The sequence below is a fragment of the Temnothorax nylanderi genome, unplaced genomic scaffold (assembly GCF_030848795.1).
Source record: "Temnothorax nylanderi isolate EJ_2023f unplaced genomic scaffold, tnyl_v1.0 TNYL_tig0059_pilon, whole genome shotgun sequence".
Classification (NCBI taxonomy): Eukaryota; Metazoa; Arthropoda; class Insecta; order Hymenoptera; family Formicidae; genus Temnothorax; species Temnothorax nylanderi.
In genome coordinates, this window is record NW_027249121.1 from 112,296 (window position 1) to 1,156,880 (window position 1,044,585).

A 1,044,585-nucleotide genomic window follows, 5' to 3' on the forward strand; every position below is an offset into this window, starting at 1 on the left:
AAAATTTATTAGCGCACTTGAGTATTTGTTAGCGAGGAGCGATATAACGTCTGGAGACGTTTATTAGCTGTCTAACTACGTTCTCTTTGTCTTGTTGTCGAAACGAAAATAGAGCAGGCGAGATCCATTTGTCAGTACGTTCGAGAAATATACACGTGCTTCGTGGACGATTTTCGAAATCGCCGATTTCAAAAGTAACATGATATTGTAAAGTCAATGCGATTATAATCGCATAATCATAAAATCGCATTATTCTTAATAGCATTAATCGGTCTATCGGAAAAACGATCGCTTTCAACGCGAACTTTCACGCGGTTCGTTTGCTCGATACGATTTAATCGCTGAAAACTCTCGGCAGACGTGCTTCACTGGTAATTACGATGAGTTGCGCCGCACGCCATTTCGTCAGACGCATTCTGAACGGGGCTCGCGGTATATTAATGCTTCCGCGGCAAATTGCATGGAAAAAACAGACACGCGGCCAGAGGAAGGAAAACAGTAAGAACTCTCAGTGCAGCTGGCAACAACGACGCGACGAGCAGTATAATTCATCGAGCCCCGTTTGTTAAGTCGCCACTGGCCTTTTCGATTCTAGTGTTCTGAATATTATTTAATTTTCGAAAATAGACTATTTTCTATATTTAGAGTAAGAATTTTAAATGTTTGAAAATGTATCTAAAAGAGAAACGTAATTAAAATAAAAAAGAAATAAATGCTGTTATATAGTACTAGATATACAAAAAAGGATAAAGCATCCACCTTAGCACGAATCATTTTTCTTATTTAAAAAATACGAGATATATTGAATCTCTTGCCTTGCATCATCATTTTTTTCAATGGAATGCTAGATTTAGTTGAGCAACTTCGATAAGGTGTATCATTTAATAGTAGCTTTATCAAATATGTGTACGACGATAGCATCCTCGATTGATCACAATGCGTGTTATTGTGCTACTATCGCACCGCTTCCTATGTCTTTTTTTTTCCTTTACTTGCACGACATATTGCACAAGACAATCGCGTGCTCCACTTTCCTGTACGAGAAAAGCGATCGGCGAAACCCGGCAGTATTTTGAATATGCATAAGGACTATGCGCTAGAATTTCTTTTTTACGCTGAAAGTTACGGATGTTAAATTGTTCTCACTCGAGTCGAAAATCTAGATGCAATATAAGTGGTTAATTATTCGCAAATAAAATACACATATAACAGATCTGCTGTAAAGTACTATGTTATATATATTCGAATAATTTTTTCTTTTTTAAACATGACGTTGCGAAGCAGACTTGTTTGTAAATTCTCCGGTGGTTCTCGAAATGAGCCGCAACTTTCTGAGCGCATACGGAAAGATAATCCTGCGGTGAGATATCGGGATATCGCAACATCCGCGCCAGATATGTGTCACGAGAATGACGGAAGCGCGCCGCGGCTTTATCGAGAGAAACTACGTGTATCTTCCGCTCGTAAAATATTCCGACTCTCTCTCTCTCTCTCTCTCTTCTTTCTCTTTTCTTTCTCAATAGAGACTTATAACAGAACGAGTTAAAAAGCTACATCACGCCGAGTAGGGTCCCAAGCGATTTGAGATAATTCTTTTCGCGAATCACATTCTTCTGGCTGCGGGATACATAGCGATGCGTCGTTCATTCTCGTTAAGCCCTTCTATCAACCGGGGTCACGCGGGCTTCCTCGCGGTTTATTTTCGCGCCGATGACTCACGGCGAGTTCGTTACTCGCGAAACACCGCGTCTTTTTTATGCAGCGAAGACGTTGCGCGAGACAGGCCATATCCCGTGCACTCGAATACATCGATTCATGCCAGATCAGCATTGTAATAGTAGAACAAAGAGAGCATCGCCGCGAAAAACTTTCCTTCTCTTCTCGGGGTCGTCTCTTAATGAAAATGTCGGAATTCTCATCCCAATAGGCTTGAATCGTGGTACTTTGTCGAAGATAAAATTGTAATTGTTATTTAAGTCAATATTTGTGCGATAACAAATTACAGTAAAATGAAATTAGTCTCGAAAGTTCATTAAACTTTGTCAGTTTCGTTCGAAATAACACATCGTAAGATCTTATATGTACCTTCTTGGATGTGTTACTTTACCGCACACATCATCAACGAAGTTAACTCTCTAAGCAATAGTGTGCAATTTAATTAGCATCACAGTGCAATATTTCCCGTGTCTCTTATACGTCTATTCGGAGGCCATTGTATGCAATAGAATGCAATGAGTATTGTCTACAATGAGGGACCATTTTTAACGCATTGGTACGAATAGAACACAATAAAACATTTGCAAAAGGCAACGATTCGCAAAAAATTAAAAATGCGAATACGAGGTATAACAATGTAAAAAATACGAACGAGGCAGAAGACAGCAAACAAAAGTTTCGTTCGAGCACATGCTGCACATGAAATATTTTCAATGTAATAACTTTCTGCGAATATGAGCGTGCCCGCGCGCCAGTCACGTGTCATTTCGCTGCGTATTAGATTCCTGCTCGCTTCTCGTTCTTCGAACCTCGTTATTATGCGTCTTGAAGTCTCCGACCTTTCTTTCCAGGGAAAATCGACCGCGCCAAATTAGACGGCGAATCTGCGGTCGAAGGAACACTCGGCGATTGCGTGACACCGTCCATACACGACCGCGTTGGCCCTTGTAGCGCCAACGTACACGCCTCGTATTTCGGTTGTCGATTGTGGGAACGGACGCGCGCGCCGATGGCAACGTTCGCGCGCGTCGAGCGCGCGACTGCGTCTACAATTACAATTGTCGTGAAATTAACGCGGGCCGTTTCACGCGTTAATTATCGCGATCGCGCGCTCGAGCGCCGCGCCGGATGCGAGCGTGCGCGCGATGCGCGCGTCCCTTCGCGCGTATCCTCGCCGGCATCGCGCTGGAAATTCGACGCTCCCTCTGGGTCGACGGCCTTCCCCGCGTTCAGGTCCCTGTGGACAAAAGGATCTCTGTGTTCGGGAATTCTTGCCCACCCTACCCTCCCCCCCCGTCCCCCTCGCGTCCTTCGCTGCACCGTGCTGCCGAACACCGATGCCCGAGCTCTTTGACGTCTCCCTGACGGGTTCCGGCGGCGGCGGCGGCTCCTCGGCGACTCGCCGCGCCGAGAAGAAAATGAAAGTGCATCCGCGCGCGAACGCGCGCGTCCCTACGGCGCGGGAGCGAGATTATTCGTCTCTTATCTGCTAATTATCGGGGGAAGACCGCCAATTTGTTTCGAGCGCGACGCTCGTCGTTAATCTCGACGCGACTTTTGTCCCCGTCAAATGTGATTGAAAGTCTTAGCGAGACTTCTCCGTCCCGCCCGCTTCTCCCCGCCGGGGAACGTGCCTGTTTGCAAACAGCACGTATTATTCGCGCTTACACGAGAGAATCATCAACCGTCCGCGTGAATAAAGCTAAATAAATAATAAGGATAATAAATAAATATATTTGCGCTGGTGAGGAAAAACGAAAAATAGCTGGGGGCAAATCAATGATCGATCGATCGAACTCCTCGGAAGATCGCTGAAATATTATGATCGAAACGATAAAAGAATAAATTTCTCGAAGCAAAGAAATCTCTTCGCTGTTCGAATGAGAAGCAGTATATCCGACGAATATCCGACACACCACCGTGTTCGTGTCGTTCTAAATTTAAGACGAGACCAAAACATATCTCTTCCGGACGTGACGCGACGCGATGCGACGCGTTGATCAGAACCCGGAAAGGATTAAATCGTATTCAGAAAACGACGAGCCGGCTCTTCTCGCGGCGGAATGCAAATACGCGGGATTCCAGCCGGCTGGCTTGGAAATAGCGACACGACGCTATTTCAAGGATTCCGTATGCGGACCGGCACGGTTTCCGATCGGTCACGTTCGGCGACGGTGTCCCGGCGCGACGCGGGATCCTCGTAGGTATATCGGTATAGGTAGGCAAGAGACGGGAACTCTCTCGCAAAAGAGAGAAGCGCACGAGAGGCGAACCCGCGCGTGCATATATGCGATAGGACAGGACCGGACGATCGCCGTCCGTGTTGGCTTCGCCGAGAACGGGGCGCACGTTTTCAGCACGCGCAGTAACCGTAAGCGAATTTCACCGCGAGGTAAAGGGTCGCCGGCAAGGTCGGCACACGATGTGTGTGTGTGTATATATGTATATATTGAAAATAAGTGTGTACAATATAAATGTATAGAATATATATATACAATGATAAAATAACGCGCACGTATGATACGCAATAGGTACAGCGAGTCTCGAGAGATTTCTTAGATTTTATCTTTGAATGCGTAAGAGGATTTTCTGAGACTCTGAGGCCTTGCAGTATACTTTCTTCTTTACATTCTTCAAATACTTTCAATCGAACTTTTTTCCTTCTTTCGGATAATTTTTAAAGAAAAAACTTTAACAGGCTATCTTTCGATTTAAAATGATCGTCCTTCAGCTATTGAAGGTTTTGCAAAATTTATTGGGAAGAGAGTAAATCACAGTGTCAAGAATTAAAGCAACGTGTCTTATCAACAAGATGCAAAACAGTTGCGTGGCCGGCTCTTTTACGCGCAAACAAGTTCGTTAAATAAAACGAAGAAGAAAGTGAAAACGGTAACGATGAATCAATTTTCGTTGCTCGCTAGACGTTCGAGGGACGATCGACGCCGAAAAACCGGGCTTACACTCGCGTCGAATGTCGATGGAGGAACGGTGGGTCCCGGCGGGTCCAAGACGACCAGGGTAGATCGTTATTTGCGGCCGCCAGACGACCGTATGTAAATCACGTCCGCTGAAAGAAGTCTTCGAAGGCGATCCCTGATCGCATCGCAAGAGAAGCCGTACGTGAGTAACTGGGACGGTGATAAAGGTGACTCGCTTTCAACGAGGTCGCCGCTCATGCACGCGGCTTCGTGCGAGAGTTTCCGATCGATCGACCGTCGCGTCGCGTCGGAGGAAGCGAAAGGACACTAAATTCAGGACACGAATTTCTTCGGCGTCGCGGATCCTCTCCGCTCGAGAAAGGTGCACCTTTCTTCCGCGCGACTCCTCGCCGGAAAGCGCGACGCGCGCGCGTGCCGGATATACATCTCGATTGCCTTCACGAAAATAAAACTTGAATGACGCGTGGAAATGCGCAATATAAAAATATAGAGCCGATTGCGAATCGAGAAAAATTCCGTGATCGACCGCAATTCACGCGCAACAACCCGATAATCGACATTCCAGGATAAATCCCGGGATTTAAACGACTCGAGGATCGCGAGTGTCGCGTAGAAGATATGTAATTTCTCGGGAAAGACAAGTTACACCGGGTTACCGAGACATATTTTATTCAGCGAGATGAGGTAATTAAACGGATCTATAGGACTGGATCGGAGGACGATGATGCTGCGCAGCTCGACTGGTCCGAACCGGAGCAATGCGCGCGTACCCAAGCAGCGTGGAAAACGATGTGCGATAAAATGCGAAGACGTTGAACCGATAACGAGGAAAAATTGGCGATCACCGTGTCGTTTGTTACGGAAATCGATTTGTATACGTACTTCCGGTGGTGTGTACCGAGGCATATTCCATTATTTGTTGTCCGTTGCGATTGGCGCCCCGTTCACGCCCGTTATTTCAAGTCCACGATCGCTATCTTAATTGCAACGCATACGGGATAATATATTTACAATACTCCGCAGTGTACTGCGCAATTAAAAATTGAGATAGTATATCTCTTGCGTTAGGAACTCACGGTGCTTTAAAGTTGAACGCTCGCGTTCCGCGTAAGATTATTTAATCGATCTGGAGTCTTAGCGCGAAAGACATTATTATCAATAATAAATAAGTGAAATACGACCGTAAATGATACAATCAAATTAAGGAAAACGCCGTTAAGCGGCCAGGACTGGATCTTGCTTGCCTAATAATTATTCGCGTGAATTTTACGCGCAATTATTCTCAAACTTGGCAAACCACGCGCCGGACTTACTTTCGGACTTGAAACGCAATCTCAACTAAGGCCGGTATTCATAGTCGGTTCTTATATTTAAGACTGTCTTAAGTATACAATCTTAAGACGTCATGAACCAATCACAGAGCCGTATTAGCATCTTAAGACATTACTTAAGACGGTCTTGAAATAAGAACCGACTATGAATACCGGCCTAAGGCTGATAATTTACTTCGAAGGCTTCTCGATATTCGAACTTCGAAGCTTCGAAGACCTTATAAACTTCGAAGGTTCGAAGTTAACTTGGAAGCTGTCGGAGAGTAACGGCCCTAATCTCAATCGAAGCTAGAACAGCACAATCGCATAATTAAATTGATAATTAATTTAATCACTAACGCAAATCGTTAGCATATTAGAAAAGTTCGGGATATATGTATAGAATAAAATACAGGATACATAGAATATCCTGATATTCTTATCTTTCGACAGGATAGAGGCGTCTAACGGAATTTCCGAGCTGTGTTTCTCCACGAAATGTGTTTTCGTGTACAAGTACTCTCTGCACTGTTATAGCGCTATAAACAACCCGTGTATACCATGCCGGGACAGAAGAGAGAGAGAGAGAGCATTTGCTCTTGAGAGTTTCTACTCGTAATATCTCGCGCGCACTACCCGCGGCTAGTTTTTCATTCGCGCCCACTGTATTTACAAATAGTGCCATATTAATCATGCGGAATCCGCTTCGACAGCGTATGTACGCACGAGCCAATACTTCGTCCCGCTACCTCCTGTCACGCGCTGAATTTCGCCGTTCAGGCGAATCTCAGGGGAATTCACTCGCGAGTAATTAACGAGACTTTTTATTTTATCGTAATGTTTCGGCAAACTTTTGCCGCCGCTATTGGCGGTAAAACCGGCATAAAATCGAAAACCAAAACGCTGATAGTATTAATCAAAGTAAATAATCTTATTGTTGAAACTTAAGGTTAGGCTTCACCATATAATCCCTTATGCTCTCATTTTAATATTATTAATAACTGTAGTATTTTTAATTTATAGAGCAACTATGTATTAAAATGTTATAACAATCGATATCGGATACCGATATCGTGTAATAAACGTGCACGTGTTTTAAAGGGGATAAATACAAGTGGCGCATTATTGTGCAATTCAAAAGTTGAAACTGAAAGAACTGTATCCTCAGAACTGTGTGCGTAAATAACTCTGACAAAACACTTTCTTCGAGATTAAAGAGTACCTTCTGGCTTGTCATTCATTAAAGTGTCAGACGCGGCTGCTCGATTCTCCCTTCATGTGGGCATTTAACCCTTTAACTTTTATGGATGCGCACACACGCTCAATGAACGTCTAGAATATTACGGACACTTTTTCGCATCCGTCCGTTAAAGCCGCGCAGTCTTTTCGTGTGTCGAGTATACATTTTGTCAAAGTATTCGGCATTTTAAAGGATTAATATAATTTTTCTCTAGCAGACACCCAGCAAGCACCAAGTAACATGCAATTTACATGTTAGTAACAGCTTCCTGCTCAACAATGTAAACGCATCGTATAGCACATGTGTTATGATGTTTGCTGGGAACGAATCGAACTCGCGCGCGAGTTAAACGAAGGTCGAAATATGGGCGTGACAAATTTTTCCTCTCTCGAGAAGACACTCAACGCGAACTGCACCTTACTTCCTTTTAGGCAAATCGCTCTCCGAAAACCCGACACCCTCGTCCTTGGGTGTACCGTTGTTGGACACGCCGATTGGGTCGATAGTATTCGTCGGGCCCTACCGCGTCTCGCCCGCCCCGTCCCCCCCTCGCCGAGTGACACCTCGAAGGATATTTCAAGGAGAAGTCGGAGGAGTCTCGCGAATTCGCGTCGACCTCGAGATGGGAAAGAGATCGCGCGGGGGGAGAGACAGAGGAGAGGGACCCGAGGGACCCGCGGCATGCGAGCGGCCGCTGGAAGGGCGGAGGGCTCGTCGTTGTTGTCGGCAGCGACGGCGGCGGCGGCGGCGGCGGCGGCGGCGGCGGTGGAGGCGGCGGTGGAGGCGGCGGCGATGGCGGGGCACGAGGAAATCGATGCCGACGTCTGGGGCTACGCGAGAGGAGGTTTCCGCGCGCGAGGGCTCGGCGCGGCTGCGAGAAACGGGAGCAGATAAGCGAAGAACCTTGCGAGGCGACCTCGCGTCTTTTTTTAAAAAGGAGAGAAAGGGGTCAGATAGACCTGTATACATGTATAGGGTGTACTCACACACTCGGCCTTCGGAGTAGCTCACAACGATCGCCGCCTCGTCGTCGTCTTCGTCGTCGTCGTCGTCGTGGCGGTCCTTTCTTGCGTATCGTCGCTGCTGGTACCGGCGTCGATCGCGCGCGCCACACAGGGTTCGCGAGATTCGAGAATACGGCGCGTGCTGCGGGGGGGAAGGGTGTGTGACAACGAGAGCAACGTTATCCGGATGACACCGGCGAGGCCGCTCTCCCTCTCTTTCTCTCTCTCTCTCTCTCTGTCTCTCTTCCGCGCGTATATCCTATCCCGTACGACACTCCGCGCGACACTGCTCCGTGACAGGCCGGACGATTACTACCTCGCCTGAGTGGGTGTAGGGCGCCGGAGGAGGGGGGGTCGCGCGCATCCGCGAAGAACGCACGAAGAAGGGGAGGTTAAACCAGCCGAAAAAAAAACCACCACCTCGATCTTCTCCGCTCCGTTCGCGCGGGTGTCTCGAGCCTGACTGACACTCGGCTCCGAGCTCGGGACTCGGGACCCGCGGCACCGGTCGACCGACCCCTTCGCTCTCTCTATCTCACTCTTTCTCTCTCTCCCCTCTTTCCGTCCTCGTCCAGCTACGGTGTCGCGCCGTCGCTGCGTCTCCCTCGCACCGATCGCGATGGTGTTATCCACTGTCTGTCCGCCCCTCGCCCCACGCCGCTCCACCGACGCCCGTCGCACGTATCGGGTGGTTTTCCTTCGTCGACGGCCGTTCGTGCCCTTCGCTACGGACACCTCCTTGGCGGGAGCGACACCCCGTACGTGGCACGCGCGAAAGAACAAGCGATCTCTCGTTCTGGATCTAAACGGAAAATGCTCGAAGAGACTGACGATATCCCACCCCGCTTGATCCTGATATTCCTGATTCGAGATTTGGGGGCACAGGCGGGTTTAATTAACGAATAAAAATGAAGGCGGGGAAGAGCCGGTATTTTGAAACGACAGTTTTTCTCGAGGCCGATGTCACGCGACGAAAGTCGAGCTAACTTAGAAATAAACATTTTTTTCTTTATATTCTTTATTTTCTTTATATTCTTCACATTCTTTATATTCCTTATATTCTTTATGTTCTTTATATTCTTCATATTCATTATATTCTTCATATTCTTTATATTCTTTATATTTTTGATACTCTTTATTGATTTTATAAAGTATATTTATATGTATATTTATAAAGTATAATTATATATTTCGTAACCGTTCCGCAAGATCGTACAATTAAATTTAGGGATACATTTCGGGAGAGTTTGATGGATACTCTGACGCAAATATTTAATCACGGACTTCACGGGGATTAAAGAATTTAATTACATGCAGGTGCAGCTGGGTGCTCATTACAATTTCGCATTTATATCAAAACGATCAATTACACACGATCAATAGATTTTTTCTTGAATATAATTAACGCGGGATAGACCGCTTACATAAATAAACTACGTAGATTATATAAATAAACTAAACGTATTCTTCAAACATATCGACAGAATTAATTAATCCGACATTTTTTACATAATTCATATACAGAAAGTGACTTCGAATTAATTAGCGTCATATCAGTTGCGATATATTTATGATAAAAGATATCGATTCAACTGGCAATATCGTGATTCAGGTGAGTTCTAGAGGATATCTAAAAAAACGTCTAATACATTAAGACGTTTTTTTGGATGTCAGCACCGTCTTCGTGCCCGCTCGATATGCTAATCAGAAAGTCGGGCGCGAGAAACGATTGAAGCAAAGAGAGAGAAAGACTCGGGCGATGATCCCGCAGGATTGCTGAAATGTCGATCTAGAAACCGACTTTCTCGTCGGCCTTCTCTTGCGGGATGTCCTCGATCAGCACGCTGTCCGTCGGGACCAGTTTAACCCGGTCGGACGGCTTGGGTCTCATCAGAATGAACGGCAACTCGGCCGTCAGCTCGCCGCCCAGGGCGCCCAGGTAGAGCTTGACCTTGACGGCGTACGACACGATGATGCCGAAGGAGTCGCGCACGTCCGGCGAGGTCAGCAGGGTGCTGGACGCGAGCGAGCTCTCGTCCCGCTTCATCAGGCCGTCGAGGGCGACGCCGCGGCGGTTCTTGTTGCTCGTCAGGGTCGGCTTCAGGTAGAGCACCTTCTGCAGATTCGAGCCGGGATCGATCGGGCAGCCGTCCTGGGTCTCGATCGCGTCTATCACCGTCCGGAATTGACCGTTCTGGAAGATCACCACGTCGATGCCCTGCTGCACCATCGCCTTGATCTTCTTCACCATCTTGTTGCTGTTGTTGCGCACGCATACGTTGATGGCGATCGTCTCGCCGTAATTGTACAGCTGTTTGTCGAGGGTGACCTCGAGCTCGAGCTCGCCCGGACTCAGCATGAAGTCCTTGCGCACCACGGTGCACGGCTGACGACCCTCCTTCGTGGGCGCGTATTGGATCTTGCGGATGCCCATCATGACGGTGCTGCGCTTGTGGGTCACGTCGGTCTCCGTATCGCCGCAGTACACCTTCACGTAGTAACTCACGCCGCACGGCTCGCCGGTCTCGTCGGGCCCGGGCTGAAGAGTCACGCTGCACGGCGCGCTCTGCGGAAACGTGAAGGTAAAGGGTATCGCGTTCGAGCCCAGTTTCTTCAGCAACCTGTTCCAGACAGACATATTCCGATTGTTACAATCTATCCATAGTCGACAAGTCAATTTCGTTAAACATCAAAAAGATAACTTTATTTCCTATTTAGTATCCGGCAATTTTTGAGAATAATATAAAAGAAAGAACACTGAGAGAAATTAGTGACAACAAACATTTTGATTTGCTGCGGGTAGCAACCTTTTGTTGCAATAGCAAAAAGTTCGCTACCCGCAGCAAATCAAAATGTTTGTTGTCACTATAATGACAAATATTTGCTAATACAGCAAATCCTTTTTCTCAGTGAAAGTAAAGAACACTGTTAGTGTCAAATTATACCCAATTTGAGTCATTTTTAACCATTTCTATAAGTTGCCAATGCTCCTACTCAATATATCGTTAATTTAACTAAAACAATGTTAATTTAATTAAACCAATGAAGTTAAAATAATACTGTTTTGTGTTAAAATAATAAATTTCGACACACATGGTAGTTAAAAATGACAAAATATTATTTAACTCAGGGTATTGGTTTGAATTTAATTCTTTAATATTTAACAGTGAAACTAAAAGAAATTAAAATTAAAACTTAATTTTGACATATTAGATATTGTTTTGGATGCCATTAAATATTGATTGACTTTCACTTAATTTTTAACATATAATGCACACGTAGAATCATATTTCAGGCCTTCAGAGTCTGAGTATCGTTAATAGATATTTGTCCTGACCTGTCCTGTAGCTTGGTAGGATTAGATTCGGGCTTCTTAATCTGCGGGAAGATCTGCTCCGACGCCAAGAAGAGATCCTTTTGGAAGTTGAGTCCCATTACCTCGTCCTCCTCGCGGCCGTACCGGAAGCTGCACAACAGCTGGCACCATATCTTCCTGCCGCTGTCCACGTATTCCGGGCTGACCAGGACTACCCCGTCGATCGGCTCACTACCCGACAGGTAGTCGATGAAGTCGCGTTTGCCCAGGTAGACGGCGAGCTTGCCGTTGGGCGAGCATTTTTTGTAGACCTTGAAATTCGCCACCATGGTGAAAAATATACCTTTGTCTCTTCCGTTCGAAGAAGATGAGTGGATCGCTATGCAATGGATCGGGACTTATATACCGGGTATATACAGTGACGCATGATAGACTTCTAGGGCTTCCTAAGGCGTTTAGTGGCGCGGATGAGACGTAGGCGCTCACGCGACATTTGTCTACGTTTCCGAGATATTTACGTGGATTATTTATGACGCTTCGCAAATTTTATAAATAATTTAATTTTAGAATATCATCGCGTTCCGAGGAAAGGAGAAAGAGAGAGAGAGAAATAGAGAACGGGATGATTTCATCAGCGTTACATGTGCATGTTCTTGCATAATATTGTTTAAAGACAACGATAACGTAACTTCGTGACTTTGACTCACCTGATTGATCTTCGAGTTACTTGGGCTTCGCTTCGACGTTGAAGGCTATAATATCTTAAAGCAGTATATTCTCTCACCAAAACTTGTTTATTAAGAAATAATTTTTCGGCTCGATTGGAAGACAACGTCCTTTCCTTTGATTTTCACTCTGAAAAATAAAGAAAATTCTTGTGTTACTTACAAAATTAAACTTACACATAAAACTCAAAACAAAATGGCAAATATATATCACAGTTTTTTTTATATACTTTTTCTTCTTAGTAATAAATAATAAAAAGATATTTATCGTGTCTTAGAAAGTCTAGAAACCAGAATTTTTTAATTTTATTCATAAAATAAAACCGATCAATCAGACATTGACAAAAAAATAAGATAAATGCTTAATAGAATTAAATCTTCATATCAAATTGTACATAAATATATTTTTAGGTCCAGTTCCACACAAACGTCGGTTAACTTTTAACTTTAGGTTAACTTTAACTCACTCTTTGTCTCTTTCTAACTGTCCTCCTTATTTATAAATTTTTATTTAATTTTGTCTTTATTTTGCTTTATGTAAAACTTACAAACAATTGGAGAAATTTAATTGAAAATTTACTGACTTGAATAAAACTTCTGAATATGAATTATCTCAACTTGATAATGTAGAAAACTAATATTTCAACGATCGATTGTGATATCGACAAAGCAAGCCATATACTCTGTAGTTGCATCATTTTTCCGGACTGAGAGCTGAGAGCCATGCTCGGTCTTTCTAGAGTTTTCGGTTTTCGGACACAGTGAATGTTTTGCGGTCACATGTGAATGTTGATGCACGAAGATGTCGAAGAATTCGGATATTAATGACGATGCGGTGAGTTTATTGCAAACGTTATCAATATCTTGACATGTGTGAAATTTTACTTGATCATAAATAATATATCTTCTGCAGAAAAGTTGTATGAATGTCGAAATATAATTAATATAATAATCCGGTCTAATTAATCGATAAATAATTATTATGGCAATCCGATATATATGAAGATAATCTTCAAAACTTGAGTGTCTTCTCCATATCTTCTTTCAATCTAAGTGATATGTGAAAATGATGTTCAATATTTTAGTGTCTTCATATCTTTTAATTTAAATGTAAAATTAGATACTTCTGATTGTTAACAAATTATACAAGGACTAATTCTGTGTGTTACAGAACATGAAGTCAATGGCCCTGGCTATACCGCCAGATTCTCCGAAGAAACCCGTGAAATCGACCGCAGTGGTGAAATACTCTGCAGTCCAAACACCAGCGACGTACGCTCAATTACAATGTAACACGGACTTGAACCTTCCACCCAGCAACTGGCTCAGCAGCTCGGCGGAAAGTTACGGCCTGCAGAACGTTTGGTCCCAGAGCACAGGATTCTCCAGTTTTCGCATGGCGCACATGTTTCCCGATTGCGTCGGCGAAGTGGACGTGGTGTCGGATGCTGAGAATATAAAAAAGTTACTTCAACTACCTTACAATCATGATGTGATCTCAATGATGGTGCATCGTATCGAAAACACATTGCTGCTGGACGACTTTGACATACACAAGTATCTACTGAGACAAGCCGAGAGTGACTGGGAATGGCTGAAAGAGTTCTTCTACGAGCATATTTTTCAAAATCTCGGCGACAAGGAAAAGCGTCTTTTTCACAAGGCATACAGCAGAAATAGTTTACAGCAGAGGAACCTAGTATCGAAGTTTCTGTATCATTCTATAGTGTTGGCGGATAAAAACAAAGAGAGCGAAAAACCTCAGTTACCTGTGAAAACGTTAGAGCCATGTTTGCCTGAGCCGACGCAAGAGGAGAAAGTACCTGATCCAAATTACAATCATAATTTTGCAAGGAACGTTGTATGGACATTTGAGAACATACAAATGCTTATTGGAACAGACATGCCGATATTCGGCGGTCAGACACATCCGTGCATAAGTCTACGACTGAGAGATATGACGAAACCTATCAATGTCTTGACGGGAATAGACTATTGGCTAGACAATTTGATGTGCAATGTTCCGGAAGTCGTGATGTGTTACCATTTAAATGGTATCGTACAGAAATATGAACTGATCAAGACGGAAGATCTTCCAAATTTAGATAATTCAAAGTTTAGTCCTAAAGTGATTCGAGACGTTGCTCAGAACATTTTGAGTTTCCTAAAAAATAATGCGACAAAAGCTGGTCACACTTATTGGTTATTTAAGGGTACGTTTTAAACTTGATATAGAAAAAAATTAATCGAAATGTTTGTACTGGTTTACAAATATTTCATTCATGTGTAATATGTTTTTTTTTTTTTCATTTTTCAGGTAAGGATGATGATGTTGTGAAGCTATATGATTTGACATCATTGTGCAACGATGTTTCAGAAGAGAAGGGACAAAATCCCTTCACCGTACCTGTTGCAATGTTGTTATACAGAGTAGCTCGCAACATGAAATATTCTCCCGATTACCATCGCCATCAGGGTACGATCAGAATGCTGCTGAAAAATTGCGTTCAATTGCTGTCCAAAGAGAAATATCCGCAGATCGTTACGTCCGCGCATTTTATGCTTTCGGATTTATATATACCGTCGGATACAGATCCAGCCAGTCCAGGATTATCAGATCAAAGTGACGAGGAGGACAGTCAGAGTGAGTGTGGTACGAGTGGTCAAGAAAACGAAAAGGACGAGGAGGAGGAGGAGGAGGAAGAAACTTGCGCGATCAAATCTTTGACTCTAGCCAACAGTAAGTAAGTTTGACTTCGATTTCATCATTTTTAATTTTTTATGAAAGTTAATATCGGTCATTCTTGCAGTGAAAGAGCAAATGGAACGTGAGCAACCAAAGTATAAGGCACCTCCGATGTCCGGTACTATAGAAGAAAGATGTCTGGCTGGATTAGAACACGTTACGCACGGACTCGAGTGCCTTCAGTATTTTCCGACCGACGACAGCAACGACGAGGAGCAGAAGAAAGCGGAGGAATATGAAAAGGAGAAGCGAAAATACGAGGAGATGCATCCGAATTTAGCGAAACCTTTTCAAGCAATTCCCATGCCTTACGCCCCGTTAAATCAACAAGATAAAAGTGCCACGTCCGAAAAAAGCTCGGAAAATCTTAGTCCCGCGCATAAAAAGAAAAACAAACAGAGGAAGAAGAAAAATGAGAAGAATATTACGAAGGAAGTAGCGAACGTCAGCGCTTTGTTGTGTAAACCGAAGACGGAAACATTGCCAACGTGGCATGCGCCGAAAAAGAGTGACAATATCTGCTGGAGCGCTCATTTAAAAATATTATTATACGAGAAAGCGTCCTTGATATTCGCCGTGCTCGCCGAGAAAGAATACGTAAATAAAAATTACGGTGCCTCCTTGAGATATATGCTGGAAGTACTGTACTGCCAGAAGATATTGGAAATCTTTTGCGGTGTAAGAAACGACAAGTCGATCAGTTATCTATTAGGTCGCGCGGGGGACTGCTGCTTTATGACAGTGCAAGACTGGTGCAATGTCGAGAAGCATAGAAAAGATTACAATACGAAGAACGAAATGGAGGAGAAAATAGTTGAAGAACTGTTCAGTGTGGAGGATCTGGATATGAGTAAATATCGAAGTGCACCAAGACTTGCAATGAAAATAATATGTGATTGTTATCAATGTGTATTTTGTTACAGATGGTGCTGAATTATTACCGAAGGGATTAGAAAGTTTAGAATCTACTTTAGTTTCATCGTACAAATGTTACGAGAAAGCTCTGTCATTGGAGCCGATGGATAGGGATAAAAATAATTTGTTGAGACGACTAGGGAATATTCATAACGAGTTGGGGGTGCTTTACATGAATCAAGCAAAGTGTACGTAAGCTTCGCATATTTTAATTATTATAGGGGATAACAAGTACTCGTTCATTAATCAAGAAATTATAAATTTTTGTAGCTCGATATCAGCAAGAAAATCAAACGGACGAATTATCGAATTTATCAGACGTCACCACGCTTCTAACGCGGTCTTTGACTCACTTGGAAGCTGGCGTTAAGGCCTTCGAGACTGTCCACGACGAGGCGAACCTGGCGCTTTTGCACTCCAACACCGGCCGGCTTATGCGACTCTGCGCACATATGCATGTCAAACAGAACACGCAGGAGCGTCATTTTTACAACAAGGCATTCGCGAGCTATCAGAAGGCTCTGCAGGTTTTGGGCGATAGAAAAACGAATCCGGAGATATGGGACACGGTCATGTGGGATTTCTCAACGACATTATACACGAAAGCCACGCTATTGCAGGATTATCCTACGACTGAATATAAAGTACAGTAACTTAACTAACGTGTAACGTTTTTTTATCGTTGCATAAATAGATTTAATAGATTTTCCCGTTAAAAATTCAATGACAGGTTAATAAATAAATGCGTTAACGAATTCTTCCTTAATTTCCTATTGCAGAGAGAAGAGGAATTGGAGAGAGAAGTGGTAGATACTCTTCAGAAGGCACTCAAACATTGTGATATAGACACGCCGGGACCACGTCAGCCGGTTTATCAATTCCGCGCTGCGACTATTCAACATCGATTGGCTTCGTTATACCATCGTGTGTACAGAGAAATGGAGTCGGACGCGGATAATAGCAAGAAAAAGACGAGTTTGCAGTTGTGCAAATTGTATTACGATAAAGCGGCGAAACTGTTGCTCTCGTTAGAGCAGAGCACGGAATATTTGACGGTTCAAATGGAAAGAGTCGCCCTGGCGGAATACCAAGCGCGTAGTACGTTTTTCTTTTCAGAGAGTTATCATTCTACCCGTCGTTCGAATTTTTTTTTTGCCGTAACAAAAATTTTGATTTTTCAGATGGCACTACTTTCAATAGTAAGTTAAAAGCATACCAAAACGGTCTGGAGTTAATTTTACAATGTATACCTATTATGGAAATACTGTGCGAGCGAGGTAATGCGACGAGACAAAAGATACTCGATAACAAAACAGAGGACGATAACCCTGAACGCGAGAAAGTGGCCGAAGAACAAAAGTTAATGGATGATGAAGAAAACCTCGTAGTTCTGTTGGAACAAAGATTACAGTTTCTTCTACGATCATTAACCAAGCTATTCCTCAGCAAAAGTCCCGTGCACAACAAAAAAGAGTACGTTGCTTTTAAATTATAATTAATACTCCAGAGATTGAAGATCATATTCCGCTATTGTTCATTATTTTAATACATCTTTTTTTTTTAAATGAAATTTCAGACATGAGACGCTCGCAAACCTGTACAAGCAGTGTTACGTCCGAACGTTACGACCAGACACAATGTCAGGATTCACTTTAGTAAAGCACGTGGCAAAAGTTCTACAAGATATCGACAATACGTTAAAGCAAGCGGAATCTTAATTAAAGTATGAATAAACACCGTGTACAGCTAGTGACTTAAGAAAATGTATAAGATGTACAATATAAGAGTATTGTTTTTTAAGAAGATCAGCAGGTGTTTTTTAATCTTTTAAAATTATACAATGTGTGTATATAAAGGAAATAAAGAATAATGTTCATTGTTATATCAGATGGTGATAAAACTGTTGGAGATTGATCGATCCTTTTTATCCCATCAGTACAGTTATTGAGAAACACTTTTTACCCTAACATGTAAATTCAATCAACCTCTTACAAAATTGGGATATAGATGGGATTAGATAAAAGGAAAAAGAAAGAGAGGGGTCAGGATCGAACACAGAATCCGCCGATTGCAAGTCAATTACTCTCACACGTAGCCACGTGTTACCCCGAATTTAAAAATTCTTCCTCAGTAGTCTCCTGCCCTTCTGTTTTTCGTTTCAAGTCCAATTAGCATCTAATTTTGGTGAGGCGACAGATTGAAGAGATATCGGCGTGGCGTTTTTAATTAAAATAAAGGCAAGATCGCGAAAGGTAAAGTTAAAGTCTAAATCTATTACCAAGGTCGGGGATTTCGTACGTATTCTTCCCGTACATGCTTCGGTGTATCCTGTCCTTGGAAAGACGGATGGCGGTACGAGAGTTTGAATGAGTCTCCGATATATATAAGTTTCTGATATATACGAGCAGGTGAGGTTGCGCTCGATTCGGCTCGGCCCGGCTCGGTCGAGCGAAAACTCGATAAAAAACTCATTTATTAGGGAATCCGAGATGAACCATTGTTGCGTGGCCGATAACCATCCGGTCGAAGTCGAAGATTAAAGGCAGCGTACCCTGGGGCGAATCACTGCTGTGAACTCGATTGTGCGTATATCGGAAATGTTTCACATCAACGAGAACTTACTACAAGATCGCTTTCATTAAATATCGGATATATTGAAGAACCTTTCTAAAACATGTATGTAGATATACATATATCACACAGAGATTTTTCGTATCTTTGCAACTTATACGTATTTTTACATATATATGTACGTATTTTTTCGTTTAATTTGAGAGATGCCAGCTTTAAGATAAATGCGTGTGTACGTGTGGTCTGTAAGTATAAATAAAGCTAAATAAATAGTGAAATAATTAATTAATCGTATAAGGAATTCTGAAACGCATAATATAAACGGATTTGTATATATAACTTATGTATATTTTTTATATATAATTAAAAAGCGTATAATTTATATAATATATAAGTAGATAAAATATGTATAAAAGATCGCGGAATGAAAAGAGGAGACAGACAATTCTCGTTCAGCTCTAAAGTTTTCTCTGCGAGCGATTTTCTTCGAACACGAACATAATAAACTTCATTGTCCCAATATATCGACAAGTATACAAAACTCAACAAAAAATTTTTTAATTGAATATTTTGCATCATAATGCACATTCATATCTTTTCCACTATTTCATCACATACAATTATCTAGCTAAATACACACACGTTCACACAATTTTTAATCTTGGATTATAGGCTGACGAAGAGCGTGAGAAACGTACGTGACGCTATTCTAGACACAAAACATTTTTAATCCTAGTTTTATTAAGATTTTCATTTCATTGATACTGTTTTTATTAATTTTATTGATTTATATATTCTGCATCGTTTTTGTTTTATCAATCGAATCTCGATCTAATGGATTATAAATTCATCCACGTGATGAATTTCATAATTTCGCAATGACGGAGGCCACCTCATAGTACAGCTTCATTTCTTCATCAGGATCGATCGATCGCGAGTCCCAGCAGATTCCTGCCGAGGACATCCGGTCATCCGACGAATGCGCGTGCGGCATGCATATCCGAGTAATATACTGCGAATTGTTGCGGGCGGTAGGCAAAAGGCAATCGCGCCGGTGCGGTGCTTCGCTTGATTAATTTTAACGAAGGATAGGAACCAATCCATCGCACGCGGACGACAGCGGCGGCGGCGGCGGCCGGCGTCGACCGGTCGAAGATCGATGAACTACGAGCGGGTGTCCGTCTGGGCTCGCCGAGATATAACAATTCCAGCTGTCAGTCGCATCCCACACGCTCGAATAGATTCGACTCCGGAAGAGGAGAGGACGGTACCACCGGAGCGTATGTCAAAGACAAAACAAAAGGAGCGGGCGGAAGAGGGTCGGTCGATTCGCTGTCTCCTTTCTGTTTTCGTTCTCCGCCCCATCCGGATTTCGTACCCCCACGGAACCCCCCCGTAGCACAGACCGTCCGCAGTGGCGGATTCGCCCAATGTCCCTCCGGCTATCAAAAGGTCTCTAAATCGTTGCGTACAAATTTGTAATTCTCAATTCTCTATTTTTCAAAGCGTTGCAGCCGTTGTTGACTTTATCAAAAGCATGCAATAATTGGAAAATAAACTATTTGCCGCTTTACTCTTTTTCGATTAATAAAAACCAAATGGTACTAAAAAATATTTATTAAAAAACAATGAAATAATTGGATTATCTTGGAGCAAGAGGATCCTAAATGTTTCCTAACGGGTATGACTAATTCTGCGGGCTTTGAATGCGTTAAATACATCATTCGAACAAATTTCCTTGGAAATATCATCGGGATTTCGAGATCGCGACATTGCGATTTCGGTATCGATGTTGCGCGACGCGACGTTGCGGTTAAATATCTGCCAAGCGAAGACGCGACCCACCTAAATCTACCATTTTTAATGGAACGTACTTGACGCGGGGTGACAGGTGTCGCAGAAATGTGCGCTGCGGATAGTTCGGATATATCGCGATTTATTAAAAGATAAACTGTGATGTGTAACGATTCGATCGATCATTCCGCTTGACATAATGTCATCGATTTCTTCGCGTTGAACGGCGTTGATAGTCGTCGTCTTTTTGCGGCTGAGAATTGTGAGCGTTAATTCTCGAAGATCCGAGTAAGATCCAAGATAAATTCCGAGAAACACGTATATGTAGAAAATAGTAAAAAGAATAGAAGATTGTATATCTTGAAAATATATCATATACTTTATAAATAAAACGTAATTAAGACTTAGGACAAATCAGATAATTTTGAAAAACATCTATATATTATAAAAAAAAAAGTAATACTGCTTATCGGAACCCACTCCCTCCAACAAAGATTTTCGAATTTGTTGAAGGAGAATCCGAGGAAATTAAATTCTACAGATATATATATGAAACATAAAGATGTATATGCATATATATTGTAAAGTGACATTTTTATCGCGTCTTCCCGCATCATTTTGCACACCTACTACTCCCGAAAGATTATTCGAGGGAAATTCCTGTTCAGTCGCGACGAATAAAGTCGCGCTTTTGGTAAGAATACCGGTTCTTTTTTTATCTTTTCTTCAAGGTTCACCAAACGTTTTCGCGTCGAGGTATCATGTTACTCTGGTTAGTCCGGGGATGGATCCTTCCCATTTGTCCCCGACGTCGTTATTTGTTCCATCTCTTGGGTCGGGCGAGGAGATCTCCCTTTTCGCCTTGCAGGAAGCCGTCGCCCGCAGCCGACGCCGCAAATATTAATCCGCGAAGAAATTCGCCGCGGAGTGTGCCGACCCTGTCCTCTTCCTCATTCCTCCTACCCTCGGCACCCTCTCAACCCCACGCCCGCGTGCGCGTTTATCCTCCTACCCTCCTCTGGATTGAGCGCACGCAATTTATGGCCCTGGTACCTTATCTTCTGCACGCTTTCGGATAAAACGGTAGACGCAGTGGCGTAAACAGATGAGGGTGCACTCGGAACGCTCAGCATTTAATCCTCTTATCCGAACTACTTTTATTTCATGTTTAAAACCCGATGTGGATAGCCAACAATGTTCTTAGATGCCGCTAGATCTTCTTAATTCTCTGTTTTTTTTTTTTTGAGAAATATTTTATTTTATATAATACGTTAGGGACTAAAATATATATTCAGTTAAAATTATATTAAAACGCAGGCATTCATTTCAATTCAAATATGTCAAGCGTGTATGAGAAAGACAGCGGAGTTAATTCTTTCGAATGAAAAATATAAATATATCTCAATTGAAGTTTTTAAAATACTGTTTAGACATATTAATCGAGAATTCCAACCCATTGTTTCCTATGAATGCCGACTTGACGTCGTCGTTGAGCAGTCCAAGTCCACATCCAATAAAATTCTATGACATTCCCGGCGATGCCGAATGACGCACTCCGAAAAAATGACGGAATAGAATAGAAAGGCTCCGCCGACAAGAGAAATTGCCGCGAATGAGACGTGGAATTTCACGGGGAGTCTCGAATTCATGGCTCGTTTCCTATTCGGCGCGATCGTCAGCGCCTTATCTGCTGGTATCAATTAGGCTCTTCGATGGCGGTGCCCCTCTGGTCGGTGCATTCCAACGGCCCTTTCATCGCCGCCTTTGCCCATTCCCCCGAGACGGTTTCGCCATTGCCCTTCGACCTTCGGCTCCTCGGCTATCGGCTCGCTTCCGGCCGATTGGTTTTTCTAAGAGAGAATATTTTCGGCGAGCCTGGCGTTCCAGGCCGGCGCGGTTGGCACGCGACTACCCCCGCGCGCGATAGCGTTTACTGTTTACGGCGGTTCTCCACAACGTAGGGCACTTCCGACGATCGTCTTCTCGTTTCTGACGTGAGGTTCGATGTTCGGGAGACCGTGAAATATGGAATTCGACGGGGTTTTTTGTAGATCGCCGATAGAACGACGCGGGGAGCTTCATGTGGCAACGCGAAGTGAAGATATTTTAGATTAGAGTATTTGCGATGGATATTATAAAATAGTAGATATTGACTCGATATTGAAGCCTCTGACTTCTAGCAATAAATTTAAATCATATTGCACGTAACGTAACGTCAAGAATTATTTTTATCCTTATTTTTTTGAACAACGAGACTATATTATTGTTACATATTTAACTATTATTAGTCAGAAGCAAAATAGCACTGTCTTATAAAGAATTGAAGAATAATTAGGTGTTGAATAATCAATCGGGTAACATCTCCCCGATAATTCTCACCTGCGTCTCGCTCGTAAATCGTGAACATCCTTATTTCATCGCGTTTTCGATGACGGGACACAAGCGTAACGTCGTCGACAATATTCCGCACGTATCCTACGCTCGCCGTTAAGTTTGGAAAGTATCGGAATGGTACCTGGGGATGAATTATAGCCGCGACTAGACCGGATTATTCTATTACGGCCGGTCGGCGAAGACAAACGCGTTGTAAGGCGGCCAAGAGGTGCTTGTAACGTGCTGTAACATGCGGATTTTAAATGGCACGTTCGCTCCGCGAACACGTGCGGTTACGTCGACTTGGCGCGACACGGCCGGCAATCTCCTTGCAATTCCGAGGGGGTGCCTGCAACCACCTACCCACCCATCTGCACACCGGAGTGCGCCACCGTGAAATATTGGTTGGTGAACTGGCGCTGGTAGGTCGCGCGAACCTGGCGAAGAAGAAAAGGCCCGGGCGGTCGAGAGAGAGAGAGAGAGAGAGAAAGAGGAGGAAACGGGAGGCGAAAGTTTCACGTGCGTGTTGGAAATTTGAATAAACAGACGGTACGTGCCCGGTTTAAAAACGGCCTCGTTTCTCGCGAGAGAGGAACGGGGCACCGAGTTACGCGCGCCCCCGGGCCCCGGCGAGCGTTCTCGCGAACGTTACCTAATCTCCGTGATCCCGACATCGCGAGTATCCCGCAAACGATCTCATCGCGCCGAAGATAAATCTACATAACGATGTATGTACACCAATGATTGCGTTTGGCGAACGGAAAAACGTAATTCATATACTTCACAATCGAAAATCGAAAATTACTCTTCCTCTATTCTTCTAATAACTTCTCGTTCGATTTTTCAAGCTTCAACGTTAAATATTTCGATCATGCTTTTTATCGCGTTTCAGATTTATCTGAACTGAAAATTAAGTTGAAAATTATAGACAGCTCTCGATAGTTTTGCGAGGAAAAGATTACTTCGGTTCTCTAGGATAAAGATTGCGTTCGCGTCGAAAATCGGATTAAAGCACGTCGGAAGGTACGAGGAGCGAGCGGTTGGGCGCAACAAGTAACCGGACGATGCGCTCGTCCGCGCGCTCGTGTTGCATCGTGAAAAAAAATGCCAGACGTATTTATCGTCCGGTAGAAATGCTTTTTGATTTATATGACGTACGTCAAACGGAGCGCGAAATTTTCCGGTCTCGTTCTCCGCGCGCGCTCGCGCGCGCCCGTTTCACGAAGATTTACCCACCGCGTGCCCCGACAGACGGGACGATAAGTTCTTCTACGCCGGCTCCGTTTCTCAAACGTGACAATGACGAATAACGCCCGCGAAAATCGCGCCGTGCGAGATATTAAGTAAACGCGTGATGCCCATTGTACGTCGCGTACGAGTATCGTAAGTAACACGTTTCTCACCGTTTTTCGTGCGTCTCGACGCAGTTTATCGTTAAGTAACTCATTGGACTCATTTTGTTATTAACTTTATTATATAACGACATGTATCTTCCTCACTTGGACATCGAAGACATTTGTGCATTCCCATTTTATTATTTATTACATTTATTTCGTTATTTTATTTACGTTTCGTTTCATTGGTTATCGTTTCGATGTAAGACACGGCTATCGTTGTACCTTACAACGATACATCTTTCGTGAACGTACAGTTGTTGCCGTCTCGACATGAAATAAATTCTTATGCCGCGTCTACGGTCGTAAAAATTTTGTGTACGTTTTACGCCGATACACCGCGGCGCGAAACGTGGTTCGGGATAACCGAGAGGGATCAACGATTGAAGGGGAAAACAACGGGTTATTACGCCACGCGCGGATCATGTATGATACTTTCGCGGACGACGCGCTATATAGCGATATTCGACGCAGACATACAGATATAGCGGCGGTATTATTAGAGCGTTCTCGCGCCGTAAAACGAGAGACTTTCCGAAAAAATGCGATTCCCCTGGAATTTTCATCATTTTCGACGGTAAAGTCGCTAAAGTCTCTTGACCTGGAAGCTTCAGAACAGCGATTACCTACGATTCCATCTGCTCCGTTAGATAGCTATTAGAGAGCGGCTTTATTCTAGGAGAACGAGGGCTTTGCTTGCCGCGAAAAGCGCATGTCTCGCTCTTCGCGTGCAACGTTCTCATTATATATTTACTACTAAAAGTGGCCGTCTATTTCGCATTGGACATTTGCATCGGGACGTTCACGGTAAATAAATAATAGGGTCCGAGATTAGAGGCTGCCGCGCGTCGATGAGAGAGAAAGAGAATGGACGGAAGACAGAGAGAGAGAGAGAGAGAGAGACTGCGAGTTATCGGAAAGCGATACGTAATTAGATACGTTTGTGATCTAAAACTTTTAAACGCATTTTACTCAGCCTCCCGCGATCTTCGCATGGCTTAGCGCGAGGCGGGATGTGTGTAACGCGATGTTACGACGTTCCTTGAAACTCGTACGAACGCCAGCCCGAGCCTTCAACCTCGAGACTTTAACGTGTCGAACGTTCAGCTGACGATTTCGCACGGAACAATGCGATCGCCCGTGGCTATCAGGAGAGCCACACTAATTAATAATGCTTCGCACTGTGTTGCGCGCGCGGCGCGTCGCGCCAACAAAACACAGTGCCGCGCATTCCTCAACACGAGCATTACCGAAGAGCCCATGTTCACGTACACCACCATGCCACTTCTCCTCCCCCCTCCCCCTCACTCCGGTGGCGTCCCGGTGCAAATGTCCAATGCGGATTCTAATTCCAGCGTCCGGCCGACGTGAAATTCAAATGAATTAATTAATAACGCGGGCCACGGCCGGCGCGCCCATTTCCGTTTTTCACTTTATCTCTCTCTTCCCCTCTTCCTCTCCTCCCCGTCTCTCGTTTTCTGTGATTTTGAATCGGCCGTCCACCACTGTCGAACCATTTATCTGTACAGCTGGCTGTCGTTCGCGAGCGATTTTCCCGAAATGTACGTTCCCTCCCCGATCGAAAAATACTTCATAATTTTCTGTCGCCCATCGACGCTCGACGTTTCACACGCGCGACGCGCAGATTTTGCGAGATTTCGGCATCGCGCGAAAGAGCGGACGATACTAATTCGCGCTTCAATTGGCGAGCCGTCGGCAGAACGTTAAAATAGCGATAACGTTGAAATGATAAAAAGTTACCTCAAAATTCTCGAGTGTATGAGGGAAAGAGCTTCTATAAGCTTTTATTAGAAATAATATTGTATTTCTGATGAATAAATAAATTTATGTTGATTCAAATGAATATTCTGCACTTGTTACATTGAAAACACGTGAAACGTATACACGTTTCATCATAGCTTGCGCAACAAAAACATTTTAAATTGGCACAAGGAAATAAACCTTCATGCTATTGTAAGACACTCCTCCTCGACGTAAAACCGGGTAGTACGGGCTAAGAACGGATAAAAATTCAATTCAATTCTCAACGAATCCGATCCACAATTCTTTTTATCATCCTTTTCACCCGCCCGCGCCGTCGCATTACCGATGCAGTAACGCGCCCGTTTCCGCCGGCGAAACAAATGAATTTCAATTTATGATTCAATTTTCGAAGCATCCCAAACGTCCCAGTGGCTCTCAGTGGACTTCATACAAGCTGAAACGTCGATATAAATGAAAAGCCGACACGTCCGTTGAAAATTATAGAAAGAAATTCCTCTTCATACTTGAACGTTGTATACCAACACAATCAGAATACCTGATAATATACAAAACAATTTACTTTTTATACATTAGATGCATTATCCTGCATAAATATAACATATACAGAGTGTTCTAAAAGAGAGTTCCATCCTATTAACCACGCACGTTTTACAACACTAGATGTACTTTGAGAAGTCGAACAAGAAGACGAATAAGTGACGGAAATTGTCCGTGAAGAAAATTCTCCGTGGTTTAAGATCTCGTCGAATCGATCTTATCCCACAAACGCATCTGTGCCCCGAATTCCCGGAATTATTCTGAAAATCTAGATCCGCTCGGCTCACACGCCTCTATCCGCCCCGTCTGCCTCTATCGCGCCTTTCTTCCCTTGCCGTTCGTCTTTATTCCCTCGTCTGCCCCGCACAAGACCACTCTACTTGCCCCGTTCCTCGCTCCTCGCGAGACTCCAGAATTAAGCCGTTCGTTTCGTTTCCGAAGCAATCCGGCGGGAAGGCAAATTTTCGTTCAGAATTGCACCCGCTTTAATTACATTAAAAATTCCTCTTACAATTAATCAAGAATCCTTGCCCCGGGAGCGAGTCTAAAATAACATTCATATGCAACACGTTGAATTAATTGCCTCTCCCGTAAAAAAAATATACTCACAAAAAAATTGCGGCATAGTTTTTTATCTGCAAGATTCTCAATTTGGCTGAAATACTACAGTTGTAATATTTGTTTCCAATCCACGACTGTTTTCGTTCGATTGGCGCGCGCGATGCGTTTCAGTGAATCTTGCCAGCCCTTGATTTAATCGCGTTGCGTCGCGGAAATTTCGTTTCGCCGAAATATAAATTAGATCGTAAACCGTAGAATTGATTCGGCCAGATGTTTGACACGGCACATGCACAGCAGCCATTAGCGCCCCGCGGCGAGGCGGAATTGCGTTTTAATTCGTTCAACGCACGGCGTAACGCGCGTGCCGCGTTGACGATCGACACGGCTAATAAAGTTCAATTTCTGTCGCGAGGTCCCGGACACCCCTTCTTGCCGGAAACTGGGCCATCAAAGAGTGCAAATGGCGCGTTTTCCGCTCGACGAGGCGAAAAGGTTCAGTGAGCTACATGTACGCGAGAACGCTTTTATTTAATTCCACTCCATATTAATTTATCAAAAACTGTATCACTTGTGCGTTCTGCAATAAAGACAAAATTTTATTATGTAAGTCTCTTCACACAAAACAATCATTTAGATTTGACTTTTATTCAACAACGCTTTATATATCTCGAGCACTTTTTTCCTCTCTCTACTCGGAACCCATAATAATCTTCATTCTCCGCTTGTACTTAGTTTCTCATTCTCTATTAGGGTTCTCGGCAATCCGACCAGTTTTCGACCGGCGTATATCAACTGGCGGTTCCGCCGTATTTCATTCTCCGTATAAGCGAGAAAGATCTCTAACGAGGAGAGCGACGAGGAAACCCCGGCATTCGCCCTCGGCTCTCTCCTCGATCGAACACATTCGTCCCGCGGCGCCACGCCAGCGGGGCACAGATTGATGATGGTGAAGGAGGAAGAAACATGGACGGAATGTACCGGGGCTAATTAGCGGAGCGCGGGGGCACCGCATTTGTCCTCGTTACACGAGGATATTAAGTAATAAGAAAGAATAAGGATCCCCGGCGATATTGCCCGAGCGCGATACGTGACTTCGCCGACTGTTGGCGATATACGGCCGTCGCGCTTAAACGAGAAATAATTGCCGCGGGAAAACTCTCGCGCCAGGAATCTTCAAGGAGTATTCGCGTCACGCGATGACGCCACGTCGTTCTGACCTTTTGAAGCGAACCGCGAGGGTACATACCACGAAAACAGAACTTTAAGAAACTTTGTTGAAGTTCAAACTTCTGCATCAATGGCGCAGATTTTGAGGGAGGTAACAGAAAAAAGACGGAAAGAAAGAGAGTACCTTTTGGAACTTTAGATATAAATTATTCCATTTCCACACACATAAAATAACACACATGCTTCTAGGCTTGAAAAATCAAAATTTAATCGCGCTATTATATGAATATATACTTCACTAGCATTATTTAAAATACGAGAATTGCACTCGAGATAGACATCATCTATGTCAATATATATATATATATATATATCTATTTTCTTAATACGAAGAATTAATTTTTAATAAGAAATGTTATTATTCTTCGAAATATAGCGAGAAACAGTAGAATTTAATATAAAAACTTATAGTTAGTTTACGCTGAGGGATTAATACATGTTATACTGTTTTTCACTATGATGTATCTGTTCAACGTATCCATAGCTTCTGGCGTTTCGCAAATAGTGGTCGTGGAAAATGATGGGATTAATTTCACGGTAGTTCGGAGCTCGGACTTGAGGTAAAAGGCGGCACGGAACTCCGTCGCTATCGCGATTACATTCGACGCTGCCGGATCTAAAACCGGATCGCGCGCGGACGCGTATTTAATAAACAATAGAGCGCGCGCAGAAGGAGAGGTGCAATTGCGAGTGCAACTGCAACTGGAGCGGAAGCTGCGAAGCGCACGGCTTCGCTTTGCGAAAACGAGAACTCAGTCGTGAAGGGGAAAACGTGGCGGACTGGTCGGCCCGTTGCTCTCCGGTTGCGGTTGCCGACCGGTTCGTACGTATACGCACAATGTTGCGAGCGAGAGATCTAGGATAACCGAATTATTCCGCGAGAGTTGCGATTAAACGGATTTGCATTGGACCCGATACGTTGCGCTCGTCATAAGTAGATTATACACGGTACCTCGGATTTCAGGAGGCGGCAGGAACCTCTACCTTCCCGTTGCATCGATGTGGGCTTGCCGTGCGTGTGCGCTCGGGGGAAGCCGGGTGCATATTTTCCTGTCTAAATCTCCCCGCTTCTCCTCTTCTTCCTCTTTTCACCGAGAGTCCATGTCGTACTTCGTTAGACGTCATCGATATCCTTTTGTCCTCTGCGACAGGATTATCCAAAGGCGATCATCTCAATGAATTTATATGCGCGAATCGTCGAGGTTAATGGTACCTTTCCCTATTTCGTGGAAGAATATAAGTATTACTTGAAAATTGCTTTTGTCAGGTTAAAAGAGATTATTTAAATTAATTAATTATTAATTTATTTCACAATCAATAGAAACTACATATTATACGTTTCTTATATATGTAACAGTTCCAATTTCACTATCGTGATACAATAAATGTAAGCTGCAGACTCGTCTAGCATTAAAATAAAATATTAATTTATTGTATTAAAATATTAATAAATGTATTAAAATATTAATTTAATATTCATTATAATTTAGTCATATTATCATAAGAGTTAAATAAATGGAAAATGTGCCAATATACGGTCGAGCTGGATCTTTTATGCCTAATTATGTTATTGATTATGATTTAGATTGAAGCTATTAATTCTAGTTTGTATCTTATTAATGATTAAACGAAACTTATAAATGTCTTATCGTGAATACAGGTAGAAATAAACGTGATGTGAAATGAAAATGATGTTCATCGAGCTACTTCTTTAAAACATAGATGTGCAAGACTAATGTACAAGGTATATTGATATTAAATGTCATTACTATAGCACTTCCCAAGCTTTCATCGTGCGATGGCATTCTCATTAAATTAATGTACATGTATGAACAATAGGTTCGTAATAATATGCACTTAAGGTACATTCTCTCATTTTATAATCATCACATATTAAAAGCATCATGATCTCGTCAGGAATTTCTTTCCATCAAGAGTATTATTAAAAATTTTGATTATAGCGTGATAAAGACACAAGGTTTGCATATCATGTAAAATAATTATTTTTGTGACACGCACGTAACTGTACACGTTATATAACCGCCGAGTAAATACGCTTATTTACTCAAAGAAAACTTGATCGGGCTTCAGATTGGCATGCGCTTCGTTTCAGTTAATTCCCCGCCCCCTCTCTGCCGCCCCGGGCTTTCCGCAGATGTCAATTTAGACTGTCAACGACAGTTTTATCCCACGCGCGAAATACGAGCTTATGACGTCAGTTCAGATTCGACGAACGCGAAGTGGCGTGCATGACACCGTGATCGATAGAGCGACCTATCTTCCCGATGTGTGTAACCTACGCAAACTTTCTCTTTCAATTACAATGAAACCTTCGACCTTATCTGCGAACCACCGCGCTGCGATGGTAGCTGCGTCGACCAGCACACATCTCGATCCCGGTAGTTCTTTCGGATGACTCGGTCTTCTCGGTTAATGTTTAATCGGCCAACTGCCCATCGTGATTGAGAAACAGACGGACGAAGATGGAACGAGACACGATAAATAATGACGGAGATGTCGAAAGGATCGAAGGAGACCCCGAGAAGACAGGCTGAGGACACGGTTTTCACGGAGAGACATCCGAAAAAAACTTTCCGTCGACTCTGAAAATATTTGGCGCACCAGGATTCTTATTTTACGTGCGATTCCTTGTGATCTCAATATCCTCTTCCTCTGTTCAATAACAATGACGTGAATTTTCTATAAGATCGAACACAGAAGAAATTTCCGCCAATGTACTTTTTTTTGAAGATTTCCATTGGATATAATCAATGTGATATATCTTATGAATTACAAGATATGAATTATTTTCTCACGATCGATTTGACCTTTTTTCAACATAATAATTTTTTCACGACTTGCTTCTTTCATACCCACATGCTCTAATCCCTCGTGTCCTGCAATACCTTTAAAAAAACACATTGCCAACTTTTGGCTCCTTAGTGTCTCTCTCTCTCTCTCTCTCTCTCTCTCTCTCTCTCTCTCTCTCTCTCTCTCTCTCTCTCTCTCTCTCTCTCTCTCTCTCTCTCTCTCTCTCTCTGTTAACGGTTCCCGCACTCAAGGGATAATAGACTGTTTTCAACTCTCGTCCCTTTCGAGGCGGCTGCGTTCGCGAGACAATAAATTCTAAAATACGTATAGTCGCGGACAGAAAGGTTGTCCGAAAGGTTGTCCGACTTTGAGCCGTATTCATAGTATGAATACGGGTGTATAAGTCGGACAACCTTTCTGTCCACTACGTACACATTACTTTTGCTCCAACGGTTAGTCGTTCAATTGTTCATTATTCTTTCTGTCACTTTGTCACTCTGCTCTGCGAGAGGAGGGAAAACTAAAGTGCAACCGCTAATTTGTCGACCGCGTCAGCGTGTAGTTAATCTGATTTTCTAGAAAGCATTTTATATTCTGATTAACGACAAAATGATATTAATTAGCCTATATGATGTATGATTAATTTTAAACATCGTCCATTTCGAAATAATTAAGATAATTATAGAAAAATGTGTAACACATTTTTTTTTAATCTGTGACTTATCGTATATGGATTATTAAGAGAAGAGAAAATCTCGGAGAATCGTCTCGATATGCAACCGTCGCTTCTCTTCGGTGTGCTTCTGCGGACATTATGCAATTTAAATTTAAAAAAGCTGATCCTCCAAAGCGTCTGCATTAAAATTCGTTTAGCTTAAACGAGTCGATTGCGAATGCTACGTGCGTCTAACGCATCGTTGAAGATAAAACGATTACACGAGGGAGGAGTGTAAGCCGATGTACTCCTCTTCATTTTCGCGAATCGCTTAAAAGTGTGCAATCCGAAGAGATAAAAAAAGAACTGCAAAAGAAGTGACAGTGTTACGGTAAGCACGTTTCGATTTACACGTTATAGTAGCGCCATGAAAAATTGTGCAGATTTAATCACAGAATTTACATCGCCGTTACATAGATAAATTATCACTGTGTATCGCGGACGTGAAAGCTCTGTAAACAACAAAACGACATGTAACATAAAAATTTCTCTTCTTTTTTTTTTGCAAGAAGAGAGAGAGAAAAGAGGAAGAGAAAGTAACATTATGTTATACAATTGACTCCGATTGCATTTTCGTCCGACAGTTAGTTCAATCAAAACCGTATTGTATTCAGTTTTTGAAGCGTAGCATAAATTTTTTATCAGTAAAAATCACATTTAACAGGAATAAAAAATAGAGAAATATTTGCTGCACAGTACAGACCGCTTCACTTGTCATACATAATAAAAGTCCTGGATATTCTATACCGAATATTAGCTCGATGAAATCTGAAATTTAGTCGCGTTTATATTAACCACAATGATTCACCACTGGTGAATGTCACGTTACACTTCACTTGTACGTTATTGTGTTGATTATTTCCTCACTTTTCTATAGTGATAGCAACACTACAATTGCATAGAGTAACACAGGGAATATCATGAAAAGAAATAATAATATAACGGAATCTCTTTTTTCTCTTCCATTAACGGCATTTCGCGTCTATTATTTTTACAAAATCGTTCGCGACTCTTTATCTGGTAAAAGGCGCGGAATACTTTTCTATTGTGAAAAAGATCGCGATGAAATTCTCGTCCACTTTCGACGGAACGAATCTCACGAGCGCAATAATGTTTCTTCGGTCTTGCAATATGTTTCAATTTGTCATGCCACTTTATCCGATCGGACGAGCGCGTACCGGGGCGGGGGTATCCGGAAAATTATTTGGATGGGAAACGTACGGAGCGTACTCGAAAGACGTTCTTGCACACACCAAGAAAGGCCGACTCTTCCCGGGTCGCGACGAAGCAGCAGCACTTACGAGAATTATAATTTTCCTGATTCGGTGAAAGTCTCGTGACTAAGCTTCGAGGGAGCATGCACACGCCCCTTCATCCGCCAGTTTTCCTACTCGGGTTTATCTTATTAGGAAGACTCTTGCCCTAAGCAAATCACGATTTGATGGAGATGAGTTGACGAAAACGTCGGAGAGTAGCTGGTGAGTTTCTAATCGATTTTTTGAAGTCGACTGTGTCGAGCTACCGGCGAATCTCGTTTAAGAGCAGAAATTGGGATATCCGAGATTAATCACATTAGTCAGCGAAAACACGACGAAAATATTGCAAAATAGATACTGCTTCTCCCTACGGTACTTAAATTTATTATAGACGATACTGAGAAAAATAATAAATCCAAAGACAGATTTATATGTTTTCTAAATATTTTAAATTTGTCTCTTAAGTAAATTTAAGAAATAAGTACATTTCAAAAGTAACACAATAGGCTTCGCTTTGAAACACCAAAATTGGAACAAGTGCAACAAGAATAATTGCCTAATATATGTTTGCATATTTATTATTTACGCTTATTTTTAAAGAAATTAAAAAAGATAATAATCTTGAATTAAATGCAATAAATACAGACAGAAATATTAATAGTCCTTACAAAACTATTTATAGATACGCGGTAATCTCATTAATCTCATAATCTAGGATTCCCCTAATTATCTCTCTTATTGTTATCTATCTTTTAATTGTCTCTCGTGCTTCACATATTTCGTTCTCGCATCTCGCTGCTGCATTTATTCGTACATGTGCGAAATGGGCGAATACTCGCGAGATAATCTCACGAATGTTTTATCGCGCTGTTATTTACAAGAGACTGCAAATGTCGCGATACGTTGAAGCGGGATGAATTTTATTAAAGTCATCGGTGGCTAAAGCGCTTTGCTTTAATATTTTCGCGTTGGCGTGTCGGCGCAGAGTGTGTTCTCGGGGAAGGCAGTTTCAGGGAGTAAACCTCTTTTTTATGCGCGTAATAGCACCCCATCGCATCGTCGGCGTGCCGACGGTGGTTGTTTCTATACGCAGGTGCGAGGATGATATTCGTCTCTTACATAATACCGGTATCCTATAAAAATTCTAAGAACAGTTTCGCGTCCGGCGAAGAGACCATCCTCCGCGAGAAAAGAATCCCTTGAAGAAAATCTTGACCTCCGACTCGAACTTTTTATGTTTCTTTCTCTCGTTGTTCTCTCGTGTCGGATTTAAATTAGGGTGATAACATCAAACGAAACGCTTAGTACTTCCTATCTTTTAAGTATCCAGAGTCCCTCGAGATATCGGGGAGGAAAAAAAGAGAAACGGAACAAGGAAGATACATGATATTGGCGTAAGTTACAACACTACGCCAGTATCGAAATTGTAGAATAAGATATAAAGTTACGGCGAAAAGATAAATTGCGACGCGACAATTGCGGCGTGTATATTTAATCGACGAATATGAACCACGGTTGAAAATAACAAGCCGAGCACGAAACGCGATGATATTCCCACGGGAACATTTCGACCATGGCCGTTTGTCGACGCTAAAGTTATCCGCGTATTTACAGTCCTACCCCACGTAAGCTTGTAAACGGTGCGGAGGCTTTGTCGTTTACGAGACAACGTCGTCGTTTCCCACTGGTTATTCGCAAAGAGAGAGCGAGCCCTCTTCCCACTCGGATAAAAATAATGGAGAAACGCGCCGGGAGAGTCATGATCGGGCAAGGGAGCAGATATTTGAAAATATACAAGTGAAAGAAACTCAACGCAACGAGGGTACTTAAGTCATTCTTGGGGGAAGGGTGCCGTCGGGAAAGGGGCCGCAATAAGAAATCCCTCCCTTCTTCGGCACTGCAATAAGGGGGAATTTTTAATGTCGCACCTTCGTAGCACCACTTCGACGTCTTTCTCGTAATGTCGTGCCACCGGCACTGCCTGCATCGTCCGCCTGCGATCGCGCCGAAGCTTTTTGCCACGCGGTTTTTTATATTTTTCGACAAATTGGAATCGAGCACGAGAGACGGCAAAGACGGCGAGTATCCGCGATCGAAGACGATTTCGCTTCGTTTTTATTTCGGCGCGGCTCTCGCTCGTTTCCTCGCACGAATCGCGAACTTTGTTTCACGCGTCCAAGCTTTTCCCCACTTCCCACTACTTAATCCTTTTTATTCCCGCCTCTGCCTAACGCGCGTGTTCGACGGACGAGCTCGAACCCCGTTCCGCTATTTTTGCAAGGTAACTCGACTCGCGGCGAGGAGAGAGATTAGCCGCGCCAAGCCGATTTGCGCGGTTCCTACAAATCCCGCGTTTAAATACCGCGAGGATTCGCGGCCGGTAACGGTTGAAATATTCGTCAGAAATGTACGGAACGTCCGAAGGAAAATGTTTCACACGATAGAGTTTTACATACGTCCGGAAATTCGAAATCAATGTTGTCTTGGCGGGAGTATATAACGCGACGTTTATGTAGTCCGACTTTCTAGTAATCTTTATCTCTAAACGAACCAACATTTTGAGGCAGACCGTACACTTAACGATTCACACGAAAAACCAAGAGAATGATATCTAACCGAAGAAAATTACGACGCGATTTTACATTCAAGAAGAATCGTGACGGTTATTCATCTTATTTATATATCGAGGATCTCTTGATTACGCATCGCATCCTCCATTCGACGGTCGAGGTCACGAACACGCAAAATTGCTATTCATCTAATCTACATATCTCCATTTCCCGAAGATACCGCGTAGCAGCTATACAGCTCCGGAAGTAAGTCCGAGCACGTCGATACACTAAAATCTCAGTCTCATTGGCCACGAAGAGAGCACAGATACGTCAGTAGATGCGGAGGATATCGATTTTTTTCTACCGGATGTTCCCGATTGTGTGTTCCTCAAATAGTTTCGGGATTACAAGAGAGGACAGTCAGTGTTGCACTTTGACATGCAATTCTCTGATCGTTGAATGAATCAATCCGCATCATGTTGAAAAGACGATATATTATTCTTAGTTAATTAGTTATAGTTAATTCTGAGTTAAAGCACAAAATGTTTATAAATCGAGGTAAATACGGAAAACTGACAAGAATGCACGTAAAATTACTTATACAAAAAATCGTTATTAAATTATTATCGAAAACTACCGTTTTAAAGCAGTTACTGAAGGATAAGATATTTTTCATTCTATTAGTGAGGAAATAAAAAATAAATAATATACACGGAAGAGCCGTATAAAATCCGGTGATGCACCGCCGTCGGTGACGTAAACAACGTTCACGGAGTCGCGCCCGCAACGTGAGTAATGCACCGCTCGCCACGGTCGGTGTAGTTGGATTGATGCGGGCTGTCGAGGATCACAGTCTATACGGTGAATACAAAGTATCAGGCAATACACAAACGGAGAGTTTCAAAAAGAAAGAGCGAGGAGACCCCACTCGGAGTCCTCCCGCGGTGGAAAGAGATCGGGCGCGCGCGCGCGCGCGAGCGTCGAGAGGACGCAGAATGGAGTTTACTCCGACGAATTCAATCTCCGTGTGAGAAAAGACGAGATCGTCGGCCCGATCGTCTATGCATGCGCCACGCGGGAAGTATATCCCGGAAAATGCAGGGCATCGCTCGTCGTCGTCGCACCGAGCTCCTCGTTGCTGCCGGGGGAAGAATCGAGCTGCACTTAAGGACGATATCCTCGCGATTTGAAGGGACGTGGAATCTATTTCTCTCTCTCTCTCTCGCTCTTTCTCGATACTCGACAAGATCGTCGCGTCGGTTCTCCGCGATCCCTCCTGAAATATCTGCGTCCCGAGGGGCAGGCAACGATGAAATATAAAATAATCCTCTACGCTAGACAATTGGATTTGTGCGTGACAAACGCGATGGTAAATATTTAATTCGACGTTATGCGTCGTTGTTTAAAAGCCAATTTACATGCTTGTCAGTATTTCGTGAAAATTTGGAACTTGCAAAATTTAGAATTTCTGATTTCTATTTGGAATAGATTTGCAGTTTTAATACAATTTTGAAAAAAAAATAATAATACATTTGAATATCTAAAAAAATTTACAATTAAGTAAATTAAGTAAAATATACAATAACAAAATTAAAAAATTTTAAACATGCAATTATATGCATATTATTTATTTATATGTACCTATATTACGTATCGCTTCAGTATAAATATCATACATTTCACGTTTCTTACACCGAGCTTTCCCTATCCCGTTGTGCCTCGATTCTTGTCGATCGTCCCCAAAGTGCGTCCCATGATTTATAGCGTCCCCCTATCGTTGGAAAACGATACGCGGCGTAACTCACCCCGGCGACGGCCCGCACGAAGATGAACCGAACTCGCGCTATTCATTAATGTATTTATCCGCGCATAATCTCCGCTCGCTCTCGCGTCCGGTTAAGATGATATACAAGCGGCGTGTATTTTAAGTCGCAGGGGAATAACGGATGCCGCGCGTGTTGGCGCTGCGCTACGCGAGCTGCAAATGCATTTTGTTCGGTTTGTTTGCCGAAGTTTGAAATATCTCCAGCCCGGAGCTCTCAATCTAGAAAATTTCTCGTTTGTTTCCATTATTTTGCGCACTAGGCGGTTTATTTTCCTACTGTGTACTGTAAAAAAAAAATATTTTTTAACTACAGATTCTGTTGATCTTTCCTAATAATACAAATTTTACTTTCTTCGATCCAATTGCTATATAAATATTTCATTCGAAATGCAGAGAACACCTTTCTTTGTTATTCTATAATCCTTCCGATTTTTGTGAAATAATTGCCATTAGTTGATGAGATAAAATAAAATAAAATTTCATGCAAATTCTAACGTAACTGCTTAATTATTCGTCATTTGTTATAAAATAAAATTTGTAATTAGAAACGCTAGAATTTTCTACATTCAGATCAAAACAAGCATTGAGCAAATGCAAATGTTGCTCATTTCTTAAACAAGAGAGAGGATAGAAATATGGTAGATTTTTCTGCGTGATCCCTTTATACACTAAAAAGCTGCGCAATGGCGTTCAACACACGAATCGATAAAATGCAAACGCGGGACGTAGAAAAATAAAGCAACGTCGAGAGTAAAATACACTTCGATGCGCACGTTTTGCGTGATCCACGCTGGACGTGCTGTGTACTCTTTATTTACGTCCTCCGCGTATTACAAGTTTTTTTGCCGGACGTTGTTATTTGCGTTGTAATAAAAAAGGCGGTATCGCGTTATTAAGATTACATTACACTTGTGAAATGTATTATTTCGCGGCGCGCGTTTCCCGAAATTTACAACGCGAAGATCGTTTTTCAGCGTCCAGCTCGGTTTAACGTGATATATCCTCGATGCGCGAAATATTTTAATCGTATTTTTATACATTTGTATGAAATTTATAGCCAATCCCTGGCGGCGCGCGGCACGAGACGTGTGCGAAATAACGAATACAACGCTATATACCGATAATATGCTAATCGCGATAATGAGATCGCGCAAAATTACGGACGTAAAGGCGAAGGTAATTAGGCCACGCGACCGACAGAGAGAATTCTTCCTAACAATAAGCGAAGGAAGAAGTCAGACCGGGATGCGCGATCGTGGAGAAGCGCAGTGAAGAACTTTTATCTCTCTGCGAATGTGCGGCACGTTCCTTTCATAATGTGTCGCGGAATCATTTAAAGTTGCTGCTATTCGTGCAAGTAGAGAAGAACGGGGCTGGGGGAGGGAAGGGGAGGGGAGGGGAATAAAGAGAGAAAGAAGGACACGTCTCTCAGGACCGAGAATATCGCCTCGTTGAAGCTTTGTTCGTTGCGAGATACACTCGGCATTTACTTACCGTCGTACGTCGGCTATTGTTAATTCGCTGAACAAACTTTTTCAATTGCAGGAGCAGCGTCGGTGCAACATAGAGGGCCAGCCACTCGCAACGGAGAATTGGAGTCTCGGAAGAATTCTCGACCGGACTATCGGCGCATTGGGACATGAAGTTTGAACCGTTCCGCCTTCCTATTGCCCTGCTCGCCCGCCCGTCGTTCCGAACAATTGTGCAATTGATATTGATTCCCTTTCGTCCCGGAGAAAACGTCCGTCATTTACAAGCGATTTCCACCTGGGAAGAGCCGTGCGCTATACGGCTTTAATCAGTCAGAAAGTCCGAGTAATGTTAATCCCTCCCGAAACAATGAAGACTTTAGAAAACCGGTGCGTAATTTCGAGATTTTAACGTAAAGGACACTCCTTGGCCTTCGCTAAAACAGACAAAGAATAATCAAATTAAAAATATAAAACAAAAGCTAGAATAGATATTACAAATCCGAGGTATTTACAGCATTTGTATATATTGATTCATATTGTATCCGACTCGAGCAAAATCCGACGTTTTCGAATTATAAGTTTCGATACTTTATCTAAAATAGTATTAAAAAAAGTTTTTTTTAATTTAATCTATGTGTAAATTCGGCTCTACGAAGTCACTCGTAACAGTGGTGATGGGAAAGCGATTTTTGAAGCCATCCGGCCGCGAGAGTTACGGCTTGGCGAGGCGGAAAAACGCGTTCCTGAAAAATGCGAAATGCGTCTGACGGAAACCACCTTTGCGCTCGTCAGATTTTCGTCATAATCCCGGAATCTCGCGGAGAGGCGAAGAGACGACTATGACGGAACGGGCAGGCGAAAGGGGATCTGAAAGGCAGGGAGGAAAAACCGGAGGGTGAAGAAGCCATTGACATTGACTTTGTCCCGTTGGCGAAGTGAAAGAAGAAGAAGAAGAAGATAAGGAAGAATACGAAGAAAAAGAGGAGAATGAAAAATGTCATGGGGGAAAAGGACATCTTCGGAATAGATTGGAGAAGGGGAGAATTCATGAGGTGGTTAATTGCAACATGTTTTATAAGTATATATATATATATATAAAAATAATGTTTAATTTAATAAATCAACACGGTCAAGGTTATCCAATTTAATTAATCAGAAAGTACGTAGCAGAATTTTTTCTAGTAGTGCGTAAAATCCAACACACTCTTTAATTTTCTCGTAAAGTGTGAACTATAGATTTTGTAAACAATGGAGATTATTCATTGATTTCATGCTTTTAAGAGAATACATCGAAATTTCAGCGGAAGTGATATATCCGTCTACTTCGCCAATATCTCGTGTGAGGTTAAACCATTTTACCGAAAATGAAGATTACTTGAATATAAATCCACTTAAATAAAAATTGAAATCTCACGTTAAAAATAAAACACTAAATACGCGTAATATTCTTTTATGGTAAAGTCTTTTATGAAAACTCTTTAACGTAATGTCGAGTACATCGATAATTAATTACATCAGAGCGAATAAATCACTCAGCTATTCGCATCCAGCAATAACGTATGCCTTTTTCATTGTATCTCTCTCTGTACTGAATGAACTGCACTCTGTACCGGATCAACTTTACGACAATGCATACGATTTAAAGCGACGTACTTAAGCTTCAAAAATCGGAAGTACAAAAGGATAGCGAAAGTGCTCGCGTTTGGAGTTTTGTCGTGTGAACCAGTTTCGTCGAAAGTTCGTACATGTCTCGATATGAAGTGTAGTCCCCGTGAGAAAATATTTAGATGCCCCGACACGAAAGCCAATATATCGATCGGAGTACACTTGAGAGGAGTTGTCAGTGACATGCTGCAACAACGAATTTAGGTAACAACGAATTTTTGACATTTCGGAAGTATTCAACGATTCGGAATACCTAGCTTGTTGGCTCGGTACTTTGCTAGTCCGCTTTCCTGATATAAAAGTACATACTTTATAAGTATGTACTAAAAATGAAAACAATGTTAACTTAATACGGAATATTCGAGAATCTTCGGCATATATACCTCGCTACGTTTAATAAAATGAGATTTCGGAGAAATTTCGTGCGGCATATTACAAGGAATGAAGTAATATCGCGCGTTCGCGGAAGGACAAACATTGCATATTATCCCAGTTTATCAACAATGCAATCTCGCAGCATACATACCGGAACATCGATCATACGCGGGCATTGTATCGAGAATGTATTGCAAAATGCAGCCGAGCGTGTCTCAAAGTGTATCGATAATTCAGTGCCTATCCTGCAATACGCTCGAGATGAATTTGGCGACGTGACCGATGATCCATCATTCGTCGAGAATTCGATAAAGTGACCCATCATCCAGTCCGTGATAAACTTCGATGAAATTTATCTCGCGCCTAAATAACCCGTGTTCCAGTTCCTATGAGTGATTTCTTTGCGACCAACGTTAGAAATATATTAATACAGATGAAAGAGAGAAAGAGAGAGAGGGAGAGGGAGAAAGACAAACACAAATGTAGACTTGGAATAAGCTTCGTCTGTTATCATCATCTTTTAAGAAAGAATGTAAGATTATTATCTTATTATTATATTCGAAGATAAGCAATTGGCGTCACTTATTAAATTTTTATTTAATAGCCGATACATTGTATTTTAAAAATCATATTTTTGCGATTTTAATAATACTATGTTAATTAATAAAAAATTGGATATCAATCTTCTATATTCGTATGCAAAATGTTATTTTTCATATTTATGTGTTTGTATGTTCCCATATTAATTTGATTAAACGTAAGTATATGAATTAATCGGCAGATAAATGCAAGTTCGATGGTATTCATCTCAAAACCTTAATCGAACGGGAAGCTTTATTTTCGCCTTCCCCTCCAGCGCGATGTTCATTTTCTATAAATTACTTTCGGAGTTCGTGACGGAATGGCCTCTCCACCTTATCTTCCTCCTCTCCCGATTTACTTAAAACCCAGTCGCACAGCTTTCTGAACAATTACCCACGAAATCGGAGCGAGGGAGGAACGTCGAAGGGCAAATCGCTAAATGTCCCTTCTTTCGGGTGACAACGTAAAAGAGTGCTTTCGCAGAACGTAACCAGACGGCGGAGGGAAAGGGGGGGGGGGCACAGATATCGAATAGAAAATTCAATTTTCAGTAAACATACGTGTGGGAGCTTAAAACCTTCTTGCTGAAGTTTTGCGTACCGTTGCCTCCTGAATGTCTCGTTACCTTTCGCGTCGTACGTATAATCTCGAATCACGTACTTATTGATCGATCTTATCCGGGGGATGAAATGTTCGTTCGCGCGCATCACACACGAGAAATGCCGGTATTATTATCGCACAACTTCGCGATGATATTGAGAGAGCGAGTTAGCAGTCTAATTAGCCTAACGAGATATAGGTTTCGACGAAACTTGAGAGTTTACCTGTCCGCCTGTCTGTCTCGTTCCGCGGGATCGTTCCGAGGCATCGCGCGGTCTTCCACACCTGATTGTGAATAGAAACGCCCCGAAACGCTGCGAATGGAGAAAGAGATATCCGGTGATGCGGATTCGACGTGGGTTTGTCCGCATGGTCCACGTATATAAAATGGGACGCGCGCGCGTGTTTTCGGTCTAAGCGCGCCGTCGGTTATAAATACGGACCTAAGAGCAACGACATGCACTCACGGCATATGAAATATTCCGGTGGCCCGGCTACGTGATATTCGCAAATGCACGGCATATTCCTTTGTATCTTTGTCTACAGGTGACACGGCTAAAGTGCACTTTTCTCCAAGCGGCGGCGAATGAAAAATGAGGGGGGCAGGGAGGGGACAGGGAGAGGGAGAGAGAGAGAGAGAGAGAGATGTAGGCGGTGCAGTTCTGAAAGAGGGGTAAGAAACATCCGAGATACAACTTTCCCGGAAGACAGGAAAGAATTAATGAGACGGGACCGAATGACTGACTACCATCTTGCGAAAGACAGAGGGGGAAACGGAAGGAGAAAAGGGAGAAAAAAAGGAAGAAAAAGAACAGGAGAATTGGATCGCAAAGATGCAAAAGTTTTCCTCAAGCTGCTCAAGTGCGTCTCTCCGCCGCCGCGCCGCGCCCGGTCGGAAGTCACGCGAATCGTTGCTCGCGGAGGTGGCGTGTCCTCCTTTCTTTCCCGAGCAGCTGAGCGGCTTCTTCCTCCTCCTCTTTGTCGGCCGGCGAGCTAACTTCGTGTAATCTGAATTTTCCGCGGGGACGTCAAAATAAAGAATAGTTAGAAGCGGACGAAAGTAACGAGAGGTTTCTCCGCAGCTGGCCGGTATTACGGGTATTACGGAGTGGACGTTTAATTAAGAGGATATGCACTAATTCATCAAAGATGACGAATGAGTTATACTTACGGTGTATAAGCTTGACAACTGTTATCAGACATCACTCATAATACACGATCATAGATTCAAAAACTTCACATCAAATCGATAACTATTACATAAAACAAATCTGCATCACAGCCAAATTGAATTAATTAAAAAATTTTGTCAGGAATTAAAAGACTGCCATCCAAATTATAAAAAAATTAATAATTTTGTAATAAAACAAATCTAATTTGTATAATCTTAAATTATTATCGCAAATCCTTATTGCTAGTATTAGGTACGTGTTTTTAATCATTTATTCTATTAAAGTAGAGCAACGCTGTTGTGCTTTTATCGCGTGTTATCCTGATAATATTGGCAATCGATATCGTCGCTCGTGACGGAGATGGCGCGTATTTTTGTAAGCACATAGAAGAACTATTCTCTAATGTTCCGAAAATAAAAACGATATTCTGTTGACATTGTCAGGTCACGGCGGTTATTTAGTAGGGCATTTTTAGGAAAGATGGCCTCGTTCCATTAATTTAGCATGCATGAAACGTGCTGATGTTATTTGCGGCCGTCGTTAACTAGCGCGCAGTAAAGTACCATCTTTCATTTTGCTACACAAGATAGTTTAACGATCTTTTTTCGTAAGAGTGAGTATGATAATTAAAACTCTGATAAACGAGACGGCGTAATGATTTTCCGATAATGAAATTAAAAATTATATAATGCAACAGATTTAATTGCGTTTATTTAATAACTATCTTGAAAGCATTAAAATATTTATCCCAAAATTTGTATCGATCCTTACATTCCAAATTTTCTTCTCCAATTTAATTACAAGACTAGTTGGAAATAAATGAGTAAGTATAGTTTTAACCGTGTAAAAAATCGATTACCACCTTCAATCGTAAAACATGTTGACTTGCTTAATATTGCTCGAAATTGTCACTGTATAATATTAGATCCCACATTTATTTGTCTGTAAACCACTGCTCTTCGCCCCTGTGTGCTTTGACTAATATTAATTTAGTGCCGACGTGCTCGAAAATACGAAGAGATCGACTTTAATCTCGAGTATTCTCACCGTGCGTCGTGCGTCTCGACTAGCAGCACTATCCCGCAAACGCGGCGCATCCACAGATCAGTGGCATCAGTGCTGTGCCGTGTTTCACGCCGATCAAGTCCCGAGGATCAATCGCACAGCGATCTCGCTCACCGCCGTCGGATCAGATAATTTCGGTTAAGTGGCTCTCGGGGAAAACGATCGCATCGCGTCAGAGCGATGCAACGGCAGCGTCGTTTCCGTTGAGCGACGCTTTCCCTCCGTCCCCTTGTCGATTGTTCTTGTCTCACGCTATTCGACCTGCGGCATCGATCCTCATCCCGCCACTCGCGCCAGGAGAGGAACGAGCAGCTCCTCCGGGGTAAGAACAAACGTGCCGTAATGACGAAGCTTTGTCGAATTAGAGCTTTCCTTCCCAGCCATTTCGCGCTCTTCCCTTCTTCCCTTTCCTCATATAGCCACTCTGGCCCACCCTCGCTCACGGCAGCGTGGCGCGCACGTGTGTGTCGGCGTGTGTGCCAACCCTATCCCGGACACATGGGCCTCTGTGCGTCGGGGTTCCTTTTCCATCCCCATCTCCCCCCCCCCCACCCTGCCAGCTGTGTGTGTATCTACCGGCAGACATAATTAACAATTAGTTCCCCCTCTCATAAGTCGGGCGTTCCCTTGGTATGCGACGTGTGTCTATTGCCCCGTCGTAAATTGCGTTCCCTTCCTCGACGCAGAATCACGCGCGCAAGATCACGCTAGCGACTATCATTAATCAATTAATTGTTCGTAACGAGGAATGTCGAATTCGACCGGTCGAGCGATTGTCGAAGGCATCAAATTAAAAATAGTACACGGAGCACTCTCTGTCCCGATAAGAAAACTCGCTAGATTCGCTCTGTAAAAGTAAATTAATAGAGAAGTTTATCCTAAAGCAAAAAACAAGAGTCTTAAAAAGATTGGATTTTAACTTACTGGACACCTTTAATCACGATCACGGAAGCGATGATCAATCGTGAATTTTTTAGTACTGTTTTAATGCATATAACGAGGCTTCATTCTGTATCTAATTGCACGACTGTGTTCTTTAATTCACTTTTTAATACACTTTTGCCACTTCACACCAGATGAATTTGCGTGACGGAAAGGATTTTTTGTTTGTAAATGCAAATAGAGAAACTGCAAACTTGTATGTACATACGCGCATGTTTGAGGTGGATGCTCGCAGCGGAATTCATTTGTTCGGCAACGCCAGCGAATCTCCGCGGAAAAACGAGGCGCAAGTCGCGGCGCGTGAGAAAATAGTTTTGGAGTGAAAATCGGTTGTTTACGATTCGGGGAAGTTGTATTTTTCCGGCGGACGTCGCTGTGACAAGATACGACGACCAAGATACAAAATATTCCGATATTAGAAAAATGTGTTCCAGTCCAAAGCCGCGAAATTAAAACACGATAAGCGCGGTATCGGAAAAATTGCATTTATTATTTATAACAAATAGACTGTTAATAAAAAAAACATTATTCCCAAAGCTGTTTATATGCGTTACTTTGTGTCGTCGCAAAAAAGCCATTTCGAACGTTTTCATTGTCATTATTTTCATTTAACGATACTTGTTTCTTCTGCACTGTGCCAATGAAAGCATTAACGTGTCGCCAACTATCTAATGAACAAAAACCGAAACAATTTCAACGCGCTGACACATGCGGGAGCGAAGGTTACGCCACTCGGCGAGAAGAAAAATTGAGAGCGCCTTGCAACAATTGGCGAAATTAAACTCGATGTATCCTCGCGATGCTCGAGACGCGGCGTTTACATTCCGAAACATTTTACTCATTGACGATTTAATAATTCATGACTTCGCGATCCCGTCGATAATAAAAGAAAGCTTCGAGTTTACATCGCGAGTACGCAAATCAATCACTTTTTTTTCCCCATTGAAACTTCCTTCGCTCTCCTTCGGCAAACTTTATTCGCAGATATTTCGTCCGACAATATGGAGGGTTATTTGTGTGTAAAACTCTCCGAGACTCGGGGATAAGTACGGAAAATGGCGTTGCATTGCTGAAAAGTATTTCGTGCCTTTTTTTCACGACTTCGCTTTTACGTAAGCAAGAAGAAAAAGAACCGTACAAAGATAAAAACAGACATTCCGATACGCAATATAGCCGAAGGATTGTGTTACATATTCATCCGTGGCGACGCACTTAAATATCAAATGTTACGTCCGAGGTCGACCGTCGTTTTTGCTATCGCGGTTATCCACACTCGCGGAATAAAACAAAAGCTTCTATTACAGAAACGAACGTTTAATAACGAGTTTAACAACGCGCAATAAACTAATCGAATTTGTAATACGTTTGCGCAGTCGACCGCGACACGTCTATACAATTTGCGATCTGCGCGATTTATTAAATCCTCTTTTCTTCCCCACGTTAATTACTTTATTCGTAACTGTATATTATTTTACTCGTAACGAAATTATAATTTATTTATAATCCATTTATTCACACTCCGCTTATTTATCGATTGACTGCTTCATCCGATGATCGGAGTAATCGATCTTCGGCAAGATATATTTGAAGGAGAACAGCGATCACAAAGTCCTTTTTTGTCGAAATTGATCTGATCATGCTATAGTGTGGTATTTTCAAAGAACTTTCATAATTGTTATCTGTTTTCATCAAGAACTGTTGCAATTCATTGGAAATAAGGCCGAAAGATGTACCGTGCTGGGGAAAAACGATCATGGTCCACGTATTTGTGAGGAAGAACCATCAGAGTCCAACATACAATGTAAACACTAAGTAAACACTATGCATTCCGATATTCACTGCTAGTACCTTTTTCAATAGCTTCCTAAGATATCTGATGTCTTGAAACTTAAAATTGCGTTTTTCTCGAAATTACTTCGGATGGACATTGATCGTGTTTTTCCCCTGTACCCTTCCATTTGTGTCTATATCAAACAAGGGAACTGTCCTTCACCGATTTTGATGGGCTTTGGATATATTGTAGAATAGCGAAAAATCGAAGCATATTATTAGGGATTGAAACAACCCCTCGAGAGAAATTCCATATTGGATTACGAGTGAATATCTCTGAAACCGTGAGGTATATGAAAAAATGTTTTAGACAAGAAGATTACGGTATTTATAAGCAATCTCTGTAACCGTGTATTTAGATTTTTTGTAAGTCATATTTTTTTTACATACCCCCACCCTTCAATGGTATTTTCGCAAAAATATAACATTTAAAAATTGCTTCGAAACCGATAAAAAAATACGTGTGTTATTTTTCGCTACTCTACAATACATCCAAAACATATCATAATCGGGACAGTTCCAAACGTTCCCTTGTTAGTTATATAATGTCAGCGAGCCTATATTTTTTTTATATCTATGTAGCATTAAAACTTTTTGTAGGATAACCCTCCCTTTTTTCGTTGTCGATGATTCGACTGATCCTCGGTCAAACAATAAGCGGCGCTTCTCAGGGAAAATGGATCAGGTGGAATCGGGAGCGCGCGAGTTTGAAGCACCGACCGACATACAACGGGGTGAGGCGGCGCGTATCCGTGCGGATGCGCGCGCGAGGCTCGGCGCTCGGCGCTCGGCTCCTCCGCGAGCGCCCGCGTACGGGCCGCGCTCGTCGCTCGCAGTATCGCGGCGACCTTCGAGTCAGGAGTATCCGTCGGTTGCGCATCTCGTCGACGTCGCGCATCGGTCCCGTGCCCGGCGAAAAGGGGGATATTCGCGGTGGACGAGGAGGCCCGCCGCGCGCCGCGCCGTCGTGAAACGTGAGAACCTCTCCCGCTCTTCGTGACCAAATTCGTGCGCGTCGCCGTCGCCGTCGCTGTCGCCGTCGCGGCGCCTCCTCGGCCGAGAGGCCGATTCCACGAGTCCCGAGCGCGATCGGCCGGGAAAAAGGGGAGAAATTGAAAGGAAGTAACTTCGTGGCACCTGTGTCGCTCGATATTCCCCTCCCTTCCCCCCGCGCGTTTCGCGATTCGCCAGGACGAAATCTTGATCCTGCGATGTCTGTGTGATATATATACGTGTGCGAGGTGTTTTCACGAGTATTTCTGTCCACTTTACCGTCTCCCCGCGCCAGCCCGGAATCCGCAGAGAAAGGGGTTGCAGACGGAGGGTGGGAGCGAGACGTCGAAGGTGTCGGAAAGGTAAAACGGCTGAGAAGAGTTATATACGCGTTGCAAAACCTCGAATACGCAGATTTCTCGACTGCGTGAATGGCTTGATGCACGGTTTTTGTAAGACGTTTCCAAAAATATCGCCTGGTACGCGTATCAGGGTGCAATCCCCCTGCGACTTGTGATTTTTGGAACTTGATCGGTGATCACCGAAAGTACAAGTGCGGCTTTCGCGAGATTTGATCCTAACTTTTCGCACACCGTGTTTATTATGGAACAGGATCCCGCGTCTCGAGTCTAAAGCACGAAAAGCACGTTCCCTGTATATCGATCACTCTCCGAGCCGGAATTTTGTTAAGGGAGGCACTTTCGCAAGATGCCTTTGAGTTTTTGGATACATCGACGGACGGAAGTGATTTAGCTGAAGGCTAATTTGTTTTCGGGAATACTCGTGCTTTTTCTCCCCTTTACGCGAATAAGCTTCGAGTCCTTTGACCGATTGTTCACTCAACGTCGAGCTGGTAAACAGGAGGTCGAAGGCGCTCCTTTCACGGAAAAAGAATTTCGCGCGCCGGTGCATCGCTAGCGATCGCCACTGCGCTTCCGTGTCTGAGGTGTGCGTGCAGTTTCTACTTTTTCCCCCATCCGTCGAGCTGATAGAATGTCGCGCGCTCCGCGCTATTGCGTGATTTTCTTCAGTACCTTATATACCAATGATAAAAATGTCAATCACAGCCTCTTCTTTAACATTAATACATGAACATTACACATTAATTAACAGTCTACGATAGTAATTGTAAGTAGACGTTTGGAATCACCACATAGGGTAATATAAATTTTGACCCTATTTGCATTCTATTTATATCTTGATATCCTTTAGCGGCTATCCTTTTTCAAACTGTTTAAAAGATATATTGAGGATGTTTCAATATACCTATTGTCGTATGTATCAATTTTTATTGGCTGGTTCATTAACTGGCAATGACATTTGATACCTGCCGCGTCCGATGCGAGCTCCGGCATTGGGTAACTCCGGTTACATCCGTGAGTTAAGGTTATTATTACGCAGTAACTATTACGTATTCGCACGATGAGCAGCTCAGATTTTGGCGAGGGGAGATTCCATTAACCACGGTTTGGAACCCTAAATCCAAGCTCCGGCTCTCCACACTACACATACTAACGTGGCTCCGTCTCAGATTCCTCAGCGCGCGGCTATTAATTCTCCAAAGCTAATTAACCGAGATGTGTCGTACATGCAAACTTAGTTTCCGTAGAATTATATGAAATATCTAATAAATAATACGCTTATCAAGTTTCATTTCAACTACAAAGAAGTTAATTTGAGAAGCGTGACAAGGACGAATATATACGGAAATAACGAAAATACTGCGGTTGCGTTAAAATAAACGATTAATAAATGTCACTTTTCAATTTGCTCTCAAAGAGAGTCTTACGTTGCGAAAGATAATCTCTCTCACTGCGATATATTCCTCGGGAAAGATCGGCAGGAAAGCATTACGCGTCGCTCTTGCAAATTCATGCAAAGCTTTTCTTTTCGGACAAGATTCCCGGGCTTTTCATTATTTACGTGCCAGCAAGTAATCAGATTTGCGACAACTTGTTGCTTACCGGAAAGTGCGCGCGGAAAGGCGAAGTTCGAAGACACGGAGGCGGAGATTCGCGCTAACAGACCGACGAGATATAAGGGAACGTGAGCGAGAGAGCGAGAGAGAGAGAGAGAGAGAGAGAGAAAGAGGGAGAGAAATCAGCCCTCGCGGCCATTAAATTAATCAATCCGCCCGACCTAGGAAAACTAGGCGACGGGCCCCAAGCCCTGAAACTCTTTGTCATCCGCGATCGTTTGTACACCGCTGTCGCGTCTCCCTCCTCGGTCGCCGTCGCTTCTACTTCCCGGGGACGGCGACGATGACGACGGAATAGGGTCACCGGGGCTGAAAAACGAACGAACGACGGTAGATCCCGCGATACGACGACCGCGCGAGAACGCGCGGAGCCCGGGGTGTTGCAAGCGGGAAACATAACTCGCGCCCGGTATGAGTTACTCCGCCGGCCCGGTAATGAAACATAATGAATTGTAAAGCAAAAAGGAATTTTCAGTTTACCCGCTGCTGCTCGCGCGAGGGGTTGGCTTGCGGGGGAACTCGCGCGCTCCGCGGTTAAATAATGTGTTCCACGGCCCCGTATACTCTCGGTCTCGCAAGAACCCTCTCTCCGGCGAAACTACTCTCCAGCTCCGCGTTCCCCGAAGTGCGCTTCGTCGTCGTCGAGCCCGACTCTCTCGGAGTGAACTATAATTACAGATTTTTACGCAACGCGTGGCTGACGCGAGCCGCAAATTGAGGGCAGTCTCCAGTGACGTTTGCCGCACAATTTCACACATTTTCACGGTGCAAAAATAATGGAGGGAAAATCTCAGAGACTACATTTCTGCGCGATGCGTCTTAGAGAATAAAATGAAACTGGACAGACGTATATTATTCTTTGCGAGAGACGAAAGAAAATTTCAAGATATCTATTTTTCGTAAAAAAAAAATTAACGTGACAAACTTCTTTCCCGTAATTTAACAATTTTACATAGAAAATAAATGATTTCATATAATAAGTCGAGATTCTATTATTAAAACTTAGAAGATGGAGTATTTCTTACAATCAATAAAAAGTTAAACGTACTTGAGAATAAAATCACATGCGTTTTTACATTTTGCATCAAATATATAAAAGTTTCTGGTGGAAACTATTTATATCACAGCAAGACGGTGGATAATGCATGGCATTGAATCGTGTCTTCCTCGGATCCAGTTTCTCACAATCGCGCAGCGCATTGTGATCAATACCGAATCGGGAAGATACACTGAATAATGCTGAACATCGAAAGTTTTGTAGTTATCTCGCTGTACCGGCGCGGAGGGAAATGCTCGGCGATGGATTCGAAGTTCGCAAAGAGTTTCGCGCGGGGGATATAAATATTTTCCGTGTGCTTTTCATTAAGTGTTCGTTTACTTTTTAGTCCTTCGTCAGAAAGACCAGCGGCGGGATACAGAATGCTCGTCTTAAAAACGGAAATCTTCTGTTTACAGAGAGAAGCTTTTCCAAACGTTAACACCGTAAATAAGCAATATTTTCGAGCAATACTTCCGAGCGTAAGATTCTCAATATTTAGACATAGAGACACTTATGCAAATCTCATCTGTCATGACTTATAGTCAGAATGATTTAGTTATCGTGTTCAATGTATGAGTAGCAATCAAGGAATTTAACGATAAATATATCAAATATTTGTTTTAGAATTTTGTCATACAATTTTATTATCAAGAGCGAAAATAATCACTGTTTCACTTTAATACTTTTTATCCTTGTATGAATTCCTGTAATTATTTAATATCAAATATCTTGCACGTAAATATAATCAAATATTTTTATAAATATCATGGTATACTACCCTATGTATATATGTAGAATAATATGAGCCACTTTGCAAATTCGATTTGATAAGTAGAAATATTTTATAAAATATTTTTTATCGAGTAGCGAATTGATGGCCGTCAATTCGCACTCGATATCGCACTCGAACGGTTCTAGCGACGAGATTTTTCTTGGAGCCGCGAGTGGTCAGCCCAAAAAACCCGGCTCGAGATTTGGACGACTCGCGACACGAGTGACGTCGACCGATCGGAAGCGATTCGGATATGATTTGAATTTTGAACGTGCGCGGATCTGCATACGTAAACACGCGAGGATGTCACATTCACTTGCTCGCGGGATATGATTGCGTATCCGTGCAATTTCGCATAATCATCTGGGAAGAGGGACACAACCGATCGATTCCCGATCTTCGGTCGATAGATTACGGAGTTTTAAAGCGCCACGAGATTTATGCGACTCACGGGGAACATACGTATGCGGGAGCAAGTGGTGGCGATGGCGGCTTTTACGCCAAGCAGTTTTCTCGATCGTTTCCGTGGGGTAAGATGATAATTGAAGAACGTTCTACTTCTCTCTTTTCGCCATCAAGTATAATGGATTCACTTAGAGAAGAGAAATCGGCACGCGCTCCTATATACGCGCGATGGACGGAAGGGACGTAAGGGCGCGGGCGTTCACCGAGCGTCACCTTTCACGCGGCGTTTTATCCGCCCGCGCGATAATACCGCGTTATCCTTTTGATTGCGTCCATGTAAAAGAATCCCGGAATCAGCCCCCCATGCTGGGCTCTCGGCGCCACCTGAATTATTCAGCAGTTACGCGCGGCGCGTCTCCTCTCTTTCGGCGACACGCCTGCGGATCAATCTTGTTTACCGCTCCGAAACCGGGTTACCACCGCGGAGAGCTTGCTTAACAATACAATTCGCAAGCACCCGTTTCTGGGCTGTCGTCCTGAATTATCATATATGCCTCATTCATCGCACGCTCCAGGGCGACATGCATTCATTATCACAATGACTTGACTTTCAGAAGTTTGTTTTCGGCCCTAATGGCAGTCATGACTGGTCCTCCGATGAAGTTAGAGTCGATTTTGTGGAAGCTGTAAAATATGAAATTAAAATTTAAGAAAACTTAATTCGCAGCAATTCAAATGTTTTTCTCGAAAAATATCTATAGGGTAAGGAGGAGCTATTTCAGTCAGTTAAAAAAAAATTGAATAAAAGGTTTGCAAGACAGGGAGTTTTTCAGTTTTCAGGGTAAGGAGGGGAGCTTTTTGATTTTTTGGGGCTTTTTGTCTTGAAAATTTTTTATTCGATTTTTTTCTTTAACTGAAATAGCCTCTTCTTACTCTAGTGAATGAAGCTAAGTGAAGTCTTATATTTTACTCTTATTGTTCGCTGCATTCGAATGCTACGATTATGCGATAACGCGTGATTATGCAAGATGCGTGTAATGGCCTTGGTGCCTATAGGTCCTGACGTAAAAACGAGGCATTTTCCCACCGACGGAAATATCAGATGATTGCGCGGCCCCCGGAACATGATGAATTGTTACCTCACTTTATTCTATTTCAGTCCATTCCCCGATAAGAGATAAGCTTGATATTTTCCCCGGTATCGTGTAGTAGTAACCGTAGAAATTACTACTCCGGAGTAGCTGCACTTGTAGGTCGTTCTGCAACTTTATCTTTCCTTGACGTTTCCTTGTACCGAGCACTTTAGAGAAGTTTCACGTTTCTTTTAATATTTTGTTGGAAACACGCTCGGAAAACTGTCGAGAATAACGGCCCCGCACGCGCGCGCGCGCGCACTCGCGCGTCGAATTCCTCATCGCATGCGTTTCGAAGCATCCCAAGTATGCAGCGCGTACACGGACACGTTAACACGTGTCGCATACTTTAGCGCGCATCAGTCGTAGTTAATAGGCGCTCGACGACGATTTTTATCTCCTTCATTTCTTTTTTTTCTCTCTCTTTTCCCTCGCAGATGTCCCGCGGCACGTGGCACCGGTGGTCGGTGCTCTTGCTGCTCCTGCTCGCCACGAGATTCCTCGCCGTGCACGGCCAATGCGGATCGTACGCTCAGGACCGGCAGGAGAAGCAGGAGAAGCAGGACAAGCTGGCGCTCTACAAGGTCACCCTGAGGACCTACTGGTCGAGGGCGCGATTCCCGCGACACTATCCGGAGTGGAAGCCTCCGGCGCAGTTCGGCAAGCTGATCGGTGAGTAGTTCGTGTGCAGCGTCAGTTCGCGTTTTGCGGGAAACAGATACGACAATTTTGAGTGCGTTATTCACCATAGCACCCTGTCCGACACGATTATCGTGTGATTTTTATATCCGTTTTATCTCTCGATTATATTTTTGAAGCATATATATTGTCACTGAGTGATATGTTGTTTTATTTGCCTTCAAAAAATTGCATGGTACACGAGCAGCGGTAGAGCATAGTAAACAGCGATGAATAAAACATCGTAGAATACACGATTATTATTCTAGGATTAATATGCTGCAGTCTTGACTGCAGTGATGAGTAAAAGCTTGAAGTAATTCGTGTAACTGGCGTATGAAAGGAATCGAGCGATTTCACGTGGGCTGCTTTTTTGCAGAATAGTTATCGTCCAATTCAAAAGCTGATGTCTCATTTGCGACGCATTCAAATCCGGCTCGCATTTCGAGTGAAAATTGAAATGTAAAACGGCACGTCGAAAATACTTCGCTCTTTACATACGTATCAAATGCAGTTTTAATCGAACGCGGCGTCATGAAAATTAAATTGAATCGTTCCCCGGTGCAATCCGAATCTCGGTCGATAGGGAACGCGATAAAAGAGCGAGATTTTTCTGATTATTTCGAATCTGCGCGCGCGAGATCCGCGAGCAACGCGATCATCTCTCCGCAGGAGGAGCGGCGTCACCTTAATGAGATTTCTCGACGCTTTCCCTCTTTCTCACGCCGACTGTTCGCGTCCCCGGTGAACAGCGGTCTCTCAGCGGTCGCCCGGTGAACAGCGCGTCACCGCCGAAACTTTAATTCGATCAAATCCCTCCAGGTCTTGCGCGATTCCGATCACGGCGAATACTTATTTCTCTCCCGGCGCGGCGGCGGCGGCGGCGGTTTGCGGGCCGATCGTGCGTCCGATTCGGGCAACGTCAGCCCGAGTCTTATTCCCCGGGTTTATTCTCTTTCGACCTCCTTTCCCCGTCAGCACGAAGGCGACCGCGACGGGGAATGAAACGATAATTGGAGAAGTTGGGAATTATCGCATGACACCGCTGGCGTTTGCAGTCGTCTGTGATGCCGCGCCTGACGCGAATTTGAAATGTCGTCGCTCATGCACGGGTGCCCCTCGAGGTGGCTGCGGGATGTGTATATACACGAGGTGTCCCGGGAACAATCATTCGATTTTACATTTGAATAAATCATTCGACTAATTTGGGATATCTGTTATCTAAGACTTCACATCGAGACCGTAACACAATCGAGTATTGAACGGTAATTTTTATTCATTGTTACACCGATCGCCAGCTGATCAGGATATCTGATCGTCTGAGTCGCTTCTGGTTGGGCGACACCCTGTAGACACACGAACAGGTGTCGTAAGTCTTCGTCGGTCCATAAATCCCTCGCATCCCCTCTTGCTACCAGTTAGTCTCTATAGTTTCGCGCTTTCGGTTGGTGTCTGTGGTCTCGCGACCCCTTCATTCTCGCCTCGCCTCGTCTCGTCTCTGCCCGACTCACCCACCCACCCACCTCGGCTGGCACCAACCATCCCTTTCTTCCGTCGTGAAGTCGAATAAATCCCGCCGTTAGACCTGATCCGGCCGTTTCGCCGAATGTACGAGCGTTCCGCGAGAAACCTCAAATTCGAATTAGAAAGCCGCGCGCGCGCGCGCGCGCCGCCGAAATTCAATTTCCAGGCTCCAGCGGAGTCGAGAAACCGCGGTCGGCGGGCATGATATGAGGAGAATCCGGAGAGCTGCGGTTCCCGACCTCGGTCGCGTTTTGTTCTTCCGCCGAATCGTTTTCCTACGCCGACAGTAATGCTCCGCGACTCGAAATTACTTCGTGAAATATCTCATTCGAAAGTGAAGCTAAATAATAACGATTATACGAACGAATTGAATAATAAAAGATTTCATCGACAACAATTAATCACAAATAATTATATTTCTATAATTGGTTCTTAAGTAATCGATGGATTACTTTTCCCTTGAAAACTTAGGTTTCTCAAAGTTTTGTATATTCAATCACCTTTCTCCGTTTAATAAATAAACTACGTATTTATATTTACCTATTTTAATTGCGTTCGCGAAGTACATCAACGTTTACTTCAGCGATAAGTTTAATAACTACATTGCTGTCCAACTCGAAGTCAATTTCGCAAGAATGTAATTTTACAGGTAAGGAGGAACGCAATTCGAGAAATCGGAAAAAATTGTATAGGTTGGCTTCGGGAAAAGGATCGAATGCCGGTTAAATAAAGAATCGGAGGAGAGGCATGGGATATATATATATATATTTTTTTTTGCGTGATACGAAAGGGCCACGTGAAGTGGGCTCGAAACAGAACGGAGCGGAACAAAAGCGGCGACAAAACGTAATCGAAAATCCTTTACGCCGTCCCGGAGAGAGATCGCGGGGATGGAAAAACGAGGCCCGACGAGGGGTGGGTTTGGGTCAGAGGGAACAGAGGATGGTAGCAGGTTTCTCTCTGCATTCCGCAGGACCTCCACGAAAGACCTCTCCGTGGATATATCCTGCGTGCACACGGACGAGCGAACACGTTCGATCGTTAACGGCCGACTAATGGAATGGAATTCGCATCGCTTCGTTCTCTCGCCGTATATACACCCCCGTCGTTTCCGCCATTCCTTCAGCCGCGCGCCCAAAATCGTAAAACTGTTGCCGGCGCGCCGCCGTTGCTTTTTCCTTCGTGGCTCCGGTCGATTAAGTTCGATTTTTTTCTCCTTCTCCCGCTGCTCTTCTTCTTCGACCTCGGTATTTTCCTTCCCCCTCCTGCCCCTCTTTATCCCTTTGTTCCTGAATTCCAGATTTAAGTGTAGGCGCACGCAACCGTGCGCGGGCATGTTTTTTTAAGGCGTTATCGCCTTTAGATACACGATATACCGTACATAGGTACATTTTTTATACTTTACGGCGCGCAAGTATATAAAGATAAATCTCGCTTGGACAAAAATAGACGGATTCCTCAGTTGATATTATACTTATGGACTTTATACGACAAAGATAAAATAATAATAGCATTTTTTCGAGATCTTTCTCTTACACAAAAAAAGTCTACCAAAAGACACATTCTAGATATATTGAATAATTAATGACGAATCAAATAATTCTAATGCAAAAGGATAATGCTTCAGTGCCCCGCGCGTAATCGGCGTAATACCTTTGCGAAAAAATGGCACGTTTAACTAAATCGGGAATCGAGCATAAGCGCATTGAAACCAGTCATAAGTAAACTGGGTCGGAATAGATACGCACATTTTGCTCAGTTACGAGCTCGCAACTTGCCTGTGCAACATATTCACGAGGAACAAAGAGACGCGCTGTTACCGCGCGCGTATCTGCAAGGCAAACACGATAATAATAGCGTCGCTAATGCACGGCAGACGCTACGCTAATGGCGAGCAAATATCTTTTTTCAGTAGTAAAGCAAATTACATCAGTTAACAAGGAAAATCTTGTAAATGTCTTTGCGCGACTTGCGGAAACGTGAAATATTTTCTGGAAGGCATAAAACAATCTCGCGACACTTTCCGAACATTTCGATTATAGAACGAATCTAACTTTAAATTCAAAAAATATATTTAACAATGTTAAAATTATTGACATTCTACTTTGCTACAATATTAAAGAAAAGGTCAGCGCAAAGTACACATTTGATGTACTTTGATATATCACTAATTATTTGCAATAGCACGTGTGTAGATATAACGACTCTTTCATTATAAATTATAATAATACATAAAGTGTCGCACCGTATATATTGACGCAAATAATCCCGTTATGATGAATTATTCTCAATCGACAAAAAGTGCCGATCGATATTCAGATTTTTATTTCGTATGAACGGCGGGATTATTACGGCCATATGTTTTCCATAATGTTTCCCCACGTAGCTTTTATTCAGCGGCGATGATACACGTCGAAAGTTCGAGCTATTCGTCGGAGAGGGTTTGTCCCGAAACCATCAGCAGGCCGAAAGGCACTTTGGAGTATGCGAAAAAGTTTGCCTATTTCCCGTATGCTAATAGATACCCATAACAGCGACAGGAAAGAATGATTCCCCTCGTCATCGACGGTCCGTAGAACCGATAACGGTACCGCGGGATAAACATCGTTTAAGATACTTTGTATACTATTTCGTGGACGCGCTTTGAGGTGTATTCACGCGGTACGCTCCATCCATCTTTAAGTCCCCCGGTAGAATCTCTTTGGACGTTTGAGCGTCCTCTCTCCCGTGGCGTGAATCATCCAGCGCGCATAGGGCGGCCCAAAAATATCTCCGCTGAGCGCCGGCTTGCGATGTAAATGTGCCTGAATACGCTAGGATAGATTCACTAACGACCACTAACTTCGGTAAATAATCACTTTCGTTCGCGAGCGTTTGAGAATCAGAGATGTGCTTTATTTCTTCATCTTTAAGAAATAGCGACAACATACTAATATATATTTATATGTTGTCACTGCAAGACTGTATAAACGTCAATGAAATGTAACATAAATAAATTAATAAGTAAAATTAATAAGTAAAGTGAAATACGTATGCAGAAACAGATTTAGCGATTATAGTATTATAGGACTGAGACTGCTGATTGGAACCACTTCGTCGACTATGAAAAGAGTGATGCTCTCATGCAATCTATGCAAGTCCCGTGGAAGTCTGATCATGAGCGACTAGGATGAGCGCAGCAGGGGTGGTGTCCAATATAATGCGACGTACACAATATACCGTAGATTTCCCGGCAAGTTCCCCCGCGTTTAGACACCCGCCGACAGAACGTCTTGAAACTTCGCCGGAAGTAAGGCAGACTTCGCCAGAGACGCGAAACGGGGCCACGTAACAGCGCGCGAAGTACGTGCGCGCCCAAGTACGCTAATCCCGCCGAACTTTCGAAATATATATTCGCGTCCGCGAAGCATATTTTCCCTTCTTTATTAGATTCCGGTCCCCGCGCTTTCGCGGGATCCTCGACTCGGCGCCGTGGCGGAGAGCCAAGAAAAGAACGTACGCCGGATCTGAACAATAATTCTAGTGGCGTCTGAATGCTAATTATGTGAAATTGCGCGAAGACACGACGGGCACGTAATCGTCGAATGACTGAGGTGATTTATGAGAGGCGAAATTAGAAGAAAGATAACACGTGCTATCAAAATCCCGGTTTTAGTACGAAACCGCGCGAGATGGGAAATGTTTGCGCGAGATGTCAGACTCCTCTTTTGCGGACGAGCCAAGAGAGGGCCGTTTCTAATTATTCTACACCCGAGACACCCGCATCACGCACGCACGCGCGCGCACGCTGCTCTCGCTACTTTTTCTTTTTTCCTTCTTTTTTTTATTTATAGCCAGAGAGCGGCGGTTTGGTGCAAGCGAGGTGCAGAGGGGGTCGACTGGACTGCGAGCGAGGTAGGCGCGTGGAGCGGAGATCTAGAAAAAGCGAGGAAGAAGGAACGAAGTGAAAGAGAAAGGGAGAACGAGCGAGAAGACGGGAGGGGTAGCGCGCGAAGGGGAGGAGTATTTTTAGCCTGGACCGGAGAGAGGAGCCGAGCACACGAGCTCCTCTCGTTTTGCTCCCGTTTCTCTTTTCCCGTATATACACCGGCTGCATCCATATTGACGGTGAAAAGCAGAAGAAACGGAACGGACGGCGTGGGGGGGGGGGAGGGAAAGAGAGTGCCATTGTGTTGGCGGATTTGTTAAGATTGAAATGTCGATGGGAAAGGGGATGCAAACGTACTGTGACTGGCGATGGATCACTGACTCCCTCGTCGCGCGAAAAGATTACATAATACGCAGGTTGGTTCCCCGACCATGTATATTCCGGATCGACCGACGACGTTATACAATCATCCGGTCTCGCTAAACCTGATATATTTCGATCCTCCTCGCGGCCTTCCCTTCGTCACCCGACGCTTCGAGAGGAAACCGGAAGCACTCCGCGCGCGTCTCGGCTTAGTGATGAGACTGGGAGAGGCATCAAAGCAATTTTTAGTGTACCACTTCTTGTTTGTCTGATCTCAGTGTTTAGTCTTCTTTCCCGAGAGGCACTCTCAAAGCGGTACTTGTTACTCGAATGCAAGTTTCCGGTTCCTCATTATTAGCGAACGTTTTACGTTATGTCATCTCCGTCTAAATTTCACGTTATCAAATACACAAAGCCAGGGTATGTACATCATCTTTTAATATATTAATCTATACTTAAATACATTCTACGTATACACAGTACACAGGCTATTGCCATTCGCGATATTCTATCCTTTGACTCGTATGCTAATGACTCCTTTTTAGGTCTGCTTTTTATGCGACGGAGATGAATGATGTATCAAAGTTGCACATTTAAAAAAGATGTATTCCATATGATAGCGCGCATTAGGGGCGAATCAGCTTATATCACATCACGCGAAGGCAGGCTTTAACGATTTTACTGAATAATGATGTTCATCGCTTTTCTATTCATGCAATAAAATCGTTCCTCCGACCACTTCATTCCCCGTGCTAATTGGCTAACTTACTAAGACGCGCGCGGATTCTCCGGCAAATCTAAAAAGCCCACATTCATCTTTGTAGAGCATCTCGTTGCTCGGCCGTTTAAGCGGAGAGCGAACGGATTTACAATTTAATGCCTGTTCCAAGTCTTAATGTTAATTAAGCGAGACTCGCTCAAGCCGCGATAACGCGGATTCGAGACGGCGACGTGCCGCGACTGTTACGCGGCTCTTTAGTGGAGATTAAGACCGTCCTAATTTCCGCGATCACGAGTTTCGCAGATGACACGTCGATTCGCAATGTCGACGGAAAGTTGCGTGTATTGGCGACTCGACCCCTTAAAAATTTTACCAATTTCCAAGAATCATTCGGATCTATTTACTGCAAGCTCAGGAATATTGCACGCGGCTATCGATTTGTCCCGATGTGGCGCGCGATGTAAACACATTCGCCGTTCGCCGACCTGATATAGCGATAATACGGATAATAATTTGTGGCGACAGGAAATAGCCGGCACATTAATAACGACGTGTCCGGCATAGTCGGTGTCTGCGTTATTTTGCTGTCGCGGCGACCGACGGCGATTGAGATACCGTTCTCGCAGTGAAACGCCGCGAAAAATATTTATTACGGCGCATCTCGACAACGAAAATAGAACAGGTTAATGTACTCGGGGACACACACGAGTCACTCGCACGAACGAGCATAATTGATATTCGTTTAATTAGTTTTTCGCACATCACTAGTGACGAAATATTGGATTGAAAGGAATAATCATGCGCGAAACGAGCGCTCGCAAAAGTCAACTTTTATCAGACGACTGAGCGGCGTTCTTCGCTGCTAACACGGTTCTGTAGCCATCATTTTTTTTTTATTTTCTCTGAAATGTACATTACAAAATACGTTATTATATTATTAAATCAGAAATATTTTTTTTATACTATACAACTCTTTTATATGTTGTAACATATTTTTGTGCAGCTCATTATTGCATTATTTCGTAATGTGTCTTATTGTTAGATCAAAAGCTCATTAGTTATGCATAGATATTTTATAATATAGCAGCATTAAATAAGTCACGACTGATTCATTAATATCTTTCATAATCATACTGCGATATTTATATAATTGTCGGTGAAAACAAATTCTCGTCATAACACATAAAACGGATTCGATATTAATAACAGAGAAGTTTAACAAAAGCCGAGGGCGAAGCGCGACGAAAAACAGGAAGGCGTCTTAAATCCAAAGTAGATATTTTATAATATAGCAGCATTAAATAAGTCACAACTGATTTATTAATATCTTTCATAATCATACTGCGATATTTATATAATTGTCGGTGAAAACAAATTCTCGTCATAACACATAAAACGGATTCGATATTAATAACAGAAGTTTAACAAAAGCCGAGGGCGAAGCGCGGCGAAAAACAGGAAGGCGTCTTAAATCCAAAGTAATTCATTAGGAGCGTCGCGGCACTTCTGGTTTTGACTACCCGAAGGGTTTTTCTCTCGGGGGCGAATCTTCCCCTTATCAGTGTCGTAATCGCCAGCCAGAACAAACCGCAAAGTGTAACGAAGGAGGAACCTGGTTAGAGGAGCGAGCGACTGACAGAAAACCAGGGGTGGCGGCCGGGGTGGGAGGGAGCGAAGGAGAGAAAGAGAGAACGCGAGATGATGGTTTGAGGAGGGAGGGTGGAAGGCAGGACAAGTACGACGGAAAGCTTTCTGTAGCAGATGTAGTACTCGCATCTGAAAACCATCCCCCGAGGGGCTTTTGTTGATTTAATAAACGCTAGCCCTCGAGAGCTCACCAGCCCCCGACTACCCATTGTCGTACCCTTCCTTCCTCTGTCACCCCATACCATACCACCCGTCGTCTCCTTTTCTCTCTCTTTTTTCTTTTTAATGTATATTTTCTATCTTTACTTTCGTTTAGCCGTCTTCCGTTTCAGTCGCTCCGCTCGTTCATTTGTTTCCGGTGCTTTCGGATTATGTTACGCGCGAATCAATGTCCGAGCACCGCACGGCGGAGGGTTGGGGCAGGTGGGGATGTGAGAAGAGGGGGAGGGGGGAAAAAGAGACCTTTTCCCTTTGTCGCAGCGAGCATTTGCATGATACGCGAAAAACCGAAGCGCATAACGAAGCACGGCGCGACGATGCCGCGTGTTCTTGAGCACTTTCGAACTCGCGGATACATCCGATTGGATTACAAAGCGCGGGATTTCGCCATATACGATTTTGTGCAGCGCGGCTGTAATTACCTTACTCGTTATCCGAACTTCTTTTCAGCGGCGGTGCGTTCTCGTTACATCGTATCGCATTCTTTTCCGGGTTTCCGCTTCCTTTTTTTATCCGCGTCGGATGACCGTTTCACGTTTCCCCCCCCCCCTTCGTTACGATATCGCATTTTTATCAGGACGAATCTCCCTTTGAATTTTAATATTCCTCGTCACATAATGGAGTCGCGCACTCGACAAATAGAGTCGGAAAATCCTTATCCCTCCAGGATCTAGGAGCAACCAGTGTCAAGTGGTAATTTCCTGTGAAATTATTCAAATGGCGCCGCCCTTCTTCGTGAAGCTCCTGCCGCTCGGCGATTGGCACGGGGAGCAAATCACCCGCATTTTCTCGCTCTTCGATTCTGGGACGAATCTTAGGGTCTTGTCCTTCGTGATCCCGGTGAATCTCAAAAGACGGCTATTTACACGATAAGATAAAGTGAAGCTGAAGAACGATCATTAATATACCTCGATCTATTAACGACACGTTCACGATCTTCATATATTATCGAGTAATGATTTTGTCACAATAAATCGCTTCGTGAAAAAATACCTCCGACAAAATTAAACGCTCTTCAGGAATAACGTTTTTTTAAGATTAGTTTCAAGTTCAATCGAGTTCAAATTAAAATTCTGAAAACGTGCTAGCAACTGATACCCACAACTCTTGCACTTCATTTGCTTCTTTCGGAATTTCCATAATTTCCGATCGCGAATATTACCTTCGCGTTTCGAATCGGTTAGACGATTTTTAGTTGGACCTCGTCTTATTATACCGCGCGTGACAAATCTCCGTCGCCGATAAGCTCGCTGATAAGCGTTAGGTAATGAGTGCTCACGTCCCATTAATAAATTCTTTCCCTCGCCGAGAGCTCTTACGAAAGGGGATTATCCCTTTGGAGCCTGGATCCCTATCTCAGCCGCGCTCGCGCTATCAACAGTGCTCTCGCACACGCGGTTTTCACGGACACGTACACGTACGCGCACGGCGCGGCACGGGCGCTGCGACCACCGTTTGCGTAATGAGCCACATTCCCGGTTATGCGATCGTCATAATAATGCGTCCTTGCACGGAATAAAATCTGATTAACGAGCTAGTTTGGCGGAAACACGATATTAATTACGATTTAGTGCTACGTAGGTGGAATTTCATTTCAGGAATTGCCCCGGTTATTCAATATACGTGCTGGGGTCTCGCTATGTGAAAGGCATACTGATGCTATTCGATATTTTGCCAAAGATTTCCATGCCGCTCCATACATTACAAAGTTGTTGGGCGTTAATTATCGCTTCGCGGCTTCCTATATAATGGCCAAAATAATCTTTAAAGATAAATTTTCGTTGACTTTATGATTAATATTGGTGATTAACAATATGAATATACAAAGATCTCTATCACATAATTATGATTGCTATATTGTTACTGTTATTCTATCAGATATAATGATTTTAACGGGTTGCGAGATTCGCAGATCTAATTTTGGGCTTAAATTCGCGTATGAATGATAATGCATAATTTCGTTCGGAATAACGGGATCCCATGATTTATCAACGAATATTTAGGATGCGAAACGTAGCTTCGTTGCAGATAGATAGCACGGTTGAACTACTGACTCACTTCGTGAGGATCATTTCGTAGGAGCGATTCGTTCCGGCTGTGCCCGACTACGATAATATCGAATGACCTCTTGGATCCGCTCTCTCTGCGGTGTCTGCATGACAATGTTCAGTAAATCTCTGATAAAAACAGTATAAAGATAAATCAAAATGTGTTTGTTCTTAGATTAATGCGGAGCGTATGAAAAAAGTTTGCGTTTTCAGAGCTACTGATTCCTTTTTGCGGGCATTTATCTTGTCTAACAGTTTTCTGTCCGCAACGCTCCGCGCAGCACGAGGCAAAACATTTATATATCCTCTAATACAATTACAATTATGCACATACCGCGTAACTGCAGTAACAGTAGTAACAGTAGTAATAGCAGTAATGGCGTAATAGTCTCTATCTCAATGGGCTTAGTGGCTCTGTATATGCCATCTGATGCTTCCGCGCTACGTGCTTTAAAGTGCCACGTTCGATAAGGACGCGTGAAATTCCGCTCACGCACCCTCTCGCGATCCAGGGATGGGTGTAAATTCCCTTTTATCGCGAACGCAAACGTGGCGGTCTCGTCGTTTATACGTCGGTCACTGATTGCCACCGCGGAACTGCAAATTAGATGTACCCTCTCTCCAAAGAAAAGAAAACGGAGAGATCCCTGCTATTCTACTCTATTCTATTATTCCGTTTGTCGCATCGCGCGTGCATAAAATAAACAACTTCGCGCAAGATAAGGTCTGCCCGCGGTCTGCTCCTGCTGTCCAAGTCATTTCGTAAATTCTACGTTCCTCCCGCTGATTATATGCGAAGTCGGACTGTCGTACGCTGCATTTAATTTTCGATTTAGAAGCTACACTTTCGTGATTTTATCGCGGGTGATAGATCTTCGGGTTTTACGATGTTTTCGCCTCTTCCCTCGAACCGCACGATGATTCATCGCGTTAATGTACAAACGGATTAATGGTATTTTTATAGTTACGAGCTTGAAAGTGCACGAGCCGCTCGTCGCCGTTCGATTAACCGCGTGACACGCCACGTCGCTTGTACGATACCGCCTTGTGCGTCCGCGTCGCTGCTTTTATCGGCGATATGACTACGGCAATATAGCCGTTTTATATCTCCGGCACATGGGGCGGATTTTCGTCGCCTCCCGTTTCGATACCTCCCGTATAGCCGTTGCCGTCGCAAAGGCGGCTTTCCGTCAGGGAAATGAAATTCGCACTTTGCCGTTAAGATTTTGCGAGAATACCAGGGTGAAGGACTCAATGGCGATACCACCCAATGGGGGCGTATATCCCTCCCTCCCCCCCACGTTTGGCCTCGCGGCAATCAAAAGCACCTCGTTTTTGCGCGATGTAAACAAATCGTCGGGGGAGCCGTCTTTCTCTCGACGACACAGCCGATCGACCTGGCGCTCTCAGGGGGATGATTCGCAAGATTTTCAATATCTCGTCACGTCCCGCAAATACGTTTCGTTTTTCTTGACGCCTTCGTCTTCTACTCCCACCGCATGCGGAATTCGGAATATTAAGTTGCATTTTTACATCTCGCCGACAAGACGTATATTTCCAACGTTCGCTGAAGTAATTCCGAGAGCGTCAAATTATGGAATAAAAATCTTGAATCATTTCCGTTTGTCGAAAACGATAAAATAAAGAAAGAATATACTCGCGTTTGCACGTGTATTTTTCCGTTCGGAACTGCACTTTAATTAATTTTATGGTCGCGCGTAAGGGTTCTTCAGTCCTGGGTTTCGAGTAAACATTCTCGCCGAGGAGCGCTACCCCGCTGAGATTTCGACTATATTCGGCGATATTCGAAGAACATATCGCGTTTTAATGGCACTTCGTTTGATCGATGGTTCGCGCGTCGCGTTGTTTACACGACATACGAGGAGTAGCGAATAAACACACATAACAATGCCCGTGCTCTCGATCGATGTCGCCGCGCCGCGGCCGGAAGAGATGCGGCAACTTCCTTCTCCATCCCGCGGAGGGGAAAGCATTACGCAGGGATAAATTATGCAAAGTGCACCGATAACTCAACTTCCCCCTTATCGCCGCGAGGAGAGAGTCTCTTCGCTTAATATTTCTCTTAAAACTTGTAAATATACTCGCTTCCACCACTTTCTCCGGCCGCCCGTTCCTTTCCTCGTTCGTCGCTTCTCGAATCTGGCCGCGTCTTCTCCCTTCTCGAGACCGACTCGCGGAAGTAATAAGAAAAGCCGAGGGAGACGAAACGGACACGAAGTAACCCGGCGCGGCGGAAAGGAAGGAAGGAAAGCGGGACACGAAAACTCGGGAACTCACCCCCGCCGCGTCTCGGGTTTCTGAGAGTTAACAGAACTCACGTCGCCCGTAACATCCTGTCTTGGGTGAGCACGCCCCGCGAACTTCGTTACCGGTCTCCGAGCAGTATCGTCCCTTTTCCCCTGTTTTCATCGCGAAAGGTCCAACAAAGATCTAACGACGTTGCTCTCCGGTGTAACTGTATAAAGGGTCTCTCTAATTAAGCCTTCCGCGTGAATAACCGAGATAACCGAGCTCGCGGAGTGAAAAAGGAGAAGGACGGAGAAGCCGCCGTAAGTTCAATAAACTACGAGAGAGAGAGGGAAGTTTCGCGGGAATTAATTAATTAAATATTTATAGCGCGGCGGGGTAACTCCGCCAGGCATCTGGTACCTGCAGTACAATTGCGCGACATGTAATTTTAATACACAAGCTAATTACAGCTGTACATAATTAAGTGAACGACACGTAAATGTAAAATAAGCGTCTTGTAAAATTTCAAAAGGAGAAAGATCCAAGATACATTTTATTTTTAGAGAGATCTTTTCCTTTACGGACACACGAGCAGCCATTTCCTAAAAATATCACGACGATTTGGCGACCGACTGGCTGCGTATCCTTTCTCTTTAACCTTTCTCCTCGGATGAAAGTAATTAAAAGTTTTATCGACGTTCCGACATCTCTGAGAACAGGTTCGCGGATACCATCGCCGCGCGCGGTGCAGCGGACGAGAAGATTGCCGGTTAATGTAGCGTTATAAAGCGCCGCGATTTTCGCGGCTCATACAGGAGGCGGTTCGAGTATCCTCTTGGAACGGAAAAGGAGAATTCCCTTCCGCGCCGGGGCTCGACGGGGATCTTCTCCCGTTTGAAACGTGCCCGGAATATATCTCCGTTCTCGCGCGTAGCTTTGCGTAAAGCCAAATTTCTTCTGGAAAGTCGATCGGCGAAATTCCTCGCGTGACGGTGGGTTAATGCCCGTGTATGCTCATTCGTGGACGAACCTTCCTTTCCGCGCGGAAATTCAGGAAGAATCGAAAATACCGGCGATGGCGGCGGCTCATGAGGACGTCCAGGCATTCGCGCTGCGTCACCGTGCGTGGTGCATTTTTCCCATGTTCGTTCGTAACATAAACGATTAAGTGTATTAGTGCATAAATCTAAAGTGCAACGAGAAAATGTGACCAACTCGTATTTGTTTATTAATTAAGAGAATACAATTAATTGTTAAAATTAACGGTATACTTTCAACCGAAAAAATATTAGAAGGTATTCTCCTCAAAGATGTTTTTTGTCCTAAAAAAAAGACATTCTGAATTTTCTTTATATACATAATTTCTGTTGCGTTTAACGTGCCGCTATTAATTATAGCAATTTGTCGTCAGTGTGCCGTTTGCTGTCATTCTGAGCATTACAATTCTACCTTCAAGGTAACATTTGCACGCGAGAAAATGGTATCGCCCGTTCAACTTCAAAGTTAGACACCAAGACTTTAAAGGACCGTTGGGCACGAGCGAGGCGTACCATTATTCGCGTCTCCTATATATTCACAAAGTTTTATTTGAATTGATGAGTTCGGGTCGGCAGTGTTCCCTTGTAAGTTTGCCCCACATTTCGTTTCTCTAGACGGATACCGCAAAGCTCTCGACTTTTATTCGAAACGCGTCAGAGACGCGTTTTAAGCACCGCGGGCAAGGTGGTTTGAAATGAATATCGATTTGGACATTAAGGTTTATGGCGAGAGATAGGAGATTTAGGTGCCCGAGGAGCAACAAAAGTTTAATGCGCGCGATTCCTGCTGGAGCAGACAGTCTCCCTCGGAGTATATATATATTTTAGAGTCCCCTGAAATGTACGGAATAAAACAAAGATTGCCGTCGGATGCAGAGAGGAGGGAAGGCAGGAGAGAGAGAGAGAGAGGGGGGGAGAGGCGTAGGTGTTCCGCATTTGCATGAGAATTGAGTTCCAGGTGTGTGTGTCGGATGCGAAATATTTTTCTGCTATATTCTCCTAGAGCGTACACCAGTGTCCCGCAAGAAACTCCGCGTGACTCTTCCCTCTATACTCTATACATAGATATAGGATGTGATAGATCCGGAAGGAATTTTCGCCGGGGCGAAAGTTCCGAGAGCATTAACGCGACAGCGTTATCAAGGCTCCCTGATACTAATTAATCCTCACGCGGCGGTACTAAATTGCTTGAGCAGCTAACGAAGTTAATGCACATACTTTATACATTGTCAGTGATTAAAGAAGAAGGCGGTGAGATCTCGCAGATGTCCATAAAGCGCGCCGTGGCGCGTCGCTCGTTGGGCGAGAGCGTGAAGACTTCGGCGGACGGAAGCAAGTTAACTCGTATAAACTTTCGTGAAAGTTAACTCCGGCTATAATTTTGTCGTTCATCCTATCTACGCGGAACTTTTAAAGTAACCCATTGTTACGTCTCACCTTAGACAAAACTCGTTAACACGACCGACAGTCACGACTTTTCCTTAACGTTCAGGTGGCAGTCTCACTTTCTATCTGCGTCGCGACGTTTCGCACCCCGTTAAAAAAAATAAAAGCAACAATCGATATTCGATCCTCGTTCTTATTTCACAGATAAATGCGCCTCGAAATTTGAATGACGCAACGATATAAAAATTCTATAGATTTTCTATTTGAAAAGTGATTTGAAATATTATTTAATAATCAATTAAAGATTATCGATAAATATTGAAGCTTTATATATTTTATAAGTGCAGTTTAATTATCGGAACGACATTAAATCTCAATTAATCACGGGGAGCATGGGATGTTCTTGTCTGTTACAAATGCACGCGCCATGTTAACGCTCATTATGCCCAGAAGGAAAGAACAAGCGTTTTGGATCGCGTCATTAATTTTAATACCGTGGAGCGTGAGGATCGGCGTGTACGAGAGGACAACGACGACGGACGTCGAGTGGGAGGTCACGTAGGAAAGGAAAAATTGCGATCCGTTCCTCTTTATGCGATTACGTCCGACATCTTTTCCTTAATGCGGGTACATGCTCCCGCTCGCGAAATATCGTTAACTATGTGGAAATTAAGGCGTGAGTGCACTTCCTTCGTCGCATTACTCACGACGATGCCATTTTAACCATGTCTTTTAAAAGCGGAAGACTCGAGAAAAATTTCAACGCGAGCAAACAGCATGGAGGCCATAACTCCTCTTCTCATTTCCGCGTTTCGAGTTAAATTCCGCGCGGGCGATAGCGCGAAATGCGAAATAAAGACATATAACGGATACATATACGAGCTATGTTGATCGAGCGTTCGAGGACTTTACAAGAGCCGTCAGCAAATTCAATTATCTTCGTAAAAGTCAAATTTAAACAGTTGGAATTTATTAGTAATGCAGTTAAACATTAATGAAAATACAACAACAAGATCGGATACGTTTAATAACTTATGCATTCGTTATTGGTCAATCCGATTATTTCTGCCATTGCTGCGACATATTTTAACATAATAACGCGGAGATATATTTTAACGTGCAACGCATTATAATAAATAAATCTGCCTCCAAGAGCAATTGTTGCGTGTAATTAATTTATTTATGTGATTAATTTAGATGCTTACTGGCAAAAATCGATTTCCCTTGTCGACTGCTATTTTTCGTTAAGTTGCGAATTATTAATACATTGTAGAATACGTTCAAAGTATTTACTTGCAAAGAATAAATATATCTTGTAATAGAAATAATATTTATTTTAATTTGCACTTAATTTGCTCAGTAAAAAATGTATTCTCTAATCTAAATACATCATCACCTGATGGATTAATTCTTTTTATTTCCTTTATTATAGAATACAAAAACAAGTTCTTAAAAAAGTTTTATCTTAATAAATTTTATCGTAATAATTCCAACCATTTTCAACGATTATTTTATCACAACACATCGAATAATAGACTTCATAAAAATCCATAAAAGCGATTATCACGATAACTTTGAGTATCATGTAACAATTCATTTAACAGCAACTCGCGTGTCACGGTGATAAAATTGTTCACGCTAACGGCCGTCGTAAAACCGGTGATTTAATACGTTTGTAGTTATCCGTAACCAGTTAATAACGCGATCCGTTTTCGGCACGCGGCGAATTTCCGTAGCGGCAACGGGGCGGCAGCGACGGGCAACTTGAGCGTAGTCGCAAGGGGTAAACTGCATAGTTAGTCATGCAGATTAGACGTTCGTGTAGTCGCGCAGTCGTGTTCCAGAAGCCGGTTCTCTCCCTCTCCTCTCTCTCTCTCTCTCTCTCTCTCTCTCTCTCTCTCTCTCTCTCGTCGCCACGCCACCCCACACCATTTTCCGCGTACCTCCCATTGCAACCACCCCCCGAGGACCCCCGTTGCAGAGTGCCGTTAGGACGCCGCTAATAATAGCGATGAATTGTTGATGACGTCGCTGTACTCTGTATTTATGTACCGAGCGCGTCCCAACTCCCAGACGCGCACTATAGAGTGGTCGTTCTCTATCATTCTCACCCGCGGTCACGTGCGGGAGAGCCGCTATCTGCATCCACCCTTCACGGTCCCCCGCGACATCACCCCCTGCGCGAAATACGCGATGAACCGGCCGATGCTCTATTACGGCGAATTCACCCACGAAATTTGCGTATCTACCACCCCCTCTTTCATCCCTCCGGCATTAACTCCGCGAAGTCCCTTTCGTAGAGGGTGCATTTTCGACCTCGGGGTTAACACGCCGAAAAATCGTGCCCCGACTGGAAACGAGCGCGCTTTAGGGACAACGGAATTTCACAGGAGACGAGCACGGAAACCACGCACGTGTCGCGAGCAAACAGTTCGTTTTAAATTCCGACGCGGTCGATGAATACGGTACATGATTGAACTAGAAGGGGGCGGGGGGGGGGGCAGGGAACGAGATGTTATCCTTGAATTACAATTTGATGATCCTCCTCTGTGTCTTTCTCACGATATTCGATTCGACAACTTAAATTTTATATAAAATCAAAAATATCTCCAATCTCCTTTTGTCAGACTTTCGGTGACATATTGGACGATCATGGAAATTATTAACTTGAAATTGTAACTCGCTGAGAAAGAATTCGATCATCGGGAGGGATTGCTTAAGATACACGTACCTAGCGGACTAATAGGGAAATTTTATGTAACCATAGTACGCAACATTTTTGCGCATGATGTGCGTCCTCGCGTGCTTTTATGTGCGAACGCTAAATTAGTACTTGTTTGTGTTTCGTGTGTGTTAGACGGGGGAATTATACGGACGCGCGTATCGACATAAAAGAAGCGAAAGCCTCTCTCCCGCACTTTATGCGAATATGTGAGGATAATTAAAAAAAATTTTCCCGGGCGCATGAATCTGACGCATGAATAGTGAAAAGCATTGCGTGCAAATGCCGGCTTCTAGATTGCTGAACAGTCTTCATTACGGTGGATTCATCCACGGCTTTTGAGTTAAAAAAGAGGAAACAAATTGCTTCGGTAAAAATATATCCGCGCGGAAAAGGAACGTAAGGCACGGCAAAAGTATCAATGTATCACTGCGTGCATCGATCCACCTAATTAAATCGGCGATTGCCGGAAAGAAAGCCGCGAGTGCCGAACGTTTGTATAGGAAATACAAACGTGAAGAGGAATTCCAAATGCTGCCTCGAGCAGGCGGTATAATGACGCTCTTACGTTCTTTAGCTTTCATTCTATGGAAAAGTGCTTTGCCTTCACCGGAGAGGAGAGGTTTTAAATTATAACAAGGCGCGCCACGAACGAATGAGTGAGCATAAGAGAGGTGTAAAGAGAGCAAAGAGAGCGGTTGAGTGTATCGATGTATCAAAAACTATAGAGAGCAGAATTTAATAAAAATAATTCGAGACGTTAATAATATAACCTGGCTCTTTGTGAGAATATCTGACGATTTTTGTTAAATCGCGATAGAATTTTCACGTTAGTTTCATACGTAAAATAAATTCGAAACTGAATTAGGATTGATTAAAAATAAAATATAATGTTTGGATTCAGTTTGGATACCATTTAAAAATAACTAGTAGCGATATCGCTGCCGCGAAACAGCACACACAAATGCATGGCATACATTATCCGTTTCATATCAAGATTTCCACGGGATTTCTGGCAATCCCCGACACGACACCTCGCCATTGTTGCTCTCTCCATTGTATTCGTAGCAACCGAGAAAAGCCGATACCCTACGTATTGACTCAAACAATAAAATCCTTACAAATATCTTTCCGTTTTAGCGCACGCTCTTTTTTAGTTTCCAATAATACGATTACCATTCAATAATAGCATACTTATAATTAGTTACTCCTTAAATTATAGCACAATTATCGAATTTTATTTTTTAAAAACGATTAAGGATATAGCGGTATATCGATACGACTGCTTTTGTTAACCAAATTACACTGATGTTAAGATAATAACCGATCTCTAGAAACTCTAGAAATCAAGGCATAAGTTTATGTTTGACATATTTAATAAAAATGATTGGCTGTTGCGACATGTTAATAAGACTAATATCTTGTATATCCGACTAATAGCTTCCATCTTCGCGAATCAAAGTGCGCATTCGTGATTTATTCTTCGAAATCGGCTTAAGTACGCGTCACTTGTCATCGTCATCATCGTCGTCGTCATTTCTGTCGAAGATAATACAAATACTCAGTTCTATCGTCGCGAGATCGTAGTTAATGCACCAGTAACTTTCAAAGATATCAATCACATCTTTTACAAATATTTATTTCTTGCGCCGTCGTTCTATGATCCGCTCTGGAAACACGATACTCGACGAGATTCGTCCAATTACGTAGACTGCGAGAGCTGCGGCAGTTCTCGTTCCATTTTACCGGCAGTCTTTGACAGCTCCGTTCGCTAATTAAAGGCTGCTCTCCTCGCGCGGAACGAGGAGCGCAGCCAGGTATACCTGCAAAACTCAAGTGGCTAACGATACTTATTTAGCAAGCTCGCGAGATTCATGAGCCTGATCAAGATTTTATCGCGGGTCCTTATTTTTCAATATTTAATAATAATTAAAAACAGCACATGTCACGGTTTTATTATCGAAAAAATATAACTGTATAGTCGCATTTAATAAAACGAATATTATAACGAGGTATCGACAGAAGTTGTATTGTCGCATGCAATGTCGCATTTTTTCATTTCACGGGGGTTGCAACGAAGCGGGGAAAATTCGCTCCCACGAGCGGCATTATCACGCGCGCAACCCCCACAACAACGACGACGGTAAAAACGTAATAAATACCCAGTCAAAAACGGCGCGCACCCGCTTCCTGTTTATGGGGAAACTTGTCCAATAAAACGGAAACGACTCCGCACCGTGGAGACCAGCGTTGCAACGCCCGCCGCCGCGGCGCGAGAAGATAGAAGAAGGTGTAAGGCGACGGAGAGGTCGGACGCCATTATGAGATGAAATTTTACTGTGCGAGTCACGCCGAGAATGCAAACTGCACGACCGCAGGGCAGGCACGAAGTTTCGCGAGCGGCGAACGACGGAGGGGATTCGGTTCCCTTCTTCGACGGGGGGGGAAGGGGGGACGGGGGTTGCACGTAAATTTGTAAAACGGCGTCGGGAGCCACGGGTCGCCGCTATACGGCCCGGGCTTTACTCCCGGCGGTGCGGAATGTCTGGCGTCGACCAGCGGAGCTTTCCGTTACGAGACTACGAACCCGGTCACGATTGTAATACAAAGCTACACACCGGCCGGAAGTTCAATTCTTCGATCGTACGTGCGCGCGCAGAAAATTATACGGAATGAATGCGGAGCAGAATGAAATTATTGTTCCCCCCCCCTCCCCTACGAGCAATGGGAATCCCGGGTATGTTAGACTTCGGGTAAAACATCGTTTTGAAATCTCGGGGGTGCACGATCCGGCGGTTTCTGGACAATTCGTTCCAGCGAATTCCTTGGATTTCCCGCATAAATTCTCAACCCTTCTTCCGGGAAAACGAGCGAGAAAGAGAAAACCGCGCGGCAAATAGGACAAACTGCGAAAACGAAAAATGATCCGATGCTCGACTACGGAACAGAAAAGAATATATGTTTCATGTGTTGATAGTAAAAAAAACACAATAAAGAAACAGACAAAAGAGGAAAACGGTTCTTCGTGCGAAAAATGCGATGGATGACGTAAATATGAAATATTACGAGCTATTGCAATTTATATGTTCGAAATAATCAATTTTGGGTTGATGCTTCGAAAACAACTTTTGCATCTACTGCATAATACGGATAACATCAAAATATATGACTATTTTCTCCCAAAATTGATCCTGACAATAATAAACGCAATATCTTGTTAATCCCATTAATCTACAATGTAATTTGCCGATGCACTGGGTATTTTCAAATGATTTTATGAATAGAAAATTAATTCTTTTAGTAGATTATCAGTCAATCGAAAATCAATTTTATATGACCTGAATAAATTGTCTCACAAATTTTGCACGTCGCACGATTAACACAATTTCTAGATTAGTTCGCCGTCGTAATCAATAAGTTATTATTGATATAATATCTAAAGTCGAACCTGAATAAATATATTTAAAGAAATAAATATTTTATGTATGTATGAGAGATTGTTGGTCATAACATTCTTTCTTCCTTATTTTAATAGTCTCCTTCGTAACGCAAGTGGCGGTTCCGACGCTAACAATCCATCTCCACCTTCGCTTACGCGAATCCGCCCTTAATCGCGGGCTAATTCAAAGTTATCTCGGTTACAAGTCGACTGGTTAGCATACGGGATGGACCGTACGCCGTCGTCGTCAAGCTGTCCCGAGACCGGGAACCGTATGGTAGAGAGACGTACGGAAGGTAGGTATACGTACGGGAGAACGATGGTGGTCGTGGCGATGGGGGACGGCTCCGCGGAGGGTCGTTAAGAAAGTCGTTAGATCCGGAGGTGGCGGAGTAGGCGAGCGGATTCCGGGAAATTTAAATTCGGCTCGTCTCATCCGAGTGAGAGGACGGGAGGAAGGAACGAGGATGGCGACGGGATGGACCGACCGCCGCGCGCGGAGCCGCGTCCCCGAAGGAATTATAAACAAATGGTCTCGCCCCCGATGCAGCAGCAGCGGCGGCGGCAGCAACCCCCGGCTGCGTCAACTCCACTCCGTGGTCCTCTCCGCTCGCCCCCCGCCACCGTATAACGACACGTTATTCGCGTGGTTACGACGTACTTGCGAACTCGCCGTATCCGAGATACGCCATCCCGGGTACCGCAGCCATATGGTAGCGGCGACGCCTCTGCAGTTTCGCTGCCGTTGCAACTGCATAATTTCTACGGCCGCGGCGCCGGACGCGCTTGTAAGAATTACCAGGGTTAGTGTCGTACCTTCAGAAATCTCACGTGCGCGTACGATTACGGCGAATGTTGGTACATCAAAGCTTCATGAGCGAGGAAATACGAATTTCTCTAAGGTGCTGTGCTCAGCAGTGATTTCCTACCTCAAAATTTAATTTTTCTTGACAGTTTTGTGAATAATCTCGGGCTTTTGGTATCTCTGTATAATATATATTAGAACGCAAAGCGAATATATTATCGGGTTTTCAAATATTTGAAATTCGCCGAGATTGTGGCGAGCGTTCGCCTCTAGAATCTCCGGATCATCAGATCTCTGAATTTCCGATTAGACAAATTTCCTCAATCTTGCAAGAGAAACCTTTTCACGAATACGACGAGACTTGGGTTTTCAATAATTAAGGAACCGTCAGAGATTCGCGTAACGGGAAAATGCAAATTTCGCGGATGACCGAAGAGGAACGGAGGAAGAGTTTGCTTCCCGTGGCTCGGTGGTTGAATTTATTCGCCAAGTAGTTCGTGAACCTCGTATTTGCCATTGCGATCTAAGGAATGTCCGTTATCGGGAATAATCTCGACGATGCAAAATCAACCTCGCCATTCCACATTGTATTGCTCCAGTTCGCAGATATACTCGAAATCTCATTCACTTTCTCGAAGATTACGTTTCACGCAAGAGAGGGTTTAAATTTAGTCCCGGTAACGAGGACAGATAGAGAGGAGAGAGAGAGAGAGGCACTACTTTTCCCGTCATCGTTATGGTTAAGAGATGATGCTTAATCGATGGCAGTAGAGAGGATGAAGATGCGGCAGCCACTCTAGGAGAAACACCGAGGGGCGATAGAGGAAGAAGAGCCGAGAGAACGGAAGACGTTCGGCGGTGGTGTTGCATCCCTTGATGCATGTAACCAATTTCGAACCGCACGCGCCGTAACCATATCTGCACGCAGCCATGTAGATGCGCGTAGACGGTAGACTGCGTGTGCACCCCGTCTACGTATTAATCCCGACTGTATATGCGCGTCTCCGCCGTGCTGTAGCCCGCGCGATATAGACGACAAAGTTTGCGTGCGCATCTCGTAACCTCGGCCCCGAGTATCGCCGCGCGGTTTCACCTATACGATTTATATTGCAGAAGCACGCTAATAGCATTAAAGTTTAATTAGAGCCGTGTGCCTAAATTAATTTTGCACCCAACCTTGTCGATGGTCTATAGTCAGTACAAATACGAGCTTAGTTCAGTTACGGAAATGGGACGTTCCGAGCATCCGATAATGAGTCTACCGATGTACACCGAATGTCTTCCGTCAAAAAGCGACGGTGGATCGTCATTCCTATCACGAATTTTCTGCGGTTGACCGCGCGAGAAGCCGCGCGCAATAAGATCCCTTCGGGTGAACTGCATTAAATCCTGCGTCGCTTATGCCGTGCGGCAATTCAATCTCCCTTATAGCGTTATATCCGGAAAATTACCCCCTAAGAGTTATATCTGCTGCCAAGTCTCTCGTATCAAGCCCCGGCTCTTCTCGGCCCCAAACAACCGGCGGACTAAACCGCCCCATTCTGCGAACGCTGTATTATATTACATCGCCAACAGTTGCATCGCGGTTATTGTGTAACTGCGCGCAATTCCGCGCGCTCGCGATGCGTGTTAATACGTTTGCCGCGCCGTTTCTGCTTGTCGCTGAATTGCGACCATCTTGCCGCGATAATCCTGCAGACACGCGACTGTTCGCTGATAAATAAAAGCCCCGTATCTCCTGTAATATTACATACAAACAAAATATTCGCAATGTATGAACGCTAAAAAAATTTGTCTATAAATACTTCACATAATTTTAGTCGTCTAGATATTATCAATAATTGGATTAATGTGTCCAATAACTACTTTGGTACAGCTTTATTAATTACAAGCGGTATATGAGGACACTCTATTTTTACGACCGAGATATTAAATTAATTGGCATAAAGAAAGCTTCAATTATCTTGACCTACTACATGTGATCTTTATTGCAAGTGATGTTACTTCTCCCTGCTAACTACATATTTATACGGCTGTAGAGAAGCAGCTGCTTTCGCATATTTCATAATTTTGCCCCGTAATCCGAAGTCCGCTTATACTCTAATTCCCACCCTTTCACGAACGATGCCATCGACATCGGTATTACCGTCCTTGAGAGTCGGACTCGCTGCTGCGTCCACTAGGTCGAGTGCGCTTTCTCGGGAGAGACAGAGAGAGAACTTCGTTTATATATAATAAGCGCGCGATGGATAACTGTGCCTCCACGTATAGACTGCACTTAACTGCCTTCATTCTCTTCCCAGGTTGGGTGAAGAGGGCAGCGCTAGCGAGAGAAAGGCTGGAGAGGCTCTCCGAAAATGAGCCCTCTTCTCTCAGATGGATCATAAGCCCCCGTCCGCGTTTAAGATCTAAGACGACTTATTATTAGCAAGGCTGTCATAAAGACGTGATTACTATCCAACCAGATACTCAAACTTCTTCTTTTCTCGCTGCAGTCGGGCCTGCAAAGCGTTTTACAATCAACATAATTAAACCGGCTCTCCTTGAATGTCCAATGTATAAAGGAATGTAAATAGCTTTATGATAATATGACCGATTGCGAAAACAGATATAGGACATGATAAAACTGGTGGAGAGCAATTGATGAGGTTAAATAAACGTTGTAATGATATAGCGGAATACGGAGAAAGATCGTGGACATTCGCGGTCGTGAAGAATGGATAAGGGAAGAAAATAAAGAAGTCCGCGAATGCGAAATCGATAGGGACGAGGTCTATTAGTGATGGACGAGGTGTCTGGGTTGGAGGATACTTAAACTGGGCGCCTCCATAAGATTAAATAAAATAAACTTTCGCGGAGCGCAGCGATTTAAAATCGATGAAACGTGTAATATTTATTACGTTCCCGTCCCGAGCGTGCCGCAATTTACAAGCAAAATCGTAAGTGCGCTTTCATCGATTCATTGGTGCACTAAATCTTTTGTCCGTGCCGTTGAAAGGGCTGGAACGAATTCTTATTGTGATCGCGCGACGCAAATCACCGGCGATTTATTTTTTTTCCCTTCTTCCTCCTCCTTTTTTTCTGTTTCACGTTGACGAGCGCAGAGAAGAATACTGACAAACTGCATCGACGAGTCTCGTATCATCGAGCTTTTCGCAACTGCGAGTCCCAGCCTGTTTCTATTCATCCGACTGGCCTAGTTTTTTGCTCCGAACAGAAATGGCGAACGTCACGACGTATGGCCGACATTGTCGCAAGCCGTACGCGATAATTCTTTTTAAGCACCGGTAGTATATTCAGATTGCGGTCTTCGTTTTACGTTTTACGTAGCAGACGTAAACAAAACTTTTGCACTTGATTTATTTCTCCTTCTTATTTTTAATCAATTAAACTATTTTTTTACATAATATAATATGTATGTTGCATGTGAAAGAAATTATTTAAGAAATTATTTACTGCGACTTTAAATAAAGAATAATAAATTTAAAAAAAGAAATTTAAAAGAGTAAACGATGGTAAACGATCGGCGCTAAACAAACTATCTAATTTAATCTGATTTAATCCTATATTAAATCGATAACGATTTGATTTAATTTAAAGACGAAATAAAGACTTCAGCACAATATCCTGCAAATTAATATATTAAACTGAGTTCAAAGGAAATGGCGCGACACTCTAACCGAAAGGATCTAGCCGATATTTCGGAAACCATTACGGGATACTATTTGGGGTTTATGCTCCATTTAAGGTTTGTCTCTCCTGCCCATCTTTAGACCCCCGAGACGTGTCGACGCGTGTGCGCGCTCACGCATGAACGTGTGCGTGGCGCCTCTTGCGCGTGGGCTTTGCATGTACACACTTACGCGTGTGCGTGTTAACGGTCCTATAAAAACGGCGGACACGAGAAGTGTTTCGTCCTGATGGCTTCGCTTAGGCTTTCTATGAGGGCTGAGATGCGCGCGGCGTCGTGGATTAAGTGGCCTTCGGAGGAATTGGTGCGACTGTTAGAATCAACGGAAAGTAGCGGGAACCCCTACAACACGTAGAACACATGTACGGGAAGTTTCGAAAAAGAAAAGAAACCCGTCATCCCTTCAGGTCGTTCGCGTTTAATTCTCCCTTAGCGGAAATTTAATCTGCGGCTTAATTGGCGAACTATTTAACATTGTGCGTTAAATAGTTTGGAAAATGAAAAATCCAAGTAATGCGAACGGGAGCAGCTCATTTTCTAGTTAACGCGTATTCAACTTTTTTAATAAAGCCTTATTAGACACTTTATCGTCAATTTACGTATTTTCCATCGTAAACTGATTGGCAAATAAGTTATAATAAAAGAGTTACGGAAATAATGTAGACTTTAAGAACAGAATGATATAAGCGTTGTAGAAAGAAAGAAAATATGCTGCATTACATATTATATTTATGACTTTATCACACTCTCTTTATAAAATGTCAACTGTATTATGTATGCACGTTCCTTCTCTGAAATTTTGATTCCGTTACAATTCTCTTAATATTTAATAAAATTATTTAATTCTATACTAATAATTATTTTATTAAACCCAAGACTATTAGACACATTTTTATTTCCTAAGGAGTAGAAAAATAATCCCCGCTGTGAATTAAATCGCCAGTCAGACGGCGGAGAGTAATATCGTGTCGGAAAATAAAATGAATTGAGGCGAAGTAAAGCGCAAAGGAGCATAGTGGTTGAATATCCTCGCACGGCGGTACACGGAAAAATGTGTCGCGATCAGAAGCGTATTACGTGAAAAGCTATTATGAATTTTATGTCAATCGATTCCACACCGATATTGCTAATAAAAGTACCATCTCGCCTCGCCAACGTCCATCAATTTTCCATCTGATTTTCGTTATGCGTGACACGCGTTACGGTTACTAATGTGTTTCGCGAATTCCTAGGATAATCGAGATTCTTTTTTTATATTTCGCGTTTTATAACGTGAAATATAACCATCCCTATCATATTATAATAATATTACACGGAACATTACGTCGCAATGGCACAAAAGAGTTTTTTTAATATAGAAATTTTCGGAGATCTAGATGGTAGAAAACGATATTAAAAGTTCGAGTAACGGTGAACGACGTCAAGTAATTTTTCTACTAGGAAACGCGTATACCCGATGTCATAAAAGATAGTTACACAAATTTCGTTTGCAGTAAATATAATTTCCTGCATTAGCATTGTACTCAGGGTTTTGCCTAGCAATGAGGAGTTTGAAGAAAACACGTCGGGCGAGAAGGGACGTTGGGTTGTCGACTGTGAGCTTCTCGCGAGCAGCTTGAAGAAAATAAAAATTCAGAGGGGGGTCATTCTACTTAAAGAAACGTTAAGAGATATCTCTCCCGGGGAGAAAGAGAGAGAGGGGGAGTCGTCATTGTGCGTTCGAGGCGCTTTTCGTCGTGAAGACGTATATCGTTCTCTTTAAACTCCTTCGCCTTTTCGACGCGTCCCTTTTTTTTTTCATTGATCCTCTCCATTCCTTCGACCCGGATGTGATGGAACTTCCAGCGACGACGACGACAACGACAACAACGGCGACGGAGGCGACGGAGACGACGACGACGAAGAACGACGACCGCGCTTCGGGTGAACTCGACCTCTCGCGTCGAGAAACCAACGGGATTTCGTTTCCTGACCATACCTATACAAACGGCGGTTGCACGAAGTCGAGGATGAAAGAAGTAAAGAAGAACGCGTATACGACATACATACGCGCGCGCGAATCGGCACGGGAATAACGTATAGCATTACTTTCCTCGATATTATTGGCGATATCGGGAACGTTTTTCCTGACCTAAAGAAAATGTATCGCGACTGCAAGGAATGTCGGAGCGCGTAACGAATTGACTTAATCAATTGAGAGGGAATTTAAATTCGTTTAAAGAATTTTGCAAATGTCGCGGGACGACACTCGTTTATTCGTGATTCCAGGATACGTTGAAATAATCTGTCTCGATTGCATAAAAAAATTTTATAACGGTAGCACTCCATGATTTCCGCGTATTTGCGCGCGTACCGCAACGGCGTGCAGTCACCCATAACGCCATTGTTACCCCCGGCTGGTCCCCGACTGGAAATTTCAGTTTATGAAATTGGATCAGAGGGTTGAAAGCCGGATGCATAAATTTTCATTTTAATAATGGCGCCCCGGAGTTACTCCGGATATAAATTCGTTAAGGCTCCTGCAGGAAAAAAAGAGAACACAGGAGGGAGGAGGGAGGAGGGGGGGGGGGAGGAATGCGCAAAAGCGGAAGCGATTTTGTGCCACGTAATCCATGGCTTCGTGTTTGCCAAAATTATTCGTGTTCCCTTGAAGAGGACTACTTCCTTCCGCAGGAAAGAAGGGCTCCGTAAACAGTAGGTAAACTCGGAATCTCGATTCCCCTGTTTATTCTTCGATTTGAATCCGCTTTCTGATCCTCTCACCCGCCTACCTAATACCCTGCAGAATCAAGCCGCTCTTGAACTTCTCCCGCATGTCAAATATAGCCGGATTCAAAGACTGAAAATCGTCTTTCTCCTCAAAATAAGCGCTGGCAATCGCGAGTTCAATGGTGAGCGTCAAAACAGTTTCGAACTGTATCGTCAGATCTACTACGAAATACGTTATCTTCTTTGCAAACATTAATTCTCAGATTGATTGTGAGATGTAATCCACACAATCGGAACCTTTTCTTTTCGTTTCAAACTTATTATTAAAAGTTTAAACATAAAATTCGCGATTACGCCGTTTCACAAAGTCCGAAATCAAATTTGCGTTACACGTCTTGCCAAGTATCTGAACGCAGCGCTCTTTTTTGTTCGAGATTTCAAGGCCGATCTCAGGCAAGCTCACCTGGCGCGATTTTTCCAGAAGGTACAAATCGCAAATGCAAGCCAAGTGCATGGATTACGATCCCTATCGCGATGTCCCATGCGTCCTTTGCTTCCCTAGCTCTCTTTGTCCCGCGCAATCCGCAAGCTTTACGATGAAAGCCCGGGGATTGACACAACGCTAAGAAGAAAAAGCAGGAAGATCCGGACAAACACGGGCGAAATACGGTATTTTCTCAGTATTTCTTTCTTCAATACAGCGGATTAAGATATTCGGAGATCTCGGAGGTGTAAGTCGAATTCGAACAACTTTAATCAGCAGATATTATATATGAGCTTTAATTAAGCTCTTGTTACGGTTAAAAACGATCCACTGGAATTGAAAGATATATGAAAAGTAATTTTAATCATATCAAAATATTTACGTTAGCAATATCGAGCTCTGTTTTAACTAGCAAATTTTAAGATTCAAGATAAACTTCCTTGTAAGGACTGAATTTGTCGGTTTACTCTATTGTGTTATCGTTTTTCAGGCCCGATACAGAATACAGGAGTATTTCTGAATCGATTAAATATACGTGAACTGGTCAAACATTTATTGGGATATCCTTTCGAAGTATCTCTTTGCTGTCTGTTATAATTTATTCATATTTATCTCTCCTCTTCCGTTTCCTCTTCTTCATTCTCGAGTATCATTTAAGGGCTTCATTATATTTGCGATTGCCTTCCACGGCACTGGTCGGAATCGGCCGCAAGTATAACGATGAATTAACTCGACCCGAAATATGAGCAATTATGAACAATCTGTGGAAAATAGAGGCGGACGAGTTATCCCACGCTCATTCTACGTCTCGCGTTCATTTTCTCGCATTCTTTTCACTCTTTGGCATTTTTTTCTCTCCGCTCGACCCTCTTCTCTCGCTCTCCCCCTCGTCGCGTTTCGTCGCGGTCCCTTTACGAACTGCATATAAAATATGTACGATCCCACTGCCTCCGGCACCGTCTAGCCCGCCAAATTGGATTTCCCCAAAAATGGCCGCAAACTGTTTTCCCCTGCTCTGCACGTTTCGTTCTCGTATACTCGAGTGCATTAACGCGGTATTAAAGTAGTTGATTACGCAAGCTCAATGCGGCGATCCATCGCAATTAACGCGCAAACGGTGTATCTTCATTATTTAACTGTTACTCAAGTATTAATGCTGAAAGCGGAAAAAAAATATGTTGAATAATACATTCAATACAGAACAACAGTCTGAATTCGCATCACATCTTTTCAAGCGCACATAGAATATAAATAAATATAAAAATAAAATATTATAAATAATGGATAATAAAAAGATGCAACTGCACATTATTGACTGTACTATTAAAAGATAAATAATTTCCAAAAATATTAATTAAGCTACAAGCAGAATTCTCTATGCCCGCACCGTCTTTCGAAATGTACGCCGATAGTTAACTCGCTCGATGCAGCTGCATCAAATGAGTACAGACGACAAAATGACACGCTGAGTGCATTCGATGCAGCGAGTGAATTAATGCATTCGAGTATGCTTCGCGCGCGAAAACATTCTATGTCGCATTGCGACTATACGACACATTGTTTTTGCATATTTTGCAACAATCATCGCGCTGCCGAAGCGCGACATTTCGACGGTACGTCACTCAAGTGTTTAATCAGACGTGGTACGCAAAATGTGTCATCGCTGAGAAATGTTAGATTACCGCGAGAGAATAACGTCAGTCTTCGAGATACGTATAAAGATAAAGAAATGCGGCCAGGATTTCAAGACATATATGTGGACTGTGGAGGAATCCCAGAAGTCTCCTGAGTTTGTAATTTTACAGATTTTTTTAACTCGAAGTTAATATATAGTTAATATATTCAATGAAGACTGTCACTTTGCACAGTTTAATATTTAATATTATTAGTATATTCGGAAAAAGGAAATGAGAGAGCGTTTTTTTTAGAGAACATGTATTAAACAGTCACTTCTCTGATGTACCTATGTGATTTCTTTTATTAATGATAATCGCTTGGGATACTTTCGGAGAGCTCGTTGCCCCGACAGTCGAAAATAGAAAATAGGAAACAAAACAGCCCTGACAAATTTCATTTTTAAAAGTGCGCAGGATTTATTCCTGTAGCTTTTACAATTGTTTTTGGACAAACAAACACACGGGAGTGCATGACTATCTCCAAATCAATATGGAAAAACGTTTTATCTGCCGGACGAATATTTATCGGCGGGCGTATCACTAAATTCGCGCATAAATTGCAAAGTACACAAATCGGGCGCAATTTTTCTTGTCGCACGTCACGCGAAATAATTGCGTGAGTGCCCGCGACCATTTACCGTTAGAAAAGAACAGCGCAGCAAAGTTCTCTGTGCAAAAAGGTTCAATTTACTTGGTCGATCGAAGCGCGCCGATGATTTATCGTTGAAATTTTATTGAAATGGACTCGATAGCATAGTCGAAATTTACGGTGCGCGCTCGCGAATGTACGTGTATATGTGCATGTGAATGTGTGCATGTACATGTACACATTCAGGAACTTACAGCGCGGCAAATGTGGAAGCGCGGCTAGCGGATACGTATTTGCAGATATGGCAGCCGTTAATTAACCCGTGGAGAAAAATTACGCCCAGCGTTCACGTTTACGAGCGTATTTTAATTAATTTGTACATCATGTGCTTCATTAGGAATCACGGCGGATTTGAAAAAAATAACTTGTCTAATAAAGTAGAAACAATCAATATGTCGATAAGAGAATGAACTCAAAATTCGATTCATTTATTGCATATATTCAATAGGATATTTATCTCTCTTCGGAATTCAAAAGTTAATTCTGTTCATATACTGATATATGATACGCTTGAGCTAAAGTGGAGTAGCTAGAAATTTTGTTTTTATTCAAACTGATAAAAAACTCACCGATATTTTTTCTTCCATTGAAACAAAATGCCGGGACGTACGTGACTGAGTGGTGCGGTGTAGCCGGCGATCAGTCTCCTAGAACATCCAAAAGTAATAATTAGTTCCACGTTTCTACGAAAATGATCGAGAGAGCGATTCGCGCGGCGCGGCGCGTCAAATTCTTAAGCGGCGAAGAACGCGCCGGCGTAACGAGCATCCGTTAAAACGAACGGCAGGATTTTCTACCCCGACGCTACCCGACGGCGAGGAGGGTATTTTCCCCTCTGTGTGATAGTCCTATTAACGTCCGGCAAGATCGCGCGAGCCCGACAGCGAAGAGGAAACGACAGCGGCAGGCCGACGGCGAGAGCGACGAAATGCGAAATTAACTGCAAACTCTTCGTCTTCCCCCCGGGTCGTAAGACGGAAGTGAGAGACGAGGAGGGAGGATTCATACGATTCCACCCAGGTTTGTCCCCGTCCTGCCCTGCCCTGCGCCCCGGCGAATCCCGAACGCGGGGACATGGGAGGGAGAGGGCAGCGCACAGCCACTTTGAAAGTCAAATAAAGTTTTAAATTCTTAAACACTTTATTGCGCCGAGCATTTAAATTTGAATATCATTCGATTACGGCCACGTCGCCGTCGCACCGCGCCGGTAAGACCGCATTCAAATTTATTCTCCCGACGTCCGACTTTTCCCCCCTTTCCCTTTTTTCCTTCTTTTCTTTTCTCCTTTTTTTTTTGTTCCTACTCGGGACACCCGCCACGAACCATTATTTACCGGGCCTGCCCGGATTCTAGAGCACTCCAACACTCGGGGCAAATCTTTCGCCCCCCCACGACGCTGACAGTAGAGACGGGATCAAGCACGGGATCGCGGATGGTACCTAAATCCGATAGGATGTACGAATTTTTTTGCAATAACCAAGCATGTCACCGTATAATTAATAAAACTCGAGATAAATGTGTGAGACGACAGCCCCGAGAGATAGCTTTGTTTATTGTAAACGAGGAATTACCGCCGCGATTTATTATATATCCCCAGCCTCCGTCCTTTTATCCTCCATTCCCAGGCCCTTTTATCTTCCTCCATTTCCAGATTTTCGGTTGTAAAGAAGAACCGGGAACAATGAAAAATGGATGAGAGCGAACGTCCTCCCCTCACTGTCAGCCCGCGTCGATGATGCCGCTGATAGGAGACCGTTGTAGGAGTGCGGCGAAAATAAAATTAGAAACGACCGCCGCATGAGAGCGTGCCGATATATATGGACGGAAATAAAATCATTCCTTATTATGTTATTTCTACCCTCGTCCGTCCGCCTCTCTCGTCGCTTCTCTTCTTTCACGGCTTCTCTAGCGGCAGCAGGGTGAAAAGCTCCGAAGAGACACTGATTGGCTCAGACTTCAGCCTCTCTCGTCTGCTACCTCTTGCTACCCTCTACCTCCTCTTCTTTATCCTCGCCTTCACCTTACTACGTTCCTCAAGAGCTCGTCGCTCGATCTCGAGCTCGGATGCCCGAGAAAATATTTCCGCGTAGACGCCATCCGTCGGAGAGAGAATCCCGCCGCACCCCCGGATTTTTGCACTTTTTTCCAGCCGCTCGTCCATCTCCGCCGACCGCTGACCCTTTCCCTTTCAGATCTCGACGTTCGCCGAGCATACGGTCCACGGCGAGGTCCACGGTCATGAAATTTTTCGTCGCCTTGTTTCGCTTTTTTTCAACAGTCCGTGCTTTTCTTTCTCTCTGTTTTTCTCGTCAATTTGATTATATTAATATCTAATAAGCAATTTTATTTACAGTACGTAAAAAATTATGTTGGGATTTTAGATGGATGTCATTTTAATTTTAACGTGCGCGTTGCAACGCGCATCTTGTTAAGCTTTTTCACCGAGCAATGAAATGCTTCGGAATAGTAAGACGCTGGCACAATCTCCGGTATTTGTCGTCCGACATCGCGCGCGACGCAGCACGCGGGAAATTCCGCGTCTGAAAAATGACACTTTTGCCTGAAAGAACGCCGGATTATCCCTGACCCATAGTGAAGGACTGAAATTAAACGACGAAGTTAACATCCATTTCCTGTGGGATTTCGAGATGCAGCGACGCCCGACGCTTGTAGTTTCCTCTCGATCTCGTTATTTTTTCCCCCCTTCCTTCCTACCTTATCTCGCGACTCGCCTTTTTCTTGCTCTTTTCGATCTCCTCGGGAGTATTTTCGCGCAACAAACTCGCCGCTGCAGTTGGTAATAAGACTCGTTTGCTCTTTATTTATCGGATCTCTTTTCTTGCGGAGCGGCAAAGTAAGTTCTATCGAAACGCGCGACAATATACTCGCGAATCTTTCGAAACAGACAATTAATTTATTTCGACTAAGAATTTCAATCAATTATAATAAATAGTATGTATATCGTGTAACAAATCTATATTATTAAGATTATAAAATAGCTATATTATTCGATTTAAAAATATATGGCATATTTATAATATTGTACAAGTTTATATATATATTATATTATGCATATATAAATTGTCATCGCCTTTTCTTTGACAATTACGAATAAAATATTCTAGCCAATATTATGCAGCAACCGTTGGAGGAAGTAAAAAAAAAAGTACTTTGTGATCAGCGAGAAATACGAACGGGTGAACGCAATATAAAGAAAATCCAGAAAATGAAGTAAGAGAGGGTGCACGTAATATACGGTAGATAAAATTTAATTTTGAAAATGGATCTGCATCATGTTATTGAAAGCTTGCTACAAGCTTCCATCTCTCTCCTACTTCTCCCCGTCCTCTCTTTCTCTCTCTCCCTCTCCCCCCTTCCTCTCTCCCTTTCTCTTTGTTCTTGTTTAGCTTTGTAAACGTACACATGCAAAATTTGTAAAGCCGCTATCTCCATATTCTCCATCCCATGGTGACCGTTGGAGTCCTGTCGTGTACCGATAACGGTAAACAATTTTAATCACCGGTCTTATAGCGTGGGATTAGTCTTTAATCGCTATCTGAGTCGTATCGAACTGGCCGTCGACTATGTTTGCATTCGGCAATTAGTGACCGCCACAATAGATTTTGACAGATGCTCGTTCCAACGTGGATGTAAAATACGTCAAATCCAGGATAAAAAAAAGGTACACATCGGACATAGCGAAAAATTAAACGAGACTCGTCAATTTGACAAGCTAAAATAAATTCGATGAATTCACCAAAACCGTCCGGTTTGTACGAGTAAAAAAATAATAGATATCTATACATTTTTCCTTATGCAAACAGGAACAGCAATGAAAAATAAGCATGAAACGGTATGGTATCAAAATAGGAATATATACAAGATAATATAGCGACAAGGAATATTGCGGAGCGTATAGCGTACGTTGCACTTGGAAATGAACGTTCCGCGTGGTGTTGACAGTTAATACGACGCGACAGCTTGTCGCTCGTGTAACGGAAGAGAGTTAAATCTCTTCGATTAACCCTAAATGAAACTCGCCATGTCGGAGCGTGTAAAGTTACAGCGCGAATTTCTGATGAAGTCTCCGGGGTGCCGCTAATCGGACACGATCCAATAGAAGTTAATTCCAGAATTCGACGCGCTGTTTAGAGCTGACGATCGAGCTGGATAGCGATGCAGGATCGCCGATGGGTGCGTCGAGAACCAATTCCGTACAGGCAAGCAAATTGCGCGCCCGACGTCACGTCCGTTAACGGCGTGAGCAATTGTTGTCGCCTTGTTCTGTGTATATGTATACCACAAGCCGCGATATAACGAACGTTACACTTTACACAGCATCGTTTTTTTTATATTGATGTTAAAAGCATAGAAAAGCATGTTAAAAAATATTTAACAATTTACAAAGATAAAATGGATGTGTATGGATATGTCAAGGATGGCTAAGTACTCTTTAATGTTTAAACAAATACATAGTGGCTTCGCGATGTTCAAAAATAAAAAGAAATATTAATCTGTTCTACTTAGAAGATTCGTCTTACAATTAGTTCATTGTGATTAAAGATAAAGATATCACGTAAGTTAATGTCGTAAGCTCAAGATAAACGTTATATCGTAAATATAATATTTAATCCTTTTTATTCATCCTCGAAATTGACTATCCCGTTATTCGTTTGTATCTCCTATATCCATTACTTTTGATGAGACCGAAATAAATGAAAAAGAAGAGTCCGAGTGTTCATTAGTTGAAGATAATTTTAATTCCACGGCGCGGGGCTTCAGCCGGGCTCGCGAGATTTGCAATTCACTCTCACTGCTCCGTGATTCGCCGTTGGTGCGGATCGCTTTAATCTGTCCGCGGATCTTGGTCAATTAATGAAACCTTCGAATATCTACCCCTTTGTCCCCATGAGGATCGTTAAGAACCCTTCCACGGAATTCCCGGCGTTATTTTCCAGATTCAATTAATCGGGGGATCGGGCGAATTTATCGTTCCGATTGGATAATTCGCAGGGAAGATACGAATGATGCTGATAAAGACGCCGAAAGTCCCTCAAGAAAAACAACAGTAGCAAGGTCTCTTTAAGAAACTGCTTGCTTACGTACTTTCTAAAAAGCACTTGCGTTATAAAACAAATTTTACTAAAACTCTTCTCGACTCTTTTTACCGACATTCATTTTTTCTATAATTCAGCATACATCTTTTCTTAACGAAACATTAAAACATTCATACATCTTTTCTTAACGAAACATAAAACATTCTTAACTTGATCGATCTCTTGGATCCACGACACGAGAGATGTGCCGTAGGGTCGAGGCACTAACACACATGAAAACGGATCACCACGTTTATCTAGAAATTAGCTCGTACCGGTATCTTTAATTGACGAATAAATCCTCCTTGCGACCACGAAGGAGGGCCCTTCGTATTCTTCGTAATCGAAGACGGTGCAATACGTTTTTCTCGGCCGTAGGACATGTCTCTCTTTTTTTTTTCCAAAGAACTCCATCACGAAGGAACCGGCAAGGTAAACAACAAAGGGATTAATTCAATTGCAGGCGATTCTGCGCGTCGTGAGATATCCTCGACGTGGATGTATCCGACGCGGGAGTTTGGCCTGCGTCGGATACATTATAAAAGGCGGAATTTAATTATGCATTCCGACGAAGCGTCTTTCATAGTGCCCCAAGGTGAAAGTACACCCGAGCAGAAGAGATCCGATTTTTTCCCTCCCTTTTTCGTTATATTTCCATTTCAACACGGCGCGCTCCCTTGTTTCGCGCTCCCTTACGTAGGCGATTCCTCGAAGAAGGCCCTACCCCGGAGGTGTCCCGGAGGATTCTCATCGCAAAAAGGCGTTTTCCATACTCCCCCCCTCTATAAAGCACGAAGTTTCCATCGCGGCGGCCTTCAGGAATCGTGCCCTGAATTCGAAATACCTTCTGGTCCGGAGAATAGGCTAATCGATGCGAGCACCGGACAAATTTCGAGAGTTCACAAGAGGCTAATAATTCCTTCGTCTGCTAACAACTCGACCGGCTCGTCGCACGATGCTGCAGCGCTATTTTCTCATTCGAAGATTTTATCGGCAATTTTACGGAAGGCCCGGCGGATACGTCGTGTTACCTGCAACGGTGAAATTATCGAATTTCGTTACTCCTCTCTCCTCTCTCTCTCTTCATTTTTCAATATTGAATCCGAATCGTATTGTTAATCGGCGCGATTTTGTCCGCATAACGGAAGAATGGATCAATAGGTATTAACGTCGGAGAAAAGTATTCCGCATATAGCGTGAAGCATTATTTTGTGAGACGGGTCATTGTTGTAACGCACTATATTATTGCTCTTTTGATCTTTTAGTACGAATGCAACTGGCATTTCTGTTTGGACATAATGGAAGAGGTTATAACTCAAAAAGGCAGTATTTCCAGGCATAGATTTATATAAACATTTTTCATCCTATACTGATGTATGAAACATGCTTCCGAAATTTTTGTCAGAGCTTTTAGGCTCACCCTGTATTTCTATTTATATTCATCCATTCTAATAATTGCTGTATTTGCATATACGCAGCATATATTTTCTGCTTTGTTATAAATCATATTTAACCTACACGCGTTTTATCATTTCTATGATCCTGTTCAAATGTCCAAGATATATTTTATGCTATACATAGATCTTCTCCAATAATAAGTTTTGTACTTAATATGGAGCCAATTCTTTTTTATATTTTTTTATTCGATTCGTTTCGATTACGTAACATGAAATTATCATTTCGATTAACCAAAATGACATATAAAATAGTGCGCAAAAGAGGCAAATAAGAGCAAAACGATAGCTGCACGTAACAAGCATCATCTTTTATAATAATTGTCAGGCAACACATAGAACCGCGCGTCTCACGTTACAACGGCGATCGTTGTCGGCTGTTATCAACGCGTCGCGTCGCATCGGCCGGAGATTAATAGACATCCAAAATGTGTCACCAGCAACCCGCTAGCCGAGGGAAAAATTATTCCCCTCGTGGGATTATGCCGGCAGAGGATATCTGGATGGGAGGGTGGACCACCAGGAATGAAAAAGGGCAAAAAACATCGAGGGTCGTTTGATGCCTCTGAGGTTGCTGGTCGATTTCTCAGAGATAGTTGCGCGAGTCGATCAAATCAATATCCCACTCGTCATATTTCGTGATTGATATGTTTCACCATCCAACATTTTTGCGATCATAAAAATACCTTGAGATCGCGCGAGGGTCTCCTCTCGAATTGAGAGATATTTATTCAAGTCATATTTTCATTCATCTCTCAAATAATAACAAATTCCATTAATATATTTATCAAAATTATAATATTTTTGCGATAATTCTTAATGCTTTTAATTTAATTTCCTCTTTTTTCACATAGTAAATTTACAGAATAAATTATTTTAAAAATATTTCTAGCTTTCGTTGTACACGGATTATCCTTGTTTATCCTAAATTAATTAATTACGAGTTACTTGTTATGTTTGGAAATATTTCTTTAAATAATTAGATGTATATTTATGTCTGTCTCATGCATACGTGCGTCCACACGGGTTATTGTGACAAACTCGAAATTGGAACGACGCAATTCAAATGCAATTAAAGTTTAATTCATTTAGTAGTTGTAACTCTCTATAGTACCTTCACATTCAACAAATTAACCCCGATAGACGTCCACTTGTAGCGCGCGAAGTGAGAGTTTTACAGCGGGCGGATGAAACACGGGATAAATGAAATCCCCGAGTTGCATACGGATGCAATAATTTCGCGCGATGCGCACAATCCTGCAGATATCCTTTCCGCTGCAATATTTAGCGGCGTGAAAACAGAGACGCAACACTCATTAATATCACGTATTAAATACCGGCCGACCACGAAAGTCTAGTAATTTAAATTCTTATCTTCACTTATATGTATGTGTGTATATGATGCATTAAAACGCAGCAATCCGAATATATCCTCTCGTGTTTACCACAGATGCGAAACTACGCAGTTCGCACAACAATAATTAATTCCAAAAAACAAAATTCCAAATCAGAATAATAAGCGAAGAACAAAATAATAAACCACATTCAAAAAATAACAATATCAAGCAACATCGAGATCGAATCGTAAATATGCATATCTGTATGGTAATTTTGTACGAATTGGGCAATTAAATTCTTAAGAAATTATTAATCAGCTGTTATAATTTAGCAATCGATTTCATATACATCGAGAAGGAGATGCGCCAAAATCATTTAAAATATGACGCATACAACTACATACATTAATTCCATATTTCCCAACTTCGCCTGTACCTTTCCGTGTATTCCATATATTCCGCTGACATCACCGTCGAAGATGTAACACTACCTATATGCACGATAACAGATTACGACGGGCACTAACCGTGTGTGACTAACCGCTAAGTTCATTGTCGGGTAATCTTTTAATAACAAATATTTGCGCGCGACGAGATATAGCGGGGGTCCCCCTGCTCGCATCATCCGCGCGCAATCCTAGGAGAATGAAATGAATAATTCATCGTTTCGAAGCGTGTTAAACTGGCAAAGCGCGATATATATGCGCCGCCACCGTGCACCGCCGCCGCTGCCGCACGCGCCGTACGGAGAAAAAGGCGAAGATTAGAAAGAGCTGCGCGAGGCCATTTGTTTCGCGGAACGCTCGAAATTGGAGCCTCCGCCTTCAACTTCCGACGGCATCTTCGTCACTTCTGTTCTCCGTTCTCGTACCATTTCCTCTACCTCGGTGTATCCGACTGCAGCAGCACCGGGCGTATAACCCGCCTGGGCCATCCATCAAATATAATTGTCTCGCAAATTCCTACCGCCCGCGCCGGCGTTGCTCTCTGATGACTCTCGAGCTCCTTCGAGGCGAGGCGTTGTCTCTTAAGTAACTGCCGTCAGATTGAACAAGTGGCCGATACTCGAAAAGAGCAAAGCTGAAGGAACATTGGACCGCGTGACGTAAGATGTTTGCAATGCAAATGCCTTGAGAAACGAAGGGAATACTTCGCGAAGAAGATAGAGATTATTCATACAAAACGTGGAATGTTTTTTGCTTACGCTTCAGAGCGTTCGCTTCGACGTTAAAAATTGATAAACTTTAAGCCTAGCTTTCAATAGCCACGTGATAATACATAAAATAAAATATAATAATACATAAAATAAACGCATGGATTATCCTATGTGTGCGAAGAGAAATGCAATATTCATCTAAGGATCAATGCTGTGGATCTCGGCTCTTTCAGATGTTTCTTAATCATGAAAATTGCGAGAGCATGATTATCGAGAAATATAACGATTCACGGGCAGTCGAGAAAACTGTCGGAGAAAAACGATGTCAGAAACGGGAAACTTTCTTTCTTTCCGAGGTTTTTCGTCGAATATTATTTTCATACAATCAATGGCGAGAGCACCTATTGTTCTCGGTATTAATTACTTCGCCGGTACACGCCCGCCTTAATTAACGTTCGAGGCACGCAGTGACGAAGGCGGGAAATCGGAAAGCTCGAGCGAACTTGTCAAGGCAACCCGTCGCGCTCGCCGGGCAAACGAATTTCCGGAAAAACGTCTCGTTTGCAATTAAGTTAAGGGTCGTCGCCCTTCCCGGAATGGAGGGTCGTAGTTAGGAGTGTTACGACGACGTTGGGGCTCCGAAGTGCTCCTCCGCGAGATCAGGACAACCGTCGTCCTGGAGAAACGGACAGCTAATTCGTGAGAGGTAGTATTAGTCGATCGCCATGCGCCGGACGTGCCGATTTTTTTGCTCGCGGGAAAGCTCGAAGGGACTGCGAGGGAAAATTTTCCGAAATTAGCAATTAGGAGGGGCTCGTTTGCAGTGACGTTCGTCGCACCGGCAAAAAACCTCGTTTTGCTCTCAGCCTCGAGCGAACGGGGTGAACGGACTCGCCGTAACTTCTCCTTCCGGCGCACGTTGCTACACTCCTCTCGCGCGGTGGTAACGCCATATACTCGGGATTATGGTTTCTCGAGTGCCACGTTCGGGTTTTGCGGGGGTGCAAACGGAATTTCTCTCGAAGCGAGCGAACGGTCGAGTCATTTGCAGCGGCGCTCGTCAAGAGTTTCGTCATCAAAAAAGGAGCCGCCTCAACGCGCCCCCATCGACCGTCTGAGAGTTTCCTCGGCGATGCTTCTTCTGCGACACGGCAAGAACGTTCCACTTGACACTTCGCGATTATATTAATCATTTTCTGAACGATGCGCCCGAACGTACTTAAGAACCGAGATCGAAACTCGTGTGGCGGAAAAAGGGTTTATAGATGGCCATCAGGCGGAGCAGCGGTGTTGTCGGAGGAGAGTCTTAACGATTAATAAATCAACGAGCTGCGGCTCGAGACGTTAAATTATGCTTGAGCGCTTGCCACAAACGCAGGAACCGTTTCTTACTATTAATGAACGAAATGCAAAAAGTTTCCCAAATTAACGCGAGGGACATTATAAAAATATGCATGCTTTTGTTTCGCGTTAAATGTTTCGCGTTTGAACGAGGGATACGGTGATACCACTTGATGTAATCGACCCCTTCATGTTTTCCGAATATCTTCGCGTATGGAAATCACGTTGAATCCGGTATCTATCGCATCACCGCTAATTTGGCCATTTGCATATTTGCCGTATCGCACCGATAGGTACCGTATCGTACTTTTAGATAATGCTCGACACAGGGCACTCCACGCAATTTCTGCTTCCCCATTTCACGTTTCGCCGTTCGACGTTGAGTACCGATCGCATGGCTGACAATTCGTTAATACTATGGGGTTCGCGCGCCATGCATTCCGGACTATAATTATCGATCAGCACGCATCTCGATCAGCGTTTATAATTCGAGGGCGCGTTTACGTTCGCGAGCGCTGTCCCAGCAATTACTGGGTTTATTCCGAAGCCGCGAGTACAACCGTTGAATACGGCCGTAATGTCGCGACCGCATAATGCTTTAAATAGGCGTATTAAGCGTGTTATCTACTATTAAGCACTTTCATCCATTACGAGATATCGAAGAGGCGTCAATGGGACGAGGAAACAAAGCAGCGATGCAACTAACGCTCGGAGTCTTTCCAACTCAAAGAAAGTTAAAGCGCCGTTCACTCTGCCATCTTGGACAACGTCGATATCGATTGTTTTGCTCTACTTTACGATTTGTCGCTGAGAGCCTTCGACATGACTTTAACGATGATGTGCCGCAATTTGTGCATTTGTGCAACAAACAGAATGTAAGATGCTCCTTCCTATTTTTCCGTCCTTTCTATTTTTCTCCCTTCTTTCTGTCATAACTCCCTCCCTCTTCTGTTCTTCTTTTTCTTTTCTTTTTACTTGTCCCTTATTCCCTTCTTCGATCGATCGACAGTTTTGCGACGCGGCATCCGGTGGCTGCCCGTTGAGCTGCATCGCTGGAATAGGATGGAAGTAGCGGATACGCGAGAGGGTGGTCCCGGTACAAAACACGGCACATAGTAACGCGGCAAAATGCGGTCGGCGGCAATTTCGCTAATTTCGCGGAATTACATGAAGCGCGGCACGCCGCTACCACCGTCCGACCGATAACGATATCGATGTCGATGGAACAATGATAACGCTTCGCGTTCCCTCGCGCGAATCTGTGATCGTACTGTGCGGTCAGAATCGAAAGAGAGCTCAGCAGCGGTGAGCGAAGCCCACAAAGCTTCCTTTTTCAGAGGTGGGACAGGGAGAAGTGGACGAACGCATATTATCGCGTAAACCAAAGGGCGAAAAGGCTTTCATTGCGACGCGTGTCATCGGTGGACGTGTACACGTCGGGCTTTCGCGCTTTGTGCTCTATGTTCCGCGCACGTACTGCGGTATCTAGCAATGTCTGATTACAACATTGTTCTGTATAATAACGAGATGTACGATAATGAAAAGTGAACCGAGTGGATGCGCATTTCATATTTATTTTGGCATTACCTGTGTACACATACTGTATTTATTACTTGCTGAAAACCATAAAAATAAACCAGAAAATAAACAGTGCGATTTTATGCGAACAGTGAAAATTTATAGTTGTTATTTTCCAATGATTTTACGATAGTTATTCTCATTTATAATATCCATAGAAAATATTATTATGTTTTATTTGTATTTATTATTATTATTATTATTCAAATTACACAAGTTCCGGTTAATGCAGATTTAACAAGAGGAACGAGAGGATACGAGACATATGTGGGGATTGAAGTTTATTGTATTGACAATAGTGCTTTGTTTCTTTGCATTTGCTTCGCGATAAATAAAATATTCTTTCTCAACCCCACGGTGGTAGGATACCAGGGTGGTCTGCAAACTGTGGAAAAACGAGATTCGATAAATCCAACGTGATTTTGATGCGAAAGGTTTTGGTTTATTTCCAATAGAAAAAAAGAAATATCTTCCTGCTTATCGGTTATTCCGGTTCACGTGCGCCATCGTCGATAACGACGAACGGCATCGTTCGCAGTCGCGTCAAAGTCTGTGCTACGCTCGCGCATCGTCTGACACGATCGGTCCGTTACTACTTCCAGATTTTCGCCGCGCCTCCCGACGCGCTTTCTTCCCGGCGGCGTTTGCGATATGAAAGTTCGACTGTTTATCTATCCGTCATTTCAGAACGTTTACTAGCCCCGGCTATCGATTCTTTTTTTTATTGTAGATTTAAAAAATGTCGAGCAAGAAAGATATGGAATAATTGAAGAATTTATTTCCAAGCTTCCTCGAATTTATTTATTTTTTTTAAGTATGGATTTAAAACGGACCGGAAAAGTAAATTTTTTAAAAACTGTCTCTATAGCGCGCGACTTGTGTGCATTGTTCGTTAGTTCTTGAATTCGTAACGACGCGACGCATCTGCATACGAAAATATATTTCATAATATACAACAGAGATAATACGAAACTACGTAGTTAATGAGAAACTTTCCTGCTGCGTATATTATTAGCACTAAGAATGTAGAACATTATATAAATCTTAGATACAAACGTGTTATTCAGAGTTTCACGTGCTGTGTCATAACAATTTCTCGTTTTCTAAGTGGCGAAGGGCCGAATTTTCAATTTCCAACGTTGCTTCTTCTCAAACACCGAATCGGTTCGCGAGCAAACTTTCGGACTCGCGGCTCGCTGAGATGTTAGGTGAGAGTGATACGGAGAGGAAAACGGGCGATACAGCATTAGTTCGACTGGTCCGACTTTGGCACCAGCCATATCTCTCTTACACTCGAACGCGAGCGAATCCGTACAAATTTATACGAACAGTTAGTTCCGGGGTAGTTTCAGTGGTGCGACCTCTTCCACCTTTTACCCCCGGTTTCTCCTCCTCTCTCCTCTCTAACACTTCTCCATCGGGTTCTCGTCATCCCCCTTCGCCCCGTTCGCTTTCTACAGCCAACTTGGCATAACTCGGTGACTCCCTATCTCGCTCCATCTCGCCTCTCGTTCTCTCTTTCGTACACCTCGCTCGATACGTGATCACATCGTGAGCTGGAAGGTTGCGCTAGGTCGGTCGTAGGTTAAGCCCGGATAAATACACAGCCTCATAACTTCCACGAGCCCTGCCATGCCATGCCATGCCATGCCATGCCACTTGCGGAGCAGCCTTCCACTTTGCACTCTCATCCCCGTACCTGCCCGTACCATCTTACGCTCCTGTCTCTATCCGCAGCTATCTCTTCTCGTCCTTTTGTACACGTTGCTATTCGTCTCTTTCGCGCCTGTGACAACCTTCCCTCCCTCTCTCCTCACTTCCTCATCCCCGACTTTAGCACGTACGATCCTCTCTATCTTCCGGCATCGTTTACTCGAGAAGATCCTCCGGTCCGTCTTTTGCCCCACTGTTTCCTCCGCTATCTCCTCCTTCTCATTCTCCTCCTGCTCTCGTTCAACGTCTAGCCTTCTTCAAGGCATTGCCCCGGTGACTCTTCTTTGGACCGAGGCGCGTTCTTGGCACAGTCTTGGTGCCGCTCGCTCGAGCGGAAAAGTGGCGCTTGGAGCGTACAACGTGCGCTGCAAGACAGATTAAGGATGGTTAAAAGGTGAGAAGCTCCCGGGCAACCATCTCCCACGGCGCTCCGTGCCCGCACTCGTCCGTGAATTATGCAAAATTTTCTTAGGATTCCGGTGAGATATTCATGAAATGCCACGTTGAAAATGCCCGCGACGGGCGTGAATCAGCAACAGTTTCTTTCGGCATCTCTTTTGCAATCTGAAAAGTTGCGTTTTTCTACCGTAGATCGATTAATTCATCGATGTTTCGATGTAGCGATAATTTCAAAAATGCTTTTGCCATTTTCAATTTTTATAGATTTGTTGCTGTCTTATCTATATAAATAATTTATTGTGCTACACAGTACGAGATTACTTTGCGCCTTACGACTACGTGAATATTTCTCTTCGAGTAAAAAACGTTTGTTTATAGAGAAGATTGCTTATATCTCTTGTGCTCATATAATTACAGACACATCTTATGCCGAGCTGTTTAACTTGATTCAGGACGAGTAACGACTGTAACAAGCATACAGAACAAAATCCCGCAACGTCGAACGACTGCACCGGCGCGGCGCAGCGCGTGGTGTACAGAAATGGGAATATTAAATTATTTAAGTTGCAGGAAATTAGATCTTAACTTCTGTTAGTCCGGGGCATTCTGAAACAATGCTCCAAGATGATTTTCCTCTCACTCGTTCTCTCTCTTGTGCACGCCCTAAATGTACTTTGAGTAATAATAGTAACGAATGCTCGCGCGGCGGTTATGAAAAATGAAAATCCTCATTGCAGTCTTGCCGAGGTATCTCGATATGCACTTACTCGTGCAACGACCCTTCTCTTGTATGCAAAAGCCGAGAGTTCCAAAAATGCAATAAAAATTTCTCTTATTATTCTCAGTATCATCCGCGTTCTTAATCCCGCGTTCTTTTTAATAACGGATTCCCTTGAAAATTGTGAAGTCGATATTTTCTCAGGTGAATTTCTACCACATCTCGCGAAATTTTATAATACCCAAAATAGAAAAATATATTGTTCATGATTTTGAACAAATTAAATCAAAATTCTAAAAGATAATTTTCATTCTGAGTTAATAATAACAGTAAATTTCTCATTAAGTAATAAAAAGGAGAGACAGAGAGGGAGAGATAATGCGGCTTCATTCGTTCTACGAATTATCCGCGTTTATATCCTCCACTCGAAGAGACTTCGTCGTCGTTCGCGCGATCGCCGTTATCGAAACTTTCAGGTTGATATCACAGTTATCGCGTGGCCAGGCGTCACGTTAAGCACCACTTCGCGCACATACGTATTGCCAGCGACCAGCAAACTCCCTGTGCAGCATTCTCTATATATGTGTGTCTACATGCATACGTGTATATTCATCTCTACACGGACACGCGCATCCGACGCCGAGGTTCACCGTCCTTGAGGTGGCACTTCGGTATGCGAGGGACGATCTAATTTAATAGCCGCCAGAAATTCCAGCTAGGTCAGAAATTGCCCCTTAGCCCAGGGATACAACCCCTGAAGGTTCTCGCACGCTTCTCCCCGGCAGATAGATATCTATCTTCGATGCAATCCCAAACGCTCGTGGGTCGCCGGAAGTTTCGGACAAGACTGTGCCCAGCTGCAACTGCAACCGCGACTCTCGTCTATGTAACGAACCAAAGTTCCTTCTCGTCCTGAACGACTCCTTTCCCTCGTACTTTCCCAGAAACTTGCGGAGAACCTTACATACCTAGCCGACTGGCAGAGGAAACGGCGAGACGGAGGGACGGAGGCCGAAGTTAGTCCTAGGGTTACGATCGCGCCAACTTTCTAAAATTCCTCCTACCCGTGGATCTTCTCCCGTGCTACAGGTTCTTCCGCGATTACTGCCGTACGTTGTCTGGAAGGAGAGGTAGGGCAACTCGAGAATCGTGCTCAAGGATCTTAAAAGAGCTGGGTCACGCTGCTATATTAACCTTTGAAGAGAACCCAACGTGGTGCAACTGTACACAGGGTCCACTCTCGCTTCCTGTTGGGTTTCTACAAGAACAGACACTCAGTTTCGTCTCTCAGGCACATCGCTTGTTATACGGTCTCATTTCATTTTTTTGTTTTCCTTCCCGCTTTCCGCCGCTTCTTCGTTCGCATATTCAATTTGTGAACCTTCTTCCCGGACAGAAACGACGCCTTAACAGAGTTTTAATTTGAAAGTTTGTCGATCTTATGTTCATTCAGCAGAAATTAACATCAAATACGCGAAATAATATGCGGCTGAGAAATCGTCAGTTTTAACGGATCTGCAGCTCTGTTTGTTCGAGACCATCCGCCGCAAAGTCAGATGCGTAAAATGTCGAGAAAATGATAAGCCTGCATCAGAATCAGTATCGAAGCGCGCGCGTATTATTGACGAGCGTGATATTGTCAGTTCTCGGTTAAGTGCATTAGCCGCAATTCAAATGCAAAGAGCTGCCCGGATCATGGAAGGAACGCAACGAATGGGTGTAACGGTCCAACCTTTATGCGAGCAAAACCGAGAGCTCATGCGAGATGCATTAATGCAGCCGTCCACGCTTTTGTGCCTGGTGTTTGCATCGTTATAAATTGTTTGTAATGCGAGGATTTAGTGGATTCAGAGACACACATATACTTAAAACGCAAGCTCTTATCGTCTAGGAAGAAAAATGTACAAAATAAAGATACAAATGAGAGACTTGAAAATGTATTTTGCGCCCATAAAGTATATCTTCGTAAAAAATGTTTTTCTCATACAGACATCTATGACTTTCCTGAATCTTGGTAACGCGGAGCACAGTAATATTTGGATTTCATCTCTACGATATCGCAAATCGTATACATCGTTTTTCCTCATTTCACTTGCTTCTACTTCCTTCGTCATTTATTTTTTATCCAGTATTCATTGCTTTCGACTCCTGAGCAAGGGGGGTTGCCTATCTCGGAAAAACGTACATGTGTATCTAGCAATGACGATAGTAGTTTCGACCTGCCCGTAATAGGAAAAGGAAAAAATCGGGAAAATCGGGAAAAGAAACGGAAAGATATATTTAGAATACGCTCGCTACAACTTTTTGCGGAATAGAAGAGAACTATAGTAGGATGATCGATACAGTTCCGCTGAATATTAATTTCGTTCAAGTATATGCTGTATTTGTCTATATTTTATGTCTATATACTATGCGTCTGGCACTTATATTTAAAAAAAATAAAATGTATCGTATTATTATGTAAAATCATATACGCAATTCATATTTAAAGTCATACTATACACAATAAAATAATATTACAACGTAAAAATAGTATCGATGCAGACAACATAAGATTATTTTATTACCAAATTATTTATGTTTAGAGTACTCATTAATTCCTAATACAAACAAAAGGAGAGGGGGGAAAGGAGGAAGGGAGAAGAGAGAGAGAATGTATGTATGTGTGTCACGATTTCGTATCATCATAATGTACACGGAATATTCATAACCAAGTTAGACGAAACTTACTTCGAAGTACCCAACATAATATCACTTGCATTTGCAAGATACATTTTAGTTTCTCAGCCGTGCAGTTTGCGTTCTTCATTAATTCTCACGAAGGCTTGCTTATCTGAATTTTTGTGCGTGCAAATACGATCGTAAAAAATTTATCGTTAAACCGCTAAGGGCCCCCAGACTCAAGAGCTTATATTCCATAATGAGGCATTTACACTGTCCAAGCCGTTGCCCGCAGTTTTCCTTCGTCCCTTAGCAATTTCACTACTTTATTGCTGACGCAGAACGTCCGCGGCGAACCCGCAGTAACTATGTATGAGATCGTCTGCACGAGGTCGTCTGGGACCCGAAAGGATCGAAGGATGTGGAACAATAAGAGCCGTACATTTTTTACGTCACACGGCGTAACTAATACCGCGGGGTTTTACAACCAGCCCACCGGCAGAAACGTACGGATATTGTCGTACGCGTACGTAAACATCACGTACGCACACCGAGCGACGACGCCGTAAAAAAGCCCGCCCGATGTTCGTCGAGAAATATTTCACGACGTGGCGCGCACCAATCGATTCCTACGAATCAGACAGTCAATGTCATCCTCGCAAAAAAGACGATAAAAAAGACAGAATCGAGACGCGAAAAAACATAGTATTGCAAAAAAATTTAATAAATTATGAGAACGGAAGAAAATCGAGAATCGTTGGAGAAAGTTTGAAAAATATGTCAGAAAAATCTGTTGGTATACAGAAAATAAAGAAAAAAGTAAAAGGATTATATTTTCGACGTTTCGCAAGAAAAAAATCGTAACAAACAATCACAAGAAACAGATTATCTTAATCGCTGTAAATAATAAACTTATAGCAAATAATTAAATGAGAAATTAAATAATTAAATAATGAGACATCAAAGTTGCTTTCAATTATGACATTTACTGACTTCGTCCCGCTGTTCTTAAGATTAATCTTCTTAATCCGTAACGATATTTAAAACTTGAGTTCGTAAACGCTGGAAGAAAGATCATTTGTTAGACGGCAGGGCTGGGAAAGGTCAGGGAATCTACGAAATTCTGTCTACGCAGCAATTCTAAATGGCGATGAGAGATCTTATCCGAAAATGCATTTCTCGTGGATGAACGGCGTCGATGCACATACTCGAACGGTCATAGCTTGGACACAAATCTGTCGCAGTCCTATGAAATTTCACGAAAGAAAAACAGTCCTGCAGAGAGTTCACAAAATTTACCTGACTTGCGTTTCATTAATATCAATCGTCTGCGAGGAATCTCCGTTACACTCGTTACGTTTTCTCTCGTTACGCTCGTAGAAAACACCCATGACGGAAAAGCTCGGGTGATTACGTTCGCGAGACTGCGATTTGTCGCCCGTCAGATTTGCGATGGATTCGTGCCAACCCTATTCGGCCCAATCTATTATCGAGAAATTCGATTCTCGCGTTCTCTCTTTATCCAACTCTCTCTTCCTCTCTGTCTCTTTTTCTGACTCGAGGACCTCTTAAAAATGACTGGGGGGGCCGTCGCCCGTTCGTCTACCTTACTCCGTTTCTCTAGCTACTAGAAGCACCCTTCATCGCGAACGCCAATATTTCACTCGAGTTTCCAAAATCAACTTGATCTATTAACTCGACCGGCACTCTAATGAAGTGCTCGCGCACCTTCACCTTATCGAATATATACCATAAAGATATAAAAACCGCACGGACGAAAACTTTGCGTTACCAACTGTGCACAGTTTCTCCAAGCAATTTAATAACTAATTTTATCTTGAAATATATAATAAAAATATATTTTTGAAGAAGATGAATAGATGATAAAAACGTATACTAACTCAAAAATATAAATTGCCAATGAAACCATTTTCCACGTTATAATTAATTTATCTTGAATTAATATTATCACAATTATACTTGAATTAATTCTCTATTTTATAGTTAATGTGATGCATAATTTATTTTTTTCGCGAATATTTTATTGAAAGGATTAATGGCGAAGGAAATATCGATTCTGAATTAGAGAAAGATAATAGAATTATCGATGAATACAGTTGTGAAATTCCGATTGTACATTTGAAAATCTAACGCGGAACGACAGGAATTTCCCATTAGTTGCTCCCAGCCGTGGAGCAGAGAATAGCAAACTGTCAGATGTCAGAAATGATTTTCGTCCGGAATCGGTCGCAATTTCGCGAATACACGACACAAAGTTTACCGTCGTCGGCTCGCTGACGCTTCCAACTCAATATCAACGCGCGTTCCCCTCGCTCTATTAATTCCACGGAAGCCGGCTGACAAAGAAGCGACGTGTCTGCTAGAAATTTATTACTACGAAACGCACAAGTTTGCCACATTTCGTATTCCGCAGTTACACGTGTCTTACGCCGTTAGATTATTATCTCGTCCGAAATGATTAATTGAAATTATCAGATTGTTCTTGCTCGCACGCGGCTTATCGCATTACTGAGCACAAAGGGGCACCGCGAGGCCGATTGTTTACGCGCTCTAATACGTGCATCGTAGACCGAGCCACTATTATCCCGGCAATTTTCTTTACGATCTCTCTCCCTCTCTATCTATCTATCTATCTCTATCTCTCTCTCTCTCTCTCTCTCTCTTCCTCTTGTCCTATTAAAGGAGATACCAGACTCTAAACCATTAATCAGTATCGAGACTTGTCCGCTTTTCTGCCTCCGGGGATTGTGAGTTAATAACCGGAATTTCGTCCCATATATAAAAGAAATCCGCTTAATTGTGCTGACGCAAGGTACCGTATCGTTAAATTGAAAATACACATTTTTATCGGCATTCCGGGCCTTTCAACCGAACTGTGCCACGATAAAGCCTATATGAATTTATTCAAACGATGCATTTACATGTTACATCTAGCAAAAATCGATTTCCTGGCCGCGAATTCCGGTCGCGCATATTTTTCTTTTTTCCCTTCCTCGCGCGAGTTTGACATTTAATCGTTTCTATGGCATCCGCGTAATATCGTAACGCAGATTCGCCGGATGCGTTTTACGGATTAACGCATAGCAGAAAGCCAGAAAAACCGAGATAATGCTCGCAAATTCTCGCGTGAATTTTATGCGTATAACGCTCGACGCTTAAATCTACTCTGATAGGAATAAGTGGGTCAACCGCCGCGTTTTTTTTTCCCCCGAAGCGTATGTTCACCATTGCCCACGAGATGCAAATGTCATCGGAAATTTTAAAAATTCCAAATACGAGTACCTGGTACCTAGTACGGCACATTTCGTTAATCGGACTTACTTTAAAAACATATTGCTGATCCGCCGTTGGAGATCACATGACCATTAAAGTAATTTCATTAAGCGCGTCAATCAAAGTATCAAACCATTTATCTCGCGTCTGATTTTTCCGGCCATTACGCTCAGAGCCGATTAGATTCCGCGATATTTTTGCTCCTACATTCCGGGTACGGACAGTAATACGTTAAGCAGCACTCCTCTCGGCTAATTCGGAAAAATAGAGACTCGAGAATCGGTAAGAGCGGAAGAAAGCGGAAGTGAGCGGAAGCAGAAACCAGGAGAGAAATGGGGAAACGGAAATAGGGGAGAATATGTACAAGAAAGAGAATATCGAGAGAGTGCTTTGGCAAGAAAAGAGATAAGAGAAAACGGAATACGGAGGAGAAATCGGATAAAGACGAGGAGCGAGGCAGGAAGCGCGGCGTGAAGAACGAACGATTCCGAGCTCTCCAAGTAGTAACGGTCGACGCTCGGGTAGCCAAGCGTGATATTCCATTCCGCCGAATCCGCGCGGACTACATAATTCCAAGTCCCGATTTCGAAGACGGCGAGCACCGCCGATCGACGTGCCGTCAGTTTGACCTAGTTCGTGAACTTTACCAGTGACAGGTATCTCTTTTTTACCTCGACGAGCTCGTTAATGCGAAGAGAGATGTACAAGATGAGGTATAAAAATAAAATATGATGAACAAAGGAGCAAAACGTTATCGATACACAGAGGAACGATAATTACGATACCGACCATGAGTTTGCGGACTATTTCCAATGAACAAGCCAGGAGTATCGCTAGTAATTTTATTTTGAGTGGAGAACAAGATTTTTCTTACGTTTTCCTTATTTAGTGTAAGTGTCATAAATAGTAAGCTGCAATTGCTTTATCATTAATCAGAATTTACTTTAACGAAGAAGCTATTGCAGGTATATATAGGTACTTTCATCTTTTGTTGATGTCAAATTTAATTAATGGCCGGTACGATGCGTTACTGGGAAAGATAGGGAGATACTCGTGATGGGGTGATGTCGGACATGCGGATTGTGACAACGGTGCTCCCCGCGATTCGAGCGAACGGGTGATTCGAAAGAACGAGAGTCGAATGACGTAATCTACAGCAGCCCGAGGGCTGCAGATTAATATTGGCGCGCTTCTTGTTTTCGTTCGTCCCGAAAGCCCGCGATAAATCAAATAACGCGAACGCGCGCGGCGATCACGAATTCCTTCGACGCCATCGAAATCCCGACGATATAAACACACCGGGGAGCGATAACGCCGGATGAGGCGTTATCGTACGGCAGAAAAGAAATATGATTTCGCGCGCGGCTGACGAGTCGCGCGTGGATATTTTAATACGCAACTCCCGAGGATATTTGCACATTCGAGGATTATTATTGCATTCGATCCTACTACGCTTCGAGATTTTAGCGACGTTATAAAAGAGCTATAAAGTATAAAATATACAAATAAAATATGAAGAATATGGTAAATAAAATAATATATAAAGTGCACAGGATATATGAAAGCAAAAAATATGAAAAATAAAATACAAAATAAAATATTATATAAACGACAAAAAAATTGATATCAATATGAGTTTACAAAAAAAATACTCTATTAGAAGATAGATGTGACTTAAAATAGTATAATTTGCGTCTTATATAATATTAGCTGCGGTAAAACCATAGGGAGAAGATGTAAATTTCTGTAAGATTGATGTTCGCGATTTTCTATAACGTTGCTCAGCCATTTTGTGCAGGTGACTAGTCGACTCTAATATTCTCCATAGATACTGCTCCGAGCGCTATAATAACTTTCGCATCTGTATGATCTAAGAACCGATGTGTTAGGAGCTTGGCTAATATTCAAAAGTAGAATTGCATCTCATGCATTTGTGAATTCTACAAAAATATAAAAAAAATCAAATGCAACAAAATCACGACAAATTGGAGATCGAATAATGTCGAAAAATATTCTCATTGTTGCTAAAAATGATAACTGTTATATAAGGAAAATATTAATTTTATTGAAAAATCAATCGTTATAATAAACCTATATAACAACTTATTTTCAAGGCAATTAAAAACCGCTTCGAACTTATTTCAGTTCATATACGATTTTTTGAAAACACGGTCGCGCTGCTAAAAATTTACGGTCACATGTTTCCATCAAAAATCACGATAGAGACGCGAGCAGCGAGTTTTCCATTTACTCTCACCCTCCGTTAATTCCTCTGTCTGGTCGCCAGCCGCTTGTCGTCACCCCTTCGGTACGAAAATATTTTCCAGGCATTATTTACAATATGTCATATTTATGTCGTCTGCAGTTTCGGCCACGCCTCGAACTTTTTTTTAACGTCTGTATACCAAAATTTTCACGTGTCTCGTAACGATTAAAACATATATAACGCGAAAGGGGACAGAAATTTCAATAAAACCTTCCGCTCGTGTTTTAATACTATCGGATTGCACTTCTCCGACAAAGCCTGAAGACTGTACTTTAGTTAGACGAACTGTAATTACGCAATATCGATTTAGCTCTAGTCGGTAATCAGACACTAATCTAATCACTGACTAACGGTAATCGTCTCCACGAGTAGAAAATCGATCGTACAATTATCTCGCTGCTCTCGCTCTCGTGAAACTAATTAGCGCACATATCTCGCAGAGCTAATGCCGCGATACGCAATTCGTCGTCGTTGCGGTTCTTGGTGTACCTGCTTGCCTATCTGAAGCAGAATCTTGAATTTTGGGCAGAATACGAGCGACTGGGGTCGTCGAGAGAGCGCAATTGATCGTCGTCGACCGCAACACGACCACCATCACCGCGATCATCGCCATCATCTCTGAATTCCAGTACGTTAATGGGTATTGCGATTGGTGCGGAAGATTCGATCCTCGATTCCGCCTGGATCCCCGTTCGAAGCCGGGGAGAGTCGGGGCTTGTTTCACGATAATAACGCCGAATACGCGCGGTTCAGCATTCACCATCATCTCGTCTCTCTGCTGTCGCTAATGACGAACATTCACGAGCAATATTAAACGTTAAATACACGTTGCGACTGCAGAGGAGATAACGTAACAAATGGATTAAGCGTAAACACAGAATGTCGCTGTATCGCTCAGAGCGCTTGTCGAACCGAGAAGAACCATCGCCCGAATCGATAATTGCGAGAGCGTAGAAAAGGAAAACGGAGTCAACAATCGAATCGACCGTACCTGTAAGCGTTGCGCATCGAGGATCTCTTATCTTTTAATGATCATTGATCGACGCTCACTTTCAGTGTCCTTTTTTTCGTTCGTTAATCCACGACAACTTCGGCCGACGAATACGTGTGTTCGAACGGTTCGAACGCGGACAAAAGAGAGCGATCACGTGCAGGAACACACCATCATCTGTGTCCATCGTGGTGCTCGAAGAAGCCATCTCCTCTCTCTCTCTCTTTCTCTCTTTCTACGTCCTATGGGGTCTCGGTGGCAATTTACCAATCAGCTTTATTAAATTTCGGTGCCGCCAATATGGCGGACTACAGGGTAACTCGATTGCTCCATCGTGCTGCAGCCACTTCCGTAGCTCGCAGCCGGTCCTAATCCTTAACAGGATGGGACAGGATCGCGCAAGGGTCGGGGGAAACTCATTATAGCTCGATCGAGTCTCCTAAGAATAACGTCGCGGCTAATTACTATAAGCGGCTGTAATGCGATCTAAAAATTTCGCCAAGGTCCCAACGGAAGAGAGGCTTCTATTAATATAAATGACAAGAATGTTCTCTCAACAGACAAAACAAAATTCACGTAGTCTTTAGAGATTATGAATATTGAAATAACGTGGAACATTGAATTAATAAATTTCGATCACATTGCGATTGTTATTTAGCACAAAGAAGTTCAATTTTTACAGAACGCATACCCAACGCATGCATGTCCCAGCATTTTAACAACCAAACAAACAAATCGACGAACTCGCGAAAACATCTAACGAAAACAGTTTCGAACGAGCACACCGTCAAATTTAGAGCCAACCAACGCACGAGCAGCAACGAAACGACAACAGAATCTCCGCGATATCGATGATCGAACGTGCAAACAAAAGCGACGCGGCTTCATCAAAGCGAAGCTAACTGTCGCGCGGCAAGAATGGGGATGATCCGCGGCATTACGCGTGTCGCAGTCTGCAATTTCGACACGTACGCCCGCGCCATGCGCGGAGCGAGAGAGAGACAGCTCCGACGAAGGGGGAGAAAAAAGAGGAAAAAAGATATTTAAAAAAGGTATTAAAGGGAACCTCGCTCACGGGCGAAACAGGTAAAACCGCAAAAGCGCAGTCCACGAGAGCGGCCTACGGCGAACGTAGTGACGAGGATCAATATACACACGCGGATCTAACCAGCCACCCGGACCGGTTGTCTGGACCGCCGGCCGCCGCCGCCGCCGCCGCCGCCGCCCTCAGCCCATCGGGAAATCATCCCCTAGGCTTCGAACTCCAGTCAGTCACCCCATCCACCCGCTCTCTGCCGCCGACCCGCCTCCGTCCACCACGGCGATCTCTCCTCCTCCTCCTCCTTCGATCACGTAAATTGCTCCTCCGGCCGTACTCGCCCCTCGGCGATTGATACGCAGAGCTTAAATTATAGGCGCCCCTGATCCCCGACGCGCCTTAGGCGAGCATGGGGCATGGATTTGCGGTGGATTCCGGGCAAGCATGCGAACGCCGGGCCCGAATCGAGCTGAGCCGCATCGGGCCGAGGCGAGACGGCACGCCGAGTCGCCGTCAAAATTCGTTTCTCGCAAGCGGGATCATTCGTCCGTTATTTACTGCGGTAGAGCTAAGCCATGGATAAGTGTTACACGACACGATAGGGCCGTTAATTACCGCGTAACAAATTGTCGGGCGCGAGGGAGGTTTTTCAACCTCAGACTTAGAGGTAAAATTATTACGATCCAACTGGGAAATATGTTACCCAAACCCATGTGTTCATTTTTTTAAAATTAATTTTAAATGTACACATTACTCCTTCAGAGTAAATGAGTGATAACAAGGATGACAAGATTCACATGAAAAAATATTTAAATTTTTACGTTTGACAAATAATTATAAATTCATCGCGCATTATATTGAGTTCGAAAATAGTAAATATTATTCCGTGCTGGAAGTATGCACTCCCCAGGGATATCAAATTTGCATGTCGTCGGTAAATAAAGCTCTTTCCCGACAGGGAAACCTGCACTCTAGAACAATTGTTCGTATGAAACTCGCGGCTTACGTCTATGAGCGTTTGCATGTGTTGCTTAATGATACAAGAATTTTCCCTTCCTGATATAGTAATGACAGTAATTCTAGCTGTGAAAAGGATTATTTTGAAATCACGACAGGATATTTCATGAAAACCTCTCAATCGTCAAATTAGCTTTCCCAAAAATATCAGCGCGATTTCGACGAACGGCCAAATTATTTTCATAAATTGAAATCGGTACAGTCGCGTATCGTGTAATCAACTTTTGCTTTAAACGCTCCGAGCGAGCCCCTTTTTAATCAATACAGATATCGCCAATTTTAAATACGAATCACCGCAAATATCGTCAGTCAAATGTCGCACGTTTAATTCGTATAATAAATTACTCTTTACGACTGAGTACTACCGAAGCGTTGTATTCGCCGATTATTATGGCGACATTAATATGTAACGTAATATTAATATTAATGAATTAATTTAAATAGAAGTATAATTCAATGGGCATGTATAATTCCTATTAAATCGGAAATAAAAACTGAAATTATTAAAATTGTTGTAGGAACAATATTATTATAACAATTATAATAACAAATAATATTTTTTCTGTTCTGTAGATTTTAAAAACTTTGTTCCGATGTGTATAGTGAAATTAAAGCGACAAAATCTCATGTTCTAAAATACAGCATTTGTCCCAATTCAGATTTTATGTTATTATTACTGACATTGTTATCGCGCTGCATCCAATACTACTCGTTTGAGTTTGTTACCTTAATTAAAAATCTAATTTTATATATTAATTACGATCGCGGTGTGCGAAGCAAAGGGTGGGCGATATTGGCATCGAGGATGCCCAAGGAATTTCTTTTATTTTTTCTTTTTTCTTTCTCGTATTTCCCGTATTCCGCCGATATTGATACCTTCGAGCGTCGACAGTTCGCATTGGTCGTTTTACGTCTACGTGTGTTACGAGAACGCCAGTCCTCGCATCAGGCGAGAGCTCCGTCGGACATCCGTGGGAATCGGATGGCTGCATCCCGGCTCTCGTGTCGCGAGGGAACCCCGAGGACAGCGACGGACTCGTGTAGATTACGAAACACGTTCTGTCCACTTCGGCCATCGTCTTCGATCGCGCGCTGCGGGCAACTTCGCCACTTGCAAACTCGACGAGATTTGAAGTACGTTATAATCCGTGAACGCGTCCAATCCGTGATGCCGTCCAATACCTTCGGTCGTTCGACATGCGACCTCGGTAGGTATATCCGATGAAAATTCTTTTTCATCTCCAGTGCAATAAATATTCCTCTCGCGAAGAGACTTCGTTATATATTGTTCAATAGTTTTTCTACAGATAGTTGAAATCGATGAAAAAAAAAAAGAAATCGCAGCGCAGTATATCAAAGTGTCGCGTAACTGGTTAAGATTGTCGACGGCAATAACTAACGGACAGGCTATCTATCACCTGTAGTTGCAATATTAAACTATCCCAAACTGCAATGCGGAGCATCAGTATTTCACACGAGTGCTCACGATATACCGCGAGATACCTAGATTCACAACTCCCATCGCAACGTCATTGAAACGTCGCTTCTCTCGTGCCACCTGTGAGAACGGCAGCTATACGCGAAACGAGGTTGACGGCGAATAACCCTAGATTCCGACGAAGCTCGTCGTCGTGAAAATCCTCTTGTCGTCTCTTACGACGATGACTGACGACATAGTACGTGGTCTTTCTTTACACGTTTCCACGTGCCGGAACGCGTTGATGACGTCGTCGTCGTTGTCGTCGTTGCCGCGACGTTGCTTCGAGAAAGATAGCACGAGCTCCTTTGTTATACTTATCAAGTGCTTCTCCGCTTCTTCTTCGACAAAGGATGGAGAATCAAGTCATCGATCTTTCGCCGTAATGCGTCAAGCTATTGAACTTCGTGTCTTTTGTCTTCTTAATGTGTGTGTATGGAAATGTGTCCACCGAACTTTGATTCACACGCTACCAGCATAACTTTAGAATGTATCGTCTACAGTCTAGTACTCGAGACTCGAGTTTTCAAACCGAGCATTTTTCAGAACGACAAGGGCTCTTGAAAACGTCTCTTTCAAAATACGTACATACGCTGGATATTTTCAGAAATATGAAAAATATCTTTCTGAATACAATATCATATCGATTCTCTCTCTTTAATCCTTCATAGTGCACACAATAGTCGTAGCAGCACTTTTATCATGCAACAGCACATTAACATATATACCGCGATTCGCCCCTCGTTATTCGATATTTATTTCTGTATCGTATAATTACTAGGGCTAATAATATATCTTTCTGTTGGACAGTTCGAAATATTTGATTAAATTTTACAATTGTTACGCGCTTTGTGCGATTGCAATTTATGACAATACTAATTAATGTTATTTTGCCACTCGTTTTGCGTTCGTTCACGTAATAAATTAATAATATTAATCAAGTTTTTATTTCATTTTCGACAATAATATTGTAGTCTGCGACATGTCAAAAGCGTTGCGTCGACACACATTTGCAAATTATTAACTTTTTTCGCGCGAAATTTCCCTCAAGAAACGTAATATACATTTGGCAATACGTTTGACACGCCACACGCTATCAGGTCTTTTGGCGAGTCGGCAGTTTTTGCATAACATTATCCTTGCACCGTTATTGGCAATCGATACTACGTCTCCACGCACCAATCCCGTATGCATATTTGATGCATCGGAACTGCATGGGCTTGGACGAGTAGTCTATCAGTAGGATAATAACGCTAGGAAGGCCGCGGTCAGATAACCGCGTTTACGATACGCAGATACATCATTGAGGGCGATATTAATTTACGTCACATTGTTGTATACTTCAAATTTCCGGAAACTCCTAACGTCGTGTTGACGTCATGATAGTTACAGCAATTATTACATCAACTGTACGATTTATAAAATAACGTTTGTATATCTAAAATATCTTAAATGTGAATCTATGATTTTCGCGCGGCATATATCTCGTCAATTTTATCCGTACAGCAACATATAAACTTTTTCACTTTGTGAAATATCGCAAACTTGCAATATTTAGACCAAAGACACATACAGTTATACTTAGCAAATCGTGGGAGACGTAACGTGTTTTTGTTAGCGATTTATCGAAATCTATAAAAACATTCGACACAAGTACCCTTTATATACATAATCCTGAAGAGGAACAAGCCAGCGATGTTGACAATGATTTTTCGTATTCGCAATAGCTTCTAATCGCATGGCAATTTACATGAAACGATCCTCTTTTTGATCCGGGAAATAAATCGTTGCCCGCGCAATCTAAGAGTCAACATATCCAGCCGACGACGAGATAGAAGACACGGAGAAAGACGAATACCACACGCTTTTACTTTTGAGCCAAAGTCAGGGCACTCTTTTTGCAATTGCGGTCGTAATAACGCTCTCGCTGTCACGCCCGATGGAGAATACTCAAAGAGAATTTTAGCTTAGATCGTGCCACGGAACCTCAAAGATTTCGCGACCTTCTCTCAACTTTTCTAAATTACAAGCAACCGTCAAGATCTTTGCTTAAGGTTAATTTCTTCCACTCGTGTCTGCACGCGTGTGCCAATTTATGGCGTGCAACATAAATTATACAGATCATAATTAAAAATGCATTATCTATATAATATTTGGTTTTTTCCAAGTGAAAATTAAATTGCTAAATACTTAATAAAATTACAAATAAGTACCGTTCTCTTATTTTAAAAAAGGGAAACTTTTATTTTTTTTACCGTTATTATATATATATATATATGTAATAACGGAACGAATATAAAAGTGTGATGTATTAAATCATGAAATTGATATTTGTAACGCTTGCAATACGTTGCATGTTATAAATGAAGCAAATATCTTCAGTTGAGTAATTCAATCAACATAAAAGTCGAATCGCAAATTAGCACAGCCGCTTCTTCTCGGACTACTCAGGTTAATTTCGAAAAATTACAGTCGTTAGCAATCTATCTAACGGACAATTTCACATTACGATAACGCGATAGTTGCGTGCAAACACGATTGTCATTCGGCTAATTAGTTTCTCACCTTTATTTCCGCTCGTGTCCTCGCAATTCCATTAATTAGTCTTACTCGTTCGCTGTTTATTAATTTCACCTAATGAAGAGTGCCCCGGGAAATATCAAAATTGTTCGACAAATATTTCCGAGGAAACAAACGCGTTGCCGATGAAAAAGCTTCTCACGTATTTAATTTGTTCAATTTACAAAGCGCTCGTAAAGCGCGCAGGTATACCCCGCGATGTTCGGCGAGCGCAAATTAAATCCTTTTCATGCAAATACTCAATTAACCGGCATAGTGGTGTGGTGGTGTCTGTGCCGCAACGTGCGTGTACGCATATAGGGTGTATAAAGCCGTAAGACGCGCGAAAGGGACTCCCTGTAAAAGTAACGTAGATAGCATTTTTTTAAACCCTTACGTAAAAACCTCGCCTTTCATTACTTTAATATCGTGTAAAGCCAGCCTCATATATCTTCTAGTTCTATGATGATAGATATAATTCTCATAAATATGTATATCTTTATAATACACATGGCGAGTAATTTCAAGTAAATGCTATGAGCTATAAAATACCATAAAATAGATATATATAAAACAAAAAAATCAAAATGTTAACCCATTATAACTATTATATAAAAGGATTTCTAATCCAGAAGTACTTTGTGTGATAAAATATATTTCCTGTTCTTGATTTCGCTTGATACTAAAAAAGGGAAGGAATGTCCTTCGCGGATTTTGATCTGTGAGTGAGCACTTTCGCCACCCACATCCCTGGTCCGTAATTATTTCTTTGGCAAATATTCTCCTTATCGGCTGACTCGGCCGCTTGTGTTTCGCTTTTATTAAATCCCATGCGCCGTTCGTGATTCCTCCCCGTCCTCCTCACGCGTCTTTCATTTCTGGCACGAGGTTTTAATAAAAGGCGATATTAAGGTATTAAGTGCGCAGTCATCCTCTGGGCAGAAGCCAGAGCTACACGGTCCGCAAAAAGGCCCGCGCGAATTTCTTTCGTTTCCACTTGAGCCCCTTGAACTCGCAGCTACGATTATTGCGATCATGACTCTTTCGTGAGGAAGATGAGAAAAAAAAATCGCTAATCCGCGTGGGTTTCTCTGTGCGACGTCTGCGCGCCCTTCGTTTATTGCATAAAATGTTTGCGGAAGTGATAGAAAAATTTAAAAAATTTAGTTCTACGTAGTTTCACCCTCGTTAAGAATTGAAGAGTATGAGGAAATTAAAACTGAAATAATACAGACAACTGATGTTCACAAAAAACATCGCTGTTTTCGGATGTGTGTGAAAAAATGAACAAAATTTCTACCTTTCATTCTCACGTTCATTTGAGTCGACGACGGCAATACATGAGGCTCGTGCACTTGAAAAGTAAGCGTTGCATATAAACGAAACCCGGCTTCGAGCGCCTCGCTCGTAATACGCGGAAAGGCCATCTTGCAAATCTCTTCGAAAATAGTGCAAGCACGCCGTCAACGTCGCCGCGAGAACGAGCGGACGGGCGAGAGCGGGCTCATGAATTTTTCAACCGCGCATTAACGATGCTCTGTGGCCCGCGCGAAAGTCGTGGCCCCCGCGACGTCTTTGATGCGCCTAAAACAAAGAGGCTGCCGCGGCGAACGGGGACACCGGGGAGGTAAAAGGGGTGTCCGTCCCTTTTTCCGTATCACTACCCCTGCGGATAAGAAACGACCGCAGACCCGGGGGCGAATGGCTCGCCCGGAGAAAAACTTCGCCGCCTCACCTTCTTCTTTGACCCCGTCCGCCATCATTTCTGGAAGTACCGCCACGAGGGAAACTTCCCGACGATAAAACGAGGCCTCTTTTTACACGCCCGCGCCTCCTCCCGCCGCGTTCTCTCTCTCTCTCGACTCGACTCGTATCCCGTAGTCTATAAATCCCTCGGCATCTTACCGCGCTTCGAGTGCGCATCATTAATAACGACGTTGAGCCGCTCACCAACGAGAACAGAGGTCTTGCCGGCGCAAACGGGTAAGACATTCTCCAGAAGCGACACTGTAGGGTCGGAACAGGTGGTGCTCGGTCGGGTGATACGATCGGGATTTGAACCTAGTCGATGCGAGCATGCAGTCGAGAAGAACGAAGTCGGACAGGAACAGACGTGTGACGATAACGAGCGCATCGCGAGAACGGCGATGGATAGTCGAGGGAAAGGTCCGAGTTTCGGTTGAATTACTTTATCTTACAGTTTTATCTTGTTGCATGTACAACACGCCTCTACTTCATAAATTATAATTAATGTCACAAATTTATGTTGGAATCAATTCCTGTGGTTATTTCTGCGGTCACGTAACATGAATTATAATGGCCATTAATAATTACGTAGTTATAGATAAACTGTCTCGTGATTTTGCTACAATAAATGTTGTTTTAATAAATGATATTTAATTATTATTTAATTACATATTGTAAGAGGTTTTTTTCTTAAATCACATTTAATTTTCCTCGATCATCGGCACAAGTCAAGAAAAAGATTTCACGACCTCGACCGATTTTCGACTCTATTTTCTCGACAATTATGGTTCATTACTGCGCGAAACTTTGTCGCGCAGCTCGTTATGGGCCGTACTGCGGCCATGAAACTTCGTTAATTGCTGGAGCTTTTTACGAGGCCCTGAAAACGAAAACGACAGCGGCGAGGATATATCGACTCGTTATAAAAAGGCGGATTTATGGCTGTCTCGGTTCATTAGACGCTATTCGCAATCTTGATGTACTCCTCGGAATCTGTCCGAGATAATATTTCATTTGTTCATTACGTATCGACGTATCGTTTATCTCTTTGAGACACTACTAGATTTGCATTTTTGTGAATCATATTTTACGCTCGCTCTCTTTCCTCTAATTTTACAGTTTATTATCTTTTTATTAAAGCCCGGAGAAAATCTGTCACTTCTTCTATGTAACTGTAGCGACGCAACTTTTGCAATATATTAGGAATAATTTTGCTTCTATGAGAAGATAAAAATTTTTGGAATTTACAATTTTACCAGCAGTATGTTTCTGCGTTCTATTATGATATAATTACATAAATTTAATTATGTAATTGAAATATGCTCCGAAATATGCTATCTCCACGCAAAAATGTGAATGTACAATTGAATCGCGTACAGTTGAATCTTCTTAATGTAGCAATTATTCTATCAGCGCGAATTTTATCCGACATCCGGAAGACACTCCGGAATCAAGAGCAAATAACTTACTTCCTCTCGTCGCTCTCGTTAGCGATCGTCTGCGTGGCTATATGCCCGATTGTTATGCAGATTGAAGTAACACCAGCCGGCAGTTACTCCGGGGCAATTTCGGCAATACTTAGCCGAGTGAAGTTATCCGATCCAAGCTGACCCGTAAGTGATGCCATTTCCACTTTGGCGACCCGGCTGTTCTCAATTAGCCTCGAGTGAAAGCGATATTTATATGAGATAGTTAACACTCTCAGTTCCCTCTCCCTCATAGCTTCGCACGACATTATCGTTATACATATATTATCGGATTAATAAGACGCGTGTAAATTTAGATTAAAACTACTGGATTAAAATAACTGCGCGAAACATGACACAACGTATATTGTCGGATAATCAAAAGTAATCTTGCATATCTTTGACAATTAGTTTCACGTACGTCATCGTCAAGTATCACCGAACGCGAAACGTGCCAAGAAAAAAAAAGATAGCTTGCCATAACATCGCAATAGAATCGTGATTGCAATACTTTTCGCGAAAATATCATCGCATTTATTTTCGTCAGGAATAGACGGCTGTCACCGCGGCATTCGATATTTCTCTCTCGGTGGTAATCAATTATACGACTTGACGTAGTCGAACGAGCGGTTGACGTGGCTGTGATGCGTCGAAAAACACAAAAGCGATTGCATTCGCGGCGGCCAAGGAAAGACGCATTTGCATAGCGCCGTTGTTATGCAAAACAGGACAGCGGAAAAATGGGCGACTAATAAACGGCGACAGTGATTGTAATATAATTAATCGATAGGAGGGAAGAGAGAATATCGGAACAGATCCCGCCGGTTAGTGATCCGATCTTGTTTCACGATAAAGAAGCGCTCTTCTTCGACGAGTAACTGGACAAAGATTAATGACGTGTTTGATCAGATTACGCTTAATGAGCGCCCAAGCATCGTTCTGTCCTGCTCGCGGACGAGAGGAAGTAGAAAAATTTGTTCCTACAGCCGCGTGCGCACGATGAAAGATATTTCTCTCTTTCTCTCGCAGCACTTTTTAATTCGTGCAAGATCCCGCTAATCACACGTCGGAAGAAGCAGAATTATTGCGAGATAAACGCGGGGGAATTAATTTCCTTTTTATCTTTCTCATCTTTCATCCCTCAGTAAATGTAACTCGGTTAAAGTGCGAATTAGTATCAGACCCCGAGCATTTCACCCTAATAATTTAATGTTATTATTTATTAATAATTAACCGCGTAACTATTTCTATTTCGATAATTTATCGAAACAATAATTATTCATTGTGTGTACTAAATTATTTATGCATTATTTGAACTTAGCATCATAATTTATTGCAAATATTCAAGTATCGATGAACCTGCAAAATTTTAAATTGTCTTTATACGTATTTTATTTAACCTAACCACATCATCTTTCTTCAAATTTTATTCTGGCCTTTTTTATGCGTCAAAATTATTGCTATGTACATACATCACATATTTTATTCGGTCTGATACAACCAATCTTATAATTTTCTTAAGTCTCCTGTTTTGGTTCAACCATATCGCTGTAGAGAAACTTCCGATCTCCGTGCGCGACGTCAGTAAGGGTTAATACTGCATTAAAGAGCTCTCTCTTCCTCAAAGAGCTGATATCCCTTGCAACTTGATGGCACACTATGGCTCTCCCAGTCCGCAGTCGGACGGGCGATGGAGAAAGGCAGGAGGGGGACTGACTCGATTTTCGATCCGTCGCTTTCGCTATCCCGAGGGATTTTGTCCTAGTCTAGCTAGTCGTCTAGCTTTGTGGACCGACTGACCGGAACCTGGGCTCGTAGATATTGTCTGATCTGATGCGGCAGGAGAGCGAGAGAGTTTTTCTACCATTAAATCATCCGCTCTTTGTGGGCCATATTTTGTTCAGCGGTTTCCAACGCTGGTTCGCGCGTTTCCCTGCCCTCGTTCCCACTGGCGCAAACACGGCAGAAGTTTGCCAGTAGAAATATGTTATCATGAGTTATTTAGTTATTTGTACGTAATACCCTTGATTTTACTCGTATCAGTTTCCCTTATTCGATGCGGAATGAGACGTATTACCGACACCGAAACTATTGCGCAAACTCTGATAATTCAGCTAATAGGTTCTCTTCAAATGAAAGATATGCTGAAACTGAATTCGGTCGAACAGAATTTACATATGTTTCGTACGTAGTTTACAGTAGTACAAATGAGAATTAGAGCAGGATCTCTCACAAAAAAAGAACTTATTAATATGACCCACACAGACGGACGTAGCAATCGAGAATCTAGTCAATTTTTTCCCCGGTTATCTTCCTTTGTTGCCTTATTTTCCGCGGCCCCCATTCTATCTGCATACCGTCCGCGTAGCGCGCCGGGAACACGAACGCCCCATACAAATCGAATATCTGCGAGAAACGAAGCACGCGTCCGATACTTTATTGCGCGAGCTTTTGTTTCGTAAGTTCGTTTTCACTCGGACACGAATTAGCGTGCGGAAGAGGCCATCGTGGAAGCGCGATAAAATTGCCGAGTCCTCGTAATGTCCCGAAGTATGAAAGTTCCCTCGTTACCATCAGCACTACCGTCTATTTGATTACGCCGTGTTCGGGGAATTTTAAGAGGTCCTTAATGCGGAATTGCAACGAGTTCCGAATCGCGCGAGCGGGTGAAGCTTAAATAAATCTAGTATCTTGCGCCTAATAGTCTCGCCCGTAATAGCTTCATATCGAACAAACGGCACATCAAAATTAAAAGAGTTTTGCTTTAATAAAACGCTGACTAAAAATCGTGCGTGGAAAAATATAACTTTCAAACATTTCAATGTATTATTAGCTTATACATGTCCCAAATTCGTTACGCTATTTATTATCAATGAAGTTTTTTTAATCAATATGAACGCTATTTTCTCACTAAATTTCAGCTGTAAATATCTTTGTATTATAGTTAAATTTTTCAATATGCCGCGATTATTATAAAATCTACTCGAATTTATAATGTAAAATAATATTCCGTCCTCTATATATCATATATTTATATTTTTACAATTTATCGCAAAAGTCTGCGGTCTTTCCGATTAAACTTCTTCGGAGTTCATAATTCTGCGAGAGCCACGTTACTTAAAATACTCTTAGTATCTGTATATTTCGTTGTCCCTGGTTTAACTCGGTCGACAGTCGTCGGCGGCTCATTTTAGCCGTGAAACATAGCAGACTTTACTCTTGCAAGTAAATAGGTCATACATAGCTAATTTCGAAACGGCGCACGGTTCTGGTCGCGGGGAGCAATATGACATTCATTGTATTTACAGTGGGGAATTACGGCACGCGCGCGCTGTGATCCCGACAAAGAACGCGTTATTTAACGCATTATTAATTACTGCGGCAAAATTGTTTCGATCCGAGGCGCACACGCGTTATGTTATTCCAATTATTATACCGTATAATCTGCCCCCGTACCTTCGAGCGTTCCATGCATACATTAAGCGGCCATAATAGGACGATTTTAAAATTCGCTGCCGAATTTTCGCCAATAATTCAGCGGCCGGTCGAGAGAGAACGGGCTATACGTACGCGAATATCCGCTGACAAAGAAATTCGCGACTTGAATTATGCTGTGAAGAAGTGCCACGTATGAGAAGCGCCTTTAGCAATAAATGACTAATGAAATTACGAGCTGATATCTTTTGTACCGTTACAAGAAATGATCAGTTATATATTTCGTTTTTACGAATAAACACACAATCGTAAAAACGAAATGTACTGATTATTTCTCGTAACGAATGAACGTTTGTCGACATGATCATCTTTTCACCCACGCCGAAAAATTAAGGATGTGCGGGTCCCACCATCTGGCAGTCGTCCGATTATCATGATAAGCGCGCTATTACCAGCCCGGGACACAACGAGGTGAACAGAGTAAACTCATTTATTGCTCAGTCCTCCTTTTTCTCTCCTGCGTGCTCGCAGTGCGAGGAGGGACGACGAAACTTTTTCATCAGGGCGGCACGCCATTTATCCGCGCGACCCTTCGGCTAACGACACGAAACGAGCGTACGGCCACGCCGTAAATCCGTCGCGGCCGGAAACGCGCGAGGAACAACGGAGGACTGAGCCGGATGTCGCGAGCAGCACGATTATCAGTCTCATGAAAAAGGGGACTCGCGGGAAATCGTCTATTCGGGTATTATTACATGAAGACTGAACAAACGTTGATGAAAGAAGTACGAGCGTAAAGAGAATAACTTTAAAACCTTAGCCAGCATTTGGCTATAAATTACTGCCCTCGCAATAGTCCTAACCCATGACTAAGCGGAAAACTCTCGAGGCGACCTGGTAACGATTTAAACCATCACCGGTCTCGGCCCTTCGTAACCAGAGCTACTATCAGTTTGAGTCTTACAATACCCGGTACTGGTCGGCCATCACCTCGAGTACGTGGAGACGCTACCCTCCAAAGAATTCATGCAGAAATCAGCCACATCGATTAAAAACTGAAGTGATCTTTCTATTTGCATCCTTAACATACCAGACGAATACATTCTCACCTATTTATTTATTACCAAACACACATAGATCTTCATTTACTTCACTCCTTAATCTCCTTAAAATATTTTTTGCATATATACACAAAAGCTTCTATAAGTTTTCTTAGAGTCTGTCCAGTTATATTAACTGTTCCATCCAACTTCAACATCACATTCTTCTAAATTTCTCGCGTAGTTGTATATCGGGCGCTTCACAAGGACATCCTTTCGATCCTCACATTCAGCATTATGCTCACATTTTTCATCATATTTTCACTCATTCACTTAAATTAAGAGAAACTCATTCATACTGTCATAATGGGTCAAATAGATCGATATATGATTTGTACTAGCTATCTTTTCTTCATTTATTTGTATTTATATAAACCTTGCTACAAATGATTATAGTAATTCGCGCTCGATTGGCCGTTCGCCCTACCACATTGCGCCCTTGCAAAGCGCCTCGCCGAGATTGTATCTCGGCAACCTTATGAATTCTAGAGAAGCAATATTCCTGTGCAATTCCGACGACGATTCGGCAATACGAGATGCCCGACAGCGGGAGAGCGCTTTGTCGTATTGTGTGGGAAGATCGCGAGAGGCGACTAGCTGAATCGTCGAGAAAAGGGCCGCCGCGACGCAGCATTGAGAAGGAGAATCGCGTTTCTACCTTCGTGTCGTCGACCTTCGTCGCTTTCGTTATCCGAACTCGGGCGGAGCGGCGCGGGAGAGGAGAGAGAGAAGCACCGTCGGAGATCGCCGACGACAAGGATCGACACTTGGCGTCAGCCTCTCGAGAAAGTGAGAATCGCGGCGCGAAACGACGGGGTGGCGAGACGCGAAGAGAAGCTGAAGATCGGGAAGAAGACGACGACGTCGACGGCGTTCTTCGATAGCTCCCCCGGGAAACGAACCCTCCCGTGTCACGATCAAACACGCGCGCGTGTGCATCACCATCCCCGGGATCGCGTTTCGCTGTATGCACATTGAGATCACTCTTCTCAGCGACCCGCTGCCGTTACCACTCGCGCATTTCTCGTACGCGATGTTATTCCAATTTTTAGTCGGTCGACCTGGTCCGCTTTTACATTTTCAAAGATCAAGATTTCAGAATGTATCATACTTTCTGTTTCATCCCGAAAGTTTTATAGTATTTGTCCTCGATCTGAAAACATATATTATATCCGACAGAACTTAAGCGTAGCCATTATCTTTTACTAAAGGTTATTTAAACTTTAAATTCTCCTGTATTTCAGTTTGAAAGGGGATTCACCACTTTACACGTGCATTTAAATTTCCGCGCACGAAACGTATTATGGTATAATTCCTACAGTACGTTAACGTGTGTGTGTGTGTGTTTCTTACTTTATAATTATCTCAATCCCTCTTTTGACGGAAGTCAGCTAAAGTCATCCTGCGATAGTCATCTTCCTCGTATCCTTATCAGGAGCCATTTGCAATGTAATTACGAGCGTGCATAGCGTGTCCCAGATTTCCCGCGCTTCCTTTTATCTAAGAACCCTTTGAGGAATTGGAGTTTGATATTTCTTTAGGAAATCGTTCAAGCGCAAACAATCTCTGGATTATAAATAATTGAAAATATCGTAATTTTCACTAAAAAGGAAGTAACAAATCCCTCTAAATGTAATTTTAAACTTGAATCACTTAAGTGATTTCGTTCTTTAAAGTTCAAACGCAATTATTCAACTTACAGCATAATGGCGAGCGAGCTCGTGAAAAAAAGTATTCTTTGATATTTGATGTGCATACGAAGTGTATCGATTGTAACATTAATCGAACATGTACGCGAAGATTCGAAGGCTCTTCGATAGGAGGCTATCAGCGTTAAAGCGTTATTGCGAGGGGCGCCAGGCAACGGTTAGTCAAGCGTGGGGATCGTTTGCAGTATCGATAAACAGTTAACACAAGCGAGAGGCGATTTACAAATAGCTCATATTGATTTGTGTCCGTGTACCACCGTATACGCACGTATCGCAAGAGTGCATCGACGAGGTAATTAATAAAAGCGTATCCACGAGGTAATTAACAGAAGCGGGCAGGGCAGAAACGCGATACTTTTATTACGGCAAAATTCAAAAATTAACACAGCTCAATATATCTTTTTAAAGCAATAATAAAATTGAGAAGCTCGAGAAAATTCTAATTTATATATTTTAATAATAGAGAAATTGGTATTTTTTTTGTCGTTTGAGAGATCAGAAATTAACGACATTTGAGAAAAGGAAACATTACCTTAATTGCGCTTTTAGCAACAGGCTATTCAATTATCGTTAAACCTACGCGGTAATTAATGCATCATAACACCATGCATCGTTTTGTTTGGACTTTTTATGCATGCAATGAAACTTTAGCTCGATAAATTCAACGCTCGGATCGAACATGTTCGCGGAGTGCTCTTCCGCAGGTAAAACCTTTGTGCCATTAACATCGGGCCCCGTGTCACGGACGATCCGCTTTGCATACGAGAGCTACCCCGAATTTCACGTTCGTGAAGCTTGAGGGTCGTTTCGCGTGATTTCTGCTGATTGCGACTATTCAATTTACCGCCCGGAGATGATCGATCGGCGTGAAATTGCCTATTCGAATGGAAAAAGTAGTTCTAAGCTCGGTGGCATGAAAATTATAGGATTTTAAGAAAAATTAGAAGGAACGCGCGCGCAAGAAGAACTTACGCATATATTACCACAGAACCACCTATTTGTATTAAATATACGATATTGTTCCCTGAGACTGTTATATCGTAAAATAACAGACATTGCTGTATGATGATAGAGAAAAGAATCTTAAAATAGAACAAAAGTTAAGTTTATGGTAAATAATAGTTTTCTATCATCACTATAAAATGTTCGTAGAAACAGATAATACATATTATGTTACATTTATATAATTTGTTAAACGTAAAACGAAAGCAAAATAATGCAACGCGCATCGTGTATTTTATTAATGTTTACAATTCCACTACATTTCTAACTTTTCTTTGTATTGCTCAATTTTTCATGTAAAAGTTTCCTTACGATCAGCGTTCGCTACGCTGTAACTCGGCGTTATCTAGAATTTCAGCCAGAAGCGATGACGAACGGAAAAACAAGACGCTCCCGCGGGGCGCTTCATCGACGTAAATGGAATTAACCGCTTAGAACTTTGCGCTTAAACAAACCAACCGGGATCGACAAACAATTTCGCCTAAATGAAACTAACTTGTTTGGACGGACCGCGCGAGTACAGCCGCGGAAGATGAGCGCAGGCATCTCTCCTCACGAGCGGGCGGCGTATTCGCGGATTTCTTGCCGGCGAAGAAAACCGGAAGAACGGAAAAGCGAAGAAGTAAGGAGAAAAGAGAGAAGAGCGGCAAAAGGAAAAGCCCTATTAATTCCTTGGTAGCCACTAACGACGAAGGAGCGGCTAGAACGGAGTCGGGGCAACCTCTCGTGATGCCTGGCACTTTTTATCCACCGTGTAATCGACTCTACTCTCGATCTACTTCTCGTTTTGTACACGATGCCGGACTCTACGAGTTTAGAAACGTTGCTTTCCGGCGAGCCTCGCAGCCGGAGAGAAATCCTGCTAATTCTATCGATAATTGTCTGAGAGACTCGCACACTCGGGCGCGCTAAACCGCGCTAATTCCTTAAGGCGATCGTTACGGAAGCTCATTTTTCCGAAGCGCGACATTCGTCCAACGTACAAAGTGCTTGCCAGTTTCCAACGAAAAGCACGAAGTTGGATCACCACTCAAACATTGCAAAGTACTTCTTTCACATACAACACTTATGTCAAGAGATATTTCTTTTATCATCATATTTCCTTGAATATTGAAGCAGAAATATAGAACTCATAAAATGTGGTTTGTAATATCTCAATTTATATATTACCGGAAAAACGTGATAAGGATTGGCAGGTTTATATCGACCATCGTGACATAAGCATTCGAGGATCACGGATGCCAGGTAGAATCGCTTTAAATCGGTTCAGCGGAGCAGAGATATGAAATTCTCGAGACAGTTGGAATCAATGGAAACGACTTCACAAGGTTATTTTCCAGACCGTCTTCTCCCTATGGAAAATTATATTTTTAAATCTCCTGCTTCCGCGAGAATAATCGTACAAGAGAAATTCTACGGGACATAAAAAAATTTTCTCTCGACGAAGATTTAACGAAGAACAAGAAATTATTCCGCGAGTGTATTAGTATACACTCATAATCACTACGACCATTTATCTTGTTTGAGATTTATGAGAAATGAGAATTTTTTAATGATATTTTCCAGCATATTTTTTTTTCTGTGCATTAATCCGATTGCGAGAAATCCGATTGCATCGTGACGAAGAAGAAATCGATTTCCACTAATTTTCCCGCAAGCTAAAAATGAATTTTTTAGTTATTTTAATAATTCAAATGACTACCGAGGGACGTAATTATCTCAAACTCGCCTTGATGTTTGATTTTCGTTCGTGATGGATACGTGAGCTTCACCCTTGAGAATATCCGTTCGTCTTTCCTACGTCGGGCACGAGAAAAAAAATCAGCCACCTCGTACGTCACCTACTTTCAAAATTGCGAAACGAAAAAGACGAGTTTCTTAACAACCGAGAACGTAAATTCTTGTCATGTAGCAGATTCTCTCTAAACTCCCCGTTAAACTTTTCGTTTCAACCTATTACTTCTCTCTCTCTCTCTCTCTCTCTCTCTCTCTCTCTCTCTCTCTCTCTCTCTCTCTCTCTCTCTCTCTCTCTCTCTCTCTCTCTCTCTCTCTGTGTCTCTCTCGCACACTCTCTCTCACATAACACACACATATACACACTTGTGTCGATGCTTTCAACGAGCATCGATCTTTCGAAATTCCCCCGGAAAATCGACGTCATACATCGAGGGGCAAACATATCAACGCTAGGAATCGAGCGAAAAGGTCAGAAGGTTGTAGAACAACCCTGTGAAATGAAAGAGGGAGAGAAGGTGTGTGGTTGCCCGCCACAGCGACGTGAGTTATTGCGGGACCCAACAAAAATGTACGTAGCCGAGAAACAGATGTAAAAAGAATTAAAGCATCAAAAATGTTTCTCGCTTGTAAATGGCGATTCGGCGGACGTTTCCACGTATATACTGATTTATCGAGTCAGAGTGCCTGTCATTAGAATTATTGAGTTGTGGTATTCTGTGTGCAACGTGCATGGCTTTTTAAAGATCGGTGGCGCTATAGATATTGACGACCCTTCATGTCAACCCTGGGTGCACGGAGTGGTCGAGAACTTTTCAACCCCGATTGAGAGAGAGAAAGAGAGAGAGAGAGAGAGAGAGAAAGGGGGGGGGGGATCAGGATGCGCCTCTTCTTCGCCGAACGAACGTGCGCCGGACGGGGATGAATTTATCGGCGCTATGGAAGACGAATGGCCGGGCGCGCACGCCGAATGAAACAAGAACGACACCTCGGCTGATAGGCATCGAGCGCGCCGAAGTTTTGCCCTCGAAAAGTTTCGACCTTTATGCCTCGGCCCAGCCGCATAACGACCGCAGCCGGCAGTCGCAGGCAGCAGGGAAAAAAATTGTAAGCGCCCTCGAGGGTGCTGCCGCGCCGCGCCGGCCCCGATCTCCCCGATCGCATTACCATACCGAATTCGCATATCGATGCGCATACGAATAGGAATTTCCGCGGAGAATACCTGCTGTGTGCCGCGTCTCCTCGCTCGACTAATGTACGGCCACGCACGCATAGGAGACGCACATCGCGGCCTCCTATAATATACAGAGCGGGATATCTATAAACTACACGCCGCGCCGCCCCAGGTTTTCAATTGCTCCGTTCGTGCTTTTATGGCCGACCGACCAACCGACCGGACGATCCAACATCACATTGCACGTATATCTATCTATCCGTTCGGCGACCTCCTCGTGTGTGAAAATGTATTTTTCCCTCCGATCTCGCTTCCACGCGATACGCGGTACGTGTAAAGCGTTATACAATCGTAAATGCAGCAACGAATGCTCGATGAAAGCATATTGTTGGACAATTCCACCTCGTTGCTAAATGAAAATATCGCTCTCGTCGTGGATTTATTTTCCATATATTAATTAAGGTGGGAATTCTAAACCGGGAAGTTAAATCTCCATAAAGTACGATAAATAATCGCTTTAATTTATAGTTGACACAGTGATTAAGTTCAACAATTCGGCCGTTATTTGAGACAATTTTTATGTTGCAAAAAGAAGTTAAATAGTCAGCCGTCGGTTACGTGTTATGAGAAAAATTATTGTAATTTATTACATTCTGAAAAATCATAACACTTTCTACCATTCAACCTGAGATAGCATATTTTCCCAGTATGTTCAATATGTTCGCGACACCATGTCCGCATAGTTCGCACGATTCGCCGCGTTCCTTAGCGCGAACCAACGAACATTGCGATGTCGCGAAAGACGACGGTTTTCAATTCCATCCTGCCCGCTCTTATGACTGACAGGTATTTACCGGATAACTGGCTGCTGCCTACAGGATGTGGCGTCAGGTGAAATCGCAGAAGCAACCGCCGCAAAACTATATCGACCGCTATGGATGCACCCTCGAGAAAGCATCGTCTCTACTCTCTCACTCTCACACACACACACACACACTCTCTCTCTCTCTCTCTCGCTCTCTCTTTCCTTTCTCTTTCTCGAACATGAGCGGTAGAAAGAGCCGGGAATAAAGCACCATGAGTGTGTATCCGCGCAAAAGTTGGTCCAGATAGTAGAATTAAAACGCCCCGCGGGCTTGCGAATTTCCAGCTGTTTCGACCGTTCCGCTTGTTTGAAACTCGCAGATTTCGCTCGCTCGCTCGTTCGGCCGGCGCGGCGCATCGACTTCTAAATAACGGCCGCGAACGTAACGTTCTACCGCGCGTGCAACGTAATACCCGAATGTCACGCCGATTTCATGAAATCTGTTGTTGACACCGCGTCGCGTGCGCGTCCCATCGGCGGATTTTCCACGCGGCACAGTATTATTAACAAAGCGTTCGGAAAAAAAAGGAGTATATGTATATAAAAATCCCCCGCACGCGAGGTAATAATTTTTTAACAGAGAGGAAGAGGGCTTTTTTTACCAGCCCAATTCTCGTGTCATGGAAAATGGTAACATTTGCGGGAAAGCTAAATACTGATCTCTTTGTTTCGCGAAAATTCTCTCGCCGCCTGAATGAGTAATAACATGATAATATTTTCATCAAGATGGTCGCATGCATCTCGTTGAGTTGCCGTCGGACAAACTGTCGATCGGAAAATTGGTCAATGTAAATTACCGACAAATTACAAATGGGATTTTAAAATATAAAAGAAGTCGAGTTCTTCTTAGTTTTATTAATTACTAAAAACGGTAATGCTCGATTTCCATTAATTCTGTCGATTTACAATTTTAATTTCAATCTTGATTTCATATTAATACTTTGAGTAGTGTTACTGTATCAAGTAACCGATAAAGTCTCGGTTTGAAGAGAGTCTCGACCGTCGTTCGAGATATGGAGACGCGCATGCCCACATTCGATCTCGCGATTTTCTCTCAGTCACCAGCTATGATTTCCATGGAGAAGCGCCGGATGGAGGCGAGGTATCGTGTGATTCTCGACGGAAAAGGTACGGGCGGATTAAACGAGAAGCTTAGAGAGAAATTCCTCGCGCGTCCGTCCTTTAGATCTCTGTTCATGGAAAATACATTCCGACTGCATTATTCCCCGCGCGCGAGCAGCCGCCGAAACTCCTCGTTTGTTTCTTTCGGAGCGAGCGGATAGAAGTTTTGAAGCCGTTCGGCAGCCGAAGAGAAATAATACTTATGAAAGTAGTTTGAGAACTCGTACCCTCTTATTTGCAAGTAACTGTGTGGCAAGAACTGTTCTATGCAAGCGAGGCAGATAGTCGGCTTATTCATACAACGCTAGCAAACTCACGCCCCATGAATACTCACTTCGCTGCGTCTGATTCTCGTTCAATGATTTTTATCAGTCCATTAAGGGCATTAAGTGGGCAGTAAAAGATTGTATTAGAAAATTATATTCTAAGATTGTATCGTCTATTAAGAAGCGATAGATCTATATCCGAGAATGAAGTGCGAGAAAAGGGAAATAAACGAGAGAACGGTCGGCGTCTGGTCGACGTACGTCGAATTTACGGCGCCCGGAGAGCGCCACCGCGGCGGCAAAGTAATTTGCGAGAACAAATTTCGGTAAGGCAGGTAGGTATAAAAACTGCCGAATGAAAAAAAAAACAAAGAAAGAGGAGAGAAAAAAAGAAACAGAAGAAAATCTCCGATGCCGTATCGCGGCGCACTCACGGGCATCCATTTTAAGTTTCGGCCCGGTACACCGCAATCTTCATAGAAAACTTCCGTAAGGAGGAGACGAAAGAAACGCAAGCGAGCGAGCGAGTGCGCCGGCCGAACTCCCTGCAAACAGAATAAAGTTTCGGTCTCCGGCGACTACGACGTGGAAAGCGGCAGCGCGCGGTGTGGTGCGGCGTGGTGTAACCGAGATTGCCGGTTACAGGAAAGCGGGTCCGAAAGAAATATAAAATACTGTCCCCGCTTTCTCTCTTTGTCTCTCTCTCCTTTTCTTTCTCCGCTCGCAGTCTACTAGCTATTTCATTTTGCTCGTAGACACGAACCGTCGGTCCAATATACCATCGGATTGGTCCCGCCAGTCCGCATGTTAGACCGATCTTTCATAAATTTCGCGCGTCCTAAAGCCGTCGATAAGACGGCGCGTGAGAGATTTTTCCTGTAATTGCTCCCGTCATGTCGTATTTGTTCTCCAAAATTTTAGACAAGAAATAACTCTATTCTGATGTTACAATTTTGTTACAACTATTTTGTTACAATTATTTTTACCGTATTTATAATTATTTGTAATTCATTCTTTCATATAAAACTTTCATATAAGACTCTTTTGCATGCAGTAATAAATGACAATGACTTTCGGATGTCTGAGAACGTATTTTGGTGTTGTGGTGTCCCGAATAAACAGATCGATCGAACGGATCAGAGTTCGTCCGATTGGCGGTGCTCGTATCACGAATTTATACAAATTGGACGAGTAATCACGTAGGGATGTAAATATGGCGTGCACCCTGCACTCCTACTCTAGTCCTGGGATGGAATCGGTAAGGCTTAATTCCATTCACGCGTTACGATGCGGTATACCAGACCACCGCAAGCCATCCGATTGGCTTGTGAGCGCATTACCGCACGCGGCATACCGCATCATCGCGGTTCGCGCGGATAAAACCGGACGTTCGCACTGCAAACTAAAACGTATTCACGTGGAATAATCGTAGAGACTGCCTTATAACAGATTATTTTTAAATAGTAAAACATAATTACTTGCTTTCGATAATAATTATGAAGAAATAAAATGCGAACGAAAATTGCTCGGCCAGTATAAAAAGTTACATTTGCGTCATTTTTGCGCATTGAAAATAGGAACCTGTTTCCAACATTTCCTTTTTTTTTGTTTCCATTTTTTGATTAATAAACAGTTATCAATGAACAATCATTACAACGGAAAGAAATTTAAATCATTTGCGGCTAATATGTATTCGCGCATATTCTCGTTTCCACTATTTTATCGATTTTTTTGTCCGTCAATGAGAAACTCGGGAAAAATCCAAATAATTCCAATTTTCCGCGAGTTGAAAATTTCAAAGCCGCCCCCGTTGCCCCCGCGTCCAATGTGACGTCAATTGATAAGAACAATCATTCGAAATCCGATACATGAATGGTATTCGGATAGAAACGGGACACGAAACGGATTACCGCATTCACCGTCCCCTATCTCGACGACAAGAGGAGATCACGAGTTACAAGGGTGAAGCCGATTAAGAGATTTTTTAGAACCTATTTGACGGGCTCGAGAGAGGGGGATCCCCTATACCGAGATACCGCACTTGAGCGCGTTTCGGGATACTGGAAGGATACATTCGTATTTGTCGAGAGATTCTCTCCCGCCATGTCTACGTTTTTATTTTTTGCCCGAAGTCCTTTGTATCCTCTTCTCGACTGCAATCGTACCTGCACAAGCCGTACTTGACAAAGAATACCCTTGTAACGTTCTTATTTTTATTAACTCTCTGTACCTATACTTGAGTTTTCTCTTCTGTAAATATTAACGTAAATCGACGGTCCTTTTAATAAAAGCTTTCCCTTGATTATTTTAGGCTTGCAACGAACATAGCATCTCGTCATCGTGTTATAAAGTTATGTTATTCAATTAGAAATATGTAATTAAACAATCGTACGGAACGCAATATCGACAGAAACGGCAGCAAGAGATAATTTTTATCTATAAATCAAAGATATGTCCAAATTGTCGAAGAGAAATAAACAAAGAGGAATGTAAGAACGCGAAATATATAAGTTCTTCTGTATCGTTGGAATTCGCTTTCGCTGGAGATTTTCACATTCGCGACATAATCGAAAGTACACTTTGAAACAAAAAGAATAACTCGCTCGACCGTGATCTCTTTTAGTTTCGGAAGCGGTGTTTAGAAAAATATTCCAAAACCTTTCATTGAAATTCTTGCCGAGGGGTTGGCCCGCGCTCGGCGCAATCGGATGACATACCAGCTACTATATGAGCCGATATAGCGTTTCATGCAAAATTAAATGACGCGGCATTCCTCAGGGCTGGTTTCGGTGTTTTGATCCTCCACCGACCGCTGCCGGAGAAAATCTGACAGTTTTAAAACTATGTCCGATTCTAGCCGCTGGAAAATCCAGCCGCCAATACAACACAAGGATAGGCCGACCAATCGATTTCGGCTCACTCGCACGAAATGGAGCACGACTACCGCGTGTCGAACAGATGCATTCGATGAAACACATTCGGCTGATAAAGGTCGACTGTATCACTTCGATTTATTTTACTCGCGTTAGACACGTTTGGTTTTAAGCGGAACGCATTGTATAACAATGGATGCAAATGGATACACTCACCGAAATGCGTAAAGAATATTTAAGAGCTGTTATGCGGAAAGAGAGGAGATATATATGTATATGCAAACGTGAAAATGTAAAATTCAATATCAAGCTGTATATAAAAATACACGACATAAATTTAATATCCCACGCACTAGCAAATTTCCATTTTACTTCAAAGCAAATATTTGTGTATGTTCCCCCTCTAAGTTAATATTATAAATCAAGTGGTCCATACGCGCGACAGGAGAGGGAGGATTACTTCAAAATGACGCTTAATTAGCGAACGGTTGACTAATGCGCGAGTATAATATATCGTATATTTCATTCACTTGGATAACAAGCACATTATCGCAACGCGCAATTAAATTCTACTATGCAAACTAATTGTTGGATTCGCAAATGAAATGCATTCTGCGCGAACGGGACTTGCGTCCCTTTTTGCATAATAGCTCTTAATTTCGCAATTAATTCGTAGGCATGGCGATTGATAATTTAGTATCGTATATAACAATTGTTTATCATATTGTATTATGCGGAAATAATTTTGCAAATTAAATCATACTGCAACCATATCGTCATGTTGATATGCATAATAATCATCGTCATTATTATGACGATGGCATGCGTGTATCATGTAAATTTCTTTAATAAATTTGTTAATATGTGAAAAAGTTGTATCGTTTTAATTCCAATATTTATAACATTCGAATTTTCCTACGTTACTTCAAAACAAACTGCACGACAAATATCTGCAAATGTTTTTTAGTCTACGCCCATCAGAAGCAAATTCGGGCTTTGCTGAACTGTGCGTGTAATCGTTCGCGTTCCAGTCTACACGATATGCTCTTTTAAGGCATGCGCGAGCAGAGAGAGAACTCTATTCGCGATATGTATGCATTTCGACCAAGAGTAGGTATGCGAGCACGCACATACACACACGCGGCGGCTGTACCTTTGTACACGCATATATACGTAGTCGTATTCGCGATCCTCTTCCACACCTCGTTAGCGCCGGGAACAAAAGGCTGATTACCCCGGTGGTGTATTGCAGTGCAACAACGTGTGTACACTTGACGAGTGCATCTCTCGCCGTTCCATCCCTCGGCCGCCGCGGTTCGATCCGCCGAATCTGAGGCAGTGTGTCAAATTTCCGGCCGACCGAAAACATTCGCGTTTCGTTCCGTGCCAGCAGATGCAATAATCTCGCGTCCTGAATGTCCGCGGCGTAATTACGGCGACGCATTATAAAACATCGATGTTCGCAGCTCGACGTCGAAAATCGGTCGGTCGATCAATCGAGTTTAAATCACCCCGTCCCTCTCGCAATTAAGCGGAAACCATCGAAAATCCTTTGAAGCGGTAAATGAGATGTGGATTTGTAACATTTTGAGACAAAAGAAACAAAAGGGGTCGAAGGGGAAAGAATGAAAAGAAGATAAAGATGCAATGAATTGCGTTTTTAGAGTATACCGAAGCTTCATGACGCTCTGCACCTGGTGACTTAATTTGTTTTCGTATTACGTAATACATTGCGGCAACTTGCAAATGCATCTGCGACGCGATATGCCAGACCTAGATTACAGAGGAGGCGAATACATGGTTAATGGATACTCAGGAAGTCCGATGACCTGAATGATTCAGTATGCTCGAGGCGAAGGAGGATACACTTGCGTTAAGGTATCGCGTAATGCATTCTAGCATGCAGCTACCAGTTTGCAAAATTATAAAAATTATTATTTTCCTATTGTTTTCACTGGCATTCTAATATCTGATGGATAAAAATGCGAGAAAAATGCGTTACCAAGATATTTCTTTCTTTGATGACGCAATTAATTAATTAATTTCATTTATATCTATAAATGCATAGTCAGCCGAAGCTATACAATTTCGGAGCAAATTTTCGGAACCAATTATTACAGGTACGAAATTGTGAGAAATATTAATTTATCGACAAACAACACTGGAACCGGCTTCGAGATGCCGAGCAGTATGAAGGCGGTGTATTGATAGGCGGTTATAACGACAGGTCTTGGTCTAAGTTACGGAGTGATGATAAGACGACAGGATGCTTGATGGATAACTGTTACATACACACGGCGAAGTTTGGATTTGAGTATCGGCTTGTTTAAACAGGTGCGTGCCTAGCACGTCGCTCCTCGACACACCTGGTATTTGCAAAGTCATTAGGTAGCACCACGATCTATGCGATATGTCGCAGCATGCGTGAAACGCTCCTGAGAACGCGCGGTGCAACAATAATCGTTACGCTGCCATTGTTATTGTTATCAGTCGAATTACGTTGCACCGCGAAAACACGTGGGGTATAAATAATTACGAAATTACACGTGGACATAAAGTTTACAATAAAACGCGCTTGCCGGGCTCGCCCAGCGCAATATTGCGTGCTTCATTGGTATATTTCAATTTAGGTCAAATGAAATTCCTGCACGAATTTTGCTGAACAAACGCAGCGTTAATAAATGGAAAATGGTATTCATCGCTGGATGAACAAGAATAAGCAATCAAAGCGTGCTATTATGCGCGGCGTACATCTTCTCTTGCTTTTTTTTGCGGCCGTGCCGATTCGATTGTAAGCGTATGAAATTGTCCGTCAAATTAAACCGGTTGACCCCGTACATCTCAGTCTCAAATTCACATTGCGATATCGGCTACGTGTTCACATAGCATTTTTCTATGGCGTGGTATTAGTGCAGTACTACGCAAACATGAAATCCAATATTATTATACAATGTAAATATATTTTCTCCATACTTCAGCTGATGGTTTAAATAATATTGTAGAATTTCGCGTTGGCATAACACTTGTATCAATATTATGTTAATTATGCAAACGTGATTATCTGCAATAATCTTTTCGAAAAGGTATCTTTACATTTTTGGACATTATTCATTTTTCTGATATTGCAACCTAATCGTAGCTTCAAGTACAATACTACCTGAAAAAAAATTCGATACATTTTCTTTAATGAAAAGCTATTTTATACGCCCGGTATTTTTTCCATTTCTATTTTAGAATTTGCTATCACGCTCTTCGCTTTTAGCGATGCGACTGATAGAATGCTGGTACGCGACGCAGCGCAACATAGACCGACACCGATATCGCAATGGAGCGAAGCCGAAAGAGTGTTAATTCCCGGCTCAAAGCCCGCGCGGCTCGGGTGGTGGGCGGTGGTGCGGTGGTGCGTGTGAAAAACAACAAACTGCGACGGGGCGCGTTGTACGAATGCGAAATACGCGAGAACGAAGAGGGGGCTGTATTGGCGAATTACCTGCGGTCGGGACCAGCAGATTGTATGTTCAATAAGCGGTCGCCAATTCTCAGCGGTATATATCCGGCTGTCGATTGAACGTCGACATCACTCTCTGCCAATCACCATTTGTAACGGACGACGGAAAACGCCGGCGAACGGTCAATCTGCTCGGTGCAGGTTTCCCCGCTTGCGCTGTGCGGGGATGATTATAGCGCGATTGAATTTAGGTACCGTGACTAATTAACGTCGACGAAAAAAAAACCCGCTATCTTTCCCGAAGGTTTACGTCTTTTGCAAACGTATTTCACTTTGTTTAATCGCGACGAGGCGCTTTTTAATGAGATTGCAGAGATTTTGTTTTCATATAATATATAATAAGCGAGCAAAAATAAAACGAAACCAGTTATTTCGAAAATTCAAATAATTAGATAAATTCGGGCAGCGTTGAATAAAATTAAATTTTTGTCCTGGTTAAATTGCGTGCAATTTCGAAGATCATTAACATTATATCAATAAATTCAATTTACTCAGTGCAAAGGACAGAAATAAAAACTTAAATTCTCAAATAAAACTGATATTTTACCTCTTGTAAAATTTGACTTTCAGCGGGTATTATTTGACAACGACCGTCGAGTGTGTTATTTATGCACATGAAGAATTAATTTCATTAAATCGACAAAGTAAAAGCAAAATTTTCATTTCGCATAAAACATGAGTTATGACCGATACATAAATATGTGTACAAATACGTTATTGATACGCATAAATGAGCATGAGAATTCATTCGAGTAATGCGGCGAAGTAAGAGCAAAATTTAATTTGACGTCATACACAAATTATATACCCAGTGTATAAATATATGCAGATATGTCATTAGTGCGCGTAAATACGCATGGGTAAGAATTCATTTGGTTAATTCGACGAAGTAGAAGCGAAATTTGATTTCCTGTCGATATGAAATTTATTAACGTACGTTATGCGCTTCGATAAATATGCTGTGTATACACGCAATTGTTGATACATGTTGTTTTATTTATTCCGTTATGATCGCTTGCATCGATCCAATTTCTCCGGTCAAATGTAACGACGTTTTCGAAAAAACGGACTTTCGGAGTTAAAAAAAAGTACAAGAATAACTCTTTATCGAACATCGTGAAAAAGGGTCATCAAAGAGCAACCGAGTAATTCTTCCATCTGAGATTAAAAATTGAGAATTCTATCGTTACAATTAGAACGACTATTTTGGCATTTTATCACGTTAAGTGCTGGTTTGTATTGCAACGACTAACAAATCGCGACGCGGACGTTTTTCAATTAACCTGCGCATCAGTAGTAAATCTCTCGAACTTCTGTCCGTATATTTATAGGATATATAATGAAAATACGTAACAAAAAGCTAATTTCATTAACCGCGTACATAACTTCAAAATAATAAAAAACCATTTTCTATTTAAATATAATATTCAAAATATTTTAACGATAAAAGTCGAAAAAAATTATACGCTATCTATTTTATAGCAACCAACATAAAGCGGGTATCTTATATAACATTAATGAAATATTGATTTTCCATATATAATGAGTAATATAAGATGCTTAATAAGAATATATATGTATGGTACAACGAAATAAATCTTTCGGTTATTGATAATTATGTATACAGAATACGTTATACATAATATTCGCACGCTATAATTTTTAACATGAACTTTGTATTTACACAATTCAAATTCATATACATTTATACGCGCGCGATGTTTTGCTGAACACTGATGAAAATGCTCCGGTCGTAAAGTGAGCCGAAACAATGCCGTTGAGCATCATAATCCCGTCCTTAATTAATTCGTCAGATCATGCCCTGCACTCCCTGATGTATCGTTGATATCCATCCCGATCGACATGGCCGGAAATAATCTGCATTTACATTAACATTTACATCGCGCCGCGTTCCATCCAAATTTCTCATTATAAACCTTACTGTCAAGAACTTCAAGAATCGCAAAAGTGCAAGCACAACACGCACGATATGCAAATTCATCTTTTTATATTTCTATACACGTTATTTTCCAGCTTTACTTTGTTAGAGATCGAATAACGCGGGAACGCTTTCTCTCAAACTTTGCTTTTCGTGTTTCCTATATTCTAACCGCTACTATAACGATTTTTCCAAGTAAAACGAATAAATCCCTGTCGCTAGGAATAATTCCCATTGTATCCAACTGGTCTATTCATTTACGTGCCGTATACGAGCATAAAACGATCATATAAAACAATGTTATTTGCGATAGCCAGAAACGTCAATACGGTATGGAAACCATAGGGAACAAACCATAGGGAACTTCCATTAAATATACACATACGGAATATACAACCGAACATACCGCAAATACATACTCCAACTGAAAGCAGCTGCAGTGGCAGCGTGCAGTTTACTCCGCGAAAATTGAACGAATATGCGAGCGACGTATGTTTACCGTGTATTACCTGGCTAATACCACGACTTTCCGTCTCTGATGTATCTCCGTTTCGCTTAACGTTCTCTCTTCATTTAATAGCGTAACTAACATTCTTGAAAAGAAGATAAAACGGAAGGGAACAATTAAGAGAATAAAAAAGAACGCGATGAGGAAGAAAGAAAAAGAAAATGAGAACAGTTAAATGAAGAATGAGGAATATATAATAGAAGAAAGAAGATGATAAAAAGAATAGGAGCGGCGGATTTGTCGTTTGCATGCGTCTACATAATGTCAACTAAAATTATGATCTTTCCTTAGCTCGATAAAGTGTAGAACAAAGTAATCGAGAGATTGACCTCGTCTAAAGTAAACGCTAAAAGACCCGTTAAACTTTCTTACAGTAAAAACTTCTTTAGATCACTGTCTTTTCTTTATCCGGATATTCTGCGCTGCAGTTGCGATCGAAACCTAAATAATATGTATATGAAAAGCGTGAATTATCTAACTACGTACGTCTAAAATCACGCATGCTTTCAGGCTTGATTGAAAGAAAAACAGAAACGGATGGAAAAAAAAGAAAACAACTTTAAAGAAGTAAACAAGATAATCAAAGACGCGGAAACGTAAACGAGCGGTACGCCAAGAGAACAAACCGGAAGAGAAGGGGGAAATTCACGAGAAAAAGAATTCCGCGAGGGGATGAAAGAAGTCGCGAGAAGATACCGGCGGAAGACCAAGGGTTGCAGGAGATAAAGCCAAAGGATGAGGGGAACGAGTCCGGTGTATGAGGAAAAAGGGTGGAAAAAAGATAAAGTAACGGCTCAAACGAACGAGAAAGACAAAGACCGAGGGGGAAGATTGAGACCGCAGGTTTGAGGGTTGTGCCTCGGCACAAGGAAGAAAACTGGGGGCGCTCCCTTTCTTCCTTCTTCTGCCTTTCGTTCCTTAATGTGTCCTTTCGGGGAATTCCGCGAAAAGTACAAGGGATTCGTTCCGCCGCTCGGAAAACTCGATTTTTTTTCTCCCGATCGGATAGGACAAAAGAAACGAGCGGCCATACGGCGATCTTGTATCGAACTTGTCGAGTTCGGCTTCCCCTCTCGTCGGAACTCTGATGAATCCTCCGGGGAGGTGATTACGGTAATGCGTCCAGTTGATATTTTTTTCATGGGAGAGAGAGAGAGAGAGGAAGATTATGAAGATAAACGCGAGGGTAAGATGTTCAGCATTTCTTACAAATATAGTAGTAGTGCAGTATCTTTAATATTCAACTACGTTTAAATTTGATTAATGTAAACACAATGATAAAATTAATTTAGCAATTCGTCAATCATAATAATATATATCTAATAATATTCTTGTAAAAAGACTCAATATTTTTTTTCTTTCTCGATTTTTTCTGACTTTCTCATTTTTACTCCTTCTTTTTTCCAACGAATTAATAAACGCAAGAAAATAACGACCAAATTCTAACATGACGTTTAAATTATCATTAAATAACATTACATCGAGACATTTTCATACATTGATATATAATTCACCACTTATTTTCTATGCATCATATTTGCAATCTGACATTTTTGCAATCACGAATTCCCTTTATTATTTCCTGTTAACCGCAGTCTGTCTTTCGTAGAGAGTGACCCGGAAGGAATTCCTTCCTGCTCGATAAGCTCAATTTTTTTCCACCGAACGGCGGAAGGACAAACGATCGTAAACCCTCTTCGTTGGACTCGCTTACTCACCGGTTCATCTCTTCACGTTAGCCTCTCTCTCTCTCTCTCTCTTCCTCTCTCTGTCTATCGATCGATATTACTATCGAGCTTTCCTCTCAGAGCGTCTACCTCCGCCTCGGCAGATTCCCACAGGAGAATTGGGTCGTTTTGGGTAAGGCAAAGGCGGCTCGTTATCCCGAAAGTCTTCCGAAGACTACGTAACGGGAAGCTCCTTCACTCGACGGAAACCTTGGTAGCGCTTCCTGTCGGTAATATTTAACAATTTCTACCTATCACACCGGGATTTTATATAGACTCCAACTTTTCGCGTCGCGATAATTTTTCCTCTTTACGATTTCATCGAACATCCGACTTTATCGCAGTCTTACGCATCGAGGAAACTTGGGTGCTATTGTGGCTATCAAATCTTCCAGTGAAGAAGAAAGTACAAAGTTACGATCCACTACGAATTTGTTGGCGTTGGTATTTACATAATTATAAGTTTCCGCATGATTCTACTTTATGTTTCTGCTTTAGCAGTAAGACACAAATAAAACAATACCTCAAAGGGGAATAAAAATTTTTACTCTGTTTTATATAACTCTGAATTTTACGTATTGTTTTAATAATATAATTTTCAATTAGCTTCTTTAATTGTGTTACGCGAAGGAAAATTTGAAACATGATATTTTTTCACATGTTATAAAAACTCCTGTACGCTTCGCGATTCTACGACGTTCATCAGCACGTGGTTTCACACAGGTGTTATATATCAGATTTTTTTTTAATGAGTAACGCAAGATTTTACATAGGGATATGACCGTTACTGTATAATGCGCGTTATACTGCGGAATGAAAATCCTTATCTCCGCGATAGCCCTGCTTTTCAGCCGACCGTGAATGGCGAACACACATGCGAAAAACATAAAGAGGATTCCATATCACGAATTTTGCGTCTGGTGACGGGTTGGGGATAAAGGCTACCTAAAAAGATAAAAAAGCCGCCTTCATTTCATTAATGCCTGTCATTCCCTCGGACTAAGCCAAACACGATATTAAGAGGAACGAGAACATGGGGAGCAAAAAAATGAGTGCATATGTCGAAAAGGCAACTATAGAAGGCTTTTATAATCAGAGCAAAAACCTGTATCGCTCCTTTCTCTCTCTTTTATAAGAGTTTTTAAAGAATATTAATATTCTACTCGAGCCGTTAAGATACTAATGTGGTTCTTAATTTCAAAACTTTGGAAACATAATCTGCGAATTCCCAAATTTCGTAACATATACAATAATCGTTTCATAATTATAACTAAGATTAATACAGACCAGAATAATTAAAATATCTAATATCGCATGCATGATTATATATCGTTATCTAATAATATTAAATGCGCAAGTAAACTAATAATATTCTGTCCAAATTAATGGATTGAAGCATATAATTGTTGAATAAAAGGGGAAAGAATCAATCTAAATATAACTGAATTGAACCTAAATAACTATAGAAAACAAGCTCGTTACGATTTTAATAATCCAAAACATCGTATTCTGGCACGTATATATATATTTGTACTATACGGTCGTTGGTCTGGATACGACTGTTTTGCAATACGTGACCCGTAAAGTGATGATAGAGATCATCATCCTACCATCCAAGTATCCTCGAAAAAGGACGAATACACAACCTTTCCTAAATGCTGCATTACAGTTATGGTGAGTATGCAACATGCAGCAAACAGACGAGTATCTCGAGCGGGAAATCATTTGGCAAATAGCCTCTAAGGGCGCTTCCAGCCGTAACAGAGGTGCTTTTGAGGCGAGTAATGTACAGCCGGTATGTGCAAATGGTCAAGCATTATATCCATTCTCTCTTCGCGACAAAAGTTATGCGAGAGACAGAGATTACCCGCGTGTCAAGAAGGTGAGATATTGAGAAAACTATATCAATAGCTAATGTCTTATTAAAATTACTAACTGATTTTCTATTAATTCTGTAAGATATTTCTAAATTCACTACGCAAATGTGCAGTGACGTTTTTTGTCGAAAATAGAGGCTATTTCTTTTTTTCAATAAAATCATCGCATATGCAAGTATATATTTTACAAAATGTTGACTTTCACGTTCACGTTAAGATACGATAATTTTCATCGAGTACGCGAATCGCAAACTCGATTGCAAATGAATTCAAGTGCTTGATTTCGCGTCAGTTGTGAACGAGTCGTCGGCGCCACGTATTTCATCTCATTACTCAATTCGTAATTGTCGACGCAAACGGACGATATTCATCGTGAGGATCAAAGGACGCCCGATAGCGCCGAGCGGCGAAGCGAGACGTCGACAAACAGAATACGTAACTGTTGATTTTCGCGAGAGAAGAGCGAATGATGAATATTAGTCTCTCGCTTACCCTCCCGTCTCTTAACTTATGAAATAAGTGGAGTCGAATGCGAGTTGCAACGCTACGTACGAGTAAGCACATCAAAGGATAATTGGCCAGACAGCCAGGTTTATGCGACCGCGAATTTCACCGAGAGAGACAGAAATAGAGATACTGTGATAGATACTGTGTGTGTGTGTGTGTGTGTGTGTGTGTGTGTGTGTGTGTGTGTGAGAGAGAGAGAGAGAGAGAGAGAGAGAGAGAGAGAGAGAGAGAGAGAGAGAGAGAGAAAGGCGAGAGAGGAGAGAGAAAGAGAGAGAGAGAACCCATAATTTTTCCCTAAACGACGTTTTCCCCCCTTTTCCGTGTGTCCCATAGAAAAATAAAAACTGCTCGTCAAAGGAAACATAATTTGATATCATCGCGTTCTAATGGAGATTTATGCACATGCCTAAAGTCATTACAGCCATGGCTCTAATAACTTGCTTCGAAATCTTGCTAGAAACTCTACGAAATTTTCTACCGTGCATTTGTCACGTTAAATGACTAAATAGCAACTGAGAGACCAGAGAGTCAGACAAAATTAATTTTATTTATAAGGATATATATCCCTATATATTTCTTTGCGATATTTTATCTGAAAAACTATTCATTTACACCGCTATAAATCTACACTGCCGAGATTTAATAAAAATTAAATGCATGTAAGCATTGCCATTACTTACATAAATAATAAAGTAAATAGTAGAGGCGCACCGTGCTGTTAAAAGTGATTCTAGAAAATGCATACAATATAGCATGTCGCTGAGAATCTGCCACAATTTTGTGAAAAAGGTTTCGCAACAAAGCGAGACAATTACTAAACTAAATTAATTACGAATTTTGAAAGAAGCTTTTAAATTTTTAAACGTGACGCCGAGTGCACCGTGTCACCCTGGTATAAGCGCAGTTATATGAACCGAAGTTCCGACATAAGACATAACGCATTTTATTTGAGCGAATAATATGAGCAAGAGGTAATCGGTCCCCTTAATTGGCCGTCGAGCGAGGTCGACGAAGGAGTCGGAGGGATTTCTTTCTCCTGAGACGGGAAGGAGAGACGGCGAACGAGCAGTCGTTTTCCCTTCGCCAAAGTGGCCGTCGTTTCCGCGATCGTTAAGCTCTGGCCAGCTTAAAGTCTCCCATGGGGATAAGACGATATCACGGCGTACGTACCGTATGTCTCTCCTTTATTTTTCGTGGCTGTTGTTTACGTAACTCGCACCGAAAACAGAACAAATCGCTTGCATTTTCGCAAATGGCAAACGCGACAAATCGTGGCATGCAGTCTCGTTTAAAAAATACAAGGAGCTTATATGTTCAAGGAGCTTGATTCCTGATGTTCCTGTCACTTATCGTATTGTTTCAGATTATATAAATATGTATAATGAATTTTAGTATTGGAACTCACATTGCCGAACATTTGAACAAGATATACGTTGCTCAATAATCTGCTGAATTTTATATGTAACTGAAGACAAATTATTCAACCATTTTTTATCTATGATAAAGTATTATCCTAAATATATAATGCACATATACATAAAAAATGTGGAAAATACATAATTTCTATCTGTTTGAATAATAATAATGTATAATAATTTAATTTTTTGTGTATTAGTTTATTTATAATAGAAGCATTATCTAATGGAAGAATTTGTAGAGAAAGAGATCTTTGTAGAAATAATCGAGAGCCACGGCTTTAAAATCAAGATCGCAGAGGGTTATGTAAGAGGTGCTTGAGGAAAACGACGAGAAGGCTGTTGTTGCCGAACTCAGAGAACGGGTTACTCACCTCTTCGGCGTTAATTTCGTCGCTGCCCCACCGATGCGAAGGGGCAAAAACGAATGCCAGAGGCATGACGACGTTCACGGAAAACGAGAGTCGGGATACCGCTGTATACTTCTCTCTCTCTCCCGCGCGTCGCGCGTCTCTTCATCTTCGACTCTTAGGAAGATTAGGTCAAACTATAAATACGAGGCGCCAATCTGACCGAGCCGGACCGAGGTAACCGGACGCGAAACGTCGTTCTCTAACCGTCTTGCATAATCGCGCGAGAACGTCTTCATGAATGAAGCGGAACGAGCGCAACGGTTGTTCCGCTTGTCTCAAGTTCGAACATTTCCTAATAACTGTGTCGCACTCTCAATAGAAAAGAAAATCAGGAATGATGCGAAACGTTTCCGGTGAAAACTCACAAGAAGTATCTGATACACATAAACATGTGTCGCTCAAATAAAACTTATTATTGATATTTTTATAATTTCGTCTAGCATAGTTAGTATTTACACATCGTGATTAAAAAGTTCTAAAATTTTGCCCTCAATTATATTTACTAATTCTAATATTGCTATAAATTTTAGGGTAAAAATGAGAACTCTCATTCGAAATTCTTATTAGATAAATATCTCAAAGTGCTAAATTTTGAATGGAATTAGTTTCATTACCGTAGTATTAGTTTCATTACCGTTTCCGAAATATTTTCCACGCCACGTTCCCGAAAATTATGTGATAGAGGTTTTATGAAGTTTTAAACATTATTTTCGTTTATGCACATGTTAAAAACGTGAGTCAAAAGCGTAATGTTCAAATTTTTCCGACTTATAATATCTTCAATATTTTAGCAGAAATAATAAGACAGACTTAACAGCTTCAAACTACATAAATCGTCAATATTGATTGAGTTAGCGTATCGATTCTATTAATTTTCTATCAAATTCAACGTCATTTAAAGAGAGCCCGATTCTTAGCAGCTAAGAAAATGTTTTTTTATAGCTCATATCACAATTGTGATGTTATGGATTTCGTAGATAGCCTAGCCTGCGTGACACGAACAAAAAGTGTCAAGTTTAGACATTCTGACACGTAAATCCGAGGTAGTCTCATAAAGTCAATAAATAAACAACGACGCTGACCATATTTTATCGCAAACTACTGCCTGGTTCGTTGGTTTCGCTAGCAAAAATGAAAAAATCTTGCACGCGGTCCATTTTAACTTGTTGAAATGTATCCGTGCCCATTATACTGCGTACACAATGGTTCACAACTCTGTTTAATTCAGTAAAATTAACTTCATCGTGCATCTAAAACGAATCACCTGCAGCGTAGACAAAATTATTGCTATCCATAGAACGGGATACATAACTGTTCCAACCTGTTATTCAGTTTAAAAATTGCAGGATGTTTTTCAATGTATTTGTATGCACAATCTGTTTAAATAGCGGCAGGATAATAAAATAATATAAATTCATATATTCTTTTTAAGCCATTATACAACATTTAGATCTAACAATAAGATAAAGCAAGATTACAAACCATCGTTTTTCTTTACGCTTTTGTTGTCGGCCAAAGCAACGAAATTGAAAAATTAAGTGCAGAAATTAGGCAACTCTACAATGTTTTTATATAAAATAAATTTATACATTGAATAGTTCCGTTTCATTGTATTAGAATAAAAGTAAGTAAAGTCACAGTTCATAAAATTCTTACGGTCAATTTCATGTTATCCCAGTATACAAATAAGACGATTTAAATCTCACAAATTACATATCGAATCGAATCTTACAATTAATTCTTCGCCACTTATTCGATACGAATAAACAGTGAATGAGGGTAAATTGGCAAGTAGTTGCCCGGTAAACGGTGTCACGGCAAGGATTGGTACGAGAAATTCGCTTGAAGCTTAAATTGTCGTCAAAGTCGCTCCCCTGCGAGCACAGATACGTGAGTTACTTAACGAATTAGCCATTCGCGAGGAACGTTCTCTCTGCGGATTTAATATCATCCGTCTTCGTGCGCGTCGAGGACATTGCTCGAGTGACGAGTTGCTTAATGATTTATTAGCTAAACCATCTGTAGGCGACCCTACGCGAGAAGGAACTCCGTCATCGTACCTTCCTGAGGCAACGTATACATAAGTTTTGTGCGTAATGAATTTTAATTAATTAATAACATACGCACACCATCCTTGTAGATATTGTAGATATTGTATATTGTGCGTATAATGTCATAGCTGACATGAAAAACGCGCACAAAATCGTTTGGTAAATCTTGTATACATATGTCTAAATCGTCATATACTTTTAAGAGATTCGTTATTTATATATTATATATTATTTCAATAATTGTCACGATTATTATCGTCAGCGCGTAATAGAATATTAATTAATCAAATTGTATTCAACATTTTTGCCAGATTAACATAGTTCTGCCCTTTCAATTTGCGCAATTCACGCAACTTCGTGAACTGAATGTTCGGATGTTCGCAACAGTTCTCTCGGTAGTAGCCCACAAACGTTACTTTGACTAACAACTTTGACTAGGTATGTCATGACTGCAAAAGTAATTTTCCACGACTACAAACTGTATAATGAGAATTTGAGTTCACGATCTCGGCAGGAATAACTCGCCAGTGGACAAAGAGGGCTTTATTAGAAACGCCACTTGGGAATTAAATGCCTCATTCGGGAACTATCTCAGGTGTACTTTTTTGCCAGGATAGGAGATTGATTAATTAATACGTCCTTATAATATAAAGTCGAACTCGCGTGAATAAAAACTGAAAATATCTATGTGTTACTTTTATGCGTTGCACTACCATTAACAGCATATAATACGTTTGCGCCGCGGCATTTATGCAGCAACTTCTAACCCGTGCAGAGACGAACGCAGCGTGAAAAACAGAATGCAAGAAGTGCTATTACGTTTCTTATCGCAAGAGTACACTTGACCTCGCAAAGCTCGCGCCTGTGATCTCGTGACTTTACAAGAAACCTTGACAAATTGCAGTCGCACCTTAAAACCGTCGCCAGTTGCCACAGATTTTGCTGCAGTGCCTAAAGCCACCTTTTGCGTGGCACTGTATCACTCTGAGCATCATCTTCTTGCCTGCCTCGAGTCTCTTAACGCGCACTTAACCGGAATGCATGCTGAAGTATTAACAACCATCAGTACCGCGAGTAGAACAGAAAAAAATGACAATGTTGAAAAGCCATTCGCACCATTTAATGCGTAACCTAACCTAACTCGGTTTCTCGATTTACCACTCTTTATATGAAATAAAAACCCTATCCAAACACTATTTTAATAGCAATAACAATTCAATTTTAAAAGTCAGATAAAATGTATATTATAATTTTATAAAAAATTATAGTTTATATTATATGCAGATGAAATGCGTATTCATCGATTACACCAATAGCATAATGAATTTGAAATGTGGAAAGATCACAATATGTTGCGTAATTATTAAATATTGAAGAAATGAATTAAACAATAAACTTGGAAACTCATTTCTATGCAGTTTGAACATAATTCAAACGTTATTTGCGTTAAATTGAACAAAATGAAAAACGCAAAAAATTTAATTATGTGCACATATCTCAAAACAAATCGATTGAATATTTTATTAAACGAATATTTTCAATATTTTTCATTGACTAAATTAATTTTCACAAAGAGCGACGCACAGGATGTGCACGTATTCTATCCCAAGATTACAGTTCATCAGCTATAAACAAAAATCCTTTATCTATATGAACTCTTGCGCAAAAGGCGAAGTAACAAAGCGTTCTAATCCTTCCACGCCGCTTGTTCGATGTTTGACTTTTAGCTTGAAAAGCCGCACTAACGAAGTCCTCGCGACTTCTAAACTAAGTCACGGTCTGAAGGATCCTCGTAGATGAGAAAGTGGCTTCGTCCCTCGACGAAACAAACGAACCATGCACGAACGCTCGCTAATTCAACGACATCCGTTGCATCAGTGTCAAGGAAAATTAGGAAAGTTATTTTTCCCAAAAAATGTTTAAAGTTGTAAACATCTTTAACCCGCAAAAAATCTTATACACACAATATCAAGTATAAAATTTTCCTAAGTGCTATTTTTAATAGAAATGATATTTCAAAAACACATCTTGTAACTGTAGGACGGCAAGTAATAAGTAGGCAGAGTATTTAAAAGATAGACTGTAAAGTTTAAAATGTAATTTTATAATTTTATAAAAGTATTTAGTTATACAAGTATCTCTTTCTCAATAACGATACTTCTCAGTTACTTCTTAGAAATGCTTCTCAGACATGCTGCGAGAAAGGCAGCAATATAATTTTCACCTTATTCTCAGAAAGCGTTTCATTTGATTTCGAATTATTCACCAGGTTGCATGTGATGAGAAACCGATCGACAGCGCGACCAGCTTATTCGAGCTAAACGTATCTTCCACATTTTTTATGGCAATTGTTACGCGCGTAAGAAATATCGCATATCATTCCACGTTCGCGGCGTTAAAAATTGGACTCGGGATGTCCGGTTTCGAGTTTCGATTTCGAACGATCCGTGATTTGAGAGAGAGAGAGAACTTCGCGGCTTCCCGGTCGGTCGGATCTGTGAAACAACGCGCGATCCCGCGGGCATGTTCAGATCCTATATACGTTCGAATTCTGCAGTTCGCGCGCGGACCGGTGGCGGATTCGCGTGTATACGTAACTCAGTTAACTACATTGGAAATTACAGCCGGTACACGATATTACATGCACCGCTCGTGCACGCGGATCCATTTATATTCACGCTCGCGCCGCCCCGCGAATTACTCCTATATTCCCACGTGGCGCGCGACTCCACCACGTGTATTTGCCGCACGCGCGCTGATGCACGCGAGCGAACGATGCGTCAGTGTGCGTGCATCGTGCCCTATGAATATTGGACGGTCAATCGAGAGAAATTCACCATTACGTTTCGCGTCATGTAGGACGAGATCCACTCTCCATATCCATCACACACACGGCAATGATCATGCAAAAATATATATACTTGATATCTAATCCGTTGTATGATATGAATAAAAACTGCATTACACACACATGGCAATGATCGTGCAAAAATATACATATACACTTGATATCTAATCCGTTGTATGACATGAATAAAAAAACTGCATTATACACACATATAAGTATATATAAATTATTATTATTTTTTTTCAAAAGAATAGAGCGAATTATGATCCAAAGAGATAACGTAAAATATAAAAGTACGGGATATTTAAAAAAGTTAATTTGTACAATGTGAAATATTATAGCGTACAGTCGAGATTTGAATTTCCATATGTATGTAGCTCCAAATGTAACTCCTAATGTAACAAAATGGGAATTGTGCGGATTCTCTCGAGCGGCTCTCGTTTCTGCCATATATCTTTATATGGGTCTATACCGCCGCGCCGTAAGGAGGCCAAGTGTTAAAACAAGCGATTATGTTACCGGCTATGACTTTCGCATGGCCGGAGTGCATGATTCTCATGTGCATGAGCATGTGCATACGTCACATATAGGTGGCTAGAACTTAGGATAGCCCCCGCGCCTTCCGCTGCAGCGCAGAATGGAGTTAAATGTGCCGTGCATAAGTGGGTAACGTTTCCGAGGCAGGGTTGTGCAACCCCCTCTGCTCCCCGTTTCCTCGCTCCGCACCTAACCTTCCGCACTTGCTTCCTTCTGTCTTATTCCCTCCCACTTTGTCGCGGCCTTTTTCTCGCGCCCGCTTTGCGCTTCCGCTTGCTCTTTCTCTCTCTCTCTCTCTCTCTCTTTCTCTCATCCTCTCGTTTCCACCTCGCACCTGGCTAACACCAGGATACTTTAACCACCCATTCTCTCGTCGCCTTTCGAATTGCTGCGCATCAACGTAGCGGAGGCTGCAGTGAAGTGAAATGCTTTAAGCCGTCGTTTGAACTTCGGCAGAACAGAGTTTGAAAGCGTGATTTTGATGGTCGTTTTCGTACGTTCGTTTCCGCCGCGAGTTCTTAATCGGCTTCGACATAATCGCGAGATACTTGTTACGTCACGCTCAGTACGTACTTTAAAGACTTAGAATTAGTCAGAAATACTATATAGTTTAAAAAATCTAGAAAGAAAGAAGTTAGTTAAAACTATGTGTTTATGAAAAATATGAACATAAAAGTTCTTCAAAAAGTTAATTGTATGAATTTTCCTAAATATATGTAAATCTCTAAAAATATTAATCATCGTGCTTTTCAGGTATGATAATAATCATATATTAAATAGTATATAAAATTGACAGAAATGTGTATAAAAATTTAAAGGCTTAACAAACATTTTAATTTTTTACACGGAATTATAATTGTAAATAGAAATACATTATAAAACACGCTACCAAATTCAGATATGACACCCCATTTCCGCGGCTACCTTGCGCGTTGTGCCTGTATAATTGAATTGGATATCATACGCCGGATATCATACGCCGGAGGCTACGCGATGCCTTTAAAATTTAAAATAGTACGAGAAGCAGAACGCAAGGTCTCTCAGACGTTCTGAATTCGACGGGTTTATGACGGTCGTTGCTCTCGACTTTTGTACTTTTGTTCCAGATTTTCTCGCACATTAATCGTTTGTCGCAAGCACGGATATCTCTATGGTCTCTTTCTCCGTCTCTCTCATTGTTCGAGAATTCGCCACGCGACGGCGAAAGGTAGATTATTGCATTCGCGCTTTAACACAAAATTGTTCTCGTTTTGCGTGTCTCTCGCATTAAAAACATGCACACGCTCGTTGCGATACCGAGAAAAGAATATCTCTTCGTCACACAGGGTAGATTAAGCAGTTCGTGCAAGAGTGCTCACAGGAACGCACGTTTTACTTCTTCCCTATTTTTTTGCTACATTTTTAAACTTTCGCACACGCAAATACAAAGTGTACATTATTTTCAGCCTGGACAAAAGCAAGAGCATCTTGCTTTATATCTCTTTTTGTTTCTTTGCAAAATTATATTTTATACTGTACAATACGTATAATGCAAAATTATATTTTATAATGTATATTATAACGCATACACACGTATACGTACATAATATCCCGTATATATACATCAAATTATATACATTACGCCGGGAAATGTAAAGCTTTGCAAAAAAAGTATTCTACTTGCTGCTTCCTCTGTTATTAATTTTCTCCATAATTTTCCCTGTATTCTGCGTAAAGTTCTTGTTGAAGAGAGCGATTTATTTTTTATTAAGAGGATGAGTCGACGTTGCTACACTAATAGTCGCTGCGGGCTGTCACAGATAATCTTTTTTCTTGTCACCATATTGCTTTAATCGACGCGTGTGCGCGGCTATTTTCTGTGCAGCCGCCAGCAACATAAAAAGCTGCCCCGTTTCGCTTGATTTATGCGACCGTGTTCGACGCAATCTACTGACGCGCGAATAGAATCGACAGCGATTAATGATTGATTTCCAACAAGAAGTCGCGCATTCGATGTTATAAATTGACGCGCGCAACAAATCGCAACCCGATATTGAAATATCGACGGATTTTTCCGAAAGCAGCGGGACCGATGGAAATTCCAAAATGTTTCTCTCTCTTGAAAGTCGAATAAAATTCGCATATCGTTGGCGGGAAATACGCGACAGGAAAAAAATATATTAAATTACGGTTAAATAATTATTGAATTACATTTACATCATAACGCGACGGTAACGTTTGAGCTTTAACTGACAAATTGACAAGTTTAATATGTCGCTTTATATTCGCGTATCACTTTCGCGAGAATAAATTCTACAGCGTGTCATACATATATACCACAAATATGATTTTGGAACATATTTTAATATTACATGTTTTCTTTCGCAAATAAAACTAATTTAATTCCCGAACGATCGTTCGGTGACGAACGTCGCCGGGCCGTATGCTAAAGAAAGTATCAAACTAATTCAATCTATTTCGCGATACTCAAGGATTACGGTACTCCGACAGCACGTAAGCGAAATCGCAAATCGTGCTTTTTCGCGACAAAACAAGTTTTATGCGATGAGAAATTCACGTGCAGCATTGGAGCAATGAATCGTGTATTCGGCAGCGAGCGCATTATTATTACGACCGACGTTTCCACGCGGTATGGACGAAAAGCGACACAATTCATTGCAGCATGGGTATATACGAGTGCTGTTAACAGCAAATTAAAACTTTTAATGGATAACCATGGTTATCGGGCGCGAGAGTCGCGATGCATTCGCCTCACCGACTGATAAACAACTGTAGAGGCGACCAATCGGCGTTAACGCGCCGCGCGGGAAAATAATCCTCGATCATGCCGGAAACGAAACGAAACGCGTTAGATCCCCGCTAAGATTAAATTGCCGGCCTCGCGAACACGCTCTGCCAAGTGTTCGTTACAAAATATTTATCCGACGTAATTCACTTCAGCCGACGGACGGACGTGCCGCGCAGGACGTAACTGCGCGACTGCAACGCGCCACGAAATGGTGGCAAAATAGGCGCACGTGCGCGAATTCCGGAGCGGTATCGATAACCGATTCCAATTACTTAGACCGCGCCATCCTCAACGTTAACTTCGATCGCTGACGCGCGATAGCAACTACTCCGGCAAGACCCCGCAACTGCAGTTAACCCTGACTTAATCGATGACGTACGAGCCCTTGGAGTTAAATGCATTCGCTATCTGTAGTTCAGTATCATAAGTAACTATTTCTAACTTACATTGTAATTACATTGTAATTTAGAAATAGTTAATTGTGATACAGATACTCTGAAAAACTTGTGTTTAATTTTTAATATTTTTGTATGCTGGCAGCTAAAAATTGTACCTATAAATCTTCCGTCTCTCGACGAGTTTGAAAATGAGTCGTCCTCAGCTAAGATGTGATGAAATATCATTTCTTTAACTTCTCGTTAAAAATTCCCGGTAATTAAGTTTGAAATGAGAACTCCATTAAAGGAAAGTTCGTTTGACATTACGAGAGCGAAGAGAGCAAGTTAGGGAAAAAGTAAGAAAAGCTACAGTCGGTTGTTTGACGTGCTCCGCATATCTCGGCGACGTTCCGAGCAATCGTTATCTCTGGCCGCAAGTTAACGCGGGCAGTTAACGCAGGCAAAACTGTTTCAATCTCGAAATTCTGATCAAATAACTGCGTACGGAGCGCGGAGAATCCGTGACGCTAATGTACGAGGTATTATGGTGAATATTGCGAAAGGGGAATTCGGCACTTCTCGTGAATATATCGATTCGCCGCTTGTTTGCGCTATTTTGCGTCCAATCGTACGACCCGGAACGATCTGCGCGTACTTTATATCATTCTACGTAAAATTTGCTTTGATCGACAGGCGAAAGAGAGAGAGAGAGAGAGAGAGAGAGAGAGAGAGAGAGAGAGAGAGAGAGAGAGGAGGGAGGGGGAGTAGATTGCCATCAACGAATAAAGCGCGGTCGTCATAATTTATTCAGCTTGTTCAGCGCGCGAAACAATTATCGAGCGCAATTTATCCGCTCGAAAACGACCTGCGGGATTGGTGGATCGATAATAGTGAAATAACGGCGATTAGCAGACGATCGTATAACGAATTAAACTTGAAGCAAATATATCAACTTTTCTTCTCACGACAGTCGAAATACGATCTCTCTATTAATCGCTTCAAATGGAATAATTAGAAAGTGGAACAGATTGCATATAAAAAATTAGCTACGCGGATTTTTTCTTTTTCTAGGAGAACGTTATTGGTTCAGAATCTTTCAGAATTCAGAATTAATAAAAAAATTCATCATACCGATTTATTAATTTTTTTTAGTGAAGAATTTATTTCCAAACAATATATTTTTTTAAAATAAATAGAAGTTATATCCATACAATTTTTGGAGAATATAAATGTAAAGTGATTTGGTAACTTATTATATGTCCCGTAATTTTTCTTCAATTTTTGGAAATCGACATTTAATCATTACTCGTCTTAGCTGATAGTGAATTCCAATAGAAGCCAAATATAGCTCCGAAACTGGATTGCCAAACGGCAATGCATCTAGCCGAGCGACTATTGCACGCCATTTAAGCGGTTCGTGATGCACATTGTGCACAATGTTGCTCGCGCGCGGATAGGGACCAGCCGGTTCGTTAGGGGTCCGTTTGTTTGCCACGGCTCGTAACACACTCTCGCGAAGCCGCGGCGCGGAGTCAGTGATAACTGTGAAGACTTTGAAACTAAATATTTGCATGATAAATGCTTAATTAGGCAAAAACTAATCTAAAATTATTTTCCGGACGTGTTTGTATAAGAAAAACCATAGATAAAAAAGACATAAAGAGAATATTACATAGCTTGTACTTATCAAAAAATATATATAGTCGTTCATATTAGACGCTCGTTTCACGCATCCTTTAAACTGAAAATGTAGCTTGAAATTGCTCTTAAAATTCCATTAACTGATTTTAAAATTTATATCTCGTAAAATAAATCCAAAAGAATTATTATTTTAATGAGGCTCGCCTAGAAACTTGTATCTTTAGATAGTTGTGAAAAATGTATAGCAAAACATTCGAAATAATGCAAACGAAACGATACGAGTTTTCGCTTTAACGTATTTATGACAAAATACAATGATATTTCATCTGATTATGTCGTTCGTGAAAGATACACAATCTCGATCCCGACCCTCTTTGTTTTTCCAAAACAATTTACGTATAACTATCGCTCGTTCGTCCGAGCATGAAAAACACATGAGATGTGTCTGAGGAATACTGCGGGAATGATTTTAATGCAAAAATAACAAGGTCTCGACGCTAATGATTCGGAGAAGCACGGACACATCGTTGGCTTTCCTGCCTCCCTGCATGTCTCATGCACACGTATTTTTGCAACTGTAATAAGAACCGCGTGACACTTGGCTCCTCCCTTTACGGTTTTAGTCGCGGGATATCGAGCAGTCATGTGCTGATCTCGGTACAGTTTGCACGCGTAATCGGAAGTTTACTTATGGTTGCTGTATCATAACTGTCTGACAATGAGAGATTCAACCTCGGGAGATGTTATTTGAGACAAATAAAAATAGACGAACAGTTTTTAACTAAAATGTTAAATACAGTGTTTGAGTTTAAATTTTGCTTTGCGCTATTCATTTTCTTGTAACGAGAAAAAGATGCATTTCAAAAACGAAAGATTCGTTATCTCATTGTCAGTATAAAATAAAAAATGGTTCACTCACCGATACGGATGCGCAGCAGCGGAGTCACAACCAGTCATAGCAGCGTCGATCTGTAACAAATACATAGGAATCCAAATTATAATAGCGCTTAGAATATTTAAACATCATTGTACATATCGAATTCTACATTTATCTTTCGAACAAATACTCGACGAGATTATATAACTTTAATGTCTGTATACGTTTTTTTTTTTTTTTGCATCCTCGGAATGTATACATGGATCTGTCACGTTTGACGCTATTTTTTTCCTACCTTAAAGTATTTTTAAAAATCTGAAAAAATTCACAAAACATCTGTCTACATCGTAGTTGACGATTTTATAGTAATTTTGATAAATATCGTTTATTTAATATTTTCTGGCAGGCTTGCGAGTTTTACAGTTACGAGCTGCAGGCAGATATCATTTTGGTTCAAACGCCGTAGACCCACGTATACAAACAAAGAGTTAATTATATATAAAACTTTTGAGAAATCTCTTTCTCTCAAGCTGTCTCGTAAGATTTCACACATAAAATCCCTCTTCTCTTTAATCCTCGTTTGACGTTCAGCCGAATTAACAGTTGGAATAAATCGGAAGAGACTAGCAATAAATAATATATAAATGATAAGCGACACTTACCCCGAAGTTGCTCCGTCGTCGCCCGACGCCTCCCAGGCCTCCTCCTCCTCTCAGGAGATTCCTCAGGTTGCATGATCGCACAGCACAACACTGACGAGAAAACACACTCGATTACGATCACGCGCGAACTGATTGTCGAACGAAATGGGGAATAATGGCGACATTTGCACGCGACGTACACGGCACTCCAGACTCATATCAAGTTCCAATCTCTCGAGACGCGGACACGAGAGTACGCGATGCAGATTGATCGCTAATCGCAAGGAACGGTCGCGCTTGACTCGCTCCTTAACCTCTTCGCGGCTCCAGATACACATATGTACCATCGCGTTTAAATTCAGGACTGGAGTTTTATTTGCCGTTAAAATTGGTTTCTACGTGTACCATTTAGTCTTTTAATGCATCTTCATTTTAGATTAATACCGTATTGAAAGGGTTAAAGCGTGAACCGCGGTTGCGTCTTCAAGAATAAACGATGGAACGTCGCGCGTTGTCGGCCGCCGACGCCGAGTGCTACCGAGAGACGACTCGAGTGACTCGAGTCTCGCCACGCGAATAACTAGCGCGGCGCCTTGCCGTAAACAAATAACTAAATCGCGCGGTGCGTCGCGTCGCGAGAAACGAGCGACGTGTGTCGATTATACCGTTACGAAATAATTATCGCGTTGTATCTTCTATTCCGTACCTTGCGTCCCAAACTGATTGCTAATGGAACGATGCGCTAGCTACAACGGCTCTCCTTTACTCGAGTTCGATACGGCAATCGATACGGCGACTCACTTCACGCTCCACGATCCGGAAACGACGGGGAATCTCGGTCGGCGCGAACTTTAAAGCGCGAAAATTATGTACGTATCTCGAGCCGACTGTCCAAGGAAGTTTAAGAAATTGATTTGCGCGTGTCCGTAAAGAATAAATTACGATGAAATAATAAGTAATAACTTGTGATTTTTTTATTTCGATTCCTTCGAATGAACAAGCCAGCCGAGATATATTTCCGATACGCCTATTCAAGTTTTCAATCGCGAGAGAATAATCAGTCGTAAACTAATCGCTTATCGTAAGAATAATAATTAATCGCGCATAATCTATACTGTGTACTCGCAACCGCGATCGCGTCTTGAGGCACAATGCGACGATTCACGGAGCGATACCCGTCACACGACCCGCCCGTTCGAGCTTCGGCGTGCGAATGATAGCGCGGCGACCTTGCGTAAACAAAAAACCGCGCGGCACGCGGTACGTCGCGAGTTCCGAGAAACGCGTGACGTATATCGATGCCGTTACGAAATATTTAAAGCGTTATAAAATACATATGTATATGTATCTTCTATACCCTGGGTTTCGAATTAATCGCTAATGAACGACAATGTACTACAATGTATGTATGTACCTCTCCGTTACTCGAGTCGTTCGATACGATGACTCGCGTATCACTGCATGCTCACGATCTGAAATGAGGGGCGAGTTGCGTTTTATTGTCAGTCGGCACGAATTTCAAAGCGCGAGAAGTATTTCGAGGAGTCGACTGTCTAAGAAAATTTAGGGAAATGATTATCACGCGTCTGTAAAGACCAGATAAAGCAATTTTTCCGTCATTTTTCTCCTTTGAATGAATAAACTGTGCGAAATATTTCCTTCAGTAAATAGCCGTTGCTTTGATACGCTTACTCGATGAGCTTGAGAGCTTGATGCTTGAGAGCCACAATTTAAATAAAAAAAAAGTGATCGCGCGTACGAGAGAGAGAGAGAGAGATCGTTTTATACTATAATATTCACCAAGTGTTATGAGATCATGGATTGCACGGCAAAACATACCATCTTGTAGCAATAACTAATTTTCTAACTATTTTTAATTAAAAATTGTCGGGCAATGTAATTTAATCCGAATAAAACAGAATTAATGTATCACGCCTCAAAAATATTTCTCGATCTATTATTTCTAGTAATTCCAATTATGATTCGCTTCGAAATTCGTGGTCTAATCATGCGTGTTTATTTCAGCAATATTCAACGGCAACGGTTACTCGCCGCATCATTTGTATCTCCCGTGAGTGAAATTATTCGCGTGGTTTCTCGTCACCGATCGCTTTGTTTGATGTATGCTAATTGCCGTTTCCGATAAACTTCGCCGGGACAAACCGACCGTCGCGCCTAGGGCCGCGGTATTCGCAATACATGCCATTCGTCTCCGGCAATCGACGACGTGCCGTTCGATTACGTGTTCGATAATCGCTCGTTTCCCGAGCGAGGAATCTAGGCGAGCGAATGTTCATTTCCTTCCTAGACGGAACACCGTGGCTCCGTAAACCCCCTTTTCGTTACCCACCACTGGGGCAGTGGTGGTTGCTCTCAATTTTGGACATTCGAAATGCCCCATTTCCGGGGGAACGTTGCCCACGCCATCCATTTGCCGGTTCATCGATAAGGGGGAATACGGACCGATATCGAGAGGGTATCGCACTTACGGCGCGCGACGCTAAATCGACTGCGACAGACGGAGGTTTCAAATTCCGGTAACTGAAAATCTTCCCGAACATTGCACTTTCGTAACGGGAAAAAGAATGTCCTTAATATTTTAAATAAAACCTTGGCAATTAAATTTAACAACTCGCAACAGCAGATCCAAATTGTCATGGTGGAATTAATTTAATTCCAATAAATAGCGTTTTAAATAATTAAAGGGAACCCTTTGGTTTCCCCTATAGCTTGAGGAAATCAATTCCATGAAATATTTTTTAGAAATTTCGAATCTGAGACGTAGGTAAATGTATTGTACAATGTACGTATTGTATACAGGTATTGAATTGTGACATTCGCCATAATTAACCTATCATGATTGCAGTTTGATATTATAACGTGATATATTCACGCAACTGCAAATACATTGCGTGTCAAGATATTGAATTGCAAAATTCGACATAATTAAATAATTCCAGTGCAATCATAAACCAGATGCCCAATTAATTAATGTTAATTCAATATACTCAGTACGATAATCCGAATGGAATTAACAGCCGAATCTATATGTTTAATAAATTTGACTTTATAACAGAAGTACGATATCCTATTTGACTCTGTACTCAATGAGATATAAAAATATTAATTATCCGCCAACTTGTCCGTCGATTTATTTTAAAGATATTTTTGAAAAAGAATATAACTCTCGGATTTTCCCCGATTTAAAACCATATCTAAAAAAGATCTCCATATTCTAAAGATTATTCACCGAAAGATCTGATGACAACGGATCCGGAAAGTCGTGTCTTGTAATCTTTTCTTTCTTTCCCAGGACGTAAGATGCCCATGTGTGTACGCTAAGGATGCAACTCTAACAATAAGTCACAAAACTGGCGATGTACAAAACTAGCCGTCGCGTCGCGCGAAACAACAGTATCGTCACAGCGGAATTGGGTTATCCACCTTGCAGGAACACGTTCCTGCTCGCGCGTTTCATACATCCGCGCAGAGAAGAGCTCTCTCGTGCAGGTGCAGATGCCGGATGCCGGGGACACGCGCGGCGCGTTAGGGGAAGAGCAGGAGGGAAGATGCAGTGCGAGGCGCAGTTGCACGCGCGATGCACAGACGGCTCGCGGTTGCGCCAAGTTAAGGCCGGCTTGTTAGGAAAGTTGTATCAAGTTGGATCGTGCTACCCACGAAGAGACTTTGCTTGGGAGCCTCTCCTAAACACATCGCCTCCCCCCCCCCCCCGATTTCACACTCAAATCCTCCGTAACGTCACCCGTATTCGTCCCTCCCCTCAACCCTTTGACCGTGTCGACCTTCATATGCATCTATGTGAAACATGCGTATGTATGCATGCGGGTACAAGTGTATAGAGCGCGTATAGTAGATTTACCCGTATTATTACCCGCAGCAGTTTGGCAGAAATGGAGAGCCCCGTGGTGCCTCATTAAGTTCGCGAAGGACAAGCCGATCCACTCCGCACGAAGTAGCTCTAGCTCCATGCGCGAGAGAAGTCTTGTAAACTAAGAACTAACTTAGAGTAATTCTTAATTGATTAAGAAATGTGAGAGAGAGATGCAGAAGCAAGATTATATGGTTTCTATAAAAAAAATTTTGTCATTTGTTTTAAAATAATGCATGCGTTACAATATAAAAAAAAAAAGTTTTGGTATCATAATTTAAAATGCATAATAAAATTTTTCATGCAAAGACATAAAACAGAATAAATATGTGACTTGAAATGCTCCATATTATTAAATTTTATAGATTAAGCATATTCTGATGTGATGTTTGGAACTTGGATGTATACGAAAATACAGTTATGATTTATTGACCATACGGCTAGGTATAAATTTCTTTCGCCGCGTACTATATCAGCGCGGTGTAAAAGCTTCTTCGACTTTATCGTCGTGAAATTGTACGAAAACTAGGCCATCTGTTTACAGCGCAACACGGTTTTATTGGACATCAAGCGAGAAACGTTCTGACATTTTTGTAATTTCTTCAGGTAGCGAGAAAACATTAATATTTTAAGCATCCAAATCTTGTGTTTTATGCAAGAAACTCGTATTACACGTACATATAATATTATTAATATTGTATTAACAGTATGATATATGAAATATATAATGTGATTTAGCGTAACATATTATAGTATAGTAAATTACTCAACTTATACGTCAAGTAGTTGACTACAGATTAGATCAGACACAAGATAAAATAGGATAATCGTATTGCACGAAAATAATTGCATATAGTCTCATAAAAAGCAGCTTTTTGTATACATGTACCAAGAAAATTTACTGACAATAATAAACCTATTTTGGCAACAGTGCCAAAAGATAAAGGGTCTCGCATTGCTCTATTAAATTTCTCGAAGATGAAGCAACCCGTTCCTTCCGCTCTCTTCTTCATAAATGTACAATGAATAGGGGCATGCCTGCCAGAGTACATAAAATGCCAAATGGATCGATAGTTAATAGCTCTAAATTTTATGGATATAAATTTTAATACAAAATTTCTAGTCAATAAAAAACTTTCAAACTTTCATCGTTTCAGTTACAAAACTAATTTCCTTCCTTCATAGAATTATTATTATGACAAAAAAATTATCTTTAAAAATATTACAGGCAAGGGAACAATAGAACTAAAATTTTTATAAAAAATTACGAAAAAAAAATAATTCAAAAAGGGGTCTCAGCATAAAAAATCGATGAAAATCAATCAAGAGGTTGAAGTATCTCACATGCGATAAAGATGGGAGCGATATGTAGAGACTGAAAACACGACATTGTACCGCTAGCGTTATTTTATTGTGAGCTATTGAGAAAAACCGTGTCAATTTACCACGTAATACAGATATTTTCCGGTTATTAAGTTATACACCCGCGTAATGCCGGATCGTGTGATGTACATGTAGGGAATCGATAGCAGTAAAAGTTTTTTAATCGATGGCACTAGTTCTTTTAAGCTATATATAAAGAGATACTTAAATGTGAAGTGAAAGAACGAGATGAGAAAAAGTCCGCAAAAAGGTAACCAAGTAGTTAAAATAGAGGAATATTAGCTCGAAACGCGGTATAAAGCCTCGAAGAAAAATACAGGGCAGAATTATGCTAGTGCAGTATCTAATGAAACAGTACTGTGATAATTAGCGGTGTAAAGTTTAATTATACGTCTGCGTTAATGTTAATTCACGTACAGACGCAGAAACGTATCGTTAATATAAAAAGTGGCTGTAATCTTAAACAATGGCAATAGTGATAAAATTTTCCTTCAGTAATATTAATTCTATATAGAACCAAGAAATACTGAAAACGAGCAGATCTTTTAAATGATAATAATCATATAACTGAAATAAAATCCGCGAGATATTAAAGTCTGCTATAAAAAGTGGAATAAAAATACTAAAGAATAGCGTTTGAACTTCATGGTGGGAAAATATACCATAACAGTTAAATCATGCGTCTCAAACGTATGAAACGCCTATCGCCTTAAATAGACACGACGATAGTAGTAAAAGTTCTCCATTGGTGATATTTCTCCCTAGGTGCACATAAACGGACTCTCAACCGATTAACGAAGCGCGAAAACGCGCTTCCAAAGAGATAATCGCGCGGATAAAATAAAATCCTAGAAATATTAGAATGTGTCGAAGAAGGGTAAGGAAAAGGCAAGGGAATGAGGAGAGCAGAGATCTACAGTGGAGGAAACTGCAGTATCGCACGTCCTTAAGACCCGCACTCTTATAATTTTCTCACGCTCGATGGACCGCTCGAACGTCGAGAACAGGAGTTTCAGGGATCGAATTTCGAATATAGCAATAACCTCTCTCACACCGTCTGACAGTCACACAAGAGATTCCGGCGCGGAATCTCTTCGTGACCTAAGTCGGCCGCGATCGCCGCCTCTCGGCTGCTTCCCGGGGAAGTTGAAAAGTTGTTTCAGACGCCAATTCCGAGGAAGATGAAGACGAACAAAGAACTGCCGGTGGAAGAGGCAGAGCGTCTTCCTACTCGGATTTTCATCCAGTCTGGAGTATAATCCGGACTTTCTCCCAGCTCCTCCGCTCTGAAGGAACTGGAAACATTTACAGCCAGCCGGCACGAAACTCGTTGCCCCTCTGCCGCGCGCAACTATCAATCCAACTTCTACCCCTGCCATCGTCCGCCACGAATTTATCAATCTCGATGTCTACGCGCACGTCCATTCTTCAGCCGCCGAAATGAACGACTTCGTCTTCCCGACGCGATCGCGCGCAATTTGTCAAATCACGCTTGTTTGCTCTAAGCACTTTCGCGAACTTAACGGAAACGCGGATAAGTTCGGCGCGACGAGCAAACCCCCCGGCTCGTCGCGTTCTTCAGTCGCGGCACTAATTAAAGGTCGCGTATTGTCACGAGCGAGCTTTGTTCGCATTTCAATTACGGCCCGGTCGATTTCGCTGAATGAAGCGCCACGAGCCAATCCGAAAGCCACCCCAGCCGACATTGTTCTTATCCCTCTTGTTCATCAGGAATTCGACCGCTTTAAGACGCACAGGCTTTGATATAGTACCGGCGTGAAAATTGAATACTATGCGGAAAGCGCAGAGATGCTCGTTTAAATCTAGACGAACGTCTTCGGAAAAACGATTATCGTGTTTCATCCGATTCTTCGTGCACACTCCTTCGAAACGTGATCGAGAAATACATTGAAGTTACAATCAAGGACTATTAAAAGGCCTTCCTGAATACGCCATTGATTTTTTTAATTCTTTTTAGACAAATTTCTTTGTTAAATAAATAGAAATTTATGCTTCGTGCATTTGACAAGAAAATGCAATGATATTTTCGTCGCATTGCGCTTTAATGGTACAATTATCGTGAAAGAAAGCAGCTCGTCTCGCCTCGCTCGTCGAATTCTTTGACAGGGTGAATTATGACGATCATTAGGTGGATTGATTTCACCGTCTATAAGTTTAAATTTAGCGACATTGAATTTCGCGAATTGAACCGCGGGCCCATTCGCGTTCGTCGTGTCGTCAATCTTCGTTCCAAGCTCCTTCAGCCCCCGTTCTTACCGCTCGAATATGTCGCAGGGTTGTCGAATATAAAAAAAAAAGAAATCTCTCGGGCGAATAGCAGAGGTGCGTGGTTCCGATAGGTTGATCGAATCGCATTTCTTATTTATTCCAGAGAGAACTTTCGTGCGAAATCGCGATATTTGTATTGACGACAAAATTTGCTATGCTATTTCCATAAAGTATCTCTCAATGATCGGATTCTTATTGAATAGCGTTTCGAACAAAACAACGGAAGATTCGCATATACAGAGGAAATTGTCGGTATTCACTTATATGATAAAACATTTGATTGATCCCGGGAAACGATCGATTCGAATTACGTGCCGCATTGACGTCGCATATACTTTTCATTACGAGTGTCAGAAAATTAGATCAATTTAGGTCAAAATTGAGGAACGTTAATCTGCGTCAGAATTATTTCAAATCTCGAAAGAAGATGAAGGAAGACGGAGTTTGAATTTTATATTTATTTTCGTTTCCCTCCGCGAAATCACTTTTTATTTTCGCAATCCACGAAATATAAAGCAGACATCTGGAAAGATTTTCCTGAATAATAATCATTAATATAAGGCCACGTAAAGAACGAAAATCCTGTTGAAAAGAGGCGACTTTGCCGCCAGGAACGAGCGGAATTAATAAAACGCCACTGTTTGCGAATGTAATTTGCGGGATGGAATCAACGTCTATTTAAGTCCTGATGAAATTACCGACCGGTTAGAGACAGATGGAGTTTCAAAGGGAGGATAATATTCATTCATAAATTCTGTCTGCCCCAGGCAAGCGAGAGCAAGGCGGAAGAGAAGACGCCGCAAGACAGACAGGGATCAGACTGGAACGGTTGTGAGAAAAGCGGGTCAATACTAATTAATCTAATTAACGAGGCTAATTTAAGCTACGACTCGACTTTAATGACTTTTTCAGCTTGCTTTCGTAAGGCAATATAATACTCTGGCCACGTCTGTTGGATTAATTCAGGAGAGCGCGTTGTACAAAGATTTATTCAAATTTAACGAAAATCGGAGAACGTATGTTAAATAAAAAAAAGAATTATTCGCTCTCATTTAAATAAGGCATAATTCGAATCATTGTAACAAAGCAAAAAAACATAAAAAAGACAACATTAGCATGTCAATTTCTGAATAGCACAAAATTTTATCGCTATAAACTAACTTTGTATGTATTCGATGTGCAGAACTTCTTACTTGTAGAAGTCTATTTCATATTTATATGTTGCGAATTTTTTCCATGATCGAATTTCAGTTCTTGATTTTTTACGACAAAACGACGCAGGTATATGATCGACAGTTTCCGCCGAAATTACAGCGAAATAGCCTGTTTCGCGTTCTGCCAACGCACGCAGTCCATATCCCTCGCGGTTTCCACTAATTTCGTAACTAATTACGTCTCCTTCGAACTCGGCGGGACCACTGCCGGCACGAGAACTATTTCGATCCCTTTGAAAGCTACGTTTCGGTTTTGTTCGCACGAATGGAATGAGAAACCGCATCGCGTAACATTTTGGGCGAATAACTGGACGCAATAAAAACACGGCAGGTACACAGCGTGTTTCGGAAAGTTTGCGCAGCATTTCACGATGATTATCCTTTGACAAATCCGAAATTAATTTTCTCTTTACTGAAATATATAGGAAACTTCGCGAAGAGGAAATTAATCGGAAATTTAATTAATTAAATTTTAATTGACAAGAAATCGTAAATAGAAATTAATTGATTAAAAAATTACTTTCTATATCAAACGTGAAATTTTAACGTTTATCCTATTTCAGATACGACAGTATCGCAAAAAGTACTTAAGTTTTCCGAGAATTACGACACGTGGGGTTTAATTGCGCCGGATGTTCCGTCGATTCCTGATTAAAATTCCGCGAGTCCTCGGTAAAAAGGGCTCGAAGAAAAGAAGGGAATGGATGGTATACGGGGTAAAAGCTGCACGTGTAGCGTACAATACCGGCCGCAATTCCGTCTGAAGCGACGTTAGTTTTTCAACGGCGCGGGACACCCGGCCGTCGTTTATTCGCCATCGATCGATTGTTAAATCGTGCGTGACGATGAATGCCGGTCCAGGGGGGGTAAAACCGACGAGACACGGGGTAAAGCACGTCAGAGAAGATTGTCCAAGAGATTTTTCAGGATTGCGTTGCGAACGCGCGCGAGCATGGGATGTGTCGCGTGGGATCAGTGTGTGTACATGTGTGTGCGTGCGTGTGGGTATGCACGAGTCTCTGTTGGGGTGGCGCACTATTTCCGGAGTAGCGGACAACGAGTCTCGAGCGGTAATATTAATTGACTATAAATTCAATGCTTCTCGTCCTTTCTCTCCCTCGGCATTAATTCGGCTATCTCGAGAGCGGCTTCCGTCGTCGAGCGGCTACTCTCGCGACAAAAGCAACGAATCCACCGTTAACGAAGCGCCTTAAACGCGCGCTACTTAACGCGCCCAGAGCAACGAAAACAGGACGACGAACGGTTTCCGGGATACTTGGCAAGGGTAATTGATCGTTAAACGCGTTTGCATCGCGGCGCGGTCGTTGTTTCACCGCCAGTTGGATAACGATTACGCGACAGTATAATCGTCGCGTTTCGCAACATGAGAAACAAACGCTTCAGGCGCCCTTCAGATAAATGAAATATTCATGTGAAATATATATACGTGTAATATATCAAGCATCGATTTACAATAACTTTCTTTTTCTTTCAATAGTCATCATTGTCACAGAAATTCCGTGCTAAAAATACCAAAAATATGTCGGATTTATATAACTAGATCGTAAGTATTTCAACGAGTTGTTATATAATAAAGGCCCAATTGTGTCTTGTTGCAGGTCGAACGCACGACTCGACATACACTCTGTATAGATTAGGCGAGAGACTGTCCACGGGCGCCAGATTATACGTGGAAACCGGAAGAGCCGATGGACTGGACGCGGATGGGGACTCGCCAAACAGCCTTCACTCATTCACGGGTCCCCCGATTCCTCAAGGCGAAGGCACGAGCGTCACGCGGGCCTTCTTGGACGGCAATCATACTCTAATTAGCATTATGGCGCGCATCAATCCCAGTCCCGATTGGTTCGTAGGCGTGGATTCCTTCCAACTGTGCGTCGAGGGCAATTGGGTCGATACCGTTACCGTAGAGGTAATTACATTTGGCAGTAATGCGCATGAAACTCAATGTGTCAATGTGATCGAAATTCGTCTCGTAAAAGAGAAAATTAAAATAGATGCAACGCGGAAAATGTATAATGCAACATAGCTGTACTTTTTCAAAGCACTATCAATAATTGTCACATAGATTTATCTTTATAAACTTATGTAACTTAAAGTCTTAAAAGTATACAATAATACCAGGAAATTATTTTTGCGTTGTACGCTCATAGTACTTGTTCAATTATTCAGGTCGTTATTTAAATAAAATACATTTCGGACGATCATTACGGTCACACGAAATACGAATACAAAATGTAAATCGCGCTTGAATCAGCCCCGGGAAGTCAGATGTCTGAGCATCGCTGGTCGCGAAATATAATTCATGCGTCTATCTCCGCGAATATCGCTGCGCGCCCTGTCATCCCGCTAAAATCCGCGAATGCTCGGAAAATGCCCCCGTTTAAACCACCTTCCGTTATTCCTTTTTCAACAGCTCGACCCGCTGGATGGGGGCACGGATAACGGCTTCACATTTACGGCTGCCAACTGGCCGACGCAGCCCCAAGGAATCGCTTACAGGATCACATCCCGATATCCGGCACATCCCGCGGGAAGCTTCTATTATCCGAATCTACCTCGTCTACCGCCGATAGCTACCCTCACATTCACCAAGGTACATATCTCATATCCTCGTATACGCGCGATCCTTTATTTTCTTCGCATTAATTCATCGTGTGAAATAAATTGATTAACTTGGTAAAAATGAAATTTTTACATAAACGCGTATTTACGCAATTATCTTGAAACAGTGCAGAAATCGGAAATTTTTCTACTCGCATGAAAAAGTGATAAGATAAATGGATCTACTTTGAAACTGAATTACTTCGAAACGTTTTGTTTTTCAAGAAATTAGGAACAAATTACATAACTCGAGCTTTTAGTGGCTCGATATTACCTCATCTTCTTTTTTACGCATTTAATGCTTCGATTTCACGAGAGCTCTTTTGTCGTCTGATAATAGCCGCGCAGCAGCAGCCCATTAAAAGAACATCGAGCTTCAGTATAATAGCCATTAATTTATTTCCCCGGTATTGATATGCTACGCAATAAATGCTCTGACAATATCAGTTTCAGCATAAAACTGATTAATTGCATTCGCTGTTTAAACAATCTAATAATTCTTCTTGTCGGTCCGATAATACAGTCTCGATAATGTTCATATATTTTCATATATCGAACACGAGGTATAATATTGAAATTATACATTTCCGCTGATCTTCGTAAACGGAACAAAACACATTTTAAATATTTATGGAAAAATTATATGTCGTTTTCTCTTGATATTTTGCAACGAGAATTTGCTTCCAAATACGATCGCTGAATTGTTTTATTATTTAACCTCTACACCCCTTTCCTACACTGCATGATATTAAATACATTTTCGACGCGCAAGAAGGGTGCCTCGACTCAACGCAAATATTTGTTTTCCGAAGCCATGCGAAGATGCGAACAAGTTCGTCCTCCTTCATTTTGTATTCCTGCAAACATCGAAGCTATCTTCGCGAAACTATCTTCCGCCTCATTGCCAAACTGATATCTTTAACCCAGTTTTTTCGCCCGAGAGTCAGTTAAGTATTATGGCGAAGATTATTTCAAAAACTTATTTCATAAGATTTTATCGTGAAAAAAATCCGAGTATCTTGAACTTAAATTTTCAATATGTAAAAATGTATACGCTCTTAATGATTTTTTAACAGATAGATCGGATAATATTAAAGTAAAATCAAATTAACGCTTATATTTTAATCGCGATATCGCAAAGATTTACACATCGTTCAAACATGAATAACCTAATTGACCGAAAATTCACAGTCATAACAGTCTTTTAAGATCTTATCCCTAGCCACAGCATGATACTCGCGGTAACGAAATTCGAGAGGCAACGACTCGTATTAACTCGCTAATTATCTCTGCCTACAGTCCATCCTCCTTCCCTCACTGACTCCACTTCATCCGCCTCTCTGCTTCCGACCTCTCTTTGACTCGTGTCACCTCTGCTTCCGCTTTTCCATAGAGCAAAGGGATGACCTGCCTACTAAATTTCTCCCCCTTACTCAGCCTCACTTACCACTTAATTACCAAACTTCTATCGCTAATCCGATATACCTTCTCGCAGCTCGTTCTCTCTCACCGTTTTCTCACCGTTTTCTCACCATCCTTCATCTTCTTCTTTGATTTTTGCCCGATTATGATAACGTAATCTGCACTTGCTAATACTTCCAACAGATTTGTCAATCCGTTTTAGATAAAGGCGGAATAAAAAGTGATTTACAACGTAAGATCGAAATCGTAAGATTATATAGTTCAATGTACTTTTAAAAAATGACCTTTTTATTATTAATGATTCTTAATTAATTTATTGTATGTTTTTTGTATTCCTAATATTTGATGTTCCTAATATTTATCTGTTACCAAAGGCATTTAAGCAGAATAATGTTGTAAATAATATCTTAAGAATTTTGAGTTTTGTTCAAACAAACCAAATTGTTGTTTATTACGTAGCCTTTATTGGCGCTTAAAATATGCTTACGCAATTACTACAATATATGTATAGTGTATTATTTTATTTCTCTCGCAAAGCATTTTCACGAGTGGCTATCAAGAGCCAGTTTCAACCCCCCCGAGAAGGAGAGGTGCTCGCAGCTGCGCTCGCGACCCCACTGTTTCCATTAAACTTTACGCTTCCGGAACTCCATTAAACTGAAAATCAGACCGCCTAATGTAATGCCCATTTCGTACAACAACGCGCCCATTATCGCCCCAAAGTGTCCGGTGTCAAGTGTTCGCGAAATCGAGGACGTTTGTTTATGTACGCCACTTGGCTTCTTGAGAACTTTGAATAATGGAGGCATGATCGGATATAGAAATGAAAATTAACGAGTAGATTGTACGAAGTCACATTATTACGAGACATGCTTGCAATACGAACGACCGTTGAATAATAAATTCAGTAATTCCACTTTTGTCACTTATTTATAATATATTTACAATGCAAGTCCAAGTGTGTTATTTTAGCTGAAGCTCTTCTCACACATTTCTTTCCATTTTAAATCATGTCAATTAACACGATTGAACGTATTAAATTTTAATTACGATTAAACGTGTTAAATGACGTAATTTAACACATAAAGAAACATTTAAAAAGAGCTTCAGTCAAGTGTGTCATTTTTAAACGTTTATGCGTGTAAAAATAATACATTTGCCACTTGGATTTGCAGTGTACGTGTATATTAAATATCGTAAAATTATGTTAATAAAGTATGCAATAAGACTTGGAATAATTCAACTGATAATTCAATTAATAATTATTAATTTAAGAAATTTGGAGCAGGCTTGTTATAAATTCCTTGAAACAACAAACGAACTTAGCATACCAAAATTTATTGTTTAATGAAAGCACGTTCCCAAAATTAAATTTGCGGCAGAAGATGCGGCATAGCAACGTCTGCGAAAAGACTAAAATATTTAGTTCTTAAATGGAAAGAAGGAAGTTACTAAGGTGAAAAAGGAAAATTTAATTAAAAAATAACAATATAACCGATTTAATCTGGAATTTTCTCGGGATATTTTCTTGGGATGGCATATTTGTATGCTAACCCAATTATACCGAGCAAAATAAAACCATGATTTAAAATTAATTTCGTAAAAGCTCACAGTAAATACTATTCTCAAGTGGTAAAATATACACAAGTATCTCTCGGGCATATACAATTAAAGATTCAGTCTATATATCGGGTTAGTCGTGTCGAATCTCTTATTAGCATTCTTATTGCGGAGTTTTCTCGAAAAATGCTTCGATAGAAATAATAATGTAAAAAACGCATTATCGTAGTTATAATTATATAAGAAACTACAGTATTTTGGTACCCTTTTACACGAAAATGCATGTTTTTCAGAAAACGATTTATAAGTTTCTAAAAAATATTTCATTTGATATAATTTAAAAATATTTTTAAATTAGAATTAATTATATGTACCTAATTTATCATATTCTGGAAGACTTTTGTATGTAATAATGGCAGACAGCGTTAAATAATACCATTTATTAAGATAAATTTTCTTAATAAATTAAGATAAATAATAGCATAAAAACAATATTCTAAATTATTAGGAATTATCTGATTATATTTTTCAATAAATTGTCGACGCGATTTTTGTTGGATAATATTTTCTTAAACACGAGATATCGTACGTGTGATGGAAACTAACATTTGCAAGTAGCTAATATTTATTCCGGTTGATTATTATCAATTGTTAATGTTGACGCGCAAACGCAATTTTACGCGAACGGCTAATACGCGCGCGATGTGTTAATTATCCTCGAGTATGGTTGTCCACGCGGGGATAATTAGTGTCTCTTGAGGCTAGTGTGCGCGGACGTGCTGGAGTATGAGTCACCGACCACGGATATGGATAAATTGAGGTCCACGGTGGTGAACCAAATCATCGCGAGGCGAATTAGCTAAATCGACCCGAAAATGGTGCAGCGTCCTAAATTAATTTAAATGTCAGAAATTGAATTAGAGGGATACACCCTTTCACACATGTCGAAAACATGGTGTCGATTACCGTCAGGCCCACATTTCTCGCTAAGATTGATGAGACGGAAAAACATAAATCGCGCAATAACGTTACACAATATTGTTATAGTAACGTCACGTATAACAATATAATATTATTATAATCGATGAAACGCATATTACCCCAAAAAACGTTTATATCTTTGAATATTGTAAAATTGAATTCTTATAAATGTTAATTCGCGAATTTAATCCAGTTATTAGTGAACGCTTTCTTCGTATCACATATGCTAATTCGCCTATTCAAAAATAACATTCAAATCGCGGGATATATCCAAATCTTCCCTAAGGGGTAACCCGCGATCACGCTCTGGGGGCTGGTAACGCATGAATTACTATAGTCGAGTGCTGCAGATAAAGGGCTACATTCGCGCCGGCGTGTGGAATCGGCGTGGAGCGGATTAGGCAGATTAAACAGATTAAGCCGAAGCAGTAGGGACCATTTGCCTGCCTCTCGCACAGGGGGGGATCGTTCAAACCCCCGCCGCCATATCAACGTCAACGCCCCAAACTTCGCGATAAGGAGCCACTTCGTCTTTGCCGAAGAGGCACGTAGTGGCTGTCTATGTGCGTGTGAGCGTATACTACAAGCGAAATCCCGACCTCGCGATTGTACATCGTTCCAATCGGCAGCGTACTTCTTAATGTCGGATGATTCATGAATGTACGACATATATGCTCTTATCAGAGTACCGTCACAGTACTGTTCTAGGTTTATATAAGCGATATTTGTACTGTAAATAATGCATATTATCTAGATGGTCCTTAGATACAAATTACGAAAAATAATTATTTCGCTAGTAACTACGCGACAAATATTTTGTGTTATAAAAAAATATTATCGTTATAATATTTCCCTCGAAACTTCGGAGATACTGAAAATTCGATTTCGGTTAGGGATAAAATGGTGGAATACATCGGTGTATCGAAAATGCCAAGCACGCAATCGACGAAGCAAACATCAAGGGTGAGCCTTCGAAAGCGTCGGCTACGTGTTTAGCTCCTCGAAACGCGTGAAGAACTGAAGAGAACCATGATTACTTTTCTACTCGCGTTATCGCGAATGTATACAAATGTGTAATAATCCGTATGCAGCACATGTGACTTATTGCTGATACACATATTTATGTAAAGAGAAGGAAGATGAACGTATCATTCTTTTTCCAGTCATAAAATAATAATAAAAGGTTTACAAGATACATTAAAAGATTTAAATAATGTTTTGCTTTCAAAGAAAAGTCGCAAAAGTGCTGAAAAACTATTTGTATCTTAAGTACCTCCGTTACTTTTCAAGATGCAAAAACATCGTTATTTTTCAAGCAAGAAAAACTTTGCGGAAAGAAGCTAAGTAACCAGCTTTTGCGGAAGATAGGGCTCCAAATCTTACGCACTCGCACACTCAGATACGAGAAGAGTAAAAAAAAGTAAAGAAAAAGCCGAGGCCGACCGATGAAGTTGCCTCGGCTGTTTCAAAACCCTGGTGAAAACGCGAGAATTTATAACTGGTGACGCATTGTAAGTCTTCCGAGCGTGTGGAGATTTATTTTCGACGGCCGCGTTTTTACGTCCGCGGGCGTTCCTGGCGCGGAGTTAGAAAGAAATCACGTCGCGTACTTAGGATAAACTTTCGTTCCGTCGGACAAGGCTTTGCTACAGTTCGGGGAAAAGTATCGTGTCCGTATACAAGCCGATACCTGCGAATTGTGCGGAATACTTTCGACCTCGTTTTCGAAGTGGCATGAGAATAAGACGAGGAGGATACCGAGCGCTGCGCGGTCGCACGATTTATACGAAATCAATAAACGATAATGGCACTGTGCGGACTCGAGGTGGGCAGCTGGAAACGGATGGAGTAAATAAACTCACCGACTTCTGGTTAAAGAAAAATCGATAACTATTTTAGCTAGAGACCACGTGGATTCGTAAGTAAAAATTCGCGATTTAAAATTGATACAAAGAAAAAAATCTTCCAATATAACGTTAATTATCAGGCTACAATTAAGGAAATACTTCTCGTTATTAAATAATTTACTCTATGCTTTATTATGCGTAAAATAAATAGGAGGCCACCTTCTTACTCGCAGAAACTTTTATTAATGTTTCGAAGAATTACAAAAGAGATGAATAAGAAAAGGAGAAATGCAAATCTTAAATACGGAAAAATGGGAACGTAAAATGTGAAGGTGCAATTTTCTCTCAATTTTTCATAAACGAATATTTCCTTAATTAAAACGCACGAGAAAAGACTTCTATTATTCTCTCAGTTCTTCCGATATTAATATATTATGCGTCTATAATAATAGTAACAATAGTAACAAAAAATATATTCTTTCGTCTTCTGTCTCCTTAAAATTCATAGTAACGGACTTTTTCTCTACACAAAATTACATTAGTAAACTCGTAAGGATTAGCACGTTATTACCTCGCACACACCCACAGAGTACGTACCAACAACGAATTGTATTCATTAAATGGAAAACCGATCGGAAAATCGTTACCGCAGCGAAAAACAGTATCGCGCACGCAACGCGATGCATTTCGGAATCGTTGCAACTTTGACATATCCATATCAACAATGTTTCCTGCAAATAACTCTTTTCACCGTGCCGCCATATTCGCGCGTCCGGCATGTATGAGTCGCGTGAAATATGCTCTGTCGATATACGCGCATATCGAAGGGAGCTACTCGCTCTCTAACGAAGCAAAAATTTATGGACTCCGTGGAATTTAGCTCTTCGTTTCATCGGCTCGTGGAGCGTGGAGCACGCTCGCCGTCGCCGCGGCCGCTGCAACAGCTGCAGCAACTTCACTTCAAAGCAGAGGAAATCAAAATTTACGATAGATAACTCTTTATCGACCAGCTGCACAGTCGTACGCGCGTCCAATGCAAGACACGAGGACGTATTGCATTGTTAAACGTTCATTCCAACGATTAAAAAAAAAATAGCCATCCCGGGCGCGGCGCACTTATTGTCGCCGACACGCGAACGAGAGCGCTTCTCCGTCGTCGATGACTTTCATTGTTGAAATCCGCGGCAGGGACAGTGATAAACGAGCGCGATGAATGCATGGCGACCGCTTTTCGAGAGCTCGCTCTCACCAGGTCGCGAGAAAAGAACGAGTTGAATGCCGTGCGTGTGTCGGAAAAATCCGACGCGTTATTTATGATTTAATCCGTTGTGGCTGAAACTAGCTCTCTTCCTAAAATTCCTCTTTTTTACAAACATCAAGAATAAGATTAAACGGAAACTATAGTATCTTTATAAATATTACTTTTCGCCTTTTCTTCTTATAGGATCAGATCATATTTGTTTGTTATTTTATATTTCACGTAATTATATGTTATCTGAACGTCACGTAATGTGTACAGAATAGTCATTCTTCCAACCTGCAATTATATAGTTACAAGTTAATATTAGCTTAAAGGAATATCTAAGGATTAAGGTTAAACGGGTTTCTAAGTAAATTTTTATTTCCGCTTTGTTTGACTTCATTAATGACTGTTTCCCGAGTCACGCGACAGCGAAACTTCGTAAAGACTGAGAAACTCTACAGACTTAAGTTACGGCTTAATCCGTACCTCCGCGTAAACCAAAAATCTCATTATCCATTTGGTACTGATTATCTAACAATGACGAAGACGTGCTTTAATATTTTCTGTCTTTCTACAAAAATCATGTCGGTCCCGATTCCGCGAAAGTTGCAAATCCCTGGATGTTCTAACAATATCTCGATGTAGCAGGAGAGATCGCGGGATAGATGCAGAAGTTTAAAATCCTAAGCGGCAGTTTCGATATCAATAACCTCGGAAATCGAGTTTCGGGCCGCATTATCGAGCTTAGCATGGGATCATCCCTGCGGGATCGCACGATTGCGTGCAAAGTGTTATTGGAAATTACGATTTTGATTCAATAACCCGCCGACCCGCTTACAAAATTCACCATTGTGATTTCGACAAAACGATTCTGAAGCGGATTAGCGATAATAACGCGATGCGATATCATTCTACACCTGGGTGAGGAGGGGCGGAAGGGAATAAATTCGTAGATCCGGCTGATATACGTGATTTGATAGTGGTATTAAAATCAGTCGCGGATAATCGCATCTATTAAACAAAGTGTATTCAACGTATATATTCATGCGCACATCCACTCTGTAATATATCTATTATATTAACCGATAATATGTAATGTTCATAGTTGTAACTTTTGGCGATAGACGAATTAGCAATAGATTAAGTATGTATAGTGATAACGGGATGCTACTAAAATTTATTATTTTATTGAATATTCGACGCGTAATTGCAGTTTAATTATAATAAGACTACCACAATAGACGAATAAAATAGTTTAATCTTATTAAAGTCATTAAAGTAATGACTTTTATTTTTATTAATTATATTTATTTACTTTTTAGAATGTCATTTCTGATCTATTTGGCAATGGAGACTACATCAACGAAATGCATCGATGATATAACAACTGCCTATATTTATATTCATTTTTAAATGTCACTCCCACGCGATAATGGATTTTTCGTTAAGCATGCACATTGCACAATCACGAATTCGACACATCGCCGTTCACGAATTATCGCGGTGTTGATAAGCACCGCCAATAATTTATTGACGGACGTTATCGATGAGCCGACACCTTGCAAATATGATTATACCAATAGCGATGACCATTTCGACGAATGACATTTAGAAAATCAGATACAAACGTTCCACAATAATTTCAGCTTTAATAGCTATTGTTTCAAGCAATTATATCGCTTCGGCATGTTTTTTAATAAAATGTAATAAAATGTAATATAGAGACGTAACATATAATGACGCATCATAATTACACGAATTCGGTTAAATTGAAAAAATCGAAATACTGGATAAAAACAGACTACGCTCATAAATATATAGTGCAGTGTAAGACAAAAATGCTGACAATCAGATTGCCGTGCAAACTTCACGACCGAGTGAACGCCATATGAAATGCATATTAATTAAATTATATTAATTGCTCTAACTCATAATTGAAAACTGCATAATAAATTGGAACGTGTCCGCCGTTCGTATAAGATCGTCACGCGCGCGCTCTCGTTCAGAATACGCAATATAAATAAACTATTTAACGAGAGCAATTTATTGGTAACAAAACTACGCAAACTTATTAGAAAAATAGTGTTTTATAATTTCTATGAGACTCGTTATCGTCGCAACTTGACCATGATTCCAGTATGGTGTAATCCCATTACAGAAGCAACGATTATCGGATAAACTCATACCTTAGTAATTTCACGATAGCACGGAACTGGGACTTTATTAAATTACGCTAATTACGCTAACGCGTAATGGAAAGCTACATTATGGACAAGGAAATGACGTGTGCAAAATTTTCGAATGCACGAGTGACGTGCGGATGGAAAATTTAACAATTAATCAGAGATGATTTGCTCAATGTAGTGTAATATGCAACAATTAAAATCTCAAATTAGTTATAGTTATAGTTTCTTTGAGAGATTATCGCATATCAACAATAAAAACTCCTAAGAAATTCCAAGAAATAGGTAAACGAATTTATGTTAAAATCGTGTATCAGTATTTAATATTGTTATACTATGTTTGATATTATGACGAAAACCAAAATGATATAATATTTCATAAAAGAGATTTTGTAATTTTGTAAAATATCATGTATTTTTTTATCTAAACTGCAACGCGTAAGAAAAGAAGACAAAGAAAACAAAAGAGACAACTGCCAAATACTCGTATAAAATATACCTTCAAAAAATTCGAAGAATTATTCAAAAATTGAATCTAAAAAATTACAGACCGCATATATAACCCGTCGACGACACGGACTTTAACGTCGTTATTCAATTATGAGCTTGGCGAATTTATACATGGTGGTTTAGCACGCGCACGTGTCAATCTGGAAATTCCCGTCCCTCCTGGATCGGTTTTCCAGTTTCCAATTTCGTGAAATTCGTTGGCCGCCTCTACCGTCGGCTGTTTCGATCGGCTATACCACCGCCCACGTTGCAATTTGTCACGGTTCTCTAACCATCGACGTACTAACCAACGCGGTGGTTACGAGAAAAGCAGCCCTCCCCCATCCGATGCAAACGCCGAACTCTACTCGTTTCTCGCCGCTTCCTCTCTTTCTCTCTCTCTCGCTATCTCTCTCTTCCTCCCCAGTCGGCAAGTAAACGATGTAAAATTAGCGACAATTATTAAATTACAGTGCCGGCCACCGGCTGCTAATTACCGCGGACCCCATTGGTATTAACAGATTTTATGTCGGGCAAATCCGATTAATGGGAACTGTCGAGCAATCGATGCGCCGGTAGCGAGGAGAAACTCGTTTCCCTGCTAACGATCGCAATTAATCGTAATTGGCAATAACAAGGAATATTTACAAAAATAATGACTACGTTGTGCAATAACAAAATTTTTTTGGAACAGTATTAGAGAAGGATTATCCACAGCGTAAACTAATTCTAGCAAAACTCAAAGTGGATTATTATCATAATTAAAAATATCCTTATTTAATTTAGTACTCAACTTTTATATGTTTGACTTGCTATCATATAAGGAATAAATTAAAGAAACATTCATCTATTATCATTTGTATATTAAAAAAATGTATTTACTTAATTTCTGGTTTGTAACGTTTGATCTATTTCAATGCTTTATTAGCTGGGCATAATAAATTAAGAAATAAATATGTAAAAGTCATAAATGAAAATTGCATTCCAAGTAGTTCGACGAGAAATGCAAATGGGTTCAATTTTACGTGACATTCCATTAATGCATTTCAAGAATAGTTCGTCAGTGCAACCTCTTCAGAGCCGACGCTCTTATTACCATTTCTCTTTACTGTAGGTACTATCCGCAGTGTGCGAGTGATACACATTTTCCTCTCTCGCTCTGTCTCAGTTCTAACGCTCTAACCAAAACCGCGAGGTGATATAGGAGTGGCTTTGCGGTGTTGCGCTTGTCTCTGCGGAATAGCGTGAAACACGTTCTGCCTTACGTTGCGCACGCACGCCAGTGCACGAAATAAATTTCTGATTCGGCGACCGATCATATAGTCTGCGTTTCCAGCTATCGCGATAAAGCTGGCAAAGCTGCAGAATCAATCATTCAGAGAAGCAATATATCCGACCGAAATGGCCATGGTAATGGTCACTAATTTATTTGTAAAAAATTTACAAGATTTGGGCATGAAGAATAAAGTTTTAAAAAATTACGAAGATAATAAATCAGTTTGAAAAGGAAAAGATTCGACGCAAGAATTAAAATCTTACTTCTCTCGAGCTTGGTATTTCTGGACTTAACGATATTTAAATGATCGCGAATCAATCGTTTGTATTTATATCGAATTATGCAGTTCCATAAAAGCAGTCTCCATAAAAGCTTTAATTATTTCAAATTCATTAATAACAGTTAGTAATTAATAAGAGCGTATAATTGATGGAAATGCTCATCGATATTTATTTCATCTTACAAAAGTATTCAAAAGAGATAAAAATTCTCCATGCGTATTTTTATATAAGCACAATAATTAAATGTAGTACATATAAAAGTAAAAAAGAGCATCTGCATCTCTTCCTCACTTCCATGATAAATTCTTCGTAATGAACGGCATGCAGAAACATTCAACATACGAGGAATTTATCGATGCGTAATTATAAATATTATACATGTAATGAATATGTAAAATGATTATGCATATCATTATCGCGCATTACGAGCGTATTGCGATAATTCTGATCGATTTAATCGTTTAATTATTTCGCGAATGTCAGTAATTATGAGCGCTGTTGTACTTACGCAATGTCGTTTTCGTCGTAATTATGCATTTACTATTGTGAACGATATACCGGCGTTGTTAATAACTCAACATTCATTGTGACAAACGATAATCGAGGCCCTAAGAGGCGAAGTTTATCGACCCTTTTGTTGCATGCGGCGCATGCATGCATGAGAACACGTTCTCGGTTTACTAACATATTACTTTGTCAGGTAATATCTTTAACACACTTTGTGAATATAATATAAAAATATAAAAGGGATGATGAGAATATCGTTTGATACATTAGCCTTATGAAGGTAAAATATCGAAATTTTTACACACGCATTTGCATTTAATTTAATATAATCTTTCGTTAGTAGGTAATTAATGAAGGCGTATAATTTATATATGTATTTCCATTTAATTTAATTTTTATCATTAAGCTCCTCGAAGCTTGTAAAGTCATAAAGAGCACATCAGATTATTAACTATTATTACCCATACTTGATTGCATAGATAAAGAATATAGAAGATAATTTATATTACGTAATAATGAATCAAATTTAATTTTAAATGTTGCCTAGGTAGGTAATGTTGTAGGAGCAAATAGAAGATAGGAACAAGTAAGCGGATCAAGCCAGCTATTTGCCTATGCGCGCGTTCGCGGAAAGTATTACGATGTACCACTAAAAATTAACGCCAGGAGTACACGGCACAAACTTTTATCGCGTTTCCTTAGTTTTCACGGAAACAGGTAACCTTCCTAGCCGGCTTTGCCCTAGTTTGCCTTATTTAATTGGACATCCTCGGTTCCCTCCTGTCTTCCGTCGCTTGCTCGTCGCTGAGCCAACATGTCCCGATCGTTATAAACCGAAATTTCGAATCCGTGGTTTTCGTCGTCCTCGCTCTAAATAAGCAAAAAGTGATAACGCCGCGAAATTACACCGACGCGACGCAGCGCGCAGTCGAGTCGGAACGTGCGCTGGAGTGCAAACATCCATTCGCGTGCACGTGCGTGTGGCGCATCCGCGGCTCTCGCAAGGACAGATATCGCCTTGTTGGCAGACTGCGATAGCCAACGACGTGGCCAACGGTGTCGGGTAATTCAGAGAGAAATAGTAGACGCGCTGCAGCGTCACCAGCGGACCTCAGTAACCACAGATTTACGAGCATCACGCTGCTCGCCGCAACGTAAAATTAGAGCGCTTTCGGAAATGCGCGTTCGACCCCTTCCCGAAACGTCTCCCTCGCAATCCCTCCTCATCGAACGAGAGCGACGATTTAACTAGCGTCACCCTAAATCAGCTTAACTGCCGAAGGACGAATCGAAAGTGGAGAGTAACGAAGAGAGCGAGGGGAAATACTGTCGATTTTTCTGTTATTACATCCTAACATTAAAGATCTGGATAATTGAATCACGTATTAGAACTTTCAAGATTGTAAATTGTAAAGTGTTCTTATTCCACGATGTCATTAAAATCGAAAACGAGCCGAGTTCTAAAGCAACGGACTTTAATTTACATAATACCTTTTCACAGATTCTAATGATAATGCTTCTTCTCATAAATAGAAGACGAGCAACTAAATGAAAGATCAACTGTAGGTAGACGTATACACTTATTCAATGTTACAAGCCAACTTGTTGACGCCTAACACCTTTGGAAGCTCCCAGTTTCAATTATGACTCGTTAGTCGCAACTGTGTAAGAGACTAGACTGGCAGCGAGCGAAACATTGTTTCTCGAAGCGCGCGCGCGCGCGCGTCGCGGCATCGGTAATTAATAATTTACATAATACATATTTACGGTGGCGTTGCGCTGTAAGTCCGACAACCGACAACCTTCCCACAAGTCCGCGAGTGACGACGATGGCGGATACGGCAACGGCGCGGAAAGTTTACAGAATTAATTTACACCGGGCCGCTCACGAACAACGGTTACCGCGGGTATTTCAGCCCGGCGCGGGCGGGCCGCGCCACGTAGCGTCGCCTATACTATATGCAACGGCTGTCCCGTGCTGTTCTCTCCTGCCATGAATGAATGACGAGGTGATCCTCGACACGACGCACATGCGGTAGACGGAAAAGGGACGAGGAACAAGGGTGAGCATCTGCGCGATGCCTCGTCCGCGGAGTTACAACGCCATTCTGTAAGTAGGAGTATAGGAGCACTTCAGAAGCCGACGACTACCATTACTCGACAGCAGGCATTATGTCGCAAGTGCAGCGGCACGGATGGACTCTAGTCGCTCTCGCGATCGACTCCAAACTGAGAAAGTGTACTTGCGCGCGTCCTAATCGGGCGTTTATGAGCGAAATTAAAACCGTTTGGTGATGGATCGTCTTTTCTCGTCGAGGAGAGCGACATATGGCGTTACTCAAAATGCGCTTAATGCACTCGCAGCTTCATCCGTAATTCCTTTCAAAAGTGATAACGGACTAATAGCGCTGTGCTATAGTTCGGAAATTTGATATTGATCGACGATCGTCAATTCTTACCATCAATCCTCATCCATCTAAAATATCTCAAATCTGTAATCAAGTGACTAACGGAGGATATTCCGGTTTTTGCCGTCCGAGATTTCATCCACGTTTCGATCCAGGAGAAATCCTTTCCCGCCGGGTTTGAAAACCGATTAGCCGACATCCCAATTCACGTAGGGAAATCACCGGGAAAGGCCAATTAGTCGCACGACTAAGAGGAGACTAATGAGCGCGCATTACCAGGTAGATCGCCCGACAAACGTCGAGTGATTTAACGCAAATTACATGAACATGCATACGAGTAGTTTAAACTTACAAGTCGAGTCCTCACGCGACCGCCAATTGGACGTAGGACGACAAGCGGCCCGCTCCATTTGGCCTCGCATGAAGACCCATCCGGAACTACTCGGCATTTTCACGCGCGATGTAGCGGCAGCGCCGTAACAAACGTTAACCGGCTCGCGTAACAAGGAATTTAAGCGGAAGGTTTTACTCTTCATTCTAAATAACATCTGAACGGTAAGATAGAAACTGGATACACTGAAATGCAATTCCGAATTTCGTTTAGATAAAGATAAAATTGAAAACGTTTGACGATCTATGTAGAGAATGTTTCATAACAATCAAAATTTAACGTTAATAACAAATTATTACAGCTTTTAAGTTCGTCATAAAATACTCTGTATAATTTCCCTGTACAATTTTTCCTTTATTCTCTTATTTCCGTTTCCGTCCTCTTATATTTGCTTCATCTTCCTCATTTCTTTCTTCTTTACATCTTCTTTCGTTTCTTCATTTTACGCTCTCTTCTTTTTTTTCCTCCATTCTCTTTTCCTCTTTTCAAGCTTAAAGAGCACTTGACATCAGAGGTCGCTAAATTACGATACCGTGATGTGCCGTATTAATGAAAATCGTCGCGAGCGTTTGCACAGAAAGGTCGGTGGGTGGTAACGGGTGCCTAACGGAGTTCGGTATTACAGTTAACTTTATCATAGCCATTTTTTGGACAAACGGCCGGGCCAGTTTGATTGGCTTGGCGCAAACACAAACGCGCGCTACGATATACACACCGCGTCAATTAAATCGGACGAACCGTGCAACCAAACCGTGCTTCCAATAAGCGATTGAGCGGAACTTCTCGAGTTTTAATGCGAAAAGTCTATTCCCGCAAAATTCGCGAGGTTTCACGAGATTTCACGACTTGTAAAACGATCGCCGGCGGGTCGGGTTGCCCTAGAGATTCCATGTCGAAAGGTCTTGATACTTTAATGACAATCTGAATTATTTCTCATATTACAACAGCCTTCAACATTGAAATAGCTTCGGATTATGATTATATACGATGTTTTATACAAAGATAAAATGCGAAAATTCGCACATTCATCCGATATACATACGTAACAGAAGTGGTAAACGTCTTGCTTTGAAAATGCAAATACTGAAAAGTCGCGACGTAAAAGATGCATCATAATGACATTTCATTATAAAATACATATATTTAAAAAATCTTACATTTCTCTTTTATTATAATTAATTATATTATTATACGCGCACACACTGTGCATGCGCAAGTACAAGCACAGAATATCAGACCTGTCTCCCAGGTCTTTAATGTCTTCCAAAATGAATTAATGAATATTACTTCGGAGATTAACATTGGTCCGCGTTTTCAGGTCGCGTGATTCAGCGTAATTACATATTCTCAGTATGACTGTACGATGACGTGATGTCTAAACACGATGCATAGAACTTTGCGCAGTTACCCGAGGTCTGAGACGAGCCAGAGAGACGAAGTCATGGCTCACTCGGGGAGTTACAGCGCTGTTTGCGAAGTAATAACGCCGCTAACTCAAATGCTATTCTATGGCTACAAACGTTGCCTGACATACGCTCAAATTATCGGTACACGTTTCCGAGACGCAGGTGTATTTATAATGCACCGAAATACAAGATGCATGAATACGACATACTCGCTAACACATATAAATTTTAATGTGATAACAAGAGGCAATTAAATTGCTCTATTAAATTTAATTTCTTCCTTTTTCTTCTTTTCTTGAAAAATATATAAATAATAAAAATATAAAGTAATTGAATATTTAATATTAAAGTTGTTGCAAAATAAATATAGATAAAAATAATTAAAGTGATCTATATAAAGATATAAATTTAGGCGAGAAAGGGGAGCAAAGAGGATCGATGGCGATACTCGGGATGACCGTCGGGGAGTAAAAACTGATCGCGCAAATTTATGTGATTTGTTCGAGTTTGTCGAGTAAATAACGAGCGCCCTTCGTCGCGCCACGTATTCAGTCCTATATATCGATCCTATAAGCGTGTCTACGCACGTGTATGCGTGTATGAGTGTGTAGATTAGGTTTCGGACGACATGGGGCGCTAATGAACGGCGGGTGTCGTTTGCACGCGAGGGGGACCCCAGAGAAAATTTTCAAATTTGTGTTTACGCCCCCAGTCAGGCCGATACCAACTACCAACCCTTGTTGCACCGTCTACTCCCGCTTCGTGACTCCCTCATCCACGAACCTGCGACATCTGACTCCGCGGCAAATGAACGTACAAATATATATCCTACGTAAATAGCGACGAGATTTATCCCACGGTACTGCCCTTCGTCCCATTCTCTCCACAGTTCCTACCCTCATTTCATTTACTCCCTTTCATCCTATCATTCTTGCACTCTCTAACTCGCAGTTCTATTATCTCTTTGTTTAATCCTACTAATTACAGATTATACTTTCCCTTTCCCTTTTTTATATTATATTCGTGTACCTCATATTACGCAATATTTCTCGTAGTATCCAATTATTTTGATATACAAGTATTTGGTTATTCGATAATATAACGTTCGAAAGGTTTCTCGTTTCGAATTTCCTTCTCTCGTCCCGCATCGCATTATTCTTGTCAGCGCGGTTATCTTTCTCTTTCCACCACTGCCTCCTCAATTCTCCTTCCCCTTTCCCCTTCCTCACAGCTTCGAAATCACCTGCGCGCAAGTTAGTTTCCCAGAGTGCACTCTCTGTATTCGACGATTCGAAATGCGCGGACATCGAGTTTTGCGGGAATCGCACGAGAGTGAGAGATGTAACTTCGGCTGTCGTTACGATTTCAATTCTACGCTTCGAGCCACCACGAATCGCTCGCTGACTGCGGACGGGTCCATGACGGAAGCGACATGCGGATACAAATGAGAATGAGTGCCGCGAGCGGAGTGAGTATAATGCGAATTGCATCGAAGAGAGCATTACCAGAAATACAGCGGGATTTTCGCGTTGCGCGCTGCAAAATTACGATACGTTATTCCGCAAAATGTCGCGTGAACGATTTCTAGATAAAACATAGCATATGATTATTGCGTAAGAGTAAAAAAAAAGAATAAAATTAATATTCTGAAGAGTTATAAGCTATTAGTAGTATTGGGCGGATTGTAAAACCCTATATGGGTGACTGTCTTCCTTCTTCTTAAATTATTATTTAGTACATTCACTTCGTAATAATCTATTCTCAAATTCAAAGATAAATCAGTGATGGGATGGTAAAACATCGGAATTTGCAAATTGAAAACTAAGAACGCACAACGGAGAAAAAAAGCGAAAAAGAGGTTTTCTTCATCTCGCGACGCATTTATTTAATATCTGGTAAAGCGTAAAAAATACGCGTTTACGCATGCCTCGTGGATTGTTAATGGAAAAGCGTGATGCTCACTGCAAACTCTTTATCTCGCACAGCGACGTGTGATTTATGCACGCGAGAAACGATGGCGCGAGCATTACATGATGCAAGCGAACGTTTCTTTGCAGTTACAGCGGCAATTTGTTACAGCGTCATAGCGGTAATGCACGTAATTTTACATAGTCGGTATGCCAAGTTTATTAATACTCTGGACGATAACAAACATATACCACGTATGTTCTCTCGCACTGGTATTAGAGAGTAGCGAGCGAATATTTTACAAGCGTATGAATACCTACCATGTATATATATTAAAATCCACGAAAAATATTACCATTGTGCACTTTAATAAATGTTACTGCACAATTTAGAAATGTTTCAATACGTCAAAGCTTGAAATAGGGTAAAGTGCATATTTCGGATCAGATTTTTTTCACTAATTGTCTATAGCTATAAGAGATAGCTAAAGATAATAACGAAAAAAATCAACATATAATAGGTACAGTCGGCTAGAGAGGCATTTCAAATTTGCTGATCCGAATTAGGATCTGTTTCGAAATATGCACTTTACCCTACACGTTCGTGACATTTTTTTCCGAGAAAATAGTTTTAATTGTCTATTTCTCCCTCAACTTTTTACAGTTGAGTCACTCGAAAGTATAGCGATTCAACCAGCCAAGAAACGCGATTGCTCAGCGATCGAAAGCTCCATCCGAACAGGAAGCGATGACCGCCGACCGCGATATCGCGTCTCCTGAGCAAAAAGTCGCATAAAAACGGCAGGACAGACATAAAGGCGACATAGGCGTGTTCGAAGCCACGCACTAATACGCAGCGAGCGCGCGGGCTCGTGCAACCGTTACACCAAGCTCGATATTACCTCGGCGGTGCTGTGTATGCCCAGGGTAATTTCCACGGTTACGCGGGTGGTTTGTTTTGGCTGAGGTAATATCGCTCCTGTGCGCGCTCTTGCTTTCCTATCCCTACGAGGGCTTTTCTCTCGTATTCGCCAGCCGCGGTTTTTGTCCCCGCGGCCACCCTCGTTTAACTGCAGAAAGGAGAGAGGCGCCGAGGCAGCGTGCTCGTGAAAAATGTATCCGCGATCGAACCCTCGTCGCTAAAAACCACTAACCTCCCGACGAAAAAGTTATTACGCAGACAAAACACGCTGCCAGGTGGACTTTGTTTGAGCGGCTCTTCCCTTCGTGCGCAATGGGGTGCTTTTTCAAAAACGCCATCTCCAAACAAGCATGCACAGTGTCAAAAGAATAAAGAGACCTGGCATGAAACAGCAACGATTTGGAGAAAGTACTATGTGCATTAGAGAACAACTGTTATATATTTCTGTTTGTGCTTATATAAAATAACACAATGAGTTTCGTCCGCGAAATACATTATTTCTAACTGCGTGTGTGTGTGTGTGTGTGTGTGTGTGTGTGTGTGTGTAAAATCAGGTTGCGTTAACTACTCTGATAGGTTTCGCTCTATTAGCGCAATTTCTTTCATGTAAAAAAAGGAAAAAATGAACAAATTATTGGTTTTTCATACGATCTCGCAACAAAAACGGGATTGTCATTTGCGGGATTAAACTGCTCTTTTAATGGAACGACTTCGACGATATTATTCCCGCATTTTACTGCTCACGAATACAAACTATTTCTCTAAACGGCGGCAAATCCTCTTTGATTTGAATTGCATGACCGCCGATTTCCCCGGATTATAAACGTTTTGACGATTGCATCAAGCGTCATGCAGATGCCAATCATTGCTAACTGCTGACATCGTTGCTCCGAATATCCGAACAATCAATGTAGAAACAAAGTGTACAAAATAGGTAGAACGCAAACTATTAGAATAATTATTTGTTCGCGGATGAGCAAATTTCTATTGACACTGACATCTGCAATTAGCAGTGTAATTAATGTCACTAAAATCATTATAATTTCGGCATAATTTCAAATCTCTGTACCACAGATATGTAGGTGATATCTAACATTTTTCCGTTAAATTATGAACAATCCAGCCGTTGAAAAGAACAGTGAGACATAAATTACATTTTCCACATTTCGGTAAAGCAAAAAAAAATCTTTTTGAAAGTATTTCATGTACATAGAGCGCAGACACACTTTTCGTACGTGAAAGGAAAAAAAATGTAAATTTACGTCATGCCACAAAATAATTAACCCTTTGTTCCCAGCGGGTTGTCGGGCAACTCCACGAATTTTTATATTTTCGCCTTTGTAACAGCCTGTACAATGGAGAAGTCTTAAACCACATAGATAATTATAGTCTTGAGCATAGTTGAAAGTAGAAGAAATCTCCTGGTTATAGCAGTGTAATAGCATCGTATAAAATACATATTCTATGAAGATATAACAGTCAAAGATATACTTTGGAAAATTAAAGTTAGCACTGACATTTATTCGCACTGAATTTTATTCGCCAGGATTAGGTATGTTGAATTGCGGAGATTGAACAAATGGACAGATTATTATCAAGTAATCGATAATTCTATACGGATTGCACGCAAAGTGATGAGTGACACGTTTTTTTTTTCGTTATCTTCGTGATCAGTAAAGATATGCGTTTCGCATCGCGCTTAATAATTGATAGCAATCTCAACGTTCGATATTCTCGAAGGGGACGTACGTTATCGTCGATTAATTGGGAGACCACGTCAAGGGGCTTTGAGGAGTTATTAATTGGACTATTATTAATTCAGTATGTTCCTCGTGAGTTCTCTCCTGAACTCTCGATGCGAGAGGTCGCGGATCGTAGTTACCTACAGTAGTTAGTGTATTCGATTATAGTTTATTATTAAAGTGGTGCACTTCATTTACTGAGAACAACATTTATCCCATCTTTTCTATCGTAACATTTATCTTTGTATAATACTTCTCTCTGTCTCTCTTTTATAAAAGTTTTATAATTGATATTTCTTTTGTATATTGCATATTACATATTTATTCTGAAAAACGGATAAATGTATCAAAATAAATGTATTAAACTGATGAAATTTAAATGTTTTATTATATAATTTTATTACGATTTTAAATAAAGAAAACTAAAAATAAGATTAAAATATTTAAATTCTGCTTTACATTAAATATCACATGTATTATTGCATGAAAATATGATAGAATAATGGAATTATATTTCATGGCATTTTCGTCCAAATTTCTTTATATCAAATAATATTATTGCATATGATTTTATTCAAGAGAAACAATTTCTATACATATAAAGATTATATTATTTTCAACAAATTAATCGTGATATTTTAAAAATCAAAAAATATCTGTGTTACACAAATTTTTTCATATTGTTTGCTATTGTTTGTATCAGAGCAACGTAGCAAGCTGAGTTGAGAAATAACATTTACGTAACGTGCTACCTAGTTTGCGTCTACCTTATTGATTTAGCTCTCCATCCGCATCCTGAATAGAATCAACGCTACCGTCGTGGGGATTTTACGAAATAATTACCGAAACATGATTAGAAGATATCGCTCGACGCGCGACATTTAATTAGACAATAATTAACGCTTGCTCCAATTTCAAAGTCCTCACAGCACAGACAAGCAGATGAAGCTGTTGAAGTATTTATTAATACAACCTCACAGCCAAATGGATACGAGGAAGAGTGTTATTTTTTTATTGACCAATAATTCTATGTAAACGTTAAGAATATTATCAGTATCTCAAGAAAAAGATACATCGCGAAAAAGCATAACTATATTTTTCAGAATTTTATAGAAATAATTATTGTATAATAATGATATTGTTGCGCCGGGCGCAACAATATGCTTGTTCTTAATAAGATAATTCAATAGAATGGTCTATTTGTTTATCGAACAAAATATGTCGATAAAATCAGTATACCATTCAATTAACAGTACTATAAGGCTAACTAGTTCCATACAAAACCATTACAATTTAGAACAATTCAGTTACTAATACTCCACTGAAAGTTTTATCATAATAGCAATGATTATGAATTCTCTTTGATATCCACTCGACAAAAAAAAATATTTTCACTTTTTATCTACAATTACGGTTCTTACAACTTTTATTAACCAAAAGGATATCGATATAAGGATATCATTAATTCATCCGGGACGCGAGTACGATGATAAGCTTTATTAAGAATAAATGACCGATATAAGCGGCAACGTGATTAAAAGTGTCTTAAAATGCTCGTTAGCGAAATGAGTATCCTTCCTTTTGTTACAGCTATTTCTTTTTACTAGAGCTGTAAAAAATACATTGAAATTATATGGAATCACACTTGTTACTCCGGTGGTTTAAATAAGTTTTAAAAAATATTCTATTTCGTCAGACTCTGAAAAATTCTATCCTTCGTATAGAAACTTTTTAGATATAAACTTAACCGAAAGCGCTTAATGTATTTCAGTTAAATACAAAATAGTCTATTCGCTCGTAAAATGTCGTTTTTCTGCAACAAAGTAAGTGCAGGAGTTCGTCGTTCCGAAAATTCCAGCGAAAAATAAAAACGAGTCGGACTAAAGGGCAAACGGAGAAAAACGACGGAGTGTTGCCCGGTAAAGCACCATAAAGTCTCATTGGCTTTAATTCGGTCGTACCCCGCTGACCACTGGGGGTGATTAATCGTAACGTTACTGCAACACGAAAGCACCTTACTACCAATCATTCCCTACGATGCTTTAGAAAGAAAGTCGACAATGTTGTTTAATGCATTCTCGCCTAATTGGTTATATTTGTCCTGCTAGAAGAAATAAACCAAATACTTTATAAAACGCATGCTTACAATTTATTTTTTAAATTAAAAGAATAATTAGTTACTAAACAACATATTATAAATTATGTTCATATATATCATGTGTATAAAAATAAGTTCTTGTCGGTCGAAAGAGAGATTTTCTCAGTCTCATAGTTCCGGTAACTACTACAAATATCTGTATATTCCTATTTATTAAAATTCATCGTAAAGGAAAGGAAGGGCTTTCGGTTTATGATGATGAAAAATTCACTTACTTTTAAAAGGAAAGGAAGAAGGTCAGTCAATGTTTAATCTTTAAACAGAACAGGATGTACATTCTTATGCCTCCCGTTGTATCTCTTATTAAATCTTGGAAATTCTTAAGACCTGTCTTTAATTTTTGATTAAGTTTACTTCAAATTGCTGAAGGGATCCGTAGATGAAAGTGTATCCGAATCACCCTTATATATAAAAATCACGATGTTTGTTATTAGCGCAGAGCAAAAAACTGTAATGTTTATCTCTAAAAGCTACACTTAATTGAGTCAATTCGATTTCGATTTCAAACAGGAGTTACATATATGCCTGAGAATCGGTAAAACATGTAAAATAATTCTCGTTACATCATTTGCAAAATCGAAAAAGCTTCGAGCTTCATATGTGTATACTGTCGCGATAAATATGGCAAATATTCGGAAATAAAGTGTTTCTCTTAAATCCGCTCGCCGGTGTTTAAAAGCGTGTTTAAAAGTGTGTTATCCCCCGAACATAATCCATGCATTGCGCGCGTGACGCAGGTCAGATGAAACGATAAATAAAACGCCTATGAATTCTCGAAGAGTCCGTTTATTCCTCTTCATAAATATGCATCTCCCACGGTATTTCGCAGTGCGGAAAACGATATATGTATTTTTTTTTATTCGATTGATTAAAAGCGTTCTCGCTGTATTGCTGTTTCAGCTGCGCGAGTACACCCTGACCGAATCGTATCATGAAGACGAAGTCGAGGTGGAATTCGTCAGCAATGACAATCTGCAAGCGAACAGTGAGGCTCCCAGAGGAATCGATCCGAACAGGGACCTAAACGAAGCCATAGCCGAGGAACGAAGGGAAATGGACACTCAGAGATACAGGTACGTTTCCTCCACTTTTTACCGACCTTTTTCATCTTTCCCCTCGCCCGGGCGAACTTTTTACTTTTTTTTTTTTTTTTTTTTTTTTTTTGACCGACAATGGAAAGTCACGCTTTTTACCGCGTATTTGGCAAGTGGACTTCAAAATCAAAGAACCACCCTTTTTCTCCCTTCTACCTGCTTGCATTTTGAATGCCGTTATTGGATTGGTTCGAATTTGGATAGGTCAATCAAATTAATCGAGAAATTTTAGAGAGAAAATCAAAATAAAGTGTAGTTAGTTATTTTAATAAAAAAAAATATGATGTTTTTGACGTCGCGTGTATCAATAAATAATCTACATCTACGTATATTTTACAGTCTGAATATAAAATAATTCAAAATAAAAATGAGAGAGCAACAACTAATGAGTAATTTTCATTATTTCTAATGCGTCTTTATGTTCATTAGATACTATAGCTACGCAATACAATTCCTTTTACGATGTAGCATCCCTCGTATCACTTTCTTTCTGTATCCTCTTAAGATACTCTTGTTCGGGGGAGAAGGTATAAATGAAAACACTATCTCATAAACCTACGGTTCATAAGGCCGAGGGTCCGAATGAGAATTCCGAAGTTCGAATCAGTTTGTTAAGCCTAGCTGCCTAATACTTTCTCTTCAAGTTTTAATTCCTCCGGGACGTCGCCCGGAGACGAAGCTCTTAAGCTCGGGGGATACAGAATGGATAGTGAATGTCTCCTTCCCGACGATGAGAGAAGGATCGCGTATAAGTGACGAATACATGTATTCGATGGACGCATCTACATCAAATATATTCCATCCTGAAGAAATTACGATCACCCGATAAATAATATTGATTATTATAAATAAGGATCTTTTAAACAAGTGCCGAATTTTAAATAATTTGCGAGATGTAATTTAAAAATCTGATATAAAAAAAATAAAGCAAATTACAGGTAGCATTTCGAGTGCTAAGAAATAACTAATAATATTTTAGAGCTAATAATAAAATTTAAAAATCGTAATAAAGTTTGGAGAATTCTATCTTAAATTGCCATGCATAATTCGCTTGCAACACATGTTCACGGAGACGTTTTTCTTTGCAATGACCAATACTGTCATCTACCAAAGTATTGACCTTTCCTCCCGGGACGCTCTTGCTTTCCTCTCACTTTATGAAAGGCCCCGAGACTAGATCCGTCCAGCCTTTCACCACTCTCTTTTATGACACGAACCCGGATCGTTCTTCTGTGCCTTCCAGCAGTGCCCCTTCATGCCCTTACGAGATTTCTCGTCCGTCCCTCTAGCATGCACCTTCTCGCTCTATTTCTCTCTTTAACTTTTACGATGAAGAACTCGAGCGAAGAGTCATATGAAGCTCGCGAGTCTCCTTCTCACAATGTACGTCGTCCTTACTCGACACTCGGAAAAATCGCCAGACTTGCCTCGTGACGTTTGACAATTCCGTATGACGTTTACGTGATAATAAAACGAAAACGTCCTGATACGCCTTTAGAAGAAAATGCATCCGTTGGAAACATGACTTTCCACTTTCTCTATATCGCCCCGACAACATCTCTCAAGTTTCCTCAATTAGCTCTAATAAAATTGCCTACTTTTTATTCCTAATACACACGGCGAGGTGCAAACTGTGAATTACTGCCAACACCGTTCGCCCCAATTGCACAGGAATAAAAGTTTAAAGAGAATTTATGGGGATGTTTTAAGATCGCTTTCCCGCGGCGTAGAAATAAAATGTTTGTATCTCCAAATCCGAAATAAAATCTTTCATTTGAGAGATCGTAAAATAGGAAATGAATCATATTAACCGCGTTATCGATTCAAGATATAAAATTTATATAGCTTGCTGCTCGATTTAAGAATGTTTAATAATAACTACTAGACAATTTTCATAGAAATATAATTAAGCTAATTATAATAATTATAATTAACCCCCTCCTTCTTTAGAATTCTTACAAAAATTTAAAATAAAAGTGCATTCCAAAATAGATGTAATTATATATAAATAATGCTTCTGTACATGTAATAATTTTTCCTGATATTACTTTGTAGGAAAGCAGTTGGTGTACATGAAAGATAAAGATATAATTTACGCTTGAAAAAGAAAAATTAATTGACGGTCACAGAATATATATATATATAATGTACGCGACGAAAGTAATATTCTCTTTCGTTTTGTTTATTAAACGGGAAAAGCCAACCGAAGCCACCCCCAAGCCACAAATGCAATTTATCGCGAAACGCAACTAGTCAGATTGGGTACGATGTAGCCGACATTGAATATCAATAACGATATTACGCATCCGCGGGAGTCGTATGATCCTCGTCGGTGTGTATCGATTCAAATACAAATTTATTATGATGTTACATGACGACGTTTTGCGTCTTCTTATAATCGTATCCGCGAATGCAACTGGGAAATGTCCTTTGAGATTCGAGTTTAAAATTATTCATCGATTACCATTGCAATTTTCACCAAACTTTCATCATAATTAAAAATAAATTATGAGAAAATATTTTCAATCTAGTTAATGTAGTCAAGAGATAAATTCTATCTCTTATATCTCTTAATAAATATTCATCTCTTGACTACATTAACTAGATTATTGAAAATATTTTTCTGTAATTTATATATAACGTAAATAATTTTATTAAGTGATATTCAGACTCTTTTGTATGTACAAGATATCCCACAATCACGTACAATTAGTACACTAACATATTCTGAAAATTAATGAGAATCGAAATTCTACGTAATACGAAAATCCTAATTTAAGTTTATTACTCTGATTTATCACTCACCGATACGATGCGCAACGACGGAATTGCACTACGATGACTACGTTGAACTGCAACATACAAAAAAAAAATACAATTTTACATCTGTATAATTTTATCTGTACTGTATTTACATCTGTATATTTTTACATATAATTCTAAATATAATTTATCTCTCTCTTTTTCCCTCGGGTTCCTAGGGCGCCACAAAAATGCAATAAAGCGTGTCAACAGCCAATCAGTTTTTTCGCATCGTATCCGGGGCAGTTGGACGCACGTAGTCACGTACATTTGACATCCGATGGCTGATTACGATATTACTTTTCGCGGACGTCCTGATTCGCGACAATTTCTGCGATACGTACAGCGTATCCGGCAGTTCGCCGTAATATCCGGCCAGAGCTCGCGGTAATGTCCGACCGACGGAAAACATCGACACTATACGACGGCGAGAAACGTACGAGCCTGAAAATAACGTTATAACGCGCTGCTCCTCGTTACATTGTCTCCTACATTTTATACTTGTTTTATTTCGCCGGGGCGGACATGCTGGGCGAGATTTTCATGACCTCCAATTTCGATCAAGCTGTCCGACAAAATTGGGAAAATAGAGGGGACATTTTCTCGAACGTCAATTAACGTAGAAAATATATTGTAGGTGGCGAAAAAATATTTCTATGGAGGAAAAATAGCGATTCTGAGAAGATTTTGTTCCAAAAAAATCGAAAAAAAGTGTCGAGAGAGACAGTCTTTTTGATTACATTTTTATCAGATTGTCCGTTCTCAAGTAACCGTGATGTGTCAATAGTTGTATTATCTCTGACTAATATTACAACTATCCCATTTATGTTATCTCGATCCGACATAAATTCAACTAAGATAAAATTCAAACCGGCATTCAAAAGGAAATAGTACAATATTTTTTTCGTTTTCTAACTACATAGAGTGTCTTCAAACCATTAGATATTTTTGTTCAGAAAAAAGTGATTTTCTTCGATCAAAAAATCTGTGACAAAAGATACCTTTAGTGGTTTCAAGGTACTTTGCATTTTTCGTGCCCCTCTCTATACGTAGGGAAGGCACGATAACTGATGTATTAACCGGTCGAAGCCGTACAAAAGGCCACAAACGCCTCGGAGGGCGTTCAAATCGATACACACGATCGGCGGCTGATCGCGTGCACCTTACGTGAAGACCGACCGCATTCGCTTTATAGGCCTCTCGTATCCTTATCCGTCCAATATCCGGCTGACGCGCTTGGCTTCGCCAAGATCGATAAAGCTTACGTTCGATGACACTCGAGATCGATCTGTGTAGCCCTCCCGTTCCCTTCCGCGCGCCGGGTAGCCAATCTCTTCGGAACGTTACCGCAGATTCGATTCCATTCAACGCTATCTGGCCACTCGGCGAGGAGCGATCGTCGTTTCTGGTAATTGCTATTGTGCCTTCGAGGCTGTCACTGATACTGCCGCTGCCCCACTTTGGGACGGAGACCCTCCGATCTTTCTATTTTCCTGTTCTTCGTCTTAACAGATTAAATCTTACGACCGGATCATCCTGGTCATTTCCTAGTCCAGGACTCGTGGACGGAGGTCGTTTCGTTGGAACAACGTGGCCACGACAACGATATATCTCATTAAATGTATTACTGTATTACAGCCATTGAGCTGATTCCTTCGAGGGATTTAGCCAGATATTAATTTTGCGGGAACTTTGTTAATATAATAAATAAAATTGTGAATCCATTCGTATACTGTATCTTTATAGAATTATATGAGAAATTGCAGAAAATTAATTTTTATTATGAAAAAATAATAATAATTTCTATTTTGTATTGAATTTTATTCAATACATATACAATAATTTAACAAGGAAAGAATAGTGATAATGTTTTTCTGCAATTATGCATGATTACATATGCAAATCGATTTTGAACGTCTCAAAAACGTCGATATAACAATAACTGCAAATTAGTGATAAAAAGTTAAATCTCTCGTTCAGCAATATTTCAATTTAGCTAAAAGTTTTTACGCCTGAAGCCACATATTGTGCGCTTTTTGGCACAGTGTATTCGGGTTATTACATTACATTCTTTTCACGAAAATAATTCGTAACTGTTTCGATAAAAATTTCTGTTAACGGTACAATACGCTTTTTTCACTCTTTTGTCATCATCAATGTTTTACGATATTTTGACAATCACAAATAGGTATGATATCAATAGGTACAACCGCACAAATAAATTAATGGGTCAGCAAATTTGTTGATGGCGTGAGAAAATAGAATAAAATACTAAACCAAAATAAAAACAGCGCCACGCTTTTATGCATTCAATTTCGCGTATGATAACCATTAAAATGTACAAATAACATAAAATAAAAAGGAAGAAACATGCTGCATCATCCGTTATTATTTCTGCGAGGAAACATTTTTTCCCCTATTGTATCATTATATTTATTTGCGCATAAATGCTGGAACGTGCGTCAGGACGCATTGACGTTACAGTAAACTCAGTTGCATGCATATTCGAATTTAAGGTACGAACGCCGAGCGTAAAACGCTACAAGAGATTATTTTGCTCAGTTAAATCTTCGATCGAAGTGACGATTTTCCGTCAAAAACCCGTCAAACTACATTGTGCAAACTTCTCGAGAGCAACGTTAAACTCGACGGTTATCGTATCACCGTGGGTGAATATTTGCGTTTGCGCATGTATGGGAACAGGGAGGTCGAGAGAAGGAAAAGTTGATGTATTACGAGGTCGACAACGCGAAAAGCTACGTATCGATTCGAAAATCGCCTCCATTCTTCGCGTTATTCTTCCAGCTTTTCTTATAAAGCAGGAAACAGTATTTGAAATCTATAAAGGATCAGTATCGTATATTATAAGAACATAAAACTATCAGTGGAACCGATGGAACCATTTAATTTTAGAGCAGTTGAACGAATCAGGAATCAGGTTTATCAAAGCGCGTTTCAAGAATATACGATGCGTTAACCGCACGCTGGAATACCGCGAGACTTTATGGATATCCGTGAATTCAATAACGCTAAACTCGCGTGCGCATTTACGCCTTTCGCGCAATCATAAAGTTAATTACCGGAGAATGATGGTTGCGTACACATCGCAAAAGGCATGCACGACCGCGTAAATCCCCATCGCGCCAACGTGGTGGTGTCATTTGTGAACTGGCATACGGCACGTTCCAATGAATTTACTGCGATAAACGGAGAGTGAGTGTAACAAGAAGTAACTATAACGAACGACGTGCCTAGGCGGTATCGCCCGTTGCATCCCTTTTGCCTTTCGCCTCCGCGTTCACTACTGAGACGGGGGAGGGAAAGGGAATCGCGAACACGCGGCAATCGTAATGCGCCCGGTAATTTATTTTCCGCCACCGGCAATTTATTTTCACGCGCGCATTTTTCAGCGGCCGGCGCACGCGAGGTCAAAGAAACTAAACTAAAATTCGCTCGCCCAAGACGCTCGTTTCGTCCGAAAGATAGCCTGCCTCCGCGTATCTTAATCTATCAGTGTCAATGATGTGCTAAAATATCCACGGTGATGTTGCAGCGAACAACTCTGTGTCTTTCTCTCGGTGGTGCGATTTCCGACTAGGCACGTGCATGCATGCATGCGTGCGTACGCGCGTGTGTGCGTATGAGTGTGAGACATGATGTTCTAAAACATTTTTTCATATCTCTCATGAGCTCCGTGATAATCCGCGCGAACGGAGTCGCGGAAACGGCCCGCATAATCCAAAATGTAAATGCTATTACTGTCGTAATGTTGAAAAATCTCCGCCATAGTTTCCACTCATATTGAGCAATATCACGTATCTCTTGAATATTTCTGGAAATCCGAGCTGCTCTTTTTTTTCTGGTCTTGATTGCACTTCGGATTTTTCCGAGTTATAGAATGAGCGTACGTGCGCGGAAAAGCGAATAATTAATTTATGGCGAAACAAGCCATCTAAACGAACTGAGAATAAATTATTCGCGGGGAAAAAACTTGTTGCGAAATTCGCGATATCGCAATTCACGTTTCGTGCCCGGTTAAAAAAATATATCGACGAAACTAACGGCCTCGTAGAATAATGCATATTATGCATATCGCGAACAAATGCATAACGAGATCGCGATACACACAATGGAACTAAAATCCACGGACCAACAACGAAGTGCATGTATTAACGCTCAAAGTCCCCCTGCCGTCAAATGCAAACGCATTAGCGCGCAATTAATTCACCGGCGTCCATTGTATCGCATTCTCCCGCGTATTAAGTCCATCGCTTGTATACATTCCAACGAGCACGACGTTAAAATAAATCACCGCATCGGAGCGATGTTGCGACAGATCGAAATCCTAATAAGAGATGCGAATTGCCGCGATGACGTTACATGTCATCGTCATTGTCAACAGCTCTTCAGTTTCCGTTCGACGAAACTCGAGAATACACGCGTGTATAAAGCGGCGATACTTTTTCACCGCCACCACGAAATAAAATGACTACGGTTTCGTATGGGGTCTAACGACCCGCAATAAGTTTCGGCGCCCGTGATAACGGAGCACTTTGGCTCGTTATTTTGGAAGGTGATGGCAACAAATATGTTCCTCGTCGCCCGAAGAATAGAAATCGATATAAAGCAGGCAGCATGCGATGGAGGGAACCCTCAAACAAGCTGATATACATTATCGTTCGGGAAATGGGGGAGATTCGTTGAAATTCGTATTTCTTTCTTTTGTTGTTGACGTTAATTTTAAGAGACTGAATGCACTTTTGATCGGAGATATATTAGCCTAAATTAAATTTCTGTTGATTTCTTTAAAAAAGAAATTGATTAGAGAAGTTTTATCTCAGTTTTCCGCAAAAGGTGTTCTCTCTTGTTACGAAGTAAGGTAATAACGCTCGAAGACAATTTCCTGTGCTTCTCCCCCACGCCAATGACTATACTGATTGCCAGCAACTATATACTGTTTACCCTACTTCGCCAAACTTCCTGTAGACGCGCGACGTGACCATAATCGACGGAGACGATGTCGTTATACGAACTCGGTAGGGTATAACGAAGATCGAGCCAAGAATGTCGCCGATTAGATCCAAATATACTTCGATTTCCTGCCCTGTAAAATTCCACGAGTCGTTCCACGCCCCAGGCACGACGATCGAGTGGATTGTTGACATTCGAACGTTCAGTCGAATACAACTTAAACGTATTCGCGATGTTAAAACGATAGCTTTTTCCCCGCTCGTAATCAGGCAGTAAGTTCCGCGGAGAGCAAATGAGGTTCGTACGTTTATTTAGGTTTTTCGGTTGACAGCGGTAGAGTAATGATAGGTCAGTTTAATTAAAAAGTTATGACGACCTATAAGCTCGGCCCTTAGCTTAGCGGCGGCCAGAACTTCCTGGAGGAATATTAAAGCGTAGGAAAAAGTAAACTTATGCCGGATCTGCATACATGCAAATTATCGTGCAGAAAATACGATTATGCTAAACGTGCCGTGCCAGCGTATTTTTAATACCAATACAGACTGCATCGGTATTACACACGACTTTTAAGATTACGTTCGGGCAACGGAATCATTAACAAGTAATAAAATATTCTTGATGAAGAATGTGTGAAAAGATTTATGAAAACGTGCGGAATATTATTTTATCTCGTCTATCTATTCGCTCTGCAAGTGGGCCAATGAAATTTGTAATTAGAGAATAACCGTGATAACTAGACAACTCCGGTCTCGTAGTTCTGTCACGGACTGATGTGTGCATCGATTGCATATGCATTGCCTACATATTGCAAAGCGTAATTGCTTAATTCGGTCACAAATTACAACTGGAATTTGTAATTACCAATACTTAAACGGAATTTTCTAATCGATTGCGTTCGGAATTGCAAATTTTCGTTGCGAATCGCTATAGCAATTAAATCGCAAACATCACAGACCAGCGATGCCGGTTCTATCCGCACCGAGAGATGTAACTTCCTGTATCCAGAACGAACGCTTTTGATGAAATCTCGTTGCGCGCAAATACATGAAGAGTGAATTCTCCACGGCTGCCAGAATCACGAGAGAAAAGAAAAGAGAAAAAGAGAGGGAGGAAGAGAGACGCACGATGAATAAGTTTTCCTTGCGTGAAACGCAAGTTTGGGGACTGCCGTCCGACAACCCCCTTGATTCTGTCTCTCTTATGTGTACCACATGCCAACCGTAAATCAATTCTCGAAATTGTTTTCGCGCGTCCACACGCCTTCGCTCAGCTCGCTAAATTCGATTCGTCGGAGTGTACGTACTGGCGAGAACTATAACGACCACTCGTGTAGACGGTTCATAACGAATGACCGATTTCGTCTCGGCGAGTTCGTGCTACGAAAATCGAGAAGGTATCGTCTAACCGGAGCACTAACTCAAATACACTAACGAACCACAATAAATCTCTAGATGTTAAAATAAATTGTCATATTTAAATAATATATGTATATTAATATATCATAAGAAAAGAGCGAAAGAATATAAAATGATACGATATATTATCGTTTATTGTTTCCTGCTATTATTATTATTTATCATAGTACAAATTGTGGATAAATCTGCCTAGAACAATGGCTAAAATACATAGATCCATTTTTATATATTTTAATTGTACATATATTCTTTCTCGAAAATGTAGCTTTTCGCAAGGACTAGATATTAATATACGGCCGTTATAAGGAAATTTATTTGATCGTTGGCCGTTACAAATAAAGCGTAAGTTTTAACGATTCTGCAATTATAATATTGGTTGAATTAATTCGTCGACAAATCAACTATGTTGAGCGCGGACCACTTTTGTTATTTGCGAGTTCGCGAATTTTATCATCCCGGGAATAATTAATTAACAACTTCATCTCGCGACGCGAAGGCATTACTCCGGCTTTATACAAGTAATGCATACATGTTTAGCAAATGGGGTCCGACAAGTTCAGCGCGCCACTAATACCTGGCCAGTTCCATTTAGTAATTGCTACCTAACACGCTCGTCCAACTTATTACTGTCTAGGCACTGTCTACACTGTGGCGTTCCGCTGCACCACATCGACCGATTGCATGTATATTCATCGAGTATTGATTGCGAGTGTATGGACGGGACAGTAATGGAAATTCCGTCGATTCGTGTTAAAGCATTCGATGCGTTCGGCCCATCAAAACACGTGCATCGTAACAAGAACAATTGTATGCGAATAACATTAACATAATCGATGATATTAATGTTAGTAATCGCAGGAAATAGTAGGAGCAGGCTGCGTGAATTATCACACATAATGGTATACCTTTAATTGCACCCCAGTTAATTGCAGAAGTTTCGAAAATTTTGCGAATTTTCAATCTCTGAATTCCACGGTTCTAGATTCTCAATTTCCTTCATTCTAATTAACTAATTTATATTCCCTGCTTTTCTCTGAAAAACAACCGCACAGTTCCCCGATTCTCCTCTCAATCTCATCTTTTAATTCTCTGATAACAGATACTGGAGCACGACCGGGAGCGGCCAGCAAGTCGTGACGGACGTTCCGCGGGACAACAAGGCGGCGATCATCAACAGCATCGCCACGTCATACGCTTTGCAGAGACCGAGGTACACCGCGACCGCGATACCGCGAACATCGAAGGTTGCCGTCGGCGGTAAAACGAGATACAGCGAGACAGGGAAGTCCGACTGGCCGTATTACCAGACGTACAGGCAAACAGCGGAAACGCAGAAGGCGCAAATCTACGAGGACATCCAGAGGAAGATTGCCAACGTGTCGAACGTGTCGAGTACGGGTTACTCATTCGTGAACAACGTGACCAACACGGCGGATCAGCGCCAACACAGATTCAGGATGAAGCATCATGGATTGACATCCAAAGGCAAACGAGTTAGAACACGTAAGTGCGATGAAAATGTTCAAATATTGTTTAATCCTGAATTTTGTTATTCATAATTGAGTTCTATAATATTTTTTATAATAATATATTACTCATCATATTCTCATTTATAAGTTATGAAGGCAATAATTCGCATTATCAGATTTGGGCATAGCATTATCCAATTCTCTTTAATTAGTTTAGAATAATAACATTATCTTGCAAAGCCGACTTCTCTCTATTCCCGTAGCAAAATACGGTGAGACAATATAATACAGCTAGCGATATTTTGTATCGCTGCGACGCTATTGATAGCCACCCTGTTGATCTCCACTAATCCGGCGAACGATGATTATGGGCATAATTCAAAATGTTTTTTGAAATCTTCGTAGACCCTTCGCTTTTGCTATCTAATCGAGCCTCTAATTAACTCTTTAAACGACACGGTGCAACGGAAGGTCCGGACAAACCCTCGGTGCAGTTTTTTATTGATGGTAGCTAATGCAAAAGCCAAGCGCGCTCTCAATAGCCATATTTCCCGCGTAAATGATCAAAGAGCGCTTCCGCGCTCTCTCTCTCTCCCCCTCGCACCCTTTCCTGTCTCTACCATTCGCGTTGGCCTCCACCCTGTCTCGCGTTTGTCCGCTGTTCCGGTTTCCGTACTGATGCAGATTTTTCTTCGTGTACGAGAGTCTCGCATGCACATAACAGTACGTTGTTCGAACTGATAATAATTATCAGATTGCAAAATAGCGAATCAACTCGATTAGTTCTTCAAATCTGTTCATTAAATTTATCAAAATCTTAAATTAGTATCGATAACTCTTACGATTCATCTAATTCCAGGAATATCGCATTTCGATTCAGCTGTTAACACTCTTAAAAAAAAAACGGAATCGATCTTAATTTAAAGTTTAATGGAACGCTATAACGCGATTCTTCAAATTTTTAATTAAACTAGACTGTCCCCCTCCTATTGATATCAAGTAATTAAATCTCGAATTCTTAATATCTTTTTTAAATTCTATAATAAGAGAACTATTTGAGCAAAATTTAAAAATAAAGCTAGAAAATTCCCTCAATTTTCGTTGCGGCCACCAATTCCGAAGATCGCGGTTATCTACCCCGAGGATTTCCCTACACGTCGCGAGATTAGACATGGACTCGCTCATCCGCTCGAGTGGAATAATTGCATTCGTGATTCTAGGTGCACCGAGAGATTGCAAGGTCGGCGAATGGGGCCCGTGGAGCGCGTGCAGTCGCAGCTGCGGGGTGGGCGAGACCCAGAGGACGCGGAAAATCACGATAAAGCCGCGCCGAGGTGGCGCACCGTGTCCGCCGTTGAAGGAGACCAAGTGGTGCGGTAGCGTCAATCCATGCTCGGAGAGTAAGCCGATCATCGACTATCATTGGTAGTCATCGTCCGCGTCGGTCCCCTTCCACGAACACGTGTACCAAAGTGACTCGCTCACGGACGAAAGGTCGTGTAAGCCAAAGACGGGCAAGACGAGCGAGGAGCACTTATGCGAGAAACGCACGCTGGGACGCGAATACGATTAAATATGAAAAATTTAATGTATTGGATGGAAAATAATATAGGCTGGAGAAGAGGCTATCTTTTTTATATCTCTCTCAGTAGTCATACCGCAACGACACGACTAGGGGTGCATTTATGCCGTACTTTAGAAAGAGTAGCGATCTGCGTGGTTTGACAATATGCGTTACACGAAAATTCATAAACAATATCTGATATTTTAAGGTAAAAGAATTAGTAACTGTTGCAGCGAATTACATTGGCATCGGACGACAATATCGTGTGCATTTACGCAGACGACTATAATGATCGTGCGCGATGTAATTTCGCGTAATCCCATTGCTATTAAATCCTGTTTGATATAACGAGTGGCCGTGACGAGGAAGGCCGTGTAGAGTCACATAATCGAACGGTATAATATATTTCATTACAATTAGTGTTCGCAACCATCGCATATTTTCGCGGCAAACAAGCGGAGAAGCATTATCATATGTACGGCGGCTTTATTTTACACGCATGCATTTATTGTCGTTTGATGTCACGTCCGTCGTGCGATACGTACACATATATGTAGGCATGTATCACTCGGACCACGAATATTGAAAACACAAAGATTGCCAAAGAGAAATTCGAATAGCTGACTCGCGTCGTATCGCGTTTCCGCGTGTATCACTAAAATGCGTTTGAGACTCGATTTTCACTCCGAGCGCACGGCGTTTCGATCTCTTTTTCTGTTTTCGAAATAATTGAACAATCGGCATTGTTTGTTAAATTTGTTACGGCGAAAATACCGCAAAATAGCAAAAAAGTACATGTATATCTGTCTCGAATATCTGTTTTGATAATACAGGTTGAGTTATAGAGTTCTAGTGATAACTCAGCTTAATCTTATGACAGATGATAAAATTGTTTAGACATATTGATACATCTTCGAAAGTGTCAAAGAAATCGCAGATTCCCTTAATTTATATATTACTTCAACGTCTATGTTATGATGTATCGCTATTGAAAATTAAGTTAAGTTACTGACTTTACTCGCGTTAAAAGTAAGTTTAACGACCGTCGGAACGAGGTAATAACATGCCTTGTCTTTGCACGCGATCGAAAAAAGAAATGAGCCTCGGCATAATTGGGAAATTGGCCCCCGGCTTTCCGGAAGAAAAACGTTAGGTGCAATTAAGCTGACAGTTTAATCGCCGGTACAAATGACGGACCGTGGTACGAGTGCGGTGATCGGCGAGCTACACGTTCATGGTGCGAGAATTTCTCGGTGAAATTTAACCATCGCGTGCAGCACCGGAGTCTCGCCGAGATTAACCCGGCGTTTCCGAAACGTACTACGTTACTTAAAACGAAATTTTTATCGGCTCGCTACTTTCTATCGTGGAACGAAAACAGTCGCGTACAAAATTTGCAATCGGACTTTCTTAAATAAAGCTGAAGGTAACAACAAAGTTAATATTTAAACAAAATCTTTATTAAAAAATTAATTTTTCTTTAATAATCCTGTGCTTGTTAGTTAATTATTATATTTTAAAGCTCCACCCTTAGCTTGTCTCTTCCTACAACTTTACTGCCAAAAAAATATTTCCTTTTCGAGAAATCTGCGAAACATACAATTCCGAAACGTTGTGCAATGTTGGGAAAATTAAAATATTTCGCGCGAATTAAAGAAGAGTAAGATCGCTGCCCACGTAGAACAAACGTCAGGGCGATTTTCAGCACGAGATGCGCGCTCGCACGAAATCCCAGACAATGTTTTCGCGTGGGGATGTTTTTCGCGAAGCGTCTCCTCGCTCGGCGACAGCATCGACGAAGAATATCGACGGAGAAACCTGCAGACCAGATTCTGCAAACGTTTTTTTCTTTCTCCATCGTCATCGAGAGTGCTGCATCTCTCTCACTCTCTCGTCTGTCTCTCGTGGCGTGGTAGGGAAATTTTTACAAAGATATCACATCAGGTACGTCTTAGGTGAGTGTATTATATCTTAGGCATAAATTTAACAATAATAATTAATAACTAACGTCTAATCGTTAATTATTAGGCTCGTATTAATCGCGCTCGCGACGCGGAGCTCGGCGTTGTTCCCCGGTATATTATGGAGAATGGAGAACACGAAACTTAAGTTATAAGAATCAACGAGAAGCAATCCCGCTTTGGTGGACAGATCTAAGGGTGCAACGCTGAATTCCGTATGACGCACGGCTTGTCCTTCATATCTAGCGTCCATGGTTGCTGTTCTCGTCGAGCGTTTAGTGTTAGACGCGACTAAATAATCGTGAAATTTGATATAATCAATTAAATTAAATTAAATGTTAAAAATAGTCATAGTTTGTTTAATACGAAACGCGGTAACGAACAAGGAACACTCAATCTACACGTGAAATGCACGGTTGCATTTAGCGCTAAATGTGCGACGAGGATAAAAGCCTACATAGCGAAAATATTTATTACAACTCTGTATTATAACAACTTTTTATTTCAATTGAAATATTAATTTCGACAGGAAAATAAATTGTATCTGCTTTGTGTGCTGCTGTAATTAAATATCATGTAAATTTTTAAAATCAATTTCGAGCGTGACGTAATAGTAATGATTTCCCTGCTGCGTTTTGGGGGCTCCCGCGAAACGCGCAATATAAGCATGCTGCGTGAAAAAGAATGGTACGAGCGGAAAATGTACAAACTCGTATACTGCCGCATGTTATCTACGTTTGTTCATCCCGCTGTAAACTGATATGAAAAGTCAATCTTCGCGATGGTAATGGATAAACACGGGGAGAGCTCGATTACGTGTAAAAATTTTTCAAATGCAAATTGCCGTGTGATATCGTAATGTAATAGCTTCCACAATTATCTTATATCTGACTTAAAAAAGAAAATTCCTATAACTGTATTTTAAACGACATTAAATAAAGGTACGAAAAATCCGCACATCTTGGACAATACTCATATAAAGTAAGATGATATATATCGTTTTTATACAGATACCTACAGTTTCTGCTCGTGCTAAGATCTTTTTTAAATTTCCAAGCTATATTAAAGCTTTTCATGCGAAACGTAATCTCTAAATGAAAAAAAATAGTTAGAAAGCTCTCGTATGATGGAAATAATAGCTGCCGGACAAAACTGGGTACAAAAACGAGATGACCGCACCGCAGAAATTTTCTCGAAAGAAAGAATTGACTTCGGAGATTACAAATTACAACGGTTTCCGGCACGCGTTTTATACGCGAGATGATACACCGCTCTTTAGTCTACCTTTCAAGCGCGAATACAGAAAGCACACGACGGGAGTATAACCTTAATTACGACGGTACTTATGATGTTCTCGTATTACGTTAAAACCCGATCGCAATAATTAGCGGCTGATCTTCGCCAGGGAGAATCTCTCGAAAGCCGTCGTTGGCGACGGCAGCGCGCGCGGTTGAGATAAAATATCAAGCCAGACTAATCCCCGAGACCGGAAATCTAGTCGGCGTATTGTAAAATCTGTCACGGAACAATACCGCGATAAGAGAGTCGCTTTTCATTTCTCGGTATATATAATACACACACACACACATACACGCACATAAGAATATACATATATGTATAGTAAGGAGGACTGAGCCGTTGCCGTCTCGCAGTTAGATGCATTAAGGATAAACGTTTTGTAAACTAAACGGGAACGCTTTCGTGACACGAGAGCTTCTGTGACACGGAAAGAGGAGAGGAGTGGATATGCTTGAAATAACGATGCAAATAAATTCGTGGATAAAAGTGTTTGAGTTCGATGCCTTTGGGTCTCTCGATGCAGCTGAATCAGAAAGTTCGCTTGCATCAGAGTCTATAATAAGTTCGAAATCTTTCCTTTGTCCCAGTTTAACAATATTCGACCACATCCTCGATCAAAATTTTACTCTTTTCCTGCAATCCGAGTATCGCGAATACTTATGTATGTGTATTTTCAATCGCATATCTAACTGTACGTACTAATTATGAATGCTCCGGTTTCTTTTATGTATGTACAATGCAATTTTACGATCTATTATTTTTAGAAAGAACGACAATCACACGTAATTACTGTACATTCTTTGCGAGATTTATTTTTCATGAAATATTTATTCGATGTATAATATACAAGTGCATTTTTCATCCTTTCCTCTTTCCCGCGTTACCAGCGTTACGTGACGATGACAAATCAATGACAGATCAATGGAGGAGTAAGTGGAGGAGTGCCACGATGATGATTCTGTACAAGTCACTGTGCATTCTAGCCGTAAGGATAGCCGATAGGACTAGCGATTAAGCCAAAGCATATGTAGCGATGTATAACACATAAGTTTATATTACATAATAAAATGTGTCGAGAAAATAAGCGGGCTCCCTTCTCGATCTTCGAATACATAATATTTTTCACTTGCGACGTATGAATGGTATTCGTATATAATAAAGTAGTAATTATTTCAGGAATCGTGTAATTCTCTCTCTTTGTTATCCAGCTTTTGATATTCACAAATATCACTATGCGCGAACGCCTTTACCGAAAATCAAGATTTCTATACCACAGTTTTATTAGCTGTTAAAAAATAAAGTACGAAAAACACATTTTAAATAATATTAAAAAATAGTTCAATTTTTCTTTGTGAACATTATACAATAATACATTCGCTACCAGAGTATGCTACATTTTATTAATTAAGTACTTTTATATAATACATATTATATAAAATATTAATATATTAATATATTAATATTTTTAACTATAAAAAATTATATAATTACAAAATTAGTTACAAAAAAATGAAGTTATATAACAAATGTATTAAAGAAATATATACTTCGAGTCAAATACTAAAAGATGAGCTCTTTATTTTTTTTAAGATCTTCAACGTTAAAGGATATACGACAATCTTTAAGACACTATAATGATGATAATAACAGCTATTATTGTTATATTACTCAGCTGAAGGAGCTGAGATGCGATGAAAGCCGCTGCTATAAGTATGCAATTACACTGTCGTAAGTATGTAACTACGCCGGAAGTAAGCAATTTCGAGTCAAATTATGGAGTCGAACGAGTTCTATCTCTCCTCTACTATTTTCCACCCTCGGTCCCGTCTCACTACCGCATCGCTGCCATAGTAAAACCGTCGGTGATGATTCGCAAATTCACGCTTCAAGGAAATCGATCGTTATGGAGATAGCGTTCTCCCCCTTCCTTTCCCTCCTCCTCTACCCGCATAACAACCATTTAACTGTGTTACTGTGAAATTTCGGTTACTTCCTTCCCTGCGTGTGAAAAATTCCATGTATAACGTACACGACTTTGAAAGAGTGCTTTCGAATAGAAAATTGCAATATAGTTAATTTGCAGCAGTCGATAAAATTTTCCTAACTAGCCAACATTTTTTTAAACGTCTATAAAATACGCGATTAAAATCAAATTTCTTTCTATTGAAACATCGAATAATATTATACATTTGCGGTGTCTGCTGATAGAAAATCACGCCAATCAAAGAGAAGATATCGCCTTCTTACTTCTTAGCGTACTCGAAATAACAAACGCAGAGAACCGCAAGCGACGCTATTGTTAAACTTTCGTCGAAATCCATTTTTCACAAGTAGCACTTCTTGCTTGCCGCGGCAACTATAGGCGGCATCATTCGAAAGCGCACGCAGCGCAACGGTTCTATTCATCTTTCGCTACTCTCGGCGATCCTACTCGACGGACTTGTTTCTCCTTCATGTTCCTACTTCGACAAACCCAACGAGTGGCGGCAAGCCCCAAAGAGAGGCATGGTAAGTAGATGGGCAAGATAGGCCGCATTCAATCCTGACTGCGTACTCGACTCTTCTCTTTATTTTCTAGAATCTTCAGTTTCCCACTGTGTCACCGCACTTTGTTATGCTGCATATTTTGCGAAGGACCAAGTTATCAAGGAGCACACTCTTTTTCTCTCACATTTTCTTTCTCTCTCTCTTTTTCCCCTTTTTCTTTCCATCTCTCCTTTTCCTTAGTTGTTTGCCGTTCTTCTATCCGTGAGAAGTGGACGCTCGGGATAATATATATATATATTTGTTGAAAGGAAACACCGGACCGCGAGGATACTAAGGACGCGTCGCGCGCAGGACTCTCTTAAGGCAATTGCACTCGCCGCCGCTTTTTCCTTTGATGTATGATTATATCACATAACGTTGTTTATCGTAAATATGTAGACGAAATATTTCGCATATATTACGAATACTCTACGAAGTTTAATACTCAAGTACCAAAATTATGTTAACGAAATTTTAAATACAATTTTTTAATAGTAAATAACATTAATCTATCTCTGTCTTTCAAAACTATTTAAAAATAAAATCGCAGAATAAAAATAAATATTGATAAGAGAGATGGAATAATGTAGCAAAAATGATTGGAATAATTAATACACAATTAACTTGAAGACAAAAATATCCAGCCAGAATAGTAATGTAGCTCCTTATCGACTAGACGGCCTTCAAGAAACTACAGGCGGCACTAATAATCCCGCTGGGACGATTCCACCCGTTCGTTGTTATCACGCAACATTACCCCAAGATAAAGCGTTCGACGCAGTGATGGCAATGGCGCTGCTGTAAAATTGCACAGAAAAGGTCGTGGAAGTAACAATCGAAAGTCACATAATAATACAATTTCCTTTTAACGTCGAATCGTACTAACATAATTTTATACCCTGATGAATTTTATTAACATTTCATCTATCGTATCAAGTATAGATATCTCGATATATCGTAAAAAAAAAACGTCTCTAATTAAGGAACTAATATCTTGCTATAAAACAGTCAGTAAGAATTTATTTAACGAACATCACGCGTTGATTAAAACTTTTCTGCGATGATTTATACAAAAAACTTATTGTTAGTAAAAATTGAAATAAAAGGTATGAGAACTGATGTAACATGATTTTCAATGCTTTATCCCCGACCATTCTCTTTAAAAACCTGTGCCGACTGTGCCGATAATCCTTCCCCCGAGACAATCCTAAGTTTAGCTCCTCTTGGATAGTCGAAGCTTTGGTTGTTATCGCGCAACATTACCTCGAAATAAAGGACGACGCGTTTGGCACCGGACAACGGAGAACGGTTCAGTGTGGTATAAGAGGTGAGTACAATACCTAGAAGGCGTGCGTGATCTCGCAACCCTCCGCAGATAAGGATTAGGTAGGACCAAACCTCCCTTCAGTATCGGCGCTCGTGAACCGACAATATGTAACGTGTAACGTCGCTGCACGAACGAGAGTCAAACACACAAATACCACGCATCGCATCACGTATGCCGAAGCTGCACACACCTTCATTATTGTGGGGTTGAGCGCTTTAGACGACACATAACGATGCTCTAAAATCGTATGCAACCCGATAAGACCGGCTCGGAGGATCAGAACTCCATCTCCCTTTTTAAGAATCGATCGTGTGTTCGCTTGCGAGCGCTAATACACAATGAACAATTGTCGGGGAATTTTGGCGTTAACAGTAATTTTCACGAAGTCATTCGCAAACTTCGCTTATTTTTATATCGTGATGAATATCGGGAGTATCGATTTTACAAGTTAGGAATAAAAGGAAATATTATGTGCGCAGATATCGGTTAATATTCATCCTTTAATTCTCAAATTGCAGATTAGTTAGATAGCTATTTTCATTAAAAACATTAAGATTTTTAACACGATATTAATCAAATATCGAAAAATTTAATACAAATGATTAGCAGTTAGCTTTTTCTAAAATTTAATTTCAAAAATTAACAACAGAAATTTAAAATTAGATACAGAAATGAATATTTATACGCTGCTAATTTGCAGCCTATTCATAATTCAGCTTTTAAGAGACAGCGCTGCAAGCTAATGCAAACTGATAAAATCGATTTATCGTGGCTCGCTCAAGGCTCTCGTTAAAGCATCTGTGCGTTCAACCCATTTATTCGCGCGTTTATTTGTCGGAAATAGTGCAATCTGTATGCAGTTTTAATGGACAAACGAGGAATGATATTTAGTATTCAGAGTTTTCAGAATAATATAGTCATATAGAACGTGCTTTAAAACATCTAATATTCTAGAGCACATTTGAAATAATTATATACGCTTATCAGCGTAATTTATACTTATTAAAAATAATAGCTCGCGCAATTTCGGAACACTTGATTTGTTAGCGGCGTATTCATTATGGCTTTAACTTACCGCAACGCGTGAAATTCTTTATAAGCGTAATAAAAACACACCTGTTTTCCAACTTGTACGAAATTATTTTGCGTATAACAGAAAATGTAATAAAGTGCCAACGAAGTAAAACCAGAATCTGGCGGGTTTATAATAATGAGGGGATGAGTCGGCGAGTCGGGGACGAGCGCACGTAAGATCGGCCGCAGTCAGTCATAATAGAGATATTACCGAGAGGGACACGTGCGCCCGGAGGCGAGGATAGCCGGAGGTTCATAAAATTAATAACCCATAAATTTCTGGGAATATTGCCGGGAAAATTACTCCGACATATATTATCACGTCTCCGCCCGGCTAACTCTGGCATCTTCTACCCTGAAACTTCCTATTGTTCCGAAGGTGCGGGGAATGTTCGGCGTTTGGCATCGCCATCGTCGTCTTCTTCATCGATCTGACGTAACGAAAGATTAACGAATTTTTCCGTTTGCCTGTCAATCTTCGTTAACACACACGTACGTTAACATACACCCTACTTCATCGCGCGAATGGACTTTTCCCCTAAGAACATATTCCGTTTCTGCGACGATGCTTACAAATGTTACTTTGGCCGAGATGGTAGGAAGGAACGCGCGGAAGTCAATATTTATTCGACAAACAGGGTGACACATACCGCGCTTCACGTACCGTGCATTTGGTTACGATCAAGCATTGTTCTGAAGGTCTCACTGCGTCCAATCAAACGTTGCACAAGCGTTCAGTGCGAGTTTCCCCCCCTTCCGCTCTGTCCCTCTTCTCTATTCTCCTTCATCAATCCTCTCTATCAGCCCGTCCTCTCTGTCTTACCCCAATGACGGAATTCGTAATAGAGGCGCCGGATCTTCCGGCATCGTGATCGTTCTTGGTAATTGCGATAGCGATGAATTATTGTTACAAGAAATGTGAACCCCGCAGATAAAACGGGTCGACCCGTCGCGTCGCCTTTGGCATGGTATTATTCATGACCAAACTCAAACAAGAAAAGTCTACGGAAACTTTGGCAAGTCGAAATTCTTACGAAATTGAAAGTTGACATTATTCGAAATTGTTCACAGTTCCAAGGAAATTAATTAAAAATACAAGATATTAATTAAAGAATATTTAGTTTCGACTACTCAGAGAATTACTTGGAGAATACTTCGCACTATTTGGTGAAGTATTTCAGTTATTAGATGATACTTGAGTCTACAATTCCGTCTACATTGCTCGCCTAAGTGTATTCTGATTCTCTAGCACTCTTCATCAATGCATGTAACGCGAGAAACGTGTAAGCCTTTTATTGACAATTGATGATGACATAAACTTGCGCTCCAACGCACATCGTAAAGTGTAAATTTTACATGTACGTCGAAAGCAATCACTTAGAATTTAAATCATTGCCTCAAATCCTCGTCCCACGAAAAGCTAAGTCGTGGCATCTTTTAAGTTCGAAATAGTAAAGTAAAATGCAGATTTCCGTGTTTTGATATATGTCTAGATCACCAGAGATACGTACATTTTCAAGAAAGAAAAAAAAGTAAGTTAAAAAAATTAAAATGTAGAAATGAAAGAACCATTGTATTTACTATAGTTAAATACTAATTCGGATCGAGTTGTAATTTAAACCGTCAGGTAATTCGGATAATATCCGATGGTTTAAATTAAAAATTATCACTTTTTAAATAAAATTATTTGTTTATCATTCACAAGACACTCGTGGCGTTGTCCAAGTATTTTGCTTAAACTTACATTCAATCTTAGGACATTTTATATCACCACTAAAAATCTCATTATATATTTATCCTTACGAAAGGTCGTAAAGCTTGTTTCAAAACACAAGCTTTACATGACTTTGAAAAGAGATTCACTATATTTGATACAGCTTAACAGTGTGCGATTTTAATAAACTAACAAAGGGATTATAATAAGCCACGTAAAACTGACTTCGTAGAAGATAAGTCTATTCCTCGAAAGCATCAAAGATCAGATAATTAATTTCAAAAGAAATGTGCGAGAGGATATAATAAACAATAATTAGAGAACCAACGAAACATACTAAAAAGGTTATTTTTTCCAAATATATCTTCGTAAAGCGAAACATTTTTATTATTGGCTGTACTATTCGATGTTACATATTCATACATTTTCTTTAGTAATCTAAACAAATTATGTGTTGAAAAATGTTTGATACTGAACATCATATTGAATAAAACAAAATATTACTTTCGCAGAGAAGTAAACGACGTTGTCGTTGACACAATGACTTTCGGCAGTGAGGAAAACAGTTTTCGTTGGACTCGACGGATCTCCCGCCGGTTTCTTTGTCCACGATTGCAAAATCTATTAGATGCTCGCGGTCGCCCCTAGGGACGATACTCGCCGAACTATCGGCTTCCTCTGTGATCGAAGGAAAGACAGAGTCTACAACCGACCGAGTTCAAAGATGTTACGCTCAAGGCCGCTTAAACTTTACAAACGAGATGTTCCTCATGCACGATATCGTGGCATAGACTTTTCAAGAATCTTTCTCTTCCCGTCGTCCCCCTTTAACTTCCTTTCCTTCATACCTCTACTCGAAAACTTTCACGACGTTCCAGATACAAAGCCGAGGCGAAAAGCAGGCGCGATGAAATCGAGCTCGGAGAAAGCGTCCCGTAAATTAGGTAAGATTCTGTTTACCTTTTTTCGCCGCGCGCAAAGACAATGACGATCTAAAGCTGGAAGTCCTGTTATAAGGAAGCTTTTGCCACCTTGTCACCGCGGTAATCGAATTTTTAACGTTTCTGTTAAATTAATTCGCAAACTTTATTATCGATCAATGTGTCACCCAAAATAACGTTTCACTCTGTTAATTTTGCAGATATTGTCAAATATACACTTTTATCTGACAATGAAATCTGTTCTGACAAAATTCACATATCACATATATATATATGACAAATACAGTGTACAAACGAAATATCGTTCATACGCAGAGGTCGTAGATGAGGAAAACGAATCAAAGATGAGATTGGAATTGATGAAGAGAATAGCAGGCACGAGAGAGAATGGAGAATTTTTTAAATCCCAACGGGATTCCTGCGCCCGTGCTCCCGCACGTATCCCTTAATCAATGTAAAATGAAATAAATAGCATAAAAAAAAATACTCTTGCCGGTACGCGTTACCGAAGGGGGCAGGCAAGATAAACTCGGTCGGCACGCCTCGCGCGAGTTTCATCGATTGCTTTTATCGGGTACGCCTTCGGATTCCGGAAGTCGTTAATAAAACGCGATACTATTTTATTTTTATAACGCTTCTGCAATTCGAGAGACGTTTCAACGTATAGCTGTATATATAGCAGAGAAAATTCAGTGCCGGTGAATTTTGACACGTTTGTACGAAATTCTTCCTCGTAGCGCGTAAATGCAGCAAGACAATTTAACGCTGATTTAGCGCGAGGTTTTACTTAATATCACATACGTGCTAAAATTTTAACATAGTTGCAAAAGTACAATGTCCACAATGTCACGTATCTCTATGAGACAAAATCAAATTGCGATAACGAAATTGTTAGCTGTTGTTTCGTGTGTTATGTACGTTTACTCGGGATCTAATCACTTTTACGCAACGAGAAACTACGTACAATAGCACAAACACATAGTATAATGCGTAGTACTTTTCGGTTTTTGCCGGAACACTCTCGTAAATTAAAGCGTATTGCTTTTCAGAACGGCAGATAGCGACAAAACGTTCCTTGTGAATACTGTTAAAAAATCAAATGCTCCGGGCTACGCGCACGGAGTGCAATGACGTGAATAGTAGGTGGAACGTGGTATATAGAGAGAATGATATCCTCGCACGCTTCATCAATCAATAGACAGATGCCAACTGTGACCCAGGCGGCTATCTGTCGATAGTTTTACAACACACTCCATTCGTGCAACGGCATGTGACTGATCGTGCGCTAAGCACGATGTGCCGTAATTTTCCAACTCGCGAACAGCGGCAGCTCGCGAGGAACATTCTTAATCGTGATTTTGCAACTGCAATTTTCAAGCAGCACTACCATAAACTTCCTATCGATATCGTCGCGATCGTTAATTGAAGAAAGTTATTAAACAATTTTGTTACATGCAGGATATCTTAAGGACATTAACGTCGTTACTTTTTTCCTATATTCTTTAGGCACCCCTTGTAACAGAAAGATACCGTACGATAAATTTTCTAACCATTTTTTTTATACATAATCTTTGTCGCCGCTGTAACGCGCATTTCACTCACGTCGTCTAATCTCGCGCGACACCCGTCGAAAAAAATATAAATAAAAGTAAATAGTATGCACACGTACGCCTGCGAGCGAGCTGCAGGCTAAAATGTTCCATAAAGATGCAAATAGCCGAGTGGCGTCCGAAATGAGAAATATCGAGTATCGTTCACGGAAGGGGAGAAGATCGGTAGTCGCACGCTTCAGCTTCTGCCTATGGAATCCTCCCCTTTCGCCACGCATCGACGTGTTTGCGCGAGATATTTCAAAATCCGTATAAGCGCGAGCGCCCAATCATTTTTTACAGCGCGACCCAATTCGCAGCGAAAAGCTATTTTACACTTCACGAACGATTGTTCGAACGTCAAGATAGCGCACGAGTTCGTTGCCAATTATTCCTGTTGCGTGTGTATAGTATATCCATTCATTAAATCTCATTGTTTTAATGCGCGCTGTCGGTTTTCCGACGTGATTCTTACTAAATTGAGCTTGCAAAACTCTCGTCTCAAATTAATACGTTATTTGCATCGCTTTTGCTATTTCTGTAAACAACTTCGACGTATTGTAACACGGCCTTAATAACATCGACCTCATCCTAATAATAACGGATTATTTTATACTCGGCACCGAAAATTCAAGCTAAAATAACTACTATATCATTATTATAATATTACGGTTATTACATGAAATGTTATTAATACCAATTACAAATTGTTAGAAGTCTATTGAAAATAATTGAAGTATTATTTCTTGCTGAAATCATATAATATTACAAAATTAGATACACTACATATTAAAGTTAACAACTCGTACATAAATATTGAAATTTCTCTGTTAGTAAAATAAAAACGACGATTATGTGAAAAAAATTTCGATTATTATCTTCATGCAGTCTTTATATGAATATAGGGCAAAAACATTGGATGTCAAAGCGCACAGCTGCTAGATTACTGAGACATTAGTAAGAATGATGCAATGTTCTATTTTTACCATGTAAATATATTATTAAATATATATAAACGTTGCGTTTTTTATATTTCCAGAGACAAGTAATTCATTAATTTTATTTTTATCATAAAATTTAGTTAAATCAGTTGAACAAATGCTAGCATAATTATTATTAACCCAAGAAATAAATCAACCTAAATAATGTAAAATGCTGTACAAATTTAAATAAATTATATATATAATATTTAAACGAATGCTTTTTCTCTTGAGAAAATTGTTTCAGTTCAACGTTTTGTCAATGTAATTGTCCATTCATTATTGTAATTGCTGATATTGTTCCTTGATATAATTCAAATTATATTAAAATGAAATATAAATACACAAATAAAATATAGAATGTCGGTTAAAAATTAAAATCGATCAGTAGCTATTACATTACATTATAGCAATCTAATATAATTATGTAATTGTAATGTAATCATATGTAATTTTGGTATACATTATTTAAAAATTTAATTACTGACAAAATAATTTTAGTGCTCCACGTAACATTTCTTCGATCATGAAATGGAACAAATATTTATTTAATAACAATGCAACAAAAATAATATATTCTGATAAAATATTTTTCTCTCTCGTATGAAAAAAATTCTTTTAAAAAAGATCAAATATACGAACATTAATTTTATTACAACTATTAAAATATTTAAAACTACTGAAACATAGAGAAACCCTGACTTTCAGAAAATGGAAACAATTATAACTTTTTATATTATATTATAATTACGATTTTTAATAAGTTGGCACATGTAGTATAAAACAATTACATTGTCCCACTTACAATTAGTTTCTTTAGTAGCGCCGTTGTACACGAATTTTTTATATCCTTTACCGAATGTTACAGAAGTGGTGAAAATAGTTTTTCCACGGTCGCCTTTGCGCGAAGAAACATCTTCGGAAACGCTCGTGCTTGACACAGATGCGAGAAAGAGAGTTAAAAGCTTGTACGCGCTTGTAGTCTTAAATATCCCCGACACGGACACTTCCATTTCCGAGTGTTTCCGCCGAGGAGGAGAAGTATCATCGTAGGAAATTATGGCCACGGTACGGAATATAAGAGTCAGCGACAGTCACGAACGATGATCCCCCCCCGTTGTTTCGGAACTCACAGGAATTTCTAGGCGGTCTCCGGTACAATTACACGCGCGAATTAAATTACAATTAACGCCGACATACGCGGCAAACACGGTGACGAAATAAAAGAAAGCCGGTGTAAATTCTTTTAAAGTTTAATCATTTAAGTCGATGTGGCTGAATATTGCGGGCCCTACATTGCCAATCCATGCAAGTGTGTTATTTTCACACGCATAAACGGTTAAAAATGACACATTTGACTAAAGCTCTTTTTACATGTTTCTTCATGTGTTAAATTGTCATTTAACACGTTTAATCGTATTAAATTAAAAGTTAATGCGTTCAATCGTGTTAAATGACGTGATTTAAAACGGAAAGAAATGTGTAAGAAGAGCTCCAGTTAAAATAACATATTTGGACTTGCAGTGTAGATAACGATTCAGCGTCTCACCGTTGTATCAGTCGATAGACGCGATATTCGCCCACGAAGCAAAGTTACACCCTTCGAAGATCGGATCAATGATTATAATCTGATTATTCATGGCGCAGCGACGACGATTGCACTTTATATACCTATTGAACTTTACCGTCGTACGAGTTGTGCGATAATTATGCTCGATAAAGGGCGCGGTGTCCCGGACGACTTTCCACTTCGAAAAAGCGACTCCTCCCTCGGGGTGCGTTGCTTCGATAAAGGAGACACGCCTGGCGAGATGGAGATAATGCAAAGGCACGCGTAAGCTTACTCGCGAGTTCCACGGAGTGATAAGAACCGGTTTGCGGATATTGACGATCTCTGGAGTAATGGCAAAATATCCGAGACATCCTGCGCATCCTGCTTTAATAAGAAAAGCTAACGCTATATTTTAAAATTAATATAAAAAACGTCTCATTGGATTCATACTGGTAGCAATTAATTGCCTATTTCTATTGCGATTTGTTGGAGTTTTCCTGATTACACTGAAAGAAATGGACCCTGTCCATTGTCTCAATTAAAATGGTCCACCTGCGCAAGTATCTAACGGCGAAGTTAAGAATAACTCCGTGCGGATTCCAATGACAACATCCAGAACCTTCCGACTGTTTATCGATGTTCGGAAAGGAAGAAGTGGAAATTAGTGAACTCAGAAGTACACCTTGCAAACGGAAAGCGGGGGAGAAATTCGTTACGCCCTCTTCGCGGAGGCGGGTGTTGCCCTCCTCTAAGAAGAAAACGGGAGAGGCTGAGAAGGAAAACGAGAGAAAGAGAGAGAGAGAGAGAGAGAGAGAGAGAGAGAGAGAGAGAGAGGAGAGAGAGAGGGAGAGAAGAGAGAGGAAGGGAAGGAGGAAGGGAGAGAGATAAGGGAAATACTGGTTTGGCATCTACGCAATTTCCTTCATTAGCATCGAATTTCCGCAGGATACTCCCTTCCCACTCCATCTTGCCACTCTATCAACGTGTTTCTCTCCATCTCTCGCAGCTCTCTCGTCCTTCGTCCCCCTTTCTCAATCGCTATCTACATCCCCGGCTTTCCCTCTCGTCTCGCTCACGGCGAATCCCGGCGTGCATCCCCCTTGATATCCCAACTGCCTCTTTCTGTCTCCGTCAACGCGTCCCACCAAATCTCGGGACTCGAGATTGAAATACACGGTATCCGCGTTGTCGCCGCCCATTGCAATTTGGTTAGTAAACTGAAGCCCGCTAAATATATGCGTAGACGCGCGTAAGGAGAGCGAGAGATAGCTAGAAAGGATCCGACGGATCTGATATTAACGTCGACTTTCGCACGACTAACAATAAGAACCTGTCAATTGTGTGTGTGTGAATGAAGAATGTTAGTAGCGCTAACAATAAGTCGCGCAATCCTATAAGTCTCAAATCATAAATCTTGTAGGTCGTTAGATATTAGATAATGTAAAGCTAATCAATTCATTTTGATTTTAAGTAGAGAAGTTTGCTTTAGAAAGGCGTATAAATATACAGAATATGGTAAAATATGAAATATTTTATCGGGGAGCTCTTTGACCAGTCTAAAATATAGTCTCTCGCTTAATGCACCTTCAAACTCGATATTGCTATCTACAGTTCGTTTTCCCTCTACGATACGCACGAATCATGTCGCCTTGGTCGCAATCGAGATGAAAACAGTGCATTTAATGCTTTTTAATGGTTTTTCATTTGCAACGCCATTGTTGCGTGTCGCGGGCACAGCATCGGATAAATGAATTACTTATAGGCCGCGGCGTTCACAAGAGCGCAATTGGGTGTACAACAATTGGGCATACGCATTGGCGTACAACAATAGAGCGTAAATGTATAGGTGGGATAATTCGATTATGCCTCATAAAACGTGTGTTGTAAAATTGTTTGATTCCGCGAGAAAAGTAATACGAGTCGTCGCGCGCGCGGAGAACTGCCACTATTGTATAATATGTCAATTCTAATCTCGAACGTCATTGAAAATATCTCAAAATAATGTTAAGTAATCAAATTAGCCGTGTATTGTTGCGCGATCCAAAATTAACAGTTTATCCATAGAATACAGAAATTAATTGAGGCTCTCTCTCTCTCTCTCTCTCTCTCTCTCTCTGTCTTCCTCTTTCTCTCTAAAATACACGGATTGCTCCTCCGACCTACTTACGAACTTAATTTTAACCCGAGCTTCTTTAGATTCCAAAGATTAAATAAAGACATTAACAAATTACAAATTCATTCAAGAGAACGACCGCACTAATTGTGCGTGTCTGCAAGACGAAAGAATAAACATTCTGTGCTTCCAACTTCTTTACATCTGTTTTCACACGTGTATCAGAATAGACATCCGTTGGATTCGCACCGAAATATCGAAATGGACATGACAGAATCGATATGAAGGATCTTTGAAATAGATTTAAAGAGACGAATGCATCTCTCATGTAAAACCGTTTGCTAAATCACATCATATCTCGTGTGCAAAGCGCAAAGTGCACTCTGTCCGCTGCATCGTCCGCACCCCTAGTCGATGCCGTCCGAGATCAAATATCGTTTGCCTTGATTCTCAACGACGACCGAAATGCAATTTTCGCGCAAACTCCGGCACGAACCCAAACTCCGCGCGAGCTACGAGGCGTCGATGTAAACTACGACTAACCAGGAACCGGGTTTGCGAGTGATCGAATTTGATGACACTCGGCGGGTTTGGGGAACGGACGAAAATACCACTACACACACGGTCATCTCGCGAATCGGAAATAAATCGAATATGAATCGTTTCGAGCTTTGTAAAATTGTAATAGACTAAAAAAATAATTGCTCTCGTCTGATTACTAAAGATGAGGGCAGTTCTATTGATAAAAAAGCTTTTGTGCCGAATAGAAAATGTATAATGTATCTGTACGAAAATACGAGAATTGTATCACATTTTAAGTAGACGTTCTTACTAAAAATAACTGAAAACGTGAAAATAATTTATATTTTCAAAGTACAAATAATAAACTATCCGTAAATGTCGAGGTAACAAAAATACCTTTGATCAATGATATCTATTATACGTATATTAACGTTAAATATTACTACTACATTATAAAATATATTGTGATAAAAAATCTTTTATATAAAAATCCTCGAATTGAAGATGCATTCGCGCAGGGAACAAGCACGAAGTCTTGTCGGCTAAACCGAGCGGGAAAGAAGGAAAATGAAAAGACCACGGTGAGATAAAGGGGTGATGGTAGCGCGATATCGAATGTCGGATTGCTGCCGTCGGGCTGCGGAAAAAGGAGTTCCAAAAGGGGTACGGCGAAATTGCGGAAGAATTGCGATGCACATACCTATAAAAGACGGCCTGTCAATAGCATGGACCCGCTGCCGCCGCGCCGTGCGCGATTTCAATCGGTATCTTCTCTCCCCCTTTCTCTCCTCTTTCTCCTCTAAAGCGATACGTGGTGCATACAAGGCGCCGCGGCCGTATGCATGTCACAGGGTGCTTCCACCTGCGCAAGCACAGGAGCGGATTTCTGCGTGAAAGCTAACGGGACGGGATATGGGTAAGCAAGGAAATTGAGACAGCATAATTTCGAGGTGAGATGAATTTCCAAGTCTATCGGCATTCAAACAGAAGAGGATGCGCCAATCTTCATTACAAGAAATAAATGTAATTTCTGTGCTTGTGTCTCTGTAGCATCTGGAAGTCTGAATAAGATAGAGAAAAGAAAGAGAAACTTGATAAACAATTGCGAGAACTTTTTCCTTCTCAAAAAGTTTTCCTCAATCGTAAACTTCGAGCTTTATTCGCCGCAATTGAAATTCGTACAATTTTTCTAAATTCAAGTTGTAACTCAAAAGAAATTGTTTCAGTTCCAATACTTTTACCGTATTTATGCAACATGTTCCTATGGAAAAAATGATTGAGTTTTCTGGTTTATCCGTGGTCGGGTTTATCCGTGATCACTTCTTTTCTTACAGTAATCAATTCAATTATTAGTTTCAATCCCCAAGAAGTCAGTAATCCGCCCCTGCGAAAGAGCACGGGAGAATACCCTTCGGGACGCGTATTCGCAATCCCGAATAAAACTTGTCCGAGAAATTTCCTATCGCGACTCATTCCGCCGCGTCTTATTTCGTGGTCGAAAGGATTTCGCGGGAATCGAAAATTTCTCGGCCTCGGCCAATGCAGTTGACAGGCACACGAAGGAGAAGAATCGAGACTTCGAGGATCGTCCGTGAAGCATCGCGTGATGCGATAAAAAAGAAGTATCATACGAATTTACGTGAAAAGAATTCGCGTTAATACTGACCGACGATTTGTCGAAATCGGGATCAGTGTATATATACGCTGTTATATACAATAAGCGTTTTGGGAAATTACAGAAATTACTGTAGATTCCTAAGCTTCATAATTTTTCGATTCACGATAATGCCGGTTGATAATTTGCGAAATCGAGAGCAAGAGTATATGGTCACGTTTAATTCCTATCTGTATCTCAATTACTGCACGAGCAAGTCCGTTTTGCGTGTCCGCTTAGCGATGATAAGGGTAAAATACAATATCTAGAGAAAGTTGTTCAAAAAATTATGTTTGGAGAGCTTGATAAAAATATCTCCAAGAGTAAAGTTAATTTTTTAAATATAACATCAATCGTTACAAGAAAATGCGTTTCACCTACCGTTTCACCTTACTCCCTACAAGCGAGCATGTAGCCCACAGAAGTAAGTTTTCGTGTAGCAATACACGGAATCAAATTGCAAAATGCAATTACGAGCTAACCAGGTAATCTCCTGGGACGCCGAAATAACAAAAGGAAATGTCTCACAATCTTTTTATTTTATTTAGTTCGAAAACACTTGTATATTTCGAAAAATGATTATATATATAATCATTCAACGATTTTTTGTAAATATTTATAACATAAATATTTATATGTATACGTATATAATATTACATTTGTACATTTCAAAAAATGATTTTATATATATATGTATATATATAATCATTTAACGTTTTTTTTGTAAATATTTATAATATAAATATTTATACAATATAAATTTATTTTATAAATTTATGAATATTATATAAATTTTTAAATTGATGAATATTATATAAATTTATAAATTTATAAATTTATATAATATCTATATAAATGATTAGGCAGCTTCGCGATATCACCTTTATTCTTGAAAATATGAAAGCATTTCATAATAATGTTTTATCTTTATATAAAATAATTTGCGAGCAGTAAAAGCGCTATAATTCTCCTATAAATACCAATTTGCTAATATTTTAAACTATATCTAAACGAGGACGTACGAATAAAACGTCGCGTGTCCCGACCGAAAGATACGCGGCCTACTTCGGCGACGAGCTTTTTCGAGCTTGCGAATAACGTAAGCGTGATAAAATCGCCGCGGCAGATTCGCCGTCGCGTCTCTTTTCACAATCGGGATAAAACGGCGATCGACAAAAGAAAAAAAATCACGTCAGAAATTGAGGTCTCGCAAACTCAGCTTCGAAATTGCAAACGGATCGACCGCGACGCGGCGCGAGAGACCGGCGTCTAGAGAGAGGGGAGAGAGAGAGAGAGGAAAATGCAAAATATACCTGCTATAAGATGCTGCGTTATCTCGCGCGGGCGCAGGCTTTTGCGTAACGCGCGCGCCAACGACGTTTCGTGATAATCGAGGTGCGATGAGAATTTTCAACGAGTACCCTGTAATATTACGCACTCACCGATTTCGTAGTCCCCGCACTCCCCGTTCTCCCGTCACTGAATCGCTGCGTTATGGCCGCCGTGCCGTATTCTCGCGAACCTCCCTGCGGCGAACAGAAAACGATTAGCATTTCAATGGTATTTCAGTGAATCGTAACATCCAACGTGTTGTATTCAATATTATAATCATATAATAAGCATGCGAATAATACCTTTTCGCCGAATTCCACACGAGACGGCAGAAATTGAATCAAGTGTCCACGACCGACGAAAGAAGCCGCACGCAGAACACCGAGGTGAAGAAACGACAGATTCGACAGAGCCGCGATCGGTAATGGCGGAAAAGGAAACCGCGGATGGTAGGTATCATCTGATTGGTCGAATGACGTCACATGACTGATTCAAGTTGAGCCGAATTGAAAGCAAACGCGGGAGAGGTTTTTCTGCAAGAGAATCGAGAGATACTTCGTAAATCTCTATTAATCGACGGATAAATTATTCTCTATCGCGGATAATAGCAACCGCTGGTAACATCGATAGCTGTGCAGCTATGAGAAGTGCGGCTGCAATTTTGGTTTGAATAAGTTTCGGTGATTTGAACAAGTAACTTGAAAATAGTAACGGCACGAACGCGAAATTGGTGCGTGTTCGATGTTACACTTTCTGCACTCGTTTTCTTCCCGCTTTTTCTCCGCGAGATCTGCATATGGCTGTTTCATTTTACTAACAACAGATGCAAAAGGAGACGAACCAGAAAATTACGCGTCGCGTTTGCGTTCTCTTCTAAGAGCAGAAAGCGCACAGCAATTCGCACGTGAAATATGATATAAACGCATTGCTTACGTGTCATTTTTTCCTTCTTACCACGATTTCTCCCCCAAATGTAACGCGTACGTGTTTTTCTCGACTCGCGATACCGTGCGAGAGCCGAGAGGAGAGGTGCGAATTACCGACGGACAATGGCACCAGATGGCGGCTTCCCGGCTTCGAAAGGGCGCCAACGGAAAATTAAAAATCCATACGTAGCGCGGAGCGCGGCGCCGGCCCCGTGGGGGTGGGTGACGTCACGCTCGCCCACCCTGAGAGAAAACATCCCCGGCGAGAGGATGGCGGCTCGCCCCCGTCCGACAGCGCGTAGGATCCCGGACCGCCTGGACGTCGTTGCGTCGTAGAGGACGCGAGGTGGAGAGTGGTGGAGAGCGCGCGCGAGAGTCGAAACGATCGACGTGAAGCGTGAAGCGAGTGTCGCCAGTCGCCCTGAAGGTTGCCGCGAAGCGGGGGACGGCGCTGTGCAACGAGTGCGGCGACGGCGACGGCGACGACGCCCGACGGCGGCGACAGAAACGGGGACGGCGACTGACACTGACGGCGGCCGGGGTGCAACAAGCGTCCGCGCGCCGGGACAAACATGAGCGAGCGGAACTCGCGGCTGCTTGCGAGGCTCGACCTGTGCGTCGCGAATCGCTCCGAGTTTGCCGGAACGGGTGAGTAGGACTCCGTCTTTCGCGAAATTGCTCCCGGAGCTCGGAGGCCGGACTCCCGCGGCTATTAACTCTCGCCGAGCTCGCGCGCCGGGAGGGCGAGAGTTTAAAAGGGCGGAGGAAGCTGGCCCCGGAGAAGGTTGATCACGGTCTCGCGATTTGCCTTTGTCGCGAATAAGTATTGCGATTCTTTCATTATGATATCTACTGATCGTAGTGCAAACGTGAGGAAGGTAAGTCGAGGCCAGCGACGTTGGTGCACCCGATACCTGAACCTGACTCCCATCTCCACGCAGGAAACTGAGAAGAATAACGCGCTATTGAACATGGCGATCCCGGAAACCTCTTATTACGTTTCTTAAAGGTCCCTCCCTCCCTCTCTCTCTCTCTCTCTCAGAAATTGATCTCGAGCTGTACGCGTCGCGTTGACGGTGGTGGTTTCGAGGAGAATGTGTGTCACGCAGTTCTCATCCTTGCGACGCAATAACTTCAAATAAGTATATATATATATATATATACGTAACTGTGCAAAATTTGCAGATTTTCCACGAGAGGATTAATTTTTGCGACGAAGATTAACAGCGAGACGTGTGCGTCACAGTTTCGTATGTCCAAAAATCGCAAAAAGTCGCTGGATCTCGATAAACGCTTTAAAGCATTTGTAGCAAATGGATCGCAGCCTGGATTTCGCGTATACGCGAACTAAAACTTTTCTTTCGCCCCAGCGAATCCTAAGCCACGTAAAATTGTTTATGTCTTGTTTCATAACGTTGTTTATTACGAGCTTTAAATTTTCAATTTTCTCATATCGAGATAGAAAATTCACATCGTTAAACGTGACAGCGTGATACGTGTGCCATTTTTCAAAATTTTTAAACGCCACCCTCTCACTTACCGAGCGATGAGAATGATCTGTGGAAGCAAATGGCCGTAATAAAGGGTTTTATACGTCCCGCATACCCTTCCCATCCACCGTCACCCCGTATTAATTACGCTCTTATTAACACCGTTGGGATACAGGCGATACAGCTGCTGTACTTGTTGGAAGAGATAAGTTACTGCATGGTTCGCATCGAAAATCGCGCTCGACGAATTAGCTCGGATTTATTCATTAGCGGTACCAATACCGAATTTCTTGATATTCTTAGGATTACAAGGCTGTCATTATAATTTACGTTTCGCCAGAATCACTGCTTGCATGGAATTTTACTCGAGCTTTGCATAGTAATTGCGTGTAAGCCATGTCCTTTTTCAATTATCTGGAGAAGATGCGATTTAATCTGTCTGGAGGACGGATTAAATTACATTTAAACTACTTGACACATTTCCATGGAAAGCGAGTATGTTATGCGCATACTGATTGAGTAAAAAGAATTTGGGACACTCTAAAATAAAATATATGGAATACAATTAAATGGAGCTATGCTATTCTAATGTAAGATTCTATTTTTAAATCCATATGATTAAAATTTCTGAATATATATTTCTGAAGTAATACTCCAAATATATTTTGAAATATTTCTGTATAATATAAAAAAATTGAAATTGATGAACTCTCATATTCATTATCGTATCATATTAAAAACAGATTTCTATAATTTTCTGTCCTTATTGCTATTCTACTTCTGCGTTACACGATTGCCTCAACTTTAGTCTTAAAATAACAACGCGTGAGATTTCAAATTGTACATAATAAACATCATGTTATCCTTAAATGATATACATGCGCAATATCTTTGTGGTTATCATCATTCTAAACGACATCCGTACATTTATCGCTCATTAATCGCTCATTTATTGTTGCCAAGATGTACGTCGGAAAGCAAAGGACATGGCACACCTGTAGATATGAAATGCCGGACTAGTGCGAGAAGCGAGCGGCCGACCAGTAGAGGCAGAGCAAACGAGAAGCAGAGCAAAGTAGTGAAGAAAGGGTAGAGAGCAAGCACGTAGAGCGAGGGAGAGAAAGTGCTAGAGAAAAAAAAAGAGCATTCTCCGTCGCTGAAAATTTGCGTGGCGCGCAAAAATTAGCGGAAAGAATGAGTCACGCTCAACAGCATGTGCTTGCGAGCGCGATAGTCCTCGCGCTGTTAGTGGTATTTGGCATCCACGTCTTCCTGTTTCCCATGTACACGTCGACCCCGCCGGCACGTCACATGAAGATCTTCGCGTACGAGCAGGCGCTCTGTCGCACGAACCTGAAGAACGTCCGTATACCGGCGTCGGAGTTGCGCAACAATCCCTGCCCCAAGTACGGCATAGTTTCGGCGGTACAGGGCGGTAGGCTGGGCAACCAGATCTGGGAATACGCCTCCGTGTGGGCGACCGCCCGAAGGACCGGCCTGGAGCCGTTCATGCCGCGCTGCATCCTCAAGACTCTGGAGGAACACTTCGAGAACCTCAGCATCCCACCGCTCAGCTATATTGGCAGATGTACGCTGGACGTCAGTCAGGTGGTTAATTCGCTTAGTCAGTGGAACAGCACGGAGCAAAACATCATTATACCCAGGTTAGCATCATTGGAGATTTTACATACACAAATGCATGAATAAATGCATGAATAAAATGATACAGAACAAAATAAGCAATTGAAAATATAAAGAGCATAGAGCCGTAAGTCGGCTCCCATGTTCTTTATATGTTCAATTGATTTTTTAATCGTCTGAGCCTTCATTCCTTATATAGAATAAAATAAGTTTTATAATTCTCTCTTAATCTTTTAAAATATTTAAATTAAATAAGAATTGAATTCTTTCTCAGGCACGCGGCTTATTGGTCTTTGATATTAGTCTGGCTGGACGATGTACGGCGGGAATTTACGTTTAAACCGAGTCTAAGGATCTACGCGGAGAAAGTATTGAAACGCGTGGCGGAGAAGTTCAACCTGTCCTCGCCGACCTACGTCAGCGTACACGTGCGCAGAACCGACTACGTAGATTACCTCTGGCAGAAGTTGAAGACGCGGCCGGCGCCGGTAAATTACTACCTGTCGGCGATGGATTACTTCGCCGGCAAGTACAGCAACGTGGTCTTCGTAGTGACGAGCGATAATATCGCCTGGTGCAAGTATAACTTGCGCAGCAAGCGTCATCGAATCAGCTTCGTGTCGGAGAACGATGGCAAGGGCCCGGGGAAAGATCTGGCGGTCTTGTCCGCGTGCAATCATAGCATAATAGATTACGGTACTTACGGCTCCTTCGGGGCCATTTTGGCCGCCGGCGAAACCGTAGTTTACAATGTAACAACATACTTTTCTACGTTGATCGCTGACGTTCTACCAAACTGGAGGATAATGAGTTGAACGAGAAAATCAAATAATCCGTAAAGCTAACAGATCACATTTACGTTACGTCGTACGCGTACATTTTTTTGTAATACATAATCTTTTCGAAAGTCGATAAATTATTCTTGAAAACTTTTAATTAATTTACAACGAGAGAGTTTCCGGAAACTTATGGTTCCTTTTCAATGCCAGTAAAGTACAAAATTTGCAATTCAACGTTGAAATTAATTAACACAACTCTTATCAGACCGCAGACCAAGTGTGTACAAGCCACATAGATAATCATCGTACATTTACATCTGCTATTTATGCGAGTATATGGTAATTTTGAACTACTTGAAAGTGTATCTTGCCTTTCCCCTATCTAGATAATATACATACGCTCATATATTTTCTTTTTATTTATCACGCAAATGCGTAAGGATCTCGCTAGTAGTAAAATGAAAGTGTGTTGCTACATCACATGAATATATAAATTTTATATGTATAAATGCGTCATACTGCTTAACGATGTTAAGCATATATTACGCTCTCATTTAAATTGAGTGTGCGCACCAAGTTATAAATCGATGCACCTTTAAACGTAGCGAGCGAATCTTTAAAGGAACTCGAGGAAAAGGTTTACAATGGAACAATGGACCACTAATATCTAAAATTAAAACAGATGCTTATTTTTTCTACGACTCTGATACACACTCGACACGGCCGTAAAAATTTAATGAAAAGGAAAAGCAGCGTAGATCGAATGTTCTTTTCAGATAAGGTGGTAACCAAACGAGCCTAATTCAAAGAAAGATAAAAAAAAACACGCGTACAGATAAATTCTAAATTTTGCAGTACTCAGAATTATCTGGTTAATCTCTTAGCGTTTCGCGCGATCTTTTCCGAAACCTGGATTTTTTAATATATTATTTCGTAATTTTCTATAATGTAGCCTAGTGTTGTGGGGTTTCAAATTAATTTACACGTTTCAATGTGCATTTCATATCGTAGCAAGCGTGTAACATACACTTCACAGAAACACGAAACCGACGTATTGACAAAACCATCTGTAAATCTTATAATGTACAATGATTTCAACTGTGATTCTATTTCTTATTGTGCCAAAATTCTTAATATACATATAAGCATATATATAAATATATATGTATATATGTATATATATTATATATATACGTATACACATCTATATATGTATTATAAAATTATATCTATACAAAGCGTTGTATAATATTTACAAATCTGTGAGCAAATGATAAATTATTTCTTCACTTAACCGTAAAGTATTATAAAATGGAAAAGTTTACAGACTATTGCTATTATTGCGCGAGAAACGGATGGGAAAATATTTTACATAAAGCCAGTGTTAAAAAATTTATTAACCATGTGACCTGATGTATTTGACTTATAGTGTTTTACAAGTTAGACTAGTCAGTGTCTAATATCTATATGTTAATATCTATATATGAATGTATCTTCAGTGTATTTGTGCCTGCCAGTTGTTAGATATCTGACAAGATGTTGGAACGCAAAGAAAAGTTATACAATTAGTAATAGAATCATGAAAATGTATGAATCGTACATGATATCAGATTTTTTAATATTAACCAATATTAATTGCGACGAGAGATGTGATTGGAGGCAAAAGCATAAATATGTTGAATAATTACTGAGACTATACAACTTCCAGGCATCGATACAATCTACTCTGTACATTCTCTGTGATAATTTTATGTAATTTTTGAGAACATAACGCATAAGCTAAAATGTATTTGTTTTACAGAATAAAAATACTCTGTGTCAAAATTAATTCTATGTATCTATTATGTTTAAAGATAATATTTCAGGTTTTTTCAAGTATCGCTTTTTAGGAATTATCGTTAGATGCATTAAATGCGCGTATTACCGGATATTTTGTATAGTGTACTAGACACATGTCAAGTATTATATGGCTTATTAAAAACTTATTATCTCTTCCATTAAAATATATAAAAATAGCGATAAAGCATGTCACTTGTCGGTATGATTTTCTCAGACAAGGGATATAAATTTTTCATAAATCGATTACATATATAAACATTTATAAAATATATCACTGATTTGAGGTAACGAGACTAGCTGGACCCAAGCCCAATTTTGTACCAGCTATCTTCATCCTCAGAGGCTGAAATCCAAGTTCAGACTTGGGAATTCCGTATTCTTGCAGTTTACTCTCATAAGCCGCTAACAAATCGTCGTGTGCTTTACACACTTTCGCTAATTCATATTGTAGGTCTTGTATTGCAGTATTTTTTCTATTGAGCATATCCTACAAAGAAATATTGTATTACTACCGCATTCGTATCTAATTCAGATGAGCATAATGAGATTGTGTTTAATGCATACCTCTAATTTCTTATTCACACTAACCACCGCCGCAGGATCCAATTGGGCAGCAGCTAACACTTCGCTAATCTGCGCTTCGCGTTGCTCAAGTAAGTCCGACAACTTTTCTAATTTTTTTTCCAAGAGCACATTCTTTAAACCCGTTTTCTGTTGCAGTTCGAATATAGCCGAGACAAATCTAGAATGTAACTCGTCTCTCTCGGATTGACACTAAATAAAATTAGAAAGGTATATATACATTTCGAAGATGTTATATGTTTGAATATGTATATTTAAATGTCTCACTTTTTCAAAACGCAGCTCGAGAACTTCATTCTCCCATTTTAAATTTTCTAAATCTTTTACCGCTATGGACAATCTCCGTTTTGTATTCTGTAATAATCATTAATTCAGTTTTAGTTCTTTATAGCGCTATTATATGCCAAAGTTGTGTTTCAGATACCAACAACTAAGCATTGTTTGTCTTTCTCGTAATTTGCAAGTTGCCGATTAAGTTCGGCAGCCGTTTCCTGCGAAGCTTTCAGGTCAGCCGAATATTTTTTATTCTCTGCTGTCAATTCTCGTACTTGCTTCTTCATACGTTCCTCATTGTTTCTCATTACTTCCATTTGTTCCTGTTAAAAGATTTGCTACGTTAATTAGAAATTCCTCGATTCTTGTTTTCCATAATTATAATTGTGCGATTTATAATAAGGCTTCACCTTCATGCTCTTAATTAACGATAAGTTATTCAGAGTGATATCGTTGTAATAATTTTTCATTTCAGTAAACGCGTTCTCGTGATTCTTTATCAGGTTCGCGATTTGCGCGTTTTTCCTCTCTTCCACTTCGGTTATTTCCATGCGATGCTTCAATATCAAGGACTCATATTGACTAGTTAATTTTTGTTCGTATTTCTGCTCCAATTCTACCGCTTCAGATTCAAATTTCTTCATCATATTGCTCATTTCCTCCGAATTGTGCTGCATTTTGTACGTATAAAAATAAGAGATTTTTTCTCAATTACAATTTACTAAATATGTACATGTAGATTGCAGCAAATCGTTATACATATGTACGTCTTACCAGTTTCAATGCGCGGATTTCGTTCATATACGCCAATTCTTGTTCTTTCTGCACTTTTTTTAGCTCCGTCTTGTCTTTAATAAGCTCGTTTTCTTGCACGACATGATCGTCTTGCGAAAGTTTAAGAGCAACCAGATGATCGGCCTTGGTTTCAGACAAATTAGTCTGATGCTCATACATCAAATGTTTCACTTTCTGCTTGTATAATTTAAGTTCGGCTTCATGGTTCTCTGCTAATTCTTCTTTCTCACGTTCTTTATTTCTAAAGAATTTTAAATGCGTTTACGTAACATCGCAAACAGTTAGTCACCACCACCAAAATACCTGACTACAGCACGTGCTTCATCCAGCTGATGTCTCGTAATTTCCCAAAAAGTTCGCAATTTGTCTCTCTCTAGTTGAAAAAAATTTCTTTCCTCCCGTTCACGTTCCATCTCTTCCAATATCTTATGAGCATATATTTCCAATTGCTCTCTATTCATTTTTGTTGTGTCTACCCCATCGACGTTATCTGTCGCTTTCCCTTTTGCTTTCTTGGGACCCTTTTTATTAATTTTAAATAATTTAATACACAGTTAAGAAACATATTAATTTATAAGAGATGGAAAAGAGAAAATAAAATCATAGATAGAGAATAATCATAGCTACATATATGGAATTATATAAAAATTTAGTGAGAAAGTATGTATTGGCAAAATACTGATAATATTGATAAAAATATTGATAATCTAGCGTTGCAAAGCAATCGTTTATAACAGGTTAATAATTAAAATTAATGAGCTTACCATTTTTATAGATATCAAAAAAGGTGTAAAAAGATTTATGTAATATACCGGTCTCTTCAAGGATTGTAAAAAAAATTAACACGAATAATAATGACGATATCACTAAATCTATAGTCTCACATCAGCTGACTATGTCTGTACAAATCAGTCGGGCTTGACATTTAGAGTGGACTGTTTTGTAAGAACGTTGCTAAGTAACCGTGCCTTGTATATTCTTATTCCTTATATATACAGATATATTTCATGCAACTTTTGGTATAGGGACTCTGACTTTTGGATGCGTCTTTCAAATATAAAATTTATATAAAAAATACATTATATATATATATATATATATATATATATATATATATATATATAATACGATGACGTATTATTGAAATTAATATTCAAAAAATATTTACATATTCAAAAAATATTTACATATTCAAAAAATATTTACATGTTCAATACTTAATTTTACTCACAAAGTTTTATTTCTATTTGTGAATAACACGATGTAATGGGTATGGATATACATATACATTTTGCATTGTATATTAAAATGATATTTTATTAAAGTTTGTTTGGCATGTTTTCACAATACATTGCAACAGAAATAAGTTATTCGTTTGCATAAGGATACGTTTGTGGTAATGTCAAATTATTCGATAAATTACAAGTAATGACATATCGAAAGTTTTATCAATTGTCACATTTCAAATAGTTGAAATAGAAGATAAATATATCACGATTACTGTTTTCTAAAACAATATTTCTAAAATATATGCATTTTCTTTGCGATATAATGTCAGTATTTTAATGGTTTCGATCGCATTACTACATATTTCTCAGAAACAAGATTTAACGTTTGACACATCTTTGATAACTTGGAATATGTACTGCATCGTTTCATAATATCCTGACGGAAGCGTATATTTTGCATTACAATAGCTCACTGAATCGATAAAAAATTCTTAATTTATGCAATTGCCAGATGCGAATGAATAATGTTTCATTAGCAAGTTGCATTAATATTCAATAAAAAATTCGTATTAAAAATTTCATCTTATAACACGCAATGCATTAATAACAAATATTAACAATTAAAGTAAAGTGCGAAAGTATTTACCGCTACAATGATTTTATTCCATTATAAATTTACGAAAAGATGTGCAAGTGTAATAACGATTGCCATATTACTTATATACATAAAAACCTGTGCACATTTGTAGAAAAACTTTACAATATAAATTATGAGGTAGAACTAGTCTATATGCGGCATGTAACGAACATCGGAAGGAAAGGCAATCCTTAATCCCTTTGGATTGGTCCATTATTGATTCTATCTGCCGAGTCGTATTAAATTTGTGCTCGTAATCGAACAATTATATCGAAATAACTACCCTCCGACCAAAAAGAAAAGAACTATCTTGACACAATTATTTTTTCCTACATTAAAATAGTGATAAATTATACGATGACATTTTACGAATATATCCTTAATCTTATTGCTAAATATCAAGGTTTTTCCGTATTCTCATTATAGTAAACGATTATTCAATAGACAGTAGATTCATGAATAATTGAGAAAAATGTAACAAAAATAAATATAATTATGTCGAACAATCTTGCTCACTCGAGAAATGTTCTACGAAGTTGGTCATATGGAATGATGCATGTTGTATGACTGTTTCCCCAACATTTTCTATTGTGTTTAGCACGATTCGCCATTAAATTGTAATAGACATCCCACCGCGCCGAAATAACCCTGAAATCAAGACACAATACCCAGTGATACGTCTGGTCTGAATGGCCAGTTTGAGAAATTATTTTAAAATATGAGCTTTCAGTTAGATTTTTACTTCATGTTCCAAAAACAGGGCTTTCAAAGTTCCTTTAGACCAATAATCCATAGCATAGGCCAATAACTTCATCGCTATGGGATTTACCCTGAGAAAATTCCCTACAAATACGACCTGAAAACGAAAATTGTTACAAATGGCCAGTTTGAGAAATGATATATAACATAAATTACATATATTATTACCCTTTCGATTTTTTCATTAACAGCACACATACGCGCAATAGAACCAATATTATTCGTGATAGTAACAAGAGTTGCACGCGCCAAATCTTCCTTCGTGACGGTATTTCTGCGATCTTTGGAATTCATTTGTCCAAAACTAAGAACAATGAAATATAGAATATAATTAAAAATCAAAATAAAGAAATTGCATCTTAGAATAGGAGTTAATTATTGTGTTTTACAATTGTACCTGCTTGCAACTAAATCTCCGGGAAGACCGAAACGACCATAACCGCCGCCGTAAATATCCTTAACCAATTTATCTACTGTTGTATTATCACCGCCTGTTGCTAATTCTATGGCCTCCTCAAAGGTATTACATCCAGTAAGCAGACAACATAATCCTAAGAACGTACCGCCACCTAAACTATAAGGCAAATGTTATACTGTTATTACTTGACAACAAATATCTTGCCACTACAAAATATAACACATGCGCAATTTACCTTGTTCCAGATATCCTTTTATAATTTTCTGACCCATACACAGCCAGTATGCTTACTCCAGAGCCTATATTAACGAGCTGCAAGATATAATCAATTAGTAACTCCTTCAGTCAAAAAAGCAAACAACGAAATATTTCTATATACACTTACCAAGAAAGGATATGGTTCGGAGAAGTCGTAGGGTACTTTTTGGCATTTGCTGTCATCGGTGGGATTCGACCAATAATAGCATTCATGTGGATTCGTAGTCTCTATATAGAGCATTCCGCGTATTAAACTATCTAATTCATCGAACTTTGCCAAGTTCATATTTACTTCCTGCCAGAGATATTTCGTAATATATTTTAACAATTATTTATGTCGCAATTATAATAAGGCAGAAATCAAGATAGGCGATTTTTCCAACCTTTTTGAAATTATCTTCGAACTTAAAAGCACCACCACCAGTGGCGCAAACAGTAGTCACGAGATTCGCCATACCCTTTAATTTTGCTAGTGCTAAAAAATTTCCCATTTCGCTTGTGGGAAATCTAATAAAATGTAACGTTCCTCGTCTGCCTCTAATGCAGACATTATTCATCTGAAACAATCGTTAAAATCAGCAATTATCAACAGGGGTCTACGTAACCAGTGAATTGCAGAAAATACAAGTTAAATATTTAACAACGCTCACTTGTAAATGTGTATCACGATGACCAGTTTTTCCGTATGCTGAATTTTTGGTAAGGTATCGACGAATATTTTTTAACGTCTCAACTTCTGCGTCCGCCTCGTCTCTCGTTATATCTTTTGGCTCAAAGTACACTAATTTACACAATGTACCGCCTATATCCATCCCAAACCAAGGCATCGCTGTAACAACGATGTACAATTAATATTTCATCTTGTAATTTGTATAAAAATATGATAATGTTAGAAATACATTTTTGTAAAAAAAGATGCGATGATCACTAGCAATTAGAAAAGCACAATTTTGTAAAAATGTGCTATGTAAGATTAAATTTTTAGAAATATGATTATTAATAGGCACGTCATGCAGAAAAATTGTGGCAACAAAATGTAAAGATATATGTACAGTAAGAGAATTTATCTAATTACAAATGTTCTTTTAGCGACAATCAAGCAATAAGGATAACATTCTTGTCGCAAGCATTATCTACTTTGTTACGAATGTTACTTAGCTTAACAAAATTAAATTAGGAACAAAATTTGATACTTCTTTTATAGAAAAATCTAAGCGATGATATTCAGACCAATACAAGCCGGCAAGCGTAGATGTCTATACGATATAATATTTATTATATACAACTCTTCACAGTGTAAAGACGCAGTATTTCCAAATGCATATAGTCTTTCAAGTACAATATTTATGATATTAGACACAGTATTGGACATGATATTTCCAGTTTATAGTCTTTTCCAAGTACAAAATTCACAGTTCCATTAGTTTTAGTATTTTCGACCACTAATTTTCAGCTGAAGGTTGGCCATTAACTGATAAGAGTTAATCAGCCTTTCGCTAAAGTAGATTTAAATAAAGATTAAATTATCGATAAAATTATACTTGGAAACGATTATATTAAGGTATTTGGATATTTACACTCGTCAGCTTATATATTGATCTAGATACGTCATTGCTCAGTTACTCATTTTGTATAGTCATTCTACCTTGATATACATAAAAAATTTGAAAAAAATTATAATAATCATGACATAAGATATAAGGTACTAAACACCACTTGAAAACTGATGTTGATGATAGCAAACATAGTATATAATAAAAAGTAAAAAATTGGCAATCTAAGCACACATACAATCCACTGACTCACAAGGAGATGAATGATTTTTCGCTTCTTTGGCCATGGTATTGCCAGCAGAGTATCCGTTGGACTGCATGTCTTTTGGAGTTAGATTATTCTTATGACTTTGCGGACTCATTGCTCAGAGTAAAACAAGCTCGCTACGGACCCCTCTATTATGGTAAATAATATGTTCCCTGAAAAAGATACGTACATTTAAAAACAATTTTTTAAATATAATTTCAAGTAAGACGGTATCTCTGTCTCCAGTATCTCTTATATATCTGTCTTCATGACATCATGTTTAAAATATCATGTAAATACGAGAGAGAGAGAGATTCCTTTTTAAATTTTTTTAACACAGTCTCATATCTTTTTCAAAATCATCAAACGCAGAGAGCTTTGGAAACTTGCACGTGTAAAGAACTATTTTCAAGTCAAGAGTCAAAGATCAATTTTTTTTATTTGCGCACACAATGTGTAAGGTACGCACGTGCACATACGTAGGCATATATTTACATAAGTAACGTCACATAAGTTCACGATATCATATGCACATTTTTATGCTTAAGTCGCTTTAATGTAATCTGCCATTGTACGCTTACTGATTGAATTAAAAAAAAAATTCAGATCTATTTTTTATCATCACGTCGACTGTGAATGCTCATCACAAAATGGAATATCAGCAATAAATAGTACCTTATCGCGCACATAAATTCAGTTTCTGTTAAGACATTGAAAGCAACAAGTATGATACTGCTGAAAGTTTACAATTCATGTTTTGATTACACGCGCGGATGAAAGAGCCCGGCTTCTAAACACTCGTCGGCCGCGCTGCCTTCAAACGATAACATAACTGATAACAGCACAAATGCGAAATATCACGTTATGTAAACGCGTACGATAAATTATCTAAGCGATCGATCTTCCGCTTTCATGACATTGTTCCCATTTCGCACAGCTCGCGTCAGCCACCTATTCCTAACTCTCGCCGACCTATTTGCCAATTGCCAGCCGCGTCATACGAAGCGTTGATATTTTCGACTCGTTGCGGACGAGCTATTTTCGAGAGAACTTTGTGATGCACGAGCAGCACGAGCTATACGTTCGGTTGACGACCACGCCAGCCGTCATGTCGTCGTCGTCGAACGTCACGCGTCACGTCGACACGAAAAATCGCGTCGGCGACGGGGAACACGCGACGAGGAGCAACGGTGGCGTGACGTCTCACGCCAGGCCGGCGTGACACTTACTCATCAGATTTTCACGAGAGCGTGGAGAGCGGCGCAAGTCACACACACCAACGACCGTCGTCGACCCGGACCGGACCGGACGCTCCCTTCTGGTTCCGCTCGCACCGTCCGACTGACGACTGTGCGGTGCGAGTCGACCGAGCGACGACGACGACGACTACACTGACTACAGCAGTCCGCTGCTGTATAAATAATACTGCGATAACTGTACAACAAACGGGACGCCGCGCCGACGGGAACGCTACTATGCGGAAACGCGGCGTCCGCGATCGCTCGTACAGGGAATTCGATCTCGCCGAGCGCGCACCACCTCGATGGACACTGTAAAGGCTGCCATGCATGAAATAACTCTCCGAGTTATGTAAAAGCGTGACGCCTAAGCTGATCTCGCTCAGATACGTTTTACTCCGACGTTTTACTCCGCTAAGCAACGTAATGTCTCATTAAACGTATCGCTACAGTTTAATATCGCTTTTACGACCATCGTGTCGTTTTGTGGGACAGCCTTTTCATGTGCACGATCTCGTTCGTCTCGATGCGCGCTAAATCCTTCCGAATTCCATTGTTAGGGAATATATCCGTTGACTCGTCGTCTGCTTTTCCTTCTTCTATGAATATCCTTTCTAGTTTCTAGAACACTCCTCACTCATTTACCTGAGATGGTTGCTTTGTGCCGTCCGGAAAACATTACGCGCCATGGTAGAATTGTAAGAATGACTGAATGACGCGCGGTGGCGATCAGCTGATCGCGCGATTGGCTTCTTTCTCTTCCTTTTCTAAAATGGATACCCGTCCTTGTTGTTAACGTTCTCGTGCAATTTCCTATCCCTTCTTCTTCGCCTAGTTTCTTGCCTTATTTTCCTCGCTGCATCATTCGCAGATCCTTGAAATTGCTTGATTGTATTTTATTAAACAGAAACTGCCGCAATTATTTTCTTTCTCGGGATAACTGGATTCGTAAAATTGCTTCCTTTTCTCTTTTTTCTTTCCTTTATAAACTTGTCTCTTTTTTAAAACACACTCTCACTTCTCGAATCGTTTATCGACGCTTTTAATTGTTCGCGATTTTCTCACAAAAACTAAAAAAAGAACTTGTTAAGTATGCAAAATTTATAATATTTCATTATTACGTGTGTTCATCACGTTTATGTAGATTTGTAGATAGTAGTTATTCGGATTTTACTGACAATCTTTCATGTCTTACTATAATCGTATACCTATACCATACGTGCCGATTTCTGATCCAACCGCGTCCTTATCGTTTTATATCACTCGATGTAATTGTCGATATCACTCTGTCGTTCTCTGTTACTGCGACAAGGCGCGAATTTCATTTCTGCGAGGTTTCAACAAGCGGTTTAATTAATGTCAGTTGATCCTACCATACTCCGTCGCGAAACCGTTTTTTATTTTGCGTAATCCTATTGCAAAAAATATATATATATATATACTCGTTGATTAGCAATTTGAAATTTGTTATTTGGGCTTCAAACTAATCTTACTAATCGGTTTTCAAGCGATATGTAAATGTAAATTGCTCAACCATCACGTTGACATATATTACAGTGAATCGTAACGTTGCGCTTCATTTAAATATCCCGCACACTCTCTCTCTTTCTCTCTCTTTTCCTGTGATAAAATAATAAATTGCACATTTAGACTTTGAACGAAAAAAAGAGAATAGGCTATAAGAGAAGTTGGGAGAAGACGTTCAGCAAGCAAGAATGGCTCGATATAATTTCACGTGATAATTTTTCCTTGGAAAAATATTCTGCAAGCTTGCAACAACAATGATGACTTGCAACGACTTCTCGTCGTTAATCAATGTTGCAGATGAAGCAGTAAAAATTCATCATCGTGACATATATATTCACATCATTCATTTACGTCTTTACGTGATCGCTTATAAACGAAGATAATAGTCGTCGAGAAGACAAGAATATATTCTTGTTTTGACAAGCAAGACAAGAATATATTCCTATTCTATAGAATCCAAAGTGACAAAAAATAAAACGTACGTTTACCAAATTGTAAAATTGTAGATCTAATTAGAAATTCTTAATCTGGGGATCGAGCATGTATCTTTTTTCCCCTAGGACGGAAACGTGAAAAGTGAAAAGTTTATCTCCTTCTATTCAACACCGATAGAAAGAGATAGTTACATGAAACTTTTTTTCACGTTTCCGCTCTAGGGAAAAAGTTACATGATCGCTACCATGATGTTACAAGAAAGAAACAAGTTACATAAAGCTGCACTTCAATTTACTCAATGAACAATTTACTCATTTGTTGATTTGTTCTCTTCAGAATTTTGTTATCCCTGGGCACTCCTATCGACTCAAGAAGGATTATAGTATCATCCACTTTGGAAATTACTGACATCCACCAACCCCTCAAGAGACCGTCAAGGACAACCAAACTTCGATTAACTTAATTGGTGATTAATTCATCGAAATTGCTTTAGACAATATATTATTTCTAACTACATAATTCGTCGTCCTTGACCTAATCTTTCTTTCCATATGTCGAGCAACAAAAAATTGATAAATTATCCATATTAACGAAATAATACCGCTGCTATTTAATGAATTGCTTATACAGCACATTGCAATTTCTAATTATTACAATTCATATCGTTCTTGATCTGATCTTTCTTTCCATACATTAAGCAGCAACAAAATTAATAAATTATCCGTGTTATCGAAATAGTACAGCTATTATTTAAGTTAATCACCAATTAATTAAAAGTTAATCGACAGAATTATTATTGCTTGTAACAAAATTTCCAACTGTGTCGTCCCTAATCTTTCTTTCCATATTGCATATTAAACAAAAAATAAATAAATCTATCCATGTTAAGTAGTACCTGACTAAAGAATTAATAAAGGAGAATTAATCATCAATTAAATTAGTCGAAGTTTGGTTGTCGTCCTCAATCGGCGACGAAGATCAGTTTACATGACGCTTCTCTTCGCTACGCGGGCGAAAAATAGTATCATGTAAACTACGCATCATAACGTGGTTACGTCACAAAATGTTATCGCGCTGACCACAGTTGTCGCCTCTCTTTTCTCGCGGTGACGGAATCGATCTTATGCAAACAAAGGGATCGACGACACGTACAAAACTGAGGAGAGATGATCGGCGAACGTGGCCCCGGTTGTTGGCGGTCGCCGGTCTATACGCAGGGCGCAGGGCGCAATAGGCGCTTGGTAACCTAGGGATCTTGGAGCGTGCGAGGCGCGAGGCACGCTTCAACGGTCGTCGTGCAGGTCCGTGCAAGTTCAGTCTAGTCGAGTCGAGTCAGAGCTTCGCCAGAGTAGCCAGTCGCCAGTTACGTTCGTTCCGAAGGACATAGATTATACGAAAGTGGCCCCGGTTGTCCTCGCGGTCGTAATCTTCTCACATAACCTTACCTAACCTCTCGGAAAAGAAGTTGACGTTTCTCCACGTCTCCCGGCGAGAATCTCGAAATATTCATGCTTCTGTCGGATTGGCCTGAAAATGCCGAGTATCCTGAAGAGCAGCCTGGAGAACGCTTCGTTCAGCATCATATTTCAGGTACGCTGATAAAACCTGGAGAGTCCCGAAGCTCCCTCAATGGATCACGCTGTACTTGCACCAAGTTTCCCTTCACGATGTCCGAATACATCGTTCGTTTTAATCTAGCTGCGTTCGGGGAACGCGCTAATAGCGCTATTTGCTTATTCTATCCTTGTTCTACACTTGATGAGCGATAAAGATAGAATGATGCAATAGCGCTAATAGCGCGCTCCCCGAACGCAGCCTATAAGTTGAGATCCACCTGCTTCCGTGTATATCAGCAGATGCCACATCGTGCAGGATTTCAGAAAGACTCTTCTTCCACAGATATTCTGTCGCTGTGTCACATTTGTCCTGAACGCATTTGTTGTCCGTCATGTGGGCTACGCCGTCCTAGGTGTCATTAACGTGAGATTACTCCTACTGGAATCTATGATACTGTTCCTGTCGCGTGAGCCATTCGTGAAAGCATGTCTGACTAACACAGCGGAGCATAATTGGGCCCAAGTTGTAAATCTACTCTGGCTGACGTAAGTTCACCATGTACACAATAATCAAACTTCTCAGAAGCTAAACCGACCAAGTATCATTATATAAATTATAAAAAACAAAGAAAATTGATGAAGTTGTTAAACTAATCAGACGGTATTGAAATTAGAAATGTTACCCCAAAAAAATGGAGTCAATCAGTTTGGCTTCTGAGAGACTCAATTATTTTCCTTTAACAAAATTCTATAGATTAATTAACGCTCTAGAGTACCCATATGCGTTGCGATGTCCTTCCTGTTTGGATACATTTGTTTGTTCGTGCTCTCCACCACGGAGGCATTACCACCGTACTATACGTTTGCGGTTTGGGCAGTTGGACTGTCGTGTATCATAGAACTGTCTTCCTTAGTCGTTCAATTAGTCGCCAGCGCATTTCTCTTCGTTAAGCTTAAAGTAAGGCAATGGAAACGATAGATAGGTAAGACCCTCGAGAGATAGGTGTTTCAACTGTCATGTTTGTTCTTCCAGATAATTCTGGACACGATCATGATCGTTATTCGCACCATGACGTTTGTCCCGCTAATATTATATCATCCGGAGAACGCGTTGCTTGCGTTCGGCGTCGCTCAGCTTGTTGCGGCAGTATTTTACACAACGAGCCATTATGCGTATTTTCATCATCACATCAAGAACCTGAACAAATGTTCACAGAAACGAAGAATGTCTTTGAAAGACAGTAGCGACGAATATGTGATAAGGGAGTTTCCCTTTCGCGCTATAAAAGACTTTTTGCCCGGGCAGCTAGAAAATAACGTATGTATTAATACGATTGCGATTGCATTGCTACATCATCGTCCTATAAGAACAGTACAACAGTTACTTCGTAGGATTCGTATCTCGATAGGAAGTTAACTGATCTCACATGGAGCTTCTTTAGGCAAGGAATATTGAAGCAGATTTTGACGGAAGGCGAAAGATTGATCATGACTATAATGCCAGTATTGACATTCACAGAACAGGTTTGTGTTTAATATGTACCGCGATATCGTCATCGCGCTAACCCCTCATTTCTCTCTTTCTTTAAGGGTGTCTACGAGATTGTGAATAATATGGGTTCGCTAGCTGCAAGATTCATTTTCCGTCCAATCGAGGACAGTGGATATTTTTACTTCACGCAGATGGTGAAAAGGGATAAAACGATATCTGATCAGAATCCAGTGAGTGTCCGTTGCACCCTTCCTATAAAATTTTATTTACATATCTATAAACTATGAGATTAATAGTAATATATTTCAGGCAAAGGTGCAAGAGAGCGTGAATGTATTGACACATTTGTGCTCTGTCGTTATATGTATCGGTCTGGTTGTCCTAGTATTCGGTCAGTCCTACTCCAGCTTGTTGCTCTGGTTGTACGGTGGCTCGAAGCTGACTTTACCCTTACCTGTTCTCTTACTAAGGGCGCATTGCCTCGCCGTGTTACTGTTGGGAATCAACGGCGTGACCGAATGCTATTCTAACGCGACGGCCGACAGTGCGACCATAAACAAAAGCAACTTGATCATGGTCTACCAGTCGATCGCGTTCTTGGGCGCATCGTATTTGTTTGCCATCTGGTTTGGCCCGGTCGGCTTTATCTTCGGTAACTGCGTGAATATGAGCCTGAGAATCATACACTCGGCGAAATTCATCAATAAGAGATACCAGGACACGGTATATCGTCCATTACGCGGACTGGTGCCAAAGCCCATGTTCTCCACGTGTCTTATCGTCGCGGGGTTCGTCACCAATTTGTCACACGTAAAGTATCCTCGATGTGTTTTCATTATACGTACGTGTATGCGCTAGGATCGCACAGCGTTAATGTAATCTCTTTCGCTGTTCCAGACTTACTTATTCCCGGCTAAAAAAGCATTGCATCTGATGATTGGTATAGCAATGTTTATAGTTGTACTTGTGTCTTGGATATATGAAAATTACGAATTAATCAAGCTTGCCACAAGCAAGTGGTACGAAAGAAGGCAGACCAAACAGAAGAAGAGCGACTGATCCTAAACCCTCATATAAATTATTTTGTTGTAAATCATTTTATTTATAATTTATGATATAAATCAACTACAGATTCATTGTAAGATCTTGTAAAATGTTATAAGATCATGTATAAACAGTTATTTTTTCTACAACTAGTTGAGATTGCTTATAAATTCCTACACGTTGAAAGCCATTCTTGCACATTAAAATGTTTTCTTTTATTAACAACTTGCATACATTTAATACCTAAATGATAAAATATTTTTGTAGAAAAGACATCGTATTTTGCATATAAATTTTAGCCGTGTATACAACAGTGATTATCTCAAGTCGATAAATCTTTATATATAGCACCAACTACAGGTTCCTGACGAAGTATAATACACTGCCTGAAATTCAGTGAAGCAAGCTTTTGTTTTAGGCTTAGAAATATCGCAAAGCTGCTCGACATTCCGCTTACCTGTTATCATTTTGAAGCGATATAATCGGCGATCCGGATTTTGGCTCCAGTTTCGCGACTAGATCCGCTATGGCCGCTACCAATCCAGCACTGTCGCTCGATGCGTCACCCTTAACTGCAAAAGTTCATTTATTAACTCTGTGCTGTTTTCGTAGCGCATGACTTTCGTGTCTGTAACTTCCTCGTAAGGTCTATAATTTTCTCATTTGCGTCTTTGACGACTTATTACCTCCTAGACAGAGACCAGCGTGGTCGGCCAAGATGCAGCCAATAACACCTTCCTTATCATACCTAAAGGATACAATAACGTTATAACTTTGTGTGTATATATACACAAGACTGATCACAAGATTAGTAACAAGATAGGTGTAATGTGCATGAAAGACAGCAAATCAAGTAATATTCGTAAAATAATATTTAATATAATAATTATTACGTGACAAAGATTGAAAAACGTTAAACACAGCTCTCACGCTGTGAAAAATCATTTCCTAACCACAACACTTACGTGTCGTCCAACGTTTTCACCAAATTTCGTTCCATCCTCGACGCTCGTTGGACCGAGATCGACACGACAGAGCCAGCAGTTTCCGCAAGAAATTTATTCGAAAGAAGGAAGGACCAACGAAGTGTTATCAGTTATCACGCGAACGTCGCTTGAAGTTTACGTCGCTTACGTCGCTGTGGTGTGACAGATCGTGATACCACGTGATACATATATCGCGCCACGCACACACACGCACGCACGCATGTAGGTACGTACCACGTGACGTGCCCCATGTACCGAGAGTCCAATAACGAATTCATTTACGCGGTAATTGAACTTTGCCCTTCCTCTCGCGCGTAATTGTATCGCGCGAGGGGATCAGGCGATTATGCATCGAATTAACTCGAGGGAGGTGTCGCATTACGCAACCCGACGAGTTTTGTCTCGCGCTTCGTTTCGTTTCTCAGGTTTCTCTCCTCTTTTCATCCTCTTCGCGCCCCTGCTTCGATTCGAGACAATTCGAGAGCATCGAGTTCGAGAGGGTCCGGCAGAATCGCCTCGCGTCTCGCGTTTGCGCAACGCCGCCGCGGCGAAAAATCATCTGGGAACCGGGGGAACCGAGGGGAACTCTTGTCGTACCGCGAACGCCGGTGTTTCTGGGACACTCGGTATAAGCCGCTATATACCTATCGCGCGACGGGGCCGACGTGACTTGTTCAGTGACAATCATGGCTGGTAAGTGGAGAGATCCGTACCTGTTCGTTGCTGTTATTACATTGCAAAAACAAACGTAAACAATTGAGGACGACGAATTTGGTCATCGCGGTCTCGTTGCGTCAGATCGATTTGTCCCTGTGAAAAATAATAATTCGCACGTCCCGTAATAGTATCCGAATTTAAAGGAATTAAACACATGGGTGTTCTAAGTGAGAAACATATATAAGTTGCAACATATAAAAACGTTCAGAGTTTAAAAAAGCTTATTTTTATATACTTAGTATATATCGATATAAACACGAGGAGTATCGTAAAAATGTTATAGTCTTTTAAATATTCTTCGCCACGTGAATTTAGGCACGGTTATTTTAACTGATGACAAAAATTGCAACGTGCAAAAAAAGATTTCAAAGTTTACTTAACAGAATTACAGTCTCCTAAATATTTATTTATTCGACATTTTCACAAATTTCGTAATTCGAAATGCAATATTTAAATTTAGAAGAAAATAGAAAATTTTAAAATAATTTTATTTTACTTTTTGATATCAAATTTCATAATTTTTTTGTTTTACCGTGATAAAAATGTAGAATTTATATACTTTGTTCTTGTATACATGTTCTTTTTAATTTATAATGAAGGTAAACTAAATAATTTTTTTGTATTTTAGGAATAAATCCTTATAAGGGTCTACTGAAGTCCATCAAAATTGGATTGAAGGAGTGCCAATATTACGACATCGGCAGTTTTGGCACAAATTATGGTAAATATTTTATTTGTCATTAATTTTATATCCAGTGAATAAATCTATATGTATATTTGATTTCTAACTTGCAGACAGACTACCATTTTCCATCAGAGTTCTCTTGGAAAGTGCCGTGCGCAATTGTGACAATTTCCAAGTAACAAAGGCAGATGTTGAGAAAATTTTGGATTGGGAAAATAATCAAACCCATCAAGATGGAGTCGAAGTGGCCTTTAAGCCAGCGAGAGTCATATTGCAGGTAAAGAAATCCCTTCTAAATTTCTGTATTTTATCAATTTTAATCGTGTGCAAAAAAATATACTTATTACTATTTATTAAATTACAAACAGGACTTTACTGGGGTACCAGCAGTCGTGGATTTTGCTGCGATGAGAGATGCTGTGAAGAGACTCGGCGGAGATCCTGATAAAATTAATCCAGTCTGCCCAGCGGACCTCGTAATCGACCATTCCATTCAGGCTGATTTTACGAGGAGGTACAGTTCATTGCTTTAGCAAGCATGTTTTGATTTTTGATAATATAGAGTTAAAGGTTATCATATCATAAACTGAAAGAATTTTAATATTGCTGCAATGTTACATGCGCAAGAGAAAAAAATGTTACGTAATATGCTTGATAACATTGTAAAAAAGAGATCCGAATAAACTGCAAGTCTTGTTTTTTACTTTTGTATTATACATTGCCAGATAATCTGATAATTTATATATAAATCTGACTATCATGCGTGTTTCAGCAATGATGCCCTAAAAAAGAATGAGGACCTTGAATTTGAGAGAAACAAGGAACGTTTTATGTTTCTCAAATGGGGTGCAAAGACGTTTAAAAACATGTTAATTGTACCTCCCGGAAGCGGTATCGTGCATCAAGTGAATTTAGAGTATCTAGCGAGAGTGGTATTTGATTCGGACAATCTTCTGTATCCCGACAGTGTAGTTGGTACTGATTCTCATACTACCATGGTCAATGGCCTGGGTGTACTCGGATGGGGGGTTGGTGGTATCGAAGCAGAGGCTGTTATGCTTGGTCAAGCGATTTCTATGTTAATACCAAAAGTCGTGGGATACAAATTGGATGGTGTATTAAGTCAATATGCCACATCTACAGATCTTGTTCTAACTATTACAAAGGTAAGAGTTTTTTTCATCAAAGTAATTTATATATAGATATTTTATATATTTTTTGTAAATACAATTTTACTTATTTTTTTAATTAATAAAGTTCACGCAACAGAATATATATTTATATATAATACTAAAAAGTATCAATTATATAAGCTTATATTTTACACATTGATAGAATCTTCGACAAATCGGAGTGGTTGGAAAATTTGTCGAATTCTACGGACCAGGCGTAGCGCAACTAAGTATTGCGGATCGTGCTACCATTTCTAATATGTGCCCAGAATATGGCGCAACCGTGGGCTTCTTTGCAGTAGATCAACAAAGTTTAGCATATCTCAAGCAAACAGGTGAAATTTTTTTACTATTAATTATATATTTTTGTAAATCTTTTTCCCAATATGATTACTTTTAAAATATCTTCTATGATATATAAATATATTTTTCTGCTATACTTTAGGTCGATCCGAGGAACACATTGATAAGATTGAGAAGTACCTTAGAAACGTACGCATGCTGAGGAATTTTGACGACTCGAGCCAAGATCCAGTCTTCTCCGAAGTGGTCACTTTGGATTTGAGCACTGTAGTTTCCAGTGTCAGCGGACCGAAGAGACCTCACGACAGAGTTTCAGTATCCGACATGCAAATAGATTTCAGGAATTGTCTTGTAAACAAGGTTAGTGGCTTTTAATATATCTATATCTCATTACACTACAGCGCATTACACTCACGAGCAAATCTATTTCATTTCTGATATATTCCGTATTTCGTTGTTTAATAAGATGCATGATAATGCTAATTATATTGATGCATTATACATACAGCACTTATAACAATAATGATAAATTTAAAATGCTAATGTGAGCGCTCTAGGAAAGATGATTATTTAGTACATACAAGGGACGAATATTACCCAGTGACTATACAGTGCAAGTCAAACTGGATTATATCCATCTCATGCTGTACCGCTGTTCTGCCAACTAGAGCTAAAGCAAATTTAATTCTATTTTTTTTTTAAAAGCATGCATGATACTTTCTTGCTAGAAAATAAGAGCACATGAGCAAAAATGAGAATAATCGACAGAGAACTAGGTAACTTATTACTGTGATATGATTATCTTACATTAACATATCACAATAAAAGTCCCTTTGGACTCTGCGACTGAAAGTTATTTACTTTTACAACAATATGCAGTATTATGTGAATTTAATGTAATCAAAAGCATGTTTTTTTTAGAAGACGCCAGCGGTTTTTAGTCTATAATAGATTTCATATGCATTAGTGACATTAAATTGCTGCGAAAAGCTGTCCGTTATCGTTGATATGTGATCGTCGACGATGTCCCATGTTGCTGTGTCTCGAACATCTTTCCTTTGCTGATCTAGCTTTATATTTCGATTCGACATATAGTTAAATCACCAAAGATAAATGAACGAGACGCAAAGTGATTTTTCAGACGATATATCTTGCCATTAAAGACGAGTATATGATCTAGTCACAAATTCTCACTTGTGGTACCAGTCACATACTCGACCCTAACAACAATACTTAAGAGAGCGATGTGCACATGTATTCTAAACGCCAGAAGTATAGGGATTTGATATTGGATGCAATCATCACCCGGTGAAGTTTTTATTACTACCTTACCGGATACGATCGCATCCAACAACGTAATCCTCTGTGCAATGTCGATACCAGTTGAATCCACGAATCCTATTCAATTTTCTGAATATTTAAAAAAAAATTTCTTTATTTTAAATGTTGGAAAGAGATTTAGGAACTTCAACTACTTAAGGACTATTTCAGTTATTCAGATTATTTCAGGAAAACTGAAAACAACTACACCTATTGGATATTTCTTCAAATATCCAAAGCTGTTATTGCACATGCGACGAAGCTTCAGACAGATAGTTAAAAATTATACATACACAAATGGATACTTACAATAATTATTCGTTGGTTAATGTTTTCAATGATTGCGTCGAGATCTTTTCGTCTTTGGAACCATAGAGAACACAGTCCCGACAAACTATAATTTTTACGACATAGCTTCATCAGCAAAAGTTAGATGAAGAGAACCGCACTGAAAAAGAATTCGATACTTGGATTTACCCGTTGCTTATTGTATAGCAACGGTAATTAAAAATTATGATCTAACAAATTCGAAGATTATGTTTCATGACTCTCACAACACTGCATACTGGATTGCTGTTGAGTACGTTTTCGGTTGAATAGCGAGACTGCAGAGAACTTCATTAAATATACGAAAAGCATACGAAACAAAAAAATTGTTTATCACGCGAATATTATATTTAACTCGCGGTCACATCGAGAAAGTCGCGGTCTTAATCCGACAGGCGAAACGCGACGAATGATCGCTCAACGGACGGAAACAATACGTGTTTAAGAACATACCGATCGATTTCTATTCGAAATGTTCAACATTGGCGTCGCGTTACCTGGCCTATGACAGGCACAAGGACATTTGCCGAAGAAACTCATCCACGTGAATCATAAAGCTAACGCTCCTTCCGCGTGAAATTCAATTCCTCTTCGATTGAGATTGATATTGAAGAGCGCTAAGATATGCTTGTATACTCTCAATGAAATATACGTAAATATGTTCGTATAAATAACAAAATTTTACATTAAACACATGTCAAATGATAATGGATTCTAAATTTTTGATCAATTTAGAGTCGACTTTTCTATAACGAAAATTTCGAACTATATTAAATTTAAGAAAGTTTACAAAATGACAAGTAATCGTGATATTTTCGACAATATCTTCAAGATAAAAATGTTCTAATAATAATAATCTAATATTCTAATCATTCTAATAATTTCAATAATATTATTCACTGTTTGTATTAGTGTTTTAATTATTTGAAAGATTAAAACTTTATTTTTTTATTTCATGACGATGCTTTAAAGCTTACTATATTAGCAGCCTAGAAATATATTATCACTCTCATTATATACTTTAATTTATTTTTATCTATAGAAAGGATTAGAATTTACAATTTAATCATTAACGTCACTGCATTATCATTGCTTTCTATAATAGAAAATAACCAAATGTAAGGCTTTATCTAAAATAAACAAAATTAATAAACATGTCACATTATCTTATTTCAAAAATTCCGATTACTATGCGCCATCTTCCTATAAATCTTCATATAAGTCTCTCTGAGTAATTGCACGTGTCAGATTATTGCTTGAAATTTTCGATATTTATAACATTTATCGTTATTTATTTGGTGTTCAACAGCCGCCGATAAATATCTGTGAGCTGTTGGACACATTAATCTCTTATTCTTCAGAACGCAGGAGAATGCGAGTGTGGCACTTAACAATTTATGAAGAAAGAAATAATTCTTACGCACATACCACTGATCGATCGATCCGTCCGCCTCGTCGGAGAAGACAAGAGTCTTTGGTCATACTTCGCATAAGTTCTGGAAGACGTATTCAGAGCTCGCGCTGAAATTGCTGATACAACATCCTACTACATTCGTTTTGCAAAGCTCACACATTTCATTGCAAATGAGCCATCGTTTTGTCGTGCATGCTGGTATAGAAAGAGCTCGGATTTCCCATCGAGACACGGTGCTTAGGGTCTGGAAAGGGATATCTCTTATGTTTACGGAAAACGATAGAAAATTTTGTTTAAAGGGGACTCTTTGATTGAATTAATATTAATATTCCATTGGAACCTATACTTCGAATTTTAATATTAATATAATAGCAAATGATTATGTGTCACTATATATTAGTGGCCAATATGTTAAAAGAAGTATTTACATGTCTTCTGTTTAGCACATTTCGGTCGTGATTAATGTCAAGTACTTTTTCAAAGTATTTTTGCAAAATAGAAATAATATGAAATAATTAAATACTTATAAAATTAAAATAAATATGACGCATGTTCCTATCATTATGGATATTTCTTAGTTTTTTATCTTTATTGTTGCTCTTATTTAAAAATATCAAATATATATAATCTTATTATTTTACATTTATCTTTTCTTCAATATCTAATAAGATATAACTTGTTTATCACTTTTTTTCGTGCATGTAAAAATACTTGTCATCGCTGGATTGTCATTATTGGATTGTGCACGCGTAAGGTGAACACGAGGTCGTAGACCTCGTGATTGCTTAAAGATCGTTGCCAGTTCGCATTGCTTCTTCAGCATATCGTGTATCGGGCAATGAATTTCGTCATGCCACTCGACGCATTAATAAACCTGCCAAATTTGTGGGACAACAAATATAAATGCAGATGGCTTGAAATAATAAATCACGTAAAAAGAATCGTGCAGTCCTTAGCTTATAATTATTTGCGAATTTTCTGGCTTCTCAAAAGAGATACTATATTTCTCAAAGGAATACTACATTAAGAGACAAGTACAAAAGTAGACAAGTAAAAGACGAGGAAGAATATTAAATGCTGATTTGAAACTTCTACATTTTGCAATATTTGTTCAAGCATGTGATTTAACTCAATTATTAAAATCTAATCCACTCTCCAATCGTTTTCTTTTTGTTCGCATTAAAAGCGCGTTAAATTGAGACAGAGAAATGTTTAGTCTTTTCTTTTGTTTCCAAACATTTCTGAACATTCCTTTACGTTTAGATTTAATCAGTATTGATCACTAATAAACTTTCTCATAATGGAATGGTGATTTTCATTACAGATAGGCTTCAAAGGTTACGGTTTAACCCCTGCGAAGGTGGATACCGTAGGGAAGTTTAAATACGAAGGAAAAGAATACGAATTGAAACATGGCTCGGTAGTCATCGCGGCTATTACCAGTTGTACGAATACCAGCAACCCTAGCGTTATGCTTGGAGCAGGTATGTTATGAATTTTGTCAGAAATGTCTAATTGTTACATAACGTTTAACATTTTATCATTTATTACATTTATAATCATTATATTGATACAAAGGATTTGCTGAAGGACGCGAAATAGAATTGGTTTATTAGCGCTACTTCGAAGATCTAAAATCGTCAACTTTTGCTGACGCATTACAAATTCTCAGATTTTAAAAGCGCAGTTAAAATTTTAAATAGAATTGAAAACGAAACGAATTGAAACAGAACGAATTTTTTAGATGCTTTAAATCATTATTAAGATAGTCATTAATGGCTTTAACATTTGTGTCTGCCTAAGAAAAACTTGCTTCATACTTTGAAATTTAGATTAGAATGATAAGAAGTACATAATTGAAGAGATAGTAAAATAACATTTAGTTTTTTATTATCATTTTTTATCATTAATGTAAAATTTCATTAGCAACACTATTATTTAATCGTGAAAGAATATAAAGCATAGTTCTATAAAAATTAAATGTAAGATGTTAAATGTTGCGAATGTAAGATACGCTACTTTGATTACAGGCCTTCTTGCTAAAAAGGCAGTGGAAGTTGGCTTGAGCGTCGAGCCGTATATAAAAACATCATTGTCACCTGGTTCCGGAGTCGTTACTTATTATCTCCAGGAAAGCGGTGTGATTCCGTATCTGACAAAGTTAGGATTCGATATCGTGGGTTACGGATGTATGACCTGTATCGGAAACAGCGGCCCACTTCCTGACGCTATAGTCGAGGCTATTGAAAAGGTAGAGGAATTGATTTTGTATTTGAATTCTATTTGACATTTCTCTTCAATGTTTTTCCAGTTTTTGCCAAAAAATAGAAATAATTCAATAAATTACGAAATGAACAAAATCACGTTTAAAAATCATTAAATCATAAAAATTTCACAAAACTCATAACCTAATTAACTGATTAAACGATTTTTTTTTTCCTTTATAAGCATGAATATTTTTGCATACAAAGCAATGCTTGTCATTAAACATCTTGCGTGTTGCTTGTAGAATGAACTCGTTTGCTGTGGCGTTCTGTCAGGCAATAGAAACTTTGAAGGCAGAGTCCATCCGAATACCCGAGCGAATTACTTAGCGTCCCCGCTTCTGGTTATAGCTTATGCTATTGCCGGTACGGTGGACTTTGACTTTGAGAAGCAGCCATTGGGTAAGACGTAGAATCTTCTTCGTTCGTTGGATTTATAGAGATACATAAAACATAATTTACACGATGTATCTGTTATTTTCAAGGTCACAAAGCCGACGGGAGTCCAATATTTTTGCAAGATATCTGGCCGACCAGAGCGGAAATTCAAACTGTTGAGCAGAAATACGTCATTCCAGCCATGTTCAAAGAAGTCTACAGTAAAATCGAGCATGGTAGCGGCAGTTGGGCGAGTTTGGTAGCACCTGACGGCAAGCTGTACCCGTGGGACGTTAATTCTACGTACATCAAAAACCCACCCTATTTCGATAACTTATATAAGGTCATTAGAGTGATGTATAATCTATTGCACACTAAATACTTTAAACATTTGAGCTTTCTTCAAAATTTTCTTTAGAATACAAAAAGAATTTAAATTTAATTTTTTTCCAATCTTAACATTAGCTTTTACTTCTTGAAAATTTATGTCATTTAGGATATTAGTCATTTCTCTATTTGTGAAAAATAAATTTTGCAGGAGTTGCCTCCAATAAAATCAGTCACTAAAGCGCGAGTCCTTGTAAATCTTGGAGATTCCGTTACGACCGATCATATTAGCCCGGCGGGCAGTATCGCGCGTAATTCGCCAGCGGCGAGATATCTAGCTAATCGAGGGTGAGTTTGACATCAATGGAGATTATAGAGACAACGCACATAAACTGGCCGAATTCTTGACTGTGACGATCTTCGTTTCCAGCTTGACGCCGAAAGATTTTAATTCTTACGGCTCGCGCAGAGGAAACGACGCCGTGATGGCACGGGGCACATTCGCTAACATTCGTCTCGTGAATAAATTCATTGGTAAAGCGGGACCACGAACAATTTACATTCCAACTAATGAAGAGGTACGTGTTTCCTTTCTTGTTCTACGCGTTGATTTTTCACCACGTATAGCTTCACGATTTAACTTAATATTCATTTACTATTAATTCACTTCAATTCTCGTCACGGATCAACGCCATACGTCATACGCATATGTTTTCTTTTATGTATAATTTAAACATATGAATGAAATTGCCGAATGTAATGGACAGTTTTTAAAATATACATTGATAGCGAACATATTAATAATAATTGGTTGAATTTAGATGGACGTATTCGACGCGGCCGAGAGATACGTGAAAGATGGGACGCCTCTGATCGCTCTGGTTGGCAAGGAATACGGATCCGGATCTTCCAGAGATTGGGCCGCCAAAGGACCGTATCTACTCGGTATTCGAGCAGTCATAGCAGAGTCGTATGAAAGAATACACAGGCAAGTCCTTTTCAAAATATTGTTTATTTTCGATCGAATTTAAATATAATATTTTCATTGAATTGTAAGATAAGTTTCTTTTAAAAAAGATTTAGTTAAAAGTTAACTTGTTTAAAGTAAATAATTTTGAATAAAAAGTATGCAGTTTTTTTTTCACAAGAAATCTAGTTTACATTTGCTTTTATTTAACACGCACCTATATTTAAATTTATTTATTTCTTCGCAGATCTAACCTTGTGGGTATGGGCATTGTCCCACTACAGTATCTTCCTGGGGAAAACGCAGAGTCCTTAGGATTAACAGGTTATGAGCAATACGATGTTGCGATTCCCCCGAATTGCCAACCTGGAGAAAAGATCACTGTGAACATGGACAACGGCAAGAAATTCGAGGTGATTGCACGATTTGATACGGAAGTTGACTTGACTTACTTTAAACACGGCGGTATTCTCAATTACATGATTCGTACGATGCTTTGATGAGTGATTTAAAAAAAAAAAGAATCTAAATGATCTTAGAAGATTACTTAATGAGATACTTAATATTGGTTTTGGGATATAAGATGTATCTCTTTTACGAGATTGAGTTTTAAATATAAAGAGAATGTAAAGGAAATGTAGAGTAAAGCTGTATTGTATGCAGGCGCTATCGTAGTAAATGTCTATTTCTTTCATCTAAATTGATTAACATGGCATTTGCAATATTCGTGTATAGCACGCCATCAATTAACATATTTATTTCATAACATTTCAAATTTTTGTTATCTAAGTTTGTAACTGCACTGTAATTTTACAGTGGAAGTAGTCCAAAGTTAAATAAAGCGTTTCTTATTAGTAGATTAAATCTTTGCCGTTGTTCGAAAAAATTGTTTTTTTTATATTTTATAATCGTTATATATCTTACATATATGTATGGGAAACCTATATCGTCTTCGCTTTTATGTATGCATCGCAATAATAATAAATTGCTGCAATATTATTGCAATACAATTGACTTTCTTTATTATACAGATACAGAGGATTACTCTTAATTATATGTCAATACTTTAAGGTGTGAATCTAGAAAAAAAAATACGAATACGAATTATTCACATATAAGTTACTATGAGGTATTGGCATATAATTATATACAGCACAATAACTGCAATTATCGTATCATTACAGTTTATATATAAGGTAATGTAATAAAGTAATATAAAGTAATAAAGTAATGTCGCTGTTTTTACAAAAAGCATCATTTTTGTACAAGGTTCATTACATTATCTCAGGATTGGATTTCGTTCTTCATGTTTTCAATCCCTTCTCGTCACAATTAAACTTCTATCATGAAACGTTTCGTTTCTACTGTTCCTATCTGCAGGTGTTCAACAACTCATACGGAACATACATCGCCTTGTAATCAAACTTCTGATGTAAACGGCCAGAGAAGTTTAATTCGATCAGGTGTTTATCTGTAGAGCAGTACAGATGTGTGTTATCAAATTGTATAGAATAGATCGGGCTGCGTCGAGATGATGCTCGCATATTCACGTAATACAGCTAGAAATATTGAAAAGAAGTCTGTCATGAATCATGAACAACTTATAATGTACAAAGCGCGTATATCAGTTTCAAGTTGATAAGAACCTGAACGAAATCAGTCTTCCTTTGATCCCACAGAACGGCTAAGCAATTATACTGCGTTCCTGTTACCATGGTATACCGATGGTCGGATGAAATACAATATAATGATGCATCGGTTGGATCCGCCCATGAAGAGACACATCTTTCAGTTCTGAAAGAAATCACAAGTGTTAACGTTACATAAAGCTGACTGAACAGTCGAGATAAATTACCTCAAATCCCATTTTCGGATGTACGTATCATAGCCACAAGTGAGTAAAGTGTTGGGATCGTCCCATATCATGTCTAATATCCCAGCGCCGTGTTGCCACTTATGCCGCATTGTATCGATCTCTGTGTGACTGAAATTTCTCCATTAGCTTGTTGCAAATTATTCGATACATATTAAAGCCTATCTGATATATCATCAGATCATAGACCTTATGGCGATCGAGTAATTAATTACAATATTACGCATACCATTCGATATCAATTACATGTAGTGGTGGGATGTCCCTAGTAGTTCCAGATGAGCCAACGGCAAATTTTACTCCCGTAGGATCAACTGAGAGCGATCGCACTTTATCCCTTAGATTTACACAGGTCTCACTTACGTTATAAACATTTCTTTCAGACGTATCCATATCTGGATGTCTTTGTATCTAAACAGAAATGAATCTTGCATGATACATTGACCGCGTTCAGGAAACACAACTGTTGAGTGAGCGCTCATTATGATTGGTTCTTACACTTAGATCCGGAGAAGAACCAAAGGTAAGAACCAATCATATTAAAGAATCACTGACCGCTCACTCAACAGTTGTGTTTCCTGAATGCGGCCATTGTCATCGTACGCATCATATAGCAGATTTTTTTAAACTTTACCTTTATTGTACCACTTTCTAAACCTGCAATAACATTTTCCGAGGTGGCATCTATAGCATTGACGGAAGAACCATTGCTCAGTAACAGTTTTACGATGCGACATTTGTTTTTGCCATACCTCTTTAAAAAGTAGCTTATAGCGCCATTCCTGTGGAGGGTTTTTGATGACGTATTGAAAGGATTATATGATAGAAATAAAAAATAATGAAGATACAAATACAATTATAGCTATATATATATATACACACACGTACGTATAACCACATATGATGAAGTCTTTCCAATGAACAAATTTGCAGATATCACCTCCTGGGTAGATTTCTCCTGTATAATGGTTGTTGCCATACGTGCTATTTGTCATCCTTCCTTTGCGGCCAAAGCCGAGAAGCTCATTGCCACCGCACCACCAGAGTATGTCATTTGTCAATCTCAGCCAGGGCATCAGCTTTGTTTTCTGCGTAAATACCATTTTCTCTCTGTATATTCCATGCTGCCATTTTTGTGATACAAAACATGTTGAACGTGGGGGCAATATTGTATTACATCTGGAAAAAAAACAAGCGGTTATCAATTTTTGTTTCACTTTTCCATGTATTTGATTCTTTCACATATACATAAAATTATCAAAAGAGAACAAGTCTTCCAAAATTTCAAAATTTGTAAATATTGAAACGTCTCGTGGATATACACATTAGATACACAGCAATAAATAAGGATAATATCGTTATTTTATCGCGATACTAAAGTTACTTTTCTGCAGCCAAATTTGCTTCGTTTAAGAGAAATTCCAGAAGTTTAAGCTCGAGTACAGGTTAAACACAATCTGTAACGTACCTCTCACGAAATCTTTCCGACATTTGATTTGTGACGAGAAATTGTTTGCGTTTCTTGATCCAGGGCATGTCCGTGCGCACGAGCTCGTAAAATCGGCTACACACCTCGCTGAGCCGCAACAAATCATGTTCATCGCAATAATCGAAGATTATTAGCAGCACGTCGTTCGGCAGAATATCCAGACGCACGGTATTTGTCGTCATCTTCCTAACCTGTTGAGACCGTTCTAACCTGTTCTAACTTAACCACTGAAGGCACTGATACATACACTTCCAGCTTCCAGCATGTTCCAACAGGTCCAGCGCGTTTACCACGTGACTCAACTGCGTTGGTGTTTAAAAATATTGAATTCAACCGATTCAGCGTGCTTCTAATCCCTGTAAGTACTTTAATTGTTTGCATTACCCAAAATTTCTGAGAAAATATAAGAAATTATTTCACCAGGGTATGTAAGAAGTATATGGCTGCGAGTTTTCGCTCTCTATTCTTCGTTCGCTCGCATCGCGCGCGTGCATACCTTTTGTGTCCTGAATAATATTTTACCCTTTACGAGCCCTGCATCTTCAATTGAACTTTGTCTATATATAATTTATAACATATAATTTCAACAAATGATAAATATGCGATCACATATTTGATGGCACATTAATTCCTTCGAATTTTAAATAAAAATGAAAAAATTTTCTCATTTTTCTTTATTGCTATTTCATATCTTTTACTTGTTTTTTTAATTCGCACAGAACATAATAATAACATGCGTATATTTATTTTTAAATCTATAGATGACTTCTCCCGAATAAAAATGAAGTTTATTGCATAATGAAGAATTTTTATATTAATTTTTAATATTCAGAATACGTTTTACATTAGTTTCTTTATCTTAAGACATATATTATACTTAAATAATATAGATATATTTATATTACGCATATATATAATATCTTAAGATGTGTATGAAACATATATTATTTACAACAAACATATATAAAATACGTATCATTCTGCTACAACACAGTGTTTCTGTGCATCGTCAGGTTTCCTCCATTCGACATTTTTTCGTGCATCTACAATAAAAGAGAAATCCCTTATACTTCTTTACAATGTTCTAAAAAAATTTCACCAGATTCCGACAATTAAAGATACTCGATCCCTTACCTGGTGTTCTATGTTTTAAGTACAAAGTATGAAGAATAAAGTACATAATCGCAGAAAATGCTGCAAGTACTGAAAATATTCTTAAAGTCGTTGCACCACCAACTTGTTTGTATAAAATACCTCCGATCAAACTACCGACCGCGAAACCTGATGAAGACAACAATATTTCAACGATGATAAACTTCGATTAATTGCGAAAAAATACATTTGCATTAAGTATATATATATATATATATATATAAGCTCTTCTTGTTATAAAATGATTCTTGATAACCAGAAAGAGAAATTTACCTAAACCGTCGTCCATCCCTGCCACAATTCCTTGAACAGTAGCTGACGTACCGGGTGGTGATACTGCGCTCGCGTACGCCACTATTGTTGTATAGCAAAGCGCATATGTTGGTCCCTGCATGACAAATTCCACCGGAAGCATCCACCATGGCGTTGGAACGAGAGATATTAATCCCAGCCGCAGCGCGTAGCATACAAAACAAAACGTAAAGGTATAACCGTATCCAAACTTCTTCAGTATTTTGCCTGAAAAGAAGAGACTCGACATTATACTAGGCACAGCGATATCTTTAATTATGCGAACACTCTAAACGTCACAAACTGCGACAGAGAAATAATTTACCGGACAGGGAGAAGAATATAATCTCGCCACCGAGAGTCTGCGCGGCGACAATTAGGCCTTCTATCAATTTAATTTCGCCCATATAACCGGTCGCCATAGCAAGATCTTCCAAATACCTAATACAATAAATTATACACTGAATGTAATTCGGCTTAATTAAATTTCAAAATTCTATCGAATGTGACAATGAACAAAAATACATGTTGATAGAGATAAAGATTTACCAGAATAAGAAGTAAATCATAAAGCTATCAAGGATACCCGCAAGGGTAGCAAAGCATAGAAATATAACGATGGGTTTCAATTTCAAAAGCATGCATACGTCTTTCAGTATGCTTGACGATCCTGACATGAGTGGCAGCTGTAATGGAGAACATACAATGTAAGATAAAAATCCTAAGAAGAAAAGACTATACACTAACTCTTCATTTATTTTCACTTCAATCTTTTTAATGTGAATCACCTCCAATTTTCTGCAACAAATCAAGTCGATACAAGTAAATGCGAACACAAGGAGAAACGCCGGTGTATAAGTTTTGTAGATTTCCCCTTGCGACCACAAGTCTACTGCGTAGCCAGCTAAAAGCGCTGCCACACCGAAACCGATTGTACCCCATACTCGCTGCCTACCGTATCCCATTTGTCCACCCTCACCTGAAAAGGTAAGTAATTTGTTGAAAAAGATATTTTTTTACCAATTGAATTAATATATTATATATAAAATCGTTAAACCATTTGTATCGTTGAAAAAATTGTGTTGTATGTACATACAGGGATTTTTATATTTTACGTAGCATTAAAATATTGTATATTCCTGCAGATCACTTACCTAATACGTCAAAGCAAATTGCGTCGCTTATGCAATTGGAAACGTTAAAACCGATGTTACCAAGAGACATCAGGAGCACGAATCCCCAGAAGGTGATGGATGTATATAGGCAATGATTATCTTCGAAATTATCGCAGGTAACATTACAGTTAGGTACATTAAAATTTTTCGTTATATTTACTTGACACAATGACGCCTCGTCAATATTTAATAAACATGTGGTATCCGGCGAAATTACTGCTTCCTTTGTAATCCCATGAAAAGATAATCTCGTAGAAAAATTCACATATTCCTTGCAGACCCAATGACATGTAGCGTCTTTTGTACCGTTACATGATGCCATTGCTGACGTGTGCTTAAAAGGAAAATAAATCACTTTAAAAATATATTATTTCTTAAAAGCACTATACAGATATTTTTAAAAAGACTTAGTATGTATTTAGAAACTACTGAAAGTTTAAAAAAATTAAATTGTTCTAGATGTATAAAAATGAATTTACAAATTATCATGAAAGTCAACTAATCAATCGTTACAGAAATTTTTATTATCCGAAAGATGCGCAATTGTAAGAAAATAAAAAAAATTACATAGTTCATATCACAAGACGGTATAGACGCACAGGAAACATTTTGAAATTGATGATCTGGTAGGAGTGGACCGGGCAGGGCCGGTAAAAAGTACATAAAAATATAGCAGGCACTTGTTACGGCAAGCAGCGCTATAAATATCAATTTTCTCCAGGCGCGGTAATAGTCCACGACGAAGCCAAAGGCTGGTTTCGCGATCAGGAATAAAATAGGCAAAATCGCGGTGATGCTACCCATAATTAACGGCGAAACACCGAGTTGCTTGCCGTAAACTGGCAAAAACGGCAAAATAGGACCCATAGCTAAAATAAAAACGATAATTATACCTAATAATATTATTATTTTGTAATTTTTGTAGTCGCCCTAACATATTATAACCATAATCTTTTTTTTGCATAATAAGGGCATATTAATAGTCGAGTTTTATTAACATTAAATATGTACCAACGTATATTTTTATCATTCTTTAATGTTAACAAATATCATATTTTTATGTCTACGCATTCTTTATGAACTGTATCATGTAAAAGAACCAAAAAGAATTTAATAAAAATCAAGAAAAATTGTAAAATTCTTAAGAAAATTAGATAAATCTTTTCTTTAAAATGTAAGGCACATACTCACCCGCCATAAAAAAGAAATAATGCGCCTTTATAGGCAGTTGCGTGTAATTAATTTTCATGATTTATTTGCGAGTGTATAGGCAGGCACTGATAAGCCCAACTAATCTCGTGTCTCGCTCCTCCGGCGTTTTCTCACGCTATAATTGGCGCTATGCTGCAAACTAATAACGTCAGACGTAACGATAAACTTACTCGAGGATATTATTATTACACGATCTTAACATACATATTAAACATAAACAATTACATTCGATTCGAAGATTATCGTCGGCGCCGTGCGCGCATTTGAATTCAAATCCTCTCGATTCGCGATGTATCGATAACCTCGAGGTATTCTTCGTAAAAACTTCTAACGATATTACAAACGATTCCAAAATGGCGTCGCGCGATGCCGTTATCTGCACGTCGTATCAAGAACCAACGCATGTTTCAGGTTGTCTGTCAAGGTTTGTTCGCGTCGCATACTCCAATAAACACCAAGAGCACTTGGATCACGGATAAAAGGTGGCGATTGGAGCAGATGAGTTTTTGGAGTGCGTTGGAGTGATTAGGCGCATGGTGGGGCATGCGACGCGAACAAACCTTCAGTCAGGTCCGAAGGTTTCTCAGGAAGGTTCCCCGCGAGTTTCCCTCTCGTTCGCCAAGCACTTCGCGGGACCGATTTATTTTTATTATTCGTGAGGAGAGAAGAGAGGAACCGTCGCGACGAACTCACCGTGTTGGCGTGTTCGGGCCGCCTGCACGCTCGGCGTCAAGCTCGCGCTCCGACGATCTCTCGTTCGCAGCGTTGAGCCTCTTAATTGCACGATAGGCCGCGTGCTATCAGAGCGATACTGTGGCTGCGTTCCACTTATCGTTCACAACGCTCGCGAGCATCATTTCTCGTCCTTGTTTAACATTTGACAAACAACAAGGATGAAATAATTCCACGAGCGTTGCGAGCGATAAGTGGAACGCATCCTGTGTATGTGTGATCAAATAGATGTGCCTCAGTTTCGGATGCGCCTCTTGCACTTTCTGCATCTGCCGCCGCGTACTTGAGCCTCGACGGAACGAAGAGGAGAAAGTGGGCGAGCGCAACTAAAAAGCTGCATGCTTCGAAACATGCTGACAGCATACTGAGGCTCTCTACACCGGACCGTTTGATACGCGTACCAAGTACTATATCCGTATCAAATCTCGGGTTATCCCGGTGTAAACCGAATTTTGAAACGAATTAGATACAGATACAGTACTTGGTACGCGTATCAAACGGTCGGTGTAAACTAGGGCCACTGACAGTATACTGCCGCTGACATGAGCTGCATTTTTGCCGTTCCAAAGTCCAAAATTGTCAGCGAATTCTGGCAGCGCTAGAAGCCGAGACGTACCTGCGCTATATATATATATATATATTAGTAGATAATATACAATACAGAGCTTAAATGAGGAGGCTGCGTGTTATGCGTGTGTAATCGAGAGCTTTGACGCGTCATAAATGTTTCAGCGTTCGCTGGATGAGCGTTTCTCCTTCCAGCGGAAGTGTCTAGCCGCACTGACGCCACTGACACGACGCGGACGCGCTAAAATTACAACGATCACATCGCGGTAGTCTCGACAGAATGAACGCGATGATTTTCGACGGGGATGCGCCGTACAATGAGATGATCCCTTAAAACCGAGTCATCCGAATGGCTATCGAATGTACTGGATAGTCGCGCGAAACATTGCCCCTCGTTACTTCGATAAATAAACGACACGCACGTGAATCTAATAAATCGTTCAACGACGCGCGCTGTACTGAAATGAGATTTATCGTGAGGGAGACTGATAAGGCTGCGAATATCTTGCGGCCTGTTTATACCAACAATTCGACTGTTCGCGGCACGTATCGTTGACGAGATTATCAATAAAGATATGTGATTATTATGAAAAATCAAATTATAATTAAAATCAATTCTAAATTGCTCCAAGGACTTGCGATTACGGAACATCTGGCAATATGATAATACCCTGTGTTTGCAGCATGATATAAGAATGTGATAACGACACGAGATTACTTAGAAATTACGATCCTTCTGTTTAACTTGCAATGCTATGTTCGTTGTAAAATTACGAATTCTGTATATCAAGCGCAGAAACTTTCAACATAATACATTATCCATCGATATCTGCATAAATAATACACATTTGAATCAAATCGAATCTTTAACATATTGTGTATATAACCGTTAAACAAAACTTGTCACGTACAAACATAAAGGCATAAATCTCTATAGTAGCTCGTTCGTACTTTTGAACTAATTGATTAGTTTAATTTTCACGATACGATCTACAAATAATTAAATAAAAATTATCAAGTAATTATATCATGGTATCAAATAATTAACAGCAACTGTATACAAACGAAAATAAATATAATTTCTATATTGATAAAATAATTTGCAATTAAAATTGATATGATGATAATGCATAAACCACGTGTTTACAACAACTACAGTACTCCGATAAAAATATTAAATAATGATTTGCATCAAGTTTTCATATCACAACATATGTTAAAATTAAGATGTTTTTTATAATATTATTTATCAAAAAGATATATACGAAGCATGTATTACATTTCATCTACATCACATTGTCTCCGCGCATCGTCTGGCTTTCTCCATGCAACGTTATTTCGTGTGTCTGCAATAAAAAGATAGTTTTTTACAATCTGAAAAAATTTGTCACCCTTCGACACATTAAGTTACTTGATTTCTTACCTACTGTTGTATGTCTTAAGTATACAGTATAAAGTATAATATACCCCATAGCAGAAAGTCCTGCGAACGCTGAATATATTTTGAAAGTCATTCTACTACCAACTGTCTTGATTAAGAAACCAGCTAAGAAACCACCAATCGAATATCCTAAAAATATTGCAAGATTACATTTAATAAATCGCTAAATTTATTAGAAAAGTAAATATACTCGTATTCTTTATAAAAATTGTAAAACGATTTTTGATATATAATGACTAACAATAAGAAAGATTACCGAGACCATCCTTCATTCCAGACGCAACTGCTTGAACGGTAGCCGATGTGCCAGGCGGTGAAATTACGTTCGCATACGTTACTACTGTTGTGTAAAGAAGTGCATATGATGGCCCTTGCAAAACAACCTCCACCAGAATTATATGCCATGGCGTCGGCACTAAGGATAGAAATCCCAGCCTCATCGCGTAACATAAAAAGCAAAATGTAAGCGTGTAACCGTATCCAAATCTTTTCAATATATTGCCTAAAAAAAGATAAAACTCATTATTATGCTCAATTGTATCTTATGTTGCAAAACATGAAAGAAAACACATTTTTAACATTACCAGACATAAAGAAGAATATTACTTTGCTACCGAGAAAACCTATGCATGTCGTTAAACCTTGTATTAATTTAACTTGACTCATATAACCAGTCTCCATAGCAAGATCTTCTATATACCTAATAAAACAATTTATTGTAATATTAATTATCTAACATAAATTTCTACGTTTTGTTACGTCTAAAATTTACCAAAAAAAGAAATTTATCACGAGACTCTCAAAAATGCCAGCAAAAATAGCGGTACATAGAAATATAACAATTGGTACCAATTTCAAAATTGTATATACATCTTTTAATATATTTGGCGATTTTGTCAGTGGCAGCTACAATAAAAACATATAATAACAATTAAAAATACAAAATTAAAATTAAACTACCGCACTATTTGTCTTTTCTTCTAAACGTATAAAACACCTTTAATTTCCTATAGAAAATCAAATCTATACAAATGAATACGAGCACGAAAATAAACGCCGGTGTATAAGTTTTGTAGACTTTCCCTCGCGACCACAAATCTATTGTATAACCAGATAGAAATGTTGTGAGAGAAAAACCAATTGAATTCCACATGAGCTGCTTGCCGAATTCCATTTGTCCATCTTTACCTGAGGAATTAAACTTTATTGTAAAGTATTTCCTCATTACATTATAATATTATATGAAAGTATTTGTAAAATAACTTATTGCTCAAATTTGTTTGGTATGGTTATATTCTTGTAATTCGGCGAATTGCTCTGACAATGGGATATGTACGGCTAGGAAATTATTTACCTAATATGTCGAAGCAAATTGTATCGTTTACGCTCAAGGAAACGTAATAACCAACTTGACCAAAAAACATCAAGATAAAGAAACTCCAAAAAGTAATAGATGTATATAGACATTCATCGTCCTCGAAGTTATCACACGTAACGTTACAATTACAATTTGCTGTTACATTCCTTCGACACAATGACGTATCGTTAATATTTAATAAGCACGTAGTGTCCGATGAGATGATTGCTTCCTTCTCGGCTGCATGAAAAGATAATCGCATGGAAAAATTCATATTTTCACACATCCAATGACACGTTGTGTCTTTCGTACCGTTACAGGATGCGACTGCTAACGCATGCTTAAAATTAATAAATAAATAAATCATACTTTTAAATTCACAACTGAAAATAAGTTTTATACTAATAGTATTAATGACTAAGTTTTGTTAAAGATTTAGAGTGTTAAGAAGATTTTGACATCTTAAGGTATTTTTATGTTGATGATGACATATGAAACATCTTATTAGTACGTAATAGGTGCTCTATTTCGTGGGAATGAGATTTTTAAACAGTTACAGGAAACCTGTATTATTATTGCTTCATCTAGATTCTAGAAAATTTACAGTTATACGAAAACAAAGACTTACATGGTTCTTATCGCAAGGCAGTAAAGACTCGCAAGAGATATTTTGGAACTGGTGGTCCGGTAGTATCGGACCGGGTAGAGCCGGTAAAAAATACATCAAAACAAAAGACATACCCGTTACGGTGAATAATGCCATAAAAATCGCTTTTCTCCAGACGAGAAAATAATCCGCGGCGTAACCGAGTATTAATTTACCAATCAGGTGTGCAATAGGCAAAATCGCGATAATGCTACCCATAATTAATGGTGAAACACCAAGTTGCTTGCCGAAAACTGGTACATATAATTTAATGGAACCCATAGCTAAAATAATAAAAATGATTGTAACTACATTTACGGATACTTGATAATATAATTTTTTAAATTATTGATATATGTGATTTATTTTAAATGTTTTTCCAGTTACCACGCAGGTATTTCAGAATTAAGTGAATTGCTGCAACATATATTACGAGATTTAACAATTACTCATCCGCCGCAGATTTAACGATTAAGTACTCACCCGCCATAAAGAAAAGAAGATGCATCTTTAGAGGCAAAAAAGTGTGATTGATCTTCATTATTTATATTAGAATACAAATTTCAAGCTGATATGATCAGTAAGTTTTATATTTCACTATTTTACGTTCCCTCGTAAAAATGTATTAAAACTGACGCTATACTATGCTATGCTGAACTACACGTCAAGCGTAGAAACGAAATTGTTTGATGTATTAACGTGCAACAATTTTGTGGACAATTACAATGCGTATTGTGCAGTAGTACATTATAAATAATTGTTTTGAAAATGAAGTATGTTATCGCTATCGATATACAGAATGAATTGCACTCAGATACAGAAAAATATGACCGGTGACTCACCGGCGGAAGAAAAGAAATAATGACTGATACAGGTCAAGCTGTCTTTTTCTACCCAGTAGCATATTGATCTCTACCTCGTTCTCTCTTTGTCTAATTCTACTGGACACTTTTTGAAGGCTTTCATGTAGGGATCGCGTAATCCATCCTAGTAAAAATTCTATCCTAGTAAAAAATGCTTTAAGTTCTGTAACACAGTATATATATATATGAAATTGTAGTAAAGAAATAATTAATATATTACCAGATAAAAAGAAGAATACCAATTCACTACCGAAAGTCTGCGCCACTACGATTAAACCTTCCTATCAATTTAATGTTGCCTATATATATATATATATATATATATATATATATATATATATAACTGGTTTTAATAGCGAGATCTTCTAGATACCTGTAAAATCAAGCTACATTATACATATAGATAGCGAAAATATAATACCACTGATTAAGATCAAAGTTCACCAAAATAAAAAGCTACGCATGATGCCATTAAGGATGCCAACAAATGTAACGAAACATAAAAATATAACGATAAATTTTGATTTCAAAAGCGTAAATACATCCTTCAGTATGGTTGTCGATTCTGATTCAAATGGCAACTGTAACAAAAATGTACGATAACATGAAGATAACACACAAGAACAAAACTATTGTGCTATTGTCCTAGTTCATTTTTGAATTTGTAATGCATAAAACGCAATCACCTTCAATTTTATGCAGCAGATCGATACAAATAAATATCGTCATGAAAAAATATTGACGGTGTGTAAGTTTTGTAGACTTCTTCCTGTGATCACAAGTCTACCCACAAGGTATCCAGTTAAACATGCTACAACACCGAAATCGATTGTACCCCAAAGTCGCTGCCTATCGTATTGCAACTGCAACGTTACTTGTGATAATTTCAACGATGATAAATATCGATACACATCTATCACATTTTAGGGTTTTGTCTTGTTGATGTGTTTTACTTTCTCCTGAGAAAGTAAACGATATTAAAAATAGTATCTCTCTTTTACATAATATCATTATTAAAAAATATAAAGTTATTTATTGCAAAAACTCGATTTGTATTATGTAAATTTTTGTATTATGGCAATTAGCTTTTATGCTTGTAAAATTACATACTTAACCTTTGTTGTGCACTGGGGGTAGAAAATACCCCAGCGTATTTTCAAACGCGTTTTTCTAATACGTACAATGCGAATCGGGACCTGTGCTGCCATCTACCTGTAGTCTAGGGATAACACTTCAAGATCCTATACATAGTTTTGCCCGCCCAGCTTTAGTCTGCTCTTGGCTCTCATTTTTTTTAAAAACGCGTGACTTCATATATATAGTAAAATAAATATACTTTTTTCAACTCCGCTATAAACTAATATTTTGCCTTGAAAGTGTAGTATTTCAAGAAAGTAATCCCGCAAAAATTATTAAGAAATATTAAAAATTGAATTTTTTATGCATTTTTTAGTGAAAAGTCCATTTTTCGGTTTTTTTAGTTAACATATCATTTATAATTCTTTTATGTTGTAAAATATTAATGAAACCTATTAGACCTTATTTTGGAAGCTTTGAACAATAGCCAGCAATTTTGTTTGAGTCACAATAACGAATTGTACGTCTGTAATAAACGTTTTAAGTGACTGGGGTATGATATACCCCCTGTGCATAATACGTAATTTCGAAGAGGTGTGCACAACAAAGGTTAATATGACAAAACAAATCGTATAGCTTAAACTAATGAAAGCATAAAAGGCAATGTCTCCAAAACACATCAACAGGACAAAACCCTAAAATGTGATAGATGTGTATAGACATTTATCATCGTTGAAATTATCACAAGTAATATTACAATTATAATCTGTTGCATTTCCTTGACACAATGACGTCTCATTGATATTTAATAAACATGTAATATCTGGTGAGATAATTGCTTCCTTTTGATCTGCATGAAAAGACAATTGCATGGAAAAATTGGTATTCTTACGTTCCCAATGACATGTTGTGTCTTTTACACCGTTACACGATGCCACTGCTGAGGTATGCTTGAATAAAGAATGAATTAAAATTAAACATGTTTTGTATTAAGAAACACTAAGAATTAGATATTATTAAAGATGTAATTTGTCTTTTATATTTTTAGAGTTTTTGATAAAAGTTTTGAGTTACATTTATAAGTTATTATATATTTATAACATATTTTAAATATGTAATATGTTTTAGAAACTTTTGACATTTTTGGAAATTTTTGAATTTATATAAAATTCAAAAATTTATTACAAAAATTTATATAAAATATTATATAAAATAATATATGAAAGTAAATATGCTCAAAATTTAATCTATCAATAAAATACACAATTGTAAAAAAATATAAACTTACATATTCCGTATCACAATGCGGTAAAGTTACACAAGACATGTTTTGAAAGTGATACTCTGATGGCATATATATATTAGACCTGACAGTGGGATAAGAAAAATGTCATAAGGTGGTAATTATTTCCTATGACAAGTAATAATAGAAAGAATATTTTTCTCCACGCTTGAGAATAGTCCATGATAGAGCCGAATATTGGTCTCGCTATTAAATTCAGTACAAGCAAAATCATAACGATACTACCAATAATTAGTGGTGAAATACCAATTTGTTTTCCGTAAACGTGTAGAAATGGGAAAATAAAGCCCACGCCTAAAATTAGAATTATTGTATTTAAATATATTAATTTAATACCATAATTTTCTATATAGGTAAAATTTATTATTAATATTTCTTCAAATTATGCATATTTACACTGGACACACCCTGATTCGCGGATATTTATTTATTAATTTTTCGTTAATTACCGAAAATCTCGTGAAATGGTAAAGGACTTTTCAATTTAGTTTAACTCGCTTTACTTACAAGAGATAGTGTTGTGTGTGTGTGTGTGTGTGTGTTAGCACGATAATTACTAAATACCTTGTAATAACTATATAGAAAGTCATGCAACTAAATAATTAATATTTGTAAACAATCGCGAAATTTTTAATGATTTATGAATGTCGATCACAAGATAAATACTTTTTTTATTGTATGTAGATATTAATTCAATGAAAACTGTATAGTATAGATCGTACTAATGCAATTATTCGCTGCGGTTGTTGACAATACTGTGCAAAAACTCTGCATGAGTTTTTTAAAAGTTTACACACACACACACACATTACAAAATTATCAAATATTGCATATCAAGCGGTCATATATAATACACTGGTTTTCGTTATTTACAATATTTACATAAATAATATATTTGTGAGTCTAATAAATTCTTTAAAAAATGCATATTTTACAATGCATATTCAGTTGTTAAATAAAACTTGTTGGAAGTAAAAATTCTTAGAAGAGGCACATATTATAATGCATATTTAGTTGTTAAATATTATTTGTAGCAAACAAAATTTAGTAAAGTAAAATAACTAAAGTAAATAAGTTGATAAATATATAACAGATTATATTTTTAATGTGTGATATATCTGTCCAAGCCACTTTTTACTCGTGACTTGAAAAGCTTACTCCTTAGCATCTTCTTGTTGAGCAAGCTAATGAGAAATTAGTAGAAAAGTATAGATGCTGGAATTATATCTTCACGCATACATCACTACACTATTTGTTGATGTGTATGAGTTACAGCAACTGTGACATACAAGCGCTATCCTGACGGTTATAGATTGGGATAAGATAAGAAGTCCCTCCAATGGACAAGCCTACTTTAATATTTATGCTATTATTTAAACCAAAATAACCAACCACAACAAAAATAATAAAAATGTCTTTGAATTATTAAAAATGTCTTAAGTCTTTAAATTATTAAGTCTTAAAATTATTAAAAATGTCGCTATAAAATGATATCTATAAATGTCTGATAAAACATTCTGCGTTTTAAGCAATGGAAGCATTACTAGTATATTTTCAATAATAATAGTGATAATGACGTAAATTGTAAAATTTCATAAACATTACGAATTCTCTAACAACCTATTGTGTAAAATATACTTGTCGTGAAATTGTATTATGTAGAAATGTTACAAATTATTGCGATTTATCGTGATTTACATAAAAATGTTGTATTATACTCTTTCTTATTGTATAAAAAAAATTAAAAGTATTTGATATTATATTTCTGTTACACAATGTCTCCATGCATCATCTAGTTTCTTCCATTTAACATTATTGCATAAATCTACAATAAAAGAAAAACCTGATACTCTTCGACAATCTGAAAAAAATTGTCACATTCCGACTGTTAAAATTATTTAAGTCCTTAACTGGTGTTTTATGCTTTAAATATAAAACATAAAGATTAAAGTATGTGAATGCAGATAAAAACTTATAATTACAATGTACTTGCGAGCCCGAAGAAGATGTTTTAACAATATGCACACAAAAAGGATTAAGAAGATGTTTCTGCTATTACACAGTGTTTTCGTGCATCATCCGGATTTTTCCATTCAACATTATTGCGTAAACCTACAATTAAAAAAAAATTGATACTCTTCGACAATATTCTGAAAAAAATTTGTCACAATCCGGCTATTAAAGTCATTTGATTCCTTACCTGGCGTTTCATGTTTTAAACATAAAACATAAAAAATAAAATATGTTAATGCAGAAAGTGCTGCAAATGCTGAAAATATCCTCATAGTTATTGTACCGCCAAATGTTTTATATGAGACACCTATTATAAAACTACCAACTGAGAACCCTAGAAATATTGTAAAATTTTATTAGCAATACTGTCTATTAATTGCAAAAAAAATATATATATATCATATATTTTTATGTAATTTTTGTGACCAAATACTCATCGATAAGTGCACCTGGATAAGTGATCTTACCGAAACTATCATGCATGCCTTGAACAAGTCCTTGAACAGTAACTGACGTACCGGGAGGTGTTACTACGTTCGCATAGGCCGATATTGCTGCTATGGAAAGTGCATACGATGACCCGTGCATGATTAATTCTATCGGAATTATCCACCATGGCACTGGAGATAGAGATATTAATCCCCACCGAATAGCGTAGCATATAAAACAAAATATAATAGTGTAACTATATCCAAGCTTCTTTATTATTTTGCCTAAACAGAATAATGCAATATAATATCTTCTTAGAAAAAAATGATTTTAGTTACAGTTTTAGTTATTGTTTAGTTACAAATTGTAATAAAAAGTTACTAATATATTACCAGAAAAAAAAAGAAATGTAATTTCGCCACCGAAAGTCTCCGCTATTATGATTAATCCTTCTATCAATTTAATTCTGTTCATATAACCAGTCGCAATAGCGAGATCTTCTAAATACCTGTAAGTCAAGTTACATTGATAACTAATTTTGTTTCAATTTCTTTTATAAACTAATACACATATATTGCCGCTCCGATAGAGATGAAAGTTTACCAAAACAAATAGTTACGCTTGATGGCATGAAGGATACCGGCAAATGCAACAAAACACAAAAATATAACAATAGATTTAGATTTTAAAAGTATAAACACATCCTTTAATATGGTTGTCGATCCTTTTTCAAGTGGCATCTTTAACAAAAATTTGTAATAACATGAGAACATAAAAACAAAACTATGTGCTATTATTACTTTAGTTTATTTTTGAATTTGTAATGCATAAAACGCAATCTCACCTCCAATTTTATACAGCAGATCAAATTGACACAAATGAATACAAGCGCGAGAATAAGCATTGGGGTGTAATTTTTATAAATTCCGTTTTGCGACCATAAGTCCATCATATATCCAGATAAACATGCTGCAACACCGTAACCCATCGTGGCCCATAGTCGCTGTTTGCCAAATTTTGACTGTTTACCTTGTCCTAGGAAGGCAAACTTTATTTTAGATATAGTAATTCCACTTTACATAATATTATTATTTATTATATAAGACACTATAAAACTATTTATTATAATAATTTATTTTATATGGCTAAAATTTTATATGTCGGCAATTAACTCTAAAATTTATGTTTATAAAGCTACACACCTAGTATATGAAAACAAATTCCATCGCTTATGCTTATGGAAGTAAAATAAGTTGTCTCGGCAAGAGACCACAAGAGGACAAAACTCCAAAAAGTGCTAGATGTATATACACACTGATCTTCGAAATTGGCACACGTAACGTTGCAATTATAATTATTTGTCACATTTTTTTGGCTCAATGACGTCTCATTGATATTTAATAAGCATGCAGTATCTGGTGAGATAATTGCTCTCTGTTGGTCTGGGTAAAAAGACAATCCCATGGAAAAATTCATATCGTTACATATCCAGCGACACATAGTGTCTTTCGTACCATTACACGATGCAATCGCTAATGCATGCTTGAATAAAAGTCAAATTACAAATGAAATTAAACATATTCTTCTTTGACAAGCACTAACAATTAGATTTTATTCACGCGAAGTGTTGTTTTATACTTTTGGAATATTTAGCAAAATTTTTTATTCAAATTATACGTTGTTTCAGAAAGTTTTAAATTATATTTAAAATATATATTATAAACACAATAAAATTATACAATAAATTATTTATATTCTAAATTTATATAAATTAATATTTTATAAAATAATATTATAGACGTTTCACTATTAACGTTTTATCAAGGAAATTCACAAATCCGAGAAAATGGAAACTTACATTTTCCATATCGCAAGTCGATAGAGATGCATAAGAAATATTTTGAAAATGCTGATCCAGCAACATTGGGCCCGGCAATGACGGTAAAAAGAATATCGAAACATAAGAGCAACTTGATAGCGCATTCAATACTATAAAGATCAATTTTCTCCATTGCGAATAGTCTACGATAAAGCCACATACTGGTTTCGTTATCAGATGCAGTATTGAAAAAAATGTGCCAATGGTACCTATAACTAATGGCGAAACGCCAATTTGCTTTCCATAAACTAGAATATATGGATAAGAAACACCAATACCTAAAATAATATAATGTTATTATTAAATATATGTATAATATAATGTAATGTATTAAAATGCATTGTATTTCTTAATTAACGTTTATATGTTCCGTAGTACAGATTTGTATATTAAATATAAAAATAATTTTTTTTATTTTGAATTCTACTTTAAATTTAAAATTATATAATCTGTGCATGTAAGAAAAAGGATATTATTATATGTATTCAATGATTTATACTTACTCGCCATGAAAAAGAAGTAATGCGCCTTTATACACAGATGCCTGTAATTGATCTTCATGATTTTTGTTTGTGAGAAAAAATAAATTGTGTTATCTTCGTCAAATTTATGTCCCGCTACTTTGCACTCTTATATAGAAATTTTAGGTAGTCAAATCTATCGAGAACAGATTTTGAAACTGCTTGCTACAAATGTCGATAGAATGTCGGCAGAAATATAACATAATACAATAGCAAATTGATTACAAAATCTGCCGTTTCTCCTGCCAGCAGTTTCTGTCGCTAAAATACGTATTTATAGACACAGATATTACAAACTTGGTTGAAATATTTAAGCAAATTCTGTTGTTATACTGCGAACAGTTTGATTATCAGGAACGTGCTAACAATAGTAACAATTCCCAAAGAGCGCCAATGCGCGTACAACATGCTTTTAATGCGCGTACAATTGCATTGGTTTCAAAACCGCATTAATTGTGTGTTCAAAATGCGCGCATTCAAATGCGTAATTAATGCAAATTGAGCATTCAATTTATAAATGACAGGTTTTATAAAATATTTAAATGAGTAGCTTCTGTTTCATTATAAAACATTTTATTTAAGTTTTTAAATTTTATATAAATTGAATTTTAAATAAATGACATTTATCATGTCAAAAATAAAGATATTCTCTAAATAAGAATATTCTTTTCTTCTGTGATAGCTGTACTGGAATATGCTCACAGCAATACTTAAAAGCTGGACACGAAGAAAAATTCCAATATAGTATACAGAGTTCACTAGTTGTCCGATTGGGCTCCTCAATCAATGAGCGTAGGTGCACTTTTTGGTATGCGCTTCCATAATAGGATGCATTAAATGCGCATATAATGCGGGACGCATTGGCATATACGTTCCTTGGGAATTAATACTTTCCAGCGAATTGATAACTTAATTGGGATATATATAATACAATAGAGTTTAAAAATAACATACAAAACTTTTGTAACTATATTATGTAATAGTAATATATAAACGTATATTTCTTTCTAAAATAAACATTATACAATTTGGATCGGACAAAAAGAAAAGCTGATAATATAAGAAACAAGTAAACCAAATGAATACATAATAAGAGAAAGAATACATTTTATCTGAAATATGGAGCGTTGTAAATGCCTTAATGTTTATTTGATTTACATTTTTTGAACTATTGACATCTAATACCAAAATTATTAAAATATCAAAATTTAGATCCTGTGAATACACACTTGACGAAACGAATGTAACTGCAATTGTTGTCGACCGTGTACTGTTATGCGCTGCGCCTTGAAATAATTGTTTTTAAAATATATTTTTAAATACAGAGTGTGATAAGCGTTGCATAAAATATTTATTTTCAACAACATAAAATTTATGTTATTATGACTGTCATAAATAATAAAAAATTTTAATTGCAATACATTTAGGATCTAATAAATTCTTTGATGTTAACAGTTTGAATTATTACATAAGATATTCTTAGTCATATGAATAATGGAACTTATAAAAAATAATAATATATTTGTAAGCATTAAAAAAAACGTTTCAACAATATGTCATTTTCAGTCATTACATAAACCCTTGCATAAACCATTATATGCATACGTCTATTATTATCTGCAAAAATAAATTGTGTTACAATTACCATGTTCTCGTGAATTTAAAAACTTTTCTGACGACGCGACGTATATAACGTTTTTTATCGTTATATATATGATGAATTTTTTAAGTACTAAATGATCCGTTCATTATTAATTCAACTTTTGAGATATTTTGCTTGTAAAATTATCAAATAATTATAGAAAATAAAATTGTAGTAAGAATCAAGAATAAATTAGGTTTATCCATGGATATATATCAGATTTTGCAAATTATATGTAGAATTTTAATAAATTAGTATTAGGATATTTAACTTTAGATCAAGGCCAATAATTGTCAAGTCAGAGCGATATCTTATATCCTTCTGTATTTATTGCCAAAACATAACGATCGCGCACAAAACAGTCGTCCTCGCGCGGAAAAAAGTTCTGAGGCCGTCGTGCGAATTAGTTGCAAATCTTGTTCAAGCTTAAGACGCATTTGTTATATTATAATTATATACATAACAAAATATAATAAATACTGCACACTACATCTTTTTGGGGACTCAGCCGAGATCGAATAGAACAGATTTGGGAGACGTGTGTTGCGAGATATCGGAGAGAATAATGTTGCGAGGTTTTGAGATTGTCCTGCGGGTGACGATTGCGACAACGACGGCGGCGATAGTGAGAAGAGTGAACGACGACAATTGATAGATGTCTTGGGTTCTTTCACATGCGTATGGAGAATGCTTGTATAAAATATACGTCATTTGGCATGCCTGACGACTAGTTAATATCTTTAAGTTCTTCGAATTCTTTCGAGTTCCATTTGGTATATGTAATTCTCCGTCAGTCTTCCAGAGATTTGTCAACGAAGTTTTCAGAAATTTAGTAAAAGAAAATGTTGTCTTAATTTATATGAATGATTTAACTGTCCAAATACGAGGGTGAACGGATTGGAAAATTTCGAAATTGTTTTGAAGACCACTAGCCAAGCCGGATTGATGATCAATTGGAAAAAGCGTCATTTTCGGCAGCAAAAGCTTGAATTTCTCGGATATATCGAACGCGGAACCATACGATCGTCTGAATAAAAAACTGAAGCTATCATGTATTTCCCTAAACCGCGAGATGTGTGACAAGTGCAGGTCTTTTTAGGTTTAAACGGCTATTTTTGAAAAATTTTGAAGCCAACTCTATACTATTCTCTTATTAACAGTGTTTTATCTAAAAGCTCTGTTAATATTACGAATAGCCGCAGTAGCATTATTCTTCAATTTGAATTCATGTAAGAAAATTTCGTATAAGAAAATTATACGAATTTCACTAGAATTTATGCTTAATTTTTCTGAACTTTAAATAAAACAACCAAAAAAACGCGTTTTTAAAACATTTATAAACATGATAACTAGAATAATAAACGTAACTATAATGATAAGCGATTAAATTATACATATGAGATTATGTTATAGAAATAATATAACTGAAACCAATATTTTCAATTAGCGGAAATTCAACATTTCATATATGCGTCAACCTAATATTATACCACGTATGTGTTTTGAGCTATCGCAACATGTTCTTGTAGTAATATTCGCGAAAGATATAATATAATACCACAAGATTGCGTTGAAATTACAGTTTTTTTAAAGAATCTGTCGTGTTTAATAATCATTATAAAATTGTATTTTGTAGAAACGTTACAAATTATTGCAATTTATTGTGATTTACAAAAGAATATTGCATTATATATTTTTTAATGTACATACAAAAAAGATTAGAAAGATGTTTCTGCCGTTACACAATCTTTTCGTGCATCATCCGGATTTTTCCATTCAACATTATTGCGTGAATCTACAGTAAAAAAAAATTTGATACTCTTTGATAACATTCTGAAAAAATTTGTCACAATCCGGCTATTAAAGTTATTTGATTTCTTACCTGGCGTTTTATGTTTTAAATATAAAACATAAAAAATAAAATATGTTAATGCAGAAAATGCAGCAAATGCTGAAAATATTCTCATAGTTATTGTACCGCCAAATGTTTTATATAAAACACCTATTATAAAACTACCAACTGAAAACCCTAGAAATATTGTAAAATTTTATTAGCAATACTGTCTATTAATTGCAAAAAATATATATAAATATATATATATATATATATCATATATTTTTATGTAATTTTTGTGACCAAATACTCATCGATAAGTGCACCAGGATAAGTGATCTTACCGAAACTATCATGCATGCCTTGAACAAGTCCTTGAACGGTAGCTGATGTACCGGGAGGTGTTACTACGTTCGCATAGGCCGATATTGCTGCTATGCAAAGTGCAGAAGATGGCCCGTGCATGATTAATTCTATCGGAATTATCCACCATGGCATTGGAGCGAGAGATATTAATCCCAACCGCAGCGCGTAGCACACAAAACAGAATACAATGGTGTAACCGTATCCAAGCTTCTTTATTATTTTACCTAAACAGAATAATGCAATATAATATCTTTTTAGAAAAAATGATTTTAGTTATAGTTTTAGTTATTATTTAGTTACAAATTGTAATAAAAAGTTACTAATATATTACCAGAAAAAAAAAGAAATGTTATTTCGCCACCGAAAGTCTCCGCTGTTACGACTAATCCTTCTATCAATTTAATTTTGTTCATATAACCAGTCCCAATAGCGAGATCTTCTAAATACCTATAAGTCAAATTTATACATTGATAACTAATATTCTTTCAATTCCTACATTTTATGAAGTGACAGATAAACGAATATATATATATATATATATATATATATATATATATATATAATATATATAAGTATTGCCGCCGCGATGAGAATGAAAGTTTACCAAAACAAATAGTTACGCTTGATGACACTAAGGACACCGGCAAATGCAACAAAACACAAAAATATAACAAAAGGTTTAGATTTTAAAAGTATAAACACATCCTTCAATATGGTTGTCGATCCTTTTTCAAGTGGCATCTGTAACAAAAATTTATGACAACATGAGGGCATAAATACAAAACTATGTGCTATTATTACTTTAGTTTATTTCTGAATTTGTAATGCATAAAACGCAATCTTACCTCCAATTTTATACAGCAGATCAAATTGGCACAAGTAAATACGAGCGCGAGAATAAGCATTGGGGTGTAATTTTTATAAATTCCGTTTTGCGACCATAAGTCCACCACATATCCGGATATACATGCTGCAACACCGTAACCCATTGTGGCCCATAGTCGCTGTTTGCCAAATTTTGACTGTTTACCTTGTCCTGGAAAGGCAAACTTTATTCTAGAAATAGTATTCTACTTTACATAATATTACTATTTATTATATAAGACACTATAAAACTATTTATTATAATAATTATTTTACTGGCTAAAATTTTATATGTCGGCAATTAACTCTAAAATTTATGTTTATAAAGTTACACACCTAGTATATGAAAACAAATTCCATCGCTTATGCTTATGGAAGTAAAATAAGTTGTCTCGGCAAGAGACCACAAGAGGACAAAACTCCAAAAAGTGCTAGATGTATATACACACTGATCTTCGAAATTGGCACACGTAACGTTGCAATTATAATTATTTGTCACATTTTTTTGGCTCAATGACATCTCATTGATATTTGATAAGCATGCAGTATCTGGTGAGATAATCGCTCTCTTTTGGTCTGGGTAAAAAGACAATCCCATGGAAGAATTCATATCATTACATATCCAGCGACACGTAGTGTCTTTCGTACCATTACACGATGCAATCGCTAATGCATGCTTGAATAAAAGTCAAATTACAAATGAAATTAAACATATTCTTCTTTGACAAGCACTAACAATTAGATTTTATTCACGCGAAGTGCTGTTTTATACTTTTGGAATATTTAGCAAAATTTTTTATTCAAATTATACGTTGTTTCAGAAAGTTTTAAATTATATTTAAAATATATATTATAAACACAATAAAATTATACAATAAATTATTTATATTCTAAATTTATATAAATTAATATTTTATAAAATAATATTATAGACGTTTCACTATTAACGTAACTGTCAAGGAAATTCACAAATCCGAGAAAATGGAAACTTACATTTTCCATATCGCAAGTCGATAGAGATGCATAAGAAATATTTTGAAAATGCTGATCCAGCAACATTGGGCCCGGCAATGACGGTAAAAAGAATATCGAAACATAAGAGCAACTTGATAGCGCATTCAATACTATAAAGATCAATTTTCTCCATTGCGAATAGTCTACGATAAAGCCACATACTGGTTTCGTTATCAAATGCAGTATTGAAAAAAATGTGCCAATGGTACCTATAACTAATGGCGAAACGCCAATTTGCTTTCCATAAACTGGAATATATGGAACAGATACACCACCACCTACAATAATATAATGTTATTATTAAATATACATATAATATAATGTAATGTATTTAAAATGCATTGTATTTCTTAATTAACGTTTATATGTTCCATAGTACAGATTTGTATATTAAATATAAAAATAATTTTTTTGTTTTAAATTCTACTTTAAATTTAAAATTTTATAATCTGTGCATGTAAGAAAGAGTATATTATTATATGTATTTAATGATTTATACTTACTCGCCATGAAAAAGAAGTAATGCGCCTTTATACACAGATGCCTGTAATTGATCTTCATGATTTTTATTTGTGAGAAAAAATAATTTGTGTTATCTTCGTCAAATTTATGTCCCGCTACTTTGCACTCTTATATAGAAATTTCTGGTGGTCAAATCTATCGAGAACAGATTTTGAAACTGCTTGCTACAAATGTCGATAGAATGTCGGCAGAAATATAACAAAATACAATAGCAAATTGATTACAAAATCTGCCGTTTCTCCTGCCAGCAGTGTCTGTCGCTAAAATACGTATTTATAGACACAGATTTTACAAACTTGGTTGTAATATTTAAGCAAATTCTGTTGTTATACTGCGAACAGTTTGATTATCAGGAACGTGCTAACAATAGTAACAATTCCCAAAGAGCGCCAATGCGCGTACAACATGCTTTTAATGCGCGTACAATTGCATTGGTTTCAAAACCACATTAATTGTGTGTTCAAAATGCGCGCAATCAAATGCGTAATTAATGCAAATTGAGCATTCAATTTATAAATGACAGGTTTTATAAAATATTTAAATGAGTAGCTTCTGTTTCATTATAAAACATTTTATTTAAGTTTTTAAATTTTATATAAATTGAATTTTAAATAAATGGAATTTTAAATAAATGGAATTTTAAATAAATGACATTTATCATGTCAAAAATAAAGATATTCTCTAAATAAGAATATTCTTTTCTTCTGTGATAGCTGTACTGGAATATGCTCACAGCAATGCTTAAAAGCTGGACACGAAGAAAAATTCCAATATAGTATACAGAGTTCACTAGTTGTCCGATTGGGCTCCTCAATCAATGAGCGTAGGTGCACTTTTTGGTATGCGCTTCCATAATAGGATGCATTAAATGCGTATATAATGCGGGACGCATTGGCATATACGTTCCTTGGGAATTAACACTTTCCAGCAAATTGATAACTTAATTAAGATATATATAATACAACAGAGTTTAAAAATGATAACATACAAAACTTTTGTAACTATATTATGTAATAGTAATATATAAACGTATATTTCTTTCTAAAATAAACATTATACAATTTGGATCGGACAAAGAGAAAAGCTGATAATATAAGAAACAAGTAAACCAAATGAATACATAATAAGAGAATGAATACATTTTATCTGAAATATGGAGCGTTGTAAATGCCTTAATGTTTATTTGATTTACATTTTTTGAACTATTGACATCTAATACCAAAATTATTAAAATATCAAAATTTAGATCCTGTGAATACACACTTGACGAAACGAATGTAACTGCATTTGTTGTCGACCGTGTACTGTTATGTACTGTACCTTGAAATAATTGTTTTTAAAATTATTTTCTGATCTAAATATATCAAAAGTGATAATCGTTGCATATCATCAGACAGGCGACATAAATAGTAAGAAATTAGAATTTCAATGCACTTATAAGCTTAATAAATTCTTTAAAGTCAATAATTTCAATTGTTAAATAAAACATTTTTTTCTACATAAATTAGAAAACTTATAGTTACAATATACATATGAGCCTGTGTAAAATGTTTCAGCAATATGTACATATCATTTTCATTCATTGCATAAAACATTATGCATATTCTTTTTATTATCTACAAAAATTAAATATGTTATAATTATTATGTTCTTGTAAATTTAAAAAGAATTTTCTAACGACGCATATAAAACTTTCCATCTTAGGACTTGATACGTGATAAATTGGCAAATATTAAATGATTCGTTTATGTCAGCTTAACTTTTGGGATATTTTGCTCATAAAATTATCATTTTTAAATACAGAGTGTGATAAGCGTTGCGTAAAATATTTATTTTCAACAACATAAAATTTATGTTATTATGACTGTCATAAATAATAAAAAATTTTAATTTCAATACATTTAGGATCTAATAAATTCTTTGATGTTAACAGTTTGAATTATTACATAAGATATTCTTAGTCATATGAATAATGGAACTTATAATAATAATATATTTGTAAGCATGAAGAAAAACATTTCAACAATATGTCATTTTCAGTCATTACATAAACCATTATATGCATACGTCTATTATTATCTGCAAAAATAAATTGTGTTACAATTACCATGTTCTCGTAAATTTAAAAACTTTTCTGACGACGCGACGTATATAACGTTTTCCATCGTTATATATATGATGAATTTTTTAAGTACTAAATGATCCGTTCATTATTAATTCAACTTTTGAGATATTTTGCTTGTAAAATTATCAAATAATTATAGAAAATAAAATTGTAGTAAGAATCAAGAATAAATTGGGTTTATCCATGCATATATATCAGATTTTGCAAATTATATGTAGAATTTTAATAAATTAGTAGGATATTTAACTTTAGATCAAGGCCAATAATTGTCAAGTCAGAGCGATATCTTATATCCTTCTGTATTTATTGCCAAAACATAACGATCGCGCACAAAACAGTCGTCCTCGCGCAGAAAAAGTTCTGAGGCCGTCGTGCGAATTAGTTGCAAATCTTGTTCAAGCTTAAGACGCATTTATTATATTATAATTATATACATAACAAAATATAATAAATACTGCACACTACATCTTTTTGGGGACTCAGCCGAGATCGAATAGAACAGATTTGGGAGACGTGTGTTGCGAGATATCGGAGAGAATAATGTTGCGAGGTTTTGAGATTGTCCTGCGGGTGACGATTGCGACAACGACGGCGGCGATAGTGAGAAGAGTGAACGACGACAATTGATAGATGTCTTGGGTTCTTTCACATGCGTATGGAGAATGCTTGTATAAAATATACGTCATTTGGCATGCCTGACGACTAGTTAATATCTTTAAGTTCTTCGAATTCTTTCGAGTTCCATTTGGTATATGTAATTCTCCGTCAGTCTTCCAGAGATTTGTCAACGAAGTTTTCAGAAATTTAGTAAAAGAAAATGTTGTCTTAATTTATATGAATGATTTAACTGTCCAAATACGAGAGTGAACGGATTGGAAAATTTCGAAATTGTTTTGAAGACCACTAGCCAAGCCGGATTGATGATCAATTGGAAAAAGCATCATTTTCTGCAGCAAAAGGTCGAATTACTCGGATATATTGAACGCGGAACCATACGATCGTCTGAATGAAAAACTGAAGCCATCATGCATTTCCTTAAACCGCGAGATGTGTGACAAGTGCAGGTCTTTTTAGATTTAAGCAGCTATTTTTAAAAGATTTTGAAGCCAACTCTATACTATTGTCTTATTAACAGTGTTTTATCTAAAAGCTCTGTTAATATTACGAACAGCCGCAGTAGCCTTATTCTTCAATTTGAATTTATGTAAGAAAATTTCGTATAAGAAAATTATACGAATTTCTCTAGAATTTATGCTTATTTTAAACTTTACATAAAACAACAAAAAAAATGTGTTTTTAAAACATTTATAAACATAATAGAATAATAAACGTAACCATAATGATAAGCGATTAAATTGTACATGAGACTATGTTATAGAAATAATATAACTAAAACCAATATTTTCAATTAGCTGAAATTCAACATTTCATGTATGCATCAACCTAATATTATACCATGCATGTATGCGTGTTTTGAGTTCTATCACAACATGTATTTGTAGTAATATTCGCTAAAGATGTAATATAATATTACAAAATTGCGTTAAAATTACAGTTTTTTTTAAGAATCTGTCATGTATAATAATCGTTACAAAATTGTATTTTGTAGAAACGTTACAAATTATCGCAATTTATTGTGATTTACAAAAGAATATTGCATTGCATTATATGTTTTTTAGTGTACATACAAAAAAGATTAGAAAGATGTTTCTGCCGTTACACAATCTTTTCGTGCATCATCCGGATTTTTCCATTCAACATTATTGCGTGAATCTACAGTAAAAAAAATATCTGATACTCTTCGATAACATTCTGAAAAAATGTGTCACAATCCGGTTATTAAAGTCATTTGATTTCTTACCTGGCGTTTTATGTTTTAAATATAAAACATGAAAAATAAAATATGTTAATGCTGAAAATGCTGCAAATGCTGAAAATATTCTCATAGTTATTGTACCGCCAAATGATTTATATGAGACACCTATTATAAAACTACCAACTGCGAACCCTAGGAATATTGTAACATTTCATTAGCAATAACGTCTATTAATTGCAAAAAATATATATATCATATATTTGTATGTAATTTTTATGACAAAATACTCATCGATAAGTGCATCTGTGTAAGTAATCTTACCGAAACTATCATGCATGGCTTGAACAACTCCTTGAACGGTAGCTGATGTACCGGGAGGTGTTACTACGTTCGCATATGCCGATATTGTTGCTAGGCAAAGTGGATACGATGGCCCGTGCATGATTAATTCTATCGGAATTATCCACCATGGCATTGGAGCGAGAGATATTAATCCCCACCGAATCGCGTAGCATATAAAGTAAAATATAATAGTGTAATTATATCCAAGCTTCTTTATTATTTTGCCTAAACAGAATAATGCAATATAATATCTTTTTAGAAAAAATGATTTTAGTTATAATTTTAGTTATTTAGTTACAAATTGTTATAAATAGTTACTAATATACCAGAAAAAAAGAGAAATGCTATTTCGCCACCGAATGTCTCCGCTATTAAGATTAATCCTTCTATCAATTTAATTCTGTTCATATAACCAGTCGCAATAGCGAGATCTTCTAAATACCTATAAGTCAAGTTACATTGATAACTAATTTTATTTCAATTCCTTTTATAAAATGAGAGATAAACTAATACACATATATTGCCACTCCGATAGAGATAAAAGTTTACCAAAACAAATAGTTAAGCTCGATAGTATGAAGGATACCGGCAAATGCAACAAAACACAAAAATATAACAATAGATTTAGATTTTAAAAGTATAAACACATCCTTTAATATGGTTGTCGATCCTTTTTTAAGTGGCATCTGTAACAAAAATTTATGGTAACATAAGGACATAAAAACAAAGCTATATGCATTTATTGCTTTAGTTTATTTTTAAATTTGTAATTCATAATACACAATCTCTCACTTTCAATTTTATACAGCAGATCAAATCGACACTAAGAAATACAAGCACGAAAATAAGCATTGGGGTGTAATTTTGATAAATTCCGTCGTGCGACCATAAGTCCATCACATATCCGGAAAAACATGCTGCAACACCGTAACCTATTGTGGTCCATAGTCGCTGTTTGCCAAATTTTGACTGTTTACCTTGGCCTGGGAAAGCAAACTTTATTTTAGAAGTAGTATTTATCTCTTTGCATAATATTATTGTATAAATTTAATTAATGTATATAATATTATTATATAAACTTAATTAATATATTATTATATAATATTATTATATAAAAAACTATATAAAACTATTTATTATAATAATTTATTTTATACAGCTAAAACTATATTTCGGCAATTAACTTAAAAATTTTTGTTTATAAAGTTACACACCTAGTATATGAAAACAAACTGCATCGTTTATGCTCAAGCAAGTCATGGTACTAGTCTTGGCAAGAGACCACAAGAAGACAAAACTCCAAAAGGTGTTAGATTTATATACACACTGATCTTCGAAATTATTACAAGTAACGTTGCAATAATTATTTGTTACATTTTTTTGGCTCAACGACGTCTCATTGACATTTAATAAGCATGCAGTATCTGGTGAGATAATTGCTCTTTGTTGGTCTGGATAAAAAGACAATTCCATGGAAAAATTCATATCGTTACATATCCAGCGGCACGTAGTGTCTTTCGTACCATTACACGATGCAATTGCTAATGCATGCTTGAATAAAAATAAAATTAAAAATAAAATTAAACATATTCTCCATTGACAAGCACTAACAATTAGATTTTATTGACAATGTTTTGTATTATACTTTTGGACTATTCAGCAAAATTTTTTATTCAAATTATAAGTTTAGCATGTTTCTGAAAGTTTTAATTATATTTAAAATATATATTATATATACAATAAAATTATATGAATTAATACACACATTTATAAGTGTATATAATTTAATATTTTATAAAATGATATAGACGTTTCACTATTAACGTTTTATCAAGGAAATTCACAAATCCGAGAAAATGGAAACTTACATTTTCCATATCGCAAGTCGATAGAGATGCATAAGAAATATTTTGAAAATGCTGATCCAGCAACATTGGGCCCGGCAATGACGGTAAAAAGAATATCGAAACATAAGAGCAACTTGATACTATAGTCAATATTATAAAGATGAATTTTCTCCATTGCGAATAGTCTATGATAAAGCCACATACTGGGTTCGCTATCAGGTGCAGTATTGAAAAAAATGTGCCAATGGTACCTATAACTAATGGCGAAACACCAATTTGCTTTCCATAAACTGGAATATATGGATAAGAAACAGCACAACCTATAATAATAGAATGTTTATATTATTAAATAAGATAATAGTAATTAAATAGTATAATATAATGTATTAAAATATATTACACTGTAGTAACATGTATTTCGTAATTAACACATTTATATATTCGTGGTACCGATTTTTATATTAAATGTAAAAGTAATTTTTTTGTTTTAAATTCTACTTTAAATTTAAAATTTTATAATCTGCGTGTAAGACAAAGGATGTCGTCGTACATATTTAATGATTATACTTACTCGCCGCAAAAAAGAAATTGTGCGCTTTTATACACAGATACTTGTAATTGATCTTCATGATTTGTATTTGTTAGAAAAAACAGATAGTGATAGCTTCTCTTGTAAGTTTTTTGTCTCGCTACAAGACACTCTTACATAGAAATCCAAGATTTGTCGAGAACAGATTTTGAAACTGCCTACCATAAATTATCTCTCAATAGGATATCAATAGGAATATAATAGAATCTGCTAACAGAATATAATGGTAAATTGACTGCAGAAATTGAAACTGCAGAATCTGCTACTTTTCTCGCCAACAGGAGTTCTCCGAAATAAGTTTAACATTATGAATATAGATATTATCGGGTCTGTTGCATTATTTCAGCAAATCTGCTGTCATTCTGCGGGCAGTTTGCTTATACTAACGTATTAACACAATTGACTCTTTACGGTAAATTAATAATTTAAGACCCAATAGAATTATTTAAAAATAGTAACATACGGAATCGTCTGTAGACGACTTATAGGTACCTGGCGGGGTGTTGTACTCGGTAGAGCAGTTACCACACTGCGATCTGTTGAGACTCAGCCCTCGGCTTGGGGATTCGTTATTTTTCCAAGGTGGTACGAAATATCTGTAACTACATTATGTAATAGTGATATATTGGAAATGCATTCTATCCCTAAAATGTATATTATACATTGCAGTTTTAGTCGGACGAAGAGAAAAGCTGAGAAGATAAGAGACAACTAAACCAAATAAATATACTTTCTCTAAAATATGGAACGCTGTGAACATCTTAATGTTTATTTTATTTATATTTTTCGAACTGCAAACTAATATAAAGTACAGGTATAAGTTATTTAGATCCCGTTGATACACACTTGACAAAACGAATGCAACTGCGATAGTTAGCGCACTTTGTACCGCTATACGCTATGCATTGGAACGATTATTTTCAAAATTATTTTCTGATCTAAATATATCAAGAGTGATAATATAATCGTTGCATATTATCAGACAGGCGACGTAAATAATAAGAAATTATAATTTCAATGCACTTATAAGCTTAATGAATTCTTTGACGTCAATAATTTCAATTGTTAAATAAAACATTTTTTTCTACATAAATTAGAAAACTTATAGTTACAATATACATATGAGCCTATGTAAAATGTTTCAGCAATATGCACATATCATTTTCATTTATTGCATAAAACATTATGCATATTCTTTTTATTATCTACAAAAATTAAATATGTTATAATTATTATGTTCTTGTAAATTTAAAAAGAATTTTCCAACGACGAATATAAAACTTTCCATCTTAGGACTTGATACGTGATAAATTGGCAAATATTAAATGATTCGTTTATGTCAGCTTAACTTTTGCGATATTTTGCTCATAAAATTATCAAATAATTAAAAAAAAATTATAATAAGAATCGAGAATAAAGGACGATGGGTAAAATGGGCCAATTTTGGTTTAAAAAGTGTAATGTAACGTAAATTATACATGTATTTTTTTGAATCGCTGAATATAATTGTATTCTTATCTTATAGCATTTTTATTCGTCCAAACCCGTGGAAAAGTGATCAAAATTCGCCATGAAAAGGTCGAAATAAATTACATTTAACAGTAATTTAATATAGTAATTTAATTACAATTTTTCTATAAATCTATCTTGTATAATATTTATAGCAAAATTGTATTATGTAGAAACATTACTAATTATGGCAATTTATCGCATAAAAATATCGTATTATAATTTCTCTTATTATATAAAGAAGAGTAAGAAGATTTATGTCATGTTTCTGCTACTACACAGTGTCTATGTGCATCATCCGGTGTTTCCCATTTAACATTGTTGCGCGAATCTACAACAAAAGAAATCTGCTGCTCTTTGACAATATTCTGAAAAAAATTGTCACAATTTGGCTATTAAAATTATTTTGTTCGTTACCTGGTGTTTTATGCTTTATGTATGAAATATAAAGAATAAAATATGTTAATGCAGAAAGTGCTGCACATACTGAAAATATTCTCATAGTTATTGTACCGCCAAATGTCTTATACAAGATACCACCTATCAAACTGCCAACCGACATTCCTAGAAATAATGTAACATTTCAGAGCGATAACAATTATTTGAGCACAAAAATACATGTACAGGGTTTTTATAAAGTCTTTTGTCACCCCAATATTTCGCAAATGGCTCAAAATAATAAAAAAAAACCGCGAAATACGTGTTCGATCATTACGAGGGGCTACTCTTTTAAGTTATTTTCTTAAAAGAACTTTCTTAAAAAAAGTAAATTATAAAAGAGTAGCCCCTCGAAATGATCAAACACGTATTTCGCGGTTTTTCATTATTTTGAGCCGTTTGCGAAATATAGAGATGAAAACAGACTTTATAGAAACCCTGTATACATATTACTTATATGAATTATATGTAAATGTAAAGTTTTTTTAAATAGAGTAGTTCTCGATGAATGCAACCAAGAAAATTTTACCGAAACTGTCATATATGCCTTGAACAAGTGCTTGAAGAGTAGCTGAAGCACCGGGTGGTGTTACTACGTTCGTGTATGCTACTATTGTTGCTAAGCAAAGGGCATACGATGGGCCTTGCAGGATTAATTCTATCGGCACTATCCACCATGGCGTTGGAGATAGAGATACTAATGCCAGCCGAAGTGAGGAGCATACAAAACAGAATATAAAAGTGTAACTATATCCAAGCTTCTTTATTATTTTGCCTAAACAGAATAATGCAATATAATATCTTTTTAGAAAAAATGATTTTAGGTATAGTTTTAGTTATTATTTAGTTACAAATTGTAATAAAAAGTTACTAATATATTACCAGAAAAAAAAAGAAATGTAATTTCGCCACCGAAAGTCTCCGCTATTATGATTAATCCTTCTATCAATTTAATTCTGTTCATATAACCAGTCGCAATAGCGAGATCTTCTAAATACCTGTAAGTCAAGTTACATTGATAACTAATTTTATTTCAATTTCTTTTATAAACTAATACACATATATTGCCGCTCCGATAGAGGTAAAAGTTTACCAAAACAAATAGTTACGCTTGATGGCACGAAGAATACCGGCAAATGCAACAAAACACAAAAATATAACAATAGATTTAGATTTTAAAAGTATAAACACATCCTTTAATATGGTTGTCGATCCTTTTTCAAGTGGCATCTTTAACAAAAATTTGTAATAACATGAGAACATAAAAACAAAACTATGTGCTATTATTACTTTAGTTTATTTTTGAATTTGTAATGCATAAAACGCAATCTCACCTCCAATTTTATACAGCAGATCAAATTGACACAAATAAATACGAGCGCGAGAATAAGCATTGGGGTGTAATTTTTATAAATTCCGTTTTGCGACCATAAGTCCATCATATATCCAGATAAACATGCTGCAATACCGTAACCCATCGTGGCCCATAGTCGCTGTTTGCCAAATTTTGACTGTTTACCTTGTCCTAGGAAGGCAAACTTTATTTTAGAAATAGTAATTCCACTTTACATAATATTATTATATAAAAAAAACTATAGAACTATTTATTATAATAATTTACTTTTTATAGCTAATTTATCAATAATTTATGGCTAAAGTTTTATACGTCGGGAATTAACTCTAAAATTTATGATTATAAAGTTACACACCTAGTATATGAAAACACATTGCATCGCTTATGCTCAAGCAAGTAATGAAAATAGTCTCGGCAAAAGACCACAAAAAGACAAAACTCCAAAAGGTGCTAGATGTATACACACACTGATCTTCGAAATTATCACAAGTAACGTTGCAATTATAATTATTTGTCACATTTTTTTGGTTCAATGACGTCTCATTGACATTTAATAAGCATGCAGTATCTGGTGAGATAATTGCTCTCTGTCGGTCTGGGTAAAAAGACAATCCCATGGAAGAATTCATATCGTTACATATCCAGCGACACGTAGTGTCTTTCGTACCATTACACGATGCAATCGCTAATGCATGCTTGAATAAAAGTTAAATTACAAAGTGTTGTTTTATACTTTTGGAATATTTAGCAAAATTTTTTATTCAAATTATACGTTGTTTTAGAAAGTTTTAAATTATAAGTATTCAAAATATATATTATAAACACAATAAAATTATACAATAAATTATTTATATTCTAAATTTATATAAATTAATATTTTATAAAATAATATTATAGACGTTTCACTATTAACGTTTTATCAAGGAAATTCACAAATCGAGAAAATGGAAACTTACATTTTCCATATCGCAAGTCGATAGAGATGCATAAGAAATATTTTGAAAATGCTGATCCAGCAACATTGGGCCCGGCAATGACGGTAAAAAGAATATCGAAACATAAGAGCAACTTGATAGCGCGACCAATACTATAAAGATGAATTTTCTCCATTGCGAATAGTCTATGATAAAGCCACATACTGGTTTCGTTATCAGATGCAGTATTGAAGAAAATGTGGCAATGGTACCTATAACTAATGGCGAAACACCAATTTGCTTTAGATAAACTGGAATATATGGAAAAGAAACACCAATACCTATAATAATAGATTGTTTTATTATTAAATAGGATAATATAATGTATTAAAATACATTACATTGTAGTAACATGTATTTCGTAATTAACACATTTATATAGTCGTGGTACCGATTTTCATATTAAATGTGAAAGTAATATTTTTGTTTCAAATTCTACTTTAAATTTAAAATTTTATAATCTGCGTGTAAGACAAAGGATGTCGTCGTATATATTTAATGATTATACTTACTCGCCACGAAAAAGAAATAGTGCCCTTTTATACACAGATGCTTATAATTGATCTTCATGATTTGTATTTGTTAGAAAAAACAGATAGTGATAGCTTCTCTTGTAAGTTTTTTGTCTCGCTACAATACACTCTTACATATATAGAAATCCAAGATTTGTCGAGAACAGATTTTGAAACTGCCTACTATAAATTATCTCTCAATAGGATATCAATAGGAATATAATAGAATCTGCTAACAGAATATAATGGTAAATTGACTGCAGAAATTGAAACTGCAGAATCTGCTATTTTTCCCGCCAACAGGAGTTCTCCGACATAAGTTTAACATTATGGATATAGATATTATCGGGTCTGTTGCATTATTTCAGCAAATCTGCTGTCATTCTGCGGGCAGTTTGCTTACTAACGTATTAACACAATTGACACTTTACGGTAAATTAATAATTTAAGACCCAATAGAATTATTTAAAAATAGTAACATACGAAATATCTGTAACTACATTATGTAATAGTGATATATTAGAAACGCATGCTATCCCTAAAATGTACATTATACAGTTTAGTCGGACGAAGAGAAAAGCTGAGAAGATAAGAGACAACTAAACCAAATAAATATACTTTATCTAAAATATGGAACGCTGTGAACATCTTAATGTTTATTTTATTTATATTTTTCGAACTGCAAACTAATATAAAGTACTGGTATAAGTTATTTAGATCCCATTGATACACACTTGACAAAACGAATGCAACTGCGATAGTTAGCGCACTTTGTACTGTTGTACGCTATGCATTGGAACGATTATTTTCAAAATTATTTTCTGATCTAAATATATCAAGATTGATAATCGTTGCATATTATCAGACAGGTGACATAAATAATAAGAAATTATAATTTCAATGCACTTAGAAGCTTAATAAATTCTTTGACGTCAATAATTTCAATTGTTAAATAAAATATTTTTTTCTACATAAATTAGAAAATTTATATAGTTACAATATACATATGAGCCTATGTAAAATGTTTCAGCAATATGCACATATCATTTTCATTCATTGCATAAAACATTATGCATATTCTTTTTATTATCTACAGAAATTAAATATGTTATAATTATTATGTTCTTGTAAATTTAAAAATAATTTTCCGACGACGCATATAAAACTTTCCATCTTAGGAATTGATACGTGATATATTGGCAAATATTAAATGATTCATGTTAGCTTAACTTTTGCGATATTTTGCTTATGTAATTATCAAATAATTATAGAAAATAAAAGTCTAATGAAAATCAAGACTAAATTTTGGTTTAGATTATCCATGTGTACATTATATCTATGTATTTTTTCAGCTATCGCAGCGTGTATTTGCGGTAACTTCCGCTAAGAATGCGATAATGCTAGAAAATTACACATAGATTACGATTTTTTTACACAAGTCAAGAGTCTTGCGCGGGATTGTAATAAATCGTGTAAAGTAGGAAATAAATCTTACCATAATTACGAAGATTGCAATGCTTCTGTTAGACATGAAATATAATAGAAGTAGACGACAGAATGGTGTGTTTTGTGTATCGCAATATCAGTTGAAGAAATATAATAACATTAACCCAAGGTATACACACATTGAGGTCTCCAAAACCCTAGATAAAGTTTGAAACTCTACCATTGGCAGAATACATAAATAGGGGGAATCGCCTTGTAAAAAAAGTTTGAAGTATCTTCAATACGTATAGCGATTGCCGAATTAATCAATTGTTTGTTGATTTGGCAATAATTAACACTTAAAATGAGATAGGGGTCTTTCGACCCCCAGTGTGTATTTCGTGCAACTTTCTTTTATAAGTAATTTCAAGACGATGCATAATAATATATTATTATATTACATATTATTATATTTTTGCGTAAGTATCGTATTAGTAAATTTCAGCTCTTCTCGGGTGATCGCTACGACGCGACGCATGAATCTCTGCAAATAAAGCGCTTCTGTGCGCAGATAACAAATTTGAACGCCGCGGAGATAAAATCTTATCTCGCTGCACAGCTCTAATTGTGACTCATCCGCGTATAACCATGTTGCCACTGCTCCGCCTATCAGTGTTATAATCCTGTCAATCCTTATTGCACGCAGCGATTTCATAATATTCGCGTCTAATTTACGTTAATAACAATTGCCGCATTAATAGGAAAGAGAAAAATAAGAGCGATGAGAACAAATCATGATTGTATTACTAATGAATAATTATGACTCACTTGCACGTGTACGTGAATATATATATATACGTTCCGATCGAACGTTAAAGTAAATTATCCAGTTAAAAGATACGCGGGAGAAGATAAAGGCAAATAAATTATACTTCTCGTCAGCCATAAACGAATTGATCGCGAAGCCACTAATAAGCGACTCTTTCGCGAGAAGTTCTCTATGACGTCAGATCTTTCTCTTACATTTGAGATATAGCGAGCATTTGAAGTTAATCATATATATATATAGGTAATGATAAATCAATTTATTACCATCTAATACCTGTAAATCTAGTTTTATGTGTTCTTTAACAACGCGATAATGAGAAACGTGCTGCACGCGCTCGTAGTTCCGATCGCTAATTGAAGCTAATTGAGTTTCTTCCTAGAAAACGTCTGGAATAACGCGTATGTCTGAAGAACAGACGTTACAAGAAGCTGAAAACGGAAGATAATCGTCCGGTAACTTTTCGAAAATGCGATTTTAACGCGACTTGGAAAATACTTCGGCAACATTTCTAATTCCATAAAACCCGTGTCAGACCGCGGATTGGGATTGAGATTGGATTGAAATTGAATTAATTAGTATAGAGAAAACTGATCTCAAGTTTAGTGAACTTTGCATTGATTGGTCAGGTTTCAATACAATCTCAATTCGTAGTCTGTTACGGGCTTTAGAGCTCATCGGAATGTGTGTTTCCCTTGTTACAACCGCAAGCAATTCTATATTTCTCTCTCTCTCTCTCTCTCCCTCTCTCTCTCGCCTTCTGATCCGGCGTCGCTTTCGTATCGCAACACGCAACACGCATCGCGCGCGCGTATTACGCAGAAGTCCCTCATTGTGTCTTTAATCTCTTTCTCTCTTTTTCTGTCTCTCTCTCTCTTTCTCTCGTTTTCTCTCCCACCAGATTTGATGATTCCAGCTCCCCGCATACTTGGACTTTCCGTCGAATCGGCTTCGGGTATCATCAGCTGCGCGTGATACATGTCGCCGGGCAGTCGGGAACTTCGGTCGACCGTCATCGTTCTCATCCGCGGGCTTTCATGTTCAGTGCGGCTGTTTTGTACTCGCGATCGCGTGTCAGATGGTATTTTCAACCGCGAGTTCTCGCGGTCTTCTCACGGGTGTATAGTGTATACACTCAAAAGTGGGGAACGCGCGTCTCATCTCTCGCGTTCGCCTGCCCACGGAGCGCCGCGAATAAACAAGAGGACGTGCCGCGAAGAGGAGGCATATCGTCTCGGTGTGAAGACTACTGAAGACACGCGATGGGAGAGCTGAGAGATCGGAGGTCGAGTCTTCGGGTCGTATTGACGTTTTCCTCGGGATCGGAGTAGCGGAAGAAGCGAGCCACCCCCACCCCTTTCGCGAATTAAGTGGTTTACATTTGAGAATTTTTGAAGCGATATTCAAGCGACGGAATTGATCGAAGAATATATTTCGAAGCTTCAGACCGATGTGACTGATCTTTAATGACGGTAAATAGCTTCGGCGGATTACGTGTGAGATTCAGTGATGCGAGCGGTCCGGCATTCCGGTTCTACAAAAAGGCATTCCTCGCGAGTCGCGTCGGCAAAAAGTTTTCAAGGTCGGAGAGCGAAAGTGCGCGCTTCCACGGTTCCACCGACCACATTTCGGCATTTTCGGCGCCACGACGCGTGCTCCGAACGACGCGAGAGATCGCATTGTCGATCCTAATCGTCTCGCGAAAATTATAAAGTGGTGAAAAATCCGTACTCTTTTGCATAACAATAAATTTCTCGATAATTAGTTCGGCTTTTATACAATGAAGAAAAATATATCCTTTTGAAATCGTTTGAGAAACGTATTTATCTCGCCTATGATAGCTATCGTGTGGATGTATTATATATCTATAGATATATAAACGTTATTGTTATTTCGAACGTCCTTCCTAAATGTACTTCATTAACGTGCTGTAAAAGGTTTCTCAATTCTGAAAATAAAGCGACGACTTCTCGTTAAATTAAGCGGTTTCACTGTATTTAATTATTTACTGTAAATTACACGTGACGTTTAGAATACAGACGGCTAAGATCACGCGTGTTGATTCAACAAAATATAGCTCGACGCGATAGCTACTTGCTGTATCGTGTAGCGCGATTTCCGTGCCGGTTGTTCTTCGTGCGATAACAGTGACCGCGTTAAACAAATCATGCGAGTGCGATGACGGAAAATCTCTTTTCGGGAAATTCAGTTAAAAGGAGGGTTCTATTCTGAGGGATCGCGAAGTGGAGCGAAAGTCAATCATGGATCTTCGTTGGCTCGTTTTCTCTCTCATCATAGCTCTCGTAGATAGCTACGAATACGTCAGTGCTGCTAACAAGTGTAAGTAAGACGAGAATCGCGATAATGCTATGAAATTATTCTATTACCACAACGAGCTCTTTAAGATATGCAGAGCGAATAATATAATTTTTTCGAGATATAACCGTTCAAGTAAAATGATCCGTTGACAATAAGTGAATATTGAAATTATATGATAAAAAAGTTTGTGTCATCGGAGAAAAAGATGGTCCTCTGTTTCTCGGTTAAACCGCAAACTGTATAATTAATTGCAACACACAAGTCGGGAAATTGTAAGATACGTATATGCGTGCTTGCGTAAGTGCATGTGTGTATTTTGCGGTTATAATCATTTTTGCACGCTTCTTGCCGAATCTTTTCCCCCGAAAACGGTTTCGTAGAATTGCAAATAGTTCTTCTATATCAATAAAATTATAATTTTAGCCAATATCGTTATAATTAAGAACACAGTAATAAATTGTACAGAATACATTAATAAATTGTTATTTTTCATGAAGTTTGACTGATTTATTTTCGAGCGTGTGAGACAGATAAATAATACGTAATTAACATAGCGGAACGGGGAGTAGCCCCGAACAATTGAAATTTAAGTATACCACGTATCCATGGCCATTGTTTAAACATTCTAATATACCCTTCTGCGTATCTCGGCATATGCAGAATGTTTAAACAATGGCCATAGATACGCGGTATACTTGAATTTCAATAATGTCCGGGGCTACCTCCCGTTCCCCTAAAATACGTATACTTAAAAGTATCAGTGAAATATTTCTCATCCATATTAGAAAACCGTTCCATGAAAACCGTGTGCCAAATTGTCAGTGTGCCAAAAATCACACAAATTGTGATGTTTTAGGGACACTGTGCTTGGTCGACAGTGTACATACTGCGCAAAGAATTCTTTCACTCTGCCCGAAACTCGCGACGAGTCCGATAGAATGTGTCATAGAAACTGATAGGCAAGTATGACGCAAACATAATAGAATTTTTCTAATGATGGACGTTTCTTTCAATTTAATGCTTATAAGTTTAGTTTTTTTCCCCTCGAAAAAGTCACACCTCTGTCCTTTCTTTCTAGAGAACGATCGTTTTTCAAATAAGCTAAAAAATTATACTTCATAACAGTACATAATAATAATGTGTTATATAACATGAGTTATTTAAAAACCAGTTCTTTGTTTTTGAAGAATTCGATGGAGATATGGCTTTTTCAGGGAGACCGATTCGGTCGCGAAACTTGCCAATCGATCAATTTTTCCGAATGCAAATATATTGAAGAATATATTTGTTATAAGAAAGTAATTCTCTCTCTGATTTATAGATTTGGCTGTTTACGTCGAGTAACCAGTGGTGATGTCGATATCACTGTGCTGGAGCCAGAAGAACTCGTAGCGATAAGAAACTACAAACTATACAATGTACTAGTCACGAATGAATTAAGACTCTTCCCAGACGGTAATTCATTAAAATAAAAGCGAGGAACACATAAAATGTCTCACCTTTGCCGAATTAAATTTCGATTAATTTCTGAACGAATTTGAATTATAATTAATTAATTAATCAAGGAATATATATTCTCTCGAATTCGAATCATAATAATTAATTAATTAAGGAATATATATCCTCTCTGCTCACTTGGAAATTAATTATTACGCAATTACTACTCGAAACTAATAATTATTGTGCAAATTACTACTAATTTCGAATTTTTTTAGTAAAAATTAATCGATTTGATGCTAAAAAGTCTATTAAAGTTATGTTTATTTCAAATGAGACGTTTTTTTTCCAGATGATTATCGTTTTGAAGTAGTGGCCATAGCGCACAAAAATGTGCGACGCATATGGGATGTTAAAGGCAAGCGATTGTGTCATCCCGGATTAGACACCATCGACGATTGGACTACAATTTTCTCGACGGTTGGTGAGCTTTTTTTTGTATCAGTGTGCTCGTTAGAATCATCCTTATCCCTCGATCTCTCGTTTTTCAGTACTTCGAGAATCTGATAATTAGAAAAGAGTGCAACGCGAACATGACGCTGTTCGAGGACAGAATACACGCTCTGTCCAACTTCTTCGAAACGGCTTGCATCGCTGGCCCGTGGTCGGCAGACACAGTATTTGATTATCAATTGAGTATGTATTCAATTGCAAGCATATGCGAGTGTTAACATTGCATCGTATAGATGCGTGTATATATATATACGTGTATATTTCATGATTTATTTATAATCGCGATTTATACGGCATGTATAATGCATGAAACTCTCCATTTCTTCGTACAGCGTCGAATAAGCGCCGTCGTGCTGGAAATCAGAAATTTTTATTGTCGTTTGCAGAATCGAAGTATAGGAATCTCTGCGCCGCTTGCGAGAAACCGGCCAGTTGTTACAACACCGATAAGTACTACGGACGGGAAGGTGCCCTGTTGTGTCTCACCGATGGCATGGGCGACGTCGCCTGGGTCAGATTAGGCGACGCCCGCGTACACTTCAAGGTAATTGACAAGTCAACCTACGGTCAATTTCATCACGATATCTTTAAGGCAATTCGAACGAAGAACTCAGGAAGAACCATTCTCGTTCTAATGTCCACTTCTATCGATGCGGATTAACTTTAATCTCACAATCAGTTTAACTTATTTTTTATCTTTTCCTAATTCTTAAAACTAGAAAAGGTAGAAAAAGTAAGTTGAACCGAAAAAAAAATTAATAGCACTGGTAGAAATGGACATAAATCGATTTAAAAGACTATAATTAAAACGGATTGCGACGCGACTCGCGGTACTAACGTCTACCGATGTTGATACAGGCTCAGATGATCGACACACAAGATTACAAGTTTCTATGCCCGGACGGCACCACGAGATCGCTCGACGATAAACCCTGCGTGTGGATATCGAAACCGTGGCCGGTTGTCGTAGCAAGACCGTAAGCGCTTTGCGCCGCTCCTCCGTGAAGTCACCTCATAATACCGGATTGTGTAAAATTGAAAGATTGAAAAATTTTTTCTTTTCGCTAGAACGCATGCCGAGAATATCGCCCGCATGATGAACTCGATGATGAACAGGACGTACAATTGGGAATCGAACGTCTTGCAGCTGATGGAGAACTATTACATCACCTCGACTGACGTGAGGGATCTGCAAACGCCCGACGATTACTTACATCGATGTAATGTATATACAGCACGGCTATTTATCTTTGACTTCTCGCAATAAGGCACTAACAAGTGATCTGTTAAAAATATGCTTTTTACTAATCATCACTGAACGATCATAGTAATTGTCAATTTCACGAGCTCTCTCCCACTGGATAACGTCTATCATAACAAAGATGTAATTTTTTAAATACAGTTTCTTGAACTATATGAACATTTTAATATATGCAATTTGTTAATCTAATTATTAATTTAACGGTTGTTAATTATATAATTTGATAAAGTTCAGTGGAATCGATAGAGAAAAGTTTTCTACAAAGAAAGCATCTAGAAGTATTTAGAACAATGATGTGATAGATAACGTCTCATGTCCTAACAATTAACGTGAATGTTCTGGTTGAAGATCCAAACTTCCTGAGCGCCAACGTTCGAATGGGATGTCAGCCGTCAAGAGACGTACGTTGGTGTCTGGTATCCAATCTCGAGAAGCGTAAGTGCAGCTGGCTAAGAGACGCTTCCATCATCTACGGCGTGGAGCCGTTGATCTCTTGCCTCCAGGAAGATAGCAGAGAGGCATGCGTGGAGGCTGTACGGAAGGGAAAGATGGACATCTTCTTGGCGCGGCCCGAAGAGCTTCTCGAGGACAGAATGTAAGCGAAGAGCAGATCAAACGCGGCGAATAACAGTTGAGAACATTTTCTCGGAGACATTTCTCAAATCGTTTCTCTCTCGCAGGATGGGTTTGAAGCCTATTATCCACGCGATGGCGAGCAGCCGGCAAGAATTGAACAGGATCGCGGCGGTTGTCAAGAGGAATTCCAGATTCAGAGTTATGAAGGATCTCAAAGGTGCCAGGGCGGCCTTCACGGGCTACAGAAGCGTCGGTGCGATTATATAAAAGATATAATTTCGTATTTCGCAGTTTCAGTAGAATCATTTTTAATCCATTTCGCCGTTGCGATCACTTGATCCCAGGTTGGAACGCTTTTGTCACGCTAATGAGGAACGAATCTGACGAAGACTGGGACTGCTCGGACGCGCAGGCCATTTCGAAATTCTTCCGAGATAGCTGTGTCCTCGGTTGGAACAGCAAAGATAATCACAACGACCTCCCGGCTAATTTACACTCGTTATGCAAGGAAGGTAAGACGCGGAGGACACATACAGTCGCGATTAAGTGCGCGGGCGATTAAATGAGCTGTAATTATAAAGATACACGATGCAAAACGTATATGTAGTAGATCGTTTAAATTTTTACTTGCTATAGGAACAATGCGCAGAAGAAATATACAAATATAAAACGCGATACAATCGCGAGGAAAACGAGTAATTAAATCTGCGATCTTTTCGCAGTTGCGGCACATGCGGGCGACGATTTAAGTGCCTTTAACTACCTGGCTTCCGATATCGTCGACGTTGCCTTCGTCAATCTGAAGATCATAGAAAACAAAACGGAAGCTGGTGAGTTGCGCCGATTGATCTAACTGTATCTTCTCCGTATCATATTACTACCTAATTACCTTCTGATGTCGCAGGTGATTTTTATTACGAGAAGATTGATAGTATAAACCGCTTGCCTAAGTACAGAGTATTAGGCCCGACCTTGGCGGAAGCTATAAAAAGAGTCCCATATTTGCTCGCTTGGACACCTCTCGGCTCGGTATAAATCTTTTCTTTTCAGAAAAGTTTAGTGATTTAGCTAATGATTAGCTTAGATGTGCAAATATGAATTGTACGTAACGTGGACTTTCTTGCCTTGGCAGATAATAGCGCACGAGAATATCACGGATCTGAGACGTCAGGAAATCTATACGATGCTGCTCGAAATGGACAAGATATTTGGAAGGAAGTTCAACGGACAGGCACCCACGTTCTTGTTATATGGGCCGTACGAAGATAATCACGGTGTTATCTTTCCCGTAAGTTGAATACAGAGCATTTTATCACAAAAACAAATTTATGTAGCTCAATCTAGGCAATCCAGCGAGATAAAGTCAAAGTGCAGACATCGTCGTAAGAAAAATCGATAGAGTTGGTCGAAATTTATTTGTTAAAGTTTGCTCTGCGTGAATATAATAGAAAGAAAGAAGAAAAGTTATATTATATGCTTCGGGTATTAAAAATAGAAATAAATTGGAGCGTAAAAGATATGTCAAAGATATTGTCAGTTGAGTTCGTCGCAGCTCTGGTCGACAGCAGTTCTTCGGTGAATCGCGGCATTTCGCCTAATTGGAATCTTCGCACATGCAGTCTGACGGTCGTTCGAGGACATCGATCTTCTCCGAGAACTTCTCATTCCTCGTGCATCCGTAATACACGTAGCCCTTGTCGCAATACGCCCATGGAAAATGCGCGCCCTTGAAGGACACTGACGGTATCCCCTCACTGGTTAACGCGATCACGCCCACGTCAGATTCCGGCGGAGATGCTCCTCCGGTTTCTTCCTCGAAGTCCCTCAATATCTCGGCGACCGCATTGTCGATCGACGTCACCTTTCGCCGCAGCCGCCGTAAGATACGTCGGGCTGGCGCGTGTTTGTATATGGCTTTGTCGCAACCCGAGACGGATACGGAACCGCTCTTATCAACGTAAATACCGCAACCGATCGCCGTGCCGGTCGCGCTCACGATTCCGTGCAGCTTCCCCGGTTCCCCGGCCGTCGAGGTTCCGCTGGCGAGACGCTTCTTTCGGTCAAACGCCACTGCTCCGACCGCGCCGAGCTAATGTAATTTTTTTTTTTAAGTATTACGCACACAAATGTCCGTGCGGTAGTTGTAATATAAGAATACTTTAATTACGTGAAACATCCAGAGCAAAAATATATTAGGTCCATAAAGAAAGGAAAAAGAGAAAAAGAGATCGAGAGATTCGGATTTTACACTTAAGACTCTCTTCTATCTTTTTATCTCTTATCCATAAATTATAGGCTTATGTCCATTTCTATGTAAATTAACTTTAATCTCGGTTTAACTTATAGTTTATCTGTTTTTAATTCGTAAAACTAAAAAAAGATAAAAAGTAAGTTGCCAAGATTAAGGTACATTGATAGAAATGGATATTAGGCGAACAAGAATAGATAAGAATAGATAAGTCAATGTATAAAATTTCACATTGGATATACGGGTTTATATTTAAGATTTGAATTCAGGAAATCTTTGAAATTTAAAAAAAGCCTAAAAAATTCGGTATTTATTATATTTTTGCCGGAATATTTCACGTATATTAATTCGCCATCGCGAATTCGACGAACTCATCCAACCTGTATAAAATCAGGTTTGACCTCCAGGAACTCGTCTAATCTAGCGACCTCGAAGATAGCGCCTTCTTCCTTGTCTCCGTATCTTTCGATCACACACTCCGGTATGCATTCCTTTTTACCAGATGGTTTGTCCCCGTCTTGTAGAAGCTCTTGCGTCTTTCCTGTATCTTGCGCTTCTTCATCAGTATCGCGATTAAAATCTTTAAAAAAGCTCGGTTTTTTTCCCGTTTTCTATCCTTTACCGTTAATCTCTTCTTCGTGCAATGACGTCTTCGAGTCGGACGTAACGATTAACTGGCCGGGTGACAAAGTGGGAACACCTGACTCCAAGGCGAATTTTTGCGCTCCAGCTTCGACTATCAGCACAAGTCCCGCTTGCTGCAGGACTATTTTGGCTGCAAGAATATCAAGCGCTTATGAGCAGGTCGTTAGACAGATAAATATATAATTTCTGCAACAGAAGCGTTTTACTGAAAAAGGCATGGACCTAATGTTATGGGATGCGCTATATTGCGAACGGCACCCACGCAACCCGCGCGAAGACCATTTGTCATTATCGCAGCGTCCATCACAACCTCCCCGTTGGCGTCCAAGGAACCTCCGTATCCGCAATTAAAATACTTCTTACTCTCCATGTGACAAATCGCACGCTCGACCGCGTCCAGCGAGCAGCGTCCTTTAATTAGGTCGCGATACGCCGCTACTGCGGCATTTTTCACCTGCATCCATTTATTAAACATCAATCTCATCATGAAAGAATGATATTTTATCGTTACCTGGTAGAAAATTGGAACGTTTTTCAGAAAAACTCAGACAAAATAATAATGAAGTATTTCAGATTTTTCCCCGCCAATATATCTTTGTAGAAATCTGATGAATAAATATGAGAAAACTTTTTCTGACTTTCCTGAATATGATGTAATTTCAAAGTATTCAAAAACTCAAATAATACTAGAGCAATGAACTGTCTTAGGCAGCCACATTTCTTGCATTCTGGTAAAATGGATTTTCCAGATTGTTTAATGTGAATAAAAAACAATTTAACCTCGTCGAGCATAAATTTCCGTGCATATCGAGGAATTCTCCCGGCACCTCCGTGAACAACGACGACCGGATCCACCGGCTTTTTCTTCTTTCTCCTGATCCGCGTCTCGGCGCTGATTCTGGCCAAGATCTCACTAATCCAAGCGCAATAGTCGCACATTACATTAGTGACACTTATTTTAGCATTTTCAGGATTTTCGTTGCCTCTTAACATTTTTCTTCGCAAAAATGTCCTCAAGCGTCTGTTGAACGACAGCCCGCAAGTACCGGCGAATTTTGCTCTAATTGGGATTGCGCAGAAGTGTACTTTTTTTTACGCATATGTCATTTGCGTGTAAAAAACCGCGACGATGTTATTTTATTTTCGACAGGAAGATATGCAATATTAATGTATAGTAAGCGTTGTGTAGACACGATTGCGTTTGAATACGATAATAAATGTGAGTTTTGTTATCGCAGGATGGCACACGCTATTTAGAGCTACACGGTCAACAGATATTAAAGGGACGCAATTACGACCAAATCGTGGAAGAGTTCGTGAAGCAAGAATCTTGCAGTGCTGCTGATGCATGGATTTCTCGTTTCCCAAAATCTCTTCTTCTATGCATGATTATAGTCTTCATTCTAGACCGATTATTGAACTGCTGACGATGGATGGATAGACTATGCTCTCTATGAAAGTACAACGTAATACAAGACAGTTCGTTATTGGTGATGCAATAATTTTGTATAAAAGAATAAGTTTTTTTTTCTTTTAGACAGAGTTTCACTTTCGATAAAAACAAATTTGGATATTGCAAAATTAACAACAATCAAGTTATATAATTTTCAATGATACATATCAAAGGATACTTCAATAATGATTATGATATATAAATATAAAAATTCTTATAAGAAAAGCATATTTGACAATTTTGATATATGCTTTAAATATTTGTCTAAGTTATTATTAATAATAACTTACGCAAATAATTTTTAAAATATTTGTAAAATATATTCACATGTATTGTATATTATTTTATTTTTGTATACATATACATATATAATATACGTATATATGCACGATGTTATACATATATATGCATACATTATACAAATATATGTGTATACATATGTACATGTAATATACATACATATACGTACATATTATTTATATATTACATATATATTATTTATATATATGTACCTCTTTCAACACTTCAATAATTTTGTTAGATTTCTTTGAATAGGATATCTAATTTCTTTTATTTGTATAATTGTTCATATTGTGAGTGATTATGTAGAGATAATTTTAAAATTATCTAAGCTCGATGACGGGAAACACAAACAATTGTTTAATAATAATAGATCTCAAAAACAAAATTATTATTGAAGTTGTTGAACAATTACGAACGAGTATTGGAGTAGAATGATGTCAAACAATAAATTATTGAACAAAAAAGCTTTTTTATGAAAACTTTTTTCTACATTTATTTTTAAGATACAATTATATCATCTCAGTTGTATCATCAATAATAAACCTACATCAAAAAGCGCGATATCAAATCGGCTAGGCTATGTATAAAATTCTATGTATATTTCGATTGTATAATCTTATCATTTGTCCTTATTTATATGATGTTTTATACGATACACTATGTAAATGTATGTACGAGACTCGTATAAATAATATTACGAATACTATTTTCATCTATATCTAATGGTACTTATTTTCCCTGGACGGAATACTGTGATACGTATATTATATTATAGAAAGATACGAATAAGTGCGAAAAAGTCTCATTCGTTATACATACGGCGCGCTTGTAAAATATATAAAATCATAACAGTTTAATCGCACTTCATTGCACATTAGAAACATTCAATGTTATTCAAAGTTATCAAAGATGACTATCACTACACGTTGCTTTGCAAATCTTATAAATTACAAATTCGGGATCACGTGAAATAATTGAAATTGTATATACCTTGTCAATTAAAAATTTTAAATTGTGTTTAAGTATTACTTTCTATGACTAGTATCTCACTTATCTATTGCAATAATTGCAAGTGCACGTATACATTGGAAGTATAAAACCTGTGAATCTTTCTATATTCAATTCCTTGATATAGCAATTCTAGAGAAACTATTAGTGCTTATATGATTCCCTCCTTGCTGATGCCATATCTATTTTCGGTTATGATACCGAAACGTATCGCGAAAATACGTTCAATTCTTGTAAAAATTCCTCTTTCTTTGAATAGTAGAAATCTTTTTTCAGTTTGTGTACTTCCACATTACCAGATTCCATACCAAGAGCCTACAAAATATATTTAAAAATGTATAATGTATAAAAATCTCCATCGAGAGTCCTGAGATCATGTTTAGCTTTTTAAACTTACCAGGTATTGATTTGTCATATCTTGATCTATTATGCAAGGAGACAGCTGCATGCTGCTTATCTTTCCCCATTTTTGCATAGATGATGTATATATAGGACAAATATCACTCTGACTCAAATCCCACACGTGAATTCTGTTAAATTTATAAATTTATATTACATATGGATATTTTTTGTAATTACATCTTGTTTATTCATTTGCAATTTTATTCGTTCCGTGAGAAGTTCTTACCGAGAATCATTATCCAGAGCATATATAGTCAACGGTTTCGTTTTCGACCATTGCAAAGCTTTAATCTCGTCCGTGTACTGTTCACTTTTCAGTTGTACGATCGGTCTCTCCACATTTAAGTAATGAAGTCGAATCGTTCCATCGTCACAGCCGACCTAATAAACATAAAAATCGATAGGAATAAAATAAGGTTTTGAAGGTAAGCTGCGAAGACAGTCTTACCCAGAAAAAGGATTGACCAAAAGGACAAACATCGATGCAAGTTGAAGTACCGCATTCACCTGTAATAGTTAATTGAAATAAGTCTGACGTCACCGTGATGCACGTTTAATGCATACATCGAGATGATAAGACTATTTCCACTCACTTATCTCGGTTGGTTTATATGTTAATGGGTTAGTTCTGTTACCAATATAAGTAGCATGCAAGACATCAGTACTGTTAGTCGCGATATAAATGTTATTTGTATTTGCACTGTCCACATGCATATCGACGAATGTGTTCATTCTAAAAGAACATCGAACAGTTAAGGGAATTTCAGCCATATATATCCTTTCAAAAAAATTAATCTCAAATCTATTATAAGTATTTACATTTCTGGGTCTTTCCTCGTCAGAAACGTTTTCTGATTCTTTATGAGTCTTATGTCGCCCCAATGAGAGAGTCCCAGATCGTCGATATTTATACCCATGTTATGCACAATACTCCATATTATGAGACAACCATCCTCGTCTAAACTACATATCTATCAAATTCAGTTTAAAGATAAGCATGGATTAGTAGGATTACTAAATTTTAACAGGCCAATGTCAATATCGTAATAGTGGCAACCTGGATGGGGACGAACTTGTTGCTCCTTTCTTTAACAGAGGCAGTCTCGATCTTAGACAGCACGCGTATCGCAACAACTTGCGACGTGTGCGCATCTAGCTCCGCCGTTGTCGTGTAAGTAGGCGTTCTGATCACCCAATCTAACTCGTTAGCCTTATCCGTAATCTTCTGATGCCACATCTCGTCCTCTTTAAGGTCCCAGAGACTCAGCGACCTAGGTTCAATATTTTATTTTTAGATTAGTACAAGAACAGCGAAAGCTTTGAAGACTCAAGTCGCATACCCATCCTCGAGTCCGGCGAACACCGTGTTGCAATTCGTTAAGTGAAAGCAACAGGCGGTAATGGGGCATTGCGAGTAGAATAATTTCTTCGGCATCGAAGGTTCGGAAATATTCCACACGCATCCGATACAACAGTCGGTGACATAATCTTGTTTGCTTATGGTTTCTAACTCCTGTTTAATATAAGAAATTAATTAATTACAATTCACTTCGAACCACATTAAATGGCATAACAGCTACGTACCTCTTCCACTGGAGCGTGTATAGTAAGCAGAACTTTATTTAAGACATTCGAATAATGTATTATCTTAACTGGTCTGGAAGCTAAGAACGTTACTGTATCTACAGAGAGCTTCACGAAACCATCGCTGAACGATAATTCGTCTACGTCGTTTTGAAAAACGGTGCCACCGTGTTCTCTTTCTTCCAGCAACGACAATACAACCGCGCCCGCGCGATTAAGAAAATCGTTTAACCGCAATACGTCGTACGACGGACGTGACGAAAAGTTTATATCGTCCGTTTCGTCCAAATCATTTCCCACGCCAATTTGTTCCTGCGAATTTTCAGAAAGTTCAGAATTATATTTATATTTAATTCTATTCTACAGTCAACGGCGTAAACTATTACCATTTTAAATAAGTTTATATCTTGCTTGTCACGCAAGTTTTTTCTACAAGTTATGGGAAACTGTGTCCATTTGTTCTTACAAGGCACCTCGTCCGTTTGTATCTCAACGTCCATGTTGTCGTCGCCGGTTTGGGTAAACACCTGTAAAATGTAGTGTACAATAAACAATTGATCACTCTACAATTTGCCGTAGTGTGTTACGTACTTGTTGCGTATTTAATTTCCCGTAATTTCTTATAAATTCATCATAAGGTATGGGGCTGCACTCCAATACCGACCATTCCATAAAGTCCAGCTTTATCATTTCCAACAATTCTTCACCTCTGGTACGAGGCTTCTGCGAAAGACAAACACGTTTTGGGTGTTAAATATATAACAATATACGTAATATTATAATATTATAATATTTAAATATTATAATACATTCTTTAAAAAATTGATTACCTCTTCACGTTGATTCTCTTTTGGTTTATGAAAATTGACAAACGGTACTTGCGACAGCGGCGGAGATCTGGTAAAGTCCCCAGAACGGCTGTCCTCGAAACCCTCATCGGTGGACGATGGCAGAGATTTATTCTCCGCCGGTCTGTCATCGCTGCTCCAAATAAATGTGAACACGTTAAATTATCCACGTATTTTATTTTATTGTTTTTAAAACGAAACGTTTTTAGAGAAAAGCATGCAAAGTAAAAGCGTAACAATCACATGTGACAAGAAACAAGTACAAGTAACAATAAATCTGCAAATGAATATCTCTCCATTTATTCGTCCTGATATTTGATCTTAGTTATCACAAACCTAAATGTTTTGCCAACTGGCTCTCTTAATTCGGGTAACGGTGGTGTGTTGGATTGCGTTAAGAGCGCAGATTCTACTCGCGCTGCCCGTTTTCTCGCTTCTGCGAGATCGTAATGTCCCGAATCGAGCATACGTTCCTCTTCGACCTTCGCGTGTTCCGTGCTCCTCTGCAAGAATTGTTTTCATAAAACTATGCGTCTCAACACGTGGAATAAGCATAGAATAATACCTTCTCTCGGATTTTCAATTCGATAGGTTCTAAGTGGGAATTATTTCCACTGCTGTCTGATTTTTCGCTGATCGAGGGAGTATCGCTGTCAGTGCACTCTTGAAAGTCTGACTCGTAATCCTGAAAGACAACACAGGGTATTATAATCACACACATATGCATGTCTCTTTATTTAAAGTTTCCTTTCTTTCATTTCTTTCTCACCTCAAAATCGTCTTCATAATCATAGTCCGCCTCATTCGAGTCCGCTTGCGTATGAGAACGACTGTCCGACGTTTTCTTCTGCTCTACTTTTTCCACGACATTCGGTCTCCTTACGGCGCTGTGCAGCATCCTTACTTCGCTTGGACTCAGCGTTCTGGATTTCCTACGTTCTCTGGACGACATTCGTGGCTTAGTTCGGTCGGGTGCGGGAGAAGCTTGCGATTTCTCCTTATCCCTCGACGATCGATGTACAGTCTTCTCGTTAGATTTAACATTAAGCTTGCTCGCAGTCGATCTTGGCACGTATATCGTACTCTGACCTCTCTTCTCTGAATATCCCGCTTGCTCTCTGGACTTTCTCTTTTTGACCGTACTGTCGTCGCTCGATTTAAGAGCATTTTCGGATCTCGTCTTAGAGGTTGTACTCTTCTGCGTTATCAAATGACTGGACGAAGTATTGCGCGGACTAGATTTCGACGTCGAGGATACTTGCTTGACAGTCCTAACTTGAGAAGAACTGACGGACGGCTTGCTAGTACTTCTAGTCGATTGTGTCCTCGTTGAAGTATTCTGTGTTAATTTGGACACTCTGTCTCCGTCTCCTCTGTGCTCGGTTTGAGACTTCCTCAGTAAATTAGAATCTGATTTTTTCGATGTTTCTGCATTGCCTTCGTTGCTGGACGACGTTTTCGGTTTCGACCGCACTCGCGTTTTGACTTCATCTTTAGGTCCAATTTTTTTAGTTGCTCCCTAAGGAGAAATAAATTATTATAATAATGTGATATAAAATTTATACATACTTAACAAAGTTTAAGTTAAGATAAATAATAATACTCTAACACACTCTGTCAGAATATAGTTTCGTGAAATATAATTTACGCTCACAATAAACATTTAATATATTTAACTAAAATAAATTGAAATAAATATAAAATAATAAAGTGATAAAATAAATCAAATTGATTAACGCAATGTTTTAAGAAGAATTTTTATTTTGGTCATTGTTATATGTATTTATATTACTTCCATTTTCTTAGAGGGTGAAACAAATTGTAATGCAAACGACGTTTAGAGTTTCTAGAGCCAGTTTCTTACGTCATCGAAGCTCATGAATAAAACATGTCTAAATTAAGGCATGTCTTTTGTATAATTAATATAAAAGGATGCGCATAAAGAGATCTTTTTTATAATGACAATGAATTAAAGGGAATCAATACTATCTCTTTCTCTATACACCATTATCATAACGTTCTTTACGTAGCTTCGCGAGAAATGTCAATAGTTTCGAGGTTGACCTGAGTGAAGTAGAGCCTTTGTAAAATATGTCAAATTTGCGTGTTAATTAATACAGACAGAACGGAATGAAGAGAGTACATTTCCGCGATCGAAAATGTAACGCGCGACACGGCGATCGAGCTAACGCGTAAAAAATTATCGAGACACTCACTTTATTGGACATTATGCCGCTAATTGATCGGCGTTGACAGTTGCAGACGATCCTAGGGCAACCATGATGTAAACTGATGCGACAGCAACGAATTGAGCGAATTTTTTTGCAACCCCCAACTGGAATACGTTTTATACCAATGAACGATAGAGGCGATTTCTATTTTATCCTGGCAGATCGTTTTCCCTCGCTGCGCGCTTAAAGATTTCCCTTTTACCGAACGTGATAAATTACAGAATAAACATAAAAATAGTTGCGCAGTTCATCTTTTCTCTTCTTCTCTCCAACGTGAAAGGAAAAAGAGGAAAGATAAACTGCGCAAGAATTTCAGCTAAAAAGAACCCAAGGCCTCTCGTTTGCTTCTCTCGCGACTTTTTGCGCTTTCATTTTTCTCCCTTCTCGTCATTAGCTCAATTGTTGCAGATTGTTCATTATTTGCAGATGTATAGAAAATGAATGAGAGACGAAACAAAATACTATTCTTCCACGATCACGCCGCCGTTAACCTAAATTTTGGTCCTCCTGCAATTTTTACGATTAAATAAGCTGTTTCCCCGATTTATGACGATTACGTATCTTTTACTGCTTTGCCATGGCTGGAGATCGGAGACTTCGTCGTCCAAGAGGCGTGGGCGTGCACCGACATCGCGCTGCGTTCGATCGTGCATACAGGTCAAGCCCACGCGCCAATCTCGACACGAAAATATTAGATTGATCAAAAAGAGCTCGTTCGTTTCTTTCCTACGAGGAAACAGCGAGCTAAGCGACAGATCGTGCAACAATTTACACCGCGGTATTGGACGGCTGTAAAATAAAATGTGACGCATAGAGTCGCAGGGCAACAAATATTGTTCATTGCCATTCATTGCCTTAATTTACGTCCTTTCCAATTAGGTCAGCTGTGCCGACGCGATATGACGAGGAGCGTTTCCCCCGGCAAGACATCGAAAAGTCAACGGTGTTCGATTTGGTGTACAAGTATCTGGGCAGATGCGCCGACAAGAACATGAAGTCGAGGCAGCGAAACTGCGCGTGTAGCAAATTCAATAAGCGACACGCGAGGAAGAAGGACATTCACGGGCATGACGTAGCGGCGATTCGTACGAGTCTCGAGGGAGGAATCTTCGCTGACGATGGCGAGCGGTCTCGATCGCGCGCGGATAAAAATGTGCTCTCGAAGAGGGCGTCTAGAAGCTCGTCGAGGGAAGGTGTCGCCGATTACGCGAAAGCCGTCCGCGATGGTATACAAAATTAATTCGCTTAAAATGCACAGAGATCGAATGTGGCTCGATGTACGAAAGAGCACATCACTGTTAAATTCGCCGTGTTAACTCAATTTAAGTCGTTTTTAACTATTCCTATAGGTCGCCACTGCTTCTATTAAGAAAAAAAGAATATGTTAATTTAACATTAAATGCAATTTAAATTAATATTAAAATAATGTTGATTTAACTAAACCAATGGAGTTAAAATAATACTGTTTTGCATTAGAATAATAAATTTCGACACACATGATACTTGAAAGTAATAAAATGTGTAAAAACAAAATTTAACTCAAGGTATTGGTTTAAGTGCCATCCTTTAATATTTAACAGTGATAGATTCGTCAAAATCTAATCTTCTGGAATGTTTGAGAAGAAGATAAAAATGTAGAAGCAAATGAAACATAGGTTGATTAACACGCTATTGATTTCCTTTTGCTCAGGACGAAAACGCGCGAAATGTTACGTACGGAAAGCGCTTTTGTACGGAGTGCAATCCGGATTGTTATATCCGACCGATCGACGAAGGAACATGCTGCGCGTCTCGCGAGAGCTGGGACCATTCTTGTCAAGAAAAGATGCGAGAGAAGACGACGAAGATCCATCGAGTATCGCGACCAGCGATACTGAGTATTCTGTGCGAGATCGATAGACTTGATTCGTAATAAATTTAATCGTTGAAAGCATAATATAACATGTTTTGTAATATTTACAATGTTAATTTTTTATTTTATACTTAAATTAATTATTAAATATAAATAATAAAATAATTAAAATGTCTAATGATAAAACCGGCAATAGGCAAGATATTATACTTTTATTTCTATTAATTTTGACTCAAAATTTAACATGCACGTATTTTATTTAACTCGTAAATGGCAACAAATTGTTGTTAAAACGTATAATTCTTATATCGGACAAGGAAATTGGACATAAAACTTTTTATTTCAAATTTAATATCTGTAAAAATTTAAAACAGCAAAATCTTAGAATTATTAATTCTATTTTGAATTCACATTAATTTTGTTCCCATGCCGCATGGAATTTAATTGTCGAGTTAAAGAAACAAAATTTATTTCTTCTTAAGTTTTTAAAAATATATTTGTACAGAATTATCGCCCTCTTCGTCGTTCGCATTCTTGACGACACCGCCGGATCCACCTTTTCAGCTCTCGTTCGCGTGCCGTAGTTCTCCTGCGGGGATCTCGCGCCCTTATTTCTTCGTACGCACTATCTTCCTCCATGTCTTCATCTTGTTCTTCCACCCTTTCTTTTTCATCCTCCTCGTCCTCTTCGTCTTCCTCGACATCATTGCGACGACGTCCGTTTCGCTGGTTTCTAACGACGACGCGAGGACGATCGACAGGTCGGATCCTCGGATATTCATCTTGCGTTACAGCTCCGGCGTCACAAGTGCAATCCATATCCTCCTCCGTCGTGGTCTCATCATCTTTCTCATCCGCGTCACCCACTGTTCGATCTTCCACCCGCATTCTCTTCGCGTTTCTGGCTGGCAAAGGAGTCTCCACTAATCTTCGGGAAGGCCCAGGGATCGGTTCCGCGTAATCGTCACGTTGCTCCATCCCGATTGCGTCGCGTCGTCGACGATCGTCTCGAATATCCGAGACATCGGCATTAAACTCCCTTTCGCGACGGTCCGCGTCATCCCTTTCGTCGGCCGGTATTCTGGTCGAATGAAAAATCGGTTCCGAATCCTCAAGACGATCGACAATGGGAGTCCTGAGTGACTCCACGTGGGGCGATCTCGGATCTTGGCGAAGACTTCTGGCAAATCGCGCGCAGTTGCATACGCCGTTTCTCTGATCATCGACGCCTCTTCGTCTTCTCGACGCGTCGTCTATCATGCGATTTTTGCAATCCCAGGAACAGCCATTCCGCTTTATCGAGCTAGCAACGGGTCCGACCAAATGATACTCGTTGCTCAGTAATTCCATGACAAATCTGTTGGAACGCCGCGTGACTGTCGTTAATTTATAGTAAACAGCGAAAGATCTTTTTAAGAAAATTAAATAGGAAAAAAAAACACTCCGAGACGCGCGGCAAGAAACCCGTATTTGTCAATTTGTTACAAAGCTGTTATTCCTAAAACTAAGGAAGCGCGTTGTTTATTAAGCACGGTTAAATATTAAATTTAACAATTTTGAATATTATGCGCACGGTACAACACCATACGAGTCTGCTGTACGTAATTAGTATCAAAATATCGGTCGATAGATGCATATAGCCTGGGAACAAGATAAGTCGCGCAATACTACAGCGATTGCCTTGAACAAAGCACGATTGCGAGAGAAAGAGAGAAATATCGTTATTTATTAAACGATCTAGGACTAAAATAGCATTCTCTCAAACAGTACATACATTCTTTCGATGTGTGTTATAAAACACAACGTTGTGCGTGTTACGTACGTGTTAATTTAGTATAAAATAATAAAAGTAACAAAAATCAAAAGAAAAGTAAATTATCTAGAATCTAGATAGCCGACGTTATTTGCCAGCGTATTTGATATTGACATTATTTTGACGTTATTTGTCATTTTGACGTCGAAATGACGACACATAACGTCAGCTTGTTACCCGGGTGGTACACGAGAATTGTATATGAGTGCTTTTGCGCGTGAAAAACGCGTTTTATCCGATCTGGTCTGATCTTCGACGAAGGGACAACTAACCCTTGAGAACAGACCTGTCTCAGCGCGGTCCGCACCTGAGCGTAAAGGTCGCCGTCGTGGCGATAATGCGACCGGATGTAGTCGGCGATCTCCTCGGCGGTGGACGTGGACGGCTGGTCCACGTCGCGCTGCAGCGAGCGCATCGCCTCCATCACGCGCAGCGAGAATCTCGACGAGTTCTCCACGCCGCATCTGCATTGGGGTGTCTGTGGCGATAGAGATTTTCTGTTTCTTGGATCTTGGGTCTCCTGAAATTCGTTGAAATCGAGTATACAATTTAATTGTCACGATTAACGTAATTTAAGTTAGCGTCGCCAAAAATTGTGACGGCATCGTTAAGCTACTTCTAATATTTTTTAATGCACTGGCTCATGTATGATAAAATTATATATTTTACTAATAATATCCAAAAGATAGAGATTTAACAAACTTTGTGATAGAATTTTTTTTCGTTGGCTGACGCTTTAAAAAAGATCAATTAATATAATTGCAGTTACGTGAATAAAAAGAGATACTCTTTGTGCGTATCTTACTTCTTTAGGCGTATCATCTAATTTCTCGCAGCCTGCCGGACAAGTTTCAGTTTGCGTTGCATCGAAATCGTTTTCCTGATCTTCATCAAGAATTTCATCGACTATCGCATTGACCTTTTTTTCCGTTTGTCTAGCATTCATCTCATCGTCGATTTAATTTATTCGAAAGGTTAGTGGAGAATGTCATTGAGACACGCGTACGTACATGTCTGAAAATCGTTCTGGACGAGCGTTTCAAATTTCTTAAAGTAATCTCGGCAGCAGCCTGAAGTTTTAGAAGAGAAAGACCTTCCGAAGGAAATCGTTTGCGCAAACATCTGAAATAAAATATATCATGAAAATATATCATCATCTTTCCTTAATATGCGATTGTAACACACATTATTAAAGTCTACTATGTATACGTATAATATAATATAATATAATTATGCATTTAACAACATTTGGATTTATAAACTGCGCATATTAAAATTTATTTTTAGATTACTACACTTATTATTTTGTTTATGTTGTTAGATCTCCCAGGTACACTTTTACCTGTTCATATCTCAGGCAAACATTAGTACTTTTATCTTTTTTTGTTTAATCAAAACGCAAAAGTCTGCTTAAGCGAACTACATTCTGTTTCATTTTGGAACCATTAATAGGAGAAAAGTTATAAAGACTTGAAGCAAAGAAGAATTTTTATATAGCCAGAAAAATCATGTTTCTGCTTGGGTCTCTCAAACCCAAAGGTAACGTAGAGTTAAGGATTTCATGCCAATCGAGACCGATGATTCCGCGTGTAGCCCGTGTGTAGCTCGTGCATTAATTTCGAAGGATTTCAATAAAGCGAATCGTTCCCCGCGAGGACTCCCGTATCGATTCGCAATCGGAATAACGCCGCGAGAAGGTGCTACGGTCAAGGGGCGTAAATAGATATGTAGAGAGAAAAAAGTAGGAGGAGCCGGTCGACCTGGCGTGGGTGGCCGGGGCGAGCGCATACGTGAAATATTAATAGAGCGCCCGCAGTCGGCGAACGTGACTGCGCTGCACACGCGGAAGTGCTTTTGCACGTCGTCGGTATACGCGATATGCCGCTCGGCTTCCTCGGCTAAGAGATACTAGGTACTCACACTGTGTACAAATTGCCGATATAAAATTGCCGTTCCGCGAAAGACACGAACGCAATAGACGATAGGTACGTCGCCGTCGGTGCGATAGATCCGATAATAATAAAATTATACACGCCATCGCTGTTTCTTCATAATAACAACGCAATCTCACCCCCGTCCTCCGTCCTCCGTCCTCCGATCCGACGCACTACCCTCCGGATCTCGTCCTTATAGGGTTATAGAGAATCGAAAGAACAGGAGGTAACGCGAAAATAAAAAGAGATAACGTTTTATCATCATATGCTATTACAAATTCCAACAAGGAGTTGTGTTTTAAAAACCGCAACAAAAAATTGGCGCGCAGTTTACTTGAGTTTGGGAAAACTATACAAAATTCACACAATATTATTTTTATTACGCCAATCCAGACCGTAAATGGTGTTTTTCTCTCTAATTGATTGTCTGCCATAACGGTCCTGTTTCACTTATTATTGTCTATTACAAATCAAATATTATCTAGCTTTTATGATTTCTTGATCTCACAGAGATCATCGTGATTCCGTAAAATGGAGACTAGGAAGAAAATAAATCAGGAAGAATTTTCTGCTTCCGATCTGTCTAGAGAAAGCTGACTTGTATATTCATTCTGCAATTATATCTGATTCAATTGTAACACGATATTATATAAAACCCGTGCAGATATTTGATAATATTTGTATCATGAGAAAATTTACAAATGGTACCCCTTGATTTCCCTTGCAATAATGGTTATTAGTGCCTCGGGAAATGGCTCGCGGTAAAAATAAGATTACGCGGGCGGAGCGCGCAGGCAGGTGAATCAGGAGAAGAGGTGAGAGACTCGCGGCGAATCGGGCTCGGGCAGGCACCACGCTCCACTTTTTCCTCGTTCGGGGGGGACGACGCCGGCGGTGGTGTGAGCGATTCCGCTTGTTGTTTCACGCCGTTTCCGATAAGAACGTAGCCGGGCCCGCCAAGAATTACCTGGACGAGTGCGCGGCAGGATAAGAATACCGCCGGTGCCGGCGCGGTAAGCCGCAATTTGCCGACGGCCTGGGAACCGAAGGGCTGTAGATGGCCTGGCGTGCTCCAACGGGGGCAAATAGTCTAAATGATTCAGCCAGCCCCCCCGTTGCCCCTCTCCTATAGGTGCAGCTTGAAGCACGTCTCGTTCGCTCGAGAAACCAACGATCTCTTCTCAATCGTGATCTATTGATCGCGGATACTGTCATTCGGAGAATTATATCTTTTCTCGAAATGTCGCGGGGTCCAGCTTCTATCTAGACCTGAAATTCGGATAAGTCGTTTCTTTCTTCGGCAAGTAACACCGCTTGCCACGTTGGAACGCGGGCATTGAAGTCTACTTGCGCGAATCGATCCTCGCGTTAACTCAATGCCGATATTCCGATTGAAATTGCAACTAATAAAACGGTCCTTTTTCTTTGCGAAAGAGAGACGGAAGAAATATCAGAATATTTTTTTGTCTCATATCGTAATTATTTTCTATATACTCTTAATCGCTTATATTTTGTAATCTTGAAATGATTAGATTGATAACTTATAAGCCTCTTATCTGTCCATTTCTATCAATATGTAAATAAATTTTAATCTCGATTTAACTTACTTTTCATCTTTTTCTAATTATTAGAACTAGAAAAGAATAAAAAGTAAGTTAAACCGAGATCAAAGTTAATCTACATTGGGGGAAATGGACATTAGATAAACGAATGATCTTTTCGCGAAACTTTCGATCCAATAACGTTTCGAGAAATTAAACACCGAATTATAAAGGAGTTAAGCGAACCGTACCGTGGGTACCTACTTTGATGAATTTTTCCTTCGAAACACTAATTAGTTAAGTCCTGATAACGATTCTGCGGTTCTGAGTGGGCGCGGAGCGAGCGCGAGATTATAAATACCCGCGCCAGAGCCGCAAAAGTATAAGAAAAGTTTAATCAGGACTTGGAGAAAGAGGAGGGAGGGCCAGAAGAGCGGGAAAGAAGGAAGGAAGGGGGGAGCGTCCTCGTGACGACTTGATGAGATAACTTTGCCCAAGTTGTGAAACAATGGGCGTCACGATACGTGACTTCGTGCGAGGGTGAAAGGAGAATCCGTGCTCCCTGCAGGTGCAGGATAGGGGAGGGAGAGGGGGAGAGGGGGAGAGGGATGACGGCGGAACGAGACTAAGGGGCCAGACACGCGACCACCTTGGATACCCGCCCTGTCCTGTGTTCCTGAGGTGTACTACGACGACGATCGTATACCTCGTGTATTCTGCGCTGCGTGAGAGGCGGGCTTCGTCCTTCCGTTTCGTGTGAGAAAACGGAGCGCATTTTTGCGTGCGAAAACGCCTGTAAACTCCTCAGTGCTGGTACCGGGGTGCTAACAACAGTCCACGTGATACCTCGTGCAAAGTTTTAGGCAATATTATCACCAGCGTTTGACACGAAGTGTACTAATATAGAGGTGTTAAAATAAAGTAGGACGCTGCATTTTACACGTATATATATACAGTCTTTCAAGATATTATAGTTAATGTCCCAAGAAAAAGACTGTGCACACTTTTGAGCGGCGGACGATCTAGGCGAAATGAAAAATCGCCACGAGCGAATTCCTGATGCATGTACGAAGGATACGTCCTGCACGTACGTCGTGAGCCTCCGGGAGGGGCGGGGGGAGGGGGGACGTCGATTAGACCGATTACCGCCGGGGTCGTCGGGGGTGGGCTCGGGGGTGCGTCCGCCAGTTCGCCGGCTCATCACGTGACGTGATGTCACGTTACCTGGTGGTCGCCGACAGGTGTTCGGGTTCGCACGACCAGGTCCGATCGCGAGCAAGGACTGGGCGCGCGGAAGCGCGGAAGCCCGTTATCCGGCGTAAATCCAGCCACATAATGGTAACGAGCACATCCGGGCGGACGGGCGACAAGAAGCGCGCTCATAACGCTAACGCTCGATCGATCTCTCCCCGCAAGAATAGATTTTACAAAAAAGAAGAAAAAATGCGAGCACCTTTCAGTCCCCGACGAAAAAAAAAATCAGACGTCTAGAGAGAGAAAAATCTCGCCGGGGAGGAGATAATTTAGATTCCAAAATAGGATAAATTTCGCGAGGTACAAAGGATTTTATATATATATATGGAGTATGGACAGAAGCTACGCGGCACGTTACTCGAACGTGCGTTTAATTTCTCTCGCAGCGCACGCTGAACTCGCATGAGAGGGACACACAATTGTTTCGAAGGCGCCTGTAATTGCGCGGCGCCGTGGGATCACGACCACGTGGTCCCTCCCCGGTGGTCCCTCGCCTCGCCCTTTGCCCTCGCCCGTCTCTCCACCTGAGGCTCGTCGCTCCCTTCCGCAGTAAATTAGATATTACGATACTAAATGACGTTATTTAACCCGCCCGTGCGTGCCCGTGCCCCGTGGAGTTGAATTTATATGCAGATGTACAACGAAAGTCGCGCTCGCGATCATCGCCTATATCCTCACCGTTGCACGATTAGCCACGATTCCCCGTTCGAGCACGTCCGTTCGCCACGCGGCGCGGACAGAAAAATGCGATTTTGACCGCGCGAGAGTCTAAAACACGCCCGAAAGAAAGCTGGAAGGCACTCTTCACGCTACTTCGGGACGTCTCTCAGGTTCTTATCGATCAGTTATCTTAGTTATCTAGATAAACGCGATGTATATAACGCACATGGAATTACAATCGCGAAGGTCAAAGGACGCGGAACACGATCGTGAGGCAAAAGTAATCGATCTCTTGACCGTTAATCGCGGGCTAGAGGATAATTACAGGACGGCCGCGAGCTGCAACATTAATGAGAGCGAGGAGACCGAAGGGAGGGAGCAAGGGGGGAGGGGAGCGATCTAGCACGCGCCGCCAGCTAATTTACTTCATAATAATTACCGGCGGCGCATTAAACATTCGTTATACGTGGGTAACGTGAAAGTGTCAGGTGCTGACTGTCCCAGAGGCAACATTAGAAGGCAAACGTAGGCTACGTATCGTATACGATATATGCTACGTTGGCGGGTCTATTGCGGAGGCGCGCCTGTATAACGTATGTACAACGCGCCTCTCCTCTCCGCCTTCGCATGTGTAAGACTCGCACCTGCATCGCCGCCCGAGGTCTCCCAGAAGGACGAGGGAAGAAGATCGTAATTCTGAAAATAGAGCGACCGAAGAATCGCGTTAACTCTCGCCCGTGCGAAAGTTTCCTGAATTTCCGTACCGATTCGATCAAACTTGCCGCGGAGGTTCGACCTCGCGGCGCGATCTCTCGTGATTTTTCCTCATATTTTCAGATGTTCGCTGTATTACTTCCGAACGAATTTAGAGAAAGATTTTTTTCCCTACCACTCTGCGATGTCGTTTCTCTCTCTTACAATTAAACTGCACTCGTAATTCTTAGAACTTTTAAGCTTAACGCATGCAGTATTTTTTTAGTATTCTTTAGTATTCCTTTTTCCTCCCTTTCTCTCTCTACTTCCATTTTCATTTTACTGCTAGCCGTCCGTTTTTTCTCTCTTTTTGAAAAATTTACGCTACGATAAACGTATTTCCTCTCTCTCCTCTTTTTTCATATTAAATTCGACGAAGTGTGCGTACGATCAGAAGTAAATGACGAATGACTTTAAAAAATTATGCATGTCATAAGAATTACAGATCGAGGCCGTGTAAGATGTGTATGTGCGATAAGCGTCGGCGATCAGTCATCGCGAGGCCGCGACGTGTACCGTCGAGCGATGAACCACACGAATCGCAGATAATATACCAGGCATAATGATTGGCAGATCAGAATCTCTCCGGTTACCTGAAATTGCGGTACTGGTCGTTATTCTTTCGCGACAATGAATATTTTAGATCGCGCTATAGCAGCGTACCTTCATTACGGACTAAATTTGTAATCTGTATGGAATCAATTTTAAGTACAGTTTTACATTCGAAATGAACTCTACAGTTTCTGAACCTGAATATTCTGAGAACGATTTTCCCTTCCGCTTGCTCGTTAATTGCAATTTATATAAAATAATATATTTATCGTTTAAAGTTCGAGCTCGAATGGGATGTATTTAAAGCGAACTGCGAAGCCTTACTAATTACAAACTCGATCAACTTTCGATCGCCTCGCAACGTTTCTGTAGATTGTAGGTAATGACCCGACAGCGAAATAAATAGTAACGCATTAATATCCATTAAGTATTGAAGAGTACGAGAACGTTATACAGAGTCTCTTGTCGCGGGTTATCTACGCGCGCGTCCTTTCGCACATCACATTCACGTGACCTATTATGTTGCCGCGGATTGCAGATTGGCCTCGCGATAACACAGTGATAAAACGGCGAAGGAGAGGAGAAAACGATCGGCACGTCGCGATTGGCCAGGAGAGTCCGCGCCCGCATTTCGCCTTGACCAACGACCGACGATCGCATCGACGTCGGCAACGAATCAACCGGCGACGTGACAATGCGCATGCACTCGGAGGCGGGGTTGTTCGATTCGAAGTGACTCCCGTGTGTGCTGTATACGTGACCGCGATGCTGCAACACGTGACGTGACGCGGCGCGTTATCGCGTCTGATGAGGCGAGTATCTGGCTAGTCGGGGCGAACTGCTAGTCCGACTTCCGACCACTCCGACCGCGCGCCGCCGCAGGGAGTTCGTTACGCGAGATCGAGGCTTTTTCGTGTGAAAAAGCTCGAATCCTCGCGCAATCGTAATCTTCGGACGACTTGGATTAATTCTTAATATTTGTTTCGACCGAGACGCGACGAGTGAACGTCGGATGCGGGAGGATAGCAAAACGTCCAGTTTCAGATCCCGTTGACGAGATTTATTCAACGCCTTCGAGCATGTGTACGAAAAACGCGTATATGAATAGTGAAAAGGGAATCAGGCAGTAATGCGAGTCGTCGTCGAAGAAATTTTGCATCAACGAAGAGTTTGCCGATGATGTATGAGTCGAGTTTAATCCTAAAAGGCTATTAAAGTCTAAATAGTATATGGACCTAGAGTCTATTTCTTTTCAACTCTTATTCATGGTTGCGTGCACTTCAAATATTGATGTTTTTGGACAATTTAATATTAATTATTGGCAATTTTTCTAATCCTATTATATTCTTCGGTCTTTTCTACCCCTATTTTATATATAATTTTTTTAAATTTGGTTGATTAGACTCAGAGTTGTACGCGATCAAAGTTACGAGGTCCATATATGAACAGTGTAGTCTAAAAGTGATTGAGACTTGAAGTGTAGCCTTTAAGGGTTAAAATTTTCTATTTATTTCTACTTCGTTTAACATCTTCACATATCTTAATAGTTTTGTACGCAAAATACGCATATATAAATAGTGACATGTATCGTAAAACGGACAAACAAGTACATGTTTCTGAGAAGAGATTCCCTCGTCGTGATCGAGTGCGGTTCACCGAATGGCACCTTTCGATTTCACGAAAGATGTGATTGTCGACAACTGTGGCGCAAGTTATGCCTGAAGCGGCTCTCAAGGTTCGACTGATTTTAAAGACCGTCCATTTATGTGCCTGCGACCTAGGTCATAACACGCCTGTACTTCTCTCCTATATTATTAAGAACTGCGATACGGCCAACGGGCACGGACCAGTTCGGACGTGTTTTGCCCGGAAAATTTTTTTTAAGTATTGCGACTGTTACTGTCTGCATTGTGAGTCCAATTAAATTCATTGCGTCAGTGCAACTGAAAATTAAGACACGCCTTACGGCTCGTACGACAAGAGGGTCGTTCTGGCCATATTCAAAGCAGTACTGCTCGAAGGTCACATTTAAGAAGAAGAAGAAGAAGATTATTAAGAACTCACCGTTCGAGGATCGAAGAGATGCGTAAAATACACCTTGACCCCGCGCATTGAGAGATACCTTTCGAGAAATGAGTTCGCACTCACATGCGAGGACGTTGTGCACCGGAAACGCAGTCTCTGGCGCATTCTCGGCGCTACATCTCCTGCGGAGTTACAGCCTCTTCGCTCCGAACTCAGGTGCGTAAATCGTATATGAAATCCTAGAAAAAAAATTTAATTATATATAAAATATGTCCATATATATTTTTCTTCTTTTATATAATATCTGTTTGTAAGTTCGTATATATAAGACAAATAATAAAAAGAAAAATAAAAAAATAATTAGAAGGATAATTTTCGCATTGTTTTTTTTTTAACAGAAAAGTGATACTTTTTTAGTATTCCTCAGTTTGAAGAAATGGAAAAAAATTGCCCATATATAATCATATATATAATGTAATAATCATACATAAAATATGATTATTATAGAATGTCGTATAATTTAATCGCAATTTTATTTTTTGTAAAAAAAATGCAAAAATTATTTTTCTAATTATTATTCAATTATTCCTCTTATTATTTTTCTTATATATGTGAACAGAGATTATACAAAAGAAAAAAAACCGTATAAATATGGACATATTTTATATATAATTATCTTTGCAAAATTTTTTTTGAGACGCGCGATATTATTTTCTTCTGTTAAATATATCTAACGCCAATTTATTTTACCAAAAATTAATAGAAATTTTACAATTTCATACTGCGTGTGTTACTAAATTTTGACTTTGCACGTGATATATTATAGTCTTTTATTTTTGCGTCAATACACTTTACACTAGATACAGAAATATTTCAGACATATCGTACGATATCTTTTATTTGTCGCTTATTGGTCCCCGTTATGCACAAGTGAGCAAGTTGACCGATATCTAGATTGATCTATGATATTTTGCAAGCTTCTTCCAAGTCCTCCAGTAGCCGTGATCGTCTAGTGGTTAGGACCCTACGTTGTGGCCGTAGTAACCCAGGTTCGAATCCTGGTCACGGCAATGTGAAAACATTGTCACGGTGGAGGTTTTTTTTTTTGCACAAATTTTTTTTCTCGTATTCTTTCATTGATACCTATAACCATTAGAATAATATATGTTAATAAAAAAGCGTATTATTATATTAAATTTCAACAATTTCTCGGAATAACTCGGGGCAATCTTAACAATTTATTACTCCGAATTCATAATAAGAATAATAATAATTTTTATAATTTAAAATATCCGTATGTGTGTGTGTGTGTGTGAGTCCCATAGTTCGTATTACAGGCTACAACATAATTTGTTATTTGCATACATTAGTATTAAAAAAGATATCGAGACTCTCGTTTGCCTTAGTTAAGTCGGTTTGATTTTTGCGAGCACGCATTCTCGTTACAAACGGCCGTCTTATTCGCGGCATCGCCATTATATCGGTGTTTTCTTCCCTAAAATTGTAACTGGCGCGTTCGAGCAGTTTAACATCCGAACGCGAATTTTACGACTTGGCTTAACAGCCGTGGAGCAAATTCGCGCGAACGCTAACGCTTGCACAGTTTCGCACGAACCCACGACGTGGTCGTTGCATTTTATCATCACGACATTTCGGATCCCGATATTTCATCGTCGGTAGCATGCACGTTATAGCCGCGCGCGATAGCCGGACGGGGTAAAAGTTTCAACTTCGCCCCGGCGAAGTATCCAAGTGTCAAATAAATCTTGCATCGATCAAGCGAGCGAACAAACTGCGCTCCACATGCAGCTAATTAATCGCAAAGAGAAAGGGGGGGGGGCGAAGAAGCGAGTGTTTATTACAGCTTTTATTATCGCCTACGTGAGAACTAATTTGTATAAAAAGTTGAAAATATTAAACAAAGAATTACATAATGGGGCGTTACGTTATACGGGAAAAAAATATATAACATTTGTTATTGCATATAGTACAATTAATTTTATATAATGAAAATCTCTCGTCGACGAAATGTTATTTCCATCTTGATTTTTTACGATATATTATTTAAATAATGATGGCAAAAAAAATTATAAATGTACCCCTGGTGGGACTCGAACCCACAATCCCCGGTTTAGGAGACCGATGCCTTATCCATTAGGCCACAGGGGCGGTCGGTGGAGATGCCTCTAAACCGTATAAACCTTGCCGCCCAGCAATTTAATTCTTTTTTTTTAATTTCACGATACAAAATAACTGATATGCGATCAATAGGATGCGCGGTTTTTGTTAGAATGAAATTAGAATTAAATTAGAATTAAATTGCTGTTTTTTTATTCGCAGATCTGTGCAGGTACGAGGCGTACCCGTCCCGGGACTACGGCTTCGTCGAGCCGGATATTTTGTCGAGTTCCGTGCCGGCGGATTCCTCGCCGTTAACGTCCTCTTCCCTGTCAGCGACGCTCTCGCTGCCGGGGACTCTGCTTCAGCCACCCTTTCTAGCGACGATGCCACCCTTGATGCAATCCCTGAGCGTGCCTCAATCCTTCTCAACTTCCCCCACAGGTAAGCTAGTCTCTGTGATCTTTTAATATTTTAACGTTCGATCCTCCCTTTACACAATCTTCCGATCCACGTCCATTTACATAGAGGGGCTTTCTATTTATTCACCGATTAATAGGAGGGAAGCAACTGCCTCGGTAGCGCAGTAGGCAGCGCGTAAGTCTCATAATCTTAAGGTCGTGAGTTCGATCCTCACCCGGGGCATTTTTTTTTTCTTCCACACAAAATCCTGCCGTCTCGTCGTCGCGTCCCGTCGTCTCGTGATAACATATATGTGATAATAATGTGTATATTTTATTATTATTTTATACGTGGGCGAAACAGGTGCTATGAACCGCCACTTCGTCACTACAAATGGCATAACCGCTCTCCACAGAAGACCCAGAAGCGAGAAGAAACCGATTCCGGACGAACAGAAGGACGAGAAGTATTACGAGAGACGTAAGCGGAATAACCAGGCGGCGAAGAAGTCGCGGGACGCCCGCAAGATCAGGGAGGATCACGTAAGGATCGCAGCCGCGACGACTTCGATCAAACCGCGATTAATTCAATCGCGGCGCAATTGCTCGCGATAATTTCTCGAACGTAATTCCTAATTTAATCTTCCTCTTATTCATGTATCAAACGACAAAAAATTAGCATAATTAATCTCAATTAACAAAGTTGACTGTACTCGACAGGTTAATCGTTGATTCTTCCCTTATTCTAAATTTTTAAGGATCCTCACAGGCTCGAGGATTCGGCCCCCGTGAAATTCTATCCGACTCGCGCCAAGAAATTCCGACGTTATAATATAAAAGAATTTAAAAAATGAAGATTTTTTTTATATGATTCAAAAATAAAATTTATGGCCCCGGTATAGTCATTAAAAATTTTAATCTGGCCTTCACAAAAAAGGGGGACGTCTCTATCTTGCTCCCTTAAGATTCGATATAGCGGACGATGTAAAAATTGAATTCACGGGCGAGTCGCTCTAACAAGTTCGACGTTTTCAATTCGTATAACATCTGCTTACCTCTTTTCACAGATCGCGCTAAGGGCGACGATGCTGGAGCACGAGAACGCGATCCTGAAGGCGCAGATAGTGACCCTTCGGGAGGAGGCGCAATCCTTGCGGCATATGTTGCTCAAGCAACACGCCCCGGCGATACAATCGATCGAACGATCACTCTCGTCCGTGACGCCCGTGACGCTCTCACCACCGCGTACGAGCGCGGAGAGAGAGCGTCTGGATTGTTAATTCCCCCGGAGATTCCTCCGAAAAGCGTGTGCGTGTACGAATGTTTATTATACGTACGAAACTCAAATCCGGTTGCGATTTGCACCGGCAAACTCGCGCGAAACCGATTTCATGCCCGTTTCTACCAACATAGATTAATTTTAATTTCGGTTTAACTTAACTTTTTCGAAAAGTAAAAAAAAAATAAGTTTATTAAATCGAGATTAAAGTTAATTGGTAAAAATGGACAATCAGTTTCGGAGAAGATTAAGATAGAATCCGAAGAGACTTCGGAGACTTTATTATTTATTGTTGGAATTATTATATCATCCATTTTAAGTATAATTATATATATATATATATATATATATAACTGTTGCTTGAACGCTAATAAAAAGAGATGATTCAAGATATACGAACCAGAAACCAATGTGCTATTATACGAAATCATCCTGGAAGTTATTTCATCTCATCTCGCGGAAGCATTCTCCACAAAATCCATGTTGCCTTTCTTTTTCTTTTACCGCGAAAGACGAAGCTTATTTGCTTACTGGCTGTCGTGTTTTTCAGATAAAAATATAAAAATATCCTTATGAGACATCTAGCGGCGTAGTAAAACATCAAAATTTGTAGTAACCAATAATCGGTATGTGCTCAAAAGGTAACTAGAGAAATTGATATTTTCTTGTATTCTTGTATACCTGAGCGAAAAAGAAACATTATATGTATTTATATTTTAAGTCGTTAGGAATAGGGAAAATCCGAATAAAAAGATTTAGATAAAGAATATTTATGATGCGCGTGCACTTTTGCAACGTGGACATTTTTTCGAAGTGTCTAATTAATTACAATTAATATTCCTATTAATCCTAATTCAAATTCTTTTTGAATAAACAATTTTTTTAAAAAGAAACCGATACAATGAAAACGTGATAAACTAATAATGTTACGTAGCATAGGAGTGATGTGTATATACATATACACATATGTATATAATATGTACTTATTTTCTTTTCGAAGAGTGTATATGGGGATAAAGTTTATATACACTGTAAAAAATAATGGACTGTGTCGCCCCACACACGACTAGTCTTGTTTACCGTATAAAAAAGTACTTTAATTACAATACAATAAGAAACATTGTGACGTACATTTGAATTTTATATATATAATTTATGTATATATATAAACCTTTTCGGTGTGCGTCCTATGCTAGTATATAGACTACTTATACGATTACAGGCTACTCCTACAAGGAGAATATAGAATTGTAGATACAGAGACACATAAAGATGATACATAGACGCTCTAAGTAGATAGAAACGCGCAACTACTCTTATCGAGGGGAAAAAAAAAGAAAAGAAAAGAAAGGAAGAGGACAATGTCTACGTCCATCCGTCTATCATCACGCACATCCGTGTATGTATCTGCGTCGAGTTGCGCAAGAGTTCTCTAACCTTCGCCGGTGCGAGACCTCGCAGAGCTGCAAGGACATTGTCGCATTTAAACTTTACAACCGTGCCTTATCCCTAAAGTGCCCGGCGAGATCGAATTTTTACAAAGTGCCGTTGACCCCCTCCAGGAGGACGACGCTTCGAAACGACGTCTCGCGAGAGAAACTTCGTCGTTCCGTGAGGAAAAACTTACATCCCTAATTACATTTAAACGATATACATGTACAATGACACCGTCCGATCGTTATACGATCATTCCGTCGTCAGAGCTCCTATACCCTCCGTTTCTTCGCTCTAATAACGCTAACATTTAAATATTCATTCTACAAAGGCATTACATACTTGTCTTTCTGTAAAAACCTGGAATCGATGACGACGACGATGTCGACAAAAGCGCGCGGGTCGTTTGCGATGCAATCACATTCTAGACCGCGCGTCGGATCACCGAAAAATGGCAGTAATCGCGTGCCAGAGAGCATGCGGATGGTAACGCAGAATTATGCGAGTCATTATACAAATTAATTGGCCGCTATTACAGCGGTCGCTGCTGCCGCCGCCGCCGCCGACGACGACGACGAAGACGACGACGACGACGTTGATGAGGAGGACGACGACGACGAGGACGACGATGATTTCTTCTTCAGCACGATGTCCTTGATATTCAGATTGACCTTCTCCTTGTGCAGCGGCGGCACCGATTGCAGGCAGAACCGCTTGAAGGCCTCCAGCTCGCGCTCATCATCGTCCATCTCCTCGTCGTTCTCTATAGCTTTGGGCGTGAATACCTCTGTAAAAGACACGTTCTGAATACTGGATACACCGACAGCCCGCCTGCGAGCGCGGCAATGATTGGTAAAATCTGCTGTGCATTACTTCTCTCTCTCTCTCTCTCTTTCTCTCTCTCTCTTTCTTTCTCTCTCTCTCTCTCTCTCTCTCTCTCTCTCTCTCTCTCTCTCTTGTCCACTGTGTGGGTATGGGTAGAAGTATAAAGAGACGAGAAAAAAAGAACAATTATGTCAACGTGTGTTTGACGAATATCTCGGATATCGTCCAGATAATGAGCCATGCATTCGCGGAGCAACACAACATCATTATTATGTTTCTCTCTCATTACAAGTACAGTTGTTAATGTTCTTTTGAATCTTTCCTAACTTTCTTCGTTGTTACAATTAATAAGATACTGCTCGAAAAATTGTTTTGTCCCGGGGAATTCGTTCTTGTCTTCTCTACATTTATTGCAAGGCAATAAAGTAATTTTAACATGTTGAATGAAAGAGAAAAAGAAGAATAAGAAAAGACAATGAGTGTGACTACCCATACTCATGCAGCATTTCGGGAAACGTATTTCTGCTCCGACAAAGGGGAAAAGAGAGTATAACATTGAAAAAAAGTAGCTTGCTCATTTATTTAATGTCATCAGCATATTAAAAAACATCGTATACTAAGTATACTATCACATTCGTGTATCATTCAATGAAACGATCCCTATATTGTCATGGTCAATATAAATGTAGTCGAGCAATTTGTCCATTTATTTTTCGTCCGTCGATCGCGTTTAAAACGGAGATTGTAAAAGATATAACAAAAATATCAATTATATACCGGTATTTTTCGGTTATATACACACACATATATATATATATAAATATATGTGTGTGTATGTTACATATTGTATATTTTGTTATGTCATTTTATATAATAAAAACTAATCTCAATATAAATATTCCATACCGGTACATAATGGTAATGCAGATAATGTTTCGATAACACCAGTATTATAATACCGATATAATATAATTCGACACTGTCAGATCTCTCAGACTGTAATAGATTCTTGATATATTTAAAAAGAACTGAACAGTTATAACTTGAATAAATTCGGAACATTCTCATTATCTAATATACTATAATTAAATAATCCGGTATAATCACACGTTCCTAATTGTAGTTTTATGAAAATAAAGATACCCGGTACACCACAGTCGTCGGTGAAATTATTTTCGGTATTCGGTCCCCGGTTTGAGATAATCTTGTATTGTGTATGCTCCCCCTCCCCCTCTCTCTTTCCATCGTCACGCGCTCTCGGTTCATACATTTGTGCGGCGTCTTATCGAGACGACACTGCCTCGCGTTCTGCATTCGAGTGGAAAAGAAAACAAGGACCGCCAAGAATTCGCACCTAAATCCAGAGACACTTGACTTTGCGCTTTCAAGAAAAGAACAAAGCGATTCGAATTGTCGGAACGAATCTCGCGTGGAACTGAAAAAAAAAAAAATAAGAGAAGGATGATCACATTTGCCTTTTTAAAGCGATTGCCACAAGAAATTCGCGGAAGCCAACAGCCAACAGCCAACTCTCGAAAGTATCTTTTTCTCTTTTCCATTCTTTCTCTCTTTCATTCAAGAATACTTGGTCTGGTGTCTCAAAAATCTTTTGACCTATATAGCAGACGACGCGGCATCCTAACGCGGTGCAGTGCCCTCTCCTGACGGCACCGAGTAAAAGGGGAAAAAAAATCGTCCTTAGTGCGATAAGCCTACGAGCCTCCAAGAGAGATACGTATGGATAGTTTCCTTCATAAAGGAAAGAAAGATCTAGCCGTTGCAAGCGTGAGAAACAACCCGAGGAGAATGCGTGCCTGTACAATGTATTTGTGTAATGTATAATGTGTTAAAGAAAAACAAACAAAATGAAAGAAGCAGATTTACATGTTAAAGTCTGATTATTGTTGTTTCTCACCAACGAGGTCCAAGTCATCTCCGCACTGCCCCGTGCCGCTTCCGCGTTTTTTCTTTTTCTTGCTCTTCCCGCCGCTGCCGCCGCCGCCGCCGCCGCCGCTGTTGTTGGCCGAGGCGGCGTTTATCGCCGCTTCCTTCGCCCCGGCGCATTTTGCCGATACCTGCCGCGCGTCCTCCATATTCCCCGTTACCTCGGGTCTCACCTTCGTCAGGGTGACGCTGGTACCCTTGAGATTGATGCCGTTCTCCGGTATCGGTTGGCCATTCGTCATCTGGCTGATCTGGATGTTGGCGAGCTCGGACAAGGACGACGCGCAATCCGGCTGCGCGCCCAATCGGCTGCGCAATTCCGCCAGGCTCGACGATATGACGCCGTTCGCGTGTTTCACGCTCAGCTGACCGCAATCGGTCGTCGTCGTTCTGCCCGCCGACGATAGATCGCCCTTGACTATGTAATCCGGCTTAGGTGGTGACGTCAAGCCCGCATTGATCGCCTGCTGCAAAGCCGGACTTCGGATCGTCACCATGCCGTTCTCCGAAACTTTAATGATCGCAGCCTGCTGCGTCGGCGGCACCTTCATCGGTCCGAACGACGGGTTCCTGATGGTCACCATGTTCGTCCCGGGGTTGTGCAGTATCCTCGCCGGTTCGTCTATCGCGTGGTCGCTCACGAACGTGTCGCTATTTTGCACCGGCGACGGGGCCGCCGTGTTGCCCGAATTGGCTGAATTCTTATTTTTCTTCTTCTTCTTTTTACCGGTAGTGGTATTTTGAGGCTGGGAATCTATGTAAGGAAAAAACGAAAAATTACTCGTTTAAACCACTAATAAGAATTATACAAACAGAAACTAAAAGACAAACATTCTATATTTGGAAAAAGCACATTTAGAAATTTATGATTTTTGGAGGCAACTATAATTCTAGTGATTGATAATAAATTTAATTGTTTGAAGAATTTTATCAACTCCTCACGTACTCGTTTGTTTTTCTTATACAAGTATCGTGTTAGATAAAATAGAAGCTTTCAGATTAAAAGGAGTAAATACGATAAAAAAATCTGTTCTTATTTATCACAATTGTTTGTGTTTTCAGACTCATTTCCTAAACAGAGAAATATATTTACTTTTCTGGAAGATTTCAATATATTTAGATATCGTAAATTCGAATAAAGACTACTAAATTCTTATCCACAACGAAATTTTAGTCTCAGTTGGTCTTATGTGTGCTTCTTCAATTTTATCTCAGTTTATCTATACCAATTTCAATTTACCTTTCTCATTGGCTTTTGGCAGCAGATCTTGCTTGAGCTTGCCCGTGTCCACCACTATGACATTTCCACCTGCCTGCGGACTCGCGTAGCTCGACTGAACGCCGCTCATCGGCGCGGCGATGATAGTAGTTTGCTTGGGCGGATTCACTGGTTTCGGTAAAGGAGCCGTTTTGATTGGGAGCGGTTTCGGCGGCGCGTCGACCTTCGTGATCGTGATGCCCGGAGGTAACTTGAGATTTTCGATGTTGATCTTGGAGTTCGGCCCGATGTCTTTAAACTGGCTACTAAGCGACGGCGAACTAACTCGTTCGGAACACGTATTTTGGACCTCCGTGGGCGCACGTTGCTTACTTACGGTAGTTTGATTTGTTTTATTTACATTACTACTCTTTTGAGAATCGCTCTTACTCGATACGTTCTTATTATTCGCGTTATTATTACTTTTATTGCTCTTACTGGTGTTCGATTGTGGATTTTTATCTTGTTGCTGCTGTTGCTGCTTCTTTGCCTTCTTACTAATCGCGGATTCGCTTATAATCTGATTCTGCTGCTGCTTCTGCGACACCGGCGTCTGAGGAGGAGTACTCGCTTTATTCTGCTTCTTGTTAGTCGCGTTTTGTTGATTCTTACCCTTATTCACTGTATTTTGCTGTTGCAACACGTTCTCCTTGTTCTCTGTATTTCTTTTATCTTTCTTCGATTTAGAACTTTTGCCCTCGTTGACGCTTTGCTGTTGGACTTTCCTCTCGTCCATCTGTTTACCACTTTTCGACTTGTCGTTATTCGCTTGTTGCTTCAAATTCTTACCGTCGTTGGCTTTAGTTTGAGTCTGTTGCTTCGAATTATTCGATTGCTGTAACTTATTTCCCTGTTGCAAGGGATTACTATTGTTAATCGCTTTAACCTTTTTCTTCTTTCCGCTGTTACTTTGGTTTTGTTCTTGCTCCGACTTGTGAGAAGGTTCTTTAGTCTGTCCATTCACCAACGTGAATAAAACCTTATCCTCGGCCGGGGTTTGGCCTTTCAGAGTGATCGTGACCGTAGGTTCAGCACTGCTCGAATTTATTTCCCTCCTAATAGTAACTATTTGCGGTTGAGATTCTGTATGTGCTGCACTTTCGGTCTCCCTTGCCTTCGCCTCTTCCAATTTCTTCATTTCCTTCTTTAATTTTTTCCTCTCCTTCTTCGTCAACGTCTTATCGAGTAAATCAACGTTGGCTAACTTACTTGCATTATTACTCGAACTGTTTTTCGTACACGTAATATTATTAATACTTGCTGGTGGCTTACCGCCTTTATTGCTATCAACTTTGTCATTTTTCGCGTTATTCTTATTCCCTTGGCTAGAATTCGTATTTCGCACTTCACACTTTTCCGTACTATTAATACTCTTATTTTTTGCGTTTGAATTCGCAGTCTTCGTCTTGTTACTCAAATTAGTAATACTATTACTGCTGCAGTTATTACTATTATTGCTACAAACTTCTTGCTTATCTTTCTTTCTATTGTTTAACTGTTTTATCGTGGGTACAGATACCGGTGGCGACGTTGGTAAAATGGAAACTTCCGGTAAATTACATTGAGGCAATAATCTTTGAGGTATGGGCTTTTGAGGGTCGACAACAGTGATCGTCACCTCTGGAGTCTTTTTTTGTAATTCTATTAACTTTTGTCTCTCTGCTTCTTGTCTGTCCTTTTTTAATTTTTCTTCAAGCTGTCAAAAGAATCAACATATAATTATAAAACAATATAAAATTGAATACGAAATATAGCGTAGCATAATTTGTACTTGAACAAACCTTTCGTTGTTTCTGCCTCGCTTTCTTTTCGGCCTTCTTGTTGTCTTTCTTCCCGCTTTGATTACCTTCGATGAACTCTAACAATTCCTCCAAATCTCGCTGATCTCGTTGATCGTATTGGACCGTGGACATCGTCGAAATTGGAGTATTTGATCTAAGAATCGAATTTGTCGCGGCTTTGGCTTCGGAGTTGGCGTTAGGAATCGACGATTCCGACGGACTTTTCTGCGGGCTGCAACCAGCTGCGACGGTCTTGCACTTTTTTGCCTTTTTCTTCGTCAGAAGTTGTCGCAATCGTTCCCGCATTTCCTTATAGTTTCGACTCACCGGCGCGACCGACGGCTAAAAATAACGCGCTCATTAATCGCCACTTCTTCGAGTCGAATAAACGCGATTTTTTTAAAGATCCAACTCACCATCCCGTGACCAAAGACCTCACAGTAGCAACAGTCACAGTGTCTCACATTGGCATCTCTCTGCGCGGAGCTACTAGTGGAGCACGAGTCCCCTTGACTGCTCCCTGAATCCGAACAGTCTCCATCTCCTGAACTCACTGAAACAAATACAAGATTAAAACGTAAGCATAAATAATAAATAAACCTTTGAAGGATATACGCAATATATGTTTACTAACAATCGTTACACGACATTCTCTTGATATGTTCGACGTTGGCTTGCTTGTGGCACGCATGCTGTGTATGATTAAGTGGACGAAGTCTGGGGTGAGAGCATAGACCTGGGATTTTCGTCGGATCCGGCAGCGGTCCGTGCGAATGAGTGTTACCTATGGTTGCGTGAAGAAAAGATGTACACGAACGTGCGCACATAATAAATGTGATAGAGACGGAAGAAAAGAGATTTAATCGAGACGTAACGACTATGCGACGTAGGAACGACTCGCTACTCACACCTACCCTGATACGTGCTGTGATTGTGAGTTTGCGTTGTAGAATGCCTCGTTTGGGTTTGGGTTTGGGCAGATTGCGTGGAACCAGTCTTTACAGCAGGCTTTTGGCTCGGCTCTGGATTAGCCTTTGTAACGGAAGTCGGTGACGTCGCTTTGGGACGACCATTCGGTACGACCGTTTCAGGTATGGCTGTTTTTCGATACATTATATCATTCGATTGACATAATTTTAATTGGTTGGCTAAGTAAAAATCCGACAAAAATCTGTTAAATCGCTTACATTTAGGCAAGCAAGGGCATATGTCCCACTTGCGTTTCGAATTCAACAGACAAGGACAGGGCGGACTTTCTAGAATTTCCTTTTTCCTTTCCGCTATTTCTTGCGCGTGTTGATAAACACACAAACAAGGTTCCGACTCGGGTGTTTTCGAGGCGGTATATTTGTGCAAAGTATCACGCGTACCCGGCTCTTTCTTCTTTTTGTCCTCGTCATTCAAATTATCTAGTTTCTTCTTAACTTGCGTCGCTGTACAACTTGCAGGTATTTCTAAAAACACGTTTATCTATTTTTTATCTTTCTGAGACACCTCTTTCATTATTAATTTATATTTGCTTACCTGGAAACCCATTACTAAGGGATGGAAAAGAATTTATCTCGTCCTTCTCGACATTTTCGTCTTTATGTGTATCCTACAAAAAAAATGTATTGTCATCTGTCAGTGTAAATTATTTTCAAGGGAAGTTTTATACGAAGTAAAATCATAATAAAAAATTATACATATTATAACAATTATTTTTATTTGGTCTAAAAATTTGTATTCTCAGACTGATGTTAGAAGCACACATGGCATATATAATATATTTTAACTTAGTTTTACATCAATAAATTGTAAAAAGAATATGAGTTAAAAAAATATGGAAAAATAAAACAACGGTCATTAATGAATTAATAAGGCTTGAAATGTAATATCTTTACCGTATGGCCTATTCCAGTTTCATCGCATGTATAACATTCGCATCCTTTTCCATTTTCAAGCCCATTCTCCGTATCGCCAGAGATGTCATTGTGAGTCCTAAAACAAGTCAGATCATTTAACATGTTACAAAAGTTAATAAAACTCGAAATATACAATTCTTCATGTATTCGTGTGACGTACCTCACCGATCTGATAGCGTATTGCGCCAACTGACACGTTGCACGTGTATAATCATAACAGTTAGAATCACCTTGTCCAGCGGCATCCACCTCGGTCGCGGTCAATGCCCCGGCTATGTCCGCTAACTTTTGATGCTGAGCTTTATTCCAATCATCTAACAATATTTGAACTATTTCTATGCTCGATGGCATAGCTATGGAATCCGAACTAAAGTCCAATACGGGACTTGGAGGTGGACTGTCGCTTCCAGATGTATGTGCGATGAGCGACGAAAACTGTCCATGGATCTCTTGCATTTCACTAATAATATTGGTCGCAATAGATTAGAGAAAATCATAAAAAAGTTTTTTTCAGAATTTTTTGTACACGTGCATATCTTACTTTCCGATATCAGATGTTTTGTTTAACATGCTGCGCTCCATAAATTTACGTGTTGCCGTGAACAATTCCCAAGCTTCTCTAATTTGTCTAAGTCTCGTCATACGAACGGCTTGTTCTGCACTAAAACCATACTTTGCTTATACAACCCTATTTTTTGATCATCCGCCATTTAACTCCGCCGAGTTGTTCAAAATAATAACGTAAACAGCATAATATCCTTCAACTTACTTATATTTATCCATCCATGGCTCTGTTTCAGGCCACAAATTACCGATTCTCGTCATCTCATCGTCGAAAGATAAATATCTATGAACAAGAGCTTGATATTTGGAACCTTTCAACGGCAGAAGTTTCCTCAGCTGCAAATTCATGCGCGCACGTTTAGATTTACCAAGTCGCAAACGCCACTGGACATTTCTTCAGAAAATATAGCATTTTACCTGGCCAATAAATGTAGGTAAATTGTTTTGCACTAAAGCGTCATTATATACATAAATCTGATATAACTTTTTGATGAAGCAGTCCCACGTCAAATTAAAGTTGAGGCACTTCTTTAACGGTTTTACTAATTCAGAAATTAAAAGTGCTGTCGATACGAGAGCGTCGTAGTCATTCAAGAGACCTATATCGTGAAAAATCCAAATAAATCTTATATCATAATATATATTTTGAAATTGTTTTTGCTTACGAAACGTAGTTCTACTAACCAGTGAGAAAAATTTCAGCTAAATTCACGCTACGATCGTGTAGAAGAGCGAACAAACGGATTTTTACTTCTATCACAAACTCTTGCGCCTGGCTCACTAATCTCATGAAAAGTTGATGGGAATCTCTTTTGCATAATCTGGAACCAAAAGACACTGTTACGCGACGGTCCGGTTCAACAATAATGGCGCAAAGAATTTCAATACGTAGAAGTTTCTTACTGGATAACAGTGTTGTGCATATCCGTGGTGTATCTGTCATGAGATTGCAGCGACTCAAATATATGAGCCGATTCTAGAGCGACGTTAAAGTCGGTACGTATGTACTGCCGCAATTCTGTCCACAGATTTTGGAAGTTCATAGCCTTCTGCAGCTCCTCTCTAAACATATCTCTGCACATACAAGCAAGACACTTTCAATTAATACCCGCATTCTCGCCCCTTCTCCTTCGTCATGACATTCCAATTGTTGTCTTTACCGTTTAGCTTTGTAGTCAGCTGTATTATCACAGGAACATGACTCCTTTCCGAGACGTGACTGACCGTCCATAGCTGCCGCAGAGGAGTACAGTTTGGCAAGCGCGTCGGTGCTTACTAGAGACGACTTACGTCGATCTTCATCGGCCGCTCTTGCGCCTCTGATAAATGCGTCGATCACGCGCTGATCGGTCGTCCCACACTACGAATAAGTATTCAGTAAACTTATTTACGCGATGGAATTTGCACAAGTAAAGTAGCGATGCAAGAGCTGACCATTTAATTTGTGAAATTAATCTAGATCTTTATGTTTGTGGTGTAAATATTGAAAAATTGTTATTGAGGGAATTCTTAGTCTGAAGATTACTAAATAGATTGGGCCTATGCATATCTGTTCACATCACAGAAGTATGTACCAAGTATATATTATCATAATTGTTTTGAAAAAACTGTAATAATAATGTGATCTATTTCTGTTATATAAACAAGACAGTTTTCTTTGTTATTAACAAGTTTCATTTTGTCAGCTGTCGCTTCATTTAAGTCTCTGCGAAACAGTAATAACTGACAACATGGTTCAGTCCGCTAGGACTTCAGAATAATTGACACAAGGAAAACTGCTGCGGCATAACATAAAGAAACATCTATGCATCGGTCTACTCCATAGAGATATCTCTGACGACTATTTTCCAGGCTGACAATACTATACCTACATACCGTGCATATATGATGTTAAAATTATAACGTTAATAAACAATGTATTAAATTCTCGAACAGGGAAAAGTGTCACAACCGACTGTGTATGTGAGCAAACATTTTACTCCAAGAAGGTTAACAGTGGAATCTTTCGCAAAGATTTCGGCGAGCGACGGTCTCGAAATTATACAAGGATTATGTTATTGAAATGAAATTTGTTCGACCACACATCGCGTTCGGTTTTCGCGCAAAAAACGGCAGAAAACGAGAGGACGACGTACCCCGGTGGGATCGTAGTCCGCGACCGCGGGGAACACGCGGGCGTCCCCGCTCTCGTGGTCGCTCGGCGCGTCCGTGCCCCGGCGCGGCGTCGTCCACGCGGACTCGTTGCTGCCGCCGACGGCGACGGCGTCGTTGCAGCGTCGCTTGATCGCCGTCGCGGTTGGACCACCGTCGTCGCCCATCGCTCCGGCCGTGCCGCTTTCCCCAGTGACGATGGTGGTGGTGGTGGTGGTGGTGGTGGTGGTGGTGGCGGTGGCGGCGGTGCTCTTCTCGCGTCGACCGTCCTCGCCGTCGCTACCGCTCATGACAGCGGCCGCTACGCCCGGTCTCTCGGATGGCACGCGCGCGTCACGAGCGTCACGACGCACCGTGCACCAAGGCAACGGCCACGGAATCGATGCGCAACCCGTATCACGGAACCTTTACCCGGAACCGCGTAAACACCGCAGCTCGCACATTCGGTCGACATCGACACTCGCAACACCCTCTCTCAATATGGCGTCTCCTGTCCGCGCATGTCCGCGCAGCCGCACCGCGCATCGACCACAGCTCGATACGGTGGCGCGACGTCGCGGCGAGACTTCAAAAGCGCTATCGTCCACCTCGCTGTCATTATCGATCGGTAAAGCAGGTCGCCCGTGTTCCGCGCGCTTCATTGCTCCTGCACTTACGTCTCAAAATTCGTAATCACTTTTTAGCTTGATGATACATGTATATTTATTTATCATCTACAATGACAATATATGTTATATCACATCGTATTTATATTATTATATGACATTTGCTGGTTAAAATGGACAAAAATTTGAGAAGCGGAGCATTCGTCCAAAATGAATGCAACGCGTCGTGGTGGGCTCGCCTTCTTCTCTATTTTTTCCCCTTCTTCTTTCCTTCTTGCCGTTGCGGAAGAAGAGAGCTATTTCCCACGCTGGGAATCGCCAATGACGAATGATCGCGTTTTAGCGCGACGCGCGCGAATGATCGCAATAATAAGCGGCGTTATCAGGCATCGTTGTGTACAGTAATAGTAATGAGTACAAAGTCTTCGAAATTTGATTTGGAAAAATGTGAAAAAACTACATTCCATGTACATTCAAGAACATGATTCTATCACTGAGAATCCTATCACAATTCGCGATTAATAATCACATATGGATGGAATTCATAATTAACAATTTCATAATCGCATTCATATGTGATTGTGAACAATCGTTCACAATACGAAGGAATCAGCTAAACTAAGCTAAATGATCAAGAACCACGTGTTCAGAATATACACATTTCTCAATTGTATATTGCGCATCGTATTTTCAATTATACAAAATATGTGCACGTTTTATACACTTCTTTTTTTTTTTTACAAATTTACTATTTGCTGAAAAATCTGAATCAAGTTTGCGAAGCGATTGCATTGTGCTACGCTAGCAACATTACGCGTATAAAATTCTAAACTCTTGCTAATCACCGAGCAAAACAATATCATATCGATCATTAACAATACATTGGAATCTATTTTTATTACATTTATCTATCTCTTAATATCTAAATTATCTAGTATAAAAAAAAACCGTAAAAGAATACAAATATCAATACAATATCAATACTGATTTAGTTAGGTCGCGCAACAGTACCTTTCCCCAGGTTTTTTGCTTAGAACAATCGCTTCTTCTACCTTCTGCAAATTTTCCGGATTAGACGCGAAATCCTGTACGATTTCGTTGAACAACTCGACTGTAAAGGACAGATACAATATAAATACACTTTGCAAATAAAATTAGGCGAAACGAGACATTTGCCAAATATAAATGTAATGCTTCCTTTACCTATGTTCTCTCCCGTTTTACTAGACGTTACGAAGAGCTTCGTCTGTGTACCGCTCGCGTACCTCTCCACAACATTCTGCATGTCCGGATCGTCCGACGCGAAACCTTCGTCGCACAGATCCTTCTTGGTGGCGCATAGGTACACCTTACAATTCTCCTCGATGCTCCTGAGTTCTCTGACCCAGTGCTTCGCTCTTTGGAATGTACTCGACTTTGTGATATCATAGCACACTATGGCAGCCTTGGCGCCACGATAATACGTCCTGGTCATTGCGTCGTACCTGGTAATTAATGATAACGGCACAGAGTTATCGATGAGCCACGTATTTTTCCAGCAATTTTTGAAATTTCAAGGCGGTAACACGACATAAGCAAACTGAATACTTACTTCTCACTGCCCGCAGTGTCCCATATTCCCAAAACAAGCGTCACATCGTTCACTTGCACTCGCTTCGCCGCAAATACAGTGCCTATTGTCTGCGGCATAATTTCAACTGCATTAATTGGTATATGACGCCCTCCCTTCCGTTTAGACGATTCTCAGTGCAAACTTTAACAACGTTACTTTTATAATTTTCTTTCCACAATGTTGCGGACTAAGAGAAACAAGATTGTACCACGTTAGTGCTCGCAGCGTGACTGGGCCCGTTCTTTTTAGCTTTTAACCGTATATGTGCCTCTCTCGCAAAATACGTCTCTGCAACTTTCCCCTTTCTCCTCTTTTGTTCCAAATCACGACTGTGTCAGCGGCATCAACTGCAATCGCTTTTAAGAAATTGATCATACAATTCTCCTTCCGAAAGTCTTTTATCTGTGTGAATTAGACTTGAAACAAAATATCATAACTTTAAATTCTCTTATCTTTACTCTTCGTCTTCTGCGTATCGATGTTTGAAACAGCGCTGATAAAATCATAACTGAAGACGCCCACAGATATATTTATATTATCACCGTCCGCGTACTTATTTAACTTGAGATATACAAAATTTAAGCCGCAGAGTTCAGCTAAAAGGAACGGTCCCGTTGTCGGGGAGGGTTTCTAAGAATTCTAAGGAAATAACTACGACTTTTCTCTTTCCTTTGTCTCTCAACAAATTTCTTTTGTTGAATCGTCTCTTCCATACAGCATGTATTAGGAGTATATTAACGCTGTCAGGCGTGCCCTTAAATTTTTACGCGCAATTCAAATTAAGGTATTGTCATTCGGGTCGGTCTATTAATCGCACAAGTACGTGAAAAGGTGCCTTCTCTTTGAATATCAATGAGAAAAGTCGATCGCCAGACGCGAAGGCGCCGGACAGCGTGAACGCTCCCCGTATGTACACACGCACGTATAACCGAACGAAGTACTTACATTCTGATAGGGCCTGTCGCCGTTAAACGCGTCGTGTACATATCGTTCCATAAGACTCGTTTTTCCCACCATCGCGTTACCGAGTAACACGACCTTCAAATCCACGCGACTCATTCTTGAATCGGGAAACTCTCTGGCCTCCTCGGAACAGGGAGCCTCCGTTTCAGCGTATCATGTGTGAGGTTATGGACATAGGACCCAATCCACCGTCCACGCTGACGTTCCGAAACGCACTGAGCGATGCCGGCGTCAGGCGTGCCGCTCTTTGTAGTTTGTACATTGTACCTGGGTTCAAATTAAAAGTTCAAAGTCTTCAAACACGAGAGATTTGCTTCTCTCATGCATAAAAAAAGAAATATGCCTCTCGTTGAAATATTTTGTAAGAATGTATTATGTGCAAAATGTGCGACCAATCTATTTTACGTGGCATATCAAATAATAAAAGAATATAAGACATGTAAATAATATTGTTATATTCTATTCTATAGAGAAGAAAACACGTTTGGGAGATTTTCGTATGAAAGTTGAGGAAGATCATAAGATAATGGTTTCAATTTGACTTGAAATTCTTTCGCGCCAACGCTGTGTCGAGATAAACTTCAATTTTCGAATGGCGTTATACATATTTTTTAACACACAATGTGTATATATAGGATTGAGTATCTCATACTTTCACAGATATTCTATGATACATATTTGATATATATTTTTTTCTTTACTTTACACAAGAGGAATGCTCGTTCAAGCAAGAACATTCTATCGTCTTTCCTGAGCTACATTCTCTATCACGGTAACGAAACTAGAGGTTCATAAATACTTAGTTAACAGACATACAAGAGAGATTTGCCTCTCGCAAATCGACACATTAAACATTTTTCAGATTTATCGTCATTCATTTGGCCTTTCCTTGCGCGGCAACCGCGGCCATCGCGGCCTTAACAGTCTCTTCGTCGCCCAAGAACTTCATAGAAACGATCGGCTTGAAGTTCTCGTCCAATTCGTACACGAACGGGATACCGGTTGGCAAGTTCAGCCCCATAATTTGATCATTGGTCATTTCTACAAAAGAGGAATATTCCATGTAGATTATCATAATCATATAACAATATAAATAGATTGATTGTGCACAGAGCGCCTTACGATCCAGATGTTTCACTATGCCGCGTAAGCTGTTTCCGTGGGCGGCTATAATGATCCTCTTGCCCTCCTTCAACTGCGGGATAATCGTCTCGTTCCAGTAAGGTAACGTTCTCTCGATGGTCAACTTGAGGGACTCGAACTTGGGGAATTCCTCAGGCTTCGGGCCATCGGCGTAACGCGGATCCTTCACTATCGTGTCGTGATATTTATGATCGGGCTCCATCGGCGGTGGTGGCACGTCGAACGATCTCCGCCAGATCTGCACCTGCTCCTCTCCATACTTGGCAGCCGTTTCCGCTTTGTTCATGCCGGTAAGACCGCCGTAGTGTCGCTCGTTCAAACGCCACGTCTTACGAACCGGTAAATCCTCCTGGCCGATCTCCTTCAGGATCGACTTGAGGGTCTCCTGCGCTCTTGTGAGTACCGACGTGTGAGCCACATCGAACGTGTAGCCCGCATCCTTGAGAGCCTTCCCTGCGGACACGGCCTCACTCTTGCCTGCAAGAAGATTGCCGATGTATCAAACTATATATGCCGATTATGTCAAACTGGATTTAATATTATGCTTTGCAGTAGTCTATCGCACAGTTCTTCAAGCATTTGAATCAGTATGTACAGTTGGCAAACTGCATTCTTGAGATCTCTATAAATTTGTCCAACTAATAAAAATTCTTTTATTTATGTTGGACCTGTCGATTAGATAAAATTGACACAATACTTGACCCTCGCTTATTTGCGAGAAATAACTTGAATCATAAAGGAGAGTCTTTAATCCAAACTTTAATCGTTTGATTATCAAATGTTAAGCTTTTAAAGTTCAAAAATTAAATGCTAAACTTTTAAATGTTGAAATATTTGCAATACATGATTGATGAATGAATGATTGGTTTTTATCACGCGTGTCATATCAGACTTCATTTTTAACGTGATTTAAGAAGATGTACGGCCGCGATACGTCAACAATGCCATTCAGAGGAGGGACGCGCGGTCGCGCGACCTTTCGCCCTTGAAACCGGTGGACTTGGCGGACGTTTACGCACCCTTGTCCGACAGATTGGCGTCGTACCACCCGCAGAAGAGGTTCAACTTATTCCACTCGCTCTCGCCGTGGCGAACCATAACGATCCTGTATTTCGACATGTTTTCTCTGCGAGACCGCAAAGCCGGGAGGCGATTCACGAGCAAAGCGCACGGTGCTCAATCCGATATTATGGCTCGATACTTTCGCTCAGCTGTTCAGTTCGAGTCCCGTCTCTCTCTCCACCACCCTTGAATTCACCTTCAACGAACACCGGAGCCCGGAGCACGTCTTGCGAAAATGCAAAGAGAGGAGAGAGAGAGAGGGGGGGGGGTCTGTTCGTCTGTTTCCTATTGCTGCACTGGCTGCACTAGTTCGAGAAGTGTAACACTGGTCGATAAAAAAAGAGACAAGAGGCCTGCTGTTCTTTTTAACTGAACTTCTTGCACAGTTCATCTTTTCTCTTTTTCTCGCCGATGTGAAAAGAAAAAGAGAGAAGCTAAACCGTGCAAGAAGTTGAGCTGAAAAGAACAGGGAACAGGCCTACAGATTGGCCACACATGCGCTCTGTCTCTCTCGTTTTGACAGGGCTGTCGATGAGTCTAATCTGTAATCGTTATCAAATCGTATAACTGAACGATGATGGTGGGACCAGGTGGGACGAGCTTGAAGTATTACATTTACAATAAGGTCCGCTGCAATTAGCAATTACGTCCTGTATTCGATTATTTCTACCCTCCAATCGTTAATAAATTGAAAGGGGCTAACCTATCTTTTTTGACGTTTGTATCGAATAAAAGGGATAAAGTGCAGGTTCAAGATACGGAGGCTGTATAACTTGAAGGAAGATTGAAAACGCACACTGCGTATGTCCTTTTCACTCGAGGAAGCAGAGAATAGAACGTTTGTATCGAGCGTTCTGAGTTGTCGAAAAGGAGAGTGTAGAATTTTCAAACTGCCGATGATGCAACGGCGTTAATTCCTGCTTCAGCGCAATCGATACAATAAAATCTAAAGGGTATTTTTTCCCCTTAATAAGTAATATTATTATTAATTATTATTATTATATTATTATTATAAAAAAATTATTTATTCAGAAACAGTGGTTCTCTCTCAGCTTCTGCTCCCGACCTTCAAGATCGAGCAAGGATCATGCGTGGCGAGATGCGACAGTAGAGATCGCGCAGGAGAATGCGGACGATCGCAGACAGATCCGCGAGACTGCAAAGCATAGTTGCGGTACACGCCTCGTTCACAAAAAGCTGACCATCGATCATACTCGCTTGCCTCGCTCAACGTGCGTCGGAATCATGGAGATAATGAACACCGAGGATATGAGCGAGCCGCGCGCTTCGCTCTCTACGAAGCGCCGCGACAGTCCCCCGTTGATCTCGTGCAATTGGCAGATCAGCAATAATAAGCAATTCATTGATGCCGTCACTACTGCGCCGCTGCGATACGCGCCTGCAAGGTGAGCGAATCGATTGACACGGTCTTTAAGGCACCAAAATGATATTTAAATGATGTAAACGTTCGCACAGAATAAACTGCGAAGATGTAGCCTCTGTGGATACTTGTATCGCTCTACAGCCAATGGATTCCGGTACGGGGTCCAACACAGAACCGTGTACGCTGAATATTGAAGTATCGAACTGTCAGAGGATAGCGCGCATCGCCGTTGTTTCCGAAGGTAACGTCCTGGAAATCTTCAAACAATTTGGAGAATATGAGACAACGATACTCGCAGAGTTCATAGACGAGTACGAGGGAAGTATAGTTTTCCTCGGCGAAACGATGATAAACCCTCCTACTACAGAAGTCAGTATTAAGGTAAGATGACTGTCATTTATAATGTTTATATTGACACTTTGCCCTTATATTTGATGTAATAACGTTTGCTTTTGCTTTCCAGTTTATTAGAACAAAAAATAAAGGCCCTCCTATGTGGGTATATGGTATAAGACTGTTTTTGACAGAATCTATAAGAGAGGCAAAACCTAGTGCCTTCGATTACGATATTATTCGGACTTTTCTCAGTAACGCTAGCAATGGCAAGATGAGTCAGGGATCTGAAATAGCGAAGAAAGTATTTGGATTTTACGATAAAGAAGAAATTACGAGAAATTACGGAGAGAAGCATTTGGAAACACATCCCTCGGGTTCGAGGTACGACGAGCGTATAAACGAAAATGGAAGAAGCAATAATGACAAAGAATTTCCAAATTGCGGAGATAATTATGAACAGTCAGATGTCAAGTGTAAAAATAGAGCTGTGAGAAGAGATAGTGAGACAGAACACGTAAACTGTGAAGAGAATTATAAAAGCTCGGACGCAGATATCAAAACCTGCATTGATAATAATACAGAATCTATAAAGAAGACAAAATCTGGTATCTTCGATTATAAAGATTTTATCCAGACATTTCTCAGTAATGCCGGTAACGGCAAAATGAGTCAAGAAACTGACACGACAAGAATGTTTGGACTTCATGATAAATTCGATAATAATGAAATCGTGAATGAGCAGTTTTATCAGAAAATTTTGGGAACTCTTACTTCGGACTCGGATCTTTTCAAATGTAAAAATAAAATCGCAAAAGGAGATAATGAAAGAGATCGTCGAAGTTGTGACGAAGAATGTACAAACCGTGAAGATTATAAAAAATCCGATACAGATATCAAAATCTATATCGACAATAAATTCCACGATATGGAAAAGAGACTGATGGAAAAAATAGACGAAATGGAAGCCAGATATATCGATAATAAATTCCACGATATGGAAAAGAGACTGATGGAAAAAATAGACGAAATGGAAGCCAGAATGAATCAGAAATTGGATGCCATTTTGGAAATACTTGAAGTGATGAAACACGGTTGAATTTACAGTGAATTTATTCCTTAATTATTAATTTAGTAAGTTATTTTTTGATATTTAATAAAATAGAAGATTTAAGTTATCAAATATTGGTTAAATTTAAAAATGTATATAATGAATTACTTTATCACGGATATATTTTTTTGTTTTTATTAGCTAATCAAAAACTCCGACTCAACAAAATATAGTTTGTTTTTGTTATTTTTATGCAATCTTTTTTTATTATATTAGAATTTGTATTCATGTATATTATATATGACTGTTTGCAAATTTTGTATCAAAAGCACATACAAAACATTGCACATTTTTGAATTTATATTTAAATACTCTTAACTCACATGTATTTAATGTGTCCTAAATTAGTAATAGAAATCTGCAAACGTTGTCTCAAGAGAGACATTTAGTATACATATATTAATGTTATTTTATTTATACAAAATTATTTATGCAACTAAGCTTTCTAAAATGCGATTATAAAATTACGTACATGAGAACAGAAACATCACTTCATGTTATTCATATTATGATTGTTCTCATATTTATAAATATATTATAAAATTGTCTCAAGAGACAGAAGCAATACTTAACAAACAAAATAGGAGGCGTTAAAATAACACGATTGCAATATAAATTAAAGAAAATTGATATTGGCAGTATTTTGAATGGAATGACAATATGATTTTAGCCTAATTAATCAGCCTTGTCGTTCTCCTGAGGAGGATCCCAAGCGTGAAGTTGTTTTCGCCATAGCCTTACCATACCGTCCCAACCCCTTCTGCTGTATTTTATACATTTCGGTGGTGTTCTTGGATGTTCTTTCGTACGCTTCTCTCTGAAATAAAATAGAGGCTTCAGCTAGATATATACGTAAAAAAAAAAACGGAGCATAGAATCTCTTATCATATCGATCTCACGACACTTACTTTGGAACCAGCTGAATATATCTGTCGTACCCGACAGTATTCTTCCCGTAATCGATCTCTTTTTGTCTACGTGCCAGCACAGCTGGATCCGTCTCGTACTCTATAAGCCTTTTACCATTCTCCGACGAATTTGTGGTCGAGCTGGAGTCGCTGGAGTAACGTCTGCTGCGAGAAACCTTGGCGTCCATATCGTGATCCATATTGTCCTGCCTCGCTCTCTTGCGCCAAGTATGCGAATCCTTCGGCCTGTTCCTCACGTTATCTTTGTACTCTATGTGCTTAATACCGTCCGTACCCTCTTCGCACCCCGTCCGGGTATCGTCACATCGCGCACTCGAGTTCTCATCGTTCACCTCGGTCCCGTCAACGTCCGCGTCCTCCTTGTCGTCGTACCAGGTACCGCCTTCCGACTCGCCTTCCTTCTTCGTGCCGCTCTGCTCGGACTCGACGATCTCTCGACTGTTCATGCACAGCACTTCGTCGAGCAGATCGTCGTCCTCCACAATTTGCAATTCCACGGACGAGCCGCGCGATGATGAATCCATGTTCGGTGAAGCGGCGAGACTTCGATCCAGGACTATCGACGTCCGACTATCTAAAAAAAAAAAAACAGAGATAACGTGATACGTGTACGCTTAAACTCCGTCGACTCGAACAATGCGACTGGCGTATCCGCGCATCGGCAGTATCGGCACACGTACAATTCGCAGAATTTATCGCAACAGGTATAACCTACACAATCGCAGTCGGGTTTGTTTTGCTTCGAAAGGCGAGACGACGTCCGTTCGCACCGGTCTCGGTATAACGCGCGCTCATCGGCTATAGCTCCGAACACCAACGTCACGTACGAGTACGACGAAAGGGATAGCCGCGATTCGAAATCGCCTTCGGATTTCGGAAAGCTTTTCCAATTTTCGTTTACTCACTTCACTATATTCACCGTGCGCGCCTTTTTGACTACGCCGCAATTGACTTCGCGCCCAATGTTGGGGCGGTCGAGGAGTAAAATCCCTTCAGAATGGTGCATTATACGCATGCGTATATCATACTGCGTGATTAGAATCCCGACAGATTCGTAAATATTAGTTCCTAGGATGCTTTGTGGGATCAATAAATTGTTTGTTTATTTTTTTACTACTTATCTTACTATCTATATAAAATAATTATATATATTAATATACATTTATGTATATTCATAAATTAATATGTTTTTATATAATATATTTTATATCTTACCGCATGCACTTATACACCAATAAGTTTAAGATGCTAATTTTTATATGTAATATATATGTTCTCTACATTATTCAAAATATTTATTGAATTAATATACACACTTTTATTTATATAATTTTGTATTCGTTGGAATATAAATTTTTTAATGGAATACAAATATTGACATTTCTATGGGAAGTTGGTTGCAAAATATGCAATAAATTGATAGATTTAATTGTTTCTATCCGTGAATCGTTATACTTTGCATCATCGAAGATTTTCCACCCTTATTTTTATTATTTATTTTTTTCAACGAGCCTAATGACACTCCTTTTATTAATAAATATATACATTGATGTTCGTTAATCGAGTTTTTGGTCAAATTTCAATCCAATCTTAATCCATAATAATCCGTAGTACGCGGTGTTTAAGTGCTCAAAAAGACGCCACTTTGTGGTGCCACAGAGAGAACCCTCATAGAAATTTAAAACTGCAGGAAGGTAATGATTAATTACTTATTTTCAGTGTTAAAAGCACTTAAAACAACAATGTTTTTGATACTCAAAATAAGTAATCAGCCACTATCCTCCAGGATGAAATTTCTGTAAAGGAAAGCGACTACACGAACTCGCTCGTCCGAACTGGTCTGAACGGACTCGTACGGATGGGCCACTTTGTGGCGCCACAGATAAGCAAGACTCTTGTACAGTCGCGGTCAATAATGCTTTCCACCTGAAGTAGCTGTTTTCTGGGGATTTCTATAGTGCACGTTACGTGTACTATAGAACGCAGCTAACTAGGCATTATTGACCGCGACTGTACTGCAAAAGGGCCATTTCTACAAAGTCAGAGGTCATTTGTTGATGACGCCACAGACTCATAAGGACAAGGTCTGTGACGGGTGACGGTACATATTGCTCCGTGCGTCGTAGGTTCATACAAATCTTAATCTTACATATACAGTCGTGTTCAGTCAGGTTTGTGTGTCACCGTAGAAAAGTGTGCTGGAAGAATGGCACCCTTCGACACTGATAAGTTTATCGAGGAAATTCAAGCTCGTCCTGTTGTTTGGAATACCAAGTGTCTAAAATTTAGTAATAGACTTCAAAGAGGCAAGGCATGGGAGGACCTTGCTGTAATGTTTATACCAAACTTTGAAAAAATGGACTCCGCAAGAAAAAGTAATACAAGTAAGTCGTTTAATTGTGTTGAAATTTCAATGTTGTTTGAAACGAAAAATGGAAATATATTATTATTTGTAAGTAATAGCGTTTCTGATTGCAGAGGGATTGTATACTTACAGACTATCGGCACATTTAATAGATCAAACATCAATCAGATACATTAATTACTCCCAGATCAGTTCAAATTCTCTCTAATCAAAAACGCTGTATAGAACAAAATAATATAGAACAAAGAACATATGTAAAAACTAAGTATAATATAAAACAAAGTAAACATAAGAACCAAGTAATAATCCAAAATTAAGCGACCCAACTGGCCATTTCCCATTTATTCTGCCTCACAACGTTTCGACCATAATTTGGTCCTTCTCAAGTGAGATGTTATAATTAATACAATACGCAACAATTATATCATGCGTCCCCAGACGTTGTATCCTAACTAATGTAATTATTTTTATCTACGTACTCTGGCGAATTGATTATTTATTACATTTATAAGAACTAAGTAATGTAGAAAATAGTTTACAAGGACAAAAGAACGAAGATATTCATATTTTAAGTAACAGGGATTAAGTATGTTCAACAGTATTTTTAACAATAATTACTTTGCCAAGCTAAGGCTTCTTCTTCACTAGAAAAATAGTCAGCAAATGTTTCTCGAATCTTTATTGCTGTTTGTTGAATTTCTGTGACTCTTTCTGTATTATTATCGAGTCCAATAACATTCGGTGTATTATTAAAGTCAAATCCGTCTCTTTCTCTCACAAAATTGTGAAGTAAACAGTAAGCTTTTACAATTGACTCAGCAAAGTTTACTTCGACATTGAGGGGACGACGAAAAATTCACCATTTATTTGTAAGAATACCGAATAACATTCAATGTAATGCCTAGAGATAAATGATAATTATATATTTCTTGCAGTAGAGTCAAGTTTTTTCTCCCGTACGGTCGTTGCATGTGTTTCAATAACTTGCTATTTTGATTGCTCGCTATTTCCTTCAAAATTTTCCATATGTTGAAATTATTGTAAAATTCTGAAAATGTTTTATCAATTTTTTCCAGTTGCAGGTCTTCAGCGTAGATGGAAAAGTTTAAAAGATTCTTTTAACAGAGAACTCGGTATAGTTGATAAAATAAAACGCGGCAAAATGCCGGATACAGGAAGGAAGACATATGTTTATTTTAAACAACTTTCCTTTCTAAACTCGAGGAAAAAGAAAGCTTCTCAAGAAAAAACTTCTCAAGAAAAGACTTCTCAGGAAAATACTTCTCAATCAAGAAGTACACATCACGAAAGGACTTCTGATGACTATTCTGAAGACGAATCTCAGGAAGATGAAACAAATAATGTGAATCAGACAACTCCGACAGCTCCGACACCACAACCACAAAAAAGGAAAAGAGTATTAGAACAGAACCAAATCGGGGGGGACTTGGGGAGAGATTTGGGGAGGGACTTGGGGAGAGACTTGGGGAGAGATTTGGGGGGGAACTTGGGGGGAGATTTGAGGAGGGATTTGGGGGGGGACTTGGGGAGAGATTTGAGGAGGGATTTGGGGAGAGATTTGGAAAGGGAGTTGGGGGGAGAGTTGGGGAAAGATTTGAGGAGGGATTTGGGGGGGCTGGAGAGGGGGTTCCACCTTTTAGCTGCTAATATGGAAAAAATAACAATAGCTTTAACAGCGAAGGACGACCCAGATAGGCATTTTCTTATGTCTCTGCTTCCTCATTATAAGACGATACCTGAACAAACAAAACTCGATGTGCAAGTGGACATGATAAATCTCATTAAGAGATATCAATTACACCTTTATCCAAGACCCTATTAAAACACAACATACCAAACATTCAATCCATATTATCCTGATTCCTCCAGTTATCCCCAACTTATGGATCAGTCACTACAACCCACTGATGTAACATCTACTCCTACTCCGTTGACTTCCACTGCGGATATTGGTCCTCGCAGAGGGTTCAAAAGAACAACCTGTCGCAATCTTTCCAAGCCCAATATCTCCAACTATGTCCTCTATAGAGTCTGATTCCTCAATGTGTGACTATTTTTATTTAAAAAAGAATTTAAATCGTGTACAAAAAGCATATTAATCAGATGTAATATTGTTAACATAAAAATGTTTGTGTAAAAAAATAAAATTTTATTACTATTTACTAATTAACTCATTTTACGCTTTATTTACTAACTTATTCATTTTATGCTAACTTAATGGGAGTGTGAACTTTTGGTAGCGCCATTTTTCTCCAATGCTGTATTCTTTCGCCTCGTGACAGATTTATATTTTGTCACTTTGTAATGCTCCTCTGTGACGCCTGCCTTAAACTGCCACGATTATTTTCATTAAAAAAAAGAATTTAAATCGCGTACAAAAAGCATTAATTGGATGTAATATTGTAAACATAAAAAAGTTTGTGTAAAAAAATAAAATTTATTGCTGTTTACTAATTAACTCATTTTACGCTATTATTTACTAACTTATTCATTTTATGCTAACTTGATGGGAGTGTGAACTTTTGGTAGCACCATTTTTCTCCAATACTGTGTTCTTTCGCCTCGTGACAGATTTGTATTTTCTCATTTTGTAATGCTCCTCTGTGACGCCTGCCTTCGACTGCCGCGATTATTGCTGGCAACATCGCGTATAAATGATCACTTGCATCGCGCGTGCGAATAATATGGTTTAATTAAGGCACCGATTGTGTCTGGATTTTTAATACGTGAAATAATACAGAGCACGAGATCAATACAAGAAACGCATTTAAAAATAGCATTTTCTAGCACGAGAGAGGGTGCTAATCCGGAATATCTGAAAAATGTATTTATAAATTATTTAACGACGCGTGGAGCAAACGGTACACGTTAAATACCATTTCAACAGTATTACGTTTTACATTTAACGAGCTGAGTAAAGTTAAATATTAAGAATATAAATTTTTTTATTATGGATATATTTCTTACATAGAAAAAATAAATACACAAACGGATGAGTTCTTTTGATAGTTCAGGGATTAAGTTCTTTCTTCTGCCTCCAGTTCCTCTATGAGCCGCTTGCGCTCCTCTGCTCTCCTTAAATTAGCCAATACGGTACTTTCAAACTCTGCATCTGACATTCTTGCCTGCTGCGTCTGTATAATTCGAAAACATTACAAATTAACGTTATTATGCGCAATAAATTAAGATTTTGAATCTTATATATACTATGAGCTACAAATAATACATACGAATATATTAGGTGCAGAAGGAAAACTGACAGACCCACATGGCGTGCTGTTAAAACGTGCGGCTGCAGGAAATTTAGGCTTTCCAACGTTAGAATTTGCGCTACTCGCAACACCGCTTGAATGTTTCTGTGTATCCCACAGAGCACGTAGCGTTAATGGGTTTTGGGCTAAACCGATTTCTGTCTGGAGCGCTGTTTCCTGAAACAAACATTTTATTAAAGAATTTTACCTTGAATTTGGATTATATATGTATATCCATACTTATTGCTTCATTATCAAGCATCTTGTGGACTTACTGCTGCACTCTTATCTCTAAATTCAATCATGGCACTGCCTTTCTTTGTAGATGATATAACAAGACCCGCTATGTCCCCATACTGCAGAGAAAGAATAATTAAAAATATCTGATCTAAATATCTGACAATGAGCTCTAATGAGAAATGGAATTGGAAGATTGTGATATTACCTTGGAAAACATTTCATGTAGATTATCATAATTGTATCCATTTGTCTGATCACCATCTTGTACCTTCCATCTTATCTTGATTCGAAAGTCTCCCACATTAGACGTTGAAGCGTCCGATGAGCCATCAAGCTTCTTCAAAAAGAGTTCTCGCGTAAAGAGCATCTCTTCTTCTATTCGCTTGTACCATTCTTGTAATCTTTTCACTTCCGCCTGAATAATTATATATTTTATATTTATATATCTGAACTAACAATCTAAAAACCTAAAAAGTATTATAGCAAAATCAAAGCTGATCGCATACTTTTGTTCGTTCGTCGTCGGATTTAGTCTCAGGCACAGACTCACATGATCTCCTATAGGCCTCCTCGCGCGCCTCCAAGTCCTCCTTCAATTTCTTCCTCTTGGCATCAAATTGTCTAACGCGTTCCTTCGCCTGCTTCCTGGCAGCGATAGCTTGATCATATGCTGCCTTGTTTCACAATACATTTTTAATAAATTAGACCAGCTACGAGACTTTCCAGAAGTCTAAGAAGAAAGGTGTTTGATGATGACAATGTTTAATGAATTTTGAAGAGATGCCGATATACTTACCCTGGCCTTTGGGTCTGTTAATATTTCCAGTACTTTAGAGAGTTCCTGAAATAATTCCGCGGCTCTTGGATTGTCAGGATTCTTGTCGGGATGGCACGTCAAAGCTTTCTTGCGATATGCCTTTTTGATCTGAAAATACAAATATCGTGTCAAGTGTTTACCTCTTGATATTTCTCGATTATCTTGGAAGTATTTTTGCTCCGTTATAAAACAGAAGTAAACATTTTTACGCAAATAAGGGCAATTATCTGAGAAACAAGCTAAAAGTGCATACGTTACCTCTGGCATAGAAGCTGTTGGCTCTACACCAAGCAATCCATATAAATCCATTTGTGTAAGTGGATCCATTATTGATTTGGGTAATTAGGGGCCTCACCTCAAATATCGATAAAATTATGCTCAATCGACGCGTTTTTGCACGAAACAAAAGAATCTGGCAGAAAAAAGTGTTGCTCTGCCCCGCGACGCGAGATAATGTTAAAGTTTTTTTTTTTTTTTTGAGGTTAGTTCCCTCGGATGAGAGAAAATTAGTGCCTTCAGCTCCGTCCCGGAGCTATATAGCACTAACGTTAAAGTTGACAGGAATCAGGTTACTAAACTGTATAATTACCGCAATACAAAACACACTTTTAGTAAGTTAACCTCAGTTTATTCCTTGCCTAAACACATGCATGCTAGCGGCGATAGCGCTTTCGTGAATACATGCATCATGCTGTCCATGCATGCATGACGATGACGTGATATATATAGCGTCTGCTACGCTTTATTGCGCATGTGTAATGTGTATAGATCTCTCCCAATCGTACTCGCCTCTTCGACGCGTCTTCGATATTTCGAGAATCGCACTATCGCCGTTCGAGAAATTTCAAATCATGTTCGAGAATCGTTTTTTATTTTTTTGTTTTGAACGAGCTTTTAATTTATTTTCGGCACGTTGTATCGTTTTTATTATCTCCTTTGATACGTCGATCTTCTGTATAAAATATCTATCGTGCTGCCATATTTCGGAAAGGCAAGAAGAATACAGAATGCTAAAAAAATTTTGAGACTTTAAAAGTGTATATATAGTACATTCGAAAAGGAATTTAAAGGTCTTTAAAGACTTTTGAAATCTTGAGTCCTCTTTTTCACGTGCTGTATATTTCCATGTGATTATTTCTCTGTCGTTTTTTATTATTATTATACATTTAAATGTCATTTTTCGATTTTAATTGAATGCTGGCGAGTGGCGAGTGAATAAAATATGGATCGAATGAAGGTATGTTTATCAAATCTACCTTGGCACTCAGACGCACTATACATCGTAAATATACTTTAAAAAGCCTGTATTAATGCTTGGCAATATTTAACAAACGGAAAATTGTCCTGGCATCCATCAGTAATAATCAAAGCGAACTTAAATATCCGATATATTTACTTTTTCGAAATATAACCGCTGTTTTTACAGGTTAGGTTAGGATGCTGCTCGAGTTGTCGGCATGTGTGGCGGTTGATATGTGTGAAGTTTACTAACAGATTTCTCTCACTTGCAGTTCCTCCGGAATATTATAAGATTCGAAGCGCACAAAGAAGAAGAAAAGGAAAAGAAGAAAGAGAAGAAGAAGAAGAAGAAGAGCAAGTTAAATTAAAAGTTAAAGGATAAGAAGAAACAACCAAGAAGAAGAACAACAACAAGAGGAGTAAACTTAAGATATTAGAAGGTGAGAGAGAAAAACAAACGAAATTAGGCGAGAAAGGCGAGAAGAGAAGACCAAGCTTGGAGATTAGAAGGTAAGAAAGAAGAACAAACGATAATTAAAGGACAAGAAAAGCGAGAAGAGAAGAGAAGAAGGAAAGAATGTCGAGCAGCGTGATCGTGTTGAGTGATTCGGACGAGCCAGCGTCTCCTGTTGTCGACGAGCACGATAGAATCGAGTGGGAGATCGACGGCAAGTATCATTCGGACGCTACGAGTGACCTCGATCTCCCGGAGGTGCCGTTTTGCCGCGACATCGCGAGGCACTTGACGTCGCAAAGCGAGAGTCTTCCCGATTCGAACGCCGACGATGGCTGTGAACACGCTGAGGGATCGCCGTTCGATTCGGAGGACAATCGGGTCGAAGGAACCTCGCAGAAGGCGACAGTTTCCAAGAGGGTCTCCAAGAAGGACAAGGAAACGGTGAGGGAGGAACGAGCGAGACGTCGGGAGGCTCTGGCGAGGGAGAAGGCGTTGAAGGCGATCGAGAAGAAGACGTCGAGGGACATCAAGCCCGGCGAGTGCATGAAGTTCATGGAAGTTAATCTTGATCAAGGTATCGACGCGGTCGCTTCACGAGGGGAGATTGAGAGCGCGTTGCAGAATGCCGATATTAAGTTCAATGTAACCGCCGAGTTGATTCCTAACAGTATTACGTGGCGGAGAAACGTCGAGGAGGACTACGTCGACGAGGATAATGAGATACGCACAAAGAGAAGTGTACGGACGGAGGAGTACGCTATTGTGATTTGGAGCAGCTACGAGGCGGTGAGACACGTGGCGGAAGGCACTTTCTGCACGTCTGTCTCGAACAGTAAGGACCTAATGCCGAACTATAATATGACTCTGGTCATCTGCGGTATGGAGGACTATTTCGCGTATCGGAAGAAACAGAAGTCGGATCGGAATCCTGGAAGCAAAGGGTCCAGGCACAACGGCAAAGGTAATCAGTGGTTTGACACGCTACCGATTATATCGAGGCAGCAATTGGAGATGTGCCTGGCCGAAATTCAGATAGTGGATAGCTGTAGCAGCAGATTAATCGAGAGCGCGCAGGATTTAGCATTGATGGTGTGTCAGTATACGAAGTCCATTTCGGAAATACCGTACAAATTGCAGAAGGGAAAAAATGAGGAAGGCAAATTCGACTGGTACATTTCGGGGGATAATAAGAACACCGTGCGCGTGGACAAAGATGGTAACGGGTTGAAGAGACTGTGGCAGCAGCAACTGTGCCAATTTAACTTGAGTAGCTTGGAAACGTCGGAGGCAATATGTACAGTCTATCCTAGCCCGATGCAACTTATCAAGGTACTGTTTATAATTAAACATTTTTATGTAACGTTGGAAAATCTATCTCTGCATTGCTTATTAAATAGTAAGTTAAATATAATACTTTTATGTTTCTAGGCTTATAGAAATTGCACACCTGACGAAGGCATGAATTTATTAAAAGATATATCAGTGAGTCCCTTAGTTTTATTTCTTCCTATTAAACAATTAGAATATATAAAATTATCGGACGTACTTGAATTATTTCTAATACATACATTCTACTTTAATCAATTATACAGATGTAAATTGCAATTATATTTTATATGTGATAAGATATTTAGCTGTTATACAATCTGTAATCTTGCAATTACTATAGTATTATAGTTTAAAATTTACTGACGTAATAAATTTGCAAAAGTTAATGTTATTTGACAGATAAGGAGAGCGGCAGGACCTCTCACAACTTCACGTAAAATTGGTCCCGAATTAAGTAAAAAGGTGTACATGATGTTCACATCGCAAAACGGGGACGCTTTATTGGGAACTGAGGTATAAATAAGCTGTAAGCTTTTGTAGGAACTTTATCTGTATATAATTCCATTTCTATAATCCTTCATGCTAAGTTCATAATACAAATGCGTTAGGTCGTGAAACAATTATACGTTCCTAGAACGTTATTAATCTATCTTAGAAATATTTTAATTTTTTTTCGTTCTGTTAATACAGATTGAAAATATTTCAACTTTTCGATGATACTTTCGTTTTCTAAAAATCAAATTTTCTAGTCGATTTAGAATATGATTTATATTTGTAACTTAAATTAAGTAGTACATTAATACAATGCATTTTTGGGCAATTATTTCTTACTCTTTCTCAGACACGTTTCAGAGACGTTCAGAAATAATTATAACAAGAAACTGGTATTCTAAGAATAATACGCATTTTTCAAAATAACTGCATCACTGCATCATCATTATTTAACCATCTATTTTTTTGTTTTTCCCATTCTTTGGTCAATTTCAGTCTAGCAGCGAGCGTTCTATACGTATAAAAAATTTTACAGTATTATCAGACATAATTAAACAATAATTATAACATTCTATTTTTTTTAGTGTACATGCGTTTTTTCACATCTTTCTGTTTGTGTCACGCATATACAATATAGAACTCTAAAATAGATCGCATTATAATCTCATTATAATAACAAAGTATCAGTAATCGCTATTAAAGCTTAGAGACCAGTACAATGTGTGTGATATACAATATATAGTAATTATAATATGACATAATTATCATATATATGTATATATATGTATAGGTTTAGATTATATCAGTACTTTGAAATAATCATACTTTGCAGGTATCTTCTCACATATCGCATAATTAATGTTCATCAAACAATTACGTCCTTATCTCGTAAAGCAATTACTTATGTATTATACGTTTGCATTTCACCAACATTGCCGAAAACAGATTGTTCTGAATCGTGTTCTATCTCGTTCAGTTTGGTCTCGTTGAAAATATCGCAGTCATCGAGAGTTACGGATGATGTCTCGTCGACTGCAGGCGCGGGTACGTATTTGCGTTCAATGATATTCGTTTTAATAGCGTCTTCAATCTCGAGCATGTTATCCGTACAACGATCATCATAATTTGTCGATGCCGTGGAAGATTGCGCTTGCACGAATCTATGCTCGTTTTTCTCGAAGGTCAGGATTTTAGGTGCGTTTATATCTTCCGGGATTTTCTTGGTCGCAACCACCTGCTCGCCTCTCTCGGTCTGCGAGTTTCTTTTCGCCAGTATGATCTTGGTGTACTTCACGGTAGGTTGTACCAACCGATTTTCCAGCGGCACCCCGACTCTGTTCCTTGCTGAGACGCCGCTGTTCTGCGAACGCGTCTGCAGTATCAACTGATTCAAGTTTTGCATAGACATATTAGGACATATAACGGCCTGCGTGGAAGCCGCTCCGAGTTTATTTGACTGTAGCTTGTCTTGTTTGTTGCTGATTAAAACTACCTTGGTGGTATTGTTCAACTTCGGTCTCTCCTGAGGCTCTTTAGCCAGCGTCGTTTGCGTCATCACCGGCATCTTGTTTATGTTGCTCAAATTGTCGTCGTCCTTGGCGAATATTATCGGTATATCCAATATATTACCCAGATCGTCGTCTATATCGTTTGCGACGTTTCTCTTCTGGACACTTTGAGGCTTCCCCTTTTGAAGTCTCTGCAAGTTGTTGGCGTTGACCGTGATCTTCGGCATCGTCTTCATCGATTTTTGTGAGATTTTCAGCTTGTTGGATAGCGGCAGAAAGCTGGAGCTTTGACCGCTAAATGGGACTATCACCGACGAAGGCGCGCTTCTGGTGTGGAGGGAATTCTCGACAATGACTATGTTACCGCACGATGTATTATGAGAGTTATCGGTACTATTGGATACGACTCCTTGCCGTGGTAAGTGCGCCGACTTGGATACGTCCAATAAGTGAGAATCACTGCTCCCTCCCATCTCTTCCATCACTATAAAATATACACGTATATTTGTTTCATATCTTAAAAAGGTATATATAATGTATAAGACTATCACGTATTATTAACATGCAACAATATCATAAGACACTATATGAACACATCCGATATGTTACACTTTTACATGATTATCAAATAATTTTTTCAATATTCTTTGAATACTTTATCTTTGGTATTCAATTTTCCCGAACACTTTTCTAACATTTAGTTCTGTATTTAACTATTTAGCCATTTAACTATTTACGTATCAAAATGACGTATTATTTTTATTCGACAATTCAATGAATACAAACATTGAGACATTGGACAGATGGAAATTTAGATTAATAGGATTTATATATTTTATTCTAACTAAACAACAAGGAGCGTTAAATAATTTCCTTACCAAGTATATACTTAGTGCAACGACCTACTGTTATAAAAGTGCTTATCACTGCCCAAAATATCTGATGTAAGTAAAGGCATTAATTAAATCTCCCAAAACCAACTGTCTAAAGTTACCCAGACTCGTTAATCGTTTACATTTTACTCAAGGTAGACGGGATTAAGGTTGGGAAGTAAACAAATTCGAATTACATGTTACAAAAAAATATTTATTGAATACAAAATAAAAAGCAACCTAGTATATTTACAATACTTTTTTAAAATATGTATTTGAGAATGCCTGACGATCCTTATTGTCACCTTTAATCACCTTTATTCGGTTGTTAATATCGTTTATAGGACACAATATACATATGCCTAAATATATTCACTATGTACAGTCACATTGCCAATTGAAAGATAGGATTGAAAGTTCTCAGTTCTCTATATGTATTTGAAATATTTTGTAAATACATGTAATTAAATAATTGAAAGCAATAAATATATCTTGTTAAGTAATTCTAACTACTTTAGTTACAAAGGAAATATGTACAAAATGAGAGTTTGCAAAATAAAATAAGTCCAGTATTAAATTTAATATTAAGCAGCCTTAAAGGAAATGATTATTTTGGTTTCGCATAAAGAAAATTCATAATAATTGTGAATAAATTGATAAATTATTACAAATTAATGTAAATTTAGGAATAGTTACGTAATATATCTTTTATAAAAATATGTATACGAGTCTTCCAAAAGTATTAGGTTTTTTAAAAATATAACTAATACGTTTTAAATCTATATATTACAGTATACAGAATATTATATATAATACTTTAATGGAAAAAGATCATTATAGCAAAATATACATATATGTACATGAGGTTCTTCCATATATGTGGTTTCAAATACACATAGTCTTATATTTGTTATATACATTTTATTTCTGTATGAAAATTTATCTGAAAGTTATATAATTTTTATAAAAATATTGACATAAACTACATAAAGCAATAAATAATAAATTATACAATTTAATATTTTAAAATTTTAGTGAAATTATTATTTGCTTCAAATACTTTAGTTTGTCTGTGTTTCACTAGACTATTTTGAAAGAGCAAGTATGAGATTACAAGAAACTGAAAGAATTTTTTAGAACTTTTTAACTCCCCTTTAATACAGTTAATTTATTCATCAAAATATGTGTATCATACAATTTTGAAAATTATATATATATATGATTTGCGCTATTTTATAGAAGTATAAAAGTTTAATAGAAGAATATTATGTGTATGTTTAAACTTTTACTAAAATACCAAGAAGGAGATATAAAAATGTGAATTTATTGACTATATATATTTTTTGTTCGCGTGCGTGTGCATGTGTGTATCACATTAAATCAGTATTATAAAAATTTAATTTATATTAAAGCAACTAGTTCACACAGTGACTAAACTTATAATAAAAATAAATTTAAATATTTTCGAAATTAATACCATCATTAATTTCGAAATGTTCAATTTGTTAAATATGAAAATCGCCCTAAGTACGCTCACAAAGCAAAAATTATAACATCTGGTCATTCAATAAACAGACAATCCAAAATTATGTTAAACCCCTACATGTATGTTTATTTATAACTACGTTTCCGATAAATCAATTAATAATTGATTAGATAATTGTAATCTACCTTTTGAAGGGGTCGATGCGGACGACGTTACGGTATTCGCTGATGAATTGGTGGTCGTTAGTAGGATACTAGAAGCCGACGATGCACGGGTGGAGGATGCACCGCTCGTAAGCGTAATCGAGTTCTTTCCACTTTGCAAAAGATTCGACAAAGTGCCGCTTGTCGCCGAAGGCTTACTACTTCCCGCTGTTTAATTGAAAGAAACAAAAAATTAATAAACACAAGTAACACTTTATTACTCTTCTACTGATAACGTTAATTAATTATACATTTATCTTACCTGTGGGAGTTGCATTAACCCTAATTTGATTTCCCGTGGGCGTGGTGAAAACGTTCACCAATTTCGTGTCTCCACTTTTGTCAGGAGTATTGACCTGTCTGTAACTGTTCGCGACCATATTCGTGTAAGACTTATTAGAAGATATCGTTTTTATTTTTGAAACATTCTGCAGCGGCACATTCGAGATGATCTTCGGCACTTTAACGGTCGTAGCTGAGGATTTGGATGCATTAGGTGTTTTGGAGGAAGTGGTCGTCGATTGACTCACTGCAGTGGGTGCTAAACGTATCGGCCCTATCGGCGCCAGACTCGCTAGTGTGCCAATATTGAGCGTTATGCCATTTTCTGAATTAATGTTTGTCTGTAACAAGTAATATTTAGCATAATCTATATGGAAATAATTATGATTATTATTAGTATATTATTTGTAGTATATTGTATAATATAAATGTCTCATCGACGCTATTATAGCATATTATCTAATACATATGTATCATGTATTGTGCATTGTGTGACAAATTACCTGTCCAGCAAGTCTAGGAGTCTTCAGTTCTGAGAATTGATTTCTCTGATTGTTCGTGGGCCGCTTCCGTTTCGCGGTGGAAGTATGATTTGCATGTTGCCCACTTACTTGCGTCAAATTGGATTGGATATTGAATGCACCGATTTTAGGAGCCGAGCTCGATGCCACGTTCGTTCCAGCCGATAGTGCGGAAGATACCGGCGTGGTCGGCCGGGATTTCTTCACGGTCGGTGAGTTAGGCTCGCTTTCCACGGAACTGCTGGTCGAGTTTCTTCGTTTGTGAGAGTCCTTCTTGCTCTTGCTGTCACAGTTAGTCGTCATTGTCGGTCGCAGCGGTAATGGATGCGGTTGCAATAGGATGCTACCGATGAAATCTCCAATCTCGTCCAACACGCATCTGTCCACCATGCTCTGCGTGATGCCCTCGAGCACCTTTTTAGACGTGGATATTCTGAGATGATCGTCGGCCGTGCCCACGACCACCAGACTCGTCTCGACCAGCATTTTCTCACGGAGTTCCTCCAAATCGTCCGGTCTAACGAGGGTGGCGTTTTGCCCAATAATGAACATGACGGGACAGCGAATGTCCGTTAACATATCATCAGGGGTACCCCGTTTTCCCTCGACCGTTGTGAAAGGAAATCCAATGCAGATAACAGCAGTTATGTGTTCCATCTGAGCCACCTACACCGCAAAGTAAATAAAAGTCAATAGACCTGTTTTTCTTCAGCTGAACTTCTTGCATGGTTCATCTTTCTTCTTTTTTTTTTTTCAAGTCGGAAATGAAAAGTGAAAAGATGAACTGTGCGAGAAATTTAGCTAAATAAAACAAACCTAAGAACAATTGGAAGAAAAATTGATGCAAGATATATAGAAGTAATTTTACCTGACAAGCAAGCGCTGCGCCAGCGTTGAAACCTACGAGTATGATCGGCCTACCAGGACAGTCACTTCTGACATCTTGTATCTTGGCTCTTGTAGCCTGTACCAATTGATCCATGCACACCATCATAGTCATTCTATTCGCTGCCAAACTCATGTGAGTGTGAACGGTAGCGACCATGCCTAACAATCCCAACTGCGTGATCCATTTATGCTGACGAGACGAAACGGTCGACGCGATGCCGGAAGGTACTACTATTAAGATCGGATTTCCGGGCAATTTCTTCTGCAATCAATTACGTTAATTTCCGTCTTACATTACTAGACCTATATAATGTACGTTAATGATCGAGTTATATTTACAGGTCTATTTCCGCTCAAATTCTGTGCGACTGGATCCCAAGATCGTTTTAAGAGTGATCCGAGCGTTTCCCACGTTATGGAGCCGCCCTTAGCGTTAATATTCGGTTGCACAGCGATCATCTTATCGATTAGCTGAGGGATCTTCAGTCTCAAGGTCTGTAAGATATCGAGATAAATGGCTAAATATTCCTGGGGGAGACGCTCGAACAGCAAATTGTGCAGCCATTGAACCAGTCTCCAGTCCCATCCGGTCGAGGCTAACGTTTCTCGAAATCTCCTCGCTGCAATATCCACCGACGTTCTTCGAAAGATCGGTTCCGTTACGCTCTTAGCCTTGGCTAATCTTGCGAGCCTCTCCGAACTTAATATCCGTGTCACTTTGGTAAATATCCGATTCTGAATCGGAGACCACAAGGTTTTCTCTATCTTCTCCTCCCAATCCTCCTCCTCGTCCTCCTCCTCGGGTCGCGCAAAATTCGCTAACCGTTCAAACTCGTCCATCATATGCCGAACTCTGGTTAAATCAAAAGGCAGTGGCGATGGTTCGCTGCCAATATTTTCCACGTCGATTTCCTCATCCTTTCTGTGCTTATCACTAAGATAGAAGAAGTAATATAATATATCCATTGTTACGTCTATTTTGTATCCTTCCATATTTAAGGAAAAATCAAATTAAATTAGACATTATAGATAATCATACCTCACAGTGTTCTTCGAGAAAAACAGTTTTTTTATAGGCTTTACATAAATGTTTTCTGGTCTCCAGTTCCAAGGTCGAGCATAGCAATGGTCTTTGAATATTGCATCACTGTCCATCTCGTAATTTCCAGCTAGTTGATGTAGGTACGCCGTCAGTTTGTTCGAAATGTCGTCAAACGTATCAGTAGTTGGACTTGGTAGCCCAGAACTGCTCGCAGAGGTGGACGGTGCCATAGGCATAGACGTTAACATTATGCTATCTTAAATTAGATCGGGTAGTAGTCGAGATAAATATCTATTCACTAGATATCTCTCCGAGTTCCTTCCAAATATCGTATCATATGTTACAATATTATTATTATATTGTATAAAACTTAAAATTTTCCTCTTTCTCCCTTTTTCTTTCTCTTCCTCGGTTTGTCCCTGAAACAGATATCTTTCAATTATATCTTGTATATGCGAAGTTAGCTAGGTGTGTGCTTACTATTGTCACAAACAAACGCTAATTCTAAAATATTAGGCTTGATCTTTTTTAGGCTGAACTTCTTGCACGGTTCATCTTTTCTCTTTTTCTCTCCAACGTGAAAAGAAAAAGAAAAAAGATAAACCGTGCAAGAAGTTCAGCTAAAAAGAAGAGGCCTATTGTTACAGCACATAAACCCTTTTGCGAATTAAGTAATTAGAGATAGATTTCTTACATGCGAGAAATCCGAGAACTAACCTCCACTAACCTCTGTCCTCTTTTTTTCACGTCGGACAACGAACGCTTAGCTGTTCATTGAATTAATACCATTCTCATCTATCGTGTAATTCTGCATTCATTGGAATTTGTAAACGATATTGTGGCTACTTGTTTCGCTTTCACATATCAGAGGATATCCCCTATACGCGAGGATAAATGCGCTGGCAAACGTCTATCACTGCGTCACTCCGTCACTGCTCAATCACGTGTGACTCGATGTCGAAAGTAATTAGGGATTATGTATCATTAATTGTGATAATACGCACGCAACGCGTGGCATAAACTTTACGCGAGAAATTGCAATGCATCCATTTTTTCATAAAGCGAACAATTCTTGCATACATACGTGAATATATATGATTGTGCGTGTGTGTGTGTGTGTGTGTGTGTGTGTGTGTGTGTGTGTGTGTGTATAGTATATATATACTACGTTTACGCGAGCGTTACTTCTGTAGTAACTTATGATAATTCACCCGTTTACGCGGAGTAAATTATCGTAAGTTACTACAAAATCCCGTTTACGCGAAGGAAAATCCCGTTTACGCGAAGGAATTATCGTAAGTTACTACAGAAGTAACGCTCGCGTAAACGTAGTAATAGCTACATAACCTAAGAAATAAAATTTGGGTTTTATTTACACTCCCTTGCACTTTTGTGTCTGAAATGAAATAGATATATGTTTAATTGTTTCGGCGTTAGAAAAAGAAATTTAAGAATAAAAAGAGCCCAAAAATACAAGTGAAATGGACAATGCATAATGCGTAAGCATAAGAAAATTGATTGGTCCATACACATGTGCATAAGAAAATAGACCAATCAATTTTCTTATGCTTACGCATGCGTTGTGCAGAAGTGTGTGCTCCCCGCTTAAGGGGATCCTGGAGTGACAGCGACAAGGCATAATCGGTCTAAGCAATATCTTTGAATTGGCTGAACAGAATGGAAAATCCTTTTACACGATTAAAGTACGCACAAAAATGTAGAGGGCTGTACATGATTTTTTCTGATAAACTAAAAAAAAATTTTATTTTTATAAATATTGTCTTCACCTGACGACAATATTTGCTTTATACAAAAATTCTGCAGTTTTTCTATAGAAAATAGTGATGCAGCCCTCTACAAAAAACTGTCAGGAATAATATCGTGCAATTAGAAGTAAGATTTGAAGCCTAAAAAGAAAGATATTACTTAGACCAGTGGAAGATGCAAGGTTAGGTGCTATCCTTGTCTATATCCTTGTCTATACAAGGACAGATATAGTCGGTGAGCACTTCTTTATCGACGCTGATCGAGTTCGCCTGCGGCTCCAGCATCCCCTTAAGGGGATGCTAAAGCCGTTCAAATTACCGACAAAAACAGTCAAAGCTCCTATTTTGAAACGGCTTTACAGATCGCAAAATCCTTTTACAGGAGTAAAGTAGAGGTACTAATGAAGTGCGGGATTGTCAAATAATTAGTAATAATTGAAAAAATTTTTAAAATGCTGTCACCTCATAACCTTATTTTCTAATATAAACAGTTGTATACGTAATATGTACGAAATTAAACTTTCCCGCACTTCAGAAGACGTGCACAAACAATAACGTACCTTTGAAATTGAGATCGAAAGCCTAGAATAAAAATGGGAGCTTTGAAACGATCGTGTATATTTTTCACAAAAATATTCACGCAGAGCAGCAATCATGTCACAGCAGTAGTTCACGGATCTTGCGAGAGACGGCGCGATGGCGCACGCAGTTGTGGGCAGTTTCGGGGTTGGCTACATTGTCTGATTCCTACACAGCAATCGAACCAGGACAGATATATGATACAGATATCTCGTTAGGCATTTTTACATTTTTTTCAATTATTACTAATTATTTTACAATCCCACCCTTCATTAGTACCTAAACTTTACTCCTGTAAAAGGATTTTGCGATCTATGAAGCCGTTTCAAAGAACGAGCTTTGAAAGATCCCTAAGAGCAAAAAGTCGACTTTAAGTCGACTTGAAGTCGACTTCTACCGAAACTGACTTGGCAGAGAAGTCGACATTTTTAAGGACGAAAGTCGACTTGAAGTCGACTTGAAGTCGGCGAATGTCGCAAAAACCACCGACTTAAAGTCGACTTCCCGTCATGATGAAAAGTCGACTTCCCGTCATGACGAAAAGTCGACTTCCCGCCAACTTTTAAAGTCGATAAAATAAACCGCCGCGTACGTCTGGAGGTCGATTGTGTATCTTGAAACGAGGTAAAAATAACAAAAGTTAACAGATTTTATTAGATTTTGATAAATAAAATCGTAGATGCGCTAATGAATTTTCTCACTTTTGTAATTTTTACCTCATTATTTCAAGATACACAATCGACCCCTTGCTGGAGGGCTAAAACTGATGCATTTCGATTTTTTTCATATATAAAATAATTTAATTATCTAAAAAACTGTATAATTACAATCCTAATGTTTTATTCTTAATTACAAAGGCGGCCATATCTGTGCCACTTCTGCGTGCGCGGATTCCGGCAGCCACTTCTGGTAAGCTGACAATAACAGAACTAAAATTAAAACATTCCAGCGTTAATCGCGAAACAATATGCAAAATTAGCTATATAAATATATATCATATTATTATCATAATGTTGTAAATATATAATAATATTGTTTTATATATATATATATATTATTATAAATACATAATATCCACAGACTTTTATACTAGACCACTAACATCTATGGACGCACTGCCGAAAAGCTGATGCGAGTGCAAGGTGCAGGTGTTAGTGAAGGGTGCGGCCATATTGAATTAACAATAAGTCACTATCGGGTGTTCAGTTGCTCATGATGTGCGTTTATCTGCATTCGTTATTACAGTACATAACGAAGCAGGCGAATGTTTTTGTGTTAAATATTGGTACATGTTATCAATAAGTTTGTAAGTCATGCCTTCGACGTGTAGCGTACTTGGATGCCGAAATTAAACCACTACTCCTGTAGTATTAAAACCTTTCTTTTGGACATTCTGTATATGCCAGACTATTGTATAGAAATCTTGTATAAAACCACTTGTATAGAATAGTAGTATAGCATATCTTGACTAAAATCAACATGGCGGCAAGCATCACGGCCGAGATGTCTGTCAGCGGTCTAGTATTGTATAGAAGTCTATGATAATATCTAAATATTATTTTATAAATTAAAATCTCACATTTTTTATCCGAACCCCAGATTTCTAGCAGTGTGTGTTTGGACACGACTCCCTGCGACTGCAGCGTTTGTACTATTGCTTGAGTGCGTGGTATCAACCTGAAAAAATCGTATTGAATTGATGTAATCTATTTGATGAATCAACGTGAAATCAAAAGGAGATAGAATAACGATTTACCTGGCCCATGACTTGGTGATGCTCCCAGGTGTCGTCAGCAGCGACGGGACAAATCGTTTCAGCTTAGGGCACACTTGACCCTCCAAGAAGAAATACGCTAACCACTTGACACCGTCCACGGATGCTCTATATCCATCGATGGTAGTGCCCATTCGGCCTTTCCGAATGTACCAGACACGCGGCAAATGATCTTCCCGGTTCATTGATTATATCTATAAATATATTTATAAATAAGTAGGAAAAACATTATAAAGCAACAATTGTGATAAAAATACCTTGGCGGTGGATCAACCAATGGTTCACTAAGATGGCATAGCATGGGCGAATTTCGGCAATCATTCGGGTTCTATCACCGTGACACCTCGCATGTACATCTCATTCGTTTCGTACACCTCTTTATAAACCACCTATTCCGGACTGATTTTCCGTAGAACGCACGAAGAATGCATGAACACAGGTTCCTTCATTTCTGGTGTTCTGAAAGATGATACAGAATGGAGAGGTCGCATTCAATAGGTCTTAATTATCGATGATAATTAATAACACACCATACCTAACCTGTAAGCATGTTTCCACTTGGCCTTATCCTGATCCTCTTTTACCTCGTCGGGCAAAACCTTTCTCGCGACTTGATCCGCCATACCTGCAAGAACTATCTGGCGTCTTATCGTGTCCTGTCTCGCGGCACGTATTCCTCGCACTCGCGTAAACTCTGGTCCACTCATCTGGTCCTCCAGCCTCCTCGAGATTCGCCGCCATATTGATGATGCATGACGCGCCGCTTGACTGTTTTCCGTCTTTTTATAAGTCGACTATTTAGAAGTCGACTTTTAGTCGACTTTCCGCCATTTTTAGAAGTCGACTATTTAGAAGTCGACTTTTAGTCGACTTTCCGCCATTTTTAGAAGTCGACTAGAAGTCGACTTATAAAAGTCGACTTGCCGTCGACTTTCCGTCAACTGTGCTCTTAGGGATATGTGGTACAGATATCTCGTTAGGCATTTTTACATTTTTTTCAATTATTACTAATTATTTTACAATCCCGCACTTCATTAGTACCTCTACTTTACTCCTGTAAAAGGAATTTGCGATCTATGAAGCCGTTTCAAAGAACGAGCTTTGAAAGATATGTGGTACAGATATCTCGTTAGGCATTTTTACATTTTTTTCAATTATTACTAATTATTTTACAATCCCGCACTTCATTAGTACCTCTACTTTACTCCTGTAAAAGGAATTTGCGATCTATGAAGCCGTTTCAAAGAACGAGCTTTGAAAGATATGTGGTACAGATATCTCGTTAGGTATTTTTACATTTTTTTCAATTATTACTAATTATTTTACAATCCCACCCTTCATTAGTACCTAAACTTTACTCCTGTAAAAGGATTTTGCGATCTATGAAGCCGTTTCAAAGAACGAGCTTTGACAGATATGTCGTACAGATGCCTCGTTAGGCATTGGGCGCGTTCAGCAGACCAAGCCGCTGAGTAGCAGTCGAACGTGATTGGCTCTTACTTTTAGAACCAACCAATCAACGCAGAGTGTTGATCAGATGAACTCAACGATATATCTGTCTAAACTCGTTCTTTGAAACGGCTTCATAGATCGCAAAATCCTTTTACAGGAGTAAAGTATAGGTACTAATGAAGGGTGGGATTGTAAAATAATTAGTAATAATTGAAAAAAATGTAAAAATGGCCGCGTTCAGCAGACACACTGTTGACATGATGTACAGATGCCTCGTTAGGCATTTTACATTTTTTTCCAATTATTACTACTTTTTTTATATATTCCCACTCTTCATTAGTACCTCTACTTTACTCCTGTAAAAGGATTTTGCGATTTATAAAGCCGTTTCAAAGAACGAGCTTTGACAGATATGTCATACAGATGCCTCGTTAGGCATTTTTACATTTTTTTCAATTATTACTAATTTATATATGTATACATATATCTTTCATCGCGTAAATTCTGCAAATGAACTTTGCTTGAAAAATACATATGATATAAAGGCACAAAAGAAATTTATGCAGAGTTATTCTTAGTACAAAGTAATCGGAGCACGATTCTGGAGACGTCCCGTGTCCGCGATATTGTCATCGTGGACGAGGCTCCGGGCCCAGAGAAAAAATAATCGTACTAACGATCGATAGACCCCCGATATTGTCGTACAAAATGTATGTCTACCTATCCCACTATCCCTAGCTTCTTCTCCTCTGTATATTATAATGAAAAAAACGTATCCAACTGAAAAAGGCCCGTTTAGCGACATAGGAAGCCGATGCCAGTCTCACGCGAAAAGCGAACGTCGAATTTATAACACAATGGCTGCGTTCGGGAAGCGCGCTATTAGCGCTATTGCATCATTCTATCTTTATCGTTCATCAGGTGTAAAACAAGGATAAAATAAGCAAATAGCACTAATAGTGTCTTCCCGAACGCACCCAATAAATTAGTATTTAGCATCTCGAATTTCTATCAAGAAACGAGACAGGTCATTTTTTTGTTTTCTAACCGAATTTCACTAATATCTAAACGTCAGAAACGCACGTGGTCCGAGTTAGCACAGTCCGACAGATTTCTTCCTATAGACGGCATAGTTGCCAAAATATATTTCATGCATGAAAAGAAAATTAATCTGCACAAATCAAATAATATTATGAGCGCGAAAAATATACACGAAGAATTTATTTTGAGAATCAGAAAGATTAAAAAAACGCGACAAAGTTTTTTCCCTCCGGATGAAATTCCAACGTGCGCTTCTAAGGTCAACGTGCATCCTTTGCTAAACGAATGAATTCATACTCATTTTGCTGCCAGATTTTTATTGACGTGATACAGACGGGTGTACATCTGAGCCTCAATAAAACGCGAGTAATCGTAAATCAATTATGCGAAAAATATTAGATCTTATATTCGTCAATAAAGTTATAAAATCCGCAAACAATGCGAAAATTTGCGCATAGTCCCTCGTGATCAAATATAAATGCATCGCGTCGCTTCGCTAATGATCGGATAAACACTCTCGAAAACGCAACAAAATATTTGCTCCACGAAATAAGCTCGCACAAATTGCATCTGACAAAACTGAAATTTAACAATTATATATAAAATCAAAAGCTATAAATTAGTTTTTTGTTTTGAACAAGAGAAGTTGAGACACGTAGCGATAAAATTGAATGAATTCTCAACACAATAAAAATAAGTTTAATAATTTTCTTCTACGGTTTTCGTTTCCTTTTTAAGAAATAAAGATGTTAAAAAAAATCAATACAAAGTAATATGTTACAAAAGTTTCTCTTGGTGTAAATTTTCAAAAGGAGGAAAGCAAGTTTGAAAGAATAATATGATAAATCAACATTCTCTGAATACATATTAGAAACCATTTTTTATATACAATTTCTTTTTTATTATCTGGTACATCTTTTTTCTAATTAGACTGATTGCTAATATATCTTTTAATATGCATAAAAATATATATTTAAATTCTTAGTGCTTCTGCATGATAGTGCAATAATTTCAGATTTTTTGCCATCACCTATTACTTCAGACTATCAATCTTACTGAAAAGGAACCTGCGTAGATTTAAACAAATAATGGAGAATTATGAATAATATGAGGTTTCCAACGCTGAGCTTTTTATGTAAACTCTTTCAAAGGATCTATCCATTCTTGATGGGGTAAAATAATAACTTCTATAACAAATGCAATAAATATTAAATTTATAGTATTGATTTATATAATTAATTTTATTCTGTCTTTATATAGAAAAATATACACTCAGTCTTAGCATCAGAGTAGAGGGTAACGCAGCTGATGAACAGTATAGATATAATAACAAACTGAATAAAAATCTTATTAATATATCATTATGTTATAATAATTAAGATTTTTATTCAGTTTGTTATCTATACTGTTCATCAGCTGCGTTACCCTCTACTCTGATGCTAAGACTGAGTGTATATTTTTCTATATATAAGGACAGAATAAAATTAGTTATATAAATCAATACTATAAATTTAATATTTATTGCATTTGTTATAGAAGTTATTATTTTACCCTATCAAGAATGGATAGATCCTTTGAAAGAGTTTTACATCATTCATTTACATTACAAGAAAAAAATTATTTGAGGTGCAAGAGATGCAGTAAATTGCCACGTCTAATAAGTACCCGCGTCAATACATATATGATTCAAAATATTTCCGCAATCCTAATATATTTGATCCGGAGCGATTTAACGAGAGGAACAAACGTAACATACCGGAAGACGTCTATATCCCATTCGGAAGAGGCGAACGTTTTTGTATGGGTAAGAAAATCGATTTTAATATAATCTCTATATCCTACATTAAGATATTAATACATATTTCTTCAGTTCTTCTTCATCAACATAATATAGACTACATACACTTATATATTTTGTAGCCGAGAAATTCGGACTTGTTCAAACGAGGTTAGTCCTGCTTATAATATTGAGTAAATACAAGGTGACACGGTGCGAGAAAACTTCGATACCAGTAAAAATTGATCCAAGAGGACCCATGACAGTGCCATTAAACAATGTATTATATCTCAAGGTCCAGAAAATTAACCCTTTAGCGGGCTGTGTACATAATTATGTACAGTCAAAAAAGAAAACTAAAAAAACTAAAAAAAATAAAAAAACTAAAAGAAAGTAAAAAACTTTCATCAGGGACGAACGGGATCGATGTGTGGCCCCTAAAGGGTTAATACTAATGTTATTTAGAACAAAATACGTTTTTAGTTAAAATAAATATACAATTATCCTTTTACTTTAAGGACGCAATCAGTGTTTTGATAAGAAATCTGTATGATTAAATATAAAAATTAATAGAAGAGTGCCCAGAAGATGATGAAGCAAGACAAAGAAATGCTAATCCTAAACCTTTGCCAGTTTCGCCAAGAAGGGGAATGATGATAGAAGAACCAGAGCCGGTAGTTACAGGAATGCAAACACGTAATGCAGAGAAATCGGAAGGAGAAAGCATACCTTTTACTAAGAAAAAATTAGAAGAACCGCCGTTTATTGAACACATAGTCCATGCAGAAATACACAATAATTCAATAAATCAGATAAATAATAATGAATCTTTAGAAATGCACAATGATCCAATAAATCAGATAAATAATACTGAATCTTCACCTTTAGAATCGTCAAACATTATAAATAACACTCAAAACGAAACACTTGAAATAGAAACATCCTTAGAAAACATTAACAACAATGACATGAATTCTTTAATTAGCGACAATGAAAATATAAATACTTTAAATTCACAAATAACTGTACCATCTAATCTTTTAGAAATACTAAATAGTTTAACAGGAGATTGTGAAAATTATGAGATTTATCAAAATAAGCCTACGCATGTAAATTATTGCGAGGACCACACGAAAATTACAGAGGAAAGAACCAACGACGACAAACCGAAAGACGACCAGGAAGATCAAGTTACTGACGATGGCGACTCCGAGGAAGAAGAGGAGGTAGAACGAAGTGAGGAAGAAGGAGACAGCGACAGTGAAGAAGATATAGACACAACATTCAATGAACTTACGATTACAGACGAGACCTTGGACAGAACTGAAAAACAAATAATAACGCGAGGACAAAAATACAGTATAATAAATAGTCGTGATCAAATATTTATGAGAAGAGAACATTATTTATATTTCCTAACCGCAAATGGTAAACCTACTATTCGATTGAAAAACCGATTAATTAAACTTTCCGCGAAACACAATATATATAAACCAATTATATTTACCGCATGTTGTTCCGCCGGCGCCTGATGCCTCTCCCTGGCCTCCACCTCCTCTCAGGCTGCTCGGGATGTCCCTCGTGTTCCCTCGATGCGAAGCAACGTTGCTCCTTCCCGCGTGGACATTTTCTGTAACATAAAAATAATCGAATCGATTAAATACGTGTCACGCGAATCGAACATCTTATTCGTTATTCAGAGTAATATTATATTTTAAATTACTTCTTCGAAAAAGGTTTCTACGTTAGAATCAACTTGAATCAAATTTTTCAAAATATTTCTTTTTACTAATTTAAATTCCGAAACACGGTTTAATGTAAGAACTGAATAAGCACAAAGAGGGATTCTATATCTTAAAAAAAAATAAAAAGTAACACTTACCAGAAGTGTTGGTACGCCGATGCCCGATGCCTATCCTAGGCCTCCTCCTCCTCTCAGAGTGCTCGGAATGTCAGCTACGCAGGATTCCCTCGCTGCTCCGATGTCACCTTCTGCGTCGTTATTTTCTGAAACATTCAAATGAACGATTCGATTAAGTAAAGACAGAAGAGATAGAAAATTTTTGGACATAAGTGACATAGTACGTGAAAATCAATTACACTCACCACTTTCTTTCATGCTGTTCCGGCCGCAAAATCCACCTCCACCTCCGGGTCAGATAGGAGTCTCGAGCCACATTGAGACTCGTGGCAATGCAGTGTGACTTCATCCCTTAAGCAAGAAAAATCAAGAAGCATTTCAGCTATATTGCATTAATTTTACAACGTTTTTGCAATATAGTCAAAATGTTTCTTGACTTTTCTCGCTTAATGGAAATGTAATTGCTGAAAGGAATTAAAAATTATTCCCTACCTACGTTTTAACTAGGTCCCTTTTTTTTTTTTTTTGTTTTACGTGGTGGAAATCTTCCATCACTGGAATCCCCACGACGTCCTGGAGGCAACCCGTCAGCAGTGGCAACCAGTCACGGTGGCTGTGCCACCGATCGGGGAGCACCACTGGTCGGGGAGTGCCTCCATTCTTCCGGGGTTTGAGTGACCAGTGACCCCCCTTTCGGGAGGAAGACTCCCCCTTCCCCGGGGCGGGGCGGGGGGAGTGCCGGATTCTGCGGAGAGCAGAACATTAAAGTTCCGCCATTTCCCCGCAGCCTACCGGCTAAAACCACCACGAGTGACCCTAGCAGAGGATTTATTTATTACACGCTCACTACTGGAGAAAAGCGTGAGGTCGCCGAAGGCAGACCGGAGGAGGATTTATTTGTTACACGCTCACTACTGGAGAAAAGCGTGAGGTCGCCGAAGGCAGACCGGAGGAGGATTTATTTGTTACACGCTCACTACTGGAGAAAAGCGTGAGGTCGCCGAAGGCAGACCGGAGGAGGATTTATTTGTTACACGCTCACTACTGGAGAAAAGCGTGAGGTCGCCGAAGGCAGACCGGAGGAGGATTTATTTGTTACACGCTCACTACTGGAGAAAAGCGTGAGGTCGCCGAAGGCAGACCGGAGGAGGATTTATTTGTTACACGCTCACTACTGGAGAAAAGCGTGAGGTCGCCGAAGGCAGACCGGAGGAGGATTTATTTGTTACACGCTCACTACTGGAGAAAAGCGTGAGGTCGCCGAAGGCAGACCGGAGGAGGATTTATTTGTTACACGCTCACTACTGGAGAAAAGCGTGAGGTCGCCGAAGGCAGACCGGAGGAGGATTTATTTGTTACACGCTCACTACTGGAGAAAAGCGTGAGGTCGCCGAAGGCAGACCGGAGGAGGATTTACTTGTTACACGCTCACTACTGGAGAAAAGCGTGAGGTCGCCGAAGGCAGACCGGAGGAGGATTTACTTGTTACACGCTCACTACTGGAGAAAAGCGTGAGGTCGCCGAAGGCAGACCGGAGGAGGATTTACTTGTTACACGCTCACTACTGGAGAAAAGCGTGAGGTCGCCGAAGGCAGACCGGAGGAGGATTTACTTGTTACACGCTCACTACTGGAGAAAAGCGTGAGGTCGCCGAAGGCAGACCGGAGGAGGATTTACTTGTTACACGCTCACTACTGGAGAAAAGCGTGAGGTCGCCGAAGGCAGACCGGAGGAGGATTTACTTGTTACACGCTCACTACTGGAGAAAAGCGTGAGGTCGCCGAAGGCAGACCGGAGGAGGATTTACTTGTTACACGCTCACTACTGGAGAAAAGCGTGAGGTCGCCGAAGGCAGACCGGAGGAGGATTTACTTGTTACACGCTCACTACTGGAGAAAAGCGTGAGGTCGCCGAAGGCAGACCGGAGGAGGATTTACTTGTTACACGCTCACTACTGGAGAAAAGCGTGAGGTCGCCGAAGGCAGACCGGAGGAGGATTTACTTGTTACACGCTCACTACTGGAGAAAAGCGTGAGGTCGCCGAAGGCAGACCGGAGGAGGATTTACTTGTTACACGCTCACTACTGGAGAAAAGCGTGAGGTCGCCGAAGGCAGACCGGAGGAGGATTTACTTGTTACACGCTCACTACTGGAGAAAAGCGTGAGGTCGCCGAAGGCAGACCGGAGGAGGATTTACTTGTTACACGCTCACTACTGGAGAAAAGCGTGAGGTCGCCGAAGGCAGACCGGAGGAGGATTTACTTGTTACACGCTCACTACTGGAGAAAAGCGTGAGGTCGCCGAAGGCAGACCGGAGGAGGATTTATTTGTTACACGCTCACTACTGGAGAAAAGCGTGAGGTCGCCGAAGGCAGACCGGAGGAGGATTTACTTTGTTACACGCTCACTACTGGAGAAAAGCGTGAGGTCGCCGAAGGCAGACCGGAGGAGGATTTACTTGTTACACGCTCACTACTGGAGAAAAGCGTGAGGTCGCCGAAGGCAGACCGGAGGAGGATTTACTTGTTACACGCTCACTACTGGAGAAAAGCGTGAGGTCGCCGAAGGCAGACCGGAGGAGGATTTACTTGTTACACGCTCACTACTGGAGAAAAGCGTGAGGTCGCCGAAGGCAGACCGGAGGAGGATTTACTTGTTACACGCTCACTACTGGAGAAAAGCGTGAGGTCGCCGAAGGCAGACCGGAGGAGGATTTACTTGTTACACGCTCACTACTGGAGAAAAGCGTGAGGTCGCCGAAGGCAGACCGGAGGAGGATTTACTTGTTACACGCTCACTACTGGAGAAAAGCGTGAGGTCGCCGAAGGCAGACCGGAGGAGGATTTACTTGTTACACGCTCACTACTGGAGAAAAGCGTGAGGTCGCCGAAGGCAGACCGGAGGAGGATTTACTTGTTACACGCTCACTACTGGAGAAAAGCGTGAGGTCGCCGAAGGCAGACCGGAGGAGGATTTACTTGTTACACGCTCACTACTGGAGAAAAGCGTGAGGTCGCCGAAGGCAGACCGGAGGAGGATTTACTTGTTACACGCTCACTACTGGAGAAAAGCGTGAGGTCGCCGAAGGCAGACCGGAGGAGGATTTACTTGTTACACGCTCACTACTGGAGAAAAGCGTGAGGTCGCCGAAGGCAGACCGGAGGAGGATTTACTTGTTACACGCTCACTACTGGAGAAAAGCGTGAGGTCGCCGAAGGCAGACCGGAGGAGGATTTACTTGTTACACGCTCACTACTGGAGAAAAGCGTGAGGTCGCCGAAGGCAGACCGGAGGAGGATTTACTTGTTACACGCTCACTACTGGAGAAAAGCGTGAGGTCGCCGAAGGCAGACCGGAGGAGGATTTACTTGTTACACGCTCACTACTGGAGAAAAGCGTGAGGTCGCCGAAGGCAGACCGGAGGAGGATTTACTTGTTACACGCTCACTACTGGAGAAAAGCGTGAGGTCGCCGAAGGCAGACCGGAGGAGGATTTACTTGTTACACGCTCACTACTGGAGAAAAGCGTGAGGTCGCCGAAGGCAGACCGGAGGAGGATTTACTTGTTACACGCTCACTACTGGAGAAAAGCGTGAGGTCGCCGAAGGCAGACCGGAGGAGGATTTACTTGTTACACGCTCACTACTGGAGAAAAGCGTGAGGTCGCCGAAGGCAGACCGGAGGAGGATTTACTTGTTACACGCTCACTACTGGAGAAAAGCGTGAGGTCGCCGAAGGCAGACCGGAGGAGGATTTACTTGTTACACGCTCACTACTGGAGAAAAGCGTGAGGTCGCCGAAGGCAGACCGGAGGAGGATTTATTTGTTACACGCTCACTACTGGAGAAAAGCGTGAGGTCGCCGAAGGCAGACCGGAGGAGGATTTATTTGTTACACGCTCACTACTGGAGAAAAGCGTGAGGTCGCCGAAGGCAGACCGGAGGAGGATTTATTTGTTACACGCTCACTACTGGAGAAAAGCGTGAGGTCGCCGAAGGCAGACCGGAGGAGGATTTATTTGTTACACGCTCACTACTGGAGAAAAGCGTGAGGTCGCCGAAGGCAGACCGGAGGAGGATTTATTTGTTACACGCTCACTACTGGAGAAAAGCGTGAGGTCGCCGAAGGCAGACCGGAGGAGGATTTATTTGTTACACGCTCACTACTGGAGAAAAGCGTGATGTCGCCGAAGGCAGACCCTTAGGAGGATTTACTTGTTACACGCTCACTACTGGAGAAAAGCGTGATGTCGCCGAAGGCAGACCCTTAGGAGGTTTTCTGTCAGGGTTTTCCTTCCCTTAGGTCGGTTAGGAGAGCCTAAGCTCCTCTCTCACGGCTCCGACCAGCCGAGCGGACTTTTTATAGAGGCCGCTTACCTCGCGAGTCCTTAAAAGGACTCCCCGGTCCACGACAGACCCGTAGGGCTGCCGTAGATTGCGGTACTGGTGTGCTCGGGTACTCCGGGTGCGCAAAACCCGTAGTGGAGGGCTCCCCCGTGCCCCTAAAGGGTCCGGGAGGACTCCCCCCACCCCCTGGAGGGAAGATTTATTACACGCTTAACTTTATCAGCGTGATGTCTTTAGCAGACAAAATTTTTTACACGCTTAATTTTTTTCAAGCGTGATGTCTTTTGCAGACTCGAGCCACATTGAGACTCGTGGCAATGCAGTGTGACTTCATCCCTTAAGCAAGAAAAATCAAGAAGCATTTCAGCTATATTGCATCAATTTTACAACGTTTTTGCAATATAGTCAAAATGTTTCTTGACTCTTCTCGCTTAATGGAAATGTAATTGCTGAAAGGAATTAAAAATTATTCCCTACGTTTTAACTAAGTAGCTTTTTTTTTCTTTTTTTTACGTGGTGGAAATCTTCCATCACTGGAATCCCCACGACGTCCTGGAGGCAACCCGTCAGCAGTGGCAACCAGTCACGGTGGCTGTGCCACCGATCGGGGAGCACCACTGGTCGGGGAGTGCCTCCATTCTTCCGGGGTTTGAGTGACCAGTGACCCCCCTTTCGGGAGGAAGACCCCCCCTTCCCCGGGGCGGGGCGGGGGGAGTGCCGGATTCTGCGGAGAGCAGAACATTAAAGTTCCGCCATTTCCCCGCAGCCTACCGGCTAAAACCACCACGAGTGACCCTAACACCGCGTCGAGCGAGCAAGGGGGGAAGTCGCGCCGCGTGTCACTGCCGCCGGTAGACAACGCGCGTATTTATACGGTCGAGCGAGCAAGGGGGGAAGTCGCGCCGCGTGTCACTGTCGCCGGTAGACAACGCGCCGATTTATACGGTCGAGCGAGCAAGGGGGGAAGTCGCGCCGCGTGTCACTGCCGCCGGTAGACAACGCGCCGATTTATACGGTCGAGCGAGCAGGGGGGGAGGTCGCGCCGCGTGTCACTGCCGCCGGTAGACAACGCGCCGATTTATACGGTCGAGCGAGCAGGGGGGGAGGTCGCGCCGCGTGTCACTGCCGCCGGTAGACAACGCGCCGATTTATACGGTCGAGCGAGCAGGGGGGGAGGTCGCGCCGCGTGTCACTGCCGCCGGTAGACAACGCGCCGATTTATACGGTCGAGCGAGCAGGGGGGGAGGTCGCGCCGCGTGTCACAGCGCCGGTAGATGATTATAATGTTGCGGTTGATTACGAATCGTTGCGATCGTTAATAAGCGCGCGTTAATCATATCGGAAAAAAATAAACAACTACGTTGGATCGTTAATAAAATCTTAATTAAGTGACTTAATTTTGCTTTTAATTTTACAATGATACGCGTAATTAATGTATTCGTCCAAGAATTAATACACAGCAGCAATGGAAAGTAAAACAGAATTATATTATCAAGAAATGAAAGAATTTTATGTTAATCGCGTTCTAATAAAAATCGTCGTGATTATATCTTCCCGGAAGAGGAGAACGAGCGAATATAATTTTTCTAGCTCTACCGGGAATCGAACCCGGGACCTTTGGCTCAATAGACCAGTGCGCTGTCTACTAGGCCATGCTCGTCCTCAATAAAATATACACAGAGAAAAAATAATGTTGTATCAACAGCATTAGTCTAATTGGAAATAATCTTGTTTTATTTCATTAAAACAAAAGCATAATGTATTGAATTAACAAGATTATTTCCAATTAGACTCAGGCTGTTGATACAACATTATTTTTTTCTCCGTGTATATTTGCCAAATTTAAATAATTGCCTATAAATTTCAGGCGACTGGTATACTTCGCATGTTCTGCGATACAAATAACATTAGATGCATTAATAAATAATGCATCGACATAACGTATGTGCTTATGGATGCATTCTCCCGTAAGCACAATAAATCGATAAATAATGATGATGCTCCAGGATTAATTATTTAGCCTAGTCTGATCTAGTCTATCCATTTTAGAGCAACGAATTTGTAAGAAGTCGCATTTATCTATAGTACTATTATGTGGATACAATACATAAATATATCTAATATAGGTCTCACAAATTCGTTACCCCATATTATTGTAAAAAATTCGTCACTCACCGATCCGATGCGCAACGGGCGGAGTAATTCGGCCACGTAACTACGATGATACTGTAACAAAAACGAAAGATATAAATTAAAGAGGCGCTGAAAATGATAAATGTTTCAAAAAATACACATAATTTTACGCGCATCTAAATTCGTCTTTCAATTAGATTCACTGATATAATTATCTATTTTCCGGAAAAAATATTTACAAAAATAAATTTTTATAAAATTTTAAATAATTTCTTTTTTTCTAATTAGTTTTAGCTTATCGAAATAAAACTCCGAATAAATGAGGAAAAACTATTAATTTTATGCAGATAAAAGATGATACTTACCCCAAGGTTGCTCCGCCGGGGCCCGATGTCTCTCTCAGACCTCCTCCTCCTCTCAGGACGTCAGGCTTCCTCCTCTCATCGCGCACAGGACACTCGCGAGAAACACTCGCGGATAATAAACTACAATCGCGCGCGGACTAATTTCATTAAAAGTCTTTCTCGCGCGATACTGTACGGCACTCCCGTTTAAAAAAGTCCTTTAGTCCGATTATACTTGAACGGCACTCCCGAAGCAAACGCGACGAACCGGCTGCGGTTCGTTTATTCAATTAAATCGGCGGACGAGGGTACGTTAGCTTCCCCGTCTTTGAATTTTTATCCAAGCAGAACAAGAGTTTTGCTTGGGTAAAATCCTCGTACTGGGTACTGGGCCTTCCCACCTCGCCAAGGTCGTACCCATGGGAAGGAAGTACTTTACTCTGTAGTAATATAAAAACAGGTAACATAGATTGATTAAACAAAACCACAATTAAGATTGAATATCGTATGCACATTACGCCGCGGTATCGAGCACGTAAATCTCGCGAAGGTAAGTACTATTAATGCATGCTTTGCACGATAAGGAGTCGCGATTATACGCGGCACGAAATACACGAGTCACAAAAATAAGAAATATTCACGAACGAGCGTTGTATCGTTGTATCACAGCGTGCTATTTACTTGAATCATTTACTTGAATCACGATACGATTTCACGTTGTCACTCGGCCCTCTTTCCGCTCTTCGAAAAGAATCGGGGATAATCGCACGACAATTCCGGCACAGCACACAGCACGTTCAAAGCACGACACGATTCGAGATATGCCGCGTAAATGAATGCCACGCACATTCGATGGTCCAGCGACATATGGCGGCCCGGGCCGGGACGAGCGATTATCGCCCGCGAATATCACGACGAAACTACAAATCACTCACGACACGTCACGACTCGCAATTGCCGTACGAGGTACCTTCGCCTCGACGCCCTCGACATCTCCGTCTCGAGCGAGCGACACATTAATTCATTCACGACACTTGATACACACTTGATGCAAATTATTGAGCGCCTCGTCGATTATTCCCGCGAAACGAGGAGCAGGAATGCCAATCGCACGAACGAGCGCGCGTTCCGAATCAGCACCCACGGCACGGAGCACAAACACTTGACACCTGTTCGAAATTTATCGGGAGAATGACTGATTGTGAGTAATATCCGCAGGTGAGGGTACTCCGAGCGTCGGCAAAACAAGTATCAAGGCTGTCTCGCCGATGGAAATGATCGTCCGCGCGCCGACTTTGCACGTACGTTGCTGCGAAATCGGCGGACTCATTCAACGGTCGCGATCGCGGTATTGCGACTGCCAAGGCCGAGGCCGAGGTGCCGACTGCCGAGTGCCGCGTGCCGCGTGCCTCGCCGACGCGCGGCGGCGGGCGGCGAGAGCGGCCGAACGTGATTCGGCATTCGGCCGGATTCGAAGGCTCCCGGCTCGACTACCTCCCGTAACTTAGCCGGTCAACTTCGACTTTATTAATTTTTTTTTTTTTAATCGTTTGTTGGTCGTTTGTTGGTGATTGTTGGCCTAATTACAACGTTTGTTGGTTCTTAATTGTTTTTTAAATTAAAAAAGAAAAATTAGCCTTAAGTTAGCCGGAAAAATTTTATTTTTAATTTAAAAAAAGCCTAATCGATGCGTAATCGTTTGCTGATGATTGTTGGTCTAATTTTAGCGTTTGTTGGTTTATTATTAGTCTTAAAAACGAAAAAAAACGAAAAATTATCTCACATTAAAGTAATCGAAGATTGGTTTATTTGCCTACGACTTAAGGTTTATTTCTATCAATTTAAGGCTAACATCTATAAAACTGGCTATGAATACGGGCCTTAACATCGGCAGAAAATCATTCGTATGTATTTAGCCGGAAATGAACGTCTTTTTAAAGAATCTCTATATGAAATCGTTTGTATTTCGTATGAAGACTTTTGAAGTGCAATTGAAAAGGTTTGTGAGTCATTCGTTTAATTGTAATTAATTATTTATTTTTACACCATGCATTTAGCCGAAATAGATAAATTAATAAAAGTTTTTATATGGAATCGTTTGTATTTTGTATGAAGAGTTATGAAGTGTGATTAAAAAGGTTTGTGAGTCACCCAGATAATTTTAATTAAATATTTATAAACTCGGTAATTATATATAGCCGAAATATAGATTTTTAGTTATTCATGTTAAAAGAAGAAGGCGCTAGTGTTCCCGAAGGTCCGTCTGCAGTCAGAATTAATATAAACGTTTTAAAAATTATTTTATACTGAAATAAATAAATATACAGGCTATAAGCCTGTATAGCTATAAGCGATAGTTGCTAATTGCGTTCCATCTTGAATTTTTTTTACAGTCGTTTATTAGGATTGCCCTGCTTTTAAATTGAACGCTTTTAAATGTATTATTATTAAACTACTGATATCGATATATTATTAGTAATTTAATATTAAAGCTTGACAGAGTGACGTAAACTAATTCGCTCATAGTATTAACAAGTATTATGCGTTCAAATTCTCGAAAGCTATAGCTTCTTTACTATGCTCTGCTCTCTTTATGTCGATCGATTCGGATAAAAATCTCCGAAGTCTTTCTTTCTCTCGCGATATTCCTGATACATAATCCTAGAGTAAAACTGTACAAAAGCTCTACGAAAGTGGCGATATTTTTCAAGGATCTGGTTCGAGTCTCGGCTCTTGGGGAAGGTGCGCATGTAGAAAGAGTACGTCAAGACAGTTTATCCTGCTAAATGGTTATCAATTCTCTATAAGTTCTGTATTGTTTACACATAAATTATAGAATATCTAAACGTTTCTTTTTTTTCGATGTCCTGCGAAATTGTACAATAGAGTTACAAATAAAAATAAAGCCACACTTTACGTATATTCAGTCTTTGCTAATGTTACATAATAACGTGCGAAAGAACTAACAGACTATTTAAGAGGCTATTTAAGAATTTTAATCAAGATACTGGAAGCATAAAACTGTTCAGCTAGCTTTACACAAGATATTGGTCTTCTTCTTTATGAAATCGTCAAATTATGATTATGATACATTTCTACATTATCACCAGCATCGAATCTAATCTTATTTATCGTGATACTCTTGAGAAACTGTTAATCCATTGTCTTAATAAACTCGATCGCGGCGCAGAACTGCGTCCACCAATATTGTTCCTCTCCCTCCAATCGATTCCCGTAAAAGCTGTCTACATATTGAACAGTCGATACAACGACGGCGGATTAGTCTGAAATTAAGCACACGTTAACAATCACTCTTCTTGCTAAAATCACATATTCTCTTTTCAATCGCATACCTTGATTATGACATAGACCAGCACGGGAGTCAGATCGTCGGCAGCAGGTATGCCTCTTTCCGACGCCATGGAGAGGAGATTCATGATGGTAGTCGCGCAACGAAATACACACTGCAACTTATCCCTAGGAGTCTTATACGCCGATATCACAGCCAATTCAGCCTGCGCCCATGACCAGGAACATTCGTAATGATAAACATTTGGAATGCGTAGGTCCTTGTGATTTGGAGTTACGACTTTCGCCAACTTTTTTATGTGATCCTGAAGAAGCTGGTCCCTATATACATCTCCATCTTCATTTAGATAGAGCGCATTGTGGTATACCCGTGCCATGACGGTTCTTTCCACCACAACTCTCGCCAAATCTAACTGGTTGGCGCTCGCCGCTGAAAGTAAGAAGTAAGTTCAGACGTCTCTGAGCACTCCGCTAAGATCAATTGCGAGATAAATAATTATATTCATGTACATTGCCAGATCGGATCGTTGTCCATTTCCGCGTGGACCTTTCCTAGAAAATTATCCACGAGATCCTGTTTCTCGTCAGCTAGCGTAAGCTTTTTAAACTCTTCGCAGAAACGCAGGAGGAAAGCCTCCTTTTTTTTCCAAAAATACCCTCACACAAACGGATACAAGATGATTATTGATAGCATCCTGATCGCACTTAACTCGCACGCATAATCTGGAAAATATTATTATTAAACGATTAACATCTTACATTTAAACATATTTTACATTTACTTATACATTACATACAAAGATGATATTTATATATAAACAGTACCTATCTAAGTGAGCTAATGTCGACAGCAATCCTTGACGACATCTGATTAAATATGCGATATAAGGAGATCGTTTTTGATAATCCTCTCGAAGTGATTTGAAGAGCTTTCTACATCCATTGTCATTAAATAGACGCACGCAACGTAAAGTTTCATGAAGATGAGCTATTAATGCCCTATCCTGCAGGTTTATAGCTTCTGCCAATTGTAGTTGTAAAAACGCAACCAGTTCGTTTTCTTTCTGCGACCAACAATGTCTCTGTAATAAAATTTTATATGCCAATATTTGAACATTAAGTAATTAAGTAATCCATAAAAAAATCACACTTTGTTTTGTACGCCATGATTAAAAAATAATACAATATATACCTCTGAAGTATTCCATGGAATGTGTTGAAGGTCAGCAGTGCTAAGTACTAAGTACTATACGTAATTTTCTTTTAGCATCCGCAAAAGCATAAGAGAGTTCTACATTATTCGGATCGATTGAAAGTCTTTCGTCTTCCACCTCTTTTGTACGGGACTGATTGCTTTCGACCGAGGCTGTATCGCTAGCTGCGCTTGGCTTTCTTCTGTATTTCGCTAATATATCATCGGTAGTATCTGAAATTAATCAAAAGAACAATTTATTACTGTCTAAAACTTGCAGGAAAACTTTTCCTTTTTTTTAGCATTACTTTCCGATTTATCTTCGATTCGATTCTACAGAACTATTAAAACAGAAACCGTTTATATTGTAACAAAATAATATACGATAATTGTTAATAGTTATTTATTAATATCTTACCGCCCGCGACATTACCGGATGATGTTACATCTTCCAACATAATCTTGCGTAATCTGTGCCTGCACACATCGACGCCGTCGCCACCAGCTTCTCGATCGAAACATCTGTCGTCCGTCACGCGGATTGCTTTACCTCTACGATTTCTCAATGACAATTTTAATTTACCAGGAGCATTCTCTGGACTTAGCTTGGCTTCAGTTTTGCCGTTTGCTATGACAGAACCCGTCTGCTGATGTTCCCCATCAAGCCTCACATTCTCTTCCTCCGCCTGAGTCTCCATTCGCGCGAAGAACACGTTGATCATCTGCGTGAGAGTCGCATGGGCTGTTGTTTGATTCATCAGGTTGCGCGATGCCAAGTAAACGTTGTAAACAGTACGAATTGTTAACAATACCGTACCCTCGTGTATCTCCACATGCTGGCTTGTCATTACAGTCAGCAAAGCTTTAATAATCTGCAGCTGCACACCCTCATCGGTCTGTAGACCGGTGAAGCAACCGCAAATTGTCTCGACAATGCGCACAATCAGCAGCTTGTTAGGCTCCGTTGAATCAGGCACATTGCCAGTGAGATGGCCATATGCGATTAACTTCTGCAGGCAGTCCAGTGCTGTGTCATCACAATCCGCGGTGACTTGCTCTGACATGCTAACTCAAATGGCAAGAAGTACTTCTCAGCGGTAATGACATTTGAGTCGCTCTTGGGCTATGGCAGGGCGTTTGAGATAACCTCTTCACCCTGCACAACTGGTACATCTTTGATCTCGTTACGGAGGTCCTCTGCAAGATGGAAATATATGAGTGACAAACTTAATTAGCAACTATCGCTTATAGCTACAGGCTTATTATAGCCTGTATATTTATTTATTTCAGTATAAAATAATTTTTAAAACGTTTATATTAATTCTGACTGCAGACGGACCTTCGGGAACACTAGCGCCTTCTTCTTTTAACATGAATAACTAAAAATCTATATTTCGGCTATATATAATTACCGAGTTTATAAATATTTAATTAAAATTATCTGGGTGACTCACAAACCTTTTTAATCACACTTCATAACTCTTCATACAAAATACAAACGATTCCATATAAAAACTTTTATTAATTTATCTATTTCGGCTAAATGCATGGTGTAAAAATAAATAATTAATTACAATTAAACGAATGACTCACAAACCTTTTCAATTGCACTTCAAAAGTCTTCATACGAAATACAAACGATTTCATATAGAGATTCTTTAAAAAGACGTTTATTTCCGGCTAAATACATACGAATGATTTTCTGCCGATGTTAAGGCCCGTATTCATAGCCAGTTTTATAGATGTTAGCCTTAAATTGATAGAAATAAACCTTAAGTCGTAGGCAAATAAACCAATCTTCGATTACTTTAATGTGAGATAATTTTTCGTTTTTTTTCGTTTTTAAGACTAATAATAAACCAACAAACGCTAAAATTAGACCAACAATCATCAGCAAACAATTACGCATCGATTAGGCTTTTTTTAAATTAAAAATAAAATTTTTCCGGCTAACTTAAGGCTAATTTTTCTTTTTTAATTTAAAAAACAATTAAGAACCAACAAACGTTGTAATTAGGCCAACAATCACCAACAAACGACCAACAAACGATTAAAAAAAAAAAAAATTAATAAAGTCGAAGTTGACCGGCTAAGTTACGGGAGGTCATATGTCTCTCTACCGTGCGTCCGTGTGAGCAATTCAGTGGTGTGTGTACGTGTACGGACATACACCACTTCATAGAACCTGAAATTAGTTGGTAACACTGAAACCGGAGTTTCGCATTGTCACCACGCGAGGTCTCCAATATCAGTTCGGCCTTTGCTTTAGTTGACAGAGTTGACATTACCGACGTCGAGGAAGTTCGGCCTTAGCTTTAGGGCCTGAGCAGAATAGCTGACTTATAATTTCAAGACAGTGTTTTATGCTTTAAATCTTTGTTTTTAGCAACGCACAATACTGTCTTGTGTCTCAAGTCTTACAATGTTGACACTTTGTACACTCGTTTAAGACTTGAGACATAAGACAGTATTGTGCGTTGCTAAAAACAAAGATTTAAAGCATAAAACACTGTCTTAAAATTATAAGTCAGCTATTCTGCTCAGGCCCTTAGCATCCCCTTAAGACGGTCTTGAAATAAGAACCGACTATGAATACCGGCCCATGACTCGAATAATAGCCGTATTCATATAGTCCTTCCTTGAGGAATAAGGATTCCTTGTTCCTTAATTATTTATAGTTATTCTACATTTCATTAACCTTCCTTGAAGTGTAGAATGAGGAACAAGGAATCCTTACTCAAGGAAGGACTATGGCCGGTATTCATAGTTATTTAAGACCGTCTTAAGGGGATGCTGGAGCCGTCTGTATTACCGGCATTTTGTTGTCGGCACGTAGCGTCGTTAATATTTGACAGAATTAAAAATCCTTCTCCAGAATTGCAGTAGATACATTAATGATTCAGGGGAACTCCGATTTTATATAGAAAACAAGAAAAAATTACGGAAGTACAGATTTCCTTATCTACTTTTATCCCAATATAGCGTCTCGAGTAGCGGCGAGCTGTCAGCTCGTCACAAGATGTATTTCATAAGAGATATACCATTGGTACGAACGCGAAAACAAGTTCCCCTGAATTGCACAACAATAAAAACATCGATAAACCCCCCAAATCAAGATTTGGAAGCGTAATATAAAAGTATAATGTCGAGGTGTATCGTGCGTATGTGTGCGTGCAATGTAGCGTGCTATCCTTGTCTATATCTTTGTCTATACAAGGACAGATATAGTCGGTGAGCACTTCTTTATCGACGCTGATCGAGTTCGCCTGCGGCTCCAGCATCCCCTTAAAGCCTTGTGTACACGATACTAGAAATCGGTCCGAGTTTCGGTTTAAAGCCTTGTGTACACGATACTAGAAATCGGTCCGAGTTTCGGTTTAAGCCAATGAAACTGCTGCTTTTCTGTAAGCTCTGTAAGAGCTCTCTCTCTGCTCTAAGCTCTAAGCTCTGTAAAGCCTTGTGTACACGATACTAGAAATCGGTCCGAGTTTCGGTTTAAGCCAATCAAATTGCAGCTCTGACAGAAAAGCAGCAGTTTCATTGGCTTAAACCGAAACTCGGACCGATTTCTAGTATCGTGTACACAAGGCTTAAGAGCTTAGAAAGAACAAGTGTAAAGTATCTTTTGTAGTTGCACTTTCTGTACTTTTCATCTTTCTTTTTTTCTCTCCAACGCAATTACATAAGTATACCTCTTGTATTTTAAATGCAGAAAGTGTAATTTAACGCTATCATAAAGACTGGATATTTAAGTTTTAGGAAAAAAGAATGAGAAGAACAAAAATCGATAGAATAACGTAAATTTAAGTGTACCCCCATAATTACAGATAAAATTTGTAATTATTTGCAACGCGAGCAATTCTTCGATCGAGATTATTATCGATAATGTTCGTCTTTTTGTATCAATCGAGAAATGTTTTGGAACGCAGTCCGCACTGTCCGCAGTGGCGCAGGTGTGGTCTTGTGTGATCCTGTCTTGGTACTCTCGGTTCGTTTATATCTATAATGCTTTAACTAAAGTTAGGTTAAATTTTGACGTTTTGAAACATTCCATAAAAGTGAAGTACTGTTACTAATTTCTATCTTGTATAAGTTGGATTCAACATGTGGTGTCTTAAAGGACGCGAAGGTAAGGTTAAAATGAAATTTTAGATGTAACGCTTATTTTATATAATTATAATATTTATCTACTTCTTAACGATTAAATTTTTGTTTTTAAGATAAGATTAGAAATAGATAACAGACAAGATTAGAAATGATAACTAGATGTAATAATAAACAACAATTTAAAATTAAAGTTTATAACTGATAAAAGTTATTCCCCTTTTTGTGATTTTTTTTGTAAATTCTACATAATAAAAAGAAAAACATTAAGAATTAACGGTATTTAAGAATTAACAATAGGTTTTCTTTCAGACTTTTGCATTTATATTTTACCAAATCAGAAAAAATCGTTTGGTAAATCATTGAGTGACATTAAGCTGGAGGGAGATCCCACAATTAGTAGATTTCATGCAGTAGTTTCTGTAGAACCAACAGAAGAATCAGAGGTATATACATTAGTTCTTTTATTATTTCTAATATATATCTCTTTTAGAAATGTTACTATTATTACATTAAAAATATATGTTTCAGACACAATATAGATGTGTTATTAATGATGTATCTAAGTATGGAACCTTTGTTATAAGAGATAATAAGAAGAGAAAATTGCTTCCTGATAAGTTTGTTTTGAAAGTTGGTGATATAGTACAGTTTGGTCTAAAGGAGTCTACTTTTGTGTAAGATTTGATTTGTGATGATTTACTTTGCTACGCAAGTCTTAGTTTTTCTATTTAATTTTTATTTTAAGAATTTATATATACATATAAGATTTAATAAATATTTATTATATAATATTGATTTTTTATAAAATTTTGATTCTAATTAAAATCATAATTCTCAGAATAAATCATTTCAATTGTTTTTAACAAACTTACTAATTTTTGTAACTTATTGTAGGGTGTTGTGTCATTCATTTGTAATTGCAAGATCCAGCTTGGGCGAACAAGGTATTAAGAAATTACAAGATATTGCGCAGAATTTGAATGCAACATTATCTGAGACTTGGGGAGACTTTTGCACACATTTGACAGTGGCTGAAAGTACATTATTTACCCCAAAAGTAAGATTTTGTACAATTTTGTGTAAATTTATCCAGTTATTGAGATCAGATAATTTAAGTTTTTTTTAAACTGTTTTTTTAAATATTACATTTTTCCAATTTTATGTTATATGTATAATTTTTTCTATTCTTTCTAAACATGAAAAATGGATGAATTTTAGTTTTGTTTACGTTAAAAATAAGAGTATACAGCTAATAAAATTGCATGCATCTTTAGCATTTAACAACTAAAAATTATGATAGCATCAGTTTATTATTTTTGGCTATTCTTTTTAATTTTATATTGTATGACATTTTATATCAAGCAAGAAAAGTATTATGAAATATTTTGCAATAAAAATGTATAAGTGACAAGAAAAAAGTTTAACAATTTATATATTTGTAATATATATTTTGTATAGTTAGCTTGTGCATTGGCATCTGCCAAACCTGTAGTCACAAATGCATATTGGGAAGCAGTTAATGTAGCCATCAAAGAATTCAAAGAATTACCAAAAATCGAAGATTTTCTGCCAAAACTTAGAGAAGAATGGTTGAAAGTGGATCCAAGAAAGTTTTTACCGGACGAAAAGCGTAGAACATTGTTCAAAAGTCTCTCGTTTATCCATTTTTGTGCAAAACAGTATTCTGCACATGCGCCGTTGATTATTGCAGCAGGTGGTTAATACTAATTTTTATCCTAATTCCAGATCTTAATATACAAAGATAAAACTTTGCAATAGTATAGTAACATATAAAAGTATATTATGAAAGAAGATATAAAATATGTAAACATAAATATAGTCTTATTGTTATGTTTAATTTAAATTTTATTTTGTATTAAGATACATTAATCTTTTTCATCATTTAATTTTTTATATTTGTGTACTTAACAACATATTTTTACATTAATTTGTAAGTCTTTAAATCAAAATTATATTTTAGGTGGCAAGTCATGTGTGTATCCCACGAAGAGACCTTTGACTCCCCGAGATCTCACTGCAAAAAATGCCATTGTCATACAACAGCCTACCAGTGATTCTACACAACTTACTCAAGCTATCGCAGCCGATTATCCGATCATTTGTGAGTAATTATATATTATCATTAAAACTAAGAGTAAGAAATAGAATAATATACGACATAATATTTCTATATTGCAGATCACAAGTTAAAAGCTGTCAAACGTAGAATGATTTCTGATTCTGAAATTCCAATCGCGGTTCTACATTGTAACACGGAAACGTATTGCAATCCGAAATATGATTTCGCCACATATTTAAAATCAGAGACTCCAAAAATTTTTCTCTCTAATACGATAATTGAGAATACACAGGATATTGTTAATACTGATACAAGACAAATTAAAAGAAAAATAATTCCTGAAACTTGCGAGTCTCCAAACAATGAGAGTGTTTCGAAAAAGGTTCGCTTTGACGAGAGTGAAAGGAATATTTCTGGCAATATTACGACGACGCAGAACACTGATAATATAGAATCTAAATGCAAAATAATTCCCGAAACTTGTGATTCTCAAACTAGCAAGAAAAGTTCGAAAAGTTCCTATCCTTTTGACGAGAATGAGAGGAAATGTATGTCCGGCACTAATGAGAGTAATATTGCAATGAACAACATGCAGAATGCCAGTAACAGAGAAATGAAATGCAAAATGACTGTCAAAACTTATGATTCTCAAAATAATGAGAACATTTCAAGTCAGGTTTTTTACGAAAGTGAACAAAGATATGTTTCCGATACCAGTAGAAGTAATATTCTTACGAAAACTCAGAACAAAAGTATTATAAAAAATAATTACTCTTCTAACGAACAGAAGAATATTTCCGACAGTAACACGAATAATATTTTACCTAATGACACCAATAAACACAAAATTATTCCTGAGAGCTGCTGTTCTGTAGAAAAAAATATAAGCGATATTTTTTCTGGCAAGAGCAACAATAAAGAAGTTCGAATTATTCCCGAGACTTGCGAATTTAATGAAGAACTCGTTGGAAACAATGCTGTTACAAAAAAAGAGCAACAAAATGTCGAATTACAAGAAGAAAGTATGCTGCAAGAAAATGAGTATGGATTTCAACAGCAAGAAAATTCGATTGTTGAAAAAGATAATTTAAATAAAAATAATGATAAATTTGCGAGATGGGAAAGTTCTAAAAATGCCAAAACTCCGCACACTGTATCCACAAAGGAGATTAATGACAGCACAGCAATTGATATAAATATAAAACAAGGAAAAGAGAACAGTCTATTTGAAAAAGGTTGCTCTAGAGTTGAGTTGCAAGATTCATTGAAAAAGCAAAAATTGAGTCCGGTCTGCAATTCTGAAAAAAATCAAGAAGATAAAAGAATGAAAGAGGATAAAATATATACAAAAGATAATAAGAAAGAAGAGCTTCGAAAAACAGTGAGTTAATAATTATTAATTATAATTTAATTATAATAATTTTAATATATTGACAAATTTATGAAATGTACATAATTATAATAGGGCGGTAACAAAAAATATCTAAATCAAGGATTTACGGATAAGATATTGCGGAAAGATGTACCTTGTGGCAAGAAATTTATAAAGGTTTGTATAAAATGTGTGATTTAATCCTACATTATCTTTTTTTTTTAAATTTATTTAATTTTAATAAATTTATTTGATTCGTAACTTGCTGCTAATAATATAACTTACATAAATGTGGCAATACAATTTTTGTGTAGAGTCTGTGAATGTATAAAATGCAATTTGCGATCAGGTAGCCACTTGACTCTAAATTTAATCAATTTTAAGTTTTTATATTTAAAAGAATTACTGCTCAGAATAAAAAATTGCAAAGACTTGTGATATTGTTTTTGGTAAACTTTCTGGCTATAATATTTTTATTCACAAACTTGAGATATGAGATATTCTGTATATATTAATATATAAATTATTAAAAAAAAAACAAGTGTAGTTTGCTTGTATATTGCGTGTATGTATGTGTGTGTAAAAGAGTTGCAATATTTTACTATGTGATTTCGTAATATGTAACAAATTTTCTTATTAATAATTTAGATGTTCGTTATGAAACCAGAGAAGATATTAAGAAGGAACGATTTCGTTTTGTAAATTACACCTATACAATTTTCCCAAAAAGGACTGCAGCATATTTAGAGTATACTAAAATAAAAAGAATTATTATTTTTTAAGATACAGATTTTCAGTAAACTTTCTGTTTGTATAAATGTGTTTCAAAATATTGAAAAATAATATAAATAATAATAGAAAATTTAAAATTGTTTTTTTATTTTTAATTTAATTTAGTTTATTTAATTTAGTTAAGTTATAAAGTTTGATACTTTGGCTAAATCGGCTAAGTGCACTCAGTTAGCATATTGTCTTATCTAAATACTTAGGATAACTAAATCAGTTATATCTATTCTATTAATCAACCATTTTTATTTTTTTAGTGGTAGAATCTGTAAGATAAAAATTCTTTACAAAATCCACTATCATCTTATTTTTGAATTGAGTCTACTAAAAACAATTTACATCGAGAGTTTTATAATTCTTTTGAAAAATAAAATCTGCGACTTTTACCTATATATGCCGGATTTTTTGATGAACATAATCATTGATGTTTTTTTTTAATTCTTGCAAAGTAATTGATATATCATGCTGCACTGATCGAAATCACTTTCTACAACGGCGGTATTTTGACAGCAGAACTATTCAGCGAATCGTACAGCAATTACAACGACTTTGATCTTAACGATTAACCAAAGCGTTTGATTAAATCGCAATGATGTCGATCAAGTTGATGCTCGCGCTTTAGTTGTATTGTCTATGGTTCACCTTAATCTACATATCAGTTTGCGACAGATTGAATTTCAATTAGGAGTTCCTCGAACAATTGCCGGCAGAATTTGTAAGTTTGTACGATGTCGTTGGATTGTACAATAATAAATATTTCTTAGTAATTAAAAAGTTAATTCCAAATTATTAATTTTAAGAGTTGTTTCCAAAGTATAGCATATTCAGTTAAAATTCAATTATAAAAAATGCAATCCGTTTATTTTAAACGAATTAAAAAATCTTATAACTTATAATTAACCACAAGATTTAATCTATGTATATATTTTATATATATAGATATATTTTTGTAAATACATATATATATTATTAAATTTATATATGAATATAAAATTTAGTAAATGCATAGTAGTACATAAACAATCTTTTTATATATTTATTTTATATATAAAAATATTTATTGATATTTATATTTATAAATATTTTTTATATTTTATATTATAGCCTTTTACAAATTAAATGTAATTACTGCTAATTAGATAGAATGATCTCATCAAATCTCCATATATTCAATTTCAAATTTTATTTTACTATATTACCTCGAAAAACAACATATTTGCGATAAGAAAATTATTGAATTAAATCACTGAAAATTAATTTTTTTAAAGATAATTGTAGTAAACGGGGAGACTCATAATTTTCCAATTGTAAAATTTATCGAATGGATCAAACAAAGAGCGATGTTGCATTATTCATAAAAGTTCCAAAAGCGTTTCACGAAGCTTGTTATTGCTATTTTCGAATCGCACCTGTGGTCGCTAAATCGAGATTTCGTTGTGACTTTTAGAATCTCCGTGGTAACAAACAGTCAAACGTGTTGCAATTAATTAATGTGCTAGTGGAAAATAAAAATACAATTTCTATACATAGAAAAATGAAGGAAAAGAGGATCAATGTGCAAAAAAATTACTACGAAAGTTTAATTTATACGGTAATACTTGCAATTGATATATATTGAGTGTCTTTATTTATATATTACTTAAATTGACAGTATATAATATTTTTCATTGACCAAAATAAGACTTTTCACATTTTTGTTAATAAAAGGCTATTTTAAAGGCTGAAAAGTTTGTTTCATTTGCTGTTACGAATTCTAACAATTTCGAGTCGATAAATCGATTGACCCTCTATTTTTCTAACGAATGAAAGAATAACTTGGAAAGAAGGTTGAAAGAGGATCTTAGGAGAATGGAAAGGGGTGGAAGAAAGCTTCAGTGCTTCGGCTTCTTTGCACAGCTGCATCACGTGCGATGCGCGCGCAAATTCAAGCGATTATGCAAATTTCGCATTAAAATGCATTTTATCGAAATCTCCGACTATTCGGCGAAAGGCGAACACGAAAGGCGTCGTGACGCTTTATGTATTTGCGCTTGTGGTTTGCCCTTCCATCTCCTAATTCGTTATTTGTAATTATCATCATATCGGAGCATCTCTTTTTATTGAGTATTTTCTTCTTTGCAATTTTTGGTATTTTTTTTATTGTAAATCAATTGCATCACTATTAAAAAATGTCCATTACGTTGTTTTATCAAATAATCTATAGATACCAAATATTAAAGAATTAATATCTAGTGATGTCATTATATAAACATGAATTGCATACTTTTAATTATTTTTTTCTACATTATTAGTTTATAAGCATTATATTATTTTCTATATTAATCATCTGTCTTATAAATTTATGCAAATTGTGTGTGCATTCTTTTCGCAAGAAAATAAACTCACCTTTCCAAGCGTTGCTGATGACAGGGGTGAGAAAGACTTTGTCTCGATACGTCTTCCAGTATGTCAGCTGTTGTGCTTTAACGTTTGTTTATGCCGGAGCTTCGATTAGCGTCCCGCTCCAAAGAAAGTTCTCGTTCAAAACTTTACTGAGCTGTACAAAAGATTGCCGATGAAATGCCGGCTGATTTCTTGCGACTGACTTTTCCTCACCGAGGAATTTGTTTACGACGAAATACCGTGACTGTCTGTCTCAGAAGAGACATTGGAAGTGCAAAGTTTCTTGCTTAACACCGTAATAGAATTACAAGTTTTTATTTTTTTGAACAGTAACTATTAACGTGATGTAATTACTAATAATAAATATGCTATTATTGTGCTATTACAAATGTACCATTAATGACAATTCAATATATATTTATGCAAGAAGTTTAACAAAGTAATTTTTCGGAATTATACGTATAACAATTATTGCATTCTAGATAAAAATTACAAAAAAGTAAGATTTGAGAAAAATTCAAGAAAATATACATTTTTCTCAAATAAATAATTGAAAAATATAAACGGTGCATGGACAACGTAGGATATTTCTTTAAGATATGAAAATATATCTAAATTTATCTAAAAAGAAAAAGCCTTTTTTTTCTTTGATTTTAATCTTTCACATTCATAATCCTTTTCTCGTCGAGTCAAATTGTCACCATCGATTTTGTGGTTTTTCATAGAAGAACACGTACAGATGAGAATCGATAGTACGGAAGAACTTTATGAATGTCCATTTGAGTTCGCCGTCCGCAGAACTGCAGACGAAGAAAACCATGAGAACATTATTAGATCACAAAGAATGATGGCTGCTGAAGTGAAGTACAAGAAGTCAATGCCGTTCGAATAAATATATATCCGCCCTCCGACCTCCGACTGACTTTTTATCCGTATTTTAAACGCATATAGACCACTCGTGGAACAAATCTTTCTCCACAGTTTTTTTTGCTGATAAAGCTAAAAATGGACTTTTGTAAACGTCATTCAATTTCTCGCGTGTCAAATTTTCATATAACATTTAAGAGAAAAACTCTCATCTTAAAATAATTCTTTGTAATGTATCTTTCCTTATTGTCACCTGCGCAATTATTTAATTATTAATATTACAGTATAATATATAACATTGTTTAACAATTGTCACATTTTAAATATTATTTCTGGTGAAAAAAAGAAGATATACTTTTTGCAACATCTTTTACATTTTAAACGTGATATTTTTTGGCAAATTATGTAACTCTTTAGCGTTTTAGCTTAAGACTCTCAGAATTAATAAGCGAGATTTACGAATATACAACGGACAACTTGTGTTTGACGAACGTCTTGGATGGGATTAGCAACCTGGGATCTGCCCCTGTCTACGACAGCAACAGGATCAAACCAGCCTCCCTTTGAAGGAGCGGATTGGCATACGGGAGAACGGTGGGAGTGAGAGAGGGTATATATCCTGTTAATTACACGATCTCGGATTTGCCTGTGACGTTAGACGTCTCGAGCAGGATGTCTGTTCCCTGACAGACAGATTGAGTTGCCTTCCGTATTATGGACGCGATTAATAGTAATCACCCTTCCTGTCTCTCGATCCGTAAGATCTCATCGTGCAGTCTCAATTCGAAACAACAACAGAATTGTTCCTTGATCCTTTATTAAGTATTTTATATATTATAATGTTGCATCGAAAGAAAATAAGTCAGATCGCATGTGAACCATTCTAGTCTATGTGAAAACAATCACTCTTCAGTACAATAAAGATAATTTCCCAAAATTTTTCTTAACTTAAAATATGCTGTAATTTAAGAGATTCAAAAACTTAACATTTGAAAAAATTTGCTATATTTTTGGAGATGTGCGCTGTTAAATGTTATCTTTTCGACTTTTCTCATAAAATCGTGTAATTCGTAAAAATTCGTACTTATAAAATAATAAGTGGTGGAAATGTAAGTTTCGATAATCCTCTTTCAATCAATTTAATATTTTAAGATACGGATGCATATAGAATACCGCTAGGAAAACATTAATTGGGTAATCACGCAGACTTACCGAAATTTTTAAATAGGCGTTCCTCTTTAAAACAAGCATATGTCTTTCGCAAATTATTTATAAACTATTTTTATATCTTTAGTTTCAATCCGATTGTCTTCACCAAAATACAATCTGTCAGTAATTTGTTATAATTAATATATACGATCTGCTATAGCTTTTTCTACATTTCATGTGTTGCAATTAATTGTAAAATATCTACTACGATAAAATTAACGCGTAACTATTAGTAGCATTTGCAATAAATGTTTAATTATGAATCATAAGCAATATTCGGCAGTATATTGATAAAACGAGAATATGTTAAATAATAGTGCGCACCGTTAAATAGTTGCATTTTATAACGATTCTTGCAACATAGGCTGAGTTTCCACTGAGCGCGTCATGCGTCGCGTTATCACAAGTTAACCAATCAAAAAACATCCCATTTTATTACATTATTTGTGACGGGATGTTTAGATTGGTTAACGACAGACGACGCGACGCGTGACGCGCTCAGTGGAAACTCAGCCATATTGTGATAAAATAACTTACAATAGAACGTCACGCGCGTACAGCTCCTATATATACGTGCTCAATGGTTGCGAGAGGTCTGCGCGTGCTTCCAAAATATTTTTTATAAGCACTTCGATCGCACTTCCATTCTATTTTTGATTTCGAAGAGAAGCCGTAGAAATACATTTCTGGCCTTTGTTTTAGAAAAATGGAAGTTTTTCTTCATATGTATAACAAGTAGAAATGTTTACGTTGACATTTACGTAGACAAAATAATATAGAGAAAATGTTTATAATATTTTTAAAATAACAAATTATTGTACTATTTCTTAATTTTAATTTTTAAACTTTGAATCTTTATGAAAATCTCTGAGTAAAAACGAACTCTTATCATTTATTATTTTATAACTAAAAATTTTTAAAGATTACGCGATTTTTTCGAGAAATGCCGAAAAGTCAATACTTAATAACGCATATTTTTCCTTTTTTAATTAAACTACTAGTTTTGAATTCTATACATATAAATAAGAACGTTTAATATAACAAATTTAATTTATTAACGAATATTATAAATAAAATAATTAATAGATATAAAATAAAAATATTAAATAATCCTTCTTTTAATTTTGGAATAGAATGTTAATTTTGAAGTATTAAAATATTGTAAAATAATAATAAAAACAATATTAATTTTTATATTATAATTATTGCTTTTTTAATGAGTTAATGTTCGTTAATAGTCGAATGTATGTTCTAATTGGCAATTTTGGCTACCGATTACTAATTGACGATTTCGATGGTTCTGTGAATAATGATTTTGCAAACGTCGGGGGACTGAATGTAAAATGACGGACCTCTTTATTATACGCTAAATAATTGTGAATTCAGCTTTGTCGGATATAAACGCGATTCTTTTCTTATTTTTTTATGTTGTTTTTTTCTGAAGAGGAAATATAAATCGTATAAATATTAATATATTGTAATTCATATATCGCAAAAGTCGACTCTAATACTTATACTATAATTATATAATTTTATCTTATTACACTATAGGACAATAATTTTACCTACAATTATCATTTCACGTAGACCTTTGTCCGCTAAATTCGAATCTCACGTCCAAGTTTGCACATCACGTTAAATTTTTGAAAAGATTAAAGCTAAAAGTGTAAAAAGTAATATTATCAACTTTTATTTTATTGTAAAATTATTAAAAGATTTCGATACTATCCCAATACGGTGTCTTAAAGAGCCTACGAATTCGTGATCTGGAAACTTCCATCACGTCTGTCACCCGCAACTACGAAAATCGGAAAAACCCATAAACGCGGAAAACAAGTACAACACGAATTCATGAGATTCGCGATGTTGAAGAGGCATCAAAAGCGAATTGAATGACGAGCATATTATTCTGATTATCTTGACGTTAATGCGACATTAATTGACGATAGGGTCAAGCAATTCACTTGAAATTTAATAAGGGGGGAATATACGATATCATATATTTGTCTCTAAAATTTAATTTGCAAATATATAATTTAATTAGTATTTTAATTATAATAATTATTGCCTCAATTTTTCGTCAACATAATTATAGTTAAAATTAATATAAATAAATGATAGTAATAACTGACAGTAAAACATCAATAAATATCGATAATAAGTAAAAAATTATTAACAATTTTTTCAGTTAAAAGTTTTTAAATAATTCATACTATGAAAAAAGTAACAAACTAAGCAATTCGTCTACAATACTTCTATAATTCTTCTTCTTTGAGATAAGAAACATCTGAATGATTTATTTAAATCTTTAAATGTGACACGAGTCACATTTAATTTGTAAATTTAATTTGTAAATATCCCTTAGGAAAAGTACGAGAGAAAAAGCTTATTTTCCTGAGAAATCTATGACTATTTCCGTTTGACGGCTAAAAACCAGTCTATTTTCGGGAGATATGAGTAAGTAAAGAGATCGACGAATTAATTTTGCGATTCTCACGCGTTTCCTCTCGCCTCAAAGCTCATCAAATATTTGCGCGACTTTTCGCGCCTTGATGTATCCGTCGGATCTTCGCGTTTGTTGTACTTGGGAATTTGCGGTTCCGCGTAACTTTATTCGCCTTTAGCGAGGGCTTAAACTTTGCTTCTCTTCTCTTCGCAGGAAAACTTCTCTCGAGGAAACGTTAACGATGGATTTCCTGACAAGATCAATAAGCCTTCTTTAGACCTTAATAAGCAACTAATCAATATGTTCTGATTATATATAGATATATGTATAAAAATATACCTATGTGTGCGTGTGGGTACCTGTGTGTGTACGCGAAAGAATTAGCGATAAATTAAAAATCTACGAAACACAGATTTGTAAAAATGATTCGTAGAAATGATGATGAAATAAGATGATTGGTTCTCTCTCTGTTTAATTAAAACAAATTTCAGAAAATTCACATTTGTCGCGTTATTCTTGAGTTCATTACTGAGAAAATCGATTCGTTGTGGAAAACTCCAAAGGTAAGAATCCCGTTCTGTCATTTTAGAAAAAGTTGGTCGATTTTTCCGTTATGATTGATCTCTTATAACAGTATCTATCTGCGGTGAAGAACAATTGGAAAGTTTTGTTTGTTTTATTCAATTTTCTGTAGTATTCTGTGCGAGAATTAAGAAGAAAATTATGAACTTTTCCATAAGTATTAAATTATTTAATTGACATTTTTACTATAATAATAAAGACGTAATAAAATTTTATTACATAAATGGCTGTATTATAAGAATTATTAATACAGCAGTATGCAAAATAATAATTTTTTAAATAAATATTTGATTATATTTTATTATATTTTTCGAGAAATCGAGAGGTATTAAAAAAATAAAACACAATTGTACAGAGAATTAAAAGATCTTTAAAATGATGTGTACTTCACTTGAGTTCTATTGCTATATATTGGAGATTTTTGAAGAAATGTCTACTTTAATTAAGGGATAAAGCAGCATGAATTTATCAAAATTATATATTCCCCTTAAAAACAAAAATGATGCGTTTCGGCATATTTTGCACAAATCAGTCGATTACATAAAAGTGGTGTTCCGTTTGATGTATATATATACATATATTGCTTTACTATGTCCATCCATCTCTATAAATTTTAAAATATAATTAATTAATTTTTAAGAGATTCTGATTAAATGATTAATTTTTTATCTGGAGTTAGATTGCATTTTACTTTATTTTTATTTGACAAACATTTAGATGAAGAGGGAAAAGAGTATTAATTAAACTGCATTCCGTTTTATTTTCCATTCAAATTTATTTTTTGTATATAGGTGCGTAAGGAACATAAAACATGTGTATGAAAAGCACACTTTACAAAAGCTCTCTCACGCATTTACATGCAAGAATCATACACACATAATGTAACTTAAATCTTTCTCTTATACACTTGCAAACATTCTCGATTTTATTTACAATATTATTATAGCAATTTTTAACCCATGATAGGCCATAACAATAATATAAAGAATTGTATAATCAATAATAATTCTCTAATTTTTAATCAATTCTTAATTCTATATTAATAATCAATTTTCTTCTTCAGTGTGCCATATCAGGTCGACGTTGACGATCACTTTAAAGAGAGTTGCACTGTTTTTATGGCTATGTGACTTGGACCCATCAAGGAGTTGCCTTGGGACTGAGGGCCTTTTTATTTTATAAATTTCTCTCTCTAGCGACATCTTGGACAGTAATAACCAGAGTGGTTTCCCTTTAATTTCTGGTAAGCCTTCGATAAAATTAAGACACATATGTGGGGTGAGAATCAGAGAATTAAACTTGAGACTCGCCGATTATCAGTCGGTCGCTTTCATAATGAGTCACCCTAATTTTATAAATAATCAATAATTATTAAAAGTTTTATAGTTATAAATTGTTATATAATACAATTAATATGTACATTTCTTAAAGTTAATTATCTAATTAATGCTAAAATAATTAAATTATTAAGTCATTATTATATCATAACTAAAAATTAATATATAATTACTAATTATTTATTTATAATTTTATATTATTTTTTGTGAGTATAATAAACAACAATAAACTATAAGAGCAAGAAAAGTGAAATTTTGGCCAATAATGGGTTAAATTTTTAACATTGTTATTTATCATGTTATTTTTACATCAATAATATTTATTATACGCGATGACAACTTGTGTTTTTTGATTATCGCCAAGTCGCAATAAATATACATACATATAACTAAATTGTGTATTTATAAGTATTATGCATACAATAGGTACAACAGCCTCCTTGTAAATTAATAATTTTTTTTATTAAAAGGTAAAAGCTAATCAACAAGATTTTCTATGATATGTTTAAAGATATACTTTCCTCGAAAAATAATAACATTACCATTTAGAATTATTTTAAATTATTATTTTTTATTTCTAAATTTTTTACAATATAATAATAAAATAAATCAAAATAAATTTAAGAAGATAATTTTAATTTCTTAAATTTCTCCTGTCAATTTTAATTCTTTTTTTTTCATAGAATTTTCTTTTCAAATCTCTTTTCTATATATACACAATATACTTTTTGTTTATTATATAAAATAACACTTTTTTCAATTATATATATTATTATGTTAAAAATCAGATCGTGATACAATATCAGTTAAGCTGTAATGAAATAACGAGTATAATTTTCTAAAAGTGTAAAAAATTATAATTTCATGTTTAATTTCTCATGTTTTTTGTATATTACTGAGTAATTACACATTTTATTAAAAATTAACTATGAATTTGTAAAGTAACGCTATTTGGCAAAACTTATTCTAAAAGTTAATTTATTAATCATTTAACGATAACTTAATCTTAACAATAAGTTGCATACAACTATAACATTAATTTAATATAATTATAATTTTGTAATAGTTAATTTTTTTTACATTAAAAATGTATTATTTAAATGTATTCATTAAATCGTACCAATAAAGTTTCTTTACAAACATTAAAAAATATAAATGTAGTAACAGATATAACAACCTCCCTCCGAATTAAATTAAAACCAAATAGATATTTTGTTTAATAATCGATTAAATTAAAAATCACGATTTTCAATAATACAATTTTCAAAAAGTTAATCAAATAAAAGAAGATATAAATAAAAAATGATCTTGAATATATGATCTTCTTATTTGACAGCACTCCATTTGTATAATTAATAAGTCAACTAATTTAATTTAATCGATTTAGTTATAAATGAAGTGTTTAATTTAATTTATATACATTTCCAAAGAAAAATTATTATGAAGATAGACTATAACAGAAAAAAAAAAGAAAAGATCTTCTAATATTTTCTCGGAACTGTGAATCAGCATTTTAATTTACAGATTTAAAGTTTTAATATAAAGGTATTTGAGAGACAAAACAGAAAGAAAAAGGGAGTAAAAGAAGGGGGGAAAAGGAGGAGATCTCTTTTTACATTTTTTTTACATCGCGATTATTTATTCTAGACCGCGATTAAAGGCTATAACTTTGAATCAATTTTATCGCTGTGGACGACCTGTTGCGAAGAGTTTTCGCGAGCAATGCAGTCGCGGATGGCCTGCAGAACAATGCCTATCCGCCGATCTAGGGCGTCTAAATGCGGTTCCCATAAAACGGGAGCCACAGGATCCCTTGCCATACTCTGCCGCATGGCAGTGCTGAGCCGCTTGGGCCCATTATGGAAGCTGCAATCAGAAGTGAGCAGTGTTTCAATAAAAGGAACATTTTTTAAATTTATTACTTAAATAATAAGCTTTTCAAATAAAAGAAAAGATTTCTATTAGTAATTATATAAAATTATATGTGAATAATGTATAGTACAATCACGAACAGAAATGCCATCCGTTTCGAGTATAGTGAGTTGAATTGCACATGTATATAAAAAAATTTTATTTAAAACATTTTTGCATATTGCTTATCGTTTCGATGATACACGCTTAGAAATATAAAAGTCAATTTTCTTAAAAGAGATGTTTCACTCACTTAATATATGCATAAGAGCACTTATAAAAAGATACGTGTCTCTTATTTTGATCTACATTACACATATCCAAAATTCATCAAAATCAGAAGAGGATATTTGTGACCTTTTCCTCATAAGCATTTCTAACATTTCTAACAATTTATTTAGCATTATAAAGTTTGCGAAATGAACTTTTTTATTCAATAATCTTATAATTCAAAAATTAGTTTCTTGACATATTTACTAACGATATATACTCCCAATTATGTTGTTAAAAATTAATATAGGGAAGTAAGATATCTTGGATATCTTCGTCAATTATTTTTGCTTCCATATATAAGTCTAATTTTTATATTGCGTAATAGTAGTGACAATAAGAGTAGCCAAGTAAACAACCAAGTCTCGGCAGGATGAAAAGGCTGTTCAGTCTCAAGGCTCATCCTTCCTCCTTAATCCTGAAAGAAAGTTCTCCGAAGATTCCCTGGAGAGAGTAGTCCAGCCTGTGTGGCAAAGCAAAGTACTCTGCGAGAGTCCACTTTTATCCACGTGATGCGTCGGAATGTGTGCGTTTTGTGTGTGCGATGTGCAATATGTATGTGTCTGTGTGTAGGAATGTAGGTGTGGACGTTAGTGTGGATGTGCGTGCGTGCGCGTGTGTGTGTGTGTCACCCCGTATAAATAGAGCCCAAGTCGAGTGTCTGCTCAAGCCGATACTTTATTCATTGGCAGTTCCACCGACCCGTGGAGGCTTCCATTACCGTTCTGAAAGCTTCCGACCGCCCGGTTGTTGATCTAAAAACCCACGTCGCTCTGAAAAGCGCCTCGAGGCTATTATCAATCCCGAAAACCTTCGAACTCGATATTGTTTTCTTGAGGTATGTTCAATTTATTATTGAAAAACACAATTTTTTCACAATCATCACTATTAGTAATTTGAAAATTGATAAACGATCCATTTTTACTGATATAAACTATTTCTACTACTGCTACCTAATACACTGGCGAACAGCTGGCGAAAACAAATTAATAACATTAATCATCTAATTTCAATAAAATTTCAAGGAAAATTTCAGAAATGAAGATGGTTAAAAAATGAGTAATAAATTATTAAAAAATGTCAAACGGATTATTTTGTCCCCTTTGGTAGTTCTAATAGTATTAAATATCCTTTTTAATACTGAATCCAAATATAAAATCAGATTTTTCCTATCAGGCTCTTATTGTTAGTTCTCTTGTAATGTTCATATTTTTGCCATTTATTATAATAAAAAAAATTATTAACATTGATAGTTTTGCTCTCTGGAAAAGAAGAGGTTTCTTGAAGTTTTTTGCGTGCTGAATCTGAATTTACAAGCAAAAATATTTTAGCACGTCAGATTAAAAAGAAAATAAAGTTAAAACTTAAGAAAATAAACTTTTTATTATTTTTGAGAATTTGTAGCTAGCAAAATAAACCCGATGTGCTAGAGGTTTTGAAAAGAGTTCAAGTTAAAGCTGAAGTATCGTATTTTAAAATAAAAATGTTGAATCTTTTACCGCAAGCATCATTGAACTTCTGGCGCGCTTTGTTTCAAGGGTAAGTACGTGTACAGGATAAAGTAGAATTGCATTTAGACCCACAGCGAAATCATTGCATGTATAAAAAAATGTAGATTAGTACATAAATATAATAGATATGTAATAGATATATAATTTTTTTAGTAAAATAGAGAATGTCGAAATAAATATTTTTAATCGTCATTTTTCACAAATTGTTTCATAAGCTTAAATTAAGATTTAATAATGTCTACACGGTAAAGATTAAATGTTTTTATTTTGAAACTGGCTATTGCTGGACTGTTAAGAGAGATAAACAAAATATATTGAAGAAAATTAAATAAAACTACTTTCTAAACAGCAGATTTTCCTTGATCAAATTTTAATAAATATGTATAAATATATAGATTTTTTAAAATTCACTCGTCGATCAGTTTTATCTAATAGAGAAATTTCGCAAACATATTTGGATTCAACACAAAAATATTACAAAAATTATGTATTTTCATCCTCAGGATAGAAAACAAATTTTTTTTGTTCCCTAGTGATATAGAGTTGTAAATTCTATTTAATAATTATAAACAAAAAGGTTTTTGACAGTATTATTTTTTTCAGAATCGTAATTTTTTCATTACTATATAAACAATTTGGCAACCTAGAAATGGTCTATTATCATTTCTCGAAAACTGTTTCTTTATCATTTTTATCAGTCAGCAAATTGATTTCTGTCTAGTTAATAGCCAAGCAATTTCACTGAATTGTTATTGTAATTATGCGGTTGCTTAGATGATGGGCTACCATATAGAATGTAGAAAATAGACTAACAGAAGAAGAGTCGCAATCAGCGATTCATGCGACGAAACAGCATAGCAGGAAGCAATTATCCCGTAATAATGCGCTTAATGGACGATGTGTGGGTTCCTTTTAGCTCCGCTACGTATTTGTGTATGCGTATCTGTTCGTTTCCTATACTTGACCATTAGCATGTTTCGCATATTTATTTTCAGATAATACTTATCAGACAGAGTAAAAAATATCTATTTAATATACGTTGGAAAAAATTGTCAAGAATATCCTATCAAATGTTAATGCCAAGCCATTCTGAAATTCGAATATACACATTTATGTGCGAATTATACACTTTTATATCACAATAACGTTAATTTTCACAATGCATCTTCTACGGGTTACCCTTTTAGAAAAAGGGTAATATTCATTTATAAATTTAAAATTCCAAAATAGATTACTTAACTAACAATAAGCACAATAAGTTTTGTACATATACGAATGCATAGATATATGTATGACTACATATATATGCATGTATGTTTGTGCGTGTGCGTATACGCGCGCGCACAAGATCTCATACATATAAAAGGCAAGAGAAAACACAAATTATATTAACAAATTAATAAACGGCAAATACGAGTCAGGCGCGGTACGTGATGCGCAAATAAAAAAATTGCCACCTCTAATTCTTCACACACTGACGTTATAGATATAGAAGAAATGGCTATTCAGGCCATAGAACAGCCATTTCATGTGATTTCAAAATATGTTAAATAAATTCATTTCCAATAAAAAGAAATTATGAAACAGCTTAACAAACAAAAGTACAATATTATAAAAAAGCCTATTCACTACTTGATTTGAACAAATCTTCAGATTTAACACGATAAAACTGAAAAAGCTTGTATACGTCACTCCTTGTATAAACAATCTCACGACTTAACGACTAAAAAGCATTACCATCTATTGAATAATGAATGAAATATTAACAAAGTGGCATCTTCGATCTACTTACCTTACGTAATTAAGTTATTTAATTTAGAAATCGTAAACAAATTATAAGAGAATATTATTCTTCGCTTTAAAGGAGAAATTCCTTAGAGGATACAAAAATCGAAATTACTCTGAGCACATAATTAGTGCATAAAAGTGTATTTATTTTTTAGAATGACTTGTCATTTTCAACATTTTATAAAAAATCTTTTTGGCTTAAACTAAGTAAGCATAAAATGTGATTCTTGTAAATTTTAAGAGTGAATAAATATGTCAAAATTATGTAACTTTTTGTTAAACTTCGATTGGAAACTATGAAAAGAGGCAATTGGGCAGTATATTACAATAATATCACTGCAAAATGAACATTTTACGAAATATCTAATATTTTATGTCAGCATATATCGTAATAATATCTCTGATATATGTAAATAATATCTCATGAAGTATTCGTTATTTTGAAAATTTTACTGTGTAATATTTTTATATGTAACTAGAATGTATAATTTTATATTTAAAAAATCACATGTATAATCACATATAAAAATTCAAATAGGTCAGCTGAATTACTGAAAGATCTCTTCTATATATCTTTGATAAGATTAATTTTTTAACTTGTATTGATTAGATATCTTATACTCATAAGGGAAACACACGCAAGTGTCCTCCTGATTTTAACGAACTTTGGATATATTTGGATATCTATTGTGGTATAGATAAAAATAAGGGATACCTACATAAATTTAAACCTCGTAAATTTAATAACTATCCGTTTTGTAAATACTGAATCTTTTTCTATCACCTTGTATGTCAGAAAAAAACTATTCTTGTTTCTGCTCGTAAGCATTTTTTTCTATTAATTATTTATCACTAGAATTTTTATCATATTTATGTTATATATGTATCGCGTAAATTTTATTTAAGAGTTCTAGCGGAAATATTAAATTTAAAAATGACTTGATTTAACGTATAATTTATAGGATTTATATCTGATCGGAGAATAGAAAACTAATGTAATATGACAATAAAAAATTTGTTAAAAGGATTATATGTCATACTGTCGTGTTTAAAGGAATTGAAATACTAGGCACACGTATAATAAAAGATTGAAATAAGGACGATTGTTTTGATTTATCGAAGAAAATTGTCGAATCGCACGATGGATAGTGTCCATCGATCGGTGAGATTTGCAATTCAGAACGGTTAACAGTAGGTTTAGCGCCGCTAAATTCGATTCCATCTGAAAACGGAAAAAAAGAAGAAAAACTTTACGATAAGGCGGATTCCGCAATCCGGGGTGCTGCGTTTTATCAGAATTGCTGGGACGCGGTCGTGAATTCTTGCTTTGATGCGGATTCGCGTTTTTACGGGCTGCACGATAAATCCGATGTCCAGCCGTCCGGATTTCGCGGACGCGCAAAGTATCGAAAATGGAAAACCGATAAATAATGTCGTGTGCGAGATTAACACTGGGATACAGATTAAAACGCTTATAATCAAATCGTTCGTTTCTGTTATCGATGTCTGGTCGTCCAGACGAAATCATGAAACATTTGACACCTTGCAGATTAAATTGTATTATACAATTGCTGTACCACATTATTTCATAACAATAAATTCAATAATCATTGCTTTTCTTAAAGTTATGAAGTAATTCGAATTTGCAAAAAGCATTGAAAAGATTGAAAAAACTGATCACAATGTAATATAAAAAAAATAATTGTGCACAACTTTCTGCAATAATTATTATTTTTGATAATTACTATTTTTGTATTTATAATTTTTAACTTTTATATTCATTATATAATTATATTATATATATATGGGACAATCCACGTCACTTTTACCCCCCATCTGTCCAAAATTGGTATGGACGGATTTTAATGACTAAGGGCGGAAAATGTTCGTCTTGAAAAGAGCTTTCGAAAGGCGTGTGGCATATATGCGCAATTCAACATGGCGTCATAGTTATGGCTGCTTAAAGGGATAAATTCAAAATTTCAGATCCAACATGGGCAGATAAAACGGTGAAAAGTAACTAAATTCACGTGAAACTCAGTATTTGGGGGATTTTGGGGTCGCTGATTACGAATCTGAACGTAAAATTGTGAAATTCAAAATGGCGGATGCAAATATGAGAAACGGACGAAAATTCCAGTAAATGATCTGAAAACTCTTACTGGAGGGTTTTTTGGGTTGCTGATCACGAATTTGTAGCTAATTTGTTAAAAAACAACAGAAAAACCGTGTTAATTGAAATTCTACTCTTAGCGTTACCCAGAGATGACGGCGTGGACGTGGTAGAAATTCATCTCCTAGAGTAGAATTTTAATTAACACGGTTTTTCTGTTGTTTTTTAACAAATTAGCTACAAATTCGTGATCAGCGACCCAAAAAACCCTCCAGTAAGAGTTTTCAGGTCATTTACTGGAATTTTCGTCCGTTTCTCATATTTGCATCCGCCATTTTGAATTTCACAATTTTACGTTCAGATTCGTAATCAGCGACCCCAAAATCCCCCAAATACTGAGTTTCACATGAATTTAGTTACTTTTCACCGTTTTATCTGCCCATGTTGGATCTGAAATTTTGAATTTATCCCTTTAAGCAGCCATAACTATGACGCCATATTGAATTGCGCATATATGCCACACGCCTTTCGAAAGCTCTTTTCAAGACGAACATTTTCCGCCCTTAGTCATTAAAATCCGTCCATACCAATTTTGGACAGATGGGGGGTAAAAGTGACGTGGATTGTCCCATATATATTATATATGTTACATCCCGTGTAATTATTGTATTAATATGTATAGCTATAACTGTATAATCCAAATTTTTATATAATTTGAGAGATTTGATAACTTAAGAATTCAAAATTTTGTGGAATTAATTATTATTTTTAATTTATTGTTTATTTTAATAATACTATAATATAATATATTATTATAAAAACAATAAAAAATTTTACTCACCGGAGTAGAGTACTTAAAGTAGTCTGTCTGATGATACAGCATTGTAAAAGAGGCGCTAAAATAGACGTCTCATCATGGAAGGGTTTTCCAAAGCCTCTTCCGTGGTCCAGATGTAACGTAAAACTATCGTTTCCAAAAATTCTAAACGTCTCATAATGATGGCGATCCATATTACCCGTTAAAAAATCGAAGACCGCCATGTCCATTAGATCGAGCAATCGTCGACCTTCGTCATACGGTGGGATTTCTCTTACCAGAGAGCAGTAATCGGAATCTGCAAGTTTGCAAAAAAAAAGAGTTTATTAATTAGAAATATTAAGAAGCTTAAAAATTAAGAAAAATAATGTAAAGAAAAATAATTGTAAAATTTTTTTAGTTTTTATTACGTACGCTTCACTCTAATTTTTTTAAAATTATAATATTAATTATAAAGTAAATTACAAAGTACAATTACAAAGTAAAAATAATAAAAAAATATAATACAATAAAAAACTTAAATAAATAGATAATAATAAATAGAAGAAGAAGAGAAAACCTCGTGTTTCCTTTTAGAATTCTGTACATTTTTAAGAACATTTTTCTAGGAAAAAAAAAATCGTGTCTTACCATGTTCCCACTGGGCCTTCTTTCGTTTGTGATAACTTCTGCGCCAGGGATGCCGCCAGGCCTTTCTAGCCGCGAAAGCCTTATCTGGCAAAAAGGCGGCGAAGCTACCCTCGAGGGTATCGGGGCTGCCGCAAACTGCGTGTGCCGTATCGCAATAGTAACTACATTTGCCATGGAAGCACAGGTTGCCGGCCGGACTCACGAAGAATGTTTTAAGCAGCTCACCGTCGGCAATCTGGTAGATTTCGGTTGTAACGTTGAGTGTCCGACCGCTCACCGGCATCGCTCTGCGAAAGCCCAAAAGCCTGCGAGCCAAAAAATAAGATATATGTTATAAAAGATTTTAGAATATTAAATGGGATTCAATTTAATAATTTTATAGTTTACTTGAAAATATGTATCTTTAATATATTTCTTGATATATCTCTTTAAATATTTTAAATTTATGTAATGCTCATTTTCTACTAGGAATCAATCTTTTTTTTTTTTCAAATAATATTCTTTCGTATATATAAAATCAAGAAAAATATGTATTTTAAACATATGTATATTTATGCATGATAAAAAGTTAAATATAATATTACCTGTCTAGATGAAAAGAGGCAATTTCAGCGGTATGCCTCTCAAAGTCTGTAAAGTAGAAATGGTTTGGCAGAGTCTGTTGTTCTCGCGGAAACCTGCGATTGAAAACCACTTGCTTATTATTGTGATAAACAGAATATTATATAGAAAAGAGAATAGAGTTAAGTAAAAAAATTAGAATCTGCTGTTTTTTAATTGACAGACTAAACAATAATATACAAAAATTGAATTAACTGTGCTTAAATTTAAAATCTTTTTATTATTATTATGATTTTGAGAAGGTTACAAGAACATGCAGTGGTCTTGAAATAGTCTGTGTAATCACGGAAGAGTATGAACGTCTCTGAAAGAGACTCGCGTGCATAATATTGCGGGTATTATCCGAAATTGCTATATTGCAGAATTAAGGCGAATTGGGGTATCAATCGATCGATATCTATCGCGTGACTTTGTGATCGTTCTGTTTATTGCGTAACGCAGTAACTATTTATTACTATATTTACTACATTTCAATATCTTTCAAATTTTATATAACGTAATTTGCAAGATTGTTCAACTGTTTTTTTCCTTTTGTAAAAAAAAACAAATAGAAATAAGACGTGTAATTTTTATTCTTTTAAACCAAGATTGCGAATATTTTTCTTTAAATGTTTTACAAAAGAGTTTACTGGTTTATTTCGCTAATTACACGGCTCATTTCTACTAATAATTTGCAGTACATTCTATACAGCGCGATTATTCATTTAGTGAATGAATTAATATAATTAAACAATACATATCACGCATACCAACACACATACGCATATACACAAACACACATATATCAGTATTCTAATGTAATACTTATTATAAATGCTCGTTATCAATCGGTATTTGATAATTATTTCCGGTTTTCCGGCATAATGCGTTAAATAAAGACATTACTAAAGCTGTATAAACAATGTTTCGTTTGAATAAACACATAAAAATTATCCTATTTTATACATAACATATATATATAATATAATGAAATATTACAATATTTAACTAAATAAAAAAGCTCCTATATATAGAAGCGTCTTACAATATTGCCTTTATTTACATCCAATCAGACCAAATATTTTATTATAGATTGTAGTAAATTGATAAATTGTAAACTGTGCAATGTGCAGTCAGGACACATCATATGTGACAAAAAAGAAAAAAGAATTAAAATTATTCACTGGGGATGTGCAGCAAAGGGACAATGCAAAAGCTCAGACTTTTATTAGTCCCCGAACTTCTCTTTAGGACCTCTTTCTCTTGAAAGGAACACGAAGGGAAAAGGGAAAGAAAGAGAAGAAGAAGGAGAAAGGAGGGAAAGGAAACGGAGGGGGAGGGGAGAGAGAGAGAGAGAGAGAGAGAGAGAGAGAGAGAGAAGAAGAAGAGAGAAGGAGAGAGAGGAAGGTTCAGGAGTTCCGCAAACTTGAGCACGATCAAATATTTACTCGGTGATCTTGGTGCGGGTTTTACGAGCGATATATGTATATACGTACCTATATATACATATACGAGACAGGACAATAAGCACGAGCGAGGAGCATGAATTTCGCGAGCTCCGATCGAGATTCTAGAGAACAAGGAAAAAATCTACTTCGTAGAAATCCGGACAATCAAACATCTGATTTCAGATTCGTTCCTTAAAAAATTCTATTAAACGATTGAACTTTAATTCTAAATTGTAAATATCATATTATAAATGTTGCAAAAACACTTTAAATCTGGACTTTACTTTTCTATAAAATACGTCGGATGGTATCTATAAAACTGCAACTTTCGAAATTTGACATAATAACAATGTTTTTGTGCATATAATGACTTAAACGATATTATCACACAAATCTAAAAGTCATAAAACGAATAAATAAAATATAATATAATTATATAAAGAATATCGTGAATGTTTTCGTTCTTCTCCTGGATTGAACAAATTTTGTCCGAACGAGTAATGAGAGTTTATTGCGGCCAGCTCGCCGTTTCGCCGAAATTCTCGCTGCCATGGAATCGCAAACTTTCCGTGGAACTTATTGGCGAACTTATTACCAGAGTTTAAACCGCGCGAGCACCAACCACTTATCGTAGAATCTTCGGCCCACTGGAAGTTTAAAGGGCTCTAGTCTCGTGTGGACCACCAAGAAGGAGAGGTAGATAGAGAGACAGAGATAAAAATAGAGATATAGATGAAGAGGAAGGGAGGAAAGGAAAGGAGGAGAAGAGAATCGCAATATCAGGTTTGTCTGAAAATTTCTTACGACCTTTTCGAATATTGCATTGTCGCTACTCCATTATTGTTAGTGTATTTAAAATAATTTTTGTTCGAAACAATAATTATTATAAAATATAAACTGATATATTGTAAAATAATAATTGTTATTCAATGTGTGTTACATCTGTCTACTAGTAACTACAATAAAATCTTAAAGATGTCTTCTAGACATATTGTCTGGGATGTAATAGAAAATATAAAATTTTTGTATAAAATATATCGATTTCATTAAAGTCATAAACCAAATTTAGTAACCTAATTGATTTTAATATTTGTATTCCACATTCAGTCTTCTATCAGTAATTTGAAAATAACTAAACGTAAAAATATTTGCGTTTTTATCGTCATTAAATTTAAACTATTTTCAAAATTCTCGTGTATGTTTGTTGCTAAAATTATTAAAATTTTATTCTAATATGCATATTGATTTAAAAATAGAAAGTTAACAATAAAGCGCGATTCCAAGATGTGCAAATTATATAGAATTATCACATTTTAAAATAAAAATCAGTCGAATAAATTTCAATTGAATCTCAATTGAGATCATTATTTACTGAGTTTTATGCAAAAAGGTACGCATGTCTGAAAATGTAGAACAATGGCGTGTGTGTCATATCATTTACTAGAAAAGCGTTATAAAAGAAAAAGAAGAAACCGGTAGAGGAACAAGAGGAAGGGGATGATGAAGAGGTCTGGCTGTTCAAGAGTGTTCTTCTCATAGTTCAAAGCGCGCTCCGGACATCACTTATGTAATTGCACTTGTAATCCAATCCAAATGTAACTTCGTTAGTAAAAAAAAATCAAGATGAGAGAAATAATTGTATCCATTTCAAATTAGGCTTTATTAATTGCATTTCGAGAAATTAGAATGGCGTACAGGGGGGGTAACCTGGGATTTTTATTTAAAAAAATCTTTGATATTGTTATATTATAAGATATTTTATAACACGGGCATAATCGCAGAGAAGAATTAAAAAAAAAATTTGCATAAATATTTGTCCTATTTGATCTTGTTTCCAAGTTACAAAGGTTTTGTATCCCAATAATTCTCATTGAGCATCATGCAAATTGAGCTAGCTAGATTCCACTTAGCTGTTTATTATCAACGCTTTATCGTATGATCCTTTGATTATTTGTAAATACTTTCGTAATGTTAAATGAATCAGTTTAGTCCGTTCTCTTGACAATAAGCTCCGAAAATTTCTAATGTAATTTTATAATAATGTATATTTAAAGCAATAGTGGTCGAGCAAATAGCAGATACACATATAATAGGGAGGAATTGCCTAATGAATACCGGTTACCTAAATCGTATCTCATTACTTTTTTTCTTATTACTGACAATAAATATAAACAATATCTAATGTTAAAAATATGAAATAAATGAGCAATAAGAAATATAGGTAAAGTATTCCTAAATCTTAAAAAATAACACTTTTAAAGATGCTACGTATGTTTAATTAATAACATTTTATTTTATTTTTCTGTCCAAATTGTGATTTCATGCAAAAAAATTCTAAGTTTTATAAAATGCATGAATGATCAGGAAAGCGGCGAAAGTAACTTCAAGCATTTAAATAAATAACATTATATTTATTAGCTAATTTTAGATAAAATTTACTTTAATAAATTTCTAATTTGAAGTTTAATTACAAAGATGCTAAGGATTGAGAAGTTGATAACTTTCCTCAACATTCTTACTAAGAAAAAATCAACTTTAAATTGATTTTGATTCTATCGTTAAAAAGTAATGCGCAAGAAGCGGAAAACATTTTGTAATGATAAAATTATATTGCCCCTCGTCTTTTTTTCGGGAGGGAGAAAACAATTTTGAAATTTTCAATAAAATCCTACAGAAAACTTTATTTTCAGATTTTATGCAAAGAAACAGGTAATTTTTATTTAAGATTTTTTTTGTAATGTACTAAATGTAAATGTACTAAAAAATTACAAACACTTGAAACTTTAGTTGAATTAATCCATGGACACTATTTTTTTTGCTTGTTTACTTTATTGAATATCCAATTGTTGACCATTTTTACTTTTCTAAAAGCTTATTTAAAACTAATCTTTTAAATTACTTAAAGGAGATCAAAGTAACCTTAGCAGAAAGGAATGCAAATTTGTAAATTTGCGTATAGACTGTGTGTGAATTTAAGACGGCGATTCGAGCAATGCTTCGGCGTTAATTTGGGCGCTATCGTGGCAGCGTCCCGCGGCGCCGTTGCACCGACAAACTGCCCAAGTAATTTTGCGCGCTGTCTGCCTGTGATCCCAAGATACGCCAAGAACTTTGCGACATTCTGCGGTTTCACCGCCATCGTTCACATCGGGTCATAGAAGCTGACCTCTCGCTCGTAATTTGCATGCAATCGTTCCTAATTTGTGCTATAATGGCGCTAATTAGAATATACCTACATACATGTATACACGTATACATGTATGCATGTATACACACGCGCGAGTATGTACTATATGTACGAGAAAATCAATAAACGAATATTAACGAATAAAGATGGGAAAAATTGATCTAATAGCAATAGTAATCCCACAACAATTGAACAATAGGAAACTTATACATTTTATACAAAACTTATTATCTATGTACGCGTGTTACATCTATGTGGTATATAAATATATAATGTGCGCGCCGAAATGTTATTGTGTCTGTATTAAGTTTATATTCATATTAAAATTTATATTTCTGATATATATTATATCAACTTTTCATGTATTATGTATTTAATTTACATAACCGGTTAATTTACACAACTTTTAAATCATCGTTACGATAATATGTCTATAAGGAAGAGTAAGAAACAAAAATGTTAAATACAGTATATACTGATTGTATACTTACCGCATCGGTTTAAACAACGCCTGCATGTTTTCGCCGTAATCAATGACCAGTTTTAATTGTGTGCCGCCGTCTTTTTGAACTGTAACAAACCAATAAGTAAATCTTTAGATGACATTGTTTAATTATGGATGACTTAATTAACAGCTATTAATTAAAATTGCTTAGAACAAAACAGAATTAATATAGTAATATTGATTATTACTATTGATAATTACTAAACATGTATGTATATAATTATACTATATATCAAATATCAAATATATCTATAATATATTATTATTATTGTACCTATTGGTAATTTAATGCATACGATAAATTATATAAAGTTAACTAATATTTTAATAAATTATTCTAAATTTCAGTTATTTCTCATTGTTTAGAAATATTTCAAATAAAAGTTTCACAGTTTGAAGGAGAATTTATTTTGATATGAAATATAAAATATCTAGTAAAATATTTATTTTTTGATCTTACTTTAATACTTTTATGCACAGAATAATAAGAGAAATCGATTGATAAGAAACAAAATAATATTTTGTTTCTAAAATATAACTGTATTTATCCAGAAATATGTAATTGTACATTGCAATTAAAATAATCCACTATGTGGGCTATATATAATCATTGTAGTCGTATCTTAACTAAATATAACGCTGTTCTCTCTTTTATGTGTAAAATTACACTTGTGTAAAATTTTATACTTAAAGTTTAGATACCCCAACAGAGGAATTATAGTTTTCCATATTACAAATCGTTACTAATGTTACAGAATAATTAGGATACATTTAATAAAATCGTAGTTAAGTTAAGCGATTCGTCTAGCTCTTATATTACCATAAGCTTCGAAAAGTAACGCGAGTCAATAATTCGTCGGGCAACGATGATTCGTCGTGGTCAAATAATAAAGCATCCGTCGTCTGCGGCCTGAATTAAATATACGACATTCACGAGATTAACAGTCGAGACTACGAAATCGATATATCTGACGAAAAATAGAACTAGGTTTGTTCAAACAAGTCGCCATTGTGACAATATGTTAATGAACAAATCAAATACGCAGCTATTATACTCAGACAGCACGCATGTATAAAAGACGTATTTAAAACGTCTTTTAGACATACGTATAATTTAAAAGACATCGTAAAAACATTTTTAAGATGTCTTTTAGACACGTATGTCTAAAAAATCACTTAAACGTTTTAAAATCGTCTTTACGACGTACTATCTCGATAATTTTATTATCAGAAATGCTATTTCGATTTATGATTAATAATTATAATTAATCAATACAAATTGAACAATAATATAAGGTAAAGAGGGGTTATTTAAATAAATTAAAGAAAAAATCAGATAAATTTTCAAGACAAAAAGTCAAAAAGCCCAAGCCCCTCTCTACTCTGAAAATTGAAAAGCTCCTTCATGTCTTAAAATTTTTTAATCCAATTTTTTCTTTAACTCAAATAGTCCCTCAAATTACCCTATTATCTTAATTGTCATAATGTCGTGAATAGTTAGACGATAATTACTCACTCCCACCTCCTAGCTAATTAAATACGTTCTTCTTTATTCTCAATCGACAGAATTGGAGCGAAATTTTAATTATTACGGTAAAAGTTTTATCCATTTATCTTCATTAATTTTTGCTTCCTTATTTAATTTCGTAATATCATTATTATTAAGCAAAGATTTCGATGTCAGATCTATTCCATAACTGCCAAAACTATGAGATGGGCATGCGAACATTATGTAATTCAATACAAATAAAAGTATTATAATACAAATTTATATAATACTACAAAGTACTGTGATACCAACTAATAAAATATACAAAATAAATATGTAACACAACATATATATAAAACAATAAGTAACATTTATAAAATATAATTAAAAAGCTAATATTAAAGTAATTCAAAATGAATTACAAAACAATAATTTACAGAAGATATTTCTGTAATTATTATTTACAAAAATATTTCTGTAAATAAAAATTATAAACTTTGTGATTAATTAGTGATTATATTAATCTGCTCACCGACATGAAGAATCGGCTTTGTCGCCATCTCGTAAAGCAATTGGTCCACATACTTCGAGTCTTCAGAGTATAACTCTAATCTCGAGATTTGTAGATGGAATTTTTCCAAGGTTGTGCTATTTTTCCTGTAACAAAAAAAAATTTCCTACAATATTACCATATTTTATTAACATTAAATATATATTTAAATCATATATGCACGTCCTATACATACAAATTAACAATCTACATTTTTTAAGCAATTAGTTTCTTAATTACAAAATATAATAACAATAATAATAATATAACGGTTAAAAAATGTAATCTAAAAATATAATTTAATAATAATATCAGCTTAAAAATAAAGAAAAACATGCCAATAACAGTAAACATACCAATAATGAATATACTTTTAGCAAATATGCCATGTGTGTGTACGCGCGCACGCGTGTGTACCATAGATATACGTCTATATGGTGTGTACATATACCCCTATATTCAAATTTATTTTAGACATATATATTCGAACTCTGCACAACAACATTTTGATCACTTAATTCGTGAAGATTAACTCAATTATTAGCTGCCACCCTTCCAAGAGTTCAATTTTTTTTAAAGATAAATTTAATATGATTTGGGAAGAATTATATTCTTCGATTTTCGACGTTTATTATTGATCGTAACATTTTAATAGCAAATTGGTGATAACATTTTGTCATAAGAAAAGGTCGAATGTCAATCGATGCCAATATCAATTCTAAAAACGTTCATAGCGTTGTAAAAATTCCCGATAGTTATTTCCGCGCAAAAGTAGAACGAGCAGTAAAAACGTAAGTCTCGTTGCATTGCCATTTTTTTATCGATATATTAAGATAAACGAAAAAAAGAACAAGAAACGGCAAGTCAAGAAACATAAGTAATATATAATGTACCTATATACCTACATTATATATATAATGTATATACATGTATTATATTAAAAAAACAAGTAATAAAATAAATAAGTAAAAAGTAAATAAAAAAGAATATAACTGATTCGTTATTTAAAATTTCATTCGTCATCGATCCTCCAAGATGAGACATTCCGTGAGAATAATCGTCGGAACTTTATGGCGTGATATCGAACCCTTGGGGATGGTAAAGAAAGATGGGAAGAACGAAGGGATAGAGAAGATCAAAACCGCAATGATTGCGAAAATATAATTTGTAGGCATCGTTTGGCCATTTTAAAATGCATGGAACGGTGTCCACAACGATGACGGTCTTTGACGACCTTCTTTTTATGTCCTAAGGGTGAGGAGCATCTTATCCAATGAGAAGGGAGTTATGTCACTTCGGTTATTTTCCTACGTAAGCACTATTCTTTCGATGTTGCTATTTATAGTTATACAATATGCAAATATATATGGAAAATATATCGAGATGATGAAAAAAATTAAATTAATAATATAATTTAACGATATAATAATGTATAATAAGTAAACTTTCATAAGAACATATTTTCAGATGACAAATTTTCAGATAATTAGTTATTATCAAATTACAAAGAAATTACTTTGCAGAATCCGTTATTAAATTATTTTCAAGCGAAAAAAACTTTCGACGGCATCAAGCTCAAATCTAGTAATTTACTACGGGGCACATCGGCAGTCTTTTATTAAAATTCACCTCATGGCTTTCTCGCTGCTATACTCCTGCTCCCAATCCCATTTCCACCCCCACTCTAAAATCTGAGTACTTGTCGATATCCAGTTACGACGTGTTTCCAATAAAAATCTGCCGCTTTTGCTAAATAAATCATTATATCGTCGCGTTGCTGAAACTTTCTCACAGTCACATTTCGATTTTTCTATTTTTCTATTTTTCTATCAGACTTGGAAAAATTTGTAATTATAAAAAAGTTATTGCAATTTAATTGATTCTTAGACTGCGGTCATTCTTATTTAGATATTGATTTTAATTGATTTATTTTATTATTTTTATTAATAAATTTTTTTAATCAAGTTAATGTATATATATTAAGTTATTTTATTATTTTTTAGAATTAATTTTAATTCTGATTTATGATTACATCTCTTTCTGTATCGTATAATTTAACACGTTTGGGCCTGAATGGCGGCCCAAAGATAACTCGGAAGAAATATGTATATCCTGTAACTGGATGGTTAGTATGCAGGAAGAACTCCGCTATGATGCTCCTTCATCTTTCTTGAAGGTGGAAAGTTGATGCGACACTTTTAGGTAAGGATTTTTCATCGTTGCAAATTATACTCCCTATATATTATATAACATAACTTTATCTTACTGACATATACTTTTATAATTTACTTAGTTCAATAAATAATATAAAACTATATATTATTTTTTATTATATATATATATATATATATATATATATATATGCATATATACTATTTTTTTTAATTGCAACATTAAATGTATTTTGCAATTTAATTCTATATTTAATATCATTTTATTTTAAAATGTATATTGCATTTATATCCCCAATTAATAATAATTGAATAGAATTTAATAGAGTTTAATGGAATTCATTTAATTAGAATAGATTAATCCATTAAACGAATAATTATTTAAATTGGTTTGTAATACTATTGAGATGCATATACGATAGTGAAAAAGTTTCTTGAGTTTTATTTATTATACATATATAATTTATAAAACTCGTAGTTTCAACCAGAGGTCAAATATTTGATGGAATATTTATTGAAATCGATTTTCCGGTTTCTCCGGAAACCTATTTAACAACATTTTTTCCATCTCTGTCAAAATCTCATATTGAAAACCGAAAGGTATTTGCGATACAATTGACAACAAATTATACAATTTTACTTGAAATTAAATAAAATAAAAAATGGCTTATTTGCAGAAAAAATTAGAATATAAAAATATTCTTACATTAAAAGTAATCAGCAATATTTAAGTCGACAAGCACAAATGTTATGCAATAATGTATAATACAGTACACATGCGGTGGTGATGGTGTGTTGTGTGTCTGTAATACATGTATACACATATTAATATCGACTTTTGCTTAAGTCTTCCACATACTTGTCAGTGTAACGTTAGCTATTAGTTATATGAAACACTTTATAGACTTTTTAATATAGTAATACCGTTATTATAAATAACTTATTTTAATAAGTCATATCTTCTTTTATTTATATTAACACAAGAGATTAATATAAGTTAACTTAAATCAAAATAAATTTTAAATATATCTTTGATATATTTTTCGATATATTTTCATTGTCCTTTCTGTTCTACAAGAAACGTCTTTCAAATTCTTACAATTCACGTTTAATTACAAATAAAATTTTTCACTCTTCTGCCATTAATTATCTTCATAAAAAATTGTTTTGTACAAAATTTTTATGAAAAAAGTTTTAAATGCAAGTAGGTAGGTACATATAAAAAATATTCTTACATTGCAATTAATATTTAATTAAAATTCACTATATATAGATTTATTTATTAATTATCATCTTCCTATGACCAATAAATGATCAAATCTGAGGTTTTTTAAGCTTCCAAAGTTGCAAACAAATGCGACGGCTAATTAAGGATTTCATGATTAGACAATTCTCTCTTTCTCTCTCTCTCTCTCTCTCTCTCTCTCTCTCTCTCTCTCTCTCTCTCTCTCGTGCAAGGGACGTCGCCGTCGACGAAGATGTCGTCGTCGCAACGTCATCCTGTCTCTCGAACTGCAAACCGAATCTCTAGATTGAGTTCTCAGCGAACACACGTGCGAGCGAAACTAATCCGCGACTTCTTCCTCTCCCCCCTTTTCACCCGCCACCCTATTCCTTTCTCGATGTCGATGTCGGAAACTCCGTCGAGACTAAGTCTTAAGCCTGGTTCTCATGTATAACGCGTAGCGATCCCGAAATTAGCTCAGAAACGAGAGGTTTCTACTGATAGTATTATTGGATTCGTAGATATTTAGATCCCTGGCTTCCGGTTTTCCTAAACCCACGAGAAGCCTCCGGAACCTTAAAGTCGTCCTTTATAATAAAAAAATTAATAACTGTTATGGAATTGAACAAATTTAATAATTTAATGATTAGATGATAATGAGAAAATAACAATTTTCTCCACTTGCTTTTCGTTTCTGCATCCGAAACTCGCATCAAAATCGAAAATGCAATCAGAAACGGAAATTCGAGAGGGATGGAACGTATGCAAAAATATAAGCGGCAAACTGAATTAATGCGAATCGTGTGTGGACAAGACGTAATCAGTCGCAGCCAGCGCACATGAAAGGCTGACCTAAGCCTTCGTTATTGCACATGTACGTACGCGTCCGTGAAATTGCATTAGCGATCGCGTGCATATTGAGAACGAAAGCGAGCGAGATTGTATATCGTATCTCTGTAGCATAATTCGTTAATACAAATATAAATCAATAATTCGGCGATCTTTGAATCGAAAATTCTTAATAAATCAATAATTAAACATCGTCAACCTTTTAATTAATATCAAGAAAGATATTTATATTAAAGAATATATAATTATGAGTGAAATAAAATTATTTCATATAGTAAATTATAAAATTAACATGATAGTTTTATAATGTATAAGGTATTTATATATGTATATAATAATAATCCATATTTTTTAATGTAAATTCTATGCTTTCAACATAATTATGTAAAATCTTCAATTTCAATTATAACATTTGTATAATCGAGTTTATAATATTATAATTTGTTTTCGAATACCTTATACAATTTTCCGAAAAACAATGAGATTTCATATAATTTTCTGTCGAATAATGCAATATAGTTTACCGGGAAATAACGCGGTCCACGTCGAGAGATTCTCAAGTAACGTCCGTTCGTCCGCTGCTGTGATGCATAATGCATACGAATGCACTTTCTCACGTGATCTCGCAACGGAGGAAGGAAATATCACCACAACGCCACTGGAGAGAATATCAATTCTGAGAGGATATCAATGGCAAATCGCGGATTCAGATATGTCACTTCCTCGATTTGCAAGATCTGTGCCCTCGCTGTACCAAACCCCCCAAAATTTCACGATGCATCTCAATTCGTTTCTTCAAGATAGTAAAATTTATCTTGAAAATAAGCTTCATATAATTATAATAAATTTTATCGATCTTCAAATAAATTATAATAAATTAAAATGTATGTTAATTAAATTTATTCTATATTTTTATATCATTATTTATTTTTATATTATTATGTTAAATATATAATACGTTATTTATTTTTTATGAGAAATTACCTCTTTCCGATTGTATTATAAATTCAAAGACACATTCATATAATATTTTTAGAATAATATTTATTTATAATACAATTTACAATTTATATTAGTTTTTAATACAAAATTATTATTTTATGAAATATATATTATAATTTTTTTTCGTATACTAGACTTGACTAGCTTTGTTTATCTATACGCAATGAGTTTTTACAGTTATTAAAAATAGAATTTTTGGACATAATAAGTTCATAATTATTCCATTTTAAGTATTTCAATTAATTATTCTTTATTTGATTATATCTTATTCTTTTCTAGATTACATTTCTATCTGCTCTGGAATGTAAATTGTGAAAGAGTATTTAGTCAACCACGATTAACGTTGACCGACTTTATCAACCATTTCAATTATTGTGTACCGCATATAACTTACATCATTATCAATGGCTCATAACACACTATGATAGTATGCACCGTTAATAAACCATAAAACTCTTAATTAAAATATTAATGATAATAACGATAATAATAACTACATATATACAATAAGATATAATAAGAATTCAATATGAGAAATATAATAAATAAGTACAATATAATATAATATAATATATATGTATATTATAAATTAAACATATATATATAAATGTTTTATTAAAAAAAAATTAATGTTACGCATAAATTATAAATTTAAAATAAAAAGAAAAAGATTTTATCTCTATAAAATCTGAGCTGTATGCTACTGATGATAAGAGCATATGATAAATCTGAAAATGAATGCAATTGCAAACCCGTTCCCTAACCCTTTCTATACAGATGCACGGATGCAGATACAAATACACACACACACACGAGCGCACGCGTGAAAGGAGAGCTGGCAATTCTTAGAGAAATAATTCAGTGACCAACTCGGTCGTCTCGCAAGCAGGTGAATTCAGGTGAAAAAGCGTTGTTGTAATTCAAAACATTTAAATTGTTAACGTACTTTAGTATTTAAACGGTATGAACTTATATATGGGGGATTATTAAAAATAGATCAACTGTAGATAGGTAAAGATAATAGGTAAAAGATATAATACCTACATAGCCTTTTCCTTTTATACGTATATGTCCGTTTATTTAAAACGTAGTATTATCATTTTTTTATCTTTACCTGTTCAATCTTTTATGTAATTTTTTCCTTGCAGTTTTATCTAAAACTTTCAATAATTTAAATAATATAATTTTTATCAAATTATTATATAAAAGCATGTTTTACAATTTTTGTTTGTTTGTTTCAAGTTTATTTGTAAATTTTTAAGAGAAATTTATATAATAATATTTTACAACTTTCTTTAAGAATAAAAAGAAATTCATAAAATAAAATATAAACTTCTTACTTATAAAAAGCTGTGCTGACGGACGCATAAGAAAAATAGAAATTACTATACAAAATTTAACAACTAAAATATAAAGTTAAAAACACGTTTTTTATTTTCATACCTTTAGCTTTAAGTTTATTACATTTCATGGAAATAAAATTATCAAAACAATTTCTTATTTTAAGAAACATATTACTGAATGCGTTCTGATTATATATGTTTTGTTGGGAATTACTTAAACACATCGCTATAATACAAGATCAAAATTCTCATAAATCTATCAACAAATTAATTAAGTTGCTAAAAGAGTTAATTGCTTTAATTTTTTGATATCTCGGGTGAAAAGTGTGGCAGCCGTCTTTGGGACAAGTTTCGCTTGTAATATCGACCATGCCGCAACACGAAGTGTTGCAAGGGAAATGTTAGCATGCATTTCCCTTAGGGTTACAACGTGTAAACGTTGTCGTGTAACAACCATAGTCCGCGCTATCAGAGAGGGTACACGAGGCCGTGACCCCGTCGTCAGGGGAATAAGTCATTGTTTTGCGTAACAATAACGCAACGTCGTCCTCGTTGCTCTATTTCGTTTAATTGAATTTTTATCGCGAGGCAGATTCTTGCAGAAAAAAATTAAATAGTGATTATCGCGCTCTCTGTTTCGCGGTTTCTCTCATATCAATCAAACACTTTGATGTTGAGTGTTTATTAATATTGACACAATATCAAACGAATTTGTTGTGAACGTGGTTATTTTCAACAGATGATATAACATGCTTTCAGTCAAGGAATGAAAATTCTCGACGGAAGAATATTATTGAATTGGCTGGCCGCGAACGTGATCATTTTTACGGTGATATCAAATAATGGAAGATTTTAAAAAGAGAGTTAAATTGTTATATAAAAATTATTACAAACAATGTAAAAAATATTTCTTAACTCATTTTAAAGGTGATACTTATAATAGTATTGATTTTGTTTAAAAATATCAGTTTTTGTATCAAAGATTCTTGAAAAAAGATGACATTCTCATTTATTGATACTGACAATATAAAACTACTTTCACGAATTAATCTTTTGCGTCATTTGATATTAAAAAAATTCAATTATTACAGCTTAACTTTTAAAAGCATATATAAAAATAATAATTCAATTTGCAATTTAACGTACATAGAGACTAACTAGTGCGCGAAAAATCAGTGACCACAGATTTCGAATTTTTTCTCAATATCTCATTAAGTCGATTGGAAATAAAAATGCGGATTTGACGCATCACGGCGCTGTTGCAAGACGACGCACCGTAAACAAGCGAGGATAGAAATTATAGATGAGCTGGCGGGGTAAACAGGCGGCACAGCACGAGAGCCGAGAAAATGGCTTTTCCCCGGGAGAGAAATGCGTCGCTGCATTTTCCAGAGCGGAACCATCCGGTCCACGGTTCCTCTTTCCTCATCTTCCCTCCCCCCCCCTTTTGTCCCCTTCAATATGATCTAACCCGTTATTCTGATATATGTACATAAATGAGATATTATATGTACAATAGAAAAGAAAGAAAGAATTTGAAAACTGTATGCGTGCGCGTGTGTCCGCCCGGGGTGTGTATCTACGGTGAAAATTATTATAAACAAATCAGTTAAATACGTTCGGAAAAGTAAATTTTGTGAAAAACTTTCTCAGACAAAAAAGTATCGTAACTTTGAGAAAAAAGTACGAGATATGCAAATTTTTTGCACCATCCGATTTTTGAAATTTGTAAAATATTATTGATATTAAAAAATAAAATCATACAATTTTCCTATAGCCATTGATGCATATATGAAAGTATAAAGATAAGCTTACCAAAAAATTAATAGTTTACGAGATATCTTTATACTTTATTGTAATATATTTTGACATAATAATCATTTTGTAAAATATTCCTTTTCTTCATGATCTTGCTTTAATGCTTTCATGCACAGAATAATGAGATAAATCAATTGGTGGATAAAAAAAACAACTATAATACGCGGTTACTTTTAAAAAAAATATGCTCATATATGTTGCAAATTGCATGTTACGCGCGCATACACACATTACTTCGTAGGCATCATAAAATGTTGCAAGCTATTTTCACGAAATATTAGCAATAACAATTATTTTTACTGAATTTAATTCCACTAGAGTCTTTAATGCAATACATAGGGTATTATTGTCAGGCCTTCCACAGGAAGAGAAGCAGCGAATAAATCTTACTTTTTTGAGATAAAACTCTTCTAAATATTTTTTTTACATCGATTCTCCTTATTATTCTACTTATAAAAATATTAAGGTAAGATAATGGAAAAGTAAACATTTTAACAGGCATTTTATATTGTATTCTGACACATTTTAATATGAATTAAGAAATATTTCATATAATATCGATTTTTCAATACGTTTAATGCTTTCATCAACGAATTTCGAAGGATTTTGCGTCGTACGTCATCAAGTTTATCTCTTCAGCGACCATCAAAATACATGCAAAAAAATATGTAAATATCCTGTTCAAAACACATATAAAAGTAATCTTAATATTTTACATGTAATATTTTCAACAACAAATTGTTTTATTGAAAAGAATATGTTATGCTTATTCTCTCTTCGGTGGTACCATCAATTCAATACATATATGTATACTCATCGTATATATTAAAAATAATTATCATATATTATTATATCATATTGAATTATTATTGCAAATAAAAAATAAAATTATGAAAACTCAGATTATTAAGTGTAAAATTCAGCTCAATTTCTGAAATCTAAAATTCATATCTGCTTTACATCTTTTTTATATTTTAAGCTACAGTTTCTCAATATTAGTAGAAGCAAAATCAATTTCCCATGTTTCTCTTTGCTTCAATCCCGATCACATATGACAATTTGGACAGGCAAGCGGGTTCGAGAATAGGCAGTACTGTTTGCCGGAAACTGACGAGACAGAGAGACTGCTATTGACCTAATTTCGGCTCATTGTGTATAAACCGAAACTAACCGAGCGAGAATCCGACGGATCTATAGACGATCTATAGGCCTATAGATTCTGTTAGCCGTCTACGGCATTCTAATCTAGTTAATTTTGCTTCTGCTATGCAAACGACTGTGTAAACGTGACATAAGAAAGTATGAATTATCGAAGATAATGGATCTAAAAAAAGAATACCGCAGAATAGTACAGAATACTGTAGAATTGAACTTAAATTTTATCTATAAAATTTTCGGTTTATTTATTAAATCATTATATATGTGGATATAATAAATAATAATAGAACAAAATAAATGAGATAGTAATCAAAGATATTTTGATAAACGTGAAATATTCTTGATATTTCCCTCGTCTATCGTGGATCGGTTATTTTTATCATTCTTATTTGATAAGCTACGATAAGAAGCGGTACACTTGTTTACGACGTCGTCGAACGAACATTTAATTCCAATAACGAGCGTGTCTTTTACTGTGAAATCTTAAATATAATTAACATTAAAATAATAAAACGATAATCCTTTCCAAACATAAAAGTGTACAGTTATAAACAATTCCATTTAATAATAATATCAACATATTTTTATATTTGAAAACATGTTTTGCAAGAGATAAATTATCAATTATTTCTATTAATATTTTATGTACGTAAAAAAGTTATTAATTATTTTTATTAATTTATATACATTTATTTATTTTTGATATAAATGTCTTTTGTGACATTGCAATTTGCTTTATAAAAATGCTTCTTATATATTTTTGTTATATATTTATATATTATGTATTATATTTATAGTTACATATTATATATATATAATAATAAGGACATAAAATGTATAATGTCTGGCATAATATTGATCTTCCTATTATCTTACTCTAATACTTTTCTACGTAGGATAATGGAAAGAATCGATTTACGCGAAGAGAAAGAGAAACTTTATATGGTTCCATTTAAGAAAGTGCGGTTACAAGTGCATCAATATTGTTCGAAAAAATAGAATTATAGAATGGTAGATTATATTAATAATAAATAGTGATAAATTTTTTCCTTCATTTTTTCTATTTTTACTTAGAAAAGAGCTATAACTCTCGGCCCAGTTACAAGAATTACTCTGTACATACTATATGTCAAACTTTAAAATGTATTCTAATAAGCATATATATAATGCTTCACATTCACTTACTAAATAGATAATTAAATAAATATATTAGTAAAAATTTTTTATATTTTTTATGTCACTCTTATAATAAATATATAATAGAATAAAAATGTATAATAAAATTATGTTTTAATTGAAAGGCAAATTAATTTTGAGAGAGAACAATTTAAAGTATAGAAAGTTGATGCGTTCTGGAAGATAAAATCACAAATTTCTTTACTCGCTAATTTTATTCATAATACAATAAATTTTTAAATTTTATTGCTTTATATAGGATATTGGTCACGATATGCAACTGGTATATCCAGTTTCGCGGATACGATAATCCAGTTTATCCTTGCGTGCAGCAATTACATAACTGTATTTCTAATGGACGATCGACCCCAACGTTATACATTTCACATGTGCATGTGTATACATATATGTATGTATTTTTTATGTTTTTAGTGTGTTTATTTTAGCTACAAAAAAGTTGCAGAAGCTGCAAAATACGTGGCTGTCTTTTCCGCTGGCTATTTATTTTAGTTTTGTTTTATTTAATTTGTCTTTATTATTTCGTTTTAGTCTATTAAAGAAAAACTGTAATATTAATATAAAAAGAGTGATTCTAATATAAAATTAGCTATACTTATCTGAAAAATTCTAATGTCACAAAAATGTCTATAATATAAAACAATTAGATTCTAATAAAATTTATATTTATCGAAAAATTCATGATTGTCCCAAAGATCGTTACAATCATTTTTCATAGCACTGCATAACATGCGTAAAATGTATTTCTTTCTTGATTCAGCGATTTTACGTTGGTTTCTGATTGTTACTGAATGAAATCGCGCGATAAGGATTAATAGAATTCGTTGGTGAGAAATTAAACAACTGACAAGGTTTTATGATTCAATCATTTTCGATTCATATTTTGTTTTCTTTTTTCCTATATTAAAAAATTAGCAATTTATGTTTCTAGCACAAATATAGTATACAACATATTTTTTCTTTTTATTTTACGATCACAATGCTCGTTAGAAATATGATCGATCGACTGTGAAACGTGAATACGCGATAGGAAGTTATTTTTAATTCTATAAAATCAAATTAAAGAAGAATCTTAAGAATTTTAAGAATCGTAAGTTAGTTATAATAATTCTAATTTTTAATATTCTGGTACACGTATATTTAATATTTAATACGTTTTATTTTCAAGATTAATATAATAATGACGCATGTAAATTGCATTACAGCGAAAAATATGACTGTGCTGAACAACATGATATGTAACAATCGTTATAGTCATCTTCGTAACAATTAAATTTTTGTGCGTGTGTGTACGTGCGTGCATGCGTGCGTGCGTGCGTGCGTGTATATCTATGCCTATGTAATGTTAAATAAAGCAAACCGAAGCAAAATAATCGCGATGATAAAGGAAAATATAGAAATTAAAAATTTATTTATCTTATTTTATCTTGTAATTTTATAAGTATTACTTAGTAAATAAAAATAAAATAAAATTTGCAATGACGGTTTTAATAAGATTATAAGATCTATAATAACTCTAATAAAGAATCAGACCTTTACAAATAGAATTTTATCTCGGAATCTTTAAGATTAAAGACAACTTTCACATTTCAATCGGTTGTAATTATCTCCTAAATTGTTAAGTCGACAAGATGGTAGCGATTCGATAGAGTATGCACTCTTCTCATTTTGGATCAGTATTGTTTCCTTCGATTGAGATCGAGATCATTTCCGATCCCACAACGTCAATTCCCGAGAAAGCGTGGGAATTTTTTTCCATTTGTTCTTTCCAGACATCCTAAATCGGCGACATAGCCTTCTTCCGTCCTTATCCATCCTTTTTGCCTCAAATATTTGAGATGCATCTCGCTTTTATGCTATCTCTTCCTTCTCTTCTGACAAAACGGCCTTTTGAAGAAATTTCAAAGCTATGAGAAGCAACAGCATATTTTCTACAGTGTTAAAGTATAGCGCGGATAAATCTAAAGGCGTTATTTTATCAGGCTATTACATTCAACATGTCATTTTTACATTAATAATTTTTAAATAATTTTTGAGAGAAAACAGAATAGATTGTATAATTATTATATCCACTATTGTCTTTCATATTTCTCAAAAATTTTTTCAAAAGTTGCAAGCATTTCTTAAAAGCAGAATCATATTTTTGTAATAAAATTATGTCACGTTAATGTATGTGTAATAACACTTTGTTAGTGTGTGTATATACAAATTTTTTTTTAATAGGTTTATGATGTTCTTTTAATTTGACAACATTAGCGACAACATAACTAATTGTTAATAATTAATTAATTAGATGGTCAATTATAGTGTGGATTTACAAACAGCGACAGTCAACAGATCGATGAACAAATAAACAAATGGACATATTAAAGTTGACAAATGTTAATGAAGTTGACAAATTTAATGATGATTTAAATATTAATTAACTTATAATTTAATTATACGTTGCATTACAAATATGTAGAATTAATGTCTGCGTTTAATTTTTGAAATGTATTATCATTATTTAATGCAAGCAGCATTCCGAGAATTAGCCGCAAGGTGACACGAGATGACGAGAAACGCTAACGTAACATACGATGAATGGACACATGCTGATGACGCATTTCTCTCCGTAATTCACCATGATCTAATGCGCTTTATGGTTTCTCGTGCGTAATACAATAATGAATTTTACATAAAAAATAGAAGAAAATGTAATAACTTCCATTCCTTCAGAATAGCCGGAAATTGATTCTGCAGCGAAAATATTGATGCAAATATTAAATAATATTACAGTTTTCTATATTTCGCATATTATAATTATATTTAATTTTAAGCGGATTTTATCTAAACAAAATTTTAATTTGCGCTTAAGAAAGAGGAATGTACAAAATGTTCTATTTTATTTGTATCAATCTTAATTTTAATAATATATTTTTCTATAAATTTTTGTCAGCAAAACATCGATTTTCTATAACTTCCATAACATCTTTAATTTAAGATTCTAATATAACAAAATCTGCTTCTCTCAGATTATTCAAAAAATACATTGTGTTAACTATTTCAATCTGAAGTTTAACTCGAGAAAAGTAACGTAACAAAAGTGAAATACAAATTCTTGCGCGGTACCTATTGACTAGAACTAGAAAGATCTCATAGCATTTTTGTTTAATCAGTTCAATTAGTTTCGCATTTTGTTTAAGTTTTATCAGATACAGATACGCAATTCTGTGTGCAGTCTTTGATAATTACGTGTTATCACGGAAATAGGGCGCCATCGTAACTGCAATCATTGCGCTTCCGCCATCGCTGTATAATCACGTTCATAATGCACTGAAGCGACCTTCACATCTCACGAAATATATAACAGCATTAATAAGAGAAGTCTTTGAACTTTATAAAGAAATTCTTAAGTTTAGATTTCAGTACTAAGAATAGAATTTGGAGCACTTAGGAAATCTATCTAAAGATAAAAAAAAGTATTTATCAAAGGAAGAGTCATGAAAATTTGATAAACCGGAGTCTTTCTATTGGTCTACTTTTCCGACGGTAATGTCTCCAAAAGTATTGTTGAAATAACGAAGTGAGAATTATTCCGGGTAGAACAATGATGTGGGATCGAATAGACCCAACAACAACCTTTATATGCGTTCTCTACCACGCGATTATAACGAAACGTAATTCCATCGTTCCACGAAGGTGCCATGGAACATCGCGCACCTGTACCAACAACATTTCCGATGTACGTGTGTGCGTACACGTAAACAGATACATACACGCACGCCGAGATTACGTATGTTCGTTTCGACTGTCATCGGTATAATTACGTTTGCAAACGGCAAACGCACTCGTGCATGCGCCGCCGACTCGCATCCCGCAACGCCTAAAGCGTCACTCACATCGAAGAAGAGAAGATTACAAAGAATTTATTAAAAATTATACTTTGGACAAATCATATAAATAGACAAAGATCCGAATTGACAGACGAGATTAATAAGTTTAAATCTTACAATAGTGGAGAGAATTTTATTATAAATTTAGAAAATTAAAAATCTATACGTATAATTAAATCAACAGTTAAAAATAAAAAAAAATATCTAAAAAAACATGAAGGTAAAGACATAATGTAATATGTGTTTCTTATACGCATTTTTCACAAAATATAGGTAATTTATAAAATCTCTTTTTTACGACTGTTAGCATTTTTATAATATTTGTCATATGATATTCAATAAGGATATTTGTTCAATTTCACCAATTTTGTTACTTACTTTAATGTCATCTTTCTCAGTTCTCCAATCGTCGGATTATAGTCCCGGTCCTCTCCGCTAATTCTTGCCACTCCTTCGTCAACGTTTACCCCATACCCGTTCACCACCAAGTCCACCAAGTCCGTGAAATCGTCGTGTTTCCTCATGGTCGACGGCGTTACCTCGCTTTTCTTAGATTTTTCAATGGTGGGCGTTACGTCGCTATTAGCCTGTTCGCGACTGCCGTTACCTCGTTGAAGAAACCTCCGACGGAAATTATTGTAGACGGTATCGGCGTCCGGTGAATCGCCGATACGGACTCGCGCATGGCTGGGACTCAAATGATGGCCACTGTAGCCCAGGTCCATCTGCAAATCCACCACCAGCAGCAACGTGAACACGATGGCGAGCGCGCTCAGAAATAGCACAAATTTGTCGCGAATGCGGATAGGCTTGACGTTTAGCCTCATTTTGGGACTTTTATTAGGTCTCTTGCCGATTGATCTTTGTCTCTTCTCACTTTTCACTAATTTCCGCTCAATGAATGGTAACTCCGATTTATCCAATTGATCTATAACAACGAAGGATTTCTGGATCAATCGTTGGTTATTTAAAGCTTCAAGATTACCGACTATCTTCGACGTGGACGTATTGTTAGTGTATTTCTTGGTGGATGAATTTTTTGTAACTTTTTCGGGGTTTTTTATCTTATTAAGTGGGTTTTTCAAGATGTTCCTTTTTTCGAGATCTTCTTTAGAATGTACTATTAATGGCAATCGTGGATCTGCAGGATTATGAAATTCGTAATTTATAAGATTAAAGGAGTTTTGTGAATCTCTTTGAATTAATTGTTGATGATATGGAGCTTCAAAATTATCAATTATCTTCCAGGTAAGCAACTTATTAATATCTACTTCGGTATCTTGAGGTATCGTCGAGGTTTCTCCAGAATCTTTTATCTTAATGATTGGTTCCCTTAACGTTTCTTCGGGCTCCTGCACTTTGATGATTCGACATTTCAAGCTTTCATCAAACTCTTTGGTTACTGAATTCTTCGGGTTCTTCTTAGAATCTTTATCAAAATTCGGACATTCTGACACACTTTCAACGGACCCTGCGATGGAGTCGGCTAATGAAACTTTTTCGGAGCTGTCTATTAGCTGTTCGGAACAAGGTGAAATCTTGAAGATCTCAATATGCTCTTCGAGTGGTTTCGCGATCGACTGACGTTCCGCATAGCGATTTGAAACCATAAGTTTACATGTCACGACCGAATCGTATTTATCGGCTGACCCGCTGTTATCGGATCCCGTTGACTCTTGACCCGACCAATCCTCCTCCGGCGGAGGCGATCGCTTCACTTTACAGACACTATTACTTCCTTTTCGCACTTTCTTCTCAGACCTTTGAATAGCTTGCTGAGCGTCTTTCGAAAGATAGCGTCTGTGAATGATAGATGATTGATAAGAGCGATTTATTGAATCACTTCTAACTTGTTTAAGTCTTGAAGAAGATATGAATGCTGCTTGATTATCAACAGTTAAACATGTGTTCTTTTTCGTTGAAGGTTTGTCCTGGGTGCTCGTCAGTTGCTTATCTTCCTTCTCTGAAGTAATATCTTCTTTATTTGGAGAACACAGCTTTTTTGTCAAAGGTAAACTATTCTGGACAATGTTTTTCGTTAATTGCGATAATACATTTTCTTCAGGAATGTCTTTCTCTTTTTCCGGTAAAAAGTCTTGCTTAGCTGAAAAAATGACTTTCCTAGCGGGAGAATAAGGATCTTTCGTCAACGAAAAATTTTCTCGAATGTCCCTATCTATTAATTGTGAAACTACAGGAATGTCTTTCTCTTTCTCAGCTAAAGTAATAAGATCCTTCGTTAATAAAGAATCATCTTGGACGATTCTTTCCGTTAATCGTAATTGTGGATCATTAGGAATGTATTTTCGTGACAACAAGGAACTTTTGTCTGTTGCCTGTGAACTTTTCTCAAAATCTTTCTCTACTAAGCATACGTTTTCTTCAAAGATGCTTTTCGACAATTCTAAGTTCTTTTGAATATCTTTTTTCGTCAATTGCATTAGTGGATCAATCGAAGAATTCCTTCTTGTTAATAGCAAATTGTCATCCACATTTTTATGTATTAAATGTGGACTCTTTTCAGCATTCCTTCTTGTCAGCGAATCTCCCTCTTGAACGTCCTTCTTTAAAAATAATTTAGTTTCTCCAATGCTTTTTGTAGTCAATTGGAAGATCTCATTAGCTTTAGTCTTCTTCGATGACGAGAAATCTTTTTCAATGCCTTTTTGGGTCAATTGTTTATCAAGATCTGTCTTCGTCGAATACTCTTCAACATTCTTCTTTGGCAACAGAATACTTTTATTAACGTCTTTATTGGTCCTTTCTTTCTTCAATAAAGAACTGTTATAATTATCTCTTTTCACTAATGTTGCATTCTCTTGATCGTGTGTTGTGGCTAGTTCTTCTTTTTTGGCTAATAATTCTTCTTTTTGAATATTCTTTTTTACCAATAATGGACTATCCTTAATATCTTTCTTCAGCAATCGTGGACTCTCCTGTATGTCCTTCACCACTGCTGGACTCTGACGATTTCTATTAGTTTTCCTTTGAGCATTCTTTTTTAGAAACAATGGAGTCTCCTTAATATTTTCCTTTAAATTACTTCTTATATCTTCTTCCTTTTCCAATATTAAATTCTGCTGATCGTTTGTATTGTCCAATAATGTTTTCTCTAGAATATTTTTCCTCGATAACAAAGAATCTTCCCGCACATCCCTCCTCAAACTTGGATTCCGCTGGGTATTTTTCTTCAACAACGATTGACCTTCTTTAATAGTCCTCAGCAATCTGTCGCATCTCTCGCCTACATTTTCCCTTAACACTCTCTTCAAGAAACTCTCCGCTCTCCGAAATCTCCCGACATGATTTTCTCTTAACTGATCGTCGATCACGTTCGACAATTCAAAGGATCCGTCTATTACGCTCTTTCTAAAGTTCTCTGACACCTCGCCGTCATTGTTCTCATTTTCAGACTTAAATCTTCCACTTTTCGATCTAGATCCTTCGAATTTCAATTTCGATCTAAATCTTTCGTGCGACTCTCCACAATCGTATGCGCTATCTGTGTATATCGGGCGGCCGGCAGTTGCTATCTCGTTGCTGCAACTTGCACTTTCGAAACATCTCCCGTCGGCCAGAGCTCGAGATGATCCCTCGGGATGATCCGACGTTGCGACGCGTCGCCGGCGTTTTGCACGCACAGATTTTTAAAAACAGATCACTCGAGGCACTTTTACCGTGCTTTAAGCACTCACGAAAATATGCCGAAGAACTATATCACTTATTATATAAATAATTAAACAGTCGATTAAGGAATTAACTGAATCTCGAGAAAAGTGCGTGACACCGCGACACTCTGCGTTCTCACCGTCGCATCGCCTGAAACAAAGAAGAGAAAAATACCATTACTATATGGAAAATTATATAAAAATTAATACGTAGTTCGACAAAAAAAACCTAAAAATGATTATTTTCTTATAAGTCTTTAATATTCAATACGATTTTAAATTGAGTAATGCTCTATCATGTCAGTTTTAACATTTAAGATTAAAAATATAAGCTTCTGAATGAGATAAAACTTTTCAATATATCAGCTGTAGTATAAGTACATTAAAATGAAGTACATGACAAAATTTTTTTACAACTTATCGTCAAATTGTTCAAAGTTGTAACAAAATAGAACATTTTGAATGTCAAAATCTCTTTAATTATGCAAAATATTTTAAGTAAATGTTGCACATTTAACGAAATGTATTTAAACTATTTCATTAAAAAATTTTAAATTGCCTCCTTTGTTCTTTTTCAGGAAGGATTAAGACAATATCATTTAAAAGGCCTCAACAAACCGTAAAATCTGGCAAACAGAATTTCATCACTTATATATCTTTAATAGTTTTAGATAAACCTTGTAACACTCTATGTGAGGCATTCTATATAAAATTTTTTATCAAAAAGAAAAAGAAAAGATTTGTGGTGTAACTAAAATTTTTTTATATTACGATTACGCTTGCCAATGCATTGCGTTGCGTTGCATTGCGACGCATCGTCGTGGTGTATTATGTGATGCGTGGCATGTAATTCAAGCCGATAATGAGACCGGCCAGCGTTATTTTTACGACAGCGCGCAGCGGCATCCGCCGCTTTTATATCATTCTGTCGTTACTGTCATATATATTGTACACGTGCCATATTTTGATATTTATATTGCACTATAGTGTGTGCACAAAATCGAATATGCAAATGGCATAGCGTGACGTATAACCATGCTGTATCACTTGTTTTTTCCTGTTTATTTAGAGTGGTACAATCATATGTCATCTGAATCATCTGAATCATCTGAATCATCTAGCTATATCTAACATGTTATTTTTGCAAAGAAAGAGTGATAGTTGTATTAATTATCGTACCGTAATTTTTATAATTATTTTATTTTATGACATAGGATTATTTAATCGTTTTTATAGGTAAACACTATTTCTACAGTATTTTGTAGATAAATGCTATTATTATATATGCATTAATAAAATGAATAATATAACAAGTCCGAGATTTAAACATTTTATTTGATAATACTGATAACATTGGGTCGCGCGTTCTCGCATTTGTCAGTGGAATTCCAATTCTCCTAATTGCTAATTAATTAGCGAACGTTAATGAGAGGCAAAAGGGCCGGAAAACCGCAAATACCACCGAGGGATCGTGTGTTATTTCGAAAACGCGATCACGTCTTCCATATAGGCGAATGCGGGAGAATGGTTTTACGAATCCCGCGAGCACTTTTCTTCCCGCGCGCGGAGGAACATCAATGGTCGTATATAAGTATATATGGTATCTTTATTATATCGGAATCGCGGGACACGCAGAATTTCAATGGCACCTTCAATTCCGATGCAACAACCGGCCGGCTTTTACATCGACTTTTACAGCGAGACCTCGGCTTGCATTACACGATGTAAGTACCTGTTCAGATCGCAGATTCCGGCGAAACGGTCGTCCAAAGATCGCCAATCGCATCGATAAATATTACCGATTTAAAGATGACTAGCTATTTTCTAGAACGATCCCATCATTTTCGACGATCTCACAATGTCGTTTTACTAAAAATCATCGTGCATCTTTGTGGATAATATTTATATAAATAAGATTTATTATATTAATAAATTTTTTAACATATTTATGACAATTTTATTTTCATTTTTGCTTAATCACGTTCAGCTCAAGCAATCCTTTTGTATTACTTTAACGGGAAACCTTATGATTTTTAATTAATTATTATAATTTTGTTTTTTCATCTCAGTATAATTTTGCAAATCTTGATCCCTGATTGCATGTATATTACAATATCCACTCTAATTGGCATCGATGTCTCCTCGAGGAGACTAAAAGTACAGTGATAAAAGGATTCGCACACAAAAATAGCACATTATGGCTTTTTATCGTCCGCGAGGGGGTTTTGTGTTGCCGGGTCAAGGTGCGCTCTTTAAGAGAAGGGTGAAAGCGGGTGGATATCAACTGTGAAATAGAGTGACGGTAATGGGGCTGCGCGTTGCGAGAGTGGCCATTACAGTTATCGCGAAGTCGCGTCATAAAGGCGACGGTGCAAGCTATTATATATACATGTACATGCTTTTGCACGCGCGCGCGTATGTGTGTGTTACATATACAACATGCACATACGATATATAAATAAGGGAAAAAGAGCGTTGTATCGAAGCAGCTGCATAATTCAATATCTCTACAGTCGCTATGCTCCGAGACGAAATCTCGAGGTCGCGCGTGCATTTCCGCGATTATCAGTTTTCACCCTTTTACCTCTTAAAGTTGTAAATAATACGGTTCTGTTTATTATATATTTATTGTACAGTCTCGTTTTTAATCCCTAAGCTAGATATCTTCGCAACTAAGAGAATACTATCCAGACAAAAATAATCATTTTTTGGAGTTAAATGACAGGGACATATAATATTTTTACATAAAAAGATTTTACCTTTAAACCGAAAGATTTAAGATTGTTTCAAGCTCAATCTCATTTTTTTTTAAAACGCTTTAAAATTGTTTTTGCCTCTATCAAGAAGAATAAATGCACAAGAATGTACAATCACCAAAATATAAATACAAGAAACAAGTTATTATTATGTAAATTAAATAGAATTTAGTATCAAAAATATTTTGCAGTGATTTACTCGATACGTTTTTCTATATAAAAAAATTTGACTATTCCAAATATAAAATCACGAATAAGCTATAAATAAATGATGAGAGTTTAATTAAAAATTTCAATTTTTTCTTATTTTATTTTTAATAGACTCATGTTTTCCAATATCACGATATTCCGATGATGCACGAATCACTCACGACCTATTTCTGCACTTTGTCTTAGCTTACGTCACTGCAGATCGCGACAATATTTTTGCATTTTATCATACGTTTATTTTCCGCACGATAAGGTTTCGAAAGTGCAATAGTCAGCGCGAATCTTGCCGGAAATGGAGACACTTTTATTTTGCATGTTATTCATACATCTCTGAATATAGATATGAGTTATATAAATTATATTATTTCTGATTATACATTCATTTTTCATATACATTCGTTTTACAATTTAATTATTACAAAGTGATATATCATATCTTTCATAATGTAGATTTTAACAAGTTAAAATTTGTAATGTAATATTAAATTTTTAATTTTTATTATACTGTTAAAAAAGATCGTTTCACAGTTAAAAAAAAAAGAGAAATTAGTTCTCAGCGAATAACATGAAAATGTTTAGATATAACATACATAAAAATATCTTATGTTTTATACAATATTGCGTTAAATATAATAAAACTTATAGAAATAAAAAGAGACCGTAATGTTATATAAATATATACAAGACATAATCTATTTATCTTTATCACCAGAAATATCTCCATAGAAAAAGAAATGATCTTAAGGAGGATGTATTACCGATAATACGTAGTCTCTTGAACTGAATAATCTCCTCACATCTTCTGTTCCATTCTTTTTAAGAATAGAACAGAAGATGTGAGGAGATTATTCAGTTCAAGAGACTACGTATTATCGGTAATACATCCTCCTTAAGATCATTTCTTTTTCTAAATATTAAGATCATCGTGTTTTTCATTATATGTATAACTTATCTTCTTTCATAAAATGTTACAGTCAGCATTATGATGAATTTAGTGACCTAAGTTAATATGATCTTTGAATGAGATATTCCTCAATAACACGGGATGATGAAATATTTTTATTCTTTGGAAAAAAACAAACGTTACAATTGTAAATGTGAATTTTTTTATTCAAAGCCCCATACAAAAGTCATATCAGTTTAGATATTTTTTGCTACAATGTGGTGATTGTATTGTTAGCTACAGAGTACTATATAAAAGAAAATACATCATCTGATGTAAAAAAAAGTATTAATAATCTTGAAATCTAGAAAAAAATAACCTTGGAAAAATATCTCACTTATCATAAAATATGTGCTTTTGAACTGAACAATCCCGTAGGCATTTCGTTATATTTTTCAAAATAATGAAAATATTTGATAAAAATAAATGAACCAATTTGCATATAATATAAGACATGCATAAATTCACAAATGCATGTAATGCACAATATATTTAATGCGCGAATTTTCCGCGTCGAAAGAGAGAGAATAAAATAGAAACAGAGGCACTAAAAGAAGTGGTTTTTAAGAGGAACTCGATTATATGCCAACTTCGCGAAATTCCTTTCCCTCTCCCTCTGTCTTCTCCCTCGAATCCTCAGCTAGACTCTCTCACGTTTATTGAATCTCACATGGAATTTGTTTCGCAAGCAAAAAGTGGAAACCTCTGAATGCAATTTGCAACGGGCATAACGAGCTTGCCAGTGGCACGTGCCATTTTATGCTATAAAGAAGATTATTGGTGTTTAAGAAAACGAAATGTCGACTTTACGTGAAAGAAAGAAATAAAAGATATCTGCTAATAATACTAGATACTCATTATTAACAATATATTTATTATTATTTGTGATTGTTTTTATTATAAACATTCTATAGCATCAAGTTCATAATTTCTGAAAACTTAGATTTAAGACAAAATTGCTTCGACAAATTGTGTTTTTCAATTTATTAAATAATCTATCGTTCTATGAAATTGCCGAAATTCTACGTGCAAATCAACTGATTTGTCTATAAAGCGCCACAATCGAGATATATCCAAAAAGATAACTAAGTAAGAGAAAAAATTATGTAAAGGTGTCAACAATAAAAAGAATAAATAAAAAATAAGATACGACTAGTTTGTACGAAAGAATTTTGCCAAGCGTTAATTATACGTCAAAATTTCTTATCATATGCTTATTATAATGGTCACAGAATTAGAATAAAGCAGGGAAGTAAAGAAGGGAAGTGAAGAGGAAAGGATTAAGACGATTGGAATTTATATCCATTCTCGCATACACAACAACTACACACGTCGACGCCGTAACCGTGTAAGAGCGAAAGCGTTATCTCCCAGAGAGCGAAAATTGCAATAAACCTGCAATTTAGAGCCAGTACAGTAGTCTTCGTTAACACCATTTGATTGCGTCGAACAAAAGATCCTTGTTTAAGGATTATAATATGCACTTGGGATCATGAAGTCTAATATTCGTTAAATATACTTTCTAAAATTAAAATAAAATATTAATTTTTAAAAATATTAACTTAGAATATATTAATTTGTAGAAAATTTTTAAAAAGATAGAGAACGAAAGAGAAAGAGAAAGGGATTTTAGTTGGCTAACAGATATAGTAAAAAACTGAACACATTATTTAAATATCAGATCATATATCTGAATAAAAAGAATGTCAAATCTATGACTTGTGAAAGCATTTCAACCAACTAGTTTCTACTAAACCAGACGAATTAATCGTATCGATAGTTAAATTCGTGTTAGTGAAAGTGCAAATCGTTATTTTTTGGAAACACGTTTCGCCAATCACGCTAATTTTTTCAAAGTTGAGAGCGAGAGAAACGAGGAAATCGGGAGAAGGGATGAAGGAAGTAGAAATGCGTTTGCACGTTCTTGCAGTCGCCTGCTTTTGCTTCGGTTTCCAGCCAGTTATCGCTTTCTTCCGTGAAACCTGTCGGCTGAATCTTTTCGCAAGACAAGTCACAGCGAAACGACATTCAATATTTACGCTCACTGATTTTCCTATAATAGAGGCCTTCCTATAAGAGACCGGCGGGGCCCCAAGGCCCCGAGATTCCCGTGAAGACGTTAGGCTATATTTATTTCTAACTACGTTTCTTATTCGCATCTTAAGAATAAAACAAGCTTTAAAAAAATGAAATAAATATTATTATTATTATTATTTGATTATTATTGTATTATAAATATATTCCATCTCAGTATCCTATCCTATATGTATATGTATATATATATATAGATATATCATATCGTTTAATCCGAATTTCTTGTGTATGTTTTAATATGATTAAATTGATATCAATTTAATCGTGTGACTGTATCGTTCTGGCTTTGGTTGAGACTGCGTTATGTCCGGAAGTAACGCGTGGTCTGCCAAGGGCCAAAGAATTGTACGTAAAAAGTCACTCTAAAATTAATATATATTATTCGGACAAGCAAGATTCAGTCCTGACCGATTACGGCGTTTTCCCTTGTTTGATTGTATATCTTACACGGTCGTATAATTTCATACTTATTGTTTATATTCCATCTAACTTGTCCATATACCTTGTCCATATATCTTATTTATATATTTGTATCTTTAAAGGTATTCTGTTTTTAAAAATGAGTTATAATTGATTTTGCATTGTGTAAAATTTCTACACGATGATTTCTTTCTTTTCTTGTCTATATTATGTAATTCAATCCATTTATTAATTTGTGCATTCTAATAAAATATTAAAAAATATTAATTTAGTTTATAATATATTAATATTAATTCACGCATAAAAAAAATTACTTTGATATATAATATCATTTATTACAGTCAAAGTAATCGAAACGCCGCGTTTCTTGCAGAAACGCGAAACGAAATCGACGGTGCAAAGCATTGTTGCGCGCCAGTGAAATCGTCTTCGCGAACGCACGTCCTCGAGATGCACAACGGCGAAGACTAGATGCAGCCGGTGTGCGCGCATACGGCTGGATGGATAATGCGTTCTTATGCGCGAACACGTGTGTGCATCGCGCGGATTATGCAAGAGGCCAGGCCTCGTGCCGGGTCGCTGAGCGTTCAAGATGCATGTTAAGACGCGCGTGTTAGTCAGTCACGACGCAACCGATTACAATTGGTATAATCTTATACGGCACACAAAAATAGTTTTACGACTTGAAAGAATATTAAATGTTATAATATTATAATTAATATAATCATATTATTTGAGTAATATAATAAATTTATATTTATAGAATGTGCAGAATGTTTCTTAATTCTACAACGCTCAAAATAAATAATATTTGAAATTCTTAGTTTACAAATCAAGCGATGTTATACAAATAATTAATTTTCATGACCCAAACTTTTAATTGTATAATTTTAGAAAGAAAAATTTTTTTTAAGTAAAAGTTGCTTACTTTTTAGAATTTGATTATATTATTTTTTAAAGTTTGTTTTCGTTCTGGAAAGTTTTAGAAATTCAATATTGTGGCACAGTTAAAAAAACCTCCTTATAACAAAAAATAATCGCTTGAATTTTGTATTTTTAATATATGTAGATATAGGGAAGATGAGTGACAGTTGGGACAATTTTGACACTTTACTTTTTGTAGCTTTTGTTTTTCAAAATTTTATAACGACAACAAGTGGGATTTATTTCTTATTGTATTCAGAAGTAATTATATATATTTTTTGAATATTATAGAACTTTGTTAATAAATAAGAATCTAATAAAAACTAATTTTGTTCTAACTCTCTCTTATACCGGAGGAGACTTGGGATAAAATAATAGAAATAATTGTGCTATGATTTTTATTGTATTTATTTTTTTAACTAAATAAATAAAATAGCTGGAACTAATAACGTCCCAACTCTCTCTCATTGTCTTCTTTAAATTAAAACGGTTGTCAAAACTCTTTTAGGTTAAAGATTAAAGTCAGATATTTGTTGTATTGCAAAGCTTAAGAACTACATATTAGAAAGTGTTGAATAAGATTCTTCTTCATCAAAAGAGATATCAAGAACATTAAATAGATAGATAATTACTTTCAAAAGTAAAAAATGATTTTACTTACTTTGAATTAACTGAGTTCTTTACAATAATGTAATTAACAAAGTTTTCTTACATCTCACATTGAAGATCATCAGGTGTATTTTGGTCATCAGATGTAGTCAAAAGTACACTACCAACTGTTACAAAGAAAAAACTCTGTCCCAACTCTCCCCCGCGGTGCCAACTCTCCCTCATCTCCCCTATGTTAATCTCAAATCGGAATGTGCATTTTGCAAGTTTTGCTTTTCATGGTAAAGAAAGAAAAATAAAACGCGACAAAGGATATCTCGCAATACTTGCTTCACGTATGCCACGGGGCAAAGGATAGAAAGGGATTAGGATTTATCTTTGGTTTTGCGTTGAAGGAGGAAAGGCGAAAGGCTAAATGTGAAAATGTACATATTAATCCTATAAGAGTGCCTATGGCGGTTTCATTGAAATGTCGTTGTGTGAGTAGCAAAACAGCATTTGACTTAAATTCCAAATACTTTTAATAAAATTAGTCACATCTCTCTCTCTCTTTCTCTCTCTTTTCCTTTCTTTAATAATACTTTCGAACTCTCAAAGAAAATAGACAGTTGAACAAAGTGAAAAGCAAAGGATTATTACACAATTACAATTAATGTTTTGCGACCAATTATTCGAAAAGAACTTGCATTAATAAAAAGGAATCAATATATAAAAATAGTAACAATAGAAATAATTTGTTTTTATAAACAGGAATAGAAAACAAATAAACTGGTAGTGCAGAAAAATTGCTTGAAAAATTTCATAATTGAATTTTTATCGTGCAATCTTTCTGTGAATTAAAAATTTGTATCGACATAGAAAAAATATCAATAAAAACATGCAAAAGAATATTGATATAATTAAATTGCGTTGTGCAAATAAATAAGCTCGATATTACACTATTGAGAACTTTAATTTCTAGTTATATAACGGAAGTGGTTCTTTTGTTCTGCTCAAGAAATTCCAATCGCAAAAAAAATTTTGCTACGAAGTAATAAACAACAATGAATTTTGAAGTTATAATATTTATAATATGTTATTTTTAATCGCTAACTGTAGAAATTTTTGGAAGTTTTTTGCATACATGCTATAATTAATTTGTTTCGGGATTTATTAATTTCTTTTTATTTTCGGATTCTACACGACTCGTCAGATTTTCTATCGTTAATAAGAGCAAAGAAATGCAAGAAATCATGCGAGCAAAAAAATTAAAAATAAAAGAGGAAAAAGTAAATTTATATGAACAGAGTTAAGAAACGTAACAAATAAAGAATATTGCAATTCTCGGAATGTCACAAAAATTGTAAAATAAATTATTAATTTTATTGATATGCTATTAAATAATAAATTTAGATTTATTATTTATTCTTTTATATGTATAAAAAATATGTATAATTTCTTTAATTTACCATTACATGATTAGTTCTATTACTACATAACTAATTTATTTCCATTTATTATTTTATTGTCATAGAAAATATGTCTGATTATTATTAATTTCATTCTATAACATATAAAAAAGTAAGTTTTTAAATCTCAAAAGACTTTCATACAACACATTTTCTATTTAATTACAAAGACGCGAGAAAAAGGCTCTCGTCTTAAGGACTTTCTTAGAAGAGCTTCTCAACAACATGTCACTACTGACGAGATGCATGTTATATCCCCTTTCTTCGAAGAAGAAAAGACCGCGGATTTCATATTTGTCTTTTTTCAAAATCAAGATATGATCTTGACAATCTCGACATGAAATGATCTTTTAAATAAAAGCGAAAGCGCCAGTTTTACAATCTGTGGAGAGCGGAAATACGACGAAAAAAATATAGAATATCAACTAAATTTGCGATGCCAAATGATAAAGTTGCAATAGAGCAAAAAATTGTTAAATAATATAATATAATTATTAAAGAATATATTATATAAGTGATATAATATACATATATATAGAGTATTAAAAAATAGTTAAAACCGAATTCTTCCGTCATTGAACAATACATTGAAAATATTTTTTTATTGCAAAAGAAGTTCTGACTTCTATTAATATCAATAATTAGAATCTATTTTAAACAATTTGTAATTCACAACAAAATAAATTCTGATGTATTTCTATAATTTGAATAACGTCGTTTTAATGTATAGAAAACATTTTTCAGGATCGAATTAATTTGTAAAATAAAAACGTGTTTCATTTTATAGCTTTTGTCAATGTCGATTAATATCAACATTAATTTAATTGATTTTTCCTCCCTTTCTTTCAAAGGATCAATTAAATCAAACTCAATTAAATCAACGTTGAAAGCGATCATTATTGGAATCGTGGAGCAATAACTGAATAGAAGCAATATAGATGTGAACGTTACTTATTGTTAGACAGGTGTCGAAAAAAAAATTGTACAGGCGTGTTGAATATTTCATGTGACAAATTCGTATTCTGCCTCGATACTTTTAAAGAACAAAAATGGAGTAGAAAAGAATATTTCTGTTAAGTAAAACTTAAAAAAGTATATAAGTTATAAAAATATGATATGTTAAATCAATAGTACATACATTAGAGGATATCTTTTATTAACGCCATTAGTCGTGATATCTTTTATTAACGCCATTAGTCGTGAATCACAGTGAATTATAATAAATAAGCAAATAATATAAATACAAAACAAAGTTTAGTAAACAACTCACCGACTTCTCTCGACGATCTGTTTTCCATGACTGGTTCAGCCGCGTCGTCGTTACATGTTAATTCGGAGTTAATTCACACCGATTAATTGCACGTGTACTAATCATCTGCAAAACAAGACCACGCTTGTGAATAAATACGCAACAACACCCAGTAAACTGTCATTCATTTCATTTAGCACAAACCATAAGCATATAAATGGGTAAAAAAAACTATTTTAAGCACAAATATCTCCTTACAGTTTTTACATCAATTTATTTATATCTGTACCTAGCTAAAGTATATCTTATCAATGCAAAGAAAAATTCATTACTGTGTCATTACCATAAATACTGATAGCATTATCAATGGCCTTGCGGAATAAAACAGTCGCATGACAAACAAAGCGAGCAGGATAACAAGAGCGAGAATGTCTCAAGTTAATTATTTCAAACAAACGTAACATGATGCACATAATGATAATATGAAGATAATATTCATAGAGATAATTTTTGTGGGTGCAAACGGTAATGGTATCGATTAATCATCGTCGATCTGAATCACTAGGTGGACTGTGCATCCATCATGCAAGAGTGTTTAATTTTGACCGCCATGTTGCGACAATATCCATCAACATGTCGTCGTTGGTTAGGTTGGCACTGATAAGAGAACTCGACAAAATGCGATAAAAGATATTTCACACTATTTTACGGTAATTGCTTAGTTTGCATGTCTTGAAAAAAATGTAAAAAATTTTGGTCAAATTAAATTGTAAATAAATTACTAAAAAAAATACAAATTTTTATTTTATTTTATCTTATTTATATATGTTTTTCTTTTACTTTGTTTTTTATTATTTATTATTATTTATTTTGTTTAATTATTTTATATTATATTAATTATTATAATTAAAATTTATACATATCTCAATTTATATTTAAAATAATTTTGAAATTTTTAATTGTCTAAAAAAGCTATTTTTAAAAGATCTTTTCAATTAAGTTTTAAAGTTAAAAAATTTAGAACTTTATTATAAACAAAGAGAGTTTTTATAAGTCTAAAATATCGATTTCTTTCATATTATTGTTATAAACTGTTAAATATTTCAGACTTAGCAAATTCCTTTGTACAGCAAATTCCAACAACAAGCTACCCTACGTGTCTTAAGTTTGATCCATTCTCAGTATTTCATTTCAACAGCAGTTGCATAATACCGAACATGCATAATCGCTTCGCATTAGCAAAGGGGCTACAAATGCTCGCAATTATACGGTTGATCAACACTGGAAACTACTATTGAATATCTGACAAAAAAATTAGTAACAAAACAACCTTTGTCAGAAAGATCGTTTCTCTTTTGAGAGAAGGTAAAGCTTTTTAGTTAATTTTTAATTTTACGTTTTTGGTAAATATATTTTTGAATGTTATTTCTTTTGTAATTCAATTCATTATTTATAAAATATAAATTAATTTATTTATTCATATCTAAAAATTTTTGCTTGGCTCCATCAACAGCTTTAATATTCAATGTAATATTCAGAATTTATTTATTAAATTATACATATACATATACAGGAAAAAAATAATATAATTTATATAATTCACTTAACCTTATTTAGATTACATATATGGTCTGTGGAACCTAACAAAAATTTCAAGTTGCATTCTTAAAAATTTCTTTTTCTTCTCTAAACGTTTATATTTCACAATTTAACAAACAGACTTGAAATTTGATTTTACAATCGTATTCTATCATATTCATTCTTCTGAAAAAAATTTGTTGAAAAATATAAATTTTTACCAGTTATGATTAAAAATATTTGAATGGATCTGAAAAATCTATATTACAAAAAAATTAAAATTACATAAAGTGTAAAAATTAAGTATAAAAATCACGTATAAAATATTAAATGTAAAACTGATATATAATATATGTATGAAATAGAGATGTGTACATTTCCGTAATAAATCACGCGATTTTTATGCTTTATATAATTTTATGTACTTTTTACGGTACAGTGTGTGGTCCACGTGTACAAAAATATAATATATAGTTCCAAGGTACATATCATTACCGAGCTGCTATAATCAATCAAATCAATAATTATAAAATAATGCAAAACGTATATCATGCCGTGTGTACATATTTTACTGTTACATCCCGTAGAATCATCTCATTTATAAGACGTGACACAGCGATAGAAATCGGCGCGGATTTAATCGCGCGTTTTACGGTCGGTGCATTTAACAGGGAGGTACGCAATTAAACACGCCGATGCAATTAACCGAGATGAATGCGGTAAATGTATTATAAAAGAAACGTCTCGTTATTTGCATAAGAAGCTCGAGCAAATTTCAGTTTTCGCATTTGTATCAACTTTCCCATGCTAATATACATACATATTTACTCCGTTGTGCATTAATTTTTTTTTTAATAAGAAAAAAACACATTTTTCTCTCTCTCTCTCTCTCTCATCTATATATTTCATACATAGTAATAATATAAAAAAATAATATATCTCATATATTTAATACATAATATTTAATGAATATACTATATATACCAACGTATATATTACACAATGTTATACGTTATTAAATTAAAATTTACGTCTTTTTAAAACAACAGAATTTTCATTCAATTTTCCAATGATACGTCCTTCTCTGTCTCAATGTAAATTGACTGTTTCACACAACAAAAAATTTATGGAAACCTGAATGCATTTCTCGCGTTACGCTCTCATTCACTCGTCGAAGAGATTCGATGGTCGATCTTTTTGTCTATTAACTTTTATTATCACAGCATGATGTTACTTTTATTAGATCGAATCATCTATCTCGTTAAATTTTAATGGGATCCGTTACACTTTCAAAGTTTTGTTCAAGTTGACATTTCAAATGCTTTGATATTTCTAAAATAATGCATTTTACAATATCTTTTGCATTATCTTTTTTAACATTGTCTTTATTCTATTTATATTACTCACAAGAAATTTCTTAGTTTAAAAATAGAGATTTTAATCATATTACATATTATATAAACAAATTTTGTAAATTTTAAGTTCTACATAAATTTTTCAATTAAAATAATTTTTTTTGAATACGCGATCTTACATAGCAAATCATTAAGAAAATTTACGGTATTACTAGAATATCTTAAGATAATCTCACAACTAGCAAAAAAAATAACGCGTTATTTAATGTACTTAGCAGTTGTTACGAAATCGCCGTGCATTGTTTTACACGAAATATTGTGGATTTTGCACGAATTCGCGTAATTATAAAACGAGCGTTCGATACGTTTATATTTGCTGCGTTTGATAAACAAACGACGAGCTACGTTTATTTGGTGCAAGAGTAACGTTGATGCTAGTCCGCCAATTATCATGCAAATATTAATAAAACAAACATTAATGTCGAATCAAACGATGTTTTGTTCCCTCCAATGCATCTTGCAAGAAAACAAACATTTATCGATTTATCGCTATTCTAAACATTTTCATTTATTTATCAAAACTATAACTTTTTATCTTTTGTATTTCAATTGTATTTTAATATATCTCATTTTTTTTAAACACATTTTTTAAAACTCTTGTTGACTTCTAGGATATTTTTTTTCTTTCTGTTTACTCATTAAAAAAAATGCAATTTGATATAATAAGTATCATTAGGTATAATTTATAATGTTAGTAATTTAGAATATATACAGGATGTCTTATTTTAAACAGTTCAAGCGAATATCTCAAAAGCTGAGCCTGATGGCAGACAAAAATGTTTCAGACAAAAGTTGTATGGTCTGGAAGGGAACAAATAATAGTAAAATTAATTTTTAAAGAAAAAAATCGAATTTTTAAGGTCTGACATAAAGGTTATTGTTATTTTTTAAAATCAAATTATAGGAATTTTTAAAAATAATATATGATTTCCTATAGTTATTGCTTGTCGGGATGCTTAGTTTTCGAGATATTCGGCTATTTAAAATAGGATACTCTGTATACAATAAATTTCTGATATGTTTCCTCTGTGTGTGCGTATGTGTCAAATATGCATTACATTCTTTTTTTCATACAAGTGAGTAAACAGAAAAAAAATCTTAGAAATCAACAAGAGTCAAAACGAATCAATTTCTCGGCGGAATGAAAATACAGAGCTTTCAACTGGATTGACTTTCATCAACTTTCTAAGGGATCGACTAGAAGGATTAGAATCATGGAAGATGGATGAATTTGAAATTCGAGTCGCTAATTCGAGTATTTGCATGATTTTATTCTTCTTTCTTTCAAGGGCTATCTGCAGTTCATCTAGAAAAGCTTATTTGTGGTGACAATAAAAAGAAGAAAATGAATCTATTTGAGAAAAGTATAGTTTTAAGATTAAAATATATTAATAATAAATAATATATTAATAAAATAGATTAAAACGTTAAAAATTATTATATGTAATTATTAATGTTATATTTGTAACTTTCTTATATTGATGACCGGAATATTTTAGAAGACAATTCTATATATATATTTTTTTTAATATAAATTCGAAATACATTAAACTATGAAACTTTGCACAAAGATAAAATTTTTCCATTGAAATTTATGACTATTTCGATATCTCAATCTCTTAAGTCGCTAGTGTGTTTTTTCTTGGTTATCCGAAAGAACAACTGGTGCCCTTGGATATATCATAGGAAAAGCGATAAAGCAATGATAACACAACGCTGAAAAGCGAGAGATATGTTGCTAGAAACCGGGAAACAAAATAAAGTGATGATAACACGACTAAGGAATGAAAGATTGTTAGTATGCTGCAGTGCAAGCATTTAAAAAATAGCGTTGGAAAGATTTTTATCGGAACTCTGTTGCATAAAGGAAAGAAAAACGAACAATAATTTTATGAAATTCTTCCTTAAGATGATGCTTATAAAAGTAATAATATGATATAATACAATGTATATCAATACAATATTTAAATAAGATATCTTATATATATAAACTTTTTAAAGACGTTCAAATATCTGGAAAGAATTTTTATTGTATTGTAGATATTATAAAAATTAAAACAAAAATTGATAAATTATTACTATAATTGCCATTGTTTATCGTTATTTCGTTGATCATTTATAGACTTTTTTAAGATTTTAGTTTATAATGCCTGACACTTGTTTATAAAAATACTCATGTATGTGCATATCATCCCGGTTTCAATTTTAGCTGGTTTATCTCATATAGTCAAGATAATTAATTCAATTTAAAGTTGCTAAAGTTGCTGGAGCTTGCAGGTTCTCTTAATAAATTTATAATTTTTGTAATTTTTCCAGCAATTATAACTTCCTTTCATTGAACATACCGTTTACAAAAAAGAAAAATAAAAAAAAAAATAATCTACATCTTTTTTAATATGCATGTAACATGTTAAAAATTAGTTTTTTAAAATTAAAGCGTATTAAAAATGAATTAATTTTCTTAGAATAAATATAACAAATACTTTTTAAACAGGCTTTAAAGCTTCCCGCCCAATATTCTTCTCTAAAACAAAAGAATAAGAAAGATTCTGATTTCCACTCGACGAAACCCAATCTACTAATTGGCGCTATGTTGACCTCTCGACACCTCTGAGAACATTTGATAAACAAATTGCAACGCAAAGGATGATTGAATCGATGAAGATGACGATAATCGAGTCAAATAAATGCATATTGTCATTTCAATTGTTTATGAATAATTTATCTATTGTTTGTAGCTTCAAAGGGCCTTCAAAACGTCTTTGTGAATTGTAAAGTAAATTTATGTTAACGATGTTTACGAATTGCAGGAAGATGATAATTGAACGACAAACAGCTTCAAAGAGGATCCGATAAAATGAAGTGATAAAACTTTGTTAAAATATTCAGGCAAATTTAAAAAAAATAAAATTAATGTATGTGTAAATATACGTATGTTAATAACAAATATTTTGATATAATAGTTTATATTAGGGCTCTGATTTTATTCCGTTTTTCGAATAAACGTTTATACGTGAAACGTTTATCCGTTTACATTTTCTTCCAGAAAAACGTTTACGTTTAAACGTTTAGTAAACGTTTAGTAAACGTTTAGTAAACATTTAATAAACGCTTAGTAAACGCTTAGTAAACGTTTAGTAATCATCACTGAGAAATATATACATTGTTATTTCGTGCGTGCGTGCATGCGTACGTACGAACGTGCGTGCATGCGCTCGCTCTCATTCGCGGATGTCGTCGATGATGCGAGCACGCGTGACAAAAACTTGTCGAACTGTGTCGTTCCCTCGTGCTTTTGTCTGCCCCTATTTGCTCCTCCCCTCCCCCGCGTCAAAATTAGGACTCGCTATTATTTAAACAAAAACTCATTTACTCGTATATTTAGTAAGTACATTCATTTATGAGTAGAAGAGAGTGTTTTACAAAATTAACTATTATTTATATGCTTTATTTCATTTTAAGTCAAAATTGCATCCAAATCTGAACAAAAGAATACTTTTTTATACCGTGCTTTGTTTAACAGTGCGTCATATTAACAACAATATGTAATAACAATAATCTAAAAACAATCACTAATTGTGATTCATTCTTGCTTTTATACCAGCATCCGAATGCGTATTCGTTTTGTTCCAAGTCCAAGAAGTGCAAGCAGTGCGAACAAATCTAATTACTTCTGATTTATTGAATAAAAATGACTAAAGTAACGATGAAAGTAACGAATTCGTTTCCGTTACTGTAAAAATGTGACGACGTCACCGGAAAGAAAGTAACGGTAACGATATTACAAATAATACATTACTTCCCAACTCTGACTATATTTGTAATAAATATTTTATTAATAAAGTACATTCAAAAATAAAACACTTAAGAAAGGGATAATAAACGTTTATAGAAAAACGTGAAAATATTCGGAAAAACGTTTTTAGTAAACGGATATGCTATAAATATACGTGTAAACGTTTAAACGTTTAAACGTTTATCAGGCCCTAGACTTAAAACACGTGTATTCGGAAAAACGTTTCCAATAAACGGATATGCTAATTATACGTATAAACGTGTTTCCGTAATATTCATTCACATCATTGTCTTAAAATTAAAATTTTTTTGATTTAACAGATTATTCAATATACTCGTTGTTACTTATAAAGTCCATCGTTATTAATTATTACATGGCAGTGTCTAGCTCTTATACTTTTCATTAAATTTTCAGCATATAATATAATATATGAATAATTACTCCTATATTCTTGTTAGTTTGAAACACAGTTTCCAGCATAATATAAAAGTATATTTAATATTCCATCAAACTATATAAAAATCATTGAGTAACAAGGAAAGTGGGCTTTGAAAGTCAAACATGCGGTTAATTGTGCGTGAGTTGACGCTACGTAATACTTAATTAACAATTTAACACAAATTATAAATTGTACGTTTCGGCTCTATTTTGAGCCAGCGATGCAGTGATAAATAAGTAAATAAATAAATAATAGATAGATAAATTAGATAATCTCAAGCTCTTCGACGAGCATAAGGTGAGTTAAAAAATTGAATATTCAAAGATAGTATAATTTTCAAGAGAAAAATACCAGAAAAATTCCGCCAATATTCTAGTCTACAAAATATTCAGACTAGAAAATTGAGAAAATGAAAATTGAGACTAATCGGCGAAGAGAAGTGAAATCCACTCACTAAACTAAGTCCAGAGAACATAAGATTGACAAACTAAAGTCTTAAGAAAGACAACGGAAACTCACAATGTGAGATGATTTTTAAGCGGCGATGATTTATATAATCGCGAGACAATGAAAGAGCAGACCTGGTTCCAAATAACAGCTGGTTCGTCCGGTTGTCAACCGTTGACTGACTGTGAGTCTCCGTTTGACTCTCAAAACCTACTTTTTCTTGTTACTCATTAATTTTAATATCAAAAATCTTTTATCTATTAACTAATCATTTATTTATATAAAAATATGTTATTTCAATAATAATATGTAAATAATCGACCGCACTCTTGTGTGATCTATAAATGCATCAGTGAAAAAATATCCACCCATAGTAAAAATAAAAATTGTTAAAAATACAAAATACAAACGACAAATACAAAAAAAAATTTTTCAATCGTCTTGTTCTATCTATACTTAGAAAAAATGTATTTTTGTCTTAGTTAGAATCATCCTTGCGTACGTAGAAAAGAGGAGGTATTATTGCGCAAGAAATTATAATTAAGTTACGTTATTTCTTACAATGCAAATTTTTAATTCACGTCTCGCAAGACAAGAGATGTGAAACGAGAAAAACCGGAAAATTGCATCTGTGTTGCGGAAGAAGATAGAAGAAGAACGAAGAACACGAATTTTACAGTTTTACACCCAATGGAAATCGCCGTGTAATGCCGTGGCGTCGACGACGTGGAGCGTCATAAGGCGATTTTCCGCACGTGCCATCAATTGTTTGCTCGCTTTTCCTTTACACATATTGTTCCATTTCGTTTCTAAGTCTTTTGTCTTTGCCAAAGTCAATTCACAATGTGTATAAAATAAATCGGCGACGTAATTCCGTCAAATTTTCGAAAAAATGCTACTATACTTAAAAATTGTGTTATTATTCATATTCTTCGATATAAAAGCATGAATGCATAATCACATATAAATGGTCAAAATTTGAATTGTTTGCGAGATATTTTATACTTTAGTCTGACATAAAATATGAAATATCTCATAAAATATTCATGTTTCGGTGCAACTATACATATACTGTTTTTTATTCATAAGCTTTATAACATTACAAAAATTTGTTTCAGGACTTGAAGAATAGATAATATCAAATTAAGTAAAACACGTTTAATTAACATAAGTTAGAAAACTTTGTTTCTTTAAATGTCAAAGTTTTCAGAGTCAAAAATGTTTTAACCTTATGTCCGTTTTTTATGTTCGAATTTTTCTGTATAAATCGATTTTCTTCCTCTTATTCCACATATAAAATCTTAAAAAAATGAATATTTTGTGAAATAATAAAAGACAAAATCAGAAAATTTTATATAGAAACTTTTATAGAATCTTATATAAAAAGTCTCTTATCTCTTTTCTTTGTAAAGAATTCAGAATTACGCGCGTACATTTATACGTATAATATATATAATTATAAAATTAATATATTAATTATTATATATTGTATATATATTATATATACAGTATAAAAAATTTTATACTGTACAGCGGAGATGAAATCTTTGAAACAATAGCAATACGAGATACAATAAAGAGTTGCGTCAGTGTTTCATCTAAGTGTTTCTTCGAGGAGTTTCCGTGAGTTGTATCTTGACGATCGCGCTTCATCCGCGTCATCTGCTCGCGCGGGAAATTGCGCTCGCCCGGCAAGATGAAGGAAAACTTCGAACTAAGTAAACTACGAACAAAGAAATGATCGGAGCTAGATGGATCTACAGATTTTGTGGGACGCTGGACAACTCATTTTCTTAACATGCCCAAACTTTAATATGACATATTTAAAGTGATAACGCGTTATGATGATAATCAATTTTATATATCTTTACTTTCATCTCAAGCAGTAAACGATCAATTTGTAGAAAAAAGTATCTCGAAAAAGTTACCGATTGTGCTGGGTATATCTTTCTTTAGAACGAGCTTAAGGTATATAGACGTGTGCAATCACTATAATGGATCTCGCAGTGTGTGCGCGCGTGTTACGCTTGTTCATCTTAATATCCGCGCCGCTGTGCTGTGGGTGGACGAGATAAAGCCTAATCAAGGAGATGCGGTCTTATCCGCGTCGCAAACTGAGACATATTGCACGGCGAGCTGTGACAACGATACGTGCATCGCATAATGCCAATCATGCGAATCACACTACCCTATAACACTCATAACTTCTCGCAACAACTTTCTCCATCGTATCGAGCCTGAGATCCTTGCGAAGTTTAATTTACTAAATTTTATGTTATTTATATGTACATATACATAAATTTTATTAGTTCTTATATTGCTTGTGACTCTCTCTACCCGCTTAGAGATTAAATTAAACAATGATATTGACTATTGTAAATGTCCATCAAAAAATTACTTAACACTAATTAAAGTTAATTAAATGTCAATTAAAGATAATTTAAAACTTTACATTCGGAAAAATAAAAATAATTTTTCTTTAAACCGCAATAACCCTACGTTTTATAGAGATTAATTGACGTGACGAAAAAAAACATAAATGAGAACCCACGGCACATGACAAACACAGTGACCTTGAGTCGCTTCGCTTGCTACATAATGCGAGTAATTAGCGTGTTGCGTAATTGTCTGTTCAAATAATGAATGTTTAGTCAAGAATACCGAAATTATTCAAATATTAAAGTCAAAAATATAATCCTAATTAGAAAACAAACTCCAAATGTGCAAGCAAATGAAACAAAAGTAATTGAAAAAATACATATATGATTACCTTCTTCTGTGTGTACAGGTGTGTATTAAAGTCGAAGACAAAATGTATCAGAAATACTTATTATACAGATAACAGTTTTCTTTCAGTCTCTTTTGTATAATTAATATAATTAAACATATTGTAATAAAAGTAATATAACAATTTATATATAACGTAATATATAATGATACTAATATTATAAAAATACTAAAATTGAAAACAGAATCTTATTAAAAAAAAAAATAAACTGTAGGTATAAATATGGAACGACAGCAATTTAGAAAAATACAGTGATGAGTGATTGCGTTTTTTGTATGTACAGGTGTGCATTCCATGAACACCCGAGTATTTATTACAGCCTGAGGGGAATAAATGCTCTCTCTCTTTCTGTTTTCCTTTATCTACACTAAAAAAATAAAATTGCCTGTTTTTTTTCGTGTTTTCCTGATGCTTCAATGAATATACCATATTCAAAATCATTGGTACATTTATTTTTATCGCACATGCGTAATATATATATATATATATATATATACATATATATATACCTATATATATAGATATAAACTATTATTAATGATATAATCAGCAAAAGAATAAATCTTTATAAAAAATGACACAAATATCAAATAAATTTTATATATACATATATATTAAATTCCGTAGAAAAAATAATTTAAAATTTAGAGAGTTAATATATTTTATTTCATATTTGAATAACTTCTGAGGACTTAATGTTGTATATTAATAAATTTAAAATAATTCTTTGTATAAATAATTTTATATTATAATTGTATATTTTGCAATTAGAATTTTACAATAAATTAGATAATATTAAGTTATTAATTTAGATATTTAACTGCATATTACAAATTATAAATGCGTGTTGTCGTATATAGTCGGTTAAAAAAAGATACATCCGAGAATCAGAATTTCGGCCAGCTGGAACTATTCTCGATGCCGGATCTATTTTCAAAGACGCCTGCTATACGTCCTACGCTCATCAAGTATCATCATAGCCGTGAAAACTCGAAATATTTCTTTCCTAACCTTATTCAAATTTCACCCTAAATTAATAAATAATTAGAAAAACATGATATTTTTATATAAATTTTATTTAAATTGCTTCTACAAAGCAAACAAGATTTTATTTCAATATACAAAAGAATAATAATAACTTTTTTTAATAACACCACTCAGTAAAAATTTAATTTCTTTTTTTAATAAAAATAGAAAACTCTATAACTTCTCATGACTAATTAAAAAAATAATAAAATACTTTAGATTGTTTACTGTAACATGCTTGATAAATATATGTATATAAGTATATAATAATTCCATATTAAGAGGTTTATAAATATGTGAAAATTTGATATAAAATAAAATATGTCATTATTGAAATCAAATCTTATGCTATTAAAATATATTAAACAGCTGATACAAACTCATCACCAGCAATCGAGGGTTAATTAAGTACTTAAGTATTTGCTTGTAATTTCAACGCGCGATACGAATTTTCATACATCACTTTCCTCTTTCCACGAGAGGTGCGGTTTGGCCTCAATTATTAATTCTAAAATTATGCAATCACAAAAACAACACACAATAAACGGCCAACATATTATTAGATATTCTGCCTGGCGTAATATGACCGAAGTATATATAGACAATAAAGATGACACTTTAACAATTTTAGTAAAAAATATGGCTCAATTTTAAATACGATCAATATCTGGAGCTGTCATTTAATTAATGACACCAACCTAAACAATAGAGCAGTCTCTATGGCTTTAAATATGTCAGTTCGTTAATTAATATAAAAGTAACTCTATATTTGTAATATGATAGTATTATACATTAGAATATATATTATAATATTACAATATATAAAATCTAAAAGCTAAGCATAATTTTTTCAACATTTCTCTCTTTTTTAAATTCTAGTATCGTGATTCTTTAATATTCTGTATGTATTTCAAGATAACAAATATTTTCGTATCACGACTAGATTTAATGTCAGAAATTTTGCAATGCCTTTTTGGAGCATTTTTTTTTAAATTACGTCATATATTTTGACATATGCTAGTATTTTGCAATTAACCGCTTCCTACGCTATTATTTTCCACGAGCAAACTTCAGAACAAGTTTTTTTTATCGTTGTTCGTCGTCCAGCAAATTGACGTTATTACGCGGTTTATCGCGGCAGACCGCAATTGTCGAAACAAACACAGTTTGCAATTTCACAATATAATGCGAATTTTCTATTTCAATTTAGGCAGCGTTCAATTTATTCCGTTTACTTGTAATGTCGTTATAACAGTTCACAATTACAATTGTATAATCGCAATATATAAAAGCTTTGTATATTATTAGCCATTCAATTTTATATGTTTTATATAAATAATAATTAAATTATTAAATTTAATATTAATATTAATAATATAATAATTAAACTTTAACTTTATTAATATATATTAATGTTAATTTTTGATTGCATTTTATTTAATCTAATAAATTAATTTTATTATAGTTTATAATTTCATATTCTTGATCTTTAATTGCATAAAACAATACATTATAATTATTATATTTAATTAAAAAATATATCATATTTTTATTCAGGTAAAAAAAACTTTATATATATTTATTTATATAAGATTTAAGAAATAAACCTCTTTATTTATTTCAAACTCTTAGATGAAGATAGCGTCTAAAATATATATGCGTTCAAAGAGAAGAGTGCCAAGAAGAGAGAAAGAGATCTGATTATTTTTGCAGAAAAAGAGAGAGAGAGAGAGAGAGAGAGAGAGAGAGAGAGAGAGAGAGAGAGAGAGAGAGAGAGAGAGAGAGAGAGAGAGGAGAGAAAGAGAAGAGTACTTTAAAAAAGATTTTCATTGCATAATTAAAATATAAATAAACATATGTTACTTTGCGTAAGGCGCATATTTCCTATGAATTATTTAGTGGTAGTTAGTGTATCATTTTCTTTGCGAATCAACGACGCAACATATTTCAATAATAAGTTTAACAGAACTCGTATTTCAAATGTTTATTTTTATTAACTTTATAACCAGAGAAATAAACGCTTCTTCGAATGCAATAACTGCTTTTGTATTTGTAACAGAGTTCGAAAAAACAAATTCAGTCGATCAGTTTATCATGGAGCATTTTATATTTAATTTTCAATTTAATTTCAAGATAAAACCGATAATTTTGAGTAAAAACTTAGTTAATTAATTTTGATCAATATGTTAAATTTTGTTAAAAATTAATTTAATTTATTTCTAAAAACAATTTTTTTATTTAATCAAATTTGTTAAATTTTTGAACAAATTGTTTCTAAATATAACATTATAATTATTTCCAAATAATTCGCGAAATATGTATTTCATAATTATGTACATCATTATCTGTCGAACAATTTTCATTATCTTCCAAAAGGTTTTTGTTTATGTTTGTTAAAATAAAAATGTATTAAATAAACGTATTAAAAAGTATTTATTAAAATAATGTAATACTCCTTTCGAGCTTGTTGATAAAATAACATAATTATAATAATTTTCATTGGCGTATAACAAAGAAGAGATGTGAAGCAATACATTCCCTATTTTACCGTTGTAAAATTCTTTTGCGAGTTTTTACGGTATATTAGCCGTTTTGTTAACATTTTAATCTTTTAATTACATATGTACGCTTTTAATTAAATTGTACGCATATTAAAAGCTTGTTTATTTAATAAGATAGAAATAAAACCTTTATATATCGGAGCTGTTACACACCTTTTCCGTAACGTCGCAGCTGAACTTTGTCAATGTAGAAGCCTCAGAAAAAATACTATTTCACAAATTCGCACTCGCGAATATCTACACGGGCTCCAATTTTTTTTTCTTTTTGGCAGTGTTGCGATACCGTGGAGAATCGAGGAATAAGCTTTGTAAATATCGACGACAATCGTCAATTTGAATTGCAATGAAACAAGATGCACGATTTCCGATTTACGTCACGCAATCTTGCAATGCATATAACGGTGGCAATGGTGCGAGGCGAGTATCCCGTAGGAGTGCAAAACCACGTGGTCGCGCAATTTTCGAGACGGAGCACACGGCGCAAAACGAAACTCGCGTATCAGCAGCTCGCTGTACACTGTCGCGCGACGCGCACTCCGTCATCGTGATCGTCCGCGCGCGTTATCCCCTCTTTGAACCCTCCATGCCACTCTCCATTCCACGCGCCAGCGCACGCCGCTGATGTACATGTGTGAAATATAAAGTGAATTCGTAATCACATGCTACGCTCGATTAAAGGGGTACTCTAATAAAATTTCCCGTTTCTTTATATTCAGTTTTTATTAATTAAATATAATTTATATATTTAAATATTTATACGTTCGTAATATAAATAATTTATATACTTATAATGCAATATATGCAATTTATAACGTAGAATATGGTATTTTTGTTGTTTGATGTAATAAATTAATAATTCTCTATCACTGATCGATCGCAATCTTGTATAGTTGATCTATAATCAGGCGTAATTAAGTACTGTAGTATAAATATATACATACATATATAATAGAGAATGGGGTTTTATTTCTTTAAATATACTTATTGAATGTAGAAGGAATAAAGGGAATTTAGAAACCAATTTTTCCAATTACATTTCATGAATTTACTTCACCTTTCTACGAATTTATTGCAACTGAAGGAACATTTGTAGCTCATAAAAAAGGTATTACGCAGCACATTTCTCGGCGAGTCCAATTTCCAATTACTTTGCCGTTTTGAACACACATTCGACAATGACAAATTACTAAATCGCTGCAGACCTCGCGCCAAATGCATATCACGTTGTTAGACATTTCACATTTTATCAACTTTTATATAATGTACAATGGATTGTCGCATATAAAATATTAAAAATTTAATATAAAACAATATTTAAAAATTATACATATTTATAAATATAAATATAAATATATACACAAATATAATATAAATATGTATAATACAGACAATCGTACATGCACACACATCACATATACGCGCACACATATTGTGTGTATGTCTTCCATATATATTTTTGGTTATTAACTTTTAGTTATCCGAGAATATCAAATAACATTATTATTGTTTAAATAGACAACTGTGGGAGTTAAGACATTCTCAACATAGAGCGGCATAGATCATCAGAAAGTGACTTAAAAGTAGAGTGAAAGGGCTCGCAGGGTCACATCCCTCGAAGGCACAATCTCGAGATAAAAATCGAGCGAGCAAGCGAGCATAAAAGTGGCATTAAATTCGAATTGCTCGTATCGTGGCGCGCAAAACTTTAACAGGAGGCGGTCGTCTCTGTTGTCATAAAAAAAAAATGGAAAGGCGTAAAGGCGCCGCGCGACACTCGAGACATGTGATTGTGCATAGAGAATACGAGACATATTATGTATATGAAATAAATAAGGGAATTTACAGCTTTATTTTTTATTTGAGTGTATAAAATGCAAAAATCCACTTGAAATTCATTTTGAAACGCTTGTATGCGTGTGTGTAATGCATGATTTCTATATGCCATTTTATACATATAATTACGAGAGAGAGAGAGAGAGAGAGAGAGAGAGAGAGAGAGAGAGAGAGAGAGAGAGAGAGAGAGAGAGAGAGAGGAGAGAGTACAGTAAAATATAATTATATATATGTATAAAACCACACATATATATAATAATTTTAATAAATCAAAATTATCATATATTATAAATTAAATATAATAAATAATGAGTAAATATATAATAAAATACTTAATAATTAAAATTAATTAAAATTGATAAAAATGATTAAAATAATAATTTTTATTTTACATAAAATAAATATTTAATTTGTATGTAAGTATAATGATAATAAAAACGTGATTAAAAATGTGCAGAAAATGTTTCATACATATTAGCGAACTGGTGAAAATTTGCATAATATTTTGCGTCATTCCATGACGGCTTTGTTAATTAACGAATCGTTGCCGCAAGGCGTGTAAAATGTTCGCTAAAACAACATTTCGATATAAATAAACTTTCTGAAACATGTATTTTTACAAGTGTAACGGGTTTCGCGATTCAACGCGAAAATATAATTCGTGAACAAATGTGCAAACACGTCTGAATATTTTATTTCATTTTTTTTATTGTGCCATTTACGTAAGTTTATTTTTCGCAAATTTTCTTTTTTTTCGTATATTCCTGAAAGCATCATGAATCAATAATAAAATATTTATCAGCAATGAAAGTATAATAAATGAAAGATGTAAATGAGAAATAAATAAAAAACTTTATTTAGATAACGTATGTATTTTATCTAATAAAATAAAAATTGCAAACAATTGCAATAAATATAGATAATTATAAGAAATATACGTTTTTCAATAATGTGTTATCAATTTTAAGATTTGAAGAAGTGTACACATATATACCCCAGATAACATAATGTCCAAAATCGAGATATAAGACGTCTTAAAAACGTCATTAAAACGTTTTTTAGAACGTCATATTATAAGACGTCTTAAAGACGTCATTAAAACGCCTTATGTCCTGATTTTGAACATTGTGTTATCTAGGACCCATATACACGCAACACGCACGCATGTCTCTACTTTTTGAACCTTCAATCAATAAGACATTCTTGACAAAAAATATTTCTTACAATTATTTATATTAACATAAATGCATGCTTATATGAACCTTGTTTTCTTTAATTCATAAGATTTTATATATTTTCGGGGTTTCTCACACTTTAAATGTTCCGCGAAAATAGAAAATCTCTTGATCGCACGTTTTGTATGCGGAAAGGTATGTGCAAACATAGAAACCTTGCGGCGAAAATTCGGTCGTTTGATTATTTGCTTGGCAGATCAACTCTCTCGTGACTTCTCGCTATTGTCTTATCACATTTTATCAGATTCTTCAAATCGTCTTTTATCGTAATAGATAGATAGATAGTTTCCGATACGAATCGTTATAAAATTAACTTACGAGAGTATGTATTCGGAAATGTCGTCTGTATTTATAAATTAATGTTAAATTATGATTTTCGAAAAAACATTTTGCATACACACATTTGGGAGTCGATTGTGTATTTTGAAACGAGATAAAAATTACAAAAGTGAGGAAATTCACTAGAGTATCCACGATTTTATTTGTCAAAATCTGGTAAATCTGTTTCACTTTTGTGATTTTTACCTCGTTTCAAGATACACTCGATCTCTTTATATTTTTATATATTATTACGTAGAAAACAGAAAGTTCTCTACAAATGTTTTTATTCATATATTTATTATTATAAACATAAAAATAAAATCATGTACTTTATATGTGTATTATTAATGTATATTTAATATATTCGCATTACATATTATTATACTTATAATATAACATAACGACTCCTTCTCTTCTCTTAACATTCTTCTCCATTCTATATGTGTTTTAACAATTCTCAGCTGTATTAGTTAAAATTTAATTATATATATATATATATATATATATTTCACTCAATTACATTAATCAGATTCTATTTTAATTATATTTTATGTTATGTATAATTAGCGAGAGAGAGAATAAATTTTTATACAATCTATATTACGTATACATACGTAGTTAATGGAATACACCCAATAATAAAAGCAACTATTTTTTTAACCACCAATTACAGGCAAAGTTTCTCGTTAAAAAAATGTCAGTCAAATTTAAAATCATCTTATAATCTGTTTTATCTTTAAAAAATACGCGCATGCCCAATAATTCTTTATTGATTTAATGTCATTTGCAATAAAATTTCTAAAAATTTGAAAGATTTCTCTGACAAGTAAAAAATAGATACAGAAATATGAGAAACTGATGCACTACGTAAACTGTATAAATAATAAATATATGTGAAAAATATTGTTAGAATTGTAAAGTGACGTGTGATGTACGTTAAAAGGAACATAAATGTCAACCTATATATTTACAAGAATAGATACGATTTTATCAGCTGCACTGACTTTCATGCTTTTTGCGATCTAATTTCCATGATAATAATACTTTACTTTACAATGATAACAATAATTTACGTTGCGAATAATACCACGCATCGCCGTAAATTTCCTGGAAGATACGTTCTCGTATCTTCCACTCCACATATACACAGCCTTGACTCTCTTAGATTCGTAAAAGAAATTATATACTGAGATAAAATATGTATCAGTATGAATTCTGGCAAGCGTTGAATCTAAAAAATAAAATAAACAGAAAATTAAATTAATAGAAAACAAAAAAATTATAAAATAGATAAAAGCTAAAATATAGAAAAGCTAAGAATATGCAAAAGATGTTAATAGATATAAATATATTAAAATAACATTTATAGTTAATTTTTCTATAATTTTTCAAGATTCAGTTTTAATATGTAATACATTTTTTCAGGCTACATTGCAACTAATTTCCTTTTTAGCAAAAATTATAGACTTGTTGACAACTGTAATTTATAAAACAATACAAATTCTTCTATTATTTATTTTTACTGTTGATGTTTATATACTAGCGATACTGATGAGGTCATACAAATTTTTTTATAAAATGACTGGTAATTTATCGACGGAGTAGAAAATAAAGACTTCAAAATTTTCAAAGGATAAGTGGTTTGTATTTAAACCTAGACATAGATTTAAGTATAAAAACCTATGTCTATGTTTAAGTACAAACCACATTAATAATATTTTGTAAAAAAATTTTTTAAGGACAATGATTTGACCCAAATTATATCGTATGTGTATATATACGTGACGCGTACGTATATAATTCTACTAGATGGAAGATGGAACAGGGTAGACATCTTTCGGATTTGTTTCACTAGTCAGGTAGTATGGAACGAATCGTTGTCTACGGGTGTAGTATATACTAGATTTGTCCGTGTTGCTTAAAATTCCTAAAAATTCCTGCACTTAAAATAAGACAAATATACATTAAATTGGGAGTTGGAGAAAGAGAAAGCGAAGATTCTAAATTCTAAGTGCAAAAAGTGGCAACACGAACAGATCTACTAACTCGATACAAGATGGCAGAATTATCGTGCATCTAATCTGACTATCGAATTCCTCACTATTATAATTTTATAGTTAATGGTCAATAGAAAAGTGACGTTGATTGACGTTTGAAGTGACGTTTCCGTGGACAGATCAATGTTATGGAACACGAAATAAGAGTAACTCAAATGCATAAATACATCCATATATAAAACACACATGAAATGAGTGAATATATTAAATAGCAACAAATAAGCATAAATCAAGCATAAAATAGAAATTTTTATACAGTGTATTCATGTAGCTTCTTAGTGATTAACTTCAATTCATTCTCACAACAATGACGTGTTACGAGAAGACGTATACCAACAAATATCGATACTTTCGTAAAATCTGCAAAAAATAGCTTGAGAATATATCATATGCTATTAAATTTATTAAACACATTAAATGTACTGTAATTAAACACTTAAATGTTCTGATATTTCGCAAACACATAAAATTTGCAAAACTTGTGATCCACAAAGGTGATAAAAAAAAACGTTAAATATCGTAAAATATATCGAATATACTGTAATTTGGTTGAAGTGCATAGTTTTTACAGACACTTCTGTTTCCTGAAGTTCCGTAAGCTTTAAAAGATCTGAGAATGGGGTCCGAGCAAAGCTCTCAGAATAGTAACCAAGGTGCCAACAGTGGAAAAACAAGGACGAGTCAACTCAGACGTGGCAAAAGCGTTCCAAATCGTGAGAGAGTGCCAGAGGATACTCCACCAAGGTGTATCAGTCCTGGCGCCAGCATTTGTTCTGATTCCGACCTTCCGTATATTTCTTATACAGTGAATCGACCTATCGGAGATTCACCAAAGATGACGAACAAACAATCACAACTCTACAGAGGGAAGAGTATTGGAACTGGGGAAATTTCGAGGCGGAAAAACAGCCCAGGCACAACAAATCACAAGTAGGTATCATCGGGTTTTATAAAACATCAATTTTCAACAACTCTTCAAATATTTCCGATGAAAAATTACATATTAAGAAGATAGTAATATTCTTTAAGTATGCCAAGTAACAAGGCGTTCTCATAATATTCTTATTTTTTATACTTATAAATATATGTAAAGAAAGAGTGCATTATGTGTCACGTAATATTTCGTTATTAGATAATATTTACTCTATCAGAATGTTTTAATAAAAAAATCAACACCTTCAAAAATCATATTTTATAACAACTTTATGTTACGTAGGATTTCATTGATTTGATCTCTTTCCATCTGTTAAAAGTCACAGGAAAATGAATACGGACAACAGGGCACACAATATCGTAGTGGTGAAGCCAGCTCAAGCAGACCCTACAGCAGACAAGGATCCTGACATAGTGAAACTACAGAGTATCCCGATGTTCCTGCCGATCATGCGTGGCACGTTGAACCTACCACCGGGTGTACGCGATCCGGAGGTCCTGGAGAGGCTTGATCCTGTCGGTCTGTTCAATCTGTGCGCGCGTTATCAACATCATCTCAATACGAATGCGCAGATAATAGCAGCCGAGCAAGCCACTTTGTGTACCAATATGGAAGTGGAATTTGGCAAAGTGCTGAATCTCGCTGTGGATCGACAGAAGAGATTCGCTAGGTTCGCGGAGCAGATGAACAAAGTGCACGATCTCAGCCGTCAGCTCACTAGATGCCATTCGCTCCTCAATCAAACCCTCGAGAGCCTCGAAACGCTTAACAATCTGTTGCCAGTAGAAGAGAGGCTCGAGCCCTTCGTTTGGACCACAGGCTAAATACATCCGAATTATAGAAGGAATTTCATCGCTCTTATTTTTAGCAAGAAACTTGGATTCGATAAAATGTTCGTGTTCTTTCGCAAAGAAATTATGATTAAGAGATACAAAAAGCTTCGGGACATTATCTAACTTCAAGAAACTTCAATCAATTTCGTTATAAGAGTTTTATCCTCCATATTCGACTCACATTCAACATAATCGTAACGCAACAAAATCAGGAAAATAAATTTAAAAAAGAAACAATCAAATATATGCTTTATTGAAACACAATTTATTGCTTTTGTATATTATAAACATACCCTAGTCGCTTCTATTAGCCAAACGCTGAGACTTCAATTGTCTGTAGGCTGCAATAGCTTCACTCTGTCTCTTCTCTAGTCTTCTTCTTTCTGTTTCAGGTAAATGTTTCCTCTTTCCAGAACGATTAATCACTTTAGAAGCAGAAGAAACCTCTTTAGGACTTTCCAATAACGAACTCAACAATAAATTCTTCGGCTTTCTATTCTCATCCATTTTTTTTGACTTGATTTTTAATCTGGGAGGTTCGTGGGCAACTTCGCCAAAAATAACCTTGTCTTGGAACCTCTCAAACTCATCACGATTTTCCAGTTCCTTTTCTTTCTTCATACGCAGCTTCAGTTTCCGCTTATCGCTTTTTGTTAAGGTAGCTGAAGGCTCAGCTACCTTCTTTTTCCTATTAATATTCTTATGCTTCGCTTGTAACGCTTCTACATTATCCTTTTCACGTTTGCATTTTGTTAAACCTTGAATTTCGCCAGTATTCGAATCCCGGTCAATCTGGACACCATACTTCTTCTCAAATGCTATTTCCTTGATAAAATCATGCGTTTCTTTGGACACCCTGCGCATGAATTGCCTACCGGACTCGCCTGGTCGCTGTTGAAATACTGGTGTAACTTTCTCTGGCTTTCCTTTTGGATTTGGTTTATGATGCTGTAGCCCCACACAGATAAGCGCATTCTTTTTCTTCCGTTTCCTCTTCGAGATGTTGCCGCTGGTCTTCGCAGCTTCCTTCAATTTAATCACGCGCTCCAGGCTCTTCGGGATCGCCTGCTCGTCCACGTTTTTCGGCGCCGTATTCGTGCACAATTCTAACCTAAAATCCGCTGCCAGCTCAGTATACAAATCATCTAAACTTCATCGCTCAAGTTCCAACTTTACTAGTAACTCACTCCGCCATGCGCTTAGCGCGCTGCTTCTCGGGATCCTTGACACCCCGATGCTTCTTCCCCGGTATCTTGCGGCCCATATTCGCGTTTTGTTCGTTCTCTCGTTCCGTCAATCCGCGTCTTTCGCCTCGCGCTCGCACGTGGCCGCGTAAACAGCTTGTTTACAAACGTTTATTTTCTAGGGACGAAAATAATCTATTTTCTCTAGGAACCTTATAAACATGTCTTACTAAAATTTCTAAAGAATTTTGGGTGCATTCAGTAGCACGACCGCTAAATATGATTGGTTGGACTCAAAGGTAAGAGCCAATCACATTTTATTGCTACTTAGCTCAATTCATTCACAATCCAGATAGCACTGTGTCCAAAATCAGGACATAAAAGACGTCTTGTGTCCCGATTTTGGACATGCGTGCTGTCTGGGAAGATAAACGTGTACGCAAATTCCGTTCTTATGAAAAATCTACAAGTTGATTGGCTAAGAACCATTGCGATAGCCAATCATGCGTTTCTCTTGCAAATGAATTCAAGAATCGAGCCCCTATTCTCCATGAAACGGGATTCCATCTATCTAGCATATTACATCTATGGTTCGAACGTCCTAAATGTTATTGTTCCAACAAGAGGTTAGATAAGACTTCCTTGAATTTATTCCAACGTTATTCATAAGCAAAAACCAAGCAGTTATCTCATTATGTATAACTCTTTCCGTTAATCTAATCATTCTAAAAACAATTTTACATAGCATGCATCTTGCCCAGAATTAAAACAAATGAATTCCACGCTTCGATCGAGACTATTTGTTACTAAAAGACTGTATTGTTATCGGCGGAATTTGTCGATACGAAAAGATGACGAGGATCGGGTCGATCACGCAAAGGAAACTTCAATTGGCGATTTGGCGGAGCCGACCAATTGCTGCATGTCAGGGTGCACGAATTGCGTATGGATTAAATATGCAGAGGAATTGAGTAACGTGATAGAGAGATCCGACGTAGATCTGCAAAAAACCATCTTTGAGAAGGTGCAAGATCCTAATATGAGAGCGTTTCTAGCGATGGAACTGAGGTGTCGGAAGCTGATAAAATAGAGCGAATCAATAAAATAACGCATCAATATGAATAGTGTGAGAAGAGGTAATTCGAAAGAAAATACATCTGTGGTATTTGTAACCATTAGTCTAAAAATCCACAAGACAAAAGAATTATGATTGCTGCAGAGTACCTTGTATATATTGTAAATAAGATTCTAGGCGATGAATATTATTTTCAGTTTATGTAAATATAACATTCTCGAGCTACATATTGTATATAATTATGTATATATATATATGTTCACAATATATTGATATTATATTACTTTTGTTGAAGTTAAATTATAAGTTTACCAAATTAGAAGAAACTTTGCTTCGCTAGTAAATAATTAACAAAAAAGATTTTTACTGGATCCAATTGGTCATATTATAATTATTACGTTTACTACGTTTCAACCATTGTTAGCCATTGTATAAGTTTACTCTATATTATTCGCGTGATTTTTTTTAACGTAATTACTTGCTTAAAGTATATTTTACACCCCAACATTATATATCAATTTTAATTGTTTTTTATAATTAAATAAAAGTTGATAAACTGCTATATATCTTCTATATAAAGATAAGTACAAAAGTTCTTCTTTAATTGTGAAATAATTTGTCCAGCATTCGATTAATAAAAAAATTTTTATTCTGTGAATTTAGTAGATTTCCTAGGCTGGGGTGTACTTCACCTTGTGTTGCGAGTAAATGTTGGGGTTAATAATTTTTTGTAATTAAATGGTAAAATAAATGAGATATAAAACAAGTGAGTGGAATAAAAATTAATTCAGCTAACCGAAATATTTATATATAATTTATTGAACTTTAGGAATTAATTCATTTAATAATTTATTTTGTTTAACACTCTTTATTGCCCTCGTTCAGCAAACGTTAATGTTTTCGTATAAGCACAGAATCATAATAAAGAAAACTAATTTCAAATTGAACTTTGCTATGATATGAGCATTCGCCTTATACAGGGACAATGGAGGATTAATACATACAAGTCGTTTTTATTTTATAATTATACTACTAATTTTTTAGTTCCAATTGTGTATATCTTGGTCAATATAATTTTCATACAATTTGTAATATATAATATTTTTCTATTTAATTATACTATTTTTTAAATGTCAGTTAAAATAAGTTTTTTTATTAGTTTATTATATCACATTCTTTGTACAAGAAACGTTCAGTTTTGAGTGCTTTCCAAACAAAGACCGAAATAGATTCTTGCGAAACTACTAACCTTTCCGTTGCTCTTTCTCTATTTTGCAATTTAAATTTAATCCTGGGCTAATTAACCACACCTGTCTTCTGCGATTATTCTACTGAAGGAGGTGCAAAGTTCACAGAAAATATCAAAATAAATAAAAAGAACATATTTTAGAATAGAAATATAAAAAGGGAAGATAAATTAAGAACAGCTTGAAGCAAAGAATATTGTCTACTCTAATTTTTCAATATAATTATCTATATAAATAAAAATAAACGTTATATACGAATAAAAATTACGAATATTACTCCCTTAAAATCTGTGTTAAATTTTTTCCTTAAAAAATATGTTTCACATTTCTTTAAAATATATTAAAACAATATATAGTGTTAAAAAATATTTTAAACATTTATCTTAAATATAGATGTTTTAAACATAACGACTCTATAATGTACATTGAATTAGTAATAATATTAGATTAACTTAGGTAATAATTTCAATGTTTAAATCCTACATTACGTTTTTTGTCAATTCGAAAATAATTAACTGTAGCGCGACATTGACTTTGATTATCACTTAAAATACTTTCGAAAACCATTCTCGTATCAAGTTGCCATAGTTATTGGAATCTTTGCAAATTGTGAATTGATATGGATTTATTGTTGCGCTAGAATCTAAAAAATCAAAGTTCATGAAACCGCGGCGCAATCTTATATCCCGCGCAGCATGGTCACACACACGTCACGTCACGTTCCTCTTTCATGATGACGTGCATACGTTTGTACGCACTCACGCTCACGTTCGCCCACGCGCACTAACGCGATTTATTTTCGCTTGACGATTCTTGCGATCGCGCTTTGCCGCAATCTCGGCGGAGCCTCGGTCGAACGCGCAAAATGACTGCCACCAATTCCCGAGCAATCTGTGGATCAATAACTTCTTACTATCGCTATACTATCGTAGATTTCAATTTGTGATTATACTGTATGCTGTGCTCAAAGGGATCTTAGTTATAATTAAATATCTATCTTCGTGGAATGACGACATAACAAGTGAATTTGTGAGTGACGAAGCAAATATAAAATGCATAGTGGCGAGATCGGATTGAGAGGATCGCTCATCGTTTGGCGAAAAGGAATTAATAAATTATTCTGTATAAAAATTATCACATTAAATAAATTAAGTTAAAAAAAGAGAAAAGAAAATAAGTTTCAATTTAACATAAAAATCAAGACTAAACATGAAATCCTAAAAATAAAAATTGAAAACGATTAAATATTTTTTATATGTGTATGATGTGTGATAGTATAGTAATATTATAAAATATTCGGATATATTTGAATAAAATAAAATGTGTTTTTGGAATGGAAAAAAGGCACGGTGAAAAATTAAGTGAATGTATAAATATACATGAGCAACAAGTGTCCGTAAAGTAAGTAAAGTGTATTCAAACACGAATGTTCATAAGAATAAATTGCATATTATATTTTCTCAAAAGAGTATTTGAAATTCTTCGAAATTAGTAAAATACATTCGTCATCAATTCAAGGAAGTCAAATAAATCGCGATGTGAAGAACGACACATGGTCTTTAAACCATATTTCAAGTTTCTCAATAAATCGTCTGTTGGATTTGTTAGAAGATTTTTATCTGAATATGAAAATTAAAAATAAAACATAATATAAAAATTTGTTAAATACTAAACATATATTACAATTTTAAATATTTATTATAATTGTAATATATAATATAATTTAATGCAAAACATAACTGTAGTTTTATTCTAACTTAAAAGATAAGTACAAATATAAAATTTTACAGAATTTTTAAATGTATTAATATAGTCTCACATTTTCCGACAAGAAAATCCTTTTTAACGCTCTAAAATCATTAAATTAAAATAATTTTTATATTCTTTAATTTTTTAAATATTATAATATTATTTGATGATATAATGAGAAAAATGTCTTCATTATTAATAAATAATCATGTTATAACATTTAAATAAAAGAAATTTTGATTTTATAGAAATAAGGTAATCGAAATTAAACAATACTTCATTTATTCTCTTTGTTTTAAATTATTCTTAAAAAAAGAAAAAGATTGCGAATTTTAATTAAAATCTTAATTCAATCTAATTCCATCAATTATTTTATCAAATAATGTCCCAGAAATATTAATGGATTAAGAAAGAATTAAAATGAGAGTAACAAGAAAAGAAAAAATGGACTACAAGGATCATGAGGAAGAACCCTCGACTATCACAGATCCCCATACTGTGCCTTTAGGCGAATTATTGGTGCACACGTCGATGCCGGCAGCTGCAGTTGCGGTAAAATTATGCGGTGAAGATTCTGCAGAGGAGATAGGTGAAACCGTCAATCAAAAGAGAGGGGATATCTTAAGCACATTTAAAAGAAGAACCTTCAATAGGATCAGCTTTAAGGGATCAGAATCAGGCCCTCTGTTGAACAGGTAAGGAATTCCGTCATTTAAAGATGAGTCTGATGAAATAATTCGAATTGTTGCATACCAAAGTATTAGATTCCATTTATGGTAAAGTGGCAACCATAATGAGTTGCTATTATAACTCGAACTCATTTTTGCTTGTCGCGAAAATTTTCCAGACAGGAACTAGCAATGTTAGTTAGTTGACTGACTACTATTGTATTGTTTAGAACTAAAAAAAAAACGTTGTTAAACAGTCACAGATTGCGTAATAATAAATGATGATACCTTGGTATAGTTTCTTACATCGACTGATGTAAGTACAAAAGAATTTTATTATAATTGAAAATATTTGTGAATAAGCAAATTACTTGTGTTAAAAAATGATTTAAAACTTAGAGAATATAGATAGTTTTCATCAAACTGAATAAATAATGCCTACTCAATCTTTCTATACCTCATACCAACGTAAATAATTAATACAAAAATTAATTTTATTAAAAATAGAAGCGATTTTTAAAAAATTTAATTAAATCTAAAACAAAAATTTTGTCAATATTAATGTTTATTACAGATTTATAATATTTAATTTTTACATTTTTAATTTTATAATACCAATTTACCTGTATGTTAATAATTATTATATATTTTTAACATTGTGTGAAGATAAAATAATATATTTCATATATATTATAATTTTAATTAACATTTTTTGTAAATGTTCTATTTTTAATTATGATTAGTATACAATCAAGAAACACTAATACAGAAGTAATAAAATACTATCAAGAATTGGAAGAAATATTAATATTACGCATAAAACTTTAATTTTTATGCGTGATATTAATATGATTTTTTAGTTTTTAAACGTACATTATATTTTTATGAATTTTAATGTTAATACCGTTCGAAACAATTCTTCGAAACAATAGAAACGTAACCTTGTACAAATATGTATGCATTACATAAGCTGTCGATAGAAAGAAGCTTATCGCTTCCGCGAACGATAATGTCGCAAAGAACTTCGTCACGATGATAGTTTAAACCGCATTTGGTTGTTAACTATATTTCCTAAAGTAATAATATATACAATGACTGTATAAAACAAAAAAATCTTATAACAAATATACTTATAACAAAATAATCAGGGTTAACCGAGAAAATTGGATAAAATAATTATCAAGAAGATTATAAAATTAAGGTATTTAAAGTTGTATTTAAAAAGATATCTAAAACTTCGACAGTACCGGACGGATTGTAAAGTTGAGTATCTTTATACTGTCATGTGTAGAATGTTTATTAAATTTATCACACACTCGATGTTACATATTTAGCAACAGCGTCACTAAAATAGATAGGACGATGTAAAATCTGAAGCATAATGCGTGCTTTTACGAGACTAAAAATAACGAGCATTGTTACTATTTCGTCGTTGGCAGTTATCAGAAATCTTTCTTCTTCTCAATGAAAAAATAGGCATTTTAATATTATAAATCTCTATTCCTAAAAAAGAATTAAACAGTAGTTCAAAAAATGCGAAAATTATGCATATGCGTGGAAAAAAAAGAAATTTATGTAAATATTTAAATAAAAAAATAATAATTAGATTAAAAAATGTATGAAGTATCATACTTTCTTCTTAGTAGAAGTATCATTCTTCTCTTCTTACAAGAAAAATAATAATATTTAGTAAAACAGCAAAATAGTTATAATATATAGATATAAACTTTATAAACAGTACTATGTCTTTTTAGTTTAAACAACTTTTTCATTTTTCTTATCGCAATTTTTCTCTCAATCTGTTATTTTCCCTCAATTTTCTGTAATAGGCATTTTTCTCTCTAAATATTTTTCGCATATTTTGCGTTTTGCATATTTGAATGCTTTTCAAACACTAAAAGACTTTCAAAACCTTAAAATTATAATGTTATATTTTGAATTAAACATTCTAATATTATCATTTTAATGTTTAGATATTTCTTTTACTCTTCCATATTTATTATTTTTATAATGGAAAGTGTTTAGCATCATTGATTCCCCTCTTTGTGACGGTTCAACGAATTCCACAGATCGTGCCAAAGGACAAAGAGAAACCGTTTTGGCCCGCCAAGAACCGAAATTATATTTGCAGTATTCGACCAGCCTCGATTCTTTAACGAACGATCCTGATTAGCCGTGTTTGTATCTGTTTAATCAATTTAGTGTAAAATTATACAAAGAAATACACATTATATACCGAAAATACACAAAATGTTTTAAATAAGTACTTTAAAACTTATTAAATTAAAGAAAAAATATTTAGTCAGCATAACTTTGTAAATTAATTCTTTTGAAGTAAACAGCGATTTTCTATTTCGATAATGTAAGTTACATATCCGCATCTGTTCTAGTATAAGGATAAAGGATTATCCATTATTATCATGATACTCTTTAATACGTAAATGTGCTTGATTTATTGAGCAGAATCTCAATAGACAATCGAGATTATCAATTAGATATGCAATTTAAAATATAAATTTATTGTCAATGGTAAATCTCGTTATTTTTATAAGGAAATGGTCGGCATGTAATTTATGTTTTACTTGAAATAGCTTTGCTGTACGTTGTGTCTATGCTAAAAATATTCAGACTGTCTAATAACATCATACATTTTTCAAAACGTTTTATCGGCTCTGTGATGTTTTTTTTTATCTACAATTAGTTTGCGACTACGAACGACCTAAGTCTGTTTCCGTTCTCGATGTAAAAAACTACGTTTTAAAAGAGGTGTAAAAGATCTTGAGACTAGTGCTAGGAAAAGTGCAGCAAATATAAGTATTAGTGTTTATATTGTTTAGAGAATTCTTCAGATAACAATTGTTATATACGCGAATGACAACGTTCAATGAGTGTAACTCTTTATTCTTTCGAATTATTCAGTAAAGGTATTTTGCCAATGGCATTTCAGAAAACGTACTGTAAATTTGTTATTTTATAGCTGACATTTTATTTATTAATATAGCTAGATGGATAAAAGGCATAATAAATTTTTATAATATACATTTATGGATAGATGAAAATTCGTATGTTATTATTAAATTAAAATATCAACATCAACTTTTTTTAAATGTTTAGCTATTGGATAAGTCTTTCTGATGAAACTCGTAAGATTATTTATTTTAACAAACAAATTAACAGATTATTATTGCTTTGTAGTATATAATTTAGAAATAGCTTTGCAAAATATGCTCTCTCCTAAACGAAAGACTACACTGAGAAAAAGAAGTTGTTAACTTGATTAAATGCGTTCACTGATTACCATTTTAAAAATTAAAAGTAATCAATTAAATGTATTTAGTTAACAACTTTTTTTCTCAGTGTACGAATATGATGTCAGTAATGTATCTTCAAAGTATGTAGCTCTAGAATTTTCGTGGGGATTTTAAAAGTTTGATTTCCAATAAACAATTTAGATTTACAATGATAAGTAGAGAGAAACCGCTTGTCAAGCGGTTCGAAATAAATCAGGAGTTTTTGAAAAAGTGCAGAATTCGAAGATATCAAATCTGCATTGAAATAAAAGGATGACAAATAAAATGTTCTTAATAGGAAATTAAATTAATAAAATAACAAAATAATTTCATTGATAATTCTCTGTTTTTTTAATACCATAAGCGATAAATAGAAGCAGTCAGATAACTTACATTATCGAAACAGAAAATCGCTGCTTACTCTGAGAACGTTTATTACATTTATATTAACTATTTTTTAATTTAGTGAAAATAGAAGTTTGCAAAAGTTTGAAGAAACCACCTTTTTGAAACATTTTGTATAGATATAGATATAGATGTTTCTCACGAACAGTTATTATTTCTGTAGTCGTAATAATAATCATTAATTTTAATTCAGATTCTCTTTGAACAATTCAGGATCCGTCTTTCTTTGACAAAAATGTAAAAAAAAAACATTATTTGTCAACTTTTGACATTATGTATATTTCTGTAATTAAGGCTTGCATTTTAAAATTATCTGTTAAAGTATGCTCCAATATAATTAATCGGACAATTCCACCATCTATTCGTCTCTGTCAAAATAGTTTCCACAAGCTTTTCAATAACTTATAACGATAGAGTGTAATAAAAGTTATAAGTTACAAGTTAACTCGAAAATTGACATTTTCCTAGAAATAAAAGTTTAGTTTAAAATTTATTGAAAAATTTGTCAAATAAAGGATTGTAAGATACACTGATAGGTAATACAATAATATTTTAGTAGTAAAATATATTTTCGTTTTTGTGTGAGTTATATTATTCTGCAAAGTTTTTGTCTCCCAATTGTACTCCTAAATAATTTTATCCAAATAAATGAATCGATTATTTATTTTTACGATATAAAGGATAGAGAATAATGAGTTAAATGAGTGGCGGATATTAAAATTCATCGATCTTGCGCCGATCGCAAAAAATGGAAATGACGAATTTAGAACGTCATTCGTCGGATGCTGAGAAGATGTATTATGTATGTGAGACAGGCAGGTTATCGGGACTACGACGGGCGATCTCACAAGTGTCTATGATGGTCGTCAAAGCGACGACTTCCGGCGAAGCGGCATGGCGCGAAGAATTGCTCAAGTAATCATTCTCAATAAGCCTCTCTTTTCTTCTTATCTTTCTTCTCTGTTTCGTACATACTGCGAATCACACATTTAGGTCACATTAACTGTATATATTTATACATGTAAAATGTTTCGATGCTATTTTACTCAAAAATTCTCTTAATTCTTCTAATTTGAAATCGGTTTCTTCTCAACAACGTTATTAATGTTAATCATTGCATATAAAATGTCGTTTAAAAGTTCCATTTCACTTTTATAAAGAACACTTTCATAAAGTAAATATTTCCGGATAATCTAAAATATTACAATGATACAATGATTACAATATTACATTACAATGATAATCTTTTCATACAAATGTGCAAAAAGAACATTTTATATGCCATGATTCCCAATATTCTTTCGTTTTTAGCCGAACAAGCGTGGAATTTATAAACGGCGGATATTTCATTAAGATTGTATGCGAGAAGTATTTCTTGTTTCGAAATAATCGCCCACGTTTCATCGAGACGAGAAAGTGTTCACGATTATGGGAATTTACGACAAGCTTATAGCAGCATAAGCGTAGAAGAGACACTCCGTTGGAAGATCGTGACAAGCGAGTTTCTAATTGCAAATTTTTTTTATGAGAATTTATTTCTTATTATTTTTTTTTATTATCAGACGTGTAGGTATGTAAGCACTCGTGCACATCACTCACGCATTCGTATACATGCGTGAATTTTTTATTTATATACAATTGTTAATTATTACATATATTTTTACAATAGTTTATGTTATAGTAATAATTTATATAATAATTATTTATTTACTTTAAGTAATATATTAATTACTTACAGTAATTTATTTAATATTAATTATATGGTCTTTCTTCTTGTCTCTTTTTTATTAGAAATAAAACATAAAATAAACACGAATTACATCTTATCCAATTTTTTCTCACGTGTCATAATATATATATATATATATATATATTACATATGTATACTACATATGTATATTACACGTATGTATATTCAGGTCGATATAAAATCGGAAGAGATTAATTTCACGATTATATAATTTTGAAATAAGATCTTGAATGAATCAGTTACCATTTAGTTTCAAATGAAATAATCATTGGTCTGGTCAATGGCGTTCTAAATTCGCGTGATTTCGCGCAACTTTCAACCCTGACATATTGACCTATGACGCAAATAGATCGACGGCGGCTTTTGGCATCATGAATATTTACGAACGTCATACATACTTTGAAGTTTGTTTGCATTTTTACAAACATACTTACGGAGAACGGTTGCTTTGTGAGAATTTATTCTAGTTTATATATTATAATCTTTTTTTTTATTTCTTATTAACTTACTTAAATTAAAAGATTATTTAAATTTTTTAAAGCTAGTAAGCTATCTCTAGCTATGTCAAATAGTAATAAATATAGATTTCTGAGTGCTCAAAGAGATGGAACTTCTCGATGAGTATCCATTGCTCAGACTTTGAATATTTAAAGTCTTTGATCTACAGATCTCCGCAAAACAACGAGATTATATAATAACACGTGTAAACCGTTGATGTTTCACTGACTAAAATTATATTCTAGAATTGTTAACAATTATTTTTGACACAATTTACAATTAATCTGTTTATTTACAGCCCGAATTTGCACGAATAGAAGATTAAAAGCGGTTTATAAATTAATTTAATCCATTTTTCTTTTAAGGTATCGCCAAACCAAATTTAGCACCAGAAGAGTTCGCAAAAGAGTTGTTTTTAAACATGGTGACTGTAATGTCGTTCAAGGAAATGTCGCCAAACGACGTCGGCGGTATCTTCAGGTAAATATTTTTGGCATAAAAGATATTAATAAAAGAAAATACAATTTCGAGCTTTAATTTGTAATATAAAACATATTATAATTTTCATTGTTTCAAAGCATATTATAATTTTCTTAAATTTGTTATCTATTAACTTATATTTGAAATAAGTAAATTTCTAGTATAACTGATTATTTCAATTAATCACGGTTAATCAATAATTAATTGACCAATTTTATTGAGAAAACACAATAATTGCAATTAACCAAAACCGATAATACCCGAAATGGTCTATTATTTTAAATATATTATATTAATAAGATGTAACAAATCAAATAAATTAAAAATTTCTTATTTATTTTCCATTTTTATTGTTTTTAATAACTATCATATATATTCTCTAATTTCATAGATATACGCTATTTTGTTGTATTTATCATAACAAGAATTGTACAGTTAACTGATTCATTTGCAGGACATTTTCACAACATTGGTTGATGCACAATGGCGATGGACGCTCTTGGTGTTCTCTATGAACTTTTTGTTATCTTGGCTAGGGTTCGCGCTTATATGGTGGCTGATCGCGTATAGTCATGGCGATCTTGACCCTCAGAATTATAATAATCAGACTTTCACCCCCTGCGTCGTGGATATACGTAGCTTCGCGAGCTGCTTCCTGTTCTCCGTCGAAACGCAACACACAATCGGGTAAATAATTACTTTTACATCATCATATATCTTAATATCATTATAATAATTTGCTATGTTATTGCATTAGTGTGATTACTATATCATTATAACTAGATATTACTATTATATTGTTTTTCTTTTTCTCTTTTGTTTTCTCTTCTTCGTCATAATCATTACGATTTCAATCTCTTTCTTCTTGTCTTCTCGTTTTTTTCAATCTTTCCGTTTCTTATAATGTAATAATTCGTAACTACGTCCGCGCATTATTTTTTATTAAGATATAAATGATGTAGATATGGAGCGAAGCATACGACGGACGAATGCCCAGAGGCAATTTTCACATTATGTATTCAATCGATGACTGGAGTGATCCTGCAAGCGTTCATGGTTGGCATCGTCTTCGCCAAACTGTCACGTCCTAAAAAGCGCACGCAGACCCTACTCTTTTCGCGTAATGCTGTCATTTGCCAACGAGACGGTCAACTCTGCCTTATGTTTCGCGTCGGTGATATGCGCAAGAGCCATATCATCGAGGCTCACGTGCGTGCTCAGATGATCAAAAGAAAGGTAATTGTATATCTCTATTGTGTATAAAGAAGAAATAAATGGCATGTTTGATCGCAGTTATTTTTATATATTTCAGGTTACTAAGGAAGGTGAATTGCTGCCATTTTTCCAAACGGAATTAAAAGTGGGAGACGATGGAGAGGAGGATAAGATTTTCTTCATCTGGCCTACAACGATCGTTCATAAAATCGACCGGTACTCGCCACTGTACAAGGTATCGGCCAGCGATATGTTGCGAGAACGATTCGAAATTGTCGTGATATTAGAAGGCAAGGATGTTGTCATGTCTTGTTGACAGTTTGGAACGAAATTTGAAATTCTCAGCTTAATATAATAATAATAATAATAATTGTTATTAATTACTGATAGGAGTAATTGAATCCACCGGCATGACAACGCAAGCGAGAAGCTCGTACTTGCCGTCGGAGATTTTATGGGGTCACCGATTCCAGCCGATCATTACCTTCCGCAAGGAGACTGGTGAATATGAAGTAAATTATTCTCTTTTCAACAACACTTACGAGGTGGATACCCCACTTTGCTCTGCCGCTGACCTCGATCGCATTCGGGCGATGCATCGCTCAAAAACTGGTAAAAATTTATTATTTTTCATATATTTTAATAAATTATACTCATAATTTCTCCTCCTTTTATCTTTATTTTTATTTTTAACATTTTATACTTTTTCTCTACTTCTTGTATTGTGTTTCTACATGCATATATATTTTACGTTACCTTTTTTCATAATATTTTTTTTAAATATTGCGAATTAATCTTGTTAATTACTAGTTATCATTAATTGACAATGTATTTTGTAGAACGTCTTAGCTCAAATACATTTCGCGAAACCTATAGTAGCAGTTCCTTAACGATGTCTTCTGCGTCAAGTCTGAGATCTTCAACTGGCGAGTTACATATGCAAATGCCAATGATGATGTCAACGACTCCTCTAAATCCGATACCGGTGATAATCACTAGATCAGAAGATTCTGTCAGACAAGATAGCATCAATATGCATCCTGACATATCACTGTCTTCTTCTTCCGTACAAAATGAGGTGATGATCAGTTAAAATTATGTAAATAGATGATATGTGCAGGATGTTTTACTATTCCAGTTATATGCCATTTTGTAATAAATTATTAGTGAAGAGATTTCTTTCCAATGTTTTAAGAATCAGGGTCTCTTTTATGAGACAAATAGATACTGCTACCAAGTTAGCTAGAACTTATTGTGCAGACAGATGATAATTATAGTATTATTATAAATCTCTTATCTTTGCAAATATACAATTATAATAATAACATTGTAACAATACAAGTTATATATAAATGATATTTTTTAATATTTAGGTGACAACGGAGGAACATGATATCAAGACTTCAAAGGATCAAGAGGATTATGATCGTGCTTTGGAGAATATTAACGCATCCTTAAAGAAAAGCAGGAATGAGAAGGAAGATAGAAATGGATTAAAGACAAAGTTATATTTGAGAAGAAACGAAGAAGTGAGATTGAAAACTAAATCTGTTGTGAAGGAAGCTCAAGAAAGCGATTTAAAGAGCTCACCTTGCAGAAGTAATTCAGATATTAGGTAGGCGAAAAATTGTATATATTCAATTTTGTATATGTATATGTGTATACTGTGTATATTGTATGTATATATGTATATGCTAAAAAATATTTTCTTGGAATATTTTGTGTTATTCATTTAATTTAAACATTTTGCGCCTAATGGACGATTATTGAATTTAATCGTTCCAACGGACGATTTAATTCAATTTAAATTTTCTAAAACAGACAGAGGAATACTGCGAATTCTTCAGAGTATCCCGTTATGTCCAGAAAGTCCAGTGTGTCCAGCGATGATCACAAGATCAAGGACATTTCCGAGAAGACAAATTTTATTATCAACGAGGAAGCATTAATAACTGATCCTAATAATTCCCAAAATATATCTTTAACCGAGCAAACATAGGTAAGTGTTACAAGAATTAAGCTCTGCTCATAATACATGGAATCTACATACACCGTATACACAGATGGTGTATAATTATACGTATATAGAAATAAATTAAAGAATGAATGTATTCTAGACAAAGATTAAAATACAATTATACAGTTAAATACGTATAAAATAAATGAATATACAAATATACATATACAGGTGTATAAAATGAAACATTTAATATGACAATCGCAAATATTTAGAAAAATGCATTGTGTGTGTGAAAGAGAAAGAGTGAGAGAGACAAACATGCGACTCCTCCTCATTCCTAGTGATTAATAAAATCTTTGTTTGATATTTTTGTATACGTCACTATTAATGAAGTAGATAATCATTGTACGAAAGTCATATATTTAATTATTCTGAACGGTAAGTTCTTCAAACAATATTGCTACATTGTATATTCGTAATATTCTTATACTTCTGTCCATTTAGTTAGCACATCATTCCTTGCTATGATAGACCACCGATAGCCTCTGCTGGATTTTCTATTCAGTCGTTTGATATTTTAATTATAAACACAAGCATTATCATGAATGTCATTATTTAATATGTAATTATTATATGTATATAGAGTAATTATCATATCATGTATCGTCAGTGGCCTTCGCGGCGTAGCAACCGGTTTTCACTCACTATGTCACATACAGTCATTAAATTTTATTGTTTATTATTATTTTGTTTTGTGTTCTATATATTAAATTATATGTTACTTAACCGTTCATACTTTCACGTTAATAAAAATTCGCACGCATAATTGTCCCTAGAAAGTATAAAATGTAAATTAAAAGTAATGTTATTCTTTAATATATTCTTATAACAGTCGGAGTTTGAATTTCAACATATCTTAAAGCAACACTTTTTTACATTATTGACAATAAAGAAGAAGAAGTTTGAAATAGACAGTGTTATTACCTCACTTTATACACGCCGGCGCTTGTGTATGTCATATTTGTATGCGTATACATTTTTACATATATACAGAGTAAATTAATAATAATTGTTACTACTTAAAGTATTTTTCAAATACAAGTGAACAAATTTTTTTAGACTGAAGCTATTGCGCACTGACAATGAGAGAAATTTAGTCGCGTTAGCTAAATTCAAAGAGACATTGAGTAGTAGTATTATATGTGTGTGCGCGCGCGCGTATATGCGTATGTGTGTAAGTAAAGAATAATATTTTTAATTCAAGTATATAAAATGGAGTTATATTAAAAATAAAAAAATACAAAAAATAGAATAAGATGATAATGTTGTAATATTATAAAATATTGTGATAAGAAGGGGAGAAATTTTCTCTCTAAATTCGTTCATTACGGACGTATTTTAGTGAAATTACAATTTATTAATTTTACTTTAGCGAAAAGTGGACAAACAGAAAGAGCAATACTTCTTTCTCATTGTCAGTCAGAAAATTAATTAAATAATTAATTTGGATGTACACGCAAAAAAATTAGTGTCAAGAAACACCGCTGTCGTTTATGTAATGTTCGTGGTGTCATATGTGACACACGTGACGAACGTGTTAAGCGCGCGAGACAAGATTAAGAGATTGACTGGTGCAATAATGAGGGCACTTCCCGGCATTAAATTCATCCCTCTTCTATGACTCTCATCATTAATTCTTCACCTAGCCAACTTCGACCAGCTCTTCTTATGTTATAGAAGGCACATAATCGAAAAAATTTATTTTTGATTAATTTTGCATTATTCTAAACTTATTCACTCTAAATTTGATTGTGCGTATTTTTTTTTATATTTACAATGCGTTCGAAAATCAACAAGAATTTTATTAATAGTCTTAGAGATAGCAATGATTGTTATGTAGGTAATTATGACATTTCTAAAAAATTATAGGCATTTTATAAGTCTGAAAATTATATAATTTTAATTTATAATATAGCATTATACCATAAATTCAAGAAGTATTTTATAACAATACCAAATATGTAATATTTTCTAAAAGTTAAAATAGATACCAAAATTTTTTTCAAACTTTTTTATTTAAATATATTTAATTTTGATCATTCAGGACAATTCACAATCTAAATTGTCTAAATTGGTGTATGAAGATTGTTATATTATGATTTGGATAACAATTGATTATATGGATCATGAAACATTACATTGAATACAAGGACAGAGAACACTTTACTTGGTCAGTCTTTAATCGTTAAAGCCCGGATGCTGCATAGTTAGAAGAACTTAAGTCGCATGAATGCATGACGTTTTTGTGCCCTAGTTAGGATAATTATTTGATAACCTTCACCGATAAATTCGGCTCATTTTAAGCGTCTCTGAACGTAAAAATATATCAATTCATAGTGGACTTTGCGTGACTGAGAGAATGGATTTACAGAGTAATAACAAAAATACGCTAACCATCGATGAGCTCAATATTCCCTTTATTTAATACAGCAGGCAATTTGTATTTATGTGTCTACTGATTTTTATACTTTACACGTATACTTATATAAAATTAATATTGATTTACTTTCTTGTGTAACTCGTTTTTATGTATTTCTATATATGCATGATATTCTAGGATTCTAGGATTTTACATTATGAACTGTCTCTATAATATCATATGTGACTTGATAATCATTTGCATAAAAAAATATATATAACATAGGTACATATATATTTTTCAATGTTGAGTTTAAAGTTAAATTAAAAAATGTATAATGCAATATAACTTTACTATTTGATCACTTTTGATTTGTAAAATTGAATGCACATCATGACAGATTTTCGCGAAGTATAAATAAATCCGCGAATCATGATTCGCGGTGCATGCTGAATAATCTACATATCAGACCGAGGACAAACGGACCGTCCGCAATTTGCCATTTGCAAGGTGATACGCTTTTTCCATTCTTAACGTGACAACTGTCATCCTAGACGACGGCCATTGTCGGAACGCTATGTTACTCTCGTAACCTTCTTCAAACCGTATCTTATGTTCACGTATGTCGTATGATATTAATTTACTTCAACTAAAAATTGTGGAATTTATCGACTTTTTTCTAACTTTCTTCAATGTTTTTTATTTTAAAATATCTCAATGTGCACGCATATACTTTTTAATAATTAAATAAAAAATATATGTATAATTACTGTATATATATATTTATATTTCAAATATTACACACGCATATAAATATAATAATATTTTATATGTCTAATACTGTAATCAATTACATTTTATGCTATGAGAGATCTAAAAGATTAATAGTCAAGCTCTACGTTTATCTCGGCGAGTCGATAAACTTCACAAATAACTATGTTAGCATAGACACGTACATACGTACGTAATTAGATTCAATTGGAGTCATGGTTAATAATAATGTAAAAAGTCGGTAATTTAAACCGTTCAATCAAATATATATACTATGTATCTCAAATCAGATACGATTCCAATAACTTTGATAGCGCAATTTAATGTCTTTCTAACAAAAGAAATGCAAAAGTTATGGAATACGAAGTTTTAATCTTTAAATTGTGAGCATTATGAAATATATAAAAAGTATAAATTGAATAAAAAATTGAAGATATAAGATTTTTGTATAAAAGTATATAAAGTTAGAGTTATCCTGTTACACTTTTCTTAAAGCTATACTGAATTCAAATATGAATTTAAAAAGCTATATAAATTATCTACTACTCATATAATTTATCTACTTAACATAGTCTAATCTAATTTAACTTCGTTGAGCATGTGTAATATATTGAATTATAATAATATTAAATATATTGACTGTGCTAATTTTGATTTTATGTTTACATGAATGTTTATGTCCAAATTGCTGTTTATTATCAACAATTAGAGAATAATTAATCAGTACAGTACAGTAACATTTTAGACTGTCATTTCTAACGTTTAAAATAGTTTTGTGAACTAGTTTCATACAATATAAAATTATGGGAATCTGACCTACATATACTATCATACCTCATTATTATGTACACTGATACACAAATTATACAGAATTATAATCAATTATACAGAGCACATTAAAGTCGACGATTCAAACTTTGATAAAAAGATCGAGAAGAATCACGAAATAAGTATGAAGAATGCACATATTTCGCACATGTTTCGAGCATGTGTAAATGTAGCCCTGAGATACTGTGAAGAAGACGCAGATGATATCACGGATTCGACCGTGAAGATGCGGAACTTTCGCGTCGATTCTCGATCTCGTAAGCTAGTAGGAGGTGGCAAGAAAGAGAGGGATAAGATGAAATAAGAGAGAAAAAGAAATGGGAGGGGGGGGCAGATGAAACGGCTGTGGACGGTCTGACGTCACTCAAAAAGCCTGTTGATGCATCTTTTTGTCAATGTGAGTTAGCTCGCAGTTTCGCGAAACGCTTCGTCATCGATGTTATACGTATTTTCTCGTCGTGAAATATCCATGTAAACGCGAACGTGATATCTAGCATTTTCACAGTGATGCATAAGGATTCTCTAGAAAACGTCAAAACTCCGAAAGATGAAAGAGGAAAAGTGTTTGGTAATTCAATTTGGAGGTGAATCGTTATAAGCATGCGCAATTTGTGGAGATACGTAAATGAGAATGTAAACAGAATGTTCTAAACCGAGGAGCGTACAAGGTGAAGTGGAATGTAAAATAATATTTTTAGAGCTCTAGAGATATTATTCTGATTAGAATAATACACAGTCTTTCTTGATTCTTATTTACAATGACATTTGAGAATTCCCCTTAAAGATTTTTGTTATAATAATGATTCTGTGTGGGGATATTATTTTGGATTTTTTATTTAAATAAACCCTATTGTATTAAAAATTTGAGAATTATATATTTGTAAAGAATTTCATATATTATTATTAATTATATTGTAAATAAATTTCAAATCAACGTCGCGGATAAAATATTTTCATACTTTACGTCAAAATATTTAAGAATCTGTAACTTTATTCGTATTTTTCGGAAAACAATCGTTGTTTCCAAAGATTCGAAATCAATTGTTATCTTTCAAAGATAAGGCAGAAAATAATTTTTATCAGAAAAATTTAAATTAATAAGAAAAAAATCTAATATCTATGAATAATATGAGAAAAATTTACTGCGTATCAGTTAAAGAAATTTTTTTATTAGAAATTAGCGCTCGGGATTCGTTTAATCTCGCGTTCGAAATTCGAAGTTGATTCGACACGCAAGCGCAGAGGATTTATGGATCCGCAAATATCTATATAGGGTTAATAGAGGCTTTCATATGTCCTCGCGTGCCCGTTGGGTTTCCGGCGCGGCAGGAAGCGTGCGGAAAGCGGAGAAGTGCCGTCACGCCGTATTAGGTTCATGATATTAAGTCCATTTTATATACTCTGTGAGATTTAACATTAGAATTTTTTTTAAATTTTATGCGTGTATGTGTTATAAATTGCAATTATAATATTAGACTTATAATATAGATGGAGATAATTATTAACATAGATGTATTAATAAACAGTAATACTAATTATAGACACATCATATTTTAATTACATAATAATATGTGAATATATTAATGTAGAAACAATATTAGAAACAATTAATATTACGATACGTAACATATGCGTGGCTTATATGCTTTATTATCTATGCTCACAGAAATAGCAAATACATCTTATAAGTGCGTATGATAATATAACATATCAAGCTTATTCAAATCCTTTTAAATTTTCTAACACAGAATTATAATTCTATATTTGTAATTTAATGTCTTTACAGTTGTAAATAAAATATAAGCAGATATTCTGATAATTTTTCACGTAACTTTATAAAAGTATTTTATACTTATTTCTTATATTATAGTTTTTACATTTAATAAATTGCCTAGTATATTTATAAATCTATATAGAACTTTATAAATGTAAATGCAAAAAAAGTATCAAATATAATAATTTGCGTAGTAACAATTTTGCACCCAAATATATTTGCCCCCTTTTTATACTAGATTGTTTAATATGGGCTTTATGCATGTACGGTGACTAAGGCGTGCGTACTACCACCGCCTGCGCGTTATAAAGAGATAAACGCTATGGCGAGATCTCATGTGACTCGAGAGAGCGAACGAACATGGGTGAATTTAAAACAGTCGTAACCGTGACGCGCGTACGTGCGCTCGATGTGAGTTGGAAAAGCGCGGAAAAACTACCATTACTTTTGAAGGTATGCCATTTTACTCTTCATAGGAAATACGTGGAAAGGAACGAAATTACAACGCAATTACTCACTAATATTTTAATTTAATATAATTTTATGTTATTAAAATAATTTTAATTTAAAAAAATATATTATGTATCTATTATGTATAAAATATATTAATCAACTGTTATAGATAGAAAATTATAAATATAGTGACAATAAGAGGAAAAAATATTAGAATAATATATATAAATATATATTTTAAACGTCTAATAATAAATTAAATATAAATTAAGTTCAAATATATATATTTTTTAAAATTTGCTCTATGAGCTATAGTCTATGTTTTATTTATTTGAAGATAATTCACAATTCTTGAGAGAATTCTATTAGAGAAATTTTAGTCGCTAGTACGACTAAATTGACAGCATTTCTACATTTAGAAAGTTCCAAAAAAAATTTATAACACATAATCTCCTATAAATATAGATTTATAATATTTTGAAGATAATTATTTAAACGCAATATTATGCAGTTTTTGGTTTGCAAAACTATCTTAAATGTGTTAAAATTTACGCGCAAGTAAAATCATCAATTTTAAAGATTTCATGTCGTTTCGTTGGCGGCGCAAAATAATTCCAATAATTGTTAATTGATTGCCTCTTTTACGAATAAAAATTTTCAATCAAATATTGAAGACGCATCATATTGACAAATTTATTGATCGTAATATCTACAGTTTTATAATAGCGAGAAGAAAATGCTTCTTTCGCTTATTCGGACTTACGTAACATATATGCTAATCGTGTGTAACAAGCTGCTTGTCAATTAGCGTAATGTGATAAATAATACTCAATTGTCAAATGCAACTTCTTATTTACCCAGGGACGATAAGAGTCCAAAGCCTAAGAAGATCGAGCGATGCTGAATAATTGGCATTTCATCTCAAAGATCAAATCAAAATCAGTGCATTTCAATTAATAACAAAAAAAGAAGTAAATAATAAAGAGAACAATCAATCCATACAGATTAAAATTGAAGAAACGATCAGAAGGATCAAAATGAGATGATTATCGTAAGAATAGATCTTAACAAATCTAAAAGAGAAGAAAGAAAGAGTGTGCTGCCGCAATGGAGTCGAAATCAGAGCGATTTTCTTCTTGAAGAAGAAGAAGATGATGGATGAGTCATCGAAACTTTTTCGGCTTCCGGGAACTATCGAGGAAGAGGAGGAAGAGGAACTGCAGAAAGGGACAGAGGGTCATAAAACGAAGGAATTGCTAGACAACGCAACGGAATCTCTTATTCTGGGTCAAAAAGGCGGCTCAACACTTTCTACTTTACCAAGGAATGTCACCCTCATCAGGGTCAGCACTCAGGGTAGCAGCATCGCCGGCGGTATCGGTCGACAGGACTCCACCAGGTAAGAATCTCTCTGATTCAGATCGTTTTATTCGTCTAAAATTTCTTTATTTTTTTTTTGTTCAGATAATGCAGATTCTATCTGTTTTAAAAATATTGAACAAGATCACGAGTCTGTCGCAAAGTGGTTTATTTTTGGAAGAACGCTATGCTAAAAGCGGGCGCGTCATATTTGTCAAGTAATTATCGGCGCTTCTGCTCAACAGGTGCTCTCCGCGGTTTTAAACAGATTAGACAAAAAAACAGAATAATTCGTATTTCGATAATTGAAACGTTAAACTTGGATGGACGTGTTTGAACCCTTACGGAAAAATACAGAAAGACTGCTGTAGTTGCGAAAAAAAATACATGAAACTATAGTAAATATTACAGTAATTGGTATAATTTTGTGTGGCGTAGTATGGGCGAATTATTCTAAAAAAACATTCTATGAATACAAAACCTTCCGATAACATTATGTTGCGTATATCTATAGTATAACATGTAGGCATAATTTTGTGATAATAATGTCGCGCATTATGGATCTAAATGACGATTCCTAAGAATATAGCGAGTAAAGGGTAAACACACATGGTAATCTTATTTGCACATGCACATTTAACACGTAATACGGATGAAACATCAATTGCGCGTTAATTGTGCCTGATGGTGACGGACTTATTCTTGTATTTACCACGGAACGTTGATGTATTACATTTACTTTCATCATTGGCAGGCAAGGTTCTTACATAGCGAAAAATAATTTTGTCGCAAAGTTGTCTCTGCTACATATTAGATATAGAAATTATCCAACTTTGCTAACAATTATGCTTCATTGCCAATTATTTGATGTTATAAATACGATGAACACCCTGTATAACATACTATACAAGACTTATTTTAATTTGATCAAAGACATTGATTTTAAGAAAAAATTTTAAATAAAAGATGAACTCTAAATAAAAAATTTTCAAAGAGGACATAAAACAGTGCAATTGATTAATATTAGATTGTCTTTTAAAGGTCATAAAGATTCAACTTTTTAAATAAAAATTCCTATTTTTTATCCCTATATTTTTCTAATTAATCAAGACGTTTTTAAAACACATAAACTCTTTTTTAATTTCCTAATTTATGTGTCTTTAAAGTTTAAGTATCGTCAACATTACTGTCACTCAAAGTATGCCACGTGAAGGTTGCCCGATCGGATTTATACTCTTTATGTGCATGTGTGCGAAGCGCGTGTACGTGCATATAAGGTATGAAATCTTAATTCTTCAAACATGTTTGAAACATAAAAATTATTTTCGCAAGAGAACTGACAACTGAACTGACTGATTTTTGAGGATATTTTATTTTTGGGATTGTTTAGCTATTAATCGCGAATTTGAAAGACAATTGAAAAATAAATTTAAAAATAACTGTCGCATTGTTTTTTTTTACAAAAAGTAAAATTGCGATCATGTTACACAATTAAATTTAATAAAATTTATGATTGCTGAAAGCAAAATTCTTATTGAAGAAGTTACAATCAATTTTGCGATCGTTAAAAGAGAAGAGAGATCGTCAATTGTGCTGTCTTTGTTGAACCGAGCTGCTTGTTAATTTAATTGAATGGTTCGTTATCGCCATGTGATAACGGTTAGTTGGATCTGGTCCGGCCGCGAATGATACAGAAGAAACGAATCGATCTTTTTTTGCGTATTTAATTCACATAGATCGAAATTGTGTTGATCATGGATCACGAGAGATTAAATATTTCGACGAAAAGACCTATTTGTATGAGGTGCAAACGAAACCGACGGTTGGTGCAGTTGTTTCACATTTTTTTGTCGTTTCAATGCTGGATTACAAAGTGTGACACTTAAGGTTATTATTAGACAAGATAATATATATAGGTTTATTTTTTGTCCCTTCATTTTTTATAAGATAAATATTTGTTCTTTTTAAAATTGCTTTTTTATCTCTTTATTATTTCTAAATTTTATTAATTAGGTTACAATTCAGAACCTTAGATAAGAGAAGAACCTTACACCAAAAAAATAATATTTATTTGTATTATAACTTATAAAGCTTTAAAAAACAAGAACCATTATGATTTGTCTAATTTTTTTATATTAACTATTATGATTTTAAAAAATTTAAATTTAAATTTCTCAATACAAAATTTGATGTAAAAACTAATTAACTAAATGAGGACAACAATTTACGACAATATTACGACGAGTCGAGATAAGAGACATAATTAGATAACATAAGAGACATAATAAGAAACAGAACAACAAAATTGATTATTCCTAAGTTTTCATAACAGTATTAATTAATTTATACGTCAAATATTATAAGAAAGCTGTAATTAAATTTAACAATAAGATATATGTTTAGAACCAAAAGAGAGACTTAAGGTTTAAGTAGCCAAAACTCACAAACCATTTAAAGAATACCTAATATATTATTTTTATTCATGTTATTATTTTATATTTTGTTAAGATGTTTAAAATAAAAAAGAGTATCTATATAAATATTTAAAAATATTCTAATATAAATTTATGTATTTTATTTTTTGTTCTTTGCCATTTTAAAGCGGCGCGTCGTATTTGTTTTGTACCAAAAGTTTTCACTTTAAGAAAATCTTTAACGTGCTACTGAAAGGGAAGAGTGCTATTTAATATTTTTAAGTTAATCAAATTTTTTTATTTCTGTAATAAGTTAACTTCTATAGTCTCAAAATATTAGATCATCTAGTACCACAAAGTATATCAAAAAATAGCAGTTTCTTTATTTAAACTAGGAAATAATAAGAAATGTTTCTTTCAACAACATTATATATTCTCAACATTTTATATTTACATTATACATATTAATCTTATAAATGGTATTTATAAATTGATAAAATATATTGCACGTTTAAATAATTATTTAAAGAATAAAATTTGATTTTGTTTTTATCTATATAAATTTTTTTATGTACATCTTATGGTCTAATTTTTTAAGTAAAACCAAGTAGATACAAAAAATTTAACAAGTTATGGTATCTCTCTGACTAGGAAGCAAAAGATAGCGTCTTGCTGTCATGTTTTGCATATATCAGCGCAATTTCAGCAGCCAGTCAGATCCTGATAACAAGATGCCAAGACGCCGATAAGAAGTACGCGACGTCAGTCAGTCAGTCGAACGAGAATCGCGCGTGAATCGTGAAGTCGTTTCCATCATCTTTTTTCATTTTTGATCATTCATTTCGATTCTAACATTTCGCGATAACCGTTAATAATTGCGATATTTTCTCAAGTTTTAATTAGTAAATAGTACGAAATTAATAAACGCCAAATTGATTATCTTATTATGTACTACGCGATGATAAAATCATCGGATTTCTGATATATGATTTATATTTACGATAATTTCTTTAGTCTGTATAATGTGCTAAAAAAAGAATAAATATAATTAAAAATTAGAAACTAAAACTCTTTAACAATTGTCAATCGTCAATCACTGTGTGCATTAGTATTTAATTAAATCTTCAGTGACTTTCGATCACCCTGTATATTGATATTTCAGCCCACCTTGTATATCTTGTGTGACGGATAGTGTAACAACGTGCATCATATGACTATTACTAATCATGTGACTACTAATTATCACGGGAGGAGAAGAAGAAAAAAAGACAAAAAGTGCAATTCAAAATAACAGATTTGTCATTAATATGAATTTCCCTACAAGTGTAAAATTTATGCTATAACGAATTGTTTTTATAACATCACATCCTATTCGAGTATTATAAAGCATTGTTATATCAGTTTCTCACTTTTCCTTATGTGATTCCACAAATCTGTTCCTAACTTCAAAAATTGCAAATAACATTTTTGTAGAGAAATTATGTCACCTTTATGTGATTCCATAAATCTTTGATTGTCAGAAGATGTTTGTAAGACTGATACAATTATCTTAAATATAAAAAAGAATAAATGATCATAATCTATATCATGTGGTTACTGTATCGTGACTTTGCTGGGTATAGTTATAGATTTTCCAAAAGCAGAACCGATCATCTGTTCATCGTGCGCGAGTGACGTAACTGACGCGAGTGATCACCTATTCTTCGCGAGAATAGGAGGAACAAATAGCGTTTTGTTAGTGACCGATAAATGGTGCTCGATGGTCAGTGCGTGCTATATGTATATAAGACATCGCAGATGACCAGCTACTCGCAGCAGTTTATCTTGCAGCGGTAGATCCACCACTACATGCGAAGTGCGCGTGAGCCAACTGATCGAATCACCTCAGAAGAATCATTATCAATGAGTGCTTCGCAAATTAAAAGACTGATTAAAAAACACAGAGTCGTAGTTAAAGTAAGAGGAATCACGAGTAAATACGAAGATCGAGAGTGAAGAATAAATATCCGGAGAGCTTATACTTCCGTGAGGAGAAAAAAATTTAATACAAGACTACTGAAGATCTCATTCTCAATTCTATAAGCGTATTCACAAATTAAAAAAACCGATTAAAGAAGAAAAATCTCTCTAAGATTTCGAAAAATCCTTGTAACTTCGGAAAACCATAAACGTTCATGGAAAGGAAATTTGAAGAAAAAAAGAAGCGCACGAATGCTGAAGTTTTATTTAACTACGCATGTGTCTTTAGATTAAAAGACTAATTTAAAGAATGTTTGATCGAGGGGAAAATTCGCAATAGCGACAGTGAAAAATGGGTCTCTATAGACTATCTTGAATGTCTTTTTGGACAAGAAGTTCAATAAAAAGAAATATGCAAAACAAATTTTAGAATATTAGAAAATTATATATTAAGATTTTATTGAAGAAATAACGATTGAGAGTGAAGAGTAAAACTTTTTAAAGAATCCTGAATCTTTATAAAATAAATATATTTGATACAAGAATATACAAATGTCGAATGCTACTGAAGTGTTCTAAATACCTTAAACAGACTACATTCGTAGTTGTCCCGCTATTAAAAAATCCACTCGATATTGAGATTAGTATTGTGCATTATAGTGAATCATGAACGGGATGAATGGCAATGTGTTGAAGATAGGCGACAAATCCCCATCGTTGGATTGTGGAGAAGAACAAAATCTAATACCATCGACCACACCGACGACGCCGATAATCGTGCAAGTGACAAAGAACCCGTACTCTTCCTTGAAGTGCAGGTAAATTGAACAAAACACGTTTGAATTTTTTTTTCGTTATTTTATCCAAGAATTATACAGATTTCTTAATAATCTCATATTGTCAGTCACGAAACTAAAACTCGTGATAAAAGTATCATGAGCAGCAGTATTATTGAGTTAATGCAACTGCTAAGTCGCTTGCAGTGCAGTTTCATAGAAATACTACGTTCGGATAAATTAACAAGTATCGACATTGCTCTTTAAATATTTCAGTATCTACACAAGATTTGTGTTTGCGTGTTTAAAAAACGAGAAACTGAAATATAAAATTTACAAATTAAAAACCAGCTGTTTACTGATACAAAAAGACTTTTTATAGGTATAAATTTAAAAATATATATATACCTATATTGTTTTTAAGTTTTTCCTTTTTCTTTCTCGACAATGTGATGTTCCTTTTTAATCTATCCATAAGAGTTAGGACGATCTGCATGTAAAAAAATTGGGACATTAAAAATAAGATATTTTTTTGTAATTTGAATTAAAATTTCGTACTAGAAATGTTCGCAATTATTAGCAGCAATTGATTAGTAACTAAGATATTTACGATAATTATTATCTTACCAAGAAACCGCTATGAATACTGCTCACTGCGCGACGCGTGAAAAAATGCACAATGATTGCATTCTTAACAACAACATGATGGTGACGAAGCAAGTGCACAATTGATAACATCGTTCTCTTTCAAAACAGACTAAAAAGAAATTTATCGTGATTATTCTGATAAAAAAATAATTATCAAAGAGCAGCATTATGTTCAACTAATTTATCGATAAATGTGATAATAAAACAAGAAAGGGAACGCTTGGTCCTTAAATAAAAAATAATTTTTATAAAAGGTACAAATACTAATTTATTATTTAATATGTTCTAAACATAATAAATACACATGTATACTTATACAATATTAATATTTATCAAACTGTAAATCTTTCCTTCCAAATATAAAGATAAGTAAAATAAAAAATGGTTCTCGTTTGTAAAAAACTCTTAAAAGGAATCTAAATAAAAATATTCAGACTAGTGTGAAATAATAAACACAGATGTTTATATGATACAAGTTTTAGCCGTTATTTAAATTCTCTTTAGCTAAATTACTAATCAAACACTAATCAAACTAATCAAGCATTTTGTTTCAATTTTTCTTTTTAAGTTTCATTAACATTGTTTGCACATATTTATTTATTATATGCTGCTTTTAATTTAACATAAATATATAATAATTACTATATATTTATACGAAAACACATTATGCATAGAATTTACTAATACTGCTTGTTCTTTATTAATATCATACTAGTATCTTATTGTCTTCCTTGTAAAGAATTTTACAATTTAGCACAAGCAATACTCCAGAAATGGTTAATATTTGTCTATTCACAAACTGCTATTCTTATCAACATCTTGTGATGCTCGATAAGAGGATTAGAGATCCACGACGGTATCTTAATGACCTGTCCAAGGTCGCGCGGATAAATGGCCCATAAAAGATGAGAAAAGTGGAACTTTTTCATCCCGTAAATCACCACATAATTCTAGATTATTTTGGACAACTCGACGTGAATATGATATATTTTCATTATCGTTGACAATGATTTTTTACAAATTAATTTTAAACGTTTTTTTACTATTTTAAACTATTATAAATTTTTTAAAATATATCATTCTTGTATATTCTTACTGTGTACCTATGTAAAACATTAGTTTAAGTTTTTAGTACATATAATATTTTTGTAATAAAAATGTGTTATAAAAATTTGCATTATTTATTTTTTATTATGAAAAGTAGAGCAGATTTATAAAATATAAATTCACATAATATTTTTTAATTTTGAGATTAAAATATTCTAAATATCAAGAGCTTTATATCCTACAGACTTCAAAATGGAAGACTAAATAAAGTAATCGTTGTATTAATATATATTTTAATTTGTATTAAAATAATTCCAAATTAATCCATATCAATAATTGATGATTTATTTTCCTAATTAACATCGATTAATAATTCTGAGAGAATTTGTAAATTAAAAAAACGAGTACCGAAAGTGTGATTTATACGATCAGCTGATCGGATAGTATAATCGACCCGGAGGAGACGGCGGAAGTGAAGAATGCCGTCACTGATTAGGCGATTGATTAACGCGTGGCAATAAGTAAATTGGTAGATAACAGCTGCGTGGTTATCGTTCAAAGTTAAAATGGCAACTTCCTTTTTGTACATGGCAGTAAAGAGACATCAGGCTCCCGAGAGAGTCTGAGCAGCGTCGAATCGCTGACAGTGATATCTCGTATAAACAACAGCCAACCTCCAGCCATAGTGTTTGTCCGTTATACGCTAATGAGTATAATACAAGTGGTTCATGAATATCGAGGTCACGATATGTTATATCGAGATTTATTCACGGTAAATAGAAGTTAATAGTTACGTATAAATAATTTATTTTATATTTTTTATAAACGTTTTTTGTTTTTATATGAACGTTAAATATAATGGATTCATTATATCGGGATTAATATACAAGTAGCTATTGTGAATTCAAATGTGATGATATATTTCGATGTAATTAGAAAGTGTTGTGTTGGACAAAGTACGTTTGAGAATAACAAATAACTTTAAAATACGATAACGTGGCGAGATATCAAAGGCTTTTAGTCCGAATTATTTTACGACGCTTTGGATTCATTATGTCAAAGTGCAATAATGATGATGAACAATGCACAGAAATCCGTGGTAAGTAAAGACGAAAACAAAGAAAAATATCTATTAAATAGGTAACTAAAAATACAATTTAATTATTATTATTGTACAAACAAACAAATTGGGATATTTGGCCTAAAGCAATTTCCACAATTTCTATCGCATCCGAAAATTATTAAAGATTTATTGAAAATTCACTTTGAATTTAGCCCTTTAAAGCTTTAGACTAATTATTCTTTTTAAAATATATTTTTGCTTTTAATAGAAATTTTAAAAATAATTTAATAATAACACATACAGTGGCTATCAAATTTTCGGCTAAAGTATAATTTTATCATATCTGTCTAAATATATATATATTACCTATATCGTGAACTCTCAATTGTACCAATATTGTATATATAGTATATGTCAAATTGACGGTATCAAAAAAGTTCCATGTACAATAACGGTGTATTTAATATAATTTCTAAAATAAAATCACATCTGACAAAAGTTTTCTGTCACAAATAGCAACTTTGTATGCTTATAACGTTTTTGTCCAACATATACGTTTGTTTTTTTATTTAGCGTTCCACCTTAGACAGCCTTAGTAACAGCCAGATACCATGTCGTTAAATTGTCAAAATGTCATATCATACAAATTTAATTACGTGGAACAGTGATTCGCACATGTCGGGTAATAAAAAAATATTCAGAGATATTGCTACGACATTGTATGTTAGAAAATTATTAGTTACCCGCAAGCAATTAAATTGTCGAAAGAAATAATCTTCCAATATCCAAACAATCACGTAAACTATTAAAGAATGATTTGCTTCAACGTACTTTAACGAAAATCGTATCTATATTTCAGGAGTCGATACCGGGCTGGACCGACGCGGAAGTTGCGTCGTCGCGCCGTCCTGAAGAATGGCGATTGCAATGTGCTGCAATCGCGCATCTCCCGGCGATCGCTGCGTTTTCTGCAGGACATCTTCACAACCCTAGTGGACACACAGTGGCGTTGGACGCTGTTATGCTTCATGTTGAGCTTTCTTCTATCCTGGCTGGGTTTCGCGGTGATCTGGTGGCTAATAGCCTTCACTCACGGTGACTTCGAAGAACAGCATTTGCCGCCTTTTCAACCGGAGAACAACTGGACGCCATGCGTCTACAACATTTTCAGCTTCACTAGCTGTTTCCTCTTTAGTATCGAAACCCAGCACACCATCGGATATGGCAGCCGTTCTACTACCGAAGAATGCCCCGAGGCCATATTTATTATGTGCCTTCAAAGTATCTCTGGCGTCATGATCCAAGCTTTCATGGTGAGTGCGTTTGGGGAATGTTAAATATCCTCTGCATATAAAACGTCGGATGAAAGATTAAGTTTAATTTTAAAAAATTAATTGCAGGTAGGCATCGTATTCGCCAAAATGACTAGGCCAAAACAGCGTACCCAGACTCTGTTATTTTCGCGAAATGCCGTGATCTGTCAACGGGATGGTGAGCTCTGTCTCATGTTTCGAGTGGGCGATATGAGGAAGAGTCACATAATCGGCGCGAGTGTACGCGCACAAATGATTCGCAGTAAGACGACCAAGGAGGGCGAAATTCTGTCTCAACACCAGCACGAATTGGCGGTAGGTACCGACGGTGAAAACGGCGATCTGTTTTTCATCTGGCCGGCCACCATCATCCATCGGATCAACGAGTCCTCGCCCTTCTACAATATGTCCGCCGAAGATATGTTAACTGAACGTTTCGAGGTCGTTCTGATCTTAGAAGGTACTATCGAGTCTACTGGACAAACTACTCAGGCTAGGTCAAGTTATCTCCCACAGGAGATCCTATGGGGTCACCGTTTCGACCCCATGGTAAGCTACTCCAAGGAACGACAAGGTTACGAGGTGGACTATTCGCTGTTTAACAGTACTACTCAGGTTGACACCCCGCTGTGTTCCGGCAAAGAGCTTGCAGAATTTTATAAGGCGCAGGAAGATCTTCGTCACGGAACTGGTACGTGATCACGTGATTAATTTCTCATATAAATTTTCCAGATAGTTTTCTCAATTTTTGGTTTGTTAAATGAACACAAAGTATATCTAAAATAACACTAAATTTATTTATTCGAGCATTTATTTTAAAATATTTATATTTCTCACAATTATAATTATTAAATTGTTTTATATAATGTGCTGAAACATTAGTTTTATATAAAGTTATTGCATTCATATATTGCAAACCAAAAGTTAAGACAGCGACATGAGAGGAAGTGCAAATATTTCATTAATGGAATCTAGAGCTATACCTAGTTTTTTTGCGAAATATATCGATAAAGATCAAATTCTCTATGGTTATCGAAATATGAAATACTGATAACAAAACAAATCTTATCTACATTATCTTTCTATATTACAATTAATCAAATATACCGAACAATCAATATGTTTGTTTAGTCTGAGATAATTTCTTATGTACGTTTGGTAATTAGTTTAGTATGTCATAAATTGATGTAACACATTGTTCATTTACAGTTATCTAGAATTCAATATTGAAGAATTTGTATTTCCTACTCATAATAACTGTAGTGATAACCGAATCTAATTATCTTTAGATTTTAATCGAGCTATCTATAATCAGATTTAAATCTTATATATTACCACACATACACGAGCGAGCGCGCACGCACACAAATACTTTTAAATCCACCTATTTTGATGGAGAGAATTAATCCTACGAATGAAAAAAATTTACATTACTACGTGTTATTAATTTCTTTATTCGGAAGCTTCCTGATCTCATAACTGTCAAGGGCTATTAAGTGTACTAATTGCCAGCATGTTAACGCTTAGTCTGAACGAATTCCAAGCAAATTCCAGCCTATTCCTGAATAGCCAAATCTGTCGAATACAGATTTTGAAAGTATTTGCCGACAGAATGCCAGCAGAAATACAGAATATCTGATAATTATTGGAACAATGCAGCAAATGAAGTGAATTAAACTGACAATGAGTAAAAAGTTACTCTACCTTTTGGCGATTTTTGCAATAATAAACGAGAAATTAATCAATAAAGTAAATAGTCTGTAAATAGAATATGCTAACGAAATTTGTTAACAAAATATAATGACAGATTGACCGCAGAAAATGAACAGAATCTGCCGTAAATATTTAAATTATGTATTCTATTTAAATGTTTACGAAGTGATAGATTCTGTTTGGTTTCTGTCGACAATCTGCTCAGCAAAACAGTTTAATGCACACAGATGATTCTGAATCTGTTGCAATATCTGAGTAAATCTGCTGCCAATCTGTTGTCATGTTGCAGGCAGTTTGCTTACTGGGATTGCTAATTCTAACTCTTTAGTTCTCGCATATTGCTCGTTATTGTCTTTGTCTAATCATCTGGTACTGGCTGTACCACAGATGGAAGCCTGAAAAAAATCCCTAGCGAGCCGAAGAATGTCCCGATCGTGCTCAACATGCTCCCTCAAGCCGACAGCACAGGTTTCCTCATCCATCAAGATCGCTCTTCTCAGAAACCGTCCAAACTGCATATTGACATTCCGTCTATCGACGATTGTCCTGGAGTGTAATTTATCTCGCGTAGAAAAAGTTAAAATAAAGAACGAAGAAGAAAAGTAGGAATAAATCAAAAAGAAAAGCTGAATGATAAAGAGACAACATTCCTCATCTTATAAAAATTTAGATAATTTATTTTTTCGTATTTCGTAAGGAAGGAATAAGTTGTACCTCGATTATACGTTATATAATTAGAGAAAATCAGCAATAAATTAAATTAATTAATTAGAATGATTTTGATAACATATGTATTTGAAAGACTTGAGCTGTTCTAAGATTGAAATACTAAAAGAACAAGTCACGTCCCAATTATACGTTAGATAACTAATGTGATAAATTAGATAGCTAAGGAACGATGATCTTTACGACATATTTATAAAACTCAAATTACATTTCCAGGTTGGGATACGAGCTATCCAAATCTTTTGTAATTTTTACTGAGCTTGGTTGTGATTGTCTATCTATTTAAATCCCACGCTGACGAGGCATTGTAAATTGAGTGTATCAAAATCGCATATTAGTATTTATTTATTATAATGTATAGTATTATTTATTATGACACTTGCATATTATTATTTAAATTGAAATTCAATGAAGACAAAGCAAATAAAGATTGAGACGTTAGAATTTGACTCATTTTATTCTTTTAATATCTAATTTCCGTATGTCATTGGTGGCTTATTGATTTTTTATTATATGATAAAACACAGACATAAAGAAATTGAAAATGCCCAAGAGCCCAGCGATAAAAGTGCCCAAAAGCAAAAAGATAAGTGATTTTAACAAATATTTTAAAGTTTTGTTAAATATTGAAATATTTTGTTCGATATTTTTATAAACTCGTATAAATTGCTATAGATAAAGACTAAAGAAAAAAGTGCGGAATAAAACGTTACTAAACCCACGTCAATCACGAATGTTAATTGTAACTGTGCGATTGAATAATATCCGATTTTTCCGATTATGGTATTTTTATCTCAATTTTTAATGCGTAGTCTATATGTGTATTGTATAAGCAGAATAAAAAATGTTGAATTGTAAAGTTATGTCCTTAATAATCCTGTTATTGGTCCTGCAACTTTTCTTTTGGTGTAAAGGCTCTCCTCCTTCTTTAACTGATTAATTATGTACTTTAACCCAGACAATACGAAATAAGGTAATATAAGATAGAATACGATAATGTAAATATTTTATTGCATAAGAAATCTGTTTGCTTTGTGACAGGTGCGTTTCTTTTTATTTTTTATTGGGTTATTGTATATATATGAAATGTCGGATTGCTTCACTTTTGGTTTTCTGGGAAATTGTCTTCAGCATGATAAGGTTAAATATACAATAACAATGATAATATTAACTGACCACAAATCTCGATTATCGATTAAATTTGAAGAGTTCCTAAGTCGCAGATTGCATTTCAGGTGTTCTAATCGACGAGGATCGCTTAATGAGAAGAGACTGTAAATGCAATTGTCATCCAACCAACCACCAGTATCCACAATTGTCTCTGACACCCTTGGACTGTGCAAAGAGCCATAACAGCACGGAAAATGAGTATTATTGGCAAAATATCTGCAAATGTTCAAATTGTATTTTATACGAGCCTCAAGTCACAAGCATTGGTCAATCAAAGGTGTTCGATTTTGACGCCATTCAGATAATAGAAAACGAGGAACTGCAACAACTGCCAGAAGCGGTAAACAGGGAGATTGTGAAAAACAGCGAGGAGATTGTCTTTGAGGAGGAGGAAAAAGTCTCAGAGAGGAATCTGATTAAATTGAACGACGTAAAAAGTAAGCTTTTAAGTTATAATCAAGAAATTTTTTTTGGAGAAAGAGAAGAAGACGTTTTGATGCCAAGAGCTGTGGAAAAAGATATGATTAACAGAGAGAAGAATGAAGATAAAAAAAATCAAGAGAGCCTTGAAGAAGAGAAAGAAGATGCTTCCATGCGAAAAACCTTAATTAAATTAAATAAAGACAAGGATAAAATTTTGAAGGATAGTCAGAAGATTTTTTTTAAAAAGGAAAAAGGAGACTTTTCAGAAAGATACATGATCAGATTAAAAGAAGAAAAGACTGACATTCTGAAAAATAGTCAAGAAATTATGTATGAAGATACAAAAGACGGCTTTTTAAAAAGAAACATAATTTGGTTAAACGAAAAAAGTGTTGATAACTTAAAAAATTGCCAGGAAGCCATCTTTAAGCAGGAAAAAGGAATTTTAGAAAGAAAATTAGTCAAATTAGATAAAGGAAATGACGATACCATAAAAAATCATCGTATTTACGAAAATGAGCAACTTGCCTTTATAAAAGTTAAAGAAAGTCCTACAGATATTCGACATGTAATTAGGCATCCTTCATACAAACCCAAAGAGGGATACAAGATGAGAAGTAATGAGTTAGCAAAAAAAGATTACAAAGTATGCCTTGAAAAAAGACAAAAACTACACAATAAAAAATGTCAATTAATTATGCTAGTAAATCGAGATCAGAAAAATATAGAAAAAAATATAGAAAAGAATATTTGTATAAAAAGAGAACGAAATTCTCAAAAAAGGTTTGACAGAAGTTTGAGTGATGACCTTTTAACAATAAGTGATAAAAGATCTTTCAAGAAACCCATAAGAAACACGAGTAATAAATTGGTTCTATCAATAAATCAAGATAATAAAAACTCGAAGAGTGATCCCTTTTTAATTGAGGAGCATACTTCTTCAAAGAAGCATCATAGAAGTTTCACTGATTATTTTGTCACAACAGACGGTAGAAGATCAAAAGAGAATCCAATCAGCAACATAAAGAACGTTAGAATATTGGAAGAAGGTCAAATGTCTTTGCAGCAAATTTCCAAGTATCCTGCAACATCTTTAGATCATTTAAATAGCAATTCAATTTTTGATCAGCGATTAAATTATGATTCTCTTAGATGGGAAGATGGTGACTCTCATTGTCAAATAAAACAGCATGATAACATTAGAATCGAGAATGAGAAAACTCCGACAAAATCTTCATGCCATCGTCCCGCCAAAATAGCGATACATGACAAACTTTATTCTAATGATATTCCCTCACTGGACTCTCCAGTTTACGATCTTTCACCAGAATCAGGTTTTTACGAACGTAGTTCGGAGAACAATTATAGAGAGCTGTTTACGAGGAATATGAAAGATGTTATAAACACCAATTCTGTAGAAAGCAATCTGTCGCGAGAGAACGCAATAAGCGATATTCCATGGTGGCGATATGGTAATCCAAAAGAGAGTATTAAAAGTCATAGTGTCGAAGCAATTGCTAGTAAAAATAATAGTGTCAGAGATGATGAGATTATAGCTTCTTCACACTTCGATCCATCTTTTAAAAGTTCTTTTGATGACGGCATCAATCTAACTAAATGTGGCGATGCTTCGATTATTAAAGAACAAATTATATGTATAGAAAATAGAGAACAAAACATTCATAAAGCGAACGAAAAATACAGATGTCCAAATACATCATCTGGAAAAGTGATTAGCAATTTTGATGAATTAGAGAAACCTTCTTCGATTGTCGAAAAACAACTTATCTGTAGCAAAAACTGCATTCAAAATATTGATGAAGAGTTGACGACGTAGAAAAGCGGTTTTTTAAATATTAATACATCTTATAAGCATTTTGTTAGAGATGTTGAATGTCCAGAATGGTTTGACGATGCCATTACTGTTGAGAAACAAATCGACGAGAGAAAAAGTAGAGATTTTTCAAATAGCAATACATTATGTGAAAACGCAGTTACCGACATTGTTGCTCTAGATCATTTGAAACAATAATAGTGCCTTAACTAAAGAACAAGTTTATAGCAATACAGTGGAGGATAAAAAGCAAATTTGCAACTTTTCAAACAACATTACCTCTTATAAAAATTTTGTTAATGATACTGTTAGTCTCGATTCAAGACACTGTGATGATGATTTTATTCCCGAAGATCAAGTTGTTTACGAAAGCAAAATTAATGAAAATAATAATGACAAGCTCAAAAAACACTAAGGATTGTTTCGTTTAGAAGGTTTTATAAAAATTAAATTAATAATTTTAAATCGATTGGTTATCACCGTACAATTAATTACTTTCAAAAAGATATATTTTTCGAAGAGAAAACGAAACAAACAATTATCATGATTTATTAATTTTTATTTAGATCTAGCGATACATACGTATATAAGTTCAATTCTAGCCGAGTAAGCATTATTTATTTTTTAAGTGAGAATATTGTAAAATTTAAATTGATATTTGTATATAATAATTTGTATATAATAATTCGATAATATAATTAAGTTAAGTGGTGAATGTCTTATAGTCACAAGTTAACTTTATTAAATTAGATTTTAATATAATAAATTTTTTCAAATCTAAATTTAAAAAAAAATTAATGTTTCCATGTTACATATATAAAAAAATTAATATATTAATTTCTAATTTTAATTCATCGTTTATTTACAATTTCTTGCATCATCTGTTTGATAAAAAAAAGTGCTCATTCCCTAACAATCGTAAAATGAGAATATTGATACCGATTGTTATTATTATTGTTAATTATAATTTGTTTAATACATAATGATATTAGTGACACATTAAGTTAATCTATAATTGATATAATTCTATGATTGATGTTATAAATAAAACAATATCAAAATATTCGATTATTCGAAGACATCTGCAGTTAAAATGATATAATTTATCACAAAAAGCCATTTTTTATAATAAAGACAGTAGAAACTACTTTTGCATTATTATTCGGTACGTCACATATATGTAATACCCAATTAGTATCAATTATTTAAATTATAAGAGCAATTAAATAAACTTTCTACTAAAATTGTAATAATATTGAAAAATTAGTTGAAGAATTGTGGATATGTTTGATAACATGTGATCATCCGGTGATAAATTCTTATCGCAAGGAAAGCAGAATCGCACAATAATCATGAGAGTAGAATGGTCTCTTATATATCTACCGCTGTCATAAACATGTATGTAGTTAGAAACTTGAAGTAACCGCAGTGATACTCTTGCGGTTTCTTATTTTTTCCGATTTACACATAACACATTCAATTCACGTAACGTATAAAAAGGTAAGCGTTATTAAAAGGCAGAGTACATTAAATTCTCGCTGCTCGAAACACACAATAACAAATCACCAATTTTAAACGTTAAGTTTTAAATTGTCTTTATATCATAAAGTCTTTATATCAATAAAAAAAAAACACTTTAATATTCGCAATCTGTTTTCTTATGAATAAATACTTCCTCTGGCATATATATGACACATTACACACCAAGTTCATTGTTTGCTCATTAGAAATGTGCATTGCGTAATCGACGAACCATCCAGTGGAACCAGATATGTCAAACGAAAATCATCGTTATATTTTTCGATATAACGGCGTAACATCTTGGAACAGTTAAAGGTAAATTAAATCTTTTATTTCACAATTTTGATGAAAATACGACTTAAATGATTCCATTCTATGAAAAAAATTTCAAAAACACATTCAAACATTTCAAAAAGAACTTTTACTTGACAATGTGAAAGAAGTGTTAACCTCTTCAGTACTATATCATCGACTTTAGTCGATAGCCACCAAATGCTTACGTATAGCGTCGACTTCAGTCGATGCTTATTAAGTGATATTTAATTTTTATTTAAATGTTTTTCGGTTAATTTTTCTATTTATTAAAGATAAATGAAAGTTTTTACACAGATCAACAACTTTATCACAGAACACGTGTTACATGTGTCACATACACATTTATATAAATCACACGGACAATCACATGATCACTGTTCTATACATAATCATCAGATCACGTGGTATACTCACAGTGAGTGCGGTGGGATCCACTAGACGCTTCAGAGCATCATTTTGTCCTTGTTTAACATTTGATAAACAACAAGGATGAAATGTTTCCAAGAGCGTTTGGAGCGCCAAGTGGATCGCACCCAGTGACTCACAGGCAGTGCGCATATATGGTATATGTGACACATGCAATGGTGGCTCTGCAGTTTTACTTCTGTCTCATCCTATTACATGCAAGATAATCATAATGAGCAATCTAAATAGTATATAGAAATCTGTGTGTGTATTGTACGAAGATATCCATTGACTCCCAGGAGACTCAGGAGAGTAAAATATATATATATATATAATATAAACGACGTACAGATGGCGAATCAAGAAGGAAAAATCAAGGTATGCGTCATCGGTGCTGGCGCGGCCGGTTTGTGTGCAGTCAGACATTTGGCGGCAAATACGATATTCGAAGTAACTGCTTACGAGCAGACAAACGATATAGGAGGTACATGGGTTTATAAGGAGCAAATTGGCCTCGATGATAATGGCTTACCGATACATTCCAGCATGTATCAGAATCTAAGGTTTGTTATTACTTGCTTTTATTATATATGTATGTAACTTTATTGTATGTAACTAGAAATTATTCTCATAATTTACGAAATATTTTAATAATATTTAGTAATATAGTACACACCAATGTATATATAGTGTTTCTTGTTCTTCTCTATAGAACGAATTTACCAGCAAAAATTATGAATTTTCCGGATTATATTACAATGGAAGGGCAAGAACCTAGTTGCGTGAGCCATCAAGAAGTTTTGAATTATCTAAAAGATTATGCTCAACATTTTGATGTGCATCGATATATTGAAGTAATTGCACTATATATCTGAATTAAAAACGTTTGAGAAGGTAATATTTGTTTATCCAGTAATTAATTTCTATTCTCTAGCTCAATACAAAAGTCGAAAGTGTCCAATTTGTATCATCTGATCACTCCAATCAAGATAAATGGTCCGTGCAAGTGAGAAAATTAAAAACTAAAGAAATGGAATTACGTTATTTTGACGCAATTATGGTTTGCAATGGGTAAAAAAAGCTGCACGTGTTGCCTTGGATTAAAGATTATCGAGACTTTACGGTGCTGAATAAATAGTGTTTTAATTTTTTCTAGACATTATTTCGATCCTTATGTACCAACTATAACTGGTATCGAAAGTTTTCCGGGTCAAATATTGCATAGCCATGCATACAGAAAACCAGACGAATTTTCCGGCAAAACTGTATTAGTGTTAGGTGCAGGTTCATCTGGTATCGATATAGGGATCGATTTATCTAATCAAGCGACTCGCGTGTATTTAAGTCACAATCATGATAGGTGAGTGATTAATCCGTTCGTACTTAGAAACATTTGTAAAAATAAACTGAGATTTGACTGAATCCTTAGATATATACACTACATTAGAAACATAATTAATTCGAGATTTTCTCTACTTTTCTACTTTGATTATATTTGCACTTTACAGATTAACAAGTTCTTTACCATCAAATATGATACAAGTTGCGGGCATTGAGAGCATACACGAGACTACATTCCGTTTGAAGGATGGAACTACTGTCGATGCTATTGACGTTTTTCTTCTTTGTACTGGTTACACGTACAATTTTCCCTTCTTAGACAAAAACTGTGGTATACAAGTTGACAGTAATCACGTAACTCCGCTTTACAAACATTTCATCAATATTGAGCATCCTTCAATGTGTATCGTCGGTATACCTACAGTCGTCGTGCCATTTCCTATGTTTCATATGCAGGTATTTCGTACTATTTAACAATGCAATAGTTAATTCTACACATTATGTACTAATTGTTATTGCAACGTACTTTACCTGAAGCTATCTAATAAAAAGAAAAAAATATTTTTCTGGCATAAAATGTGTATATATATATATAGAATATTTCTAGGGATTAAATAATGTTACGAATTATAATTTAATTATTATATTTATGAATTATAAATTCTTCTTAATTTATACGAGCAAATTAATATCATATCTGAATTTTTATTTCCCAGGTGCAATTTTTCCTAGCTCTGCTCCAAAACCGAGTAAATTTGCCTTCGAAACTAATAATGCTGGAAAATTCAGCCTTGAAAACCCAAAAGAAGAGACATGCACATAAACTAATGGATCACCAATGGGATTATAACGATTCATTGGCAATTGCTGGCGGATTTGATCGTTTACCATTATTTTATAAATTAGGTTATAGTGCATGGTCAGTTCAAAGATCTATGAATCTTTTACGTTATAAAGATTCTAAATTTATTATTTCTGAAGATGGACAAAGCGTTGAATTAGTTATACCAGAATAAAACCTCAAAAATTATAATGGTAATTTAACCTCTAAAATTTTATAATGGTAAAAGTTTTTCTAGGATTCTGATAACATAGTATTTTAATTATGAATTAAACATAGATTATATGCGCGCATGTACGTATTAATCATCGAAATTCGATGATCACGCATTTTTCACGCCTCTTTCAACGTTAATTGTGTGATCTAGCACATTTTCTATTATACCGCCAAATAAAATTTTATTCGGTAAAAATAGACCATTCTGTATAGAGGCCCTCCACCACCCCCGCCGATTCCAATCGGCGGTCCTCTTTTTTGTATGTGTTTTTTTATTTTTTTTATATTTCTATATTTCTTACTTTCTTATTTTTTTATTTTATTATTATCCAGTATTACATAAATTTTACATTACATAGTTTATAACTGTATACAATTTTACAAAAAAAAAAATAATTCTGTGGACTAAAAATTTAAAATAAATTAATTTTAAAATTAATTAACTTAAAATTTGTCTTCGCAAAATTATTTTTAAAATTAATTTTAAATTTTATTCAATTTTCAACCCCCCTTTTCAGTCATCAAATATAGAAATTATACTGTCCAAGTATTCTTGGTTACATTAATATGTAACTAAGAATACATAGACAGCATATCTAATTGTAATTTATTAAGTATTTCAATTATTTAAGTATTCAATTTCATCATTATTTAAATATTTATTTCATATTTCAAGTATTTTAATTTATTAAGAATTAAGTATTTATGTAAATTATATTAAGTAATTCAATTATATCCAATTAAAAAAAGAAGTTTAACTTCGCGATTGCAGAATTTTATTTTTTATTAAATGTCATTTAATTTGCAGGATTTTAATTTTTTAAATATTAATTTATTATGTTTAAGTCCCTACCTACCCGTATTTCTATTTGTATATATTTTCCTGCCCACCCGTATTTTTATTCATTTATGCCTACCTATTCGCGTATTTCTACCTACCCGTATTCTTCCTACACAAATGAGAAGTAAAACCGCGGATACCATGGGTATCTAATCGTACTTAATATAACAATTATTTTGTGTTAGATAAATCTAGATTCAAGCGGAATCACTTAATCGCGATTTACATTTACATTTTGATCAATATATATATAGACTGTACCTTATATGATGTGTAATTTTCATAGTTTCTTGTGGTCAGATTGGACCTACCTATTTGGGTTGTTCCTGGCCAAATCCATTCTGGCTGTACGTCAGCCAGAGAATGAAGAGACAAACTCCTTCGATACCGGCTGATTATCAGGGCCGGTAGATTATAACGGTACGGTTACGAATTATTGATTACGAATTATTACGTTAACGAAAGCGTGTTAATTATATAAGAAAAAGATAAATAATCACGTTCATTAATAAAATATTAATTGAATTTAAATTTAACTTAATTTTGCATTTAATTTCTCGACAATACGCGTAATTAACTTTTTCGATTAAGAAATATATCAAAATTATAGAAAGCAAGAAAGAGTTATATCAAAGAATGCAAAGAACATATTAACCGCGTTTTAATCGAAATCGTCGAGATATATATCTCGATCGCGAATATCTGAATTTAAATAGCATAATGTACACGAAACAACCGAAATTAAAAAATCAATCGATGAATAAATCAATAAATAAATGAATGATGAAAAAAATTAGTACAATCCGAACCGCGAACCACGAACCGAACCGCGAAATAAATCATGAACATTATTTGATCTCACCTCAGATATCAAGTGAGATATACAGAATGAATGACGTGAGATCCAAAAGGAACGATAATTTCCGAAGCAATATATTCACGCAATAAGTATCGTAAACAATATAAAGAATTTGTCATATTCTCGCGCATGTTACATTTGTCTTTATAAATTTTCACATATATCATATATTTATATAAATAACTTGTTACTTTATTATAAAAAATGTTTTTAAAATTATGGTTAATACGACATAAAATCTGTGTCATCTTAGACCATAATATGCATTTTAATATAATAGATATAAAAACTACATCAATTTTCAGATATTTCTACACAAAAAATTATTCTGCTTTGCGATAAAATATTTACTGAATCTCACGTCATTTTATTTTGTTTTATTTATTGATATAAAGCCAATAATAATACTAGATGGATAGACTATAAACGATTAGGATAAAATCGGCATGTTATACATATATGTTACGCGAGGGCAGTCTCTCCGTAGATACAATAAATCAATAAATGGAGCTCTAGGATTTATTATTCAGCCTAGTCTGATTTAGTCTATCCATTTTAGGGCAACGAATATGTGACAAGTCGCATTTATCTGTATTATTAATAGATGAGAATAATACATAAATATACAACTAATATTCACAGATTCTTCACCCCATTATAAAAAAAAGTCACTCACCGACCGATGCGCAACGGGCGGAGTTAGTCAGCCACGTAGCTCCGATGATTCTGTAACACAAAAATGAAAGATTCAAATTAAATAGAAAAGCTCAAAATGACCAATGTTTCAAAAAATAAGTTTTACACACGTCTAATTTGTCTTTTAATTAGATTTACTAATATAATTATTTATTTCCCGGGAAAAACCTTTGTGAGAATAAACTTTTATAAAATTTTAGATAAAATTTCGGTTTCTCAAATTATTTCTTGCTTATCCGAGATAAATCGGCCCGAATAAATGGAAAAGAACTATTAATTTTTAAAATAAGAAATAACACTTACCCCAAGGTTGCTCCGTCGGGGCCCGATGCCTTTGCCAGGCCTCCTCCTCCTCTCAGAACGTCTGGGTGGTCAGGCCTTCTCCTCCTTCCGCACAGGACACTCACGGAACCGCTGTCCAATATTTCGCAATTGAGTACGAAGTAACTGTAATAATACGATCGCGACACTTTATTATATACTCTCGAGATGAAAGTATGCGATCTGCGTTCTACGGCGCGGCGCGTGCTTCTATTATTTAAATCCGACGATATTCACCAGGCTGCTCTTCCCGCTAAGCGCGGCCAACTTCATACCGACGCCGCGCGGCTACAACGCGAGTCGAGTTAACGCTGCAAGCTGCAATGGCCGAATTGAAACGAGCGAACCATTCGAAGATACCTACACGCTCGAGACACGCCGCGACACAGCTCGAGCGGATAAATTCCACGAGATTTTCACAATTACGAACACAATTAAACGATCGACACGCTACACATCTCGACGCGCTTCATTATTCTAAATCACGCGACTCGCATATTCCGTCACATTAAATATCCCACGACGATCCGACCCGATATTACGCCGCGTTCTCGAAATGCGAAAGCGACGGCCAGATTATTCAGTATATCAATGAATGATCGAAACGGAATATTCGGCGTGCATTAATTCTGTATTCATTCGACTCGACTTTCTGTTAAAGCGCGTGAGGGGCGAGCGGCGCAACGATCAGCGGCTTCGGCCACATTCGTGTGTCGCGAACGGCGAGAATTAGCATCGGTTGTGCAAACGGAATAATCCCGATGGTTAATAATAAAGTACGCTGCATCTCTCTGTTACCTGCGATATCATCGTGATTGCCTATCGCGATGTAACAGCGCTACGCAGTACGCACACGGAGTCGTTCGCTCGGCTGTCCGTCCGGTTCAAGCATCGGAACGTAAATGATAGCGCGACCGTCGCGAGACTCGCGAGCCGGTGGACGCGGGCCGCGGGGCGCGGGCGGCGCGCGCGGCGACCGTTTTTGTAAACACCACGCAGCGCGGCGTACGAAAAATAAAGTCGAGCGCCCGCGCCGCCCGCGTGCCAACGGTCTCGCCGCCGGCAATATTTACCTGTAACGTTTAATATACCTAGCGGTACAGAATTAATAACGTACGTCGAATATATATTCCATTCCTTGTATTTCGATGAATGCGCTGTTATCGCATGTATCATCTTCCGCGTTGTTTCGCGGATCCATATTAGCATATTGCACGAGACGATAATCCTTCTCTCAATAATAATATTTCGATCTGAGGAAGAAACGATTCAAAACGAAGAATAGTAATGCGAGCTTTCGCGCAGTCGGCTCTTCGCTCGCTTGTTTCTTTATAATATAAAAATTTTTATATATAATATAAAAATCTTTATATTCCGCGCCTCCCGCGAAAAAAATTGTTATATATAATATAAAAATCTTTATATTCCGCGCCTCCCACGAAAAAATTTTTACATATAATATAAAAATCTTTATATTATAAAGAAACAAGCGAGCAAAGAGCCGACTGTGCGAAAGCTCGCATTACTATTTTTTATTTTAAATCGTTTCTTTCTCAGATCAAAATATTATTGAGAGAGGAATTATCGTCTCACGCAATGTGCTAAAATGGGCCAACGAAACAACTGTAAAAAATATGCGATAATAGCTCATTCATTAATTGAAACACGAGAACATATAACAACGTAAGCGGTAGCGAATTAAGCAGGGCACACACACTTTTCGTAGAACGTAACAGTAAGGTGGCGACCAATCGCTCGATTCGGCTGTCTGTAACCGTAGAAGTAAGAATCGAGCAACACGATTGGTCGAAACCTTACTGTTACGTTCTACGAAAAGTGTGTGTGCTCTGCTTTATTACCGAAAATTAGTACCGTTGATTTCCTTACTGCTTAAGTTCTTCTGTGTGCCCGGGCCTTAAACGTTATCGTCAGGTAAATAATTAAATATTGCCAGCGCGCGGCGGCGAGACCGTTGGCGCGTTGGCACGCGGGCGCTCGACTTTGTTTTTCGTACGCCGCGCCGCCCGCGCACCACGGCCGCCACCCCATGGCTCGCGACTCACGACGGCCGCGACGGTCGCGCTATTATTCACATTCCGATGCTCGAGCCGGCAGGCAGCCGAGCGAGCGGCTCCGTGCGTAGCGCTCTATTACAACGCGAGATGTGCTGTGACAAGTATCACGATGATATCGCAGGTACTCGAAAGATACAGTATTCTCTCTTAATCGTCGGATTATCCTGTATGCGCGACCGACTGAGTACTGAGTTTCGTCGTTCGCGCAGAGTCACGATTGAGCATGGCCGAAGCGCGCTGGTCGTTGCGCGACACACGCCTCGCGCGGCTACGGGAATCGGAGTGAAGTGAATACATCAGGATTAATGTACGCCGAATGTAATAAGTTTCTTGTGTTTCAATGAATAATGGACTGTTATCGCACACAGGAGTGAGAAGACGATCGGAGTGCTGGACTAACGTTTGGTCGAGAATCGTCGGACATCATATCGTGGGATTTAATGTGAGTACAGATGAGTACGCGAATCGCGCGCGGTGATTTAGAGCCACCGCACAAGACTCTCGTATGGTCACGTAGCGTAACGTAACGTTAGTCAACGGACAAGAAACGTATAACGCCGTAACGGCCGTAACCAATATACGTTTCTTGTGCGTTGGCTTACGTTACGTTATGCTACGTGACCATACGAGTACGAGAGCTTGTGCGGTGGCTCTTAGAACAACGACGCGTAGTGATGATATGTGTGATATATGTGTCGAGCGTTTAACTGCATTCGCATCTCGCGGAATTTTACGCTGTATTTCGAGCTGTATCGCAAGTGTGTCTCGAGCGTATATTTTCGAACGGTTCGCTCGTTTCAATTCGGCCGTTGACTCGACTCGCGTTGTATCCGCGGGGCGTCCGCGTCGGTAAGAAGTTAGCCGCGCTCAGCGGGAAAAACAGCTCGGTGAATATCGTCGGATTTAAATAATAGAAGCGCGCCGTAGAACGCAGATCGTTTCATCTCAGGAGTGTCTATAATAAAGTGTCGCGATCGTATTATTACAGTTACTTCGTACTCGATCGCGAAATATTGGACAGCGGTTCCGTGAGTGTCCTGTGCAACAGAAGGAGGATGACGCCTGACAACCCCGTTCTGAGAGGAGGAGGAGGAGGCCTGGCGGAGGCATCCGGCCCCGGCGGAGCAACCTTGGGGTAAGTATTATTTCTTATCTTAAAATTAATAGTTCTTTTCCATTTATTCGGGCCGATTTATCTCGGATAAGTAAGAAATAATTTGAGAAAGTAAAACCATCTAAAATTTTATAAAAGTTTATTCTCGTAAAGATTTTTCCCAGAAAATAAATAATTACATTAGTAAATCTAATTAAAAGACGAATTAGACGCGTGTAAAAATTATTTTTTGAAACATTGGTCATTTTGAGCGTCTCTTTAATTTGAATCTTTCGCTTTTGTGTTACAGAATCATCGGAGCTACGTGGCTGACTAACTCCGCCCGTTGCGCATCTGGTCGGTGAGTGATAATGAATTTTTTATTATGGGGTAACGAAACTGTGAATATATTAGATTGTATATTTATGTATTATTTTCACGTAATATATATAATGCAGACAAATGCGACTTGTCACAGATCCGTTGCCCTGAAATGGATAGACTAAATCAGACTAGGCTAAATAATTAATCCTGGAACCCTCTATCATTTATTGATTTATTTTGCTTACGGGAGAATGCTCTCGCATTAACACGCATGACGCAACGAGTTCACAATAGAACTCGTTATGTCGACGCATCATTTATTTGATGTGTCTAATGTTTTTATTGCATAGAACATTAATCGTATATCATCAAGTATACCAGTCGCCTGAAATTTATAGGCGATTTATTGAAATTTTTTAAATATATATTTTATCAAGTATTTATATTAGTTATAATTATTCTTGATATTAATATCAATTAAATAAATTTATTAAATTAATTACACTTTCATATTTGTTTTTAAATTAATTCTTGAGAAATAGACACAGAAAGAGAAAAAGAATTAAAATAAAATTTTACAAGAAATAAAATAATATTTTTTGGACATAAGCTGTCTAATCACTAGAGTTTTTTTGACGTTTATTTTTCAGACAATGAGGTGTTAAAAATATTTTTAGATATTTTTTTAGATATACAATAATAATAATTTTCTTTAGATTCTTTAGATAGGCAATAGATAGAGATAGTTGCTTATAATTAAAGAAATGAAAAATATAATAGAAGAAATATTTGAAGATGACGAATAGATAGGTTTAATAAAATAAAATAAATCAAACCATTATACATATATGTATAAAAAGAAAGTTTGCTATAAGAATTTGTATTTTTTTCATTTTTCTTTCCTCCAGGATTAAATATTATATAAATTGGTGTCAAAAAGCAAAATATAAACAAATTTAACATGCGTGTCTCACGGATGAATGAAAAAAATCAAAAGATATTTTGGTTCACGTTGCACATATTTTTCGTGAATCTTATTATACATAAATCACGTTAATGATTGTTAATTGCATATTTATTTTTATCATATATACATGGTATATATAACACGCCGATTTTATCCTAATCTTTTATAGTCTATTCATCTAGTATTATTATTGGCTTTGTATCAATAAATAAAACAAATAAAAATGACGTGAGATCCAGCGAATACTTTGTCGCGGGACAGAATACATTTTTATATAGAAATATTTTAAAGTTGATAATTTTCATATTAATTTGCATATTTTTAATAACACTGCAATAAAATAACGAGATATTTATATGAATATACATGATATATGTGAAAATTTATAAAGCCAAATGTCATGCGCGAGAATACGATAAATTCATTATATTGATTGTGATACTTAATTTCGTGAATATATTGCTTCGGAAATTATTGTCCCTTTTGGATCTCACGTCATTCATTCTGTATATCTCACTTGATATTTGAGGTAAAATCAAATAATGTTCGTGATTTATTTCGCGGTTCGGTTCGTGGTTCGCGGTTCGCGATTCGGATTGTACTAAAAAATTTTTTTACATTCATTGATTTATTCATCGATTGATTTCTTAATTTCTACGTTATAGTATTCAAATTCAAATATTCGCGCTCGAGATTAAACGCGATGATTTTGATTAGAATGTGGTTAATATAAAATTCTTTACAGTCTTTGTATATAATTTTTTCTATCGCGCTTTCATACATTTTTTGATTGGAAAAATTAATTACGCGCATATCGATGAGACATCAAATGCAAAATTAAGTTAAATTTTAATTTAATTAATATTTTATTAATAAACGTGATTATTTATTTTTTTTGGATATAATTAACGCGCTTTTATTAACGATCGTAACGATTCGTAATCGACCGTAACGTTATAATCTGTCGGCTTTGATAATCAGCCGATATCGAAGGAGTTTGACTCTTTCTCGTTCTCTGGCTGATATACAACCAGAATGGATGGCCAGGGAAAAATGCAATAGGTAAGTCCAATCTGGCCAAAAACACTACAGGATTTACGCATTACGTAAGATAAGGTCGCATTAAATTGCGAGCGCGCATATTTCTCAAATTATTGCCCATTTTTCATATTTTGCGCAATCGCGGTTATTCAGATATATAGTGCAATTATTTTAATATATCGATGCACATCAAAATGTTGAGCATAATCTTTTAGATAATTCAAAACTTCTTGATGGCTCGCGCAACTGGGTTTTTGCCCTTCCATTGTAATATAATCCGGAAAATTTGCAATTTTTGCTGGTAAATTCGTTCTATAGAGAAAAATAAGAAACATTGTACTTGGTATAATATTCACAGAGTGCTTCCTGTTCTTAAAATGTAAGGAAACTAAGAAACTAAATTTTAATAGTTATACGTTGTTAAGAGATATCAAGTATATCTATGTGCTTCAATACCGAGTTATTACCATTATTTTATAAATTCAGTTATAGAGCATGGTCACTTAAAAAATCTACGAATCTTTTACGTTGTAAGGATTTTAAATTTATTATTTTTGAAAATAGTCAAAGCGTTGAATTAGTTATATCAGGATAAAATCTTATAAAATTTTACAATGTTAAATGTCTTTTGAGCACTCCGATAATATAGTTTTTTAATTGTAAATTAAACATAAATTTAATATGAACACAGATTTAATATAATAATATTTTAACAAGTTGTTTTAATACATACGTTATAATAATAAATTTCTTGAAAAATGCGCAGAAATTTCCATTCCGGTTTTCATTTTAATCCAATATCGAAATAATATGACATCTGTATATGCACCAGGCGAATACTCTTTAGCACAATCATCTCCCCATGAAGTTATACCGAGGAGAATATTATTACGCACTATTGGTCCACCAGAATCACCCTATACCACATGGATAATGATATATGCTAGTAACTGTAAATAATAATTAATAATAATCGTTTTATTATGCTTTACAACTTTACATCTTACTTGACAAGCGTCTATGACTCCCTCTTTGAATCCGTAACATGCCATCCGAGGTGTCACTGAATAATTTCTGCCTATATAATATTTCTGGCATAGTTCGTGATCTACACGCGGTACTGTTGCGCATTTCAGATTTGCCGACAGAGCTCGATTAACAGTATTATTGAATTTCTATATATTTTATAAAAGTTTAAATTTTTAAAGACACATAGACATTAAGCAAATTTTTTAAAAATTTACTTAAATGCCAACATCATTTTATATCAGAATACTTCATTATTACCAGATAATGTCCCCAACCGCAGACTGTACCCCATTCCTTACTAACGTGTCTGTTTAGTGGCAAGTCAATCGCTTTCGTGTGATCATTATACGTGAATGCAGGTGTTACTTGAATAACAGCGATGTCGTAATCATTAATATTTGGGTCATAGTTTTCGTGTATGGAAAAGTTGGTTACGTTGTGAACGATACAATTCTCGTAAAGAATGGAAGATCCACTGCACAAGGTTACTGTTTTCAAAGGATCTTCGCTCCTATAACAGAAATTCTATCATCTATTCAGTAAAAGTTACTAAAATTTTTATTCTTTTTAAATTTCTTATTTTACTCACGTTTGTATACAGTGAGCTGCTGTCACAGCCCACTCCTCGTTTATTATAGAAGCACCGCATATGTGTATACCGTATTTCCTTAACGACAACTAAAAGAATAAAATTTGATATTTGTCTATATATATGTATTTTTTTTAATTTGATATAAATATATTTTATTCTGCTTACCATATAAGGAACTAACTTAATATCGGTGTTTTGTCCTTTGATGATTCTTTGTTCTGCATTGCTCGAAAGTCCATAACGCAAATACCCTGTTAAATTTCGCAATTTTAAGTAATGTTCATGAAATGTGCAATATAAATACTCACTCGCAAAACAGAGAAAAATAAATATGAAGGAACAAGTATTCATCTTAACTATGGAAACGGCACTGCTAGCTTTAGACAGCGTATATAGCTAATAATTAGCAGAAGTTATCAAAGGACAAAACGTTTACAGTCATTTGCAACTATTTCGTTTATCGCTATATGGCTATTAACGATATAATGTTATCAATATGACGTCAGATATATTGTAAACGTTTATTTCTCGTCGTATCGCTTTTATCTATAATCAAATATTACAAATATATATGTATACAAGGTGTATCTAGATAACCTGTCAAATTCAAAATTCAGTTATACTGAACTTGCAAATGCGTCCCAATAACAATTATTTTTCTCTTTTATTTGTCACAAAAAGTATAATTTTACAATAGATACAAGTGAAATTCAAAATTCAGTAGTTTCATGTAATCGCTTTAGATGTATCGATACATCATTTTCAACATTTGTAATAGCACTGTATATTTAAGACACTAAGGGCCGGTTGTTCCAACCTGTTGGTAAACTAATAGTTAAATCATATATATGTCTTTGTTTATCCTTTACGTTAGACAAAGATAGACATATGATTTAACTGTTAGTTAGCTTACTAACAGGTTGGAACAACCGGCCCTAAATAAATGTTTAATCTCGTTGTCAATCCATCACGTTGACTAAATGGGTCTTGGCCTACTCTGTTATAAAGATTCGATCTTCTTCATGAACATTCGCAACAATAAATGTTTTACGTAATGTGATTGTCAGCCACAACTCCTAATTAAGAGAATTACAGAGATTTCTGTCAGAGTCTCTTTACTCTTTATTTATATAAATTAAAACAAAATTAGAAATCCGTATATATGGGATGAGGGACGAATCCAAAACCGCCACGATTACGAGTCTGCCACTTCTACACATAGTCACGCGGTATTCCGTGTTTGATTTTTTGTTAAAATAATTTTTTTTTGTAACTGACTTCGAATGGCCTTCAACGATGATTGTCGTATGCGTCTTAAAATACTATATTAACAAGTAAATAAAAAGTATTTAATTCCAATTTTTAAAAAGTTGATAATCTTGAAATGTTCTTGTCCTTATAAACAAAATTATATTATCTTTGGATGTTTTTCTTAAAATAAAACAAGTTTTGATTGAAGCATTTTTTCTGTCACTAAAAATAAAATAATTATATTCAGGTGGCCTATTTTAAACGCCGCTCTCCGTATATAAATTTCTTTTGTAACAACAGATGGTATAGTAATGTATAATTTAACGCTATACTTACCAATTATCGATTAAATTTAAATCACTCGATAAATAATTAAAAGCGAGATTTACTTTCACTTTTTCTAAATCGCGCGCGACTTGTTTTTAAATTGCGTGCGATTTTTCAAAGTCGCGCGCACGACTTTTTCTAAATCACGCGCAACTTTTTTAAAATCGCGCCCGACTTTTTTATAATCGCGCATGATTTTTTCTAAATCATACGTGACTTTTTTTAAATCGCGACTGTCTATTTAATACATCCTTTCTGTAAATATTTCTAGAATAATAATTTAACTGTTTTGTTATTAATAATTAACTAGTTACTTCGTATTACTTAAGACAGTTATAATTTCATCGATATATCGATTATGGTACGAACAGCTCTTGAAATGAAGCATCCCACTTCTCGTTTACACGCTTTCGGTGACTCGTTGCTGGTGTGACCCGAGTATCAATATGTAGATAAGTAGTCGTTGGCAACGAAATCGGTCCTAAATGTGCAACTAAACCCCTTTAATCGGATTAAAAGCATCTACATTACTTATCACATTATATAAAGTTGATATCTAATAAATAGCACATTGTTTAGCAATTTCTAATTGTTCTTTTTATAACAAAAAGATAATTTTATAAGTGGTCTGAGATCAACGGTCTAGGTTTAAAACAGAATGGAATTTAAAATGAGAATTTTCATAATCCCTACGCTCACACAGTACACCTCTGGTGGAAATAAATATCGGAACGCAAATCGAATGTAACGAGAAAGTAACGGAAGCGTAAACGAAACAAGGAAGCGAAAAATTGGAACAGCGAAATCTAAAAAAAAAAGCGTATTAAAAAGTAAACGCTTCTTTTACGTTTCGCTGTTTCAATTTACGCTTTCCAGAAGTTTTTCATTTACGCTATTTTACGCTTCTGTCACTCTCCCCTTGTATCCGACTTATGCTCCGAGCTTTATCTTCACCAGGAACCGGGCGAGCTTTAAAGCTCACTGAGCGGGCCAATCGCTTCGCGAAATAATAGACGACGCCGACGACGGGTGGGTGCTGTTGCGGAATATGGGTGGCCGCGACGGCTGCGGCGGCGGCGGTTAGTAACACCTATGCTCGAAGGGTGGCAGCGGTGTAGCGGCACGGCGCGGTGAACAAAACTACCCCCTCAGTCCAAAAGTCACCGCGTGAGCTCGCGGGCGGAACGCGACGTGTGCGTTAGTCGTGGTACGCTGTCACCGCCGCCGCCGTCATTGCGCCGCCACTCTATATATATATATATCTATATATATATATATAGTATTATATATTAAATATAATACATACATTTATATACGTGACAAAAAGTACGTGTGTGCGTGTATTACGTGCACGCGAGCGCGCGCACGCGTCTCGTCTGCCTGCCTGCCTATCTGCCTACCTACCTACCCTACCTGTCTGTCTGCGTTCTCTACCGGTGTAAATTCGTGCGAGTAGTGGTCCATTTTCGAACAGGGGACACGCATTCCGAGAGGGATTAAAGTGCTACGAGAGGCTAAGCTCCGACACGGCCGACACGACACGACTTTCGCACAGATATGTCTGTCTACTCGCGGTAAGTCTCTTTTGAAAGTTCGCCAAAAACTCGCTTCCAAATGACATAAGCGCGAGACCTTTCTGTCGTAAAAATCGAAAGACAAAGATAGATAGATAGACAGATAGATAGATAAAGAGAGAGAGAGAGAGAGAGAGAGAGAGAGAGAGAGAGAGAGAGAGAGAGAGAGAGAGAGAGAGAGAGAGAGAGAGAGAGAGAGCTGAGAGAAGAAAATCTCTCTATATTCGATCCATCTTGCGTTGGTCTACAACAGAACCCCTTCATTCAGTGGCTAAGCCCTCCTTAATCCGTTCATTGTTGTCCTGAACCAAGACAAGATTGCACAATAATTATGTATAATATTCTCCGATAATATTTGTAGAGATATGTAGCTCACGCTTAATTAATCGCTGGTGATATAATTAACAAAATTATTGACTATAAAGTAAAGTAAAGACTCGCTCTTTGGTTTATAACAGACGTGACACGTTTCTCTGCCGAAAACTTATAGGAATTTTAAACTGATATGAATTTTTAATCAAGGGATAAATCCCGATTCTATCAAAAAGACCGAATATGTAAAACACGATTGAAGATATATTGTGATTAGCAAAAGGCGATCATTGACGAAACAAACTTAACATTCAGTTTTCTTTATTATACTTTACGCAACATAAATTAATATTATAATTGCTGCTGCGATCTCCAAGCATCATTGTGAAAACAATTTATTATTTCGTCATGTCAGTAAATATATTTTTGCAATATAATATATATAATTTATAATGATAATTAGACATATAAAATATATGTACAATTTATCAGAAAACGAATATCGTTATTGAATAACTTGATGTACATTTTGCTTTTTGCTAACAAAATCTCCGGAACGATCTCAACCATTGGGACATCTTGTGTAAAAAGTTTATGTAAAAAGGAATTAATTATATACAGATCTCTTTTATGTTTATTAACTTTTGCAATCCAATATTCTTCAACATCGGTTTTATATTTTATCTTTTGTCGATTACAGTAGTACAACACAGGATTTGATCAGCCGGCGCACGCACCATAATCGTTTTCGCTTGCTGCATTTGATTTAATGTTCAGTAATAAAAATATAAATTTATTGAACGAGACTTTTTATCTAAACACGCATTAATCCTATAACTTTACTCGCTGAGGTGTATTTTACACTCAATTATTAATTATTATATCTCAATTTTCAATGTTTTTTAAAATAATTTACAATTAAATAAAGGTTGATAATATTCTGTAGATCTTCTAGATAAAGATAAGTGCAAAAGTTCTTCTTTAATTGTGAAACAACTTGTGCAGCGTTTGACCGGCGAAAAAGTTTTACTCCATTTAGTATTTCGAAGGCTGTGGTGTATTTTACACCTCATGCGAGTAAAATAAGGATTAAGCATTACAACTTCCTTTACGAATAAGAGAGTATCTGCTTAATCTCTTAACCTCATTTATTTTATATTCTTGTCTCATCGGCGCGTGAAGAACTCCTCAACAAGGGGGAATTTTTTATTATCACTTATATTTACACCCCTTTTACCATTAATGTCTTTACCCGCAATATCTAGTTGACAGATTGATCGTAGTCACGCGAAAATGCACAAAGATGGGGGAAAAATAGAGTATGTGTTCAGTCGAGAGTTTTATTATTCCAGATTCAAAGATATATTTCCGGCCAGATGATTACTCTAATTTTTTCATTGAAACTCTGATAACAGTTTTAAAAAATAACCTTTTTTAAATAAGTATAATTATTTCTTGCAGTTTTTTAAATGTTAAATATGATTCTGCCATTCAAACTCAGACAAACATCTCTGAGATATCTTTCAGAAATGTTCTACTACGTTACGATATTGAGAAAACTGTAAAAAAAAAGTTATTTTATCTACAGTTATATCTAGCTATATACAGGCTTATTGAACTTAAGTCACTAAATACAAGTGAAATACATATTAAAGCCAACAAATTCAAAACGATGAAAAAATATAGTCAAACTTTAAAAATTTTTGTTTTAACTGTATGCAAAATCTCGTAAAGTTTTTTAAGTTACTAAATAAAAATTTTATATTAAAATTGATGAATACGATATAACAAATTCAATATTTTATGTATTATTATTTTTAATAGTTAATTTATAACTTTTTGTCGTAACAAATTTATCAATATTTAATTACGAAAATCTTATTAATTTTAATCTTTGAGATTTTTTAATATTAAAAATTTTAGCAATATAAAAAAAATATTTCTTACCTTTATTTTTGATTACACACGTTAGCATCAGTGAATTTTTTATTATATATATATTACAGTTTGTATTTTTTAACTGTTTTACACGGAGAAAACATGATCCGCGCTTTGCGTTGAATATTTAATTCAAACTATGTATATTTACGAGTTTATATAATTTTTTATTCTACCGGTTTTCATTGTTTAAATTACAAGAATGAAGATAATCTAGACAGATATTAGACTGAAACGTTTGTTAATTATAATACATTGCCACGTGCACGGAACACCCAGTTGTAGCTTTGAGCCCCTTTGTTTTTAATTGATTTTAGTAACATAATTATTTTTAAATTAAACAGAAGTATATTTTTTAATATACCTCATATAATAGCTATAACGCAGCAAATTAAGTTAAAACAATCTTCTTTTATAACTATACCATAAATAAATTTCTCGAAATTGTAATGCTGTAGAACATATATTTGAAGTAAATCATATCGAGAGTAAAAAACTACAAGATATGATTATTTTTTAGTTTTTATCACAAGATTTTTTACTGAACTGTATAACTAATTTTCCGTAAAGGAACGTGAAGTTGCTAGCAGCTAAAAAAGTGGATATATATAAAAATACTTTTCTCAAAGAGTTATGGCGTGTTTTTTTTTTCGATTAGAAGTACAAGCTAGAAGAATAACCGTACAATATTTGTTTTTGTATGGAGACGTTAATAGTTCATTATTTAATTATGAAGTTTTACTGTGTAAATCTTTATAAATCTATAAGTTGAAAGTTACAAGGGGCTTTTTATGAATATAAAACTTTAGAAATATTGTCCGATAAAGAAATAAATATTTCTTTACAGAAATTCTTTATCAAATCTCTTTACATTTTTTATATTATTCTTACTTTAAAATTTGGCAAGAGGATAAAGTTAGCAGATGCGTAAACAGATTTCAACTGATTAACCCTGTGCAAGCGCGACAAACAAGTGCATAAAAAGCAGAAAATGAATAGAGCACCCAGCTCGAAGTCCGTTTACCTTGTTGCAAAGTAAACAACGTCATTCGCGGATAGCTCGGGGTGATTTGCGATATATGTAGATGCATCTCGTGTTACCATATACCGTTCGCCTCTAGAATCGTCAATTGAACAGTCACATAATCGTGTAAAATACAAAAAGTGGGTTAGTGGTGAAACAACGGTTAAAGCAGAAGAAATAAAGTTCGTGCTCGTAATGAGCCAACGCCAAGTGGTGGAGAGGCGGAGGGAATATACGCATGCCGTTTGAATTATGAGCGAATATCGATCCTTCATGGCGTGAGAGCCGGACGCAAAAATAAGCACAAAACCTTGCGCTTTAATGTTTTCCGTCGCCTATTTCTAGGAGAAATTTTAATTCATTGGCATTACCATCGGCACAAATCACACTCGCATTTATTCTTATAAAACAGTTGCACTTTTTCCAAGTAAAAACTATTATCAGCACGTCAAGCTGCTGTGTCAACTCATGTATTTCGGAACATGTATATATTTCGAACTGTTGCCTAATTGAAAATCGAATACGTTTCTCACTGCTAACATTCGTGGATTTATTCTGATACACATATTATGAAACGTGTTTGCAATAAGTCTTTTAAGCGCGGCTCATCCTGTTTGAAGAAGCAATAAATCTGCAGTCTTCTTATACGAAATCGTATGTGTAATCAATCTTGTGTGTAATCGTTTTAACAGTTTTACAAGTCGCATTGCGTCTTGGATTAGGAAGGAGACAAAAGAGAAATGGTATCTCTACGAATGAAATTGAACGAAATAAATCATGTAGCATTTATATGCCTTGGGCATAATATCATTCGAAACAATTTTCTAGACTGATATCGAGTTCTTTTGAAATACATGCACGACATTATTTCGAAAAGTAAATATAATCTGTTTTTTAGAAAAATTTCAGTAACTTTGGCGATGTGATATGATGATAATGTTAAAAAATAATTTAATTTAACTTCTGAAAATAATGATAAAAAACAAATATTGCTACAATCAGTCGTTCTCAAGTTACTGACAAAAGTAAATAATGGGATACAGATATTAAAGTCAAAATTTATTTTATTAATTTAATATTATTAGATATTAAATTTAATTTATATTGTATGTTAATGAAAATTAAATTAGATTAAGTTAAATAAAATTGGATCGAATAAAATGTATTTTTAAATACACAACACATTATTTTTTAACAATAGTCATATTTTTATATCAAGACTCATATGTTCTATTGTTGTATATCTAATACTGTTCATAATTAAAAAAAATAAAGCTATCTGAGATTTCTTGCGTCATTTTATGCAAAAATATTGTTAAAAGGATTATTCAAATGCATCGCCTAGGTTATTGAGCTGTGTCTCTTTTCCCATTGCGGAAATGTACACATCAATAATGAAAGTGTGATAAAAAAGTCTCCATAGATAGGAAAAATAATCACATTTATAACTCACGGTGAACTTGTGTTCATTCATCTATGTTATGCTGTAATTGCATTTTGAATTCATTCCTCTATCTACATGATTTATATTTCATATCTTTTCCTGGTACATAGTGATATTCAAGTGTCTCCACAGATAAAAATCAAGTAGACTGATTGAGGTCTTGGAACCTTGGATGTCACCCCACGGGCCATTCAGGATTCCGGAAACTGCTGATTTCATCGACATACATTTTGAGCTACATAAAATGATCTTTCGACGTACATTTCTAAATGAGTAAAAAAATGAAGTTGAATATGTAATCCTTTCGCGGTTGGAATGGTTCAAAATTAATAATCAAAAAATAATTTCAAAAATATGTATATATATATATATATATAATTTGACTGCTATACCTATATGAATATACACAGTTCTATTCGCATAAGTTTTTACAAAGAGCTTTGTAATTCCAAGAGCTTTTTTTTACTCTTTACAAATAGAGATTTGAATTGTTTTTTGGATTATTCTCAGAGAATTACGGGAATGTTGGGTTGGCAAGAGTGAAGCATGGTACGCCGCTTATTTGGAGCACGTGAACTTTTGACCTCGTCCTCCGCGCTACGTTATAAAATTGTGCGTACAATTCTCGAAATAATTACCACTCGCTTTTTTCAACTTTTTTGCGATTGCGTAAACATTGAAATCAGAAAAATTTGAAATTGGAAAATTTTCAAAAACTATTTTTCGAAAAAAGTGACAAATGGCTTTACATAAATTTAGTAGATTAGTAATTTGACAGAAATTTGCAAAAATTTGTAAAGTCAACAAAATATTAAAAAATAAATTTACATGCAAGAACATTAAAAAAATTATATCTAATAGATAAAATTAATTTCTTAATTTCTTATTTATTAATTGCCAATACTAAGACAGGAATTAGGGAAAAATTATATTTTTAAATATTATTTTTCTAACTTTAAGCTTACTTGACAATATACTTGGTAATTGTATCTAGAAATGTCTACAGCGAATCTGGGCCAAAAACAATATTCAAACAATTCGAGACAGTGAATGAATTGCCTTGACTTCGGAAAAGCGACGATATTTTGCGGTTTACCTCGATCGAATCGATCGGCCTCATTCGCCAGGATCGATCGTTAATTCTACTCCTACTAACCGCTCCAAAAATAATTTATTGACTCTGTTTTTACTAGAACGTATGCTGACTGTATCGCTTGTCTCTTTTATACACGTTCATATCCTTTTTCTCGTACATCGAACTTTTCCTGATCGATCATCGGAATATTTAATACATAGCTTAATAGATTAATGTATACATAGTTGCGCTGCAAATTTTATTACTGTGAACATATATAATTATAATTACAAAAAACATATTTTAATCAATGCAAGTATATGTGTGAAAAGTACACAAACAGCTGTATAGGTTTAAAATCATATATAAGTTTATCGTGAGGAAAACTAATGTTTAGCTTTAATAAAAGCGAAAACATTTTCTTCAAACTAGCAAGCGAGCAAAGTTTTCGTGAAATATTCGTAGATATTTTTACTTTATTTTCACAAAAATATATCTCAGTGGCATCTCATTACGTACAAAACACTATCGAATCATTATTGAGACGGTACAATAACGTTTCGCTCTAATAGAGTCACAACTTATCCAAGCTTTTAATCGCAAATAAAACGCTTCCTCCTTTCCACCGTCTCGTTGAGTGAAAGAGAGATAATAATAAAGAATAAACACTAAAGTTCCGACCAGTCAATCTTCACGCATAAATTATTGTATAGGACGTATCAATGTGTGTGCTATATCAATATAACTGTGATCTATCAACGTTGTTTTGAGGGTGGGGATAAGAAGTCTCTCCGCTGGACAGAATTGTTCTAGAGATTTTATAACAGTTGCAAATAAATTCTATTGCTTTGATGATTTAAAATATTTTCTCTGAGAGTACAGATTTTTCTCATTGGTAAACAATTATTTTTATCCACATCTTCCATAACAATATTTTTGATCGTTCTTTTCGGATTTATCTTAATTTATCTGTTAATAAATTACGATTAGTAATTTCTCGTACAGGCTCTAAATTTAGACAAGTAATACAAACAATTGCGTGAGCCAAAATGTTTAATTCTCTAGCCATAAGTTTGTGTATTTATGCAATGTGTGAATTCATAAACGTTAAATGCATTCATAAACCACATGGATAGTATTTCCTGTTTTTAACGACCGTGCGGACAGTTCTCTCAATACCTATTCTATTTGTATATACATTGTGCATATTTCTTCGTACAATTACCTCTCTTTTTTATATATTAAAAAAGATAGAAAAACAATATTTTATTATATCTGATATATATCTGACGGTAAACTGTTATAATTGTTAAGATTGAGCTTTTTAGCTGTGTTTAGGTATCGGATTATTAGTAATGTTTGAATAGTAGTAGTTGGCCATTTTCCAATATTCACCGATGGTACAATACTAATTGTTCCAATAGACGAATGGTGATTGTAGTCTTTAATTCACCGCAACTTCGTCCCGGTATATTTATTAATATCCGTATTTAATGAATAATGTGATTTGGTTGAGTGGCTTGATAATGAAATGCATTGTCTACAATAGTTTCTATTAATTTATCAAGTTTTTCTATATTACGTAAAACATATCAGTATTTTTACTCGTTCAAAGAGTTCTCTTTAATATTCCGCAAAAGTTTATTATGATTTTGATAGGTCAGTATAATTCATTCAATTTTTCATGATTATGTAGTACTGCCAGTACATTTTTTTTATGAAAGCAAAAACAATGGATTTACGATTCTTTTGCTTATTTCATGTTTAATTAGATATTTGAAAAAATCCCCGTTTTTAATTTTTTAACCAGGAGAAAATAAACTTGGTATATTAATAGAAATGTAATCAATAAGACCGAGGTCGAAAGAACTGAAATTAAATTCTTGTGTGTTTTCATTTCAATTGATGTATTAATTTACCTTGAAGATATCGGATCGAATGCTTCAAGAAAGGGATTCTATCAATTGTTTAAAAAATTGAGAATTTTTGAATTAGAGTAAAGGCCGGGGAGGGGGACAACGAGGGAGATATATCGTGGAGTGAACGATGACTATCAATTTGGTTTATCCACGAAAGAGGTTTTCGTCATGGTCATGGTGTCCAACTCGTTGATGAAATAATGCAAAGGGATGCACGTTGTAAAAAAAAGATAGAGTCGATTGGTATAAAATCAAATCATTCGTTTGAGTGGCTACAATATCGATTCTTTTAGAAAATACGTTGTATTGTTCACAAAAGCTGCCGACGACAATTAGATTCTCTGTCTCTCTAAAAAGCTCACAAACAAATTTCTATTTTGCATTGCTAAATTTTGAAGAGATAAAATAACGTAATTTCTTTAGAGATTTTTTTTTCTAAATTTGGAAAAAACTCATCGAAGATTTACGAAAATTTCGCAACAGTAAATGTACAAAGAAAATATTTTTGTGCTACAATTGATGTGTATAATTAATAGTTATTATTCTTGTTTCTATAATTTATTATCCAAAAGTTTAATTATTAAAGAATACATTTCTATAGTTTTATCCCAAATTTGGAAGAAATAATGAAATTATGAAACATTTCCGAGGTCACTTTCGAGGTTATTCGAGTGCGCCACGATGTTCAAATGGTACACGAACCAGAGATAGAATGTTATGACTTGCGTCGTATAAATTATGTTAAGAAAGAGCTAGATACTTGATTTCGAAATTGTTGAAAAGAAAATAAACTTAGCGGAAAATGTATGCTAACAGCAAGTTTTTAATAAATGAACTGATGAACTATTATGGTCTTGCTACATAGAGATATAAAGAGTCAATTGAAAAAATATATAATGCAATTTGGGCTACTTGTTAATACAAATGCTCACTAATAAAAATCCGTAATATTATTATTGTCCGAAAGACAAAAATAGTTATTAATGCAAGTAAAAGGAAATTTAGATAGTTTCATACATCATACATCACAAGAAACTACATTCTCTCTCAAATATTTAGGATGCATAAAACCTATTAAATTCTATTTAATAGGATTTATTAAAACTAGAATTGTGAAAAAGATTTATTAACGGTTTTAATTAAAATAATGATGAGCGCTCAACGTTTCAATGCTTTTAGATATTTGGAAAATTATTCAAAAAAACTCATTTTGCGATGCTCAAATAACTGAAATCGCTGCATATATTACTTTCTATATTTAATGATAGAATTTCCAGTTTATCAAAAATTATGAATATTTTAAATATCAATATTGAACCAAATGCAAGTGAATTTTGCAAAAAACTAAACGAGAAATGTATTAAAGAACACCGAGTGAGGGAAATAACACGCGACAGCACGAATTCGTTGAAAAGAGGATACTAATTTAATGAAGGAAGCTATCTAGTCTGCAGAAGAGACTTATTATATATGATCCCGAAATAGTAAAGCATATTAAAAATTATCTTTTATTAAAAAGATTCAAACTTAAAACTTTAAACACATTTATCTTAAAACCGTATTTTTTAAAATAATTTTCAAGATTTCTTGAAAATCAATAACTCGATTATCTTCAAATTTTCAGTATATTTAAAAATATATTGTTTATCATGCTATCGAAGTTTTTTCCATTTTTAAACCGTTTTTATTTTATATTAAAAAATCAACCATATTTTTACTAAAAACTTGAACCATTAACTTTAAGTGGCCGTTATTTTGTTAAAAGTCCGACTCATTTCTTCTTCAATAGTTTTTCTTATTTAAATAGGCATTATATTTAACACAGTATATTAAGCATTATTTAAGTTTAAGAAAATAGACTACAGTCATAAAGCCTTTTTTGCAAAACTGAGTTATAAACTATTTTAGAAGATGGTAAAAGAATCTTTCGTCAGAAAAAATAAATAAACTTGTATCACCTAGATTAGTAAAAAAAAAAAGTAATTAAATGTAAAGGTGGCTATTCTAGTGAAAAAAGTATCTAATACTTTTTTATCTTGTAAGAAATACTTTTTGTATAGTTGTTTCAAACATTTTATATTATTTTTTGCTTTATTATAAAACAATATATAAAATGATAAAATATGTTAAATTATAATGCGTAAATTTGATTTTATTTTATATGTATAGTAGATGTTATCAATTAATGATCTCAAACACTTGACCGACAGTGTATACTTTTAGTTTATAAAAGAATATAGTTTGAAAATAAATTACTAACAGCACAACTACATGCTAAAGACAATTCAATTTTTCGACGATCATCCTTGTGTGCTCTTTTAAGAGTCCAATCAGTATTAAGAGCATCTTGTTATTTAAACATATAACGACTTACATTATTCTATCTTATCATATTTTACGACATCAAAGAAACGTTACTTTATATATTATATCTTTATATATTATAATACAAAGATGGTATATTATTCTCTCTCTCCGATACAAGTGATAATAATAATTATATACATATCGTTATATCACTGATATTACATGCATTAAAAACTGTCATCGCAACAATTGTGTTTATATCAAAATCATCACAACATGCAAACGATATTATTTTTAGCCTCACATTGATTAACTGCTGTTCTCCCATGTTTTAATTGCTTCTTTTTTCATCATGATGAATTATTGCATATGCGATTTATAAAATTTCTACATTTCTCTCTCAATCATAATTCCAAATCTTTTAATCAACTCCGAGATTTTCTCTTTTATATTTCGAACAAAATATTATAAGATTGATGAAATGTCTGCAATGAAATGTCTGCAAATATATGATCTCTATCGCATTAATTCTAACGTACACGAACGTGCTTTCCGATATTTCCGATACGAACAGAGATAATGCTAAAATTAAAATCTATTGTGAGATACCAAATATATCTCAGATTCTCTCCGTTCCTTGTTATTCTTCAATAGAGTTATTTCTATATGTCCTTTAAGTACATGTATTTAAATCCGTTTGAATACGTGTGTATCCAATATTGGAAAATGTAATTCTGGTTTGACAGTAGCTCACCACATAGCGAAAATATTGTTGGTATATAAGGGTAAGAGTAGGATAAGGGAGATATCCTACGGGAATTGTCCTCAAGTTGTATGGTTTCAATTTCATTCTTTATCGATGGCAGAGATAAAACGCGGACTTTGTCTTGTGAGTTTCTGGATCGGAAAATAGAGGTGGTCTCGAAAATTCGCATATATACATGTTTGTAAAGTTTTTATTATATAGGAATGTCCATCACATGTAGAGCAATATAAAAAGTTTAGTGACACAACAAGAAGAAAAAGAAAAAATTAAAAAAAGGAGAATTACGAAATGCAGAAATATGCATAATTTATTTGAACGTAAATAATATTTATATTTTGTTGCTGTGTTTTTCGTTAATTTTTATTATTTTACTTGCAACCGTGCAATAAAATCGAAATTTACAAAATATATTTTAATATTATACAATACATTAGGTTTTATTTATCAGGAAGGATGTAATTCTTATATGAAAGACAAATATAAATCCCATATATTTAAGAAACTCTATGAGTTAGCTAAATGGAAAGAGTCTTATTTTAATCTTATTTTAAGCTACTAACTTAGTTAATTTCGTAGCTTAAGACTTTTGCATGGAATTTTATTTGTGTATTTATTACGGTACAGCTAACTTATAAAGATGTTAAATAGAAACAATGTTACTCTCATTTAATATCGTAATTTGCAGCCCATTTATCTATAATTTTATATAATCATAATTGTTATTTAATTTATTTTTTATTATTTATAATTATTTTGCATTCATGAGCGAGTGTTTTTGGGTCAATTGTGTGGGACTTTCGAGACTCATGTCTTTGATGTTTATCTTCTTTACGACATTTTGTAATTAGTAACAAAACATTGAGAACAATGAGTACGTTCCGGCTGTCGAGTAGATCTTTTGAAAATATAAGAACACTTTACATTTCTCTCTTCTCTTCAAATTTCCTGGCTTTATGATAAAACTTTATATTTTTGCGAGCAATGTACGTGTCTAATTTATATGTTATGATTATTATGATTCTCTCATATTTGTCTTTAAAGAGAATCTATATTAAGATCAAAATGACGATCGAATGTTTTAACAGATTTTATAACTTTGTATCATTTTGTCTTTGATTTAATTTAATGTTCTGTTTTGTGCAACATAATCAACGTCAATTCTTATTATCTTATTTGTTTTTCTTTTTTAAAAATAGTGTCTATAAATAAAACTTTAATGGAGAACAAATCTAGTCAATTATTCTTCATGAAAGAGAAGGGAAGAGAGAGAGAAAAAGAAATCGACCGCTTTCCTCTTAGCAACGTTCCTTCCTATTAATTGAATATTTTATTGATAAGATTTGATTGATTGGTAAAAGAATATTTCAAGACTTTCAACGTTGTACAATTTCTACAGTTTCTCAATAATTACTCAACAATCTTGTTAACTATTCTATTAATTTTTTGTGTTCAATATAATTCCGATAACTTCAACAAGTTTTAATGTTTTTGTAACAAAATACAATGCAAAAGATCCTAAAGGGCGATAATTTCGAATTATTAGCACTATTACATACGTAATAGAAAATTCAAAATTTATAGAGATATACATATGTCATCTTAAAACTTATTATAAAAAAATTAAATTTTATGTGACCTATAATCTTATTTAATATAATTTATTAATCAAAATTAATGTAACTTTTGTTAATCATATGTGATATACATTATACCAATAATAATATTAATTATTTTTTAATAATAATATTATTAAAATTTTTAATTTTTAATATTTGTATTTTACTACTACATCTCTTTATTTTTATTAATAATTCAAAAAATACTAGTCGCAGCTATGCAGGCTTTTATTTATTTGCAACGCACATTTTTACCATTATTTAAAATATTTTGGAAAATTATTCTCATATTGTGTAACCAAAATTATCGAAATATTTCCTGCTTTGCGGTAAATTTTCGTGAAATATTCTTTCAACGTGAACTCCCGCTTCTCGCTAAATGAAAAAGTAAAGAAGAATCCGTAATGTGCCAATCGTGTGCCACATTTGCTGTGCATTTTACATTGTCTTGGAATTGTGTTTTCTCGACGTTCCGACTGGTGTGTGAAGTTTTTCGCTCGTGATATGCGTACATGGATATATGTAGTGTGTAGTCTCACGCGGTGTAAAAACTTTTATCGGTACCTGTCAGACTGTCAGAAACGAGTCCATGCGAAGCAGTTTCCAGTGTATTAGAGATGGTGTCGCATTTTACATCCGTTCGCCGAGTGCGTGATGTTAAAATCGACATTCGCGTGAAAACGAAAGTCAGATCTTGTTACGGAGGAGAGGGTGGCTGAGTGGATTCCTGTTTAGAGGAATAAATCTTTTTTGTTAACGTTCTTTCAAAATCTGAAAGTGTTTCTACTATTACATTGCAATGTACATTACAGTGCAAAAAACGGAACTTATATAGTTTATTTTTTTAAATCGTATAGTATTTATACATTGAATTTTCTCGATGTTTTGTGTAGAATTCTTTCTTAATATATAAATACAATAACAATAAATACTTATAAATACTTTGAAATATGATATCCCTATAAACGAATAAATTGATTTTTTTATTTATTTTGTATTTTCGAACAACAATGGAAAAAATCTTTTTGATCGATCTGCATAAAACTGACAGAGAGAGTAACTGGTGCTGATTAGTCAATTTTATATTCTATAATATAACGTACCATATTCTCTTTTTTTTCTCTCTTTCTCTATGACGTCATCAAGTAAGTGCACTCTTCCCTTCCCTGCTCTTTTCGCATTCAACGTCAGTGCAACGCTGCCATCGGGTCAACCGAGGTCGAGCTGGTAACCTACCAACGTTATTCTGAAACTTGCAAACTACGCTCTTTTTAAAGTGGTTTCGAAAGAAAATCTCGCATTAATCAAGAAACATTATTTCGCGCCAAGTATATACGCAATATATATATATCTAGCTATATTATATGTGAACCATCTAATCTGAAGATATCTTAAATTATCGTATTTCAATAACATTTAAACTGATTGAATTTCTAATAGATTTAATCAACAGATGGAATTACGTTTATATCACAAAATTATCTTTACTTTTATTCCACATATGCTCAATGAACGGAGTTATCGCAAGTTAAAGAGAGAGAGAGAAAGAGAATTGACTTTGTTTGACTTTGTAACACTTTCACATCTAATTTTTATTTTGAGAGAAACATATTTAATTTAATTATTTTTACAAATTGAGGGATCACTAAATACAGAATAAAATTAAAATATACAAATTTAGAACTGCATATTTAATTTGATGCAATAATATACGTAATAAAATATATATTGCCGATACAAAGAATAAAATATTTTTAAATTGTAATGAAAGCCTGCATTGAAACGTTTTCAGTGTCGCAAAAAATATTTAATTTATAAAACAAAATAAAAAATAACAAAATCTGTATTAATAAGAATTACGTAGTAAAATACAAAAGATGTAATTCATATCGCATGTCTGTATATCCGTAAGTATCAACCAATATAGCCGTTATATTCCTGTACCAAGTCCAAGGTTCTTTTCCTTCGTGAAATCGACAATGAGCTGTTCTGTAGCGGAACAGATGAATAGAAACTGAACGGACAGAACAGTTACTGATTGATGAAGAGCAATCAAGAAACACAATTGTGTCTCTGGCCAAATGTATCTGCAGAACGACCATGGAAGTGGACCATGTATCGACGCGAGCCGTCTAGTTGAGATTATCAGATCTCGTTGTCAGTAACAGCTGGACCGATCAAGTTCTTAGTAGGCTTAATCGATAGCTTGGGTTTAAAGTATATAACAAAAGAGTCTTTATTTTTCTTTTATATGTCTTATAAATAGAGATATATATTAGAGATGCAAAATCTGAATTGGCATAATTATATTTAAGAAACGTTATCATGTCGTTGTCCTAAAAAATATTGGTTTTTTTGCGATTTTCGATAAAAAAGGGTGGGAATGTCCAGCCTATATTTTCCACAGGAGTCTAGAGAGTAACTATACAAAATTTGGTCCAGATCAGTCAAAGGGTTTAGAAGTTATAATAGGGAATATATAGACAAACATTCTATTTTACATATATATAGAGAGATTACGTGAATCATGATCGTTATAATAATAAGCATGTAAATAGAAAATATGTCAACATACAGTCGGGCTAGATTTTTTGTGCCTAATACTAGTTTTTGCGTGAATTATGTACATTTTTCACTTCGCAAAAACCGTGCGCCGTTACTGTCGGTTTTGAAACGCAGTCTGAAACTATAATAGTACAATCACATAATTACATAAATTGATAATCAATTCAACAACTTTCTTTCTAACTGTGAAAAGTCAATCAACTTTTGAACTTCAAGGCACATCTTATTAATTATTCCTCTTCGAACTACATTTCTCAATTCCTCCAACTCCACTCACTACTTTCTCTAATCTTAATCTCTTCATGTCTCTCGTTTTTAGTTATATTAATCAAGTTAGCTAATTAAAGTTAGCGACCAGACCTCTAACGTCTTTTTTGTCATTCCATATCTTTTTATCTTTCTAAGATGCAAGAGAAAAAATTATGTACTTTTATTTTAAATAATAATAATGATCTTAAACGTTTTCGAAAAATAACTTTAAAAAGAAAATTTTCCTCACATCACGTTTGCCATTCGAAATCATTCAAGTTATGTTTGAAATATTTTTTCCTGTTGTCAAAACTCAAAAGAGTAAAGAGATAATTTTAAGTATGCTGTTTCTGATAGGACACTTTATATGGGTGTGTATATGTATATCTCAAGTAGCAAAATTATAAAAACAAATTTTGCAAAGCATCTACTACAAAATGTAGGCAAAATGCACAAAAATATAAGAAAATATAATGATTGATTGAAGAAACCAAAACAGAATATATCTTTCATAATCATAAAAACGATATATTTGTACGTTTATATGTATACGTTTATGTATATGGTTACAAAATGACAGATTCTGCGCTTGATTTTTTGTTTGAAGTGTTTAGAATAAAGCTAAAATTATTACCGCGTCTCTAACTGGTTACTTCAATTTTTTGACACAAATCTTTTGTGCTCGATTTTTATTGGCAAGATTTATATGCTGTTTGATTATATCGGCAAGCTTTGCTGGCAGAACATAAGTCTAATGCGGAAGAGCTTGATGCCAATTGACTGCAATATTTCAAATCTACTGGCAAATTGCTAACATACTGTTAACATTTTGCTTATTGGATACATATACATTCATGAATGTATACATTCATTCACCCACACACACACACACACATACGTTCACATACATGCACACACGTACATTCACATCCATTCACCACTTTATTACTTATCAAAAAATGTGTGTGTGCACGCACGTGTGTGATGATTAAACTAATATATAAAATCAATAATTCTAAAATATCAGAAAAACATATTTTATTATAATGCATCTATAATGCATAATGCATAATAAACACTTGAACCAAAAAATTAAGCTTCTATTCAAACTTTTTATTTAAGCTTTTCAAACTTGATTTAAATTTCTGTTTTTATCAAACTTCTTTATACTTTTGTAAATAAATGTAATAGATTATGTTATTTATAAGCACTACATTTTCTATCAAGATTTTTTATTAAATTGTATAACATTTGAAAAAATGAGATCGATATTATATTCTTTGCTTGAGACTTTAGTCAAGATAATAAAATGCAATCATTCCAGCATCTCTGAATCTCTATTGTTTTTTTTTTCAAAATATAAAATTGTTGAATAAAGATATATTGTCATACATATTTTAGAATTTTAATGCCAACTTTTCATGCCAAAAGCCAAATGTTTGAAAAAATTTGGCGAGAGACAAAGCAGATTCATTTTACATTTTCATCGTTTAATTTAATTTTTATCGAAAAACCTAATATTTGAATCTCTCTCTTTCTCTCCCCCCTATCCCCCCCTCTCTTTCTTTCTCCACTCTCGCGTGCACTCACACGCGCAAAGTGGGGGATAAAATAGTGCAATCTGTAGCATATATTTACATGATCATGGTCTGAATTCCCGCGCTCTCAAAATACGACGTGACTAATTTTCTCTAACTAGTCTAGTCTGATCATAAATAATATCCCTTGGCATGTGGATAGCACGACGCAATGACGGAACTACCGGTCGTGCAGCTTTACCGTTACATACATACATACATGGCTAAAAGTTATGTTTCCGCACAAAATACGTAAATACAAAGACAAAAAAATTTGAAGAATATCAGTATGAAGATACTTCATACAAGTTTAATGTGACAGAATTCTTGAATTCTTGATCATCAGCGCGTGATTGACCGTGATGAGGGAAAAGAATGTATTCCTTTGCGTTCGCCACGGGTTGTAAGGTCACTTATCCCCGAGTGAAAGCGACCGCGACTGAGTCAGACCGGCTGACCTTCATGCGCGGCATTACTACTTGCGATAGCTCAATACACAGCTGTTTCCCCCTCGTCGATGCCACGCTTACCGCCTTTACGACCGTAGCCTTAGAGCGAGAAAGTCTATGCCACATTGTGTATTCTGCATCGGCACACGCGATCATTATTCACGCACTGTCCAATTTTTATGTAAAAATAGAATCTAGGTCTTGTAAATTCAAGAACACCGTAATAAGAGACAGGGGCTCCAATAACTTTGAACGCGATATGAGAATAGTATTTGAAAAGTATTTTTAACATTAGAATGATAGGAAAAACCAAATGCTGCGACTATATACTTGTTCTCAAAATAGAATTGTTGACAAAAATAGGGGAATATAGTGGAATGCTAACACTGAAGCCAAAAAAATTACTTTATCAATTTAATATTATTATTAACTCAATTAATATTATATATAATTGATAAAAGTTAAGTTGTATAATATTAGGTAAGATTATGTCAGATAAAATTCAAGTTTATTTATACAAGGCAATTTAATAACAGATATATCTTCTACAAAATTTTACATTCCATCATACGTTTATAATTTCAAGAGTTAGAGTTTATTATATTCTAGAATTTTTGGCATCGTCTTTTGTTGAGAAAACAAAAATGTACAATATATTAAAGTTGAAGTATTGAAATCATGCCAAAGACGAAGCAATTAAATGTTTATAGCATTTTGGTTAATGTTTACAATAATGCATGAATTTTTTCCGTCGTGGGTTTTCTATAAACGGAATTAAGTCTTCTTATATTTATAAAAAAGCTTTATTTATTAATAATTTTATCGCTGTCTATAATTCATTCCGCAATGTTTCTTATTGCGATAAAAAATTTTCTGCGCAATAATTTTTATCCAGTTGTATAAGAGTATTAATTTTTATATTTAAAAAATCAATACAAGTGGGAAAAATATTATTATAATATTATATATGCGAATTTGTCGTTTGTCGCAATAAACTGGAAGGTTAGTCTCAGTATCTTGGCTACATGCGTCGCATCGGCCTGGCTGGCACGAAAAGACACTACTGTGTCATGGCCATGACGAAGTGGTCTGTCTTGAATAGGTGAGGTTTTATCGGCAATGCAAACACATATTCATTATTTTACATAGAAAAATATTAAATATTAAAGCATGAATATTAAAAAAGATTAGTTTTACTGAATCTTTTTTAGAAATCCTAGACTAGTCTAGACTATTTATATACAGGTATTTATATACAACAATTTTCGAGATCGCCAAAATCTAACATATAAATAAAAAGTTAAAATTTAAAATAACAGATGCAATATAGCGGATTAAAAAAATTAAATAATTTTGAATATTAAAATAAATTTTTAATTTGAGATAATACTCTTTTCAAACTCTCAACATTAAATTGTATTAGTGATTAAGAAAGAATTAATTTTTTAATTTTATTATAATGTTTTCTCGCACATGAGCTTAAAGTTGAAATCTTATAATTCAGTTCGATGATGTTTTAAAATCTTTATGTATTTACAGAGTCTCACTTTAATCAGTATACTTGAGTATATCCAGAATTAAACAAGATATTGAACTATTATTTTGAAAAGTTAAATAGAATCAAGAGAGACACACACCTGTTCATAAAACATTTTGATTTGATAATTCTAAATCTTTAATTCAAGATTATTTCAAGGTAAACTTCAATTTTTTAAGTAAACTCACAACTTCTTAAAGTCCTATGTTTGTAATCTTTCTCATAATGAGTTTAATTATTTATATAACATAAGATCCATTCTACACCAAATGGCCAAACGTAAACTTGGCAAAGTTTCGATTTCGATATTTGGCTCCGTTTTATAGGTTTTGTTCTATTTCATACTCGTGACTATCGTAAATGTTTATGGACGTCCCTGAACATAATTATTGTAACTCGATTTTCAAGATGCCTTAATACATTCACTAATATAGCAAACATATTTCTAGCTACTGTATCGAAATGTATTTTAAGTGGAATACTTAGACTATCGCAATAAACTATATATTTTAAATTTCGCCAAAGAAAGAAAAGTTGTAAGATTTAATGATCTCAATCGGCCGCGTATTACAAAACATCTTCTGCTAATTCACTGCTCGAAAAATATTTTATTTGATCCAGTAAGCAAACTATTCACACTATGTCAGTAGATTGGCAAGAAATTCGATCAGAAATTGCTAGCAATTTGGCTTCAACTGTGCCCACATTAAGATCATGTTTTACCGACAGAGCTTGCTGACATAATTTGATCAAGTCAAAGATTTTACAGATTCTGCTCTATTTCTATAGATTCTGCCTTCATTCTATATTAAACTGTATAGCAAATATGTCAAAATGTGTTTGATTTCTGCCATTATTTTTGTACAAATTTTGATATTTTTCTGCTAGTAGTCTGCCAACGGCATTGTATATATAAAATCTTGCATTAAATTATCTATAGCTTTTTTGTTCACAAAATTTGTAACTTTGTACAATTTGTTCTCAACAGGCCGTTTGGAATCGGCATTAAATTGTAGATTCTATATATCTGTTATAAAAAGACGCATACTGCGGACAGACGCAGTTTATTATCCTTCAGGATGGTTGGGCAGCGGACTAGTAACCTCTCGTAAAAATAAAAATGCTACGAAACCTTTAAGGAATCGAGATCAAGGTCCGACCTAAGCTGTTCTCTTGTCTTTGAGGAAGTTCAAGATTCCATCTCACGACTTTCTTTCTTCGGCTGTTGCACCACTGGTAATGATAATGACTTCAGTTTTCTTTACTATAGTAAAGAAAACGCATATTTAGAAACAGGGAAAAGAGAGAAAAAGAGGAAGAGGGAGAGAAAGAAAGACAAAGATAACGGAATCGCGTCCTTGCAACCCATGTGACTATTCCGATTTACGTATACGGATTTACGTATACGGAGGTATGATGTTGAAGCGATGTGGAAGGCAGCAATCAGTGCTATCGAAACTTATTATGCAACAATAACTTTGCTCTTACTGCAACCTTCACCCTAGGTAGTAAGAAAATTACGTCATATCGAAGCTATTTTTCGCATTCAAAGGATATGTATTTTGTTAAATAAAAATATAATGCAACCATTATTACCTTTCATATTTCGACAAAATAAATATGGAAATTTAAACAGATTGGGTTTACTTATACATATTTTTTATTAATATGAATGTTACCAACATAAGGAAAGAATGTACTAGCCAATAAACTTGAGATATATTATACATTATACATTATTTGTACATATTTAACATATGTGTAAGATTTGTCCTCGTAATAAAAATATGGAATAAATATGGAACAAATTTTTTTATAAGTTTTATATGATATTCTGTTCTATAGAAAAATGGCTTTAAATATCAGATACTTAATAATTTATTTATTTATGGTTTTTTAAGTATTAATAACTTTTAATGTCTTGCATGTCAATGACATTATCAAATTTGTTTGGACAACAGTTATAAATACGTAAAATAAAAAAATGTAGAAATATATTTTACTGAAAAAAGGTAAAAGTAGTCTTGATATTTTATATATAATTTTACCAATATTTTTAAAAATACTTTCTTTGTCTCACTTTCTCTCTACAGACATATACCCAGATAGCAGGATGACGTCTAAAGACGTCTTAATGACGTTTTATTGACGTTAGAGACGTCATTAAGACGTTACTAATACATAATTTGACGTCACTCTGCTACCTGGGTATATGTATGTATAATTACATACTGCATAATATACCATACATATATCACATGCGCGTGCACCGTTGAACACTTTTTTATTTGTTGTAATAGATGTAAACCTTTTTATCCATATTTTTATTACTATTATTCCCAAATTTATTATTTTTAAAGGAGATACATTTTTGAAAACTAATAGATACGATTTAGGATTTGGTTAAATCGCATTTTTCATACTAGGATAAAAATAAAAAGATTTATAACAAATGAATTTGTTCTTGGCAAAGAGTTAAACCTATAATAGTAGATGTTTTAAACATCAAGCTACAGTTTCCAATATTAATTCGTTCAGATATTAATACCAAATAAGGAATATATATAACATAAAATACCTTAAGTAGTACCTATGATTTCGGCAATTCTCTCTATATATAAAATCTACTTCTAAAAGTACATATTTTTATTAAATGGCCCTTACAAATTATAATCAGATAACTAATCTGAGTGCGTGTGGGACGTCTTATTAGTTGGTCAGCCATATTGAAAACGGTAGGTGGGTGAAGGTTGCAGTAGAAGTGGTGATTACGGTTACAAGAGAAAGGCAGGTAGGCATCAGTTCAGCGATCGATTTTACTTGTCAATTTAAAAAATAAATCAAATTCTTTTTCTTCCTTTCTCGTTCTATATATCGATAAACGATTATTAAATATCGATTAACGATAGTTTACGAGTAAGTAATTTTGTTTCTAATTAGTTTTCTTAGAGAAATGATGATATATTTCATTAAATAATAATTTTTGAATCTTAAAAACCTATTTATTTGTGTACATCTAAAGATTACATAAAGCATTGATTTCATATTCATTTCAGATTGATATAACTATATTTATTACCTTTAAATAATTATTCACAAAATCAAACAGTATAATTATGATTTTTGCATGCTTTATATAAATCACACGTAAAAGATTTAATTATATAATGCATGCAAATTACGGACAATTATAAAGAAATAGATACCGGCAGATTGCAAGAAATTCAAACTAAAGGGAAATACTGAAAAAACTGATCTATTCTTGTAGATACTAAAGTAAGACATGTGCATTGTTTCTCATCCTCATGCCGTCAATCTTGGTCAGCGATCGAGCCGATTAATAAGTGATTTATGAAAACCGTGATACTGCTATTGAAATCACGTACATATATCTGAAGCACATCAATACACACAAATTATATGTTTCCGTCGCATTTCTGCGAAAGAAAGGTTAAACCTAAAAATATTCTGACATGTACTGTATTAGATAATATTTTATTAGGTCTCTAAATAAAATTGTGCATGCGTACAGCCTTTTCTTTAATTTCTCTCGCGTTGCCATTATAGATTATAGCCGCCATTTATGTCAAAAGTTTGATATAAATATCGCTTTCTTCTCTAGCGTCTTATTGATATAAATAATCGTTTTCTTCTCTAGCGTCTTATCGATATAAATAATCGCGCGCGCGTGTATATTCATTATTTCTGTAAGAAAATGTAAAGTGGCTGCTACGGGTGCGGTGCAAAACGTAAGGATCGATAAGAGAGCGCATGTTATCGATGGCATTACGAAACAGAATAGCCGGACGGCCAGGGTCACGTTAACGGACCTGCGTCCTTCAGTAGCCACGAGATTACTGTGCTAATTTTTAAGTAATTCAGTTTTCTTGATTAGTTCTCCTTAGTCTTATTTATTTTAGAAAGTAAAATTGCTCGCATAATTTTCGTAGGCAGGACAACTCACAGATTTAACTCGATGTTTACTTAAAGATTTAAACTTAAAGATGTTTAACTTTTCTTACTTATACATTGACAGACAGAGATAAAAAGTAAAAGGGGAGGGAGGAAGAAAGAGAGGAAAGAGGGGGAGAGAGAGAGAGAAAAAAAAAGCACATGTTATAATAGTCTTTCAAAGATAACAACGTTTTATCTCTCTTGTTTCTTCCTCTACGCCTCTACCCTTCTCTCTTTTCTCTCATAAATAGAGATATACATTTTTCTTGTCTTACAATAAAATTACACAACGTAGAAGTATCTCATTGCGTGCCCCGAATTTTCTGTCACGTATTCTGAGATATGTATAATATTATCAGGATAAATTGTTTTTTGTTGTTATTGTGGCATCATAAATATTGAACATTTTAATCGAGTGAATTTCCTTCAAAATGTTTACGTCAATAAAGAATTCCAGATATATAGGGTAAACTCGGGTAAGATGGCTATACAGGAAAGATGGCCAACCCATGTTCATTCGATGTTTCATGGCGAGCTAGATTGGAAGAACATATAGGTTGGCCATCTTTCCTGTGTGGCCATCTTACCCGAGTTTACCCTACACATCGAACAATTACGTTCGACAGCAATTTATTTTCAATAGTGCTGTATTTTTAAGGTTAAATTTATTCCCTTATATGTCTATATAATTTATTTATTTTGTTTTTACTTAAAATTAATTAAAGAAAACTTTTCAATAAGTATATAATTATCTATCTCATTCATTTAAAATATATCTATGACAATTATTAGATAACACAAAATAATTAAAGTTTAGCATATTTAAATGTATAAAATAACAAATTATATCTTGATTACAATCTCAAAATTAAATTTCCATATTATTGGGGTCAAGAAATTTCTTTATTCTTATCTTTTCCTCTTATTCCTCTTATTCCTCTTTCTTATTTTAACAGTGTATGCATATAGAGCGAAAATATTATTTCAATCATACGCACAGCATTTTCAAACAAACAAACAAAATAACATTTTCATTCCATTACATAAGAAACCGAAAGATAAAATGAAGTAGTGAGGGAACACACACAGATTGTGCAAGAAAACATTAAAAATAAGAGGATACGGATATTAAACTGTAAATATTATTTATATACCTTTATACCATGTACCTTTGAAGAAATGAGATTCCGGAAATTAGTTTCTGTCATAAACTTATTCCGAGTAAAAAATAAACTGGCCGATCTGATTTAGAAGATAGTAGCTAAATAATCAAGACTAAATAAAATTTTTAGATGAAACAGAACCGACTAACTAGTTAATTTTTGAATTAGTTTTTTTAAATTTATACTTAAATTTATAATATAATAAAATAGTTTTTATCCGTTGTCTATATATTAAATATGATTATAAATAGTACTGTATTGTTTAAAAAATGTAGTCTTTTTATTATCTTGCTACTTAAAAGCAAGTTTGTTCTTTGTACTTTATTCCAGGAGGGATAAAAATCCACAACTTAAATACGAAATACGAATCTCGCTATTAGCAGTTGATTTAAAAGTTGGTTAATGAACAAAGAAATTATGTTATTTAATAAAAGTTTTTTTAATCTGCCATAACCAGTATAGCACAGTAAATTAATAATAGCGCTTTTTTAATTTTAACTTATATTTGATCAACGAAATCTTATTAGATTTTACTTAAAAAGCGTTTACGCACTACAAAGTCAGCTAATCACTAACAAAAAGATCTAGACAATAATTTCATACATAATTCATAGTTAAACGCTAATTAAATTTAACTTTTATGAAAGTATGTGGAACGATGAATGCAATTTGCGTAATTCTCATCTCTTCAATATTTTTTAGAGAAAAAATTTTTCAAGAAAACATAAGAGCAAATTAGAGATTACGGCATTTCTTGAACAGAGTTACAAGGTTAAGGTTCATTGTTACATCCCCGAGCGTTCCTTGATCTTGGTCTCATATTAATACTTTTCGTGGCTCATTATCAGCTTATATGGTCGCAATGCGAATCTTGTATCTATGTGATCCCTGATTATAAATTAGTTCGCAGTGAACATGACTATGGATTTATTTTGAAACAACCTTTACATACAATATATGTGCTGTCGAGAAATCAAAAATGAATTAAATTAATATATTTTATTTTTTAATTCTTAATTAAAATTACTTATAAAGTTATAGTATATCACTTGCACAAAAATTATACTATGCCTCTTTTATTAATTGTTATATTAAATACTTTAGTAATTAAAAATATATATAATTCTCTTTCCCCCTCCCTCCCCCTTCTCTCTCTCTCTTTATTATTTTTATTCTCATATAATTATGCTAATTAAAATATTGGTGCGTATTTATAATTCTTATCACAGCGAGGATTTGAAGAACACGATTATGATGCTCTTCGGCCGCAAAAAGTTTTCCCCATCCACGATTGTTATCCTATAAAGATTGTATCGTAACTGACGGCATTACTTACTGTTTTTTAGATGGTGACAATAATTTGTCTATGCTGAGATGACAATGAAACGCTGAAGAGCTTTCCATTCATAAAAATGGATGAAGAGGGCCGTGCGCGAGGATGAGTGCTTGTAAAAGTTGAAGAGACAGACCTACACAACGAATAGCAAAAGCCTGCCTCGTCCATTGCGACCAGCTACATATCTCACGTTAAGGTATATTTACGTTATACATTAAAATAATAGTGCACTATCATAAAGCGTATAAATTTTATTTTATGCAGAGACATATGACTTTCTTTGAATAATAATAACGTCAACTTTTATTTTTATTGCTATTTATTATCACAGCATGTTTATCGCTTTAAAAGATTTTCCTTTAAAAATGCAAAACATTTAAAGGTCATTTTTCAAGAAATGCTTTAAATGATAACATTTTAAATTTTCGAAAAAGATTGAAGCTTTCTGTGCAACCGAGGTTTCCTTTTCAGTTTAACAAGATCTTCAATTTACATTTATGCATATTCTACCATTTAAAATCGTGTTTTCTTTCACAATTACTTGTCTTTAACATCTTTTACTTGTTCTACTAACATCGTTTTCGTCGATTTTCATTTCCTTTCTAAGTTTATACCGCATCAACCGCGCACAACCTTGCCCCTCACCTATTTCTTACTTCGCTCGTCCTTTCGCGTTCGCGTGATTCCTCATTGCTAATGTACCTCGTGCTACGATGTGATTAAACAGTTGAATTCAATTCCTTTCATTCGCGCAGAACCCCCGCGATCATTGCTCGACAACTAAACGGTCAAGTGCTTCTCTGGCGAGATTAGTAGACTAATCAAGTTTTCTCATTGCCAAATAATAAGTTAGAAGAATAAAGAGTCTTTATATAATATAGTTCGAGGAAAAGCACAAAGTATCTTTATTGTTAGCGCTACAGCTTTATATTAATTAATTTTATAGTACCAATATTGAAGAAACTTATAAAGACATTTAAAAAATGTCCCAATCTTAACAATCTTAACAATCTTTGAGAGCACGCGTGCGTACGCGTTGTGTGTGTGTGTGTGTGTGTGTGTGTGTATCGCGCGCGCATGCTTATGTATTTATTCGGACGACGGAGGGCCGGTTGATATAGGCAAAAACAGGACACGGGCTGAGATTTGTGAGGCCACGCAAAATGTAAAGCATGTGGGAAGCGTGGAAACGAATCGCTTACGGACTCTCAGAATGGAACAGGTTAAGCCATGTGACGTACTCTCTATAATGTTCCATGCCGCAACGCTCCGTATTGATCGGATGGCATCAGCTGTACGCTGGTAGCGTTTATACCAGCGTGGACGCCCGCCGGTCTGACTGCCACTGCCCACTCCACTGCTCACGATGTTCCCTTTACTTTTCTCTTGTACAATGATGTCAATGTGTCACTGTTATAACGCTTCTAACCGACGCGGCGCAGGAATTTGTTCGATATGTATAGAGGGATGAAAATATTCTATCTATTTGTAAAATGTGCATTTCCTTGCATTCTTTTTTTCTGTGGTTTTAAGATTATTGAATCAGAGTACATTATACCCTGAAATTAAAATTTGAAGAATTTTGGGTATATATCTAAATATTTCGGAATAAAATATGAAGCGTTTCATACACTATTAATTTTTTTATGATTTTTATCTTAAGATTTTGATCTTAATATTTTTATGTGCAGAGCGACTAGCGAATCGAATTCTGTGAAAAAAATGTCGATAAAAAATTATATATAATTTTATTTGAAAAATATTAAATAAAATAATGCTAATATATTTCATAAAAATGCATTTTATAGAAATTGTACATACATCTTATTAATGCATTGTGTGCATGTCATATTTTTTCTAGATCTGTAACATTTTATATGAAACATTCTTTAATGCTTTCGGAAATAAAAAATCTTGAATATAAAAAGTAAAATTAAATTATGTTTACACTGGGGAAAGGTATTTAATAGTTTCACAGTTCTACATTAAAAATAGATTTTAACTTTTGTCAAAATTAGTTAACAAATAGGAGATTTTCTTCGCCAGTGAATAAAATACAATAATGAATAAACTTTCTTGACTATATCTGGCAAATAATTTGCCAGATATAGTCGAGAAAGTTTATTCGAAATTAGTTGCTTCAGTAAAATTTGTAACTTGTTTTAATTAAAAAAAAAAACTTTTTAAACTTTATTGATAATGCGTATATATATAAGATGATTGACATGAGCAGCAATATATTACAATCTCTATTATTTACTTATTTGACAAAAATAATTATTATATACCTCCTGAGCATTTATATATTATTTATAGACGTTATTTAAAACTATTACTCATATGTCTTCATCAATCTTTATTATTACTGTCATTTCGAATCTGACTACAATATTATAGATTAGATATTACGTATTATCGACATGCGAGAGTCCGTATAAATTTTAATGCGTTGTAAGGTACAGTAAATCTGAATGGACGATATCACAATTACATCCTTGACTGCACACTTGACTCTCTGAATAACGCCCCTTCATCGGTCGCTTCAATATTTAACAATTTCACACATACTCTTAAGTGTGTCACTTCAGTTTCGGGATGGCACGTACACAAGTACGATTATTACAGCACACGCACAATCGGCCGTTGGTTATAATTTTCTTATAGCCGCGTGCTAGACCGCGTTTTTTTTTCGCTGTGTCAACATCTATAGCTGAATGATACCGAGTTGGCGGCTCTCTATCCTTTCCTACATTACAATCTTATTTATAATGAAAAATAGAAAAGTAGATTTTAATGTGGCAGAATTCGCTTTGACTTAATCGAAGTGTTATTGATCTTTGTGACGGTCTTATTTATATAAGCGCTTTTTTTATTATTTATATTTATATATTATAATTATAATGCATAAGTATATTTATGTATATGTATATATTATGTGTAATTTTTATATATAAATGAAGGAGCATAAAAAATTCTATTTTTGTCACATGAGAAAATATATGTAACTAGATTTTCATGTAATTTATATCTTGCAAAAGTGTCTATGGTATTTACATATAAATCATGTATATGCATCATGTTTCGTGTAAACAGTATGGTTTAAATTCAAATACAGTTGTTACACAAACACTAACTTGAGAACGTGATAGTTGTGCATAACTGCATCGTGTAGCTCAAACAACATCATCAATATTGACACATGAATTTCATTCCTAAATAGATTGGTACAGCAATCTCTTTAAGCTAAAGTTTTTCTAATACGAATCCACGAAAACTATATTATAATTAATTTGGCCCGTTGAAATAATCTACAAAACAACAAATTATATTTTCAAATTTTTATTAATATATCTAAATTTAATAATATATTGTCTGTAGCATCACGTACATATTAAGTATAATATAGCTAACAATGTTATATATGTATAAATTATTTTTTAACTCGTTAATACACTAATTTACCGCATATGAAAAATATTCTAAGTATAAACTGAGATTGAAAGAAGTACGTTGAAAAGGCATTCTCAGGACGACATTAAATTATGCCATGACATATTACACATTAATTTACCACAAATAAGCAGACCATTGTAAATTGAAATGCCAAGCAAATGCGCGCAAACATTATCTCATGTATGAGAACGCAATTAAACGTTGCTCTCTGCTAACCGTAGTTAAATGCGAGTTCCGTTATTAATCACTGGTTATAGGAAGAAGAGTTTTAATTAAACTGAAAATGCACAAAAATGTTTTTTAGGATTTTGAGATTAGAAGATATTTAATTGGTTTGTTATGAAGCGAATAAGTTGTTATTATTTTAAGATTAATTGAACATTAAAAATTAAATTTCATCAACAAAGTTGTATTTGAAAACTGGAACTAGAGAGCATTGGTATTATATCGCGGTATTATATTAATAATATTACAAACTAAAAACATGCAGTTTTAACGAGACATTATGAGATGCCTAAAAAGCTAGCCTATTCTGAGAAATTTCTTTTAAGCAAACAGCGCGAAATAGTAATATTGTACGGCCAAAAATAAAGATGGTATTATTTTTCAGTTTTGGCCAATAAGAGCTTTATCAAAAATTTTATTTTTGTAAAAAAAAAAAGAAAGGAGGAAACATAAATTCAAATAAACTTATATTATCAATTAAGATATCTTTTAATGTTAAGATACTATTTTTTCTGTTTCAGATGACATAGAATGGGTTGGGTGGCGCTAGGGCGGTGTGCGGGTGGTGGCGGCCGCCTCTCGTCCATCCTCTCGCTGTCTCTCACCTCTTTCGCGAGTTCCCTCATCTTCACCTCCCTTTGTATCCTCACACTTGCCTTTACTTTCGTCACCCTCGCTCGTGCCGAAGACATGTACGTATAGCACACAACAAGATAATCGCCATATACATATACGAGTTGTTTCTTAGCTTCTCGATCATCCTACTATCGCGATACGTTATTTTATGACCCGGAGAGGTTTGAGGAAGAAAACAATACGTGTATTATTATGGGAGAGAGCGATGATGTGTCGAGAAGCTAAATCCAATTGTATTGTCGTAGAACATCCATGTTCCGCTCATTAGAGAGGGAGGAAGATAGTATAACTGGCAATGATTGACAGACGCCCGAATAAATTCAAGTTGCCCGAAATTGCGGATAATAAATAGGTATTTTCGTGAAAATAATCTTATTCTTGTATATGTATACAATACAAATTTGAAGGAAATACAATTTATCACTTTTAAGATTCTTCTATCGTAAAAATCGTCCCATTTAATTTAGTGTAATATTAATTCAAACCCTTCAGTTGTGCGGCTAATAGTTATCGATCGGCTACGCGATACATAACATAATCGCATATTGTGTCGATGTGGTCCAAGTATACTTCCCCCTTCCTAGTCTAAAGCGCTTTCATAAATATCTATAACTGATTACTTGACAATCATGTTACTCTATTGTGCATTTTAGTCGAAGAGAGCGAGATGGAAATTACGATTTTGATAGGATTTCTCTGCATGTAGAAACATGTAATCTAGGATTTTATGGATCGAAAATAGAATTATCAGTATGTTTTTTACTGACGTCATTAACTGGTGATAGAAAGGGAATCATGTATATCGATATCACGAATGTTTCGATTGTACTATTGCATTGAATGTATTAGCACAAGTAGACCAATGGTAAAGTTCTTTGGTAGCATCTTATATCCGTTATATCGTAATGTGGGTGAAATTAGATACAGTTTTGTATAGTGCTTTAGAAAGCTGAATTTTTATTGAATTAGTAGATTTCTACATGTACATATGTTTCAAATGAATACAAATGAATACGTTGTATCTAGAAGAGTAAACTTTAACAGCGTTAGCATCGATCACTTCAAGATGAATGATGCTTTTAATCCCGTGAGGTTGTCCCACGCCTTCTTTAATGATTTTGAAACAACCAACAATATTAATTTTCGTAAAATATTATACTGCAATATATTCTTTCTGTTTCGCCGTGATCGAGCGAAACGATTTTCGAGGTATATCGAGACAGAGAAGATTATCTACTGGAAGTTTACAGAAAAACTACCGTAAACTCGCCAGGTACCTACCGGGTATACCTACAATGCATTGTGTTGCAGCTTCGAGGAGGGAAAATCGGACAAGGAGATTCTGGACACCCTGCTGCTAGCGAACCGTTACGACAAGCGGCTTCTGCCGCCGGTCCAAGGTACACTGAGGCTCCCATCCCACTGCCAAAATCAAGGCAACTACACCCCTCACCTCTGTATCCAAATGACCCTCGACCATCCAGAGCACCTCGAACATCACCGGCACCGCTACCACCACACAGCACCACACAACCACAGCTCACTGCTCACCCCTCGTCGTAAGAGTACTTCTTGTAAATCGACGTATTCTTAAAAATATGACGTAAGGGAAGTGCGAAAAAGATTTTAAAAAACGGAAATAAAAGAGGAAGAAAAGATAGGACGCGTGATAAAAATTGTAAGAGAGCAAGGCGCAATTCGAGCGAACAATTCATCACCTCCCTATTCCCATTCGAATTCCACGTTCGCGGAGGAAAAAGTTTTTCGATATTTAGATATGCTAGTCTCGGAACGATTCTCTCATCCATTTTAAGTTGATTCGAACTTAAAGAAAATTGAGCTCAAAATGCATCTTGATCTATATTAATGCAGACCTATAACACTGGAATATGTTTGAGTAAGATTGGAGGTACGTCAAATGGTATATTTATAATGTTCTGTAGGGTCGGAATGCTATTAACGACACATGGACATATCATAGACATGGTTGATTACAGCCATGGCTGAGTAACAACCGCATTTACATATATGGAAATGGTGCACCTAGTTATTAACGCCAGGACTGACACGTGCATTTAATACTGCCATTACATTATACGAAGAGTCTAATAATCTGTCCATCCATCATAATATATCCTATATTATAATATAGACCATTAATCAGACACTAATAATACTTCGATAATTAAGTGAGTTAATTATGATAGACTATTTGCAGTCATAAACGAATTAATTTTAGGTATTTATATATAGAACTATGTAGTCTATATTTAAATACAGTGATATAACAAAAATGCTTCTCTGGATATAATTCCGATAATTTTGGCGACTACTTCAACAGTAATCTTTAATTATATTTTTTGAAACAAAAAATAATTCCAAAATACTTAGTTCCAAAATGTTTAGTTTATGAATTATAACACTGTCAGATCTGTGACAAAAATATGAAATTTTTGTATAGAAATATGCCTGTCATTAAAATTATACTGTAAATTAGAAATTAAATTTTTAATATCTGACTTAATCTTATCTAACACATTCCACTTTAATTTAATTTTTATTAATCATTGCTCAATCATGTTCATCATGTAATACCGAATTAATAATAATATTAAATTAACTATAACAAACAAATCTCGCAAATTCTGATTTTAATAAAATTTTGCCATGGTAAATGTATGACTTAAAAAAACTTCATAAATTATTAATGTTTTTATAACCGTAACTTAATTTTTTTATGCACAGAAAAATGAGATAAACTAGTTGATGTAAAGAAAATGCACAATTACTTTTCAAAAAAGATATATAATTTATACGTACTGCAAATTGTATATTGTAATTTACAGACAATCAAGTCTAAATGTGACAAAAGTATCACAATACAAGTGCATAAACCAAATTGTCAATTGAAAGAAAACCGAATATATCCAAGAAACAGGGAGCTCCAGCTATAAGATTGCATTATTCAGACTTCATCATGAAACGGCTTCATACATGTCATGCGATAACATAGATTACTGATTCTTTCGCGAGATGTCCTCAATCCGCTGAATTCTGTATGATACCAATAGAGTAATGTGTTATAATGACACGTTATACATTTTTAAAGGCACTTCCGATAATAAAAAAAGTTACAGACAAAATTATATCTATTTTATGAAATCTATAACTTACACAATAAAAGAAATAAAAAAATTTTTCTTCTTCATAAAAATTCCTGTAGTTGTTGAATTTGTCTCTTGATATGCTATAAAGAAAAAATTATACGATTTTACTTTAAGTACATGAAATGGCCTTTTTACGGAGAAAAAAAAATTTTCGCTATTTATCGTATATATAAGTTACAGTTTTCAATCTCTCTCTTTTCTCAGATTATTAGGAGTTTCTAAAATTGCAAACGACATAACGAACACCCTATATTTCACTAATAATAAATACCTCGTTGTCCTCGTTAATACGCACAAAAATTGAATAAAGGAAAATTACACGACATTAATTTGTTTTATGATTGTGAAAAATCGGGCTTTTTAAGAAAAGATGGGATGTGGGCAAGGGTTGTTTGGTGTCATAAAAACATACACTGAAAAACTTACACAATTTCTCATCATTCTTCTAAGAACACTGTTTCCCATAAACAATATCACACGATTGTATCGACATATTAGTTAAATGTATCACGATATGTTAATTAATAATAAACAGAAGAAATGGAGTAAAAATATATGTGACTTAGTTCAATGAGCTATAACTCTCTTCTTCGTTGAATAATTATCGGAAATGTAAGCCGTATATAGATCGAGATCTAGGCATAAGCGAAAAACAATAAAACACAGAGGACATATATTGGATATGCTTAAGCAGTTTTTTTGAAGCCGTATATTGAAATGGAATAGACGAAGAATGCACACAAAGTGAGGATAAGACGACGTGCGCAAGGGCTATTGGGTGTTACAGATGCTGATTTCTGCTGCGGAATGAGATGGCCTGGTGACACTACCGGCTTGACAAACCAGTCGTCGATCTCCTCTATCGACTCCAAGAACCAGAACAAGAACCAGAACAATAACCACTACACGTCGCACCAAAACCTCCGCACTCACCTTCGCGGTCCGTCCTTTAACATTTATTTCTTGTTACTACACAATATCATCTGTAGAGAAGATTATCCAACGTTATCGTGATATTAATCCACTTAAATTAATCTGCTCGACTTATTCAGTATCGGCTCGATTTCTTCAATTTAACCACTTGTCGTACCACTTTGTAATAGAGATTAAAAGATTTACAATCTATTGTTAAACATATATATACAAAGTATAACTTATTAGTTAGAAGTAACTATAAGAAATTAATTTGTTTTAAGACAAACGAATATTCCTGCGTTAATATGTATTTTTCTGTTTGCATATTTATAAACAAATAAAATAATGTTTATAAATACATTCGTGAAAATTGCAAATCATGCAAATCGAATTTGCTAACAATTGCATGCAATGTTAACAGTTTGAAAACTAGACCATTTAAGGGAAAAAATGATACTTCTAAAATAATATATTTTGTATTTTAATTTTTAAAATCACTTTTTAATTGTTAAATTTTAATTTAACTTTCTAATTTAATAGGAATTCTATAATCCATTTTGGTGAGATATAATTAAAAAGGTTGTCTGCTAATTAAAAATAATTAAAACATTTAAGTATGTGATCACTAACATTATCACGATTTTATCGATAGACTATTGATTAATAATTAAATTATTGATTGATAGTTGATACAATTGATCGAGTTAAGTACTGAATAGGACGTGTATCGATCTTCTGCGCGAAGGTTTACAAGTCGGTCAGGCAGTATATACACATGTCTTGATATAATATACAGTCGAATTTCCGTACTCTCTCTTGATATACGAAGATCAAACAACCTCTCTGTTTTTAATACTTCCGCTCAATTTCCAATTCAAATGCCAATAGCATATCCGCGAAACGAAAATATTATTACACAGACGATGTAATGGATATACATATATAGTTTGTTTTTTGTAGTTGAACTCTTCTACGTTTCATCTTTTCTTTTTTTTCTTTCTAACATCTAATACGCAGTTCCTTTTAAATGTAAAAAGTATATTCATAATGCAGCTACAAGTCATATTGCAAATGCAAATTAATTCATGCAAGCAAAAGAGCAAAGCAAAAGAAGATGTTAAGGATGCGGAGATTAAAAATGCGAAGAATATGAATGTTAAACATATGGAGATTCGACTGTACATAAAAGATTATAATAATTGTATTAACAAATTACACACGTCACTATATTTTATTCTTTAAAAAAGATATTATAAATTACATTAACAAATTATACATATCACAATATTTTATTCTCTTTAAGAGACGCATAATATGTAATATATATTTTTAATGTTTTATTGGATTATACTTGCAAGAGTACCACATAATGCGTTATCCCTTAATTTCATTAAATTTTTGTCAGTAGGTCAGGTCAGGTATAGAAAAAATATCGACATATATTTTGTCGTAGATACTTATTAGTTTAAAAGCTAAACGATAAAATTAGTTGAAACACACGTAAAATTCTAAATCTCAAATTCAAATTCCAGTAATGACATGCTTTTTTCCATTTTGTTTTGCATTGTATTTCTCTATTTCGCTTATATAAAAAATATATCTTTCGTGTCATCTTCAATTAGAAAAACACAACAAATTGATTTTAAAGAAATTTATAAGCGAAATAAAAATAATATGCAAAAGTTTGTCATTACTGGGATTTGAATCTACAATCTAATGTCTTAACCATGTGTTCCGGCCAATTTTGGTGTCTTAAGAGCAAAATATGTGTTGTTCTTTTCGATGCTCTACTTTCAAAAATTCGGTCAAATCAAAGGGTAACACATTATATAGTTCCCTTGTTAGGTGGTTTAATTGTAGAATATTTAATAATATTTATACTATCTACCATATTATTAAAAACGTCAGCATTTTTATGAATAAAAGCTATTTTAATACAATTAATTTGTATTAAAATGATTTTTATTATATAATAGAACGGAAATTTGTATAAGAATGTGTGAATGTTGAAGTATTAATGTCTAATTACTGCCAAATGCATTAACTGTATCGGCAATCCGTTATACCGTCGATCTAAACTTTTACACACAATTTTAGCACTTTAATAATTTCATACACGTATATGTATACTTACATACATATATGCACAAAGAGAATTGGACAAAGCATTGATGGTAACATTGTTGAACGATCAAGGAATGATGATGTGAATGAACGAACTTGATGTTTAATTGTCCAACGTTCATTAAGAAAAAGAGAGATGCAATCGTCGTTGGTACTAAGAGCTCGTATTTGTGGGACTGTGACTTGTGATGTGTATGTTTAGTTGTGGCAGCGGACTTTTCCCCTCACCTGCACAATCATTAAATCGTTTTTCATTCATTCGACATCTCCCAATTTCACTCCGATTTACCGATTTTTGTTAATCACAATGCTCTCAAATATTATTCACAATATTATTCGATTTCACACACCTTTTCTTACGGAGAAATCGATTGGATATACACATCGGATTAATTTCCCCCTTCGCTTCCATATATGATATAATTTTTCCAATAATGCCCGACTGAACTTTTCAGATATTCGCGTTGCATATTTATTAGCGTATATTGGGTTTCGAATTAATTCTTTGTGAAAAATTTTCGTGATTTTGTAAACGGATCCGATTTTGTTTTTAATCACGAGACAAACATATATATATATATTTATTAATATAAGAACCGGCATGAAATCGGATCCGATAAATAAACATTATTGCGATACAACATACCATCTGTTTCCATCAGTCACAAATGCCATAAATTAAATTCTATTATTACAGCGCGATATAAGATAATTCGATTGTCAATCGCTGGTTGTACATTCCAATCAAGGTGGTTTGATTTTCATGCTCGATACATCGAATTATTAATGTTCTCATTATGATACATACATTCTTATGAAGAATTGAATGAACACCGGCGTGTTTACGAATCACTAACATGCATGCCGATATTCTTTCTTCTTTTTTTTTTTTAAGTTTATTGCGCGCATTACGTGATTGATATAAACGTATAATATAAACATTGTTGTGAGATTATGAAAGAGCGAAAGATTGTGAAACTTTGAAAAATATCTCTTTAGTATACAGAAATATCACATTTATCAATTTAAAGATTCATTGGTTTTCCGTTTACAAAGGATAGTACTTAAATTCTAAAATAAGACCATCAGCACAAATTTTGGCGAGATCACATCCCATTTCCGGGGTGCAACTCCATTCTCTCTACTTTTTTCGCAGTAAACATATCGGTCTTAATTTGCTGTGTTTACACGTGATAACAGTCGGATCGCTGGTTGGAACTCTAGTCCTTCTTGATAGATTGAGACATTTATGTGGATGTTGTATCCAGGGACAGATGTATCCAAAGACAAATGTATAGTCTCCAAACAGAGTACGCGCTGTTTTATTGTAGAATGACCCCATTTCTCTTACCTAAAATACATTGTCTAGTTTTCCACCATTGAGGAATGGAACATGTTTGTCTAGTATCACATTATTTGTCATGTAACAACGTAGTATCAAAGTAAATGTTATGTGAGTTTTATGACATTCTTGGTAGTGATAGATTTACATATACACGTATTTTCTAGCAAGATATAATGTTCGCAATTTGTTTCCATAGGTGATGGCAATGACTAATGATTAGATGGTATTGTTCATTTTTTTGCAATACATATTGCGCAACTTTGTGCACTCGTTACGAGGTTTTGAGTAAATGCGTTTGAAATCGAGAAAAACTTAATATATCCTGAAAAAGACAAAGTGAGAAAGAAAAAGAGGGAGAGGGGGGAGAGAGAGAGTGTATGTGTGTGTGTGTGTGTGAGAAAGAGAGAGAAAGGAAGAGAGAAAGGTACAATAATCATTTTAGGACAAAGTTCGTAAGCCAATCCAAGTCCTAATCACGACCTCAGCTTCTTTCCAAAAAAATAGCAGCATGTGCACAGCATGGCTCGAAGAAAGCTTTCAGCGTATTCCTTAACAGCATCTCAGCTTATGTTGATTTATATAACAAATACAGACATACATGCACATAGAGAAATCTAATATATCTTTATAGAAGATTGCACTCTACATACTTAAAATTGTATAGAAATCGCACTAGACGATTTCCATGCAATGAGAAAAATTTTGCACCGATCGATCTATGATTTGCAACACTAGCATTCTCTTTGGTACAATGTTTAATACGGGAAGTACAAATTATTCTAAATGATTTTCTCCTGTGTATAAAAAATACGAAGCCTGTTAAATACATGCAGCAGACTATTTATACAAGTGATAGAATAATTTACTAAACACAGAATCCTCGCCCTCATAGCACGAGTCGATTGTAAGATATCGCTGTATGTTTGCCGTAATGCCCGGTCGTGTTTCCTTTTGTTTATTAAAGGCGTTGAAGAATCTGTTATTGTTGTAGCCTTACAAAAATACCTCTTATATTAATTTAGAAAAATGGGTGTTAACAACTTTGCAACGTGATCGATCGGACGATCTGGAATGTAGCAGGTAAAATTAAACTTATTCGTTGTTTCAGGAACATTGACTGTAAACGTGAGCGTATTGCTGTTGAGCTTAGCTTCTCCTGACGAGTCCAGTCTGGTAATATAATTATGTATTTTCCCTTTATATCTTAATAGAAAAAATAATACAACGCTTAACTATGATGTTAAAGAGATAAGAATTAAAGAATAGTCGTAAATCAGAAATATGGAATTCGACTTTTTTGGTAAATTTAATTATATATGTATTTGTAAAAATGTATTTTATACTTACATGTGTGAGAAATCTGTAATTAGGAAGAAAAAGTCTGCGAGCTAACTGCGACAATTCCATGATTTCTCTCTTCGTGCATCATAAAATCATACATTAAAATGTAATCAAGATTATGTGAGCTACGATCGTTTTTCTGCTTTCACAGAAATACGAGGTGGAATTCTTACTGCAGCAACAGTGGTACGATCCACGACTGCGTTATAGCAACAAATCCAAATATGAGTTTTTAAATGCGATTCACCATTACAACGATATCTGGTTGCCGGATACGTATTTCATAATGCATGGAGATTTCAAAGATCCCATCATCCCTGTTCACTTCGCCCTGCGGATATACCGCAACGGCACCGTCAACTATCTTATGCGGTACATAAAACATCGATATAATCTGACCTTTTATGCGCAAGCTAAAAATGTTCTTAAAATATGAAATGTTCGAAAAGATTATTATTCTACTTTTTTACAAAGTAATTAATAAGATTATTGCGAAAGTTTTAAGGAACATCTTTATGGACTTTCTTGAATAACTTGAATCAATATTGGACACATTTTTAATTTCCTTTTCTTCATTAGCTGAAAACTCTCTTCGTAAATAAATTCGTTATCATTTTACAGGCGTCATCTTATCCTATCCTGCCAGGGTAGACTTAATATCTTCCCTTTTGACGACCCATTGTGTTCATTCGCAATCGAGAGCAGTGAGTAATTAAAATAGCTCTCGGATATGAATGATATAAAAGAATAATTACGTTGTCTTAAACACGCATTTTTTGTTCAAGTTAATATCATCTCCACTTTTATTTTTCAGTATCGTATGAGCAGACAGCGATTACGTATGTGTGGAAAAATGATGAGGGTACGTTACGAACAAGCCCAAGCCTGACGGCACTGAATGCGTATCTCATTAAAAATCAGACAATCACGTGTCCGATCAAAGTGAGCTGGCGAGGTGAGCAAGACAATCGGTTGTATATTTTTTTTAAGTCCATTTAGAGAAAAAGACTGAGATGTACGCATCTCAAACAATTCCTTTCAGGAATTACAAAAAAATATTAAACGCACTCTGCAACATTTTTTTACGTTTTTATGTTATCTATAGATTATTAAAATTTTATTTTTGTTATATTATTTTCTACTTCTTTATTTAATTTATCACTTACTTCACAATTTTTATATATATGAAAATATTTATAAAACTTTTTATATAAAAATATTCGTAATATAATCAAAATATATGTATATAATATATAATATTGGTCATGTATTCCTCGCGCGTTAAAATATTACCAAATACAAATAAACTTCTTTTCTGCATCATTCCATTGCAAGAACAATAAATGCAACGTTGCACTTGGTAACCAGATCGATGCATCTTGTTAGTCGCTGTACCTTTTGAATATTTATTCCATCCGGAATAAAACTCAGCGTCGTCTCTATTACTGATGCTTTTTCCTCGAATCGATAAAACTGATGGTCGTAACCGAAAAACTAAATTTTTAGAAAAGTCCATTTATCTTCTCTCCAGGTCTATAAATTACAGAAATAGTGATCTCTTATTGTGTAAGTTATCGTGCAATCATTCAAATATAATAATTTTAATCAATCCTTTGGCAGAAAACTGAATTGAAGTTAAATTTAAATTTTACTTTTATTGTCGATTTTTGTTATCTAATTTAGTTACACTTTTTTTTAATGATTAATATTAATTATGATATTTGGCGATATTTATCTTTAATAAAAAAAAAAAAAAAAAAGGTAAGTTTGCATGTATGAAAATTATATAATAGCATAATCCATGTTGTCTTTTCATATCAGTTTAAGGAATGTGCCACGCTTAATTTTTTAATATTTTGAGCGAGATTAAAGCGCAGCTGGTGTAAATATCGCGCTTATATTTCTTTACTTTTTCTTAATTAAAAAAGTATTTTTTGGAGATATACAGTTTTGTTCCAATATGAATTCTTTCTTTCTTATCCTAAAGTAATCGTACATTCTCTTATTCCAAATTGGAGTAAATACATATTGAGTATATGTACATATTTATATAAAATTTACACATGTATGCAAATTATACGTGGTGTTAAATGTTAAATTAATATTCTCTATTGCTTTTATTTTGGAAAGATACACCATGAATTAATATTTAGATAATACATCTATTTAATACCTTACTTGGAAACGTTCTATCTTTTTATATATGTACATTTCTTTATAAAATTTGTTTCTCTCTCTTTTTCTTTTTGCTGAGAATACGAATTAAAAAATTGAAAATTAAAATATTACGCACAAAATGATGTACCAGCACATATATATTGTATAGTATACACATATATTACACATGTATACCATACATGTTATGTATATATAATTCTATACATATTATAATTATGTATAGAAGTCATTTGTGCATGCGACATAGCGGTAATCAAATAACTGCATCTCTTACCCCATTTATTAGTAATGTCATAGTATTCCTATTTTGACAATGTACACACATGTGTACGATAGTAGATTTTCTAGATTATCCTAGAAAATGCATATTGGCAACCTTGGATCCTGTCTCGCTTTTCAACTAAAACGCCGTGGTTTGCTTTTGGGGTGAGGCTTTCTTTCTCACGACAACTCTTTATCGGGCGTCCTTGAAGAGCATCCCCTCTCCTTTACCTTCTCGCGCTTATAATCGATCCGTTTGCGGTATCGACAATTACTGTGAAGAAATCTGAAGAAATTGTGAAGCTCATCGTATTTCGCATTTATTTACTGTGCCAAATAAAAATAGAATTACATTTTGTTGTACTAGAGAGAATTTTATTCGTTAACGATGGCTTCCGCTATCATAGAAATTAGGATTTACATGTGTAGAGAAAATATTAACTTTGTTAGCAAGCTAATGATTTCAAATCGCTTCTTAGTCCAAATGCGACGAAAGGTTTTCGACTTTGATGCGCGAAACTATGCAGCATGTTTGGTTATATATGTATATATTTTTTTCATATATAGATATCATTTTCAGAAACAAGATTAATGTAAAACTGTGACATACTATATGTTGCTGACTGAAAAGAATTATTTTGTTTAAAATTAAACAAATTGTTTAAATTTTTAATTCTAAAAAAAATTGATTCTGAAGATTAAGGCTAGTATGATTTCCCTGATCAAATATTAAGTCTCAATTAAAAATAAGAATATGTAAGAATTGTTAAAAATGGACATTTTTGGAATTTGTTATATTATATTTGTGTATTATTATATTATATTTTCTATTTAATATTAGATTTACACTCAACAATCTGAAAAATATTTAAACTTTCAATTTTTTCATAATTGTAACGTAATGGAGTATTTTAGAAGCTGCTATTATTTAAAAAAATTATGGAAAACTAATATCATCTTTTTTAGAATAAAGAAGCGACAAAAGAAGTAAATTTTTATTGAAATACATCAGTTTGTTAACTTGCAATATTATCATATTTGTCATACATGGCACAGATTTTTAATTTGATTATAGCATATATACAACAAGCGTGTTTATAAACATAAAAATGGGAAATTGTTATTAAATACTTAAATATCAATCCAGTAACTAAGATCTTATTTTTTAATTCGCCCTAAAAGAGTTAACCATGGCGGAAAGTAGGTTATGCTTGATTTATTTAGAATAAAACAATGATATTGTTTTTACAATTAACAAGAAAAGTTGAACATACAAACACAGCTGAAATTACATTATGACAAAAATAATACGATTACAAATGGACCAAGTAATTAATGATCTGATACGATATGGATAGATTTTAATTTTAAAATTATCTAGTTTTCCAATTCTCTTCAAACTTTGATAAACTTTGTGTTACCTGAGACAATTACTATTTCTATTTTAATGTTAATTTGAACTACATCCTTCAACGTTGTTATTAAATTTATTATACCTTATCATTCTGTATATTATCATTCGTCATACAATAAAAAATTATCGCAAATTTATTAAGACGATGCAAAATGAAGCAAATAGCTTTTCAAAAAGTGACTTGTAAAATGTATAGATAATGAGAAAAAATATATAAGCTTAGTTCAATGAATAGATCAAACTCTCCTTATGATCTTAAGAGTTTAGAGCTTACTTTCCCGGCTCTGTGAAAATTTGTTTCTCCTTTCGACACACAGAAGCTGGATAAATACGGAAAGAAAAGACAGAGAACAGATAGGAAGGAAAAGATCGTGGGCTGTTCTGTTGCAGCTGACGGAAAGACCGTGGTTGACGAGGACGAGTTCGATGATTTTGGAGACTCTAAGTGCTCGCTGTGCCAGCGCAGATTTGAGGAGCAAGGTAAAAATCTATCTCTCTCATCGGTATGAGTGTAACGCGTAAAGCGATTCGAAGGTGAATAAATGAGGGAGAGAGAGACAGGAGACCAAGTTTACCAAAATTCAAAATGCCAAAAGATATCCCAAGTAGATAATCGATGTTTGCTTCGTATATAGTATATGATTTGCGCAATATTGCGATAAAATTGCCACTTAATTGGAGACCGTAAGAATGAGCGTTGCCAAATTTCGTAGCTAGAGCGTTGCAAATGCTGAAGCAATAATTTATCTTCCCCATGCGTATATTGAGCGTAGCGTGTATTGATTTAATTACGTTATTTAAATACAAATATTGCAGAGAGATTTTTCTATTGCAAAATACATTTTTATTTTACAATTTTGTTTACCTTGTATTTATATTATTTATATAGCGACGCTTATTTATTGTAATAAGCTTATATTGTAGCATTATAGAATTATTGTTACACTACTGCTCGTAAATATTTGTTTATTCATGTTGTTTCAAATTTTTCAAAAACATAATATCATATTTGAAAGATATTTAAAGTCTTTTGATTTTCAAACAAAGTCAACAGATATATAACTAATTTAATGATGTAACTATATTTAAAAATTTGTTTAATGTTATTACCTATTGTAGAATAAAGGATTGTAAAAATTATATAAAAATTATAAGATTATAAAAATTCTACTGATGAACACATATTTATGAGTAGTTGTTTATGGAGTGCAATTGAACATAATGAGGAAAGTTGACATAGTGTCCAAATAAATTATACCGAACAATTTTACATTGTTATGATTTAGTATACATATAAGCTTCGCTTTTTATCATATTTTTATTTGCACAGTGTCTTTTACACTTAATTTTTTTATTTATCTGCTATCAAATATCTAATAAAATAAAAGGACTTTACTTGAAATCAGTCCCCAAGAGAAATCCTAACGAGACGGGAGCTTCAAAGTAATAAAGTATAAAGAATAATGATTGAATGTCACCGGCATGAATCGTTCGTATCATATAATTATTGAATAAATGTTCCTTGTGTTTAACGTTCAAGAAGTTCAACGTGAGAAGTTATATTGAATGTAGAGTTATTTGCGAGAGAAGATTTAGTTTAATGTTTCCTTGATGGTAGATGTGTCCTTCATGCCTGCGAACCTTCTAATAAATCCTCTTTTAATGCCCACATGTTAGCACTTTGTACAAATACCTCAACTGCTTTCGCGAATGGGACGTTTAATGGCCAATGATTGACAAGATGATTGTATGTGATGTTTTTTTATCTTTTTTTTCCGAGGAGGCTATATCTTTGAACAAACTATGTCACTCCTAACACAAAAACTAAGCATTATTTCACATTTTTAATTATTCCAATGTGTATTTTTGTTACAAAGAAACGTAAATATACATTTTTATAAATGTTTCAAGTGTGAAATACTCACAAGCATTATTAATTATAAACTAATTCTTAATGAATAGTGAATGAGAAATAAGAATATTTAAGTGTTACAATCCGTAATAAATATTTGAATATCCGTTAATGGTCTCTATTCGAATCAATTTCAAAGTACTATCAAAGTACTTTCTCCTTGCTCCCCGAAAGTACGAATCTCCATTTGATTCTTGCTCGAGCATGGAAAATGAGGTTGACTCAGGTAATTATGCTTGACTTAGGTAATTACAGCTGCTTGAAGGTGGATCTGATCTTCACGCGAGATCGTTCCTTCTATTTCACTACGGTTTTCATCCCGGGCATTATTCTAGTAACCAGCTCTTTCATCACATTTTGGCTCGAATGGAATGCCGTGCCGGCGCGAGTGATGATTGGTGAGTCTACATAGTAAAATGTAATTTCATGACTCTTTAAACACGTTTACACAGACACACATAGGGAGCTTTCCCGCAAGCGACACAAATCGACACAAGTGTCGTTTTGTCTTTATATTCATTGCCAAAAAAAAAAAGATAGAACGACGTTTGTGTCGCTTGCTGAAAAGCTCCCAAACACATGTGCGCGCGTGAAAATCGGTCATTTTTTGCACGACACCTCGGAACAAACATAAAAAATAAAGCGATAAAGCGTTGCACGTGGTGTCTATTTTTAAAATAAAGATCCCTTTTTCACGTGACACCAACGTGCAGCCTTGACATTCTTTCAAATTAGCGCGCAAACAAATAGGTTCGGTAAATATTTTGAACAGATCTCGTATGTCAAGTTTACGCACTTTGCATCAATCCTCGAGTAACTATATGCCTTCGAAATGTTATTTCAACGAAAATTTTATTATTTAAACAATGTTAAATAATTTCTATGAAAATGTCTTAACTTAAAAATTTCTTATACGTTTATTTTTGTATTTAATCACATGTCATCCACACATCTGTTTTAGAGAAGGTCAATAAGAAACTTATTTCACAAATTTTTCTAATATATAAAATGTTCTGATTTTCTATAGTATATATTTCGTGTCTAACTCATACGATCAGATTGAGCTTCAAATGTTTTGCATTTGAATCACAATGGGCACGCACAGCTTCTGACATGGAAAAGTAATAATCGCTGTTTTCAATTATACTTCAGGTGTAACAACGATGCTCAATTTTTTCACCACGTCGAATGGCTTCCGGGGAACGCTGCCCGTCGTTTCGAACTTGACTGCCATGAACGTGTGGGACGGCGTGTGCATGTGCTTCATCTACGCGAGTCTTCTCGAGTTCGTCTGCGTGAATTACGTCGGCCGCAAACGGCCAATGCACAACGTTGTCTATCGTCCGGGCGAGAATCCCGTCACCCAGGTACTTTGCTGATTGATGTATTCTCGATAATTTTATCCGACGCATGACGCGTAAACCGCACTTTCATCGCGGATATTCGGCGATATGCGAATTCGAATGGGGCCGTACTGCCTTTGTCGCGTAATTAATACAAATTAACTGTGACATAAATTGATATAAATTGTTTTTTTTGACATGTAACATTTGGGATCGGTTTAAAAGCCAATTACCAAGTCATTTATACTAAAATAATCTGTGAAAATGTGATTCTCGTGTAAACTTTTCAGACTAATTATATTTATCCAATTACACGCGCATACACACATGATTACAGTTAATTATATACAACTAGATATATCATGGCATTATATTTTATTTTAAACCGGTCCTAATAACGAGCCATTATTTCTTGCAAGGTAAACAAATTGAATTGTATTTTGCAAAGGAATCATTAATCGTTCTATTTGCTGATATCGACAATTAAGCTTGAATATTAATCGTCATTGTTTTTCAGAAATAAATATAAATTCCTTGCGTTTACGCTCATAAATTGACTTAAAAAGACACCTGACATTAATTAATGTCCACAAGTTGTGGTCTTGCGACACGTAAATAGGTGAGGCGACGATATTACTGATGTTAAATAAGGATAATCAATATGATTTTGTTAAGGAGACAATCTTCTCTTCACCAGAGAAGTAAATTGAAACTCTATAGAGTCCACAAAAACTTATTATATTGAATTTAACTTATGAAACCACACAGTCGCGCGCGATCATCTCTCTAATTTCATCGAAGGTATAATTCGCAAGAAGATATTGCGGCGAGATAAAATAATTTTATATCTCGAGAATGGAATGGGATAAATGCCAGGTAAACATACATATTAGAAATCGGAATCCTATTCATCATACGGCTGGTCTTTCGTATTGTCTTGCGCATCGCAAGTTGCAATCGAAGATCGCGATAATGGGAACACGATGAAATCCGTTGAATTCCCCAAATTCATTATTCTTAAGATTATATTAGTAATTACAATAAAATTATCTGTACGAAAAATAGTCGTTTATGCTATGATGCATTCTGAGTTCTGTGCATTCTAAGTTCTTTTCAGAAACAGATTTTCTGTGATGTTCGATACTCGTTTGACACACCGTTTGTTCTTTTATCGCGTTTATATTTTTTGCACACAAGAATTTTGTGGCGTGACCTTGCATAAACACAAAATATAATTTCTTCTCTCTGCATCTTTCTCGAGATTTCTAAATCTATATAGGTTTTTATTCGTATTTTTTTTTCCAGAGAGTGTGAGTGTATTTTTTTGCCAAATTTCGACCAATACTCCTCGTAAGCTGCGAAAGAATCGCGCGGATTATGCCGCATCTTTATCGTTAATAATCAATCGGTCCTCGAGACACATTTGATATACAATTAACATGTATCATATCAACAACACGTGTTCAATCACATAATTGTTATACGCCAATACTTTGTATTTAATGCACGAAGGCATCTGTTTGAAAGAATTATCTTAAAAAAGGGGAAAGAAGACTTACCTATATCTTAAGCAGATAGCTCGGCATGCTGCAAGTTTGAGCACCACTGGCATAAATAGCGCGCTATTCCTTCGAAAGTGCTCATTATTTTCGAAAGGGGCTGCAATATGCATGTCTCCGTCATTAAACTCGTTCATTTTCTTCTATCGGTTATGACCTCGACTTCCTCTCTCTCTCTCAGCTTTCTCTTTCCTTTCTTCCCTCTATCTTACCTCTTTCTCCTTTTTCCTCCCTTCTTTTTCACAACCTTTTTTCCTCCTTTTCTTCTTCCTCTCTTTCTCGCTTCTCTTCTACCCCTCTCTCACACTCTCTTTTTCTCTTCATATTTGTCTATTTCTGTTATAAACACGATTAGTAAGAATTTGGTTGGTGGAAATGTTGGTGAGTAAGTCTCTTTGTTTGGTGTCTGTGATGTTACAGCGGCTTCCAGCGGTGCTCAGCAGGATAGGAATTATATTGGCCAGCCCCTTGGTAAGACCCCCCATTGCATTAGGGCGCGGTCATGACTTCGCGCGTTCTTGGCTTTCGCGAAAAATCCGAATTGCAAAATCTCCTCTCTCAATTTATCGAAATACTGCGGGGGAAGAGAAATCCGACAAAAAGATAATATATGATTATCTAAAAGGAAATGTATACTATGGCACATGTATATGATTTCACATATGTGACAACATCAGCAATAATTTATTACAGAGAAAAAGAAACGAAATAACAGAACAATGCACGTGCAAGGTCTTAACCGCGTCCTAGAAATCTACAGATGCAGGATGTAGACTGCGGTCCACTGAGTGCTACGAATCATTCGAAGCGTTTGATTGATTAATCAGGATAAAGAAATCTACGGTTCGCAGCATTTGTAGCACCAAACGAATCGCAGCTATAGCATACACACATCATGTACAGATACACACATGTACAAATATAGACGTTTGATTTTATTATCATCTCATAGGTTACATATCCTTTATATCTCCAGCATTATATTGTATAGGGATGTACGGGTATTTGCGAAGTATAACTGAAGTTCGATTATACTTAATTGTACTAATTAATTAGATTAATTGGTTATCGATTTGATTAGACTAATTGATTAGACTGAATAGAATCAAAGGTAAATAATCGAGAAGTTCATATTCGAGTACTCGATTATTTTTTTATTATCTGAATTTTTTCCAATTTTTGATACTGAGGTTTATTCAAGTTTCATTCTGCTAAAGAAGAATCGACTATTAAAATTTTATCGAATATTTTTACAGAAGTATTTTTATAGATTTTTTAGATTTTTTAGATTACGTTATAAGCACATTATTGGATTATTTGTAAAGCCGATTCCAAAACCAGTCGTATGTCGCTGTCAAGTATGTCAAAGCGTGAAGCTTAATAGAGTTCTATACAACTGAACTTTTTAATAATAATAGAACATTTGAATAAGCATATATGTTATTTTCTCATTATTTCTGAATTATATGTGATTATTGGAGTTAACATCATTCAATTACACTAAAATTGCATAAACTTTTCTTAAGATTATTCTAATTATTATTTTTCTTAAAGATTAAATAAAAGTATGTGTATGTACGATTTGAAAAACTATATTTTAATTTCCACTGAGAAAAAGATGTCTATGCAAATCTACCTTGAACAATTAATAACAAAACAATTAACTATCAAAGAAGTTGTATAAATTAATTTTTAATTATTATATTATTTACTTTAAATTATATTTTAGCGGGGTACTTTAAATTACTTATATTTAGAGTAATATCGATAATAAAAAATAACCGAGTTACACAAACATATTGATTACCCAATTCTAGTCGAATCATCATGATTCATCTCCATAAAATTCGACCTGACAATCGAATATTCGAAAATTTTGGATACTAACTCTTAATATCATAAGCAACATACAGAATCAAAAAGTAGAAATTTTGCAAAGAAAATTAATTTTTATAAAACTGACGAAACTGGAAAAGATTGTGTATGAAAATATTTGTTTTAATATTTATGGTATTAAAGACACTATCCATTTTCGTGCATATGAAAAAAAATTTCCGATGCTTCCACAATTATTTGTCATTGTGGCAATTATTACTCATGAAACATAAAACACTATAACACAATTACCTAGTCGTGTAGGATTGATATTTTCGTATCTGTATTATCGAAAATATTGATAACACTGATATTTGCATTTATATGCCGAGTTAATCTTTAAAGGGCTGCAGGATGCTTTTTTGAAGTCATAAAGATCTGCTTTGAGAAGTGCATATATTTAATTTATAACTTGTCGCAAAATATACTTTTTTAAAAATAATTTTATATTGATAAGATTTCTTGAATCATGTACAAATCAATTTTATAGACTTTGATGTTATTTATTACGAATTCAAAGCGAATCCAATGTAGCTGCAAAGTAGATAATTCTGCATGTATTCAAATATATAATTATTGATTGATTTGTGTTGATTGATTTGTATCAACTTTGATATTTATCAACTTTAAGATAATTACTAATTATACACACGCGCGTACACACACACAAACACAAACACATAGTGTGTCCCATTTGCTGGTAGTTAATAAGATACCTATTAAATTTGCGATTTTAAAATTTATAACTTCGACTTCAAATTCATGTGGTCAGTAACAAAATCTATCAAAAATCTATAGATATAAGGTTTTATACATACATGCATGTAATATATACATACAGTGTGGCTACAATAATTTTTTTTATTAAGAACAAGAAAGCCTCGAAAATACATCGAGCCTTAGCTAATGCTACGTCATTCCATTTAAGAAGTATTCTTTAAATTACCTCGAGCCAAACTCTCGACCAATAAATATACCTATATAATAATATGTTTAATTATATATTTAATATGTTTAATTTTTTAGAATATTTCCTCTTTTTATCATATTTCCTCTTCTTATTTGGAACAGTTCTCTGAACTTCAAAAACTTTTTCTCAAACATTTTAAATAAAATTATGAATTGTTTAACGACATTTATTATTCATTTAAGCATTCTCGTTATCGGATATATCTATACCGCAATGCACAATTATTTTATACTTTTTATTGGATAATTAATATTAACGGCCTCTTAAATTCTCTGAAAAATAATTCTCCGATCCGCGAGTTAGCATGATTTGGTATCCAAATGAATTTAATATGATTACTATCCTCATCAACAAACAGTACGAGTGCTATTTATATGCAATCAATGAAAGTCATTAGTATGAAACAAGACCAACTAAATTTGTCTCATTCCATTAAATTGTTCATATTCGGTAACGAATTGCAACAAACAACTTTTATTCACGCATTATTTCACAGTTACAATAAAAAATGATGATAAAAGTTTGTGTTTTAGATTAGAGAAAAGTGCTGTTAAAGTATATGAGCTGATGAAGAAAATTATAGTAATGAACATTTTCGGTCTAAAGGTTTTGAATGATCTAAGAGAAATAGAGAAAAGTAGAGAAACGTACCGTTAAAAATAATTCGTGTAATGACCGATTTTTTACTAGCCATACAGATTTTCCCCCAAAATGGAATTATGGATAGAAGAAAGATTTCAATACTTGGAAACTATAAGAAGGTGTGAGAAACTGAAGAAGATTTTAAAAGAAATGTTTAAGACATCTTTTTTATGTTAGAACAATAGAAATGGTGTAAAGCGTCAAGACAATTCTACGTTAAACATCAAATAAAAATGTATATCTCTTTTTATAATTAAAAACAATTAATAAAACAATTTTGTAGCCATACTGTGTGTATATAAAAATTAACTGAGTATTGGTCGCTACAAAAGTGCCATTTTGAATCTTTTAATCTTATTCTTAAGAATAATCAACATAAATTATGCAAATAGATTGTGCCAATTTCCATTGAAGGCGTGAAGATAGCATTAGTAAGAAACAATAGTGAGTCAGATGCTTTCCTTATGTCGATTTCTATCAATGCAGATTAACTTCAATCTCGGTTTAACTTACTTTTCATCTTTTTCTAATTCTTAGAACTAGAGTAAGTTAAACCGAGATTAAAGTTAATCTACATTAGTAGAAATGGACATTAGTTTTTTCTTATAGCTAAACTATTTACAATTTTCACTCTTTTTTTTCTCTCCAACGTCTAATTATACGCCTATTTCATTTTAAATGCAGAAAGTGCAACGTAGTGCACTTTATAGGTATAAAGAAAGGCCTTTTGTCCGTTTAGAAGATTCTTCTTGAAAAAGGGAGACAATTTTCAGCGCTATCATGATCATAGCTTAGAAGTGACAAACTAAAATGGATCTCATATGATGAAGAATAAAGAAGGATAGAAGTAGTTATACTGAAATTCTCGTATGTGTGGAATAACATACAAATAGATGACTTTTAAAATAGAAGAATATTGCTGATCTAGTTTGCAAAACTGTAATTAAACTTTAAATCAATCAACCGGCCAAGCAACCAGCTTAAATCAATCAAGCAGCTGTCGTTACCAATATGAAGGAAAGCAGATAAGTAATGATAGGGAGAATAAACTAATGATGTTACACTCTGCCTCACGTCCTGGTCTTATGAATTTATCAAATTTCCGTCATCTCTCTAAAATACGAGGAATTAGAAATCCTTGATCTGATTACACAATTAACGGACAAAAAGAAAAGAGGAAAAGAGTAATCGCTTTTCTTCTTTTTAAAAAGAGATGTGTTATATTTTCTTTCTCGCTCCCTGTCATCTACTGCATTGTGTGACGCAAAGAGCATCTGACCACGCATATTTCTATCTTTTAATGTAGTCGTCAGCTATTGCATATGAGGGCGCAATCTATTTATATAAGTTAATAATCAACGATCTAAAAAATCTGTGGTATTGACTTTTAAAATTAAAAGAGCATTTCAGTTTTTACAATCAGAAATGTTATATCTCTGCAGCTCTCTAAAGCTTAAAAGGAAATATGAAATAGCCGAGATGTAGAGAGAGATACAAAACAAACTAAGAAATATATATCCGAACATAGTTATGAGAAATGACAATAAACCTTCGCGTGTACAGATGTTTAAAAATTGCCAAATTTTCCTCACCAAGAGGAGACTTAAAAGACAAAACACTTCCACATAAATATTTCCCCTGGTACTTTTTTAGTATTTGACCAAGTTATTTTTTCCTCTTGTGTGCTCTTTGATCACGTATTTTTATTCTTTAATTTTTATCTCTATTTCTTTCTTTCGACGCAAGATAAATGCATGCTCTCTGCGTTAGCGATGCAAGTGCATATGCATGTCATATATATATATATATATATATATATATATATAAATGCACAGAATGAAGAGAAATAATTACCTTTTTGTTTCGTAATAAACGTATGAAAAGCAAATCGCATCCGACATCATAATCTAATTGAATCGAGTCGCCTCTGCTTTATAAAATTTCGCAAATTACTGTGCATTTATACAAAATAAGGAATACAATCTCGTTATACAAAAATTTTCTTTTTATCTTCGTTTATCTCTGCTCTCATCCCTTTTGTACTTAATCTGCGTTTTATATTCATGACGGAGAATCGTTAAAATGTATGTATAACGCATGAAATGCGTGAGAATGCATTGTGTATGTGCATGAGTGCATGTTGTAATTTTACTTGATGCTATTTTCTGATATTTCGATATTTTCTTAGATAAAAGAACAGAATATCTTCATCTTCGTGTAACTTGCGCAATGACAAAAAAAATGCGCTTAATCATTTTTTAATCGCTTCGATAATTCAACTGTTTCCTACATTTTATAAAGCATTATTTATTTTAATAACTGCGTCATTAACGCCATATTGAAATTTTGCGTTTTGATTATAGAATCAATTTTCTCGTGTTTTCGTTTAATTTTCAACCAGTAACTTTATTAACTTAAAAAGAAAGATGATAAAATCTATTATTATTTTTATTAACTCATTTGCTAATATTTTAATACTTATTTTTTATATCACGACGCGTAAATCAATTGGTTTTTTTTTTTTAAAGCATTCATTAAGAAGTACCGATGTATTTTTTCGGACGTTCTAATCGCTTCCGCTTGATCACCAGCGACCAGGATTTTTCGCGCAAAGTAATATTTTTGTGGTATATTACAGATCTCTATACATATACCTAGTAAAATATTGTTATAAGCCCATATATTTTCGTTTATATTTTTCTTATTTTTACTAACCAGTGTTATAGCATCACAAATGTATATGAGGTTTCTTCTAAATGGAAACATCATGGCCGCTGGCGTGTTAAAAATGTTATATCATTATTTACAGGCATTTTTGAAATAGAAAAGCTTTGAAATAATAATATGCTACTGAAAGAGAGAAATCAGAAGTAATGATAATTATCGTCACGTTGATAATAATTATTATTATCCCAAATGCTTTCTGCGTTCGACATCTATTATAGCTCTCATCATGATCGATGATAATTAATTTCGAATAGAGTGAAGTAGAACAATGACTTTTGTTATTTTCATCATGCAAGAGGATTCTTTTATTGACGCAAAAATCACAAACGCGTAAGAATAGGCAAGTTACTCATCCAATTGCTCGAAATTTGAAATCACGATAGCTATTGCGAGAATTGATAAGTATGTAATTAATTAAAAATTATCACGTCGTTTGACAAAAAACCACATACTTACCTATACAGAGGGAAAGGGGAAAAATCCTAGACTATGTGGGGCCCACTTCTCGAAGAGCAATTTAGCTTAAAAATAAAAAAGTTTATATAAATTTGAACTTATTCGAACTTGCTCCAAGTTATAGTAAATTTAGTGTTCTGATAATATTATTTGCTTTCCTTTATGAGAAGTGATCAAAATATCATGCATCTCAAAGTAGATGTAAACGTCTATAAACATTTTGTTATCGACTTTCTTACTCCCTCGATACTTCCAGATATTTCGGATTTGTTGGAATCAATGATATTAAAATACACCGTCAGAGAAATGAACAAAGTTTCCAGAAAATCCAGATGGAAGTGTTGAGAGAGTAAAAATGAGATGTTTGCATTAAAGTGCAAAATAGTCATTTTGAATATATTATGAAGATGAGACGATGCAAAGTTGTCAGAATAAAAACTCACTATAACTTGGAAATAAAGCCAAATGGAGCATATATTTGTATATGAATTTTTTATTATTTCCAAGTGCAGAATCCATTCCCGAAATGGATCCCATACATTACTAGATTTTCTATACGCATACAGGGTAATCCATTAGAAACAGACTACCTTAATATTTTCGTTGTTTCTAATAATACAAATAAATATTTTGAAACAGAAGTTGTGGAATGCAAAGTGAATTCACACACATCTCCAGTCAATTAATATGTTAAAGGAAAAACATTGATAACACTCAAAAAACATTTAATTGAATACTTTCACTAATCACAATACCTATTTTCTTCTATATAGAATAATTTCTTTCCAATCCATTTATTTGTATTATTAGATATGAAGGAGCAAGAGGAGAGTGAAAAAGGAAGACGTGAAGAAAAATAGATGAACGGAGAGAAAAAGAGAGATCGAGAAATATTAAAACCACTGGTGTTTCTAATATGGATAATCCTCTATACTTATACACAAACCAATACGCATACGCGCGCGCGCACGCACGCGCTCACATATACATACACACACATGTCATGCCTTAATTGTGGTATCAACAAATCGCTTCTACCATTGAACTAATCTTCATTGAAGCTTAACGCATAGCTTGTAATAAAATACCTTTCAAGACGCAATAAGGCGGTGCGGGGATCCGTTTGAAAATTTATAGTTTATCGCAAACGTTTTCAAGCGAGATCACGGAGAAAGATATGCTGAGAAGTAAGTCAGTTTATATGTTTATAACAATGTAAATTATTATTTTTAAATCTAGGAATATATATAAATGTTTTGATCTAATTGAGCTTATATATTTCTGTACATTAGCTATACAAATTTCAATAAACATAATAAATAACACTGTACTTCTTTCACATCATCTCTTTCTCCTCCCATAAAAATTCGAGAAAATCGCAAAGAGGCCTCTAGTCGGCAGCATTCGATTTATTTTGTGAACGGGACTTATACGTTCAAAAAAGGTATCTTATCGAAATTATCATTTATTATATTTACAAATATACAATATATATATATTGTATATCATATACATATTCAAACGTACCAAATGTAAAAAAAAGAACTAATTGAATCATGATTCTAATATCCCGAATTACGCGACATTCGGTCGGAAAATCGTATTGGATCCGAGTTATTTTACGATTGAATGTATAATGATAAAAACAGAATTCGCGGGAAAGTGCATACATTATTTTCTGCGATAAATTAACAAATTGATTAGAATAAACCTTTATTTATATTCTACATCGGAATATAATAAGTAGATGTTTATAAGGCATCTAATTCATGTTATAGAAACTCAAAAGAAGTGTTGATTGATAAACATGTGTATGTTGAAGGACAAAAATATTATAAAAAGCAACGATTCACTCTTTGATCATTTTCGCAGCGGGTTATCAATCTCCGCGTATTTTCACTGTTTAATTCATGTCTTTCCCCAATTCACGCCATGTCATATGACGTCATTCATCCCAGGCAGTCCTTGACATGTCAGAGACTGCAATTGTATCTAGTTCATCCATCAGAAGTGGAACAAATGCGCTTCTTTTGTATTTAATCAGACGAGACAACTCGCTATTTCTATCAACTTTTCTCCATATCCTCAATTCACGATCGAGGATACTCGGCGCTGTTTTAAAACGGTTTTAAAACGATCGCCAGCGAGACGCCTCCGCTAAATTAGCGCGCAAATATCGTTTTTCATCCACTTATAATATGGAAATGATAATTTTATTATCATATATTTCCCTCCGGTGCGTTTTTTTCCGAAAATTTCACATGCCTTTACGCGCAAGCTTAATTGCCTTTTCTTAACAAAGCCTAGTACGCTTACGTTATTATTAGTACCTACGCTTGTAAGAAGCCGCGCCACCGATTATCTATTCATCACCAAGTATCTTTCTAGAAGGTAGATTACTTTGTGCTGTGATAACGCAACGTTATGCCGCGTATCAAAAGTATCGTAATATTTCTGTTTCCATCAATCGTTTGGGCCGTACTCGCTTCTATGTATATAAAATTGATTAAGGAATCAATAGATACGAGGTCTGTTTAAAAAGTTTCCGAACTTTGCCTGTATAATTTTTTGGAGTTTATTTATAACTTATTCAGCCCTGTCTCCGAAATACTCTCCTTTTTGATTGATACCTATACACTTCTATTTCTACTTCCAGAAGTGGGAACGACGGTGGGAGAAGTATATCAACCAAGAAGAGTATTTCGAAAGAACCAAAGCTGAATAAGTTATAAACTCCACAAGATTATATACAGGCAAAGTTCGGAAACTTTTTGAACAGACCTCGTATATGATAAAGAATGTGAACAATCGAAGACCGTCAATGCATGCGTGAAAATTTTGAAAGATGATCCAAAGAAGAGGGCGCGGGAAGGAGGGAATCTAAAGAGAGAAAGGGCGAGAAAGGGGGCGAAACGAAAGGGTGGATCGTTGTTTAAGATATAAAAATGATATGTAATTAAGAATATGAGTTTCTTCTACGGAGACCCTGTCGTAGGGTAAAAAGAAGCGGGAGGGCGGAGCTACTACCGGTGGTACTACTGGAGCGAACGAGATTGTCACTTGCACCAACTGCGGACCTAATCCCTGCACGCATACAGCAACGAACGGTTGCACCGCCGAGGTAAGCAAATATTGTGTATAATAATCTATCATATAAAGATATCATCGCACCTTCTTTTTTCAAAAAATATAAAAATATCTTCAAATAAACTTTAATTAATTTGAAATATATTCGATTAATATTACATACAAAATGTCATTATATACGTAGGCAAACTTTCCATTAATTTTTAGAAAATATGTCCGAAATTAATAAGAATGTTATAAAAAAATAATCTTATGTAACAACGCGAATCCAATAGCTCTCCGCCCTTATAATTCTTCTGCCTTGTTACAGAATCTTATAATGTTACATGCAATTTATATGTTCGACAGGAACTTTTCAAAGTCTGAAGTTTGATCGTGATAATAAAATCCTTTTTTTTTTACAGCTAAGAAAAAAGGATCCGCCGCATCCGATTAGAGTGGCGAAGACGATCGACGTGATAGCCAGGATCACTTTCCCAGTCGCCTATTTCATGTTCCTCACTTTCTTCTTCATTCACTATAAGGGCACCTCGTAGAATGACGCACAACGATCTCCGAGAGATCTCCCATCGCTGGTATGAGCGACAACGAAACTTTCCAATAGGTGACGACACATTCGTGCTAAAAATCGAATCTACAATAGACTCGAATCTTGTCTCACAAATGTTTCCGAAAATGTTTCCGAGTAAACATTTTTAAGACGCAATCGTTTGTATCGCATTCAAACAATTATCTGATCTTTTTCGTAAAGACAAGGATAACGCAGATAAGTAGATCCGAAAATTCTTACGGAGTCGTGAATGTTACCTGACTATAGTGAACAAACGAAATCAAACAGATTAGCTGTAATAAGCGGGCGGGAACGTCTAAAGGATAAGAGAATTTTTCTCCTGAAGGGAGAAAGAGGAAGAGAGTCGCTAATTCGGGGACATATTCGAAGGCACGACATAAAAGAAAAGGATACCAACGATGGTTCGTCTCCGACTATACTTCATCTCCTCTCACGTGTGATAGCTCTTGAAAGCACTCCTCTATGGGGGAAGTAGATTACGATCGCTTCGCGATCATATGCAGCGGCCATATACACTTATCTTCATTATTCTTTCCTCTTTCTTATATCTTAGATAGGTAATAGAATGTGTCGCCGGCGAACACTTTGGCCAAGCAGAGAGAATGACGCTTAGCTTAATTGACGATGATCAAACGTATTAATGTAAGATATAATATCATTACAGACGAACCTCTGTATTTTTAACACCTTTAATGTTAGCATTCTTACGATGTGTTCCGAAATGCGCTAACAATACTGAAAATCTATAGTTCACGTTACGTTAAATGCTGTAGATTTAAATACTGTCAGTACATTTCGAAATATACCCTTAATCTCCGTATTTTTAACACCTTTCTTTGCACTGCTCCGCCAGTCATATTTGCTACGCGATCACGTGATCAGAAAGTGACAAAACTTCTTCTCATATCTGGCACCAAATGAGCTGGATTGTATAAGGATCGTCCAAATGAAACATAGACTCGGGTTGCTGCGTCGTGAATAGTGACGTCACTGAAAATGGGGACACCTGCCTAAATGTTAAAGGTGTCTATATATAGCACTAGTGTCAGCAACAGTGTGGTATGTATATTTACCTGTGACATATTCTTATGCTGTCTTAAATTACACTTCACTCAAACAGTTGTTTCATGTTTTATTTGGACGATTATACTTGGTTTACGCGTAGTAAACCATAATGAGTATAATGACACTATCGAAGGCTCTATATTGCTTAATTTTGAGATAGGAGATTCGAATATTATGCTGTTGAGTTGATGTTATACACAGAGTGAGAAATAGAAAGAGAGCGGAAGGAATTTAGAAAAAGGATAGGAATAGGGAGATTAAATGTAAAGACAAGTTTTTTTTAATAGAAGAAGATTATCGATGATCTTAGGACAGCGGTTGTAAAGTAAAGAAGAAATACTCAGAAGAGGAAAATGTTTACATGTCGATTAACATGTTTAACATAGATCTTATATAAGTTGCATATTTTTAACAGTTTCACAAAATATGTAATTTTCTGTAGGAAAACTGCAAGAACAAACGGCCGAGTGAAAAAGATCGAGCAATACTATAACTATCCAGATACCCAAATTTGTCAAAAACAAATTTTGAAAAGTATTACGAATTTTATCGACAGAATATCAGAAATATAACAGACCCTGCTAATAAAATATAATGGCAGATTGATTGCAGAAATCGGGTAATTTGTCATTTTATAATCATTTAAATGATATATTCTATTTAAATAATTACAAAATAATAGATTTTGTACGCGCGCGATTTTTGCTGTCTCTGCTATCAGATTACATGTCGGCAGAAACTTATTAGGTACTGAACATGAACTTAAGGTGAACGTATTGATATTAATTTGTCTCAACGTTCTGCTCAAATCTGTTGACAAATTGCTGACATACTACTAACATTTTACTTACTGGCTAAAAAAAAATTATCATTACTATTGATAAAGTAGTTCTCACGATTTAAGTATAATTTATAAAACCAAGACTATATGAGTGACGAACAAGGTTTTTCCTCAAATGACATTATTTATTTCTTCTCTTTCCCAACTATTTTTCTTATTTAAAACAATGTAGAGCAATTCTTTATTTAGGACAATCATCTGTATTAGGTTCTAGCTATGTTTCTGACAAGATCAGGTATCAAATATATGTAATGCGATTCATTCTTTTGTTTACATATGTTACGACAATTTTATTGGAAAATTCTCAATAAACTAGTAGAATTATTTTTATTCAATGAGAGATAAGGGAATTTTATGTATATTACATAGAGAATAGTTAGTCACGAGTTTTTTTTTTTTATTATGTTTTGTATTAAAGATCTAAGACTTTCAATGTGAGAAAACGAGTAAAAGACAGAAAATACCATGTGCATCCAAAATCTCATCTGTTAATAGCACAACACATTTTCATTTTGTGTATTATTCAAATAAAAATAGAAACTGCGGGGAAATATAAAGAATAGAAAAATTGTTTGATTCCGACATGCTAAGAATATGGATGTTCGACTGTACTAGCACAACCAAAAAAAAAAAAAAAAAAAAAAACTGTCCGTGGACATGGTTGATTCGTGACCAGCGAATTTTTATCCGGTATTGATCTTTCGCTCGTCACGCTACGCCTAATTCCAAGATCGAAACCGAAAATCAGAAATTGAATGTGAAACGATTCGTACATACCGAGATGGCAGTTACAGGATATTTCACGTAACATAGAATAATTATCGAAAACGAGGAAAATGGATAAGTGTATTGAAATGACTAGGTAGATACGTAGGTAGAGAGCTGGATATAGATTGCAGATAAAGCTTTCGTTGTGATACAGTCTACCAGTAAGTGAACGGTTTAGAGATTACGCGTCAAGTATCCTGTATTCAGATCTAATAGATGCAGTTAGACGAAAAAGTCGAGTCGGAAACGAATTGAGCCTATTCCTCCGTGCCAGAGTATACATACTATTTGCCACGACGCTGTGTGTGTATATCGAAGCAAAAAAAATGGCCGCCATTAGCACAATTAATAAGTGGAAGATGCTAAAATGCTATACGGACACTTTACTTACCTTTATAAGTAGAAGAAATACTATGGCGTCACTATGGCGAACGCTGAGGCGATAAGGAAGGAAAGTGATCGGTTTATGCGCCATGTGCACCGCAAGGAAAAGACTATTCTATCTTGACATTACTGAAAGTAACAATACGTACATAAAATCGCGCTTTCTCCTTGACCGGATAATTATGTCTCTACGATATATGCGTCAAGCGTCGTCGACTATAACTCGGAATCTATTGTGTAGCTTGCGTACTATTTTAGATGCAACATCGCTACGCTACACTACTATTATCACTATTACTACTTTTATTATTATCGCAACTAATATTATTATACTGTTACAGTTGCTATTTTAGTATCGTATTATCGCTCTACTACTATTACTGTAATTACAGATCACTATTGTAATGTCGCAGACCTTTAGGCGTGACGCGGAATCGGGAGCGCCTTCAAGCGCGTAGTACATTTATACTGATCGAATCACATTTTATTGTGTCCAGCAATATTAAAAGAAACAGCAGACCAAAGAAAAATGCGAGCCGAACGTATATATACCGAGTACATATATATTTCAATAATCGCGGCGATTACTCGAGGTCCAGTAGATATTGCTTATGATATAAGAGAAAAACATGATCTCGCTACATTGTTATTGTGTTGTTGGATGCGTGTATATATATATAAATTAGGGGTCCCCAACACACCCCCAACGACCCCCGTGAAGTTTTATCCGGCCGGGTTTTATATATAAATATATATTTATATATCTATATATTTATATATTATTTTATATATATTGCACCTTTGGTTCTATGGTTCAGTCGTTGCTGCGCCGAATTTTTATTAAAAAAAATTTTCAATAACAATATTTTGATTTTATTTGATTTTAAAAAAGAAAACTTATACCCGGATCTCCGGTCATAATAAAGATTTTAATGTGGCCCTTTTGATAGAAAAGGTTGGAGACCCCTAGTGTAAATGATGTTACAGGACACGTCGACACGAAGTGCAAGCACACGCCCGCGCGCGCGCGCGCGCGCGCACGATACACATACGCACGAACGTGACGCACGCGCGCCCGCGCGGGCGTGCCTGCGTCATGACGAATGCGCGTTTAGATTTGAAAAGACATGTACGAGGATCGATTTCTCTGACGACGGTTAGCATCGATCTTAGTTCTCTTCTATATGCTATGTATTGAAAAATGATCTGAAAATTTTCAAGACATACATCACTCAATTAATGTGAAGTTAAAATGATTCGAAGTCTCGTTTATGGTTTACGTTATACAATAGAATATTTACAATAAAGGAGCCGTATCCCCTTTTAGTATTTGTATTATGTAAAGAAGGAAGTGGAGTGATTAGATAATGACAGACATCGCTAACCGACGTCCAAAGAATCGAGCCTGAGCGATAAATACTCACTAACACAGATCTCGTTTGATAAATTGACTGCCAAAAAAATTTTAACTTTCACTGGCATATGGATATACACCTCCAATTTGGAGCTCTTCTACAATGTAAATTAGCAAGGCAGGATTGTGACAGATTATACGATGAAGCATTGATATTATTTGGACTGAACTATTTTGATTGGACCAAACAAAATAGTTTAGCTCAAAAACACTGCTTAACTCTGAAATGCATTTGCTTATTCGTTCGATAATGTTTGCCATTTTATCAATTTTTATGAGAAAAAGAAAGAAAAAGTAAAATAACAGACAATATCGTAATTTGAGCAGACTTCTAATCCTATGATATATAATTTGAATAGACGTCGTTATTGAATGATGACAGAAATAATTAAAAAGTAATTAAAACTATAATGATATTACACTTTAATGATTAAAATTTTGTTTATATATTGTTCTACGATTTTATTGCGGCAGACTGAAAGAAAAGAAACCTTATATTCGGTTATATTAAAATCGTCATTAATAACTTTCCGAAGAGTATATACAACAACAATGAACGACGAGGATGATGCATTTGATAGTTGAGAAAAGAGTTTTTCAATGAAAGAGCCATTTTGACCCAACAAAAGTTATTCAATGGATATTTTACAAAACTTTGCAATAAAGTTGCTTAAATAAAGAGCAAAATGCAAAATGAAAAGAGAATACAGGAAGAAGGATGTAAAATTATGATTAACAATATTTGTACGGGTATAAATATTGCAGCTCTCTTTCAGAAAGTTTCAGCAATATATCGTAAAACATAGATTGCACTGCAATAAATATAAATATTCTTCGATTTTAATATAATCGTAAGGCCAAGCAGACGAAAAAAAACGTCTTTTGCACGAGTTTTTCAGAACGAATGGAGGAGTATTATTTCTTTTCTCTATAACGCTCCGGAATTCGAGATAAAGATAAAAAGGGAGGACAGGTAGTAATGATATATTTATTTTTTATCTTTTATGTGTAGATAACAAAATACATAGTGGTAATGATGTTACATTACAACGCAAACAAACTTTGAAGGAAAGAGGGGAATGGGAAAGAAAGAGGGAGAGAAAGAAGATTGATAGGTAGATATCATTATATATTTATTAACTGGATGTGACATTCCCTCAAACAGAACAAGAGGAAGAAAAAGAACGAAAGAAAAACAGAAAAAGGACATCACAAAGGAGAAATTATTTAAATTATGGAATAAATACATTTTTTACGCTCAATATATAATTGTGAGATTTCATATACGATATAATAAAAATTAAAGTCAATCTGCTTTTTTTTTTTAAAGCAACGTGATTTTATTAGATTATCTCTGTAATTTCTCAAAGTTTGTTTGCATCGTAGTGTCTCTAAATTTCTTCAAAACTAAAGGCTAATTTTTCAGACAAAATTTTTTTTATCAGCGATGTTTATTTTTGTACTAATATGTAATATCGATGGATTATGAAACGATTAATATCAAAGGCACCTTTGATTTTCGCAATTTAGAAGGAATACCGAAGGAATACCTTGACAGTTTTTTCGTATCACCTTTTCTGGCAGCGTTACTATAAAGCATTTTGTTTTATTGTGAGATAAGCTTTCGAAATTTATTTCAAACAATAGGCGATATAAGCAATATATCTCATTTCATTATATTACAATATAATTCATGCAAAAATTACTATAGTTTCAAGCCAAAGCATATGCAAATATTAGGTATTTATATAAAGTTCATTACGAATATGATATCTCTGTCTTTTTCTGACTCACCTATACACTACATTCGTCAACTTAGAAAACCTGATATTATGTTCTTTCTTCTTTAATAAAGTTTTTCAGGATACTGACTTTCATTTTCTAAAAAAATCGTTCTACCGTGTTTTTTATTGATATGTACATAGATATACATTTTGTATTGAAAGTTAGAAAAAAAATTAATGTGATTTTTGTTGATAAGCGAACGAGGAAAAAAATGAAATAAATAATTGATATTTATTGATGATCCCGATTAATATCTATTTATAATAATATTTGCAAGAACCAAGTTTTAAAAAGTCTAAGCAAAAACGATAAACAAGCATTTTGCAGTGTAAAAATTTATTATTAAAGATAAAATTTATTTATTTATTACATATATTACTTATTTATATTATACTCTCTAAATCTGAATCAGTGAAAAGTCACTGGAGTTGCATACTTTAGACTGATTCAGATTTAGAGAGTATATTACCTATGTGTTATCATTGTAAAGTTTACTCCTTACGACCAAGGGAAGCAAAATCTATAAAAAGTATAATGCATGTGAAGAATGTGGAGAATGATTCCATTTTGAATATGGACACAAGATTGTGCGCTGATATATAATTTGTAATAACGAAATATGATACATAAATACCGCATAAAAATTTTTATTGGATGTTTTGTCAACCGAAAAACATTTTCTTTCTTATAACTCGTAACAAACGTTCAAAAACATTTTCATGCAGAATATGCTATAAAAACGCATTAATACATAAACTATTCATGCATAAAAAGCAGATATAGCAATCAAATTCATTAATGATTTAATTTGTCATTACTTAAAAGTGCAGCAAAAAATAGAACAATATAGAGGGATGCAAACATAAAATTAAAATTAATTTATTGTTATTTAATTTAATACCGTTATTAATATAATATATTATATTTAATTAATAGTTATATTGATTTTTTACGTGTAAATGTCTCTTGAAAAATGCATACATGCAATAGACACAACGAATATTGCGCATAGCGAAGTATAGAGAAAAATTTGAAGTATAGAGTATATTTAAAAATAATCAAACTTAATATTTAACCACATCCAGCATAGACCAATCTAAATAAATTGTGGTGTGCAATCTAAATAAATTTGGATGTGCTAATATAAATTTTGTAAGAATAGAAGATTTATATAAATGTTTGAACGTGTATTAATATTTTTTACAAATACACAAAATATTAAATCTCGTGTACATTAGTAAATACACAATGTTATATATATTTTATTTACATTTAATTTAAATAAAAAATATGTTTACGTTATCTTTATTATCTACGTAATAATACATATAATAATACATTTTTTAATAGCTTTTTTAAGTCAATAAAGAATGTTTGACGACGATAAAAAATATAAACTGCTTACTGCACATATTTCTGCTATCTTTTGTATACTTCACACCGTAAACAAGCAAGAATTATTAGGTAATAGGATTAATGAGCGAATTAATTAATCTTATTGACGTTATTAACATTTAATGCTCCACGGACCAAGACGTATAGTCGTACGACTACTATGCCGTCGTATTATCAGTGGCACTGTTTTAGAAAATAACACACGCAGTCTGCATTATTTATATTTGTAAACGACTGTGTAGAATTTTTATTACGATATCCCAGTGCGCGCGCGTTATAAGCAAAACTTTAGTATGTAGTCGCGAAATATTAAGTATAAGAAAGACTCCTATTATGCAAGAAATTCATTACTCTCAAAAATGGTCTAGGTAAATTACTGAAAATTTGTTTGAAATTTCAAATATTTATGTGATTAGGAATAACATTTCTCTTTACAATATAATGTTAATTCTTTCATTTCTTTCGTATCTTTCTTTCTTGAGATTTTTTTTAATTCCCACGGGCACAGTAAACCTAATTAACATTATTCTGACTGTCGGACGGTGAAAAATTTATCAAGGAGAAAAATATTTCAGCGTACGTTACAACTTAACGTAATGATAACGTATTACGAATTACGTGCTTTTCTGCACATACGTTATTAATAACATTTCGCATGGCTTTAAAAAATTTTGTTTGACAAAATTTATTTGTATTAAAGAAATAAATGCACTTCTGTTTGTTAAGAAAAATGAAAAGGTAAATTTGTCATTGCAAAGTTGTTACATATATCTAGGTAATAATTTCTGATATATAGATGACGTGATTGAAAAAATGCAGCAATAAAAATGAAAAAAACATTGAAAAAAATATTAGAGAAGTAAAAAGATAGACAGAGATAGTGAGGGAGTGAAACAGAAAAAGAAAAGGGAGGAAAAAAGGACTAAAAAAAGAGAAAAGAGAGGAAAAGAGAAAAAAAAGTGAAGGGAGGGAGAAATTATACATAAAAAGATTTAAGCGTCAAATATTATCGAATAGAATTATTCCAAATTATACTTTTAACAAAATCGCGAAAGAATTTATATACTCAAAGCTTCACTTTTTATGCTGTCGCTCTGTCTATTAGTCATAATTATTAATCATAACAATAATAATGTTACACAGAGAAAATAGAAGAAATCAAGTAAAAGTAATCGATTGTATAACTGTGTGCGTGTTTATGTATATATATTTCTCCAAACTATTTAATTTCCTTTTTGTTATTTTTATATCTTTTCACTGCATCCGCTGAGAAGGAAGAAGAGAAGAGAGAGAGGGGGGAGGGACGGAGGGAGAAAGAGAGAGAGAAAATTCTGCGTGACATGCGTATACGTAAGCATATGTACTGCATGAAAAATGGATTTACAATTTTCGAATAATAAAAATCTGTATTATTAACTCTTATATATACAGGATATTTTGTATAGCTCCAACTAGCGAACAATTTGAAACTATAACATAAAAAATAAATAGAAAATACAAAATTTTTTTCATGAGATTTATTTAAAAAAACCGATTTTTAATACTTATTTGGAATACGTGTAGGAGATTCTACAATAGAATTTCTTACTATTATCACTATCTTGCACGATCTCTGTTCAGATTTATGTTTAATAAACGTATCGTACCTATCTTGTGTATCTGTTCTACATTTTTTTTTTATATAATACAAATCTTTAATTTTCATTATTTGTTAATATAGCAAATACAACCGTAAAAAAATAATTGTTATAGATAAAAAAATTTATACTTTCTAATTTTTTTTTATATATATAGATTTATCACTTTTCTGGCACCTAATTACAAAATATCCTGTATTCATACGCGCACGGACATACACACGTATTATGCAATATTGATATGATAAAGGAGATGCTTAGAGAATATCATATATAGTACAATTGCGTACATATCTTGGATAACAATTAAAAATATATAAAGAAACAATTACGAAAAAATGTAACACGCATTAAACATTTCATGCAACACTGGAAACTTTCTGAAAAATAATATTATGATGTACTGAATCGCCATTACCTGACATGCTGTAATATCGCTTATTACATATTTATTTATACATACGAAAGATCGCGTAAATTCATGTATAGATATACTTTACAGCATTCTATTTAGCCGAACAAATCGTGAAGAATTGATCAAAATTTGTTCTTCGAAATTTCAAACATTTTAACACTTGCTTTTACATTGTTTTAAAAAAGGATATAATTTCACATTTTTTAAATAAATTTTCTATTAGATTTCAACAGAAATAGAATTTTACGATTAATATATCTGTATACGTCTTTAAAACTTCTTGTTGACATATGTGTACATAAGTTGATAAACATATACCTCAGTAAAAAATTTTTCATATAAAACAATATATATATATATATATAATTATATGAAAATATGTTCATATATGTCTTCTTTCTCTTGTATAATCTCTGTCCGTTTATACAGGAAAAATAAGATAAAGGAAATAAGAGAAAAAAACATACATGAACATATTTTATACATAATTATATATATTTAATGTTTTTATATCAAGAATTTTTTACCGGGACATAGTATTATTAGATAAAAAATAACAAAATTGCTGCAGTGATGGCAATGGTAATGTAGACAAGTATATTTATGTGGATATTGTAACATTCTCTTGTCCTACATTCAAAAGAGCTTACATAAGTGGGAAAAGATATGTAATTATTCAAATATTTCAAAATATATAATTATTTATTAGCTATTGCTTATATAGCTATTATTTATTAGCTATAATATTAGCTATATATAGATATATTCTTCATTCCTTTACTTATAAGAACATTCAAAGATAACTTTATATCTTTGCGAACATTCTATTCATTTACATACATAATTCTTTATGTAGTTATATAATTCTTATACAATCCTTATGATTAATGTGTCTATCGTTCTGCTCAGACTTACTATTACGTATGATACAAAATAACAGTTTACACGAAACTATCGTACTTAAGATTGTCCTCTCATTAATTAGCGCTGTGAAACGCGTACGTGCGTACGTGCGTTCGTCTGCGCGCGCGCGCGCACACTGTATAATATATTATATACGTCCGCATCTTTCGTCGAATGAAAGAATAATGCGTTTTGCTTTAGCGACGTACGCGTTTTAAGAAGAGATAAAGCTGTGATGTTATTAATATCGGCGCGGTATGGCTCGCACGAACGCGCGACTATTTTTGCAATATTTAAGATTAAAGGAAGATAAAATAAAAAAAGGGACGTAAGTAAATAAATACTGACTTAACTGAGCTCCCTCCCAAATCGCAAACAGGCTTTGCAAAACAGATAATGTACATGACAAGTATTAAAAATATATTACATACGCATATACATATATATACATACATCGTATCGAGAAGTATACACGTATAAGTACTCGCGCGGATCTAACACCTTACGTATGGTTAATTATATTAATTATATGTAACGTATAACCCATTTGTGATACTCGGCATACGAACGGCATTGTGAAGCAAGTGATACGTAACGGCATAATTGAGTCACACAAATGCATTCATTAAGTAAACAGATTTTTAATTGTAAATGGAATTTATTGAATCGTTACATTGTATCGAGGATTAATTATCTGATTCATCAGCTGTTTGTAACATATTGTGATTAAATATTAAATTGTCAAGTAAAACAGCAAATCGTACCTTTTTATTATTATTCCTGTGTAAACATTAATTTCTTAGGTTTTATGTGAGATAAACATAATTCTACTGTATAAGATAGTACCATTGACACTTTTGACTTGTTTTTATGACAAGTCTTTAAAAAAAAAAATAAAATACTTATTTAACTATTTAATTTAAAAAAGATAAGTTTACTTAGATAAAATCTAACTAGAGAGATACGTTTATATATATATATATATATATACACATATAAAGCACATATTCATAGCTTCATAAATATTATTTTATATCTGCATATTATCTTTCTGTACACTTGTGTTGTGTATGTACGTGGCACACGCGTACATTTATACATGTATAAAATTAGAAAATTATTTTATTAAGCACTTATCTCTATTCATTCATATTTTACTCTACACAATGCAATGTACGACTTTTTAGTGGACAAATCGTGCCATCCTACTGGACCTCTCTCGCAATCGGCGCAAGCTAGGTATTTGACGTTGCCTACCGTATGCGACACACCGATATTTTCGAAAGTATACATATCCTCTATTAGCCAGTAGTCAGAAATTGTTTCTGATTGATTAGCCTTGTCTTGTGCTTTACTGTGGATGTAGGGCAGCGCAAACTGTAATAAAAAATTTTTGTATTTTATTATTTACTCGCTTAAATCGACAATTATTAAATTAAACTATACAACAATTGTTTGAAAGAGATTTAAAAACTTGGTACAAATTTATCGGTACAGATTTAAAAACTTGATAGAAATCGACGAAGCACCGAATGCACAAAATATAATTTTTAGGTTATAAACGTTCGGCGTGTAAAGCGTAGTAACGCGCTGAAAATATGTATCATCTAATGATTCAGCGGCATCTATATTAATTAAATTGCTAAAACGCGCAATGAATAATAATCAAGTAAGGAATTCTACATCAGATTTCTTCAATATTAATGTATACACTACATACAGTACTAATACTCACGTCCATGTTTATTAACTTGGCTGCTCCAGCATTAAGCATTTTCGAGGGGCAAAATGTACAGTAGATTTTGTCCTTATTTTTGCCCTCCGTGTTCTTTTTCGATTCAATAACATCTCTATCCGTCGACATTGTCACTTCATAAATATAAAATTAAATCTCGGTACAGATTAGCCGACTAATCGGCTCTGAGATCCACGATCCACCCCCTATGTGATAAATCGAATCGCATCGAGTCGAATTGGAATCGATATCGAAATCGAAACATACCGATCGATCCGTAATTGAAAATGTGAATAGCTTTTGACAGAGAGAAGGATGAAAAGCGCAATTGATTGATCGGATTGATCCTTCTCTCTGCTTTTAAACTTTGTGCGAAAATTACGTTATTTTATATTTATTCGTGCTTCGAGTTGCGCGATTTATAGATAAAGTTTTTGAAAGTATCATATAAATGTGAAAATTATATTCCGCGTAAATCTCTTAAAAATTGGATAATATTCAACTTGATTGATGCAGTCTATTGCCCGATTATTGTTAATCGTGTTTACAAAGTTTGCATGTAGAATATAATACATAATCATCGATATCTACGCATAAATAATAAACTAAATTTAATGTGCTGTCTTTCTCTAATTACTAGAATTAGAAAAAGATAAAAAGTATATTAAACCGAGATTAAAGTCAATCTACATTGATAGAAATGGACATAAGTGCATTTTACAATTCTTTGTATCAAACATAACTGCACAACTTTATTTACAAAATATTTTTAGAACATCTTGGAAAATGGATTTTGAATTAACGGACTTGATTTCGTTCTTGTGAAAAGGGAAAATAAATATTATGCACATTGTACATAATATAATAAGCTATAACGCCAAGTTAATTACAATAAAATTAGAAGAATTTATTAATAAGATAATTGTTTAATAAGATAATTATAAAACCAACAATGTCATCATTAAAATTATTCTCATCCAGCGCATCACATAAAGTTTTGAAAACATGTTAATATAATGGATAAGTAAATTAAATTAAAAATATTCAATAATAAATTGTACACAGGATAATGTGCTATGTATATATTATTTTTAGTTCATTATTTATTTAAAATTATTATTCATTATTATTTCAAACACATTATACTTTTTATTATTTATTACTGTATGCAGTAATATAATCGTTGGAACACACGAGTTTTTTCTGCTTTATTAATTTCCAATTATATTTTTCAAATTTTTCATCGAATGGCAATGGATCTGTTGTACAATTATTCCCTTGCGCAGGTCCAATAACAAAAATTAAATTACCTTTGTAATTTTCTATATAATTACAGAATGCTGCACAGTTATTAAAGTAGCAAAATAACATTGCGTATCGTTTTGGCACTTGAAAATTTGACTTGTTCTCAATAAAGATAATATTTTTTAAGAATTGTGGAGGAGAATATTTGCTATTCCACCAAGAACTATCCAATTCTATACCCACAACGTCCAATCCTTAAAAAAAAATATGTTACAATAATAAGCAATTATAAATATTATCGAAGAGACCTATGTTTATATCAATATTATTTTTAAGATTTACCTGAACATTTTTGTAGTAACCATTCCAATAATCCACAACCACAACCAATGCTTGCAATTCCAGATAAATTATATTTTCGTATAGTATCGTTTATCCAATACAAGTCACTCACGTCAGGCAATACCCAAGATAATCGACTAGGCTTAGGATTGCCATTCGCGGAAGCTAAAGCAGCAATCTCTTCCCACTTTTGAGCATTATATAATGAAAGAATATTTTCGTCGATGTCGTTACTATTCATTACTTCTGGATTTCTTTATATGTATTACAAATAATTGATATTACAAATAATATCAATAATTCACTATAAAATTTTACTTACTATAAAATTTTAAAAAACAGTATTATTTTCGCAACACATTACAAGAAGTAAAATACTGTTAGCCAACAGATTAATGAATGAGAGAGGAAGGGTTCATCCGTGAACTTGAGTTGTGTAATTTTTCCAATAATAGATTGACTCATTGCCATATGGTATAAGTAGTCGAACATATATATTTCTGAACATATTCGTTTAATAGATGCGACTTTACCGCGACACGATATGTCCACGGAAGAAACAAAAATCAAATCATTAGAAATGAATTTATTTACTATTTTAATTTTTATTGATAGAATGTATTTACATTTTAATATTTCTTTATTACAATATTACAAGGAAACTATATTTGTATGATCTAGAGACGAGTAAATTGTAAAGTCGTAATTCGTAAAAAAAAAAAAACTCGCGCATATCTAATTCTTTGTACAAAAAGAAATAAAACTAATATAATAAACTAAACTAGTAATAAATTAAATTAATAATTATGGGCATTTATTCAAATTTTGTACATCTTTAGTCAATATCAACTTCTTGTAATGCATAATGCATCTCATCCTTTGATATGTTCAACAGAATCTTTTGATGTATATCGCTACCTGAATATTCGCATAATAACAATCTATAGTCACCCAACTTTGAGCAAATATCAAGCGTCTGAGTAATATTGGGTGTTTTGTAACCTGGAAACAGAAAAGTTACAATAATATAAAGTTTCTTTTACACACATCGCATTCTTTCTTACATTATTGACAAGTTTTTTATACGAACCATCAAAGGAACATAAAGATTCAAATTGTCTATAAACATTTTTGAAACAAACTTCTTCTACACCAATTCGTTTGACTTCCACACATACGGCTTGCAAGAATATTTGCTCAAATTTTGAGCAATGTTTTACCGCTTGAACTTTTGGATTTATTATCATCTCCGACAAAGCCTCATTCACATCTTGTACGTTTACTGTAGTACTGTTGCGTGTTTCCGTAATTTCTGCCACTCGACGACAAATGTCCAAAGCGCGACGAGCGTCGCCTGATACTGCGGACACCTTACTAAAATACAAAATATAAAATGTTTTCGAAATGGTTAGTCAAATTTCATCGATTTCATTATAAAAATTAACAATTAAAAGTACCAAAAGGTCAGTATAATTCATACGCTAATCAAAATGTACCAAATATTTTAAGAATAATGAAGTTATGCAACAATAACATTAAAACATATACATATACATAAAATATATTAACGAGCTATTTAAATAAAGAGACTGTATAATGCTTACCGTGCAATTAATTGTATAATTTCATTTTCGAAAATGTCTGTGTTTTTAAGTCTAGTTAACACTATCTCATATAATTGTTTATAATTGTATGGTTCAAACGTTACTCGGGTAAGACCTAATCGTGACGTGACTCTACCCATTAAAACTCTCTCTGGAAGATCCATAGTATTGGCAATAGTAATAACTACTAATCGAGCAGAGGCTTTTGTAGGCCAGTCCAATAAATTGTATATTACATCTTGTCGTTTTGTACACAATAAATCAAGCTACAAAAATTTAAACAAAGAAAATAAAAATAAGTGAAACAAATAAGAAATAATAAAATAAAGATTATTTAACACAATATAAAAGATATAACAAATAATAGAAAATAAATAAAAATGTATATTATATAAAGAATAAAGATGTGTATGTACATACCTCATCTACAAGTAGCAACGTCATTGGCCTCTTAGCATTGCTACTAAATCTCTTTTCCAACATATTATATGCTTGTTCCCACGTTAAAACTTTTCCAGATAATTGCTTTAGAATCTGTACATAGGCTTGCCTGGGCTCAGATAATTTCATACCATTAATCTCAACAAAATCAAAATAGTCCAATTTATCCTTTTCCACAGCTCTCTTCAGACATTTCAAAATCTCATTTACAGTAGCTGTTTTTCCTGTACCTGGGACGCCATTTATATAGATGCTTCTGCAATAATATTGATACATATAATGTCAGAAAAGTAAATGCAAATATATGTTAAGCAATGTCTAGATAAACTTACCCTCCACTGTTATCCATTAGCTTGCTTTCTAGAAATGTATAAATGTTATTAAACTCTTCCTCTCTGCAAGGTAACGACTTAGGAACTGCACTGACATGCAACCTAGTTCTGATTTCTTGCAATGGCGTTGCTGGTTTAACTAGCATATCAGTTCTCCTTTTCATAGATGGTGTCAAAGCGTTCTGCTTCAACGATGCACGAACCTTTGGAGTACTCAAACCATTCTGTACTACTGGTGACTCAATAGTGTCATCGTTTCCTTGACTATTTTTTATAAACAAACCTTTAACAGCTTTATGTATAACTTCCACCTTATCAGCTTTACTCTTATTCTCATCTTTTTGTACTGATTCACATTTATTAGGCATAGTTGAAATTGTTCTGTGACTGCTCCTCTGAATTCTCGACCTTTTAGGAGTATCGTTAAGTGAAACATTTTGCATTGCATCTGTTTCAAGGTATATCTTCTTACTAGGTGATTTATCTACATTGTCTCTTTTTAATTCCTTATCTACAGAGGGAGATGTATATTTTGATCTGGTTCTAACTTTAGGAGTAGCATTGTCATTGATATCTTCTGCAGAATCAGCATGATTCTGTTTATTAAGTTTTGATCTTGTTCTTGTAGATGGTGTCTTTGGAATAAAACTAACACAAATGCAATCTGAATCATCATCACTCTTGACTGCGTGTTTGCTGGTTTCTCGTTTTCTCGTTTTGAAAGTCTCCACTGTACCAAGAAGTAGGTTCTTTTCATTGTAATTAACCTGATCTCTCTGCAAAACTGATACTTGTGATTTAGAGGAATAACATTCATAATCTGAATATCTTTTAGGTAACTTTATATTTCTCACGCCCTTACGCGGCATCTGATTTTCATCTTGCAAATTTTTCAAATGACGTTTTGTACTTCTGGTTACTCTCTTAGGTTTTTCATCTTCCGACTCGGTGTCTATCTTATACATACTCTGTTCTGTGGAACGTCTCAATCTTAAACGTAAAGAGACTTGCTCCTTTTGCAACGCATTGTTTCGTAACAAGAAACGTTTGTTATTGTCAAAGATCTTGTCAGAATCGAAAGAATCATTATTGGTGCTTTTCTTCGGCACATTACTGTCAAAGATCTCGTCAGAATCGGACAGGTCGAAAGAATTATTATCAGTGCTTTTCTTCGGCACATAAGATTCGTCCAGTTCTTCGACATTTGACTCTGAACTTGTTTCAAGTAATACAGATATATCTTTGTCCGTGCACTTCTTTAATCTAGCCATTGCACTTGAAATGCAATCGGTTCGGCAACAATTAAATATCCGTTTCTTTCTTCTTTAAGGACTTGCACTTCGGTCAACCTAATTAAAAAATTTCATCTATTATTTATTGAAAATAGCATTAGTTAGAGAAAAGTAAATTTTTTAAATCTATTTTCATATTATATATTTCACAGAAGACGACTTATTTATACTGGCTTTGTCATAAATATAGATTGTAATTATCGGGGTTGAAAGTCAATTACAGGAAAAAAAATTGTCACCGCTATCTTGTTTAGATATCACGTTGTGATTTTTCTCTTACCGTTCTTAAGATATAAGCCTGTGAGCGACAATAAATTACAATTCATGTGACACTCGTGAGATCGCTAAGGTTATGCATTCAACCATACCTAAAAGGCTGAAGTGATGTTGCTGGCGAAATGCCGCCTTTTTTCGCGCATGCGCGTTGTAACACGTAACGTTACAAGTGTTACAACTGTAGGTAAAAAATTTTTCATATAAAAGCATATATAAATATTATATGCGTATATAATTATATAAATAAAATATTTTCATATATATTTTTCTCTTGTATCTCGATTTGTATACATATGTGGGAAAAATAATAAGAAAAATTAAAAACTAATTAAATAAATAATTTTCGCATTATTCTTTTTAAATAAAAAGTGAAGCTATTGAGAAAATGAAACAAAATTGCTCACATATAAATGTAATAATTATGCAATATAAAATATGATTATGATTATATGTAGATTATTGTAATTGCAACTTTACTTTTTGTAAAAAAAAAAATAATAATGCAAGACACTGCATGCAATGTTTTCAATTATTCTTATTATTTTTCTAATACAGACAGAGATTATACAACAGAAAGAAAACATATATTTTATGTATAATTACATATTTTGATATAAACAAATTTTTTTCCAAGTCAGTACTCAATATGCGATAAAAAAATCACATTTTTTCACAGTGCGAGAATAACAATTATATTTTTAAAATGGTATTTTCTAAATATTTCTACAGTTAAATGCATCTGTGCTTCGATCGAATGCAGCTAATGATTCCATACCCTGAAAAACAATTAATCGATTCACAATTCAGCTTTAATTTAACTGTCGAATAATCAAAGAAATTTGATGAGGGGTGTTTTCGCCGATACAAGGCCTGTTCTTTTTAGCTGAACTTCTTGCTCCAATCTTTTCTCTTTTTCCCCACAACGTGAGAAGAAAAAGAGAAAAGGTGAAGCGTGCGAGAAGCTCAGTTAAAAAAGAATAGGCCTACAAATGATCGATACGCTCGAGTCTTTTTAGGCGGGGGAGATGATCGAAGATTATATAATTAATCGAACGATCGATCGACCGCGAACGGGGAACAGAATTCAAGAAGTCGGCGATCGCGGTCACGCGTAGATATTTCGCGAATCCCCATGATTTCCTCTCCCTCCTCGAAAAATCCTCGCCGTATAAATACGCCGTTTCAAACGGTGGGAAAAAAACGCAAAGGTGGAAAAAAGTAATCCTCATCCTCGCATCCCTCGATCGCCACTAATCGAGCGACGCGATTTGCGCACCTTTTGCCGCGCCGCCGGTGAAACGCGGAACCCCCGCGACGCGAGCGCGCACGGCGCGACCCGCGCGACGCGAGCGCGCACGGCGCGACCCGCGCGACGCGAGCGCGGCGCGGCCAGCAGCACCTCCGACCTCCGACGGCTCCGACGAGGGCTCCCGAAGTCCCGAGAACGCGCAGTCGCGCGCCGTTCCTGTCCCTGTCGGGTGGGAGGTGTGATCAGCTGCGTGCACACGAGGAGAGGAGCGAGATGTTCGTCCTGCAGAGGTCTATATTGTGAGTATGCCACAAGGGAAATTTTTTTACTCTCGACCTTCGGGATCGTCGTCGGCTCGGCGGGTCTACGGCCCGTTAATACCGCGATCAATCTGCGGACGATACGGGGAGCAAGGCGACGCGACCGGGGGGCGAGCGCGCCGACCCTTCGACAGGGCGCAGGGAGGACACCGAGCCTTTTTCCCGGGGAAAAAGGGACCGCCGTGCGCGATCCGTCTCGCGGGACGGGCCGCGATGCGGTGCTGAAAATAGGAGCGCCCCGACGACGATCGATACCAGCTAGGCGAAGCTAGAATTGCCAGAAGTGGTGGCGAAGCTGTTTGCCGTGCTTTCGTTCAGGTGTTTTTTCTACCGCTCTGCCGATTGCCCATTTTCTCGTTCCCCTTTAGCGCTATCCTTGGCCTTCACCTGATGGCCTTCGCCCGTGGCCTTGACCGCTGTCAGAATCGGAGATCCGCTTCCGTTCGCGATTCGACGAGGTTTCCGGTGCGGTGGCTCGTCGCGCTCCGAAAAGTAACACCCTCCACGTTCTTGTGCATAGTGCATATGGAAGTTCACCGTACAGGTGTAATCCATATCTCCGGGAATCTTCACCTTGAGCTAGTTACCGAGGGATATTGACACGATCGATTAAACAATGGTGTCGGAACTGTCGGATAAAAAAAAAGACTTTGCAAGATAAATCTCGAGTTGTTTTAAAGTTTTTCCAGGTTCCTCCAAATTGGCTCGATCGCTAGCTTTGGCTGCAAATAAAAACTAACGCAGAGATTCTTATTACGATCCCTTTTTTGACATTGTCTCGTTTTCTCTGATTGTTTTTCTTTTTTTTAAATGTTTTTTCGTCGCTCGCTGTTATGACATCGAGAAAGCGTTAATATTTAGATGAGGTTTTTATCTGTTACAACATCCCGCATTTTTTCGCTTTTTTCCCCGCATTTTCTGAATTAAATTGAGCGCAGAGCAACGTTATTTCACATAATAATCGTCTTGTAGGTTCTATCGCGAAGTGGAAATTGGCGGAAGTAACGGATCATGAATAATCTCGAGACTCAAAGTCAAGGCAAAAACGCTGGCTGTCCGGATACTGTTGCCCCAGGGACGTGCGCGATGGACTCAGGCGCGGTGAACGAAGGAAAAAGATATCTGGTGCTCTAGATATCTGGCGATAACTTTTATTCCCGGGTATTAGTCACGCGCAAGAAATCGCAGGAAATCTCATTTTTAATAAGACGTCGAGGAGCCGAATCGATTCAGCAAAACTCTGTTTTTAACCTGAACGAAAGCAACGAATATGTAAACGTTACACAAATACATTAGACAAATTGATTTTAGCAATATAGATGAGATATAAACACCTACAAAGTTTTACGAAATTTACGCAATTATTTGATTGATTATTTAAATTTGTATCGCCTATCGTATACACTGTACGAAGTATTTCAAGCAAACAGTCGAACTTTACTGCGAACGCGAATTTTGAAAGTAAACGCAAAAGATAGAAATACATTGTACAAATATAATATGTACGTTACACATTATACGAAGGATAGTTTTTGCGTTTGAGAGTTGTAATTGTGCTTTACGCCAAGCGTATACCTACACGAATTACGTTGATCACCTTCAACCTTAAGACAATGCTTAATTGTATCAATGCAAAAGTGGACATATTATATCTTGTTTATCTTTTTATAAAAATACCGCGCTAGACTAATGTTATCACGATTTTTTCCTCGCTTAAAATCAACACCATGTACAAGTAGGAATGTAATTCTAGAATAATTCTTTTAAAGAGAAGACTCGTACATGCGTCGAACCGTTTTCATTCTCATTGTCGTCGAATCTTTCCTCTCGCTGTCGTTAATCTATCGCGGTTAATTGTAAACACGCTCACTGTTAAATATTAAAGAATTAAATTTAAACCAATGAGTTAAATAACATTTTGTTATTTTTAACTGCCATGTGTCAAAATTAATTTTTTTAACTCTATTGGTTTAGTTGAATTAACGATATACTGAGCAGTGGCGACCTATAAAAATGGTTAAAAATCACTCAAATTGAGTATAATTTGACACTACGAATTTAACAGTGCAATGTATCGTACCGTTGAAATTATCTGCGCGTGGTTTTGACATAATCGATAACAGAAAAACGATAAGTGCAATTGCAACGCGTCTAACGTCTTACGTGTCTTTCTTACCTGGTTCTGTTCGCGGTAAAAGCAAACGTCTGATAAATGTTATCTACCGGCGTATCGCATCGCGCGCGTTGCCCGATCCAATTTACGATACCCGACGTGTGCTTCATCCGCGGCTCGTGAAATGCGCTTGATCGATTATTCGGGCAAGCTGTTCGAGTGTCTCTTCCTGGTACGACAATTTTGCGATCTATGCGCATATCCTCTCGCTTCGTAAGTGGTATAATATAGTGCGAATCAAATATTAGACATAAAATCGACAAATCGCCTGGTTTACGTAGCTAGATAACCGACGGCAGGCGATCAGACACGAAAATCTCCTGTTACCTTAATTGGAGGCTTGTCAACTAAAATAGTAGTTACCAAATCACGTGCTTTATTCTGGTAAAGTTCAATGTCGGCAGGACGAATTTCCTTCGGACTTACAAGCGTTGCGAGTGCTCGTAGCACGTCAAATAATCAATATAAAAAGTATCGCGGTCGATCGATCGGGGCTATAGAAAATGTCGGGATACGTAATAACAGCTCTCCACCTCAACACAAACTGTCGCAGAAACTTCGGTTACGTCATGTTTGAAGTCTCGTTGTCTTACATCACTGATGACTGACCTGTCGGCCGGATATTTATAAAATCCATCGTGCCGAGTGAGAAGAGTTGCATAATTATGACACTGGGATTATTCCGTATAGATGTAAATCAATCTGATTTATGTCATTTGTATTTTTTGTCGAAGTATAGCTATAGCAAGCTTCCTTTTTAATCTATTCATCTACGCGACGACGCGCTCACACGCATAGGCTTTATATCGCGAAGCGTGACATACAATGCCGGCCAAAAGTTCGAGACCACGTATAAAATTAAAAATGTTTCAATGAAACATTACTTAAAAGTCCGATTCAAGCCTTACTCAATACTTTTCTCAAACTGAAATTATATTTAGTTAACGTAGCACTGTTTAATTTCAAGAATGTGGTACTACAGTCATAAACCTTTTTCCCAAAATTGAGTTGTGGATTTTTAGAAGAGTGAAAAATAACTTGTAGCTAGATTATTTAAATTAGTAAAAAAAAAAGGCAATTAAATGTAAGAATGGCTGCTTTGATGAAAAAAGTGTCTAATATTCTTATATTGTACATATAAAATATTTTTTATAGACTCTTCAAACATTTTATATTATTATTCATTTTATTAAAAAAAAAAAAACAAATAAAATAATAAAAGTATGTTGAATTATAATGCATAAGTTTGATTTTATTTTACATAGTAATAGACACTTCCGATTAATAAACTTTTGGCCAGCGGTGTATAGTTTCGCTCGTTTAATGATAATGAGGAGAAACTGTAACGCGGTGAGGGTTGTTTCACGTGGGAGGGCTACGCGAGTTTCGCTGTGAACCATTTAACATATATTTACCTACATCACTACGAATGACGATTTTTATTCACTCAACCGGAAATGATATAATTGGCTATTTCTAACAGGATGTGGTAAAACTAATAAGATATTATGAAAATAAAATACAGATCTTTGAATATTCTAGGATTCAATTAATTTTTCGGGTTTCGAGTACAGTGGCAGGAGGCGGGATTTTCGAGAGCGAATTCAGCGTGACAGCTAACGTGTTAACAGGTCGGAATGGTTACTCGTTCACAATGACAACGACACGATGTGTGTCTCACAAAGGCACAGTTCCAATGCGTGTTTATTCCATATATCCGTATTGTAATGTAACCACGTTCGCAAATGTATGAAAAAATGAATTTTTACAATCTTTTTAATGCCGACGAAAACACATAAATACATATCTAAAAGCGCAAACGTTTACTACGAGCTATTTAAATTTAGAACAGCGCGTCTCTGTTTCGTGAGAAAAAACGCCACGCGGAGAGGAGAGAGAGGAGCGGCCGCACTGGCGTTAAATGCAGCCTGCTAACGCGATTACCATATCCCGAAATTACGACTGACAGAAAGGCGTATGTACGCTCGCCACCTCGGCAGATTTCGCGCCTCGGTCATTTCTGCAAAATTGGCTTTATGCCACGAAAATAATAATAGCGTAGCCCGTTTTGGTTCTTCAAGCGGCGGGGAACCGTCGTCGTGTCGTCGAATAATATCGCGGGCATGAAACGCACGTGACCGCGCTTTGCTGCGTTTCAAGGCTTTAAAGCGAGACGGTTTTGTCATTTCTTAGGAAGTAAATTTCCGAGGAAGCAAAAATATCATTTCACAGCGGGAATTGTTTCATTCCGCTTGATTTCGCATTCCGGGAACCGTTCACTTTAAAGAGAAGAAACCGGCGCCCGGCGCACGTTACAACGTGCTCCACTTTGCAGCTTCATTGATCGTGCTTTATCTAATCCTACACACGATCTGATCGTACGGCGAGCTGAAAGGCTTGGCACTGATATTCTATGAATTCTTATCTAATCTGTCATTCCACAGTTCAGTCGTACATTCAATCGTCGTCGATTTTGTTATCGGCGAACAATGAAGAGAGAATTATCGTACGGGATTACGATTAAACGCGGCTCGAATCGCCATGTGTTTTGCTCGCATCTGATATCATTTCTAAACAAAATCGAGACTCGTCAAATCGTTGTCTTCGCGCTAATGAATGTTAATAAGAGGATACGTATGCGTGCCAACAAGGCATTATGTATCTTTTTATACTGAAATAACTTTGTTGTGTTTCTTCTGAATGTCAAACGGCCCATGAATTAAACATTCGCATGAAATTTACCATATAACTCGTATAATATGAAATATTTTTATCGCCAACGAGGGACTGGCGAGACCGCGTGTGCACAAAGCGTTTCGTGATAAGAACGACGTCATCTGTCGTTTTTGATGACGCGACATTCCTTTGCCATTTCATAAATTAAATTCACCCGTCAAGCGGCATTTGCTCATTGTCCTTTTACAAACATTCGAAAACACGACAAACGAAAATATGATCGTGTCTCTAAAAAAAAAAATGTTTCTTTTTATTAGATTCCCACGCTTACAAAGTTACTTTTTTACTAAATGAGTCATCGAGTCGTTAACTGTGATAATTAGTCGACGGCAGTCTTGATGTCGCGCAGCAAGCATCAGCCGTAGTTTTTATTGACAATAAAATAAAACAATAATAAATGAAACCGAATATGTGAATACCACGAGTAAATAGAGAAGTGCTTTCGATCTTTCGAAACTTTTCTACACCGCAAACTGCACGCCGATTATTTGTCGGTCTTGAAACACAGTCTCGTTGGAGTAGAAAATTCATATGATTAAATCGATGATTGATTTAACAACGATGCTAATAAGCCTTTAAATCACCGCAAAGAATTTACGCGGAAAAAAAGAAATGTCAAATCAAGTTTTATATACTCGTATATACGCAACAATCTATAATCTTTCTTGAATGAAGTAATTTATATAGTTCAACCAAGAAAAAAATTTTAATTCTTATAAGAAGATTATAGATTATTGAGTATATATACGAGTATATAAGTTTTGATTTAACACTTCTTTTTTTTCTGTGTATCGTGAAAAATATCACCATATGTCATTTATCATTAAAATAAAATATTCTTATTGTACTCTTTTTTTTTATTGCAAGGCATTAAGCACATTAATGCAATTTGACGAAGTCGCGAGATACAAATTCCACGGGTATTTTTAGATCGGCCAGCAGCAGAAATTGCGGAGGATCATGGACGCGGACGCTACCACCTTCGCATATCGGCGTAAAGGACGTTCAGCAAAGGGACATCCACGAGGTTTCGGGAGATGTGGTACCGATAAATATGGTAAAGGGTATCGGGCACCTCCGAGATCCCCGACTGAACAAGGTACCGTTGTCCCCCCTTGAATTTTCTTCGGTAGAGCGGACGCACGATCTCACAGCGTTATTCCCTGATAATAACAGGGCTTGGCGTTCACCCTGAAAGAAAGAATAGCCCTCGGCATACACGGGCTGCAGCCACCCCGATTTAAGACGCAAGAGGAACAGCTGGCTCTGTGCAAAGCCTCAGTAATGAAATACTCGGAGGATTTGAATCGATACTTGTATCTCGTGGAACTTCAGGTAAATATAGTACCTACTCGGCGCCTACTCGTCCTTTGGGGAATCTGCCCTTAATTTCTTCGGAATAATTTCTAGGAGAGGAACGAAAGATTATTTTTTCGCTTGTTAAGCGAAAACATCGAACAGATGATGCCGATCGTCTATACACCTACCGTCGGATTGGCCTGCCAAAAGTTTGGCGTGATATATCGTAGACCTCGCGGACTTTTCATTACTATATACGATAAGGGCCATATTTACGAGATCTTGAATAATTGGTTAGTATCAAAAAAGAGATACTACGAAATATTATTGCCGTATCTGTAAAAGAGACGAGAGAGTTATGTTTGCAAACTGTCTTTTACCGTTCTTTTCACACGATTGATTAAAATGCAATCGCTATTACAAGGGAAAAACAGTTTTTAAAAGACACTGTAGAGTTTTAAACGGAAAGTGCGCGTTTGGCATTGGTTCGCTAAAAATACAATTCCACGCGTCACACGCATCGCACGTTTTCACGTTACAACAAGCGGAGCAAGAGAGAAAGATCAATGGCTTTATGTATAGTATAGCGTATTAATTTATTTTCAGTATCCACCATAATTTCCATTGTATTTTTAGGCCGGAACAAGCGGTGCGAGCTATCTGTGTAACGGATGGCGAGCGAATTTTAGGTCTCGGTGACCTCGGGGCATGCGGCATGGGTATCCCCGTTGGAAAACTGGCGCTTTATACAGCTCTGGCTGGTATCAAACCGCATCAATGTCTCCCGATCACTATTGATGTAGGCACTAATAACGAGCAGCTAAGAAACGATCCTCACTACATCGGTCTTAACAAGCCTAGGAGCCAAGGTGCTGAGTATGACGAATTAATCGACGAATTTATGGCTGCCTGCGTGAAAAAGTACGGACAAAACGTTCTTATTCAAGTAAGCTAACATACGCAACTATCGTGTGTACACTTTTAAATATATATAATTTATTATGTCTTTGATTTAAATCTCGTGAAATTCTGTGATTCTATGATTCGTACAACATGATAATATTACACGCTTTGTGTTTCAGTTTGAAGACTTCGGAAACCACAATGCTTTCCGTTTCTTAGATAAATACAGAGATAAGTACTGTACGTTCAACGACGACATTCAAGGTACGGCGGCGGTTGCGGTGGCTGGAATCTTAGCGTCGCAAAGAATAACTAAGAAAAGAATGTCAGATAATAAATTTGTCTTCCTCGGCGCCGGAGAGGTTTGTTTTTCGAAGTAGTGCAAAGATACTAAATATTTATGCGTTTGTTTTGAGATTGCAATACAACAATATTTATTCTACTTAATTATAGGCAGCTATTGGAATAGCCGATCTGTGTGTCAAAGCGATGGAAGCTGACGGTTGCACCCAGCAGCAGGCGCGCGATAGTATTTGGATGATGGACATTGACGGGCTACTCGTAAAGAATCGGCCCGAGGGTACTTTGGAAGGCCACAAGATCTGGTACGCGAAGGACCACAAAGTGATGAAGACATTATTCGAAGTTGTGAAAGAAATCAAGCCTACTGTCTTGATAGGTAAGCAGATTCCTTCAAAGAAAAACGATCTTGGTACAGAAGTGAAATGTTCGCATAGGCGCTTCAGCGGCAGCAGGGGCATTTACTCCTGAAGTCTTAACGGAGATGGCAAAAAATAACGAGAGGCCGTTGATTTTCGCTTTAAGTAATCCAACCAGTAAAGCTGAATGTACGGCGCAGCAAGCGTATGATCATACCGACGTATGAATATATTACAATCTTAAATCGCATAAGGATAACGATAACTCTGCTTTTTGACATATTAAATTGATTCGTCAGACTAAACCCATCTGTGTTTTTAGGGTAGATGTGTATTCTCTTCGGGTTCGCCATTCGGTGAAGTGAAATATAAAGGAAAAACATATAAGCCTGGACAGGGTAATAACGCATACATCTTCCCCGGTATTGCTTTAGGCGTTATCGCGACCGGAGTGCATCACATCACCGAAGATTTGTTCCTGATCTCGGCACAAACTGTCGCCGATCACGTGAAAAATGAGGATCTCGAAAGGGGTAGTCTATACCCGCCGTTAAATAGTATTCGCGAGTGTTCTATCGACATCGCAATTAAAATAGCTAATTATGCTTACGCCAAAGGTTGGTGTTATAATTTCAGAATTGTGTGCAAAATACTAGCTAGTATTATTATCTATCATTATATCTGTAGGTGGTTTGGCAAGCGAGTATCCGGAGCCGAAAGACAAGCTGCAATTTATCATGAGTAAGATGTACGATGCCAACTATGACAGTCCACTGCCAAATCTGTACGAATGGCCGGGTGATTATGCCAAACCACGTATCTTGCCGGAAAAGTAAGTACGATGAACTCTGTGATTCTAGATCCAATTCTCCTAACCACATAACGACATACGTCGCATCACTCGATAAAGTGAAATTTATCATTTTCATAAGCTATAGAATCGAAGAATTAGATAGTGATAGATAAATATCAAAATTAGTTGTAATAAGTAGTGTTGCAGCACTTTATAGACAGCATGAACGAGGTAGTTAGTAAGTCTGATTGCAACAAACAAGAATCTTTAGAAGATTTATTAAGAATCTTGTTTTCTTGTTTTGATATGCATTGCGCATCGCTTTTTTATTTTTTCCTTGCATTTTTCCACGATTATATTATGAAGCTTCATAAAATGCATGAAATTATTTTGCTGCTGATTTTTTATAAAATATTTAGGAATGTGTTATTTCGTAAAGTTTGCAAAAAAGCAATGATAAAATAAAATTGCTCGATTTTATGCTTATTCTCTTAATAATGACTTATTCTCTCAGAATGTTATGTTATGTTAATCGTTAGTGTTACTGATAGACTATCAAAGCTTAGATATTTTATTTTATGATGTAACCACCCACTTCATATTCATATAATGTATCCATTTCCTTTACAGTGTTGTCCGTTTTTGATTTACTCGTTTCGGCAATAAATTTTCGGTGGAAACTGCTGAAGTTTAATTAAAATATTTTTCAGAGACACAATAGAAATTCGTCACGATTTAAAACATCTGTAGCAGATTTCCATCGGCCGGAATAGTTGGAGGCTATCATTATTTTTAATGAAAAAATATCGATGTCTCTTCAACTTATAATCAATGTCATTCACAGCATGTGCAAGCAGCAAAACGACTCTATAAACAGTTTTAATCGTAAGAAAGATTGTTTCATCAGATAACTAACGCCATAGTGCTTTCATCACTGCAATGAATCGCTAACACAGTACATGGCGGCATGAATCGATTGTTGACAATGTTATTATTGCAATAAACTAACAATGTAATATTCTAATGTCCTCCTTTTATGTATCAATATTAAAGATAGCAATTGTTACTGGAATACAGTTGAAAGTAACTAAAGAAACTTTATGCTGCATAGTAAAATTGTAAATCGCATTTTGTAAAAATACATTGTATTATTTTACACATTTTAAATGTTAGAAGAAAATGTATGTACGTCAGGATAATAGCTGTTATTATCCAAATAATAATTGAACTTTAGAATTAAATTTTTTCCGTTATAAACTCTGTTAAAAATCTAATTGGTCATAAGATATTTAATAATATGTTTAGGTTTCCTGACTTCTCATTTACGGACGATTCCAAGACAATATTCTAAATCCGTCTCCACTTCCTCTCCCGAAGTTATCACGATCACCTTAAAACAACTTGAGACGAATCAAAACTCCAATGAATTTTCCGAAACTCCAACGAAGACCGAAGCACACGCTTTCAGCTCGAAAATTTTTACTTTGCAATATTTTATATTTATATATAGATTTATGTTTTATAATTATTTTATTAATATTTTAAAATTTTATTAAAACTTTAAATAAATACGCTTAAATCAAAGAAAATTGTCTAAAAATTAGAATTGCTTTCTTTGACGTCAGCGACAGATTTAGTCCTAAATATTATTTAGAAAAAGCATATTTTTGAATTTTTAGTATTTTTATAAGTCTGATTACATCTTAGGAATAGAATGCATAGCATGAACAAGACTAGAACTAGAAATAAAAATTATAAATATAACTTTCACATTTGAACCATTTTACAACATGTTTCTGAACATTTTACGAAGACTTTAAAATTATTTAATAAATTATATATTATTTATAAATTATCCCGAAATATTTGTCCTAAAGATCAAATATATACGTAATAGATAAAACAAGGATATGATTTTACGATGGAAAAATAAATTAATTCTTTTTGGAATGAAAAAGACAATATATCTTGTGTTTATATTGCAACATTTGTTAGATTAATATCTGGCTCTAGATGTGTGTCATAAGCTTAGGGGAATGGCATGCTGTATAACGTGCAATATTAACATCTTACGGACATGATAGAATATGCTTATGTAATTATAACTGTTTGATGAGCAAAAAGATCCCTATAATTTAGTTTGAATATACATATACTAAACGTATTACTTGAGAAACAATATTGAACTTATACACATCAAAATTAAGTTTATCCAAGCGATTGAAAATACATCTCTTTCAAGGACGACTTATCTATTTGCATTTCTAAAAATAATTGTTATCTTCATATAATAATAATTTACAAGGGTATAGCTTACATTTATACATCGCTTAGGTAAACTCGTAGAGCTACCGTTTTGTATAATTAATTGTGTTCTTCTCCCAACAGATTATGACGCGTTGGCGAGTCTAAACTCGAAACATGAGACGACCACTTTGACACAAACTTCTTAATTTAACTTCTTGCAGTCAGAAAATAAATTATTAGTGTGAATCACACAAATATTGTACTCTCTAGTATTAAGAAATTACAATTTGTCGATATTCTTATGCGTTTAAATGTGCTTGAATAAATGCGTACTTATTTATGTATTTGTATTTAACGCAATGACGTAGCGATGTTTGACACTTCGCAGAATCATATTTGAATAGTATACAACTATTCACTATTCACTAACTTCGACATGGATTGTCAAGTATTCCAGTACATTACAGATTATTTATTTTTCTAAGATATTCACCTGAAATAATCGTAAAGTTATTTCTAATAGCGTGATACCACTCTGTATTATGTGGCATGCACAGTACGTGATCCATTTGTATTTCAAAGCCGTTAGTTAGTTAACGAATAGCTGCTTTTTCTTATAATTATTTGATACGTGATCCTTCATCAGAAACAAATCACTACCTCCTTCGTGAATATTTTCGAAGTAACAACTTACAGTAAATGAAAAAATTCGCGAATAACATGACAAAATAATTTTGTTTTAATCTTGTTTTGTTGTAATCTTGTTAGTCTTTGGCGATGGAGTGATCATGCAATGAACTAGAAGAACCGTTATGATACATCAAAACATTATAACACCAATATGTTTGTACTTTGTGATGCGCATTCTTGTATTCTGTAAAAGACTGCTACAGATCTAATAAATCTTTGACAAAAGGCATCTATGTTATATGAAATAAGTATTTATCGATAATATTGATTACATTTTTTAAATTACTGCCACAAAATAAGGAACTTAAGTCTGTGCAATTTGTGTACAGAAAAGTGTATCATGCTGCCATGGATAAACGTCTTGACAGTATTGTACATCGCAGAAAATAGATTCCATCAAATCGTGAAATGTTTGTGAATTGCTACTGTGCGAATTATAACGTTAAAAGATTATGAATAAATGTTAAATCCTGGTCGTTATTTCGTGTATTAGATATATATTTATCTTGTACCATTTTTCTATATATATTTTTTGTGATAAATACCAAGATAAAAGGGAAAGACTAATATTAATACGAGATATAGGTTTCTTTAATATAATCAAAGCTTATGAACATAATTTATATATACATAAGTATAAAAATTATCTCATTCCTTAAATATTCCGTTTTGTGAATTGTCTTCCAATAAAGCATCGGTTGAAGAAATATCGTATTTTCTGTTTCAACCATGCCGATCCGTTCATCACTGCCACTCTTCACTAAATACAGTATCCAGCTTGCAAGAGAAATTCTAGTACTTAAAATATATACTTTACTCATTCTTCCTTTTTCTTTAGTAATAATTTAGTAAATTCCTGTTCAATTAGTTCTACGTATCACTTTGGTGGCTACTGAATCAAATTTGTTTAGGCACTATCATCCGAGATATTTGGATCATAGTCTGGGTCGTCTTCGTCATCATCTAAATCTAGATCATCCAGATTTTGGAACAGACTCTCATCTACTTTTACAGCATCACCTACGTGATTAAAATTACATAACATTTAATATCCATTATCTTTCAACATAAAAGTCAGATTTAATGTAATCAGGAAACAAAATATAAATTACCGTCGTCTAAGAATTTAAGATCCGACTGATCCAACGTCTTGTCGGTCATAAATAATTCCCGGCCGGTTAACTTTTTGCCCTCGCGATCTGCCAATTCTCTCCGTTTTGTGTAGCCCATTTCTTCATCAAACTTCTCTTTCCAGCTTAGGAAAGATTCCACGGTTACTCGAGTTCCCTCGAATCGTTTCTACATATAAAAGCAAAAGGAACATTACTACAATTGCCATCTATATGCAGATCTATCTGTAATATAAAAACCCTTACCCTTTCTGCCTCTTCTTCCTCTTTCTGCTTTTTCGCCGCAGTCTCTTCTCTCCTCAGTTTTATTCTGTCCCATTGTACATTGAGCCATTCTTGAGCTGCGCTGACCAACGTAAAGACCATTACCATTCCAAGATTCTCGCTCATCTGTTCCGCCAGATGTGCCTTCAATTTCTCGTCGTCGCCATCCTCGAGATTTTCCTGCTCCGTGATTGATATGAGCAGCGGCTCATCCGGATATTTGGACGTATACGTAAATTCCAATCGACAGCCGAGACCATTGACAGTCTCTGGTTCATATTCCTCCGTCTTGATCGCTATGGCAAATGTGTAAAACGGCTCGGTCGCTAAAACTGTACAACATACACACACGTATTAGGGCCCCGAGAGCAGAATGATTGACTTACAATTTTAGGACAATGTTTTATGCTTTGAGTCTGTCATTAGTAACGCACAATACTGTCTTTTGCATCAAGTTTTAAACGTGTGTAGGAAATGTCAACGTTTGTAAGACTTGAGACACAAGTATTACTAAAGACAAAGATTTAAAGCATAAAATATTGTCTTAAAATTGCAAATAGCCATTCTGCTCAGGCCCTAACTCGTGACAAACAGTAATTCATTATCGAAAAAGCTCAGTATTATCATTAGGCTGCGCATCTCGTCCGCCTCGCTCTGACATGCATCGGTTGTGTACAGGTTGGATTCACGATACGTACTCTCCAATTCCCCGCAATAAATCGACTCCAAGGCCTCGATCTCGTTGCGCTGCTCATCCTTGTAGTCCATGCTCGACGGAATAATTACAATTTCTAATAGCTCGGCTAAAATATACGATCTGCAACTTTTAACGAGCAACGAAGTATCATATCGAGTCGTGGCGGCCGCGTGCGACGACAACGGCCACGGGTCACCGATGGTCGATATTGCAGAAACCGTACCCTGCCTACGTTACTCCTACCGCCTACGTAGTACGCGTAAATTGGCGGCGCCGACGTCGCTGGATATCGATACAAACGCTTGCGATTCTCGAAGCGAGTAACTTGAATATTTTCGCGGCGAACCGGGTCAACCGGCGTGGCGGCGGACTTCATTGCGAATTGGCCCGCGACCGATTAGCGTAAGCTCGTGGTGCACCTTTATCAGTCTCTGGAAGACGTCTCTCTGGGCCGAGAAATACACGCACGTGATGGGCGTATACGCACGTTTCTGGATGCGGATAAACAGATGTAAGAGTAATAATCGTGTCGATGTACTTGATTGGGTGTGAAGAACTGCACAACGAGGATGATTAACTTGTCGATTATCATGGAGAGAAGATAAAAGGGTCTAATGGCCGCTTACCTTGTAATTTGATATTCCCCCCGATGTATCATGTATCTCTTTCTTATCGGGCCACCGTGTAGTTTTTCGCACAACGTCCGTGTCCATGTGAATTGTTGATGTGTAAAATGCCATTCATCTTGCCTCGTTTATTAAATGCTGGATATATTTCCATTAGGTTGATTTATACTGTATCCGCGATGCTCACACGCACGATGTTCGGCTGTAACGTGAAGAATAATATGTAAACGACGTTTCTCGAAGATCTAGAGCGATGAAGATATGCGTTGTTCAAGTTAGACGCTTAAAGGATTTTATTACTATTGACAGTGAAGATATATTGAAAACTGGTTTTCATAAAGCATTAGCACCAACGTATGTATTAGTAGTTAATCAAACAGAATGGCAAAAAAGACAAAAGACAGGAAAAACGCACGGGCAAAAAGTAATGACGAGTTAGAAGCATTGAAAGACCTTCCTAAGTGTATGGTTGTGTTGCATAACATTGCTGTAGATAAAGATCTAGTTCAACGTTACCAATTGCGTTTATCTGAAAAGAAAAAAGAGGAGTTAGAACATTCGTCACCATGTATTAATACACCTAAAAATTCTAATGTATGGATGTTAAAGGAAAATGTGCGGGAAGATAATACAGCGGATGAAACTCGTATAACAAGAAGTTGTTTGAAAAAATTAACTGAAAAGAAAAATGAAGAATGTACAAATCTTAAACTTTTAAACGACGTGTCGTACGATCGGTGTCCTAAAGTAATTCACCCGGGATTTGTAGCACAAAAGCAGCAATTAAAACGTGATACTAGTATTAAGTCACTTTCAAGTAAAAGTAATGACCAAACATCTAGCGTATCTTCGAACACGTATTGCAGTCTTACACAAGAGAAGATTGTGCCAGTAAATAATAAAAGCCGTCGTAATAAGGGAAAATCAAGAAAAGAGAAGACAGATAGTTCTAAAAGAAAATACGTCAATAACTCAGGTAACATATGATGAACTTATTTACGTTGTATTATGTATTACGATGTGTAAAATTTTATCCATTTTTTTTTTAATATAAAGTAGGTACAAGTTTGGAATCAGTTAAATTCAACTCTGATGGTGATACTTATTTGGATGCAAAAACTTTAACTGTTACTGATTATAATAGCAAGATGCAAGAGATATCCAATGAAGCTCATCCGGTGGAAGCTCCACAGAAGTCGGATACAGAATGTTACTCCATTAAAAAGCATAATAATAATACCTTATATAAAGCTGCTATTGCTGGTGGAGCAGTTTGCAAAGTAAAACTGGAACAATGTCCTTTGAACATTGGAAAGAATAAAAGCGTTAAAGGTATATACATATTAATCTGCTATTAATTTTACGTTTGATAATATTTTAGAAGCAAAAGACATCTAAAAATTTAGTTTAAGAAATCTATTAAAAAGACACTTTATCTTTTTAGTTGTATTCTCAAATACAAATAATGCGGAAGACGTAGAAAATACATTTTCTGGAACATCTGAAGACGTTAAGACAAATTTTAAATCTAAAAACGCGAATCTTTCTGATAATGTTTTGACCACATATAATAACATAAATGGAAGCCAAGATCAGAAAGAAATCTATGCGAGAACGAAATCGAGCGATACATCTCTGACTACAGATAGTACTATGCAGGTAACAGGTGTTTCAGAAGCATTCATTTCCAAGCCCATCTATTCAACAGCGCCCGAGACTAATGTTACTACAGTACTGCCTAAGTTTCTTACAACATGTAATAAAAAACAATGTGCAAATAAGACGAATAATAACAAAAAGAAACTACCAAAAATAACTGGAAATCATATCTTACCGAAAGGTACAATAAAAATTATGAAAGTAAACATGAGTGATGAGAGCTTACAGAATAGTTTTTCTAAACAAGTTTTTCTAGAACAAAATAGATATAATACTAATAGCAATTTGAAGCAAGTTTCTTGCGTTGATAATGATAACACACTTGGATCCACAAACATTCTCAGAGAAAAAGAATATCATACATCTGAAATAAATAGATCAATGGATATGTTAGACATATCAGAGTCTACGTCAGCTCTTAATAGCATTAATTTAAGAAATAAAGATATAGATAATAAGAAACTGCACGGTACAAAAATAGATCGTAAAAATGATTCTTCGATAGAATTAAGAAATAACAATCATAATAATGTAAATGCTAATGATACTGATAGTAAAACAACTTATGAAGATTATACTTTGAATCACCAAGAACAATCAAATAAATTAGATGATGAACACGAAAGTAATATATTACAAGGTGATAAAAAATGTAACAAAAATTCTGATAAAAGCAAAAAGAACACTTTAAATCTTATGGATGTAAATGAAAGCTCTAATGTCAACGGATCATTAATACTTGTCAACAAAGAGAAAGTTATAAGACAAAATCGAAAGCGTACAGCAGAAGATACTATACATATGAACTTGGACTCAAAAAGGAGATTAAATAGAACGACTTGGCTGCAGAATAATGCAACATGTGCTAAATCATTAAGTCAAGAATTTAATGACTTTTCAAATAGCGATACAACGGTAACAGAATCAAATATAGTCGAAGAAAATAATTCCACAGAGCAAAAAACAGAGCAAGACTTACGTGAACGTTTGAATAAAAAAAGATCAAAACCATCTCCCAAACTATCGACATCTGAAGATAAGTTAAATAATAAAAATAATTTAGAGTCTAAGCAAATAGATTTAAATAATGAAAATGATATAAGTGCTTCAACAAGTACAATGAAAAACAAGAAATTTCGCAAAAGACTCTTTTTCGACGAAGAACCAGTTTCTAGTAAAACTTTGGATAAAGAGAAAGATATTCAAACGGATATAGTTTGCATCAATCACATGGACTGCCCTAGCTCACCGAAAGAAACGCAACATATAAATCAAATAGATAAAAGTATTCATGAAGATACTAATACACGAAAGAAATATACAACTGACGGAAATAAAGATGATGATGATGATGATTATGATGACGATTGCATTTCTCTGTTTGCAGAATCATTTGATACAAATCTGTAAGTATAAATTGGAAACAAATCTGACGGAATTTAATATTATATTATTAATATTTTGTAACTTTCTAAAAGGTTAATAATTTTTTTAATGGATATATTTTGCAATTTAATAATACCATCTATTGTATAAGTTACAATATTCTCAATAATTAGAAATTTATTTGTTCTTACAGCTCTGAAAATGCAATTTTAAGTGAACAAAGCAAACCAAGGAGATCTTTATATTCTAATGTACCACAAGTAATGTCATATTTAAGTGAACAAAACAAACCAAGCAAATCTTTACATTCTGCTGTACGACGTGTAACGTCTACATTTTTAAATGAACAAAACAAACCAAGCAAATCTTTACATTCTGATGTACCACGTGTAACGTCTACATTTTTAAATGAACAAAACAATCCAAGCAAATCTTTACATTCTGATGTACCACGTGTAACGTCTACATTTTTAAGTGAACAAAACGAACCAAGCAAAGCTTTACATTCTGATGTACCATATATAATGACTACTAGCAGTTTTAATAAGTATATAAAACAGAACGCAACGGAATTTAACAAAGAGTATGCAAAATATGAAGAAGATGATACAGAAGAATGGAATAAAACTGATGAGACAAAAAGGGAATTTAACAATCAATTGAGACCGACTACAGATTGTGTACCTGAAATTAAAACTGTATCGAAAGTACCACCATTTATCCAAAACATAGAAATGTTAAAACCTCAATGGGTAAGAAAAAATTTTAAGAAGAACAAAATTCATAGCCTTGTCAATGGATATTGTTATATGCTATTGAGGAAAGGTATCTGTTACAAGCAAGCACAAGCATACTGTAGATACATGCACGACGTAAGTACATTTATTTTATACTCTATTATTTTACTTTCTTGTATATGGAGAGGTAAAAGCCATAGTGGTGTAAGTCAAATTTTTTAAAATATTGACTTGTGTGCATAGATGCAATCTATACAATATATAAATATTTGAAAAAATTTGACTTACACCACTATGGCTTTTACCCCTGCATATAACCATTTGTATACTAACTTGATCTCATTTTTAGCTGCAGGAACTCGTTAATACAGTTTACTTGGAAGATCCTGGAGCGATACTAGATACGATGAAAGAGACATTAGATTCTGGCTATAGTTTTTTGTGCAGAATGATATACATAAAGTCATTACAGAAATTAACTATTGACCAGATTTTGGCAATGTACCGAATGTTTCATACGGGGGAATTATTAACACTATCTTCAAAGAATTACATCACAAATAATACTATTATAGAGTTATTGAATAGACAAATGTCTTTAAAAACAATCGTGGATTGTTTGGTGGATTACATTACGCCGATTACAAATTCAAACGATCTTACAAACATATTAATATGTATTGAAAAACACATCAAACCGAATGAATATTGGAATACTGTGAGAACTTTAATTTTGAAAGTATCACCGGACATAATACCACAATATATTATCCAGAAGATATTAGTTGAATGCATAGAGAATGAAAAATTCACTGATATTCAAGATGTTAATGATAACTTGATAAGAAATGTTCGTTCTATGTTAATATCAACATTGGACAAAGACGTGATAGAACGCTTTAAAAGCTTATTGGCTGGTAAAACTGCAAACAATTCTCATCCTCCTGCGGTATTAGTTCAGAATTTTAGAGAAAGCTTATCGGAACCTATTGCTTCTCATTCTCCTGCGATATTAGTTCAGAATTTTGGAGAAAGCTTATCGGAAACTATTGCTTCTCCCGATGGAAGTATGTCACAGATAGAATCTCCGAAACGCAGTAGTACTTTTATAGATAAAAGTGCAAATGAAAATGAGGACCCTATAGCCAAAGTGAACGGGGAAAGTTATACACTGCGACTTATCGGTAATTATTCATTTTATTGTTGGCTATGAAAGAATGTGTGTATGTGCGCGCGCGCATGCATACATACATATCTTTTCTATAAAAAGTCCTTCAAACATACAACTATTTTATATATGTACACGAAAAAAATTATGAATTAACAGCATTAGCTAACAACAGTGATTGAAAATAATCTTGTTAATTCAATAACAATATTAATGAAACAAATACGTCATGTCCTTAATGAGATCTTATTTGTTTCATTAGTACTGTTATTGAATTAACAAAATTATTTTTAATGAGTCCAGTGCTGGTGGTAGTACATCATTTTTTTTCTGTGTATATATATTATATTTATATATCTATATATTTACTTATTTGTCTATTTTTTGTAGATGATTTATCCGAAGCACAATCCGCTTATAGAGAACATAAAAATCTTTGGAAATTTTATGTAGATTTAGAGAGATTTAAGAAGGGACTTATACATCATGATTATGATTATGTTATTAATATCTTAAAAAATTATTCAGAAATGCAAGATGAAACTACGTTATTTGTTCGTTCTTGTTGTAGTATACTTCGAACAGAGGTAAAACGTTCAGAGTACCACTTAGCAAACATCATACGTCGTACAGGTAATAAATATTTTAAATAACACACGAAATACTTGAGATATATTAAATAATATAGGTTGTATTATACTATAACATATACTATACACTGTACTATATAGTACATACTTACTTTATTGAAATGATTTTATTTCTCCTCATTGTTCATATTTCATATTGTTGATCAAGTAGTTATAATGTGATGACGACCAACTTGTATATCTACAAACTTATTACTATGCATATATAGAAATACAACTTATATATAAACTAATGCATGTAATATATATTATTTTGTAGATTTTAAGTATCGAGAGTTATATATGACAAAAGATATAATTTTATACTAACAGTTACAATATTTTTGACATAATGATATTCTAAAATATATTTTTCATTTAATGTTATGAAAAAATATTCTTTATTGGTTGACTAACTTACGGTGTATGTATCAGATATATTTTATGTATCACATGTTGTAACGTATTATAATAAAATAAATAAAATATTAATGAATTTTAGACTACAAATTTTATTTACAATTTTACCTAATTTGTATATTTGGACTTTTCAGTCCAAATGGGTACCTTCAACATTCTGGGTAAAATATTATTTGAAATAGGATTAGACATTTTGACCAATTTAGTGGACAAGGAGGCCTGGGGGCTTGCACTATGGTTGATTCAATCACTTCATATGTATAATTTACCATATAATGCCGAGTATTTCTTGCTAACAGCTGAAATTTACTTAGCTAACAAAGAGGTCGTAAAAGCATATGATTTACTTAAATGTGAGTTTACTTTGCAAAGATCGATTGTTCTTTCATAAATTTTAATATAAATATTAACGATAAACATAAAAATATCCACAAATACTCTTAATATAAAATTATTTGACATTAAATATAATTGATTTTTAACGAATTAACGTTGTTAATTCGTTGTCAATTATAAAAAATTGGACATAAGAAATATATTTCAAGTTATCTTTTTTTTTATCGTTATTTCTCTCATATTAATATATTATTTATCTGTATTAATTTTTTCAGACCAAAATATTATATGTACTAGTCGCGATAAGTGGTATGTTAAAAGTACCATTAACGATGAGCGTGTACGGAACAAAATAATGCACATCTTATTGGATTCATTTTGTAATGAATTTATTGAACATGCCGTCTTCATTTTCCAATTTTTACTTAAAGATCAATACAGTCAGTATTACCCAATAGGTAAAGTAGAATTTTATATGCACATATTGTCGCGATTCATTATCATATTTATACTGTAAATTAATTATAATTATATTGTGTTCTTAATAACGTTCATAGCAATAAAATTTATCCTTTACCTTTTTAGATTTATCTTGTTACGTGGACAAATTAATAATATTATCTTTGTCAAAAAAGGACACGAATTTAATCATAGAGATGGCTAACTTAATACTTAAATATACTTTTGCGTTAAGTACAACAACGTGTCGTGCGCTAATTGCAACGTTAACTCACCTGGACGAAGGTCTAGCCAGACAGATATATAATTACGCAGAAGGCGTAGGTGTCTACCCAACAATGAAGGTAAATATATAATTTAACTTTATTTACACATTAATATAATCAAAATAGATTATAACTCTAATCAACTTATGAACGATATTTTCCTCTGATATGTTTAATATTTTTGTATGTACTTTTCTTCTTAACACTTGTAATTCTTAAATTACTTAATACGAATATATTTATTATATATTCACAATATAGTTGTGGCCAGTAACATACATCATTATAAATAATGATTTGACAGAAGAAGAAATATATCTTATATTTCTGCAATTGTTAAAAAATCTTATGATAAATTTTGGACATGCGATTGAGTTTGCTAAACCTCAAAATATCAAAGTATATCTTATCCTGGAGGTAAGCACATTTTTTTTATAAATAAAATTCTTACAAATTATGTTTAAAACATTTTACATATCTGACATACTAATCAGTATGTCAGACTAACAATATCCTTTCTATTTTATAATTATTTATACTATATTTCAATCACACATTTTATGTTATTAATTTACAGATAAAATCAACTGAGCAGTTGTATTGCGCAGAATTGCAGAACTATTACAATAATAAAGCTATTACGAACATAAAGACATTAATTAGAAACGTTTTGAAAACTCGATTTGATCCACCTTTATTATTAATGCCTTGCAGGAAAGGTAGAATATATAAATTACAAAGCAAAAGTATCATAAATTATTTAAAAACCGAACATTGTAATTAATATCATACTTCTTATTCTCGAGTAGTAGTGCATTACGAGATCAAGTAACACAACATTAATACCTACTTATTAATATCAACTAATATTAATTGTTTCAATGTTAAAAAAGAGAAAGAGAGAAAGAGTATCGAAAAATGAGATACCCTATCATCCTCTTAAAATCTGACAAAAAAAATTTTTAATGCCAAGCGTATATATATCTACGCTATATACACATACTATGATTAGTTTGATTAAAAGCTCAACAATGGTTTAACCAGGCTTTAACAGAAAACTTTAGACCAGACTTCAGATTTTTTAAATAAAAATAGTAATGAAAAACGTGCGCGCAAAATGTTTAGAAAATATATTTACGATTTCTATAGATTTTATTTACAATTTTTTATTTCTGTATTATGTGACATGACATTTAAAATGTGTTGTAAAGAGAAACGCTAAAGACTTGTTTATTAATTTTTATTTTTTTTATATTACAGACATTTATATTTTTGTAACTTTATCAATCGTTTTATCATGTAGCATACAAATATGTTATACCATCACAATTGTCAATTTTATATATAAATTTTTATCACACGATTATCTATTTACTTTGTATGTATAAAATTATACGTAATAAACAAAGATATAAAAAAGTAAATTTAAAAAATTCTGTACACATGGTAATTTAATTTACATAGATATATATTTATCAGGTCTGAGAAAATAATACAAACATGAAAACATATTATGTAATTCCAACATTTCGTAATAAATGCTGTATTTCGATCACAATTGTTTTTATAAATATAGACGAATTTATTTTTAAATTATTTTTATCACGTTTTTGATAACAAAACATTGCATTGTAGTTTTTTTTTTATATTTGTGTAAATGTAAAGATATTTTTTACAAAGGAACACAGTGGTAATAGTCAAGTTGCTAAAAATGTGTTTCATTTCGCTACTTTAACTCTATACAAAATACCCCAGCACGAAATATATTCTTCTTTATGCAATTTAATCTACTATATAAACAAAAGATTTCTCATCATTAAATTGATTTTTGTAAAAATAGAGTCAATAAATAAGTACTGTGTGCACGTATGCATAAATCTTAATCAAACTCAGGTATATCGTCAAAAGAATAACCAGGTACTTTCTGATACGCTAGAATAGCTACCCTCATGTGATAAGCCCCGGGTATGAACATCAAGGCCCCTAAAATTATCACTGGCCACATCCGATCTGAATACTGCAACGTAAACAGAATTTTTATTTTAATAACGTGTGATTTCGACAGATGCTGTCAGTAATCAGTACGTACGTATCGCTAAACTTACAGATTATACTGAATATACTACATAAGATCATCTCATACTTGCATACATGCTCAAAATTACTACTTGAAAGACGTCACAGTACAATTGCAATTTTATATAATCTACATATCTACAACACAATAAAATAAATCTTACTTTCGAGTCGATGTGCCCACTCACGATCAAGCTTCCCATAATGAGCATAATGGTTCCTCCAACGAATAGGAGGGCTGCTAACGTAATAGCCTTCCATGGTATCTTCACTGGTGGGCTTACAAACTGAAATAAAAGAAAGTATCACTTTTACAGATAACACAAATGATTGTACGAAACACAACGTTTTAAAAGTAATTAATAAAGAATTAATTTGAGGTATTAAATAATGAATTCTCAAGCGCAATAATAACGCAAAGAAACTATATTTTACGATGCTGATTTGTCATATTGTTTTTTACCCACCTGTGAATCAAAGAAACCATTATCGGTTTCCGTAAGCTGTGTATAATCCACGTTGTCAAATTGTCTGTCACTCCGAACTTTTTTCCTGCACATACTCGACTTATGGATATAGTCTGAAAAACAAAATCATTCCATTATTATCCGTTGTGAATAATACTTCCTGTTTTATGAAGTTTTTAAAACTTTAATTAGTTTACTTTAAGCGCAGCTATATACATTCGTACTGAAATATAATTTATTTAATAATTCACCTGCAATAATTTCATTTATTCATTTAATATACCCCAGTATTGTGTGTCGAATATTTAAGAAAAAAATTGGAAATGTAGGAAAATGTGGCTTTTCTGACAAAATTTACATTTCCATTTGCGTAAACGGCTTGGTTTTTTTTGCACAATAATCGGCATATATCATTAAACACGTTCAATGAATTCCTTGCGCATCGAATCATCTCGCTTTGTTTAACAAATCCAAGCGTACAATTTTCGTATTCAACGCTAAATTACATTGCCCAGAGTTAGAACGTCTCAAGTAAGAATTAGACAATTTTTTATTGAACTATTTTACGTTTCAGACTATAGCTACGAAGAAATTGCATATTCTACTGTTATCTTTTTACAGATTTATTTATTATAGCAATAATAATATTTATACATATAAACTAGCGAATTAAATTTATTTTTCTATCAGTAAACTGCATAGATACTAAACTGACTTGAACGTTTTTGAAAAGCGCTCCGCAGTTAGTCTGAAAATGGTGGACGGTGGACGAAAAACTCTTTACTCGAGGGACTCTAGTTAGAAGAGGACTCGAGAGCCCTGACCAGCGTTGACCTACGTTAATCCTATGCATGTTGATGAATTAATTACTCGAACGACATCTGTACGATATTAATCTCGACGGGTTAAAGTGCAGACAAGCGAGAGGCTTTTCTTTCCGCCGAGCATTTAGAGATTCAACTCGGAAGTGTCGTCCACGGTATAACTGATGAAGCGTTGGAAAAGCGAGTACGCTAGCCTATCGAACAAGATGCAGTTAAGTACGTAGTCGCAAATCCAATTATGTTGATCGTGTAAACATCAAAAGACGACACATTTCTTAAAGGAATTATATACACTGTGCACAGTTAAATGTCGAGCTACTTAAAAATAAAACAAGATCAATCTTTTTATTTCCCCCCCCTCTCTTTTTCTTTTTTTCCCCTCTCTTCAGTTTTGACGTAGCGTCGCAAGTGCCGGAGATTTCTTTGCTCGTACACGTATTGTTTTATGTTGGATAAACGTAATTACCGAATTATCTCGCGGTGCTCATATTCATGAGTTAAAGAGGTCCTTTCGTAAACAAAACTGTACACTACGTCGTCGCCAGAAGCGTTACGTCAAACGTATAGTATCACGGTCGCGAGACAAGTAACAAAAATAACACACCTTACACACATAAGATAAGAATGATTCGTCGTATTGTTCGAAGATGGCGACACTTATATTTACTGTCCGCCGCTGCTATCTACGACCGCAAGTGTTAACTAATTAAAATTGGACGAGAATGTATTGCGAGGGGGACGAAATCTCGGCAAATATGTATGAGACGGGAAATTGAACGATGAAACAAAAGAATTATATATTTAAGACATTTCGTTAGGATTTAATTAATCCAACAAGATTTAATTAACAATTCGGATTAGGACTAAAATTGTAAGTCGTTCTATTATCAAATATAATTAACATGTGCCTCTGCGGCACCCGATAAACATTTTCTATATAGAAATATATGTAAAAATCTATAATTATACATATACAAAATGCCTATATATATATATATATATATATATATATATATATATATGAAATAAACATATCTTATACATAATTATATATTAAAAAAATTTTCTCGCATTTTTTCAAGTTTTAGATCTTAAAAATATGTCCTTAAAATATTTTGGTGATACCTATAAAATTTACAAGTGAATGGAGTGTCTGTGTGAATCTCTCCGCAGAAATTGGTGATTTGTCGTTCCCTATTATCATTTTCCCACAAAGACCTATATCTAAGTTTGTCCTTGCCAACAAGGGATTTAATCCTCTATATACTATTCCTTTATATACATTCTTCCCCTAATATATTTAGATTTAATAGCAGTTTCAACGGTCAAAAAAAATATTCGAACAGTTTGTCACTAAGAAAATAAACGAGCAGAACGCTTTCACATTTCAAGCAATGCATACGAAAATTCTTCGGAAATGAACCGTAAAAGATCACGATAACACGTACATATCTAGAAAGGCAAAGAAAACGTTTATTTCAAAGAAATCGTTGGACTGTGAGACAAAGTATAAGACGGTATAGCACATCTAGCGCTCAAAGTGTAAGTACACATTTGCAGAAAAGCTGAAAATAAAGAATGACGAAAATATCATTCTCGATCGTATGCGTGCATATCGCATAATAAATTTTTTCGTTGTATTTTCTGCTATCAATGATCCGATCTGCAAAACATGCAAAAACAAAATTAATTTAAGGCTATCGCTCGTGGATTGGAATAGTATTGCAATGCTTTTGCGGAGATATATTCCGATAATAAATTCAGATTCATTAATAAACAAAACATTTGAAATCAATTGTTGATTTACTCCAGCGATGAGAATATTGGGTGTTGGAATAAGTAGCGTAAATTTGTTTTGCGAGATGTAGAATTTATGCAACGAATTTCTGTCGAATTCATATTATCCCAGTTTTGAACAAATTTACATTGCCTCCAAAGTAATATATGAACTTTTCTGACCTTTTCGACAGTCGAAGAGGAAAAAGAGAAAAATTCACAAGTTGGGAATTTTTCCATCATCAAAATTATGTATATCCGGAAATGGAAAAAAGAAGAGGATTTTTGTCGCTGTTTAGAGTTACAAGTCTAATAGAAAAACACAGCAACAAAATATTAGACTTACAATAAAATCAAGTTTGTATATAAAACATGTTCTTCTTTCTAAAGTGATTTTTAAATCCGAAGAATATGAACGTTTTATTATGGGGCACAGCAGGACAAAAAATACTTTAGGAATTATTTCGGCAGTGTGGGGAAGAAGAAAAATACGGCATAAAATCACGACGTACGTAAACGATGGCAACAATAAAAATATGCTATACATATATTAAATCACATGATGATGTGGTAGTAAGAAAAGGAATGCATTGGCCAGGTAGAAAACGCATGAATTTAAAAATATTAAAAGGAGAACAAGCTGTTTAGGAGGGAAAGGTCAAGGAAAGTTGATTTATGGTCTAATTTAAATTTCACCAAATGATTTAATTGTAAAGAAGCAGCCAGATTCTATTGAAGATATAAAGACAGAAATATAGGCTATTTATAACCACATTGTCAACGAACGAAAACCACTTATTGTTCGGCGTAAATAGCTGTAAGCTAGTAAAGTACCGTTAGCTCTTTACAAACATGAACTGCCTCTACAGCCTAAAATATATTGAAAGTCCATATAAAACCTATTTAATAATAATATACCTATATGATATAAAACAACCCACGAGGAACTATCTACTGGAGATGTATTGGAATGTTGTTCAAGAGTAAATACATAACAACGAGAGTTTCAATTTTCTTATTTGGATATTTGGTTCTTAAAATATATCTTTTTATAACAACAGGTTAGGGTTTAGGGAAAAATTAAAAACAAAGGAGACAAAAGGGGCTAACGAACCAAGCTAGATGTATATGCTAAGAATCTATTACAAATTTAAATAAATAATGTGACAAACGTTTCGACCTGTCATAAAGTCAATGTGCTATAACAAAAACAGTCACTTACAAACTAAATCGATGATATCTTTTTGGGAATTATCAAATATATATATATATAATTCCCCAAAAAAGATCAATTATAAAAACTTTACCGTTTACTTGAAAAAAAATTCATGAAATATATCTTAGCCGCTCCAGATAGAAACTCTTTTAATATCATATCAAATGTTAATTTGATCAATGCATGCGGTTTTTAGATTTAATATTAGGTTTAATATTAAGTTTAATGTTAGGTTTAATGTTTCAACAGCTCTTCAATATTTTTCAATTTTAATTTCAATATTTTTATAGAATTTTGTAGAATTTCTATTCCCGCATTTATTTTATGCTCTGCTTTTATCCTTGACTTTTATTTTTTTCATTAGAGCCATATTACATTACAAATTATTATATTATATTACAAATCTTTTTCTTGCAGTGCATAGAAGTAAATAGTTTTTGCGTCTGCATACCACGATAAAATGCACGAAATAATTTCTTTTTATTATCCTGCATCAGTAAATCGAAATTCAATATATCTGCAGTGAGGAAAAACCAGAGGCCTTAACTATATACATCGTGTCAACGTGGCATCCTTCGACTTTAATTCTAAGACCGTTCGCGCGATCGTTATTTCATTACGGTAAAAGTCGAAAAAGAGATATGATAAAGATCAACGATTAATAAAGATCCTCTTCGATGTGATTCGAAAATATATTGCACGATCGATTCGAGTGAAAATTTCGCGATCTCGTTCGCGAGAAGGAAAATAACCGGTCGATTGTAGATATCAATCGAATTGTTTATTAAAGTTGTTTGTTAAAGTAAGTCACGAGGAAGGTATCCAGCACACAGGAACTATTATAGTTATCACTCACTGACAGACGAACCCCGAGGTTAGAGTCGCTCGCGCGGCTCGCGTAATCGCTGATAATTAATCACGTATCGCAATCGCACGTAACGAGAGTTACTCATACCGAATATGGATCCCCGGTAGCTTGACATAGCGATCGACGTTGCACGTGCCGTTGCTGGTTGACATAGCAAGACTTTGGGCCTCGAAGACTTCCTAGCGATTTTGCTCGTCGGCCAGACGGATCGATCTGGAAGAGTGCAGGAGGCTGTGCCTTACCCTGCGTCGCGACGCCCGATGACAGTGCGGCACCGTGGCGAGGGTGGATCGCGCCCCGCGATGCGCAGTAAATGCCGAGCATGTTTATCTCCGCGATAAATGCCAACGAAAATCGTTGACGAAATCAAGGACGAAATAGAGCGGAATCCCATCGACGACGTTGTGAAATTGAATCGGGAGCTACCTCTGCCGCTTTTACGTTAGACTTTGGAACAGAGGACGCCTTTGGAATGAATAAACGAGATGTTCATTCGTGTGAAGCAAGCTCGTATTAACCAATGTCTGATTTAGATAGGATTTTATGCGAACTGATGTCAAATCTGATAGTCTGTATTTTTTGTACGTCGATCTGAGGTTGAAGTACGTGATGGCGAAGTATTAAGAAATACGATCATATCTCGCGTAAAAGATCAAAATTTAAATGCCTTTTAGAATATAAAAACTGTATCTTACTTTATTACTGTATGTTACTTTATTAAATTTCAAAATTTTTAATAGATCTAATTATTGATGTAACGACTAACTGGAAATAAAAGCCTCAATTCACTAATTAGAAAAAAAATTTAAGGCTCGAGAAACTCATTTTTCTTCTGGTCATGCGTATTTTTACTAATAAAGTAGATAAAGTGGATAAAAAATATTTGAAAATAGGTGAAATTTGAACAATAAATCTTACCGACACACATTTTTCTGACAATATAGTGTAATAAAATAAAACAAAAATAATAAAATAATTCATTTTTATAATATAATTTAAATAATTTATTTTTATAACATAATTATTAATGCCAGTACTCTAGCATTAATTTGACTTTTTTGTGCTTTTTCTCGTCGACAATATTATCAATTACAAAACGAATAGGTATAATAGTAACATTTTGATGAATAGCAAACAACCTCTCTTTTCTGTATCTGTCTCAACTTCTATTTTAGGATTTTAAGATTCTTAGTATTCTTGGAATTTTTTACAAGACCTTTTTTCTTTCACATAGCTTCCCTAAATAAAACAATACCTTGCACAATTCCATTCGTATTGTCATCTGTGTTGTTTTTTTGTATTTTAAAGGAAAAGAAATGGTATTTCTGAACCTCCTCTCATTCCGACACAAGAGAAAGGATTAACTTCTGCCCTAATAAATTCCATCTTTCACATCTAACGACCCTCTCTCTTTCCTAACTTTTACTTTCGAAAAATCAATCACTACTTTTGGTACTAAAACACGTCGTACTATTGGCTGCTGCTATATTTTAAAAGTTCCACGTTTCTTAATAACAGAAAATTCATCTTGAACTGAGTTCCTCGATTCTCGCCAGTCTCATAGTGAATAGTGCGCAACGTGGTTTGCTACGTGCATCGTCGCCTAAATAAAACTTAGTCGTGAAGTAAGTTTCTTTACTTATTTTACACTTCAACTTAAAATATTACGTCGCGTCTCGTAATATATGGCGATTGTGTTTCCACGCTGAGAACCGTGAATTGAGATATTATTCAGATACATAATGAAATTAATATAAATAAATCACATTTCAATTATTCTATTTTAACATATTTTCAATATAAAGAGAAAATTATATAGCTTTTTTTATTCATGTCAGTTTGAATGAATTAATATAATAACATTATCTTTTAATAAAATAATAAATGCTGTGATATTCCATTTCTGTAAATGAATTAATTAAGACAAAGGTTAGTAGAAATTTTTTTTAATATATTCGAAATATAAATATAAAATATTTTTTTAATAAAAAGAAAGAATATATAAAAATAAATTACTTGTATAAAATGTATGTATGAGAAGATAAATAGTATACATATATGAAAATATTATATTTTAAATAATGAAAAAGCTTCAAACAGTTTATTTTATTTCGCTGTATAATATATATTAGTATATACATATAATAACATAAGTTTACTTTTATTCTCAATACAGCAGAACGCTTATAATCTTTATTTTTCTCTAAATTTCATGTCGCGTTTTAGTTTATATCAACATGTCTAACAATTTTATAAGCATTACAAGTTTCTGTTACGTTGTGTTGAAATTGAATCTTTCTACTATAACATTATACATAATTATATATATATAAAACGTATAACATGGCAAAATCTGTATTTAACCTGTCTAAATTTAACAGATTTTAATTTATAATTTTGTATAAAACAATGCAGCATATATGGCTGCAATATAAAAAGTGATTAAATTATAAACTATTATGAGAAAGAGAGAATTAAGAAATAAAGATTGGAATTGAATATTGATTTTACTGATAGACTGATAAATAATGCAAAATTAATGCATATAAATCTTATTAATCACACAATTATGCAGCTTTTATAACAAAAGTCATGATAACATATTTAATAGATAATAATTTTAACTTCTAAATACGCAATTTTTCATAGCATTCCGAATATTTTTTAAATAAATAATGACTGCTCGGGAATGCTAAAAAAATATTTAAAAAACTCTTCTTTTTTAATTTGAATCTTTTGAACCTTTTAAACCTTTTGAACTATTCGAATCCTTTTTGGACTATTTTTGTAATGATGTGAGAGCAGACGTGCAAAGACATGTTCAAAGCCGCGTGTTTTCAGTTCAAATTTCATAAGGGAGAGTACACATTGCAGATCATCTAAAAGTCGCTTTGCATATATGCAAAGCTGCACACTTGAGGATTAAGTAAAAAATATATTGTAATTTTAAATATTGAAATCTAATTGAACCTAAAAAATAAATAATATCATAAAATTGTACCAAAATAAAATTTATACACATTGTATTATTCTTTCATTATCATGCTTTGATATTAAAAATGTATTTGATAGTATAATATAGTTCTGTATGAAGAATATCATTTTTTGAAGGAAAATGTATTTAAACAATAAGATTATAATATATTTCTCATGTTAACACTTTATGTATAAAATTATTATGTGATTTTCAATGTTTCTAAATTTATTTTTATACAATAAAACACTTCTATGACATTCTTAAGTTATCTAACTACGAGTATACTATTTTTAGTTAATGTATCAAGAAAACATTGTCTTGTACAATGGTTTTTCACATGCACTAAACATTTAATTGAAAGACAAGACGCACCATGTATAATCTACTTTTACTTTTCCCGTTTTACGCTATAATAAGTACGAGACCGGATAACGTTTTCAAGATACGTGTTTTAACCTTTCGTGATATTGCACCGTAAAACGGATTCGCTCTGGCCACATTTTGTGGGACAATTATAGCGCGGCCTCACATAAATGTATAAAACGCTCTTTGTCTTGAATTAGAAAGTTACGATAGTACGTCGGAGGATAGTAATTAAGCGAGAAGAAGGGTGGGGCAAATGGAACAGCGAGTGCGACAAGCATTCATGGTGTAAGTCGCGTGCTATGCACAGACTCCAATTGAATTAAACTTAATAACATTTCAATATTATTTTGATTAGATATACGCGAAACATCGATTTTAAAAGAGCATGACTAGATTGATAAAGAAATTTGTACGCACAATCATTTGCTTGTCTTATTTGTTTTATAAACGTATTTCCTATAATTCTTCTCGCGATTAACCCTCCGTCATCCATAAGGGGCTTTAAACTTTAAAGCTCCAAGTGAAATATCTTTCTTGCATTTCTTCGTGGAGAGAAGGAGGCGGTGTTTGGTATCCCCCCTAAAGAAAGTTGACAGTAGAGGGGTTTCGCTTTTCGCTGCCGCGGTGACGCCGATTTCCGTCAATGCGTGTTTGAGCAAGGACCCATGTGGATGACGGCGTTAGTGTTTACCGACGTAAGTAAATGTTGTTTTTTTTTCGGTTTTTCACTATATTTCTAATAGTTTTTGCTAATTAAAGCACTTCTATCATTAGTAGAGTATTATTTACAAAATGACGGAAAGAAACGCCGAACAATACAATACTTTTTTACTTTTTATTTATTATTTTCTTTTATATTTGTAATGATATTTTATATAACTAACAATTTTTTACAATAAAAATTTATTTCTAAGCAAAAGAAAGTTAAACTTTATTTTTCTCTGTATTTAGCATACGAATAAACCCCTCTAAAATTTCATCATTTTTATTTGTTAAAATAATTATACTTTTTGGAGTCGATTCAAATTAGACTACATTCTTTTGAAAGGTTATAGTCTGAAGTACAAAATTCTGCAATCACTTTTGTTAATATTTATTTGTTGCAAAGTTATAAATTTTCAAACAAATTTCCATTTTTTCCCATTTATATTCAAACTTCGCTTTGTATAAACAATTAAGTTTAATATTTGACTTTAAAACCTATTGGATATTGTAGTAGAGATGTTGACAACTAATTCAGAATTCTTTAGGATTTTTTTAAAGCCCAGAACATAAAAGAATATAAAAGTAGGGTAGACTTAAAAGCCCCATGTGAATGACGGCGTTGGCAGAAACAGATGGATGACGGAGGGTTAATAATACGGCATAATGATTTAATTTTATAGGAACACAAGCATCACATTGAGCTACGAAATTTACAATATATAAAATATGGCAGAGGGTAAATGCGAAATGTTTCATTAATCGCGCGTTGAGCTTAAATATCATTTCATGTACAAATATACACATGACAAATTATTAATCAAACGTATTTTATAATATTTCGCGTATAAACAAATTTTATTTTATTAAAAAAATGCAAATGCAATTTTTTTATCGCCTCTAGTGACATATACGTGACTCACATATACGTGAACTTTATCTTTCCTTAATTTTTTTTTCACTTAGCGACAGCATATTAGTCTAAACGGACAGTAATTACTAAGTAGTTGCATTTTCGACGTTTAAATGAAAACGTGTGTGACATTGAAATATTTTCCACGGCGTTCCCAGAAACGTGGTACTTCGAAATTTACTCATTATAAATTCATTTTAGCGCTTATTTAGAATTCTTAATCGGCACGTAGGTGCTTCGCTTGACTATTGAATTAGTTCACGTACCACTTTAAAAATGTAATTGATCGTAGAAGTATCTATTCAACGGTAAAATTCTTCTTTTTCATAATACGAAAATAATATCAACTGTTTTAGAAATTGATCCGAAACGATATATACGTTAAATTTTAGCATTAAAATTTTTCATAAATTTATGACGCCTATGCGACGGCTGGATCTGCAAGACCCTAGCTTCCGCTGCAAGTTTTTCGGGGGGTAAAGGGGCAATGCGGAGACTCTGTAGTTTCTGCACAAGGAAGAAACCGAGCGTGCCGCACCACGGGCTCCGGAAATCGTGCCTTTCTCACCATCGTCATCGCGATGACGCGCGACGCGTGCACGATTGTTCTCCCGTCACCGGTTTTCATTCAACATTAACCGAGCTCTCGTGTTATATCACGATTAATATCGCGTGTTTTCAGCCGCGATTCGCGTTTACCGTTCCGACACTCGCGCGCGTGTTTATATTCGCGAAGGTGACAATCGCGAGAGCGCGGATTAGGCCCCGCGATTGTAAATTCTGTTTCGCCCGTGGAACGTGAACTTGGCATTCGTGTGCGTGTGCCGGCTTTTAACGATCTCTCGTGCCACCTTCGTACCTGTAATTACGAGCCGCTTTGGCCCACCTTACGCGCGCGGCACGATCGCCCCTGCATCATGCAGAACGCTTCGCTCGCTCGCGACGCGACCGACGTCCGGCTCTCTCTCTCTCTCTTTCTCTCGGCAGAAATGAGAGGGAAAGAGAGAGAGAGAGAATCGACTCAGCTGTCGCGGATCCGCGGACTACGTCATCACGGCCCTGCAAGAGCAGACCTTCCAAGGGCGCTGACGGTTTGAACCGCGGCACTGCCGGCGTCGCGACGCTTGCGCGCCGTCGCGCCCCCGACGGCGCTCGGTGCACGGTGGGCGACGGTGGCCCAGGGGCGGCAGTGCGGGTTCAGGGGGCGGCGAGGGTGGGTGCCTCCTCCGTTGGAACTACCCCTTGACAACAGCCCCGCGACCATTCTCACCCTCGGCGGCCGCGGCGGAGGCTCCGCTTCGCAACACCGAAGCGGGTCCCCACCGAAATCGCGCGCGCGATCAATCGGGAACAGTGTGGTGCGAATCAATCGACGGTCCCCGGGTACGAGACGTCGGCCTGTCCGTCGTTCTCATCCGCGGGGAGACGGAACCCCACGGCGTGCTCGGAACGTGAACGACAGCCTGCCGCTCGTTCAGGTAAATCGATTAAAACGCGCGTATTATACGCACGCCAATTTAATGCGAGACGCAAATGACCGGCAAATATCGGTCCACGAAGACGTGTAGTGACGCGACGGACGCGAGGGTACGAGGGGACGTCCACTTGACGTACATCTGGACCGGACCCTTCTTAAGCCGCGGGGTTGCAGGGGGAGGATTGGGAATTGCACAACACGCACAGCACCGGCTACTGGACCGGCACGGCATACCGCTGATACCGCTTGCGGTCTCGCGAACGTACCGCCGGTACGTCGAACGAAATACGCACACTCGCCTCTCATCTCGTCATCACCGCGAATTCTCCGTTAAAGCATCGGCAATTTCTCGCGTTCACCCGGCGTGCGTGTTACGACCTCCGACGTCGTTTACGAGGATGCTCCCATTGATACTTAACGCAATTTGGCTATCGACGATTATCGTCAAGAGTGCCCAGCGCGCTTTCTCTGCGAATAAAACTCTCGCTGTTTCAATTCCCAACTGTAAAGTATGCAGTTACGACGTAAGTAATACGAGAAGGTAATCTTGTACGTGCGAGCGTACAGTTTGGCGCAATTTCGTGATGTTAAACAGCACAACTGAAATCGATTAACGATAAAGCTGTAAAGACTGCAAGATTAAAATCGTTAGCAGATATTTTTACTGCGGTACTTTTCTTCATTGTCTGTTTATGCTCGTATAACCGATTTATTATGGTTAATAAACGAGCGCGGAACTTGTTTACTGGCGTTGCGCACCGTGCGAGTCATTCGAGTTCCCTTTCGCAGACGTAAGAGAGAGAATAGGTAAATTATAAATTTGCGAAACTACGTAACCAAGTTTATCGATCGGGATATTCATCGCGTATCACTCGCATCTCGAGCGCCGCGATTTTTTTTGCACATGCTTCGTCCGAAGCCAATTTGCAGGAATATTGAGCGCCATTATAAAACAAATTTATTTCAGCGTCATTCGCGCATCAGCTTTTTATCCCTCGATGTAAAGCGATAATGGATATCTCGCGCGCTCTTTTTTTTAACTTGCTTGCACAAACGACAATTGGACGACATTGCGTAACGCAAGCGTACTCGTGAATCAGTTGCGTTGTAATCTTACGAATCTAAGTTCGCGCGTCGTTAAAACACAAGAAGCCTTACTGTCCGAGGAAATTTTGTTGAAGGTTATGCTGACCCACATTGCACCGACGCGTAATATCGCCGGCATTTCTTGCGTATCCGCGCAAATTGTCTTACGCGTTTCCATTATGTGAGAATGTCAATACGCGTGACATTATTTAACAAACACATAAATTACAATTGCATTGTACGGGTGCGATTACATAAAAATAGAGAGGACGGACCAATTTTTCGAACTGATAATTATTTTGAACATAGTTGATCTCTAATTTGATGTTTACCCAAATATTACTTTATAATAATATCGATAAATGATTTTACTTCGAATGTCGTAATAATATATTTCGCAATTAAAAACAGATAATTACACTTTATCAATAGTAGGGAGTGCTTTTTAGACTGTTTAATATGGATAAAGATTAAAGTCTAACTAACCTCCGGCGTAAAGCACTATACAAACAACGAACCAGACCTTGAAAAGTTCAGGTTATAAAGCTTACGCTAATAACATGCATTAACGCTGAGCTCAAACTGTTCGCGCAATTCATGATTATATATACATAATATTCTCGCCGATATGTATCAATCTGCGGAAACTGAAACCAGCGTGTGGCGATAATGAATAAGCAGGCCATGTCGCGTGCCTTCGCTAATGCCGCACGACTCTTTTCACAAGTCCTTGAAAAGTTACGTATCAATCTCTCTCGCCAAATTCAATTATCGATCACATTAACATAAAGCAACGAGTTATTTGTTTCCGCGTAATTAATCTCGAGATAATCGGAGGTTTCGTTCTCGAGGCCGACGTTTATAAGAAGAGTCGAAAGTTTACACGTCACTTACGCAGTAATCTTTCGGTAATTAGTTTCAGCATGGAGTGCCCCGAAGCGGTAGAACGAGGTCGGAATTTTCGTCTGCTAGCTGAAGAGGAGTTATCTAAGCTCTTGGATTTTCTTACGGAATACTTGCCTGACTCGTTGAAGGTATTATTATTCTGCACGCTGTTGTTCACCTTTATTGTAGTTAAAAATATAAATATCTTCCTTATCGCGATTCTGGTTCTTTTTTTTTGTTAACAGGCATGGTTATGTACTTATGGTTTCTACGATAACGGATAAGGAAAAATTGTTGAGAAATATATTTATCATTTTACTGAGGAATAGTTCTAATATTTAGACTCAGAACATTACATCTCTTTGTTGTCACCCGCTTGATACGGTTATCTTATAAATTACCAACACGTTCCGTACGGAGGCTATAAAGCCCCGTCAGCTTCTAATTTGATGTTGATGAAAGCAGAAAAAGTATTACGGAAGAGTAAAAGTTCCCGACGTCCAGTAAAGAGAATGCGAATAACATAGGGGAATATATATAGGATCCCTGAACTAACGATATACAACTGCAAAAGGGAGTGATTCCTAATTAAAAAATAAATTGAAAATATATAGTAAAAGTTTTTTCATTACAGGACACTTTATTTATATGTATATAAATAGCTATGAATAATATTTCTGCCTAGATATTATCGACGTTGCGTTGCGCGTTTCCCAAGATACTTAATAAAGTTCTTAAATTGTCATTTTAAGATGACCTGCATTAAATTTTTATTTCGATTTTTATTTCGTTTACTTTTAATTTTCCTACTTTTCCTACTTTATTTACGTACTTTCAAAAATCACTTTAGAAGACTGATAAATATTGAATTTTCTTATGTTTGCAAGATCAAAGAAGGAAGGAAGAAAAAAAGAACATTGTGTTTCTTGACGGTTAATTATTTCATTCAGCGTGCAAATTAGCCCCTTTCTATAAACGATCTCGGTTCACGTTTTAAACACCAAATTGAAACAACAATTATTTTGCCGATCAATAATGCAATTAAAGCCGCAGAAAGCAACACGAATTCGCAATACGAGAGCCAGGCTAATATCAAACCCATTATTTTGTAACCTTTGCAATAATCTCCTGCTTCCACGCCCCACGCACCGCTGTCTCACGTTTTACTCGATGTAACAACAATGTCTCGGAATCGATATAACTCAGCATACACCGTGAGAGCGTATATTTAGCAGACTTCCAGTTCAGGATAAAATGTAAATTTCTATAGAGAGAATATGTACATATTCTCTCATAATATTTTAGGGGGGGAGGCAGTGTGGTTTAGTGGCAAAGGTGCGAGACTCGTAACCGCGAGGACTCGGGTTCGCGAGTCCATCTGACCACAGTTGAAATTTTAATGTTTCGTCTTTCAGAAGAAAGACATTAACCTGTTGGTTTTCTTTCACGCGTATAGCAACTGGGCACTGCTACGTGTGACATGGGTAAAAAGAGAAGGCATATGTATGTGCCATATGTACCTTAAGATAATATAAATTTGAAGTTAATTAAAAATCTGTGCCAAGTGAAATATCAAATATTGCAAAAATTGGACGATAAATCTAACAAACCGAGATTGGATTTATCGTCCGATTTTTGCGATATTTGATATTTCACTTGGCATACAGAATTCGCGAAAAGTCGCGCTGTCGTGGTCACGAGATAGGTCGGCTCGCTCTCGAGGGATCAATCCCACTCATTGGTGGGATAAGGTTACTATCATGCAGGATACAATGTCCAAACGCGTAATCCTCCCCTAAGTTAGTCCGAGTGCTGATAGTTGTGACGCGATCAAAGTTATGTTATATACGTGCTGCACGCATCATATGGCACATATATTTTCTATGCCGCGAAAATGATATGCCGATGTTGTGCGATATAGCGAATGTCCAAATATTTGTGAAATTTGATCAGTGTCGCCGACTGTATAATATTTACTTGAGAAATATATATTGAGTCCAATAGCTTCTTGTACCAGTTGTTGGCATAATAAACATCTTAAACTTTTGGCTATTCAATATAATGTTATAAATGCTGCAACTCTTAAATAGCTATCCAAACAAATTTCTGTTTGCCTTTTAACAGCAAGAAACTAGCGACTATCTCTTTTTCAAGGAAAAACTTAGTAATGCGTGTGTGTGTTTAACCTTTATCTACAATATGTAAAACTATAAAGAGCATATATTTAACGGATAGATAAGAATAATTGTGTATACTTTTTTTCAACTTTTACTCCGCTTTTTTTATTTTTATCATTATGCTTTAACGTAAATATCAATGTCATTCTCAATTCTATTAAATCGTGAAAGCGAACATCTCGGAGTTGATATAATAAACAATAATTATTTATTTATTAAAATCAACGTGCAAATTTAATGAACAATGAATTATCTTGCCGGAAATAACGGTTTATACGACTTGTGTTTCGGTTCGCTCAAATTGTCCGGTTGAAGTCCATTCACTGTTTCACTTCTCCCTTTTGTGATGCAACTGCCGGACTACAACGAGAGTACCAACTCGATAAACTTTGTTCAACCCCCGTTGTTAGGGGGATCAACGTTATGACGCGCGACCACGCTACCGTAATCGAAAAATCGTCGTGCAAGGTGCGCTGGAATCAAGGCCAGGGTCGCGGCTTCCACACGTTGTCGTCGTCGCCGACCGTATTATTCGCGAGTCGCCGCAGTGCCGATCTCGTGACCTCGCCTCGCGACTACTACGGCATCCGCGCGATTTCCTATTAGCGCACGGCGAGTCTCTCCCCTTCCCATGTTACTCCAAGAGAAAACCTCCGGGAGCCGGCCATATATCAATGTTAATAATTGTGAACGCCCAACGGCGCTCCGCGGTCTTAACGTTATATCATCGAAATTGAAATCACATTTAGGTAAAAGCCGCGGCATCACGTGTCTCGGGGAAGATGACGGGTCCGTATTATCAATTTATTGATTCGATTATATAAATGGTCACGCTAAAACCCTAGATATTTTCGTCCCGCGGACACAGAGGAGCACGCTTGTTTTCAACGTGAAAGGTCGCGTATATACGCTTTTCAATCATCGCGAGATTAGTGAGAGTACAGCCGCGCCACAAAGAGATATTGTTCAATTGAACGGGCTGCAGTCTCGTGGCTTTTCCACCCGCCGCATGTCTCTCCCCGCTCGTCTCGCCGGAGGAAGCGGATTAGACCGAGCCAGTTGACGGGAATCAATCGCGTCTCGCCCGACAAATTATATAATAGAAAAAAAAACAAGTGAGAAGTATGTGGACGAAAACGATCAGGATTTCAATACTCTCGGCCGGGGGATGAAAGAGGAGAAGCCGAAGGAAACGTGCCGCGTCGCGCCGCCGATCGGTATCGCGCGAGCGGACACCGTATCATTGCGGCGATCAATCATCAGCGAACTTTGACGATACGTTGCATGCAAAGTGCATCGATTTCGCTACGTGCGACGACGAAAAAGCAACGGCATTACGTGTGTGCGTCAGGACACGCGACCTTGACCCCTGAATGCCTTTCCGCGCCGTATACGTTGTAGGAACCAGTAGTGTCTGGCGGTTTATTCCGGGATAAACTGCCAGGGCCTGCGCACAATCATTTTCGTGTGCTGGCTCAATCTAATGGTGTTGTACAGCACCGGCGCCGCGGCGCGCCGTTGATTCTTCCGGGCATCACTCTCTCGCGCGGTTATCAAAGCGGCGCGCGGTTCTCATAAATCCGTATATACATACCGAACGCGCGCGATCGTCGCCGCGCGTTTCGACGATGGCACGCGAGGCTCGTAAAGCGGGACACGTATCCGAACGAAAGCATCCACTTTAACAATTGTGAAGGAATGTAATGCGAATAAAACACGCGTTTCTGACGCTGGGGAAAATCGCGATACAAGAAAGATGAGATATCGATGAGATGGAAATCTAGGCGATATTTCTAAGTTGAAATGTGCTAACGTCAACGAAAAAAGAGTTGAATTATTTACGTTTTCGTTGTAACGACCTAGAACGTGACACTGGGAAAACACGGAGCAATATATACACAACTCTCGATAAAGTAGAATGAATTGATAATATGAGATATCGAGGTTGATAAAATTCTCACTAATTATCAGTTTTCAAACTGACTGGGCTTTGATATATGAATCGGCTTGTCACGTATCTTTTTCATCGTCTGCTCACGGAATATGCATGAAATAATAATCTCGTGCTATTATCTGTAGCATGCTTATCATGTTGTTAACCATTGCGGTTTTGTTTATGGTTTTCGAAATGATTTAAATATGAGCATTACTTAGAATACGCAGGCCGTACATGTAGTGTGATCGATAGCTCGCGTGTATCACATGTTATTGGATAATAATTAAAGTTTTATGGTTTCTACGATATTTTCTTTGAGCATTTAATTTCCAGATATTTCAAATATACGTTATTCTTAATTATTAAATAATAATTTCAATGAGTCTTATTTTCGAGAAAGATGTTCATAAAAAGACTTCACGCGCAATTCTTATAATCAAAATATGGCGATATAATTATCCGACTTGACGTCACCTTGACAATTTGGAAAGTTAAAAGTAGCTGCCGTGCAAAAGCACAATTACTTTTATCGATATTTCTTATCTCTCAAACTGTTAACCTGACTACTTTACCTGACTACTTTACTTATTATGCTATTCTTGGGCAAAATTTATGTATGCTTCGTTTCACTCGTTATTTTCATCCAATATGTCCAAGGAACTCCTCGATGCGACATAAATACGCAGTTAACGTTTAGCATTTATTTTAAGTGGAACAATTGTACCGGCTAATTCAATTCATATATTTATGAACATTTGTGCAACTGTAATTTCTTATGAAAACAAAATATGTATCCCTCTTATGAGACGATAAAGTTTTTTTTATATTTTACAGACCCATATAACACGGGTTCATATAACACAGATTCCTGTAACATGACGGAAAAGTTTTAATATTTGTTTTAAAAAATTGATATAAAAAATATTTTACTGTCACATCTTTAATATCCACATTTTTTAAATAAATCTTTACATCTTTTATAAATATGTGTTTCCACAATTCCACATGCATAATCCATATATGTATAATCTATGTGACATGTGACTCGTATAACACGAATTCATACAACACGGAACGCATCCCCTGTGTTATACGGGGGTCTACTGTATTATATAAGGAATGAAAGAGAACTATATATAAAAGAATATCAAAAGTGACAGAGTTATCTTTAACCGAACCGGGCATTGCCTTTGATTAGATTCTTTCTGATCCTCCTCCACCCCTCTCTCTCTCTCTCTCTTTCTATATATATTTTTGCTGTCTCGAAAATATCTACCCTTTCACTTCAAGCAGCGTCTTTGCTAAAGTTGACACATGCGAATATAAACACTTTTCTATACTCATCCCAATGTAAATGTCACTTTGAATTCCACGTTTCATGAAAAATAAATTTAATCTACTTTTATAACATTTTGTTAATAATAATTTATGCCATTTAATTATAAGGAGAATGTTTCACTGATATTATAAATTTCTTGCAGTTTCAACAAACCGTATTAACTTATATGCGAGATAGAGTCTGGGAATTCCATTTCTACGTGGCTAACGATTGGCCAGAGGACGCAATCTGTTTACATTTTCCCGGAATGACATTATCTGTAAGTATAAATTAAATTTACGGGAGAAGGAGTTTACCTGATGCAATCTTAAACAAAAGTTCTGATTTCTGTAATAGTATTTTATTTGAGATAACATTCCCACTTACCGTCTTAATTACATTGTTGTACTTCAAAAAGTTGCCCACTTACAAAATAATCTAATTTATTTCATAGTATGTACGTGTAACTTGGGTTATATATGGTATACATTGTTTAACATCTCTTTATACTGCAAGATATATAGCAGATCGTTAAAAAACTGAAATTAAGCGAACTATTTCGATTAGAAAACAATAATTTAATCGCCGCGGCACTACGACGAATCGTTAATTTCGAGAAATATCGCAAAAACGCCAAATATCAAAAAAGTGGCCTTGCCACGAAAATTATTATGTGTTTCCAGACGCGCCATTTCTCAATGCAGAGTTGCGAGAGTGTATTGGCCCACATCCCACAGACTTGGCTAGCCGCCAAATTTTCGCCTTCCTCTTTGTTCCCTCGTCGTCGTCGCCGACACGAATCGCGACTCGCTTAATCCCAGCTTCCCGATTCCTCTCAAGATGATTTTGTCTATGCTTTTTAGTTAATTACCACTTCTGCAGCACCATAAATTCACTGGCCATTGATTATTAGTTTTGCACACGTAACGTATTCTCTGGCAAAGAATTTTAACCGCGCCAAGAACCGCATTGTATCCTTTGACATTTAGCACCCGCCGCGTTAATCCGCATTCGTGCCGCAGACTCGGTAATAAGCGACTATTCTCTACCAGTGTTTTTCGACACGTAAACATAGATTGAAATATAAAACGCAGACTTCATCGTTTAGTCTTAAATATGAAGCATGTCTCACTGGCCTGCCTCAAAGTATCTAATCTTCTAATCTTCCTAAGCTCTTGCAGATTCTAGAGAAAGCCGCGCGTAAATTATGACAACAAGCGGTAAATAGACCGTAAAGACTTTACGATCTCCCAGTATTATCGTTCGCACATAGCCTTTTCTCCATACTACGGCGATGCTAATCGCATCTTTATGCTTTCAGCCACACGGTTTGGTGTACGAGAGTGTCGGCGTCTTCTGCCCGAACGACCGGCTGGAGTTGCTTCGCCTTCTCCGAGAGGAGGACATTCTGATAGACTGGTCGAGACCTTTGTACATTAATTTCGTTCACTCCGACATTGCCGAGGAATTAACGCGTCTTTACGAAGGTACCGGCACCATCGAGACAGTGGTGGGCGATGTCTGCGCGTGCGATTACTTGGAGCAGGAGGAAGAAAGCCAAGAGGAGGAGTCCGACTCTGACGTCCAGGTGCGGCAACTCAAGGCCGAGCACGCCGAGGGAATCCACGAATTGTATCCGGCGAACGACATGGAATGTCACGAGGTTTTCCTTCGACTTATCAGGACACTACCCGCGGCGGGAGTGTTCGCGAAGGGTAGCTTGGCCGCTTGGATGGTCCAATCCTATTACGGAGCTATGTTCTCCATGCAGACCAAGCCGGAATATCGTAGGAAGGGATATGGGACGAAGTTAGCAAGGTAGGGAAGAGCCTTAATAGCGTTTATATACAATGTTTGCAATTAGTAATAACGCTTAACTAGATAGTCGTAGGTGTATCGCTTTATTTATATGTAAATGTACTTGATTCATCCACGCTAAATAAATATTATATCGCGATATTGTCACGCACACGCCGTAATTGAGATATATGAGATTTATGTATGTCTGTGAAATTTTAGGTACCTGACAAAACGCGTAGCCGAGAAAGGGTATTATCCGTTTGTAGTTATACGTCCAGAAAATGAAGCTAGCCAAAGCTTGTACAAGAAGCTGGGTTTTAGACGGCTATACCAACTCGTTCGTATGATTTTTATGCCTTTCACGTGGCAAGAGAGCGAGAACGACGCGAATATTCTTAGGGATAACTTGGAGAACGCCGTGAGACAGCTCACGATCGAGCAGAGGGTAATAACGGCGTTACACGGCCAGGAGAAGAACGAGGAAACGATACGAGATCCCGCGGGAATCGCGGAGGACGAGCCGATCGTCGACAAGTCCGAGGGTGGAGAGGAGCTCGAGGAAGAACTTCTCGAAACCATCGAGGAACAGTCTGAAGAGAGGACAGACATCGCGGGGAGTAACGCGGACGGCACGACGAACGAAGATGCGCCGGAAGTTGTGGGAGTTAACGGCTCTTGCGAGTGCGAGACGGATGCCGGCGGTGGGGACGAATAAGTTTCTAGAAAAACGTTTATGCGATAAACGACGGTCCATAAATTCGATACGTTTTGTTTGCTCGAAGACACGCTCGTCACCGTGGGACATTGACAAATAGCCAAGTATTTAAGAAAAATTACGAACGAAAGTTACGAGTGCGGAAAGTTCTTAGAAATGGACTGGCTTGTATATAACTTTCCTAACAGTTGTTTGAAATCTACTTAGTTCGATAGATATGAACGTCCATTTATAAATAATGACGATTCACGTGAATCATATTCAACAATGATTCACGGTGAATGATATATTACTTTTAAATTATTATCGACGATACATTGAACACATGTGACAACTTTACGAAACACGGGATACACACATACACAGCGATATATTATACGGGATTTCGGTTGTACTATTAACTAAATAATAACGATACACCATCATGTGAGGGGAGCTGCATTCTTCGAGCGATAGAAACGGAAGAAGAGAGTCAAAGATAGAAAATATTTTAAGAGATTTCAACATTATGGCACCGCGTTCGTGCGAGGCTTCAGTATTCACATACGCGGAATCAAAATTCCTCGTGTGATTCCTCATATCAGACTCTTTCCAAAACGTCGTGAAAAATCTCAGGTATCGAATAGCTACGTACCTTTGGGTTGCCAATGTTATAGTCTCGTTAAAGTCTATCTTGTATCGTTCTCCTATTACGTTGGTAAATATATAATTTGAGAAAAAGAAAGGTCGTTGATGTTATCAATGATTCGTCATAAAAAAAATGCGTTCAGAAACGCATCTGTTTAATATATACTTAAATCTTTCTAAATAAATTAAATAGAATTGCCATATTGTGGTTGACCACTTGTGTCTATATTCGCGTTTTCTCCACGTTTGTTCCACGTTTCTCGTCTACTTCGCCATTATTATTGATAAAGAATATACAATGCGCGGTGTACGACGACATATAATTATTAGGAAATTTCGTATTAACGTTTTCTACATCGTTATCGAGTTCCAAAACTCGCAAATTTTATGTATTAATTTCTAGCTACTTAGAAAATCTCTATAATAAATAGACTTTGTTGTGCAAGGAGGGACGAATTTGTAAGTCTAAAGTCGTCACGAGCGGTGGAGGGCACGCTAATTTTCACCAAACGCGAAGATGCGGAAGTGACTGCGGGGTTACTCAAACTGTGATTATAATTTTCATGTATAAAGTAGAATCTCGAGAGAAAAATATGACGAAGCCTCGTGCGATCTCGACACGCTTTTCTCGATATAATAGACGTAATTTGCTGTGCCGGTGCAATACAAATACAAGTTGTGTGTGTGAGTTCTTGACAGAAATTCGTCACGCCAATATCGACCTCTTACATTCCTCAATATGCATACAACTATATTCCATAATTTATAGATTATAGATATTTCAAAGTTGTATAATTATAAATATAATTTCGTTAGGAAAAAACGCTTTGCTTCGGTGACCGCGGGAAATTGAACGAATACAATTTTCTGTACTGTTTTACGCACCGTCACAGCGATTACCTTAGCGTGCGAGTTAATAATAATGATAATATTAATGATAAAAAAAATAGAATAATTAATATTATTATTAATAATAACGGTTATACATATTTGAATATAAATACGCGCAAAAAAGGGAGTTCCATCGGATCGGCCCCGTTCCCGAGGAACCCCGAGATCTTAGATAGCCACTATTTGTATAATTTTTTCTACGTTTCATAGATGTGTCTTATCAATAAATACGAGACGGGTAAACGTATAAAAGTCCGGTTCCGAACTGGGAACGGGGTCGGGGCGAGCGTATGGCTCTTTTAAGGCCCCCTCAAAATCCCTCGTTTATTTTTGATTTTGATATTATAGCGGGGGCCAGCTGTGATACTTTACTCAATCCACATACACCCTGGTCGTGGTACCAAATGTAGTCTAGACGAGACGATCGGCCGTTGTTAACGGCGCGTTAGAAACTCGACGAACTCCGTTTATCTTTTGCACGTTGCGTTATAATCGAAATCGATTTCAATCGGGCAGAGAGAGAGAGAGAGAGAGAGAGAGAGAGAGAGAGAGAGAGAGAGAGAGAGAGAGAGAGAGAGAGAGAGAGAGAGAGAGAGAGAGAGAGAAAGAGAGCTTATATTTCGCGATACAAGTGCGAACAATCGATTACGATCGAAGTCGTCGGTGGCGATCCGAGTGTTTAACGAACACGCGGTATCTATTTTCGTAACTGTTCATTCATTCCTCTGGTATCTCAGAGTAGGTAACCGAATTGGATATACAAACTAAATCAAACTAACATGTAAATCTTCAGCGTTCTCGATCTCGCGAAATTAGTTTATCAAGTACGAGTTTATCAAGTAGTAGACGATATCTCGTATCTCATTCTCTTCCGCAAACATTTCGTACGTGAGATCAACTGGAATTTGTGAGTTACGAGGAATCGGCCATTACGGAAAACTCAAGGATCTCAGTTTATACTTAATCGTGTCAATTAAAGCCTCTAGCGTAAACCGACGTTATTTGTATCTCGTCGTTTCGCCGTCGCGCAACGACTCGACGTAAAAGTGGACGACTTTTGATCGCTTCGTACACTCCGTGTAGCCTCCTTCGCTCGACGATTTCCTACTGTGATTAATAAAGCGATGCAGCTTCTGTACGATTGTGGTCAGCGTGGTCTCTCAATCAAGCGTGTTGCGATATCTGCAATAAATCGCAATTTTATATGACGGCGATAAAAAGCAAGGTGTTAGACGGTGTTTAAGAGCAATATACACCACGGTACGTCTTACGTATCGCACAACTGAGTTTTTCGCAGTGGCCTCAGGTGGCATCAGTTACAAAAGATTCAGAAGCAAAACAAATTTCTTCCTTTCGCTTCAGCCGCAATTTCTAAATCGATTCGTCTTCTCTGAGACGCGAGAGAAGTTCTTCTGTACGTTACGCACAATATATTAACACAATTAATTTGATATAGGGATCGTCCGATAAAACAATCGTCCCCGAAGGCTCTTTGAGGAGAGATCCACCCCTCTTTAAATCTCGAACGAAAAAGATTTACCGTTGTCAGCGTTTAATAGCGGTGCACCACTGTTCTGCCCGCTGTCAAATCGCCGCGACGACGGGAAGTCATTGCGGGGGGGGGGGGGGATCATTTACAAGCGCGCGAGAGAGAAAAAAAAGAAACAACGAACTTATTACTACACGCTAACTATACCAGCCTGTAACGTAGGACGCTAATTCTAGCGCTGTGTTAATCAGTGTGTCTCGCGAATTAGGCCTAAAATCTAAAAAAAAAAGAAATCTCCGCCTGAAGAGGCGTACACAGTACGTATTGTAAATACATTATGTCATTCCTCTCTCCTTCTCGTGCACGTTGCGCCTTTTATTGCAACAAAGAGACCTTTATCTAGAACAACCGCGATTAAACCTCAGTCCTACGATCTGTAATGAAAGTTTGTGTAAAAGGAGCGAAGTGATTGCGTTGCCGATGTAAAACGTCTCGGGATGTACTCTGTAGGAGTAGAGAGCGGAGATCACGGAGAGGAGAATAATGTTCGACACGGCGTAATACCTTCCCTTTTTTTTTTCCTCGTCTATCTCCGAGCGAGAGGGAAATCAATCGCGAGCATCGATAGTTTTGTGAAGAAATGGACGATTGGAAGCTGGATGAAAGAGCTTTGGATAATAAATGGGACAAACAAATACGATTTTTCTAATGATCAGTGTCGTTTATTATATGCACTTCAGTATCTGTACAATCTTTTTGCGTCACACAGTAGTCGTAAGCGATGGACCCTACCGCCTTTTCTGCGGGATATTAATTCGTTTTTTCTTTTCTTTTCTTTTTTTTTTGTGAACGATATCGACTCGTTATCGCTAAATAAATCACCAAACGGAACGTTTCTGAATGTTGATTCAATTCGGACGGATTTTTTATTTTCTAAATAGACAAATAGAGAACGTTTTCTTTTTATTGATGCTTTCAATGCTTTTCACAATGCGTTTACAATAAAAATCGAATCGAGACTCGTCCCATCGTGAAAATCGGTAAGTAAACTGATGGCGATTTAAATTTGCATACGCAACACGGTTTATTTACGTGTGCGACGTTATTTGGGGAAACCGGAAATCTGACTTTCAAACGCCGAGGCTCCTATCGCGATTGACAGACAGTTAAAACGTTGAACGCGGTAAGAAACATTCGCGCGCTGCTGTCACGTCGCTACATATGTGTGTCTCTTTCATTATTTCGACAAAACTCTCGCGCGTTAGCTGGCGTTTAACACGACCGACACGCAATACGGTAGCGCGTTTCCTTCGACGCGCCCGCGCCGGCATTTTTCTCAATCCGGAGTGGACCAACTGAATCACTCTTCAGCAGCGATGTCTGTCCGATACGTCAAATTCACGCGTCAATCTCTGACGTTGCAGCTTGACTCGCACGCGGAGATTGTACCTTCGCCTAAAGATAGTCCGACGCACGTAGCCACACCGTCTCGCAGTCCGGATCATCGCACCAGCGTTCGACGGGGTACACAAACTCGAGAACGTCACGTAAACCGTAACGTTCCGCGACGAACTTAAAGCTGGAGATCCGCACCAAACTCACTCACGCTCGGGAAGTCGCCGCGGGTCCTCGCCGCCTCCATGTTCTCGAAAAACGGCACACTTGACGCAAGTCGCAGCACAGCTCTCGGCAACGGCAACGTCCGAGTAGTCGGCTCGCTTCGATTCGCCGTCGGGGGAGTCGCACGCAGCTCTTCTGCGCGTTTGGCCGTCGCGTCTCGCCGTCTCGCCGTCTCGCGTCCGCGTCGCGAGGAACGCGACAGCTCTCGGAGGACTCGGAGCGGAGTCGGAGACGCTGCGCGACCCGCGTGGCTGTACGACGACGACTGCGAACGACCGAGGGGCGAGGGATCCCGAGGAACGAGGGGCTCCGGCTCCGGCTCCGGCTCCGGCTCCGGCTCCGGAGCGCCGCGGTTGTGGCCGCGCGCGCACGGCAGAAGGCAGTAGGAGAAGGAACGAACGCGAGGCGAAACGACAGGTGACTAGTCGGCGAACCGGACGGCGCGCCATGCGCGCCGTCGCCGCGGCTTCGGGCGCCGCCGGCCGCGCTCGGCCGCGCTCGGCCGCCTCCGCCGGCCGCCTGGCGGTGGTGGGGCGAGCAGTGTATCCGTGACGTCACATAATTAGAGTAAATACAAAGTAGTCTTGATGGGACAGCGGCGTGCGCCGCACCGTGAGTCGCTGGTCCGAGCGCGTCAAACCTATATCGCTCCGATACACGCACACCGCGTTTCTCGTGGAATAGTCCGTGATATATATATATGTATATATATATGTATATGCATATATATACATATATAGGTATATATGCCCGCGCGCTATGTGCCGTCAGTGTGTGTGTGTGCGCCAAGGGATCCTAGATGACTGTGGGAATAGTGTGTGACACTCGTGCGGCAAAGAAATGGAAAAGATAGAGGTGAGGAAGAAGGCCTTCTCCCGAATGTTGGAAGAGCCGGGTATATACACCGAGAGACACGCACCGAATTTCCCGTATATCCCTCCCACCCACCCCCCACCCCCACCCCCACCCCCACCCCCCGCGCCGTCGCCCGCGCCGTTAACGCCGGTGTGTTGCCGCAAATAAATTTCGCGCTTAACGCTCTCTTCTCTGTGGCCTCTCTTTCTCGTCTTTCTCTCTCTTTTTTTTCCTCCTTTTTCTTCTGTTTCTCCTCCTTTTTTTCCCTTTATAATCACCGCGTTCTCGCTCCCCTCCCCCCCCCCCGCGCTCGCTCCCTCGTTCTCCCGCACCCTCTCATCCCCTCCCCTCCCCCACATAACCGTCAGATTTACCTCGGCAAATACTCGCTCGACTGTAATGCAGAAGTGACAGCGTGGTGACGAGTGGTGGGGGAGGGGGGAGTAAGCGGGGGGGGGGGGAAAGGGGTAGCCGATAGTAGTGGGGAGATGATCGTGTAGTTAGACATCTGGCAACGAATACCATTGTATGTATCTTCGATGTGTACCATACTATTAGATAGACTGGTTACTTCTCGTCCTCTCCCCCCCGCCCTCGCGCGCGCTTGCTCTCGCTCTTTCTTCCCTCTCTCTCTCTCTCTCTCTCTGTTCTTCTTTAAACCGTCATCGTCTATCCGTTCATCTCCGTTTCATTTTCGATCCTCTCTGTCAAGTTTATGATTCCGTCCTTATCTCGCTCTCGCGCGTCTCCCGCCGACTCTGCCTTTTACTCCCTCTCTCCGTCGCTCTCGGTACTTTTCTCTCTCGCTCGCTCTGCCTCGCGCGCTCCGTCTTTCCCCTCTCGTATCTTTCTTCGTTTGCCGTTGCGCGGTCTCCGTCCACCTCGCTTCGCGCGGCGTGCTTCTCTCTCTCTGTCTCTCTCTCTCGCTCCCGCGCGCGCACCGACTCTACTCCATACCGTTCCTCCATCTCGTTCTCTCTCGTTCTCAGTTAGTGAGTATTTATAGATGTGCCTTAACCCGATTTAACGCAGCCACCTCAACTCGCATTGTCCTAACGACTATTTAATGAGAAATTGCATTGTTTTCGGCTCCCCCCGCGTCTCCTTCACCCACCGCGAATCAAGCTTTCACCGAATGGCGAATGGTAATATCGCGCGGCCCACCCCGTGTGACAAATGTCTATACGCGCGATATAAAAAGAATGCGAAGAAAAAAAAAGAGAGACAGAAAAACAAAAGCTAATAGAGAGAGGCAGCGGAGAGAGGCATTATCTGTCGTATGTCCGAGAATCGATAGACGGTTACATTGTTATTGCGGACGGAATAATATCGGTTGCGTTTTCGCGTGCCGTGGCGTGCGGAGAATCGGGCCCGCGTACAAACCCAATTTCGGTTGCGCGGTTGCTTTTAAGATCATCTTGCGGAATAAAATCGCGGCTACACGACTACGAGGACGACGACGACGACGACGACGACGACGACGACGACGACGACGTCGTCGTCGTCGGTGGCGATGGCGGCGGCAGTGGCGGCGGCGGCGTCGACGGGGGCGGGGGTGGGAAAAAAGAAATGTTTTCGTACTGCTTTGTCGAAAAAGGCATGTACAGTCCGTGGAGAAAATCAGTCGCGGACCCAGGAAAGTGTTATTTTCCGCGACATCGTTTCCCTCTTCCGAGCCCGAGCGCGCAAGCTTGTTTATTTACTTTACGTGGAATATCGTTGGTCCGGCTATTTGCTTGCAATACGCGCGCGCCAAGCAATCATTGACAATATACGTTATACGGACTAAATACATCCTCGTGCGCGCGCGTGCGTGTGCGTGCGCGCGCGTGACAGGATTTTCTAGCGGGTGCAGTTTTTTTCGGCGTGCTCTCCCCCGCGCGTGGTGTGCTCTGCTTGAACTCTTTTCGTCCCCTCCCCCCCTTCCCGGCCTGTAGGTCTCTCCGCCCCCTCCGCCCCCTCCGCCCTCGTCGCGCGCCTGGTGCCCCCCCTCCCTCCCCGTCTCTATCGCTCGCGTTCTAGCGGACGAATTGAAAGTATACGTTTGAGAATTAAATCGATAAACGAGGAATCGCGGCAATTATTGTGTCGGCGGTACTGCATATTTAATTGCGTTATCGCTTGTTTATCTATTTCGAGAACGCGGAGAATTAAATTTTTGGGAATCTTGCCAGAATAGGGGATTACCAGAATAGTGTACATTACGTAAATTAAATTAAATTGCTGTTACATGTGATATGAAAATGTGAAATAATGTGCGTGTGCGTGCGTGCGCGCGCGTGTATTTTAAGTTGCACTCGAGATATCCAAACGACTGGTATATTATCGTGTATCGTGAGGTAACCGTCGCGCCGGTATACATGTTGCCTTTTAACGATTTCTATATTCATCGCTGATGTGGGTTATACACTCCTGGTGTGTTTCAGTCGCGCGAACAATGGTGCGGTGCCGGCCTGAAACCGTCTCTCTCGCGAACGAATTCTACGACGAAATCAAATTCCAAGGTGGAAGACGATCGCTGCGCGATTCAAGTTGTCCTTGCTTTCGCTCGGTTTTGCGCGATCGGAGCTGCAAACGAATCCGCGTGCGCGCGCGCGCGCGGAAATAAAATTTCGCGCGTTCGAAAACAATGGCGGAGTGATTTATGTCGTCGCGCCTAATTCGCTCGAATTCTCTCTCCCTCTTTCTTTTCCTCCGCCCCCCCCCCGCCCCTGCGAAATAAATTTTTCGACAAAATCGGATAAACGCGCGCGGTAGGATTTTATATATGCGCCGCCCCCCGACCTTCTCCGCGATTATTTTTACATTTAGCTCACGAAAGGATTGCGAGATACGTGAAATAAAATGTCGCGAAGAAGGTCACGCAGCTGCATTTATAATGTCACGTATTTACTAGCGCGAGATGCACCGTTTCGCAAGCGGATCGGAAAAGTAACGCGTAGGAAATAATAGCACTGGCGAATTCTCTCGTGTCGCCTTTTGTGTTTCGCGCGCGCGCGCGCGCGGCGAAGATCGATGCCTCCCAGATATATGAAAAGAGTCGCGGCGGTAAAAAAGAAAAATATTAAATTTAGTATACTGTTGCATTTCGACGTTGCGCGACAAATGCGACACCGGCGTATTACGTCGCGCGATAAAGATCGACGTGTATTTTTTTTTCCGGACGATCGGAGCGAGGATTGTGTCTGCGTGCGCAATCGGTGTCCGCTCGCGATAGAAAATACGTTTCGAAATTCGCCGCGATGACGCGGCAATTCTCTACGAGAGTAATAAAGCCGCCCGAGCCGTTTTCTCGCGGTTTATTTACGCGCAAGGTTACCTAACGCTACTTTAATCGCGACTCTCCGTCGATTTCTGTTTTCGAAATTGTATCGAGCATTAAGCTCTCTGTGATATCATAACATTAACTCTCGAATATCACACGGTTCATCGCACGTAAGCGGGAGGGGACGTCATATACGTTAAGCGTGACGTTTTGAACGCGAGTTTAATATTCTCGTTACGCTAATCGCGCGGAAAAAGCGTAACTTTTTTTTTTTAATTCTCTCCAGGCCTTTTTTTTTACCGCAATTCCATTTACGTATCATCGCGACGAAATATCGTTATCTTTATTAATATTATCGTTGTTTAAACAATGCAAATGTTAGCGTGTTTGCATTTATCCATTTATTCATGAATTATTATTGGTTTTGCCAGAGAATGATATATATTTCTTCGCTCCTATATTTCTCCATAAATCACAATTATAATGTATAATTAAATGTTATACGCATTCAGCGCGCGGCGGCGGCGGCCGGCAATATTCCGTTGCAGCTAGAAAATTGCTAATTCCCCGCTTAAATTTGTAATTATAATATATCAGGAGACACACGCACGCCACAAATATATTCCCCGCCCCCGCGCGCAGCGCGTGTTTACACCTGCATGCGGAAACTGTTGTTCCTATTAGCGCGAAGGCGGAGCACGTAGACGAGTTTCTTTTTGTCTCGGCTGTTTTCCAAGTATCCTTTTTTATATTAATTTATCCAGTAATCGCGCGTGCATACGTTGCCTGTTACGTGGAGTCGCATATCCGACATGTTTACACGCCTGTATCTCTGTGTGAAATCATCGGGATCGCGCTCGCGTCTGTCTCCGTGTTTTGTGTGTATGTGTGTGTGTACATGCGCACGCGCACAACGACGCGCGTGTGCAGGCCGAGTTGTACAAGGCGAATCAAATTCAGCCGACCGAGGCTAGGACAGGTGCCCCCAGGTGCTGACAATAGCCGAGCGAGCGACAGAGCGCTGGAGAACGCGGTCAAAAGTACGCTGTACAAAAGGGGACTATACGACGGACGGGGTTCGCTCTTTTTCGTCGTGGAAAAATGTTTTCTTTGCAATGCGGCCGCGCGCAGGTACCCCTCTACGTATCAATTCATTGTGCACTTGAAGCGATTTTCAATCGTTCGTCGCAAAATTACCGCGGCTCTGCGAGACGGTGCTTGCTGTTTGAATTTAATTACAATTTATGCGCGAAGAGTTGTTCTTCAAAATTGGATCTTACGATCTTACTATCTTGAACTACAGATATACATACATAGATACATATATGTGTGTACACACACACACACACACACACATAAAATATATACATAAATATATTATGTATAAATATATAAATTACATATATTTTAAATAAATAAATAATATATATATATATATATATGAGATATATATAATAATGAAAATATTATAATATTATAATATATAATATGTTTTATACATATTATAATATATTACATTTATATATGTGTGTGTGTAATTACGAAGCTGCTACTTTTTGATTGAAATATAGAATAACTCTGGGAGCGAATAGAATAAAAACAAAATTAATCACGTTGATGGAAAAAGTTTCACCGGCGTATTTATTCGAATTTATAGCTCGCGCGGACGTGCGTGCATTTATTGATCTTTTTGTGCCACCCATTATCCATCCATAGAATCTGCCTTGCTCTCCCCCACTCTCTCTCCCTACCCTGTCCTCTCGCTTATCTCTCCAGCCTTTTCATCGTAGCACCGCGTCAATGTCTGTAAATATTAAAGCCGTTAATCTAAATCCTCGAAGTCGACTTGACCCGCCTCGTCTCTTTTTCGACCTCTTTTATTTTCCATTTCTCTTAGCTAACGACATTAAACGGAAGTACCCACTGCTGCCTTAATGAAATTTACTTTTGTAGCTTTCGTAGAGCTCACGAAGCCTGAATTGCATTATGAGAGATCGAGAAAGAGAGAGTGATGACGGATTTGTCTGTCGACACACTGGTTAATTAACCGAAGATTAGGAATCGTTTATCGCAATATGAAATTGCATATTCGTCGTTTGTACAATATTCGACTGAATATCTGGCGCGTGTCACGTCTGATTGTAATTTTAGTCTGATGTATAAACGCGAAATTTTTGGTAACCCGTATCGTGCTCTTCATCAAATTGTCGCCTCGACCGCGGCGTCAAGGTTGTATCCCTCCCCCCCCCCTCCCTCTTTAAACCGTTTAATCGGTGTAAAGCTCAGATTTCTCCTTTTAGACTCTCGTTGGAGCGCACGCTAGATTCTCGTCAAAATAAGGAGCGGGCGATAAGAATCTTTTATTCAGTCGCGTGATAACGTGCGCCGGCGCGAAACAAGACGCGACGAGCGCGCGATGATTCACTCGCGTATCACCATCGAAAAATTCCAAACATCGTTGACGAATTATGCGGAGCTCGTTTTAGTTGATCTACGAGGTGCATCACGATTTTGCGATCATCATCGTCATCCCGCGAAATCGTATTAAAATTAACGCTCCTCCCCCGTGTCCCCCCCGCGCGCGCGCGCGCCGAACCGCGATCGCTGTGACGTCGTTTCAATGTAATAGAGTTAATGAATACGTGCGATTAGATATTGTGCCGCGTGGCACTGCATAGCGAGGGAAAACTACCAGGCGAGGAAGCCGCTAACACGCGGAAATTCTGCCGCGGACTGTACATCATGCTAAAATTCTAATCGGTAAAATTAGTCGGGAGGGGGTACAGTCACGCCAGAAAGTCTGGCTGACCGCGATTCTAAGCAAGAAAGTTATGAAATCAATTCAACGTAGGCGCGACTTATATTATACCGTGACTTTTTTCCGAGGTAAATAATTAATAGCTTGCAACCCTAACACCATTAATTAATATTTAAAAGAAAAAGAGCTTGCTCGTGTAACTAATAATAACCTCGACATCAAATAGAATCGCGAAGGTTAATCGTAAATAATATTTACCGGACTAATATTATTTAAACGCGAAGATATCACGAATAACTTTTTTATAATATTATAAATACATATCGGGAAAAAAAGAGTACAAATTAAATGCTGAATATCACAATGTAAAATATCTGTGTGTCGATAAATGCGTTTGATAAATGCAAGGCACTTTGCTCTCGGCTCTACAAATATTTATGTAGTGGTTTACATAAATGTCCTTCTGTAATAATAAGCGCGTTATCGCGCGTATCGTGTTTTTCCTTTCTATCTTCTTTTTTTGTTTATTTTTTAATCGACTCCACTCGCGCGTTGAAATAATTCGCTGTTTATTTAGTTTCGCGGATGTAACGCCAACATTCGCGAGCGCCAGTTATCGTGATTACCGCCGCAAACATAACGGGCGGCGCCTATGAATTTTACTGCGATACAATTGCAGCGCTAGATGAATAATCGTGAAAGCACGTATGAACATCGGTCATTTGCTAACGGGCGATTTAATCTAGATTCGGGCCGTGTCGTCGTAGAAATTTTGTCATTACGGAGATAAAGGTACCGAATGCTTTTCCACTTTGAATCATTAGTCACGTTAACTCGCTATGATCGTCCTCGCAATTACACGGACGCGTCATTGCTATTTAAAGTCCGCCGCGCTGTTATTAGAGAATTATTATTTCCATTATTTATTGCTTTGTATATATCCGATCCTATCGGTGCCTCGATAATATTCACGTCGGTGCGAATCGTAAATGCAGCACCGGGTTGAATAATATTTCGTCATTAACGTTGTATCAGATTGTTCCTTCTTATTTTTCCTTTTTTTTTTCCTTAATGAGACAATTAACATATAATTTTTCTTTCCTGCCGCCGATCGATAGGCTGCCTCGCCGAGATGAGAATGTCACCTTCCATTTCTGTCCCGCGCATTGATATTCCACGGTTATAATCGTAATATAATTCCTTCTACATTTCTCGTTAAATCTTTTTACATTTCGCTCCATATTACTTACCATTCTACCTTCCTTTTTCCGATTCGTTTGCTACGTACCTGCATTAGCGCGCTTATACGTTTCATAAAAGATCTTATTTCAAAAGTAATACTCATTTTATTGCGCAGTAAAATCCATACGCTTTTTACCTACATTTATCAAATTGCATTCTACAGTTAATTCAAGAATATCTCAACATCCCCGTTATATGATTTATCGCGAGCGAATATTTAACGGTATTTTATAACGACTTACAATTAATTCACGAGAGAGTATTGTAAGTTATTCAGAATTCTCTTATTCGTCACGTTTGTATTACAATTGATTACGACGATTTTTGCCTTCCCGGCGAACGCTGTGCCCTGCGATGCTTTTTATTTACGATATCCCTCTTATCGATCAATAACAAATTATTGTCCCGTACGTGTACGGCTTACTTGCTGATCAGACTGTACATCTATACGCGAGTGTACGTCCGCGCGATTATATTGCTCGTTTCAATCGGCCGAAACGAAAAAGTAAAAAAAAAAGAGAAGAAAAAGACAAAAACCACGGTAGCAATATAAAAGGAGGGCGATCGCATGTTGACTTAATTCTTCTATATCTACATGAATTATGACCGTGCGCCCCGTTATCTGTGAGAAAGTTCCCGAGCTGCATTATCGCGAGCGCCGAATCGCCGATAAATAATATAAGATCTAATTCCGTAGTTATGTGCTACATACATGTACCGTGCTCGCTGGGCGATTTAAATGAATAAATTTCGCCCAACCCGCCCGCCGCCCGTAACGCCTTCGATATAAATTGCAAACGTATATACACGTTGTGTAACGAATTAAATTAAAAAAAAAAAGGCAAATTATAACTTTTCAAACTTTCTCGTGAGCGCTGCGGCAACGCGCGTTTTTAAATTGCTCTTATCATATTTTAAATTTTATATTCCGCTTTACTTGAAAATAACGCGATAGAGATATACAACATGAAGATGCTGCACCTTTATAGTTGTAGCCGTAAAGTAAAACATTTACATTGCTATCGATCCCAGGTATCTAACACTTGTATCTTCTTCCTTTGTACGCGTCGTCTACATTATACACATATACGCGATTCAGCGCCAATCGATGGCCCGCTACTCGCAGAATTGGCTAAATCATACATCGGCGCTTTTGTAGAAAAAGAGAGTGAAACTCGGCCGATTTCTACAATTAGACGTCTGTTTGTCCGCGCTTAAAACGGCGATAAAGCGCGATTTGTTCTTTATTCTTTTTTCTTTTTCGCCTGACGTCGCGTCGCGCGGCGCATTGTACAGTTGAATTAATGTTTATTCAGCCTTGACACGTACGCTCTTATCGAGCTGCTCTCTCCCGCTTCGGTATCGTCACCCGCTCTAAAACGGCCTTAATGAGTCTCGGCAACATTCTCTCCTCGCGCTTTCTCACGAAATTCGTCGGTGAACCTTCCGTGTTATGTACAAAATACTTCGCTCGATGAGCCGTACGATTATGCGCCTCAGAATCGAGCCGTAATGAAATGCAGATGCAAGATATAGTGAGTATGAAATAGATATTAGAATTTATTATGAAATGCATATACATATTGGTGTACAATTTTAATAATTCATATTTTGATATATAATGTAGTTGATATATAATAATACATATATATTAAATTTATAATTAATAATTTATTATTAATTAAATTTATAATTTATTATTAATTAAATTTATAATTTATTATTAATATCCAATATTATAAAATTAATTATTAATAATTTATTAGATATTAATAATTTTTAATATTGGTATGTTAATAAATAAAAAATAATTACGAATTAATAATATAAAGATTATTATTATTATTAGTGATATTACATATCTTTACTAATAACAATCTTAATCAATATCGTTAGTGTTTCTACAGTTTTATTTCGGTATTGATATTATATTTTATTTTTTATTCCCTTTATTTATTGTTTTTTAATCTGCAAAATTGAAACGAATGACGAGTAAAGATTAGAAGTGTATGTGTTTCGAATGACGATGCTGTTGCGAAATTTTCCTGCAATCTATCGTAAAGCGCGAAGAAATTGCATTTGCGTAATGACTCTAAACGTAAAATCAAGCGTTTCGCCAAAGTACTAAATGAAACCTATGTACCTCCCAGTGTTCTGGCGATTTAATCGATACCTTTCGCACATGTCGTGAATCAGGAGAAATCGACGAAACCGTGAGAAGTTCAGGAACGATCGTTACGTCATTGTTCGGGCCGAGATTTCGCCATTTCGCTAAATGCGATATGAATGGCTTGCGGTAGATTATAATAATCTTCTCAGCGATATATTTTTTCACGAGCGTCTACGTGTTTACATTTATACAGAATATTCAGAATTCACGATACACGTAATAAATCTCTCTCTTCGTGTATAATCCGAGTTATGGATTTTTTAAAAGTAATTTTCAGCAAGCATATATGAATAGCAAAATTTTCTTTTCAGTTTTTATTTGCTATGGGTTCTGGTTTATGTTTTGAGTTTATGTTATGAGTTCTGGTTTATGAGAATGAACAAGTTTCATTCTCTCTCTTTCTCTCGCTCTTTTTTAGTTATTTAAATATCCAATGTTTCAAAAATAGAAAATGTGCGCATAAATAGAAGATAATTCCACTTTTTAACGATCAGGAATACTTCAGCTCAATGTAATATTCAAATCATCGAGATTTCCATGCTGCATTTATATAGCCCACACACGTGTCGATCGAGTTCTTTATTTCTGCAGCGCGACGCGCCGCGCCGCGCCGATGCGAAGAAAGCGTAGTGCATATTTAGCGGCCGAATATAGTCTAGCCGTTAAGCGTTTACATCGTCGTCTCATCGGGCTTTTCCTTTGCTCTCGGTTTCTCTCTTTCCTCCTTCGTTCGCCGTTCCCTTTCCTCATCCAGCAGTTTCCAACGTAGCCTGGCAGGTAGTCACGGGGGAATGAGATATCCGTACACAAGGCAAAAAGTAATTGGCAGTAAATTTCCTAGATTCTCGTACTGGGTATCGCATTAATGCCTGCCGTGATCTATCGAATCACGACGAAACCGTATCGCGACCGAGAAGAGATCTTCGACAACCTCGCGCATAAACAACCGAATGCATCCATCTAATTGATATTTTTAGACGTGACTCAAAATCGACGGCTTTCTGTGCCGAGAGACGCGCGAACGAATACGCGCGTATTCCATTGTAGCAGAATATTAGTTATGTAAGCTGTAAGCGGGGGAGAGAGAGAGAGAGAGAGAGAATACTGCGCTGTGTCCTGATTGCGCGGTATCGACCTGCGACACTGTATCCATTATCTGGTTCCATTTTCAACGAATGGCTGTATGATATTTAATTGGTAGAGTGCAAACGCGATGAGTGGCTTTCCAGGAAAACAGATTAATTCCGCGTTCGAGCATGCCGGTGTCCAAGTTTTCGGAATTTCCATTTGTTTACTCGCGATTTATAAAGGACAGTTTTTTTGCGTCGCGGCACGGTTTTATTGTGAACCTTGATTAATTGTCCCTGGAAATTGTATCATTTGCAAATATCATTAGGTAAAAAAATAATAAATCTATAATGTATTAAATTATCTGTTTTGGAATGTATTTAACGTTTATATATCATGAAAACGCGAAATCAAGGACTTGAAATTTTTTATCCCCGAGTTAATGGCACAAAAACTTAATTACTTAAAAGACAATAAAATCTGATAAATGTAGATAAGCATTTATGAGGCCTTACAATATTCTTTTATCACAGAAAAACTGAAATCGTTTATTATTCTAAAAATGATGAAAAAATTACTTTAAAAAAATAATATTGATGTTTTAAGATTAATATGTAATATTCATCGCAAAATCATTATTAAAATATTTTATTAAAGCATACATTATTTTCATTTATAAATTTAATTAAATAAAATACAATAATTGATTTTATTAAAACTTGAAATAAAAAAAATGTAAAAAAATTTTAAAAATAGTGTCCATAATAATCTTTTACGCTATTTTTAAACGAATTGACTTTTTGACACAAGACTTATTTAAAATACATTTTTCTTGAATATCCGTAAAGTCTTACAATTGCGACATTCTTCAATCGTCCGCTACGAAATGATCGAATAAATTGTTTAGAGCAGCTTTGTCTATCTTGTTAACATAATTATGGAAACGAAGCCTAGAGAGAGACTTTGTGCAGCTGAATTGAATAATTTCAAGCTTCCCGGATTTGCATACAATTACAAAATTGCTCTGCAGTCAATTACCCGGCTGCATTGTGATCGCGACAATGCCGATTCCATCCATCTCACTATTTTTCTTACTCATTTTCAAAGCGTTCTCTGCGTAAAGAATTGAAGTTCTAAAGCTCCGCGCCGAATCGGGTCAAGTGGGAAAATTGTTCAATCGACGATAAGCATTTCGTTCACGAGGGATCGACGGAGACAGGGTGCTTCCGCGCGTGCCGCTAAAATCGATACGCTGGCGCATCGACGAAAGTACCACTTTTCTCTCTGTCGCTTATTAAATAACGTCTCTCTTATTAATCTTAATTAAGTTTTTACTTCGCAGTCCTTGCTTTACATCGCGGCAACGACCGTAATAAATAACGCTATTGATCGGCGTTGATTAAACGTTTTAGTTCAACTTTCGACAGTCTGGCTTTTGATTCGCGCCCGAAACAAATCTTTATTTTTATAACGAGCGTCGTTGCTCGCGAGCGAGCAAAGAGCCGCGAGAATTCACCGAAAATGTGTACAGAAGCAATTTTTGCTTTGACGGCGATGTTCGGGACGCGACGGGGGTGAGACAGGGGCGAGAATGGTGCAGTGAGGGTGGGCGCGCGCGAGGGAGGATGAGAGGACGGAAACGACGTACGGTGGCAAAGCCGATAGAAAGGCCCGATGTAATTACTGCTGGGAATTGGACCAATGGAAAATGTATTCTATTATTGTGCCAAGCTTTTCCGAAAAGGCAGGCAGTCTGCTAGAACCGTGTCTTCGTTTCTCTTGCATGTATAGCCGGTGTTTTGTTAATGGACTCACAATTCCGCGGCGAGCTTTAACAAATAATTCAAACAAGACGACGTATCTGGTAAACGATGTTACGGCGATGTTCGGCGATTTTTTCTCCTGTTGTCGCATAATATAAACCGGTTTTATCTAAACGACACGTATGCCGTATGATTGCGTTAGAGATCGTAACGCGCATTTTATCGCGACATAGTTACTAAATAAGTTACTAAATAATGCATTTTTCTGTCAATAACAATAATAAGACTTAGTCATGTTTCCACGCCACATTTTAATCTTGGGAGAAGCGATAAATCAATAACTGTGTGTTAATATGTTGCAAGAGAAATCGATATCTCGAGTAAAAACGTGCGCGTAACTAATTAATCGCGATTTATCAGACTCGATGTCACGAATTGAATATGTATTCTTGCTGATTACAGCAATAATTGTTTATTTAAAAATAACGATAACGCAATGCACCTAATATTGTCCGCAAATATAATTCGACGTGGTACTATCGTTTCCAAAATTATTTCAACGCCACCGGCGATGAATTGCGAAACACGAACCCGCCATGCCTTCTATCTGATGCAACTGTACACGCGTCAGTCTGCTTAGCCTTGCCGCGAAATGGTGATTTATAATAATGCTGATTTATAAGATCGCAATGGCGGCCCGTTATCTTTTCTTAGATTTTTAATCACGTACGCAGACGCGAACGAAGCTGGGAATTTTCAGTAACGAGGGAGGACAATGATGAAACGCGTTGTTGTTAATCTTGATAACGTTTTTTTTTTGTATCTTTTTTCCGTTGCTACTATTAATTATCGCATTGTAAAAAAAATTGTTTGCCCACCTTTCGCGTACGGATGAATCGGGCATAATCGGCGATAACGTATCTGTTATACCTTCGTGACAGTTATGATAATCATTCTGTACCGCGCGTCGCGCGTCGCAACGGAACACGAGCGACGACGACTCTATTTTCAGGATAATAAAACGTTCAATCGCATTGCATTATTGCGTGCCTCCGAAAATTCCTGTCCGCCATTCGCGCGCATTCTATCGATCGCCTAACTCCTCCTATCCGACGCAGGACCTGGCAAAACAAGCAAACAAAAAAGTGATAAAATATCCCCGTCGTTTATTATTTAAAAAAAAGAGAGCGCGCGCGCGCGAGAGAGAGAGAGAGAGAGAGAGAGAGAGAGAGAGAGAGAGAGAGAGAGAGAGAGAGAAATGGTAAATTGAACTATTCTGAAAAATAATACGCCCCTCACGGAGAGGGGTAGGTTTTTATCGATCCGGCCGCTTTTTTGCAAAATGTAATATAAACGTTAACCGCTTCTTTCTTTCTTTCTCTTTCTTTCTCTCTCTTCTATATCGCGCGTGTTTGCATATACACACGCGTGTGTGCGTATGCAAATACACACATTTCTACGTGTGTCACGTGCGTGCGCGCCGTACGGCGCACGCGTTCGCGCGTTTATACGTTCCGCGAGAAAACATCCGCGCGAGAAAAAGGCAAGTAACGCGTATGCACGCGTGCATAACATTCCGTGAATGCGGCGCGCGCGCGCGGCGTTTGCGCGATGCGACGAGATACGATCGTCGTGCAGCATCTATAAGGCGGGAAATTACTCCTCCGTGTAGTGCGCCCCTCTCACTCCGCCTCGCCTCTCTCTTTCTCTCCTCGCCCCCTCTTTCGTCTCTCCCTCTCACCCCCTCGCTATCTCTCTCTCTCTCTCCCTCTATCATAAGGTTTCATGCAGAAAGAGCGGAAATCGCGAGTAGTTCTCGCGTTACTTTTTCGGCCTAATAGAAACCGAGTGTGTATACACAATCCCCGCGATTCCCCGAATACATTATCGACGTTGACAATCGATGGAGCGATGAAACGAAATGCATTCGGTTGTGTTTGCACGGCACCGGCTACGCCTAGCGAGTGCGTTAACTCGCTGCACAAATATCGTTATCGCGATGGTGTGGAGTGCGCGAAAAGAATAAACAGCGCGTCAATTACTTGCCAATCGAGTCGAATCAAGATGCGAAATCAATGTATCCGTGTACTTTAAGTACTCGCCAGTGTTCGGCGAATAATGAATATTTTGCTTTCAAAATGCGCTAGAATGCCTAAACCTCATTACAAAAGCACCTCCTGAGATTTGTGATTTTCGCTTGCCTTCGAACTGTCAGTTCGCTTGCTTTTTGAGTGTCAGTTTATTTAACGCGATGTGTCCCTGGAGTGTCTCGACTGGGATACGAGTATAGCGGCCATCCATGGAACAGTTTTTTGTCTTCAACAAAACTCTGTGGTCCCCCTCGTATCCACATTTTCTCTTTTCCACTTATTTTCGCTCCGCCTTCTTGTTCTTTCTCTCTGTCTACGCACTTTTAACGTGTTTCACAAGTATTCCCCAAGGAAAAAAAAATGTTTTTTGATGTTATCGTTTGAGTCGTAAACTCTGTGTATACTTAGCTTTGTGCTATTTGCTAGATACATATATATAATCCTCTTTATTATATCGAATGTAATCTCTTTTATATCGAAATCTTCAGATTACCACGTTGTATGTAAATAACGCTACGATTTTTAAATGTCAATATTTTTTTATACGTAGCTTGTATATTTTTACGCTTTGCAAATTGAAGAAAAAACTTTTTACTTTAGAATTGCTTAAAATATTAATTTTCTCGTTCTATTACGCCAATACAATAATTTTTTATCTTATATTAATTTTAATTCTAATTTTAAAAGAAAAATTTAAAAAATGGTCGTATAAGCAAATCGATAACAAATGTACTTGAAGGAAATTTCGGATTATTCGGATGTTATATGGATTCTCATATTGTATTCTTTCTTATTCGCCGAACGCGAATTTCGCTCATATTCGGAAATGCCTAGTGCAAGCCGGAAGAAGTAAATAAACGAGGCGAAAAGTCACCCAGCGAGAGTTGCTCCTCGGAGAAAAGTGAATTGAATCCAGTCGATGGAGTGAGTACGTAGGTGAGAGGAAAGATGCTCGGAAAGAGTCGGATCTGTGCCGCGAGGAGGGAAGAGAAAGAGAGGGGGGAAAAGCATCGGTAGAGAAGGGACGGGCGCGCGGCACGGGGATGGCGCGGACGAGATTAATCTCTTCATAAAAAACAGAAATGAAAAATAACGAAGAATAATATAAATTAAACGACGCGGCGCGACGGAACTAGTGGAGCTACTCAAAATGGAATTTATAAAATTACATATCTTTTTTATAATTTGTAAAAAGAAAATATATATATATATCTCCCTCTTTCTCGCGTTACGCGGTAACGTAAACGTCATTATCTCGAGAGTGTTGTTCAACAGCGTTGCCGTTAATGGCGCGGATTAATTCGAGTCTGAGGCTCGTAACGCGAGTTAAGCAGTGTTTTAAATTTATAAAAGGCTCGAGTCAAGTTTATTACGTTTTACACACGAGGGACTCGCGAGCGAGCGAGTATATTCGAAAGAAAAAAAAATTTGGGGAAAGATAACGATCTACCTTGTCCCGGAAAGTTTCTCAATCGTCGTGCCTATCGTGAGGCGTTAATTTTACGACGCGACCGAACGACGCGTTCCGATTTAATTTTACAATTACGCGAGATAAAGAGGAATAAGCGCAATTCGTGCGCGCGCGCTCACGGCCGTTCAATAATGTTTTTCTTCTTTTTTTTTTGCTTTAGAGGATTTAATAATAATGCGATATCGAAATGTATAACACGTATGCCGTGCGTGCCTGTGTCTGCGTGTGCGTTTGTATGCGCATGCGTAGGTCGCGTGCGAGCGTGGATAGCCCCTCTTCTCTGTCTTCTTTCCCTCCACCTTCCGTAACACTCGTATATAGAGGAAGAAAGAGAGAGAGAGAGAGAGAGAGAGAGCCCGGTAGACAGAGTACTCCCCCTCTTCTCTTCTCCTCTTCTCCCCGCACATTCACTTCTCCAACCGTGCGCGATTGGGAAATCCTAACTGCAATAGCGCATTGCATTATATCTGCGCGAAACTGCATGTAAATGCAAAAATGAATCCGATGAGACAGTATTGTGTGCTCGATCAGTAATATGGATTAATATTATTACAATTCCAGATCTCGTTGCTCCGATATACAATAATTACTGCGATTTATTCTTCTCTTTTTTTTTCTTTTTTGTTGCAAAGGAAACGCGAAATGTGGCGCGATGCAATTTTGCCATTTTCTACGGCTTTTTTTGTTTATTGAAAAATGAAAATTGAATTTTTACCGAAGCTGCGATTCTCTCGCAGCTCTCGATTTTCGATCGACAATCAAATGCGTCACTTAACGTAATCTGGTTGTTCTCCGGCGCGTTGTACACCTCGTATCTTATCGTTGTTTTCATTGCGCATAAGTATCAGAATGCACGCTGTCGGATTCACAAAATCGCTTCGCCACGTTCTTTGTCGTTGACAATTTCGTGCGTCTATAAATACCGCATCAGCATTATAATATTACTTTCTCTCTGTTGACGTTGCACGTTACGATGTACGAGGGAGGTCACGTAATTTTTGACATTCCGCACTCGCCTCGTAATTAGTTTCCCAGACTTAGGCCGCCGAAAGATTATCGTAAATTCTAATAAAGAGAACGATTCGCGGATTATTACACCGGATATCGATGAAATTCTGTAATGTTGACGATTATCAGATGTACCTACTTGAAAAATCCTTTGTCCGGGAAATATGAATCCTAGTCCACGCCAGGAATCATATCGTTTGAAAATTTCAAGAATGACGGGCGATATATCGAAGGAATTCCGTCAACACGAATAATATTTGTGTTCATACGTCTCTACGATTATTTTCCCTTAATATTCAGAGGTGACTCGAGTTATTTTTTACAAGATAACACACATCGGTGTTTTTCTTTATTTAATAATTTATTGTAAATCTTCCGCAATATTTTAAATTCTGTTGTATTTATTTCCAATACAAATGTCGGCTTTATAATTCATTCTCTTTGTAAAAAAAAAATGCTATTTTTTTCTCGATTTGCGTTGTTCAGTTTATTCAAACTCGCTGTAAACGTTATCACGTGCAACATCGTTAAAACGAATATTACGTAAATGAGAGAGAAACAGTTCGTCCGCTTTTATAACTGTTTTACAAGCGTTGACAACATAAAGAACATGTAAATTGGAAACGTAACAACAATTTTACGTTAAAAATTTCATTTTCGAGTCACAAATTTGAGAAGGGAAGCATCGTATTAAATGTAAAAATAATTTAACAACCAACGAGTTGAAAAGTCAAATGTTTTTGAAGAATTGTATTATATTTATATAAGAGGTAATATTTTCCTGCTTGTACAATTATATTATAAGCTAGTTCGTTGAGATCACATTAAGCTCGTTTATCATATCACTTATCGCCGTGCCTAAGTATGTATTGTAGATAATCAGCGGGCCTTAATCTAAATGCGCTGATAATACTAGGTAATGACATTGCATTTTTTCCCGCGTCTGATAAATGTGGAAATAAACATTGATTAAGAAGCCCCGACCAAAATAGGGACCTAATTTCGTATATCTCGAGAACCGGTTTCATTTTGGTTGCCATCGTCAAGGTGACTTCTGATCTGCAAGATGGGGATCTCTCTCTCTCTCTTCCCACTCTTTCGATTTTATTCGTCGGAGTCCGGATATCTTTTATTGCTGATCGACGCGACTCGCCTTTCGCGAATGAGAACCTTCCGCGGGAATAACGACGATAGTGACCCTATGCCGTGTAATAATAACTCGATGAGAACGATGCCAAGGGGCTTTAGCGGGGAAACGAGAAGGAACGGAAGGAAAGGAGGCAGGAAGAGGGACGACGATACGGTCGCGGCAAGAAAACGAACAGTGCGAGCGCGACGCGTGCTTTTGAAGGGCACGGTATACATGCTCTCGCGCGTTCTTATTTTTCGCGTACCTACAAATCCTTGAAGTATTCAATAAATCTTCCTTTAACTCTCTGAGCGAGAGAACGGAATTAAGAAAAATTTTAATTTATTTGTAACATTCTATAATTTTAATATTTGTAAATATTTAAGCAAACAGATTTCATAATAAATGTTTAATTGAAACAGCAGACAAGGATAACGTAGAAATTGATACAGTTGTTTAAATATATTAAAAAATTGTAGAAAGATACAGCATTCGATGAAATTTTACTGCAGTCGATTTCAAATGAAAGAATCTGTAGATTCCGAAAGGAAGCATAGGGAAGCTTGAGACATCCTGTATACTCGTTTTGACGCATACGAGCGTTATATATCCGTCCGTCCCTGGTAACTTTCAGCGAATCAGCTTTCAGCCGCGCTCATTATAACAGTCTTGATATTAAGAGATACGCGTCTGATAGCTTTATTTCGCTTATTTCTAAACTCCCGATGTCTCTTCTGATGTTTTTTCTCCATTTTTTAAAATTATTATTAAAGAATCGGAAATGCAAGAGTCAATCTCGCTATCGTTAAATGACTTATTTATCATGCAGCGTTTGGTGAATAATTCGGCTTATCGATTGATACAAGAATCAGACGCGTTCAGATAACATATGCATTGACGGGATATATTTGCCGGGTTCAATCGATTTCTGGATATACTAGTATCCTGCATCAGTTGAAGTATATACATATACATATATATATTGCGAATATAACCACGCTCGCTTTTCTATTATAAAATTTTTATCGAAGCATCTCAAAGTGTAATATGCTTTCGCATAATAATACGCAGTTTGCAAACTCGCGAAATTCAATCTAACCGCGGTGTGTGTCGAACTTGAATACAACATAAGTACATCATTTAAATTTCCGCGACGCGCGTACACTCGCGTACGCACTCTCTCGCATAAGCGCACGTTACATTTGTTATTAATATCGTATTACATTGCATTCGCTCCCTCTATCCTCTCTCCCCGCCTCTCTGTGCCTCGCTCGCTCGGAATATCTAATGCGGCGCGTTTTCTTTGCGGAATATCGTTCGGCGGCGCGTAATTGATTCGTAGCACGCACAAGGGATGAGATATGGATCGGTAACGAATACAGATAAGCAAAAATCCGGCGATTTGTTTTTCGCGAAACAAATAAAAAAAAAAAAAAACACCCGATGGAGCTTCTTCGCCGTCGCGATGCGACGCGATGCCCCCGGGCAAACGAATACTCACTCGCCCAAATGAAATCTTTAAATGCCTACGAGCGCTTTGTGTGACGATGTGCGTTGACGAGTCAAGTGTGCCTATCCGTTGATTCACTCGCGTCCGTGTATGTGTGACGTACCTGAGTCAAATTCCACGTATATTGTGCGTGGCCGGGCTGCATGTGTGCGTGCGTGCGTGTGTGCATGCGTATACACACGCACGCGTGTGTCAACGACAGCCACCGACACGCACGCGCGAAGGGGAACACACACGGGACCCTCCGCGTCGACGTGTGTGCACGTGCAGCGCGTCGGGTTAAAGGTTCGCTCACACGATGCACCGCTCCGGCGCAGTTGAAAGTTTTTAATTAAAAGCTGGCGGCGAGATAGCCGCAGATATCCGCTTTCTTCATTTTGAAAAATGTAATGAAAGCGGGATACATCTCGCGCGGGCGCGCGCGTTTCAGTCTCTAAGGTCTTATCTTTCGGCTCGTTACGCTAATTTATGAGACGCTAATTTAATCAGAAGGAACGTAAACGCAAGTGAAATATTATATCCCCCCGACGAGAGAAATATTACTCGTATTAGTACTTATAGCCTCGATATCACAAAAATTAGTCACATATCTAATCGCTGTATAATCAAAAGATGACTGTTTTATTTTTCATTTTTATTTCACCGCAACGTATATTCCTATTTCGTTCTCCGCGACTATTTATCTTTAGCGGAACGTAAAGATAATAAAATGGAATAGCTTTAAAGAAAAATAAAAATTAACTCTCTTGCGCGCGTTATTCGTTTATCCTCCCAGCGTTATCGCATAGGGGATAAACGAATAACGCATTGTCGTCGTAACGTTAGTCCGGGTTACTTTCTGTCCGCTGGATTCTTGAATCTCGGTATTATCGGACGACGTCATCCTGCGTTTCTTAATCTCCTGACCGCGCGGTGATTCATGCGATGTGATGAACGCTTTAGAGCGGTTAGTAAAACTCATTCGCCGCGAATGAAAGAGATGGAGAGGAGGACGAGGCGAAGGAGCGTCGCGCGAGAGCAAAAGAGACGGCGCAACGGGTTCTGGAGGAATATCATCGGAAAGCGAGACAGATGGGCAGAAATATAGACACGGTAACAAGGAGGGGAAACGGGGGAAAGAGAGAAAGAGAGAAAGAGGGCGAAAGAGAGGGACAACGCGGCGCGCGGAGGGCTTACGGGATAGCTTCGTATATATGCGATTACACGCGGCGAGGGTATACAATGACGGGGGGTGAGCGGGGATGGGGAGCATTGCCCTATATCCCGTCCTTTTTTTTTTTTTTTCGATCCCTCGGCCACGTTTTTCCGCGCGCTGACCGTACGCGCGCGTGCGAGTATCTCTTTCCGGTACTCTCGGGATGAGAGTACATTATTCGATTCGCGCGCGTCGCGCGATGAGAAAGGTTAATTACATAATACGAGCGCCGCTTCGCGCAATCGCGAAACCGTCTCAAATGTCAGTCGACGTGGGATATTAAATATTTTACGTTCAGCAACTTTTTTTTTCCATCGTGACGGTAAACGAAGCTTCTCGAGATAGTAGGGGGAGTCTCGTGTACGAATTGCTCCGATTGCAATTTACAGCTGCTTGTCGTGCGATTCTATTTTTCTGTTTCTTTATTTTTTTTTCTTTTTTTTTTCCTGCACGCTCCTCGTTCGGTCGCGTCTGCCGCCGATCGTTTTTCCGCCAATCGTTTTTCCGCCGATGAAAATATTTTGACGGCCGACGTTTACATCCGTGCGTAACGCGACGATTGCGATATGCATCCATCGTACGTTACGTTGCCGACAGTACGCGTTACATAAGAGCCATTAACGATCCCGGTGTGATTTATTCACATTATTCTGATCGTGTGGACTTATTAATTTCGCGCCGCACGATCTCACTCATCACCTTTTCATTCTCCGCGCTCCGTTCCCTCTGTTTTCTTGCACGTTATAAACGAATGCAATATGTGTCGCGAGTTCTTGTGATACAGCGAGAAGTGCTCAACGTTTTTGTATCTTTTGGTCGGCGAGCGCGTAGGCATAGTAATGAACGGATCCGTTGAATATTTATAATATTCGATGTTGTTCTCAATCGTACGTCCGATTAACCGGATTTGATTAGCGTCGTGTTGTTTTTGATTCTCCTTCCGCACACATTTATATTTATTTACTCAGTTCGGGCAAACGCAAACAAAGATATAGGTATACAAGATATAAATTCTTTACGAGAAAAAACAGAATAAGCATGAATTGTACACGTTATATTTTACTGAACGATTTTAAAATATTACGTGGCATTTTTTACTTTCCATGAATTCAGTTTATTCGGATTCGATCAATATCGTCAATATCATTTTTATTTTTATTCCATATTTATTCATATTCTATTAGTATCATTTTTATTCTCATTCCATATGCCCCTTTATACTCAATGGACTTAAAATATTACGTGACGTGTTCTCCTCGTTTTCTTTCTCTCCTTCTCTCTCCTTGAGATTCTCGCCTCCTTTTCTCTCATTCTTCTCTCTCTCTCTCTCTCTCCTAAAGTCATTCTTGGTTCTGAGCGTTTCTATTGCAAAAGGAAAACAGACAACGATCATTATATAAAGCTGCAGAAGTTTCAAGCGTAATGTTATAGCATCCCCGACGGGGAAACGGATAATGCATTAAGAAAGATAACAATTATCTCTCTTCGCGTCACGTACGTAGCGGCGGGAAAGAATTTCTCGAAACACTTTTGGATTTTACAGGAGGGGGGGGGGAAGGATTCGCGAATGTATTCTCCGCTCGCTTTGTTTTACTCGCGCGATTAGCGTCGTCCCCGCTCCCAAGGGCAAGCACCTCGAACGGCAATCGCAGAAACGAGAGAGGATGTTCCATTTGTTGTTAACGCGGCGTGATGTAAACGTCCGGTGTTCCGCTGGGGTATGCCGTTTCTCTTATTTTTAAACAATTCGCGTCGACGTGTGGCGGCATTTTACATATCGCGCGCACGCACGACGACAACGCGCGCGCTCCGCTCCTCCAGCATCGAGAAATAATTAATGAGTGAATTGGCGGAGCGTCACGACGCCGCGACCGTCGCGACAGATATTTATTTACTATGGAGCGTGTTTTTTTATGGAAGGAAAGAGCGCAACGTACGTCGCCCGATGAATAATGCATGGCGCGCCATTGTGCATCCGTGCGCGGAGAAAAATATTTGACGACTCTCGATAGGTCATGTAATTGGCGCATTCCGATAAATAATAACGGTAACGGCGAGATTGAAAAATTTCGGCGCCCACGTGGGCGTCGCGTGCGCACGCGCGCGCGCGAGTGTGTCGTGTGTGAGCGCGTACGCTCTGTTTGTGTAGGTGCGCGGGTCTCGCGCCCGCCGGTGCACTTGTCCGTGTCAGATAAAAGAGCGTCGTAGATGCAATCGCGATATCAATGGCGGTAAGTTTCGCGCGCGGTGCAGCGCGCGCGGAGAGAAACGAGATTAACTGCTATAAATACCATTCGTCGGCTGATCTCGGCACCTCGCGGGCCGCCCACCGGCGGAAACTCTTGGCCGCGACTGTACTCTTAAAACATTGGAAATAGTTATGGCAGTGGTGCTCACACTCCGTTCGGTATGATCGCCTAAGTGCCGTTTATTGATTCAATTATGTAACGCGAGCGCGATTGATAGCGCGAGCACGACACGCTCGTCGATTTGCGCAGTAATGAGCGACTTAGCTACGGTTTTGCATATATCGAGGCGCGTATACCCGGGATTCGCTCGTTTTCAAGAGTCTCGATTAGCCGGTGCGCGACTAACGTGACCCAATATCGGATTCACTTAGTCGGCAATTAAAGGACTTTGTTATTCGAGACGTGCCTTTCGGAATCATCTTTCTATACGCGAAATCGATACATCGCCGGAACCGCCGCTCTCGCGTTACGTCACAATATAAAGCGACAAATCGCCGGAAGCGGGGTGGGGGGGGGGGCAGGGGGATTCCTATTGACTCCGGCCAAAAAATTGGGCATTTTTGCGTGAATATTCTAGCATCGATCTTTGCGCGCGGCCTGTCTCTTTTACGTCCAAATCCGATCCATTTGAAATTTTGCCCGGATAAATAAAGCAAAGGGAGTAATGGACAAGTCTCCGCTGCAAAGCAGCAGACGCCCGTACAGTCCGCGCTGCAAGCGCGAGTGGATCTCTCTCGTCCCGTGTTTTTCCCTCCCTTCGATCCCTCGTTCGAGTATCGTATCGAGTGTTTTACGACGGGCCGATTCTCTTGCAATTCTCGCAGCCGCGAAAACTCGCGCCGACACCGTTACGTCGATACGCCGCGACATCCGACATCCGTAACCGTCTCGTGCCGGACGCGAAGGAAAAAAAAAGAAATGGGAGAAACGTCGTTCGTCATTTCGCTCGACGCCTCGACGCGCGATCGACGATGAGAGACCGATCGATTCCGCTATTAAAACGGCAGACTTCCGCGACTTTCGGGCATCGGGACGAGTTGGCTCGCGTCGACAATCGCGGAGTGATTTCCGGCGTGATTGATATGTATCGCGTCGGTTGAATCCTTAACGAAAAGAAAAGGCGCGCAACACGAAGGACTTGGATCGCGAAGGAGAGGGCTTAACATCAGGAATTATGCGACGGACTGTACGCGCCGCGTGCACGGTTTGTTTGCTCTTTCGTTTGCGGAATTTTTTTCAGCCGGATAATAAACATTTTTCTCATTGAATAATAAATAGTTTTTCTAGGGCAACGGGGAGAGAAAACAGCGACGTGAAATCAACGTACCCCGTTCGAATCTTCGTTCATGCTTTTATCATTTATACGCTTCTTTCTTGCCCTCCTCCCCCCTCTCCCTCCCTTCCAGCGAAATGCGAATTAATCGTCGCGTTCCTCCGCCGAGTGAGACGTCGTCGCGCGTCGTTCTTGTCGGATGACTCCGAACGGGCGGTTAATTAATTTTTCACACGCGCGCGCGTTTGCCATTTATTATTTATCGCGCATCGGTTCCGCTCTCTATCGATTCTAATCACGCGAATCCCAACAGAATCGTGGAAACCTGTGTCACTTTTAGCGCGAAGATTTCCTCCCGTTCGACGAACGCGTCCGAGTTTATCTCACGTCACGTACGTGCGTACGTGCACGTGTGTGTATACGTGCGTGCGTGTGTGCGTGCGAATGTCGCGCGAGTGTGCACGTACGTCTCGTGCTCCGCGGTACGCTGCAAATACCCTCCGGGGAGCCGTACCCTCGCCTTTCCGCGGTCTCAACCCCCGCCCCGCCGCGAATCTCTATCGCGACGGTCGCGCGTATTCGGGGGGATGGCATTTTAAAAGCCGACGTGCTCTCACCGGCTTGGGAGAGGGAGGGGGAAAGAAAAGAATGAAAGAGAATGTCTTTTAATCGAATATTCCTCGAAATTGATCCGCAACCGAATTTTCGATGCTCTTTGTCGCTCTGATTCGTCGCGTTTTAATGCATATATATATATATATATATATATATATATATATATATATCCTGCCTGTTTATCATCCGATTAATATTGCACCATAATACATTCTAATATTCAAACGCATTTCTCATTAAATATTAATATATGTTAATTATAATATTAATAACGGTACGGGAATAATTATTAAATGGCATGTGTACCGCGAGCGTGCTATTAGAAGCGACGTTGCGGGAAATTATATATGGGAGAGAATGTATTTTCTTTTGTGTACGAAAATTTTCATTTTTTTTTTCGCCGGGCATCCATAACGCTCGCAGCGGGAGGATAATGACTTAAACATGAATATTGACGAATTTCTCTTTATTCTTTTCAGTTACTGGGCGGTGCTTGCTTCAGCCACGGCCCTTACACATTTTATAAGGCGGTAAGGATAAGTAACGGTCGTGTCCTACGTCTCGGCAGTTTCTTCCTGACCAAATTGTGGAGCGATGCCGATCTCGTTAGCATCGGCGAGCTTCAGCTACTGTGGATGGACAGTCGTGGACCGAATCAGCCTCTGGCGTCCTTGCGGCTCTACTTCTTACCTGAAAACACGCCGGACGGAAGGAGGGACACGCACGGCGAGGTATGTTCCCTAAAAGATATCTATAACGAGCGAGGATTAGATTTGTGACGAATTTCGTGACAAAAACTTTCGACCAAATGAAATGCGGACGCACGTAAAGCTCGTTTCAACGAGACGTTTCTTTAATCCCTTAGTTCTCATTTGAAGAGCTTTCCTCTGAAAGTTGTGTCTCATCCCTTTAACAAATGTCACAAGCTGCTTTCTTAAGCTTTCTATAGCTCTGTCGTGTATAATCATTTTCGTTCTCTGAAAAAATACGTTTTGAAACGGTTTGGAAACAAGTTCTTCGTTTGAATAGAGCTCGTCAACATCGCTTCGTCAGCACTTTACCGCTGTTAACATGCGTGTGAGCGATAATTTCTGCTTTACCGGCCATCGTCGATAACGGACCTGGCGCGTGTTGCTTCGGCCTTATCATTTTTTCACATCTCGTATTATTTCGTCATAGTGCCATTTCGATGCATATGACTCTATGGAAATTTCATAGAACGCCGCTCACTATTTCGGTATATAGACGAATATATCGACTTCTTTCCCGTTGAGAATACACGCGCGCGTACACCCAAGTTATTTATTTTGCTCTAATATAAATTCAAATATTCCTGTATATTCGCCCGTATATGTATATATACATTGTCGTTATATCGCTACACGTATCATTAGTTCAGCCGGCTGCGTCATAATATGCGGTCGAAAATAATCACGTAATCGCGGACATCGCGCATCAATGTAACTATTTCCGTGCGCGCGAGATCAAATCGCGCACGATTACGCGAATCACGAAAGAGGCATTATTCAAATATGCGGAAACACGTTGAGCGCCCTCGGGGCGAATAAGCGAGCGGAAAGGCCAGGCAAACGAAACTTGTGAAATATTGGCATGGTCTTAAAGCCACTCCGAAGGCTTGAAAGGATACGAGCCGTTTCGGCCGACCCCTCGCCTGACGTTAGGGTGGCTTTTGGGGTCGTCACGCTCTACGCCCTGTTGTTCCATTGAGACATCGTCAATTAAGCGCACCCCTTCGCTCGTCATTTTCACTGTTTGCAGGGCCGATTATTTCGGAAGGGACAGCTCTTCGACTGTAATCAGTATCCGCCCCTCGGAAATGCTGTCTTTGATCCTTTTCTACTTTTGTATATTAACTATAAACGCGCGGGATACATAATGTCTCCGCCGACGCGCTGTTTATCGAATTTAACATTTTCGTATTTTCCTCCTTGTTTGAAAACCGCGAATCGAAGTCTTTTGCCGCTCCCTCGAGATGATCGATATCGCGTTTAGCGCGCGACGAGGGGATAGGTCGATTTACAGCGAAGAGAAATGTTGTTTCTCTCATTCGTAGCGTATGGGAGGAAAAAATGCTGACGGGAGGGTGCGCGGGGTTCTTTGATGGGAATAATATTATGGACGCCGCCGGTAGCCTTATTGTATCTCCCTTCGTCGCGTCGTCGTTCGCTTCGAGTTCGCGTGCGAGTTCAGAAATTGTTCGTAATGGCCACTTTCTTAAAAAACAACAGGGTAGAATATAATCTACAATTAGAGTAGAAAGAGAGAGAGAGAGAGAAAGAGAGTGGGAGAGGCGACTAGAGATAGAAACCTGTAATTGTGGCTGCTACTTTTGACCCCTTTGTTCCTCGTAATTGCTCCAGAAAGGAACTGAACATTTTCTCGCCGATAATTATGTCGAACAACGCGATAGAAAGCATTATCTCAAGTCGGCGCCATTGTGGCGCTTCCCTAGTCTCATCCCCGAAGTGATATCGCTAATTATTTTACTTTTTTAAAAATCTAGTACGCGCTTTATATCTGTATAAAGAGATATGCATTGTCTGTCTATCTTGCCCTTTCATTCTCTCTCGTGCAAGCGCGCGCGCGTGTTATCGCGAATCGACCATGTCGTATGTAATTGACGTGATTGATGAGCACGACTGGGATGGGAACTTTGCTTCATCTTGACTATCGAGGCAAAATATTGGTCCAACAGTTGCTGGCTCGGTTTTCGGTTACTTCATAACGAGAAACAAATTTTCATGAATTTAGAACGGAACAATTGAGGACTGTTTTCACAAAATTGTCAAACTGTAATGAGATATTCAAAATTGGAATATACAGTAATATGAATTATTATATTTTAAACGAGATAAATCAATTGTGCTAATTGAATATTCTGTGTGCATGTGTAATAATAATAATTTATATATTAATACGCTATTTTAAATATAATAATATATCATTTCCTTCTCTTGCAACACATTAATGTACATTTTCAGAACTAAAATTTTCCGAAAGCTTTTATTTCCATTGCCGCGTTATACAAACGTTATAAAAACAAAAAGTATTCTAATCATTTCTGAGAAATATTTTAATGACTTTATTTAACGATTTCGTAATAATATTTCCTTTATTATTTAGTTCGTAATGCCGAGATGGCTCGAATAAGTTTTGTAACTAATAAATTTATATACTAATCTCGAACGGAGAGGAATGTTAGTGCAGGTGCAATATTCGCACGATACAGTTGATTATTGGAACGGAACCTATGCGGTTGCATTAGCCAATAATTATACCTACGTATTATCGCAATCGACATTCACGTTGCAATAATACTTTTATATTATTCCATTGGTTCGGTTCTAATTAAAATTTTATCGAGATTGTTTACTCCGCAATTCAAAGTTGATTACATTGAATTCTCTATTTTTACTCCACGATGCTGCCAATCGAAAGTTGGCGCAAACTCAACGAGAATCCGTTTCGCGAAACTTGCTATTCGAGTAACCACTACTAGTTTGCGTGAAGTCATGAGAAATTCCAACTACGGTTAACATTTATTTTATAACATTATTATTACTAATTCGCGAATATATATACAATATATATATATATATATATATATATATATATATAAATCTGAGAATATTGAAAAGATTAAATCAATTCTCTTCCAATACAATGCTGCAATGGAAGTATTTTTCTCGTTAATCCAATCTATTAACAATAAATTTGATGAAAAGTGACTTTACGTTAATTATTTTATTATATCGTATTATCGAGCTATCTCGGGATATTATAACAAATTACATCTCTAAATTGTTCCCATTACGTAGCTGTCGGAAGTACAGTTAATCGACTTTAAAGAATCCAGAATACTGCGCGATAAGACGATTTTATTAAATTCTACGTGAAAGAATATTTAATTAAATTGCTCGAAATGAAAATAAAACCTTATTATCTCGCCGAATTGCCGCCGTGTTTGTTTTACAAACATTTCGTTATACGATGAAAAATTTCTTCTCTACCAGTTTAGCCAGTTTAGAGACGGGCGAGACGTTTTTAACTCTGTCTAAGTAATACAGAATAAGCTAATTAATTATTCGAGCGTGATTACGTGCAGCAGGTACACCCGGTCCGCGTGGAATGCGACGGACTTGTTTACGTGTGTACGACACACCGACACGCTCGCGCATATACAATATATACGTTCCCGCGCGCGCGTGCGCGCGCCCGCGCCTGGCCTTTATCAGATGCAGCAACGATTTTACTTTCCTACCAACGAAAAAAAGATAGCGCGCGCGCGCGCGCGTCCCGCCTCGTTACTTTGTAATAGTTCAAAGAACACCGCGCGTCCGCCCCTCCCCCCGTAAGTAATTTTCGTAATTTTAATTCGCCTGCTCGCAGCACAGGCGAAAGTATGCATTTTTATCCGGCGCGTGCAAAATTTTAATTAAAATTCTCGTTCTTTCCTCCGCCCGATTCGTTCGATAAAGCAATTACGCGTGTCATTATCTTCGCCGTACATATAATAGGCACGCGCAGACGAGGTAAGTTCAATCCCCGAAGTAGATCCGGAGGAGATAAGATAATTCTTCGCGGCCCGAATCTCGAGTTCGCGGCGCGAAAGAAGCAAAACGCGCTATTTTGTTTTCGGAGTTTTCCTCTTCCTGCCCCTCACCGTCGACACGCGAGTTTGCCATGCGGTGTGTCTACACTGTCTACATACGTCGCGCTACGAGCGACGTATGTGTTCATCGCTCCATTCTTCTTTTTTTTTTCCTCTTGCCCGCACGGAGTACGTGAGCGCGAACTCGTCACGTTAGAATAATTCGATGTTCTAAATAAAACTCGTGGAATTCGCGTGCACGCGGTTGTTGTTCGGCCGCTGGAGGACGGAGGAGAATCTACGACGGGTGAATGTACCCTTAAGCCCGTCACACAACGAGAGATCGCACACGATTAAGATTCACCGCTCGGGCGGCGGGTCCGCCTTGACGAATGTCGAAAATTTTATGCCGGTTTTTTTCTTCCTTCTCTTTTGCAACTCGCAAAATCCACGATATTGAATTTCGCGGCTTAAGCTACTCAAATTGGAGCTTTGCACGCGAAAAACGTATTAAATTTCTTCGTAAAATACATATTTATCGGAATATAATTATTCTATGCACCCCCGTGCATTAAATCCACTCAAATGGAATAGCTAGAATTAATAGAATCATCGAATATTTAATGGCGATTCAATTAAATGGCAAAATGTACTTTATATATGTACGCTATATGCATTAAATTGCAATCCATGAAATTACATTACATTTATACACATTGCCCGCTCCTATGATTTCAATCTCGTAAAAATTTCATTTTTAGAGATTTCATTTCACGCGCGCAAAAACAAGTTTTCACGAGATATATGTTGCGTTACTCGCATTACAAATAGAAAAGTAATTACATTAAGGACAAGGCAGTCTGAAAATCTACGTTAATTGAACCTAAAATTAAACTGCGAGGGACATACTTACGGTGATTATTATTTTTTTTCCCCATTATCTCTGTCAATTAATAATCAGATATTCTCATATGTATCGCGCTCGCGTTTCTCGCAGTATAAACAATGGAAATAGAATCCGATATCTAATTTCATATTCCATTGAGATAATTTAGTTTCCTGAATGCAAAGCGGAAAACGCAGGTACGGAGGTATTAAATACGATAGGTATACGGGAATAAGTCAACATTATATAACGCTCCTCCTTGCGACATTATCATTAGCCAAGCTCTTCTCATTAACGACAACAATGTCGACGTAGTTACCAGTATTATCATTATTATTGTCACAACTTTCCTCATTAACGAGAAAATTGAAATACTTTGCTTATGTATAGCGACGTAATATTATAGAGAAAAAAAAACGGACCTCTCAAAGAACGATTTAATAATACGAACGATTACTCATTTTTAGAGAAAAAGCTTAACGCAAGGAAAATTAACTATTTCAACTATCGACACTTTGATGCGAATCGATATCGGTGAATTAAGCGAAGTAAAGAGTTTAATACATATAATAATAATAATATACATATATATATATATATATATATTTGTGTGTGTGCAGAGATAATTTTTGTCAGAGGACAAACGATTTGTTTCGATTTGGATTTTTCAGTTGAATAACTAGAAAATAATGTCAAAAATTGATTCGGAGCTCTTAATCGTACGCATCCTATTGAACGATGTGTCTAGTAAATTTAATTAATCGATCAATTCAAGAACCATGTTGTGTTTGCATCGGGAAAGCACAATAGAGTAGCGCACGTCGATAGAAGGTCAATGAACGTGTAATTTCATCAGCCAAGCCACCGTTGTGTTACAACAAGGCAATTAATATATTCATCGAGTCGATTTGATGAATTAGCAAAGCAACGAGTGGTCGATCGTTGCGAAGTTTCGGATTTGGACGACACGCCGGACATGTCGGTCATCGATTTTCGGCCGCGTCGCACGGCAATATCCTTCCCATTCTAATCATTTGTGTCTCGGTATACGGCCCTCGACCCACATAGTTTCGATTATTACGTAAACCTATTTTCGCGATTTTGAAGTACATTATTTTTCGTACGTGCTTTCTTAAGATTTAAAATGATTTTTTCATTGTTATTCAAAATGTTAATTTCGATTCGATACCTTCTTACGATTCTCGTCCCATCATCGTCCGTCGATGACGAGGATAAAATCCCTCAAGATAATAAAATAAAGCATAGATTGCCGCTTTTCTCCGGCGATACCGGTATTTGGCGGGTATTAGGCATTCGAGTGGATTTATGCGAATGCAGTTCGGCGTGTGCGCTTTGCTATGATACAGTACAGTGGGCGCGCGGGGTGGTATTGGTGCGCGTTGCCGTTACAACGTGGTTGGCATGGTTGGCAGAGTGGGCGACCGTGGGCATGGAAACTTGGGGGAAGGGAAACGAGGACAGGGGGATAGGCCACGGGGGTGTCGAAGAGAACCTATAGAACCGGGGGAGGAGAGGTAGTCCGAGCCACTGTACCGGGTAACCGGGAGCGAAGGGAGAACGAAGGAGAGGTAGTGTTATTGGTTTTTGTTGCGCATGCCTACTGCCGGCGCCAATCTGGCGAATTATTAGCCAAGTTTAACCGGCCGGAGGTGAGATAGATTATGACAGGAGCTGGCAATTTAATACCTCCCTCCCGCTGCGCAAACCTCGAATCTGGAATCGGGAAAGAATCATTCGATAAGTTTCCCGATGCGATGGGGAATGGGCGAAAATTCCACTTGTCCTTCCACTCTTTCCGGGATATTTCCTCTCTCCCTGCACAAGTTGCGGAACTTTTATAGAGTCTTAACAGATTTCGAAATAATTTCACAAACTTTGCGATACATTAATAATTTTTAATAAAACATTTTAATAAAACACTTAAATAAAAAGTAACTGCTTTTATAATATATATAATATTAAAACATAAAATGTGTATACTGCATGTATAATGTATATAACGTATATTCTATTTAATTTTTGAACACCACAATTATTTACGTTTTATTAGTATTCCCGGTAAACTCACTAAGCTTAATTTACACATCATTACGAGCGCTAATGTAGAGTCGCGAAAGTTTATCTCGAATTCGGTATTTTCTGTAATTAGATTTATGAGAGACGACTGTGGAATAATAATTATTATTATAATAGACACACGTAATACGCGAAAGAAGCAATAAAATGAGATTTTAATTTAAAAAAATCTCGGAGTCTTTCAATATTGAAGATTCACCCGAACCATCTCGAGATACAGCGGCGATATCAATGACGATGATGATACGGAGGATAGCGTCGGCCCTTCCAGCGACGTTAACCTTTAAATTGCTGCAGGTAGCATCCGAACGACCCAGACGAGAAACGTCTTGACGATACGCGCGTGTATGCGCATACATGTGTGTCTGTACGTGCGTACACGAGCCAGTGTCTACACGTGGGTGTATACGCGTGTACGTATACGCGTCTTAGCCACTTTCACGGTGTGCATTTGATACCTGCAGCGGTTCTTTAAGGCGCATTCACAAGCATCTCAAGCACATTTTGCTTGCTTACGATCAACGGGATGAGATCCTCGTGGAATTGTCGGGAGTTGCTCTACTAATAGTATATCCGCTCACGCGTTTAATACACAATATGTTTCCCACGAACACCGAAAATGCGGACGGAGTAAAAAGAGCATTGGATACTATAGTAATCTTTTCGTATTTTACACTACGTTGTACTTTTTTTTATTCTTTTCTATTCGTAGAAATAAGGATCGGAGGACAGATTAATTTAGAAATTAATTTGCACGATTTTGTGTTGTCTCTTTGTATTAGCGATGATAAATCGTCTACGCGATTTCAAGTTTCTCACAACTCGTTGGTAAACATCGTTCTTAATCATTAGCAACATGCTAATGATTAATTTAAGAAATAATCTACATAATTTTACGTTGCCTTTTTGTATAATGACGACGATGACTCCTTCCCACGCGCTTTCAAGTTTCTCGTTGATAAACATAGTTCTTAATCATTAGCAACATGCGAGTTTGATTCATAGGTACGATTAAATGCAGGAAGACATGTATTTTGATGCCAGCGATCAGTAATTTTCGCAAGATGGACTAAAGTTTATGCCGTGTACATTCTCCCGAGGCGGGTAGGGTCGAAGGACGTGGCGTTTCCTCGAAACGTAACGTAACTCCATCGAAGTTTGCGCGTAACATTACGCTAATAGCTTTATTACGTTGCCGCACCGCGAGCGACTTGCTCGCCCAAACTGTTTCCATCATTTTCAAGATTGTCCGATCGGCTAATTCCAACGAGACGCCCCGATAACCGTGAGAGATACGTCGGCATATTCATGTCATAAGCATGGTTTAGGTATATTGTATTGCCAATTATGATTCTTCGATCGGTCGGCGGGGATTTTGCGAACTCGTACGTTGCGTAATGCTGTCTCTGCTTGTGACATCTCATTAAAATTCACAGCTATAACAATTAGAAATCGCATTTATATAACTAGATTATTTATATAATGATGTTTTACGTTTACGATTTTTTTTTTTTAATGGAGATTATTCGCAGTTCCGCTTTATGCGTTTTCTCGTTTTTACCTAGGAATTGGAAATTGCAATTCTTTGTTTGCCATTTCTCGACTATAATAAAATTGAGATTTATCGATAAATTGATTTATACATCTATTGACATTTTGCATGTAGCGAGTTTATTCTTTTACATTTTAACTTTTAAATTTATTATTGTTTTGATTATTTTGCCTGACGCCGGCATAAAAATAACGTTTAACGTCGCGAGATAAGATGCGTGCGAAGATGCGTCGAATCTGATAAATGAAAATAATATTTGTGCCACGAAATGTGTGCCATTCTCGCAGACGCAGCACTCGCAGCTCAATGCGTATCGCACGGGCGTGGTAATAATTATTATACTAATATCATTAGCGCGGTGTGCTTGTTTAAAATTCGAATTTACGGCTCCCCGTGCGGCCCCGGCGATCGATGCAGCATTAAATTACCCCGGAGTCGGGGGCTAAAATTCCACGCCGAACGAGTCTCGCGCGGAGTGCTTGGCTCCGTAATAAAGTCCGGCGTTGTTACAAAACATTAAGCTCGCCGTTGCTCGGCCAAATTGTTGCGCCCCCGCCTTTTCTCTCTCGTAATTTCGCATCAAGTCGGACTTGACAAACGCGGAAGAGAACGCGCCCCCCGTTCTTCGCGCCGTTACGCCTGTTATCCAAATCGAGTTGACTACCCTTATGGCTTATCGATCATAGCATAATCGAAGCATGATTCGATATTAGGACCGGGGGAGGATATAGGGGCGTAGGGAGAGCACGAAAGAGAGGCAATGTAATTTTACACGCTGCTGTACATTCCGTGTGTACAGCTCGCGCAGTCCTTTGACGAGATTGGATAATTCTAATACATAGTCGCGCGCACGCTTGCTTGTATATGTAGTATGCTTTTGACCAACTCCAACAACTGTACGGATTCTCCCTACAGGAATGTGGTAGGGATTTCTCCTTGCTGCCCTCCTCGTGCACTTCTCTCTCCATCATTCCCTCTCTCTCTCTCTCTCTCTCTCTCTCGCGCGCGCGCGCGCGCTCTTTCTACCAACTTTCTCATCTTTCTTAGCTTCTTCTATTTATCCTAAATAAATTTAAAAGAAAAACTGAAGAATTTAAAAGAAAAACTTTCCAGTTTTCTTTTCTATATTTTATAGTTAAATATGGGATATATTGTATATATACATGTATATATATACATATACATTTGCAAAGAATAATAGAAATTCACTGAATGGAAAATTCTCGAATTAAATCTCTTCAAGTTTCATAAAAGTCGTGACTTTACTTTAACGAGAGCTCAGGATAAAGATAAAGTTACCGCCCATCGAAAAGATTTCATGACGTTTTCATCATCAAAGAGAGTGCAGTTACATTTTTCAAACATTTTTAATATAATAGGATTTGAAACGTTATGTTGCACACTTTGTATCTTTTTTTAAATATAAAGTTAATTAACTATGAATATTTAAAATATGAACAACTTTTAAATCTCTAATAAAGTTATGAGTATTTTTTATGGGGAATATTATTCAATATACCAAATAAAACATATCGTGTATAAAATAAAATGCACTTTTTATACCTTTTATGTCTCAAATCGTTTGAAGAATATTATTAAATGATGTAATATTGCAATCGTATACCCTTTTGCGTATACGTTTACACGCGGTAAATTAATTTCGTTATTTATCGCTCGCGCAGATTACATACAATCCGTACTCTAATTGTGACAAACGCATATAAATGCTCGAAATAGCACTTTTTTAACCGCGCCGCAAAATATATTCGCCGATTCTCGTAATCCTCGACTGGCGGATCGACCGGCCGCAACATTTTCGCGGTTGCAATTTTTCTCGCGCGGAGATTTTATTTAAAGCCCCGGGTCGCAAGAGTACCGGTTATTTTCGTTCTCCCGGTATTTTTAAAGCCGATGCTCTCTCCTTCACGGCGAAATGATTACTTGTAGCGGCGGTATGGGCGGAGTGATAACAAATTCCGAAAGTCTATACCAACATCGGTGTCGCCAGTTTACTCTGCGTATTATCGGCCCGGAGAGTTACACGCTCACTATTACATTTTAACGTATATATACGGCTATACACACACGTACACACACGTACACACACGTATACCAACAATACTCGTTTGTGAGGATCGTTACCTTGTGCTCGCCGAAGAAACGGCTTTCTTCCGTCTTTATTTTTTCCCTTAAAGGTATAACGCTAAAGGCCGTTACACCTATTATTCCGAAATAACGTCTAATCGACTGAGAGAACCGTTGCGCTAAAATCGCTACAGTTTCTCGACGTTTCTTATGAATACACATTTCGCTAAACATTTCATTTTTATACGCGTACTTGGCGCGGATCCGGTCACTTTTTTCCTTCTTTGAAGTTGATTGCAATCTCGCGATAAATGGTGTTTTTTTTTTAAGCTCATTGCTTTTAGCGTTTGAAGCGTATGCATGATGGAATGTTCAGTCATCGGATACTATCCGGCGAAATGGAGCAATTGGATCTGTATTATTTTATATCGCAGAGTGTCCCGCCCGGGTGTGGCCTCATTTTCGTATTGAACCATTTGAACGAGCTCGAACACGCAAACGTGTTTCGAGCTTTGCTTTCGATAATCATCTACCGAATGAAAAGCACGTACACGCTCTATTGCGTATCAGCTTACTGTCCATTTATTTCATATCGATCTTTAGTGAAAAACGTTAACAAACGTCGAGAAATTACAAATATAAACCGATTATTTAACGGACAGAGAGAACAATGAAAATTTTGGACGGTAATTGATTTTACTGCGCCGATTTTATAACATGTGTTTTTCCGTAGATCGGAATTTTTGCGCAGCATCAGTTTCGAAATAAAGATCTGCTATAAATAAATATATATATGTAACCTTTAGCAAAATGCATTAACATTTTTATAATACACGTTTTTATAATAAGATAAATATATTAAATTTAAAATTATACTCGAATATACGTTGCACACATATTATTAATATTCATTTTAATATTTTTAATTAAGATTTTTAAAATAGCATATACAAGTTAAATCAGAGAGGAGAAACTTTTATAAATTCATATTTATAATAACGCGAAAATCGTTATTTCTATGGCACTTTTATTCGTTCAAGAATAGACATTTCCATTTCAGTTTTGTTGTTGAGACTGAATCGCTGCGCCCTAGAAAGTCTCATTCAATTTTCCATTCGTGATATATCTATATATCTATATGTATGTGTGCGTATATATATGTAATATACAACTTTTATATCCTTTCCTTTGAATTTCACTTTATTGAAAGATTGCATTTATTTCTCTAGCACAACCTATCATTGAGCAGAACGATAAACTCAATGTCGACGTACATATATGTCTAAATCCGAAATAGAAACGTACGCCGTTTATAAAATAAATCTTTTATAATCATACACATGTAAATAAAATTGAGATAAATTGCAGGACAAAAAATAGAAAGAATTCTTTCCATGAAATCTATTTTAATGACTCTAGACATTATTACTATATCGCAGTTAACAATACGAGACACGCTGTGACTACCTACAAAGGTCTTATATCTCTGTCATTCTACAAGTAAAGATAAAATCACGGTTTACGCCTATGCGGCTTGCCCTGTCGTCCATTAAAAGTCGTCGGCCCTTGTCTCCCTCTGTGAGGAGCACAAAAACCAGAAAACGTAAAAGGCATGGCACTCGTTCGAAACCAGTTCACGCTCCGGGGGAAGCTGCACACAGCGCAGAGCAAAATAGATTGTTAACGAATAAGGCGCGGGGGGGGGACTTGACAATAAGATTAACACGTGAGGAAATAATCACGTCCCTCATTAATGATGCGCGCATGAGGACGCCGATAGTAAATTATCAAGCGTCCCGAAACGCGATATTTGTCTTTTAATCTCTTAAAAAGATGAAAAACCTCGCTAGGTATACTGTATGTCAAAACTAATAATAATTCATGTAATAATAAAAATAAGGCAAAAATTTTTTAATAATAATAAAAGCTCTTGTGCCGGTAGAGAACATATATTACATTAAAAGAACAAAAATGTGAGAGAACATATATTACACTAAAAAACAAAAATGTGGAGAATTTGCAATTATGAAAAATAAATTTGTAAAATACCGAAAGTTGAAATGGACGAATGAATAATAAAGAAATAATGAAATATCTTTATAATCTGGAAATGTTTAATTTTTTATAATTTTTTTTTATCGCAATTTATTTCACAATTACTTGAAACTTTCATGCATTTGTGGTTCAGAAATTTGATATTCTGTTACACTTCTTGAAGTTAAGCCGCGATCCAGCCCTCATCCGACGAGTTTTCAATAGAGTATTCTTCGGTTATACCGCTTGTTTTCTTCGCCTTCGACCTGGGAGATCGATATACATATATGTACATACGTACATATATACGCCGGGTATTCAACGAATTGGAGTATTATGGCAAGCTTTTCTGCATGCTTCACATCGTACATTTGCGAGTATTTTCAAGATGAAAATATTCATAAATATTTATAAGTTAAAATTTAAGTAATTTAACATACGTTGATGAGATAAATTATTATTTAACGTTGCACGACTACCTCGATGTTTTTCAAATTCCTCACATTCTTCGAGTGTGACAAATTAAAATAATTTTGCAATAATATTGTTTGCAATAATACTGTTAAATTCGCAATGTCAAATTATACTCAATTTTAGTCATTTTTAACCATTTCTATAAATCGTCATTGCTCCTACTCAACATGTCGTTAATTTAACTAAACCAAGTATAGTTAAAATAATATTGTTTTGTGTTAAAATAATAAATTTCGACACACATGAAAGTTAAAAACAACAAAATGTTATTTAACTCCAAGTATTGATTTAAATTTCGTCCTTTATAATATTTAACAGTGCAGATTCCTCGCTCGCGTAGCAAACTTTTTACACCTTTCTATTCTAACTTCACGGTAAATTTGCAAACAAGCTACAGGCCAATCTGAGTTCTATAATACAAGAGATCACAAAAGATATATCCGTGCGAAAAGTCGTGATTTACGTCGAGTGACATTCGTGTCTGTTCTCTTCGTCCGTATTGAGCAGGCAATTCACGTCGGCGTGTGTCACATAATCGCTTTTAAATTTATTGAATTTCTATTTCCGTCGACGTCGGTCTACGCCAATGCGCTCTCCCGGAGTCCGGCGTTCGCGCGCGCGCGGCCGGAAGACACGAGAGAACGCGGTATTCCTCCTCGAGAGTATCCCTAAGGCCCCATTGACCTACGAATCGTTCATCTTTACACGCGACGCCTCTGATTTCCACCTTTGACAGGTAAATGAGGGGCTGATGAGATTCGTCTTGAAAATTCTCGCGGGCAAACCGAATTATCTGACGGCACTCGCGCAATTAACGCGATATAATTCCATCGTCGGCACGGAACGATCGAAGGGCTATACCTTACTTTCCGTTTCGACCAGCGCGTTGACGATCTTAATGACGATTTTAATCCGCGAGATTATTCGCGATCGGAATAATAATTGCTCTCGAAAATCGTAACTTTTGTAACTTTTATTGCCGAACAAACGTCGCTTCTCTGTGTCGTTTTCATTATTTCACTTTTCTCTTTTTTTCTTGCGACCTACCTAAGTTTTTAGTATACGGTTAATTACAATGGAGTGGTAATTTCGATTTTGCCACGGCTCAAGAGCATTATGAAAATGAGGAAAGTTAATTTAATATAAATGCTAAGTAGTACCCGTGCGCACGCTCCACTGTGTTGAACGCGTCGCAATCTGCTACACGTTTGCTCAAAGCGAATGAGTCGAAGCTCACAAGGCGGATAGGAGAAATCTCAGGAGTTCGATCATTTCTTTCAACTGTCAATTCATTCGCAATAGATTTTCCTTACGCGGTCACACTCTGAACGAACGAATTCAAAACGTACGTCCGGTCGTGATTGATAATTCCCCTTTTCTCTCTCTCTGTCCCCCGAAAAAGAAAAAAATGCAAATTAAATCCCGCAACACGTTGTAACGCAATCCCGAACGAGAAATCGCCTTATAAAATATGACCTCCCGTACGAGTGCCACGGTACTTACACCATATTACGGCCCGACGTGTGTATATAATGCAAGCGTGTGTAAACATGTATACCTATATATCCTTATTCGAGTCTGGATGGGAGAGAACGACGCGTTTCCATGGTAACTCACCCCACCTATCAAATTTCTCTCTTTCTCTCTCCGTCTTTCGCTCTCCCGTTTCTATCTTTTCCCTCTCCCTCCTCCCTCTCTGTTGCTCTCTCCGTTTATCCTCGTCTACCAGTCTCATCTCCTACTACTACTCCTCACATCGCTAGCTCCAAGCTGCACTCCTCCCCCTCTCTCTCTCCCTCTCTCTCTCTCTCTCGTTCTTTCTCCCTTTCTCTCTCTTTCTCGTGCTCGCCCTCTCCAGCTTTCCGCTGCGGAAGAAAACTATTCATTGTCAATACTCGAGGCCCGACATTCTCCGACCGTGAAACCAACTTTCTCTTTTTCTGTTTCTTTCTTTTCACGGCGACGAATTCCCTGACTGAAGGCATCCTTCCTCGCACCTTCTTCTTTCGACCACTGTTCTTGCCTTTTTCTAACGACCCTACCCTAAGGTCGATGATCTTTTATCATACTTTGGAGAGAATTATTTGGGGGGAGGGAGAGCCTGGGGAGTGGGCGAGAGGGACCGAATACGATATCTCGTCGTGATTACGCGCTACAAGCATCGAGCGAGATAAACTCGCTCTCCTGGATTGATTTACCTCCAAGTAATTACGAGAACGCGATTACGGCTACGTAATTGTAAGCGATCTGGCGCGTTGCACGCGCGCATTATCCCATCGTGATTTTCCGCCGTGCCGATCATTCATAAATTGACATCAAGACATTCGATCGATCGATCGAATACTCCAAGCGGAAGCGAGCAGGACAAAAGGGCGAATTTAAGAAAGGTACTGCAAGACACGAGAGAGAAAGAGAGAGAATATGACAGTTATGGTTTCGAATTTCATTCGTACCCACGTAATTCATGTTAATTGATATTCAGAAGGATCAGCCATTGTACGGTGTATCTTTCGAAAACAGCCCGGATCTCTGTCCGCCCGTCGGCAGCCTCTAAACCTGACCCTCGACATCCCTCTCGGGAGTTAGTACAATCAGCGGCTTCCCCCTTCTGCTTCAACAAGCCAATGCGGAAATCTTTCTCGCTTCGCGACTGACTTGACGATGGCTGGACTCGAAGGCCGACTCGCGTTGCGAATCGCGCGCCGAGAAAGCGGAGTAATAATTGTACGCATCCGCTTGGACCGTGTCCATGAGATGCATATTTCGAGAGTCGCCTTTATTAAAACCGCAGATGGAGGGAGACGAGGAGATCGAAATCTTCCCGTGCGCTATGAGGGCTGGCGTCCTATCTTCGGCTTGATACTCAGCGGCGATAGAATTGCGAGTCGTTCCGCTTTTGGAGCTGTAAATATGTAAATAATTGTATTATTCGAACTTGTCGAATAAATTTGAATATACGAGATTCCTCATGCGGCTGTATTCGATATTCGTATCTTCAAGAGGAATACTAAAATATTTCATTATATGGTTTGTTGAATGTGTGTGTTTATTTTATTTTTCGTCGATGCAAATATTTAAATATTGAAATCAAATTGTGATATTTAAATATGTTAATCGACGAATAATAAAGTAAAATATTCGATAACCCGGTACTTTGAAATATTTTCTACGTCTGGATATTATTTCAATTTGATTTTGAAATGATTCCCTCCGATGTTCCGAGGCTATTTGCAAAATTAAACGAAGGCTGCGTTAGGATTGGCGCTACACACAATATTTACCAAACACATACGTCCAAACTTCGTAACGTTACGGGTCTGTTTAAGCTCCCGCGAGCGGAATCGACCGCGCGGGGATGAATTCGCGTGTCATGGTTATGATCTCACGCGTTTAACGCGGATAAACGGCAGAGTCATTCAATCTCGAGATTAAAACACTACAATTATAGAAGATTGACCGTGATTCGACGTGCGATTCTCTTTGTCGAAAGATTTACACAGGTTTGAGAAGTAGTTCAGCCCTGGATTCCGTCGTTTTCTCGGTACACCATCTGCTATTTTAAAGTATAAGTGCTCGGAGAAAATGCTCCCGTGAGAATCCGAGTACATGCGAGTACCAAGATTTTTTAACGGGAGGACGCGAAAACAAAAGACGCGTTTATTCGGGCAATTTAACCAACGGGAGGGCGACGATCGATAATAATCTCGCGCGCGTGGAGAAAAAGAGGGATATATACGTGACGTTCTCCCTTGAGTGTCAAAACCACGCGCGTTTTCCCGATGGATTACGGTAAATAACTTTCATTGTTGGTTGATTAGTTTGTCGCTTACGTAATCTCGGTCAAGTGAAACGACGGATTAAATACTCCGGCGTGAGCGGCGTGTCCCTGTCGCGAAACATTTTGCGCGTGAATGCACAAAGGACGAGCATTCGAAAACCGTCTTTTTCGGCGATTGCGTTCTTCATTCGGAGGCAAATTTTCGACGAAACAGTGCGCGCCCGAGAACAAAAGCGAATAAACTTCGCGGAACGTTCCGTGGAGATATTTCCTACGGAAATTTTTGTTCGCTGTCGCAAAGAGATAAACGAAATTTTAACATCGAGTTTATCTTGGGCGCCTTTTCGCCTCGCGAAATATCTTGTACGCCCTCCTTTCTTATTTTTTAAAAACATTTAAACGGCCACACCGATATATTGTTCCCACTGTGAGAAACCAGAAAAACTAAGGGAGAAGAGAGGGGCACGTATAGGATACGCTCATTTGGCAACGAAATGGCGGCGCCACGTTGGTGATACAGATCTTCTTCGTTGCATGCTTAATTTCAATCTAATGAAATTACTATGAAATGCTTCTCTCTCTTTACCTCTTCCTCAGTAGTACACGAGACGAAACATATATCGACGGTAATATCTAACGAATATTTTAAAATCGAAACATATCGATCGTACATCGCCGCGTTTTATGCGCGCAATTATTTTTTCATTCATAACGATGGTGGATGTTAGCAAAACATTCTTCATGTTTTAGTAAAAATTCTCGGGCGAAGTATCTGCGTCATTAAAAATACTATGAAATTTACCCGTCCGTTACGCGCCGGAAATATAACTTGCGCGCGTACGAGGCAGAATAAATATGCCAGCTAAAGAGATAACAGTTATGATAACGAAAATATGGAAAATGTAGAATACCGCGCGGCTTAATATGGAGTGCTTCGTCGAAAATACGAGTGTATTTCTCTATATATTATTTTATATGTTATTTATGATTTACATATTCGTCCGCAACGGTTTTAATTAAGCAGTCGTGAAATATTTTCGTATTAATGTACATGCTGCAAAAATATGAGAATAATGGAAAATAAAATGACAAACTTTTTATTAACAGTGATTAAGCTTTACGAACGTTATTTCGTCTCTAATCATAAATAATGCGAGCGAAGCATTTGCGCGATTTTATTTCAGAGATAACGTTTTAAACAAGAAAAAAAAGCGATAGTTAAACATTTAAATTATTCATTTTGAACATGGTGTACATTCAATTTTGAAAGTCATGCTAAAAGCAACAAGCCACTTATTTACTTATGCTCGTTGAGATACTGACGTTGCAAAATACGCGCCACGCCATTTTCTTTGTACTCGCAAAACTCTATTAGTTTTGGAATATCACATTTGGTTACAGGCACGTAATAGTTAAACGAAAATAACGATTTCGATAGGAAATGATTGTGGTAAACGGGTAACGTGTTACGACGGCAAACACAGTAACGATTAGCGGGACGTTATACGCCAATGGTGATACAGGCGAGGCTGCAGTCTGTTTAAAATCATTGGCGTGGCAACGCGTTTCGGCGTTCTGCATCGTGACGCATATTTTATACGATTTACAAATCGATGTCTCGCCGCCGGCGATCAACGCCATGCCGCCTTCACACCCTCCGTTAATGTTTTTATTGCGCAAATCTCTTACTCGTATTGGCTTTTTCAATCGCTCGTTTTACAATCGATCGATTAAGAAGGAACAAAAACCAACGAAGAATTATTTTCGAGATATTTTACGATTAACATTTATTATCGGAAAAGAGTAGAAATGTATTTATCATAAACGGCTTATTAACGATCTTCAGTGACGAAATAGCTCGTTTAATAAATCTTTCGAGGTACCCGCGCTTTGCTATTGGTAAATATAGTGGTAACTCGCGCGCTCAAAGGAATATCTCGTTGCCTATCGCGAAGTATGTGTATTGTATGAATCATCGCTGTGGTGTGCATACTTTCCGTATTTTATAAGTGTTCCAGCAGAACAGTAGAAATGAAAGTCTAACGAAATCCAACTTGCGCGACACGAAATAATATATTTTTACAAATGTATTTTGGTCGTTTGAAAAATATATTATATTTTTCATCCATTTGTAACGACTCTATATGCTATATATATGTGTATGTGTGTGTATACATATATACACAATTGGTATTCGATGATCGATAAATGCAATTTCCGTCGCTTCTCCCATTGCCGATAATACTGCGACGTAAAATCTGCGAAAATTCTTTCGCAAGAACCTTCCTAAAATTAAGTGAAAAAATCCTCTACACTTAAACGCGATCCACCAAGTGATCGCCGGCGGTGTTTGTTTTTTTTTTTTTTCCGGTGCGTGTATATTTCTGTGGCACGACGAAGTTCCAAAGACCCGGGCTTTTCTCGTGCGAATTAAACGTAATCTGCGCCCAGCCAGCTTCTCATCTCCGAGTTTTTTGATTTTACGTGTGACCGGTCGAAAAATAGAGAAAGGCCGAAGACTCGCGGCCACTAATGCAGACGCCTATGTACCGTCCTTGGTACTTGCCGCGCCGATCAAGTATTGTCCGCGCGTAGACCGCTCGACGCGACCGTCGACGGACGAAACATCGCCGACGCGGTCGGCGAGGGTTTCACAATAATAGGAAAAAAAGGCGACCCTCGCTATTCAGACCCAAAGCGGTTATTTCTCACTATAATTTAATAACGATCTGTATTTTGATAACGATATTATTTCACACTGTTCGAAAGAGAATCGTTCTCGAAAATTTTACAAATGACTCGTATAGCATCGATAATTATATCATGCCGTGGAAATACTTCGAATCCATAAAGGACGCGATTGCCTTTTCGCGCGCGCACGTGTGTGTGTGTGTGTGTGTGTGTGTGTGTGTGTGTGTGTGTGTGTGTGTGTGTGTGTGTGTGTGTGTGTGTGTGTGTGTGCCGATGGACCAAAAACTTTATAATCTTCCCAGTTACCCAAAAACCAATTAATACGAACAATACGATCCACGCGACTGTTTCGGGGTTTTCATCGGCATTACTTTGTTTTCGCGGCGCAAAATATTGGGTCATGCGAATAAAAGTGGAGCGAATGCTTCTAGTAGGAGATAAAAGTAAAAGCAGTTGTTTTGAAGTAAAAGCATGAAGCGAGAGCGTATCCTACATTTCGCATGAATAATATCTTGCTTTTACCGCGAAGAATTTGCCTCGTGTTTTGAAGTATGTACGTACGAAACGTCAGATAGCTACAATAACTAACTTCAGCAAACGTAATTGTATAATATCCGATTTATTCTTATTATCGTTTATATTTTCTACAAGCTTTTGTGTACAGACGCGAATCTTTTCATCGCGATTGCAATTAAATGCTTCCATATCGTTATTCATACTTTGAGAGCATCTACTCCGGAATTTGTATATACATTCGATCCATTTTGTTAACGCGACCAGCGTAACTACTTGAGAAACGACCTCATTAGTTCCATTTTACCCTCGTAATTTCCCTCGTCTAATCAATTCCTTTATTGTTACGATCGTCGAAGCCTATAAGGTTCAAGAACTTTTCTCGGTCGGTACGGCGCGTACCGCCGCTGCAAAAGCGGTTTATCGCCTCTTACACGCGCAACTCGTGAATGTAAACGCATACTCAAGCGAGCCCTCTCGTCGGCGACACATTTTGCATCGTGCGTATATAGTGCGTAGTGCCACGACTTACAGGTGTCGCGATGCATCGTTCGCACACGCATACACGGCCGCGTGTGACAGTGACAAAACGGACGGTGACGCATTTTATGCGTGTATGCCCCGGTAGGCACACACATACACACACACGTTGCCCTCCGCGTGGGATAAAACGAGGAAAGCAGCGGGCGGCCGGACGAGAGTAAGAGTTCGAAGATCTCTAAGCGGTTTCTCTATATCCGCGAGAGAAGAGCGCGATCATTACCGCACGTCGCGATTATGCGTGAACACGGGAAAAAAAACAACGAACCTGCCGAGAGACGAGACCACGGCGTGTAATTAAAGCAGGAAAGAGAGGGGAAAGAGCAAATAGCGAGCGACGGTTTAATTAATGCGCGGGGTCTTTGTGTACGGCGCGTTTCTGTATGTTAATTAAAATTAACTGATTAAACAATTTGATGTTCTCTCTCTCTCTCTCTCTCTCTCTCTCTCTCTCTCTCTCTCTCTCTCTCTCTCGCGCGCGCGCGCGATTTGCGATTTCTCTCTGATAACGGCAGTCCTGCCGAAAACTTGATCTGTGTAAGGATGACGTACTATCCGAGCGAGAAAATAATTAATTATATAGCAATGCGCTATCATGTCGACCGTACAGCTGGTGCAGTAATTTTCTGATGAGTCAGCCGATAGCGTATAGCCACGCAAACGCCCGAGGAAAAGCATCGGTCGTATTAAAGAGGTAAAAGGCCATTTGTTTAGCGTCAATCTATAGGAATGTATGTCTAATTGAGCCGCAGCGTCATGTGTATCCGTATCTCAATATATACACCACAACCTAAGAACTTTCTCGCGCGTTACTTTATTCTGGCGCGATGACTTGAATAATCGATGACGCTTGCTCGATGGAAAATCTTTTTCTATCGTAGCGCGCTTTGCTGAAATTGAAAGTCTCTTACGCTCGGGCTTCAAATTAAAAGTTGTCACGTTACGTAAAAAATTATTAAATCGTTACGTTAATTAAAAAATTGAATTAAACTTTATATTATTTAAAATTCTAGTATTTTCTACTGGATATCTCCCGTAATACGCGAAACTGCATGCATTTATATTTTTGCCATTTTCTATTCTATTTGTGTATTTTTTAACTCTGCATTAAACTTAACGATGCGTACGCGCGCGCGCGCAGAGTACCGCGTTGTACAAAAACTTTCGCGAAGAAAAAAAAATTTGTCGACGTTCCAGTTGCGCGTTGCGCGTAATCTCGCGATCGCGCACTTTCGCAAATAAATATTATACATACCGTGCCGTTTGAGAGAAAAACATTCAGGCATTCTGAAGGCGTGCACATCTCTACGAAACAGCTAATTATTTGTTTTTGATCATTACTGTACTGTCTATATGTTTTCTCTGTGGACGCACACGCTTGTGTCAATTTTGTATTCAGGACGCAAAAAAAATATTAACGAGCAAGAACGGGGTATAAAGCTATCAAATTTAATACATCAAAGGATTATATGGAAAGAGATACGGCGACGCGCATAATGTCGCATCGAGAATGGCAACAACAGATTTTACCGTCGCGAATTCAAGAGTCCTATCTCGATAGGCTATCTCGGGTCAGCGAATGATGGCTCATTCATTCAAAGTTCTATTTTGTCCTAAGAAAATACCGAGTTATTTTTTATCACATACAATATCGAGCGCAGTAACTTTTTCTACAATGTCTTTTTTTAAACAAAGCTTGTTTATACTGGATATCTGTATTTAAAATTTTTTAAATTTAATTATATCGTCGAATTTCGATACGTGTTATATAAATTTATATTTAAAATTAATCTGAAAAATATTAAAATTAATATTTAAAAATGAAATATCGATGACTAAAAATATGATTTTTATTCCAAATGTTTACAGTAGAGCAGAATGCAACAAAGATTTTTATTATACTTATATTCATTATTGCAATTGCAATTTATAAAATGTATTACAATTAAATATTATTGTTACATTGAATTGTTGCAATCTTAAAATTATACTTAAGAAGAATAGAAGCTATAATACAAATTTTAATTTTGTTTGGTGAATTAAGTTCTTACTGGAATTCCATTTTGCGCTCGCGCTGAACCTCGAAAGAATCATTATTCGCGCATATTACGCACACGTGCGCGTTCGCACGCGTGCGTGTGTGCTCTCGCTAAAGGGGAAGGGAGAGACCGAAAGATGAATAGGAACGTGATAGAACGAGAAGGAAGAGAGATACCGTGGGATCGGAATTTCTCGAGAACATTATTATCATTGGAAATAACACGCGTCAATTTGATCCAGTCGAAACGCGGTCGCATGCATGTATGTATCTCAAACGAGTGCGCGCCAGCACGTGCGTTTGCATATGACGCATTGCAGTCGATCGCGCAAAAATTCACGATATTATGTTAAGCACGTTAATCCTAGCCGAGAGAGAGAGAGAGAGAGAGAGAGAGAGAGAGAGAGAGAGAGAGAGAGAGAGAGAGAGAGAGATGTGAAATCGAAAATACTTGACGTTCTCGATATTCAATGTTTCGTTACGAAAAACCTCTGACCTTTAACGCGCATAAAACTTTTAATCATAATATTATTTTCAAATTATTTCATTTTCTGAATTTACATTTACATAGAATTATTATAAACGTAGCATGTTTTTGCGTTCGTATAATAACGAATTTAAAAATAACAAATTTAAAAATTATTCCAGCGTTTGCGTAATTTCATTTTTCCTCTCTTTTTTTTTATTCTGCCTCAGTCCTTTGTGTCACGGTTGAGATAGTTTTGCGGGAATTAAACGTTTATCGTGCATGAAGTAAATCGGCGCGAAGGGATAAGATATCTTAAACGTAGATCAGAAATAAAAATTATTTTCAGAGATCACTCACGATCAGGGAAGTGGGCGTTACTTTGCAAATAACTTTATATACTCACATCAAGATGAAGTATCTACGATTCACGATCTGTGATCAATGCAAATCGTGATATTGCGGCCATAAACTTCTTAGATATTGTTTTCGTAATTATGTGGTGAACGAGCAAACAGGGGGATATGTAAGTCGACGAGGAGAAGAATGTTTCTCTCCCACATTTTAATCGAAAATACCGTTCTATAGTTCTATACGAGACGCTCGCTCTCATCATCCTCTTCTCTCTCTCTCTCTCTCTCTCTCTCTCTCCATCTTTGTCTCTCTCGAGTTTTCCCTGCTCTCAACGTTTGCATACTCTTTCATCTTACTTTCTATTTTATACGCGAAAGAGAATTCGCATATAATCTTGCCGCCGCTTGAGTCCGCTTGGATAAATCGGAGAAATAAGATTGGCGAGTTTATCGCCGCTTGGAAAATAGAGCACCTCTCTGTCTTTCTCTCTTCTCTCTCCCTCCCCCACTCTCTCTTCCTTCTCTTGTCTGCCCCTGTTTGTTTACTTAACCGCGTAGCCATAATTTGGTTACGCAGAATGTATGAGGAATATACGAGGAGAGACTGCGGTTTGTTGCGCGCGCGAGTGGCTGTTCTTCGAGGTTGAATATGATGATATCAAAAATTATTTATGATGCATCATTGCTCTCGAACTCGCGCAATTTGTGTGATGGAAATGTATACGATAGACCGTCATTATGTACGATACAATGGTCTGTGCAAAGACGTATTTAATTAGCTTGTCCTAGCCTCGTTACATTCATTATTATCGATGCTTCGACCTCTCTCTCTCTCTCTCTCTCTCTCTCTCTCTCTCTCTCTCTCTCTCTCTCTCTCTCTCTCTCTCTCTCTCTCTCTCTCTCTCTCTCTCTCTCTCTCTCTCTCTCTCTCTCTCTCTCTCTCTTTCTCTTTCTCTCTTTCTTTCTTTCTCTCTTTTCCTCGTCGTTAACTTGCGCTTTCGTCGCAGCCTTTTGTCGCCGTGTTGTTTCGCGTGCATACCAATTGTAATCACGGCTGCTAATTAAAATCCCCGGAGATTCCTTATTTTCAAGTTTGATCCGAAGTGCCGAGGTGATAAATCGGAGACGCAAAAGAGAGCACGGAGTGGAAAGAAGCGCGCGTCTCTCTCTCTCTCTCTCTCTCGTTACGGTCGACGAGAGCAATACGTTAGTGAGAGTCCAACGAGCCGAGCGCCGATTGTCGATTTCTATTAGGCTGGAACGCGGGCAGAGAGTAGTCAATAGTATTTGTGTGAGCACGTATATTGTGTACGTACGCTGTGTGTAAGTAGGTGCTATACCTCGGCGTATTGCACTTCGCATAAAGCGCAGTTAGGTCGAATCGATAATCCGTTCAACGCAAAAAATATCACGCCTCCAATGAGAAAGAAGCCACAAATGCTGAAAGTTAGTTTTCCTGAAGTCGCGACCGAAAGAGAAAGAGAGAAAAAAGGGGATTTACATTAAATTATGCATTGGGACATTTTTTCGCCGGTCATTGTTAAATTACGCATGTGGTCGTTATGCATGAATTCGTCGATTTGGAAAGCTCGTTTTATAAAATGTTCCTTCAAATCAGTATCAATATACTAAAAACGTGTCTATATGTAAAAAACAAGTTTTTAATTTTCCACCATATTTTCTTTTTTTACTATCTTTTTTAAAATTAATATATTAAAGCCATCACGCAAATCGAATTATTTTACATGATTTTATTTTATATTGGTTATTGATAAAAAAATATAAAGAATATTTTCGAAATTAATTCAATTAAAACTGTATTTAATTTCCATCGAAATTATCTAAAGGTCACTGATAAATAACAACCGTTCCACGCGCCTGATAAATAGCTCGGGAAAATGGCACTATTGCTCTCCGGAGCCCAGCAATGGCGCTATATCCATGTTTCCAGTCGAGAGCTCGATCATTGCCAACGTTTATGATACCTTTCTGTGTAAAATGACGATTTTGCAATTGTGATTCTTTTTGAAAGTATACACCAAATATTCCCAAAAGTGCTAATCAATGATCTTCGAGCATTTAGACCGAAATTGAAACGTCGAAGCGCGACATTCGATTACGATCGATTTCCGGATGATAAATATCGAGGGGAGAGTGCTCCGTTGTTTAAACGAATTCTCTCGCCTTCGCTTCTATGTGCGCTCTCTCTCTCCCTCGCTCTCTCTCTCTCTCTCTCTTTCTTTCTCTCACATTTCTCTTTCCTCCATCGATTCTACGCGCCGGAGTTAAACAAGCGAAACCACCTAGTGTCGAGCAGCAATGCGGCTGATTTGCGAGGAACAACTTTGCGAGACCAGACCGGGAGACTCGCAGAGAGAAGTCTAAACGATTCTCTCTCTGCTCATAGTGTCCCACGATTTTACAGCGCACACGAAAATCAGTAACGCGTACGGGATGTTTACAGGAAATTCGATTAAACTATTCTTGCATAAAGCTGAGATCGGGAAAAATTCCGAATCTGAGAAAAATCCCAGATTTTTATCGCGACAAACGTGAGATGGACTAAACTTTCGGCCATGAACGCTAAAACCTTTTTTTAGCTTTGTAATATCAATATTACGTGAACTAAACAAAGAGGAGGAATATAAACAAGAAGAAATATATGGTTTTATTTTTCAAATAGTTCTCCGTCGCGTCGTGACAGAGATAAAGCGATGAGGAAATATTTGAAAGTAATATTTCAACCGTAGTTACACGATTTTACAATGTATACGCGTATTGGTATATGTATTTGGCTGAAATTGAAGTCTGGTTGAAAACCGGGACAGGGTTAAATGCATTCAAGGTTTGTCCCATCATTCACATTGATTGCGCGCGAACGCTAAATTCGTCTAGCCGGGGCATCGTGCAAAGATCGTCGGAATCAACTTCCAACCGAAGAGGACAAACGTGTAGCGGAGCGGTGCTCGCAATCTCACGGACGTATTAATCGAACGTATTAACTTAATTAGGCGCCCAGTCAGCTCTTCCGTCTGTGTTTGTCGTTACGGAGCTTCGCGGATCGATAGAGCCGCGCGTAGAATTCTTCCGCACGTTTTCTCAACTTCCCCTCAGAGTTCCCTTTTACCGATTCGAAAAGAGTTTTCGTAAGAGTTTTCATAACTTCGAGCGCGATCACTGCTTGTCGTTCCACTTCAGGAACGTTAGACAATAACAATGTAGCATAACATTGTAAAGTAGATACCAACTGTACCATTAATATCGAATATCATCGTGATACATGAGACAACAAGTACAAAATAACGCAGAAAAATACTAAATATTTATAACCGACTACATTAATTCTAGAATATATTCATTATCCGGCGGAATAAATTATCTCTTTAATTTCTAATAAGAACATTGTGTTCAATAAAAGTTATCCTTAATATTTTTCTCAACGAGATTTGATAAGGATTATTTAAAAACTTATGTTATTTCAGTACTTTCAAGTTTTTCATACTAATGATACAGATAAACAGCATTAAAACGATAGTGACGCAAAGTAATGATTTTTCAAAATTAAATGAGATTTCAGTACGAAAACGCGGAAGTGTATAGGGGGAAAAAGTTGAAAGTTACTTCCAAATAAGATTTTCTGGCAGTAAATCTTGACTTTTTAACGAATCTCCTCCTACCGCCACGAATACGGTCAGAATCGATATTCTCGGAACGCTTTTATCACAAGGATGGCATAAAACAACCGTGTCTATTTGTACTTGTACTATAATTAAATTTCCGCAAATACTTGTGTGTACCTCTAATCCGTTCGTTTTATTACTCGAAAGTCATGATTTCATGAATGAGTCATGCGTAACATTTCGCGATTATTTTTAAGTGATACGGAATGTTCGAAGGACATTGCTCATATACCACGATAAAAAGCGCGAATCATGCTGCAAACAAGCTTGCCCCTGACGTTTCGTAATGAAGCCGGGAAAGGGAAACAGGGCGGGAGAGGAGTAGAAACGAGACGAGCAGGATTATTGGTGCGGTACAAAATGTAAGGAAGGGAGGAGGGGAAGAGGAGAAGAGGAAAGAAAAAGGAAAAGGGAAATACCGAGGGAGAAGACGAGAAGGATGAACTAAAGAGAACAAAGTGCGAGCGCGGGAAGTCGAAGTGAATAGGGCGAGAATTTTCTTTCGCGTGAGCAATATGCGAGACGTTACAGCATGCGAAGCAGCGTTACGAGTTACGAGATATATATTGCAGATGCACATACGTTTTTCGAATTCTGCGAAAGGTTCGCGAGGCAATTAGGCCACATAAGTCTCGCGCCGACTGTTTAATGTCTGCACAAATCCGCGTTGCGATGGAATTCGCGGGCACGTGCACACGTTCACTTGGAGATATGAAATCGGGCTGACAATGAGAATGGAATGGGGCTAAAAATGAGATCTACATTTATTGTGATCACAGATCTCTCGAGGGTATCGCGAGAGCGGAATGGCACGTTACCGCGGCAGTCACTTCTATTCGCGGTTTTTAAGTCGCATTATAAATATTGCGACGCGAGACGCGTCGATCTTGAAGATTTATTACGCGCGACGAGACGTAAAACCGCGAACGAAGCGCGCGCGGTAATTTGCGCCGCGATGAGAAATAATTACTTGCCTCGTATCTGGACGGGGCTTATCGCAATCTAATTTGGAAATTCTAATCCTCGTTATTATACCGAAGCAAGAAGTATTTACCGTGAAAACAGCTAGGAACGGTCAATAGCGAATGATATATAATGCGGCTCGGTGGCGCGCGCACTCGGCTTGTTCTAAATCTGAATTTCATGTTGCACGAGAGGACACTAAATTTGCACGTAATAATCTGAAAGTCAACTATCCCGTTAAAGGCGAAATAGAACAACAACAATACGCCTGGCTAGTTACGACGGTGTAACGTTTACGGAGAAATTGTAGAAACGTTTGCGCGACACATGCACCACCCGTTCGATAATTTTATCTAAATTGCAAAAATGGCTCGCCGTTTAGCTTGTACACCAAACGCGTTTCTCGTATGCGTTACACTCATTAGTGAACAATTGTTAGATATGGTTGAGACTCGATTCGATCGAGTGATTCACCCCTCTCGAAAAATGACGTGATCATCAGCGATGCTGAGATGTAGTTGTGCGTTTGTTGCCTCGCGAATACCACGTCATTGAAGCTAAGAGCCTTCTTGTTTTTCTGTTTCAGGTATGACGCATCAAGTTGCTACTTTAAGAAAAATAGATCGTACGGCATGCGCAAAAGCTCCTTTTACCTGAGAGGTAATGGCACCGACATAAATCAACGTGATGTTTACGGGAAGTTGAGACACGTACGTTTTGTCAGACCGCAATTCCGTGGGCTTTAGGTCACTTCAATTAGGTCACTTTAATGTTTTATTACGCTGTTCGAATATTCATGTTGGAAACCTAACTTTGTCGATACGCTTAATTCTGCAAATTATGGAAGTATTACGAGGACTAATGAAATAAAAATTCCTGTGAATTTTAATGCATTAGTTATATGTGTTCGTCATTTTGCAATAATAAATATATCAAGAATATTAATTTTATGTAATTTATACGGAATAAAATATTATAATAATAAAGAATGGTATATAGAATTTATTCGCGCGAAATAATTGGTTTATTAGTCATCGAAATGTTTGCATAATTTAAACGAACGTCGAGCACAATCGCAGCGAGGTCGAAGTAAAGATTAAATGCAAGCAATTGCATCATTCTCGATTAGTCACGTCGGCGTCAACGTCAACGTCGACAGACCCAGGGATTTTAATTACATCCATCAAAGTTATTATCAATTGATCGTCGCACTTTTTGGAACATACGCTGCAACGATTTAACACTAATTTCGATATTAACTTCGATTTGCAAAATATACACGCGCGCGCAGTAATAATTTCCCTAAATATAAATTAATTATTCCATCTACGTGGCGCCGTTTCCGCGGGAATATTCCCTGTATCGAGCAAGTTTATTCACAGTCTGGCAATATTATCAACCCGGGAATAGTGCACTACTGTTGATTGCATGTTGCATTTAAACTACATTCAAGCAGTATCTTATTTGATTTCGAAAATGAATTGCTTGGCAACAACAACGTATAGCGTTATTGTTACAGAAGAAAAGAAAATATAGAATGCATAATGAGACAAGGCAATTTAGCGTTCGCATATATATTTTTTTTAATTACTAAGGGGGGATATTAATATCCGTTATCGTGGCTGTCACATCCGTTATTATTCAAGCATGCTCAGCCTTGACTATAATTCTTCCGCGAACGTCTTCGCGAAGGCTACCGATGAATTCTCGCGACGGTTCAAGGTAACAGTTTCTTTTTTATTACCACAAAATCGTATTTACGAAAAAAAAAGAAGAGAGAGAGAGAGAGAGAGAAGCAGCGGCGAAAACGACGGCCGTTGATCGACAGTATATTAGCGTTGCTTGATACGAATGGAAGACACCGCGCTTTTTGTCATCGCTGGCGCACTCGAGAAATAACTCTTTAGCTTCCGTACGTGATTGCATTTACAAGCGCGCGAGCCGTGCACCACACAGCCGCGAGTGCGCGCGTACTTATACGTGCAAGCTTCTGTTCTTGCATTTGTCCACTTTTATTTCGCTGCGTGCGTTCCATGCTGCGAGCACACGTTTACGTTTAGTGGCCGGCTATACGATATACTATTCGCAAGATATCGTAATTTACATACACGTTTCGGCCGAGCGCGTTAGCCTATGCATGTATAACGAGCGGATCATTATTTAATACGGAACTTACGTCATATTTATTTCAATCTATTGCCACGTAGCGTGCATCGCGTGCGTACGCTTTTTTGCTAGCGAATCCGAAACTAGTCACGATTTGACGCTGATTATACGACAAGCGTATGAACGATTCCTATAATATTATAGAGCGAGATTTTCGAAGTAAAAATAATTCTCGTGTTACGTAATCGTTTTGAAGATACTCGTAATTATCGATCTTGTATTCCTTTCACATCTTGATAAAATCAAATCTGTCTAGTAGAAAGAATGGGAAGGAGGAGAAGAGGGAGTGTGGGAGAGCAATAAATGTCAACTTGTTTACCACGAATAGCAATCGATTGCCGTGAGTTGATTAATAGATAATTGTAAATTACAAAATAAGTTCTTGCAGTTTCTACGGTGTATACGGACGATAAATATTTTATAAAGAATTTATGCGATTTTGCTAGTTAGACGCATTAAGTCGCGACATTAAGAAATTGCAAAAAAACTTATTTCGCTGCAATTTACAATTATCTATTAATCAACGTACAGCAATAATGTGTTACAATGTTCCGCGATTCGATTCTTTCGTTCGCGGTTACCAATCTAAAATATAAACAGCAAAAACCTGTTCCCCGCGTATGCGTATCAAAAGGTGTTAAGTATTCCAACAAGCGAATGAACGAGCGCGCGAATGCAAAGCAAGCAAAACGAAAGCGGACTGCATGTCGCTATAATGGCTACGAGAGATCTTATTTCGTTCTTCTTCGTATTTTGCTATAAATATTCATAAGCGAATATCACCGCCGCGATTCTCTCGCACTTTACAATCGCGCTGCATAAAAACTAATGCCGGATAATTTATCGCTTGCAACGACCGATTTACGTATGTAAAATTAATGACACTAGAGAGAAGGGGGATCTTCTCTAGTAATATTTTCGCGCGGTTCAAACATTTTTCTGTTTTAAAGGACGTGGGAAATTGTTTCAGTAAAGAAGGAGGATAATATAATGAAAAATGATATGAAACGCCCTTTAAGGCCCCTTCGGGGTAAATAAAGTATACTATCTAATCTAATCTAATCTATAATGAAAAATGTTATTGTATTAATATATTAATGATTTATAAAAAATTAATTACGAGGATAAATTATATGCTAATAGAGAAATATTTTTATGCCATGGAAAATAATCTAGGATAAGCCTCAAGACGGTATTATCGTTTCATTAATCGATAATCATCCTAAATATACACTTTCTATAGATAGTACTGTTCAGATATTTCTGGTTTCGTCACGTAAAACGCTTTTGGTCCGATTCGTTTATCGATTATGCTATTTAATGCTTTTGAAAAATAACGCAATCATATTTTTATCATGAAAAAAGCGAAGATTTAATTTCTCATTAATTTAAAACTACTAAAAAATACGATATAACCCAAGCTGTGTCTAGGATCGACGCAAATAATCATAACGCATTTGTGCATATGAGATATATGTATTCTTCCTACCAAAGGTATCAACCTTTACGACAGCCACAAATGATTTATTGCGTCTCCGCTTTCGCGATTAGGTATGTTTGATGGTGCGTACGTGTATGTCGCGCGGTATATCGGCGCCCTGAACGCGTATCTGTTTGTGCGTGTACACGTACACGAATGTTACAGAAGGAATAAAAATGAACGTAGCCGCGATACGTCCGCTTCTTTGTGCCGTGAACGCGCTAATTATGCAAGTGTGTTACATCCACGAATAGATTAAAATCAACGAAATTGCACAACGGAACGGACAGCACGTATCTCAAATATGGCAAACAAACACTGCTGATCGTCGCTTACCGATCCCACATATCAGTTATCCTGTAAATAACGCACACGTCACACGTCGTAAATATTCCACAGTCATCGATCGTCAATATTACGCTTTTCTTTTACTGTTGTTGTTTTTTTTAATGCAAACAAGAAATGAAAATGAGACACGCGGAACGTATCACGTATTGTGTAATATTTCCTTTTTTTTTTTTACGATTTTACGTTGGACTGGTATTATTATAAAATTTTTTTTACTGTTATGATTTTACTCTGGAACATTTTATTCCATTTATTTTTATATCAGTTATTTTTAATTTGATTTTTGATTATTATTTTCGATATTTGTTAACATATATACGTACATATGTATAATTAATATAAATAACTTCCAACACGCGTTGAATGAAGGAATAACCATATTTTATGAGAAATGTTATTTTTGCATTACAAAATTTATATAAAGATGAATAATGACTGTGCGATATTTTCATTTTATTCGGAATGCTATATTTAATTATTGACAGCATAATAAAAATTAACGCTCTCCGGCTGACGTTATCGATTTCTCTTCCTGCGAATTCATTGTTCATTGTGAATTCGGCTTCGTTAATCCATCACTAAGCGGCTAACATTTATAAGTCACGCTTATTGCCACTCCCTCTTTATCGTTCGCGGTCCTTATTAATTTATAGCCTGAAATTAAGCGGTAAGACGCAAAAATTCCCGAAAAAAAAATCTAAAAGAAAAATGACGTGAAAAGGGAACAAGATGAAAGTGAACGCACCAAAGGACGCGAGAAAGCTGGCAAGAAGGAAGGAGAGATCGCGAGAGATGCAAAGAGATCGTCGGTTGATCATTGGCGAGAAAGAGAAGAAGCGAGTTGCTACGCGAAAGGTTTAGATGAGGGCAATGTGCCGGTAGAAGAAGAGTGTTAAGGATAGAAACCCAATTTTATCGGGTTTTTCTTCGCTCGTGGTTCATTACCGCCTTTGTTGCACTGATCTTTTCTCCCTCTTTAATCATTCTCCGTCCCATCCCGATGCCACAAATTTGCATCTGTTTTTACGATCGATATATTTGCATCTGGTTAAACGGAGGCAATCCTCAAGACGTACTCCCCTCTCTCCTCTCATGATGCTCTTCGTTGTTTTCTGTAACTTCTTCTAGCTGGTTATCCCATCATTAATTTCGTTTCGACATTGTCTCGATATCGACCGACGTCGAGTCAGCGTTTCCGCACGCGGCGCGTAATCGCGCGTAAGCGAGCCAAACGTCGCGCAAACTTAACGAAGTCGCATTTCGAGGCAGCTCTTCATTTTCCTAAATGTCATCGGTTTAATCGATGAACCTATCCATCGAGTGCGTGCGCCGGAATAATTGCCATCACAGATTTGGAACACAGATTGCGTTTGTGCTGATATAAATATTTTCTGTTTTAAACGAAATACATCGTCGAAGATAATTTGTAATCTGTGATTATCAGATAAAACTGATGATTCAACTAACAGAGATCAAGCGACATGAACATTTGAATAGGCTATTTGAAATAGCTATGGGAAAACTGCGTAAAATGTTTGAAAGTTATTATTTACTTATATCGCGGAAAAAAATTCTTCGCCACGCTTTCTGAAAATTGAATTTTAACGACTTATCATTATACGCGCATCAATCGATCCGCGCTGCCTTGTAACGGTTGTTAATTAAGTTTCCATCTTTCACGAGCAGAATCAGCAAAAAATTCATGTTTTCGCTATCTTGAAAAACTCTAAGAGCATCTTTAAGATGATGATGATCGAATTAACAAAGAGGATAGCGTAATAATAAGTAACATTTCACCGAGAAGCCAAATCGACGCTGCGTCAATGCAGCAGATATGTGTTCGATTGTATTCGATTGTATGCACAGTGATGCAACGCTTTATCGGTCATATGTCGCACGTTTGATGCGTTTGATGCATTGTTTCACGCGCAAATGTTGCCTTGCAAGAGCGAAGTAGCTGATCTGATATTTGATCGCATCTGCACGTTTACGGATCTAAGCAGTGGTGTTGTTTAACAACTTCCATTAAGTCGATCAGATCCAAATTTAAAATAATATATAATAAATAATAAGAAATAATAAGAAATAAGAAATAATAAGAAATAATTCTCTCTCTCTCTAAGAAAAATAATTTAATGTTTTTACAGGCATGTCCTGTTTAGAGATATATCGCCTATGGAACACTTAGCACAACGCCTTCGTCGTAAATGCGCCGTGTCTAAGCAAAGTTTACAATCGCTATCGCTATCAGCGTTTTTCGCCACGCTCCGACATTATTTATACTAACATCTCACTCATTGCTCAAACGGCACTCGCGTTTCTCAGGATAGTTGCACAACTTTACGAATGCATTAAGTCTCGCAAGTGTTATATGTAGACGAAACTACTCTCGACGTACTCGACGTACTGTACGATTTAATAATAACGCGGAGTACTCTCGCGCCGAGATAAAATCCGACCGGCGCGATAAGAGCGATAAACGCGTCGAATATCATTATTTTCGTATGCGGGATGCGGATGCGCCAGAATAAATCACTCCGCGGGCGTATAAGCGCGGGATTAAAATAAAATTAACGAGAGCTCGAAATATATATTGCGGCATACCGATCTGAATATTCGCTATTATATTCTAATGCGCTATATTGCGTGCGCGTAAAAAAAGAAAAAAACAATTCGAACGGTAATTACCAGGCTTAATCGCGCGGCACTTGTAATTAATCGCACGATAACATTTTTATAATATTTTGAACGCCATTTACCTCTCATCCCTCGATTACGCGAGTCAACTGTAGCATCGTAGAACGATATGTAATCTATTTTGCAAAGGCAGAGGTAATCGAAGGGCCCGATCTCTTCCTCCTCGCGTTAAATTGCACGCGGCAGAGATGCGTTTTATAAACTGACACGGATCGTAAATCTTAGCCTAGCTCCTCGCATTTACATGTATCTTCATACAGCGAACAATTTCTTCAAGCTGTTATCCCTCGACAGGCAAGTAAACGAGCAAACTCGACGTGTTGTAATATTTCTATATTTGCGACGCGCCTTTCTCTGAATCTGATACACACTCGATCGCAGACCAATAAAGGACGAGCTCGTCTATATATACGCTCGTGACTATACGCGAGTATTTTACATCTTATCTTCCGATGTACGATGCGCGTATTGCCATGAAATTAAAAAATTCTCACGCTATTCAAAACGTCAAGTTTGAGAAGCGGCCCTTCCGCCTCTTCGCTCTTAAACGACCGCGAGTTAATGACGATCAGACGTGGTGAATCGGTTGGTTCCCTCCGGTCGTCGCCGTCACTTATCTCCGCGATTGTTTGAGAAATGTAACGCCAGCTAACGCGTCACTTTATCGCGCGTCGTATTATAAATTATGACGAAATGGACGTGCGCGTAACGATAACACGAAAATGCGGCGCTGCTCGAAGGATTACCGCAGCGGTCGTGATGCAACATATGCAACCGGCCGAGACTCGGGGGGAAAAATGCATCGCGAGAACGAATCGTGACTGTATCAGGCCGGATTATCCGGGCCGCGACGGATTATTCGGACTGTGTATATATACGGACTGTTGTACAACTCGATTAAATTTCATCGCGACTTCCGTCGCTACGGTATAATTAGCATCGCGAGTTACAGTAGAAATTGCGTACGCGCGGCGCGCCGGCCTCGCCCATCTCGCCGTTCTCTATCTATTATTAACGAATGATCGAGCAGCGTCGAAACTGCGCGATATTATTAAGTATGACAATACGGGCGTGGTTTTACGTGGAGCAACGAATAATGTTGTCGCTAAATGTTTCGCTACTGTTATAAAGCTGCGTTGTAACTATCTTGATATCAGCGTAAATGTAATAGTGAGGCAATATTTGCTGCAAATTTAAATATATTCAGTATTACGTATTTTAGCGATTAGAGCGGAAATGAAATTGCTGCGTTGTAATTTGTTGAAAATCAACTCTACACTTTTCGTGGCACTAATAATTATTGAATTCGACCCTTATATACATGCGCTTTAATAAAAAGAAAAATTATTATTTATTGACGGATCGTTTGCCAATGTATTAATGAATAATTAAGTGGCAACGGCATTAAACCCAACTGTCGCCGAATCATATATTTTATGAGCGCACGCATACGCATGATTATTATACGCTTCGCGCTCGCTCGTTCGCCTGCAATCGCCACGCAGTCATATGTCGGGGTTCAATATATTTCATTCATTTGTAACACACGTGATTCTGTATGCCGCGTGATGCACCAGCAAGTAATTCGTAGGTTTTAAACTCGATAAATAAACGAGGCGCGCCTCGTCCTCGCGGCATAATGGATGTGACTTGTTTTGAATTCACGCAGAAACTTGACTGCGGTAAATGATGATCCGCGTACATGCAGTAGTAACATGTTACACACATGGTCGCAGATTTATGTGTACCGGAAGTGCTTATTAATTTCAACGCCAGAGAGAGAGAGAGAGAGAGAGACGCGCACATATATCGAGCTAATAAGGCGCAAGCTTAATACGTTCGTTTGTAATCGTTGATTGTTAAATTAGCGCGATTATTGATTTTTATGCACGCCCTCGGTACACTAATAATTGCTATTGTTATATCGAAAACCTCGATAAAACAGGTATCAAGCTTGTCGACGTCCTTTCGGTATCTATCCCCCTTCTCCTCGGAGCCGCCAGTATTACGTCAATATTTCATAACGCGAGTGTATCATAGAGAGATAGTAGGTTTTAAAAACACTTTTTATATACACAGCCGTCATGTTTTCCACGAACCAATTTTTTTAAATTACAAATTTTAATATAACGCATCGATTATTAACTAATCCAATTAATATAATGTATATTTTTTTAGCATTGAATATCTCAGCTTCCGCGAACGTGTGACAGTGTTTCAATTTTCCGGGATATATCCGGGACATATTTTAATAAAAGCATTTCTTGATAAATATTTATATTTACGTCCAGATTCGCGTAATGAAATGAGAAATACATGCAGTACGGAAGATCACGGTAAATAAAGTCGCCTGTATTTTGCGCGAATTAATTGATTTAGTGTGTTAACATTTAGCCGTGAAGCAAATATCGTCGTTATTTACGATAAATCTCTTAAATAAAAAAAACATTGCAGAGCAATTGTGCGAAATGGAATGACTTCATTCTATTGAAAGCGGAAAGAACACAATGCGAAATAGCAAAACGGCATCCTTAAAAATGCAGCACGCCTCGATCATCGGCTCCGTGCCCTCCTTAATTAAAATTTGAATTTCCCACACCGTCTCCCTCCTTTCATGCCGACGATTGACGTGTTGCAACATTAATTTACTGTATCGAGGCAATGCATCAGGCGCGGGGATATGCATCCCCGCAATGTGTCGGACATGAACAGCAATCGCTCGATAATCTCGATGACTTCTCTGTCCAATCTTCGTCACGAATAGCTATCTAGCGTGAGATATGTTGCCGATTTTCGATGTAGGAAAATGAAACAGGAAACTTTTGTACGTGAAAAAAAGTAAACGGACTAATTCAAGCGACATCTAATGATAAAATATAGATAAAATGTAGATAAAAATAGAAATTCTAACAAGTTTAAAATAAACTTGTTAGAATTTCTATTTTGAATATATTGGAATTCGAATTATTTGGATATTCAACTATCCGAGCATCCATATACTGGAATGTCGTTCCCCGAATAGTTTTGACACGGATAATTCAGGTTTTACTATAAATTATATAATGTCTATGTTTTTACAAAACTACAAATTTCACGCAACCTATTACTTCTGTTTTCTTTTACATCTTCGCGAATTGTAATAATCGCAATGTTTGAGGTCTCGCGAATCGTGCGGCAGCGTAAACGAAAAAAATTTGACACGTGACAAATCGAAGGGGCGCCTTTTCGGGGAGAGACAAATATTATGAGCGGTCAATAGTTTCGCGATGGTAGACGGAAACTCGCGTATCCGGTGAACGTAGAAGATGCAGGTCGGGTTGGGAAATTGTCGACCGGAGTGAAGTAAAGCGGAATGACGATCGGGAGGAGAATATACCGACGTGTATACATGTGCGTTCTACGCGGTCGCCGAATCGAAATTAAGCTGGTTCAGTGATGTCAGTTTGACAAAAATATAGATGCAACGATAAAGAAAAAATATCATGTTATATTGCCGGGATCACAATTTTTTACCATACTAAATCGATTAGACAACGCGTGTTAATAATTCCAGTTGGCTAGCGAATTCTCTTATGACTGATGTACATACATACATTTACCTGTTTCGTGATAATTTTAAAATTGATATTTTATTCTTTATTCGAATACAATGGACTCCCGTATAACACTAGGGATGCGTTCTGTGTTATATGAATTCGTGTTGTACACGAATTGAGTCACATAGATTATACAATATATGGATTATGCATGCATATGGAAACACATATTTATAAAAAATGTAAAGGTTTATTATACAAAAATTTGTAATGAATATTAAAGGTATAATAGTAAAATATTTTACTTTACTTTAAAACAAACAAATATTAAAATTTTTCCGTCGTCCTATATGGGAGTCTGCTGTATATCTCTCTGTCGGCATATATAAATCAAATAGATTACATAATAAAAGAATATAATTTATGCGAGAACAGATTCTGTTTGTATTTAATTAAATAAAACTCATAAAAATTAAATTCTATTGAACTTGGTCAAGTGTGAGGAAATAATACGAAGTCTACTGAAAACGTCAGAATTTTTTTGTTTACTCTTTTTTAATAGTAATTATAAAGTCAGATGTGTGCCACGTTAATCGCGTTATCGTGACATTTAACTCTGTTAATGATTACCATCATGTTCTGTTAATTATGCCTTTAATCATTGTCGCGCGACCTGCAATGTTTTTACTTCCGTATCAACGTTTTTTTTTTTGCATCGATCCACATAGTTGAGTGTCAACGTCACCGATGAAATAAAAGGCACGGTACGACGATGGCGAAACACAGATGGTTCGTCAACAAAATTAATTCTAACGATTCGTTCAATCTTGTTAAAGCGGCGCATCGGGAGAATGGCTAGCAATTCGATTAATTCGTATGGTCGGTATGCGATCGGTAATTCGGCTTGTCAGATTATAACTGTACTTCTTAATGCCAAATATATTTAATTCAACGGTCTTATTTATTAAAACGTCTTGAAATTATTGGAGCTTGAATTTATTGTCTTATTCATTTCAATGAATTTTGAAATTAAAGAGATTGTTAAACATTAAGGAAATCAAATTAAGGCATTGCATCGAAAACAATTTTTTTTTACGTGATCGATCTAAACATGCACGAGATGTTAAAAGATTAATGCCGCATAAATTATACGAAGAATTTTTCTCGGTTTCTCAATCGAAGAACTGAGAAATACTAAATTATCGCGCAGAGTATGACAGATAACGATTGATTAATTTATTTTTGTGCCTCAGAAATAAATTAATCAATCTTTTATCTGTCATACTCTTGAATCGATATCGTTAAAACATGGCTAGAAATAAATCTATTTAATTTTCAGCGCCGATATCGGCGTTTATACGCGATAAATGTTGCAATAATAGCCCATGCGCTCGCCGAGAGCCCTCGGCAAAATCGTAACTTTAATGAGATTGCGTATACCGGTAAAGGTTCATATTAAAACAATATCCAGAGATATTCAAAGGCCGAGCGTCGTTAGCGTCCGACTTTTAATATCGGAATCGTCGAAAACTGCTAAATCGTACGTTTATTACGTGTGTTCGATTTCTGAATTTTCCGCGGGATATCGTTGCGAGAGAGGATGGGCCACGGCCGCGTGCGAATTTCCGATAAAGCGTACAGGGAATTTCGCGTGTAACACTTAGAGCGCGAGATAACGTCGCGAGACGAGAGAGGAACAGGTTTTTTTTATTGTCAGACCGCTGCTTTATCGTCGTCGCGCTCAGAGAGTGCAACCTCTCGTATAGTTGATTAATCACCGCGCCAAAAAAACCGCGTCGCGCGTCGCGTGTATTACGGTGTATACCGTAGTGTGTCGGCGTGAGATGCGCGTGACACACCAAGCGCGCTTTTACATAATATATTTTCATTCCGCGGCTTTTTAGTCTTTCGACCCCAAACAACTCTCTTTCCTGGAGGACCCGAAGAGCTTATTTAATACCCCACGTACACGTATATTTGCCGGTTACGCGCGTAATTACGTCGCGTTAGCGCAATGGGAGTGCGCGGCCCGTGTTTGAGTAAACGCATTAATCCACACCGTCGAGTCCCCATTTTGATTATTTCCAAATGAACGGTGGGCGAATAATTACTTACAACGTTGGCGGTTTACCTATTGGGGAGCAAACAACTATTCCTAATCAGGGCGTAAATGTTGCCGGGTTTTGGAATGGCGTTGACGTAGCTTTCGATTGCGACTCGAGTGGACGTTATTGCAATATTAAATCCGTCGAGTCGAGTTCATATTGCTTTTTATATAACAAAAGAGTATACCCCGCGAGCGGCTTTGAAATTCCGCGAATTTATTTCCGTTGATAAAAACGAGCGTTGCTAGTTATGGTGAAAATAACCGTTTTGAAAGACAGAGAGAGGGAGAGAAGGAGTCGCTTCTTCACGAAAGTTCTAACAATAATATTCCCGGGACAAGGAGAAAAATCTCCTCGAGACGCATCAGCAGCGGCAGCGAGCGCGAATTGATAATATGAAATTTGTTATCCGGCATTGTGTATAGTTTCTCAAACTCTATCGCTTTTATTCGCTCACGCGAAAGGACACGATTGTATATGAGGCACATACTATTCCACTCGACCACGATACTCTGGGAAATTGATAGGTGTGGCTCGAGCTAGCTTTATTACATTCTGATATAAACCCCAGCAAATGCGATATCGACAAAAACGAAGATAGAGAAACGCTAGCCAAATATTACCTCTAAAATAACACATTATAAGTATGCATATAAGCCACATCGTAAATCGTAGGTCGAATAGAAAGGATGAAAAATCAAATTATAAACGGATTTAATAACGACGCCGCGCCGGGGGATGTTTCGAGGATAAATCGTTATATAGATCACGCATTATCGTTGGAGAATTTTTCCCGTGGGCGGACGCGCAAAATTATTTTTGACGTTGATCTGCCATCGGCAGAAGCAGCTGGATGTTTATCCAATTTACGCGGCACGCGTTCCGCGAGACTCTCCCGAAGATGCGTCTAATGAATTCGATTGTGCGAGCCTAAAAAAAAATTGCTCCCTGATCCTCGTGCGATCAATCGTGCCGCAGCGCCGATTACATTTTCGGTAAATGACACGTTCGTGGGTTGGGGGATCGCGAAGTGTACGACAAAGGGGACGGATCGGCTCGACCGTGCTCGTAAAAGCGATTTACCGTCCGTTTCTGTCCCTGTGTTTGACATATGCATACAGATGCGCGTCATCGGCCACGGCGCGCGGCGGCGCGGCGCGGCGTAGCGCAGCGCGGCGTAGCGCAGCGCGCGCGCGCGCGCAAGTGCGAGCGCAAAAGTGTATACGCGGGATATGCCGATCGAAGCTGTGCGTACCGGCCGTATTACGCGTGTATCGGCACATACACGGCTACGTCGTGGCCAGAAACCCGTTTTGCACGGTTAATAAAACAAGTAATAATAGTCTCGGCACATCCAATATTTGTCCGTCCGCGCGGACGAGCGTAAAATTGCGAGGCACCAGTAAAAAAAAGATCACTCTGCATTTATATTTACTATATGCAATATTATTGATAGATAGTTGCTTATTCCCTATTAAATATCGAGTAATATTTTTTTGTTCATTTCGTATATAATGCGTGTTTATCACTTTGGCATATCGAATATTTCTCGCGCACGGTGCGCCGCGCCGCGCGCCGGCTCGCAAATTGTCGCCTAATGAGGAAAACATTGATACGACGGTATACGCGAGATAAATACTAGCAACTAAATAATAAAAGAAGAACGCGTGCTAAATGCGTTTTGCAGTAAACTGCCCGGGGATATCTTTGCTCTCTGATGCTCTGCTTACTTATTAATAATCCTAGATTTTAATGTCGTCAATTAGTAGGCATGTGTTTTGCCGAATGAGCGAAACGCGTTCGTATTCCGCATAATAAACGTGACAAATTCACGGTATATACGTAAAATATGCGATACATACCGCGGTAACGACAATCGCTAATAAGCGCCGTACCGCGGACGATTTAAATCTCTCAATACTCGCAGAGAGGGCATAGATAGCATCGCGAATGTTGTTGCGCGAGCGCTTAGAGATAACTCGATAAACAGGTTTGCGGACGGCTGTGCAGATCGTTAAGGAGCCATTGAAATGTATATCGCATTGTTATCCGTCACGCTGGGTATTACCAGCGGCCGTTCGCCCACACACACACACAACACACACCTGTGGAATTTCATTTTTAACCCGATGGAGAGACGCGCTCGCGGGAAAATCTACGCGTTTATCCGCAGAACGGATATAGTTGAATAAACTGTTAATTATTGTTCCGCTGACGTGGCGCGTGACGTTCTTTGAATTTTTTTCGAGGCTTAACACTCTGATACATTATCTTTTTAGTCAATATTAAACAAGTTCTAACTACTGTTGGAAAACACACTAAAAATATTTTGAATTATTACAAAATTTAGTGAGCCCTAAGTAAATAAAAAAAGTTAGTGATAACATAATTATACATTACATAGGGAAATTAACATCTTTTCTGTCCATTATATTTTTATATCATATTTTCATGTTTCTCACGATATATTTCGTTCATTCTATTATAGGTATAATTTCGATATTAATATCTCCAATTCTGTAAGTCATTATATTAGTTATTATATTTAATTTACATTTTTAGAAAACGATATTAAATCCGATTTCTAGCACTGACAAATTAGTGATTCTCGAATATTACATTGCCCGTTATTGAATTTAGACGGAAATTGAATTGTCATTGATCTGAGATTTTAAAGTTAATCTGGAATTTTGGTTTTCACGATGGAATTTTGATCCCTCTGACGTCTACGTGGTCTAATAAAATTCAGAACGTGTTATTAGCTACCAAGAGCCACCAAGTGCGCGCTTGCGTCGATCCCCACTCCGGTAATAATTATTTTCCATTGTATGCATAATAAGCAATAGCAACAGCAGTCCCGCCATCGTGCAATTCGAACTACCGACGCACACGTGACACACGTGTGCGTGTGCTTGTGCCCCCGCAACGGACGTAGTTACACTCGAGAGTATGATTCATATGTCAATTATCGTGCACACACTTACACGGGTTTCGATGCGCGCGCGCACGCACGGATTGCAGAGCGGTTTATCTCTTTTCGATTATCGTGTTTCTTCCCTCGCACACAATCGCGGCCCTTCTTCGATAATAACTCCATTATTTATATGGTTATTTGAGGTTGAACTAAAATTGTAAAATTTTTTATGAATTATCCGCACGACAGATATTCGATTTAATATATAGAGAACATTTTATCGAGATTTTCTTCCATTTCGCGTATTACCTTTTTTATACGGATTCAAACTCGATTTAAAAATATTATTATACATGAAGATGAAAATAATGATGTTTTTGAGAGGACGAGATATCTCAGAAAAGAGGAAAAATAGATATGCTCCAATATATTTGTTTATCGGAATTGGCGCCTGACGCAGAGTGACGCATACACAATGACGAGAATTTCATGAGGAGAAACGACTAACAGAAATAGCTACGTAAATGTGATTGTACGCGCCAAAAATATTGGAATCTCCACCGTCGATATGGCATTTATTTTTAAGTGCCACAGAGACCCCAAGGAAAGTCACCGAGGAAATATACCGTCGGGATATCTGGTGATTTTGCTATTACGCTAGCTGTGCGGATTTTATGGATAATGCATGAGCGCGCGAGATCAAAGTTCGCTTCCTCGCGCGTATTTATTAGCCGTTCGCAATTTTTCTCGGACTCATGTTTAATCATTTAATATATGTAGTTTCGATCTTAGAAAAATTATTAATAATGCAGTAATACGAATGTTCATTATTGTATCATCTGGGGCATAAGTAAAACAAAGAAAGAGAGAGAGAGAGAGAGAGAAGTTTTACGTAGTTCGAAAGAGTTTATATTCGCCACAATATTGATTCGCTTTATAAGGATACCTGCGGAATTTAAAAAGAATTTGCAGTTACTTTGCCGCAGCTGCCATGACGGAATTAAATACCAAGAATCTAAGAGGCGCCGCGAAGACACGACAGTTCGAAGTGATCAGCTGAGTAGCTTTATAAAAATAAAGATTTAAAAAAATAATTAGTAGTCACTATTCCACGCATATGAGAAGTTTACAAAACAATTGAAAGGTCTTAAGTAATTTGGAAGCTCAAATCATAGATGTCTCGACGCGATATCCGTGATAGATATTATAATTTATTGATTGATTGATTGATTGATTACGTGGGATCATGACCATTCATTTGTACGTTGATCAAGGAATATGCCGAGTAAGGCAAAGCTGTAAATGCGCAATATCTTTTTATTATGAAATTAAGCCGAAAGTTTAATTATTATTTTCTAATGTAACGACTATATATATATATATGACATGGTAAAAGAAATGTAATACAGTGAATAATGATCCCCACGCGACTAATTGCGATACATGGTCGCTACCGAAAGTTAAATGATGAGCAAAATTCGGGATTTATTCGCGGTACGGCGGCACGCTTCGTCACGCGTGACGCGATAAATCGCAGCCGTCGTTCGTGCGGCTATCGTCCTCAAATATCGGACGTATGACGCCGGAAAATAAATCTAGACGGATCCGATTTTTTCTCCTGCAGTATCCAACGTTGATTTCGGGGATTTTTGCCAGAATTCTCGCGGAACCGTCGCCGAATTATTTTGCCCCATCTGGGAAGAAGGCGGCCGTCCGATCGGAGCAATTGCGGAATTTTCGCATAATCGGAACTCGAGGGCCGGCTTCACCGTTCGATAAATCACGAGACATATCGCGGCATATCCGCGGGATTGACGGCCGTAGATTTATCGCGACGATAACTTTCGCGATAGTCGCCACATGGAGGGAAGAAACTAACCGGATGCTTCGTAGCGTTCCGAGAACACTTACGAGTTGAAGATAAATATAGGAATTGTGTTTTTTACTAAGTTCGGCTCTCCGATGCCAGGTTTCTGACGCAAGACGCGCGGAGCCTATGAAAGTCATGTAGAAATCGTATAGAAATGAACACTTGGACTTGGAATGTCTTTTATGGACATTCATAAATGATGAAGAGATAATTCGTGATAAATGCGGCGCACGATAAACGAAAGCGATCGAATGGCTTTCAATCCTGACAAAACCAAAAATCACTTTTATCTCCGACGGCAATTATCTCTCAAGGCCATTTCTTATTTTCAATCTATATCGGTTTATCATCTGTTTCCTCGGTTTAACGCCCTCTAAATCCTGCACACTTGTTTTTAACATTCTGCATATCGCAATCTCTACATCTCGAAGAGTTAATATTAGCGATATTATTAATTACAGACCTGTAAGAGCTATATAAAACAGCTGTGTGTAAAGGTTATCGGGGAAAATTACATGTATTCAAATACGTTCGGAATTAGCGCTCTGTTGTTTCTAACGCCTGATTCGAAAAATTTCACTGAAACTATAGGCTCGTGTGCAATTAAACTCGTCCAATTAAAAGCCACGCGGCCGCTAATCACCGCCTCGTTTTAAATGGGGCGTTCGCCGTATAAAGCCGCTTAGAAATGTAGAATCGAGTCGCACGCGCGGCGATCGACTCGCATTTTTACCGCTCGCATGAGAAATTCATCGAGCATTAAGTGGAGTTTGCGGAAACGCCCCCCCCCCCTCCGCCAGGAAAGTAAAATGCTCCATTGTTTTCCGCCAAATCGCTTCGTTGAACGCAACACAGGGCAGATTTCTCGCCTATTTGTCCATATTAATGGGAATATTGCGTTCGTGCGTTCACTGCAGTTCGTGCAGCTCGTGTTTGTAATTAAGAAGATCATTTGCAAACGTAGTGCGCGCCATGTGTGTATACGTGTGTATGTGTGTGTGTGATATAATAATTAATAAATTTTATTAACTTTTAGAAATCCTATTGAGATTGATTCGTCGATGTATACCGTACGGTATACGTGTGTATGTGTGTTGTGATATAATAATTAATCAATTTTATTAACTTTTAGAAATCCTATTGAGATTGATTCGTCGATGTATATACCGTACGGTTTGCGCAGGTCGATGAAATCCAAATAGAAGCGTTTATTCGAAATAAACGACTCGTGCCGCTTTTATTGGCTCTCCGCGGAGAAATCTATCGCTATCTGGAAATACATCCTGAGTAGTTAATCGCTCGTAATCCACTTTGGCGTGATCTATGCCGCTTGCTCGTCGGTTGGTAATGCCGCTGTTTAGAACGCTGTCGTGCCGACCATCGCACGGACGGCAAACCCGGATAGAGCTCTGGCCTACAGTTTTGTCGCTATCGATTCGCACGACTCACACGCTGGCTTTGCTTGACAACACACACACACACACACACACACACACACACACACACACACGGATCTCGCGTCTAACACGAGCCGAATTGCTTCTCGTAATTTTTCTTTCTTTCCGTTTTAAATCTGTTTTAAATAAGAAATTTGTTAAATAACCAACGAAAACGCGCGCAGAAACAATTGGATCTCAAATTAAGATAATTAGATACGCGAGATTGGCGATTAAATATACGACAATCGATAAATTCTGACCTCATTTTCCACCCTGGGAGCAACATCTGCGGAAACTAAACGTTGCCGCTCGAAATAAGGAGCAACCCGACTCCGCGCGCGGCTTTGAAAACCACTGGGATTTACGCATACAGCTGCGCGCGTAACGTATACACACGCGCGTGTACACGTCGCGCAAATTTACGGAGGAAGCCGCACGATCTTGACGCACGTTCTTAAGCTTCTAATTAAAAGCCACGATGCCTGGCTTTAATTTGGCCTCTGCCTCCATTCACGATTTCTCGCGATAAGTAAACCGGAACATAGCTCGCGCAACTACTTGCGTCTCGCGGCATCTCGAAAACTAATCTCGCTTAACAATTTCGCGATTCACGCTAACGAGAATTTCATTTCTTACCTAACGTTTCTATCCATCATAATCGTGCCGAGAAACAAACAGTACCGTGACCACATGGTTTAAAATTTTTAAAACACCTTCGTTTTTTTTTCTCAAATTTACTCGGTTCGTGGGCACAGAAATATGCACTTTCGGTTTCTATTTGTTTTCTCGACTTTCGGTAAGTGTTTTACGCTCGTCGACTTCTGAAGTACACGCGTGTGCGTACCTTTCGGCTTTCCACCCAAAGACGGCACGAATGTGTGTGTGCGGCACTTACCTCTGGAAGGAGGAAATTTATTAAAATTAAGGTTCGGGTTTGTTTATTTTCCGGCGGTTTTAACAAACACGCTTTTACCAGAGGTACTCGAGGCGCGTTTCTTTTCTTAAATAACTATGATTTAATCTGGAAAGATTAAGGGGGTTCTCAACGACTCCATTACTCTTTGCTTTTATAATCGCACGCTGATCGTGTGATCGATTCGAAACATCTTTCATCCCCGACGACACACCGAGCGTCTTTTACTGATTAATTATGTGGAGACATTTCCGCGGCTTTTGTCTCCCCCCCCCCCCTCCCTCGGAGTGATTTATCGCTCGGTGTTAAATGATGAGCGGGGTCATGCTAAATATCGGAGGTTTCATTGGCCGCGTATTTTAAACGAAACAACATTGCGAGTGACATTAAACGCCGGCCAGATCGATACTTTGCATCGCGGCCTCCACGCTCGCGTCGTAAAATAAATCCGAAAATGAAGTGGGGCTGCCGCATACAAGTTGGATATTATTTAATTAAGATTTGGTCATGTGCTGAAAAATTAATTAGAGCTGTCGTTCTTTGTCCTCGCGTTCGAGTTTCTGTCGAGCTTTTATTCTCTATATATTCTCTCAGCGCTTGTAACACGATTATTTGATCATAAAAGGATAATAATATTACAATATTACATATATAGTTAAAAGAAGTATGTTTTTTCGAATATCTTTGAAATAATAACATTTTGTATTTTGCAAACATTTTCGAACGAATAAAAAAATAAAAAATCGAAGGATTGAGAAATTATAAACCTAAAAAATTTCTCACAACACGCTATATTTCGAGCGTGACCAATTTTGCTCTGCGAAACCACTTTCCGGATGTGCCCCGTTATTACACATCTCTCCCTACGCGCTTGAAGAAATCGGGGCACAAAAGAGAGACACGCGTAATATGCACGTATATTCCCGCATTTCGCCAATTTACAACGACAGCTTGAGGACGCGCCGGCACGATCTACTTCTCGCGACACCCGGTAGATTGAATGCATCACACACTATCAGACGTAATACACTCGAGTGCAGCGCGGACTGCGGTTAAGGGGAGCTGCCACAGGCGTAGGGACCGTAGGAGACGTACGGGGGGAGCATGTGGGGCATCTGTTTTGTATGTGCAGCGTGAATTTGAACACGTGTTTCATTTAAATATTTGTACCTGAAACTCTTCTACACACATCGCCAATTTACACGAGCGAGACGCTACGTGTGTGTGTGTGTGTGTGTGTGTGTGTGTGTGTGTGTGTGTGTGTCCGCGCGGATCTGTCTCCAGTAGCAATGACACCTAAAAACTGACACTGCCCGAAGAATTTCATCCGAGTGGGCTTACGTGCGGTCGGAGAATGATGACAAGTATATACAATCGCCTTCGTGGAAAAACAGGTCACCGGTTGTACTGACTATCCTATGCGCATGGCTTTTCGTTTCGTTTTGCGGGAATCTGATGTCACTCTCGGCTAACAGCTAAGAGAAGCCGAGATAGAGAAATAAAACGTAACACTTACTTTTCGAGATCTATAAACGCGACGGATACGTATACCGTATTGTCGACTTATATTCGCGAGTCACTTTTTCTATTGCACACCGCACATGCTTTATTTCGCATTTTGTCCTGTCACAGTTTTGACAAACGACAGAGAACAGATGTTACAGATATTACGGTGCGATCTCTTTACACAGAGAGAATATGCATAGCGTGTCCATGACACTTATAAGAAAGATAATAAATTTAATAACCGTTAATGAAATTTTCAAGTATTCTGAAATCAAATAATTATTTAAAATTTATATTTCTCAAAACATTATTTTGAAATAAATTTATAGTTGATTATTAAAAGCATGCATGAATGTGTATATATTGTATGTGTATATATTCTCGAGTAACACGGTACTTGAATTGCACGGAGTTTCGAATAGCACGGTAAATTGTCCAAACTGTATTTTTTTTAAAGTTTTTTTTTTAATAATCCCTTGGAACCAAATGCCCAATTTTATATGGATTTCGAGTTTTGAATTGCATGGTTTTCAATAACATGAAACCAATTAACGTATCAAATATATATTTGATTCGTATATAATTTATTTTAATATATACTCGAATATATATCGATTTTTTGCAAAGCATTTTATTTTTAATGCTTTAAATAAAAAGAGTGTTAAGATATGCAATTCTGTGATATTGTAAAAAGTGACTGTATTTTTGCGGGTAGATAGAATATTGTTTACTCTGTCACGGAAATTAATTCCGTGTCTGCGATGCATCTGATATCATCGCCATGACTGGTACATAAGAGAGTTGAATTGGAACTGTGCCAGCTGCTGGCGGGTCCCGGATTCATTCCGTCGAATAAAATAGGTATGAATGAGCGATGAATTTAAAGAGCGGACGGCGCGGAAATCGTCGACTCTGTGGCAGCGAAAAAAAGATTTTTTTACGAGCGTCCTGTCGTCGCTGTTGCTGCTCTGCCTCGTTTCGTTAGCCTTGAATGGAAGTCGCCCAACGTGACTAACGCGAAACCATTGTGCTCGAATTTTCGATCCGTTGTATAAAAGTTTACCCGTTTACGTATCGTTGAACAACGAAGATATTGAACCGATATGGGTTACTTCGCATGAAACAATGTTCGAACCTTGTAAAATAAATATTTTCTCGTTAGAAAATTTTCACGTAATTCTTTTTCTTTATCTTTTCTTTTGCGTCTGCAAGTTTTACTTGAAACTGTTGTTTTTAATTTAACGAAGAAAAGATATATGTATAATCAACTCTCGTGCGCGTGAATAATTTCGTCGCAAATTACTGTCTCGGCTTTTTTCATGATTTTTATCGATTTATCGTTGACAATGACAACTGACTTTAAATAATAGACATTGGCTTTCTCTCCTCTCTCTTCCTTTTTCCTCTTTCTATATGTCGACATCGTGCCATCGCGATGTGCACATATGCCTGTTCACGCATATCTTAGATGGAGAGAAGAAGAGAGAGAGAAAGATATACTGCAACTGCGAAGAAGATGAAACTTGAAAAAAATATACGACCATATGCCAATGCATATGATCAGAAAGGCGCATGGGTAGAAAGAAAGAGAGGGAAAATGTACGAGCGAGTGTATCCGGTCGTTGCCACGGACTAGCGCTCGTTCACTTGATTTGTGTCCCTCCTCCTCACTCCATTCTCTCTTTCTCTCTTTCTGTCGCATGCATTAGGAGATATTCACACAGTGAGATACATAGATGCATAGTATTTATACCCTGGTGCTTTGAGTGTTGTTAATCTTTTTTACATACATTATCTAAATACGATTATTGAATACTTCTAATCATATGTAGATAATTATTATTAATTTGTATAGATATTTATTTTTTTAGGAAGGGAATTCTGCAATATACGACCTTATTTTCTGAAAAAATAGAACGAATCACAAAAAGATTCACGTTTTTGTTTCCTCCAGGGAATGTAAATTGAAACTCGGGCTGATATATTTCAGTCTCTAATTTACTCTTAATTAATCGTTATTACACAGTTGTTGTACAAAGGAATACTTTTCAGCCGTTTATTGTAGAGAGTCCTTTGTTATTTTATAATAATGTTATTTTACATCTTAGTAAAACATTTAATTCATTATTCGCGATGACAAACTGAATAATTAATATTTGTCGCTTTGTGACGATGCATTGATGTAATTAATAAACGCAACGGGCCATGGAGTTGTTTATCGTGCAATATTATTTGGCTTCCGATACGAGGAAATATTGTATGCACGAAATTTTCACCGCATAATAACGCTTTATTTTTCAAAAAACAAACTACCTATAGATTGGTTTAAAATTACTAGGCAATTTAATAACTACGGCGCTGGTACGGAACAATATCGTCATTATTTAAAATTCACCAACTTCCGAAAGAAACATTTTGGAAATTATATCGAATAAAAGTACGAAAGCATTATTCAAATACAATTTAAATAATAATTTATTGATTACTACATTAATTTGTGATATTGGTTGTAATACAAATATATATTTCCGTTCATATAATGCTTTACAAATATTTCATATTGAAAATTAGAACAAATAAAAAAAAAGTCTTGCATTGTGGCAAATTCGACCGAATGATTTTAACGCGATGAAATTAAAATCCGTTCGTTCACGAATCACACTTTTTCGCTCGTTCGCAATTTTCGCAATTTTCTCCGTCTTGATCTGCGAAAGAAAGAGCGAGAGACAGATTTACGTTTAAACCGCCTCAGGTTAATTGCATGTATTTCGGCATAATACGCGTGCATTCGCATGCCGCGCGAAGAAACAAATTCGCGAGAGATATTATTGCAGCATGCTGCTTTGTATCGCCCTGATATTAAATTTCCATCGTAAACCAAAACGTTTGCGTAGAATATCGGCGGCGATATTCCATATCCCGAGATATTCTACACTTGCATAAACACCGTTGAATGTTATTACGCGTCACATTCGCCCGGCGCGCGCTCTCTCCTGCTACCATCCGTCATTATCTCCGCGCGATAAAAGCTTTTAGTTATCCTGCACTGACCCAAATAATCAGCGGATACAAATTAGTTTATCCACGACAACTGATAATGCCGAGTGAGTTACCTTCCGTCCCGCGTCTGTCTGCTCCAGATTTTATTTGATCGGAATACTTGGCATTTTTTATCAGCGAATTCGTGAGATTATGCGACCCTATTTTCACAATTAAATTCCATTAATCACAATTAAAATATAAATGAGATATATAATAATTAAAATTCTAATAATAACATTTAAACTTAAACGATTTGGTTTAAACATTAATATTATTCTCGATGTAAAAGGCATTTTAAAAACAAGTCACTTCAAATAAATTTGCTTCAATTTATTGTACTACGGCAATCTGTTGACTATACATAAATATCATGTTCCAAATCAAAATAAAAAAGGAACAAATATGATCACACATATTGCACTGATTTTCTTTGCCGTTATCGGAATGTATCCAGATGTGCAGCCTCTATCAACTAGATAAATATATAACTCCTCCTTTCTTTTGCACGCTCCCGCTCTCCCTCGGTTGCCTTGATCTACCCCAGTCTTTTATGTCTCGGTATCGCCGTCGCTGTTGCTTTTCGCCACCGCTGCTTCTTCGTCGGAGGACAATATTTTATCGGTTCTTGTAACGTGTTACTATAGCAACCCTGTTGGCGACCATCGAGTTCCCAAAAGGTCGGACTCCGGCTTCTTTTTTATCCACGAAACCTATATTCCGACCGACTTCTTTCAGCCATTATGCAGCGATTTGTCCCTATCGCCAGTGTTCGACAAAATTTGTACGAAGCACCCAGGGACTGAGTGTTTCCGGAGTGCGGGCGATGATCTTGAAAGAATCATCACTCGGGTCCCGAAGCGTTTTGCCGAGTCCGCGAGCGCTTTAAACCGACGAGCACATATTTACCAAGAGAATTGCTCGTCAAGAAAACTTTCACTTAATTCTTTCGATTATCCAGCGACACTTCCTTCAATATCTTTTTGACATGCGCAGCAAGAAGGCAAGAAGAAAAAAAGCAATATATGATATTTTTGTATTCTAAAAACTCGAAATAAATGCGTTCTGTCCGATCCAGAATCTCGATTACTTTGATATATTCTGGCTTTATAAAATCAACATCGAATGCATCAATATTTAAATGCGAAAATTTATTATCTGTAATTTTATTATACATTTATTATATTTATTATATGCAAAATTATTGTTTGATATTGCAAACGGCTTGCCCTTTTATTTCCATCGCACTTTGTTCCTATTAAATCGAAGCACTCACATTCGCGCGACATACAAACGAATGAATGCAACGCGCGTATTTCATTTATGCCATTTTATGCTGAGGAGAGAGCAACGTAAAAAGAGGGAATGAAGTCGAGCGTGGCGGAAGCGGCGGAATGGATGAAGATTCATCGACGCATCGATTTGACATACGTCGTACCTATAACAACGGTTGTATTAAACTCCGAACGGTCAGTACACGCGCATACGCGCGCGGTCAAATGCTAAATTATTCACGAGTTATAAATTTGTTGTTGATAAATTTCATATTAATATGTATATCAGCGAGAGAGCGGATATCGAGCGCATAAATAATTTATGCGCGTTACGCGCGTTATGTGACCATTAATGCCCGTTGCAATTGGCCGCATAAAATAAACGCATTATTCGCGATCAACGTTGTGTCCAATACGTATACGCGTGTGATTTCGTTCGGCCGCGGCTTCTCTCGATCCGATCGCGCCATTACGCCTGAATCGGCATACGGAATCGAGAGAGTCGCTTTTAAATCACCGTGCGCCTTTGAGGCTTACGGTTTATCTTTCGAAGGAACGCGGAGATATATCCTCGCGGATTTATAGAAATCACCGTCTTCGATCGGTCGTCAGCGCTGTTTTCGCATTCGTTCGTCCACACGAGTCTGCTTCTCTGACCATTCGCCTACACAGCCTGCAGACACGCGAATGTCCGTAGCCACAATACCCCCCCCCCCCTCGGTCCTCCATTCGACATTATTTTGTGCAGCTCAAATCAAGTTAAACCGAAGTTCGTGCCATCATAATGAGAATGAGGAACACTCCACTAATCCGCTGGCGCCGACTAATGACACGGTCGACAAGTTTTTCCGCTTTCTCGTACGATGTAATTGAATTCCTTAATGAGGATCGTTACGCATTTAGCGTCGTATTCCGTTGAATTGAAGGATTCGAATTTTGTTTGATGTCGCAAGTTAGCAGATACAAAGAAAAAATCTGCAGGAGATATGCAAGATATGCCTCTTTCAGATCCTGCAGAAATTACTTTATCTCATATTTTCTGTATTTTTGATTGAATTTTTGTTTTCCTGATAATTAATGGACTATCCTTGATCCTTCGCAATCCTCAATCGGAACGTCATAAATTTCTTCTTGCGTATTCAATCCTCGATCGGACATCATAAATTTCTTCCTGCTTCGGACGTCGGAAATGTCTCGACATTTCACTTTCCTAATGTGATCTCCCTGCTTTTTAAGCCTCTTAGTAATTTATATCGCAAAATTTGTTTATTTTCCAACCGTATTTCATCTCGTTCAAGCCTCATTTAATCGCAGATCTATAGGGATGGAGTTGCAGGGGAGAAAGAAACGGGGAAACTTGAACTATCTTTCTGAAGTACACTATTGAATAACTTGAAACTTCTGGGAATCATTCCTCACTTGTTATGACTTTTGCGAGTCTTCGTTGCGAGACTCGCGTTCTACAGTCAATGCTAGGGAATAAGAGAGCTATCTGTTGGGATGTCATCTCTCTCGATTATGTTTAAATCAATCGCAGACGTCGTCGAACAGAAAACAGAGCTTCTCTTCAAGAAGCCATACCGACGAGCGAGTAGCGATTGATCGTACGCGTTTGAAGATTACCGATTACCAGCATCTTAATTAATCCACAACTCTGCGAAAATAAGACTGCGTATCCGGTCGCGCAGATCCATGCATAGATTCTGAGACAATCTGAGGTCGTATCGGACGCGAAGACGTCGCGACGGGCCGCTCACGTCGCACGATACCGATCATGCGATTCCGCGTCACGTGCAGCACGTGCGAAAGATTATCTTCATCCCTTCTCCCTCCCCATTTCTCTCTCTCTCTCTCTCTCTCTCTCTCTCTCTCTCTCGGTCTTTTTCTCGCGCAGAAAAAGCAGAGCGGGGCTCTTTTCCGCCTCGTGTAATCAGGACTTTACGCGTCGGCTATTCATATGTTCCGCGCGTGTACGTACGAGCGTTCGCGCATTCCCGCGATCGCCATTCATACACAGCAAAAGAGGTATAAATACTACCGGTGCGTCTGCGCGCACGCGTACGCGTGCACTCGCACTCGCACTCGCGCACGCACATGCACGCGCGCACACGGAAACGGGACACCTAACGACCCCGTAAATTCCTACCCTTCCCCGCACTCGTCCCCGCGCTTGCCCGTCATAGCTTTGTTGCCACTCGAGGGGCTTTTATTTATTTACGGAATACATCCCGAGATTCAATTTGGTACATGTGCATGCTCGCTCCGCTAGTTGCCCGTTTGTTTGTCCATTTTATTCGTCATTCTCTTTCCGCGATTTTTTTTATTTTTATTTTTCTTCTCCCTTTCTTCCTTTTGTTAATAATATTCGCAACGACGATCATGAAATATCTTCCTGACTCAGCGGAATTCCACGCTCTCTTTTTCATTCGCTATCTGTTACGGTTGTAAAATAAAGAAGTCGGGCGGAGAAAATCCAATAGCGTACAACGAAAAATTATGATAGAACAGTAAATTGTATATAAAATAAAATTACAGTAGAACGGAAAATTGTACATAAAGCACTTTGGGTAGCTAGCTCAACATTTTTTACGTTCAAGCAGCTTGGATGCGAAAAATCCTTTATACTTTTTTTATTCCGACGAAACATTTTTATTAACGTTAGATGTGAATTAATTTTAATCACGAGTCAAACAGTTTTAACATTAGTCATTAATAAATTCCTTTAATTTTCAGCAATGCGATTTCTTGCGTTTTCTCTTCTAATAAATCTTCTACAAATATTTAATCACACTTCACTTTATAAATTCGATAAAATGCTTGGTCATCGTAAGAGTTAAACACTGACCAACAATAAATAATAATGAACATCCTTGAAATGAAAGATCGAGTATTTACTTTGAGGATGATCTTTGAACTTGATTGAATGTCACATCCTCGTACAAGCTTTTCACATCGAGATAGATTTCTCCGTTTTCTTACCACCGGTCTCATCCCCCTCATCTGATCCTCGCTTTCTCATCCTCGTAACTCCAACGGCAGCTTCTCTTTTTGTGGTTCTCCACGCTTGTACGCCTTCGTCGAATTTCCGTTCCCACCATCGTTTTGTGCTTAGTCTTCACTAATACGTTTCTATCTCTTCTTTCTCTACGCTACGAGAATTCTTCCACTTGGAGAATCTCGAAATTTGACACGGACATAGGAAGATCTCGTTCCAAGTGCGGCATGTGTGTTTATACGCATCGCACGTTTGGACATTAATCGTCTCGCGAAATTTCTCAAACGTTCTCAACGTTCGATTAGAAATCGTATTGCGATTAGATCTTGACTGACTTAATCAGAATTAATTTCTCCGATAGATACGCCGAACGTGCGTGTTGCCTACGGCTTATTACGAGTGATATACTCTATCGATTTCCCCCCTTTGTTTCATCCGCGACGCAGTGCGTGTATTAATCCGCGAGCGGATAGAAAGGGAACGATAAAGGGTACGCGCCGGCCTTCGGGAAATGCGGAAAATAGGATAGAGCAATTTGCGAGTGAAATGTAATTTCAGAATGATTTCTCCAGGGCGGCGCGTACCGGAACAAAATTATAGACGAGTTACGGCGACACGTATAGTAATATATATATTTTCCGTTGCGCTTCCGTTATCGCGCAACTTATACGCCGGATCTTTTTTATCCAGAAGTCTGGCTTATGTAAACGTCCGGTTACCCGGAGCACACTCGCGACAGGTGCGGATAATTGTGTAACGTTGCAGTCAATGGGCGTTTCCACGGAGAATACCCCCTTCTCGCGCGCGAGGCTTATTTTTGTAACGTTAGATGAGGAAGAATGCGGCTGTAAGGATAAAAGAAGCTATACACGCGGCTTTCATGCACCTAAGAGTGCATCTCACGCTCCCTTAGATCACACGATATTATTTTCATAAATCTGAAGCTTACTTTTCATTTCAAGGAGATTCCAAACATTTGAAACACGATAGGAGTATTATATCTCATATTTAGCTCGAGTTTCCTTCGAGCGGCGATGTCGATCAGAATTCGTTTTAATGAGCTGCATTCGGTAATCAGGAATTTATAAATTTACGTTGCCGACGTTGCTGTTGAACAACGTAACTTAACTAACAAGCTTTTCATAGTTTTATATTATATCTCGTTCAGGAGTTCAAGATTATCTCCATTAAGGCGACGGATTAAAGACAACGGCGCCGGGGCTCTAAGTTTTCCTACTATTCAAGATTATTTTCCGCCTAGTATTACCGGCACGGTATCTAACGATGCAAACGCAAACTCGCAACGTAATTAAAGTTCGTTTCGCGTCGGCCAAATGTCCTTTTATATGCAAAGCAAGTCAATTAGAATATCAAACGTGACCTCAAACGGGGACACACGACGCCTGTAGTAGAATGGCACGGACACCCTCCGTTCCAGTCCCCCCTCCCCCCTTCGCTCCTTTTATGACCCGCCGTAATCATAGCTCTGTTTAAAGCGATTTTTAAATTTATTCGCGTTGATAGACAAAATGAATTGCGTTGAAGGCTCGCGATGCATAAACTGCAGGTGTCGGTCGGTAATTGACTTTGTTGCGTTTCGATACACTCGGCTTTCATTATGCAAACGGAACAGAATTATGAATAAGAAAAATGTAAATTCACGGGCCATTGATTAAGGAAGTTCTCATCGCTATACCGGCAATTTTAGTATTCATCGTTGTTTTGAATTGCTTATGATATTGGCCGTATGACTACGTCGCGTCATCAATTCCGGGCGCTTCAACGTAAATGAGAGATTAATAATTGTTTCCCCTCTTGATAACAGTTTGATTACAGAGGAGAGATTAATTTATCAGGCAAATAATTATTTTGTATTCATAACATTAATGGAAGTAACGTCACGATAAAGAACAATGGTTAATTAAATCATTGACAGGGGCCAATTGCGATCGGTGGATTAATAAATGAGATGTCAAACGGCAAATGGCAAAATCGTTTGACAAAATCCGTGTTTCGCTCGAATCTTTCGACGTAACCGATCTACGGCGCGGTCAATCAAAACGATCGCATTTAACGGCCTAGACCGAAGTGTCACATTTGAAGGCGCGTCGCACAATGAAACATATATGTATATCGTCCGCGAAAGAGCGCGAGACGACGGCAGATGACGGTGGATCGCTATCAGATCACGGGTAAAGTTAGTTAAAACGCGGGGAATGACGTGTTGGCAGCGCGCGTGGTTTTACGCGTCGTCGCTTAAGCACGTGCCGGTTCCTCGTTGCAATTTGCATACTTTTATCCGGCGCGGAGTTTACGACACGCACGTACGCGTGCCGCGCCACGCCACGCCACGCCGCGTCACTCGGCGGCAAAACTCGTTGCTTTTCTCACGCCTGCTCGCGCAACGAAACTGATCCTAAATCGCGTGACACGAGATTCACGGCCGGGAGAAATCTCGGACGTGGACCTTGCGTATCTCGACGCGCGACGCGATACATATAAATATCGTTTTCACCGCGCGATAGCGAACAGTCGGCATCTGCCGTCCGTCAGAATCAATTCATTAGCCCGACTTAGAGATTATAATTTCCACTTCCGCTAATTATTTCGCTTGGCAGTTTTAAGTGAAAAATCCGCGACTCTATATCCGCGGCACGTGCCACGAAGAGAGAGAGAGAGAGAGAGAGAGAGAGAGAGAGAGGAGTACTCTTCGTAATTAAACTTGTCAAACGCTAACTCGATCTCGGAGCGAGTTTCCAGTTTGTTCGCGCGGAATAAATAACGACGCGCGCGCGCGGAGACGGCGCGCTGATTTATACGATTTGATACTTGATATATATATGAGAGGACATTACCAGCGTTATTAATACTATTCCCATTTAAACTGTATTGAACGATCGTCGAAGCAGCGGCAAAATTTCCTCATTTGTTCTCGACAGTGCTCGACATGCTAACGTTGCCCTCCACCGTCACACATCAAACCCGCGATGCCGACTGTCCGGGCCCTGTTCGCATTAATTATTGCTATTGTGACTAATAACCTTTCGTTAATCTCGCGTTAATTAGCGGCCGCACAGCCCCCAATCTGTCTCTGGCTCGTTCGAGCCAAACGTGATTTCGTGCGGCATAAATGCCGTTGACAATGCGCGTAGAGTGCGTAATTTTGCGTTAATTACACGTTATCGTCGGGACGCGAAATCGAGACAATTCGCGCGGAAGTGTTCATAAATGTTCATATGACATATTTGAGAGCCTCTGTCCGCGATCGATCGGCACATTAAAAAAAAAAACAAGGTATCTCTATGGGCAAACAACTTTGGGAGAGGTTTAATTTCGGAACAAACGCTGGGTGAGAAATTATTCACGGTTGGACATCGATAACGATTATTGCGCTCAAAAATGGATTTTAAATAGATGAATATCGCGATAATGAATAAAATTCAGATACTTGGAATATATGAGAATTTCACCAACGTTTAATCGCAAATCAAAGTTCGTGTATTATACCTTTTTGCATTTGATGAGGAAATTTAATTAATCGCGATGCTGATCCAATTATATAATAAAAATAAGCTGCACGTATACGCGAGGAGGACGAGAGTGTGAGTTAAGCAAATTGTGAATTAAGCGACGTGCCTTTAAAAAAAATTGGAATGAACGAAGGCGAATATATTGGCAGAATATCAATATCGAGAAAACAGTCATCTTGTTTGAGAAACAAGAAGATTATTGATTCTTATACACTCAATTCAGGTTCCTGTGTGCGCGGAGACAGTCGGACAAGTTTTAAGAGAAGGTGATGTGCTTCGAGAAGTGGAGGAGAAGGTGGAAAGAAGTTGCAGTAAAATAAATTATGCAAAATACTTTTCTTCCTCGGAATATGAAATCGTGGCAGCGAGTTCGCTTTACACGAGGCGGAAGCTGAATTTACTTTCCCACTGCAAATTATATAGTTCGCGTAAAAAGATTACTTCATTCTGTTTAATGAATATTTCACTAAACCAAGTAAATTGCAGCGAAGCTACGACAAACACGCATTAGTGCTATTATTTTACTTTACTTCGGATTATTTGTTATTAAATTTAATTAAGTAACGTTAAGTCCGAAATGTTCGAGCGAAATTTATTACTCGGAAAATATTTTAAACAAAATTTATATTTGAACGAAGGAAAACTATCAATATTTCTTGAATTATTACAGATCTTTTTTTATTCGTATAGCGTATATCGTTTATCATCTAATAATATCTAATATTGAAGATAAACGCCTATAAAATATTAAAACATCTATCTACAAACAAGATCTTAGCAATCAATATATTATGTATGAACGGAAGTATGTTGGCAAAATATATTTTTCATTGACTACGATATGAATTTTTGCACTCGTAAATACGTGTTTTATTATGTATGTAAAAGTTATGTAACATACATATATTCTTTCAATCGAGTCTTTAGAATATTTACAAGACTTTCGTAACTACCTGCCTTCTCATATTTTCCGTCGACTTACGGGAACGGAAGCATCAACGCGTCGTGACTCAACGAAGGAATCAGCGTGCGGAATTCTTTCAAACGTCATGCAGGAGCGTATCAACAACAGAAAAACAATGTCATTAATTTTTTCGCGGAGGAGAGTGAGGCGGGTGACAAACCGGTTTTGATCGAATCAGATGTTAACATAATAAGGTGAAGTCGAGTATTTTCTCATACATTTTCGAAAGAGTTTTTAATGAATACTTGACATTTGAAAATGTTTGAATTTACGAGGTAGAAAAAGAAAGTTATGAGTAGTACCGTCGTCGTAAAAAGTTTTTTATTGTAGCCTTTATATTGAAAATTTATTAGATTTATTTTGCGTCAACTTTTATATAAAAATATGGACTGACGCAATGCGGATTATAAGCCTTGAGTGCTCGTCTTTTTTCCCCTCTCCTTTCTCTCTCTTTCTTCCTCTCGTTTCGTTTGTAGTCTTCTTTGTAGTCTTAGCTGGACTAGAAGCACTAGAAATATCACGGGTCGTACCACGGATACACCTGGCCGTTGTGATTTCTTTACTCGTTAACGCGAAATGACGCTTGACCCCGCGCGATATGAGATACAAGATTTTTTGCCACAAAAAAACAGGAAATCGCCTTGTCTCCTCCCCTGATTGCAGCGGAATGAGTGGAAGATTCTTAGGATAATGAATGCCGGAAAAGAGAGATATGGCAAGGGGAAATTCTCAGAATGAAACGAAGCCGCGTGTGGGTGGAGAAAATTGGCGATTAATAATGCCAACGGTCGGTCGCAAATTGGCTCTCACGAGGGAACGATATTCCTTATTAGAGACGTATTCACTTCTATTATTATTTTCGCTGGTTACCTCTAAAAGCCTATCGTTCCTGATTCGTGAGTGAAGAGCTTATTTGTAAAGCGCACTCGAAAACGTAAACCTCGCAATTAATAAGACTTAGAAATGTACGATTGCCAACCAAAGTTTGTATTTCGAAATGAAAATTAGCTCTCTCTCTCTCTCTCTCCCCCTTTCCTCTCTCTCTCTCTCTCTCTCTCTCTCTCTCTCTCTCTCTCTCTCTCTCTCTCTCTCTCTCTCTCTCTCTCTCTCTCTCTCTCTCTCTCTCTCTGTCTCTCTTTCTCTCTTTCTCTTCCTCTTTCTGTCCATGTCTTCCTCTCTTTCCTCGTTTTAACATCAGTGTTTGTATTTTACAGAGGAAACTTTCATCGCTTTGGAAAATTTATGAACTTTTCCCGCGTCTCTGTTCGCTTGCGTAAGCTCTCCTCTATGTGAAATCATGAATTGGGCATTGGGAGACTTTACGATCACTTCGACAGAACTATTCGAGCGGAACAGAGCAGTCGTAGATTGAACTTTTGCTAAGTTCGACAATTATTTTTATACGTCGAACGCGTAGAAATCAATATGCCGGCGAGATGGCCGAGAGCGCGATGGCGCAACGATCGATACATCCTCTCCTTGCAATGCTCATTTTTTTCCTTGCCATTATCCTCATTCAGTTTCCGGGTTCTCGGAAATCTCTCGAATATCGTTGGGATAATTGTGTAACGAATCTCGCTACTAGAGCTCTTATACTAAGCATAAGATATATAATATAAGCATAAGTTATATAATGAATATTTCTTCCGAGATGTACACCTGGATATGTATTATATAACGCTATGATAAGATTTTATTTATATTTTATGCCAAGTCCAGCATTTTTAAAATAAATGAATTTTTACGACTAATTTTTCCGAAGGCACATCTCTGTGCGAAGAAAATTCGAGCTTTATTTTTCATTTATCTTAAATTTTCCCTTTTCTCTACTATATACGCGTGTTTTGATCTACTCTGTATATCGGTTACATCACGTGCCGATCAATTACCGTTTACATTGCTTCTCGAAACGATAAGGAGTATATCCCGCGAGATTTTTCGCCGCAAAGAGAGACTAGAGATACGGTTCGCAAATGAGCTGGAAAATACTGCTACTCGCCGCCTGAAACTCGTTACTGCCGAAGCAGAGTGGGGTGGGGTACAATGCTGTCCTTGCAACGAGATACGTCGTTAAAACTGTTTAGTAGTCGCCGAGATAAATTATAAATTTCTCGTTACCCGCAAAGGTGTACCCGTAATATGATATCGCCCACCGAAATGTAACTCGGGAGTACAGCTGAGCGGTGATAAGTGTAACAAGGTATCACAAAGGGGGAAAAGTACCTGTTACACAGCGATAAAAATGTTAATGCAATTCGCAACGGAGAGCAATCGTCGCGTTATATATGTATACATTGCCATTATTCGCTGATTAGAGACTGCCTTTGATTAATTAATGTGCCAGCAAAAGGATACGTGTGTATTATACATTATAATTGCAGTGGAATATATCGCGTAAGGTAATATAATACAAGGTCAATTCCATAAATCGAGAGAAGCTAATCTCATCTCGCAGTAAAGATAAAGAGAATATCTTGTGACATTTTTCTTCCAAATTGCGAAATGGCAGTGACGCTCACTTTGATGTTACTGCGTATGAAAAGAAATTCCTATAAAAATTCCCTTTTCCGATATAAATTTCGATATAAATTTATATTCGCTGTTAATTCGAGATCGTTCGACCTCGCGCGTTCACTGTTCGCGACAGGTCTTCGCGAATTCTCATTCATCTGTGATAAGAACCTCAAAGCGATATCGAAATTCTATTCAGCTTCAAAGTGTCTCATTTGCATACGTAGTGAGCTTTGCTCGTTGCCGCATGCACGCACACGCGTGACAAATCCTCGAGACGATGATGACCACTCTGAGCGCGCGCAACGCAACCGATCGCCACACGCACACACACACACACACACACACACACACACCGCCTTCACCTTATTTATCACAGTAATTCGCATTAAACTCACTCGCTTCCCTTGTCTCTCGCTTACTCATGAAGCAGTAGAAGCGAATTTACGCCGCTCTGCACGTCGTTAAGTCTTTTCTTTTTTTTATTTTTCTTCGTTCCTACACGCGTTTCTGTATTCAAAAAATTTAACATTCAACGAAATTCAATTTGGGATATTTGATGCTCGATTATGCTCGAGAAATTGCATCGCAACCCGTATTTTTATCAACCGCGCGACTTTTTTCGGAATTACGTTGTTACATACCTTTAATCAATTTCCCGGCTATCAATCATAGCTACAATTAACTCATTAATTTATTGATTAATTTTAATTAAGTTAGTTATTTTATTATTTTAATAGTCGTTTGTAATAAAATAATTATTTCATTGCCTTAGTTACTCTCTGTCGTTTGACGAACAAGAATTATCTTAATATGCAACTCATGAGAGCAACCAACGCTAATGACGCATTATCGATGCGGAGAATATCATTAGTGATTCATGTTTCCCAATTACGCGGTAATGCGACGACCGCAAAAAAATATTGAAGGCAGTAGATGATACTCGAACGGCTCGAATACAATCAATACGTCGAAAGGTTTTTATATCCTGTCGAGCGTTGTTAAAAGCTACAAAAGTTCAAATACAATAATAATTCTATTGTGTGATATAATACCTGTATTACAAAAGTGTAATACAAAAAGAAAATATTACATAAAAGGAATGCCCGACAGATACGTAAAAACAGTATTTACGAAAATCGGTCGGTGGGAACTTACTCTTGAGGCCTTTTGTTAATGGAAATCTTTTCTTTGCGGAAAATTCTATTTAGAATTTTCCGGAATTATGTATACAATTCACGGAGCATAATAAACGTTGGAAAAAAAAGATACAATAGCACAGTTCCAATCTGTTTAGCCTTCTCGCAGCATTCGGGTCCTCTCCGACCTCATTTACACGCTCGACGCCGTAATACCTTCTCGTATACATGACCTCGGACAAGCGAGCTCGGCGAAGTGAAATCTGCGTTACGCTGAAACCGAAACGCGTGTCACTTTCTGCGTCTTTGTGGGAAGGTCGAAACGCGCAAATGCAAATGTCGAGTGTATATCGAATGCTTCGAAGAAGGAACGTTGGAAATATCACGGACAAAGTGGTAGAGATAAAAGAAATAATTAATTAAAAATCAGAACAATTTATTCGTGAGATCGAATATGATCTTCAGGCGTATCCGTATATTTAAATGGAAAAAGAGATTGAGATCAAACCGTGCCACACATTCTATTTTCTAATTTTACCACAAAGATATTCTTCAAAAAAGTACCTCTCGATAAAAGAAATGTAATAAGCTTTAAATTCTCTTCAGCAATAATCTCTTTTACGAAAATTGATATTTCCAAGTCTAACGCGTGAGAAAGAGATACAGAGAGAGAGAGAGAGAGAGAGAGAGAGAGAGAGAGAGAGAGAGAGAGAGAGAGAGAGAGAGAGTGAAAGAGAAAAAGAGAGAGGGGGGGAACGAGAGCGGTTGCTTATCGATCATTCGCGCCCGCGTTTGGCCCACAAACAGATACATTTCACGTTCATCGATTGCTGTTGCATACACTACGCTTGTATGTCATCACAAGGCGGAAACGCCACGTTGCAGACCGACCATCAATATCGGAAAGGTTAAACGGGCGGGGAAAAATTAAACAACTGTAGCTTGTGAAAGATTAAAAAAGAGCGAGCACTTCGACATCTCGAAATTTTTTTCCTCTCGTCTTCCAGTCTTTTCTTCTTCGGGAATGATTCTTCGTTTTCCCGCGTATCTTCCCACAATCTTTTACACGAGTTATTCGACCTTCTTCGGGGTCAGAATAATTTGCCCGCAGTTACCTAAAGATTGGGAGCGAGCTCAGCGAGCTACTATGGAAGATTGCGTGGGTGGAAATATAGAGTGTCCGGAAGCTTTTGTAACGAGAAATTCCTCTATAAGTTTGGTAAATGAAAGTAAACTTTATTCTGCAATAAAAAAACATCTGTTAGAATATATTTAGACTTTAACTTATTATTATTAACCAATATTGAATAAGATATTTATATTTTAATATGATGTGCGTTTCACGTATGATGATAGTAAAAATTTGAATTTGAATTTTTTAATTATATATTTATATATATTTATATATATAATTAAAATAAACTATTTTTACAAATTTTTACTATATGTATAGTATATGAATATATGTATAAATCAATAATGTAGGTAATAGAATATACAACAAACCAAAATTCTCAGTATTTAAAAAATTAAATGATATATAACTTTCATAATCTTCCATTTTTTAAATCGGTAGATAATTTATCTCGTATGTAACTTCACTTTATTAATTCAATTTGTTTTAATATCGAATAAGCTAGTAGAAAAACCCATCAATTAGAGAGGAGATCATATCGGACTAATTACATATTTATTTCCTTCTATCGTTCACAGAAAGGAAAACGCGCCGCAGAAATGTTCATTGAGCAAAGTTTTCATTGCCGATATCCATTAGGAAGTTTTTGTGCAGAACTAGCTGCCGGTGTCAAATTTTCCTTAATGCACCTAGCAATAATTGACAGCTTGGTTACATCTATATATATATATATATATATACACACACATACGTAAGATTACGGAAGTACAAAGTGCTTTTCGATAGAAGGAACGAAGGTTCCGCGTAATCGACAACGTTCGTAATCGATTAAAACCCAAATATGTCCGCCGTTAGAATTGATCACGGCAATTTCTCGAATGATGCCCTCGCAATTCATGTGCTAATATCGAGGTCGACGCGGTCGACGATAACGTATAGCGACGTTTCTGAGTTATACTCGTGGATACACAGCTATCTAGTACATCGTAGTCGATAACAAGGAGATCCGTGCAGCTCACAGTCGGTTAATTCGATTCGTATTTCCTGCCTTGGACATTTATTTATCGGACCGTGTATAAGATATTCGCTTTTGTAATGAACGATCGTGAGATAACACGGGCGAGATACGAAATATATATGTTAAATTAAAAACGGTAATATATGTTTTACGTTTCTCCGAACGAGCCATTTAATTAGCGTTTCATAGAAACTTTCGAACTATGATGTTTCATACGCGACGACCCGGGATTAATAAAGTAGAAAGTTTCCAATTATGATAATTACGCGACATTAATATTAATGTTTCCACATTTTAAGAAATTTATATCGCGTACTTCTTTAATCTCTATTCAAACGCATCCGCGGTTACACCTGTCCCACCGGAACGAATCCGGTCGTTTATTTTTGGAACATGACGGCAGTTATTTATTTAACAGACGACGGGACAATTATATACTTTATATAACGCCGAAGAGATTATTTTTAGTTGATGAAAACGAATACGCGCGCCGCGCGTAAGCGCGTTCCGCTTTCTCCGCTTTTACGAAGTGTCTGATTTTAAGGTCACCGCTTCGCCTGGGTAATCGATACTATTATCTTCTCGGGGAACGCGAGGGAACACGTAGGCGATAATTGTACAGAAATCCTAACTCACAGCTCACCCGTGAAGGCCGTTGGTTTTATTGTCGCTGATCGCTGATAGCGCGTTAAGTATTGTTTTATAGTTCAAGGATAGTGATGCGTCGTCGTTGAACTTTTAAACACGAATAATAACGAACACAACTCTTCGCGTAAATTGTAACAGATTGCTTCCCTTTTTTTTTTTTGTGTACACCTTCATCGAGTCGTCAGGCGAAAATTTGAAATCGGCGTTTTACAATTTTTGCAAAGTTGCCCAACGAAAACTGAAGAGCTACGTTGAATTAGATTAATATAAATGCGAATATTCCGTACGAAGGCATTCGCTCGTCCGTTAGTTTATTTTAAATGAAGCCGTGGGCGTCGCGTTATAAATTCCACGCGGCTTAATACAACGCTGGCACACAAGAGGGTTCGCACTTACATGGATGAAAGTATTTATGGAAACGCGGTGTATATAACGGTCGCGTAATTAATCACGAGAACTTAATTCCGGGCACGAACGTGTCGCGACGAGTATTACGGAACGGCGGGGTATTTTTCTTTTGTTTTTTTTTTTCCCTTTGTCAATATGAAGAGCCAATTGACGAAGTTTAGGACGATCTTGAAATTGAATATATGGTCGAATTATCGTTTGTGCCATTTAACATTTGACAGCAGCAGATTGACTCTGATAGAGGAATGCCATTGAGCGCTGTTTGTTCGCCCCGAGAGACTTTCTCGCGAAATTTTACGACTCATTGGCCACGGCTAGCGCTTATATAACCGAACGCACAATGAGAGGAAAAATGCAGTTTGCCGGCGCGGCGCGGCGCGGCGCGGCGAATGAGAACCGCTGCAACGAGCAGGTTGACTGTCCCCTCTGCCTCTTTGTCCCCCTCAGTCCGTGAAAGAGCGCAGACCACGTTACACGTTGCGCGAATCTTGCATCTTCTTGCCGGTCGATACGCATTTAATTAATTAAGTCCGTAATCCAGCGTGCATTATTACTAATTGCTAGTTTGTTGGCAAATGCCGTTTTCTTCCTTCTCTCTCTCTCTCTCTCTCCGCCGTATGAATTTTCGCCGCTGTTATAACAGTTATTTAACGCGACAGCTAATCGGCGGTAAACACCGAGTGTCATGAAAATGAACGAGGAAACGAGGTTGGTAAAACCTCTCGGGAAAAAAAAATCGAAAGTCGAATTTTTTAAAATATAATTAACGTGACGTCATGTAAAGACAGTCATTGCATTTTCGTATTGCGTGCTCGCCGCGGATATTTCTTTAAACGTAAACGCTTTAGCGTACAAATAACTTCGTTTTGCGAGTAATTTGAAGTCTATTGCGGAGTTTGTCTTCATTGTTGGACGAGTTTAACTTTCTATCGAACTTCGCTTTAAAGAGCGCTGTACACAGCATTAAAGAGCTCGGGTTTGCTTGTAAATCTTGCTTGTATCTTTTTTGTTCTTTCTTCCTCTCTCCCCCTCTCCCTCCCACCCTCCCTCCCTCATTCAATTTAAAGGAGGACGGATCGCGCCGTTTGCTCCCTCTTCTCCACTGGAAACGACCGTTTCCAAGCGGCATTCTTAATGAAGCGTTATTATACAGATCGCGGGACAGTACACATACATTTTGCAAATTTATATTTTCCAGCTAATGGAGCGCGGCTTTCTGTTAATAAACAGACGCTAAAAATTGTAATCGAAGATTGCAACCGCGAAAAGGAATATCTTACAAAGGGCTCCAGACTAATGCAACGCTGATGTCGCTATTGATTTCCGTCAAAAATTTTATTTCGTTAAACGCTGTAGAGTAAACTTAATTTAAATAACGTTTATAAATAATACAGTCGAATAAATGAGGATAAAGTAAAAACTCGAATAAAAATAAAAAATACAATAACCACGTTCTTTTTAATTTTACCGTATGATGCAAGCTATTAAAAATTTATGATTACTTTCTCTCTCTCTCTCTCTCTTTCTTTCTCTCCTCCGCACAAACGCGAAGCTTAAAAATTTTTTATCTCTGTAATCCTATGAATTATCCTGTGAATCGTACGTAACATGATTTCTCGAATATTCAAATCTGTGACAAAGAGTATCTTTGATCCTCAAAAAAATGTGTAGAAAGAGATATGTTATCTCAGAGCTCATGGTCCATAATACATCTGGGAAGATACATGATGCATGTACCACGGATTTTCTCAGCGGGAAAAAAATCTGGCGAAAATGGTCGTTCCTTCTTCGATATTCTATCGAAGGAGCCTCTCTTCTTTTTCCTCACCGCGGAGGAAAGAGGTATATCGGGGATGGCAATATTTATAGTCGGAGCATTAGGCGCACGTGTGTACGGGGAATCGTCCGTGTACGTACAGCGACTTTAGAGAAGTTTCACACGAAATCGTGGACGGCGTTAACGTTAGCACGGTGAACTCGATTCGGGTCAAATCGTGCCGCCGCCGCCGCCGCCGCCGCCGCCGCCGCCGGCCAACCCTTTTCTTGTGTCACTCGCGCTGGCGTCTACCGGGTGATTATGCAGCGCGAGAGATGTTGCGTCGCGATACAGCTTTGTCCGTAAACTCGGCCTCGATAAGACATCACAATAACCGTATTTACATCGCATTCAGAGGCATATTGCATATCGCCTTATATTTCACGAAACGCCCGCGCCCGTGAGAAATGTGAGAATTTCAAAGGTATCGTATTCCCCTATTTCATTCGACGGAGACTTTTTTTTTGCTTTTACGACGTCGCGCCGTAATTACGTTTTTGCGATTACAATTCATCGGTTTAATTAATGCAGGATATATCCCACGCGAAGAAACGAACCTGTCAAGCTTACTGGCCCATGAAGTTTCTCGATAAGCGATAACTGGAAATTGCAATGTCAATTAATTTAAATTACTCTCGCGTGTGTATAGATTATTATAATTTTGACGTAATCACGATGCAACTAAATTCGCGCGACGCGCAGTAGACGCGCGTTGAGAAGTTTAAAGGCCACGATGTCGTTGCGACAGGAATAAACGAATTATGCTGTCCGGTATTGCCGGACGTGTAAGGCTATAATTAGCGCGAGTTATAAATATAGCTCGATACGCACGTAATTTCGAATTTCGAACTTTCCCGACGAGGCCGCTGATTTTTTTCCTGCCCCCCCCCCCCCTTCTTTCTCTACGTTCGACAAATTGAAACTGTCTACTTCTCGTTAGAAATACGACGATAAAGTTAAACTTCGTTAAATCAGACGAGTCGATGGTGATTCTATTCCCGTAATCAAAGACAATGTTATTCGCCGGCGTGACGGCGTGCCGGTTATTAAAACTTTAATAATTTGTATCTCTCTCCTCCCTCCCTCTCTTTCTCTTTCTCTCTCAAGATACAGTCTGCGCGATAAACCGGCCGCCGACTTGCAACGAGTACAGTCGGCCGCAATAGTTTCGCCTCGCTTTCAGTTTCATCGATCCGGTTTCATTTGCGTCTGTTTTTCCTTCTACGTGCCTAAACTATCTAAAAAATGTTGGGCGATATACACACGACGAATATGATCGTATATTCTATCTTTACGAGCCGCGATAAGCGTAGAAATAATAAAAGGGAGGATGAAAAATGTATCGTAAACCAGACGTTATTTGGGTTGTGCGCAGTTAATAAAACTCGGCGGGGTTATCTCTCTCTCTGTAATACATTTTTAAAAATATATTTACTCGTGAAATTTGTTTAAAAGCAGTCTCACGATAAAATCGTAATAATATTCTTCGGATTACTTTTATAGGGATAGTACTGCGGAGACGCGCGGCGTAACATTTTCATGCTTATCCCGAGGCTAAATAGTCGATTAAATATAAATTTATCCGCGTGCGTGCGCGCGCGTGCTTTATTCTCTCTTATAAAATGACGCGAAGGTCACGCTTAAAGGCACTTTTTCTTCGTTATGCCGTCGCAACTTTGTTGCACTATTTATATGGAGCTGAATGCATTTTATACGCCGTCTCTTACGCTTCTCATAAATCATTCCCGTCTGCTAAGGCGGGCCCGGTTAGGCTCGTAACGTAGTCACCTTAATGTTAACGACTATCGATCACACAGCTTGCGCATTAAGTAGTCCTTCCTCCTGTATTCGAGCAAGCGCGCGCCCGCGCGTTATACGTAATTACTAATTAGCGTCGCGAGGTACACGGACAAACCCCCCGGAAAATTCGCGAGTCCGCGACTGCCGCAATCTCCCCGGTGCAGTCACCGCGACTTTAATTAAGCCATCCGGCTACTTTTTCGCGAATAAACTCGTTAAGAATGCTCCACTCCTGTCCCCTTGTCCTCTTCTCGCACTCGCGCGCTGAACTCTTTCTCGTCTTTGTCGTCGAGAGGCACGCGACCGCCAGCATGATTATAGCGGGTTCGACGTTTTATCGATGATCCCCCCCCCCCCGTTCTCTTCGATAACGTTCAATCACCATGAATTTAGCAATGCTTAATTAATTAATCTCGGATCGACCGACGGACTTCGCGGCGTTCGGGGAATGCGGTCGCTCGTGATAGTTTTATTCGAGCTCTTCATTATCTAACGATGTCGTCGATGACTAATTCCGCTGGACCGAATAGCGGAAGACTCGTGAGTTCAATAAGCGTCGGAAGAAGCGCGATGAGTTTCGCTGGATCAAGAGTTCTTATAACCATATGTGATGATGCTATTGACGCGGTAACGGTGATCGCGGACGAATTCGATCGATGACGATTTTTTTTTTCAGTGGCCACTCGGCCTTGATTGCTTCGTGAAATCGGACAACGCCAATTCCGCGTCTGCCAATATTAACGTCTCCCATCGCGAGTCTATCCCACTTGTCAGCATATGTCGTTCGCAATAGGGAACGACACTCGTTAACAGTCCATTGTGACAGACCGAGCGAGGCTGGGCGTCGCGAAACGATGTTAAAATTATATTTCGGTCATCAAAGATACTTCGAATCGAATGAATGAATATGATCGTGCCTCATCAATTTATCTACGGATGGATTCCGCCGAATTCGATCGTGTGTTTCATGATAAATCATACGTCTGACGCGTTTCGAATTAATTCGCATTAATTCCTTAAATGCTGGGAGTTATCATCTTTAAGATTAATTTTATTCCCGCGACAAAATATAGCCTTTCTCATCGAGTAATGAGTCAGCATTATTGTGTGACAAAACGTGCGTCGTTGTACGACGTAAAATTACATTTTACAATTAAAATTTCTAGAATTAACGTTCCAATTACGTTTTGCAATGCAACGAAAATTAAATATTCCGGTGGAAATGAGAATTTTTCTTTACAAAGAAAAATATCGTACCGTCGAGCACCGCGTAGTACAGTCCGAATCACTTTCCTCAATCATAGTCTTAATACTGTCAGGATACTCGTAAAACGTCGTTTCGTATTTCGCTTGATCGCACGTTGCATCAGATTCCGGTCCTGTTCGCTTCGAGAAGCGCTGTTGTTTAGTCACTCCATTGGGAACGACCAAGCTATAATTGGTTAGTTATTTAATTAGTAGAGATTACTATTTACCAGATGGCTATTTACCAAATTGCTACTTATCAAATGGCAGTTTTAGATAAATTAAATCAAAAGTTTAAAAATTTACTTGCGTAGCTATAACCAATTTTTCCCCCTTTTTTCAATTCTGCGCATTAATTCATTTCCACCGTATAACGCTGTCCAATTATATCGCTTTTATTGCGGTCGGTATTGAAAGGGAGGGCATCAACCATACAAGTGCGCACGCGTGAGCTCTCTCGGGGTTGAAGGTAAGGCTTTGCCTCTGCACCGGCTCGTCAGACACGACGAAGGGCAAAGTCCCTTATGATTAATCTGCGCCTCGCATCGCGATATCAGAATTACCTCCGACTTTGTTCCCGTCTACTATCTGAACGGATAATCTCTGTAATTTGTAATAAGGGTCTGCTCAAAAGGCGTCAAGCTCTCGCGGGCTCTGCAACCGGGTATTGCTTTGAAATCGCGTGAGTCCGCTCTGACTTTACAAACTAACCGGCGAAATCACGAAATATTTCGTAATAACGTGCAGCGCATACATGAGGCGGTCCCGTGCGCGCCCGGGAACTTGAGCTATTTTGAAATAAACCGTTATTGAAGAAAGGAAAGAAATTGGCTCGTTTTATCGGGCTCTTAATTGGACACGAATTGTCGATACGGCAACGTTTCACAATATGATTCGTTCACGAAATGAAAAATCCATTATTCACCATGCAAGGCACACATTATAATCAATTTATAGCATAATAAAAGTCTTTCGCGTGTGCACGCGTCGTTTGATTTATTTACGTTTTGTTACTCTGCGAGTGAAATATAGAATGTACGAGAACAATTTTTTTTTATGTAAAAACCTCAATTTCTACCTTTTCCCACTTCGGCTTCGGGTGTACGTGGATACGGAATAGCGGATACGGAAAAGCTGCCATTTATAAACAAAACCGTCAACGTGATATAAATATTTGTCCACGTAAACGTGCTCGACGCATGCCCGCCCCGCGCGCTCTCTCTCTGAAATACAATACAATTTTCCAATTTTGTTGTACCATTTTGAAGGACTGGTAAACGCGTCCGGCGCGGCATGTCCGCCGATTCTTTTTTCATCTCGACTCACACGCGGTCGCGGGGCAGTTGCTCTCGAAAGCAACGTTTGACGCTGTCGCGACAAAAAAATTCTCGAATTTCCATTGAAAATCGATCGCCCGTCATTCCAGTGCCTTTGAACGAGCTTATTGAGGGAGATTCGCGAGCGTCGCTGTTTGATAGAAATTCATTCCGATTATCGCACGCTGACGTTAATTATTTTACCTCTATCCAACTAGATACCTATCTGACCGAATCTCATTTCGGCAAATTTGTCCGCGATAGGATGAGCCAATCCCGGTTAGCGATTCGCCGTTTCTCTCCGGGAATATAGCTCTGGCTATAAAATAAATTAGGAAACGGACGACTCGCGTTACTCACGGTTAGCTTTAACCGGGATTGGTGTAACCGGTGTTGAAACGTCTCTCTCTCTTTCTCTCTCTCTCTCTCGCATGTTATCGACCCAGCGGGGCGAGCTACATCAAGGCGATTTCATAGATTAGCGTTCTCACAAAAGCGCGGAGTAAGTTAGCGCCCGCCGCGTTGTGTGTTTTGACAGCAACAGATGTCAAGCTAGCTGTCGCGCGGCGCCAGCCCTCGGTTAATCAATGACCTAAATGGACACGTTTACTTGCCCCATCGCGGACGCTCCGAACGAAACACTTCCACAACGATCGATCCGCGCGAGAAAGAATTTTTTTCCACGTGAAGGAAGAAAAACGCGGTGTCGGCGCTAAATATTTGACAATTAAAGCGAATCACGCTATAATTTTCCTTCTCGTCGCGTTGCAGTCCTAATTCGACAGATTCCCTTGAACAAGCTTTATGGCAATGCGCCAGGTCAAGTTGCCGCTCCTCCATTAAATACCCGCGTGTCGAGCGCCGTGGAAAATTGTTGGATTCAAGAGGTATAATTGAATGAAGAACGTGTTAAATGTTAAAACGCCCACGGTTACGCGAACGAAACCGACGAATTTTGTGCAGCGGAAATGTGTACACGAGTCGGGTCTACTAAAATCACCCGGCATACATGCGCAAATTTTAATGCCCGTCAGCGTATAAAGATGTAAATGCGGCTGCCTGACGTGGCCGCGCGCTGACTTCGCCCCTTATTTCTTATACCAAGGAAAATTATATTTCGAGCATAATTATATCCGCGCGGAGATATACACGTGACGCGGTACACGTCGTGCGATATTTCGTGAAATTCCGTAATGTGACGGCAAGTAACTTGATTGATTCGCTTAACCCATTTGATTAATTTGCAATTTCCTCCTTAGCACGCAATGGTAAATAACGACATCAACTGGGATAACCTAGTTTCGCCGACATGTTTGAAAATGTAAATATACGTTTTATGTTTAATTAAACGTATAAATGTCGCGGTTCACTCCCCTTCCGACTTATTGCGATTAGCGGGGTTCGAGTCTTCTTAAAACTATATATCGGTGCCGATTAAAATATATTTTTCACGGTCTCACGTGCGCTCGTCCTTTAAATTTCCATTTTAATAGCTCGTATCAGGAACGCACGCCACATATAAAGTACGGAATATGCGGGGATTTCAACAATATCTTTCGCGGCACGGCGCCATGCCGCGCGAGAATCCTATCTCCGCTGAAGAATTTAATATGACCGGAATAATCTCGGGGAGGTCTTCGGCTCCGAAATTCGCTGCCGACAAGAAGAAGAGAACGAATTCGCCGCGCGATGGAAAATCGCTCGTCCAGAAGTTTCTCACAATGTTGGCGCCCCGCGTCTCATAACGCGTGTACGTTACTTTGGTGCCTCGTAAACAGATTTCTACACTCGACGTCGCGGATGGACGTGTCTCGCCACTCCGAGGTAATTCCCTAACTATCTCCCTTCTTCCACGTATCATATTCAAACCAAATAAATTTCTCTCCCTTGCCTTATATCCACGAGATTTTAGCTGCGCGACGCTGACAGCCATTTGCCTGCCAGCTTTATTCATCTTTTGAGATTGCTCCGCGCTCTTCTTTGCGAGATTTACCCGCCTGCTGTATCAGAGGGGTAGTTTGATTCAATAGTCATTCCTGGGATATCGAACGTCGGCGATGTAGATTTTACCGTAGATATAATTCAGAAACTTGGAGATTTTTCTTTTGAAAGTCACCAATAGATCTCTCTTCACTTTTTTTTTTTTTTTTAAGTTGAATGTGCGAACGTTTTTAAGTAATGGGCTTAAATCAGAATTTGCTCCGGATATTAGCTCGGAGCAAAGATCGAAAGGATATTGGGTATCTCGCAATTTATGAGCGGCACGAGACAGTTAATGTCCTTAATATTCGTCGAGTCACAACTTGAGCGAGAAAAAACTGTTCACCGTACTCGCTTGCGAGGGAACATTGTAACGCAAACAACGTCATAACGTAATTAACGATGTTGACATCGATGAGTACATTATTTGACTGTATCGCGTTTAAATACAGACGCGAGGTCAATTATTTAATAATATAACTAATTAATTGATACCCGATCGCGCGAATTATGTATACTCGCATGGAAATATTTAAATATCCATTTCTCTCTTTTATTGCAAAAATATAATATACATAAAAAATATATAATAGTGTGTAAATGATGTATATTTCAGAGAATTCACATTAATTATCGTATCTGGCTTAATTACGTATATTGCAAGGATTTGTTTACTAGACCGGTATACATGAGCGAATATTTATTATACATAGGTAAATATTTCGTCGTATAGTAATTATAAACGCATATTTAATGAAGTAATATGATATCAATATTTTTGAATTAATTCTCCCGTTGTGGAGAATTAATTACCAGATTAAATGGTGCGTCAATTTATATATTTCTGACAGCTATATAGTATTTTTTCCCCTTTTTTAAAATATCGATTTGTAGATTATTCGGGTTCGGTCATTCGGGGCAACAATATTAATATAATAGCAATAGCATTAACGAATTATTAATCAGTGTAGTATTAATTATACGGTCAATAAAATATTAGCTGATACTCGCGTATTACTCTGTAAAATAGACGCTATTTCAGTCTATGCTATTTCAATTATTTCGATATAACATAATAATACATTTAACTTATTAAATTATTCATTACTGGTTTTATTCGTTATTAATGATTTTTTTTCCAAAAGGAACTGTGAAGTTAAAAAGCGCTGGTTTTTAGTATTGATTTTAAATTACGTTCGGTCACGTAACGCAGTTACAAATCTTGTGCCACCCAACCCAACGTAAGTTAATACGAAACGTAAGATTGCGTATTAATTCGTTTGCAACGTGCTTTGGCTTTTCGTTGCGTTGATTATTTGTAGAAATGATATTTATATAAGAGAGAAATATATATGTATTTAATATGGTACGCTTTGTACGTCGGTCGACATAACTGGTGCTGAAGCTATTTCACTCGGACCGAGAGCTCTTTAACGAGTCGCTCGCGCTGCAACAACAGCTATAATAACCAGGTTTCTTCGTCGCTCCTACCTGAATTTCATCCGTAGTCCGTATCGCCAGTGGCCCTGCGGTATTAACTGGCCAGAATAATCGGATCGAAACAGTGTAAAGTGCCTTTAGCGCCTTCCTCCACCTTTCCCTCCTCCCTCTCTCTCCCCCCACCCCCGCGTCATCGCGCGATATTACGGCAATAAAACATTAGCAATTTATAGCCGGGTAAAGATCCTTTAGATCTTCCCTTTCATCGCTACGGCGCGGCCCGGTGGAATCTTTTATGCGAACACGTCTCCGTCATCAATCAACGTCGCGAAAGAATAACTCGGGAGCGTTTGAAAAATGATAGCGGGCGCGAGACCGATAGGTGACTGCTTCGATGCTCCTCTTCCGACCGCGGCGGCGCGGGCGGCAAATGCGGCAATGGCAGTCCGTTGACTGATAATGGGATAGAACTAACAATCGAGCGCGCGCTTTACGCAAAGTGCCCGTGCAGCGGACGATCGCGGTAACGTGCTGTTTAACGCGGCGCGGCGGGATAATTTGGCAAATTTACGACGCGTGTCGCCCACGCGGCGAAGGGAAATCTGCGGGACGTTGTTCGCGCGTGTGTCGAGACGTGGTGTCTCTCGCCGGGAAATCGTAATGTCCCCGCGATAGCCCACATCGCGACGCGCGAGATATCTCGGGAATAATTTTTACATCGTATAACCACCCCGTCGTATCCATCGGTGTGTGTTTTTATCTGCGATATAGGTATTCTCAGGATGTCGCGTGGATTTTTTTTCGTACCGTAATTTCCACGCGTGTCTTGTTGAAATGTTCCCTGAATATTCCGCACGAGATACTTCCCGTGCTTCAATAACGCACGGGTAGTATTTTAAGAAAATTTGTAGCATTTGCATACACGTAAAGATGATTTCCGTACATTATTCGTGGATTTCCATTGCTACGAGGAAATCTGCATGAAATCACATCCGAAGTATTTCTCTCCGCCACGCCGCGCCGGCCGGCCGGCCCGCATTTACCGAAATAACGTGATGATGCATACACATAAGATGATGCATACACACGATGATACGTCGATACGTATTTTCTTAAGCTTCTCTCGTTATCGCGAGAACTGAAGAGAGGATGCGTGCCAGCTCGTTATCTTTCACCAGCCAACGTAATTTCAAACCGTGATTCTGCGATTTCTGATTGCGCCTGAAAAAGCTATCTGCGATTAACGCAATAACTCCTCGAGAGAGCGTTTGCATATAATGAGCGTACATTTGTATGATTACGGCAATACACGAGGTGTCTCGAAACTGACGTTAATTTCAATAATATAATCGTTGATAAAAAAAAAACGTTGAACTCTCCGAGCAATTAAAATTAAACTCGCGGGTTTCCTGAAATTACGTACTGAAATACATTTATATAATTCGAAAATAGATTTATGTGTGTGTAACAGCTTACATAAATATTTATATTACGAACGCGCACATTTTACGTTCTGTTTCTTTATGTATTCTTGGCTCGACGAGAGCACTTCGAAAATGTAGGGAAGGAGAGTCGCGACAGCGACTTTAATGCGAATTTGCGACCCTTTTTGCCGCGCTTTGTACACGGCATAAGGGGACTGTGGCGGCGTAAGAATTGTCCGGCGTAGGAAGTGTGCTCAAAGGGTGGATGAAGTAACCGAGGATAAAGGGGAGGCGAGCCCCAAACCAGAATTTGCTTATTACTTTTACATCGCTACAAAGGACTGACGCGCGCGATCTTCCGCCTTATTTAGATAAAATATTTTCTCCTTCGTTCTGCGGTTGACGGCGTTATTAGCGATAAAACTTTCCCATATGTATATATGTATATAGATTTAAATTTTTATAGAAACATACATAAAATGGTAGAGGATAACTAACGTATCTGAAATCGGTAGTAAATAACACGGAAGTGTTAAAGAATTCTATATATATTTTTTTCTTCCTTTTGTTTAATTGCATATAAATATGTAAGCGAGTCGAATTAATTGAATTTGTTTCGAGGCCGATGGAGAACCGCTGGAGAACGAGTCATGGCGCGGGAATAGCACCGCGCCGATGTTGCATGACTGCGTTATGCATGTAGTCTATTATGTTTGAGACTTATAGAATAGCTTTCAGCTCGATGGCGAACGTAAAGGTCCGGTCGCTACCGCCGCTATACTAAGAACTTCACCTCATCTTGCGCGTTCGAAACACGTTGGCTCCGATATTCCGATTGAACATTAGCCTCATTAATTCCCACGCTCATTAACCGCCTTCTAATTGGCGTCCGACGCCGGTCATACAATCACCGAGGCTTCACTAGGAGGATGCGATTATACATTCAAAATATTTTCAGCACGCGTTTATTTATACACGGGTCTCTCTTCAGCTAGAATTAATTTTATTATCAATTACCTCTTTATATACACGCACGTATATCTAGATAAATTTTATTACATTGACATTTAATTAATTAATTTTTTTAAGTAAATTTACAATATATATTTCGAAACTCTTTGTAATTCTCGTAACATCGCGGACGCGAGTAAAAGTCTTGTCATTAGTTCATTAGCGAAACTTCCGTGCGCAATTAGTGATCGAGCCGATTCGCCTTTCGTGGAATCTAAAACAGGAAACAAAGTGGTTCTCACGCGGTCCGTTGCGCTTTTCCGCGTGCAACATCGTGGCCGCTGAACCATTTTTAATTGCCTCGAAGATCGAGACGAGACATCCTGGCATTACGCCGTTTCCGGCATTGCTCACAATAGGATGATTATCACGCGTATATACGGGTGAAAAGGGCGAGTTGCGGTAATGGCGTCACGTCGGGCATTGTTTCAACCGGGGGACACAAGATTTTTAATTTAAATAAGCAGCACGATCGCGAAGGAATTTTTTTTATCAGTTTTTTCGCGTGAGGCATATTCCTTTTCCCGTAATAGCCATATAGGCGTAATGTACTTTACGCGAGGTTGTTAAATAATTTATCCTACTAAAGAGATGTAAATGTGTTATTACACATCTGAAACGGAAAGCCTTGTAAGCATTAATGAGCGTTTCGCATCTCTCGATTTTTTTTCACGAATTAAGTGGTAATAATATATGCCATGTTTTTTTTTCATAATTTTTATTACGATCGTAATTTCTAGTACAAACAAATAATAATCTTATATGCGGAGATTGGAACAAGAGATATTCTACATTCTCGTAACGCTTTCATACACTTTCATAAATATTCATGAAATTGCTCGTCGCTGAGACAATTCGACTGTCGTAGATAAAATATCTCCCGCGTATTACGAGACCCTTGCATAATTTACATAATTCTTTATTTAACAATGATAATTATCAAATAGTAGTGGATTTTATTACTACTATTTTTTAATTCAAATTTCTTATCTCGCACGACGCGTTATACTTTCAAATTTCCTCGCTAACGATCAACGGTAATAAGTTTCTGCATTCAAACACGCAACTAAAAAAAAAATAACGCTAAGTAACAATACATCTTTATGCCGTATTTATAAGTCGGAAAGTTCTGCTTTCAAGATGAGACGCGTTATTCTCGGCCGTTCTGTTGCTCTACTGATTCTTAGCGCGCGTTCAATTCTTTTCGCATTACATCTCTCCTCCCATCGTGTAATATCGTTTATTAAAATATTCTCGGCACGAAATCGCGGAAAGAAAATGGAGAACATACGCGCGTCTCGTCGAAACTTGTTCTGGGCGGCCTTACAATGTTGAGATTACCGAGCGAGATGGATTCCACGATCAGCGAAACAATTACACCCGATTTGACGTATACGTACCGGTTTATATTAATCCCGCGTGAAGCGTCGTTACACGATGAAGTCGTCGTTACACGTCTCGAAAAGCGCTGCGCTTTAAGAAAATAACCCGAAAAAAGTGGCGCGTTTTAAAGACGTCGCGCGAATCAACGCGTTTTTTGCGCGCATAGATCCGTCCTTGGCACGACGTTTCACAATGTGACGGTAACAAGAGCCGTAAAAGAATATGATCAATCGGATGCACGAATCATCTTGACCTTGCGTGAAACACCAACACGCGTGCATCGACCGCAACACGCTTTCTCATTCTGGCTGCGGGCAAGGCCTTCGCGCGCGTTTATATCGTTTCAAGTCGCGCCAATAACGACGATAATGCTCTCGTGTAATGCATATTTCGAGATCGTACGGATTTATCGCTCTTTCAAAAGCATAATGTAACCGAAAGATAGGAAGTATGTAAAGTCATACAGTTTTATTTTTTCTTATCTTTCCTGCCGAATAATCTCGTTTAACAGTTGCACAGCAATTTTCCGCACGAACCTTTCTCTATAAAGCACATTCTTTTTAAAAATATCTCATGCCGCTTTTATTCCGTATCCAATTTTATTTTTACTTTACTTCCCGAAGAAGAATTGTATTCTTTTCGCAACTTCACAAATTTAAGCTATAATTTATCCAAAATTTATATTACTTAGAAATTGAATTAGATAATTATATTCGGTGAGAATTATAATCCGTATACTTGCCAAGGTAAACGTATTTCAGCACGAAAATATACTTTGATGTGGATAATTAAAGCGTTAGTACGATAATTCACTCGCTCTCAGAAGTCCCGTAGTTACGACAATCCACGGCGAAGAAGGGAACGAAAGGACGACAGTCGACAATCGCTGCGCGCAGTTGAATATACTCGTTTGCATTTGATATAGTCAGACATTTCGCCGGAGTGCAAATTCAAAGATATTCGACTAAATTTATTTTCAAACGGAATCCTCGCGTAAAATCGTCTTTTATTTGCGCCTGAATAACTGATGCCGCTGCTCGAATCCCACCCTTCCCCTATGGATCCTCAATAACAATTTATATTCAAAGACACACGTACATGTGTGTGTGTTCATGTTCGCAAAATGATAAAATCTCGATACATCTGCGTCGTATAATCTTTTTGTAATACTTCTTTCGTGATTCATTGTAGGTTGGAGTTCACAAAATAAATTACAGCGATATCTGGAAATATTCCACAAGATATTTCCTCTCTCTACATCGCTCTTTCAAACACATATATGATATAAATTCCACAAGTAATTTTCGAAAAATGTGCTATTGAATTAGTTGAATGAACTTAAAAAAAAAATCGCTGTCTGTTTTAATCTGAAATAGCCGCGCGAGTATCGATCGCCGAGACCGCTGCTGCAATTTCCAATGTGGACGTTTCGTATCAGTTTCACGAGGTTATTGAATTAAAGAAGCAACTGCCCGACCCCTCTGTTATTGCAGTTCCCGGCAAGACTTATACGGGAAGGAACACACTGGATACTCCATCTATGGGTAGAGAGACCGAACGAAATTTTCAGACGTGTACGATTTTATCGTTAATTAATGAAACGTTACGTAAGTTTAATTATAGACTATACGATAAATAAAAGATGTATAAAAGATGAAAAAATTTTGGCGCGAGTAACGGACATTTTCATGTTTTATTATGAGCGCTACATATATCTCTATCGTGTCATATTACAGTATTGCATAATATTCCAATAAATATTAATTTAATTAATTTCATAAGCGCCGGCCATTCCGAAAGTTTATTAGCAAATGTCTATGTGATTTTAATAATTTGATGGCATATGCTACACAAACTGGTCTTTGTGGCGCGACGTTACGTATACAAATTAATCGATAAAGCTCGGTTTAAGGGCATGGGCGAAGGACTGCAATCAATTATGTTTAATCGTCCGGCGTTTCCTACTGGTTTAATGAAATACATCTCCAGTTACTTCGTTAATTCCCTGCATTACGCAATATAGAGAGAATTATGTGTTGCATGTTGAAACGCATGTCACGGGAAAGGAAACTGCTTTCCTCTTAACGTCACCTTCTTGGCGTACCGCATATCGTTGACAAACCGTATTTGTCGTCTAACGTTTATCAGATCACCAACCGGAGTGATGTAGCGTTGTCTTACACGTAGAAAACGGCATCATATAAATTTAAATTAAAATAAGAAATATTTTTGTGTGCACGCCCGTGCGGCATATTTGCATACTACACGGCAATACTTGGAGCTATATGTAATATGCAACGGACGAAAAAGGCGAAAGGGCAAATGGTGCGAAGGAGAGGAACGGAAGAGTGACGAAGAGGGCGATGAGAGAGAGAGAGGGAGTATAAGGGGAGAGGGAGAGAGAGAGAGAGAGGAGGAGAAAGAGGAGGGAGCCACGAGGCTGCATCGATCCAGAAGCACCGTGTGTAAACCATCGAGCATAATCAAATTCCTTTTAGCCCGAGCTCGTGCACGATATACCAAGGTAGTTCTGTTTTTATTCAGAATAGTCGAATCGTGCAAAAACCCGTTTATCGCTCTCGAATTAAGGTTCGACGTTCGCTATACGTCAAGAGGTCTCCGTTACGCACGTTCTAATTGCTAGCTTGGTTTTAATTGCCCCCGTTTAATAGTAATTTTGTAATTTCCGGAATATGTTCCGCGCGCGCGCGCGTGAAAAATTACAAAACGATAACGATGTGTATTAAGGTACGGTCGATCGTTAAACCATGATTTTTTTTATTATTTCATTAATTGTTTTTGAGTTAAATTTCACGAGTAAAATTTCCGACTTTAAATTCACTTACGGATTTCTGAATTCTAGAGAAATGTAACAATTGATAAAAAAAACAAAGATGTTTTTTTTTTTAATCTCTATCTATTATAGACACTATAGCTTAGTAATAAAATAATCAGTCGTTTAAGTCGTAATTAAGCGTTTAATGTGACTAATCATGAAATTACTTAATGATTATTGACGTTTATAAATATATCTTATAAAATATATTTCTGTGGTTTCGAATAAGTACAATTATTTAATATTGTTTTATTATTTGAGACAATATTCTATTAATAAATTGATAGATGTTCACTTTGGCTTGGTATCGGTTAATAACGACTATCTCGTGGATCGATGAAGTATGGATCGGAACTTTTGGGTCACCCTATATTTCCTGAAAGCATACCATTGGCCCATCTACTACTGCGTGCTCCAGGGTTTAATCTAACAGTGATTTATGCTTCCCAGCGGCTCTCAATAACGCTGATTCACACTACTTGCCGTTGATTCTGATTAATTCTATCGATCCTGTCAACGCGTTTATTTTTTCAATTTCGCGACAAACGCATTCCGCTCTCGCCAACGGTTTATTATTATCTCTAATTGTGTTTGCTCGTCTCTGCGCGGCGGCGCATTGAAATCACGCTGGTATTGTTGCGATCGTATTGCAAAAGTGTTTGGTTTACATTTTGCCTCGTATTGTTAGCTTTTAAAAGAACAAACGCGCGATGGAGATAAATATATGCAAACTTTCAACATTTGTATTCACATGTTGTCGAAAAATACACTGCACCGGTGCACGTTATTTGTCCCTTGTTTCCATTTCAATCGACGTAATGATTCTACCTATCAAAATTCAGAATACAATAGTAAAAATTGTAAAATTTTTTAGAAATTTCATTATTTGTACTGTTTATAATTCTCCGGTTTCGCCAATCTAGTTTTAAATGCAATTCAATCAATGCATTGCGTTTATTGAATCGCGTTTATTTCTCTGACACGTGATATGAAGTTCATCTAATATGAATGTTCTCGCATTTTACCTCAAAATTTCATTCTTGGTTTTTTTACATAATTATTTTTTATTTTCTACAATGTGTAGCGTTTATATGAAGAAATAATTGACCACCACTGCGTCGAGACGCTACATACTCCTGTTCTGCGATGAATGTGTTATGTACGCTCGGCGAATATGTCAACTGCAGTATCGCGGATTTATCCTGGACTCTGATTCTTTATCTGTCTTTTTTTTTTGTCTTTTTCCGTTATTTTACAATTAGTCATTTGTACGGTGAATTTTATGCGGTTTATAACAGACGTCGGGGCGTAATTCAAGCTGCAAAAAGGACAAAGACGTTATCTAATCAATAACGCTTTGTGAGTATGTGTATTCATTATCGGCGGTCAAGCGGTTGACGTGAATTTTAATCGATGGTTATTATTTTGTAATTATGCCTTGCCGTTTACATGACTATGGCTTTAGATAACTCGGAAGCGATAAAAGTTACAGCCGCGCTGTATATATATAGGAAAACATTTTTTATCATCACGTTGAAATTTAAACTAAAATTTTCTCAGTGTATACGCCCATCTCTTTCTCCCTTTCACCTGGAAACGCGTTTCTCTCTTGGAATCTATTTTCATTTAAGTTACAAAAGCCCATTTAAGAAGTTTGGTGAGAGGCGCGAGATAAAGAAGTGCTGGGTGCGAGATGATATTATACGCAGATAGAAACTTTCGCGGCTATGCTAATAATATGGTGGACATGCTTCACCTTTATTTATACTTGATATAACATACGTTTGTAAAATTATATCCAGCAGCTGCGTATAATGCGAAAGGTCACTTATAAACTGGAAGGTTGCGATAAAGGATTTATAAACTAGGTTTTCAAGAAAGGAATTTATTGTTGTATGTTATTAAGGAGGAAGAACGCTCAATTTATGAAATTGCGTGAAAAGCTGTATTAAATAATACTAGTACTGAGATCGTTAATAAATGTAGCAAAATATAGTAATATAATAAAATAGCATTTCTTTGTCAATTTCCATATACCGATCGTAAGTCTTGTAATTGCTTGTAACGTATATAAATCTTCTTCAATTTTCTAAATAAATCTCCCGGTCTCTCTTACCACGGTTTTCTAGCTCCTTTTGAAAGCCTAACGATGCAGTTTGCATCCCTCTACTCGTCCCATCCGCTCTTCTCATATTGATAATTAGCCCCACCCAAGCCTTGGCCTAAGCCCTCCGAGACTTCATCCCCACTCTTTACTGCGTCTAGCGATACGAAATATTGCCGTTTGTGATATCTCATTTACCGCTCAGTATTAGTGATATCTATCGTCAGTATTAGTAAATGACGTAATGACGTAATTAGTATTTGTAGGAAACTCATTGTTGTGTCTTTTATATTCGTTAATCGTTTGATTGCATATTTTTCTAATCTTATCGCATATTCTCATATGTTTATTTAACTTCAGCCAAATTTAAACAACAGAAGATTAAAAAAAAAACATGAAATACCACAATTAATTATCAATTTTCTTCTGGCATTTTAATAATTATGTCTAAAGTTATTTTTTTCTATTTGCCATCCGGTTTCTCTTTATACAGCAAAGAAAGAAGTTTGATTTTTGCGTATGTTACATATTAAAAGCTTGCAAATTGACAGGTTATCGAGGTGTTTAGGACGCATAGGAATCGCCGTAGCAACGTCGGAATACATTATCACTCTGATTCGACACGCGGCGCGGTGCATCGACTCGATGTCGCGGCCTATCCCGTGTGTGCGTGTGCATCGCCGCAGGGTTGAACTGCAGCCGGCGCACGGCGCATCCCGTCGCGTCGCGTCGTCGCATTCGGCCGGCACGGCTGCAAACCGCGTCAGAACCATCGTGACGATACTACACGCGTTTACACGCGCCTCTCTCCCGTCTCTCGCGCGCGAAACACGGAAGTCAGAGGGATACGTGCGGCCGAAAAAGCGAAATCTCCTCCCCCCCGGCACGATCTCGCGTTTCATCGAAATTCATTACCGTTGCCGCGGTAACTCTCCGGCAGCGAGAGCAGCACAAGAGATTTTTATGAAAGAATCGTCGTTCTATGAGAACATTTATTGAAATTCCCTTTTTTTTTATACAGGATGTTTCGCGAGAAAGTTTCATATGATAACTTCCAACTTGTCGCGGAGTAACTTCAAACCGATACATTTGTCTGGCATGCGTCGTTTTGCCGTTGACAATACTATTTTCCGTTAAATCCGCGAACTTTGCGAACTTCAAAATTGAATTACACCGTGCTTGTGGCGAAAACTCACGGTCGCCACGCCGGGCGCCCGCCGCGAGCGCCAACAAAAACAATCGATCAGCAGAATCGTGCTCGGCAAGTCGAATAAGTAACCGTCTCGTAAAATTCGGAATTTCTCGACACTCCGGTCACTCCTGGGAAATCGCCCATAATAAAATCCACTAAAAGTCGAGAAAAATTTGCCTTTGAGTCAATTGGAATAATGAACTTCTTTTCAAAGCGCAAAATTTTCTCTTCGACGAAAAATTATTTCAGAGCGAGGGAAACGTGATAGAATAAAAGAAAATGTTCGCGTCACTTTTATAAAATTTCGAGAGGAGCTCACAAATATGTAACCAAATTTTTAGACGATTTAAGTTGGAAGAATAAATGGTTTTGAATAAATAACGATAACGAATCCTAACAATCTTTTCATGGAGGTTTATTTCATGTCAAGTCGCGACGTATTCCGCTCTATATTCCATGTTCAATAGTTTTTCGCGTGCGAGGTTTATTTTCAGCATCGTTGTATATGCTCGGACGGGAGAGAGAAATAGATGGATAGAGAAATAGATGGATAAATAGAGAAAGAGAGAGAGACAGAGAGAGAGAGAGAGAGACAGAGAGAGAGAGAGAAAGACAGGACGATTGGCACGCGCGGACGCAGCGATGGGATCAAGCGTCATTCAAACGGTACCGATCCTTTTTTCGTCGAGGCATCTCGATATGGAAGGTTAATCACGGCCTCCGAGGTCGCGACCTTCTCTTCCGTAGAATTAACCCCCTGCATTCGGAATTGCCTCGTAGAATACAGCCTACTGCAATTTATTCAGCAAGATACATTGTGCCTCACTAAGTAATCTTGAAATTATGGATTCGTGTGCTTAAACGATTGAAAAATTTACTACTTTAACTACTTTACGGAACGTTTGCAGGATATTCGAATGACGACGCAAATGTACGTGATCAACATGGATACGCTAAAATATTTTTAAGGCAGTCTCGTAATTAAATTCGATGTTTAAAATGTAAAAAAATATATGAAAAATATAAAGGAAATATACATCATGTCAGTTAATTTTATACATCATATTTTATTTATATATATTTTGCATATATATATATATAATAAATATGTAATATAATATAATATAATATAATATAATATAATATAACGTAATATAATATAATCTGATATAATATAATATAGTATATTTATATTATATATATATATTTTTTATATTTTTATTTTATATTATTTTTTTTATATTTTAGTTGTAGGTTTTTTACAAAAGAAATAGATTCTATAGAATTATTTATGACCACAAGTTAGAATCGAATACGCAAATTTAATATCATCATAGGAGAAAAAGAATTTTTAAGGCATCCATATTTCTCAAGTGAAAATTATGCTTTGCAGTTTTGTTGGACGCAACGTCGCGCAAGGAATTACTTAACGTGAAGTAACGAAACATGATGCAAGTGTGATTCAATTATTAGATCGGACAGCGATTATTCTAATGTCCGTCGATGGCTTTCGACGACGAGAGCCGCTTGTGAATCGATTGAAAATTACAGCTCGGGAATTGGATCGGGCCCATCGCTAGCGCCGGTCGCGAGCCGGGGTGGCGGAGGCGGGGGGAAGAGACGAGAAACACACGTCGGGGAGAAGCACAGCGAGCGAATAAGTGGGGACGACGGAATGAGGCGCGTGATAGAATGGGGTAGAGGAGGGTATGCGGGGGTTGAGCAGGAATGGTGAGAGAAGGGCGAGATGAGACAAAGATGGAGAGTGAGAAAGGGGTTGAGGGGAAGAGAACGAAAGGGAGGATGGCGCGAGCAAGCGAGAAAACGAGAGAGCAAGAGAGAAAGAGAGAGAGAGAGAGGGAGGAAGGGAGAGAGACGACAGAAGCCGACCGGTAGAAAGGTTATAGTAGAAGGGAAACTATACTATTGGAAGAACTCTCTCGGACGAGGGTGGGAAGAAGGGCGTAGGGGAGAGACGGGAGCGGGCCGTGGGGTTGGGGGAATATGGACGAATACACAGAGAGAGAGCTAAAAGATGAAAGTATAACCCGAGCAACACACAGTGGCTCCCAAGCCAAATAGAACATTATGTCACGTATAAATAAAGTCGTTTCCGAACTTCGGCCCGATAGATATTGCAACGCCAATAAATTATCTTCCGTTAGCCGCCATATAAAATCGCCCCGGGCGTATACGAGGTAAATCACGCTCCGCTTGGCGCGTTGCACAATTACCGAAAGAGTGTGTCTTTCTTACGGCGCGCGGATTTTCACTCGATGCGGAAAATTTATCGGATTATATAGAGTCAGTGGCCATGGAAGCCACGTTCGGAAACGCGAGAAAAATTATTTTTGTTCCTGTCAAAGCTAAAAGCCTCGAAATAAACTTATATACCTATATCTATGTAATGTGTTGTCGTTTCTCCGCACTAAGGGCAAAAGGAGATCGAGAAACCAAACCCGTAATTATTTAAATTGTTACTCATATTATAAATAAATAATAGATGCATAATTATATATAATTATATAAATGCAATTATTGCTGTCGGAAATAAACAACGAGATAACGCATTAATAATCGATAAAACAAATTTATGCGTACGTTAGCGCGCAGCTGTGTGACGAAGTCATTCGATTACACACGGTATCGCTAAGGTTGCGTAAGCGTTTGAACTCTGCTCGAATGGGCGATAATAATTTATGCGTCTAATGCGGAAAGAGCAGAGGCATACGGGACAAGTAATAAGTCAAACTTGGCGAAAATGACGTCGCTCTGCAAGCACCGCCGAACAATTAAATTATCGTGGAGGCGGAGCAGATAACGATGCACTCGAGATGCAGCATAAACCACGGTTTATATCGCGTGGATTATGTACATATATACGTATCACGTAGGTAGAGAAAGGAGAGACTATTACACACTCATCTTTCTCCTCCTCTCTTTCTCTCTCTCTCTCTCTCTCTCTCCCTTTATCTCGGCCCCCTCCCTTCCCCGCGACAGTTGCATCTCTCCGTAAAAGCTTTCGCGCGCAAGTTCCTGGTGTTCCCATGTAGAGTCGCTAGCTCTCAATGGAAAATCGGTATAAATACGACGAAAGCCATGTTATGTAGGTAAATGGGAGTTCTACCGGGTAAATTTCTTCCCGCCAACAATCGTGAATTCCTCTTACATAAGTTTTGTCATTTCACGATCTTTCGGTAATGACTTATTTGCGCGTCCATTGCGTGAAAGTAGCGAAATAAAAGTCTTATTTCTCTCATAAAATAAAAGTTCTATTAATGACGCATCAATCGTTGCACATTACTGTATTTATGTTATATCGATTTTATTAATAGAAATTGGATATCAGGCTCCGCGATAAAGTGACATTTTGCCATAATAACCGAACTAAATAATTAAACTTAATATCTAGTATAATATAAAATATTTCGTAAATTAATGATTTTTCGATAAACTTTATCTTAATAGTTTTATTTGCAGAATGATTAGAAAGGAATCATATGTGTGTAAGAAAAATCAGATGTTTTTATTTAAAAAAATCGAGTTGCTCTTTTAAAATCTCTTTCATGACTCCCTGCGCGCACAACAAAAGCCAGTATATTACGTATCCCTCGAAACCATAAAACCTCGTAGTTCCATTTTTTCCTATTATTTAGAATAGCAAAGTTACTTAAAGTACTTATCTAGATGGAGTACTTTGTGTGTATGTATTATGTATACACACTCAGACAAAATAAAATAATTTTCTGATGGCTGATAACATTTTTTTCAAAGTGTATACATCTACACATTGCTATCGATTTAATTTATTTGCGCAGGCGATAATATTGCCGCAGATAAATGTTTATTCTTTGAATGATTCGATGTTCCATAATTCATACAGTCCATGTATCGCGAAATATTTTTCTTTGCAGGACGAGGTGCTGACAATTTCAGAAAAGGTAGTCGTCCGCGTGCACGACCTAGTCACATGGCTCTCACCTACGTTGGAGTGGTCGTCGGGCCGAGAGGTGTCCTATCCGACGACCCCGATGTCGTCCCCGGAGACCAGTCCGCTCAGATACGAGATGCCGCAGCCGCAGGTGCTGACGGACCCGGGGATCGACTTCTCGGACGTCGAAAAACAGCAAAAGGAGTACGAGAGCAACCTGAACTCGTCGAAGAGACCGGACAGCTTCCAGACGAAGGTGGTGGTACTCTCGTATCCCAGGTACTGTCGCTATCGGGCGCTACTACGTAGACTGGAGGGTGCCGAGCCCTCCTGGCTGTGCTCGTCCATCGCGGCCGCGTTAGGGGGCTTCACCGCGACGCCGGGCACCAGGGTGCTCTTCTGCAGGGACACATTCGACTATCCGGATCTCGAGACTCACGAGCTGCTGTGTAATCACTTGGGTATGTACGGCTGTCAGTCATTTAGTTTAGTTTAAACATAATCACGATTCGGGCTTCCGCACGAAGATCCTGCAAGAGAATTCATTTCAATTTGTTGTACATTTGTTTACACGATAACGGATGTTCTACGTGGGGCAATCGGTCGAGAAACGATTTCTCTTTGAAAAGAAAAGAAAACAATGAAAGAAGAAACTTCGTTATTGATCGTATACTCTTTTTGAAGAAAAATTATTTTCATTGTGAAAACGTTCGTATTTGTGTTCATACATATTTAACTGGATGCCGGCGCTTATGTGTGCGCGCGCGTTTAACTTGTAAGGGACGCTTGTAATGTACGACCTTAGAGTCTGTTTACTAGGCACTACGAACATGTTATAATATGTCAATATACATAGTACGTTATCTATTTAGTACTATAAGCATTGGCATCATTATTAGCTTTTACTCATTTTTCGAAAGAAATGGCAATATGCAGCAGTTACGAAAAAACTGATATGCTTTTAATACTAGGAGCTTGCCTCGATAATATTTCAATTGCAGTTATTTATTACCAGTAATTAGCACGTAATATACATATAATTAAACACATACGTGCGTGATATTTTCGCATTTAAAATAATTTTTCTCGAAACACGCGCAATCGATAAAAAGATTTATTCTACTCTTTTTTAACATATTTCTTTTATAATACGATAAACTTCCTGTTAGTCTTATTATGATTTATTAACTTTTACTGGAAAAAATTTATTTTTGAATGAGCATCATTTTACCGTAAATAATCTACAGCAATTTTGATGTAAAACAGGGAAAAATACGAAGCGTCATATTTTATTTGTGTTTAATGCCGAACTTGAGAAGGGAATTTTAGAATGTTTCGATCAGATATTCAAACTTCTCTCTCTCTCTCTCTCTCTCTCTCTCTCTCTCTCTCTCTCTCTCTCTCTCTCTCTCTCTCTCTCTCTCTCTCTCTCTCTCTCTCTCTCTCTCTCTCTCTCTCTCTCTCAATCATTTGTAAATTAATACAATACAATTAATTAATTCTCCCGTTTGAATAACGAATATAAAATAAACTGTAATCAATATCTTTGCAATGGTAATGAGCAACGGTAACACAGAGCTTTTTTGCAACACGATACATTTTCAAGTTTCGCACGAATCTCCCGTGATAACAAATTCACTTTGCGCGTTTATATCCATATACGCGGCGCCGAGAAGAGTCCGGAAATATGTGAAACAAGAAGCGAGCCGATGTTATTTTCCATTCTCGCGCGGTCTCCTCTTTGTACTCGTCGAACGGAACGCAGGGATGACACAGAGATGCCGATCGGCAAAACGATATACCTATACGATAGTCGCCGGCGCCGGCAAAAAAAAAATAAACAGTCTACGGCTGTTTCATTGGGCCGGGTGCGCGCGCGCGCTCGATGCGGGAGCGATCCCGAAGGATGTAATAATAGACGAGATAAGATCCAGCGGCGCGCGGGCGCTACCGAATTGGTTCAAGCCCCTGGATCTTTCCCCGTTGTACTGTACGGAAACGTGTCGACGGCGAATCCGTCGTCATCGCGCTCCGTCGCACTCGTCGCGTTTCCCGACGCATCGGTCGCGACTCGCGCGTAAATCGAGAGCGCGGGGGGGCAAGGCAAGGCAAGGCGCGCCGCGTCGCGTCGCACCGTGCACGCATGATCCTGCGCTCGTGAGCGACGACGACGACGACGACGACTCGTGTGCATTCGTCCGACGTTCGCGTGCCCGCCCGGCGGATCGACCGATCGAAAAATCGCGTGGCCCCCCCCCCCGCGCGCCACGTGACCGTGTATTGACGTTGCCGTGTCGAAAATCCCGATCGCCCGGCCCCGCGCACCGTCGGCGCCGCGCCGGTTAGTGGTCGCCTCTCGTCGCCCGACTCCCGACTTCGATCGGACCCGCGATCAAATTGCGGTTTTTTTTCGTCGCGATCGAAGTGCGGTTTTTTTTTTTCGTCAGCGCGATCTGGTTCATCGCCACCGAGACGCTTCATCGCGATACACGTGATATCGTCCGTCGCGATCCGACGGGCGCAACGTAGCGAAACATTGTGCGTGGCCCGACGGGCGGACGGTAGTGCAAATTGTACGGTCCGACGGATCGTTTGTACCACGCGCACACACGCGATTCGAGTCCTCGTGTACATTCCGCGTGTATCGCGGAAAATATCCGATTAGCGGGAGGACTGTTGGAAGAGGTTCCTGGCGAATTCCCCTCCCCGGTGAGATGCAACCCGCGACTCGGCAACGAACTCTGTGACTCGTTTGTTTCCGACGTCCGTTACGCGCTCGTCGCGTATTTTTCGCCCGAGTTTTTACGGTTGGACAAAGCTGTCGTCGCTATCGCCCGAGAATTATTACAATTATCGTGCGGCCGTCGATAAACCGGTAATCGTGAGTGTCGCCCGACGGATAAGCCTCGCCACGGGAACAATGGCCATTGTGATGAGAATTCAGAATAATAAAGTGGTTTACCTAAATATACCTGGTAAGACGGGGCGAGATGTGTGTGTTTGTGGAATCTGGAAGGAAATTTATATAAAAAAAAAAAAAAACAATCCGGGTCTCGTGTCTGCGCAAATCGATTTTTCTTGAAAGTGCGCGTCGCGTACACGTGTTACCGCCGGCATAACACATGTAGTTTCAGCGCCAAGTTAAGTCAAGATTAACGTAGATTGAATGAGATATCAGCCGTCGGCGAAGCCTTTTCGCGAGGCATTTAGCGAACTACGTTTGTTGCGCTACCTTTTTCTCGTTTTTTTCCGGAAACCGTAGACCATTGACAATCGGACGTCGATAATTGGCCTAATATTTTAGCCCGCAGTTATTGCCCGGTTAAAAATTACCGGTGTGCGTAATTCCTGCGTAATTTTGTCGTGACCAAATTATCGCACGTCAACGTGTATATCGAGAATAACGAACAGAAATCGAAGCTGCAATCGTGATTTCATAAATATTGCTCGCATATGATTACTTAGTATAGTACTTGTGTGATTAAACGGACGGAGAAGGAAATTACGCTTCGTATTGGATTTTATAACGCATAAATTTTGTCACGTAGAACGTCGGTCAAATTATAAATAAAGTTGAGAATGGTTGACGGTATAAATCGCGTTACTACGAACTTTCGAGTCATTTCAACGTCCCCGGTCTGTTTATCGATAACATTGTTTCGCATCAAAATAAATAAATATTTCCCCGACCTTGTAATCTACTACGGGATATTCAACAGGTCACGTGTGCTTATCGTGCTCACGTGTCTTACTATCGTGCTTACGACGTTAATGCCTGAAATTATTTTACGTGAAATTAGTTTGTTATTTTAGTTGAAATCATTTTAGTTGTAGTTGTTTTACGTGAAATTATTTTATGTTAATTCGTCGCGTGTATCCACGTGTGTTGCATAATAATGTTACGTACATAAGCTTTCTAACAAAGAAGAATGCGATATACAACGCGAAAGCTTTTTGATTGTTCGGTACAATACATTTTACAAATAAAATTCTCTATGAATAAGTTATTTAGTTACACAACACGAAAGCTTTTTGATTGTTCGGTACAATACATTTTACAAATAAAATTCTCTTTGAATAAGTTATTTAGTTTGTCATCGAGGAGACGAGACCAAAGCGGGACGAAACATTTTGCGATCGTTATGCTTATCGTCGTTAGCGATAAACAATTCTTACTAATATATTTATATATCAAGGATGGCATTTGGCCTCCTTTTTTTCAGTCGAGATATTAAAATTTATATGCAAAAGATACGGATGTGAACCTAGCGCGATGATTGAGCAATGTGTTTGTGATTTTCAGCACCGAAGCTAAAAGGCAGACCACGAAGAAAGCGTAAAAAGCGCAGCGCTTCGCCGGGTGAGTCCTCGAACGAGAGCGAGGCCTCGGTGGCGTCGACGTCGAAGAGCACGTCGGCGATCACCAGCGCTAGCCTGGTGATACCCACGGTCGGGAGGCCGCCCTCGTCCGGGGTACGGCGGAGCGAGAGGAAGACCAGCGCGGAAGAAAAGAAGTTTATCACCGACGTGCAGAGTTTTATGAACTCTCGGGGTACGCCGGTCGGAAAGATGCCACTGCTGGGCTACAGGCAGAGTCAGTATCTCAGTTATTTTTTCCTCGGATTTCCTATCCGATGACCGGTCTTGCCACCGGAAGGGCAAGACCGATTTTTCTGATTTTTTTTTCCTTCGAATTTCTATTTCCGCGCGATTCCTGGCGGCGATTCGGCTGCCAGACTGCAGAGAGCTAAGACACAGCAGGGTTTCCTTCTCGCAAAATCCAAGATCGCATTCGGTTCCGTATTTACGATCGTAACGATCCTTTTTTCTCTTCGTAGTCGATCTGTTCCTGTTCTACACGAAAGTGCAAATGCTCGGTGGTTACGACTCCGTCAGCGCTGGTCGCATGTGGAAGACCATCTACGACGACATCGGTGGCAACACAGGTTCCACTAGCGCGGCAACTATTACACGTAGACATTATGAAAGGTAAAGTACTTTTCTGCGGATTCTAATCACGATTGTCTTTACTTGAGCGTTAACATCTATGCGACATATGTACATTTATAGAGATTTTTTAAATATACATCCATCCAAATTGCATATGAATTATAACAAGATTTTCGTTGCAGGTTATTATTACCTTATGAAAGGTATCAGCGAGGCGAGGAGACAAAAGTGAGATTGAATCACGGACGACGTACCAAGAGTATAAGCGTGTCCGATGATTTAGATATCAAGGAGGAACCGAGTGATCTGTACATGTCGGAAACACCTCCGCCTATAGATGCAATTCCTGCGATCACAACACCGCCCTTACAACCAATAATGTCAGCAACAACAACGGTAAATGGCACTAGTTTTATCATCATGAAACTACATTTAATGCAGCTCAAATTATTCATGACGTATCCTTTCCACTTGCAGACTTTACTCTCGAGTGAGAAACCCAAATTAGATACCGGCAAGACGTCCTCGTTACGTAGCGTGCGAGTAAAGCCGGAACGCCTGAAGTCCTTGAATACAATAATCGCCAATAACGCGACACCTTCCAGCCAGCAAGCTAGCCAACTGCCAAGTCCACCGCCATCCTCCAATACGTCTATCTCAACGCCCAATAGCACACCCTCCACAACGCCGACGAATGGTACCAGTAACAATCAGAGTGTCTTAGAGAGGCAGCTCAACAGTCCTTTAATTTCCCAACAAGTTCCACCATCGTGTTCGCCACCAGGCTTGCCCGTGACCAGTGTAGCGACAAACGCGTCGACGGTTGTCACTTTAACGCCTCCACCTGAGAAGGATATGAAGGAGATCAAGTTGGATTCCAAGCAGACGACGCTACTGGCGCAGGGCAAGGAAAATATACCACTGTTCGGCGGCGAGAAATTCGCGGAAAAAACGATAGTACCTCCGGTCTCCAGATCGCCCGAAGTGATTGATCTTGAAAACGAGAGCGACACGAGTCGAGACAAGATAATTATTCCCAGCTTCAAAAAACGCAAGCTCGAGATTTTGCGCGAAGGCGGTCTCGAAGTCACCGCTGTCGATCTGGACGCACGACCGAGCGTGATTCAGACCAACGTCTCCATGTCGCCGCAACACCAACAGCAGCAGCACCAACAACAACAACAACAACAACCTCTGCCGGCCACAATGAAGTCCACTGAAGAGAAGCAACCGTCGATCTCGCCGTATCCGCTTCCAGTCACGCCGAATTCCATTCCTAAGTTGATTTCCGTCACCGTGACGCCCGACATAGGACACATGTTACCGTCACCGCACGACCATCAAAATCATCAGCCGCGAATATCAGTGGTCAAACAACTACCGGCTCATCATAACAATAACAACATCAGCATGATGAACAACAATAATGTGACGAACAGTCGGGTGATAAATCTCGGTAACTCGAACAATACTGCGCTGTTGCAGTTGTATGCGAACGCGAACGTCGCACCATCGACGATTCCGTCTGCGCAGCATCCAAACCACCGTTTTGTTCCGCCAAATATTCCAAATGGCAGGTTATTACCACCAAAGGTGACACAGTCGAGGTCGATATTTGTGCACAACGAAAGGACGGTTTATGGAAATCCTAAGGATATTCTTAGCTCTCCACCAAAATATCGCTTGCCGCATCCACATCCACATCCTCATCCGCATCAACAGCAGCAGCAACCACAACAACGCTCGCAACATCAGCAAATGAGCTCTAGCAACGACATCGGACAAGGAGGTGTTCTCGATCTGACGCAAAAGTCTGACGAGAAACCGACGTTCCCTAGGCCCAGTCTAGAAATAGTCAGAGTACCTGTAGTACAGAGGCCTAATCCGTTAAATCTGGACGTGCGGAATTCACCGGTCAAGGACAAACCGTCGGACAGACCTGTCGCCGACTGTCCAAAACGTGTACCCTTCCCCGCCTACCAAAATGTAATCGACAGTCGAACTATCGCGTCGAATAACCTCGAGATTACGTTAGTGAATCCCAAGCACAAAAACAATCATCACCTCATGCCGCCTCACGTCCAAATACCAAGTCCACCTAATAAGAGCAATGCGATAGGAGTGATAAGTAGCGCGCAAAGGAGGCAGCAACAGCCGCAGCAACAAATGAATGGAAAGTATACGGTGAGAAGCGAGCCGGTTTCGCCATACACACCGAGGAAGACGAGTCATCCCATCATACCGAACGTACCCAATTTGAATCACCTGAATCACAGTGGAAGTCCGTTTTCCAGAATGCAGGCAACGACGTTACAACAACAGCAGCAACAAATGAGCATTGATAGGAGGAAAGCGGCTGCGGAGGCCGGCAGGGATCATCAACATCGTAGGATCAGCGAGGGCGAGAAATCATCCTTGGCAGCGCAACAGCAGCAGCAGCATCAGGAATCCAGGCAGAGCGAGGCCGGACGACGGCACAGTTTACCCAGCATACCGTCGGGTTTCGTGCCGACGGTACCGCAAAACAACTCTACCGCCTATCCGATGCCGCAAATGCCAAACGCGTCCGGCAAGTTCCTCCCAATTCTGGACCCTATGTACTACTCGTTCTATAACGGTCTGTTCCCACCGCCGATTCCGCCCACGGCCGCAGCCGCTGCCGCTGCATCGTCGTTTTTACCGCCGGAATTTAGCGCGTATTACAAGGAATTACTCGCTTCCTCGCAACCAAGACTGACGGGGATGATGGGGCAGCCGCCGCCGCATCAACAGCCGGCCGCCCCAACGTCTAAGTAAGACAATGGGATCTCAACATTTAGGGTTTCCGGCATAGCGAAAGATGCTTTGATTACTAGAGAGACAAGGATCCGTCGGACTTCTTCGCTGTCGAATTGTATATCAGCGAGTGAAGCGATTTATTGACAAGAGTGATGCGGTTCGTTCAAATTACCTATATTCAGTTATGTTGTTTTTATTCGATTTGAGCATCAACAAGACGAAATTATTCACACTGTTCGTTCATGATAGAACAGTGATAGTCCCACAGAGTCTCGTATAAAGGTAGAATAAAATATCGGTCAGGCTGACGCAGATTTCAAAGATGATTTCTGATTATTACAAAAATATTCATAATGCGTTTGATGAGAGATGCAATAACATGTTGATCTTGTTGCCCGCGCAACATTTGTTTGTCGTTCCAAATTAAACGCGCAGATTTAATATAATTAATGTTTAATAATTAATAATATATGTTATATCCAGTATATGCGGGTATATTACAAGTCCTGGCCTCCGAAACTAAGTTCTTGAATTTATCCCTGCGCGAGACTCTAGAGGATTATCGTTATTAAGAAAAAGACCCCTGTGATAAAAGTGCAACAAAATGTATTGCTATTCAAGGAGACAGTCGATGGAATTCACAGAAAGTCGTTATTTTTATATGTTTATTTTATATAAATTGTTTACGCGCGTTTTTTGAGTTTCAATTGATGTTACGAGGTAAAAAACATTCTAATTCGGAAGCTCGCACTGTCTTAATGCCATGCTAGAGCTTCCGAACGTTTCATTCTCTGAGCTCCCAGAGAATAATTACTTTTTTTCTTTTCATGCGTTTCAGATACGTATTTTCGAGTATCGTTATCATTAGTTTCAATTCGTTCTTTATTTTCGATTTTCGTTTCGCAAGCGCACATTTTGATTTATTTTCAATGCACCATGTGATAAAACCCGATGCAAAAAGAGAAAAGGAAGAGCAACGGCGAACATTTGGCCGGCGGATCATCGGAATGTATAATTGTTTACTGTGTGTAACGGGGTAAATCTTATGTAGTAACGCTCGCGAAAACCCTATGTACTGTATAAGCTAGACAATTTTCATTATAATAATAATAAAAAAGAAGGAAACACTCGTACACAATCACATACACCGCTCTGTAGTCACCTCTAACGATATAAGCGCACGCATGCAATGTTATAGCAGCGACAATGTATATAATGTATATAATCACGTAAATCATTAAGCTAGACAAATCCTACATTATCTTTCAACATTACGTAAGGAAGTTAAGTTTAGTAAGTGTACACAGGCTGTCTTGCTCGTGTGGCCAACGATTGTCGTATCGCTGTTTCCTTAACGAGGAACGAAAAAAAAAACGATATTTTACAGAATATTTCCGATGGTCTCTTTTTTCGCTCGGAAGACAATTTGCGACGATCTTTCGTTTTCTAGCCGTGTCGACGCAGTAGTAGTGTGACCTTTCGTTTTTAATCTCGGTGTAAAAGCAACGGAACCGAATGCGCAATCGACCGATTGTTACGCGATCGCTACCAAACGTGATCGAACATCGCGGGCCACCACAATACTTTGAAGAAAAAAAAAACAGATTTAAAAAAATTTACTGACGGTATATCCATGTTAAATGTAGACATATTGATAGAATTTGTTCGTTTTAGGATACTCTGATCAAAAAGATACTAATAAATATGAGAGTAACGTTAAAAGCATTCGTAACCCTAAGAACGTACAAGAGGAAGAAAGATCCGTTTCGGATCGTTCTGGCGAAAAAAGAAGAAAATCAGATTTCTATATTGATGTCTTTCAAGAGTATGAATTGTTCACGTTTTTTCGGATGGTTCTTTCGTGATAAACAAAGGCGTTCCGGCGCCGATTGCGAGACCGCGGCTTGATTAACAATAAAAAAAAGCCTCCAGTGGTATTCAACGGGTCGTGAAACCGAATTAAATCGAATTATCGAGCAGCGCGCGCGAGGGTCAGGCGAAGGCGGGGACGACGCGAAAACGCTTACCACTGTTGTTATTTTTGTAAGACCGCGGCTGACTACCGGCGACCCGGGCGCGTCGCGACCACGCCGTCGCGTCGCGTCGCGTCGCTTTTCGACATGGTGCTATGCGACGAAAAATTCTATTGTAAGTCTTTTTCGAAAATTTTAAACGGGCGTTGTTGGGTACCAGTGGATCTCTGGCGCGATCGCCCGAAAGAACTACGTACACACACATACACGTATACACACATACACACAATCTTAAGATAGATCTTCACGTCCAAGTCTGATAAACGTATACAGAAACGAGAAGCTAAAGGGACTCCATGGGTTTCTAGCGTATGTATAAAGAAAGGGAAGGAGAGATAGTCGAGGTATACGGATGCGATTGCGATTCGGTGTAAAATCGCGCGGTTCGTGCGGTATATAAGGAAGCGAGCGAAGAGGACGGCGAAGCGGATATTGTCGAGTCTCCGCAAAGGGAAAGGCTTTTACGAGAATACGTGCCATAAAAACATAAAGAAACTGATTAGATAGCGACTACGAGAGATCGAACGACGGCGACGGTCATTTGTACATGCTTTTGACGAGCCCCCTTAACAGTTCGAGAAACTAAGAAGATAGACGTGAATCGAAAGGGAGAAAAATGATAAGAATAATTAACAATGTGCAAAGAATTCCACGTGGAAGATTTTATATGATTTTTCGTTTATATAATTCTGTTACCGCGATTGTTTTATAAATCTCGAGAGTCCTTTTTTTAGCGCGCGCGCATGCGAGTGTAGGATAAACGATGTGTGAGTGAGTGAGTCGTGGGAGAATCTTTGGAGAATGTTTCGAGGAAGAGTCTACGAATTGTTTTCGTTTTTTTTTTTTGCGAAGTTTTTCCTTTATTTTGTATACTTAGTAGAACGATTTTAGCATAACCCTCGTTTTCCCACTTTAATAATAGTAATTATTACGATACAAAATATTTTTTATTATATGGGCATTTCAGTTCCTAAGTTGGAAATAAAATATCTACTACAAACGGGCTCTTTCTTATTGCCAATTGAACACCAAGCGAACTATCGTGTCGTAAGAACGTATATTTTTGCTCTTTAGATTTTTTTCCAAAAGAAGCTGAAAGGCGCACTTGCAGATTTTTATTCCGAGAAGATTTACCTATCTCCCCTACGAGAGGTGTCTGTACTCCTTCACAGATTAATCATTTCTTATAATCCTCAAATTTCTTTCCTCTTTAGAAGAGATAAAGTACGTAATTTACAATTTTTCTTATGCTTTACTGAGACAATACGGAGAGATTTATTTGTATTGTACATTGAAGAGAGCACAGCAATAATTTAAATAATCTTTTTCTCTTTAATATTTCTTGTTACTAATTTTAACTGTATCTCACGTATTGGCAATTTACATGTGCATGTTATTATTAGAATCGTGGATGCTAAATGCTCGTTTGCGCAAGATGGAGCATCGAAGTTACAGCGTCGCGCGAGGCACAGAGATCGCGAACGGGATCGGTAAGAAATTAAAATGCCAGAGCGGAGTTTTAGTCATGAGCGAGTATACGCGCTTCCCCATGGATACGCTCGTCGTAATCGAGAGGACGCCTCCCATTGGTCCGGCCGTCGGCGCGCGACGTTATGAACTCGGCAAAACGACTGAAAAACGAAGGAAAAGGCACCGCGCGGCGCGGAATGCACGGGCACATGTGCCGCGAAATTTAAAATCTCTTTACGGCTGCCATAAACCGATAACCTGTTTAACCAGTCCGGCGACGGCGCGGGCCGCGCCGGACATTTTACCTTCGCAAAATCACTTCTATTCCGTTTTTTCACCGGCCGTTCCGTCGTTTTTCCCCCTTCTCGCTCCTTTCTTTTTTCCTTTCCCTGCTCCGGGACGGTCGACTTCTTTGTTTTCAGGAGAAGCATCGTTCTCTCGAAGTCACGTGTCCACGAGCCCGCGCCAATTCCACCGGTGAATCGCGGGATCGAGAAATGATCGCTTTTTGGTAGCTATCGAACTAAGGTCGTGAAACGTTTTTCGCGACAAACGATATATAGTTTTTCGTTTCGCGAAACCCTTGCCGTTCGTCACAGTTCGAACGGCTTTAATTATAATTGCCAGTAAGGGTGACTGGTAAAGAAGCCGGGGCCGGCTCTTTTATGAGCGTTACGAGATATGGATCTACAGCTCGGTCTAATAATGGCTTACGAATTGCGGAGAACGCTGAGCACCGCGCATGCAAGAGTGCATTCACGGGATTTATCACTGCACATCGTTCCGGAATGATGAAACTCAAAATGTAGAGAAATAATTTATACGTTTCAATTATTTTCCTTAATTTATGTCATAACTAGAAAGTTCAACGTTCCATAACTGTCTTATATACAAGATACATAATCGAGAGGATATTAATTTTTATATTTTCAGAAGAATACGTCATAAATTTGAGTCACTTCAACTTAATTTTAATATCTACGTTTGATATTACGGGCCGGAAGTAATATCTGCTGAATAAAAATGGAAAGAGAGGAAAAAATTAAGTCCCGCTCGCATATGCGCGCGTAGGAAGATAAACACTAATAATTGTTGCTAAATTTTTTGGATTAATTGTAAGTATACTATCTATAGATATTAGATAAGTAACATAATTAGAATTTAAATTTCTTCTAATATTTTTAGCATTTAATATTGAGAAGAAACGATTAATACACAAAGATATAAACAAAGTAATAATGCCAAGGTAGGTTGCATGAAGTCATAACATAGAAGAATATCGCGGGACATTCGTTTATCGGTTATCCGATTTGCTACTCGGTACTCGGTATGAGTGCCACTATCTTTTCGCATGAAACTTGTATCACGCGACGTCGCTCCGGTTTTAGTACTCCGCAAAGTATAATAACACAACTCGTCTCATATCTAAGCTTTTTATCAATTAACTTCGGATCATGTGTGGCGCGATTGAAGAGCGAGTAAAATGACGCCTTATCGAAAGATAGAGTAAACCAGAAAATATCGGGCAAACGAATTATCTCTCTCTCTCGACTTGTACCGACTTCCGGCTTGCTACAATAATCAAAGTACACTCGAACGCTCGCTCGGTGTCTCGGGATGCACGCGGGGTGTCAATCCCTCGTGCACGTACGGACGCTCGCGTGCGTCGCCGAGCGATGATCCGGGCGCGGGCGGTGGGGGCAAAATCATGTTTACCTCTCCATTCAGCCCCTGGTGACAATCGGCAAACACGCGGCCACCGCGCTGTAGTATTGTCGCGCACCGCCGCATGCCAAACCGCCCCTATGTACATTGCGGGATCGCAGTTGGACCCGCACTCGTCAACCGGGAGTCCGCCGCAGCATCCGCGGTCCTCCCTCGGTCGCCGGCCGTCGTCGGTCGTCGTCGAGGCGACGGCGAGTCTCGAGCGGGGAACGCTTTAATTTCTTCGTCGATACCGTACGTCCGACGACCGAGCTTGCGCGGGTGGCCGAGCTTGGGTGGTCGCGGCCGATCGTGGGTGACGTCGCGCGAAAGGGTTATTTACGTAATCGCGCTCGCGCGCACCGCCACACGCGCGATCGGTCGTTCGCCGCGATTATTAACCCGCGGCGCGGACGTGCTCGCCGCGCGATCATCAAATTATACGACGTGGATTTTTTTTTGTCGTGCTTAAAAGGGATTAACGACGGTGAAATTATGCGAGAGGGCGCGTTCTTAACCGCGGGATATATACGCAAGTTTCTTGCGACTCGCGTGGCGCGCGGGCAGACGGATGCATAACAGTCTCGAGCGTTTAATCGCTCGAGAAAAATAAAACGAGTCGAGAGCGAAAATAAGGAGCGAAGTTACACGTGGGGGGGGGGGGGGTAAAGCGCCGGTACGAGTACGCAAAGACAAGTAGCCGCGTTTCAAATGCAAATACCGAAAGCTAAAGCGATCAAAGAGTTTATTCTCTAAACGGAGCACTAAAACCGGAACGACGTCGCGTGGTACAAGTTTCATTTGAAAAGATAGCGGCACTCAAGCCAAGCAGCGAGTCGGATAAACGAATGTCCCGCGATATTTTTCTACGTTATGACGTCATGCAACCCACGTAATCTTTATTTTCTACTACTGGAGTAATCGAGATTCGCGATAAAGCGATACGTCCGTCAAACAGATACATTTACCTGACGCATATCAGATGTATCTCCCGCTTTTGCGCTCGATGCAACATGCACAGAGTACCGGAATCATCAGTGGCGGTCCGGTTGTCGATCACGAGGAAAGGAATGTTAACGCATTGCGGACCAGACATTTTATTGCCAATCATATCCAGTAGCCAGCTATTTTTTTCCGTATTTCAAATATTTTTAAATTACTCATGGTTTGTTCGCAATTAAAAATTACTGTTATGTTATTGAGTAATAAACTGCTTTTGACTGATAAATAAAAAATGCAAGATTCACGTTTGCGCCGATCGTTTTTCGCGGCGCGCACCTTTTCCAAGAGGTTCGGAATAACATAATGCGTTACCACGCGTTGTAACTTTGCAATCGCGACTCGGTGAGAAACGACGAACGCGTGACCATAGCGTGTATCATCATTTGCGATGTTATGGCAGACGGATGACGATAACGTTACGAGTCTGAACGCATCTTCGCCAACTTTTCTCCGGAATACGAAAAATCGCGAAAGATGCGCTGTCCATTTCCTAGATACTTTTGTCCTCAACGATGAAAAGAAAAGCCATAGTCGCGATGCGCGACAGTTATTTTAAGAAAGGTATCAATATTCAATTAAACGTTGCATGTGCGAAATTACATAACGCGACGGCAAATGCATTCAAAGTGGTATCGACAGATGTCGTTAGGTGGTCATACACACGGGTGAGGATAAAATAGGAATAAAAAGCGGAAGGGGGATCGCGGAGCGCTTAAAAACAAGCTTAAAAGCAAAAATAATATCGTTATGAGCAGGCGTTTTCATTTCAGGCCAATTAATCGAATCACGTTTGACACGGAAACTGCCGCGGATCCTCCGTAACAAAGTCATTGACGAATCATTTATCGATACTCCGAGTATCGGAGTGTCAGTGGCCGTTTCTCGTTTGCGGTACGCTATCGACAGGACCCGTAAAACGCGGGGATATCGATCGAGGCCGAGACAGGCGAGCGAGGTGTCATGTGGGCGGAAGAGATGCAGATTTCGTAGCCGCGTGAGATGACGAGTCTTCGGATTTCGTACGAAATTGGTGACTGCGCGCGAAGCCGAAGACGACGTCTCTTCCGCCTTCCGCCCGGTTCTCATGAGCACTTCACCCGCCAGACAATAGTTTACCGTATCGACCTATTCCCCACTCCTCCCTCTCCTCTTCCTCCTCCTCCTCTTCCTTCTCCGCCACCTTCTCCTTCTCCTTCTCCTCCTCCTTCGCCCCGACTCCGCCGTGCTTGTTCACATCTACCTCCAAGTGCCACTCCGCTCAGCCAACCACGAACCCGCTTCTTCTGGTCTTCCCTTCGTGCCTTTCCACGAATTCAACTTGCTTCTGTATCGTGAACTCCGAGGCTTCCGAGTTCAGCTAGGAATAGCTGCGAGCCGCTCTTGGGATTGTGACTTTTCCTATTTTCGTGCGATAGTCGCACCTCCAACGAATCTTATGTACAAAAAGTACAAAACGATACGATTGCATTAGCGTCGTCAATTTCATGGAATCTACGATGATTCGCTGTTCCGTTGAAAATATTCGATACACTGGCCGGAAGGAAAGTCCAACTTTACAGCCTGAGTTATCATCAAATAATGACTACAGTCGAATCTAACTTATAAAATACAAATATCTTCTATCATATTTATCGACCGGCAAATAATCGGCGTGTGTAGTTTACCGAGTTGGATAAAATATACAAAATTCACACAGAAATGTTATTATTAGGCTACCAGGATCCAGCCCGACCGAAAATGGCATCTTCTCTTCATTAATTGTAATATTCATCGTTATTATAATTCTACGACAATTCTTATAATTCTTCTCGCATCGCTTATCTTTATACAACCATTGATCCTTGATACATATCGAAACGACGATTGTTCAGGCTCGAGAGACGTTCCCGCACTTTGCCAGCGCGTGGCCGACAGTTCCCGAAGGTCGAGATTTGTTCCAAAGTTTGTATGAATGAAACTTATCCTAATATCTCTGAACGGCGTGCGGTTTTCTTCGGCCATTCCGCTGGCAGGGTAGCGGCCGCGAGAGGCGGCCAGCCACGCGGGAAGTCGGCGAGAGAGCACGGACGAGAGAAGCACGTGCGATCTCGCGAGAGAGAGCTCGGCGAGGATCGACCGGCGCCGTCAGCGTCGCGTCGCGCCGCGCCGCGTCGTATCGCCCGTTTCGAGCAGGGTCACTGGAACGTGCTTGTGTACGAACTGTCTGCAACTGTCATTCACCTCGCGGTACACCACGTGTGTGTGTGTGTGTATGTGTGCATGCACCGGGGGAGATATTCCCGTCCGTCCCTTATCCGTGTACGCGACAAAACGCGAGAGATAGGGACGCGAAGACGAAGAACTCGGGAAACTTGTCGCGCTGAGAAGTTGAGATTTTTATCACGCGAAACACGCGCGATGTAAATGCCAAGGATATGCTTCCCGATCCGAGATCGCGCCGGATCTCGCGCGTGGATCTCGTCAGACCGATGCAGACTGCTCGATACACGTATTACCAATACGTATTAAAGTTTCGAACCGATTCGAACGGAGCTCGAGATGAGTCGCGGATTGCTGCGTATCGATGTCGCGATAAGTAGCGGCAATCGGGGACAGTATTCGCGACGACGGAAAGCACCAGAGACTCAGAGACAGATAGTTTTGCGTTTCCTCCCCAGCTTTACTACTTCTTTTTTTTTCCCACAAGGGCGAACAAAGTTCGAGTTCAGGCCGCGGGTCGATAATGTTTATCGAAACTAGGTATATGCGAGCCTAGTAAAACCCCGACTAAGAAGCTTAGTCTTTCGTGGCGAGCGATTCGTTATATATATTGAGAAAGCCGCATTAAAGCCGCCTGTACGAATTGTTCGCGTTATCCCCGCGCGTTGTATCCCAGCTCGCGCAAAAAAAATCATTCTCGTAATAAATGAGCGAACGGGGAATCGCGTCGTCGAAATGCTCGCGTCGATTCGTGTGTCACTCCACGAATGCTTTATCGCGACGTAATCGTCGAGGTCGAGGGGGACGGCTGACGCATCGACCGTCGCCTCCGGCGGCGACTTCCCTCCGTCTCCGAAGCGTGTAAAAGGCGATCGTCGTGCTGACCCCGAATCGCGGGTTATCGAGTCGCGCCTCCACGCGCGATGGCGCCTCGTCGGCAGGCAGACAGGCATTCGAGACGCTTTGCCGCGCTTCGCGCCGACGACTCGGTGCGTGGAGCAAGCCTCGTTGCTCAATCGTTCTATATTCCCAATGCGGCCTTGAACGATCTGCGGCGAGATCAGATGCGGCATCGGCGGCCGCCGAAGCGGAAGCTGCACGCTATCGCAAAGCGAGACGCGTTGATCGATCATACTTTCTTCGACTCTTGTAGATTCTCTGTCCATTGGATGGGTATATGTCATATTCGAATCACATGATCATTTCTTACGAGGAAAGGCCCAGAACTGAACTCCGCCGATTTCGATGGAGCTTGGCAGGATTACAGAGAGAGAGTTCCCCGAATGTAATGATACTTCTATTTGGGTACAGACGGTCAACCGTTTCCGAGATATTTTAATAATAAATTTAGTGGCGTCTTTAGTAGAGTTTATTAGGGCATTCACATACGAGTATTTGTGGCATAGTGGATATGGTACTTAACTGCCTCATAATTTGTTTAAAAATAATTAGGAACAATCTATAATTCGCAACAAAATTCTAAACGCAAATGGAAATCTTTTTTAATACGCATGTTTTATTTCGTTTAACACTTCGTTTTTCAAATGTAATTTTTCACCAGAGAGTGTATCCATCTCTCACGCAAGCGTTACGATCTAGAATTCACAACAAAATTCCAAACGCAGCGAATGAAAATCTTTTTTAATACTCGTTTATTTTTTCGTTCAATACTTCGTTTTTCGAATGTAATTTTCCACCTGAGAGTGTACCCGTCTTGCGTTTTACGAATGGTCATAAAAATCGTGGCGCAATACTTTATAATTACGCCTTAGCGACGTAACTCTCTTCCGCCACGGTAATTCCTCCAAATTTCCCAGGCAGTGAGGTAGGTCGGTATAATCTTCCGTAGCGCCGTGGTTCTATACTATAACGGCACACGGAAGGAGCGAAGAACCATAACAGCGCGACAGAGTAATGCCTTGACGTGAACGGCACGCACACACGCGCGCGCGCGTTGCGCAGGAAAAAGAACGCGCACGTCTCCTCACGTACATGGCAATTCCTGCATATTTTTCGATAATTTTACTTGCGAGCGGGCGGACTAAATCTTTCAGGAGGAGCTGCAACATTGAGTTTCCGCAATTCAGCATGAAAGCACTCGAGTGCGTCGCCATCGGAATCTTACGAGTCTTTTTTTCATCGTGTGTGATAAAATCTCACCAAGTAGATTCAGCGCGTAGCCCAAAGAAATCTTCTCGAGGAAAGATTTTAAATGGCTTTTACTTAAAATACGAAAATTTTACAATTTCACGAGCGTAATTCTAAGGTAGTTAGATCGATTCAATTGTCTCTATAAAGTACTTAACGTATGACGCACGCGATATTCGAATTCTTTTATTGCAATAACCGTCGGTGTACTTTTTACGAGTCATTTTTCGACTCTTATATTTTCGAGAAGAAAAACATTTTCCCGCAAGACAATGTCATCTTCACGCCGGTATCACCGGCTGCAGTCTCATAAATTTCGGGAGTAGCGGAGCCCCTCCTAGCGTTGCATCGTCGCTTGATAGAATGACGTACCGTCCAGCCGCCATAACTTCCGCGACCGGTCGACCCCCGCTGTCGACGTTCCTGGGACATGGGGGTAGGCAGCAAGAGAGCGGGAGCGAGCGAAAGAGCGGAGAGGAGCCGCATGGAGGAGAAAAACGAGGAGGAGGAAAACGAGGAGGACGAGAAGGAGGAGGAGGGCGAGGACGGGCAGGGTGAACCCCTTATTGATTTTTAGGGTGACAGTGTCAACCGGCGGCGAGTGTCGAGTCCCCCGCGACGGGCGACTTTCAAACGACGGCGAGCGAGGGAAAAAAAAAATGCGCCGGCCGGCAGCGCGTCGTTGCACGCTCGCGTAGAGAAAAGTCTCTCGATCGCCAATCGCGGCGGGCAAGGGCTACGACGGTCCTCCGTCGTCGATGTTCGGTTAGCCGACAACGACAACGACGGAGGACGACGCTAAACCGTCTGCCTTAGTTGGTACGCGCGCCGGGCGAGGCCGTGCAACGTTTTTTCGCCGCGCGTCGCGGCGGTTGGCGGCGGCGGCGACGACGACGACGACGGCGGCGGCGGCGGCGGCGGCGGCTGCGGCTGCGGCGACGCCGACGGGAGGAAAGAGTAACCGCGGCGCAGTCCCGTTGCGGTCGGGGGTGCAGCTCTCTCTCGGCGCGCAGGGCCGTACACATTCGTGGGAGCCGCTCCACGTGGAGCGAGCTCTCGGCCGCCTCTCGCGATCGCACGCGTTTCGTCTTTGACGTCTTTGTCGGGCGGCGCGAATATATATAGAAAGATAGATACACCCCTATCTGTCGGGGGTGGTTGCCACCTTGGTAACGCGAGGGGAACACTACACGAGGGGGAGGGTGCGAGTTCCCGCGAGCGAACGGCGACGGCGAGTCCGTAGTAGTGATCGTCGTTGCCCTTTCTCTATCTTTCTCTTTCTCTCCTTTCTCTCTCACTTTCGCGCTCCGGCTACTTTTTTATTTCTTTTATTCCCACCCCGCGCGTTTTTCCGCTCTCCCGGCTTCGAGGTATAGGCGTCGCGCTGGCGGACGCAAGTGACGCACGAGTTGCACAGGAAACGTGGCTTCTCAGGGCAACGCGGATACGACGTTTCGCGACTCGCGACGGTGGGATCGTTTGCAAGAAGTACCGCGATGTGAACGCGGTAGGAGGATACGATTCGACGGTACGGATCGGCACGCGTGGGATTGTAATTAAACGGAATGCTGGAACGATCTTACGCGATACGTGCCCGAGAAGTGAAGTGCACGAAGAAGGAATCGCTTCTGGAAGCGTCGTGAAGTAAGTCGCGGATTCGCGATTTAACGTCCGTCAGGTAAACGTTCTTCCGCGACCTTTCGCGAATTTTGGATGCGTAACGTCGCTGTCACGCACGTATACCCCGCGTCGCTCGCATGCAACAGGCGACACCGCGTTGCCAAAGTTTCCTCTTGATTAATCGATCGGAAATTATCGCGTCGAAGTGACGTAACCGTTTCGCAGGACTCCGAACTACGGTCGCCGAATTTGCGCGAGAAACCAGCCGCGTTTGGCTCTCTTTCCCTCCTTCCCTCGGGAAAATAATTCGTCGGGCGGCCGGGAAGGAAGGGTGACGTTTGCCGCGCACTTGTACAGTTGTACACGGGCGCGAACGACCGCGACGTCGCGAAAGGGCGACCGCGCCGCCGGGAACGTTACAGCCGCGAAATTACGCGAAGCGCGGCGCGAGTGACAATCGATACCCGGCGTGAGCGCGAAGGTGTGTAGCGGGCAGCCCTCGACGGCGGTTGACGTTTCGGCGACGGTTTGGGAAAAAAAAAGCGTGAACTTTGGTGCGCTTTCGAACGGTTAACGTACGTCGCGATCGTGGCCGCTGGCCGGAAAGACACACGTCGCCTGGCGGTGACGTGAGCCGGCGCGGCGCGGTGTGGCGCGGTGTGGCGCGGTGCGACGAGGCGCCATTCGCGTGAGACCAGCGGCGAGGTGGCCGCGCGAGAAACAACAAACCACGCGGGCGGCCGAGAAGGGGCGGACGGCGGAGGAAGAGAGCAGACGACTCTCCTCGGGGGAGGTGCGTGCGTGCGTGCGTGCGTGCGTCGCGTCATGAGAACGCGGCGCGGGTGTGTACGCGACGAGGCTCCGATCTTCCGGGCCCCTGACTTTACGCCACGGCCGTCGCCCGCGCGCGGCGAGCGGGGAAAAATAGTGGAGAAATGGCAACCCCCTTCGGTGTCCGCGCGTGGAATAGCAATTATCGTCTGCGGTCGAGGAAGAGGTCCAGTTGACACTCGGGCGTGAGTGGCGACACCGAGAAAAGCGGACGGGGGACGGAGACGCCGCGAGCGACGCGGAGGAAGGGTGGCGAAGGAGAGAGGAGGAGAGAGGAAGAGGGAGAAGGAGGGCGAAGGAGGGCGGAGAACACGTGGTCCGCGAGGGAGCAGTCCGGAGCAGTCAGGAGGCGAGGTGCGTGCGTGGCTTAGTTACGCCCCTGGGCGCACGTGCGTACGTGCATATCTCCGTGGCACGTGTGAGTGACAGAAGTCGGTGAGCGTTCGCAAGGTGAAGAGGTAATCGAAACGACGACGTAGTGACACGTAGCGACCGCGAATTTTATCGCGACTGTGACGCGACTGTGTTCGCGATTCTACGGAGTGTGCACACCCCTTTGCTCCAAGATTATTGGTGACGTGCCGATGTTTCATGAGAATCTTTCGACAAGAACGTCGAAATTTTGAATTCGCGAACGAGCGAATCCGCGAGAATACCCGTTCCTTCTACGAGGTGAAGTTAGCCGCGACAACTCGCGCGAGAGTGTCGCCCTCGCGCTTCGCGCCGTCGCGCCAAGTTGGGCTACGTCCCTGACCTGCGAAGTTCGTCTGTCGACTCCGGTGGTGTTGATTCGCGCTCCGTCCGACTCGCTCTCCTCGTCTCCCTCGCTCGTCCAATCCCCCCCGCGCTCCCTCTCTCTCTCTCTCTCTCTCTCTCTCTCTCACTCACTCTCTCTCGCTCTTGCTCGCTCGCTTTCTCTCCGTCGGACGGGTGGGAGAGTGCGCGCGCGCGCGGGCGGGCGCACTCGCGAGGTCGCTTGTGTTTGGAACGTCGTGAACTTTTCTGCAATGTGACGACGCGGGGGATGAATGGTTACTAGCGTCATGTCGCAGCAGTGCACGCGCCTGGGAGCGGGTGCGCGACCGGTGTACGTACGAACGCCGGCCGAGGCGTCCTGAGTCGGCGACACGCACGGCCAGGCGGAGCGACGACCGTAGGAAAGATGCCGGCGACGCGACCGCCGCACGACGACGACGACGGGCTCCTGTTGTTGTTGCCGCCGCTGTTTCACCGAGAGGACGAGCTCGCGACCGCGCGCGGTGCGCCGCGACGTACGAACGACGCGGCCGCGGACTCCTGAACGAGGCGCGGCGACTGAGTGTGTGCCTTCGCCGCGAGCCGGCCGGGAACGTCCGGTGCGCGTTTCGTCTACTGGTGCGTGTACTGGTTTAGGTTAGGTGTGCCGGCACCATAACCTTAAAGCGCGAGTCTCCGGCACGGAGAGTCCGGAGCCCCTGAGCCCCGCGTCACCGTCCTGGAATATTATCATTCGCGAGAACGATCGGGTACGAGCTCGCGCGCACCTCGGCCAAGTTTCGTGTCCGGACTTCTACGCGGTGGGTGATATCGGTGAGGTGGAATGAGCTGGGTGACCACAGGACAATGAAGGCCAATGGGACAAACAATGGTGATTTTCTTTTACATATGTTTACGTCTGGGTGTGAATTTACACATTTTCGACTCGGTCGTTACTCCACATGATAAGAATGCACGAAACTTTGTGGCAATGCTTATGGTTAGAGTGTTGTTTACATAGGATAAATCCTTCAATGCTCCTACAACTGTCAAAAACATGAAACACAAGACTCTTTATTATTTGTGTGAGATTCATTTATGTAATAGCTCGTATGGACTGCTTGTGGTCACTTTTTCTGTCATGAATATGATGCGAATAGAATAGTTTTGAGTATCGATGGATCATCTGATATAAACATGATAATTTAGTTCGTTCTTTTATGCTTACATCAATCAGTAATTAAATCAGTTTATTTAGGAATGCTATTGCTAGTATGTATTACTGGTCTACAAGTTAGCTATGAATATGATTGGAGAATGTTATTTGTATGACGTGTATCTCTCTATATTTTATTTTTTCAATGATTTCTTATAATACCCGTATTAAGTAAGTTATTATAGTTACATTGTGGAATTACAATAAAGAATATAATATTTAGCGTACATGCTGTCAACAATTTATAACTATATTACTCATCTCTTTACAGGCTGTAGCCGCCTGAATACGCCATTGGCAGCCACTACCACGCTGGAGGATCCCGGTACACCAGCCTCCTGGAAGGGCCCGCCGCCCGGTTCGGAGGCATCGCCCTTTACGCCCAATTCCGTCGGCCAGGGTGGTGGTCCTGGCTCGGGTCCGTACAACAGCACGGGCGGTCCACCTAGTAATGCGGGCTTCCAAGGGCCGAGTCCATTTCCTGGCAGCGCCGGTAGTCCAGCCGGGGCACCGCCGTATCAGGGCCCACCGCCCGGCTCGGCGACGCCGCAATACACCGCCTCCCCCGCGCCGAGTGGTTCCTCGACGCCCGGTCCTGGACCGCCGCCTAATTCCACCGGTTTTCCGCCACCCCCGAATAATTCCGGTCCACCGTACAATGGGCCCGGGCCCAGTCCGTTCGGGTCACCCTCCGGTGCGCCACCGCAGTTCGTCGGCCGACCCGGCTCCTCGGGACCACCGTTTGTACCACCTGGTGCCGGTAATCCGCATTTTCCGTCGCACGGACAGCCATTCGGTGGACCACAGTACGGTATCCCACCTGGAAGCCCGTTCGGACCAGGAGGACATCCTATGGCTGGACCTATGGGACCTGGACACCCCGCGATGATGGGACCCGGCGGTCCTGTCGATAGGCTGGACCAAGGGTGAGTTTTGATTCTGATTTATTGTATATTTTGAACCTGCAAAGCGAGTGATTGTTCTACATCAATATCTAAGTAAGTAAAATAATTATTACTACACTGAGAAAAAATTTTTCTATATTTTAGTAAATATTAGTTTGTATACAACTCTGTGACTCCATTTATTAAAATAAAGTCACAGTTGCATGCAAACTAATATTTACTAAAATGCAGAAATTTTTTTTTCTCAGTATATTAAAGATACAGGGATTTTTTTGGTGCACAATGTTTATACAAAAAGACGTGCTTTTCCTATTCCTATGCTGATAGCCTTATAGACATTGAGATAGAGCTTTGCTCGCTTTGTTTTGAATGTATAATTTATGTTCGGATCACCGATGTTCGACACTACGCTCGCGGATGGAAGCGAACGGTTAAACTTTACTATGAACAATAACACACTAAAATATTATTCCTGCGTCGAATGTGCAAATCGCGATAAACTCCGTTATGGATATTAGCGGGCGTTAAAACGTATTACTTTGCATTAAGTTGCATTTTCTAATTATATAGAAAACTTTGGAAAGATTTTATGCACTGAGAAATGGAGCGCTATTTGTAGAGAAAGTTGCATGCAGCAGCGGTTACGCTAATGATTATTAATCGTAGTGAAAGTTGCTATTATTCTGATTTGCAGTAATTTTAGGTTAGAGAATGTAGAATATTTAGGAAATATGAACGTAAAATTTTACGATCTACATTTTAACGTAGCGAATCAGCGGAAACGCATATCTTTTTGTATTCGCGATATATATTTACTGGAAAAAATCTATTTTATATTCATTTCTCCTTTATATCTGGATTATTTATATATAGATTATATAAATAATTTACAATCAAATTATATATTATTTTTTTGATTTTTTATTGTCTAATGTAGCTTTCAAGTTTCATATCCGTTTTACTATTATTTCGTTTTTTTTATTGATCAATCTAATTTTAATGTTATGATATGATAAGAAAAAACTCACTCCTACATTTTATATAAAATAAAAATTATATATTTCTTAATTTATCTCTATGCATTACATTCTCTTAAACGTTCCAAAATAGAGAAAGTTGAAAGTGAAAAAAAGAAAGGAATTGCCGCTCTATTGAACGTTCTCCGCGAGTTTCTGATGCCTCTAAAAAGTTTAGACCAAAACTTCAATACTTCAAGATATAGCCGAAAAGTACGACAGATAAATTGAATCTATATTCATTAGAATTATTTTCGGGTGGGAAAGACTTTGCATTGTTAAAGGGGGACTCCACGTGTGGATGTACCTTTTCAAAGAAATAAAAGGGCACGGCAACGATACGAGAACGATGCGCGAGAGCGTAGGGTAGGTACGCGTCGCGTGTGTTGACATTCCTAGATAACACGGTCCACAGGTAGACGGCGTTATTTACTGCTTTCGTCTCCCCGTCGGTCCGCATTCTTACTGATAGTCCTGCTCGAGCACGCTCGCATTTACGCCCTTTCGGGATTCGTCTTAATCGTTTGCATCGAGTCATCGTCATTGCCGTTGCCCGAGACAAGCACGTGGAGCGCTCGTACGCTCGACTAACTTATCACGTGCTTCGGGCGCTGCACGCAGCAGCCTGAGACTTCTCTTACTCGCGTGCACACACGCACGTATACACACGTGCACACACACACACACACACACAGACACACACACACGCGGAGAAGCACGCGGGGTTGCTCGGTCGAACGGCGGAAACCAGTTTTTCGAATAGTTTTGTAACAAGCGTCCGGGGCTGTTACGCGCCCCGGATTCGATCGGCCGAATCGGGGAATGAGGCGGAACGTATTATTCGAAACTTGCACGATGCGCGCGATGAGGCTGGAATGCGAGAGATGGATCGCGGGGCAGGAAAAATCCGTTACGATTCTAGTAGTCGTCGTACATATGCGTGCGGGACTAGGAACTAATACCGCGGTATATAACCGGGGATTATTTTTAGGCGCGGACACGTTCGGTGGAAAACATAGTCGCGACACACAGGCATACTCGTCAAATATGAGCGGGAAAGGGGATACATATGCACATGTGTATGCATGTATGTGCGTTACACGTGCCCCACGTGCGTGAGTGCGAACGCGCGGTGTGCGCTCGTCGGTGTGTGATGGAATATTCTAAATTCCGGCGAACCACCGGACCGATTGCGTCAAACACGCGGACAGACGCGGTACGCGAGTAACGTCAAGGAATTTTTCGCGTTTTCAAGTGCGAGGATGAAATTGCGGTAAAGAAAACCTCCAATTATATATCGCGCGATACGCGGAGAGCAGCGGTAGATCAGCAAATGAAGAAGATATTTCAGAACGGTGAAGCGTTACGTTTTAATGGCGAGTTTTAAAAGGTATATGGAATCGGTTATTTAAAATCGAAAGTTGGAGACTTTCGGTGCATTAAATCTTAAAAGCGTAAATGTATCAAGATCTCCTCTTCCGCGATTTTACTCCGGAGTTTCGTGAAACGAAGCTTTAATGCGATGTTTAATTAACAGATAGCCGAAAAACTCTTTCACGTAAGTTTCCGAAAGGGAGTCTCGGCTCGAAATTCGCGAGGGCGATGTAATCGGGAAATATACACGTATGGTATTTTATGACCTTTGACATTTTACGAATATATTCATATTTCCTACAACGTATTATGTATTCGATAACGATGGACGATATCGGGGCGCATTTCAAAAACGTAACCCGATTTTAAAGGATCCGCGTTTGGTATACGTCGATGAAGAATGCGTGGGAAGTAGAACAACATCATTAGCGAACGGCGCTATAAGCTCTCCGCTGTTTTCCCGAGGGAGCTGAAACGAGGTGAGCCGCGAATAAACGTAACTTAAAAAGGAAGTTTTGCTAGCGAGAGGCGCGCCACGTGGGTGGGTGACGACGTACACATTCATTTCCCTCACCATCGGGAGACCTTAGGAAATTAATATCGCGAGTCAAACGCCGTTTGTTCTTCCCCGGATTAAAATGCACTCGCGATGGCCGACCGATCTTCCGATGGAAATTAATACCTCGTATTCCAACGCGGTGCTAATACGCGAGACAAATAACGCTCGTATTTCAAATGGGAGTCGCGACGCGGGAAATTAATGCGACACGCGCTCCGGTATCTTCTTAATGCACGTGAGAAGAAGCGCGTTTTGATAATGATAAATTTATGACATTAGGAATTGTGTTTCTCGCATTTTTCTCTCGAAGGCGGTTTTTCCGATCCTCGTAGCCTCGTTCGGCGTTCTGCGCAAATTTATGTGCGATAACGACGGGAGATCGTTCAATAGCGTCGTATTGAATTACCGGAATATTTTTCTGAGAACAAGAATTAATGCACTGCCCGGGCATAATCGGCGCGGGCGCGCGTCTAGATGGAATTTATTATAGCCCCGCGGTGCACGGGAGTCGCGCATGTCATTAATCAGCCCCGCCGCATCTCGGAGACACGATAGATTGCCTTTAATCAGTCTAATTAGCGATATATACGAAGATTATAAAGTAGCCACGGCCTGAGACGGTGGCGGCCGGCGCGCTACCGCGGAGGATTTATGAAATTGAAACGACAAAGTCGAGCGAGATGCAGTGTTTCGCTAGCATGAATTTTAATTCCTGTCCACTCTTAATTAACTAACATAAATTATAGGGTAACCCTATAATTTTGTCGACGTTGAATAATCGTCCACCTGTCACAACTTAGTTAACCCCTCCCTCCGTCGCCCCCGCTCTCCGAGAGAGGTCTCCGAGAGAGGACACATACACGCGCTCGGCCGGAGGAGCGGAGAAATTACAGTAAGATAAATTAGCCGGGATAAAAAGTGTGTTTCTCTCGCTCTTCTTTTTTTTCCCCGTTATATCTAAGTATCCCCGGCGCACATTGTTCGGGGGCGAAAGATCGAAATGAAATAAGTGGACACGAGTTTTTGGCATGGATTGTACCACGCGAGGTGACGTGAACTTTTGTATGGTGTTGTACGCGACCCACCTCCCTCCTCCTTTCCTACTCTCTCCCCCCTTTCACCCTAAACCCTCCTAGCCACCCCGGAGGGGTTACGGAGGGTGGGTCGGGGTTTGAGGGAGGCAGAGGGGGGACAGAGAGGGGGAAAGAGTGAACGGAGGTTCTCATATTTCCAGTGTTTTAATTTTTCACGATATCTCTCCGCACTGCTGTCTGCAAATTATTTGTCATCCTCCGTTCTACGCCCTTCGCCTTTTAACACGCCTGGATGCCGTTCTTTTGTCGATTCCTTTAGAGAACGAGATGTAGACGACGGACGAAGGACTCAATTGTCGCGACCATGACGCACGGATCGATAGTTAGCGCGTGTTAAAGGTGGCACAAAAATTGCAGCAATTTCACAAATCTCGCGAAAGCGCTCCCTTTTTCCGTCTCGCCGTGTCCTTTTTGTGCGTGAGATGGAGAAAAGTTATATATTTCTTGTTGTGTGTTTGCGAGTAATACCGTCGAGAAAGAGAAATTCTTGTAATAATTAGAATCATATTACATCATAAATTTTTGTTTCAGTTTTTTAATAATTATATGAAACAAGATATAAAGAACATCTTTTGTCAGAAAAACCTAAAAAATTAATGTTGCAATTTTATAGTCAATTATTATATATTGAACAAGAAGCAATATAATAATATAATGCCAGACTTATTCAAAGATATCTTGGTAGGTATTCTATTTCGATGATGAATTTAAATTGCTGAAAGAGACGTCAATTATTCGAATGTATACGAAACTGTATGTTGAGCACCCTGTCCCACACTCGTGCCAGGACCTTCAATAATATCGGTAGAGAAGGTAAAGAATCGTTTTTCTACACAAGGCATTCGTTGAGAACCACTTGGTTCCCTTCTCCTTTTTACTCCTCCTTCGGTGGTAGGGACAGAGAGAAGAGATGAGAAGAGAGAGGAAGAGCGCCGATGGCAGGAGGAGGCGTTGGTTGGTTGGTTGGTTGGTTGGTTGGTTGGTTGGTTGGTCGGTCGGTCGCTCGGTCGGACCCTCGGTCTCTCGGACCGAGGCAGCTCTCGCTCGTGCGTTCGCCACCGCCGTTTACACTTTCGCGTGCAAAGGGATCCCTCGGAACGTTGGGGATCCTCGGCGGCGGCGGCAGGCGCGCGTTTCGTTACCGTTTGTCTCAGGTCGTGGTCGAGCCCGCGGTTCCACGCCGTTACCCCCGCCGCGTTTCAGAAAAGGACAAGCGGAAATTCGGATCGCCGTGGATCTCTCCCTCTCTCACTCTATTTCTCTCTCTCTCTCTCTCTCTCTTCATTTCTCTCTCGCAAATGCAGCGAGCGAGACAAGTCGCCTCGTTCTGTATCGCGCCGGTCGCTACGGCGACACGTAAATCGCGCCAGCACTCGAAAAAGTATCAAATCTACGGCCGGGAAAACATTCGCGTGCGCGACACGCGAAATGGGTTCTCTTCGAGAGATTTACGTGGAAGACGCGAAGGTAGCTCGCTGATGGACCTCCGGCGTAATCTTTGGTATTTTAGTTGTGCAAGGTTCTGGGCGGACTACAGTTTGAAATGAATCCCTTTTGGCAAGACGAGTTTGCGTCTTGTTTGGATTTCGCAGAAATTTAATTTCTCTCCGCGGAAAAATATAACAATCGATATTTTTGTGAGAATGAACATTTATTCGTTTTTACCGCTGAAGCCAAGATAAAAAATAAGTAGTAACAAGATGAAGTACATTTCCAAAAATAATGATTATGAAATAATTTGAAAAATTCTTAGTACAATTTGCAATAGAAATGTTTTGAAATGACGCATTAACTTTGATTTTGTCTGATATTTAAATCATGGGAATTTCTGGATGTAAAATACCGGGCGGGTGGCGTTTTTACGGAGTCATTTAATACGCTACGGCGTCGCAGAGATGCAGCTGCATAGAAAACGCGTATAAGTTGCATTGCACTTGGAAATGGCAACGAGGCGCCATGTATCAGACACTGTCTCGACCTGCCTTGAATTTATGGTTGATAATTTTCTCGGGCTGCAACTTGTTTCCCCTGGCTCGAATATCTTGCCCTTCTTACGCGGGTATTTCCTTGCTACCTTGGTAGCAACTTGTTCGTACTATACGGCAGTCGTATTGGTATTCGTCCGCTTACGACCAACTTCCTCTGCTGCATTGAAATCACTCCCGGCTCCCAAACTGTCGTGTTACGGAGAAAGTTGATAAAGATTATCTCACGTATACGTGAAATCGTTTAAACTGCACGGATAATATTCGCGAATCATATATGCCTAAGCTTTCCTAGATAATTGCAGATTGGGCGGAAAGACAGATTTTTATATGATATATATTTTTATTAATAAATACCTCTTTCTCTTCCTATTAATATTTTTCTATTTAAAAAATACATGTATATATAATATACATATCTTTTCTTACATATATATCTTTTTCCATCCAGAGGAATTATTTTGCGAAATGGCCACGCAAATTTCTACCTCTGTAATTTCGCAGATGACGAATGTTTTCGCCGATTATGTAGGACGTTATCCAGAAATGCATTTTGCACGAGGGAATTCTCGCGACGGGAGCACGCGTCCCGCGATCGATGCCAGGAAAATCGTTAAGAAATGATTTATTGATCGTCCTTCAGAGTTGCGCTCTTTACGTGCATTATTAGCTGCGACGGCAGTGCGTCGAGGAAAAGAGATAGTATTGATTTTTACCGATATTTAGCCGTGGAATTATCCCCTCTCCCCCTCCCCTTTTCTCTCTGTCTGTCTCTCCCGCTCGCTCTTTATGGCTGCCGCCTTCTTTTCCCTTACTCCCCTTCAGCCCCCCCTTTCCCCCTTCTACCCGTCCCTCCGCCCGCTGTTCCGCTCACCTTCCCTTCCGTTTCGCGCGTTCTGGCTCTATCGTTTCTTTCGAGCCACCCTCCGCAGGCAGGCAGGCAGGCAGGCAGGCAGGCAGGCAGGCACCCTTCCCGTATCCCGAAGGAAAAAGAATCCTGGGTGCCAGGGATAGGAAAATCTGAATACCTATGACCCGGAAGGACGTTTCTATGCTAAGTGCGCGTTGGGCAATGGCGAAAAAACTAGGTTCCTTCCCTCGCACGAGAACGCGATGGTCCCGTAACCAAAAACTACTTCCTGGAGTTTCCAACTCCGCGAAACACTTGCGAAATAAATTCATCCCGACGGGAAATTATACATAAATAATAAAGATCCCTCGTGCGAATTTTGCTTTCTCGTTTTGTCGCTTTCGTGCCCCTCTCGACGCGTCGTCGTCGCGTCTCGCTGCTTTCCCCGCGATTACGAACCTACGTCCGGCGATTCTGATAGAATGTAGCTTATTGCATATTTAGCGCGAAAATTAATTATTGATTGACGTGATGCGTCACCGTTATTAAACTATTAATCTGCAATTCAAAAGCAGTTTCGTGCCTAATCTGCCTAATCAAATGCCTCGATATCGTAACGCCCTGTTCTCGGTGAAGGTGTTGGATTGACGCTCCAAATTCAGCGACAATATCGGCGCTCTGCGTTAACGATAAATTATTGACTTCTCGCGCTTTCGCATTATATCGTCAGTCGGAGGAGACTTACCCCTTCGGGGTCGAGGTTTCTTTTCTTCCTTTGTGTTTTTCCCTCCTTTTTTTTTCGTTACTTTTGCTCTCTCTGGCGACCTCTGCCGACTTCGGCGAGGAACTCTCCGCGAGGGGCTCTCCAAGGATATGTTAGCTCACTACGGTGGTCCCCTAATCGACGCTAGCGTGCGAACGTAGGTAGCACAGTCGCAGACGGGGGAGGAAACGGGAGGAACCCCAAATTTATAGGGCTAAGGCAACAGAGGGAGGGAGAAGGAAAGCGGCACCGGCCGAAATCGGGGGCGAGAAAGAGAGGGTGGGCAGGAGAGAAGGAGTGCCTCTTACTAAAATTCAAAAGTTCCTCGCCGGAGTTTACGATGCCGTCTAGCCGGCGCGTCGCTGAGATTCTCCGTCTCCGGCCGTTTCCTCCGTCTGCTACTCTGCTGCTCGTTCTCCTGTCGCCTTCATCCTTTTTCCTCATGTCCTTCCTGAATGTTCCTCTCGTCCGCACGTATGCGTGTATACATGTGTATACGAGCGGATCTTAATTTTGGAATAGAGCACATCGCCCGACGACGGCGAGCTTTTCCTTCGACTCACGAGCTCAGACGCGAATGCTCGTGCCTCGGGAGATTTTCGGGAAGCACGTGATATTTCCTGATTCGGTTAGGGGGCTTTATTTACAGGAATTATCCTTTATTTACAGGACAAATATCGGATCGTTTTGGTCGCGTTTTATACGGTTATGGTTTATCGTGGGAATTTCCCGCGCAACTTGTGGCTGTCATCGAGGTTTGTGCAGGTGATTTCGAAAAACCCGTTTCAAAGCGTTTATTGTATAGAAACGCTATTTTTTGTAATAGTATACGATTTTGGCTTGTTTCCGAATTTATTTCAATTGTTCGAAAATATCAGTTTCAAATGTAGCTATATACTCTATCAGCGCAAGTATTTACAGAAACCGAATTCTCCGCTTTAAGAATGGAACCGTGAATTGACAGTTTAAGGTTGAAAGAGATTTTTAATATTTTAATATTTTAATTCTATTTTGCAATCGATATTTTCTTACTATAAAATAAATAGATATACATAACGAGAAACATAAGACAAATTATTTCTTTCGATCTAAAATTGTCAATTTATTACTAATTTTACTTATCGCCATGATGAAAAAATATATATATGCCTAGTCTACGTGTACATTTTTATCTTGAAATAATTTAATCGGTATAAAATGCTGGCGTATAATCGTTTAAGCAATGAAAAATTTCAGATTCACGCGTTGCCATTATATTATTCGCTATTACATTGTTAGCCACCTTAACGCGCTTCCCAAGGAACAGATTAATCATCTTAGTCGTCTGAAAAGCCAGAAGCGTGCAAAGCATGCGCATTACTATATGTCGAGCATCTTTTGTACATCTGAAAGAAAATTACATCGGTGACGCTGTTGCTAATCCGACTCTAGAGGCCTATCTCGTTAGGTACCTGATCGCCGAGCGACAGAGGAATGGAGGATCGAGGAAGGACACCATAAACCTATATTGACCATCATAAACCGTTTTACTGGCGAAGGTCTCGGAGAGTCTCGGCAAATTTTAATCTCGGTTTTTAATCAGAGACAATGACAGGCCAGGATTTAACGGTATATTAGCCCTATATATTGCTTTTGATGTGCATATAATGTGCTCGTACCTAGATACTTAAGACATCATCGGGTAACTATTAGGTAGTATCTATTTTATTTTTTGCTTTTCGTTAATCTATGATTCCCGCGAATTCTGTCCAATCAAACCTTACGTTTTTGAAAGAAATGTCGATCGCTGTTGCAACAATTCTGAAAATGTTTATTCTTATAAGAGAAAATCGTGCGATTTTCCTCCTCGAGATTCCCAGGACTGACGCGACATCGGGAGGCGATCAGTTACGATCAGCTACATGCAATATACCTGCGCGGTAATGTGTGTGCGCGCCGAAGGTGGTCATGCGCGCGTCATAGGTCCTCCGATGTCTCCCTTATGTCGACACCGTCGCCCGGGGCATGAGTCACACTCCGCGATTCCGCGCACAATCGGACATCTGGTCACGCACGGATTGTCCCCCCCGGCTGCCGAGGGGGTCGCACGGATGCTGCGACACGACTAGCTTCTTACTTCCGCACATGTGACACACACGGTGCACCAAAGTCTTGCTGCGCGCGCGACACGTGTACCTCGTTATGTCGGTTATCCCTTAGGTACTCGCCTCGATGGAAAGTTACACGGATATCCGCGTTGTATCTCTCCGCTCATTCCGATCTATAAACCAGAACAGTTCCTTTCTCAATCTCGAGTACCTAAATTGTAGGGAAATCAAGTTTTCATTGTAATGAGCGCAAACAACTTAACTTCTGTTATCTTCAAATAACATTTTTTATCTTTCGTGCAATTCTATCGGCGATTTTTTATTCTGTCTTGTCTTATTCTCGATATTTTCTAATTGGAAATTTTATTCCATGAGCTAGATAATTATTGATTAAATGCGCCGTCATGTGGGACATGTACGGAGAAACTAAGGACAATAGCGAGCATTTACTAAATAGTAAATAATAATGAGAAAGTAATGGTAGTGGGTAAATTAATAATGTATCTAGATAACATGCCCGTTCTTTCCGCTGTAATTTCCCAATGCGATTTGTTCCGGCACCTCTAGAAAAATACAGGCTACTCGTTTTAATTGCCGCGCCTTTCACGAGGAATTACTCGCTCACTTAAAAATTTCCCCATTCTATCTGATAATTATTAATTCTTAGTAGACAGTGGGTCGGATCGAGCGCCAAGTATGTAATCTTTGTAATTTTTTATATATTTTATTATCGAGTATTCGATCTTCCATAGCTCGCGATCGTGTTAAGAAGAATTTGAAAAAAGATAGTAAAGGGATATCGCAACGTATCGTCGAAAACATTGCAGCATGCTTAAAATACGTGTTAATTGTTGTCTATGTGTCTCCAAAATTATTTTTGCCAATTTATCTTTAAAACATAAATTAGATAAAAATAAATTTAAAATAAATTTTAAAGATTTTTTTAAATTGTCACGAACTCTCTCGTCTTCGAGTCCGCGAATACAATTGATTTTTTTTATTAATCTGTTTCTGGACTTATTGGATCTTTGCCACAAGTGTATCCGTTGATGTGTTCGAAACTGACTCGAATTCAGAAATAGAAATAAAAAAGAAATATTTCAAATGTATTATTTTTGGTATAATGTGAATATTTGCGGTGATATTTGTACTAATTGCGTGCCAAGTCGATTCAGAAAATGATCTCGAAGGAGGAAGAGAATGCAGAAATGGGACAACAACAAATGTGTTGTCTTCACGATTTGAAAAGTGAAAACTTGTACGCATCTTCGATCCGAAACACGTAGCCGTATTTTTCGCATAAATCTATGAGCCACGCTACTTAAGAACAGCGCTCAACGAAACGTTATGCACGTTTCATCGGCTTTTCGACTCTTCGGGCATTTACAATGCGCGAAGCTCTCTGAATTCTCTTCATTGAGTGCCCGTCGTCTCCCTTTCCTGACGAATGCGACGTGAGTCATTAGCGCAGGTCACGGCGTTATTAAAGACAATGAAGCAAACTTTATACGAGCGGGGGTACGGGGCCAATTACTTAGCAATTAGTCGAGCGAGCAACAAGTGAGCATCGCCACGGACCTCTCTCTTTCTCTCTCTCTCCTTCTCGCGCCTCCCTCCTCCCTTCTTCGCTCTCTTCGTCTTCTCGGCCCACCTTCTTCGTTCGTTTCTCCGTCGTGGACCGGCATCGTCTTCTCGGAGATAGGTCGCGAAATACGCGGAAGAACGTGTTTTCCGATTGTCGATCGATTTGCCCGACCTTAATGTTGTTCCTGTTACTTTAATCGAATCTTCAGTGCAAAATTACTTTTGAAATCAAATTGATAGGAATTAATAAATGTGATAGGCTAGAAAACTTAAAAGAGATCTTGTTTCTCTCTCATTTATAAGTATTTCCATATATATTTTCCTATATCTTCTATATCCTACACTTTGTCAGAAAATCAATGGAGAATCTTACGCAAGAAAACGCAATGTGTGTTGATATTCAAGGAATACTGAACACTCAATCGGGGGGGGGGGGGGGTATATTTCTTCTCTCTTATCTAACAATAACGCACCTTGGAAAATCGAGATATAAATAAAGCGGGGTCACGGTCCTTTTCAGCGAGTAAAATGGTTGCGCGTAGCAGGGCATCATAATTCTAATTATAATTTTTAGCAAGTCGCATCTACATCTCCTACGTGGTGCTTGATGAGGTGACCAAGCGCGGGCGAGAGCCGCGGTGTAGGAAATTCATCCCCGCGCACTTTCGCGTTTGTGATTTTTGACCCACACTCCGACTACCGCGTTATGTACACCCTTGAGCATTCAGGTAGATGCGAAGGGGGTGGTGGAGGGTACACTCCGACTCAGAAGCTGACTCGTTCTCTAATTAGAGGTAGCTGTGCAATTTAGAACTAATTTTAAAAAATGGTCTTTTTTTCAGTTACTGCTCTTTTAGAAAAAGTTGTAAGGATACCATGCTGTCCTTCCTCTTTCCTGAGAAACAATTTCCTACTGTTAATATGATAAACGTAATCGTTTGTTCTCGCACTTTACATTTGCTCACAAATTTTTTTGCTCCCCTATAAATACTCAGCGCAAGCACTCGACGACGTGAAAAAGCCGGCCTCTTTCAGGATACATGAATTAATAATACGAACATTTCGTGTCTTGGATTTCGTGTTAACCTCTAGATTCGAGGCTACATTTGTTTGAAAATTTTCCCGAGAAATTTTGGCGCGAGGAGATCTTGGAAGCAAAATAGAATATGTATATTTAATAAAGATTTTAATATATATAAGGGCGCAAAATTTTTCCCAGATTGGAACAAGCGCAAAGAAAATATTCATCGTCGAATCGTTAAATTCCGCATGCCGCATGGGCGATAATAATTGCATTCGTGTAGGTAGCAATCGTTTTAATATCATTACGATTGATTACAAGCGTAACGGATTTATATTGCGCGATACGCGCATATTATATACTCGTATATATTATAAACGTTAAAATTGTTTAAATCCAAGAACGCCATTATGTAATAATCGTCGAGTGGATTCCGTTCGTCACATTCCAATCACATATCTACCGGAAAAGGCTAGAATCCGTAGCGTACGAGAGCGTATGTGCGTGCATACGCCGCAGTTAAACCGCTGAACCGATCGCTGGGAAAATTGGCCGAAAAATTCAGAATCCAATACGGGCGCGATACGCGGATTTACGGATTGCCACATTGTGGATCTCGCGGCCGAATCCCCGCGAGTTGAATTTTCGCCCGAAAATAGTCGGCTACTCTCGGCGGATCCCTCGCGGAGATCGCAAAAAATTCGCGACTAAAATTTCGCTATCTCAAAAAAGCGGCGGGAAATTTCGCATTTAATTATTTCGAGCGAACCAATTTACGAAGCGGAAGCCCGCATATTTATTGTACAGTCCGCGACAGAATCCGGAAGTCGATGCCCGATGCTCCGCTCCGCGTGATAAAGAGTTCTTACGCAATAGTTATTTCCGGCAGCATATTGTAACGGAAATTGATAGACCGTTTTACGATTCAATCGATTCAACCTCGCGATGTAGCGTCTCTCCTCGTCGGAAATTTTTCATCGTTTACGTGCGCCATGTCCGGACAGGAGCTGGACCGCGAAGGTGGTGACATTGATCATACTTCCGGCACACGGATGCAAAAGTCCACTCGGCTACTTTTGCATCACTCTGTACCCGGCAACCCCCCGGGGGTGGTGGGTGGCGGGATGGGGCTGCGGCGGGCGTTTTTCAAATAATTACATCGGGCTGCGGTGGTGGTGGGTCGCCATGGCAACCGCAGTGCCTTCAGCATCCTACGACTGAAGGCAACCGAGCAACCGAGCAACCGAGCGGCGGCGCAACCCGGTTCCCTTGCTGCGGACTTCGGAATCCGGGCGCGCGCGCGCGCGGATGGAAACGGTCGGGAAACGGTTTCCCGCGGACGTCGGCGAACAGCGCACCCTGTTCGCACCCCGTCGCTGATGGAATTGAATAAACAACCACGGATTGGTAATCCGCGAATGTACTTTCCGCGTTTTTTGCGAGAGCTCTCCCTAATAAAATACCTCTCGTCTCCGTGATTATTTCATTTCACGGTAATATTTCTTGTTTGTCAAGTGTCCCTTGTTTAATTAATGATTGAGGGAGGGCAAATAGATGTATGGCAGAGTTGTGTTAGTATCTTCAACATTTTATTATCGATTTTGAAATTTAGTAACGCGCAATGGCGCAATATAATATCGCGCATGAATTTCATTTACGAGCTAATTTTATTAAATATCGTAGTTAAATTATTAAAATTTATGATACAAAATACTCAAGAATTCTTCGTAAATCTCGTTCCTTCTGGCGAGTATCGTTTTTGGGAATCTTTCAATTAGCAAAATTCAATGTCTGGTCAATTTTGTTCAAATTCAATTTCTATTATAAAGTAAAATATATATTTTACTTTTTTCTCACTAATTTGAAATTGAAAAATGTCGCATATTAACAATAATTATAATTCTTTCTACCTTAGATATTTGCTGTCATACATGCAAATATATTTGTTAAATCTGTCTGAGGCAGTCTGTGTATTATCCAACGAAATCTAAATATTATAATGAAAAATAGTAGTTTTTTACTTAATTTAACTTTTATATAAATAATTTTAAAATATTACATAAAAATATTGTATTTCCATATGCATGTATTCAATTTGTGATTACTACTGTAAATTTGTGATTTTAATGCGTACGAGATATACGCGAAAATAATTATATTAATGTTAAAACGATATAATAAAATTTTACTAATGATAAAATTTATATCGCAACAAGTCCAGTAAGAATTGTTCTCCAAAGATTCCCGTCTGTATATTTTACGGAGTATGTCAAAAGATCTTTGACGAATCGCTCTTACATCATCTAGTCATCACGATACAGAATGTATATCTGAAGCTTTGACATAACACGGCCTTGAGTTTCTCGTGAAGTTTGCCAGGCCACTTCACGCGTACGCAACTCTTGCCGACACGAGAGCCTCATGGCTATTTCGCGATCATAAATACTAAACACGAGACTGACTCACAAAGGCAATGCGTTGTACAGAGATAACTTTTATCTACCAGATAACCGAAATTAGGTCGTGTGAAAACCACGGTTGGACTGACTCTCAGATTTTTTTCAGGAAAGAAGTTTCTCGAGCTTAAGAAAAAAACTTATTCGCGAAGAAACCTATTATTTTGTTTCTATTCTTTCCTTATATACGAACATATATTTATTCATAAATGGTCAAATATGTGTATAATATATTGATTCCGTCCATTTTTATTGAACTGCGTTATCCATAAATAAAATAATTTTCTCAATTTTGCACTTTGTCTTTCGGTTAAATTTGTAAACTTTTTCCATCGTCGAAAAAGTTACGTAAAATCTTTTCTTTGAAATTAGATTATGTAGAGAAAAAACCTTGAGTGAGTTACATTCGTTGCGTTTAGCGATTGGTAGTTTGAACGTATTTGAGCGCGCTTTCTAGGAAAGACAGGAAATCAGGGCTTCCTTAGTTCGTAGCCAAGCGTAAACCAGTCGAAATGTCGGGAGGACTTTACGGTACGTCAGAGCGTTACGAATGCTAGGTACTCACGGCGTCACCTTCTCCTTCCTTCGACGGCTCACTCGACCTACTACGTACCTGCCTACCTACACATCCTAATGTAACGTGCCGTGGGTCAGCAGGAGTGTGAGCTTTGGACAAAGAAAGAGAGAGAGAGAGAGAGAAGGACAAAGAGAGGAGAACAGAGAGAAAAACAAATGAGGGCGTCGAGACAAGAACGCGAGGAAGGAATAGCGACGGAGGAGTGTAAAAGAAATAACCGGGAGAGAAGGAGAGATCGTTGAGAGGAAGGAAATGCGAGGACGCGACAGAGGAAGGGTGAAAGAGGTAAAAGGAGGGAAAAAGAAGGATTCAAATAAGTGAGAGAGACGGAGAAAGAGAGAGGGAGGGAGAAAGAGAGAGAGATGGGCCGATGGAGTGGGGTCAGTTCGTGACCCGACCACCTGTGGAAGCAGCCAGTAGCTACTTCTTGTTTGCCGTTTGCGCATACCTCTACCCACCACTTATACGTAGTACGTATTACGTAGGCGAACCGCCAACCGATGACCGCGGTCACGGCTATCTCCGAAATTACGTTCTTGGTTCCCTCTGAATCCGCGCTTCGCGCCGTAATCCTGACGAGACACCGCGGTATTCGGCGCGTCGGGCAGCTTAGGTGTTACAGACGCATAGATAACATAACATTCTCTCCTGATATTCCAATCGTCAAGATATAACTTGGCCAATGTTGTTATCGACCAATGTTGACGGTGTTAACATTGGACACATCTCGTTTTGTCTATGGTACATTGCTATTGAAATTTTTACGTTATTATATTTCAATATTAAAATATTTATTGTTGATTTACCGCGATAGAGATTTGAATAGTGTTATTTATTCTATACGTTTCACCCCATTGATCTCTTTAACTGATAAAAAGAAAAATCAGAATGATACAATCGGAGATTTATCGTTTTAAAGAAAATACTTATTTTAATGACAGGTTGATTGTTAATTTATACGCAGTATAACAGGTTTAATTTAACAGCGTGACGAAGTTAGGGTTACGTGAGACTGCTACAGATTACTGTGTATATATATCTGGGGGTTATTGTTTTTATAGTAAATAAATTTATGTACTATCTGTACACGTTTCGCGGATCTGGAGTCTAACGTGCGAATTCATGTGACGCGACGCGATGCGACGCAATGTGACGCGATGCGTTGTGATGCGATGCGATGCGGTGCGATGCGATGCGATGCGACGCGATGCGACGGATTAGATAATGGTCGGACGTGCACCTTCGGCATCTCGTCGCGCTGACAAAATTAGCCGTGCCCCGATACACAACACCGCGCGCGCCCGGGCTCCACGCTCGCCTCGTATCACCGTAGGTGTAATATAGCCGCCGCTTAATAGTACTACGGCCATTCATGCGGCGGGCGCGCCACGCTGTTGGCTTAGCACTCTATTAATCACGGATTATTATTCACGCGGCCGCGTGGCGCTTTTAGCGTCGGCCGCCTCTTACAAGCGACTTTTGTCGTTCTCTCGCGTCTCACTTTTCTCCTCCGCCGCTACAACCGCCGCTTTCTTCCTACCCGGCCCCCTCCCCCTCGAAAACCAGACCGCCGATTCTTTCCGGTTCCTCTCTCCACCCCGGTCGCGCCTCATTAATCGGCACGTGGATAGTGGCACGAGATCGAGCGGCGCGCATGTCGTCGACAAAAAGAAGAGAGAGAGAGAAAAAAAGATCGGCGATAAAAGCGGCGACGCGCTGCGCTGCGCACGGTCCCCGCTTAATTGGTTCCACGGCGGTATTTATCACGCAACATTGTCGGAGATAATGGCCGGTATGAATAAGGAAAAGCGTTTGCTCTCTCGCCTTTTCTCGCCTCCGGGAGTGTTTCCTTCCGAGTGAGAGACTCCGCTGAGCGAGCGCGAAAAAATGGAGCAACGAGTGTGTGAGTCACGGACAAAAGCTGCGGCGTGAATTAAGTTTCTTGACCGCGACCACGTGTTTGCTAATTGACACCGTCGTTGGTATATACGTATATGTCTTGTTCGTAAAATATTTAGGATAAATTTTAAACGTCGTGAGATAATAAAATTTCTATATTGCCAGTCAGCGTCGATTATATTACTACTCCTTTTTAAATTTTAAATATATTTAGATCGCGCAGAGCGTATTATGTTTTATTTATACATGGTATATTACACATGTGACACATGGGTATTAATGCAGAATATTACACCAGATGATTTCTCTGCGATATATATTATTTATACATATTTTTTTTTTTCATTGAAATATATACGGGGCAGCTTTTTGACTCGATCCGGTAATATATTATTTCGCAACATTTCCAACATTTTCTGTCAAAAATATTAACGATTTTTATTTGCGCACTCTTCGAGCGTGGATATCCAGAGTACAGCGAGATTTTGCCATTTCGACCGTTTGGTTTATTTACCGTTCACTCACATGGTTGATTTTTGGTTGGATTTTTGCTGCTTATTGGTCAGAATGTTTTTCTTTCAGTTTAGAAAGTTAGTTTTAGAAACTTTCTGTGTTTACTTGAGAATACAATCATTTCTTGCAGGATTTCCGGCAGTTTCGATCTGTTTCGAAAACTCAGATTTCCGTAAAGTTGGCCGTGAATCGAGAAACTGAACCCGAGGCTTCAAATTGACCGATTGAGTTTCACGCGTATTTTACCGCTCCTTAATTTCTTCAGCGTATACCCTCGGCGGATCTCGTTGTTATATTCATGGTATCTGTTTTGTGCCGGCGCCTTAATTCGACTAATTGGCGCGTATTTTTATCTTCCGTTTATTATTCAAGACCCGCCATTCGGTACTTCAAACGAACACGGATGACAGCTTTATTTCTGGAACGACGTGTAGCGTCCGCATTCTGTTCTCGGCAGAGCGATCAACTTTTTACGAAGGATTCGACGAGTGTCATTAATTATTGCGGTGACTCGTCGTCTCGCGAGTGTCGCCGTCGATATCGATGCTCCGTCGTAGAAGAAAAGGCCGTCGACTTGACGGTGAATCCTATCGGTGCATCATGTTTCTAAAAGTAAATACACAATTCAATTAAATTACACGAACTTGTACATAGTCGTATTATTTATTTACAAGAATCTCGCCTATTTACAAGAATCTTTGAGCGTGAGAATTTTTGTATCATCGCGACCGAACATGTTCGATAAATTCTTTAACATTTCGATAAATGCGTTATACGTGATGCGTGTGTGGCGATGTCAGCGTAACTGACACGGGGGTCGGGAATATTTTCTCGTCGACAAGCTTGCACAAAAAATTGTTAAAAACGGTAGTTTTCATCGGCGGAGTCGAATCGAAGCTGGAATAATTTTCCGCCGCATTGACGTTCCACGTAATTATCTTTTTTTTTTCATTGCGTATAGTTCGCAATCTCGATACGTGACGAGCACCCGAGTTCGTTGTTTCGGCGTGCACCTGCGTCAGTTTTTCCTGTGTCAATGGTGGCCGATTATTTTCGAAACGCGAAGTCCTTAAAAAACTGTGTCGCGGTCATTGATACGTACGCTCCCATCGCTTCGTTTCCGAGGGAAGAAGGCAGGACCGTTGTGTCTCGCACGTTGAGACGTTTGACGTCTTGAGATCGTCATGCCGCGTCTCGTTAATTTGACGGACATATTCGTGCACACGTATGGCACGGAAGGTCGCTGGCGCGTATGCGCGCATGCCACTCGGTTAATTGACGCTTAATTGACCGTAATTAAGTTAACTCCGGCGGCACGTGGGCGCGGTCCCCACGGAGATTGGTCGCGCGCGTACTCAGACAGACTTAAGCAATTAGCGCGAGCAAAACTGAAACACGGTTGAGTTTATGTGCCACGCGAATACGATTTGGTGGTCCCGACTTGGGCCATCTCTCTCGTTCTTATATCGACACGTTGCAATTGCTCGCGCTGTCGTAAGACCTGGTGCACCTCTCTTTCTCGAAGCTGCGGTCAAAAGAACTTTGATGTTTTTCAAGTACAGTAACGGTATACGTGTACTCAGTAATTGTTAAAGTGAGATAAAAGAGTATTGTAAGCACATGATTGTTTAAATCGCGCGTCGTATCTTCTGGACGTGCAAGATTTTCTTTGTAAAAGTTTGGTGTTACTTTACGAGTGAAAGAAACGCCCGAAAGAACGTCGCGTGAGGTTCGTGCGACACGTAAATAGCACATATGGGGCCACGCTCAATCGATTGTCGAATCGCGGATACTTCGGGAAATACACACGCGCGCGTGTCGCATCGATCAAGGATACGAGTGTGCCGATGGGGATACTCCGGCGGGGGCAGGGGGGGAAGGAAACTCGACGAGTCAGGGTCACTCGGGAAGGTGGCGACCTAGCCTTAAATCCCGGCCAGGTAATTCACCTCCACCTTGAATTCCGCCTTCGTGCGTATATGTGGTCACCTGTCGCTGACGGAGACTGACCTTCTGCACACTTTTGCCCCGTTGACTTCGCCGTGAATCGAATATATTTGCATCTCGTTCGCCATTTTTCTCATCTCTCGTTTTTTATTTCTTCTTTTTTTTCCTCCTCCTCTCGACAAAAGGCCAGGTATTCGATGTCCTTGAGATCCCGCCGGCTCTCACATGGAGACTACAGCCGCGCGAAATAATTCCGTGTCCTTGCGCGCGTACGAAATCCGTTCTTTTCTCTCATCTCTTTTTTTCAAGGCGTTGCCATTGGCTGTCGATCCTAAAGCTCGATTTCGCTTCTTTATTTTTAACAGAGTCTCCCGGATGATCGCGGCCATTCTGTGACGTAACTCAGCGTATATCGATTAAATTGGTGTCTTCTCGTTTCTTTCGTACTTGCTTAAAGCTAGCGTTCTTGAGTCATAAGAACAAGTTGGTGTAACGAAGAAAATTTTCGGGGATAACTAAAATCTTTCTGTAAAACTAATTACATCCAAATGTAATGTTAGCAGGATTAATCATGTCGCTACATTTGAAGTAACTTTGAGGCGAAGACTGAAATATAAAATTCTTGTGAATTTAAAGCATAATTTTCACATTTTTTTTATTATTTTGTGTTGAATTTTTATTATTGGGATATGTAAAAGTCCCCCTCGACAATTGTCGCATAGAAGAATCGATCGGTACTTCATACTAAAAGTCAGGATAAGAAATGAATTACGCTCAGTTATCTTATAAGCAATAAACTTTGCTAAAGAAAATCAAATATATCAATTATTTCAGAGTACATTATATTACAACAAATATTTTGCATTCATACATATATCTATCATCGGCGATTAAATGTTTGCGGCTGAGATAAAAGAAAGATATGATTAGGTGTTTCCGAACTGATTGCAAATACCTTTTACCGTGACTTAATGTGCACGAAGTAATCATAATAAATTAAGATTAAAACTACAAAAGCAGAAAGAAATTAGAGTTATTAGTCGATCTTATCTCCTAACGCAATAAATTTTTAATAATGCATTGCCTTTGTCTGCCTATGATAAGTGCTTATGATTTGATTCGCGCACGTTAGCGGCCGCGCAGGGGGCGAGGAGGAAATTCGCGCGGAGTACCGGAAGGCTGTTCGTTATACTCGGCCGCTTTTCGGCCGGCGGAAACTCGCGTTTCCTCGTTTACGCGAGTACGCCGGATAAAACTCGCGAATAATGTCCTTCTGCAACTATTTAATGCGGTCGCCATGCCGTCGGCCGCACCAAAGAGGATTTAATCAGCATTTCTCGACGCTTTCACCCCTTGAGGGTTCCTTTTACATCCCTCCGACAGCTCACCGAACCCTCTCTCTCTCTTCTCGGCAACGTGTACACATAAACGCGGGATCATCAGGCCGTCTTCGTCTCAGCCGCCACTGCCGCCGCCGTTGCAAAAGTCGAGTAGAGTACGCCTGGTCGAGATTCTTGGCTGGAAATTTCCAACGGACGCCGGATTATTACTTCGCATAGTGGAAGGGAGGTTCGCTACCCGTGTCAACCTTGTCTTCGTCTTCAAAGACGGGGAGCCGTGGCGTGGCGGCGCTGAACTCGCGGCTTTGCCCGTTTCGAGAATCGGGATGCTCGCGGACGCGGAGAGGATTCTTAAATCCGCTTAAAGACGATAATCGCGGCCGCCACTTCCGCCCCGAAACCTCTGCGACACCCTCGACCGATCCGCCGCCCTCCTTTTTTTTCATTCTCCTGTTGTTGACGCGATAAATCCACACACGCTCTCACGGGAGAACTCACCTTCTCTTTCTTCCCTTTCTCTCTCTTTCGGACTGTTTGTCTTCTCGCCGGCTAGCCTCCGCCTCCGCGACTTTGTTTCCGATAATTGGCAGGAAAGCGGACGTTCTTGTTTTCGGGTCTAAGCAGCATAAAAATTCAGTCGGTTTCTCGAGATGTAGATGCGTTCTCGGAAGCGGGCTAGGCCTCTCGCCGGCACGGGCCCAGGTGAAGGCACACCGCGCGCGACGCGCGGGAGGTGGCAGTTCGGCAGCGCGGGGGCGGGTAAAGAGAGGGATCTCTCGTGGAGGAGGACCAGCCGATCCTCATGTAAAACCGGACAAAGTTTTGTCGCGCAGCGCTCTGCGCCCGGCGGCGATAGCATTGTCCGACGGCGCAAAAGTTCACGTTGCCCTCCGGCGGGACAACTATTGTCTTTTGTTGCGGCATTGCCTGCCTCTCTCTTTTTTCCTCTGTCTCTCCTCAGCGGAGGGAAGGAGAAAGAAAGAGGGATTGAGAGAAACTGAGAGAGCCTTCTCTCCTCATCCTTCTCTTCACAGCCCTTCGTTTTCTTCCCCCCCTTATCTCTTTCCGTGTTCTCTATCTACCTACTCTCCACCGCTTCTTACACTTGTTTGTTTCCACGCGTTTTAACGAATTCCGACCTTCGCGAGACGTAACGGAGTTGTTACATCGCTTTCTGTCGTCTTACGCGGTCTCGATCGATTCTACGGATACGGTCTGTCTCTAGACGGATTCTGGACGATCTGCGGGGCCGATCTTTCGGGCGTCGCACCGACGCGCGACGCGACGCGGCGCCGTCCGTGGCCGTGACGCTTTATCGGGCGGACTCCGCGACGCGGCGGGAAAATATAATTATCGGCGACGCTTAATGTGCGCGCAAAGCGTGACCCACATACGGATATGGGTTTGGCATTATCGGGAAAGTCGTGTAGAACCCGTAAAGCGTTGGTCACGTGGAAACTCACACGCGATCGTTACAACGCGATAGCGTTAGAGCTGGGTGCGGACATTTTAATCCGCCTGTTTGCAATAACAATAATGAAAATTTACCTCTCCAACTGACGACAAAGTTTATGAACAAATCATGTATAACGCAATGAAGGCACTTAATCTGGGTCTATAAAATCTTAAGCGATTTTATAAATTAATTATCTTTCATTTTTCTACGTTTCTACTCAACGTTTTTTCTCATTTTCACCTGCATATTGGCGCCAGCTACAGCAATTGTTTTTAATGCGACTTATGCAATTAAATTACATCGAATTAAAAACATGGCTTATATAAGCGACGAGCGATCTTTTTTTCGAAGCCAAAATACGTTCTGATCGAAATATTTAAATTAATACGAAGGACACGGGTTCCCCTGTTGTGAGAAACGTGACAATACCGGTGGGAAAACTCGCGAGGGACTCGAGAGCCTCGATATCGCTCTCTCGAAGCTTTAATTCCACCTCCGCGGTACCGCCAGTAAGGAAAATATGGAAAATCGTTATAAGAAACGCGGGAAATATAGGACTTCCATCTCGCTCAGGCCGCGATGAAATTGTCCGCTCTCGCGAACCTGACCGGTAAAACTATTGTCCCGCGATCTTTCGTCCTCTCCGCGGTGGTTTCCATCGTTTATGTGCCGTTTGCGCGTCGCGCCCGTCGCAATATTTTACCCGCCTCCGTTAAAGGGCAACGGGCGTCCTCGCCGACCGGATCCGCATCGCGCGACCCCCGGATAAATAAATGAAAAATGGAAATAATTAAAAAGCCCTTTTAACATTCGCAAAGGATTCTCCCGCCGCGTCTTTTGATTACTCGATCGCGTATCCGCGAGTCCGCGCCCCGTGAGTTTTTATTTTTCGCGACGTACGGCACACCGTCGCGTCGCGCGCGATTCATAGAGTAAACTAGTTTTCCCCGGGATCCCCTCCGTCTATTCTTTTCTCTTCTCTCGCTATTCTATTTTAATATTTCGTTCGTTTTCAATTCCGCGCTTGTTCCGCGAGACGAAAAAAGTTGCGTCAAAGGGCACGGCCGCATCGGCAGAGTTCATTTTTTTTTACGATAATTAGCAGCGAATAGCCTTTTACGGTGCTTGTTGCATATATTCGCGTCGAGAACAGAGGCGTATTTTTTATATATAACTTGTAGTTGTGCGCGTGAAAATAACATACATGTACATTATTATTTATTCTCTCGTGCAACGATCATTGCGATTTTGCAGCTACTTTTTAAACGCGCTGCAATTCAACTATTTTTATTCTGTTCTATGTTCTTCACCAGAATTTTAATTACTTATATTTTATTATCTTTTATATATTTTTTTAAATTATATTTTATATTCTTTCTTAACGCATTTTCTTTAATGCAGAAGGAATAGAATTGTGTACAAGAGGAAATGCCTGAAATACGTAAGCGTTCTTCTAGGATATTTCCAATCTTCGATTTTTTGCAATTTTCTTATTTTTATTGTCATAGTTTGACGTTCGAATTACAATGAACGGGAATTGATTCGTGCTCGACAGTTCTCTCTTCACCCCTTCTCGTTACAACGACGCCCCCGCTTTTTTCCGCGGAGAAATTCGGTCAACCGTATTCATGTCCGCGCTTTTTCGTTGCCTCCGAGGATCTATTGCGTCGCCGGCGGTTTTTTGTCTCCCTTTTTCTCGATGTTCGGACCGATCCCTTGTCAATAGCATTGCCGCTCGTTAATACCTCGTCCGGCCAATAGTTTCCCTGCAGCTTTTCGCCCTTCTCTCTCTCTTTCTCCTCTCCCCCCTCTCTCTCTCTCTCTCTTTCCTCCGCCCTACCCTTAACCTCCCTTTCTGTTTCTCCTTCTCTCTCCTCCCTCCCTCTCTCTCTCTCTCTCATCCACACCTACGCGCTGGCATCGTGTACATACCACGCCGAATACATGTGTTTATATCACATTATGTACAGGCGCGTGTTGGTCCACATATCTATGGCTTATATATGAAATACATGCATTACTCGCGCGATACATATACACGGTGTACTTGCATCGCGGATGTACGCGGTGGTGGCGAAGAAAGTAAACGACACGCGTGCTTTGACTCTTGGCGCGCGCGGCCCGTACGTAGGAAACACACCGAGGGGATCCTCGGGGTGTACCCCGATTAAATTTAATTGCGCGCCCTGCGCGAGTCTTACGTCAGACGAATGAGCGTAATTTACCGGAGAGGGACACCCCCGTTACGTTACGCGCCGCGAGTTTTTCATTTCCGCGGCCTCGTGTTTATCGTCGTCCGTCTCGACTTATCGTAATTACTCGATCGGAACAAATTGTCGCGCGATCATTTCTACGGCAGGCGATTTTTGACGACGTAGGCGTGCCTGCGAGAAGAGAAAGAGAGAGAAAGAGCGCGAGAGAGAGAGAGAGAGAGAGAGAGAGAGAGAGAGAGAGAGAGAGAGAGAGAGAGAGAGAGAGAGAGAGAGAGAGAGAGAGAGAGAGAGAGAGAGAGAGAGAGAGAGAGAGAGAGAGAGAGAGAGAGAGAGAGAGAGAGAGAAAGATAGAGAGAGAGAGAACGAAACGATCGGAGACAGAGGTCGAATTTTTTTTCGGGGACACCCTGTTTGTGAACGCCCTTCCCCTTTATTACCTCCTCTTCCTTCTCTTCCTCTATGTAACGAGCTTATGTACTACATTATGTGCAGGATACTTTCGTACATGGCCAGTTAGGTATATGAACGGTAGGAGGACGCGGGCGGAGCTGTCGGTGGCTACACGTTCACGCTCGCGCGTTCACGTGCACGAAAACGACGTTGACGACGTACATAAGCGTCCGGACACGCGCATATATATACATGTATATACGTACACATATACGGATATGTACACATACACGCGTCGATCGGTGCACTTGTCCGTGCTCCGCGCGTCCCTCAGTGACACTCAACCGATCCAATTCCGTCCGCGGGATGATAAAAAGAACCTTTTCGAGATTTTTGTGAAAAATTTTTGCCGATTAATTTTCTGATTCCCACAGAACGCACCTTAAGGAGGGCAAATACTTCTAAAATGAACATCTCAAGTAGAGTCCGAACAAATTGTGTACAGGAGTAAACTTATATTGTTGAATGATGAATATAAGATTACAAGACAAGATTCTTTCTTAGGAAATTATTACCTTTTTTTAATTGTTGCGCTGAATATAAATTTTGATACATTCTTCTAAATTTCTGCTTCAAAATTCTTAATTATATAATTTGCTTATATATAGACGTATTAAGTTAAATGAAAATGAGACGCTATTGTTAATTCAAACTTATAATTTTCTACAAATAAGCTAATTTTTAGTGAACGATTCTTCGCAACTGCATATCGTCGAGCGCGCCGAAGAACATTTACATCTAAGGACTTTTGCTGTGATAATTTTTGCACGTGCCGCGTGATACATGATTATGTAACGCCGTAGTTTATCGCTTATGCTCGCGGACGCGTATGCGCGCGTCATAAAAATACTTTGGTCGACGTTTGAAAAAATACTTCGATGGTAAATATTGTACCGCGGACAGATAAACAATTGATGTTGATTTATACCGTATCGGCTCCTACCTAAATATTACTCGAACGTAACACACACACAAAAACACACATATACACATGCGATGCGCGCACATACATATGCAATCGTACATACCGTAGCATTTAAATTTCAGTGAACGATTAGCGAAACAGCATACGCGCAAGGAAAAACTCGCGTTGTCGCGTCGCTTCTTTTATTATCGTTTTAGCGGAATACGGTAAAATAATACCGTTACGTTATCAGGGCCCGTCTTAATTGTAACGACTTTCACCCTAAAACGACGTTACCCCAAAACCCGTTACGTCCAGCTCCGTCGCGGTTAGCGAGTCCCTAGTGGCCGACGAGCCACTCGCTCCGGGCGGCACCCCGCGCGGTTACGATCCTGTTATCCGTAAACTCGAATCGAGATTTAAGCGATGTATGCTAATACGAGACTTAGTATGCGCCGCGGTGGCCCTGCATTATGAAGATTTTCAATTTTACGCTGCCGCAATAATGACGAATAAATATTTACTATGGCACCACGACGCACGCCCCCCCTGTTACGACTCCGATCTCACCGTTGATCGTCTGGTTGATGCCATTAACACTTCTCTGGTCACCCTTTGCCGTTCTTCTTCCCAGCCAGCAGTGACACGAGATTGATGATCGCTTCTCTCCTTTGTAGATTTAATTTATTACACTTTACGCGAAATCCAAATCGTAAAGGTATTTGGCTTTCTGCGTTACAAAAGATTGCGTGTTCATTAGAAAATTCAAAGAAAATATTTTTAGGAAATAAGATATAAAGGTTTATGGTCAAAAATTATATAAATTTTACTTCTCTAATTGATTGTACATTTTATTTGTTTCTGACCGAATTATAAGATTATGATATTTCTTGCTTAATACAAATGAGCTTCAGTTGACGCTGCGCGCGACGACGCGTGTCGCTGATGATGATGAAGGCGGAAAATAATGTCCTTGGTCGAGGATTGACTTTACTGGTGTTATATAATATTGTGCAGTGCATCGTCGCGTGTTGTTGCACAAGTTGGTTCATGTTAATTATTCATCGAATGTGTTTCTATTTCTTGTTGTCGATCGAGACGCGATTTTTTCAGTCGAATGACTCAAGGAGATTGCGCGAGCCATTCTATTTTTTTTAAATTACTTTTATTAAAATTATGAAATTGTTTTAGCCAATCAATCTAACGTTTCTCAAATTTGTCATTCAATCGATGTTAATGTGATCAAACCTCTATCGAATCTTTATGATGATTATTCATGAAATCATTCCTTTGCTCAGAAGTGAAAGCATTATGACATCACCTTTTACTTTAGTAGATATTTACGAAAATAATTTCGTAATCGTTCAATTGACCTTTATGTTGAAAACGAGATAATTCGAGATAGAGCATTCGCGAAGAAGCGTTCGATCGAGAAAGAGTAAATTTCTGTCTCGATAAAATTTCTAAGATGGAATATACACTTCGGTTCTATTTGATTTTATCGCCGGGCGTCTCTGGCTCGTTAGAACCGTGGCGCGCTAAACAACATCCTCGCGAAACAATGTGACTTAATAATGAAGAATCCGCGCACGGTAACATCGCCTGAGAGAACTCATCATTCACCTCGGTGCGACCTTGACGAGGGCGTTTCCGTGGAAATGGTACGCCGTATTCTCCTCTGTCGTATCCTTTCTCGCGCCCGCTATCCTTTCCCTAGGGACAGTCGCTCGTGTATACAACACGAGATACCTATCTCGGCGGCGAATCTATTGGCCAGGAAAGTCGGTGTACATACGGTGACGTAAGTCATAAAATCGCAATGATCAAACCACGTTCATTGGACCGCTTGTGTTTCGCGAAAGCCACCCGAGAGATCGACATCTCGTTCTCATTCATCGTTGTATGCAATTCTACGCCCAATCGCCCCGCCTTCTGCTTACGTATAAGTTAACCCAGGTATAATCAATCAAGGTGTCAAATCATCGGGTTAAGGCGCACACCCATGTTTTCTCGATTTCACACGGATCGTCGAGCTGCGCGTCTTTAATTTAGCTACACACACGAGTTTTACTTCATCGATATACACCGACGAACTTCGACACTCGAGTTCGCACTTTGATCGTCATGCAATATAGTTGTACGTCTCTTAACGTGCGAATACACTTATCAACGAAGAATTTATATGACGCGAGATAATTTACCAGAAAATTATACGAATGTGATGAATTTTTACAGAATTACTTCTCATCGATATTGTCGTATACCGCGTCTCCATTGGCTGATAGTATTATCGGGCGCCGCGTAACACTGATACGGTCAATCGATGTGGACCCAAATTAGGGGGTTGTGACATCCTCGTTATCATTACTGCGAAGCGGTAACTTAGTTAGTCTTCGCAATTACGCGCGATGTCGATGAAAAGGCCAGCCTTCTCGCTGCACACCGGACCTCTTTTGCCTACGTGAGTCCCGCGAATGCATTGGACGTTATTACATTAAAGCTCCCTTTGCGAAATGCCACGGATGTTGCGCTTTGCAATTACGAAAAACTCTCGTCGCCTTTATGACGACGACTCGTAACACACATAATTGAGAGAGATCTCGAAAATATATCGACAGTACTTGCGGCACGGAATCACGATAACGACATCGAAATATCAAAGTTTCAAGTTCGTCGCAAATTATGCGTAAGATGTTGAAAAGTGTGCTCATACTATCAATAATTTTGAGACCATAAATTATATACCGCTGAAAAGAAATATTGTGGACGACGGAAGAAAATGTACGTCCTTAAATGATTTCTGACTCACGGAACATTGTTCTCTCGAGTTCGGAGTTATCGACAAAGTTAAATATCAATTTCTGTGCGATCGACCATATCTCAATGATGCACTACGCTTTCACTTTTGCTTCGCGAAACTGAATGAGACCTAGGAAATTGTTTCGCGGGCTTTCGCCGTCGCTACCCCGTAAATTGGAGCGATTCGCTCGCTCGTGCACTCGGGGGTTGCACTTTGCGCTGCGACCGGTTCTAATTAAGAAACAGAGCGGGCGGCACGGTAATTGGCTTCCGCGATGTACTCCCGTGATGAATGGAATGTTTTTATCCTGAACGAAAGGAACAGCCATAAGTACTACCGTCGTAAGTGCCTTTGATTCGAGGAGGCGCGCTGGTTGCCGGAGCCTCCTCTTTCCGCGAAGCTAGTGGCCTGTTGCATGCCACCGCCGCTTACCGACCCTCCGGCTATGCATCGGGCGTGTTTCTTGAGCCGCTCCTGTGCTCACGATGATCGATTTAAGCCTGGTTCACACTCGTCAGGGGCTTGATGCGCGCGTGTGTCCCGCAGCCTCTCCCAGACGTCGACAAAGTACTCTCAACAAGTCATCGCGTCTTCCCTTCGCGCCTTGCTACCGCGCGCGCGCTCCGTAATCCGTCATGCAGCGACGAAATTGATTAATCGAACATTTCGCCGATATTCCCTTCTAACGAACATGTAACACGAGCGTGAGACGGATTACCTCCGAGAGGCTTACCTGCTTACATACCAACACGCCAGTGTATTATGTGATCAAACTGAATGCTGATACGAATTTATATAGTTTTCATAGTGATCGGCTAGTTCGATTTTCGCTGCAGTTGTCGCAGCACGAATTAAACAGGTACTTCATATTTTGAAAGAATGACAATGTGTAGCTTGAGAGTAGGTGGCCTTCTGCTATTTCATAACATCGACTTTTATCTGGAATCCGTGAGAAATTATTTCGATACTTGCGACACTTTTGCGAACTGAGTTTCATTGGAAGACATCTTTCTCGTTAGTAGCTATTTATATCGATACTTTCGCGAATAATTTTGCATTTTTGCGCGAACATCCTTGCGCTGAAAGCAAAAAGAATGAAATTAATATACTCGTAGGCAAAGATGTCGATTATAGAGAAGAGCCTAGGCTCCAAATCTAGTTTAACCACGACGTTTCCTATCTAAAATATCGCCGTCGTGCACCTAGCGACGTGACAAAACGAGGCAAACAGAGCGGCAGCGGCATCGACGGCGACGGAGGCGCACGCTCTCGCTCGAGATTGTAACAGGGTGTTCCATTAAAATCATTCGTCGGTTGGAAAGTTCGGGGAACATTTCGACACGCCGTACTTCACTGGCGCTCGATTCACAGCCACGGATAACTTGGACGATTTATGTACCTCGCGCGAATCTCGGGCGCGATCCTCGGGCAAGATTTTAGCTGTCATTGCGAAGGAATGCAGGAATTTTTTTAGAATTCAATTTCAAACGGCTGAAAAAGATCAGAGATCAACATTATTTTAGAAATATTGCGTTTTGCGTTATTAAAATTATGCACCAATATTATATTAATTCGTATTATAGCTGACGGCTGATGTAACACACGACGTACAGGGTCCTTATTTTGCCGACGGATAATGTCGGTCAAGGGTTGTAGGAGCCATTTAAACTCGCACGGAGTCCGGTAGAATCTTGCTCCAAATATATAACAAAGTTCCAGCGACAACGACATGTACTACACGATAGTTGCATGGCGTCATCTCTCCCTCTCTTCGTTTTTGTCTCCTTCCGCCCTTCTCGCCCGTCGAGTCGCGTCGAGGCATCGTGGGGTGGTTCAGACTCTGTGGGAAGTGAGACGGGGTGAAAGGGGGTACAGCGGCCAGAAGGGAAACGCAGGACAATACTATCCCCGCTGATTCAGTTTATAGCTGATCATTCGACCCTGGACATTCTCTCTCCCTCTCTGTCTCTCCTCTCTTTCTCCTCTCCTCTCTCTCTTCTCTCTCTCTTCTCTCATTCTCCATCCGTCCCCCTCTCGTTCTTTCTCTCGCGTTCTCTCCATCTCTCCGTATGTATATATGAACGATGTACGACGCGAGCGAGCGAGTGCGCGCACACACATACGTACATCCGTGCAAATACTCGGGTGTACGGGCAAATATGTAGATATGCCCCGTGTGCACATAGCTGGGCATGTACGCGGGATATCTAGCTCTATATGCTACTCTCGCCGGTATACGCGGACACGGGCCGTGTGCGCGCATATACGATGCTCCGACGCTGTTACACGTACATACACACCCGCATACGTGCGCGCGCGTATACATTACCGCATCTCTCCCCCGTCGTACACGATGCACGTGCTCCTTTCGCGCTCGCGTGTCCCGCGCGCAAAAGCCGCGTGCACGCGCTTCTTCGCGCTCGCGTATGCTCGGTATGCGTTTGCCGCGTTCCGCAGCGCAAACCGAGAGACGGACGAGAGAGAAAGAGTATCGAGAGATACACTCTGTTTCGTTTCGAGATGATACTCACTCCTGTAATCTGCTCGTTATCCCGCTCGAGAGAACGGCCGAGAGTATCCGCCCCGATACCAACCGCGATCATACGCGAATAAATTACTCGGCGGCGCTTTATCGGCCAGCGGACCGTCGCGCGCGCGTCCAGCTCGCGCGGAATTACGTTATTTTCATGAAGTCCCGAGCGCACATAGAACCGGTTCCCCCCTCGCGTCTCGACATTAAATTTTAAACGAAACACGAGGGCGTAAATTCGGCCGACAATCGCCCGCGCTTTGACGTTAAGCCACACTTTAAATTCCATTTCGATCTTAACTAGCGACCGCGTGACAAGGACAATCGAGTATCGGCTTCGCGCATCTGTATTTACCGATCGGTAATAACGCTCCACACAGCCACGTCCTTCAGGGTTCACGTATCTCGATGATAATGTCCAAAGAGAGTATTGAGGGGGGACATAATTAAACTCAGGCTAAGAATGTATATTTACTTTACATTCTTTTTGCACCGTGTACGCGATTCGCACAACTATATTGCTTTAGAAATCCGCGCCCTTGATAAAGGCTTCTGAAAGCAACTAGGAGATAAATCATGACGTGGGATAAGAGGGTTATAACAGGAAATATTGATAAAGACATAATTAGACACCTGAATTCGAGCTAAAATTTTTGTATATTCCATGTTACAATAGTATGGATTTATGTTGGCATAATATTTACGAGATCTTGTCGCCCTGTATACGCAACAATTTATGTGCATCCTTGTAATGTCTCTTTTTACTTAAACCGTTGGTATCCCGCGGCGAATTGTTCCAGAGCGAGAAGGCTCCAATTCTGTCGACGTATGTTCCGTGTAACTGTTTCGTCTTTCTTGGCTCGTACCGTCTTTCTTTTTTCGCATTATTACACACGAACCGGTGTCAAAATATTGCGTCGGATTAGACTGGACCAAATTCGCCAAAATCGACCGTAAGTGCCACCTGATTTAAATGTAGAGTGTCTTATTCCCAATAAATTTAATTTTAATGACAGACATGACTTATTATCCATTTCAAATCCAATTTAATTGGATTTTGTTTTAGCAGAATTCCACGTTTCGAAGACATTCAACATTAGAAATGTGCAACAAGCACATGGAAAAGTTTCTGTGATGCAATCAAATAATGAATTTTATTATGAAGATTGAATACGCTCAGAATCTAAAAATTAATTAAAATAATAGAATCTTTTAAATTAAGTTTGATCCTCTCTTGGACCTAAATTATATTAATTTAATTCGTATGATTCAGAATAATAAACTTTTTTTTACAGTGACAGATATAAAGCAGTTGTGAAAATAACACTATGTTGTATAGTACTTGGGATTTGCCATACTCTGTCTTACAATAAAGAAAAGGTTAAGGACAGATAACGGTCTGTCAAAAGTTTTTTCGGGCAACAATCTACTTCGCGTACGTCAAAGCCATTAAAATTGAATGCGGGATGGAAGGGGGAGTTTCCTGTGTACGATTATACGCGGATCTCGTCGTTCTCCGTCGATTTCTGTTTTTCTCTCGGTTCTTCATGCCTCCTCGATCTCTCCGCGGCGACGTGACGCGTCGCGATGCGCCGTACCGCGCGTCCGTTGCGGGCGGCCGCTCACAATCCGGCGTTAATCCGGTTGATCGCCACGGCGACACGGGGACCCGTCAAAGGGAACACGTCGTTCTCATTTTCAGGATCTCTCTCGCCGGCCCCTCGCTATCCTCGCTCTTTTTTAGCCGTCCGTTTTTCGAAATAGTGCTCTCGATGGTCGTCCCGCGTCCGCGAGCGAAATAATTCGCGTTGAAGCACTTTTCTATATCTGGTGATTCTTTGATGTATCTCGAATTCACTTTCCATCAGCAAAAGCGCTAAGGCATTGACAGTATTGTAGCAGTAGAGACACAGCACTTGAGTATACAAATGCAAAATTGACTTAAAATAAAACTTGAAATTCTAGGCTTCTTATAAATTAATTTTCAGTGAGTTTGAATGAATATTTTTAAGCAAATGATTAATGGAGCCTTATTTTACAATGTTCGTAGCTTAATGTTGCGATTTGTGTTCAGATTAAGGATACTTATTATATCCAGTTGTCGAATGTAAACTTCGATCGTTTATCCGCGTTGATTTACGCCGGCTGGCGCCGTAATAATTATTGCTAATGCATCCGCGAGAAGATACGAATGGTATCGCTAAAAGCCACTGAAACATTGATACACGCTGTATATATACGCGGAATACAGTTCATATCGACGCAAGCAGGCAAATCGAGAATAACTTACGAAACGCCGTGACTAACAACGTGAAACGACATACGTAACAAGCCAAAAAATGAGCGTATAGACGAGAGTACTACGTAATGCTCTAGGAAAATTGTCGTCGATGTATTTCATAACACATATACGGATGCGCGCACTTTCATTTCCTTTACACGCGCTATCTAATTTAGCCGCTCGGATCTCGCGAAACTAGAATACGGTTTATCCGGCGCGTCAAAGGCTAATGAGCCGTTTCTCTAAAATACTTAGCGGTTCTTATTTACATTTCTCGCCTTTCGCGGGCGAGCGGTGTCTCGCTACGCGCGCGAACTACAATTACCAACTCTCGCAGGACTCATCCTCGAACTTGTTAAAGACACTTTACTCGTTCGGGACTCGACGGGGGATCGTGTCATTCCTTTCCTTCTCTCTCTCTCTCTCTCTCTCTTTCTTTCTTTCTCACTCTCTCACTCTCTCATTACAGTAACGTTTCTTTTCGGATTGCTAATATACCAATTCGTTATTAGCATCGCGCTGGAAAATGCATCGTGAAAAATTATTAGGCAAACGAAACGACGGTTTTGCAGTATCTTTCGCGTTCCTTAATCTTGGGACTTTCCTTCTTGCATAGCCCCAAGGATTAAACGCGAATATCCTCGGATATGGAAGATACGCGAAATTTCCAACCGTTTCCCTTTCCCTCTCTTTCTCTCTTCCATGTCTGCGCTCTTTACGTCCCTTTCTCAGCGGCGTTACTCGCCGTACTCTTTTCCTCTTTCTCTCCGGTTCGCGCCCCCTCGCCTCTCATCCTCCTCTTATTTTTTTCTCCCACTCCCCGACGCCCACCCTCTTTGCTCTTGCATTTTTTGTTGCCTTCTACAACCGCGTACAACGGTGCGGCGCGAGTCAATTCTATCGCGGCCGTGGCATCCGCGCGCCTCCGTCGCGACGCGCAGTTGCCACGGACAACTCTCCGCCGCGATTGCAAAAGTGCTGTCCGCGGAATACCGGGGGGGACGGTGGGGCGGGCGGGGTGGAGGCTGGGAGGACTGCTGGAACCCGGGTATGGGTTACGCGTGGTAGGGGGAAAGAGGGGGGGGGGACGGTATGAGGGGAGGAGGAGGCGGTGGAGTCGTGCGCACCCTGTGCCAGGAGCTCTCCGCGTCGGGGAAAAATTCAATCCCCCGGTTAAAGGGGATGACGCGCTCTTCAGGGCCGTACAGCCGAGGCGGTAATTTTCACGAGAGTCTTCGTGCCTGTGCCTCTCTCTTCCCCGCACCTCTCTCTACCCGTGGACCTCCCGCCGGCTCGCCTTTGCTGCTCCTGTGTACGGCGTAGGAAGGAATGAATGGGCACGGATATCGTACGACTTCGGTGCCCTTCTCGAGATGGAACGCGCCACGAGAAGGATGCACGCCGCGTGCTGCTTACGCCTTTCCGCGCGCAAAACACGACGTCCGTTCGTTGCCACGGTCTGAGTGTCATGTAGTCCAGAATTACATGGAAATTTCGAGAGAGTTCTCCTCTTGAGAAAGATTTGCGAAATTCCCGAAAGTTGAAGAGGAGAGGGCAGATTTTTCGGTGAAATTTATCTATCAGATCTTATTCTGCGGAACACTTACAAATGTCAGTTCTTGGTTATCAGCTGAAACGTTTTTTTATGGTTTCCGATAGCGAAAATATCTTTTGTCCCTCTTTAATTGTATTTATCTCTACGTGACATGGACAGTTGAAAGGTAGACCGATTGAATCGCCCCGGCGATTTCAGATTTGGGAAAGAATTCACGTGTTTGATGCGAAATTAGAATGCCGCCTATATTTTCTTGATTGTTATAGTTACAATCGTAATAGATGCGCTCGCAGACCGATGATAATCACCAGACGAAAGCTACAGACAGCTATTAATTCCGATCGTTACAACCATCCTCGTGTGAAAAGTTGATTGCGCACGCGGCTAACGTGAGGTCGACGATCTCGGCGCGATATTTTATGCCGTTTGTTGCTCGCTGTTTCAAGATTACGGATATGGCCAGGGCCCACAGGAGCAGAGATTAATCGAAGGAACGCGGCGAAAAGGTCTTGAGAGAGAGAGAGAGAGAGAGTCTGATTCAACCTGTGTCGTTCTTAATGTTTAATCGCGATTCAGAGCCGATGCGGAGCCACGCGGAATTCCGAAGGAGCAAGCCCGCCCGCCCGCCCGCCCGCCCGCACGACAGTAAAACGAACGACCGAGCCGGCGGGTTTACGATGCCGCTGCTCCCCGTTTCAGGGTCGGACACTGACGAGCACCTGGGGTGAATCCGTGGGATGGGTTAAGGGGGTCAATCTCCATCGGCGCTTAATTTGCAGTCTTGCCCCGCTGACACCCTTCCGCGATTGTCCGTTGTCCGACCATTAGCCGTCTCCCCCGCGTCTCTCGTACCTACGTATGTATTTGATTACATTATGACCGCCCTACGTTAGTGAGTTGCTTATTATTTATATAATAACAAAATATAGACTTTACGGTTATACTGTAATTAATTTTATGCCTGTGATATTTATTTACGATGGAAATGTGAAAATAAGAGCAAATATGACGTTGCGAAAGGAAAATATTTACGTTTGTACAATGCTATTCGTAACTTTGTTAACGCGTGTGTACTTGATAGAAAAATAAGCTAATCTTGAAACCGCATGAGGCTCGTATTTCTCGACACCTCTGAGAAATTTTTCATCGATAGCCTATTTGATAAACTCTCCAATTAATCTACGTTCCTCACAGCTACTGAATGCGTGTTGTTTATTAATATTATTAAAGAACTTCATAGAGTTGAAATGCATATTTTTGCGCTCTCTTGTTGTTATTACTCAGGGAATTATACAAATAACACACACACACACACACACACACACACACACACACACACACACACACACACACACACAGGTAATTTTAGATCCCTTCGTTACAATTCCGTTACGTGTTGGGTCTAACAGTTCATGCATTGCGCACGAGTGTACTGGTCGTATCTTATCGCCGATAAATAAGTACATATTCGCGAGCATGTATGCACTCTCGTCTCCTACATACTAACATTTCCTTCTCTGTCTTATCGTTCGCCTTCCTATCTCGCTTGTTCCTTCTGCCACGCTTGCCCCAAGGCTACTTTGATAACACCTTTGACTCGTTGGGACACGGTAAATCGAAATATTACTAATGCTCGTTGTACCGCCTACTGAATTTTTCTTGAATATCGGTGCCTAAAATATTTCGAGATAATAACCAAGTGACACTTTTCTCGGAGAAAAATAAATCAAAAGTATCGGAAGTACAAAAATAGATATATAAAAATAAATGAGATTTTTTCATCGCAAAATTCTGGGCATTTATGTAATTATTTGCGATTCCCAGCGAAAATGCAAGTTTCCAATCCATGCGATTTCGAGTGCGATCTTGTCGAATGAACGAAATCGGATTTTCACGCGTGTCGCTAAGTATGAAATAGAAGCAAGTAGGACAAGCGAAACGGACGAAACAAACATTCAATCATATAACTAATTACAATGATCAATCATAATGCTTGATTCTTTTGAGTTATTCTGAATATAAAAGAGAGTATTAGAGTTATCAAAAAATCAATAGTTTACGAGATATTTTATACTTTTTATTACAGAATAATAAGAATATGAATTAGTTGGTGCAAATAAAATACATGGTTGTTTTTCGAAAAAGGTATGTAATTGCATATTGCAAATTGCATACATACACACAATTATATGTAATTACCATTGTTTCGATATTTACCATTGCTGTAACGCGATTAAGACGTTATTAAGCGCAAACGATATAAAATAAAATTTTATCTCACTATTAACGCACACCGTTACACAAATTAAGCAAAACCGCTCTTACAAAGTTAAATTTTAGCTCATTGGTACAATAATCTTAAACTTTATAAATAGTACGGCTCACGCTTTGAATGTCAACATTCCGGATTCGGTTTTCTATTCGCTTCTAAGCTGTCGCAAATTTTCCGATATAATTTCCGATACATTTTGAATACAGTCCGAGTGCTCATAATAAGACAATTGAACATGACGTAATAGAAAACGATATTATTCAGAAATGTTTCCCAAAAAATTTATAGCAAGTTAATATTTTTCTAGATACGAGTAAAATATTCAAACATTTTATACGGAAAAAGTATATAAAAAAATTAAATTTTTGTTTGCAAATTGCAACATTAATTTCTATTATAGCTATTGCATTTATCTGAAGTTACACGTATTTCCGAAGGTTCGGGATAGTCAGGGCTTTGATATTCGTACCGTAAATAACGCGCATGTACATTTGAGTATTATGAATAGTACACATTTTCTGTTAGAGAGAGAGAGATACAATGGGCGCGTACACGGTGCAACAAAATTAGAATGTTTAACCGGCTACAAATACAGAATTTGAATACGTAGAACGTTGACGATCCTACAATAATTGTTTTCACTGTACTCGTCGTAGCCGTCATGCGAAATTATATTATATATTTCAGGTTTGTTATACACCTCCGTTTGTTATGCAAATTACGTTATGAATAATTGCGTGCGTGCATATAGTTATGAATTTACTTGTTATTTATATTAGAGCACGAGCGCAATATTTACTTACATTTTTGCACTTTTCGTAAACGCAAAGGTTTATTTCGGGATAAAATAAACTCAACTTGCTTTTTTTTTTTACTAATTTGATATATATTCGCACTTCGATTACGTCAAATGCGATTACATGTATTTAACATCGTATTTTTTTTGTCAATTTGTTGCTTTCTTCTAGACGTCATCTAGCTTGCGATCTTTCCAATACCGATATCAGCTTTACGCAAAATCCGACGTGCGGAATACGGGAGATTGGAAGATCCCATCCCTCGACCCACGCGTATGTACACCACGGGTAAATACTTACGTTCACACGCGCGAATTTGTCCGTCTATCCTGATCGATGTGTGCATAAGTGATCCATCTTGATCTCTTGATTTGCCTGAATCTCGCCAAATTTCCTGACAATGTACAAGCAAAATCGCGCATACAGCTGTGAAGTAAATCGACAGTAGTGTGGCTGAACGTTTCTAAAATGTCATCGAAAGATGCATAGAAAGATGCGACTCGCGCGATTCTTGGTTATAAAAAATCCATGTACATTCCAGTAGCTAGCGAATTCAATTATTATCGAAATTATTAATGAAATTGTACCAATTTCAAAGGATTGCTAAAGAGTATTACACATATATAAGATCACATTTATAACAAATATTCGTGAATATTCTCCTCAGAGCAGAGTCTTATTGTTTCGAGACGTGGGCCTGATTTTTCTGCCGTACACTCGAAAGAAATATTATAGTAGTAAGAAAACGGTGGCACGATGCATCTCCGCCGTGCAACAGGTACAATTTTTGCGTTCGCGGAATGCCGACGCTAGTTATCGTTTTATTATCCTCGTAAATCGGCGATCTCGCTTGCGCGCGCGTCATCCTGGTGTCACCGGGATGACTCGCCGCGGTAACCGGCGCGCGATCACCGCGCCGCGCGCCGGCGAGAAGCGGGTCGGAAGAGCGGAGGAGAAGGCAGAGAAAAGATACGCGGGAGAGATCGTAGATGTGCAAAGAGGAGGAGACGCGAGGCAAAAAACCAGAGGAAAACGCGATGCGGTCATCTCGCTCTCGATCCTCCCTTCGCTTCGCGCCCCCTCGGACTTGCTTCGCTTCGACTTCTTTTTCGCCTTCTTCATCGTCATCTTCTTCTTCTTCTTGTTCTTATCGTATTCCTTTTCTTCTTGTTCTTCTTATCGTTTTCTTCCTCTTTACGTCTCGCGGAGTCTCTCGCACGATCGGGAGAGAAAGGCTTCTCCCTTCTGTCTCTCCTCTTCTCTCTTCTCACGACTCTCCCGCCGCGAATCTCTCGCCAGCTTCGACGCTCTCGAATACGTCCGTCCATTGGCGCCAAACAAGCGCACCCGCTCAAAAGATACGCGACAAGCTTATCGACACACGGCGAACGTGAACGCTTTACATCCCGACAATATTGGTCGAATGTAAAACCAGTTTGAAAGCCGGCGCGAAAAAGAGAAGATCCTCTCTCTCTCCGCTCTACGTACGTGTTTGCTCCTCTCCCAAAAGGGCCGTACTCCCGCGTGTTCTGTTCACGCGTTTAACCACCAAACGTGGACGTCTAACTGTTACTTGCCTTTGGATCGCACGCTGGGCTTCAAAGAGAGAGATGAGAATCGGACATCCGCATTTAGCGTCCGAATGTAACCGTCCGGTTTTGAGTTTCCATCGCTTAACATGAAACTCGTGATGTAAATGTGTCATGTTTAGCGATAAATGTATGAAGCGGTGAATACGGACCTTGGTGTCTTGGTCGAGAAAGAGAGATGAGTCTGCGTCTCTACCGCGCGCGAAGAGCGAGGCGTATGAAAACTGGTTTACACAAGATGTATCTACGTAGACGAAAAGACGCGATATTCTCTACCTATCTCCCCGTTGTATCCTTTTTCACGATTTGTCACAAATCTCGGAATTATGAACTATTTTGGCCGAAATCTGAGAAAATCATCATAATTTTAGTCGTAAAATAAATAGACTGTCCGTAATCGGATGGCGAGAGCATTTCTTCCCCTATCACCCTGTCACCCTCGATAATGTTATGCCTTTTTCCTCGTCGAAGAAAAGCATTGTATTATAAATCATTCATCGTTTCCGCTTGACTGAACTCGAAATTGTTTCATGGCGTTTTCAGTTTTCCAGTGACGTCTCTAAAAATCTCTATATATCAACCATTTTACATTTCAGTGTCGTACAAGTTTTATAACTCGCAGATGTATTCGCATTAGCGAAAGATCATTATTTACTTTATTGCTTACGTCGGGCTGTTAAGCCTTGCAAAAGGGTTTTGAAAAGTCGCGCGCGGATTCAAACGGTCCAAGAATACGATCGATCGATCAAAACTCATTCGAAATTTCTCAAAGTTGCTTAGGTAATACAGACGGCGCATGGCGAAGCTTTATAAAAGCGGTCTAAAAAGTTTCAATGATTTGAACGGTTTGAGAGGTGTAATCGATCGATTGAGATTAATTAAAAATTTTCCGAGGCCACTTCCGAAACGGAAATGCGCGAAACAAAATTCCGTCTTGCGTCGGCGGATCGATCGGCGGAGACCGAGAGAAAAAAAATCCTACCGGAGATCATCGTCCTGGTAACGTCTCTCCTCGGCGTCGAATCTCCCGTAGCGTCGGCGAGAACAACGAGGGAGGGTAAACGAGGGAGAACGAAAGAGTAGCGCGAGGGGACGCATCGAAGGGGTCGAGAGGAAAGGGGGGCCCGGGTGCTGCACGGACGAGGGCGGGAGCTGAGAGGGGCACAAAGGGACAGAAGCAGAGACACGTTGGGTACGTCATGGACAAAAAGCGCAACGTCTTCGCAAGAAAGGTCGCGCGCACGCGAGGAGAGTCTCGGGATTTCTCTCGCCGGGAGGATCATCGCCCCAGTTACGTCCTTCTTCCAGTAACCTTGCCTCCTCCCACTCAGCGCCGCATCTTGCCTGCCTCCTCTCTGACCCCCGATCTATCGGTGTTCCTTTTTTTTGGTTTCTCTTTCTCTTTGTTTTCGCGCCCCTAGGTGACAGGAGAGAGAGAGAGAGAGAGAAAGAAAGAGTCGCTCTCGGGGGACCGACTATAAAGATCTCATAGTTGCATGTGAAGGCCTGTGACAAAAATTGCACCGACTCGAAAAAAGGACCCGCAGCGGCGCTGCGAGATGGCAGGGATGAAAGTGCGCAAGGGAAAAAATCGAGAGTCGAGCGCGAAGAGAGAGAGAGAGAGAGAGAGAGGAAAAGGGAGAGAAACACGAAAAGAAGTGACGAGGAAAACGACAGGAGAGAAGGAGAGATGCGTAGGAGAGACACACGCTGCAAACAATGGAAGCGCGTGCACGATGTGCCTCTCTCTTCTCTCGTCGTTTCTCATCTCTGTCTCTCTTTTATTATCTCTCTCTTCATCTTCTGTTCGGTACTTCTCTTTCCTTTTATTCTCTTTTCTCTGTCACTCGTCAACATATATATGTGCATACGCTCGCATATACACTCGTGTTTCTCTCTCTCTCTCTCTTTCTCTCTCACACCCTTTGCCCCTTACTCCGTTGTTTTTCTCTTTCTCTTCATGCTTCGTTCTTTGTCTCTCTTTCCATCGCACACGTCAGAGAAATACAGCCGAGGTAGCAGCCGCAGCAGCAGCGGCAGCAGCAGCCAGATACGTGAGCGAGAGACAGACAGACAGAGAGAAAGAGAAACAGAGAAGGAGAGAGAGAGAGATAGAGATAGAGAGAGAGAGAGAGAGAGAGAGAGAGAGAGAGAGAGAGAGAGAGAGAGAGAGAGAGAGAGAGAGAGAGAGAGAGAGAGAGGAGAGAGAGAGAGAGAGAGAGAGAGAGAGAGAGAGAGAGAGAGAGAGGAGAGGGAGGGGGGAGAGGGAGGGAGAGAGAGAGAGATGGAAAAAGAGCGAGAGAAACGTAGAGCGAGAGAACGACAGGAGAGGTGAGAGAGGAAGGACGGAACAGGTTCCAGCTAGAGGTGGGTGGGGTTGCCGGAGGGCGCGGGGTTCGGACCTGGAATCAGGGGGGAGTAGGAGGGAAGGGGATGGCGGCTCGCTGGGAGGGTAAAGGGGCGAGGGGACGGGAGAACTGGAATCCTGAGTAGCAACGGCGTAGCCGCGAACCATCGTACCTGGGCTCAACCTTAAAGCGATGGATCACTTATGGTCATCGCCGCAGTACCAAAACGCTACCTGGAGAACGTGTTTTTCAGGGTAATTGAAGGTAATTCGAGCTTTTGCGCCAGGTCGGCGCAAAAGAAACCGTGTCCAAGTTGTTACACGGGATCGCGCGCGATCGAATTCCGCGGTCGCGATCGTTCTTTATGTTATCTCGACGAGAGAGAGATTCACTTAACGATCGATTGGACGTGTGTGACACCTCGAGCGGTCTTACAAACCGGCCAAAAAAATGACTATTGACATTTACAATTTGCGGAAGTTACGATACGAACAACCTGAAATGGCGTTTCATTAATTTCATTACTTAAAAATTGAAGAAAGATTTTTGCACCAAACATGCATAATTAGCATAATTAATTAGCGTTTGTGCCATATATTATGCGGAAGACACGTTTCCAATTAATTTATTCTTGTTTTTAATTTATTATAGTATCTTTTTAAAATGTTTTATTAGAGAATTTAAAGGCATATATAATCTATTACTAGATTAGTCGAAAGTATATAGCATTTAGTTTAAAAAAGCATCCTTATCTTCAATTAAGTTATTTTAAATTTGCAAGAAATATTCTTAATTTTAATTTGACTCTAATTATTCCTAACAACTTTAAAAATATTTCTTTCTTACAGAAACATTAATGTAGTAAAATTTTCCGAACTTGCAATGAATTATGGAGGAAATCTGTTCAAAAATAGTTGAAAACAAAATAAGTTTTCTGACATATTTCCAGGAACTGAAATAGTCTTCTCGTTCTTTTTTTGCGGTTTGAAACAATCAGAAGCTATAACTTACCCAAAGTCAACTCTCGCAAAATGGACTGCGAAATTTAGTGCACATCTAAGCAAAATTGATACCGTCAGATTATTCGTTCGACATTTAACCGTCGCCCTCCGTAGTATCCGATCGCAAATACTTGTTGGAACAAGTACGGATGAAGTATTCCAATAATCGTATACAAACCAATCAGGTCGATCAAAGGATGGCAGCCCAAGTTGTCAAGAATTTTGTACGGTGACCGTAGAAGTGAATGCAAACTGACAATATCTTTGTTATTAATTCTAGGCGAAGTTTGAAAAATTATGCGACTTTCGTCAAATTATTAACTTGATTAACACTTTGCAGTCATTTTTGACTTACCCATGTTCAGTCTTATACGAATTCGCGTGTTAATAGCACACGGAAATCTTTCTGTGCTAATTTGTAGATTATCGCGTTAACTAAAAAGTTTTTACTTTCAAGATTTATATCACTTTTTATTACTCTTTAGGTTATGGATTTTCCATTCTTCTATTTCTATTTTCTTAGCCTGCAGCATTGTCTTTTAAAGCGTACTATCCATTATCGATTACGAGCGATCTATGAAAAATTATGACGAAACTTTGGAATATATTGCCTACCCTCCCCAGAGATCGTTCTCCACTTGCTAATGCTCGGACACTTACGCTCAACGCCGGTAGTAGATTACAGGCTAACGGCGGGGGCAGCGCGCTTCATTAGTTTCGAAGATGATAACAAACGGCATTATCACTTAGCACACAGGGTCACGCGGATAACGGAAACCGTGTCGTACCGCGTGTCGATAGCGCAAATACGCGCGTTAGATAGCAAAAACCATATCGTCGCTCGTAGTAATTAACATTGTTGCCGCTCGTGCCGCTACTCATTGAAATGCTAATACTTAGTATACATTGTTTATAGTTGATTTATGTCTCCGAACGAGTCGGCCGCGGCATGCCTCGCGGTCCGCCTGCTCGCGTTTACGTGCGTTACTGTCACGCGCACGGATAGTAAACGATAAAACGAGTCACTGCCACGGCAACGAGATTCCCTTTCTTCACCGCTATCGCAACAAGGAAGAATAAAATGCGAGACTAACTTTAGGATGTGCTTAGATCGGTGTGCGAAGCGTGACAGTCGCGAGTTTTATTATCTCGAGCGAGATCGGGTCTTGAAACATGCCTCGCCATTGCAATTCGATCCGACTGTCCGCGGTTTCGGGAGGAAGACAGAGCCCGACGACAGTGTCCGTCGATGCCGTAAATATGTTTCACGCGCATACATTTTTTTCAGCTTAGCATAACATTCGTATTTTCCGACTGTCCGTTTCTCCATGGCGGAAAATTCTATTTGCCGCGTGTAGCATATTTTTGCTGCGCGATAAAAGTGCCCCGCGGCTCGCGCGAGCGGCAACACGGCATGGCATGGCGCTGCGCGACGGCGGTGCGGCGCGGAGATTGTTTTTAAATCCGCGAACGAAAAAAAAGAAAAACGTCCGCGCGCCACGGCTTTGCGGTTTTAATAGTAAGTCGAACCGGTCGTTTTAGGTAAATGTTGCGGAGGATTTATGTGACGTGAATAGATTCGTCGTTAGCAACATATTAGTAACGTATTCATGACGATGCGCCCATTCTTTCTGAATATTTGATTTTGTATGGAATTGGAAAATCATCTTTCTTTTTTATATCTCTATTTTTCAAGCATTATATTTATATTGATTTTGTTCGAATGTATATTTAATTAAATGTATTATTAAATGTATTATTTTCATAATTTTGCAGGGGGATAATCTTTTTTAAATTAAACATATCCCACCATCTTGATTTAAATTCATTCGCGTGCGCGAATATTCCATCCTGCGTTATTTTTCATTTATATTTCAAGGATGGGGGAAAAGTAATAAAGTAATAGCTTTCGACCATCGGGCTAACCTGAGGAACGCGTACAAAGTTCGAGAAAACCAAATCGAGGTCTCGCTCGGTTTCCCGCTTGCCTCAATTGGGACCTCAAAGAAACTACGATGTAGCGATCCTTCAAGTCAGGACCAGTATCGTCCCTGGGGACCCCTTTCGTTCCTCGCAACCCTGCGCAGCTTACAACTAAATTAGCGCCTAATAGCGAACTGTCGAGCCGCCGACCCGACACGCATAACCGATTATTTTCAGATGCCAGGGTTCATTACGTTGTCTCAAACCATCCCAATTTCATATACACAATTTTCGATACTGAATACATGCGGAAAGAAAAATACATCATGCTAATTTTAGTTTTCATACCTGCAAATGAATACAAATGTTGTTTTTATACAATTATCGATTCAAGCCCATCCTAATTGTTTCAGTGAGATTCTTCAGTTCATCACGCTGCTTAATTCATGTTGGTTTTGGTTCGGTTTGAGACAGGTTTACTAATGGCCAGTCGATTTCTATCTCTTCCTCTCGGATCGACGTATCAATTTAGACGTAACGCGAATCGCACCGTCTTCTCACCAGCGCGGTAATCACGCGTTGCGCGGGTGCTATTTTAGTCTTTTCTCTTTTTTTTCGGCTCTCGGTGCAACGGCAAAGGATTCGTTTACGATCGGCGGTGTTGCAAAACGCTCCCCGAGGGGACGTTGTCCTTGTACGTTTGTATGAGGAGATCTCGCGGGAAAACGTGAGATCGGAATGCGGTGGAAAAGGGGGTTTTCCGTGCACACACGTGCACATCCAAGTTACACACGACATCCACCTCCGCCCCCTGCTAGTCTCTCTCTCTCTCTCTCTCTCTCTCTCTCTCTCTCTCTCTCTCTTTCTCTTCTCCGTCTACCCCTTTCAGGTCGGTGGTGCGGCAAATCAGTCGTTCTTACGGGAACACGATGGTCGACGACGTTGAAAGCGGTGGTAGCTGTTAAAGAGGAGGGTTGTAGGTTGGAGGGAAAGAGGTGGGTGGATAGGGTGCACGAGGAGGAGGGGGTGGTTTGATCGTATGGTACCACGATGTATTTAATCTGCAGGCCGCTATATGGTCTTGGTTATTCATGGTGGTCGGGTGATGGGGTTCTAGTGGGGGCATGGTGTACCGCTACGAAGGGTGGTGGTGCGGTGGTGTGGTGGTGTGGGGTGGGGGCGAGATATTGATCAAAACCTACCCTGGCACCAACCCCTGCCGCCTCTCCCCCTCACCCCCTCGCTTCATCCAACGGCAACCCCACGGCACCCCCCTCCTCCCTTCCTACACCTCCCTTGCCTCCTCCCTCGACCGAGCCGAGCGCAGCCAGTGACTCTCACGCGGGAATATTTCGACCGATATTTTGTTCATTGCAAATTACGTTGTCGATGTACAATTTCGTATTCCTCGTGAAATAATTTTCTTAATAAAGTGGTCTTGTAAAATAATATACATTCATCGAAGCGTTTGTTTAGGCTTCGAGGGCTTGTAGATCGTGATTCGACGAGAAAATGGGAATTTTCATATAAAATTTAGAAGAACGTGAAAACAATGATATTAAATTATAATGTAATATTGAGAATAATATAATGGAATAATGATATTTGATGTAATAGAGATGCATTATTGTGCATATGCAAATCAATTAGCATTAAAATACGGGGTATTAATTAATTATTAAAATAGATATTAATTGATTTTTTTTTTAATGTCGACTCCTACTTTTATTTAGCAGCTGGAACAGTAAATTGTTATTAATTCGTGAAAACCCGGCTACCCCGAGAACGCAGTTTGCTTTCGCTTGAATTTTTCAAAGCTATTTTACGTTCTATAACGACTGCGTTAATTTACCATTAACGCGTTCGAACATGGTTTTAGGCGGTGTTAGTATGTGAGAATCCGCGAACTACATTTACATTGGTTTCGCTGCAGCCCACGCGACGGTGCTCATATTTACGTAAGTTTAACTTTGACGATATCTATGAGTTCTGATAACTTTTATCCAAATCCCATGAAAGTTATGTGTTTTCCCAGTATCATAATTCCGTCAAAATTATGTAATTTACGTATATGTACGAAGATTCTATAAAAATATATTTTAACAGCAAATTTCACGTTACTTGTGGAACATTTTATATCTGAGATAAAAATTATCTGAGATTTATATATTTTTCTAACTATGATTGAGTATAATGTATCACGTGTACATAAAACGTATCGCGGAATTATTCGGGTTTAAAGGGTATTTAAAAGTAATCCTAAAGGTTATTTTGCATGACGATCCCTGATTCTTTCGATGTCATGAAACACGGAAATAAATTGCCACTCAATTCGCGTAGTATCGAGTATTTAAATATATTTGAAATAACGAAGACAAGAATTCGAGACATTGATCTCCGGCCAACAAATTTTAACTCGGTTCGCAGTTGCTCGCGCAAAACCTCGAAATTACAGGCGAGTCCACGTATCGTGCACGTCCGTGTGTGTGGGCGGATATTCGAGTGGATTTACCGGCGCAATGGCGGGATTTTTTTCATCCGCGGAACGATTTTTAAAGGCTGAGCAAAAAGAGATACGAAGTGCGGAGCGTAGAGAGGGAGAGCAGCGCGGCGAGCGGGGCAGGGCGAACGAAATAAAAGAGATAGGCGTGATTTCGGCGTGATATCCCGGCCGACGCGATGTGCGACGTGCTGGTTTTAATCCGATCTTATTCGTTCGCTACGAAGATGTATCCGTTGACTACAAAATTTCATGCGTGCTTCAACTTCGTTTCTCTCCATCGTCTATCCCGACGTCTTGGGAATTCTAACGGAACGCTCGCGCCTCCAATGGAAAAACGAAAATCTCAGTTGAAACGCAAATTTCTCACAACTGTCATAAATGATTCCGATGCCAATTCTTTCATTTAATGATTTAAATATAACACTACTGGCCAATGCTTTTTTTTATGTACTTTAAAATAATAATTTTCTTTCTTCCAATTTCTGGAAAATCGACTTTTAGCTTTAATTGACTCAATATTCTTTTTAGATTAAAAATTAGCATTTAATATGAATATCGGTTTTCGAGTTTTTTTTAAGGTGTTCCCCGTATTTGTTAAAATTTATTCAACAATTTTGCCGATCTATAAGGTCAAAATCCGTGTGGCATTCTTGAGGCGGCGCGGTGAGGCGCCGTAAAGCAGACAAACACCTTTGTCGTTCGTCGGTGACGATTGATCGTGCCGATGGGCATTGGCCACGCGCTAATGGCCGGGAATGTTAATTACGATTCCGGGACGCGCGCGTGCCTGATTTCGCGGTTCGGGGCTCGCGCGATTCCGGAAACGGTTTCGTGAGGGAGAGAAGCGTCGTCGCGGGTCGCGCGTCGCGCCAGCCGCTCGCCTTTACGTGCGAGGGCCATACGTGACCTCGCATCCCCCGGGAGACGAAGGGCCGGCGGCAATCGCAACCCCAAATCTCCCAAAAGAGACGTCTTCGTGTCGTTCGTCGTGTCCGCGCTGTGCGTCACGGTAATCTACGTCGCTTAGGGGATATGTCGCGCGGAAAATTAAAACAAATGTACACGTGCCCTCCGTGAGGCCCCCCTTCCCCTTCCTGATTCTCTTAATCTACTATGACGCGATGCGCGAAATTATCACGGAATACTCTTTATTATTCCATCAAGAACGCAGCGGCGAGTAACTAGATGAATTTGTGAGATCTCGCACTGTATAATTGCTTCCAATTGCTGTGAGAGGAAATTTTCTTTAAAGCCATTCGCGTGTGTAACTTTTCGTCTCGCGAGAGTTCCTTGATCTTTCCACCTGTACCGTTATTTGCCATGTATGTTTCATGCGCGCGGTAAGCTTTTCTTTTATGTTTGCTTTGTCATAAATGTTTCGACACTGATGTTGTAGACAGATTGCGCAACACGATAAGAGGAAACTTTATCTGGAATCTTGAGGCGATATCATCGTCCTGTTTTAATTTCTCTATGCATCTTTAAAAATCTTTTAAAATATTTGTAAATTAGCGTTGTAGATTAAGTGCTTCCGAAATGATTGATTCGCGATAATGCAGATCGCGCATTAAACGTGCAAGAGTACCTCGCTTAATCATTTTACTTTAAGTATCATTCATGTCTGGCAGCGAAGAATGGGAGAAGGTATCTGTTGCGGAAAAGGACAATTCGCGGGACGGTGCTGCGAGATTACTGCGTGGAGATAATATAATTCTCGTCGAGACGTCGTTTATAGTGGCTGATGGTTAGACGCTAATAAATTCACGGTGGCAAGTGCCGTGAAATTTCTTCATATGATCCGTGCCAACGATCCTCACTTCTGCTGGCCCTGCCAGGACGTAATGCGCGCGTTTCTTCTACCAACTACACATTTCGTGAGAATTTATTTTAGCACATATTTCTTGAAGCCACTACATTGCGCGGGGAAATCCCAATTTCTTACATAGTAATAATTTATTAGAAATTAAAATGAGATACTTGCCGCGATAAATTTTTCGGGTAGCTGGAAGTCTGCGTTAAAAACTTCATTGAAAATTAAGAAATCTCCGTTACGTCAGAAATTACCACAATTTCGAAAGATAATTAATTGCAATGGTCAAAAGTATTATGTAAAGAGTCCATATGTGCTAATTGTAATCTTGTACGAAAAAGAGTGATTAATGTTGTAAGAATATTCATATCGCTCGGAGGTAAAGCTTACTCTGTTCGATATTAACGAAACGTTTGCAACGAGACTCTATACACTGATTACACACTCGTCTTCCAAAGCACGCATGGACTTTTCATATAGTTTCAGTTGGCCATTTTCACGTTATTGGCAGAAATTCTTGAAGCGTTACGTAGCAACTGCCGTAGAGAGAGCATCAGAGCGATCGCAAGGCTAGCGAGGCTAGGTTCGCCAAGTGTGAAAAAATAATAATCGAGATAAAAATATAAAGACAATTTGTACAAACATAAATTAAATATGAGGCACTAAAAATTAAATTGTACATTCCATGTTCATGCTAAATGTGATCGTACACATTAATTTTTTTATACACTGATAATTTTTAATGCAATCAGCGTTCTTATCAATATAGACCTATAATCGTCGCGTTCTGAAGTCTACAAAATTGTTGTACAAAACGGGGAATAAAGTTGGCAGCCTAGCAGTTCTAGGTCTGTCGGCCGCGAGTGAATTGCCGCCCTAGTAGCGCCCGGTAGAGCGGCGCGCGGTAAATAAGATTCATAACGCCAGTCGCATCTATTATTTCCGGAATTTCCGGCGAGAAGCGGAGGCGGAGGCGCGTTGTATAGGAAGTTGGTCGGAGGGAAGTTTTTCATCCGTTTCTCGCCACGCCACGTTGACTGTGACTAATTGGATCGCCGCGCCGTGCAGATAAGGATGAGACCTATCTCGCGCGCGCGCGGGCATGTGCACGCGTATGCGTACCGACACACACACCGGCTTAACGGTGCGCGATTTTGGTTCGGCGCTGATGATGATATTTGCGCCGAAATTATGCGGCGTACCGAGGAGATCCGGCGCACGCGATTATGCGTTTAGCCATTTTGGAGTGCGTTCCCGGTTGCGAGGTATCCAAGAACTACGCCACTATGCACGCAGCACGATAGATATGCACGAGAATCCCCAAAACTTTAAGAAACCAAGACTTTCATTATAGAACTTTCTATCTTTTATTATTTCTTAATAAAAGAAAAATATAATATCGTCATGCTGTTTTTACTAACTTATTATCGCGATACTTGAAATTTTTGTCGCAAAATTTTCATCTTTGTCGCTTGCGGATTCACATTTTCCGTGGCATGCGTGTGAGATTCAAATCTTACGACGGATTAGTATCACGAATTCTTTGAAGTAGCTGGTCAAGTGGCCTCTTCCTCTTCCCCTCGCGCCGCTGTGGGTTTTAATTACGCGCCAATTAATTAACACAGCTTTTTAGCCTTTTTTTTTACCTTCCCACCCACTGGGCACTCGGACGTAGCTACGCGGAGCCATTAGAGGTCCTAACGCAACCGCGGCATGACGCTGCCCCTCCCTTCCCCTTTTACCTTGGCGGGTGATGGTGTTATCTCGTTAAGAAATTAACCGCGAATTAAGGTCGTTTTGCCGCATAATTAGATGACCTCTGGAGATAAGATTACGAGTTTTCAAGTTAATTCCCTGATAGAGCCTGGACATCACCTTCGGGCGTAAGACCCACTGCTTTATCGCCGAAGTCTCACCTTGGCTTTGTCAACTTTCTTTCTCGCTGTACTTAAAAATTTGGCATAAAACTGGAATGTCTCTTTAAAAAATTAAGATTACAAAAGTTTGTAACTCGTATACTACAAATATATTATAATGTAAGATGGAGAGTTAGGATATGTAATTATTATTGTAACATTCTTTTTCCGTACAGTTTCAAAGAGAAACAGGATTGATATTGCTGTTAATTAAATATTATAAGTTGCGACGATGTGATCGTTGAGGTGAGTCGAGAGGTAACGGGATATTTCCAGGAGTCTCTCACTCGTCAAAGTAACCTAATGGATTAGGTAGCTTCCACCGTCCGCAAATGTCGGCAATTAATTTATGTGGAGAGGAACGTCGTCGCGGGGTATTAATCATGAACAGAGGATAAGCGCAAGTTCTTTATTCTGTCAAATATCCACTTAAATCCTCTTGATACCCTTTGAAACTTTTATTTCTAATATCACGTACACCTTACTGATAATAGATGCGATTTTAAAGTAGGTGGAGGATGAAAGGCGAGCAATTACATTTTGCGTCATCGTTTTTACGATAGATATCCTTTCATAGCTCTCGTAAGAGAAATATGTGTTTATGGTGTAAATCTGGCGCATAACTATCGTTCGATTCTATAAGAGCCGAGGTGGGCACACGCTAATCAGTTTCAGAATATTGTCGATTAGAAGATATCTATTACCCGAGATGAATGAGCAAAACACGTATATATGGAATTGGATCACATTTAACGAAATTTAATCCGACCCACAGATCGATCAACTAATTGGCGTTTGTTGTATAAATCCGGATCGCGGTACCATGTAACTGTTATCGGTAATATCATTGTGCCGCCGTAACTGCAGACGTAACTTTATTCACCGGCGGCGGCGCGCGTCAATTTTGCGCTGCCGTGGGTCCGTACCGTCACCGAAGATCTGCGACTGATCTACTGTCCGACGCGAGGCACAGTTGTCACAAGTGAAAACAAAAGCGCAGGTCGAGATCACGTGTTGCGATAATACGATCGGCGCGCGCGCGCGCGCGTGCGATTGACCGTGCATGTTAACGTGACTCTGATCAATTATCTCATCGGGTTCATTAATTGGGGTCTCGGTAAGACTAGGGACACATTCGCCGAATGATACAGCTTGTTCCGCACACAGCTGATACACGTTCAATAAAACGTCCGAGAATCGAAAGTACGAGCGGATGACGCGCGCGATACAGGAAAAGGCGAGTCAGGAGAGGGACACTGGACCGATTCAATGAATGACGTTATATAAATTAATTAACGAGGCGCTTGATGTACTTCCATAAGAGAGCCCATATCTTTGGTCGAGCGCGCGCGCGAGGAATGCTTTATTACGTTCGTTCGCTCGCGGGAATGAAGATGAGGTTGTTTACGCTTCGATAGCAGCAAGTAAAGTGGCTAATAATGGTGCAAACGTGTACGTTACATAACAACCTTCCTGGTTTTCTGCCAGCCAATTTTTTTTCAAATAACGATTGCAGTTCATTTGTATAGAATCTTTTCAAACTTTGATGCGGTTTTGAAGGCGGTCTTCTTTCAATGAAAATTAGTGCGTCCCATATTCATCTATGTTTAATTAAATTGTTTAATTAAAAATACTCTTTAAGTATATCCTTGGTTTCTAAATTATACAATTAAATGTAAAAACACAACAGCGCTTACTCTTTACGTTTAGATGATTTCAAAGTCGTCGCGATGCGACAACCGATCGCTCGTTCCTCTCTTGCAAAGAAGCAAGTTGGAATCTATAATGAGATCGCCTTCAGCGCCGCGACCATGAACTCGAAGTTCGGTTGCATCCTTCACGGATACACCCGACGCAACGCGTGCGACCGTGTCACCGAGGAGTTAGTAGATAGTTGCGGGCTAGATTGAGGGTGATTGGGTAACCGCTAAGTATATCGAACTTAGAGTACTTCTCGTCCTTCGGACAAGGACGTGGTACTTGTTTGCTCAATGACGACGCGCCACAGAAGTCTAGAACTCACCGTCGAAATAGACGAGAACGCTTTCCAGTTGTCGCTTAAATTACGTTGAATTATTTTACGAATTAAGACTTATTTCTTCAAATAACGCGGAACATAAATCGTGAAAAATCATTCCTCATCGAGATTTCCAATGAACATTGCTGATTGAAAAGAACTATGCATTTTTACGATATTAAATTGAAATGCAAATTGGAATATATATTTAAATGTATTATTCAAATTCATTTGATACTTCTCTCATGGTGACGCGATGGTTGAGGATTTACAATGGTGAAGTATATTACACTGTTTTTGTAACCTTTATCCACTCGGTCTTGCCGATATTTGAACGATTTCGGCGCAACGTTGGCACGCGGAAACGTGATGCACGGAGAGCGATATTTTTTTTGGATTATTTGATTCGAGCCGACCGCCAAGTTATACGTCACGTCACTGTGAATTGATATATATATATATCTTGTCAAAAAGTGTACAGAGCTTTACTTTTATCGATCCGGTGACGCGATGATGCGCGTCAACGACAGAAAAAAAAACATAATTTCTCACGTTAACGAGGAAACTGCGATTGTGTCGGTGAGAAGAAAAGAAAACACAGACGATAACGAACAGCGGTGTGAAAAGATTTACGCCCGTATTTTTAGTACCGCACTTTATTTGCGAGGGTAACCGATCGTAGCCAGCACGCGAGGACCTTCTGAAGGTAAACGGAGCGAACCGCGATGTCTTGATAAAAGGGAATATTTTCGTACGTTGACTCGGCATCGATGCGTGTAATCGTTCGGTAATGCCGCAAGCCGCGTATACCGGTCTGCTTCTTACGACGGTACCATGTTGCGGTCTCGCATTCTTTCTCGCTGCTTCATCAATGATGATGCAATACAATTTTCTAACGCGGCGTTCACACAGCATTAGTAAAAATTATTCCCTTGTGGAAAAGAAACTTTTCATCACATCTCTCTCTTATATATACCTCTCTATAATTAACGTTGTTTTTTTTTATTTTAATAATTTGCGGTTGCTATAAATCAGTTTATAAATAAGCATTAGTAATTATGAAAATAATAATGATTATATAGCTGTCATGAAAAATATTTCTTTCAAAGATCAGTGGCTCGTTTATTGCTAAAGGGTGCGCGTTTATGTCGGAGCAGTGATAAAGGATAAGAGCGGCGATACCAGCGAAGCAGCGAGAATAAATGCATTGATTTGTATGTAATATATAATATAAACACTTACATATAAATCAATGCATTTATTTCCGCTGCTTCGCTAGTATCGCCGCTCTTATCATTTATCACTGCTCCAGCGTAAACGCACCCTAACGCACCGTTCTGTGAATTGTGCGAATACTAAAATATATAGTATCTGTTCACACAAGAAAATGATCGTCCCGGCCGTCCTCTATTTTAGTTCCTCGCGGAAAGGAACGGTGGCTATTATAGCGACACGGTTTTCGTGCAATCTCGCTAAGTATTCACGTTTCCCGAGATCCTTTCGGTTGAAATTTCATTTCACTGCGAGACTTTCACGAGATTCGTCTCCGCGTAAACAATCTTGGCCACTTATGGTGTATTATTTTTCAACGAACACGTGGCCCGGCCGTGATGACCGCTTTTCCGGCATTGGCAACAAAGTTTCTCCCGGCTGTTCACGAATGTACATCATCGAACACGGAGAATGAGTTCCTCTCTTTTCCCTCCCTTTCTTTCTCTTTCTTTTACCTGCATACAGAGAGACGTATATACCGCCGGTTGCTGCTCGGTCTCTCGAAGAGTGAGTTCTCAGCCTCCACGACGTATCCCCGACCCGCTCGCGCCGCTCTGCTTCGACTGCTTCGCGCGCGCTCTGTCTCTCTCTCTTTCTCTCTCGTAGGGTCTCTCTGTCTCTCTTTCACGCTGTCTCCTCGTCTTTTCCCTCAAACGTGTCCGCGTTCCGTCTCCTTTCCTCGGCCTGTCTCTCCGATGGTGGCAACGAGCGAGGTTCGAATCGAGGTGAGTCGAAGGGCTCTCTCAACCGGGGAGGGAGGGGAGAGAAACGAACGCTGAGTAAATGCTATCCTCTCGGTCCCTCCTTACCCCTTTTTCCCTTCTCTCTTCCTTTCTTTCTCTCATTCTGCCGTGTCGTCTCTTTTACTCTTCTTTCTCCCCCGGATCTTTCTCTCCCGCTCCGTTCCTCCTGTCGAGCGGAGGTCAATGTACAGGCGCGCGGCGTGACCGAAATCACACACACGCTCGTTGCGAACCCACTCGACTGTGACTCTCCTCGTCTTTATTTGGCCTCTAATTGTTCCTTCTTCTTCAGCGACGCCCGCTGGTCTACTTGCCGGTCCCGATCGCGCGCGAGCGTGCCGGCCCCGAACGACGAACTTTCGAGGAGTCGCGTAAGGATTCACTTCGTCGGAGCCTTCGATAGCTCCGAGGAGACTTGGCGCGTGGCATTTTGATGGATTCGAGGTGAAACGTGTGTGTACAGCTCCCACGGGGAGATCCATTCTTCTGAAATAAAACCGATCTTCGATTTTATATGGATTCTGTAAATTACCTTGAAAATAATCGTGTTTAGATATTTTAACTTGAAATCAGTTTAGATTTGCTGAATAATTATCAAATAGGTTTATTAATCTTAATTAAAGAATTACCAACTAAGATCATTATTAGTTGATTTTGTCATTCTTTATTAATTTATTAGTAATAATATATTATATTGTTAATATATTTTTATAATCTCTTATTAGTAATTTCTTATAAAATACTTTAAATTCTCAAACTGAATAAATCCTCTTAGAAATATTAGAAATACCATCCAGTTTTTTCATATATACGAGAATTATATTATCTTGTCTGTTAAAAAAACATTCGTTAATATTTTCCATAATACAATTCTTTTATCGGTTGATATCCATACAATTCTTTTACGAGCTCTTCTACAATCGTGTCGGCGAACTCTTTTTCTACTGCGTATACATATTCGCGCTGCTGCCGAAGAAGCCGTCAGGCATTAACTCGCCGCGAAGCGCGAAGGTAAATACACGCCGTACGTCATGTATAGACGTGATACGTGAGCGGTTCGCTCTCCGCGAAGGGAGAGATAATCGACTCCCACCGCTCGCTCGGCCAACCTGCGTGCCGTGCCGGGGTGCAAACCACAAATCAGCGTGAAAGAGGCACAAAGTACCACATCGCTCTTACGCAGGCGCTCGCTCCGCCGTCCGTGATCAATTATGCCGGGGTATAGATCTACCGAGAGGTCGATCTACCGCAAGGAAAAAGGAGCCTCTCTCGCTCGAAGCGTAACCCGTTTTTGCGAGCCCAGGTAAAACAGGTGCCATTCGCTGTTACCCTGTCCACCGGATCCACCGGAAATCAGTGCGATCGACGATAAGTATGTCCTCCCCTTGTGGCGATTCAGCGTCATTTGACACATTCTTCACCTTTGCTCGTTTTCGAAAACGGAACAATAAGTGAATAAGTACTGAACATTGGTATCGTATCGAAACTACTCGATCCATTACAAATGCTCGTACAAGAACGTCGTTCGTTTCCCTTGGGTCAAGACGGGCCTGGGTTAGGTATGCCTACCTGTCTCGAATCCGGCCAAGACCGTGAGCAGGGGTACAAGGGGCTTACAGGGGAACAAAAGGGAAAGTTGGGGGAGAGAAGACCCCGGGTGTCACACTGAAACAGATTAATGGTCCTGGAGAATTCCTGGTAGTCCATCCCCACACCAACCACTGCCTCTTTCTTCCAATACTGAGCCACGGGCTACCCGTAGGTCGTACGTGATGTGTGGACTAGAAACATCATCTACGTAAAAAGAAATATTTTATTTTAATCTTAAAGCAAGCGTCATCTCTCTCTCACTCGCTCGTTCGTTGATTCCAAAATAAAACAAAAGAATCCAAGAAAGAGATTCTCGAGATCGAAGTAGTTGCCCTTTGGAGAATCAAAGATCATGATGTCAAGATTTTTTTGTTAATCTAGTAAACGAATTGCTAATTATCGTTGGAGATCGCGAAACAATTTGTAGTGAACGAAAGGAAATCAGCGAGGTAACGCAGAAGTTCGATGAACTCGGGATCGAGAAGTAGAGAATGTTATTATGGTAACGGGTTCTAGACTGGCGCGATTCTGATTCTGAAAAAAAAAAAAGGATGTCTGTGATCGCGTTTAGTTTTATGCCTGAATGCCGCGAGTCATTCTATTTTCGACGCTGATGTTTTGCGACGACGAGTTAAATATCCGTTAAATATATCAATGACGTCCCTCTCTCTCTTCCTATTTCTTCCCCCCCCCCCCTCTCTCCAACAAACAAGCGAAGAAACTTTGAATTGAGAAGGTGAAGGTCAAAAGGATTACAGCGTATTTTCCGTTAAACGGTGAAAGATATCCGGAATTTCTCCAGTGCTTTGTAAGCGGTCGACTTGCGGCCTCTCCGCACGGACAATGATACCTCTTATCTCAAACTCTACCTACGTAGCCAGGCACTGGAGTTACCTGAGTCCTTTACTCCACGCTACGATCAACTTAGATCGCGAAGCAGTTGTTGACTTTATATTGTTTCGAACTTGTCTAGTTCAATCGCATCATACGCCATGCCATTTCAGAATTTTGCACTCTTTTCGAAATTCACTTATTTCCGAGATCGCGAAATATGCTGTAATTAAACATTTTTCAAAGAATGTAGAATATACAATTGTTTTGCTTCATAATTCCTTACAGTTATAATCCTATATTATTTTTATTGGAATATCTCTATGGATTGGAGTATCCTCTATCTTGTTTCTCACCAACTAAATTGATTACTTACAATAAGCATTAAATCGCGTGTTAGACGACGAAATAGAAGAAATGTAATCGAATAATTCCAGCGGCATTCGAATCTCCAACTGCGGATTTTTACAATTTTCCGTCTTTTCTATCTTTCTTCATCCACTTTAATCTGCCGTCCGCTGCACAATGATTCGCAGACTATTCTCTTACCCGCAACTGCGAGAACGGCGACGCGGCGGATCGATTACTTTTTAATCCGAAATTACTTTATCGGTGATCCAATTAGTAAGCTTCTTTTGGCACGGCTCTTTTGGCATGGCGTTCAGAAAAAACGGCGTACATAACGATTGTCGCGGATGAGGCTTTCGTTAGTCGTTGGACTTCAAATCCGCGGATATTTCTTGCGATTATTAATTCATTTGTATTAATTTCAAATCTGTCTGCCGCAAAGTAAACCGTGTAAACTTTGAATAACTTTGTATAAGAATATTGTACAATAATCAAGTTATACACATTTTTCATTAATTGTAGAATTTTATTACGATTTTATATCGCATTTGACGTATCTGTAATGTGTGCTGTAAATATCGAATTTGTTTATTTCATATTGTCGCTGTGCGCATGAACTGACATCCTGCGCGCGTTCGATATTCGTGATTCGCGAGATTTTCCTCGTGGCAACCGCGAGAAAGAAATCGAAATTGCACACGGCTACGAAAATTGACCCGTGTTTTCGAGAGAACAACCTTCCGGTTTGCGGATGACACGGCTTTCGGTAGCAACGAACATTTTCACTGTATCGGGAAAATATCCGGTGCTTAATGCCTCAAAATGCGATTTTCCTACCGCAAATCAGCGGATTTCTGTATTAAATCTCCATCTCGCGGATCGAATGCGTTGCTGCACGTTGCTATCACGGTAAGATTAACTTTGTTTCAAACCGTACAGTTTCTAAAAATTATTTAAAAAATGTATTTCCGAGATTTCTCACTTCAAATTGAAGGAACATGACTAGACTAGGCAGTTATAAACAATATTAAATTCAATTATATAAATAAATTATTAAGTTATTAAATTATTGCATAAATTATTAAAAAGTCCGTATGACAAGAGTCACACTTCCAGATGTAGATCTATTTGGAAAAGTCGCTTACGATTAGGACTTTCTTCTTCATTATTTTCCTCTTTATTATTCTAATATCATCCGAAAGATGTATGAACGAAATAATGTTAGAACTGTGACGAATTTTCGGGTGAGCGCAGTTGCGCGAGGTGTTTACGCTCGTGGATCGATTGGTCAATTCGGCACGTCGGTGCACGTCAAGACGGGCGAAGGGTGATTCTTCTTCCTCGCGCGCCGTACAAATACGTTCAACTTGACCCCGATTACGATGAATCGGATTTCCGGACTACGGTGATCCTAGCGGACACCCTCGAATCAATCCTTACGAGAAGGTAGAAAACGGAGAAGGTGGAAAGGGGGAGGGGAGGGGGAGTGCGCGGGGAAAGCCCGAGCGATTCGAATCGCACGGAAAGTGAAACTTCTCGTATCCACCCGCCGACTTTGGCCGTAGATACCGACTTCCTCCTTCACGAGCAACAATTTACCAAACGGAATCGGACACTGGCGTTTCCGGATCTCGTTACGCGGCCACATCCCGTACGTACATACGTTCGAATTTCCTAAACACGGCCGCGTTAAATGCAACTCGCAACGTTGTTAGGGAAGTGCTTTATTATACCTCGCGAGTTCTATTTACAGATTGGAAGAAAAAAAAAAGATATATCTCTAATCTCTTTATAGGCATATCACACGATTCACGCGTGATGAGGAAATCGGAACACACGAATATGACAGGATCGATTAGGCTATGCTAACACACGACACCCCGGACTAAACAGCAATTTAGCTTTAAAAAAAGAAAGAAAGAAAGAAAGAAACAAAAGGGAAAGAAAAATTACGCCACTCCACGCAATTTCAACCGAATTCATCAACCGCCTGTAAATTAATTCCGAACACGAACTCGCACGAGCAGCACGATATTTCCTAGATATTTCCTACTCCGAAATTTCATATCAGCGTTATCAAACTCCGCTCCGCTCCGCAAGTGGACGAAGCAGCTTGCGCCGGTCGCTCTCGAGTTCCCGAAATCCTCTCGGAAAGGGATTCCTCTCGCCGGGCACACGACACACGTGAGGTTGGGACCGTGTCCGCCGTTTTGCGTGGACGTCGGGCGTCGGGCGCTCACGTGGCACCCCTCTCCACACCACCTCCTTCATTCTCGCGGGCAACATCGTGTGCATGAGGTTCCCTCGCCGCCCGGCATCTTTCTCTGCGTCCCCCCCCCCTCTACCTTCGTGTTCCGATCTACCACCCGAACGACGGCGGTCCCACGATCTTCCACCCCTCTCTCTCCCCACTCGCTCTCGTCGCTCTACCGCGCGTCGCTCGCTCCCCCCCCCCCCCTCTGGCGTCGCTCCCCGCCACAACGCTCGGCGCGCAGCGTTCTCGGCACTCGGCAGCAGCCGAAGAGAGCCGACCGCTGCGCCGTCGCGCGTCGCGCCCGCCGCTCCTCAGTAACGCGAGCGCCTTCGTGGAGTTTGGTATCCTCTGTTCTCTGCCGCTCGCGCGCCGTACGTCGTCGTGGTAACGCGCAACGCGCGGCGGCAACGCGCTCTCGTCGTTCTATCCTCCTTTGTCCCCGTCGTATCGCGTTGGAATACGTTTGCAAGTGTTTACGCCGGGAGTGTACGCCGAGCGCGTTTCTCGTGAATGAAATCGTCGCGACATTAGACGAGTGGTTTTGGTGAATCGAGAGAGAGTCTCGCGCGCGCGCGCGACAATTCGGAGCCGTGTGTACGTCGAGGTAAACAAAAGAGTAAAGAGTCGGCCTGAATCCGAGCGAGTCAACGAGCTGGAAAACCGGCGCGTACGACTTGAAGGTAAATCACGAAAGTGTGTGACCGTCGTTAGCCGGTGTGTCCGCCCGGAGAGAGAAAGAGAGAGAGAGAGAGAGATAGTTTTTCGTGTCGCCGAGGCGCGAACGCGAAGAGAATGCCGGGACGCGTGACGCGGTCGGTCGGGGAGCAGCGGCGTGCTCGCGCCGGTTTGGTTTTCGGGTCGCCGAGTGGCGACTGAGGGGGGCCGGGGTAGGAAGGGAGAAGGGATGCGAGGGATCATCCCGCGGGAGCAGCAGCCGGCGCGGTGTGTTGGGTAGCGGCGTGCCGCGTGTAGGTGCCGGGGGGGAGGTGGAGGAGGAGGAGGCGGCGGTAGTAAGTGGGTAGGAGGGAGGAGGGTGATCTCTCTCGGGCGCGCGAGGATGGCCGGCTGGCGGCGAGCGGCGCTGATCCGCAACGTAGGTGCTGCTGCTGATGCTGCTGATGCTGCTGTTGCTGCTGTTGCTGCTGCCGCTGCTGCTGCTGCTGTTGCGCGTCGCGACACCGACCGACACGACGTGACGGCCACGTGCCGCAGCGGACGCGTCGTCGTTGGCCAGTGGCATTAACTCTCTCCCCCTCTTATCGTGACCGGGTGATTGCGTGCCGAGCATGTCGTAACCGCGCGTTTCGGAACACGCGATCGGAGTGTACTCTCTCGCCCGCTATATATTCAGGCGCCCCCGACGTATAAACAGAACGGAGGTACTCTCGCGAGCAAGCGCGCGCACGCACGCACGCACGTACGCATGCCCGCGCGTGTGTATTTGCCGAGTAAAAGCGGGCCCGGGAGGAACCGCGAGGAGTGAGTACTCGCGTCAAGTGACCGGGAAACACGAGGGGCGCGCGAGAAGAGGAAAGGGAGATTCGCTGCTCTTTTTTTGAGACGAGAACAGAGGTGGGCCGTTTCTTCACACGTGGGATAATATGTGAAAGATTTTTGTTCGCGTAACTGTGTGGGGGAGGTTCTCCGGGATCATCCACGAGTTCAGCGATATAGTGAGGGTGATTGCGTTAACGTGTAAACATAAGTCCGCCACGATACCTTCCGTCCGATGTGCACCTTGGGGTAACGCGTGACTCCCCCCTCGTTTACGCCGGGGAAGGATACTCCTACGATGTGCAGTGATACGTAACGTCCTTTCGCAGTGATCGTGACAGAGGAATCAAGCAACGTCGTGTCGGTATTTCGAGGAACGGGAGTTTCGAAGATGTAATCGATTTCAAGGCGATCTCAAGACTGAAAATAAATTCGTAGTGACGTATATTTGGAGGATACAAAACACTCGAGGTGGTGGTGGTTGCTGCACATGTCTGAGGAAAATTGTGCTTTAAACTTGTCATCCAAACTCGGGCAAGACCGAAAAATTTGGAAAGAAAAACCGCGGGAAAAACAGTGACAGAGAAAGAAGAGTGAGATATTGTACGAAAGCGGGAAAAAGGAACGTGGTAGGAAAGGAGAAAGTGAAGAGGCGAAAGGAGAAAGAGAGAGAGAAGAAGGAACACGCTTCGTCCTCTAGTCCAAATCCCAGCGGGAGTTCGAGGAGAGGGTGAAGAGCGCCGTGGAGGGGGGAGTGATGCCGGCGGTGAGCGTGGCACAGCGCCCTCCAGGTGGAATCCCACTCCACGCCGGCGTGCCGGTAGCTCCCAGCAGCGTAACCGCCCCCGGTCCGTCGGGCCGGTGCCTCGGGGGCCCGGCAGCGCCCCCCGCCGGCTCGCCACCGCTGCCGCCGTCCTTGCAATCCCTTGGCGGCGGCGTCGCCACTAACAGCAACAGCAACGTCAACCCCAACAGCATTAACCACAGCGGCAGCAATAGCAACAACTCGCTCGGCGGCGGCAACCCCAACAACATCGCCAACAGCAATCACCACCTAGGCATCAACACGGCGAGCGGCGCCACGAATCCTCTGCAGGCGATGGCGTCGGCGGCGGCATCGCTCACGCAGCTCAACAACATGGCGAACGGCCCACTGCCGCCACTCGCGGGCACGGGCCCGGGCGGACCGCCGAGTCTGCCGCCGCCGCAGCCGGCGACGACGCCGACGCACGGCGGGCCGCCGACCCCGCACGGCGGGGTTAGCGCGGCGCCCCATCTCAACGGCGCATCGCCGAGTCCCCATCCGATGCCGCCCCACGGTATGATGAGCGGTTCGCCCCACACGCCTCACCCGCACATGGGGGGCGGCGGACCCTCGCCCCATCCCCATCACCCGGGGCCCCACATGGTCGGCTCGCCGCATCATCCAGCGGCGCCCCATCCGATGGGCCCGGCCGGCATGATGGGGCCGGCCGGTATGCAGCCCCAAGGCGCGCCCGGTATGTGCGGCCCCGGACCCAGCGGCCCGATGGGCCCGCACGCGCATCCGCAGGGACCAGGGGTACCTGGACAACCGCATTTGCACAACGACCCGTTCTTCAACTGCCAGCCTTTTCCGTCGCACTACTACAACAGGTAAATTCGCGAGACGGCCAATACGATACGTTTGATACGTTTGACATCTTACGGAAGCGGAGGTGGTAATAGGGCGAGAAGGGAAAAAAGAATTGCGACCAACGACTCTGTCGATTGTCGCCCCAAAGTTTCGAGAGGCGATAGAAGCTGTTGTAAATCCCAATTTTTCGATCATAATTAAACATTACATATTTATACTATTAAATTTGAAATTAATATTAGATACTATAAAAAAGCTGTTTAATAATTTCTATATATTTATATATATAAAAACTGATGTTTTATACATCTTTCTTAAACTATGTTATTTTTATTTTATTATACTTGTGCTTTTCAATATTGGATTAAACTTTATGTACTTGACGATCTAAAAAAACATATTAAAACGTATTAACACTTTGATTGTCTGTATAAAATGAAACGAAAATTGATGATAATAGGCACATAATCTATAAAACATAACGATAATCCATAAGATGTACATAATTGATTTCAAGATTTATTCTATCACATACAAATGTGACATTTCGCATTATAAAAGCAAAGTTTGAATTAAATGAAATTTTAATATTTTATCGTTTAATTCTTTTTCGAAAATCGCGATTTTCTTCATGACTCACATTACTAGGAACAAACAAGATTTTATGACTGTTTGACTTATTGTTAGCAAGATGATTCTAAAAATAGTTTTATGCGATCTGCATTGCGATTTTCTCGGAGTAGTGGTTTACCGACAGACTGATATAATCGATAACGGTTCTTCGTTTTTCTAAATGTTTATTTTTTTATTTCAATTGTCGCATATTACAAATTGCAAAGATGATTACGGGATTATGCTGGAAAAAGCGTGATTCCAAGACTTTAGCGTATAAAATCGATATTACGTTCTAGTCGCGAACAAATTTTTCGTCGCGTTTGGCAGGCGTGATTTTCATAAGATCGATATGGTTAATAGTGCTTCCCTGCCATAGCAACTGTAATGAATGTGCCATAAACGTCAAAATTACGACAGAAGGAATAATTTGCATACTCGATCATACGTGAAAATAAATACATACGTCGCCGATATCTCGCTCGACATCGAAAAAGCGCTGCGTGTTTCCGTTTATTTCTCTCCGAAGAAAAGATCTTCGATATTTCAAAGGCAATTTCGCGGATTGCTGTGGGGAGGGAGAAATCGAATTATACAGGATTTATCAGAAATTTTCTTTCAATTGCTAACTTTTTAATAAATTTGAAATTGATTGCTACTCAACGAGAGTAGCCCTGATCGTCGATACTTTTATCTAAATTTTTAAATCAAAATGTTATTGAAGTAAACCAGATTTAAGATGAATTGAAGTTTTTCGTTATTTATTTGTATTACGAAATTGGAATTAATTAATTCAGTCGTTTTAACATTCAATTCCTTTAAGTCATTTAAAATCTTGTTACACCTCGATATATTTGTTTAAAATTTTATTTCTATGCTTGATAGAAAACGCGAAGTTTCTGAGACGCCCTGTACAGTGATATAAATAGGTAATCTGTCGTCATACCGGCCATAACAGTTCGCCGTCACGCGAAAGAACACTCGCACGTGCGTCTCGCCAGTCGGGGTGGAACTTTGCGTGAAGGCGTATGTAAACTTTTTCTCGGGCCCGCGCGAGGAAGGGTAGATGGAGGAGGGAAAGGGGGAGGGTTGGAAAGTAGTCACGCGAGGTTTTACGAAAAACTGTATCGCGTGGCCGAAGGAATCTCCCGCGAAGCTCAGCACTTGCCGCCGCTTGTGCGCTATCTTAGTTCTGCCTCGCGGATAATCGCGATACGCTCCAATATTCATATGAAATTATTTTCTAATCAACGATAAATTCTCCACGTGTCGAGTTTTTTCTCTAGATCGCTCCGAGCAATCGCTTTGCTTCGGGCTGGAGAATAAATAAGTATCGATAAAGTAATCTTTCAGCGTGTAATCGATACCACCGGTCAAGAACGGTGACAAAAAGTTCACACATTTATTGACCATGCGTTCTTTTTCTATCTTTTTCTGAATCAGATCTATAATCTATAATTTTTTTTTTGCAAGAACACAATAGCGTTACATTGTATAAATTATTGGATAAAAAGTGGGAAGATGCACGGTCACTTGCGATTAATGTGCGGTAATATTTCTTAACGGTAAAATACGTTGTTTGATGTTTCTATAACGATTTCTAAGTGAGTATTCATATATGTATATAATTATTTTAATGCCTATTAAATTTATCGTCGAAAAGTATTCCAGCGCAACGTATAATCCGAACGGAGAAGAATAAATTGAAAGGGGTAAGCGGATAGGAAACATCCGGACAATATTAAGTTAAGATTATTCACGGCTTGTCTTCGATTGGTTCAAGATTATCCCGTGACTCGATCACGGGCCGGTGAGTTTTTTCCACCGCGGGTATTTTTAGACAATTGTTTTACGGCTCGATACTTCGTTCCGTGCCAATCGTCCGGTAGTCGCTCACTAGTACGTTCTCTCAGGCGTAGTAACAGTATACCCCGAGAATCCGTTACCTCGGCTAGGATCTTCCTGGTCACCGTTGCACAGTTGGCTCCGCGCAACACGGTTGAGAATAATACAATGTAGATATCCGTAAAAGTCTGCGAAGATTTTCTGAATAATATGATCGCTAAATCGTCGATCTCAACGCAGGTTCGTCTAAAACCACGTTTCCAATAGCCATTAAAATCGACCGATTGGCCCGCCAAAAATTCACCCGTTTACACGAGTTTATAATAAGACACGTAATAAAAAGCAGACTCCGTCTGCTTCTCCGCGAAAATAGAACTTGCTGCGAGCGCAGTAGCCGTTTTCTTAGATGAAATTCGGATGTAAAATCATGCGCGAGATTGGAGAAAAACGACTATCGGTTTCACCACGGATATACGCGAGTGGCTCGCTGTCGGTCAGGTGCGTCGAAAAAGAAGTCGTCTTCGTCTCGCGGTATCTCTCGGTGTGTCTCAGGTGCCCCGCAGGTGGGAGGTGCCCCTGGCGCAGGTGTGCATGCACGTCCGTCCGCGACTTCCTCCTTCGCCGGGGCTCGCCTTGCGGAGGAAAAAGTAGTCAGGGGTTAAAAGAACGTCGATACCTCGGTATGTGCATGACGACGATTATCCGGTACTTCTCCTCCTCGGCCTTCTTCGTATCCGGTCTGGACGTCTCTATCACCTCGGCATCATCTCTACGCTCACCGTCCCCGTCTGGTAATCGCACGGGCTCATTAACATAAGCGTTCCACCCTGGTACATTCGTACGAATGACGATGCTACTTTGCTCACAGAGTTGTGGCCAAAGCTTTCTTTTTAAGTAGGTATGTTCGTACTCGACAATTCCACTTAACATACGCGAAACGTTCAAGCCCCGCCATCGCTGGTAATTTCTGATTGACCGTCACGCCGAGTGTTTTGTCAGGAGTTTTGCCTTAATGCTTCATCATGAAGCTTCTTTATCATGAAATTTCATGTAGAATATTTGAAAAGTTTTAAAGCGTGATTATTAAAGTATTTTTCGACCGACTCTAAGATATCTCACGCAAACGTATCTTTCTGAGAGAATTTGCTTTTAATCGAGCTAAACTCAGGTAGTATCGTCTCGCAAGATTAATCGCGATATGTAATGCAGATAAGAAGACCCGCATTTATGTATACTGTCGCTGAATTGCTACTAGCTTTGCAACACTTGACTGAGCTTCTTAGCATATGTGCAACTTCGTACTTGGGAAAACCCATACCATTGTCTCACCTAGGAGATGTTGCTTTAATGTCGCAGCATTCTTCTATATGTCTCTAATTATTTCTCTGAATCAACTTTGGATCGTTAATTTTCTTGTTAAAGCAGAGTGTGCAATTTTTTTGAAAATTATTTTATGATCGGAATTATCGTAGACGATACGATTACCGTTGAAGTGCGATAATTTATATAAGAAAATATAATTATAAATTTTTGTATTATTATTTAAATTTTATAGCTTTCGAACACCTTTTTATTTCAGAGTGAGACGTTACACGAAGATTAGTTCTGGTTTGTCGTCCTCGAGAGCAAAAAGAACAGCAAAAGAATTTGGATAATCTGCGCAAAGCGCAACCTTGACGTTCTTGTTCTAAAATTCCCCAGGTATAACGTACATTACATCATTCAAATATTTGCACCGGCTGCATACTGAGATTACGCGTGCATGCGCGCGAAGGTGTTGTTTCAAATTTGCTTGGGAGAAAAATACACGAGGCGTTATCGCGAAATGAGCGATGACGTATCGGGTAGTCTAACCGGGTTCTCGAAATTTTGTAACCATTGTAAAACGTCTGGAGCACGTGTTTAAGTGTTTCTAAGACAGTTACGAAGGTGACAGAGTCGACACGAGTTGTCGTGATAGCTTCACGCGTTGGTAGCATTATCGCACGTCAATGTCATCGTAAAAAAAAATATTTATTGTATTAGATTCGCGATGTGAGGTAAGTAAAGTAAAATTAATCGCGAACAGCTCGACGAGGAATATCGAACGCGGGCGTAGCGTTTAAAGCATGATCGGAAGTACGAGCGCCGTCGGCGGCCTTATCTTATCGCGGGCCTTCTCGGTAGGATAAGAAGAACCTTGATCGCCTCACGACAAAAGCGAATCGGCACCTTGCCTCTCTTTCAAGGTCTCGCAACGTTGATTTTCTTCACGCGGCGAGATTTTTCGAAATTTACAAAATGCTTCGTGAGACTTGCGTGAGACTTGCGTCAAAATTATAAATCTTTCGCAAACGTTTAAGTTGAATTTTAAATGCTGTGACTTAATATCGCGTATTAAAGCGTATACAAATTTTATCTCATACTTCTTTAAGTGCGCTTTTAAAATTATAATTTGTTAATTTTTACGCTTTTGAAAATATTTAATTTTTAGATTTGTAAATTAGAAAAAATGACGCTTAGCCCACATTTTCGCGGAGAAATTCCAAGTTATTTCCAAGTATATTAATTGAAGCATATGCTCAACTCTGATACAAATTTTATGATGTAATTTATACGGGGAAAGCGGAGTGGGGGGATTGCAAGGATAGATTATCATTGGCTACAGACCCATTATAGATATGCACGAGATTATGTTATTTGGTATCAACGGCGATGCAGCTATCTCCGGTTACCAGAACACTCCTTACAATTAAGCGCGTACAATAATAACAGCCGTGCTCTTCGATGCAAGATGATTCTCCTCTTGTTTTTGCAACATAGTCGTTTCTCGTTTCAAGCGAGAGACAGCCGCGGGCTGTCTTTCTAGCGGCTTTCCGCTAGCGCGGGACTAGAGCGGGATTAGCGTGCGGCACGTACGTCTCGCACGGTGTTTCTCTAGTTATGTTACAGGGGTATATAAAGTAAGCGCCGGTGCGATATAACCGGCGCACGTGCGAATCATTTAGAGTATCAGCAAGATAGTACGGATCGCGATCTACTTTTACACCGGCAAGAAGCTACCACTGAGTGGAATTGTAGATTCATTGCGGTCTGCCCGATTAATTCGTCATTCAGTCATTCGAGAATTTTTTTTCCATTGCCGAAGCATCGTTTGCGTATAGTAACTTTCTACATTACGTAATATCCTTACATTACATATTTGATATATGAAAGTATTTCAAGTAAAAATGCTCTTCTGCCAAGAAATAATTAACTCAACATATTTGACTGTACTTTTTGAATTCTGTATTTTACACCATATCCTGTCGAACTAAACCAATGAATCTTCAATCGCTGTCTGTCTAGACATATCGGATATTTTTGTCGAACCTCCTATATCCATAATATAGTTGATTTAGCAAGTGTCGTCTTTCGAAATATTAAAACACAGAGAGTGTCCATACACATCTTTACATTTATTGTATTTTAAGAAATTAAAAGCATTTCTTATTCTAACCCTTTTGAATGAAACGCGAGAATTTCTGCAACTGTGTTCATTATATACAATCAGGCATACAGCAAAATTTTAGAAATATTCGTCAGTTTTACACGGTAAACATCGAATCCGCGCTTGAGAGGAAAAGTTTAAGTAGCTTTTTCCTTCGATGGAGCAAGTCCAGGGCACGAGGGGGAGGGAGGGCTTATTCTGTCGGAGAGAGGTACGCGAGGAAGAGATGCACCGGTCGCCGTCGTTGTTGTGCATAAAGCCGTGCGCAGAGAGCGTATCAGGCCGTATCGCGTCGGTCGGTTCCAGTTTCTCGTGAAACTTCTCCGCGCGGCCCGGCAGGTTCAAGGCGAGCATACGCGAAGGCGCGCACCCCGCCGCTTGGCAAGGGGGAGCGTACATGTACACGTACGCGCATACGCACACGTATGCGCATGATGCATATGGATCGCGCGCGCCGGAAGTCGCCGAGGCGGCGAAAGAATTATCGAGCCGGCGAAATGATTTTGTTGCTGTATTACAAGGTTTCCTCCACTCCCCTCTATTCTCCCCTGAAATTAACTTCCATGCAATCAGCAACTCATATTGCTTACGTGGATGTTAATCTTTTTAATAAATAGTCAGTCCGCGCCCGTCCGTCAGGAGAGTGACGTTCAATCTGTGTAATTGGGTGACCAATTACGGATGAGGAACATGTACGAACTTTGTGCGGCACGTAAACTATTGGGATCCCGTGTGTTACACGTTGCATGGCGATGGAAGAAGATATCGGTGTTGCAATTACAGACTAAATTCCAGTTTAGAAGTTACCATGAAAAGTTACATTTTGCATGTTTCATTCACTTATCAACAAATAATTCGGTCTTTAGTTTCTTCCTAATGCAGAGCCCATAGTTGAAATTTCTTTTTATTCGCATTCAATTGCATCAATACACTAATTGCTGCAAAAAGAGGTTCTTGAGAGTTGGAAAGATCATGTTTATCTTTTCTTGGAGAAACAAACATCTACACATTGATACAAGAGTTGAGTGTCTTTCTTCTTCTTTGAATGTCGAGTGTCGGACAGTATTGTTAGCACACCGAGAATTATTGAAAGAGAAAAAGATAGGCGAAGTACAGACAAAGAGGAGAAAGGTTTCCCTGAGTCACGGTTTACCTAGAAACATCGATGCAGGTGTCTCTTGGGACAGGTGTAATTTGGCAAACGTCTCCCCGGATTGTCAAGCTTTCCTTCGCGCAGGCAGGGCCGCATCCGTCCCGGCACCACGCGCTGAACTTAGCAAACGAAGCTATGTTTATTTTAATTAGAAACCTCAGTGTAATAGCACACCAAATGTAAATTACTAGGGTTTGCTGGGTAATTAGTTTTAATTTAATTAACACGGCCGTGTCCAAAATTTCTGTCGGCGTCATGAATTTCTTACAACACGTACAACGTGTCGCGATTTAAAAATTCTCGTTAATAAAACGACGAAATATTTTAGCGGGCTATAAAATATTTCCGTGTGAGTGAGAGAAATGGCATTCGTAATCAATTTTGTAGCCACACGCGTATTTCTTTCACGATTTTCCAAACCTAATGAAACATAATTATCCGGCACCATAGCACAGATACGACCGGCGGAATTAATATAGATGAATTAATCTCGAGGTTGATAAAACTCGTGATCAATGCTCAGCCTCTCAGCGAACCGATTGGGCTTTACAAATCGATATTCGCCCGACGATTATGATTTCAACGTGCATAATCGCCTCGCGTGTGTAGATTCGCCCGTGAAACAACGTGAGAGCCACCCGCTCTCGCGCTCGCGCCGAGATCAATGGCGCCACGAGATTCCCTTGATTTACCCGACCCGCTCATTTACTCCCTTATCTGGCCCGATACCCGATAGTCGATCTATACCCACGTACGTACCCGTTAAGTTTTATGGGTCAGGTTGCCTCGAAAGGTTCCTCGATTACACCCACTTAAAGAAGATCTCTCACGAATCACTGCAACGGCGGCGCGTGTTTACACGTAGGCTGCATTTCTCGAACGTCAGTGTAAACATCTCTTATCTTCGAGCGCTCACGAATCCGCTATCGGATGTCACCGACGCGCGAAGGGACTTCCCCCCCTCCCCCCCTCGAGATGCACGATCGGCTGACTGCAGGTTTGTTAGGATCTCGTGAACGTGCCCGATGATGCGTAACGATACGCTCGATATTGTTCGCTTGATTATTTTTCGACGTCAGTGATAGTTTCTTCACGCTATCTCGTCCGCTATTTCAATTTGGATTGCTTATATGAGGATAAATAAAAAAGTAAGGGCGATTGTTTCTTTATTCAAAATGTTTGGTTAGACGTTATAATGTCAATTGCAACTCTAAGACCTGTAGTATTTAGCTTTGTAAGGAATGATAAGTATTGGGAGCGCCATTCGCTGTGCGCACCAGTGTCGAGCAGCGCGTTACAATAAGATAAGATCATTTCTATAAACAAAAGGCGTAAAACTGATTGAAGTTTACGGAGGAGTGGTAATATAGTACGGAGATAACTGTATAATACAGAGGAAAGTATGAATGGATAGAAAGGTTTGATAAAGTAAGCGGTACATTCCTGGCTACACAATTAACCAAAAACATTTTATTCTAAGAGTATGAAGTATAAGAGGGAGTATAAGAGGGAGCTGATAGAATGCTGCAAAAAGTGTGTTGACAAGCAAAGAATTTATATTGAAAAATAATGTAATGATTTTGTCGCCAGCACTTGTACTTTTCGAATAGAAAAATAATTGGCCTTTAATTTCGTATTCGAAGCAATACGAAACATTTGTTTATTCAGAATTATTTCAGAATTAAATACGACGCTACATTGAGGTAAAAATATCGATCGTTCGTCTTCATTTGTTATAATTTGCCGTGTAACTTTGCGCATGAATAAGCCAAGGAATTTATCCTCGAAATCTTTTGGACGCGAATTCGAAACAGTGTTTACAGCCGGTGTTTCGCTAATGTTGCGAAAGCATTGGCGTCTCTCTTTCGAGACACTCGCGTGGATTTGATAATATCGGGCCAGAGAGGCTAAACTAAACATTGATTAACTCATCGTGACAGTTTCTCTTTTGTCTCGCTCTTAACGGCGACAGCGCGACGCGTGTGTTGCCGCGCTTTATTTATAAAATGTCGCGCGCGGCGTTACAGGCGCGGAAGCGCGTGTATACGCTCGCGCGTCACAAACTTCGTTAGCACACTCGAGGTGTTGCGACAAAGCGCCCGTTTAATTCATTCGCTCGTTCATTCACAGTTTCGACAGCGAACGTTTATCCAGATCCCGGCCACGCGAATGCGCCTAACGACCTGTCTCCGGCTCGCGCGATTAACATCGTCACCTCGCATCGGAAACGCGGCGGAAAGAAACCCGGCAAATGAGCTGCTCTCTCTCTCTCTCTCTCTCTCTCTCTCTCTCTCTCTCTCTCCGTGGCCGGTTCAACAACGGACACTGTCACGACAATTCGGATGGTTTATTTTTACACGCGCCGCTATTTCAACTTGATGGTCTCCCGTAAATAAAGAAGCACTTATATGCCTGCTCTTTCATCTCCAACGAATAATTCATTCGTGAATAAGCCCGTAGTACGTCCGCTATTCTCGTATTACGCGTACTTACTGGTAGACTAGTAATACTAGTTTATTTAGTGGGTAGAGAAAAAATTTTTTAGCAAAGAAGAAATTATCTATATCGTCAACTATTACAGTCCGTACTATAAAAGTATTTGCTCACAAATTCGACACTTGCAGACAGTCAAAATTTGTATTGGTCTTCATCATGCATAAGAAAAGGCTAATAATATATATTTTCTTTTTTAGCTTAGTATTCGAAATAATTGTCAAAACTCTGAGAAAATATATCGTTAGTTTCTTTTTTTTTATGCATGAAGACGATACAAATTTTGACTATCAAGTGTCGAGACCGGTTGACACTTTCGGCGTCAAGCTATGCGGGTGTAGCCGGTGTCGGCGCGCGGAAATAACGACCGATAGACTGAAATCAAACATTGAGCTATAAATAATAGGATTATCGCTGCCTGTCCAAATGCAGCGCACGCGACCTCGCGAACCTCGCCAAGTGTCCGTATATTCCGTAGAGAGCCGTGGGTTCAAGCGACCTACCTGCGCCGAGAGCGCGCGCTCTGCTTCGTTTCAGCGGTTCTCATCACGAGGATGACGTGAAGCGCCAAGTCGAACGAGAGTGTCTTTCGACATAAAAGGACTGGGATTTTGCTAATATCGTCGAACTTCGTAAACGTAATTTTACTTATTCCTTCGCTTTCCATATTTCTGCACTTCTGATTACATAAAAAGGCAGAAGAGAGATAAATTTAACCGACGTTGGCAAATCCGTCGCAAAATCTATCTGATATTTATATAATTTATAATCTCGCGAGTTACATCCAGCTTGTTGGCTATCCGACAAATTTGTTGTATAACGCGAGAGATATCAGCCTAAATCGTCGGGTTCTCGCGTCATGCGGCGTACAAGACGTAAGTCGGCTCGCATTGATGCGCGTTCACCGTATCGCCATTCTTGCATCATTTCGATTGCGTAACCGCGTGTCCGGCGCGTCGCGTCGGTGCGCGAGATTTTAAAATGTTATAGGAATTCGCTGGCACGTCCAGATCGAGGAAGTGTTTCGCGCGAGTGTCGTTCGTCTCGCGAATCTCCGATTCGATCCCACCCTTTCGTGATACTCGGAGGAGAGTGATCCGCGGAATATCGAGACGCCCCGTAGATTTCGAAGCTTGGACCCCGATGACTCGGGGGAACTTGGACGATGACGCGAGGATTTCTCCGCCTCGTTCCCTCCTCGCTGCTACGATTTCGAAAAAGAATCGCAACGACGCGAGATGAGAACCGCGAATGATTTGCCAGTGAAGCAGTTCGTTCGCGTTGAAGTTGGCTCGGCTGGTCTCTCCCGTCGTCTCTGACTCTCTCGTCCCGCGCTCCCCTCCCTCTTCTCTCGCTCCCCTCCGTTTCTTTCTCCGTCTTCCCTTCTGTGTGTGTGTGCGTTTCCCTTCTTCTCCCTCTCGCGCTTTACCTCAGCACTGGTCTCTCCGTGGTCCGTGTTCTCAAGGCCGCCTCCTCGAATCCTCCTTCCTCGCCTCGCCTTCTCTCCACGTCTTCTCCTGCTCCTCCTCCACACCTCCAACTCAGCCTCTTCCTCTTCGTCGCTCTCTCTCTTTTTCTCTCTTCCTTCTCGTCTCCTTCCATCTCACCTCAACCTATCTCTATCTTTCGATGCGGTCGCCTCCTCTCTCGCTCTCTGTCCCCCTTTCCCCCTTCTCTCTCTCTCTCTCTCTCTCTCTCTCTCTCTCTCTCTCTCTTTCTCTCACGTCTCTCGGCTTCTGTGAGAGAACTTAGCTACACGCGCTACGGCGCATCGAAGTTTTGAGTGAGCTCAAAGTCGATCGTAGTTTGAGTTCGCCGCCGAGGCACCGAGGCATCGGCGGGATGCATCTCTCCGGTAGAAATTGCAGGCACCTTGCAACGTGGAAAATGTCGTTTGACCAGTTCGCGCTCTACGACCGGGTTGCTCGCGTCGGATCTGGTAGTAGGTCCGGTTGCGAATCTTCCGAATGGATTCGAAAGTCGCTTCACCTCGTTCTTCTTCTTTTTGTTTCTTTTCTCTCTCTTCATTTTTTTTTAGACGTATGACGCTGGAGATAATCGTTTTAGTGTATTTACGATCCTTTCGCGCCTTTTCGTGGACTTTATAATTGATTTCAAGCTGATCAATTTTTTTTATAATAATCGTGGAGACTGTGATTTCTTTTTAGCAATTTATAAAACATTTTAAGGTTTTTTAAAGGATATTGTAGCAAAATTTTACTGTTTTGTAATTTGTGGGTAAAAGAACAGAAGCTGTTAAATATTTAAGTAAAAATTAAATTGTTTAAGAATCTTACATGAGATATTTAGGATAAGTTGCGAGGAAGTAAGTTAAAATAATTGTTTCTATTTCATAACGAGACGCGCGTATATATTTACGTCCGTTTTCTAACTATTCCTCGCTTTTACATATAACAACGAAACGAAGGCAGGTATATCTCCCCTTCTTCCTGTTCAGCACATATCATTTTACATATCGCGATTCACAATTCCTATACCGTGAAAGACGTTCGTAGGTAGGCTCTCTCGCAGAACTTTTTCTTTTTACCGGACGAGCGATCTCGACCGTCGAGATAAGAGCTGTCGCATTAACAATGCAATCAGAACGTTGAATCACGTTGCATTTCAGCCAGAATTAAATCGGGAGCTTAGCGTGGAGTTATGAGACACGAGGTTACGAACCATAACCGTTCAAATTAAAATTTTTATACTTTGTATCGTCGCGTGAGATACACTTTTCTGTTCGCAGCTTATCGAAGGGGAGTTATTTATAACTCAACGCGAAAGTGTGTGTCTTACGTTTTGCTGGACAAAAATTTCGTATGCGTCGATGTCCGAAGCTACTTGAAGCACGCAGGAGAGAGTGAGAGAGAGAGAGAGAGAGAGAGAGAGAGAGAGAGAGAGAGAGAGAGAGAGAGAGAGAGAGAGAGAGAGAGAGAGAGAGAGAGACCTCCGCTGGTCCATTCGTCGATGTTTTTTTTTCGAGCGGGAAGACGAATCCCGCTCACCTTGAAAGGTACGTCGCGTGGCTCGTCGTTCGGGCCGTTCGTCGGATAAAGCCCTTCGAGCGACGCGCGCAGGAAACTTCGAAAAGTCAAGTCCCGGGGTTTCGTGTCTCGACGCACTTTTCCTCCGGCGTGGCGAGGACGCGGGCATGCATTTTCAAGGCGATCGCGAACCGCCGCGGCCACCGTCGCCGCCGCGCTGTATGCACCTTCGCGCATAAATTTTAGAGACACTGACTCCGGGTATAAATTATAGCGCGTAATTATTCTTGCAAAAAGGGCATCGGGGCGCACACGCGGGGTAGAAGTGACTTTCGGCACATTGTCGCTTCGTAGCTCTCAGGCTGAATGTTGGTTTCAACTATAACTGCAATTGCAACCGGCGCGTTTTGTTCACTCGTAATTTTCTTCGAGTCCCGCGCTTTTTCCCGTTCCGAACTAATAACTGCGATACGCCGTTATTCGACGCGCAAGCATATTTTATCTAAAACTTCACATTGTGCTTATTAATCGATATTTTTTGTTCATGTATCGCCGGCTTATATATCACGACTCCGTTAGAAAAAAAGTTGTAATCGCGAAACTGAATTAGAAATGTTATAAGTTGCTGCAGAGTGAGCAGTTTTTCGATCAGAAAAATGATCGTAGTGTCAGCTGCAGGAAACGCAGCGGTAACACTACGATCATTCTTCCAACATTCTTCACTCAGCTTTTAATTGTGATTTAAAGTGAACTAATTTCTAGTCAATACGATATTTTGTCCATGCGATGTACACTACCGTTCAAAAGTCTGGGAGCACTACCTTCTTAAGAAAAACAACAGTGGTGCCAATACTTCTAAAGAAAAACATATATGAGAAACTTTACTGTGTGTTTTAACTATTGAACACAGTATTATTTGTTTCTAATCATTTTCCAAGGAAATGTTTTATTTGAAGAATTTTATCAGCACCGCTGTTGTTTTTCTTAAGAAGGTAGTGCTTCCAAACTTTTGAACGGTAATGTATATCGCTGTCATCGCGACTTGGGGAAGACCGGAGAAAAGGTCAGGATGTGTTCCGTTGCAATGTGATCCGGTAGATCATCCGGGGAGAGAGGTCAATTCTGACGTTACGTTTCTATTCTGAGCCAGATCTATTTGACGCCTTTTATTCGTGAAATTATGGCGATGGACTCGAGTCTCGCGTATCTGATTCCGCCGGGACTGGAGCGACGGGAAGACCTCTTTCTCCGCGCGGAGAGGCGTTCGCGCTCGCGTCATCGCGAGCGTGCGGCAGGAATGGTCTCGCCGTTGTCTTGCGTTGTGTGGGTCGAGTCGGGTGGATCATTTCGGGAACCAGTTCCGAGCGGTCCACAGGTCGAAGCGCCTCGTTGTTAGGTCCCCGCCGTGTGTGTGATCATCCAGCGAGGATTAATCCTTCCAGCGTGCTCGGGGTCACGGCGGAGCGATTCATGAGGATCTACATCTTCATTCTGTTTTTCGCGTTTGATCCCGCGAATAAAGAAGCAAAGCTCTCCACTTTTGTGTCGCGCTCCTTGGGAGATTATAAAATATCGGCTCCCGAGAGTTCGCATCGCATTGAACACATTTGCGTGAAACGATCGATCGATTTTCCGAAGGATTAGTGTAATATACATTCGGAGTAGATAATTGCACCGGCAAATGACGTTGAATTAGTTAACATGACAGCAGTAAAGTATCTTAATCAGTGATACGTATGTTATTAGGAAACGTTATTTTATGTTGACAAGTTGAAGTAAAAAAACTAAAGTAAATAAAAGTAACATAATAAATAAAATTTATCTGTAAAAATATTCTGTATTATTTACATTACAAAAAATACTACGTGCTTGTGATTGACGATTGTATGTCGTATCACAATATCATAATGTTCGAATTTCCTTTATTATAAGAAATCGTATTTACATTTGTAGTATTCTTCTTGATCGAATAATTACGAATAAATTTGAGCGAACGGCATAATTGAAAATATACTCCGTGGAAATTAATATACGCGCGACGCGGACGCGGAAAGTTTATAAACTTCATGACAGCCGAGTCCATCCTATTGTACCAATTAGAACGTATTTCCATTGGAAGCGTGTACCGTGATTGGCCCACCGATGGAATGAATCTATCGAGAGATGGAACGACCCGGTTCTAGTCATGCAAATTTATTCCAATAATTACGTTTGTAGCTAACTCGCGGAATACCGCGGTACACAATTTTGATATTATTGACAGGTCGATGGGCATCAGCCGTTTCTATTAAATGCGGGCGAGTCGGCGATACGTCTACGCGAAAATGCGACGCGATGCGAACGGACGGACGAGTGTTAAACGGCGCCCGTTAAAATGCCAGGATGGATTCTCCCTCCTCATTACGAAGTAATCGGGAATCTCGAGTCAATTGCGTTTAATACCACGTATACGTACTTGACAAACGGCGAGACTTTACGCGATTATTTGCTTTCGTCCGATCAACTTTGTTGATCGCTCGCGCCTACAACTTCAGAAATCGTATCTAACTCGAGTCATTAACAATTACGTACGCATTATATAGTGTCTTGTTCCTGGAATTATATGGACACGGTGAGGTATAATGACATAATGTATCGATTTGTCGATGGGACTTGTTTGAATCGGATTTAACGTTGATGCTGAAATAAGAGGTCATACACACACTCGCATGCGAGAATGCATACATAAGTATACGCACGATTTTATAATTATAGCAAAAGTTCATGCAGAATTCTATAGCAAATGTAGACATATTTTCAGGAATGCAGTACCTATTAGAGGATAACGAAAAGGGTTCACGTAATCATTTATTTTACTTGATTTTGAATTTTTAAGGAGTTAATGATAATTCTTGTTATAAAATTAGCTAAAACATAGTCGAGAGCTAGCGCACATCTCAAGCGATAAAGCTGCTCCCGTGCACTACACTACACCACCGTCATACGTATAACAATAAGATTTTAACCAGGCGGTTGTGCCTGCCGCATTTTTCCCAACGCGCAACATCCCGGTGTAGTACACGCTAAAAGCACAAGATCGTTTCAAGTGCTCCATGAGTTCCGCACGTGTACTAAAGTCTACTCCTTCACTTCCTACGTTATAGGGATTAAAGCTTCTAGCGGAGAGGAGGTGGAGGCCACGTGGAACTAGCGCGCGCGGAATAGTTCTCTAAGTGCGGCCAGCTTTTCAAACTTTCATACCCTCGAAGCCCCAGTCATATTTTGTTCCCCGGCCATTTTCCCCGAGAGACGAATCGTCGTAGATTATGCGTGTGGTCGTTCCTGTCACATTAGCCTTCATTAATCGTTCTCGTTACCGCAAAGAAACGTGGTTTGCATTCGATTCGTTAGATTGCTGACTAATTGACTTGTTATGAATACATGAATTGTAATTTCATTTCTCAATGACAGTGACGATGTACATTGGCAAGCTCGAGGAAACAATTGTATAAACACAATGTAACATATAAAAATAGAAGTTTAATAATTTCTCATACTTGGAATTGAATACAATGTTAATTTTTTGCTCATTTGTGATGCAATCGACTTGCTGAGCTTTTATAATCATGTCAAACATTTTCCAAGTCAACTTTTTGTTAATTTTAAAACTGAAATTTATTATTCGTTAATATTAAATCTCAAATTAAAAATCTTTTTCGTTAATATTAAATCTCAAATTTATTAGGCTTTTTCCAACTAATATTTTTATTTGCTATCTGTCAAAACGGAGTGGTTAAGGGAGGTAGGTTGTTATTCTTTTTTACTCTCGGTTGGATATATATACTGTCGAATATGTTTCTCAACGATGTAAAAGTCCAAACTGCCTTTCTAGCGCAGGCTAGTTTTCCAACTTAACTTCGGAGCTATCACGAACGATCAATGTTGGCAGAGGTACAACAATTTTTCGCACGAAAGCGATCTTCACGTCAACGGATTAAGATAAACGCGGAAAGGATTTATCGGCGCGTCAGAATGCATGACTTTGCACCTTGTGTCTCTGCCAGAATTGTTTCGCTGATTGTACATGCGAAACGAGTCTGATAATAGCTCTTATACGAAATGGTGTAGAAACCGAAGAGTGCTTCGAGGAAAAAATTCGTTAATTGTAAATTCCGCGAACCTCGTCAAAGCAGCGGATGACCGATCAAAGAAATCTCCGTGGGGACGACGATATTTTTCGCGTTGGCTCGTAAAACGAGCATCCCCGGCGGCGCGGCGGGAAAAAAACGGCGGGATTTTATCGAACCCTTCACGCGAACGTGTCTATCGTCTTGCCGCGCGCTATACCTGCGGAATCGCGTACCACGCGAGATTACGCCCGTGCGAGTGCAAAGCTATTTTTTTATGCAGCAGCAAGCAGCCGCGCGAGGTTTATTCTAGACTTTAGGAGCTTTGCGTTCGCTCGGAATCGATTACCCGTGTCCTCGACATATCGAGTTCGATGTAATTTTCGCGGATCTGTTTATGCATTCTTCCCCTTACGGCTGAACTGGATAGAAACACAGCAACCAAGAAAAAAAATTCTCTTTCTAAGATTGGGATTTTTCTAGGATCTAGAACGGATCTTTTAAAATAGAAAATTTTTTTTTTACTATTTCACAAGCGAGTTAAGGTAAAGTGTAGAATCGATTCGCATTCAATCCTTTCGGAATGATAAAAGAAAAACTTATTTCCCTTATAAGAGTCTTGTATACACATGTTACTTTTCAGTAAAAGACTTAGGACCGGTTGTTTCAACCTATTGGTAAACTAATAGTTAAATCATATGTCTATCCTTGTTTAATTTGAAGGAAAAACAAAGACACATATATGATTTAATTATTAGTTAGTTTACCAACAGGTTGAAACAACCGGCCTTTAGATTGTTAATTAACCAATACGTTCTCTCTATAAATGTGAATTTTAGAGCACAGACTTGAAGTAAATGTCATTTAGTTGTTATGTGCAAAAATAATCATGCGGTATATTAAAAAGAACTTGCAAAATCGAAAAACGTATAAATTTAAATACTTGAATAAAGATACTTAAATAATATACACAAGAAATAATATGATAATGTATAAAGCCGCGTGTCTCTATTTTTCACAATACATTAATAATATGTAAAAACAATATATGTTATCATTATTGGAGGATGTATTATTTTCTATAATATATTGACATGAAATATGTACGTGACATAAACGACATTATGTAACTTTAAAACTTTCCGACGAATTCTGCTACACAATTAAAATCCCCCGAAGAAGTTTAATCCTGGCAGCTTTGGGACGGTTGTGGAGGCGGCCGATCGACGGGATTCACGATCGAAGGACAGCGATTTCCACGTAGCGTCGTAAAACGGCGGGGCCACACGTAGGAGGAAAAACCACGGAAGAAGAAGGGATTTATCGGGGGGAGGCTGTGCGCTCCGCGTTTGGGATGGATCGCTTTTGTGTCGCTTTTCGTCCTTCTGTCCCTCTTTCTCTTTCCCTTTGCGCGGAGGTATGGATTCCCACGGGACGTTGCGCACACACGATGCAACGTCGACACACGTATGCACGCGCGCACCCGCCGATACGCACAAAGGCGGAGGAACCTCCTCTCCCTCGGGTTCCCACGTGTTTCCGACCGCAAGCCGCAGTTATAACGGCGCAGTCGCGAGTCGTCGACCAGGAGGACGATGCGAGGCGAGCGAGCGAACGAGCGGGCGAGCGGAGCGACGCGCGACGGCAGCGATGCAGCGAACTGCCGCTCCTGCCGCTCCCGAGTTCGTCGTCCTGTACCAAGCGGGACGATCTCCTCCTGCAATATGCCTTCTAACGTGCGTTGTTCTCCCGGAAGCGACGGGGAACGTCTCTGCCACGACCTCGAGGTCGATAGTCAGCGATTCTCTTCTCTTCGTGTTTCGTGTATAAATTCCTTCCTCTCTTTCGACTCGCTCTCGTTTGCTTCGTGATCATAATCCTTTTTCTTCGTGGTAAAAAGTATACGATTTATGCTAGGAGAAAATGTACGTTTTGTCGCGTATATATTTATTTGATAAATTTGAGAATGTGTGTTCTTTAATTCGATAGCACGTGAGGAAAATGTTCAAGAATACGAAATTTCCATTTGTTTCACTGTCATTTATTAAGAATCTTTTAACAGAATTAATCTTGAGATCAGTTAGCTCGTGAGACTATCAGAGTCCGAATTTTAAAAGATTCTTCATAAAGAGTCCAACATTTTATCTGTTAAATATGTCGTGCATGAAAAGAACTAAAAATACACTTTTCTGAAGTTTACATACCCTATTTAATATGATTAATCGATGTTTAATTTGATCTTGGTGTATTCTCGCGATATACCTGGCATGTTTGATAAATGGTTTCTCAACTCATTAATTAAGTATTAAAACTATCTTATGTTTCGCCGTGTCACTTTCGAATCCATGCACAAATGCCTTTGCTCTTTGGGAAATATTCCCAGAACAAATTAAACCCTACCCTCTTTCTCTCTCCTGCATTCTCACGCACACGCGCAGGCACGTATCCACTCTCTTATTCTCCACGAGGTGACTTGAAATGACTCACTCTTGCCTCACATGGGTGAGTTCGCATGTACCGCGTGCCGGGCAAGGCCGTGTTTTTACGCCGACTCTCCTTTGCGAGACAGAGCGAGAGAAAGGGGCGGGAAGGAGGGGAAAGAGAGAGAGAGAGGATTGGTAAACGTTTGCACTTAGGACGCTTTTATACGGATATTCTATTTTTATTATCGCGTCCGCCGTACGCGGAACAAGTCGATTTTCGCGTTGGCCACGCGACGAGGTACGAGGTACGAGGGATGCGCGTTCGCGTAAAATAAACGTCGCGACGCTGCATCGGACGTTCACCCGTGTCGAATTTATGACGATCGAGCGATCCTCGTCGGCGGTCCCCGTTCAATCGTGTTCGAAACATTCCCTTGCAAGCTAAATTAATTCTAAAAACAGTTAACCGTTGAAAAAAATTAATCGTAACTGCTTCTACCTTGGAAACAGATGATAATTTCAAAAATATACACTAGAATACATTTAGATGCAATTGATATAATATATTGTTGCATCGCTAGGTCTTTTTTACGTGGCGATAGTAATCAGACGTATGTAAATAATTCTAAAAAAATACCAGCTATTAAAAGTATTTCTTGATACTTAGACAAGTGACAGCTTGATGTTGTTAGAATTCGTGTTTGTTGCAATCAGATATGCACTGGAAATACACATCAGGATGTGTAAAAGCAGAGTTTCTAATTTTCTACAATAGATTCGCTTATTTTCATTTTATTACTCGGTATTATCAAAGATATATTTTTTTTTCTCTTAAATAATTATATATATATATATATAATTTATTATTAATTATTATTAATTTATTATTAATATATATATCAGTGAGATATTGATTTTTCATTAAAGCAGTGATTTTTCCTTAACGATGTATGATATAACGTGTTTTTGAAGTTGAAGAAATTGAAATAGAGCGGATCGCGCGTCTCGTCCGGGCATCCGTTACGTTCGTTTGGCCGACAGGCAAACGAGCCGAGTTGCATTCCATTGCGTTACATCGCGTCACGTGGTATTAGAAGAGAATCGACGAAAACTATGTTTAATACCACTGCCACGATAGATCTCGTCTATCCGAGCCGAGTAGGTAAGAGCAGCTATAAACATTCACCTAACCCAATTCCGTATCTGGCGCATCTCACACGCGTCGTGCGTGCGCACTTTCCAGCCGCGCGTTCGATTCGCGATCTGTGCCGCGGCGCGGCGGTGCTGGTGGTCGGACGAAAGTCTCTCTCGCGATCTTATCGGCGCGTTACGCCGCCATATCGCGTGGTAATATCGCGACGAAGGAAATGCCACGGGACACTTGGACTCGCGCAGAGTAACGGAACATCCGGCCCGATCCGACCACCAGATTAAAAGCAAACCCGTCCCTCTGATCTTGACATTACGGTCGCTTGTCTGGGGGAATCTAGCACGTCGGAGATAAAGGAGTCCGACCGGAGTGACGGCAAGCCGATCAGTCCCCAACACCGATTATGACAGAATTATTGCGCAGCAATTTTAACGACGCGTGGCGTACACCCTTTCTTTCGTCCCTCCGATTTTATCCTGCCCTCTCTTCTTGCCTTTCTTTCTTTTAGAAGCTATTCGTTATCTCTGGCCGGAAACGTCGTGGATGGGTCACTCTGAAATCACGCAGAGACCGCGATAGCGAAGCCTTGATTACAGCTGGGTGACATACTTTAGCATCTTGCGTCTACGTGTATATCGATAACCACGTTAAAAACGTGAAATACTGCCTTTATCTGAAATACCTCCTTTATCCGAATCGTCGTTGAACCGCTTTCTGCTAGTCCCCGCGATAACAATTAGATAGCGATTATTCTCGTTAAATGAAGCGAAAAATATCGACGCGAAATATCGATATTTCGCATTACGGCACATTGACCACTCGTGTTTTGTATACTTGTATAGAGAAAATTGTAATATAATGTGAAATTTGTAGTCGCTCAACGATGGAAATAATTGTAAAACGCACTCGCTGTCTTTACTATCTTCAATTTAGCACACTGATTAATCATTTTTGTAAATTATGTGAAAACTTAAATTACGAACCGTCATATTTTATTTCACCGTATTATTTTTCAGTAATTATTTCGCAATTGGGAAAATTTTCATATATTTCAAAATATTATATATACTCGTCGCGTTCTTCTCCCATTTATTTCGTGAATATAAAATACAGTCAATGAGAGAATTTATATACTTTCATAATTCTTTTTTCCCATGCTTCAACCGCTTACTTCAAAATTAAAGTTTTACGACGGCCGGCATGCAGACGAAGTCAAGAAAGAAACATTGCGAGCAATTTGAGGAATGTGGCTGTCTTGGTTACAGCGATGATTTGTTTGTAATTTAACGTCGTACGACGAAAGACACTGACGTTATATTCAATATCATACTTCTGATTTTTATATAATATTCATTTATAAATAAAAGAGAAAAAAGTAAAAAAAAGAAAGAATTTAAAGATTTAAGAATTGATCGAAGTTTTCTCTCACATAAATATAGAAAAGTAATTCGACGTGATGTGTCTGGTCTTTTACAATTGAAAACTGTTAGATTACTGTAAAGTCGAATCACTATTCTTTATTCAACGACTTTATTGCTGCGGAATGCGATATCGTTCGTGATAGAGAAGATGCATAATTAGCATGTTTGTTTAGACGCGAGGGGCAAAGGTGAAACAACGCGTATATATTATGCTATAAATACGTAGGAGCGGCATAATAATGCGGAATAAATGAATGGTTATATATATATATATATATATATCTCGGCGTGAAATACTACGATCTTTCGTTGTACCGAATGGAATGACATCGTGCGTCGTTGCTATTCGGAAAACACCTGACCACCCACCAGACTTGCTGGACGTTTCCTAGAAGGTCATATTCCCGGTTTTCTCGAGGCTGTTGGGCCATAGATTCTGCTTCAACGTAAGCCTCGAATATCTCGGTTACTTAAAAGGTTCCACCAAGAACTAAAAATATTTTTAGTAATAAACTTTTATCTATTACAGCTAACAAATGTTAACGAATCACTAAGTGGGAAGTAGTCCCGGATAATTAATATAAAATGTAAAATTATCATTATATAAAATTATAATTATATATTAATAATTATTAATATTAAATATAAAATTAATATAAAATTACTTAATATAGAAATATGTATTTAAAAATCGTTTAGCGTGAACATGTGACTCGAACAACGTAGCGTTTTAATACTACACGCGTAGCGATATATATAGCGAATATAGGAGGCAGTATTTAGAGCCGAAGCGACTACAAATGTTCGCAGTTGTAGAGAAAGAGGGAACACGTTGGCAGAACACAGGAGTTTTTACGCGAATCTGTGTCGAGCGGCAGCGGCAGCGGCAGCGGTGGAGCTTTACTCCACTGTGCGCCTGCCGGGTGATTCGCCCTCGAATCGAATTCAAATTACATTCCCTCCATCTCCCTCTGCGGAAGCTCTTTGCGGTCATGGGACACCGCCCTATGGTAGTACGATTATATTGTACGGTCCGCTAAAAGCGGCTAGGAGCCGGACCGCTCGTCCGAAAAATGTCCGCGTTATTGCCGCAATACAAACGATTGGTGTAAACAAGGGCGAACGTTATTAACAAAGCGCCACATGAGAAGCAGTGATAAGTGGTGCATCGCGACTCATCGAAACGGCTTATTTCGGTTACGCATAATATGCGATTCGGTTAGCATATATTTCTAATGTATCACCAAAACCAAAGTCCTCTAATTTTCATATTTCACGAGGTACCATGTCTTCCTCAAAAATTCCGCAAGATATCCGATAATAATTGGATCTAACGCGTTGCCTGAATTACGCTGCACGGAACTGTCATACATCTCAATTTAACAAATGATACATTTATCGTAATTTTGGATACCGTGGGAAGTTTATCAATACGCTTGTTTACGTGTATACTCTGTGTTCTTTTCGCGCAGTCGTTCTGCTTCTCACGATTAACGCGAATGTCTTACGTGTCTCGGGTATCGAGAATGGTTTAAGCGTTATTACAGCTTACGCCTCGCGGCAATTAAGATGCCGCGATTGCCTCAAGGATCGCACGTCGATCACGGCTACCAGGATAACGCGACCTCGCGGGAGGAGAGTCATTCGTTTATGCGGTATTAATCAAGGGATCTTGCCCGCCTCTCTTTTTCCGCGAGTGCTCCTTTGCGGTCACGGGACACCCCCGGGATACACCCGGAGGAGAAGCCAGCCGACTTACGCGGTGCGGCCCGTTAACGAGTAGTTACGCCCCGGATCTCCTCTCTCTTTCTTCCTCTTTCTCTCTCTCCCTCTCGCGCGGTTCTCCTCGGCCGCCGCGGCGCACCGGAGCGGCGGCCACTGGTATGGCGTTCCGTATAGGAGGTTTACCTATATTTAGCCCGATAAAAATACCATCGCGCCTCCCGCATGACGGCCTCCCGGCCCGCCATTCCCGATTTAAACTTATACCGACGACTGCGAGACCGAGGGAGGAAGAGAGAACGCGAGTCTCAGCTCCTTGGCTCGTGCCTCGCCGACCGTAAATCCACGAAACAAATCGGTGCAGCCGTGACAAAAGGCCTAAATGCCCGTGGCGACTGGCTGATAGCTGTCTAAACCTGAGAAACGTTTTTTTGTCGGAGGAATCTGCGATCGAGTAGCGACAACGACAGAAAAAAAATTGCCAATCAAAATTGTCGTAAACAGATATTTCTATGGATTATCCATATAAGCATCTTTATTCTCTGCAACTTTGTTTTCAATAATTTATGTAACCTTATTGTACTTGTATCTTAAAAAAATAATAATTAGCTAACGTAAATACTCTCTCATTCTTAGGCGTAAAAACTAATTTTCACGCGAAATGCTTTACTCCGTCACACACATATATAGTTTTCGAAATTATGCGTAGGAGTGTATTCATTTCTATCAATCCATTTCCCCGTGGAGCCATCGGGCGATAAACTGGCTGAAGATAAACCGGGACGCCGTGTCTCGGAGGATAAAGATACCGTTATATTTTCAGAAACGTCACGGCTGAAAGATTGCTATTTACCATTTTCTTGACTGGAATTTAGTATCAACTTCGACTGTATCGTCCGAATTGGATCGTGCCCCGAGCATTGTAAATCCACGGAGAAAGACAGATTATTGTCTCCGTAATAAAATATCCAAACAGACTCTGATGTAACGTTTAACAAATAAGTACGATCAATGAATGACCATTAATCTCTCTCGCGCGGCAAACAAAAGATTCGTAATTTCGCGGTGAGATCGTCAGATGCCAACCCGCGTTCGCGCTCGTCCGTTTTAAGTTCAAACACTGAATCGCAATTACAACGTATCGATTATTTTACACGGCGTGAAGGATAAGTGCAACGCTCGATTGAGAGACACCTTCGTCGGAGACAATCGCTACGCGTCAGCCACACGTGTTCCGTGCAGCTATTGATCGATTTATTGGATTCTCGAATTAGACATCGACTTCGAGCATCGATCGTCGGGCTTTTCTTGCTGAGACAACCGTAAAACCGCGAAACAGATCGCCGCGAGATAAAATGTGTTACAACTTACACCGTAAAGCGGTAATTGTCGGTCTCGTACGACGCTTTGTAAATATTCATTCGTACACGCGTATATTTTCGGGAAACCCTAGTCACTAGCAGGAAGATCGACGAAGATTCCTTATTAAGTCGGTTAGGTACTACTCTCCAGCGCGGAAACATAATGTGTCGCCATTTCGTCGATTCAAGTTTACAGAGAGACGAATATATAATACAGAGAGTAGAGAGAGTAGCGAATATATTCACCGAGTCATCTTGGCGCGTGCCGCGCCGACCGTAAATCCACGAAACAAATCGGTGCTTCCACGACGAAAGGGCTAAAGATCCTGGCGACATATCGTGGGAAGCGAAAGATTTCCGGAGCTCTATAAAAAAAGAGTCGTAATACAGAGAGCAATTTATTCCATATTCCTGAGATATAGAATTCAAGGTGGAATAAAGAATAAGTAGGAAATGAATAATAAATAATAAGGAAACTATTAATAAAAAAAAAAACGATCGGTAAGTAAATTATTGATTACATATAATTAACGCACGGGAATAATGAATATATGTTTGCACGAGCTCTAAAGATAAAGAGAGAGGGAGAGGGAAGAGAGACTTTAATTGGTGGACGTCGATCCACGGTTGATCGCAACCACGAATCGAAATGATAATAATATATTTTATGTCATTATCTAGAAATAATTACACGTCGGTAACTTCTATTAGCGAAATTAATGGAACAATTGGCGTATTCTGCGGCCACTATCGCATCAGAAATCGATTATCGCAATACTAAAGTATTTCGTATCAATTATAATTAAAATGAGGCTATTTACGGCTTCCATCCCGTAGCCGGAATAAATATGCATTACCATCTACCAAAATATTGTCCGCGTAAAAATGTATGATTTTTTTTATAAATGCAAATTTTTTGTAATATTAAAGCGCGTAGAAATATTTTATACGATTTTATATTTATTAAGAGAGAAGTCCCTCGTTATTTAATTCGTCAGTACCGATTAATCCTCTGATCAAGTCCATTATAATAACATCCTCAATATATCCACCGTTATTTTCTTAATATTAGGAATGATACATATTAAGGTAACAGTCGTAACGTAGCTTTTTGAACTAAATTAGCGCGAAAGTTCGTAAAGATACCGGTGAACCGCTCTCTCGGAGATCGCGCATCGCCGCGACGATTACGCGCAAATGCATCTCCGGTGGTCCGAATTGCGCAATGATAACAGTGACAAAGGCTCCAGCGGCACAACAGCGCGATAATGACGACGATAATGAGTGCTTTTCCGCGGAGCGGGCGACAGGATCGTACAATCTCGTCTTTCACGTTCGTACTCGATTATCGGGCGGACTTCTACCGATTTAGCGTGTTTTCTTAGGCGCCCCGTAATCTAATCGGGATAGTAGGAACTTGTCGCGTACGCGTCGTATCCATTTTGTTATAACGTACGTCAGTTTTACGCGTGCTGAAAGCTTCTTCCGCAATGCCACGTGGGAAAAGAGAAATTTCTCACGTACACGTAACAACGGCCGTGTGTAACGTCGCGCGCGCCGCTATACACCGATCTGCGCGCTGTCGTGTATTGCGTAAACGAATGATTGACGTGCCGCTGTTTACGCCGACATTTCGCCGTCCGCACCTATGCTACCATATGACAGACGTAATGAGCCACTACGCTCCCAACCGAGAACTGCAGTCACGGAACATGATCGAGATTTGCGAGGCTATCGTCGAGTCTTCCTTCCTTCGCGTAACATTCCGTAAATTCGCGATATATAACACGAAAAGTGAAATTTTCATTACCGTCAGCTCTATCGGTATTTAACGTCTGTATATTACATTAAATTGCCAAATCATCAGTGTTATACTATAATACTATAATTTTATTTGCATTTTGAAATTAGTGTAATACCGCAAGTATGTACTGTCGCAATAGATTACTTCGGTGCGTAAAATTAGCGGCTCCGACTTTTTCATACTGTATCTCGTAATACCGCTTGTATTCGCGTTCACGGCAAGGTGCGTGTGAAGGTGCTGCGTGTGCGTGGCTGACACACGCTCGCGCATACAGCGAAACTCGAGATTTCTGTTCGAAGATTGCGTAAACGATTGACTGACGTCTTAGGAACGGTGTTTTCTAAAGCCTGCCGGTGGCCTGTAGCGACGTTACACCACGGTGAACGTCTGCTCGGTGTACAGCTTCGTACATAATTTTGCGCGCGCACGTTTGTGTGAGCGTGCTGTTTACGCACTCGTGTATGTGCGCGCGCGGGCGCGCACGTGTGTGCATGTGCGCGTACACGCGCGTCATCAGTGCCGATAAGCGTAGCGCGCTCGCAAAACTTTACCTATTTTTCAGCGCGCGGCGCGCACTTCCAAGTTGGTTCGATTCGTTTGGCCGATCCCGTGCGAGTTCCGTCAAGCGTACATTCTCATGTTGGCTGAATTAGCCGGAATTGAATTAATTCATAACCCCTAACTGTCCGTGATTCGATTACATCTCTCGGTTGCGTCACATTCCGATTTATCGAGATCATATGTCATCTAGTACGAGTGTGACGAGTAGACTACAGCTCGAAGATTTCAAGTATCTGTAAAATCGACAAGTAACGTGTATATATTTAGAAAAATTGTTTTTATTTTTATATCGATATTTGCAGCACAGCGTGAAGATAAGGATGTTCCATCTGTCTTCTAAATATTTCCGAATGCCACGATTTTGGCGAAATCTTTGGCAGTATAGATCACCTAGTTTACGAAGCAATTTGCCTCGTATCTTTGCGTTACAATGACATATTGTCGCAATTTATAACTCGTTGATTACATAAATAAATAAATAAATTTTAAGTAAGTTTGAAAATTTGTTAGAAGGCTTTCGAAATCTTTCTCGCTCGCTCCACACAAAAAAGTCTTCTTTTTACACGCGATAAAAATAGGATTGCTGTGAAAGCGGTCGCGTGACTCGGCCATTGGATTTTATTGTGGCCGCGCGCGGAGGGAAAAAAATCCTGTCGCTCGATGACGATTGCGTATAACTCTCGACGTTGAGATTTAATTGAGCGAACGAATCCGCGACGTGTTCGGGAATGTGAAAGTACTTATGCTTTAAGACGATCGCGGACGAGTCGCGTAACGCTCATTGCTCGCCGCTGTAAAATTTTCAAGCATTCATCACAGTCGACCCATCTCCGCGGTACAAAGGAGTGAGAGATGACCGCGTGGAGGGAAAGCGCGAAAGAGAGAAAAAGAGAGGGAGAGAGAGAGAGAGAGAGAGAGAGAGAGAGAGAGAGAGAGAGAGAGAGAGAGAGAGAGAGAGAGAGAGGAGAGAGAGAGAGAGAGAGAGAGAGAGAGAGAGAGAGAGAGAGAGAGAGAGAGAGAGAGAGAGAGAGAATGTGCGAAGCTTATCTTAGCATCACGTACGCATTGGCGTGTTGCGCGTATATCAAAGATTACGCGTGTATGAGTGGAGTAGCGGCGAAACGCGTACATACAGAGATTATTTTTAGATCCGCCCCGTGGTCCGGCCGACGATTATTCCTCGCTAAATCATAACTTTCGCTACGCGATCTCGCATAGCTCGTATACGAGCCGGTCGAAAATAAATCGCTCCGCAAAACCGCTGCTCTTCGATGTACTTTCAGGGACAGTGCCCCTTTCGTCTCGGCTATTAATTGCCGGCAAACAAGCAAGGATAAATAGCAGACTCTTAAACACGAAAAGTTGTCTAGATAATTGAAATTTCCAATTAATTAAATTTAATACCTTAATTAGCAATTCATATTTTAATATCAAAGAGAGAGAGAAAGAAAGACAGAACATGTGTGTGTGTGTGTGTGTGTGTGTGTGTGTGTGTGTGTATGTTTATTAAAATAATAATAAATTATCAAATAAAATTTAATTTTTAATTAACGAAATTTGGTTCCTTTCTCTTTTTTTCTCTCAACTAACTCATGTGTGTTATACAAACGGACAATGGAATGTCTCTCGGTATACGTCGTCGAAAGTTACTTTTCTACGTCTTATTTATCTTATCGAATTTCTTTCTCTCTTTTTTTCTCTCTCTCTCTCTCTCTCTTAGCCTGTCTCTCAGGGATATCTGACCTTGCGTTCGATTTTTATCGCTAGAATACAGCGACGTACTTGAACCAGGTGCGAGATGCGCGCAGCGAATCTTTTTCTACGCTTCCCGAATCACGACGTCATTTCCGCGTATGTGCATCAACGGGGTAACCGAGTGGAGGGAAGCCGTGGTGTCGCACCTGCTACACACGTGTTCGTGAAAGGCACGTGCCTCTTGGCGCGGCGTCTCGGCCGCGTCTCATGTTCCAACGGTGTCGGGTGAGGCGGCGCTCTTGTTGTTCACTTTATCATCGAGATCTCGGCGGAATTAATCGCGAGACACGATTATTCGATCGCGATCAACGTACAGGCATTCTTGAGTGTCTGTTATATCGCGTTACATCGCATCTATCCAAAACGTTTAATTTTGACTGGAAGAACTATATGAATTTAAAGAGAAGAGGCGGTCGAGCTTAATTTTGAGAACAATGAATTTTTTAAAATAATGCATTTTCTATAATAATGCTATACTGTATAACAGTATATCTTACTTTTTTTCAGAATTATCGTTCTATGGAATAACTACATTGTGAATGTAGTGAAAATTTAGAATTGATAATTCTATAAAATTGATAATTCTATAAAATCTGTAACTAGTTGTGTGAGGGATGAAATGTTAAAATGAAAAATTATCAAAAGAATATTTTATAAAATTACAGGCAATTATCTGATAAAATATTTTAATTTTTTACTTACATAGCCAATAATTTTCTAAAATTGGCAGAGTTTTTGTTGAATTATTGAATTAAATACCTTTATCGTAACGATTGCCCTTAAAATTAATTCGAACGCCTTTCTTACGCTCGAGATAGTAATAATTATAATCTTTTATCTTTATTATTAATCGCTTGTCACATAATATGTACTAAACGATCGTTCACATATAAGTGTTATGAATATCAACAAAAAAGCCAATTAAGAGAATTGTTTTCCGCGCAAGATTTTCTGTACGAAGCAATCCAACCGAGTCGCGTCTTTGAGTCTCGGCTTCTTCGATCGGCGCTCGTTTCCGCCCGGAGAGAGGAACGATCGGCGCTCAGCGGCCACGAGCCGCGATCGATAAATCAGTCGCGACGACGTTTACAAGTCCCGCGCGAAATCTCTTCGCTGCCGATCCCGCACGCATTCTCACGACGCGCACGTGGCACGCGCGGCGGCCACGTGGCACGCGCGCGCGCGATATCACGGCGCGCTCCTTCTCTTTCGTCTCATCTTCCAGGAGACGACACCTTGTCTCGCCTTAACGTCGGAGATCGTGCTTCTTCACGCCTGTCATGTCCGCGCTACGGCGCGGATAATGTAAAGCAGCCCAGCCCTCTATCGTTCGGGCGATTCTTAGACGTTTTTTAGCCTCCGATTTCTCGCGATCGTCACTCGAGAATCGACGACGACTGTGGCGACGGTGTGGCAGCGATCCTCTCTCTCTCTCTCTCTTTCTCTCTCTCTCTCTCTCTCTCTCTCTCTCTCTCTCTCTCTCTCTCTCTCTCTCTCTCTCTCCTGTTGAGCGCCGCCGGCTAGATTCCACTCTCGTCCACCTCCTCGTCTTTTTTCTCACGCACCTTCTTGCGTCGTACCTCGCGGCCGTTCCTATTACCTGAGGACACGTGTCGGCCGATCTTCTTCTGGACGAACGACGCGCTCGGAATAAGGAAGGCTTTCTTGCGAAACCGAAGAGGATAATGAGGCGCGACGAGCCGCCAATCGACCGACGTGATTTTACCGGAGGTGTGTGTCGATTGCGAAACCATTCTCTTGTATTTATCATTGAATACGGACTGTCTAAATTCTGATGTCACGTTACATTAAGACGCATTTTTGATATAAAGTGAGCGAAATCCGAACTAATATCGGACACAATCGCTATCGCTAAATTCATGAAATGCCAATTCGAGAAAAACGCGATTAAAGTTTCATAAATATATCTTTAATAAAATTTCTCCACTTATATTTAATTTGCTCTGTTAAAAATATATATCTATATTATACGATAAATTTTTAGTTTTCTTCAATAATTTCTTCAATAATTTAGCTGGTTGTTCCTCTTTTTTCTATTTAGATCTTTCTTGTTATATTAAATTAATATTCTCTCCAATATATGTCTATCTGCTGTATGAATTCGCTGACTATTTCGATACGCAAATATTTTTGTTTGCGGACCAACTTTTGATTATCAATATTAATTGAAAAATGGTCAGTATTATAAAAAATTCTTCATTGAATGAACAAACACTCAAAAAAAGCTGCTTTTTAAACAATTTTTTAGGCGCAGTAAATACATCTCCGATTGTCAGCTTCAACTTTCAAATTTTCATGTATAAACACAAGTATGCGCAATAACTCTGTGTAGACTTCTACTATGTCTTTGTTTGTCGAGAAAATTACAATTCTACCTGCCGTATTCGATTCACCATTAGGCAGACCCATTTTTAAGGTCATGGATCAATGTTTTACAATCACCAATTTAACGAGTTTTTTAAATGAAATTTAAAAGACAGTCTTTCAAAAGATATAAAAAAAGAAAATTGATTTAACCTACCCCGCTCCTAATTTGACCCTCTAAGATAAAGAGACCATTTAAAACTAAACAAAAAAAATATTCAATATAAAAAAAATGGGAAAACGCTTTACTTCCTATTTTGTCCTATATTGTTGTTATCCAATGCAGTCAAGACGACTTTCCTGGGAAGGTTTAATCTTTCTAGAAAGAGAATGGGATACAATGGGGGAGGGCAGATAAAAGAAGTGTCGCACCCCAAATTCTAGGTACTCTAATACCTATTGTATCGTGTCGCTGAAGGGACAGATATCTATAGAAGGAAGAGAAGTATTTTAGGACCTGATCGTCGGCTTGGCAAGAGGGATATTGTTCAAAGATTCAGTTTAAATGTCATTGGAATGGTACAAGATTAAAATGAAACTAACATTAATGAAAATAATATTAAAATTAATTTCATTTTTTAACTGCTATCTTATTATTTCTATTGATTTCTCCAAATAAATAAAGTAGTTTTATGTATTTTGAGAAATAGTTGCAAATGCCGAATCACAAATACATGAGTATAAAATTTTACTGTAGGAAATATAGATTGTTTAACCTATTTGGAATGGTACGGATGTCTTAAGAAATTTCAGCGCAAGTGGATACGAGCTGACTCACTGTTTGTTATGCAAAGTAACCGGAAGTCTCCCCTTTGTATTTTTCAGCAGGTCGAATATCTATCGCTGCATTATATTTAAGTTCATACAACAGCACGTGCTTCTCAAAAATAGGAAATGTAAAATATGTATCTTAAAACATCCTTCCCATTAGAATTAAACATGAGATTCTTCCCTTTAGAACTTCAATTTAGTTTTATCGCGTAGATGATTGCGTTCTTCAAAGGAAATTTAACCCTCGAACGGTAGTGAGCGCATTGAGTCAAAAGCGCAATTTTGTGGCCATTATTTTCGTCGAAACAGCGCCTATGAAATTTTGTCAAATAAATCTTTCGCACGTTTACTTTTACATTCGTTTGTTGAACGTGATATTACAATGTTAGTTCGTTCAGGATCGCTTAAGTTATGGATTTCTTTGGCGAAACGAAATATTAAACAGAATAGTTCCGGGTGATGGGTACCCACGCGCTCGCTCCAATGTAAAGGGTCATAATGAATTTCTTTAGGTAACTCCTTTAAGCCACCATATCTTTTTTTCACGTCGGGAATAGCCAATAATTGCGCGTCAAAGCGATACTATACAGAATTGTTGGAATTAATGGAGCACCCTAGGCAAACGGGATTGGTAACAGCTGCGACGGAAATCATTCTCTCTCTTCCCGACCTTTTTTCCTTTCCACATCCCCCCCCCCGATTTTCACCCTCCAAGTTTCCGGCAGACGACTGATAGAGACATCGGTCTTAGACCGCGCGAGACAAAACGTTGTTTCTAAAATTGGTCTCATGCGCGCCATGCACGACCTATGTTTACACGCATCATCGGGAGAGAGGGAGGACGGTAGGCAGGGTTAAGGGGGAGGGTGGAGGAGGAGAAGAAAAGGAAAACGGCGAAGAAAACGGCTTCCATAGTCTGGACGCGGTTTGGGAAACCGGCGGAAAAGGGAAGAGTAGAAAAGGAGAAGATGGAGGAAGAGGAGGAAGAGGAGATGATGGAATGGAGGAGGCTGAGGAGAGGAAGGGGTGTCGGCTAATTTCATCCTCGCACGTGCGTACGCCCAGCGGCAGCGGAGGCCAGCAAGTAAGCAAGCAAGTAAGCAAGCAAGCAAGCTCCTTACGCAATGCGCACGCACGCGCATGGATAATCCCAAAATTCACGCATGGCGACACGCGATTTTGCACGCGTGTGTGGGGTTTGTACTGCCTAGTGGAAGGCGATGGTTAACCGATCATCATTAATAATAGAACCGGGATCGAAATCATGGACGCGTCCCGACGCGTCGCGGTTCCCCGCGTTTGAAGGTTTTTAACCATCCGGGAACGCGCGTCTGTCGCGCCGTCGGCCGTCGATGCACGACGACACTCCCGATCGGCCTGAGCACCTCATTAATTTCGCATCGGTTTCCACAGTAGAAGATACACACATATACACACAAGATGTGTAGGAAGCGGAATGTGAATACAGAAATAGAAAGACTTTGAAAGCTTGGTCTTTCTGTCATAACGATGGCATTGCCACTGTTATCGATATGAGGGGGTAGCATGTTCGAGACGAAGAAGAAAGAGTAAAAGTACCCCTTGACAATACGTCGAATGTGAGAGCGAATGAAGAAGGATTGCCGGTACGGAGAAAGTTGCCTTTGTGAATGCGTGCATAAGGCGTCTCAAAATTATTGGATATATGTATAAGACGTCTCACAACTACTAATGACAGAATCTTTGGCATTTTGGAGTTGATTTTTTTCATCGCGAAGATGTCGAAAAAGGTCACCATCTATTGCAATCTTCCAATCCTGTTTTGCATGTATCTTGGTAATAAAGTTTTAAATAAAAATTTTATTGAACTCCGCCTAAAATTACTCCAAAAATATATAATTTGTTATTCAATCTTCATCGAAATTTAGTTCGAAAAAAGCCCTTTTTCAAATTGTTTTTAACTCGAAAATTGGTGTGTGTGTGTGTGTGTGTGTGTGTGTGTGTGTGTGTGTGTGTGTGTGTGTGTGTGTGTGTGTGTGTGTGTGTGTGTGTTGACGCTAGAGACCCTTTGGGATCTATGGGACACCCTATATACAAACGGAATTCCAACGAAGGGCAGAGAAATCTTGCAAGAGCGAAGTTATGGAAGCGCCTGGAGGCGTATTGCGCGAGAATAGACGAAGGGATGGCGATGTGGAGAGAGAGAAGTACCACCGTATCTTCCTCCCTCCCTCATGTGATACATGCGAGAGAATATCGTGTCCTCAACCGTTGCATTGCCGGCGACATCGTGTAATGATACCCTCGAATGATAATCTGTTCTTAGCGGCGGCGATCTTCGCTCGGTTGAACTTGTTCTGACATCAATTAAAAATCATCGGATAAAATGTAAGAGTGAATAACTATATGATTTTGCATCTGTTATTTCTTGTTACTTCCAGTTTTCTTCTCTTACCTTTCATTTCAGTTGTGCCAATTTTTATTACAGCTTATCTCCACTTATCTTTTGTCTTTCGACACTGTTTAACTAACAACAAGAGATAAATACCGATAAATTTAGCTGAACCTCCAATAAAATTTTTCCGGATTTACGCATATTTCGTGCTTCAAAACACACATCCTTTTTCCATTTCGACGCTGAACCTAAATTAACTTAATGGAATTGACTCGCTCGCATCTTTGGTGTCGTATCGTGTTTCGACGATACGTCGGCCAGTAACAACTGCTTGTGTCTTGCGTCACTGATCGCTGCGGATGTTCTCGATTTCTAGTTTCGTCATCTGTGGATTGTTGATCTTGGCTGCAGTTTGCAAATTCGGCGTCCGAGCGCGAGTTTGTGTCGCGCGATCGTTCCGCGATCTGTTTATCTATCCTCGAGTAACGCGTAACCGCGCGCGGTATCGCGAGGATAACGAATAGCGAGTTATCTAACGGTGCCATCGCGCATCGGAGAGGCGAACGAAGTCGCGGAAACTCGGCGAGCCGCATTGTGAGTAGAACAAATATAGGTGCTTGCAGCAAAATGTAATTTTTGCAGTAACTTCGGCCTTGCATTCACGTATCGTCAACATATCTGCTCTCTCTGCCGCTCTTCCGTTTTCAAATTGTATTACCCTTTCGGAAATAGCTGCCGATCCGCCGTCAGGTCTCTCTCTTGAGATGATCCATCTTTTCGTCTTATTGCATCGGAAAGCAATAAAAGTTAGTTCGAAAGTTATGCAGTCGATAGAATATCATATCGTGGTATTAAATTCTTGCTTGTGTACTATGTATATAATAAATTTTCATTCGTATATTTATATACCTATAATAAATCTAGCTATAATAAATATATGAATATATAATTGACGAAAATCATTGATTATAAGAAAATCGATCGACCGATCAAATCGTTTTCGATATTGCGTTAGCACGTGTCATGCATATAAGCATGAGAAACACTATTGATTCTGTAGTTTCGAAAATGTACGATGATAATAATTTTGCACTGCGCGTAACTAGCGTAATTAAAAGTTGATGCTAATTTGGATTTCTGTTAAGTATCTGTAAATAAAGAATTAAAAAATGTCGCTAAATAATTCATAAGCCGCTTATTTCCGCGCAATGCGGATTTACACTTTTTAATTTTCTAATCGCGCGCGGTGTTTCAATTTTCCGGCGACCTCCAAAAATTTTTCGAAAACGCCGATAAATTCCTCGAGCATCCTGCGGCAACGCGTCCGCTTCGCATCGGTTTATCCGAGCTAAGCCGAGGGAGATGCAGCTCGCTCTCGGGGACGCGGTTTTGCGCTCCAAGTGCCGTAGGCAAGGCCTTGCCCTCTTTAAGGCAATTAATGACTCAATCGGGATCAGACTGATTGAGCCTTTATAAGGGCCCGCTGGGGTAAGCGCGCGCGGCGCGTGGCTGGACTTCGCGATGCGCAGAATGCACTTGCCTGGCCGCATTTATTAATGCGGCGGCGGCGGCAGCGACGGCGGTGGTGCATGAACCCAATTAAGGACGACGGAGAGTGCGGCTGAGGAAGCCAGGGATTCCTCGTCGTCATCGCGTGCCGCTGCGCTCACTTTTAACAGACTGGGTAACGATATAGCGAGACGCGCGAGCGGCGCGAGAGCGCGCGATTTTCCTCGCGATCGCGTCAAAAGTCACGAACCGCGTCCGCGCGCGCGGCGAAAACGGTAGCTTTTGGTGCCAACCTTCTTCCCGTCCTTCGTCCCGAATTATCACGCCAAGAATAGCGGGGGCACAATAGCGAGACGCGCTAACCCGTGCCGCGTACGCGAAATTTCAACTTTGTTATTTTCACGTTGGTGCATTAGACGGCGTCAGCTCGCGCGCGCGCGCGCGCGCGCGAGTATCCGGGTCAGGATGTATATTAAGACGAGTGTTTTATGCATAATGACATATATATATATATATATGTATAGCGTAATGGTAACCACGGAGCGACACGGTCGCTTTTTGATATTAACTTAATCACGGACCCTTATAAATTGTATAAATCCGTTGAACGCGGGCGATCTCCGACGTGGTCGCCGCACGCGGACCGTGCGAGGTGCTAAAACCGGGGATTGGAACCGATTTAATTTCGGCAAGTTCGTATTTCGACGCCGCAGTGAATTCCGCGTTCGCGTCCGCGACAATGGAAGCTGAATGCTTGGCGTAAAGCTCGCTCTCTCTCCTGTATCCACGCGGTAATTGTATCTATACGGAAATTGAACTCGCTGAAAATTGGCGCTCCTTGTCTCGAAGCCTCGCGTCTTTTATCAGCGGCAACGAGAGGGAGATTGTATTCTGAATAGATGTGTCATGCGCCTCACGGCAATTTTCGAAGTCACGTTTCGGTGACTCGGCGCGTTCGCGCATGTCATCGCGGGACAGACGACAGATTAAAACGGTAACAGCATGATTCACCTCTGCTCATTGGAACGTTTTATCGTCTTGCGTTCGTCGCTCTGGCATCGGCCGGGCATCTCTTCTCGATGGTTTAGGCCAAAATTTCACGTGTCGCCCGTGTTAGCCAATAATTCCCCTGGCCGCGAGACGCGTGCGCCGAAGACGCATTCGCGTGGTTTCCTCGCTCGCGTTCGTCCGCTCGCTCGTCAAAAGCAAGTGACGTTAATGTGCAATAAATTAGCAGCCTCCCACACACATGGCGCGAGCTCCGAGCGTTCGCGGCGACTTGTCGCGCGCTACTTTCGCGACGTGTTGCTCTCAACTTTGCGGAAAAAGTCAAGGGGATGGCGGGCGCTCTCTCTCTCTCTCTCTCTCTCTCTCTCCGTCTCTTTCTATGCGGTCGATGTTCGTTTTATTATGCTTTCGTGCCAAAAAGACACATCTCGGCTCTCTGTTAAATTGCGAGATGCATCTCTAGCGTGACGATCGACCCGTTTTCGAATCCGTCATTGGCGTTCTACAAAATTTTACCGGAGCATCGGGGTTTTCGATAAAAATCTTGATAAAGACATCACGGGTGATAATTCGAATTAATAAAATTTGACAATTTAAATTAATAAAATTAATTTTGCCGGCCGCACGTGGTTAGAATTATCTAATAGTAACGATGCGTCATCGCCGCGTGCGCCGTTCTGCAGGATCGTCGTCGGCTGAAGTCAGAATGTATCACGGCCACACGTTATATATGAATATCCACAAATCACGCTATATTAATGGAACAAGTTTCTCGGTTAGACACGCAAACTGTATTCAACATATTTTATATGTATTATCGTATATATTTTGGACAAATTTACATTTTGCCGCCGCGCGCTTTGTAAAGTAGGAAGAACATCTGGACGCAACGCGCGATTGCTGCGTATAATCGATCGCAAATTAATCCGCGCGCTCTTAAAAAATAATAGCGTTGGCCACTACTGTGACTATACTACGTTCCCAATTTAAATCGACAGTCGCTCTTCGCTCCTTCAACAGCCCACGTTTTGTCGGACGCGAAATTCGGGGCGCCGCGTGAACTCTAATCCCTCGCGATGTCGTCGGCCGATAATTATTTTATCAATAATAGAGCGACGCGGCACGCGCAATTATCGCGCGTCCGTACGCGGTAATCATACCGCGCGGAAGCGCGTAAATTTATTCGCGAATCAATCTCGGCGGGTTGATTGGGTACGTCTAAATCGCTCCGAGAGGATAGCCGAATAAACACCGGAGGAGGAGGTGGTTTATCGGCGTAGAGCCGCGACGGGATACCCGCCTACCGTAAACCGGTATAAGCCTTCCAGCCCTGTGGACAACACGATGGGCCGTGACACCACGGATTTATCGCGCCGTCATTTCCGTGTAAACAGCCGCTAACGCGCCGGTAATAAGAGAGACGGTGTGCCACGGCGATGCCTTTCGTTTTGCGTTTCCTTTGTCGTCGCGCGGGTCTACCTTGCGACGATAAATTACCCGTGCCGTTTTAATCGCGCGATATGTCGCGTGCGCGTTGAATGGTTCCGCGCCGCGCGTAATCGTGTCGTTCTGTTTGAACGACGAGCCGGCCCGAGTGGATTTAAGCCGTGACTATATCCGCGACACGCGTTTATTAATGCCACGGCTACCGTCGGCCGATCGAATATGCTGAACTCAAATCGACCTCTCTGACGGCTCTTTTTTTCGCGCTATGAGAGTAAAAAACGAAAATCAAGTGTGTGATACAAAGTACAGTGTACAAAGTAAACTAACTCATAACGGAGATGTGTACTTTTTGTATCGCGTTCACCCACAGGTACAACCAGTCCTACAATCAGCGAGAGGTCGAGATCGAGCGATGATAATAATATGTTTGCAATGAAATTTGATACTACGATTACATCGCGGGTCTCTCCGTTTCTTCGTGGATTGTAGAGATTATCGCAATCGTTGACCGCGCGCCGCACAACCCGCCATTTATTTCAATAAGAGCATAGGGTTACCACGCGAGGCATTCTCTGCTAGGTGTTCGACGTAACGATTATTGATCCTCGCGCATTTACGTTAACACGGATTTTTTAACTACACATTTGCGCGTACACACAGAAGTGTTATTCGCGAAACTGGTTGCGGAGAGATGTCCAGACTAGAAAACGAAGGCGAAAACGAACGTCGAAACGGGGTTGACACGACAAGGGGGGTAAACGATCCGCGACGTCTTTTTTCAACCGTATGACCGAACCGGTTCCTCAAGATCGTGTAACATCTTTAAACCCGGTAATCCCACGGCAATTTAGCCCGAACAGATGTGTCACCGTTTTCTGACACCGTCATTTCGTTCGAATGCACAGAGTAGATCATTCAATCTCGACAATCGTATTCTCGCTTTCTTATCGCAAGGATATACAGTAAATATTTTACTGTAAGCTGATATTGTTGCAAACAATTTCTTACAAATGAATCATTTTGTCATTGGCGTATTTAGAGTTTAGGAAGATATGTATATCGATTACGACATCTTACAAATCGAATTTTTAAATGTGTCATCGTGGCAAAGTTAAAAGTCACCGTCCGGCGATTTCCGCGAAGCAAAAGCGGTAACGCAATTTTCGATGTACGTCGCGAAAATCTCATTAGCAGCAAAAATTCAATCTAACACGCTCGCCAAACACTACTTGCGTCGTGTATATTTACTACAGTTAAAATATCGCGTCTACCAATTTTCGCGGAGCAAAGCAAGCGATAATGCGATTTCCAATGTGCGCCGGTAAAACCTTGTTACTAGCAGCAGAAATTTAATCTAATATTTTCATTAAACTACTTGTACGATATATATCTGTGCCTTTATATTGTTTTGTATGCCGCAACCGTAATTATAATGTGCTATCTCCCAATTTTATGAAGCACCATAAGCGACAAAACGATTTTCGGTGCGTGTCGCAAAAAATTTCATTAGAGTTGAAGGTTATTCGAGTTTAAAAATCTTTTAGAAACGCTGTCCACACATTTCACCGTCAACAGCAACTTGAAAATACAGAAGCTGATATAATTTTTCGTCAAAGTACATTAATATCGATAAATTGGAATATAAGCGAGATAGTAATTAAATAATCATTATCTATGTTATGACATAAATGTTGTTTAAAAAAAAAGGTAGACGTAATGGATGGTTATTTAGCACATTCATCATTCGTACACATATTCATCAATCATGAAGACATGATCGCGAGAAATTCTGCGGCGAAGGTTAAAATGTGAGATCGCGAGGCTGCTCCATCTTTTTTATCGCTCGGTATTAATTATCAATTTTGCAGCTTGCCTTTTGGACTCTCGTTAAAAGAGGGCTCGTACCGCTAATTGATACCTAACCTAATCGTCGGGGGTCAAGGAGCAACCGGAGCAAAACAGTACCCGATCGGACTGCAAAATTTATTTTTTTCACGTTCCTCGATACATCTTGCTCGCATCCAGAGGAGCATTTGCTTTATCGAGGTGCGCATAAATCACGAAAGGTCGCTGCTTATATCTTACAGTATACGCGATCGTATATAAATATAAATATATTTTTTTTTCTTTCATATCATCATTACATCGACAGCTCGCGTATCGTTATTGTTTGCAACAATATTGAAGCAATAATCGTAAAATATAGCTACTTGACAGTACGATGTTAAAGCGTTAGGTTCACGTTTTTTTATCGATCTATTATTTAAAATTGATGATGAAATGAACGACAAACTGATATAACGCGAGATTTGCACGTTAAAATTATTTATACGGAAATAATTAAACGCACATGCTTTATGAACAGCCATCAGAAGAACATTGTGCGATATAATGAAAGTTCTTCGGTCATTCCTAAAGCTGTTTGTAAATGCATGCCTCTCCGTAAGTGACGAAATAAGGATTCCTCTTTTCTATCCTAAAGGTGTTTCGTCTGCTGCGTGGATTTCGACATAGAGTATGACGAAACGTCTTATATCGGCATCGCACACCAAATATTTAGCACTACTGAATATCCATCCGCGAATATTCATATTGCAAGTCAACCATGTTATAATTGATTATTTTTCACGTTTTTTCGATTATTCGTGCGATTAAAAATGTGATTTTGTGTTTTTTTTCTAGTAAATAAAAAGAATAACAAAAATCGCGGATCTCAGCACATAAAAAATTATTTCTTGGATTATTTTTGGAAAAGAAAAGCCTTCCCGGCCTTTTACGTAAGGTAATTGAAAACTTGTATTGTCTGCAACTATATATTATAGATTGTCATTTTTGAGCTCACAATTTGTATTTTTTAACCACTTTGTTTGCCATTTCGACCGAGAGTAAATGGTACAAGAAAGCTTAAAAATATGTATAGTTTGTCACGATTGGACTATATGAAGCGTAGTGTAATATAACATCATGATATGTTTTGTTCACGATTTGTTATAAAACCAAATAATCAAAGCTCTTCTAAGGAGAACCAAAGATAAAAATTGATAGAAATCTCGTACAATCATCGTCGTTTAAAAAATGATTTCCCGTCTGAACGTAGTGGTCGCAAGTGTCCCACGCGATTCGACGTCGTTTCTTCCTGTTCGATAGCGCAACTATATAACCCGCTGCTGCTGCCCGCGCGCGATTTCATCACGGAGAGGCTCATGCCGCTCACTTTTCCAGCAATGGCCAGCCCGAGCTGCCCGAGTTCGAAGCGAGCCGCGTGTCGCGATTATTGCTCTTTTATGGCGCTGCTGGGGCAAAACGATGGTGCGACGCGGTTCTCTCCGGTCGACCGAACGACCGCTTTTCGTCCTTTCCCACGACACGCTTGTCCGTCAATCCGTCGTCAGTATCTGCGGGTAACTCGATCGCATGGCAGCTTCGGGGGAGTTATATTGGCCGTGATCGAATCGCAGTGGCCGAGGTGCCAACAAAATATGCCTGAGGAGGGAATCGTGGTCCGCTCCTCATCCATCTCCGTGTGGGAGGAAGAGGAGCGAGAGCGGGCTGGATTGCCAGGTCCAGGTGAATTATCCAGGGTCCGGGCGGAAAAAGGGACGAATATCGCCGATAAAACGCCGTCATGGGCAGCGATAAATTGCTGGCGTGGCGGCACGATTACTGCTGCGCCAGCGACGGAAAGTCCTTGCGAGAGTATAAGGTGGGTGGCTCAACGGTCGTCGCTGCCGCTGCCGCTGCCACTGCTGCTGCTTCTGCTGCTGCGGCGGCGGCGAAGCTGAGTCGGCTGTTATTCCGAACCTGGACCAGCGAATGAATTTCTGCGTGTAATTAAGAGGAGCCCACGCGCTGCCCTTATCTACGATCCGAGAGATTTTATTTATCATGCTTGCTCACAGTGGCATTCAAAATACCTAACAATTTAAAAGAGTTTCTCCGGTGTTCGTTCCTAGAAGTGATGATAATAATTAACGACAACCGTGTTTATTATTTAATTTTACATACAAGACTCTATCACAAAATCGTGCGTCTCAACGCAAGAAATTAGACATTAGATTTGACAATATATACTTGTATACATAGTGCAAAATTTCCTCCTCGCGATATAGCGAGGAGGATTACACTTTTCAATTGTATAACTTTGATATTTTCTTTTTATTTATATATATTATATTGGAGATGATCCAGAATTACAATTACTCGTATCACCCTCAACTTTTTCGATTACTTAATACTTAATTACTCGATTACTTGATTATTTAATTACTTCTTCCTTTAAACTACTTCCTGGCACAATGCTGTATCATATCGCGTATATATATTTGACGAAAAAAATATTTTATACACTTAACATATAAATTATTATTTGTGCTTCGACTCTAAATGAGACAGATTTCTCTCTCTCGTACGGCCGCGGTGGTGATGGCGCGATTTTAGATTCGGCAGAACCATCCCTTCGATCAATACGAAAGGTTCGTTAATAGCGAATGCTGCGTCGCGCCGTCCTTCGACAGTTAGGCCACACCGGATTGCCGCACACCGCGTGCGTGTGCACGGGCTAAAGCTCGTGATAACATCCCCGAACGAGCTTGCTCGTGCCCTTTCTCCATTATTATCCTTATGACATGCAGATTGCGTATTACACGCGGTGCGTCACTTTGAAGCGCATAATGCACCGTGTATACGCGAGTGCCCCGCGGCACTGTCTGCGAAGCATCGCGCATTTGTCCTCGGGTCAATTTAACAGTTTCATCTACAGCAATTAGCTCTACCATCCTGCCTCTAAAAAGATGGAAAAGAAACCGTTAAAGAATTTTGCGACACGTGCGGATTATACCACGGGCCTCGCGCCTTCTCTCCTCTCGTTGCAGAAAAAGGCCGTTACGCTCTAGAGACGAATTAAAAACAATGTCAGTTTTCTTTCGATACAAAGAAAATGGTCTCTTTTATGTTACTAACGATTAAAAGTTAAAAACGCGACGCGTCATGCGTAAATAAGCAAGCGGCGCTCAATCATTTTCCTAGTCGCCAATTAGTTTGAGACTGATATTCTGCTACAACTAACCGATTCCATTTCCACTTAAGGCTTAATAATTGCTGATGCGAGCGATCTGCAAGTAAAATATCACCGCGAGATATTATTACGGGGAACAATTCGTCGGATCCCGCGGGCACATCAATGGACTCGATATTGTCGTTGTGTTGTCGTTTAGTAATCTGCCGGCGAACTCTCGCTCGCGACACGCGGAAAACACGCCGCGTGCGACGGATAATGCCCCGAGTCCGCGAGAGTTCAAAATATCCGGTCCACACACGTGCGTTTATACGCCTCGCGCGTTTCATTCTTCCTTCCCCGTTTTCATCTCGTCCCTCCTCTCTTTCTCTAGCTAGTAGACAAACCCCGTGTGCATACACACGCGCGCGTGCTCTTTCGACATGCCCGGCTACGTGCGAACTTCCATACATGTGTGTACTCGCGTACTATATATAGACTTCGCGGGAGGGGTTTGGGAGAGCTAGCATGACTCCCTGGCATTGATCGTACTGCCACCCCATGAGCAACCCCTAATAACACCCTCCTGCTGTCCCCCGTTTCCCCGGTTCCCGGTTCTGTCTCTCTCTCTCTCTCTCTCTCTCCCCTCCTCTCTCTCTCTCTCTCTCTCTCTCTCTCTCTCTCTCTCTCTCTCTCTCTCTCTCTCTCTCTCTCTCTCTCTATTTCTCTTTCTCACTCCTCTCCCTCGGCGCCGCCGCCCCCTCGCTCCAAACTGCGCCCTTTGCTAACCCAATCTGAGACCCCTGCAGGCGGCGGCTCTCAACCAGCGGTTCCGTGCGATGCGACGCGACACGACGCGACGTGCCGAGCTGAGCCATGCGGGCCAGCTGGCCGGTCAGCTGATTCCCAACGGCGCGGCGCGGCACGACGCGGCGCGGCGCGGAGCGAAGCGAAGCGGTGCGGTGCGGTGCGGTGCGGAGCGGCGCGTCGGGACGCCCATTAGCCACGCGAACTAAACTAAAGCCATTAACTCCCGCGGCTTAATAACGGGCGAAGCCACCCACGGCGACCTGTTTGCAAATCCCGCGGACTCCGACGAGTTGCGACGAGATATCGGCCACGCCGCCGCGCCGCGCCGTGCCGATGCCGCTTCCGGCACGAGCACGTGGGGCGTCGTACGGTGCCGACCGGAGTAATCTGACGCGGCCTGACCCCTTACCTTAACCCTTTCAAGCACGCGGCGGTTAACACGGTCGATAAACATGCGTCAAAAGTAGAAAGTACAGAGTCATATAATCGTGCTAGGAAAATACAAAATAATCTCACGAATTTTGTTTAAATTTTAAATAAATTATCTGTAGAACAGAAAGCATCATTCTCTTGATTATTTCGACTCTGACTATATGTATATTATATTACGTATGCACGGATTTTTCAATAATTAATGAATTTATCGAATGCTCGTAGTCGACATACACGTATATATTTGCGAACTTAGGGAAAGAACTGGCTAGCGACTGTTTCACGTGCTACAATCTGAAATATCGTCACGTTGGAGAAGTAAACAGATTCTCGAAAACCCGAAATGTCTAAACTTTCAGGAAGGGTCGTGGACTTATCGAACGTAAATGTCCGATGCCATAACCGAGTATCGATGGGAACGAGTCGTCGCGCAAGATAACCGCATGGCGATCGATACCCGTGCCAATGTTATTTTAGTAACTAACGATGAATTATGCCCGTCTTTTGCAATCAAGAAGAGTAAATTGCCTCAACGAAAATGTTCATCTAAGACTTACATACATAAGATTTACGAGATATCGTTATATATGTGCACAAATTTTGTAAGTTGCTAAATTATAGTTAAAAAATATTTGTTTTCTTTGACGAGAGAGCACAAAATTCTTAGGAAAATTCAGGTCATTTTCGTCAGAGAAGGAAAATTACTCGCAGATCCTCACGTCGAGCTGAATATTATTATATTTCAACGATGAATATACCGCAACGGCTCTTGAAATCGATCAATTCCCTGATTAATGGCTCTATCTTATCTGCGTTGAGTGTTTATGGTAGCCTAGCGGTATTAGACGTGCAATGAATAAATTCGCATTGAACTAGTCACTTCAAGTGCAACGAGAGAAAGGTTTTCTCTTTAATAGAACCTGAAAAGATAATTTCAGAACGCAGCGAATATCAAGAAATTGTGTTTTTATTCATTAAGCAATGTCTTTACACAACAATGTCACAATTTTAGCGTATTCTATGCGAGATATAGACTAATATGCGTTCCACGAAGCATTTGCAAGGACGTTTGTGAAAATACGTATTATACAACGTAGGAATGATAATAGTCTATAAAAGAAAATATTAATGATAGAGAAAGCAATAAATCTCCTTTGAATATTTCGTTGTAGTCCGCAAGTGTATACATGTCGTTTCTAAGGGGTACAGCCTTGAAAAATTCCAGGCCGCGTGCCGACTCGAGCGCGCGCGCGCGCCCGTTTGAGGCGCTAGTTTTTCACTCGGCGGATTAGTTCCGTATCGACGGAATGATCTGTCACGATCCTCTGCCCCCCGGGATTCGAGAGAGACGGACAGCAGGGATGCAGGAAGGCGGGCAAAAATTCTGGCGGGCGCGCTCGCGCGCAACCCGCACCGCACCGGCCGTGGTGCCGTGCGACGAATTAATTAGTTCGATCGTGCGGCACGTCTTGAATGAAAAGCCGGGGCGTTACATGCGCGCACGCCGGGGTTATTGCACGACGGCACTCTACGGCCGCTACGTGCCCCGCGTGGAATTACATTATCGAACTAAATTAGCGCGATTCAATACCGTCTTACGAAGTCGCGGCCGATTCGTCAGGCGACGCGCACTTGTTTCCGATGTGTCCGCCAGTTCCGGAGGTGATCGCGTCAGTCATCGCGTTACATCAGTTTACGCGCGATTACTATTCGACGTGACAAATTGCGAGTGTCGAATGAAATAAACGGCTAGGTGTTTAGACTATTTTTCAGAAAAAAATAATTAATATAATTTTAATTCCATTCTTAAGTAAACTTTTTACATCTAGTTTATTTTAAAAGAATATGTTGATTTCTTAAATACATGCATTAAAATAACTCGTGATTTTGTTAATATAAAAATTTCTAGTTACTATGACGTTTTATTTCTTTGTTTGATAATGTTTTTTTTATATTTAGAATTATTAGTCATAATATGTTGCGTCGAGCAATCGTTCTTGATCGAGCGATACAGCGAACGGGACGAAAGATTTGTCCACGCGTCCCGTCACTCCCCAATAAACCGTACACGATAGTGAGTTACCCCTGCAACCCTTGAGATCTCGACTCACCCCTGGCAAATCTGCTCCGCACACGTACGTACACACACGCACGCGTGTACACGCGTGCGACGCAGTGACGTGTTCGTCGAGGTCCCATATAGCGTCGATTCTCCAGAGACGAGAAAGTCCAAGTTCTTTTCCGACACGATCGATCTTGGGACAGTATTTTCTCGTGAAAAAAGAAAATCATGCCAAACTTCCTGCGTCTCGATCCGATCTGTCAACCATTCGTAATTATTCATTCTATTATTTGACTCTGTCTTATCTGATATTCTGTCATCTTTTTCTTTTCAAGTTATCGCTAAACATATTTCTCAATTTAATCAATCACGTTGGTTTTACTTTCACATAGGAGAAGTTGGCGTATCTGTTTGTCCATATATTTATCTATCATGTAGATCGCAAAGTTAGACGCTTATCTATATGCAGTTTTTAATGCTTTCTCGTGACATAGATTTCAAGAAATCTTTGCTCAAGCGATTTATCTTATCGATCGCGTCGAATGAAGAGTCAAAGGAACCGTCTTATCTTTTCGTCGAAGGCTATTTTTGACATCCTGATTTGTCGAAACCCATTTGAGCGCGTTTTCAATGTTTTAGCTAATTAAAACTAATTCCAGCTAGCTCAGCAATCGGCGGAAAAAATTATCGTTCCCTCTCGCGGGATCATTCGCATTACCGGATGTTTAGCACCGATATCGTGACATCACAAATCCGGTGGAAAATCACAGAAATCCTTCTGTGGTGGATTTTATAGATTCTGAATAAAGCAATAATGTATACTTCTGCAATGTCAGTCAAGGAACAAGTCCGAGACGCACATACGTTAGCAGTCCGCGCGCAATTATCATTCCTGCATTAGGTATCACGGGAACGTTTTATGTCTACTCTGTTTATCTTTGTCTTTCGCCGTAGCTAAGTGCGTTATAATTAGCATAGCGATTTTACAAGGTTACTGATACACGGAAGAAATCATAGCACGAGTATCACGAAGGTCGATATCACGAGTTCGGAGGAAAGTCCGACTTCGTCCGAATGCACCAGGCAGCAAGAGATCTCACATGATCTTGTATCGATAAGCTTAGCGTTCACTTTTTTCTGAACGTTCGATCTTTACCCACTCGTCTCTTTCTCGTAGATCGGAATGTTACGCGCGTCGCGTGAAATGTCGCGAGCAAACTCGTAACGTGTTAAATGTAGTATCGATCGTTGGTCGAACGTATTCCTGAAATTCGTATACCGGAAATGCGGCGCGCTCGGAGTCTCTGTGTTGCTGGAATATTCTGCGTACTCTTGTTATTAATCACCGCACCGCACTCGGTTCTTAATGATCGCTCGTCCGGCCTCGGGGCGCGAATATGCGCGCGGTACAACACCATCCCGGGCATTCTGAGCACTAAATATTATCAACGCGACGTTAATTACCCGCCGGTTAACCAACTGCTACTCCACGGGACCGACCGGGAGCCGAGGGTTTGATCCTCGATGATTTGGAAGCCATCGATTAAGGCATGTGACTGTATCCTCTCTGCTTCTTGTATTGAAAATTATGCAGATGAAAAGGAGATCATAGAAAAGGCTGTGCCAATGATTTATTTCGACATACAATTAGAATAAACGTTTCAGAAACTTTTATATTTGATCTCAGTCGAGAGAGAAAGAAACGAATCGTTTGTTTAAATAAATATAATTAACAGATTTTACAATAATGATAAATATAACAACATTCAAGATAAAAAAATTCAGAATAAATTTACGTTTACGTTCGTCATTGCAAAGTTATTGCAATCAGTTCGTCGTTGTACCGGTTAATTTGTGAAAATTGGACATACCAATATCCAATTGGTATAATATATGTTTGATAATGTTATAATTGATCCGTGACATTAAATTATTGGCGTCTAAATGATCGCCGACAATTGAACTGACAGCATAAATACGACGACCTTCGTGTCATTATGAATTTGATGTAGCATTAGTTCACCAGCTGAGCGACTAAACTTTCGTCGTCGATACACAATTACGTGCATGCATTGTTTAAAAATCAGTTTTAAAAGTCTTCATATTCGCAGGGTAACTTGTACCGAAGTTCTAGACCAAAACTTTATTTAAATCGTGCTTTTCTATCTTAAAGGAGCGTCCGAACTGCCTCGATGAGAGAACGTTACATATATATGTTTGAAAAATACTTTTTTTAACGGTGATTTTCACTAGGAAAACAAGCCTGAATTTTTGGAATATTTGAATTTCGAAAATGTCATTGAGAGAAATCGGAACTTGCAAAAATTAAATTGTTACAATATAACCTAGCATCCTTATTCCAGAATTCTGGAAAATTTATTTCGATAATATCCAGCGACTCTAAAGTAATAATTTCTCAAAGTTCTTTCGAGGAAGTCGATTAGAGATCGGCGTTGTTGCGCCCGGGCCCTTCGACACTGTCACCGGTTGAAACCTCCGCTTCCGTAACGCGGCGAGTTAAAGGGATCGAGAATTGGCGCGGTCGTGGTGAAAGTCGTAAACTACATTTCGCGAATCTGTGCCATGTCCGAGCGCGTTTTGCGACGTGCCCGCGCTCGGAGAGGGCCAACCAACCGGTAGTATTAATCACGTACCCCTCGGGGCCTTACGAAAATTCGCGCAGTGTGGCGACGCGACGCGACGCGACGCGCGACGCGACCGGGACGACGTGTTGCATGCATGAAACATTCGCGACGCGCACACACGCGAAAATAACACGCTATACACAGCACACCTAACATGAGCGATCGGTCTGATCTGACAGATCGTTGCCTGTCCCCAGGAGGCATACTCCAGCCTATGGCTACAGCCAACCGGACTACAGGCTCCACGAGTTGAACAAGAGGTTATCGCAGCGCACGGAGGTAAGTACACTTTCGAATTCATTTCTCTTTTCTCCTCGTTTCCACTCGCGTGTATTATTGCGCGTATTTGATGTACGAGAGTCCAGCGAGTCTCACTTACCCTTTGTCGACCCTCCGTATACTCGCGCGATTTATCCGTGCGCGCGCACGCATGCGATCACGTTCGCATGTTTGATGCGCGATCGATTCCATAAATTATTCACGAGACAAATCCCGCAAACGTGTCTTTAATATCAATTTCTAAAAAAAAAAAAAAAAAAAAAAAAACGAAGTAAAAAGTTGAACGAGGCTGATGGATACACCAGACGCCAAACTCAGTCGCGTTTAATTGTAAAATATATCGTTCTTGTGTGTGATTTAAATTAAAAAGTCTTGTCACTCGCGGCATACAGGACCCGAAATTCCTGATACTTAATAGACTACAATTATTATACGCGATGGTTTTGTCAATTTTCCGATTATCATGTAAACAAAGGGAAATGTGTTTTTTTTTTTTGTAAAACCTGGAAAATAAATATTCCTTTGAAACGATGAAAAAAATATTTGCGGCATCGAAATGGTCAGCGCGACGAAATTTACGGTATGCTTAATCAAACGCGCTATATTTATCGCAATTCGAGATTTCGTTATTTTGATAAAGGTTATTGCACGCCGTTTTGTTTAATCGCGCTTGTTAAATCGCTCGCAATTTTCATCCGCTTCTGACGTTTGTGTTGTGAAAAAAGCTTGAGCACAACTTCAAAATCAACTTTTCTGTCGTATTTATGCGAAAAATACAACGAGAAAGATTCTAAGTCTCATTCATATTCCAATGGAATTATTTACAAAAAAATATATAATGCGCGAGACTAACAAACGAAAGCAATAGGAATAAGTGCGTATAGCTTTGATCACATCTCACAATTATTTCGCCTTCGGCAAAGTCACAAGATGAATGACGAGCTATTTACGCGGAAAATGCTCTCGTCCGAAACATAGTAAGGGAAATCTTCTTCTCTAAAGCCCCGCGCTCGCGGCTTTTTGTAACACTATAAAATTATCTGGCCCATATTCCGCCGGCAGATAAACCAACCTCTTTTGAGAGATTCACGATAATGGCGATAAGATATGATCCAGGGAACACATTGTTGTTCGCGCGCACATGTCGTTCTATTCATCGGGTCGATTTTGGACCGTCGAAGATTAATCGAGGTTACATGCTAAAGAAAACTGTGCTATCGCGCGTCGTGAGCTTAGCTTACCTTTGATTTTGATGTTTGCAAATAAATCACATGCTGTTCAATCAATATATTTATAGAATGATAAAATAATATAGAATGAAAAAAATGACATATAATGATAAATATTTATCTAATTAAAGTTAGCTTTAAAAATTATAATAGAATAATAACACCAAAAATTTACAAGATATTTTTTATAATGTAACTAAAATTTCTGTACACGATATTACGATAGTTTTAAGTGGAATACATTTAAAGTAATGCCCTACATTTTGACATTTGTTAGTAAAATCAAAAATATGATGGAACCTTGTAACGATTCTGAATATAAATCGCTTTGTCGTCGCTATCTCTGTATGGGTACTCATAAGTCGGTGCTACGTATACACGTCGAAAATTATTCCCCATCAACGACTCGCAATTTACGACAGGCAGCAGTGATCATATATATTCCTTTTTGAAGGTTTGATACTTCGCGGAGTAGTGGTCAATATGTCATTAGGATTGAGTAATGCGAGAGAAGAAAAAAAGAAAGCGCCCGGGGTTAATGCGTTCTAATGAGCCTCCGCTTCTAGTACCGCGTTCATTAATCTTCGAGTCGCGGATGGACAACCGGTCTTCTTCCCTGGGAGGTCTCGATAAGCGGCCCGAATAAATTCTTCTGGTTTCTGTCGTTAGCGTCGCATAAGAGAGGAGCGGCAGGCGAAGTGGCCGGCTGTCAGTGTCTTTCGAGATTGTATACGCGTGCCAGCACGAAAAACTTTACCGCGTGTTTAGCTCTTGTCCGACGAGTTTTCGGAACAGAGTGTCACGACGGACACTTTGCGAGGCTTTCTTTTTAAGTTCCTGCTTTACTTTTTCAATGTACAGTTTTGTAACAGATATTATTGCGCCAACTAAAATATCCGAGTAGGATTCTTATCGAGCTACCATTTATCGACATCTTTTAACGCTATCAGTTTTGCAATTTTATAAATTCTACGAGAAATATACATAAATTTTTTTCTATGCATCTCTCATTCGTTAAGAAATACGTAACATATATTCTACTGAAGGGGCAGAAGACAGAATGATTTCTTTTCATTATCTTCGATTATCTTGGAAACACGTTGCTCTTCTCGCGATTGTAAATGCATAAGTCATCTTGCTCGGCCATGTCTGAAAAGTACCTACGCGAACGGTACTTCGCAATGAAAGGAGACATTTTTTCCTGACCGCATTCGTATACGTACAACAATCATCTCGGCGAGCGCCGAGCTATTCGAGTTGCTCTTCTCTCTCTTTTGGTCATTCTCGCGCGCGGCGCACTGGGGACTGGGCGAGTGCGAATTATATTTCGCTGGCACAAGCATATATGAGATCGCGCGCGCGAGAGAGAGAGAGAGACAAAAAAGGAGCGTACCTGTCAATATATGTATACGCATGTATACATGTGGACCGCATCGATCGTTACGCGATAGGGGAAAGAAAAGGTCAGAATCGAACCGGCATATTGCAATTGCTTTTACTTATGCATACTCGGACCATATATTCCGCGTACTCGACCCGAATTCGCGTTTAGGCCGTCGACGTAAGTAATTATCGGCTTTCCTCTCCTTTTTTTTCTCGCAAAGAGAAATTCATCCTTTTCATTTGTTTTTTTACCAATTTCAATTGGTCTTCCTTGAAGCAAACGCCGATTTTATCCCAAACGAATTATGCAATCGGCGGTTGAAATCCGGCGGTCCGGACAGCGTTTGTGCGCGTTCAACAAGCAGAACGAAATCGCGTGGCGCCCGCCGATAGATCAAAGCGAAAATAAACTCTTCGTTAAAAAAACATTTACGTACACTATCGGGATATTAGTGCGCGCGCGTGAAAGTGGCGCCTCTCGGTGAAATTACGATGTGTCGTATGGCGGTTAAAATGAGCGCAAAGAGAGTTAACGCGTCCGCTTGCAAGCGCGCGTTTATGCCACCTTTTAATGCCCGCGACGCGTTTCGACAAGCCAATCGGACACTCTTGCACGCAGCGCCAGTTTTATTTTATGAATCGCGCCCGGCGGCGACTTCGAGTGAGAAGAGCGTAAAAACAAAAAAAAAAAACGTTTTTCACCGCGACAATGTAACCGAAGCGCCATTACCGCCGCGGCCATCGCATCGGCCAAAGATTACAAACCCCGTGCAATCTCTTTGCCCCGAACGAATCGCCGGTGATCGTTTTTGCAGTAAACGCGTTGTTTAATTGTAACCGGAGGTTGCGGTCAAACGTGTCCGTCGGGGAAAATTGCGGGAAAATACGGTCGACGCAGCGCGTTAAGCTCGAGGACCGCAGAATTTTGGCCAAAAAAAAAATTTTTTTTCAAAAGAAACTTCTCGACATTTTACAAAATACTTCGCAATTAAATATAACGACAGCGAGCTATACAAAGAAGTTAGAGAGAACAAAGCTCTTTTGATTTTCAGCAAGCACGTGCCAAGATAAAAAAAATATAAATTTCTCTCGGAAATATCGCGGGTCTCTCACGTGATCTAGCACGCGATCACGACGAGCGGCTTCCATAAACTGCAGTTGCAATGATTGTGCACGTGAGTCGCGCCGCTACTCATGCGTTTTGACCTGTGCGTCTCACGACGACAGGCGCACGTACGAGACGCTTTTGAACACGACCGCGTAAAGCCGACAGGAGCAATCGAGACGTGAAGCATCGCAAAGACAGCGGTCCAAATTTCCATGTTACAATCCTTTCGAACCGTGACGACCCGCTTCGGCATCATTTCACTTCTTCCCTTCGTTTCCTCTCGTTCGGTTGACAATGTAGAATATTCCAAAATTAGACAAAATTCAATTCTTTGATTTAATTATCGAGTTTTTTAAAATAAAAATTTAATTTGGTTAATTTTCTCTCGCTTTTTTAAATATGCAGAATTACATGTCTCAGTAGTATTAAATTAAATTTCAAGAAAAGTTTACTTATTGAAATTTTAATACTTATTTATTTTAATTGGAAACTAAATTCGTTAGAAGCTTCTTGTATATAACTTAAACTTATGAATGATTATGCACGTGTATTAAAAGTTGACTCCAGGTTAGTCTCGGTCATTGCACAACCATTCTATTTTCGTATGTAACGTAGGGTTCTGTACTCTTAACTTGATATTCAGTCACACAACACGACGTTCCTTTCGTTTTGTACTACTCTTTTGTAACGTACACGTTGTTATCTACTTTTCTTTCATTTTTCTTTGTAAGTTTTTCTTTGTATTTACTATTTGTCGTGTATACTCATATATCATGTATAGTATCCTGAGAGAGTTTACTACTCTCTCTCCCTCTCTCTCTCTTTGGAACACGAAATAAATTCTACTCTAGTCCTTCTCCGCTCTCTCTCTCTCTCCACTCTTCGTGTTTTTCGACCAGTCTCTATTCCTCCCGCGCGCGTGGACACACGCGTACACATGCACACGCCCGCGCACCCGTTCGCGAAGTTTAGCAAACGACATGGCGTGTCCCACGGTCATAAATCATCTTTCCTCGCGCTATCGTCGCATCTCGTGCGTTGTCAGCATGCGTTTGCAAGGTTCACCGCCATTTCTTCCGCTGCTTCCGTCAGCTCCGTGTTAACGTCGCCGCAGAGACGAGAAAAGAATATCTCGGACCCCGTCATTGACCATCCTTCGATTTGTAATGATACTGATGTTGAAACAATGAAGACTCGATCGATTCGTGATCAAAATCTAATCTAAAAGAGAAAAGAAGAAGCCGGCGCAGATATTCTCCGGGCGTTGCGAATGCGTCGTCGCGCGAATCATTCTGCGTATACTCGCAGGTATAGTACAGCGACGCTGTTTGATTATGTCGAAGTCAAGTCAGTGATTAAATATATTTACCGTTTACCGTTGCTTCGTCAAATGTATATACAAGAGTGATTGATGGGAGGGTAAATAAAGAATGACGCAGTCATTTAAGAAGAAGGAAGTGAAAATGAAAAGAGCTCGCGTAGATTATCTAAAAAACTATTGTACTTAACAAGGAGTCTGTTAAATACACACATGCAGGAAATAGAATCGCGATGATTGGCGAATAAAAGAAGAATAAAAAATAAATAGCATTTTTACCAGAAAAAAAGGGGCCGCGTTCCATCGTACATATATAAGCAAGCTTATAGAAAGCCGTGTGACCTGTAGTAGAGATGAACTATGTTGATTAGCTCGTAGTCAAACTTGCACTAAATCTCTCTTCTACGGCTATCCGATGTACCCGTAATTGCACGAGCATAATTAGCATCTCGCGTAATCGCGGGATATGCGCGGACAAAATTTCGTGCGTTATTAATTTAAATGGCAATCGGCGCAAATCGTGTAAAATGCCATCCAGTTCAAGAATCTGACCGTTCGCCTTGAATCGCTTACGAAACGAATCGACGTTGATTCAACACTTGATTCTAATCCAGCCGCATTGATCCCACTGCTGAACTTTATACGCGCTGCGTATTAATAATAATAACATTATAAATATGTTGTGATATTAATAATACGATGTTAATAATAATGCTAAAATTATGCTGATCGTTCGCTTGCAACGCTGCATAATATTTTTAGGTATTATCAATTGTCAATCGATAAGAAGAAAATATTAATTTCGATGCGTAAGAGGATTACTAACGATCGCCGAAATGCCATTCGCAGCATTTTTACGCTGCGGTTAGAAAGAGCGAGAGGGAAGGGGATCAGAGAGAGAACGATGATCGGAGAGCAGCTAAGTGTACCGTTACTGCAAAGTTTGGCGTAGTGTTGCCTAAAGTTACCTAGACGAAGACGAGGAGGAGCGAGAGAGAAAAGCGGGAAGAGAAAGAGAGGGCGACCGATTTACAAAGTCGAGAGCGAGAAGACCGGCTAGAACAAAACAGAGAAAAAAAACTGGCTGGCACGGGTATAGGAAGAAGCAACGACTAGTCAGCAACGACCGCTTCGGTGTCGCGAGTACGCGTCTAGGAATTCACGTTCCTCCAGTCCTCTTGCGCGGGAAGATCTCCGTTAATCTAACATGGGACGAATAAAATTACGATCGATTTAAATATTTGGTACTCACATTGATAAGCAGAAATCGGAAGATCGAGTAAAATTGGTTTATAATTAGCAATCGGCTCATTTTTTAAAATGTATAACTTCTCTATGGATTTTATTTATAATATAAACAATGAAGAAAAAGATTAAAGTCGCTGGTGTTAGTCAAAGTTAGTGTCGAGCCTTTGGGCAACCGGGCCACTTGTACTTGAATTCTCGATGTTCTCAATTCAGAGTATTAGCGAATCTCAGCTCGCGACTTTGCTTCAACGGAAATTTCATTTGAGACTTGCCAGGAAAGTTAAAGACTGAGAGAGGTTGCGAGACACTTTGTGCGGAGAAGACATCGTCTTCAAATTTATCAAAGAGAATACTTCTAAAAATATTTTCAGTCTCGAGGCACCTGTACAATTACTCTCGAATATGATGCGTATTGTTAATCGCTAAGATAAAATATTTAATTAAGGAGCTCGCGAATGCATTAAAGCAAAGAGGAAGAGTAATAAAATAAATGCTCGTCTCGAAAGGAGATCGAGAAATCTGCAATGTATGCAAGAGAAGTGAACATGTATGGAGATCGATGAAATTTGAATCAAAATGGATGAGTCCATTCTTCCGGACAAATGCGATAGTACATAGGAGAAGATTCTGACTCCTCTCTGCCCTCTCTATCCCCCCCCCTTTCTCTCTCTCTCTCTCTCTCTGCTTCTGTTCGTCAGTACCGGTTAGGGCTAAATCGATTTCCGAACGCACTGCTTCGAATCGGTAGAATCTAAGCTTGAAAGAAGCTTATAGCACAATCGGATAGAACATGGCATCACTACGAAGCGTGGGCGTGCAGTTGACGACGGCTCGGACCAGAATTAACGCGTATGGCGGTTGCGTGAAACGCGGGACGGCCAAGGTGAGTTCGTGTGCCTTAAAATTAATTATGAATAAAGTTTCAGTCGTGTCGGAATAAGAACAATGTATTCGCGTCGTATATAGGGGCGCGATCGAATCAAACGAGGGTTTCAAAGGCGAGTTTCGCGCACGATTTTCACGTGTTTTCTTCGTCTGTTGGATTATATTAGAGCTCTGGACAATCGCAGTGGCCGAAGTTCCGAAATATGACTCCCGAAGATAAAAATATCTAATAACAAAATCGAGGAAGGATCTTAATGAAAGCGGATGAGAACGAAGCCTCAAAGCAATATAATGACCTACTAAGGAAGCTTTGGATGTACCGTGGTACCTCGGGTTCAATAGGAAACACTATCTCTACGATAAAGCCGGTCTCGATGTATATTACATCGATTTTATCTTAGAAACTGAGAAAAAGATTTAATGGACGGGGATGGAGCCGGGAGAGAGAGCCAGGACCGAATGTGCATAATGACTTAATAGAGGGAATGCGCCGCTCGGGAAATTGGGGCGAAGTAATTATTTCGAGTTCTGAATATACAACGTTGGCACATAGTTAGCGACACGCCGTGAATTTCGTGTTTTGGATACATCTATTGTACATTTAATGTTATCGATAACAGAAGAAAGTTAATTACTCCGCGAAAAATTATGGAATGAATACATGGCGCGGGTACATTTTGTAATAAAAGACATTAAAGTTATCTGTGCATAGAATTGTACTGGATTGACGAGTTAAAACTTCTGTATTTATTTGCATCCACAAAAGATTTATAATGCAAGCTGCCGCGACAATTCAAATGAAGACGAAGAAGAATCATAAAACTCGCAAACTCCCCTCTCCGTAGACGTGATAGACAAAGACAAAAAGATTTTCACATGAATCGCTTAAATTAATTTGAACAAACAGATGTGCCGAAGGGATGTAAGTTGCTGCCAAATCGGCGATCTTCAAGTGGATTGACTCTCGTATGCCACGGTCGTACTTTCCATGCAATTTTTCATTCATTCATTCTCTCTCTCTCTCTCTCTCTCTCTCTCTCTCTCGTTCTCTCTTTCTCTCTTTCTCTCTGCTGGTCGTTTGCTGATCGTGTTCACGAACGTCACGTCTGCGTCGGAACCACTACTCAGTTCCGAACGTATTACGTCGTATTACGTCGGAGAATGTGTAACAATGAAACCGATGGAGCCTTAATGGAGGGCACATCGAAGGGAAGCTTCCGAGGACGGTCAGGCTTGAAAAGAAAGAAAGGGCTCCGAGCGTGCGCGTTCTCCGCTCGCGTCCTGGAACCGAACGAAACGGAACCGAGCGGAACTTGACGTGCTTTCTCTTCGATACTTTCTCGGGGCCGTCATTTCTTCTCCGCGCGACGCGACGCGACGTGCCGCCTTTCCCGATGAACCATACGCGAAAACTATCTTCGTGTCACTCGTCGCCGTTAATTAATAGTAGCTACGTCCTTCGGTCCCGTGCATGTACGTTTTTTTTTAGATATCGCATTTATCGATCGCAAATAGACGACTTTTTAATTTTTTTATGATCATGTAATAGAAACGAAATCGCCTTTTATCACGGCGAAGATTTAGTTTAGCGATTGACTAATGATCGCATGGACGTCGTTCCAAATATCAATTAGCTGCGGCCAATTCGCCAGAGAATCGGGGCGTGAAACGAGAAAATGGGTACACATTTTTATTCGCCGTGGCCGCGATCTTGGGCGTTATGCGGCGGCCGGTTTGCGTAAAGCCGAGGCGGTAAACGTAAATAAAAGTGAATAGCGGGGAGTATTAAGGAAAAAAAGAGGATGCAAGATAATAAAGGAAGGATGGGAACGTATTATCTTGTCTTGGGCGCGGGAATGATACGAGCGAATGAAACAGCAGATAAAAATGAAAAGAATAGGAAGGAGAGAGAGAGAGAGAGAGAGAGAGAGAGAGAGAGAGAGACTGCGTGTATAAGGAAGACGCACTGCAAAAACGGAGATGATGACTAAAGCTGCGAGACAAAAGACGAGAATCGCCATGTACAATGTGAACGTTCTTAAACGAGTTCTGATACACTGTAAAGGCAGGCGGCGGTATTCGCGTATACTGAACGGTAATTAACGGCGCAAGAAGAAGAAGAAGTTTCTTAACCGGTTCGCCACCGATATGAAAACGAGTTTCTCGGGATTATGTGTATTTTCTCCATGTAACCCTTTATATACAGTTTATCGAGGTGATACATGACCCGGTCGTAATAATACGGAGACTTTTTTTACGCCGCGTTGAATTAATGAAGCGATCCGAGATATTTATATGCAGTTTCCGATCGTTGTAAATCTTGCGGCGAAGTAATCTCGTTACCATTGACCGTAATATATTCGTTACGGCATATCAATACCTCGGAGCGATTACAATCTGCGCGGAGCGAAGCTCCGTGATTCGAATGCGAAAAATGTCTTACGTCCGCGTAGATAACGCACATCTTTCTACTTCCGGCTCCCAGAGTTTGCCCTCGGAATTAAGGTCGCGAATTCCAGAGCTTTCACGTATCTTCGATCGATATGTATGATTTATATTTCGACAAGATAGAACGATATCAGTCCGAGTCTAAAATGTCTATAACGTTTGTGCCTGCGCGATTCTGCAGAAAATAACTTACGAGATAGGAATGATAAAAAAAGACGCATATAAATCGGACTGTCAAAGGGCCACTGCGATATAATGATATCACGCACCGATACTGCGTATCCGTCAAGAATCATAAAGATATTTAGGTGAGATTACGGTTTCCTCGCGGTTCGAAATATATCGACGTCGCCCAGTTGCGTCTAGGTATGGTTTTTGCGGGCGGAGTACTACTCTTGTAGTTTCGTTATTATATATAAAGAAAAAACTAACAGAACGTACGGCGGACATACGAACATACCGGAAACTGTCCATTACTACGTAGTTTAACGTAGAAGTAGAAACGTATTTAGCGTGCTTTACATGTAAGCACGACAAATTGGAGATTAAAGGGACGGGGATGCCGCGAGAGACACACACACACGGCCGGGGATTTTTTCTTCCTCCGCCGTGCGCGATCTCGCGGGCATTCCCCGTTTCGGCACACGTTACTCAGCGAAAGAAAGTGCATTAATTTCCATCGCTGGACTTTGACGTACGCGAGAGAGATCCACTCCCAGCTATGACGTGGAGCATTTTGACTGTGACTGATGGCGCCTCATTTACCCTCCGCGCGCGGTTTCCTGCACACCCGCTATATGCGATTCTACACGCGCACGCATTTCTTTTCGCTAACGCGCCCTTCCGGCCCTTTTTCCCTTTCGACTTTCGCGTATCTCGTCATGCGGACGCGATAATTTCACGATTACGATAAGGCAGCGTAAGGAACGGCGTCGGCGAAGTAGCGTCATGGCTCGTTAACGATTTATACAGAGCGGAATTCTAGATTTTCCGAGTGAATATTTTTTCGAGTGAAGATTAGCGATTTGAATCTATCTTTATTTCAAGTAATTGAGCTCACCTATACATTTAAGATCGTAAAATTTATATATTTTTAAAGCAATTACGTTGTTAATATTACGTGAAAATAATTATGTTTGAACAAGTAACATTTAACGAGGGAACTCAGGGAAATTAATTTGGATTTTTAACGTATTTACGATTGAAAATGAAAACTCGTATGATCAGATTGCATTTGTACAGAAAATAGATGAAAGAGAAATGGTGGTGTTTGTAAACAGCACAAACGGTACGTTGCACTTTGAAGAAACACTTTTACAAACAAAGGTTTATAAATTTTGTGACAAATTATTTTTGTTATATCGAGAGATAAAAATTATCATTTGTTATTTGAATTTTTGAATATTTCCAGTACCAGTGGTGAATATACATATATTAAATTTTGTTTTATAGAGAGACACGTCTCTCAGATAGAATGTCAAAATCGATAAATTTTTTGCCCGAAGTAATCAGCCTTCTGTAGTTCATTTCTTTCCACACTTGAGGTATATAAAGGGAAAACACCCCCGAAAATTTTGCCTGAAGAAAAATATTCCCTTGAGCGAACTCTCCTCTATAAGAAACGAATTTCTGAGACATCCCTCGGTACATCCGGAATATCCAAGTGCGAGCTAATAAGTACGAAATTAATAAGCATTATTAATACATCAACGCGTCGCGTTTGTAGGAGACGACGCAACCTTTTGTAAAAATGACGGATTTCTACGGAAAAATTGGTTTTTTCCGCGAGGGAAACTTGAGACCCCAGGGGAGAGAGCGAGTCCGTAGCGTGCGGGTGTCGGCGCGGTGACGTCGTTGCGCGAGATGACGTTATCGAATGCAAAAGCCTCCGTTACACGGTTATCGAACACTTTTCACATTTTCCATCGCGCACATCCGTCACGTCGTTCGCTCGCTCGCTCGCGCTACCGTACTCTCGCGTAGGATAAAAATAGAGGCAAATATCATCGCGGTTGTTCTTCCGCCGCGCCGGCGCGCGCGCGCGCGCGCTCGCGTGCCCGCACGCACGTTTCACGTCGCGAGCGCGAGCGTACGCGCAAATTCGATGCACCTTTTGCGGGCTAATCGAGGCCGCGGATAAGTATAGGTCGGTCTGTCGCGGATGTGTTTACACGCGAAACTTACGCGCGAGTACGAGCGTGCAAGGCTACCAGACACGCGGAGAGAAGATCAAGTTCGGCCAAGGTTGAGAACCGTCATGGGAGCCTGGGTAATAAAATGAGGGCCCCTGCTCTCCCCTGGGGGTGGGGCCCCCTCGATAACCCATATTGTACCCCCCATCCCCTCGTACTTCCCCCCTACGTTCGTCCCTCGCGCCGCCGCCCCTGGCCGTATATACTTCGATCGGCCGGAAGAGTTTTGTCCGGGCTCGTCGCGCTAGAGAGAAATCCTATCGAATCTATCTGTCGGCGACCCGTGTGCCCGAAATTTCTCAAAAATGGTGGTTGTGCGGCGGGGAATTTTTGCAAATTTTTGATATAGCGCGCGATCACCTGGGCCACGGGCTTGCCCGCGAAAAGGATTTTCGCGAGAAAATCGAGAGGTGGAGCGCGCCGACAATACTTTCGCGGCGGCGTATATACACGATCATATACCACCCCTAGTCTCCCCACACCCCCCTAACAACAGTGGGGTGGTACAGTCCCGGCGAAGAACCGACGGCAACCCCGGCGTATAGTCCGCGCTGCCAGTCGGGACGCGCGAAAAATCACAAAAGTGAAGAATGGACGCGTAGGATGAAAAAGGCGGATTTCGACGGTCGATTCGCGACGAACAGGTTGAAAAAAATTAGGAACTGAAACCGATGCAATTCTGCCTTCGAGCATTCACGTCACGAGCTCGAGAGAAAATTCTCTACTATATTTGCAAGTATAGAAACGCGATTGTTAAACGATATTACACGAATATAAATTAATTCGCGAAATAGTTAACTTTAAAATATACTATTTGATACTGCCCGTGTAGCTATAATTGCTTTCTCTTCTTTTCTATACATATTATGCGAATTAATTTATTTCTGTGTAATATCATACGTAGAATTTATAATGTAAAATATATTTTTCCAAATTTATAACAGTTAAATTGATCTAAATTACATCCAATTACTACATCCAACTACATCAGCCTCTTAGCCTTCGAAAAAATCATGATGAGCTCCAGCATCCTTTCGCAGAGGGCAAGATCAAGATCTAAGTATTCAGCGCTAAATGCAACTATTCAATTTCTGTATCTCATCGGTTTAACGCGGGTTAAACGCGGCTGTCGCAGAGTCTCGGTGCTAAAGTGAGATGAGAATCAAAAGACGGCCGTAAGTTACAACCGTGCTTAGCCGGCGAGAATTCGAAGGGGGGGGGGGGGCAAGGGCGAGAATTTTGGGAGGAGACCGAGGACATGGGGGGAGGGGGCAAAGACACATCGGTCGCGGGCAGTCTCGAGAATGGTCGGCACGGCCGAATCGATGGAAAGAAATTTATTCGTCGCGAGCGCCGGCGGCGGGTTTAAAATACGGCGTCGACGTTGAGACGCCGACGCCGCCGTCGCCGCCGTCGCCGCCGCCGCCGCCGCCGTGTCAGCGGGGTAACGCTGCGTCGCGACGCGCTACCTGGTAACACCGTGGAATTACAACGGATTCTTTCTCGTCGCGCCGGTATGCCGGAATCGGACTGGAATTCGCGGAGACTCGATGCCGGGCATTTTTTCGACGCGGCGCGGCGCGGCGGCGAGACGTCGAGCCGAGCCGAGCCGAGCCGGTGGAAGCGCGGTGGCCTCGCGCCGCCACCCGGTTATTACGACGCGCGTCCGAACGGACGGACAGGACGACTCAGCCCGAGCGTGGTGGACCTCCGCGCTTTTTGTTTTTTTCCTCTTTCTCCTTCTCTCTGTTACGGGGCCCTGGACAAATTGAATTTAACTCCGCCGCTAATACGGCCGGGCCGCTCCGAAAAACGCGCGCGTCCGGAACGCGCGAAAATCACGCCGCGATTTATGTCCGCGCCCTTTTTTCCGCGCTCGCCGCTTACGGGATCTGCGTCGGTTTCTTTCTACGTAACGTTAGAGCTGCAGTTTATTTTGACGAGCCGAGCGTTACATAAAATATCTTTCTATTTTCGGCAATTTCTCGAAATAATTTTGCAGGGAAACTGGAAATATGTTAAAAATGCAGAGAGTGGCGCGACATCGGGTTTCGTACAATTATTTGTTAATGATGTTAAAAACATATTTTGAATATTATTAATAAGTTTTAATATTTTAACATTTTAATATTAAAAACACTGCGGAATGTGTGTAATACCTGTATGCCTTTTTTTGCGAGTGCTCTTTTTGTCGGCGTGGATTCAAGCGTCGTACTTTTCTGTACGTTGTCCCGCGACCATCGCAATTTTCGCTGTTATTAACTTGGGTGAATGAAAGTATACGGTACGTATGTATGAACGTCGCTTTTTGTTATTTTCCTTGTCACTCGCATGGCGTATAGTTTATGGCGGAGAGGGAACCAATTTTTATTGCGGGAATAATATTGAATTTCGACAGTTCGCCGCAGCGAGGACGACGCAAATGCGAATTTCTTGCCCGCCGCCGGGAGAGATGGTTTTTGGTCAAAACGGGAGAATTATCGGACGGAATATGTAGAATCAGATAGAATGGCCGAAACGCGAGTCGAATTGTAAGAAAATTGCAAAAGCATGATTCCGTACGTATCGTACATTATTCGCTCGTCGATCGCATGACTCGTTAATTAATATCGAAGGAGCTGCGTACATAAGAGTATGGGAAATACAACTGAATTTGAATCTCGTTTTTCTGAATCTCTTCATCTTTTGATCTCGATATGTAAAAATATATGATAAAAAGAAAGAAAGCGGTTTAGCAGATGCAGCAATATTGTTCGCTCATTTATTTTATAGCTCCTTAAGATATAAAGAAGCTAGTATGAATGACAAAAAAATAGTTTGTTATTCTCTTTTAACTCTTTAACTTTTAAATACAGAAGGCCACGTCAGAAATAAAACCATTTAACGTGATTAGTATGAATTAAAAACGTATGCGTTTAGCCGCTACATGACGAAATGAACTGTACCGAAACGGTTACCAAGATGGATATCCATCAATCAATGTGTCAACAAGTATATATTATTATTCTTTCATGACGAGAGGTTTCGCGGGGATATCAAATACTCATCGTATATTCGCGAAATATGTTAATTTAGTAGGTAACATGTCGGTGCAATGGATAAGAAAAATTATTAATAACAATTGTTAATTTATTAGAATGTTTCGCACATATTTATGGAAACGTATAAGAAATTTTGACAAATATTTGACACTGTACTTTTCAAATGAATTTTTCAGACATCCCCCATAATAGCTATAAATTTTTCTCGGATTGTCATTTTGAATAATTGTTAATTAATTTCGTTAAATCGGGAATGCGAAGTACCGCGTATAAATGCGGCCTACGTTTTATTTTATTATTAGGCTTCAATCATCGATCTGCATGCGTTCCGATATGACGCGATACCGTTTCCGATATGCTAAAAAAATGTACTGACGTCGCCGGGAATATTAAGAAAAACTGTCAGATCCGCATTGTGTCGGTCGGAAGGATCGAATGATTAATGAGCAGTTAATTACCGTATTGAAATATGTATGACAAACTTTCGCGATATTCGACAGTTTTGAGAATCGCGAAGCTAAGGCCGAAAGGCATTAATTATATGACTCGTAAAACTTGCGCGATTTTTTATTCGCGCCAAGCTCGAAGTTAATTCGAGGTAAATTCAGTTCTCATTCGTTGAACAAGATTAGCGTGAACAAGAAAACATTGATTATGAAACGCGTCTGCGAAGTTTGTCATTTTACGCTCATAGAGATTCTTCGCGACTGAAGCAATTACCGTGCGCATTATCGGGGAAGGAACTCGCGTTGGCATATTCGTTATATATACAAATGTTAGAAACAGTGTAAAATACGAGCAAATAAATTTTTAGCAGATATATCCAAGATATAAATTTATGCAACATAATATTTGCATTTATGCCAACTTACGTACATGCGCGTTGCACATAACGCACATCGAAATAGATTACACATGTATCGAAACGCATGTCATTCACATTAGACCTATGACAGAACTCTAAATGCTGATCTCTCTCTCTCTCTCTTTCTCTCTCTCATCGCCGCGCGCTAGAATTATTTCACGAAATATATAGACTCGATCGTGGGCGATCGAGTTGCGGCTCGTAACCCCTAGGAGGCATTTTTCTCTCTCCCGGCCGCCTCTGCACATTATTGAATATCGCCTATTTGTCGAGCAACGTCTTCTTGCTCGTTCCGCCGCGCTTATCGCGTCACTGTTTCGCCGACTTTTCCTTCCTACTCTATCTCGGCCTCCCTCCGTCCGGGCCGAGCCGCGCTTGCCAGAAATATCAATTTGCGCGGGAGTGGTAACAGTTTGGTTGATTTGGCACGGCGTAGCTTACGTCCGAAATAAATCTTCGCGAGTGCAGTGTCGGTGCCCGCCCCGGAAACCGATTGTCTATGCGGATTTGACATGAGTGGCGCACTCGTCCCGGCTTCGCGGACGATATCTCATTCGCCCTCGCGTCTCGACTCGCATCTTATTTATCTGGCCACCTGATCGATATTTCAAACAAAAAAATAAATAAATAAATAAATGCGCCTTCCACGCGTTATGAAAATCTACTTACAAAGTTCTATTTAATCGTTCTCTTTAAACTCGCTAATGCCATAGAGCGCGATTCTGTCGTTACACTAACGCTGAGAGTTTGTACCTCCCCTCCGATGTAAAATTAAAAGGTGCCCATTGAGAGACAAGCGCGGCAGTAGAAGTGCATAATAAATTAAAACGACAAACACAGTAATTGTTGCTGCGACAATGAGCGTTCTGTCGCGTGGAAGTAAATGTGCTTAGAAAACAATCTAGGTCTGAGCATGTATCATGGTATTTTGGAATGTATAGCAATGTCGTTAGACATTTTTATATACCTTTTCAATATTCTTCATACTATTTTTGCGTGTACCTATTTAATCTGATTATCGATTTTTTATATAAAATTACTGAAATAAATTATTCTTCAATATATCTAGTTTTGTCGGCGGGATATTAGTACTGTAATGGAAAAAGAAAAATAAGTAAACATAATTCTATGCAAAATAATTAAAATGATATAATATAACCGTAAATTACGAAGTGTTTATAAATTATCTATTTTTTATCTTTTCTAGGATTGAGTGTTTTATCATAAAAAAAAATAAATAAATAAAACATGGAGCGTTCACATTTCGATCTATATTCTTATTGCACTTTGGGAATGCAAATCACCTTACGGAATACGTCACCGAAGAAGTATGCGATATTGGAGAAATATCCTTTTACTAAGAATTTTACTTAACTATAATTGCGGATCGCATTTCATGACAAATATAAGAATATCATTTTAAATCATATTACACGTGCGTCTCTGACGCACAATTGGATTATATATCGAAATTGAATTGGGCGTTCGGAGGATCGATTCGTTATTCGTAAGAGTCGAACGAATCTTAATCTCAAGCCGATCGCGGAATGATTCGCGATGCCCTCGGCCTTTCCCGGGAATCGCGGTCGTCACAAAAGCGACTGATGACGGCGGTTTTTCGCGCGTAAGAAAAGCCGACGAGAGAGACCAAGCCACACGCGGGAAAATAATAACAAGAGGAGAGCCCGCGGGGTTTGGGTGTAGATGGACCAGGCGGGGAGACGCGCGAGGGAGATAGTGGTGGATGCATAATTGAATGAAAGCGTGGCGAACAGAGCCAAGGGGTAGTTCCTACGACTGGGAGGGGGTGGAATGCTATAATTTCAAGCCAGACAGTCATGCGTTATTCAGCGTTGAGGTACAAGTTCTCTCTCTCTCTCTCTCTCTCTTTCTCCTCTTCTTTGCCTTTTCTGCGATTCTCTGAAGGGGAGAAAGTACCGCCTCTTCATTCTCTTCTCTCCCTTTTCATTTTGTCGCACTTTGGTCCCTCTTCTCTGCCTAATTCTTAATCGTTCATTTATTATCCACGATTCGTTTCCGATTCGCGACTCGCGAAATAAGTCGACCGCGATAATAATCAGTGCAATGATGTCAAGACGTGCACGAATTAAGTTTGTAAGATCTTCGCACCACGTATCTAATCTTTTCTCTATTGGCCTGTACACAGGACAGTGACAACCACTGGTGGGAGTCCTTCGCGAACGAGTTCTTCGAGGAAGACGCCACCCTCACCCTCCACGTCTGTTTGGAAGACGGGCCGAAGAGATATTGTGAGTATTACCGATTATTTGATCATATTTGCGTTTCGTACAGTCAGCGACGATTCGAAGAAACGTTTAAAAATGTTTTGTACATAATGAAAGTAAGTAGGCGGAACCCAACTATGATATTTTACTTTTGACCAGTATCATTGTGCGGAATTTTATTTCTAATTAGTAACAAAGAAGCTGCTTTCTTTCAACTCGTAATCATGTCCAATCAAAGGATCTGTCTTAATAATGCAGTAGACGAGTGAGGTATTTTTATTTTCATGAAAGGAGATGAAAACAAAGAAAAAAGTTGAATTGTAAGCAAAGTATCTTTTCGAGAGCAAGGTGATAAACCCTCGGACGGAGTTTCCCCGACATTCTACTCATCGTTATCTGTGTTAATGCAATCGATTTCCGCCAGCGCGAGATAATTTCTTACATCTTTGCGACATCGCACGCGATTCACACATTGTCACCGATACTTAATCGCCGGCAAGCTCACGCGGGTACCGTCTCTCCTCTAAATAATGACGTGCCACCGCGCGGCAATCTTGCAGTCGGTAGATTTTAATGTCTGTTCCACACGCCGTCTCGAAAATATACGACGACAACGTGATTACATGTCGTGCGGATGCATGCCGTCGTCATCCGGGTATAAACGACAGGGCATCCGCCATCCGCGCGCGGTAAGACGCGCCCGGTACGAGCCCGGTGCGATGCGAGATGCGTTTTGCAATTAAATGGAAAAAGAAGATATTTCTCACTCACACGTGTCATTTTTCCCGTCATCATTACGTTTTCGATTTATATTTGCGTCGCTTTTTAATAAAATTTTCTTCGTGACAAGAATTTGTTGTGGGATTAAACATTGAAAATTAAACGTAACAGTTTGTTTTATTTAGCATTGTTTTTTAGTTATTCGGGAAGATATCAATTTTGCAAAGGTGCATGCGTTATACGTATATCATGGAGAATATTGCGCTCAACATAGAGCTCAATATTGATCGACTTAAGCTGTCGATCTTAATCATCGCCCTGCTTTTCTCGCAACGGGCTCGTGGTATTTATTTCTAATCGTTTCCATCTTTATCCTTTCAGCGATAGGAAGGACGTTAATACCTAGGTACTTCCGTTCGATATTCGATGGCGGAGTGACGGAACTTTACTACACTTTGAAGAATCAGAAGGAGTCGTTTCATAACACCAGCATAACGCTGGACTGTGATCAGTGCACGATGGTCACGCAGTACGGAAAGCCGATGTACACTAAGGTACGAACTACTCTGCAGAATTTATTGCACTTGTATAGAACTACGCTTTGATATTTATGTACCTAATTGTTGAGTTAAACGAAAATGACTAACAAAAATAATTAAAATAGATCGAAGAAATATCTCTGATACGTTATCATAGTTTAAATAAACATGTATCGACTGTGATCACTGATCAGTAATAGAAAAGTTTATTATTATGTGTACTATGTATATATTAATTATTATATATATTATATAATATATACTTTTAATTAATATATTATTTCGCTATAAAAACTACCGTTTGCGCGTCGTGAGTTGATACAATTGGAAAAGACGATTTTAAAAAAGAGATATATAAAGAGAGGAAAGATTAAAGTTGAATTGGATCTCCATAATTTCTGTAAAAACTGTTACCTAGCAGGAAGTTTAAGTTCTGCGAACTCTCTTTACAGCGACGCGCGAAATCAAGCGCTCTCGAAATAGTCGAGTCAGATATTGTCATCTGAAACTTATTTTAGGTGTTAACGGAGGGTAGGTTAATATTGGAGTTCACCTTCGACGACCTCATGAGGATAAAGTCGTGGCATATGTCGGTGAGGACGCATCGGGAGTTAGTACCGAGGAGCGTTGTCAGTATGCAGCAGGACCCGACGATGCTTGAGCAGATTAGCAAAAACATCACCAGGCAGGGCATGTCCAACTTCACTCTCAACTACCTTAGAGTACGTATTCTCCACAGTGCTGTCTTAATTTTACGTTGACGCATCAGTGCATCAGATTGACAGCGTCTAAATTGAATTGAAATTTTCTTGTTTTATTAAACTTTCTTGACAATAAAAAATCTTTAGCGAAGAGACCAATTTCGAAAAACTCATAGATAAGAAATAGGTATAAATCAAGTTGTGCTTTCTCGATTATTTTGGCATAAATAAATGCAAACACCTCAGATATTTAAATCATAAGTTTGGAATAAACAAAGAAAAACAACATGATAACATGCATATTTAGCAGTAAACGCGTGTAAATCAATATACCGAAAGACGAGGGAGGAATATTTCGTTGCGTTATTGATTTATAATTGAATTATAACGGAAAAACGTATCACCAACATGATAGTTAGAAAATTGTTGCAGCAAGAAGGTGTGTCGATGCGGGGCTAGATCGGAAACACGGTATACGCCTGCCTTCTCGAAAGTATCTCCGGCTATCCGGGTTACGAGCCACCTTTTTTCCGCGCTCGGAAGCGCTTTCACTAGAGGGGGGACAACCGCACATTCCGCGTGTATCGTCTCGAGCCAGTTGAAAAGCCCGTCGATTGTTACGTCGGGAAAGTCCTCGCCCATTGTTGAACCGGTATACGATATTCGGAAACGCGTAGGAACGGTCGCGTCTCGAATAATTTCTCCACACGGGCGGAGAATCGCCGACGACGAAGAAAGGGTTCGATTGATTACGATTGAAGATGATTAGTTATGCTATTCACCTTTTACGCGCACCGCCGCGTAACGTGATGTAACAGTGTTACTCACGCGAAAATGCGTGTACGCAAGTATAGTTCCCGGCTTGAGAATGTATACGGAACGAATCGACAGAAACAGAAAATTTATACATTTTCCATGAATTTTTTAGGACTCAAAGAAGTTATTTTGTTTAATTTGCACTACATATATTAGAATATTGTAGAAATATTTAGAACCATCTAAATTTTATGCTACACACATTTGTTCGTACACTCTGGCTTGAAAGAGATTTTATGCGCTATCGAAATTAGTAACTTTTCATCAGAGTTAAATTATATACGATTCTTTTTACAGTTATGCGTTATACTGGAGCCAATGCAGGAACTAATGTCGAGGCACAAGGCGTACGCGTTGTCACCCCGTGATTGTCTGAAGACGACCTTGTTCCAGAAATGGCAGAGGATAGTTGCCCCGCCGGGTAAGAGAGGTAGAAGAACAGTTGCTTTACATGAGAAGCACCAGCCAGTGGAGCCGAACGGCCGTCCTAATAGACAACGTGAAATCAGTTTTTGCTATCCGCGAAATGACGCATTTGTCGTCGATTTTCATTATCTCTTTGCCACGATTCTTGGTTCCACCGGTTTTTCCTTGTCGAACGTGAGTTTTAGCGATTCTTCCAACAATTAGATGCACTTTCCTTATTGACAGTTTTGCGTTGCTTGTTTTATTAATCGAATTTAAGCCGAACGTTGTTTGAGTTATTTTACAATCAAATTAAGCACTACTATGACTGAAACTTTGATTTTATTTTAATTTTACAAATTATATCAATTGATATTAATGACTCGGTTATTATTTGAGCTTTTAACGTTACGTGATATGTAAGCTTCTAGCGTCCGCTTGTCGCTATCTTTATCGTGCTTGTACGTGCACCGCGTTTTCCATTTCACTTGCGATTTTGTATAGCTCGGATATATCTACCCGGTATTCGTTCAAACTCGATAAAACCGTGGAACCAAGCGCGTATAACACCAAATAGTATGATGCCAAACGTGTTTCTCTGTAAACGTGGCTTGAGAGTGCTCGTGAGAGAAAGATAGAAATAAACTTGACACATATGCCTATGTGTTTGTTTGTCTATCAATGCATGCTTGTGCTTGTGCGTGTCAGAGACCTTTGATAATGAGAAAGGTCCACAGCTGGGTAGTGCTCTTAAGTTTATCAGTGTGTAGCTTACACACGTGGCCAACCGTGGCCGACGAATGCGCGCGGCGTCGTGCTCACGACAATTTTCTTTCTTTTCCAGAGTCCCAGCGGCCGGCTAGCAAAAGAAGAAAGCGGAAGGGCAGCACGTCCGGGCCGGGCAACAACGCACCACCCGCACCTAGCAAAAAACGCTCACCAGGGCCAAATTTTTCTCTAGCGTCGCAGGTAGATCTCTCGATTAGTTTTCTCAATTGAAGTAGCACGATCGTCGACAAGCACAGGCGATAACTAAATGTTTCTTTACTTCGATCTAGGATGTGATGGTCGTGGGTGAACCTTCTTTGATGGGTGGCGAGTTCGGTGATGAGGATGAGCGATTAATTACAAGGTTGGAAAATACGCAATACGACGCCGCAAATAATCTGGATCCTCACAGTCATGACGCGTCCGGTGGACCGCCGCCACATCCTCATCAGTTCCACTCAGAACCGACACCGGGTAATTCCTGGCCGCCAGATCGTGGTCCTGGTCCACCACAGGGAGGTCCTGGCAGTCAGGTAATCATTTCTTCACAGCGAACCCAAAGCGTTAAATCGAAGAATGCGCCTATTACACGCGCGCAATTCATTAGAATACATGTGGATATTCAACAAGTTTCAAATCTTGCAAATCAGTTGAACTAATATTCATTAAAATAACTGATATCAGATATTGAAACAGTTACTTGACTTCTGAATTCGGAGATAGGTGTCATTATTCCGTTGATATCTCGGAAAAACCAATACTAAAAGATGCTTGACTCGACAGAAGATTAAAGACAAATAAAATAGAAGGTTTAAAAAAAAAGGTATTACTGATTCCATTTTCGAATACTATATATTCAGAATACTATTCAGAGCACGTCATGATATTGCATGTATGTGTGTGCTTCAGGGAGTTCAAGGTGGTCAAGGGGGTGCGGCCGCAGGTGTACAGGGAACGCAGGACGCCAGTCAACAGCAGCAAGACAAGAAGAGCCCCGCGGTGAGCCAGTGAGGCCAGGAGTCCCCGCGCCCCCCCACCAGGGGGCGACGGGGGCGCAGGCCCAAGAACGTGGCTCCCTAGCGGGGCGAGAATCCTAGCCTCCCCACTGCCGCCGCCTATTTGGCCTCCGCGGCCGGCTCCATGACTGGCAGGTTGTCGTCGCATGTCGGCATGCTACCGCCGTTGGCCTGCCAGCCCGGCTTGCCAACAGCAGCACCGGGCCACCATCATCCGGAGCAGCATCCGCAGTTGGGTCACGTGGCCGCCGCCGCCGCCGCCGCCGCCGCTGCCGCCGCCTCGATGGGCATGGAGTCCTCGGAACTGATGGCGGTGGCTCATTACCAGGCGCAACAGCTGCAACGACAGTTGTTGGCCGAGCAGTCAGGTCCGGGCACCACGATGCTGCTGCCTACGTCTGCTCAGCCTACTGGTGGAGGCTTGATGCAGCCGCAGGGGCTCCAAGGGCAGCAGGGCCAATTCCAGCCGGGCCAGGACCCGCTGCAGAGCTTGGTGCAGCAACTGCTCTGTCTACAGCAGATAGAGTATTTCCTCGCGCAGCGCGGTCACAAATGAGTACACTTTACAGTACGTAAATAGAAGTCATTTCGCGCGGAAAAACGAGATGATCAGACCAGAGAAGCGACGTTTGGAACTCGATGTGAGTGGGAAACGTGTTTGTGCAAAAGTGCTCTGATACTGCTGATTCGGTTTCGCGCCAAATTGTTGTACGACCCGCTGACGCCGTTGATGTTGCGACGCTGTCGAGAGGACGGACAATATGCGGCGGCATCTGCTCGAGTTTGTACCGTTTTTTCTAATTCTCGAACGGAGGGGAGGTAGCGCGGTGTCTCCGAATCCACCACGACGATACGGGAAGATTATGGAAGAAACTGGATGATGGGAGCGCCAGATAGGAAAAGGGGAGAGCGGCAGTTGCCACCCGTTTATTCGTGGATCGCTATATCGCTTCGGGACATCGTGCGAACGGACGGCGATCTCCGGGATAGAGGAGATCAAAGTGTTTTAGCGTGTGATAAAAAAAACTTTATGTCAAAAATTATGTTAAATATGAAATGTGGAACGATGTGATTGGGGGGAGGGGGTGAAGAATCGCTCGCGAATGAAGAAGAAGCGAGAAGGAGGAATGTTAACGCCACGCGCGTCAGAGACGATTATCCGCTCTGGTGCGATCTGTGAATGAATCTCTATCCGTCAACAGTATTGATATAATAAATAGAGTAAATGAATATATATATAAAATATATTGTAAGAACTATATATATATCGTAAGTACGTATTTGTGCAAACGTCAGTGTGCAAGTTAGGCAGAATGCGTGGTGTGATAGTAGTTCGGGGTATATGGGAGAGAGAAAGAGAGAGAAAGAGAAAATGAATGTGAGAGGGTGTGAGTGAGGTAAACAGAGAAGCAGAGAAAGAGTGAGGAAGACGAAGCGTTAGAGTCACCTTCGACTCGAAGATTTTTAAGCGCGGGGACCGACCGAACGCCAATGCATAGCCTCGTTGATTGTCCCGAGGGCTCGTTGTAGAATTTTATCCTTTATTATTACTATATATAATAATAATTATTTGACGAACCACGGAAAGCGTAAGAATATTTTGCACACTAAATATGTAAGAGAGAGACTTCGTTCCAAAGGTTCAACACGGTTGGTATATGTAACATAAGTATAAAGCTTTCTCAAAACCGAGACGAGACACGGAATCAACCCCCCCACGGTGCAGGAAAAAAGAAAATTGTAAAAACGTTTTTAACATTCGTTGTAAACAAGCCTCGTGTTTTATGTTTAGAATACATTGCGGTACGACACGTAGCACAGCACGTACCCACGTCTTATGAATTATATGTCGAATTCTAACTTCATATATCTAAGTGAATACTTTACGTTCACTAATCTGATTATGCTTTGATTTTTAACGAGACTCTTTTTAACAGCAACATTAGGACCTTATCATTTTATTCGATACATAAGTAATGCGCGTGGTGATTCGATACTTTATACAATGTATGTCAGATGAAGGCACATAACGCACACAACACGTACAATATGTACACGTAAATCCGAACTAAGTTCCTTGCGTGTTACGTTTTAAACATCATGTATATGTTCCTCATTTTGTTTATATACGTCGCATATGTTCCTATTTTTATATTGCTCTTTGTGATTCGTTATGTTCCCTTCTTTTAGCATTCAGATGATTTTTATAAGATTTTTTAACGACAAACTTTATTTAAATCATCGATATATTACTTGTCGATCAATGTGCCCTTCGGGTCTTCGAATCATTTGTCTTTGTGTCATTACAAATGATTCGTTCCAATTTTGGATTGAAGAGAAATCTAATAGCTTTAAAGTGTAATTCGTATGCAGATCCTGTATTCTGATATACATATTATGTATTTCTGATACATTATATATTCGGTGGAAAGAGTATTTGTTTTGACGAGATTCGAAGTTACACATGCGTCGAAATGTAAGAAAGGGGAACATCGTTTTAGTTGGTAATTACTATACATCACACAAACTGCGATTTGTCGGTGTTTTCCCGCGTGACTCTTCCGTGTCACGCGCTTGAGCACGACGTAGGTACGAGCTCTGCTTCGATTTCGGAATACAAGCTCTTCGCACACAACATACACACAAGACACAAACACACAAATAATTTGCGTGTCATGAATCGCTCCGTTCTCGCAAATACTCCGTGTCGATGTAGATCGCGAAGCGCACTCGCGGATTGTCGCGCGAGCCGCTTCCATATCATTGTCATTAACGGGTCTGCGCCGTCGTAGTCGGAAAGGACGTTTCTAGCTTTCAGTTCCCTCCGCTCCACGAAGCTCAAGTCAGAATTACGTTTCGTTCTGTTTACTATTTGTTTGATCGTAGTCCAAAGAATAGGGAACAAGCGGCGTTTTGCGGCTGCGAAATCTTCTAATTGAACTATTCTCGAGAGAGCCTACGAGCGGATGGATTAAAGTTCATTCGTCGGATTTTATCAAAAGAACAGTAAGAGGAAAAAGACGGCAGCATATAAACGCCGGCGTTTTGTCACGTCCGTAAACTCTGCGTCTTCCCAAGGCGAGAGCATCTTCCGCATCTTTGTCGTGTCGATATCGCGCGGCAATACATTTTAAAATATGTACAAAAATCATTGTCTCACATAGTACACACAATACGCGACACAAGAGCATCATTCGTGTAATCTTTCTCTCCTCCGCTTTTCGAGAGAAAAATGCCATCGCTTTCTCGATATTTTCTCGGTTTTTAATGCAAAGGTATTGCCGCACATTCATCTTGTATCCTTTCTTTTTTTTTGTTTCATTACAAAGTAGGCTACACATACGTATGGCTTACATATAGAAGGTACCGAGAACGGGAGACGAGTCGCTTGTAATTGTAAATCTTAAAAGAAGAAAAGAGGGGACTCTCGTACGCGCGCGCCCGCGTGCCGATGTGCACGCTTTTGTACGTGCATTTACACATACACATTCACATACACGTATACCCCGAAATCACACGTAAATCATGAATTAGTTAGATAAGCCACGCGTGAAGCCAGTACAGTCCCACGGCGTGAGAGTGTGCGAAAGTAGGAGGAAGGTGTACTTCGTGAAATACACTTGAGCGTGTAGAGAGAGAATGAGAGAAAGCTAAGCGATGTCGTGGAGAAAGAGAGCGAGATAGAAAAGAGAGAAAGAGAAGAGCGCATGTGTGTTACGGAGCGCATATGTATGCATGTCAGTGCGTGCACGTTTGTGTGTGTATGTGTGTATGTGCAGGGAGAGCATGGGAGAGAATGCGAGTGATTTCGACACGAGCATGCAGTGGGTTTTAGCATAAATGATCTATTGACAAATGTTGTATATTATTACGAATTATAATGAAACTATTATAATTAATTAATTAATTAATTAATTAATTATTATACCCTAATAATGTGAATTGAATTTAAACGACAAAAAATACACGAAATGATAAGTAATAGGCGAACAAATTTTTAATTGTTAGCGAAGCACACACGAAAAGCCGGAATTATAACGCCCCACGGGCCTAGGGCCGAAAACACGAAAGTAGCAGGCCGATCCGCGCGACGGAGTCGAAAGTACCGAGCGTAAAAAAGCACCGAACGTGTAACGTTGCGGCAAAGTCGCGCGGAGAGGCGGCGAACGTATGGAAACTTAAAATCCTTGCCGGGAGAAAGTGCATCGCCCAGCCTCGAGCGGCACGACTCGCCCTCCGTATAAGGAAAGGACATATTCTCGACGATCCTCGTTCCAATCTGTAACGTGTTCGCGAGGCGTGATTAACGGCGCCTCGCCGCAAAGCGAGATCTTTGAAAACATTCCGCAGTGTCGAACTAGTCACATTCACAGGGAGAAGCAGCAATCGTAAGGCGTGTACCGATGAACATTTACGGCCGGTTTTACCGACGATGATTGACTCTAATCGCGGATACCTTTATCGGTTCCTCGCCTCTTTCCACAGTTCGAAGCCTCGGAAAGGGATGAAGAGCCGCTTGAAGCGAATTAGCTAGCTGGCTCTGGTGAGATTGGTCCTCGGACATTGGAACAGACTGGATAAAGGTTTAGCAAATATTAGATATTCTCGTTTATGCGTTAGATATTTTATTACTTTTTTCCTGCAAAAGTCATCACCCGCGCAAATCGTCTCTCTTTGGAGTAAGCATTTCGGTTGTTAGATAAATCTCGATTGCTCCGTTCGAATAGTCGGTGATGCACTTCGACAATAGTCGAAATGCGAAACGAGGTATATAATCACACGCATCCAAACTCGGCCGCATCTTCACCGAAAGCTATTTTAGCTTCGAACAAAAGTCCTGCGAGAGAGTCGGGATCGTTCGTCGCCGTATGTAATCAGAAGACTCATCACGAGTCTTTTGCATTATGCGCAATAAGAGACGAATGGATCGCAGGTTCGCGGTGAAAGTAACCGTGACAAGTATCATGAATTCATGAGTGACAGTCGATCGCAAACTGATGACCCGGGTTCGCGTATTAATCTGCGGAGGATGCGGTTTTTAGCTTCGGGCGCGTTTCACTTCTTATCTTTTCTTCTCCCATGCATTTTTCTTCGGACACGCATCTGCGAGGTGTGGAAACGCGCGCAATTTCTCGTACGAAAGGAAACATATATTTTGAACGATGTAGTAATACGAGTCCCTCACGCTGACGACCAGAATGACATTTAAACGCTTGCCTTTGAAGTCGCGCTTTGCGTTTCCGCGCGAAATGCGCAGCTGGCCTTGTTGTAAAGGACTACGAGAGCGAAAGATATGCGTAATGTACTTCGAAAAGTATCACCAATACGCGAATCACTCTTAATTATTTAACGCAAATTCGTATTAATTACGGTCTTTGTTGCGCGATCCTCAGTACTCGCGAGCAATCAAAGAGCTGTTGCAATTTCTCGTTAATGAGTCATTCTATTTTCACCTAATTCGGCTGAAATTACCTTTGATTCGCACATTGCGCAATGTAACGCAGCTTCAAGGCACGAATGCAGCACTTTTCACGTATTTCCCGATTAGCATCTCCCTTTGGAAATTTTTATTCCCACCACATTTGTATATATCTATTTATAATTATTAATCTATGATCTCAAAAGCACATATTTATCTTTTTCAGACAAACTCATTTAAGAGTGTGGAGTAAATTAAATTTCCGTATTCTAATGTGTAATATTGTGTATTCAGCGGAAACCATGAGCTTCTTTTCAGGCTAAATCAAGTTAAATTAAAGCCAATATACTTAAAGTCGATTTTAATTTCGAAGTAAATTTAATCGGTGTATTAAAAAAATAATTAAATATTTATCAAGTCTTGAATCTTTATTTTACCTAATAACCGGAAGCTTCTATTTCGCAGTTTTGACGGGATATCGCGTAATTACACGCGGCGGGGAAATTGAATGTATTCACGTCGGATTCTCGTGGTAAGCTGCATCATTAAACGCACTAAAACGATAACGTTCAATTAAACCTTTTGCGATCGTGCATAACGCGCGCGCGATTCACGAAGCCATCGGCTGATAAACAGCCAGCGCTCGATTAGCTTAATTTCTATTCATCAACAAGATTTAGCACGAATGACATTTGCCGGTCGTATTACCGCGATGTCGTTGTAATTCACGATTAATATTTGATTGACTGTTAATAAACGAAACTGTTCATCTAGCGTTTGTGAGTGTGCCGCGAGTACCGTGTTCATTTAATTGACTCATTCACTACATCCGCATTGACGCTTGATTAATGATACACGATCTATGGTGGAACAATTGGTATTTTGTCAGAAAATGGGAAATTGTAAAGGCGAACTGCAGAGCTATTTTTGTCGAGTCTAAAGATTCCAACGACTTGTTTCCTTTCTCGCGCCATAAACAGGATTGTCATCTTTAAACGAATCGAAAATATAATTCGGCTAATTCCGACAGAAATGCCGTCCGAAAACGTGATTGACCGTTTACATGCGCGTGAATTTCGCGTACGAGAATCTCTATTGCACGGCGCGACGGTTCGGTTTCTGAGTCGAAAAGATCTCGAGTACATTTTGACTCAGGGAGAAGAGTGTGTCGTAATCAAAAGCATTACTTGCGAGCTTTGGACTGAGCAGCCGAATGCTTGCGAGCTACCGCGATCATTACTGACCATTTCCTTTTCGCCAGGTCGATTATCGCAAATCTCCGAGTCGTAGGACTGATCTTCGCAGAGTTTCTCATTTCAGCGTTTTAGTGGTCGAGCAGCTCCGCTCAAAATATTTAGACTTTTCAAATATTCAAATAATTCAAATAATTCGAATTCAAATTCAAATTCGTACCGGAGACTTCTCGGCAATCCGCTTTCGATTTTTCACACAGAAAGAGCAATTAGAATACGAGAATGGAGAAAACTCGATACTTGGAGGCGCTTTATCTTGTCAAATGAATCCCCGCAGAAATTTCTAATCGTTTGTACAAGTCGGCCGCATATGTACATTTGGAAAGCTTGTCTCTGGATCGTCAACGCCGGGTGTGATTTGTACCGCTCCGAATGGAGGCAGTTCAGCTATCCATCGCAGATGCGATCTGCGCACAATTTAGAAAACTCTCCACGAAATAAATTGCATATCACACTCACCGACCGTATCTCAGGAGAAGCAGATTAGCGTTACGGAGGTGTCGTGTATCGCGCCGCGATCCTAGACCGATTAGCGTCTCATCCTGTTGTCCACCCCGATACTGTTTACCTAAGGGATAATATTCCAAATAATTGTTGACAGATGATCAATCGTATGTATAATGGTAAAGTGAGAGAGAGAACAAAAAAAAAAGAAGACGTGCCACTCGTCGCTGAGTACAACGTACACGCGCGAAGGCAACCTACCGTTATTGTTCCAAGTTCAGAGGACCTTTTCTCGTTTGCGTAATCGCACCTTGGCATTCCTCGAGATTTTGCCTCGTCTTTGCAGATCCCAGCACACGTTCGGCTGCAAGCACAATTTGAATCGTTTAATCGCGACAAGAAGAACGCGATTTTGCCGCAAAATCAGGCACTTTCGAACAACTTTACTTTATATTTTCATCAAATAATTATTATGGTTCAAATTACATTTTACATTAGCGTTAAAATTGTAATCGAGGAAGAGAGTATTGCTCGCGCCGAGGCCGCTTCGAGAACGTCGGTACAGTCGAGGCTAACTTTCGTAACTATTAGTTTAGATAGAAAATTCTTCTTCTATTTAACATCAGGAAGCCGGAGCCGAGTCGGAATTAATTAATGCACGGCGGTCGGTGCATCTCCGCAATTTCCACGGGCCGCACGAAAGTCGCGCGAAGGACGCCTCGGCCTCTCTCGGATGTTCCTCAGACGTCTTTTAAACGCCGCGTTTTCGTTTTTCCCTGAGAGAACGTCTACGAGCGAGAGACGAGGGGTGGGCTGATGTTCCGTGTAAACGTAATATCCCTCGCGGCGGGAACGCGCGTTTGCCGGGTTTCGGCCGGCTATATCCCGTATAATTCCCTCTGTAAATACCGTCCTCTGAATTTGGCACGGAGGCCTCCCGGTGGCCTCTCTCCGTGGTCTCGGTGCGGAGAAACGCAGTCCGGAGATTGGGCGGGTCGTCAACCGCCGGGCCAGTCTTGAGCGATGATCGCGCACCGACATTGCGTGTAAAATATTAGCGAATTAGGGACGATTTAATTGCGATTCAAGGATATCACAAAACCTTACCCACCCTGTACTCTAGTGGACATGGGCCAAAAACTCGGTATATTATATTAATATACGTTCAAGGTTGGCCCATCGCCATGACCAATGAAGTAGTGAAGGAGAGGAAGCGGGGGCAGACGGGGGGTAAAAGGGGGGGGGGAAAGGGGGGGAAGGAAGGGAGGAAGGATAGGAGCAAAGAGCGAATTGTCATCCAATCACATTTTTACGCACTCCAAAATTTTTATCCTCGTCATTTGTATCATAGCAGCCGTGTGTTTAAAGACGACTCCACATTATGTGTATGTAATCAAAATTGTAACTGATAAAACGTTAATAAAAAAACGATATCCGAAATCCCCCTCCGGCTGTGAACATCTTCACTACCGCCCGCACGGCACTTCCGTTTGATTTATTTTAAATTATATATTATCTATATATAACACTATTATTATATATATGCTATTATTTCTATAATAAGTAAATCTATAAAATAAATAACATAGAATGTAAATTCTTAGCCTGAAACCAAATGGCGAATCGATGATGAAAAATTGTCTAACGGCGTCCGAGCTCTCACTTGAGGAATTCTAGCCGCGGCCACGTCGATTGAATTACTACGTCAAAGAAATCACGTTATCACCTCTTTACGTTTAAACGAGCTGATCTCTCTCTGGCGCGCATCGCCACTCGATATCAAACCAATATAATTGACGACACCGCGCGCGGAACGTGAGCAACGTGATTTTCCACGAGCGGGAAGCCGGATGTGCCGGCGCCAACTCCCGCGCGGCGTTCATCCTCGAAGATTTGAAATCCGCGAGCCGATTGGCGGTTTCTCCGCGCCGGCGCGACGCTCCGATCTCGCCGGCAGGCGGCAGTGGCGGCACATCAGGCACATGCCCGCTCGCGCGACTGCTCCGCAGTCCGGATTCCGGAACACCACAACGGGCACAACCAGGCACGACGTCCTTGTCCTTCCGCCGATCGATGGTTATGTACGCGCGGTTATGCGTCGCGGACGGTGACGATTACAATTTCCTCTAATTATTTCCCCGACTTTCCTGATCGAGTACGCGAGAACCTTTAAATAAAAAAAAAAAAAAAAAAAAACACTTCTCGCACGCGTGATCAGTTTTATCGGCTGCGAGAACGAAGGGAAAAAACCCGAGACACCGGCGCACGAGGTGTTACGCAGTATCCGCCACGAGTTTGTGGTTATCTCGTCTCGGGAGGTCCGACGACCGTAAATGAGACCGAACAGCTTGGTCGCGCTCCGTGCGGGGGATTCGTAACGTAGCGGCGTATCGGGATCGGGAGCGAACGATGTACACGTGGAAGCTGACCGGTCACGTTCTGAGAAGATTCAACGCCGGTTACGGCGACGGTAACAGTAGGTTAGCGCTCGTCCTGCAGCACTGCGGCCCGAGGGCGCAAGGTCGCGGCAGACTTGGCAGCTACCGCAGGAGGATAAGCTCGTGGGTCCGGGAGCAGGGGACGCAGGTGGCCCAGGCCTGCAAGAGGCAGTTCGAGTTCGTGGCGGCCCAGAGGATCAGGAGGTGCATCCAGATATTCCACCTGTACACGAGGATATGGGACGAGATAGCGCTGAGGGAGTTCATGCGCCAGTGGAGGCTCAGACTCGCCAAGAACGCCAGGAATTTCCTGATAAGCGCGGCCGGCGTGAGCGTGTACAACTGGGACCGCGACAGGATAAGCGACGAAGAGATTAATAGGTAGTTGCGAGAGATGTTTATAGGAACAAGATAGGCGTGCAGTGTGTTTCCAGGATAATTCTTTTTGACTCTTTGCATTGCAGGTATAATCGTGAGATTGAGGGAATTTACAGATTGCGAGACTCCACGGTGGTCTGCGCAAAGTGTCATTTGCGAATTATTATCGACACTGTACAGCCTGATGTAAAATATTGTAAATGTAAATGTGCAGTTCAGCCTCCCGCTGCTTCTTACGAAGATCGTAGGTGTTTCTTCTATCGACTGTTCAATATCTTGTTATTTGAAATATTTTATTACGATCATATGTACATCTGCTTTTATATTATATATTGTTTATATGTCAAGTTTCTATATAATATTCATAATATGTGTAGGAGACGGCTGGCAACCTTTTATCGAGCGTCAGGATATGTTGATATGGAGGAAAATAGAGCCTGGTTCGGGTGGATTATTTGCCTACAAAGTGTTCGGTTCGTTCTCGGACGTTACTGCCGAAGATTTTCTGCAAGTACAAATCGATGTAGATTATAGAAAGCAATGGGATCCCACTGCTCAGGAGTTGCAGATTATTGAGACTGATCCGAAGAGCGAATCGTCTGTTAATCATAGCACTGATGTTATTCATTGGGAAATGATATGGCCTGTAGGTGTAACATAGTATGCTATTTTTGGATAAATCTCACTTAATGATTCGTTAATTTGCATTTGTGCAGAAATTATTTTCTAATAGAGATTATGTATATCAACGGCGATGGGTCATGGATAGGGAGAAGGGACTTGTAGTCATTGTCAGTCGAGTGACGGAACATCCCGATATACCAGAAAGAAAAGGAATTTGCAGGTATATAAAGTCAAGAGTTCATATAGAAATATATATGTACGAAATATCATGAAGTCGGTTGATCAGTTCTCTTTAATATCTATTATATTTTGTTAACGAAACAATTCACTTTGATAATTAGTTTAATAACTAAGTATTTGAATTATCAAAATTAAAAATAGCAAAATAAGAGAAAAATCTTTTTTTTTTAATCAATGAATAATGAATAATTTACTGTCTGTGTATAACAGAGTCAGAACATATTGGTCGTACATGGTGATAAAACCTTACACAGAATTCCACGAGCCAGGCATTGAATTTGGACTTACTTACTTTGATGATCCTGGCGTCGCTGTACCATCCGCTGTCACTGCATGGGTAGCACTGAGAGGTTTGTCGTAATTATAAAATAAATTATAAAATACCTTTTTCAAAGTATTTATAATAATAATAATTGTAACATTTATCTTTAGGTTTACCAGACTTTCTAGTTCGTATGAGACAGGCCTCAAAAGATTACCAAAAATATAAACTAATGAAAAAGAATGCACCTGACAGTAATCGTCTTACTTTATCTGAAGAGGGCATTTCCAAAGAGCAAATCAAAGTCAATGTAGAAGATAAGTTAAAGAATGATGAAACATCGAGAGATTATAAAGATGAACAAGACGATTCTAACGATACTAACAAGTTAGATGTAACGCATGGTGTACAGCAAGAAAGTGACTTGACGGAAAGTAAAAATAAGGATATCCCTACTGCACCTAAAGAAGAGCAAGGTTTATTACATTATTTCTATCTTACGAAATTATTTACATTTTTTGATTTTTGACAAATGGATTTAATGCAGTAACTTTTGACTAGTAGATGTTTTAACGTGATTTCGCATGGAGGAAACAATAATCTGCCGATAAAGCTATAGAACAGATTCGTGGATGATAACATTGTGGAACAACTGACATTTTATTAACGTATATTGGACAAATGATACTACTGGTTTCATAGATAATAAGAAGGAATTGTGAATATGATATGATCAACTATTCACCGTCCCTTTTTAAAAAAGTATGATTTCCATTTTTTATAAGGAACAAAAATATATTAATCAAGAAGTGAGACTGATTAGGTATGTCATCGCCTTTAACCATTCGTTCATCGAAAATTTGCATTATATGTCGTAAGGTAATGAACAAAAGCAAGCAAAGTCTGACTTTTAGGTTGTGGAAACGTAATATGTTGAGAGCTGTTTAAATTTGATAATTTATACAGTATAAAAATATATGTACAAAGCAAATTGAATTCATCGTATCTCTAAGTATAGTATGAGACACATAAGATATATTTATATATTATTTAATTCATCTGTGTATATTTGTCACAAATGTGAATTTACAACAAAAACTTCAATTCTTCCGATGCTATACTTTCCTTAAATTTTTATTAATATTAACCTTTTCAGAGCAATATATAAATACGCCTATACTTTAAAAGTTAATTAGTAAAAATTTTTCCATTAAATTCCTGATTTTATTAAGAAACATTAACAATTTTTTAAAATATGTTATACATATGTATTATATAAATATATCTTAAGTATTTCGTATTGTATATAAAACACACATATGTATATGCATGATGTAAATACATATAACTATATATATGTATAAATATATATATATATATATATATATATATATGCATACATATATAATATATATTTATATGTATATTACATATATGAAAATAGTCACGCTTTTCAAATTGTATAAGGAAATGATCATAGAGAATATATGTAAGTGTAATAAATTTCATTAGAGGAATAATGTTATGTAAATAAACTATGTGTCAATCACATGATGTTAATAGTAAATAATAATGTTGTTTATATCTATTTCTCGTAAATAGAAAATGTTATTAACATATCATTTTTTAATTACTTGTGTCAATGTATAATTTCAAAGGGCATTACAGAAAGCCATGCTAAAAATAAATTTATTGAGGAATAATCAAAGCCGTTTATAAATATTTTTATACATATTATACATTTTTCAAAAATATATATTTAATACTTTTTATGTCTTCTCTGTAACATCTTCATCTACTGTTGCGCCGGATATAAAAGTATCACCTTCTACGTCTAACTTGAATGCAAGTTCTTCCGGTAAACTTTTTGGCATAGATGCAAAACCCGCGCAGTCTGGATCGTGACATTTCTGATATATCTTTTTTGTATTTAAATCCACAATCCAATATACGTTGTTGCTTTTATGATACCTACCAATGTTTTCACAGTATCTGTAAAAAATGATGTCAAAGTATTATATGCGCTATCTTTAACATAGCCGGACCGATGTATATAGAAAAATAAAAATTAATAATTGTTAGATTATCGAATACAGTTGTGTTACCTGTTGCCATAAATTTCGTATCTGACGTATCTCAGCGTTTTGTTTTTATCAAAATATCTGGCGCTACGTATCTTGCCAGGCTCAATGAGACTGCTAATGTACCTGTCTATTTCAGGGTATGGTGAAGTCTGGTTATCATTCTCGTGACTGGGTTGTCTCGGTACTTTTGAGTAAAGCTGAGCTTTTACGTCGCTTCGATTCGAAAAGTCGAGCATAATTAAATTCTGCTTGTTTGGAAAGTACGATATCAGGGAATCCAAAAAGATCCCTAGCTCCTTCTCCCTGCACTTATTCACTGGGTTATGCACGCAATCTGCAGAGACTGTTAGATACGATTGCTTCCCCCATTTGGTGGACAGGTACACTCTAAAATGTCTATTCTTGGTATAGACACCGGTGTCAACAAACAATTTTTCGCCGTGCTGTGTCATCACAAGCATTTCCTTCAAGTCCGCCTTGTTAAAATGATTCAAAATTCCATGCGACGGATTATCCGACTTCAAGTAAAACAGGATATCATTACATATAGTTTTGACGAGCTTTCCAACGTGCAAGTTGTCTTTAAAAGCCACATCCTTCAGAGTAAAAATTACGTGTCTGCTGAATTTCTTACTGGATGTAGAATCCAGTATTAAAAAGTTACTTCTGTCGCATAACAGATGATAGTGATTAAGTAAGTACGCCCGTATGATATCTATCAGCGTCCTGGTTATACGTGACCCATCGCAAAGGGGATTTAGTTCGATTGGGTATTCCAAATCCAGATACAGCCAACACGGTGAATCCTTTGGTATTACCTGTTGGATTTATAATTTTCTATAAGTAAATATAGCACATATTATTAACAAACAAATCAAAATATATCTTATTTAAAACTTTCTGTTATAAATGTGATTCACAGTATTTTAATAAATGATTGTACATAAAATAATTTCAACTTTGAATTATAAAAAAATGTTTATGTATTTAGAATATACTCTTGAACTTTGTGTTCCTTTTCTGTGAGTACAAGATGGAATTGTAGGTCAGCATGCTCACCTCGTACGAGCATCTCTCTTCTGGCGGCTTGATCTTGTAATACCACCAATAGACCTCCGGATGCGCGACGACGAATCTGCGACTGCCGTCGCTGGGCTGCTGGTACACGAAGGTGCATAGCGTGTCCGTTTTGGTACTGTGTTCGGCAGCCGCGACCAGTGCGTCAGCTTGTTTGTAAAACTCCTGCCAGTACTGAGTCGGGCCCAGTATGTGCGACGGCATTACCCGGTACATTTTCACCCAGTTGGACCTGGGTGGTGATGGCTTCATTTGTTTCCTATCGCCGTAAAACTTTCTCGTGCAAATTGGTTCCATCCTGATCGATGGAATTGATTTCACGGTTGCGAACGGCTCTGTTTGTGCGATCACTGTCGTTCTATCGCGATTTTAGATAATTCAGATCGGCGACGTAAACACACACTATCTGGAACAACTGATCTAAACTAGCGTTTCCCGCCAATGCCGCCAATGTTGTGTCGACTCAGTCGACTGTCGACTGATGGCTGATGGCCTGATGGTCGCTCCGCTCACGTCCGCTCATGATACGAAGAAAGATGACAACCAAGTTCTGCGCATGATGGCGGCAATTATGTACAAGAGAAATGTTATGATTTGTAAGGGCACAGAAAAGATATATTATGTCCTCGATTTAGACTCCCACGCCACAATTACATTCCCCTCGCTTGTTTGACATATTAACAATACAATTACCAATGAGAGCTTACCAGCAAAAGACACAAGTCGACGCAAACGTCGTTCTATCTTTCTTTTTTGGCAATGAGTAACAAAGATAAAACGACACTTGTGTCGCTTGCTGGAAAGTTCCCAAAATCGAAAAATGAGAGAGAAAGGAAATAGACCGCAATTTGACTTTATTTATCAAAATTAATAAACCGCGTTAATAAATGTTCTATTGGGTTAATTCATAATAATAAGTTCCATTTTTTAAATCGAGTTTTTTTTTAAACGGTTTCTATATATATGTATATATATATCTATATATATAAACAATGAGCTGCGGCGTGTTAATAACATTTTTGTTATTTTTAACTACCATGTGTGTCGAAATTTATTATTTTAACACAAAATAGTATTATTTTAACTCTTGTTTTAGTTAAATTAACGACATATTGAGTAGGCGCAATGATGACTTATAGAAATGATTAAAAACGACTTAAATTGAATATAATTTCACCCTACGAATTTCACAGTATAGATTGTCGTTACCTGCAGCGGAACTTATTTGCGAATCAACCTAATAGAGTCGGCTAAATAAACCGCAACGAATTTTGTTCCAAATAAGAAACTAGATCACGCATCGATCATTTCATCATCGCGTCTGTTTACGGGAAAACCGGTCATATGTGAAAGTCAGCCTGTAGTCGACTATTCAAGCGGATTCGTGCAACGATGTTGTGGAGCGATCGACGTATTTTTCGATTATCCATTGTATGCAAATTCTTTTGAGTTACAACTGGAAATTAGGCGATACGCGTCTATTCTCTTTTATATCAAGTTACGCTTTCAGCTAACTCGTTTTCTAGTCTTTTGTGCTCGCTGTTCAATCGTTCTCGCTGCACGCACGCGACTTTCTTTCCTGTACGTGCCGGATTAACGATATTCATACGCAGATGAACGTGCAAACGGGAGAACAAGAATACTCGTGTCGACTTCGTAAAGAGGACTGATCGAGAGATCACTTTCGCTAAGCCGCCTGCTTAACCGCGCGAGAAACGATGCCTTACGTGTAGATTAAAAAGTGAAGGTGTTTTCGTCCTGTTAACAAAAGTTCGCTTTATTCATATCTAATACAAAAAAATGTTTGTTCGCTATTAATCTGCAAAATACGAGTATTGTACTTTAAGAAATGTGTTCCGTGTCAAGAGGTGTCTTGTGTGAAGGATTCTGTTGAAGGTTTCATGGATAGAGAGCAGAATACGCAGTGTATACAATGAGGTATATAAATATAAAAATATTATATACTATAAATATTAAGTATATACACATCTACGTAGATAATCCTGCGCATGTACCAGAGGGAATACGATATACTGTGTCGAGGGGACTTGCGCTGAACCGCGAGAGATCTACAGTTCTCGGAATCGTTTACCAGGAATAGCTAGTGCCGAAACCGCTGAAGGCGGCGTGCACCACAGGTGCAGCTGTCTCGTACGAGTAAGGGGCGGCATAGGTCTTGGCGATTAGCGGCGCGGCATGAGCACCGTAGCCGCTGTACGCGAGAGCGGGCTTGGCCAAAAACGGGGCGGCAATCGGCGCGGCATAGGTCTTGGACAGAAGCGGAGCGGCATAAGCGGCCTTGGTGATCAGGGGGGCTGCTGGCGCGGCATAGGTGTACGCGGCGGTCTTAGCGATGAGCGGGGCCGGGGAGGCATAGGTCTTGGCCAGGAGCGGGCTGGCGTAACTGTAAGCAGCGGGCGCGGCATATGCCGTCTTCGCGGCCAAGAGAGCCGGCGCGGACGCGGCGGCATATCCATAAGCGGGCGCGGCAGCGTATCCATAAGCGGGCGCGGCAGCGTATCCATAAGCGGGTGCGGCAGCGTATCCGTAAGCGGGTGCGGCAGCGTATCCGTAAGCGGGCGCGGCGGCGTATGCGGCTTTAGCGAGCACCGGGGCAGGGTGAGCGGCGTATGCCGCCAAGGCTGGCGCGGCGTAAGCGGCTTTGGCGATCAGGGGCGCGGGTTGCGCGGCGATCAGGGGCTTGGCCAAGGCCGGCGCGGCGTATCCGTAGCCGTAGCCGATGGCGTGCTGCTCCAGCAGGGCGTCGTTGCTCACATGGCTGTTGCTCACGCGTACCGACGAGTGCGCGGAGTCCTCGGCGCGGCTGTACGAGGACACGACATTCTGGCCGGCGTAACCCTTCTGCGTGGACTCCTGGCTGTAGCCGATGCTGTTGTGGTCGGCGGATATCGTGCCGATGTCGTAGGCCGCCGGTCCGCCGGCACTCGCTATCGCAACGAAGGCTGCGAGCACTATGAACTGCAGAGAAATGAATTGGTCTCATCAATGATGTATAGATACTTTTGCACTATTTTTTACAGGTTTAACTTTTAAGGATGTTCGATTGGAAAATAAGATCAGATTTATCTCCTTGAACTACTTATTTATTTCATTTTACTATAATATGGATTATAAGAATGCAGAATGTACGAAATAGATGCTTTTATTATCCGTAACTGGAAATGTATTAACTGTCGAGTTCTTTCGCAGATTCCTCCTTCTGTATGTTTTACGCGAGATGCATCTCGTTTTTTTAAAGATTTTACACTATGTTACTTGGTATAAAATATCGAAACAATTTCCCGACAGAATTGACGTGCTTACCTTGAATGCCATTTTGCTCGTCTGAGGTGGAACAACTACTGGGTTTCTGCCGAAATGGTAGCTGTCGGCCACTATTTATACGCGGGTGAAGTTGTAGGGGGTTCGATCGAATTTTGGGTACCTTGTTCGAGGTGATTGGGCATGGTCGATGGGAGAGGGAGATGTATATGGGACTTCTTTGTGGGAAATCATCAAGAAAGGAGCATACGAAAGGAGGCGTGAAGGAGAGGTAGGACAGCCGCTCGAGGGGGAACACGGACGAATTGCACGGGCGTGGCTCCCCACGAAATTCAGATCGCGGATCTGGCATTGTACGGTTTATTAGAGAACGTCGAGGGCACAACACACTTATCCTTGATAATTACTCCTCACTCTTGATATCCTGGCGATACGACGCATCCGACAAACATGCACAATATTTACAAATAAGGTGAATTGGATAATATCGTGATGCGCTTGTACTTTCGATTTCATCGATTATCCTGTTAAGTACTCTCGTTTCTTCGCGTGTCGTTTCTCTGAATAAACATTTAGCTGTAACAATAGAAATGAAATATTTCAATATCTCTCTTGCACTGTAAAGTTCGGGAGTGTTAAATTGGACTCAATTTGAATCATTTTTAACCATTTCTATAAGTCGTCACTGCTCTTACTCAATATCACTCAATATGTCGTTAATTTTACTGAAACAATGTTAATTGAACATTGAACTAAACCAATGGAGTTAAAGTAAGTGTTTTGTGTCAAAGTAATAAATTTCGACATGGTAGTTAAAAATAAAGAAATGTTATTTAACTCAAGGTTTTGGTTTAAATTTTATCCTTTAATATTTAATAGTGTACGTAAAAAAGGTACAAATACTCACGTAACCAATCCTGCGTGCAGTAATTTTTTTCTTGTACAAAATATAGAAATTATGATATTTCTTATGAATTATGTGAATCAATCTTGAATTTTTTTTCGACGCGAGCGTCATAATTAGGCAACTGTTTTCTTCTCACAAGCCTTATGTTCATTTCTACCAATGCAGATTAACTAGTTCTGAAAATTAAAAAGATAGAAAGTAAGTTAAATCCTCTTACAAGCCTTTATGTCCATTTCTATCAATGCTGATTAACTAGTTCTAAGAATTTGGAAAAAGATTAAAGTTAATCTGAATTAGTCGAAATGGACATTACTCTCATGTTTTAATTACACACGAATACGCAATGACAGTGTACGTGAGATTAATCTAATTCATTTGGAAAGAAGGAAACCCGGTGGTGCGATTCTCGCATATAACTTTGCAAGTCTCTCCTTACGTAATATATGATACATTTATATAAACTCACCATATGATATTGTAGGACTCGCCAAGGACGCACTTTCTCCAAATTCCCGTATCGGCACAAGCGGTGTCATATGTGTAACAGTGGAAATACGTAACACTTTTTAGGTGCTCTAGTTATTAGATATGAAATGGGCGTGATCGCCTGTGGACAGTTTCGTCAAGCCTTGAGGACTAAATTCAATTTTTATTTCTAACTCGAATTAAATGGTGTACTCAATCTGGAAAAAAAAACAACGATTGGTTCCAAATTAAAATAAAACAGTGAGCATCGTGTTTATCAATTCGCTCTTTGTCTCGCCAATTTTACAAGTAAGATCGTTATATCACAATGAAAACGAATAATGCGATTAATCTTAAGCTAGAAATGAACAAGTGGAAAATTTCGAATAAATTTGCGGGAGAACTTAATCTCTCTTCTCCGTAAATAAACAATAATATCAAATACAGAGTAATATCAACGCGATTATATCAGAGAACAGATTAAAGCCAATAAATGATAAATGCAGCGATAAGAGATACGAGAGAAAATGAATAATCATGATATCGGTTCTCCTCGACGTTCCACTTATAAATTACGCTTAATGGATTTTTAATATGATCTCGGGAACACACGTAACCTGCTAACGTTTGGGATAATACTTTATTACTTTCATACTCATCATTACTCTTTATATACACTGAGAAAAAAAAGCTGCTGCTTCAATTACAGTGCTATCACGGGGTGCCAAAAAAACATAAGTACAGTTTATTCAATTCTATTATTATTAGACCCAATTTCTGGATTATTAAACCAATAATTTAATTAATTGGGTCTAATAATAATAGAATCCCCCCCCCCGTGAGAGCACTTTAATTGAAGCAACAGCTTTTTTTTCTCAGTGTAACTGCCTGTGCAATCGCATTATATGAATCGCGATATTTCAATTAGGGTGTCTCATTCTCATTGTTCGTTTCAACATTTATGAGAACTGCAGAACCACGCTATGTTTGATCAAAAGCTGTTTTTCCAATGGGATTTTTTTCAACGAACTCGAAAATATCCCTGAAATCTTTGAAGGTTCAGTTGAATCGCTCATAAATATAGAGCGAAAGACGCATAAAATTTGCGCGATGCAATATATTGAATATTTATATAACACCGTCAGCCCCTTTGTTGTGTAAAGTTGGTCACCACTGCGCTTTAGGTGATGGTGCTAGGTCACGGACGGGCGTATCCCTTCACATAAGTCGTCGAATTTTTTCCTTTGTAAAAGTACACCGCACACGCGGAGGTTACGTATTTCCGTCCGTGACCCAGTATCACCCCAGTAAATTCTTTATTTTCAGGAACGTCGACGACTCGTCAACTCTTACTCAAAATATCTCATATGCAAAGCGGTTTTAACGTTCTCTTTGTTATATATGCTATTTTATACTTAAGTCACTTCGACATGAGGCATATGGAGTTCACACAAAATTTCCACTCGGCAAACAATATTATCTTGAAACGGCTCGTAAATGAGTTATCGTTGACAGGATATCTTTTACGTGATTAATTTAAATTTATGAGATTATTATATGATGATATATTATAGAACGTGAACCGAGAGATTGATATAATTATCTTTGTGATACGAAATATACAGTTGTCCCTCCTAATTTTCTGCATGGTTATTTCACAGAAATTATTTTGTTTAAATTGTCGCATAAAGTTTAAATTGTAGATCGTTACAGATATCGCTTTATGTAACATTAAATTTGCCCTCTGCGAGAAAGTAAAAGAAAAAAAAAGGAGAAAAAAAAATTACGACGAGGATGGGATTCGAACCCACGCGTGCAGAGCACATTGGATTAGCAGTCCAACGCCTTAACCACTCGGCCACCTCGTCACGCACGTTGAAGGGTTCGAAATGTTCGTAGTAAGCCGTGGTGTCTCGACTTCTCGCGATATCATTACTCTGCAACTTTCATAAATTACACAAGACCCGAGTAATAAAAAAAAACCTACTATCCGATATAAAACATGTATCAGCATTAGTCTGCAAGTGTACGGCGTGGCGTGTGCATTTCAAAATGCAGTTCCAAATAATCGGTGGTTCGATCGCGAACTGACGTGTGTGCTGTATGAAAAGAAAGGAGAAAAAAAAACAAAATTATATAACGGTATGTAAAGGTCGCTTTGCTTTTTATCGAGTTAAATAACTTGGCGTGTGATTTCGCGATGCAGTCTCATCGCAAAATCATATCATATCGCGAAATCGTGACATCATATAATACACGAATCTTTTATACAAAAATACGAGAGATCGACTAAAAGATACTTATTTATTGAAATCAAAATTCACTTAAATTTACAAAATACGATACCGTTTACTTAAATGCATTTAAATGTATGAAACAGGGTAACCGCGTGCACCAAGTGTTAAATATCAATTACCGAGCGATCGGCTACTCCTCTCACTATATGTCAACATCTAAACATGACGCGTATCCGATAAGTCTTGTTCCAGCGAATGTTGAAGCATACCGTAATGTGTACTTAGGCGTGTACTTAGTAAACAATTTCACAACGACACGCGTGTAACGAAAAAAATACAGTGACGTCAGAGTTCTCGTGTCGCAAATCCTACGATAAATCTCTATCGTTTATTTACCCTCGGGCGGGGTGATATGCAATAACACAAAAATGCAATATAAAAAAATATATCAGAGATTCTTTTGTATCGTATATCGTGAATATGAAAGATATCGTGTTGAGAGAATCGCTGCTCCGCTCGATAATGACAGTCTTGAGTCTTATCCCACGCGGTCACCCTAATCCACGTTAATTACGTCGTTAAGACGTAAACACGCGGACGATAATCGCGCGCGAGTGGCCGGTTCCTTCCGTCCATCTCCTTCGCGTCATTAATTATTCCTTGGACGGCGGATAGTTAGCGGCGACTGCCAGTAGAAACTCGGTTGAGCAATCGCTCCCGTATCTCCGATCTTCGGCCGTCGGCGTGTCTCGACAGCGGACCTCTAGCGATCAGTGCGCGCCACGTGGACCCAAGATCCGGCATCCGGCACCGGAATCGATATGGGGGAGACCACCGTGGAGACCATGGTGGAGTTCACGCCGATTTACGACGACGCCACAGCGCGATCGCTCGAGAGCGAATTCGTGAGACTTGAAGGTGAGGAGGTACTCGGAGAGGAGTGAAAAGAGAGAGAGAGGTTCCGCTCCATGGAGAACCGCTTTTGCTAAGCTAATGGAACTTGGGTGGCTAGTTTATTTTAGATATCGACGCATTTCCATTAATGGCTTCTTGAAACCTTTGCGTTTACAATAGAAGTTATTCGCGTGACACGGCGGCGTGCTCGACTCCGCGACGGTGACGCGACAAGGACACGGGTGATGACATTGTTACAACAGCTATTTACATAATTGGGCTCTATTATCGTAGAGGGCGTCTCAAAGCCAGCCGGACACGTTTTAGCGAAAGCATCGAGGAAAATAATAAATTATTTATTAGTTACAAAATAATTTTTTATCGCACCATAATTATTTATAATTGTTTATCGCACCCTTCCGACTTTTAACATTAAATAATTCCGTGACTTCAATCCAAATTATGGTCAAATAAAGAATATGTCATTATGATAAATTATTAAAGATAATTATTTATCTCTATTATAATGATATATTCAATCATAATAAAGATTTTATCATTTGTTTTCTCTCCTGTTGTCTCTTGTAGTCTCTCATTTCCAATCGTTAATTAATGCAAAAATTATAGACGCTTTGATGTTTTGATTAAGAAAGGTCAATTCCAAATTAGCCAAAGAGTCCGAGGACTTTGAGACGTCTTGCATAAATATTTGCAGACATAATATGGGCTTGACTAATATTTGGCAATCTGTTTTATTACATTGAATATTAATCGAAAAAAATTGCAGATACTGGATCATTGACTTATTATCATTATAAGATTAAGAATAACATTTATTTGATAACAAAAAGATCTTTAACACTTATTTTAATATTTTAAATTTAATTTAATGCAAGAGAACCGTACGGGAAATAAATGTTATAATGTAAATGTAATAATATAAAAAGTATTGTTAGTTTATCCCCCACGTGTTCTTTCTTCAGGCGAGTGTTACGTGGATCATGCGGGCGCAACTCTGTATTCGGATGCACAGATCAGAAATGTGAGCGCCGATCTGCATAGCTCACTCTACGCTAATCCGCATTCTATCGGTATTGGGAGTTCGTCGACACAGGACGTTATCGAGCGTATGAGATACCGGTGAGAGATCATAACTACAGATAATTGGGGGCTTGGGCGCGTGCCCGATAATGAATTTATAGTTGATTAGAATTATCATTCTCTCAGCATTCTGAGCCACTTCAACACGAATCCCGACGAGTACAGCGTTATCTTCACCTCGGGCGCTACGGGGAGTCTAAAGATAATCGCGGAAGGATTCCGTTTCAGGACGGATGAGGACAACGGGACAGCAACGTCCCCGCATTCGGGTAGTTTCGTTTACGTGCAGGACAATCACACGTCGGTCCTCGGGATGCGAGATGTGGTCGCTGCCAGAGGCGCCGAGGTCATTTGCTTGGGCCACGATCAGGCGTTTCAGATTCTCGGCCAGCGTTCAAGCCCTCGCGATCCCGACGAGCGACAGAGCAGCAATTCTCTCTTCGTGTATTCCGCGCAATGCAATTTTTCTGGATTAAAGTATCCCCTTAAATGGATCAGAGACGCGCATGCTGGAGCGCTTTCTACTTTTGCTGATAGACCGTCGACCAGATGGTACGTTCTGCTCGACGCGGCCAGCTTTGCGCCAACGAATAATTTGGATTTATCTACTCTCAAACCGGACTTCGTGTGTCTGTCTTTCTATAAAATGTTTGGCTATCCCACCGGTATCGGCGCCTTACTCGTTAAGAACGCCAGCTCGGACGTTCTAGAGAAGATCTATTACGGTGGCGGTACCGTGGACGTCACTCTCAGTTCTGAAAGATTTCACAGAAAACGTCAAGTATTGCATCAAAGGTAAAGTAAGAATCGCGTTTGACTTCGAAAGAAATAAATTATCCTGAAACATCTTTCGCAGGTTCGAAGATGGTACCGCGCCGTTTCTATCTATCGCGTCGTTACAATATGGCTTTGAGATACTTTCGAAGCTAACTATGGACCAAATATCGAAACATGTCTTTTCTCTCGCCAAGACTCTGCATCACTCCCTGCTAACATTACATCATTGTAATGGTAAACAAGTTGTGAAACTCTACTCCGATTCTGATTATGAGGATCGCAACTCGCAAGGGGGGATTGTTGCGTTTAATCTTATCCGTTCCAATGGTGAATACGTAGGATACATGGAAGTCGTAAATATGGCAGCGTTATTTAAGATTCACCTTAGGACAGGCTGCTTTTGTAATCCCGGTGCATGTCAGAGACACTTATCTCTCTCGCCTAAAGAAATTCTTCAAAACTACGAAGCGGGATACACGTGTGGCGGTGCTGCCGATTTAATAAATGGGAAACCGACCGGAGCAGTGAGAATCTCTTTCGGATATATGTCCACGATTAAAGACGTTCAGACAGTCTTACTTATGATTACCAAATGTTTCATCGACGAACCGTGTATCAGAAAATTTCCGCAATGGTGGGAAAACCGCAAGACGGGAATTCATAAAAACTACAGACATTTTTACAATTCCAACATCTTAGAATATTCTATTCCACGTATTACAAATGACGAAAACAGTATTATAAACAATAATTTGCAAAATAATTTTCATGACAAACGTGAGAGCCTTGATCTAAACTCTAATAAAATAAATGCACAAATAAACAAATGTACCTTACAACGGTTATTTATATACCCTATCAAATCGTGTGGAGCATATGAAATTGCAGATTCATGGAATTTAAATTCAAAGGGTCTGGAATATGACAGAGAATGGATGATAATGACATCCTCTGGAACTTGCTTGACACAAAAGCATCATACGAATCTATGTTTGCTCAAGCCTGTTATTTTTAGAAAGCAAAAGCTTATGAAACTAACATATCCAGGTAATAATGGTTAAGTTTTATGATTTAAGCATTCTGCAATACAATTTAATATAGCGTTATTTTAGCGTAAATAATAACAAATCGTTTTAGGAATGCCAACAATTGAAATCCCTTTAGAAGATACTTATGAGAAGTCAGTGGAACATCCTATATGTCAAAGCAGAGTATGTGAGAGTAGAGTGCAAGGTATTGACTGCGGATCGGAAGTCTCTGAGTGGCTGAGTTTGGCATTGGGCAAACCAAATCTTAGATTAATTCGACAAAGTCATAAGAGACAAAAGAAAGGTATGGTATAAATGTGAAAATGTTATGCTAAGTCTCAAAGTTGCGGTTACTTATATTAGTGGAGAACTTATTATTTCTCTCTTGCAGGATTAGATAAGGCAGAATTATCATTTTCTAGTCAGGCACAGTATTTAGCGGTGAACGAAGCAAGTGTGTCATGGCTTATCGACAAGGTATCTGACGACTTAGATTTCGAAAAGAACACAGCTGTGCATCGATTCAGAGGAAACATTATTATGGATGGCTGCAAGGCCTTTGATGAAATGCAGTGGGAACATGTTCGCATTGGAAATAATAATTTTAAAGTATGGATTTTTTATATTGACCAAGATATTGATTTGAAGTATATTGCTATAATGCATTCAATGGCAGGTAAACGGTCCTTGCACGAGATGTCAAATGATATGCATTGATCAAACAACCGGCAAGAAGACTATCGAGCCATTAAGAACGTTAGCGGAAGAGTTCCATGGAAAGTTGAGATTTGGAATCTATTTAACTAGATTGGAAAATACGCAAGGTATACTTAAGATTGGCGATCATATCTACTATTCTTAAACAAATGATTTCTAGATTAATTATCTAAACTTTATGCGTAACTCATCATGAACAAACTACAGAAGAATCTCTACTGTATTAAAAAGTATATTAATAATATATAATTAAGTACTAAATATTATTAAGTACATAAGTATTTTAAAAGTTTATAGTAAATAAATTTTTTATTTCCGTAATAAATATCAATAAAATGAGCTTGTCATTCTGTACCTGATCTATAAAAAAACGTGTTTACAATAGTACACAGTCCGCGGCCTGTTGTTGGTCAACTTTCCTCACTGGTTTACCCGCGGATACGTCTTTGATCATATCCGCGATCGCAACAAAGTCGGGAAACGCGAGTGTTTTGAGCTTAGAATATACCAATTCATCGTTTACTTGCACTTCGAAGGAAGCTAAAACAAGATAACAGATATATTTCCATTTGTTCACGTTTGTTCATTCGTATTTATGTGCTACATTTGCAACTTACCTTGTCTTCCTGCTGTGCCAGCGACGTGGGTATTGGGGACATTCCTTTTTATCTCCTCCGCCAACTGAAGAAATTGTTTCTTGTGCCCACATGAGCCGCTGTAAAATTATGATTTATTTATTATCCAGCCACAAGATATCACAAAGAAATTTTCTCCAAAAAATCTATTCCTTAGGATTTTGATGTTATATTTATATTGTCTACAGAAATTGTGAAGAAATAATTCCATTACAAATTAGTATGTGTCTTTATATATCAAGTGGATAAATTTCGACATCGTGTACCTAAGTAGAACTGAATGCGCGTTAATTATAATCTGATCTAATTATAGTCTAGAATCTAGCTAGATTAACAAGGAATTTTGTTGGACGATTGTATGTGCACTCACCAGTATTCAACGTCAATTTTTACGTCCATCTTCTCTGCTTTTTTATCACATTTTAAGATAATCGTATAATTTGTAGCGTAAGCGTATCTGCCCTTCGATTATTGACCATCCATCCGCTAAAAGCAGCGCTTAGTACGTAACCTAACCTAACCCATGTTTACACGAACAATAGTCGGTATTGTCGGTAATAAAAATAATACCGTTATAAGCGTCGACGCGCTCCGTTCCTGTTGTTTTTATATCTTGTTGACACACGTTTTAACGCACCGTCGGAAATAGAAATCCCACACGGCGACTACGCGCGATAAATAGGCATTTTCGTCACATTGTGACGTTAAAAAATAAAAAGAAATAAAAATGGAAGTCGCGCACAGTAAATTCGTCAATTATCTCATCTGGCGAACGTATCGTTGCTCGTTAACTCGTAACAATTCTCTCTTTCTCTCTCTTTCTCTCTCTCTCCCTCTCCCTCTCCCTCTCCCTCTCTCTCTTCTTCGCTCGTCGAGAGAGAGGCAGAGGCGGCCATCTGGCCTGTGGCCTGAGTCTCAGCGACTGTGGCACTTGTGGTAGCCCTGCAACGGCCGTCGGCGCCATTTCTTTCCGCGTGGACCTGGTTCACCTGGTTGTCGTCTGCTGTCACGCCTTTAACACGCGTCAGCCGTCAGGTCAAGTCGCGTGGAGAGTGGAGACACGGGCGCGAGTGATCGAGTTCTCGGACCTCGGACGACGATCGGCCGGTCCGCTCGGCGCAGCTCGGCGGCGTGCCGCGTCAACCGGGGGCGCGGATCACCTTTCGAAAGTGGCACACGTAGGCAACAGGTGTCCACGTTGACCGCCGCGCGCTTCCGACGGTTGACAGCACGACAGACGACAAGTCGGCAGATGCGCGATCGCCGCGGCTGGACAATCTTCTCCGGGACATCCTCGACTGAGGCGCTTGCGACAAAATGAATTACGACTACCTGGTGAAGTTCCTGGCGCTCGGCAACTCCGGCGTCGGCAAGACGAGCTTCCTCTATCAGTACACCGACGGCACGTTCAACTCCAGATTCATTTCCACCGTTGGAATCGACTTCAAGGAGAAACGAGTGGTGAGAGAACGAGCGAGGCAACCTCTTGGGTGGTAGCGTTGATTGTTTCAAGCCTGCATATTTTTGAGAGTGTCTCTTGCGTGCCTCTTTGAGGAGACAGAGCTGCGATGACAGGCTTGGAATAATTAATGATCCCACGCAAGCGCTAATTGTAAGTGAAAAGTATGGGATATGGATTAGTCACGCTTGTGTGTTATGTATATCAGGTTTCAGCAGTGACAGATAGTGATAAGAATGTACCTTTGTGCATGGAGAAGTAATGACTATTTGTTTTATTACAGATATATCAAACGGCAAATGGCAGAACCCAACGAGTGCACTTGCAGCTCTGGGACACGGCCGGTCAAGAAAGGTAAATAATGCTAGAGGAGTTTGTGAATGCAGTTTTGCGGCAGGAGCAATGTACAATAGTTAACATGCATTTGCTGCACTCTTTGACAAATTGGCATTAAATTTTGGCAAGCGAGTGAGATATACTTGCACTTATATGATGGAGATAATATAGACCTGCGATACTATTCTGTTATTATATTCTGCATTGTGATATCTTAATTTAACTACGTCTGTGAAAGCTCGCATTTACTAAATTGTGTAGGATAAATTGTTGCAAAGATCCGAAAGATTCGAGCATAAATGTATACGATATGTGAGGTGTTCTAATCATCTAATCAATATGTATGATGTATCCTGCATGCGCAAACAGAGGCTTAAGACTTCCAATCTAACATTCCACGCAAGTAGCTCAACGTTGTTAATATCTAGGTTCAGAAGTCTAACCACAGCCTTTTACCGGGATTCCATGGGTTTCCTACTAATTTTTGACCTGACCAATGAATCATCGTTTCTCGAAGTTAGAAACTGGCTGGAGCAGCTTAGGGTATTCGTCATTTAATAGCATTATTATAAATGTCGCACGTTGGCAGAATTGTGCATGGATTTTAATCGAACGATTTTTTGAGTAATTTAAATTCTTCTATTTTTTAAATTACCGTATATATTAAATTACCGTATATATTAAATTACCGTATTGGCTGCATATATTGTAGTATTTATATTAACATGATATAGAAATGTAGTTATACTTACTAATCTAATATTTGATGCATGATGATGTAGCATGTAGATAGAATTGGCTATTGCAGATTACCTACTAATGTACAATTTATTTAAACGAATATGACATTTATTGTTTAATGCGTTAGAATATGAGAGATATTAGAAATATGAGAATAATATAAAATTATATAGATTATAAAATTACATTATATTAATAATAACAAGCAAAAAAGACAAATGTAAAAGAACAAGTAATCAAATTATGCAATAATATATTTAAGAATTTTTAAAGAATTTTTTACGTGTTTCGTATGTATTATTTTGCATGATTATATTTCTAATTCTTTATGTAATATAACATTTTATGGAAATTAAATTCTTTTGCGGCACGGAAATTCTTCCGCGATGCTTTAATTAAGTATTGATCGATACTATTGCTCGTTGATTATAATAGTATGTGTATATATTTAGACTATATATTTAGAATGTATATTTAGAATAGATATAGTATATATTTTTCCTATATTTTATGACTCAAGCTATCGTTCGATTTAAAAATTAAAATAAATGTTTAACAACAGTTTTATTAGCGAATACAGGAAATTAACTTTTGAATTAAAATATTATTAACTAAAATCAAATCAATTAAATCAATAAAAAAATTTATTTTTAATAACGTTCAGATTAAATGTGTCCGAATATAATTACAAAATTTAATAACACATATCTCGTTTTGAAAATTTTACTTTAATTTAGTAATTTTCTCGGGTGATTTTCGTATTTATTGAATTAACATATTATATTTTTGTGTATATATACGTGTAGACACACGCGTATTGTGATGATCCAGACATAATTCTCTGTGGCAATAAATGCGATCTTGAGGATAAACGCGTCATCAGCGAACACAAAGCGCGGGATCTTGCAGAAAGACACGGGTAAGTCAGAAATAATAAAACAATATCTAATCTAACGTCATTAAAAAGAGAAATATTATGTTTGTTTTCAATCTATGATCTCTGAGTTCTGATTGCGTTATTGTGCCCCTTTTTCAGCTTGGTTTACCTGGAGACAAGTGCTGCAACCGGGCAGAATATCGAGCGTGCCGTAGAAATTTTATTGGACCGCGTAATGCGCAGAATGGAGGCTACGGTGGATAAGTCGCCGTTACCACATCAAAAAGTTCTAAGATGTCACGAGCGCGATACTCCACCACCCAGGAGTTCCTGTTACTGCTGACAGTGCCGGTACATGTAGTTATCCAAACTACATTCTGTCTGTCGAAATCAAAAGAAAGAGCGTATTACGAAACTGGCGTCTTCAATTTGTGAAGCAAATGTCAATCTCATCATAAACTCTTTCAATTAGCATGTTCGTTGCAAGATCAGAACATCGGAGGGTAATTCCGTTGATTAATTTTGCGTTTACCATCTGTCTCATACGTTTGTAAGAAAGTTTAAATGGAATAAGTAATAATCGAAAGGGAAAGAATCGACTAAAGGAAAATTTTTAAATGAAAATGATAAAGAAGTATTTAATTTAATTATTTAATTGACAATAATCCACATCTCAGTATTATACGAATCTCATTATGAGTAATATCTACAAGAAAGTACAGTAATAAAATGTTCTATTATTTTCTGTCATTTATATACTAGACTAGAGTTAAATTGTCTCAATTGCAATATATTTTACAGGTCTGCCTAATATTGGCTCAGGTTAGGTTAATATTTCAAGTTTAATATTTCAGCTTGTTTTGACTCTGAAATTTTGCATGTATTTTAGTAATAGCAGCGCGACGAACATGTTAAGTAAGCTTAATATATATTTCTATATAATAACGATAAATATATTTCTACAACATGGCTATCCCGCGAGTTTTACGGGAAAATATATATTGACATCCATTCTTGTTATTCTGCACATATTAAATGTCTTCCATCGTCGCTTATTATCGAGTAAAAACATCACTTCAATGCATCTGCCAATGAACTCTCGATTATATACAATAACGTTGAATACTGTCTTCTGCGGACAATTCTCTATTGTTTTCTTTAACGAGCTACCTTGCCTTATAAAATTCTTTTTATACAGCTATCGTCTTCCAATGTTGCTTGTTCTCAGTGACGATGTTCACCGAATTATAACGTCACTTAAAAGTGTCTTTTACCCTGCGATAAACTGCTGACCTTTTCTATCACTATTATTATACGCACAAGGTGTTCAATAAGTCAATCTTTTCTTACTTGCTAACAGTGTGATATGCGATTTATATCGCAACAGAAATTTTGGAAGTTAAAGTGAATCACTTTTGACTGTATGTAACATATTTTTGATGACGTTATTATACTCGTATAATCAATCAGAATTGATATATATTTAGTCGTAAGCGATTAATATATTGAGCATAACTGGGATATCATATAACGCGCGTATACCGGCAAACTAATCTCTTGTGATATTTATATGAATAAAACTATAAGTCATTGTGTTGTGAATAATCTTTAATGCCTCAGTACTATATGAAACAAATGCTACTAATGTTAAAAGAGAATTATGAGAGAATATTTAGTAATTGTAAGTATTATACGAATTATATACATATATAAATGTATACTATGCATATACTATAATTATAATGAGATAAAATTACACACAAAAGGTATAATATAATTACAAAATTACAAATAATACTACGAGCAAGAGTATAAGTTTTTTGAGAATTAACTAAAAATGGAAAATTAACTTTGACATATAACTCTCAACAATGCAAATAGATAAACACTTAATTTTAATCAAATTTTTATTTAAGATGATTGATTAAGAATCCAATTTAAGATTATAAATCTCTAACTTTGAAAATGAAAAAGTATAGCAAATGATTGTTCTTCACAAAATTCTTTCACAATTTTCGCTCAAAAAGTATTAAAATCAAATTTTTTATAAAACTTGAAAGAGCGTTCGATGTTTGTAGAAACCCTCTATATTTAACAAATGTTATCAAAAATTCTGTATTTTTATTATGCCATTAATTGTGACTTAGCGCTTTCAATTGCTTTACTTTACGAGATGAGCTGCTGAGAGCGTAAATAAGCAGGTAAGCTTATAGAATTATGCGTGCTATGGAGAGGGTATAATCAATCTTAACTGTGCAGTTTATATACGAAGTTTCCACTCATCTCGCTATCTTGAGAAATATTAATACTAAATTGAGCACAGGCTAATTGAAAATTATGAACGTTACGCAAATAAAAGTGTTTTTATTTCATTAACGAGGGGTACCATTATTGTAACTATGCAATTTGTTGCTAGATTTTTGTATACAATTCTAATCATCTATTTAACATTTGAGTATGTAAATTGTAGCGTAATTAACTTTTGTGTTGAAGTGAGTAACGATATAAAGTTATCCAAGTTTCGGCATAATTTATATTGTCTCATAAAAAAAAAGATATTTTTTAATATATTATTGATAACGCGACTTTATATCATATAAAAATAATTATGGCAAAACTGTACTCGTTCGTATGGCGTTTATGAGGTGAGAGAGAGATGTTATCAATATTGTTACTAAAAGTTTAGATCCTGCGAGTTCATTGACGTTATTCGTGATGTGGAGGTCGAAATGAGTGTAAAGTATGTCTGAGCAATGGAGGCTCTCTGGAAAATATCTCCGGTAGCGGGCAATGAAACTTCAAACCTTTCATCAATGAGGCGAGGAGTTTCAGAGTACACTGAAAGAGATTAAAGTTTGCCGAGAGAAACTTGTTTCATTGCTCGCTTATTAGTCTACTACTTACACGTATGAGTTGTTGTTTACGAAAGTTAGTTAACTCCACATTTTCGTTGTACGAAAATTGGTAATAACTTTTTTATTTCAATCAGAATCAATTTGAGTCATGGTACTGATGGTACTATCCCAGACAGCACCATGTCCAAAATTGGGACATAAGACGTCTTTTAGCCATCTTTTAATAAGACGTCTAAAAGATGTCTAAAAGACGTCTTTAGACGTCTTATCTCCCGTTTTTGGACAAGTGTGCTGAATGGGATACTTTTCGATAGAACTGAAGATGCTACCTAAAACTCTTCTAAGAAAATATCAGATTTTTGAAAAATTTTCCAACTTACGAGGAGTTAAAAAATTCTTCTCGAAAACTGCATTTATATTTATAATTGTTCGTCGGTTCTTTAATTACAAGTTACTGATATACTTATTTAATGATATGATTAAAATAGATATTTATAATATATAGAAGAAAAACACGTGTGTTAATTCTTAAAATCTTTTTTGTTTGACAATTTTGTTGAACGGAGATTTTGATAACGTAAATAGCGAGAAGAAATTTTGGATAATTATATCAGGGATCCTAACAATCATGCTAAATAATAAATTCTTGAAAAAATGAATACAAAAGTGATATATTAGTGATATCAATATTACTGAATGTTGAATGTATTTTTAAATCATATAAATATATATATTAAACTAACTGCGAGTTGCAAATATTGTACAGTTACGTTTCATTCGTTAAAAAAATGCTACTTTAAACGATACAAAATTTAGAATTAAGACAAGTGCGTTGAAAATGCCAACGCATCTTCATTAAAATCATTAATGTACGAAAAGTTTCCACGTAATTGTTGAATGAAAAGAAATGTTATCCGAGTATCATGTACGGTTGAATAAAAATCGATATCACACACACACACGAACTTGCTTTGTTTTACATATTTTATTATCTCGATTAATGCCGACTTATTTGTCTTTTTCATAATTAGTGTTAATGCGCATGGATATTACCACTCTTTATCGTGTGTCACGAATTTTCAAGATACACAAAGTGAGGGAAATTATTAGAATGCTAACTTAGGGAACTCGCATACAATTTATAGAGGTAGAAGAGAGCACAGGCAGAAGTTGGAGCGCCACAATACCGTATTATGTACTTAAGAAACCATCCCGGAGTTGCTAAACTGAGTTGTTCATGAGATAAGTTTAATATGTATAATTAGGCACATATAGCTCTGCATGTGTTATAATAGTTATATTAATTGACTGATTCTTTGGGTTCTCACTTTACTTTTAACATAATAACGGCATGTATTATACGTGAGCTCAAAATAAAAAAAGAAGACCTTATAAAAGAAGTTTGCATATCGAAATATTCGAAATTGCATATTATTCGAAATTACATCCGGCATCATTAAATTCAAGTTTCAACTTGCTTGAAACTTACGCTTTTATAAAACTTTGGGACAGCAACGTTTCAGAATTAATATATAAAAAGTTTCCGGATTAATATCTAAGTTGCAACAAGAAAATTATATAGCATGTGCAGAATTATTTTAATAAGTAAGTTTAATTTCTCAAAGTGCACACCGGGGAGTTAATATTAAACGATAAAATTAATAAGCGGCAGAAATTGCAAAGGTAATTCTCGAAGTAATTTCTAGCAACGGAAATAGACTATCATTTCGAAGAAAATGAAGAAATTCCTGAAATCGTTTAACTGACGTAGTAGAATTAATTTACAAATTCAAGCCTATCGGGCGAATGCTTCGAGTAGTTGATATGTAAAATTGTTCAATGCGGCCTACTGCTGCATGTAGATAAAAACGCAAATTTATCAAGCAACCGTATTATGGTAAACTATTTATCGAACCGCGGCCACTTTGTTGCTCGGGCTGTAATCTCCCTTTCTTACTTTGCCCATCCTCTCAATTCTCTCTCTCTCTCTCTCGTTCTCTTTCTCTCTTTCTCTCTCTCTTCGCTTCTCAAGGTGAGAGTAAGTTTCCGCCAAGTTCCGGCGACGGGTGTAACTTCTGACCGGAAGTTTCACCGTGCTATCTACCTGAGTTCTCCTCGCTGGCTTATTCGCCAGAGACGCGCCCGGCTATAGGATACTCGCTCTGTATGAATTTTCGTCGCACGTAGCAAGCAGTCAGTTTCAAAGATGACATGGAGCTGCTTGCTTTCGCAATTTCGCGAGGTTTGTTTTACGCTAGTAAAGTAGAGCCGAGACCTACCTCTGACATACGTACGTATGCATATACGAGTTTACGTACCTACCTCACGTGCTTTCCGCTCCCTTTTCCCTCGAACTATATTTATAAATATACATACGTGCCGTTTTCCATACGGTTTCCATCGCACGAGCGAATTTATCGTTTTACAAATATGTAAAGCAGTCAGTTTTATGATCTCTAGATTGGATAAATAAGACAGGGTTTGGCCGATGCGAAATTGATTTGTTTGTAGGATTATCGAGTTTACTTTCTCTCCGCGCTGTTAGAAGAGCCGCGTTCTTCAAACCCCGCTAGCACGTTGTTGGTACCTTTTACGTATTGACAGGGATGATCGACGTTCGTTAAATCGACAAGATTAATTGGCGTTAGCCGCAATTACTTTCACTCACGTTGAAGATTGAAAAACGAGGAGCGAGTGCGCGAAGAACGTCGCTCGTCATTTATCGGAAACTGGATATTAGTGGTGTAACGATGATCGACTTCCTGTAGCAGCGGTAAGAGAGTAACTTTTAACACGCTCGCCTCGGGGCTGCAAAACTATCTACATCGGCCGTTTGCGCTAGGTGCGAATGTTAGAACTTTTAACATGTTCGATACCGAGCAGCATCAGCTTGGAGCTACCGCGCTGAAGTTCCAAACGTTTCCGTTTTGCGATTTTTTAACAGCTTTTGCGTTTTTGTTTGTTATGCGCAAACTATCTTTGCGCAAGATTGCAAGAGATGTGATTTTTCACCCGAAATTTCTTTAAAATATTTAAGACGATGCAAAAGAATCGTTTGTTTCTCATTGCTATTTATTTATCTCATTATCTCTCTTTATACATACATTTTTTTACTGTAGATAAAAGTATCAGGCTCGCAATAAGATGAGAAAAGTAATAAAGTTATCGATTGAACAGTTTCATTATTTATATTAAATTTAATTTGAAATTTCGCTATTCGTATTTGCAACAACTGAAGACAACTGTCTATTAGAATTGGCGTCGGTTTATATCGAAAGATTGCAAGATTTAAAAACTTATAGGTTTCGATGAATTTACAAAAGTGAGAAAATTAAATGAAATGAAGCGACGCTGTTGGATTTCGTCGGGGAATTTTTAATTAGAGCCCTGTCGGCGAGACTTGTTACTTTAATAAATCAATAATGTCAGCGGTTTCTTTTTCAAGCCGGTAGAATAAATAGAAAATGAGACATCATCTCAAAGGTAACCGCGCAATTTCTTTTCGCGTCTTTGTCTCCCGTTCAGCAAAGAAAATCACTCGGCGACGACCTTAATGGCACAGTAGAGGGTGGATGTTTTCCTTTTTTATTGTATGCATTTATCCCCGAGATTTCCGTTTGCTATCGGATTCGCTTTACCCGCGCGCTCTCTTTCTCTTTTATTGTGAATCAAGATAACTGTCCGAAGACATTTTAGAAATTCTGCACTTCGCGGAGCATTTTGTCGCATTTAAATCGGCTTGTAAATGAATTACCTCTGATTATACTTGAATGCAAAGACGTTCACGGCGCATTTCCTCCATTCGCGCGGGATTGCTCTTTGCGGCGTTGCTCTCTCCGAGGTCGGCGGAATCGCGGAATTGCGCCGTTCCATCCATCAAATGCCCCCGTTTATTCTTCGCGTTACATTATTGAATCCGCGAGACAGCGGTTGAAGCTACTTCCTGCAATAGTAATCAATATATATGCACGCGCGTCTACAATAGAATAAGAACAAGCGGAAGGACCGCGTCTTAAAGCTGTCAGTCGAGCCTGTCGGGGGGTAGCTCAATACTTAAAATCGAAACGGCAAGACACGATTCGCATGCGGGTGTTTCCCGCACCCCTTTTCTTTCTTCTTCCATCCGCTCTTCTCGACGTCAACTTCGCTCCGTCAAAGGGTAGGTACGCCCGCGTATCCACTCCCGCATTTCGGTCCGCTTGCACTACGTCTGAGGAACGTAACAAAGCGAATAAGAAGACGGGGCGAAATAGTCGGGGCGGAACGTGTCGGTTGTTTCGCCCCCCCCCCCCCGCGTTATTCGCGCATATATGTGTACGTATGAGAAAGAACAACCCTCGCGATTACTGTTGTGTAACCGGCGAGACCGCGTGTATGTGGCTGTGTACCGATAGGCGACGGAAGAATTTCGGCTAGATAGCCGACTTCTAGATAAAATGAAATTACGTCGCGACCTCGAGCAACGGAATGGGCGACGGAATCCCCTTACCGCCTCTGTTTCTGGGTCGCCGCCGCTGCCGCCGCCTCCGCCAAGTGATTTATAACTTCCGCCTGCGCGGATATTTCACGTTCAGCGGCACGGCCAGCGCGGGCGAGACCGTTTGACCGTCTGGCCGGGATTCCACCGACTCCCCCGTGACGGCTGAGAACGGCACCATCTTGAAATAACGAGCGCGAGACGCAGCCTCCGGAGCGGTCCGGCGACTCCTACGATGATTACTGCCGGAACTTTCGGTTTACATTTCTTCCCGATTAACGCCGGGACGTTGTTTCGACCTCGTTCTTCTGGAGTCTTGCGTTTAGTCAAAGATGAAGATTGTTTTTGGTTTTTAGTTTTATGAACGTCGATGGGGACGTGACAAAGAAAACTCCGGCGAGTCTTGAGCAATTTCGCATAAATTAATATAAAGACGGTGTGTAATAATAACAATACATTATGAAATTGGCAATTTTTGTCAAATATTAAGAAAATATTAATTTCCATTGAAATTCTGAAGTTGTAGGACTAAAAAAGTACATATATTTTTTGGTCCTACGGCTTCAAATAAGAAATATACGTATATCTCGATAAGTGAAGCGTATATTTATGTAACAAGAACAATTTTATTACTTTATCTACAAGAAGAAAGAAATTTTGTAATAATCTTCCGATTACATCATATTCTCTTTTTAGTGTATACGAATATGTCTAAAACAATTTTATTACCTTATCTACAAATCCATTTATTGGATACACATTAAAAAGAAAATATGATGCAGTCGGAAGATTATTAAAAAATTTATTTCTTCTTCGATATCACGGAGAGTGCTTTCTCTTAAGACAACCCATAAGTTGTAGATGCGCATCTCGCAGGTTTCTCTTGGATTCTTGAATATGTGAGGATAAATCGTGCGAGTCTGTGTTCTCGTTTCCACGTACTCTCGCGAAGGGCTTCTCGAGACGAGAAGCCGGCTCCGCCATCGATTTCAGACCGATCAGGATCGGTCATCGCCGACTCGTTGGTTTAAGAGATGGCTCTCAAACGTATTCGGGAAGCGCGGTCGCAGAGATGCAGAAAAAGAGAGGTGGGTCGCGCTCGGTCGGTTCCATTCAAACGCACCGGGGAAGGTAAAGCGTCGTTCTGTCCGCTTTGAACGAGAACCGCTCTATCCTTCCCTCGTCGGTGGATTTGCAGGGCCTGTACGTTTCTATCCGGGGGCTGGTGGTGCCCACTTGCCTTTTCTCTCTTCAGGGGACGGCGTGAATGCACTCAATTGTTTCACTCGGGATTGTGAAACACGAGAAACTGGCTTAGAGGGAGCTTTACGCTGCCCGGGGGCTGCCTGAAGAACGGCGAGGGGATGGCTTCTGTACGGGAGTTGGACACAAGGATGTACGCGCCCAAAGAAGTGCGTCCTTCCTCCTTCTTCTCCGCCTCGCCGTTCTCCTCTTCGCCACGCTGCCTCTTCCAAGTCTTCTTTCTCCTTCGGTAAAATATTTTTGAGCGGAAACGACGCACGTAATATCCCCTTTCCCACCGGTAAAATTGAGGTTCCTCCTGCAGCGCAGCGTTGTACCTTCTTCCATTTCTCCATAGAAAATTGATAGCCGGGTAGGGAATCGCGTTCTCGGATAATATATATACTAATGGATACAACGCATAAACGTAGTAAACGCAGTTTGCATAATTTTTCAGGAGATCGATTTTAACGTTGCCTTTGACTGCTATTATGTAAAAGTTTAAAAAACCTCTCGGTTATAATAAAAAATTATTCTATGCTCGCGCGTAGAAGTTGGTCACGTATATTTAAAGAAATCACGTCCAGGATAAAAGGATCCTGGCTCACGTGGGAGTCCTGGCTCGATTATCTTGAAATTAGGTCGACAAACGCGATCTTCTGTAACCCATTTATCATAATCAACTCTGGAGATGAGAAGCAGTCATGGAAAGGTGTCCGCCGTTTTACCCAGCGGCTTAGAAGTGGGAAATTATTCTTAACCGGGCGAAACGGATTAAAGGTTCGTTCTTTCCCCTGGAATTGCTGATCGTTCGGTATTGAGCCGACGCGATCGATCGGACTCGCTCTTCCAATTAACGTCACGTTTTCGCGGGGAAGTCGTTATCCCTCACCGGCGATCCCTTCGTACCTTCCTCTTCCCCTCCGTCACGAGCTTGATCGGGAAAAAGACTCACGAATCGCATCTCGTCGCGCTGAAACTTCGACTTTCCATCCGACCGACTCCGTCTTTACCCCACTTCCGGCTTTAGCGCAATCCGAGGGAATCGTAAACGGATGGGATTCTCGAGGCCACTTCCGGTTGCAGCTTGCTGGACGCGTTTTCCTACCCTTCCGCTGAATCCGGGGAGATACCCCGGAACAACGAGGGAACGCCGAGACGGCAGGGGGGGTTGCGAGACGCGGGGGAAAGTTCGCGGCGGCTCTTTATGCCGGCAGATACGGTGAATCACTTCGTCCGTGCGCTAACAAATGCGGAAAGTTCGAAAGGAGGAGCGTAACAACGGCGTTACTGCGTAGAGTTTGGCGCCGCTCGTTTGCCGGGGAAATTTCATTACGCCCGTCGCCGTCTTTCGGCCGTGCCGGGGCCGGGGCGTCGCGCGACGCGTTTTACTCTCTTTCAAAGGCGGCGCGGCATTTCCGCGCTTAATGCCTTCTCCTGCATGAGCATCGATGCAGCAAAATGCGCGGCAGCGGGATACAAAGCCCTATTTACGTGGCTAGTAATAAGGGATCAGGGAGCGTAAAACTGCTTAAAATCTTAATCCTACAAATGGAGGGTGCGAAATACAACTTGAGCTGCCGCGGAAAATTGTTAGAAATTTACTACTCGTAGCTTAGTGCTTTGCACCGTTCCTTTTTCTCGTTTACATAAGAATCTTTTCGTAAAATTCAAGACGTGGCACGACCGAAGAAAATTTTCGCGTTAGAGGATAATTCTCTCCACTATGATTCGGCTAAAAATGTATCCGCTTAAATATATACGTATAGGTAACTTCTCATTACCGGATAAAAAACGCGATAGAGTATGCGATTCTAGATCGGATTATCATAGCCGGGAGAGAGGACCGGAGCCAGCCATTGCTGGGAGATTTCCATATCCCGTGGCCCCATCTTCGGTCTGGAATATCTTCCTACTCGGCTCTTACCGTGAGCGACTTCAGACGCTCTCTCGAAGAACCGGGCGGTTCGGGGACGTTTTATTTCGACATTATAAGCTATTTCACTTTGAAATGGGACAAATGGAATTGTAGCTTCCCATCCGGCGTCGTCGCGCATTTTTCCACACCCGCGGCGGCTTCTCTTCCTCGCACCCGCCACTCGCCAACCGCGCCCGGGACTCGTTCCAATCCGGCCTCGGTCGTGAATATGATTCTCGCCAAAATTAAAATGTTCGGCTGATCGATCCCCTTTTGCCTGCTCGAGAGAGAGAGAAGGTATTGAATCCGAAGGTATCTGGAACGACGGCGCGGCGCGTCTCCCGTAACGTCACGGAAACGTACGCTTACGATCGCGCTGTCGGCCTCCTCCTCCTCTCTCTCCGACGAGAGAGTGGTCGTCTTTAATATCTCATCAAAATTACATCCCGTAATTTTCCGTGCATGCGCGATAGCGTCAGGCTTTATCTCCGATCGATAATAACCGATATTTCTTACACGTGAAGATAACTCGATTGCGCCCGGGCAGCATCACCCTCCAGATTAGTTTTAAAGATTATATATATCGCGGAAACTGAGTTAAGTAGAACGAGATTTTCTAGAGACTCGTTATGTATCATACTCAATTCTCATCGTGATACCGTATGCAGTTAAAAAGGTATTTGAAATGAAATTTGGATTAAAAAAAAAACATTCTGTTTTAGTGTCCCGGTTTGAATGCAAATTTTATCACACCACGTAGTTTCAAACGAATATAGTTGATATATTATTGCATTAAAAATAACAGTTACGACAAAAAATATTTTTTTCCATTTCTCCTTCATTTTTTTGCAGCGTTAAAATAATAACCCAATTATTTATTATTATTTATACCGTGCCTTTATTAATTTTATGTTTTTCTACAAATATATTCTTTACAGAATTTTTTGCATTGTTTTAAAACTCGCCGTGGCTGAAGCTCGACGCTTTCCATTATGTATCGTTTGCGGAAAGCAATTTGCGCGGCTAACGTTATAAAAAATGTTCCGAAGAATACTGATACAATATGTATATGAAACGGCGGTCGTGCACTTAACTTGAAGCTACGGCCAATGCCTTATTTGCTGTTTTTTTCCATCGGTGCCAGTATGTTTAATAAATAATTTAAAGGCTTACAATTCGACCGTTGAGTATATATTAATGAATAGATTTGTAAATGTTGAACTATTAATATATATGGCTGAATTTTCTCTCATTGTGTTTCACAGTACATTAAAATATCAGAATATTACTATTCCTAATTATGTCTTTTATCTATTTTATCAAAGAACTTTCGTTATAATGTTCAATTTTGACAGAGAGCAGCTTGAATTCGAATGACTGTGCCAGATTTCTTTTAATCGAATTATCATTGGTCGTAAATTATGTTTTTTATTGCTCCGTCGTAATAAATTCAAAAGTATTTCAAGCGACGATAGTGAACGGCGGATATATATCTCATTTTGCAGTAAGAAATACGTCTCGATGATTACGCGGGAGTTAGTGCATTTTGCTCTAAATTACCGCAATTTAAATTGTATCCGCGAACGCAAAATGCAAGCTCAACCCCGTCCGTTATGCGCGCATGAGAACACTGCCAAGTGGTAAGACCGACAAAAAGCTGCGGCTGTCGCTTTCAGGAAGGAGGCGCAATTCGGAATCACCGGTTTAAAATATCAGGCCTGCTGGGAAAGCTGACGTTGTGGTAACGAGATTCTCAAAATCTCCCCGGAAATTATGAGGTCTTCTGAAAGCGGTAAGAATTTGTACATCGATATTAAATCATTAATATCTGCAAGCCGATGTAATTCGATATTAAACGCGATATTAAAAAATTAAATAAATGTTTCGAGAACGCTTTAAGAAAAAGATATTGAACGGTTTAAACACGATAAAACATTAATAGGAAATCTCACAAAAACAATTGACCTGACGAAGAGAAATCGAATTAAAGCGAAGCAACAGCGAGATCTATCGCCGTACTTTTACGGACTTGTCGATTAGAATATTCATAACGGACAGTAAGCGAGCAAGCTGGGTGCTCGAAGGTAACGGGCGATTTTATATTATCCCACGCAGATTTAAATAATCGATTGCCAATAAGCGGATTCACTCAAGATGTTGTAAATAATGGAGTGTTGTGTTTTGTGCTCATAAATATCGAATAAATTTCCATTTGTGCGGCATAATTATCGCGATCGTCTGTGGCTATATTATCCCTCGACGATATTAAAATAATGAAAGAAAGGAAGGACGCGCCTTAAAATATGCTCGCCCGCGAAAGTCGCGGTTTGTTACCTCCCGTAAGCTCCATTTCCTCTCTCGATTCCGAGTCCATAAAATTACGAGTTAATTATTTCGGGTATTCCGTTGTTGTACCGCGATTTATTTCATTTATTACGAGCGTGATAAAATTTTACCAGGTGCAGCTTATATCGTCGACACCACCTCGATTCGAATTCCTATTCTTTCTCGTGTATCTCGAGGAGATAAATTTGTGTGAGAGATATCCTGCGTAATTACGTAATTTTAGGAAATATACCTCGCGCTTGCGGCAGGAAAGTTCCGAAAGGGCTTTTGTTCGGGCAAGTTACGTTTATGCATGATGATATTAATACGGGGAATGTGTACGCGCGAATAGGAGCAAAAAGTGCTCGCAGCTATTTAATAGTTTCCTTTCTCTCTCTCTCTCTCTCTCTCTCTCTCTCTTCTTGCATTTGAGATCTTGCATCTTTCTTTTTTCTCTTTTTTTTTTACTAGCACGGAGATACGTTGCAAGCTCGTGAATATTGAAACGGCGAATCTGCAAAGCTGACGTTTTTACAAAGAGGTGTCTCTTGACGACGTTCTCTCCGACAATACAGCGGCGCGCGGCGGTTATTTTAACAAAGTGTTAGATCGGTGTTTTTGAAAATAATTCCGTTTTACGCCCGAAATAAAGACACGTACACCATTAGGTAATGAAACTGCCGACGAAAGCGACAACGCGGGGGAATTCTAACGAAGTATAAAATCAACAAAGCGTAACCGAGCGCTATGAAACGCTTCGCGTACGAAATTTCGTGGTACACGCGAATAAGTGCGCTGACATTTCTCGTTTGCGAATCTGCGAAAATGGAAGTGGAACCTGCTGAACACGAATACACGCTCGCATACGTATACGCGCGCATATCCACACTCTGGTACCGTGCGGGGCGTACAATTTTCGTAACGCTTTATTGGGATGAGCACGTCGTCTCGTTGCAACGTTCGCTCGCTCGCTCCGTGACGCAGGATAGAAATATTTTACGAAATGGAACTTGAAGCCGACAATATGCGGACTCATCGCGCGTCGCTCTCGCGAAACACACACCTTAACGTGGATGCCCCAAGCCCCGACTTTCCCACGGGCAGACATATTCTTCACGGGATTTAACGGCGAACCGTAAATTCGTTTGCTCACCCCCTTAAACGTCCTTAGTCACCGGTAATATTTCATCGGAGTGCCCCCTCTCCCCTTTCCGCGAGACGGATCTGCGGATCAACGTATCCTCTGCAAGAGAGCTACCTCCTATTACGTCTTTGTTCAATCAAAGTGAGCTCATTTCGCGATAATCACTTCCGCCAGCGTACGACAAAAATACTCGCCGATGTCTGCCACGTACCTTTCGGTATGTCTTTTAGAATAACGCGATCCAGAAAAAACAGAACAAAAGGATTAACAGCCCGAGACGTTCGAGCATTCGCAAGGAAAGAAAGCAATTAATCATACTTTAGAAAATATTAATCAATCAAGGCGTTAATTGGCCGAAGCACTAAGGCATCAATTTGCCGTGTCATAATTCAGAGGAGATAAAGGTATCTGTGTCAATTTTTCCGGATATTTTTGGTTGCTTCGATAACGTTTCGAAGAGATAATGTGTTCTGAATCTGACAGCTGACGACCTAACTCAGCAATAGATTGTTATAAAATTACTCAGAAGCGAGAATAGTTTCCAAAATCTCTCCTCTATCTGCTTTAATTTTCAATTATCAAACGTTCAGTCTAACATTATCGAAGATATTTTGTAAGAGATCAAAAAGAAATCGTTTTCTTACTGTTTCGTTAATATCATTGTAATCGCATGTGCAGTTACTTTCTTTTGTATCATAAGGAGAGGTAATGAATAGCACCGTCGTATATTCTTTCCGATTATATTAATTATATTTACGATTAATTCAGTGTAGAAACTGGATTCATTCTACTTTAAAGGATAGAAAATATCATGTTATGCACAATTCAAATGCAATATTATCTTATGAATGGATGCACTTAACAGCTTCTACTACACACCTTATACGGATAATAAATCCAGTTACTTCCGGCTTTTTATTTGCCGTCAATATAAACCAGGTTACAGCATTAGGTAGGAAATGTAGAACTGAAAGAAGGTAGAAAAGAGGACCGGCACGCGTTGATTACTTATCGATTGTTTGCGCGCGAGAGCCATTGCGATTCGTTCAATTTGAAATCGTGGTTTCTCGCTCGATGTTTTCGCAGATGGAATGTAATTTTCTCGCTTGTCTGGTCCGAGATTTCCTCTCTCCGATGTAGCACGGTTAGGTGAAACCAGATTAGCTTCAGGTGTGTATCATTCCATTACCATTCTATTAGAAAGAAACGTTCTATCGTTTCTTTTTCATTTAAAGACAAAGATATCAATTTTAGCCCGTTTTTTCATTTACGCAAGATAGATAGCGTAATGTTCCTCTTTTTTTTTCGGAGGATTGAAATAATTCTGATGAATAGAAGGAAAAAGAAATATAATTTTAACGCGATTGGCTCCGACCGATTTTGTTTTGCGGATATAGCGCTTCGAATTACGAGATATAATTACCGTTTTTAGAGTTTCCACGGATTTGATATTGGATTAAACAGATGTAGCAAATTGACCGCTCGCACGCTCAGCAATTATTACTATGCGGGAATTACAGCGCGGAACGTAGGACGATAATAACGTCGTGTTGCAGAGATTTTCATTAAAAGCGCTTCACGTGTCATTCTCGTTTCGTAACTTTTTAATATTCAAATTTCTGTACTTTTAACTACCTCTAAAGTTCACTTTGCGCAACTAAATGTAGATCAAGCTTTTATCTATTCGCTTTTCCAAAGTTCGCTTCATGAAAGTTGCCATAGTTTTTCGGTTGTTCGTAATTCAAATTGTGATATTGTATATTACTTTAATGTACAATCGTTTCGCTTTTGCGAATAATGTAAATTTACCTTAAAATTATTTCTTGATTAAAATGAGGGAGGCAGGAAAGATCACAAAGGCCAGGAGTCGCGCGTGCGGCCGTTCGTGCTTCGGTTTATCAGTTCTTATATCTCTCTCCATTCTTGAATCAAAGTGTAACGCGTTTCGAGAATTTGAGAAAGTGCATTGCAGTGCAGGGCGCGAGACGAGTCGCCCGCACGCCTCCGAAATCTGGACCGTTCGAAACACTTCGTGACGATTCTCCTCCACGGGGGCAAGTTCGCTCGGGCCGTTGTAAGTTTGTCGCGGAGTTTCTCCAACTCGAATCGTTAAACATCGATTAAACGGATAGGTGATTCCTGGCCTGGACGCGAACGGATACTCTTGGATACGTGTGGGGCCCAGCGCGGATTGTACTTACCAGGAGGGCTGAACAAGTTACAAGTCTCGTTACAAGCAGACCCGGAAGTTTCAAGCAGGTCCGGTTGGAGCGGGCTTTGATGATGATTAAGTCGCGTTCGCGCGGAATCACGACGCGACCTTTGATTTCAGCTTGAATCTCGCAAGCATCGAGCGCGACACCCGACATCGACGCGTACAACAAACGCTGATGTTTGCGACACAATGTTCCGCCCGGAACATCGCGAAAAAGTCGTTAGCGACATTTTTTTGCAGTAGCCGGACCAACCGAGCACGGTGAGATTTTTCGAAACTCTAGACCCACTGACAAGTGGAACGCGGTGTCGAGCACTTTTCGTAACAACAATATTCGATGGCAGGTAGTTAGCGAAGTTTCAATCGGAATTTCGTGGCGTGGTTGAAGTAATATAGCAGGTCATTTGTTTGTCAACGGTTAATATTTATCAAATTTCTCAATATAAATTTATCAAATTTAATTCTCAGTGTTGAAGAAAAATTATTGGAAATAACTTGCGCACGAAAATTGTGCGGGAAATCGCTTTAAATTACTACGAGTGTTAATGGCAATTTAGCATACGTATTTTTACGCATTATTCAAAAACAAAAATTCTAAAAATTCCATTAAAAATATGCTTTCGAATATTGACGTACGTACTTTTTGAACGGCAGTTATCCTCGGTTTCTCCATTTATTTTTCGTGAGCTGCAAAGCACCAAAGCAAAGCCGCCTATAAATTTAACGGATTTATAATCAAAAAATTGCGATTTTGAACTCGCTCGGCAGATTTACTTCTTCGACGTCTTACGGTCACTCGTAAAATCCCGGCATATCTCTGTCGTTCCGCGTCTTTTGCCCGATCGCGAATAGAAATGTCGGAATTTTGGCGATCTCCGGTGTATATAAAGTGTACGAATAAAAACGTTTCCGTCGGGACCATATTTCACAAATACTACTTACAGGCGTGCACCCATCGTTCTTCCTGTAGACGCTTCTGCTCCCGAGCTCGGCCCCCCACGGAAATTATATGCGGGATTCGAGCCAGAGAGCGCTCGCTACGTGCGCTCCGCGAGATCGGAGAATCCGGAATCCGAGTCTGCCGAATGTTAAGTGTCGAATTAATGCCAGATGTCGCGTACATTGGACCCTTCCGAGAGCCGTGTGATTAATATCTGGCGGGTCCAGATCGCCGGAAGCGTCCGGAACCGATAGATTATCAGCTTTGATAATTTAGGTGGAAAAGTACTCAAAGCGGACGGGCCATACTCCACACCTGCCTACATCCACAGACGGATCTTTACGCTCGAAACTTATGAAATGCGCTAATTTCGCAAATTTATGGTATCCCACAAGCGTTTGATTCGATGACACGTTCAGTGACGCTTTTAGCAGGCAATGTTGTCGACGCAGCTACCAGTTCATTTATATTTAATGTGCAAATTTATTATTTCATCGAGTCGCAAAATTGCAAAGAGAAATCTCAGCGATATATATCTGCCTATTAATAACGTTAGTAAACCATAGGGCATAATTATGCTGTAGACACATCGCGTTCGGCGGAGATGAATATTTCAGCAAGCGATATTGGACATATTTATACGAATCATATTGAAAGTTCTGCGTTAATTATAATCACGTACCGAATTTGCATAAAGCAATCACTCGGCTGAAATAAATGCTTATTAAAATATCGCGTTACATATTTAATGTTCGGGCGAGCTCCAGATAAAAAATTCCTCCGCGTGCATAATGGTAATAAAATGTTTTTACATCTTTATCAAATCCACGAGTTAATGGATTATTTTTGCCCGTTTTCCATTTTGATGGGAGAGAGAAAGAGAGAGAGAGCTGTGGAAATTTCAGTCACCAGTGTGTCAAGTACGAATCGTATACTTCATGAGGAAGGGAGCAGGGGGGCAGGCAGGGAAAGCAGAGGGAGGGGGAATATAACTTCCATTTTGAGTGTTTGCACTTCTGAAGCATCATTCAGCGAGTTCGAAGCTGGAAATACGTTGTATTAACTGCGCGGTAACGAAAATTGGGCCAACTAAACCGACTTGGTCGCACGTTGAAGAGTCGCGCGATGTCTACTACCCTCGAGCATTCAAGTATGCGTCTCGAGCGTAGTATAAAGTTAGTCAAATAGGTGGAACGTACTCGAGAGCGCTGTATACCGCGGTGGCGCGGATAGAAACGCTTTCAGGAGGATGCTGCGAGTAAGCACGAGAGAACCACTAAAGATTGCGTCAATGAAGATATCCAGGGAGACATAGACGAGCGCGGATACGACGAGCCGTATATGCGCGCGTTTCATCTGCGCGCGTAATCGGATATTGCGCTGATTCTGTTATTTTTCACGATTTTCAACGCGTTTCGCTGTACGCCGTCGTCATTGATACTCATACTTTTATCTCGGCAAAGTTTTCCGTCCCCCCGAGTGCGATTCACTCTATTTTACGGTACGTCACTTCGTTCCTACTTTACCTAGTTAAAAGCAAGCGGTTGCTCGTTCTCTTTCACGAAGCGATTTCACGCAGTTCCCGCACATATTTCATACATCTATCAGCCCCTATCGTCTCAAGTTTCTTTATGACGAAACGGCGCTCTTTTTCAAAGGCCGGTCCACGAAAGGTCCATTGCTGCGGACCATTCTTTCGCAGTCAGCGACCACCCTAATTCAGACCGCTGTCAATAAAACCGGTGGTTTCATAGAACATAGCGAAGTTATGCGGTCATTCAAACGATAAATGACTCGAGATATTAAGTGGGCCAGGGGGATTTTTGGGCCATCGGATCGCGAACGATCGGGGCTTCATATAAATTTAATATTAAATTCGTGCCAACACGTTTTCAATAAAAATGAAATAACGGAATATATATGGCCGGTCGGAATTCATTTAGATTAAATCACTATTATTAATACGAATTAGGTTAAAATGTTAGACATTCACTTTAAACGGTCATATAATTGGACGCATAATTGAACATTTTAATCTGGCGAATTTTGATTTCGTTACATTTTAAGCTTCGTTTTAGCCACAGTACTTTTCTCTAGCAAACATGATATTCTACTTTGTGCTTAAAAACCTTAAAAAGAATAATATAATAATGGCAATAGAATATTCACAGACAGGTATTTTAATAATCTGTGTATACTCACGAAAAAATACGGCAGCAAGCTCGCTGCAGTAACTCGCTCTCTACGGTAACTCTTTTTATTTTTTCCTCGTGTATATTTCTCCCGATATTTTTGTTAAAAATATTTTTCTTCGGTGTTTTTAAGAGATTCGTGATTTGACACGCTCAAGCCTGTTTATTCGAGAAACGTATCCCTCGTGTTTTTTTTATTTAATTCCTCTGTATGGCGCGTTGAAAAATCGTTGCCGCGAATATTTATGCTTACTTTGAAAGCGACACGACGCCGTCAGTTTACGTGTTTACGGGTTTGTAAAAAAAAAACAACGTTTATTTGCATATTGTTGCGAATTACTTTTATACAGACGTCGGACCTAGCATCATTCTTAATATGAATATCTTTATAGATTTTCTAGGTTTTTCAAAAGAATATATCGGCTCAGAGATCTCTCGTGAAAAGAATTCGAGTGTAGCGCTAGAATTTTCGACGATTGTTCCCGAGCGCGACCCGATCGCGTTTTTTTTCGTCCCGTAGAAAATACACGGGTTATTGGAGCGTCGCGAAATTCCGGGTCTAGAGCTTTCTTCGTGTCGGATCCAGGGATCCGAGCGCTTTCTTGTAAGTCTCATGCGGGCGGCTGCGGCGTCGCGGGGACGTGTTTACACGACGGAATGGAGGCTTGGCGTCGCAGCCGAGTTGTAAGGTGAACCGCAAGAACACCAGCCCAACCATCGCGAGAGGCTATCTTATCTCATCTGGCCTCTGTTAAATTATCCGGCTCTGCAGAGCTCCCCCCCCCCCCGCGCCCTGCCTAATCCCCCACCCCATTTCCCGCCTCATCGCGGGATGTTCTCTGAACGAACGCGAAATAGAGGGGCGAGAGAAAGGGCGGATTGCAAACAAGGAGGGCAAGGGATAAGAGAACGGAGAACGGTGAGAACGAGAACAAAGTGAGTCGAGAAAGAGGGCGACGTGAGATAGGAAGGAAGACGGAACGAAATTGCAGCGCTCCAGGTGCCTTCGGAATCTCGATAATGTCAAAGACTCTCGCGAGGGGTGGGAAGGGCGGGAGAGGGCCGCTCGAGGCTCGTCGGGGGTGGAAACTCTTCCGTGAAATATCGCTCGGGGGGGCCACGCGCTCAGCTTCGAATATATCATTCGCGACTACTTACCGTGGTTGGTGGTACACCGCTGTGTTCCGCGGACCCTTCCCCGTAATTCTTCGGCCAGCCGGCCGGATATCCGGGGATAGTAACCAGCCCGCGGGGGTGGTTTTTCGGCGTTTTGCGCGCGCGGGAGAGCGCCTTTTCTCCCGCTCGCGGGAGAAATTCCTTTTCCGAAGCGAAAAGTGGTTCGCTTTTGGGATTTCGCGGGGGTGCGGGGTGGCTAAAGGTAACCGGCAACCTAATCGATGAAGACATTTGCCTCCGTCGGAAACTGACGCGGACTAAGCGCGCGGTCGGACGCCGTATATCTTCCGGCTCGCCCCGGAAGGTAGAAGAAGAAATGGAATTCGGCGATACGTAGCGGTCAGCGCGCGTTATATATATAACGGTAGACCACCAAGGGAAAAGACCGGCGCCAGTCCTCGCGCACTTACGCGTGCAAATCAGATTCGAAGATGGTCCCCCTCGACTCGCTTGCGTCGCGCGTGCGATTGAATTATGGTGTTTTGAAAAATCTCAATCTCTTAGAATTGTTTCCGAGAGTCGCTCTCTGACGCGAGGTTCGCGAGCGATCCCTCTTCGCTCGGGATCTTAATAAATTATTCTACCGAACTCTTAAATCATAAAGCTACCCATTTTACGAACTCTGGAAAGGATCCCTTCGACGCGGTATATATCGCGCGCGCGTGTAACCACTTCGTTCGTTTGCTACCGCTTCAAGACCGAGCGAGGTGAATTATTACAGACGTAATTAGTGCTGCTTGCGGATATATCGGCGCACGTACACGTACAATCAATACCTGAGTAGAACGTCGTGCAATCTTGTGCAACTGTAATCTTTTTGTCAATTATATTCAACCGATGAATCTATATTCAACCATCTGTACGAGCTTCTTTCTTTTGAACTCCAATTGCAGACATTGACGATTAATTTAATACGATACAATAGGGAGATGGTTGTTAAAGTAAGCCTTATTACTTTGAGCATACTTTATGCGAAAGAAGTGGAATGCGGCTTACGCGAGATAAAAAGGGAAAGGCAATATTTCAATGGTTCAATTCATATCGGGTTGAATCAGATTGGCAGAAGGAAAACTGTAAAGCGCAGAAATAACTGTCCTGCAACCAAGTGAGATCAGTTTGTGTTAGCTCCGATTGGAAGAGTCCACATTCGCGGACGTCGCAGCGGAATTAACGTTTACTCGGCACAAGATAAACTGTCCGAAACGTAAATTCGACGCCGAGGTGTAAAAAATACGAGAAACGAAAATACGATTAATTGTTCGTTACACATTACGCGCGCGCTTGACGTGAAGAGATAAAAGTCGCGCATACATTTAACAACAAACACGCGCTCGATTGGCTAAGAGCGGCTAAGAGCGCAAAAGCGTGAAAAATATTGCTTGACGCCAATCGGGAAACGTAGGTTCCCTGTAAATCTACGAAGCGCAAACCGCCCCGGGCTGGCGGTAACATGGCGCAAGTAAAGTTGAGCCAATCAATCTGCAGATGTTACATAGTTTTAGAACGAAACGCGCGCGGGAGCGATCTGACGCCCCATCGGCGGGTATTTTGACAGTCATTTTGCTTTTCATCGTAAAATCGATGCGCGCTGACGCTTTATCATAATTGAGCTCTGTTTCGCGGCGCGAGGGAGAGTTCGTGAACCGACGCGCGCGGTATTATCTTACCGTTATTGTCTGAGTGATTTCAAAAGTTTTCAAGACTGTCCGTAAGTTTAACGGTTTCTTAATAATAGCCCGTAGCGCGCGCCGCTATCTACAATCCGGTTTGAAAAGGACAGATTAAATTTAAATACATTACACAAATCCAATTCGCGTAACACCGCCGCGAATAAATGAACGATATTATATCTAACAATAAGTCTGAAATATTAGCTAGAGCGAGCTTTCGCGTCTCGTTCTAGAGTATTTGCTTAGGAATACAACGGAATGCGCAAGAAGCGACGTGAATAAAGCCTGAAAATTCTCTGAATATCTTCAATTCTTCGATTCCGATAATTTCTCGCGATCGAAAATTGCGCTTAGTATCCTGATATAATATTTCCGTATCTGGATAACAATTCGATTCAGTTTTCTTTGTGTATGGCTTCAACAGTGGTTCGGATTCCTCTTTCTTTTCGCCCTACAATTCCGCTATTGTGCGCACGACTTTGATACCAGCGCCGCGGCAGGGGACGTGATAGGAGAGCCTGAAAACGGGAGTATCCCCGGAACGAATTCATTTGTCACGATTCGCCGACGTATATACGCGTATCACCGGAAAACCAGGGCGCTGTATCAAAGTGTAACAAAGCAGAAACGGGACGAGGAGGCCGTAACCTCGGTCGTACACGTAGAACGTGGACCATACAAGTCCAGGGGGGGGGGAAGTACAACTGTATAAGTGAAGTACACTTCGCCGACATGTCGAAGATGTCGGTCGCGAGACAATGCAGTGGATGCAGTGTATCTGGAACAATGTGTTTTATTATCCGATGCGTCTATTATCTTTCGAAAGAAGAGAAGGCAGACGGAAAATGAGGGAGCATGAAAGCAGCCCGTTCTTACTCGATTCTCCCGGTTTAACGTGGGCTTTAATGCAGATGGATCGTAAACATAGCATCATATGAAAGGTACATAAAAAAAATCTCGCGAATAAACGGCCATGAGTGTTAATAACAGTTAATGCTTGTATGAAAGTGTTATCACTCAGCATTATGAAGGGAAAGAATATGCAGTTTAAGTAGAATAAATGTAGAATAAATGTCCGATCAGACCTCGAACATCCAGATCATTTTCATATAATAAAATAAAATAGAATTTTAATAATGAAAAAATGGTGCGTTAAAATTTTGGTGATACGGTGGGAGCATTTTCATTTTGTCTTAATTATAATTTCGTATGCTCATGAGCGATGTGTAAAAGTATTTCTAGTAATCACTCGCTCGCGCTTGGAAAATGTCGAGATTATTCATAGAAATGTTTCAAGTTGCTATTCCGGCCTGTCCACCCTGCTCTCTGGTAATGTAACATATGTCCGCGTCAGGTAATTATGTTTTTAACTGAAGTTTTTATAACTTTGTAGCGGAGTATCCGCCATGTCGACGTTGCTGCGGAGTGGCCGAAAAAATACGACACATGCATCGGTTTGTTTACTGAAATTTCAGAATAAAAGTATTTACCTCTTTTAGCTGTTAACATTAACAGCCGTTAACATTATAATAAATTGGATAAATCGCAACACCCCTTAAGTTATGTTGCAGAGCATTAGTACTATTAATTTAATGTAAAATGACGATTATGAAATTGATATAACGCTATCGATCTCTCCTCTTGCATATAACTTGCATTACTCTAATATATATATTAATTACTATTAATTAATAGCTTCGTTTAATATTAATTATGCTAAAATAACGTTAGTAATATAAATCAATACGCTATCATTATATGCTATCAAAGATAATAGTAAATAAAGTATTTAATTAATTGAAGCTTATTGAAATTATTCGTATTAAGCTGCTTTTTAGGATAATAAGAGATTAAGTTTTAACTTATTAAGTCTTCTTATTCGTATAAAAACAAAATTTATATTTGGATGACAAATATTAAACTAAAAGGTTTTATTTATTAAATTCTTCGAAACGTGAACATTATTTGTAGTGAGACGTTTGTAACCTGTGAATAATTTTTTTATGTGTTGATTATAACTTAAAAATTTCTAGTTATTACATCACTATTATTGTCTATATCGTGGTTGCCGATACTATTTTTACTTGTGCCATTATTTTGTATAGGATTGAAGCATTTCCATTTCAGCCTTATTTTTCAAAACAACAGCGATGGAAAGTAATATTCTATCTACGTGTGTTCAATGAAATGTTCCGGTAATATTGTCAATTGCACACGGTAGCTGCGTAAACATATATACTGCGATAAGGGAAAAACTGCTGTGGTCAAAATATAAATGGAGAAGCAGCAAATAAATTTTGAAAACTTGTGAAAAACTTTACGAAATGATTACAAATACAAGAGCATCATATATACAAAGAATTTTGTTCGCGCATAATTATTCATACCGGGCGAAATTATAATTGAATCGCAAATACACGCGCGGCAGGTTTTTATTGGAAACTGCTTTATTATTAACTACATTTTTATTCTTGAAGTTCACTTTTAAGTCGATTGTGCGCTACGCTGTAGCTCGCTTGAACATCTTTTTTAATGGCCAAGTTTTCATGTTCTCTTCTCGAAATCACGAAGATCCTCGCGGACTTGGATACATTGCAGGATTCTTATGGTAATGCGATACCGGACTTGGTCGCTGAGTTCTCGGTCTTATTTGGCATTCGCCATCGTCGAAGAGTTACCTCATTCTTGTGAGCAACGTTATCCACTTTCGCGAAATCGATCACCGAAATTACCAACTCTATGCTCACTCACGAGTTTATATACGTTCGCACGCGTCCTCCCACGATATGATCCTCGGTACTTGCCGAAGTTGGAAAATTGCGAGACTGTTCCTCCATCTGAAATACAATCTCGGATTGTAATCAAAATCTCTGACGTAAGACGGATTACCATGGAAAATCAAACATCCCGAAACAGAACTTCAGCTTTCAGAGGGAAGAATTGAGAAATCTTCTCATTGAAAATGTTAATATATTCATCTACCGAATATCGTGATATTTGTAAACACATGATTTTCTGATAACGGTATACGAATATACTTTTCTCAAGTATATAATAGTTTCCATATAAATAATATACACTTGTTTGTACATGAAATGCATCTCGATTTTTCGTCGGTGATAATTTATTTGTAATACTTTTATATTTTTATTTTGTTTAAGTGAAAAGTTGTTTCTCACACAACGACATTTGTATGAGAATTTTTATATAATTATATAAAATTTTATCAATTTTTCTATAAATTTTTCTATAATTTTTTATCCTCGTATGCAACGATTATTTTGTTCGTTTTAGAAGCTGGTTTTACAAAAATTTAACATCACATAATAAGCTTTTTCTACGTGATAACAGAAATAGTGTTTACACATGTCAAACGCATGCTCTTTTTAACTAACCGCACTGTGTAACTTGCTCATGCAACGTCTGCATTTAATTTATCCATGATGTGTACCATCTTTTTCAGCTGAACTGCGGATGTATAAGCCTCGTGTTACAGACCCTGATTTAGGTATGAATTTAAATTGAAAAATTTGTTGACTACTCGTTATTACACTTTTTATTTCGTTATCCCGTTGTGCAGCTTCGTTATCGTACGCTGCGTACTGTAATCTGGTAATCTATTCTTGCGAAAACAGAAAAGTGAGAGAGAGAGAGAGAGAGAGAGAGAGAGAGAGAGAGAGAGAGAGAGAGAGAGAGAGAGAGAGAGAGAGAGAGAGAGAGAGAGAGAGAGAGAGAGAGAGAGAGAGAGAGAGAGAGAGAGAGAGAGAGAGAGAGAGAGAGAGAGAGAGAGAGAGAGAGAGAGAGAGAGAGAGAGAGAGAGAGAGAGAGAGAGAGAGAGAGTGAGAGAGAGAGAGAGCGAGAGCGAGAGACAGAGATGAGTCCGACACATAACTAATATTTTATCATATTTCACTCAAGCAGATTACATTGCGGAAAAATGACAAACGCACGCGTATCGATTTTCGCGCTGTCTGATAATCCTGACCTACATAATGCCGGCGCATCGTTTGTCTTTTATCTGCTACAAATCCTCATCAAGATTTATTAGTGACGGCGAAATATATCCCCAAACAACGGACGGGAATGAGTAATGGCTCGCTGCACGCATGTATTAAGCAGGCTAATGCATTCTTTTTCGCGGTACTACGTGTCGTGGGATTTGTCCGGACCAACGTCAAAACAACTTATATCATTAACCTCCTGAGACCTCGCCGCGTATCATGCATGATACAGCGACATTTTTATTTCTTGCACACGCTTAATCCGGGGGGTAGAGTCGCGCGAGATGTATAATTTACACCCCAGTGGGTTCTGGCTGGACGTGCTGCTTGTTGAATATTCTGATTTTTCCTCGAGTCCTCTTCCCGCGAGCGTGTATCCCCGCGGCCTAATAATTTTACACGCCGCGATACACGGGATGTATCCGTTCATTCACGCTGAAATCGAAACGCGACGTAAGAACCGTTATTACAGCTGCAGGTTTATCGCGCGAGGGAGAGTTAATCCGGCGCCCTCTCCCCATGCTTACTCATGTACGCCATAAATTTCATTCGGCGCGCCCGCACCGCGGGTAAGAAACGACGACCGAAATAGTTATCGGGAACGATCTTATTATCGACTCACTATTCAATACAGCCACCATAAATTCTACAGTACAATACCATAATCGCCCCCGCGATGCAATATTTCTCTCTTTTTTTTCCCATTTTCTTTTTCGTCGTGTCAGGCAGCGTAGAACGAAATCGTTTCCTTTGCCGGTTGACGGTCGTTTTCATTAATCGACATGGCAATTGAATCGCGCTTACGACACGATCGCAGTAATTATACAACTCGATCGTGTCGTAAGCGCGAAGGGTCGTCAATGTCTAGGAGGGAATCGTTCAATGATACGTCTCGTAAAGCCGGTTTCACACGGCATCACAAAGTGTCTTAGCAGAAATGCCGTCGTAGGCAAAGGAAACGTTCTATCTAAATGGAAGTTTTCACACGAACGCAGTCGAATCGCTCGTGAAAGGGGAACACCCGAGTGACATTCAATTATGTTAGAATAGTCTAACAGGATAGTCTAACTTTTTACGAAGTGTTCAAGTCTTTTTGTCGGGAAATAATAGACTCGGTAAATTATATCAAGATTTCCTGTCTACATCGAAGAGTGAATATTAGCTTTCAGAATATTTCTTTTTCTAGATTGTATCGTCAATTTACACGTATTTTCACATGCAGCTTTGATGCTGTATGCAAAAAGTTTATACAGGAAATTTAGAAAGAAAAAAATTTATATTCTCCAAATTTTTTGAATTTGCATTATGTGTAAACGCGCGCGCGAAACTCTATATTGATCTAAATATATTATATCTATTTATTTGTATTTAAATATAATGCTATATCTACATTTAGCTATATTTCAATTTACTTTCTGTGGAAGGAGAAAAATGTGAAACTACCTGACAAAGAGCTACTCACAGGGATAAAGCATTAATAATCTGATTATTGATTTGAAACATAATTCTTATGCCAATGCAGATAACTTTATAATCGATTGTGCGGTCGCTGAAAGGGTTGAAAACCATTGGTGAAATTAGTGATCCGTGTGAAACTGGCTTAAACTGGTCCAGGGATGCGTTGCTCCAGCGACGACGCTCATAATTGCGTCCGTCGGGGATAATCCTGAGCGTCGATGGGTAATCAAGAGGACAGCCCCCGTATACGGCTATTGTCGATCGCGTCCACGTCGATTTTCGCCGACGCGGCTCGTGGGGTGGTACCGCAAGCGCGCGCGCGGGGGTGGTCACCACTCGTGCGGAATGGAGGAGAGCGGGTGAGATTATTATTTTAATGGTGGCTTAATTTGGCGGGCGTGTGTAAAGCGGCGGGAACGAGCGGTGGCCGAAAATCGGTTGGGCGATCAGTTATGCACCGTCGATAGCAGCGAGCCCAAATCTATATGTATATATGTATACGAAATATATCCTATCCTTCTCTCAAGAGCATCCCCGTCGCCAGCGTGCGCCGCACCCTCTCGCGCGGTCCGTCGAAACGGTCCATTGTGCGGACGTTCGCCCCGTCCGTTACTGCCGACTCTCGCACACCCTCCGAACTTCCAACCCCTGCCGCCGTCGCTTGCGAGAGGAAGGGGATGCAGTCTCGTACGTCTCACGTAGTATATATACCCTTGTCATCCCCGATTTACTCGCGCGCGAGACGGCATCGGCCGGGGGCGATTATGGTACGACGGAAAAGGAGGCAGCGTTCCCCGCGCTGCCGATAAAGCGGATAATGAATCGAGGAGCAGCATCCTTTTTCCCCGTCTCTCCGTGTAGCGCCCGTGGGCGCCCGAGGAAATGTTTCTCGCGCCAGCGAGGAACTATCAACAATGAAGCTTGTTTTGCTCGCGGCTCCCGCACCCCGCACCACGCCGTGGAGTTGCTTAACACGCTCGGTGTGCTATTTGCACTACCTGCGAATTAATTATCGCGAAGAATTGGAGATAATTCTTTTTTTCGTAATTCTTTCCGGCGTTGTAATCGTCGGTTGGAGTCATCACCATTGTATTTCGTATGCTAATTTAACTGCTTTTGTATACGAGAAATCAAGAAATGAAATGTGTTTAATTTACATCTTATGGATTTTGATAATTGGACTCACTTAACGCTATAAGTTGGTCTAAAGTTTCTGATAACAGAATCAAAATACTTTTCAAAGATGTAGAGAAATTAAACAACTGATTGTCACATTGATGCGAAAACGAATAGCTTAATTAAATACATACACAATATGAATATTCTTTTACTTTTCGTCAAATCCTGTTAAATCTGCAAAAAAGAAGAAAAGCGAAAAGCGTCTTTTTGCAACATATTTCATAAGTTGATTTAACAAAGATAAATGTATGCTATATAATCGTAATTTCTTACCATGGTATTAAATGCGATTGGTATTTAAAGTCAGTAGAAATAAAATTTTTATAACGCAGAATTTTCTGACATTATAATAATATGATGATTACCGTGAAGTATTATCTGAATTATAGTACGAAATGAACGGTGTATCACTCTCGTGCACGAAGTGAAATGCACGATGCAATTAAACTCCTAGATTCATTTAGAAAAATTCTCGTTGGAAAGCGAGATATTTTTTCCGACCGTTTTTTATGAGAGGAAAATGCGCGCGTTGGAGATAAGTGAGCTCGTTGTGATAGATGTTTATGCATCAACGCGAGAAGACACGATCGTTGATTGATTGAAATTTGTTGTTGATTGAAATTTGTTTGTCATAAAAGTTCACTGTTATGCCAACGTTAACCGTACTCACCGTGCTGTTTTATAATTCTAGCATGAAACCGAGATAAAGGATAAATAACGTATTTCGAAGTTGGAGTTCGCTCCATGAAAAAATGTCGGTGTTTGTATAAAAATGTAATTATTACTTATGATATTGATACTATTGGTACTATAATTATATGATGTATAATTTGGAAAATATACCCGCAGTCTTAGATCTTGACCCCACCTCGCTCGCCTGATTTGAATCTCTTTGATTTGTTTGCATAAGGAAAATTTTTTGAACGATAATGTGATTCGCAGATAATAGGGAGTTTTTGCAATACCGTCTTTCAGATCAGATACGGTTACGGTATCTGAAAATCTTATTTCAAAAAATACTTGAATGAATAACTGTTTCTAATGTAATTAGCGACCAATTTGACAATATTATGAAACATAACAAAATGTGTAGATATATATGTATAGCCAATTATATAATTTTATATATTAATAACGGCCATTCCAAAGATTGCTCCTTTATCTCTTCCATATTTAATTTTAAAATAATTTAAACAGAAAATTTGCACAAAATGTCGCGTCACATAAAATAATATAAACAAGAGGTATTTCGCAATTTATATTTCGCAATTAAAGCATTTCTACAAATCGAGTCCATAGTGAATTCTACGTCATGGAAGCAGTGTATTGTTTCCGCTTCATGTAACGTTGGTTAAATATTGATCATCCCGGGTGGATTTATTAAATAATAAGCTGAGAAATTTATCGTTCCATAATTCGATTTTGGCAAATTGCCATGTTAGATTCGATTACCATGTAACTTTCTCTAATAACAAATATTCAATAAATTATTCGGCTCACGTAGTAACGATTGAAAGGTCTGGCAACTTTGTAGATTAAGTTCCTACATCTTTAAGCCTTTACCGGGATGAATTCTAAAGGATTTCGGGAGGGGGGGGAGGGGGAAGTGGTCCGCCATATCACAAGTCGCCCCTCTGGCGCGCTCCTACAAATCCTGCCGATAAATTTGCTCTCAAAAGTCGATCGTGCGAAGGATATCTTCCCGGGTGGAAAGAGTTGCGGCGGCGATTATCCTGAAACGGGTCCACGCGGGCGTACTTGCGCGTACGTGCGCGGATGAAGCAACCCTCTAGACGATAATATATTCATGCGGGATGCCCTTTGTACGCCACCCGTTATTACCGTTTTCTCTGCCGTAGCCCCGCTTATGTACGCCTATCGTAATCTCATATATGTGTCGCGCTTTCATAGCGAAGATGTTTCTTCCGGTGGTAGATGCGCGGGTAGATGCGAGTAGATCCCGCTTTTGGGTTTAATATATACGAGAACGCGCGTGTACCGTGCAGCACTGTTGGGTATCTCGAAATCCTGGCGGAATATTCGGAGCGAGCGCGTTAAGACGAGGAGAGATCTCGGGAGATGGAGTAATCTAAAAGGACCGGATGCGGGAGGAGGGGAGGAGGGAACGACGGGGAGGAGACGCACCCCGAAACACGAGCTCGTGCTAATTTTAATAACGGAGATTTTCAGGCAGTCATTAACGAATTCGCTGAGTACGTCTTGTTAGAGATGATAATGGAGAGCGAGAAAGGCGGGGAAAAGAGATAAGGAGAGGCATGGAGCGCGGTGAAGGATGAATGAAGAGGTCGAGGATGGTTATAACTCATCCTCGACTTCATCGTCCGACGAAGTAAATGTGGCGCAGCCGGGGTCGGACCGGGGGTTGGATGTTCTCCATTGTGCCAACCGACAATCGATTTAGGTGTTTTGTACCCTCGGCTTCTTATATTCGAGGGTTCGCGACATGTATATGTATAAGGATTTGTCAGTGCGGTATACAATAGTGTCGTTAACACGAACGATTGCGAGTCGAACGCGAGTCGCGAGGGAGTGCGTCGCGCGTCGCTGCGATTCCTGTAATCGATCGTTGCGGATTTCTCCCGCGGTCCGTTGAATAAATAAATGTCCCTCCGCTACGATAATATAGAATGGCTAATCGCCATGTAACATAAATGTACATCCGATATTTTACTTACGAACAAAGTGAGCTTTTATTATTAATATCAATGGATACTGCTTTATATTTACACGAGATGATTTTAATAATTAAAAAAGTTGCACTCGATGTTTTTGGATAAGTAGTTTTTACTTTTAGAAATCTAATTTTTCTTTTTTATAAAATGTAATTTGTATTAAATTCAATTTAATTTCGAAATTCTATTATTTCGAACAGTTTTTAAATTGAGGATTACAAAAACTCGTGTTTTATGCGGGATTATCACGTTGTACAAATTGTATAAATCATAAAATGTACATTGCTAACATAAATTAGTTTAAATAAGCTGAAAATTAAACACCCCAAACATTTTTTTATTTAACGTATAAATAAAAACTAAATGAAATTGTAATGCAATTAAATGTGCGGTTTGCATGAAAAGCTTTAACATAACAACGGGAAATTTCTTGAGAAATCAATTTTCCACGTATTAATTCATTAAAACTAATGAGAACGGCAAGCATTTTCTTTAGGACAATTGCATATTGTCTGTAGAATTATTGAAGAATCTTGACAATTGCATTTCAAGTTTGAGCGATGCTATTATGAATCCTATTTCAATCCAATTCATCTCATTGTCAGTCAAATAAGAGCACAGCTGCTACAGGCGCAGTGGATATAAAGAAGAGTAGAAAAAAATAAGATTGGGTAATGAGAAACCGTACACTTGTTTTTTAACATTTTATGATATCTGGTACTATTACTCCGGTATTGTAAGCTAATACAATACCTTTTTCTTTTTCTTTATTTCTTTATTGTATTTCTCTCGATCGTATCGCGAGATATCATAGTGCACCGAAAAAAGTGGCACTAATGGCTGAGTGTGGTCTAACTGCCGTTCGGTTCGTTAGCTGCTGGCCGTTCCGGTGAAAATCTGGCCGTTTATTGCACCCTCTTAGACGCAACGAACCTAAACCGGACTGCAATGCTTGCGGGGAGAGAACTTTCTTTTATTTCTATTAGCCGTCGAAAGTTCCCCGATCCGGCTGCGATAGGGGCGACCGCCGCCGCCAACACTTCTACGTAACTTGTTTCGCCGCTTTTTCTTTTTTCATTTCCGTTTCGAGGGGCGGACGTCCGGAGGAAATAAGGAAGCCACGGTTGTACGCGTCGGGGGTAATTAATCCAATTAACCGCGAAGAAATTATTTAAATCGCCTATAATCAGCTTAACCGACGGCGGCGCGTACACGGCACATTAAATATCTCGAACTTTTAAACCGAGCGCATTACCACGGCAAGGTAGTAGTTTCATCGAAATGGAATTTTCTACTTAGGATATTATGTGAATTGAATCCGAAATGTCTACTGCAATACAGCACGATATATTTTAATAAATTTATTTATTAATAAGTGCTAACGCAAACACGTGTTTTATTTTTTAGTATATTTATTTCTATATCGTAATATTTATTTCTATTTCTTATCGTAATATGGCAATCCACTGTTGCAAATATAACATCAACATGTTTTAATAGATTTATTTTGATCGTAATACTATATGTCGCGACGGCACAGCAATATATTCTTGGCAAAAGATAGCAAGGAAGAAGCCGTTGAGAACGACATCGTCACTTTTATGACTGCCCCGAACAAAGATAAAAACGACTGGTTTGTATCTCGTGTGCCTTCTGAATTTTACGACAGTACGTTTCATCGTCAGATATTGAACGTAAAAATTTGTCACTTCAAAAGTCTGAGTAAAATAAAATAAGTTTCTCGAGTGACATAGAGAACGATATATATCCGTGTACACACAGAGAGAATATCCTCATTTGAAATGACAAAGGGAGGAAAAGTTCGTTCCTTACAATTTACCGCCCCAGACATGTAGGTGTTTAAGATCGTGTCGCGGAAATTTATGTTAAAACATGCAGATTCCCGGGAAAGTTAGTCATGTCGCGCACCATCTTCGCAGCGCTATCGGTTCCTTCGATTTCCGGGCACATAGTTCTCTCAAATATAAAGCCTCGTGCATTCAATAGAATAATGCCATATTTGCATTTCGTTTTGAAGACCTGATTCCATCCGGTATGCCCCGCGTAACGTCACGTTACGCTACATTGTTCTCACGTGTGAACTTCGCGAATTTCGCTATTGTCGCTGACGACGCGCGACGTACTTCTTCCATTCTTCGTTGGCACCACGGACGTGCCTTTAAGGCATGACCCAGAATCGCGACGGTATAAAATTGTCGCAAAGTGGTTGGCTTTTCGATTCGGTAAACACGGAAAATCAGAGTTTCCCCTGATTTCATTATTTGCGATGAGTTTATGCGGGAGAACTCTATGCAATATGACGTAGCAAACGGATACGCTTCATTACACGATATTGTATGTTCCGATGTGCATAATCTAATCACTTATAATTTGTTATAGCGGGATGTTCCAGGTGTATCGGAATTCCTTCTATCCGCAAAATTGTAAGCGGGAATTTCGTTATACGTTATCTTCTCTTATGATTTTTTATTACTTATTATATACAATATTAAATATATGTATTATATATATATACATATGTATTTTATATATATATATATATATATATATATATATATATATATATATAATTTATATATAAATATATTTCAATGTAATTATAAAATTTAAATTTAAAAAATTTTTTTTTGGCATTATATATAAAATTGTACGAGCAGTAAAATTTGATATTTGATTTAAATATAATATCTAAATTTTAAATGGAGAAGAGTGGAGTGGAATCGTAGCTATAAAAGGCATAAAAGCTTTATGGCAAAATGTTATGAAAGATGTTTTAAAAACATGTTTTTTGTGCATAAAAAAATATATATTTTGCGATATATGTATATAGGATACCAATAAATGCAACGCATAAATATTCTATCCATAAATCTGCAGCGGAAAAAAAACATTTATAATAATTCCTGTCAAAGTTTCAATGCCTTTCGTATCCCAAATTCCAATCCATGCTGAAAACAGCTTCCGTAATCCCCAAAGAGTAATTCGGATTTATACTTCCGCGCGCACAGTGACCTGCGTCCTGTGCGCAAAAACGTACAACTTTTCCCCTGCAGCTTTTTCAGATTCGCGGAGTTAAGAGGACACTGAAATATTGCAAAAGCTGTTCCTAGCGCGCATTGCAATAAGAGAAATAGCCGATAAGAAGCTTTTGGCCTAACTCGAAGTTTCAATAGCAATTCGCTCCGGCTATAGGGGAAGTTTGGCGTGAAAGTTTTCGACAAACCGTAATTTACTAAGTCAAAAACGGAGGTAGAAAGTGGGAACTCTCCTTATCGAAGGTATAATTGTTCAAAAGATGTTCCGCGGCGAAAACTTCACCAATGTTTCGGAAAATAATGTTACGCTATTATTTCTAGAATGCAGAACTACCAATTTATTTATAAAATTGCAACAATCTATTTATTTTACGCACTAAAGTGTACAAAAATTTTAAATAAATAAACAGTATTATGAAAAGACTAGAAATTTTTTGGGAATGTTTAAATAAATCTTCATATGTGAATTTATTAAAAATTCTAGCTATAAAGTTAAAACACGAGTTTTTTTTTTAGCTTTTAATGTTTGCCTCGTATGAAATGTTACAAACACGCAGAGCTATTTGTTCCGCTTTTTTCATGACTGCTTATTCTATAAAAATAGTTTCCTCTTATTAACTTAACGAGCAGCTCCGGTGATTGCGCCAACAAAATTCCGGACGCGGCTCGCATTAAAGATGCAAAAATCCACATCGCGCTTTGCTAGAATTTGCCGGAGGAGATCTCTATTCTGATATTCACACGACGTGAGATTCCTAACCGAGATTCGAGTCTACGGTAGATTAATGGCGACTCTCCTCCTCGCGCATGCCGCTGGGCGCAGAGCTCCTGAGGATCTCGCATATTCCCCTTTACATATGCGTACAAGCGTGTGTCTGTGTGTGTGTGTGTTACATGCGTGCGAGTGCATACCTATCGCGACGAGTAAGATGGATATCGATCGGTGAATATCGACAAGAGAAAAGCGCAAAAAGGAATGGCCTTTCGAATTCTACGTATCCTACCGCTATAAATGCCTAATGTCTGCACTTTTCGTCGGTCATTAATAAGAGGTCGCTTACTCGATCCAGTGCCGCTGGTTTCACTCTTCTTCATCCTGGTCGTGAAAATCTCCTCCCTCATGGCTACCCTGGGTACCCGTTGACAACTCTTGCGGTTCTCATCTGCTAGTGTGGGATGTGGGATATCCCGTGCTCTCTCTTTCTTCCTCTCTTCTTCCTTCTCTCTCTCTCTCTCTCTCTCTCTCTCTCTCTCTCTCTCTCTCTCTCTCTCTCTCTCTTTCTCTTTCTGTCCCCCTTATTCTCTGCCCTGTCGTGTTACGGACACCCTCACGCATTACTAAGACGAATAGCTCCCTCGTGGTGTCGTGCAATCTCCGCAAAACACGCGCAACCATCAGCGAGCATGGGACCAACTCCATTGCAGTTCCTTACATACGCTGCACTGTCGAGGACGAATATTTAATTCTTCATTATCGCGACTTCAAACAAATTCGCCGTGTCTATGTCTATGACGTGTGCCAAGATTCTGGAAAAAGTTCCTTTTCATTAACATACATTACATATTATTATCTAGAATCGAAATTTCCAAAATAAGTATAACATTTTATTTTTTTTCCTTTAATCAAGTAATATTTTATTCAATAAATAATTAAATAACTAGGAACTCTTAATAATGATTTTTTTTCTTTTCTTAAATAAGATACCTTTGTTAACATTCTCTTTATCAATATTTGAGTAAAGGTAATTGTACAAGAGACTTTTATATTGGCGACCTAGCTTGCGCATTTACTCTTGGAAAAAGGAACTTTTTATTTCCCTTTAAAAAATACGTTTATGCTTTTTTATTTTATTGCAGACACGTTCGCATTCAGGATGAAAAACAAATCTAAGGAGAATAACAATATAATTACATCTCATGTCAGGAAACGTTGTAAAACATCGCGCAGCGATTATTTTCCGTCAGGAACAAGATGCAGTCTCTTTCTCTCGAGTGCGTATATATATTGAACATGCGTCACGTTGAAATGGCAGACGGCAGGTAAACATTTTACGCGGGGAGAAACTACGGGTTATCCGTTTATGTTACATGGCGCATCCGCTAGATCAAGCATCGTCGCATTAAGCTAGTTTCTGTTTAGGAAACGGGTGGCAGGATGCGGCGAGGTTAATTGCAACCAACGGCGAAGCCACGGAGGCGGACTCACGAGAGACACGTGGCACGGAAACACGGCGCGCGGCGTCTTCATAATCCGGCGTTGCCTCCGGTCGTAAGATGCGAAACGTTTTGGGTGATCTCGTTGATCCCGGATAGGTGCCCGAAAATCAGGACACATTTGGTATGCCAGCTAATCTGATTTGCCTAATTTCTACTTTCTCGCTTCACGTATTCGCGGTATGTAAAATGTGTTGCGAAGCATGAATTTGAAGCAGAACGTGTCTCCTATGAACGTAAATTACCTTTACTGCGCGGGTAGCGATATGCGCGGAAAACTTATCTCCAAGTAGAACATTAATAATTTCTAAATAAGATTGATGTAGTTGCGGTGCGAGAAGAGAGATATTGAATTTATGAGACGTGAAATATATAATATTTGCGGAAGAGTATATTATTACAAATATTGATGCGATGAAATTGGAATGCTGTGTATAATTAGATTATCTGCGCTGAAATGTCTCTTCATTTCACAGGAAGGAATTAACGCGAGACAGAAAATATATACGGTTGTATCGAAATCGCAACGCGATATTACATGTGACAACTCGCAGTTTTCAAGCAATTAAACAGGCAATATAAGTACATAAGTGCAACATTTAACCATAATAAAGGTTTGCAAAGATCGAAATTGAGTTCGTAATTCGTTTAGCGCGATTTATCGTTGCAATAATTATTAATATTATTATTTAGTGGCAGTTTTCTTATTTAATCTCGTTGATAGAGTTTGTCACATAATATAATGCGAAACTCAGGTTTATCGCTTCGTTAATCCGAAGAGGCTGCATCATAAAGTAAAGAAATACTCAGACTTCGCGGTTGCGCTTACGGTAACCAGGCAACTTTGACCTGACTAGTATAATTTGTGGTTTATCGTGCTGACGGTTCATCGAAGAACACTTTCGTACATGAATTTCCATGTATAAAGTACGTACCTAGTTTATATAAATTTGGATATATCCAACCACAAGTTTGAAACAAACTGACATTAATTGACTGTTTCTGCACAACGAAATGAAACTTAATCACTACACTTGAAGATGTAAATTTGTCGAGACGTGATGCTCGACCGCAGCTTTGAAAATCTTATAATTGATGTATAATAGATATCTAAATAATTTATATGTATACTTTACACATTATAAAATAAAAGCTGTCCTCATCAGCAATTAATTTCTATAATTATCGCAAGAATAAGCGCAACATATATTTTAGAAGCTTAGTGTCGTTTGTACGTAACTTTAGTACATGATTTTACGCAGAGCATTCCACACTGGCGAGTTTACAGGTATTAAAAATGTTACGCAAGCGAGATGAAAACGGCAAACGACATGCTGTAATGCAATGGCATACATAAAATGGAGTGTCTCGCATCGCTGCGTGTTGTGTCTCTCTCATGTTTCTTTCTAATTAGAAAATAGTCGTGGACAATGCAAGAAATTACGGCGTGTCGCGCTCGCGGCGCGCGAGACACTGCTCGTGCATCACTTTAATAGACAGTATCAAGATGCATCTAACGATATGCGGCATTGTGTCCTGTTGAGGCATTAACTATGAGATATCGCCAGAAGCGAGCCACCTGTCTCTCCCGTAGACCATCCTTATAAGGTTTCATGTGGTTTATCTACGGCAGAAATCTTGTTTGGGCTTGGCACAGAGAGCTTAGGCAAACATTATTCGTAACTCCGTGTTTGCCGCTTTAAACCGTAAACGGTTTGTCACTTTAAGCGTGATATAGGAAATCTCTATATTACGTAGAGAGTTTAGGAGAAATAAATTGTCGCGCGATTGAGAGTTCGGACCCATAAAACTTGCAGGTAATTTTCTTTCGTAAAAATAGTCGCGAATTTCGTTTCCCCTGCGTTTATTTCTCCATTATTTTCCGGCGATACTTGCGCGGGAGATTCGTGATGAGATACAGCCCACTCTCCTGGACATATTATCACGAGTTTGTTATTTCGTTTGTCCAAGTTAGTCTTACCTATAAAAACATCACGTTTCATTTCTCCTTTTTTCCGTAGCTCGTCCGCTCGTTGAAACACATTTCCTTTTTCCAAACCGTTGCTCCGCGATCCCTGTATTTCGCGGTGCACGAGCGGAAGCGCGCCGTTTTCTCGTTGCCACACATTTGATCCTTGCGATCGACGAGGGAGCGCCGGCGGATACAACGGTGGAAAGCGATTTCCCGGAGTTGGAAATGGGACTGCGAGCGGTAGTTAAGTAAATGGGATCGCTCGCGGCGCGGGGGTGGTCGCCGCAAAAATCGGGTTGGACTCTTCAAACGCGATACAACGTTTGTTGTATCGGGGAGCGAAGTGACACTGGGGTCTTGTGGCGAATAGCACCACCCGAGATCTCGAAGCGAAGTGGTTCGCCCTAGAACACGTGGCGCACTTACCACCCAAGGACCGTTGGGTTCTTATTTATCTGGGTTACCGCGCGCGTGTCTTCGCCACCGCACCGCCGTCATCCCGAAGAGTCTCACACTCTTGAAGGACCCTAGTTTTCATCTTGGCGGGTTCGCCATCTTCCCAAAATTCAACCCCGCTGCTTCTCCGATACGTGCTCCAGATGATCAATGAGCCCTGAAAAATGATAGTTCACCTATCCCTGGATCCCGTCCAAGTTGCTAGTTACATATTTATCGTGGCATTGTGCATCGACTCTCGGTATCTACTTTTCCCGCGCGGCGAGTTCATGGAAATGCTGATACGTCTTGTGAAGTTTGTCAATATATCACTTTAATGTCGCGATATTATGTCGACGAGTTTTGATAAATATCGTATTGCGCGACGGCGATTATGGCGGAGCGTTTTTTTCGTAATTAAATGAAATCTCGAAAAAGTGACAAACAACTTTTTTCCAATTATTATCGGGTGAGATGTAAAGAATTCAGGATACTGGCTCTAGAGACTGTAGAAGTTACCGGGGAAAATTCGTCACCGGGAACTATCAGGGGTGTTCTTACCGAGTTGCCCCGCGCATGAAATAGGATTCACAACTTGCCGAGCATATATGCAGCGTTGAGAAATTGGTCGCATAGGTTACAAACATAAAGCGCGAAACAATGTCCCGTATACCTCGCAATGGTCGCCGATTCAACGCTTTAGTGCCGCGTAGTAAAAGATATTGATATTCCTTACCGGTATACGTGTAATGGGCGAAAGTGTCGAGGTAAGTGTGCAACGGTGCCAAGAAGAGGTGATTCCGTTCTGTTCCGCATCGTAGCAAACAGGAATAACACTCTATCTCCGCGGACAAAATTGATACCATTCCTTCGTGTCTTCCTCGCTCTCTTTCTGACACCGCTTCCAGTCGCGCTCCGCGCGCCGCGTATTACGAAGTCGATATCGCGGCGAAGCGAACAGTTGTTTTGTATCGCTGTACCGCACGGAGAGAATTGTTTATGTTTCATTGAAGTATAGCATGTATATCAATATTATGGGGTGGTCTTTCGATGGCCTGCAGGTAGAGATAAAGTTGTCCCATATCGTATATATGATTTTCTTCTCCTGCTTTCAAATCGTCGATTATCGGTTATATCATTTTAAGATATAATATTGTGGAATGAAGATTATTCTCTTCACAATACATTTCGTAAATAATGTACAAAATACATATTTTTAACAATTTGTTAAACATATGTTACTTTTGACTACGAAGAAACCTGATTTTTATGCACCGTTGATAATTCACATATATTTCATCTCAATAATGTCATTCCTTTGAAAGAAAGGAATTATTTCTACAAAATTTAATTTACGTGACAATGTAACCAAAGATTTTTACGCATCACCGCGAAATGTAATCACGACTCTCATATTCCATTAAAAGGGACATTTTCAACAGATATGACGGCGAGAGCGCATCTGCGTATCTTCTGGTTTAATTTAAAATATGCATTTAATGGTAAAATGTCTTCGGGCGTGCGAAGAAAAAGTTCCTCGTCGTCCTTCATCTCGTGGATGTAAGTTATTTCATCTTTTCTCAGGAAAAACCGTAAAGGGGGACGGGCTTCTATCGGAGCGCGACGCAAAGGAGATAACGTATTTACGTTCGCGGTATATATCTCGTTCGTACCTTTCTTTTTTTTTTCTACAATTGCAATCTCGCGAAATCAAATCCATCTCAGAAACGTACGTTTTGTCGACTGTAGAAATAACGATTCCGCGTCTGTGTGTTCGTATAAAATAATATTCCGGTGGAAGATCTCTAACGGTTGTCAAATGAGCTCCGACGAATCGGGATATTACCTCGCTTTTTACGATCGGGCTATTTTTTTTTTTTACGGCGCCAGATAGAGCGAATCTTTTGCTGAGCTTGCAACGGGAAGCAAATGGAAGGCCGGATCGGCTGTACTTTAACATTAACATTGCCGGTGCCTTCTGTAAACCGTTTGTCTCAGATAGTCGTGACGTTCGGAGATTTGCTGGTGACGCCCTTACCAGGTCCATTGTCCTGACAGTACGAGTTAATCCTAGAACTTCGATCGACTATTCTCTGCAACGCTCAATGGCACGTACACGAGAGAGATTCGTCTTCTGTTTGTCTCTTAATCTGGTTTTTCTCCGGTACGCAAAACTTAAGAAACTGATTTTTATCGAAAAGATAAAAAATTGCAATTAATCTTGATGTATTCCGATCACTTCTGTTTTTCTACCGTAAAATTTTAATGATTTTTCAAAAAGTACAATTGGTTTTAATCTTTATAAGACTGTAAATATATTACATCAGAAGATCGCAAATTAAAATTGCATATCGATACGTTGGATTTCCCTCGGACGGTTCGTGTGATACACGATTCTATAAAATTCGGTTGGAAATCTCCGCATATATCCACTTGCAGGTTCTCGGCTCTCTTTGGGCGAGGCTCGAGATTTGTCGTTGCGCTTAGATTGATCTACATCGCGGTTGTAACGCGATCCGTTGCCGGGTGTAAGCCGCCGTCGAATTACTTTGCCGCAGATTTATCCCCGATTCACCGGGGTTCACTCCAATCACGCATCGCCACCGTGCCTGCTACGTAACGTGATATTGCGGCGTGGTTTACGATCGTTCCTAGCAGATTTAGCTCGTGCTGGCTGGCAATGGCATCCCCGGGCCCTTAATTTACGAGCTGCGTGCCGCCCGCGGAAGCCAGACGTTCTCCCCCGCAAACGATTGTCCGACTAACGATCGCGACGGGCGATAGGGGCGAGATACACTTTAGACGAAAGTCGAAAATGTCGTTAGCGCGTTTTCTTACGTTCGCGTCTTCAGGGCGGCGCGGGGCGAAAAACCGAAGAGCCGCAACGGCCAAAAAAAAAAAACAAAGAGAAGTAAGCGCGGCCATTTAACGCCACCGATGCGTCCCTTTTTTTCCCTTCAGAAGGCAAGAGGAATGGTACTTTTTGTTTGTACGCGCGCGGGATTTCGTTCGCCGCTTCCGTTTCCGCAGATTCGTTTGTTTCGCGCACGAGATACTCCCCGGTCTCGAGGAGAGTTAATTCTTCAGAAAATATTTCTCTCTGTCTTGATCGCGGTCGTCCGTAAATCCGCAGAATGATTTAGACGACACGCGAAAGCGCTTGCACGTGAAGGTAGGTAACAATGAGATTAACCGAAATTGTGAAGTTTCAATGCACGCGGTGCATTTTAATGCTCGCGGCTTAAGGCTGACTACAGGCAACTGTTCTATATACTAACACTTAAGCTTTTTAATAAGCTGCTCGTCAGTAAAGCATTAATTCCCGTATTATTCCATATAACGTAGAATTCGTGGAATCGTAGAATGGAATGGTGTTTTCAAAAATTTAGAGATACGCGTCTATATCTCGACAAACGTGTACGCGCTAGATATAGGAAGGTGGCGCGCTGCGTTACCAAATGGAATGATTGAACACCGATAATCTAATTCGCAACGGTTTCGTTCTCGAAGAACAAATCACGGGCCCGACAGAAATTCCCCCTTTGTTCCGAAAAATCCGGCGTCATACGGTTTGTTAATTGATGAACGAGAGTTGAACGAGTTTCCCCGTGTACGCCGCGTAGTACGTGGATTGCGTAACGTCGAATTCGCCTGGCAAATTTGATTACGATGTTTTGTAAATCAAGGCAGACGAAAAAAGTCGTGGGTTACTCGTGATATTCGCTCGAGCAAGGCACACACAGGAAGGCCGACATACACGGGGGAAGTGGAGTGTTGTCCGACACCTAGCGAACCTGTCGCACTACTTGCACGCACGGCATGATTTCCGGCCGAGGAAATTCGAACCATTGCATCGTCGGGATGAATTACTCCCGAAACTTTCCCGACATTAAATCTGGTTCTGTCCGACGTTCGCGCGCCAAAAAATATTTCCCAGCGCGCAAGATTAATTCTCGGTGGCGGTGGTCGTCATTTTTTTGCCGCGTTTATCCCGCGTAGTTTCCGTTCGCCCGTCGAATTAAACACGCGGAATTGCAGGGAAAATCGCACGTTTAATTTTTAATTCGCTCGGCGCGCAGCGTTCTTTCTTTCGGGAATGTCCATGCGTATCTGATTCATGCCACTCTCGCATTCCTCCCCCCGGTAACTTACGAACATTACTCTAAATGTTTCTCGCATCTCCACGCTCTGCGCAGAGAGTCCCCTAATTCCCCGGGTCCGGCCGCGACTGTCGTAGATCTCTTTCGCGAGTTCTCCGTCCCGGGCGAGGAGAAGGACAGGAAACGCCGCTTCGCGCTTGTGTGTCGCGAGCGATAAAACTCTCGCTCGACCGCGCGCCGGACACGCGAGAGCATTTTCATCGCGTTATTTTATTTTCCCTTTTTTTCTCGCGCCTCGTCCACGCGTCCGTGCGAGAGCCCCCGTAATTCAGACATTTGGCGTGCTCTTGCGTAGATACGCGCGCGTACGTGCCAGTGAAAAGTTTATCGTAAAGAGCGTGACGATTAAAGCACCGGAAATATCGCGATAGATTCGCAAAGTTACATTGCGGATCGTAAGAAATAAAATGTGTTAAACGAATAATTTAATATTTTTAATATCAACTCATAATTGTTGGATCTTATATAACGCATGATCAAAAAGTTCGGAGGCGGTAAGTTCAGATAATTTGAAGATATTAAAAGTAATTTCCGTAGACGTTAAGACAACCGTTCATTGACGAACAAGGTTGAAGATGCCGTTGTGGAAGTCTGTTGTCAGAGCGGACCGAAGGTGTCAGCAGCACGATATTGCGAGAACGTTTGCGTGCCATTAAAAATAAATGTCTCGGGCAACCTCAATAAAGGGATAATCTTACTGCGCGACAACGTGTGCCCTCATGTTACCATGGTCGTAAAGGACAAATTGCAAGCCCTTAAGTGGGAGATCCTACAGCACCCTCCTTACAGTTTAGATCTCTCAATCTCTCCCCTTGCGATTTTCACTTCTTCGGTCCGCTGAAAAAGACACTGAAAGGACGTAGGTACCATCGGACGATGACGTCAAGCAGTTTGTATTGAATTTTTGTACGCAACAGACTTGTACCACAACGGTATATTCAACTTTGCTCGTCAATGGAACGGTTCTCTTAAGGTAAATGTCTGGACACGTACCTATGTCTGGACATTTTTATCATTTTAGTCCTTAAATAAGTTATAACGCGAATTAAAATCAAAGAATCAAAGATAAAATTATTTTTCTTGTATTATATTTTTATCTTTAATTTTAATTTGCATTATACTTATTTAAACACTAAAATGATAAACGTGTTCAGACATAGATCTTAAGTGTGTCCCGGCATTGGTACATTTACCTTAATGCCTAAAAATTATTTTTAAATATCTGATATTATCAACTTCAAACGGAAACTTTTTGATCATCCCTTATATTTAAGAGATAAAATGTTTGTTTCCCTGAAAAACAACTCATATAATGTGTGATAATGGATTTTGGTTGGCTACGTGGATCGCTGCCGATATGAATCGGTTAATGGGTCAATTTGGCACACTCCTAAAAATTTGTAATATATACTTGCGAAGGAATGGGACTATCCATTAATTCAAAACTCGTCCTCTCTCGTTTTCGTGAAGATACTTATTTTCCCAAACGGCCGGTGGACCCAATTTCGCCAATGACTATGCAGACCCGGACGGAATGGGGCGACTCTAAGACGGAAAAATAAGTCGACAGTTTAACGATCGCGGACGTTTTATTTAAAAAATACGAGAGCCATTTTACGATGTAGGTGAAGACCGGAGAGGTACTAAACTACCCCGTAAAGATATCACAAATGCCAAGGAAATGTATTATCAGGCTAACGCGTAAATGTAAATGTTTGTAAGCTTATATGCTAACGCAAGCTTTTCCCGGATCATATTACTTCAACGTAAACCAGGAATTTTTGCATCTGAAACGTTGAGTAACAGTAAATCGAGCTATACGACATTTTGTACAGTAAATTATTTATTTTTTAAATCACTTTAGCAGAGTTTTAAACTTTTATGCAAATACGTGATTATATCACGGATGAGTCCCGCGATGAATAAAGATCTGACTCGTGACGCGGCAAAAAAACCATCGCAAAAATACACTCATGAAGGAAAATTACAAATAAGAAAAATGTTGATTTTTTATGAATGTTGGTTATTTAGCTGAATAGAAATACGCGGGTGTAATGCCGTATGCCCTTGTGCAGTTACACTCGAATATCATCGGTACGTGTAATACACTCGCGCGCGAGAGATGCGGCTACACACAGGGACACGCGTTTAAATTTATTGAAGCTTTGTTGGCTCGTAGAATGGCGCACGATATCGCATGTGCCCGCGCTTTTTTATTCACGCCATGGAGCAAAGGGACTGTGTGCTCTCTGTGCGCGATACAGCAACGACACTTTTCAGTTCTGAAAAAATAATGCCTTTATTACACGAGAGACACGGGCGACATTTGCGATCGATTGATCGCGCGAGGCCGAGATGTATGCGCAGCGTAAACCGTTCCCACACAAATCACGGCGTTAACATATGAAATGTTTACGGCAATGTCACATGTGACTGTTTTTTTTTTCAATTTTACATTTGCATGTATCTCTTGTAATGTATTCCTCGAAAAAAATATTTCAAATATTTCAACGTTATCTTCTCTTTCAAAACGTTGCTGTTATTTATGCATGTTTTTTTTTAGGGATAAAGGTTCTTCTATTTTAAATGACATGCGTAAGTATAGACTGTCCTAGTGAAATGTATTCAAGGGATTTAAAAGGGATCATCTAAAGGGATTATTCCAATACGCGGGCTAAAGAGCGATAATATCTTTCCAGTCAATTAATATTGAATTGTCGTTAAAATCGCCTTTATCCAGTTTCATTGCTCGTGCAGCAAATCAGATTGCATTGACAAAATTAAGTTTCAAATACTTTTTTTTTTAATCTATTCTACGCGACCCATATCGTTCCCCTTTTGACGCTAATGGAACTCGTCTGTGTGTCGAGGGCCCCCGGAAATACAAATTGCTATCTGATTGTTAAACGTAATTCCGCGCAGCGATTTGTTAATCAATCCAAAACAATTCGTCGAGTTCAGCATGACGGCTCCCCGTCTCAATAATTGTAATCTTTGCTCTCTCGTAGTCGATGTTTCGTACCGAGCGTTATTTGTCGCGTACACGACGCACTTTGTCGGCCGATCGAACGGTTTGACGTCGAACGTTTCCGCGAGTGTATAGCTAATCGAAGTACGTGTCCGCCTCGACATCGGCGCGAATATTCGGGGCCGATTATGGTGGTTAGCTTAATTGCATCGGCGCAATTTCTCGACTGGCTTGCGGGTTAGGCTCGCCGGTTTTGGCATTAACGCATACTCGAAACGAGCCGACACGGCGGTTGTCGATCTGTTCGATAATCAGCGCAATATATAGCGGCACATACGCGTGCACACATGCGCGCGCGCACACACATGAGCGCTTGTCAAAAAATCGAACGAAAGCAGTTAAAAAACGTTTCGGACAATGGAACGGTCGTCTCTTTGGTAACTATTGATCCAAACGTAAGCGCTTTGGGCATGAATCTTCTGCGTTTCGCGTTACCGCCATTGTGCGAGCTACGGATTAAAGTGTAACGAACGTTTTAAGAGGGTACGCCTGTTCGAAGCAGTGAAAATCGTCGTGTTTTTCCAAAAAGGTCCGCGAACGAGATAAAAATCGGGAATTGCGCGATTTTCAGATGCACATCTTTCGCACGTGTGTGGTACTTTGTTCTTTTTTTTTTAATAAAAAGAAATTAGGAAAATAGTGTCTCTCCGCGAGCGCGGTGTGTTACGCGCCTCGTTGAAATATAATTCCTATCTCGTAGGTAACCCACGGCTATCCTAGCAAGTTGAACCAGCGCTTTGAAATAAAGAATATAATGCTCGCAGGCACATATTACTCGCGATGAATATCGCTGTCGCTCGAGACAGAAATCATGCCTGCGAAGTAAAATCCTGCAAGCGCAGGATGAACTTTATATCGAACGGTATTATCGCCGAAAAGACATTTTCTCCCTCCGCGTTTCCGGACATCCGCCTGCGAACGAAAGTTACGCGGAGATAATCGCTTCGCGATCCGTCGACGACTTTTGTTATTCTTCTATTCACGGATCTCTCGATGTTATCGCACTCGGCGAGTCGCGATTGTGCCGAGCCTCGTTCTGTCCGACGAACGGAGAGCACGAACTTCGACCATTAATATCGTCCTCGACTCGGACGCGGGAGTAACTTTAGACTCTTTAGAGCTCGGTCTTTTGAGCAATAACCGATCTCGTAGGTGCGCGCGGATAATTTCCGTCGCGCCAGCTTTCGACGTAATTGAACCGGCGACTCAGTGTAATTGAGCCCCGGCCGCGCGCGACTCAAGGCGAGTTAATAACTGCCGCTTTAACGAAGAGATGCGTCTCTTTTACGGCGCGCGCGAGAAATTGTGGAGACTCGACGATTGGCCCGGCAACACAGGAATAAACGTCGCAATTTACTTCCTTCTCGCGTACAAATTATATTATATTAACGAGGCACGCGGCACGGAATGCCGTAGCGTGATTTTGCATTTACAGCCAGCGTGATATTGCAATGAAGAGAAAGAAAAGAAATATATGTGTATCTTGTCGATACACAACGACGAATGTGCGGTTGAAGAGTCGCCATTGACAGCCGGCGGTCTAGCTTATATGATAAATTGCGCTTTAATTCAGCCCGCCCCGCTCAATATATCGCGACCCTTTCGAAATTACTTCTCCAATTAACAGGCGCGTTTTCTGTTGCGTTCGTCAATAATCGATATCTCTGTGTCTGTGTGTGCCTATACGTATCAAGCCTACGCGCTTGAAGCGATATGTGTTGACGTTCTACCGTCCGCCGCGCGCCGGTTCGGCTCGTTGAATGTGTTTGGTCGTGTCTCGATACGTGTTCTGATTGCTTGCTCAGCAAGTCACCAATGTGCGTGTACGTTGGAATACGTGCACCGACCGTTACGACGTCGCACGTTTAACAAGTATGTCATTTTAATATAACGCGGGGAGCGAATATTCATCCCGTGGTAATCTTTTAGCGGGTTTGGTAATGGCAAGGAATAAAATGAAAAAGAAAATCGATCACTCATAAAATTCAGAGTTTAATCGCGTCCGTGAAATTTACATGTGTGTATCTGTGTGTGACCGTGTCTGCTCTCGATTCTCGTTCGTTATAGATCGGCTGCGTGTCATTATTATCTATTCGAGAGATCTTTCCCTTTAACGCAAAATATTTTCTACAGAGATAGACACAGCAAATTTGAAACGACTGAAAATAATTTTCTTGTTGATTACTTATATTAACTATATTTAAGATCGATTATTTATTGCCCTCAGAAAATTCTATTAAGAGATAAAACAAACCTTAATAAAATAAAAAAAAAAAGAAAGAATATTTGCAATTCAGAATTTAGGTATGTACGAAAAGAAACCAACGCTTTACTCAACTGTACTGTATTTTCGCTAGCTGATCCACAATCATCATACGTACATGTAGTCAATGGGTATATGTGCTGACAAGCATGTGAATGCATACGTCCAAGTAAATACGAAACATGTATCTGACACGAGCGTGGTGACAATATAATCGCTACAATTTAAATAATGCAATCCACTCGCCGCATAGCCAAATCTCATCTCGCGATTACTTCCTCCGTCGAGAGGACAATGAATATCGTGATTCGTTATTCATTCATTCCTTTATCCTTAGAAATAAATATCCGATAATCGCATTGCTAAAACAGATCCGTTATTTCCTTTAATTCATAGACGATGAGCGCATTCTCCGATCCGTCCCGATTCGTTCGCTTTGACACTAATTGATCCTAGTGGTAGTGGGTAGTGGATCCGATCGGTCACGTTGCTCCCGATAATCTGATACGTGTTCTCCGAATACAAAGACGCCCCTAGAGAGAAATGGCTTTGTGACGATGAAAGCGCGTGGCTGTCGCGTCTTGGGGAACACTGTCGTCGAAATACCGTGATCTGTCTTTCTTCTTCGCACGTCGTCCGAGAAGCTACGGAATTTAGATGGGAAAGCCAAGTCAACTGATACTGCATTTTGCATGCTGCGCGATGCGATCGTCTACTTTGTCGAGAAAGTGTCGCGCGCATCAGATTCGGGCGTGAAATCGATCTTCGCGATAGCCCTCCCAATGCGTCAGTTGCTACTATTTGCTCGAACTGTCATAGTACATTTATCAATTCGACAAAAATAACATACGATGTATAGATTAATATAAAAATGCGTTTAATAATTTTCCATTTTTCTATTTTAAAGTTTTTAATCTATTAATAGAATTTTCTGAAAGCAATAAATAATTGATCTTTAAATAGCGTAAGTCAACAGGCAAATTATTTACGGTCATTTCAATTATGTTTAATATAAAATAAAATATGAGAAGAGAATTGAGAGGGGAATAAGAGACAAGGGAAAGGAAAAGAAAGAGAGGGAGGGGAGAGAGAGAGAGAACACTTTTTTGTAAAATAAAAAAGGAGATTTTATGTGCAAGAAAGACCTACAATATTTTAAGAGAAATAAAATGGATAAATCTTGATAAAAATAAAATACAACAGAATAAATTGAAATTAAGAGAGATTATTCTTCCACATTTTGGTATTAAAATATTGATCAAGTTTTTAGTTCTATAATGGAATCGTATCGTTAACACTTTTTTCCAGAGATCCATTTGTTCCATTGATTCCATTCATCTGTCGCTTTTATATGATACGATATCTGAACCAGGAGAGACTGCGGTAGTATAGCAGTAAATGAGACGTTAACCGCTTCGCGCAGGTGTGTCCTTTCCAATATTCCTTTTCGCGGCGGCCGGCGATCTACGTTCGAGCGTTAAAACGTTCCTTAAATATCGCTCGTGCTCAAGGGGTGAATTACGGTTTATTCCGGCAACGGCAGCGTCGAACGTATGCTAAGGAAAAAGAAGAGAGAGAGAGAGAGAGAGAAGGATAGGTGCATGACGGTGTAGAATCGAGCTTACACGGCTTCGTACGGCGGTTTCTTAGGCGTTCACCGCAATAAGTACCCATAATGCTGCGAAACGCGGAGCAAGCGAAACCATCTCATCGTTTACCCGCTATCACCCTATAAGACGGTCTTAACGGTTATCGGGAGATTGCACAACCTCTTCAAGAATACTAATAACGTAGTCGAGATCTAAGCGAATTTTCTGCGTGTCCGACTATCGCGGATTAGTTCCGATCTGTTTATGGTCGTTGGAATACATAAAATTCAGCAACGCAATCGATTTTATTCATAATTTTATCTGAAAGGCAGGGTCGGTCGAAGAGTGTTTAGAACTTATTATCGAAATTAACTTAGCGTTAAAATATTACGTTATAGTATCGCTATTTAACGTGATTCTTGATTACTGCTTGTTCTTAACTATTTTGGGCGCTGTAGGGTAAACTCGGGTAAGATGGCCACAGAGGAAAGATGGCCAACACATGTTTATTCGATGTTTCATGGCGAGCTAGATTAAAAAAACATAGGTTGGCCATCTTTCCTCTATGGCCATCTTACTCGAGTTTACCCTACGCTTGGGAGAGATGGAAGTCTAAAGTACACAGACGAGCGACAGAAACAACTTTGCGCCAGGTTAACGCATGCTGCTGTTCCAATCGTGATATTAGGTGCAGGAGGTTGAGATGTTAGATAATCCTGCTTAGACTGAAGGTATCTTCCAAACAACGTACAGGCAAAATAAGGCGAGCTGCTATTCTCTTCTGCAATGTTATACGATTAAATCAGGATGTAACGTATCTGGCAAGATATAACCCCGCGTTAGGCTTAAAGGATCGTAACGCGAAAGGATTCGGTTGATCCCACATTGTGCCTCACGCACGATAAATCTTCATGATATTCGCATCCGTTTGTTTGTCGGTTAATTGTATTGACCGTGAAAACTGTAGAAACTTGCAAAATTTAGATCGAAGTTTCTAGAAAATAAAGGAGAAAGTAAGACTGGGGAAATGGGGAATAGATTCCGCGGATTAACAGTAAGACGACTACGTAGTAAGGGCGAAACTTTTTCCGCATTTTCGTGGAGCGCGTTTCTGCATTAAGATCCGGATTTAAAACAAGTCTCGAAAACACGAAGGCTATGGGTAAAACAATGCGAAAACAAGTAAGCTAACGTAAAGACGTAAAAGATTATACCTAACAATGATCCAAGTTAAATTGCAAAACCATGCAATTATAGTGGAGACCAAGGACAAAAGTATAATTAGATGCGAAAATACGTATATTAATAAATACATCTACGACAGATCGATTGTTAAATTATTTTTACTCATATTGGCGTGTCTCTATCTCAATAATGGCCGAGACTCGACAGTGAACGATGGTTGTGCGTGAAAAAATATTGCAGCGAAAAAATTACGAAAATAACTAAAAAAAATGACGAATGTAAGTTTGTAATGATATTTTTAAAAATGTAACAAATATTACATTTTTAAAAATGTACTAGGTATATTTTTTATTTCTAGTTAACTCTAAAATATGTAAAATTTGTATAATATATAACACATATATATGTATATAATCGGGCTATATGCTACGAAAAGTATCTTTGGAACGCCGCGCTTAGCTTTCATCTACAGTTTCTTTGACGAATTTGGAATCCATTTTTCCCTAACGAATTCGATTGGAGCCACTTCTTCACGTGTACTTTCTGGGTTTATACAAAAAATCCTTTGTCCCCTAATTCTTTTATCTATCGTCTGAGCTATTGTAAAACCGTCAATACAAAATCAATTTTTGCGACACGCCTTTACAACCTTACGTGCAATAGGCACAGAATTTTGGCTCTTTCATTTTTTGATATTCGTTTTAGGCCATTTTTTTGCGGCAATTTACACAACGTATGTGATCGGAAAAAGTTTTCGGTTTAATGACTGATACGCAAGATTTGTCTCACAATCAGCAAGAATCGATGATCAGAATGTAATCCTTGAAGTCGCGAGTTTAGAGTTACATATTCGTTTCGCTAAATGCTTACAGTCGATTCCGAGTAAATAATCCGGTCCCGTGAGTTCGCTCGGAAACGGGAAAATCGGGCGCGAAAATTGATTCTCCCTCTTGCGTCGGGCACGGCCTCGCCTGTGATGTCCCCCCCCCCGGCATAGCGTTGGATTTCGGCCTCCTCTCGTCAATAAACCCTATCAAACGCAGGCGATGAAAGCTCGTGGTCCGGCTCGCGCGCCGTTCATCTCGTTGCGAAGCAATCCCAATGCGCGGATCGCGGATCGCGCACATTTCTACGCGCGCACGCACACGACGAGGGTTTCGTCATAAATCTGACTCGCCAGGACAGTGCTCGACGGTAAGTTAACCATTCGTTGACTGCCAGTTAGCCCGAGGGAGAGCAGGGGAGAGGGGGAGGGGACGATTCAATCGATACGTATTTTCTCGATGTGCCTGCGAAGAAGCTGGGGATGGCGGGGACGAGCTCGCGAGGAGCGAAAGAGACGCGCCGATTGATGGGATTGATCATGGCGAGATTAGCGAGAGTGACGAATTGTTATTTGTTCCCGCCGCGCTCCCGCGCGGGAGAGAGCCGTGATGCGTTTATATTCCGCTCGCCGATTAATTAATTCCTCTCGAAGGTTATCCTGACTAATCGTCCGGTCTTAGAAGCAGCTTCCCCCGAGACAGACTTGGTCGACGCAGCTGCCGGGCGTGTTCGGTTTAATGAGAGTGCATGTCTAGATTCGAAGAATCCGATTAATGCCGCGCGCATAGCGATAAATATCGTCGTGGATCAATGTGATTTATCGCTCTGTATTCCGGGATTCGTTGTGAACTATCCTATCCCCCCCCCCCACGCCCCTATATAATTTACGTGCGGCAACTTATAGGACAAATAATATACAGCTAAGAGAATTGATGCGTAACACGTCAAGTGTTGCGTTGAGTTCAGAATTAATGACTCCTGCTAGAAAGGACCCTTGCGCCATCTCGGCATTCTTTTTTTCTTCGTATCTTCTTCTAGATAAATAAATAATCATCCAGGAGTCACTCCATTTTATTTGCGCAAGATCCAGATTTTTACGATCCAGTCGCAGGCTAATTAATCAAGCTTTAAAATCAGCAGCCGGAACGCAACCATGATATCTGATAAATATGCTAAGTATGCAGAAGGGGGACGTATGATACACGTAGCATATTTCGAATTTGTTTGACAAGTCGTCTGACGGGTAAGTGCAACCACAAATTTGAAATTCTAAATATTGCACCGGGGGGACCCTCGTAGATATTGCGTGCAATCGATCATTCGTAACAAGTTCTCCTGCTAGGATATATCCCATTGAAAATGCTTCTCGCAATAAACTCGACATATCTGTTGCAATATGTAATGCAACTGCATGCTGCAAAAAGTAATCACGGCACTGTGATTCCTGAGCAATATTCGTCACGACTAGGTTTTGCGAGAACGCTTTGTGTAACTAAATAACTTACACATTTGAAATAAAGATCAACGCGCGGAATAGACAAATCGATAAATAGGTTTAAATAGCAATTAGCGTTACCACAAATTGATCCGCAAATAATTACAACGATAAGTTTTCGTGGCTTTGTTATGCTAACACTTGCCTACAGCTTATGTTTTTAATCAGAAATCACGTACAATGGTGTTGCAGGTGAGTATTGCTAAACCGTGTAAAAAATAGCCACAATTCGTAGCCCGCGGTGGTGCGCAAAAAAAGAAGCAAGTGTATCTTGCCCGATATTCAATATTCGCTCGGCCGCAGAGTGTCGACGGCGGCTCTTATTTGCCAAGGTTGTAATGTAAAGCACCCGATATTTGCCGAACGCATCGGCGTCTGTTTCGCCGATGGTGAAAGGATATCGCGCCGGTGGCGGATAAAAATAAAATGGTGAGTGCTGCAAAACGATATCGGCGGAGAGGCGACGGTACACACAACGAATTTGTTGCTCTCCCGGCTCTACGGATAGAGGGAAAAGCAGAGGGAAACGCGAACGAGAAGTCCGTCCGCCGGGATAGGGGAATCGAGGATCTGGATAGTGCGAGTGAATTGGGACGAGAAAACGCGAGAATTACACGACAGTTGGTGCAGATGTGGCGAGAGAGCGGCCGTTGGTGCCGTGTTGGTCGATTGGCTTTTTCCACCTGATAAAGTTTAGCCAATTAATGTCCGCCGGTTAAGTCACTTTGCCGCCACCGATAAAGCCGAGGGGACATCGGAGAGATTCGGCTTATTTGTACATATCTGCTAGGGGGACCGGGAATCAGCTCCGATTTATTGAACGGTGAGAGACGCGCGAGAGACGGCGACGAAGGGAAATATGGGGAAACGTCGTGACGCGATAACAGTGAGGCTTTATTTACTACGGGCTTGTTTAGCGAAGCGCCAGGCGCTGTAGCCATTGGAATATATTATCATCTGCGAACGCGCCACTCTAGTTAGGTACGTGTGTCAATAATGTTTAGCATGCGACTTGCTTAAAATGCACGAGAATGTCTCATCTCGCGCGTTATCAATTTTCCGGGATTGCAGAATATTGCGAATAAAATACGTTATATACCGTACGCCGTGTAGCCGGGGCTTTGTCGTAGTAATATCCTAAATATCGTTATTTTCCTCTATTTTGCAGCTAATTATTTTCAGGTAGATATATGTATAACACGCGCGCATTTAGAGCGTTCGGTAATGGATGCACGAGCGAGGTTCTTGTTCAGAAATTATATGAATAAAGTTAGTTCTGTTTTACAGTTTTTAAAGTTTCCGCATTAAACATTTTAAAGCAACTATGCCTCTTTCAAGTTAGTCACTTACAGTTAAGTTCGCGTGCAATTATCTGGAGAATTAGGCTGTATTATCTACTTGCAGTCCTGAAGTGAAATTAGTCAGAATTCCTTCTTCTCTTCGGTCACATAGCTCATGGCTCGGAACTATTCAAATCTCGACATTTATGCTAAGGAAAAAAGGAGGACCCTCAGTTTTTCACGAGCAATAAATATCCGCGTACTATAATTTCTTTATGCTATATGTATATCATATTTTTATCAACACAAATTCAAATTATCATATAAAGTATTGTCAAAATATTTAAAAGAATTAATTATCATCGAAATAAGAAGTGTAGTTATTATTAAAATCTACATAATTTTAATTGAAATTCGCATAATATATCCAACTAATGTATCTAACCATTACACATTTTATTCATTACAAGTAAAGTATTTGTTAATAATCATTGTGCAATAAAATAAATTTATACTAATACACGTTTGCATCTAGAATAAAAAATTGCAGAAAAGCATTATTGAGAAAATTGAAATGTTTTATTTCATGCGACCTCTGTCATAACAATACATGTCTTCATTATATTTCTATTCGGGTACACAGCCGATCGACTCAATTTGCTGGATCCTGCCAGTCGGCTGCAATTGGCCGTCGGCCGACAATGCCGTTTCGCTTCGAATTTTGAAATTCCTTCAGTTATTCGCCGACTTTTGACGTTCCTTCGCGCATAGCCGAAAGTGGAAACGAGTTTACGGCGCGGGGCGCGGCGGAGCGGCATGTGGAAAGGAGAGGAGACAGGCTTGTGAATCAATGGAAATATTTATTCCAGAAATTTTCCTCGAAATAACGACCTGGTTCCTCGCGTTTATGTAAATTTGGTCCCCGACATTTTTGAATCTTCTCACTCGGGAGTTTTCAGCGTTGCGAAAAACCCGAGGAAACCTGAGTTCTCGGCGATAAACTTATGCACTTTCTTACGCTTTTCTCTCCTCCGACTGCATTGTTTTTGCTATTTTATGTCCAGCTCTAGGCTCGCTATCGACCCGTGTGTTTCAGACACGCACAATTAAGGTACGCAAATATTTTCAGTTTTTAGCATGATGCAGTTTTAGATTTAAATCCGCAATGACTCTTAAAACAGAATTAGTAGCAAATAAAATTGGACATATTCCGAGAGCGCGTTCAAATATGTATCGCGTCTTACAGTCTATAGAGGATTCGCGGCGCAAGATATTTCGTTCACGAACTGTATGAATGTCAACATTTCATTCGTGCGCTACTTTCGAAGTCTGCAGTTTGTCTCGAAAGAAAACTCAGGCTTTTCGCGGCACGGATGTCAGGTTTTCATTTGGGTATTCGTTTTGAAGTCTCCGCGAAGTTGGCCGGTACTCGAGGATCTGAGACACCTAATTTTGAAACTTCTCGCGTTACTTATCGCCGTCAGCCCAGTAATTTGTCGACCTGCTGCAGAAAATTTATGAAGAAAACTCTCAATAACTCTCTTAGATAACGAACTCTCGCATCTAAATTGTTCACGTATTTCTTTTTAATTAATTTCTCTTAGTCAATTCTACTCGCTACCATTTTCCAGTAGCGCATGTTCGAGAAGAGACGGTATTTCTGTTATTCAAAATGTTAAAATATTACTGTCAAGATGCTGTAACTTCAGCTTTTAATAATAAGATTACAGGATTAGGTAGTATGCCATTACAATGCATGAATGTATATTGAGCGGATAAAATGTATCTGTTGAGTAGCAATCAAACATGAGGTGATTATCAATATTCAACAAAAGCGATAGCTTCAGTACAATGGAATTCTGGCGGAGCATTAATCCTATCATAATATTATCCTCTCATTAGTCTGCATTAAACTGATTGGATTACTAATTATGCGGGAAAGGAGACTTTGAAACGCAATTGTTGCTTAATTAAATTGATACAAAATTAGTGATCCAATCTTGCATTCAAATAACTGCAATATTATCTTTCTCGTGTCATTTTATTCACACTCTTTCTCCTTGCTTCTCATCGTTCTCTGTTGCTTTTAAACGCTAAACATATAATTTTATCTTGCTTATTTAAGTTACAAGTCGTAATTCATGAAATAATTAAACATTGTAGCTAATAATATCTGTAACTTTGAAGAAAATTTAACTTCTCTTCCTGTTAATTATTATACGTGCTTACTTCGTGCACACAATTAGCTTTATTGTTTAATTATGTAACGGTATTCCACATACGAGTGTCTAATTAATTGTGTCAGCACTTGAGACGAAGCTCGATCGTCTGTGCTTTCGCATGTTCAGAAACTGTAAAGTCTACGTCAGGTAAGTACAAACGTGCGGAGGTAGTCAGGTAATCCTCCGACCTCCGTCATAGTTCTGTCTAACCTAGTCTTACTCGAAGACGAGATTTACCTTTGTTTCATCACGTTTTGCCGGTAGTTTCAACGTTAGCCCCGTTGTAATTTCGCTGGGGCGTACTTCGACCACTACCCTCTCGGCAGCGGCGGCACGAGGTATTAAGATAATGAGAATTCCCGTATTCTCCCCGTCCTCCTCCGTATCCACGTATTCGATAGAACGCGGGACCAAGTTAAAGTGCAAGTTTCCATTTCCAGGCGATGATTCGATCCGCAAAAGTGGACGATAAAAATCCGCCTCTACGGAAAATCGCGTCGTTCCGCGAAGAAAAAACTGCGTGCTTTCAGTCGGATCTGAATTAAGTCGTATAAGTCGTTCATGTATAATTGTGCAGAAATGTTACGAGATTTTGGAGTACATTGTTTGTTGAATACAATGCGTACACAATGCGTTAACTACAAGTTTTAAGCGATTGTATCGCAAACTCTCGCATTGAATACCTCGTCTGCGGGGCACTTGATTCTGATTCGAACATTACACAGTGAATATAACAGTATGATAGTATCGCGTGCTTGATTAGATTAGAGTAGCGAGTAGATCATGTAATATGAGAATGGCTCCTGGCGTAAACATCTTACAGTGATTGAGGGCATCGAGTCTGTCGGTCTAAATCTAGCTGTATCAAATCCAGCTGAAGCGATTTGGGGAACTACTGTTTCCGTACTCCGTTTGTGATCGCCATACACGATCGACGCGCAAAAAAAGATTAATCCGTGGGAATGGGTACTCGCGTGATTTTTCCTACATTGCACTGCCTTCCGCGCGACGTGAACGCGCGAACAATAAACTCGGGAGATATTTTCTAAGGCGAAACGTACGTGGGAGGCAGTTACGATCAGGGAACGAAATAGGCGCGTGTGTCGTTTTGCGTAATCTCACGACCGCGACAGTGAGATTCGCTTTGTGCGAGGCACAAAGCCCGCCGGCGCCATTCCGCCGAATGCCCGACTGTGTATGTCTATTTCCCCGAATACGTCGTTATGGAGCCGGAAACGTTTGCTCGAGGCTCATTGAATTTCCCGCACTGCGAAATTTTGTATATGCCAGGGTGGAAGTGGTATCGAATGTTTCGCGAACACACGCTTAAATGTGCGCTTAGATTTCGATAACCGTATTCGCGGACGCCCTTACATCGTTATTGCGAATATGTTACTACGTCTGAGTAAGGTTTTATATTTAAAAACCAATGATGTTGTGTATTATCTGTATGATTTTGCTCTGAGGAGTAATAAAAGAACAAAATAATAATAATGTTCTAGGTTGTACATTAATAAGATTTAATCTTTCACTTACTTCTAATTACTTCTAATTTTACTTCACTTACTTCTAATTTTACTAACTTTGACATATCGTTACCAAAATATTTAACATTATTGAAGATTTGAAAGATAAAATTATACAATTGCAAAATTCGAATTCGTTATTACCGTGTAATTTTTACGAAATACGCCGTATGGATCTTTTAAGGTCGAGTTAGTAGATGGAGCATATGATGATGAAACAGTTAATAGAGTCAATAAAGTTGCCTTTGAACTTATAATTTCATTCCACGTGCGCGGATTCCGAGGGACCGTAGAAGAAAAGATTGGATGCGGAAGGAAGAGATGAAGCCGCGGCGCTCATTATAATATCTCACCGCGGATAATCCTATACCCATTTCATACTGATCGATCCCTATACCTTTCTCGGATCTAAGAGTTAAAATCCGAGAGTTAGTTGAGATTCAAGGGAAATGCTGAGCCCCATAAAATCATACCTCGGAATTGCTTCGTGTGTCTCAGGGATTTCACGGACGAATATTTGATATTTGCGAGGACCGTGGTGAGGAAAATGTGTGTTTCTATCCGCAAGAGCAGGTTTTTTTCATTAAATTTTTTACCCGCGTACTTGTCGTTTTGTTGCCGTTCCTGTTTGCCTGTGTTTTTTTCGCTGAATGTAGATGCACGTTGCGATTCTAGGGGGAGGATATGTACGCGAATACGTATAATAAAATATATCACAAAACGTTATAGCGGTAACGATTGGACGGCGTATCGACGTATCTTTTGTAAATGGAACGAGATGGCGGAAGACCCTGAGTATCGCTCGGAAGTTGTCAAAGCGCGATCGCAGCTGCTGCCGCGGCAAAAGTTTCGGAAGAGAAGAAGTCCGTCAATCGATCGTTGTTCATTGTGCAAAGCTGGACCGTTCCTTCGCAGAACTGGGACAGGGTCCCCGAGTTTCAGATATCTCTTCGGCAGGGATATGCATCGTGAGCATGTCTGAGTATTCTCGAATACTCGTTCACGTCCTACGTCCTACGTCGAACAAAAAGTTCCTGACGAAATCCATATATTCGCGAAACGAGAAAAACATATACATACCGTAACGTTGACTTTTCCGCAAAATATAAATCACTTTTTACTTTTTCTTCTTTTTTTTTACGCTGACCTCACGACGTTCCTCCGGCGCGTTTTCCTCTCGATTTCCCACGTTTACGCTGGCGTATACACACACACACACACACACACACATTTTCGCAATCACGCTCATTCAGCTCAGCATTTCAATGAAAATTATCGGTATTGTTATCGCGCGGGAGAGGCGCGTATTTTCGGTATGTCGTTTATGAAAATGGATTAAACGTACTCCACGCGCACGTAAAATTATTCGTCCTCCATTCCGACGATTTTCGTTGTTACCTAGCAAAATACATCGCAAATGCGAGCCGCGCGATGAATAGGATTATTCGGAAGAACATTTCATCGGGGGATATAATAACAATGAGTTGAGCTAGTACTTTATTTGTTATATGTTTCACATTTTTTTCCCTCTTGAACCTCGCACACAATGCTTGAATCGAAATTCCATTCGTTTTTATAGTAAAATTGAAATCTTAACAATGTATCATTAATTTAAACCGATAAATTAAATTTAGTTTACGTACTTTCTTTAACGAAACGAATCTTGCATTCGCTAAAGTGTTCAGAGGTGCCTAAACGATAACGTTATTTTCGGAAATATCGCACATGCCGGACGCTCTTCTGCGTTATACATGTGAGATATACGTTGAAATGTAAGTTATTGTAATTACCGGACATGTTGGCATCCGCTAGTAAATATGTATGGCTCGAATACGAATCGGCGAAGAGGAAGCTGATAAACTCATATAAATTGTGTTTCACACTAGTGCGATAATGGCGATTTTGAAAGCATTCGCCGACGAAATTACGACAGCCCGAAATGTTATTATTCGCTTTGAATATGCGCCGCTGGTAATGCGGTGTCCCTTTTTGCTCCCGTTGCCGAAATAAGCCGGGCCCGGTGATATATTAGTACCACATAATAGAGTTACTGTAATGAATGGCCACGTAGTACGCGCCATTTTTGTTAGTTTTCGCGGTGGGCGCAGTCACTGCGACATACGAAAATGTCAATCACCTATGTAAATTGCGCAAGCGGAGGGTTCGCCACACGCTGTACATTGAATTATGGTCGGTAAATTGTCACAAGTCATCGTACGTTCGGTGCAAGGATCTACATTAATATTTATAAAAATTGAATACAAATGCGGAGACATGTAATTACAGTTATATAATATTGAGAAGAATACGAAAATTTATTTGTTATTCTTCTTGAATAATGTTCAATTTTCTTAAACATTTTATTATTGTTATTAAAATGTATAATGAACCTTGAGTTCTTATTTAAATAATGTTAAAAATTAACGTGGTTGGTTGTAGTACGTATTAGTGTTGGAGTTACCTGTTCTGCACTTAATACGCTCATTAATATTATCTCTTTGTTATTGTAATTTTTATTGTTATTCGCACGTGTAATTTATGTGTACCCTTTTAATCGATTTTGCCGTAAAGTTCGTCGCTGTTAAGTATCAACGACTGTTTAATTCACGTTGCGTAATGGCAGTGCTGCTAGCTTCAAAAGCGGTTTTTGTGTCAGCATAAATTTCACTACGGAAAATATTTGATCTTGCGTACGTTGCGCGCCTGCTGCGCATACTCATTTTCCAACATATAGCGAATAAATATTAATTATCTGTTATCGGACAAGCCATACATGGTGCGCTGGTTCATTCGATTTTATGAAAATAATATATGCTGGATTAATTTGCATTGGCAATGCGCGTCCACGAGCGCTGCGTTGGATAGTGCATTTTTACTGAATTTAAAAATGAGTTTAAAGGACTAACCGCTTTTCAATCACCTCCGGTTATTATTATAATCTCGATGTAACTTTTCGATATTCTCTATATTCTCCAATTATTTCCGTTATATGCGAGTGAATGTGCTTCAAATATTCCAACTGAATCGTATTTACCATACTTAAGAGAAAGAAAGAGAGAGAGAGAGAGAGAGAGAGAGAGAGAGAGAGAGAGAGAGAGAGAGAGAGAGAGAGAGAGAGAGAGAGAGAGAGAGAGAGAGAGAGAGAGAGAGAGAGAGAGAGAGAGAGAGAGTTAAATCTATTTGTTAAATAAATATTTTTGCATCATACAATTTATGTTCAGTATGTAATTTTACTTCACACGGAGAGAATTTTCTCTTAAAATTTACCCTGAAATCATGGTATTATAGTTGTGAGACAACACGTACCACCAAGAATTTTATGCGAGTTATTCTGATTAATATCCACCATAATAAAAAATATTAATATCTATTACATTAAAATATAAAATATGTTTGATTAATTTTACTAAAATATATCTAGGAAATTTCAATAATTTTTCAAAATTTACCAATCTGCTTGGTAATTTTTATCACGTTTGTAAAATGTCTTTTGTATATTTTAAAAATTCCTTGGTTGCCAAGTTGTCCCAAGTTTGTAGTGAATTTAAGGGTAAAATATAACAAAAAATTCTCTCCGTGCATGATCGAAGTTCAAATATAGTTAATTACATTTTGCAGTGTAAATTAAAATTTATCAAACATGATTCATAATTATTGGACATATTTAGACGAAATAAACTTGCTGGATATATAACACGTAAATATAGCGTATGGCGTATAATATGAAGAAACAAGTGATATATCTATGAGAAGACGAAAATAACAATTAAAGTGCGTTATATTACGCACTTTATACGGTTCAGGATTATAATCGCGTCTATTTTTCAAACATAAAGTTTGTTCGAACATCCCATTTTCGCTCCATTATTCCGGTCGAATAATTTTCTAGCATCACTCGTTTTGCATTCGACTGCATATTCGCGCCGATTTCCTGATCACGACTTAGATTTATGTGGAACAGGCTGTTATCTCTTGCCAAACGAGTGCTCTCCACGAGCGTCTTCCTTCTGGTCCCTGTTCCCGCTTCCGGGCCACTTTGCACGCCCTTCGGGTATCGGGTCAAGAGAATGGAATCATTCCAAATCAGATTACGACATGCGCTGGGCATTTAAAGCTCTCGATCATTCCTTTTCCAGAGTCGCCGGCGCAGTGATTTCCCGACGTGAGAGAGGTACCGGCGAGAAAATGCAATCCGACAGGAAAGTGTATTGCCGATCGATATCGAAGCGGGGTTTTCCAACGGAGAGTGGTATCTGAAATCTTTATACGCTACACGAAGCGGAATCTCGTGCTGAAGAGTAAACGCAAAACTTGTGTGTCAAGTTATGGACGTTTTACATGTTGTACAAATATAGAAACTGGTGTCTGAAGTATTTTCGTTGGTCTTTTTTAAACTTTCTCTCATGAATTACAGTAACAAAGTCACGGATATTATTCTACCATAACGTTTGTAATATAAGACTTTTGCACTTAAGCATAATATTTAACAATGTTAATTCCAACACTATAGCAATTTCTAATATGTTCATATTCATTATTTTATTTATTACAATTTTCTTATCATATTAGCTATTTTTGAGTAAGTTCAAATTTTTGTATTGAATGTATACGAGGGGGTATCCAAAAGTTTCCGGAAATATTTTTTAAACAATATTTAAAGTGTACTTACAGCTCTGAAACTTTAATCCCCTTCGAAGTACTCCCCATGTGACTTAATGCAACAATCCCAGTGCTTCTCCACTTCAGGAAACACTGTCTAAATTCTTTTTCCGAAATGCTGTTAAGGGCTGCCAGCGATTCTCGTTGAACCTCGTTAATGTCAGCAAAACGCCTCTCTTTAAGTTACCGCTTCATTCGTGGGAATAAAAAGAAGTCACAAGGGGCGAGGAAGAGTGGAAGAAAAGTGGAAAAGTGGAGGAGTGGTGATTGGTTCCTGCATCACGACAATGCTTCTGTCCACACGGCCTTGAGCGTTTAGCAGTTTTAGCTAAAAATAAAATAGTAACTGTGTCCCACCCGCCCTATTCACCCGACCTGTGACTTTCTTTTTATTCGCACGAATGAAGCAGCAACTTAAAGGGAGGTGTTTTGCTAACATTGACGAGGTTCAACGAGAATCGCTGGCAGCCCTTAACGGCATTCCGGTAGAAGAATTTAGATAGTGTTTCTTGAAGTGTGAGAGGCACTGGAATTGTTGCATTAAATCACATGGAGAGTACTTCGAAGGGGATTAAAGTTTCAGATCTGTAAGTAAACTTTCAATATTTTTTGAAAAATAATTCCGGAAACTTTTGGGTGTTCCCTCGCATATTAATAAAGTGTAAATTATATTGATTTTGCTATATAGATAATATATTACGAATGCACTAATTATGAATTATTCAAGAAGTGTTTATTTAAATTCTGTAAAAGGAAATTTGTGCTAAGTACCGTGAAACCTTTCTTTACACTTCTCTATTTACTTCTAAATGTTGCCCGTTGCACATCTCTTGGATACTTTCTATGCATATTACATTCATAAGAAAATTTTTCGTAATATTCATGCAAATATTACATGCATATGTTACTTTTTCTAGAAGATTAAAATTTTTTTAACAATTTTGACAATAATCTACAAATTGTATTAATTTTTCGGAATTTTACGCGGGATGTTCAAAATATAAGGAAATTTGAATTTAATGGACAATACATTAATTTGATCTAAAATAAATTATTCTCATAATTGATGTATCTATAATAATTGTTAAGATTTTTTTCATTTTGACAACAACGTAGATTTAAGATGCGCGAAGAACATGCCGCTCTGTTAACGAGAGACAGAAATTTCGAATATTTCAATTTACACTCGGAAAATATCCCAAGAATGTAATTTCCAGCCATTTAAATTGCGTGGAGTTTAGCCGTAAGCGCAGAAAATTAAGCAACAAAGTGTATAGGTACGTTCCGGTAATTAAACTGCATCTGGGATATCTTCTTTCCGCGCAATGGACGGGACGTGTATTGCACGGAAGGGAAAAAAAAAACGGAACAGGATATTTTATTAATTAATTTATATGTACAGCTGCGGTCGCAGCTTCTCTCGGAATGCACGCAAGGTGGTTAACCGACAAGTATATATTATGCACATGCGAAAACTCTTTCTTTAATTACATTACGTGCGCCAAAAGTTTGTTCCATTATGCACGTAATGTATATCGTAGTTACGTGCATTGTTGTGAACGCTCTTTCTTCGCCTTTTAAGAAACGGCGTTTTCAATTGATACGTTCAGCGTTATTTTGCAAAATAAGTTGGCATAAAATAAATTCATATTGTCAATAAATCAATATTTAAGTTAATAAATTAAATTAAACAGTTAACATTTACATCAATTGCAATTATATAACTGTAATAGTAATTGTTATTGAAAAAAAATTGGATATCTTAATTGCAGGAAGAGTTCGAATACCGGCAACGGAGTGGAATATAAAATTTTAGCAGAGGCATCGTAACGTTTTTCGCGCCCGACAATACGGAAGCTATTCTCGGCGCAATTAATGTCGTTGCCGTACGTGATGAATTCAAAACGATAGTATTGGTCGGCCGTCCCAATCGATATCGATTTTTGACGCCGCCAGACGTACACTAATCCGGCGATAATACTGCGCTATGAACCTGTACAATCCGTCGCGTTTATCTCAATAAATATAGCACCTCGCGCTGTAGGCTGTCGCGAGCAGACTGCGCGCGCCCATAGATAGTTATTTCTCTCCTCTAGATATCCGCGCAGGGCGCGCGCGGAATGGCGTACACTTACACGTCGTAGTGAATTGGTTTACTTGATAAATGTTTTACGTCACGGCCCGAAATGGCAGTTTTATACGAAGCTATACAGTATCGACTATTGTATACCGTTATAAACGCTATCTCTCATTGTGCGATATCTATCATTTTTTTGCCCTCTAAAAGAAAATAATGGGTATACGTCTGCGTGACTACATATATTTAATATTAGTTCCGATAGAACGTCACGATGTTCTCTCGGAGTTTATAATTCAACCCTCACCGGGATTATCCGGAAGAACACACTGGCGCGCTTCAGATGAAACGCGATGCTCAAGCGCCTTTCCGCGTAATGCGCTATCACGTGTCCGCTCCCATTCAGCCGTCAATCGTCGCGACGAGAGTCATCGCGGAGCGCATCCGTCGGGGTGTATTGTGCCGGGCGAAAAGTAGCGTATAGCGGCGGGAACACGATCGAGGGCGAGGGTGGGCGAAAACACGGGATTTTCATCGCATGCATAATTTCTCGGCCCCGCAATTGCGTCTTCCCGTTACAAGGGAGCCGCCTTGCTCGAGCGTATTATCCGCGTGTACGTGTACAATGGAACGTGCAACGCGAACGGTGGTACAGCGGATGTATAGACACCGAGGCTCCTAATACAATTGCGCCAAGTTTTGCCGGTGCAACGCGAGGTGGTACGGACTACGCTGGTCTCCCCCACGCGCGTCATGGATGTTCGCACCCGATCCGTGCCATCCTAGCTACCAGCGGGTCTAGTTTACGGTCCGACGGCGCGTAGCGCGCCTTATTAATAGTTGCACTTGGAAACTGCAACGCCGTTGGTCGCTGTGCACGGCGCGAAAGATTAACAATATGTGCTCCGTTCGAAGTTGTTGCTCCGTTCGGATAGAAGAACCCTCGAACCGCGGCTGTTTGTCATGCGGGGGAGGTATGCTTGAGAGCAAAACACCGCGCGCCGCCGTTGCAAACTGACGTTTTGGTTCATTAACAAGTCAGATATTTTCGGTGTGGCGTGTTTGTTTCAGGCTTCGGCATTATCCGTCTATTCCGACACGTAGCCGCGCCAACTATTCCGAAAGATTTCGAGTCGTCGGGCGCTTTTTCATTTCTGCCTCTCTATTTTCGCCTGTATTTCCGCCTCTTTTAAGCGGACGCTTATAAGACACTGCTCTGAATAATTAAATTATGCAGTTAAATAGCGAAATGTATATCTCGTGCGGTTTTCATTGAGCGAGCGCTCGTGTGGGAGGACTAAAAGATATTACGCGTTGCAAATAAAGTACTCGCGAGCGAGTACTTCATGCAAGGTCGGACGTACGAAAGGGGAGAAAAGCGGGTTTTAGTGAAACATGGCTTATTACGTACGGTGGATGTTTTATAATGGCTCGTTTAAGTGTCATTTTTTAGCACTTGGGAAATATAGCTGTCGGTGCTTATCTAGAATAATATCAGTTGCCTTTTAACAAATCGCGCTGTCCGCTTTATTATACGTTCGCCGCTATTCCTTCTTCATGTTTTATTTTGAAATTATAAATCGCGTCGCAATATATGCTATTTATCTCCTCGGTTCCTCATAAAATAGCAAGAAAGTAACTATTTTGTTGGTAGACGTGAATTTACTTGTTCGATTAATGGTAAAATCACGTTTACGGTAAAATGTTTTGTATAATTGATACATAACGTAAAGCCGCCGCGAGATGATCAAGTGAGAAGCATACAGCAAATGAATAATGACACGAAAGAATGATTAACGTATCTTCGATTAAACGTGAACAGCATAATAAATAATTATAAAAATGATCTGCTCTTCAATATTAACATGTGTCTTTGTTTAGTCTCCGTTAATTATGTTCGTTACCGCGTTGTCTTCTTTCGTTCTTTTCCAAAAGAAGAACTTTATCATGCATGTCTTTGTTAATTATACTAGATGCTATCTTATATACTTTCCGCTAAAGAGTGAGACGGAGAGAAAGAAAGATAAAGAAAGTTTCGTCATTGCAAAGGTCTGGCTCTAGTTTGAATATTACTTTCATAGAATAGCGCGAGTAAACTTTATACCGGCACAAAAATGTAAAAATGTAAAACTGGACTTCGTTGATGAGATCGCGAAATATGATTATAAAATAAGCAGAAACTCCGGACGAGATCGCGACATACCATTTACGACCGTTATATACCAAGTAAATTAACGACACGCGACGGTTAGACGAAACCGGTGGAATTAATTAGCGCTCATAATTGCTCAGTGTGCCTCTCTGCATCTCCCGATGTATCACCCTGCCCTTTCTTGTCGCATTTCTTCTTGTTGTATATTCTCATTAAATTTACTCAGTAGCGATCTTATTTCAAACTGCTACTTTCATTCCCTCTCAAGGGACGTCGACGTTGTCGACATTACAGCACTTCCGATACAGTTATACTTAATTAATCTCTCGAGATCTTTGCAGTTTCTAGTACTTTTTAAATATATCCTTTGTAATTCTATTCGAAATTATCGAATACTTATAATACAAGAATTACGCGCTTTTTACGTTATTTCAGTAAAACTTTATATATATGTATATTTACTGCGTAGAAAAAAAAATGATATTCTATTGCTCTATTTTATACGTATAGGAAAACGTGGAATGTATAATACTCGCGAAAATGAAGAAATATTGATATATTGTATGTAATTGAAAGCTATCATGTGCAAGAGATTGCGGGTAAATTAGCAGTAGATGAAAAAATATTGTAAAACGTGTCTACACGTTTATATAAATAATAAATAATAAAATATAAACGACGAATCTCGATAATCTTTAAGATTTTCTTATCAAGAAACACAGCCAAGTGTATGCGTTCGCGACACGGGTATTCACTTACCTGCCACATGGGACCAAGCGATACCAAGTCATCTGCGATACTATGCAGATGTGCAGCCATAAAACGGACTTGCATTGAGGCATGTATTATTAGAAGGCGTATCTCCTTGTAAGCTATAGCTTCTCCTTCGATCGTATCAGATCGGAACTGATTGACGCTCAGGGATACACCCGGGTTAATTACGAAATCAATGCGAGCCACAGACGCGTTCTAAGCTGTCCGGTCTAAGCTGCCATTATAATTAATTAATTAGTCGTGCGAGATGACTTAACGGATCGCCGGAGATACGCTAGGAAATTCCATTTGGCCGGAATGGCGGCTGAATCATAAACGAGAGATGTTTCACGCGCAACCATGATGCAAAGCTAATAAATAATCGCGCTATGATGTAATCGATTTGTATAAACTTACAGATTATTATTGTAAAATCCATAGTGCCGATTAAGCCTTCTATTTTTTGTTATTATGGCTGCTATGCTCCTTTTGAGAATTTGCATTCTGCATGGGTTGATTGTTCCGCGGAAATCAAGACACTAAAATAAAAATTAAGTATTGTTAATCGGTTGGTTAATAAGAATAAGGATCGAGGAAGTTACACGAATGATTGAAATAATCAATTTACAGCTTTGTGGGGTACTTTTATTAACCGAAAGCCTAGGCTATAATAAAGAATGCTATGTGTATACATATCCTCTATCTATATACAATAAACCGATTTTTTTTGCACGATATTTGATACACAGTTAACATTTGGCAACTTGGAATCGATTATTTCGTCTTCTTTTTTCTTGGCAGGAATCACATTTAGTCTTTCACAATTCAAGAGTTCGAATGTGTTCGTCCGAATGTCACGAGATGTGTGTACGTCCGCCTCGTAACGTGATATTATCAAAATTGAGGAGGCTAGATCACCGACCGTTCGTAAAATCTTCCCTATTGCGATGTCTTAAGGACGCGACGTCTCTCATCGTGGATCGCGTTTCTTCTTAATTACGTTAGTGCTGATCATTAGAGACTATCAATACGAATAAGTGTAATATTGCTTGCGCAGCACTATAAAGACGAATTTCACGGATACACATCTGCATAAACATCGTTATGCCGCGATGTTTCACGTTACATATTTACAAAAGGTTGTCGCGTCAAGTGCGTGATACGCGAAGGAGTCTCGGAATTGTGAAGGAAATTTCAAACGGCGTAAAAAATCAGTCTTCGTACGAGAGATTCGAAGTTTCGAGAGGGTTTCGAAGGTGAGAGAGGGTCGATACGTCGTTGCTCGGTTGCTCGTTTCGTAAAAGCAGCGGGGAAATAAATCGCCGATAACAGCCGGCGGTTTTTTCCCCATGGTGTACATCGTAAAAAAGAAGAACAATCGTTAAAGAGTAATCCGCTCCGGTAAAATCTTCTGTCGAAATGCTAATTTTATCGCGTACGTTTGATTTTCTCGTAGGCAGGTATTTCATTGGATTTCACGCGAGAATGTTTCCCAGTCTTTCGGAACGAGTTTCAAATGTCGTGTGACGTACCGAAGTCGCGCATATTGACAATGCTTTCTTGCTGATGGATGATAATGAGATTAAGTCACTCGAGGACGTTCTTTTCTTCTCACAGCGGAAGTCGCGCGTTTACACTCAAGCGATCGGCGGGGGTGAGAAGGCTTGTATTGTGACGTGGAAACACGTATTTTTGGCACTTTGCTACGTCGAATTCTTTCCTTCGGTGCACAAGGCGAAGCTTAATCGCTAAAATATTGACGTCGCGGTCACGTTCGACGATATATAGTACAAAAAATTGTTCTGTGTCGAAGTGCTGTTGTTGATTAAAAAATTTTACCGATTGCCGTGCTGTTTTGATTATTTGCTAAATCGAATAGCGTTTGTGGATTATGCTCGCGGAGTAAAATAAATTATGTTAACTCGTAACAGCCGGAATAAAATCACGATCATCACAGATCATCGTTCCACTTTGTGATCGACATGTTCGACGGTTTCTAATTTGATTTATTTTAAAACGCGCATTAAAAGTTCGAAGATCCGGTACTACCTGCGGCCGTCCCGTTTTTCGTCACTTTATCCGACGACACCGGAAGTTGTCATTGACACGACGCGCTGTCGTCCTCTCGTGCCGCGCGATTATTAGCTGAAGATACTGGGTGACACGGTTTTCATCTCGATGTCGTGTTGAGCGGTCTCTTTACGAGACTCCTTCGCCTTCTGCTACGAGCTGAGGGGCGGGGGCCCGATGTTACTGATGAAACTCGGACAGGCGTTCTCCGCCCTGTCGCCGCTCTGCAACGAGAAGTGCCTGTAGGACATGTACTCCGGCGGATTCGAGGACAACGGCTGATCCCGCTTGATCGTCGCCCGCTGCTTCTTCATTTTCATATAACCGAGAACGGAGATCAGCACCACGAAGACCACGAAGCCCATGCAGCTACCCACGATCAGGCCCAGCCGTCTCGTGAGGATATTCGCCAAGCTGCCCCTGTCGCTCATCGTGCCGTCGCCCACTATCGAGTCGGGCGCGTCCAAAGTTCTGACCTCGGTGCACCGGCTCGTAGGCGAGTTTACCATCACGGGCAACGAGGAACCCTCGATCACGTCATCGGTCGAGGCGTTCCACTGCCAGGAGCCGATGTCCTCCGGGATCGGGGTGCCCCAACTGCCCAAGCCAAGTACGCAGATCAGGTAGCGCGTGTCAGATGCCAACTTCGTCAATCTTACCGAACGTGCCTTCGGATCCAGCAGCTTACCTCGAACCTGTAACCCCGGCGGAAACGTTTCGCCGTCAACATGTGCGGGCCTCTTACTTTTGCGCCGAGTAAATAAGAACTGGTCATTTGTCTATATAATAAACCACGCGTGAAACTTTAGTATATTACTTTTAATATTGTGCCATATTCTGTAAGGAAATATAATAACTGGATAACTGGAGAAAAATTATGAAGTTTGCAAATAGCTACAGGAATCAATAATTTTACTAAAATTACATTATGTACATTAAAAATAATAGTAATAATAATAAAAGCAATTTTATCTGAAAATATGTAGTTTAATAAAGAGACATTCTTACTTATAAATTATATATAGACAGCGCAGTTCTTCTTTTTAATTTGATGCTTCCTTCCTGTTCACTTTATTCAACGTAGCGTAAAGTAATAAAAACTCTTACCTCGTCGACGTTGTCCAAGGCATGATATGCCACTTGGTATCCATGGAGGCCGGAATGATTCCTGCTCTGCCACGATACCAGAACGGAGAATGGCTGAATGTCTTGAATCGCGAGTTTCAGGACCAGCGGAGCGGAACAGAAGGCGTGGGGGTCAAGATCGAGGAAGACGAGACCCGGAGCTCGGGTGGCTGCTCGCATCTTAACAAACCGCCCTCGACGTCACCGACCTCCGACACCATTTCTTCCGCGGCTACGACCACCGCCGACCCCGCTCACCAATTTCTGATGGTCTCTCAACCATTCCCACAATTCTTGCGATTCGCAGCCGCAATGCAACGGGTTTTCCTGCCAATGAGACCAGAGCAAAATTTGCTATTGTTCGCGACGTTCTACTCATCAAAAATCGATTTAAAAAGCAAACTAGATATTTCGAAAAACATCGATAGCGAGTTGATACAACTTGTTAATTAATACATTGACTGGGAGTTACATGTAGAAACATGTATACCTGTGGTCGACTATTTTCATACAAGCCAATTTAACGGGAACAAAATTACATGTACAATGTAAAAAAAAACAAGTCACGAGACAAAGAGTGAAAAATAAACTCACCGATCCTATAATATAATGAAAACTTCAATTTTAAGCTCTAACGACGGATTAAGAAGAGCTTAACATAAAATTAAGTTTTAACAATTTAAGCTCAACTTTGCACGATAATTTAACTCTCTCTAAACAGTGAATTCGTCCACCGGTCAAAAATGTTCGGGACAAATAAAAGACGAGCTGATATATCTTCGGTCAATAATGTGTTAATAAACATAATTGATAATTTATAGCATAATCAGAAAATATGATAATTCCCAATATCGAGTATGTATTTGAATATAAAATGCTAGATTATTTGTTATATGTATATTGAATAACATACATTCAAATCGCACAATTCGATTATTGATTATAGATTATAGATTAATTTATCCAGTTAGCACAAGAATATATTTGTAAGTATATAAGTTTGACACAAAAAAAAAAGATTCTTAAATATTTTGTATATGTTGCAACTGCTTTTAACTACAGTGAGACTCTATTCATTCTCCACAGTTATTTATTGGAAATTTAATTCAAATGCTTAATTAAATAAAAATGTACGTATATAATAAATGTAAGTATTATAATAAATATAAATCTCATTTATTCTGCCATGCATCGTAACTGACTAAATTAATTACAAACCTCATGCATTAACAATAATTAAATTTTATGATTCCAGTTTAATACTTTCCAATTAGCATAAAACATATCTGCGTGATTCATGAATAAACGATTAACGAGATAAATATTTTATTGTCGTATAGTAATATGTTCCATCTCTTTTTGTACATTTTATAAAAAAAAGACTTGTATATAATCAGCGATATATTTTAAACAAACTCCTGAAAAATATCAAGACGGTATGAGAAATTCAAGTTCGTGCAGGATTTCGTTGAAGAAAATGAGTTATGAGAACTTGTTTGATTGTTTCAGTGTTGAATATTGATTCAAGATATGGCGAAACGTGACCGGTGATGCGATTGATTTTCAAGTAGTAGTAACTTCATTCGGATCGATAGCCCCGCCGTATATACGAGAGAAAACTCTCGGATATCGTTTTCTTTCACTCGCAGTCGTGTCGTTGTTCTCGAGAAAGAATAAGCGCGCGCTTGCGAGCGCGAAATTAATTACAAATATACTTAGGTGTGTTTAAGTAGCTCACCTTCAGCTCGCAGGCTCTTATTTGCGTTTCGAGTGGCCGGAAAGCGTTCAACGGCAGATTCTCCAAGTAATTCCTACTCAAGTCAAGTAGACGTAACTTCTTCAGGGGTCTAAATGCCTCGCTGGAGATGGCGTTATCCAGTTACCATAAAGATGCAGCTCCACCAGGCTAATTAAATTCTTGAACGTCACTTTGCCAACAATGCCGATCTGATTGTAGGACAGGTCCAGTATTTGAAGGGACTTGAGATCCTCCGGGAACTCCTCCAATTCTTTCAGACGGTTGTGCGTTAAATTGAGTATCCGTAAATGCTCCATGCCCTGGAGTCTCTCCTTCGGCAAGATCTCCAAGCTGTTCATGCCGAGGTGAAGAGTGAGCAAATTCGGGAGACTGCGAAACGCGCCCGGCGATACTCGCAGGATGCGATTCTGACCCAGATAAAGATGCAACAGCGCCGAAAGGCCTCGAAGTCTTGTGAGGTTACTATACTCAGATTGGTGCCGGATATATGTACCCTTGGAGAATAGGATACATCGCCTCCGATGGCAGATCCTGGATTCTGTTTAGAGGATTTCGCGTGAGATTTAGCCAGGCCAGACCGGGAAGATTTTGACCCGAGAGAGCCACCGCGGTATCTGTCGGAATTTATTTTCCGACAAGTCTACTCTTCGCAGTAAGGACGAATGCGCGAAAAAGTTCGCGGTAGAGCGTTCAAATATTATGGCTGAGATCCACGGATATCAAGAGCGACAGATTGGCCATCGCGAATCCGGACATCGTTTCGATCTTATTGTGGCTCAGATCCAACTCTCTCAGATGCTTCAAGCTGGCGAAACTAGCCACGTCGACGTTGAGGATCTCGTTGGTCGACAGCGTGAGGATCTCGAGATTAAGGGCGCTCGCGAGCGCCGAGTACGGGATATCTGAAATCGATTGTAATCCAAGTGTAGCTCGCGCAGCGTTAGTAATCTATCGAAAATGCCCGGCGGCAGGGCACGCAGTTGATTATGATTCAAGTGTAGACGCACCAGATTCCGATTCAGCACGAAGATGTTTTCCGGTAATGACTTATTTGGGACCATCCAGGAACAGCTCCTGCAGAGACGGCAGCCCGTTGAAACAGTGTTCCGTGATCTGACTGAAATTGTTGCCGGATACCGCGAGTGTTCGAAGACCGGAAACGTCCAGACGTAGCAGCGCCGTCGCCGTGAGGAGATTGTCGTTCAAGTTAAGATCGAACAAGTTGCTGAGCCCGCGAAAGGCACCCTTTCCAGCGTAGTTATCGAGCAGTTCTTCAGATTCAACGTTTTAATTGGCAGATCTTCTTGAAAAATTCCGTCTTGTAAAACGGTAAGATAATTATTCGCCAGATCCAATACCTTTAGTTTCTTAAGAGCCGTCAACGCGTAAGGATCGAGTCTTCTCAAGCCGTTATCTTGCAAATATAGCTCTTCGAGCTCGTGCAGTTCCGAGAATGTCCTCGCCGTTACGTGACTCAGTTTATTCATGCTGAGCTCGAGAAATTTTAAAGCCTGCATCGGCTGAAAAGCGGCGTCCTCGATCCTGGATATGGAATTGTTCGTCAGATAAAGACGCTCCACTAAAAGGAGATCCCTGAAGAGAGGAGCTTGCAGGTGTGTAAGCTTGTTGTGACCCAGCCACATGATTCTGACGGACGCTTGGCCGCGCAGGGAGTCATTGTGCAGAACGGCCAAGCCGTTGCTGTCCAGCTGAATAGACACCAAAGAGCTTCCGCCGGAAGACGATTCTGAGGCGGACAGCTGAAAGACGTCGCCGAGCATGGTCAACTGATTGCCCTGCAGATTAACGTGTGGAGACTATTCAGCGTTCTAAGCGCGCCCGTCTCCATAGAGGTGATGGCGTTGTTTTGCAGATGTAGCTCGAGAAGCGCCGGTAGCGGCGTGAAGACGCCACGCTTCACCTCCGTTATATGATTATCCTGCAGCCGCAGCTCGCGCAATTGATGCAGTTTAAGAAATGTGCCCGGCTGTAACTCGCGGATCTTGTTACCGTCCAGGGAGAGCGACGAGAGGTTCTCGCAGTGCTCCAGGAATTCCCGCGGCACCTTCTCGATGTAGTTGTTACTCAGATGCAATTGCGCCAGCTGCGTGAGACTCGTGAGACCCTTGGCGTCGATTCTACGGATGGCATTCTGCTGGAGATACACCACCGCGAGGCTGACGCTGCCGGCGAACGCATCTCCCGGGATCTCCAGGATAGTTTCCGCAGAGATAAAGTTCCCTCAGTTCGGGCAGTCGCGCGAAACACGCCGCCGATGTAGTGAATATGGTTATGACTGAGCTCGATCGTGCGCAGCCGTTCGTTCCCCTTGAATGTCGCCACGTCGAGGAAGACTATCTGTTGTGGCTCAAATCGATCGATCTAGATCCTCAGCGACGCGAAGGCGTCCTTGTGACTGCTCGATCGATGGAGTTGTAGTAGAGAGATAGGGTATGAAGAATGGGACAGGGTCTGAACAGTCCTCAGGCCAGTTTCTCGAAATTGTTGCTGCTCAGATCGAGGATCAGCAAGGAGGTGAGGAGGCTGTAACGTCGTCGGGCAGCTCCGATATTTCGTTTCCACGCGGACCTGAGCGAAGCTAAGCTCTCGAGTCTTTCAAGGGAGCCATGGGGACCCAGCTTCAATTTGTTTTCAGCTAGATCCAGATCGCTGAGACTGTCCTCGAGGCCCGCGCAGCGTATTCGGAATTTTCGATATTTGATTCCCTTCAGAGTCAGCTTCATTAGCTTCAAGCCGTAAAACAGTAGGACGAGAGGTCCCGTATCACTGTTCAAGTTCGTCTCGAGATCTAGGCAGCCCAGCTTTCGTAGATCGGCAATGATTTCTGAGGCACGTGGGGCAAACGACCGGAAACCAGTGCCAGGGATTCTAGGGCTATCCACCACAATTCGTGAAGGCGCCCCGCTCACTTCTCGCAAAGATGAATGTGATATTGAAGATGCCTGATTTGTGAGCCGGGAGGGAAGGCACCCTCTTTCAGTTCTTCGATGCTTTTGTCGAGCTCGTAAACACTCCACGACCTGTACATCGTGCCCGCGCCTGAAACGATGTAAAGGGCATGGCCATTAGTTTTATTGAATCGCGATAACATAAACTTTGAATTTGGCAGCATTGGCCGATTGCACGTTTCATTAGTTTTATGGGGCGCATTAAAGAAAATGGTTTCCTTGAACCACGTCATTTTAACTTTAACTTTGAGCTACATGGAAATATAAGAAAGCGCACATGTAATAGTAACTCGGCATTAAATGAGCTGTGGACGAGTAAGTTTAATAGAGCAGTCAAATCGATAGAGCCGATACTTTTAAGAATGTCGATAAGCATACTTTCGTAAATAGAGATGTATATATAAATTCTTTCACCACAGACACTTTATTTAGAATTTATATAAAAAACAAGCACATATCATATATAATATTTTGTTCCTCCATTATATCGTCAAGAATTCTTGACTCTTATCTTTAAACATTTAGCTTCTTACCGCTAGTACTTAGCACGCCTTGTAGCGTTGTCTTAGAGTCTCTTCCGTAGCGCCAGCGCATTCCAGAAAGAGACCGTCTTCAAAGTATAACAAGGACAGCCCGTTATTATTTCCGGAGGTGGGCATTCGGCTATCTGAGCAACGGCTCTAAATGTGATAAAATTCTGAATTAACAGAATCTGAAGGACCATCCTCGGTATCCCGCGCCGATCTACAGCGTACGGGTAATCTACCCGTCGTGCGGATCTCGCGTCATCGTATCGTCACATCCGTAATTCCGTTTTCGCCTGCCAGACTGCAAGAAGCTTTCTGAAACATAAAAGTCACGAAAGAAACTGAAATCGAATTTGCGATATTACGTTACGTAACTCGAACGACAAGTTACTTGAATTCGTGAAAAGAAATTTCAGCAATGTGTTTTAACTTTTTCCGTTTATTTTGACGTTACGAAGTCGCAACACCTTTAGAGCTAAACAGAATTATATGTTTAACGAGTTGCAATTACTCCACTGGTATGTTATACGAAATAATAATGTTATTATCCTTGTAAAAATTTTCTTAAAAATATTTACAGCTGCCTTTGCCATGAGAGATTCTTGTCTGAATAAATCCACGGATAAAGTTAAACTTCGCCTGCCAGACGCTATGCAGCGCGTGTTGGTGCATGTTTACGAAAAAGTACGGCCAAGCTCTCAGAATAGTGCGAATAGCTTCTTGAATAACAAAGAGTGCACGTCTCGCTAAGACGGAGGTGCATACGAATATACGAGGACATAAAAATTATTTGACTCGTATGAGAAAAAATTGCGTTATCTTTATTTGTCTCTTGAGACAGTCGCTTTTTCAATAGAAAAAAAGCTCCTTTGTCGAAATAATTTTTGATAACATATCTCTGCACTCGTAAAAATGTATATCAAATATTCATTATGAATAATTTAGGTTGAGCTGATTATATTTATTATTCTTTAAAATATTGGTTGATCTCTTTGGATTTTGGTCTTCATCACGATAATATCAAATTAAAGCTGGATTTAGCTGGATTATGACTTTTCGAAATATTTATGGTAGAGAAATATTGGCGAATGTAACAATTTGTAATAAATTTGAAACATTTATCAGAAAATTTATTCCTTTTTTTGCTATTTATCTATCTATCCTCTTTTGTCCATCATAAAATTATTTTATACAAAAAGCAATTACTATAATCACAGAGAGATTACTTTATAATCCGCTGTGATCATAACACTCATCTTTATAAAAGGTTCATTAATAATCCGAAAATTCATCTCTTTCCTTTTCTGTTATCTGCCATATATTTTTATACACTAATAGTATTCCGTTACGGGTGATTAGATCAGAAATCGAAACCGGAATCTTTCCCTTGCCAGACGATTGCTTTTACCATTAAGCTATCTAGATTCCACATGCTGATGTTTCTTCTTGTTGTAATATCCTAACGTCGTTCACAATATACATGTATGCGATACACAGTGATTCATACAATTATAGAAGAAATATTTTGCTTACGATGAGGGGGGAAAGAGGATATAGAAACAACCCAGATAACAGAGTGATGAATGACGTATTAATAACGTTTAATGACGTATTTAACGTCAATAAACACGCCATTAAGACGTCTTTAGACGACATCTTGTTACCTGAGAAGTCGACAGCCGACTTCTCAGATAGCAGGATGATATTTTATGTTATATAATATTACTCTTTTTGCTGATAAATGCATTTACAATGCGTAATAAATTTTTTTTTACAAATAATGTTCCTTTCTGCATAAATTAATATCTTTATTATGTGTGTACAAAGTATTGAGGTAAGGTTATCGAAAAATCAATAATTTATGAAATTTCAAACTTTATTTAGACTTCGCGTGAAAACTATTGTACGTAATGTTAGCAATTTTTCGACTATATCCAAAGTTTTGTAGCAGAAAAAGTTTGGTGTACAGAACTGCTGTTACTAAATATAACATGACACGAAGTTGTATACACAAAGGCAACATTCTTAATTCGATAGTGTCTATCAAGGGAATACTGTTCAAACAGACACAGAGACGTCGACAGTAGTCAACGACTACTAAGCTAATAAGTTTCTATCTAGATAACGTCGGTTGAGTATATGCAAATACAGGACAAGAATGTTCATAAATTTGTTATCTATACAAAGTTGGTGTTTTCTGTGTAGTATTCAATAGAAAATCTATATTATATGATGTTTTCTAACTAAACATGATGTTAATAAATACGTTTCTAAAAGATGACATGGTCTCTCTTATATTCACAATTGAAAATATATCAAAATTACACTGCGGCACTGATTGTAGAAGTACAATAACTAAGCTTTCCTTATAATATAGTGGACTTCACAAAGATGATATGTTATGCACAGAAAAAGGACGAACAGCCATAAAGCTCTTTACGCGTAATCGAGCGGCGGCAATGGCCGATTCAGAATCTGTATCACAAAGACGGTGTCTAGACCGAATCGATTTTTCGCGAGCGCCAAGCCGCGATATCGCGCCATTCACGCCCAACTGAATCCACGAATGCTTCCTTCGGACCCGGCTGGAGGATCGCGGCGCAAAAGCCTCAATAGGGGCACACCAATTCATCTACATTCACATCTGCGTTTCCGCGGAGCGTCGACGAGCACTACGTTTACGATCGGGCGGTAAAAACACACAGCAAGAGACGTTTCACGGCATGTTCGTGCCAAAGGCTTTAAAACTCGAATCCAGTAAGGCGTGTGTCGACTCCGCCGGAAAGCATTCGGAGGAGATCACTGAAGAGGTCTTTCGGCAAAACATGATTAGCTAAGTCTGAAAAGTGTTGGGTGCGCAGTGTTACACTAAAATACTACTGAGAAATATTTAAGAAATTTTTTACAAGTTTATAAAGCACTTACTTGTCAGAAATATTTTTAGTCTAAACGTAGAATTTCTTAGCAAATAAAATATCTGTTAAAATGACAGGAGCAAACAAATAGCAATCTCGCTAATACACACGATAAATACGCTTAAGTACGAGACATCTACGCGCGCGAAGACATCGTAACAGGGAGAGTAAATGAGTCTTCGACTTCGGGGGAAATCGTATCGGATCTCCTCTCACTGTGTTTACTATCGAGCGAGAGAGTCAACGTACTCCGATTATTTTGCAGCAAGCGATTAAGGGCGGATTCACTGGAATTCAAGAAACGTTTTCAATTGAACATTAATCTTCGTAGAAAACGTCAGCTTATATCGGAATCCCGGTTGCAGGTTGCAGCTATCTTTCCTTAAGTATTTCGATCGAGTGGCTGGGCAAACTCAGTGGCTCTCGGTATACTTTCCGGTTTTATTCGCCCTACCTATCTCGGAGAATATGTTGTTCGCGAGGCATATGTTACATTCCTGGCACGATCGCCATAAACGTTCCATGCACCAGGAATCCGGTGTACGATGCGCCATTAGTAAGTAAAGATATCGCGAGCGTATGAAGCTTCAATTTGAATTCTGGCGTATAATATTAATAGAATTCAATCACATGGTGGCAGATGAATCAGCGATCGATTCTAGCGCAGGGGTAACGGCAAACTGCTACGAGTATATTTACGAAAACAAATTCATTTCTTCATAACTATTCCTAATGACATTAAATATATCCAAGATAAAATTTTAATTATTTTCGATATTTATTTTTATTCGTAGCTTCTTTCATCCATAAAAAAGAATCTTTTATTTTGTTAAGATAAATCTGTGACAGAAAGAAAAGGAGAGGGAATTTAGTCCATATGTCGGCTGTTTGTCGATCAGCAAGTTTGAAGTTACTAAAGAATACTACTGTGTGAAGGAGGAGAATTCGTCTACTCGCACGAGTGGTTCAAAGCACGCTCTTTTCAAGCCAACGCGACAGAGGATTATAAATCGCGAAGAGAAGAAGGTAGTTGAGAATTCAGTAGAAAATGCGCTTTACGAGACATACATCGTTTCGATCCAAGTGTCGGGCTATATGTATACGTACTCCTTGAGAGCGTACTCAGCGCTTCATGCAAACCAGCGGTAATAAAGCGCGGAAAACGTTTCTCGTTGCTTCGTGGCGCTGTTTTAACGCGATGAAAACAGTCAGCGCACTTCCGCGCGAGGAAAAAACGAACGTGTCTCTTTCAGCACGTCCATTTCACCGTCAGAACTCTCGCCCTGCCCAAAAGAAGTTTCAGCAATGGAATTAAAAGGTTTACGTGAAACTAAAAACGTTCTTCTCGTCCCTCGATTCTTTGTTGAGTTATTTGCCACTTTGCTCTGCTATGTTTTGCATCGATTACGGCGTAAAAATTTGTGATAAAAAATATACAGATATGTAGATATGGGATATATAAATACAGTTTAAATTTTACAAGACGATTCTTAGAAGAATTCTGAAACATTATGTTGCGAGAATTTCGTGAAACTTATATTTATTCTAGAAACAATTAGATATATATATATCTGCCACGTAGAATTGGGATGTTTATGTAAAGACAGTAAAATGTTATCTAGAAATATTTCATCGATAAAATAATTTAATTTTATAGAATTTAGTTCATTAAAGATGTTACTAACAAGTGTTCATATTATAAATTTCGTTCTCATTCGTTCATAAAAACTTGCTCATTAACCTTATCAAGCGGTCATTAGTGTTAATGATTTCTTCTTTCTGTTTTTAGTATGTAATCACTACCTTGTTCACCGGTCCTTTTTAAATGCTTCTTGAAGTTTACGT

General features: G+C 38.6%; 59 protein-coding genes, 7 long non-coding RNA genes, 4 other non-coding genes and 1 pseudogene across 166 annotated transcripts; 29 read left to right on the top strand and 42 right to left on the bottom strand.

Annotated features, from left to right (window-relative positions):
- Nucleotides 1-9,493: 9,493 nt before the first annotated feature.
- Nucleotides 9,494-225,921, bottom strand: Arr1 (arrestin 1). Of its 2 annotated transcripts, XM_071707477.1 has the most exons (10): nt 225,818-225,921; nt 225,626-225,709; nt 195,516-195,562; nt 157,515-157,604; nt 156,895-156,944; nt 85,821-85,898; nt 29,106-29,372; nt 12,233-12,380; nt 11,547-11,836; nt 9,494-10,830 (listed from the first exon to the last, which is right to left on the bottom strand). In XM_071707477.1, the coding sequence occupies exons 9-10, from the start codon at nt 11,642-11,644 to the stop codon at nt 9,999-10,001; spliced, it is 930 nt and encodes a 309-aa protein (XP_071563578.1). In that variant the 5' UTR covers nt 11,645-11,836; nt 12,233-12,380; nt 29,106-29,372; nt 85,821-85,898; nt 156,895-156,944; nt 157,515-157,604; nt 195,516-195,562; nt 225,626-225,709; nt 225,818-225,921; the 3' UTR covers nt 9,494-9,998. The 2 variants fall into 2 exon arrangements, with proteins under 2 accessions (XP_071563578.1, XP_071563577.1); XM_071707476.1 differs by lacking the exons at nt 12,233-12,380; nt 29,106-29,372; nt 85,821-85,898; ... (3 more) ...; nt 225,626-225,709; nt 225,818-225,921 and having other exon boundaries at nt 11,547-11,907.
- Nucleotides 12,965-17,793, top strand: LOC139773202 (erythroid differentiation-related factor 1). Its single transcript, XM_071707469.1, has 9 exons — nt 12,965-13,085; nt 13,422-14,463; nt 14,568-14,990; nt 15,061-15,846; nt 15,920-16,099; nt 16,182-16,555; nt 16,691-17,009; nt 17,093-17,384; nt 17,488-17,793. Exons 1-9 carry the CDS (start codon nt 13,053-13,055, stop codon nt 17,627-17,629), a joined length of 3,591 nt encoding a protein of 1,196 aa, XP_071563570.1. The 5' UTR covers nt 12,965-13,052; the 3' UTR covers nt 17,630-17,793.
- LOC139773204 (spondin-1) lies at nt 47,844-209,370 on the top strand. The gene is made up of 7 exons (XM_071707475.1): nt 47,844-48,370; nt 53,773-54,007; nt 167,888-168,201; nt 168,706-168,885; nt 192,517-192,689; nt 202,998-203,401; nt 204,588-209,370. Exons 2-7 carry the CDS (start codon nt 53,773-53,775, stop codon nt 204,794-204,796), a joined length of 1,515 nt encoding a protein of 504 aa, XP_071563576.1. The 5' UTR covers nt 47,844-48,370; the 3' UTR covers nt 204,797-209,370.
- A 753-nt stretch (nt 225,922-226,674) lies between the features above and the next one.
- LOC139773209 (galactoside alpha-(1,2)-fucosyltransferase 2) lies at nt 226,675-232,179 on the top strand. 2 transcript variants are annotated; one of them, XM_071707480.1, is made up of 3 exons: nt 226,675-227,089; nt 228,895-229,595; nt 229,847-232,179. In XM_071707480.1, the coding sequence occupies exons 2-3, from the start codon at nt 229,126-229,128 to the stop codon at nt 230,385-230,387; spliced, it is 1,011 nt and encodes a 336-aa protein (XP_071563581.1). In that variant the 5' UTR covers nt 226,675-227,089; nt 228,895-229,125; the 3' UTR covers nt 230,388-232,179. The 2 variants fall into 2 exon arrangements, with proteins under 2 accessions (XP_071563581.1, XP_071563582.1); XM_071707481.1 differs by lacking the exon at nt 226,675-227,089 and adding an exon at nt 227,101-227,319.
- On the bottom strand, nt 231,731-234,870 carry Gas8 (Growth arrest specific protein 8). The gene is made up of 8 exons (XM_071707479.1): nt 234,605-234,870; nt 234,144-234,361; nt 233,820-234,081; nt 233,456-233,716; nt 233,201-233,368; nt 233,040-233,126; nt 232,755-232,964; nt 231,731-232,677 (listed from the first exon to the last, which is right to left on the bottom strand). Exons 1-8 carry the CDS (start codon nt 234,605-234,607, stop codon nt 232,462-232,464), a joined length of 1,425 nt encoding a protein of 474 aa, XP_071563580.1. The 5' UTR covers nt 234,608-234,870; the 3' UTR covers nt 231,731-232,461.
- A 266-nt stretch (nt 234,871-235,136) lies between these two features.
- Nucleotides 235,137-241,324, bottom strand: Fbl (pantothenate kinase 3 fbl). 4 transcript variants are annotated; one of them, XM_071707500.1, is made up of 10 exons: nt 240,825-241,324; nt 238,933-239,114; nt 237,792-237,970; nt 237,525-237,698; nt 237,269-237,436; nt 237,119-237,195; nt 236,863-237,039; nt 236,634-236,769; nt 236,449-236,562; nt 235,137-236,354 (listed from the first exon to the last, which is right to left on the bottom strand). In XM_071707500.1, the coding sequence occupies exons 2-10, from the start codon at nt 239,054-239,056 to the stop codon at nt 236,301-236,303; spliced, it is 1,203 nt and encodes a 400-aa protein (XP_071563601.1). In that variant the 5' UTR covers nt 239,057-239,114; nt 240,825-241,324; the 3' UTR covers nt 235,137-236,300. The 4 variants fall into 4 exon arrangements, with proteins under 4 accessions (XP_071563601.1, XP_071563603.1, XP_071563600.1 ...); XM_071707502.1 differs by lacking the exon at nt 240,825-241,324 and adding an exon at nt 240,171-240,808 and having other exon boundaries at nt 238,948-239,114; XM_071707499.1 differs by lacking the exon at nt 240,825-241,324 and adding an exon at nt 240,171-240,807.
- A 1,871-nt stretch (nt 241,325-243,195) lies between these two features.
- On the top strand, nt 243,196-246,382 carry LOC139773211 (man(5)GlcNAc(2)-PP-dolichol translocation protein RFT1). Its single transcript, XM_071707485.1, has 8 exons — nt 243,196-243,731; nt 244,041-244,243; nt 244,469-244,655; nt 244,731-245,015; nt 245,090-245,221; nt 245,288-245,419; nt 245,499-245,999; nt 246,087-246,382. Exons 1-8 carry the CDS (start codon nt 243,675-243,677, stop codon nt 246,246-246,248), a joined length of 1,659 nt encoding a protein of 552 aa, XP_071563586.1. The 5' UTR covers nt 243,196-243,674; the 3' UTR covers nt 246,249-246,382.
- Nucleotides 246,383-246,423: 41 nt separating this feature from the next.
- Nucleotides 246,424-247,395, bottom strand: Lamtor5 (Late endosomal/lysosomal adaptor, MAPK and MTOR activator 5). 2 transcript variants are annotated; one of them, XM_071707504.1, is made up of 4 exons: nt 247,199-247,395; nt 246,920-246,981; nt 246,691-246,805; nt 246,424-246,639 (listed from the first exon to the last, which is right to left on the bottom strand). In XM_071707504.1, exons 1-4 carry the CDS (start codon nt 247,231-247,233, stop codon nt 246,627-246,629), a joined length of 225 nt encoding a protein of 74 aa, XP_071563605.1. In that variant the 5' UTR covers nt 247,234-247,395; the 3' UTR covers nt 246,424-246,626. The 2 variants fall into 2 exon arrangements, with proteins under 2 accessions (XP_071563605.1, XP_071563604.1); XM_071707503.1 differs by having other exon boundaries at nt 246,424-246,619; nt 247,199-247,391.
- A 210-nt stretch (nt 247,396-247,605) lies between these two features.
- On the top strand, nt 247,606-258,103 carry LOC139773210 (cytoplasmic aconitate hydratase). Of its 2 annotated transcripts, none has more exons than XM_071707483.1 (15): nt 247,606-247,912; nt 248,565-248,657; nt 248,732-248,898; nt 248,990-249,135; nt 249,394-249,787; nt 249,957-250,128; nt 250,239-250,456; nt 254,482-254,641; nt 255,188-255,408; nt 255,667-255,823; nt 255,907-256,142; nt 256,338-256,474; nt 256,557-256,704; nt 256,948-257,114; nt 257,341-258,103. In XM_071707483.1, the coding sequence occupies exons 1-15, from the start codon at nt 247,906-247,908 to the stop codon at nt 257,591-257,593; spliced, it is 2,676 nt and encodes an 891-aa protein (XP_071563584.1). In that variant the 5' UTR covers nt 247,606-247,905; the 3' UTR covers nt 257,594-258,103. The 2 variants fall into 2 exon arrangements, with proteins under 2 accessions (XP_071563584.1, XP_071563583.1); XM_071707482.1 differs by lacking the exon at nt 247,606-247,912 and adding an exon at nt 247,919-248,103.
- On the bottom strand, nt 258,090-260,695 carry LOC139773217 (F-box/WD repeat-containing protein 4). 2 transcript variants are annotated; one of them, XM_071707497.1, is made up of 7 exons: nt 260,435-260,695; nt 259,849-260,145; nt 259,601-259,748; nt 259,196-259,377; nt 258,949-259,077; nt 258,740-258,887; nt 258,090-258,652 (listed from the first exon to the last, which is right to left on the bottom strand). In XM_071707497.1, exons 1-7 carry the CDS (start codon nt 260,635-260,637, stop codon nt 258,464-258,466), a joined length of 1,296 nt encoding a protein of 431 aa, XP_071563598.1. In that variant the 5' UTR covers nt 260,638-260,695; the 3' UTR covers nt 258,090-258,463. The 2 variants fall into 2 exon arrangements, with proteins under 2 accessions (XP_071563598.1, XP_071563599.1); XM_071707498.1 differs by having other exon boundaries at nt 259,855-260,145; nt 260,435-260,691.
- Nucleotides 260,696-261,254: 559 nt separating this feature from the next.
- LOC139773212 (major facilitator superfamily domain-containing protein 6-like) lies at nt 261,255-265,212 on the bottom strand. Of its 6 annotated transcripts, none has more exons than XM_071707489.1 (11): nt 264,979-265,212; nt 264,511-264,661; nt 264,265-264,424; nt 263,641-263,942; nt 263,053-263,407; nt 262,687-262,877; nt 262,448-262,584; nt 262,224-262,339; nt 261,881-262,126; nt 261,590-261,736; nt 261,255-261,498 (listed from the first exon to the last, which is right to left on the bottom strand). In XM_071707489.1, the coding sequence occupies exons 3-11, from the start codon at nt 264,320-264,322 to the stop codon at nt 261,431-261,433; spliced, it is 1,620 nt and encodes a 539-aa protein (XP_071563590.1). In that variant the 5' UTR covers nt 264,323-264,424; nt 264,511-264,661; nt 264,979-265,212; the 3' UTR covers nt 261,255-261,430. The 6 variants fall into 6 exon arrangements, with proteins under 6 accessions (XP_071563590.1, XP_071563589.1, XP_071563588.1 ...); XM_071707488.1 differs by having other exon boundaries at nt 264,846-265,212; XM_071707487.1 differs by having other exon boundaries at nt 264,511-264,701; nt 264,846-265,212.
- Nucleotides 265,213-267,441: 2,229 nt separating this feature from the next.
- LOC139773221 (uncharacterized) lies at nt 267,442-290,862 on the top strand. The gene is made up of 3 exons (XR_011718298.1): nt 267,442-267,487; nt 290,552-290,656; nt 290,744-290,862. It is a non-coding gene; the product is annotated as an uncharacterized lncRNA (long non-coding RNA).
- On the bottom strand, nt 267,516-269,536 carry LOC139773194 (uncharacterized). The gene is made up of 7 exons (XM_071707465.1): nt 269,512-269,536; nt 269,011-269,312; nt 268,380-268,722; nt 268,023-268,213; nt 267,798-267,931; nt 267,632-267,725; nt 267,516-267,527 (listed from the first exon to the last, which is right to left on the bottom strand). Exons 1-7 carry the CDS (start codon nt 269,534-269,536, stop codon nt 267,516-267,518), a joined length of 1,101 nt encoding a protein of 366 aa, XP_071563566.1.
- Nucleotides 271,424-273,439, bottom strand: LOC139773277 (uncharacterized; annotated as a pseudogene).
- LOC139773279 (major facilitator superfamily domain-containing protein 6-like) lies at nt 273,966-277,559 on the bottom strand. The gene is made up of 9 exons (XM_071707624.1): nt 277,096-277,559; nt 276,572-276,870; nt 275,916-276,255; nt 275,558-275,748; nt 275,317-275,453; nt 275,106-275,221; nt 274,752-274,997; nt 274,472-274,618; nt 273,966-274,383 (listed from the first exon to the last, which is right to left on the bottom strand). The coding sequence occupies exons 1-9, from the start codon at nt 277,151-277,153 to the stop codon at nt 274,307-274,309; spliced, it is 1,611 nt and encodes a 536-aa protein (XP_071563725.1). The 5' UTR covers nt 277,154-277,559; the 3' UTR covers nt 273,966-274,306.
- On the bottom strand, nt 280,360-284,753 carry LOC139773280 (major facilitator superfamily domain-containing protein 6-like). Of its 2 annotated transcripts, XM_071707627.1 has the most exons (10): nt 284,495-284,753; nt 283,337-283,490; nt 282,813-283,111; nt 282,156-282,495; nt 281,801-281,991; nt 281,560-281,696; nt 281,287-281,402; nt 280,934-281,179; nt 280,638-280,784; nt 280,360-280,550 (listed from the first exon to the last, which is right to left on the bottom strand). In XM_071707627.1, the coding sequence occupies exons 2-10, from the start codon at nt 283,392-283,394 to the stop codon at nt 280,474-280,476; spliced, it is 1,611 nt and encodes a 536-aa protein (XP_071563728.1). In that variant the 5' UTR covers nt 283,395-283,490; nt 284,495-284,753; the 3' UTR covers nt 280,360-280,473. The 2 variants fall into 2 exon arrangements, with proteins under 2 accessions (XP_071563728.1, XP_071563726.1); XM_071707625.1 differs by lacking the exon at nt 284,495-284,753 and having other exon boundaries at nt 283,337-283,989.
- Nucleotides 287,019-290,266, bottom strand: LOC139773214 (major facilitator superfamily domain-containing protein 6-like). The gene is made up of 9 exons (XM_071707492.1): nt 290,057-290,266; nt 289,507-289,805; nt 288,853-289,189; nt 288,431-288,621; nt 288,188-288,324; nt 287,965-288,080; nt 287,618-287,863; nt 287,342-287,488; nt 287,019-287,253 (listed from the first exon to the last, which is right to left on the bottom strand). The coding sequence occupies exons 1-9, from the start codon at nt 290,112-290,114 to the stop codon at nt 287,177-287,179; spliced, it is 1,608 nt and encodes a 535-aa protein (XP_071563593.1). The 5' UTR covers nt 290,115-290,266; the 3' UTR covers nt 287,019-287,176.
- Nucleotides 290,863-291,663: 801 nt separating the features above from the next.
- LOC139773215 (major facilitator superfamily domain-containing protein 6-like) lies at nt 291,664-295,625 on the bottom strand. Of its 4 annotated transcripts, none has more exons than XM_071707495.1 (10): nt 295,480-295,625; nt 294,862-295,090; nt 294,332-294,630; nt 293,731-294,070; nt 293,356-293,546; nt 293,115-293,251; nt 292,904-293,019; nt 292,551-292,796; nt 292,001-292,147; nt 291,664-291,914 (listed from the first exon to the last, which is right to left on the bottom strand). In XM_071707495.1, the coding sequence occupies exons 2-10, from the start codon at nt 294,917-294,919 to the stop codon at nt 291,844-291,846; spliced, it is 1,605 nt and encodes a 534-aa protein (XP_071563596.1). In that variant the 5' UTR covers nt 294,920-295,090; nt 295,480-295,625; the 3' UTR covers nt 291,664-291,843. The 4 variants fall into 4 exon arrangements, with proteins under 4 accessions (XP_071563596.1, XP_071563595.1, XP_071563597.1 ...); XM_071707494.1 differs by having other exon boundaries at nt 294,862-295,093; XM_071707496.1 differs by having other exon boundaries at nt 294,332-294,567; nt 294,862-295,625.
- A 2,431-nt stretch (nt 295,626-298,056) lies between these two features.
- Nucleotides 298,057-308,583, top strand: Tsf3 (Transferrin 3). 2 transcript variants are annotated; one of them, XM_071707507.1, is made up of 16 exons: nt 298,057-298,584; nt 299,322-299,452; nt 300,288-300,390; nt 300,753-300,886; nt 301,221-301,348; nt 301,420-301,564; nt 301,768-301,925; nt 302,240-302,358; nt 302,450-302,601; nt 302,991-303,237; nt 303,323-303,471; nt 303,563-303,730; nt 303,941-304,048; nt 304,123-304,247; nt 304,351-304,506; nt 307,350-308,583. In XM_071707507.1, the coding sequence occupies exons 2-16, from the start codon at nt 299,374-299,376 to the stop codon at nt 307,536-307,538; spliced, it is 2,160 nt and encodes a 719-aa protein (XP_071563608.1). In that variant the 5' UTR covers nt 298,057-298,584; nt 299,322-299,373; the 3' UTR covers nt 307,539-308,583. The 2 variants fall into 2 exon arrangements, with proteins under 2 accessions (XP_071563608.1, XP_071563607.1); XM_071707506.1 differs by having other exon boundaries at nt 298,057-299,452.
- Nucleotides 305,799-307,164, bottom strand: LOC139773224 (isoaspartyl peptidase/L-asparaginase). Its single transcript, XM_071707508.1, has 3 exons — nt 306,892-307,164; nt 306,334-306,565; nt 305,799-306,241 (listed from the first exon to the last, which is right to left on the bottom strand). Exons 1-3 carry the CDS (start codon nt 307,102-307,104, stop codon nt 306,078-306,080), a joined length of 609 nt encoding a protein of 202 aa, XP_071563609.1. The 5' UTR covers nt 307,105-307,164; the 3' UTR covers nt 305,799-306,077.
- Nucleotides 308,334-314,026, bottom strand: LOC139773222 (cytoplasmic dynein 2 intermediate chain 1). Its single transcript, XM_071707505.1, has 16 exons — nt 313,926-314,026; nt 312,479-313,228; nt 312,275-312,394; nt 312,046-312,212; nt 311,692-311,842; nt 311,453-311,584; nt 311,248-311,388; nt 310,862-311,173; nt 310,618-310,790; nt 310,335-310,548; nt 310,097-310,248; nt 309,871-310,010; nt 309,726-309,784; nt 309,504-309,658; nt 309,273-309,405; nt 308,334-309,190 (listed from the first exon to the last, which is right to left on the bottom strand). The coding sequence occupies exons 1-16, from the start codon at nt 313,935-313,937 to the stop codon at nt 309,068-309,070; spliced, it is 2,934 nt and encodes a 977-aa protein (XP_071563606.1). The 5' UTR covers nt 313,938-314,026; the 3' UTR covers nt 308,334-309,067.
- Nucleotides 314,027-316,238: 2,212 nt separating this feature from the next.
- LOC139773282 (uncharacterized) lies at nt 316,239-318,112 on the bottom strand. 2 transcript variants are annotated; one of them, XM_071707629.1, is made up of 2 exons: nt 317,878-318,112; nt 316,239-317,149 (listed from the first exon to the last, which is right to left on the bottom strand). In XM_071707629.1, exons 1-2 carry the CDS (start codon nt 318,027-318,029, stop codon nt 316,300-316,302), a joined length of 1,002 nt encoding a protein of 333 aa, XP_071563730.1. In that variant the 5' UTR covers nt 318,030-318,112; the 3' UTR covers nt 316,239-316,299. The 2 variants fall into 2 exon arrangements, with proteins under 2 accessions (XP_071563730.1, XP_071563731.1); XM_071707630.1 differs by having other exon boundaries at nt 317,892-318,024.
- Nucleotides 318,113-325,165: 7,053 nt separating this feature from the next.
- On the top strand, nt 325,166-331,050 carry LOC139773230 (uncharacterized). Its single transcript, XM_071707519.1, has 5 exons — nt 325,166-325,480; nt 325,847-326,540; nt 328,665-328,886; nt 329,208-329,386; nt 329,911-331,050. The coding sequence occupies exons 2-5, from the start codon at nt 326,432-326,434 to the stop codon at nt 330,121-330,123; spliced, it is 723 nt and encodes a 240-aa protein (XP_071563620.1). The 5' UTR covers nt 325,166-325,480; nt 325,847-326,431; the 3' UTR covers nt 330,124-331,050.
- On the top strand, nt 327,323-327,394 carry Trnah-gug (transfer RNA histidin (anticodon GUG)). The gene has a single exon. It is a non-coding gene; the product is annotated as a tRNA-His (tRNA).
- Nucleotides 328,421-328,493, bottom strand: Trnar-ccu (transfer RNA arginine (anticodon CCU)). Its single transcript has one exon. It is a non-coding gene; the product is annotated as a tRNA-Arg (tRNA).
- Trnam-cau (transfer RNA methionine (anticodon CAU)) lies at nt 329,015-329,087 on the top strand. Its single transcript has one exon. It is a non-coding gene; the product is annotated as a tRNA-Met (tRNA).
- Nucleotides 331,051-331,194: 144 nt separating the features above from the next.
- On the bottom strand, nt 331,195-342,538 carry LOC139773226 (uncharacterized). The gene is made up of 18 exons (XM_071707509.1): nt 341,968-342,538; nt 340,993-341,192; nt 340,736-340,906; nt 340,517-340,653; nt 340,250-340,431; nt 340,038-340,168; nt 339,810-339,929; nt 339,429-339,728; nt 339,248-339,344; nt 338,889-338,961; nt 338,552-338,818; nt 338,273-338,461; nt 337,999-338,148; nt 337,781-337,917; nt 337,365-337,706; nt 335,566-337,279; nt 334,297-335,079; nt 331,195-332,343 (listed from the first exon to the last, which is right to left on the bottom strand). The coding sequence occupies exons 1-18, from the start codon at nt 342,271-342,273 to the stop codon at nt 332,075-332,077; spliced, it is 5,568 nt and encodes a 1,855-aa protein (XP_071563610.1). The 5' UTR covers nt 342,274-342,538; the 3' UTR covers nt 331,195-332,074.
- Nucleotides 342,539-342,667: 129 nt separating this feature from the next.
- Nucleotides 342,668-345,686, bottom strand: LOC139773231 (ras-related protein Rab-24). 4 transcript variants are annotated; one of them, XM_071707520.1, is made up of 4 exons: nt 345,146-345,686; nt 344,180-344,268; nt 343,792-344,072; nt 342,668-343,699 (listed from the first exon to the last, which is right to left on the bottom strand). In XM_071707520.1, the coding sequence occupies exons 1-4, from the start codon at nt 345,257-345,259 to the stop codon at nt 343,581-343,583; spliced, it is 603 nt and encodes a 200-aa protein (XP_071563621.1). In that variant the 5' UTR covers nt 345,260-345,686; the 3' UTR covers nt 342,668-343,580. The 4 variants fall into 4 exon arrangements, with proteins under 4 accessions (XP_071563621.1, XP_071563622.1, XP_071563624.1 ...); XM_071707521.1 differs by having other exon boundaries at nt 344,180-344,387; XM_071707523.1 differs by having other exon boundaries at nt 344,180-344,341; nt 345,146-345,260.
- A 140-nt stretch (nt 345,687-345,826) lies between these two features.
- Nucleotides 345,827-347,617, bottom strand: Pglym78 (phosphoglyceromutase 78). The gene is made up of 3 exons (XM_071707518.1): nt 347,326-347,617; nt 346,286-346,783; nt 345,827-346,204 (listed from the first exon to the last, which is right to left on the bottom strand). Exons 1-3 carry the CDS (start codon nt 347,423-347,425, stop codon nt 346,038-346,040), a joined length of 765 nt encoding a protein of 254 aa, XP_071563619.1. The 5' UTR covers nt 347,426-347,617; the 3' UTR covers nt 345,827-346,037.
- Nucleotides 347,618-347,681: 64 nt separating this feature from the next.
- Nucleotides 347,682-350,837, top strand: LOC139773227 (uncharacterized). Of its 3 annotated transcripts, none has more exons than XM_071707510.1 (5): nt 347,682-347,993; nt 348,104-348,321; nt 348,401-348,774; nt 348,845-349,133; nt 349,216-350,837. In XM_071707510.1, exons 3-5 carry the CDS (start codon nt 348,614-348,616, stop codon nt 350,182-350,184), a joined length of 1,419 nt encoding a protein of 472 aa, XP_071563611.1. In that variant the 5' UTR covers nt 347,682-347,993; nt 348,104-348,321; nt 348,401-348,613; the 3' UTR covers nt 350,185-350,837. The 3 variants fall into 3 exon arrangements, with proteins under 3 accessions (XP_071563611.1, XP_071563613.1, XP_071563612.1); XM_071707512.1 differs by having other exon boundaries at nt 348,421-348,774; XM_071707511.1 differs by having other exon boundaries at nt 348,117-348,321.
- On the bottom strand, nt 350,809-352,104 carry Slbp (Stem-loop binding protein). 4 transcript variants are annotated; one of them, XM_071707517.1, is made up of 3 exons: nt 352,031-352,104; nt 351,105-351,699; nt 350,809-351,013 (listed from the first exon to the last, which is right to left on the bottom strand). In XM_071707517.1, exons 2-3 carry the CDS (start codon nt 351,647-351,649, stop codon nt 350,872-350,874), a joined length of 687 nt encoding a protein of 228 aa, XP_071563618.1. In that variant the 5' UTR covers nt 351,650-351,699; nt 352,031-352,104; the 3' UTR covers nt 350,809-350,871. The 4 variants fall into 4 exon arrangements, with proteins under 4 accessions (XP_071563618.1, XP_071563615.1, XP_071563616.1 ...); XM_071707514.1 differs by having other exon boundaries at nt 351,105-351,695; nt 351,841-352,072; XM_071707515.1 differs by having other exon boundaries at nt 351,841-352,055.
- Nucleotides 352,105-356,216: 4,112 nt separating this feature from the next.
- On the bottom strand, nt 356,217-358,312 carry LOC139773236 (dnaJ homolog subfamily C member 17). 2 transcript variants are annotated; one of them, XR_011718303.1, is made up of 8 exons: nt 358,078-358,312; nt 357,799-357,927; nt 357,509-357,676; nt 357,208-357,417; nt 357,038-357,118; nt 356,742-356,939; nt 356,479-356,645; nt 356,217-356,326 (listed from the first exon to the last, which is right to left on the bottom strand). XR_011718303.1 is itself a non-coding variant. In XM_071707529.1 (7 exons), the coding sequence occupies exons 1-7, from the start codon at nt 358,144-358,146 to the stop codon at nt 356,529-356,531; spliced, it is 972 nt and encodes a 323-aa protein (XP_071563630.1). In that variant the 5' UTR covers nt 358,147-358,312; the 3' UTR covers nt 356,217-356,528. The 2 variants fall into 2 exon arrangements, 1 of the variants encoding a protein (XP_071563630.1); XM_071707529.1 differs by having other exon boundaries at nt 356,217-356,645.
- Mms4 (Methyl methanesulfonate sensitivity 4) lies at nt 358,120-365,622 on the top strand. Of its 4 annotated transcripts, XR_011718302.1 has the most exons (6): nt 358,120-358,132; nt 358,306-358,430; nt 359,331-360,844; nt 360,944-360,997; nt 361,244-363,262; nt 365,397-365,622. XR_011718302.1 is itself a non-coding variant. In XM_071707528.1 (4 exons), the coding sequence occupies exons 2-4, from the start codon at nt 359,636-359,638 to the stop codon at nt 361,361-361,363; spliced, it is 1,383 nt and encodes a 460-aa protein (XP_071563629.1). In that variant the 5' UTR covers nt 358,653-359,056; nt 359,331-359,635; the 3' UTR covers nt 361,364-364,219. The 4 variants fall into 4 exon arrangements, 1 of the variants encoding a protein (XP_071563629.1); XR_011718300.1 differs by lacking the exons at nt 358,120-358,132; nt 358,306-358,430 and adding an exon at nt 358,653-359,056; XR_011718301.1 differs by lacking the exons at nt 358,120-358,132; nt 358,306-358,430 and adding an exon at nt 359,067-359,245.
- Nucleotides 361,594-369,563, bottom strand: Rcd1 (Reduction in Cnn dots 1). 2 transcript variants are annotated; one of them, XM_071707525.1, is made up of 8 exons: nt 368,866-369,563; nt 368,136-368,557; nt 367,436-368,030; nt 367,077-367,358; nt 366,191-366,874; nt 365,668-366,028; nt 365,388-365,573; nt 361,594-363,328 (listed from the first exon to the last, which is right to left on the bottom strand). In XM_071707525.1, exons 2-8 carry the CDS (start codon nt 368,384-368,386, stop codon nt 362,238-362,240), a joined length of 3,450 nt encoding a protein of 1,149 aa, XP_071563626.1. In that variant the 5' UTR covers nt 368,387-368,557; nt 368,866-369,563; the 3' UTR covers nt 361,594-362,237. The 2 variants fall into 2 exon arrangements, with proteins under 2 accessions (XP_071563626.1, XP_071563625.1); XM_071707524.1 differs by having other exon boundaries at nt 368,856-369,563.
- A 1,697-nt stretch (nt 369,564-371,260) lies between these two features.
- On the bottom strand, nt 371,261-373,198 carry LOC139773238 (probable ATP-dependent RNA helicase DHX37). Of its 4 annotated transcripts, none has more exons than XM_071707540.1 (5): nt 372,793-373,198; nt 372,515-372,716; nt 372,240-372,451; nt 372,063-372,160; nt 371,261-371,397 (listed from the first exon to the last, which is right to left on the bottom strand). In XM_071707540.1, exons 3-5 carry the CDS (start codon nt 372,440-372,442, stop codon nt 371,333-371,335), a joined length of 366 nt encoding a protein of 121 aa, XP_071563641.1. In that variant the 5' UTR covers nt 372,443-372,451; nt 372,515-372,716; nt 372,793-373,198; the 3' UTR covers nt 371,261-371,332. The 4 variants fall into 4 exon arrangements, with proteins under 4 accessions (XP_071563641.1, XP_071563640.1, XP_071563638.1 ...); XM_071707539.1 differs by having other exon boundaries at nt 371,261-371,412; nt 372,798-373,186; XM_071707537.1 differs by having other exon boundaries at nt 371,261-371,412; nt 372,793-373,186.
- Nucleotides 373,199-376,430: 3,232 nt separating this feature from the next.
- Nucleotides 376,431-377,912, top strand: LOC139773239 (uncharacterized). 2 transcript variants are annotated; one of them, XR_011718304.1, is made up of 2 exons: nt 376,431-376,554; nt 376,621-377,912. It is a non-coding gene; the product is annotated as an uncharacterized lncRNA (long non-coding RNA). The 2 variants fall into 2 exon arrangements; XR_011718305.1 differs by having other exon boundaries at nt 376,671-377,912.
- Nucleotides 377,392-385,954, bottom strand: LOC139773240 (uncharacterized). 4 transcript variants are annotated; one of them, XR_011718309.1, is made up of 5 exons: nt 385,233-385,954; nt 384,910-384,960; nt 378,634-378,739; nt 378,410-378,534; nt 377,392-378,157 (listed from the first exon to the last, which is right to left on the bottom strand). It is a non-coding gene; the product is annotated as an uncharacterized lncRNA (long non-coding RNA). The 4 variants fall into 4 exon arrangements; XR_011718308.1 differs by having other exon boundaries at nt 384,910-385,950; XR_011718307.1 differs by lacking the exons at nt 384,910-384,960; nt 385,233-385,954 and adding an exon at nt 378,881-379,028.
- Nucleotides 385,955-387,984: 2,030 nt separating this feature from the next.
- LOC139773237 (brefeldin A-inhibited guanine nucleotide-exchange protein 2-like) lies at nt 387,985-391,791 on the bottom strand. 5 transcript variants are annotated; one of them, XM_071707532.1, is made up of 7 exons: nt 391,310-391,791; nt 390,131-390,909; nt 389,713-389,946; nt 389,346-389,602; nt 389,031-389,243; nt 388,565-388,950; nt 387,985-388,495 (listed from the first exon to the last, which is right to left on the bottom strand). In XM_071707532.1, exons 2-3 carry the CDS (start codon nt 390,774-390,776, stop codon nt 389,753-389,755), a joined length of 840 nt encoding a protein of 279 aa, XP_071563633.1. In that variant the 5' UTR covers nt 390,777-390,909; nt 391,310-391,791; the 3' UTR covers nt 387,985-388,495; nt 388,565-388,950; nt 389,031-389,243; nt 389,346-389,602; nt 389,713-389,752. The 5 variants fall into 5 exon arrangements, with proteins under 5 accessions (XP_071563633.1, XP_071563635.1, XP_071563637.1 ...); XM_071707534.1 differs by lacking the exon at nt 391,310-391,791 and adding an exon at nt 391,052-391,161; XM_071707536.1 differs by lacking the exon at nt 391,310-391,791 and having other exon boundaries at nt 390,131-390,434; nt 390,530-391,045.
- On the bottom strand, nt 388,457-389,055 carry LOC139773278 (GTPase-activating protein and VPS9 domain-containing protein 1-like). The gene is made up of 3 exons (XM_071707623.1): nt 389,031-389,055; nt 388,565-388,950; nt 388,457-388,495 (listed from the first exon to the last, which is right to left on the bottom strand). The coding sequence occupies exons 1-3, from the start codon at nt 389,053-389,055 to the stop codon at nt 388,457-388,459; spliced, it is 450 nt and encodes a 149-aa protein (XP_071563724.1).
- Nucleotides 391,792-393,628: 1,837 nt separating the features above from the next.
- On the top strand, nt 393,629-398,449 carry LOC139773234 (uncharacterized). The gene is made up of 9 exons (XM_071707527.1): nt 393,629-393,841; nt 394,129-394,262; nt 394,348-394,493; nt 394,714-394,876; nt 395,278-395,533; nt 395,801-395,941; nt 396,019-397,280; nt 397,365-397,448; nt 397,920-398,449. Exons 1-9 carry the CDS (start codon nt 393,817-393,819, stop codon nt 397,971-397,973), a joined length of 2,265 nt encoding a protein of 754 aa, XP_071563628.1. The 5' UTR covers nt 393,629-393,816; the 3' UTR covers nt 397,974-398,449.
- A 7,849-nt stretch (nt 398,450-406,298) lies between these two features.
- Nucleotides 406,299-467,230, bottom strand: LOC139773242 (uncharacterized). 2 transcript variants are annotated; one of them, XM_071707541.1, is made up of 9 exons: nt 466,859-467,230; nt 452,677-452,781; nt 438,713-442,153; nt 423,682-423,806; nt 421,647-421,725; nt 416,505-416,597; nt 415,921-416,225; nt 415,315-415,588; nt 406,299-408,746 (listed from the first exon to the last, which is right to left on the bottom strand). In XM_071707541.1, the coding sequence occupies exons 3-9, from the start codon at nt 440,773-440,775 to the stop codon at nt 408,542-408,544; spliced, it is 3,144 nt and encodes a 1,047-aa protein (XP_071563642.1). In that variant the 5' UTR covers nt 440,776-442,153; nt 452,677-452,781; nt 466,859-467,230; the 3' UTR covers nt 406,299-408,541. The 2 variants fall into 2 exon arrangements, with proteins under 2 accessions (XP_071563642.1, XP_071563643.1); XM_071707542.1 differs by lacking the exon at nt 452,677-452,781.
- Nucleotides 467,231-472,208: 4,978 nt separating this feature from the next.
- Nucleotides 472,209-474,182, top strand: Borcs5 (BLOC-1 related complex subunit 5). 2 transcript variants are annotated; one of them, XM_071707564.1, is made up of 3 exons: nt 472,209-472,645; nt 472,723-473,081; nt 473,405-474,182. In XM_071707564.1, the coding sequence occupies exons 2-3, from the start codon at nt 472,768-472,770 to the stop codon at nt 473,907-473,909; spliced, it is 819 nt and encodes a 272-aa protein (XP_071563665.1). In that variant the 5' UTR covers nt 472,209-472,645; nt 472,723-472,767; the 3' UTR covers nt 473,910-474,182. The 2 variants fall into 2 exon arrangements, with proteins under 2 accessions (XP_071563665.1, XP_071563666.1); XM_071707565.1 differs by having other exon boundaries at nt 472,279-472,297.
- On the bottom strand, nt 474,151-475,303 carry LOC139773247 (uncharacterized). The gene is made up of 2 exons (XM_071707559.1): nt 475,106-475,303; nt 474,151-475,029 (listed from the first exon to the last, which is right to left on the bottom strand). The coding sequence occupies exons 1-2, from the start codon at nt 475,180-475,182 to the stop codon at nt 474,213-474,215; spliced, it is 894 nt and encodes a 297-aa protein (XP_071563660.1). The 5' UTR covers nt 475,183-475,303; the 3' UTR covers nt 474,151-474,212.
- A 2,895-nt stretch (nt 475,304-478,198) lies between these two features.
- On the top strand, nt 478,199-496,756 carry LOC139773244 (ATP-sensitive inward rectifier potassium channel 12). Of its 6 annotated transcripts, none has more exons than XM_071707553.1 (11): nt 478,199-478,825; nt 479,565-479,868; nt 481,911-484,451; nt 486,150-486,264; nt 486,719-486,951; nt 487,227-487,500; nt 487,577-487,769; nt 487,870-488,091; nt 488,319-488,557; nt 488,853-489,094; nt 489,301-489,658. In XM_071707553.1, exons 3-11 carry the CDS (start codon nt 484,285-484,287, stop codon nt 489,476-489,478), a joined length of 1,863 nt encoding a protein of 620 aa, XP_071563654.1. In that variant the 5' UTR covers nt 478,199-478,825; nt 479,565-479,868; nt 481,911-484,284; the 3' UTR covers nt 489,479-489,658. The 6 variants fall into 6 exon arrangements, with proteins under 6 accessions (XP_071563654.1, XP_071563652.1, XP_071563651.1 ...); XM_071707551.1 differs by lacking the exon at nt 481,911-484,451 and adding an exon at nt 496,689-496,756 and having other exon boundaries at nt 478,200-478,825; nt 479,587-479,868; nt 489,301-489,478; XM_071707550.1 differs by lacking the exon at nt 481,911-484,451 and adding an exon at nt 490,559-492,004 and having other exon boundaries at nt 478,200-478,825; nt 479,587-479,868; nt 489,301-489,478.
- Nucleotides 496,757-496,830: 74 nt separating this feature from the next.
- On the top strand, nt 496,831-513,276 carry LOC139773243 (uncharacterized). Of its 6 annotated transcripts, none has more exons than XM_071707547.1 (5): nt 500,193-500,986; nt 501,080-502,234; nt 505,810-506,263; nt 506,351-506,954; nt 509,938-513,276. In XM_071707547.1, exons 2-5 carry the CDS (start codon nt 502,083-502,085, stop codon nt 512,130-512,132), a joined length of 3,405 nt encoding a protein of 1,134 aa, XP_071563648.1. In that variant the 5' UTR covers nt 500,193-500,986; nt 501,080-502,082; the 3' UTR covers nt 512,133-513,276. The 6 variants fall into 6 exon arrangements, with proteins under 6 accessions (XP_071563644.1, XP_071563648.1, XP_071563647.1 ...); XM_071707546.1 differs by having other exon boundaries at nt 500,193-500,366; nt 500,620-502,234; XM_071707543.1 differs by lacking the exons at nt 500,193-500,986; nt 501,080-502,234 and adding an exon at nt 496,831-497,083.
- A 120-nt stretch (nt 513,277-513,396) lies between these two features.
- On the top strand, nt 513,397-516,966 carry LOC139773246 (uncharacterized). 3 transcript variants are annotated; one of them, XM_071707557.1, is made up of 8 exons: nt 513,397-513,629; nt 513,857-513,965; nt 514,722-514,933; nt 515,083-515,224; nt 515,305-515,441; nt 515,527-515,730; nt 515,879-516,167; nt 516,428-516,966. In XM_071707557.1, the coding sequence occupies exons 3-8, from the start codon at nt 514,722-514,724 to the stop codon at nt 516,725-516,727; spliced, it is 1,284 nt and encodes a 427-aa protein (XP_071563658.1). In that variant the 5' UTR covers nt 513,397-513,629; nt 513,857-513,965; the 3' UTR covers nt 516,728-516,966. The 3 variants fall into 3 exon arrangements, with proteins under 3 accessions (XP_071563658.1, XP_071563657.1, XP_071563659.1); XM_071707556.1 differs by lacking the exon at nt 513,397-513,629 and having other exon boundaries at nt 513,749-513,965; nt 514,652-514,933; XM_071707558.1 differs by lacking the exon at nt 513,397-513,629 and having other exon boundaries at nt 513,749-513,965; nt 514,670-514,933.
- Nucleotides 516,967-519,140: 2,174 nt separating this feature from the next.
- Nucleotides 519,141-520,374, bottom strand: LOC139773276 (uncharacterized). Of its 2 annotated transcripts, none has more exons than XR_011718318.1 (3): nt 520,284-520,374; nt 519,468-519,551; nt 519,141-519,194 (listed from the first exon to the last, which is right to left on the bottom strand). It is a non-coding gene; the product is annotated as an uncharacterized lncRNA (long non-coding RNA). The 2 variants fall into 2 exon arrangements; XR_011718317.1 differs by having other exon boundaries at nt 519,468-519,611.
- A 1,235-nt stretch (nt 520,375-521,609) lies between these two features.
- Nucleotides 521,610-523,905, top strand: LOC139773250 (uncharacterized). Its single transcript, XR_011718310.1, has 3 exons — nt 521,610-522,002; nt 522,549-522,695; nt 522,964-523,905. It is a non-coding gene; the product is annotated as an uncharacterized lncRNA (long non-coding RNA).
- A 129-nt stretch (nt 523,906-524,034) lies between these two features.
- On the bottom strand, nt 524,035-527,182 carry LOC139773248 (trypsin-like). Of its 3 annotated transcripts, none has more exons than XM_071707562.1 (7): nt 526,915-527,182; nt 526,772-526,857; nt 526,604-526,692; nt 526,273-526,525; nt 525,993-526,160; nt 525,719-525,902; nt 524,035-525,297 (listed from the first exon to the last, which is right to left on the bottom strand). In XM_071707562.1, exons 1-6 carry the CDS (start codon nt 526,955-526,957, stop codon nt 525,720-525,722), a joined length of 822 nt encoding a protein of 273 aa, XP_071563663.1. In that variant the 5' UTR covers nt 526,958-527,182; the 3' UTR covers nt 524,035-525,297; nt 525,719. The 3 variants fall into 3 exon arrangements, with proteins under 3 accessions (XP_071563663.1, XP_071563664.1, XP_071563662.1); XM_071707563.1 differs by having other exon boundaries at nt 526,273-526,539; nt 526,915-526,969; XM_071707561.1 differs by having other exon boundaries at nt 526,772-526,972.
- Nucleotides 527,183-529,039: 1,857 nt separating this feature from the next.
- Phcl-1 (pH-sensitive chloride channel 1) lies at nt 529,040-593,432 on the top strand. 8 transcript variants are annotated; one of them, XM_071707567.1, is made up of 15 exons: nt 529,045-529,758; nt 555,000-555,185; nt 559,189-559,359; nt 560,615-560,862; nt 563,258-563,410; nt 567,963-568,027; nt 568,347-568,567; nt 568,817-568,899; nt 569,010-569,150; nt 572,439-572,528; nt 574,206-574,358; nt 575,113-575,327; nt 577,283-577,333; nt 586,537-586,653; nt 587,024-593,432. In XM_071707567.1, exons 3-15 carry the CDS (start codon nt 559,199-559,201, stop codon nt 587,153-587,155), a joined length of 1,830 nt encoding a protein of 609 aa, XP_071563668.1. In that variant the 5' UTR covers nt 529,045-529,758; nt 555,000-555,185; nt 559,189-559,198; the 3' UTR covers nt 587,156-593,432. The 8 variants fall into 8 exon arrangements, with proteins under 8 accessions (XP_071563671.1, XP_071563675.1, XP_071563668.1 ...); XM_071707569.1 differs by having other exon boundaries at nt 529,049-529,758; nt 560,615-560,703; XM_071707574.1 differs by lacking the exon at nt 572,439-572,528 and having other exon boundaries at nt 529,043-529,758; nt 560,615-560,703.
- A 5,372-nt stretch (nt 593,433-598,804) lies between these two features.
- Strat (RAB interacting factor STRAT) lies at nt 598,805-599,757 on the bottom strand. The gene is made up of 2 exons (XM_071707577.1): nt 599,533-599,757; nt 598,805-599,174 (listed from the first exon to the last, which is right to left on the bottom strand). The coding sequence occupies exons 1-2, from the start codon at nt 599,659-599,661 to the stop codon at nt 598,941-598,943; spliced, it is 363 nt and encodes a 120-aa protein (XP_071563678.1). The 5' UTR covers nt 599,662-599,757; the 3' UTR covers nt 598,805-598,940.
- Nucleotides 599,758-600,617: 860 nt separating this feature from the next.
- LOC139773253 (uncharacterized) lies at nt 600,618-601,559 on the bottom strand. Its single transcript, XM_071707576.1, has 2 exons — nt 601,120-601,559; nt 600,618-601,031 (listed from the first exon to the last, which is right to left on the bottom strand). Exons 1-2 carry the CDS (start codon nt 601,358-601,360, stop codon nt 600,685-600,687), a joined length of 588 nt encoding a protein of 195 aa, XP_071563677.1. The 5' UTR covers nt 601,361-601,559; the 3' UTR covers nt 600,618-600,684.
- Nucleotides 601,560-601,911: 352 nt separating this feature from the next.
- Orc1 (origin recognition complex subunit 1) lies at nt 601,912-605,220 on the bottom strand. Its single transcript, XM_071707566.1, has 6 exons — nt 605,069-605,220; nt 603,497-604,845; nt 603,144-603,420; nt 602,724-602,989; nt 602,210-602,493; nt 601,912-602,121 (listed from the first exon to the last, which is right to left on the bottom strand). Exons 2-6 carry the CDS (start codon nt 604,765-604,767, stop codon nt 601,955-601,957), a joined length of 2,265 nt encoding a protein of 754 aa, XP_071563667.1. The 5' UTR covers nt 604,768-604,845; nt 605,069-605,220; the 3' UTR covers nt 601,912-601,954.
- Nucleotides 605,221-605,581: 361 nt separating this feature from the next.
- Nucleotides 605,582-606,412, bottom strand: LOC139773259 (uncharacterized). Its single transcript, XR_011718314.1, has 2 exons — nt 606,341-606,412; nt 605,582-605,840 (listed from the first exon to the last, which is right to left on the bottom strand). It is a non-coding gene; the product is annotated as an uncharacterized lncRNA (long non-coding RNA).
- A 39-nt stretch (nt 606,413-606,451) lies between these two features.
- On the top strand, nt 606,452-618,362 carry LOC139773256 (NADP-dependent malic enzyme). Of its 5 annotated transcripts, none has more exons than XR_011718311.1 (13): nt 606,475-606,612; nt 607,606-609,019; nt 612,473-612,641; nt 612,719-612,877; nt 612,953-613,134; nt 613,478-613,787; nt 613,924-614,106; nt 614,198-614,423; nt 614,482-614,624; nt 614,726-615,020; nt 615,091-615,235; nt 615,907-616,081; nt 617,585-618,362. XR_011718311.1 is itself a non-coding variant. In XM_071707584.1 (12 exons), exons 2-12 carry the CDS (start codon nt 608,931-608,933, stop codon nt 617,589-617,591), a joined length of 1,908 nt encoding a protein of 635 aa, XP_071563685.1. In that variant the 5' UTR covers nt 606,475-606,612; nt 607,606-608,930; the 3' UTR covers nt 617,592-618,362. The 5 variants fall into 5 exon arrangements, 2 of the variants coding, with proteins under 2 accessions (XP_071563685.1, XP_071563684.1); XR_011718312.1 differs by having other exon boundaries at nt 607,606-607,794; XR_011718313.1 differs by lacking the exon at nt 607,606-609,019 and having other exon boundaries at nt 606,452-606,612.
- A 344-nt stretch (nt 618,363-618,706) lies between these two features.
- LOC139773258 (RWD domain-containing protein 1) lies at nt 618,707-620,424 on the bottom strand. The gene is made up of 4 exons (XM_071707588.1): nt 620,226-620,424; nt 619,510-619,859; nt 619,246-619,432; nt 618,707-619,153 (listed from the first exon to the last, which is right to left on the bottom strand). Exons 1-4 carry the CDS (start codon nt 620,293-620,295, stop codon nt 619,041-619,043), a joined length of 720 nt encoding a protein of 239 aa, XP_071563689.1. The 5' UTR covers nt 620,296-620,424; the 3' UTR covers nt 618,707-619,040.
- A 30-nt stretch (nt 620,425-620,454) lies between these two features.
- Nucleotides 620,455-629,334, top strand: LOC139773255 (uncharacterized). 4 transcript variants are annotated; one of them, XM_071707580.1, is made up of 12 exons: nt 620,455-620,735; nt 621,008-621,826; nt 621,910-622,182; nt 622,295-623,915; nt 624,089-624,767; nt 624,982-625,816; nt 626,191-626,433; nt 626,984-627,202; nt 627,461-627,643; nt 627,771-627,988; nt 628,172-628,327; nt 628,488-629,334. In XM_071707580.1, exons 2-12 carry the CDS (start codon nt 621,232-621,234, stop codon nt 628,692-628,694), a joined length of 5,229 nt encoding a protein of 1,742 aa, XP_071563681.1. In that variant the 5' UTR covers nt 620,455-620,735; nt 621,008-621,231; the 3' UTR covers nt 628,695-629,334. The 4 variants fall into 4 exon arrangements, with proteins under 4 accessions (XP_071563681.1, XP_071563680.1, XP_071563682.1 ...); XM_071707579.1 differs by having other exon boundaries at nt 620,456-620,735; nt 621,907-622,182; XM_071707581.1 differs by lacking the exon at nt 628,488-629,334 and having other exon boundaries at nt 620,456-620,735; nt 621,907-622,182; nt 628,172-628,464.
- A 26-nt stretch (nt 629,335-629,360) lies between these two features.
- LOC139773257 (transmembrane protein 230) lies at nt 629,361-635,391 on the bottom strand. 2 transcript variants are annotated; one of them, XM_071707585.1, is made up of 4 exons: nt 635,225-635,391; nt 630,454-630,566; nt 630,151-630,273; nt 629,361-629,927 (listed from the first exon to the last, which is right to left on the bottom strand). In XM_071707585.1, exons 1-4 carry the CDS (start codon nt 635,250-635,252, stop codon nt 629,790-629,792), a joined length of 402 nt encoding a protein of 133 aa, XP_071563686.1. In that variant the 5' UTR covers nt 635,253-635,391; the 3' UTR covers nt 629,361-629,789. The 2 variants fall into 2 exon arrangements, with proteins under 2 accessions (XP_071563686.1, XP_071563688.1); XM_071707587.1 differs by lacking the exon at nt 635,225-635,391 and adding an exon at nt 631,744-631,903.
- Nucleotides 635,392-641,266: 5,875 nt separating this feature from the next.
- Nucleotides 641,267-655,196, top strand: LOC139773262 (uncharacterized). Of its 3 annotated transcripts, none has more exons than XM_071707597.1 (5): nt 641,267-641,573; nt 643,575-643,692; nt 649,138-649,254; nt 650,296-650,792; nt 650,994-655,196. In XM_071707597.1, the coding sequence occupies exons 2-5, from the start codon at nt 643,582-643,584 to the stop codon at nt 651,487-651,489; spliced, it is 1,221 nt and encodes a 406-aa protein (XP_071563698.1). In that variant the 5' UTR covers nt 641,267-641,573; nt 643,575-643,581; the 3' UTR covers nt 651,490-655,196. The 3 variants fall into 3 exon arrangements, with proteins under 3 accessions (XP_071563698.1, XP_071563697.1, XP_071563699.1); XM_071707596.1 differs by lacking the exon at nt 641,267-641,573 and adding an exon at nt 641,580-641,843; XM_071707598.1 differs by lacking the exon at nt 641,267-641,573 and adding an exon at nt 641,954-642,096.
- A 1,197-nt stretch (nt 655,197-656,393) lies between these two features.
- On the top strand, nt 656,394-784,413 carry LOC139773260 (uncharacterized). 7 transcript variants are annotated; one of them, XM_071707592.1, is made up of 8 exons: nt 656,865-656,971; nt 661,197-661,367; nt 682,257-682,508; nt 773,636-774,113; nt 777,956-778,204; nt 778,491-778,641; nt 778,785-778,998; nt 779,080-784,413. In XM_071707592.1, exons 2-8 carry the CDS (start codon nt 661,338-661,340, stop codon nt 781,396-781,398), a joined length of 3,693 nt encoding a protein of 1,230 aa, XP_071563693.1. In that variant the 5' UTR covers nt 656,865-656,971; nt 661,197-661,337; the 3' UTR covers nt 781,399-784,413. The 7 variants fall into 7 exon arrangements, with proteins under 7 accessions (XP_071563695.1, XP_071563692.1, XP_071563693.1 ...); XM_071707589.1 differs by having other exon boundaries at nt 656,866-656,971; nt 777,956-778,246; XM_071707594.1 differs by lacking the exons at nt 656,865-656,971; nt 661,197-661,367 and adding an exon at nt 656,394-656,533 and having other exon boundaries at nt 777,956-778,246.
- LOC139773263 (uncharacterized) lies at nt 773,960-775,591 on the bottom strand. Its single transcript, XR_011718315.1, has 2 exons — nt 775,455-775,591; nt 773,960-774,182 (listed from the first exon to the last, which is right to left on the bottom strand). It is a non-coding gene; the product is annotated as an uncharacterized lncRNA (long non-coding RNA).
- Nucleotides 784,414-792,823: 8,410 nt separating the features above from the next.
- Nucleotides 792,824-933,348, top strand: Chi (LIM domain-binding protein 2 Chi). 11 transcript variants are annotated; one of them, XM_071707608.1, is made up of 11 exons: nt 792,824-793,105; nt 793,313-796,014; nt 796,610-797,264; nt 910,297-910,395; nt 928,268-928,383; nt 929,461-929,633; nt 930,137-930,340; nt 931,433-931,565; nt 932,385-932,509; nt 932,599-932,841; nt 933,218-933,348. In XM_071707608.1, the coding sequence occupies exons 2-11, from the start codon at nt 795,990-795,992 to the stop codon at nt 933,317-933,319; spliced, it is 1,875 nt and encodes a 624-aa protein (XP_071563709.1). In that variant the 5' UTR covers nt 792,824-793,105; nt 793,313-795,989; the 3' UTR covers nt 933,320-933,348. The 11 variants fall into 11 exon arrangements, with proteins under 11 accessions (XP_071563709.1, XP_071563708.1, XP_071563710.1 ...); XM_071707607.1 differs by lacking the exon at nt 792,824-793,105 and having other exon boundaries at nt 793,149-796,014; XM_071707609.1 differs by lacking the exon at nt 792,824-793,105 and having other exon boundaries at nt 793,150-796,014; nt 910,297-910,396; nt 928,281-928,383.
- Nucleotides 933,349-933,446: 98 nt separating this feature from the next.
- LOC139773273 (uncharacterized) lies at nt 933,447-937,306 on the top strand. The gene has a single exon (XM_071707618.1). The coding sequence runs from the start codon at nt 933,449-933,451 to the stop codon at nt 933,878-933,880; it is 432 nt and encodes a 143-aa protein (XP_071563719.1). The 5' UTR covers nt 933,447-933,448; the 3' UTR covers nt 933,881-937,306.
- A 4,904-nt stretch (nt 937,307-942,210) lies between these two features.
- LOC139773267 (stAR-related lipid transfer protein 7, mitochondrial) lies at nt 942,211-946,463 on the top strand. Of its 2 annotated transcripts, XM_071707613.1 has the most exons (7): nt 942,215-943,259; nt 943,343-943,500; nt 943,634-943,902; nt 943,973-944,100; nt 944,331-944,470; nt 944,553-944,858; nt 944,947-946,463. In XM_071707613.1, exons 1-7 carry the CDS (start codon nt 942,850-942,852, stop codon nt 944,958-944,960), a joined length of 1,425 nt encoding a protein of 474 aa, XP_071563714.1. In that variant the 5' UTR covers nt 942,215-942,849; the 3' UTR covers nt 944,961-946,463. The 2 variants fall into 2 exon arrangements, with proteins under 2 accessions (XP_071563713.1, XP_071563714.1); XM_071707612.1 differs by having other exon boundaries at nt 942,211-943,259; nt 944,553-946,463.
- On the bottom strand, nt 946,056-948,030 carry LOC139773268 (DNA-directed primase/polymerase protein). The gene is made up of 3 exons (XM_071707614.1): nt 947,526-948,030; nt 946,488-947,284; nt 946,056-946,374 (listed from the first exon to the last, which is right to left on the bottom strand). Exons 1-3 carry the CDS (start codon nt 947,838-947,840, stop codon nt 946,152-946,154), a joined length of 1,335 nt encoding a protein of 444 aa, XP_071563715.1. The 5' UTR covers nt 947,841-948,030; the 3' UTR covers nt 946,056-946,151.
- Nucleotides 948,031-949,293: 1,263 nt separating this feature from the next.
- On the bottom strand, nt 949,294-952,415 carry LOC139773269 (uncharacterized). 2 transcript variants are annotated; one of them, XM_071707615.1, is made up of 4 exons: nt 952,199-952,415; nt 951,733-951,908; nt 950,868-951,401; nt 949,294-950,522 (listed from the first exon to the last, which is right to left on the bottom strand). In XM_071707615.1, exons 3-4 carry the CDS (start codon nt 950,877-950,879, stop codon nt 949,632-949,634), a joined length of 903 nt encoding a protein of 300 aa, XP_071563716.1. In that variant the 5' UTR covers nt 950,880-951,401; nt 951,733-951,908; nt 952,199-952,415; the 3' UTR covers nt 949,294-949,631. The 2 variants fall into 2 exon arrangements, with proteins under 2 accessions (XP_071563716.1, XP_071563717.1); XM_071707616.1 differs by lacking the exon at nt 951,733-951,908.
- Nucleotides 952,416-953,983: 1,568 nt separating this feature from the next.
- On the bottom strand, nt 953,984-954,065 carry Trnas-gcu (transfer RNA serine (anticodon GCU)). Its single transcript has one exon. It is a non-coding gene; the product is annotated as a tRNA-Ser (tRNA).
- A 417-nt stretch (nt 954,066-954,482) lies between these two features.
- Nucleotides 954,483-960,426, bottom strand: LOC139773274 (migration and invasion enhancer 1-like). 2 transcript variants are annotated; one of them, XM_071707619.1, is made up of 4 exons: nt 959,957-960,426; nt 959,569-959,666; nt 959,307-959,491; nt 954,483-957,184 (listed from the first exon to the last, which is right to left on the bottom strand). In XM_071707619.1, exons 1-3 carry the CDS (start codon nt 959,983-959,985, stop codon nt 959,328-959,330), a joined length of 291 nt encoding a protein of 96 aa, XP_071563720.1. In that variant the 5' UTR covers nt 959,986-960,426; the 3' UTR covers nt 954,483-957,184; nt 959,307-959,327. The 2 variants fall into 2 exon arrangements, with proteins under 2 accessions (XP_071563720.1, XP_071563722.1); XM_071707621.1 differs by lacking the exon at nt 954,483-957,184 and having other exon boundaries at nt 959,242-959,491; nt 959,957-960,072; nt 960,157-960,426.
- Mal (molybdenum cofactor sulfurase) lies at nt 955,219-959,291 on the top strand. Its single transcript, XM_071707600.1, has 7 exons — nt 955,219-955,352; nt 956,312-956,468; nt 956,556-957,224; nt 957,286-958,253; nt 958,344-958,538; nt 958,626-958,843; nt 958,911-959,291. Exons 1-7 carry the CDS (start codon nt 955,256-955,258, stop codon nt 959,094-959,096), a joined length of 2,490 nt encoding a protein of 829 aa, XP_071563701.1. The 5' UTR covers nt 955,219-955,255; the 3' UTR covers nt 959,097-959,291.
- A 117-nt stretch (nt 960,427-960,543) lies between the features above and the next one.
- On the top strand, nt 960,544-966,811 carry Rab27 (RAS oncogene family member Rab27). Its single transcript, XM_071707617.1, has 5 exons — nt 960,544-961,047; nt 961,329-961,399; nt 961,810-961,924; nt 962,929-963,041; nt 963,159-966,811. The coding sequence occupies exons 1-5, from the start codon at nt 960,904-960,906 to the stop codon at nt 963,340-963,342; spliced, it is 627 nt and encodes a 208-aa protein (XP_071563718.1). The 5' UTR covers nt 960,544-960,903; the 3' UTR covers nt 963,343-966,811.
- Nucleotides 966,812-1,031,613: 64,802 nt separating this feature from the next.
- Nucleotides 1,031,614-1,040,025, bottom strand: LOC139773275 (uncharacterized). The gene is given in 24 exon segments (XM_071707622.1): nt 1,031,614-1,031,914; nt 1,033,425-1,034,140; nt 1,034,553-1,034,728; nt 1,034,731-1,034,779; nt 1,034,781-1,034,897; nt 1,036,309-1,036,445; nt 1,036,448-1,036,765; nt 1,036,768-1,036,824; nt 1,036,827-1,036,937; nt 1,036,940-1,037,025; nt 1,037,027-1,037,234; nt 1,037,237-1,037,379; nt 1,037,381-1,037,576; nt 1,037,579-1,038,142; nt 1,038,145-1,038,548; nt 1,038,550-1,038,593; nt 1,038,595-1,038,750; nt 1,038,753-1,038,880; nt 1,038,883-1,038,907; nt 1,038,909-1,039,168; nt 1,039,171-1,039,389; nt 1,039,832-1,039,861; nt 1,039,864-1,039,917; nt 1,039,920-1,040,025. Coding segments are annotated over 23 exon segments (4,128 nt in total). The 5' UTR covers nt 1,040,023-1,040,025; the 3' UTR covers nt 1,031,614-1,031,914; nt 1,033,425-1,033,597.
- Nucleotides 1,040,026-1,044,585: the final 4,560 nt, after the last annotated feature.

What these genes read in the sequence shown, in the direction of transcription:
- Arr1 (XM_071707476.1), bottom strand. Translation starts at nt 11,854, where the DNA reads ATGGTGGCGAATTTCAAGGTCTACAAAAAATGCTCGCCCAACGGCAAG. An exon ending in CCTACCAAGCTACAGGACAG is followed by an intron (nt 10,831 to 11,546) that starts GTCAGGACAAAT and finishes TGTCTGGAACAG; the next exon opens with GTTGCTGAAGAAACTGGGCT.
- LOC139773202 (XM_071707469.1), top strand. Translation starts at nt 13,053, where the DNA reads ATGTCGAAGAATTCGGATATTAATGACGATGCG. An exon ending in TGTGGAGGATCTGGATATGA is followed by an intron (nt 15,847 to 15,919) that starts GTAAATATCGAA and finishes ATTTTGTTACAG; the next exon opens with ATGGTGCTGAATTATTACCG. An exon ending in TTACATGAATCAAGCAAAGT is followed by an intron (nt 16,100 to 16,181) that starts GTACGTAAGCTT and finishes AAATTTTTGTAG; the next exon opens with CTCGATATCAGCAAGAAAAT.
- LOC139773204 (XM_071707475.1), top strand. Translation starts at nt 53,773, where the DNA reads ATGTCCCGCGGCACGTGGCACCGGTGGTCGGTGCTCTTGCTGCTCCTG. An exon ending in GCAGTTCGGCAAGCTGATCG is followed by an intron (nt 54,008 to 167,887) that starts GTGAGTAGTTCG and finishes GTCTTGTTGCAG; the next exon opens with GTCGAACGCACGACTCGACA. An exon ending in ATGGACACTCAGAGATACAG is followed by an intron (nt 192,690 to 202,997) that starts GTACGTTTCCTC and finishes CTCTGATAACAG; the next exon opens with ATACTGGAGCACGACCGGGA.
- LOC139773209 (XM_071707480.1), top strand. Translation starts at nt 229,126, where the DNA reads ATGAGTCACGCTCAACAGCATGTGCTTGCGAGCGCGATAGTCCTCGCG. An exon ending in CAAAACATCATTATACCCAG is followed by an intron (nt 229,596 to 229,846) that starts GTTAGCATCATT and finishes ATTCTTTCTCAG; the next exon opens with GCACGCGGCTTATTGGTCTT.
- Gas8 (XM_071707479.1), bottom strand. An exon ending in CGTTAATTAAGAGCATGAAG is followed by an intron (nt 233,369 to 233,455) that starts GTGAAGCCTTAT and finishes ATCTTTTAACAG; the next exon opens with GAACAAATGGAAGTAATGAG. An exon ending in AAGACAAACAATGCTTAGTT is followed by an intron (nt 233,127 to 233,200) that starts GTTGGTATCTGA and finishes TGATTATTACAG; the next exon opens with AATACAAAACGGAGATTGTC.
- Fbl (XM_071707500.1), bottom strand. Translation starts at nt 239,056, where the DNA reads ATGAGTCCGCAAAGTCATAAGAATAATCTAACTCCAAAAGACATGCAG. An exon ending in TCCTTGTGAGTCAGTGGATT is followed by an intron (nt 237,971 to 238,932) that starts GTATGTGTGCTT and finishes TCGTTGTTACAG; the next exon opens with CGATGCCTTGGTTTGGGATG. An exon ending in CCCTGTTTTTGGAACATGAA is followed by an intron (nt 236,355 to 236,448) that starts GTAAAAATCTAA and finishes TCTTGATTTCAG; the next exon opens with GGTTATTTCGGCGCGGTGGG.
- LOC139773211 (XM_071707485.1), top strand. Translation starts at nt 243,675, where the DNA reads ATGCCGAGTATCCTGAAGAGCAGCCTGGAGAACGCTTCGTTCAGCATC. An exon ending in TTCTCTTCGTTAAGCTTAAA is followed by an intron (nt 244,656 to 244,730) that starts GTAAGGCAATGG and finishes TTGTTCTTCCAG; the next exon opens with ATAATTCTGGACACGATCAT. An exon ending in TATTGACATTCACAGAACAG is followed by an intron (nt 245,222 to 245,287) that starts GTTTGTGTTTAA and finishes TCTTTCTTTAAG; the next exon opens with GGTGTCTACGAGATTGTGAA.
- Lamtor5 (XM_071707503.1), bottom strand. Translation starts at nt 247,233, where the DNA reads ATGGAACGAAATTTGGTGAAAACGTTGGACGACAC. An exon ending in GTGAAAACGTTGGACGACAC is followed by an intron (nt 246,982 to 247,198) that starts GTAAGTGTTGTG and finishes TGTATCCTTTAG; the next exon opens with GTATGATAAGGAAGGTGTTA. An exon ending in CGCTGGTCTCTGTCTAGGAG is followed by an intron (nt 246,806 to 246,919) that starts GTAATAAGTCGT and finishes GAACTTTTGCAG; the next exon opens with TTAAGGGTGACGCATCGAGC.
- LOC139773210 (XM_071707482.1), top strand. An exon ending in TAGCGTTATGCTTGGAGCAG is followed by an intron (nt 254,642 to 255,187) that starts GTATGTTATGAA and finishes CTTTGATTACAG; the next exon opens with GCCTTCTTGCTAAAAAGGCA. An exon ending in TAGTCGAGGCTATTGAAAAG is followed by an intron (nt 255,409 to 255,666) that starts GTAGAGGAATTG and finishes TGTTGCTTGTAG; the next exon opens with AATGAACTCGTTTGCTGTGG.
- LOC139773217 (XM_071707497.1), bottom strand. Translation starts at nt 260,637, where the DNA reads ATGACGACAAATACCGTGCGTCTGGATATTCTGCCGAACGACGTGCTG. An exon ending in ATATGTGGTTATACGTACGT is followed by an intron (nt 259,749 to 259,848) that starts GTGTGTATATAT and finishes AACCCTCCACAG; the next exon opens with GAATGGCGCTATAAGCTACT. An exon ending in CATGTAATTGATATCGAATG is followed by an intron (nt 259,078 to 259,195) that starts GTATGCGTAATA and finishes GAGAAATTTCAG; the next exon opens with TCACACAGAGATCGATACAA.
- LOC139773212 (XM_071707491.1), bottom strand. Translation starts at nt 264,322, where the DNA reads ATGAAAATTAATTACACGCAACTGCCTATAAAGGCGCATTATTTCTTT. An exon ending in TTTGTTGCAGAAAATTGGAG is followed by an intron (nt 262,585 to 262,686) that starts GTGATTCACATT and finishes TCTCCATTACAG; the next exon opens with CTGCCACTCATGTCAGGATC. An exon ending in AGGGATGGACGACGGTTTAG is followed by an intron (nt 261,737 to 261,880) that starts GTAAATTTCTCT and finishes TGTCTTCATCAG; the next exon opens with GTTTCGCGGTCGGTAGTTTG.
- LOC139773194 (XM_071707465.1), bottom strand. Translation starts at nt 269,536, where the DNA reads ATGCATCTTCTTTTCTTTATGGCGG. An exon ending in TGCCTTGCGATAAGAACCAT is followed by an intron (nt 268,723 to 269,010) that starts GTAAGTCTTTGT and finishes ATTAATTTTAAG; the next exon opens with CATGCGTTAGCAGTCGCATC. An exon ending in GTGATAAATTTCTTTTTTTG is followed by an intron (nt 267,726 to 267,797) that starts GTAAATTTTAGA and finishes TTGTTTTATTAG; the next exon opens with GTATATAGAAGATCTTGCTA.
- LOC139773279 (XM_071707624.1), bottom strand. Translation starts at nt 277,153, where the DNA reads ATGAAGATCAATTACAGGCATCTGTGTATAAAGGCGCATTACTTCTTT. An exon ending in CGACTTGCGATATGGAAAAT is followed by an intron (nt 276,256 to 276,571) that starts GTAAGTTTCCAT and finishes CTTTTATTCAAG; the next exon opens with CATGCATTAGCGATTGCATC. An exon ending in AATTTGTTTTCATATACTAG is followed by an intron (nt 275,749 to 275,915) that starts GTGTGTAGCTTT and finishes TTGCCTTCCTAG; the next exon opens with GACAAGGTAAACAGTCAAAA.
- LOC139773280 (XM_071707627.1), bottom strand. Translation starts at nt 283,394, where the DNA reads ATGAAGATCAATTACAGGCATCTGTGTATAAAGGCGCATTACTTCTTT. An exon ending in AATTTGTTTTCATATACTAG is followed by an intron (nt 281,992 to 282,155) that starts GTGTGTAACTTT and finishes TTGCCTTTCCAG; the next exon opens with GACAAGGTAAACAGTCAAAA. An exon ending in AACATTTCTTTTTTTTTCTG is followed by an intron (nt 281,180 to 281,286) that starts GTAATATATTAG and finishes TATTCTGTTTAG; the next exon opens with GTAAAATAATAAAGAAGCTT.
- LOC139773214 (XM_071707492.1), bottom strand. Translation starts at nt 290,114, where the DNA reads ATGAAGATCAATTACAAGTATCTGTGTATAAAAGCGCACAATTTCTTT. An exon ending in CAATTTCTTTTTTGCGGCGA is followed by an intron (nt 289,806 to 290,056) that starts GTAAGTATAATC and finishes CTATTATTATAG; the next exon opens with GTTGTGCTGTTTCTTATCCA. An exon ending in AGCCATGCATGATAGTTTCG is followed by an intron (nt 287,489 to 287,617) that starts GTAAGATTACTT and finishes CAATATTCCTAG; the next exon opens with GGTTCGCAGTTGGTAGTTTT.
- LOC139773215 (XM_071707495.1), bottom strand. Translation starts at nt 294,919, where the DNA reads ATGAAGATCAATTATAAGCATCTGTGTATAAAAGGGCACTATTTCTTT. An exon ending in CTATTTCTTTTTCGTGGCGA is followed by an intron (nt 294,631 to 294,861) that starts GTAAGTATAATC and finishes CTATTATTATAG; the next exon opens with GTATTGGTGTTTCTTTTCCA. An exon ending in TACATTTCTTTTTTTTTCTG is followed by an intron (nt 292,797 to 292,903) that starts GTAATATATTAG and finishes TATTCTGTTTAG; the next exon opens with GCAAAATAATAAAGAAGCTT.
- Tsf3 (XM_071707506.1), top strand. Translation starts at nt 299,374, where the DNA reads ATGGATCTTCGTTGGCTCGTTTTCTCTCTCATCATAGCTCTCGTAGAT. An exon ending in GAGCTTCTCGAGGACAGAAT is followed by an intron (nt 303,238 to 303,322) that starts GTAAGCGAAGAG and finishes TCTCTCTCGCAG; the next exon opens with GATGGGTTTGAAGCCTATTA. An exon ending in CACGGGCTACAGAAGCGTCG is followed by an intron (nt 303,472 to 303,562) that starts GTGCGATTATAT and finishes ACTTGATCCCAG; the next exon opens with GTTGGAACGCTTTTGTCACG.
- LOC139773224 (XM_071707508.1), bottom strand. Translation starts at nt 307,104, where the DNA reads ATGTTAAGAGGCAACGAAAATCCTGAAAATGCTAAAATAAGTGTCACT. An exon ending in GGAAATTTATGCTCGACGAG is followed by an intron (nt 306,566 to 306,891) that starts GTTAAATTGTTT and finishes AAATGGATGCAG; the next exon opens with GTGAAAAATGCCGCAGTAGC. An exon ending in AGCGCATCCCATAACATTAG is followed by an intron (nt 306,242 to 306,333) that starts GTCCATGCCTTT and finishes ATATTCTTGCAG; the next exon opens with CCAAAATAGTCCTGCAGCAA.
- LOC139773222 (XM_071707505.1), bottom strand. An exon ending in ACGAGGAAAGACCCAGAAAT is followed by an intron (nt 310,011 to 310,096) that starts GTAAATACTTAT and finishes ATGTTCTTTTAG; the next exon opens with AATGAACACATTCGTCGATA. An exon ending in TTGGTCAATCCTTTTTCTGG is followed by an intron (nt 309,659 to 309,725) that starts GTAAGACTGTCT and finishes TATGTTTATTAG; the next exon opens with GTCGGCTGTGACGATGGAAC.
- LOC139773282 (XM_071707629.1), bottom strand. Translation starts at nt 318,029, where the DNA reads ATGGAGGCGATGCGCTCGCTGCAGCGCGACGTGGACCAGCCGTCCACG. An exon ending in AGACAGGTCTGTTCTCAAGG is followed by an intron (nt 317,150 to 317,877) that starts GTTAGTTGTCCC and finishes GCGTTCCAACAG; the next exon opens with ATTTGTCATGGAATTACTGA.
- LOC139773230 (XM_071707519.1), top strand. Translation starts at nt 326,432, where the DNA reads ATGAGTTCGCACTCACATGCGAGGACGTTGTGCACCGGAAACGCAGTC. An exon ending in CCTCTTCGCTCCGAACTCAG is followed by an intron (nt 326,541 to 328,664) that starts GTGCGTAAATCG and finishes TTTTATTCGCAG; the next exon opens with ATCTGTGCAGGTACGAGGCG. An exon ending in CTTCTCAACTTCCCCCACAG is followed by an intron (nt 328,887 to 329,207) that starts GTAAGCTAGTCT and finishes TGGGCGAAACAG; the next exon opens with GTGCTATGAACCGCCACTTC.
- LOC139773226 (XM_071707509.1), bottom strand. Translation starts at nt 342,273, where the DNA reads ATGAGCGGTAGCGACGGCGAGGACGGTCGACGCGAGAAGAGCACCGCC. An exon ending in TACCTACATTTATTGGCCAG is followed by an intron (nt 340,169 to 340,249) that starts GTAAAATGCTAT and finishes ATGAATTTGCAG; the next exon opens with CTGAGGAAACTTCTGCCGTT. An exon ending in AGATGACTTGGACCTCGTTG is followed by an intron (nt 332,344 to 334,296) that starts GTGAGAAACAAC and finishes TGTCTTTTACAG; the next exon opens with AGGTATTCACGCCCAAAGCT.
- LOC139773231 (XM_071707520.1), bottom strand. Translation starts at nt 345,259, where the DNA reads ATGAGTCGCGTGGATTTGAAGGTCGTGTTACTCGGTAACGCGATGGTG. An exon ending in GCGACAGGCCCTATCAGAAT is followed by an intron (nt 344,269 to 345,145) that starts GTAAGTACTTCG and finishes ATTATGCCGCAG; the next exon opens with ACAATAGGCACTGTATTTGC. An exon ending in TAAAACGGGAGAGAACATAG is followed by an intron (nt 343,700 to 343,791) that starts GTAAAGGAAGCA and finishes TGTCCTTTACAG; the next exon opens with TCGAGTTGTTCAACGAAATC.
- Pglym78 (XM_071707518.1), bottom strand. Translation starts at nt 347,425, where the DNA reads ATGTCGAAATACAGGATCGTTATGGTTCGCCACGGCGAGAGCGAGTGG. An exon ending in CGCCAATCTGTCGGACAAGG is followed by an intron (nt 346,784 to 347,325) that starts GTGCGTAAACGT and finishes ATCTTCTTGCAG; the next exon opens with GCAAGAGTGAGGCCGTGTCC. An exon ending in CATAGTGAAACATCTGGATC is followed by an intron (nt 346,205 to 346,285) that starts GTAAGGCGCTCT and finishes CCTCTTTTGTAG; the next exon opens with AAATGACCAATGATCAAATT.
- LOC139773227 (XM_071707510.1), top strand. Translation starts at nt 348,614, where the DNA reads ATGGAGATAATGAACACCGAGGATATGAGCGAGCCGCGCGCTTCGCTC. An exon ending in CTGCGATACGCGCCTGCAAG is followed by an intron (nt 348,775 to 348,844) that starts GTGAGCGAATCG and finishes ACGTTCGCACAG; the next exon opens with AATAAACTGCGAAGATGTAG. An exon ending in CTACAGAAGTCAGTATTAAG is followed by an intron (nt 349,134 to 349,215) that starts GTAAGATGACTG and finishes TTTGCTTTCCAG; the next exon opens with TTTATTAGAACAAAAAATAA.
- Slbp (XM_071707514.1), bottom strand. Translation starts at nt 351,920, where the DNA reads ATGAGCGCGCGTTATACCGAGACCGGTGCGAACGGACGTCGTCTCGCC. An exon ending in ACAAACCCGACTGCGATTGT is followed by an intron (nt 351,696 to 351,840) that starts GTAGGTTATACC and finishes TTTTTTAGATAG; the next exon opens with TCGGACGTCGATAGTCCTGG. An exon ending in TATATTCAGCTGGTTCCAAA is followed by an intron (nt 351,014 to 351,104) that starts GTAAGTGTCGTG and finishes ATTTTATTTCAG; the next exon opens with AGAGAAGCGTACGAAAGAAC.
- LOC139773236 (XM_071707529.1), bottom strand. Translation starts at nt 358,146, where the DNA reads ATGGATCCACTTACACAAATGGATTTATATGGATTGCTTGGTGTAGAG. An exon ending in CAACAGCTTCTATGCCAGAG is followed by an intron (nt 357,928 to 358,077) that starts GTAACGTATGCA and finishes TTGTATTTTCAG; the next exon opens with ATCAAAAAGGCATATCGCAA. An exon ending in TTAGAGATAAGAGTGCAGCA is followed by an intron (nt 356,940 to 357,037) that starts GTAAGTCCACAA and finishes TGTTTGTTTCAG; the next exon opens with GAAACAGCGCTCCAGACAGA.
- Mms4 (XM_071707528.1), top strand. Translation starts at nt 359,636, where the DNA reads ATGTCGAGCAGCGTGATCGTGTTGAGTGATTCGGACGAGCCAGCGTCT. An exon ending in GCCCGATGCAACTTATCAAG is followed by an intron (nt 360,845 to 360,943) that starts GTACTGTTTATA and finishes TTATGTTTCTAG; the next exon opens with GCTTATAGAAATTGCACACC. An exon ending in ATTTATTAAAAGATATATCA is followed by an intron (nt 360,998 to 361,243) that starts GTGAGTCCCTTA and finishes GTTATTTGACAG; the next exon opens with ATAAGGAGAGCGGCAGGACC.
- Rcd1 (XM_071707525.1), bottom strand. Translation starts at nt 368,386, where the DNA reads ATGTTAACGTCTATGCCTATGGCACCGTCCACCTCTGCGAGCAGTTCT. An exon ending in GCGCAGCGCTTGCTTGTCAG is followed by an intron (nt 366,875 to 367,076) that starts GTAAAATTACTT and finishes TTTGCGGTGTAG; the next exon opens with GTGGCTCAGATGGAACACAT. An exon ending in CTCCTAGACTTGCTGGACAG is followed by an intron (nt 366,029 to 366,190) that starts GTAATTTGTCAC and finishes TACTTGTTACAG; the next exon opens with ACAAACATTAATTCAGAAAA.
- LOC139773238 (XM_071707539.1), bottom strand. Translation starts at nt 372,442, where the DNA reads ATGAACCGGGAAGATCATTTGCCGCGTGTCTGGTACATTCGGAAAGGC. An exon ending in ATCACCAAGTCATGGGCCAG is followed by an intron (nt 372,161 to 372,239) that starts GTAAATCGTTAT and finishes CGATTTTTTCAG; the next exon opens with GTTGATACCACGCACTCAAG. An exon ending in CTGGGGTTCGGATAAAAAAT is followed by an intron (nt 371,413 to 372,062) that starts GTGAGATTTTAA and finishes TTTTAATTTTAG; the next exon opens with TTCTGTTATTGTCAGCTTAC.
- LOC139773278 (XM_071707623.1), bottom strand. Translation starts at nt 389,055, where the DNA reads ATGGACAACGATCCGATCTGGCAAT. An exon ending in CAACGATCCGATCTGGCAAT is followed by an intron (nt 388,951 to 389,030) that starts GTACATGAATAT and finishes TCTTACTTTCAG; the next exon opens with CGGCGAGCGCCAACCAGTTA. An exon ending in TGGTCTATGTCATAATCAAG is followed by an intron (nt 388,496 to 388,564) that starts GTATGCGATTGA and finishes GCTTAATTTCAG; the next exon opens with ACTAATCCGCCGTCGTTGTA.
- LOC139773237 (XM_071707532.1), bottom strand. Translation starts at nt 390,776, where the DNA reads ATGTCAGAGCAAGTCACCGCGGATTGTGATGACACAGCACTGGACTGC. An exon ending in ATCCGGTAATGTCGCGGGCG is followed by an intron (nt 389,947 to 390,130) that starts GTAAGATATTAA and finishes GATTAATTTCAG; the next exon opens with ATACTACCGATGATATATTA.
- LOC139773234 (XM_071707527.1), top strand. Translation starts at nt 393,817, where the DNA reads ATGTGGTGTCTTAAAGGACGCGAAG. An exon ending in GCCGTTGATTATTGCAGCAG is followed by an intron (nt 395,534 to 395,800) that starts GTGGTTAATACT and finishes ATTATATTTTAG; the next exon opens with GTGGCAAGTCATGTGTGTAT. An exon ending in AAGAAGAGCTTCGAAAAACA is followed by an intron (nt 397,281 to 397,364) that starts GTGAGTTAATAA and finishes TAATTATAATAG; the next exon opens with GGCGGTAACAAAAAATATCT.
- LOC139773242 (XM_071707542.1), bottom strand. Translation starts at nt 440,775, where the DNA reads ATGCAATTGACGAAAAAAGATATTCAAAAGAACTTAGAATTGTCGAAA. An exon ending in GCGTTGTTTAAACCGATGCG is followed by an intron (nt 416,598 to 421,646) that starts GTAAGTATACAA and finishes TTTCAATCGCAG; the next exon opens with GTTTCCGCGAGAACAACAGA. An exon ending in GCCTCTTTTCATCTAGACAG is followed by an intron (nt 416,226 to 416,504) that starts GTAATATTATAT and finishes TTTGGCTCGCAG; the next exon opens with GCTTTTGGGCTTTCGCAGAG.
- Borcs5 (XM_071707564.1), top strand. Translation starts at nt 472,768, where the DNA reads ATGGGGTCCGAGCAAAGCTCTCAGAATAGTAACCAAGGTGCCAACAGT. An exon ending in CCAGGCACAACAAATCACAA is followed by an intron (nt 473,082 to 473,404) that starts GTAGGTATCATC and finishes ATCTGTTAAAAG; the next exon opens with TCACAGGAAAATGAATACGG.
- LOC139773247 (XM_071707559.1), bottom strand. Translation starts at nt 475,182, where the DNA reads ATGGGCCGCAAGATACCGGGGAAGAAGCATCGGGGTGTCAAGGATCCC. An exon ending in CGCGCTAAGCGCATGGCGGA is followed by an intron (nt 475,030 to 475,105) that starts GTGAGTTACTAG and finishes AGCGGATTTTAG; the next exon opens with GTTAGAATTGTGCACGAATA.
- LOC139773244 (XM_071707551.1), top strand. Translation starts at nt 478,758, where the DNA reads ATGGAAAAAAGGCACGGTGAAAAATTAAGTGAATGTATAAATATACAT. An exon ending in GAGCAACAAGTGTCCGTAAA is followed by an intron (nt 478,826 to 479,586) that starts GTAAGTAAAGTG and finishes GGATTAAGAAAG; the next exon opens with AATTAAAATGAGAGTAACAA. An exon ending in GATGCATCGCTCAAAAACTG is followed by an intron (nt 488,092 to 488,318) that starts GTAAAAATTTAT and finishes TGTATTTTGTAG; the next exon opens with AACGTCTTAGCTCAAATACA.
- LOC139773243 (XM_071707543.1), top strand. Translation starts at nt 496,836, where the DNA reads ATGATGGATGAGTCATCGAAACTTTTTCGGCTTCCGGGAACTATCGAG. An exon ending in GGTCGACAGGACTCCACCAG is followed by an intron (nt 497,084 to 505,809) that starts GTAAGAATCTCT and finishes TCTATATTTCAG; the next exon opens with GAGTCGATACCGGGCTGGAC. An exon ending in AGATCTTCGTCACGGAACTG is followed by an intron (nt 506,955 to 509,937) that starts GTACGTGATCAC and finishes ATTGCATTTCAG; the next exon opens with GTGTTCTAATCGACGAGGAT.
- LOC139773246 (XM_071707557.1), top strand. Translation starts at nt 514,722, where the DNA reads ATGGCGAATCAAGAAGGAAAAATCAAGGTATGCGTCATCGGTGCTGGC. An exon ending in GCAATTATGGTTTGCAATGG is followed by an intron (nt 515,442 to 515,526) that starts GTAAAAAAAGCT and finishes AATTTTTTCTAG; the next exon opens with ACATTATTTCGATCCTTATG. An exon ending in TTCCTATGTTTCATATGCAG is followed by an intron (nt 516,168 to 516,427) that starts GTATTTCGTACT and finishes TTTATTTCCCAG; the next exon opens with GTGCAATTTTTCCTAGCTCT.
- LOC139773248 (XM_071707561.1), bottom strand. Translation starts at nt 526,957, where the DNA reads ATGAATACTTGTTCCTTCATATTTATTTTTCTCTGTTTTGCGAGTGAG. An exon ending in TTAAGTTAGTTCCTTATATG is followed by an intron (nt 526,693 to 526,771) that starts GTAAGCAGAATA and finishes TTATTCTTTTAG; the next exon opens with TTGTCGTTAAGGAAATACGG. An exon ending in GCGGTTGGGGACATTATCTG is followed by an intron (nt 526,161 to 526,272) that starts GTAATAATGAAG and finishes TAAAATATATAG; the next exon opens with AAATTCAATAATACTGTTAA.
- Phcl-1 (XM_071707567.1), top strand. Translation starts at nt 559,199, where the DNA reads ATGGGTTGGGTGGCGCTAGGGCGGTGTGCGGGTGGTGGCGGCCGCCTC. An exon ending in TTCATTCGCAATCGAGAGCA is followed by an intron (nt 568,900 to 569,009) that starts GTGAGTAATTAA and finishes TTTATTTTTCAG; the next exon opens with TATCGTATGAGCAGACAGCG. An exon ending in GCGCAGATTTGAGGAGCAAG is followed by an intron (nt 572,529 to 574,205) that starts GTAAAAATCTAT and finishes TGCTTGACTTAG; the next exon opens with GTAATTACAGCTGCTTGAAG.
- Strat (XM_071707577.1), bottom strand. Translation starts at nt 599,661, where the DNA reads ATGTCGACGGATAGAGATGTTATTGAATCGAAAAAGAACACGGAGGGC. An exon ending in CCAAGTTAATAAACATGGAC is followed by an intron (nt 599,175 to 599,532) that starts GTGAGTATTAGT and finishes TTTTTATTACAG; the next exon opens with TTTGCGCTGCCCTACATCCA.
- LOC139773253 (XM_071707576.1), bottom strand. Translation starts at nt 601,360, where the DNA reads ATGAATAGTAACGACATCGACGAAAATATTCTTTCATTATATAATGCT. An exon ending in GTTACTACAAAAATGTTCAG is followed by an intron (nt 601,032 to 601,119) that starts GTAAATCTTAAA and finishes TTTTTTTTTAAG; the next exon opens with GATTGGACGTTGTGGGTATA.
- Orc1 (XM_071707566.1), bottom strand. Translation starts at nt 604,767, where the DNA reads ATGGCTAGATTAAAGAAGTGCACGGACAAAGATATATCTGTATTACTT. An exon ending in ATTATACAATTAATTGCACG is followed by an intron (nt 602,494 to 602,723) that starts GTAAGCATTATA and finishes TTTGTATTTTAG; the next exon opens with TAAGGTGTCCGCAGTATCAG. An exon ending in ATCTTTATGTTCCTTTGATG is followed by an intron (nt 602,122 to 602,209) that starts GTTCGTATAAAA and finishes TTCTGTTTCCAG; the next exon opens with GTTACAAAACACCCAATATT.
- LOC139773256 (XM_071707583.1), top strand. Translation starts at nt 608,931, where the DNA reads ATGCGCTTGATCGATTATTCGGGCAAGCTGTTCGAGTGTCTCTTCCTG. An exon ending in TACGAGATCTTGAATAATTG is followed by an intron (nt 613,135 to 613,477) that starts GTTAGTATCAAA and finishes TTGTATTTTTAG; the next exon opens with GCCGGAACAAGCGGTGCGAG. An exon ending in GACAAAACGTTCTTATTCAA is followed by an intron (nt 613,788 to 613,923) that starts GTAAGCTAACAT and finishes TTTGTGTTTCAG; the next exon opens with TTTGAAGACTTCGGAAACCA.
- LOC139773258 (XM_071707588.1), bottom strand. Translation starts at nt 620,295, where the DNA reads ATGGACTACAAGGATGAGCAGCGCAACGAGATCGAGGCCTTGGAGTCG. An exon ending in TTATTGCGGGGAATTGGAGA is followed by an intron (nt 619,860 to 620,225) that starts GTACGTATCGTG and finishes TATGTTGTACAG; the next exon opens with TTTTAGCGACCGAGCCGTTT. An exon ending in AGGAAGAAGAGGCAGAAAGG is followed by an intron (nt 619,433 to 619,509) that starts GTAAGGGTTTTT and finishes TTTTATATGTAG; the next exon opens with AAACGATTCGAGGGAACTCG.
- LOC139773255 (XM_071707579.1), top strand. Translation starts at nt 621,232, where the DNA reads ATGGCAAAAAAGACAAAAGACAGGAAAAACGCACGGGCAAAAAGTAAT. An exon ending in AAAGAATAAAAGCGTTAAAG is followed by an intron (nt 622,183 to 622,294) that starts GTATATACATAT and finishes TTATCTTTTTAG; the next exon opens with TTGTATTCTCAAATACAAAT. An exon ending in GAATCATTTGATACAAATCT is followed by an intron (nt 623,916 to 624,088) that starts GTAAGTATAAAT and finishes TTGTTCTTACAG; the next exon opens with CTCTGAAAATGCAATTTTAA.
- LOC139773257 (XM_071707585.1), bottom strand. Translation starts at nt 635,252, where the DNA reads ATGTCAAGCTACCGGGGATCCATATTCG. An exon ending in ATGGTTTCTTTGATTCACAG is followed by an intron (nt 630,274 to 630,453) that starts GTGGGTAAAAAA and finishes CTTTTATTTCAG; the next exon opens with TTTGTAAGCCCACCAGTGAA. An exon ending in GTGGGCACATCGACTCGAAA is followed by an intron (nt 629,928 to 630,150) that starts GTAAGATTTATT and finishes TTTACGTTGCAG; the next exon opens with TATTCAGATCGGATGTGGCC.
- LOC139773262 (XM_071707596.1), top strand. Translation starts at nt 641,629, where the DNA reads ATGACCGGCAAATATCGGTCCACGAAGACGTGTAGTGACGCGACGGAC. An exon ending in TTCCCGGAATGACATTATCT is followed by an intron (nt 649,255 to 650,295) that starts GTAAGTATAAAT and finishes TTATGCTTTCAG; the next exon opens with CCACACGGTTTGGTGTACGA. An exon ending in TATGGGACGAAGTTAGCAAG is followed by an intron (nt 650,793 to 650,993) that starts GTAGGGAAGAGC and finishes GTGAAATTTTAG; the next exon opens with GTACCTGACAAAACGCGTAG.
- LOC139773260 (XM_071707589.1), top strand. Translation starts at nt 661,338, where the DNA reads ATGTTTTCTTTGCAATGCGGCCGCGCGCAG. An exon ending in GGAGGGACACGCACGGCGAG is followed by an intron (nt 682,509 to 773,635) that starts GTATGTTCCCTA and finishes TTTTCTTTGCAG; the next exon opens with GACGAGGTGCTGACAATTTC. An exon ending in ACTGCTGGGCTACAGGCAGA is followed by an intron (nt 778,247 to 778,490) that starts GTCAGTATCTCA and finishes TTCTCTTCGTAG; the next exon opens with TCGATCTGTTCCTGTTCTAC.
- Chi (XM_071707601.1), top strand. Translation starts at nt 859,963, where the DNA reads ATGCCGGCGGTGAGCGTGGCACAGCGCCCTCCAGGTGGAATCCCACTC. An exon ending in AGGTTATCGCAGCGCACGGA is followed by an intron (nt 910,396 to 928,267) that starts GGTAAGTACACT and finishes CTTTTCTCTATT; the next exon opens with GGCCTGTACACAGGACAGTG. An exon ending in TGCCCCGCCGGGTAAGAGAG is followed by an intron (nt 931,566 to 932,384) that starts GTAGAAGAACAG and finishes TTTCTTTTCCAG; the next exon opens with AGTCCCAGCGGCCGGCTAGC.
- LOC139773273 (XM_071707618.1), top strand. Translation starts at nt 933,449, where the DNA reads ATGACTGGCAGGTTGTCGTCGCATGTCGGCATGCTACCGCCGTTGGCC.
- LOC139773267 (XM_071707612.1), top strand. Translation starts at nt 942,850, where the DNA reads ATGTACACGTGGAAGCTGACCGGTCACGTTCTGAGAAGATTCAACGCC. An exon ending in ATTGGGAAATGATATGGCCT is followed by an intron (nt 943,903 to 943,972) that starts GTAGGTGTAACA and finishes GCATTTGTGCAG; the next exon opens with AAATTATTTTCTAATAGAGA. An exon ending in GAAAGAAAAGGAATTTGCAG is followed by an intron (nt 944,101 to 944,330) that starts GTATATAAAGTC and finishes TGTGTATAACAG; the next exon opens with AGTCAGAACATATTGGTCGT.
- LOC139773268 (XM_071707614.1), bottom strand. Translation starts at nt 947,840, where the DNA reads ATGGAACCAATTTGCACGAGAAAGTTTTACGGCGATAGGAAACAAATG. An exon ending in AAGAGAGATGCTCGTACGAG is followed by an intron (nt 947,285 to 947,525) that starts GTGAGCATGCTG and finishes TAAATCCAACAG; the next exon opens with GTAATACCAAAGGATTCACC. An exon ending in TACGAAATTTATGGCAACAG is followed by an intron (nt 946,375 to 946,487) that starts GTAACACAACTG and finishes CATTTTTTACAG; the next exon opens with ATACTGTGAAAACATTGGTA.
- Mal (XM_071707600.1), top strand. Translation starts at nt 955,256, where the DNA reads ATGGGGGAGACCACCGTGGAGACCATGGTGGAGTTCACGCCGATTTAC. An exon ending in ATCGAGCGTATGAGATACCG is followed by an intron (nt 956,469 to 956,555) that starts GTGAGAGATCAT and finishes TCATTCTCTCAG; the next exon opens with CATTCTGAGCCACTTCAACA. An exon ending in CGTCAAGTATTGCATCAAAG is followed by an intron (nt 957,225 to 957,285) that starts GTAAAGTAAGAA and finishes CATCTTTCGCAG; the next exon opens with GTTCGAAGATGGTACCGCGC.
- LOC139773274 (XM_071707619.1), bottom strand. Translation starts at nt 959,985, where the DNA reads ATGGACGTAAAAATTGACGTTGAATACTG. An exon ending in AAAATTGACGTTGAATACTG is followed by an intron (nt 959,667 to 959,956) that starts GTGAGTGCACAT and finishes ATAATTTTACAG; the next exon opens with CGGCTCATGTGGGCACAAGA. An exon ending in TGGCACAGCAGGAAGACAAG is followed by an intron (nt 959,492 to 959,568) that starts GTAAGTTGCAAA and finishes ATCTTGTTTTAG; the next exon opens with CTTCCTTCGAAGTGCAAGTA.
- Rab27 (XM_071707617.1), top strand. Translation starts at nt 960,904, where the DNA reads ATGAATTACGACTACCTGGTGAAGTTCCTGGCGCTCGGCAACTCCGGC. An exon ending in GACACGGCCGGTCAAGAAAG is followed by an intron (nt 961,400 to 961,809) that starts GTAAATAATGCT and finishes GTTAATATCTAG; the next exon opens with GTTCAGAAGTCTAACCACAG. An exon ending in ACTGGCTGGAGCAGCTTAGG is followed by an intron (nt 961,925 to 962,928) that starts GTATTCGTCATT and finishes ATATACGTGTAG; the next exon opens with ACACACGCGTATTGTGATGA.